The 1153433-nt window shown below is 37.4% G+C and overlaps 3 protein-coding genes across 8 annotated transcripts; all 3 read right to left on the bottom strand.

The window, feature by feature from the left end:
• Positions 1 to 75670: 75670 nt before the first annotated feature.
• TMEM247 (transmembrane protein 247) lies at positions 75671 to 82299 on the bottom strand. Of its 5 annotated transcripts, none has more exons than XM_051982927.1 (3): positions 82199 to 82299; positions 78776 to 79117; positions 75671 to 76043 (listed from the first exon to the last, which is right to left on the bottom strand). In XM_051982927.1, the coding sequence occupies exons 1-3, from the start codon at positions 82265 to 82267 to the stop codon at positions 75831 to 75833; spliced, it is 624 nt and encodes a 207-aa protein (XP_051838887.1). In that variant the 5' UTR covers positions 82268 to 82299; the 3' UTR covers positions 75671 to 75830. The 5 variants fall into 5 exon arrangements, with proteins under 5 accessions (XP_051838887.1, XP_051838886.1, XP_051838888.1 ...); XM_051982926.1 differs by having other exon boundaries at positions 82151 to 82282; XM_051982928.1 differs by lacking the exon at positions 82199 to 82299 and adding an exon at positions 79724 to 79831.
• Positions 82300 to 179552: 97253 nt separating this feature from the next.
• On the bottom strand, positions 179553 to 286598 carry EPAS1 (endothelial PAS domain protein 1). The gene is made up of 16 exons (XM_051975205.1): positions 285990 to 286598; positions 225649 to 225839; positions 213155 to 213306; positions 212168 to 212252; positions 208491 to 208609; positions 208174 to 208376; positions 197117 to 197223; positions 194703 to 194850; positions 193634 to 193842; positions 192100 to 192278; positions 191052 to 191162; positions 189178 to 189665; positions 187428 to 187554; positions 185518 to 185632; positions 184060 to 184236; positions 179553 to 182058 (listed from the first exon to the last, which is right to left on the bottom strand). The coding sequence occupies exons 1-16, from the start codon at positions 286013 to 286015 to the stop codon at positions 181907 to 181909; spliced, it is 2589 nt and encodes an 862-aa protein (XP_051831165.1). The 5' UTR covers positions 286016 to 286598; the 3' UTR covers positions 179553 to 181906.
• A 170376-nt stretch (positions 286599 to 456974) lies between these two features.
• Positions 456975 to 1121847, bottom strand: PRKCE (protein kinase C epsilon). Of its 2 annotated transcripts, XM_051975204.1 has the most exons (16): positions 1120778 to 1121847; positions 892743 to 892806; positions 723348 to 723507; positions 722448 to 722482; positions 720806 to 720891; positions 712715 to 712844; positions 687492 to 687634; positions 683007 to 683103; positions 678045 to 678244; positions 674873 to 675046; positions 578669 to 578823; positions 512134 to 512272; positions 507352 to 507540; positions 496229 to 496375; positions 487626 to 487655; positions 457424 to 457514 (listed from the first exon to the last, which is right to left on the bottom strand). In XM_051975204.1, exons 1-15 carry the CDS (start codon positions 1121123 to 1121125, stop codon positions 487641 to 487643), a joined length of 2082 nt encoding a protein of 693 aa, XP_051831164.1. In that variant the 5' UTR covers positions 1121126 to 1121847; the 3' UTR covers positions 457424 to 457514; positions 487626 to 487640. The 2 variants fall into 2 exon arrangements, with proteins under 2 accessions (XP_051831163.1, XP_051831164.1); XM_051975203.1 differs by lacking the exon at positions 487626 to 487655 and having other exon boundaries at positions 456975 to 457514; positions 1120778 to 1121839.
• Between the last annotated feature and the right edge of the window lie 31586 nt (positions 1121848 to 1153433).

Here is a 1153433-nt window from a genome sequence, read left to right as displayed (position 1 = left end):
GATCAAAATGGGTCCATGACCTAGGCATAAAGAACGAGATTATAAATAAATTAGAGGAACACAGGATAGTTTATCTCTCAGACTTGTGGAGGAGAAAAAAATTTGTGACCAAAGATGAACTAGAGACCATTACTGATCACAAAATAGAAAATTTTGATTACTTCAAATTAAAAAGCCTTTGTACAAACAAAACTAATGCAAACAAGATTAGAAGGGAAGCAACAAACTGGGAAAACATCTTCACAGTTAAAGGTTCTGATAAAGGCCTCATTTCCAAAATATATAGAGAACTGACTCAAATTTATAAGAAATCAAGCCATTCTCCAATTGATAAATGGTCAAAGGATATGAACAGGCAATTTTCAGAGGATGAAATTGAAACTATTACCACCCACATGAAAGAGTGTTCCAAATCATTATTGATCAGAGAAATGCAAATTAAGACAACTCTGAGATACCACTACACACCTGTCAGATTGGCTAAGATGACAGGAAAAAATAATGATGAATGTTGGAGGGGATGCGGGAAAACTGGGACACTGATGCATTGTTGGTGGAGTTGTGAACGAATCCAACCATTCTGGAGAGCAATCTGGAATTATGCCCAAAAAGTTATCAAATTGTGCATACCCTTCGACCCAGCAGTGTTTCTATTGGGCTTATATCCCAAAGAAATACTAAAGAAGGGAAAGGGACCTGTATGTGCCAAAATGTTTGTGGCAGCCCTGTTTGTAGTGGCTAGAAACTGGAAATTGAATGAATGCCCATCAATTGGAGAATGGCTGGGTAAATTGTGGTATATGAATGTTATGGAATATTATTGCTCTGTAAGAAATGACCAGCAGGATGAATACAGAGAGGCTTGGAGAGACTTGCATGAACTGATGCTAAGTGAAATGAGCAGAACCAGGAGATCATTATACACTTCGACAATGATATTGTATGAGGATGTATTCTGATGGAAGTGGATTTCTTTGACAAAGAGACCTGAGTTTCAATTGATAAATGACGACAGAAGCAACTACACCCAAAGAAAGAACACTGGGAAACGAATGTGAACTATCTACATTTTTGTTTTTCTTCCCGGGTTATTTATACCTTCTGAATCCAATTCTCCCTACGCAACAAGAGAACTGTTTGGTTCTGCAAACATATATTGTATCTAGGATATACTGCAACATATCCAATATATATAGGACTGCTTGCCATCTAGGGGAGGGGGCAGAGGGAGGGAGGGGAAAAATCGGAACAGAAATGAGTGCAAGGGATAATGTTGTAAAAAAAATTACCCTGGCATGGATTCTGTCAATATAAAGTAATTATTAAATAAAAATTTAAAATAAAAAATATATATATAAAAAAAAATTGAATGAGATTCCTTCAATGCTGTCAATGCTCCGGGATTAGATCTCTAATTGAAAAGAGATCACTTATTTTTGGAGTTTGAACTACTGGGAGTGGTTCCAGACTAATCTCCAAGTGAATGAGACCACTTAACTTGGGTGTTGTCTGGGAAAGGTATGTTTTTCCCAGGAGCTGGGAGTACCCCAGAAGTGGATCCAGGACCCTCAAAAGATCTCAGCTTACTTCATCATCAACTATCTCAGGGAAGACCTGAATTCAAATTCACTTACAAACTGTGTGACCCTAGGCAAGTCGTTTAAGTTCTGTCTACCTTAGTTGATTCAACTGTAAAACAGAAATAATAATAATTTCACCTCCCAGCGCTGTTGTGATGATCAAATGAGATAGTTATAAAGTGCTTAGTGCAGTGCCTGGCACATAGTAAGTACTTAATAAATGCTTTTCCCCCTCCCCTATCCCTTGAACGTTTTAAACTGATTTTAGGCATTCCAAACATGGTATGTTTAAAACAAAACTCATTATGTTCTTCTTTCTTGCTCTCCCTACATATATGGGCAGCTAGGTAGATAGAGCACTGGATCTGGAGTTGGGGAGATGGGAGTTCAAATCTAGCCTCAAAACAATACTATTTTTTTACCCTAGGCAAGTCAGGTAACTACTTTTTGCCTCAGTTTCCTCATCTGTAAAATGGGGATAATAATAGCACCTACCTTTCCTGGATCATTGTGGAGATTGAATGACATATTTGTAAAGTGCTTTTCAAGACTTGAAGCACTATATAAATGCTAGCTATTATCATTAAGAGTCAGTCAAGTGACATTTTGTTCTGCCAAATCAAATGCTTTTTTGTAATCAACAAACAATAAGCACAATGGTATCTTATATTCTCTACATCTTTCAGTCAATTGTGAGATGGTAAAGATGTGGTCCATTGTTGAATACTGTTTGAGAAAGCCTACTTGTTCCCTCTTAATGCCCTCATTGAGAATGAATGGCTCTCATCAAGATTTTGTATAAATGTGAGAGTAGGCACAAAGGTGGCTAGTTATTGACATTCTCAGTCACCTTTTTTCATATTAATAAGTGTCAAGATTTTGTTTCCACATTTTGGCTAGCCTCCCTTCCTTTGGATATCTTTCATGTCAGACACGAAGGCTTTCTGATTTATTTTGCCTTCAATGTGAATCTTCTGAGACCAATGAGAATGCTTTTTCTTGCCTTTGTTATGTGGCATTTCTACTGCCAGAGTAGCTTTAAGATTGTAATGTTAGGATTCACTCTCCTTATTGAAAAAAAGAGTTTGCTAAAGTGGATTTTTGTAAATCTTTTCCATTTTCTTTACCTTTTTGATCTTCCTTCTGTTTTCATCCTTCACTGCCCTCGAAATAATTTTGCTTAGTTGTGTATCTTTCATCTAAAAAGTTTTATCCTACACGGTTTCCTTCTCTTTTATGAAACAACATTGCTATAATTGTCCATCATTCCTCTTAAGATTTAATAGAACAAGTTTATATTCTAAGCTGGCATTGCTTTTGGTCCCCAGATCTGTCCATTTGGCAAATTAACTACATATTTGCTGAGTTAGTGTTTTCTGGGCCGTTTTGGTCTTTTTTGTTGTGACATTTAATTCATATTAGTTAAACTTCTAGATGTCAAAATGATAAACATTTATTTATTAAGCACTTACTATGTGCCAGACATTATTGTTAAGTGTCAGGAATGCAAATACAAGCAGTAAAACATAGTTTCTGCCCTCAGTGAACTTATATGAGGGAATATAATACTTAAAAGAGGGCAGAAAAGAGTGGGGGCCCAGAAGGATTGTGAAGGTACTTGGTCACAGAGCATGGTAGAAAGAGTCCTATAGAGATAAGTCAGCAGGGCAGCATGGAAATAGATGAAGATAAGGTTAACCTGGGCCTCTTGCTTAAAATGGAGGTTCTGGAAGAAAACAGCCAATCAGAAGGAGAGGCTGCAGAGAGTAGGATAATTCTTCCAATGTGAAAAATTGTCCAGAAGTGGAGTGAGCTTCCTGGGTGAAGAGGTTGCTTTGAGTACGTTAAAGAAAGTCCTGTGGGGATGAATCAGTCATGCAGCCTGGAAAGGGAAGACAGTGAAATTATTATAGTCAGTCCCAAGGTCATTTCTGTTGTCTGTTTCCATTTTTAAAACTTTCACCAATGTGTAAATAATTCAAAATTAGATCATTTTAATTGTATTCCGTATTTTTTCATTATTCTTTCCTATTGTGCAAATTTTGATCTTATCTCTGGTGAGCTATCTTACTGCACGCAGACAGTGATTCAAGAATAACTCCTACGTCAATAACAAGTCTCTTCCTTTCAGTGACAATGTAGTCGGTTTCTTTCTTTTTTTTTTTCCTTTTTCCTTTTTTTTTTTTTTTTTTTTTTTTTGTGGTGCTAATTAGTACAGTGTCTACCAATTTTTTTTGAAGAACATATTCATGATATAGAGATGTGAAGCTTCTGTAAGAATTGTGGATCATTGCTCCCTTTCATTTCTTTTTTTCCCAAACTATAACTCTATTTTCTCCTTACCTTTTCCTTTTGCCTTCTCTATTGTCGATACCATCTATCAGAGTGTATATTCATTTGCTTTGAAGGGCCTTTTAAAATTTTTTATTATTTTTCTACCCCTTCATCCTCAGCAACTAATGTTGGGATAAAAGCTGCAATTATTTTCAGGATGGTCTTTTTTCTTCTTCTTCCAAATGTTTATCACTAGCATCCTATGATACAGGGTAACCAAATGTCTCAGAGAAAAGTGTTTCTTGTTGCCTCTGAGCATATAATAAAGCCTATTCTTTTTCTTTGCCTTTCAAGGGAGTCCCTGAGGATCCATTTCACTATGTAGACTGAGTCTGTTAAATGACCAACTTTCTTTTCCAAGAACCAAACTAGCTAATTATAGAGAGAAACATCACCAGTAGGTGATGAATTTCTTTTGCGCATAGCACCCCACAAAATAAAGAAGAGCAAATTCTTAGTCCTCTGAAGCTGTTTCTGTAACAAAGAAAGATGGGAAAGGGGCCAGAAAGTGGTGCTAAGCAATCCCACAATTTTGAGATCATCAAAAATTTTTATTTTTTCTGTTGATACTATAAATATGAAATCCTGATCCAATGACTGATGAGCGAATATGTTGCTGGAAGAACTTCATCATATCAATTTCATTATTCTTGCTATAAATAAAAGCAGAAGAAAAAAGAAAGGTTCAGCTAAATAAGCACAAGTAAATAAAAAGCAATATAGTGAGGCAAAGGATGGGATAAGGATTATGACAATAGAAATAAAATGATAATGATATAGCACTTTAAGATTTACAAAGTACCAAGTTGTACAAGATAGGTGTTAGTATTTATAATTTACAGGAGAGAAAACTCAGCTGAGGGAAATTTAAATACTTGTGTCTGAAACTGAATTTGAACTCATGTCTTTCTATCTCTAAATCCAATATTATAGCCACTATGACATGTTACTTAAAGTAAGAGACAGATGCCATAGTCATTATAGAAGAAGGCCCTTTTTTCTTCTCCTTATACACTGTCACTGTTGGTGACCTCATCAACTTCCATGGTTTAAGTATCTCTATGCAGATGACTCAGAACATCAACCCCAGCCTTTCTCTTGAGCTTTAGTTCTTGTCACCAATTGTCTATGGAATAATTCAAAATGGATGTTGAAGAGACATCTCAAACCTAACCTGTTCAGAATGGAATTCATGATCTTTGTCCCCTAACCAGCCTTCTTCCAAACTTCTCTCTTTTTGCTGAAAAACCATAATTCTTCTGGTCTCCCAGATTTCATCTTTCTACTAAGCCAAACTATCTCCTCACATATTTGCATCTCTGATCTATTGAGACTTTTGGTCGGCCAGGGAGCTGCTAGAAAAGGTGATACACTGCATACCCAGACTCATATTTCTTGAAGTTCATTGTTGATTCTACAGAGGATGTATTTTTTTGGGGGGGGGACTCAGTTATCCTATTGACTATTGAAAATTAGAGCAAGCAGTAAAGAAACAAGTATTTATTAAGCCTCTCCCCTCACCCCAGGTGGCAGGGACTATGCTAAGTTCCTTTTACAAATATGATGTCATTTGAACACCACTACACTTTCATTTTACAGTTGACAAAATATGCATTAGTTGGAAAGTCCATATTATTGGTTCAGAAGAGTATCAGTTTAAAATTCTATCTTCCACATTAATCAGCCAAGGCTGGTAGGGCAAGTTACTCCACTTTTTTGAATTTTGGTTTTCTCATTTGTAAAACAGTAAGTAAAATATACCTAAATGAGTTGTTGTGAACTTCAAATAAGATAATATTGCAGTACACAAAATATTTTATACACTTCAAAAGGCCTGTAATTGTCAGGTACAACTACTATTAGCTGTGTGACCCTGAGCAAGTTCTTTTCATTTTTCTAAGCCTCAATTTTCTTATCTGTCAAATGAAGGTTTTAAAGTAGATTCTCCTTAAGTTTCTTTCAAGTGTAAATCTGTGAACTACAGTTATTTATTTATTGAACATTGTTTAGAATTGTTGCAATAAGCTGATTTTTGTCAAATAATTCGAATAGAAGAGTATGCATCACTTGTTAGAATTTCTGATTTGCTGGTAGTGTGTTTGTTGGTGATGCTCTCTAGCCTCTCAGAGGAAGCTGGTAAGAACAAGCTGTTAGCCTGGCACCCTAGAACAAAAACCCCGCCCTATCACAGTCTTCTCCACAGCAGCCTCATTAACACTTACTTAGAAGGTGTAAGTAAAACTGTTTGGGAGAATCAGCAGCTGGTGACTTTACCATTTTCCTCTAACTGATTTCCTTCTCCTTGAGGGGTCCCTTGGGAGATCTGAAGATATGCTGTTAAGTAAACCTGTTTGCTGTGAGGGGTGGGATATGGGGAAGAGAAATTAGGCCTGATCCAAGAAAAGTAGGAGAATCAATGTTTATCAAGACCCTCAAATAATATGGACAGATTTGACATAAAAAGAGAAGATTAAGAAAAATCAAGTTTGAGGGGAACTGAAACTGCTCTCACTACCCTTTCCTCACTTCCCTAAGGTCATCTGACCTCCGTGAAGCAGGTTGGGCAATGTTGTGCATGGCAAGCTTCTTAGATGGAGCTGTGGAAATCAAAAGCTGAGTATTCTCAGAGAATTACAATCCCCTTTAGAATCAACAGTCTCCCAAGCATTCTAAGCTATTCACTATGGTTTTAAGAAATTTGGGTCAGAGGGCTAAAACTCTCCTTATCCTCTACACTCCTGTACATACTTCTTACATTTTATTACTCCTCATTTTGGTTTTCTATTTTCTTCTGCCTCATCCTCTCTTTCTCCTCCCCACCCCCATTTTCATTTGAGTCAAATCTACCAAACTCCTTTGCTGTAATTTCTTTCGAGCAGTTGTCAGGTCCCCTTACTGTTTCTGGATTGAGAGCTGCTGAAGCTGCTGCTACTTCTGTTATCACCACTTAGTCCCATCAGTGGTGCTTTATCTACGTGGGCTTTGGGATAGATTCCTCCCTTGTGTCAGATCTCTCTGATCTCTTATGTTATTTTGATCTGGAAGGATATCTCACTCTGATCTTTTGCAAACTTTGCCACTTCAGAAGTCAATTTGAGGTGTTATTTTAAAGTTGTTTGGAGGGGAATATTGGGAAAGTTCAGTTGAGTGCTTCTTCACTGACATCTTTCCTCCACCCTAAGAAGTCTTCCCACCATACTTATCTTAATGCAAAAATTATATTTATTTATTTTTTACATTCTTACTTCTATTAAATGTCTAGGTCAGTTTCAGATGAAATGCTTCCAAAACCATGACTCTCCTATTTTATATTTGGAAAATTGCCTAAGCTTAACTTAGTCAATAAACAATTTTTAAGCACCTATTACTATTAGGCACAGTGTTAGAAGCTGGAAGCAAAGAAGGAAAAATATAAATTTTCTTTTAAATTTCCTCTGAGAGGTGTGCTACATTGAATATAATGCTATGCTTGCAGTCAAGAAGACTTGTGTGCAACATTGCTTGTAAAATTTATTAGTGCATGCAAAATGTTTGTGGCAGCCCTGTTTGTAGTGGCTAGAAGCTGGAAAATGAAAGGATGTCCATCAATTGGAGAATGGTTGAGTAAATTGTGGTATATGAAAGTTATGGAATATTATTGTTCTGTAAGGAACGACCAGCAGGATGAATACAGAGAGGACTGGCGAGACTTACATGAACTGATGCTGAGTGAAATGAGCAGAACCAGGAGATCATTATATACCTCAACAACGATACTGTTTGAGGATGTATTCTGATGGAAGTGGACCTCTTTGATAAAGAGAGCCTTAATTGATCAAAGATGGACAGAAGCAGCTACACCCAGAGAAAGAACACTGGAAATGAATATAAACTGCTTGCATTTATGTTTTTCTTCCCGGGTTATTTATACCTTCTGAATTCAATTCTCCCTGTGCAACAAGAAAACTGTTTGGTTCTGCACACATATATTGTATCTAGGATATACTGCAACCCATTCAACATGTAAAGGACTCTTGCCATCTGGGGGAAGGGGTGGAGGGAGGGAGGGGAAAAATCAGAACAGAAGTGAATGCAAGGGATAATGCTGTAAAAAATTACCCTGGCATGCGTTCTATCAATAAAAAATTATTAAAAAAAAAAAAAAGAAATTTATTAGTGCATGATACTACTCAAGTCACTTAATCTCTCTTTGCTATTTTATAGAAGATTTCTAGAGCATACATTAATTTAGTTTTAAAGGTATACATTAGTTTACCACATTTGATTGAGTCAAAACAGGTGGTTTCATCTGATCAAGCTATCAAAGCTAGTTACTTTAAGTGGGGTAGAGTGATTAATTGATTGCTTAGTTCAGCCAATCCCCACCCTTACATAGAGATGAGGAAACTGAGAGACAAAGATTTGACCAAGATCTCACATGTAAAAAGGAACAGAGATAAGATTCAAGCCTTGGATCTCCAACTACGTTCAGTAGTTTAAGAAATATTTATTAGGTATCTAGTATATGTCAGGTACTAAATGTTGAGAAAACAAAGAAAATGCAAAAACACTTCCTCCCTCAGTGAGTTCATAGTCTATTGGTAGACATAACAGGAAAACAACTATGTACAAACAAGCTATATTCATGATAAATTGCAAATAATCAACAATCTAATTAGACATTAGAATTAAATGGACTCAGGAAAGGCTTCCTGTAGAAAGTAGTGTTTTAGCTGGGACTTGAAGGAGGCCAGGAAAACCAGGAAACAGAGGCAAGTATTCGAGGAATAAATGAAATGCCCATATTCCGGAGATGGAATATCTTCTTGGAGGAACAGCAGGAAGGCCAGTGTCATGGATCACAGAATATGAGGTAGGAAGTAAATTATAAGACGAATGGAAATGTAGATTATGAAGGGCTTTGAATATCAAACACAGGATTTTATATTTGATCTTGGAAGTGATAGGAGAACCAATTCTGTTGATTGAGTTGAATTGGCGTTGGGAGGTAGAGGAGTTTGACATGATTGGATTTGCACTTAAGAAAGATCCCTTTGACAGCTGAATGGATGAGTGACTGGAGTGGGGAGAGACTAATAGCATGCAGGCAAACCAGTAGGCTATTGAAATAATACAGACATAAAGTGATCAGAGCTTGTACCAGGATGATGGCACTGTCAGAGAACAGAAACTGTACATGCCAGAGATGTTATACAGGTAAGTTAAAAACAGTCTAAATAGGGAGTGGGGGAGGTAATGAGACATAGTGAAAAGTCAAGGATGAAATCTATGTTGTGACCACTCTGTTGTTTGTGTCTCCCTTGTCTTCCACCACATAGCATATGTGTGACGGATAAGGGTAGTGATACTTACTACATATCATGCTGCAATTCAATCTATCCCCCTAGGTGACAACTTGCTCTGTTTCTCTGGATATATTGCTTCACAACTCTAACACAGACCTCTTTCTAAATGAGTTAACACACATTAACATGAAGGAGAAAACATAAGAAGGATGCTCTTGGTTATTCCTCATTTCTCTCTTCTATAGACTTTTAATGAGAAGTAGCATGTAATTTCTTCCCTCAAGGACTTGTAATAATTCATTCTAGAATTGTGTCAGGAATCCAGGCTACTTAGTCTATGGTTTAAAGCCTTCACTCTTTTCCAGTTTTTGAAATTGGAACATTTGCCCTTCTACTGTCCTATAACATTCTATATTCCTTCAAAGACCATTGACAGTGACTTAGCAGTCTTAGCTGTTACTTCTCTCAGTAGCCTGGGATGTAGTTCATTTTTGTATGTTTAACTTGAATTCATCAAGGGCAACTAAGTGCTTTCTTACTGTTTTCCTACAATGATCAATGTAGATATTTGTTTTGCCTGACTAAACACATTTGCATATTTTGTTTAAAAGGATTTTCTTTTTCTTTTTTATGGGGGGGAAATAGATTTTTGTTCATTGAAAAATAAAATTTAACTAAAAGATGAGTCTGAAGCTGGGACAAGATAGACTCTGAAATAGTTCTTTGTCCTGCATTTCAATTACTCAGTAACAATTTATTGGGCAGCTGCTTTGTGCCCAGCTGATTACAACTTAGCTATTGGGGAAGGGAAAGGAGGGAGGGGAGAGACTCTGTTGCTTAGCAGCAAAGAGACTCCTGTGCTTCCTGAGAGAATTGTGGAACTTGTGAATAGCTACCCATGTCCTATAGTTGAAGCTATACCTACAGGAGAGCCATCTCTGCCATTGGAAAAAAAAAAATCATGATGATATGACTAAAGCCTCCATTGCAGGGGATTTCCTCTTTCATTTACTCTGGACCTGGTCACTTCCCAGCTCCACTGGGGAGCTATATATATCCAATGTAGAGCATTGTGGAGAGAGTGCCTTTTGTCCCCTGGCTGGCTCTGCCCTTCCTTTGTGCTGTGGGCATGGGCTTCTTTCTTAGTACTGCCCTGGGTACTGGTCCAGGGGAGATAGATGTATCTAGTCTTTTGTAAATCCTGGAACAACAAGATCTCTGATGTGCATCTATGGGCCAGGAAGTTTTTGGGACTGGCTCCAGTGAATTGGGGCAGCAACTACTGATAAGAATTTTTTGTTAAGTAGACCTGTGGCTATGAGCGTAATTTTGAAGTTACATCTACATCTAATAATAGAGACAGTGGCATGAGACAATGACAACAAAAGTTTATTTTTTGTCACACACAATCCCCAATAGGTGAAATCATGAATTTTTGGAGTACTGATTACAAATATGGATTTAGATTTTCTCCATCATCTCTTATTTTTAGGGAAACAGTTTTAAACTTTTAAATAATTTTTTTAACTAAATGAAATAGTGTTTAACTCAACTAGAGTGACTTATTATTGTATTTAATCTGTGAAATATTTCTCTTTATCAACCAAAAGCTGTTCGCTAGTGTGCTTGGATTCTGATTGCCCTAGTGTTGCTTTTCCATTGTGGAGATTTGTGGATTGAGGTGTTCCCTGTACTTATCACTATTAGTATCTAGATTTTACAGGAATATATCCAAATGTGAGTCCAAGAAATGGATCCTAAATGGTCCGTTACATTTTACATTTGACATTATTGAATTTTGGGAGGCAATTTTCTGTATTGTAGTATTGCCCAAAGTTTTTGATCTCTTGAAAATATAATTTCCATGCAGCTTTTAAAAGTGCATCTAGCCATTCTTCAAAATATTCATCTTTCATTGCTTCTATTATTTGAAGACCCACAATACCTCCTCTTTAATTTTAGCCTCAACTATTTATGGAAAACCTTTTTTTTTTTAATAAAGAAAATCCACATTATTCCAAACCATTACATTAACAATTTTTTTCATTAAACCAAATTTATTTATACAACTGTGGTAAGATCAATCCATCCAATAGACTTGTGATAGAGAAAGTCATCTGCATCCAGGAAAAGGATTGTTGGGATTGAATGTGGATCATAACATAGTTGGTTTTTTTTTTTGTTGTTGTTGTTGTTTTTTGTTTTTTACCTTTTTTGTTGTTGTTTGCTTGCTTTTTTTCCTCATTATTCCCCTTTTTAATCTGATTTTTCTTGTGCAGCATGTTTATAGAAGAATTGTACCTGTTTAACATATATTGGATTACTTGCTCTTTATGGGAGGGGTACAGGAAAGGAGAGAGAAAAATTTGTAACACAAGGTTTTGCAAGGCTGAATGTTGAAACTTATCTTCGCATATATTTTGAAAATAAAAAGCTATTATTAAAAGTAAAGATCAATACATAATCAATAAACATTTTTCAAGGGCCTATTATATGCCAGATTTTTAAAAAAAGACTAAGCAGTGGTTGACATTACATTTTTCTTCTCTGGAATCAGTTCCTTCCTTTGAAGCTAGTGTTTTTTGATGTGTTGGGTTTTTTCTTTCTGTTTTTTCTGTGCCATTCACAACATAATATTAGTATTTCATACAACTAAGTTATAGTCTTGGTAAAAGAGAAATTTACTTTCACATTCTCAGAGTACTTTTCATATTTAATGTTTCTCAACCAAGGTTTTATGTTTTAAACATATTTTGGTGCCCTCTTATAAGAGACTTCATCCTTTCAATCTAGAAACTAAAAGTCCAGTTTGATTTTTAGATGTTAATATGGCAATAGTTGGTTCAAATCTGGTTTCAGACACTTACTAGCTATTTGATCATGGAGGAGTTAATTTCTGTCTGCTTCAATATTCTCATTTATAAAACAAGTATAATAAGAACACCTTTTTCTCAAACTTGTGAGGATCAAAGGAGATAATTTTTGTGAAGCACTTTGCAAACTCCATAGTTAAATAAATACTAGCTATTAAACATGTGACAGATACTATATTAAGTGCTAGAGAGTACTAACAGTACACAAAGCAAAAGTCAGTCATTTCTATCAAAGAAATTACATTCTATGAGGAAGGCAACAGATACATTAGAACATACAAGTTAAATATAGAATTGATGAAAAGTAACCTCAGAGGCTTGTTCAGCACTTTATTGCCTTTCTCTTTTATCAAAATAAGGCTTATAATTATAATTGAAATCATTTGTTCATCTTTATCCAAATTCCAAGTTTCTAATATTTTCTGACAGTCAATGGGTATTTTTTCCCATTTAAAAATATTTTTATTTAAAATCCTTGTTTCGTATTCCCTTTGTATTGAGAATTTGAACAAGCATAAATATTGTCCTAGCTTGACTTTCACATAAGCTGGGACCTCATGAAGCATAAAAGAAGGAACCTTCTAGTCACTTCTCACTATTCCCCTCTATCCTTGTCTCCCTTAGACTTTAATTGGAGGATCAGCTCTGCATGGCCATGAATTGTGACATCAACTTGATTTTTTCCTTCTTCCTTCCCCTTCAGGACTCCCTCTTTTCTTTTTTTCCTTTTTGAGTTCCTTTAGAGTACAGTAAAGTGAGGAAAAGAAAAAGAGACTTCTCTTCCCCACTCCCTTTTCTCATGCCTGTGCTGCTCAATCACTTTGTTACTACCACATATAGCAAAATTGATATGAAAGTTCACATTTCTCAGTAGTGGTGGGCGATAGAAAAATTCCATTTGCATTTTTAACTCAATATTAAGAATTCATATAAAATACCATGAAATTTACATATGACAAAAATGTGTGGACAGTGTTATCTGATCATTCCTTATTCCTAGAATAAAGCCACTTTTGTACATTAGGGAAAGCTGAGAGTATGTGCCAATCGATCTCTTACCGCTGGGGAGGAAAATGTGGAAGAAGATTGAGGGTGTTAGGGCTTAAACTTCAAGGTGGTACTACTTGCCACCCTCACCCCAGGAAGCTTTAAATCCTTGGGTAGTTGAAACAGATACAACAGTGAAAGCAGGTGTTTCAGCACATGGTCAGGGACAGAGACAAAAGAAAAATGCAGTAGGTGATTCTTCCAACACCTGCTACTGGGGGAAGTAATAAAAGAGAAAAGTCAAGAATGACAATTTTCTTCTCTTAACATGCAAAGAAGAAAAAACTGGAGAAGGGTCAAGTCTGCTGACATTTTTCTTGAAAATCAGAGCAAATTCTACTGGTGAGGAACACGCCTTTCTAGTTAGGAAGAGATTGTTTGGTCTGAGCCCAGAGTATATTTCACACAAAAATTCCCTGAGCAAATAGAAAAACCATGGATGAGTCTTTTTTCTTTACCTATTTTAAGGAAGACTTCAGTCCTAAGGAAAAATCCTAAATCTCTATTATTGTAACAGAACCCAGCACATTTCATATTTTTTCCCCATCCCCTTCCATTGGGTGAGCTTTATTCCCCATCATAATGTATATAGAAATCAAGCAGGCCAAGCATTTTGGGAAGACAGAATAGCTATGTCCTGTTTTTAAAATTGTATTTTTTGTTTTGATTCCCTCTCAATACCTAGATTCTTGACTTCCTTTGTATACCCAATGCTTTGCACAGTGCTTGGCACATAGGAATAGATTAATACATTCTTGTTGACTGAATCTCCCAGAGTGCCATCCCTTAAAAAAAAGATTTTTAAAATAGCAAGATTGGGGCATCTAGGTGGCTCAGTGGATAAATTATCAACCCTGAAGTCAGGAGGACCTGAGTTTAACTCTGATCTCAGACATTTAATACTTTCTAGCTGTGTGACTTTGGGCAAGTCACTGAATCCCAATTGCCCATCCAAAAAAAAAATTAGGAAGATTAAAAAAAGATTTAGCAAAATTAATACATTAAAAAATCTGACATTATAAAAAATATTTCACAGCTATAGACTAGATCATCTCTCCCTCTTCCTTTTTATTGTTATTGAATTTATTCAGTATTTTCTTTTTCTTTTTTTTTTGCTGAGGCAATTGGGGTTAAGTGACTTGCCTCAGGTCCACCTGACTTCAGGACTGGTGCTCTATACACTGCGCTACCTAGCTGCCTCAGTATTGTATTCTTCTATAGTTACATGGAAAAACAATTTTTAACATCCATTTTTAAAACTTTGACTTCCAAATTTTCTCTCTCCCTCCCTCCCTCCCTACCATACCTCCCCATGAGAAGACAAGCAATTCAATATGTGTTAAACATGTGAAGTCATGCATTTCTGTATTAAATCATGTTGTGAAAGAAAACAGAGACCAAAAAAAGCCCCTCAAGAAAATAAAGGAAGTTTAAAAAAAGTAAGCTTTAATCTGCGATATGACACCATCAATTCTTTCTCTAGGGATAGGTAGCATTTTTTCATAACTCCTTCAGAGTTGTATTGAATCATTGTTTTGCTGAGAATAGCTTAATCATTCATAGCTGGTCATCTTTTTTTTATTAAAGCTTTTTATTTTCAAAACATATGCACGGATAATTTTTCAACATTAATCCTTGCAAAACCTTGTGTTCCAATTTCTCCTCCCTTCCTCACCCCCTCCCCTAGATGGCAAGTAATCCAGTTTATATTAAACATGGCAAAATATATGTTAAATATAATATATGCATACATATTTATACAATTATCTTGTTGCACAAGAAAAATCAAATCAAACAGGAAAAAAATGAAAAAGAAAATAAAATGCAAGCAAAAAACAAAAAAAGGTGAAAATGCTATGCTGTTCCCACAATCCTCTCTCTGTGTGTAGATGACTTTCTTCATCACAAGGTCCTTAGAACTGGTCTGAATCATCTCATTGTTGAAGAGAGCCAGGTCTATCAGAATCGATCGTCACATAATCTTATTGTTGACAGGTATAATGATCTCCTGGTTCTGTTCATTTCATTTAGCATCAGTTCATGTAAGTCTCTCCATTCTGCTTATCATTTCTTTTTTTTTCTGATTATTTCTTTTTTTAATTATAACTTTTTATTGACAGAACATATACATGGGTAATTTTTTTTTACAACATTATCCCTTGCATTCACTTCTGTTCCAACTTTTCCCCTTCTTCCCCCCACCACCTCCCCCAGATGGCAAGCAGTCCTTTACATGTTAAATATGTCACAGTATATCTTAGATACAATATATGTTTGCAGAACCGAACAGTTCTCTTGTTGCACAGGAAGAATTGGATTCAGAGGGTATAAATAACCCGGGAAGAAAAACAAAAATGCAAGCAGTTTATATTGATTTCTCGGTGTTCCTTCTCTGGGTGTAGCTGCTTCTGTCCATCACTGATCAACTGGAACTGAGTTAGAGCTTCTCTTTGTCAAAGAAATCCACTTCCATCAGAATACATCCTCATACAGTATCGTTGTTGAAGTATATAAGAACACTCAGCTCATTTCACTCAGCATCAGTTCATGTAAGTCTCTCCAAGCCTCTCTGTATTCATCCTTCTGATCATTTCTTACAGAACAATAATATTCCATAACATTCATATACCACAATTTACTCAATCTTTCTCCAATTGATGGGCATCCATTCATTTTCCAGTTTCTAGCCACTACAAACAGGGCTGCCACAAACATTTTGGCACATACAGGTCCCTTCCCCTTCTTTAGTATCTCTTTGGGGTATAAGCCCAGTAGAAACACTGCTGGATCAAAGGGTATGCACAGTTTGATAACTTTTTGAGCATAGTTCCAAATTGCTCTCCAGAATGGCTGGATGTATTCACAACTCCACCAACAATGCACCAGTGTCCCAGTTTTCCTGAATCCCCTCCAACATTCATCATTATTTTTTCCTGTGTAGTGGTGTCTGACAGGTGTGTAGTGGTATCTCAGAGTTGTCTTAATTTGCATTTCTCTGATTAATAGTGATTTGGAATACCCTTTCATATGAGTAGAAATAGTTTCAATTTCGTCATCTGAAAATTGTCTGTTCATATCCTTTGACCATTTATCAATTGGAGAATGGTTTGATTTCTTATAAATTAGAGTCAGTTCTCTATATATTTTGGAAATGAGGCCTTCATCAGAACCTTTAACTGTGAAGATGTTTTCTCAGTTTGTTGCTTCCCTTCTAATCTTGTTTTCATTAGTTTTGTTTGTTCAAAGGCTTTTTAATTTGATATAATCAAAATTTTCTATTTTGTGATCAGTAATGGTCTCTAGTTCATCTTTGGTTACAAATTCCTTCCTCTTCCACAAGTCTGAGAGGTAAACTATCCTATGTTCCTCTAATTTATTTATGATCTCATTCTTTATACCTAAATCATGATGCTCATCAATTGGAGAATGGTTGAGTAAATTGTGTATATGAACATTATGGAATATTATTGTTCTGTAAGAAATGACCAGCAGGATGAATACAGAGAGGACTGGCGAGACTTACATGAACTGATGCTAAGTGAAATGAGCAGAACCAGGAGATCATTATATACCTCAACAATGATATTTTATGAGGATGTATTCTGATGGAAGTGGATCTCTTCGATAGAGAGCTAACTCAGTTTCAATTGATCAAGGATGGACAGAAGCAGCTACACCCAAAGAAAGAACACTGGGAAATGAATATAAACTGCTTGCATTTTTGTTTTTCTTCCTGGGTTATTTTTACCTTCTGAATCCAATTCTTCCTGTACAACAAGAGAACTGTTCGGTTCTGCACACATATATTGTATCTAGGATATACTGTAACCTATTTAACATGTAAAGGACTGCTTGCTATCTCGGGGAGGGGGTGGAGGGAGAGAGGGGAAAAATCAGAACAGAAGTGAGTACAAGGGATAATGCTGTAAAAAATTACTCCTGTCAATAAAAAATTATTTAAAAACAAACAAACAAAAAATACCTAAATCATGGACCCATTTTGATCTTATCTTGGTGTAAGGTGTTAAATGTGGGTCCATACCTAGTTTCTGTCATATTAATTTCCAGTTTTCTCAGCAGTTTTTGTCAAATAGTAAATTCTTATCCCCAAAAATGGGATCTTTGGGTTTGTTAAACGCAGATTGCTATGGTTATTGACTATTTTGTCCTGTTAACCTAATCTATTCCACTGATCAACTAATCTATTTCTTCTGCTTATCATTTCTTACAGAACAATAATATTCCCTAACATTCATATACCATAACTTATTCAGCCATTCTCCAACTTAATGGACTTGGATCATTGTTTTGCTGAGGATAGCTTAATCATTCATAGCTGGTCATCTTAAAGTACTGCTGTTACTTTGTTCATAGCGTATTTCATTTTACATAAGCTATGGAAGTTTCCCCAGGTTTTTCGGAGAACATTCTGCTCATCATTTCTTAAAGCGTAATAATATATCATCATAATCACATACCACAATTTGTTCAGCCAGTCTCCAAATGATGGGGATTCTTTAAATTTCCAGTTTGCTCCCAGAAAAGAGTTGCTATAAATATTTTTGTACAGAAATATCCTTTTGCTTTTAAAAAAAATCTCTTGGGATATAGACCTAATAGTGGCATTATAGATCAAGGGTATGCTTGTTTTTATAGCCCTTTGGGCATAGTTTAAAATTGCTCTATAGAATCAGTTCCTAATTCCACCAACAGTGCATTAATGTCTCATTTTCTTATATCCCCTCCAATATTTGTCATTTTCCTTTTTTTTTTTTTTTTTTTTTTGCCCTAATAGCCAATCTATTAAGTCTGAGGTAGTATCTCAGAATAGTTTAGATTTGCATTTTTCTAATAAATAGTGAATTGTTAGAGGACTTTTTAAACTTTTTCAATTTCTGATCTCTTCTTGACTGAAAAATTTTTATGGAACCTTAGGTACATAAGCATATAAAATAGATATACAAATAAAACATTTAGTGATAATAAATCATAATTTCATGACCCTCCACATTCAGTTATGTGACCTTACATGGCAATGCAAACCACAGTGTATTAAGTTTTGAATTAGATCATTTTTCATATGGCTGTAGATAGCTTTGATTACCTAAAAATTGTTCATATATTTTGGTCATTTATCAATTAGGCAATGAAAATTTGATTAAATTCTCTATATGTTGAGAAATGAGATTTTTATCAGAGAAACCTGTTTCAAAATTTTTTCACAGTTACTATAGCTAACTATATTTTTCTCCATCCTATCCCCCCATTATTCTATTCTCTCTCTCCTTTTACCTTGTCCCTCCTCAAAAGTGTTTTGCCTCTGACCATCCTTTTCCCTAATCTGCCCTCCCTTTTATCATCACCCCCCTACTTCTCATCCCCTTCTTTTCCTACTTTCCTGTAAGGAAGATAGATTTTCAAACCAAATTTAGAATGTATGGCATTCCCTTTCTGAGCCAATTCTGATGAGAGGAAGATTCATTCTCTCCCCTTCACCTCCCCCTTCTTTTCCATTCTGAAAACTTTTCTTGCCTTTTTTATGTGAAAAAGTTTATCTTATTCTACCTCACTCCCTTTTTCCTGGTACATTCCTCTCTCACCCCTTAATTTTATTTTTAAAAATATCATTCCTTCATATTCAACTCACATGTATGCCCTTTTTCTATATATATATATATGTATATATATATATATTCCTTCTAATTACCCTAATAATAGGAAAATTCTTATGAGTAATAAGTATTATGTTCCCACGTAGGAACGTAAACAACTTAACCTTATTAAGTCCCTTATAATTTCCCTCCCCTTTACCTTTTTATACTTCTCTTATATCTTTTTTTTTTTTTTTTTTTTTTGTGCTGAGGCAATTGGGGTTAAGTGACTTGCCCAGGGTCACAGTCTGAGGCCAGATTTGAATTTAGATCCTCCTGACTTCAGGGCTGGTGCTCTATCCACATAGTTGACTGCACTTTTCTTGTATCTTGCATTTGAAAGTCAAATTTTCTATTTTCAAAATTTCTATTTGCTTCTGGTCTTTTTTGTCAAGAATATCTGAAAGTTTTCTCTTTCACTGAATGACCATTTCCCCCCAAAAGATTGAACTCAGTTTTTCTGGGAAAGTATTCTTTGTTATAATCCTAATTCCTTTGCCCTCCAGAATATCATTACAAGCCCTTTGACCCTTTAATGTAGAAGCTACTAATCTTGTATTAATTGGAATGTGACTTCTCAGTACTTGAACTGATTTCTTTTTGGCTGCTTACAATATTTTTTCCTTGACCTGAGAGCTTTGAAATTTGGGTATAATATTCCTGTGAGTTTTTATTTGGGGATCTCTTTCAGGAAGAGATTGGTGGATTCTTTTAATTTCCAATTTATCTTCTTGTTCTAGAATATCAGGACAGTTTTCCTTGATAATTTCTCTTTTTTTTGATCATGGCTTTCAGGTAGTGAAATAATTTTCAAATGATTTCTCTGGGATCTCTTTCCAAGTTAATTGTTTCCCAATGAGATAGTTCACATTATCTTCTATTTTTTCATTCTTTTTTTCCTGAGGCAATTGGAGTTAAGTGACTTGCCCAGGGTCACATAGCTAGGAAGTGCTAAGTGTCTGAGTCTGGATTTGAACTCAGGTCTTCCTGACTTCAGGGCCAGCACTCTATCTACTGCGCCATCTAAATTGCCCCAATTTTTTCATTCTTTTAGTTTTGTTTTATTGTTTCTTCATTTCTCATAAAGTCATTGACTTCCATTTGCTCAATTCTAATTTTTAAGGAATTTTTTTTTTTCAGTGAGCTTTTGTACCAACTTTTCCTTTAGGCCAATTCTACTTTTAAAGAGTCTTTTTTAAGTGAATTTTTGTACCTTTTTTTTTCCATTTGCTTTTCAATGCATTCTTCTCTTCATTGGTTTTGCTTGTTTGTTTTGCTTCTTTTACCATTTGACTTAGTTTGTTTTTTAAGAAGTCATTTTCTAAAAAAAAAAAAAAAAAAGTTATTTTCTTCAGTATTTTTTTTTTTTTTTGTGTGTGTGTCTATCTCCTTTACCAAGCTCAAGCTATTGACCCATTTTTCATGATTTTTTTTTGCATTGCTCTCATTTCTCTTTCCAATTCTTTCTCAACCTCTGTTACTTGATTTTCAAAATAATTTTTGAGTTCTTCCATGGCCTAAGACCAATTCATATTTTTCTTGGAGGCTATCGATGTAGGAACTTTGATTGTAGAAACTTCTGAGTTGAGTGTTTTGATCTTTCTTGCCACCATAGTAACTTTCTATGATGAGACATTTTTCTTGCTGTTTGCTCATTTCATTAGCCTATTTCTTGCCTTTTGGCTCTTTGTTTAAGTGGTACTCTGCTTTCAGCATGGAAGACGTACTATCCCAAAGCTTCAAGGATTTTGTGCAATTGTTTTCAAAGGTATGTCTAGGGACCTGTAAGTTTTTGTTTCTTCCAAGTGCTAAGATCTATGAAGAAATGTGTTTGCTACTCTCCTGATCTGTGCTCTTCTCTGTGAGTGATCAAAAGCACTCTTTTTTGTCCTGGAACTGTGTCAAGGGACCCCACTCCAGCTTCAAGGGCTGAGGTGCTAGTACTCTTCCTTGCCCTGAGATCGCTACCCTGGGACTGCCATCTTGAGATAGTGATCCAGATCCAAATATGGGCAAGGCAGCAGAGTTCTGCCTCCTGTAATATCCTGATCAGTTGTTCCATCCTTTCATTATCTGTGGGCTGAGAGCCCCAAATGCAACTGCTACCCCTTTTGATTCAGTGGCTCCCAAGTCTGTTCCTGGTTGGATTCTTGTTGACCTGGATTGTGCTGGACTGTGCTCCATTCACTCAGATGAGACAGACTTTTCCTGCTGACCTTCTAACTTGTCTTTGGCTGGAAAATTATTTCACCCCATCTTTTTGCAGGTTCTGCTACTGCAGGAATTACTTATGGCATCATTCAAAGGTGTTTGGATGGCTGTCTTTTCTCTGCCATCTTGATGTCTTCTCATACCTCTTCTTTAAGACCAAGTTTGTTCAGAATTTGTTTAAGCTTGTTCACATTTTTCAATTTGTTTTGTTGTTTTTTGCTTATTTTTGTAGTTATTTGATACATAGTTTTTTCTGTTTCTCTCTACTTCACTTTGTATCAGTTCATCTCAGTCTTTCCATGGTTCTCTGTATTCATCATATTTATCATTTCTTATACTACACTTATAGTCTATTTCATTCAGTAACCACCATTTGTTCAACTGTTTTCCAATCAGTGAGCAACTACCTTGTTGCCAATTCTTTGCCACACGTGGCATATTTTAAGGCTCACTGAGAAGCATCTTCACTTATTTAAAACACTGCCTGAAATCCTGGAGTTAGAAATCAAGAATATTGGTTCTTAAAGACATCTCAACTGATTACCAAAAATCACAGATGCTGATACTGATCAACTGTGAGAAGTAGGTGAGAATAAGATTCTTGGAGAATGAGGTGTTTGAGAGATTTTGGGGGTTAATAAAGTACTTGGAGATGAGAAGAGGTCTAGGAAGGGAAACAAGGGGATGCCAGAGACAAATACTTCTGACTTCATAATTTTGTTGAGGATTATATTTATCCCTATACCCTCTCAATTATTCTACTCTCTTTCTTTCTATTCTTAATTAATGAACACACATTTATTAAATTCAGTAAGTTACATTTACAATAAGGAATATGTGGGACTTTACTTGGGCCTTGAGCAATGAAAAGAATTTGGATTTCTTAAAGAGTGAAGCAAAGATGACCAGAGGCAGTGGGGAGCCTGATAAAAAAAAAAGCAAATAAGTAAGATTCTATAGAAAGGAAGAGGAGAGAATCATAGGATTTAGAGCTGGAAGGGACATTAGAGACTTCCAACCTCTTGGTCGGATTGAACAAATGAGAAGACTGAAAAGGAGAAGAAGAAAGACAGAAGTACCTAAGGCAGAGTTTGAACCCAGGTCTCCCAGGATTCAAATACAATTGACTGTTTTTTATCCCAGGGCTTCCTCAAGAAATTATAGATGACCATTCCGGAGAACAATTCAGAACTGTGTCCAAAGTACTATCAAAATATGCATAGCCTTTGATCCAGCAAGATCACTGCTAGGTCTTATCCCAAAGAGATCATAAAAAAGGGGAAAGTACTCACGTGCAAAAGTATTGATAGCAGCTCTTTTTGTGGTGTCTAAGAATTGGGAATTGAGGAGATGCTTATCAATCGGGGAATGACTAAACAAATTGTCACATATAATTCAATTATTGTGCTATAAAAATAGCAATCAGAATGATTTCAGAAAAACCTGGAAAAACTTAATGAACTGATATAAAGTGAAGCGAGCAGGACCAGGAAAATATTTTACACAGTAATAATAATATAGTAAGATGAACAATTGTGATTAACTTAGTTATTCTCAGCAATGCAATGATCTAAAATAATACCAAAGGACTCATGATGAAAAATGCTATCTGCCTCCAGAAAAAGGATGGATACTATCTGAATACATATTGAAGCATTCTCTTTTCTTTCCCCCTACCTTCCTTCCTTCTTTTTCTCCCTTCTTTCTTCCTTCCCTTCCTCCCTCCCTTCCTCCTTTCCTCCCTGCCTTCCTTCTCTTTGCCCCCCTCCAATTTTCTTAGACAAAATGACTAACATGAAAGTGTTTTACATGATTACACCTGTTTAAACTATATCAAATTGCTTACCATCTCAGAGGGGTGAAGGAGGAGGGATAGAATTTGGAGTTCAAAATAAACAAACAAATAAAACAGTGAATGTTAAAAATTGTTTTTACATGTAATTGGGGAGAAAACAAAATATTATTTTAAAATATCAAAAAGAAGTAATGGAAGATTTGCTCAACAGAAATAACAAGAAAATGTTCCTTTAAGTAGGGAACACCCTCTGATAGGTTTAAGTTTTTGTTTCCTTAACTCAGATTCAGGGTTCATATAACCTAGGTCTGATCTGGGTCCGATCTCAAGAGGGTTATTATCTCTCTTTGGTTCATTGACCCCACCTGGAATTGTTCTAGGGAAATCTTATATTCTCAGAATATAGTTTATGTTTAGTGTTCCCCAAGCTATCTACTATTCAAAGTATCAAAGAAATATGATATATGGACCAGCCTTTATTTCATACACCCTTGCTTAGTGGATAGGAAGAAGGGAGAATACTCTTCTTCTCCTCTCCCTTTGCTGCATTTCAGAAGAATGTGTATGGAAAAAGGGAACGAGAAAGATATAAAGGAGGAGAGCATAGAAAAAGGATAAGTTGGTGTCAAAAGTCACTGTTATATATCAGGGAGGAGCAGCTTCTCTGAGGAAGTTCCACGCCCCAGGACTCCAGTCAACCAATCATTTTGGATACCTTGTGTCTTGTCAATAAAATGCCAGTGGAAATGTCCACATTTCAAGAAATGTTGCCCCTTCTATGCCTCCAAGGAGCCATGTCCCATAATCTCAAACTTCTATTTGGGGGGACTAATCAAATGGACTTGTAACTCTCCTGATCACTGACATCCCTTACACTTACATTTATCTATTACTACCGACAAAATGATCTCCCTGCAGTAAGAGCCTCAAAACCAATATATTGAGCTGCATTCATTGAACTTGAATTGAATCTAATAGAATTGAATAGAGACTTAAAATAAGAGTAAACAAGGAAAAAAGTTAATTTTCCAATGAATCCACTCTTCTTTAACTTCTTTAGTAAATAATACAGTATAGACTTCCTCTTGTTCTCTGGATCAAATGTATGGCTGTCAAACAACAAATATGTATTGTGACAAGTTTTGGCTTGTTTTGTGTGTGTGTGTGTGTGAGACAGATGCATCTGATTCCCTATCCTGATCAATCCTTTATTTACACTTTATCTAGGTAAGATCAATTATCTGAGCATTCAGGAAGATTTAATCTACCACCACAAAGATTAGTTCCAGCCCAATAGAAACCATAGAATAGTTTGGAAGCTGGGGCAGGAAATTGCTAGCCCTAGTCCTGATCCTGTCTTATTTGTATTTCCCATCATTTTCCAAGTGGAAAGAGCAATGTATTGAAAGATGGGAACCCTAAATCCTAGTCTTAATTTTGCCACTATTTGTGTGATCTTAGACAAGTCAACTCTTATGTTTAGGTCCTAAAATGAGAGGTGGGACGAGATGATTTCTTAAAGTCCCTTCCAGCTCTAACATCTAGCCTCAGTTATTTACTAACTGTGTGACTTTTGGCCTATTTATTTGACCTCAGTTTCCTTATCTGTAAATGGAGATCTGGAAATCTGTAAAATGGAGATAATAATAGCATCTATCTTCCAGGGTCGCTGTAAGGGAAAAATAAGATCATATTTGTAAAGTTCTTACAAACCTAAAAGAGCTTTATCTAGCTATTATTATTACCATTTTTAAAAATGAAGCACATCAACTATATACCAAATTATGAGCAAAACCAGTATGATATGGTGGAAAGGGCACTAATTCTGGACTCAGCATGTAGATTCAAATCCCATCTCTGATATTTGCTACCTATATAATCTTGGGCAAGTATTTTAATTTTCCTGAGCTTCAGTTTCCTTAAATGAGATGCTTCAATTAGAGGGACTCTGATATCTCTTCTAGTTCTGAACTGCCCTCCAGGAGTTTGCAATCTAGAGGTTTCCAATTGCTTGCTTCTCTCCTTTGCTACTGACTCTTGGCTTTCCCTGACTTCCTACTTCTCTCCCAGGCTGCTTGCAAGAACCACTGCTGATCTTTGGTATAAATACTGGTCTCTTCAGAGTCTGCTCACTTGTCTCACAGAATATCATGTGTTAGAGAAGAAACCTCAGATCATCTTCCCCAGCTCCCCCCATTTTATAGATGAGGAAACTGAGGCTATGTGATATAACCAGTTACAAATAGATTAAACGTTTAAAAATGAGATATTCCCTTCTTGCAGCTTCTAAACACAATCAGTCTTTAGCAAATACTTGTTGATTCAACTGAATTTGATGACTATGTTGGAGCCTATTTGAAGTGGAAGTATTAAAGAATGCTATGCTCCTGAGAGCATTTGTCCCTTCTGCATCTTGGAGCCTGGGAGAAAAGTAGGAAGTTAGGGAAGGCCAAGAGTCAGTAGAGGAGAAGGAGGAGGAGAAAGAGGAAGAGGAGGATGAGAAGAAGGAAGAGGAAAAGGAAGAAGCTGTATATGCCCTGAAAGTCACAAGAAGTTGGATGAAGTATATATAGATGCATAAATGATAAGACTTAGACAAGGACTTTGGAAATGATACAATCCAATCTTCTCATTTTCTAGAGGAGAAAAAAGTCTCCAAGGTCACACAGGTAGTGAAAAGTGTCTGTTGCCTCCAATGGAGCTACCTCGGCTGCCTCCAATTCTCTGCTTTGTGTGCATACAGATGATACCAGCTCTAGGAGCCTTCTTCTCTCTCATCATTTGACCACAGCCAGTGGAGGCTAAGCCAGGGCACTCAGCCCATGGGCTCCATCCTTGTAATTCCCTTCCACCCAGATAGTGTCTGAACAGAGACAAAATCAGCCAGAGAATAAAAGCAGACACTGGGCTATTTCTTCTGGCAGCAAGGTTAGCCAACTGAAAACATCCAGCTGTTTAAAGAATACGCCCTTCTGTTGTTGGGTGGTAAAGTATTTAGAGTAAGTGCAAGAAGAAATGGCCACAAGTATGACTGATTTGGTGGCACAGGAGATAGAGCTCTGGGCTTGCAGTCCGGAAGACCAGGGTTCAAATCTGGCCTCGGACTTACGAGCTGTGTGGTCCTGGGCACCCTATTTGCCTTAAGCCATCGGACAAGGAAATGGCAAACTGTTTCAGTCTCTTTGCCAAGAAAACCCCATGGGCAGTATTAGCAAGCTATGGTTCACAGGGTCACAAAGTCAGACATGACTAAATAACCTGGGCAGGGGGAGAGAGGAAAGGAAGGAGAAGAAGGACCTCCTTAGAACAGGGCAAGAGACTAGAAAGAGAAAAAGAAAGAAAGTCCAGTGATTTAGGTCCTTGATGCTCCTTCCCTGGGGACGAGATAACAGGGCATATTCCAAGAGGCCTCTGACCATTCTCTAAAAAAGGCCAAACTTACAGCCCTCTGTCTTGAGGCACTGATATATTTTTAAAGTATATTACAGGCAGGCGTGTGCTTGTGAATGTTTAGTTAACCTGCTCTCCAAAAAGGGACACCACACTTTTAAGTTTCATTTGCATTATTGTTGTTCATCCTTCATTCTTGAAGAGGATCAATGATTTCATGGGGGTGAGGTGAGGTCTTGACTTGCTTGGGAATTGAATTTAAATGAGGCAGAACTGTGCAAAGTCATCAGCTTCATTCTCTCTTCCAGAATCACCATAGGCCAGTGGAAGACAAAAGCCAAGATAGTCATCTTGGCCAGATTCAGTGGAATCTGCATTATTAATCTTTCTTTCTTTCTTTCTTTTTTCTTTTTCTTTTTTTTTTTTTTGCTGAGGCAATTAGGGTTAAGTGACTTGCCCAGGGTCACACAGCCAGAAAGTATTAAGTGTCTGAGATCAGATTTGAACTCAGGTCTTCCTGACTTCAGGGCTGGTGCTCTATCTGAAGGGAAGGGAAACTGTGTTCCCTTTAAAATTATCACTCTGAAACTGTGTTCCCTTTTGGAGTCTCAGACCCTCCTGGGGAAGGCATAATCTTCCAGATAAGTTATCTTTCTGGGATGCCAGACCCTTTGATTCAAAAAGCACGTCTTTGAAGTGTTGTTAATTCCAATTGGAGATCTGGGCCCAATACTGATAAGCATTTAGGCCTGGGAACTTTGGCTTTCTGAAACCTGAGCCTCAAGACTCTTTTTAAAGGGCAACTTCTGAACTCACTCTTTGCAGAAGCTTGCTCTGACCCTGCCCACTGAGAAGGCATTCTCTTCTCAGTGCTCGCCTCCATTTCCCTAATAGGACCTTGCCACTAAAAAAGTCAGCCTCTTAGCACAGCTGGCTTCCTATCCAACAATAAACTTTCACTTTTGCCAATTAATATTTCAAGTTTCATGAATTATTTCATGAAGAACCTGTGCTCACCATAAGGGGATTTTTAACAACTCTCTGCCACTAACCTAGTCACCAGTAACCTCATCACTATTATTATCCCTGAAGATAAAGTGAGGCAAGTGACTTGGCTAAGGTTAAACAACTAGTAAATGTTTAAGTTGAATGTGAATGCAGATCTTTCTGACTCCAGGTTCCTCTTCTGATAGGGAGTCTTTTCCAATTCCTCTTGATTCTAGTATCTTCCCCTTATTGTTTCCTCCTTCTCCTCAATTTATCCTGTAGTATGTTTGCACAAAGTTATTTGCATATTGTCTCTGACATTTGACTGTGAACTTCTCCAGAGCAGGGACTATCCTTCTTTGTGTCCCTAAATATAGTATGTGTTTAATAAATGTTTATTGATTGACTGGGTGACAACTCACTGCCTCAGCTAGCAGCTTTTATGGAAACTCCCTAGTCAATAGAATTTCTCAAGCAATGAGGCATTGTTACATGCCCATAGTCACGTGCTATTATGTGTCAGGAGCAGATTTTGAACCTAGGTCTTCCTTACTGTCACTTTATCCACTCAACTATATCGTTTTTCTTGAAAATAATAAGAGGAACAATTAAGACAAAGCCAGCTAAAGAGAGAAGGAACTAAGAATTACTATAGTAGTTTCTTCATTGCTGGAGCAATGCATAAGTTAAGTTTTTATGTATGTACTCTAAGTTTTGGTGCCCTGGCATCAAGCTCCAATCTCCACCCTGGTTTACTGCTAATGTTGTCAGGCAAGTTGCTTTATCTCTTAGTTTTCTGATCTGTATAATATTGATAAGAATTCCTGTCCTGAGGAGGTGTTATAAAAATAAGATGAGTTAATTGCTCTGAAAGGATTTTGAAAAGAGGAGGAGGAGGAAGAGAAGGAGGAGAATGAAAAAGAGAAGGAAGGAGAAGAAGATGAAGAGGAGAAGGAAGAAAAGGAGGAGGAAGAGAAAGAGAAAGAAGAAGGAAGGAAGCGAAGGAAGAAGGAAAAAGAAGGAGGAAGCAAGGAAGAAGGAAAAAAGAAGAAGAAAAGAAAAAGAAGAAGAAGAAGAAAAAGAAGGAAGAGGAAGAAGAAGAAGGAAGAAGAGGAAGAAGAGGAAGAAGAGGAAGAAGAGGAAGGAAGAGGAAGAAGAGGAAGGGAGAGGAAGAAGAAAGGAAGAGGAAGCAGAAGAAGAAGAAGAAAGAGGAAGAAGGAAGGAGGAAGAAGAAGGAAGAAGAGTAGTTATCTTTTTAAATGCAAAATAAGACCCATTATATTCTGGGCTAACTTTGGCAGAGACAGAGCTTATGGTCGGAGCAACTTGATAGAAATGATTTCAAATGACAGAAGTCAGCACCTAATTTTAACTTAGTGCAGTACAAAGCATAGCCTGTATTAAAAAATATATATATATATATTCCTTTGTGTGTGTGTGTGTGTGTTGCATTTAATTCTCTCAGTAAAATGTTGTACTTGGAAACTCCCACAGCCTGAGTCCTGAGACTTTTGAGACGGTCCCTAGGTGTGAAAGGGGGCCAGTGTACTGGAGGCGGAGAGAACAGGTTTGAATGTCATAAACGCACCATTCTGTCTTAGTAATTGTATCACAGTTGACAGATGCTGCAGCGGTCATGTGACCAGAACATGACCTCATAGCTCCCTAGCCTCCTCTCGTTCTCCCGCCGCCTGCCTCTCCCCTCCGCGGAGGGAAGAGTAGGCGTGGAAGGCATTTCCACTGTACAAGTTGGTAAGTTATTTAAAGGAGATGTGGGAATTTGGGAACTCACAGATGCTCCCTGAGAGGAGGGACGGGCAAAGACATCCATGAACTAACTGCTTAATTGCCTCTTTTTTTTGTGGAGGGGCGGGGGATCCAAGCAGAGTATGGGGGTCAGTAGAGATGTTTCCACCCCCCTCCACAGTGCACCCCTCATTCAACAAGTCTTCGCGGAGCCCCAACGGCAGAGCCCCTCCCTTACTCGGTATATAGTCTAACTACAAGCATCAGTTATAGAAAAAAAAACAGTTAAAAGTACAGGAGAGTAAGTAAGGAAGGGTTTAAGTGTGATTCAGACTGCAAGGGCCACCGAAGTTCAGTTCTGAGCCCCAGATTTTAGCAAGGACGCTGCTAATCTGGGGGGAGGAGAATTGACAAGGGGGAGGTGACCCAGATAGTGAAAGGCATGAAGATTTCCCATCATCCAATGGGCCAATCAGCGGGTATTTATTGAGGACCTACCACGTGCCCGGCGCTGTGAAATAGTCTCTGCCCTCAGAGAGCTTACATTTGGGGGAAGCCGGGAGGAGAGCCAAGGTGTGCATTTAGTTACACAACAGTTATAAGGTGATGTGCAAGGGGTGGGGAGGGTACCGGGAGATGTCTTGCAAGCTCTCTGGAAGAAAATTAGAGTAAAATTGGTAATTGATGGGGGACTTGATTGATTTCCATGTATAGTTTAGGAATCATGTAGGCAAAGAAAGTGACCAGAGATTAGAGATTCCACGAAGTAGAGATGAGAGAATGTCCGTGTCATGGAGAACAATCTACAGAGAAAGAAGATGGAGTATTGTGATTGAGAAACTGACCACAGAAAGGTCAGCCTAAGCTTAATTGGAGATTCTGGAGGGGAACAATGTGTAATAAGCCACATGAAGGCTAGCAGATGCGACAGAAAAAGTTTAGAAACTCAGAAATGCATAAAATATAAATATAGTATGTATAATATCAACATATTTTATCATTTTATACCAGAATAATTCAGACTTCTTTTCTGGTATCAAGGAAGGGCCAAAAAATTTCACCAAGATTTCTCAGACTGAGGGGATCCCATGAGATCTGTCGTGATTTATATCTGGCCACTGGACCCAGATAGATCTGGAGGAGAAAGTGAGACTGAGAAGCTTGCAAAGCTCTCCTTGGCTTAATTCCAGTTCACTTGCATGTTATGGCATCACCTCCCTGATGTCATGGTTCTCTTCAGGAGGAAGGACAAACAATTCAATTGCATATCATAGTCTAAATAATTAGTATACTTTGTTTGGTGTTTTCACTGGACATGGCTCCCTTAGGAGCTTTCTAGAAAGAAATGAATGAAAAAGCATTCAAGTTATGCGCCAAGCATTGTGTTAGCCACTAGAGTTACCAATGCAACAATGGGAGAGTCTCTACTGGAGGAGTTTACACACTTTTTAAAAAGTCTATTGATATATATTGTTTTTACATCACCTACATTTCCCAATGTATCTCTCATCCAAGAGTTTTTACTTATAATAAAGAATAAAGAGGCAGGTAGATGGCACAGTGGATAATACACTGGCCCTAAAGTCAGGAGGAGCTGAGTTCAAATATGATCTCAGACATTTAATACTTCCTAGCTGTATGACCCTGAGTAAGTCACTTAACCCCAATTGCCTCAGGAAAAAAAAGTTTAAAAATTTGTTTAAAAAATATAAAAAGAGAGAAAAAAACAATTAAACCAAACTAATCAATTTGTGAATCAAAGCTAACATTATACACAATGTTCCACATTCAAAGTTCCCCACCTCTGCAAAGAAGGGAGGAGTAAGTTGCATTTATATAGTTTTCCTTTGTTGTCAAGTTGTTTATTTTTGCAGCATTTAGTTTTTATTGTTTTATTTCCATTTCCATTACTATAGCTATTGTACATATTGTTTTCCTGATTCTGATTATTTTTGTCTTGGTTTATATATGTTCTCCCATATATCTCTGTATCATATTCATAATTTCTTAATACCATTTTTTTGGGTGATGAAGATGTTAAAGTGCCAGGATTGGAGTCAGAAAGATTTGAAGTCAAATTGGCCTCAGACACTTACAGCTTTGTGACTACTAGGAAGTCACTCAACTGCTATTTGCCTCAATTTCTTAAGATTTCCTAGAATGATAATAATAGCACCTACCTTTTGGGTTTCTTGTAACATGAAATAAAATAGTATTTGTGAAGTGTGTAGTATAGTCCAGCACATAGTAGGTGTTTGATAATAGTTTGTTTCCTTCTAGTCATCCTTTGGATATATACCTAGAAGTGTGATCTCTACATTAAAGGTTATGGTCATTTTAGTCACTTTCTTTACCTACATAATTCCTAAACTATGCATGGAAATCAAGAAAGTTATCAATGACCAAGTATGTATTAAATAACTGCTCTGTGCCAAGGACACTGCTATGTGCTGGGATTTTAAACATAAAAATGAAATAACATTTGCCCTCAAGGAGCTTACATTCTAACAGGGGAGACATCATATTCATATTCAATATATAAGAATATAAGTCTTGTATACAAGTCACATACAAAATGGACACAAGATAATCTTGGAAATGAAGAGAACCCCCCCTTCAATAAAACCAAGATAAAGCTATTTAACCCAAGATAGGGGCACCCTTCAAGCTTGACCAACCTAATGCAATACTCTGGTTATTGGGAGCTACTTCTGTATTTCTCCCCTATCATGGACTTGTAAAGTTGACTTTTCCAACTTAAGTATAAGCCTCTTCATTTATCTTTTAATAAATTTCATTTTATGAATTTCATCCCAATCATTCCATGGATAAATTTTCGAATCATGACTACTATCTAATTAATGTATTGCTATTACTCTGAGATGTATGTAATCTACCAAATTCTTGAAGAAAATCTAACTCAGGATCAAGGATAGATCTTTAGAGTACTCCACCAGATACTTCTCTCCAAACAGGCATCGAGTTTTAGGGTTATAAGATCACAGATTGAGAAATAGAAGAGATGTCAGAGATTTTTAGTCAAATCATTCTGTTTACAGGTGAGGATGTCAAATCTCAGAGAGGTTCAATGATTTGCGTAAGATCACATAACTATCAGGGGAAATTTGAATTCATTGCCTTCTGACTGTAAAGCCAGTATCTTTTTCACACAGGATATTGCTTCCCCCTCTCCCCCTCCCTCCTGTCTAGTCATTCAATGAGTGCTAAATTTACCTAACTGTACTATAATTTAACATAGATCTCTCCATAATGTCCATGCTAAGGAGAGCATGAGGGACTTTATCAATTGCTTTTCTAAAATCTTTATCTACAGCATTCCACTGAAAGGCCAGTCTGATAAAAGAGCTTAACAGAGGAGCTGAAACCTCATTCATGATCTGACCTATTCTGGACAAAACTGTTAAAGCTCTTAATGATGACCACTTTTTTTTTTTGCTTCATAAAATAAGTTAATATGTTCTAGATCTCCTTAGTGATCTTCTCACAACCAATCCTCAATCCATTCTTATTTATCTCCTTTTCTCTTAATGTGTTCCCTTTGGTTTGGGATGATTTAGGTGGTATTTTTCCTGAGGTTCTATTCAACTCTGACACTCAAGGATTTCCTAATGAGCTGTTGCCCCATTGACCACAGAATATTTTTTAAGGCAAGGGGGAATGATAGAGATGATGAGTAGGACTCTTTGTAGCTCTTTGTAGGCGATGACATGCTCTTGGATAACGGTCACTTCTTGAGAGCAGTTATGGGTAATCTGGGCATCTGCCCATTTGATTTTTTTTCTAGGAGGGAGGGAAAAATGAGGACCTAAAGTCTTGCACACATAATACCTAGCAGTCTGATATTCTGGAGGGCTATCTAGACAAGGTGGCCCAATATAGCTCTGGAAATTTTTTCTTCAGGCCTCCTTTTATCCCTTGGATTCATTCTGTTTTAAGAACTTTACTTCTCATTTTCCATCCTAGATTTACAAAAACTTTGGGTCCACTTTCTTTTGCACCAATGATAGTCGAGAGATGGCCATGCTAAGAATGGAGACAACTTAGCTCCCTATTGATGTGACTGCCTTCTTAGATGTAGAGACAGTTTTCTCAATGTCCCAGAAACAGGGATATCCTGCCTTTGTGATTTTGCTCACTTAGAGTCCTTTATATTCTCCTCCATGTTTTTCAATTCCTATTCATCCTTCAAGGTCTGTCTTAAACTTTTCCTAATTATCCAAGCTCATAGAGATTTCTCCTTCTGGTCGCCTACCCCATTGCTTCTTGTACCACCCATCGGTTCTCATGGTCTTTTTTGTATAAAATTATTTTATGGGCTACTTTTGTTTCTTCAGTCTGCAGGCTCTATAGGGCAAGAGCCATTTCTTACACTTGTACTTGGTAAATAATCCTGAGTTGGGTGAGACATCAGAGAATGTCCCATTCAAAATAGAACTCATGAATCCCCTTAATGGGGAAAAGAACCTACATATACAAAAATAAAGCTGTTCTTTTTATGGTGACAGAGTTGAATATTGAAGGGATGTCTATCAATTGGAGAATAGTTGAACAAATTGTGGATGTGAATGGAATAGAATACTATTGTGCAATAAGAAATGAGGTAGATTTAGAAAAACTTGGAAAAACTTGCATGATCTGATGTGAAGTGAGTAGAACGTGAAGAATACTGTACACAACAATAGAAACATTGTGCAATGATTAATTATGAATGACTTAGTGCTTAGCAATGCTCCAAGACAATTCTAAAAGATTTGTGATGAAAAATGCTATCCACGTAGAACTGAGGAATGCAGTCAAACCATACTATTTTCACTTTATTTTTTTCCATGTCTTTTTCCTTATATTCTGTTCTTTCACAACATGACTAACATGGAAATATGCTTTACATGATTGCAAATATATATAACCTACTTTGAATTGCTTGCTGCTCTTAGAAGGGAGGGAGAAAATTTGCAACTCAAAATTTTATTTTAAAAAAGAATGTTAAAATTGTCTTTATATGTAATTGGAAAAAATAAATTACTATTTAAAAGCGAGAGAAAAAAAGAATCCCCTTAATGGTATACTCAATAAGTCTTTTTGAAATCTGCTTGAAGTCATCCTACAATGAAAGAAAATCATTATTGGAGGACTAAGACAATTCATTTATCATTTAACCAATTAACATCTCTCCAACATCTATTAACCAATTAAGACCAATTATCTCTTGCAAAGGGGAATGCTTACTTCAAAAATGTTGTAAAGACTTTGGTCTTTGTAACAATGTCCTTGTAAACTGCGAGATGCACTTTTTCATTTACACACTCACCAAATCTTTGGAGATAGTATCCTCAAACTTAAAATTATTGCTTTAAAGCAGCCTTCTCTATTCCAAGGGTCTCAAGTCCTCAACCCCTTGGCTGCATGTGCCCCACACCAATTCCCAGATTAAAATAGAATTGGAAATTTTTTTTTAGCAAAATAAAAATGCTATAAAACATAGATAATATTTTAATATTAATATGAAGTGCAGGGATCTATATTACTATTTAGCAGTCTCTTACTCTGAGTTTAATACTGCTTCTCTACCCCACTTCCCAACTATGGTCTTGTGATTCTTTTTCTCCCTTTGCAAGAACTCACCAAGTTTACCTGTAGGGACGGCATATCCCTGTGTGGCCCAAGGACAGGCCTCAGCCTTGCTAAAATGACCTGGCTCCTTGTGGAGAGCCATTTCTCAGGATTGCTGCAGCTCCCAACAGATACTGCCACTGATGACAGTTGCTAGGTCCATAATGGATCTCCTAACCTTTCCAAACTTACAAGATCATAACCAGGTCAATTTTGTCTCGGAGTATTTTGTTACTTGTGATCAGAAATAATAAACACAGGACATGAGAGAGACAGAGATGCCTTGTATTTTTAGCCACAGGGTTGCCAACCAACTATCCCTACTCTCTAGGCCCATAGCAGTTCTTGCCTCTCTGGCTACTCAACAGTTCCTTAACTCAAATCTTTGTACACATACTCAGATGCTGTTCAGATTCCAATTAAAAGGCTTTTTTTTTTGTCATGATAAGATAATTATCGTAACAATTAGAAATGATTAGGAAATTAGAATAGGACAGGAAACAGGATATCTGTGGGAGTATTGAAGTGGGAAAAAGGTTCTCCATTATATTTGCTTAGAAACAGGCAAACATGGGTTGGCGTTTAGCAGGATATGTCATGCATTCTCGAAAAACTGGGCCCTTATTCGCTATTCCCCCCATTAAAATCTGGGGGCTTTTATCAATACCTTGGTATTTTTCTCTTGGAAAGCCTTCGTATAACCATAAACTGGGACTACTTAGTGATCCAGCAGAACCCAGTCAGCTCTGGGAAGGTTCCCATCCTGGGCTTCACTGGAGAACACAGCTCTGATAGAATCCTTTTAAAAATTTAACATCGCACAGAACAGCTGTTACCTACTATTTCCTGGGCCTCTTGGGGAGAGGGAGACATGCTTCTAGATTTTATAGGACCCTCCAGAGCTTGGCAGTCAGGTATGAGAGGGGGTTGATTCTTAGTAAAACTCTGATAGAAAGTCTTTGGATTCGAGACTAGATTAGACTTTAGACATGAGGCTTCATGATGCAATAGAAAGTGTGGATTTGGAGAGCTGAACTGGGATTCAAATGCTAGTTTTGCTATTGATTTCCTCTATAAGTAAATTCTTTCTCATAGGTGGATAGCAGTACTGATGATACCTAACATTTATGTAATACTTTATATATATGAATTTCATTTGTTCCTCATATCAATCCTGAGAGGTAGATGCTATTCCCTTCCTCACTTAACATGAAGACATGGGGGCAGAGAGAAGTCAGTCTGAGGAAGGATTGGAATTCAAGTCTTCCTCTCAAGAATTTAGGTCTGTTTTCTTAAATATTAGTGTAGCGGATGTGGTTTTCAGATTCAGACTAACTTCTGACCACTGTTTCATTAATGGAAAACAGTTTGATGCTTTCCCTACCAAGTACCAGTTCCACAATGAGCACATATATGACAAATAGTAAAGAAATCCATTTATTTAAGTTGGTAGCAAATAGAAATCAAAGAAAGTATACATAGGAGAATATATGGCAAACAATACATAGTAAAGAAACTCTCCCATTGGTAGCAAGGGAATTCATCTCAATAAGGAGAGGGTCTTGGATCTTACCCAAAGAGAAGTTCTCTGAAGGCTTTAGAATAGAGACATGATGCAGACTCCTAGCTTCTCTTACATTGGTTTTATCAGTCTTTTCTTTTAGCAGTCTAAAGTGAGATTGTCATCCATTTCCTTTCTAGAATCTGGAAAGTAGATTCTCTCCCTCTCTCTCTCTCTCCCCCTCTCTCTCCTTCTCTCCCTCCCTCTTTCTCCCCTCTCTCCCTCCCTTCCTTTCTCTCTCTTTCTCTCTCTCTCTCTCTCTCTCTCTCTCTCTCTCTCTCTCTCTCTCTCTGTAGATAAATACATAGATAGGTGTGTATATATGTATATATACTTATCTCTCTAGGCAACTAGAGGGTACACTGGATACCATGCTAAATCTGAAGTTAGAATCTCATTTTCATGAGTTCAAATCTGGCCTCAGACACTTACTAGTTGTGTAACTCTGATCAAATCACTTAACTCTGTTTGCCTCAAATTTGTTATTTGTAAAATGAGCCAGAGAAGGAAGTGGCAAACCATTCCAGTATCTTTGCTAAGAAAACCTCAAAAGGGTACATGAAGAGTTGGACATGACTGAAATGACTAAACAAGAATGAAAACTCTATCTAGGCCCCAGACTTATCCTTCCTTTCCCCCCCACTCCATTTTATAAATTTATTGAATCTCTGTCTCATTCCTTCAGGGTCTTACTGGGTGACTGCTTTGCTAATTTATAAGATAATTTAAGGCAAGGTGTTAATGGTTGATAATTAAAATCTTACTCTTCCCTTCAGGTGGATTTCTGCTTTAATAGGGAACAAAATTTTAAACATAGAACTTGGGATAGTGGCAGGCTGGTGGAAGAGTTGAGTGAGGCTCCTGGAGACTTTCACATAACAACTTATGGGTCTCAGCCTACTCTGCTTATGTTTAAGGTCTATCCTGCTTGTATTAAGTGTACCTGATTTGTTTAACTTCTCAGTAATCCATTGATTCTAAAAAAAGAAGTCATTAATTTAGAAAATATACATTAATTGGCTACTTAGCATAATAAGGTGCATCTTTACTAGTAGCCCTATGGAAAATTGCATGGTAGAGTCTGTGTACATGTGTTGGGGACTGGAAGGTCAAGAATGAAGACTGGAATCTCGGAGCCAGGAAGCCACAACAATTATTGTGGAACATCTTAAGATATTGCAGATTTGAGGAGAAAAGGCCTGTTCCAGGGTCTCCACTAACAGGACCTCTAGGTAAGATAATAATAACAAAACTAGCCAGCAGTTATATACTTACTAAGCACTTTACAATTATCTCATTTGAACCTATCAGCAATCTTGGAAGGTGTTATTATTACCCCCATTTTACAGATGAGGAAACTGAAAGTTTCTTTTCCAATCATGTATGTCCTCAGTAAAAGACCCTCAAGTATCTTTCCATTACTCTTTGAGTGGTTTGTAAATCTGATGCTTATGTGGTGGTTTTTCATGACTTACAGCAGATAATGTCAACTCATGAATAAAAATATGGGTTTTTATATTAGAAAAGAACTTGGAATTACTGCAAGCACTAAGTTATTCTTCCCCAGTTCAACCCACCTCCATCTTCTCATATGATTGATGATAAAAGCCATTTTCTAAAGAAGTAAGAGAGTGAAATTCTCCAGACTGCATGATAGATGGGCATAGGATACAACGCAGGCAAAACAAAAGCTCATATAAAAGAAATGGAGTACAAAATGTCATTAGCTGTGTGAAAGGAAAGAGTGAGAGACACCATAGACAGAATATATGCTCCATTGGGGAAATGAAGGATTTTTCAAAGGATGACTATATCTAGAGGAAAGTGCTTTACATACTGAGTTGATCCCTCTGTGAAGAATTCCAGGATATAAACCCACAATCACACAAGATGTATGTGGGATGGTCTGCATTGCTGGAGGGAGTGCTCATATTGAAATCAGACTTCTAGGAAGTGTATCTAAAGATCTTCATCACATATATGACTATATTTGAAAGATAAAGAGAATATAAAACCCTTTGGGTCTTTGGTTTTTTAGAAAGCATTTGCTTGAATAGGGCAAAATGTTGTCTTAAAGCCTTTTGAAATGGAGTCATAGAATATAAAGAATGGAAGAGACCAATTTCTTCATTTTACAGGCAAGAAAATTCATTCTCAAAGAGCATGGGTCATGGGATTTATGGCTAGATATAGAGATTGCGTCCATTTCTCCTCTTCTAGAGAATAGGCTAGAGAGCAGCCCAGCTACAAACTCTTCTCAGGAGAATGTTGGAAAGCTTATGCATATGCACAGCATGTTCTGCTAATCCTGTCCCCAGTAAGTTAGTGGCTACCACTGTAAGGCAAAAGACATGGGAATTTCATGTGCTTTCACCCACATTCTCCTAGAGAATTCCTGGATCTCAAGTTCTGGAATCCAGCCTCTAGAGAGTAAGAAGGGGAAATTCCTGTGCAACAAGTCTTTGGGTTACTAATTAGATGTTCTAAGTTCGAGAGTTCAGGGATTCAGCATTCCAGAGAGAGAATGGATAATTCTAAACTTAGAATTTAGCAACCCCAAATTTCAGAGTTCATAGATCCAGTCTTTGAGAGAGAGAGAGGGGACACCTGTACCATCCTCTTCATTAAAGAAAATTACATACACAGTCCTCACACCTGAAGGACAGGCAATATAGACTAAAGCTATGATATAGGGGAAACAAAAGCCATGAATTTTGCTCTTTACTCTTGAGGTCTGAAAGGAAAGGAGCTATCTCTTTAGTAATCCACATTTCATTTCCCTTTTAGGGAAATCCAAGATCTCACAGTCTCACAAGACTAGATTTTTATACAGGTATTTAAATTACAGGGTTTCCTCCTTTGAAATCCCAAATTTCCCCTTCTGAGTGTATCCAAACCATAGTACAATTATGTTTCTGAAGGATTACACTGGCTCAGAGTAAAAGTTTAGACTTAGTGGAGAGGGAAGAAGAGTTGTGTTTTTGTTCTACTGTGAGCCTATTATATATTTTCTACAATTTTTTGCCTGGTGGAATAAAAGTTATCTTGTGCTTGATATATACCTTGTTACCTTGAATGCTTGTATAGGACCTGCTTTCCCTTTCCCCCACAATTATGGAGACTAGACACAAGTTTTATTCTGACATCTCCAAAAAGAACTATGAGTTGGGGGGGAGGGAGGGAAATAAGCCAAAAAGAGATTATTTTTTCTATTGCCTATGAGACTGAATCTAGTCCCTACAAATCTAGAGCTTGCCCACAGGTTATATACTTACCTGCAAATGTCAGCTCTTTGAGTATAGGACTATTCTTTTTCCTTTGTCTTGGTAGTTTTATAACATAGCACAGTTCTTTGCATCTAGTAGATACTTGATAAATATTAATTAAATCAAATTGTTCTTTAATTGTTTCACTGATAAATTAAATGATAAACTCCTTGAGGTTAGAAAACACACCCTGAGGTTAGAAAACTGTATCCCCTATAGACACAAGGGCTCAGTATATTATTGATATTTAGGAAATTCTGGTTAATTTACAGATTGCTAGAGTTTTCAATATGGCAGATTTTGATGGAGGGACCGGCTCTCTGTGCTTCCAGCAGTATCCAACCCTACTTGTATTGGCTTGCTCAGCACTTTCCAGAAAAAAGCGTTTCCAGGCTGCAAGTTTTCAGCGTTTGCTTTCTGCCCCACGAACATTACAAAGGTTCCTTTGATGGAAAGTTTGAAGCAAAGTGGTTGAGTCATTTGGCATTAGCAAAGCAGGAGGATTGGGGAGGGGGGGACCATCCAGCTAGATTCTCTACTTTGTTGATTGAATAGGTTCATAGCTCAAATACCAGAGAAAAAGCATTTTAGTTGAATCCCCGCCTACCTCTGTGGGGAAGGGAATGCTGTAAAGTCAACTTAGAGAACATTAGTTTTGTGTTAACCATGTGATGAGGAGCTGAAAGGTAGATACGTGAGCAGCATACTAAGAAATGTCTTTGCTGGCCAATTCGGCATCTGTCTCCAGCCTACACCTTCTCTGTAAGGATTTGGCAATCCTCTGGAATATAGAACTGTGACCTGACAGCAGAGTTCCACAATTCCCCGGTCTCTGGAGTCTAATTATGAGGTGGAAACTGCGTAAGGAATGTAAATTGTTTTCCAATGAGGCCATCAAAAAGTTTGGGCATCAAACTGGAACTAGATAGAGTAGAAAGGCTTGAGCAGAGCCATACCAGACATCTTGAACTTGTCTCTGAAATTCTCCAGATCTTGCTTTTCTCATCTGAAAAATGGAAAGTCTAGACCTAGAAGAGACTTCAAGGATAACCTCATCCTTCCCTATCATTTTTACAAATGAAACCACTGAAGCGTAGAGAGATATGGTGACTTTTCTAAATCCACTTGGGTAGAAATAAAAACTGATATTTATATAACACTTTAAGGTTGTAAAGTGCTTTATATACAATTAGCTCTCTTGATCTTCATAACCACCCAGTGAGGTAGGTACCACACAGATTATGCTCCTTATTTTGCAGATGATAAAACCGAGGCTTCTTGTGTGCAAGCATCCATATTTCAAGTGTAAAAGGAAGAATTTAAACCCAGGATTTCCAGGCTCCAAGTCTGGCATTATAGCTACTACATAGCATTGTTGCAATTTAGACAATTTTTTCCCCCCACTGCATTAATAAGCCTCACCCTTCCCACTTCACAATACTGGGTTATGAGGATCAATAAAAGTACTTTGAGGAGAATAGAATTATTAGTAAGGAATTCTATTTAATAAAAGTTTCCTGAATTCCAAGGTAAGATTTCTGCAATATTCTGGATGGTGGACAATATCCTGCCTTCTCTGAGGATACTTGATGAATTCTGACTGATGAACTTGCAGCTGCTGCCTCTGTGGCTAATTGAATCCAAATAAATCCCAGACTTTGTAAATGATCACTGAGGCTTGGCCAAAATGATTTTGAAATGCTGGAGACATTGTTTTTCTGCTGTGCTTCATGGAAAAACACCACCATCTTTTAATTATGTTTAACCTTCCTGCAGGAACTGTGGCAACTTTTAAATAATAAATGAAAGTATATTATCAAGCTTCCCCCTTCTCTCCCCCTAAAAGCTAAACTCACTGGAGCCTGATCAAAAGGAATTAAGAGGAAAGACAGAGATAGCTCTGGGGTATTCCCAAACTCAGGGATGGGTTGTGCAAGCTCTGGGTGAAATCATTCTGCTGCTCTAAAGCACAGGGCTGGGTAAAGAGTTCAGCTGAAAAGGAACAAATGTAATTCCCCTAACACCTCAGCATGGAGGAGCTTACGTCAGTGTCTTACTTCCCTTGGCTTACACATACTGAGCCATTGTCCTTTACACAAGTCCTGTGGGTACAGCGTTGGCTACGGGATTCAGACGATGTAAATATTCAAATAATAATAGCCCCTTGCCTAGAGGAGGGCTGGATAGCTCAGTGGGCAGAGAGCCAGGACTGGAGTCAGAAAGACCTACAAATCTGTCCTGAGACACTAGCCACATAACTCTGGACCAGTCATTTAACCTGTTTGCTTCAGTTCTGTAAAATGGAGATGGCGATAGTGTCTTACCCCAAGATTGTTGTCAGGATTAAATGAGATAACATTTGTAAAGCATTTGGCATAGTACCTGGTACATAGTTAGTGCTATATAAATATTATCTATTATGGACAGCTAGATGTGCAGTGATTAAAGCACCAGGTCTGGAGTCAGGAAGATTCATACTTCTAGCTGTGATGATGGGCAAGTCACTTAACCCCATTTGCCTCAGTTTCCTTATCTGTAAAATGAGCTGGAAAATGAAATGAAACCATTCCACTATCTTTGCCAAGAAAACTTCCCAAAGGACTAATAGAAATGGACATGACTAAAACCTGAATAACAATTACTATCATTTTTTTCAATTAAATATGACAACATTTTTTAAACATTCATTTGGAAAATTTTGAGTTCCAAATTCTCTCTCTTCCACTCTCTCCTCCCGGAGAAGGCAAGCAATTTGATATAGATTATACATGTGCAGTCATGCAAAATATCTTTTTATAGCTATTATTATTAAAGGAAGTTATCGACTGTAGGGAAGATAAGACATGCAAATAAATAACAAATAACTCTGAAACAAGTTAAAAAAGATAAGCACTACAAGATACTATGGACAGAAAAGGGAGAAGGAAAGATCACTTGGGACTAGAGGGAAGGAATCATAGAGAGGATGCCATTTGGTTTGGGCCTTTAAGTAGAGGCTTAACTCTGGAATTCTGGAAACTGGTACAAATTTAGTTAAGTAGGATGGGGGTGGGGAGAAGGATTGTAGTCTAAGGCAGTATGTCAAATGTGCTGTTGGCACATAGTCCATAATACTCCCTAGTGAGCCCAAGCAGATTAAAATGTAAGTGGAAAAATTTAACAAAATAAATTAAAACCACAATAAAACAGATAAGATTGCATTTTAAAATTATGTATATTAAAAAGTTTAAAAAATAAAAAACATTTAAAATTATGCAAAATTAAAATTAAAAAAATTTAAAATTATGCATAGATTTGGGGTCTGCATTTCTACTTGAGTTTGATATCATTGGTATAAGATATGGTCATTCCTCTTTGTGGTTGAGTTAATTGAAGACCAAAGTGATGGGAGTTGAGAAAATTGAGGCTGGCATTCTCAAAGAACAAGAATGGCCCAAGCCATTGTTCTATGGGAGCAGAGAGAAAATGACCTAGAAGAGTCTAGAAGATTGCGAGGAGGTCAGAAATCACTGGAGTGCTCTTTAATGGAGCAGTTGCTGTTATGGTTCATCCTTCATTTTTAAAGATCAGTGACATCACTAGGGTGATGCTGACTTGCTTGTGAACTGGAGTGAAGTGAGGTAGAGCTGGGCAAAGCTGCGAGTCTCATTCTCTCTTCTTGAGTCATCTGAGCTCAGTGGCAAGCTCTGGGATGCAATGGATGACCGGGGATGCAATGGATGACCCAGGCAGGATGCAATGGATGACCCAGGCCTTTTTAAATCAAGTCTGTTCAGAAAAAAATTGGTGGGAAGTAGAGTATCTCAACCCATCCTCCGGGCCCAATGTCTCAGGGAGTATGAGAAAAAGATCAGTAACTTTGGAGAAGGTGCCAAAAGATGCGTGGTCTTCATGATGCAAACTCTTATTAATGTTGGCTTCCTCTCTGCCTTTTATTTTGGCAATCTGAAGTCAAATTGCCATCATCTGTTGTTTCTGTGTCTGTTTGTCTTTGTATAAATCTCTGTGTCTTGTCTGTCTGTGTCTCTCTGTCTCTCTTTGTGTGAATCTCTTTCTTTCTGCGTCTCTCTGTTTTTCTCTGTCTCGTCTATTTTTTCTTTCTCTGTCTCTCTATCTCTGTCTCTGTCTTGTCTCTATCTTTCTCTGTCTCTCTGTCTTTGTATAAATCCGTGTGTCTTGTTTGTGTCTGTCTCTCTTTGTGTGAATCTCTGTGTCTTTCTGTGTCTCTTTGTCTGCCTCTCTATCTCTGTCTTTCTGTCTCCCTGTTTCTGCTTGTGTATGTATCTGTTTGTCTCTATCTCTGATTCTCTGTTTCTCCCTGTGTCTCTGTATCTCTCTGTTTTTGTCTCTCTCAGTCTCTCTGTCTCTGTCTGTCTTTGTCTCCCTGTTTCTGTTTGTGTGTATGTGTGTCTGTCAGTCTCTATCTCCGTGTCTGTGCTCTCTTTATCTCTCTAAGTTTCTCTCTCTCTGTCTCTTTTTGTGACTCTCTGTCTCTGTCTGTCTGTCTGTCTGTCTGAATCTCTTTCTGCCTAGGTGTATGAGACCAGACAGGAACTCGTCTTCCCGACTCTGGCCCTATGCACTCTGTCACCTAATTGACTCTACAGATGAGGACATGGAAGCCCAGAAAAGTCTGATATCCCTTACAAGTTCTCACACACAGTAAATGTCAGAGTTAAGACTTACTCAGGTCTTCCGACCCAAGTTGAACAATTTTTCAACTGCACTACAATAGAACGATTCTCAAAAGACACAATGAAAAAGAGAAGGAAGGACAGGGGATGGTAATGACAGAGGACGTCTGGGCTAAGATCACTGGAGACTGTGGGAGTGAGCTCTGAGCTACTTTTCATGTTCCCCACAACTGACCTTGAATATCCCACAGCCCCCAGTGGGGCAGCTCGCATTTATGCATATGATAAATATATAATCGATAGATTATATGACAACTTGTTATGTATTTGTAAGGATGAGGCCCTTAAGACTTAACAAGGTTCAAAACAAGAGGGATGTTAAAACGTATAGAGGAAGCCCATTCCTATAGAAAAGAAGTATAGCATGTCTTAGAAAGGCCCCAAGATTGAATAACTTAATTGTACATGAAGAGACCAGCCAAATGATGATTACGCCTCAGGGCACAAGCTGCTTCAATATCTTTCTGGGATCGTTCTTTTCAATTAGACCCCCAGAGGAATCTTGGTCGTGTAAGTGATTGATCGTTTTAGAGTTGCCTCTCTCAGGGAAGCCGGTTCTGAAGCGGGAGGCTTTTCGAGTAGGAGAGGCCTTCACTCCTGCAGAAAGACCAAGGCCGTGAGAGTGGGAAGTATTCTGTCAAACCTAGGCTGAAGGTTGCTGAAGGAGCACATCAGTGTTCTAGCTTCACAGCCCCGGTGATATTCCTGCTGAAGAGAGGGCAGTAATTCCCAGCTTAGCCAGAGACTGAAGGGGGTCAGTCAGTCAACAAACCCCGCTGAGCCGGGCTCTGGGCTAAGCTGGGAAACACAATCTGCTTTCAAGGAATTCACATCCCAGTCTGTTGGGGGAGACAACAGCCGGACAGCCATGGACAAACAAGCTACACTGTTAGGATAGATGGGAAATGTAAAATAATCAGCAGAAGGAGGCCTTAGCTTTAAGGGAGATTGGGAAAGGCTTCCTGAGCCCAGGGATTCCAATGGAGCTGTGATGGATTCCAGTGATGCTGAATGCTTAACAGCAAAAAGGTGAAGTACTTTTATTGACTGAGGGGCTGGGGGATGGGAAGAGGGAGATGATATTCCCTCCACAAGAGTCTATTTCCCATAACTCACAGTGGCCAGTTATCATCTTCCCAGCCTAGTTACCACAAGTCATTGTTTGCTCATTTTCTCACCCATTGGATGGTGAGCACCTTAAGAGGCAGAACTGTTTTTGCCTTTATATTCCCTCCCTAAGGACAGTGCCTGGCACAAAGTACTCTTAATAAAGGATTATTTGACTAACTGACCTAGGGGCCAATCAGTTCTGTGTGTCATTCAAGCAATGATTCCCTGATCACTCCTGTTATATTAATATATGCTTCCCGTCCCCCACTCCAGAAAACCTTCCTTTACCTCAAACTACTGCCTGCGGGCCAGATGTAGCAGCTGAAGACGTTTATCCCCCTCACCCAGGGCTATGAAGTTTCTTTATTTAAAGGCCCACAAAACAAAGTTCTTGTTTTTACTATAGTCCAGCCCTCCAACAGTCTGAAGGACAGTGAACTGGCCCCCTCTTTAAAAAGTTTGAGGACCCCTACAACAATGAAAACAGTTAATCAAAAGCAGCTAACGGATCAAGTCCATTTGTTAACATATATAATAGTCAGTGCTTGAAGTCCTTTCTCTGTCTGCTAAAAGGAGGGGATGCATTTCAACACTTGTTTTCCAGGACAAAGATTTGCTTTGTTTAATCCAAGATAGGCTGACTTCCCTTGGTGTTTCCATGTAACTATTTTGGTCATGGGGCACATTGTTTTCTCTTCCCTTTGTATCAGTTGATACAAGTCTTCCCAGGCTTCTCTGAATTCCTTATATTTCTATTATGCAAAAATATTTAATTACATTCATATAATATAATTAATTCATGAACCCTATTTTGTTTCTGTTTGGGGAGGGGGTGCCCACACAAATGGGCTTGCTATGAATATTTTTGCACATATCTTGGGCCTATCTTTATGTCTTTGGCCTGAATGCCTTGTAATGGAATAGCTTGGATATCCCTGAATGTCCAGCCAAGAAATTTGGACTTTAGATTGTAGGCACTGAACCACTTCATTTTTTTTTGGTGGGGGAAAGAGGAGAAGGGCTCTTCAAAACTGTATTATTTCTTCTTTTCCTGAATTCTTTGAGTGGTTAGATTCTGTACAAATAATTCAGCACTTGAGTCTATATTCTGATCTAATGCTTTAAATGTTCCACGTATGAGTGTTCTTTCCCATTGGATTAGAAATTATTCCAGTGTGGGGAGCTTGCTTTCTCCTGCTCTTAATTTTTTTTTTTTTCAGCAACCAGAGCCAGACTGGACATACGGTAAATGTCTGGGGGATGGAATAGCATCAGAATCTTTTTAGAGCTAGGCAAGATCTTAGAGTTCAACTGTGTCACTTTACAGATGAGGAAATTGGGGGCCCGAGGAATTGTGACTTGTCTGAAGTCACATGGCCTGATCATGATAAAGCTGAGAATAGAACCTGGGTATTTAGACTTCCTGGCCAGTGGTTGTCATAGTAAAGGGAACTTGAACTTTCCACTCACATATAATGAAATTATTGGTCTAAATTGATCTGTTTGCTCCAGTTGGCTTTAAAGTGATATCCCCCAAATCTTGAAATCATGAATTGGGACTGTGGTAGAGGGTATCTGCCTGGTAGGGCAGAATTGAAGGGGAGCAGAGTGCAATGAGCATTGTGGCTATCCTTGAAAACTGTAAAAATAATGATGATGACTCACATTAGTGACATTATACTCTACAAATTACTTTCTTCATGGAAAACATTGACATGAAAACCTTAACACAGTGCTTGGAACTTGGCAGTAAATGCTTAGTAAATGCTGTCTTCATCATTTATTCATTCAAAGGAGATAGTACAAGTGATTATTTTCTCCATTTTATAGATGAAGACAAAGTTATTTGGGGTAGTCATATAACCATTACAAATTAAGAGTGAAATCATGTCCTCTAACTCTTAATTCAGTGATCTTACCAGTATCCCACTGCTGCCCACCCAACTGTGAGGAGAGATTTTTGTTGTTCAGTCATTTCGTGACTTTTTTTGAGGTTTTCTTTGCAGAGATACTGGACTAGTTTGCTGTTTCCTTCTCCAACTCATTTTACAGATAAGGAAACTGAGGCATACAGGGTTAAATGAATTGCTCAGGGTCACACAGGTGGGAAGTATCTAAAGCTAGATTAGAATTCATGAAGAAAACTTTCTGATTCTGAGACCAGAGCTCTATTCATTCTATTGTCTAACTGTCCAATATGAAATTGGCTGGGGAACAGTATATAGTAAAGTCAGATCTTTAAGATGGTTTATGCCCAAGGAGCTCAGTCCCACAGTAAGTACAGATGCAGATCCCTTGAAAAACTTACTACTCTTCCTGCCTAAGGTTTGCTAGGCAGCTAAGACTTGCTCCAGAGTAGCTGGGAACTTCCCATTGCTGGAAGTCTTCAAGTAGAGATTGAATGACCATTTGCCAGAAATGTTGTAGAGGGGATGCTTGTTCTGGTCCAGATTAGACTAGCTGGTCCCTGGGGTCCCTTCCAACAGTGCAATGTCTGTTACCCTATGTGTGGTGATTTAATAGAACAGGAGATCTTTGCTCAAAAATATTTCTCCTATCAATCTATCTCAGGACCTGTAATCTCACTATTAGCAATTCATTCCTTAGGGTAAATAGGCTGATTGCATAATTAACATATAAACAATCCTTGACAGATGAACTCTGTGTGTTCTAAAAGTCTTGGTGCAGTTTTAAGCTATTAAAGCTTAATATTAAGCTTTGTATCAAGTCCAAAAACATTTTAGTATGAATTAGTTTCTCAAATATTTTTCCCCTGGACAGTAGAGATGAGAGTAGCGTGAAGTAACTATGAATTATATTTAGGACTAGAGGTGGAATAAGAAAAGAACATAGAACTTTGAGTTGGCGCTATCCTCAGATGTCTGTCCATTGCCCCCATGGCACCGAAGGGTTTTGCCACTTATATCTAACCTTTTAACCTCTTTCTCCTTACCACCTACAAATCACACCCATGTTTGTGGTCTTTTCTGGACAGAAAGACCTTGAAGTAAACATTGCTTCCTTCTAATTACCCAGAAGAAAAGAGCCACCGGAATACTTAGGTGGTCACTGGGAGAAAACGGGCAGTTTTGCTCTGGCTTTGTGGGTAGTTCTAAGTCTTTATATTTAAACATTTTTGTATGTTGTGTGTATATGTGTATGGTGGTAAAAAAAAAATTACCTTCTGGTATGATTTGTCTAAAAGACCCTTAAGGCAAAAAAGTAGCCAAGAGCCAGTTGTGTTTCTTTCTGAACTCTGATCACCCTGGCCCTGGCTGTGGGTACCTTTTGATAACAGAAAGGCAGTTAGATGTAGAGTCAAGAGTAGGAAGATCAAGGTCTCCAAAAAGGATGAAGCAGAAAAGGGAGAGAAGATCTGTGTGTATAAATGCCTAAAGGGAAAGAATAGACACCAGAAGAAAAGTCTTGGTGTTTTAATCTAGCAATTTATAGCCTAGCTCCCTTCAAAGTCTTCTGGCTCAAATAGCCAATCTGGTGGTTGATAAATGAGAATCCCTGCTTTTTTTTTTTTTCTTTTTTCTTTTTATTTCCGTTGCCCCTGTTGCCCCTCCAGAGATTATTATAGGAAAATCTATAAATAAAATCATGGTATATCTTGTATTTAGGTTTCCTCAAATATGGGTAATAGGAGCTTTAGCTCCCACACAAGCACACAAGATATTAAATGCATATCAAGTATGGGGACAACATTTATTTGACTCCACAGAAAATATATCAGATACAAAATAGGAGCTCATGGAGAGATAGAAAAATGACAAAGAATACTCCAATAGCTTATTAGACTTCTCGTGGAAGGTAAACACATTTGGGAGCTTCAGAACAAGCAATCCCCTTCTCATCAGACTTATCCTGTACTGAATATCCTTCTTTACTCCTTTCCCCCTTTCTCAGAGATTTGCAATCCTCCAGATGCCCTTCTTTCTCTTACAAGTAATTCATTGAGGAAATTCCCCTCCAGAAGGCCTGTGCCCTAACTCTTGAATGTAGGGACTCTCAAATTTGAGATTAGCTATAATGCCTCGGGGACAAATTAAAGGAGTTTCCTGCCCCTTCCCTGCAAGTATTCATGCTAACCTCATGCCAGCACTCATGCCTACCCTCCATAGGGAGATGCCATATGGAGACCAGTAAATATTTTTAATTTTGTCAAATTGATTGGAAAACACATCCAATTTATAGTAAGCTTCCCTATTTTGTTTCCCCACCCCCATTTTTTAAATCATTGTATTTTTTCCTATGCAGAAAGTTTCAGGAGTTTCTCACTGTATCAGGATACAGTGCATATTCAGCCTGGCATTCGTGGCCCTTTAGAATCTGGACCCAGCTTACCCTTTTTATTCATTATTATTCTAAGTTGTAGAAATGCTTGTTTTATTTCATTAATTGAAAGTGAAATAGATAATTTTTTTAATGGGAGTGTACAGTTAAGTGTTTAACAACTGATACTCCAGAAAAAGTCTGCGTGTCATACTTTTACATTTACTCCACATTATTAATATTGTCTACATCATTTTCTTAAGTTTAGACCATCAGCACAATAATTCAAGCTCTGGTTTGTAATATTGGCTGATTTTTGAAGAATAAATACTCTTTATGAAAATTTAATAACTGACTTTCCTGACTGGTTCTAGCACAATTCTAGTTGACTTATTAAATCAAAATAAAATATGTAAAGTCACTGGCTAGGCAGAAAATGCTATTTAAATGCTGGCTATTAAATACCTAACTGCCACAAAATATGGCATTTTCTCACTAAAATATATATGCATTTTTCAAAAGTAATATTAAAAAGTTTCCTTCATTGAACTTCACTGTGATTAGCCTCAGATGACTTCTCATACTGCCTACTCCTAGTCTGACTATTTTTGTAATGGGCTTGGAACTCTTGAGTCGATGCACTGAGGTTGGGACAACTGAGTACTTAAGGCTAACTCTATGGACATGTATTCTATGGGCATGTGCTTGGGGAATGGCCCTTCCCACTATCCTGTGCTGGCTCAATGATTGGTGTATACAGCGGATTGTAGGAGGGACGAGGGGGTGGAATAAGATGAACCAGGGTCACTTTGACAGTAGATGAGGGAGAAGGAGGTCGTGGAGATTCTGCTTCCATCCAATTCAATCATGCCTTTTAAGACCAAGAATAAAGATCAAAGACTTTTGTTTATCCTGACTCTGGCTGATTCCAAGGCATCCAGGGTGCTAATGTGGTCGTCACATTTGGTGTCCACTGTGTGGACGAAGGATCCTAATTTCACTGAAGAAGTCTCCAGTGACCAGGAAATAGGGTGAGTATTTTAATAGACAAACAGGGAACTTACTTTGTTAAGGGCTAAACTAGTAACATTTTCTAATGGGGCAGATATTGGGAAAAGATTCTCTCCCAGCCCCGGTCCCATGCCCACCCCCATCTCAAAGGGGAGCTATAGAAAGCATGCTTAAGTTGATCAAGGGACAAGGCTTAATTATAACTTGGGTGCAGATCTCTAGACTCTTGGGTACATTAGAACGCACATCCCTTTGGTTCTTAGAGGAAGAGATAACTGGAAGCTGGTAGGAGAGCAACTATGTGAATACTACAATGATAAAGGTCCTTGTTCAATTTCCAAGGAAACATTCTATATATACAACATAATACAATTGGCCTTAAAGAATCCTGCAAGTTATAGAAAAAAGAAAAATTCTAATAATAGCCAAGTGGGGAAGTGTGAGGAAAATGAGGAAGACAATGAACAGACTAATGACTATATTGCCGGAGGGCATGGGGAGTTAAGTGAGGATGAAGGGCGTGATGAAGGGTGTGGTGATTCAACCCCACCTAAACCAGAACTGGTTCTTGACATGCTCCCATCAACTCCACCTTCCAGGATGGAGGAAAAAGGAGTAGTGGGAGGGACAGTGATATCACCAGCACCTCCCCCTCAGCAATCACACCTTCCTATGAGTAGATTGCAAAAGGAACTACTTAAAGCCACAGAAAAAGGGCAGGATTTAGCTGGATTTGAGAATAGAAATGTATCCTGTGATTCAACAGTTTAATTCTTCAGGTCAAGAAAGTAGAAGATACTCTTCTTTTGATGTAGAAATCCTCAAAACCCTGAAAAAAGCTTGCACTCTTTATGGGGCTACATCAGCTTATGTTAAGATGCTATTACAGAATTTGGCTTTTGAAGTCTTAACCCCTAGGGACTGGAAATCTACAACAAGGACATGCTTAAAACCTGGACAAAACTTGTTTGTGGGTTTCAGAGTATAGTGAGCTCTGTAGGATACAAGCCCAACAAAATAGTCATAGTGGAGTTAATCCTCCAATCACCTGTGTCCAACTAACAGGTGTAGGTTCTTCTGCAGAAATTTCAGTACAGATTAATTACCCCTTAACAGCATATGAGCAAATTGCTGCTGCTGCTATCAAAGCATGGGCTTTTCTCCCCAGTTAAAACGACAAGGGTGAAGCCTTCACAAAAATTGCACAAGAGCCAAATGAACCCTTTGCTGATTTTGTGGGACATTTACAGACAGCTGTCATATGAACTAATGGTGAAAATGCAGTAACAGAAATTATGATAAGGCAACTTGCTAAAGAAAATGCTAATGAGGTTTGTAGAAGAATTATACTAGGACTACACAAGGATGCTCCTTTGGAGATCATAAGACACTGTGCCACAGTGGGCACAAATGCCTTTTATAGCCAGGTTATGATGCAGACTTCCCAAGATCCCAGTATGGGGAAACAGGGTCCCTTTTTGGCAAGGAACTTCCAGAGAGACTCGTCAGTACTTTCAATGTGGTGAAGTAGGGCTTCTGAAAGCTCAATATTGGCATAGAGACAGAGTGAGAAAACAGGGTGGGAGAACAAGACCCAAAACCCCATGTCCAAAATGCAACAGAGGCTTTCATTGGGCATCATAATGTAGACTGATTCAGGGAAACGGGATGAGGGCCCAGTTCTAGGGCCCAGGCAAAAAACACTTGGGGAATGATGGCAGCCGATGGTGCACCCAGAGAGTGCCTAGAAGTCTAGTACCCAGACGTGACCAATCAGCCAGGAAGCCATCTGATAGGAGAAAGGGATTATACAATCAATCAGTCAGGAAGCAATCTGATGGGAGAAAGGGATTACAATTGGGGAGAATAGAGTTGTATGCAGCTGGGACAACTGAGATACCCCCTGGAGTGGCAAAATCTGTTCCTCTCCAGCCTATGGATCCCTTGCCTTCAGGCACAGTAGGCGTGACCATTTCACCTCCTGAGTGTACTTACAAAACAGTGTCCATCCATACACTGATATGGGAAACTAGGGAATGTGTAGATAATATCCCAGTCACTAATATAGGTAGACTTACCTGTGTGACTTACCATCCAGGAAAAGTAGTAGGAAAAGTTTTTACTGATACAGACTCCTAATAAGCCATTAAGTGAGCAGTACAATTATCTGGGATAAGAGTTGATAAGATATACACCTTTTATACTAATACACAAATTAATGTATGCTGTGAAACCATCCCAGAGTGGCAAATTTTATTAGCCATGGCTCCAAATTTCATACAAGGGTCTCCATTAAAGATAACCAGACTATTACATAATCGGCAATGTATTCTCGAAGAAAAGGTTTCTAAAGTTCCTCTTAAAGGACCTATCTTTACAAATACATCCAAACATAATATTTGTGTTGTATACTCTCATAACTTAGCTATAAAGAGAGTAGTCAGAACTTCTTTTCAGTCCACTCAGCAGAATGAATTGTATACAATCATTATAGCTCTTACTTCTTATCCAAGAGATATAAATATAATATAAATATAATATCTGGTTCAGCCTATTCAGTAGGTGTGGTACAAAGAATTGCCACAGCCCAAATACAATTTGTAGCCTCTAATATATACCAGCTCTTTAAAAGGCATTTTAAGAACAAGTGAGAAAGCATCCAGGTAAGATTTATATCTTGCATGTCCACTCTCATAGTGGACTTCCAGGTCCTATTTTTGATGGTAAATCAAAGGCAGATAGCCTTCTAACTATGTTGGCCAATACTTCTTTATTTCAGGAAGCCCAAAAATCTCATTTTAAATATCATCAGGCTGCCCGAGCTTTATGTTTACAATTTGGAATAATAAGAGACGAAGTTAGGAGCATAGTAAAAGCCTGTACGGCTTGCCTTCCTTTCCATGCTCCTACACTGCCTCTAGGGAAGAATCCTTGTGGTTTGAGACCCAATGAAATTAGGCAAATGGATGTGACCCATTATAAGTCCTTTGGTCATCTGTCTTTTATCCATGTTGTGATAGACATTTTTCCAGGATTCACTTTTGCAATACGAGCAGCAAAAGAGACAGCCCAAGTGGTCACTGAATTCCTTATACAAGCATTTGCAGTTATGGATGTGCCACAAGCATTAAAAACAGATAATGGACCTGCATATACTTCTAAACATTTTGCACACTTTTGTGCACAGTATCAGATTTTACACACCACTGGCATACCTTTTAATCCTCAAGGACAGGCAATAGTAGAGAGGAGAAACAGAGACATTAAGATGCTCCTCCAAAAACAAAAGAAAGGGGGAACCATAGGTAACCATAGAGAACTTCTAAATCTAACTCTTTATACTATTAACTTCTTGATTTTTGACAAAGATGCACTGGCTCTGGCAGATAGATTTTATAACTCACCAGAAGGGCAGTGTCCAGTGAGAGCAGCTCCACTATATTTAGATAATCGCCAGGTGATGTGGAAAGACCCAGAAAGTGGTGAATGGAAGGGACCAGATAGGTTAACTGCTTGGGGGAGAGGGTTTTCTTGTATCTCCACAGATGGAGAAGGAATCAGATGGATGTCAACAAGCTGTATTCGCCTTGTCCATCAGAGAGAGAAGGAGCAGACCCTTGAAACAAAGGAGAAGACCCAAGAAACATTGGTGGTTCCATCATTGACTGTGCCCACCACTAAAAGAGCACGGGAGTTAAGGCATTTGACTCATGGACTTCAAAAATTGTTGGACTTGAAAACCCTCAGGAATCATTGGATTCTCTGAGACATGATAAGATTGTTGTAGGACTTCAAAACCCTCAGGAATCATTGGATTCTCTGAGATATGATAAGATTATTTTAGGACTTCAAAACCCTCAGGAGTCATTGGATTTCGGAGAAATGATAAGAGTGTTGCAGGACTTCAAAATCTGTTGGAATCATTGGATTCTCTGAGGCATGATAAGATTGTTGTAGGACTTCAAAACCCTCAGGAATCATTGGAGTCTCTGAGACATGATAAGACTGTTGTAGGATTTGAAAACCCTCAGGAATCATTGGATTTTCTGAGAAATGATAAGACTGTTGCAGAACTTCAAAATCTGCTGGAATCATTGGATTCCCTGATATGTGAAGCAATGGACAATAGATTGGTTTTGGACTATTTCTTGGCTGCTGAAGAAGGCGTATGTGTGACTATTGTTTACATACTCTCCTTTTAGGACTTCTGGAAATCTTTTACAGCACCATGTTGATTTATATTGTTTGTTATACCGCTACTTTCATGTACAATTCATGTTTATTACAGCACATTGAGCCTGCACTGGTTGTGGGGAGAGCCATCACTAATAGCCTGTGCATTATTGCTATGTGCTTGTGTAATACCTCCCATGCTGATGGGTTTGTGCATACCTGTTTCTAATAAGACCCTTCAGTCCAGAAATCTGCCTAGCAACCCCCATTTCCCTTTGGTGCTTTTCATCTCTCTTCCTAAGATGTCAGGGAGGGCGTGACCACCTGGTTCTAAAACAAAAGAAAGCAGGAGATGTAATGGGCTTGGAACTCTTGAGTCGATGCACTGAGATCAGGACTGCCAAGCACTTAAGGCTAACTACCGATTGGACAATACTCTATGGGCATATGCTTGGAAAATGGCCCTTCTCACTATCCTATGCTGGCTCCATGATTGGTATATACAGATAATTGTAGGAGGGACTAGGGGATGGAGTAAGACAAGCCAGGATCACTTTGGTAGTAGATGAGGGAGAAGGAAGGTTGTGGAGATTCTGCTTCCATCTAATTCAATCCTACCTCTAAATACCAAGAATAAAGACTAAGGACTTTTGCTTATCCTGACTCTGGCTGATTCTACGGTATCCAGGGTATAACGTGGTCATCACATATCTTAGTTCCCTAACTACACTATTCCTTGAAGGCATAGACAACCCACAATAACAGGGCACTTGGGAGGCACTATGGTGCTCAGAGTGCAAAAGAAATTATCTTTGTGAATTCAAATCTAGCTTCAGATGCTTCCTAACTATGTGGCCCTGCCTGTACAAGTCACTTAACTCTGTCTGCCTCAGTTTCCTCATTTGTAAAATGGGCTGGAAAAGGAAAGGACAAACTATTTGAGTGTCTTTGCCACCCCAGTGTGGGTCATGAAGAGTTGGAAATGACTGAAAATAACCATAATAGTGCCTTATATATTATGAAGTCTCAGAGCCTATCTGTTGGTTTGCTGATTTATTGGTTGGTTGAGTAACTCCTCATGGTTGCCTCTTTGTTTTATTTAGTTGAAATAAAAAATAACTGAAATGACAGAAAAAGCATTAATTAAGTGCCTACTATATGCCAAGCACTGGGGACACAAATTTAGAAATTAAGACAGTTCCTGTCCTCAAGACTTTAAATTCTAAAAAGGGAGAGCCATGGCAGAGGAGAATGGCAGCCAGTGTATTTTAGTCTGGCAAGTTCCAGTGATGGTAAATGAGATCATAGGGGAGAAGACTGAAATAACCTTTCTAGGAAAAATGGCGGAATGGATTTAATCATGGCTTCAGAACTGAAGGGTCCATTTCTAAAGTGAGGCAGTAGTCTGTTGGCCCCCAGCTAACGGAGCTAGTTTTAGAGCAAATACCCAATTGGCTTTAATTTTATAGAAGTTCAGAATCCTTGAGCTCAAGTGAGCCACAAGTCTACTCTCAACTCCCCAGTAGCAGGAATTAAAAATATTTGCTACCATGTCTCATTCCTTACTTAGAAGTGGGCATATGCTATTGTGAATATCTATATTTATATTTATATTATTATTTGTGAAGTGATCTAAATTAGTAACAAAAATTAGAACTCACAACATTGACATTATATAATAGGGGATCATGAACCCTGAAATTCTAAATTGTTTTAAAGAATTGTTAGATAAAATTCATGGATACCCAGGTTGGGATTATGTTATGTTTTCTCCTATTGTTGGTACTATTAATGCCTGGTCTGGGACTGGTGAAGAATGATTTATGAATTAGGCTCAAATTAGTGACATTTGTGTTATTATTATCCAGAGTATGGAATCTACTTTTCTGTATGAGGTACAGTTGCCCAATATACCATCCCCCATTCCAATATATGCAGCATATAAGATGTTTGTGTATGTATATGTGTATATATGTGTGTATGAATATATGTGTATATATGCTATATATAGTATGTTTATGTGTTTGTATAGAGGCAGAGTCACAGAGACAGAAAGAGAGTGAATAGACACAGACATATACAAAGAAAGAGAAAGAGGAGGAGGAGGAGAGGCATGGAGAGAGAGAATGAGAGAGAATATGAGAGAGATAAGATAAGAGAGATAAGAGAGAGAGAAAGTGGGAGCTAGAAAGAGAGAGAGAAAAGAGAGAGAGAAAGAGAGAGAAAGAAAGAAAGAAAGAGAGAGAGAGAAAGAGAGAGAGAAAGAGAGAAAGAGAGAGAGAGAAAGAGAGAGAGAGAGAGAGAGAGAGAGAGAGAGAGAGAGAGAGAGAGAGAGAGAGAGAGAGAAACACTCCTCCTTCAGTCTTCTCCTAGGAAGACTGATTCTTGCCAGAAAGGGAAGAGGTAGAGAGCAGAGGCTGGCTACTCCACCTTCCTCAGAGAAATAGTATACTGAACATATCTATTCCCTTAAATGTTGTTACTCCAGGAGAATTAATTTTTAGGTTCAAGCCATTTTCATGATAGCTATTCCTTAATGGGAAAAGAAAGTTCCAAATTATAGATCCAAAGCTTGATTCCCTTCCCACCAAATACCACTTCCACATTGAATGCACATATGGCAAATAGCAGATAAACCCATTTATCCAAGTTGATAACAAAACAGGAATCAGAGGAAGTATACATAGGAGAATATATACTAGACATTACAGAGTGAAGGAACTCTCCCATTGGGAGTGAGTAAGTCAGCTCAGCTAAGAGAGAGTCCTAGATCTCCCTCAAGGGAAAGTTTTCTTTCTTGCCTAGTGAAGAAAGCTAGGAATAGACACATGATGAAAGTGCCAGCTCCTCTCCATATTGGCTTCTTCCCAGACTCTTCTTTTTCATATACCTAAAGAGCCTGGAAGGATGAGTTTTCCCTCTTGATCCTAGAAGCCAGAAAAAGCAGATTGTGAACTCCTATTAGAGGCAGTTGGTATTTTTTGTGTCTTTAGATTCCCAGTGCCTGCTAGAGTACCTGGTCTATAATAGGTGCTTAATAAATGTTTATTGATTGATTCATTGCTCTCTCTTCTCCCCATTATCACTAATGATACCCATCATTTAGGCATGGAGTACAAAGCAATCAGCCTCCACTTATGAGAATGGTTCCTTTGATTCAAAAGTTGCAGACATATAGATATACATATTTATACTATATACATATGCCTTTGTACATATACATAGTCTTATCTCTGTCTTTGTCTCTTAGTTATCTCAGAATGTGCTTTAGCATTGTCCTATTTGTAGGACATTTGGATTGTTTCCAGATTTCCCCCACCTCCAGTTTGTTTACTGTTACTCTTAATCCGATCATTTCTGGTTCCTATTTTCTCTTCCCTGATAATCTTTTCTCCTTTTTCCTCAAGTCTTTAGGAAAAGATTGAATGCATTTTATTTCCCTTTTCCTCTTTTTTTCTAAATTTCCTTTCTAATTTTTTTCTTTTTTATCTGTCTATCCTCCACTGGACATGTACAGCTGACGTGTTAGTCAATCTTGATGGAATTCTAGGGGCTGGCTTCTGGCCATTTATGACTTGTTTCCAAGAATCCCCCGATTGTTTGCTTAGCTGAAAGAGCTAATGTCACATCTGGTAGAAGAAGAAAAGGAAGGAGGAAGAAGAGTTTCTATCTAGCGGCTCCTCTTGGATGTGATCTTCCAGGTGACTGGATGTGATTTCAATAAGGGATGAAGAACAATACAGTAGCAATTGGGACCACAATTCCCCACCTGGAGCAAATACTCCATATTTAGGCTTATAACTGGACCCCTGACTGTGTTTGCCTCTCATGTGCTTTCATCATCTAGCATTGTCTTTATAAATGTTGATAGGATTGTAGAAATTGTAACAATGGCATCTTCCACTGGCAAGTTGATAGCAAGGACAAATCTCTCCTCTCTCTCCCTACAGAGCAGCAATGGCAGGAGAAAGAACTATATTTGGACAGTTCCAAGAGGGAAAGAGAAAAAAAATCACCAGAAAGAAAATTAAGATAAGCAAAATTGCCTAATATTGTCTTTATGAGGTTTAACTAAAAATCTTTTATTAGATCACAAGTGTAGTTATATGTAAATTACTAAATTCTGTTCAAAACATTCTGTAATACTCTTATTCTTTTATGCTTTGCATTCCTTTTTCTATGTGTGTGAGATAAATAATCTTCTATATACTGAATTTATGTTTGTACACTGGGTATTTTCCTTACTTTCCCCCTTGCTAGATAAAATCATAGTCTTCAAATCCCATTCAGATAATCAGCAACTTCCCCTGGGATTCTGAGGAAAAGGGGATAGTGTGGGAATATGCAAATGAATTTGCAGAATGGGGAGCCTTATTTACCTATTAAGAAATCAGACTCCTCCATATTTGAATCTGGGCAAACCACAATAACTAGGTAAAGGTCATGTATTGATGCTAGATTTATTATAATATAATATATAATATTGTATATATAATATCTATATAATTATCTAAATATATATTATCTATAATCTGCTAAATTTATATTCAGAAAAATAAAGTTCACTTTAGGTCCTCCTTTGCTATGCATCTTATTATGCTGTTATTCACTGCTTAAAAGAAATTCTTTTGTGTTCTGCATGATCTCTCTGAGTTACTTAAAACAATACTTTTTTGAAACTTTCAAGATTGGAGATGTTTATTTCTGATTGAACTGAGCTCTGCAAATGTGATATCCATACATATATGTAATATATACATGCTTGTGTATATATATATATATATGTATGCATAAATGTATATAGGTGTTCAATCTTTTTGTGATCTTGTGATTAAATATATCTTGATCTTCTAAAAGATGTTTGCCTTTCCCCCCTGTAATTGCCTAATATGCAACTGAAAAAAGATGTGTTTTCTTGTCTTCCCATTAAGTTTTGTATTATGTCAGTTAATTCAACACTGTTATATTTTTAGCTCTAGTTTTTTCTTCATTACTGCTACTAGCTATATGATTTTGGTCAAATTACTTTCCCTTCCTGGGTCTTAGTTGCTTTATTTGCAAAATGAGGGGATTGGAAAGGATAATATCCACATTGCATTCTGGTTCTAAATCCTTTGGTACTTTGTCTATTTGACCTATCACTGACAATGGTGTGGAGATGTCTAGTTATGTAATATTATATAATATTCCTGGCTTATTTTTTCTTGCACTCCTGCCAGCTTTTCTCTAATATATTGCTATGATGGAATTTGGGTCATAAAAACTCAACATTATTGAGTTTTTATTGGTCAATGAATCTTTTGCCATAATAAATAGTAAAGGACTACATAAATGTGAGCTATAATTGGTACACTAATATATAGTGACCTTGTTTCTCTCATTCCATGATTTCTGCTACAAAAATCTACCTTGTTTTTCTATCCATTCTTTAAAGGTCAAATCCAGTGTCATCTTAAATTGGCCAGCGATAGTAATTGATTCTTATTGATATCTTTTGTTTTACATTGCTTGGATTTACCCTTATATCTCCTCTCAGAAAACCATCCCTTATAATAAAAAAATTGTTATAATAAAGAATTTTAAACAAAGGAATAGAAAAAATCAGTAAAAATATTATACTTCTGATGGCATCATTTCCCTTTGGTTTTGTACATTTTGCCTCAAGCCTTTGTTTTTTTCAACATCTGAGGGACTGATTCAAAGTCATCCAAAATCTAAGATCTGAAAATATTATCTCCCTTCCCTCTTTTTGGCATCTTGTAAAATGCTTTGTCTTTAAAGAGGAAAAACCTTATAAGTAGGTATCTTGAGGTCTGCTTGTAGATGAGATTCTATGTAATCTTTCCCATTATTTATTTGTATATCATTATCTCATTGATGATCAATCCTCATTTTCCCTGAAATTCCTATAACTTGCAGAATACATCTCTGTAATTTACTTTTTGGATTCCTTTGTTTCTCTTGCTTTATTATGATATGTAATCTACAGTCCTGAGCATATGTGGAGTTGGTCCAGTTTTGCATGTAGCCCTTAAAAGATCATTCTTTCCAGAACTCATTTTATCCCAGTTTCCTCTGAGAAAATCACTAACTATAGTTTGTGTATGGGTTCTCAAAGCTATAGGAAACAAAGTCTTCTTAACCCATATAAGTATTCTAGGTAACAAATACATTTATTTAGTACTTTATAGTATAGTCTTTATTTCACTCCTAGAGAAATCTTTTAAAAGCACAAAGACTAATAGAAACTCATGAAAAAAATACAGAAAATATATAAATGGATTTATTATAGCCTATGCAATGGGAGATCTTGGCCTTTTTAAGCTAAGGTCTTCAACAAGTTGACTGAGGTTATATCCATTCAGTGATTAAAGCTAAGTCTGAGTCAATTAAGACTGAAATAATGACCAAAGGATCTTGTCTTGAGAAATTTTAGTGGCCAGTCAATGAGAATCAGTGATTTTAATTTAAAGTCATGGTTCTTAAGAAAGAAATCTAGCTCATAAAACTCAAGATATCTTGGGAGGGTTCAGAGATCCAAAAGAAGAAAAATAAAAGAAAAAGCTTTTAAGAGCATCTGTAGGTTAGGGTATGATATCCTATGTGGACAGAGGGAAGGAAAGAGGGAGGGAGGAAGGAAGGAAAGAAAGAAGGAAGGAAGGAAAGAAGGAAAGAAAGAAGGAAAGAAAGAAAAAAAGAAAAAAAGAAGGATGGGAGGGAGAGAGGAAGGAAGTTTTCCAACTGACCAGTTCCAGTTTGTAAGTCAGCTGTACTTATAGAGATTGTTGTTTGTCCTACATTCTTGAGTCAACTCCAATCATCAGTCAAATTGAGAACTATTGAAGACCCTAGCTTAAAAAGGCAAAAGCCTCCCATTTCATCCAGGGTGATCTCCAGTCATCTTGATCTGTATCTGGCCACTGGACACAGATGGCTCTAGAAGGGAAAGTGAGGCAGATGTCATTGCACAGCCCTCCCTCACTTAAATCTCATTTATGTTCATGCCATGGCATCACCTCCCTGATGTCATGGTCCTCTTCAAGAATGAAGGACAAACAACAATAGCCTATAAACTCAGTAAAATTGTCTTCTCTCCTTCTCTCTCTCTTTCTTTCTCTCTAATGAGTGCTACTCTTCTACAGGGTCTAAAATACGCTATATACGACCATATTGTAGGTTGGACTGAACTTATGATCTCTGATGGTGGCACTTTTCCAAAATTCTACTGTCTCTTTCTCCTGCTATGAGAATACTCCAAGAGTTTGGATTCCCTGAGAAATGAAACACATAGGGGCTTCTAAATGGGCAACCCCTTTCCCATTAGACTACATTACCTAATATCTCATGCTAATTGTAGACAACAAAGTCCAAATCTGTAATTCTCCCTTACCACTGTTCTGTCTAGCACTGGAAGTCAAGTGTTTGCTTTTCTCTTTCCTAGAGTTACGGTGCTCAAGAAATTCCCCTCTTCTGAAAAGGACAGATCTCCTTTTTTTTTTTAGAACTTGGGTGTTTGTTTTAGTATAACTTTAAGACTGACACTGCCCTTCTTCTGGATAGAAGGCTGATATTCCATGATCAGACTGACTAGAAAATCACGCTTCTCTAGCTAGAAATCCAGATTCTAGCTGGGCAACCCCCATTACTCACCCAAGAAATTCCCTTATCATCTAACAAGGAAGCTAGAGTGAAGGTCCCATTGAGGGCTTCCTCTTTCAGGCTAGTATATAAGCATATATTCTATCCTGAGCCACATATCTCTTCAAAGTACCACTGAAGGCCTGTCCAAGAATTCTGTATGCTAGAGTCATCCTGTTCATTTTGATACTGTCTTCTACCTTTTTATCCCTTGGTCTCTTAGCTTATTGCTGCTCTTTTCTTTTTAAATTCCAATCTTAGATCACCCTCATCACTTCTTAGTTGGGCTTTTGCAAAAGCCTAATTGGTCTTCCTGCCTATAGCTCTCCTCTCTCCAATCCATCCTCCTCATGACTGCCAAGTTGATATTCCTAAAATGTGAGTCTGACTCATTATTTTCTCGCTCAAGAAGCTTTAGTGATTCCATGTTGCCTTTAGGATTAAATACAAACTTTTCTTTTTGGCACTGGAAGTTCTTCACAATCTGGCTCCAATCTCTCTCTCCACAGCTATATTTTGCATTATTCCTTATGTACTCTGTTCAAACCAAACTGGATTACTTGATGTTTCCCAAATATGACATCCCATCTCTTGACTTTTTGATAAGCTGTTCCCCATTGATGGAAAGCTTCCCTCCTTACCTTCATCAGGTGGGATCCCTGGGCAGCTACACAGGGCAGTGGATAAAGCACTCAGTCAGGAGTAAGGAAGCCCTTAGTTCAAATCTGGCCTCGGACACTTACTGTGTGATCTTGGGGAAGTCACTAAACACACCTTTCTGCCTCAGTTACCTCAATTGTAAAATCGAGATCATAGTAGTGATGTAGCTGATGTAGATACTAGATGATGGTAGACACTAAATGTTAGGGTTTGATCATGTGAAGAATTCACAATGGCAAAAGCTTTTTAAAATTTTATTTAGGAGTAGAGCTTACAGACAAAATGAAGGGATAAAATAAGCAATAGGAAAAGTAAATATGAAATAGAGTTGGGAGAGCATAGAAAGAGTTTGTAATAATTAAGGATGAAAAAGGCAAGTTCCCATGTAGAAGTTCCCATGTGGGAGACAGGAAACATTCCATGATGTAGGGGTATACCCTTAACTGTCTGAATAAATCCTGAAAGGGACTTAGCAGACCAAAAGAATTATCTAGCTATAAGGAGGAGAAGTGGAGTCAGGAGAGGAGAGACACCCTAAGGAATGGCCCCAAGGTTAGGAGACATCATGTGACATGAGGGAGGGGTAAAGGGAAAGACCCCACAAGGCAGAGTGCCAGTTGTGGGCTGACCCAAAGAAGTGCACTGTCCATGGCATGGCCATAAGTTGTTTTACAGGGAAAATTTAGCTTCAGGAGCTGGATTTCTGACTAGATTACCTCTACAGAGGGTGGGACCATGGAACTAAACCGATCTCCATTATCAGAGCCTTTTTCCTGCCTTCTTCAGGGAATAATTTTAACAAAGTTTCTGTTTCTCTCTGCCAACTACATCCACCCTTCAGGACCTCATCAATAGCACCCTCCTCCCAAGGTTGTGAGGATCAGATGAAATAATTGTAAAGTGCTTGACACATAGTTGATTTTTAATAAATATGTTTCTTTCCTTGCCCTGTAGCTCCAGTCCTAACTTCTACATGAAATTCTCCTTGATCCCCTCATTGTTAATGCTTTTCTCTTTCCTCCAAAATTAATTTGGTTTTAACTTGCCTATTTGGAGCATTTTCTTATCCATGAATATTTTCCAGAATATGTGCTGTTTCTTTCTTTCTTTTCTTTTCTTTTTTGCCTTTATATTCCCAGTGACCAGAACAAATAACTGACATGTAGTAGGTACTTAATACGTGCATAAATTAAATTGAAATCCCTTAAATCCTAATCCAGTATTTCATTGTGGTGTGGTAATTGGCTTTTCAAGACTTCATATGGAAAACACAAGCCTTAGAAGGTTCCAATAAGGTGGAGAGGCTTCGAATATAGACTTGGTAATAGGTTATTTGTCTGTTTTCTGAGCACCAGCTTGGCTATTATTTCCAGGAGTGTTCAGTGCTAGGTTGCAGCACGATGAACTCCCCAGCCTGATCCACAACTTTTAAGGGCCCCCTGAAATGTTAAAGAGGGGCTTGGAAGCTGCACATTATTGAAGAGATAAATTACAGGAACTTGAAGGTTAGAAATTGTAATATCTGCCTCCAGGGATGCATATGTATTTGTAAAATTTCTTTTGTGTATTTTCCTAAATATTTGTGTATATGTTGGTGGGCGTCTTGTTTCCTTCCCTTAAGTCTTATTCCAATGAGTCCCTGTCCTGGGGAGCTGACTTTGCAGGGGGCTCTCAACGTTACACCGTTGGAGTACAAGCTTTGACTGGTCCAACCAAACTGGAGGGGCAAAAGACTGCATAGCTGGTGTCTGATGGATTGTTTCACTCTTTATTCAAAAACCTTCAATGACACTTCCATAATTTGATGGACTGATGATCTCACCAATACTACAACTCCCTCTTGTGGTGCAAACTATTTTGTATGGTTCTTGCTCTTATAAATCTTACATTGTGTGTGTGTGTGTGTGTGTGTGTGTGTGTGTATGCATATGTGTGCACACACATGCATACATACAACATATATATGTGCATATCTATATATCTCAGTCTTACATTAGGACATAAAAATCTCACAACCAAATGCAGAAAAAATGTGCATTCTTTTCAGATCATAATGCAACAAAATTACATTCCATAAAGGGCCATAAAAATATAGATTTAAATCAGACACTAACTTGATTCTAAAGAATGATCACTTTTTCCTGTCAAGGAACAAATTATAGAAATAATAATTTCATTAATGAGACAACATACCAAAATTTATGGGATGTGACAAAAGCAGGACTTAAGGGGAAAATCATCTTTATGAACAAATATCAGTAAAATAGAGAAGGAGCAGGTCAATGAATTGGACATGCAACTAGAAAAAAAAAACAGAAAAAGAACAAATTTAAAATCTCCAATTAAATACCAAATTGGAAATCCTGAAAATCAAAGGAAAAATTAATAAAATTGAAAGTTAAAAAGCCATTGAACTAATAAATAAAACTGGGAACTGATTTTATGAACAAAACCAATAATATAGATAAGCCATTGGTTAATTTGATTTAAAAAAGAAGTAAACCAAATTATCAGTTTCAAAAAATGAAAAGGATGAATGGAGAGGAAATTAAAGCAATTATTAGGAGCTATTTTACCCAATTCAAAGTCTGAAAGATGAGGCATGAGGTGACAGCCAAAATTACTGCATATTTTTTCCCATGTGACCATAGCTTCCAAGGAAGAGGTGACCAGAGCTTGATGAGGTGGATATTGAGGCCAGATCTTCAGTCTTCAAGTGATGACTGAACTTTCTTGCTGGATCTCTGTATCTTCCTGCTCTGAAAGATTGTGGACAGGAGCATCCTCCAACTGATCCAGGGGAAGATGTGGAGCCCTCTATAGCCATGCAAGCTTCAAGAAGTAGAACTTCACCTAGTCCCAAACTGCATGTTTCATCAGCATTAAGAAGCCCTGCATCCTTGTGGCCATTAACAGTAGTGTCTGCTGCAGATTTAAGGATACCTGGACTTCCAGGTTATGGGCTGCACTGATGGCCCAAACCAATGAGTCACTGAAAAGGTCACGGGGAATTGGGAGAGGGAGGTGCTGGAGAGTTGAAAGAGTCTACCATTAGGGACAGATGGGTGGTACAGCAAACAGAACACTGGCCAAAAAGGCAGGAAGACCCAAATTCAAATTTGAACTCAGATTCTTATTAGCTTAACCTCATTTACTCCTTCCTCCCTCACCCCCTCCACCCCATACCTCCCCCCAAAAAAGTCTAGCACCAGTGGGATGGTTCAGAATGGTGAATACAAACAGAATGCAGGCAGGAAACTGAGGACCAGGAGACAGACAGAAAAGAGAGAGTAGGATAGGAGGAAAGCATAAATTTTTGTGAGATAGCAGGGAGAGGGGTCCTGAGAGCAGTTCTGGAGTGAAGAATGTACACACTGGATTTGGAAAGGTATCCTTGAAAAGCAAAAATAATGTCTGTTTAAAAGACAGGAGGGCAGAGGCTGGATTAGATACATGAAAGAATATGAGAATTAAGTGGGAAGTGAGACAATAATGGAAAATATTTTAAAAATCACTGGGTTTGGAGTTAGAGGATCTAGGTGCAGATCTTAGTTGGCTTTGGGATCCCTTATTCATCTCTTAAAATTCTGTTGGGGATCCCTCTTTCATCTGTTCTGTCATTCTGTGATCTTGCCTCTATAATATTGGGAAGAGCACAGTTTGCTTCTCTGTTTTTATTGCTGCCAAAGCACTCTGAATGATGTTTAAGCTAAAGGAGATAATTTCAATTTTTTCTTACCAATAATGAAAATGAAGTAAATTCATTTTATATCAACATTTCTTCCTGTCACTTTCATGAATATTTGGTGGATATTTTCTTTTTCTTTTAAATTTTTAAAATTCATTTTGAATTTAAATACATAAAGCCAATTAAGAGAACATTTCCATGTACATAGCATAACATAAAAAGATTCAAAATAAAACCATGAATTTCATTTCGTGTGGTTTATTTTTTTAAAATAACTATGTAGTAAGTACTAAACATCATTTTCAAAGCTACCTTACTTTTCTATGCTTCTTTATAAATTTCCTTTTGTTCTCTGAACTTTTAATTTTTTTCTTTCTCTTTACCCTACCCTAGAGAAGACCACCAATAAAAACAAATATCTATCTATATATGTATAACCATACTATAAATATTCTTATTTATCAATTCTTTCTCTGGAGCTAGAAAGTATTTTCTTTCATAGGTTCTTTGTGGTTGATTTTTAGTATTTATAATACTCAAAATGACTTTGTCATTCAAAGTTGTTTTTAAAACAATGTTGTTTTTACTATGTATAATCTTTTGTTTTTGCTCACTTCACTCTTCATTATTTCACACAAAATTTTCCATATTTTTCTAAAGTCAACTAGCTCATCATATAGTACAGTAGTATTCCAGCACAATCATATACCACAACATATTCAGCATTCCCCCAATTAATGGGCATCCCCATAACTTCCAGTTCTTTGTCACCACAAAAAGAACTGCTATGAATATTTTAGAATGTTATTTTCCTTTCATTCTGATCATCTTGGGAAAAATCTAATAGTGTTATTGCTGGGTCAAAGGGTATATACAATTTTATAACTAATTCTTGGGGCATAATTCTAGATTGTTTTTAAAAATGGTGGGATATGTTCACAATTCTTTTAATAGTGAATTATTGTCCCAATTTTTTCACATCCCCTCCAACATTTGTCACTATCCCTTTCTATCACTTTAAGCACTCTGATAGATATAACAGATACCTCAAAGTTGTTTTAATTTGTATTTCTTTCATCAATAATGATTTAGAGTATTTTATATGACTATAAGTAAACTTGATTTTTTTTTATTGAAAAACTGCCTATTCAAATCCTTTGACCATTTACCAATTGGGGAATGACTTGTATTTGAAAAAAAATTTAATATATTTGAGATAAAAACCTTTAAGAAATTGTCTATAAAATTCTATTACCACACCAAAATTTTTTGCTTTCTTTTTGATCTAGGCTACATTGGTTTTATATGTACAAACTCTTTTTAATCAATGTAATTGAAATTATCCATTTTATTCCTCACAATGCTGATTATCTCTTGTATATTCATAAATAGTTCTCCTAAGCATATTTAATATAGAATATGTTCCATGTTCTACCAATTTTCTTGTGATATTTTCTTTTATATGTAGGTCATTTATCCATTTTGACTTTAACTTGGTAAATGGTATAAAATATTGGTTTATGCCCAATTTCTGCCAGACTGCTTTCTCTAGATAACTTTACTAATAATTTTTGCTAAATGAATTCTTATCACTCAAATTTAAATTTTTATATTTGTCAAATGTAAGGTTACTACAATTATTTGCTGCTGTGTATTATATGTCTACCTTGTTCCACCAGGCTACCTTTCTATTAGTGCCAGATAGTTTTGATAATTACTATCTTATAAAATAGTTTGATATAGAATTGCTAAATCTTATTCTTTTATATTTTTCATTAGTTCCTTTAATATTCTTGACTTCTTGTTCTTCTAAATGAATTTTGTTATTTTTTCTAACTCAATAATATTGAACAAATAGATTAAGCAAAATTGTAATATTTATTACATTGTGGCTCTACTTTCTGAGAGAGGAGCAATTAATATTTCTCCTATTATTTAAATCTGACTTTATTAATAAGAAGTGGTTTATGATTAGGCTTTTGTACTTTCTGGGCTTATTTCAGTAAGTATACTCTCAGGTATTTCATATTGCCTAAAGTTATTCTTCCCTAAAGTTATTCTATTTTTATGCCTAATATATGGCCATTTTCTGTAAAGATATTATGTACCTCTGAGAAAAAGATGTATTCCTCTCTATTATCACTCAGTTATCTTCATATATTTTTTACACCTAGCTTATCTCAAACTCTATTCATCTCTCTTATTATTATTATTTTTTTTTTGGTTAGATTTATCTAATTCTGAGAGGGGAAGGTTAAAGTCCACTATTATAGTACTACTATCTATTTCCACTTTTAATTCATGTAACTTTTCTTTTTAACAATTTAGATGCTATAGTATTTGGTGCATATAAGTTTAATGTTGATAGTTTCATTGTCTATGGTTCATTTTATCAGGATATAATTTCCTTGCTTATTTCTTTTAATTAAATCTATTTTAGCTTTAATTTTGTCTGAAACCCTGGGGTTTTTGTTTATTTTTTATATCAGCTGAAGTAGAATGAATTCTACTCTAGTCCTTTATTTTAATTCTTTGTGGTTTCATTTTAAAATGTGTTTCTTGTAAACATGTTGTTGGATTCTGATTTTTAAAATCCATTATATGGATGAATTCATCTCATTCAAATTCAAAGTTATAATTACTACAAATACACTATTTTTGTATTTCTCTCCCATCCTGTTTTTCTCTCACCCTTATCCTTTTCCCTCTTTTTATTCTTTTCCTCCTCACATGTTAAGCCATTACTTCCCTAATCCATACTTTTTTAAAGAACCCATCCCTTATCCTTTCCTTTTACCCTGCTACTACTTTTTTTTTTAAATTAAAGCTTTTTATTTACAAAATATATGTATGGGTAATTTTTCAATATTGACCCTTGCAAATCCTTCTGTTCCAAATTATCCCCTTCTTCTTCCCATCCCTCCCCTAGATGGCAGGTAGTCCAATACATGTTAAATATATTAAATCCAATATATGTATACATATTTATACAGTTATCTTGCTGTATAAGAAAAATCAAATCAAGAAGGAAAAGAAAATGGTAAAGAAAACAAAATGCAAGCAAACAATAGGAGGAATGAGCATGCTATGTTGTGTTCCACTCTCTGTTCCCACAGTTCTCTCTTTGGGTGTAGATGGCTCTCTTCATCATTGAACAATTGGAATTGGTTTGAATCATCTCATTGTTGAGAAGAGCCACGTCCATCAGAACTGATCATCATAAAGTCTTGTTGTTGCTGTGAATAATGAACTCCTGGTTCTGCTCATTTTACTCAGCATCAGTTCGTCTAAGTCTCTCCAGGTCTCTCTGAAATCATCCTGTTGGTCATTTCTTACAGAACAATAATATTGCATAACATTCATATACCACAACTTATACTTATACATATACCAGCCATTCCCCAGCTGATGGGCATCCACTGTTTCCAGTTCCTTGCCACTACAAAAAGGGCTGCCTCAAACATTTTTGCATATGTGGGTCCCTTTCCCTCCTTTAAGAAATCTTTGGGATATAGGCCCAGTAGAAACACTACCCTGCTACTACTTGATCTAATCCTAACCATAACTTCTATTTATAAATTTAGGTGAATTTTATGCCCTGCTAGAGGTAAATATTGTTCCTTTTAATCCAGTACCAATGAAAGTAAGATTCTAGCATTAGCCTTTTACCCCACTGGTTTCTTCTGTAAAGTTCTTCCTTTGATGCCTCATAATTATTTTATTTTACCTCTTATTATTCAATTTTTAAAGAATCATCCATCATACTCAACTCAACCTCAAGCCTTCTATGTATGCTCTTTCAAATTACCCAAGTAATGATAAATTCTTAAGAGTATAGTATATATATATGAGTATAAACAATTTGACTTTATTGTGTCCCCTTATAATTGGTCTTTAATGTTTACCTTATTTCTTTTGGTTCTTACATGTCAAATTTACCATTGAGTTCTGTTTTCTTTTGTCACAAATACCTGAAAATCTTTTAATTCATTAAGTGCTCCCCTTCCCATACCATTCTTGCCCCTTTGTATTTGAAATAAAATAGTTCAGTCATTTATGTAGAAGCTGTTAGATCTTGTGTTTTTCTGATTGTGGTGCTATAGTCTTTATTGTTTTTACTTGATGCTTGTATTTTCTCCTTGATCTGGATGCTTTGAAAGTTGGCCATGATGCTCCTGGGAGTTTTTATCTTGAGATCTCTTTCAGGTGATAAGATTTTAAAAATATTTTTATCTTACCCTCTCACTCTAGATTTTCCGGTTAATTTCCCCTAATAATAGCTTGTAATATTTAGGCTCTTTTTAAAAAATCCTAACTTTCAGGTAGTCCAACAATTCTTATGTTATCTCTCCTTCAACTGTTCTCTGTATATGTTTTTCTAAAGAGATACTTCATTTTCTCTTCTATTTTTTCTAGTCTCTTCATTTTCTTATTTATTGATGTCTTATATTAGTTTCACCTAGAGTAATTCTAGTTTTAAGGAACAATTTTCTTAAGTTTTTAAATCTCCTTTCTCAATTAGTGGACTTTTCATAATTTTCCTGATTTTCTTAGGTTGCTCTTATTTTTTTCTATAATTTTCCTCAATGTCTCATTTAATTTTTAAAGTCCTTTTAAAGCTCTCCCAAGAACTCTTTTCGATCTTGAGGCCACTGGACATTTTCCTCTTTACTAGGAATGGCTTTTTAAAATTCCATTATCTTCTGCTTAGTATGAATCCAGATCTCATATTCATAGTAGATATCTATGTTTGGGTGGTTCTTTGCTTACTTTTTTTTAGCAGCTTAATTATGGTCAGGTGGTATGGTCGGTTTTTTCAGGCTGGAGGGGATTCATTCATATTTCAGGTTTTTTTTTTTTTCCACTTTTGTTTTCTAAGTCGTTCCCAGCTTTGGGCACTCCTCTCACAACTAGAGCCCCCAGCCACAATTGCCACAAATGCTCTTGTTCTCTGGGGTCTCTCCTGAGGCGACAAACTTCAGTTCATCACTCAGTTCTAGAACTGGACTCCACTCTTCTGCAACTGACCATAGCTGGCAGAGTCCCTATCCCTCTGCTACTGAACTCAATATGTGCTCACTCACCCTTCTCCCACAACCGCAGCCTAAGACTAAGCCTGACACATCCTATGACAGCAGAGGGTTCTCCAACCTTCCTCTTCCCAGCTGTCTGACCCCCACAATGTCCACAAGGTAAAAGTTCCTGAAGTACAGGCTGTGACCTCCCACCCGGCCTCACCTACCTAATCCAATGTGTGTTGATTCAGCAGAGTTCACCCTGAGGTGTTTTGCACTTAAATCAGGCAAAACCTCTGCCGCTGGAAGTTAGATCTTTCCTGTGGTTCTTAGGACAAGAACTTTATCCTGATATGTGACATTCAAGTTCACTTTGAGGCAATATTTTGTCTTTATGAAACTTGGAAAGTTTGATATTTTTCCTGTCTAATTCTGCCATTTTACCAGAATACTCCATGAGTGATGATTTTTTTTTTTTTTTTTTAAAGTAAGCCCTCTAAATTGGCAGCTAACTGAAGTAATGGATGGATAGCTGGGCCTGACGTCAGGAAAACTCATCTTCCTGAATTCAAATGTGGCCTTAGAGACTGGCTATGTGACTAGACAAATCATTTAACCCTGTTTGTATTTATTTTTCAAACATAAAATGTGCTGGAGAAGTAGCATATGACCTCCAATATTTTAGTAGGAAAACTTCATATGGAGTTATAAAGAATCACATACACTGAAATAAAGCATTCTAAATTGCTCTAACTTTTTAAATGTCATTCACTTCTCTTCTGATTAGTTTTCTTCCACTTCATTACTTTTGTGATCAAAAACTTTTCTTTCTCACATAACTTATATTTCTTTGGAGAAATTTTCCATATATTGTTTTTTTCTACTCTGATAATTGCTTTATAATTCTGCATTCAGTATGAGCTTAAATCCACTCCTAATTTCTTTTATATATTTTCTTTTTGGAGTCATTCTGGAGTTTCTGTTGTTCTACAATCTCTGGGGGAATTAACAGCATTTTTTTCAACAGCCATCATTAGTTCATTTAGCTAATGTTTTCTTAATATGCTTTTGTTTTCTCTTTGGGATTCTATTTTTTGATTTATCTTTCCTGTGGTTTATCTTCTTATTCACTATGACTAAGTCAAGCTGCTTCTACTGGCATTTTTTTTTTTAAGCTCACCTGATTTTTCCTTCCACTTATGTAAGATATCATAGAATCATTAGATAGATTTAGAGTTGGAAGGGAACCTTAGACACTATTGAGTCCAATTCCATTTTTGAAATAGAAAAATGAGATCAAAGGAAATCAAGTGATTCGCCTAATGTCATCCTTCTAGGTAGATAAGGTAGCATGTTTGATCAGATCCATTGTAGCTATAAGAGTTATCCCTTCTCTATAGCCAAGTGCCCAGTCAAAAGCCTGAAAATTTGAGTTTGCTGTGGCAGGGGTGAAGAAAGGGCACTGAGAGTTCTAAACATTAGACTTCTCTGGCACTAATTTATGTGGTATTTAACCTTGTGGGGGTATTTAACATATGTAGTATGTTTAGGAGGGCATAGTCTGCCATCTTGTCTTATGGAATCAATGGTAATTTCTCTAAATATGATTCGCGATTCTTTTCTTTAACTGTGGGATTGAAAAAGTCTTTAGAAAATGACTTCCATCTTGCTGTTTCTTGCTGTTCACCAGATCCAAAATATCTAAATACTCCAAATAAATGAATGAAAAATAGAAAGTGACTTCCATCTTGCTCTTCACTTGATCCAAAGTATCTAAATACTCCAAATAAATTAATGAAAAATCTTCAAATCATACACTGATTCATGAAGAAAAAATAACTATACATTATGAGAAAAGAGCTATGAATAATACATTTACAATTTTTAAAAAGTTTTTAATTTTTAAAATGCCCAAAAGAAAGTAAAGATTTGCTTCTTAATCACTTGACTAATCCAGTGAGACAATTCTAATTTGATTTTCAAGATCTAGATAACAAGAATGAGTAAGGAATTCATTGCTATGGACAAATATAACATTTAATTTTTACCTAAATATACATATATTTATGTATCATTATATATATATATCTTATATCTTTATACATCAAAATATGTCAATATATTTATAAAGGGCCATAAGCACTTCACATATGTTAACTCATTTTATCTTCATGACGGACCCTGTGAAGTCAGTGCTATTATTATAGCATTCTACTGATGGAGAAACAGAGATGCAGATATAAACAAATTGCCTAAAAGCAACAACTCAAATGTCTGAAGAAAGAGTTGAACTCCTTCCTTATTTCAATTCCTTCTTTCTCTCTTCCACTTAGCCACCTCTGTAAGAACAACTAATGGACTTATGCTATTAGTTTGAAATAAGAATTTGAACCTGAAAAGTATTATTACATTTTGGCTACATGTAAAGAGTTCCTGGTCAAATTAAATATTAATTTTGCTACCATACATAATGTCTCACTTGTGTAAAAAGTTTCCTGGTGTATATATTATTATTCAATAAAATATAATACATAGTGTATAAAGACAAAATTTTCGAATCGTGTTTGAAAAAGAATTAGGAGTAATGTCATCAATGATACCAGTTTTTAAGAACTATAAAAAAGTAAGAACTATAAAAAAGTATGAGCCTACCCATCATATTAGTAACAGTTATCCATTCTACATCATGATTTTTTCCATTGCAGTTTCCATATATTGTGGGTCAGCATAAACAATTAAATGGGAATTTTTTGGGAGTTTTGGGAAAGCTGCAGCTGAAGCCCAGATGATAACATAGAACTTAAGACCAAATATGTAGTCCAGATTTTATAGTAAAATATTGCAAACAGCTTAAAAGGAAAAAGAAAAAATTCAGGCTTCTTTCTCTGGTATAAAGATAGGGCCAAAAATTTTTTACTTCGATTTTCCAGATAGTGGGGGTTACTATGCCCCTAGGCTTTGCAATGTGGAAGGGATAACTGTATGCTATTATTAGAATTGACCTTTTACCAATGCAAATCTACATCTGTAATTTAAATTCTTATAGAAAGTTGCTTAGAGTACAGAGAAGTTGACACTTGTACAGGAGCACACAATCCCTCTGTCACACCTGAGACTTGAACTCAAGTCTTCTCTATTATGCCATAGTACCAAAGTATTATTATTGAGGTTGTTTTTAATAATTAAGGAAATTGGGAGGAATTTAATCCATCAATCTATTCCTGTATATGTTGTGCTATCTGATCTTATATGTCTAAGATTTTTATACCATAAACATTACAATAAATTCTTTATTTGAACAAAATACAAACTAAGAAATTATTTGTATAGATCATTTTATGATAAGTATAAAAAGGAGGGATTTTGCTACATAAAGTTTGAAAACCATTGGCATAGATGCTAAGACCTCTTTGCCTTCTGACACAAAATCTTGAATCCTGATAATATCACCTGGGACAAGATGGCATCTGAGAACCTTGAGAGGTCTATATTTTACAATGGATTGTTCATCTATTCTGTTCTAGTCAGTCTGGCTACCATGCTTTATGTCATTGTTTTTATTCAGAGTCCTGGGTTAATAGGATCTTTGAAAGAAGCTTTTTGATAATAATGCATCTAGTTCCAAATAATAGTCAAAAGGAATCCTGCCTATTGTGATTCCATAAATCTTATAAAAAAGCTAGAAGGGCAGCTAGATGGCACAGTAAACAGAGTACCAGTTCTGCAATCTGGAGGACCTGAGTTCAAATGTGACTTCAGGCACTTAATACTTACTAGCTGTGTGATCTTGGGCACTTAACCCCAATTGCCTCCCCCCACAAAAAAAAAAACTGATTAGATTAGTGGTCAAGGAATGGGTCACAAATCATTTCTCATCTTTCCACTTGGAGCCGATTGATCTTAAGAGGCCTCCTTCCCTCCAAAACATCTGATATTGATCTTGAAAGACCCCCCCCTTCCCCTATAGGTGGTGTATGAAATTCCTTTATCAAGGAAGAAGAAAATGCATTTTGAGAAGAGCCTGAAAAAAAGCATAGGAGAGGGAGCACAGGAATAAAGTGTTAATCCTTTCTTCAGAACATGTTTGGGAGTGGTGGAATTGTCTGATGCTTGAGAATAAGAAAGAATACCAGGGGGGAGGAATCAGGATGGGAAAGGGGAGGACAACTTCGCCTACTTGAAAGTTAAGTTTCCATGGTGGACCCATCAGGTCGGCAGAGCAGGGGGGCACAGGACGTAAGACCACAAGGTTTTAATCAAACAGAGCAGAATGGCAGCAATGCAGAAGAGGTAATGCTTGGTGAAGAGGAAGAAGATCATCTCCTTGGTGACGTAGATGATGTGAATGAAGATGAAGCAATACAGGAACATAGCAAACTGATTCTGGGGGAGTAGGAGGTCCTGGAATCCTCCTGGGAACTGTAGGGAGAAAAAAGAGACTGAAACTTGACCTAGCCTCAAGTCACAGGGATAGCTGAAGGATCCTACCTGCTGTGCACCCGGGCAACCATTGACTATAGCTTCAACAATCATCTCCATTCTGCCTTCCCCTTGAATCTGGGAAGATGGGGCCATCTCCCTCCCCCCCAGTAATCTTTCCCAGGCTGGGCCAGCTATCTCTGTGTCACCCCTTTGGGCATCAATGTCGCTGATATTTGACAATTGGACTCTAATCTTAAGTAGAGACCAAAATCAATTGTATAAGAATACAATAGGAGAAAATTGGTTTGGAGTCAGTTCGGCACTAACTCAATATGAGCCACGAATGGATACTGAAAAAGCTAATATGATTGGAGCTCTTTGTACAATGCTCTGTCACCATATTCAACCTCATACTTAATCAACTTCCAGCAGAATTGTAAGACAAGAGTGAGCTTGGGTTGCTTTGTGGCCACATTGGGGAGATTTATTTATGATTTTTTTCCCCATAAAAAAAACCTATGAGAGTCCTATTGCCAGTTCCTAGTTCCTACAAGGCCAGGAATCTGTCACTGATATGATGGGAGAAAATAAAACCATACCCAAGTAGGGTCATTAATGGATCTATATCAAGGTAAAGGATGATCTTTAAAAAGTATGTCACAGTAGAGTACCAGCCCTGAAGTCAGGAGAACCTGAGTTCAAATCTGATCTCAAACACTTAAACTTCCTAGCTGTGTGACCCTGGACAAGTCACTTGACCCCAATTGCCTTAGCAAAAAAAAAATAGTATGTCCCAGGATTCTGAACATATTTTGCCTTATTCAACTATTGTATTAATAATTTGATTATACATAAATGGCATATTCTTCAAATATCAGGATATCATAAAGCTAGAATTATAGTTTAATAGCTAATAGAGTAGATAAAATCAGAATACAAAAATATTAATAGGCTATAGCAGTTGGCCAAAATTAATAATAAGTAAACTTCAATATTTTCAAAGATCCAAATATAATTTCTTTGGCATGGATTTTCCAACAACCAACAAAGATCTCACAATTGCTCCTACACTTTAGCAGATTGTCTTTGTGGGTTGCTGTGGTTGGAAAAAGGAACAATAATAATAACAATTGAATTGTTGACCAACTTGGTGCTGAATCTTTTTAGTAAGTAGGCTGATCCTCAGTGTGACTCTTGCTCAAACTATTTAAAAAATGGTAGGCCCTACTGCTATTTGTGAAACTCTAGCATTAGCTTTCTAGAACTCAGGGCCAACTCTATTCCAAGATGAGGGAGAGTAGCAAAATTATAATGGGTTAATACAGACTCAAATTCTATGTTAGTAGAACACAAATACTGGCAGGTATCACACCACCAGGATGAATGAGCCTTTGAATATGGACAGGGTGAAAGACTGTTCATTTTCTGAGGCAAGTCTAAACTAGTTTGGAGACGCTTATCAGCAAGTAGATTATTTTGTCACAGATTCTCAAAGTCCATTCACTAACTTGTAGAGTGGTTGTGATTTTTGTATAAGGAAGGAGTGCCCACATTGGTGAAATCATAGCTCCTTGAAATACAGAAGAACAGAAAATCTGATATTTTATGTCACTGATCAATTGTTCAAGAAAAGAAAGTGGGAGACCTGGCATGACAGCAATTCAAAAGACTACCAATTCAATATGAGCCAACAATATGATTGGCTATTGAAAAAGATAAGGATTCTATTGAAAAAGTTATAGTGTTACAGATTCAAGGGATAAATATAGGTCTCAAATATTGGTCTGAATGCTATTGAAGAATTGCTTACAACTTTGGACATCACATTTTATGAAATTGATTTAAAAATGCTTGAAATGCATCAATAAACTAGAATAGTTCTAAACAAAAATAATTATTGAAAGCATTCAGGTTTTTTAATTTGAAGAGGATTGTGAGGGGACATGATATTTAAAAGATAATCACATAGGAATTTAATCAATCAAACATTCTTTATCACCAAAGCTTGGAATTAGGACTAATGAAAGACAAATTTTCATTCAATAAAAGAAGGAACTTTGTAACAGAGCTGTCCAACTGTCCATTAGTGGGCAGCCCCCAGAAGTGAGTGATGAATTCTTCATGACTGGAAAAGTTCAAATAAAAACTGGATGGCCATTTGTCAGTAATGATTTACTGACATTTAATTTACTGCATTTAATCAAGAATGACTTCCAAGGCCCCACCAACCTTCAAGGCTCCATGATGTTAACAAAACTCCATGTGAACTAATGCGGGCCTAGTATTAATATGTCTGTTTTACAGATAGGGAAACCGAGGCCCAGCAAGGAGAGTGACTTGTTAAGTTCACATTAGAAAGAACTCTGATATTACCTTTCAAATGAATGTATGCTTCTCAAGGGGAGGGACCGTGTTTATGTCTTTCTTTGTATTGCCAGCATACAGTACAGTGCTAAAGGGCTAACACAAAAGTAGTAAAATAATTTACTTGGTGACTTATTGTCTCTAGAGTAGGAGGAGTGTGACTTTAGGAAAAGTGCCTTAATCACAATTTGCTCTTCAATGAATTCAATGACCTCAGATAAAAGGTCATTTCCAGTTCTTAATCTAGGGAACTTTTTCCTGATCCCGATTCCCTTTTTTTGTCCTGATACTGGCTCCCCTCGGCTGAGTGATGGACACCTGCAGATGCCCCCCCAGGTCCCTGGCGAGCCCCTTCGGGCACCTACCAGCCGGGGTGGTGCCTGCCGATGCAGCTGCTCCATCACCTCCTCATGTTGCCGCTGGCGCTCGTTCTCCTCGTGCAGGTACTTCAGTCTGGTCAGTTCAAACTCCATCCTCACCTTCTCCAGCTCCATCTCCGTGCTATGTTCCATCACCCCCTCCCGGAGCACAGCTGAAGGCTCGGGCTCATCGCCTGCGGGCCCTTTACCTGGAGCTGGCTTCGAGGAAAGAGGCTCAGCCACCTGCATCTTCATCTGCTTCACTTCCTCTTGGGGGCTGCCCTCCACACTGGCCCCACCGTCCTCCAGGAAGTCATAGGAGGAGTCTTGGGTCACATATGGAACCTCCTGCAAAAGTGGACACAGAGAGAGAGAGAGAGAGAGAGAGAGAGAGAGAGAGAGAGAGAGAGAGAGAGAGAGAGAGAGAGAGAGAGAGAGAGAGAGAGAGAGAGAGAGAGAGAGAGAGAAGAGAAAAAAGATAATAGAAGAAGAGGAAAAAAAGAAAAGATATGATGAGGAGCTGGGATTTGAAATACCTTAGGGGATCCTCCCTCCCTTGCCCCTGGTCTCTCTTCCTTGATTGCCCATCCATCTACCTGGAAGGAAAAATATCGAATCAACTCATTGACACTAAAAGTGTTGTCTCAGGGGGCCTTGTGAGTTTTAAAAAGTGGGCAGGCTAAGGAGCAAAATTCCCACTGGGGGAGTTTCAGACCTGAAACATGTTGGGGGAGGGGGGTGGAGAATGGGAGAGATGGGCAATGACATTGGAGCAAAGGAGTAAGGAGATCTGGATTCTATAGTCCCTCCCTGCTCTGTCACTGCGTGATCTTAGAGAAGTTACTCTTACTTCTCTGATTTCCTCATCTATAAAATGAGGGACTTGGACTAAACTCTTTCCAGCTCTAAAATTTTGTGATTCTATGACCTCTATCAACATGAGGTCAGCCCTACACTGTGTGCCATGGGGGGTACAGATGATGGAAGAGACATGGCCCCTCCATGGGGGGATCTTCTGTTGTGAGGAGGCAGGTTTTAGGCCCCTCCCCTCTTAGTTGGGAGGAGGCCAGCCTATGGTCCCCACCTGCTTTTGTGAGGGGACAGACACGGTCCCACCCACCTGTTGTGAGGAGGCTAGACAGAGGTCCCCACCCTGCTGTTGCAAGGAGCTGGACATGAGTCCCTCCCATCTTTTCAGCAGGAACTTCACTCCATTGATTGGAAAGAACACCCTGGATTTGGAGGCAAAGGATCCCTTTTCAAATCCTGGTCATTGTTACTATCTGCAGATATCTCTTTGAACCCCAGGTTTTGGTTTTATTTTAATCTTATTTAAATTAATTTAATAATTTAATTTTCTTATTAAATTATTAAAAATATTTGAAATGAAGGGGCTGTTCTAAATCAAGAGTTGTTTACCTTTTTTGTATCATGGATCCCTTTGGTAGTCTGGTGAGACTTTGGGCCCCTCCTCAGAATTACAAAGAAAAGCAATTATAATGAGTTATATATACAGACATAAATAATATGATATGCACATGTAGTTACAAATATCTACATATAGACATGTGCATACATACAACACAATATACATGCATATGTATGCATTATATATATGTACATATCTGTATGTATACACACACATATATACGTATGCAGTTATCCCTTCCACACAACAACTTTCCTTTACCACAGTTTCAATATATTGAGGTTTGGCATGTGAAATTAAATGGGAATTTTTTGGGAGTTTTATGGAAGCCACATTCAAGACACAAAGGCTAGCAGATGACGCAGAAAAAGTTCAGAAACATATACGTATAGTATTGTATAATATCAATATATTTTTTATTTTAATACCATAATAATTCAGACTTTTCTAGTATGAAAGGAAGGGCCAAAATTTTTATATGCATTTTCCAGATTGTTGGGATGTTGCACCCCTCCCCCTGTGATTTAGAACAAATAACTGTACACACATACACATATATACATAAAATCAAGTCTCTAGACTTGTTCACAGAGATTGTGCCCTTCTTTTCTAGATGAACTTTAGGTGTTTTTTCCCCTCCTAAGACAATTGGGGTTAAGTGACTTGCCCAGGGTCACACAGCTAGGAAGCATTAAGTATCTAAGTCAGGTCCTCCTGTCTTCAAGGCTGGTGCTCTCTCCACTGCCCCACCTAGCTGTCCTTTTAGGGTTTAGAATTCTGAATTCTATGGTTACTTGGTAGGAATAGTGAGCAGAAAGGGGTGAAAAGTAGGTAAAACACGGAGGGGGAAGAGGCACTCAGAAAAGTGGGCAGTAGGCATTGTGGAACAACTTTGCTGGTTTCATTGTGTTTTGTTTTGTTTTTGAGAACAGAATCCAGGAAACAGTGAAAGACACCAGGCTCCCAATAAGTCAGTCAACAAGCATTCATTTATTGAGTGCCTACAACGTGCCAGTTAAGCATTGGGGATACCAAAATAAGGCCAAAAAAACCCAGTCTCTGTTCTCAAATAGCTCACAGTCTAAAGGAGAGACAACACGAAAAGAGCTTTGTATAAAAAAGGAGATATATGTGTGTGTGTATATATATATATATATGTATATATATATGCATATATATATATATTTATATATAAGCAAGTTGGAGAGATAATCTCAGAGGAAAGGAACTTAGACTGAGGCCTGGAGAAAAGCTTCTTGTTGAAGAAAGCTAAGTTAGCTAAGACTTGAAGGAATCCATAGGAAATGATGAGATCACCAAGGGAAATTGTGCAGAGGTAGAGGAAAGCTCAGGGAGAGTCTCTGGGGCCCCTCATGGTTAATGAGTATGATCTGAATGTAAATCCGACAGAGACTGAGGGTAGGTAAGATAGGAAGGAGGAGAACTAAGACGGTGGTCATGGTCAGTGTCACAAAAACCTAGAGAGGTGCAAGTGTCAGCAAGGCTAGAAAGAGATCAATGAAGTATATTGTTTTTCCAATTTTTTTTTCATCTTATTCAACTCTTTGTGGCCCCATTTGGGACTTTCTTGATAAATACTGGAGTGCTTTGCTTTTTCTTTCTCCAGCTCATTTTACAAATGAGGAAACTGAGACATACAGGGTTAAGTGACTTGTCCAGGATCACACAGCTAGTAAGTATCTGAGGCTAGATTTGAAGTCAGCAAGATGATTTTTCCTGACTCCAGGCCTGACATTTAATCCAGTGCACCACCTAGTTGCCCAATGAGGGATTCAGTGAGATATAGAAGGAGCATCCTTGGGTCTCTAGGAGCTCAAATATATTTGGATAACTCCAATCCTCTGATTGCCCCTATTTAATGATTCCCCAATCAGACCGCTAAGAAGTCTGGCCTGGGAGAGGGTAGTCAAGGCCTAGAGTCTTACTCTTACCGTGGAAAGCCCTAACTCTGTCAGGATGGGATGGTCGATAGGACATACCGGATCAGTCAGAGAGCTCTCACTCTCATCATCCTTAACCTTCATAATTTCTCTGATCTCTGCTGTCATCTGAGCAACCAAATGGACTTGATTTAAGCAAAGGAGCACTTTCAGAGTCCTGGTTTGGTCTCATCAGGTTCCACCTTAGCCATCATCACAATCCCCTGCCCTCATAATATCCTGCATTCTACCAGTTGCTAGGGGCCAGGACTAGAGATTTCTTTACTCAGAAACAGAGAAGGTCATTGATGACTTGGGATAGTGTACGGTTCTCTAGAAAGGCTTCCTTGCTTCAAAGTCTCTGTCTTTCTCTCTGTCTCTCTCTCTTCAACTGACCTGCAAGGGAACTTAGAATTCTACTGTTAGAACTCCATTCCTTTGGGTTAATACTGCCATTCCCAAACATTACCTTACTTCTGTCTCTTTCCTAGTGCTTAAACCTAGGGTTGAGCATGCCGTTCCATCGGTATCTTCTAAAAGGAGCTCTTCTTTGCCCAACTGAAAAATTCTTCATCCAATCACCAACTTTTTCATTGCAGATATCTTCAGACCTAGCTAGCCTGATTCTTATGGTATCATCAGATCTGCACTTAAAACCTTTCTATCTTGTTTTATATGACCTAGCAGAACTTGTGCCTTGCTAATGTAAGGATCCACCCATGATCATCTCCAAAGGATGCTGAGGTAGGGATTAGAGGTGAACTTCAGAGGAGATCTCAACCTATAATCAATCTATCAAAAGGGCTTGTAGCCCTCATTCTCTCTTAAATGCCTTTTCATTGTAGAATAATGGAGAATTAAACATGTAGCATTTAGAGTTGAAAGAGACTTTTGGGTTGTTCAATCTAGTCATGTTTGATTCTTTACGATCTCATGGATCACAATATATCAATACAATTCATGGGGTTTTCTTGACGTGTATTTTTCCATTTCTCTCTCCAGTGGATTAGGACAAACAGAAGTTAAATGATTTGCCCAGTGTCATATGGCTGGTATCTGAGGATGAATTTGAACTCAGGTTTTCCTAGTTCCATGCCCTGAACTCTTCACTGAGTCACTTAGCTGCCTCTTGGAAGAGACCCTAGAGATTTTATCCCTTTAAAATTAACAAATATTTTATGAGGCATTTTCTCATTCACTGTGATTCAATAAAAAAAATTAACATATATGTACATATATTTACACATATATATGAGAGACAAAGACAGAGAGACACAGAAAGACAATAAGAGACAGAGAGACAGACAGAGAGACAGACAGAGACAGAGTTTATTTCTTCTGTAGAGAAGAATTGAGTAGCCTGACACACAGACATGTATTATCTTGTGTTGGCTAAGGGCACCCTCTTGTGGTCATGTCTAATTTCTTCAACGTCTGTGTTGGGAAGAGTAAAGGAAGATTGGGGATAGAAAGATATCTGATATGGGTGGAGATTGTGGCTACTCCCTAGCTTGGCTCCTTGTTGAAAAGGAATGGACATCAATGAGGTGGTCTCCTTTTCTTAATTGGAACACATAGAAAGCAGTTTCAACTTCTAAAATAAAGTCTGTTCTTCCAGTTTTCATGCCCCAGAAAAAGAATTGAGGTTAGGATTTATATCTGGACCTTTGGGCAACAAATGGGCAGATCTCGAGAAGAGAGCCGAATCTAGAGTCCGGGAATGTGGGTAACCAGAATCAAGTAGGAATAGCAGCTTCTCATTGGGGTCCAGATTATAGGACCTGAGGCTGAGATTTAATTAAAGCCTTAGGTGACAAGACACTGGAAGCTTGGGACCCAAGAGAAGGTCTTAATCTTGGAAAAGTATCAAGTTATCAGTGAGCCACAGCAAGGACTCAGGCATGGAGGAGTGTGGTGAGAATAAAAGAGGACACAGACCTAGGACTCCAGGTCCTAAGTTGATAGCATGCTGGACTTTCAGGAAGATCTGAGTTCAGATCTAACCTCATTGGCTGATGGATAGTTGTCCTTCGTGGTCAAAGACCACCAAAGTGACATCACTATGTTGGTACGGTGTGTCTGGCTGTGGTGGATCAAACCGATATGGGCTTAGAAGGTGCTACTGCAGGTCAGACACAAATAGTCTCTATGAACATTTGGAGTGGAGATGTCTCTAAATTTGTGCATCTCACATTTGAGCTACAGCAGTTCTGCTTTGCTCATAGACAATGCCTTCTTTGATGTGGGCACACTGTGGTGAGTGGTCCTATGCCAGTGTCTCCCGTGTCTCCTAATTGAGACCTTGAGAGTGTCCTTTGTATTTCTTTTTCTGACTAGTGAGTGCTTACCTTGTGTAAATTTTGTCTTTTAGGCAAATTTATGATTTGTATTCAAACAACAAGACCAGTCCATCAGAATTGTGTTCTGTAAGTAGAGTCTGAATGTGTGATGGTGTAGTCAGGTCAAGGTCAGCTCTGTGGCACAGAGCAGTCAAGAAGACTCATTTTTATGAGTTCAAATCTGGCTCAGATACCTACTGACTGTATGATATTGGGCAAGTTAGATTTATTTGCCTCAGTTTCCTTATTTGTAAAATGAGCTGGAGAAGGAAATGGCAAACCATTCCAGTATCTTTTTTTCATTTAATCTACTAAAAATTTAAGTTCTATATGTACATTCATTTTTTACATATTTTCACATGACTCATACTGAGAAAAATCAGAAAAGGGAAAAACCACGAGAAAAAAAATAAAGGCAAAAAAGGTGAAAATAGTAAGTTTCAATCTGCATTCAGTCTTTGTGGTTCTTTCCTGGATACAGATGGCATTTTCCATCCAAAGTTTATTGGTCATTAAATTGAGAGAAGCCAAGTCCATCATTTTTGATCATCACACAGTCTTGCTGTTATAGTGTATAATGTTTTCCTTGTTCTGTTTGCTTCACTCATCATCACTTCATGTAAATCTTTCTTGGCTTTTCTAAAATCAATCTGTGCATTATTTCTTATGGAACAATAATTTTCCATTACTTTCATAATCCATAACTTATTCAGCCATTTCCCCAATTGAAGATCATCTACTCTTTTTCCAATTCTTTGCCACCACAAAAAGAGCTACTACAAACATTTCTTCTCATGTAGGTCTTTTCCCCTCTTATGATTTCTTTGGGATACAGACCCAATCCACCCTAGTATCTTTGCCAAGGAAACCCAAAATGGGGTCACAAAGAGTCAGACACGACTGAAAAATGACTGAACAACAATGACAATTGTCAAGCCAAATTAGCACAAAGACTCAGAATCAATCCATACTAAGGCTACATCTCAGCCTCAGAGGCTGCATTAAATGCACAATCATCTGTGAACAAAAAGTTGTGCTCCTTCCATTTTAGTCTTGGTTTGTAGCCTTTTCAAGTTAAATAATTTATGGTTAACACAATAGCTATTCCTTTCATCCTCATTGAAGATCTCCAACAGCATCACTGAAAACAGGCTAAAAAGCATGGGAGCAAGCACAAAACTCTGCTTTCCTTCATTGGTGAGTGGGAAAGCGTGGGAACACTGTCCATTATCCAGAACCCATGCAGGTGTGCCTTTCATGAAGCTGGTGTACAATATTGGTGAAGTTTGTACAGCTAAATTTTAAATTTTGTCATGATCTTCCACAAACTCTTACAACTGATAGTATCAAAGTCCTTGCTCAGATCAACAAATGTGTTTGATCTGCTCCTGATATTTCTCCTGGAGTTGTCAGGTAGCTAACAATATATCAACTATTCCTTGACTCTTTCTGAAATGACACTGGGTCTTGGATAGAGGACTTGGATCAGCCAGTTAAGGATGACTTTAGCAAGAATCCTACCAGTAATGATTGGGGTGGGGGGAGGGAGAGAGGAAGGTAAGGAAGAAGAAAAAGAGGAAGAGAAGGCGAGGGAGAGAAGGAGGGAACAGGAGAGAGAGGAAGAAGAAGGGAAAGAGGGAGGGAGAAGGAGGGGGAGGGGAGAGAGAGTAAGGGAAGTGAGGGAGAGAGATAGGGGAAAGAAAGGGAGAGAGATAGGGGAAAGGAAGGAGAGAGAGAGAAGGAGAGAGAAAGATGGGGGAGAGAGAGATAGAGAAGAGGGAAAGAAAAAACATTTTAAAAAAAGAGAAGAGGGAAAGAATGGAAAGAGAAGGGAGAAAGAGATATGGGGGGAGAGAGGTGGGGACAGAGAGAAAGGGGAAAGTGGAGAGAGAAGGAAGGAGAGAGAGAGAGAGAGAGAGAGAGAGAGAGAGAGAGAGAGAGAGAAGTGAGGAAGAGAAAAAGAGGGAGAGGGAGGGAGAGAGAGATGGGGGGAAGAGAGATGGGAAGAGAGAGAAGGGAAAAAGTGGAGAGAGAAGGGAAGGGGAGAGAGAAAGAGAGGGATAAAGAGAGAGAGAGAGAGAGAGAGAGAAAGAGAGAGAGAGAGAGAGAAAGAGAGAGCCCTCCCTTACTCCCTGATTGTCATAGAATAACTAATTTCCTTTTCTTTGTAGAAATGGACAGTGAAAGCATCCTTGAAACTGGGGGAATAACCTTTTCTTGCCATATAACTTAGAAGATTTCAGTCAGTTTTTGTATGAGCAGAGGCCAAGTCTCTGTAGGAATAAAATCAGCACCAGTTATTTTGCCACAAGAGAGGAGCCCAAGGCATTCAGAGCTTCAGTTGTGAGTTTGGCTAATCTCAAACACTTACTGATTATATGATCCTTGGCAAGTCACTTAAATTCTGTTTACCTCAGTTTTTCCATTTGTCAAATGGGGATCATTATAAAATCTACCTCTTAGTTTTATTGGCTCATAGTAAGTGCTGTGAATGTTGTTCTGATTATTAATTGTGAGATGGAGAGTTTGGGAGCACAAGTAACTAAGAGTTGAGCCATGTCACTGGACCCTCATCAGAGTGGGATAAATAGCCACCCTGAATTAAGGCAGTGCCAGTGAGCGACTGAAGGGAAGCTCTCTAAAATCTCCCTTGGCTACTAGCAGGATTGGCCAGAGAATCTGAAGAGCTATAGGTGGAGGTTAAATGATACTAGTTTTGAATGCTAGCAAAACAAAGGGGCAGGACCAACCAACTGTCAAGCATTATTTTAAGATTTGCAAAGAGCTTTGCAAATGTTAACTTGCTTAATTCTTGCAGCAATCCTGTGAGATAGGTGCTATTATTATTTCACTTTACAGTTGAGAAAACCGAGGTAGCTAGAAGTTGTGTCATATATTTAATAAGTGTTTGAGACAGGATTTGAACTCAGGCTTTGCTGATTCCATGTACTTCACTCTATTTACTATGCATCTTAAGCTATGTACATACTCATTATATGTTCATATGTGTGTTTGCCCCTGGCATTTGGCAGGACTGTGAAGTAAACCAATTTTATTTTCTGTATTCCTGCCTCCCACTTTTTATTGACCCTCTATAGATGTGTACATAACTATCATCTTGCTGCCTGCCTTCCTTGAAAAATGGACCATTTATGAAAGATCGCTAGGTAATGAAGTGAAGAGATTTTTAAACTTGGGGTCAAGAAGATCTTAAAGTTTCTAGCTTGTGACATTCTCCACAAGTCACCTGATCTCTGCCAATCTCTCAGGTTTCACATTTGTAAAATGATGACAATAATAGATCACCTTCCCTGTGTTGTATTGAGTATCAACTGTGATATTGCACAAAATGGTAGAAATGCTAGCTATTATCATTGGGAACCTTCTCTCTGTCTCCTTCTCTGAATGAATTGAACTTAATTGGCTGCCCTATTGGAAAAGACCTGATGGAAGACAATGAAAGCTACCTCAAGCTGAGATTGGCTGCCTCTAGAGTTGGCTGGTTTTCCCTTTCCTGGATGAAGAGGAAGAAGAAGAGGGAGGAATAAAAAAGTAGTCACTGGATGACGAAGGAAAAAAGGAGCATCTATTAAGCACCAATTTGGCAGGCACTGTGATAAGCACTTTATACAAACATTATTTCACTTGATCCTCTCAATAACCCTGAGAAATAGGAGTACATGGTACAATTGAGACAGACAAAAACTAATAAGAGAAATAAAAATAAAAATAACCCTGAGGTTTTACTTTTCACCTTGCAAAATGACAAAAACAATAGTCATTGCTGGAGGATTGTGGGAGTTTAGGCAAATTAATACATTGTTGTGAAGTTGTGAAATGAAATGAAGTTCCTCATTTTGGAAAGCAATTTGGAATTATGCAAATAAAGTGACTGAAATGTCTATCTTTTGACCCAGAGACCTATTACTTGGCTTAAACCACAAATCAACAAGGAAAAAATCCCCACATACACCAAAATATTTATAACAGTACTTTTGTGTGTGTGTATGTTAAGCAAAGAATTAGAAACAAAGTATTGGGGAATGGTTAAAGTGTGATATGTGAACGGAATGGACTATTACTGTATTGTAACAAAATGATATATGTGATGAATATAGAGAGGCTTAGAAGGATCTTTATGGACTGACACAGAATGAAATAGAACAAAAAACCCCAACATATACAGTAATCATAGTAAGGTAAATGGAAAGAAGAACCATATATTCACAAAGTAAATTAAAAAACCCCAACAAGCCTAACTCAAATGAAGAGATAAAGGAGGACATCCCTAATGCACCCCTTTGTCTGCTCATATAAGAAAAAAACAGTTGCTTGTTAGAGAAGTCCACAGATGTTACACATCACACATATTTTCAGACTTTTTAATGTATGGATCAGTATGATGATTTTTTTCCTCTTGTTTTTCTTTTAAATCCTGTTTGTTATATAGAATGGCTCTCTCAGAGGTAGAGGAAGAAGGATACTAGGAAAAACTATGATGATTGTATGAGACACTAGGCAACAAAACTTATTTTGAAAGGGTTACTGAATTCATAAGTCTTTTGTCACTAGGCATTTTCTCAAGAGATACTAATAGTATAACTATCATGCATGTGTGTATGAATGTGTTGGGGGGAAATCTGTGAATTTTTTTAAAATGTTATTATACCAGAAGGAAGTTCTCATACCAGAAAGATTAGGAATCATTGATGTGGTTAGAGCCAAGAGTTCAGATCCTACTTTTGATGCTTGTTCAGATCAAATCTCTCCATTTATCTGAAATAGTTTGAGTCCCTGTAAAAGAAGTTGGATTAGATAATCTCAAAGGTCTTTTCTGGCTTTATACTTTGAGTTTTTTCTTCAGAAATGGGGAGAGGTTGATTTTTTTTTATTATTAAAGCTTTTTATTTACAAAACATATGCATGGATAATTTTTCAACATTGATCTTTGCAAAACCTTCTGTTCCAAATTTCCCCTCCTTCTCCCACCCCATCTCCTACCTGTCAGGTAGTCCAATACATATTAAATATGTTAAATATATGTTAAATCCAATATATGTATACATATTTATAGTTATCTTGCTGCATAAGAAAAATTGGATCAAGAAGAAAAAACCTAAGAAAACAAAATGCAAACAGAAAGAGTGAAAATGCCAACTTTATGCCAATAAATTTGATAAACTAAGTGAAATGGAGTAATAACTACAAAAGTATAGATTGCCCAGATTAACAGAAAAGGAAATAAATTACTTAGTCTCATTTTAGAAAAAGAAATAGAACAAGCTATTAATCAATTCCCTAAGAAAAAAAATGTCCAGGGCCAGATGGATTTACATGTGAATTCTACCAAGCATTTAAAGAACAATTAACTCCTATACTATATAAAGTATTTGAAAAAATAAGGAACAAAGGACTCCTACCAAATTCCTTTTATGACACAAACATGGTACTGATACCTAAACCAGGTAAGGCGAAAACAGAGAGATTGTAATGAACCATCCATAAGACCATTCTCTCTTCAGTCTCCTTGTGCTTTAGTTGCTTCTCTGATCAATCAGGAATTTGTGACTGCCCACAGTATATGCTCTATGCCATAGAGCCAATTTTTGGAGATGCCAGATTGAGCTCATTAATGTAATCTGTGGCAGGGGAAGTGATGTCTATTAGAGTTAGCCTTTTTTTCAGATGAGAAAATCTTCATATTGATGAAGTGATTAGCTCATAGGCAAATTTATGTCTTTTCCACTCAAACTTCACATCATCTTTGTAGCATCTCAAGTAGTTGAGGGGAGGAAGAGTGAAAACAGAACAGCAATTTTAACAATAATGATGATAATCACTAATATCCATGCAGAGCTTTAATGTAAAGCACTTTAGATGATCACATTTGATCCTTGTGAGGGAGGTATTAACCACTTAGCAAGCTTATCCAGAATAAGAATAACTGCACACAGAATCAAATAGCTTTACAATTCTAAACCAAAGAACAATGATCTTCTACATGGACCAACGCTCTAACATCAGTGTTGCTGATGGCCGTGAACTTGAAATGACTATATATAGTGAAAGCATTTTCCAATTCAACATTTTAGTTCAATTCAATACATTTCCCCCCTGATGTCTCATATGTTCAGAGAAGAAGTTTTTGTAGTTTCTCATTCCAAGATGTTTACAATATTAGTAGGAAAAGCAAAATAAAATTAGAATCATAGGTTTTAGCACAAGGAGTGACCTTAGAGATCATCTCTCCCAAACCCTCTCATTTTAACAATGGGGAAATGGGCCCAGAAAAATAGGTGTCAGAAATTGATTTTGACATGAAGTCTTTGCCCTGGAAAATACCAGTGATGATGATTATTCTTCTTTTTCTTCTTCCTCTTCTTTCTTCATTTTCTTCCTCCTCCTTGTTCTCTTCGTCTTCCTCTTCTTTCATCTCCTCCACCTCCTCTCATCTTCATTATCATCATCTTCTTTCTTCTCTTCCTCTTCCTCCACTTCTTTCCAAAAAAATTAAGTTGTTACATTTAAAGTTCTGAACTGCCTTATTTCCTCCTCACCCCACACTAGAGAAGGTAGTCATTTGACACAGATATGTCTATATATAGATATGTAAAACCAAATTAGATATACTTCTATTTATCTATTTTTTTCCTTTAGAGATGGAGAGAATCTTCTTTCATAGGTCCTTTGTAGCATTTTAATATTTATAATACTTAGTCATTTGCAGTTTTCTTCCAACAATATTGCTATGACTTTCTCTTGGTTCTGCTCATTTTATTTTTCATCATTTCATGCAAGTCTTTCCATAGTTTTCTAAAATCAACCTGCTCACCATTTCTTATTGCCTAATATGATGTTTTCCATCATAATCATTTACCACAACTTGTTCTGCCATTCCTCTATTGACAAGTATTCATGCAATTTGCAGTTCTCTGCTGCCACAAAGAAAGCTGTTATAGATATTTTAGTACATATAGATTCTTTTCGCTTTTTTGATTATTTTTCCTTTGTCATTTCCCCTTTCTATAATTTTAACTAATTTGATAAATGTGAGTTTTTTTCTGCTATACCATAGTGTCATGAAATAGTAAAATAACAATTTAGTATAATGAAAATACACCATTTCCCCATAATCGATTACAAATTGTTCATTTTTATGCTGATTATTTTTCATTCCAATTATTTTCTTTAGTTCTACCTTCCCTACTTGTCTTCATTCCTTTATTCCTCCAAACCATCAATGGGAACTTTTGCTAATTTTCAATATTGTACCAGACTTCGAAGTCATATGAAGCTGTCTGTGGGGCTTGGTAGACTCCTTATTTCCTAACCCAGCTATAATCTTCTCTTCCACAAGATGGCAGTTTTTGCTAAGAGAAAATCTTTTCAATTTTTTTCTAACATCTGGTTTACTTTCAGACTTACAGTCTCTATTATATATATATATATATATATATATATATATATATATATATGTATATATATATATATATATATATATATTTTCCTACCAATCTTTAAAAGATAAAGGAATACACAAAAACTGCATGTCAGACAAGTATTTACTATTTCTATAAGTGTGTATAAACTTTAGGCTATGACCTTTGAATCAAAACTTCAACTGATTCCACCATACAGAAGTTGGAAAGTGAACTCCTTTTGAAACTCCTCGTTTAAACAGAAGAAATTAGAGCAGATGCTGAGGAAATTGTGTCTTTTTTACTCAAACTTCACATCCTCTTTATAGCATCTCCTCAAGTAGCTGGGGGGGAGGAGAGAAAACACACACCAGCAGTAATAATAACAACAATGATAATAATAATCACTAACATTCCTGTAGAACTTTAATGTAAAGGCACTTTAGATGATCACATTTGATTTTTGGGAGGGAGATCATTTTATAGATTAAGGAAATTGACACTGAGGGATTAGTGCTTTGTCCTAAGTCCAAGTATCTGATACAGCATGGGAATTCAGCTCTTCCTGTAATTTCTTTCCTTCCTTCCTTCCTTCCTTCCTTCCTTCCTCCCTCCCTCCCTCCCTCTCTTCCTTCCTTCCTTCCTTTCTTCCTCCCTCCCTCCCTCCCTCCCTCTCTTCCTTCCTTCCTCCTTTTTTTCCCCCCTCCCTCCCTCTCTCTCTTCTTCCTTCCTCCTTTCTTTCCTCCTTTCTTTCCTTCCTTCCTTCCTTCCTTCCTTCCTTCCTTCCTTCCTTCCTTCCTTCCTTCCTTCCTTCCTTCCTTCCTTCCTTCCTTCCTTTCTTTCTTTCTTTCTTTCTTTCTTTCTTTCTTTCTTTCTTTCTTTCTTTCTTTCTTTCTTTCTTTCTTTCTTTCTTTCTTTCTTTCTTTCTTTCTTTCCTGAGGCATTTGGGTTAAGTGACTTGCCCAGGGTCATACAGCTAGGAAATGGTAAGTGTTTGAGACTAGATTTAAACTCAGGTCCTCCTTTCTTCAGAGCTGGTGCTCTTCCTGACTTTCAAGACTTCAGCCTCTCTCCACCTAAGATCCTTTCTATTTAACGTATTGTATTCCCTTGTAAGAAGCAAGGCAGAGAGGAGGTGGTATAGTGTTTAGAGTGTAGGTCTTGGAATCAGGAAAACCTGAATTTAAATCTGAACTCTGGAAATTTACAAAATATGTGACCCTGGGCAAGACACTTAACCATGTTTGCCTTAGTTTTCTCATCTGTAAAATGAGATGGAGAAGGAAATGGTAAACTACTCCAGTACCCCAAATATGGTCATGATGAATTGGACAAGACTGAAAGAACTGAGCTTCAACAAATCTTCTCATTGAAGATCATTAGCTCTTAAAGAATAGATTAAAATTAACTTTGGAAATTGTTCTCCATTTTCTTCTGTGTTTTTTCTCCCTAGCTGAACTTCAGGAAGCTTCCTAAAAGGTAGCAATCATCTTTGCAGGATTTATCCTTCAATACTTTTATGATATTATCAATTTAAAGATGGAAAAGAGCATGTAGAACACTCCTGTCCCTTTATTTTACAATTGAAGAAACTAAAGCCCATCTGAGCTTTATGATTTCATCTATATGATTTCCCCCCTCCACTGATGCACATCTCAATCTTCTATGCGTTAGTGGATAGTTTTCCATGGCTTAAATAAAACGAATTAACTTAATCAACCTACTCCAATAAAATAACCCTGTTAGGTTGATCTTCATATGACTGACATCATATTTGACAGTTGGTAGCTTCTGGTTTGGTGGCAGCTCCTAGAGTTTGGGTGATTTTTAAGAACCAAGAGTTGTCTTTACACAAAGAAGCAATGGAGAAGAGTTATCAGTGTCTTGTGTTTCTCATCACAGTTTTGATTTCAAGGAAAGAAAATGTACTTTGAATAAAACTTTGAAAAAGGAAAATATTTTAAAAAATAATAACTTTTTAGGGACTGCTAGTTGGTGTAGTGGATAGAGCACCAGAGCTGAAGTCAGGAGGATCCAAGATCAAATCTGGCCTCAGACACTTAATACTTCCTGGCTGTGTGACCCTGGGCAAGTCACTTAATCCCAATTGCTTCAGCAAAAATAAATAAATAATAGCTTTTAATTTTCAAAATACATGAAAAGATAGTTTTCAATATATACCTTTACAAAAACCTTGTGTTCAAAAATTTTTTCCCTCCTTCCTCTCCGCTCCCCCCCCCAAACAGCAAGTAATCCAGTATAGGTTAAACATATGCAATTGTTTTAAACATATTTCCACATTTATCATGTTGCACAAGAAAAATCAAATCAAAAAGGAAAAAAATGAGAAAGAAAAAGCAAACTAACAATAACAAAAAAAGTGAAAATACTATTTTGTGATCTACATTCAGTCCCCACATCCAGTCCTCTGTATGCAGATGACTCTCTCCATCACAAATCTATTAGAATTGACCTAAATCACATTATTGTTGAAAAAAGTCATGTCCATCAGAGTTGATCATCACACAGTTTTCTTGTTGCTGTGTATAATGTTTTCTTGGTTCTGCTCACTTCACTTAGCATGAATTCGTATGTCTCTAGGTCTTTCTGAAATCATCTGGCTGATAGTTCTGATAAGGAAAATCTTTTTGCAGAACACATATCATGATTTTTCCTTAGAAGATACATAATTGTCCTTTTTGGTCCTCTTTGTACCTGCCATGAGGCCTAAGAAAGACCTGTCAGTGAAGACTTGTAGACAAAAAAAAGAAACAAAGTGATGTATATATTCTTGGAGGGCCCCTAAGAATTTACTCAAGAGATTTCCAAGACTACTTCTAATAACAAAGATTTTTTTTAAAGGGGGAAAAAGAAGCCCCTTAGCAAAATGAGCCAACATAACATCTATGTCTCATAGTGCATGCAATATTTCATCCTCATAATCCTGCACCATTGCAAAAAAAGGAGAGTAAAGAACATTTTTTTAAACTCTTATCTGAGATGATAATTACCTCTTAAGTCCGTCTATTTTCTTTTGAGTCAGAAGTGTGTTTGTTAGGATAAGAAAAGCTGACTCAAGGATACTGTCCAGATCTTACACCCAAAGAGTCTTTAGAGATGTGGCTGAGACCTCTTTTTCTCCCAACCTAAATCTTCCCTTATCACTAAAGATGGGCTTTAAATCAGTGTCAATTGGTTCATAAAGAGGCTCTGTTTCAAAGGCTGAGCTACTGGGCTTTCTTGTATGAGCTGACAAAGGATTGAACCTCTCCCAAGTAAACATGATGACATAGAAACACAAATACAGCAACCTTTCCTGAAGTATCATCTTCTAGGAAATCAGAGGCATTTTCTTTCTGATATGTTTCTATTGCATAGCTGTAGGAATTAAAAAAAATGTTCCTCTTTTTCTTTACCTTTGAGGGTTTATCTTCAGAAAAGGACACTTTAAGTGAAAACAACCAAACCTTCTACTCTAAAGAGTATTGTGAAATCTCTCCCTGCCTAGAGTAAATTTATAAAAGAACTCAAAAAAAAAAATTAAAAACCAAATGAGAGACATTGAGGAAAAGCTAAAACTAAAAAAAATAAAATCCAAGAAAATAAAAAGTTTATGGAAAAAAGTTAATCAACTAGAAAAGGAAGTATAGAGTCTCAAAGATGAAAATAACTTTTTGAAAATTAGAATTGGGCAAGGGGAAGCCAGTGAAGCTATGAGAGATTAAGAAATAATAAAACAGATTATAAAGAGTGAGAAAATAGAACTAATTGTGAAAAAACAACATATATGGAGAACAGATCAAGAAGAGAAAATATAAAAATAATTGGAGTGCTAGAAAATTGTGACCAAAAAGAGAACTTTGATACATTATTGCAGGAAATAATCCAAGAAAATTGTTCTGGAGTGATAGAACATGAGGAGAAAGTAGAAATAGAAAAAAAAATCCATTGATTACCACCTGAAAGAGAGTTTGTGTGGAAAACACATAGGAATATTATTGCCAAATTTCAAAATCCCCAGATCAAGAAACAAAAAACCCCCAACCAATTCAAATACTCTGGAGTTACAATTAGAATTGTACAAGACTTATCAGCAACTACAACAAAAGACCGCAGGTCCTGGAATCATATCTATTACAATCAGAAGAACTAGGCTTGTGGCCAAAAATGTCATATCCAGAAAAATTATTTATAGTTTTGAATGAGAAAAAATGGACCTTCAATGAACTTGCAGATTTTCAGAATTCTATCAACTAAACTCAAACTTAACAGAAAATTTAACATATAAAAGCTAACATCAAAGATCAATTTTAAGATGGACAAAATGTTTAAACATGGACAAATTGATAATTTTTTTCATGGGAAATATATATTATATATTTAAGATTCACACTAATGATAGGACACCTCAAAAGAAAGATTGACAGAGTTAAGGTAAAGATAGTAATCATGTTATACAAATGCGGTACAAAGGAAGTATAGACATAAAGGCATTAAAGGGTATAGGAGGGCTTGTATTTCTGAAAACTTATTCACATTGGAAATGATTTCAATAGGCAACACTACATATATATACCATGAAGAGTTTAGCACCCTCCAAAATCTCTAAAGAAATAAGGGGAGGAGGGATGGGCAGATGGGAAAGCAAAAAGTAAGGGAAGAAGACAAGGGAGGAATATGTGGGTGGGGAGAGGTTAAGTAATAGCAAGGCAAGTTATGGAGCAGAATTTAATTAAAGAGGCAGAAGGGATAGGAAAGACATGTGGGTGTATATGGGATGTGTGTGAGAGTGTGTGCATGTGTATATATATCTACATATGTTTATACAAATATATCTTTTCCTAACTGTAGCTTGCTTGAGGGTGTTAGTGGAAGAAATAAAAGGGGGAAACAAGAATAAAGTAAATAAGGTGAGCAGCAGGGAACCAAAGAACAATTTACAAGGAAAAAAATGGACATTCATGAATATAATTTCTTCTAATATATGTATATATAGTAGAAGAAATTTTACATATATATATATATTAGTAAAATTTCTTGATCTGGTAAATTGTTTATGTTTTGAATCCTACCTCATGCTCTATTGGGCACATGACAATGTTCTCTTTTGTTTTGCTTTATTTTTTTTTTCTGTTTTCTTATTGTTATTTTTAAAATAAAATAAATTTTAAAAATTCTTTGTCACTAGGAAAAAAAAACTTTTTTTTAAAAGTTGAGGCTTGACCTAATTCCCTTAGTTGACTGGGAAGCAAATCTTTATTCAGTGCCTCTTCTCAAGGATCATGAGGGCTACTGTGATACCCCATTCCTTTCCACCAGAGTTTATGCTCTGCTACTTACTATGTATGTGACCTTGGGCAAATAGCTTGATTTCTTCAAACCTCAGTTTCCTAATCTAAAAAATGAATAGGTTGGACTAAATAATATCTAAAGGCCCTTCCAGCCCTAACATTCTGTCATAGCATGACAAATACAACAATTTTATTCCCCCTTCTCCTTTTGTGGATTTTCCCATCATTCTTAATGCATAAAGAAGGACATTAGATTTGGAGAATCAGGGGGCCTGAGTCCTGATCATTGACCAACATTGACTAGTTTGGCAGTGGACAAAAGCACAAAACACACTGGGTTAAAGTGACCAAGTCCCTGGTTACTACCTGTGGTCATATGGCTTAACTTCTTGGTTTTCAGTGTTCTCATCTTTAAAATATAGGGGTTGTCAAGCATAACTTCTGGGAGTCTATAGGAGTTGTCAAGCATAACTTCTGGGAGCCCTTCCAATAGTTTCCCTCTATTTTGGTTTTCTCATCCCTAAAATGAAGACAATGATTAATAATTGTCTCAATAATACCTTTATCATAAGTAGATAGAGCAACCTCACGATAAAGGCATTATTGAGGTTTTTTTTTTTGTTTTGTTTTTTTTTTTTAACAGTATTGCTTTCCAATAACTTTGGCATCCCAATGGGATCTATCCTTGTAATCAAACATAGTTAAACAACAACAACAACAACAACTCCTCACTGGCTGTATCTTATACCATATTCTGCACTTATAGCCCATTATCTTTCTCCTGAGAAGAGGGAAAGACCTGTTTCACACTTAGCCATTTAAAGTCAAAGTTGGTCAGCACATTTGTAAAGGTCAGAAATTCTGAGTTGATGCCCTGAGGTTGGACAACCGAACACTTACGGCTAATTACTGATTGGACAATACTCTATTAGCATATGCTTGGAAAATGGTCCTTCCCACTATTCAGTGCTGGTTCAATCTTTTGGTGTATACAGAGAATTGTGGGAAGGATTGGGGGTGGAGTAAGACAAGCCAGAGTCACTTTGGCGATAGACAAGGAGAAGGAAGGTCATGGAGATCCTATGTTCATTCCCTTCACTTCTCCCCCTGAAGACCAAGAATAAAGACCAAGGACTTGTGCTTATTCTGACTCCGGCTGATTATAAGGTATCCAGGGAGCTAACTCAGTCTTCACAAGCCCAACATGTGGACCAAAGACCCTAATTTCACTGAAGAAGTCTCCAGTGACCAAGAAATTGGATGAGTATTTTAACAGACAAACAGGGAACTTATTTTGTTAAGGGCTAAGCTAATAACCTTTTCTAGCTGAAGTGGGACAGATATTAGGAAAAGATTCTCCCCCATTCCCAGTCCCACCCTCACCTGGAAGGGGCGCTATAGAAAGCATACTTAAGTTGATCAAGGGACAAAGCTTAATTGTAACTTGGGAACAGATCACCAGACTCTTGGATACATTAGAACGCACGTTCCCTTGGTTCTTAGAGGAAGAAGAAATTACGCCAAATAATTGGAAACTAGTAGGACAGCAACTATGTGAATACTACAATGATAAAGGTCCTGGTTCAATTTCCAAGGAAACAATATAATACATTTGGCCTTAAAGAATCTTGCAAGTTATAGAAAAAAGAAAAGTTTTAAGAACAGCCAGATGAAAAAGTGTGAGGAAAAAGAGGAAGACAAAGAACAGATTAACGGCAATATCACCAGAGGGCATGAGGAGTGGGGTTCAAGGGTGTGGTAAAGAGCATGGTGATTCAACCCCGCCTAAACCGGAATTGGTTCTTGACACAGCCCCATCAACTCCACCTTCCAGGAGGGAGGAAAAAGGAGTAGTGGGAGGGACAATGATATCACCAGCACCTCCCCCCCAGCAATCACCCCCTCTTATGAGTACATTGCAAAAGGCACTACTTAAAGCCACAGAAGAAGGGCAGGATTTAGCTGATTTGGGAATAGAAATGTATCCTGTGATTCAATAGTTTAACTCTTCAGGTTAAGAAAGTAGAAGATACACTCCTTTTGATATCAAAATCCTCAAAGACCTGAAAAAGACTTGCACTCTTTATGGGGCTACATCAGCTTATGGTAAGATGTTATTACAAAATTTGGCTTATGAAGTCTTAACCCCTAGGGACTGGAAATCTATAGCAAGGGTATGCTTAGAACCTGGACAGAATTTGTTGTGGCTTTCTTGAATATAGTGAGTTCTGTAGGATACAAGCCCAAAATAGTGATAGTGGAGTTAATCATCCAATCACCTGTGTCCAACTAACAGGTGTAGGTTCTTATGCAGAAATTTCGGGATAGATTAATTACTCTTAGCAGCTTATGGGCAAATTGCTGCTGCTGCTATCAAAGCATGGGCTTTTCTCCCTAGTTAAAACGACAAGGGTGAAGCCTTCACAAAAATTGCACAAGGGCCAAATAAACCCTTTGCTGATTTTGTGGGACATTTACAGACAGCTGTCATATGAACTAATGGTGAAAATGCAGTAACAGAAATTATGGTAAGGCAACTTCCCTTTTTTTTTTTTAATAACTTTTTATTGATAGAACCCATGCCAGAGTAATTTTTTACAGCATTATCCCTTGCATCCACTTCTGTTCCGATTTTTCCCCTCCTTCCCTCCACCCCCTCCCTCAGATGGCAAGCAGTCCTTTACATGTTGAATAGATTACAGTATATCCTAGATACAATATATGTGTGCAGAACTGAACAGTTTTCTTATTGCACAGGGAGAATTGAATTCAGAAGGTATAAATAACCCGGGAAGAAAAACAAAAATGCAAGCAGTTTATATTCATTTCCCAGTGTTCTTTCTTTGGGTGTAGCTGCTTCTGTCCATCCTTGATCAATTGAAACTGAATTAGCTCTCTTTATTGAAGAGATCCACTTCCATCAGAATACATTCTCAAACACTATCATTGTTGAGGTATATAATGATCTCCTGGTTCTGCTCATTTCACTTAGCATCAGTTCATGTAAGTCTCGATAAGGCAACTTCCTAAAGAAAATGCTAATGAGTTTTGTAGAAGAATTATACTAGGACTACACAAGGATGCTCCTTTAGAGGATATCATAAGACACTGTGCCACAATGGGCACAAATACCTTTTATAGCCAGGCTATAATACAGACTTCCCAAGATCCCAACATGAGAAGACAGGGTCCCTTTTGGCAAGGGACTTCCAGAGACACTCATCAATGCTTTCAATGTGGTAAAGTAGGGCATCTGAAAGCTTAGTGTTGGCATAGAGATAGAGTGAGAAAACAGGGTGGGAGAACAAGACTCAAAACCCTATGTCAGGTTTCCATTGTGCCTCAGAATGTAGACTGATTCAGGGAAACAGGATGAGGGGCCCAGCTCCAGGGCCCAAAACAGAAAATACTTGGAGCATGATGGCAGTAAATGCTACACCCAAAGAATGCCTAAAAGTCCAGTACTCAGATATGACCAATCAGCCAGGAAGCCATCTGATGGGAGAAAGGGATTACCATTAGGGAGAATAGAGTTGTATGCAGCTGGGACAACTGAGATACCCCTTGGAGAGGTGAAATCTGTTCCTCTCTAGCCTATGGATTCCTTGCCTCCAGGCACAGTAGGCTTGACCCTTTCACCTCCTGAGAGCACTTACAAAACATACACTGATGTGGGAAACTGGGGAATGTGTAGATAATATCCCAGTCACTAATACAGGTAGACAATGTGTGACTTATCAACCAGGAGAAATAGTAGCATCAGGTTTACTCATACAGACTCCTAATAAGCAATCTGGTGATAGTTGCCCAGATTCTGACTCCAAGCAACAAAATCCAGGAATATACTGGACAGCAGCTGTGACAGCTGACCAACCTATGCTCACTATCTATACAAAGGGCATACCATTAGAAGGACTGGTAGACACAGGTACAGATCGTACAGTCATTAGAGGTGCCAACTACCCCAATCACTGGCCAAAGATTAAGGCAGACACCTACATGTCTGGTGTAGGAAGATCAGTAGCAGCTGAAGTTAGTGCTACCTCTTTGAGATGAACTTTTGAAAGTGAAACAGGTGTTTTTACTCCTTTTATAGTTGAAAAAATCCCCATCAATCTGTGGGGAAGAGACATTTTACAACAATTAGGATTACAAATGAGCACTTCAGTTTTTTTAGGCAGGGCTGCTGTTGAAGGCCTGTCAACACTTTCACCTGTTGAAATCCAGTGGAAAACTGATACACCAGTGTGGATAGAACAGTGGCCCTTAGGTAGCGATAAAATTCAGGGCTTATTAGATATACTACAGGAGCAACTTGACCAAGGACACTTACAACCTTCTCTAAGTCCTTGGAATTCCCCAGTATTTGTTGTAAGAAAGAAATCTGGAAAATAGAGGATGTTGACTGATTTAAGAAAGGTAAATGAACAGATGGAAACTATGAGAACTCTTCAGCCTGGACTTCCATCTCCTACTCAATTGCCTAGAGAATGGCCTCTTTGGGTTATAGACATTAAGGATTGTTTCTATTCTATCCCTCTAGATAAGGAGAATATGAAAATATTTGCCTTTTCAGTGCGCAGTGTTAACTTAGCTGAGCCTTATAAAAAATATGAATGGACAGTTTTGCCACAGGGAATGAAAAATACCCTACTATGTGTCAAATGTATGTTGGTCCTGCTCTTACTCCAGTAAGAAAAGCATTTCCAAAAGTAATGTTATTACATCACATGGATGATATATTTGAATGTGCTCTTGAGGAACAAATGTTAGAGGTATTTCTACAAAAGACTATAGAAACACTAAGGAACTACAAATTGCACATAATTTCAGAAAAAATTCAAAGACATGCTCCCTTTCAATATTTAGGATATGAAGTATACCCTAAGGTGCTTATAGTACAAAAACTGTCCTTAAGAACAGAGAAGCTAAACACCTTAAATGACTTTCAGAAATTGATAGGAGATATCCAATGGATGCGTCCAGTATTAGGCTTGACTACCTATCAATTGCAACCCTTATATGACATTTTAAGGGGAGACAGTCCTTTAAACTCACCACGGCAGTTTACAAAAGAAGCTCAAGAGGCTTTGAGAGAAGTTGAACTGGCTTTATCCAATATGGTTGAAAGAGTCACTCAAAAACCCTTGGAAATATCAGTTTTTGCTACATAAGAGGCACCCACAGCAGTCCTTCATCAAGGAGACAGTGTGATAGAGTGAGTGAACCTCCCAACACAACCAGAACAAAGCCTTACTCTTTACCCAGTGCTTGTGGCTAGAATTTTATTAAAGGCCATTAAGTGAGCAGTACAATTATCTGGGATAAGACCTGACAAGATATACCCCTTTTATACTAATGCACAAATTAATGTGTTCTGTGAAACCATCCCAGAGTGGCAAATTTTATTAGCCATGGCTCCAAATTTTACACACGGGTCTCCATTAAAGATAATCTGGCTATTATATAATTGGTGATGGATTCTTGAAGAAAAAGTTTCTAAAGTTCCTTCTAAAGTTCCAACTATCTTTACAGATGCATCAAAACATAATATTTGTGCTGTATGCTCTTGTGACTTAACTATAGAGTAGTCAGAACTCCTTTTCAGTCCACTCAGCAGAATAAATTGTATGCAATCATTCTATCTCTTATTATTCAGAAGCTATATCTGTATCTATAATATAATATCTGATTCAACCTATTCAATAGGTATGGTACAAAGAATTGCCACAGCCCAAATAAAATTTGTAGCCTCTAATATATATCAGCTCTTTAAGGAACTTCAAGAGCAAGTGAGAAAACACCCAGGTAAGATTTATATCTTGCATGTCCACTCTCATAGTGGACTTCCAGGTCCTATTTTTGATGGTAATTCAAAGGCAGATAGCCTTCTAACTATGTTGACCAATATTCCTTTATTTCAAGAAGCCCAGGAATCTCATTCTAAATACTATCAGGCTGCTCGAGCTTTACGTTTGCAATTTGGAATAACAAGAGAGCAAGCAAGGAGCATAGTAAAAGCCTGTACAGCTTGCCTTCTTTTCCATGCTCCTACACTGCCTCCAGGGAAGAACCCTCATGGTTTGAGACCCAATGAAATTTGGTAAATGGATGTAACCCATTATAAATCTTTTGGTTGCCTGTCTTTTAACCCATGTTGTGGTAGATACCTTTTCAGGATCTACTTTTGCAATACCAGCAGCAAGTGGTCATTGAATTCCTTATACAAGCATTTGCAATTATGGGTGTGCCATAAGCAATAAAAACAGATAATGGACCTGCATATACTTCTAAACATTTTGCACACTTTTGTGCATAATATAAGATTTTACACACCACTGGCATACTTTTTAATCCTCAAGGACAGGCAATAGTAGAGAGGCAAAACAGAGACATTAAGACACTCCTCCAAAAACAAAAGAAAGGGGGAGCCACAGGTAACCCTAGAGAACTTCTAAATCTAGCCTTTATATTATTAACTTCTTGATTTTTGACAAAGATGCACTAGCTCAGGCAAACAGGTTTTATAACTCACCAGAAGGCAGTGTCCAGTGTGAGCGGCTCCACTATCTTTAGATAATTGCCATATGATGTGGAGAGACCCAGAAAGTGGTGAATGGAAGGGATCAAATAGGTAAACTGCTTGGGGGAGAGGGTTTGCTTGTTTCTCTACAGATAGAGAAGGGATCAGATGGGTGTCAGCAAGCTGTATTTGCCTTGTCCATCGGAGAGAGACGGAATAGACCCTTGAAACAAAGGAAGAAACCCAAGAAACATCAGGTGGTTACGTTGCTGACTGCCCACCACTGAATGAGCCTGGCAGTTATGGCATTTGACTCATAGACATCAAAAATTGTTGGACTTGAAAACCCTCAGGAATCATTGAATTCTCTGAGACATGATAAGACTGTTGTAGGACTTGAAAATCCTCAGGAATCATTGGATTCTCTGGGACATGTTAAGACTATTGTAGGACTTGAAAATTCTCAGGAATCACTGGATTTTCTCAAATGATAAGACTGTTGTAGGACTTGAAAACCTTCAGGAATCATTGGATTCTCTGAGATATGATAAGACTATTATAGGACTTGAAAACCCTCAGGAATCATTGGATTTTCTGAGAAATGATAAGACTGTTGCAGGACTTCAAAATCTGCTGGAATCATTGGCTTCCCTAAGACATAAAAAGACTGTTGCAGGATTTCAAAAACTTGTGGGGATCATTGGATTCCCTGCCACGTGAAGCAATGGACAATAGATTGGTTTTGGAGTATCTCTTGGCTACTGAAGAAAGTGTATGTGTGACTGTTGTTTACATACCCATTTTCTAGGACTTCTGGAAATCTTTTACAACACCATGTTGATTTATATTGTTTGTTATACCACTACTTGCATGTACAATTCATGTTTGTTATACCACATTGAGCCTGCATTGGCTGTGGGGAAAGTTATCACTAATAGCCTGTGCATTATTGCTATGTGCTTGCGTAATATCTTCCATGCTGATGGGTTTGTGCATATCTGCTTCTAATAAGACCCTTCAGCCCAGAAACCCACTAGCAATCCCCACTTCCCTTTGGTGCTTTTTATCTCCCTTCTTGAGATGTCAGGGAGGGTGTGATCATCTCCTTTTTAGTGCTTTTACCTCCCTTCCTGAGAAGTCAGGGATGGCATGACTACCTGTGTTCTAAAACACAAGAAAGCGAGAGATGTAAAGGGCTGAAACTCTTGAGTTGACGCACTGAGGTTGGACAACAGAGCACTTAAAGCTAACTACCGATTGGATAATACACTCTTAGCATATGCTTGGGAAATGGCCCTTCCTACTATTCTGTGCTGGCTCAATAATTGGTGTATACAGAGAATTGTGGGAAGGATTAGGGGGGTGGAGTAAGACAAGCCAGAGTCACTTTGCCGGTAGAGGAAGAGAAGGAAGATCCTGCGTTCATCCTGTTCACTTTTACCCCTAAAGACCAAAAATAAAGACCAAGGACTTTTGCTTATCCTGACTCCGGCTGATTCTAAGGTATCCAGGGTGCTAACTTGGTCTTCCGCACACATTGATCCAAATTTTGATGTCTTTATTCCAGATAAAGATTAGACAATGTATAGTCATGTTCTACCTAATATTGTGTTCAACTACTATCATGTAATAAGATTAATGGCTTACATACATACAGTAATTTGAAGCTTTTGCAAAGCACTTTTATTTATATTATCTCAACTGATCCTCATACAACCCTGGTAAACAAGGGCTATCATCATTTCATTTTAAAGACAAGGAGACTGAGGTCTAGAGAAGTTATGTGACTTGTCTACAATCCTGCAGCTAGTGTCTAAAGCAAGATTCAACTATAGGTTTTCCCATAGTTTATCTACCATACTACTATGACAATGGAATATTCAGTAAAAAGGCCTTATAAATGGTAGTAGTAGTAGTAGCAGCAGCAGCAGTAGTAGTAATAGTAGTAGTAGTAGCAGCAGCAGCAGTAACAGTAGTAGTAGTAATAGTAATAGTAACAGCAGCAGCAGGAGTAGTAGCAGTAATAGTAGTAGCAGCAGCAGTAGCAACAGCAGTAGTAGCAGTAATAGCAGCAGCAGCAGCAGTAGCAGTAGTAATAGCAGTAATAGTAGTAGTAGCAGCAGTAGTAATAGTATTAATAGTAGTAGCAGTAATAGTAATAGTAGTAATAGCAGCAGCAGCAGCAGTAGTAGCAGTAATAGTAGTAGTAGTAGTAATAGTAATTGTAACAGCAGCAGGAATAGTAGTAGTAATAGCATCAGCAGCAATAGCAGAAATAGCAGTAGTAATAGTAGTAGTAGTAATAGCAGCAACAGTAGCAGGAATAGTAGCAGTAAAAGTATTAGTATTAGTATTAGTAGTAGTAGCAACAACAATAATAGTAGTAGCAGTAGCAGCAGTAGTAATAGTAGTAGAAGTAGTAGTAATAGTATTAGTATTATTATTAGTAGCAGTAATAGTAGTAGGAGTAGTAGTAATAATAGTAGTAGTAGTAGTAGTAGCAGTAATAGTATTAGTAGTAGTAGCAGCAGCAGAACAACAGTAGTAGTAGCAGTAATAGTAGTAGTCGTAGTAGCAGCAGTAATAGTAGTAGTAGTAGTAGTAATAATAGTAGGAGGAGTAGGAGTAGCAGTAATAGTAGCAGCAGTAATAGTAGTAGTAGTAACAGTAATATTATTACTATTAACAGCAGTAGTAGTAATAATATTATTATTATTAATAGTAATATTATTATTAGTAGTAGCAGTAATAGCATTATTATTAGTAGTAGTAGTAGTAGCAGTAATAGTATTATAGTACTAGTAAAAGTAGTAGCATCAATAGCAATAACAGTTACAGCAGTAGCAGCAGCAGCAGCAGCAGAGAAGAGGACAGTTAGTTTGATGATCTCAATGTTGTAAGTGCAGCAAATGGGAATTGGCCCAATGATGCCCTAGCACGGTTCCCAGATTTCATGGTTTGACTTAGTTAGAATGAGTTTAAAACATTATTGTCCAACACTATTGCTCTAACCTTCTCTGGGGCATGCTGACATGAGAACCTATGTGGAAAAATATAAAACTCTATCTCAACTGTTACCCACACACACTTAGAGGGTTCAATCCACTGTCTCAAGGATAAAGAAAAACTGAATACAAGCTCTTTAAAGGTAGAGACTGGCTTCCATTTCCGGCTTTTGATCCTCAGGTTCTGCCATGGTTTCCTGATACCTAGTCCAAGCTGGAAGAAAGCTTATTGAGTTGAGTAGACTATGGCCAGTCACTGGACTGAGAGGTAGGATGTATAAAAAACATCACAATGCACACCTGATTGTGTTTACTAAATGCCAGTAGAGACCGTGGGGGCTGTAGTTTCTAAGAAGAGAGCAGCAGAACTCACTATCAGGGGTGGGATTCTTAGGAAGGTGTTGATCTGGATCTTTAAGGATGGATAGATGATAAAAAGGAAAAAGGATATTTTAGATTGAGAGAATGGACTTAAAAATATGTATGTATATTTGCATGTATTCTGTATATATATGCATGTGAACATATATGTACATGTGCATGCATGTATATATCTATAAACACATACATATATGTATCAGGCTGTCTGGAGCACAGGGTTCATGTAAAATTAAAAGAAAGGTGAAAAAGGTGATTCAGTAATAGGTATGGAAGGTTAGGATCAAGTCTGGACTAATTGGGAAATCCTGGAAGGTTTATGAGTGAGAAAGCCATACATGCAAAGTGTGATAGGAAGATTAATCTGGCAGCATTATGAAGGATGCATTGGAAAAGGAAAGAGAAGAGACAGAATATCAATGAAGTGGCAACTAACTATGAAAAAAGTGAGGCACAAAGAGTGCTTGAAGTAAGTCTAGAAAGACCAGACTATTTCTTCATTCAGAAATTTAGGAGTAGGATTAGATCATCTCTAAAGTCCTTTCCAGTTCTAAAACTCTCTTCTTCAGTGTGCAGTGGTGGAAGTCTGATGACAATGACATAGCTGCTGGAGGCATTGTGGAAGGAGAAAGGACAACCTGCAGGACTTGGGGAACAGGAGAAAGCTGAAAGAGCCTAGAAGGATTTGAAGCTTTTAAGCCTCTATGATTGATCAAATTGTGCATACCCTTTGATCCAGCAGTGTTTCTATTGGGCTTATATCCCAAAGAAATACTAAAGAAGGGAAAGGGACCTGTATGTGCCAAAATATTTGTAGCAGCCCTATTTGTAGTGGCTAGAAACTGGAAAATGAATGGATGCCCATCAATTGGAGAATGGCTGGGTAAATTGTGGTATATGAATGTTATGGAATATTATTGTTCTGTAAGAAATGACCAGCAGGATGAATACAGAGAGGACTGGCGAGACTTACATGAACTGATGCTAAGTGAAATGAGCAGAACCAGGAGATCATTATACACTTCGACAATGATATTGTATGAGGACGTATTTTGATGGAAGTGGATTTCTTTGACAAAGAGACCTAACTGAGTTTCAATTGATAAATGACGGACAGAAGCAGCTACACCCAAAGAAAGAACACTGGGAAACGAATGTGAACTATCTGTATTTTTGTTTTTCTTCCCGGGTTATTTATACCTTCTGAATCCAATTCTCCCTATGCAACAAGAGAACTGTTCAGTTCTGCAAACATATATTGTATCTAGGATATATTGCAACATATCCAACATATATAGGACTGCTTACCATCTAGGCAAGGGGGTGGAGGGAGGGAGGGGAAAAATCGGAATAGAAACGAGTGCAAGGGATAATGTTGTAAAAAAAATTACCCTGGCATGGATTCAGTCAATATAAAGTAATTATTAAATAAAAATTTAAAAAAAGCCTCTATGATTGGAGAAAGCTATGAAGCCACTGACAAAAATAGGGAAGACTCAAAAGTTGAGGAATTTGATCTTAAATATGTTGAATTTCCAGGGAGCAATGAGATATTCACGTGGAGCTGACATGTAGCCTAAGGCACAGGAATATTAGACCATTCATCCAATTAAAAACTAGCACTTTTATAGTGTTTTAAGGTTCACAAAATATTTCATAAATATCTCATATTATCCTCTCAACAACCCTGGGAGGAATAATGACAAAGATGAGGAAATTGAGGCAGGCAGAGGTTTAGGATTACACAGCTTATAAGTATCTGAGGCCTTATTTGAATTTAATTCTTCCTGATTCTAGACCCAGTACTCTATTAACTGCATTACTTACTGGAGTCTGAGGGAGGATTTGAATTCATTTCTTTTTCACACCAAATCTATTGCCCTTTTCACTGTGTTAACCAGCTAATAATTTTCTGCTGCTCCTTCCAAGTGGCTGTTCAGAATACCATAATGATAGTCTTTATGAACATCCCTTCCTTTGAAACCATGGTTCATGGCTCACTACAGAATTTCTCCACTCAGCTTAGAAGTGTGGTCCTGGATTCTAGTTTCAGTGTAGTTCGTTGCAAGAACTGGACCTTGACCTGGCTCTGAGCTAACGGCAGTATTCCCTGGTTTCTATAACAGTTCTCTAGGGTGCCCTGCTTTGTACAGGAGTATAAGATTTAGTAGTGATAACTGACATTCACTTGAGGAAACTGATTTTCACAGAGGTTACTTGTAGATAGTTAAGTTCTAGAGACATAAAGTTAGCACTCATCTCACCTCATTGTGATACTACTCACTTTAAAAAATTGTGTAGCATGGACTTTAGTTAGAAAGATAAAGATAAAACATGAAGCAAAAAAAAAGAGGTGTACAAAAATACAAGGGTGAAAAAGAAAGAAATGTGCAAATATTTAGTTAGTGTCCACGGTGTACCTATTCCTGTGCTAGGTGGTGAGGATATCAAAAGATCACATATTTAGCAATATAAAACAGTTACATGAATGGTATGGATAGTAACTGGTATGAATTCAAAGAAAGAAGTCCCTTCAATACAATGAAACATTTTCTAATATATTTCTTTCCAAAAAATGTGTGTTTGTGTGTTTGTGTGCATGCACATGTGTATACATACTTGGGCAGGCAAATTTTGGGGTAGGGAAAGTAGTCTAAGACATGTAAATCTCCCTTGCTTCAGGCTGTCTCCACTGTGGACACTGAACCATGATCCTTCTTTCTACCCTTTTCTGGAAACTTTCTTTTTTATTTTAAAAGTATTTATTTTTCCGATTATATGCAAAGATAGTTTTCAACATTCACCTTTGCAAAACCTTGTGTTCCAAATTTTTCTAACTCTCCTCCTTCCCTCTAAGACAGCAAGTAATCTGATATAGGCTAAATATGTACAGCTCTTCTAAATATATTTCCATATTCATCATGCTGGTCAAGAAAAATCAGAAGGGAAAAAAAAAGTAGAAGAAAGAAAAAACAAACAAGCAAACAAACATCAGCAAAAAAGGTAAAAATACTATGGTTTGCTCCACATTCAGTCTCGATAGTTCTCTCTCTGGATGTGGATGGCACTTTCCATCCCAAGTCAATTAGAATATCCTTGAATCATATCATTGTTGTCTTGTTGTTACTATGTACAATGTTTTCTTGGTTTTGCTCATTTTATTCAGTAGCAGTGCATGTCTTTCCAGGCTTTTCTGAAATCAGCCTGATCATCATTTCTTACAGAACAATAATATTCCATTACATTTATATATCAACTTATTCAGCCACTCCCCAACTGAGGGGTATCCACTTACTTTCCAGTTCCTTGCCACTACAAAAAGAGCTATTCCAAATAGTTTTGCACATATGGGTCCTTTCCTCTCTATTATTATCTCTTTGGGACACAGATCTGGAAACTTTCACTTCCCAAGCTTGAACTCAATCTTCTTGCCTAAGACTACAGAGATGGAAAAGTGAAGAGGCTCACCCCAGCAACATTTTCCCTACTCCTCCTGAAAATCCCTGAGCTTTGGCAGCCTCATCTAGCCCCCCTATAGTAGAGGAGATAAGAACATCATTATTCCTTACATCAATGGTTCTGAAAGTGTAGTCCAGAGAATCCAGGGAAAGTGGGGGAGAGGGTGTCTCTGAAACCCTGTTAGAGAGTCTACAAATTCAAATTTTATTTTTATATGCAATATGGTAAATATCTATAAATATGATTTATGTAAAAAAAAATAAAGATACTGAGAATAAAAGTTTGAAAATCACTGCTTTAGATCAAATAATAGTGACAGAGAAGTGGCAAAAATGGAGTCTTCTACCTGAAGTGATGAGACCAGTTGCTTACATTCTACTTTTTTTTAAAAGAAAATTTTATGTTAAGCTTCAAGACAGCATTTACACTCATCTTTCACCCTCATCAAGAGGCTACTTAATTAATTCCACTTCACTTTTTGCCATTAGAGTGCTGTTGTTTGCATATCTGAGATTGTTGATATTTTCCCCAGAAACTTTAATTCCAGCTTTTGATTTGTCTAGCCTGGCATTTCACATAATATACTCTGCATATAAGTTAAATAAATAAAGGGACAATATGCTGTCTTGTATGCCTTTTGTAATCTTGTACCAATCAGTTGTTCTGTGTTCAGTTTTAACTGTTGCTTCTAGACCCTCAACAGAGAAACTTCCATTTCTTTGAGAACTTGACACTTTTTGTTGTGAATCCCCCAGTCAAAGGGTTTAGTGTAGTCAATGAAGCAGAAATAGATGTTTTTTGGGAATTTCCTTGCTTTATCTATAATCCTGTATTGATAATTTGGTCTCTAGTTCCTCTGCCTCTTTGAAAACCAGCCTACTCTTCTGATTATTTTTGGTTTGCATACTGCTGAAGCATAAATTGCAGAATCTTTTTTTTTTTTTTTTCCTTGAGACAATTGGGCTTAAGTTGCTCTGTCACACAGAGCTTGCAGAATCTTAAGCATAATCTTGCTGATGTGTGAAATGAGCATAATTGTTTAAAATTTTATATTCTTTGACTTTGCCCTTCTTTGGGATTGGAACACCAACTGATTTTTTCCAATCTGGGTGCCACTGTTGAGTTCTATCTTTGCTGGCAAAGTTAGTATTAGAACCTGGGACTCCTGAGTTTTGATCAAATACTCTTTGTATTAGCACAATGTCTCCCTGTAAGAAAAGGAACTGGGTATGTTTCTGGACCTATGATTTGGCTTCAAAAATTTCTAAATTCACTTAAGAACAAAAAAATATAAAAAGGAAATGCCAAACCTAAGCATATATATCTACATGTCTTTGAAGGGGTGCAAACATATCTCAAAATGCTTGTGATGCATTAACTAGAATTAACTTATACTGCTTCAGGGGAGTTATATGTTAAATTTTCAGTGTGAACATTTATACCTGGTGATCACTAAAAACAGAGCTTGATTTGTTGTATTGATTTCCTAGACTTAATAAAGTGAAGGGGGAAATGTAAATAATGAAGATTAAACTTCTAAAATATATTATGTATATATGTATATATATATATATATATATATATATATTTTTTTTTTTTCTTTCTGAAAAGCCAATTGTTAAACATTTACAAGTTCACCCTTGCTCCAGCTCCAAAAATATCTTCTCCCCTGGCCTCCTACAATGCATGAAATTTAATATACTGTCCCCTCCCTATTTCAACAGGTATCTTTCATTTGGATTAAGATATTGTGTTTACAGAAGGATAGGATTAAAATCTATGGGTAATACATTAGCATAATTTAATCAGGTTTATTAATCATACATAGTAGATTGGAGATAAGATAGCTAACTTTGGAGGCAGAAGCCTTAAGTGAAGAGGAAAAGTCTAGAAGGTATTATAGGGACTGGGGAGGGTATAGGTAAGGATTCTGCAGGAGGTAGCATGCAGGCATTAGGGTAAGTGAAGATAGGAACAGAAGAATAGTACCTCTTGGGGAGAACTTTAACAGTGGAAAAAATACTAGACAGACTGGGGCAAGGAGAACCAGGAGAAGAATTTATTTAATTACTACAACATTCTACGAGAAAATAAGTGTCAAAGACCTAAGAACTATAATCAATACAATGACTAATCTTGACTCCAAAAGGCTAATTGTGTGCCATGCTTCTTCGATCTTGGTAAAGAGACAATGGACCAGAAGTGTAGCCTGAGACAGGTATTTCTAGTTACAACTAATGCTTGAATTAGGAAGGAGCAGCTAAGTGATATAGTAGATAGAGTACTGTGCTTAAAAATCAGGAGAGACTCATCTTCCTGAGTTCAAATTCAGTTTTAAACACTTCCTAGATGCTTGACCCTGAATAAGTCTCTTAATCCTGTTTGCCTTGGCTTTCCTCATCTGTAAAGTCAACTGTAAAAGGAAATGGCAAACCACTCCACTTTCTTTGCTAAAAACCCCAAATGGGGACACAAAGAGTTGAACAATAAAGTAACTGATCAACAACAACAAAATGGGAAGAATTGTGGGGTTAGTGATAGATGTACTAACAAAAAATGGAAGAGCAAAAAAAGCATCAATGAATCATTTTTAAAAAGAAAAAAAAAAGAATAGAGAAGAATGAAGTCCAGAAGTGGATATAATCAGAGAAGTGTTAGAACTATCATGTTAAATTTGGATTAAATTGAAAAAGCAAAAATAAAAATCCTAAGATGTATATAATAGAAAAAAAATCCCAGCATGACATAAGTTAACAATTTCATATTCATTCTCCTTTTTATTATTCTTTGTAAATTGAAATATTAATGTTTATTCAGGATTATTAAATTCATAGTAAAAAAAAATAAAGTACTAGCTTAGGAATCAGTGATCTGAATTCATGTTCTGTCTGTATGATTTTGAGCAATTTAATTCATTTCTGTGACTCTCTCAATTCCCTCACAATGAAATGGAAACAGGAATAACAGCATTGATTTTACTTCACAGTCATATAGTGAGAATCAAATGAAAATGAAAGGGGAAATAACTTTGCTAATTGAGAAGTCTGACTGTATGAAGTGTGAAAGGCACATTTCCCCTGCTTTCACACATTTGTTAGTTCTTTCAATGGGGTTCTACAACATTGTCAAAATGTGTAAATCTTGCTCTCCTGTGCTTTGTTTAGTTGTACTTTCTTGTCCTCTATGACAAATGGGTGAAATCTGTTTTCCTATGCTTCAATCACTTTTAATTCACAGGAGAAGATTCCTGAAGCCCCCACTCTGATAGTGTAAATGATGCCTTTTATTCTGTTCTCAAGCTTGGGTCTTCTGCAGGTCTAGTGATCAAGAAGAACTGTCTCTGTATTTTTAAATATATTTGATCAAGGGATCCCACAATCTTAAAGTGTCCATGAAGTCTGAGTTTGCTTATATTTCCAGTGACTACCATCATTCTGGAGCCAAGAAAACAAACAGACTCACTCCTCACTCCTCATTAACCCAGATTTATTGAGCCTTTGAAAACCTAAGATCTAAATGGAAGATCAATAGTACAATGTAACAGTCAACTAATTGCAAGCACAAATATTTAATTTGAGGTGAGGCTTTATTTTCCATGTGTCCTAGTAGCATAGACCTTGAATCACACTCTCTGCCTTTAATGACAAATTAATTACATTAAATATAGTTATAAGTGCAATTATAAGCCATTCAAAGATGCCAAAGAAACTATTCAATTTCCAAATGTTCTTGGTAAACAGTGGATTTCCCCCCCTGTATTGGGAAATAGCAAGCAAAAGAATAGGTTGGGCAAGGGGATTCAGGTGTGTGGAGTGTAATTAGATTATAGAAATTAAATTATTAACTTTCCCTGTCAATTGTACATAATTGGGTTTGTTCAGACAATGGCACAATGAATACATGTTTTCTCTTTGATGGCCTGAGTGGATTAAAGAAAGAATATCAAAGTTTTAAGCATCTGGTGACTTCAAGAAAGAACCAGAATCTTGTCTGTGAAATGTTCTTCAGGGCTTTTAAAGAAATCAAAGGAGCCACTTAGAGAGTCCAAAGCATGGGAAAAATCCTAAAGTTTGGAGAAGCATTATCATGCTGATTTGTCTGGTGGTAATCCTTGTGAGGACACAACTGAAAGTCTTGTGAGCTTATCAATCATACATACATCTGTGCTACAGTGACAAGAGTATTGGAATTGGAGTTAGGAAATCTGATTTTGACTCCCACCTTGGTTACTTCCTGTCTGTGGTCTTAGTAAACTCCTTCCTGCAACTCAAAATAAGTAGGTTCTCCAAAATGGTCTCCAAATCCCTTCTTCCTCTAAATCTGCAACTTGTGTCTTGATTGCACACAAAGAATTTCTTCTGTCCTTACTGTAATGACCGCGTATTTAAAATCAGCCAGAGTCAGGAATTCAGGTTAAGGGGAAAAATCTGCAATATTTATTGAAGTGAAGAGGTGAATAAAGATTGCAATAGCAAATATAGGCAAGAAAGATTGCGATAGCAATATGGGCAGCTGCGACAGGAAGTCAGCTAACAGAGAGCGATCTGAACTGAGCCAACTGTCGCAATGGCAATCCCAAAAGTCTCTCCTTCCCCTTCCTTTTCCACTCCCCTGCCTCCACCCACCAAAATCGTCATTTCCTATACAACACATCAGGACTTGCACAAAGAGTGGGTGGGGGCCATTCTTTCTCCAAGCTTATATATTAATAGAGTATGGTCCAATTACTATTTAGCCTCATGTGCTTGGGACCTCAGTGCATCAACTCAAGCCTCGGCCCATTACACCTTACATCCTCTAATTTTGGCTCATTTCTTGTATATATAGAATACAGAATGAACCTATGATACAGAGCAAAGAATATAGAAGAATATAGACTGTGAGGAGCATTTTGCCTTCTGGTGAACTCCATTTTCCTCAGGAACCCATTCTGTTACTCTATATTTAAAGCATTCTGACTAACTTATCTGTTACCCTAGATTTAAAGCATTGTTACTCTAGACTTAGAGGCGTAAAGAAGCTTCAAGGACAGTTTAGGAATACTGGAGGAATATACTGTATCCAAGCCCTGTTCTTTATATCCTATGCCATATTTTCTTTCAAAATAGTCAAATTATTCATAAGATGAATTTAACTATTTCCTTTTCAGATCATTTGGGGCACTAATGTCCTTTTATCACAGGCCAAATTTTAATGCTAAATAAAAATATCAACTTTGAACTCCAGAATCACTTACATTTATTACCAAGTAGATTAATATGAGGCAATTGAAAGCATTTAAACAGCAATTGTAGTGCCTCATTTCTTACCTAGACTTAATCACTGAATTGTCTCAATTAAAATGAAAAGTCAAAAGACTTGAGTTTATAAAGGCCAAGGTCATCCATTTCATCCAGGGCCATCTCCAGCTGTCCTGATCCATAGCTTGCCATTGGATCAGATGGTTCTGGAGGGGAAAGTGAGGCAGATGACCTTCCACAGCTTTTCCTCCCTCCCTTAAATCTAATTTACTTGCATGTCATGTTATCACCTCCCTGATGTCATGGTCTTCTTCACGAATGTAGGACAAATAACAATATACAAGCATCAACATGTCTAAAATAGAATTCCTTGTCTTTCTTTCTAAATCGATTTTGCTTCCCAGCTTCCTTGTTTTTTAAGGAGAGCATTCCAGGACCTGGGGAGAGCCAGACAACATGCAAAGAGATGGAATCTCTTGTTCTTGGAACAGCCAGGAGGCCCCACTGGATCAAAGATTATGTGTTAGTGAGTAAGGAGAGTGGGAAGTAGCAGGCACCTAGGTTATGAAGTGCATTCAGTGCCAGAGGATATTGTATTTGATCCCAAAGGCTTCATCCTTCCATTACTCAGGGTTATAATCTCAGAGCTATTCTCCCAATCCTCACTCTCTCATCCCATATATCCAACTAGTTGCCAATTTTTATTGATTCTGAATGGCACCAAGTGAAGATTTCTTAAGAAGTCTATGAGCCAGAGTGGGTCAGACCTTAGACCTGAGTCCCCATTCCCAGGTCAGGAAGATTATGTCTTAGGCCCAAGTTGCAAGAAGTCACATGATCTCTAGGCGCAGAGTTCTGTAGGGCAGAAAGGTCAGATCCTAGGTTTAAGCTTCAGGAAGTGACGTGACCCACAGGAAGCAGAAAACATTGCTGACCATTGGAGAATAATGGTTACTTTTCAATCTATCCAATGAAAAGACTTGAGTCTTTTGCTATTTAACCAGACTTACTATTTCTGGCTCACTGGGCCAGGCACATGCTGGGAGATAGGAGCTGAGAGGTTGTATGTCTGCTCAGGTGTGTTGGACCTCTTCTTGCATGGACCAAATAAATGTTTTCTTTTTGTAGCTGAAGATGTCTCTGATTCAGTTTGGGTAAAGGGGCTTAGCACCCATCCCACACAGTTTATGGGGGCTCATCCGGGATTATTTGACCTGGTAAATGGGCAGGGTCTCGAGAATTAATAGGATGGTGCCCTGCCTGGCTTTAGGCAGCCTGAGAACTTCCAAGTCCTGTCCCTGCTTCCAAGGTCAAACGACCTGAAGAGGAAAGACTCAAGACAAAATGAAAGTCAGAGTAAATCTGCAGCAAATCCTAAGCAGGAGGGATTGGATGCCAATCAATCAGGCATCTTTCATGCACAGGTAAATGACCTGTGAGATCCTTGAGTCCACCCTTGAGTCGAGTTTTACAGATTCTGGAGGGGTGCTCTGGACAGCATAGGTCTTTTGGGGTGATAGTCTGGAGATGATTCCGCCAAATTGGATGTGGGAGACTGAAAAGTCTTGTCAAATATTTAAAATGGTAGGATTTAGCCAAAAAAGTCTTCTCCCACAGAAAGGATAGTCCCTTGGGAAGTTAGAAAGGCAAAAAATAAAATGAGTAAATATTGTTGCTATGTATGGAGGAGGAAGCTCCCAGGGCTAATTGAGTTTTTGGGGTAGGCATCTTTTTTCCCCCTTTTTTGCTGAGGCAATTGGGGTTAAGTGACTTGCCCAGGGTCACACAGCTAGGAAGTGTTGTGTCTGAGGTCAGATTTGAAGTCAGGTCCTCCTGACTTCAGGGGTGGTACTTTGTCCACTGCACTGTGATAGGCATCTTTATTTATGAAAGTTATTTACTCCAATTATGGGGGACACAACTGGTTGGAATGGCAGGTGACCCTGCTACCTGAAACCAAGAAGAAAACTCCAATCAAGAAGATGTTGAGATGTCTGTGGAAGGCTATTCTCATAGCACTGGGTGAGGCTCCTCTTCCCAATCTGTATTATAGATGATTAGAATGAAAGGCAAGGAAAGGAGGAAACTGACTGGGTGATTTCAAAGTTAATATTCCCATGAGAAAAGACTATATTTCTAGGAGAAAATAACAACTTGTGCCTTGGTAAAAGATATAACCAAAGACATCAGAAAATTAGCATGTATTCTGATTCAAACTTGGACTTTCCCTTTTAACACCTCATGGTGGTCTTGGTTTGGACGATCTTGTTGGAGACAGGCTTTATGGTTTCTCCTGATAACCTTCAGTGGAGTTATATATATTAACAATATAGTTCAGAAAACTCTGTACAAAATCAAGATAGAAGGTACAGTCATGGGATTAGTGCGATAGATGGTGCTCAAGAGACAAGGTTGGGAACCAGAGCCTGGGAGGATAGGTCAGACTCTGAAAATGAAATTGATCAGCGAGTTGAAGAAATGTATAAACTTTGATGTGAGAAGTTTTCAACTGATGAAAGAGAGGGGGGAATTGAATAAAGTGACTTTTGAAAGCCATCTCACAAGATGGAGACTGTGTTCTAAGAATTGAGTACCCCAGACCCAAGACTCTTTCTCCAGAGATCACATGGTTTGCAAGGAATGGGATCATATAGCCCTTTTCTTTGTGAGACTAAATTAGGGCCACCTTGGTATTAAAATTCCCCTATAAGGTAATTTAGTAATACTAAAGATGTAGATGGGTTAGAAGTTTTTTTCTCATTTATGATTGAGAATGTGTTCTCTCACAAGATTATAATAAAATTCCTTTCTGCTTTTACCTTTAGAAATCTCCTTGATTTATTTGATTTTATTTGAGCCAGTGGTCTTAAAATTTTTTTTTTATTAAAGCTTTTTATTTTCAAAACATATGTGTGGACAATTCTTCAACATTAGCCCTTGCAAGACCTTGTGTTTCAATTTCCCTCCTCTCCCAGATGGCAAGTAGTCTAATATATGTTAAACATGGTAGAAATATATGTTAAATCTAATATATGCATAGAGATTTATACAATTATACAATTACTGTGCTGCACAAGAACAATCAAATCAAACCGGTAAAAAAGAGAGAGAGAGAGAAACAAAATAAAGTTCAAGGAAACAACAACAAAAAGAACAAAAATGCTATGTTGTGAACCACATTCAGTTCCCACAGTCCTCTCTCTGTGTGTAGATGACTCTCTTTTATCACTGAACAATTGCAACTGGTTTGAATCATCTCATTGTTGAAGAGAACCATGTCCATCAGAATTGATTGTTGTATAATCTTGTTGCTGTGCATAATGATCTCCTGGTTCTGCTTATTTCACTCAGCATCAGTTCATGCAAGTCTCTCCAGGCCTTTCTGTATTAATTCTGCTGATCATTTCTTACAGAACAGCAATATTTGATAATATTCATATACCAAAACTTATTCAGCTATTCTCTAAGTGATGGGCATCTATTGTTTCCAATTTCTAGCCACTACAAAAAGGGCTGCTACAAACATTTTTGCACATGTGGGTCCCTTTCCCTCCTTTAAAATCTCTTTGGGATATAAGCCCATTAGAAACACTGCTGGGTCAAAGAGTATGCACAGTTGGATAACTTTTTGAGCATAGTTCCAAATTGCTCTCCAGAATGGTTGAATCCGGTCACAACTCCACCAACTATGTATCAGTGTTCCAGTTTTCCCACATCCCCTCCAACATTTATCATTATCTTTTCCTGTCATTTTAACCAATCTGACGGGTGTGTAGTGGTATCTCAAAGTTGTCTTAATTTGCATTTATCTGATCAATAGTGATTTGGAACACTCTTTCATATGACTAGCAATAGTTTCAATTTCTTTATCTCAAAATTATCTGTTCATATCCTTTGACTATCAATTGGAAAATGAGCTAATGGTCTTGTCCCACACAATTCTGCTTGCCCAACACCTCCTGTACCCATACTCTTTCCTCTCCTCAGATGGCCACAGTCCTATTTTGGACTCACCAACCTTCCTTGAATTGTTGCCATATTCTCCTAATTGGTTTTCTTCCTTAGATCTTTCTCCTCCCCATCTACCCAAATGATTTTCTTAAAGCATAGGTCTTGCCATATCACTTCCCTATTCAATATATTCCAGTGGCTATCCATTGCCTCTAGAATTTAATATAGACACCCCTGACATTTAAAGACTTTCACAACTTGATTACAACCTACCTTTCTAGCCTCATTAAACATCACTCCTTTTTCTATGGTTTAGCTGGCTTTCTTGATGTTCTTTACACTTATTTCAGATCTTTTGCACTGTCACCCATGTCTGTAACACACATCCCTAGAGCTTAGCAAAATGTTTGGTATATAGAAAAATATATGCTTGTTCATCCTCCAGTGATTCTCCTACTTTAGTTTGCCAGGGTATTGCACATAGGACTGGACACAATAGGCAATCCTTCTACTTAATATCACAGCATCTCCACACATTAGTGGTTAGTTCTTCATTTGTTGAAGACAAAAGTAATTGACATTTGTTGACTAGCCCTCTAGTGAGAAGCCTTCCCAATATTTGTTAGAATGATCCTTAGACAACAGCCTCATGGGAGAAGTATTTTCTGTTTGGTGGGATGATTCATATTTAGCCAGCATAGTTTTTGAGGACACAAGTACATCTTGGAGCTAGAAAGGCAGGAGATTCTAGAATTGTTTTTTAGTGGAGGAGGAAGACAATATTAAACAGATATTTGAGAATCTTTTATCACACATCACCTTTTTTATCTGATCATTAAGGCAGGTTCTATTAAAAACTGGTAGTTACAAACTTTATTATTTGATGCTAACAGCAATCTTGTAGGGTTGTTGTTACTGACCTTGGTGACCCTATTTTGTAAAGAAGGAAACTGGCTCTCAGTAATTTACTCATGAGTACACAACTGTCACAGAGCAAGATTTAAACCAAAATTAATCATTTCATGCTTTACAGCACACAGCTTCTCAATTTCTTAGCAATAGCTGATTGTTTATTCTATTGCATGTACTTGAAGCATAATATAACAATATCAAAAATCTGTTTAAATATTATGAAAAAATTTTGACTCACTTATCCCTAAATCAACCAATTCATTAATCTAAATCTGTGAAGTTTTACATTCTGTCTGCATATGTATTATAAACTTTTCCTTCTAGTCAAGAAATACTTTACTAGTTTTCTAAATAAACTTCCGGCCTGAAAATGCAAGCGACTCCACAGCTGTTTAAGGGGAAAGATCTGGCCTTGGGAGCTACAAAGCAAACAGTCAGCAGGCTGGCTTCCAGTCATTACAGGTCAGGCCACTGCATCTGATCTTTGGTCTATTTTTGCAGAGATCTCAAAGCCCAACATACCAGTTTCCCTTTCCTGTTAGTGCCTCTCACATTCCTCTGGTGTCAGGACAATAGCTGTGGCCAGCCCCCTGTATTCTGGAATCATAAAGTGATTAACCCATCAAAGGCAAGGTGGAGATGACTTAATTGTGTCTGGTGAACAGTTCTGAGTTGTGTTCCTCAGGGATCTTGGACTGATGCTGAATCTTGTTTGCTGAATCTCTGGAGAATACCTCCTCCTTGAGATGGTGAGCCTTCTGAGGGCAGGGACTGCTTTTTGTCTTTTTTTTTTAAAAGCATAATGAGCATCTAGTAAATACTTGCTGACTATTGACTCTCAAAAAAGAAAATGAAATGTGAGACACAAAATCTGAATTTCTGGATGTGAATGTTTGCTTTTCCAGTTTCCTTATTCTTCCCTTTTCTTTTCTCTTTCCTCCTTATTCCCATATGCTCAATTATCAACTGCCTACTGGACATCCACTTGCTTAGTTTATCTACTCAAGCCAAATATGACCTAAGACTGAACTCATCTCCGTTTAAGTCTTCTAAGTTCTTCTCACAACTTCCCTATTCATAATAAGAGCACCCTGTTCTACCAGTCACTGGGTTCACAACTTCAGCATCATCTTTGACCTTTTCCTCTTCCTAATCTTGATATCTAATCAATTGTAAAGTCTTGTGGATTCTACCTCCATAATAACTCTCATCATCTCTCTAGCCCATCTCCACCTTCTGCTCTTATTAGTTTTTTTGGTCTATTGTTAAAGCCTCCTAGATAGCTTCTTTGCTTTGTCTCTTTCCCCTTTCAGTTTCTTCTTCTGATAAATGTAAAAATAGTTCTTATAATGCAAAAGTTTGATCTCTCTGCTCCCTTGTTCAAAATTCTTCTTTGACTCCCTGTTACTTTCAGAACAAAACATAAATCCAAACTCTTTTATGTTATTCTCACTCCAGATTCCAGTCAAATTGGACTACAGGAACCCCTCAGGAATAAATATACTATTTCTTGCCTCTATATATTTGCATAAGGCTAAAACAGGGTAGCTAGGCGGCATAATGACTAAAGTAGTGGACTTAGAATCAGAAAGGCTCATCTTCATATGTTCAAATCCAGCCTCAGACACTCACTAGCTGTGTGATCCTGGTCCAGTCACTTCACTCTATTTGCCTCAGTTTCCTAATCTGTAAAACGAGCTGGAGATGGAAATGACAAACCACTCCAATTTCTTTGGCAAGAAAACCCAAATGGAATTGCAAAGAGTTCTGCCATAGCCCAATACATTCAGAAGGTAGGTCTTTGAATTCTGGCTTCTTCTGGACAGGATGGCATTGGGCGCTCTGGTTCTTAGTAAGGGAAGTGCCTAGGGGGTATGGCTCTGCTGTTATTTCTGCCTCAGTTGTGTTTCATCTTTTTTGCTTTTTGGTGAAGGAGATGGCACTGGTCGTGACTTTGTGGCCTTTGAAATATCTGGGCAGCAAGTAGATTCCATGTACAGCTTTGTGGCTAGTCAGCCAGCCCAGTAGCAATGACCTGTGGGACCCAATCTTATTGTGGTCTCTAAGAGGAAGACTCATCCAGTCACTGTGCCACATTTAGAATTGAATCAGTTTGGGGAGCGTGCTATGTAGAAACTGACTCAAGTTTGAGCCTATTCTTCCTAGGGACTGTATAGGGAAGAGTCTGGCCCTAAGTATTGGATTGAATGTTTCTTCTTGTTATACCTTTGCAATAAATATCCCTTTGTAAAGACAAATTGATATTAATTGGTTAAATTAGTTACTGTTGGCTAACAGAGTCACATAAGAATGGGAGCTCAAGCCAATAACTTCAGAGAAGAAAATATCCCAAATCTTCAGGGATTTTATCATAATAATTACAAATATTGTGATAAATAATTATAATTTCATAATCTTGAAAGAATAATGTAGACAGATTTGTTCTGGGAAAGTTAGGTAAGAGGTACACATATACATGTATTAGATTTAAAATATTGTTAAAAATTTAAAAATTAAATTAAAATATTTGTTAAAAATATTACACAGAGAGCAATAGAGAAATTCCAAGAGTTCAAGCATTCTACAATATGTCACCAAGGAAGAGTTTGAAAATTAATAGAAGTGAAACATGTCATCAAGAAATTATAATAGTTGGAAGAAAGATGGGCTGGTCACATGAGGAAGGCAAGGAGGCAATAGGTGAGTAGCCAAAGAGCTTTAATAAAAACTGGATGTCTTGAGTTGTCTGGAGAAATCCAGAAAGGCTTCTAACATATTTATAGACTCTATGGTCACCTAAAGGAAGGATATGAGCAAAAGTTACATCAGATGGGAAGGTATAAATGGTTTGAGAACTGTTTAGTCGGATGGAATTCTTGAATAAGTGAGATCACCAAACCATTTTTAACATTGGGTATTTGTTGTATTATATTACATTAAACTAGATTATGTTGTGTTGTATTATGTTAATATAATTACTGCTAATATTATTTCTTACTAATCTGTAAGGTTAGCTACCTCAGTTTTACCCAATAATTACATTAGCATTTATTTATTTAGTTTTAAATTAATTTTTTACATTAGTATTTAAAGAAAAGATGTGCTCAAATAATTATATTTAACATAAACAGTCTGATAGAAAGTGATTGCAATTTTGAAAAATAAAAAGGTGTGTTAATAGTGAAAAAATTAAGGGGACCATCTAGAAAGCCCCAAATTATCAAGAAAAAAAATGAGTCATACTATGAAGCCAACATTTTCTTCTTATTTTCATTGTGGTTTCCAGAATGATACTTCTACCCCTTGCATCTAGCTCAGCAACCTAGAATAGAGAACCCAGAACAGCTTACCTACTTTAGGCGTGATACTGTAGCATTATCCAGAATTACAAGAACTGGTTCCTGTCCTCAAGAAGCTTCCAGACTACTTGGAGAGATAAAATTTGCATATATAAATGTCTGCTGTCTTGAATTCAAAACTTTTAGCAAACATGATTGTGCAGAACACAGCAACTGCTGAGTGCTGTATACAGCAAAAGAGAATAGTAGCTGGGAAGGGCTTCAGGAGCTATTTGATAGAGTTCCTTTACTTTTAAGGTGACAGAATTGAGAGCAAGGAGGAAGTGATGTTTGATGTCTTCTAGTTAGCAAGTGAGAAAACTGAAATTCAAATTCCGTTCCTCTGACTCCAGATTTTATACTCTTTTCACAGTACTATGTTGTCTATTGGAGTGAAGAATTCACAGAAAAAAGAGATCAATAATCATGTAATAATAATTTGTATTTATGCAGGATTTTTAGGATTTAAAGTATTTTAAATACTAGAGTTTTTGTTTGAGCTTGACAACAACCTGGTGATATACATGTGACAGGAATTATTATCTTCATTGTCATATTAGGAAACTAATTATGTGAAAAGATAATAATAATAAAACTAGCATTTACATGTTATTGTTTAGTCATTTAAGTTATATCTGACTTTGTGACCGTATTTGAAAAGATACTTAGCAAAGATACTGGAAAGGTTGACCATTTCCTTCTTCAGCTCATTTTACAGATGGGGAAACTGAGGCAAACAAGATAAAATGATTTGCTCAGGGGCATAGCTAATAAGTGTCTGAGGACAAGATTTGAATTCAGGATTTTGAACTCATGTTTTCCTGACTCCAGGCTTGACACTCTATCTATTATGCCATCTTGCTGCTCCAGTATTTATGTAGAATCTATTATGTACTGAGCATGAACAAAGCACTTTATAAATATTGTTTCATTTGTTCTTCACATCAGTTCTAGGAGACAGGTGCTACTATTATCCCCATTTAGCAGAGGAGGCAAATAGGAGTTAAATAACTTGCCCATGGTCACTAACTGGGGCCAGAGGTGAACTCAGGTCTGCCCTTTCTCCAAGTCTGGCACTCTATCCACTCTACCAGCTAACTAAATTATTCACCTATGGTCATACATCTGGTGTGTAATAATGTCAGGATTCAAATGTAGATCTCAAGGCCAGACCATTTTTCATTGCAACATATTGTTTTTCATTGTTGAGTGGAACAGTAAGAGGAAAGACTACAAGGAGAAGATGGAGCACAATCTAGTCTAGAAGGACAGGTGGGACTGGGAAAGATGGATAAAAGAGGGGGGGGATGCAGGAGGGGAGACCAAAGTCAGCCAAAATGCTAAAAAAGACACACACACACACACACACACACACACACACACACACACGGACAATAAGGAAATCAGAATTTAAAGAGAAATAGGGTATTTGAATCTACAGATTTTGAAAATTTTATATCATTCTTCATTTGTTTCTATTGAATAATAGAGCATTTTCTAGTAATTGTTTTATTATTACTCATCTTGCCTAAGAGAGAAGGTAGATTTCTAATGAGCTCATCTTCCATGATTTAACACCTCACGAAGGTGTTATCTCTCTGACCTATCTGTGACCTATACTTTTGGGTTAATAGGTTTCCTGTAGCCACAGTGTGATAAGAAAGTTCTTGCACCTGCTGACATATTTAGACACATATTTTATCTCAACGGCCACCATTCTCTCCAAATAACCACCATTTGATCAAAATTGTTAAAGTCAGCTTCCTACACAAACCACAGCACAGAAAGTTCTCATGGGAAGAAAAAAAGCCCTTTTTTCATCTCTTCTTTTTTTTATATTCAAATTCATTTTAAGTACCCGGCTAATAAAGTGACAAATAAGAGCATGAGTGGGAGAGACAAATTGATACCATGGAACTATACCACTCTTTTAAGAGTTGGGCTAGGAAGGGGAAGGATGGGATACTTTTCTCATTCAGCAGACCTCATTGCCCTTCAGTGTTTTGTGGCTTTAAGCTATATTTCCCCAGCTGTATGCCTTCCCCAGAAGAATAAGTGATTTGCGCTCCAAATCTTTAGATGAGAAGTCTTTAGCTCTCAAATATTCTTCGGATATGGCCAACTGTTGAGTGTTTTCAGTCTTTTCAGGTCAGCATTCAATCAATGATAAGACATTGTTACACATATATTTTCATTCATTCATTAGTTTGTTCCTCAATTCATTCATTTATTCAACCACAAAAAGTATTCAATTATATTAAGTGTCTACTACATACTGGGCATTTTGCTAGAGGCTAAATTACTATCACTTGTCAAAGTGACCAACATCTTCCAGTCAATATAGTACTTGCAGCAATCTTTTTTCATGCTCTTCCAACATGTCACTTTTCTAAGTATTTTTTCTTTTAATCTCTTCAGCAATAGAACCAGCTCTACACAGTTAGGAAACTCTTCTTGCTGTTCAATCATCAAAAGGTGGTTCCATGAATCTATGTCCTTCACCACTGGCCATTTGAATCAGTATTCATCTTTACTTTATCCATTGTTACTTTGACCACTGGTTTCTTTCATAGTCTTTCCACATGAAATATATAATCAGAAAGCTTTTTATTCTCATGTCAAAAGGTACTGAGGAAGTGAATCAAGGGTTCACGCATACTTTCTGTTATCCCAAAGCGCTCCAATGCTATGACCTCAAGATTCTATTTTCATGGCAAATATTTCAGGACAAATGAAATAGAATATAGGTTTCCTGAAGTTTTCCATTAGTTTCCTCTATTTTTTTAAAGATAAAGTAGTCTTCTAAAATTATAATATTTCAGAGAAGCATTTCCTATCAAGAACTCATATGGTTCTTCCCCAGAGATTTCCTAAGAAAAATGTCAACAATATATGAATTCCCTGTTCCTGTACTTGTAAGCTTACAGTCTGTTCTTCATCTTCAATCACTGAGCAAGATGGTTCAGTATCTTTTATCATTATATTATTTTTATTATTTAAGTTTTTTATTTTCAAAACATATTCATGGATAATTTTTCAATATTAACTCTTGCATAGCCTTGTATTTCAGATTTTCCTCTCCTTCCCCCCGTTATCTCCCCTAGATGGCAAGCAATCCAGTGTATGTTATACATGTTAAAATATATGTTAAATCCAATATGTGTAAAAATATTCTCTTGTTGCACAAGAAAAATCAGATCAAAAAGAAAAAAAAATGAATAAGAAAACAATCCAAGTGAACAACATCAAAAAGAGTGAGAATGTTGTGATCCACATTCAGTTCCCACAGTCCTCTCTCTGGGTGCAGATGGCTCTCTTCATCACAAGATCATTGGAATTGGCATCAGTCATCTTATTATTGGAAAGAGCCCCATTTGTCAAAATTATTGTTGTATAATTTTGATGTTGCTGTATAGAATGATCTCCTGGTTCTACTCATTTCATTTAGCATCAATTCATATAAGTCTCTCCAGGCTTCTAATGAAATCATCCCGCTAATTGTTTCTTATAGAATAGCAACATTCTGTAACATTCATATGCCATAACTTATTCAGATATTCTCGAATTGATGATATTCATTCAGTTTCCAGTTTCTTGCCACTACAAAGAGGGCTGCCACAAACATTTTTGCACATATCATTTTATTCTAAGAATATCCCTGAAATTAACATTATTCAATAGGGATCCATTCTCATTGGTACAGTCCAACTTTTCAATGCTATTGAAATAGCCATGCTATTATTTTATTAAAATTGTAGTTTCAATAAGTAACATTCTAACAATATACCCGCAGCATAGCATACAACAATATAATAGTTAAAGTAAAACAGTTGGTCTAAAATCATAATAGAAGTCTTAGGGGGAAAAATATCAAAAGAAGAGAAAAAAAATCTTCCAGAATCCCTCTAATACTCTAAAGGTTTTAAAAAATTAGAAATCCTGGATGAGCCTCAAAATTTAAGAGTCAGGTATCCCCTCAAATATGGGACCTCAGCTTCAAGGCAACTAATGTCAGTATTCATTCAAAACTATTGTCTAGGCAGACAGAAAAATAATTTATTAAGTGCTTTTTAGGCACTATATCCAATGCTGGGGATACAAGTACAAATTATTAAGACAGTACCTGCTTTGGAAGAACTTTAATTCTAATGAATGATGATCACTCATCAAGGAAAGCTAGAAAGAAGGTATGGAAGGCATGCTTTTAATGGCATGGTGTGGAGATGACTGGAAAGTGGTAGGGAGCCATGGATCTAGGCAAGCAAATAAAGCAAAAATTCATCTATCAGAACATGTGTGTTCTTTTACTAGTTCAATAAAATGACACATTATTTTTTTTATTATTATTATTATATTTTTTATTTACAAGATATATGCATAGGTAATTTTTCAGCATTGACAATTGCAAAAGCTTTTGTTCCAATTTTTCCCCTCCTTCCTCCTGTCTTCTCCCCCAGATGGCAGGTTGACCAATACATGTTAAATATATTAAAGTATATGTTAAATACAAAATAAGTATACATATCTATACAGTTATTTTGTTGCACAAGAAGAATCAGACTTTGAAATATTGTACAATTAGCCTATGAAGGAAATAAAAAATGCAGGTGGACAAAAATAGAGGGATTAGGAATTCTATGTAGTGGTTCATAGTCATCTCCCAGAGTTCTTTTGCTGGGTATAGCTGGTTCAGTTCATTACTGCTCTATTGGAACTAATTTGGTTCATCTCATTGTTGAAGAGAGCCACATCCATCAGAATTGATCATCATATAGTATTGTTGTTGAAGTAAATAATGATCTCCTGGTCCTGTTCATTTCACTCAGCATCAGTTCATGTAAGTCTCTCCAGGGCTTTCTGAAATCATCCTGCTGGTTATTTCTTGCAGAACAATAATATTCCATGACATTTATATACCACAATTTATTCAGCCATTCTCCAATTGATGGGAATCCATTCAGTTTCCAGTTTTTGGCCACTACAAAGAGAAAATGGCACATTATTTCAAAACATTTAATTAAGTGTCATGGCAAATTAAGTGACAAGAAAAGATCACCCTAAGCATAATAGGGTATACTCCCCCATAAATTCCCATCTAACCAATGAGAGACCAGAGAGATCATGCAGTCAAGGAGCACATAAGCAAGACAGGTAATGCACATGGATAATAAACTCTTTCTCTAAAATGCTGTAGCTGAAAAACTTCTAGTTGGCAAAGGGTAGCTAATGATCTTTAAATGTATAGCTGCTCCTTGTACATATAGCCAGGAATATAAGAAGAGCCATAGAATGTATTAGGTAAGGACTGTCAATTTCATGTACCACTTTTCTCCTACTGCCAAACCAAAATCCCTGATTAAAGATACTATCTGATTTGGGATTAGAATATTCCTTTCCACTTCTGTTCAATCCCTGATCATCACTCTGGGTTCCCAAGGCCATTTCAGAAATAATATTGGAGAAAAGGAGTGTAGGAAGCATTGCCATCTGCCTAAGGATGGGTTAAAAAAAGACATTGTGGGGAGTGTGACATGGAGTCTTTCTGAGATGAACAAACAATTGCTGTATAGTGGTGAGGGATCACTTGAGGTTAGTTGACATGAATTTGTAGTATATCCAACCAGCATGATTTCATGATCTCAAATGTGAAAGTAGGAGTCGTTAGTTCAAGGTTGAATATTTTTAAGGAATGACCTGGAGAATAAAAAAGAGAAAAAGGTAAAGGATGGTCTACAATTGAACTGGCTAACTATAGACTTAAGACTATAAAGACATGAAACTAGAAAAAGAATGGTGAATTGAGAGAATATGAATATAGAAATGGACCAGAGGTCATGGTGAGGATAAAGAGCAAATTTAGGAGTAGTTAGACAGTGACAGAGGTGAAAAAGATTATATCAGAGGAGATATTTGGAGTTCATCATCTTGGAAATATAACATCATCACTGTATCAGAGATTATAACATCATCATCCATATATCAGATCATAACAATAAATATTTCCCAAGATTCTATCTTAGATCCCCTTCTCTTTTCTTGACACTATCTTAGTGTCTTCATCAGTTCATGGGTTTAATTTTAATATCTATGTAGATGACTTCCAGATTCATTTATTGTATAGTCCTAATCTCTCTTCTAAGCTTAGTCCTACATCACTAACTGCTTATAAAAATCTCTAAATGGGGAAAGGGACCCACATATGCAAAAATGTTTGTGGCAGCCCTTTTTGTAGTAGCAAGAAACTGTAAACTGAGTGGATGCCCATCATTTGGAGAATGGTTGGGTAAATTGTGGTATATGAATATTATGGAATATTATTGTTATGTAAGAAAGATCAGAATGATTCCAGAGAGGCCTGAGGAGATTGACATGAACTGATGCTAAGTGAAATGAGAAGAACCAGAAGATCATTGTACATGGTAACATCAATACTATATGAAGGTCCCCAAAGAAATACTAAAGAAGGGAAAGGAACCTATATGTGCCAAAATGTTTGTGGCAGCCCTGTTCATAGTGGCTAGAAACTGGAAATTGAATGGATGCCCATCAATTGGAGAATGGCTGGGTAAATTGTGGTATATGAATGTTATGGAATATTATTGTTCTGTAAGAAATGACCAGCAGGATGAATACAGAGAGGCTTGGAGAGACTTACATGAACTGATGCTAAGTGAAATGAGCAGAACCAGGAGATCATTATACACTTCGACAACGATATTATATGAGGATGTATTCTGATGGAAGTGGATTTCTTTGACAAAGAGACCTAACTGAGTTTCAATTGATAAATGACGGACAGAAGCAGCTACACCCAAAGAAAGAACACTGGGAAACGAATGTGAACTATTTGCATTTTTGTTTTTCTTCCCGGGTTATTTTTACCTTCTGAATCCAATTCTCCCTGTGCAACAAGAGAATTGTTTGGTTCTGCACACACATATTGTATCTAGGATATACTGCAACATATCTAACATATATAGGACTGCTTGCCATCTAGGGGAGGGGCTGGAGGGAGGGAGAGGAAAAAATCGGAACAGAAATGAGTGCAAGGGATAATGTTGTTAAAAAAAATTACCCTGGCATGGATTCTGTCAATATAAAGTTATTATAAAATAAAATAAAATATTAAAAAAAATACTATATGAGGGTCAATTCTGATGGATGTGATTCCATCAATGAGATGACTGAGGCCAATTTCAATGATCTTGTGATGAAGAGAGCCATCTAAACCCAGAGAAAGGACTTTGGGGACTGAGTGTGGATCATAACATAACATTCTCACTCTTTTGTTGTTGTTCATTTGCACTTTGTTTTCTTATTTATTTGGAACACAAGGCTATGCAAGGATCAATATTGAAAAATTATCCATGCATATATTTTGAAAATAAAAACTTTGATAATAATAAAAAAATCTCTAAATGAATGTCACATAAAGATCTCAAACTCAACATGTCTGAAACAGAATTCATTTTCCTTACCCCAAACCAACCCCTTTCCTTTACTTCCCTATTTCTCTTGAGGATACCACTTTTGAGGGGAGTTGTAAACTAGTGATGGAACTGAAGTAGTTAATTTTTGGAGACCAGAGTATTTGAAAAATCATCAATATGAATACTAAAGTCATCAGGGATGAGGGAAAAGGAGAAAGCAGAGAGGAAAACAGTAATAAGATACTCAAATCACTAAAGAATGAGGGATAAATTAATAGATTGAACCATAAACGTGAATGGGATGAACTCTCCCATAAAGCAGAATCGGATAGCAGATTGGATCAAAAGCCAGAATCCTACAATATGTTGTTTACAGGAAACACATTTAAAGGCTATTAGATAATAACAATGAGGATCTGGACAAAACAGTATCTTCCAACAGTATGCCCTTCAGAGGAAGAGTGACTGAGTAAAAGGGTGAGAAAGCAGCAATGGAGATATTGGCTTCTTCCCTATTCTCACAGATGGGCCTACATCAGAGGTTGTGGGGAACCTAGCTCTAAAATTTTATATTTAGCTTTAGGCAAATCAATTATTTTTCTATCAATTTTGGTTTTAACCAATAATTGTTTTATTTATTCAAATTAATCAGATTATTAAGAAACTAGGAGTATGAAAATTTCATTTTAATTTCTCAATTTAGAATCCTAAACCAAGAAAATATTGATTTATAGGGGCAGTTAGATAGCACAATGGATAGAGCACCAGCCCTGAAGTTAGTAAGACCTGAGTTCAAATCTGATATCAAACACTTAACACTTCCTAACTGTGTGACACTAGACAAGTCACTTAACCCTAATTGCCTCAGGAAAAAAAAAAGAAAGAAAGAAAATATATGTTCACTCTATAAGGATTTACTATGCACTGCTACTAGTTGACCTTTCATCATGTTTTTCTCTGCTTAAAAAATTCCACTGGCTTCCTATTGCATATAGAATAAAGTCCGAACTCATTTGCCTAACATTCAAGACCCTCTATGATATGGCCTCAGACTTCCATTCCAACTTTAATCTTTTTTAATCCCCTTGCATTGTGGCCAAATTAGATTACTTGCTTGTTCTCAAGCTACTCTTGTAGTTTGTGAACTTACTCTGTGAGCTTACTCATTCCATTTTCCAAGAATTTAGCACAGTGGCTAAACATATACCAGGTGATTAAGAAATGTTATTTATTAGTTGAACTGATTGATTGGACAGTCAGGTGGCATAGTGGATAGAACTTTGGGCCTGGAGTTCAAATCTGACCTTAGACACTTAGTAGCTATGTGATTTGGAGCAAATCACTCAGTCCTGTTTGTTTCAGTTTCCTTATCAGTAAAATGACTCAGTTTCCTCATTAGTAAAGTGATCTGGAAAAGGAAATGGCAAACCACTTTGCCAAGAAAACTCCAAATGGGATCATGAAGAGTGTGACATGACGATAATGATTGAACAATAGCAACGAAGTCATTAATTATATCATCAGGACAATTAAGGGGCCCAGAATGCCAGAGCTGAAGCCAAGAAGACTCATCTTCAAGAGTTCAAATCTGGCCTTAGATACTAGCTTTGTCACCTTGGATAAGTTGCCTCACCCTGTTTGCCTCAATTTCCTTATTTGTAAAATGAGCTGGAGAAGAAGATGGCACACCCCTCTAGTATCTTAGTCAAGAAAATCCTAAAAGGGGTTATGGAGAGTAGGACAGAACTGAAAATGACTGAACAACAAGAATAACAATGGTTGATTGGAGTGAAATCTTTCTCTATACCAGTCTCTACCTATTAAAATCCTTCTAGGATTTTAATACTTCCTCTTTCATGAAGCCTTCTCCTATTTCCTTACCTGAAAATGATTCCTCCCTCTTCTGAAGCCCCTTGGCATTTTGTATATACATCTCCTAAATGAGGCAGCTAGGTAGGGCAGGAGATTGGGCTTTGGGCCAGGAGTCAAGAAGACCTGGGAGCAAATCTAAATTTAGAGCTAGATGATAAATTAGTGAGTGTCTACTATGTGCCCATATCTATGATGGCTTCTAGAGAAGGTCCCATAAGGATACAGACAGCAGAGGAGGTCATAATAAAAATAGCTAATTTCAGTCTTGATAGTAATTCCTGGATTATTTTTTTACTTGATAAAAGAAATCTGGGTTCCCAGAGCTACACAACTCTGGTTTTTACAGGCTGATGGTAGAATGGGGCCAGTTAGGTCTCCAGGAGGAAGATCCCCCTACTGATATGTAATCTAGCTCATAGCCCTTTGGGTATGGGGTTATATCAAGGTTACTATACTCAAATTTGATGTCAGCCTAAGATATATAGAAAAAGGGGAATATGAGAGAGAATCATGTGCACTTGCTGGGGAGGCTGAGGAAAATGCAGACACAACAGTGCCTTCTGAGAACTTTCTCTTTTCACTTAGAAAAAAAAAAATTGAGGACATAGCAACAAGGTTACCTTCAAAGATAATGGTTCTGAGATACTACAGAAGATTTGTGGGTTTAAAAAAAGTTGGTCTGTATTCCACCCCTCTTTCTCAGACCAGAACTGTGTTTTATTATTTGAAGAAGATGTACGTTGAACCCATTCTAGTTAAACCACAAGAGCCTGTCCATGTGTTATGATCTGATGAAGATGAAGTTCAAAGTACTGATGGTGATCAGAAGGGATCTCTGTAGGGCAGTAGTGATGTTGAATTGGAAAAAATGTTGAAGGTGGAGTCATCAGACAAGTTCAAATCCTGGTGTGGGCCTCAGTTTACTCATCTAGAAAATGAGAGGTTTGAACTGGATGATCCTCCAGATGGCTAGGTTTCTTCAAGTTCTGAACTATCAGGAGTCTCTAGAATAGAATATTCATTTAAAGTCCTTAGGTCAGACTCATCATTCCATTACCCTTTGGCAAGAGAACAAAGAAATGCTTGGAGGAAAACATGGTTGTTGCTCCCTCCACCCCCCCAAATCAGATTGGGTCAATAGATAGAAATAGCTGGGCAAAGGGGAAAGATGAGGGGCTTTGGGCTCAGAGAATCTGAGTTAACGTGTGTTTCTAAGGCTAATTACCTTTGAGAACCTGTCCCAAACATTTAAATGTCGTGGGCCTTGCCTTCCTTATGAATGGGTTAGATTAGGTCTCTGAGGTCCTTTTCACCTCTGGAGCCAAGATTATTGTGAATTAAGTCGCAGGGGCCCTGAGCTCTGGTTCTGCAGAATCACAAGGACTTGGGTGATCTTTACTCTTTGGAAAGAGTCAGCTGCCCGGGCTTTCTCCCAGCCCTTACTCTCTCTGCCTTTCTATCTTCAACTCCTCTTCCCCGCCCCCCCCCTTTTTTTTTTACAAGATCCTTGGGCATAATAGGTAGCCAAGGTGAATTAGTGGCAAGGTCACTGATTCCATGGCTGAGTTTTGTAGAGTTAAAGGCTCTAGCTGAAGTAGCTATTGCCTGCCCACTCTTTTCAGCTTCCTTGGCTATCTTCATTCAAATCAGGGCTGCCAACTCTGGCTACCCTCCAAAACACAATCTTGGGTCTCCTCTTCTCCCTCTACATCAATGGTGTCATCAAATGATAAAACTCTGATAGAAAACTGTCCATAAGGATTACTATGAACTACAGATTGACTTAGAAAACCACATGTTAAGATGATCTGTGTTCTATTGCATTTTTATTTATTTTGTTAAGTATTTTCCAATTATATTTTAATCTACTTCAGGTAATACTTTGTCTCAAATCTTTGGTTCACACAATCTCACTAGGTAACCTCATCTACTTCCATGGATTCAATCATGGTTATACAGATAGATCTATTTAAACACCTTCAGTTTTTTCCCCAATCTTACTTCTTCAACAGCCTGTGGAGCACTGTGAGCAGAATGTCCCAATAGACATAAAAAATTCAACATTTCCAAAACTGAATTGACTATTTTTTCCCTCAATATCTCCTTCCAAAGCTCCCTAGGACTTTATGGAGGATTCCACCACATTCCCTGTCAATCTAAATTTGTAAACTACAACTTGACTTTTCACTCTCTCTCTTTCCCACTTCCAAACTATTGCCAAGACCTGTCAATTTTACCACTGTAATACACCCTGGTGTAGACTCACATCATCTCATTCATTGGCTATTACAGTAGTTTGCTGATTGATGTCTCTGTCTCAACTTTGTCTTTGTTCTAATCCATCTTTCACTCAGCTGCCAAAATGATCTTGTTAAAGCATGGGGCTGACCATGGCCTTCCTCTACTTAATAAACTGCAGTATTCTCTATTTCCCTCAGCACCAAGTGTAAAAAGATCTGTTTGGCTTTTAAAGCCCCTTATAACCTGAGTTTAGTTATTATGCTTTGTTCCTTTCCATATATTCTATGATTCAGGATTCAGTGACTGGGCTTTCTTGCTGTTCACTCTGTCTCCCATCTCTCTAGTTATTTTCCATCTTTGGAATGCTCTCCCTCCTCACTTGATCCTTCCTTCCCAAACCCACCCTAACTTCCCCAATTCTTAGTTAAAATCCTACATTCTTAGAAAGGTTTTTCCAGGGCCCCCTCAATGCTGGCACTTTTTCTCAGAGATTACCTCTAATTTACTGTTGATCCCACATTAGAATTTAAATTCCTTGAGGGCAAATTATACTTTTCTTGTATTCTTAGTGCTAAGCACGATGCTAGCATATAGTAAGCACCTAATAAATGCTTGTTGCCTTGACTTAAAATATAATACCGCACAGAGATTCTAATCTATTTTTCTGAGGCTGATTTTTTTCTTGACCCCCTTATGCACTTCTTACAAGAGAAAATCAAGAAAAGATTGATAGGTGGAGAAATAATGATTTCTTAAATTAAAAAAGAGGTTTAAATATATTGGGTTCTTTTTTTTTTTTTTAAAGGTATAGAAACCCAGACAGTTTTCAGTTGGACTTTAGGGATAAATATTTGATCTCATAGTTGTCAGATATATTTTAATGTTTCCTATGAAGATGCCATTAAGTGGTGACAAGATAAGGATAAGACTAAATAACTTTAATTAATATGTATTAATTTTAATTCTTTCTAAATTATATATTTTTTATTATAAACTTTAAAGTCCTTTCCAACTCTCAGCTTTTAAGGACTTTGCATCTGAATTTTTCAAAGATGACTTCTGAAATGGCAGTTGACTTAAAGGACAATAGAGAGACTAATCATTGATGTAGCTAGGTTCCACAGCAGCACATTGCTAGGCAGCTAGATGGTGCAGTGGCTAGAGTATTGGATCCAGACTCAGAAAGACCTGAATTTAAATCTGATCTCAGATACTCAGTAGTTATATGATTTTGGACAAGTCACTTAATGTCAGTTTGCCTCAGTTTTCTCAACTGTAAAATGGGGTTGATAAATTGTGAAGCTCAAATGAGATAACATTTGTAAAGACATTCAGACAGTACTTGTTCTATAACAACAAATGCTCATTCTCTTCTCTTCTTCCTCCCTATTGCCAATGATGACATTCAAAGTGATATAAAAATGTGTCATCAAGGGTATGTTAGACCAGACTTTACAGAATAAGGGATGATCACTTTAGAAGAACAAGAAATAGTAAAACTGAAAATAAAAGAACAACAACAAAAATAGGAGAGAAGAAAGAAGTCTATATAAAAAATACCTCACAGACACTGAAGAAATCACTAGAGGTCTTGAAATAATGGATTGTAATTAATTAATAGAAAATTACTTAGCAATATGTCATTACTTGATATTACTATGTAAAACCATAGTATCATGCATTTCTTCTAGTAGTTTCTCTGAACTTCCTTTTAGTAATAGATTTAATTATTGGTTTAAGGTCTCCATATTTTGGAAGTACTGTCTTTTTTTTACTATATTGGCACATCCCAGCAATGGATAAAGTGCTTGAGTTCAAATTTATTTTAGACCCTTATTTGCTTTATAACCCTGGGCAATTCACTTAAGCTGTTTGACTATAAAATGGGGATGATAATAGAATCTTACTTCCCCAGTGTTGTGAAGATCAAATGAGATGATAAGGATGGTAAAACACTTACCACAGTGCCTGGCACATAATAAGCACTATATAAATATTAGTTCTTGTTCTTTTCTATTTGTAAGACACCATAAGTCTTTTACTTCTAGTTATTCCAGCAATTTACCTTTCTTTTAATCTTTCTCTTAGATTTATCTAAAATTGAGAGAGAAAAATTGAAGTCTCCAGGCACTTTTATCTTACTATGTCTTCTTGTAGCTCAGATAATTTGTTCTTTATGAAGTTGATATTAAGTTATTTGAAACATATAAGTTTATTATTATATTAGTTTGTTGTCTTTTAGCATAATATAGTTTCCTTGTTTATCCCTTTTAAATTTTCTGAATATCTGTGTTTACTTTGTCAGTTAGCATGATTGCAACTCCTGTATTTGTGAATTCCCCTGAAGCATAGTAACACTTCAACATTTCAGTTATTTTGTATGTGTCTTTGTTTTCTAAATATATTTCTTATAAGCAACAGATTGTAAGGTTTTGTTTTCTTATTCAAGCTGTCACTCTTACATTTTGTTGGATTATTTAATGCATTCACATTTAAAGTTATGAAAGTTGGATTTATATTTTCTTCCTTTTGTCTCTAATATTGGATTAAAAAAAAACCCTCTTGTTTTATTGCAAATACAGTACTGTTTCTTCATTTGCTTTAGTTTAATCTTTTTAAAAGGTGGTCTTTTCCCCACTGGTTGTCTTTCAATCAAATCAGATGACCCCTCTAGTTTGTTATCCTTTTGCTTTTTGATTGTTAATTTCTTTTTATTTCCTGCTTATAATTGTTTAATTTTTTCCTTTGATATATTTTTCTCTCTTCTTTTTCAACTAGCCCTATTCATTAGTTTTTTAAAATTTTAATTTTTTGTGTCTCTTTCCAGAAAGAATTTTTTTCACTTTCTTCATTATTCATCTTATTTTTCTCTATTATAAATGCATCCTATGGTTCATGATCCCTATAATGATCTAATTCCTCTCTCTACTCTGTCTTCTTCATGGAATCAAAACCTGTGCAGAATCCGTTCTAGGTTCTCCTCTCTAGATAGTTTTTGCCACTTCCTTATAAAACTTATTTTAAAGATTCCCCTTTTCCATTGTGCCTCACTGGTAAAACCAATTTCTTCAAGTGACAGAGAGAATATTGGCCGATGGTTTCCTTTTTTATATCCCTAATTATAATGTCTGGACTAGCTTCCTGGAGAGCCTCAGGATCAGTCAGAGTCAGGATCAGTCAAAGTCCTTGGTCTTTAGGAGGAGAAATGAAGGAGGCAGGCAAGCTGCTACGTGGCTCATCAAAGATGGATCCTGGACTCTGGAGTCTGGAGTCTGAAGTCTTCCCTGCTGATCCTAGTGTAGTAGAGAGTTTCTGACTCTCTCCCTCAGCCCTCCAATCCTTCCCTATGATTACTTCACCACAACACATTCAGCAAGAGTCAATCCTGAGGAGAGCCATCACATTACCATATCATCTAAGTATATATTTATAACCTTTATCTCACATTGAATAGGTACTTAGCCTTAAGTACTCTGCTGTCTTAGATTCAAATACACCAGAGTGTTCCAGAGTTCCAGCCCTCTGAAATCATTCTAGCCCTCTACACCTAATTATGCAGCCCATCACTAATCTACACTCTTTCCCTGGTTACCTTCTTTCTCCATTTGCCTAAAATGTCCTCCCTTAGTTCACACCTTCCTACTTTCCAAATGCCAATTTTTTCTAGATTTCAACTCTTCCTCTCCCTGCAAGGGAGTGAAGTTGTGGGAAGAAGAGAATTCAGAATTTTTTTTTTGGGCGGGGAGAAGGATTAAATTAAAAATAAAAGATAACCATTGGACTCTTTAGCTTCTGGGCTGCTTCCACCTCTGAGATTCTACAATTTCTTCCTCCCTATTTTACTTCTGTCTCTCCAAGACTTTAAGATATCTCCAAATAGCTAGATATTTGGCATTATCTAAACAAAACATTTGGATTATTTTGTAAAATGGATTTTCAGACAGTCTAAATTGATTAGCTTTAAAACACTTTAAAACAGTTAAAAAAAATTACTACAAAATACACCTGGACCCTTAAGCTCTCCTAAAATGTTCAGATAGTATTATGGAATTCTGGCAACCACTGAAGCCAGATATTTGTGGAGAATTAGAAGAAATGTCACTTTGGGCATATTGAGAAAGGTAGGAGTGCCATGAACCTGTGTGGTGACAGGGGCACTTTTAGGCTGAAGGTAAATGCAAACCTATTCCTGTCAACTGTGATCTGACAGGACTGACATCCATCAGCAAGGATTGCAGCTCTTGGCTTCCAGAGTTCAGAAGGCCTTTCAAAGAATGGAAAAGAATACGTCATGGTGATTTTTCACAATGATTCATCCAGAGCAGTCAAGCCAGTTGGATGTGTTACAAATAATCTCTCCTAGGGCTTTGGTAGGTCTGTTTTGCCAAATCATAATCAATGGTTTGGTTGCAGCCTCTAGTTCTTTGAGATATAGGGCAATCGTAGGATCTCTACTTATCTCAAAGCAAAACATCGCTTAGGTTTGAGAGGGATATAGTGTGACCATCAGGTATGATACTAGCTCCTTTGTTTATTCATATTTATTCTTTCTCCTACTAACTGTAAATTCTTCCCAAAGGTCTATTCTCACTTCTCTTTTGTTCTTTCTCTACATTCTTAATTCTGATGATTTATGGTTTCACTGATTATCTCTAGATGAAGATCATCTTCTTGATTCAATCTCAATCAGTGATTCTTCCCTCTCCCTCACTTTTGATTTCCCACCATTTCCAACTTCTGTAAATATTAATTTTTTTTTGTGAGGCAAAATTGGGGTTGTGACTTGTCCAGGGGGGTCAGAGAGAGTAAATGTTAAGTGTTTGAGTCCAGATTTGAACTCAGGACTGATGTTCTATCTACTGTACCATCTAGCTGCTCCTAGCTAATATTTTTTGCATCTGTTCCCTCCTCTCTCCTTTCTTCAACCCATCCATTACCAAATTGTGGAAAGAATCTTCTTAATGTAGAAATGTGACAATCTTGTTCCCCTGATCAAAAAATAAATAGCTCCCTATTGTTTACCACATTAAATATAAAATTCTAATTTTCTACTCAGAACTTATCAAAGTTGAGTTCCCTCCCACCTTGCCAAACTTATTTCATCCTTTTGCCTTTCAAGAGCTTTACATTCTAGTCATACTAGACTGTTATTTGTTCTCTGGTTTTATTCTGTGTTCTTTCATTTCTCTGAATGGATTCAGACTATCAGTGGTGTGTTGGTAAATGTTTAACAGACAGTTCTTCTCCACCATCAAATAATATTTTCTTCATCATTTTCTTAAATTCAGACAATCAACAAAACAATACATCAAGTCCTTATTTGTTTGCCAAATTCCAAGCTATAATAGCTCACAATAAAAATTTGGTAATCAGCTTTCATGTGCTGGTTCAAGCTAGTCCCAGAACCCTCCCTTCTTAGAAAATACCTACTCAATCTTTACCTGGTAAAATCCTTTCTTTCCTTCAAGGCCCAAAACAGGTATCAACTCTTCTATGATTTACTCCTAACTAAAGGTGATTACTCCTCCCTAATTTCAACTATCTTTCTATTTATCCTGTCTTATTCATTAATCTCATTGCAATTTATTTTTTAAAACTTAAATATTTTTCATATAGGGAGACTTTCAGTATAAAATTGGCCGTTTTCTTTTTTTTAAATTTTTACTAATAGCTTTTTTTCAAAATACATGCAAAGATAGTTTTCAGCATTCACCCTAGCAAAATATTATGTTCCATTTTTTCTCCCTCCCTTCCCAAAACCCTCTTTTCTAAACAGCAAATAATTTAATATATGTTAAATATGTGCAATTCTTCTAAACATATTTCCACATTTATCATACTGCACAAGAAAAATCAGATCAAAAAGAGAAAAATAAGAAAGGAAAAAAACTAAGCAAACAACAGCAAAAAGATGAAAATACTGTTGTGACCCACACTCAGTCTCATAGTCCTTTTTGTGAATACAGATAGGTCTTTCCATCACAAGCCTATTGGAACTGGCCCGAATCACCTCACTGTTGAAAAGAACCTTGTCCATCATCACATAATCTTGTTATTGCTGTGGACAATGTTTTCTTATTCTACTCAATTCCCTTTGCTTCAATTCATGTAAGTCTCTCCAAGCCTTTCTGAAATCATCCTGCTAATTGTTTCTTATAGAACAATAATATTCCACTACATTCACATACCAAAACTTATTCGGTCATTCCCCAACTGATGAGCATTCACTCAATTTCTAGTTCCTTGCCACTCTCATTGTAACTTGCATATTATTTGGGTATACTGTTCACCCCTTCCTCCTCTACCATCTCTCAAAAATATAAGAACTTTGAGTTCAGGCACTGTAACTTTTATACATTGTAAGTCTTAAAAATTTGTTGAACTAAATTAAAATTTTGGCAAATGGTTTTCTTAATGGCCTAGGTCATATCTGAAAGATTATTTTTTTTAAAGAATGTTTTTATTTTATCTTTTTAATTACTTGTAAAAACAATTTTAACTTTTTTTTAAAATCAGAGTTAAGCAATTTTCCCTATCCACAGCTAGTAAGTATTTGAGGTCAAATTTGAACTGAACTCAGGTTCTCCTTGCTACAGGGCTGGTGCAACATTCTTTTTTTTTTTTTTTTTTTTTTTTTTTTTAATAATTTTTGAGTTTCACATTCCTTTCTTTCCCCCCTCCCTTCTTCTTGAGAAAGCAAGTACTTTGATATAGATTATACAAGTGCCTTCATGCAGAATATATTTCCATATTAACCATGTCACAAGAGACCACAGACCAAAAATGAAGGAAAAAACAAAAAAGAAAAATAAATTTTAAAAACCCCACATTTTTATACAGATTCCATCAGTTTTTTCTTTGTGAATCAATAGCATTTTTCATAATTCATCCTTCAGAATTCTCTAAAACACTGTGTTGCTGAGAATAGCTACCGTTTTACTCACAGCTGATCACCATACAATATTTCTGTTACTATGTTTGAAGTTTATTTTTAATAAATAAAATAAATTAAAATATATAATAAGTAAAAAAAAAAAAAAACTAGCTTAACCTGTACTCGTTGTGTAAAACAGTGTTCAACACATAGGAAGCATTCCATAAGTGTTTGAATACATTCCATTCCTGATCTTCTTTACGTCTAGAATTTAAACTAATAGGATCATAGAATATGAAGCAGGAAGGAACCTTCCCATCCATCTACTTGAACTTTCTCTTTTTCTTTTTAGTATTTAAAAATGATTGGTAACTTTTATTTTAGTGTCATTTTTCTGGATATTTTGAATATATATCTCCCTTTCCTCTCTTGCAATACTTTTATTTTAATTTTTTTGAGGAAACCATTTTATGTATTTTATTTTGTTTTTTGAGGAAACCAACACTCTGGGAATAGAAATTACTTGACCAAGTTCATACTGGTAGGAAATAAAGCTGGAAAGATTCTTGAAGGCAATAAAAAGTAGCTATTCAGAAGAACTTCCGGCAGCCTGTGTTTTTCCCAGTTCTCCTCAATCCTGCAGTCTTCCTGCTTTCCCTTTCCTCAGCTGTCATGGCCAGCATTCAGTTTTGTCCACGGGTTTAGGTGCCTCTCAAAAGGTGTATTCTCTTCTTAGGAGGATTGCCAGTCTGCTTCTCTTCTCATGAACCAAGTGAACACTTTTATTACTTATTTTTGTTCCTTCTTCCCTGTTTTGTTCTCTTTTACTAACCCTTGTCCTCCTCCCCCTTCCCAGTTCTCCCTTTGTTCTCTTCCTAGGCTTCTGAGTTAATCCAATAAGTACTTAATCTTTTCCATCAACACCAGATAGAACATTATTTGGCAATAACACAGATTGTTTTCTCTTGCCTTTCCCCAAACCACAGAAACATTTACAAGAGCAGCAACATTGGAATCATAGGATCAAAGAATCTTAAAGTCTCTCCCTATATGACCTTTGCTAAGTTCTTTAACTTCCTAGTTTTCTTATCTGTAAAATGAAATGGTTAGACTCAGCAATTCTCAAATTTTTTGGTCGCTAGACATCTTGAAACTTATAAAAATTATGGAAAATAATAAGAATTTTCTATATAGATGTTATCCATATTAGAAGAATTATCTCTAAGGAACTGTTGTTTATGTAGGTTTTATCCATATTAAAAATGAAAACATCTTGGTATTATTAAATGAAATGTTAATCCTGAAACATGGGAATTGGATAAAAGAATAGATATTAATACAGACTGGAAATATATATATTTTTCTTCTTTCTTTTTGTGTGAAGCAGTTAGGGGTAAGTGACTTGCCCAGGGTAACAAAGCTAATAAGTGTTAAATGTAGGAGGCCACATTTGAACTCAGATACTCCTGACTTCAGGGTTAGTGCTCTATCCATTGGCACTATTTTCTATGCAAGTTTAACTATCTCTTGTTCTCAAGTAATTTGGTGTGGTGGAAAGAGGAGAAAATAATTTCATAACCTTGAATGTGAATTGTTATTATTTTTGTAACTGTATTCTATAATTATCTGGCTGTTATAGAACGCAATAGCAACATTGTGAGGCTGACAGAGCAAGTAATAACATCGTTTTGCAGATGAAGAAACTGAGTATCAGAGAGATAAACTGACTGGTTGACAGCATATAGTTAGCTGGATAATGACGGTAAGATTTGAATCCCAAGTTCATTGCTTTTTCCATCACACAAAACTACTTGAGGGAAACTATTCAGCACAGCTAATAGAACATTAGTCCTGAAGTCAGGAACATCTGAGTTCAAATCTGATCTCAGGTACTTTCCAGGTATGTGTCCCTTAGAAAGTCATTTATCCTGCTTGCCTCTGTTTCCTCAACTGTAAAATGGGAATAATAACACCTGCTTTTTATAATTGTGAGGAGCAAATGAAATAATGATTGTAAAGTGCTTAGCATGCAGTAGACATTATGTAAATGCTTATTCCATATCTCCCTTCTTTCCTAAAAAACATGAGCCTTGAAGTCAGAAGATCTACATTAGAATCTTTATTTTACTATACTTATTACCTATATGACTGAAAAAAATTACTTTATTTCCTTGGGTTTCAGTTTCTTCTATTAAATGTAAGTTTTGTGTGTCCCATATGTATATCCAAAATACATATAGGACTGTCTAAAATGTGACTCACATGAGGCATGAATAGCTTAACTCTGAGGTCTAGCTCAACCTTCTCCAAAGGAAATTGTGGTTTGTTCTGTGAGGGGAGCAGAATATGTGCTTACTTCTTCCCTTAATTGTCTCTAAGAGGGGCATAGATTATATTTATCTACCCCCTCAAATATTGCTGGTTGAGCAGTACTGGTACTTCTCAGGTTGCTAAAGCCCTAGCTTATGAAGGAAAAAGCCCCATCCTTACACCCACCAACTTGACCACTTCCTATCAAGCACTAGTTACACAAAAGAATATCACAAACATAAATAGGATATAAATCCATTTATCCAAGTAAACAAACTCAGAGGAGTTGCCATATTAGTTTCTCCTGGTACAGGCTAGGATATGTCATGTACCAAATGGAGAATGCAATAAAAGTTGTAGAGAAGAGAGAGATTCATTGTGAAGTGGAGTTTCCAGGGACAGCTTTGTGAATATCTTGGGGTCTGATCTGGGCATTCCTATCTACATAGTAGAAGAAAGTAATATGGCCCCTTCTGGAGCTGGATCTTGGATCAAGTGCTGACTTTAGAAATGCACAGATCTGTGAATCCAGCCATTTTAGCACCTAGTTGCTGTTGGAAGAGCAGAGTATCATAGGATTCTAGAGACTAAATCTAAAATAAAGGTTTTTATAATTATATTTAGAAAATATATTGAAATATTGCTGAACTATTACCAGTGATTTAAAACATAAGGGATATATTGAAGCATTGGAGAAAGGCAAATGGTACCAATCTTTAAAAAGAATAAGCTAATGCATTTGACTTTGGTTTTTATTCTATTTTATTCTCTTATTCTGTTCTATTAGAGTAGTTACAGAATGTCACAAAAATCCTAGTGCTGAAAAGCACTAAGGACTAGTGCTTTTCACTAAGACTTTTGGGATGTCCTGTATTATGAAAGGTATATTTAGAGTATACTCAGAAAAGGAAGTGGTTAGCACAAAAATGAATCACATGGATTCATTAGGAATGTGGAATGCCAGACCAACAGTATTTAATTTTTTTTTTGTTGTTGTTGGCGGACTTACTAGACTGATAATTCAGGAGAACTGGGTGGATATGGTTTACATAGATTTTAGAGAGGCACTTGACAAAATCATGTTACTCTTTTGAAAAGGTTGTATGCTAGACAATCATACAATTAGATCGTTTCAGAATTACTTAAGAGCAATCAAAATGGCTCAATGTTTCCTTGGAAGCTGGTATCAGTGGAATGTTTCTGACATCTGAGCTCAATCTTAATAGATTTAACATTTTTGTAATCTTGGAAGGACTTGGAAAAAGGATAATTGTCATATTTATCAAAACAACCTGGAGAAAGGGATAGCAGATCCACTGGATATTAGAGGCATTATAAAAAAAATCTTAGTGAAATAAATACCTTTAGTATAACCCAGAGCTCTTTTCCTCAAAACATCCTTCTATGACAGTAAAAAAGGTTGAGGAAAATTTAGATTTTCGTTAATATAATCAAATTTGCCTTAGTAAAATAAAAATAAAATCTGTATTATTGGTAACTTTCTATCTCTTCTTAGACAAATTTTAAAATGAGAGATCTTACAGTTTAGAATATAGGATGAAATAAAAATTTAATTTAATAATCATAAGGGTAAAGTCTAATTGTAGAGCTGTGTAAGAGAATGGATAGAGAGCTAGACCAGAGTTGGGAAAATGTGAGTTCAGGTCCTACATGATCCATGCTGTCTATGTTTCCCTGGGAATGCTACTTAACTCTGTATATAGTAGGGAACTACTAATGTAGTTAGTACATTGTAGGGATGTAGGGAACTCCCTAAAATTAGAAGTTTTTAAAATTCCTTAAAAAACATTTTTTTTATTTTGTGATGTTCACTTTATTTTTTAAAAATTTTAATAATGGCTTTTTATTTTTCAAAATAGATACAAAGACAGTTTTTTAGCATTCACCTTTATGAAATCTTGTGTTCCAAATTTTTCTCCCTCTCTCCTTTCCCCTAGACAACAAGTAATCCAATATAGATTAAACATATGCAATTCTTCTAAACATATTTCCATATTCATCAAGCTGGATAAGAAAAAATCAGATCAAAAGGGAAAAAAGAGTAAGAAAAAAACAAACAACAACAAAGGTGAAAATACTATGCTGTGATCCATATTCAGTGAATAGGAGGGTTTTTTTTAAGCTATATTTATATTATCTGCATTATTAGGTTAGAGCTTCTTTCTTGGGAATTTCCTATATCAATGGAATCCAATCCATTAAAAAAAAAGGTTTCCCATTATGGGTTCAAAAGCAACTTCTCAAATTAAAAAAAAAAAAAGAGAGAATTGTAGCCAAGTAGCATTTAATTTACAAAAAAAAAGTCTTTGGGTTTTAATGGCCTGCAAGCTCATGAATCAGAAATATACCAAGAAACAAACAAAACATAACAACAAATGGGATGGGAGACTGTGTGAAGAAAGGGTAATGTCCAGAATGAGGGAAGTGAGAGTCCTGCTGTGAACTGCCCTGGACAGACTATAATTGGAAGATTGTGTGCCGATCCAGGTACCATCTTTTAGAATGCACATTGAAAAGTATCCAAAGAAGGAGGTTCAGAATCATCATCATCATCATCATCATCTTCCTTTTCTTCATCATCTTCATCATCATCATCATCACTCAGGGTAGCACTTTAAGGTCTCTCAGATGCTTTTTGTAATGACTCATTGGATGTTGAAGAATCTTGAATCTATGCTGTAAGAGAATCAGTTGGAAAATCTGGAAAATTTTAGACTGGAAATGAGAATACACAGACTGGGAGTAGGACCTTACTGCAGTGCTTAAGAATTTGAAGGGCTCTAACAAGAAAGAAGAACACTGGACACAAGAGAACAGAACTAAAACAAATGGGGAGAAGTTCTACAGAGTCAATCAGTTAGTCAATAAACATTCCTACTATGCACCTACTATGTGCTGGGGATCCAAAGAAAGGTGAGGACAGCCTCTGCTCTTTAGGAGCTCACAGTCTAATGTAGAGGACAGAACGCAGACAACTATGGACAAGCAAAATATATTTATTTGGAGATAGCTGAGAAATAATCAACAGAAGGAAGGCACTAGAATGAAAGGGGTGAGATCAGAAAAGACTTCATGTGGGTGATAGGACTTGGCCTGAAAAAGGCCAAGGGAGCCAGGAAGTAGAGATGATGAGAGAGAGTACTGGAGGCAGGAAGACCATCACTGAAAATGCTTGGAATCACAATGGAGTGACAGCAAAGGAGGCCAGTGGCATTGGATTGAAGAATACCTGGAGAAAAGAGGAGAGGATGTAGGAAAACCTTCTTCTTTTTGGCTCCACAGAAAGCCAATCTTAGGGTATAGCCTTAGGGGAAATTAGAACATTTACCTGGAACCCAAGAAGGGAATAAAAAATAAGCTTGAAAAAGTCATTTGGACTCAGATTTTTGAGGGCCTTGATGGCAGTTTAGGAAATTTGTATTTTATTTTTATTGTACCTGTTTAATCCTTTCTTCCTTGTCTCCTTTGCTAACTTTTGCCATCCATTTTATGCCCCTAAATATGACGAGCAGTTCCCAAGATTGTCCTGAGCCATCTACTCTTTTAACTTTATGTTCTTCACTTGGTGATCTCATTCACTACCTGAGCAGATGACTCCCTCATCTATATCTAAGTCTAGTCTCTATAGTAATATAACCAGAATCTTAAAACCTATTCACGTAAGAGTCTTTACTAGTAGAAATATTATTCAATTCTCCATATTTGTGTTAGGGGCTGGTTGTTTTGTTGAGAGTTTGAGATAAGAGAGATCTCGGTTTTCTGGCTTCCAGCTTAGAAAGAGAACATGCAGTTCCAAATTCTTTTGAGGAAAAGGTCCAAGAAGGGACATAAAGATTATGTGAAGAAGCTAATATGTAAATAAGCTGCTTTCTTGTTCTATTCTCAGCATACTTTGCTAATGACTTTAGAGAATTTTCCTTAAGTGAGTTCTGGAATCGAATTCTTAGCTGAGTTGGACCAAGTCACTCCTAGCGAGAAACCTAAATCACTCTGTGTATTGTCTTGTATATTCTCATCTACAAAACTTCTCTATTTTCTATTGACTGTTGTTTAGGTTAGATGGATTTATTTGCTATTTACTATGTATGGTTTTTGTGTAACAAGCATTTGATAGGAAAGAAGTTAAACCTTGGATATATAGATTGGGATACTCCTTCCCCATTAAATAATAGTGATCACAATCACACCTTGAATATAATAATTATTTCCCCTAGACTAAAAATATCACCAAGACTGATCAATATAATTCTATCCCAGTGTCTTTTCTTTGAGGAGAGCAGAGAAAGTAACTGCCTCTGTCATGGCTCCTATTTACAGCTTCCCTCCTGGGGGAAGGCTTCTTTCTCCCCTGGAGAAGGCTGGGAAGAGGAGATTCTAAAGATATCTATTGGTATTTCATAGAGAGGCACATCTAAACAAATCCATGTGGACACATATGTGTTGCATGGCACTCTACAGTGATGATGATGATGATGATGTCATTAGTGAGCTACTCAATGTGAATGAGCTTATTAGTTAATGACAGGATGATAGATGGAGTGATAAGAGACCTTAGCTGTCATCTAGCCCTTCCCATTCATTCTACAAGTGAGGAAATTGAGACTCAGAGGAATTAAGTGATTTCCCTAAAGGTGATACATATAGGGCAGAATCAGGGTTTGAACCCAGATCCAGCAACTCCCAACAATGAGCATTTTTTTTTTCACATGACTTCAATCTATCAACAAAGATCTATTAAGTGCTTGACTGAAGAGAAAAACCAAGATTATGGAAAGAAGGTAGAAGGATCATAAATCTGAAGATGAGGGGGACCTTAAGGCATATCTAGGCCAACAACTTTTTACAGATGGGGAAACTGAGGTTTAGAGAGATTAAGTGATTTGCCTAAAGTCACATAGACTGGCCTTGAGATAGAGTTCAAAATCAGATCTTCCTAATTCTAGGAACAACATTCCATCCATTAGATGGTATTGGAATTGAAGAAGGGAAGCCATGGAACAGAGTATACTTTCAGGTCTCTCTCTCTTATTGGCTGAGTGGGTGGAGTCTTGGAGAAGGAATAAATCTCTCATTTCCTGTGTGGATGTCTCTTCTCTCACATGAGAGATGTCTTCTCTACAGCATTATTTGACATATTCTTCTTAACTTGCTCCCACAAGCCACAGAAAGACATAACACAAGATTCCTCTAGGGCAAGTTCTTACCTGATTTAAACTCAGGTTTTTGCCAATTGAAAGTTTTCATTTGATTTACCCTCAGGTACTCCTGAGCTAATTATTGTACTCCTGCCTGTGGCATTGAGTTCATTCTTATAGTTAGGTCAGGATCCACAAGCCTGGCACTTTCACTGAAGCTTCAGAGGCCTGCTCCTCCATTTCCTTACTTTCCCACTTGGGGACTTCTCCAATCTCTCTCCTATGTGGAAAGACAGACATTCTAAAACTTTTCTTCTCTTTAAAAATTTTTAAAAATTTATTTCATTAAATATTGCCCAATTACATATAAGTTTTTATTTTTATTATTTTTATTTTTATTTTTTTCTTCTTCTTTTTTTTTCTTTTTTCCCTGAGGCAATTAGGGTTAAGTGACTTGCCCAAGGTCACACAGCTAGGAGGTGTTAAGTGTCTGAGGCCAGATTTGAACTCATGTCCTCCTGACTTCAGGGCTGGTGCTCTATCTCCTGCACCACCTAGCTGCCCCACATATAAGTTTTTAACATTTTTTTTTTTAAGATTTAGAGTTCCAAGTTCTCTCCCTTCCTCCTGCCCCTTTCCACCTATTGAGAAGGCAAGCAATATGATATTGATTATAGATGTGATGTCCTGCAAAACATATTTCCATAGTAGCTATGTTGTAAAAGAAAACATACATAAAAAGAAAGAAAAATAAAGTGAAAAAAATTCTGTACTCAGAATTCATTTTCCACCATGAATCATTTGGAATTGCATTATTACATTGATTAGAATAGCTAAGTCATTCAAGTTGACTATTCTTATAATATTGCTATTATTGTGTACAAGTTATCCTGGTTCTGCTTACTTCACTCAGCATGAATTATAATTCTTTCTAAGATTTTCTGAAAGCATCCTGCTAATCTTTTCTTACAGCACAATAGAATCCCATCACATATGACGTCCTCAATTGATGGGCATCTCCTCAATTTCCAATTTTTTACCACTAAAAAAGACCTGCTATAAATATTTTTGTACATATGAGTACTTTTCCTTTTATTTTCATTTCTTTGTGATATAGACCTAGTAGGGGTATTGCTAAATCAAAGATTAGGCACAGTTTTATAGCTCTTTGGTCAAAATTCCAAGTGATTTCCAGAATGGCATCCAAATTCTTAAGGAAAAAGTTAAATGAGTTACAGGAGGAAATGGACAATAAAACTATACTAGTAGGGAACAATATCTCAGAGCTAGATAAATCTAGCCAAAAAATAAATAAGAAAGAAGTTAAGGAAATGAATAAAATTTAGAAAAGTTAAACATGCTAGATCTTTGGAAAAAATCAAATGGGAATAAAAAGAATATGTGGCACCTAAAGAAAAATCAACAATGTGTTAGGGCATAAAACTTTATAACCAAATGCAAAAAAAATCAGAAAGATGGAATTCATTCTTTTTAGATTATAGTACAATAAAATTATGCAATAAAAATTATATCCAACAAAATGCCATAAATACATAGATTAAAAATTAAATGGCAACTAAAAATACAATGCTAAAGAATGAATGCATCAAATAACAAATCATGGAAACAATAATTTGACAAAATTGACACTGATGAGACAACAACCAAAATATATGGAATGCAGCAAAGCAGTACTTAAAACAAATTTATCATAATAAACTCTTACATTAATAAAATAGAGAAAGAGCAGAGCAATGAATCAGGCATGCAACTGAAAAAAAAATAAATAAAAAAGAACATTTTAAAAAATCTTCAATTAAAAACTGAATTGGAAACCCTAAAAATGAAAGGCAAAGTTAATAAAATTGAAAATTAAAAACTTGAAATTTTTAATTAATAAATGAAAATAGGAATTTGTTTTAGGGCAAATAGATAAACCATTGACTAATTTGATTTTCAAAAAGGAAAGAACAAAATTAAATTATCATTATCAAAAAAGAAAAAAAGTGAATTTATCATCAATTAAGAGGAAATTAATGCAATTATTATGGACTATTTTGCCCAATTATATGCCAATAAATCTGATAATCTAAGTGAAATGAATGAATATTTACAAAAAATTAATTGTTCAGTTTAGGAAAAAAAATTAAATGGAAGGCTTAAATTATTTTATATTAAAAAAGAAATAGAACAAGGAATCAATGAGCTTAAGATAAAAAATTCCTAGGATCAAAAGAATTCACAAATGAATTCTGCCAAACATTCAAAGAATAGCTAATTCTAATACTACATAAACTATTTGGGAAAATGAACAAAGAAGAAGTCCTACCAAATTCCTTTTATGACACAAATATGGTGCTGATACATAAACCAGGAAGTGCAAAAGCAGAGAAAGAAAACTATAGTGCAATTTCCCTAATGAATATTGATGCAAAAAATTAAATAAAATATATCAGGGAGATTATAACAATATACCACAAAGATCCTATAGTATGAACAGGTGAGATTTATACCAGGAATGCGGGGTTGGTACGGTTTCAGAAACTATCAACTTAATTGACCATATCAATAACAAAATCAACAAGCATAGGATTTTCTCAGTAGATGCAGAAAAAGTTTTTTTTTTAAACAAAGAAAATACTACATTCATTTCTGTTAAAAACACAAGAAAGCATAGTAATAAATGGAGTTTTCCTTAAAGTAATAAGTAGGATTGACCTAAAACCAACAGCAATCATTATCTATAATGAGGATAAGCATGAAACAATTGCAGGGTTTTTTTTTTTTTTGTATTTGTATTTTATTTTTATATAAGTACTGCTTTATACTGGCTATGTTTTCCCCCTGAATCCCCTCCCCCCTTTTCCTGTCCTAGAAAGTGATTCCTTATTACAAACAATTTTTAAAAATATGGGGTGCTATTTGGACTATAGATCATGGCCTCAGAAAAACTGAAATTTCAGATTGGCACAAAAGGTTATGGAAAATCTATTGTGGGTATGAACAGGCTGCAGCACATTACAAATGATGAGTCACATTTGAAGAGTCATTGAAGACATATAACCAAAAAAAAGATGTGGACTGGTCAGTTATCAAGAACGAGGAATAATAGGAGGACAAACTGAGTGCCACTCTAGGGTACACAAAACTCTAAAAAAAAAAAAAAAAAAAACTTGTCAACTGATTACAAATTTTAACTGAGTTGTTGGTAACCTGAATATGAAGTCCTCATTTTGCATTTATCAAGGGGACAAAATTCTATGAGAGAGTATATCCTTGGGTGATGGGGAGAAATCTCAGAAAAAGAAGAAAGAATAGAATTCTTTCTATTCTTAATCTCTCTTCACAGTATATATCTTTTTGCAAAAAAGGATGTGATTTATATGCATCATATCTATTTTGGCATCCATCCAAAACAAAAAGAAAATTGCAGCTTAAAAAGAAAGAAAGAAAGATGGTTCACAGGCCCTTAAGTGGGTTTCATTATGGACATCAAGACAATATAATAAGAACCATTAATATAGTAAGTCAATATAATAAGAACCATGGGATATGTGACTATCTCATATTGCAATGCTTATAGTAAACATTTGCAAAAAAGTTGTCATGAAAATAATGGCAACTTATGTACCAATGTCTCTGTCAGAGATTGAGGAGGTAAAGGAAATCTTTGGAAAACTTAGTGAGATCATCCAAATTAAGTTTGAAAAATATGTTGGAAAAGATAATTTAATAGCAAGAAAGGAAAGAGGTCATAGGGTTACAGGCAATACAAAATCCTCATGTAGAATGAAGATTTTGTTCAAGGAGAGAGTCAGGAGTTTGAAAATTGACAAAGATGACAAAAAATAGAAATAATCAGTTTAGAGCAGTGTGGGAAGCTAGGCATTGTTGGTAGAACTAAGAATCAGTACAGTTATTTTGGTAAGTAATTGATAGTATGCAGATAAAATGAGTAAAATGTTTATATCCTTTGATCCAGATATTTTGCTATATAATATTTGCTATAATACATATATAGATGTATATATAAATCATATGTCCTATATCATATATAAATATCATTTTAAGGTTTACAAAATGCTTTACATATGCTAACTCGTTTGAGCCTCACAACAAATAGGTGAAACAAATTCTATTATTATCTGAGTTTTACAGATGAGAAAATTGTTGAGAGAGATTAAGTGACTTCCCAAGATGACACAAACTAGAAAGTATCTGAAACAATATTTACATTTAGGTCTTCCCGACTGTGCTACTTAGCTCCTTACACTAAAGTGGTTGTTGATTAGAAGAAAGATCTTATTTAACAAAATATTTTAGAATAACACTTTTTTTTTGTGATAGCAAAGAAATAGAAACACATTAAGTACCATTGAATGGGGCATGACTAAATAAATTTTGGGACACAAATGGAATAGAAAATTACTTGTTGTTCAGTTCTTTTAGTTGTGTCCAAACTAATGAAGCCATTTGGAGTTTTCTTGACAAAGATACTGGATTGGTTTGTCATTTCCTTCTTCAGTTCATTTTACACATGAGAAAACTGAGGCAAATAGGGCTAAGTGATTTGTTCAGGATCACAGAGATAGTAAGTTCTGAAGCCAGATTTGAACTCAAGAAGATAAGTCTTTCTATCTGCAGGTCTGCCACTCTATCCACTGTGCCACCTCGCTGTCCATAGAATATTTCTTTGCTGTTAGAATTAATGACTATGATGAATACAGAGAACCATGGCAAGACTTATATGAACTGATATAGAATAAAATAAGCAGAGTCAATAAAATTATATGTGTATATATATATATATATAATTACTATAGCAATATAAATGAAGAGAACTATCACAAACCAATTGAAAGTAAATGTTGAAAAATTATTTAAAAAATATCTTCATGGAAGAAATGTGAGAAAACATGCCCCCCTCTTTTGCAGAGGTGGGAAGTCCATAGGCTTAAAACATTGTACACATTTTCAGACTTTTTCAATGTATTATTCAGTTTCTTTCTTTCTTTCTTTTTTCTTTCTTTCTTTCTTTCTTTCTTTCTCAAACAACTATGAACAAATTATATGAAAGATAAATTGGGGAAATCTGAAAAGCGAGGCATTAACATTAAGTTGAACAGGAAAAGCTCTTTATAGACATCTCATAGCTGAAACTTAAAGGAAGAAAGAGAGGAGGTAAATAACATAAGACATTGAAAGAAAGAATAAGAATTAGACCATATGACAAGCAATTGAGGCTTCTCAAAATGACCTTCTATTTAAAATATTAATCCTGAAACATAGGAATTGGATAAAAGAATAGATATTAGTACAGACTGGCACTATTTTTTTCTTCTTTCTTTTTTTTTTTGTGTGAAGCAATTAAGTAAGTATTAAGTGTCTGAGGTCAAATTTGAACTCAGATCCTCTTTACTTCAGGTGTGATGTCTATCCACTACACCATCCAGCTAGCACTAGTTTCTATGGAAGTTTAACCATCTCTTGCTGCCAGTTCAACTAATCTCTACCTCACTATAAACATATTGCTATGTCTATTATTCTTTCCAGCTATTTTATTCTGAGGAAATCACTTTAGGATTTAGAAAGATGAACTGACATACCCAAAGTCACAGAGATGGGAATCAAACTCAAGTTATGATTCCAGCACTTTTTGTGACATTTACCATAGAAAAATCAGAACTTCTCCCGACAACTTTTGAGAAGAGGTATGAGAGAATCTAGAGTGCTGTGGGAAACTGGGGGAGCAAAAAGGATGGGAAAGTAGGTGGAGGAAGTTGGAGAGAAGACCAGGATCTGTGCCACTCAGAGGGTTTTGCTGTGGGTGAAGGGGGCAAGGAATATCAAGATTAGAAAGGGATGCTAAAGAGCAATTTCCTGTGAAACCAGAAAAGGCTACATTTTTAAAATGAGTAATATTGAGGATTTCCTTCCTCTTCTCTCCCTTTTTTATTCTGGTTCAGAGAAATGAGATGGAATCTCTGTTCTGTGTTATTCTTTTCCATTTCAAGAGGACCAGGAGTTCAAATCATAATAACCTCAGATTTCAGGCAGGAAAGTATAGCCAGCCAGGCAGGGAAGCCCTGAGAAACTAGAATGCCAGGAGCTCAAGCTCAGCATGGGTTTTTGGAATTGAAACTGAGGCTGTGTATAGAAACTGAGCTGATTTATAGAATAATCACCTCCTCAAATATTAAGGTAGTACAAAAAGGAGGGATTATGCCTTCCACATGTTTAGGGAGTAAATTTATATATTTGTGGTTATAATTTTGAAGTAAATATTCTTTGTAAAAGTTAGCACAAGAGTTAGTGGCTAGATGGAACTGGAGTTCAGGAGATGTTCCTCCATACAGTGTAGAACAATGTTGGTAGGGATGGAGCCATTTTCAGAGCATCTAGGTACCTTTCAACTTCTTTAAGGGCCCCAGAGACCCTGGAGGAGTCAAATTTAACCTATCTGCTCTTGTCAGTGAAATCCAGGGTAAGCGACATGAGAGATTACAAATATGATGGATTCAGAAAAACCTGGAAAGACTTGTATGAACTGATGCAGATTGAAATGAGCAGAACCAAGAGAACAGCTTGCATGATGACCAAAAGAATGTAGGGGAAAACAACTTTAAAAGACTTCAGAATGCTGATAAATACAATGACCAATTGCAATTTTAGATGTCTGATAGTGAAAAACTCTACCTATTATTTGGCAGAGAGGTAGACAAGAGTTGTAGAATGAAACATGTATTTTCAGAAATGGACAATGTGTTGATTTGTTTTATTTGAACCATGCTCATCTGTTATAAGGGAGATCTATTTTGGGGGTGTGTGAAGTAATGGTAGTAAAGTCATTTCAGTCATGTCCAATTCTTCGTGATCCCATTTGGGGTTTTCTTAACAAAGATACTGAAATAGTTTGCCATTTCCTTCTCCAGCTCATTTTGCAGATGAGGAAACTGAGGCAAACAGTTAAGTGACTTGCCTGGGGTCACATAGCCAGTTAGTGTCGGAGATTCAGGTCTTCCTTGCTCAAAGTCTGGCACTCTATCCATTGTATATCTACCCTAATGGTAGTGATAGAGATAAAAACAAAAACAAAAACAAAACAGATGAGGGGCAGCTAGGTGGTGCAGGGAGAGAGCACCAGCCCTGAAGTCAGGAGGCCTGAGTTCAAATCTGGTCTTAGACACTTAACACTTCCTAATTGTGTCCCTGGGCAAGTCACTTAAACATAATTTCCTCAGCAAAACAAAACAAAACAAAACAAAAACACAACACATGAAAGAAAAGAGGATCAAAAAACTATTTTTAAATAGTTAGGAGGTGGTTCAGACTAGTTCTAATGACCTTGTTATGAAAAGAGCCATCTATATCCAGAGAGAAGAGTATAGGAACTGAGTGTGGTTCACAACATAGCATTTTCACCCTTTTTGTTGCTTGCTTTTATTTTATTTTCTTTTTTATTTTTTCCCTGTTTGATCTGATTTTTCTTGTGCATCAAGATAATTGTATAAATATGTATGCACATATTGGGAAATATCCAAATAAATAAGTAAAATAGGAAGGAAAAAAAGTTTAGAAGAGGACTCAGAGTAATTTTGTTGCCATTCTGTCAAATTTTTATACACTTACGAAAACAAGATGTTTAAACTAAATTCTTGATTTCATGTACAATCCTTGTTTTAGATTTGTTCCTTTTATTTTTTGTAAACTAAGTGTTCATATTTGTTGATAACTTTGTTTATAATTTAAAAAATAGGAAACAGCACTGAAGTGAGGGTGAGGAGAGTTAGGTTCTAGTCAAGTCTAGTCTTAGGTGCTGCTTAAGCTATATTCCATTAGATAAGTTATATATCTTCTGAGTCCCAATTTATCTGCCCAATAGGGGAGTTAGATTAGATAATCTCAAATATTCTAAGTTTGAAAATTCTTTTATTCTCATGCTAAACTATTCTGTATAGAAGTCCTGTGGTATAGTAGAAGTAGACTGATGTAATTAGATTGATAGGCTTGAACTAAGGAGGACCTGGGTTCAAATCTCACCTTGAACATTTACTAGTTGGATAAACCTGAGCAAGTCACTTAGCCTCTATTTACATGCATTAAATAAATCATAAACAATTGGAATATTCATTGGATAGAGGAAGTTTCTGAATTTTTACATATTTTTATCAGGTATTACTAAGTTGTAGGTAGTTCGCTTTCTCAGTGTCTCTGTTAATTATAATATATTATATTATTAGTATATAATTATATATTATTGTATATTAGTAATATAGTATATGTTATATGTAAGTAATATAATATACCTACTGAAGTGGTTTGCCATTTTCCTCTCCTGTTCATTTTACAGGTGAGAAAGCTGAAGTAAACAGGATTAAATGACTTGCCCGATTTACAGCTAGTAAGTGTCTGAGGTCAGATTTGAACTCTGAAAAGTCTGACTCCCACCTCTCTGCCTAGTAGAGCATATGGAAAGAAATAACAGGTTAGTCAGTCAATAAATATTTATTAAGTACAACTTAATAAATGTACTAATTGTTGAAAATATGGAAAGTTTGAACTCAATGAGCTTGCAATCTACTATATTCAATACTACAATATTCAAATTGCTATGTACAAACAAGCTATATATTGTACAGGAGAAACTTGCTAATTAGCAGAGGGAAAATAAGCCCTTTCAGTAAAAGGTGGAATTTTAAATGGATTCTTAAGGAATTCCAGGAAGGCAGAGGCAGAAATAAGGAGTGAGAGCATTCCAGATATGGAAGACAGTCACTGAAAATGCCCTAGATGCAAGATACTTTGAGTCCAATCAGTCAATAAGAATTTTCTAAATACTTACTGTGTGTACTAAACTAGTATGTACTAGTATGTACTAAAAGTGTATTTTTAAAAAATGATGTGAGTTATTGCCATCATGCCTGAAGGGCTATAAAACTGTGCATACCCTTTGATCCAGCAATACCACTACTAGGTCTATATCCCACAGACATAAAAAAAAGAGAAAAGGACCTATTTGTACAAAAGCACTTATAGCAGCTCTTTTTGTGATATGCAAGAATTGCAAATCAAAGGGATGCCTGAGTTTAGGGAATGGTTGAATGAGTTGTGGTATATGATTTAATGGAATACTATCCTGCTTTAAGAAATGATGAGCACACAGATTTCAGAAAATCCTGGAAAGACATGAACTGATATAAAGTGAAGTGTACAGGATAGGAGAACATTGTACACTATAGCAGCAATATTGTTCCATAAAAAGCTATGAATAACTCATTATTTTCAGCAATACAATGATCTAAGACAATCTAAAAGGACTGATGATGAAGCATGCTATCCATTTCCAGAGAAAGAAATTAAATTGTTTGAATGCAGACTGAAGCATTCTGTTCTTCACTTCTTTTATCATTTTCTTTGAGTCTTCTTATGCAAAATGATTAATATGGAAATATTTTACATGATTGCACATGTATAACTTATATCTTATTGCTTACTATCTCAAGGTAGAGAAGGGGAAGGGGAGGGACAGATAGAATGTGGAACTCATTATTAAATCAATGTTAAATCAAATGTTAAAAAATTAAAAAAAATTTTTTTAAACATATAATTGTGGAAGGGAGAAATAAAATATAATTAAAAAATTAGACATAGTTCCTTCCATCAAGGAGTCTACACTCTTTTGGAGATGAGTAAAACAAGCAAGACACAGTTTCTGAAGTCATGGTACTTAAAATCCAGTGTGTTTGGGCTGAGGATGGGGAATATGGAGGACAAACCAAGTATTCAAATAGTAGAAAACATAAAGTTGCTCTGGGTCTCAATACCTGTAGTGGTAAAACAAATATGTTACACTATGGCCTTCAAGACTCCTTACAGTTTAATAAATTTAGGAACCGATGATCTGCCTTTCACCTCAATGATGAGAAACAATTTTAATTTTTGGCATGAAGAGGATTTCTTAGTGGTATTCTCAGAGATGACTAACCTCCGAGAATCTGCTTCTGTGGTTAAATAAATCAATGTGATATATATGTATACTTAAATATGGTTGTATCTAAATATATGTAAAAATATAATATACAAATATATGGGATGTGTACACAAATCCATTTGTATGTTTAAATAGATACACATATTATACATATATGTCTATTTGTTTCCCTCTTTCTTCTCTGACCACTCCCCATTGTCTTAGTCTTTGTCTTGAGCCCTGAAACACCTAAACATATATACACAGACAGAAAGGAGAGAGAAAAAGACAGAGAGAAAGAGAGAGAGACAAAGACAGAGACAGAGACAGAGAAACACAGAGAGAGAAAGAGACAGAGACAGAGAGAGACCGAGACAGAGACTGAGACAGAGACCGAGACAGAGAGAGGACAGAGATAGAGACAGAGAGAGGACAGAGACAGAGACAGAGAGAGACAGAGACACAGAGAGACAGAGACAGAAAGAGACAGAGAGAGACAGATTTTCTATACCTCCTTTTCCTCCCCTGACCACTCCCTATTTGTCTTAGTCTTTGAGGTGAAAGTGTTGCTCTATGTCTTGAGCCACGAAACACCTAACATTATGTAGAGGCCTCTCCTCTTGATCAGTTTTAAGCTCATTAAGCAAGTTACTGAGCCAGTAAAGTCTCATCTAAACCTGTAGCTCTTGGGGAGATTACCTGTTGTGAAGCTGCCCTGTCAAGAGAGACTCAATTAGCTCAGAATGGATTTGGCTGAGACTCTATGACCCGAGGCTGCTGGCACACATTCAGCTAAGTGTGAGTGAGTGTGTGTGTGTGTGTGTGTGTGTGAGAGAGAGAGAGAGAGAGAGAGCCAGAGAGAAAGAGACAGAGAGAGAGAGAGAGAGAGAGACAGAGACAGAGACATACAGAGACAGAGAGACAGAGACATACAGAGACAGAGAGACAGAGACAGAGAGAGACAGAGAGAGACACAGAGAGAGACAGAGACAAAGAGAGAAAGAGAGAGAGAGACAGAGACAGACAGAGAGAGAGAGACAGAGACAGAGACATACAGAGACAGAGAGACAGAGAGACAGAGACAGAGAGAGACAGAGAGAGACACACAGAGAGAGACAGAGACAAAGAGAGAAAGAGAGAGAGACAGAGAGATGGAGTGACAGAGACAGAGACAGACAGAGATAGAGACAGAGACACAAACAGACAGAGTCTCTCTATATGGGAGAAAGTATATGAAAGTGTGAGAGTGTGTGTGTGTACACAAAGGTTAATAACACTACTCAATGGGGCCTGTGTGGGCTGAGGTTGGGCTAAATGTCTTGGGAACCATAATAAAGCCTCATCTCCGTGTGGGTGCAGATAGAATGGTGATCCTGCAGCTGCCCAGAAAGAAAACTGGAGAAAGATTTGTGACGTCGCCCCTGAGTCCCTAGAACACTTTTCACTTTTAAATTCTTTGACAAAGGTGGTGTCTTTCATCCCTTCTCTATCTCCTGGACTTGGAGTTCTCTGGATTTGGGGTAGTATTTCTCTTCTTGGGCCTTGGTTTCCACATCTGTAAAATTTGACCCTATAATTAATTGCACAAGAGTAGAGAGCTTATATAACCAGGATAAAGGCCCACAGATGGGGAAGAGAGCAAGGGAAACAGCCAAATTAGCCTCTGTAAGGAGGTGGTAGCTAGGTGACACTGTAGAATAAACCTTCAGCCTGGAATCAGGAAGACCTCAAACTCTTACAAGCCGTATCACTCCAGTCAAGTCATTTAGCCTTGGTGTGACTCAGCTTTCTTATTTGTAAAATGGGAGTAATACTAGAACCTACCTTTCAGGATTTAATGAGATAAGATTTATAAAATGCTTTGCAACAATTAAAGTACTATTTAAATGTTAGGTAGCAAACAGATAAGTCAGTGGTAACAGCTGATTGAAAATAAGGAGCACAGTTACTCAGAATTTACTATAAGAGAGACTATAATTGCAAGTGTGGGAGCCTTCTTTAGTTTGCTGATGAGCTTGTTCAGAGAGCTTGCTGTTGGCCTACATGTGCCTGCCTCCTTCTGCTGCTGGGACCTGGTAAATTTATCTATCTATTCTCCACTTCCTTCCTTGTCCCACCCCCATCGACACCTCAGCCTCCTGGCTACCTGGTGAACTGACATTACTTAATCTTTTGAAGTTTCTTGATCAATTCAAACCTTCTTTATCTGCTGGACCTTTCTCATGATCAATTATAATAATTCTTCTAATGATCAATTCAGACCTTCTTTATCTGCTGAACCTTTATAATGGTTTTGCCTCTGGATAAAAATAAGCTGACTTTTGCTGCATTCAGAGCCCATTTGCTATAGAGAAAGGCGTTAGAAGGGGAAACACAATAATTAGTGATGCTTTTCCCCCCCTCAGATTCTGCTCTAAAGAACAGAGGCCAGTCTTTGCCCAGTGGCCAGGGAAGGGAAAAGCTATCTTCTCTAGTCTGAAGGTTTAAGTTTATTGAATTCCACAAACAGCAGAGCTAACTAAATAGTGAGAAGGAAAGGGAAAAATAAATTTATGAGACCAATTGTCCTGAACTCAAAGAAAAACTGCAATCCTATATTAAATTCTCTTGCAATACAAAGAGTGGGTCTTAAAGCTGGATACAGGCAGGAAGAGCTGCCTAGATTAAGCAATGAGTCAATACTCACCTCTGCTCTCAATTTCTAGCCAGCCATGGACTCATAGACAATACTTTGGGCTATTGATCTGTCTTCTGGGGCCACCGCCATGCTGAGCACCTTTCCATCTGCCTTGCTGTTGTTAGTATAGTCCCCCTTCACCCAGACCTTTCTTCCTCTGCTTAGAAATAATGAAATTAATGTTACCATAGCCATTGAAAAGGGTATAGCAGGCTATTGCCTCTAGTCCTTGTGACTGCCTCGGCCAAAGTTCCCTTCCCTGACCCCCACTCCAGACGTGTTGTATCCCTCTAGTAGAAGGAACCCTTGGGGAAGAGGCTATCTTCCTTGTATACTATCAATCCAGATCCTCGCAGTGTTCCTAATAATAATAGTCACTAAATAAATAAAATAATAACAGTCCCTAAATAGTCACTATTTATTTAGATCACTAAATAAATGTTTGTTGATGGACTGATTAATTGAGTGGTAGAGAAGAGAGAGAGGAATAAAGGGAGAGTCCAAAACCCCAAGCAAATGTCCATAAGGATAGGTGGGAACCCCAAAAGAAGAAAGGACCTTAATAGACTCAAGAAACTTAAGGGATTATGCTCCATCTCATCTGCATCAAGTGATCTGGCAGGTTTCTTCTGCCCCGAAGTATCTCCTTCCTTAACATGCCATCCTGTCCAAAATTATCCCATTCTTTCTCAGTGGAGGAAAGACAGAATAAGTCAGTCAAAAACATTTATTAAACACCTACTATATGCCAACAAAGGGGAGAGAAAGAAGGAGGTTGGGAAAGAAGGAAGTGACTCAGAAATGGAGGAATAAAACTTCTGCTGAGTTCATATTTTGGCTTGACAGACAGATGTACAGTGAGCCAGGAAGCAGGGAGGGGCAGAAAGCTTTGACCACTGCCTAGAGTTTCAGGATCAGCCTATATACATTCAGCATTAATTAATTACCCCTTCTTCCTTGCTTCCCTCCCCCCTCTCAGCAGACAAAGCAGCAAGGATTCCAAAAAGTGGGCAGCTCTGACCTGGAACCCAGGATCTGGGTTCTAGTCTTTGGTCTACCACAAACTCTTTGTGTATTTAGGCCACTTATTTATTTTCTGAGTTTGAGGATCTATAGAATGAGACACTTATACTTGAAAATCTCCAAGGTCGCTTCTAGCTTTAAAATTCTATTCTACAATTCTAGATCTGGTATGTTTTCTCCAGTTTTACAAAGGACGATGGACATCCTCTCTGACTTATCCAGAATTTCTATGTCCCTTTCTACCCATGAGTCTCTCCCTACCTCCCAAGTCCCTTCCCCCTCCTCAATCCTTAAGTTAGAGAGTGGTTTTGGCCACTTAGCAAAACTAGTTCATGTCAAAATTTATGCTTCACTTCCCTACCCTGCCCCCAGTGACTAATCATATTAATGAGGCTTGAGAGGAAAACACCACTTTGTTTCAAAACCAACGTGCACTTGTCTGTTGGCAGTTGTTTTCATTTGTTCCATTTAATTTCTGGGCCAACGTACAATGCCCTTCAAAAGAGAGAGGCAGAATTTAGGTGACATTGGAAAGCAAGGCACCCATGAAGCGACCTCTTCCATGGGCCATTTGGGGAAAGGAAACTACTTCTTTCCATGCTTCCTCTTTAGAGAACGGGGGGATTAGCCTCAGTCACCAGTTGTCTGCTGGCTTCAAGCAAGTCATTTTATTCCCTCTTCTATAAAGTGAGAGGTGGTGGGAGGTGATAAAACTGATGTCCACAAAAACTGGAAACTGTCACGTTCATCCTTTGTTCTCGAGAGTACCAGGGACTTCATGAGGGTGATGTCTGACTTGCATGTGAATTGGATTTAAGTGAGACAAAGACCACAAAGTTGCCAGTCTCACTTTCTACTCCAGAATCATCCAAGTCCAACGGCGAGACCAAAGTCAAGATGACTGGCTACGACCCAGGATGCCGCCATCAATGAAAAACTAGTCCAGAGTAGATTGAGGGAATGTCAAGAACACTGGATTTGGACCACAGCTCATGTGTTTATAGATTTAGAGCTGGAAAGGACCCTGGAAGTCATCTGGCCAAGCCCTCTCTTTTTACAAATGAGGAAATTTAGACTCCCAAAAGTCAAGTAAGTGACACAACTAAGTGTCAGAGGCAAGATTTGAACCCAGGTCCATTGATTCTAAAACCAGTGGCTTTCCTATTCTAAATCAAAGAACCAGAGTTCAATTTCTGTCGTTGGCACTTATGTACGATATCCCTCTCTAGGACTCAATGGCACAATTACTGCAATAATGAGGCTGGTTAAAATGATCTCTAGTGTTTAATCCTATGATAAGAAAGAAAGTCCAGCTAAATTGTTCTTTCGTTTCTAGGCTGTTGCACCGTCCTAGAGTTCTCTTTAGAAGGGAGCTGGTCGGACAAATTGGTCACGAGAAGAAGTCCATTTTCAAACCAGAAACCTTCCTTTCCTAATATGTACAGCTCATCATGCTGTCAAGTGATCTTTTTCTATAGATCACACAGGAGTGGTTTTCTATGTTGATTTAGCCTCTCAGTGTTCAGTGTGTCTATGGTGAATACAGATTCGTTTTTTTTTTTAATTAAAACTTTTTATTTTCAAAACATTTTTTTATTTTCAGTATTGATCCTTGCAAAACCTTATGTTCCAAATTTCCTCCCCTTCCCTCTCACCCCCTCCCCAGATGGCAAATAATAATCCAATATATGTTAAATATGTTAAAATATATGTTAACACTCATACTCTTCATTTTGCAGTTGAGGAAATGAAGCTGAGAAGGATTAAGTGGATTTGCTAGGGTCACATAAACTAGTGTCTAAAATCAAGTTTTCTTAAATCCAAACCCAGCACTCTGTCCACTCCTAGCTGTGCCCTTGATGTTGCATCACGTGTTCATTATAACATATATATATATGCATACATGTTTATACAATCATCTTGTTGCATGAGAAAAATCAGATCAAAAATGAAAAAAAGTGAGAAAGAAAGCAAAATGCAAGTAAACAACAACAAAAAAGATTAAAGATGCTATGCTGTGATCCACACTCAGTCCCCCCCATCTTCTCTCTGGATGTAGATGGCTCTCTTTATCACAAGATCATTGGAACTGGCCTCAGTCCAGATTTGCTTTTTAAACACCTGAGCCCCCCTGCACTGGAAAGGCATTCAGAGTTCCCTAGCACTGGGAAGGATTCTGTCCCCAGAGAGAAATTCTTTGGCCATAGAGTGAATGTTTACTACATGACACTGACTGCCATAGAAACATTTCTGAAAAACTGTCAGGGCAGAATTTATGGGTTAACATGTACCTTACGCAACCAAGGAATACTGGAGAGAGAAAGGACTTTAGGAATGAACTAATCCAATCATCCTATTTAACAGTGGAGAAAATTGGAGCCCAGAGAAGTGTAGTGATTGATTAAGGACACACAAATGGTCAATGGCAGAACCAAGTTTTGAATTGAGATCTTTGAATTCCAAGCATAGTTCTCTTTCAGTATTCTTCAGGTTTTTAGAGAGAATATTTTGTGGCTACTGCTTTTGATTTTTGTTTTACTATGTCCCCTTAGTAAATGTCTTTATTTTGAGTGAATTAACTCTCTTGGCTGATTATGAATAGGATATGGACATTCATGAACTTTTAGGAGTATATACCAGACATGTATTCCTAAAGCCACAAGATACTAGGCATCTTTTCCCAGTGCAGGATGAATTCAGAATTCCTGACTTCAATTCTCCCATTCTCTCTCTTAGTGAAAGAAAGACAGAACCAGTCAAAAAATACTTATTAAGCACCTGTTATATGCCAGCAATGGGGAGAGGAAAAGGGAGGCTTGGAAAGGAGGAAATGACTTAGAAATGGAGGAATAAAAACTTCGGCTGAGTTCATTGATGTGGCCTGATAGGAAGGGAGCATTTAGTGATCTAGGCAGCAGGGAGGAGCAGTGGACTTTGACTACTCCCTGGAGTTCATGGATGAGCTTATACATCTTCAGTATTAATTGACCACCCCATTTATTCTTTCCTCCCCCATATAGACTTGCCCTACATATGGTAAGATGCAAAGGAGAAATTCCAGGTCCTCTCTGTGTTTCAGAGACCCGGAGGAATTTTTCCTTTTCATTCTCCAGTTGTATCACTCTGTGTATTATAGGTAACCAAAAAATGTTCCTCTAGCACAATGTCTGACAGGAACTTCTAGTCCACATTCTAACCAATATTGGGAAATCCATATTGGGAACTCAATTGGGACTTGGCTTTCCCTCTGAAGGGAGAAAATATTTTCCCTTTTCATTATTTTTGGATAAGGTTTTCAAAGGTATCAAGAGAGGTGTGTATGAAAATGTTGTATCTGTTAAATTTGTATAACAAATTTGGAGAAACAAAAATGGGGGAGAAAGAGAGGAAGAGAGAGAGAAAAGAAAAGAAAAAAGAAAAGAAGTATGTGTGTGTGTGTGTGTGTGTGTGTTTAAGAGAGTGTGAGAGTATATGTATATACACATAAGTTAATAAACTCACCACAAAGGGGACCTGTGCCAAAATGTAAACTGAGGTTGGACTGAATGTCTTGGGAACCTCTAGTCATCAGAACCTAAAGCTTCTAGTTTTTTCTACTAGAAAAACTGTCTGCTCTTCCCAATTATATTACTGTATGTTTCATTGATTCACTTCTAACTCAAAGACATCTTACATAAAACTTTGATTGGAATATTTTTGTTATTGTACAGCCATGTCTAACTCTTAGTGACCCCATCTGAGATTTTCTTGGCAAAAATATTGGAGTGATTTGCCATTTCCTTCTCTAGCTCATTTTAATAGATGAGAAATTGAAATAAACAGGGTAAAGAGACTTATCCAGAGTCACATAACTAGTAAGTCTTTGAGGCCAGATTTGAACTCAGGAAAACTTCTTCTTAACTTCAGGTCTAGCACTTTATTCATTGTGCCACCTAGATGTCTACTCTGTAGTGGTCAGTGACATGCAATAATCAAGTCCAATTTATGGTCAAATAATTTCTCCTTTAGGGCAGCAAGCCTTCCTAATACCGGGGAGCTTCAAATGTCTTCTAAAAAACATTCCGACAAGCTGAAGTTAAAACCAAATCTGCCCCCTTGTCTCTTATAGTCTTGAACTCTAGTTCAATATTTGGTGTCCCCAAAAAACCAAATCTCTTCCTAAGACATTCTAGCAAATCACTCTTTGGTAATTCACAGAAAAAGATCATTAGATGGCATGATGAACTCCAGGTCCAGAGAAAGGAAAGTGGTTTGAAAATGGGCAACCTGGGGGGTCAATATGTCACACTAATTTCTTTCTCAGAAAGGGCTCTGGGATGGTGCTAGAGATAATAAGAATTCAGGTCTTAGTTGAACTTTTCTTTTTTATAGCTTTCTATGTGCTGATAGTTCTGAGTTCCTCAAGCTCCCTAGGAGGTACATTAATTATTATTTGGCCAACTCCCATCATTACTTGTTGTCTTCCTCATTTGAGTTCAAGTTCCTAGAAATAGAAATGCTCTATTCGTGGTATTTGTAGCCACAGCTGCTAGCGCAATGCCTGGCAAATAGAAGGTGTAAATAAATTCTTGCTGACCTTTTTGTGGTGGCAAAGAACTGGAAACTGAGTGGATGCCCATCAGTTGGGGAGTGGCTGAATAAGTTATGGAATATGAATGCAATGGAATATTATTGTTCTTTAAGAAATGATGAGCAGGATGATTTCAGAAAAGCCTGGAGAGACTTACATGAACTGATGCTAAGTGAAAAGAGCAGAGCCAAGAGAATATTGTACACAGGAACAAGAAGATTATTTAATGATCAACTGTGATGGATGTGGCTCTTTTCAACAGTGAGATGATTCAAGAAAATTCCAAGACTTGTAATGGAAAGTGCCATCTGCATCCAGAGAGAGAACTATGGAGACTGAGTGTGGATCAAAGTATAGTATATTTATCTTTTTAAAAGTATTATTTGTGGGACAGGTAGGTGTACAGTAGATAGAGTACCAGCCCTGGAGTCAATTCAAATATGTCTCAGACACTTAACACGTCCTACCTGTGTGACCCTGAGCAAGTCACTTAACCCCATTTGCCTCAGCAAAAAAAAATATTATTTGTTTGCTTGTTTTTTTTTCTTTCTCATGTTTTTTCCCTCTTGATCAGATTTTTCTTGTGCAGCATGATGAATATGAAAATATGTTTAGAAGAATTGCACATATTTAACCTATATCAGATCATTTGCTGTCTTGGAGAAGAGTAGGAAGGAAGTGAGAGAGAAACATTTAGAATATGAGATTTTACAAAGATGAATATTGAAAACTATCTTTGCATATATTTGGAAAAATAGAATACTGTTTTTAAAAAGGCAGGGGAAAGAAACAAAAAAAATTCTGATTGATTATAATAAGAAGGATCTAAGAATGTTTATCCTGGAAAACAGAAGACTCAGGAGAGAAATGATTGCTGTCTTCAAGTATTTTTAGGGGCTGGTTTGTGTAAAAAAGATGAGAATTGTTTTGTTTGGCCCTAGAGTGTAGGACCAGGCAGACTCAGGAGAAGCTGCAAAGATGCCAACTTACTTCATATCAGACTCAATAACAGGAAAACTTTCTAACAACATATTAAAAACAGTAATCTGTCTAGCAGTGAGTTTAGTCAATCAAGGATCTAGCATTGTGGTGAAAAAGCTCAAGTCTAGAGCACTCCATAACCAAATCTCCAAGGGTTTCTCTTTCTCTTCTCCTTACCTCTCTCCTAGCATTGACCATGTCAATAAGTAAACGAACACCAACAGACAAAGAGAGGGTGTTTAAATGGTGGGAGTGTTGAAATCAAGTTCTGTAAGAATTGATTGAAGGAACTGAGGATATTTAAGATAGTCAAGGGTTATGATTGCTGGATGGAACTTTCTTAAAAGTTTTCTTAAAAAACTTTCTTAAAAAATTCTTAAAATTTCAAGCTTTCTAGCATTTGAATGGCCCATTCCCCTTCATGGGAGACTTTCAACTGGTTGACTACTTGCAAGGGTTATCTCAGAATGATACTTGCTTCTGTCATGTGTTGGACTAAATACCTCTGCGGTCCCATCCAACTTTGAGATTCTGTGATTGAAAGAGTCTCTGTATTGGCCATGTACTAATCATCTGTCTTTTTTTTGGATTTCTTGGTCTGCATCTATCTCTGTTGGTATCCACTGCCTTTCTGTTTTTATTTCTCTTAATTATTAATCTTAATCTATTAATACTCTTGCTGGTTGAATCTCTCTGGCACTCATTTTCATATCTTTCTTTAATTCTCTATCTTTTCTTCCTTTTCTCTTTTTCATTTATTTATTATTTTATTTTTGTTTTATTATTTCCCTTAATTTCTTGTCTCTGTCTGTCTGCCTATGTCTGCTTGTCATCCACATCACCAATGAAAAAAGAAACTAAAGATCAGAGGAGAATCAGTTTCTAAGTATTCCAACCTTTTCTCTATTGACCCTATATTAAGAAGACATGGGACTTATTTTCTGATCTAAGACACTGTCTGCAGAAGCTTAGAGTCAGAACAAAAGGGAGTTGTTGGTAGAAGTCTTTTTCCTGGAATTCCCTAAGTTCTAGTGGTCTTGTACTTGAGCAGGTGGTAGATTAAGTGAAGGGATTGGTGGAGAGGAGAACAGCAATACAATAGCTTGCAAGAAAGAGTCATGTGGGGAGTCATGAAGAGTGAACAGAGACAAAAGAGATCTTCATAGACATTCACAATCAGTATGTTCCCACCCAATTCCATTCTAAACTCTGCTATTTACAGCTTGATTTTCCTTTATTACCAGGGTTAAAAGATGATTAGACATGAAATCCAACCATATGACAGCGCTACTTTGCCCTATATGCTCAAGTAGGATTATTAAAGTGATGAGGATTATTTATAGAATTATTTTTATTATATATGTATATGATACAATATAATATAATTATTTATAGAAACATTCTTCACTTTACAAAAAAAATTCATCACCGCCTTCTCTGAATGAATACTATTGTATTTAGGAGGGTATATAGGTCAATAATCTTTGACAGAAGGATGTTTGGCATGAATGATAAAAAGGTATAGAGAGATCAAAGACTTCTACTGTTGAAATAGTAAGATTTTCTCCTTCCCTCTTTCCCCCACAACAAACAGCGAAGTAGAAGAAACAAGTAGCATTTTGGCAAAGGGGGGGGGGAGAGGGTGTGAACAGAAATCAAGATTTCATTTATAAAAATTCAACTCATGTCCAACTCTTCACTGATGCTTAAAATGAGGTTATTCTTCCTGGAAACCACTTGCACAACTCAGGTTATAACTTGTTGATTTTTTCATATTCTCTACCAAGAAGTTCCTATTTTTTTCAACCTTCTTCCTCTTTTTTCCTCCATTTACTTCCTCTTCCTTTCTTTTTCCCCGGCCCTTCCGATCTCACTTTGGGAAACCAGGCAGAGGCCCTAGACCCCAGCAGAGGGTTGGGGGCACAATGAGGTTTCTGTGCTGCTCCAGTTGGCTGTCAGCATGACGCTGTCCCCAAATGAACAGCTCCTTTCACGCTTCATTGGCCAGGGCTCCAATGAAAGCTACAGATTGTACAAGGATTTGGGCACAGTTTGGGATTCTTTGGGAGTTATATGCGCAGCCCTATTGCCTGATTCAATCTTAGGCTCCACAGAGATATGGTATCTGCCTACCCTGTCCGAAGGACAGACTGGTTTAGACAATAAGAGATACCAGTAGAGTATAGATGTACTGAGCTGCTTAATTTCATTCCTATCCTATACCTAAAATCTAGGTCTGAGCCTGTGTGCTTGCCAGCATTGAAGATGATAAATAAAGGAGGCAGAATTAAAGATTGAGGGGGGGAGTATATAGGAAAAGGATAATATAGGTGATAATGTTCATGTTTAGCTCAAAAATTGAGCCATTCACTCATGAAATATTTGAAGAATAACTCCAAACCTGTTAGAACATGCATGGTTGATAAATATATACTGGGATTGGGGGTGGGAGGACGAGTGAGCAGGTGGAAGCTTCATGGAGGAAATGAAATTCGAGCTGAGAGCATGACACCAGCAGTTGAGATAGAAGTTCTAATTCCAGATCTGCTAAATAACTGTTGAACTTTGTGCAAATTTGAGTTCATTAGACCTCTGTTCCTCATCAATAAGATGAGAAGTTTGAATGAGAGAACTTTCAAAATTTCTTCCACCTGAACATTCTAGGATTTTATTCAACCAAATTAAAGGAGATCAGGACTCTAGAAGCTGCTAAATTCTTCTCGCTCCATTCCCTCTCTCCTTTAGGAACTGGTCAATTTTCCATGACTGAAGTTGATGTCTTGGCACGTGGAAATGAAAAGGCATGGAGGATCATATAGGAATAGTCAGAAATGTTCCCTGTACAAGACTGAAGGTTGGATATTACAGTGTCAGAGAAGCTAAGGGGCGGAAGGATGAACACCTGTTAAAGTCCACTATTCTTTTGAAAAGAGGTATGGAGGTGATTAATAAATGTTCAATGAATTGAATTAGATTGAAAGATGAGTGGATTTTAACTCCGAGAATCTGAACTCAAATCTTCTTTCTGTTACTACTTTTATGACTTTGGGCAAGTCAGTTAAGCTTTTGGGGATTTAGTTCCTTCATCTGAAAAACATGAGGTTGGAATGTGAGGTTGGGGAAGTCTCTCCCAGGTCTAACTCCTATGATCCCAAGTTGGAGGGAATAAGGAACCAAAAAGGACCTTGGATTCAGACATTCAGATGCATCCTTCAAAATCTAGTTCAAGTCCCCTCAATACAACAAATTCAACAAATAAGTATTCAATTTAGCACTGTGTACTGAGGGAAGAACAAGGTTCAAAGATTTACCTCAACAACTGTAGCCCACAACGAACTCCCTGTTTTCTAGATTCATAGAAGTGCCAAACCTCAGAATTAAAAAGTGGTCACTCATAATATTTCCCCTTATTAAAAAAGAAATAAAATTTGTCTGACATGACCTGTTTTTGATGAAGCTGTGTTATCTCTTTATCATCACTGCTTCCTTTTCTAGTTGTTCACTAACCATTCCTTTCATAATTTAAGACTTTTGCCAGGAATCAAGTCAAGCTCATTTTATAGACTCTTCTCCCCCTCCATTCTTTTTATGTTTTTTTTTTTTGTGTGTGAAAATCAGAGTGTTCATCCTTCTTCAATTTTTTGAGACTTCTTCACTTCTTTGTGATATTTCAAATATCATTAACAATGGCTCACCAACCTCTTTCTCCAAAGACTTCATTGGCCTATACTGTAATTCATCTGTATCAAGGGCATCTATTTTATTATTTATCTTGAGTATAAACTCCCTGTTTGCCATGTTTTCCCTCTTTTCCAGTCCAAAGATTACTCTTTTTGGTAGAGAAAACACAAAATAACAGTTGAGCAACAAAGCTTTCTCCCCATCACCCATTATATTATCTCTGTGCCATCCATTCTGAGGGGAAGCTTCATTTCTTCTCTGATCTTCATCTTTTATCTAATTTAGCTTCAAAACAAAATAAAGATAAACAAACAAACCAAAGTGGAGGGGATGTCCCTTTTTGTTATTTCTGAGCTTCCCTTGTAGTCTCAACTCATTCTGAACTTAACTAGTCCTGACACTTCTGTCATAGGACCATACCTCCATGCAAAGCTCCATTCTTATTTCCCTGTCTTTGTACTAACTTGCTATTTCCCTTCTGCCTGGAATATATTCCCATTTCTGCCTATTAGTATCTTTTTTTTCAATTTCAAAACTCTGTTTATGTAACCTTCTCAGACTCAGAAAGCTTTATTTGCACTTATTTAATATATATGTATGTATGTGTTGACAGACATATTGTCTTTCCCAATAGATGTAAATACCTTGAGGCTAGGTAGTACCTCATTTTAGTCTTTACATACTCAGTGCCTGGTACAACACCTGGCCCATTAGGCCTTAATAAATGGTGGTTGATCTATTAGAATGTGCTTCCTTTTTATTTTTCCTTTTCAGGATCCTCTTCTTCATGTTAATGCATTCTTGTGGTATTGTAAACTGATACAACTATTCTGGAGAGCAATTTGGAACTATGTCCACAGGATATAAACTGTGAATACCCTTTAATCCAGAAATATCACTACATTTTTTTTTTTACTATTTTAAACTATTTTTAACAAAAGAAAAGGACCTATTTGTACAAAAATGTTATAGCAGCTCTTTTTGTAGTAGCAAAGAATTGGAAATTGAGGGGATGCCGATCAACTGGGGAATGGCTTCAAAAGTTGTGGTTTGTGATTGTGATGGAATGTTGCTATGCTATATGAAGTGATGAGTAGAATGATTTCAGAAAAATCTGTATTTACATGAACTGATGCAAAGTGAAGTAGCAGAACCAGGAGAACATTGTACATAATAACAGCAACATTGTATGATGATTAACTCTCTTCTCAGCAATACAGTGATCAAAGAACTCATGATGAAAAATACTCTTCACATCCAGAGACAGAAGTGACAGAATCTGAATGTAGATCGAAGTATACATTTTTCACTTGCTTTATTTTTTGTGTCTGTTTTCTGTCAAAGGTTTTCTATGTCTTCTTTCATAAGATGACTAATATGGAAAAATGTTTTGCATGATTGTGCATGTATAACTTACATCAAATTGTTAACTGCCTGAGGCAAGGAGGTAAGAGAGAAAATTTTGAAGTCAAATTAAAAAAAATGAATGTTAAAAATTATCTTTATATGTAATTGAGGAAAATAAAATATTTTTAAAAAATTCTCTCCCTCCTTTATGAGTCAAATGAAGTTTCAAATCCTGCATGAAGTCATTCTGGATTCTTCAGTTGTTGGCATTGTCTCCTTAAAATTTCCCAAGTACTTTTGTTCCTCTATTGCCCCACGACTTAGTGATATTTTATATATCTTTGTGTAAAATTGTACCAGTTTGTACCAGTGCTTTGGAGTGGAAGATGTCATGTTAAGTTTAGGCAACAGTCTCCGGGTAGTATATTAGTTTTTTTTTTTTTTTTTTTTTGAGGTCAGAGATTGTTCTTAGGTTACAGAATAGTGCTTTGAACAGAGAGGTTGTTGAAATTTATTGAATGGAAAGAAGTTTGAGGGATCAGATAAAGATGTTGACTTGTTTTGTTTTGCTTTTAAGCATTTTTAAAGTCAGTAGAGAAGTGGCTAGAGTTCTGAGAATAAGAGACGGGGGGCTGATCTAGGAAAAATTCCCAGAAAGGGATGAAATGGGATAACGGTAAAAGAGGTATTTTCCTTGTTGAGAAGGAGGATTTCTTAGACAGTAGAATAAAAAAGGAGAGATTGGAGAAGATATAAAGGAGATTTAATCTGTACTGAGGGAAAGAAGGAAGTTCATAAAGACATGATCTTGAGTTTCTTGATAAAGTCAAGAAGCAAGATCGTCAACTCTGAGAGAGAGAGCTAAGTGTGGCTTTGGGGTTTGAAGAAAGGAGAAAGTTTAGAATAAAAACTTGAAAATCAATAGTTAATCAGGAAAGAGGAAAAAGGATTGATAGGTAGCAGCAAGGAATCAGTTGAGACTAAGTAACATAAATGTTCTTATGACTCTGTTTAACTATTAGGGAATAGCAATAATGAAGGTAGGTGCTAGAAGTGGACCCAGGATGGAGAGTAAATAGAGACTGAAGGTAGGTGATTGAAAGGTGAAAGAAAGTACATAGCTGAACAGAGCAAGACAATGAAATGAATAATGGAAGGCTAGAAATATAGAAGTGAGAGAAAAACTGGAAATAATGATAAAGATAAAAATGAGTGTAGGAAAAATGTAGCAGAAGGAGAAATGGAAGGATAGGAACTTATTTTCAGAGAGGAGAAGTTTAGAGTTCAGGATTAGGAAGTGGGACATATTTTGAGAAATGATGAAGTCTAAGATATGAACATTCTTGTGGGTGGCTTAGGACCATTGTAGAGGTGGATTATGAATGTAGAGAGGACGAATGAAGTAAAACAATAGTGTTCCAAAGGATATCAGTGTGGACATTGAAGTGCCACACTATGATGGATGGAAAAGATTGTGATCCAGTAGCTGACTTCCTTGGAAAAAAAAAAAAGAGGGAGAGTGACCTGAAGGTCAGTAGGTGAAAGCTACTGATAAGTCTGCAGAAGTTGATGAGAATTGATGACAGAAGATCTGGGAGTGAAAATATGGAGCAAGGAACATATTGATGGTTTTTTTAGTCAAGTGTAAGAGAGTATGTGTTGCAGGGGGGAAGGCGAAAGAGGCACATGATCAGCATAGGAGGTAATCAGGGATGAAGAAGATTCTTTGAAGAAAATTTAGATGTGCCATAAAAAACCTGTGAAAGGATATTGTCTGGGAAGAAGAGGTGATTGTTAATGATAGAATAAGGGTTTTAGTGAGCTCATCAGCAGGCTAGAATATAAAAGCAAAACCTGGGAAAAAAGGGAGAGGGAGAGTACAGCATAAGGATGAGATCCCAGGGAGAGGCAGCAGGAAAAGGGGGTGCCTCTGGAACACAGGAATTAAGAGAGAAAAAAATGGGAATTGCTATATAGAAGTTCATAAAATCACAGATTTAGAACTAAAAGGGATCATGAATGACATCTTGTCCAACCTCATTTGATAGATGAGGGAACAGACAGAGATTGAGTGACTTGTCAAAATAAAAAAATAAAGCACTCTATCTTCTGTACTCCAAGACCTCAACTCAAATGTAGTCGATTAAAGAGATCCAGAGGAACTATAGAAGAAAAGGGAAAGTTGTGAGTAAAAGGTCGCTAATTCCAGGCAATTCCCAAATAGGGGTTTTTAAAAAGCTATGTCATTCTTCACATGCTTGAGAGAGTCCAATAGTAAGTCTAGGAGGGCTTAAAGGGTCCTGTGATGAAGATAGTTTCTGCTCCAAAGCAACATTTGGCCTTTTCACTCCATCAGTTCCAGTGAAGAACCAGGGCTATGGCCATGTTTTCAGAACCTCTCCTCTCTCCTTAGTTTCTATAGTTCCCACCTTTCTAGGCTTTTGATAATGACAAAGAGCAAAGTAGGAACCACTACCCTCCTTTCCCCGAACAGGTGACAAAGACAGCCAGGAGGACCACTTGACAAAGAAGCCATCTCAATGGCACTTCTTATTTCCCCATTGTCCAAATCACCCCTCAATCCCAGGTACTGGCACTAAAATTCCCACTGTGTTGCAAAAATTAGAAATTCATGTTTTAATGCATCTTTGATCCTTGAATTAGTGATCACATCAGAATTTGGGAATAACTATTTTTAATTTTTGAGAAGTCAGAACCTTTGATCAGATGAAGGAAGGAGTTTCCTTAGTTTCTGGTGAATCTTCCCTAAGGATTTGCCCAATGTTACTTTTGTTCCCTTTGGAAAGTAATTCAAAATCATAGGTGTATTTTTGTTTTGTCATTATTGTGAATTTTTTTATCTTTTATTTCATAATCACTATAAAATATGAGTTGCAAATTGATTGATTCAGGGTGAATTTTTGATTTAGCAGGAGGATTCTGTTATTTGTAAAATAATAAATGTTTCTGATTGACTGGCTAAATGAAGACTATAGATTGTGTTCTTTAAAAGTTGCAATAGAGGTTTCTCCATCTAAGGGAGAAGCTATTCTCATGGCATTTGCATTAAGATACTGTAATAGAATACATGCTCACATGCAAACATCAAGATTTTTTTTTTAAATTTCAATCCAACAGGTGCTCTTGAGAACATAAGTAGAAACAGGGGGTCTACCTTGTTTTATTGTTTCATCATAACATCTAGAAGGAAAGGAGATTCTGTCTTTTGTTATTTTATTAAATGAAGATCTTATTAAGGGTCCATGACTCTACAAATAAGTTTGAAGCAGAGCTATCCTACAAGTTGGGGTTGGAATTGTCCAGATCAAGCTGACCTGTACCTATTATTATACTGTTCTAAGTTTTAAATAACTCTGGGGTGACCCAATGGATATAATTCTAGGTTTGAAGTCAGGAAGACCTGAATTCAAATTCTGCCTAAAATACTTGCTAGTTATATGACACTGGCAAAGACACTTAATCTTCCTGGCCTTACCTTCTTTATTTGTAAAATGAGGATCCAGTGGACTTTAAAGTCACTTAATTGATCCAAAGAAAACTAAATCTATGCTCTTGAATTCTGGTCTAAAACCTGCAATTCATGGGGATGTATATAGATTAAATCATGTGACTAGGAATCACAGTATTTGTGGGAAGGGAAGGATGAATACACCCTTCTTCATAATGGTGAAGAAAGATTAGCCCAAAGGGCAAGAGATAGAGTGGTAGAGTGAAAGATGCTGGGTCTGGAATGGGAGAGTTTCGATTTGAATCCCAGTTCTGCTACTTTCTATTTGGGTGACATTGGACAAATTCATTCTCTTCTCTGGGTCTTGTAAGCTTCTCTCTTCTGTAAAATGAACAAGTGGAAATTAAATAATCCCTAAAGTCACTTCTTGCTCTAAATCCATTATCAACAATAAATAAATTGCAAGATTAAGGAAATGAGGAAAGAGCTTTGGGCCATTAAGTCAGAAATGGAATCTTTACTAACTTTATATTCCCTTTTCATTCTAACCAGATCAGTTTTTCATTGCCCCTCACTCATACCATATTTATTCTCATGTTTATGGCCTCTTTTCTCTTTCCCATTTATCCAAATCCTACTCATCCTTCTGGGCCCATCTCAAATTCCTTCTTCACAAAATCTTCCAAATCACTCCAACTCCACTTTTCTGAATTTTCATAACATTTAGAGTTTGTAACACAAACAGCAAGTCAATTCAATTCAACAAAGACTAAGTGGTTACCATATGCAAGGCACTGTTTTACATGGTGGGGGTTACAAAGATTTTTTTTATAAGTCCTAATTCTTAAAGATCATTTTATTATATAAAATTATAGGAAGTTAAACTAAAAGGATCTAGTCCAACTCCTTCCTTTCAGATGAAAAAACAGATTCAAAGAGATTATTCATTACATTATTTCACATGTAAATATTGTCTATTTGCTAGAATGGGGTAATAGAAGGCACTTAACAAAATGCTTGTGGAATTAACTTGAATTGATTGCCTGAATACATGAAATTTTGGGGGTAGGGAATCATTGTTTTAGATTACTGGAAGATTCAAATCCTCCACTAAAGTCTTTCTCTCATGCTTCATTCTTTGGTGAAGATGACCCAGTGTTTTTGAAGCCCATGCCCGCAGAGCACAAACTCTGACAGATTCTACAAGCTGGAGGTTATGATCTTCATGGTGGGAGAGAGACTTCCAAAAGATGTGATCATTGGAATATCATCTAAGTACTGAAGGCTTTACTTTCAGTCCAGTGAAGGCTACTGCCAACTCACTAGCTGGTGAATACTTTGTCTCTAAAGGGACAATCTTCTCCTTACCTCTCCCTGGTAACTCCCTAGCTTATTTCAAAGCCTCCTTTGGAGGCTTTTCCTGATCTGTTCAGTCATGATCACTCTCTCTCTTTTGAACTTACTTTGCACTGCTGCATGTATACTGGTACTTACTAACTCATGTACATATTATTGATCCTCAATAAAACATCTTAAGCTCTTTGAGGCCTGAAATTCACTCATTATCTTTGTGTATGCAGTTTCTAGGACAGCACCTTGTACACAGCTTGATAAATGTTTGTTGAATTAAATTTGTTGAATCTGAACTGTTCAGTCATTATTATTCTCTCCCTTTTGAATTTACTTCTTTACTGCTTCATGTATATATTGTATTTATTAATACACATCGTACACATTATTGACCCTCAGTAAAACATCTTAAGCTTCTTAAAGACTGAACTTCATTATCTTTGTGTATGTAATTTCTTGGACAGCATCTTGTACACAGCAGATGCTTAATAAATATTTGTTGAACTGAATTTGTTGAATCAATGCAAACCTTAATTTTCTAGAAATAATTTAATAAATACTTCATTTTACAATGATAGTTCCATAGTAAGCAAGAGCCACCCACAATGGTAGGATCAGTATACTTTAATAAGGTGTCAGTGGCAAAATACAGTTCCTTATAAAGTTAAAGTTCCCATACACTTATAATGTCATCAGTAAGAAGTCATCAATATAATAGTTTATGAAGTCACTATGCCAACAGGTCAGGTTAATATGAAGCTTAGAATCTTTTTCAGAGTGTTTTTTAGTAAAACTGCAAGGGTAAAAAAAATGCCCTTTAATGAGGAAGCAACAGAGATAGAAATAAAACAAGAGTTTATGTGTCAATAACCCTTCAAGTACTCACATACTATGCAGGTTTGTCAAAGCTGCTCTGCCCAAAGCGCTACTCATCCAACATGGATGCTAGAGAAATTAATTCATTTTGCACTTAGATTCCTCTTTAAAGTTATTGCGTGTGTTTTTTTTTTTAATCTTGGACGAGTCTTTCCAGGCTCACCAAATCATGGCCGTTCTGAATTTTTTTTTCATACTTGGGTTTGTTTTTAATAGTTTATTTCAATGCGCCCATCATAACATTCTAAATGCTCAGTGTATTCAAACCCAAAAAAAAAGTAAGCTCCCCATATACAGTGAATTAGAGTGTTCCTGGAACACTCAGTTACAGTGCTTCCCTTTCTGAGCAAGTCAGTGCAAGTTAGTGAAGAGAACATAGAGAATCTGCCTTGGAAGCTGCCAGGCAGGCTGGTCACCAGTGAGTGGGCAGTTCCAGGCAGGAAACCAGCAGGAATTTCAGCTTGCCTCTCCCTACCTGGGTACGGGGTTGCCCTTCGCCTTCCCTTTCAGCTGAGTCTGACCACAGATTGCCGAGGCTTTGGGGGCTATGGTGGACTCCAGCTCCTTCCTGGGTACTCACCTAGCCCCTCAGCTCTGTTGTGCCCATGCAAAGGTGTCACTCTGAGGGGCTGGCCCACTCTATACAGAAAACCTTATATCTGAATCTTGCTTCTGTGCTCTCTATATCAAATCTTGTTTCTGAATCTTGTTTCCTTTCTTTAATTCACATCAAAAGCTATTTTTAATGGCAGTCCTGAAAGCATCCTAATATCTCAAGTGGAATGCCAATAGAGTCACATCACTCCAGGAACTTGAAGGGCTATCAACATCAACAGCAACAACAAAACCCCAGAGATTAAGAAAAGTTGTATTATTTCCCCCCCACCCTCAGCTTTCTCCAGCCCTCTCCCCACCCCTTACCCCATGACATCAGGCCCAGCAATAATAACAATAATAATAATAATAATGCATACATAATACATACTTAGAATATAAGGGAAATATGTCTTTTAATGCATCAGTGTATTGATTCTGCTGACTTTTGACTGCCTATTAGGCCTGCAGCAGATATGACACAAAGAGCTAACAGTGGAGGAGAGACAATTAGCAAGCAATGTTAGTGCCAGCCTATGGGAAAGATATGTACAATCCTGCAATATCAGCAACACCGGGACAAACAAAATTAACAGCTTAAAAAAAAAAAAAAAAGCTCTTAAAGTGATCTCTGAGCAGGACTCCATTTCAGTTTTGAAGTTTTTAGATATAACAAAGTACCAATATATATGATAAACACTTAACCCAGATATCAATTTTCTTAAAAAAAATACAAACCTCAGGTATGCTTTTGTATAATAATAATAATAACAATAACAATAATAAAAACACCAACCCACCAAATGGAAAAAGCCCCCCAAAACAAAACACCACACGATTTAGGAAAACCTACAATGTGCCACTTTCACAGATAACCACAAACATTGCAGCTCACTCTTCACATTTCTGTTTCTGACAGACGGTATCATAATGAGAATAGTCAGCTTGGAAAAAAAAAAGACATTAATTACATTTACGATATGGTCATTAGTGCCAGGGAGGAGAGATCAGAGAACAGGGGACCGAGGGAATCATGAACCACAGTTTGGGAGCAGACTCGTTTTTGATTCATTTATCTTTGGCAACAACAATACAAAATAATTCTTTGCAATAAAATGGAGCCAAAGTGTTTTCTCTACAAAGGCACAAACACACACCACAGCTCGTTAGTATAGATATTGCAGAAAAATCCATGGTGACTATAAATTAGAAATAACAGGATTCAAGAAAGTAAGATCATATAAACTTTTTAAACATTTTCATTGAGAGAGGAAAAATACAGTAGCTGAAACATATTTCTCTTTTAAACATGGATAATAAAGTGAGTAAATTCAGAAAGGCCACTGTTTGGTGACGTAGACAAATTCGACATGTTAAGAACATCTCGTAGAAAGTGTTTTGGTGTTAGAAATATCATCTAGTTGCAAAAATAGAAACTGACGCTGTTGAAAGAGTGTTGGCCGAGGGAGGGGTTGCTACTGCCTGGCCCTGGTTCAAGTGGCCTGGTCCAGGGCTCTGAGCAGTTCACTCCCTTGCAGGAGCGTGGAGCTGCCAGGGACAGGGACATTAACCTCACAGTCATATCTGGTCAATTCAGGCAGCAAATAAGGTTCAAACGAAGGACCAAGAAGCCGGCTTGTCATGCCTGAAAAAAAAAAAAGAAATCAAACAACTTTGATTAAAAAATCTGGTTGATTGTATTAATTTTTGAGTGGTAAAAAATATGATTCAACAAGGATTGGGTGCCTGCTTTCAGAGTTGTAATTAGAGTGTAATTAGTGGGAGGGGATGGTATGTTTCCTCCCTTTATCCCCAGTCATCATGGTCTCCAACTTTGAAGGAGTCAGCCTGAACTGCAGCACAAGACCCTCATTTCTCACTCATCCCTGGGGGCTTGTGGTCCCCTTGTTTTCTGAGTCCTATTTCCTTCCCAAACTTCAATGCAGGTTCAGAACAGACTCTCCAGGGTGGAAACTTCCTCTTGATTTCCTCTCCCCATCCCCACCCCCCAGCTGAAAAGAGTTTGCTGGCTGCCCAGCCTTATCCCAGGGGGTTGTGTGAGATGTGCGAGGAGAAAACCCAGTCTCTTCTATCATAAGGAATTCAGAAATAAAGAGAAAACTAACATAGGAAACAGAAATAGATCTAAGATATGATGTGAATAAAGGTTAAAAAAATTATGTGGTCCAGACCAGGTCAAACAGGTTGGAAAAACTCCTGAGTGCTGCGGGAAACTGATTAAAATAGAAATTATAATATAATTGTAAGGAGTTAACAAAATAAATAAAAGTACCATAGCACATAGATAATTTTAATATGTTTTTCTAAGTCAATATGTGGCTCCCAGGAATCTTTATGTGTGGTGGAACAACCCTATGGTTTTTATTTTTTACTTTTTAATTTTTTTATGGGTCCTCTGTTTTTGGTTGAGTTTGACACTAAGTGCTAGGACTTCTAAAAAGGGAAAGCTCAGTTCTGTTGGTCTCTGTGCTCCAGGGAGGCTTCCAAGAGAAGGTAGGACTCTACCCATACACTTTGAGAGGTGCCAGGTTGGGAAGGAGGAGGTACACTGCAGAGCCCTTTGCTTTGCTTCTTCCCCTTGGTGTCTGTCAGGGAAAGGGAGAACAATGGTCTCTAGTCCTTCCCTGGACATCCTTAACATTAGTCATACTCCAGAGTTGCCTTTTTATTCTTTAGGACCCTGATAATCCAATCCTCTGGCTCCCCAGCCTGGGAACCATCCTCCCTGGTAAGAGAATCTGGTTGGATGTTCTGAGTGGGCAAAAATGCAATCTGACAAATTTCGAGTGCCTGCTCTCAGGCACAAAAAGACAAACATAGCTGGGGGAATATATTTGAACTAATGCCTATGACACAAACCCACAATGCATTTTTCTTTTTATCTTTTTGCTTGTGGATAGTGAGCTGGGCCCGAAATCAGGAAGTCTTGAATTCAAATCCAGTCTTATTACTGGACTTCTCTTAATGTAATCTCAGATGTCATTAACTTTTTGAGCAGTTACATCTCAAACTCCATTCACAAGAAGTCACAGAAGGTCCTTATTATGAAGTAGTGCTAACCATCTCTATGGCAAGAATTCAGAATATTTATTCATTTTTTTATTCATTTCAGAAATTTTTATTAAATTTTACCAGCATGCCCAGCTCATTTTTGGACACCGAAGGGAAGATTTGGTTTTTTTTTTTTTTTTTTTTTTTTTTGCAATGGCAACAAAATGAGTAGTGCTTTTCTAAGTTGTTATTTTCATATTCTTTTTTTTCATTTGTCCACAAATCAAATATTAGCTGATACTTAGGAAAAAACTGCAAGGCTTGCAATGTGCTTTATGAAGTCCATTAGCTCAATGGATCCTTCAAACAGCACAGTGAGCTTAACAATACCTACCATCTCCAAGTTACATGTTAGTGTGTTAGTGACTTGTCTATGACCATTCATAGGTCTCAAAGGTGGGGATTTAAATCTACATCTCTTATGATTTCAGACCTAGTGGCCTTTACAAATATTTCCCCACAAATATTTATTGAACCATGATGATTTATGAGGCACTGTGTTCTCTTCCTAGCCTCTGACCTCTTTGCTATGATTGAACCCCATAATGAGATGGAATGATGAAATGACACTCACCTGATAACTTGTGAACCAGTGGTGGTGGGTTGTAATCCTGATAGTGGGGAGTATAAAACTGGGGAGAATAGGCCGCTTTTGGATTTTCCCCAGGGTCCAAAGATGATGGTGGTTGTGGGGCTGGCAGATGGCTTAATGGCTGGCTCAAGCCCAGAGCTGGATTATGGATAAACTCATCTGAAAGAAAAATGCTTGAGAATGAGTATGTTATGGCTATCAACATGGGAGGAGGGAAAAGGGTTGTTAGCCCATTGTGATGACCTTTTCCTCTTAGACTGATCATTGGAACATTATGGTCTAGTAAGGGGAGGGGATTTCCTGGATACTCTCTGCACTTTAAAAACTTTTATTATTTATTTATATTTGCTGAGGCAATTGGAATTAAGTGACTTGCTTTGGGTCATACAGCTAGGAAAGTGTCTGAAGCCAGATTTGAACTCAGGTTCTCCTGACTTCAAGGCTGGCGCTCTATCCACTGCGCCACCCTCACTGCCCTTCTTTAGAAACTTCTAAAGGAATCTACTAGACTCAAAATAAAAGGGGTAGAAACCATAGTTCCTTCTAATGGTCGTTTAGCAGATAGCTCATCTCCCCAAACTTGATTGGGAGGAAGATTCTCAGAATCCCTTTGCAGGAATGAAATCATAGGTTCAGAGCTCAAAGGAGACAGAAATAAAATAACATCAACAATAACAGTTGGCACATTATAGCACTTTAAGGTTTGCAAAATACTTCACAAATATGATCTCATTTTATTCTTACAATAATGTGTATTATTATCCTATTTTATAGATGAAAGAACTTAGTCTAATAAATTAAGTGACTTGACCAGGGTCATATATCCTGTAGGTGTGTGAGACAGGTTTGAACTCCAGTTTTCCTGATCCCAAGCCCAGTGCTCTATCCATTATGTCAGTGTATTAGAGATTAAATGAAAGGTCCCAAGATCACTTGGAAAAAGCAGGATTTGAACCTGACATCTGTGGCTTTTAAATTATACCAGGGAGGATCCAGGAATGGCCATTTATGACTTAACCTATGGGTTAGGATTCCAAATTTCTCAGACAGATAACAATCATGAGGGGTAGGAGAGCAGAAGTTAATAGTGCAGCTCTTGGCTTAGTTGGGTTAAGGAGACCCTTTGAAAAGGAGGAGGGAGTCAAAATATTTCACGGGTTCTACCTTGTTTTCAAAAGGCATAAATGCTATGATTAAAGACAATGTATTACATCTTGTTTGATTTCTTAATATTACACAAGCCTTTCACATCTATGATCTTTTTTGAGCCCCATAGTGCCCTGGGCAGGTAAAAAAAAACCCTTACATTTGGCTGATGAGTAAAGTAACATCAAAAGAGGTGCCAGAGACAGGCATCTACAGTGACTGAGTCGTCTCCTGGTTTTATCTATTTCTCTTTCTACCAGAACATTGAGGATGACTTAAGGCTGGGCTACTTACCATTGAGGACACTCAGACTCAAGGATTTCTCTGGCATTAAGGAACAGTTTCCACCTTTGAGACTTTTCATCCTTTTCCACATTAGGTGAGGAGCATTACTGCCAGGCAAATTTCCCTTAGAATCAAAGAAAGCAGAAAACCCATATTTTAGCCAAGGAAAGAGAAGAAAGTCACCTCAGAAAAATTTGCCAGTGATAGGGGTTGAAATAACTCCATCAGACCATTCTAGCCATCACGGATCCACGCTAAGGATGCATCGACTCTGAGGGCAACCAAAGTCATGGATGAGTGGGGCAACATGTCTCTACTTCTCATGCACAGATAGCAGTGTACTAACATGTAAGATTTTTAGTTAAGAGCAGTGTGATTCATTGCACAGACCAACTTTCTTTTTTTTCCTCTTCTACCCAGCAGGTAATTGTCAGGCAATCCAGATCAAACTGGGAGAAGTCAAGTATTACTTCCTTCCTTCCTTTTCTCCTTTACCCTATGATGCTAATGTGATCACTGACCAAAAATTCAGCAGAGACTGACACCAGCTAAAAAGCTTCAGAACTTCCCTGGTCAGAGTATTTATTAATCAAAAATTTACTAAATATCTCACCCTGTGCTGGGCAAGAGAGGAGAAATCACAAAGCCAGCAAGGAGAAACTTTCTTTACGTTTCTAAGTTTTATTGATTCCTTTTTTGATTCACAGTCATTTATTAATGCATTGTTGATGCAGTTGTGAATTGATCCAACCATTCTGGAGAGCAATTTGGAACTATGCTCAAAGAGCTGTCAAAACGCATACCCTTTGATAGCAGTGCCATTACTGGGTCTGTATCCCAAAGAGATGATAAAAAAAGGAAAAGGACCCACATGTGCAAAAATATTTGTGGCAGCCCTTGGTGTAGTGGCAAGGAACTGGAAACTGAGTGGGTGCCCATCAAGTGGGAAATGGTTGGGTAAATTGTGGTATATGAATGTTATGGAGTGTTATTTTTCTATAAGAAATGACCAGCAGGATGATTTCAGAAAGGCCTGGAGAGATTTACACGAACTGATGCTCAGTGAAGTGAGTGGAACCAAGAGAACACTACACAGTAACATCAAAATTATGTGGTGATTAATATTTTTTTCAACAATGAGGTGATTCAAGACAATTTTAATAGATTTGAGATGGAAAATGCCCTTTGTGTACAGAGAAAGAACTATGGAGACTGAGTGTGGATCAAAACATAATATTTTCACCTTTCTAGGGTGTTATTTGTTTGCTTGGTTTTTTTTTTCCTTTCTTGTGTTTTGATCTTGATCAGATTTTTCTTGTGCACATGGAAATATGTTTACAAGAATTGTACATGTTTAACCTATATCAGGTTGCTTGCTGTCTTGGGAAGGGGGAAGGTAAGGGAAAGAAGGAGAAAAATTTGGAACACAACACTATCTAGATTTGTATTTGGAAAAATCAAATACTATTATATCACAGTCATTTCAGGATATATAACACAATGTTCCATTTACTCCTAATCCCTCTGCAATGTCTTCCCTTATAAGAGTGGGGAAAAAGAGTCAAGCCAAATTAATGGACACAGTGACCACATTTAACATCACATGCAACATTCTACAACCAAAGTCTCCCACCTCTGTAACAAAATGAAGTAAATACATTTTCTCATTCTCCTAGGAGTTACTTAAACACAGGCATAGCCACAGATATAGATACAGACACAGAGATAGATACAAATACAGATAGCTACAGATGCATACACAAATATAGATATAGATACAGATACAAATACATACATATATATATGTGTGTGTGTGTATTTACACACACATAGATATAGCATAGACATATTCACATGCACACGCACACACACACGCACACACACCCATTCTCCCATGACCAAACTTATGGCAAACTCACCCCACTCATGTCCTGAAAGTTTTGTTCTTCATACTCCAGCTGCCGCTTCATCTTCAGTTTGTTAGAGAGGGCTATCATTGCTGGATTCATCTTATCTGGGCCTCGTGGCCCCAGTCCTTTCACCAAACTGTCAGAGGCAAAAGGGATAGAACAGTTCAGTTAACATATCTGTCAAATGAGGGAAATGAACCAGGGTATCTCAAAGGCCCCTCTAGGTCTAAAATTTATGATTCTGTAATACTAAAAGCATGGAAATACTAAGCTTTTAAGTGGAAAAAATGGGCCTTTGACTATTTAAATAATTTTTCCCTCTCTTATCTGAGTCCCTCAGATTCCTTTTGGTAAGACATTAAAAACAAACACTATAAAAGAAATGAGTCTGCTTTACTCTCCATCTTTTCCTTTTACATTTCTAAGGTTCCTTTAAGTGCATACTAACAGTCAGCCCAAGAATAGTCAGTCACTAAGGTGGCAAGATCTGAGTTCAGCGGGAAGTCCCTCCCTCATGCTTCCTGGCAATGACATTCTTTTCCTCATTTTTCATTCTGCTTGAAATTCCACCCCAAAGAACTGAATTAAAAATGTCATTTTAAAGCTCAAATGCCTCTGAAAATAATGATGACAATGATGAGTTTTATATATATATATATATATGTGTGTGTGTGTGTGTATGTGTGTATGTACATATATATGTATGTCTTTAAGGTTTACAAATGCTACATAAGTGTATTTGTATAAATGATATCTCATTTGATTAATAAAGATGACATGCAAATCTTGAAAGTCATCAGTGATTCACCCTGTAGTAACAATTTGATCAACTTAGAGATTTCAGCAATGCAGTGAGAATAGTCCCATTGAGAAAATGAGTTATAATGGAGTGGTAGATGATTTTTAGAACCTGGACTTTGTAGAGATGTCACTGTAGTGGGAACCTTGAATTCCCACTTGCTTGGGGGAGCTCTGGATATGAGGCTATCACAGACACAGAAAGTGGAAATTGGGGTCACTAAAGACATGCTTTGTCTACTTTTCTGTAGCAACAAAAAGATTGTGTATTATTTCACAAATGTAAATTGTTATTAGTGTTCAGGCTGGCCCCAAGCAAAATGTTTATCTTTTGGGGACCCAGCTACTTCTTTCCATGAGTCTTTGTCCACTTTCTTTCAGGCATTCCTTCTGTATTTATCATATTAGATATGTAGGAGTCTCATGTTCTCCTCTTTCCTCCTGCTCCCCTACTCTCAGAAGAGATCAGTTACTGATGTTTTGGTATGAATAAGAATTACTTAAACTCCCTCTATCTCTATAAGGTTTGCATTTAAAGCACGATTTCAGGTTGTGGAAATAAAGGTTTAAAGGGACTTCAGACATAGAAATGCAGGGGCAGCTAGGTAGTACAGTGGATAGAGAACCAACCCTGAAGGCAGGAGGACCTGAGTTCAAATCTGGCCTTAGACACTTAACATGTCCTAGCTGTGTGACCCTGGGCAAGTCACTTAACCCCAATTGCCTCAGGGAAAAAAAAGAAAGAAAGAAAGAAAGAAAAGAAATGTAGAGAAGGGATTACAGAACAGAAGGGAAAGATACTTTTGAAGGACCAAATGATTTTCACAATGATCTTGAAATCTTTCCTACCAGGGTAGCCATTTATTCTATCTGTCGATAAAGCTACTCCTAATTGGTATTTTTAATTTTCTTTGCAATAACAATTTTCTTGAAATAGCAAAAATGAGGTGAACATTTTTACCTTTTCTTATACATTGAGATGTTGGGTGCTGGTAGAGGGGGCCCAGAGGGAGATCTCAAAGATTTGGCATATTGATCCGCTAGTGTCCACTTTATGGGTCCATACTCTAACGGTGGGTCAGGTGGCCACTGGGTATTAGACCTTCCTCCCATGGAAGAGAGTGGGGTACTGGCAGGCCCATAGCACGGGGGTAGGGTCATCTTGCTTCCTCCATCAAAGAATATGAATGACATTGGCTGGGGGTCCAGGTCTGACTTCTTGCTTTCCATCTGATGTTGATACTTGTCCAGCATGAAGGGGTTATGGGAGGATGTTGGGGCCAAGGGTTGGAAGATGCTGGTCATAGTACTGAAATTGGCCTGGGGACTGGGCTGAGCATTCTCCAGTGGGGGACGTTCCTCTTGGCAGATGGGGCTCAATTGGAAATCTTCCCCATCCATGGGGATGTAGGGAGCCAGTGTCTCCAAGTCCAGCTCATTGAAGTCCGTCTGTATTGAAATAAGAAGGGATAGCAAGAATCAAAGGAATCATGGTTAATTCTCATTGCCACCATCCTAAACTAGGTGCTCTTCATCATCTGTAATCTGCTTTTCTGATATTCCTGAAATGTAGTTTGATAGCAAACATTTTAGGTACCCCTTTCCAATCCAAACTTTTTAGTTCCCTCTTCTTCCATTAGAATTCAAGCTCCTTGACAAAGCCAGGGACTGTCTTTCTACTTGTATTTGTATTCCCACAATCTGGCATTGTGCTGGGTATACAGCAAGTGCTTAATAAATACCTATTAACTGACTGACAGGCACCTATTAACTGGACATAAATATGTTAGAGCTAGGGATAATGTAAAGGTGAAAAATAACATAACACATATTCTAATATGACATCAATGGAAGCCCATTGAAAAAATGATTAATTTCATAAGGACGTAAAACAGAGTAATTAGAGAAATTCAAGGAGGGAGGTATCTAGGTTGCTCAATGGATAGAATATTTGGTCTTGGAGTAAGGAATACTTCAGGAATACCTGAAATACTACTTCACAGACTTAACTAGCTGTACTGATACTAGGCAAGTCACTTAAACTCTTCTGGTCTCAGTTTCCTCAACTGTAAAATGAGAATAATCACAGCCTGTATTGCACATATTTATTTTGAAAACCAAGTAAGATAATATTTATAAAAAATTAAATAAATAAGTAAAAAAATCATAGTGGGTGTCACATAGTAGGTACTATATAAATAAATGTTTATTCCCATCTCCTTCCTTTCCTTAAGGAAGTTCTAAATCCACAATCCAATGTTTAGATAACTTTTGGCTTGAGGTGGGAATCAGGGAAGACCTCCTGGAAAAATTGGTACCTAAATTTGAAGAAAGAGAAGGGAGATATCAAGAGTAGGGATGTAGATGAGAATGCTTTCTAGGCTTTGGCAAATGTATGGAGACAGGATTGAGCAGAGCCAGAGTAGAGAACAAAGTGGAGCTGTGTAGAATATAGGAAGGACAGTAATATGAAATAACTAGAAAGGCAGGCTAAAGCCAAGTTATAAATGGATTTGAATATCAGGATAAGGAGTTTGTATTCTATTTCAGAGAGACCCTCCTCCCCCCGCTCCAGATGTTTAAGCAGAAAGCTCCGATGTTGACATGCCAGATCATGAACTACATTACTCTAGCTGTGGAAAAGAGAGACTAGAGACTGGAAGACTATTTAGGAGACAATTATAATAATTCCTAGGTAAGAGATGATCCTGATCCAAGATGCATGAAAGCAACTTTCATCCAATCATTCCTCTGCTTAAGAACCTTAGAGTATTAAGGATTCACAAGCCCCCAATGAAAGTGAAGGTAGGAATTTCTCTCTCTCTGGTCACTCACCTGGGTGTTACATTGATTCTTGGATTCAGTATCCATAGCAAAAAGCTTCTCTATCATTTCCATCTTTAGATTTTCATCCAGAGAACTGTAATAATCTCCTGGACTGCTTGGCTGTGGAAAGATAGGGTAAAAGAAGATTATTGGTTGTTTATATATGTTACCTTCTATAATATGACTAGTCTGGTTTATCTGTATTTATATGGTTTTCTCATTGTTTCATGTGCATGAGCTCTGTTTCTCTTACAAAATTGTAATGGGGCAAGTGGAGAAGGGAAAGGCCTTTGTCACTAACTTCTCTTTTTTCTCCCAGATGTCCTATCATAGAGTAGGTACATCATGATTATTCAGTCTAGACTAGTCGAATTAGGCAGGGATTTGAGTAGGGGTTGCCAATTAGTTCAGATGTCTATATTTTTCCTATCTGGATTTCCTATCTCCTAGCAAAGAGAGGACAAGGATTCCTGTCAGCTGGAATTACTCCTAGTACAAGGTCATGCTTAGTAATTGAGCTTATTAAAATTTTTTTATGATGAAGTATGAGCAATATGGGGGCCTCTGGATAAATTTTTTCTAAATGTAAGATTAATGATAATGATTTTGATAAAATCATTAGCTCTCTCAAAAAACAGGCCCTCCTTATAAGAGGACCTCCCTGATTTCCCCACTAACTAGAAAGTAATCTTTTGTACTTCAGACCTCTTAACTCACTTATTTTACTCATCATTCACTTAGTATATTATATTACATTACTTCTTTTATTAGATTAGAATATCTATAATATAATATGATAGGATAATAATATAATAACTCCATAAAGGTAGGGAAAGTCTTATTTAATCTTACTTCTCTCCTAAAACCTAATAATCTTCCCTGTAAAAAGTAATCAATTAGTCCATGTTGTACAGAACTAAATTGTTCAACAAGCAACCTGAGATTGTTAAAGGAAAGAAGAAGATAACGGAATAAGGAGAGACCTAAATCTTTCCTTCCCACTGTCCTTGGTTGACCTGCAGTCTACCCAATAATTTCTGTCTTGATTGCCTCCTACCGTGGAACAGCTACTGTTGCTGCTGGCACTGGGGGTAGTGCTGCCAGGAGGAGCCATCTGGGGTACAGTAAATGAGGCCTCACTCTGGGAACTGTGATTCTTCATGTCTCCAGGCCATGGCTGGCTTGGGGTCAGGAGGGCTTTGTTGTAAGTAGATGATTCTTCAAAGCTCTGGTTTCCTGTAGAGATAAGGGACAACAGTCAGGGTAGGTTTGCTCTAACTTAATTCATCTCACTCATGAATATATACAGGAGAGAGGGGGAAAAAAACCTCAAAGTACACAAGAAAGGAGGCAAAAAGCTTTTTGGACAGGTCTTGGGTTGGTCATGGGTTTTCCTATGATAATTTAAATTTGTAAATTTAAGTTGTGGGTGTAAGAGAGAGACAGTCACAGAGACACACAGAAAGATGGAGACAAAAAGAAAGAATGTAAGAAAGATTCTTCATTACTGGAGATCTCTCTCCTATACATAAGTGTCAGGAAACTATAGTTAGTGTCTCCCTCTTTAAAAGAACAAATAGAAATGATAATGTAATATAAATAATAACACAGTGACTAAAGCATTGTACTTGTTATCAGGAAGATCTGAATTCAAATCCCACTTCAGACTAACTAATAGTGTGACTCTGGACAAATCATTTAAATTCTCTGTACCTCAGTTTCCACATCTCTAAAAAGAAGGATGTAGATTCAATGATAAGGGTTCCTCTAGCTCTAAATTTGTGTTCTTAAGATAAAATGAAGGTATCAGAATAGCTAAGTTCTTTTAATCCTAAAATTCAAAGAGTATAGCTTATTGTAGGATGAACTATTTTTTAAACAGAGATGCTAGTGCTAAATACAAAGCCCTTAGAGATTCAAGATAAAAAGAAAGCTGCCATTCCCCCAACTCACATGCATTGAAATATTTAGAGTAGTATTCTTTATAACAGCAAAAAACAGGTGACAAGAGAGATGTCCATTGATTAGGGTATGGCTGAGCAAATGGTGGTATGTGAGTAAAGTACAATATAATTGGACCATAAGAAATGAAGATTATAGGAAGATTTATGTGAACTGATGCAAAATAAAAAAAGCACAACCAGAAAATAAACAACACACACAAAAAGCACAACAATGTAAACGGAAAAAATAACATCAGAAACCAAAATTGAACACTTTAGTTACAATGACAAAAAGAGCTATGGTAGTGTACCTCCTCTTTTTTCAGAACTATAGAACTATGGAAACAGAAGACAGAGCACTATCAAGCTTGACTGACATACCAGTTAACTTTGTGAAGCTGTTTCCTTATTTCCTCTCTTTTAAAAAAAATTCTTATTTTTAAACAAAAGATAGTTCTTTGTTTGGGGGGGGGGGAGAGAGAGTGAAAGACTACATTAGGAAATTAACATAATGTAAAAACAAAAAAATGTCAATTAAAAAAAAGAGAGAGAGAGAAAAGCATGTTTAAGTTGGCCAAGGCAAAATGAATGAAAGCTACCCTTGCTCAAGAGTCTTCTAGATTTCTTGTGCAGGTGGGAGGTACTGACCAAAGTCCAGAGAAATGATGGCATCTCCTGCTGTAGGCGCCAGTTGCGCCAGCTCTTCGGGCTCTTCCTTGAGCTTGGTAAATAGGAAGTTACTCTTCTCCGACACAGGGACTTTGGTGTCAAAGATACTGTTCATGGCCATCAGGTGGGGCTTGAACAGGGACTCAGTCTGGTCCATGGAGAACACCACATCATTCTTCTCGATTTCACTAATAAAATGAAAAAGAGACTTCAAGTCCCTTTTTACAGAGGCAGCATGGCGTGAGGGATATGAGGAAAATTTAGGTTTAAATCTTGCTTAGGACATTTGTTGTGTGGCCATCTGCAAGGCTCTTTGAGACTTAGGTGACTCCCTAAGACTTGTCTACTAAATTATACTGGGTTGGGATCTGTGGTGTTTGCAGGAATTCCCTATCCACAAACTCTGTCTTTTATATGTTTTCTTAACAAGAAATGTTCAAGTGTATCACTGCCCCAGAACCCCAGAGTCCCTGACTGCTCTGCCTCAGGATATTCTCAGCAGGCAGAAAACGGGAGAACAGAACCTGTTTATCTGGGTTTTTCAAAGAATGGTCTAATTCAACTCTATTACTAGCCATGGAGGTGATTCCAATCATAACATCATCCAAACACAAGCCGACTGAGAAGGCTGCTTTTTATCACTGTCCATACACAGGCTTAAACCTCTAGTTGTCTGACATCGGGTTTTCAGAAGTGGCTTTTAGGGACAGAATGTTTTCCTGGTACTGCCTCCTCAGTTACTAATGATACTAGTTAACAAATTTCCATCTTCCCTTTCCCAGAAAGTAGCTCTCATTCCTCTCCACCCTGTGTCAAAGACAATGTACATTGTAACAAAAATAAGGTGGGGATGGGAAAAGAAGGTAGGGAAATTAATAAGAGGCCGTTTTAATTCTCCATGAATGTTTGTAGGTCCTGATAAAGAGAGGTCTGCCCTTTTGTGGAACTTCATGTGTTTTAAGTATTCTAAGTTTCTCAAGACCTAAGAATGATATGGGTCCATCTTTAGGTTCCAAGCCCCTTTCAGAGGAGTTTTAGAAGAACTCACCTCAGGACATAGTTAACACAGATGATGCACTGGGGTTGAAGATTTCGGGTGTTGTAAATAACAGTCCCTTGAGTTTCCAGCCACACATACCCACCATGCTTGGCGAGCATCCGGTATTGGCCACTGATCACCTGACCTTTGGTACACACTGAAGAAAAATGAGAAGCAGACGTCAGAGGACTAGACGGAGTTTGCAACAGAGCCAGAAGAACTCATGGTCTGATAGGAAGAGCATAGAATGTTAGAAGTGGACTTGGTCCAACATCCTCATTTTACAATTCAATCAATACATAAAATGTATTTATCAAGTATTTTCAACGAATCAGGCACTGCGCTAAAAAAAAAAAAAAAGATAAAAATGGTCCTTATTCTCAAAGAACTTAGTGAGGAGACATCACTTCAATGATTAGGTACTTACAGTCTACATATAGAGTAGTTAGAAATTGTGGGATTAGAATATTGCTAAGTATTTCTATATCACAACCCTCCCTAGGTGGCAGATCAGGTAGATGACCTTTTGGATGCTTCATGGTGAGTGTGATTGAAAGGAAAGAGCCCTATTGTTTAACATGATTGGATTGGAATCTTGGATTTTCCCTTTATTTGTTGTGTGACTGAAGAAATTTCTGAGATTTGCCTAAGTGCACACACACATATACATATATGCATACACAGGTATACATGTAAACAATACTGTAGAACTATGATGCTGAGACAGTGATTTGGAAAGACAATACATGCACACAAATTAGGAGGCAGCCCAGATTAGATGGTCCTAAAAAAGGTTGGTCCAGTATCTTTGCCAAGAAAATCTTAGTTGTATTTTGCTTCCATTTTTCTTTTCCTTGCTCAGAATTTAATCACAACTTCATATTCTTTCTTTCCTTTTAAACTTTTCTTCCAAATTTCCACTATAAGCTTAGAATTTGCTTTGCACATACATCCTGATAGATTGCCAAAGCAGTGGAGAAGGACCATCATCCTTTCCCTTTCCTTCATCCCTTTTCTCAACTTACTTTTTCTTTGTTGAATTTTGATACTTCTGGGCTATTATTTCTGATACTCAATTTAAACTGAATTTCATCAATACTTATATGTACAGTGAGATCTCTGTCACTAGAGCCAGAATACATCACCAAGAGATAAATTTGCCACTGCTTTTGCAAAAAACAAAAACAAAAAAAACTTTAACACTTGCCCCATGGTCAAACCCAAGGATGGCTGGAGCATTTGCTCATTCATGGTCAGGGCAGATCATTCCCTTTCTATTCTAACTCTGGGAACCAGGATTTGACAGAATTTAGGCTGTAGACAATAATTTCAGCAAACTTCCACCAGTTCATTGTTAGCCCAGGCAGACTTTCCTTTGTGTGGAAGAGATACAGGATTAGTATTGTTAATGTTGATTAAACAGTACATTTGTGGAAGGTTTTAATTGTATTTCTAGTGATCAGACAGTCCTGCTCTGTCACTGCAATATAATTACATCAGTTTTCTAATCACTTGCTCATCATTGCAAGCATGATGAAGGGGCCTGCTACATCACAGACAGGCTTTTTATTGCCTTTAATCTTGATCCTGTTTTTTTTCCAAGAGCACATAATGTTCCCATACAACAAAGAGTAACCAAGCCTTCCCTTGAGAGTTAACATGGGATAAATTAAAAATCCATTTGGAAATGACAGCTTTCAATTATCTGTCTGTTTTAAATAGTGAGCTTCCCCAGTCATTAGAAAGGTACCCTATTTCTTCCTCTGTCTCTCTCACACAGTAATATGCAAACTAGAACAAACCTTCAGATTAGATTTTTTATTGAGTTACTGAACAAAGCAAAAATGGGAACAAAATCTGTCACAATTTACCAACAAATGGTCAAAAGATGTATAGGTGAGACCAAGGAGGGAAAACAAAAGCTTCAGTTTAAGTTGATAAATTGATTTTACTTCTAACCCATGCCCCATTTCTCCATCTTTTGGATAAGTAATTTGGGACATTTTTTTCATATGCCATTGATAGCTAGATTTTTTTTCCTCTGAAAATTGCCTTATTAATTGGACAATGACTAGTGGTCTTACATATTTGAAATAGTTTCTTATATATTTTTCTATCAGGCATTTATTAGAAATACTTGTTGCAAAGCTTTTTTAACCCAATTAAATCATTATTTTCTAATTTGAACTATATTGATTTTGCTTATATAAAAATGTTTCCTTTTTTTGCAATAAGAATTACCCATTTTAGCTTCTCCTGCAGAATCTACACTACTAATTAAACTCAGGTTTGCTAATCTGTCACCTGAAGGAGGGCCAACAGGACATGGTTCCCCTAGAGGGAAATCTACAAGTGCACCTTATTATCTAGGGCCCAACCCAGCCTCTATCCAGGAAGATTAGAGAAGAAACGGAGTCACTTACAATTCTGGTGACTCTTGGTCATACTCTCTGAATCCAAGGCATGGTAGAACTCATAGGCAGAGCGTCCAAGCAGCTCTTCAGGATGGTAGCCAATCAATTCGGTAATTCTTCATTAAAAATCAAATGCATATGGAAAAAGAAAATCAAAAAGATGAACAGATTTAGCAAAGATAAGAGCACATCCAGATAGCCATAGTTAGCTTTGGTTGGTTGTCCTGTATTAACTGTAAATCAAATACATATATTCTCTTCCCCATCCAGGCCTTTCCCCTACCCAAGTGCTAGGCAGGTAGGTCATCAAACTAACAACATTCTATCAAAAATAAATCAACTTACTATGTTCTGACATCACCCTATGGATATAGGAAACATATCTATTCAAGGAACTCTCTTGTAAATACTTAGAGGGACAAACACTTAGGACGGGATGCTGATTGGTAACAGAGACAAGACTGGCCTTATATGTAAGTGGAATAGACCTTTCAAGATGTGCTTTCTGTGTCATTGGCTAGATAATGTTGACTTCTAAACTTCTATACTTCTCCCTGAGTAAAGCCAGGAATTCTACTTTAGCGTTTCATCTCTTTTGCCTGAGGCTTTGATCCCATTTTCGGAACAAAGCCCCCAGGAGTCCATACCTTAAATGGTTATCAGTCACCAGAATCTCAGCCTGGATATGAATGGCATTTGAAAAGGGAAAAGAAGGAAAAAAATAGGAAAGTACTGAATATCTGAAGGATGAGCAGGCAAGAAAAGGACAGATCAAGAAAAGCTAAACTTTCCAGTTCTTTAATTACTATTGTAGATTTTTTTTTTTTTTTTTGGTACTGGAACTGTGTCTGCTTAGAGAAGCAGAGTTAGGATTCCATTTCTAATGCAGCAGAGCACAAGTGAGTGCCTCAGGCATGGAGAACTGAAGTCACTTGATCAGGAGTCCAAAGTCAGTAGGTGTCAGAGGTTGAATAGATAGATTCGATAAATTGCACCTTCTCTATGTTCTACATCTCCACAAATAGAGAAAAGAAGGAAGAATAACCTTTGACTTCCTTCCTTTCAGAAACTTTTGCTTTTTTCTCTAATTCATTCATTAGATTCAGGAGGAGATTATTGGTATAATAATTGGCTAGTGGGGAAGAATAGAAGCAGGAAGAATCCTCTTGGTTATCCACTGGTGTCTCCCTTTAACTCTCATAATCCCAACCCACTTACAAACCCACTTAGTTTGATGCCATCTTTTGCTGATAGAGGCAGCTAAGGGGCTCAGTGGACAGGTGGGGAGAGGCTGACTTGAATTCTACTTCAGATGCTTCTAGATATATGGTCTGATCAGGTCACTTAATTTCTTTGTTTTTTCATCTGTAAAATGGGGATAATATTTACATCTCCCTCTCAGGGTTGTTGTAAGGAGCAAATTAGTGACATATTTGGTCAAGTGTTTTGCAAATCTTAAACAAAGTTATATAAATGTTCTCCTTGAACTGCTACACTGCTATGACATATCTACTACAATTACTACCATACTAATAATCACGTTGAGGTTTTGATTTTCTACTAGAGAAGCAGATCTAGGCAAAGAAAGGGTAAAATTTCTTCTTGTGTGGTACTTGGGGCCCAAGCCAAGTTATACCACAGCAAAACTAAGTCAGAAAGGCTTTAGCATCAGCTGATTTGGCTGAGGCAAAGAGTTTCTCAAGCGAAATTCCGGTCCAGCCAACTTTAGTACAGGGACTCACTTTCCCTGAGCTGCCAGCTATGGACTGAGAAGGATTTGTTTCTTTCTCTTGGCCTTGAACAGAGAGGGGCCTGCACACATGCTCTCTGGCCTCCCACACCAATGTCATCAACTTAGTGTCTCTCATAGAGGGGGAATGGAAGGAGCATCTGGGGACAGGACAGTGCTGGTCCTCTGGTTGCCTGGAGCCCAATTTCTTTATAATACATCCAAAATTCTTTCAAGCTTTAAAAAAAATCCTTCTAGGGAAATAGGATAGTTGTAATTGAATTGGTGATTGGGAAAAGGGTTGGTGAGGTTTTTTTTTTTTTTTTTTTGAGGGGGGAGGTACACAAACAAGTACTTGCCAAACTCATTCATTTGCTAGGGTGAATAAAAATTCATCTCCTATTAAAATACAGCATTCTCTAGAAAACTTAAAAATGAGGATTTGGAGAACTGAGGAGTTCATTACACCTCCCTACCCCCAAGAAGAGTTGAAACATTCTCTTTCAAGGTTAGTATAGTCCAGAGAAAACTTTCAGAGTAAATATTTATAATAACCATGCTGATAATATAATATCCATTATCTAATTAATGAAAGATGTACAATGACATGTTTTGAAAATAGAAAAACAAGCTTATTCTTCAGAACTGCCAGATAGTTAACTAGTAGCTGCCACAATTTATCTTGTCAACTTAAATAAACATTTAATGTTTCTTCTTACATTTTTAAAAACAGACTACCATAAAAAAAAAAACAACACTGGGAAACACACTGAGCTTATACACAATCAGCTACCATTTGAGTTGTCAACGTTCACAAAGCCAGGAAACCCCAACTTCAAGCTATGGTTCTCTGCCTCTGTCTGCCAGCACGTAGTTCCCCTTAATGTCCATGACTCGGTGCCAATTTACAGGGACAAGGGATTGCAGGAGTCCAGAAAAGGCATTCCAAGCATTTCAGGATGCTTCTAAGAAGTGGGCTATGCCAGATCCTGGGAAAGGAGTTTGACTCTATTGAGTTTGAAAAAGCAGCTGAGGTCTACAAATAAGTTAGAAAACAACCATACAATTTCATTTCTCACCCTCTTTCTTTTTAAGAAATATAAATGTAAAAGATACAATTAACTTACCTACTTTGAAAATTCAATGGGGAATACCAAGATTTATTCAACAGATATCACAAATATTTAAAAGGTTATTTTCATTAAAGGGAATGGACGGAAAGGGAAAGTTGAAAAAGAAGACTAAACAGGGAAAGAAAAAAGGAAGATGGAAGTAAGAGAAACAAATAGGGAAGAAAGGGGAAAGAGATAGACACATAACAGTGAAATACAAGAGAGAGATAATGGAGAAAGAGAATGAAATAACACTTAGAAATAGAGAAGACACAGAAAGACATATTTCCATATTTTATATTTAATATATTCTACTTTATATCATCATTGTTTTTGAAATTATTGTTCACAACTTTTTGAATGATTCTTTATCCTTAAAAACAAAACAAAACAAAACAAAGTACACATTAAAGAGATTTTCCTGAATGGAAGAGCAATAGCACAACAGCCAGTGGTCCTCAAAGTGTAGTCCAAAGAATTATTGGGGTCTCTGAAACCCTTTAGAAGGTCTACAAATTCAAAATCATTTTTTTTATTTCTAATATAGTAAATAGCTATAAATATAACCCATGTGAACAAAAACTCTTTGAACAGATCCTCGATAGTTTTTTAACAACATGAAGACACTGAGAACAAAAGTTTGAGAACCACTGCTAAGGAAATGATTCTTAGGGCTATATTGACAATGATTAGAACATTCTCAAAGTCAAATGAGATTGAGCATAGAGTCTCAATTCTCCACTTCTGTTCTAATACTCAAGTCAGTTGTTCTTGGACATATGAGATGTGATAAGAAAACAGAATTCAGATTCCACTGCTTTGGAGTTAAAATAATTTCCATGAAAATGAATGGATGCCCATCAATTGGAAAATGGCTGGTTAAATTGTGGTATATGAATGTTATGGAATATTATTGTTCTGTAACAAATGACCAGCAGGATGAATATAGAGAGGACTGGCGAGACTTACATGAGCTGATGCTAAATGAAATGAGCAGAACCAGGAGATCATTATACACTTCAACAATGATATTGTATGAGGACATATTCTGATGGAAGTGGATTTCTTTGACAAAGAGACCTAACTGAGTTTCAATTGATAAATGACAGAAGCAGCTACACCAAAAGAAGAACAATGGGAAACGAATGTGAACTATCTGCATTTTTGTTTTTCTTCTTGGGTTATTTATACCTTCTGAATCCAATTCTCCCTGTGCAACAAGAGAACTGTTCGGTTCTGCAAACATATATTGTATCTAGGATATACTGCAACATATCTAACATATATAAAACTGCTTGCCATCTAAGGGAGGGGATGGAGGGAGGGAGGGGAAAAATTGGAACAGAAACGAGTGCAAGGGATAATGTTGTAAAAAAATTACCCTGGCATGGATTCTGTCAATATAAAGTAATTATTAAATAAAATTAAAAAAAATAATTTCCATGATGGATTTTATTGTTCATTCATGCCTGAAAACCCCATGAACCCAAAAGCGCAGGCCCTTCTATTCTCCACTCTCTCTCAAAGCCTGCCCATATTCACTGTGTCCATGACCCTTGATACTTTTCACTATTTTTAAATCATTTTTTTTCAGTTTTATTTTTATAGGGGGCTAGACTTGGAGTTACAAAGATTTGGATTCAAATCTTTCTTGATACTTATTTTGTTGTATATGTTTGATTATGGGTAAAATACTTAAATGCTCTGAAACTCAGGACTCCAGGGCCATTAGATTAGTTGCAGGCTTAAGATACTAAGTCAAGATTGACATTCACTGGTCTTACAATGCATACAAATGTGTAAAAGCAAAGACATAGACTTTGAGCCTACAGACATGGACTCATCATCTAGGTGGGCACAGTGGAAAGAAGGCTGACTTTGGAGTCCAAAGGTCCTGGATTCTAATCTGACCTTTGCTACTTACTAGCAAGCCTTCTAAACTTCTTAGATCCCTGTTCCCCATCTGTAAAATAAGGGGGGTGGATTTCATGGCTTCCTGAATTTAGTATCAGCATGAATCGAATTCTTAAATTCTTTTATCTTTTGTTAGATTCTGCTTCTTCCACTCAGTGGGCTATTTCCCATACAACTTATGATACTGGGGAGACATCACACTACCAAAAATTAGAGGAATATTTTCTGAATGACAGCAATCCTTAAGTCTTTGATCTTAGGAATTAGGAAACCAATCATCAAAGTTTGTTCTTCAATCTCTTTCCTCTCTACTACAAGGAATACTTTTCTGCATATAACCTCCTTTTCCACTAGATGACTCTTGTTCATAAATTTAAGCCCAAAACTGATTTTTAAGTTACACTCCTTGGACACAAATCCCACACACATTGTTTTTGCTTTGGGTAGTAATGTATTACCTTTCTTGTTCACAGTGGTTTTATGTTTCTTATTCTTGTTTTCCCAACTTGGCTGTAAGCTCTTTGAAGGCAAGTAGTGAGTCTTAGATTTCTTCCTTCATAGGATTATGTATCCATAGCTATAAGGGACTATCATACCCAATCCCATCAATGTTTTTTGGAGAAAGAAGCCCCGAGTGATTAAATGACTGTAACTATCTGTGACTTGATATGACCCCAGTCTTCCTGACTTTAAGTCCAAACTATATCACAAGACTTGCAATCTTAGGCATATATTACATTCTTAACAATGGCTGAATAATGAATTTAGTGGATAGTAACTTTGGAAAACATCTAAGAGCTGAGTACAGTCATCTAAGTCCTAACTTCTTAAACCATGGGTCATGGCCCCACATGGGATTTTTGTAGCTGAAGGTGGAGAATCATTAAATTATGATTTATTATCAGTTAATGTTTGATTTGTATATCTATTTATATACCTATATGCCCATGGTCAGGCAAAAAACTTCTTGAGTGAAAAGGAGTTGTGAGTGGAAAAAGTTTAAGAATCCCTGATAAGTAGAAAGATTTAGCCCATGTCATCTTCCATTTTCTTCTCACTGCAACACTGATCTATGATGAATATTTTTCACACTTTAGCTACCTCTTTGGCTTCTTCCTCCTCAGTCATGTGTCTGATTTTACACCATATCAATAAAAATAGGTCTGTTGTATTGGGAATAATTAATGATGAATTTAGTAGGGTTTGCTATAGAAGAAAGAATAAAGTGCAAACATAATCTTCCCAATTGTCTGCATTCCCTGATTTCCTGTGATTTAAAATACTTTTTTTCATAACTAATATTTACATAGCACTTTAAAACTTCAAAGCACTTTACAGATATCATCTCATTTTATCCTTTATTTGGAGGCAGCTGATGCCTTTTTGCTCCACCTTTCCCCCCTTCTTCAACCTGCTATATTTACAACCTCTTTGAACCTAAGAAAATGTCCCCAGGCTGCCACTAAGATCGTTTTATAGGCTCTAAATTGCTTAACATTTTCCTCCTAATATCCCTCATGGGAAAATACTCCCTTTTGTAGGAGCTCATATTCTCTCATGTGTGTCACATTTCATTCTATCTGGTGTAATTCCAGATTAATACTGAAAGTAGGAGGGGAGAGCCAAGCCCCTTCCTTATTAGCTAATACAGGTGAGCAATGATTTTTGGAGTGTTCCTCTCTGGCTGGATTTTGAGGAGTTGGGTGTTTAGTGCCTGAGAAGGAAAAAGCAAGACAGGAAAACAAATGGAGATGATCCAAAAAAAAAAAAAAAAAAAAAAAAAGAGAGAGAGAGAGAGAGAGAGAAATTCTAAACTTAGTTCAAGCAAATAAAAAAATACTTAGGGATTAAGGACTTAAAATAGCTATGGGCTATGGCTAAATTGGCTAAACTGCCCATGTGCCCTTAGTAACTAATCTGCTAATCACTTCAACACAACTTCTGCCCCACTGCACAATTAATGTCATTAAATACCTCTCTCTACTCACCACTTCAGCATTACTGAATTTAGAGTTTAGTTTCTATAATTGGGTCTCTTGAAACACTAAAGCTTGCTGGGAAAATAATGTAATACCCTTAGTAGAGTTTTTAAAGTAGTTCCACTTATTGTGAATTACAAAACTTTATGCTCTGTATGATGACAGCAAAAATTATTAGGATCTGATGAGTAATTATAATTAATGTGGTACAGAAACCTTTACAAGGCACTGGAAGAAAGTTTAGATAAGGCAAGATGAATTAAAATGAGACTAGGTCAGGTTTAGATCTTTGCTCTCATAAAGCTTGCCCTCTACTACTATGGCTAAGACATAAGTAGCTATGAGGCATTGTGCATCTGAGAGTTACAAAAGTCATATGGGAGGTCTAGATATCTGCTCTCTGCTCTTTCCTACACTGGCCACTCAGCGAACATGACTTGCCCCCAACACAATTGTGATAGTGATCGAATTGGTTTCCGGAGCTCAAATCCTTCCCTCTTTTTGCACCCATTCCTTCTTGCCCTGACATCTCTATTCTCCTACCAGAATGCTATTCTCTCTGAACACTATCATCTCTATTTGCTAGCTCCCGAGGGTAATTATTCTTTAATGAGGATCAAAGTCTGAGATTAAAGAAATGAAAAACTCATGGTAGACTTTCATTGGCAGGGAGGAGGGGAGGGCAAGTTCATAACAGTATTGTTAGATTGGGTAACAGTACCTTCCCAATCCCCCTCAAATTACACTGGGTACAGTGCCGCCAATTCTGTGAACATAGAAAGTAGGCTATAGCACTTAGCACTATACGGTGTGTACACACACACACACTCTCTCTCTCTCTCTCTCTCTCTCTCTCTCTCTCTCTCTCTCTCTCTCTCTCTCTCTCTCTCTTCTCTCTCTCTCTCTCTCTCTCTATTTCTGTCTCTGTCTCTTTCTGTCACTGTCTCTCCTCTCTCTCTCTCTCTCTCTCTCTCCCCCTGTTTTGGTCTCTCTGTTTTTCTCACTTTGTCTCTCCAAAAGACAAATAGATCAGATAGACAGACAGATACTACAGTATAGCAGTCCAGAGTTAAATATGGACTGCTGCCTATTTTGGAAGAAGCCTTGACCTAAAAATGGTGTGTTAGCCCTACTGAGGCTGGTGGCTGAACTTTAGCTTAGAAATTCTGAGCTGCAGCAGAGATTATAGGTATGTGACATATACCTCTCTTGAAGCTGGAGCTACCCTTTGAAAATACAACACTATAATGTTTGCATGTTTACAGATGTAGGAGCTAGAAACACAGCTGGTCCTATTTGTCAGAAAGTAGAGGGAGGACATTCAGTTGCTTCATTTGTTCTATTGATGTCTTTGTAGATTGGTGTCTGGAGCCGAGGAAAAGGGTTCTGGTAGGTTTCTACCAGAAAGATCAAAAGTGTTGAAGCTTTTGAAGAAAAGGGATAGGAAAATGACTATCTGGGAGAGAGGTTGTTCCAGCAATACCCAGGCCAGGCTGGGAAAAAGGGGAAAGAGAAATTAATCTGGACCAACAAATCCCATAAACTACTTCTCACAATCTAGGTCTCCTGACTGAATAGGGAGGGAAGAAGAAAGGAAGTTTCCCAGCTGGCAAAAGGCTTTTCCTAAGTGGTTTCCTTCTTGGTTAGAAAAGAGATTATTTTGGTTTGTGCCCTTCATTCAGCCTTCAGCCAGGGGCATCTTTGGAGGGTTTCTCCAGACATAGATTTAGAACTACAAGGAATCAGAGAAACCATCTGGTTCCAGTCCTTCCTTTTACAGAAGATTAAAAGAGAGACCTAGAGAGAACAATTCAAATAGCTTGATATGAGAGAGAAATAAATCAGCACTTTTGATAATGACAATCATTGCCATTGAGACTCCATGCTCTGAAGCTTGATGGTGGTGGAGATGTGATCCTGCTTCTCCAAGGCTACCCTGATGAGCGGGGTTTTAGAGCAAGAACCCAAGGAACAAACTGAATGGCTCTCATCCAAAGATCAGGCGAAGGTTGGCCACTATGAACAACTCATGAAACCTACTTCCTATGGCTCAGAGGCAGAGAGTTCATTTTACTGACTAATGAAACAAATCTTATGATTTCTTCAGAAGAAGTCGGGTGATGGGGCAACAGGAAACTAACAGGAATATTTCTTTATAGGAACCATATAATTAGACATTTCTGCAATAGCCAGAGGCTCTTGAGGAACTGATGCCTCTGGCTACGGTGGGAAGCTGGAAATTCTAGAATGCTAGCTCTGGAGGAAACCTTACAGATGACCATATGAGTGACGACATCACTCTCCTACTCAGCAAACTCTACTGGTTCCCATTTGTCTCTAGGATAAAACAAAAACTCTTACTTGACTTTCAAAGCTCTTCACCCATCTTCCCAGCTTCCCAAACTCTGAAGTGCAGCCAAACCGAACTTCCTCATGTATGGCCCTCCATCTACCATCTCAGTGCCTTTATCTCGATGGTTCCTCATGCCTGGAATGGCTTCCCTCCTCCCTTCTACTTCATGGCATTCTTTGTTTCCTTCAAATCAAGCATCATCTTCTACATGAAACATTTCTTGAGGTCCCTATTTCTTTCTGCCCTCTCTCCCAAAATTCTTTCCTGTTTATTTTGTATATTTACCTACACTCATCCTCCAATAAAATATAAGCTGTTATATTTTTGTCTTTGTATTGCCATGTCTGGTACGTAATGGATGCCTAATGAACTATTTGTTGATTGATAGGTGGGTGGACTGATCGGCTGATGATTACTATGTCTGATCCCCGTATTTTACATGTGGAGAAACTGAGGCCCAGAGAGTGCCAGTGATCTATCTCAGCTCCTTAGTGGCAGAGCCAGGGCCAGACTCCAGCTTTCCCTCTGCTCTTTCCACTATCTCATGCTGAGCAGAAATAGGGGATGGTTTTGTTTTCTTTTTTTGAGATGGGGATCATTTTTCGCTGGAAAATCCAATAAACTCCAGCTGTACCTGAATGTAATTTAGATGGGCCAGACTAAGCCTGGAATATAAGCTGACTTATCTCCATGGTCCTTCCAGCCCTCTAGATATGCTTCTTTTATTCTTCAACTTTCCACATCACCTCCCTATTATTCTCCAAGTCTCAGTTGGTCAACTCAGCATAGGAAGTGACAAAGAGGGAGGGAAGTAAAAGGAGTTATCTCAGGAATCTTTGCTGGAACATTAACCGCTTCCCTCCCCAAATCCACTCTGCATCAAACGCTCAGCCTGACTTGGGCCTCAGAGGGGAGGGGATTCTCCCTTTCAATCTTAGCCCTAACAAAGGTTAAATTCAAGAGAAGACTCAGGGTCAGAAAAAAGTCCCAAATGGGAACCTACTCGGGAGAGATTAGTGCAGGTTGAAGTCTCTGAACTAAAAGGCTTTTGGGCAAAAGGCCCAGAGGACCTGAGGAGGAGAACAAAGCCCAAGAGGAAAACCACCTGGGGAGGAAGAGAACAAGAGAACCATAGGGAGCTTTAGGTCACAGTTTCCAGGCTGGAACCCAAAGCCACCAGCTGGTGTTTCACTTGGAGGGGAGGGTGGGGCTCTCCAGTCACTGGCCTGGTTGAGGAGAGTGAGTGTACTGGAGAGGGTCCGAGGGGTGCTGAGAATATAAACCAAAAAATGGGTTGGACTTGATTGCAAATGGGAGAAAAGCTGAGACAGGTGCTATTAATGCATAGATGGAGACAATTAAAAACCAAACAAACAAGGAGTCTTTAGGAGGGGGCATTACACAGAAATGCAGGTGCATGTGCCCAGATACACAAAGATACAGGAATGTTGTAGAGGCTACTATTTATATAATGTTTTAAGGTTTGCAAGACACTTTACACATATGACCTCATATAATCCTGCAAACTACTCTGGGAGGTAGGTACTGTTATTATCTCAGTTTTTCATATGGAGAAAGTGAGGCTGAGAGGGATTAAATACTTATTCAAACTTGTAATTGCCTGAGAGAAGATTAGAACTCAGGTTTCCACAACCTGTTTTTGGCTTTTTTGGCACATAAAATTTACGTTTTAGGCATATAAAACGTAACATAATCTACCTGTGATATGCACCCTAACAAACACATAAATGCAAATTCCAATTTATGCATACATAGTCTTTAAAAAAAACCCCTATATCTCTGCACACATGCATATACACTATGCACATATAATATATACATGCATGTACACTTACAATAAATATAAAACTCACATATATACTGTATATATACATACAGACACATACATATACATATGTGTGGACAGACTCAGCCCTGTGTCCCCACTGCTCAGAGACAGAAGCCCCCAGTGCCCTCACCTGTCATCACAATAGGTGAACTTCATGTCCATGCTGTGACGGCTCAGGAAGGTCTTGCTGTCTAGGGGGATGTCCATGGTGGACGGATGCTGGATGGGCTCGCACATGATGATGAGGCAGGTGAGTAAAGGCTCCTTATACCCACAGAGGCTGTGGGGGGCACAGCTGTTGTAGACTTTCACCTGACCTGTGCAGTGCAGGACCTGGGGCGGAAAAGGGATTCAGAATGTTACCATTGCTGTAGAGAAAAAGCAGGCAAAAGCGTTCCCCAAGGGAAGCCATGTTTGGAGCACCAGCCGTATAAGTTCCTCTCCTACCTTCCAGGTGGCAGACTTTAGATTGACAGTTCTGCCTCGGTTGGTGACGGTGCATTTCATCCTCATGAAGAAGTCCCGCTCTGTGGACACATCTTTGCTTTTCTTCCCAAAACCAGACCCTTTGGGGAAAGGGAGAAAACAGACCAAAGAGTGGGGAGAGCATTACAAACTATACCGGGTAAAGGAACTAGGGTATTTAGCCTAGGGGAGAGAGGACTCGGGGAGAACAAAAATCATTGTTTTAAAGTTTGTGAAGGGCTTTCATGGTAAAGGAGTAGATTCATTTTTTCATGGCTTCAGAGGCAAAACTGGAAACAATGAAGTGAAAATTATAGAGAGGCAGATCTTTAGCTCAATGGAGAGAACTTCTTAAAGATCAGAGTTCTCTAAAAGAAAAATGCTTTGCTTTATAAGGGAGTGAGTTCTCCATCCCTGGAAGTAATCAAATGGAGGCTGGATGACTATTTGTCATAGAAACCATGGGGTGGGTAAATGGGTGGGAATTCCTATTCAGGTACAATTTGGATCAAACGATCTCTGGGATGGCTCCCTTCCAGCTCTGAGATTCTGTGAATTGGACTTTACCATCCTGGCTTGGACAATGGACACAGAAGCAATTTGCTGATACTCCATGAATCTTATATTTTAATCTCCTTAAGAGACCCCCAAACTAACTCCCTTTCCTTCTCCCCTGCAAAATTTAGACTATGGATCACACAATTACCAACTGGTCTACTCAGTTTCATAGTGATCACCTTGTTTACCCAGACTGAATGCAAGCTCTTGGAGAATGGGAAAAATACCAACTCTGGAGACGACAAGAATTTAAATGCTGCTTCTTCCCCCTTGCTGTCTTTGTGACTTCGGGAAAATCATTTAATTTCCCTGATTCTCTTTAATTGCCCTTATCTATAAAATGAGGGGGTAGAAGTGGATGACTTGGAGGTTCCTTCAAGCTCAAAATCTAGGTTGTCTCTTCCTTCTCTTGCATCATCACCCCAGGACCTAGAAAAGGAAGTGTGTTTAAATTTGACCCCAGAAGTTTAGTAACTACAAGATCTTGGCAAGCCATTTAGCCTCTTAGCTTCAGGTTTTTCAGCTTGCAAAATGGGGATCATAATAGCACCTACCTCGAAGGGCTGTTGTGAGGATCCAGTGAGATCACATTTGTGTTTTGCAAATCTTAAAAGTGTTCTATAAGTGCTAGCTGGGTAAGCTTTGAATCTTACTGATAATGATCTTTATTTTGTCCTTTGTTACTAAATTTAAAATTAATAATTTGATGCCTATTTAATGAATAATTATTGATTAATTAAAGTAATATGTATTAATGTCTGCTAGACTCCATGAGGACAAGGGTTATATCTTATCTAAACTCTCTTCTCTCCCCAGAATGATTCTCTCTAGTATATAGTGGCTCATTTTATAAATACTTGGTAAATGAATGAATGTTGAATGACTCTTAGGGTCACAGACCCAAGCTGGAAGGGACCTTACAGGCCACCTAGTATAACTTTTTCACACAGTTAAAGAAACAGACATCTGTGGAGATTAAGGGACATGCCCAGGATCACCAAGAAGCAAATGGCCATCCAAGTCCACTGACCCCAGGACCTCTGCTTTTCCCACTGCACTGTGCTGTGTCCTCGTTGTAAGAAAGATATCTGCTGAGAGAAATCCAGTGTGAGTGTGTGTGTAGTGAGAGCAAGGGGGACTTGCTGGAATTTAGATAGGTCAAATGATCTGGGCCCCAAAGGTCTGTTTCCTCACCTGTAAAATGGGATGGTCACTCTTACCCTGAGCCTATCAGAGGGGTTGTAAGGAAAGTACTCTGTAATTCTTAAAAGGGCTGAGGGAGATGGCAGATCTGATCTAAGATCCAGACCCCCTTTGTTAACAGCGTAATATACCAAACTTCACCTGGGTGTTTCTAACCATGTCTCAGGATGAGAAGATGCATTTACTTGATCTGCTCTGGAGGCAGGGAGTATCTGGGGAGCCATAGGAAGTGAGGGAAGGGGAGGAAAAGGGAGGGAAGAAGGAAAGGAAGGAAGGGGAAACATTTTTCTGATCTTGCTGGAGCGGGAATGCGTCCTGCCCAGTTCCTCCTTCAAGAGGCTGTCTGGAGAAGTTCCTCCTTTTAGGGTGAGTGAGATTATACGCTGACCTTGAAGGGCAGTTGCTGGGGTTCAATCCCAGCTTCCCATTAGAACTCGGGAAACGAGCATAAGTTGCAGAGACAAAGGCCAGATGGTACAGCCAGGAAGCCCTTTGCCCCATACTCCATCTTTCCTCCCTCCCTCCCTTCCCTCTTACTTTTACAAATTACCACAGCAATAAAACCTTCCAAGGGTTTCAGGGACAAGTTGTCCATTGGCTGATCTGCCACAGGTTAACCTAACATATTGATCCTAGCAAAGGCCATGCTTCTGGCCAGATCAAACCCAAGTACAGACAATAACTAGTGTTTTTACTTATTTGTTTTTTTTAAGGTGCATATACATCTCTCTATTTGGGAGGTGAATGGATTGCTATTGTTGTTTTTTAAAGAGATCACATTATAGGTGTATAATCCAGGTTATAATAATAATTACACCTCACATTTCTATGGTCTTGTATTTTTAAAGCTTCCTCCCCACAGACTGCAGAGATAAAGAATGCTGTTCTATTTTACAGATGTGGAAAATAAGGCACAAAGAGACTAACTGATTGCCCAGTCTTCTAGCCAAGAAGTATCAGAGAGGGGCTTCCAACCTAGCTCCCTTCAGTCTCTTGGTCCAAAATGCTTTTTTCACCATAGCAAAAGGCCTTGCTACATACAGGGCAGCCTATATTTGAAACCAAACAAGAAGCTCTGTAGGTAATGACTTAACCTCCAGAGCAGAGCCATATATCGCTTAAATTAAAAAAAAAAAATAAAAAGGAATTGATTGTGGGAATGAATCCTAGGCCCCACAGTAGGCTAGGACAGAGAGAATATTTTTCAGAGGAGACAACTCTCATTGACCCTCAATTTATGCATAAGGAAACCTTAATCTGTTTATATTTTCGGTTAGGTCTCCCCTATAATCAGAATGTCTATAATAGGAAAGGAAATCTTTTTATCCAACTTTCTGTCCATGGTACAGAGTGAGCTTATGCTTCTCTTGGCCAAACAGGTGTTCCATTTAAGCCTGTCCTTCCTGGGCAGAACACTATACTCTGGTCTTTTTCTTTCCTCCTCTCCCTTATCAAAATTTAGGCTTTCAATTTCCCATCTCCTAAATGGTCTAATCCTTTCCTCAATCACAAAGAGCTAATCTATGCCAAGGAATTAATAGGTTCTAATGAGTTAATGTGTGACTTGTCCTGGATAACGTAAAGATAATTAAAGGAGTTTTGCCAGAGAAAGTACTTTAACCCAAGGGAAATTCCACTGTAGAGATGGACTTTCTTGAGCTGAGGCAGGCTCACAGAGATATATTAGAGTGGGAGATCTAGCATCTTACAAATCTTATCGTAGGTCCTCTGGTTCACTTGATCTTTGCACTTGCCCAGCACTACTTCAGGGAAATTACTAGATTATAATTGCTAAGAGTCACTTTGTGCTCACAGACAGTAGACAACTGACTATAGAACCATAAACTTGCCCAGGATTTATTAAAAACAGGACGCCATGAATTAGAAAGTTACTTTACCATTCTTTAGACTCAGGTTCTCTCGGATCTCTTCATGGTCACAAGGGTGAGTAAAGTCAAAGATACTGTGTCCGGTGAGTTCCACCTGTGCCAAAAAACAAGATGAGTTGGGGAGTTTCAGTATCATTGTTCTTGCAGTAGGGATGAAGGAACTCAAGTAAAAAGTCAGTTTGCTGAAGTGGGAATGGGGACGGAATTGATTCTAGGCAGGGAGGTGTTGGTAAACATTTAACAACCAGCTCTCCCCAAATTCATGGCACACTTTTAAGATAAATCAGCATCGTTTTCATCACTTTCTAGACAAATCAACTAAACAACAAAGGATTGTAGATTGTGCAGGTAAATTTAACAGTCAGCAGGAGGAGCTTCAGCACAACCCTGATTTTAGATTTCCTGATACCCTTACTCCCTACAATCCAGAGTGTCCTGGACCACTGGACACTACCAGCTGACACTAAGATAGAGAAAATACTACAACTTTTAGAAAAGAAACTAGAGTGGGGACAGGCTATCTAGAATAGAAATTTCCTTCAGGACTGGAGGAAATCACTGCCATTCAGCTGCTAATCAGTCCTAGGCTAGCCTATGGTGGGTGATGTCCAGAAATAGGGGATTCCAGCCCAGGAGGCCTTTGTGATAAAAAGAAAGGCTCTGCTACAAGACTCAAAAGCTCAGAGAAGAGCAGAGGAGGAGGAAGAGGAAGAAGAGGGAGAAGAGAAGAAAGGGATTAGGAGGAGAAGAAGGATGAAGAGGAAGGTGAGGAGGAAAAAGGGAGCAGGAAGAGGGGGAGCAGGAGGAGGAAGGGGAAGAAGAGATGGAAGAAGAGGAAAAGAAGATGGAGGAGGAAATGGAGAGGAAGAGAAGAGTAGGAGAAAGAGAAGGAAGAAGAAGAGGAAGAGGAGAAGGAGAAGGAGAAGGAGAGGAGTAGAATGAAGCGAGGGAGAAGAAAAAGGACAAGGTGGAAGAAGAAGAGGAAGAAGAGCCAACCTGTGTGAGTCCCATGAACTTGTTGATGTTTTCTGACAAAAAGATCATGTCTCCATCTTGAGTCACCACTGCGATGAATCCTTCCAAAGCTTTCAGATACAAGTTGTCCATTTGCTGGTCTGCCTCAACTTCGGTTTCATTCTCAGTACACACTGGAAGGAGAGCAGGGTAATAATGACTTGCATGAAAATGGACTCAGTTGATAGAATTTTGTGTTTCTACAAATGTACAAATATCTCTAGATAGATATACCAGTGTGTACACACACACACACACACACACACACACACACACACACACACAAGAAGCAGCGTAGCGGGTTGGACAAAAGGCTGGTTCAATGTTCCTTCTCAGGCATAGAACATCCCCTTGAAAAGCAAATAATCACATGAATAAAAGAGTAATCTGGAAACTAAATCTTCTTTTAGAAATTATTCTACTCTCACCCTCTCATTTCTTTGAGACTTAATATTTCTGCCTCTTGTCACAGTTGGAAATGTGTTTTTTGGGTTCGATTCCTCATCTCAAATTCTGCAAATAATGGCCTTCTTGGGAGATCCCTCCCCAGTGCATGTAAGCTCATTAGTTAGAGAATCTCCCATAAGGAAAAAAGCTCCTTTACGAACGCAGGAGAGCACCTTCTCTGTATCTCATAGTCTTGGAGAGTGGCCTAGGAGCAAAAGTCTCAAACCCGTGGCCCCCAAATACTCCTAACAACAGCCTGAGCCAGATTAAAATGTAATTGAGAAATATTTAACAAACTAAAATTATAATAAAACATAGTTAACATGAATTTATGGCTTTCTAAGTCAATATGCACCTGGAGACATCTTTCTGTATGGCTCAGTGATTGCTGCTTCCAACAGTGACCCACAGTACGGAGATATGAAGATGCTGACTCCCAGTATAGATCCCCAGTGAGACTTGAATCCAGATCTTGACTACAAGGCTAGCTCTCTGTGTACTGGGTCACACTGCCTCTTGCCACCTTTCTTCTCTGCCCAATATAAATTTAACTCCAATTTGTGCTTTAAAAATATGAATATAGCAGCTTGAGCTCTTTCTTCTGTTGGTTCCGGCAGCAGACCCTGTCCCCTAGTCATTCAGTCCTGTCTGACTCTTTGTGACCTCATGGACCATACTGTCCCTGGGGTTTTCTTGGCATAGAGACTGGAATGATTTGCCATTCCCTTCTCCAGTGAGCAGAGGTTAATTGACTTGCACAGCTAGTAAGTGTCTAGGGTTGGATTTGAACCATGATTTCCTGGCTCCAGGGCCAGCACTCTATCCACTGAGCCATCTAGCTTCCTCTGTTCTCCAAAGGTTCATCAGTCACTGAATGAGGAACTCAAACCTTACGTTAGTTCTCGAGAAGCTCAGAGTCTGGTTGGAAAAACAGCACTCTCCTGTTTCAAACAATGAAAGATCATTTCAAGGCAGAAATGATGTCATATTGTATGGGCCAGACTAAATGCTCTAGGAATTCACAGGATCATAGATTTAGAATTGAGAGAAGATCTAGTACAATCTTCTTGCTTTACAGATGGGGAAACTGAGGCTCAGAATTACAATGGGTCTGCAGCAGAGCCAGGATAGTTGGGAAAAGTTTTCAGGAAAGGATACAGAAGAGGAGAAAGGTCCTGGAAAAGAGGAAGGGTTTGGACTGATGCTTAAAGATAAATGGACAATTTCTGAACCAGGGAGTGAGATGATCAGACCAGTATTTTAGGAAGATAAATTTTAGTGGTGACCTATCTGATTAGAGCAGTAAAGGGTGGTCCAAAAGTTAGAAAGGGGAATCTGAAAAACACTGACATGCCAATTATTTTGGACAGCTATCAATGTGTCCTGCTGATATTTGCAAAATTTAAAGATTGTGCACTTGTCTTAGACAAAAAATAATGCTTGGTCATCTAGACCGTTGGCCATAACCCAAGCCAAGCAAGGGAAGGCAGGGCTAATCCAGGCTAATCTGTGTTTCAAACCACAAACTCTAATTTGCTTTCCTCATCCCTCTCCACTTCCATCCAGGGTTGGCCACAAAAAGGCCTAGAGAAATTCAGGTATGCCTCATCTTAAGCAAATCCAATCTAGATTTACAAGGCAGTTAAATTGAGGAGTAATTTGTTACCTTATAAATGTCTTTTTCTCTTTTAAGTGAAGGTCACCCCTCCCCTCTGGAGTCTACTGTAGAATTTGATTTATAGGTAATTTATTCAGGAACACATTTCTTGTATAAGTCGAGCCCAGCATTGATTGGTCCAGGGTCATGTTTATTAATCATTTTGACTTCCTTTCCCCTTTCACATTTAGATTCAGAAATGCAGATTTCTATTCCCAATATGGAGGTTCTCTAGAACAGAATGCCTAAGGTGATGATGGGAAAGAACATTGACCTAGAATCAAGAAGTCTCATCCACATGAGTTCAAATCCAGCCTCAGACTCTTAATTGGGTGGTCCTGGGCAAGTTCCTTAACCATATTTGCCTAAGTACCTCATCTATAAAATAAGCTGGAGAAGGACATGGCAAACCAATCCAGTACCTTTGCCAAGAAAATCCCCAAATGGTGTTACAGGAATAGTGCACAACCGAACAACAACAAGGTGCTAGTGGGTCAGCTCCTTACCCATTGGGGTGGGATCGCTGGGTCAGGGATCTGCACAATTCCAAGTTGCTGTCTGTGACTGACAGACCCCAGATTCAGCAGGTCCTCAGTCTTCTCAGATGTTTAATTACATACAATAATGCCCTGCTAGCTTTTCCTCTGCCTCACCCTGACTAACAGGAGGGAGAGAATGGAGGGAATTTCTTTTCTGCTCTCCACCCTTTCCTGGCTGCTGGGAATAAGGGAGGTAGTGGGTCTCTGGGGGAAGAGGGCTCATTGCTGTGTCTGAATGGGATCCTGGTGAGAAGGGGAAGTGTCTCCCTCCTCCTTGAGCCTTATTCCAGAACAGGACCCTGCTCTCTGCTAGAGAATGGCCTGATGAACTGATAAATTAATCTGCTGATACACTAATGGGTACAACTCATAAACTAATGCAGAATATGGAGGGGCAAAGAGCACTGGAAGGAGAAGGCCTGAGTTTAAGTACCAGCTGGCAAATCCTTCTTTCTTGATAAGGCTGTTTCACAATGTAAAAAATGCTTCTGTCTTCCTTGCAGGCTTCTTATGAAGAAAGAATTTCATAAATGCTTATAAGCAATATAATATTAAATGTTATGACTACCGTTCTAGGAAATACAGCTTCATTTTTACAAGAGTTTTTCTGGAGACACAGAACCTTAAATCAAAACCGTGGTTGTGAAGCTGCCCATGAGGGATATATTTAAAGTGAGAAGTCTTATCTCTGATATCCCTACCCTTATACCTACCATATATATATACACACACATACCACATGCACACAGATAATACATATTATATACCACGTAAGCAGATTCCTAGTTCACCTATACACCTAAATTCTCCCATTAATTATTTTCATTTAATTGGAAATTCAAAGTCCCCGGGCTGAAGGAACTACCAGAGCTAGAGATAGTGTGTGTGTGTAAATGCACATTTTGGGATTCATTTGATTTGAACATAACAGCTCTTGTTTTGATTTTCTGTTTTTAAAAAGCTGCAGACTGGTTTCCAGACTTACTCAGAGTATTTGCTTCTAGAAAGAGATGATACTGAATCCTGGTACCTGATCCTAGCTGTAAGAAAGGGCCATCAGGGACTATGAATGGAAATGGGTGTGTGGGGGAAAGGGAGGTCACTGAAAGCCACTATGGCCTTTGTCCTGGGACCTAAGAGCAATGAGTTTGGATGGGTTTTCTTATATTTATGTCTTGGGAGCCAAGAGCTCCTGCTTCTCTCTTTTGCAGGTGACTCCCATGAGCTGAAAGGAGTTCTGACCTTTTCCCAGAATATTCTCAGGGCACTTTCCATGATTTTAGAATACAAACTAGAAGCTATAATCAGAGATGTTGGGTTCAAATCCCCATTCTTCTATTTGCTATTTGTGTGCTTATGGGAAGTAATTGTATTTCTCTATTTCAAAAGAACTATTTTCCTTTGTAATCCCATATATATATTTATAATTTTTATGCATTTAAAAACATTACTTTGAAGAATCTGTAGATTTTACCAAATAGTGGCTGAGCACTAATAGAAGCTCAGTAAATATTTGGTGACCAGTTAATTGATCTTTGGTTCCAACTCATTTTCCCTCCTGCCATCCATTTGGGTTTTAGCCCAAAGGAAGCTGGCTAATCACTGGCACAGGAACTGGGCTGTCTGAGGGGAAGACTCCCCATAAAATCTAAAATAATATTCTTTAATGCTAAAACTAGCCCAGGGAAGTAGGCTTTAATGATTCCCACTGCCAAATTTGATTTTGCCAAAAGATACTATCACACACACAGAAAGGTTAGGAACCTTGGGCTGGATAATTTATATCACATTGGAAATTCAAGACCCAACCCTCACCCCTTTCATCATCCTACACTGAGGAATGAAGGGTCACTAAGTAAGTGGCTGGGGTCCTCAAGGAAAAGTGAGGCAAGCCTTTCAGTAGTTACCACATGACTCAATACCTCGTCATACAAAGTCACATACTGGTCATTGTTTTTTGTGTCCATGTTTTATACTCTTATAAACTCTTAAAGGACACAGACTTAATAATGTAGAGTTGGTGAGCTCACAGTAGGTATTAAAATACTTTCATTCAATCAGCAAGTATTGACCAATCTCCATGGTCCTAGCAGGAGATTGTTGGGGGAGTTAAGCCTGGAATCAACATGAGCCCAAAAGGTGAAATCCACACAAGATCTTTAACAAAGGAATGGGATCTGGAAGATAGGATGAGTGGCTCTGAATTCCACCTTCTGGGCCATGGCTATAATTATCTATAGAACCTTGCACAGTCGACTTCTCTTTGAGTTTTAAGCTCTTCCTTTGGAAAATGGGGCAACAATCACCACCCAGAGCTGTTAAATGAATCAAGGATGTGTTCAATAATTTATAACCACGAAGCGCTATATTAATTGTCAGCTCTAATTACTGCTTGGCACAGTGGCTGAGCACTAATAGAAGCTCAGTAAATATTTGGTGACCAGTTAATTGATCTTTGGTTCCAACTCATTTTCCCTCCTGCCATCCATTTGGGTTTAAGCCCAAAGGAAGCTGGCTAATCATTGGCACAGGAGCTGGGCTGTCTGGGGGAAGGCTCCCCACAAGGTCTAAAACAATATTCTTTAATGCTAAAAATAACCAGGGGAAGTACGCTTTGATGACTCCCCACTGCCAGGATGTGCATTGGCCCTGAGATTGGGGGCATCTTTTCCAGAGTACTGGTTTGCTTCCTTCAGACAATGTAGCCCCATGAAGAGGGGACCCTCATGAGGGCCCAGGAGCCGGAGGGGCCAGGGGTTGGCCAACCACAGCCAGGATAAGGAAAAGTAATGGCTCCTGATTTGGACTTTCTAAGGCAGTGATATTAGCAAGCTTCTTCAGGAAGGTTGATTTTTACTGTAACTGAAAAATTTCCTTCAGAGAAATTTTCAAAACCAATTTTTGTCCAGTCTTGGAAAATTCTACTTCTACTCCCCCAAATCTTAACAGCTAAAACAAAAACAGCTTTTGTGATTTGCAGAAAACCTTAAAGACACACTTAGCTCTTCTTTACCTACTTGAGGATGGGGGTCAGGTGAGGATGAGAGGAAGATGGAGGGGATGGTATCCGTCAGGTGGCTTATCTTTTAAATGTTTTACATTTGCCTTGAACCAACCCTTTATACTGCCATCTGTATTAGCCACTAAGCAGTGTGTGCAGGTGAGGTGAACTGTGTAATATTACATAGAACTAAAGAAAATTAAGGACCTAAACTATGGATGGGGAAAATATACTACTATGCACTTCAAAGTCAAATATAATTAAAAAAAAAATCTGCTACTTTGTATTATCCATGTCTCTAAAGCTAGCACTTATTAATTGTGAGACCTAAGGCGAACCACTTTTGCATCAATGAGTTGCCTCAGTTTCCAATTTGGCAAAAACAGGAAAACTAATATTTGTACTATTTATTCTACAAGGCTGTTAAAGAGTTCTATATAAATGTGAGATATTAATATTGCTAAGAATAGAGGCCAGGAAAACTTGAGCTAAAGTCTCATTTCTGACACATAATGGCTCGAAGATTCTAGGCAAGGATCTAAACCTTGGTACTAGAAGAAACTCTGAAACTATAAGCTGTGGTGAAGGTGTGGATATGCATCCTAGAAGGGCTTTCCTCACATGAGAATTTATCAACAAAATCACAGATTTAGTATCATATCCATATATTATGAACAGCCATCTCAATTAGCATAGATAATTTTATATAACTATAATTTTATTTTTTAATTAGTTAATGATATGAAAGCCAGTATAATGAAATAGAAACAAATTGATTTATAATCAGAAGATATTGCTTGGTACCTAAGTGATCCTACTTGGACAATTGGACAATTCTCTAGGTCTCATTTTCTTCATCTGTAAAAATCATAGTATTAGACTAGTCAGCAGCTATGAATCTGAGTTCCATTGCCCTGAGTAAAACTGAGCCTTCTTTTCCTCCCTTCTAAAATGAAGGGGAGTAACTAAATGGTATCCAATGTCCCTTCCAGCTCAAAAGTTTGGAAACTTTGCTGCCTTAGGATATTTTTCAATTTTAAAATTTGATTTCTTTTACGCCATTTTAAGTGAATACTTCTGGGAGAATGGTACATGAACTAAACGGAATGACTTAGCAGCTTCTAATATCTGAGCAGCCATTTTTTGAGACAATTGGCTGTCGTAGCTTAACGGTTTTGACTTGAGGTCAGTAGAATGGAAAGGGAGGATAAATATCTTACACAATACTTCTCTCGTATCCCTCCTAGAAAGGGGAAGGAGAGTGATGGTATCAGAGACAAACTTTCCCTCCTTCATACTTTTGCCATGAGCATATAGTTAAACCTACTGGGGATAGGGGTACAGGGAGGGAGGAACATAGGTATAACAAAATCCTGAAAACATTTATCCCCCACTGTTCCCATCTTTCTTCTGGTGGGCTAGAAAGCTAAAATATGGATTTTTCATTAAGTCCAGTGGCAGCCATGTAACTTTCCAGGGGTCAACAATTCATCTGAGCATCCCTTTAATGCCTCTCTGGTTTTAAATGAGAAAAAAAAGGCAATTTAATGCCCTTGTTTAAGAGGTTGGGAAGACAATGACTTATTTTCTAATAAAACCAAAGTTTGTGTATTTGATTAAATTCCAGGAAAAAGTAATGCTACCCAGCAGGCAGCGCTGTTCCACTGAGACAGAATAACTCAGGGGTCACTGTTGAACCCTCCCACAAAAAAAAAAAAAACGAATCCAGTGACGGTTCTACTGGTGTTCCCTCCAGTTAAGAGGGTGTTCTGTTCCCTACTCCACATGGAAGCGAATATTATAAAGCTATTGTTTGAGTTGGCTTCCTGTGATACTAATCTCAGTCAGAGGGAAGGTCCCGACCCACAGCCTGGATTCCTAAATGTTACAGGTTTCCTCTCCAACATTCCCACCCAGAACTGCCTACTGAGAAAATCAAAGGGAAATGTGTCTGAGTGAAGATGAAGTCTTTCTAAAGCCAGCCTTGGTTTTTGTACACTTTTCAACTCTGAGTTGTACAACCAGTTATTTCCTATTATGAAATGAGCCTGAGTGGGAGAATTGCTCTGAGTGCTAGGAAAGAACTTGAACAATGCATTTCCAGTTTGCTTGCTTTTGGAAAAGCCCAGTGATGCTTGCTACAATTTGAGAGATGTTGCGGCAACAAGAGCCCTCAGAAAAACACGAAACTGTTAGTTCGATTTTTGTTTGTTTGTTTGTTTGCTTTTACATTCGGTTTCCTTTTCACAATGTTCTTCCAACAAATGTTGGGCTTAAAATAGGATTACGAGTAGTTTTAAAAGAACAGGTGTAAATTAATTTTTAAAAAGAATACATACACTCCAAAAGAAAATAGTTCTAAAGAAGAAAAATTTTGCTAACACATTTTTCCTATGAGATAACTTAAACTAAAGAAGCAAGGAAATGAATCCAAAGAGAAGCAAAAAATCAAACTTCAGAAAAAGAAGTCTCGGTTCCTGTCACTTTTTTGGCATTATCTATCTCTCTGACCCTCAATTTTATTATCTGTAAAATGGGAACAATTAAGGCTTCCTCATAAGGTGAACATCAGCCATACAGAATGACTTAGTAGCCACCAATATTTGAGCACTAATGGCTTCAGCCTCTTTTTGGGACAGGTAGCTGACAAAAGCTTAGCAGTTTTGACTTGAGGTTAGTAATATGAAAAAGAAGGGAGAGCATCTTATATAATATTTCTCAGTACTGGAAAAACCCTGCACAGAGGAATCCCTATATATGAAGTGCTTTAGATTTTCAAGCGCTATACTTTTTTTAAAAAGTGGTGAGTGATTAATATTACTGGTCTTTCAATGAGGTTCTGCTCTGGGGCATCTCTTGGGATTGGGAAGGCTGTGTTGGAGAAGTCCAGAGTTTGATAAGTAGCAGGTGATGTGTCTGTTAGTAAAGAACCAGCTCTTGGAGTTGAGAGAGGCTCCTCCCCCATGGGAGACCCCATCGAACCTCAGCAACTCTGGGAGCACTATCTATGACATGGCTGCAAGGAGGATGTATCAAGGAAATCACAGATCCTTGAAGCAAAAGCTCTGGATCCAGAAGATAGAAAATAGATAAGTGAATGAACAAACAAACCAATTGAGCAGGACTTGCTCTTCCCCTTCCTTTTCTTAGTGGCTGCTGTGACTTTATAAGGGCATCCCCAAGGCCATCACCAGCAGATCAGCAAGGGTAGAAACTTTTTATACTTTTCCTTTGTTTCAGCCTCCTAGCAGCTCCACAGAATAACAGGACAACCTGATTACCAAGAACGTTTCAAGGTCAGCCCTCTAGCCCAGTGGCCCAAGCTGTCCCGAAGGAGGAGTGGGGTGCTCAATTCAGCCCATTGCTATCCAACATTTGCTACATCTTGTAAACAGACACAAAAGTTCTAGAGTGATGTCATTCTGAGGAGGTCCCTCTGGTAGAATTTTCTCCCTGGGATGCAGGGTCTATATAACTTGTAGTAGGATAACATACCACAACATCAGTATAATAGAGACAATAAAGCAGAATTGATAGAGAGCTGGTCTGAGAACCACAAAGCCCTGACTAACACCCCAGGCTATGTGATGGTAACAAGAACAACAACATGACCTGGCTAAGTCACTTTATCACTAAGCCTGGCCCATTGTAGATCATTGATAAATGCCAGTATTGATTACTGACAACCTTTCAGAGCTCTAGAGAGGGGTAAAAAGGAGTGTATGACTATAAGTTGCTAAGAAAGTGTAGACTTGTCATAGAGGGAGTTCCTACACCAATGAGAATCCAGATCAATCTTTATCCCTTGATAATCCTACTTTGGATCACCCTAACTTCTTCCTTCCTTCATGGCAGCCCGGGGTTAGGGGGAAGACACAGGGAGGTGAGCAGGAGTGGAAGAAGGGATTGGGAACTCCCTCTCTACAAATCCAAAACATGATCCTGAAAAATCAGGCATGATGATGCACAAAAAGTTTCCAAATCCTGGAAAGCTATTTCTTTCAACAGCATGTTGCCAGTTAATGGAAAAGTAAAAAGAGCTATCTGAATGAATTGGCAGAAATTAAATTAGGGCATTGAGAGAAAAGCTTTTGAAAAAACATATTTCAGGATAGTATAACAGAAGGCATATTAGACTGGTGCCTGAATTTCTCCTGATAATTTTTAGTTTCTGTGGATTCATATAAATATCTTCAGCACTGGATGACAATGGGGTAGGAGGAGAAACACGAAAAATTAAAATTTAAAAACCGTGCTTCTCAAGCAATCCTTAACATTAAACCAAATCTTAAAGATAATAACTAATTATTAAAACTCACAAAGCATTTGAAGTCATCTCATTTGCTTTAATTTTATTTAACTTAATCCAACTTAATAAATTTGAGAATTTTCGGTAACATGATCATGCTTAATTCAAGCATTTTGTTTCATATTTTAGAGTTGGAAAAGGTGTTAGTGATCATTCAGCTACAACTCTCTGACTTTACAGATGAGGAAACTGAGCCCCAGAGAGGTTAAATAGTGTGCTTCGGGTTACCCAGGGAATATGCAAGTGGCAGAGCTGAACACCACTTTGCAGAGGTCACTGGCTGCTCTGTCTACCTGGCAGCCAGCCCTGCCTCTACTAAGGACTTATCAGCCCTCCTTTGGAACAGTAGCAGGAGAGATATGATAAGGATTTGTGCTTATAAGCTGCAACGTTTCCTTGATGTTCCCAGCATTAGTTTCTCAGCATGAACAGTCCTTTCATAATATTTGTCCATATCTAGCATGAACTTTTGCTTCAGACCATTGTTCCTAGCTTTCCTATATCCCAGGGTGGTGAATAATCACTTCTTTTGCATTGTTACTTTGAAGGTATTTATAGAATGTGGTCTTGCCCATGGCCCCTCCTCTAGGGTTTTCTCTTCCTCTAGAATGTACACATTTAGCTTATTTATGCCCCCTCCACCACTGCACAGTTCCTATTCCTCAGTCCCCGGATCAATTAGGTTGCCCTTCTCTGTATTTTTCTTTCAGGTTTTTTTTTTTTTTTCACCCTCTATATCCTTCCTGTTCTTGAGGGACAATAATAGCATATACCATTTTGGCATTTCTCTCTCTTTCTCTCTTTTTTAAATTAGATTCTCCTCTATTCAGGATTTCTTTCCTAGAATAGCACAATTCACAATGGAATGGGATTGACAACTGGACTCTGAGGGAGTATGTTTTCCCACTTAAATGGTGGGAAAATGGAAGACTGACAAAATCATTCCTCTCCACGTCAGTCCCCTGCCCCCAAATCTCTTTAGTGTTCATTCTTCAAGCCAAAATTTCAGGGAAGAAGGGACATTTAGTTGTAATTCTGATCAGAGGGGAGGAGAGGAGAGAAAGGAGAAAGGGAAGGAGGAGAGAAGAGAAGAGAGAAGGGGAAAAAAAGGAAGGGAAAGAAGAGGAGGAAGGGGGTGGGTGGGAGAGGAGAGTCCAACTTGTGGAAGGGAGGCACCAGAAGACAATCTTTAGTGATTTTTAAACTCAGCCTCTCCCATTTTACCTCTCTAATAGAGTTATCATGGTTCATGCAAGCTTCATGAGGGCAAGTTTCCTTCACAGTGGTCCAAGGAGTTCAGTGTCACAGAACAGGGAGACTTCTACATCTTGTTTTCAGCATATTATCTTCTGTAGCATGACTCAGAATTATTCTTGGATCTTGTGAGAAAGGCATAAGAAAGGATACACCTATTCCTACTTTATGGCCCTGGAACGGTTTCTTTTTGGAGAGATAAAATTTTCTCTCTCTCTCTCTCTCTCTCTCTCTCTCTCTCTCTCTCTCTCTCTCTCTCTCTCTCTTTTTTAGCTGAGGTGATTGGGGTTAAGTGACTTGCCCAAGGTCACACAGTGAGGGAGTGTTAAGTGTCTGAGACTAGATTTGAACTCAGGTCTTCCTGACTTCAGGGTGTGCTCTATCCATTGCCTCAAGGTAAAACTCTTAACTGTTGCTCTCTCTCCTCTCCCCAACCATCAGACCTAAGCAATTATTCTCTTACAGAGAGAGACATAGAGACAGAGACAGAGATAGAGAGACACACACAGAGAGAGACAGAGACAGAGATAGAGACAGAGAGTCTTCTAGACTTCAGGCCCAGTACTCTAGATAGCCATCTAGATGCCTACTTATTCAAACTGTTTGAAGGGGGAAGGAAAGAGAAAGAGAGAAGATAGACACAGAGATAGAGAGAGAAAGAGAACTAGAGAGACAGAAACACAGGGAGACATACACAGAGACACAGAGAGAGAGAAGGAGGGAAGGAGGGAAGGAAGGAAAAGAAGATGGAGAGGAAAGGAAGGAAGGAGACAGAGAGAGACAGAGAGAAACACAGAGACAGAGACACAGAGAGACAGACAGAAACAGAGACAGAAATTTCTATAATGGTTTAAGATTTACAAAGTCCTTTTCCCATGACAAATGTCTGAGGTAAGGTAGACATCAATACTCATTTTTCATATTAAAAAACTGAGGCTCAGATTAACTAAGGAAACTTCCCTCAATCATGTGACTAGAAAATACTGGAATCAAGATCCAAGCCCACTAAAGCTTGTGATTCTGTAGCACCGCGTGGTTGTGGCTCTGTAGCAATATCTAACACAAAGGAATGAGTCACTAATGATGAAATTTCAGACCAGAAAGGTAGGTATTCTCCACAAGGCAGACTTTTTAGGAATTTTTTAAAATCACACCACAGAGGGGACCTCTTCCGGGTGAGGCTGGGCTTTCTGAGGGAGGAGAGGAGTTTGTTAGCAATGCTCGCTGCAGGCGGGTGGTCTGTTGCCCGTGGCTGGCCCTTTCTCTTACCTGAGGACAGGAGCTTGTGTGTCCGGAGGAAGCTGATGGCCAGACGCATAATGGAAGCCTTGTCCAGCTGGGAGCTGACATTGTGAGGCAGGGGGAGCTCATGGGCAAGCTCGTAGAAAACTTCGGTTTCCTTGCTTCTTCTGCATCGGGCAGCATCTCTCGACTTTTCCTTTCTCCTCTCTGAACTACTCCTGCACAAAAAAGGATGAGAAAGAGGACTTAAAGTATTTCTGAAAACTCCCTTTTTATTGTGTCGAGTCCTTTTGCTAGTAAACATCCTACGGAAGAATTACAGGATAGCTGAATAGGTTATGGGCTCCAATCAATCAATAAACATTTATTAAGCAGCTACTATGTACCAGGCATTGTGCTGAGCACTGAGGCAAAACACAGTCCCTGCCCTCAAGGAGCTTTCAATCTAATGGAGAGACAACATACAGCTATATACCAAATATGCTAGATAACAGGAAACAATTAGCAGAGGTAACAGAGGGAATTAATAGAGGTAAAGGTGCAGGAATTAAGGTCTTAGGAAAGCTTCCTGTAAGAAGAGGGATTTTAGTTGGGACTTAAAGGAAGCCAGGGAGCTCAGTGGAAAGGATGAAGGAGAGCCTTCCAGGAATGGAGGACAGTTAGACAGATTGCCTGGTGCAGAGAAAAGGAGTTTTTCATGGCACAGCTGGGAGACCAGGGTACAGGACCAAAGAGTTGGAAGTAAGGGTAAGAAGACTGGAGGAGCATTCATGAAAGTATCACTATTATCACCCCATTTTACAGATGAAAAAAAAAAACAAAGCTGAGAGAATTAAATGATTTATCCAGGATCATACAAATAGAAAAGATATGTGAAGTTATTCAGTAAGGAGAAACCATTGAGTTCTCCAGACACTCCACTCTACTTTTGTAAAAAAATAGTTGATAAGAAGTTTTTTTTTTCCAATTTTTTCCATTGAGTTAAAATATGCCTGTTTTCAATTTAAGTCCCTAAATTAAAATAAAGTTAAATAAAATTAAATTAAGTTAAATTTAAATGCTCCTAATACTGCCCTCTGGATCCATTCAGAACAAATGCAATCCCTACTCCATATGAGTAGTTCAAATGCTTGACAAAGTAATGATGTCCTTTGTACATCTCTGCTTTAGGAGAAATGACCTCAGGTCCTTTACCTTATCCTCTAATGGCATAGTCCCCAGAACTCCCTGCTTCAGAACACCATGCTTCTATTAAAGGCAGCTTAGGACATTTGCCCATCACCTGCAAGATCAAGGCCAGATTCCTCAGCCTGACATATAGTTCTCCACAATCTGGCTTCAACTTCTCTTTCCAATTCTATCTCCCACTATGACCCTCCATGACCTTTCACTTCAGATGGAATGATCCATTCACTATCTATGAGATGAATCTTATATTTTATTTCAGATAGGACGATCCATTCACTATCTATGAGATGAATCTTATATTTTATTTCAGGTAGGACGATCCATTCACTATCTATGAGATGAATCTAATATTTTATTTCAGGTAGGACGATCCATTCACTATCTATGAGATGAATCTTATATCTTATTTCAGGTAGGACGATCCATTCACTATTTATTGGATGAATCTTATATTTTATTTCAGTTAGGACAATCAATTCACTATGAGATGAATCTTATGTTTTACTTCGGTAGTAGGATCCATTTAGTATCTACTGGATGAATCTTATATTTTCCCATCTCTGGGCTTTTATTCATTTTTTTTTTGGCTTTCTATCCTTTCAATTACACATCCAATTATAAGTCCTCTTCAAATCCCATCTGTTGCAGAAAGCCTTCCCTGACCATTCCCATGCCAGAGAGTTATCTCGCTCCTTTGAAATCCAGTTACACTCTATTACTTATTCCACTCATTCATTCTGCACTGACTGCACAATCACTGATCTTGCCTTTCCCAACCAGAAAATAAGCTAGCTAGGACCTGTCCTTTTTTCCCCTCTTGTACCCCTCAGATGCCTCACCCTGGACTGGACACAAAGTAGGTAGGAAATAGGTTAATAAAGAACTGGGAGCAGAACAGATGGAATACTGATGTGGAAGCAAAGTTGTGTGGGTATTGGGGAATGTCCTTTGGACATCAGCAAGACAGAGGAAAGAGACAAAAGCTTTTCTTTTTCAGAGGAAAATAACAGCTCAGAGAAAACGGACTTCCAGTACTGGAATTTAGAACAAATTTCAAATAATTGTTATTTCTATGATAAAAACTGAAAGCTCTATCAGAGCCAGAAGAGGAACAACTAGTCAGGCATCTTAGGAAATGCTACATACTTTGCAGTCCTAAGCACATAACTGGTAAGTTTTAAATAAGGCTCTGACCTAGCTTGATGCTTGGGTCCAAACTCCTTTATGCCAAGATTACCAAGACGTCTCTCCTCCCTCAAGCAATCAACTAATCAGTGGTCATGAAGTGCCTGCTTTGTGCTGGGCACAGAGGCAAAATATAAATCAATTCCTGTTTTCAAGGGGCTGACTTACATTCTTTTTTTTTCTTTTTAAAAAATTTTTTATTTTATAACTTTTTATTGACAGAACCCATGTCAGGGTAATTTTTTACAACATTATCCTTGCACTCCTTCTGTTCTGATTTTTCCCCTCCCTCCCTCTATCCCCTCCCCCAGATGGCAAGCAGTCCTATATATGTTAAATATGTTGCAGGATATCCTAGATACAATATGTATGCAGAACCGAACAGTTTTCTTGTTGCACAGGGAGAATTGGATTCAGAAGGTAAAAATAACCCAGGAAGAAAAACAAAAATACAAATAGTTTACATTTATTTCCCAGTGTTCTTTCTTTGGGTGTAGCTGCTTCTGTCCATCATTGATCAATTGAAACTGAGTTGGATCTTCTCTTTGTCAAAGAAATCCACTTCCCAGAATACATCCTCATACAGTATTGTTGTTGAGGTATATAATGATTTCCTGGTTCTGCTCATTTCACTTAGCATCAGTTCATATAAGGCTGACTTACATTCTATCAATAAGGGATGATGAAATTTCAAATATGAAAGTATGTTGAGAAAAAGAACATATTCCTAAATATTCAAACAATTAATATGAGGCATATTTTTTGAGAAATCCTTAGTGTTTGAGGGAGTAGAAAATTTCAGGCACCATGTCTTTCAGTTTCAGGGGGACCATGTCTTTCAGGAAATTCTTTAGGGGGAATTCTAGACTATCCATTATTAGTGCTGGAATATCTATCCAATAGGGACAGGTTTAGAAATGCTGTCAGAGAAGTTCTTACATTTCAAGGCTATCCCCATCTAGTCCAACATAGTCACACTGGCCCTTCTGGGTTCACCAGGGGAGCACCTGATGAGTCTTTTTGTTGTGGAAGCTATGACAGCTACGTGATTCAATCCAGGTCACCATCTAATGCCTTCACTTTTTGTCATGTGGTGGTAACCTTGGGTTTTTTGAAGTCTATGCCAGTAGATCCTAAGGGTTGGGTGCTAGTGAGCTTGAAAGGCCAGGGAGTATCTCTCACATCTGAAGACCAGTGAAGCTCAATTCAGAAAGGCTCACCTCCTGGAGGGTTCATAAATTCATACAACTGTGAATTTAGAGCAGGAAGGAATTTAGAAGTCAACTAATGCTACAGCCTCTTCATTTTACAGCAGAGAAAGCTAAGCCTAGATAATAATGACAATAATAATATAATATCAGCATTTGCTTTAAGATTTGCAAAGCATTTTGCCAATAGTACTTCACTTGATCTTTGCAACAATTCTCTAAGATTTTACATCTGAGAAAATGGAGAGAATACAAAATCTTTAAGTGATTGTCCAGGGTCACACAACTAGTAAGTGTCTGAAGCTGGATCTGAACTCAAAGTAATTCCATGTCCAGAGCTTTATTCATTTTGACATCTAGCTGCCTAGAGAAATTAAATGCCTTAGCAAATGGCAGAATGGGAATTTGAATTCAGAAGGGACTATTAGACAATTATTCTTTGGGACCAAAGCTCCTACCCAGAATGCCATGGAAGGGTGGCAAATTTTGATATTTCAAAAGATCTATGATTTCACCTGAACAAACAAATTCAAGACTTTTTTAGTTCCTTTGATGTCAAAATCTTAGAATGTTCTCCATTCTCCTGAGCAGGAGAAGGAAGAAATTTGTTTTCTTCTTAATAGCATGACAGACATTCTCAGTCAGATGCCTTTGCCAGTTTTGCTGTTTGGGAAGGCTGGCTTTCCTAATTTTCCCTGAGGGTTGGTTAGTTACAATCATACCAGAGAAACAATTTTCCAGCATCTAGCCAGTCCAAACCTTGGTGGATACCGCCAGACCTCAGCATAATTATGAAATGGGGGCGGTTTGCTGACGTGCTCTCAACCTCCCCTTTCTGCTCCCTGGCTTCTGTTCCTCTGTGTTGCCTCCTTTCACTCCCATTTTATGTGTCCAATTATTTTTGCCCTTTCTGCCTCTAAAAACTTACTCTCAGGAAAATTCTGAGATCATCATCATCATTTCTTATTACTGTTGTCCCTGTTAAAGGAATTTTGAGTTTTGGAGACCCCTGTGCATAGTGGGAAAATCACTGGCATTTCAAAAGATTTGGGTTCAAATACTCTATCTTCAACTTATAAGCTATGTAGCCCTAGAGAAGTCATTGAACTTGCTGACCCTCCGTTATCTCATCTATAAAATGAGAAGATTGGACTAGATAAACACAATATGAATCAGCACTATCTAACATGCCTGACATCTCCTTCCAGTACAGACACTCAGCCCCACCCCTCATCTTCCCAAAATCCTAAAAGATGCCATTTCCAAATCTTGGAACTATATACTACTCCTCCACCCCACTTTCTAATACTTGACACACTGCTTGGCACATAATAATTGCTTAGTAAATATTTTTCCTTCTTTCTCTCCCTCTTTCCTTCTCTCCTTTCCCTCCCTCATCCGTTCCATTTTTCTTTGCCTTTCCCTTTTTCTTCCTTCCTTTCTTCTTTCCTTCTTTTCTTCCTTCCTTCCTTCCTTCCTTCCTTCCTTCCTTCTTTTTTTCTTCCATTTATGAGTAAGATATTTGATAGGAAGGAAGGGTCCCCTCCAAAAAAATCACATTAGTAAACTGGCTACTTACTCTGCCTATAAATGAAGCTAGTGATGCTGATTAAAAAAAAAAGATCTGTAATTTCATTGTTACAGGGAGTTACAGATGAAGAAACTTCTCCTACCAATCCAGATCAGGATGTACTGTGTACCTGCTAGGTTCTGTAGACCTGTTAGACTCTGGAATTGCCTCCATATAGAGATAAAAGCCATTTAAGTAAGGTCATGAATCAGGTTCTTGAAGAAATATTGGATGTCAAAATATATTCCAATGGCAAGTCAAGTAAACGCGTATTTATTAAGCACCTATTTTATGATAGACATTGTGCTAAGCCTTAGGGAACTCCAATGTGGGGTTGTGATATTAAATATTTACAAAGAAAATCTTCCTCTGACTTCTCACTGCTTCTCAGGAAAGCAAACTAATTTAGAAAGTACCACATTTGTCACTATTCAACTAAAATAAATGGGGGCTGAGAAGTGAGAGGGAAAAAGGTCAATTATAAAGAAATACCACTACTTTTTCAGGGGTAACATAGTTAAGTGTAAATGGGAGAAAGGATTTTTCCAAATAACCAAACATCAAACAAATATGATCACCAACATCTCTTAGAAGAGACATGGATATACAGCAACTAGTCTTTTACCTCACCCCCTCCAAAGTGTTTGGGACTATCCCAAAAGCAAATAGTATATGACAAACTTGACCAGTTTTTTCCATGGTCTCTGCCCTGATGAAGACTTATAACCACACCGGAAAGATAAAACATAAATTTAGGAACTCCAGGGAGGAACCTCCCTTTATCAGGGTAGCCTGAGGCATAGGAATTGATTTTCCCAGAATCCTACAGCTAGTACATATCTGAGGCAGGATTTGAAACTGGGATGTAATGTTGCCATCAATACCAGGTAGAAAGTGTAAGAAGAGAAAAATGAATTAGAAAGCATAGGGTGGTCAGATAAGACAAGAACTATGTCCCATTTATATTAATTGATTCCAAGTAAAGTGAGCAGAAGCAAGAGAATAGCAGACATCTTAATAGCAATATTGTATAATGATCAATTGTGAATGATTTAGCTATTCTATTCAAGATAATGATCCAGGACACTTCCTTTTTTTTTTTCAATTTTATTTTATTTAATAATAACTTTATATTGACAGAATCCATGCCAGGGTAATTTTTTTTACAACATTATCCCTTGCACTCGCTTATGTTTCGATTTTTCCCCTCTCTCCCTCCACCCCCTCCCCAAGATGGCAAGCAGTCCCCAGGACACTTCCAAAAGACTTATGATGACAAATGCTATCCACTTCTAGAAAGAGAGAACTGATAAACTTTGAATGCAAATTGAAGCATCCTTTTAAAATTTCTTTCCTTTTTCTTGTTTTGGGTGAATGTGCATTTTCTTTTGCAAATGACTAATATGGAAATGTGTTATGCACTCTCTGCTTCACAGGGTTATTCCTAGGAAAGCACTTTGGAAAATTGTACAGAACCATAGAAATGTGACTGAGAAATTAGCATGGTTAATAAGAGCCAGTCTCTGAAACAGAAATACCTGGATTGAAGTCTTTTGACATGTACTAGCTATTGGACCCTGGGCAAGACATTTAAACTCTCCCAGTGCCTGCCCCAGGCAAAAGGCTATAAGGATATTCAATCAGTGAATAAGAGTTTACAAGCACTTACCCTGTGTCATGTAAAGATGCAAAGAAAGACAAGGAGCTTACCATCTAATAATGGAGGCAACATGCAAACCATTATTCACATACACAATATATAAAGTAGAAACGGGAAGTCATCTCAGGAGAAGGTGGCTGGGAAAGGCCTCTTGTAAAAGATGGAGATTCCTATGAAATCACAGGTCCTCTCCAATAATAATAATAGTAATAATAGAAATGCAAATTATGGTGATAAAGATGGTGGTAATGGTTACCCTTGTTCAAAGGGTAAGTCTTAGTTTAACAATGCCCACCGATCTTAATGACTTCTTCTTGCTGCCCATGCCCATGCAAAGAAGATATTTATAAAGTTTTTCCTTGACAAAAGAGAAATTCCAAGTCCAAAAAGCAGTCCAGGATGAACTTACTTAATGAGGCAAGCTCTGGAGAACCCACAAAAACCAATGTTGGAGAAGCCAGCAAGTCAACGAGTTACATTTGTCACAGTACCTTGCCACTCATTATCTGATTTCATTTTCTCTGAAAGGCTGGCAAATAGTCCCATCCCCACTTTAAAACTGAGATGCGGATAGATTAATGATTGAGGAAAAACTAACATATCAAAATAGCAGACCCTGGCTCCTAGGCCAGTGCTCCTCACTAAACATTTCCATAACCGACTAAAAACTTAACTTGGACATGATAAGAGAAAAAAGTTGGAAGTCAAAATTTAACCAGATGTTTTGCTTTAGAAGCCATGAACTCATTTTTATTACACTTTACAATGATGGGCTTTTAGAATTGGAATCAGGAGAAATCTAGGTTCTAATCCATCTCTGACATTTACTTGCTGTGGGGCTTGTTATTTAAACTTCTTAGACTTCCATTTCCTCATCTGAAAGATAGGGCCAATATATCTATACTACTTACTCGACATGGTAAGAATTAAATGAGATCTTCTAGATATGATAATTTACAAAGCATATTAGAATATTATTCTTTTCATCACAAACAAATAATTTGGTCTATTCCATCTCACGGAAAGTCCCTGGCTAATGTGAAATCTTGGGGGTGATTATGGTAATAAATTAACACCATTACAGATTAAGAATTATTAGCACTTTAAGTGTGAGGGTGACATCTTTTTTAAAAATCCAATTAGTCGACAACTTCTCATATTTTTTTACAAGATTTAAGATTTCTTCACAGGATTTTAGATTACTAAGATTGTTCAGAAGAATATTGTTGTTTAGTCATTTCAGTAGCCTCTAATTCTTCATGATCTCAGTTGGGATTTTTGTGGCAAGAACAATGAAGTGATTTACCATTTCTTACGATAGCTCATTTTACAGATGAAAAAATTGATGCAACAGGGTTTAGTGACTTGGCTGGGATCCCATAGTTATTAAGTATTTAAGGCTAGATTTGAACTCAGGAAGATGAGTCTTCTTGACATTAGGTCCAACACTCTTTTCAGTGTGCCATTTATAAATAAAGGAGTTCCAATCCTACTTAACTACTAATCAGCTATGTGACCTTGATCACTACTAAACCTCTCAGTGTCTCAATCTACTCATCTGTAAAAATGGAAAGAAAAACACATGGTTTCTATCTAAGGATTCACAGCCAGAAGAGCCTTGAAAATCATCCAGTCATCTTCCCATATTTTTAAAAATTAGAATTATTGGCTGAGAACTGTTAAATAACTTGCCCAAAGCTATGTAACTTGGATAAATGTCTTAGAGTAACATTGGCTTACAATAACTGTGTAGTCATAGATAAGTTTTTTAATACCCCTGAGCTTCTGTTTCTTCAGTGGGTCAGAAATCAGGAAGACCTGAATTCAAATCCTTATTAGTTGTGTTTCTATTTGAAACTCAACTTCTCTGTCTGCCTCAGTTATCTTCCCTCCTTTCTTCCCACTTTCCCTTCCTCCCCCTTTCCTCCCTCCCTCCTTTATTTCTCTTTCCCTCTTTCTCTTTCTTCTCTTCCTTCCTTCCTCATTCTTCCTTCCCTCCCTTCCTTCTGTCTTCCTTCTTCCCTTCCTTAATTTTTTCCTCTATAAAATGAGAATGCTATGACTTAAAAGCTATTCCTCTCTGTGTTGTTTTGAGTGCAACACATTTAAAATCTTTAATTCATATTTTAAAATATGAATTTAATAATTGGCTGATCTCAAATATCTTTGGATTTAGTAAACATATAAAAGTGTCTTTTGATCAAAATCCTCGATCAGATTTTAAAATTTCACTTTTCCCTCTTTTTGATATTTACTAGAATTCCTTTTTCATTTAAGTTTTTTATTTTCAAAACATACGCAAGGATGTTTTTCACCACTGACTCTTGCAAAACCTTGTGTTCCAATTTCCCTCCTTCCCCCCACCATCTCTCCTAGATGGCAAGTAATCCAATATATGTTAAACATGGATTTACTAGAATTCCTAAGATCCATTTGTCATACTTCTCATTTCTCCCCTCTTCAATTTCTTAACATTCACAAGAATTCTAGAAACTTATTTCCTATCCACCCTGTCCTCCCCACAAATAGTTGAGAGTCTATTTTTCCTCAACATATTCTTAATTACTTTTCTCTGTATTTATGAATCATGGCTGGAATTACGGCCACACACAATCTAACATTTTACTACTGACCATTCAGTGTCATTTCCCAACTGTTTCCTGCATTAGATTGAAATTTCCTGCACTTTGAAGGCAGGAGCTATGTCTTCTTCTCTTCCTAAGGCACCTAGTCCAGAACTAGGAGTTTGGTAAACAGCCAATGTATACACACTCAGCAATAGATTGCTCCACAGATTTCATGGCACTATTAACTGAATTGTCTTAAAAATGAAATAAATAACTGCTGGCATTTATGTAATGATTTAAGGTTTCTAAAATATTTTACTTCCACATTTGATCTTCCCAATAACCATAGTTAGAAGTAATCGTGATAGCTGGCAATTATAAAGCACTTTATGCTTTATAAATATTATTTCGTTTGATCTTCGCAACAATCCAGTGACTTGGATCACTCATTTAGGAAGTGTCTGAGGCCAGATTTGATCTTCTCACTCCAAGTCCAGATCGCTACCCGTTCCACTGCCTAGCTGCAAAATATAAGACAGCAGCATCACACAATGCAAATGTATCAAGCACCTATGATTGTGCAAAGCACTAAGCATTAGGTGCTGAGGATACAAAGGCAAGAAGAAAACATCCTCTACCCTCAGGGAGCTCGCAATCTTATACAGACAAAATCAAGTAACCAGGCAGTATATGATTAGGTGTCTCATAAATTGTGACTTCAGCCGTCAAGTTCTGGGAATTCAAAAGAAAGAGAGAGCCCTGTTCAACTGAAATGCTTATCATACTCTTGTCAACAAGCATTTAACAAGCACCTGCCATATGAGGACCCCTCTTTCTTAGGAAACATGGTACTAAAAATAGAGAACAAATAAATATGGATTACATTTCATACCTATACAATGTTTTAAGATTTGCAAAAAACTTTTTTTTGCCATTAATTCTGTGAACTAGCTAAAGCTGAGGCTCAGGTCAGTTGGCCAGGGTATATGATAAGTATTAGAGCCAAGATTGGAAACTGGATCTTTTGACTCCAAGAGCAATTTTCTTTCTTCTATACCACCCTTCCTCATTGTTTCCCTCCCCCTAAGGCAATCTCTGGCTTTGAAGAGCTGACATTTTATCTGGTTTTAGATAGGTTGGAGTAGGAGAGAGAATGCTGTGAGGCTCCATTGGTCAGGGATGATGCAAGTCACTTATCCTCTCTTTACATCAGTTTCTCAACTGTAAAATGGAAATAATAATAGCACTTATCTTGTTGTGAGGCTCAAGTGAAATAACATTTGTTTAAAAAATACTTAATATAATACCTGGCACACAATATTATTCAGGGAGGTTTAACTAATGCCAACTGTCACGTTCTGAGGGTTCAATTCACATGTTGCACTTATTTAAGAAAATAGAGAATTTTGCATTTGGAAGTGACTCACAGGCCACCGGGTTCCACCAGGCAGTATATGATTAGGAGACATGGTACTAAAAATAGAGAACAAATAAATAAATAAGCAAAAAAAATAAAGCTGTTGTTTGGGGGTCCTACACCTTCTGGGGCAGCCCATTAGAATTATAGTGTTTGTAACTTTCCCTTATCTAGACAACAACAAAAACAAAAAGGAATTCATTCATTTACTAGTTTTTCAAATACTTAAAAACAGTTGATTTTCATGTATCTCTCGACCATATCTTCTTTTCTCTAGGCTAACCATTCCAATTCTGTCAATTGGTCCTGAGATGGCATGAATTCAAGACCCTCAGGCCTTTCATCATTCTAATGATTTTCTACTGAATATTCTCCAGATTTAAGATCACAGGGTCATAGATTTTGAAGCAGAAAGAACCCCCAAAGCCATCTAATCAATTCCCATTTTTTTGTTTGTCTTACAAATGAGGAAAATGGAGTCCAGAATCACACAGATAAAGTGGGAAAACCAGAATCAAACCAAAGATCTGTAGTCCTCTAAGAAATTCTATTTCCTAGACAACATTTTTATATATTTGTCATTATTATTCAGTTGTTTTCAGTCATGATACTGGAATAGTTTTCCCACTTCCTTTTCTAGCTCATTTTAAAAATGAAGTAATTAAGACAAATAGAGGTAAATGACTTTCCAAGGTCATAAAGCTAGTAAATATCTGAGGGAAGATTTGAACTCATTAAGATGGATCTGCCAGGCTCTAAGCCCTGTTCTAACCATGACTACTTCACTTAAATGCTCCCTTTATGTACACATATTCTCATGGCTCTCCTTAAGATAGAAATTCAAATTCTGGAATTTTCTATTAATGAAGAAAAGAGAGCATCAAGTTACATTGAGAGGAAATGCTAAAAGGAAAAGACAAGTGATGAAAAATAACCTAAATTTTTCTCATGTTTTTGGAAAGAGGGAAGGGGCACATTGCCGAAACAACATCTCAACTGGGAAAAAATGTTTGCTTCCAATGCTTATCTTAAAAGCCTTTCTTTAATTTTAGGTCATTTCCCAAGGCCTGGCTCAGTCTCTGGGGAGATCTCTACTTGGTTAGTAACCAAATGACTTCCTCTTCTTGGCCAAGAATATTCTGGTTTCTGACTTCTAGGTAAATGCTGGAGCAAAACTCTAAAAAAGTATCTATCTGGACTGGAAAGGGAGCTTAATTAGGAAAAGATTTTAGCTTTGCCTAATAAGTGGCAGGGAATAGATGGAACATGGATTTCAGAAGGTTCAGAAAAAGATATATCTCTATGTGACTAATATCAAGCAGCCTAGAGATGGGAGAATTCCTAAAACTATCATAAGTGGAGAGTAAAACTATCATGTTGCCTATGACTTCTCCAATCCATCTCTAAAGCCTGGAGGAAAGGCTAGCAAGCTGTTTAAGTCAGGAAGATTTGGGCACAAATTTTGTGATAGGTAAGAGCTGTGATCATAATCTCAGATAACCCCCCCAAAACTACAAGTCATATAATTCATCAGCTCAATGAATTCTTCTTTGTGAAATAATTGGTACGAGGATCATTATCCTCATTTAGCAAGATAAGGAACTGATCTCTGAAAAGTTATAGCCAGTCAAGACATGTAAAAGCTAACATTTGAACTCAAGTCTCCTATCTCCAAATTTACCATAGCATGATTAAGGTAAAGGAAAGCTGCCAACAATCATAGTGCTTCTCAAAGAAAGGTATATGGGAACGAGGGAAAATGAACTGGCCCATGCGTGAGGAGATCATGAAAATATGATAATATTTATTCCCAAGGAAAATAATTTATCTGCCTCCTGCAAATATAAAATGGGGGGGGTAATAACAGTACTTATTGTGAGATCATGTTTGTAAAGCACTTAGCATGTTGCCTACTGCACACAGTAGGGCACTTAGCATGTTGCCTGGCACAGAGTAGGTCAGTCCTTTTAAAGTAGCTGTTATTTACTATTACTATTGCAATTAGGTAATTCAGAATTCTTTCCTATTCTACTTCCTTGCTAGCTTCCCCCACCTAGGCCATTTTCATTACATGAATCCTGGAAAGTGAATTGTACCTCAAATAACCTTCCAGCCTTCCCTCTTCCAAGACTTGACTATGGGACGTCTATCCTTCCCTGAAATTACCCCTGACAAGCTTCATGATACCAGAGAAGTGAATGTGGATCCCTATTTAGAGCCCAGAATAATGTCTGGACAGCATTCAACTTGGCTCTCCAGTGGTGATTTCTGTTTTAGGGAGATTAGAGATCCTTATCTGGTGGTATTCCATGCTCCTGAGCGTCCAGGGTGAGGAGAGTGGCAGGTTCAATTACAGAATAAGGCCCTAGATAACTCAGCCACTTATGTAATCTCCTAGAGCATGCAACCCTTACTGCCACCTTCTTGGACCAAGCTAGAGACACAAAACTCCAATCCATGACCTTCCATCTTACTTTGATATGAATCCACCTAGTGTGAGCTAGCTGGGCTGAGGAAAGGCTCTGCTTAAGTATGTGCCCCTGGCCAAGGAAATGTGTCCTTTCCCATTTTAAAGCAATTGCTATAAGGCTAATTTTTCTGGGCTGGTGGAAGAAAGGATAGTTAGATTCTGCTTGGAGTCCATAGCCAAAATCAATGAGGGGATCGCTGCCAGGAAGACTCTTTTCTCCCACACTCTGAGCTCTCTGTAGGTGTGCCTCTAAGGACTTTCCATGGTGATGGCTTCAGTAGCAAGGTCACTGCAGCATACAGAGGTAGGGACACGTTCGCTTGGGTTTGTGATCAATCCTCCACCAGCCTTCTGGACTCCCCTGCAGCTCTGGCTTCTTATCTTATATCACTCACTGGCTTCAAGTTAAATTAACTTCTTGCACCGGATGTCTTTGTTGAAAGAGAGACAATGAAAGCCAGGCTCTCAAATGGGCGTAGACCTCTAGAACCTGGGAAAATAAAGCCCTTTTGAAGGCTGTAAACTTTCTTTTTAATCCTTTTTTAATAAAGGAGAATGCCTTTCCAGTCCATTCCCAACTTTTCACTACTTCTCCCCCCTCTTAACCCCCTCCTTCCTTCCTAGCAACATGGAACAAATCAACTAGTCAGATATAGCTACATCAAAATCTTTGACACCAAACCTAACCCTAAAGTCATTGTCATTCAGAGAATGCTCTCCAGGAATAGGGAATAGGGAAAGGAGAAACATACAAGAAGGGAATTAAAATTTATTTGCAAAACCATATTCTGCACACGCATGAAGATTTCTCCATCAATATCCAGTATATTCCTACCAACACATTTTTGTTCATTCCATTCTCCCAATCTTGAATTCCTCCCCTGCCCAGCTTTTTTTATTTTTTTGACATTCATCTAAATTCTACCTATGACATTTACATGAATTCTATCTATATTTCAAGGCTCAGTCTAAGTCCCAACTCTTTCATTAAACCTCCTCTGATTATTCTAGGCCACAATGATCTTTTCCTACTTATAAGTGATACTTAATCATGAAGCCTTGTGAAAAGAAATCTTATACTGTCATTTATCTTTTTGTTATGTTAGTGTCCTTGATGATCTATTTACAGGCTCATAAATAAAGAGCTAAAAAGAATTTTAGGGGTCCAGAGGTGGCAAATTTCTAAACTCCCACCATAACTCTAACCAGATTAAAACATAATTGGTTTCCATTTAAGTTTGACATTACTAACCTAGTCCAAGCATAGTATTTTATAGATGAGGAATCTGAAGGTCAGGGACATTTGGTGACTTGCTCAGTAAGTGTTAATAGCAGGATTTGAACTAAGTTCTATAACTTCAAAGCTTTTGATTTTTTCCCCCATTGTATCATGATATCACCTCTTGTTTCTGTTTGTTCCTAAATTGTAAGATCCTTTAAGGGCAGAGATCACCCTGTCTCTTCTTGTATCTCCTACAGCAGACAGTACAAGGTTGAGCATATCTTCAACAATTAACAAATTAACAATTAACAAATTCTTTTCAAAATGTTCAAATAAAATAAAATTAGGAAATCAACTTAAATCCTCTGCTCTCTCTTAGAAGTATTAGTTGTTTCCAGTATCAGCAGTGCCCCTATGAAAAAACAATAATTCTCCCCTTCCCGATTTATCATTCTTTCAGAGTTAATGCTAAAGAAATGATTTTCTGAGGGTTTTCTCCATTTTTTCCTGCCATACTCAGTTTGATAAAACATCTGGTGAGAATGGAAAACATGCAGAAGTTAAGGGAGTTTTCTTTAAACTCTTTCCTAATCCTGGGCACTAGTTCAAATGCTCCAGCTGACTACTTCCCATCAGCTCCTGGTGATCAGTGATTATCAAAGCCAGGAGTCATTTTCTCCCTCTCTCTTCCCCCATATCTTGCTAAGTCAATAATCATGATTCCTCTTCCCTGCTCTTCTCTAACTCATCTACCCCCCTCCCCCACCAATTGAACAAAAAATGGCAAAGGGGGGCAATTACACTTTTTGCTAACAACAAAATAATCAATCTTCAGGTATATTTCAGAAGGGTCTTGATTTTCCTTCTGTAGACCTCATTATCCAATTAATCATGTGATGTCATAGTAAACTCTTTAAGGGCAGAGACTCTCTCATGGCCTTTTTTTGTTCCATCAGTGTCTTGAGAAGAAGATACTCAAAGAGTTGTTAACACATTCATTAATTCCTCTTCTATAAGTCTTACATATCTCTCCCTTGTTATTTATTAATTTTTTATTAATCACTTACAATAAGGCAGTACTCTCATACAATGAGAATTATATGAAATAAGAGATTCCAGCACAAATCAGCAAGCTTTCCTTGTCCTAACTTTAGGCACAGGAGAAGCAGATCAATCAATCAACCAATATATACCATGAAATTGAACAAGGCTTAATCCTGGCTCTGACACAGTGACCTGAACAACCAGAGCTCAGTTTCCTTACCTATAAAATGAAGGGATTGCCATCTATGTCCAGAGAGAGGCCTGTGGAAACAGGGTGGATTACAACTTAGCATTTTCACTCTTTTTGTTGTGGTTTGTTTGAATTTTATTTTCTTTCTCATTTTTTAAAAACTTTTATTACTTTTTGATTTTTCTTGTATAGCAAGATAATTATATAAATATGCATACCTACATTGGATTTCTGATGTATTTTTATCATGTTTAACATATATTGGATTACATGCCATCTAAGGGAGAGGGTGGGAGGAAGAGATGAAAAATTGGAACAGAAAGTTTTTCAAAGGTCAATGTTGAAAAAAAATCCTTGCATATGTTTTGAAAAAAAAAAAAACTTTAATTAAAAAAAATGAAGCAATTGGATTAAATGATCTTTAAGTGATACCATGAGTAAGATCTTTCCAGATTTTCTTCTTTACCAGATATTCCTTCTTAGGACATCATTTAGAAAAAATTCTTGCAATTTCCTTCACTCACAAATCTCCCTTTTCATCTTCACTCTTCTCATCCTCTGCTTATCATCAACTTGGTCCTATTGTCTTAAAAAATACATATATGTACTGTCTCTGTAATTCACTTATAAATTCCTCCAGGACAAGACCAGTGGATTATATCATACGTCTTTGGATGCCTTGGAGGGTCCATTAGAGACAGTGCTAGCACATAGGAAATACTTAGCAAAACCTTTGTTGATTAACTGGTTTCAGATACAATCTAATTGGTCCTTTTCCTTTTTCTTATGAACCAAATCTTTTTCCCTATCAGGAACACGTTTCCTCCCTCATCCCACTCTCCAAATCTGATGCATGTTCTATTCTCCAAGAGTCCTATTTCTCTTCTCTTTAACCTTTAAGCCAGACCAGCCTAGTTTTTCATTTAAATTCTCTACATTTCTTTTCTCCTTTCTACAAATTTGGAGTTCAAGTTGGAAGAGGAGAGACTATTTGCTTCTTGAAATTCTGTCTCTAACTGTGCAGAACAAGGGAATATCTATGGGACGAGGGCTAAGGGACAGAGTGCCAACTGCACATGATGCTAACTCATTCTGAATAGGGCTGTTTTAACGAATTCATTAGGATGCCATCCTGGAAGTGCAAATCCCTAACGTCATGTTGAAGATACCCTCTCAAACCCTGCCATATAAAAGAGTGAATGGGGAACAGGGAACATGGAGGGGGGAAAAACGAGCTCTTTCATGAATGGAGAAAATGAGGCGTTCATTTTCGTTTTCATCAAAGTAAGGGACAGTGGAAGGAACAAGAAGGATTGTCTGGGGGGGGAAGTCACCCCCCCTCCCTTTACTGAACATCTGATCTAAATTTAACCATTAGATCTGAAGGGTGAGGCTGCTTAGACTGAATCTTCCTCAAGAGACAGTCAAACCAGGCCCACCATACCCTACCTCAAATTATAATAATACTAGAAAAATATGGAGGGTGTCCAAAATAATCACTGTGTCGTGAGAAAACAGAGTTCTGCTTCCCCAGGGGCCAGAGCTGGGTATATTCAAGAAGCAGAGGGCAGAATCTCTCACTGGCAGAGCCAGCAGAGCCAGCAAACACACTGGTAGAAAATGATAGCAGAATTGTCAAAAGATACTTTTTTCAAAAATAACACCCCAGCAGCTGGTTCTCTCCCCTTACCCACACACTTTTTTTTTTTTTTTTAAAGGAAAGACACATTTGTTTAGTTTATTAATTACGGCTAAAGTTCTTTGGTTTGTGAACAGAGTTAACCACCAGATATGCCTAAGTAATGAATCTGGTTTTTGTTGTGGGTTTTTCCCCCCCTGAACTTCCAGTAGCTGCACTTGAGGCCCACTCATTAAAAGATTTTGAGAGCATAATAGAAAACCAACACAGAACCCCTTTGACCCTTTTAATTCTTTCTCATTTACTAAAAAAAGGGGAAATGACTTCAATGAAGTCTGAGAATCTCTGTGATTCTACCCTTCCCTCTTTATCCACCCCCACATCCTTCATTGCCTTAATGGGAATTTTTATATTGATTCGACATCAATCCAAAACAGAAAAACTTCCCCCCCAGAAAGTACTACCCCTAGATTTATGACTAATAATATTTACAAATTCATACACAGGCAGTAAGAGTTCCCTTCCAGTTGCTTAGCATATCCCTCAAGTGCCAAAATTCACTACAGTTTCCCAAATTACTCAATTTCCATCACCTCACCCCAACCACCCAGGAGAACCTTCATTCCACAAACATTTATATGGTGGAGTCCTACAATGGGGGAAATATACAGCTTATCACTGTGTGAGACCCATAGAAATGGGATTAGGGTCAAAGCCTCTGAGTCATTTGTGTGAGTCAGAAATCTGTTTGGTGACAATCTGGTGAAGCCTATGGGTCCCCTCTCAGACTTATGTTTTTAATCTCTCTATCCACCTATTGATCGACTGACCTACAAATCCATGATTTTTATTCGATCCCAGAAATAAATATTAATTACTTACTATATGGCAGGCATTGTACTCAGTGTTGGACATACAAAGAACATAATAAAACAATCTCTGCTCTCATGGGCTTTATATTCTATCATAGAAACAACATATATACAAATAAATATATGCAAAGCATATAGAAAGCAAATATAAGATAAAATTTAATACCATGGAAAAATGGTGAGACATCTGAATAAGCTGATGAGAAATACAGTTCTCAGGCTAAAGGCCAAATGACAGAAGTGATAGAGAATGCAACAAAATGAAGACCTCTGCAAAATTTTGCCTTCTCTACTTCTTAAACCTTACTTCTGAAGGGAAGGAAGTGGCACAAGGTGAGTTTGAGGCTATAGTGTTGCTAGAAGGTGTCTCTTCCTTGCCCAGCTATCTGTCCAGAGTTTGGGACTAGAAGTTGATGTTCTGAAGATCTGAGCTCCTCTGGGTGGTAGTTGGAAGACCAAATTTCAATAACCTCATTAAAAAACAAACAAACAAATAATAATCCCTGGCCCAGTCAGGAGAGATCTGAATTTTAATTTACTCTAATCTGAACTCAAGGCATCTTTTCTCCTCTGAAAAATGAGGTTAGACAGGCAAGGTCTTACCATTCTCTTCAAGAGGTACCACAAGGCAAAGAACATTGAAAGTCAAGTTGGAAAACCTGAGTTCAAATTCTAGCTCTGTCACTAAATACTTGGGTCACCTTAAGCGAGTCCTTAACTGCTCTAAGTTTCAGTTTCCTCATCTGCATTATGAGGGATTGGACTAGTAGGTCTCTGAAATCTCTTCTCTCACTAAACCCATCATCCCATAATTCCAGCTATAACCAAATTGAGAGTCTAATGAGATTAGTTCTCAATTTCATTTTCTTTATCTCAATCTCAATTTCATTAAGATGAGTTTTGTCTACCTGATCACTGCAAGCCATCTCTTCAGGGTCTTCATTAAACTCCTAATCCCATTTCAACTCTAACTTTTTAGAGTTAATCTTTGAGATTTTTTTGTTTTTATTTTAGAGGAAGGCAAGAGGGAAAATTGGCTTTAAGCCAACTCTTTCCTCAAAAGCATCTCTCCTAGTTGGAAGGGCTACAATTCTACCTCCATGTTTAACTAATTAGGTTTCTAAATGTCAATGAGGAAGAAGCCACTGACTACAGCATCATATTGTCAAGAATATTTTCTTTTTCAATATGGTTTCATTAGAGTAGAAAATCCTCCCTACTGATGTAAGCCTTAAACTAAGTCTTAAATAAGATTGTTGCCTGGAGCACAGAGAGTTTGAGTGACTTTGCAAGAATTACTCCGTCAGTATGTGGGACTTGAAGTTAGGTCTTGATTTTTGAGGTCACTTCTATGTCACAGGCTGCCATGCTGGTTAATGACAATAGTTTGTAAAATAGGAAGATATAATATGGCTGCTTCCTAGGTTGTGTGAGCAATGAGAAGGAAGAGCCACATGATGACATTTTAAGATCTCTGCCCTTTGGAACTAATGGTACCCAAGGTCGACATCTCACCTATAAGGTGGGAGCTACACACCCCCCTTCCCCAAAGTCCCATAATCCCAAGTGTCATTTGTAATTGCAATGCCTGCTCCAGATGTAAAGATTTGTTAGGACTCTTGACTCCATCCCTATACAGACTCACTGCCAAGTATGGTTTCTATTCTGTGTGCTCCATGCTCCTTCTTACTTCTATGCCATTTTTTCATGTGTCACCACAATCTTCTCTCTTCCTTCCTCCTTCTTCCCTTTCCCCCAATATCAAGTGTTATCCTTTGCTGTTTGGGAAAGAACTTTTAAATTGCTATTTAACTTTTTTTTTCAAAACTCATCTCCTTAGCTAGAGTGTATGTTCCTTAAGACAGGAATAAGGTTTCATGTTTTTAGCTTAATGTTAGAATAGTAAAATTAGCAGGTACCTTAGAGATTACCTACCAAGGGTTCCTAACTATAGTCTTTGACCATCCTCCCCCCAAATTCAGTAACTATTTCAATATACTTGATTTCCCTTGTAATTCCATGTGTGGGTATTTCTATATAAAATCTTCAAGTGCTAGATAAAAACATTAGTTCTTCTTACATATATATATATATATATATATATATATATATATACCATCTACATACTGCTTTGTGTAGATTTCTGACTATATTTTCATATATCAAATCTTTCTCTACATTGGGCAGACTAAACTCTTCCAGGGTGGGGCATGAACCTTATTCCCTCTTTGTAACTTCATCTAAAGCTCCTTTCGGTGACTTACAACAAATATTTTCTGATTAAGTGTTATCTCTTTTAAGTCTTTTTAGTAGATGAAGAGGGAAATTAATGAGTTAGTAGTTATGATTCATCATTTCCAGATCATTGAGAAGTGGACTTAGGAGTTGGAAAACTTGTTTGAATCAATTTGGTACTGACTAATTTCTTTGCAAGTAAGGAAAGAAGCATTTATTAAGTGCCTACTGTATGTCAAACACTGTACTAAGTGCTTTATAAATGTTTTATCATTGAGTCCTGGGAGGTAAGTACTATTATGATACCCATTTTATGGTTAAAGAAACAGGCAGACAGACACAGCACCACATAGCTACTAAGTGCTTGAGGCTGGATTTGCATCAATTATTTCTGATTCTTGGCCCAGAGACCTTTCTACTGCCTATGGTCTTCTGGAGTCCCAAACTAATATTCTATCAGTTGAGCCACCTTGCTGCTAGATTGTGGAGGGTCCTTGCTGCCTCTGGACTTCACTTCCCTTACATCTGTAAAACAGGAAGGTTGGTTTAAATTACATCTGAGGCCACAGGATGATGATAGGATCAGAGATTAAGAGCTTGAAGAGACATTAGCTATCATTTTAGTTCAACCCCTTAATTTTAAAGCACCATATTGTGCCAAACAGACCCAAACAGCTCTATAAAAAGTCTTTTGACATATCTAGCATTCTGAAATTGTCTTTCACTTCAACAATTGAATTTAAGCTGTCCCTGCTGAGGATGTCACAGAATCAATCCAATGGAACCAACAATCAAGAGGAAATCAGACCCTTTCACTGGATTTATCTAATAAGTCTTAAAAGTATTTCTTTGTTCTTGGGAAACTATCAATGAGCTTCTGCTGAGGAAGGTGAATAACTCATTTCTTAACTAAGAATTCTTATCACACATCTAAGAGATACCTCTTAAGTTGGATTTCTGGCAGGAAATGCCATGGAGGATGCTTTTTGAGTTCTGGCCAAGTCTCTTGGGCTCATTAATAGTAATAATACTGCTTAGTAATGCTTAGTAATAGGCCAACCAAAAGAGAAAGGAGCCTGAGCCAGTATTACCTCTTAAAGTTAGAAAATGGACTTAGGGACTTCAGAATAGACCATCCTGTCTTGGCCCAAGTTTTGGTTTTAAAAAATCTCTTTACTGGTTCTTTGACAGAAAGGGTTAATAAAATTCAGAAACTCCCCTTATCTAGTCAGGTTGGCAGGGATAAACCTCTGCACCAATGGTTCTATCAGTTTTTCTGCAAATTACTTTTATCAGAGATAATTTTGCTTTTTATTTCATTACCCAGACAGCAGACAAAGGAGAAAATAGACTGATTGTTTTTTTTCTTCCAAACAACACTTGTACTGTCCATTAACACTGACAGATGACAGGGGCTGAGGCTCTTCAGCCACATTTTTGAGAGATTTTTGTCACAGGCACACTCAAGGCTTAACCCCTGTGTCTCTTCAGGTGCGCAGAGGACATGGTGCTGCTTTCTGTCATGTCTCTCAAGCTAATGCAAGAGCTCATATTTGTCACCATCAATTTCATTAGCATGGGAGAAGAGACACTTGACTGTCTGGCTATCATCCCACGCCAAAAGAGAAAACAGTTGTGTAACATCTAAGTGGGAAAAGGCGGGAGAGAAAGAGAGGAAGACAAAGGGAGAGAGAAGGGGAAAGAGGGAGGGAGAGGGAGAAAGGGAAAAGAGAAAGAGAGGGACGGAGATACACACACACACACATATAGACAAAAATAGAGAAAGAGAAATAGACACAGACACACAAGGAGAGAGACATGTGTGTGTATGAAAGAGAGAAAGAGAGAGAGACACACAGAGACAGACAGAGACAAATAGAGACACAATACAGAGAGAAGTAGAGATAGAAAAAAGAGAGACAGAGCAACAGAAAGAGAGAGACACACAGAGAGAGACAGAGAGAGAGAGAGAGAGAGAGAGAGAGAGAGAGAGAGAGAGAGAGAGAGAGAGAGAGAGAGAGACAATATACTAGTATTCTTAACTCTTCTTGGTGGAAAGCAATAATTAACAAGTGAGTCATCTGCAGAGTAAGACTCTTGAAGGAGAGGGGGAAGGGAGACAGACTAAGTCACCAAAGTAAAGCCCCAGTGAAGGTTTGTAGTTGATTAAACTGTATGAGGTGATCTAATCCTAACTGTTTGCATAACTTTGTTGAGAAGCTACAGCTTTCCCTGGCCCTGTAGTTCTAAGAATGATAAACTGTAGTTCATTTCATCCATTCCCCCAAAGACATGGTGTTCTATATTTCCCAGTTCATTATTTTTCCTTGAGAAGGGCAGTCCTATAAAAATGCAAGACTTGGCCTCTTCACTGTAATTATCTCCCATTGCTCTAAAGGTTTGGCCACATGAATTTAACTTTTCCCAGGCATAATCTGTCAAACTTCACAATCCTGGGTATATCCTGTTAGTGTGACCCATCAGGCTGAATCCTGGGCTGGGTGAACATTGGCTGACCCACCAGGGCATTTCTTCTATTTTTATATTCCTTCTGCTTTGACAATGGGATGATTGTGTGGATACTACAGGAGGTGATTATCCCCATGGGCAAGAAGCCCACTTCACCACAAAGACCTGGTCTCAGCTCAGCAGAGCCTTCTGAGGTCACCCTTGCCTTTTTTCAATTCCAAAGAGAACCTCATGGGAACCTTAATGTCAGAGGGATACCTGCTCCTTATAACAGAGCTCATTTCAAGTATTACCTACTTCTTTCCTCCATTTCAAGACAAGTTACATCTAAATAAAAATATCACCTGCCTTGCTACATTCTGCACATAAAATCTTTTTCACATTTAATGAGCAGCAACTCTGTGCCCAGCTTTGTGCTGTGGAGGGAAACAAAGTCTTTGCTTTGGGAGAATTTACAGCCTAATAATAGGTACTCATATTGTTGGCTTCCATCAAGGGGAAAAAATACTCCTTTCTCCTCTTGGTCCTCAGATCCTCCATGGAGTTAGGAATGAGTGGTGTGGATGGAGTAGGTATTTCTCCAAAGGAAGATAATAACTGTAAAAGCTAGGACTGATTAATAAAGGGGCACCCTATTGAAAATGGAAAATGAGAGGAATTTCAATAAACAAAAGGGAGCAATTAAAATGTGACCAATCTCCTACATGTTACAACAAACACATGCTACTCTAATTATTCTGTGACATCAGAAAGTAGTCATTGGTTAAAAGTAAGGTGGTTTTCAGTCATTCAGTGAATGATTCATTACAATGCCTGTAGGCTGACACTAGAGGGATGAGGTGGTGGTGAATGAACAAATTGAGGTTTGTAATAGTTTACATAAGGTGGGCAGGACCAACACGTAGGAATTGCAGAATTTTTTTCATTTAATAGTATTTTATTTTTTTTTAATTACATGTAAAGATTATTTTCAACATTAATTTTTTTGTAATATTTTGAATTCCAAATTTTTTCTTCCCTTCCTCCCTTCCTTCTATACCTCCTCAAAACAAGCACTCTGACATAGGATATATATGCATAAACATTTAAAATATATTTTCACATTAGTCATGTTGTGAAAGAAAAATCAGAAAGAAATCAAGAAGAAAAGACCATGAGAAAGGAAAATATAGTGAAAATAGTATTCTTTGATTTGCAGTCTCCATAGTTCTCTCTCTGGATGTGGATGGCATTTTCCACCACAAGTCTATTGGAATTGTTTTGGATCATTTTAGATCCCAGATTAGCTGAGAAGAGCTAAGTCTATCGTAGTTGATCATCACACAATCTTCTTGTTACTGTGTACAATGTTTTCCTGGTTCTGCTCACTTCACTTAGCATCAGTTCATGTAATTCTGCCTGCTCATCATTTTATAGGACAATAGTATTCCATCACAATCATATATCACAACTTATTCAGTGATTCCCCAATTGATAGACACCCTCTCAATTTCTAATTTCTTGCCACTCTTTTTGTTGTGGCATTTTTGTACATGTGGTTTCTTTCCCCTCTTTTATGATGTCTTTAGGATATAGACCCAGTAAAGACACTAATGGATCAAAAGATATGCACAGTTTTATAGTCCTTTGGGCATAGTTCCAACTTGTTCTCCAGAATGGCTAGATTCATTCAAAACTCTACTCAATACATTAGCATTCCAGTTTCCCCAAATCCCCTTCAACATTTATCACTATCTTTTCCTGTCATCTGGGCCAATCTGATAAGGGTTGTTTGGCATTTTGTTTGATTGTTTGAAGAGCATTTTACTTTTCCAAATACATGCAAAGATAGTTTTCAACATTCACTTTTGCAAAACTTTGTGTTCCAAATTTTTCTCTCTCCTCATTCCTCCCCCTTCCCAATACAGCAGGCTTAAATTTGTGCAATTTAGGTTAAATATGTGCAATTCTTCCAAACTATTCCCAAATACATCACTCTATGCAAAAAAAATCAAATCAAAAAGGAAAAAAAAAAACATGAGAAAGTAAAAAACAACAACAAAAAGCTGAAAATACTATGCTTTGATCCTCCAGTCTCCATAGTTTTCAGAGTTGTTTTAATGTGTGTATCTCTAATCAATAGAATCAGAGAATATATAAGGGAAGGATTATTATTCTTAGAAGGATTTTCTGTATGGACTAAGAAACTCCATTGGAAAGAAAAATGTACTAGAAAGTAAGATCCATAAATTCTCACTTTAATGTAAGCGTGAACTAAAAACTTCTCTCTGGTTTCCCCCTTCTGTCAAAATGAGATAAGGCTTACCACTCTATGATTCACAGATTATCCTGTGGTAGGAGCTATGACCTATTGAACAAAGGGTACTCTAGAAATTCCACCATACTCCCTTTGTTCCTTCTAGCAGCCCAAACTATCCCTGAGCCTCTAGAATCAGTACTGTCTACATGTTTGAAGGAAAATGTCTCAAAACAGAAAGGCTTTGAAGGGAGCCCTTTTTGGGATAGGATCTATTAAAGTAAAAGCAATGTATCCTGACTTTCAATGCATATGACCTCCTTAGGAAAAGAGGCTACTTCATTTTTGTCTTTAAATTCCTAAAATTTAACACAATATCGGGCACATCATAGGCACTTAATAAATGTTTATTTACTGCTTAAATTTCTAAGATTTCTTCCCTCTATAATCATCTGTTAAGTTCAAAGATGAGCTATTTCTAATATCTATTTAGGAAGAATATTCCCTAGGTTTAAGAGTTATAAAAATTAGTTAATTCTACTCTAACTTCACTTATCAATTGACTACCATCTCAAAGATGGTATTCCTTCCACTGATAATAAAACCCATCCATATATCCACGGATACCTTTTCTTGCTATGAGATTCACTTCCATGTTTTCTAGCAGATTATTCATGCATAAGTCTACAAAAGGCTTTTCTGTAAGTGGCATTATTTATGTATTTGATATTTTGACATTTTACCAGAGCAACTCAAGGGTTATATAACAGATTCCTCTTACTCTTGTTATCTGACTAGCCCCATCTTTTTTTTTTTTTTATCATCAATTCCTAAATGATATCCCTTAGGTAACCTTTGCTCATCAATGGAAATATAAGGCAGCATGTTTATACACAATATAGGGTGTCTTTATCTTTACTCAGAGATGGAGTCAATGGTTAAAGTCAACAAGACTTCTTGGGTGAGCTGGTCAGTGAAGGTGAGGGGAAGGAGCACTCTTTTTGCTTGCATTAAAGCTAATGAATTCAATCCTGTTCTTCAATTGCATGACTCAAAGCTCTTAATATTTCCTTGTATAACATCTCTCTCACACACAAAAGAATGAAATCTAAAATTTTATCATCTTCACCCCCAGTTCCATTTTGGTTTATGACCAATTTGATATAGATCTTATTTATATATAGATATGGATTTGATATAGAGAAATAATAGAAATGTAGGATTGCCCCTCCAAAATTCTCTGGATCTAATTTTTTTCTGTCTGTGGAGGTTCAGCAAAAGTTTCATACTTAATACTCTGTCCAGAATAGTCTTCCCTTTCTCAGAATTCTGATGGTATTTTTGATCTGTAGCAATTATCTGACATAGCATTTACTGTTTTATATATTTTTATGTGTTTATCTTTTCTCTCTCCAACCCAACTGTTAACTCCCAGTAAGGAGGAGCCCTATCTCATGCTGAGCAAAGTTCTTTTCACAGAATAGGTGCTCAATTGGTATTTATTTGTTGTAAGTGTTTTTGAAGAAATGATGAGCAGAATGTGAGGGATTGTGTCTCTCTAGAATTTATACAGCAATTGAGTACCCTTTTAAAAAAAATAAAGTAGGGTACTGAAAAGAAGACCCAGAAATTTCAAGAATAGACATAAATGGTGTCATGGGTAAAGCACTGAGCCTGAATTCTGGAAGACCTGAGTTCAAATCCAGAATCAGACTCTTCCTAGCTGTACAAGCTGGGTAAATCACTTAAACTCTACTTGCCCCTGTTTCCTCAACTGTAAAATGGAGAAAATAACAGCACCTACCTCACAGAACTGTTAGGAGGATCAAATGAGAGATTTGTAAATTGTTTGGTACAGTGCCTGGCACACAGTAGGTACTCTATAATTATTTATCCCCTTTCCCCATACCTTGTAGTTCTCTACCAGCCTATGCCTCCACAGGGGTTTTGGTGCTGAGGCAAGCAGGTCAGAGGAAGAAGATGAGTGAATGGAGTTGTTAGAGTGGAGGGAACAGGGTCACCCCATGTTGATCTGTTTCTCCCAAACTCCACTTACTTTCCCCCAACCCCATCAAATGCATGAATTGAATAATCTGCTGAATGGTTTTCTTTCCTCTTCTCCAACTGTCTCCTTCCAAGTCAATTATCGTCAAGTGCCAGGATTCCTCATTTCTCTCAGTTATTAGTCAATTCCTTAGCCTTTGCTTTTCTGGATTGAAGTATCCTAATTTTAAGATTCCATCCTTATATGTGTTTCAACTACAGAAAAATGTTTAAAACAAATGAAATGCAAACTACTGCCTTCATAAAGTCATCTTTGACCCTTTCTGATTCCACTGATCTCTTTTCTGCATTCCTATTAAATGACACCATAGTAAAGGAGAAAGTAAACTGGCTTTAGACTAGAAGGCTTGATCCTTAATATCAAGCTTGTGCTAATTGTGTGAATTTGGCAGGTCACTCCATCTCTCTCTAAGTCTTCATCATCTCTAAGTCTCAGTTTTTTTCATTTATAAAAAGAAAAGATAATACGTATACCACCAAACCTCACAAGGTTATTGGGAAGAAAGCACTTTATAAACTCTAAAGCACCAATTAAACACATAAATGGAAGCTGCTATTATTACCAGCCTTGTGCTAACCGGCTAGACTACATGGTTAAGCATGATGAGATGATGGATCCACAGAAATAGAATTGTCTTCCTGAGGTTAGCTTTGTCTCTAGAGCCAGATGGCAATTCTTTGTGAACCAAAGCAATCTCTTTCATAGCAATGTGGATCTATCTCATGGATATGGCCTTTGAGACCATGTAGGGCAACCTCATCATCTAACTAACCAAGCAAAATGACTCGACCAATCAAGATCACATATTAATTAGTAATTAAGATTATATTAAATTAATTTGTAATAGGTGGCCCTTTATAATTGTTCATTAATAAATGAACAGAAGATAATGTGGACCTAGCTTCTTTGACTTTAAATTCATTGCTTATAAAGGATATATCAAATGAGATAACCTAGGTAAAGTGCTTTGCAACCTTAAAATACTTCACAATTATAATATTCATTTGGTGCAGTGATGTTCAACTCAAATCTTAACAAAATCACTAAACTACATAAGGTTCTTTGAAAGTTACATAGTGACTTAGAAAACCACATGTTAAGGTTATCTATGTGCTACTGTGTTTTCATTTATTTTGTTAAATGTTTCCTTTTGGTGTTTTAATCTGGTTCAGACAATCCTTGGGAGCTTTGGCCCACAGGCCCATGTTTGACATCTTTGACAATGCCTCAGAGGTCTTATGTTACCCTGTCTTGGAGGCTGTCTTGATATAAGGATGAAATTGGGATGGAAGGAGGGGTTGCTTTTCAATAGGCAAAGGAAGGAAAAACACATGGCTCAAATAAAAGTGCCAAAGAAAGTGGCTGAACTCTTTGTATGCTTCAATCAGAGTTCTAGGTCTCTTCTTTCCACAAAGCTGGGCTGGAGATTTCCATCTAGTTTATTTAATCTAAGATATTAGATTCTATTGGGTATTCATATACACTAAGGGTCTTGCACCATGGCTGTTGTTGAGTCATTTCTATCAAGTTTAACTCTTTGTGATCCCTTTGGGGTTTTCTTGGTAAAGATACATAGGTGGTTTGCTATTTCCTTCTTCAGCTCATTTGACAGATGAGGAAACTGAGGCAAATAGGGTTAAGTGAGTTGTACAGGGTCACACAACTAGGAAGTATCTGAGGTTGGATTTGAACTCAGGTTTTCCTGACTCCTGACAGTTCTCTATCTACTCTATCTACTGAGCCACCTAGCTGCTCATCTAATTCTCTCCCATAGCATTGTGACTTCCCTGACTGAGTGGATCCTGCCCCTCATCTCTTGTCCTATTCAGCTCTCTGTAATTTGTCAAAGTGGGAATAAATCCCAGCTCAGCCTCTTTGTCCCTTTGTGTCAGAGGACAAAGTCAGTCTCTTAATCACTGTGGGCTTCCTAAGCAAAATGATGACCTTGCGAAGCCCTTTCAACTGTTGTGTTCTAGGAGTCCAAGGTTCTCCTAATTGAAATACTAATACAGACAAATAACTTTGCCATTGACCTACCAAGAGGCAGTATGTGAGGTGAAAAACTGTAGGCAGCATTATGTAAGTGGAGAACAACAAGGTTGATAAATGAAACAGGTAACAGAAGAATTACACACACACACACAAACACACACACACACACACACACACACACACACAGAAAAAGAGAGAGAGAGAGAGAGAGAGAGTCATATTCTCCTTGTGCTTCAACTGCTTGGGAGAATTAAAGAGCTGCTCCTTCAGGGGAAGAGATAGTGAAGGCAGTTTCCCAATTTGCCTACCAATGCCTGATCCAATCTCTAGAATTAACTTTGGCACTAGATTATGTACTTCGAAGATGACTTCTAGGGCTTAATCAAGTTTCTTCTATTACTGTAGTTCCAAGGACTTTTTTTTTTTTTTTTTGCATTAGTCTGATATTTATGATTGGGTGACTGAACTAAAATTTATGATTAATATTGAGACTGGTTCTCATCTTCTTTAAAATATGATTATTAATAATAAAAGTATCACTTATTTTAAATTAAGTGGGATTGATTTATTGTACCCCATCCTTATACTTGGTATGATACTGACCTAGAAGAGGGGAGGCAGCTCCCTTTGTGTGGATAACTTCCTTTTCAGGGATAGCTGAACCACTGAAGGAACTGCCTCATTCTGAATGTTGTGACTTGTGTCTCATACCGTTTCATCCTTTACCTTTACCAGAGATCCCTTTCTCTATTATTTTGCTCTGGAGGCAGCTCTTTTAAAGATAAATGGAGCATGATAAGGGCAATTTCTTTTGCAGGAAGCAATCACTCAACTTAATCATTTGTACTATTCAGTCTTTAACTAGATTGCACAGTTATTTCCCTTTTAGAAAAGATGAAAAAATTGTCTCTAGCTGATTGATCACTCAATTGATGTTGATTAATCAATTGGGCCCGTAGATGGGGGTCTTTTTACTTTCCCTTTCCTACTGAATATTTATGTTTCACAAATAAAACCATCGCTTGATAATAATAATAATACTGAAAATTAGTGTAGAAACATTTCTATTTTCATCATCAAACTAATATTGTCCCCAGAAAGAAAAATGGCAGCTATAGGTCCATGAAAAATATCTAAGTTGTTGAGCAAAGAACCTCTATGCTTGATGACTTGGCAAGAACTGAGAGGGCGAATAGTGAAGTCATCATTTCAAACACTCCCTTATCAGCATTGTCACATACTTGAACAGATTAATAGAAAGAAGCTGGATTGCAACCAGGCAACTGAAGGGAGTGGTCCACAAGGGAAAGAAGGTGTGATCTCAAATCAGAGAGTCTGGATTTGAACTTCAGTTTACTTCTTTCACTTACTAGCTGGATGACCTTGAGCAAGCTATTCACTTTGGAGTTTGTAAATGGGGGAGGGGAGAGATGGAACAAAGGCTGTCTAAAGTATTCATCATTTTAAAATTTATGATCCTATGGGCTTTTTTGGATAGGGTCCAGTTAACCCCTCTGTTCAAAGAAGTCAGCCTCTTTCCACCTCAGAATTATGGAAGACATCCCCCAGTAACCATTCCCTGAGTAGGGTAGCTTTGCACTGCCAACTCTTTGGAAACATCCCAGTGGGAGTGCATCCTCAGAGGTCCTCTTCCTTCCCAAAGAAGCAATCAGATTATAAAACTATAGAATCTTAAAATGAAAATGGAACTTAGAGATCTCTAGTTCAAACCTCTCATTTTACAAACAAGGACACTGAGCTCAGAGATGAAATGACTTGATCTGAGTCACTCAGTACCAAATGGCAGGGCTGAGATTTGAATCCATGTCTTTTGGTTTCCAGTTCAGAGTTCCTTCTATTATGCCATACTGGCATTGCTTATGGTCTTAATTCTAACTTTTTGTCCCTTGTTCCCTTTAAAAAAATCCCACTTCATAAAAAATGCATCCCTAAAAAAATAAACATTGTTAAAACATCTTATGTGAAAACCAACCAAACATTATTCAACATACACTCATTTAGTCATTCAACAAACATTTATTAGGCATCTACAATAATACATGCAGAGCACTATGTCATGGAAGACTAAAACATTTTACATGAAACATTCCTGCTTTTATGGAGGAAAAGGTAAGACCCAAACATAAATAACTATAGTTAAATTCAACATTGTATGATAAGTGCATTGGAATATTGGAAAACAAAATGGCTATGTGAGATTCAAAGCTTGTGGTTATTATAAACTGAAGAGAAAGCAAGGAAGATATCTTGGAGGAAGTAGTACTTGAGTTGGGCTTTATAGGATCAATAAGAATTCAGTTGGGAGAAGGGGGTGGGGTGGGATTCAGAGGATATACCAGGCAATAAAGAGATATACCCCTCATAGTTAGGGAAACACATAGATAAAGACATAGAGGCAGGGAACGACAAGATATGTATGGGGACTAGAGACCAGTACAGTAAATAACTTCTCTTGTGATTAAACAGGGTAAGACCCATCAAACAGGAAATAGTGAATATCCAATTCCTAAATTGTTATTCCTGGGAAACCTATTCTAGATTCCTTTTTAGAAAACATGGGAAAGAAAGAGCAGCAGCAGCTAACTGTGTTCAATGAGTGGCCTGGCCTGGTTTAACCTCCTAGGGATTTCCTGTTTCCACTGGGAAAGTTAGTCTATCCTGGGATTAAATGCCAGATTTAAAACAAAATTACTTATAACTGCCATGGTAACATACCTGAAATAAATTGTATACCTGTCAACTGAAATTCTCCTTTTTGCTGTAAAGCAAAAGCTTGATATTGAGCTAGGTTGGAACGAGAAGCGAGGCATGCTGGGTCCAGCCTGCCGCCAGTGCCACCGGCTCCACACTAATCTCCTTTTCAGTCCTGAACACCGGCGTTTACTGGTTTTGGAATGCTTTTCCCCCTCTTGACATTTAACAAGCCAAAAGGCTCCAAATGGAGGCCTCTGCCTCTCCTGTAAGGACTTTTATATGAAGAGATCACTTTTCCACTTACGTAACCACCTTTAATAAATGGTTTAAAAACTTAAATTGCAGAAAGTCTTGGCATCTTGGGGTTGCCAATAAATGGCCATTTTTCATGTAAACCATCCCCTGCTTTCACCCATTGCTTGGTATTGTAGCTAGAACAAGCCAAGGTGGACATTGCTATATTCTTCTCCTTTGGTCTTCCAGATGGATAATAGGACTGACTTTCCCTCCTACTTTATTTCAAGCTCCCCCATCCCTCTTACTGTGGCTGGAGGGAATGTTAAAATGCAAATGAATAAGTCCTAGGTTTCAGCAATCCAGACACTGCAGAACAGCTGGAATTGACTAGCTGAGAAAGGCCAGAGTTTTGTTAGCAGGGTCATCTTGGTAGAGAAGGATCAATCCCAACAAGATCTTTTCCCCACCTGATAAGGGGAAGAATGTCTCCAGAAGGGCTCATTAGAGTTTTTATGGTTAAAACCTTAAATACTCACTCCAACTGTATCTTGGGTTTATTTAGAGATAACCATTGGTCAATCTTATTGCAGGTGATCCTTTTTCTTTCCCTCAATCTATAGTTCCTTTTAAGTACTTCTAATCTTCTCATCTTTCTTTATTATCATTGCCCCCCCAATGGGCAATTAAACAAAGATTTAAGTGACTGCCTCATTCAAGGATCTAAATCTACCCCATATCTGGCAATTTCTCTTTACCCGTCTGTACATTTTTGTACATACAAACACAAATCCACCCACACAGATCTACTAAAGCTTTAAAATAAATTTTGTATGTTCATTTTTGTCTACTCAACATCTATCATTTGCATCGTCTTTTTTAAGGTATTGTGAGAAATTGCCCTGCTTTGTATCCCCATCACGTAACAATGACTGACATGCAGTAAGTGCTTAATAAATGCTTGTTAATTGACATAAAAGAAGAAAAATACCCTTTCTCTAAGAAACTAATGGTCTCATTGGGGAGATAGTCCAATCTCTTCCATGTGAGATGAAGATGGGCATCATGGTATACTGGCAAGAGTGGGTACTCTTTAGCAAGTCAGTCTCAGGGTATAAAAAATGAATTAGGATCCCTTCTAGTTCAAAATTTATAATTCCATATCAGTTAGTCAACAAATATTAATTAAGTTCTAATCATGTGCCAGACATTGTGCTAAGTATGGGGGATGCAAAGAAAGTCAAAAGTATCATCCCTTCCCTCAGAGAGCTCACATCTCATCTTTAAAATGAGAAGCTTGGATTAGGTAACCTCTGAGGTCCCTTCATTATTAGTGTTACTATTTGATATAATGCCACTATGCCTGGCATTTAGCAGACACTTAATAAATACTTATCAACTGATTGACATTATAATAATTTATCAATTTCAACATTTGCAAAGATCAATATGGGTACTTGCTCCAATGAAGTAGATTACAACACTCCTTTTGATCCTTCAAGATTCAGAGGTCCTCAAACTATGGCCCGTGGGACAGATGCAGCTATCCCTCTCACCCAGGGCTATGAAGTTTCTTTATTTAATGGCAAAGTTTTTGTTTTTACTATAGTCTGGCCCTCCAACAGTCTGAGGGACAGTGAATTGGCCCCCTATTTAAAAAGTTTGAGGACCCCTGAAGTGAACTGAATATCATGTTAGGAGGCAGGATATTTAAACAAATGCTCAAGAGAGCAAACTATTATAAGGCAGAGAAAGTGGGATGCTATCTTGCCTTATTTAAGCTCCAAATTTAAGGATTCTTGATAAGGATGCTGATTAATTTGATTGAGAAGGAAGGATAAAGGACCTGTACCTTAATAAATTATTATTTATACATTGCCTTAAAGTTTATAACCAGATGTTGCTTTTGTTGCTGTTGTCATTGAATTATTTCAGTCATGTCCAACTCTCTGTGACCCCATTTCTTGGCAAAGATACTGGAGTGGTTTGCCATTTCCTTTTCTGGCTCATTTGACAGATGAGGAAACTGAGGCAAGCAGGGTTAAATGACTTTCTTTTGTAATACAATGTGTTTTATTTTATACATTTAAAAGCATGATTCTGACAGAAGAGGAAACTGGGTCTGAGGCCATGTTTGAATTCTAGTCTTCCTGATTTCAGGCCCAGTGCTCTATCACTGTTCCACCTCATAACTTTGTAAAATACTTTATGTAAAGATTATTAGGCCCATTTGATAGACAAGGAAACAGGTTCAAAAAGGTTAAATTATTCAATTCAGAAAAACAGTAACTATTTACAGATACTTGACTCAAAGAGTAGCATTCTTACCATTAAGACCATACTTTTAGTGCTTCACCGTGATGTTCCAGAGTTCATACAATTTTTCTCCTCTGCCTTAAACAGGGATGGGTTATCAGACAGACAATATGCAGGGGGATCCTGACCAAAGAGAAGTAATGACAGCACGATCGAAGGCCTTTCATAGAAGGCAGTTTCTTTGTCCCACTGTATAGTCCCTGAAGATCACAGAGAACAGAGCTAAAATGACATTCCTGCATAATAATATGTAATAACTATGCTTCTTCCACTTTCTTAAAGTCAATATTCTCATTTATCATTCCCAGATCCCAGTTGGAGATAGAAAGACATAGTTAGAAAGCTAGTCTTGGAATAAGAAAAACCTTATTCTTCCCATTATTGGCAATATGACCCTAGACAAATAACAAACTCTCAATGCCCCAGGCAACACTCTAAGACTTATTATTTATAGAACAGGTGCTGATATCCATATGGTAGACAGTTTTCTCCCTGCTGGAAGCTCCATTGATGGAATCATGAGTTCTCTAGGAAACCCTGCCCCCTACAACCAACCCCATCTGTATAAACTAAGGTACTCTCTAGTGGTCTCTGAATCTCCCATTTATATAATGAAATGTCAAAGGCATCTGATTTAGTGACTTATGGAAGACTGATATTTGAAGATATGTTTATGTTGAAAACAAAAAAGAGAAAGGTTAAATGTTCCACAGACATATCTCCTCTAAGACTTCTGGGATATCCTGTGTATACAAATGAAAAAAATTTTTTTCTTTTGCAAAGTTGTCTTCCCTTTTAGAATATCAGCTCTTTGAGGGTAGGTACTATTATTGTGTTTTTTGCCTTTCTTTGTAGGCCTAGCTCTTAGCATAAAACATACCACAAAACAAGTGTTCTTGCTGGCAATTCAAAGACAAATCATTTAGGTTGGGAGCTCTTAACTTTTCTGGAAAGGTCATAGAACCTTTGTCGAACTGATGAAGCCTATGGACTCTTTCTCAGTATCATGGTTTTAAATGTATAAAATAAATATATTGAATTATAAAATAAATCACTTTTGTTGTAATATAGTTAGCATTTTAAAAAATGTAATGGATACAAAGTTAAGCACCCTTCCCTGTTCTGAGAATTAGTATTCCTAAATGATGCTTCCACTGATGATTTATTTAATCCAAGTAAACTTCTGGAACATATAGTAAATACTGCTTCCCCAGCTCCTCTCCCCCTCCCCCACGCCCTCTCTGAAGGATCAAGCCAGGTGGCCACAGAATTTATACAGTAACCTTACTGTACTTCTGTTTGATGTCATTCAAGTTTATCATGTCATCAAAACTCCATAAACACAAACAGATATTTAGCTATTGTTTGCCAGTGAGCCAGAGGCTTCAAAAATTACCATCCTCCTTTTGGTTAGTGAAGGTTCACTTCACCTTCCCCATTAGCCAACAAACTACTATTAAAAAAGACATTTATCAGATTAACACTGAGTGCTGCAAAAATCATCTGTAGGCAGCATGCACTTTTCCACGTAGCAGTTGCCATAGCAACAACAGCTCTCCGTTCATTGTACCAAAGTATCAATTTCAGCAAAGCCTTGTTTCATAATGTTCAGGCCCAATTCAGTGTCCTCTCCCTTCCTTTCCCATCAGGGTGTCCCCGCCTCAAACTCCAACTGTGGCTGCTTATGCTTGGGAAGAGTTACAATCAGAGATAAAGACCATGCACAAATTGAGGGCTACTTGAGAAGCCATCTGCATTTCTACCCCATAGTGTAGACACAGAAAAAGAAAATCAACAGTGATAATTTCATCCATTTTGAACATAGCTCCTTCCTGACACCCACGTACACACACACAAAAAAAGCATCCAAAGTTGGTTAAGTCAAGAAATTTGAATAGCGGTCTGACCAGTCATTCTAGAAAAAGGAGTATGGGCTGAATCCATACTAACAGGGAATATAATTACAAAAATTATGCTATAAAATAATCTACATGGATAGCAGACAACTGGGGAAGATATTCCTTGCCAGATGACATTAAATTTTGTTACAAAATATTGCTTTGAGAAGCTGGGGGAGAGCTTTTAAATTCATGTGATAAAGCTGATTAGCTTTATCAAGGGTTTAAATTCAGAAGATCCAACTGATAATCTCAAAGCAGAGAACATAGGGAGCCCTAAAAAAATAATTTTCTTCTGAAGCACAAGCAATTATAGCCATTTTCAAATTAAGCATCTAGATGAAATCAAAGAAACCTAGTAATTCGATTTTAAAACAAATCCTTAAGAGCCTAGAAAAAGAATATGGACCAGGAGCAATGGAAAGGAGAGTTTTATTTAAGATCGTAATCTAATCCTACCTATCAGTACCAACCAAACTCTCCAAAATGGCCAGGAAGCTGCTAATAATTAGCCTTAGGAAAGTATGATTATAAAATGCAGCAACATGTTTTACTGACAGCATATTCCTCAGCTGCAGAGCCAATTTTTATCCTATTCCATTTTTAAGCAATTTGTCCACTACTCTATTTTTCCCTTTTAATTCCCTAACACATAAACATAACCTGTAAAAATCAGAGCAAGAAAAAAAGGTGACAATATGGGTGTGGGGGCGTTATAACTAGTTATAAAATTTTTTAAAAGGCATTGACAAAATAAAATAATAAAGCCAGTTTAGTAGAAAACCAAGACATAGGAACATTGAGGGAAAACGAGTTCTGCCAGCAATTATTTCATCATTTTCCTTGTCAGAGTCGTGTTCCCATACCAAGCACACATGCACAGGGAATGGAGATTAACTCACAAAATATTGGATCATGAAAGTAAAGTGGAAAAGGCATTCAATGTGGAGCCATGGGACTAGGGTTTAAATCCTGCTTCTGATATTGATTACTTATTTGATTTTGGCTAAGTAATTTTCTCTCTTTGATCCTGTATATCTTGTTGGCACATAATTGTTTACACATTGAGACCTTGAGCTTCTTGAGAGCAGCAGAGATGGTTTTTTTTTTTTTATGCCCATCACTTAGCTTAGTGCTTGACATGTAGTAGGCACTTAATAAGTGCATGTTAACTGACTGACCTGAGCGCTCTCATTTATAAAATGTGGAGATCTAACTATGACCTCTTTCCCAGCTTTGTTCACATATTCACAATGTTAGAACTTGAATACTTACCACAGATCAAACACAGGGAACCAGATTTAACGCACATGGGAAATATTTAATAAAATAAATAAAATATTATATAGATAATGTTAATATGTGGTTTTCTGAGTCAATCAATATTCAGCCTACAGAGATCCTTTACCTAAGGTTTTGTAACTTCCATTTCTCTTTGAGTTTGTCAGCACTGATTTAGTCCATTTTAGAGATGAAGAAACTGGGGCCCAGAATGCCAATTTGCTGTCTGCTCTACTACCTCTAGTTGGTGGAGGCACCAGGACTGGAATCCAAGTATTCTAAGGCTCCTCCTGGCTTTAAACTTCCGCCTCAAGAAATTCTTCTGATACAATGTATTCCTCCTGGCCTTCATTCTTCTTTATCATTTCAGAAATTATAACCACAAAAGTAACTATAAAACCTTTTTGTATGTTGTTATATCCTCTTTTCCTATCAGTTTTATAAATTCAGTTGTACCAAATTTGGGAACCCAAGAAGGGTTCTAGAAGAGATGATAAGAGATATTTGTTCCCTTTCAGGCTTTAGGTCCATGTTCCTGGGGTTTAGAAGAAATCCAGAATATGAGTCCTTTTTTTAAGGAGTCTCAAAATGTAATATTTCATCTCCCTACTGCCTTCCTCAGGCAGGAACTTTATAGAGTAAATAGTCCAACCCCTTTATTTCTGGCTGAGAAGACAAGGTCTGGGAGGGAATCTTTTAGGAACATTTAAGAAACTTTTCGGGTCAGTCTCTAGAATCTCTCTATATTTCTATACTCTAGAATCCAAGGGTACTTTTGGCTTGCTTAAACACACACACACACACACACACACACACACACACTCACAATCCCACACCCAGATCCACATCCTGCTTTCCCTTGCGCAGTGTAAGTGAGCAGCCCCAACATCCAGGGCACTCATTCAAAAAGCAAGGAAATATTATGCAAGACCACAGGAAGTTACAGGAGACAGGATTCTGGGCAGGCCTGGCAAAGAGTCTGTGTGAACTCTAGTTAACAAGCGGACTTTGCTCAGTGGGGCCAAAGCCAGCAGAAACCTTCCCAGCCCAGCAAAGGATAACAGTCCACATCATGTCTCTGGTCAATGGGCTACAGTCCAGAACTTTATGTACCTGATGTAAAATAGATAACCCCAAGTCCAAACTGGTGTGTGTGTGTGTGTGTGTGCGCGTGTGTGTGTATGTGTCTGTGCGCGCGTGCACGCATGTTGACTCAAGTTCAAAATTCTTCCCAGACTCTGACCTATCCCCCGACTCCACCCCTTCTATGACATTATTTCAATCACTAATTTTCAGGCAAAGATCTCGATAGGTGTACTAATAGGGATGTGTAGCAAAGCCAATGGAGATGGAGACTTGGCTCTGATCTCTCTAAAAATTACTTGGACACTTCTCAAGTACACTTATACTTGCCTCAGTTTCCCCACCAGTAAAATGAAAATGCTATCATATTCACTTATCTCACAGAGTTGTCATGAGGCCCAATTCTAGGCCCTCTTCCCAACCTCTCTGGTTAATAAGGTGACAAAAAAAAGGGTGAATCAGGATGTGCAAGTTTATCATCTTATACCTTTTCAATTTTAGGGGAAATGGGCAAACTGGTGGTTTGAATTATTATTATTATTATTTTTATGAATAACAACAATGATACCTTAAGTCTTATTTGATTTTTTTAATTAAAAATTGTTTGGATTTTTGAAATTTTGCTTGAAAAAATTTTTTTTTTTTTTACTAACAATGATACCCTAATAAGATGGTGATACATCGAGTATTTTTCAAAATACTTCCCTTTGCATTTAGTCACTTGATCTTTATGGTAACCTGGCAAAATGGACAGAGTAGATAATATCATCTCCATTTGACAGATGGAAAAAAAAATGTTTACAAAGAAAAAATACCTAACCTATCTGACGTCAGAGGATGGCTGAGTTACCAGTAGAACCCAGGTTTCAGGATTTCTAGTTTGAGGTTCTTTCCACGATAGCACAACTCCTCTCTTTATCAGCACAAGGGAGTCCGGTTGACAGAATTATACTATTTTGGCCTGAGCACAGTTGCATCTTAGTGCCCTTTTCAAGGACAATACTGATGTTCTACATGGAGGAAAGGTCAAAAACAAATTCTCTCATATAAATGATGAGCATGGTGGTGGCAGTGTCTAGACAAGTAACATGCTGATCTTAAAGCTTTTTACATTCCTTAAACTATAGGCCCTCTATGGTTCTACCTGGCAAAGAGTGGCAGAATTTTCTAAAAAAAAAATCACTATCTCTTAGTATCTTCAGATACCAAATTTCAGACCATCATTTTTACCTTTCTTATTTTCTTCCCTTTGAAGCTATTTCCAGCATTTCCATAGCATTAGGCTATAGTGCCCACTTAATACATCAATTTGGTACTAAATTTAGAATCATAGAATTTCTTGGTATTTAGAGCAAGAAAGGAATCAGCAAGATTACCTAATCCAATCTTTATTTTTCAGATGGGAAAACTGAGGTCAAGGAGATAACTGATGTGATTTGCCTAGTGTAATTTATCTCAAGTTGCTTGAGGCAGCATAGTTGAGTAGATCTGGGAACTGGGAGGCAACTGGATTCAAGTCCTACCTCAGATACTTACTAATAATGTGACCATGACAATCTCACTTACCTGTAGTTCCTTATCTAAAAAAATGGGTATAATAATAACACAGCTTGTTGAATTATTGTAAGGATCAAATATGTAAGTATTATTTATATATATACTTCTACATATGAGATATACATGTCTATTTGATATATATTTGTATGATATCCATGTATTTTTTTGTGATATTATATTTAATATGCATGTATGTATATTATGTTTATATATGTGTAGATAGATCCTTAATCTTAGAGTGCTTTATAAAGGTCAGTTATTATTATTATTATTCTCTCATGTCCTAAAATTAAGCATGTCTGGAAAAAGAAAATCCATTTCTTTAGTAGAAGTGGACACATGTTGTAGTGACTGAAACTAGAAAGAAAACTGTGGTCGTAGGGGCACCTTGCCTTTCTGTCCTTGTCTAGAACACTGGCAGCAAAATGTCAGAAGCAGATAGGACCATGATGATGTGTAGAAAGGTCCATTAAAGTCACATTTGCTCTATTACTGTGCAGGCAAAACAATTGTTAATTGTGATATGTACATACAGAATTCTCCTGGGACTCTGCTTTGTATTTCCAGACGCCACCAACACACAATAGCTCTTACGGTATAAACAGAACTAAATAAGACAAACAATAACATGAACATGAGGGAGAAAGTAAGTGTTGTAGAGCCCTTGTGGGGTGGAGGGAAGAGAGTGGGTCTGGAAGGCAGGAGACCCTTGTTCTCATTATGCCTCTGTCATTATGTGTTTTTGTTTTTGTGAGGCAATTGCGGTTAAGTGACTTGTATAGGGTCACACAACTAGGAAGTGTTATGTGTCTGAGGTTAGGTTTGAAGTAGTATCCTCCTGATTCCAGAGCTGGTACTCTACTAACTGTGTCTTTTTGCTGCCTCTTCTGTCATTATGTGATCTGGGCAACTTTCTCATCTTTGGGCATCTTTCTCATCTCAATCATTCTGTTTCTTCCTCTATCAAATAAGAATAACCAACCTCATGACTTTGTCATGAGGACTGTATAAAATAACAAATGAATGTATAAATATTTTTGTTTTGTATAAAACAAAAATAACAAAATAGCAAATTTCAGAAGTGAAAAACATCATGGCTTCATATAACCACAATCACACTGATCAAGGATACAAGCATTTACTAAACACCTGTTGTGTGCAAGCTCCAATACGGATTCTTCCAGCATATAGATCAAAATTTATCCACATTTTCTCAGCCTGATTCTTGTTTGTGCCTACCCAGAAATTCTCCAAAGGGAACAGACCCAAAGTACCAGAGATTTCCTTCAGGTCTTCCAACATTATGTAAGTCCTAGAGCAGTACTGATATATCTGTAGGAAATCATATAATAAGGGATTCTGATGTCTCATCATGGTGTGGGAGTAACTTAAAGCTTTGGCAGGCTTGATCCAACTGGAAAGGGTTGGAGTATGACCCTGGAGATTAATTCCATTCCTGTTATCTGAGGCCAACCTAGCTCAGGATAGAGAGGCTCATCACCAGAAGGCTGGACTACCAGGTGATAAATACTTTGACCATAGAACTCTAGGGAACAAGCTACTTAGTAAAGAGCAGAAAGGTTGTCAGCCAATCAGTAAACATTGCCAAAGGGCAACATGGGGAAAGGCAAGGAATGAATAAGGAAGCTGAAACTTTTCAAATGAAGACATATTTTCTAGGAATGAGGTAAAAGATATCACTGAGGAAGTGTATGATCAGAAAAGGAGATGGGCTAAGTATTGTAGGGAGTCTGAGGGATCCATTTGACTTTCAACATGTATGAAAGACACAGAAGACTTCTTCATAGCATTCTGGGTAAATCCTCTGGAGCCAAGGTATCAAATTCAAATATTTTAGATCTTGTGGGCCACATGTGAATTAGTAGACCACAGATTCATTTTATCTATATTTTATTATGTTTCTATTTATTTTGTTAAAATATTTCTCAATTATTTGTTAATACTGGTTTCAGCAGTGGCCACTTGGGGTCATGGACCACATGTTTGACATCTCCGCTCTGCAGAATCTCTGGAAGAACAGGGTCACAAATTGATGGATCATAATCTTTACCAAGGAAAGGAATGTGCACATCAATGAGATCATAGATCCACTGCAGTTTTTAAAACAAATATGTTTATTTATTTTATACCTATTTATAATGTCCCTCCTACTGCCTCCCTGCAATTGAACTTGACAAAACAAACTTCATCATTAAACATGAATAGCCCACCAAAACAAATTACTTCCACACTGACCATGAGAAAACCAAAAATGATCAATTGTTTCTCACGTGCACTTTCTCTCATGTGCTCTCTCTCTCTCTCTCTCTCTCTCTCTCTCTCTCTCTCTCTCTCTCTCTCTCCCTCCCTCCCTCCCTCCGTCCTTTCTCTCTCTCTCTCTCTCTCTCTCTCTCTCTCTCTCTCTGTCTCTGTCTCTCTTTCTCTCTTTCACACACACACACACACACACACACACACACACACACTCATACTCTTATATATACACTCCTTCTTTCTCTTCTCATACACTCCTTCTTTCTCTTCTTTCTCCTCTCCTCTCCCTCTCCCCCACCTCTCTTTTCCCCCTCTTTTTCCCCTCTCCCCAATTTTTATCTCTCTCCTGTCGCTCTGCGTTTTAAGCTCATTATCTGTCTGGAAGAAGGTACATTCTATTTTTAGTCTTTTGGACTCTTGCTTTATCACTGCATTACTCAAAGTTTTTAAAGCATTGTTTTCCTCTATAATATTTTGTCACTACATAGATTATTCAATATAGACAATATTTTGTCACTGTATAGATTATTCTCCTGCTTCTGCTTACTTCAGAGTGCTTACTTCAATCTGCCTCAATTCTTAGAAATCTTCCCAGTTTCCTTCAAAACTGTCCATTTCATTCTTTTTTATGACACAATAAGATTATGATCTCAACAATTATCAGTAATTTATTTATCTGTGGGCCAATAGGAGAATATTCCCTTAATTTTCAATTTTTTGGCCTCTATAAATATTTTTGCACACCTTCTCCACTATTGGGGAGAAACCTTTGTTCCTTGAGAAGCAACAAGATAAGAATCCTACACTTAGAAGCAGAAGATCTTGGTCCAAGTTCTGTGTCTGACACCTAACAAGTTCTATGATTCTGAACAAATCACTAACCCTCTCTGATCCTCAGATTTTTCATTTGTAAAATGAGAATAATATACTATTTACTACACAGTGTGTTTTTTTTTGGGGGGGGTATATTGAAAACACTAAGATAATGCATAGATATGAGTTATTCTTTTTCCAAAACCTATTTTCGCCTATTGTCCCAACTCCCAAGTTGTTCTTTCCTATGTGAAGGAGGCCTCTAATTCAGAAATCATAATATACCCTTGGCCCAGCGAAAGACCAAGCTCATGTTACCAGCTCCACCCATGTCCTTAGACTTTCCTTGATGACTCAGGTGCCCCAGGAGAGTGAATAGCTCAATTTTTTTTTTTAATCACTGTAGAATTACAATATACATAAACAATAAAAAACGGCAGACACAACATTTCTATCAAAGGAAGAGGCTGGCCATTCCCTGGAGGACAAGACTTCACAACAACAAATGGCTGCACTAGTTCCTGAACCATAAGAGAGGCAATCACTCTTTAGTCTGTAGACTGACTTGAGACTTAGCAGTAACTGGATTTGAATCCATCTCAAAAACTGAAAAGATAAGATTGCAAGAAGATTTTCAAGTTTTCCGGAGTTTTTAAAGGTTGAATCTGCTATAAAAATATTCTCTCATAGAGGTCTCAGTTAGGGAAGAGGTTTAGAGAGTGTATATGGTTAGGGTCAGAGGTAAATATGGGACAAGTTCAAAACTAAGTCTAGACAAGTCACACCTAAGCCTAGTACACGTTAAGTTCTCAACAAACATGAAGATCAATGCTTGTCAAAGATCTGCTAATACCAAAATGTGTAGTTAAGTCATTTCACATCTCTGGGTCTCAATTTTCCTGTCTATAAAATGTGGATAAGAATACTTACAATATATATTTCATAAAGTGACCATGAAGAAAGCATTTTGCAAATATAAAGGTTATAAATACCAGTTAATGTGGTTTGATCAATGCTGATGAATTGTGTGGAAGCAATAATGCAGACTTAAAGATCTAAGGTGTGGATGCTCAAATTTAATTCAAACAAATATTTTCTAGGTACCTTGTATGTACAAAGCACTGAGTTAAGCCATGGGAATATACAAAGATGAGAAATTACTTAGTCCCTACTCTCAAGTAGTTGATAACCTTATAAACTTGCTAAGGAGACTTGAGAGATGGATAAGTAAACATAACCAAAGATAAAATTGAATGAGGCAAAGGAGAGATCTAGAATTCTACTGTAGGAAATTTTGATTAGGGAGAGAACATTTTGATATGGAACACTTCAAAGGAAGATGGTGAGTATTAGGGAATGCTTCATTAAAGAGTTGGTAACTGAGCGCAACCTTAAAGAAAGAAAAGGTGTTTAATAGGCAGGGTTGAGATAAGAGTGAGTTGGAGGCAGGAGGGGAAAGCCTGTTTGAATATGTGGCAGTGAGAGATGACAGGTTAGAATCAGGGACCTCAATAGGGCCTGAATGTAGAAAAGCTAAAGATGAATCATCTGAAATAAAGCTAGGGAGGTAGGTTAGAACACATTTTGGAGGCCCTCCAATGCTAGGTCAATGAGTTTCTATTTCAAATTACAGGCAAATAAACCAATCAGATTTCTGAAATAGGCAGTGACATGGATGATTGGGAAACTTATTTTGGCACCTGTGTGAAAGAAGGACCGGAAAAAAGAGAGATTGGATGTGAAACTATTATGATAGTCTAAGATAAAGGTGATGAAGGCAATGTGAGCCCAAGAGGAAAGAATAGTAATGGAATATGTTGAATAAAAGTAAGCTTTAATTGAGCAACTGAATTCAACTCAATCAGAAGGCAAAGTTTCTTGTGAAAAATCTTTCCAGGGTTACTCTCCTCAGAAGTACCACTATACAGTCACAAATTTATTCTATAAGAGGTGAAGTATGTAAATGGTAAGCCTGGCTCCACTTCTTTGCATCAGCATTCAGGAGATTTTTCTTCAGTGAGGATCAGGTTTGAAAGCCAACACCACGCCTACACATGCATCTCAAGCCAGTGACTTCCAGGTATCTTCTGGGTGCAAACTATAATCTGCTAAAGCAGGAAAGTTATAGACTTCTCAGATCTTTTCTATCAGTCTGAAAGTTTGAGTCTTTCTTCTTTTGTCAGCCCTCATCAGGTATTTCAGGGCAAAGTCCAGAGCTGGGGCTACTGGACTTGCTCTGCAGCAATTCTGAAAGGATAACCCCATTGAGACAGCCAAGATATCTCCACACGCCTAGCATAGATGCTAGGTAAACAAAGTCAGAGGTTTGTTCCTGGCACTCCTGAAGTGTTGATGGATGGATGGATTCTCTTGTTGTCTTTGAGGCATACAGCAACACGCCTCAGAACACTCTGGCAAACTGTGTGCTATCTTAACCAGAGTTGGGCTTCATCTCCACCCTTAAAATGGTTTGGCATTCCTGTTAGGCCAGAGATTCCTGGTAGTTTTGCCAGATTTCTCTTCCCCATTTCACCTTGTCTCTGGCTGATAGTGAACATGTGTTTCTGAAGCCCCTACAGAGCAGACAGAGGGAGGCTGGGGAGCCTTGACATGTAACAGAAGTGGAACAAATCAAGAACCAGATGATCCAGGTTCAAATTTCAGATCAGACCCATATTAACTGTGTGACCTTCACTAGATCAGCTCTCCTCTCTGGGTCCTAGGTACCTCTTATTTCTTCTTTTTTTTTTTTAAGCTAAGGTCTTCCCCTATGTATCAGTCTCTCACTACATCAGAGGCCAACTCCAGTCATCCCGATCTATATCTTTATTATTTATTTTTTTTTTGCTGAGGCAATTGGGGTTAAGTGACTTGCCCAGGGTCAAACAGCCGGGAAATGTTAAGTGTCTAAGACCAAATTTGAACTCAGATCCTCCTGACTTCAGGGTTGGTGCTCTCTATCTCTCTGAGCCACCTAGCTGCACCTCCCTCCCTCTCCCTTTCCCTCCCCTGATCTATATTTTGCCACTGGAATTATATGACTCCAGAGAAGAGAGTAAGGCTGGTGACTATGTACATTCACTTACAAATTATGACCTTCTTGATGTCTTGGTCCTTTTCTATAACAAAGGACAAATAACAATAACCATCACTTCATCTGTATAATGAGGGAGTTCAACTACATGAACTGAGACCAATGGAGGAAATATCCTAGAATAAGAGATATCAAAAAACTAAAGTCTTAAAAGGCAAGATATTGAGAGGAGAGATGATGGAATTCACTTAAACCATGAATAATGACAGGTCACTCAAATCCACTTACTCCAGTAGCCTGTCACTAACATCATCATGGGCAGCTAGATAGTGCAATAGACAGAGTACCAGAACTGGGATCAGAAAAACCTGAATTCAAATCCAGCCTCAGACATTTAGTAGCTGTGTGCAACTGGGCAAGTCATTTATCCCTGTTTGCTTCAGTTTCCTTAAGTGTAAAATGAGCTAGAAAAGGCAATGGTAAACCATTTCAGTTATTTTTATCAAGAAAAACCCAATGGGATCATGAAAAGTAGGACACTACTGAAAAAAGAGTGAACAACAACATTTCATTTAGCCTTGGGTTGGACAGTATTTTCTCTAAGTAACAGAGAGCAGAGGGGCAGAGGATTTGGAGTTGGATAGCCTGGGTTTGAGCCCCAGAGCTCTGCCACTGATAACGCAACATAAACGTAGTAAATAGCGTCATTGCTTGTATAGAGTAGGTGTTGAACAAATGTTTGCTGTTGGGAATGAGTGAATTATCTTCCACAGTTTCTAGCACAAGGCCAAGCAAAGATAGCCAGATAGGTAGGTAGATAGATAAACAGGTAGATAGATATATACACAGATAGGTAGATATTAAGTTCTCAATAATAACTTGTTGAACTGGTTTCCACAAAAGTATAGTTAAGAAGAGAGATTTAGGGCAAAGAATTCAGCCAATGGGCTCCAGGCTTCCTGAACTGGACCCCGCCCTCTCAAGACTATGAGACAACCTATCACTAAGATAGAGCTCCTGTTATCACAAACTGTCCTTCATGTATTGAGCTTCATTCTAGGAAATTCTAGGAAAGTAAGAAAAAAACCCGAAAATATGATCCTTCCTTTTAAGGAGTTTCCCAATCAAGGGAAATAAGGAAAACACTTCTGTTGCTTAAAAGTTTACACTGTTCTACAGGAATTGCCTCATTTGATCCTCAGAATCTAATGATGGTAGCAAAATTATAGTCTCTATGCTGTAAGGATATATCAGGGTATATAAATATATGTTTATATGCTCTGAAGAACAAAGTAAAAATTATTTTAGTTTATACTAAAAGGAAGAGGGGGCTCATAAGTGATGAGGTAGAGTGGGGCAGGCCCTTCCCCCTCTCAGGACCTAGGTTTCCTTATCTTATTAGACTAGATAGTTTTTGAGCTCTCTTCCACTCTTGAGATTAAATAATTTTGCATTTCTCGGATTAGTTTGTTTGTGGGTTGTTATTTTTTGAGATGTGGAGGAGGGGAAGGTTGAGATCTGATCTTATCCACAAGAATGGAAGATGGTTCTCCTTATCTTAAGGCCAAACTGCCCTGAAGCTCCACATTTGCTTCTGGGTTAGTTTGCTGGCAGGCTGTTACTCATCTATGGGTATGGGGTGTTTTTTTTAAGTGAATCATTGACATGATTCTGCCTGGCCTTGCTGTAAAGACATTGTGGGGACATCAGCCATGGTGAGATGGCTGAGGGGGGGAGTAGAAGAAAGCCATTTTTAAACCTCCCTCTTTTTTACTGAGATGGCAAAAGAACCCCTCCAATGTGGCAGGGGAAAATCCAGGACCAAAGTTGCCCTTCTACCGCCAGAAGACACTCTGACTGGATTTAACAGGGTTGTTGTTGTTGTTTTAAATTCCATTCATGTGTCCAGAACTGTGCTAAGAGTTGTGAATGATACAAAAAAGGGGGTGGAGAGGAATTTTGTGGGCTTGAAGAGCTTACAAAACCAAGATCTACAGAGAGAACAACAGCAGAGATGATGAGGTGCTAAAGCTAAGAAAATTAAAGACATAAAATATATAGTAGACAGTAAATATTGTGGGGTGGGCAGCCATTGTGAGTTAAAAGGGAAGCCTTGAAGGTTAGATAATATTTAAATAGCGAAAGGGAGGAATAATTTTGAAGTGGACAGAGAGATTTAGAAGAATCTAGCCCAAACTTCTTATCTTACAGATGAAGGAACCAAAACTCAGAGAAATTAAATGACTTGCCCAAGACCATATACAATTGAGGTAGGATTTGTTCTCAGGTCTTCAGGTGACAAAGCTAGTGACTTCTATGTTATTTCATGTTTCCTCTGAGCTAGCCTATGAAGACTTACTTGTGACAAGAAAGACTTCCAACAAAACATAGAAAAGAACAGTCTTACCCCTAGTAATTGTGGCCACTGATTACTCAGGATTCTGGGTATGAGAGAGAGAAAGACATAGACAGAAGAGGGAGGCAGAGATAAAGAGACAAAGAGAGAGATAGAGAAAGGAGGAGAGAAGAGACAGAGACAGATAGAAGAAGAGACAGAGACAGAGGCAGACAAAAACAAAGAGAGACAGAGAGATGGAGATATACACATAGAGACAGAGAAAAAGTTAGACAGAGAGACAGAGAGACAGAAAGACAGAGATAGCGAGAGAAGGGGGGGGGGGAGGAGACAGACTCTAGTCTAACAGTCATATGGAGACATTTATAGAAACTCCATTGTGACCAGTGAAATGTGACCTTCATACTTTTCTTATCTTAATATCTAAGTAAATATTTGTTGTGCAAGCACACAAATAAATGTTCTAAAGGTGAAATGTGGTATGTCTAATAACAATAAAACTTCTCCTGGACTCAGATCCAGAAAATCCTCCTGGCTATTTGGCCAGTTTCTTCTTGGATATTAGGCACCTGGATATTGGAGTTATATATTCATTAACATACTAAGAGGGTCAGCAAATTCACAGGAGTAGAGATTAAGCAATAGGAGGTATTCTGATTTCTGGATGAACACTGGACCAGGAATCAGCTCTGCTCCTAATCAACTAGGTTCATTGGATAAGTCATAACAGGAGTGAGTTCTCTTTCAGTTCTAGACTTTATGGCAATTTACAGAAAATTATTGCAATCCCATTTTCAATAATGAACTGTGAATAATAAGCGACTAGGGACAGGTGACCATAAGATGAATTTGCTATAAACATCTAAAATCATCAGTAATGCTATTCCCTGCCAAAAGGAGGCTGACTGATTGATTCTCTCCTACACCTTTCCTCCTCTCTCCAAATTGATTTTGTGTAAAACAATGCTGTTTCAGTCTCATATTCACAAGAGCATTTATTTTCAACTGTTCCTTGCTACTTTTAGGTGATCATCTTTATTTATCAAGTAGGTGTTAAAATATCTATTTTCTAAGGACTAATCACAGAATATCAAACCTGAAAGAATGTCAAAAGAGTTATGTACACTAAACTCTCCCTCATTTGACAGAACAAAAAACTAACGTTAATATAATAATAATATCAATAATGTATTGCCCAAGGAAATTAATGACAGGATTATTATTTGAACCCAGGTGTTCTGACTAACAAGCCAGTTTCTTTCCGTGACATCATGTTAATTCTGGTCAATCCATCCCTTCCCCCCAACTTTAAAAGAAGGCTTATAGCCACGAGTCTTCCTTAAAGTAACTGAAGAATAAGACATAATTTTCTGAATATTGTTTTCTATCCCAACTTCAATGAAATGGATAAACCCCTAGTTTCCACAGCATTAGACAGAAGCCCCAGTTCTGCTTTTGATACCTATGCTAACAGTGTGATCCTGGGAAAATCACTTAACATGTCTTACCAACTCCAATTTCGTTGTCAGTAAAACCCAGATAATTGTACTTTCATCCTCTGTATCAGGGAATTGTGAGAACTTAGTGGGATAATGTATGGAAGGTGCTTCATAAACCTTTGGACCACAGACATAGAAATAGAAAAAGCTTTTGATCATCTGTTTAATAAGAAAAGCAAGGCTAGAAAGTTAATGTCAGTGCTTTAGTAAGGCTGGTTTTTAAGGATTAGAGGAACTGTGATTCTTTTCATATTGAATGACAACACTAGTTTATATCCATATGGTACTTGAAGTTTCAAAACCAGCTTTTCTGAAGCTTTGATGTTAATTTTCTTTTTTTTCTTTTTTCTTCTTTCTTTTGATTAAGATTTTTAATTTTCAAAACATTTCCATAATTTTCAATATTCACCTCTGCAAAACCTTGTGTTTCAATTTTTTTCCTTCCCTTCTCCCCATCTCCTCCCTTACATTACAAGTAATCCAATATGTTAAACATGTGCAATTCTTCTATTTATAGCTCAACAATTATCATGTTGCACAAGAAAAATCAGATCAAAAAGGGAAAAAATTGAGAAAGAAAATAAAATGCAAGCACACAACAATAAAAAAGGTGAAAATGCTATGTTGTGATCCCTCCTCATTTCCACAGTCCTCTCTCTGGTTGCAGATAGCTCTCTTTTTAAAGCTAATTTTCTAGCACCATCTTTCTTAATGTTCCAAAGTGCTTTGGCATCAGGAAATTGTATAAGTAGGAAGGAATCCTGTAAATATTTGCTGTAATTACTCATTAGTAATAAGAATCGTTAACAATGACTTTTGAGTCACTACCTTTGTGTCCTTGGTTCACTAACTTGTAGTAGCCTGTGGCATAAATTGGTGGGCAGGGGCCTGGCCGGGCCAAAGAGACATAGATGCAAGTCCCGAACTCATTTTTTCTCACAAGACTTTCTCCTCTCTGAAACTCAAGGTTTCCATCTTATAACTGGGACTTTACCCTCTTACCTTTCACAGAGACATGGCCAGAATGAATGAAGTCATCTATTCAGAGTACTTTGCTTTGGATGAAAAGTGCTGAATCAGTAAAAATAATAACAACAACAACAACAAAATAATTGCTAGGTTTGCAAAGTGTTTCACATCCATTGTCTTAATTAAATCTGAGGTGGGTACTATAAATACTATTGTCATTTTACAGGTGAAAAAACTAAGGCTGGTCACACAAATGGATAAGATTCAGGGATGGGTGTTAAATCCAAGTACTTCCTTACTCCAAACTCAGAATCCTTTCTATAACACCAAATTGCTACCACAAATAAAATATTAAAATTCAAGTATTTGGTTTGGTTTTGTTTTTTGATGGTCAAGAATTATATAAATAAGATGTTTTTTACTTATTCCTCTTTTAGTAAAAACATAGGTGGTGCTGTGGATAGACAGTATTAGATCTGAAGTTAGGAAGACATAAATTCAGATTCTGTCTCAGAAACTAACTAGCTATAAGACCCTAAACAAGTCACATGGTTTCTCCCTGCCTGTTTATTTATCTGTAAAATGAGGATAATGACACATTTTTCTACCTATCACTGTGAGGATCAAATGAGATTAATTTTTGTAAAGGTGCTTCACAAATCATAAAATGTTATGTAAATGCTTGTTATTGTTATTATTAATAATAATAGTAACTGATGATGGTTTAAAAACTATTTTCTGGGAAAATATTATATGTACTTATGTTAGAGTTGATCTATAATTCAAAATAGAGAGAGAAAGGAAAGCAAGCCAACTAGTTATGGCCAGAAAACAACAGTCTCAAAGGAATAATATTACCATCATAAGAAGCTTAAATCATTAGAGGAATTATACATTTTTTCAACTTTTTCCAGATTATGTCCTTGCAGGGAAAAAACTAAATTCCTCTCCTTCTGTCCCCCCAACTCTTAATCAAAGAAAACTGCTTACTTTTTATATTCCCAGGCACAGGGCAGGTCAAGATCAGGCCACCTCCGATAAAATATCAGACAAAAAAAATTTACTAAAGCAACTTTTCTCCTTGTCAGAAAAAACAGTTGGTGAGCTCCTACAGAAGAGACTTTTGGCATTTTGCTGCTTCATTTGACACACTCACGAGTGAAGCGTAATGAACACATCACCCCTTTCAAGCAAACAGTTGAATCAAATCAAATCATAGATTTTTTGGATTCCCAGTGCTCATCAAATGTGTTTGTGATATAGCATTTTTGTAGTCAGTTTGTAGTCAAGTTTGAATACTGATGCTTCTGCTTAATAGCAGCAGTGACTTTGGGGAATTCCTTGATTTCTGAATCTCAATTTCCTTATCAGTAAAATGGAAAGAAGGAGGTGATCACCAAGAATCAAAGTCTCCTCCATCTCAGTATCTGGCCTGGGCATGAGAAGGAGATGGAAAAGAAACTTTTTAAAAGGCCATTTCTATAATAGACAAGAATAAATTTCTAGTGCTGAAAAGCAGACAATTAGAAAGGATAGAAATGGATCCATGCCAAATACAAAGAATGGGGAGGTCTTTTTCTTGATTGACAATTACTGAGAAAAAAAATTCCATTCTACATTAAAAACAGGTCAATGTGCCTCAATTCTTCTTATGCAAAATGATTAAAAATAATTTCCAAATTAAGAAAAAACAAATACTTCCATGGATGCATAAAGTCTTTGATGATGAAGCCATAGAATAAATGCTTTACTGATGTTCAGGTGGCCCCCCAGAAATAGCCTAAGGCAGGCTCACAAACCAGTTTTTCTTGAGAAAAGTAGGGCAAAATCAGGCCAACAGGGAGTAGGTGACATTCTGGGCCTATTCCTTGTCTGCATTTCTATATCTATCAATTTCAGGATAATATGGAGTACTTCAACACTTTATATTCAGATCAGTTCCGGACCTTTTCAGACCAAGAAACCTGAAGACAGGAATTGAAATTCCATTTCTGCTATTTATTCTGTTTGACCTTAAACATGTCACTTACTAAACCTCAGTTTCCTTAACTGTAAAATGAGGCGCTTGGGCTAAACAACTTGAAGGCACTTTCCAGTTCTAAATATATGATCCAAAGGATCCTATGAGTTAGACACTAAATTATACCCAGCTTCAACTGGAAAATTGCAGATGCTTGCCAGCGGCATTTTTTGACATCATCCATTACTACTAATGGTAATACTAGTAGACACTCATACAAGTTTAGGAGAAATCACCCAAGTGGCTTTTATTATCATTATCATCATCATTATTAACAACAATAATGTGTCAATGTAATCATACATTTCATTTTTTAATGAAAAGTTAAGGCGCCCTTTGGGAGAACCTTTGCAAGGCTGAGGAAGATCAAATAGCATAGTGTGTGTGTGTGTGTGTGTGTGTGTGTGTGTGTGTGTGTGTGTGTGTGTTTGTGAATGTCTGTAGCTCCTTAGGGAGAAGATACTATAAAAATGTAAGGTATTATTATGAAGATGATTGTTCCTATTCTTTATTCTTTATCCATTTTTTTTCCTGTCTAGTGCTTGTGGTTTCAAAAGATCAAAAGATCTAAAAGAAGCATTTTTATGCCTTGATTTGGAGGCTGTTTTTTCCCCTTGAAGTCACAGAGGAAGTCCTTGCAACAGGTTATTCTGTAAATGGAGTTTGATGACTGAGTAGCATTAAGTCTTGCCACCAATTCTAGTTAAAACTTGGGGATAGAACCCAAAGAAAGAACATTGGGAAACGAATGTGAACTATTTGCATTTTTGATTTTCTTCCCGAGTTATTTTTACCTTCTGAATCCAATTCTCCCTGTGCAAGAGGAGAACTGTTTGGTTCTGCAAATATGTATTATATCTAGGATATACTGCAACATATTTAACATATATAGGACTGCTTGCCATCTTGGGGGGGGTGGAGGGAGGGAGGGGAAAAAACGAAACATAAGCGAGTGCTAGGGATAATGTTGTAAAAAATTACCCTGGCATGGATTCTGTCAATACAAAGTTATTATTAAATAAAATAAAATTAAAAAAAAAAACTTGGGGGTAGAAAGGGAAGAGCTTTGAACCTCCAGGGCAATTGGCAAAGGTTGGAAAATAAGCCTAAGAATGGGAAAATCTCTGAAGGAGAAGAAACTCCAGAGCTTCCCAGTGTATTTGTATTGTAGTGAGTCAGAAAAGTGAAGGAACATACTTTGAAGATTGAGAAATCAGATAGTACCCCAGTGCATGATAAGGCACAGGGAGAAAAAAAAAGATAAAGAAATGGTTTAATAAGACAAAATGTTGATGTTCAGAAGAAACAGGTCCCCATTAATATTCTTTAGATGTTCAAATCCAACTTTCCATTACTGCCTTTTATCCTTTGAAGCCTGAGAAAGTTAAAAAAAAAATGTGTTCAATCGTTTCAGTCATATCCGACTCTTCATGATCTCACTTGGATTTTCATGGCAGACATACTAGAGTGATTTGCCATTTCCTTCTCCAGCTCATTTTATAGCTGAGGAAATGGAAGCAAACGGGGCTAAGTGATTTACTCAAAGTCACACAGCTAGTTAAGTATCTGAAGTCTATTTTGAATTCAGGTTTTCCTGAGTTCCTAGATCCAGCACTCCACTGTACCACCTAGCTACCACCAAAGAATCAGTAGATATAAACAATAAATTAGTAGGTAAAGGTCCATTGAGGCTAAAAGAAAGTTATATATCTTCTGTATGAGACATGTATATCTTTTCACATCACCCTACACTAGGACTCACAACTGTGACCACCAAATATAAAACTAGAACAAGACTTTAAAGGCAGTTTATAAATTAAAAGGAAAACCACAAACATTTCCATCATTACAGATGTCCAAGAGAAATAGTCTAAGTAATTTTTCAATGGGGAAAAAATGATATCTTGACCCAGATTCTTCCAACATACCTCAAACATTCTCTGATCTCTGAGTGTCACTCAAGTTGAATGAACTGATAAAATGAAAATATTCAATCTGCCATGTTTTTTTATTATCGTTATAAGGCATAAAAATCATCCTACATATCTTCAACTTTTCAGGACCCTATTTGGGATTATTTTCTTAGTAAAATGATTTTCCATTTCCTTCTCCAGCTCATTTTATAGATGAGATAACTGAGGCAAACAAATTTAAGTGATTTGCCCAGGGTCATACAGCTAAGTGTCTGAAGGCAGATTTAAACTTAAAAAGATAAATCTTTTTAACTTTAGGCTAAGTAGTCTATGCAGTGTGCCACCCAGCTGCCCCTAACCATGGATCCCATAGACCCCATAGAAAGCATATCGAAAGTTAAATAATAGTGACAACTTTATAGTTTCTAAAGTCTACATACTCACATGGCAAATACCTATAAGTTTAAATAAAAACCAAACCATAACAGGCTTCTTTCCCTACAGGCTGGTCCATGATTTCTCTTTGCTAAAAACAAGAAGTCTTTCTCCCAGAACAGCCAGAGGTTTTTGATAGCTCTTGAAAATCCCCTGCGCTCAAATCTGCCCTTCCACCAGAGCCTTTTACTTTCAGAGGCCTGAGCCTCTGAGCAGGCCACCTGGGAACTCTAACACTTCCAGATGCATAAGGATAATTGGCAGGGAAGTCATACTATCTTCACACTAGGTATTTGACTTGCTCAGCCACTGCAGAGTCTCAGTTTTCATTCAGAGTTAATTAATTTCAGGCAAAAATCAAAATGATTTAATTTTAAGAATAAAAATTAAAATGATTTTAAAGCTGCAAAAATAGCATTTTAAATAGAAGAGAAGTTAGTGCACTTTAGAATGAATGTGACTGGATGCAGGTGGCAGACTTACCAACCTGTCTCTTGCATGGGAATGATAACTCCTCCACAATTTGCTCACAAGGACAAGTTCTTGTCCTGACTTCTGCTATGAATTAGCTTTGTGACTTTGGACAAATCACTTAAATTCTCAATCTTCTCTGTTAAATTAGGACATCTGAGGCATTCTTTAAGACCTTTTTTGTGAAACAGAACCCTCTGATTATCTGGTGAGTTATATCGACCCTTTCTCAGAATGTTTTTAAATGTATAAAATACGTCGAATTATAAAGGAAACAAATCATATTGAAATACCATTATCAAAATATTAAAAACTCATGGTCAAAATTCCAATCTAAGGACCTAGAAACATTTTTGATTATAGTGTACAGTATACAAAATAGTCCTCCATTTTTTCAATTCCACCAACATTTATTAAGGAGCTACTACTTTTTATGGGACCACTACTATCTTTCTGTATGACCTTGAGCAAGATATCTTGGCTCTGTGGGCCCAATATTTATATTTTGTGAGAGAGGTCATGTGTTCAAATCCCTTATCTAACATTTACCAACTCTGTGATTTTAGGATAAATCTTAAACTGTCTAGGCCTTATATCTCAAAGACCTCTTCTGAACTCTATAAAATTCATGACCCAGAATAATTCTAGGTTCTTTCCACATATTACAGAATTTTAGAAGCAGATGATTTAGGGAGATGTCACAGAAAAGGACTGAGTCCTGACAAGATGTAAACAAGATCCAACTGGTAAACTGGTAAAAAAAAAAAAAAAAAAGGGTGCTTTTGTTTATATCTCTCAGAATATTCATTAATGCCAAGAACCTAAAAAATAATTGAGTCTCCTTTATGGTCAACGTAGATTTTCTTCTATGTCTCAGACTGAAATATTACAAAACAGTACCTTTAGATTTACATTTATTTTACATTTTATTTGATTCTTATCACAACCTAAATGTTATCATCCCCTTTGTACAGTTGGGGAAACTGAGACACAGAAGGATATAAGTTGCCCAAGATTGCATAGCTAAAGAAAAGGTGAATCACCAGCCACTTTTTAGCTCTTCATCTAAACTGAGCTACAGTACAAACTTTCCTACCAACAGTAAAGCACTACAAAAAAAAAAATAATTAGTGAGTGAAACTACAACACCAGGGTCTTGGTTTTCTTTACAAGATAAAAGAATCATAGTTTTAGGGCTGGAAAGGCCTTGAAAAATGCCCTAGTTCAGTGCTTTTATTCTATAGATGAGGAAACTGAAGTCCTTAAGAAATTTGTCTTAAATATACACAGAAAGGAGTGAGCTTCGGTTATCTCCCCTTATATCCACATCTTGCATTTCAATGAAGAAAACAGAATATCCATTTTTAAAACTTTGATCGCTATAGTAAGAACCAATGAAGATTATGAAGACTAATTATAGTTTGGAATACATGCATTAACCAGGATTTCATTAATGTTTTGGTACCACCAATTTTGGCAAGTTTCTGTTTTAAATGATATTTTCAAATGGTTCATATTATTTTGGAGAAGGACCACAAATGACATTTGGAGAGGAGAAGCTTCTTCATCCTAAATTTAACACCGCATATGGTTAGCTGGAGTTTCTAACAGATTCCTTTATGGCCAGAACCAATGCAAAGCTCATTGGCATAGCACTCTCTCAAAATAAATATTACACTAGTGAACCTTGCTGCAAGGCTACAGATAAGACAATCTCTCTAGGCACAGAACCAGTTTTCAATGTACTCCTTCACAGTTTTTAATTACAACTCGGTCCCTCCCAATAAATAGCCTGAAGCTGGTCAACAACCATGTTAAATATGATATTAGAAAATTAATCTTGACAAATGCATCAAGTTCACTAGCAGATAAGGATCTCTCTCTCTCTCTCTCTCTCTCTCTCTGTGTGTGTGTGTGTGTGTGTCTCATATACATACGCTCCTTTTTCTTCTCAATCTATGGAAGCACAGAAAATTAAACAAGTTGTGAGAGCAGGCAGAGAGTAAGAAGTTCTGTTTTCCCATCTAGTTCAAGGTTCAGGGAATCCCAGCTGGCACCTCAAATGGCAGGCTGACCCCTAATGAAGTAGTTTTAGGCCCAACTACATAACTTGAGGGCTAGCTCCAAACTCTGTTTCTCTTTATTTGCTTGCTCGCATCCTGTAGAAGAGGGCAATCCATCTGGTATGTTGAAATCTTTAGCTCTCAAGTTCCTTGCAATAATTAATATGCATAATGGCAGGACGTAGCATATCACCCAGCGCAGGACACCGTAGGAGGAGATGACATCTCTCACACATTTGTCAAGATTACGATCAAACCACACCCCCCTTTGATTTCGACATTCTTTGATAGGCATCTGGGCTGTAAAACGAACAATAAGTTCTCATTGGCTGGTTCCCCAGCCAGTTCTGGGCACTGGGCACAGAATTTGTGTACAAGTTCTGTTGTTTAATCATTATTGTTACTGGCGTTATTACTACAATCGATGCTCTGCTCAGACCAAACATGTTAGACTTCTCCTAAGTTTATTCTTTACCCAAGCTGCTCTCAACATACTGTTAAGCGGCTCCAAAAGTAATTTGCACTTCCTCGCCTGGATGCTTCAGGGCGACCCAAAGGCCAAAACAAGGTTCACAACATTGCCTCCATCCACAAACCACCAACTCAGCTATGCTTAACCAAACTAACCACAGATAGCAGTTTGGTCTCGTAAATTCCGGTCATTAAAGAAAGGGAAGAAATCGAGCAGAAATCCCAGAAATATTGTTGGAGGGGAGGGAAGAGGGAATATAATCAAGACGCCTGTCGATTACCCGATTATCCAAGAATATGAATAGGAAATGTCATTTCACCCAGCGCCCCTAAGAGTACGCAACTTTGGGCTACCGGGTGAAAAAAAGTCAAGTTTAGCAGGGGCCGCTCTTCCGTTTACACAAACCCAATTCCAAGAGCTTCCCTTCCTCTAGCCGGGATTCGTGACCGATGCTAATCACCAAAAGCAGGTCAATAACCAGATCCTTTATTCCTCCCAGCTTCTCTCAATCCTCCACGCTGCCAAACATCTTCGGGCCATTTCAGAACTGCAGCAAAGTTCCGCTGGGTAGCTCCCCTAGGCAGCGTGGGTGATCTCAAGCCAAACCTCTCCACAACCTCGTCCTCACGCAGGGAACTCTCGCGGCCACTTTAACTTCACATCCACCTGGACCGAGCTTGGTCCAGTAAAAGAATACTCCTCCCTCCCACCTTCCCACCTATTCTCCCTTCCACTTTCGCCTTCTAGTTCTCTCACAGCGCGGAAGGGAAAGGAAAGCGTCAAAGTAATGGGGACAGTCTGTGGCTCGGACTCTGCTAGCTCTGAGTTCCTGTGTGGAGAAAGAAGGGTTGCTGTATAAAGAAGTCCAGATCAATAAATACCTTTTTGACTGTGGATAGTGTGGGAATTGGGGAATAGACAAAAAGTGCCCACTAATCCACTTGCTTGGGTCAGGACCTATCTGTTCTCAGCGCTCCGAAGATAGAGCACTCCGAAGGAAAAGCAGGAAAGCGACAGTTCTCCTTCGTTGCCTTTCACCTACTGAAGAGGGATAGAGAGTGGCGGGCCGAACTTGGCTGCCCTTCTCTGCCCTCTTCGGAAGCACCCCAGAACTGTATCCAGTTCCTCTATTCCTTCTCTGGGCGATCAGAGGACGAAAACATCTGGGATACAGGGTGGTCTCCACTTCCATTTAAATCGCCAACCCTTTAGAGGACGTTCGTTCCATCGCTCCACTCATAGATAGCCCTTTTCTGCCTCCGCATTTCAAGCGGCCAGGGTACTTTTGAGCCAGCTTAGGACACCGCGCAGGAATAGGGGACACTGAACAAGCGAAAGGAGTTGTTGCTGCTTCCGCTCTGGGAAAAGTGAGAGGTGAGGGAAGGTCTAAGAAGTCAGTCTATATCCAGCCCTCGGGACGCACTAGCTGAACAGGAAAATTTTGAGAAAATGCCCTTGTGCAGCACTGCGTTTCCTTATGGGACAGTCAGGGAAACTCGAGTTGGCCTGCTCCAGGGTCACACCTGGGGTTCCCTGAATGTCCCACCAACCTGACTCCGTCAGAACATTTCTGCTTCCTTTCCCAACTTCTTGATCCCAGCCAGAGGCAGCTTTTAGATCGGTAACCCTGGGATCTTTCGCACCCCTTCCATCATCGCCACAGTCAAGTTCTGCTGTCCCCTTCTGTGGTCATATCTTAGCCCTCTCCGGCCAGATCTTTTCGGCGCCTAGCTTACCTTTTCTTCTCCTTGTCAGCTGTCATTTTCACGCTTCTCGCGCAAGGCCACCAGGAGCCTTCAAACTTCGGCTGCGGTTGACTGCTGCCTTTAGAACTTACTGAAGCCTTGGGCCGATTTCAAAAAGTCCTGAGCGCTCTCAGGTCCAAAGCGCTCCGCAAAATCAGGTGGAAGTTTGCAGGTGATTGGGTAAATGCGGAAAGCAGAGGGTGGAGAGAGGTGACGGGGGGGAGGAACCGGGAGGAGTGGTTGTAGGAGGGAAGGGTGGAGGGGTGGGAATAGGGGAGAGGTTGTCAAATGCGTACAGGGAAAATTAAGAAAAAAGTTTTAAAAATGTTTTCAAAAAATAAAAATCAATGGTGGAGGGCGTACAAATTCAGATCAAAGTATGTGTGAAACAAGTCCTCGGAGCCGCGCTGTCGCGGCCGTGGCGATCGTGGCCTCTGAGCTGACCATACAGTCTCAGGACACTGCCGAGGATTGTACAGCCCGCTCAGGAGAGCAGGGGCGCGGGAGCGCGGCGAGCGCCTGGGCTCGGGGGCTGGCCGCTTCCCGAATGTCAGGAGCAGCAGGCAGCGGCCCCACTTTAAAACTTCGGCTGTCCCTGCGCGCCGGGAGGGAACGGGGTGGAGTGGGTGGGAGTCAGGGAGGGGGAGTCCAGTGACTGGGGGGTAACTTGGAGGAGTGGGCGTGGGGGCGGGGGAGCTGTCAGCCTAGTCCTCCTCAGCCCGACTCAGGACACCAGCTGGGGCAGCCCACTGCGTCTCCGCCAATGAGCGAGACGCAGCTCCAGCCTCTGCCCCTGACCCCGTCCCCGCCCCTTCTCTTCCTTCCCTCCCCTTTCGGGTCGGGCCAGCCGCCCTGTCCCGCCTCCTCCCACTGCATTTCCAGGAGTTGTTTATGAGGTGGGAGGGGTGGAAGGAGGTTTGGAGCCTCGCGGACCCAGTGAGGAAGAGGGGAAAGGGGGAGCCAGGAGGGAAAAGGGTTTGAGACACTGGCGGGGAGATAGAGGCAAGATAGGAGAGGCGGTGTCCTACCCGGGGAGAGATGGAGAGATCCCAGCGGCTTCAGTTTGCGTGCCCTCCCTCCTTCCCTGTTTGTCCTTGGGGGCTGGGAGGGAAGAGTCACATGCCGAGAAAGGTCCCTCTCTTAGCTCCTCCTCATTGTGCCCCTCCCGGTCTTTGCTCCCCATCCGAAGCCAGGAACTCTTGCTAACTCCCAAAAGGTCCTTTCCATATTCGCTCCTCGCATTCTGATTCTTTAACTAACTCAGACTAACTCTAGAGACTGCAGTCCCCAGACCTTGGTGCGATTGCTGTTTCCAATCTGGGAATGAAAGCGAAATGCTGCCAGGGCGGGGAAGCAAGGCAGCAGCCCTTGGAAGCTGTGTGGGAGCTGCTGGGTGAAATTGATATTGTAGAAGCAACGGCTAAGGAGGCTGTGGGATCCTGGGGCTGTTGGGGGAGCCTACAGTCAGATCTACTTGCTAAAATTGAATATAATCAAAGCTTGGACCTTTTCTCTCGTGCCCCCTCCTCGCTCTGTATTGCTTGCCTTTTATGCGAAGGTGACCTAACACCCCCCACCTCTCTATTCCACCCCCACCTTACTCTATTCGAGACCTGGACTGGTATTTTTCTTGACTATTCCCAGATATATAACAACAGAAAGGAAAACTTGAAAAGTGTCTTGTTTGGGTCGTAGTGGTGTGGGCTTAGATTCTAAATGGGCCTTTGCCCCATTATAGGGACGTTCTCCCCACAAGATCACTCAACCATGCTTTAGGGGAAATTTTTTTTTTTTAATATTCAAGCTTTTCTGTGGGTGAAAATAAGAGCCCAAGGAGGGAGGACAATTTTTTGGCCCGTTAAGGTTTGGAGTCGTTCATCTTCAGTTCCCACACACCTTCAATTTTCCAGGTGAATTCGATTCTGTAACACTTTGGACTGCAGGACATCTTCGCTTGAGAACGGGGAGGCTAGGCCAAAAAGCCTAGAAATTCAGGCCTTTAAACTCCTATTACAACCCCTCTCCCAATCTTGGTAACTGAGCACCTGTTCTCTGAGGGAATCCATTCTCTTCTTGCCTTCAAGTAAAGGAGAGCTGGGCTTTACCAGGTTCTTAAGGAAGAAAAGTATGTTAAAGGAAATCCAGCCTGAGGCTTTAGTGGAGTTTTAACCTTTGAAACCTTGGGAAGAGCCCAGGGGTCTGTACAAACAGGTGTGAAATGGCAGAGGGGACTAAGGGCCCAGAACTGGTCTGATCAGAGTTCTTCCTGGGCTATTATTGCCTTGTAACATCGGCATTTTTTGGAGTAAAGAGTGAGTAGGAATGCTTGATCTAGAGCAAATCACTTAAATGAAAGTTTCCTTATCTGTAACATGTACTGCCAATCTCAGAGATTGCTTGAAACTCTTTATGAAGGCTATATAAATGTGAGGGTTTTTTAGGAGCTGGAAGGGGAGGTTGTCTGGAGCTGTGATTTTTAGTCCTTGTGGAAAATCCCAACATTTGATTCATGCTCTAGGGTCCTATAGTCTTGAAGATGTCCCAGGTAGCTAGAAATTAATTGACTTGCCCTTGATCACACATTAATGTGTTAGAAACAAGATCTATTCCTTCCTTGTCTCCAAGGACAATTTGCTTCCATGAGCTAATATTCGCATAGAAATATATTTGTAGCCAGTTTTTAGCCAGAGTCAGCTGGGTGATCCAGTGGAAAGAGTGCCAGACCTGAAGTCAGGAAGACTCCTGCGTTCAAATCTAGATTCAGACACTTGCTACCTTCATGACTCTAGGCTAGTCATTTCACCCTGTTTGCCTTAGTTTCCTCATTTGGCAAAATGAGTGGAGAAGGAAATGGCAAACTGCTCCAGTATCTTTGTCAAGAAAATCCCAAATGGGTCACAAAGAGTTGGACACAACTAAGTAACAGTGATTATACATGTGTAAATTCTGGCCATAAAGTATGTGTGTGTATACATATATGTGTGTATGTGTGTATGTTTATGTATCTTTAAAAATGTTTCTCATACAAAATGAATTACATTTTACTGGGAAAGAATAACTTAGAATTTTTTAGGGCAGGATTTTGGGGGAGGGTGTTGGATGAGAGAAAAGTCCTGTGAAAGATTTGGGCAAATCTTGTCTTTCTTATTTTCCCAGGAGTCAGTCTGTGTATAGCACTATGTGTTCTGACTTGTAAAAATCACACATCATGTTCCAGATCTTAAGTTTTAGCCTGGGAAACCATTTCTCCATTTGGCTACTTTTTTTCCTATCATATTAGTAACTGTTTCCTCATTTTTATCAAAGTGATCATATGCAAGGCTAGCTAGGACCAGTCTCCTCCATTGGTTGATTCACTTATTATAATAGGTAGTATTTAAAACTGCTGATATTTTTCTCCTGAAGTCAGAAAGGAAGTAGTGGAGTGGGAGGAAGTGAAAAAAAATTTGCCCATTTCCCAACTCTCTGAATGCATTCATTTGGATGAAAGGAAGGAAGATCTTTCTGGAGCTAATGACAGTATAGGTGCCCTGGAATACCACTGGCAGAAGAAAATGGCTTACAAAGACACTATCTTTACTTTCCAACTGTAATGCTTTTGTCCTCTAGGGAAAACTGAAATCACTGAAAGTTTTGAATTCAGATTAGTTTGGTAGATTTGTAAATTTGGCCCTCTAGTTTATTTAAGGAATGAGGAGCTAGGAAATCCATAAATTCCTTAGGATTATAAGGATCTCTGCTCTCTGTTTTTCTGACTGACCACCTGTTTTAATTTGAGGGTCTGTATGTCTACTTGCTGCACAGCTTCCTGAAGGGCCTATGTAACATTCTCTCTGGTCTAATGTTATTTCTTTCTTGCCTTGTGCTAAGGTATGGAGTGGACTCGGTGGATTTTTAAAAATCCCTTTAATCTTTACTGGAATGGTCCATCTAGAGAGCAGTGAGTTGAGTAAATGAGGTTAGCATGTATCTCCCATTGAGGAGAAAGAGTGGGAGGGTCAGGCTTGGGAGTCAGGTAATTGAGATGTGACTGAGAGAAAACTAGAATGTTAGAGCTAGAAGGGACCTTGGATTTCATCTTACAGCTGAGGAAACTCAATCTTAGAGAGGCAACCTGAAAGTCAGGTCTTCAGACTGTTCCCACTACGCTACTGATTTAGACACATTGACATTTAAGCTATAGAGGGCAGTAGAGGACATTACCGAACTAAGTTCCATAGTGTATCCTGATTAATGAACTGGGGACAACTGTCCATCCTCATACAGAGTGTCCCTCTCCATTTTCCCACGTCAGTCACATGCCTGTGGGACTCTGGCAATGGGCACCAGCCCATACTCACAAAACCCTTGCCTAAGCTAAAAACAAGACAAGGTGAAGAGCCCCTTTCCTCTCTGAAAGGCTACCTAGAGAGTGTAGGGTTAGGAAGAGGAGGGCAGGGGAAGTTGACGAGGAAATCTGGTGGGAAGAAAGAAGAGCTAGAAGTACTTGAGAGGCTCTTTAGAGAATAGTGCCTAACTCTACTTGGAATATCACTGATGGATAAGGGTAGGTCTAGAGAAGCACCTTTTGCCACAAAACAAGGATATACAAAATGGTGTGAAAGGTAAGTTTCAATTACCCTGCAATTTAACAGAGGAAGCAAGCAGTTATACTTCTCCAGGGAGATTCCTTGATAAGCCTTTTTGGTGTGTATCACAGACCAGACCTTCACCTACTTGAGAAAGGAGTTGCTTTTGCATTGCAGAGCATAGTCAAGATCCATGGTCTGGAGAAAAGCTGCAAAGGAAACTGAGAAAAATGGGACAGAATTAGTCAAACAGCCAGTTAGTCATGGCAGGATGGGAAAGTGTTTTCATTGTTGCTGGGAAGGACTGAGGTAGGCATGGAGTGTTCAGATATAGCTTAAAAGTGAAGGAATGGTTATGATGGACTGACGGAAGAGAAGGACATTGATATTCATTTCTCTGAATGACCTTAAGCATCAGATGTCTTACCAATTTGCAGCTTGTTACTATTGTACAATTCAAACTAGATGTCCTGAAACATTTTAAACTCAACATGTCCAAACCATAATTCATCCTTTTCTTCCCAAATATATTTAATAGAGAATTTACTGAACTTGCAATTAAGAAGACCTGGTTCAAATCCCACTTCAGACATTTATTAAGTATGTGATCCTGGACAAAACACTTAACCTCTACCTCAGTTTTCGCATCTGTAAAATGAGCAGTTTTCTACCTTGACTTTTTTTTTTTTACTACTATCCATCTACTGAACAGTTGCTAATATGATTTTCTTTAAATGCAAATCTGACCATACTCATCCTCTTCCTCATCTAACTCCAATGCCTCCCTATTGCCGTTAGAATAAATTATAAGTACCTATGTTTGACTTTTGTGATTCTCCAACTACCAATGCCCTACCTCCAAACTACCTTGTTTTTACTCTCTATATGTTTATATTTATATAGCTTATGTTCCCCCTTCCAATAAAATGTAATCTCCTTGACTTAATAAATGCTTGCTGATTATTGATTGATTGGTTGATCAAACATTTCCCAGTAGTAGAGAGCTCACTACTTCATGAGGCAGTCCAAACCTTTGTTTGATAGTTTTAATTGATGAAAAGTGCTTCATTATAATTAGCTGAAATCGGCTCCCTTTTAATATCTGCTCATTAGTGTTTTTTTTTTCCCCTCTTCCTCTTTGATTAAAAAAAAAAAAGCCCTTTAAACATTTGAGTAGTTACTTTGAGTCCTTTTGTGTTTCTTCATCCTTGTTTTTCAAATGTAAATATCTGCTGCCCTAATAAAATTGGAAGAAGCCCTGGTAACTTTGGCAAAGTTGCTCTCCTGGAGCTGTGCTTCTCCTTCTCCCTCCAGCCCACGGGGCAGCAAAGGGGCCCTCTAGCTAGAGGGTCAGGAATAGACCTTTGCACAAAATGGAAAGGAGGAGCTCTCAAGATCTTTTGGGTTGTTCAGAACACATGGATGCCACAGGGATCAGACTTTGAAACTAAATTAATATCAAAATACTGTGAAAGCATGTCTTTGTTTAATTATTCTGTCTGCCCCAGAGTCCTTTTTTTTCTTTTTCATTTGTCTTTCAGAATACGTTTAGGGGTTTTTTTTTCTGGTTATAGATGTACATTGATTTTTTAAATATACATTTCTTTATGAATCATGTTGAGAGAAAAATGGAACAAAAGGGAAAACTACAAGAAAAAAAAACAAAACAAAAAGAAAAAAAAGTGAACATAGCATGTATTGATTTACATTCATTCACTATACTTCTCTCTCTGGATGCAAATGCTGTTTTCTGTCCAAAATTTATTGTAATTGTCTTGGATCACTGAAATGCTGAGAAGCAAATCTTTCATAGTTAATCATCACACATTCTTGCTGTTATTATATACACTGTATTCTTATTTCTATTTGTTTCACTCAGCATTAGTTTGTGTAAATCTTTCCAGGCCTTTCTGAAATCAGCTTGTTCATCATTTATTTTTAGAGAACAATAACATTTCCATTACTTTCATATACTATAACTAATCCATACACTCCCAAAGTTTTTGGGCATCTACTCATTTTCCAATTATTTGCCACTACAAAAAGAGTCACTAACATTTTTGCACCTAACACATGTACCCATTTTGACCTTATTTTGGTATGGGATGTGAAATCTAGGTCTATGTCAAGTTTCTGACATGTTACTTTCCAGTTTTCCCAAAAACTTTTGTGAAATAGAAAGTTTTTATCCCAGACATTGGAGTTTGGGGGGTTTATCAAATATAGATTACTATAGTCATTTTTGTAGGTATTTCTCCATTTCACTTAGATTATCAAATTTATTGACAAATAGTTGGGCAAAATAACTGCTAATTATTACTTTAATTTCCTCTTCATTGGTAGAAAATTGTCCCTTTTCACTTTTGAGACTTACAATTTGATTTTCTTCTTTCCTTTTTCTAATTAAATTAACTAAAGGTTTATCTGTTTTGTTGGATTTTTCATAAAATCAACTTTTGGTTTCATTTATTAATTTAACAATTTTCTTACCTTCAATTTTGTTATCTCCCCTTTTATTTTTAGAATTTCAAATTTGGTTTTTAATTGGGGGTTTTAATTTTTATTGTAGGTAATTTTTATTGCATCATGATCTGAAAAAAATGCATTAACTATTTCTGCCTTTCTGCATTTGATTTTGAGGTCTTTATACACCAATATATGTTCAAATTTTTATAGGTTCCATGAACTGCTGAGAAAAAGTATATTCCTTTCTGCCTCCATTCAATTTTTTCCAAAGATCTATCATAACTAAGTTTTCTAAAATTTTATTTTCCTCCTTAACTTCTTTCTAATTTATTTTGTGGTTCGATTTATCTAATTCTGAGAGAGCAAGGTTGAGACTTCCCACAAGTATAGTTTTGCTGTCTATTTCTTCTTGCATCTCTCCTAACTTCTACTTTAGGAATTTAGATGCTACACCATTTGGTCCATATATGTTTAGTATTGATATTACTTAATTATCTTTAGCAGGATAGTTTCCTTCCTTATTTTTATTTATTTATTTATTTATTTTTTGCTTTTGCTTGACTTGAGATCAGAATTGCCACTCCCGCTTTTCATTTATTTATTTATTTATTTACTTTACCTAAAGCATAATAGATTCTGCTCCAGCCTTTTACTTTTACTCTAAATGTATCCCTTTGCTTTAAATGTGTTTCTGGTAAACACTATCTTGTAGGATTCTGACTTTTAATCCAGTCTGCTATCTGCTTTAATTTATGGGAGAGTTCATCCAATTCACATTCACAGCTAAAATGATTAATTCTGTATTTCCTGCCATCTTAGTTACCCCAAATTGTGTTTTTCTCTTTCCTTTCCCCCTTTCCCTCCTCCCCAGTATTTTGCTTCTGACTACCACTTTCCTCAAACAGCACCCCCTTTTACAGTCCCTCCCCCTTCTTATACCTACCTCCTACTACTTTTGTTTTTCCCTTTCCTTTCCCCTCCCATTTCCCTATAAGGTAAGATAAGTTTCTCTGTGAAACCAAATATGTCTAATATTTTTGAGCCAAATCTGATGAGAGTAAGATTCACACAATGTGTATCCCACTCCTTTTCCCCTCAGTTATAATAGGTCTTTGTCTCTTCATGAGATATAATTTCCCTTATTTTACCTCCATTTTCTTCTTTTTCTAGTACAATCCCCTTTTTACCTCTAGTTACTTTTTTATATTATCACAGTAAAATAAAATTATACCTGTACTCTCTAAGTATACCCAGAACAGAGATATAATTATTAAGAATTCTTTCCTTTTTACCTTTTAACATTTCTCTTGAGTTCTGTATTTGGAGGTCAAATTTTTTTGTTCAGCTCTGGTCTTTTCATCAGAAGTAAATGAAATTCACCTGTATCATTGAATGTCCATTTTCCTTGAAAAATAATGTTCAATTTAGCTGCATAGTTTATTCTTGGCTGTATTCTAAGTTCCTTTGACTTTTAGAATATCAGATTCCAGGCCCTTCCATCCTTTAAGGAGGAAGCTACTAGATTCTGGGTAATCCCGAGTGTGGCTCCATGATATTTGAATTGTTTCTTTTTGGCTTCTTGTAGTATTTTTTCCTTGGTCTAATAGTTCTGAAATTTAGCTATGATATTCCTTGGAGTTTACATTTTGGGGTCTCTTTCAGGAGGTGATTGGGGAAATTCTTTAAATGGCTATTTTACCTTCTGATTCTAGGACATCAGGGCATTTTTCCTTGATGATTTCCTGAAAGATAATGTCTAGGCTTTTTTTTTTTTTTTTTTTTTTTTTTTAATCATGATTTTCAAGAAGTCCAATAGTCCTTAGATTGTCTCTTCTATAGATCTATTTTCCAGATCAGTTGTTTTTCCAAGTAGATATCTTACATTTTCTTCTATTTTTTCACTTTTTTTGAGTTTTGTTTGATTGATTCTTGATGTCTCATTGAATCATTCCTTTCCATTTGTTCAGTTCTAATTTTAGTAAATTATTTTCTTCAGTTACCTTTTTAAATTTTTTTTGTATTTAGCTAATTGAATTTTTAAGTGAGTTGTTTTGTTTTATGGATTCCCCCTCCCCCCCTCCACCACCATTTTACAAATTCTGTTTTTTAAGGAGTTGGTTTTGTTTTTCCATTTCACAAATTCTGTTTTTCAGGGAGTTGTTTTCTTTTTCCATTTTGTCAAATCTATTTTATAAGGAATTATACGCCTTTTCTATTTAATTAAATCTATTTTGTAAGGAGTTTTCTTCAGATAATTTCTGTGTTTCCTTTTCCAAACCCTCTTGCAAGTTCTTATTTCCTTTCCCCATTTTTCTTCTAATTTTCTTTTAAGATCCTTTTGGAATTCTTCCAAGAGAGCCTTGTAAGATGGGGACCAATTTATATCACTCTTTGGGGCTTCATCTGGAGACGATCTGCTTTTCGTGTCCTCAGGGGCTGAAATCTGTTCTTCTCTTTTTCCATAAAAACTGTCTCTGGTCAGAGTTTTTTGCTTTTTTGCCCATTAAAAAAAAAAAAAAAAGGTTGAGGTCTTCTTTTAGGGCAAAGGGGAGATTATCCACGCTTCCTCTACAGGTGACAGTGACTGTGCTGGATCAGTGCTGACTAACTTCTGCTGCTGGGTGGGCATGGCTAGGTCCTGGGAAATTCTGGGGTTTGCCTTTTGTATTTGCTTTGGATGTCTTATAGCTAATTTACTACTGGTTTGCAACCAGGACAGAGTAGCCAACACTGCTATAGATTACTCCTGGTAGCTCTGGGACTGTGCACTGCCTGTGCTTGGCTTGCCAGCTTGGCCTGGCTATCCTCCTTCTGTGCCCAATTGAAACAAACCTTTTCTGGAGATCTTCTAAATTATCTTCTGCTGAAAATTTGTTACACTCCAAATATTTTGGGTTCTGTCACTCCAAAATCAGTTTAGAGGCTGGATTTGCTGTTAATGTGAGGGACATGAGGAGAGCTAAGAAAAAGACATGTCTCCTCTTTGCCATCCTGGCTCCACCACCTTTTTCCTTTTTTTTTTTTTTTTTTTTTTAAATTTGAGCTCTTCCAGGGAGAAAGGAACACTGTCTCATGCTTCGTATGCCAGTGGCTACACAACCTTACTATTTACTTGCTGTTGCCTTGATGTTTTTCTGAACCCACAGGGGACCCTTGTGTCTGATGATTTGCTGAGGGGGTAGAGTATGAAATGACTGGCACTGCTGGTGGTACCATCTACCAGCTTACCTTATTCTGAGTTGGGGTCTTAGTACTGGTGTGTAGCATGTGCTGATGCCAGTCCTGTGTTTCTGCATTTTCCTGGGGCTACCCAGCAATGTATGGTGGGGTGGGGCTGATCACTGAGGTTACTTCTTTGCCTGGGGCTATGTTGAAGTATATGACAGTTCTCAGACCTAAAGTCTGCCTGTTTCCTTTGTTATGCTAAGGCATTTGGGGGATCCTGCTGCTGACCAGGCTCTGATGTCTGCCTGTTTTCTTGAGCAACAATAGGGTTGGCATTTATCTGCTTGCCTGGGGTTATGCTAAAAGCTTTTGGAGATCTGGTCCCGGAAGTTGCCTTTTTACCCCAGGCTATAATGAAGCATGTGACAATCTGACTGATGGTGGCACCAGTTGGTTTTCAGCGTTGAATCTTTCCCTTCTCCTGGTTATACTATGTGTGAGTAGCATTCTGATATTGGTGTTTATTCTACTGCACTGGGGTTCAGGATCTTCTTTTGATTTACCAAGGTGAGGCTTGCTGCAGGCTTCCTAGGACACTTCTGACACTAGACTCTGCTCCCCTTTTATCTGAGTGAGACAAAACTTTCTTACCCATCTTTCAAGTTTCTTGAGCTAAAAGATTGTTTCTCCTCATCTTTTTGCTGGTTCTGCTGTTTCAGGATTTGTTTGGGGGTGCTACTTCATAGTTTTTTGGATGTGAATATGGAAAAGTTATGACATATAACCATAACTTTTATGGTTATGGCATATATGTTTATTGTATCATCTTGACTCCGAGAAATTCCCTAAGTTGAAAATTCTAAAATGCACATAGGATCATAGATTCAAAGCTAAAGTTCACAAACACATGCAAATATGCATCATGGCATGCACATATATATACATGGCATTAGATACATACACACTTATAGATACCAAGCAAAGAAAGAACCTTTCTCATTCCTTAGTTTCTCATGGGGTATAATCTTCTAGTTCTTCTACCTGAAAAGGTGGGGCTGCAATGCTGAGAATGTGCTCATACATATTTAAGATTTTTAGGCTCTTGAAATTCCTTCTTGGTTTTGTCAGGTAACAGAATTTGTTGTTGGTTCAAATATTCTGTGGTTTCCAATGGGACCGCCAGAAATATAGTTCTATTATCTACCCTGAAATAAATTGTTAGATAAAATTATGATATAGTGAATTTGGAGTCAAGGAGACCTTATCTAAGAAATTTATTATTTATGTGACTTAACATCTTTGTGACTCACTTTCCTTATCTGTAAAATAAGGAGAATAGATTCCATAATCTTAAAGACTGTTTCTAGTTCTAAATCTGATCCCATAACTTTTACAAGACATAAGTATATAACAGGATGATTGACTAAATGTTGAGTTTTGTGACTTTAATTTTTAGCCTTGATTCTTCAATTCAATTTAACAAACATTAAGATCCTATTGTATGCAGAGCTAGACTGTGAAGGAAGTTCAAAATTTGGAGATGACAGAGACATATTATGAACATTAGGACTAATGACATAGTGATAGATTTAAAATAATAAGAATTGGTGGGGATGTTGTTGGGGAACTGTGGAAAGATGGAAAGAAGTCTAAACTCCTCTCCCATTCCCATTCCCAACTCCAACACTCAGAAATGTCATAAAATATAACAATGATGAGGAAAACCAAAGAGAAGCAGCCATAAATTCCTCCATCCAGTTCATGATATATAGATAGCAAGAACCCTGAGGAAGCTCAAAGCAAGCAGAAGTTAACATGGACCTAGACCAAAAGACAGTGCCAAATTAATGTCAGGGACCATGAAGCTCTCAGCTTAATATACAGAGAACTTACCATCTAGAAAACTTGCCAGAGCACAGCAGCAATAGTTTCTGGACAGTATGACACATAACATTCAGAAGCTCTGTTCCTAGCATCCAGGTAGCCCCAAGAGAGACAAAGCAAGAGGCAGACCAACCCTCTGGTAATATATCATATCCAAGCAGCACAGTGCTAGGTATCATTAACAGAAGCATAGCAGAATGCAAGGGCCAGGTGAACACTCAGGCCCCAGTGTCTAGCACTTGAACAGTGGCATTCAAGACACAACAAGGAACAGGACCAAACCCATCCTCAGACATATCAGTTCCCAGTTCCCAGGTGTCAAAACACTGTGGCAATTCACACACCCGAACTACAGTAAAAGAACAGGCTAAGGCAGCACTTGGGAAGCAACGTTTCTTGAGTCTTCCAAGACGTCTTTTGCCAATGCCATCAACCATATCTGGATGAAATCTATTAGTCTCACAGCCAGGGACAGAATCAAATCCTGTTCCAAATTATGCAAAAAAAAAAAAAAAAAAAAAAAAAAAAAAAAAAAAAAAGGAAGCAGAGGATAAATCCAAAACCTAAGCTGAGTCACTGAGAAACAGCTAAAACACACTGATTCCTGCAGAAGGCCCTATCTTAGTCATCTTATCTAATAGTAAACAAGGTCTGTCTAAACCATTCAAAAGTATTAAAAGCAGTTAAGTTTATTTAAGAAATAAAATCTCCATCCAAAAAGAGGCTAAAAATATGAATAAACAGAAGAAAATGTCAAACATAATGAAAAATATTCTGGAATATAAAGTCAGAAAAAAAAGAATAAATCAAATCTCAGAGAAAAGAAGGGTCGGGTTATAAGAACTATAAGAGTATCAGGAAGAAATGAAATAAGAAGTATAAAATTCAGTATTACAACAATATATATGCTAAGAAGGAAAGAATGAAAATGAGAGATGAGAATTAAGTTTAAAATAATGATAATTCTTACTCAAAAAGTGGACCAAACAGAAAACAAAAACTCTATATCAACAAAAAATATTAAATTAAATCAAAAGATGAAAAAAAGTGAAGAAACTTGAAATGTTATCAAATACAACTGATCTGGAAAACAAATCAAGAGATAATCTTAAAATTATCTGTTGAAAAATCATGACATCATCAACGTCACCACCAAAAAATGGGGGTGGGGTAGGGGACTGGATGCTGTATTTCAGAAAACATAAAGGAAAACTGTCTATATACTATTAGAATCAGAAGACATGGTAAAAATAAGAATAATCCATCCATCACCACTTGAAAAAAACTACAAAAGGAAAACTCTTAGGGATGTCATAGCCAAAATACAGTTTCCATGTCAAAGAAAAAAGAATACTGGAAACAGCCAAATAGAAAGAGTTCAAGTACCAAGAAGCAACAGTCAGAATTTAAAAAACACTTGACAGTTGCCACTGCCAAAGAGAGAAGAGGCAGGATTTTGGTATTCTGTAAAGTAAAAGATAAAGACATCATCCTATTTGCCAAAACTAAATATGAAACTACAGGGGGAAAATAGATCTTTAATGAAATTTATGACTTCCAAACTTTCTTATTGACAAGTCCAGTACTGAGCAGAATCTTTGAAATGAAAATATGGAAGTCAAGAGAAAAACAGAAAAGTTAATAGAGAGACTATATGATGAGGAATTGTTTACATTATAATTCTAATGGAGAGATGTCATCATAGAACTTACACACATTATTGGCAAAAACAATAAAAATAGAAGATTGTATCAAGAAATTCTGAAAAGACTTTTTGATAAATTACAACATCCATTTCTTTTGGAAAAAAAAGCTAAAAAACATAGAAAAATAGACTTTTCCTTATTGTGGAAAATAATATCTATCTCCAAATTTATGTAATGTGAAAGACTGGTAACTTTTCCAATAAATCATAAGTAAAAGCAAAGATAACCACTCTTACCACTATTAGAAATGATAGCTATAATAATAAGAAAAAAAAGAAAGTAAGGGAAGGAATCAATTACTCTTTTGCAAATTATGATGATCTAATTAACAAACTATGAAGAAGTAACTAAAAATTAATTGAATAATGGGTAGGCCATGCCAATATAATAAAAATGATAGTACTACCTAAAGTAAGTTCTATCCTAACACTTTTGCACATGTGGGTCCCTTTCTGTTAAGATCTCTCGGAGATAAACCCAGTAGAAACTCTGCTGGATCAAAAAATATGCTCATTTTGATAGCCCTTTGGGCAGAATTCCAAATTTCTCTCCCCATCTGGATTATCTTTAGAACCTATAGTGAATAAACAGCACTCACCATTTTGGGAACCCACCTAGCATAGAAGTTTGAATGGGAGTAGAGGAAGTGCCCCCAGAGGAGAGAACTATACCCAGATTTAAGTCTCACCTGAAACAATTGTTAGCATCAAAGGCAAGTCACTCCATAGTTCAGAATCTCAGTTTTTCATATGCAAAATAGAAATGACAACATTTGCAGTTCCTATCTTACAGGTTATTGTAAGAAAAACAATTTGGCAAACTTTACGGGCTATAGATATGTAAGCTATTGTTAGGAGGAGTAATAGTATGTATAAACAACAGATACATATCATACAAATTAAATTAGCCTATGACAAATAAAACAGATAAATTCCTCTTGTAATTCATTGTGACAGTGTGACTGTGACTCTGGATATTAAAAGACTATAACAATGAATAACAATCTCTGGCAAATTGTAGAAAGACTTTGAGATCAAGCCCTAGTTGACTATTTGTCTATTACCCAAGTACCAGCCAAGCCATGTTCAGAAAGACTTATCACCAGGAAGGTTACAGGTGATGAATTTTTTAGCTGTAGCAGCTTTCTAAGACAGTCTGTTTAGATATGATTATCTGAGTTGGTGGCAAGAAGAGCCTCTATACCAGGAAAATCACAGACGCTTCAAAAAGTAAAACTACTATTAAAGATTAGATAAGAAGAAAAATCACTTCTAGCTGGGAGAGTAGGGGAAAGCAGTGGGAGCCAGGGAAGATTCAAAGAAAAGAGTCAAACAATAAAATTGAAATTTAAAGGATGGACAGTATATCAATAGATGAGGATGGAGGGGGTTGTCAGAGAAGTAACACAGGGGCAAAGATATGGAGGAGGGAAAATATAGGACATTTTGAGGGTAAAGACAACTAATCTGAGATGCTACAGATATTTGATGAACAACCAATATATAGGGCATTAAGCATGAAAAAAAAAGAACCATTGAGTTAGCACAATTTAGACTCAATCAATATGTTGTCATATTTTCTGTACTTAGAGTAGGAAATCTGAATAATAGAGAATGATCAATGAGAGCTTGGTATTTGAATCATCCATTTAACATTCCCAAACCCATCAGATAGAAATTTGGTTGAGCGTATTTCTGGTCATTACTGGTTACCATAATAATTATGTATGGTTGGCATAGTAGAGTTAGTTGTCTCCATAAATAAATAGATTTATCAAGTGAAGTTTTTATTCTTTGTGTGGAATCAAAAAAAGGAATAAAACAAAACAATAGAATATCCACTGAATATATCTATGTGCCAGCAGTTTCTTTTAGCCTCAAGCCTTCCCTAATTAGTCTTCAGGCATCATCCAAATCCAAGAATTTTGGTATATATTTAAAGGTGTTTAGGTTCAGCTGGCCATTCCAGATAGTTGGCATCTATCTGCAGGTTTAAAGTCAACAAAATTTTTCCAGTGTAAAAATTAGTCAACCTTCCCAGCTTAGCCAATGGCACTCTAGACTTAGTAGTTGATTCCTCAGAAGCACTAGTCCATGATCTCAGAATACTATCTGTGTCTTGCCAGTTCCCTAGGGTAGCTCTTTTCCATTTGATGACTGTCACTGACAGGGACCCTTAAATGCTCCTTACCAAGTCTAATTCATCACTTCTGTAGCAAAAGGAATGAAGTCATAGGAAGAAAGCAGCAAGGAGAATCTGCCAACATTCTGTCCACATTTCTGACTTGAAGTTCAAGTTTCCACCAGCTCAGAACTATGTCACTTCTCTTTCAGTCTCTTTCCACTGGCACTTGAACTTGACAGATTTCTGACAAGGGAAAACAGAAAAACAACACCACCACCCCCAATAAACCAAGAAGAGCATCTGTAAAGTCTTTTGCAAACTTTAAAGCATTAATCAAATGCTAGTTACTGTTATTACATGTTATAGCTGAATTTCTAATTTTCACCAGTGAAGGGAATTTCTGAGCCAGGAGTTTCCTATACCAATGAAATCACAATTTAGAAATATGGGGCTGACACAGATGGGAAATATAGAAATATAAGACATACTATTTATTTCATCTCCAGGGATATGTTTGCTTAATAAGAGTCTTGAGTCATCAAATGAGATGGCTACTTCTACCTACCAACTATTAAGGATCAGACCCCTTGTAAAAAGACACACAGCTTCTTGGATGGGATCTTGCCTTTTAAGGTTCACAGATTTTTATGTAGATTATTTAATTTAATCCTCACAACAACATTGTTGTGAGGCACTCTAGGTATTATCGTCTTCAATTTAGAAGCTATGACTCAGAGAAGTTGCATAAAGAGGAAGCATCAAGGATCGGATTCACACCCAGATAATTTTTGATTATATTCTAAATGCTTGATCTCTATACCATGTTGTTTCTTGTAATAAGTCAAAGATTTTCTCAAAGTCTAACCTTGAAGTTATTAGGTATCCTTGGACATAAGAAAAACTTGGGTGATCTTTCAGGTCAAGAAAGAAAGTGTTTAGGTAGAGTCTCTAATATTCCTCTCTAGAATTATGGCACATTTTTTACTTGTATTGCTTTGCCTTCTTCCCTCTTTTCCCTATCTTTCACACCTATCTCTATTCTTTCCTACCAACCAATATATATTTCTTTATTTCTCCTGCTCTCATCCCAGCTCCTATTAAGTTTAAGATTTGTCTTTGCACAGGTTTCCATGTTTCTACAGATGAATTAATCCCTGTTGGTAAGGAAAATTGTTTCAGGGCATTTTTATTATGATCTCTGGAGGGAGCCAGCCATACTTATGGGTTTTTACTACTTGTATATACCAGATTGTCAAGTAGAGGAGAAATGAAGCTAAAGAATTCTGAAGATCATGGATCTTAAGATTCCCTAAGTGGTTTTAAATTAATCAAGATACATTGATACAGTACCAGGATTGAACTAGATAACCATGAAAGGCAAAACCAAAACCATCTTGTGCTTGGTGGGCACTTAATAAATTTTGTTGAATTTAATGACTAGGGGAAGCATAGAAAGAACATTGGAATCAGGAAGTTCAACTTCTAGACTTAGCTTCTCCAATAATTTATGTTATCCTGGATCCTTTGGTTGCGTTATTTGTCATATGGGCACAATTATCCTTCACAAGAGATAAAACACGTGAACATATCTCTATGAACTTAATATCCTCTATAAATGTAGAAGAATGATTATAAGCTTAAAATATTACATTTTTATTTATGGCAGTGCTTTTGGGGATGGTAAAGAATTAGAAATTGAAGGAATGCCTGTCAGCTAGGGAATGGCTGAACAAGTTATGGCATATGATTATGATGGAATACACATCTACAATGTAGAAATGATGAGCAGAATGGGAAAGAAAACCTGGGAAGACTTACAAGAACTGATGTAATGTGAAATGGAAAGAACCAGGAGAATACTGAACACAATAATAGTAATATTGCAGGATGAAAAATTTTAAAACTCTCATAAAGACAGCAGTCCAAGATAATTCTGAAGGACTCATGATGAAAAGTGCTATCCATCTTTGATGAGAGAAGTAATGAGCTCTGAATGCAGAGTGAAGCATTTTTTCATTTACTTTTTATTTCTTGCTTTTTATTGTGTGTTTTTTCAATGTGGCTAATGTGGGAGGAGGGGGAGAAAAAGAAAGAAAAGAAGGAGGGGGAAAAGAAGAAAGAGAAGAAAAAAGAAAGAAAAAAAAGGAGGAGGAAGAGAAGAAAGAAAAATTAGGTGGTGCAATAAATAGAGCATCTTTCTGTCTGGAGACAGAAAGATATAAAACCGGAGTCACAATTCTAGGCCACAAGATACACTGTGAGTGATGGAAAAAGACTTTTGTTCTGCATTTGTTTTCCCTGGTACATAAGAAGCCCTGAAATAGCTAGTTAACAGTATGATGGCAGGGGTATTCACTGAACAAGTGAGGATTCTTAATGTAACTAGAGATATCTGGGAACATCAGAAGGACTAGAAGCCCCCTTTGCTGGGCTTGCTTTCTTGAAGATCACATCATTAGTAGGTTTCTATGCCTAGTTATAAGAATTCCTTCCCTATCTTGAAGACCCCTTCTTCACGTCTGAGCATGCTTAAATCTATGCTATCCATCAAAGTGCAATACAATATCATCTTTCTCTATAAAGGCTTTAATGAACATCCCAACTCATATTACTCTCTTCCTTTTCTGAACTTCTTTCTTTCTTAAATAATATTTCATCCACTGAATTACATATTAAAACAATTTTTTTAAGTTTTGAATTTCAAATTCTATTCTTTCCTCCCTTCCCTGTCCTCTTCCTAAGATAGTAAGCAATCTGATATAGGTTAATATGTGCAATAATGTAAAACATTACCATATTAATTTTTTTAGACTTGGACAAAAACAACAAAAATGAAAAAATGAAACAGAATGCTTCAGTTTTTATTCAGACAACAGCAGTTCTGGAAGCAAATAGTATGTTTCATCACGACTTTGGGGTTGTCTTAGAACATTGTATAGCTAAGAATAGTCAAGATTCACAGCTGATCATCATAGACTATTGCTGTTACTGAGTACAATGTTTTCAAGCTTCTGCTTTCTTCATTTTGCATCAGTTCATGTAAATCTTTCCAAAATTTTCTGAAGTCATCCTGCTTATCATTTCTTATAGCACTATCCTATAGTTTCTTCAGCTGTTCTCCAATTGGTGAGCATTCCCTCAATTTCTATACACAGATTTCTACCACAAAGAGCTGCTATAAATGTTTTTGTACAAATAGGTTCTATTGCCCTCTTAAAAAAATTTCTTTGTGATATAGACCTAACAGTGGTATTGCTGGATCAAAGAGTATACATGGTTTTATAGTCCTTTGGGCATATCTAAACTTTCTGAACAGCATTTAGTCAGTCCCATGTCCTTTCAGCTTGATCATGTCTATTAGTGGACTGTTTCACTGGTATGGGGACTTTCTCCATGATAGCATAAGTCAGAGTACTCAGTAGAGTTTAGATAGAACACTAGAAACAGAGGCAGAAAGACCTATGTTAGAATCTCACTTAGTATATGAACCATGGCATATCATTTAACTTCTCTTAAAGCCTTCCCCAAGTTATGGAAGACTCATCTTCCTGAATTCAAATCTGGTATCAGATACTGACTAGGTTCGTAACCCTGAACAAATCACCTAACCCAATTATTCTCAATTTCCTAATATATAAAATGGGCTTGAGAAGGAAATGGCAAGTCACTCCAGTATCTTTTGGCAAGAAAACCCCAAATGGGGGTCATGAAGAGTTGGACACAATTGAACAACAAAATAATATTTACCTCAAAAAATTGTTGTGAGAATCAAGTACAATTACACACGCACGTAAATAGATCCATATATGTATACATTTACACATATATGTATATATAAACACACATGTATACATACATACATATAAATAGTATATATAAAGTGCTTTGTATACCTCATTCCATTACCATCATTACCTAGCTTTCACCGTTTTGATAGAGTTCTATTTGAAATAGTCTAGGACAAAGCACAAGGCAGATAAATTTCTATCTATGTGTACTTTTTCCTTTATGTTTTTTTTCTACCTCAAAATTTTGAAAGCCAGTTAATGGTATTTCATAACAGAAGTACATAGCAAGATGCATGACTTATTGAGACTTCATGAAAAGGGAGTTCTTTGATCTCAGACTCCTGGCCACCAGCCACCTTCCTGGTTTTTTTTTTTTTTTTCTGAGCACATCAAAGATGGTATACCTCCTGATGAATTTCCCCTAGTCAAGAGATTGTAGTACCAAAGGGTAAAAATATATTTTGCAAAAGAACATGGCAGAAGCAGACATGTGCCTGCCCATTTGATTTCTTATTTAGGAATTCTCATATTTGAGAGTTCTTAAAGTATGAGAATTAAACCACCTGTAGTAGGGATTCTTAACCCAGTGCCCATGGCCCCTAAGAGATCTGTGGATAGATTTCAGAGAGTGCATGAACTTGTATGAGAAAAATGTGCAATTTTATTTTCATTAACCTTTGGTTTTCCCTATTATTTTATGTTCATCAGATTGACAACAGAGTCTTGACACAAAAAAGTTTGAATCTCTGTCTTAGAATGAGATGAAGATTTCCTTTTAGCAAAAGAAGAGTGAGGGAAGGATGGATGGAGGGATGGAAGGAAGGAAGAGGAGGAAGGCAAAGAAAGAAGGAAGAAAGGTAGGAAGGAAGAAAGATGAAGGAGGGAAAAAGGAAGGGAAGAAAGAAGGGAAGGAGGGAGGGAGGGAGGGGAAAAAAAGAAAAGGTAGGTATTATTTGGACAAGTAAACTCTCTGATCGTGGGCCTCTCTGAACTTAGTGAAGTTGTTCATCCTTAATTCTCAAAGATGATCAATGATATCACAATGTTGTTATCTTGACTTTTAAGAGAATTGGATTTAAATGGAGTCTTTGAAAGACAAACATTCAGCCCATTATCAGGCCCATACCTAAAGCCTTTTCATCATGGTAGATTGCCAAAATTTGGGCTCTCCTGGAACCCACAGTTAGCTTCTATAAAGTAGTGATGCAAAAGGTAGCAACTATATCTTCCCCTTCTTTTGTATCCATCACAAAACCTAGTAGAGTTACAGTCCTTGACAAGGATACCTGTAAAAAATGAAACTTTGAATGAGAAGAAGGAAGAGAGAGAATTTCAATTCTGTCCCATCCCTTGCCCCCAGCAAAATAATGTTAGAAGAGTCACCTTATTTTTTCCTAATACCAAATAAATCCATTTCCTCTAAGAGAGAGCTCCCTTGATTCCCCTATTCTCAAGCAATGGCTACCAGGGTGGAATCCCTCCTGGAGAGGGTAAGGAGGGCCAGCACCCAGCTTTATTAATGTACTCTGACACTGCCCCTCTCCCCCCAGGTGACTATTTTAAATCCTCAGTTGCATTTTTAAAATTGTAGCGAAGGAGGCCCACCCAGCAGCCTGACAGGAAGGGCAGGTTTTTCCTTCCTCCTTTGCTAGGCTCTAAGAATCCAGATTACCTGCTGTCCTGGTGGCTGGGTTAGGCAAGGCAAGCAACGCTGATACTCATGGAAACTTTTACTGGTCTTCATGGATTCTTAACAGAAGTGGAATCCAGAATAGCCCTATAGAAACTTCACATGAGTATCTCTTCCATTATACTCTTTTCTGTTCCCTAAATAAATATATGGAAAATTTTGGTCCTACAGATCGCATGATCTGATCCCCAGGAAGCTTCTTTCTGCAAGTTCAACACTTGCAAATGAACTACTAGGTAAACTCAGTACTCAAAGGCACTTCTTGGATAAATGGAAAAGTCAGTGAAATTTGTATTTGGTGTGCCCCAATTCAGGGCATCTAAATAGAACAATGGAGAGTGCCAGGCCTGGAGTCAGGTAGACCTGAGTTCAAATAGTTCAAAAAGCCTCAAACACTTACTAGCTGGATGACTCTGGATTAGTCACTTCACCCTTTAATTTCATTTCACCTCAGTAATTTGGAGGATTACTCCAAATCGGTAAAATGATTTGGAAAAGTTAATAGCAAACTGCCGCATTTGCTAAGAAAACCCTAAAGTACAAGACTGAAACAGTTAGACATCAACAACAACCCCAATTCCTTTCTCCCAAATGTAGGGATATAGTCAGACTTTCCCTGTATTAGAGTCATGAAAATAATGAGGTTACCCATCAAAATTATAGGGTTTGGGGTGAGATCACCAAAGTATATTGGAGTTATGGATCAATTTCACAGATCAAAAGAATCTGTAAATTTAGACATCCCCCAAATCAAGAAGCAAAAATTTTATTATGCTGCTAAGAGCGGGCTAAATCCATAAGGGTTTTTAGCAAGGAAGAGGGTTTTAATGGACTAATCCAAATAGGGGAAAGCAAGTGAAGGGGATTGTGCCATTGACTGGCAGGCTAATCCTAAAAGGGATTTAGCATCCTAGAAACAGTTAACAGGGATCTACAGTATGAACAGATCTTTTATAGGGAAAATATAACCTTAGGAGTTTGACATAACATGGCTTTCTGATTTGATATAATAACTGTGGAATTATAATGGTTTTTATCAATGCAATGGATTCAGTTAAAGATTCTACCAGAAATCTCCTCTTGGGGTAGGGTTGTAATAAAGCACCCCCCCCTTTAAAGCCAAGATGATCCTCTCAGTGCTTCTCCTTGCTTGCCTCATGGACTAGGGGTGCTAGATGTGGCTGCCAAGCACTTTACAGGGTTGCTTTCCACCTTCGGTGTCCACATGATCCACCTAAATCTCACCAGTAGCTCCAAGAAGCTGTAGCATGCACAATAGCCATGCCCTGGTAAACCATTTTGACATATGGGCTAAATCAGGTTTGGGGAACCAAGGGATTTCAAATCCTGAAGTGAGTTAAGGGGTGCCCAAGCATCCCTTGAAAAAGACTGCCTTTGGTGGAATGGGCAGATGAGACAATTTGTTTCATTGGCAAGCAAGGCAGGTGAAGCACTTAAAGCTTGGTTAGGTATCAAAGATACCAGGGTCATCCACTGCATCTCAAGTATTCACCAATTGTCTTGACTTTGTCCTGCCACTGGACAGTGATGATTCTGAAAGAGAGACTGAGGCTAATGACTTTGTGTAACTACCTCCTTAAATCCAATTTACACACAAATCAAAAGACAAAAAAAAAAAAGAAAAGAAAAGAAAAAAAGGCTTCCAGATTGTATATAAATAGATTTATCAAGCGAAGTTTTTATTCTTTGCATGGAATCAAAAAAAGGAATAAAACACCACCTATCTAACTACCCAGGATTTTATCACAAGTACCAACTGCTTTCATAGACAGGAGATATACTCACCACACTCTAGTAATACACATCTTCTTTTACAAAGATTTTTGCTCAAAATAACCCTGTTAAGTTGGTAAATGCAAATATTATCACCATTCCCCCTCTATGTATGTAAAGGGAATATGGGGACAATCTGTTGGGACTGGATACATCTGATGAGCTCCCTAATCAAGTTAGTGAGATTATAGGTTTGCATCTGAGTGTTGTGTCCCCATGAAGCAGAAGCATACCCATTGGTGTCTTGTTGATAAGTCACAGAAAATGCAAGATGATTAGTTGCCTGAGACTCAGGAACTGAAACCATATTGAAGGAAGGAGCTCTTACCCTCTGGTGCATAAAAGGAGCTGCTCTGAAACTTCCTTTCTACTTTCAAAAGGCAGACTGGGGGGCAGCAAGGGAAACCTAAAATCTTTATTATCTGGGAAGGAGAACCTGTTTCTAAGTTTTGTTTTCCTTCTCCTCGTAGTTAGTGATGTGGCTACTACTCAAATGTTTATCTTCTGCCTGCAGAACTAGTATACTTTTCTCTTATCTCACATTGGAACAATTGCTACACCTGATAATTTAGTATTACTTCCTTGGCTCCTTTCCCATATTCAGTCTGTCCTCTCTCTAGTCCACCTTTTATACAATTACCCAGATTCCTCCAGTGTGTCTTGCCATATTACTCTCCAAACTTCCAATGGCCTCCTATTATGTAAAAGATAGAATGCAACTACAATAATTCCTGTGGCATTTAGGGTGAAGTTAAACATGATTAACTTGTCCAGAGTCACGTAGCTAGTGAGTGAAAAGGCCAGATTTGAACTCAGGAAGATGAGTCTTCTTGATCTCAGGTCCATTGAGCCACCTAGCTGCCCAAGAACACTCACATCACCAAAAATAAATCACTAAAATTTTTAATTTACAAAGTATTTTTCAATGTATATGCTATATTTATAATTATATACTCCTTGGCACTTATAACATTTCAAGGAAGCTTACCATCTTTGTGACTACCATTTGACTCTGAGACCACTGGTGATGGGAATTTTCATTCTTAATACCGGTATTCTTAGTGCATAACTCATAGACTGACACTAAGCAGACACTTACTAAGTGCTTTCAAACATTAAGATCTTTCACAATTCATCCTGAACTCTCCTACTTATATGCCCAAAATGTCTCTCATTCCTGGAATGTTTTCTATCCTCCTTTGTACTTGTTGAGATCTTTCTTTTGTTTTAAGATTATGCTTTGGTATGATCTCTTCCATACATATTTTTATGGTCTTCTCAGATAAAAGTAATAAAGCTCTTTGTGTGAGTTGTTTGTCATTTTTTTTTGTATTATCATGTGTCATATCTTATCTTGTGGTATAGTAATTTGTGTGTATTATACCAATTTGATGATAAGATCTTTGAGAGTGGAATTCTATCAATTTTTTTAAATCTTCATTTTTTCCAGCACTCGACACAGTGTTTTGCAAAAAGTAGGAACTTAATGTTTATTCACTTGAAAAACTCCATCAATCCAATTCAATTCAATTCAAATGTTCAATCATTATCAGACTTAGGCTCCATTATACCTCTGTGATGCAGGTAATACTCATATTATTACTCATCTTTTATGGTGGGTGAGCTGTTGACCAATATCTAGAACAATGCCTTGCTCATTATGGCCTCTTAATAGATGCGATATTAAACTGAAAGGTTAAACAGTATGCTCAGGGTATCACAAAATGACTCTTCTTTGTCTCCCCTTTTCTCCTCATCCTTCTCCTCCCCCCTCTATTTCAACAATATGTAATTTTACCCATATGGTATTCCTTCCATTAACAACAGATCATCCTGCTTTTGCATAGTAGATGTTCTTTGGGAATTGATTTGACCAAAAAGTCATTGACCAAGCTTAGCTAGATTAATTCTTGTATAATAACTCAATGATCCCTCACATGGACTTTTTGCAAAAGTTTTCTAGCTTTTTCCAATGAGATATTTCACATTTTTTCTATTTTTTTCATCTTTTTTTGGTTTTGTTTTGTTGTATCTTGATTTCCCCTAAAGTCATTAGCCTCCATTTGCTCAATTCTAATTTTTAAGGATTATTTTCCTCAGTGAGCTTTTGTACCTCCTTCCCCAGTTGGTCAATTTTGTTTAAGATATTCTCCTTCACCTCATTCATTAGCTTTTTGTATTTCCTTTTGTACCACTCTCAATTCTTTTCCTAATTTTCCTCTTTCTCTTTAATATGATTTTCAAAATCCCTTTTCAACTTTTCCATGGTCTGAGTCCAGTTCTTATTTTTCTTGGAGATTTTGGATATAAGAGCTTTGACTTTGTTATCTTTTTCTGAGTGTTTTGGTATTCCATGTCACCATAGTAACTTTTTATGATTAGAAAATTTTTTTTTGTTTTCTATTCATTTTCCTTGCCTGTAATTCAGCTTTTAACTCCTTGTTAAAATAGGGCTGTTTTCAGGGTGGAGGGTGCACTGTTCCAAGCTGTTTTCAGAGATCCTTGCAGGGGTCTGACTACAAGCCCTCTTTTCTAACATAAAACTGTTAGGAGTGACCCTATTCCTCTACAGTTAAAAGATCTAGTGTGCTAAAGCAACAGAGTCCTGCTTTGCTGGCACTGGGGCTGGGCTATGCTGGTGTGGCTTGCACTGGGATTGCATGCTGGACTCCCACCCTGGTTCCACAGACTTTTTCTGCTGACCTTTCAAGTCCTCTTTGGTGTCTGAGAGGTCTAGAAACCACCAGTTCTGCTACTGATTCAAAGGTCTCTAGACCCATTCCTGCTTTGCTGGCATGGGGCCAGAAGTGGGGCTGGGGCTGGAGCTGGGGATGCACCAGCATAGCCTGGTCAGATCTGCATATTGGATTCCCACCTTGGTATCATAGATCTTTCTTCTTTTTCTTTTTTTATTATAGCTTTTTATTTACAAGATATATGCATGGGTAATTTTTCAGCATTGACAATTGCAAAACCCTTTGTTCCAATTTTTCCTTTCCTTCTCCCCTATCTCCTCCCCCAGATGGCAGATTGACCAATACATGTTAAATATGTTAAAATATAAGTTAAATACAATATATGTACATCTCCAAGCAATTATTTTGCTGTGGTGTCATAGATCTTTTCTGCTGACCTTCTAAGTTGCTTTCAGCTGGAAAAATGTTCTCTGAATTTTTGGGTGTTCTGACACTCTAAAATTTGTTTAGAGTCATTATTTAAAGGAATTTAAAACAATTTGGAGGAGAGGTTGGACGAGTTTTTGCCTTTATTCCATCATATCCCAGTCAACAAAAAGCTTTCTAACTTTTTAGGGCAATGAGAGCCTGATCTCCAAAGATAATTAGCTTTTGGGAAGCCTCTATGTCAAAACGGGACATCTTAGTAGGACTTCTCTGGCTTTCTTGGTGAGAATTTTCTCTTATTGTTAAGTACATGTGTCCAGTATTGAGTGCCTTGCTCTAGGGAGCTTGGCTAGTATAATTCAGATGGGCAAGATTAGGCTAGACTGGACCATGGCTTTCATCATTGCCTACTCCCAACACTGGTGCACTTTGGGTGGGGGCTCTGGAGCAATAGAAACTGTATCTCTAAATTGATAGCTCCACATTCCACAATGATGATACAAAGGGAGATATACATATTCAGCACCAAACAATACATCTCCTGGCATCTACAGAAATCTTTCCCCCTACTCTCATTCCATTTGCCCTCATCATATGCTCTGTGCATCACCTTATATAAATAGATTCAATATAAGACATATCAGGTGCTTTCCCAATATTTAACTTCCCTAAATACCCTAGGAGAGGATGCTGATGAAATCAGGTATTGTTGACTTCAGATATTCTCAATAGCCCCAGTGTGGCAGGAATATTCTTACATGTCTAGTATACTGAGTTTCCTGCTCTTCTCTACTTCCATGTCTCACAGTGTCCCTATTCTCCCCACAATACTGGCAGTTATTATATCCACACTTGTAAATTATTTTCCTATTGAAAATCTGTCATAAGAGTCATTTCTTAGGGACAGAAAAAGTAAAGAGTGAACCACTGGAGGAGAATCTGGGGGAGTGAGTGAAGTTGTTACCAGCTTGGGAGTCTATAAGGAAAAAAGGCAAATTGATGACTTTATAATTCTCTTTCAGTGGCCTTTGTCCTTTCACTGTTTTGAAATAGCACTTAATTTAACAACTAGTATTCTGATAAAGGCCTCATTTCTAAAATATATAGAGAACTGATTCAAATTTATAAGAATACAAGTAACCCCCTAATTGATAAATGGTCAAATGATATAAACAGTTTTCAGATGAAGAAATTAAAGCTGTCTATAGTCCTATGAAACAAACACCCTTACCCACTATTGATTAGCGAAATGCAAATTAAAACAACTCTGAGGTACCACCTTACACCTATAGATTGACTAATATGACAGAAAAAGAAAATGATAAATGTTGTCGAGGATATGAAAAAACTGGGACACTAATGCATTGTTGATGGAGTTGTAGACTGACCCAATCATTCTGGAGAGCAATTTGGAACTGTGCCTTTTTGTACATAAAACTGTGCATACCCTTTGATCCAGAAAAACTATTACTACTAGGTCTTTATTCCAAAGAGATCATCAAAAAGGGAAAAGACTACATATGCAAAATATTTATAGCAACTCTTTTTGTGGGGGCAAAGGATTGCAAATTGATAGGATCCCATTAATTGGAATGGCTGAACAAGTTGTATTATATGCAGACGTATAATATACATATACATAGACATATATATGTATATGGAATATTATTATGTCATAAGAAATGATGAGCAGGCAGATTTCAGAAAAACCATGAACTGATGCTGAGTAAAGTGGGTAGAACCAGAAGAACAATGTACAGAATTATAGCAAGATTATATGACAGACTTAGCTCTTCTTAGCAACACAGAAATTCAAGACAGTTCCAACAGATTTGTGATAGAGAATGTCATCCACATCAAGAGAAAGAACTATAGAGTCTGAATGCAGATACTTTTTCACTTTTTAAAAATTTTGGTTTTTTTTTGTTTTTTCTTCCTTGTAGCTTTTCCCTTTTGTTCTGATTCTTCTTTCGCACCATGCTCATATGGAAATTGATGTAACATGATTGCATCTTTTATGAGAATTCCAATTCTAATTCAGTCACCTGATTCTAACACTCAAACCTATTCCTAATCCTCACTATTATTTTCAACTCAAATGTCAGACTAACCCTTAGTCCACCCCACAGTTTTCTCTGATACTTGGGTCTTGCCTGAGCTCATAATAGAACATTTGTCCCAGTAATCTTTCAGCTCTAATTTTTCTTCTTATTAAAGAGACTTTTGGTGAGCAAGGCTGCCTTGACCTTTAAGGCTCCCTCCTCTGCTGTCATCCACCCTGCCTTCCTGCCTGTCCCTCTTTTAGAAGACTACAAGCTCAAACTCAATCCCTAGGGCACAGTTACTTCTAAAATGAAATTTTATACATTTCCAAAATTCCTGAGATCCAATTTAGACAGAATTATAGAGAATAAAAGGAAGCCAAGGCAGGCCCTTTCTTCTTCACTCTCATCTGCTTTTTCTCCTCTTTTACCTCTACACACCCCAAATCATGTGAATCCATTTATTTTCTAGATGAATATTTCAGCAATATTTTTCCCCATGTTGTTTTTCTTTGGTTCCCAGGATTGCATAAGCTCATTTCTAAGAACAGGTTGATTCTTCATCAACTAACCTACAAATATTCATTAAATACCTACTATGTGCATAGCCTTGGTCTTGGAAGGATCACCCCAAAAGAAGACTGTTTCTGCTCTCAAGGAACTTACTGGCATTCGGTAGCCATGACTGAAATATGGCTTGCCTTGTTTTTCTTAAGCTTCTTTTTTTTTTCCTTTTTTGCTGAGGCAATTGGGGTTAAGTGACTTGCCCAGGGTCACACAGGTAGGAAGTGTTAAGTGTCTGAAACCAGATTTGAACTAAGGTCCTTCTGAGTTCAGGGCTGATGCTCTATCCACTGCACCACTTAACTACCCAGAAAAAAGAGAGACTTAAAGAGGTTCAATGAGTTGAGTATCTGAGACAAGATTCTAATTCAGGTCTTTTGAAATACAAATTCAGCATTCTAACAGTATACTTTGCCATCTAATTGTCATTTTTTTTTTTTGATAGTATAGTCAGCATGGGAAAAAAGTGAGTCAAAAGAGAGGAAAGAAAGAGATTCGTCTTGGCTGACAGTTTAGAAATCATCAGGCATGATTCAGCCTGGGTTTACCCTGACCTTAAAATTGACACAGTCCCATTTTCATGTGGTGTAGCTTGGGATCGTCATATTAGATTCTAAGGGAATAAAAAGGTATGTGGTAAAGGCAGTAACAGACTCAAAAAGATGATGTCTCCCAATCAAGACAGACAGAAATTCAGAAGAGAATAAATTCCAGGTGCCATGAATAACCTAAGTTTAGAGAGCCCACAGAGGGGAGTGGACATCTTGTAAAGGAAAGAACGCTGAGTTTGGAGACAGAGAATCTGCATTAGGGCCCCAGCTCTGCCACTTGCTACCTCTGGGCCAGCTTCTCTGGACCTCCATTTCCTCATCTGTAAAATGAGAGGATTGACTAGATGACATTGAAGGTCTCTTCCAAAGGATTTACATAAGGAAAGAGAAAAGGATAGGGCCATGGAAAAAGTGTGGCAGGAACAAAAAAGGGTCAGAAGGAAAGTAAGAGGGAGTGTGATTGAAAGGCTAGAGTAGAAAATAAGGAGAAGAGACCTAGGTCCTGAGTTCAAATCCAACTTCAGATACTTAGTAGCTCAGTGACCCTGAGCAAATGACTTAACTCTGTTTATCTCAGTTTCCTCCTCTGTAAAAAGAGCTGGAGTAGGAAATAGCAACTACACTAGATCTTTGCCAAGAAAACCCCAAATGTGGTCATGAAGAGTTGGACCTAACTGAAATGACTGCCTTGGAGAGTTGGACTCATTTTGTTTGTGAGAACCCTGGAATGTGAAGCAAGAGTTTGGATTTTATCAAAAGTTTTGACAGCAGGGAACCTTTGGCAGTTTTTGAAATTGGGAATGAAGAGGAAAAATGTTTCAGGAAGGTTACTTTGTTACATAGCATGGAGTGAATAGAAAGAAATCATTCAGGATCTATTCCAAGGGAGAAGCCACAAGGGCCTGGGCTATGGTGGAGGAGAGGGAATGGCTCCCTTCCCAATTATTGCAAGATGGATTTTGAAGGAAGAGTCAGCAGGATCCTGTGCTAGGTGACCCACTTTATTAACTTCATTTCCCTGCCTGCTTTCCATATACCTTTCTATACCGTCGTTGTTCTGTGAGTATTCGGGATGCTTTTTTGGGGGCACTGTGGGGGGGATGGGGAGGAAGTATATTCCAGCCTCTGACTTCCAGGAGTTGTGCAGCCTGCAGATGGGCACTGAGAGGAGGAACAGAGCCATAGAGAGAGAGGCAGGATCTGCAATCTGTAACGCCAATGACCCTGTGGTCAGGCATTTCCTGAGACCAAAGCCAAGGGCCCCTTTCCCAGCCAGTCCCTTACCCACAGGAAGTTCTGGACCCTGGAGACCACAGTTGTGATTACAGACATGAAAATAGCTCAGGACGGTGCTAAGAGGCGGCAGAGCATCCAAGCTCTTGTCCATTAGCCTGGGCCTGGCTGAGAGTCCTGCATCTACTTGCTTTTCAGCATATCAGCTGCTCCAGCCTGTCGCTGCAGTTTCACTTTCATTCACACTGGACCGTCTCATTCAGAATGGACCACAGTGCCTAAAACTAGGGACTAGGCTGCCATAGCACATCTGCCCAGGCACCTCGCTTTCCTGATTCTCAACGAGTTTACACAGGAACTTTTCTCTTTAAATCTCTTTACAGAATGAAGCTCTTTTCTTACCTTAGAGAACTGCAATAATCTAATTGCACACACACACACACACACACACACACACAAACACACACACTCACAGATTCATTAAGTACCTACTGTGTGTGTAAAACATTTTGCTAGATACAGAGAGACAAAGAAAGCTTAGACAAAATGCAGTCCCTTCTCTCGTGGCGTTCTCCTCGTCTCAATCTGTGGACATCTTAACTTTCTTTCAAAAATCTGCTTAGAATATCTATAGAAGAATTTAACATATATTGAATTACTTGCCATCTAGGAAAGAGGGTAAGAGGAAAAGGGAAAAATTTGGACTGCAAGATTTTGCAAGGGTGAATGTTGAAAATTATCTATGTATAGGTTTTGAAAATAAAAAAGCTTTAATAAAAAAAAAGAAAGCAAAAAAAAAATCTACTTAGATGCCACTTCTTCCATAAAACTTATCTTGATTCTCCTCCCTACACCAACCTGCATTTAGAAATTCTTTTTTCTTTTTCAAAATTAATCTTGCATAGTATTTTGTACCTCTCATGTACTTTAAAATTATATTCTGTGCTATAATTATTATATGCTTATTGTATAACAATTGCATTTTCTCTATTTTATATATGCTATCTGCTAGATTGTAAATTCCACAAGCAGAAGGAACTATGTCTTAATTATCTTACTACCTCACCCTAATGGCCAAATTTAGTGCTTGTACCTAGAAAATTCCAAATCCTATCTAATTTGGATTCCTAATCCAAAACTATCCCTGGTAGCCCAGACATTTCAATAATGTAAATGCTTTTTCTTCTTTCTTAAGTTAAGCATTGGCTTCTCTTCCTTTAGGGCAGCTAGGTGGTGCAATGGATAGAATGCCTGAGCTGGAGTCAGAAAGACCTGAATTCAATCCAACCTCAGACATATACTAGTTGTGTGACCCCAAGTAAGTCACTTTACCCTGTTTCCCCAGTTTCTTCATCTGTAAAATGAGCTGGAGAAGGAAATGCTGCAGAATTTTTGCCAAGAAAACCTCAAATAGGGTTCCCCCAAAATGGGGCCTGAACAACAGTGTACACATGTAAATATGTAAACATATATATATATACATACATATATATATACACACACATTGATATATTCACACAAATATAATATATTCAGCTCTGATCTCTCTCTTAATGCTTACCTCATTATGGCTAGATATCTGATGGATGCCAAGAAAAATCTCAGACTATGTCCAAAATGAACCATCATCTTTCAGCACAACTAATTCTTCCTCTAAACTTCCTTAAACTTTTTGGTCATTCAATCTGACATTCAAGTTTACATCCTTGCCTATTCCTCTTCCTTTACTCACTATAATGCCAAGTCTTATCAATTTTATCTTTATATTTCTTCCCTCTCCTCTTCTCCCTTTACATAATCATTACACTAGCTCAGACCCTCACCATACCTCTAGCTTAGTATTGTAGTAGTCCCCTAATTGGTTTCCCTGATTTTTCTCCACAATGTCAAAATCATTTTCCTAAAGCAGTTTTGAATCTGTCATCATTCTGATCAAAACTATACTTATTGCTTCTAGGATGAAATGCAAACCTCTCAACCTAGCATTTAAGGATTTCCATAATATTTAATAAGTGGGGAACAATAAGGTCACCTATCACTGCCAGGGCCAAGAGTCCAAGAAAGTGGGGATGATGGTCTGAGTAAAGGATAGGTGAAAGAGAACTAGGTAAAAGGAAGATTCTTTGCCTCAATTTTTACTTAGCTTTAATTATTGAATGGAAGCAGCCTCAGTCAAACTAAGACCTTTGAAGACCTTAGCTTAAAAAGACTGAAATCTCCTGTTTCATTCCATCTCCAGTCATCCTGATCTATATCTGGCCACTGGACCCAGATGGCTCTGGAGAGAAAAGTGAGGCAGGTGACCTTGCATAGCCTTCCCTCACTTCAATGCAATTCACTTGCAGGTCCTAGCATCACTTTCCTAATGTTATGGTCCTCTTCAAGAATGAAGGACAAAAACCAGAAGATAATATCACCTCAGACACCTACTCTACAGTGAGTAATTACTGATACTCTGGGAGTCTTTTCAAAGGGCTGATGGAAAATGCAGCTTTTCCAGCTGGGAGGAGTGACTGAAGGACACATGAAATGGGAAAGTCTGGGGACTTACCTTTCCAGTCTTATTACATACTTTTGATTAACCTTTCACAAACTCTGTTCCAGGCAAAGTGACCTCTTAGCTCTAAACCCCACATTCCATCAGCCACATGTTTCCAGAGGCATCCTCTACACCCAGAATGAATTCTTTCTCTTCCCCATGTTTCAGGATCCTCGTTTTCCTCTAGGCCCCAGCTTATGTTGTCAGTTCCTTTGTGAAGCCTGCCTTGATATTTATGTAACAGGAATTGTCATATGTGTGCTGTGCTTTTGACATCTTCCAATGCAGTAGGTAACACTCCCCCTTCCCTACCAAATAGAATATGAGCTTCTTGGGGACAGTTAATGTTTTATTTTTGTTTTTCTATTGCCAGTGCCTTGCCCAGTGATTTGACTACTAGATTTTCATATCCAGCTACAGTTCTACATTTCCTAATGGCTCCACATCGGGAAGGTTCCATAGATATAAGAGAAATAAGTGTTTATATAGTGCTTACTATGTGATGGACATCAGCCAAAGATTAATTCATTTGATTTTTACAACAATCTATTGCCCCTTACAACAATGTTATTATTGCCCCTATTTTATAGTTGGCTTGAACTCAGATTTCCTCTCTCCAGACCTAGTGCTCTATTCAGTGTACCACCTGACTGCTTCTCTACCTATGTGAATTTCCCATAGGTATCTCAGCAACACATTCTCCCCAGAACTCATAATCATTCCTGCTAAAACTTACCCTACTTCTTACCTTCCTTAATTCTGTTGTGGTTGATATAGTCTACTAAGATCTACAACCTAGAAGTCACCCTTGACCACAACTCTTGAGACATCCAACACATCTTTATAACAAACGTCGACCCCTTAGCATTGTCAGGACTCATCGTTGCTGCAACCAGAAAATCAGCCCAATTCGGCCTCCATCCATGACTACCCTCAGCCATAGAAGGCCCTACTCCCATCTCAGTATTACTCCACTCCAGCACAATAGTTGTTGCAGGTATCTTCCTCCTAATCCTTTTCTCTCATTCACTCCCTCCCACCATATCTAATCAGTTGCTATCACTCCATTTCCCCCAGACATTTATCTGTCTAATCACCTTTGCTTGTATCCTTATCACCTCTCTCTCTTTCTCTCTTTTTTAAAATAGTCTTCTCTTAGGTTTCCATCAAGTCTCTTTCTTTTCTAATCCATCCTCTGTCCAGGTGCCAAAAGTGGCACAAATGTGATATTCCAAAAATGGAGACCTGATTATGTCACTTCCCTCCTCAAGAAGTTTTAGTGATCTCTGTTGCCTTTAGGACAAAATGCTAACATGTCTGATCTTTGATACTCTTCACAATCCATCTTCACTACAGCCAGACCTTCTGTTCTCCATGCCAAGAGAGTTCTCTCTGATCACAACTATCTCTTGGAACTCTTGGCACTATTGAGGAGGCCTTTTCTCAATATTTAATGCCCACTTCCATCAAAGTATTTTGATTTTATAATATATATTTATATATTTGTGTACATATATTTGTGTACATATATATTTATTTTTGTATTTGTATATAGCATAGTATTGCATATCTGTTTTTACTTTGTGTTCTATCCCTGTATTTACTAGAACTCCATGAGGAAATCAACTATTTTTATAGTTCTCTAAATGCTTGGCATACAGTAGGTCCCTAATAAATACTTGTTGATTGATAGATGGCATGATTGAATTAAGCTAAATTTCATAATCTCTTCCAGTCTATTCCCCTTGATATTCAGCATGGTACAGGATGGAGTGGACTGAATTTTAAGCCAGAAGATCTGGATTCAAATCCTGGTTCTGCCACTTGCTAGCTGTGTAACCTTAGGGGGTCACTTTATTTCTCTAGACCTTAATTTCTTCATCTGTTAAATGCAAAGATTGGATTATATAATCTTTAAGGTCCATTCCTGCTCACCTTTAATTCCCCCAGCTTGATTAATAGAACCTTAATAAGCTGTTAATAGGTAATAAAGTATAACCTCCCTCAGAATAAACATTTAAATTGGAGACAATACACTAAAGGAGATGAGTAGTGTTATTGGTAGAATTGTAGGTACATGGGCAGTATAGAGGGCAGCTGGATGACACAGTGGATAGAGCACTTTGCCTGCAGTCAGGAAAACACAAATTTAAATCTGGCCATAGACACTCACTAACTGCATGACCCTGCAAGCCACTTCATCCTTTTACCTCAGTTTCTTCATCTGTAAAATGAACCAGAAAAAAAATAACAAATTACTCCAGTATCTTTGCCAAGAAAACCCCAAATGGGGCCATAAAGAGTGGGACATGACTGAAAATAATTGAATTAATAATAGGCAGCACAATAAGGGATTAGATTTGGAAGCTAGGGCTCCTTCAAATATTTGGGATAGGACATTTGACAAAGACTCAGGTATCATTTTCTAAATGATTATCATTCCTGATCCTTCTAACTCATAGTGTCTTCTCCCTCCCACATTATCCCCCTCAATTCCAGATACTTTACGTTACCCTTGTTCACACTTTGTAAGTACTTACAAATGATTGAAAGTGGGTGGTTGTCCTCATGAGGTGCTTTCCAAAGCCTTAAAAACCCCCTCCCCTCTGACTCACTTACCTGACTCACAAACATCTGAAACTGTAGAACTCTACCCTGGTCCTTTTGCTATTTGTTAAAATATAAATCCTCCTGGAAGAGATGATACATTCAGCTTTTTAGTATTTATCAGATGATTTCTGAAGGTTGGTTTCAGACTTCATCATCATCATTAACATCATCATCATCATCATCATCATCATCATCATCATCATCATCCCATCATCATATTAGGTCACATTTTGGAAAACCTTTAAAGTTTACAAAACATTTTTGCTCACAACCTGTGAGGTAGGTATTACAGCTATTCTTAGTCTCAGCTTGGACCATTATCTCTACCTTCTCCCCACTAAACCCTTGGACTTCCATCCTTGGCTCTGACAGCAGAACTTCTGCTTCATTTCCAGAAATCTTAATTCTATCTCTTTCCCCTTTCCTTACAATTTAAATCTCTTAAGGACAGGGACTGCCTGATTGATATATCTCCTAGTACTATGTAATGATAAGTATAAATTATTATATGATTATAAATACATAATAAGCATTAATAAAGTGTCTATCTCCCCCCTGCCCACACACAAAAATCTAACTATTTTATAGATGAAAGAACAAGTTCATCTATATTAGGTGATTTGCCATAGACATTTCATTATAGGGATCCAGAACATACATACAGAGCTACTCATTTTCATTAGCCACAGAAAAGCTATAAAAGATTTTATAAGATTTTGAGCAAACTTCCTGAGTGGGAGACAATATGGAAAGACAGTTAGACACCACTAGATTAGAGATGTGCCAAGAAAGTCACTCTTGATTACTAAGAAAGTGGAATTGGAGGATTTTTTAAACAGATTTTTAGTATGATCAAATTCACACAATATTTTAAATGAAGTAAAGTCAAATAGTCAAATCAACAAACTTACCAGTATTTCAATGGGAACTATGGGCTTGCTTTTGGCTAATGAGATGGTCAATGTCTGGTTCCATATTTGTCACTGCTAGTCATAACAAGTGATGCAAGTGTGCATCCATTAGATAATAATAGTTGCTAGCATTTATAAAGAGCTGGAATGTTATTTGATCTTCATAACAGTCCCATGGGTTACATGTCATTATTATACCCATTGTACAAAATTTGAGACATATTAAATAATTTTCCCAAGATCACATGGTTAGTAAATTTTTGAAGTAAGATTTGCACTCAAGTTTTCTTGACTTGAGTTTAAAGTTCTATGAGCCACTGAGAAAAAAAAAATCCCGATAATCCCCAAATGCACTTCAAACCTAAAAGCTCCTTCTTGATACACCTGAACATAGATTGAAATATGACAATAATGACCATCACATCTATTTTCTCAACTATTTAAAATTTGTATGAGTTATCTATATTACACTATGGAGGCTATCTATGATGGTGATATTAGAAAGAACAGTAGGCTTTTGTAAGTAATTCTCCTCAATAAATAGAAGAAGACATCATGATATAATTGCTACAATGCTACTCTTGGAGCCAGGAAGATCTGAGTTCAAATCTTGTTTCAAACATGAGTTGTATATCTCTGGGTAAGTCACTTATAACCTCTACCTCAATTTCCTTATCAATGAAATAATATACGCAAAATGTTTTGCAAAGCTTAAAGTACTATATAAATATTAGTTTCATTATCAGATTTTATCTTAACAAATGATTGAAAAATATAGAGGATAATTATAAAAAATCGATAACAAAAATGCCTTAAAGACACTCCTCTAACATATGCTATTCATTCATCAAAATAGAGTCAAATTTATAAAAAATAAGAGCCATTTCCCAATTAATAAATAATCAAAAGGTATGAAGTAGGGCTTTAAAATCATGTATATTCTTTGACTTAATAATAACTACAACTAGGCATTAATCCCAAAGAGATAAAAAGAGAAGGAAAAAGCCTTATATGTACAAAAATATTTTTAGCAGCTCTTTTTTCAGGTCAAAGAACTGGAAATTGATGGGATGCCCATCAATTGGGAAATGGTTGAATAAACTGTGGCAAGGGATTATGACAGAATATTATTGTTCTATAAGAAATGATGAGCAGGATGCTCTCAGGAAAACTTAAAAGTCCTCCATAAGTTCAAGCAAAGTGAAATGCACTATGTACAAAGTAATAGCAATGTTGTGAGATGATCACTTGTGAATGACTTTTCTATTTTCAGCAATCCAATGATCCAGAACTACTCTGAAGGACTTATGATGAAAAATGCTATCCATACCCAGAGAAAAAACTGATTGTGTCTAAATACAGCCGGAAGCATACTCTTAAAAAACTTTTTTCCCTTGGGAACTTTCTGTTGAGGAGGGAGATATATGTTTTCTTTTGCAACATAACTTTCATGGAAATATTTTGCATAATTTCACATATGCTTTCCCAATTAGGGGATGAGAAGGAAGAGAATCTGGAACTCAAAGTTTTAAAAACAAATGTAAAAAATCATTTTACATATAACTGGGGGAAATAAAAAATATTATAACCAAAAAATCTATGATATTCCTTGAAAGATAAGCAGCAGAAATAGCTCTGTTATATAATCATCTGGTCACATGAAACAGGGAAATATGCTCACCAAAGGTGTTCATTTCTGTCATGGAGGAAATCCAGACCAGGGTCCAAATTGGAGAGATTTCTTAGAGATGGTGAGGACCCTCAGATATTCCTATTTGTGCATAGTATTGTGCTGACTGCATCAAGTCTGCAAGGCTGCAGAGCCCCCTAAATTCAATCCATAATCACACATAAGCATGTGGCTTAACTATCTTCAAAGGAAAAATGAATCAAGTGTATGAAGAATGTCTTTTATCCAAACCATGATACACGGTTAGATGAGCAATCTTGAAAGCTTATCATCAGTATATGAATGTCTTAGACTAACATTGCAAATAGAAAATGAATTGAATCCCTACTAGAACATATAGAAGAAAGCAGGCTGGGCTGGTCTTTGGAAAAAATGACCCCTAGCTTCTCCCTGAATAACAAATAATAGCTAGTATTTATGCAGTACTTTAATATATCCAAGGCTTTACAAATATTACATCATTCTAACCTCATAACAATACTGGGAAATAGGTCCTTTATTATCCCATTTTATTGATGCGGGAACTGAGGAAATTGGTGTGAATTCTGTTGAAGAAGAGGGGGAAGAGGAAATAGAAGAGTACTACTTATATCTTTCATATAGCTCTGCAGCTTGTCAATCCAAAACTTATGCTTTGCTTATTTATAACCTAGACTACTGTTTAGAAGGTATCATGATGGCATGAAGGCAGCCTTGATAGTACAGCTAGCTACCTGGTTAGTTTGCCTACACTATCAAAAGTGTGATCATATTTAAGTTTTCCATATATCTCTGTAAAATTTTCCCCCTCATTTCTATGGAATTAAATGTTTTAAGAAAGACAAATAACAATCCCCTCCCCCAAGAATCTGAGACTGGACTTGAATTCAGCCCATCTCTTTATCCACTGTGCCACCTAGTTGCAAACTTAATTTCTAAGTACCAGAATTTTACTGGTATTATTATATTACTATAAGTCAGGAATCATGACACTCTCTGAAGAACTGAGATGATCATCCAAAGAAAAAAGGCATGAGGAAGCCCAAATGTAAAGGGAAAACAGAAATAGCTTGCAGACTGAGTTTGGATTTCTCTTTTGCCAGGGTGAGGTGGAACTTCTGGAGTTTACAAGAGTGGTGTGCTTGGAGTTTATTACTATCTTGAGCGAGTCACTTATACTTATTTGCCTCAGTTTCCTCATCTGTAAGATAAGTTGGAAAATGAAATGGCAAACCACTCTAATTGCCAAGAAAACTTCAAATGGAGTCATGAAGAGTTGGACACAACTGGAAAGGAGTCAGCTACAAAAATTTTCCCTGCCATGTATGTATGCCAATTGTTTATTAAGTCTATGGTAAGAAAAAACATTATAATCAGACCTCAAGCTTGTGAGTCTGCTTAGATGTGTAGGCACTATTTTCCCTGTTGAAATAAGGAGTGTTTGGTTCTCTTCTTTGAATCTCCAGTACACTGACATATAGTAGGTGCTTAATTAATGTTTGTGGGCAGCTAAGTGGCTCAATGAATAGAGAACTAAAATTGGAGTCAGGAAGACCTGAATTCAAATCCAGCCTCAGACACTTACTAGCTGTGCGAGCAAATCACTTAACATCTGTCTGCCTCAATTTTCTGATCTGAAAAATGGGGATAAAAATAGTAACTACCTCCCATGTTTGTTATGAGGAAATAGTATTTGTAAGGTGTTTTGCATGCCTTAAATAAATATTAGCCATGTTTATTGTTGTTGATTACTTCTGTGAAAAATAAACTCTAAGCCAGGTTCATACAAACAGAGATTCACTAAAATAAAGAAAATTCAAAAAAGGTGGTGAAATTCACTAGTAGATAGGAGTTTGAGCCCTGAAGTCTGATTGAATAGATCTACAAATACACTACATGCCTCTTGACAAAGAATTGTTGCTGTTGCCTAGAGAGGAGGTAGAGATGAAGGATAGAAGTTTGCTGACTCGATGAAAACCATAGACTGCTTGGCACTTACTCAGCATTTCTGCCTATCTGGGCACATGCAAACTGCCAGTGTGAGTGTGGGACTCCTCATGACACAGATTCTTTTTGCTGAACAGGATTAGATGAGCTGCTGTTGATACTCCCTCATCATTAAATAACCAAGCCTTTCCAATGCCCAGTATATGCTGCTCTAGAATATGCAACCACTTTCATTATTTATAAACTTCAGGACCAGAACCCTTACCATTTTTAAGGGACTAAAAAAAAAGTGTGATACACACATGCATACACACACATATATAAGTAGGTTTATGTCATCTGTAAATTTTATTAGATTATTATCTATGCCTGTGTCTGGACTTCTCATCTATTAGTTAGCAGCACAGAACCAATCACAGACCCCTGGGTATTCTGCCTCTTACTGTTTTGACACTGAATCAATAACTTCTTTTATTGCATTTTAATCTACAGAATCCTGTCTGTTCTTCCTATTAATCTTTTGAAATCTGCTTTCCCCAAATCCAGGGTGCATGTCACATTGGACCTGGATTTCCTCTTCACTCATAAATTCCAGGAATGTGTTCATTTTTTTTTTTTTTTGCCCAGAGTTCCCATCATTTCCACCCTAGACACTAGTTCCTCCTTACTACCGAGAATCCAAATCTAGAGAGTTCTCTCTTGTTGGTTTCTTCATCTTTTTAAGGATAAAATCATCACTAAGGCAATTCAAGAAATTATTTACTACTCTGCTTTTGGTAGAGAAATGGTGCTGGCAAGAGTTTGGATAATGAATGAATGAAGCCTCAATTAAATATTTATTATATGCAAAGTGCTATGATAAATGCCATGGATCCCAATAGGAAAGAAAGATAGTCCCTTTCCTCAAGGAGCTTATGTTCTAATGCAAGAAAAAACACATATGGAAGGTTTCAGTTACAAAACAGAGAGAAAGGTCCCATAGTTCTTAGGGTGTAGAGGTAAAGCAAATGACGATGCTTCTTCTTAACGCCATTTCCACTGATAACTGTCATGTTTCTGATGCCGAACTATTTGACATTGCCAGGATTTGGGGAACAACTTTCTTTTCTGAGTCTTTAGTAGATGCAATTGTGGCTCCTCCAGGAACAGTTGCCAGGCTATATCTCAGCAGGGGTTGCTTCCCAGGGTGATACCAGATGGGACACTAGGATAGAAGCATTGCTACCCCAAAGATTCTTGGTTTCTCAGGTTTTGAGGGGAGATGATGGTGGGTTGACCTGCCTGGCACATGCTTCTTTCTATTTTTTCACTCAGGGCGCCTTGTTGCTTAGCTGGGATAACTTGCCTGCCCTTTGAGTGGCAGTTGGTTAGCCCTTGGAGACTGGTTCCTTTTGCACAAGAGCTGCTTCTTTGGATGATGGATGGAAGAACTGATCTGGAAGCAAGAGCAGTGGTCTGGGAGTGCTTTTTTGCTTATCTGCCTGTTGGTGGCACTTGGTCAGCAGCTGTTGCTGGTAGTGATGAAAGTGGGTATCCTCTCCACAATGATTTCTCTCTTTGTTGATGACTGTGTGGTCGGGATGGAAGCATATCTGGTGGTTCAGGGAACGAGACTCCTGGATGTAGGCTCCTGGGCTACCTCCACCAGTATTTGAGGGGAGATGATGGTCAAGGAGGTGGTAGTGGTTACTTAACCTCCCTGGCTCAGCTAGCTTCCACCTCATCCTCAGGATGTCCTGCTATTTCAACTTGTTTGCCCTATGAATGGCGGTTGGTTGGCAATTATAAAGATGGCTGATTCCTTCTCTCTGAATGTTGGCTGCAAGAGCTGGACTCAAAGCAGTTCTCCCATCACTGATCTATCCTGAACCATGTTTTTGATCTTTTCCCCAAATTCATTTTTTTACTTATTTTGTCCAAGTGGTCTTTAGTCTACTGCAAGGACAAAAAAACTTCTGTTTCTTCTTCCATTCAACTTAACTCAGATACTTTGCACTGTGCTTCCTTTTCTTAATTCAGATTTTTAAAACATAATTGTCTCTCCTTATATTGTATCTTTCTTTTTCTTCCCCTTCTCTCCTCCTTACTTATAGAGAGCCAGAACTCTGGAGAAGTATACTTGAAAGAAGTATACTTGAAACAAGGTGTTAACTCAAAGGAATTGATGAGACAATGGTTATCTGGTTTACATATACTTAGTATTTAGCAGGGTGATTAATAATTCTCTAGTTCAGTATGATTGATTTAATTTTACAACAAATAATGGTTCCCTAGTGATATAATGATTGGCTAATACTCAGTAAGAGGTCAGAGTCAGACCTGAAGAGGACTCGAAGAGACTTAAAGACAGAGACCTGCGTGATGGTGGCTGGCCTGTCTTCCTTCACTTCTCCACTGAGACCAAGGCCCGCCTGAACATCCCCCAGAAAGCTAACCGGGCCCTAGGTGAAGGAGACAGACTGTGAAGGAAATAATAAAGACTTTGGACTCTATTCTTGACTATTCTCATGGTGATTGTTCTGCTGAAACCAAGGCTGGTCCTCAGACCTTCAGAAAGCTAACCAGAATACTTTACCTACCTCTTTTATCTATTTTTTGGCGAGGCAATTGGGGTTAAGTCATTTGCCCAGGGACACACAGCTAATAGATATTAAGTATCTGAGGTCAAATTTGAACTCAGGTCCTCCTGATTTCAGGGCTGGTATTCTTATCTATTGTGGCACCTAGCTGTCCCTACCTCTTTCATTAAAAAAATTTATGTTAAAAACTTTTATTTAGCCTAATCTGTTTCTTTTGAAACAAAGGTACACACATTTAGAGCCATGGTCCAATCATTTGTTATGTAGCAAAGCTCAGTGATACCTTCAAAGTAAAATTTTCTTCCTTGAATTAAGAGTTCAAATGCTTCTGATTTGCTACCTAAACCATTAGACTTTTGTAAACATACATCTGAAATCATAGATTTTGGAACAGGCTTCTTTTTTTATTTTTTTGTCTATCTTATGGGCTTCTCACATGCTATTTGTCCTTCTTTGTAGCTACTTTCTATACTAACTCGTGATATTTAGATATCTATCTATTTATCTATATGTGTGTGTGTGTATGTGTGTGTGTGCATGTGTATACATATATAAATGTGTGTATTTATATCTATATCTATCTATCCTCATAGTTTAAAGTCCTTTTGATAGACTTATAAGACATCTGGCAAAGACATCCTTATTAACCATTGTTAATTTTATTTTGTCCTTGGCCAGGAACCTATGATCTCTGAAATTCTGATCCAGAAATCCAAATCCCATTCTTAGACATCCCCTTCCCAAAAACCAAATGTTCATTTGCCAACTTTCTCATTTCTCTTCTATATCCAGGATATGTTTTTGTTGTTGTTGTTAATCCTTCATTTTCTAAGAAGACCAAGGATATCATGGAGTGATGTTTTGACTTACTAATGAGTTGGCTTTAAATGAGGCAGTTTTATAAAGTTATCAATTTCATTTTCTCTTCCAGACTTATCTGAAGTCTAGTGGCAGGAAAAAAGTCTGCTGGAGACAGTCTGAATATGTTCAAAAAAGCCATTTGTTTACTCTTTTGTGTATTTATATCTTAGAAATGGGCAACTATACAAATCAGGGTTTAAGTGGTTGTTTTGCTGATGATCTAGTCTTAAGAAAGTGATAGAGAAAATATTAATAATTCAGGATTAAGCTTGAGGGGTCTGTGAGTATTTTTCTGCTCCCTGAAGAGCCATTTGTTAAAAATTTGCCAGCATGCCACTATCTACATCCTTTAGTCAACAGCAAAGATCTGAAGGATAGATAGGATACATAGCCTGAAACCTCATGATCTCCACTTTCTTGTCTAAGGCTTAATAATTATTTGACAATGCCTTTTAGGACATTTCTGGTAGTGTTAATCACCAGAAGTGGATAATTATCATCTATTTTGATAAATCTCATATTTATGCCCCAGGAAGATAACAGACCTCTCCACTGTTGTTATCAGATAGACAAATAGATGCCTTAGTACTTTTACCTTCACTGAGTGACCTCCCACCTGGTAGTTTCCTGATAAGAAGATGCTTCCAAGTTGCACAAGAACTGGAGCTGGCATGAGCAGAAGCAGTAGTTATTGAGTGAATTTAGAGTCATTCTAGCCCAAACTTGCTTCTATAGGAATTGAGAAAATTGTGGGATTGCTCTAAGAGATTGTGATGGGGACTAAGCTACAGGATAAAGCTTTTAAGATTAAAGCCTGTATACAAAGTCTATGTGAGCCAAGAGCTATAGTCCTGAATCATAAATTGGGTAACCTAGGAGTTAGCAATTAGAGTCCTTTTGAGAAGATGAAAGACCAATAGCTCCTACTAATTTGTTCTGATGTGCATCCTCCACAGGCATCTAAGTAATCCTAAAGTCAGCAAGACCTGAATTCAAATTCAGTCTCAGATAATACTGGCTGTGTGACCCTGAAAAAACCACTTACCTTCTGTCTTTTTCTAATTGAAAATAGGGATACTAAAAGCATTACCTCTCAGAGTTTCAGCACAGTACCTGGCACTTTATAGGCACTCAATAAGTGTTTGTTTTCTTCCTCCAGGAAAGCCCTGCTCCCATACTCCCTAAACTCCTAGTTTAGTGCCATCTGATTTGATGATGTACCCTAAAGACCTCTTTTTCATTTTCCTTGCAGAGATATCCTTAAGATTTCCTGGCCTTTCTATCCACTCTTCAGGTGAAACTTCATATGTACACACACATATATGAATACACACACACACACATATATGTAAAATCTCCCTTAACTAGAGTGTGTCCTCTTTGAGAGTAGTTTTTTCAGTTTGTCTTTCCAGCACTTAAAATAGGGCTTGACACAGTTGGCGCTTATCAAATGTTTTTTCATTCATTGCCTATCTTTATTTAGGAAGATCCAATATGGCAGCTCTCTCTACCAACATAAGTCATAAGCTTTCCCATGCTGTAGGACATGGTTTTTTGAGTTGCTTAAAAAAAAAAAAAAAAAAGAAAGACCACTGCTCAGCTGTTAACCTGGTGATGAACAAATTCGACCTTACTTAGGCTGATTTTTGGATGATAGTCACATGGTTTGTTGCTAGGTCTATAAGTGAAGACTTTCCAGCTTGACCAGACCTGATAGAGCTTGTTCTCTCTGGGTATCTATCACCTTGGAAAACCCAGGGTCACTATCACAGTGGAAAGAGCAAACTCCAACAGGACTTACAACATAACAGAGTGGGGAAAAGTGTCTATTCTAGAGTCAGAGACAACTGGATTTGCCCTCTGGCTCTGTAATTTACAATTTATGTCACCATGAAGAAGTTAACATCATTTTTAAAGAATCTGTTTCCTTATTTTAAAAAAGATGAGTATGACTAGATAATCCAGAAGGTCCCTTCAGCTTTAACATTCTACTTTGCTAATTATTCAGTCATTTTCAGTCATGTGTGACTCTTCATGATCTCATTGGGGTTTTCTTGATAAAAATACTGGAGTTGGCCATTTCCTTCTCCAGATCATTTTATAGATGAGGAAAATGAGGCAACAGAGTTAAATGACTTGCTCAGGTTCCCTCAGCTAGTGAGTATCTGAGACTGGATTTGAACTCAGGAAGATGTGTATTCCTACAACACCTGGCTGCTCCTAATAATCTATATATTCAATATTCATTGATAACGACACTATATAAATGCCAGCTTTTATATTATTGTTATAATATATATATATGTACATATATATATGTTATTTTATTGCTAGTAATAGTAGTAACAGCAGTAACTGGCATTTATGTAACACTTTAAGGTTTTTGAAAGATACATTGTCTCATCTGATCCTTGCAATAACCATGGGAGGTAGATAGTATTACCACCCCCGTTTTACAGGTGAAGAAATTAAAATTTGGCTGGGAAAAGTTTGACTTGACTAAGGTGATACAGTTACAGACTAAGGTGATACAGTTACAAGCAGCTGAGGCTAGTTTTGAATTCGGGTCTTTTTGATTCCAAGTCTAGTATCCTATCCACTACCATTCAGGTGATGATTAGAGAGATGAAGTGACTTTCCTTGGCACACACACAAATGTGCCAGAGTCAGAATTTGAACCCAGATCTCCTGACTCCCAATCAAGTATTCTTTCTACCAAATGACACCAGATTCTTCTCTGAGTGTACATAAATATGCCAAACCAAGGGTTCCCATTGGGAACCATTAAAAGTAGAGTTTCCATCCCAGGTGAGTCATAGGAAAAGAAAAATCCCTTTCTTGTTTCAGCATTGGCATTTCTTCCACACCCCTCTCCTCTTTTGCCCCATGGAGGGACTTGGCACTTCTCAGAGTGAACGTGCCATTTGGAGGCTAAAGTCTTTCCTCTGAGGAGTCTGGCCCCAGCCTGGCTGCCCAGGGCCCCAAGGGCATCCAGGAAACACCTCCCCCTTTTTCATACATTTTACAATACGAGTTCCATCTACTGATAATCATAAAATTATTCACAATGGCTCAAAGGAAAAGGCAAAACACAATAGCGGAAGTTTGGGTGGAGTTTTCTAGGAAACAAGTTTTGCTATACTCCCACCACCGCTCCCACCTCCAACAACTCTTGCCTGAAGACAAAAAAAAAATGTAATCCATTTAGCTTCAGTTACCTTCTAGTAGTGAAAAGTCTGGTAAAGAGTTCCAGCAAAGGTCTTGCTGGATAATGAGGCTTTGATTCTGGATAATGAGGCTTTGAAGAGCATCTCCAATTCACAAGCATCTTCCCTGGTATTCTCTTTTGCTTTGTCTCCTCACTCCTTTTCCTTTTCATGCCTTTCCTCACCTTCTATCTCTCCATTCACATGGATTTCCCCCATCCTTTGAGGTCTAACTCTCATTCCAATCCATCTGTGATTGCTGGCCATCCTAGCCTAAGTGATGGCTGTTGGGATATCATGGCAGGGACAACTCTCTGGATAAGCAATTACAATATTTGAGAGTGAATCCCATTTGTTATTCACCTAATCATAACATTGCCAATGAGGAAACAGCTTCAGAAGAGGGAAGTGACTTGACCAAGACCACAATGACTTGTCAATTGTCAAAGGAGTATAATTCAGCTGCTCTAAAGTTTTTTGTTGTTGTTAAGTTATCTTGACCCCATTTGGGGTTTTCTTGGCAAAGATACTGTAGTGCTTTGCCATTTCCTTCTCCGCATCATTTTATAGGAAAGGAAACTGAAGCAATCAGGGTTAAGTGACTTGTCCAGGTTCTCACAGCTACTAAGGCCACATTTGAACTAGGAAGATGAGTCTTCTTGATTCTAGGCCTTGTTATTTACACTCTACTATACAGGCTTATTTATGCCTCAGTTTGCTCATTTGTAAAATGATGGTAGAACAAGAGGACCTCTGGAGCGGCTAGGTGGCGCAGTGTCTAGAACACCAGCCTTAAAGTCAGGAGGACCTGAGTTCAAATCTGGCCTCAGACACTTAACACTTTCTTAGCTGTGTGACCCTGGGCAAGTCACTTAACCCCAATTGCCTCAGCAAGAAAAAAAAGAGAACTAGAGGACCTCTGATATACCTTCTAGTTTTTATATTTTGCTCTTTAATTATTTTGGATTATTAATATTCTTCCTTTGCTTTTGAGGGTTATCTTTTATACTAACTCCATACCTCCCCTGTCTCCAGACTCCTTCCATAAATCCTTCTTTGTCTCAAATAAATAGAATTAATAAAAAGAAAAAATATCTGTCTGCAAATGTTCTGTGGGTCACAGAACAGAGAAGAGGGAGGAAGTTATAGAAAAACTGGGAAAATAGGAAAGGGACTGGTTATGAAAGCCTTTTAAAAGTCAAATGGAGGCTATGCCTTCAGTCCTCAACCAAACAGCTGTGGATATCTCAATGCTCTTTTCTGAACCTTTAGAGCATCTCATTGATACATACTTATTATATGTTGGGTTTGTGGAGTCCCCCTCCCCCAATGTTTCTTCTTTATCCCACCAGAATATTTTGGGAGAGGAGAACAAAAGATACAAATGTTGAGTGTCCAAAAGACTGTGAGGAGCCTAGCTTTATGTTAAATTTCAACTCAATCAATGAGATAGGATAAAATGAATCCAAGAATCTTTGTGCGGAATTCCATGAATTTCTAAGGGTTACATGTTACCTCCTAAGATGCCTTTCAGTTCTAAATCCCATGATCCTCTGATATTAAAAAAAAAAAAAATCAACATAGTTGGCAGCTAAAAATGTACCTAAGCATTTCACAGCCCTCTGCAAGTTAATTATTTCTAATAAGAAAGTACTGATTGATAATGCAGTAATTATCTCTTCTCTCAGCTGCATGTTTCAAAATAAGGAATGAAGAAGAGAAGAAGAAATATAGATAATAGAGAGGCAGAACTAGGAGGTATTGTAGAGACCCTGTAGCCTAGTCCAACCCCTTGACTTTATAGGTAAGGATACAAAAGAGTTGATGGGGTGTCAAGGAAGTGATTTTTGCTATTTAGTCATTTTTCAGTCATGTCCAACTCTTTGGGACCCCATTTGGGGTTTTCTTGCCAAAGATATAGGAGTAGTTTGCCATTTTTTCCTCCAGTTCATTTTATAGATGAAGAAAATTGTGACAAATAGAGTTAAGTGACTAGCTAAGAAGTAGCTGAGGCTAGATTTGAACTCAGGTATTCCTGATTCTAAGTCCTATACTCTATTCACTGGCCCACCTAGCTGCCCCTTCCAAAATAAATGAAGAATTTGGGTTATCCTTAAAAATGGCAGACCTGGGGGAAGCAGTTGGAAAGGCATTCCTATAGCTTTTCAGATCACCTCAATTGAGTCAATCCTGCTTTGCCTAAGAATTCAGAGATTAGATCTAGAAGAAACCTCAGAAATCATTATAACAATAGCTGACCCTTGGACCTCTCACTCTGTGGTTTACAAAACACAGATAATCTTATGATTGTCTCATTTGAACCTCTTTAAAAGCCTGTGAGTTAAATAGTAGTAGAAGACTTAGCAGGTGAGTTCTGGGCTTGGAGTTCAAAAAAACTGAGTCATTATCCTGCCTCTTATAGTATGGGACTCTGAAGAAGTTGCTCAGCCTGTTTCTTTATAAGTAAAAGCAGAATCATCACAGCAGGGCTCTTGTAAAGAGCAAATGTGATCATAGATGAGGATTACTTTGCCAAACAAATATTAGCCACTTTGCTAATTAGCCACTTTGACCAAGGGGCATCACTTCTCACCTGGACCACTGCAGTAGCCATTTTCATGAGTTGTTACCATGTCTAGAATGTTCTTTCTTTGACTTCCCTCAAGTCCTACCTAAAAGTTCACTTTCTGCAAGAAGATTTTTCCCAGTTTCCCTAATTCTATTGCTTTCCCTCTGAAATCATCTACAATTTTTTATGTATATGTGCATATATCTATATCTACAGGTACACATGCATTTTTATATGTGGGTATCTACATGCACATACATATATGCATACAATACATATATGCATATGTTTATGTATATAGGTATACATCTATATATATGTAAATATATATATACTCACACATATATTCTTTGTACAAAGCAATAATATTAGCTAATATTTATATGGTGCTTTAAGATTCAAAAGTGCTTTGCAAATACTATTTCATTTGATCCTTACAAAATTTTAGGAGGTAGGTGCTATTATGATGCTTATTTTACAGATGAGGAAACTGAGGCAGATAGAGCTTAAATGGCCTCCCTAGAGCCACATATCTAGGAAGGATCTGAAGCCAGGTTTAAATTCAATTTTTCTCAATTCCAGTCCCAGCCCTCTATCCACTTTGTCATCTAGCTACTGAGCTGTTTGCATATTGTCTTCCACCATTAGATTCTGAGCTTCTTGAGAACAGGAAATACTTTTCTTTGTAACCTCAGAGCTTAGCTCAGTGCCTGGCACATAGTAAGTATTTAATAAGTGATTAATAACTTAACTTGATTTGATCAAAGGCCAAAGGCTAGAATTTGAATTCAGATTTACTCATGCCAGTCCCTTTCAACACACACACACACACGCACACACACACACACACACACACACACACACACACTTTTCCCACTAGGATCCCACTGGATCACAGATACAGATGGAAAAGATCTTAGGATTCATTTAGTCTTAATCCCTCATTTTACAGATAAGGAAACTGAGTCACAAAGACTCAGTGAATTTACTCATTCAAGAAGTCAATTAGGATTCAAGCTCAGGTCTTCTGACTCCAATTCCAGCTGTCAGCCCATATCCCCACTAGATTTTTTGGCTTTACTTGGCACTCCATTCAGCAATTTCATTGTTGAGGGAATCAATTGTAAGCAGCTTAGTTAAGTCTCGGTTAAAAATTCCTGTATCTGCAGTCTCTAGAACAGAGCTTCTTAACTTTTTTTTTTTTGTGCCTTGGATCTCTTTGACAGTTTGGCAAAGTCTGTGGATCTCTTCTCAGAAAAATGTCTTTAAATGCATAAAATGAAATACATAGAATTACAGATGAGATTTAAAAACCAAGTCTCAAACTAAGAAAGGGATAAATGTAAGGCAGAATCAGGCTTTGGGTTTATGAGAGGGTCTTCTACAACTAAGAAGAAAACTAATAAGTTGATCACACAGCCAGCCTGATCTCACCCTTGTTCAAAATACTGACTTTTGAATCAAGAGAAAACTACCAAAGAGGAGCAGGAGGGCTAAGGAACAATAGAGCCATGCTACTATCTTCCCAGTCCTTGAGAATCTTTCAGCTATAGCCCAAGCTATCTTTTCTCTCATCACCAGGAATAAGCAGAGGGAGACAGGCCAGAAGCAGGAGAGTGATCTATAGCAAGCAATCATAGAGAGAAAGAAAATTTGGGGGAGTGAGTAAAATACTTCTCATATTCTTCCCGAAGATATTCTTCTGTCTTCCTCAAAAACCATTGCAGCCACCTTGGGCTTTGTCCTGGTGTCCCCAGATTCCTATTCTCTGTAGGAAGGAGTTGCCCTGTGGGCAGGGTACTGACCTGAGTCAAGATCAGTGCTTTCTATTCTTGGCTCCACCACTGACTCACTCTGATATTGAATGATTACATTGGGCTGCAGCCCAGTGTCTAATTCTATACTCTGTACAACTCCTCTAGTGTAGTTAGAATTCCATAAAAGGCAGAGTCTGAAAACAGCATGAAACTGATTCTCCTAGCCTCAGTTTCCCAGCCTGCAAAATGAGGTTCACACTATTAGCTAAATTTTATGTTTCTTGATGTTTGAATCATGTCAGCAGCCCAAAAGAACTAATTTTTAAATTAATAAATTTTATTAATATCTTTTGTTTTTATGTTGACTAGATTCACTCCATTCCTCTATCTCTTTCAGGGGAGTCATCCTTTATAGCAAAGAATTTTTTTTAAAGCTGCAGAAATGATTAACACATCAAAAAAAGTATTACAATTTTCCATGAAAGTCCTACATATGCCAAGGAGTCAGGAGGATGTGTCTTCTCATAACTCTTCTTTGGGGTCAAGAATATTTTTTATACTTCGGGACATTCAGTTTTCAATGGTCTTGTGATTGCAGTTGTTTTTCCAGTTACATTGTTGTAAGCTTTTAACAGAAACAATAGTTTTTAAAAGATCACTAATTCATTTAAAGGCAGCTAGGTGGTGCAGTGGGTAGAGTGCCAGACTGATCTCCCTGAATTTAAATCTGACCTCAAATACTTACTGGCTGTTAAGCCTGGGCAACATTAACTGTCTTCTTCAGTTTTGACACCTGTAAAATGACCTGGAGAAGTAAATGGACAACCACTCTAATATCTTTGCCAAGAAAACTCCAAGTAGTGTCATAAAGAGTCATATGTGACTGAAACAATTGAACCACAACAATTCATTTGCAGAATTATCAAATCATTCTGGGAGGAACATTATACAAATTGAGGCATTTGGCTTAGGAAAGGGGATTCAGTTAGAGAAGAGGATTATTGGACATTGGCAAATAGGGAGGAAGATTGTAAACTTTCCTGTGTGATGAATTACAGAGTTAAAAAAGGAAGAATTTTTAAACAGATAGTAGTGTTTCGATTACTAGTCTTCTGGGAGGCAGAGGAATAGAAAACTTGACTGATTCTTTAAGTCCCACATTGCAGCTTAATCTTGATGTGATCATTTCTCCTTAAAGGGAGGAAAAACCCTAAAAAATATTGTCAAAATCTAAACCAGGAAGAGATGGTGAGGGAAGGAGATTTGGCATATGAGCTATGTCACCATAATCAAGTCACTTGATATTTTGGTCCTCATTTTCTGTAAACTGAGGTGGAATGGTTGATCCCTAATATCCCTTCTATTTGTCACTGTGATTTTCAGGTCACAGTGGTGACAGTGGTGACAGTGTTGAGGAACACCAGGTATTTTTACCTGCTTCAGGAATGCATTTGCTTGCTGTTTATAAATAAATCATTTCACAAAGTGTTTTGCAGAGAGCCCTGAGTTCTTAAATGGGCTCTTATGGGGGAGAGCCAAGATTCACTCTTAATTTTATTTCAAGCTATTACAGATAAGAAGACTTGGACCCACATAGGGGAAGTTTTGGGTCTCCTCGATTTGTTATCCTTTTATAAAGTTTTTTTTCCTTCACTGTAATTATTCACATTAAGTCTGCCAAACAAGAAGTGAAGAACCTATTGAATAATCTCTCAAATCAAATCCAGGTCTACTATTTTATGCTTCTATGATCCTTTCCAGAGTTTTCTTTCTTAGAAGCAATGAACAGAAATAAGTCATATTTTGATTGGGGATCTTCAGCAGGTTTAACCCAGCTTTCCACCATACCCAAACAGAGAACAGAATAAAATTTATTTTATAAAATAAAATTTTTATTCAAAAAAAATTTATTTACAAACATATGCATGGGTAATTTTTCCAACATTGGTCCTTGCAAAACTTTTTGTTCCAAATTTTCCCCTCCTTCCCTCCACTCCCTCCCCTAGCTGTCAGGTAGTCCAATACATGTTAAATATGTTGAAATAAGTGTTAGATCCAATCTATGTATACATATTTATACAGTTTATCTTGTTGCACAAGAAAAATCAGATCAAGAGGGAAGAAAAAGAAAAACTGAGAAAGAAAACAAAATGCAAGCAAATAACAACAGAAGAGTGAGAATTTGAGTGAGAAACAGAAAGAGTGAGAATTTATTGTATTCTACACTCAGTTCCCACAGTCCTCTCTCTGGTATAAATGGCTCTCTTTGTCACTGAACAAGTTTGAATCATTTCAGTGTTAAAGAGAGCCATGTCCATCAGAATTGATCATTGTATAGTCTTGTTGTTGCCATGTATAATGATCTCCTGGTTCTGCTCATTTCACTCAGCATCCATTCATATAGGTCTCTCCAAACTCTCTGAAATCATTATGCTGGTTGTTTCTTACAGAACAATAGTGTTCCATAGCATTCATATACCATAATTTATTCAGCCATTCTCCAATTGATGGGTATCCACTCAGTTTCCAGTTTCTTGCCACAAACATTTTTGCACATGTGGGTCCCTTTCACTCCTTTAAGATCTTTTTGAGATATAAGCCCAGTAAAAATACTGCTGGGTCAAAGGATATGCACAGTTTGATAACTTTTTGAGCATAGTTCCAAATTGCTCTCCAGAATGATTGGATCTGTTCATAGTTCCACCAACAATGTATCAGTGTCCCAGTTTTCGACATCCTCTCCAACATTGGTCATTATCTTTTCTTGTCATCATAACCAAATTGATGGGTGTGTAGTAGTATCTCAGAGTTGTCTTAATTTGCATTTCTCTGATCAATAGTGATTTGGGACACCTTTTCATGTGGCTACAAATAGTTTCAATTTCTTCATCTGAAAATTGTCTGTTCATATCCTTTGACCATTTATCAATTGGAGAATGGCTTGAATTATACAAATTGGAGTCAATTTTCTCTATATTTTAAAAATAAGGCCTTTATCAGATCCTTTGGATGTAAAAATGATTTTTTACTTTATTGCTTCCTTTCTAATCTTGTCTGCATTAGTTCTGCTTGTACAATTTTTTAAACTTAATATATTCAAAATTATCTATTTTATGATCAATAATAATCTCTAGTTCTTCTTTGGTCACAAATTCCTTCCTCCTCCACAAATCTTAGAGGTAAACTATTCTATGTTCTTCTAATTTGTTTATAATATCATTCTTTATGTCTAGATCATGAACTGATTTAGACCTTATCTTGATATACAGTGTTAGATGTGGGTCTATGCCTACTTTCTGCCATACTAGTTTCCAATTTTCCCAGCAGTTTTTATCAAATAGTGAATTCTTATCCCAAAAGATGGGGCCTTTGGGTTTGTCAAATACTACGCTGGTGTAGTTATTGGCTATTTTGTTCTGTGAACCTAACCTGTTCCACTGATCAATTAGTCTATTTCTTAGCCAGTACCAAATGGTTTTGATGATCACTGCTTTTTATTAGTTTTAGATCTGGTACAGCTAGGCCACTTTCATTTGCTTTTTTCTTCATTAATTCCTTTGAAATTCTTGCCCTTTTTTTCCTTCCAGATGAATTTTGTTGTTATTTTTTTCTAGGTCAGTAAAATAATTTCTTGGAAGTTTGACTGGTATAGCACTAAATAAATAGATTAGTTTAGGGTATATTGTCATCTTTATTATATTCACTTCTATTCACAAGCACTTGATATTTTTCCAATTACTTAGATCTGGCTTTATTATGTGGAATGTGTTTTGTAGTTTTACTTATATAGTTCCTTAGGAGATAAATTCCTAAATATTTTATATTATCAACAGTTATTTTAAATGGATTTTCTTTTTTTATCTCTTGCTGTTGGATTTTGTTAGTGATGTATAAGAATGCTGATGATTTATGTGGATTTATTTTGTATCTTGCAACTTTGTTAAAGTTGTGGATTATTTTTAATAGCTTTTTAGTTGATTCTCTGGGGTTCTCTAAGTATACTATCATTTCATCTGCAAAGAGTGATAATTTGTTTTCCTCATTACCTACTCTAAATCCTTTAATCTCTTTTTCTTCTCTTATTGCCAAAGCTATCATTTCTAATACAATATTGAATAGTAATGGTGATATTGGGCAATCATGTTTCACCCGTGATCTTATTGGGAATGGTAAGTTTATCCCCATTACATATGATGCTTACTGTTGGTTTTAAATAGATGCTACTGATTATTGTAAGGGAAAGTCCATTTATTCCTATATTCTCTTGTGTCTTTATTAGGAATGGGTGTTGGATTTTATTAAATGCTTTTTCTGCATCTATTGAGATAATCATATGGTTTTTGTTAATTTAGTTATTGATATAGCCAATTATGCTAATAGTTTTCCTAATATTGAACCAGCCCTGCATTCCTGGCATAAATCTTGGTTATTCATGGTGTATTATCCTGGGGATGATTTTCTGTAATTTCTTTGCAAATATTTTATTTAATATTTTAGCATGAATATTCATTAGGGAGATTGGTCTATAATTTTCTTTCTCTGTTTTCATTCTACCTAGTTTAGGTATCAGTACCATGTCTATGTCATAAAAGGAATTTGGTAGAAGTCCTTCATTTCCTATTTTTTTCAAATAGTTTATATAGTATTGGAGTTAATTGTTCTTTTAATGTTTGGTAGAATTCACATGTAAATCCATCTGGTCCTGGGGATTTTTTCTTAGGGAGTTGTTTAATAGCTTATTCTATTTCTTTTTCTAAAATGGGATTATTTAAGTGATTTATTTCTTCTTCTGTTAATCTGGGCAATCTATATTTTTGTAGGTATTCCTCCATTTCAATTAGGTTGTCAAATTTATTGGCATAAAGTTGGGCAAAGTGACTCCTAATAATTTTTTTAGTTTCCTTTTCATTGGTGGATAGTTCTCCATTTTCATTTTTGAGAATAACAATTTGATTTTCCTCTTTCCTTTTTCTAATCAAATTAACTAAAGGTTTATCTATTTTGTTGGTTTTTTCATAAAACCAACTCTTAGTTTTATTGATTAGTTCAATAGTTTTTTAGTTTCAATTTTATTGATTTCTCCTTTTATTTTTAGAATTTCAAGTATAGTATTTGATTGTTTTTTTTTTAATTTGTTCTTTTTCTATCTTTTTTATTTGCGAGCCCAATTTATTGATCTTTTCTTTCTCTATTTTATGCAAGTAAACATCCAGAAATATAAAATTTCTCCTAATTACCACTTTGGCTGCATCTCACAAATTTTGATATGTTGTCTCATTATTGTTATTCTCTTGGATGAAATTATTGATTGTGTCTATCATTTGGTGTTTCACCCATTCATTCTTTAGGATGAGATTATTTAGTTTCCAATTTCTTTTTGGTCTATTTTCCTCTGGCCCTTTACTGAATGTAACTTTTACTGTATCATGATCTGAAAAAAAATGCATTTACTATTTCTGCCTTTCTGCATTTGATTTTGAGGTATTTATGTACTAATATAAGGTCACTTTTTGTATAAGTTCCATGAACTGCTGAAAAGAAAGTGTAGTCTCTCTTCTGTCTCCATTCAAGTTTCTCCAAAGATCTATCATATTTAGCTTTTCTAGTATTCTATTTACCTCTTTAGCTTCTTTCTTATTTATTTTGTGATTTGATTTATCTAATTCTGAGAGAGGAAAGTTGAGATATTCCACTATTATAGTTTTGCTGTCTATTTCTTCTTGCAACTCTCTTAATTTCTCCTTTAGGAATTTAGATGCTGCATCACTTGGGGCATATATATTTAATATTGATATTGCTTCATTATTTATGGTACCCTTTAGCAAGATATAGTTTCCTTCTTTATCTCTTTTAATTAGATCAATTTTTGCTTTTGCTTGGGATGGCTACCCTGCTTTTTTTTTTTTTTTTAACTTCACTTGACATAATAGATTCTTCTCCAGCCTTTTACCTTTACTTTGTATGTATCACTCTGCTTTAAATGTGTTTCTTTTAAACAACATATTGTAAGATTCTGGCTTTTAATCCAGTCTGCTATCTGCTTATGTTTTATGGGAGAGTTCACCCATTCCCATTTATAGTTAAAACTACTAATTCTGTATTTCCTGCCATCTTATTAACCCCAAATGATGTTATTCTCTTTCCTTTCCCCCTTTCCCTCCTTCCCAGTATTTTACTTACGAGCGCTACTTGACTCAAGTAGTCCTCCCCCTTTAGAGTCTCTTCCCTTTTCTCATACTTTCCCCTACTATTTCTCTTTTCTCTTCTATTTAGCCTAAACTTCCATTTTCCCCTTTCTCCTCCCACTTTTCTATAAGATGAGAGATGTTTCTTGGTGAAACCAAATATATCTAATATTCTTTCTTTGGGCCACATCTGATGAGAGTAAGATTCACACAATATTGTCACCCTTCTTCTTTCCCTTGATTATAATTTGTTTTCTTGACTCTTCCTGAGATGTAATTTTCCTCTTTTTACCTCAACTTTCCCGTTTTTTTTTTCTGTTACAAATCCCTTTCCATCTTTATTTTCTTTTGTACATTATAACAGTAAAATCAGATTATACATGTACTCATGTATACCAATTCTCTTGAGTTCTATATTTGGAGGTCAAATTTTTTGTTTAGCTCTGGTCTTTTCATCAAAAATAAATGGAATTCACCAGTTTCATTGAATGTCCATATTCTTCTCTGAAAGAAAATGCTCAGTTTAGAAGGGTAATTTATTCTTGGATGCATTCCAAGTTCTTTCACCTTTGGGAATATCACTTTCCAAAGCCCTTTGATCTTTAATGTGGAACCTGCTAGGCCCTGAGTAATAGTTATTGTGGCTCTTCAGTATTTGAATTGTTTCTTTCAGGCAACTTGTAATATTTTTTCCTGGGCCCAATAGTTATGAAATTTAGCCACAATATTCCTTGGGATTTTAATTTTGGGATCTCTTTCAGGATGTATTTGGTTAATTCTTTCAATGGTCATTTTACCTTTTGATTCTGTGATATCTGGGAAATTCTGTTTGATGATTTCCTGAATCTTTTTTTTCATCATGTATTTCAGGGAGTCCAATAGTCTTTAGATTGTCTCTCCTAGATCTATCTTACGGGTTGGTTGTTTTCCCAATTAGGTATTTTACATTTTTTCAATTTTTTCTTTTTCTTTTTCTTCTTCTTCTTCTTTTTTTTTTTTGGTTTTGCTTGACTGATTCTTGTTGTCTTCTTGAGTTATTCATTTCCATTTGTTCAGTTCTGAATTTTAGTGAATTATTTTCTTCATTTACTTTTTTTAAACTTCTTTTTGTATTTGTCTAATTGAATTTTTAAATGAATTGTCTTGTTCTATGGAATTTTTTTTTCATTCCACAAATTCTGTTTTTTAAGGAGTTCTTTTCTTTCTTTCTTTCTTTTTTTTTTTTTTTTTTTTTACAAATTCTGTTTTTCTGGGAGTTATTTTCTTTTCCCACTTTATCAAATTTATCTTTTAATGAGTTATATGCATTTTCCAAAACCTCTTGCAAAGTTTTCCTTTCCTTTCCCCATTTTTCTTTTAGCTCTCTTTTAAGATCCTTTTTAATTTCTTCTAGGAGAGCCTTGTGTGATGGGGATCAGATTATGTTACCTTTTGGGGCTTCATTTGGAGACATTGTGCCTTTAGTCTCCTCAAGGTTTGGAATCTGTTCTTCTCTTTTACCATAGAAGCTGTCTATCATTAGAGTCCTCTTTCCTTTTTTTACTCATTTTTAAAAAAAAGTTAAGGTCTGCTTTTTGGGCAGGGGAGATTTTTCAAGTTGCAGGCTATGCTGGGTCAGTGCTGATTCACTCCCGGTGCTGGGTCAGCATGGGCAGGTCTTATAAGATTCTGGTGTTTTGGGGTTCACTATTGATCTTTTGTGTTTGTGTTGGATGTTTTATAACTTCTTTGCTGAACTACTGGCTTACAACCAAGGCAGAATGGCCAGCACTGCTCTAGATTCCTGTAGATTCCTCCCCACAGATTCTCCACCATGTAGAGTTCACACTGCCCCAAGAGTCCACACCACTTGCAGAGTCTGCACTGCCCTGGGACTCTGCTCTGTCTATGCTGGCATTTGTGCTTAGCCTTGTGCTTGGCTGCCTTCCTCCACTTCCAATCGAAACAGACCTTTTAGGGTGATCTTTGAAATTATCTTCTGCTGATAATTTGTTGCACTCCCAATATTTGTGTGTTCTGTGGGTCCAGAGCTAATTCAGAGTCTGGATTTGCTAATTAGTCTGAAGGTTGTAGAGAAGGTCAGAGAGAAATGTGTATCTTCTCCGCCATCTTGGTTCCCCTTTCCTCCAAGTCCTGAATGCAATCTTTGTTATGCCTGAATCTACAGAGTCACTGATTTTGTTATAAGATAATCAACCAGTGACCCAATTTAATGTCATTTCTTAATAAACAATAACAAAATTTAAGTCCAAACTGAATATTGAGACATGTTCAGAGACTCCATTTTCCAACGTGTTCAAATCTCCCTTATTCTTTGTACAATATTTCCCAGGAGACTATATCTTAAATCCACAGTGTGATGAATTTAACCATCATAAACTATTGTTGAGAAGGCTGTATAGGCTTAAAAAGTGCTATAGCAGTCTTTCATGAGAATCTAGCATGAGTGGCAGAGATTCAGGCTACAGAGATATGGATTATGGAAATGATGGATCATTTAATGTACAAAAATATTTTAGATATTAAACAAAAACCTCTTGCTTCATTTGTATTAGGAATTCTAGTTGAATTTGTAACCAAGTTGTGTTTTTCCTTGAGGTTTTGCTTATAGTTGAGATTCAGCTGAGACAGCTTTGCTCCTGGATTCAGAACTAGGTTACTTCACCTTGCTTCTGAACTTGTTCTTTCTTTGGTACACAGTCTAATGTCTGTGATACTTGTCTTTCTGAAATACCATCTTAGGCACAGGTTCCCTTCTCAGTCTGCCCTGGATCTATGACCTAGAATTATGCAGTGAAAAAAAAAAGTTGCCAATTGGCAAGTATTCCTTTTATCTGCTCATGTTCAGGGCTCTATGTGATGGATCTGAGATCTCTTCTTATTCTGGTATTCAGCCCCTCCCTGAACTGGAATGCTCCGCATGGCCATCCCTACCTAGACCCCATTCCTAGTGTCTGCACAGCTTTTTGTCTCCTTGTGTAGACTGAGTCTGGAAAAATGACTATAACTTTTTCTCGGACTTGACAATCAGTCTTGCTTTCTTGATCTGTTTGTAGGAGTTGTAGAAAGAACTTGACTCTACTTTTTCCTACTGTTTTGACCTTTTGGCTCTGTTTCTTAATTTATAGTCTTTAAAATTTACCTGAGGTATTGAGAAGTAAGTAACTTTCCCAGGATCACATAGTTATTATGTGTCAGAAAGAGGACTTAACCCTAAGTCTTCCCAACAGTAAGATCAACCTTTTTTCAACTAGGCCATAGCAACTCTGAAACTAAGTACCAAATACTATACTAATCCAATGACTTGCACATCATTTTGTATGTAACAGTTTGGGGAATAAGTATTTTTCATCTATTTGATATTTCTTTTGTAGATTATTAACTTGATCAATAAATCTAATTAAGAAGATCCTATGCTCCTTTTTTTTTTTTTTTTAAAGTTATTCAGGGGTAGAATGAAATTTCAGATTGAATAGGCTTCTCTAGTATGGCAAAGAAAGTCCTAAAAATAATGATTCAGTTATACAACTGGAGATGAATGAAAAATTGTAATAGAATTGTTCTGTTTGTGTCCCTTTCCGAACATCTTTTTGTTTTCATGTGTGTTTGTAAATGTTTTATTGATTCTCTTTTTTTCTTTTTTTTGTGTGTGTTTCCATCAATACCCACTAACACAATTTCACCACTTCCCCCCTCCCCTAAAAAAATAAATATTTTCCCTTGTAACTAATAAGTATAGTTGAACAAAACAAATGGACATATTGGTCACATCAGAAAATGTCTCACCGGTATTTTTAGTCCATTCCCTACCTGCCAGGGGTGGGTAATATGTTTCATCATTAGTCTTCTAAAGTAATGATTAGTTACTAAATTGATTAGGGTTCTGAAATCTTTCCACATTGCTATCCCCTATATTATCATGGACATAGTGTAGATTGTTCTCATGGTTTTTCATTGTTCTTTCATTCTACATCAGTTCATCTAGTATATTTTCAATGGCAGTGGCCAACACCCTTGGCAATGATATAGCTCTCTGTTTTACGCCTCCACTCAATGTTGATAACCTAAGAATTCTTGAACAAAGTTATCTCTGTGGTTGTAGCTACCAAAGTTTCTTTTCTGATCTTAATATGCTTCTGATGCTTAACATATGCCTAAGAGGCATGCCTGTTAGAAGAGGGTAGCTATGTAAAGCTGAAAAAGAAATACAATGAGATCTTATATTTTCCATAAAGTTCAATTATTTGTTTGACTATGAAGATATTGCATGGTATAGAAAATCCTTTTTAAAAATGTTTCCTTTTCATATTATCATCATGTATAGTATATACAATATATGTGTTAGGATTTATAGAAACAGGAATGTAATCATTTGAATTATTATCTATTAAAGTCCTCTCCATCCCTTTGGGGGGCAGGATGGGGCAGGAGAGTAATGATATAAATAATTATTTTTCTAGTCATTTAGTATTTTCCCCTCTTTGGGGTATTTTGAAAATAAGTTCCCCAACTCAAAAAAAAAAACTGTTTCACTTTCAACAGCAAGATTATATGATGATCAACTACGATAGACTTTGTTCTTTTCAACAATGTGGTGATCCAAGACAATTTCAATAGACTTGGGATGGAAAATGCCACTTGATCTAGGGAAGAACTATGGAGACTGAATAAAGTTTCAAGCATAGTATTTTCACCTTTTTTTGGTTTCTGTTTTTTTTCTTATTTTTTCCCTCTTTTGTTCTGATTTTTCTTCACAATATGACAAATGTGGAGATATATTTTAAATGACTGTACATGTATAACCTATATTAGATTGCTTGCTGCCTTGGAGAGGGAGGAGAAAAGGTCAAGAGAGAAAATTTGGAATTCAAAATCTTACAAAAAAATGAATGTTGAAAATTATATTTATATGTCATTGGAAAAATAAAATACTATTGAGTCAAAAAACTTTCTTTTAAAAATGTAAATTAATTTTATTTTTAATTTATGGAATAGAACAAATATTTTGATAACATATAATAAAAAAGATGATTGCACATGAAGTTGCAAAATAGCAAAGTATAATTTGCTATTCCTTTTAAATATATAACAAAGTTATTATTTAACTTCCCCCACTTTTTTCTTCCCTTCCTTTCTCCTGCCCTAGAAATGCTGTTATTGTATACAATATTCTCTTGGTTCTGCTTATTTCCTTCTTCATTATTTCATGCAAGTCTATCCACAAAATTGTGTCACTTTTAAAACAGATTTCCTCTATATGTATTTGGTCTACCCCAGCTCTTCTTTTCAACTTCAATTTTCAAAAAATTCCTTTTTCCAAACTGAGGACTGAGTTCACTAAGAACTATGTACTAATGTCCAAATGTGACCCAGTAAATACTATTACTAAGCATGATAATGATGACGATAATAACAAAATTAACAATAATAGTTAGCATTTGTATAACATTTTAAAGTTTTCAAAACTATACATATATGAGTTCAAAGAAAAAGGAAAAGGGGCCTTAGGTATAAAAATGTTTATAGAAATTTTTTTGTAGTGACAAAGAACTGTAAATCAAGGGGATGGCTCATCAGTTGGGTAATAGATGAGTAAATTATGGTCTATGAAAGTAATAGTATATATGAGTTGTGCTAAAAGAAATGAATAGGGAATTCAAAGGACCTTGGGAAGGATTGTATGAACCAATGTACAGTGAAATGAGCAGAACTCCAGTACAATTTATACAATAAAACCTTATAAAGAATAACAACTTTGAAAGACTTAATTCTAATCATCATAATGACCATCACTATTACAGAGGATCCATGATAAAATATGATATTTACCTCCTGACAGAGAGATGATAAATTCAGAGTACAGATTAAGATGTATTTTTCAAACATATCCAGTATGTAAATCTGTTCTGCTTGAGTATGCATAGTTTTTACATTTTTTCAATGAAGGGAAAATAGATTTTTATTAACTGAAATTGTTTAAAAACAATGTCTAAAGTGATGATACCAATGTCATAGATGCTAAAATAAATAAAGAAATCACTAAAAATGTTAATCACCTACTGTTGTATTGTCTACTTGCTATTTTTTTAATTTAATATTTTATTTTCCCCAACTACATGTAAAAAAAGTTAAAATTCATTAAAAAAATTTTAGATTTCTAAATTATTTTCTCCCCTCTCTTCTTCCTGCCTTCCATTGAGAAAGCAAGTAATTTGATATAGGTTATTCTTGTGTTTTCATGCAAAACATATTTTTGTGTTTGTCATTTTGTGAAAGAAAATGGAGAAAAATACTCCCTCCAGAAAGAAAGTAAAGAAAAAAATTAATCTTTGATTGGCATTCAGACTCCATCAGTTCTTTCTCTAGAGATGGATAGCATTTTTCATTATAAGCCCTTCAGACTTGGATCATTGTATTGCCATAATATTGTTGATACTAAATAGAATGTTGTCCTGATTCTCTGTTCATTTCACTTTGCATAAATTCATGTAAGTCTTTCCAAGTTTTTCTAAAGTCATCCTGCTTGTTATTTCTTATAACAAAATAGTATTCTGTCACAATCATATACCATAACTTGTTAAGCCATTCCCCAATTTTGGGCATCCCTTCAATTTCCAATTCTTTTCCACCTTTAAAAGATCTGTACAAGTAATTTTTGTACATATAGGTCCTTTTTGTTTTTTGTCTCTTTGAAATACAGAGTTAGTAGAGGTATGCTTGATTTTATACCTATTGGGGCATAGTTACAAATTACAGAATACTTGAATCAGTATACAACTTCATCAACAAATCATTAGTGTCTCAGTTTTCCCATCCACTCCAACATTTGTCATTTTACTTTTCTGCTGTAGTAGCCAATCTGACAGGTGTAGGGTGGTAGCTCATGGTTATTTTAATTTGCATTCCTCTAATCAATAATGATTGAGAGCACTTTTTCATAGGACATAGTTAGCTTTATTTCATCTGAAAACTGTCTACTCATATTCTTTGATCATTTATGAATTGATGGGAATAACTCAGTTTTCTAAATATTTGAGAAATGGAGTCTTTATTAGAGAAATTTATGGAAATTTTTTCCTCCATTCTATAATCCCCATTAATGCAACTCCCCTTTCCTTTCACCATGTCCATTCCCCAAAAGTATTTTGCTTCTGACTTCCCTCAATCGGTCCTCCTTTCTATCAATGCTCCCCATTTTCTTTCCCCCTTCCCTTCCTACTTTCCTGTAGGAAAAGATATATTTCTATATCCAACTGAATAAATCTGTTATTCCCTCTTTGAGTCAATTACTTGCTATTTGTCCAGTTCCTTCAAACTCAAAATGCTCTTAAGATAATTTGATTTAAATGATTTTCAAGTTAAATTTTCCGAGATCAGAGTTTTAGTGCAGAATAGGATATCATAGATCATCTAGACCAATCATTATAATGGTGAAGAAAATGTGGCCCTGGGAATTTAAGTGATTTTCCCAAAGCTAGCCAGGTATAAAATGTCAAAGCTCACATTGGTACCCAGGTCTATACTTCCAAACCCAGCTCTCTTTCCATAGCACCTATCTTCTTCTCAACTATCTGCAGGGTACTTTTACCTCTGTTATTTTATTTTCTAATGAGGTGCCCACAACTTTCCACCATTTTCACCATTCTATTCCATAAACATTTAGTGAATTATTTATATTCTAAAGCAGAGTTTTACCTTCAGTTTCTGAGTCTTTCTCTGTGGCAAGATCAACTTTTTGTTGGCTGAGGTGATGCATGGGCTCTTTTGAACTTCTTGATTTGCTGATTATTTTATCATTTTTAATGATAGGAGGAAATAGTAATAAGAGTCTGTGTCTTATAATCTTATGATCTCATAATAAGATAAGATCTTATAACAAGATAAGATCAAAATGGGTTCATGATTTTGACATAAAGTGTTGATATTATGAACAAGCTAGAAGAACAAAGAATAGTTTATCTCTCAGATCTGTGGAGAAGAAAGAAATTTGTGGCCAAAGAACAACTTGAGTACATTATTGAATGCAAAATGGATAACTTTGATTATATTACATTAAAAAGTTTTTGCACAAACAAAAATAATGCAGACAAAATTATAAGGGAAGCAATAAATTGGGGAAAAATTTACATTCAAGGGCTTTGATAAAGTGCTCATTTCTAAAATATAGAGAGAATTGACTCAAATTTATAACAATTCAAGCCATTCTCCAATTGATAAATCAAAGGATATGAACAGGCAATTTTCAGATGAAGAAAGTAAAATCATTTCTAGTCATATGAAAAGGTGCTTTAAATGATTATTGATCAAAAATGCAAATTAAGACAACTCTGAGGTACTACTATATACCTCTCATTTTGAGTAAAATGACAGGAAAAATTGTGATGAATGTTGGAGGGAATGTGGGCAAACTGGGACACTAATACATTGTTGGTGAAGTTGTGAACTGATTCAACCATTCTGGAGAACAATTTGGAACTATGCCTGAAGGGCTATCAAACTGTGCATATCCTTTGATCCAGCAGTGTTTCTATTGCGCTTGTATCCCAAAGAGATCATAACAGAGAGAAAGGGTCCCACATGTGCAAAAATGTTTGTGGCAACCTTTTTTGTAGTGGTAGGAAATTGGAAACTGAGTGAATACCCATAAATTGGAGAATGACTGAACAAATTATAGAATATTAATATTATGGAAGATTATTATTATAAATGATAAGCAGGATGATGTCAGAGAGGCCTGGAGAGACTTACATGAAGTGATGCTAAGTGAAATGAGCAGAACCAGGAGATCATTATTTATGGCAACAGCAAGATTATATGATGATCAATTCTTATGGACGTGGCTCTTGTCAACAATGAGGTGATTTAGACCAGTTCTAATGGTCTTGTGTTGAAGAAAGCCATTTGTACCCAGAAAGAGTACAGTGGGAATTTAATGTGGACCACAACATAGTATTTTCACTTGTTGTTTGCTTGAATTTTGTTTTCTTTTACATTTTTTTTCTTTTTGATCTGATTTTTTTTTAATGCAGCATGATATTTGTAGAAATATGTATTGAGGAATTGCACATTTAACATATATTGGGGGGAAGGGAGGGAAAAATCAGAACATCAGTTTTGTAAGAGTTATTGCCAAAATTATCCATGTATATATTTTGAAAATAAAAAGCTATAATTAAAAAAAGTCTTCATCTTTTCCTTTATCCATTCCATATTTTTTTTGGCCTCATTAACCTTGAATAGGTCAGGTTTGAACTGTTCTGATTTCACATAAAGTCTTTTCGTCTCTACCCTTTCTTCTTATTTTGTCTTCATCTTGACTTTTTTAAATTATCTGATTATATACAAAGATAGCTGACTCAGAAATCACTCCCACATTGGTTACTAGTCATTTCCTGGGAAGAAAGAGTCAGTTTCATTTTTGTGGCATTATGTGTTGCTCACCATGACTAAGAACAAAGCATTTGTGATTTTTTTATTGTTTTCTTTTTCTGATTACACATGTATATTAATTTTTAAAAATACACATTTCTTTATGAATCCTATGGAGAGAAAAATTAGAACAAAAGGGAAAAACCACAAAAAAAAGTGAATATAGCATGTATTGATTTACATTTATTATCCATAGTTCTCTGGATATAGATAATTACTGAGAAGAGCCAAGTCTTTTATATTTGATCATCACACAATTTTGCTGTTACTACGTATACTGTATTCCTGGTTCTCCTTGTTTTACTCAGCATCAGTTCATGTAAATCTTTCCAGGTTTTTCTAAAATCAGCTTGTTCAACACTTTTTATAGAACAGCAATATTCCATTACTTTCATTCAGCCATTCCCCAATTGATGGGCATCTATCAATTCACATTCCAATTCTTTGCCACAACAAAAAGAGATGCTACAAACATTGTTTGCATATGTGGGTCCTTTCCCCTACTTTATGATTTCCTTGGGATACACTCTCTGTAGTAGTACTGCTAACTCAAAGGGTATGCACAGTTTTATAACGCTTTGGGTATAGTTCCAAATTGCTCTTCCAGAATGTCTGGAGTTGTGAGGGTTTATCAAATACTAGAGTACTGAGGTCATTGATTATTGTGTCATATGTATCTAATCTATTCTACTGATCCACCACTCTATTTCTTATCCAGTACCAAATAGTTTTAATGATTACTGCTTTATAATATAGTTTTAGGTCTGATACTGGTAGGCTACATCCTTTGTATTTTTTCCCACTAATTCTTTTGATATTCTTGATGTTTGTTCTTTCAAATGAATTTTGCCATTATTTTTTATAGCTCTATAAAATAATTTTTGGCAGTTCAAGTGGTATGGCATTGAACAAATAGATCAATTTAAATAGAATTGTCATTTTTAATTATAGCATTTGTGATTTGAAATCATGAAACTTCAGAGTAATCTACAAAGTTTTCCTCACTTCCTTTTTCATTCTCAAGTCAAGTTTTCTAACATTTTTGTAGTGCTCTCTTATATCCATTTTTATACTAAAGATCCTAATAATTATATATGTATATATTTTATAAGTCACAGACTTATGTTAAATAGTTGGAGGTAAGCTCACTAGGGAATTTTTTTTTCTTAAATTTGAAATTGTGTATTGATTTCTCATCTAGGTTGATATGCAGCCACAATTCATGATCTAACCTCATTTTTGATCAGCCCAGAAACTTTAGCCTTCTTTATTTACAGCTTGTGTTGGTCCATGTCTCCTTAAGCTTTGACCCCTTGATCTTGGAGATTCACTCTTTTGATGCTGAATTTAACAGATTGACTCTAGATTTACTGTAGTTCTGAACTTAAGGGATTCCTTAGATTCAGTCTCTCCAGTAGCAAAAATTCTATTTCTCATGCTCAACTAAAGAATTTTATTTAAACATTTTTTTTTGGTAAAATGAATGCTAACTTTGTAATTTATTGAATTTATTTAAGTGATCTGGATTACATAACTTTAAAAATATACAACTCTCTGCACTTATCTGATACTAAGAGGATCAAGTCTGAGATTAAGATTGTATCATAGACTTTTAAAAAAATAAACAAGCCCAGAGTTGCTTCTCTTTTTAAAAATGCTAGCTTTGTCCTATTTTCATAAAACTGAGCTTCTTTTCAACAATGAGATGATTCAAGGCAATTCCAACAGATTTGGGATGGAAAGTGCAATCTGCATCTAGAAAGAGAATCATGGAGATTGAATATGGATCAAAGTAGAGTATTTTCACTTTTTGTTGTTATTGTTTATTGTTTTTCTTTTCTTTCTCATGTTTTTTTTTCTTTTGATCTGATTTTCTTCTTACATAGCATGACAAATGTGGAAATATGTTTAGAAGAATTGCACATTTTTAACCTATATCAGATTGTTTGCTGTCTTGGGAAGAGGGAAAAGGAGGAGAAAAGAAGAAAAACTTGGAACACAAGGTTTCACAGAGATGAATGTTGAAAACTATCTTTGCATGTATTTGGAAAAATAAAATATTATTAAAAATAAATAAAACTAAGGCTGTCAAATGAAAGTAAGAACAAGAGTATGTTAGACAGTTATTGATACTCAATTATAGCTAAATTTTGGGAAAGCCAAGGATTCATGTTCTTATTGCTGTAATTCAATCCTATCTGACCCTTTATGACCCTACATGAGATTTTCTTGGCAAAGATAATGGTATGGTTTGCTATTTGCTTCTCCAGTGGATTACCCAGGATCACACAGTTAGTGCATATTTGAGACTGGATTTGAACTTAGGTCTTTCTGATTCCAGGCCAATGCTCCAAGAATTCATAGGTACTCTAAATAAAAATTAGTATTTTCAAAACATTTAGCACCCAGCATGTCTGGAATGAGAGCTAGATTTGAATTCCAAGGATATAAGTTCAAATTTCAGATTGATTACTTTTTATATGTGATACCTACTAATAGTAAAACTTTCTGGGCTTTTATTTCCTCTTCTGTAAAATTACATGATTGGAAGATATGTTCTCTGTGATTCATTCTAGGTTCTAAATCTGTGATTTTGTGGCCTCTCAAATATCTGTAACTGTGATACATTTCTTGGAAAGGAATAGATAGCAAGGAGAACAGAAGAATTAAAGGACCCTAGGGACTAGAAAAATTCAGACACCACAGCCACCCATGGCTAAGAATGTCTAGTCTCCAAAGGAAAGGGAATTATTCCTGGTCTAAGATCAAGAAATGGAATAAAAGGAATTGAGTTCAAATAATCCTAATAATAATAGCCTTTAGAGAATTCTATAAGGTTCTAAAGCACTTTACAAATATTATCTAATTGATCTTTCAACTGTTAATGGTAAGTGTTATTATTATTATTTTACAGATGTAGAAACTGAGGCAGACAAGGGTAAAATGACTTATCCAAACTAGTAAGTGCCTGAGGCAGGATTCAAGTGTATTTTCTTTCCTTTCTCTACAGTCAGTTCTATCCATTGTTCTATCTAGCTGTTTAATTCCTCCAATGAGTATATCAATTCTTTGATCAATGGACAAACTTCCTACCAAGAAAAATAATTAATTTTTATAGTTAATCATCACGAGTATCACATTAGCATCACTCTATCATCATCTATATCAAAGTAGAAGGAGGCACATAGGAAGAAGGAAATTATCATAGAGAACTTATATGGCAGGCATCCTTAGCTAGATTGGTCTTTGGACAGCAGGCACAGATCGTTGCTAGGACTAATCTTAAAGCTTTATAGACTTAGAGCTCTTGCTTTTCTAGTATAATTTTCAAGAACCCTTGGGTGCCTCTATATAACCATGCAGCCTCAGGGTAAAAAGTTTACCGAGGATTATGATGATAAAGTGAAATAATTTAATTAGATTGTAAATTCCTTGAAGGTAAGGGATGCTTGAAGATTTAAAAAAATGCCTTGCCTCTAAATGTCAGAATCACAAATTTTAAGCTGGCAGGGTCTCAGAGACCAAATATTGGTAAGACACTGGATATGGTGGAATGAGAGATTATGAGAAGCTGAAGACAACTCCTAGGTTGTGAGCCTAAGGGACTGAGAAGGTAGTGTTGGCCTGTAAGTAATAGGGGATATAAGAGGGGGAAGAGATTATTGGCAAGGATAACAAGTTCTGTTTGGGACTTGATGAATTTAAGATATCTCTTGGACATCTAGCTTGAGATGTCTGAAAAGAAGTTGGAGACATGGGATTGGAGGTCAGCAAAGAGGTCAGTCAGGTCAGTATAAGTACCTTTGAGAATCACTAGCCCAGAGATGCTAATTAATCCTGTGGGAGATGATGAGCTCACCAAGTAAAATCCTATAGAGGGAGAAGAGAGGAAGACCTAGGACAGAATGCTGTAGGACACCCATGATTATGGGTGATCTGGATGCGAATCCCAGAAAGAGCACTGAGAAAGACAGATAGATAAAAGAAAAACCAGGAGAGAGTAGAATCCCCAAAACCCAGAGAATAGAGTATTAAGAAGATGGTGATCAACAGTTTCAAAGGCTGAAGAGAGGTAGAGGGGTATGAGAACTGAGAAGAGATCATTGGAATTAGCAATTAAGAGATTATTGATATCTTTGGAAAGAACAATGGTTTTGGAATGATGAGATCAAATGCCAGATTGAAATGGGTGAAGAAAATAGTGAGAGGAGAGAAAGTATCAAGACATCCTTTTCCAGTTTAGCCACAAAGGGTAGAAGAGATATGAGATGATGGCAGTAATGAAAGAAATAGAAGAAGGGGATTTTGATGAAGAAGGAGACATGGACATGGTTGTAGACAAAAGGGAATGGACCAATAGGCAGGAAGAAATTGAAAATATGTAAGAGAGTGGGGATGACAAAAGAGACAATCTGTTGGACATGAGATGAAGCAGAATTACTTGAGCAGGTAGAGGGTTTAGCTTTGGTAAATAGAAAGTTCCCCTCATCATTCAAAATAAATGTTTTGGGGGCAGCTAAGTGGTGCAGTGGATAGAGCACTAGCCCTGAAGTCAAGAGGACCTGAGTTCAAATCTGATCTCTGACACTTAACACTTCCTAGCTGTGTAACCCTGGGCAAGTCACTTAACCCCAATTACTTCAGCAAAAAAAAAAACAAAAACAAAAACAAAAACAAAAACAAAAACAAAAAAAAAAACTTAAGTTCTATGGAGGAAATATTGGCAGAAAGTATTTGAGTGATATGAGATGAAGAAGGAAGTAGAGCTTATTTCCCCCCTATAAAATATGAGGACTGAGAAGGGGAGCTGTGGGAAACTGAGGAGGGATGAAAAGATTTGGAAAGCTGAGATGGAAAGTAGGATAGTGAGTTGATGAGGGAGGTAAATGGTAGAATTGCCTAGCAGTGACGAATACCTACTTGAGGTTATATAATATAAATTTGTCACAGACCCCATGAGAACATTGACATAATTTTTTCCACTCAGTAGGAGTAAAGGTAGTAGATAGTAGGATGAAGACTTGCCAGGATACAATCTACAAAATAGTAAGAGGCTAAGAAATTTACGAAAAGACAGTGCAGAGCTTAATTATTTCACTAAGGGGTCTATAAAATAGAACTGAGATGGAAGACACAATGTGGATGAAGATTAGGTTTCATAAGAAAAAGCAAAGGGAGAGATGAAAAGCCAAATTGATTATGGTCAGGTCAAGGGATTTCAGAATTCTTAAAAACAGAGGTAGTACATTTGTGAGTGATGGCAGAATAAAGAGTACAGCCATCTTTGGGTGTGGCTGAAGTGAAGTGGAGGAATAAATCATGAAAAACAAGCAAGTTGAGAAACTGAGTGGGCAGAATGTTTGTGGGAGAGTTAATATGTATGTTTAAGTCTTCCTGGTATGAAAACAGAGGTTGAGATAAAGAGATATATTGTGATCCATGTACCAACTTCATTAAGAACGGAAGGGAGGTAACCTGGAGCTATGTAGGCAACAGCTAATGGGATATTGATTAGGTGGTAGAGATGAATAGTATAGACTTCAAATGAGAGGTTAGTGAGTTATGGTTTCACAAAAATCTTTGAAAGATTTATCCAGACAGAACACTTAAGCCAATTATTAATCAATGCTTTAAAAAATCTTACTCCAACTTAAATTTCTAGGTATATCTGCTTAGCTCAGAATTATGAAAGATATATAAGCTGAGTGGAAGAGAGCATGTCTATCTTGCATGAAGCAAACTGGTAGCCAACTATCCTTTCCTCCTGCAGTGTTTTTCCAATGTTGCTCAACTTCCTGGCATCTTATCCCATAGATACCTTTCTCCTTATTTCCAACTCATAGAATCCTTAGTTTCCTCCAAATTTTAGCTAAATTTTACCATAAATAGTCTTATGGTAAAACTATTTCCACTCTATTGCTAATACTCTCCCCCCATTACTTTTGTACTTTGAACTTAATTTTCTAGATATGTGTATATATTGTTTTGTTTCTTGAGGGCAGGACAATATTGCTTTTTTCTTTTTATTCTTAGTGCATAGCACAGAATAGGATCTTAATAAATTCAGCAAGAATGAATGAATGAATGAATGATGAGAAGGCATTGAGTATGATGCCCATCTGGTGATGGGTTGACATATCAAATGGGACAAATCTCTTTCTGGATCATCCATCCCCACACAAAAAAGGCCCAACCAATCTCTTATTGGACAATATGGAATGGTTACTTAGAAGTAAGAGTTCCTTGCCACCACATATTAAACCTAAAATTGTCAACTAATGGATTTATTGCCTCCATCATTGCCAACTCCTTCAGACAACTAAGTCATGACTTGATCTGGAAAAGCTCTTTTCTCATGCATTGGAGAGATTTGTGATATCTATTTACAATAAAGTTTTCACATTGCTTAGCCATTGTAAACATGACAAATAATCCAGTAACAAAATCAGCATGACCTGAGTAGAGAAAATTTGGGAACTATTCAGCCTTCTAGTCACTCATTCTCAAAACCAAAGTGCCATTCCTCACTCAATTCTTCCTCTGACCCCATATACAATATGTTGCCAAATTCTTTCGATTTTTACCTCTGTAATAGCTCTAATACTTTTGTCTACTCTGGTGTGTAGGGCTATTAAAAAAAGCCCTTCCCAGCCCCAATCTCCCTCCACTTAGCTATCTAAATATCAAAATAATCTCACTGTCCAATAAATGTCAGTGACTCCTACTTTCAGGATCAAAAATAAGATGCTTTGTTTGGCTTTTTGAAGGCCTTCTCAAATTGATCCCTTTCTACCTTTCCAATTTTCTAAATACCTTACACCTCCTTTCCATTTACAAGACAATTCATCTTCTTACTCTGGACATGTTATCTGGCTATTCTTCATGCTCAAAATACTTTCCCTCACTATCTTTGCCACCTTACTTCCTTGGTTTCCTATAAGTCTCAGAAAAAAAATTCATTCTTCTCCAGGATCCCTCTTAATTTCCTGATCCCCTTTAATTCTAGTGTCTTCCCTCTGTTGATCATTTCTAATTTATCTTGAAAATAATTTAATTGTACATAGATTTTTGCATGTTGTTTCTCTTATTAGATGGTGACTGTCTTGAGAACAGCAGCTACATTGTGTCCCTTTTCCTATCCCCAGCCCTTAATAAAAAATAATACAGTGCCTGGCAAAGAGAATGATTATAATAAATGTTTATTGACTGACTTGGCCTGAAAAAAGAAGATAGAACTACATGATATTGAAGCCTCTTCCAGCAGCAAATCTGTGATCCTATGATTATAGTTTGAGAATTTCAAATGATTGGATAAAAGAGAATTTAAATTTGAAGAGATGAAAAGTAGTGATTTGTGTGGTTTCTTTTCTTATTTATAAAAATGGCAATTAATCGATTCATCTTTCATTGATAACACATTTATTTGTAAATATCTTTCATTTGTAAAGGTTATTTGTAAATATTTTTCTTCTCTTGCTCTTCCCAAGAGGATCACTCTTTGTAACAAAGAATAACAAAGAGAAAGAAAAACAAATGGACAAAACTATCATCTATACTGAGTCTGACTATATTTATAAAACACTGATCACCTTTGCAAATAGGGAAGGGAGATCCATTTTCTCTTCCTCTTTTTTCTTGGTTATTGTAATTCTATGTTATTCAGTTACATTATTGCTGTACTTTCCATTTGCATTATTGCAGTCATTGTGTATAAGGCAGTCATGATTTTATTTACTTCATTTTATATCCATTCATCATTCTCTATATTTATTATAGTCATCTTTTGTCATGGTGAGATAATATTCCATTATATTGAGATACTGCAACTTTTTTTTGACATTCCCAGATAATAGGTCTTTTCTATTTTGTTTCAAATCTTTGCCACCTGACAAAAATGCATCCACAAACATTTTACTTTATGTGTAATATTTCTTTCTGCCTTTGACTTCCTGAATGTGTATATCTAGCAGTGGAATGTCAGCGTCCAATTCCAAAATGTTTTTGAGATTGTTTTGATCAATTCACACACGCACCAATGGTATATTAGAAGTTGTTTCATTCATGTTACATGAAAGCTGATGAATTGTTAAGGCTTGAAATTGAACCATTTAAAAAACTGGATTAGTTCTAAGTTCAAACAATCAGTCAAAAAGCATTTAAGTGCACATTCTGTGTTAGGGCAGCTAAGTGGTTCAGTACCCAGAGTTAAGAATCTGGAGTCAGGAAGACTCCTCTTCATGAGTTCAAATCTGTCCTCAGGCACTTATTTGCTGTGTGTGTGACCCTGGGCAACTCATTTCATTCTTTTGCCTTAGTTTCCTTATATGTAAAATGAGCTGTGGAAGAAAATTGCAAACTAGTCTAGTATCTGCCAAAAAAAAAAAAAAAAAGACCCAAAAGAGGTCATAAAGGGTTGAACATAATTGCAAAATGGCTGAATAACAACTGAAATATTCCTTCTAGAAGCATTGTCTGGAGAAGGCAAATGGTGCTCTAGGTATAGTTCCTTCCAATCCAGAACTTCACATCTGTAGAACAATTCAGGAAGAAAAGTTGTCCCATTGTAGGTGTAGAATTGTATAATTAGTCCATATCTAAACTGGTTGGTTTACTCATTAAAAAAGGTCCAGAGAACCTTCTCCAGAAGAACAATCTATCAACATTTATCAAGCATTCATCTTGGGCAGGCATTGAGCTAAATTGGGGACACAAAGTAAGGTTTAGAAACAATTACCTGTCCTCAAGAAACTCATATTTCAAATGGCTAAGATACAAATAAATACACACATACAAGATTTATACTTAGAATAAATGGGAGATGAACATAGAGGGAAAGCTGCAGCATCTAAAAGTGTAATGGGTATAGATGTGAATATGTGACAGGAGATTGGGAAAGAGCTCTTGAAGAATGTGGAATTTGAGGTGAAATTTGAAGGAAACCAGGAAAAGGACATTTACCTGACCCTCTACTTCACAGGAGCCCCAATTCATTTTGTAAGTCAAGAAGAGAAGAATTATAACTCTTCTATCTAATGTATTCTCAACTTTTCCCACCATTCCCATAGCACACACCCTATCTGGTTTGATGGAACTATTGGCAAGGGTGATAAAAACTGTATTGGACCTTAGGGTGTAGAGAATACACCGACTCTCTCAGATGCTGAAGACAACAAATGGAAGATGGCCATTTAGATCTGATATGGGTTATATAGATATCAGGTTTTTTCTTTCCATTATGGATTATCTCTAAACTTCCCATAAATTCATTAATTTGGGACTTTGAGACATGTTGGACTGAAGGAGCTTTTTTTCTTCAAGAATAACCTCTTATTCTCTTAGGATCTTGTCCTATACAGCTAATGGAGCCAAGACATTCTCCAGTTGGTGATCCATTCCTTGAGAAGCTTTCATTATGTCTCCAATATTTAGCACAGTGCCTATTAGAGAGTAGGTATTTAATAAATATTTGTTGGTTAACAAGCAGTACTAAGATACTTATGAAATTCTAGAATGGTATAATCAGAATCATTGGCAGAAAATGTGTGTGAATCTGGGCATATTAGAGGCTGTTCTACAGAAAGACCTGTAAGTATATCACAGCTTCACAGACTTGCTTCACATTTCCTGTTTCAAATCAGATTCTTTAAAGTTAGTTGTTAAATTTCTGACAAAATTATATGATGATCAATTCTGATGGGCATAGCTCTTTCCACTAACAAGGTGATTCAGGCCAGTTCCAATAGACTTGTGATGGAGAGAGCCCTCTGCATCCAGAGAGAGGACTATGAGGATTGAAGGTGGATCCCAACATAGTATATTCATATTTTGTTGTTGCTGTTGTTGGCTTACTTGCTATTTTTCTGTCTTTTTGGTCTGATTTTTCTTCTGCAGCATGATAAATATGCAAATGTGTTTAGAAGAATTACACATAGTTGAACTATATTGGATCATTTGCTATCTAGGAGAAGGAGAAGGTGGTTAGGGAGGTAGAAAATATGGAACACAAGGTTTTACAAAGGTGAATGTTTTCAACATTTATCTCTTTTGAAAAATTAAAAAGCTATTATAAAAAATATATTAATTAGACATCCCCCCACCAGGAACTGGTTGTTAAAAATTTATCAGCATACCCTTACAGGTTCCCCATTAGTATATAAACTCCTTAAATGCAGAGATTGCTTCAGTTTTGTTTTTGCATCAGAAGTGCTGCCTAGCATAGTGCCTGGAACATAGTAAATACTTAATGAATGTTTATGGATGACATTTAGCATGGTCCCCAATATATAATAAATACTTAATAAATGTTTGTCAACTGACTGACAGGGCCTCTCACTGATTTATGAAAAGTAGTACGAAGTTTTCCAAATACCCTGAAGGGAGTCTTCATTTAAAGACCCCCAAATTACATTTGCCCCTACCTTGTTATGCCCAATCTGTTGCAACAAAACTCATTATGGGCACCAGTGTATCTATGGTATGTGGGGAAGCATCCTTTTGTAAATACAGCTGTCTTCCATGCCCCAGCCTTCAAAGTAATTTCTAAAAGAATCTACGCCTGATTTTTTTAAACAGCTTTTCGTACTTCTTTCCCTCCCCCTCTCCCCCCCCCCCCCCCCGCCCTTGCTCAATAACATCAGTTATTTGTGTACTGTCTTCTCCCTCCTTGTAGGCTTGAAGTTTCTATAGATAGAACAGAAGCTAGATCTCCTTTTTGTATTTTACTTCATCTTAAATTTGGAATACAGGGTTGACACTTGGCAGATGTCTAGTAAACAGAAAGAATGAATGAAATGAAGCAATCTTGCCTCTCCCTTTCAGCTATCTCTCCATTCTAAGCTGAGCATAGGATCTATGCTTTATGAATATTGAAATAGGTTATCTATAGCATATAGTTCCCATTTGATCATGATAATTCAAGGCTGATGCACAAGAAATAAATATTTAAACCATGTAAATGAAAATGTACAAGTCAAATCCTTAATTTAAATGCATTCAAAATGAGTTCACAGAAGAATCCTTTCTTTTGGGAGGGGGGACTGGTGAAAGGTAGATTAATTCTTGATATTTTATTTAGGACATATGGGCAGCTGCCAATCATACTCCAACTCTATTTTAATTAACACGTAACTCTGGCTTCCACTATTTCCACTCTCTAGTGGCTTTACTCCCTCTGTAAGTTTGGTTCTCTTAGTTGGGTAGTGGTGGGGTACTCAGTTAGTGCTGAACTTAGTTGCAATTTGAACTTAAATGATTCATCAATCTCCCCATCTCTACTAATAAGGGATTGTAGGTATCACCCATCATACCCATCTATTTAAATAAAATAAAAATTTAAAAATATCCATTTTTATTTAAATATTTTTATAAAGTGACCACCTTATAAATATATTAAGTTTATTAAAGCTATTGTATATCAAGATTTCATAACTTTAAAAATAAAAACCCTCTATGATTATCTGTTGCTTATAGCACTAAGTCTGAAGTAAAGATTGAATTATGTTATCTCAAAAGAGTAAATAAACTGAAGGCTATTTCTCTATTTAAAAAGTCAGTAACTTTTGGCTTTGTCCCAGCCTCATTCCTGTAATACTAAAGTTGATACATTCTATGATGATAAACTACTTAAATATTTTTGTAAAGTGAATGATCACCTAATAAGCTTATTGAGTTTATTTTGGTGATGTATATCTGGATTGCATAATATTAAAAATATAAAATCCTCTATATTCATAGACTCAGAGGACTAAGTCTGAGGTAAAGATTGAATTGTATTATCTCAAAAAAGTAAACGAACCCAAGGCTATTTCTCTGCTAAAAATGTCAATAGTTGTTGGCTTGACTCCATCAGCATTCCTGTAATACTAAAGTTAATACATTATTTGATGATCAACTATGATAGACTCAGCTCTTTTCAGAAGTAATACAATGATTCAAAACAATTTCAAAAGATTCACAAAGAGAAATGCTGGCCAAACTAAGTGAAAGAACTATGGAGTCTGAATGCAGATTATTTTCAGTTTGTGGTTATTTTTTTATTTTTTGTTGTTTTTCCTTTTTGTTCTGATTCCTTTTACAGCATGACTAATGTGGAAATATGAATAATATGATTGACATACATAAGCTATATTTGATTGCTTGCTGTCTTGGGGAGAGATAGAAAGAGAAAAAGGGAGAAAGATTTGGAACTCAAAATCTTATTTAAAAATGAATGTTTACATGTAATTGAAAAAAATACTATTAAGTACAAACAAAAAATAACAATAAAGCTGACAAATATATCACAAAAAAGAGGTTGATAGTTTCTAATACCTAGGCCATAGTTTGGTAATGGTAAACTAATGAATCCTAACTAGTGCCAAACAAATATGATATCATTCTTTAGGAACATGTAACACTCAGCACACTTAAGAAGGCAACATTGTACAGTGGAAAGAGTTAAATTTAAATTCTAAGAACCTGGGTTCAAACCACAAATTCACTATGTTTGATATCTTTTCTCTCCTTGATTTCCTCATCTCCAAAGTGATGGTATTGAGGACATGATCTATTTCTTCTAAGTCTAAATCTGTGACCTCTCTTAAAAATTTTAGTGCCTTATAAACAGAAAATAATCAGATAGCAAGAAAAGAAGACTTTTATACCTATCAAAAATTCTGATTCATTTCTAGTTATGACTAGGAAAGGAAGTTAATCTTAGTCTAAAACAATCTTCTCTTATTAGGGTCAAGAAAACTTGGGGTTGTGGGAGTGAAAGAAAGGCTTCTGGTGTCAAAGGACTATCTTCATAGAATGATTATAGTTCTTCAGTTGTTTTAGTCATGTCTAACTCTTCATGATCCAATTTGGGGTTTTCTTGAGAAAGATATTAAAGTGGCTTGCCATTTCCTTCTACATTTCATTTTATAGATGAGGAAATTGAGGCAAATCATGTGCCCAGAGTCACAGAGCTAATAAGTATCTGGGGTTGAATTTCAACTCACAACCACTCTATTTACTGCACCATCTAGCTCCCTGATAGCATTTATAGAATACTTGAAAGGTTGCAAAGCATTTTGCAAATTTTATCTTTTCTGACCTTCACAATAACTTTGGGAAATAGTGTTAAACTCTGCTTATTTCAATTTCCTCATCTGCAAAATGGGACAATAATAAGACCTACTTTCAGAACATTGGTCCAGGAATCAAAAGACTTGACGTCAAATAATAATAGCATTTTACATAGCTCATTTAAATTTGCAAAGTACTAGCTCACCTGAGCTTCATAACACCACAGGAAGTAAATGCTGTTATTATCTTCATTTTATAAATAAAGAAACCAAGGTAGACAATCTTTAAGTGACTTTCCACAGGTTTACTTGGTTAGTAAGTATGGAGGCAGGATTTGGTCTCAAACTTTCTTGACTCCCTTATTAGCACTCTGTCCATTGTGCTACCCCACTGTCTCTGATATGACTTACATGATCTGAGCCCCTGTTTCTTCATCTAGCAAATGAGCAGGTTGAATTTCATGGCCTTTAAGGTCCCTTTCTATAGTGAGCTATAGAAAGCTCCATATTTTTATGCAATCCCAATCAATAATGCCCACCCTAGCACCCCAAACAGTATACTTCTGTGAAGAAGAAAGTGTTTATACATTTCTTAGGCACTCAGAGGAGCCTCTAATGATGTTTCTTCCCATATTTGAAAGAGGTAGATGTCTTCACTTGCTAATTGTTGGTGCTTTCCAAAATTATAGGGTTGTTATTTTTTTTAAATCATTCTTTTTATCTTTTCCCCTGATCTCCTAAACTATCTGCATCTCTTATAAGTTCTAAACATTTATTAAGCACCTATTGTGTATCCAGCCTTGCAATAGATGTTGGAGGGAATAAGAAAGAAAAATCAAACCCATCATTTGTTCTCAGGAACCTCATAAATGAGTCAGGGAAATGAAACAAGACCATGCACACACTCAGCCAACAGAAAACTAAACATCAATGCTAAATTTTGAAGATTTCTTGGAAGAGGTGGAACTTGGGTAAGATTATCCAAGCAAAGAAGTCCATTCCAAGCATCCTTACTGAGGCCCTCCTCTGCTAATAGATAAAATTCAGGGTCCCCTGGCCCCTTGCTGCCCATTGTAGTCTTGGCTATGACTGTAAGCTTTACAACTGGAAGGTGCATCTGAGATTGTCTAATTCAGCCTTTGTGTTCTACAGATGAGGAAGTGCAGTTCCAGGAAGAGGAAAAATAATTTTGGAGCTGGGTTCCAATTCTGGTCTCTTCTAACCCCAATTCCAACATTCTACTATATAATAATTCCTCTATGGACAATAAGAGGAAGGGAGGGTTGGTTGGACTTGTTGGTACTTTCCAGAATGAATTGAAGAACTTTGACTTGAGATCGTTTGTAAGAGAGTAAAGAGAGTGAATATATGCACGTATGTTTGTTATTTCTCAACTCTGCCTTATTACTAATTATTATCAATCAACTGCCTGATAGATAGTCTTAAATGACTCATTTGGCTGTTTGGTCAGCAGGGTGTGGAAGATGATATAAAAAGTATGATAAAAAAAATCAGGACACTTTCTCACAAAACAAAGAGATTCAATTCAACAAACATCTATTAAGCAGATTCCATGGGCAAAGCCCTGGCAAGACCTCTTGGATTCCAGAATAAAGATAAATATAGTAGAGAAGCCACATGGGGCCATCCAGATGGCAAGGCAGATAGAGTGCTGAGTTTGGAGTTAGGAAGACTCATTTTTCCGAGCTTAAATCTGGCCTCAAATAGTTACTAACTGTGTGATGCTGGCCAAGTCATTTCACCCTGTTTGCTTTAGTTTTCTCATTGATAAAAGGAGCTAGAGAAGGAAATGACAAACCACTCCACTATCTTTGCCAAAGTTGTATGTGACTGAAAACAACTAAACCACAACAATTACAACTTAGGGAAAGGTGTATCAATATATGAAAGGTGTAGAACCTGATTCTGGAGTTGGAGGACCTGAGCTCTAAACCTGCCTTTGATACTATCTAGTATCAGATACTATTACTCAAGTTATTTAACTTCAGTTAATTTCCACAGTTTCTTCAACTATAAAATAAATTGAGTTGGGCTAGATAGCCTCTAAGGTTCCTTTCTAGTTCTAAATCTATGATTCTATGATGTCAACTTATAAATATTTCTTTTTACAAAGGCACCAATTTTTTAAAATCTTCCAATGCCTCTGGAATTTCATTGATATGAAACTATTCATTTAGTGATGTAAAACTCATCCACATCTGCTCATTCTGTGAGACTCTTGTCCATACTGGGATATACACATGTACAATTTTTTTTTAAGTACACATTACATTTAGTTTATAGCAACTCTTTTTGTGGTAGAAAAGAATTGGAAAATGAATGGATGCCCATAAATTGGAAAATGGCTGAATAAGTTATGGTATTTGAAGGAAATGGGTTATTATTGTTCTATAAAAATGAACAAGCTGATTTTTAGAAAGATCTAGAATGATTTACATGAACTGATGCTGAGTGAAAAAATCAGAACCACGAAAACATTTTTCACAGTAATAGAAAGATGATTCAATGGTTAACTATGAAAGACTTGGTTCTTCTCAGTGGCTCAGTAATCTGAGGCAATCCCAACAAACTTTGGATAGAAAATACCATCTGTATCCAGAAAGAAAACTATGGAGATTGATTGTAAATCAACTCATGTTATGTTAACTTCTTTTTTTCTGTTTTTTTTCTCTTGTGGTTTTTTCCTTTAGATCTGACTTTTTTCTTCCAACATGATTTATAAAGAAGTATGTATAAAAAAGTTAATACACATGTATAACCAGAAAAAATAATACTTTTTTAAAAAGTATACATCACATTTAACATGCTAGTACCAATACTGTCTTTTTACCCCTCTGTCTTCTTCTGAATCACTTTTCTCTGCATTTAAAAATGTTTTCTTAATATTCTTTCTTCCTCTTTTATGCTGTCTGTACTCTTCCCCTACCTATTTCCCCTCCATTGGAATAGGGAGCTGAGATCCAATTCACACACTGGACTTCTTTCTCATTTTCTCCTGACATCATAAGGTTACTAGTGGAACTCTTAGACCTTGCCATGCCTACCCCTGACAATGTGACCAGCACATCACTTCCCTTCATATAATTTTTTGATGACATATGCCATTCCTACTTTTTTTTGAAATTCATCACTGATTACATGTTGCAGCCCACTTACATCCAGCATACTCCTCTCTATTGTCTTCTCTATAATACTTATTTTTACTTCAGAGACCATTCTATTCCATTTCATGATACCTTACAGCATCATCACAGCAACATTGGTAGAATATTGTTTATGGGTCTTTTAAAGATTAAAAATATGGATCAGAACCTTACAATCATTAAAAGAACTTAGCAATTTTTATTTTTAAAGTCAGAAAATCCCTTTGTTCTTTCCAAGACACAACCTCTCCAAGGTTTTCCTTATATATTAAATGGGTATGATAATAATTGTTCTACTTCTTAGCAAAAGGAAAGCACTTTGTAAATTGCGATAGTCTACATGTGTGTGACTAATGGTGATTTATTAAAAGGGAAGTTGTATGTGATACAGTGAAGGCTCAAATTTCTAGTAAGTAGTTAACATGTAGAGCAAATACTATTCAAACCTTTTTCTGAGTTCATGAATGTCTTGTCCTGGTTCTGACTATCTCTAGTTATATAAAGGTTATAATTATCCTTCTTAAAATTTTTTTCTTGTGTACTTCACAGTTATTAACAAATTCAAGCATTCTATATTAAAAGAAGGACAGAAAAAGATGATTATATTTGAAACTGAGACTCTTACCATATACAATTTGGTTTTTTAAAGTATATATCAAGTTTAACATGGTAGTACCAGTACTGCCCATATTGTCTCTGCCAGTTTCTGAATCATCTTCTTTCTTCTCTGCACTGAAAAATGTTTTCTTGATACTCTTTCCTCCTCTCTTTTATTATTATTATTTTTTTTTTTTTGCTGAGGCAATTGGGGTTAAGTGCTCAGGGTCATACAACTGGTAAGTATGAAATGTCTGAGACCAGATTTGAACCCAGGTCCCCCTGACTTCAGGGCTGGTACTTTACTCACTGAATCATCTAGCTCCTTCTCCTCCTTATTTTACTGGTCTAATGTCTCCAATATATATTTTTCTTCCATTATATCAATGGTTATATGTTAATAAAAATATTTCTGAAAAAGTATATCTCATTCTCTATCTACCACTACCACTTCCCTATCAAGGATTCATCATTAAGTCATGACTAATTAATTCTTATTTTCAAAACTGTCATAATCATTACAATGTCATAATCATTGTATAAATTAGTTTTTGGTCTGCTAGCTTCACTCTGCATCAGTTCACAGAAGTCTTTGTTGACTTCTCTGACCTGCATTCCTCATTACTTCTTATTGTTGAGTCATTTTTCTGTCCTTTTCTCTTCTTTGTTACTCATTTAGGGTTTTCTTGGCAAAGATATAGGATTGATTAACCATTTTTTTCTCCAGATTGCCAAAGATCACATGGTTAGTAAGTTTCTACAGCCAGATTTGAACCTCACTGCTTATGGAACAATAATATTCCAATACATTGATATACTATAATTTGTTCTGTCATTCCCCAATTGATGGACACCCATATTGTTTCTGGAGTTTACTATGATTAAAAAGTGCTGATATAAATACCTTTTTGTATGTTCTCAATACTTTCTCTCTGTCTTTCATATTTTAAGGATATGCACTTAGCAGTGGTATTACTGAGCTAATCTATATAGTGTTTTGTTGATTTCTTAGATATAACTCAATTGCTTTACAAAATAGAATATTTCAGAATTCTACCAATTGTGAATTCTACCAAGATAATGTACCAATGTGACTATTTTCCCATTGTTTCTCCAACAGTTGTCATTTATCTTTTTGACATCTTTGTTAATCTTGTAGTTATGAAATTAAAAAGGTGCAAATTTCTTTTTTAATGCTTTTTGTTTTCAAAACATATGCATAGATAATTTTCAACATTTACCCTTGCAAAACCTTATGTTCCAGATTTTTTTCTCCCTCTCCTCTCCCAACCCCCTCCTCTAACATGGCAAGTAATCTAATATATGCTAAACATGTGCAATATTTCCACAATTATCACCAGATCAAAAAGGAAAAAAATGAGAAAGAAAACAAAGTGAAAGCAAGCAAAAACAAAAAAGTGAAAATACTATCTTATAATCCACATCCAGTCCTCACAGTGCTCTCTCTAGGTATAGATGACTCTCTTCCTCACAAGGCCATTGGAACTGGTCTGAATCACTTTGTTATTGAAAAGAGTCATGTCCACCAGAGTTGATCATCGCATAATCCTGTTATTGTGTAGAATATTCTCCTGGTTCTTCTCACTTCACTTAGCATTAGTCCATGCCTCTCCAGGCCTCTCTGAAATCATCCTGCTGATCATTTCTTATAGAACAATAATATTCTATGGTATTCATATATCATAACTTATTCAGCCATTTCCCAACTGATGAGTATCTACTCAGTTTTTCAGTTCCTTGCCACTACAAAAAGGGCTGCCACAAACATTTTTGCACTTGTGGATCCTTTTCCAAAATGATATATTTCAAACAAGAATTTGAAATCCATGAGAAAGAAACAAAGGAACAGAATTAGAAAGGATTATATTCTTTCTCTAATCCCCAACTCATAGGATTATTTCAAAAGGGACACACCTAACCATGGTTTTGGGTCCTTGTTGCCAATAGAAAGAACATTGATCTGACCTTGATGATTGTCTCTTTGATAATGTATGAATTCCTTGCCTTGTTCTGCTTACTGGTTGATTAATTGACACTGTCAGTTCACAAGCTCCTATACTTGGATGAAAGAGAAGGGAGGAGAGAGAGATAGAGACACAGATATAGAGACAAAGAGAGACAAGGACAGACAGAGACAGAGCTAGAGAAAGGCAGACAGGCAGAGACAGAAAGAAAAACAGAGAGAGTCACACAGAGAGACAGAGCAATAGAGACAGAGACAGAGCAACAGAGACAGAGATAGAAACAGAGAGGAGTCAGAGAAAGAGACAGAGACAGACAGACAGACAGACAGAGACAAAGACAAAAAAGAGCCAAAGAGAGATGTAGATAAAAAGGCAGAGAGACATACACAGAGACAGAACAAAAAGAGAGACAGAAACACAGAGACACACAGAAAGAAAGAGACAGAGAGACACACAGAGAAATAGAGACAGAATCAAAAAGAGAGAGAGAGAGAGAGAGAACAGAGAAAAGACAGATTGAAAGACAAAAAGACACACAGAGATATAGAGACAGGAAGAGAAAGTCAGAGAGACAGTGAGAAATAGAGAGAGAGATGGAGAGACAGAGGCAGAGACACGCAAAGACACAGAGACAATCGTAGAGAATCTGAGAAGCTAAATTACTTATTGACAAAGAGACTGAAGAGCTGAGGTTAGAGAGGAGGAGAGAGGAGAGAGGCTTTTGGAAAGCAGAGGCCAAAGAGAGGAGAAAAGTAACAAGAGTCAGTTCCTTGGATTGAGATTTGGATGTACAACTACCTTTGACAGTGGCCCAGGGAAAATACAGAGCACCCAACTTCAGACTCTTTCATTAAATATAAAAGTAGCTCTAAAGAGAAAAATAATCCCCACTATCTAGTCCCAAATATCAATTTACTAATGAGGTTTTCTATCTCTACAATGATTTGTGCTTTTCAAAGGAAATTTTTTTAAAAATTCAATTTTATTTTCAATTTTGAATTCTCTTGCTTCACCTCGCCTCCCCTGCCTATTGAGATGATAAGAAACACAAAGCTCATTGCAAATATGTAGCCAAGAACAAATTTCTACACTAGCTATGTTGAAAAAAGAAATGAAGAGAAAATGTGTTTCAATCTGCATTATGAGTCCATCAGTTCTCTACTTAGATAGAAATAATGTGTTTCTTGATGTCTTTTTTTATTTAAAACAAAATAAGAAAAAAAATAGAAAAGGAATACAAAGCAAAACAAAATAGAACTTTGTCATATGCCCAGCAGAACATCAGGGAGGATTCAAAAATGTATAACAACAAATTACCAGTTCAAGAAAGGATATATATTAGTAGAAGAACTTATATTCATGACTATCCATCTTTTCTTTACTCCTTTGTAAATTGTCCTTTTATTTCTCTGCTATGTGCCTTTTTTTTACTTTATTCTTCCTTCCCCTTTTCATCGCCCCATGGTCCCAAGTAGGCAGTAGTTAAGAAAGAATATATTTATGTATATTTATATAATACATACTTTTTAAAAATAATAACTTTTTATTGACAGAACCCATGCCAGGATAATTTTTTACAACATTATCCCTTGCACTCACTTCTGTTCCGATTTTTCCTCTCTCTCCCTCCATCCCCTCCCCTAGATGGCAAGCAGTCCTATATATGTTAAATATGTTGCAGTATATCCTAGATACAATATATGTGTGCAGAACCGAACAATTCTCTTGTTGCACAGGGAGAATTGGATTCAGAAGGTAAAAATAACCCGGGAAGAAAAACAAAAATGCAAATAGTTTACATTCATTTCCCAGTGTACTTTCTTTGGGTGTAGCTGCTTCTGTCCATTATTGATCAACTGAAACTGAGTTAGGTCTCTTTGTCAAACAAATCCACTTCCATCAGAATGCATCTTCATACAGTATCATTGTTGAAGTATATAATGATCTGGTTCTGCTCATTTCACTTAGCAATATAGATACATACTTATACACCCTTTTCTCCCTCCCACATGTACACATATATATATCTTTCCTATCCTTGCTGACTCTGCTTTAATTATGCTCCTAATTTGCCTTACTATTACTTAACTTGCCCCCATTCATGGATCCCTCCCTAATCTTCTTCCCTCACTCTTTGTTTCCCCATCTGTTCATCCCTCTCCCCTTATTTCTTTATAATTTTGGAGAGTGCTTTACTTATGGTCTATATATAGCGCTTCCTATTTAACCCATTTTGGATGTGAGTAGGTTTTCAGAACTATGAATTCTTCTAACCCTCTGATGCCTCTATGTCTATTCTTTCTCTATATCTCATTTATATAATATGACCACTATTTTTATCTTAACACTGCCCCAATATTTCTTTTGAGCTAACCCATTGTTAATGTCAATCTTAAACATATGGCATACAGTTCCCATGTTAAAAAAAAAAAAACATAAACAATTTGTCCACGTTGAGTTATTTGAAAATGACCTTTGATATTGGCTCTTATATGTTAAGTTTTCTATTATGTTTTGGTTTGGTTGAGACAAAATTCTGAAAATCTGCAAGTTCATTGAATGTACACTTATTTCCTCATTCAATACTATAGATAATTTCCTTGAATGTGATATTTTTGATTGTAGGTCTAGTTCTTTTGATTGTCAATAGATACAATTTCAGGACCTACAGTCTTTTATTGTGTCTGCTGAGTAAGCCCCATTGAATTCTAATTGTAGTTTCAATGTATTTGAATTTTTTTTCTTATTTCTTGCAAAAATTTTTCTTTGATCTGGGTGTTTCAAAATTTGGCAATAATATTCCTATGTGTTTCTCACAAAGGATCTTGTTGCAGTGGTGATCAGTGGATTTTTCCTATTTCTACTTTCCTCTGATGTTCTATCACTTCAGGACAATTTTCTTGGATTATTTATTGCATTATTATGTCATGGTCCTTTATCCTCTCAGATAATCCAATTATTCTTATATTTTCTCTTCTTGATCTGTTCTTCAAATCTGTTGTTTTTCTTAGTAGATGTTTTCACATTCTGTTCTGTTTTTCATTCTTTATAATGTTTTGTTATTTCTTGGTCTCTCATAACTTTATTGTCTTCCCCTTACCCAATTCTAATTTTCAAAGTTATTTTTATCTTTGAGACTTTATATCTCCTTTTCTAGTTGTTTAACATTTTTTCATAATCTTGTTTTTATTTTTTATTTTTAGTTTTTCCTCAGTATCTCTCATTTGACTTTCAAATTAATTGTTTTTGAAATTCTTCCATAAATACTCTCAGAGTAGGGAGCCATTTCATGTTACAATTTGGGATAGAAACTTTTTTTTTTTTACTAAAGTGTCCTCCTCTGAAGATAAACCCCAATCTTCTCTGTTCCCATAATGTTTTAATAGCGGAATTCTTTCTTCTTCCTTTTTTTAAAAAATAAGAAGTATTGGGGAGGGTGGGGTGCGGATGGAGGCAAGATAGTGGAGAAGGCACACGTGACTTTCTAAGCTCCTCTCATGCCCTCATGACCAACATTAAATTCAGCCTCAAAAATAGTGCTTGACTGGTAAAACCCATGAAGTTTAGAAGCACAACAACTCACTAGCCGAAGATAATCTGGAAGATCGCCAGGAAAGGTTTGTCCTGAGGGGCCAGGAACAGACCAGTGCAGGCAGGGAGAAATTAGCATCCGGAGCAGACCAGGGTTGGGGGTGAGCTTTGAGGCTAGAGACCACTCTCCCATAGGCTAACTGCTCTGCCTTAATTATAAAGCAGTAAACTAGCAGAGAAATTAAAGTCAAAGACAAAGGGTATTCTCTAAAAAATGCCAGAACCTAACAAGATCTGGCTATAACCAACCAAAACTGGAAGTGACTCAGCTCAGACCATAACACAGTCCTGCAGTCATATCCTGAAGTATGGGGCTTTTGGGGGGGGGACAGTTACAAATCTGCATGGCAGGGGGCACAGCCCAGAGCACCCTCTAATCTGCATAGTGAGGGGCTCAGCCTGTGGCAATAGAACTTTTGCAACCAATTGTGCTTCCTTGGGCAGGAATACTTCCAGTCCCTGCAGGACTATTCACTGGTCAGCTGCTAATACCTACATCCCCACTGTGGGCTTTGGCCTGGGGCAGGGACACTTTCACTGCCCAGCTTCTAGCCCCAGGGCAGTTCTTAACTCGCACAGCAGGGTTCTTTGCAGGGTACTTCCACAGCTCTGCATGGCAGGCCTGAGTTACTTCCAGGGAACTCTTTCCCAGATTACTCCAGTGCCTCCCTGCTTTTTGTAGCCAATTGGCAGGACAGCTACCCACCCATACACTTATCACTACTCTGCAGAGGAAACTGGTAACCTCCTGGCCATGAAGGCAGACCCTACAGGCTTTAACAAAATGAGTAAAAAAATCAAAAGGATGATTGATACCTTCTATACAGAAAGAGAGTAGATTTTTAACTCTCTGGAGACTAATAATAGACAGTCTCCAGAACTGATATAACACAAAAGGCTCTCCTAGAAGAAACTATTAAAAACTTTAAAAGAGAACTAGAAGAAAAATGGGGAAAGGAAAGAGAAGCTATGCAAGAGAGCAATAATTTCCTGAAATATGAATTGGAAAAGGTAAAAAACTACCAAGAAGTGCAGGGAAACAGAATTTATGTATTGGAAAAGGTTAAAAATTCCCAAGAAAGTAGGATTTGTGAATTGGAAAAAGAAAATAGCTCACTAAAAAAAATTAGTGAAATGGAAAAAAATTCCATAGAGCAAAACAACTCATTTAAAAATCAATTGGTTCTTCCCGAGTTATTTTTACCTTCTGAATTCAACTCTCCCTGTGCAGTGGGAGAACTGTTCAGTTCTGCAAATATGTATTGTATCTAGGATATACTGCTACATATTTAACATATATAGGACTGCTTGCCATCTTGGGGGGGGGAGGAGGGAGGGAGGGGAAAAAACGAAACATAAGTGATTACAAGGGATAATGCTGTGTAAAAATTATCCTGGCATGGATTCTGTCAATACAAAGTTATTATTAAATAAAAAAAAATCAATTGGACATATAGAAAAAGAAGTAAAAAAAAGCTAGTGAAGAAAATGACTCACTAAAAATCAAAACTGAATAAATAGAAATGACTGATTCATTGAGACATCAAGAATCAGTCAAGCAAAACCAAAAAAAATGAGAGATTAGGAATAAAATGTCAAATGTTTACTTGGAAAAACAACAGACCTGGAAAATAGATCTAGGAGAGATAACCTGAGGATCATTGGATTACCCAAAAATTATGATGAAAAAAGAGCCTAGATACTATTTTACAGGAAATCATCAAAGAGAACTGCCCAGAAGCAATAGAACCATAAGGTAAAATAGGCATTGAAAGAATTCATCGAACACCTTCTGAAAAAGACCCTAAAATAAAAACTCCAAGGAATATTGTGGCCAAATTTCAGAACTATCAGACAAAGAAAAAATATTACAAACAGCCAGGAAAAAACAATTCAAATACCTAGGTGACATAATAAGGGTCACTCAAGATCTGGCTGCCTCAACATTAAAGGATCAAAGGGCTTGAAATCTGATATTCCGAAAGGCAAAAGAACTTGGAATGCAGCCAAAAATAAACTATCCAGCTAAGCTGAGCATTTTTTTCCATGGAAAAAGATGGACATTTAATGAAACAGAGGAATTCCATTTGTTTCTAAGGAAAAAACCAGATGTAAACAAAAAATTTGACCTCCAACCACAGTACTCAAGAGAAGCAGAAAAAGGTAAAAGAAACTGTTGAGAACTGTATTTCTGTTGTGGATATACATAAAAACCACATATATAATTTGATTTTACTGATATAACAAAAAAAGGGAAGTAGAAATGAAAAGGGGATAATGTCAGAAAAAGGGAAAAGGGGAGATAAAAAGAGGGAAAATACATCCCACGATGAGGCAAAGGAAACCAATCATATCTGAAGGAACGTAGAGAGGGGGAGGAACACTGTGTGAATCTTACTCTCATCAGAGTTGGCTCAAAGAGAAAATAATTGACATTTATTTTACAGAGAATCTTCTCTCACCTCATTAAAAAGTGGGAGAGGAAAAGGGAAAAGGAAAAAGAGTAATAAGGAAAGGGTACAAGAAAGGGGAAGGGATTCAAAAGGAAGAGGGAGAGATACTAAAGAGGGAGAGCTGCGTGACACAAGTTGGGCCCATAACTTTAATACTAGGGAAGGGGGTAAAGAGAGGCAAGAAAAAGAAAAGCACCATCTGGAGATATTATGATGGCAGGAAATACAGAATTAGTAATTTTAACTGTAAATGTGAATGGGATGAACTCTCCCATAAAGAGAAGATGGATAGCAGACTGGATCAAAAGTCAGAACCCAACAATATGTTGTTTGCAGGAAATACATTTAAAACAGAGAGATACATATAAAGTAAAGGTAAAAGGCTGGAGCAGAATCTATTATGCTTCAGGTGAAGTCAAAAAAGCAGGGGTAGCCATCCTTATCTCAGATCAAGCAAAAGCAAAAATTGATCTAATTAAAAGAGATAGGGAAGGAAAGTATATCTTGCTAAAGAATACTATAGACAATGAAGCAACATCAATATTAAACATATATGCACCAAGTGGTATAGCATCTAACTTCCTAAAGGAGAAGTTAAGAGAGTTGCAAGAAGAAATAGACAACAAAACTCTAATAGTGGGATATCTCAATCTTGCACTCTCAGAATTAGATAAATCAAACCACAAAACAAATAAGAAAGAAATTAAAGATGTAAATAGAATATTAGAAAAATTAGGTATGATAGATCTTTGGAGAAAACTGAATGGTGACAGAATGGAGTATACTTTCTTCTCAGCGGTCCATGGAACCTACACAAAAATTGACCATATATTAGGACATAAAGACCTCAAAATTAAATGCAGAGAGGCAGAAAGAGTAAATGCTTTCTTTTCAGATCACAATGCAATAAAAACTACATTCAAAAAAAGTTAGGGATAAATAGACCAAAAAGTAATTGGAAAAGAAATAATCTCATTTTAAAGAGTGATTGAGTGAAACAGCAAATTATAGACACAATTAATAATTTCACTCAAGATAATGACAACAATGAGACATCATACCAAAATTTGTGGGATGCAGCCAAAGTGGTAATAAGGGGAAATTTTATATCCTTAGAGACTTACTTGAATAAAATAGAGAAAGTGAGGATCAATGAATTGGGCTTGCAACTTAAAAAACTCAAAAAAGACCAGATTAACATCCCCGCCCCAATCAATTACTAAACTTGAAATTCTAAAATTAAAAGGAGAAATTAATAATATTGAAAATAAAAAACTATTGAACTAATAAATAAAACTAAGATTTGGTTTTATGAAAAAAACAATAAAATTGATAAACCTTTGTTTGGTAAATCTGATTAGAAAAAGGAAAGAGGAAAATCAAATTAGTAGTCTTAAAAATGAAAAGGGAGAACTTTCTACCAAATTAAAGAGGAAGAGGAAATTAAAGAAATAATAAGGGGTTACTTTAACCAACTTTATGCCAATAAATTTGATAACCTAAGTGAAATGGATGATTACTTCTAAAAATATAAGCTTCTCAGATTAACAGAAGAGGAAGTAAATTGCTTAAATAGTCCCATTTCAGAAAAAGAAATAGAACAGGCTATTTGTCAACTCCCTAAAAAAAAATCCCCAGGACCAGGACTTACATGTGAATTCTACCAAACATTTAAAGAACAATTAGCCCCAATGCTATATAAACTTTTTGAAAAAATAGGGAATGAAGGAGTCTTACCAAATTCCTTTTATGACACAGACATGGTACTGATACCTAAACCAGGTAGGTTGAAAACAGAGAAAGAAAATTATAGACCAATCTCCTTAATGAATATTCATGCTAAAATCTTAAATAAGATATTAGCAAAGAGACTGCAGAAAATAATCACCAGGATAATATACCATGAACAATATATCATGATTAAGTAGGATTTATACCAGGAATGCAGAGTTGATTCAATATTAGGAAAACTATCAGTATAATTGGCCATATTAATAACCAAATTAACAAAAACCATATGATCATCTCAATAGATGCAGAAAAAGCATTTGATAAAATCCAACATCCATTCCTATTAAAAACACTTGAGAGTATAGGAATAAATGGACTTTTCCTTAAAATAATCAGTAGCATCTATTTAAAACCATCAGTAAGCATCATATGTAAAGAGGAGAAACTGACCATTCCCAATAAGATCAGGAGTGAAACAAGGTTGCCTACTATCACCGTTACTATTCAATATTGTATTAGAAATGCTAGCTTTGGCAATAAGAGTTGAGAAAGAGATGAAAGGAATTAGAGTAAGCAATGAGGAAACCAAATTATCACTCTTTACTGATGATATGATGGTATCCTTAGAGAACCCCAGAGATTCTACTAAAAAGCTATGAGAAATAACCCAGACCTTTAGCAAAGTTGCAGGATACAAAATAATCCCACATAAATCATCAGCATTCTTATGTATCACTAACAAAATCCAACAGAGTTACAAAGAGCAATTCCATTTAAAGTAACTACTGATAGTATAAAATATTTAGTAATCTATCTGCCAAGGGAAAATCAGAAACTTTATGAGCAAAACTACAAAACACTTCCAACACAAATTAAGTCTGATCTAATCAACTGGAAAAATATTAAACACTCTTGGATAGGGCAAGCAAATATAATAAAGATGACAATACTACCTAAACTAATCTATTTATTTAGCTCTATACCAATCAGACTCCCAAAAAACTATTTTAATGACCTAGAAAAAATAACAACAAAGTTCATATGGAAAAACAAAAAGTCAAGAATTTCAAGGGAATTAATGAAAAAAAATCAAATGAAGGTGGCCTACCTGTACCAGATCTAAAATTATATTATAAAGCAGCAGTTACTAAAACCATCTGGTATTGGCTAAGAAATAGACTAGTTGATCAATGGAATAGGTTAGGTTCAAAGGATAAAATAGCCAATAACTTTAATAATCTAGTGTTCAATAAAACGAAAGAACCCAGTTTTTGGGATAGGAACTCACTATTTGACAAAAATTGCTAGGAAAATTGGAAATTAGTATGGCAGAAACTAGGCATTGACCCAAGATAAGGTCAAAATGGGGTTCATAACCTAGGCATAAAGAATGAGATTATAAATAAATTGGAAGAGCATAGGATAGTTTACCTCTCAGACCTGTGGAAGAGGAAGGATTTTATGACCAAAGAAGAACTAGAGATCATTATTAATCACAAATTAGAAAATTTTGATTATATCAAATTGAAAAGTTTTTGTACTAATGCAGACAAGATTAGAAGGGAAGCAATAAACTGGGAAAACATTTTTATAGTCAAAGGTTCTGAAAAAGGCCTCATTTCCAAAATATATAGAGGATTGACTCTAATTTATAAGAAATCAAGCCATTCTCCAATTGATAAATGGTCAAAGGATATGAACAGACGATTTTCAGATGAAGAAATTGAAACTATTTCTAACCATATGAAAAGATGCTCCAAGTCATTATTGATTAGAGAAATGCAAATTAAGATAACTCTGAGATACCACACCTGTCATATTGGCTAGAATGACAGGGAAAGATAATGCGGAATGTTGGAGGGGATGTGGGAAAACAGGGACACTAATACATTGTTGATGGAATTGTGAATACATCCAGCCATTCTGGAGAGCAATTTGGAACTATGCTCAAAAAGTTATCAAACTGATACCCTTTGATCCAGCAGTGTTACTACTGGGCTTATATCTCAAAGAAATCTTAAAGAAGGGAAAGGGACCTGTATGTGCATGAATGTTTGTGGGAGGTCTCTTTGTAGTGGCCAGAAACTGGAAACTGAGTGGATGCCCATCAATTGGAGAATGGCTGAATAAATTGTGGTATATGAATATTATGGAATATTATTGTTCTGTAAGAAATGACCAGCAGGATGATTTTAGAAAAGAGACTTACATGAACTGATGCTGAGTGAAATGAGCAGGACCAAGAGATCATTATATACTTCAACAATAATACTATATGATGATCAATTCTGATGGACGTGGCCCTCTTCAACAATGAGATGAACCAAATCAGTTCCAATAGAACAGTAATGAATTGAAGCAGCTACACCCAGCGAAAGAACTCTGATTGATGACTATGAAGCATTACGTGGAATTCCCAATCCTTGTATTTTTGTCCGCCTGCATTTTTTATTTCCTTCACAGGCTGATAGCACACTATTTCAAAGTCTGATTTTTTTTGTTCAGCAAAATAACTGTTAGGACATGCATATGTATATTATATTTAATTTATACTTGAACATATTTAACATGCATTGGTCAACCTGCCATGGGTGGGGGGGAGGGGATGGGGAGAAGGAGGGAAAAAATTGGAACACAAAGTTTAGTAATTGTCAATACTGTAAAATTACCCATGCATAAAACTTGTAAATAAAAAGCTATAATAAAAAAATAAGTATTAAAGTAAGCAACTTTAATCCTGGCATGGGGGGGGGGTGATGATGCCTCAAGCTTCCCATCAGCTCTCCCCTCTGACCTGAAATCCCAAACCAAGAACTTCACTCTGCTGCAACTGCCCACAGCCAGCAGTGTCCCTGCCTCACTGCCACTGCACACTCTGGGTGTTGGTTTCTTCTCGCCCAGGGCTGAGCCTCAGCAGCACAGCTGGGCCTGGCATTCTTAACCAGTTGAGGTTCACTTTGTCTTCCCAGACTCAATCTCCAACTCCATAAACTGTCCAGGAGATGAAAGTTTCTCTGGTTCCCGCTGATACTCCAACCACATCTAGCTAGCCCAAGGGGTCCCTACTTGATATTTTTGTGGATCTAGCCTGGAGGTGTTTGCACTTCAGACAAGCTAATTCTCAGCTTGGGAGCTTCAAATCTTCTTGGATTGTATCAGGAGGACCCCGTTCTGCCCCATATCTTCTTGATTTTCACCAGTCTATGTTCTGCCTGAGGCATAAATTTTGTTCTCTTTGTGGAGAAATCTGGAAAGCATGAAATTTACCAAGCTACTCCTCCATTTCCTCAGAATCCTCCCCTCAGCATAAGCTTTAAGAAGTGGGGTTTGCTTTTATAAAAACATATCCTCCATCATTTCTTATAGCACAATAGTATTATCAGGAGAATATGAGTTCAAAGGAAGCCTCACTTAATACTTCCTAGCTGCACGACTTTGGGCAAGGCACTTAACCCCAATTGCTTTACATTTAAAAAAAGAAAGAAAAAGAATTATACTCAGTTTTTCTGGATAAATTATTGTTGATTATCAACCTAAATCTTTTGCCTTCTTGAACATCATTTTTCAAGCTCTCTTCTTCTTTATGATGGTAGCAGCTAAATCTTGATTATGGCTTTTGGTATTTGAATGTTTTTGTTTGTTTGCAGTATTTTTGTCTTTATTTGAGACTTCTGGGTTTGGGGCTATAATAATCCTGGGAGTGTTGATTTTGAGATTTCTCTTAAGAGGGGATTAGTGGTTTCTTTCAACTTCTATTTTGTTCTCTGGTTCTAAGATATCTGAACAATTTTATTTTATTATTTCTTATAAATATGATATCTAGGCTACTTTTTCATTCATAGGTTTCAGGTAAGCTCCTTGAGAACAAAGTTTGTTTTGTTTTTGTTTTTTCAATTTCTAGCCCCTCAAACAGGGCCTGGCATACTCTTTGTTGCTTAATTAATTCTTATGGAATTGAATTGAATACTTTTTTGTGATACAAGGGCATTCTCAAAATATCTTGTAATAACTTTAGAATCAATTGTATGACATGGGACATACTGGCACAGAACCATCCAGTATGGCTTGCCCTTATCAGAGAAAGTGCTGGGTTCTATAAGCAAAGCAGAATTGAATTAGCCCCCAAAAGTACAAAATTAAAGAAGCTGCTCCATTTGTTCATAAATAACTATTTGTGTCCAACTTGTGGCAGAGCATTCTGAGCTCATATTGGTCTGATCACCCACAACTGGACATACTATAACTAGATTCTAACATAGTGATGTCATTTTGGTCCTCTTTGAGAATGAAGGACAACAACCAATTAGATTAATGATTTTTAAATTATGTCTTCTTGTTCTATTTTCAAGATCAATTGTTTTTCCTATGAGACATTTCATATTTTCTTCTGTTTTGTCAATCTTTTGACTATGTTTTATTATGTTTAATGATTCATTAACTTCTATTTGATCAATTCTAATTTTAAGGGACTTTATTGCTTGGGTAAGGTTTTGGACCTTTTATGCCCAGCTATTAATTCCTTTTTCATTTTTTCTTCCATAATTCTCATTTATTTTCCATTTCCTTCTAATCTAGCATTCTTTTTTAGATTTTAAAATAATTTTTAGCTCGTCTCTTAATTCTTGCTTTAATTTTTCTAGAACTTTTTCTTAGTGTATGTGTGAGTATGTGTGTGTGGATGTTCAGCCTGAGCTTCTGTGCTCTCACATCTATCCCCATGCTCAAGATGGGGACCTGGAAGTTTTTAGTGCTCACAGAGTGATTGGCTCAGTACTCTTTTGGTTGAACTCTACAAGTTTCTGACCTATATTTGTGTCTTTTAGCTTGTTCCTATTTGGGAGTGTTGGTAGAATGCTGCTGGACTCAGCCACTATTAGTCCACTAGGAAGCTCGATTGGTTAATAGTGACTGAACTGTAGACTTCCCTTTCCTCTAAGAATTCTGATCTGGTTATTACACAATAGCTGTCCAAGCTGGGCTAGTGGTTAGAATTAAGCCTTTGCTTTGCTCCTGGGATTAAAGACACACAATCTGTTTTCTTCAAGAACTTCTTCTTTCATCAGTGTACAGCTATGGTCCACATTCATTATTACTCCTCTTTATTTGGATTCATGACTTGAAACTCAGTTGGAGGCAATTGAGCTCAAAATGGTATCCACTCTTGCACCGTGCACTAGTTCATGCATCCCTGGGATCTCGTTTAGTGCTGGTGTATTCTGCCATGGTGCCCAATATTGGCCCTCTTTCAGTCCCTGGGTGCTGGAATGTACTATGAACAATGGGCTAAGCAGACACTACATCCAGTGTCTACAGACCTCTGTATCTATCTTGCAAAGTTTCACTAGGAAAAAAAAATTTAACATGACCTTTTCTTGGCTTGCTCAATCAAAATTATGTCTAGTATGCATTCTAGATCTTTGTGGAGGTGATTTGGTGAGGACCCAGGTTGCACTGCTTCATCTTACTCTGCCATCTTGACTTCATCTTTCCTTTTAAAAATTTTTTTATTAAAGCTTTTTATTTTCAAAATATATGCATGGATAATTTTTAATGTTCACCCTTCTAAAACCTTGTGTTCCAAATATTTTCCCTCCCTTCTTTCCATCCCCTTCCCTAGATTGCAAGTAATCCAATATATGTTAAATATGTGCAATTCTTCTCTAAATGTTTCCCCAATTATCATGCTACACAAGAAAATTCATTTCAAAAAAGAAAAAAAATGAGAAAGAAAACACAATGCAAGCAAACAACAACAAAAAGAGTGAAAATACTATGTTGCGATCCACACTCAGTTCCCACAGTCCTCTCTCTGGATGTAGATTGTGTTTTTCATTACAAGACCATCAGAACTGGCATGAATCACCTAATTGTTGAAGAGATCCACGTCCATCAGAATTGATCATCATATAGTCTTGTTGTTGCCATGTACAATGATCTCCTGGTTCTGCTCATTTCACTTATTATCACTTCATGTTAAGTATCATTTCTTACATTCATATACCATAACTTATCAGCCATTCTCCAACTGATGGGCACCCATTCAGTTTCCAGTTTCTTGCCCCACTATAAAAAGGGCTGCTGCAAATATTTTTGCACATGGGGGTTCCTTTCCCTCCTTTATATCTTTTTGGGCCACAAGCCCAGTAGAAATGCTGCTGGATCAAAAGATATGCAATTTGATAGCCCTTTGGCATAGTTTCAAATTGCTCTCCAAAGTGGTTGAATCACTTCACAACTCCACCAAATTATTAGCTCAGTATTAGTTTAACTCCATCTTTTCGAAGGAAATAATAAGTGAATTTTACATAAGTGACCCTCATTAGATTCTTACGCACTTGGTTGATTTTCCTGTTCCCCATCACATACTCCATATTCTGGCTTAACTATAATACCAATTGTTCTGAGAACTCAATGATTACTTTCTGATCCCTGTATATTTGTAGAGATCATCCCTCCATGTCTGGAAAGCACATGCTCCACTTCCATTTAGGACTCAGCTCAATTACCATATAGTCTGTGTGCTGTTCCCCCTCTCCTCTCCCCTCCCCCCCCATTAAAGTTTTTCTTTCAATGATTTGTCTAGATTTCATCTGATTATATCGCACCCAACCTTGCATTTTACTACTTATGTTCTGTTCCCTTTTGCTTCTCTATTCCTGAAAATACAAATCCCCTTGAGAACAGAGACTTACATTTCTGTGTGTTTAGCACCAATGCCTGATGTAGTGCCTATACCTACCTACTCAGTACTCAATAGATATTTATTAGATTAAATTATTTTATTTTAACAATTTGATTATTATTTGATTAGTAATATTAAATAAATATTTATTTTAAAATATTAAATTGAATTTTAAAATTCCTAGGAAGATTTGCAAAATAAGTAACTTGGATGGTGGGGCAAAAAATTCCCAACGAGACTTGCACATCCCTAAAATAGGCTTGACACCAAAAGTCCTAACATGATTAAAGCTCTGGTTTTCACACACATTTCTTATTTGATTTTCACAATATTCCAGGCAGTATTATCTACATTTTACAGATCAATAAATCAAGATCCATTGAGATCAAGTGACTACTCACTTCACATAGTCTATAATCCAGCAACATAGAAACAGTCTCCTTTCTGTTTCTTGTCTTAGGACATGTCATTTCTTGATTCTGGGCCTTTTCAAAAGCTGACTCCCATGTTTGCAAAATATGTCCTTTTCATCTCTATCTCAGTCTTCCACTGGATTCCTTCAAGACTCAATCTAAATCTTAGTGTTTTCAAGAGGTTTTTTTAGATCTCTCACCTTCCCTCTTTGATTATCTCCTATTTATACTATAATATATTTTGTCTAAACATAATTATTTGCATTTTGTGTCCCCCAATCAAACTGTGGGCAAACTTGAGGGCATTCACCATGTTTGTGCCTTTCTTTATAATCCCATAGTTTAACACAGTATTTGGTGCATAGTAGGCCCTCAATAAATGATTGCTTAGTTATCCAAGGTCACATAATTGGTCATACCAATGGTGGACCCAGCTCTGAAAGTATCTTTAGTCTCAAGGGCATTATCCTATTAAAAACGATGTCAAATGAGGAAAGCATATGCATTTTGTAATTAGAATCCTCTTTGTCATTAAATGGAATAATGACTACAAAGTATTCCTTATACCAGTCTGCTCTGAATTTTGATTGTCTGGCCATATAGATGGTCTAGTCAAGGAAATTTCATAAGATAGAAAACCAAATATTTTGTTAGGTGCTACAGTTGGAGATGTTGGTGTAGTAGGCTTTCCCAGAATTTTAATTACATAGTTATAATTTGTTTTGGAAATCCTCATAAACATCTTCCCATGGGAATAACAAGTATATAAATTCTTGAAGTTGGCAAGACAAAGCAAAAACAAAATTGTTTGAAATGTATATATTGAAGAAAAGAGAGGTATTAAAAAAGTAAGATTACTTCTCAGGGTGAATGGAATGCAGATGACGGAGAGAAGATAAAGCTGTCTATGTTATCTTGCTTCAGTTTTCTCTGTCAAGGGGAATGAATGACCCTTGTATTAGAATGGAGTATCACTTTAGATAGTAATCATAAGTCATAGAGATGATACCATTCTCTAGGAGGAGTCTCTTTACTTTCTTGATTTTGATTCCTTATGAACTCAAAATTTATCCTTTATAGGAAATTTGCCCTATAAATAGTCCAAAGGACTATGTAGATCTCTAGAGGATAGTAGTAGCCCATTAGGTAGAGGTCTAAATTTCTTATGGAAATGACCCTAGTTTCTTAGAGCTGAAGCTAGGGTAAGACTGTAAATCATGTGGAGGAGAAGAAGAGAATAAGCATTTATTAAGTGCTTACTATGTGCAGTCACTGTGCTAAGGGCTTTGCTTATATTGATCCTCACAATCAATCTACCTTGAGAAATAGATGCCATTTTTAATTCCATTTTACAGTCAAGGCAACTGAAGCAGACATGTCAAGTGATTTGCCCAGAGTCACATAGCTAATCTAAGGACAGATTTGTACTTGAGTGTTTATGATTGCAAATCCAGTACTGAATCAACTTTGTCACCAGCTATCTAAATAAGCCTCTTCCAAGGTGAGTAAAATCATCAATTTCTCCTACCTTTGGAATGTACTGAATGGTCAAATACCATCTACGACCCCTACCACAGACTACCTCCACCTTGTATAAAACAACACGAAGATATGACACTCACAAGTAAAGTACTTACATGTGTTTGACCTCAGTAAGAATATAGCTTTTTAAAATTCTAACATAGGCCATTTCAGTTGTCCAGGGAATATATCACCTGCACCTGTATAGTTATTTTTATGGTATTATGTCCTAGATAGAGACAGGGCAAGACTTATTGAACAGAGGCAGCAAGGGCAGGGGATTTGAAAGCAGAATGGGCTATGAGCATGGTCTGGGTTGCATAAGTAGTTTTTATTTAATCATTAATCAAGATAACTCAGCCCTACAATGGGGTTTCCAAAGTCAAGTATATTGACTTTCTCAGGGAATGAGACCATGGTTTCTGGCCATGGGTGCTATTATAGGTGGGAAGAATCAGGACAGATGGTAACATGGCCTGAGTGTATGTTTGCAGAACTCTTCTAGTTTAACTTTGATTCCTCCCTTGCTGTGGGATGGTCCCTTACAAGGTAGGCCTGCATGATCTTGGCAAAACTTATATATAGTTTGAACTTTTATGGGAATATGGAAGGAATACTGACAAGTAGGAGGTATGTGCATAAGCCCTACAGGTATATTTCACCTATACATCTTTCTTTTAGAAGGGCCAGAGATCTCCCAAATGAAGATTTTTTCCTTTGTGGTTTGCATTAGTCATAGCAAGTTTGAATTGCAGGATAGAGTAGAGTATTTACAAAAGTAAATGTTTATAAAAATTCTAAAGGGATTCATTGATTAGGGATGGTCACCTAAAATCATAAGTGAATTATTTAACTCTCTATAATTCTAAGTTAATTTAACAATTGATTTTCAGGAGTTAATTAGCCATCACACCATAAGAGCAATGAGCCAGAGAGGTAAGAAATAATTAAAGGGGATCCAGTCCCTTTGTATCAAGGGAAGGGAGCCTCAGAGAAAAGGGTTATAGATAAATTGGATAGAGGAGAGGCTGAAGGCAGGGATACCAGCTAATGGCTAAAATCCACATTCCCCCCCAAAAAATGTAATAAGAGCTTGAACTAAGGCTGTGGTGGTGGATGTGGACAGTAGGGGACAGATGTGAGTGATGTTGTGGAGGTACAACTAACTGGACGGAACAACTGATTTAATGTAGGAAGGTGAGAACTTCCAGGTTCTAGACCTGAGTGATTTGTAAGTGGGACGAAGGGAAAATTCTTGGGGGAGAAATGATGAGCTCCATATGGAACATGATTAATTTGGAGTATTAGTAGAACATCCAGAGGAAGATGTTTCACAGGTAATTAGAAATAAAGGACTGGAGCTCTGGATTAGGTAACTATGTTTAGAAGTTATCTGCATAGAAGTGATAATAGTGCATGAGATCACACAGGGAGAAAGCCCAGAGAGACCCTAGAACAAGGCTCTTGGGACACAGTGTTTAAAGGGAGAGAGAAGGAAAATAAACCAATGTAGGAGACAGACAAGGAGCAGTTGGAGAGGTAAGATGAGAACCAAGAAATAGCAGTGTCACTGAAGTTAAGAGGTGGGGGAGGGAATGGCTCAATAGTATCAAATATTATAGGAAGGAAAGGGCAGATGAGGACTGACAAAAAGGCCACTGGTAATTAAGAATTCCTTGGTAACCTTTGAGATGGCAGATCCAGTAGACAGGTGGGAAAGGAGGCCAGATGGCAGGAGCAGGGGTGTGAGGTGGGGGTGGTGAAGAGTGGCTGGTGATGAGTGTGGTACTGTGTGTGTGCTACTCTTGCCATAGAATTAGCAGTGAAATCAAGCAAGCAAGTGTCTATAAATTATCTATAAGTGCCAGAAATTGAGGAGAGGAAACATTCCTTACCCTCAAGAAACTTATATTCAACTAGATAAGAGGTCCAGGGGGCATTGGGTGGCAAGTTTCATTTTTGCTTGTTTGTTCTGGAGTCAGGAACACTTGAACAAGTTTATAAGAGAGTTAATAAGAGGAGAAAGACTGGAGGTGAGAAACAGATAATGAAAAACAGAACCAAGACCTAGAAATGAGAAAGGAGTAAAGCAGAGAGAGTACCATTTAGCAAGCTGTTCTGACATCTTAGCTGTAAAATTTTGCAAACAAGTTGATATGCTAATGCCCTCAACCCCACTCTATCCCTCTGGATTGCTCCACTTTTTTTTTTTTTTTCAGGAGAAAATATAAATATTTATTTATTTATTTTATTTTATTTTTTTAAAAATTATTATTAGGTCTGTATCCCAGATTTTTTATTAAAGCTTTTTTTATTTAAAAAACATATGGGTGAGTAATTTTTCTTTTCTTTTTTTTTAAATCATTTTTTTAATTTAATAATAACTTTGTATTGACAGAATCCATGCCAGGATAATTTTTACACAGCATTATCCCTTGCAATCACTTATGTTTCGTTTTTTCCCCTCCCTCCCTCCTCCCCCCCCCAAGATGGCAAGCAGTCCTATATATGTTAAATATGTAGCAGTATATCCTAGATACAATACATATTTGCAGAACCGAACAGTTCTCCCACTGCACAGGGAGAGTTGAATTCAGAAGGTAAAAATAACTCGGGAAGAAAATCAAAAATCAAATAGTTCACATTCATTTCCCAGTATTCCTTCTTTGGGTGTAGCTGTTTCTGTCCATCATTTATCCAATGAAACTCAGTTAAGTCTCTTTGTCAGAGAAATCCACTTCCATCAGAATACATCCTCATACAATATCGTTGTCGAAGTGTATAATGATCTCCTGGTTCTGCTCATCTCACTTAGCATCAGTCCATGTAGGTCTCTCCAAGCCTCTCTGTATTCATCCTGCTGGTCATTCCTTACAGAGCAATAATATTCCATAACATTCATATACTACAATTTACCCAGCCATTCTCCAATTGATGGGCATCCATTCATTTTCCAGTTTCTAGCCACTACAAACAGGGCTGCTACAAACATTTTGGCACATACAGGTCCCTTTCCCTTTTTGGATTGCTCCACTTTTGAAGTTAGCAAGGAGATCAACCATTTGCTGGCTATGTCAGTTGCTGGGTGGTTTTGGCCTCCCTGTTTGTAGTGATAATAATAACTGGCATTCATAAAGCTTTTAAGTTTTGTAAGGCTTTAAACATACATTATCTGATTTGATCCTCATAACAACCCTGTAAAGTAGATGCTATTATTATCCTTATCTTACAGATGAGTGATTCCTTTACATTGGTTAAACTTCTGTAGGAAATAATAATGATCAGCATCTCTGTGTTTTCTTTTTATTCATTTTCTATTTTCTAGAATTAATAGCTTGTTTCAACAGCTCAGGTTGGAGCTGTTTTTTAGTTGTCCACAGCATTGTCTTCTTGTCTTTATTCTCCTCCCTCCCTGATTTTGGTGGTTTGGATCTCAATAAGTCAATAGTCCAATTATACATAGACAACCCCTGTTGTTACTAGTTTTCATATCAATCCTCTTTTCGAGATGTATTAGTCTTTCCCTCTTACTTCTAGAATGAAATATCACTTATTTTTGGCATGCAAAATTATTCTCTATCTGGGTCTGGCCATTTTCTCCAAACTTATTTTACATTAATGTCCCTCATACACTTTATGTTCCAACCAAATTGACTCTGTTCCCCATAGATTCCATTTCTTACCTCTGAGACTTTTCAATATGCCCCCATTCTCTGGAATGACAATATTTTCCTTCCTCCTTTTGCAATCCCAGATAACCTTCAGGGATTAATTTAGGTTCTGCTTCCTATACAATGCCTTTTCCAACCACAACCCCTATCCACATTTAATTTGGCATAATAGTATTCCATTATCACATATCACAAGTTGTTTAGCCATTCCTCTTTGTTGGACATTCCCTCAATTTCTAATTCTTTGCCATCACAAAAAGAACTACTATAAATATTTTTGTATATTTTTGTACACCTTTTTCTTTGATTTCTTTGGAATACAGACCAGTAATGGTATTGATGGATCAAAGGCTATGCCCAATTTTATAGTTATTTGGGCATAGTTCCAAATTCATCTCCAGAATGGTTGGATCACTTTGCAATTCCACCAATAGTTCATTACTGTTCTATTTTTTGACATCTCCAACATTTGTTATTTTCCTTTTTTGTATTAGCCAATCTGATAGGTGTGAAATATTATCTCATAATTCTTTTAATTTCCATTTTTTAATTAATAGAAATTTGGAGCATTTTTTTTTCATATGGATAGTTTGATTTCTTCTTCCGACAATGACCTGTTCATAGCTTTTGACCATTTATTAATTAGGGAATGATTTGTATTGTTATAAATTTGACACTCTAAATTTGAGTTCTCTATATATTTGAGAAATGAAACCTTTATCAGGCAAACTTGCTATAAAATTTCCCCCACTTTCCTGCTTTCCTTCTTTAATAAATGCTTGTTAACAGGACCCCCAAGGCCAAAATTTGCTCTCTCGCCTGAGCCAACAATGATTCTGGTGATCATGGTATGTTGTAATTTGGTGGCTTTTCTACTGTCCTCCAACAAAAACAGATATGAGCCACATGCTTTTCTAAGACTGTGGCAGGTATCCAGATCTAAGGAATAAAGGAGTGAGGTCATCTGTGAGTATTTTTAGCCATAGGCTCAAGTTGGTCAAAGACTTAGAGCTGATGTAATCTTTCTCTTGAGAAAACTCTGGGACAAGTAAGTCTCTATCAGGGTCCTATAACCACTGACTGCAAGAAGACTTTGGGCATGTAAGTCACTAAAGAGGTCCTATGAGGGATTGTAAGGATCCCTTATGGCATAAAAAATTTTCTTATTAATATAGTGTGAGTTTTCTCCTATTCTCTGAATCAAACTTTAAAAAATGGCCTATAAAATGGAGTTTTCATCATAGACTTGACCTTTTTCCTTCTAGAATAAGGGGGAAGTTGGTGAAGAAAAGGCAATGACGCATCTGAACTCTCCCCCAAATCTTTTTGAACATCTTTAAATAATGTCATAAAACCATTCCTGGAGCAATAGAACCCACACAAAAATAAGGTAAAATAATTTTTCATTTAAAGACAACTTAGATGGTCAGCAGGAAAGGGCAGTTGCCCAAGAATGAGACTGGAACACAATCCAGTGCAGGCTGTTCCAGTATAATTTTGGCCTCAGCAAACCAGGAACAGGCATTGGGAGTGAATCTGCAGCAGAAGCAGTTACTTCCAGAGCTCTCAGCCCACAAATGATAAAGGAAATGATCTGAAAGAAATTGTAGGGATCTCTTTGCTAGTACTAGGGGCAGGACTCTTGCTTTATTTATACTCAGATCTGAGACACAGTCTTGGGTGATAATCCCAAGATGAGGAAGAACACTAGCACACAGAACACGTGGTCACAATATAGCAGGGACTCTCCCCACAATTCTAGGACAGAAAAAAGTGTTTGTGACCACTCACAGACCAGAGCACAGATCAGGAAAGAAATAAGATCTCTTCTTAGATCATATCACCTTGAAAGAACTGAAAACTTGCAGGTCCCTAGAAGTATCTCTGAAAACAGCTTCACAAAACCCTGAAGCTTGAGACAGTGTGTCCTCCACCTTTGAAGTCACTTTAACAAAAAAATTAAAGTCAAGAAATAGATTGGAAAAAATGAGCAAATGACAGAAAAAAAATGACCATAGAAAGTTACTATGGTGACAAAGAAGATCAAAACACATACTCAGAAGAAGATAACAATATCAAAACTCCTACATCCGTAGCCTCCAAGAAAAATATGAATTGGTCTTAAGCCATGAAAGGTTAAAAAAAAAAGGATTTTTTAAATCAAGTGAAAGAGGTAAAGGAAAAATTAGGGACAGAAATTAGGGACAGAGAGTGGTGTGAGACACCAAAAATACTGAAAAAAAAAAAACTCACCACAAAAAGTAGAGTAGGCCAAATGATAAAAAAAGGTACCAAAAAACTAATAAGAAGAATAATCAATTAAAAAGCAGATTTTATGTAATGGAAAAAGAGGAAAAAATTCACGGAAGAAAAAAAACTCCTTAAAAAAGTAGAATTGGCCAAATGAAAAAGGAAGTAGATGAAAATAATTCCTTAAAAATTAGAATTGAACAAATGGAAGCTACTAAATTTATGAGAAACCAAGAAACTATAAAATAAAATCAAAAGAATGAAAAAAAAAGATAATGTAAAATATCTCATTGGAAAAATAACTGACCTAGAAAATAGAGCATGGACTGTTTGAAAGTCACAAACAACAAAAAAAAAGAGCTTAAATATTTTTTCAAGAAATTATCAAGGAAAACTGTCTTAATATTCTAAAACCAGAGGATAAATAGAAATTGAATAAATCCACTAATAGCCTTCTGAAAGAGATCCCAAAATAAAAACTCCCAGAATCATTATTGCCAAATTCCAAAGTTCCGACGTCAAGGGGAAAATATTGTAAGCAGACAGAAACAATTTGAACATTGGGGAGCCACAGTCAGGTTAGCACAAGATTTAACAGATTCTTTCTTATGGATCAGAGGGCTTAGAATATCATTTTCTGGGAGACAAAAAAGCTAGGATTATAACTAAGAATCACCTACCTAGCAAAATTGAGTATAATCCTTCAGGTGTAAAAAATGAATATTCAATGGAATAGAAGACTTTCAAGTATTCTTGATGCAAAGATTTGAGCTAAGTAGAAAATCTTACTTTTAAATACAAGACTTTAAAGAAACATAAAATAGTAAACAGGAAAGAGAAATCATAAGAGAATTAATAAGGTTAAACTGTTTTTATCTCTACATTGGAAGATGATACTTGTAACTCATAGAATAAGGGAAGACTGAGTACATGTTAGCCAGAATGCAGCTGTTACTGGCCTTTGGTCACAGTGTCATCAACTATCCATGCCCTTTGGTCTAAGCTGTGCTCTCTAAAAACTTACAATACAGCCTACTCCATGAGATCTCCCCGAGGACAAAAGTAATATCACAAAATTAGAAGCACAAATAAAGTTACTCAGAGAAGAAAATTCCCTAGAACTGCTCTACTATAACACAAAGGTTTTCTATCTTGCCTTCTTCCCCTTCATTTTAAAAGGTAGTTTAGAAATTTCAACCTAGTAAGTTGGGTTTTCTCTGCTTTTATAAGCTGGTTCCAAACAGCTTCAGAGAACTGAGACAAGTGTCTGGAGCCCTCACCACAATTGTTGACAACTGCTGCTTTCTACCCTACAACTCAACTGTCCTGTCTCCCTAATTATGGCAAGTCACCAGCCCTCTCTGAGACTCAGTTCCTCAGATTACTAAAATGAGAGGATTGTATTTGGTGAGCTCTAAAGTTCCTTTAGAACTTAGAACTCTGAAGTTCTATCAATCTGACAATACTAAACAAAACATGTGTGAAGAGTTTCAAAGTACTTTCTTTATGGTAACTTTATGTGGAAGGTATTATTACACTCACTTTAGAGATGAAGATCTTGAGACTCTCACCTTATGCTAGAAAATTTTCCCTGATCCTCCTTAGTGTCAGTGCCTTCTCTCTGAGATTTTTTTGTTGTTCAGTAATATATGATCCTTCATGACTTCATTTGGGGTTCTTAGGAAGAGATACTGGAGTGGTTCACCATTTCCGTCTCCGTCTCATTTTACAGATGAGGAACTGAGGCAAACAGAAAGGACTTATCCCCCACATCAGACTGTGACTGCCTTCTCTCTCTGTCTCTCTCTGTCTCGGTCTCGGTCTCTGTCTCTGTCTCTCTCTCTCTCTCTCTGTGTGTGTGTGTGTGTGTGTGTTTCTCTCTCTTTCTCTGTCTCTCTCTCTGTCTCTTTCTCTCTGTTTCTCTCTCTTTCTGTCTCTGTCTCTCTTTCTGTCTCTGCTCTATCTCTCTGTCTCTCTGTCTCTGTCTGTCTCTGTTTTTCTGTCTCTGTCTCTGTCTCTCAGTCTCTGGTATCCCTACCACTCAGCACACTGCATTGGCATCTAGTCAAGTGCTTAATATATGCTTACTGACTTGGCTTAAACAAGTTATGTAACTTGGCTAAGGTCATACAACTAGTAAACAGCTTACACTAGGATGCAAATCCAAGTTTTCCACTTGTCTGCCTCCCTGCTAAGTTGAAAGATTAAGCCAAGTTTTCGTCCTTTATTCCCTCTCAGTGTGGGCACTCTCTCCAGGAATTCTCCTTTACAAATCTAATTATCCCCCAAATAATCAATGAACAAAGGATGCTGATGTGAAATGCCTTTTGATTTCAATAGAGAATTAAGGAAATACAGTATAAATACAGTATTAATAAATTAATAATGATAAATAATAAAGTATAATTATTTTATAAAACTGAAATGTATCTGTGTCTTCAGGAACTATAAGGTAGTGATGTCAGACTCCACTAAATCTGTGGATCAGATCCACTAATCTGTGTTTAAAGAAAGGGGGAATGAAATAGCATATATTATTATATTCATATAACATATGCTATTATATATGTATAATATATACTATGATATTTGTATAAATATGTTTATATGGTTTATATTTAATTTATATTGTCTGTCTATCTGGACAATGTGCTAAGTGATTTGTACAAATATTATCTTATTTGATTCTCATATCAACTCTGAAAAGTCCAGCTATTATCACCATTTTATAGTTGAGAAAACTGAGGCAAAGTTTAAATGACTTACTCAGAGTCACATAGCTAATAAGTGTCTGAAGCCAAATTTGATCTCAGGGCTTCCTGAATCCATGCCCAGTGATCTATTTATACTATACCATCAGCTGTTTCATAAAGATCCATGAAGGACTTAACTCATTATTATTAACTTAGAAACTTAGAAAACTTTATTAGTTTTCTAATTATTAACTTAGAAAAACCTTTTATTAACATTATTGATGTTTTATTATGTTTTTATTTATTTTGTTAAATATTTCCCAATTATACTTTAATCTGGTTTAGCCACACTTAGGTGTGTTGCAAGACACATCTGCATTTGACTTCTCTGATATAGGGCCCACTTATGATTGTTTGCCATTCTATTAAACCAACCCTTACACCATGATGCAATTATGTATTGTCTATCCATTCCTTCATTATTGAAGAACTTTAGCCACTCTAGGTAGAAGATAGAATCTTTTTTTAGTAAATTGATTTTTTTATACATTGCTTTATGAATCATAATGAGAGAGAAAAATCAGAGCAAAAAGGAAAAAACCATGGGAGAGGAAAAAAAAAAACAGAAAAAAGAAGTTGTTGGAATCTTTACAAGGTACTGCAACAAGGTACTAAGTAGAACTAATTGATATAATGCTTGTGTTCACACCTTTACTCATTGGAGTTCACATGTTTGGGAGATTTCAGGGTTTAGTATGAGATATCTGAATTCACACCTCTCTTGAAGCTCTTAGGGCCAGAGAGCATGCTGGGAAGAAACCCATAATCTCTCTCTCTCTCTCTCTCTCTCTCTCTCTCTCTCTCTCTCTCTCTCTTTCTCTCTTTCTCTCTCTCTCTCGTATCTCACAATTCCTCTCTCTCATATATAAAAAACAGACAGAGGCTCTCGGACAGAATTCAGCTGAATTACACGGAGAGTGGAGCTGAATTTAGATTGAGAGGGGAGCGTCAAGTGAGTTTAGCCAGAAGCCCTCTCTGAGTGAGGAGTTTTACTTTGGAACATTGACTGGAGTCGGAGAGGAGCACTCTGGGAGATCGAGAGCCAGAAGCCCTCTCTCAGAGGCAAGACAGATTCAACTTGGAGCTGAATTGGAGGCTGAAGAAAGCAGAGGCAAAAGCAAAGGACAAAGCTGCAAGAGCTCTTAGAACCAAGCAGAGAGATAGGTCTCTAAACTAACAGGGATATATTGGAAGCAATAAAAGATCTGAACTTTTTATCACCTGGCTGTGTTTTGGGTGATTATTACTTTCAACTGCAACTAAGGCTGCCTCCAGGAAAACCTCCCAGAGAAACCTGCTCACTCCCAGAGAAACCTGCTCGCTCCCAGAGAGAACCATCATTTATATTATTTTAAAGAAGAAAATCACCACAAGAAGTGAATAGCATGTGTATTGATTTGCATTTAGTCTCAGTTCTTTTTCTGGCTGCAGATGAGATTTTCTATCCATAGTTTATTGGGATTGCCTTGGATCACTGAATCACTGAGAGGAACCTAGTCTTTCATAGTTGATCATTGCACATTCTTGCTGTTGTTATGTACAATGTATTCTTGGTTTTGTTTGTTTCACTCAGCATCAGTTCATGTAAATCTTTCCAGACCTTTCTAAAATCAGCTGTTTATCATTTTTTATAGAACATATTAATATTCTATTATCTCCATATACCACAACTTGTTCAGCCATTTCCCAGCTGTTGGGCATCTACTCAATTTCCAATTCTTTGTTACCACAAAAAGAGATGCTACACACATTTTTGCACAAATTGGTCCTTTTCCCTCCTTTATTATTTCCTTGGGATACAAACCCAGTAATGACACTGCTGGGTCAAAGAGTATACACAGTTTTATATCTCTTTGGACATAGTTTCAAATTGCTCTCCAGAATGGATCATTTCACAGCTCCACCAACAATGCATTAGTGTCCCAGTTTTCCCACATCACAGAAGGTAGAGTCTTTAAAGGCTGTCATGGTAGCTCTATGACCTACTACCCTGCCTTAAGCACAATAGGCATTACTAGATGAATACCTCATATCTAGACTAAATGATTTCAAAAGAGCGTCTTGCTCTTGTGATGAATTTGATCAAATTTGATCTTTTTTTAGTGGTTCAATCATCCTGAATTAGTCACTTAACCTGAGACTCAATTTTCTCAGCTATAAAACAAAGGGGCCTAGACTCCATGCTCCTTTGTTTTTAGCTAGATAAATGTCTATTGAATTGAATCACTGTGTCTCCTTCAAGCAGGTCCCACGATCTCTAATTGACCAATCACTTTCAGGAACCAGAATCACTGGAACTAAAAAATCATACATCCCTATCCACCCAATCTTACATCCTGTCCAGTTCAAATCTGTGTTCTTATGAGCTGACTTGGAAGGACATTACTGTTGGTGCTATATTTAGTTAAGGTTACTTTGGTCTTGGTGCCTTCCCAACTTCCTTAGAAATAAAGAAAATATTCTTCCCCAAAATGTATTCTCTGGAGGCTATCAAGGCTGCTAATTGTTAGGCAATTTATTCCCACAAGACACTGGGATGATTATAGAAACCAAGCAGAGAAATCTGTAATAATAAGGGACTATATTAATGATGAATTAAGATAACCAGGTCTCTTGAATAGAAAGGCAGGATGGTATAATGAACAGAATCTCAAATCTGGACTCAGGAAAGTCATGGGTTTGAGGACCAATTCCAACCCTTACTAGCTGTACAACTTGTAACAATTCATTTGTCCTTTTGGAATTTGTTTCCTCATTTTTGTAATGAAGATGACAATACTTACTCACAGGATTGTTCTAAGGAAAATGCTTTTTAAACCCTAAGGAGATGATGTATTAGGAGGAAAAGGAACAGGTCTAAGTGCTTTGGGGAAATTAGAGAATGTTTTCAATAAGAACAGATTCTCTTTAACACAAAGTCTCTACTTTATCCCAGGATTTTCTGTAGGAAGCTCTATAGCTAAGAATGGTCATTTATTCTTTTTGTTGTTGTTGTTTTTATTATTATTATAGCTTTTTATTTACAAGATATATGCATGGGTAATTTTTCAACATTGACAATTGCAAAACCTTTTGTTCCAATTTTTCCCCGCCTTCCTCCCTACCCCCTTCCCCAGATGGAAGGTTGACCAATACATATTAAATATGTTAAAGTATAAGTTAAATACAATATATGTATACCTATACATACAGTTATTTTGCTGCACAAGAAAAATCGAACTTTGAAATAGTGCACCATTAACCTGTGAAGGAAATTAAAAATGCAGGCAGACAAAAATAGAGAGATTGGGAATTCTATGTAGTGGTTCACACTTATTTCTCTGAATTCTTTCGCTGGGTATAGATGGGCATTTATTATTAACTAATATTCCTTCTTCTGCTCCTGTGTCCCCTTCCTCCCAATGGTGAATTTTCCCACAGAATTTCCATTTTGAGGAAGGACCAAACCTGGCAACCTTCATTCTTCTGAATTGCCATTATGGCCTGGGTATCTTTTTACTCATCCTTTCCCACCCCTTTCATCTCATTTTTATATGTCATCTTCCCCTGTCAGAATGTAAGCTCCTTGAAGGCAGTGGACTTTTTTTTTTAATACATCTTAAAATATTTTTATTTAAAGTTTCGAGTTCCAAATTCTATTTCTTCTGCCCCTTCTTACTCCCTTAGACAATAAGCAATCATATATAGCTTATACATGTGCAATTATTTTCATATCAGTCATTTTGCATAAAAATATAAATAAAAGAAAAAAACAAAGAAAGAACATAAAAAACAGTGTGCTTCAGTTTGTATTCAATCCATCAGTTATTTCTCTGGATGCAGATAGTATGCTTCCTCATTATTCCTTTACGATTTCTTGGATCATTGTATTTCTGAAGATAGCTAAGTCATTCACAATTCTTTATCAAACAATATTGCTATTACTGTGCACAACATTCTCACATAAGTCTAGGTTTTTCTGAAATCATCCTGCTTATCATTTCTTATGTAACAACCATATGCCATTACAATCATATACCACAATATGAACAGACAATTTTCAGATGATGAAATTAAGGGCAACTATAATTATGTGAAAAAATGCTCTAAATTACTATTGATTAGAGAAATACAAATTAAAATAACTCTGAGGTGCCACCTCACACCTCTCAGATTGACTAAGATAATAGGAAAAGATAATGATAAATGTTGGAGAGGATGTAGGAAAACTGGGACAACTAATGCATTGTTGGTGGAGTTGTGAACTAATCCAACCATTTGGGAGAGCACTATGCCCAAAGGGCTATAAAGCTGCATATCCTTTGACCCAGCAATGCCATTACTGGATCTATATTGCAAGTAAATCATAAAGGAGGAAAAAAGAACCCACATGTACAAAAATGCTTGTAGCAGCTCTTTTTGTGGTAACAAAGAATTGGAAAATGAATAGATGCCCATCAATTGGGAAATGGCTGAACAAGAAGTGATATATGAAGATAATTGAATATTAAAAAAAAGATGAACAAGCTGATTTTAGAGAGGCCTGGAAAGATTTACATGAACTGATGCTGAGTGAAACAAGCAGAACCAGGAATATATTGTACACAGTAACAGCAAGAATGTGTGATGATCAATATGAAAGACATGGTTCTTCTCAGCGGTTCAGTGATCCAAGCAAACCCAATAGACTTTGGATGGAAAATGCCATCTGCATTCTGAAAAAGAACTGAGGAGACTGAATGTAAATTAATACATGCTATGTTCACTTATTTTTTCCTATTTTTTATCTCTCCCATGGTTTTCTTCCCTTTTGCTCTAATTTTTCTCTTCCAACATGATTCATAAAGCAATGTATATTAGAAGTAAATAAATTTATTAGGAAAAAAATCATATACCACAGCTTATCTAGCCATTCCTCAATTGATGGATATCCTTTGATTTTCAATTTTTAGACAACACAAAAAGAGCTGTTATAAATATTTTTGTACAAATAGGTTCTTTTTCTTATTTTTTGGATGTTTTGGGGATATATACCTAGCAGCTGATTTAGATTAAAGGCTATGCAGAGTTCCAATTTGATCTTCAGAATGGTTGGATCAGTTCATAACTCCACCAACAGGTGAATAGTTGCAATATCCAAATGTAATTGTAATATTCAATTATAGGCAACCCTCAAGGGGCAACTAAGGCATAGAACATAGGAGTCCAAATCCAGCCTCCTAGGCAAGTTACTTAACCCTTTTTTTGCTTCAGTTTCCTCATCTGTAAAATGAGCTGGAGAAAGAAAAAGCAAACCAATCTAGTCTTTACCAAGAACATCCCAAATGAGGTCATGAAGAACAGGATACAACTGAACAACAATAATTATCTTGCTCAAAGGGAATAAAAACTGGGCAGTAAGTGGAAAGGCCTTAAGATTGATGACAGTTTTAAACTACAAATAACATTATTTTTCATAATGAGTAAGATTTTCTCAGGAAAAAAAAAACCTAGAAAGTCCTCCATGAGCAAAGTGAAATGTACTATATACACATTAATAGCAATGTTCTGGGAAGACTAGCTGTGAATGACTTTGCTATTCTTAGTACAATCATCCATGATGACGCTGAAGGACTTTGATGAAAAATCCTATCCGTACCCAGAGAAGAAACTGATTATATCTGTATACAGATTGAAGTATTCATTCTCTCTCTCTCTCTCTCTCTCTCTCTCTCTCTCTCTCTCTCTCTCTCTCTCTGTCTCTCTCTCTCTGTCTCTCTCTGTCTGTCTCTCTCTCTCTCTCTCTCTCTCTCTCTCTCTCTCACACACTCACACACACACACACACACACACACACACACACACACTTTGTCTTTAACTTAGTTTTTCTTGAGGGTTTTTAATTTCATTAGGGTAGGAGATCTATGTTTTCTTTCACAATTTGACTTATGGAAATATTTTGCATAACTTCATGAGTGGTTTCTTCATTGTGGCTAGGGTTAAGGGAGAGAACCTAGAACTCAAAAATCTTTAAAAATATATAAAAATTGTTTTGAATGTAACTGGGAAAATGATAAATATTTATTTAAATAAATAAAATTATTTTTCAATTACTTGCATGAACACTAAATTCACCAAGTGGATAATCTACAATGCATTTTGCAGGCTGTGAATACTTGCAACCTACCATTTGAATTTTGAATGCATTATTTTACACCTTTAGGAAATTATTTTGTGTCCATGTGTGGTTTTAGATAAAATTCAAATGAGTTTGTGTTTGGTATCTCTATAAAGTAAGTGATTTAGATTTGAGTGATCTCTAAGGTCCTCTCCATTGTTAGCATTTTGTGAATTGGTGAGTCCCTGAGCTCTTCAGCATTGATTGAAAAAAAAAAAGTTAGAAATTGGTCAATAAATGGCCAAGGTCTTCCTGCTGGGGCATATCATGCAATCATGAGTGTTCCTCCCACTGTTCTAAAAAGTGAAATCAGGAGAAAGTGATTACCAAAGGTAGTTGGAAGGGGATCTATATCTATGTATATCAAATCTATAGTATACATATATATTTGGAACAAGGCGGAACAATAACTAATTTCCCCAAAGTAGTGATACTGTGTGTGTATCTTAATGGATTGATGATAATAATGATGATGATAGTGATTTTTGCACCGGCTAACAAAGTTACTTCCTCCTCATTTACTGTTTCCTGCAATTACAATCAATGAGTTGGTAACTGTTAGGATATAGTCTGTTAGTTAACAAGAATTTTTAAAGCACCATCTGTGTACTAGGGACTGGATTAAGTGCTAGGAATACAAAGAAAGGCAAAACTCAGATTATTTATCCCCATCATATATTGCATCAAGGTCAGCAAGAAATTTAAAAAAAAACCTTCAGAGGTCTAGTTTCTGACACATAGTAGGTACTCAGTTACTCATAAATAGCTATTTGAATAAATGGATTATCAATACATGAAAATAACGAAGGGTTTCTACTGCTTTTAGCCTCGGGTTCTTTCTGTTCTATGGAAATTCATTTAAGACCTGCCTTCTGGATTATGACTCAGTCTCAGGATGCTTTTCCTGAGTGCTTGCCCTGTTGCTGGAGCTGGAGGAAGTGAGGATTAAAATCTGGTTTTGGAAGAACATAGAGAAAGAGATGATCTCAGAGCTTGAGTCACTGGGCCATAGATTGCACATATATTATTCCATTTTGATGTTGTTGTTTGGCATTTTCAGTCGTATCTGATTCTGTGATCTCTTTTGTGATTTTCTTGGCCAAGATACTGGAGTGATTTGCCATTTCTTTATCCAGCCCATTTTACAGATGAGAAAACTGAGGCAAGCAGGGTGAAGGGACTTGGCCAGTCTCTTGCAACTAATAAATGTCTGAGAACAGACTGAAACTCAGGAAGATGAGCTTTCCTGACTCCAGCCTGGCACTCATCCACTGTGCCATCTTAGCTATCTCACTAGAGCTAGTTATGTAGCCATAGGCAATTTAATAACATTTTCTGAGTCTTTATTCCTTTATCTATAAAACAGGGATGAGAATGCCAAAAGTATTACAGTGGAAAGAATCCTGACTTGCTGTATGATCTTGGGAAAGTCAAGTTACTTTTTGGAACCTCAATTTTCTTCTCATGAAGGTGGGAGGCACCATAGTGCTCAGACCACAGGGCAAGGTGTCCAGAAGACTCATTATCCTGAGTTCAGATCTGATCTCAGATACTTACTATCTGTGACCCTGGAAAAGTCAGGTCATTCTGCCTCAGTTTCCTGATCTGTACAATAAGCTGGAGACGGAAATGGCAAACCACTCCAGTATTTCTGCTAAGTAAACCCCAAATGAGAATCACAAAGAGTTTGACTCAGCTAAAAATGATTGAATAACAACAAAAACAATTTTTCTTTTTACTGCCCATTAGGTATATCTACTTTTATAATAATGATGATGAGAATAACTGGTACTTATACAACTATTTTAAAATTTACAAAACAACTTACGTAAACTGTATTATTTGAACTTTACAGAGCTATTGTGAGGGAAGGGACAAGTTAGGTTTTTACTTTGGTGTATACTGTCAGTCAGTCAATCAGCATTTATTAAGTACCTACTGCATGCCAAATAATGTGCTAAGCACTGATGATACAAAGAAAGGCAAAACTTGGCTTGGTTAGCCAAATAACAAAATACAAATCCCTCCTCTCAGAGAGCTCCCAGTCTAAAGGGGAGGGAGATAGCACAAAACAACTCTATACAAAAAGACATAGAAGAATAAATGGGTTTCTACTTTGATTTGTGCCAGGGGCCATTTGGGATGAGGGATCCATGAAGATACAGGCTGATAAGTTCTTGTTTGACCATGACATCAGGGAGGCAGCACAAGGACATGCAACTGAATTGGGCTTAAATGAGGGAGGGCTGTGCAAGGTCACCTGCCTCACTTTCCCCTCCAGAGCCATCTGGGTCCAGTGGCCAGATATAGATCAGGAGGACTGGAGATAGCCTTGGATGTAGTGGGAGATCTTGGCCTTTTTAATGTAAGATCTTTTTGATCTTCCACATCCTTTCAGTGATTAAGGCTAGATAAAAAATGAAGCAGAAAATGGTCCCTGTTACCTAGTCAAAAAGTAAAAATTCTGTCTAGGAGAGGAAGCCCCTTAGTGTTTCTGGCCAAAACAGAAACAAATGCTATTTACACTAATTTACTCTGATGCAGAAGGAGATCAGATTTGAGAGGCGGATGAGTAACACTTCCAGTCCCACACGGGAGTGATGATACATGGTTCCCAGAGCAGTAATGAGAGAGTGATAGTTCAGGTTTCACATCCTAGAGCTTTTCATCCTCCAATCAATTAAATAAGAGTATAAAATGGGGGAAGTTGGTCTTGTATGTCCTTCTTTGGCCTGCTTTTCTTGATCTTTTTAGGATCTTCCTAATCCTTCCCTTAACTCCTATTCCAAGACCTTGGGTCTCTCTTGTGAAGGAGAAAATAAGCTACTAAACTTCATCTTATTGATTTCTCTTCACTGGGGATTTAAGTGATTACTGTGTATGGGCTCTGTACATGATGCTGAGGGAGATCTAAGGTCTAGCTATGACATTTCCCTCTGCCTTCAAGCACCCTATAGTCTTATGGAGATGGGTTAAAATAAATACTGATATTGATAAAATACTTCAAAGTTCACAAAGTATATCACATACATGATCTCATTTGACCCATACAACAACCTAGTGAGTTGTTTAGTTATTTTCAAATGTGTCTAACTCTTTGTGACCCTATTTGGGGTTTTCTTGGCCAACATATTAGAGTGGTTTGCCATTTCATTTTTACAGATGAGTAAACTGAGGCAAATAGTGTTAAGTGACTTGCCTAGGGTCACACAGTCAGCAAGTGTCTGAGGCAGCATTTGAACTCAGATCTTCCAGACTCCAGGGCAGAAGCTCTATCTACTGCATCACTTTCAGGCTCAAGTGAAAGACTTCAAGCATAAAGAATTCTGCCTTTCTCAAGCTCATCGTAAGCTTCAAAGGCAGAATTTGAATCCAGCTTTTCCTAACTTATGACTGGTATTCTAGCCACCTCACTTTTAATGATAGCTCCCTTTTAGATCTGAGTACAAAATGCCGACTCCACAACAGCTTTGTGATGTAGGTAGGGCACAGTGGGCCTTTTGCAGATTTCACAGGTGAGGAAATTGGCTCTCAATAGCCTCAATGAAATGCCTTGGCTAAAGACCCACAATTGCTAAAGTGTGGACTCAGAGTCAAGTCTATTGACTTCAGGTTCAAAGTTCTCTCTTCTGTCAAAATATATCAATTTTCCTTTCTAGGAGATTTACATTTTTGAAGACAACAATGAGATTGTGCTTAAGCCAAAGGAATGAAATTCTAAGAACAGAATTTCAAGCATCAGTGGGGGAGATATTTTGAGTGAGAAGGACTTTCCCAATGCCTTCAACTGTTAATACAGATGCAATTCTACTCTCACATGTTTGCCTCTCTCCTCCTTTCAGATACCCATTTTGGCCTTTAGTTGGCAATATACACCGAGCCACCCTTCCATGACACCTCCCTTATCCATCACCCAAATGAGTCATGGAAAATCTGAGAAATCACTTAGTAAAGAAGCTGCCCTCGGGTAATGGACAGGTAAAAGACTTTTAATAAATGATTTCATCTTATGCTTAATTTAATAAGAACTATACCTCTAGTATATCTGCTAGTAAAGAAGATAGACAAGAGATAAGTGGCCATGATGCAAAATCTGACACTGTTCGGATGTGCTTTGTTTGGGATTAGCCCAGATACTTGAACACGTAAGCTCTTTCTTTGTGCCCCAGAGCCTCCCTCTCCCAGGGCACGCAGCCACTCAACTGGGAAAGTGACTTTCTATTCATGCACAGTTCACAATCTGTTAGAGCCAGCACCCAGCCTCTAAAAACACCACACAGCCTGGCTCCTTCCCAGGAACACAGGACCAGTGAGAAGAGGAACATTAACAAAGAAGGAAAAATGGTAGAATAGAAAAACAAAGATATTTTCCTCAATTGAATTGGGTTCTTTGGCCATAATTCAATCCACTCCGACAAATGTTTGCTAATGTACTATATACGAGGCATTGTACAGGGAACTGGGGCAACAAAGATGAGCAAGATTTTGGCCCTTGCCTTCAGGAAGCTTATATTCTAGTGAGGATGAGCAGAGTTCACAAAATATACCCCAAAAGAAGACAAAACAGAATGCTATAAAAAAGTATTCAGTATTTATGATGCGCACTATGTTCCAAGTCAGAGTCTTATGTATAGGGATGTCAAGATGAAAAATAACAGTCTCTTTCTTCAAGATACTTACAATCTAAGGTTTGTGATCTGACATGACCACAAATAAGGATACCCTTATGAAATATTGTGATAAGGCAAAAGGTGGAGTCAAAATCCCAGGAAAGCTTGAGGAGAGAGTAAACATTTTCAGCAGTGTGGGAAGGAAGAGGGAACATTATAAAACTTCATGGAAGAATAGCATTTGAGCTAAGTTTTAATGGAAGAAAAGAATTTTAATAGGCTGAGATGAAGAGGGAATATGTTCCTATGCTGAGGAACAGATTGTACCAATCCATGGAGGAGTTACTTTTTAACCCTCATAGTCAGAAAGTGCTATTGTTTCTTCTTCTACAATATTACTAAGATGTGCTTTCATCTCTCTCAAGAAGTGGCCCTACATCTTGCCAAGGGAAACCCTTCTATCTGCACAAAAGATCTCAATCCATTCCTTCTCCTTCAATAGATGCCCCCCTCTGTCATCCCCAATTTCCTATTTATCTTCAATCTCTGTCTACTAACTCCTTTCCTACTACCTAGAAACATCCCCGTCTCTCACCACTACCATTTTCCATCCTCAAAAACCTTCATTTGATCCTTCCATCCCTGCTAACTATCATCCTATATTTCTTCTGCACTCTACAATAAAACTCATTGCACATAGCTGTTTACTTTCCATTACATGGTGAGCTCCTTGAGAGCAGAGCCTGCATTTTGCCTTTCTTTTTATCTCCAAAGTTTAGTGTAGTTCCTGGCACATAGTGGATACTGAATACATGCTCATCGATTGACTTACTCCATTGTCCTTATCATTACCCAAGTTTCCTTATTTTATGCCTAAAAACTATAAACTTCCTTCATAACATCATCTAGATGTATTATAACCATCTCCAACTCATTGTGTCCAACAATCTTCAAATATCCCTATTTCTTTCAAGGGTACTACCTTTCTTCCAGTAATCCTGGCTTATAACCTAGAGATCATCTGTTAAGGCTCCTACTTCATTCAATCCCATCTAGATCTAATCAATTACCAAGTCTTACTGATTCTACCTTGGCGAGCTAAATGATTGTTTGATTAATGGTGGCCAATCAGTCCAATATGAGCTCAGAATGCTCTATCACAGCTATTAGCAAAGTAGAAAGAGCAATTAGTCTCGAATCAGGAAGACCCCAGCCTCAGATACTTACTAGCTCTGTAATCCTGGGCAAGTCACTTAACCCTTCATCTATCAAATAAGCTGGGGGGAGGCAGGGAAATAGCAAATTACTTCAGTATCTTTGCCAAGAAAACCCCAAATGGTATCACCAAAAGTTGTACATGATTGAAAATGACTAAACAACAATAATTACTGAATCTACATCTACAGTATCTCTCCTATTTACCCACGTCTTTTTGCTCACAATCTCTATTCTAGTTTAAACCCTCATAAACCTGGCTATTGTACTAACTTCCTAATTAGTCTCCCTGTTTTCATTCTCTTCCTTCTTCAATTTTTCTTCCACAGAGCTGCTAAATCTTATCATTCATTCATTTATTCAATAATCTATAAACCTATCTATTTATATCTATCTGTTTATCTATTTATCTATCTTCCTATCTATCTATTTATCTATCTTCCTATCTATCTATCTCTCTATCTCTGTCTGTCTGTCTATCTACCAGTAGAAGATTGGGTCTTCCCATTTCACCCAAACTGGAACAACACGGGCTATTCATGGGCTTGATCCCTGTGCTGATTGCCACGAGAGCTTTGATTTCTTCCAGACTGAAGGCAGTTCACCTTTATTAGGTACCTAGTGGCCCTTTGCTTCTGGGAGCTTAGCATACAAAGCCAGACTTTGTGTGGACACTAGTATATGTAGCCCAACACAGCTCAGAATTCCTGAGCTCAAGAGGTTCTCTAGCTTGAACTTCCCCGGTAGCTGAACTACCTTTCTAGGTCTAAATGTGTTTGCTTAAAATAAAGACCTGACTCTGTTGCTTTCCTAATAAAAATTGTTCAGTAATTTTTTATTGCCTCTAGAATAAAAGACAAAATGTCCAGTCTGGCATTTAAAGCTGTTGGTGAAAGGCAGCAAGGACTACAGACTGAGGATCCAAAAAAATAATGAACAGAAGTGTCAAACTTGTAAATAATATTACTGTTATTGTCATTCATCTTCTCATAGTAATTATGGTATACAAATGAGGTACACAGGAATAATAGACACAGAGGCATGAGAGAGGGAGGAAGGCTCATAGTTCTGAAAACTTACTCGCATCAAGAATGGGTTAAATAGCCACACCACATATATACCATGTCGTTGTTGTTTGTCCTTCATTCTGGAAGAGTACCATGACATCAGAGAGGTGATGCCATGACATGAAAGTGAATTGAATTTGAAGGCTCCTTCCTTCCTCCTTTCCTTCCCTCCCCCCTTCTTTCTTCCTCCCTTTCTGCCTTCCTTCCCTCCTTCATTTTCTTCTTTCCTTCTCTCCTTCCTTTTCTCCTTCTCTGCTTTCCTCTTTCTCTCCTTCCACCCTTTCTTTCTTTCCTCTCTCCCTCTCTACCCCACTCCTTCCTTCTTATAGATTTAATGGCAGTGGGGAAAGATGTGTAGATTAATAGGAAAAGGATAAAAAGGGGAAGATAGAGTGGGGCAGGAAGATAAGGGAGGAATCCATAGGTGGGAGGAGATCAAATAATAGCAAGGCAAGATAAGGAGCAGAATTAAAGTAGAAGAATTAGCAGGTATAGGAAATAAGAGATATACAGAAATATTACAACAAGGATCAGGAGTAGAATTGGAGGGAGAAAAAAGTAGAGCTAGTAATCATTAATCTCAGACAAACTCATATTTAAAGTTTATTAGTTATTATTAATTTGGCTTACTAGCTGTTCCCTTTATATGACATTTCAATCTCCCACTTTCAAGTCATTGCAAAGATAACCCTCCATCCCAATTATACTCTCCTTATTCATCTCTATTCATCTCCATCTCTTTGAACCCCTGGCTGCCATCATATTTCAACTCAAGCGGCCCCTTCTCTAAGAGGACTTTTCTGATTGTCTCAGCTCTTAATGCTCCCCTTTATCACTGTGTATATGTGTGAGTCTAATATATATGTATATATAACATATATAAAGTTATAGATCTTTGTATGACATATAATATACACACATGTTTAACATACCCACACATGTCTACATATACATATGTACACATTTGTATATGTGCACATACATGTATATACATGTATGCATATCTGTGGGAAAGCTAAATGTTGTAGTAGATAGAATGCCAGATCAGACTCATCTTCCTGAGCTCAAATTTGTCCTCAGACACTTACCAGCTGTGTGATCCCCAGCAAGTCACTTAAGCCTATTGACCTCAATTTTCTCACCTGTAAAATGAACAGAAAAAGGAAATTACAAATTATCCCAGTATCTCTGCCAAGAAAACCCTAACTGGGGCCAGAGAAAGTCATATACAACCTAAAAACAAAGGGGGAAAAAAATATATATATATACACACACACACACACACACACACACACTATATATATGTATATATATATATATATATATATATATTTATAGTGTGTGTGTGTGTGTGTGTGTGTGTGTGAGCCAAATATATACTTGCCAAAAAAATTATTTTATAGAAAACTCACACAGGACTAGCATTCACAAAGTGGTCAGAAAAGTAATATAATGACTCTTGAGGTATTTTGTAAGAACTTTAGAATCGATTGTATGACATGGAAGACCCTGGTACAGTACTGCCCAGTATGGTGTGTTCTCATCAGAGGAGGTGCTTGCTCTACAAGCAAAACAGAATTAAATTATCCCCAAAGGAACACGAGATGCATATAACTGGAGAATCCACCCCAAAAGTTCACAGGGACAATTTGTGTCTGACCTGTGGCAGAGCATTCCAAGTTCCTACTGGTCTGATCAGCCACAGTCGGACACTATAACTCGACTTTAACATGTCATTTTTGTTCTCTTCAAGAACAAAGGACAACAACCAACCTATACACATATGTGTGTATAAAATATCTCTCAGGGCAGCTAGGAGGTGCAGTGTATAGAGCACCAGCCCTGAAGTCAGGAGGATCTGAGTTCAAATCTAGTCTCAGACACTTAACCCCTCCTAACTGTGGGACCCTGGGCAAGTCACTTAATCCCCATTGCCTCAGCAAAAATAAATAAATAAATAAAATATCTCTCATATTTATAAACATATTATTTCCCCTAAATAGATAATAAACTCCTTGGTAGCAGGGACTGTCTCACTTTTATATATATTTGTTTCCCAACCATTAGCACCTTGTCAGACATATAGAAGGCATTCAATTCGTATTTGTTAATTGATTAAACATTAAAACTTTTCAAATATCCCTTCATTTAAGGTCTTCTACTAAGTTTTTCATGACCTCTCATTGAGCATGTTACCACAAGAATTCTTGTTAAGGTCTGGATTTGATTTCATCCAACCATCAGATTTTGCAATCTGAAAATGGAACACTGCCTTCAATGGACAAAACACAATTTCCTCCACTTTGGAAAATAGATTGCTTAAATCCCTGACTGTATCTCCAAGACACTTTTGATTTTAGCCAGATTCTAGAGGTTTGAAGAGAGGGTAGAGCGCAGATTCCTCTGCTTGTCATCAGGTAGCTCTGAGGTCATTCCCAGACTGACCTCAGAGCTAGCCAGAGGCTAGTGGGTGGGCAGACAGGCCCAGAGTGCAGCAGGGCTTGCTTGTGGCCCACCTCTGTGAGAACTCTGTTTCTGTTCATACTAGAAAAGCCACATACTTTTCAATGAGTGGGGAAAGGGAAACATTCCCCCCTGAAGATTATCTCCGGATAATCTTGGTGACCTCATTAGTCAAAAGTGTACATAAGGAGCCAAAAAAAGGAAAATCATTTAATAGACAGCTTTTCTCTTTGTTCTTGTCCCACATCCTAGCCCAGAAGACTCTCTCTATGAACTCTATTCCATGAATCCTGGGACAATTGGATTTGACAAAGATTAATAGTGTCCTATGGGCAAGGCATTGTGCTATACAAAGATAAAAAATCACATGATTCTTGCCCTCAGTGAACTTATATTCTCCTGGGGCGGAGGAGGACACATAAATGTTAACTCTAACCCTAGGATCATGTCTACAATTAAAACCAATATAGATTTTTCTGGTGCGAACTTTTCAGGGGATCAGAGATCTAGAACTGGAAGATTCCTTAAAAACCATTGGTCTAAGCCCCTCATTTGAGTAAACTGAGGCTAGTAAAGGGTGAATGATACCCATAGAGACAATGGAAATGAGAGGCAGAAGCAGGAATCCGATTCAAGTTTGGGGGCTTCCACAGCATTTCTTCATCTGTAAAATGGAAAGGATGGGCTGTATCAGAGGCATCGGTGGCTTGGTCCACTGTAATCAGCAACATCCTGGAATCTGCTTGAGCCAGATTGAGATATAATTGAGGAAAATATAAATAAAAATACTATAATGTTCAGATGTGATTCCAAAGTCAATATAAAGCTGATATGGATCCTTATGTAAGGTTTAGTGACTGCCTTTTTCTATATAAATGGAACTGGACCTCACAATGGAGGGAGGCAGCTTGCTGTGGTAGGGACTTGAAAGCCAGAGCCTGGAATTCCAGGTCCTGAATTAAATATTTTCTGGAACAAGTTATTTGATTTTTCTATCCCCTGTTTCTCATCAGTAAAACAAGAGGATTAGACTAGGTGACCTTAATAGAATCCTTCCAGCTCATGTGCTTAAGTCACAAAGGTCCCTACAACTCTGCTCTTCCATCTATGCTCCTTGATGAGTATGGCCATCTTTCTTGTAATCTCTGACTTTCCTGAGAAAAGACTATTCCCTCCTTTGGAAGCTGACATCGCCTTGGAAGATTTAGGTGGTTGAATGCTGGAACCTTCCCCCCGCCCAATTTCCTGCATCCCAGCTGTGCTAAGTGACTACAAATTGTACCAAGAAATCATGACTTCTAGCAGGTCCCCATTGCCTGACTCCACAATGGTTGACTATTGAATATTCTTTATCCTATTTTTCCTTTGCAATCTCTTTTTTTGTTTGTTTGTTTTTGTGATGGGATGCAACCTATTCATGACAAGACACTAGAACACAGATTTTTATCCTCAGATTCTGGAGAGATTTCAGGGGATCTATGAACTTGGACAGGAAAAGAAAATAATAAATATGTCTTTTTACTACACTCAAACTGAAATGAAACATGCTATTCAATTATAAACGTAGGCAACAAACATTGCTATATTCTGAGAAGGGCCATAGGTTTCATTAGATTGTAAGTAGGGACTAATACACAAAGAACATTAGGAACCCTTGTTCTAGAAAGAATGCTATTCAAGAAGCCTGGATTCAAGTACTGGTTTTGCACCTGATTCACTGTGTGAATTTAGGTAAATTGCAGAAGCAGTGAGGTGATGGATAGAGCTCTGGAACAACAAAGACTTGAGGTTAAACTTACTCCCTATGTGACCCTGAGTTTCCTCACCTGTAAAATGAGGAGGAGAAGGAAATGGCAAATTGTTCTAGTATCTTTCCCAAGAAAACCTCAAGATGGGGTCACAATAAGTCCTGCGTGACCGAAATAAGTGAATAATGGTATATAAAGTTCATCAAATATGTGTAATGTGTAATTTTCATAGGAAGCAGCTCTCATAGCTTCCCACAGAAGGCAAGTATGTTGTATTTCATTTTCAATGCAAAAGCAGTCCAAGAAAGCCATAGGATTCTAGTAAGAATTCCTCCTCAGAAGTCAGGTTCAAATTTGGGCAAATCACAATCACCTGTCTGGGACTCAGCTTCCCCATCTGTAAAATGGCCTAGATGATCTCTCTGTAAATCCTGCGAGACTATGATATAATGCCAAGTGAGAGAAAACCTATTAGGTAGATAAGGTTAAGGTTTATTTTGGTTTTAATCATTATCACTGTCATTTTGTTAGGTACTTACTATACAAATACAAAGAATGGAATAACTTCTCATTGTGTAGTGTTATATTCTCCCTAGAGTTTAGTCCCATTCATCACCTCATTTGACCTCCATAAGAGACAAGACGCACATTTGACAGATAAAATAACTGAGACCCAGAGAAATCAGAGGTCATCCAGAGAATTACTGGGAGCTAAACCAAAATCTCCGACTTCTAACTCTTGGACCCTTTCCACTAGAACACAGTGCCTCTCTTTTAATTTTTTTATTTATTTCATTAAATATTTCCCAATTACATGCAAATTTTTTGTTCATGACATATATTTTTAAAATTTTCTCCCAGTTACATTTTAAACCAACTAAAAACTCTAAAAAACAAAGTTTTGAGTTTTAAATTCTAGCTCTCTACTGTCTTCTAAGGTAATAAATAAATAATCAGATATGGATTATACATATGCAATGATATAAAACATTTTCATACACAGTGCCTCCCTAGCATCTTTCTACCCTCTTCTCTTCCCTACCTTTCTGTATTTATCTCTTTCTTCTATCTCATGGAGAATTCTATAAGGACATAGGAGCTAAGGGTAGCAGGAAGAAAGACATTGGAATTGGCTATTTGCCCCAAGCATCCCAGTCATTGCCAGGGCATTTAACTCCAACCAGCACCAGAAAGAAGGAGGCTCGTCAGGCATCCTTAATAAACTACTTCCATCACCTTATTTCCTCTTAACCACCTGTCTCCCTACATCTCATAGACTGAGGGAAATCACCCTTAGCCTAAGAGGGAAAAAGGGGAATAAATAGAGGTATGAGAACATTTATTTATACCTTGAAAATTATCAAATACTACAAATTAGGAGAAATTCTTTTGTTGCTCAAACAACACTTGTAGGAATGCATCCAACCTGATTCAAATGTAATTGGGACATATTTAATGAAATACATGAAAATACATATATATTGTACTTGTATAGATAAAACATAATATTGCATGTACTGTTTGCCAACAAATCAGTACATGGACCAGTTCCTTTCTCTTCTAATGTTAAGATGAAAAAAAATGAGCTGAATCCTCCCAGGTCCCCTTTCTCAAAGGACTGAGGCTGGAGGAAGTTTCTTTGTACCTTGGAGTATGCTAGTAAATATTTTAACAATTATCTCGTTTAATTTTTTTTTTCATCTTAACATTAGAAGAGAAGGGAACTGGACCATAGCAGAAAGGTTTTAGGAAGCATGTACTGATTTTGGGCACGGCAGAATATTGAAAACTGGTCCCCAGTGGCTAAAGCTAGGGAGAAAGGGATGAGTAGCAGCTAAGGTTGTGCAGTTGTTGGCAAACAGGACAGGATGCATGCTGTAGCTTCTAATTCTTTCCTGGCAGTTGTTTCTCATCAAGTTGAATTGAACTGCATTGAAAAAAGGAAGGGCTTTGTCTCCTCATGTACAGAGGATCTGAAGCAGCCCAGGCTCATCTCCATGATGTGTGATCTGATGCATTGGGGGTGGGGGAGGAGCCCAGGGACAGTTAGCTTTCTTGAAAAGATCTTGAAAAGATCTTATTCACAGTCAGTCAGTTAGTTGACAAGTAATTATTAAATACCATTTCCCAAGCCCTGTGCTAAGTGCTAGTGATAAAAGGGGGGGGGGGGGGAGGCAGGGACCTGTAAGGGGAAAGGCTTCCTTAGGTTCCCTTTGAGTGAAATTTCAAAAGTTCGGCTCCAGCCTGCCATCCTCGCTGGCATTTGGGTGCGAAGCTGCCTGGCTGAATAAGAGCCTTCTTTGACTGGGAATGGCTCATTGTGTGGGGCTCCAAAGCTTGCAGTGACCAGCCTCCCATCACCATCTCCCCTTTTGCTGGCAGAGACTCCAGCTGCTATGAGGGTAATGGGGGGATGGTACGTGGAACCTGTAATTTGGGGACCAGATCTCCAGGCAAGCTTTGGGCTTGTGACAGGGCAGCAGGGAAAGGCCCATGCCCCAGTCTGATGCAAGAGACCATTGTGTCAAATGGCTTTTTGGACTCTGGTCATGTGTCTCTTTTCCTCAGAATCTGAGAGGAAGCTCTCCACTGTTGGCCCGACTTCCCAGGCCTACCCCTCCTGGGAGTCCTCCTGGACTTGCTACCAGGCTGAATGGGCTCTCTGTCCCCTGGCCCTGGGCACATTCTTCCACTAATTGAGATGCTGGAACCACGTCAGGGGTGTTTTAAAGGCTTCAAAGCACATGCAGGAGTGCACGGCTATTCCAGGGCCCCCTTTTCTCTCTCCCTTTAACCAGCCCCCCTCCTTTGCTGAGCTTTATGGTAGCAGAAGCAGGACCAGGATGCCCAGAGAGAGTGCCCCTGGCCAGACAAAGCCCATGAACACAGCTCCCCAAAGGGGATCAAGCTTTTTAACCTATCTAGATGGTTGTAAAATCACAGACTCAACAGAGGTAAATGAAAACCCCCTCATTTTAATCTAGACCCTGTGAAGGGAAATGACTTGTTCCATAGAAATTTAATGGCAGTGCCCAGAGAAGTGCTCCTAACTCTGACTCTCTTGCCAGCTCATTCTCCTTCAGTTCATACTGCTGTCCCATAACATCAAACTACTTGATGGAGTGGAAAGAATATTACATTTGGAGTCAGAAGGCCCAGGCTAGAAATCCTAGTTTGGCAACTGACCATCCACTCTGGACAATGCAATTTAATCAGGCTTGATTCCTCAATTTTTAAATGAGTGTGTACTTGGACTCCTTCTTGCTTCGGAGGTCATGATCCTAGGATGCATGCTGGATTTCAGAAAGGAGTAAGATACAAAACCCACTCCGAGTACTGGATTTAATGGAGTTAATGCTACCAGAGTCCTGGGTTTCTCTAGAAAGTCAGCTGATGATAAAGAACAACTTCTCCCACCTTAAAAATGAGCAAACAAACAAAAAAACTAAACCAACAAAATCCAAACTGGCCACAGAATGAGAGGCAGCACAATACAGTGGTCCACACTTTGGCTGATTAGAGAGAGTACTTTTCTTGCAGCCAGGAGGGCCTTGGTTCAGATCTTACCTGTGATGGATTTTAGTCTCTGACAACTACCTAAGACATTTGCTAAGTATCTGATTGTTTCCATTTGCATTGGTGGAGGAAGGTTCCCTGCTAACTCTGCAGCCCAGTGCCAACTCTGTCAGACCCATGCTGAGGATACTAATCTGAGCCACCAACTTCTTGCCAGACCTTCTCTCCATTTTAGCTTCAGCATTTCATTCATCTCATGCCATAATCTCTTACCTCCTGACTGGTTTTCTGGGTTCCCCTGGCCATACTTTACCCTTAATAGTTATAATAAAATTAAAACAATTCTGAGATACATACTTCTCAGATTGGCTAAGATGAAAGGAAAAGATAATAATGAAAGGATGTGGGGAAACTGGGATACTGATGCATTGTTGGTAGAGTTGTGAAATGATCCAGCTATTCTGGAGAGAAATTTGGAGCTATATACAAAAGTCTACCCTTTGCACCCAGCAGTGCCATTATTGTGTCTGTGTCCCAAAGAGATCATAAAGTGGGGAAAAGACTCATATGTGCAAAAATGTTTGTAGTGTCCCTTTTTGTGGTAGCAAAGAATTGGAAAGTGAGTAGGTGCCCATCAATTAAGGAATGGTTGAATAAGTTATGGATATCAAAGTAATGGAATATTATTCTTCTACAAAAAAATGATGAATGAGCTGATTTTAGAAAGGCTTGGAAAGATTTACATGAACTGATGCTGAACAAAACAAGCAGAATTAAGAATACATTGTACATAGTAACAGCGAGATTGTGTGATGACCCACCATGAAAGACTTGGTTCTTCCCAGCAGTTTGGTGATCTCAAGTAATCCCAATAGGTTTTGGATAGAAAATACCACCTGCATCCAAGGAGAGAATCATGGAGAATGAATATAATAAACACATGCTATGCTCACTCTTTCCCCCTTTTTCTTCTGTTTTTTTTCTCATGGTTTTTCCCTTTTGTTCTGATTTTTTTCTCCCAACATGATTCATAAATAAATGCGTATTGAGAAAATTAATATATATGTATAACCAGAAAAAATATTAAAAAAAAATTTTTTAAAGAGTCATAACAGCACCATCTTTAATCAGCTCAATCCTTGGATCATCCATCTAAACAGCTACTTTCCTCAACGGATTTCTCTCAATACTCTACCTAGACTCAATCTGACGAGGTTAGTGGCAGTCAGAGAATTGTTAAAATCCCCTTATCTTCAGTGCAAAGGTTCTTCATGAAAAAAATTCATGAAATCCCAAATTATTAATTGGCAAAAATGAAAGTTTATTGTTGAATAGAAACCACTTTGCTAAGAGACTGACTTCTATAGTGGCAAAGTCCTATTAGGGAAATGGAGTCTGGCACTGAGAAGAGAATGCCTTCTCAGCGGACAGGGTCAGAGCAAGCTGCTTGGGCCTCTGCAAGGAATGAGTTTAAGGAAACCTGTTATATGGGTAACTCTTGGTGGGGGCTGGGATAGCCTGAGCTGATCAGACCAGGATTTCTCAATTGAATGAGATAGAATTTCAAAAAGATCAATGGGAGTTTAGTTGCCCTTGAATAGTGTTCCTTCTCTCATCATGGGAAGATGGGCCCTCTCTCTAGACTCCTTAGAGACTGGGAGATCCTGATCTTTCAGATCAAAAAGGGGATAATTTATTTAATTTTAAAGGAAACAGTTTCCCTCTTCCTTCATCCCCACCCCATACAAGCAGTTATCACTCAAATTCACTTGGGGAAAAGGGTGAAGATCTCAAACTTCATGTAGCTACTTCAAGCTGACAAGGGTCATAGAGACACTGGGGGGTTCAAACCAGGAGGGGAGGTGTGAGATCTGAAGACAGTAGCAGGGCATCTAAGGGGTGTTGTCCCAGTCTGTCCCATTCTACAGGCTGGAGGGCAGTTGAAAATTCACAGCTTGAAGCCTAGGAGAAACAGATCTCAGGAGTAGATTAATAGCAGGGTGTCATCCAGGATTGAGATGGTGACATTTGGCAATGGGGCCTTTTGTAAAAAATGCATCAGGTCCCAATTGTGAGCTGCCTTAAGAATGCTGATATCCCCCCCACTGTTTTGAACAAACCCACAAAGCTCTCTAGCTAAAAGTAATTAAGGAGGTAATTACTGGCAGGGGCATAGAATGCCAATGAAGGAAATTAGGAGAGAAAAAGTTTGGTAGAAGAGTGAGAGAAAGAAGGATACAGACAACTTCATCCTACTTCCTCCAGAGTGCTCACAGGAGTAATTTGAAAAAGCCAGGCTGTTTATCTCTCTGCCAGGAGCTTAGGCAGGTTTAGCAAATACCCTGAGGCTTTCAGGAGTGTTAGCAAAAACCAAAAACAGTTTGGAATCCCCTTTCTTTCCAGACAGTCCCGTGAGCATGCAAAATATGAAAAGCATATTTGGAGTCAGTAAAAGTGTTCACTCTCATTTCCTTCCCCATTCCAAAGCTCTGGTTAGGGCAGAGGTCCCAGGAGTAATGGTTTAGCCTCTAGGCTGCCAGTGATAGTCACCACAGAATAGCTGCCTTTGTATCCCCATTTTCAAGGAGCAAGGGACAGGGTCAAGAGTATGACACACCCAGAGAGTCAGATCAGGTAGAAGACCCTGATATCTATTAGGTCTCCCACCAAGCCAGTGATGTCTTTGGGCTTCTAAAATGCTCTGGACCCAGTGGGGAGTTAAAACCTGTAATGGCCATCCCAAAGTTGAGGCTTCTTCAATTAAAAGGGCTGTGACAGTCACTGCTCTAAGGCAGGATGGCCAGACCAGGGAAACCAAGTCCGGTTTTAAAATATACGGGGTCAACATATAAAGGACTGCTTGCCATCTAGGGGAGGGGGTGGAGGGAGGGAGGGGAAAACATTGGAACAGAAACGAGTGCAAAGGATAATGTTGTAAAAAAAAAAAATTACCCTGGCATGGATTCTGTCAATATAAAATAATTATTAAATAAAAATTAAAAAAAAAAATATACGGGGTAAGCATGCTTTCTGAGAGGGCTGGAAGCTATAGCTCCTTTAAGAGATGGACAAGGAGTCTGGGATGGACATGGTCCTGCTTGTCTGGACTGCCGGCAAACTTTTCAAGGTCTACTAAAAGTTGGTGGGTGAAAGATTCTTCTGGAGGTCTGAAAAGATAAGACTGAGTCCTCAGTATCCCCACTATATGGAACTCCAATTAGGGAGCAGGATAGGAGCATTTAAATGACAGGTTACCAAGCCAGCAAAGGCAGAAGAAAGGTCTTGAGACAGCTCTTGAGCCCTTCGACTATCCCACTCTTTGGGGAGAGGGGGAGAAGAGACCAGAGTTGCAGTGAGAGTGAAGGAGAAAGAAATGCAATGTTCTCACTAGCTGTAGATGTTGTGTTGGAATAGGAGGGAGGGGGAGCTCAACCAAGCCCCAAACTCCTGCTAGAGGGCAGGGTATTGGGGAGACAGCTAGAACTCTGTGGGCAATCTCTGTAGTTCCCAGGAATAGCAGCCAAAAGTAGAGACATGTCTCCAAATCTCGCTTTCATTCTGTGACCTCTCTCCTCAGCTAATGTCTGATTCCTTCATTAAAACCTCCAATAGCTGTAACAGCAGAATGGGAGAAACTTGAGGGTTCAAAGTTGGCTTCTCCAGGTTCCTCTGTTTATCTCCCCAGGACAGATCAAGGAAGCTGTTGGCCTTGGACTCCTGAAAAGGTTGGGTGGGGTCCCCAGAATAATGGCTAGGCTTCTCCTCAGTCTGGGAGAGTGCATTGAGATGCAAAGGAAGGCTCCTTTGTCTCTGGAGGGGCTGGATGGAGGTAGTCTGATTCCCTTCCAGCAAATCTAATCCCCAGCTTAAGCTTCCCAGTTTTAAGGTTTTTCAAGCTGAATTGGTATCTGCTTAAGGAAGTAGAAAGCAGAGGTGCTTTTGTGCCATTTTTGCCAGGGAAAAAACTCTTAGTTTTCCCCAATTTTATAGCTCCTCTCCGCCTCTAGAGATGGAGAGCTGAGAGAACGCAGGCATTTTCGTATCAGGCGTCGCTGAAAAATGCTGGTCGAGCCTGGGGCTCCAATGACTCAAACTTTCCAGGTGTTTGAGTGTCCATTGTAGAATAGGAAAAAAACAAAGTAGTTTTTGTTTTTGTTTTTTTTTTTTACCCTGTCCAGATTTTGTGGGATTTCTCAGTCAGGGAACCAAAATGACGAGGTTAGTGGCAGTCAGAGAGTTGTTAAAATCCCCTTATGATCAGTACAAAGATTCTTCATGAAAGAATCCATAAAATCTCGAATTATTAATTGGCAAAAATGAAAGTTTATTGTTGGATAGAAAACAGTTTGCCAAGAGACTTTTATAGTGGCAAAGTCCTATTAGGGAAATGGAGTCTGGCACTGAGAAGAGAATGCCTTCTCAGTGGGCAGGATCCTGCTTTGGACCCTCTGCAAGGAGTGAGTTTAAGGAAACCTGTTATATGGGTAGCTCTTGGTGGGGGCTGGGACAGCCTAAGCTGATCAGACAAGGATTTCTCAACTGAATGAGAATTTAGAATTTCAAAAAAATCAATGGGAGTTGATTTGCCCTTGAATAGTATTGCTTCTCTCATCCTGGGAAGATGGGCCCTCTCTCTAGACTCTTTGGAGCCTGGGAGATCCTGATCTATGATATCTAAAAGGGGACACAACTTAATTTTAAAGGGAACAGTTTCCCTCCCCCTTCAAATCTACAATAATTTGCATGCTCTTTCTTCCTATCCTCCATTCCTTTTTATCTCCTTATCTCGGTGGTATTTAATCACTGGGTTTCTCAAGAATAAATCCTTTTTTCTTATTCCTACCAGCCATTCCTTTATTCCCAACAACTTCAACCCTACCGTACCCCCAAGATCCTGCTTTATATTTTCCCACCCCTTTAATTGGACCCTCTGGAATGCCTGCTCCATAAACAACAAGCTTGGATTTGTCTAAAACAATTTTTCTCATTCCCTCCAATTTTTGGTTCATGGATGTCAGAATAATTCCATTTCCTCTCTCTACTTTCAGACTCTGTATCTACATTATGATTTAATAACTTCTTCTTTGAAATTCATGCTATGTAAAGTTATTATCCAATTCAGATTCTAGGGGCTATAATCTACCAGTATCAGTTCATCTTTCCTCCTTTTTTCAATGAATTCAATACCTAGCTCACAGATTTTTTCCCCAACTCAATTCTTGCCCTTAGAATATGGCACTTTAACCTTCCACTTCTTAATTCTACTCTGTTCCCTCAACTCCATTCTAACTACACAAAGAAATTGTTACACCTTTCCTTTTGCCATCACCCAACAATGGTCCACTCCTGTGCTCATGAACTCCAAAATTGCTTTATCTGATCATAATCTTTCATCATTCCATCTTTCCCTGTGCCTTTTTAAATTTTTAAAAATTTTAATAGTATTTTATTTCTCCAAATACATACATAGTTTTCAACATTCACCTTCAAAAAACTTTGTGTGTAATGAATATGAAAATATTCATCATGTTGTCAAAGAAAAATCAGATAAAAAATTTCTCTATGCCTTTTGACATCAATCCTGTTCTTCATCTTCACCATGTTCTCCATTTCCTCTATCTCTCAGTTCTTCCCCAGTCATTGCTCCTTCATAGGCTATACTCCAAAGTATATTTCATTAACTTCCTACCCAAAACCTCCTCTGTTCCAAACTTCCTTATTATAGTTGAAGACACCAAAGCTTGAGTATTTTCCTACAGTCCTCATTAACTTTCTCTCACGCCACATATGCAATCACTTGGTAAATCTTGCCATTTCTATCTTCACAACATCCCTGCCTATTTTTCCACTCACACAGCTACCCTTGTTTAGGTCTTTATCATTTCTCATTAGCCTGCATCAAATCTCTTGGCACTCTGATCCATTTTCTAAACATGGGCCAAAGTAATTTTCCTAAAGTATAGACCTACCATGTTACTTCCCACCCCACTCAATGTTTTCCAATGTTTCCTTGTTACCTCTTGGATCAAATATAAAGTCCTCTATTTGGCATGTAAAACCCTTCACAACTTGGCCCCATTCCCACCTTTCCAGTCTTCTTATATTTTCCTTTCAACACATTTTATGATTCAGTTACACTAGTCTCCTTGTAGTTCTTAAAAAATGGCACTTCCTATCCAATCTTTGTACCTACCTGTGTCTTGGCTCTAGTCTAGTCTGTGAGAATGTTTTCTCTTCTTAACTCAGTCTCTGCCTCCTTCAAAACTCAGTTCAAATCCCACTTTCTGCCTTTAGCCACTTGAGCATTTCCCACTGAGATGACCTTTCATCTATTCTATGTGAAATATTATGCATACCCAGTTATTTCCATGTGTATTCAGTTTTTCCATGATGTATACCCAGTTATTTCCCATGGAAGCACCTTGAAGACAAAAACTGTTTTTGTCTTTCTTTGAATCCCCAGCTTTTAGCAAAGTTCCTGATGGATAGAAATTATTTAATAACTACCTATTGTTTGATTGAGTTATTGACTAACAAATCCATATATATTTACAATTAATTATAAGTATACATAGAAATAATATTTGTATATATACATATATAGTATATATATACACAATTATGTGTGTATGTAAACTATATATAAATAACATTTATATCTGGAATTATCAATATCCTAAACTTCTTTCATTGGACAGATAATCAGATAACTGAAGGTTGACTATAAACATGAAACTTAAGGATAATCTCTGAACTAGATGAGTCAGGTGTGTGTGAGTATGTGTCTGTATGCATGTATGTATGTAGAAAAGAAAACCAGACTGAAAGCCAGGTGAAGGCCTGGAGGTTTTGTGTAGCTTCTTCATCAACCTCCCCCACTCCCACACCCTATTCTCCATAGCCAGTATTTATATAACTTTTAACAAATGCCTCATTTTATTCTCAATAATCTAGTAGATAGGTGCTTATTATTATCCCCATTTTAAGATGAAGAAACTGACCCAGAAAGAAATTTAATAAATTCCCTTGAGTCATAGAACTATTAAATGTCTAAAATCAAGTTTGAACTTAGGACTTTGTGACTTCAAAGCCATGGATCTCTCCATTGTATCACCTAGCTGCTCCTTACATCATCATCGGAGCAAAAGTTATTTTATCAGAATACCTAAATTGGGATGCAGGCACTAATGAATCCTTTCTACAAGTGTATGGGACACAAATAGAGTACCTTCTTTCTGAGGACAGCTAAGTGACAGAGTAGATGGACTGTTGGTCTTGGGGGCAGGAAGACTCATCTTCTCCAAGTTCAGATATGGCCTCAGACACTTACCGAATGTGTGACCTTGATCAAATCACTTAACCCTTTTTGCCTCAGTTGTCTCATCTGTAAAATGAGCTGGAGAAGGAAATGACAAAACACTCCAGTGCCTTTGTAAAGAAAAATCCAGACAAATAATGGGGAGTGAAGCCAAGATGGTGGGGAAGGCACACACGACTTCCTAAGCTCCTCTCCTGCCCTCACGACCAACATTAAATTCAGCCTCAAAAATAGCGCTTGACTGGTAAAACCCACAAAGTTTAGAAGCACAACAACTCACCAGCTGAAGATAATCTGGAAGATCTCTAGGAAAGGTTTGTCCCAAGGGGCCAACAGACCAGCGCAGGCAGGGAGAGACTAGTGTCTGGAGCAGACCAAGGGCGGGAGTGATCTCTGTGGCTACAGAAGTTATAGAGACGACTCTCCCATAGGCTAACTGCTCTGCCTTAATTATAAAGCAGTAACCAGCAGAGAAATAAAGCCAAAGACAGAGGGTACTCTCTAAAAAATGCCAGAACCTAACAAGATCTGGCTATAACCACCCAAAACTGGAAGTGACTCACCTCAGACCTTAACATAGTCCTGCAGTCACATCCTGCAGTTCAGGGCTTTTGCAGGGGCAGTTACAAATCTGCAGGGCAGCAGGGCACAGCCCAGGGCAGCCTATAATCTGCACAGTGTGGGGCTCAGCCTGGGGTAATAGAACTTTTGCAGCCAATTGTGCTTCCCTGGATAGGGACACTTCCAGTCCCTGCAGGGCTATTCACTGGTCAGCCCACCCCCACTGTGGGCTTTGGCCTGGGGTGGTGACACTTTCACTGCCCAGCTTCTAGCCCCAGGGCAGTCCTTAACTTGCACAGCAGGGTTCTTTGCAGGCCACTTCTACAGCTCCCGAAGTGCAGGCCTGAATTACTTCCAGGGAACTCTTTCCCAGAGCACTCCAGTGCCTCCCTGCTTTTTGTAGCCAGTTGGCAGGACAGCTATCCATCCATACACCTATCACTGCTCTGCAGAGGAAGCTGGTAACCTCCTGGCTCTGAAGGCAGACCCTACAGGCTTTAACAAAATGAGTAAAAAAAAATCAAAAGGACAATTGATAGCTTCTATGCAGAAAGAGAACAGGTTTTCAACAGGGAGGAGACTAACAACAAATAGTCTCCAGACAATTGTTGATCCCCAACACAAAAGGTTCTCCTAGAAGAGACTATTAAAAACCTTAAAAGAGAACTAGAAGAAAAATGGGAAAAGGAAAAAGAAACTATGGAAGAGAGCAACAACTTCCTGAAATGTGAATTGGAAAAGGTAAAAAACTCTCAAGAAGTGCAGAGAAACAGAATTTGTGAATTGTAAAAGTTTAAAAATTCCCAAGAAAGTAGGATTTGTGAATTGGAAAAAGAAAATAATTCACTAAAAAAAAAAAGAGTGAAATGGGAAAAAATTCCATAGAGCAAAACAACTCATTTAAAAACTCAATTGGACATATAGAAAAAGAAGTAAAAAAAAAAGCTAATGAAGAAAATAACTCACTAAAAATCAGAACTGAACAAATAGAAATGACTGATTCATTGAGACATCAAGAATCAGTCAAGCAAAACCAAAACAATGAAAGATTGGGAAAAAATGTCAAATATTTACTTGGAAAAACAACAGACCTGGAAAATAGATCTAGGAGAGATAACCTGAGGATCATTGAACTACCCGAAAATTATGATGAAGAAAAGAGCCTAGATACTATTTTACAGGAAATTATCAAAGAGAACTGCCCAGAAGTAATAGAACCAGAAGGTAAAATAAGTGTTGAAAGAATTCATCAAACACTTTCTAAAAAAGACCCTAAAATAAAAACTCCAAGGCATATTGTGGCCAAATTTCAGAACTATCAGACTAAAGAAAAAATATTACAAGCATGCAGGAAAAAACAATTCAAATACCTAGATGACACAATAAGGGTCACTCAAGATCTGGCTGCCTCAATATTAAAGGATCGAAGGGCCTGGAATCTGATATTCCGAAAGGCAAAAGAACTTGGAATGCAGCCAAGAATAAATTACCCAGCTAAGCTGAGCATTTTTTTCCATGGAAAAAGATGGACATTTAATGAAACAGAGGAATTCCATTTGTTTCTAAGGAAAAAACCAGATTTAAACAAAAAATTTGATCTCCAACCATAAGACTCAAGAGAAGAAAAAGGTAAAAGGAACTCTTGAGAACTGTATTTCTATTGTGGATATACATAAAAACCACATGTATAATTTGATTTTACTGATAAAACATAAAAAAGGGAAGTAGAAATGGAAAGGGGATAATGTCAGAAAAAGGGAAAAGGGGAAATAAAAAGAGGGAAACTACACTATGAACCATTACATACAATTCCCAATCTCTCTATTGTTGTCCGCCTACATTTTTGATTTCTTTCACAGTACACTATTTCAAAGTCTGATTCTTTTTGTACAGCAAAATAACTGTTAGGACATGTATACTTATATTGTATTTAATTTATACTTTAACATATTTAACATGTATTGGTCAACCTGCTATCAGAAGGAGGGGATAGGGGGGAAAGAGAGGAGAAATTGGAACAAAAAGTTTGGCAATTGTGAATGCTGTAAAATTACCCCTGCATATAACTTGTAAATAAAAAGCTATAATAAAATTAATTAATTAATTAATTTTAAAAAAAGAAAAATCCAAATGGGGTCATAAAGAGTTAGGTTCAATTGAAAAATAACTGAAAAAGACAAAACCTTCTTGCCCCCTAAAACCATTGTCCCATGGGAGTGTAATTGAAAGATGTATTTTAAAAAGTAATTGAATTTTTCTTTTTCTTTTTCCTTAGGGAGCATAAAATATTCTACTGATCTATTTATAAAAAATTTTTGAGAGTAGGAAATATACTTCATTTGCCTATTATGGCTAGTTTAAAGGTAGTCAGAGAAAGATAGAAAAGAGAGAGGAAAATGGGAGGAAATCAGAAAAACAACCATAATGAGGAACAGAGCAAGATGGACAACTATGAAGAGAAGCAGAAAGTTATGCACAATAGGAAAGGGAAACAGTAATACTCTGTCACAAAGACTGAGAAATGGAAGCTTTCCTGAGTTATTTTTACCTTCTGAATCCAATTCTCCCTGTGCAGCGGGAGAACTGTTCGGTTCTGCAAATATGTATTGTATCTAGGATATACTGCAACATATTTAACATATATAGGACTGCTTGCCATCTTGGGGGGGGGGAGGGAGGGGAAAAAACGAAACATAAGTGATTGCAAGGGATAATGCTGTGTAAAAATTATCCTGGCATGGATTCTGTCAATACAAAGTTATTATTAAATAAAATTAAATTAAAAAAAAATAAAAAAATAAAAAAAGAAATGGAAGCTTAATAATTTTGAGATAAGTTGAATAAATATTGAATTGGAATTATATCCTGCTGTGCATTAACTTTATAGGTTTCAGAGAATTATCACCCAATACATTCTTCCATTTAAATTTTATCTCTATTTAGCTGATTGGCGATTGTTCACAGTTCTTTAGCTGCCTTAATGTGTAGTATCTATTCATAGACCTATAGACTAACTTAGTGAATTCCTAGATGCTTCCAATCTTTCTCCTTTTCAAGCATATTTGTGTAGACTATGTTGAACTGAGATGCACTAACTCAAGTTTTGGTTGGTATATTGTAAAATGTTGTGTGTGACATTATAGAATATTGAAAGCAATGTTACTAAAAATTATATTTCATGTGTTTTACTTACCCAGAATACTTAACATAGAGATCATAGTGTTTATAAAATACATAGCACTGGGTAATTAAATCTGGGTATTAATTTCAAAACTGTCCAGACCTTGAACTTATAAAGAATTTAACAAAATGGTTATTCTTATTGAAGGAAAGCTACATGTCCATGTATAATCTTTTGGATTGGTGTTGCCAATTTAAACATTCAGTATGTGACATTTCTCATGACAAAGAATATTGAATTTAAGTGAAAACAAAGCTGAAAACCACTGGTTTCTTTTAGGACTGTGAGTTTTAGACTATGAATGAGATTCACCCTGAATATCAGGGCCAGTTTTCTATCTATGTACCATCTAGCTGATCCAATAGTTAACTATTTCATAGGAATCCTTTTTATAGATACCAATTCTTATTGGTTGGACTTATAAATTGTAGCAGAATAGCAGCTGACATTTTAAAATAACAATAACCAATTTTTATATAATGCTTGAAAATTTGCAAAGAACTTTGTTTTTATTTATTTATTTTTATTATAATAGTTTTTTATTTTCAAAACATATGCATAGATAATTTTCAACATTCACCTTTTCCCCTTTCATCTCCCCCCTAGAAAGCAAATAATCCAATATATATTAAACATGTTCAATTCCTCTATATATATTTCCACAAATATCATGTTGCACAAGAAAAATCAGATCAAAAAGGAAAAAAAAATTAGAAAGAAAACAAAATTCAAGCAAAAAACACCAAAAAGAGTGAAAATGCTATGTTGTGATCCACACAAAGTTCCTACACTTCTGTCTCTGGGTGCAGATGGCTCTCTCCATCACAAGACTATTGAAACTGGTGTGAATCACCTCATTGTTGTAAAGAGGAACGTCCATCAGAATTGATTATTGTGTAATGTTGTTGCTGTATACAATGATCTTTTGATTCTACTCACTTCACTTAACTTCAGTTCATATAATTTTCTCTAGACCTCTCTGAAATCATTCTGCTGATCACTTCTTACAGAAAATAATATTCCATAACATTTGTATAGCATAACTTATTCAGCCATTCCCCACCTGATGGACATCTATTCAGTTTCTAGTTTCTTGCCAAACAAAAAGGGCTGCCACAAATATTTTTGCACATGTGGATCCCATTCCCTCCTTTATGATTTCTTTGGGTTATAGACCAGTAGAAACTATATCACACTCAACTTTGTATACAGTGGATGCTTCATAAGTGCTTGTTGGGTTGGACTGGTAACTGATGGGATGCGGTGGGTGGGGTAGAAGAAGAAGGAACAGTCAGGTGTGATTTGAGGCTATGATGCTGGATCAAAGGATATACACAGTTTTATAGCCCTGTGGGCACAGTCTCAAATTGTTTTCCAGAATGGTTGAATCAGTTCACAACTCCACCAAAAATGTATTAGTATTCCAGTTTTCCCACATCTCCTCCAACATTTATTATTATCTTTTTCTGTCATTTTAGCCAATCTGAGAAGTATGAGGTGGTACTTCAGAGTTGCCTTAATGTGCACTTCTCTGATCAATAGTGATTTAGAGCACCTTTTCATATGACTAGAAAAGATTTCAATTTAGTAGCTTTATCAGCTAAATTTGAATCCTGGCCACTAAGACTAATACTAATCACTATACGATTCATATAGGTCTTTAAGTTAATTCAATTCAATAAGCATTTATTAAGTGCCCACTATGTGCTAAGCACCAAGGATACAAATAAAAAGACAGAATTTACAATCTAATGATTAACAAAAGCACTTCAGGTCAATTCAAAGAACATTTATTAAGCTGCTACTCTGTGCTACTCTGTGTCAACTGCCTTAGAAAAAGAGGCAAGAGACACTCTTAGGCTTTGAGGAACTTATGAATCTACTGGTTAACAAAGCACTTCCTCCCTCCTATTCCTAGTCTTTTTCCTGTTTATATTTACCAATTCTGATAGGTATAATCTAACCAGATTATGTTGTCATTGATGTTATTCAGTTATTTCAATCAGTATCTGACTTTTCATGATCCCATTTGGGGTTTTATACCAGGGTGGTTTACTCTTTTCTTCTCCAACCCATTTTACAGATGAGGAAACTGAGGCAAACAGGTTAAATGACTAGCCCAGGGTCACATAGCTAATAAGTGTCTGAGGCCAGATATGAATTCATGAAGAGGAGCCTTCTCTTCTCTAGGTCTGGTGCTCTACCCACTCTATCACCTAGTAAATACCTGTGATCTTCCAGGGAAGAGATAATGAAGATCTAAGCTAGCAGAGGAACTATATGAAAAAAGTGGTTGGCAAAGAGGAGAGGGACAATAGAGGTAGAATCAAGGGGATTTGGTACATGTAGGCCCTGGCACATTTTTTTTGGATTGGATCTATGCTTTCATTGGCATTGAGAACTACCAGTATTACCTTAGACAAGGCACTTTACCTAACATGTATTCTATATCTTGTTTCTCTCATTTGCAACAGGAGAGATTTGAATATATAAGCTTTAATATCCCTTTTAGTTCTAAACCCCAGATTGTAACGATCACTAAAACTTTCTTGTTAACTGAGGATTTCACCAGAAAATCCTTTTTGCTACAATTCTTGTTGAAAATAATTTGAAACATGTGTACACTTTATTGACTTCATGAGTGCAATATAATGAGCTTCAATGAATCAATTGAATTGATTTCTAAGGACTTTCCCATGTTTCAGAGTCACTAGACCAGTTTTTAGTTTTCTTTAGAAAAAATTGCTTTGTAGTTGGGTCATTGCCTGGATGTCAGTGAGGAATATTAACTGTATTTGGACATAGAAATCCACCCACAGCAAGGCTTCCTGGTATGTTGCCCAAACTGGATATAACCCTTGACCATTGACCAGCCTGCAGCTTTATTCCAAAGTTATGCTCTGTACTTTCTATTCTTACAGAGCTTTGGGGAGATATGAGAAGTGAAGTGCCTCATCCAGAGTCACACAACCAGCCTCAGAGGCTAGACTTGGGCTTTTCCCCATCTGATATCAGCTTTGTCTACTATATCACAGTGCAACTTTGTATACAGTGGATGCTTCATAAGTGCTTGTTGGGTTGGACTGGTAACTGATGGGATGCAGTGGGTGGGTAGGGTAGAAGAATAAGGAACAGTTAAATGTGATTTGAAGCTATGAGCCTGGCTACTCAGCAGAGTACCGCAAACACATATCAAGAAGTTAAGGGGAAGGCTTTGTGGAAGGAGGGATCAATTCCATTTTGGATGTGCTCATTTTAGATCCTGACAACTTAAAGTACTTATTTATTAAATACTTACTATGTGCTGGAACTGAACTAGGAAGGGCTGGCTCAGTGGATAGAAAGACAGGCTCCTTTATCTGCTCCTTCCATCTCAGAGAGTCCAGTGCATTGATATATGGCATTCATTGGTGGTTTTCATGTGACCAGCTCCTCCCATCTCCCACTCCCAAGCTCAATTGTTTCTCATACTCAACATTTCTGCCTTTTGCTCAACATCCGTTGACTCCAGCTGTCTCCCTCATCCCTTGTGCATACCTCCTTTATTTCACATTAGAAGTAGAGTCAGGAGACTTAGGTTGGGAGGTAGGTCTTTATGCATCTTAACAATGTCACCATAGGTAAGTCCTCAGTCCTCTCTGTGTCTCAGTGGTCATGTTGCACATAGTAGGGAGTGAGCCGGTCTCAGAGGGAGCTGCCTTCAAAGCCCTTTTCTGATCTTCTGGCTATGTAGCTGGGCTAATTGCATAACTTTTCAGTGACCTGGACAGCTCACTAATTCTCTAAATTTCAGGGCAGATACTGCTCTTTATTAGTAGGGAAAATTTCCTCATGGAGAGTTCCCCATGCCCATAAAATCATAGGTCCAGTCTCTTCTTACCTACTTTACCTGTATGGGGTTAATCATACACTGTCTACCTCAAAGGATTATTATAAGGAAAGTATCTATCAGCACTATCAATGTGGAGTATTTTCTGCTTTTATTATTAACAATATAATAATAAACCCACATTTATGCTTTTACTTATTATTCCCACCACCTCAATAAATCACCAAACATTTACTAGATGTTCATCATGAGTCAAGGACTTTTAAAGCCACTGGCAATGCAAAAATAGAAATGGATCAGTTTCTGACTTCAAGGGGATTACATTCTGTGTAATCTTCTGTGATACTTTCTCTAACTGCTCTATCTACCAATCTTCCTCCTCTGAAATCCTCTAGTATTCATTTGGCAATTAACACATATAGTGATGTATATTTTTTGAAAAATGTTGCTTTAAAATACCTCCAAAAATATAGCTTGCCCAAACTAACAGAGGAAGAAGTAAATATCCTAAACAGTCCCATCTCAGAAAAAGAAATAGAACGAAAAATGTTTGCTTTGCTTCTTCAACCAGATTTAAGAAGAGAGACAGGACCTTCTTTTCTCATATTTCATGATGATTTAGGAGCTCAGCATAGGCTGAACACATAGTAAGAATATTAATAAAGTATGAATAGAAGATAAATGAATGCAATTCAATTCAGAACCCATGTTGAGGTATGGAGCTCTACAACCACAGAGTAAGGAGCAGAGAACCTGGGTTTAAATCTTAGCTCAACTCTTATGATTTTGGAACAATTATCTTCTTTCTTTCTTAGCTAGAAAAAGAGATGGCTAAGTTAGATAATTAATTCTCTCTCCTAGGATCCCATTAAACACAAACTGGGTTTTAGGAGAAGCACAGTGTGATCTAATGGCTAGACACCTTGAAGTTAGGAGAAAGACTCCTATCTGTGATACATAATAGGTGTATAATTTTGAGAGTGCAACAACCTCTCAGCATTCCAAGCAGTTCTCTTAGATAAGTTATAAAGAAATTTATAATCTGCATTTTTAAGGAAAGAAGGAGCTTTGAGGAGGAGAAGAAGGAGGAGGGAGTTTTCCCATACCACTGGAATCATACATCCAGATTCACACCTCCCTTCTTCAGCAAAATGATGTGTTCTGAGAATACAAAATTGAAAGAATCTTTTTCCTGGAGGATATCATGATGGGGATGGAGAGGAGACACTCTGATAGAAAAACAAGTGCAAGGTAGAATATTAACTTCATATAAAAGACTTCATATAACTTAGAACTTCAAAGGAGAGATGAAGCACTGGAGATAGGAGATAGCGCTTCTCTCAGATATGGGACCCAGGGAGCCTTCATGGAGGAGATAATAGCCAAATTGGGTGTTGAACAAAGGGAGACACTTAAATAGGTGGATATGAGGGCTTGAGGTGGCGGGTGGAAAGAGGATCCAACCAAGGAAAGAGAGAGCAAAGCTGTGGAATTAGAAAAGACCAGTATGAAAGTAGGGGGCAGTGGGAAGGTCAAGAGGATGGGAAGAGTATACAGAGAAGGAGAATAGAATGGTTTTCAAGGTCACGCTAAAGGAGGTGAAAATGACTAGTGGGAGATCAGAGAAAGCATTGGTCTTGGGATCCCAGAAAGCTTTGGGTTCTAGTCTCATTTTTACCACTGACTTTCTATGTGACCTCTCTGAATCCTGGGCTAGATTGTTCTTTAAGGTCTTTTCTGACTGTTCTAATATATTGTCTGATTATATGTGTATATAAAAATATATACATGTATATTTATATATATATTATATCTATTTATAGTCCACGAATCTTGAATGAAAATTCAACACTTTCCATTAGTGTGAAGTCCAATTTGCTAAGTGGGAAGGAAGAATACTGGAGGAGGAGAGGAAAAGGAACTGACTTCAGTGTCAGACAATCAACCAGGAGTGGGGAGTCTGTTAATCCATTTATATGGGTATAGATCCTGGGCTCCTATTGTATGTGGATAGGTTGTTTTTAAAGCCCCTCTTAAAGATGCTGGACAGAAATAAAGAATTTCTGCCTATCAGTCAGTGAACCAGCACAACTAGAAAGTGGTCTCCTGCCCTCTAACCTCTTTGAATAAACAATGGGCTTCAGGAATGCTGTTTGGAAGGTTAGGTTCTAAGGAACAATCAGAATTGTCATAAACATTTTTTCCTAAGAGACTACAGAGTGAAGGGGGCTGGAAAGGGAAGGCGGCTGGGGCCTTAGGATATGACAATGGTCTTGAGGAAATAGCTGAGGCCATCTCCTCCCTCATCTCTGAAAAACACAGCCCCACCAGGATGCACTCTCAGCATCTGGCCCTTTCCTTAGTGATGTCACCCTGATGGACCCTCTCTATCTCCTCAAGGGCAGCTGGAAAGTGTGGGCCAATCTGACCCAAGTAAATCTTCAGGAATTTTCAGGAAGACTGACAAAGGCAGATGGGAAGAGAAGGTGAAGGAAAGAAACATTTATATAGCTCTTACTGTGTGTCAGGTGCTGTGCTAAGCACTTTACTAATGTCTCATTTGATCCTTGAAATCACCTTGTGAGAGAGTGCTATTTATTTCTACATTCTACAGTTGAGAAAACTGAGGTAAAACATAAGTTAAGTGACTTGCCCAGGCCATACGGTTAATACGTGTCTGAATACAAATATTCCTAATTGCAGGTACTATGCTACTAGTTAGTGTCATGAAAGTTAAGGGAGAAGAGAAGATCCAGGAATTAGCAGAGAAAGAGTCAAGATGATGTGGACTAAGAAGGAGTTTTTAGATTTAAGCAATGTCTTTAGTGATCAATAAGTCTTGGTAGTCTTTGAGATGCATAGAATAATGGAGCCAGAAGCCAGATGACAAGGGGTTGAGAAGTGAACGGGGGAGTGGGAGTGTAGAGGCAGGGACTTTAGCCAACTCTTTCTGGGAGTTTAATAATGAAAGGGAGGAATAAAAGATATATGATGGCTCAGGAAGATGGCAGGGATGAGTAAAGGCGAATTTTTGTTTTTCTTTTTGTTTTTAAGAAAAGACATTTTTATGCTTCTCTCCATTCATTATGCTCAAAATTTCTTATAGTATAAGAAGTATTCCATTATGTTCATTTGCCGTAATTTGTTTATCCATTTCCCAATTGATGGACATCTACTTTGTTTTAGTTCTTTGCTGCCATTAAAAAATGCTGCTATTTAAGTATTTTAATGTATATGAAGCCTCTTAGTCAATAATTTCCTTGAAAATATATGCCCAGCAGTGGAATCACTGAGTCAAAGGATATAAGTACCTTAGTCACATTATTTGCTAATTTCAAATTATTTTCCAGAAGGGTTGTGCTGATTCATAGCACCAACAATAATGTATTAGCATGCCAGCTTCTCTACAATCCCTCTAACATTAGCTACTGTATTCCTTTCTTTTGTCATCCTTGCCAATTTGTTCAGCCTGAGGTAAAAATAACTTCAAGAGTATTTTGCTCTTTCTTTTCTTTTTAGTGTTTTGGACTAATCTTTTATATGGTTCTTAACTGTTTGCCATTCTTATTTTGAGAACTGTTCATAAGGAATAGTGAAAGCTGGGAAGTGAGGAAGAGTTCAGGGAAACGCTGAAGTTGAGAGGAAGAGAGGTACTATTTGGTGGGTCAAATTTACAAAAGAGAACAGAGAGAACAAGGTCAAATACATAAGTAGAAGCAGTCCTCTCCATTAGGACTAGAGAAAAGGATAGGATCACTGAAGATCAATGGCAGTTTTGAGATACAGCAGAACAGATGAAATAGTTCAAGTTAGATGGTTTTTATTTCTTCAGAAAGTAGAGGATCAGATCATCTGCTGAGAGAACAGGGATATTGGGAACTTGAGGAGAGAAATTATTTGGAAGGGCTTTTATAAGAGTATTCTAGAGAAGCAATTAGGGAAGAATAAAAAAATTGCCATGAAATAGTTAGGGTCCAACTGAGATTCTTAGATTATGTGATTTTGTAGTGGAGCCAATTATCACAGATGGATGATTTCCTCCAGCATTGTTCACCAACTGGGGAGTAAGAATACAAAGGGAAAATAGTGTAGATGATCCAAGTTTGAGAGTTGTTAGAGTGTAGGTGGAGCAAAAGGGATAGTCCATTCAAGTCTAAAAGACAGTGCATAATTTAAGTAGGAAACTATGGTATCAAGTAATGGAGGAGAATGAAAACAGAAGAAGGGGGATGGCCTGGGAGAACTGGAGAGAACAAAAGGACTGAAAGTTGAAATAAGGATGCGATACTCTTCAGATATAGGAGGAATATGACAGAAGGAGAAATAGAATGATAGGAGATATAATTAAAGAGACTTTAAAGTTTTAAATTATTAAAGTGATGAGGACTAAAGTGTACCTGTAGTTATATATTCATGGAATATGGAAGTCATGGGAGTTGAAGAGATTTTTTGTGACTTAGAGGTCTGGGAATTCAAAACAATATCAATAGAAATATTAAAGTCACCAAGAAAATGGAAAGGTAGGACAACTAGACTGCATCAGCCCTGGAATCAGGAGGACCTGAGTTCTGGGCTCTGTCACTTACTAGCTTGTGGCCATGAGCAAGTCGCTTAACCCCAATTGCCTCAAAAAAGAAAGTAAGAGAAAAAGAGAGACAGAGACAGAGAGAAAAGGGGAGGAGAGAAGGAAGAGAGAATATGGAGGAAGGAGAATATGGAAAAGCCAAAAAGACATAGAAAGTAGCTGGATACTGAGTTCCTTGAGAAGGAAGGAAGAATGACCTGGAAGCTTGGTGGAAGAGAACAAATATCTAGAAAAAGTGATATAAATGAATGGAATGAATCTCAAGGGAGAATAGATAGCTGAATGATAGCATCAGAGGGAAGTTTGGAAGTGACAATGTGGATTAAGGAACATACCAACTCTTCTTCCCAGGTCAGTGTATTGGGGGAAGGATAAAAGGAGCAGTCAGAGATGGTGAGAGTGATGATCATGGATGAACATTTGCCCAAGGTCACACAGGTAGGAAATTACAGAGGCAGAATTCTAACCAAGTACCTTTGAATCCAAACCCAGTGCTCTTTCTACTATTTCTCACAAACAAGGAGCTGGTTCTTTGACATTCCTGAGTCTGGTTAACTAGCACAGGGGTCCATTGAAGAGTAGAAATATGTGCTTTTGGCCAAATTGATAAAGAAGCCCACAGGGCACTCCTAAACTACAAGGAAGGAACCCAGAAAGTCCAGTCCTTCTCCAGACTCTCAAAAGATTTAGTTTTGATTTTGGTCAATACTAGTCCTTTCTTCCCTACTATTCTACATATAGAGAGAACAATATTCTCTTCTTTCTTCTTCTTCTCTCATTGCTTACCCACTCAGGATTGAACATGGTTGACCATCTTTGGTTTTCTCCACCTTTAAAATGGAAGAGTTGAGTTTCTGAGACTCTTGAATTCCTTCTCACTCAAATATTCAATGAGTCTGTAAATCTTCTAGCCGCTTCATCCTTTCTCATAGCACAATACAACTCCATTATTTTTGTATACTATCATTTGTTCAGCCATTTCCCAGTTATGGGGTACTCTCAACTTTCAGTTCTTTGAAACAACAAAAGTAGCTGATCTAAAATGTTTTGTTCATAGAAGACCTTTCTCTTTTTCTTTAATTTCTTTGGGATATAGACTTGGTAGTAGTATTGCTCATTCTAAGCATATGCATGGGGCCTTTTGGGGCATAGTTCCAAATTGCTTTCCAGTTTGGCTGGGCCAATTCATAGCTCTACCAACATCAATGTCACTATTTTCCCACAACCTTTCCTGCTTTAGTTATTTTCTGCTTTTGTCAGTGTTTCCGATTTTCTGAGTGTCAGGTGAACCTCAAAATTGTTTAATTTTCATATTTTTCATTATTAGTTGTTTGGAGCATTTTTCCCATATACTTCTTCCTTATATTGATTTCTTCCTTAGAAGGAACCTTTGCCTTTTCAAATCCTTTGATCATTTGTGAGTTGGGAAAAGGCCTAAATTTTGTTTTTATGACTTCAGATTGTAGCTTAGTCACCCTCAAATGCTCAAAAAATACATTTTCTAGTATCATGAGGAAAATAATAATTAAAACTCATTTCTCTAGCACCTAAAAGTTTACAAAGTATTCAGTATCATCATTACTTCTAGTTTATAAATAGAAACAACTGAGACTCAGAGATTAAGTGCCTTATTTAAGGTCACATAGTTAGCAAGTGTTAAAATACCATGCTTTTTCATTATATTTTACATTTGTGTGCATGTAGAAGGGAGAGGACTCAGTGGGGATAACCTTTAACTCTCATTCCTGGAGAACCTCTTGTCTTCTCTGTCTGTTATTCTGGGAAATCCTTAGCGCTAGAAAGCTAATCCATCTCTCTTCATTGGTTATGGTAGACAGCATTTTACTTTGGGGGCAGAATAAGCAAACAGATAAGAATATTGCAATATTTTCTTTTTCACAGTTGAAAAAAAAAAAGACCAAGAACAACAGGAAGTTGAACAGGAAATTCCCATAGAAGATGAAAATATTTTCAAGCCCTGCTGGGAAAAAAAGGAACAAGGATAGAAAGCATCTTAGAATTCAGAAGTAGCAGAGACTCGTTCTTGCCACCCCCAACATTCCATATTCCATCCTTGGGTTTGGGTCTACTGAAAAATGTCTCTAATTCAGAGGTCTTAGGAGCATAGGTGCAAATACATTTAAGTATGAGCAACATGCATGATTATACAAGTGCATGCATGTACATTTGTATACATATACACAAACATGCATGCACATGCAAATAGAATTGTTATTCATGTATTTCAGTCATGTCCAACTTTTTCTCGGATCCATTTGGGGTTTTGCTGGCAAAGATACTGCAATGGTTTGCTATTTCCTTTTCCAGCTCATTTAACATATGAAGAAACTGAGGCAAATTGGATTAAGTAAGTTGCCCAGTTAGTCAGTATCTGAGTCCAGCTATGAACTCATGAAGATGAGTTGACTTGACTTTAGGTCTGGTACTCTATCAACTATACCTTCTAGCTACCCTTGCAAGCGGAGTTAATCCTTTGCAAAAGTGTGAAGATCACTCTTATCAATGTATACTCCTGAACAGGTCACTGTCCTCAGGAGACACAGAAACTTTCTACTTTTGTAACCTCCAGGCAACATGCTGAGTTTCACATCTATTCTATAACAAAACGTAAGTGTCTTATATATTCCATTTCCCCACAAATCTATGATGATCTTTTTATGGCAATAAAATCAGGAAACAGAGAGTCTGCATCAACTGGAGAGAGACTGAATAAATTGTGGTATTTTACTGTAATGGAATATTATTGCACTGTAAGAAATTACGAATGTGAAGAATTTAGATAAACTTAAAAAAATTCAACTGAACAAATAAAGACCACCAGCAGAAACCATAAAACAATTTGCATAATGATAAAAATATTATAAAGGAAGACAACAATGAAAGCCATATGAACTTTGATCAATGTGGAGACTAACCATGACTTCAGAAGGAAGGTAAAGCTTAATCCTTCCTTTCTGTCAGCAGAAAAGAGGGTAGACTATAGGTGTGAAATGATGTATGGAATGTTGTGTGTAACTATATTTTGTAATTATAGGTAGGTGTGTGTGTGTGTGTGTGTGTGTGTGTTATTGGGAGGTGACAGGAATATCTAAAAAGGTACTAATGAAACTTTAGAAAGGAAGAAGAAAGAAATAGACTATGTGGGCAAACACCTGCTTTGTTTAAGTGTAAGTCTAAGTGTAGAGATATAGCAGTTTTATGCCTTTAATGAATCTATACTACTTTAGGAGGGGAAGTTCCTTTGGGCCTCCCCCTTTCTAAGAAAAAAAATAAGGATGATGTTATCTTTGATTTCATTCAGTTGGGATGACCTTTTCCGAGTGTCTTCTCAAATTCCTTTCTCCGATTCTTCCCCAGCCCTAGCTTCCAAAAAGTCCTTGCAAATCAATATAGAGCAAAACCAGAGGTGTACTGGTAAATATTTAACAAGCTCTGAAAAAAAAAAAAGTGTGTTATACATAAATTTCCACCTGCGTTTTTGATTTCCTTCACAGGTTAATTGTACACTATTTCAAAGTCTGATTCTTTTTGTACAGCAATAACTGTTTGGATATGTATACATATATTGTATTTAACTTATATTTCAACATATATAACATGTATTGGTCAACCTGCCATCTGGGGGAAGGGGGTGGGGAAAAGAAGGGGGAAAATAGGAACAAAAAGTTTTGCAATTGTCAATACTGAAAAATTACCCATGCATATAACTTGTAAATAAAAAGCTATAATATAATAATTAAAAAAAAAAGAATTATAGCAAGAGGGGCAGCTAGGAGGTGCAGTGGATAGAGCTCCAGCCCTGAAGTCAGGAGGACCTGAGTTCAAATCCGACCTTAAACACTTCACACTTCCTAGCTGTGTGACCCTGGGCAAATTACTTAACCTCAATTGCCTCAGGGGGGAAAAAGAATAATAGCAAGAATGTGCTGTCATCTCCATTTTATAGATGGGAATATTGAAATCTAGCTATAGCCAATGATAGAAATGATTTCCCCTCCCTCCATCCAGTCGCTAATGCTCTCATTCTCAGAATTACATTTTATTTTCTTGTAATCTATATTGTAAAAACTAATATGCATCCATGTTTCTCCCTTGTAGAATATAAGCTTCTTGAGGTCAGAGCCTGACTCTCCAGTGTATAGCACCTAGCACTTGTTGAGCAATGCTTGTGATTGTGTGAATGGCTGGGTTTTAGTTGGCAGCTGGTTTGGGGTATCAATATGGATCTGGGATATTCAGACTGGGATCAACTGTTTGGGAATTTCCCATTTTTCTCTTTTAACCCAGAGAATTAAGAGTTCATCATTTTGCTATTTTCCCAGGATTGTTTCCCCCCTTGTAGCCTCATTGCTGTCACCAATACCTGCCTGCCCTGTGATATGTGGACAACTGCCAAATGTTTTCGTAACTCCTTTTGCTTCTCACTTTGTTGGAAGCCAGGAGGCAAACAGTTTCGCAGGGAGAGTTTGGGAATTAAATCCAAGTGACTACCTCGGGTTTAGAGGATTACTTTATGCCAGTGGGTTTTGACTATAGCAGAAGTAGTGAATTTATTTGATTAGCATTTGTGCAATTGAATCACAGGTCTGCTATTTACTGTTTGTGCAACCTGGGAAAAAAAATCAGTTCCTTAGTTTCCTTGTTCTATAAAACGAGATTAAACTTTTAAGCTTTCTGGTGCATTTGGTGCCATTGACATGGCATTTGGAGCCAGAAAACAATCTCAAATCTTGGCTCTGACACCTGTTTGACCTTGGGAGTAAGGGTCAGCTGATTTCTGTTCCAGAGCCAGTGTGTAGGCAAGATAAGGGTCAGTTCATTGCTGGGAAATCCTGTCTGTTCTTTGGGAAGTTAACTGGCCTAAATTGGGAATTAAATTTGCGTTTTGGCCTTAAAAGCTCAAAGCCCTAATTCAGCCCAGAATATGGACCGCTGAAATGGCCATTCAGGGAAAATAAGAAAGGCTTTGAGGGAAGTAATAGCTTTTAGGAGCCCTTGTCTTAACTCTCCTGACAGCACATGGTGAAGGCTCAAGCAGGTCTTGGTACAATCAAGGCCCGGCTACAGACACTGTCCCCCTTCTCCAGTGACCCATTCACCCACCCCTCCAACTGGCCCTTGTGACAAAGGCCTCTCAAGGTGAAGCAACAGACACCTTTCTGATTGGATTCCCTGCTGGGCAGCTGAGAAGCTACAAAGGCTTAGGACCCCCTGGAAACACTTCCTGTTTTCAAACTAGACTGAACCTGCAGTTCCTGATTAGAAAATTCTGTAATGACTTTGGTAATGGTGGTTGAAGGGGGTGGGTTTTGTTGAACTAGAGCCTGAGACTTGGTAAGTCCCTTCCCACCCTTCCCCCCTCCCCAATAATAAAGAAAATGAAGAAAAACCTTCAAATACCCCTCCCCAACCCACAGACCATTGTTCTCTGTGTGTATCTACAACCATAAACATAATTTTTTTTTTAAAGGAAAAGATTTAGGAATCAGGCAAGCAAGTAGGGTTTTTTTTCTTCCTAAAGAGGACATTTTATCATGTTTATCTGAATGTAGGCTAAATAGTTCAAATGAGATCTATTTGAAAGGAAAAGCAGAAATCCAATTCCCTCAAACCATGGAAATAAAAAAGAAAAAATAGAGCTTCCATTCAATAAGTGAATAGATTTTTTTCACCTGAGAGGAGAGAAGAAAGAAGGGGAACAAAAAAGAGGCTCTTGTTAATAGAGAGTGTGGGGTGCAGTAGATGAAAAGAAAACATCTTGGATGTTAGGAAGGCCTGATAATTTAATGACTATCTTTTTTCCTCCCTTGAGGGGATTGGGGGTAAGTGACTTGCCCAGGGTGATCCAGCTAGGAAGTGTTAAATGCCTGAGACCAGATTTGAACTCAGATTCTCCTGACTTCAGGGCTGTTGCTTTATCCACTACACCAACTAATTGCTTTAATGGCCATCTTGATGTGGCTGCTTCTCAGATTTACCTCCCCTGTCACAATTTCTCTGCTTACTTCTAATCTGGCATCTCCAATTCATAATCCATTGAGACTCTTTTCAGACATCTCAACCTGGATATTCAATAATCATCTTAAACTCAATATGTCCAAAAGGGAGCTCATCATCCTTCCCCCTAAATCTTCCTCCCCTCCTCTATCTTCCTAATTTTTGTAGAGGGCACATTATCCTTGCAATCTAGACTTGCAATCTAGAATTCTTCTCTACAGCATTTCTCATCCTGCCATATGCAAACGATGCTGATTTCTCATTGTAACACATCTGGAATATGTCCCATTCTCTCCTCTGATATTGCTACCCCTCTGACGCAGACCCTCATCATTGCTCCTGGATTATTACAATAGCTTTTTGGTGGGTCTGCTTGCTTTGGTGGGTCGTTCCCACCTCTACCCCATCCTCCATTCAGCCATTCAAAGCATTTTTCCAAAGTGAAGGTCCAACCATGTCCAGCCCCCTTCCCTGCTTTCCCCAAGTGGCTCCCTATCACCTCCAGTATTAAATCTTCTGTTTGATGTTTAAAGCCCTTCACCACTTAGCCCTCTCCTACCTTCCCCATCTTTTATATCTTACTCTTAGATCTAGTTTCACTGGTTTCCTGGCTGTTCCATGAATAAGACCTTCCAGGGCATTTTCTCTGTCTGTCCCCTTCTCTTTCTCTATCTCCTCAGATTCCCCTCTTGGCTGCCTTTAAACCCTAATTAAGATCCCTTCTTTTCCTTGAAACCTTCCCCATCCTTTCTTAATTTCAGTGCTTTCCCTCTGATAGTTCTTTCCTATCTATGCTGTATATAACTTGCCTTATATATAACTTACATATAACTTGTATATATGTTATATATTGTAATATAATGTGATATGATGTTGTAATTACAATATGTTGTAATAATGTATATAATTTACATATATATGTAGATAGATGATAGATCGATAGATGGATAGACAGATAGATGATAGATCAATAGATAGATAGATGGATAGATGGGTAGACAGATAGATAAATGATAAATCTATTTATCTATCTGGGTGGGTGGGATGTTGGTATGGGTGTTATTTACATATTATCTCCCACTAGCTCCTAGAGGGCAGGGATAGCCTTTCCCTTCATTTTGTATCCTTGGTACTTAGCATAATGCCTGACACATAATAGGTGTTTGATAAATATTCATCGATTGATTGTAATAGCTGACCAAAGGCAAATCCCATACTGGTTTAGTGTTCCTAACAATGATTTAAGATTAAAAGGTTCTGAAATTGCATTGATAGAAAGTTTCCTCTTTTCTATGAGGAAAATGACCAATGACAACAGTGTTCTAATGTCACCATTTGTTTGAATTCAGTCAGCTTGAAGGGAATGGTGGGACGTCAACTGCTTTGGCTCATTACTGAGAGCTTCATTCTGGTCACTCTATGGACCTTAATTTCCTCACTTACAAAACAGAAATGCCAATAGTTGTAGTAGATCTCCCCTCCAAGGATTTTTGTGATGCAGACTCTTTGGAAAGCTGCATACAAATAGTAACTATCATTATCATCTTTATTATGGTCTTTTAGTTGACTAAATCTCCTCCAGCTCATTGCCTCCCTCCCAAAGGCACATAGTTTTATTTATGGCAGACATTTTATACCCCAGAGTTACTGAGATATGAGGTAAGATATGACCAATCCAATGACTTATAAACAGAAACTTTTTTCATAATTCGTCCTTCACCTACCCCATTCTCTTCAAGCCCCCAGTGCCCTTAACTGAAGAATTTGGAATATAACTCCCTAGGGAGGCCTTCTGTCCTATTTTTATTTGTGTTTTTCTTCTGTTTTTGCCTCTTTTTTGTGTCCCCAGTGTTTAGCACAGTGCCTGGCACATAGTAGGTGCTTATTGAATATCAACAGACAGACTGACTCCCATGCGGGTTGCTCACCTGTGCTTTCCCACATATTTTCAACTCTCCATTTCTCACCTTCCCGGCCTCCTTGGATCAGAGAATACCGAAGATTCTTGTCCTGTCCTGTCCTATCCTGTCCTGAAGAAATGTCTTTTCAGCTACATTTCAAGTCTTTAGGCAAAGGTAGTGGGTTTTGGGATTGTTGTGTTTTGTTTTTTTGGAGGGGAGTGTTGCAGTAGTTGTTTGACCTTACACAAACTTCAATTACCTTAGTCTCATCTGTAAGGAAAGGAAGAGTTGCTGTAGGGGAATGGAATGATTGCTTTTTGCAAGTATTTGAAAGGCTGTCATAGAGAAGGGAGTGGCTGGTGGGGCAGTGGATAGAGTGCTAGGTATAACATCAGGAAGACTCATCTTGAATTCAAATGTGGTCTGTTACTTCTAGCTGTGTGATCCTGGCCAAGTCACTTAACCGTTTTTCAGTTTCCTCTTCTGTAAAATGATCTGGAAAAGGAAAAAGAAACACACTTGTATCTTTGTCAAGAAATCCTTAAATGGGGTCACAAGGACTTGAACATGACTGAACAAAAACAACATAGAAAAGGGGAGGTGGACCTGTTTTACTTAGTTCTCAAGACAGATCTAACAGCAATGCATGGAAGCTGCAGTTGGGTTTAGACTCAGTGTAAGGAAAACTTTGGAATAAGGAAAGACTTGAATGAAGACTTAGAACTTAGGGGTTCTTCCTCACTGGATGTTTAAAACTCGAATTCAAAGGGTCACTTAGCTATGTTGGGGAGAGCATTCTCATTGACCAAGGGGCTGAGCTGGATGGAGGTGTACTTCCAACTCAGAGCTTCTGTGATTCTGTGAAGACTTCTTCTACTGGTATCATGGGGTTGTTCTAAGTAACAATTTTAAAACTTTACATAAAAATGAACTCTCCCCTCTTTCTCCTCTTCTCTCCTCTTTCCTTCTTTTTCCCCTTTCCCCCCTACTTTCTACCTTTCTCTCCTCCCCTTTCTTGTCTCACTCTTGCTTTCCTTTTTTGCCCCCCTCAACTATCCCTCTTCTCCTCCCTTTCCTCTCCCTGCCTTCTCTTTCTCCTCTTTCTCCCTCTTTTCCCTTTGCCTTCCCTCCCCTTTCCTCTCCCTTCTCTCTTTCTCTTCACCTCTTCTCTTCTGTCTCCCTCCTCTCCCTTCTTCTTTTTACCCCTCCCTTTACTTTGCTTCCCTTTTTTTCTCCCACCATTCTTCTTTTCCCTCTTCTCTGCCCTCTTCCTCTCCTTTCTTCTTTTCCCTTTTCCTTTCCCTTCCCTCTCTTTTATTCCCTCTCTCCTTCTTGGCTCCTCTTCTCCTCCTTTATCTCCTCTTTCCCCTCCCCTCTCTCCCCTTCTTTTTATCTTCCCCTTACCTCTCCTTCCTTTTCTTCTCCCAACATCTTTCTCTTCCTTTTCTCTCCTCTCTCTCTCTCCTCCTCCTCTCCTCCCTTCTCCTTCTAACTCCTCTTTTTACTTTTCCTTTCTTTTATTTCCTCCTTCTTCTCTCCTCCTATTCTTTCCTCCCTCCTTTCCCACCCTTCTCTCCCCTTTTCTCTCCTTTCTCCTTCCTCTTCTCTCTTTCCTTTTCCTTTTAACCTTTTCCTTACCTCCCCTCCCTTTTCCTTTATACCCTCTCCTTCTCTCTTTTCCTCCCTCCCTTCCTCTTTTTTCCCCCATTCCCTTAATCATCACTTTATCTTCCTCTCCCCATATAGAACTGAACTATGTTTCATCATTATTCTATTTAATGAATAAAGCTTCAGCTTTCCTGTTCTTAAAAACACACACACACACACACACACACACACACACACACACACACACAATTAAACGTGTTAAATTTTGTTGATTCAAATAAAGGTTAAACCCCACAAAACCAAGACCTATTGAGAGGTTAAAAACAACAGATATTCACTGAAAAATTACCCAGATCACATGCATCCCTCAGATTTCCTTACATCCTCATAGGTCCAATGGGGCTTACATCTGGATTTATACTACGGTTCTCTTTGAACAAAACTGCTCCAAGTCACCTCAGCCTCTAGGGGCTGCTCGATTGATTTTTCTGTAGTCCTGTAATCAGAGATAGGGAACAAAGACTTCCCAATCCTGGTCGGAGCAAACTAAACACCATTAGGACCGCAGTCTGCTCTCAGCTGCTGTTATTCTTTTCATTGTTTGCCTTCAGGAAAAACCACCACCCAAATGGGCTACTTTACAACGAAAGGAAAGTCCCAAAGGAAGTGCTCCCTTACAAGGAATCTGTTTGATTGGGATTGTCCAAAAGGAAAATGGCTAAAGGGAAACTGAGGGCCAGGACTAGGACAGCATCAAGTCCTGAGGGGACAAATAGGATCTCTCCCCTCTAACCCCCACCCCTTGCCAGGCGACTTCCTGGGGAACTTGGGAGATGAGGGTGCCTGCTGAGTCCAAGCCAAGGCAAGGCAATCCTGAGTAGGGGGAAAGTGGGTCTGACCACGTCAGCTCTGCTCTCAATAAGGGGCTCTCAGAAGCCCAGGGATCCAGAAACAGATGGCAGACAGTGTGTAGGGACGAAGAAAAATGAGCCATTATGCTCCTACACAGGGGGCAGAGTGTTTACAGACTGGCTATTCAGTCTCTTGGCCACCCAATAAATATTTACTGAGTGCCCGCAGGGCTGGCCCATGGTTAAGCTAGGAAGTCTGGAGGCTTTGTTTGGAGTATGTGCTCATCTCCCCTTCCGTGCTCTGCTGCCTCTTATCTTAGGCTTCGATACCTTCCAGAGTGTCCTCAAAGAGCATCCACCCAGGCTTGGCTTCCGGGAGGAGTGGCTTCTACTCGAACCCTTCTATTCAAACAGCCCCCATCCAAGATGATTCTCCTAAGTTGTTGGGTCCTTGAGTTGTAGCTCTTGCCACCCTCTTAGCTTATGTATAAGACCTGGCACCACAAAGGCAAACCTCCAAATAGATCTTATTCTCCTGGGGCTGACATTCAGCTGGGGGCAACTATATGACTTCAGGTAATTAGGTGTCATTGGCTTTATCTAGATGGGAACCAGGTCACTACACTACTTCCTGTGGTCTCAAGGACATTGTTCTCCATTCCCCTACCAACTCCTTTATGTGTCATCTACCCTTATGAGATTTTGATTACAAGGACTATCTTCTTTCCTTTTATATGGGTTTCCAGCGCTTAGGACAGTGTTTGATAGATGTAAGTGCTTACGTGGTCAGCTTGCCTAACTATCTATCTGTCCATCCATCTATCTGTCTATCTATGTGTCTGTATGCATATCCATCCATCCATCTGTCCATCTATCCATCCATCTGTCTGTATGCATATCTATCCATCCATCTATCCATCTATCCATCCATCTGTCTGTATGCATGTCTATCCATCCATCCATCTATCTATCCATCTATTCATCTATCTACCTGTCTATATGCATGTCTATCCATCCATCTATCTATCTATTCATCTGTCTATATGCATTTCTATCCATCCATCCATCCATCCATATGCATGCATGTCTATCCATCCATCTATTCATTTGTCTGTATGCATGCATATCTATCCATCCATTTATCCATCTGTCTATCTATTCATCTATCTGTCTGTATGCATGTCTATCCATTCATCTATCTATTCATCTATCTGTCTATCTATCTATCTATCTATCTGTCTGTCTGATTATCCATTCATCTATCTATTTATCTATCGAACTATGGATCCAGCTCAAATTTATCAGATTCTATACTCTTCTTTGAAAATTGTGACAAGGCTCATTTTTCACTAGTCCTTCACCCTTTTGTTTGTTTGTTTTCTACAATTTCTATGATCCATCACAATGACTCAGCTATCATAGCCAATACTTCATTCATCATGCTGGCATGTAGTTCATCCAGGTAAACTCATCCAAGGTAGCCTGATGCTCTATTATCATATCTTTACTTTTACTGGATTTCAGTTCGCAGTTAGCCAGTTTTATTCTTTTCCATCCGGGATAAATATCATTTCCCCGAAAAAAAAAAAAAACAAAAACAGAAGCAAAACAAAGTTGTACACATTTGTCCTCTGTCCCTTCTCCATGAACATTCTTCCAGCCCTCCCCCTCAGGGCAAAAATCTTTCTTTAATTCTATTTTATTCCATTAAAATAATAAAAATGTTATTATTATTATTATTTTGCTATTCTCAGTACTTATCAGCATCAGCTTATTCTGAGCTACTCGGGCTGCCAATCTTACCAGTGAGATAATATATTTACAATGCTCTGAAAACCTTAAGGAACTGCCCCAATATGAAATTTTAAGACCAGTCCACTTTAAAATCCATTCTTTCTTCCCCTCCTTTAATTTCATTTTATGTATCTACACTAAAAATTTAAGTTAATCATTTATTTCCTATTACATCCACATTATTCTTTTTAAATAACTTCCCTTTCCCATCCTGATTAGAATGTTTTCTGTTTGTGTCTTCAAAATCTCATTCTTCAGTAATTCCCATCCCCTCCAGAGCTGATTTCCCTCTTCATACCTAACTTTTTCTGAAGCAGGTGAAATCTGCTCTTTTCAAATCAAAAGTATGTGGAAGACTAAGTCAGACTTTCTTCTCTATTATCATACATTAGAAGATAGAGTATTCACTTTTCCAAAAATTCTCAGCAACAACTAGTTCTTCTTTATTGTCCAGTCTTATCCAGAATAACCATTATCCTTCTGCACTTCAGGTGGAGCAGTCTACAATACTGGTCTGAAGTTCAAATTTGGCCTCAGATATAATGGAGATAATAATAGCACTTAAGTCCTGGGGTTGTTGTTAGAATTAAGCAAGATCATATTTGTAAAGCACTTCCCTAGTAAGTGCTTGTTGTTCAGTTATTTTCAATCATGTCCAACTTTTCATGATTCCATTGGGGGTTTTCTTGGCAAAGAAACAGGAAAGGTTTGCATTTCCTTCTTGAGCTCATTTTACAGATGAGCAGTCAACTCGCCCAGCATCACATGGTTAGTAAGTGTCTGAGGTCAGATTTGAATGCAGAGTTTCCTAACTCTAAGCCCTTACACACTGCACCACCTAGCTGCTCAAGCCATAGTAACTATTAGACCAAATTTGACTCTTTGCTTTAGGCCCTTTGGTTCATTTTGTCATTCGCCACTTACACATTTAAATATACTTCTGAGGCCGATTGTATTCAATCCTTTCTTGAATTTTCTTTCAGTCTGGGGGCATTGCCACTGCCATTTTTTCTTTCTATTTGCAATTATTTATGGCAAGTATCTTAGTAGGTGTAAATCAGCAGAGTAGCTTTTTTCTCCATTTCACTCAGTCAATTGATATTTGTCTTCTCAGAAACTGTACTAAGTTTTGGGAATCCAAAAAAGGAAAAAAAGATAATCCTGCTGCTCAATCTAACTTTTCATTTGAAAAACCTTTTATATAAGATTTATAGTTCTTCAGGCAAAGGTACCTTTTCCAGTCTTCAAATGTCCCTCATTCTTCTAGGTTAAGGGTGGTCCAGAATTCCAAATTCCTATGCTAAAGACTCCATAATAGGTGTTAGCCTCCTGAATCTGCTTTTCAGCCCCACTGACAATCTTGCATCAAAGAAGAAAATACCATGTGCCTCCAAGAGCTTCCATTTCTTGACCAGTACTTCATAATCCCTAGCGATGCTTTCTAGGTTCTTTCTGACAGTATCTTTTGTCCATGATTCATCAGAAATGGAGTTTGCTCAAAAGTTTTTACAAGTCATAGAATAGTAGAATTTCTAAGTTGAAAGGAAAAATAAATTCCACTACATCTGACAAGTGACTGGCCAATCTCTTCTTGGAGCTGTCTGGTCAGCCTCTGTCATGTCATGGACACCTATCTCAGGAAGACATCAGACTTCTTTATTATTAATATCAAGTCAGGGAATAGCTGGTGTAGTACCCCTTAGTAGAGATAATGAATAGCTTTGACAAGACGATATCTAAGGCTTAATCTATCTCTACAATTCATGAAAATTGTTTACATGTGTTTCAGAGAGTCCTTCAAAATATCTCTTCTAGTCAGGATCTAGACCATGTGATGTTTGGATTCCCCTATTAGTGGGAGAAAAATTAAATGATGAAAGGATTAAAAAAAATTACAATACTGCCATCCAGGGAATGAGTGCCAGATTTGGATGCAGGAGATAAATTGATTTGAATTTCAGCTCTGATACTTCAATTTAATTTAATTCAAACATTTATTAAGCACAAAGCATGGACCAGGCACTCTATGCTAGATGCTGAGATTACCAAGCCCCAAACAAAATAGTTTTATCTTTCTGGAGCTTTCATTCTATACTTATTAGGTGTGCAAATTGTGGACAAGTCATTTTCTCTCTCAGAATCTTAGCTTCCATATCTGTAAAGTGGGAATATCACTTGTCCTTCTTACCTGACAAGTCTGTGTTTTCTTGTTAAGCATAAATTATGATGTATGTGTAAGTCACTACTATTATTACTTGTAACAGTAATAACATATATAAAATTTAATATATTTTATAAATATTTAATAAAATATAACTCATAATATAAAGTAATAATATATTATGCATAATACATGATGAATTTTAATATGACAAATAGAATATATAAAATATGGCATAAATATTTAATAAAATATAATCTATAAAATTAATGTCATAAGTGTTTAATAAAATGTAATATATGTAAAATATATTACAAATGTTTAGCAAACTATTGCATATACATACTGTAAATTTTAATAGTATACTAGCTAATATTTATATAGTGCTTATATAATATTTATATGGTGCTTATATAATTTTAAATAGTGCTTATTATATGTCAGGCGCTGTGCTGTTTTACAATTATTATCTCACTGGATCCTCACAACCACCTTGGGAGTGTTATTATCTCTGAGGAAACCAAGGCAAACAATACTGAAATAACCCTTGGCCAGGGTTATATAGCTAGGAGATATCTGAGATCACAATTGAACTCATTTCTTCCTGTCTCCCAGACTTGGCACTCTATGCATTGTGCTACCTTTTGTCTAGTGTTTTATAGTAACCATCAAGGTATGATAGGAAAAATACTAAATTTGAACTCAGAAATGCTGAGCTATCCTGATCTGCTGTCTGCTTCCTGTATGACTATAGATAAATCATTCTCCTGTCTGAAGTTGTATTATTTCTTATAAAATGAAAAGATTGGAATGGATAGCGGAAAGATCACATTTAACTCTCAAAACTATAAACTCTCAGGGCATTCTGAATTATTGTAGGTAGAATTTGTAGTGATTAATACATAAGTATACAGTTTTATTTGCCTCATTGTTTGAATGAAAAGTTTTAGCACTCTTGACTTTTACCCATCAAGGCACACAATTCAATTAAAGAAGAAAAAACTGAATTTCAAAGAAGAGGGAACCAAGTTTTTAAGCACCATTTTGAAGCTGTTGTGAGAAAAAAAAAAATGTGAAGGGGAAAAGAGAGGATTACATATACCGAAACTTTTACATCGATGCTGTCACTTTGGGTTGGCAGAGGAGAAAATCTTGGCCAATTCCCACAATATTCAGGGAATGGGATGTTCTGGTTGTCTGTACCATCTGGTGAGTGCAAAGTTCACAAAGGATTTCCTTGTTCAGCCTTTTGGGAAAAGTTGTATTTAAGGGGGAAGGAAAAGCCCAGCATTATAACAGTCAAGGGAATAGGATCATTGCTTTAGAGAGTCTTTAGAAGTCATTAACAGAAGGAGAAAAAGCACAGACATTGGTTAGATCCAGGGCTGTGTTAGAACCAACTCCAAGAGCTGATTGTTAAATTTTCAGTGTGATTGTTTGCATTTCAGAAATTGTCAAATGTTACAAATCAGGACTTGATTCATTGTTTTCCTGATCATCTAAACTTAAGGAAGAGAGGGATAATATGAATAACTCTGATTATACTTAAAAGTATGTTAGGTATATATATATTTTTCTTTTGGGAGAGCTGATTGTTAAACATTTACCAGCATACCTTTGGTTAGATCCCACCATTGTCATTACTGCTCTCTATAGATATTTTCTGAATGGCTACTGGATGCCAGACATTGTACTATGTTCTGTGAAGGGCATAAGGGAGAATAAGAACTGGTCATTCATCTCAAGGAGTTCTTTCTGGACAACAGTGGTTTAGCTGGCAGCAGGATGGTAGACTTGAGCATATCACTTTGGCTTCCATAATGACAAAGGGCAGAATGTGAAAATGAAAGGGACAAAATCTTCTTGTGGCATCTTTGGTCTCATAGACCCTTATCAAAATAGAATGCAACATGACAGAGTGAATACCTTGCTCCACTTGGCATTAGAAGACCTGACTTCATTTTCCACTTTGATACTTACTAGCTTTGGACAAGCCCATTTAATGTTTTACCATGAATTTTCCCATTTGTAAATTGGGAATATTTGCATGAAAAGTGGTTCAGAAAGTTTAAGATATTATATCAATGTGAGTTCTTTCTTGGTACTTCTAGAGTAGGGGTCCTTAACTTAGAGTTTGCAGAGAGGTTTAAAAAAATTCTGATAACTGCATTTCAATATCATTGATTTTCTTTGTAATCCTATGGCTGATAGCAGAATAGATAGAATGTCAGGTCAGAAGTCAAGAAGTCTCATCTTCTTGGCTTCAAATCTGACCTTAGACATATGTTAGCTGTGTGATCTTGGGTAGATTACTTTATACTATTTGCCTCAGTTTTCTCATCTAAAAGATAAAAGAGAAGAAAATGAAAAACCACTCCAGTATTTTTGCAAAAAAAAAAAAAAAATCCAAATGCGGTCATGAAAAGTTGGTTACAACTAAAAAAATAATTGAGCCACAACAAAATTGTAATCCTATTCATTTTATTTTATGTTTTTAAATATGTTATTCTGAGGAATCCATAGGCTTTAACAAAGGGTCTATAACACATGCGAAAAAGGTTAAGAACCTGTGTTCCGGAGAATGCAACCTAAAACTGGGTTGTCTGCCCATCAGAATCACCAGTTAGTCTTGTTTAATCCTGACTCAGTTTTATCTCTTGTGATCAGCAATCACAGAAATAATAAGGAACATAGTAGGGGAACAGAGTCATATAAATTGGATTATTTTTCATAAAAACACTCAATGCAGAAAAGCCCATTCTGAAAGTGATAATCAAATGGTTTGTCCCACAAACAATTTCTTCTTCAAGTAGAGCTAGGAATATTTGGGGGGAGGGAATAAATATGTTCACTCAGATTTTAAGTGATAAGATTGAACATCAGTTGTATTTATTAGGTTCTGAAACATACACATTCACATCCTTTTGAATACAGTACATTTGGCACAGTCATGTTTACAATGAAAATAACACTAATGAATGGCAAGAAATTCAAATTACATCCACAAAGGAGAAAATCCTGTACAAATAAAGCATCACAATACAAAAAAAAGTCCCTAAAACTGAATACATTTTCTATATAGCTGGAACTATTTTGCACATAATTTAAAAAGAGGTAATTTCTGAGCCTTTTTGAGAGAAAAAGACAGAATGAGAGAGGGAAAGAGACACACATACACAGAAAGAGAGAGAGAGAGAGAGAGAAAGAGAGAGAGAGAGAGAGAGACTCAGTCACTAGAAAATATGAGAATAGGAAGAAATGTAACAGTGTGTCCATTTTAAGGAAATCTCTCTTTTAAGAATAAAATAAAATAACAAACACTAAAAGTAACAGACAAACTTACTCATGGAAACTCAATAAAGATTAATTTATTGACTCTTGGGGGTGAAAACTCTGCTATGGGATACTTCAATAGTTCCTAAGGCTTTGTATAAACCCAAGGCTTTTGAGGACTGAATTTCCTCCAAGGATGAGAGAGAGCCCATTGGAGGTTGGGAGATAGATTTTGTGGACACTTTCTCCCTAAAACCCCTAACGAATTTCCAATCATATGGGATGAAGGCCCCCTAGATGTTCTAGCAACAGTAGAACACTATGAATAAATGGAATCTTCCTAGCTGTGTAGTTTCCTGGGACAAGGCCATTCAGCACGGTAGCCAATTTTGGTCTAAATGTCCCAGTCTAATTATGGTGGAGAAAGAAAAATACAGAGAGCAGTAGTGACACATGAAAATTTATGGGCAGTATTATCATGTCTTCCTAAAAATGAGATGATGCAACCATTAAGATGTTTCTGTGCTTGTACTCAACTCCAGAAGATAGTCTTTCCCCAGGATATAAAGTCATTGAAGATAAATTAAATTAATCTAATGTTTGCTTGTTCCATTATTCACCGGTATGCCAACAAATACACATGGACTGATATAGCATAATATTTAATATTTGAAAGCATCATAAGAAGAGATAATAATTACACCTGAGTTTTTAAAAGAATAAATTCAAACTGAACATTATCAATAGTCTCAAAGGCTTTGACCAGCCAATGTGAAAAGGACACAAACTCTCTAGTGGACATCCAAGTGGACAATGTCTTTGAGCAACCAAGGATTTCATCTCTGCTGCCGCCATCACTCCCTGGAACATGCTTTTCTCTTTCCTATCACGGTCATGATTTAGCAGAGTTTTAGAGAACTTATACAGGGGCTCAAGCATAGCTTAATATATGTTTACATCTTTTTAAACAAAACAAATGAACTGAAAAAAAAAAAAACATCCCCATCTCTCCAACAGTAACTTGAACCAATACACATACAGAGTATTGCACCTGGACATTATTATAATTATTCTTTCATAGACTAAAGTTATATAATATGCCTGGACATGCAGCAGTTGATACCTTTATATTCAATGAATTAATTCCACAGGCCTTGCAGCAAACACTATGTACAAAAATCTCACCTGTACAAAAGGCAAAAAGCTTTATTGGGGCTACTTTGCCATTCACAAGTATATATATATATATATTTTATATATATATGTATATATTTATATATATATGTATATGTGTATGGAGGGGGACAGCTGGGGAATCCATGTACAATGCTTAACATGGATTCTGTTTGCTGTGCAATGGATTCAATAAAATAGATAATCAAATGACCTCTGCACTCAAAGTACACAAAATCACAGGGGATGAATACCTGGAAATCAAAGTACATAACACTGTTAGTGTATCTACAGGAGGTAACTTCACAATCATTTAGCGGCATTCGCATAAGTTACCATTTCATACCACCACATGCGTGCATCCCACCAAATGATCGCTGTTCACATATCTTGATCTTTTGCCATGTTTTGCTTTCTCTTGCCTCTTCCCAAAGCAGAGGTTTTAGATTCAGTTTTATACAATTAATTAAAAATACACACATATACACACACACACACACATACACACACAAAACACAACATAGTAGTACTATGATTTTATAAAAGTGTGCAAAAGTAACACACTGCAGTGAAAAATAAATATAAATAGTTGATGCAGGATCATTAGGACCCAAAACCAGGAACAGAATTTTGGAACTGAGCTTTTTCTAGATCACCTGTGTTTTTGGCTCTCTCTCCAATGGCACATGTATTTAGGCAGAATCTCACTAGCTGGGAGAAGTGCTGCATGTTCATCTGTCTATAAACACATGGAGATCCCTATGAAGAGTCCTCTCTACTAAAGCTATAATGTTTTGCATTGACTGGATAATTTGGTTCTCATTGTACTTTAGCCCTTTAATAGCCACCAACATGATAACAAATTTTCTCATTTTTAGATAGTTTGATTTTTTCAAATGTTCTACTAATTCCATATACAATTTAATTGTAAATCAAATTGACATAAAAAATTAATAGTAATTCCTTTCTTGAAATACAAGTTTATGAGAAGGGAGATTTTCCATCTCTCCACAGCCAAAAAAGTAGTTAATTTCTTCTTCTTCTTCTTCTTCTTCTTCTTTTTCTTCTTCTTCTTCTTTTTCCTTCTTCTACTTCTCCTCCTTCTTTTTTCTTCCTCTTCTTCTCTTTTTCCTCCTCCTTCTATTCTGCCTCCTTCTCTTTCTCCTCCTCCTCCTTCCTTTTTCCTATTCAGTAAAAAGCATGAAATTTGCATCCTTCACAAGTGACCCCTAGGAGTGAAACAGGCTTGCAAATGGTAAAAACATATGTCAGTGTGTTACATTTACATTTTCTGGGACAAAGTGATTTCATATTTCTTGGTGAGACAGAAATTAAGAATGTCTTTGGGTCACAAGGTGGAAAATGGACCAGGCTGGGCTACGTGAGCCTGGGGGAGATGGGAGCAAAAATACAATAAATAGAGTTGTAAGTGGGGGGTGTGGGCTCTTGGCAGATGTAGTTCATGAATTACTGAATCTCAGGAAATTTGACTTTCATGGAAACGCTTCCTGCAGTCTCCTGAATCATGTATCCTGGGGCAGCTTCTTAAGGGAGCAGCTCATCTCCAAAATATGAGAACCCCTTGAATTCCTCTTGATTGATCTGCTTAACAATTGCTTCATCAACTAGTGTGAGGACTGGTTCTTCGCGGGTAAAGTCTTGATCAAAATTATTGACATCTCTTTTGGTTTTCTGCAGGGGAAAAAAGAAAAGGAGAGAAGTTGAGTTTAGGCTGACCTTCCTATCCAGGAATCTCTACAAGGATTGATTATACTTGATCAAAAGCCTCTTGCTCAGGGCATGTTATTGCTAAATAAGGAATAATCAACCTTTGAGACTATGTCACTCAGGTAATTAATAATAACTACCATTTATATAATCGTTAAGATTTATAAATCCTTTTTACAAATACTATCTCATTTATTCTTCCACTCTGAGGAGTGGGTGCTATCTCCATTTTACAGTTGAGGAAACTAAGGCAAGATTAAGTGACTTGTCTAAGGTTACAGAGTAAGTATCTGAGGCCATTTTTGAATTTGGGACTTCTTGATTCCAGGTATACCACTTTTTTCACTGTCCCCCTGAGATGGCAATGGGGACAAGGGAAAGCAGCGGCAATGGAAAGGCAAGGTTGGTTTAAGAAATATCACAAGATTAAGTGACCTGTGCAAAGTTACAGAAAAAGTATCTGAAGCTATTTTTGAATTTGGGTCTTCTTGATTTCAGATTTACCACTCTATTCCTTATTACCCCACTGAGATGGCAATGGGAATAAGGGAAAGCAGCTGCAATGGAAAAGGAAGATAGGTTTGAGAAATATCTGGATTGTTTCTGGTTGAAAAGGTGGAGGAGGAAGGGAATGATGGAAAAGCAGGTAGGTGGGACTATTATACATTATATACTCTTTGGAATGTGGGAAGGAGGTGATACATAGTCAGATATATTAGGTCAAACATTCTAGCTTTTCAGTAATCTATCTCATTCCTTTGGAATGCTCTGCTCTCTTGCCTCCTATGGCTATGGTGCCTCTCTCTGCCTTCTATTGTACAGACATAAATTTATGCTCTTGGCTATTGACATAAGATCCCTTTCTTATGATGGCCTATCAAGGACTTTGATAGAGCCCAACAAGACATTCTCATCAAACAGTGGGGTATGGATGGGCCAGACCGTATCAAATCAGAGATACTACCTATTTGTTAGAAGGATGTAACATTGATAGGGGGATGAGGATCTAAGCCTGAAAAGAAAGCTCTAAAGATCATTGCCAACCAGGGAGGCAAGCAATTTCAGTAATTCTGAAATACTGGATAAAGACTCGTGACATCTGAGTTTTCCAAGTTTTGTCACTGAGAAAATGAGAACCTCATGACCCTTTGCCCCTTGTTTTTTCAACTATAAACTATGGGAATGAACTTCAGGAAATCAAAGATTATTACTTGAGTACCTACTGTGTGGTGAGGTACTGCACTAGGGATTAGGGACAGAAAGATATCTATAATATAGACTTTTGCCAAAGAATTTATATTCTAACAGAAGAAGAGCTCTATCAACACTTAACTATGAAACAAGGGAGAAAGTGGGGTGAGTAGAAAAGGAGAGGTCCCCAGGTTCCCTGGTTACATAGCATTAAATGCTAAAGGAGATACACAGAAGAATTCACAGGCATTCTCATTCTCAGGGTTAAGCCTGCTTAGGGAAATACAGTAGATGTGTGCGAAAAGAGATCTTAAAACATAAGGCAATATTGCCAACAAAAAAGTAACCAATGAGAGACAGCATTATATAATGGCTATTGAGCTGTCCTCAGACCTAGGAAGACCTGAATTCAAGATTGCCTCAGATACACCCTGTCTCTGTAACCCAAAGAAAATCACTTAACCTCTTAGCATAGACAGAGGTACTTTCTATCATTCTAATGGAGCAGGTGCTCACTTGTACTGGGTTGAGCCATTTTCCTCAGAGAGAGTTTAATCTGGAAAAAAAAGATACTGAGTAAATGGCATTTTTATAAAGTAGTACCCAAGACTTTTGGGACAGGAGAGGTCAACAAAGGCAGCACTGGGTGGGGAAGGATTTCTGGAGAAGGTACATGAGTATGCTGGTAAGAGTTAATCAATTCTTCAAAAATAAATAAACATGTGTATACACATACATGTATACACAGACATGTATATGTGTGTATATATTTAGTCCTCTATGTATACATATATACACACACATGCACACACAGGACAAACCTATTGGTTTTATCTATATTATTAATATTCTTCTCATCCCTTTCTTAAGTCGAGACAAGCAATAAAACAAAACAAAACTGAGTCTTCATTTGTAGCATTTGCTAATTTCCAAGGTGCAAATGCTCATATTTAAATTTTAATAATTGGCATTCTGAATTGATTTGAATTGGCTCCAGAACACCTCTATAAAAGAGAGACTTGATTAGGTTCTTCTAGGATGCAAGGATGTGTTAACTGGACAAAACACCATGAACACAGCTAGAAATGTTTAGGGTTTTTTCAGGAGACAATGAGGAACCTAATCAAGATGGAGCAAAAAGTGCAGAAAATGGGTTTGTGGGAGGTGAGAAAGATAGGTTGTAAGCTGCATTAAGGCTTACTGTCTCTTTGTTTAAACTCCCTGTTTTCTAGGGCCTAACATAGTACTCTGCACATAATAACACTTACCTTTTGAATGAATGAATGCATGTATACATGCATGAATGAATAGGATGAGGTCAGATTGTGGTGGTGGTGGAGGGGGAGAGGGAGGGGGGTTTGACTGCCAGGGCAAAGAATTACAATCTAGGCTAAATAGTATATTCCTAAGGTAACTACCAAAGAATTGAACACACAGTAGTTGTTCAAGGGTCAGTGATTTGGAATGGGTATGAATGGATCAGAATTCCAAGTAACTTTGGAATGCTAGAGAATAAATCAGAAAAAGTCCACGCTAAATTCAGCCAGAAGTTCAGGGCAAGATTTCATACCAACACAAGGTGGGACAGGGCTATGCAATGCTATGCAATCACTATGGAAAAAAAAATCTATGGGTTAGAGTGGTGAGCAAACTGGCCAGAAAGTTGTCCAAAAGAGACTTGTATAATTTTTTTTAAAACATAGGACTGATATGCAGACTTGAAGAAATAATGTGAAGTAGTATAAGTTATCTTCCCAACTTTTAAGGATTGATCAGTTGAGAGATTGATCAGACAAGAAAAAGATGGTAAACAAAATATATAAGAAAAGACTAAAAGAATTGATGTTATTTTACCTTTGAAAAGAGAAATCTCAGTAGGCAAAAAGTGTAAGGACTATTATATCAGATGGGGAGCAACTGTTTGACATAGTGGCCAGCCCTCTGGACCTCAAATAAAATCTGGATTTAATTCCTCTTTTCCCCTAAAACATTTACTACCAGGTGATTTCAGATAACCCAATCTACCTGGATAAGACTCAGTTTTTTCACTTGTATCAGAGGAATAGATATATTCACCCTACCTGCTTAATTGAGCTATTGTGAAGAATACATATTTTAAACCTTAATGCTGTGTGTGTGTGTGTGTTAAAAGTTATTTTTTACTAGTACTTCTCCACCTTTAAGGAAAAGAGGAAAATGACATGAACTATTATGTGACGACTTTCTGCTACATAGAATAAATAGCTTCATGATGGTAATGGGGCCAAGTGATAGAGAAAACTTGGGGGAATTCCTAAGTATCTTTACTTAACCGGTTTCTAAAATGGGTTAAATGGGAGTGCTGTATTTTCAAAGTATGGCTCCCTTTACTTTCATGGCCAAATGTTTGGGATTAATTTGGGGCTGGACTGGAAGGGTACTATAGTGGAGAGCTCTCTCTAATCATTTCTAATAATCTAATAGGAGAAAAGACATATAAGCAAATCACTATGACATAAGGGAGAGTGGGATAAGTAGAAAAGGAGAGGTCTCAGGTCAATGATCTCTCAAGTTTTCTGATGCCTTGCTCCATTGTATTTATAGGTACTACAAGAAATTCACAGAAGTATCACTCATGGACTCTATCCTCAGGTGGCAAAGCATATATTATGGAAATATAATACATGTAATAGAAAAAAAAGGAACTCAAAACATAAAGCAGTATTGCTAAAAGAAAGTATTTTCTATCTCCTCGGATTTTCCTAGACCATTTTAAGGTCTCCCCTTGGCACCTCTTCTCCACCTTCATCATAATTATCTTTAAACATGTTATATTCCTAATGGTAGGATGTATATTTTGATAGCAGAAAGTGTATCATTTTGAAAAAATCATTGTCTCTTCGCTGCTTAGCTCTGTAGTTTGCAAATAATAAATGATTAATAAACATTGGCCTACATGATAATAATTGTAATAATAGTTGGCATTTATATAGTTTTTTAAGGTTTGCAAAACACATAATAAATAATAGCTCATTTTATCCTTACAACAATCCTGGGAGGAAAGTGCTATTGTTATTCCCATTTTACAGATAAAGAAACTGAAGCAGGCAGCAATTAAGTGACTTGCCCAGGGTCACACAGTTAGAAAGAGTCTAAAGTCTGAATCTGAAGTTAACTTGCTGATTCCAAGCTCATTGCCCTTACCTTTGTGCCACAAATATGCTTAGGTGAATGAATGAGTAAATGGGCACTCAGAGAGTCTTGAATTGATTTGGGGGCAATGAGGAAGAAATTAAGAGAGGGATGCAGAAAAAGAAGTGGAAGATTGCCAAAAACAAACCCATTTAATTTGATTTTTTTCCAGAAACTGCCTTCTTTACAAAGGATCTTCAACTTCAATTCCCATGACCTTTCCATTCCTGACTGCCTACAAAACTGGCTATTAACAGGGGGTGAGTGGGAAGAACATTAGCAAAACCCTAAGTAATGTTCTGTTTGCACTCACTATTTAGCTAACAGGTTATGCCTTGATTATAGGCTATTAGGAAAGGAGAGCATGTTTTAATATCCAGAAGTACATTGGAATTTCACAACTCATTCATCTGAGGGTAGAGAGCCAAGTTCCATCAGCACTTAAAAATGGAAACACCTACAGTCAAATTACTATGCACGACAATAAACTTACACTTTGTCTTTGGAATTGAAGAATGCACAAAAGGCAATGTCATGAATTTGGGAATTGTTACAAGCACACTTTCCCACCCGCATCTGTGATGTTCACTAAGTTCAGAATAACTTCATATCTCCCTCCACCTGTTGAATCCTTAGCCAGTTAATAAAGCTCCCAGAAACACTGCTACTTATTTGAGGAAACTTTCTCTGAATCCCCTTCTTTCTGTCTTTTCTCAGTCCCAATCCCATCCTCTCTGTTTGCAGAAGATCTGGCATCAAATTCTAGCTCCAGCCCTTACCATTTAGATCTTCCATCTAGTGTGCAAACCAATGAAATTCTCAGTGCCTCTATTTCCTCATCTATAAAGCTAGGTTAACAATCCTTGCTTTATTCATTTCGTAGGGGTATGGTGAGAATCAAATGGTATAACACATAAATTACTCTGTATCCTACAGAATAGCATAAAAATGTTGGCTATTATAATTTTCATTTCCCTTATTACTTCTCAAATAGTATTGTTATGTTTTAGCTATGTATATTTGTATCTTATTCCCCCACTACACCATAAGATCTATCTAAACTTAGTATCTATCTGCCTCAGTACCTACTAGAGTACTTTGTATACAGTTGATATTAAATAAATATATAGTGAACTGAATTCAAAGGGAAGTAGCAGGACACAGTGAGAAGATGGTTCTGGGTCTGAAAATTGACTCTGTACCTTCTAACTTGTGTAATCTTGAGTCAGGCCCTGTGCAAATCACTGAACTTCTATCTGCTTTAGTTTCTTCAACTGTAAAATGAAGAATAACAATAGCACCCACTTCTCAAGATTGTTGTGAAAATCAAGTGCCATATTTGCAAAGTACTTAGCACAGTGCCTGGCACAGTAAGTACTTAAAAAATCCATCCATCCTTCCTTCCTTCCTCTCTCTCCCTTCCTTCCTTCTTTCCTTCCTCTCTCCTTTCCTCCCTCCCTCCCTTTTTCTCTCCCTTCCTCCCTCCCTCCCTTCTTCCTTCTTTCCTCCCTTCTTCCCTTCCTTCCTTCCTTCCTTCCTTCCTTCCTTCCTTCCTTCCTTCCTTCCTTCCTTCCTTCCTTCCTCCTTTCTTTTATCTGTTGCTCTTTACTTCCCTTTCTCTTTATGTAAACTGAGGAATATGGACTGTGATTCCATGATGAGGCATCATTAGAACTTCCAAGAAGCTAATAAAATAGATGGGGAGATCACTAAAGTATATGATAGCCAATAAAACAAGGCATTATGTAATATTATTGTATTATGACTATAGGCCTTTCTCCCACCTCCAACATTGTACCTAAATCTGACTTGTATAAACCTTGAGGGCAGTCTTCTAGGAGACATGATCACCTCCATATTCCATTTAAGCATTATAATAGAAATTTTAATGGAAGGCTGTGGTGATAAAATGAGATAATTTTATGTGATCAAAAAATCTTGGAAATGTTCTCCTGATCTGGGTCCCTGCCTCTGAATTATTGAAGATTCTTCTGGAAGGATACAACCTCAGTGGGTCTTGCCAAGCTGGAAAGGTTTAGAGCATCATCCCAGCCAAAGACTGTTCTCTGAGGACGAGCCCAGCTAACTGCTGGGAGTTTGTCACCAGCAGATCGACCACTAGGTGATGAATTATGTAACCAAAGTGACTCAGGATTTATGTCCTATGTTTTCTCATAGACTGATCACAACAAGCTGATGGACTTCCTTGCGTTCTTCTGGCATCACAAGGATAGCAGAAGAACACACAAACTATCTATCTGTTACTAATGTGTCTTATAATTGATATGTCTTACTTGTGTGTTACAATGTAAACCAAACAGATACTTGAATAATTTGTGTTTTTCTTTTGCCTGGTTATAGACTAGGGGCAAATTTAACCATGTCACTCTTTTGCTCAACAAGTACCAGGCTCCCTATTTCCTCAAGAGTCAATATTAAACTTCTCTGGCTTTCAAAGACCTCAAAATCTTGCCCCAGTTTATCGTTCCAGGGTTATTATAAATTGCTCCCTTTCCTGGAGTCTATGGTCTTGTCAAACTCACCCTCTTGCCACTCTTTAGACAGAATACTGATCACTGAGCTTTTATACTGACTCGGTCACATGCTTGGGATGCAATTCCCTTCACCTCCACCTCTTCATAGAATACCTTACTTCTTTCCAAATTCAGCTTGTATGCCACTTTCTACATTTCTAGATCCAATCAACTGTGGTTGCTTTCCCCACTCTGTCCCTGTTTTGTATATAATTAGAATACACTTATGTGAGGTATCCCAAAAGTCTTAGTGCAGTTTTGAGTTTTAAGAACATCGATAAATTTTAATCTGGTAAACTTAAAACTGCATTAAGATTTTTAGGATACCCTGCATTTGGATATCTACCCACAACAGATGGAACATAAGCTCTTTGAGAGCAGGAGCTGTTTCATTTAGGTCTTTGTAGCTTCAGCACCTATCACATAGTTTTGCACACAGAAATTACTTATAATTTGCTTATTCATTGATTGATAGTTTGATTTCCTCGAGTATATCCTGTAGTGTGCTAATAAGATTCGTTTTGATCAGCACAATGTCATTGGTAAATAAGAGAATATGAAGAAACACCGCTGGAAATTTCTTCTTGCATTTGGATTTCATGTCAGACATCCATCATTGCCTTAATGAACATTTCTGGCACATGGCTAATTCCCCATTTTATGCCTTGCTTAATACACCAAAAGATCACTGAGCAAAGATATTTCTGATTTCAGCTAACAAAGAAATCTTGCGTGACTTGAGTTCACTGGAGTGGGAACCATATTTTTGTTTTTCCTTGTAAGCTTAGCCATTAGTACAGTGCCTAGCACATAATAAGGGTTTAATTAATATTTGTTGCCTGGCTGATCCTAACATATACAATGAAGATATCTTCTTTAAGGCTATATTTTATTCTGCTAAGGCAAATATCTTTTTTTCTTTCAGTAATTAATAGATAATAAACACAGCTGGATCTCCTATTTTCTACCCCTCTCAGTAGCTGTAGGCTTCATTCTGTTGAGTTTAAAAAAACACAGGTTAAGTGTAGAATAAATCAAAGACTGTTCTACTGAGAAGCATAAATAAAATTATAGAAAAATTTAGATAAATTCTAAGTGAGTAAATAGAATGAAGGGCCATTAAGGATTTCTGGGGAGACATGTTCCTAATCTTGGAATTGAATCAGTGAGAATGACCACACTGTCTTGGAAAATCTTGTTAAATTTCCCAGTAAAAGACAGGAGACTAGGGCTAATAAGCAAGGATAAGGGGAGGATAATTCTAATGTTCCTTAGGGAGCAAAGATTATAAACAAACCATCATGATAGAGAACCCATTCATCAGACACTGTTGATCACTATGAGAAACGGAGCATGAAACAAAACTGCTGAGATTAGCCAGTCATGCACAGGATGCCCATGTTCTGAAAACTGTGCACTTTCCAGTTACCCAGAATCCTTTTATTTTCCTCTGTCCCTGCAGCCCTGAGTTTTTTCACTTCTTCCTCACTTCACTTTTCCACATTTCATCAAGGCTGCTGATTGACTTGCCATCCATTTAATTTTTTTTTAATTTAAAACTGCCCTAACTATATTTAAATCATAATCATCAGTTTTTAAAAGCAGTGGGCTTTCAGTTCATGTTTTCTATTAATTGTAGATCTGATGAGTTCAAATGCAAAGGGAAAATGCTTCAATTTCAGGGGTCCAGAGAAGGGGACAGGAGATTTATTGAATGCAGTCATTTCTGCTTGTCTTTGTAGTCTTTCTCATCTCCTATTGGTGTGGTAGCAGAATAACCTTGCCTTCTTGGTTTTAATTTTTGTTCTGATTCAAATTCATTTGCAAGTGAAGCCAGAGAAAATTGGGGAAATGTTTTGCCTTAAAAGAGAAAATTTTAGAACAGAGGGTTTGTGATTGAAATATAGTCTGAGTAGTACTGAATGAGAACTGATTCATTGGATGGAAGTTCAACCAGTAGCCTTGATGCCACTTAGAAGTGAAGAAACTCAAAGAAGCTGAACTAGCTCCCTCAGGCTAGTTGGTCTCTTTTCACATTGGTGAGAAAAGGATTGTGGTTGAGGAAAAGCACTGATTTTCATGCCCTTGCTAGCACAAAATTTGAGTGTTGTCTTTCAAAACTCAAATCAAATTCACCTTCTCCAAGAAGCTTTTCTTTACAACTCTAGCATTCCCCAAACTCTAATGGCAAATTTAATGACTTGATTCAGAACTTGGGTCTTTATGACGAATGCAAAAGTATTTTATTGCAAGCCAAGTATCTACTTAGCTTGGGGATAACAAATGCAAAAGCAAAGGTGGTTCTTAGCATCCAGAGGTTTATATTCTAAGATAATACACATAGAGAAGTAGTAAACAGGGGCAGCATTTTTCTTGCTGGTGTGGTGAAGTGGGCCATAGGGAAGTAGATTGAAATACTTTCCAAGGACATTGAAAACTGGGGATAAGGAAGAAATTGGAAAGGGCTGTTGCAGAGATGGTGCAGTGGGGTCATGCCATAGAGAGTGGGTTAACTGGGACAATCACCAATCATGAGTCAATAATTCTCAAATACATACTATGTTCCTTGAGAACAAGAACCAACCCTATCTTTCTTGCATCTTCTTAAAGTACTTAGCATAGCAACATGGTATTCATTTAATAAATTATCTGTCAAACTAAATCATTCACTTAATAATAAAACTGTGTTCTTTTTACTTGGAAACTCTAATCCTCACATCTGAATTTCATTCTCTTCTTAGTTCTTTACAAAATACTCTAAAAGAAAAAAGTTAAAGCTCAGTTAATGAGAAACCTATTCACCAGAACCCTCAAAGAGGGGGTTTTTCCACTTCAGTAGGTGACCCAAAACTCCCAGAGAAAAGAGGAGCAACAATATGGCTTCAGAATTGCAAGGGCAAAGAGAAATAGGATCCTGATGCAAACTTTTTCTTTTCTACTTTTCTACTTCTGTATCAATCAAGACAAGTATTTATTAAAGATTTCCTATGCACCAGGCATTGTGCTTTGCCCTAGGAACACAAATCAAGACCTACCCTCAAGGAGTCTCCATTACAATGGGGAAGACAACATATAATCATAACTATGAGAAACAGAGGGTTAACAGAAGATAAATTTAGAGGAGAAAGCCCTAACTCCTAAGAAAACTGGAAAAGGTCTCCTTAGATGGAAGCTTTGGAGTTATCTGGAAGGAAGACCTACACAAGTTTGGGCGAGAGAAAGAGAAATGGCCCCACTCATGGGCTCTTTTAGAAGGGCTTTCAACTGCAGGATAGCACTATCAGTTTGGAGAATTCTAAAGGGTCTGGAATTTACTTTCCTGGAAAGGGGAAGAAGGAAAGAAAAGGGTCTTTAAACTGTGAGTAGAGGTGATTTGGATATTACATTCCTTGAGCCTGAAATAAATGCTATCTTGTATTTGGAAAAAAAATAATTGATGGAGATAACCTCCAGGTAGTTATAGAGAGAAAATGCTAAAAAAAAAAAAAAAAAAAGTCAAATTGGTAATGGGAAATTATTCAAGAACTCAATGCCTAGGACAGATATCCCAAGTCTAGCATATCTTCAGATCAACCTTTTACCCCTTTTGTACCTCTTTATCCAGGGATATATAATAAGACATTGATCAGAATAAGACAGCATGTAGATGATGGGCTGTATGCTAACTCTGATCTTCGCTAGTTGAGGAACTATCTCAGTAAATTAGTCCATTAACAACCTTCCCTTCATTTTCTTACTCTACCCAATACTTATACTCTCTGCCTCACTAGAACCTTTATAAATTGTAAATGTTCTTTAAATGTGAACTATTAAAATGATGTTGGGCTTCAAAAAGACAATCAGAAAGGCAGGAAAATGAGTTTCAGAAAGTGTTAAAAGTATTTTCGTTTTTAACCATTAAAGCAGACTGAAAGGTTATTTTAGTTAATTCTGATTTGCCTTAAAAATTTACCTTAAAAAAATCAGAAAAAGTTCTGATTTACCTTAAAAAACCCTCCATTTTTTAGTATTTTGTTTTAACTGTAGTTGGACTTTGCTTTGCATTCTTTCCTTTGAAGAATACATGGAGATACATAAACAATTAATCCACTAATATCACTACAATATTAATCTCCCTAATGGACTTGTATCATGCCCATGTTCCCCCTCTGCTCAAAAACTTAGCATGGATCCCATTTTCTAATGAATCAATTCAAAATTCCTGCCTAACTCCTAAGATTCTCTATATTTTGGCTCCATTTTCCCTAGCCAATCTTTCCCACTATTTTCTTTGCCCGGAACAGTTGCTCTGATCAGGGATTTCTTTATTGCTATTAATATTTATCATGTTCTCTTTCTTCTATTTTTGTTCATGTTATTCCCGCCCTCAAAAATAATATCTCCCAGTCCCCTTGCATCTCTAAATTCTACCCATCAATCACAGTCAAGTTCAAGTCTTGCTTCCCTCTGTAAAGTATCCCCAGATTTTTGGGAAGTCCTATAAGACCTAGAATTTGATCCACTGATTCAGGTCTTTGTTGTGGTTGCTTATTCAGTCATATTTGACTCTTTATGTAAGGTTTTTTTTTTTTTTTTGGCAAAATAGTTTGTCATTTTTTTCTTTTATTTTTACATATACGATTTTTTGGTGACATCTTTTGATTTGTGTGTATATTGGATTTAAGTGAGGCGGAGTTACACAAAGTTTTCAGCCTCACTCTCTCTTCTAGAATCACCATTGTCCACTGGCAGGACAGAGTCAAAATAGCTGGTGATGATTTAAGATGCAGCGGATGATCTTGGTGTCTAACCAAGCTCTAAGCACTCTACAACACCTTGCTTCATCTGCCTTCTTGGCCATTGGAGTAAATTGTTCTCACCCACCCATTCCACCAAGGGAAGTATTTGCATGCTTAGGGTAGACCCCCTAATTCAATACAGAGTTTGGGACTCTTTGGTTACCCTCAGTCTGGTTTAGCTCATCTGCCAAAATGGTTTACTAGAGTGTGGCTGCTATGCATGCTACAGCTTCTTGGAGCCACAGGTGAGAGTTAAATGGTTCAGGTAGAAACAAATATATTTAGATATACATATCTTCCTATACATATAGGTAAAATATTTATATGTTGTTGAGTTATTTCGCACTGTTTGACTCTTTGTGACCCTGTTTGGGATTTTCTTGGTAAAGATATTGGAGTAGTTTGCCATTTCCTTCTCCAACTCATTTTACATTTGCGGAACTGGGGTAAACAGAGTTAAGTGACTTGCTCAGGGTCACACAGCTAGTAAGTGTTTGAGACCATTTAAATGCATAAAAACAAGCCTTCCTGATTCCAGACCTGGCACTCATTCACTGAACTACCTATCTGTCCTGATTTAAGTCTTAATTATTCTCTAATTATTCCGTAGATACACATCTTGTTTCCCATGAGTTGCTTAAGAACACAGACCAAGTCTTCTTATTTGTAAACTTCTACAGTAGAATTATAGTGTTAGACTTTAAAAATCCAGAGCTCTTTCTACAATATGCCTGAAAGATGATTATCTAGTCTACATGTTGGGAGAGAGCAAAAATTATTGTTGGTCAAAGTATATTACTGAAATGAAATGAGTCATAATTTTAGAGCTGAAGGACTTTATAGGGCATCATGCCCACCCCCTCTCATTTTAGAAATAAGGATAATGAGGTATAGAAAAAAGTTAGTGGTTTATCCAGAATCATACAGCTAATGAATGTCTGAGGCAGAATTTGACCTTAAGACAGGTGCTCTAGCCAATAGATCATAATAACATTAAGGGTTTGTTTCTGACAGATATATATATAACAAGGGCATATTATAGCTAAATGGGTCTAGAGCCAGGTCTTTGCCTCCTTACCTTACCTTTTGTTCTGGCTCAGACTACAGACTAAGTCAGAGAGAATTTTGGGAACACCTAGAACTACAGAACTTTATAAACTTAAAGCTCTCTCTGTTAGTTAGACCTATATCTTATTATGTGCTTTGTTCACTTGTGTTCCTTGTGAGTGATCCTCTCCTGTGTGATCCCTTGCTGGTGGTGTGTGCATTTATGGGAGAATGTGCCCCAGCTTCTTTTGTAAAGGGAGTGGGGGAGTATTGGAGATGCTATATTATCAAGTAATTGATTTGAATTAGAAAGCATCAGATTGTGGAGTCAAGATCTGAGTTCAAATTCTATTTTCTACCATTTATGTGACCTTGTCACTGACTGTCTCTAGCCTTCAGTTACCTTTTCTATAAGAAAAACTTCTTAAACTATGGCTCGTGACTTTATAACTGAATGTGGGAGTTGTGAAATTTTGATTTATTATCAGTAAATGTTTGAATTGTATACCTATTTTATATACATTTCATATATGTGACCTGGGGGCACGTAAAAATTTCTCGGGCAAAAAGGGAGCACTAGTGGGAAAGGATAAAAGGATGTAGTTGGACTAGTTGTTCTCTAAGGTTCATTACAGTTCTGAATCTATGGTTCTATGAATTGACTATCATCTGGTTGACTAGAGACAAGAGCGGGAGACATGATTGACAGCATGATATAACTGTCTAAAGTTAGTATGGATTCTTAATCTACCTCCCCCTCAAAAATGTTAAATAAGAGATTCTTCAAAGATTTGTGATTTTTATTGTTTCAGATACTTTCTCCATCAATGTCAACTATTCTCTCCACGTAGAACCATAATTAGAGATCTGAGCACTTGGGGCAAAGTTAGTTCAAATCAGTGGAGACTTGTGAGGTATAAATTTGAGTAGATGGGGATAATAGAACACCTTGAACATGCAACATTTCCCACTTACACATAAGATTCCCAGAATATCTATGACAGTTTCCAAGGCATTCTAGGGATCTATATCCACTCCAAACTATAGTTAATTTGGCATGCTAATGCATTTTTTTTCTCTAGATAGTCACAGGTGACAAATTATTCTAAGTTAAACTATTCCTAGAATTCTTAACTAAAGGATAAAAGTTATTATAAAGATATATTAGAGTACATAAAATTTTAAAGGTTGTGCATAACAAAAATCAACGAAGCTCAAAGTAGAAGAGAAATGAGAGTAGAAAATATATTTGAGTCAAATATCAATAAAATTTTGATATCCAAAACATATAAGGAATATCAAAAATACCCACAATAGAGAATAGTTTTCAAAGATAAATTGCAAAGTATAAATGACAACATCAAAATATGCTATAAATCACTAATTTAGAAATTAAAATTAAAACAACTTTGACAGCTCACCTCACATTGTGCAAATTCATAAAGATGGGAACAGACAATATTGCAGGGACTGTGGGAAGACAATTATACTGAAGTCCTTAGAGTTTAACTAAACTGTCCATGTTCTTTGACCAATGATTCTACTACTGGTCATATAATCCCTCCCCCCCCCCCCCAATATCTCTAACAGCTCTTTTGAGCAAGTGCTGAACTGAAAATAAAATATGCTCAATCAATTGGGGAAGAGCTAAAAACAAAACAAAACCCTATGGTATATGAATATAATGGGAAGGGGAAGAAAGAGAATAAGCCTTTATTAAGTATCTACTATGTGTCAGGCACTACACTAAGTGCTTTACAAATACTGTCTAATTTAGTAATGAAATATTATGATACAGTAAGAATTGATGAATATGAGGAATTCAGAGAAACATGGAAAGACTATCAACTGATGCAGTAAAATAAGCAGCACTAAGAAAAACTATATGCACAAAGATTACAATGACATAAAATAATAATATGAATATAAAAAATATTGACTAGTTGGAAAACAAATAAAAGTGACAAAGGACAGAGAGTAAACAACATACTTTCTTCTTTGAGGCAGAGAGGAAAGGGTCTTACCAGAACAGAATATTGTAGGTATTATCACATATGTTCATTGTATGGGATTTTTTGCTTAGTTGTTTTGCTTTAAGAAAGGATGCAATCAAGAGAAGGGAAATTACTGTGATACAGAGGCAAAAAAAAATCAATAAAACAATTGTTTTAATAAAATAAAATATTCTCCATATTCAATTGAAATACAGTCTGGGTTGATTTTGCCTCAGGTGCTCGACTATGTAGAGAGTGCGATCTACCTTGGTGGAGAAAGTACCCAAACCTATATATCTTTGAACTATGTCCATATTGACTGAGGAATAGTCAGGTCACATCATATTTATAACTCTGTTGTCAAATCATTTCTCCCACTTGCTGTAGTAATATGAGTAAACTATTGAAAAAAATACTAAGCTTTAGATGTTTACTCATTAAATTTCATATCTTGTCATGAGATCACTTTTAATCTTGATTCTGACATGTGGTAGCAGTGCTCCCAGCTTCATGTCATCTACAAAGTTTTTTAACATTCTTATTTGAATAGGAATATGTATTTGAACATATAGTTAGACTGAAAAAGGACAAGGAAAGAAATCGATTGCATACAACTATAAACCTTCCTCTCTATAGACATCAATCCATCAATCAATTTTGGTTGGTTGTTCAAAGAAATATTAATTCACCATATTCTGCTACTGATCTGAAGACATATTTTCCATTTTGTCCAGGTGGATCTCATGAGAGACTTTTTAAATTCCTTGCTAAAACCAGTGGGAACTATTATATATACCAATCTAGTAATACCAGGAAACAGTAAATTAAGTTAATTTGGCATAGGTTTATTCTGAGGGAATCTATGCTGGCTGGGAGGAATCAGCACTTCTTTAAAGTATCCACAAACCATCTGTTTAACAATAATAGAACAGAAGAAAATCTCTTCTAGAATTTTTCTAGGGATTTGAAAGCAGAGACCATTTTTTTTTTGAATCTAACCTTTGTCCCTTTCTAAAAAATGGGGAAATCTTTGGCCCTCTCCAGAGTCCTGACCTGCCAGGTTGTTGACAATAGTACTATGTTCACACCTTCAAATTCTTTTAACTTCCTGGGATGTAATTATCTTTCCCTGCAACTGGAAATTTGCTGCTTATTATTTCATCACTTACCTTAGGGCCTAATTTTCTCTTAAGCATGTTTCTTCTACCTTTCATTTTTAGAGCCACTCATGCCTTAGTAGCCTTTTAACATTTAATTGATAAATGGAAACAAAATAGGGGTTGTGTAACTCTTTCTCTTGTTTATATGCTATCACCTGATATTACTAAATCACTTTCCCTAAGCAAGAAACTCCAAAAGAACTTGACTGAAGTTTATCAAATAACCAGAATTCTGGGGAAAAACAAAAGAAACAAAAAACTATTAGCCAAATTTTCTGTCACTAGTTGTTTGCTAAGACTTATCTATTTTCCCCTAAAATGATTGGTTGCTTGTCTATTTAAAAAGGGAAGGGAGGGATTTAAAGTTCATTTTAAAGTGTTTTGGAAAAACAATAGCATTTGGTTACACAACCTGTTATTGACTAAATTCAACTCCTCAACCCTACCAATATCCCATAGTATGATGAAATACAGCTAGTGGCTCCTCCCACCCTTCCCGCCCTTTCAACAACTGGTTTGGGTAGTAGACACAACTCTAGAAGTCTCACAGAAAGGAATATTTTAGTTCATAGACATTATACATTTTTACAACATGTTAGTAATTTAAAAACTAGTAATATGAATTTTTAAACATACTTCCAAGGCAAAAATTGAAAAAGCAGCTTTAGGTAATGTCCAGCTTGGGAGGTCTGTTGAAGTTTTATAAGGAACATTCTCCTTTATGCTTCCACAAAAAACAGAGGGGCAGAGTGCAACCAAAAAATCTTCTCCTTGACAGAAATTGGAAAGGAAGAAAGGGAGGAAGGAAGAAAAGAAAGAAAGGATTAAAGAAAGGAGGGAGGGGTGGATGAAGAGATGAAAGAAGGGAAAGAGCTAGGGAAGAAGGAGGAAAAGGAAAGAGGGAGGTAGGAAAGAAAGGAGGAAGGCCAGAAGAAAGGGGGGAGGAAGAGAGAGAGAGAGATGGAGGAAAAGATGATAAGAAAAGAAGGAGGAAAGGAGGGAAGAAGAACAGAAGGAAGGAAGGAAAGAAAGAAAGGAGGGAGGAGTGGTGGAAGAGATTAAAAAGAGAAGAAAGAAAGGAAGAAGAAAAAAGGAGGGAGGGAAGGAGAGAGGAAAGAAGAAAAGGAAGAATGAAGGGTGGGAAGAACAGAAGAAAGGGAAGGAGGAAGGGATAAAAGAAGGAGGGAGGAAGAAAAGGAGGGAAGAAGGAAAGGAGGGAAGAATGGAGGAAGAGTTTAAAGAAGGGAAGGAGGGAGAGATGAAGGAAGGGAGGAATGAAAGAAGGGAAGAAGGAGAGAAGAAAGGAGGGAGAGGTAGAAGAAAAGAAATAAGGAGAGGGGGAGAAAAGAAAGGAAAGAAGGGATGGATAGAGGAAGAGATTAAAGAATGGAAGGAAGGAGGGAGGAAGAAAAGGAATAAAGGAAGAAAGAAAGAAGTGAGGAATGAGAAAAGGGAGGAAAGAAAAGATGAAATGAAGGAAGGAGGGAAAGAGAAAAGAAGGAAGGGAAGAAAAGGGGAGGGTATTTAAGGCAACAAAGCAAAGTTTCTTGGAAGTTTCCCTCACTTGAAAGCAGTTGAAAATCTCTCCAAAGCTAGTCTGGAGACTTACAGTACCTTTTCCTGATTAAGCTGCCTATAAGAAAGGCCATATACTCTCTTCCCTCTCAAAATTGAAGGGGAAGGCCAATTATGGCCAATCCTACCACGATCCTGACTCCAGAAGCTTGATTTCCAGAGCCCCCAGTACTGACATTAGCAGCACTACTACATGAAGTCTTTGATTCCAGTTGCTAGTGGCCTTCCTTACCCCAAAATATAATATTGTAATTATTTTGTATATTCTTATTATAGTATATACTATTTCTCTTTATAGGATGCCTTTTGTCTTTGTGTTGCCCACACAATACATAAAAATGAATGATGATGATGGTTTGTTAAATTTTTAAACAAACCAAGATCTCTTAATTCTGATGCTGCATCTTCCCCTAACTCTCACTGAACTCAATCCTCCTTGTTACACTCTTCTAAGCTCTCACCCCTTTGTAGATACATATCCCATCCTGACTGATAAATACAGGGACAAAAACAAAAGGTTAAATTCAGTCCAGAGTTATTTTGGTCTATGTGAGGTCAGGCAAAACCCATGTTGTCATACATTTTGGTTTTTGACTATTTTCAATTTAGTATTTTACATACACAGTCTCATATCTGACGACTATCCCAGTCCTCAGAACTGGAAGGGACCTTAGGTACCATCTAGTTTACACCTTTCTTTTTACAGATGAGGAAAAGAAAACATCAGACAGGCTGAGAAACTGAGGAAACAGATGGTTACAGCTTATGGTTATAGATGGTAAAAAGCAGAAGTGGGATTTGAATCTAGTTCTTCTGCCTCCAACTCCCTACTATTTACATTGTATCCCATGACTTCTTTACCAGTTTTTTTATATATCTTATCAAAGATAATATTTCACAATTGATATCCTTTACCAAAAATGTCTCTGTAATATACTTTTAATTTTCAGCTGCATTATTACCTATCAATTTCTTACATTTAGAAAATCTACAAAGCAATAAATTAAGTCCTGGTTTGTTATGCTTGCTCATCTCTGAGACGTAAATAATCACAGTAAATAGTTAACAATCAGCTCCGGGTCTGAACAAGCTGATTCTAGCACACTTCCCCAAATCTAAGAAATTGAGCAATTTCTTGAGCAATTAGTGCCCAGTGTAGGGCTCATCATAAAATAGGTGAATGCTTGATGAATTGAATTCACTATCTTTAAATAAAACCCAAGAAAAAAATTCTGAACCTATTTACTTTGGGAATAGCCTAGACCTACATCTATAAAGCAATGGGGAAAAGCAATTAATTGGGCAATTTGGCCCCTAAATGACAAGAGAACCCAAAAACTTAGGATGGAGGGAAGAAAGTGAGGGTCAGATTTGGTCCTATATATATAGTTAGTTAGTTAGATAGATATAGATATAGATTATACATTTGGATATTACACATTATATATATACATGTATATATATATGGATATACCCAGGTATATCCCCTTTGCTCCCAGAACATGAGGATTAGATGAGAAAGGGTCCTGAAAGGACTTTCAGAAGCATGATTGCCATCCCAGTGCCAAAACTAGTAACAGACAAATTGGAGTGCTCAGTTCATGTCTGCACACAAACCTTTTCTCTAGATAGCAGGGAAAGAGCAAGTGAAATGTGGGTAGGGAGAAGGAAAAGTGGTGGAGGAGGGGATGCTGAAAATGACTTGGCAGCCCCTTTAACATCAGCTAAATCCTGCCAGTCAGAGCCATCAGCCCTGGGGCAGCAGTACAGTGCTTCAGCTTGCTACAGGATCCATATGCGTCATATACCAGACCCCAACAGGGCACACTGCTGCTGTGAGATGGGCAGCAGCCCAGATCTGATAACACCTTTAGAAAGTGTGCGTCCTGGACTGGTAGTGGGAGGCAGGCCCAGAATAGCTCTGCTGGCATCGGAGCACTTTTTACTTTATAACTTGTTTTTAATCACAGGCCTTTCTGCCTTTCACTCCAGAGACTTTGCTAAGGTCAACAGTGGTAGAATATTTGTTTTGGGGTTGTTCCTGGTGCTTAGAGAAGAAGGTCTCCTATCTCATTCTGGCAAGGGCTGGTGCTCCTGCATTCACCCCTTCTTAATCCTTTTTTTTTTCCCCTTATTTGTGAAAATGCTTCAGATAAAGATCTTTTCCCTTGGCTCAATATTTGTTAGAACCCTGCCTGCCTTGAAATGGGAACTGCAAACACTTAGACACCCGCCCTGTGAGGCAAGATGAGGTAACCTATCCTTCCCTGCAATCAAACGATATACTGCGGTTTCCTGAGACACAATCATGATGCCCTGCATTCCAAGGGTCTGGAGACTGTCTTGGGTCAAAGAAGGGAAGAAAGAGACGCACTGTGTTTGTGTGTTTGTGTGTGTGTGTAAATGCAAAAAGCATCAAATACAAAATCAGAAAATCCTTGGTTCATATCCAGTTGTGTATTTACTACCTTTGTGACTTTGAGCAAGTTGATTCACTTTCCTGGTACTTGGTTTCCTTATCTGTAAATGAGTGGTTGGACTACATGACCAATGGGGTCATATTTTGGCTTTTTGTTTACAATACTAAAATCATTAAAGACTGAACAAGGAGAATATGTATCAGGGCTGGACCAAGTGCCCTCAGATCTTAGACTCCCAGAATGCTCATGAATAAGGAAACTGGGAAATCACTGAACATCCCTAGATGTCCAATTCTTCATCTGTAAAATAAAGGCTAGATTAGGCGTGTGTCTTAACCTGGGGTCCATGCCCTTTCTTTTTTCATTTAATAATTGTACTTTAACATCACGGTTTTCTTTGTAATTCTATGTATTTTATTTTATAACATTCTTTTGAGAAGGGGTCTCTGGGCTTCAAAGGGCCTGTGACAGAAAAAAGATAAGAACCACTTAGGATTTTGTAGCTCAAAGTCCTATGGTGCCATTAGGTGCTGGTCAAACTCCTACATTTTCCAGAAGTAGTGTGGTCAAGGGGAAAGAACAGTTAGGCTTGAGAGAGACAGGCTGGATTATGGTTCCAGCTCTGCCCCTGAATCCCTGCTCTGGGTTTGGGAGGCAGATCATCTCATTTGGCTGTAGGGTGTAAAACTCTCTGCAAATAGGAAATATAGACACTAAAGCCCAGAGACAGTAACAGAGCAAAAAAATAAGTAAAACTCACATCTTCTGTTCCCAAGTCCATCCTTCCTTCTGCTACGCTACACTATTATTCTTTATTTTTCTCCTCCCTGACCCATTTCAAATCAAATAAAGCCTGCAAATTTCTGAAGAGTAGCAAGGGAACTATCAATTTTTGAGAATACAGGAAGGTTTGTCTAATAACTGTTTCTGCCAAGAACAGTGGGCTTGGAAAATGGACTCATGAGAGCAAAGGTGACAGTAATAAGTAATGAAGGAAAGAGAGACATTAAGGGAAGAGAGGAATAGAGACAGAGGGATTTAAAAAATGAAGAAAGAAAAGAAAGGGAGGAAGGGAGGAAGAGAAGAAAAGAAGGAGGAAGGGAAGAAAGGAGAGAGGGAGGAAAGGAATGAGGGAAAGAGAAAAAGAGGGAGAGCAGAAAGAAGGAAGGAAGAAAGAGGAAGAGAGGGAGAGAGAGAGAGAGAGAGGGAGGAAGAGAAGAGAAAAATAAAGGGAGGAAGGAAAGAAAGAATATCAATAAAATCTAAAAAAATACATGGAAGAAACCAAAAAAGAAGTTTAGATGGGGACAATTTTAACAAGATAATTTTATTACTACCATATTACATTCCATATATACTTAAAAACCAAATTGTGTATAGAAGTTCATGGTTCATCTTCAATTTTCTTTTGTGTACTTTTCATACTAGGATATTTACATTTGTTAGTAATAGATTTGTATTTTTAAAAAAGATAAATTTAGAAATAATAATAAAGTAGACTTACTGGGAGAGGGAGTACAATTCTCTCCCTCCCTCTTCCCCAGGGTTTGACCGGATGCTTGATAATTAAGGGTTAGAAGAATGCTTAAGTTTGGGAGCATTAATATCGATGGCTTGGTCAAATCACAGTAGTTAAAATCACTTCTGAAATCTGGAGCTATTCTGAGTGTATTAATTTTTTTTTAAATCATTGCCACCTAGGAAACAAAAGACTTACAGATTTGTTTTCCAAACACGATGAAAGGGCTCAGACTCTTTACCTCTCTAAGAAAGGGGGAAGGAGAATGGAACCTATACTTCAGAAGATAGGGAGGGACAGGTAATGAACCAAGAGGTCCACGGTGACACAGAGAGGATTCTGTTGTTTAATGTCGCAAGTCTGAATCAGAATACCACCTAGGCTTGTTATGATATTCCATAGTTTTGAATGCTAAATTGGAACAGGGATTCTCACTACTTCTGCCAAACAGATCTCCATGCTGGTTATTTTATCTTGTTTATATCATTCCCTTGAAATTCACCATATCTCTAAGACAAGAATTTGCTCTTCTATGTGGGATAAAACAAAAAAAAAAATTGGTATTTTTATGTAAGCAAATAGCCATTATTGTGGCCATCTTTTAAAAATGCTAGCATAGTTACTAAAAGATAAAAGAACTCACATCAGAGTCAACCACAGACAATAGCTTCCAGATAGCTGATGCTGGAACACACTTGCCACCTTTTGGTAGAGAGCTGGTAGACTACGGTTGTGGATATTACTGTATCAGGGGGCTTTATTCAGCTACTGCTTTTAAAACTTAATATTGTGGGGGTAGATTCTATGAAGAGGTAATTGGGATTCTATGAAGGGGTAATTGGGAAGTGATTATGGGAAAAAAGCATTAATGAAAAATGACTTGCTTCGTGCTGCTGATTCAAATCTATACTGGAAAACACTTTAGAAATAAAAGCAATACAGTATGTTTAAAGCACTTCCACTTTTTGTATTTTATGTTATCAACAACAACAATAACAACAAACTATTTCACTAAGCATCATTTCCTTCACCAACTCATTTTACAAATGAGGAAACTGAGGCAACAAGATTAAGTGACTTGTCCAGGGTCACACGACTAGTAAGTGTCTAAAGATAAATTTGAACTCATGTGCCATCTAGCTTCCCAGGTGAGGAACAGAATATATATATCAAGGACTGCTAAGAATTAGTTTACCTGGATTCTGAATCAATCTAATCAAAAAAGACTAAATTGAAAAGAAAGGAGAAGAGAGAAAATTGTGTGGATACAAATGTGTATGCGTAACTGTGTATATGTGTAAATATACACACATATATACATGTACATATATAAGTATGTGTGTATGTCCACCAAGCTAGATAGGGAAGGGAATAAGCATTTTTATGGGTACCTATTATATTCTTTGCCATTGTCAAAGTGCTTTACAAATACTATCTAATTTCATCCTCACAACAAGCCTGCAAAGTAGGAGTTGTTATTGTCTCCATTTTACAGTTGAGGAAACTAAAGCAAACAGAAACTTAGTGATATAGCTAGTGTCCAAGGCCAAATTTGAATTCAGGTCTTCTTGACTGCAGGCCCAGTGTTTATAGACTGTATTTAGCTTAGAAAGCATACGCAAGAATGAAGAGGAGGAATAGAAGTTCAAAGCAGACACCATTCAGGAATCAGCAATAAAAACCATGGCCTCAGGTGTCAACACATAAAAGCATAAAGTATAGATAATAAGTGAGATGAATTAGAAAGCTTAATACAAGGATGTAGGCTGAAAACCAGTATGGTTCCCAAAGAGCAGACTTGATTCAAAAGAAACAAGTTAGGGAAAATGGGATGTCAGGAAGCAAAGGAGCACTACAATAAATTAAGGCAAAACATTCAGGTGAGGAAATACAGAAACCATGGTTGAGGATGGGGATGCGGAAAAGGAGCATGGCAGCGAGCATCTGGCTGAAGATCATTGAAGAGAAACAAAAGCAATATTGTAGGAAGAATGTACTACAGACAACTTTGACAGAGAGAAAATAGCTGAGCAGATCAGCCGATGGATCACACTGGGCACAGAAGCATAATATAATAGTGGTGGCAAATTGCCAATATCTGTATATTTACTAGCAGTCTTTATTAAAAGCAAAACAGGCAATGATTTTTTACTTGCCTTAAAATAATTTCATCTTTTTAAAATGGGGTTCTTCTCTTGGGGGAGAGGGGGTCTGTGAAATTTTAAAAATATATTTTGATAACTGTGTTCCAATGTAGCTAGTTTCTTTTATTTTTTGTTTGTATATTTAATTTTATGCATTGAAAAATGCATATGACTTACAAATGAGGTGACTTACAAATTCATCACACTGCCAAGGGGACTCATGACCCTCAAAAAGTGAAAAACTCTTGCTTTAAAGGTTAAACAATTAAGAGAAATTTCATTCTTGATCTGACTTTTTACCCATACGGAGAAAATATTTGGTGGGGGAAATTCCAGGAACTTTAGGGGAAAAGTAATTTATAGCATCTTAGATTTATAATAAAGGAGAAAAAAACAAGGTATAGTCTTTACATCTACCTGATTATATAAGGTCAAATATCACAGGCTTCAGAAAAAAGATAAGTGGGATTCCACATACTAAAATTCCGTAGGTGACATTGTTCTCTAAAGAGAACAAGAAGCTCTAAATAATGAGAAAAAAATTCCAATATGAAGGAAAAAAAGGGAACTTGTTTAAAAAGACTCATAAAACACACACACACATGTATATTTACACATATGTAAACACACATGTTGTGTTTACCTATACACAATCTGTATATATGTATGTGTGTATATCATTGCAAAATATACATAATAAATACATATATATACACACAATTGATCTCTATTCACAGATTCTGTATTTGTGAATTTGCCTCCTCTGAAATTTAATTGTAATCCTTAAATCAATAATCATGGTGATTTCATGGTCATTTGTGGAATGTGACAAAAAAAATTGAGTCTTCAACATTGCCTTCTTGTTTCTGCTTCCAACATTACAAGCAAGAGTGCTTTTTACATCTATTTAGTGCTATGTTTATTTTACTAATTTTTGTGCTTTTTGTTGTTGGTGTTTAAAATGGATCCCAAATATAATACTGAAATACTATCTATTGTTTTTAAATGTAGGATGACTGTGATATGTCTTATGGGGAAAAAATGTGTTAGATAAATTTATTCATGCTATGATAATAATGCTGTTAGTTTTGTGAGTTCAATCTTAATAATCAACAATATGGCATATCCACAAAAAGGAAGAAGTTCACTAATCTGTATGTGAAGCTAAAGTAGATGTTGTGACCACAGGCTTGTAGAAACTTAACATGTGTTTCTCCTAGGAGCAATAGCTCATTCTTCACTAATTCAGTGTTTATGGTATCTTTGTAGAACATAACTACTGTGAATGATGAGGTTTGATTATGTATCAAAACTATAAGATGACATCAGTAAGCTGCCCAGTGATCTTTGAAAGATCATGGAGAATGGGAGGCTCTACAGCAGTGGAACTCAAAGTGTAGTCCAAAGAATTGTTCGGGTCTCTGAAACCCTTTCAGAGGGTCTACAAATTCAAAATCATTTTTTATTTCTAATATAATAAATAGCTATAAATATAATCCATGTGAATAAAAACCCTTTGAATAGATCTTCAATAGTTTTTTTTTTTTAACAACATGAAGATACTGAGAACAAAAGTTTGAGAACCACTGCATAGTATTGGAGAAGGACAAATGTTTGATCTTCAAAAAAGAGAAGGGGAGAAAATCTGTAAATTATAGATTCTCATTATGAGGCAAAATTCTAGAAGGAACAATTAAAGGACTCATTGATGAACATTTGAAAAAGAAATGATGATCATGAAGAATCTATAAGTCTTCATTAAGAACGGAACATGCCAGACTAGTCATTTTTCTCTTTATTGCAAGGGTTATTAAACTATTAGATTTAAGAGAATTACTATAAATATAGTTTACCTAGACTTCAGCAAAGTGCTTGATTAAAAACTCTCATACTATTTTGGAAAATATGAAGAAATATAGACTAGATAAAGGCTCACGTAAGGGGTTTTAGTTGAATATTTGGGTCCAAAAGAGTAATCATTAATCTTCAATGTCAACATGGCAGGATATCTCTAGTGGAGTGCTCCAGAGAGCTATCCTTGGCCTGGTGTTGTTTAACATTTTTGTCAGTGACCTGGGTAAAGGCCTAGATGGCATGGTTATATAATTTTCAGATAACACAAAACTGGACAGGATATACAACACACCGAGTGAGATAGTGTCCATAAAGATAATGATAACTTAGAATGCTGGGCTAGACCTAAAAAGATGAAATTTAATAATGTAATGTCTTATACTCGAGTTAAAAAAAAATCAGCTTCATAGGTATAAGGTGGAGAAGGTCTGGCTAGATACAGCTAATATAAAAATAATCTGGTCCTTTCAGTGGCCTGCAAACTTCATGTTGACAATATGCTAAGGTCTTAAATGACCTTGAAAATCCTGCTGCATTCTACCTTTGATCACCTCTGGAGTATTGTTTCCTGTTATCAGTGATTCTGGGACGGAATAAGTTGGTGCACAAAGTTAGGTGATTAAGATGAAGAAAGAGCCCTATGAGAATCATCTGAAAGAATTGGGAATCTTTAGCTAGGAAAAGAGAACATTTAGAGAAAACTGTGATAGTTGTCTTTAAGCATTTAGAAAGTTGTTACTTTAAAAAAATGGATTTTATTTATTCTGCTTAAACTGGAGGGCAGAACAGGTAGTAGATACAAACTAAAGAGAAGCTGATTTAGAATCTACTTAGGGAAATACCGCTCAACAGAACAGAGCTATTCAAAGGTAGATTTAGCCATTATGAATGGTAGTGGACTTCCCTTCTGAGGAGATTTTTCTGCAAGAACTGAACTTGCTCTTGTCATGTACTTGCAGAACAGATCTTGTTCTGGTTTGAGTTGTAATAGGTGACCTTTAAAGTTCTTTCTGACTCTAAGGTTCTGTGATTCTACAGAAACATCCCATGGGACTTCTTCCCATCATCTCATTCAAGAGAAGCAGCAGTTCTTACTTTCCCAATTTATTCCCATTTTATTCATCTCCCACCCCTCTCTATGAACCTGGAATGTGGATGTAGTAGCTACACCTTAAGAAAACCATAGCAGAACTAGGGGAGATACAGAGAATGGAAACCAAGATAACCTAGGAGTTAAGAGTGTGAGAAGTCTTCTTGTATAAAGCTAGATTTAAAAAAAAATCAGGCTTCTAGTACAAAAAGATGAAAACATGACCGAAGGCTACAAAATCATAAGGGATTTGTGATGGATTTCCATGAGGATGGAAATGGGTTTGGTCAGCAAATGCTAAAAGTTGAAACATTAGAAAAAGTAACTATAGGACAACCATCCTTGTTTTCCTGAAAGAAAGCACAGGTTGGAAATGGGATGTCAGAGAGTTTAAATTCATGGATGGTAACGCATTACACGGAATGTCTGAGGCTTTGAGGTGATGTTGGGAAGGATGACAATGGCCTTCCCTGAATGGCCCCTCTGTGGCCCTACCAGAGAAAGAATCTTGGGGGTGGGGCAGAGATGAAAGGAGCCTTATACTAGGTTAATTCAATATTCTTATGTTCATATCATCACCCCCACCCCATGGGCAGACAAGCATGTTCAGGATATACAAAACAATTAGAAAGCAGGGCTTGCCATAATACAGGCATGGGTGAAAAGTGCTAATATTTGGGTTTTTCCAGTATCCTGTAGCCCATTAGTACTCCCAATAGAGGGGAAACTCTAATGAGTTCTCTTTTGGAACAATTCTTAGGAAAGGCTGGGAAGAGGAGGCTGGAACAGAATAGACATAAGAGTCCATGAATTAACTGGATTTCCATGATTCTTATATTCTACAGGTTTATGAAGGCAGCATGGTCTCTCTCTCTCTCTCTTTTTTTATTTTTAGAGGTCCAGCCCTTTGAATTTGGAAAGGAAGGTTCCTTTCATCATTCAAAATACAAACATAGCATATAGGAATTATATGTTGTACTATATTATTCTATTAATGTTTTATGTTTCTGTCTTGTCTCCCCAAATAGACTAAAGTTTTCTCAAAGTAGGGACCATGTTTCACATCTTTCTTAAATGTGTTCCAAGATCCCTAACACTGAGTTGACTCACAAGCACTCAATAAATACTCAAGAAAGGGAAACAAACTACATCTTCTATGTAGTTACTTCCATGTCTTTGCTCATACTTCTCTTATTCCATGTGGGACCACCCTCCTTTCTCTCAACTCTCTACTCCATTGATCCAAGCTCTCCCCATCCTTCATGGACCAACTCAAATCCCACATGATTTATATTAGTAGCTGATATAATTTTAGATAAATTCAGTTTCCCTCTCCCACCCTCCACTTCTTCTTCTGTAAACTCTGAAATTCCTTCCAGTTCTGCCATTTCATGATACTAAGAAACTTCCCCTCACCATTCCATCCTGTGCATAAAACTCTTTTCCCTGAATGGCTATGGCTTTTAGAGAATCTGCTATGCACCTAGTTTCTTAAACATCTCCTCCAATAGCTTGTCACTTCCCCAAAGTCAGAGATTGTGACTTTTCTTTTTTTTACTTCCTCTGCCACATCAAACATGGGATTGGACCCAGATAAAAATATGTAGGTGTATGTGTGTGAATACATATTTATTTAACAAATAGATAAAGACATATCTTGGCCAAAGAAGCACAGAGTCCAAGTGGATGTTCCACAAATAAATATCTTGTACTTTTGGGACTCGTGTTCCCCAAAGTTTATCAAACACTGGAAATTCTGAGATTAGCACAGGGTTAAGTCCCTTTGGGAGGGAATACCAAGGTAAAGACAGAATTAAAAATAAAAAATGATTCACTGATGACTATCCATTGACCTTGCAATGCTTTGATGCCAGTGTAGTGGGAATTCTCAGGGGAAGAAACAAACGCAGATGGTCCTCTTGTATAAATGTAAAAGCAAAACCATAAAGGCTGTTTAGCTTATAAATATTTGGAAACCTGCAGTTCTGGGAAACATCCTCAATACTTCTGTCCTTTCAGGGCTAGGGCAATCAAAGCCTCAGACATCTGCCCTAAGCAATAGCACCTCAGAGAATAAAAATAAAGATGAGCAAATGCACATGAAATCTAAAGTAGAGGGGGTTGCTGAAACAGGGAACCTGGATTTGTTAGCTCATGTTATAAAAGTTTCTTTTAGTGATGGTGGCAATATCTGGCACAAGTAAACTCAGTCTTTCAGTATTGTGGCATTGGGACCCCCTCAACTTTCTACCCGCTCAATCCTCTGGGGAATGCACTTTCCCTGGACCTCCTGCGATTTTGCTGATCATGTTATCATTGAGCCTAAATAATATAGTTCAGCATCCTGTTTCTCTCTTGCTACTGGCACTCCATATACATCACATTATCTTGCCTGTGTCCCTGGCCCCTAAAGCCCGCCTTTGTGGACTTGTCCAGTTCTGGCTTTTTGCATCAGAATGTGCCTTTACTCTGGTCATTGAGGATCTCCCCACTTGGCTGTGAGCATCAGCTTAGGGGTCCCATATGCTTCTTGTGCTTCCCTTTTAGATCCTACATTTTAATTTTTGAACCTCACTTCTGTCTCCTTATTGCACTTGCTCCTTGTAGCCCAGAATCTTCACTGATTTGTTCCTCCAAAGCAAATGCCCCCAAATGGTTATCTCAATATAATTCAAAAGGAATATAGAACAAAGGTGAGAGAGCATCAAGTTGTCTACTAGCTAGTCCTAGTCTAGCAATGATATAAAGCTGACCCTTTGTCTGGTTTCCTAGATTGCAGAAGGAAGTAGTGACTTAGTCTGTGGCTTAGTCATCTGCTGAAAACTAGCCCTACTATCAGTTCTTTCCCCAAAGTCCACTGACTATAATCAGAGCCCTAGCTCCTTTGGATTATGCTGGTTTGCCAAAATTTCATTGCTTTTTTTTACTTTATGGGACTTTGGCTTCTTTTTTGACAATTATATGAATTAATCATGTTACCAACTCTCAGGGATCAGAGACTTCAGCCCCAATAATCAGCAAAATACTAGAAGTTAGAGAACTTAATCCCAATGACCTTTCAGATATCACTGAGGCCATTCCCAGCTCTTCAAGTTTATGGTAGCCTTTTAAATTACTCAATCTCTTCCTTAGTTCTCCAGGCTCCATAATAGGGATGAAATAAAAATCAGTGGTTTCTAATAATTTTTCCAACTTTTAAAATCAAATAAGATAACTACAGATTTTAAAGCTAGCATTAATATTCTTATTATTTTTACTTTCTACCTCGATATTCTAAAGCATTGTGGAGGAGGATGGTTTTAGAGCAGAGCAGTATTGGATTCTACCTGTCTATTCATGGAGATTTGTCTCTCTATCTCTTTGATAGGCTACTTAAGTAAGGGTGTGAGTGGAAGGTCTTAAACTCTTTTCCCAAGATTTTATCTCAGCATAGACCACTTCATGCAAGAGCATGCACCTGAGCTCTTTGCTCAATGGTTATCGCCATGCTGCGCAGATGGCTGGATGGAAATCAATCATGATGTTGAAGGGACACCTCCAAGTTACCAAGCCTGAAGGTTGACCTACCTGGAAAGTTTTCCCATATTGGAAGCCTTACCTTAAAGAGGGGCTTTCACACTGAAGCAAACTTGAAAAAAGAGAACATTCATACAAAGAGAAATTTACTTTGCCTGCATTTTCTCCATTTCTCTTTTGCTATGACTAAGAAGAAATGAGAGGATGTTTTCTCCCCCAGAGCAGCTTCCCCTGATCCTGGTGCCATGATATTGGGAAAAATAATGTTATAGAAATTTGGAATCTAAGGGTTGTTGTTATTGTTGTTATTTGGCATTTCTGGGATATTTTAATAGAGTGCAGAACAGAGCAGTTAGTTTATGGGTAAAACAACTCAACTATGGTCTCCCCTCACTTGGAGAGCAAGAGGACCAACTCCTTGGGAAATTTTGAAGCTGAATTTGATCTTGTTTCTTGGTATTTATGAAAACTACTAACCTTCCCTTCCTCCCACCCCAAAATAGACTTATTTGGAACATCAACAAAATATACCTTTTATTATTACCATCTATATATAGGACAAACACACACACACACACACACACACACACACACACACACACATTCTGTGTCCAGTTTTCTGGATGCAGTCATGTAGATTCTCCTGCTAAGTATTCTGGTACTAGCATCTCGGATATGTAACAAACTTCTGTCCCAGGCATGTCAGAGCCAGTCCTCTGCTTCAATTCAAATTATCCCCTGACTATGGATGTGCGTGATCTCAGCATGGCAATAGTGCACTGTTTGTGGGAAACTAAGTGACTCCACATATGTCCTTAAGATGTATGTGTATTCATGACTGGAGGCAGGACATAGGGCTCTGAAACCACCAGCTTGAGCCACAGCCTTTTAAAAGGTGCATTGTCTGCCATGAGGGATTAATGCAAAGGAGACCAAATTGAAAGCAATGTTCAGCTGCACTAAGAGTCTCTGTGGTGGGTGGGTGATGATGTAGTTAGCAATCCCTTCTGATGATGACTCATCTGCATAGATATTACAGCCTTACAGAGAAATGTAAGGTAAGCTTCTTGAGGGGAGAGACTGTTTGTATCCCAACCTATTGCCCTGCCTTGCACAGAAGTTTCTTGAATTGTTGAATTGAACTGAATGGTATAAGGCCAGTCAGGGGTAAGATAAGATTACTATAACAAGGAAAGCAAAAATCTGAAGAAGTTAGAAGTTTAGGAGGGCCATTTGGAAAGGGAAGGGAAAAATGGAACTTCATCAAAGCAATACACTCCATTTGAGTCAAAAGATCTGGGCGCTCCAAGTGCCATTTCTATAACTTATTCAATTATTTAATTGGGTTGTGATCTCATCGACTGAAAGTGCCCTCCAATGATACAGATTGCAGCTCATCCATGCCTTCCTGTAAGTTTGCCGCAATGGATCCACCTAACACTTTTCACTACTCTGTGTACTCTAAGTTCTCTTATAGCTCTTGAGATTCAAAGATTAAATGAAAGGCCAAGTTTTGCCTGTGAATCAGAAAATATTTCCAGGAAAGTCGACTAGAACAGGGATGGAGTTTCTTTGGGAACTGATGGAAATTCCAGTTTGAGGGTTATCTAACATTCTGGAGAATGGAGAGAATACTAACACTTTCGTACCCACATAAGCATGCATAGCTTGAGACATAGCTCAAGTTTGCTATGGTATCCACCAGGCAGGTCCTGCCTAAAAATGTCTCTTTAAGGCTTTTTTTTTTTTTTACCTAGATAAAGGTAGAAAAGCTGGACTTTGAGTATAGAAGGAACCAGAGGGTTTTGATATTTGCTGTTTAACAATAAATTATCCCTTCCACATCTCAGCTTTCCCCATGGTAGTTCCGATATATCACATGTTGCAATAAGAAATTAAATAAGAATTTTTTAAGAGTTGCACCAAGCCTATGACCCAATGGTCCAAATTTTACAATAAGGTACTGTAAACACTTATAAAAGAAAAAAGAAAAAAATCAGACTTTTTCTCTGGTACAAAAGGAGAGCCAAAACTTTTTATGTGGATTTTCCAGATCACAGAACTCCATGTCTTTAAAAATCTGTGATATGGAAGGGATAACATAATTCCCTTTGCTTTCTAATCCAATTAACACAATAATTTACAAGCCTTGTATTCAATGAAATCAGAGTCTGAGGAATTTCAATCTTGAATGACCAAGATGGCTGATGGGTCACTAAAACAATCTTGACTAGGCAAAGATAGATGAATTTCATGGAGTAGAACAAGTAAATTGCTTTGGGACAATAGGAGAGGAGAGAGGAGAGAGTGAGGAAGAAGTGAAGAATGAATGATGAATGACAATAGATGTATGAAGCATTTATTGAATGCTTACTGTTTGCCAGAAACTATGGTTAGTACTGGAGATGTAGATACAGAAAGCATGTCAGTCCCTTGAAGGGAACTCAATGATACTGGATATAGCAGAAAGGGCAATGAATGTGGATTTGGAAGACTTGCTTTCAAATTCTGGTGGTGTTTCTCATCAGTGTGTATATGTGTGTGAGTAATTCCTGGGGATTCCTTCTACCTCTGAAATTCTGTGACTCTTTACCCTTGGTCACAACTTCTCACTTTCATCATTGGTAAAATCTGAGGTTTATATTAGCTAATTTCTAAGTTCCCAACCAGTTTGGAACCTTGTGGTCCAATGACTTGTGGGGTTTGGCAGGTGCTCTGTGTAATATTAATGAGGGCAGGATCAGGGAGGAGGTGGAAGGTTAGCCAGAATATTCTAAAAACCTGAGCTTATCCAAAGGTATCTAAGCATAGGCTAGAATTCTCTCCAAGGGAACCCAAACTTGATTGGATGTAAAAGATTAATATATCTTGGCTTTTGTTACATCACTTAGGCTATCTAACCAGGTATTGGTTTTTCAGGGAAGCAGCCTTTTTTCCTAAAGTTTTGTCCTGAGATCCTTAGACTTGTGGAACCACGGTCATCCTGGGGAAAACTTGAAGTTGGGCCTTTTCCATCATTTCAGTTGTCTCCTACTCAGCTCAGGCCAGCTTCTTCTGGATTCAGACTCTGCATCTCTCTCTCCTTTTTTCTTAACTCCAGCTTCCATTGAAACCTTTCTTTGAGAAAAAGCTCTAATAAATGAATTCAAGTGGAGAGGGTAATGATTGATAAGAAATTGACCACTATATCTCCTAGGAATCTGGGAATAATGCTTTCATTCAAGGAAAATGAGACTGAAGCATGTGAAGATGAGAGGAGATATGTATCACATAGAGTCTGCATCATGTCAGGGACAGGCTGGTGAGGGAGACATTTGGGATTACTGGAATCTTACCTCTGCTTCTTAAATCCCCCTATGTAGGCAACTAGCTAAGAAATGTGCTAGCTACCTGCAGGACCACTGGATTTTCTTCTGCGACCAGAATATAGGGCCAGGATAGTCATCTATCTGGAGGACTGTGACCCCTATTCTGATTAAAGCTTTCCCAGATGCTGTTTCTTAGTTTTATAAAATGTGACTTTAAAAAATTACTCAACAAATCTGCATGGTCTCACAATTTCATTTGGAGAGAAGAGGAGCAGGGTAAGATAAAGCTAGGCTAGGAGAACATGCATAAAAGAAATTTCCTGAACTTCCCCCATTCTCGGTATAACTGCTAAAATATCCATTTCCATACCAATATGGCCCTGCCAGGAAATGTGTCATCCAGCATCTTATAGAGTTTATTTGATTTTCTCAACCATATACACATGAGACCATCAGAAAGAAGACTTTGGGTAGCTTCAAGTTTTCTAGGAACTAACCCTGAATTGAGGGACAGAGATGTGAAACCATGCAACAGAGCTAAATATAATGTGTTTCTCTCCCTCCCTCCCTCCCTCTTTTCCTCCCTCTCTCCCTCTCTCTTCCCTCTCTCTTCCCTCTCTTCTTCTTTTCCCTCCCTCCCTCTTTCTCTTCCTTCCTTCCCTCCTTCTTTCCTTCTCTCTCTCTCTCTCCCTCTCTCTCTCTCTCTCTCTCTCTCTCTCTCTCTCTTATTACTGGAAGTTACTGGGATGAGGTTACCCACATAAAAATAGCCTGAAGAATTTAAATGTGCTTGAACACTTTAATAAGCCCTTTGAGACTCATAGCCTAGATCATTTTAAGGACCAAGAATTAAAGACAGAACCAATCAAACAGCTAATCTAGAAATATGTCCTAGAAATCTGTTTCTTATTTTCACTTTAATGTTAGTAATTTTTCAAGTTAATAAGTATTTATTAAGCACTGACTATATGTCAGGTACTATGCCAAGTGCTGGGGATGTAAAAGAAGGCATGAGAATGTGGAAGGGGAGACTGAGAAAAGATGCAAATAAGGAATTCTCTGCATCTCTTCTCTAAATTATTCTCCACACAAAGCACAAGAAGATTTAGGGGATCCCTATTTTCTTTAGGATGAAACCCAAGATTTTCTCTTAAAGTCTTTAATAAGCTGGGCCCAATCTACATTTCCAGATTGATTTCATGTTATTTTACGTCCCCTTCTTCATCCAAATTTCATGCCAACCAAACTGGCTCACTTGCTCTATAGGATATCCCCTCTCTCATCTTAGTGCATCTTGCAAAGATTGTCCCTATGTCTGGAATACTTTTCTTTTTCATTTCTGCTTTTTGGATTTGCTAATTGTCTTCAAGATTCAGTTCAAGTGCTAGACCACATGAAAGTCCTTTTCTGATCCCTGGGGTTCAATGCTCCCTACCATTGCCCCATATTTACTTTATATTTAGTTCACTGTATTATTTCCTCTTAACAAAATGGAAGCTCTTGAGACATACTTTTCATTTTTATTTGTACTAATGGATGATGAAAAGAAGAATGAATGGATGAATGAATTGAAAAAACATCTATTAAGTGATTGCTATTTGCTACATACTGTGCTGAGTATTGGGCATACAAATATAGAAAAAGTGAAAAAGTCCCTGCATTCAAGAAGTTTATGTTCTAATACTGGGAGACAGCCCAGAAGGGGAATAATTGTCAAAATGGGAGTTTGGTCCAAAGAATCATAGGGATTATTGATCCATGAGGCAATCAACTAACATGCCCTTTTCAGAAGCAATAGATGTTGTCATTTCCAGTACCCAGCACATAGCAAATGCTTAATAAATGTTTGTCGAATTAAATTGTGTCAAGATTTAAGGTCTGAGCAAGACAGTTCTGAAAGTTAGTTGGAATTCCTTGTCAGTGTCTTTTGTCATCTTCCTAGCTGGAACTCGCCTTGTCTAGATGCCAACTTGAGTCACAGTCAGGAAAGATCCTATGATCTTTTTGCTTGGGGCAATGTTGGCTCCGTCTAGCAAAGGAGCCATTCCCTACACCATAGATAGAGTATAGACACAAGGCTGTAGTTTGTTTGGCTATATCTTTTTCCTTTGTAGACTAGGGTTGGAAAAATTATTTCTCTGGAAATGGCTGCCCTATTGCTGCCCAAAAATCAATCTCCCCATCTCAAAAGACTTAACTCCTCAACTCCCTCATATTTATCCAGCTCTTGAAGGATTTGCTTAGACACCAAGCTACAAGAACAGTTTCATGTTCTGAGAGATTCTAACTGTATAGGAAAATCCTTAACAAATATTTCTGGGAAATCTAATATCAGTCTTACACAAAATCATGAAGTAGCATATTTTGTCTCTCCATTGTGTCTTTCCTTTTTCTGCCCACAAAATAACCTCCTCTCAAGCTCCTAAATTTTTTTTATCACATATCTTTTTATGAAAAACACAACCTCTGACTCTTTAGTCACCTTGAGGTACAAAAACTGATAACAGTTTAAAGTATGATCTTCTTGTAGAGGGATTTGTGTTTTAACAGAGATCAAAGCCTTAAGATAAAGGGATGAAGCTGTTAGTGGTAGGGAGAAGGGATGGAGGCTTTCTTAGTATTCTTAAAATCAAACACACCATTTGCCTATGATTCTAATCTGAAATGATACTGGGAATAACTAGATTGTTGAACAAATCTCTGGCTAAGGTTCTGGTATTTCTAATAGATCAATAACATATCTTCACTCAACACATTAGAGGCTAGATCTGGTGTAGATCTGAGGGAAGTCAGGAATAGGTCAGACAAGGACCTGTTTACTCTCCATCATCTTTTGCCTCCCTCTGCCCCCATCATTTCAGAAAATTTTACTTTTCTCTCTTAAACAAATTTATTTATTTTTCTTTGGGGGAGTGTCTTCTGCCACACAGCAAACTTGCCTCTTCTTCATCACTTTCCCCATATTGTTTTGCTCCTCTCCTCTTCTTTTTCCCAAGCATTCTCTGTTGCCAGGGCCTTCAACCCTTTAATAAATAGCCTTTGATTCTCTTCCTGGGGTTCTGTCTAAATAATTCACAGCCTTGCTGAATTAGCAGACAGCTGTTCCCCATGGCTCCAACACTAGTTGGGCCAGGATAGAGGTTCACTCCTAGCCTATTTTAAAATCTTTTCCCTTCATATTTTCTTTCTGAAATAGCCTCCCATTTCAAGCTCTAGTGTGTTAAGGGACAGGCCAATTCTCTGAGAGTCTCCACAGCTGTGGATCATAGCATCTGAAGGAGTTTCAGGGCAGCCTTTGCTGATACAGGTGTTGTGGATAAATGTGTTGCAGATGAGCTAAATTGGAGGCAGAAGGAAGAGGAGAGAGGCGAGAGGTCAGACAATGCAACTGCCTCTCAGTCTCCTTGTATCATCCTCTCACAAGAGGAGATCCATTCTGCAGGTCTGGGTTGGATCTCCAGCAGCCACTGTCAGGTGCCTCCTGTATATTCCAACATTAGTGCACTCACAATCACCCAATTTACCCTGAACTATTGCTCAATGCTCTTGCTTACTCTCTCTGGATGTTCTACTGGGTTATTCTGTCCAGAGCATCCCTTTTCCTTGACTTTGTTAGCTATTATTTTATCTAAATTCAAAACCTCCTTCTGCTAATTCAGGCCCCCTTCAGCATTTCTCCTTTCCTTTGGCCCATGGGTGGCAAGTTTTCTTGGAAATGTCTGTTCCAATATATTAGGTGCCACAGATGATTTTGTCTGACTTGAACCTTGCAAAGCAAGCAAAGGATCTTGGGGAGATCTTCATCTAAACCCTTCCAGATAGAGTTACCCTATCAACCCCCAGGATAAGATTGTTCAGGTAGAAGGAGAAGGTAGGTTGAATCTCATGGACATGGTGATGGCTTTTAATCAAACAAATCAATCTCAAATCGGGACTGTACTGGCTCAAGTTTTATTTGTATTAAGTCAGACATAGCATAGTGTAGTCTCAATGAGTTAACTCTGTAAATGCAGGGTAATTTCTTTGCAACAAAGAGTCTTAGAGAGTTGTTTGCGACATTGAGAGGTTGTTGCTTGCCAAAGGTTATATAGTAGTTATCAAGTTCTTCTGATTCCAAATCCATACTCTATCTATAACATTTTGCTGCCTCTCATTTCTCATGACTGAGGACTCAGGACTGAGGTCCTGCTCATATGCCTCACTGTGACCTGAAGATCTTGAAGACCAAACTAGCATAGCCATCAAAATGCTATTTCAAATCTGAAGTAGAGACACCCCAATATTTTGATTAGCTGAGCATTACTGTATATAGAGTATCCCAAAATTTGATACAGTATAAAGCATTGTATAAATGTGCTATTGTTATTAAAATTTGCCAAGATTTGGAATACTGGTATAATGTTTCATGCTAAAACTACACTGAACATAATCCCACATTTTCCAGGGCCTTGCCATTCCAGGGGCATGGAGATGGATTTCCATTACTTCAACAGAAGCATTTGTTAATTGAGAATTCAGAATGCCAGCTCACAGAAAGTTGGCAGTAATAGAGCTATGATATTTGGTGCCCAGAGCCATATCTTCAGCAGAACCTTGGACACCAAAATCCCAGGTCACCAAGTAAGGGAGAGCTCCTTCATTACAGACCCTTATCTTACCCCCAGTCAGTCACTCTTTACCCTACTCACTCAGCCACGAATTACTAGGCTGAAACAAATGCAATGATTGGCTTTAAAAAATCAATAAAATCATAATCTTTCCCCCCTTCCTTTTATTCTGAGGGAAGCCTGAATCTAAAATAAAAAAAATTTTTTTAGGATTCATTCTAAGGGTTGGAACTTGGAAGAGCCTCTCTTTCCAGTCCCAATCCTGCTCCCCTATCTATGCACAAGACATTGATACTCCTTGGTCTTCAGATACTTCTTTCCTCATGTTTGCTTTATGGATTTTCAAACTATGACAATCCTTTTGGGTTCATGGACCCTTCTAGCCTCCAGACTACCTGGATCCGAGGCTTATGTAGAAGATTTAGAATTCCTAGGGAAGATGCTCGAGCATAAGAGACAGAGAAAATTCAATGGGGAACAAAGGAATCTCTGAAATAGGAAAGGGAGGCTTGTAGCCTTCTGTGGGCAGCTACCCCTCATGTTTAGTTAATTTCTCTCACTTAACAAACCCCAGATGTTCAGGGTGGGGCTGCTTCTGTTCTTAGGTTTCTGCTGCAGCAAGGGAACATGGACTCCTTTGATGGGCTTCTTTCCTACACAGTTGCCCTGTCCAGTTCTCACTCTTAATGCACTGCAAAATATGGAGGGCTTTAGCCATTCTGCCTGCCAGGGGAGGTTTCTAAGTTTGAGCCATCTGAGGCAGTACTTACAATTCGAGGTTTGAAAGGGGGCTTGATCTTCTTTTGCTCTAGCAGCACCCAGTCAATTTCCTTGAAGAAGGGATGCTGTCGGATAGCTTCCTCACCGCTCTGCGTAGCCACACAGCCCAATCGCTTATTGGGATTTTTCGTCATGAACTGGAAGAGGAAGAGATGGTGAGATGACATTAATAAAAAAGATCCACTTTTGTAGGGGTCCAATTTTGTAGGTGAAAATGGGATAGAAGCAGAATGGTCTTCCATTGCCCCTTCACCTCTCTGCTCTTTTTACTCTGTCATCTTTAAACCTCCTCCTTCTCCTCTCTGAATAAAGCAATGTGGCACAGCGGGAAAAATGTTAGATTTGGAGTTTTGTAGGTTTAATTTCCATCCTAGACTGACTCTGTTGCCATGGCCAAGTTATTTAATATTTGTCAGTCTTGGTTTTTTCTTTTATGAAATGAAAACATTATTATACTTACCTCCCATGATCAAATGAAAAAACAAAAAAAGTTTGTCTGAGCACTTTGCAAACCTCAGAGTGTCTTATAAATGTCAATTATCAGAATCTTGGCACAAGATTTGCACAAAGTCCTGCTCATATGCCTCACTGTGACCTGAAGATCTTGAAGACCAAACTAGCACAGTGAAAGGTCTGTTAGTTTCTACCATGTTGAAAAGGTTTACCATGACTCCAGTAACAGGCTCAATCTACTAGAAAGAGGCTTATCTCTCTTAGGCTGGCAACCTGCTGATGAATGTTTTGATCATAGCAATACATCAAACAAGGAACTAATGTGGCCTTCAGTCCTTTGTGGTCCTTTCTTCAGTGATGGTGGCAGTGGCAGGAGACCCGGCAGAAGATGTTGAAAATCACATAGTTTAAGACTCAATAAGTTTTAATTTAATTATTGGAACTCTGAATGTAAGATCTTTGCTTGACCAATGAGTGGATACGTAGATAGAAGAATTAGCACTCTTGACTTTATTGCTATAGATAAAATATAAGGAAACAAGGAGGTTGTAGCAATTAGAATAGTCAGAAATATAACCAATGTAAATTAGCTTCCACAACAAGGAGACCAAAAGAGCCCAGAAAGTACCTTAATCAACAAACATAAGTCTTACTTGCCAAACATAAAGAGATGGCTGCCAAAGGCAACATGATATAAATTCATTTATAAAAATCTTACAATGCAGGATGATGGATTGATACGAGGCACATTGTCTTCTAAAGCAGAAAGAAATAGGGGAAAGTAAAGCCTGTTTGTAGAAATCATGGTAAGAGCTCCAACTAAGCAAAGTTACCACAAACAAATGCACCCTAAGAGCATTCTAGGCTGAAAGGGAAGAGACAGGCAGCAGAAAAGTGCAAACAGTTTGCAAAAACATTTTTTACAAATCATTTCTTCAATCAAGAGCAATGGAATCAATATACTTGGTCCCTAATATAAAGTTCCCAATGTGTTGATAGAAAAAGTATTAAAGACAAGGAACAATGACATGTTAGGCAGATTACATAAAATATATAAGACATTCCAAATGCTTTAGTGTGGTTTTGAGTTTTTAAAACAGGGCAGCTAGATAGTGCAGTGGATAGAGTTCTGGGAGTCAGGAAGAATCATCTTCCTGAGTTCAAATCCAGGCTCAGACATTTACTGACTGTGTGACCCTGGGCAAGTCACTTGCCTCTGTTTGCCTGAGTTTCCTCATCTGAAAAATTAGCTGGAGAAGGAAATGGCAAACCATTCCATTTTCTCTGCCAAGGAAACCCCCAAATGAGGTCAAGACATCACTAAAAATGACTGAACTGAGGGCCAAGCACAGTGCCTGATACCAAGTGATAATAAGCGATTACTGAATGATTGTTGGTCCTGGAATCAGGCAAGATTTGAGTTCAAAATCGATCTCGGACACTTACTAGCTATATGATCCTAAGAAACTCATAATCCCTCTTGGTTTCAATGTTTGTGTTTGTAAAATGAGGGTCCCTACATTATATGGCTATTGTGAGGATAAAATGTGCTAACATCATGAATTGCCTTTAAAACCTTAAAATACTCTAATGAACTTAACACACTGTTATTATAACTCTCAATTGCTAGTTCACCTTCATCTCAGGCCCCTTTTTACTGATCTCTAACCCCAGCCACATATTGATCTCCAGCCCTGGGAACTGACACTTGTGTACATACCAAGTGCTTAATGAATATTTATTCAAGAGAATTGAATTCTGGCCATAGATTGACTTCTACCATTGGCCAAAGCCATACCCCTTAATATTGTTTGGTCGTAGATTGATCCTTGGCTTTGGCCAGAAATTGATCCTGAGATCAGAGTACAGATTGTTCCTTAACCCTGGATTCAGACTAATCCTTGTGCCTAATGCCTAATAAATGTTTTGTAAGTTGAATTTAACTGAACCTTGGTCACAGACTGATCTCTAACACTGGCCAAAAACTGAACTCTAATAATATTGGTCATGGATTGACCCACTGGCTCTGACCATAATTTGATCTCTAAGTACAGATGGTTCCTTATTCCCCTGGATGCATCCCAACCCATGTGCATAGTAAGTGTTAAGACCTAATAATTCACAGGAAGGCCTATTAACAAAGTGAACCATTCTAACTAGGACTGAGGCTTCTGAGAGCTTGCTATCTAACAAACTGAATTCGATATTTAAATGCCTACTATATGCAGTGCAGGCTTGAAAGAAACAGGTGTAGACAAAGAATGGTCTTTGCCCAATGTACCTTAAAGTCTAATGTAAGATGTGATATACACTCCTATATACAAAAATGATACAGAAATGAAAGGCCATCAAAATGCTATTTCAAATCTGAAGTAGAGAAAATGACAGAGTCAGGTTTGAAAGCATGGGTAGCAATTCAACAAGTAGAGAAAGAGAAAAAGGGAGGACACTTTAGGCCAAATGAAGAGTTTGAACAAAGATATAAAAGTGTTAGTGTTCTGAGGATAGCAATCTACTTTATCTGAAACAGTGGTTCTCAATGTATAGTCCAGAGAATTCTAGATGTCTCTGAAACATTTTTAGAAGGCCTACAAATTCAAAATTAGTTTCTATTTCTAATACAGTAAATTTCCATAAACATACTCCACACAAACAAAAACTCATTGGACAGACCTGCAGTAATTTTTAACAATATAAAGATACAGAAAACAAAAGTTTGAGAAGCACTAGTCTAAAATATAAAAGGGTATTAGCATTAGATAATATTGGGGAGTTAGAGAGGTAAGGAAATGCCAGGCAAATATTTTGAACTTAATTCAGTAGGAAAGGAGATGCTGAAGATTCTTTGAGGAGAGAAATGACATGACCATATTTTCACAGAAGATTATTTGGTAGTAATTATCATCTTTCTGCCAGTGACCTTCAGACCTTCAGTTTCATGCCATATAATGCTTATTGGGTATTCCAAACTGCCTATTGAGAGACATCTCAAACCCAGCATGTCCAAATTGGAAATCATTAGCTCCCTTACCCAGCAATCAATGATCCATCCATCTCTCCTTCCTTCCATAAAAGCCACCACTATCCTTCTAGTGTCCCAGTTATATAAGCATCATTTCCAACTCCTCAGGCTTTCTCATCCCATAGATTTTTTCAGTTGTCAAATCTTGATATCTCTGCAATTACAACCTCTCTCCCACCTGAGTCCATTTTCCAAGCCTTACTTTAGACCCTCATCACTTGAACTACTATAAGTCTTCTAATTAGTCTTTCTGTCTCATATCTCTCCCATTCTACTCCATAATTCACATTGCTACCAAAGCAATTTAGTTCTATGTTGCTTTCCTCCACAGTCAAGCCCTTTACCACCTGGCCCTAAGCTATTTTCCAGCTTCTTTAGATATCACTCTCCCTTCTTCTACAAATTGGCTTTCTCTATTTCTTCCACATAGCATTCCATTTCCTTTGTATCAGTTGTCTCCATACCTTTAAGGCCCTCTCTCCTCAGCTCTGCTTCCTAGACTGCCCCTCTACTTTCAGGATATCACCCAAGTACCATCATCTCATAAAGAGTTCTTTACTTTGTTTCTGTCATTTTCCCCTTTGACAGACTTGTGAAGTCTGTATACTTCTCAGAATAATCGTTTCAGCTAGAAGTTAGTGAAAATAAAGATTTTTTTCCCAATCCAAATTCATCCCCTTGAAATCTATTTACAGATTTCCAAAGGATTAAGTTAAAAATCCCTGTGCTGTAGGAAGCTTTTCCTTATTCTCCCAACTGCTACGAACTTCCTTTCTTAACTAACTTGCTGTATTTCTTTTTTATCTTTATTTTATATGAATATATGATATAATATTCCTTAACAAACATACATGACACTTTAACATAACATGGCTAATGTAACAAAACAAAACATAATATGTAAAGTAACAATAGGACATAATGTAACATAAAATAACATAATATAATGCAACATAATTTCATTTTTTGTACTTGTATCCTTAGCACCCACCATAATACCTGGCACATAGATGTTTAATAAATAATTCCCCATTGAATTATATGAAAGAAAAATTAGAGTATGAGATAATGGAGAAATGTTACTTATTAGGGGATTGTAGCATAATTGGCATATGGAAATGCCAGCCTGCCCTTTGGTAGCTGCATTGCAAATAGAAAGAAGCAGAAAGGTGCAGAAAGAATATTGTAGGAATAGAATCAACAGGACTTAGAAAACCGATATAAGAAGTGCATTGGGAAAAGTTAAAGAGAATTCCAAGGCTATGAACATGGGTGAATAGGTAAGTAAATGATGGTGCAATAGACAGACTTAGTGAAGTCAGACAGATGATAATAAGTTTGGTTTTGGATGTGATGCATTTAAAGTATGCTTCTAGGACACTGACACAGTATTCTGTATGTATTTGCAAATGTGAATCTAAAATTCAAGAGAAAGGAGCTGGAGATAAAGATTGGGGAGTTATCTCCACTGAAAGGAGAGTTAATGTTCTGGAAATAAATGAGTTTATAAAGGAGAAAATATATAGAAAGAAAGGCTTATAAATCCAAAGCCTTGGAAAATGCCTGCTTTATGGGGTGGTGGAGGAAAGCAAGGAGCCAGTAAAGGGGGAAAAAAGGGGGAGAAAGGGGAAGGAAAGAAATTTATATTGTAATTATTATATATTCAAAAGGAATAGCAAGATCTACATAATAGATTTGTATCTTTTTATATTATGTTATGGAAATGCTTGTTCCAAAAATTAAAAAAATAAAAGAGGAATCAAAAAAGCTTAATCCCTTTGAAACCCTGGGAACAGAACTAACACACAATTAGTCAATAGTACCATATGCTTCAGAGAGATAGAAGGAAAAGCTTAGCAAGAAGCTGGGATACCTCCTTTCCTGAAAGAGAAAGGAAGCAGAATAGAATGGGTGAGGATGTGTAAAGGTTTTAGAATAAACTCAATCCCAGTAGATGACCTTGATCTTCCCATCAAAGTAGGATGTCAAGTCATCTACTATTTAAGTGTGAGATTTGGGGATTTAAGGAAAGAAGATAATGCTAGGAATAATGAAAATAATAACCAGGATATTTCAGAAGTCTCAGTGCTAATAAAGCTTATTAATCATTTAATCTATTAAAGCTTTTCTCTGTATAATGTTTTAAGGTTATCTCATTTGATCCTCACAGCAACTCTGACTGATAGTTGCTAGTATTATTTCCATTTTATAGATGAGGAATTTGAGATAGATAAAGGTTAAGTGGCAAAGTCATATAGCTAGTATGTATCTGAAGCAGAATTTGAATGTGGGTCTTCCTGGCTCCAAATCTAGTACTCTCTCCACTGTTCTATCTTATTGAATCACTTGGAGGAATGAAATGAACAGTCAAGAAGCATTCGATCAACAAATATTGATTAAGCGCCATGTCAAAGTTGGATCAAAGTATCAAAGCAAAATATTTTGCTAGGCCCTCAAGAATCCTACATTCTACTGGGGGAAAATAGTATCTAAAAAATGTAAACAAAGTAAATATAAGATTATTTCAGGGTGGGGAAAAAAGGGGTGAAAGATCAGGGAAAATCTTGGGGTTTCCTTGGGGTAACAAACAAACTGAGCTTTGGAGGATTTTAAGAAACAGAAGTAAAGAGAAAATACATTTTTAGGCTTGAGAGACAGTCTACACAAAAGTTTAGAGGTCAGAGATGAGGAAGGGACAACAATTTAAGCCAGTTTGGTAGGGTCCAAGAAAGGAAGTGATTATAATAAGTCTGGAAAGGTCAACCAGAAGTAGATTGTAAAGGGTTTGCCTCATTTTCTTCAGCTGTAAAATGAGTTTAAAAATAGCTGTGAAGATCAAATGAGACAATAATTGTAGAGCATTTAATGCAGAGCATGGCATATAGTAGGTGCTAAATAAATTCTTCCTTCCCTTCCTCTTTCCTTCTTTCTCTTCCTTTCTTCATTCCTTTCTTCCTTCCCTCTCTTCCTCCTTCCTTCCCTACAGATCTCAAAAATGACCTAATTTCTAAGATATTTTCCAACTTGAATTTCTGTGATCCCAAGATTTGTAAAGGTAAACAGGGAAAAGAGTATGTGAAACTAGACAAAGCCCAAATAGAACATTTCTCCTTCTGTCAAAGGGACAAAATAATACACACTCTGCTCATTTTAGAGAGTTTGCAGGAAGATACAATGAAAATAAGACAGTAGTTGTAAAGCATACAGCATTTTGACCTGTGGGAGGAATCAGTGTGGTAAAAATGGACATTTTGTCTAGTACTATAAGTGAGAACTTTTATGAAGAGCCACACTGCTATGAAGATGCAATTTTTATTTAGGCTCTCTCTCTCTCTCTCTCTCTCTCTCACACACACACACACACACACACACACACACACTCGTACACACTCTATCTCACTTTGTCTCTCTCTCTCTTCTTCCCCTCCATATCTCTCTGTCTCTCTCTTTGTCTGTCTCTTTTTCTATGTCTGTCTCTCCTCCTTGAACCATCACTTGCACCCTGGATGTGATGTATTAATAATCAAAGATAACAAAGTAGCTTGAGTTTATTGCATTTTGCCTCCTTCCTCTTCCCACCCCCCAAAATCTGATGCAGGAGCAGACAAATTTAGAGAGTGTACAACCACAGAGAACACAAACATTCTGTTTCTTTCCCACAAAAAGAACAATTTATCCCAGTCTATGTCCTTCTGACAGCAGTCCATGAACTATGCCTGAACTCTCAGCGCAATGTCTATCCTTAGGTTTTCTAATTCAGCTAGGAAAGGGAATAAAAAAGACATGGTGGGAAAGGAGAGATGAGAGAAAGAAAGTCAAGGAAAGAAAAGAAGAAAAAAAAGGAAATGAAAAGACAAATGGGGAGACAAAGAAAAAGAGAGAATGATGAATGAGAGAATGAGCAAATAAGCAGACACTTTGCCTACCACCTGATTGAGAGATACAGCTGGGTCTGTACCCCAAAGAGATCAAAATAAAGAGGAAAAGAATACATATTTATCCATATATTGACAGCAACTCTTTCTGTAGTGGCAAAGAACTGGAAATGAAGGGCAGGCCAATTAAATGGAGAACAGCTGAACAAGTTATCACATATAAATGTAATGGAATGCTATTGTGCCATAAGAAATGTTGAAAAGGATGGCTTTAGAATAGGATTTCTTAAACTTTTTCTACCCATGACCCTTTTCACCCAAGAAATTTTTATGTGAACCTGGTAATATAGGTATATAAAATAGGTATACAAATCAGACATTTACTGAAAACAAAACATAATTTTTCAACCTCCATATTCAATTACAGGACTCCACATGGGGTCATGAACCACAGTTAAGAAGCTGGGTTTTAGAGGACCAATAATGAAATGTGCTATCCGCCTTGCAAAAAAGAGGTGGATGGACTAGGGGTGTAGAAGGCAACATATATATTTGGACATTGCCAATATGGGCATATATTTTCCTTTATTAGGCATATTTTTCACAAAGGTTTTCTTTTTCTTTTTTTTCTTTCAGTAGGAGAAAGGAAGGGAAAAGGGAGGAAAAGCTCAAATGCTTGTTAATTTAAAATGATAAGTACAGGAGGATTCTGGGAAGATGGTAGAGTAGGTTGGTAAATTTCAAACTCTTCCAATTTCTCCCACAAATAGAACAAAGTTGTGCCTCAGGATGAACAAAGACTGATGAGAAACCAAGAAGACTTGGGGAAGAGCAGGGATCCTCTTGATACAACCCAATAAGATCTGAAGAAAGACCCCTTACTCTGTCTGAAGTGTGAACACCTCCAGGGTAGCTACACAGGAAGCTGTCCATCCAGGGGATGCCTTGGGTTAGCTAGGTGTGACTGATGCCTCAGTAGGAATCACAGAGACTTTGACCGCCTGGACTGTTTATTGAATTGAGGTTTGAGTCCAGAAAGATGGAGTGGGCCTTGGCTGATTGGGAAAGTCAACCTCAGCTGTGCTGCTGAGACCTGGCCCTGGCTGAGAAGGAACTAAAACCCAGTAAGTGCAGAGGTAGCAGAGCAGGGGCACTTCTGGCTTAGGCACTTGCCTAAGAGGGTGAAACTCTTGGTAAGGGGTTCTTGGTCAGAGTGGAGAGTTGAGGAGAAGTTTGGGGCACTATCCCCCCACTTCATGTTTGGAAGTACTTTCACTAATACCTCTTATTTTTTAAAAAATGAAGCAAGAAAGAAGAAATGAAACATATTATAGGAATTGGGAAGACCTCAGAGGAGAACACTTTAGTACAACAACAACAACAAAAACAGCTTCTACCCCAAAGAGTATTATGAAATGGCTCCCTGCCCAGAGATTTATAGAAGAGTTTGAATGGGACTGACTAGATGAAGCTTTCTCAGTTTATGACACTAGGCGTAAGTCACATGATCTGTATACTCAGAAGGGAAGATCAGATCTTGAGCCTCAGGTTTCAGGAAGTCACGTGATCTCTTTTCCCAGTCTTGAATCCTGAGTTGCGGGGAGTCACATGATCTCTAATGTCAGGTCCACAGGAAATGATTTGACCCACAGGTAGCAAACAACATTGGTGACCATTAGTCAAGGATGGTTACTTCCTTTCAGTCTATCCAGTGAGGGGGCTTGGGTCTTTTGTTATTTAAACCTGAGAAGGCCAAAGCTGGTCAGGTGCCAGGAGCACATGGCAGGAGTTGGGATAGCTCCCAGGTGAGTATCTGGGCCTCTCCCTGCAGGAATTAAATAAATGCTTTCTCTTTGTACCTGAAGATATCTCTAATTAGTTAATTTGGGAAAGGGTCTATCACTTGTTTCACACAAGTTCAAAAAAGAACTCAAAAACCAAATGAGACATTGAGGAAAAAACTAAAGAAAAAAATTAAAACTATCCAAGAAAAACAAAAAGATTATAAAAAAAGTTAACCAATTACAAAAAGAAGTACAAAAAGAAGCAAAAGAACTATGAAAATAGTTCTTTGAAAATTAGAATCAGGCAAGAGGAAGTCAGTGAAACTGTGAAGAGATCAAGAAATAACAAAACAGATTATAAAGAACGAGAAAATAGAACAAAATGTGAAACAACTAATAAGAAAAACAACAGATATGGAAAACAGATCAATGAGAAATTATAAGAATAATTGGACTGCCAGAAAGTTGTGACCAAAAAGAGAACCTTGATACAATAAAATGCAGGAAATAATCCTAGAAAATTGTCCTGGAATGATAGAACATGAAGGGAAGAGAAATAAAAAAAATCCACTGATCACCACCTAAAGGGGAGATCCTTTGTGGAAAACACACAGGAATATTATTGCCAAATTTTGTAATCCCCAGATCAAAGAGAAAATTTTGCAAGAAACAAGGAAAAAAGAATTAAAATACTGTGGAGTTACAATTAGAATTTTACAAGATTTATCAGCAGCTATAATAAAAGACCACAGGTCTTGGGATCATATTTACAGACAAGCAAAAGAACTAGACCTGTAGCCAAAAAAAAATGTCATATCCAGCAAAATTATTTATACTTTTCAATGAGGAAAAAATGGACATTCTCAATGAACTTGCAGATTTTCAGGATTTTTTATCAACTGAATCCAAACTTAACAGAAAAGTTATCATATAAGATTAAAGAGTAATTTTAAGGAACTCAACATGGACAAATTTTTCAAATGTAGACAATTTTTTTTTGTTTTCTTTTCTATATGGAAAGTGTACACTTTATGTTTAGGATTTACATCAACAATAGAGTAAGCTCAAAAGAAAGATCGGCAGAATAAAGATAAAAATAGTAATCATGTTTCACAAATGAGGTGCAGAGGAAGAACAGACACAGAGGCATTAGAGGAGGGAGGAGGACTCAGTTCTGAAAACCTACTCACATCAGGAATGGGTTCAATAGACAACATTACATATATACCATGAAGGGTATAGAACCTTCCAAAATCTATAAAGAAATAAGGGGAGAGAGATAGGTGGATGAAAAAGCAAAGGGTGAGGGGAAGAAGACAAGGGAGGGATCCTTGGGTGGAGGGAGGTTAAGTAATAGTAAATCAAGTTATGGAGAAGAATTTAATGAAAGAGTTATCAGGGATAGGAAATACATTTGTATATGTGGGATGTGCGTGGGTGTGAGTTTATTTATGTATGTATAAATCTACATAAAAATATATCTTAAGTGTAACTTGCTTGGGGACATGGGGGAGGTGAAAGCAAGATATGTGTGTATATATGTATGTATGTATATATCTATATATAAATATATCCTTTTTAAACTATAGCCTATTTGGGGGTGGGGTGGGGAATGAAAGGGGGAAAGAATAAATTTAATAAGGTGCTCAGCAGAGAACAAAAGAACAATTTACAAAGAAGTAAAGAAAAGATGGACTATGATTTCTTCTACTAATATATATATACTTTCTTAAATTGGCATTTGTTGTTATATATTTTGAATCCTCCCTGATATTCTGCTGGGCACATGATAATGTTCTCTTTTGTTTTGTTTCATTTTGCTTTGTATTGCTTTTTTGTTTTTCTTTTTGTTTATTCTGCTTCTTCAGTAAAATAAATTTGGAAAAAAGATAATTAAATTAAAAAAGAAACAGGTTTTGAGGCAGAGATAGAAGGGAGGCTAAGGGAATAATGAAAGCGTTTAAAGGAAAGATACTCACTGCTTTGAGAATACTGACAGCTTCTTTGCTGAGCCAGACTGGGTAGAGCACATCATCATGGAGGATGGATTCAAAGAGATCATCTTCATTGTCAGCTTCAAATGGTGGCTGCCCAGCCATCATCTCATACATCAGCACTCCTAGGGCCCACCAATCCACTGAGGGGCCATATTCCAATTCTTGAAGGATCTGTCCAGGACAGGAAAAAGCTAGTTACAGACAGGGCCAGGACCCTTGCAAGAGTCAATAAAGCTCAGGCAGACAACAAGGGGAAAGGACCAGAGAAGGAGAGTGAAGGGGTATCTCTGAGTGTTGATCTTTTTCAGACTGGGTTTTCTCCCTAATTAGGAGAGCTATGTGCCAATGATATGTGCTTGACCAATACAGGGGCCAAAAGAGTCCCTGAACTAGCCCCACCAGTAAAAAATGAAACATGCTTTTTCTACATGGTACATGAGGCATCTTTATCTATCTGAAACAGGTTAGGTGGGAAGGGTACAATGGGATATCCAGGCTCTCCTCACTCTAGAATTATAATGAATTGGGAACATTAAACATAGATCATAGAGTGAGAAAGGAAATAAGAGATGATTAACTACCATCCTCTTATTTAACAGATGGGGAAACTGAAGTGTAGAGAATTGAGTCATTATAGAAGAAAGAACTCTAGTTACAAAGTCTAGGTTAGAATCTGGCTAATTTTTTCACTTGTAACATTGGACAAGCAGCAATATTTGTGTTGGGTTTCCTCATCTATAAATGAGAGAATGCATAGATGACTTCTAACATCTCTTCCAGTTCCAAACTCAAAGGGAAGTACCTAATGTTACAGAGCTTAATAGAGAACAGAAATCAGTAAAGAAATCAGGCTTTGAACAGAATGGGATTTGCAGCCCCAAGTGCTCCATTCTCTTATCTTGCTATGTAACTTCATAATAACCTCACAGCCTTTCTGGGGCTGAGTTGCTACTTAATGTCCTCCAAAACAGGATGTCTTTCCAGGTCCTCGTCCTTGTGATTCTTGTGGAGACTGTCAAAGGAAGCCTTCCAGCATGAGGCACCATCTTTGGTGAGCTATGAGATTCAAGAGGAGGAACTTAGGAAAGAAAGAAACAGGATTGAGGGTTCTGGCTCCATTGAAGAATTTAGAATTAAAAAAAGAATTTAAAGAATTTTAGCCAGCTTGAAAGTCTTCACTGACTGATGAGCTTGTTGATTTCTGTGGCCTTTTTCTTTCTTTTTTTTTTAAATAACTTTTTATTGACAGAATATATGCATGAGTAATTTTTTACATTATCTCTTGCACTCACTTTTGTTCCAACTTTTCCCTTTCCTCCCTCCACCCCCTTCCCTAGATGGCAAGCAGTCCTATACATGTTAAATATGTCACAGTATATCCTAGATACAATATATGTGTGTAGAACCGAACAGTTCTCTTGTTGCACAGGGAAAATTGGATTCAGAAGGTAAAAATAACCTGGGAAGAAAAACAAAATGCAAGTAGTTCACATTCATTTCCTAGTGTGTTCCTTCTCTGGGAGTAGCTGATTCTGTCCATCATTGATCAATTGGAACTGAATTAGATCTTCTCTTTGTCGAAGAAATCCACTTCCATCAGAATACATCCTCATACAGTAATATTCTTGAAGTGTATAATGATCTCTTGGTTCTGCTCATTTCACTCAGCATCAGTTCATGTAAATCTTTCCAAGCCTCTCTGTATTTATCCTGCTGGTCATTTCTTACAGAACAATAATATTCCATATCATTCATTTGCCATAACTTATTCAGCCATTCTCCAATTGATGGGCATCCATTCATTTTCCATTTTCTAGCCACTACAAAAAGGGCTGCCACAAACATTTTGGCACATACAGGTCCCTTTCCCTTCTTTAGTATCTCTTTTGGGTATAAGCCCAGTAGTAACACTGCTGGATAAAAGGTATGCACAGTTTGATAACTTTTGAGGCATAATTCCAGATTGCTCTCCAGAATGGTTAGATGCATTCACAATTCCACCAACAATGCATCAATGTCCCAGTTTTCCAACATCCCCTCCAACATTCATCATTATTTTTTCCTGTCATCTTAGCCAATCTGACAGGTGTGTAGTGGTATCTCAGAATTGTCTTAATTTGCATTTCTCTGATCAATAGTGATTTGGAACACCCTTTCATATGAGTAGAAATAGTTTCAATTTCATCATCTGAAAATTGTCTGTTCGTATCCTTTGACTGTGGCCTTTTTCTTGATGTCAAAAATCATGGTTTTATACCATGCAGGACAGTTAACTTTATTCTATTCCATAACTTGGAGGCAACTAGATGATGCAATAGATAAGGCACTAGTTTTAATCTAACCTCAAACATTTCCTAGCTGTGTGACCCTGGGCAAGTTGCTTTTGTTTCTTTATCCATAAATTAAGCTGGAGAAGAAAATGGTGAACAACTCCAGTATCTCTACCAAGAAAACCCCAAATGGCATCATGAAAAGTCAAACATAACTGAAATAATTCAACAAAAATTCTACCCCCGACTTTGGCTATCTCACAGCATAGAGCGTAGAGCACTAGATTGCCTTATATAAGTTGTAAGGCTAATTTTTTTAGATTAAAGTCCTAGAATCCCCTAATCCTTTCAGTTATCAATTCTATAATACTACAAAATGGGTGCCCACAAAGGGAGAATCAGTGAGAATGTAGTTTAGCATAGCTTACTCCTTCTGTTGCAGAAATCACATAAAGTGCAGATCTTTTTGATGATGAGGTGAAAGCATCATTATCATGGGTCCTGAAGAGCACAGTGTTATTGTCCAGTTTTTCAAGTCCTTGACTTCCACACATGTCCTTTCTTCACTCAACAGTATCTCCACCAGAGGGAGGGCAGACGAAGGAGAAGTAAATAAAATACAAATCCATCCTAGCAACTGCCTTTTGGAGCTCTGCTTTAAGTTTGGGTGGAGTTTATGGGAAAGTTGAAGGTATCATTTTTATCGTTTCACTCTCTTGCACTATAATCATTCACTATAAACAGGAAAGTTCCCCCCAACAAGATTTTTGTGAAGATAAGCTAATTTTTCCTTGAAAATTACCATGAAGCCTTAAGATTAGAAAAGGAGAATTAAAAATAAAGTCCTTAACTTAGAAGACAGATGCTCCTTTAAACTTTTCTCAGGTTCACATTGAATCCTACTTCTTTAATGAAACCTATTGTGATTGCTCAATTTTTCTAGAGGAGCAAAAGCCAGGAGTTAAGTCACTGCTTTCAGTAATAGGGAAGAGGCTTTGCCTCCATCTTGCAATATGTTGGGAAGGTGACCTTTGGGTGAACTTCACACTATCTTCCAGGTAAATCAGATTGAATTCTTGGTATCACCCTGCTCACCCTTCCCAGAGGCTTTCTACTTCTTTTGGGGTGCCATCTTTTGTAAAATGCCTGCTAGGCTTAGTTCTAATAATCTCTACTTCCTAATTGCCTTCTTGAAGACTAAGGTGGTGACAGCCCACGTCATGGGAGGGCATCTCGATTTGTAGTCAACACCCAGTATGGATGGAAATTGTAACTGGGGAAAAAAACAGGGAGGAACTGAATCCAGAGATGGAAGTATCTGGTTGTGGTACTGTTGATTATTAATCAACAGCCTGAGATGGATGTGAAGGAGAAGGAGATAAGCCAAGAAAGATCTGCTGAAGGAAGTCTGCCAAAGCCCAGGACACACAGTGAGGAGAAAAAGATTGGGGCAGGGTCAACAAATACCTCAGAATGGCACCTCTCATCCTTTTATCCTTTGCTTCCAATGACCCCAAATCCTTCTACGTGTATGCTTATTTGTACATCTGTATAGTTGCTTGTGCTTTCCACATTAAACTAGGTAATTCCCTTTACATTTTCATAACAGCTATGTTAGGGCAGATACTATGACTCTCCCCATCCATCAGAGGAGGAACCTGTCAGAGAGGTTTAGTGATTGGATTGAGGTTATACAGTAAATTACTGGTGGAGCCGGGTCCAGAACAATGGGGCTTCCTGACTTCCCATGCCTGAGTTCTCTGAAGTACTTGCTGAAAGGGAATGAGTCAAGGATGGACTGATCCTTTCTACTCTTGAGAGAATTCACATATTGAGTGAGGTATCTAACAAGTATTTTGAAAATGAATGACCTAAGAGCACCATAGAGGAAGAAAGGGTTTACAAAGACCCACTGGTTTCTATTTTATAACCATTAAAACCTTCCAGTTGTTCTTTTAAGCATCTGTCATGGGCCATGTCAAAAATTATCTTTATTGCCCTACAGAAAATTCGATGTTTCTCTGATTCACCAGGCTGATTTGGAGAAGCTGTGAACAAATGCAAACTTCAGAATGAGTTTATTTGTTTTTACTTTTAAAAGCACAACAATAGATGAAATCATCAACCTTGTTACCATTTTCAATTTAAACATACAGAAAAAATTTCCTTCCTTTCTCTATCTTGTCCTATTGTTTTTGAAGGAAGAAAAAAAAAATAAACCAAATCCCTTGAGATGAAAAGAGTTCTGGATTTATTGTTGGTGACTTGCAAGTGATAAGATAGCAGTGAAAGCAACATTGAAGTGTGATGTATTTCTCTTAGTTCTGGACTACTATTAATTGATTACTTCCTTTTGATTGAATTCAGCAGGCTTCTCCTTCTCCACCTCCCATTCCCATATTGATCACAGTTCCTTGGAGAATAAAGGTCAGCAAAATGCATGGGGAAACCTGATCATAGACCTTTGTGGGCTGTCCATGGATAGAGAACTTACCTCTGGTGCAATGTAATCAGGAGTCCCACAGAAAGTGGTTGTGGTCACACCATTCAAAATCCCTTCTTTGCACATCCCAAAATCAGCCAGCTTACAGTGACCTTCTGCATCGAGAAGAATATTATCCAGTTTCAAATCCCTGCATAGACAAAAGAATTAACATATTAATACTTCTCTGGCATGAGATATGGGTTTTGTCCTGAACTGGCAAATCCAGTTGGATAAGAATTCATTATCCCATGGAAATCTGAAGCAGCGAGTTCTTTGAGGTAGGAAATATTTCCCAGATGATATCCTAAAGCTGCTGAAATGAAAATCTGTGTCTTGCAAAAAAAAAAAAAAAGGTTTTTTTTTTTTTTTTTTTTTTTTTTTTGCTATCTCTCCTGGCATGGGGAAGAATCTCTGATAACACAAGGGAATATACGAGAGTTTTTGCAAATTATTGAAAAGACAAACAAGGGAGATCCCATATCCTACCCTTAAGAAATTGAAGATTTACTTGTGATGAAGAGAGCTATCTACCCACAGAGAGAGGACTGTGGGAACTGAGTGTGGATCACAACATAGCATTTTCACTTTTTGTTGTTGTTTGCTTGCATTTTTTTCCTCATTTCCCCCTTTTTGATCTGATTTTTCTTGTGCAGCATGTATAAATATGTATACATATATTGCATTTAACAATATTTCTACCATGTTTAACATATATTGGATTACTTGCCATCCAAGTGGGGGGGAGAAGGGGGAAGAAATTGGAATACAAGGTTTTACAAGGATTAATGTTGAAAAATGATCCATGTATGTTTTGAAAATAAAAAGCTTTAATAAAAAAAAAGTTGAAGATCTAGTTGAAAGAAAGAAAATTGTTATAAGGTTTATAACACTTGACATCAAGTTCTGATGCTGCCAGTTTTCAACTGAGAAACCCAGAGAAAATTAAGGCAGGAAGGGTCATTATAAGAAAATTTTCCCTCACAAGAATTTTGAATTTCAATTTCTTTATCTTAATTAGGAGGATGATAATATTGGATTTACCTCCCTCACTGGTACGCAAATCTAATTAGATTATTTATGTTGTCCTTCATTATGAAGAGTACCAGTGACCTCACAGGGTGAAGTCTTGACTCATGGGTAAATTGGATTTAGGAGAGGTGAAGTTGCAAAAAGTCATCAGCCTCTCTTCCAGAGTCATCAAAATCCAGATTATTTATGTAAAAGTCATGTGAAGAATGTAAAAGGCTGCCACATAGAAAGGGACCTTCAGCATTATTACCAGTACAAGTAAATCACATCTATCAATATAAGACAATGTGGAATCAAGTATAGGACAGACTCCAAATACTTAGTAGTTCAGATGAAGGTGTGAATAACATGGAGAAGGATTTATGGAAACTGGATCTAGACAGAAGCTTCAAGTTTGGATAGAAAGGGAAGAAAGAAGGCATTTTCATAGAAGAAGTAAGAGGAGATTGGGCTGTCAGTAGTCACAGAAATATAACTATTAATGCCCCTGCTTTCTATAGCTAAAAAGAACATGGCACTCCTAGAAGAAAGTAAACAAGTTGACAATCCCAATAAGGAAAAAAGGAGTTAAAGACATTTGGAGGGAAATAGGAAATGGGAGCGGGATGGAGTAGAAGGCCCTGGAATACCATGTAAAGGAATTTGGCCTTGATCCTGAGGGCAAGGAGTGGCCACTGCTGGCACATGACCAGAAGAAAATTGTGTTTTAGGGATATCTGTCTGGCCAAAAGGAGAAGGATGGTGAACCAGGAGAGCTATTAAGAAGTTAGAGTTTAGGCAGAATGGCTTTGTTTGGATTCTGGGTTTAGATCCAGGAAAACTTGGGTTTGAATCTTACTTTGGATGCCTCAGGTACTGACAGGTCATGTGTGGGATCCTAAGCTGATCTGTTTTCTCATCTGTAAAATGAGAGGGTTGGACTTCCTGGCATTCAAAGGTCCCTTCTAGCTATAAATCCATGAAATTAAAATTACAGCAGTAATCAAATTATCTTAGTGTGTGCCTTGTCTGGAGATAAATCAAGTCCTGTTCATGCAGCATACTCATATAATAGGAATCACCCACACAGAGCCTGGGTCAGGAATTAGGAAAACCCGAGTTCAAATCTGGCCTCAGACACTTTCTAGTTGTGTGACCCTGTACAAGTCATTTAAATTTGCCCCAATTTCCTTATCTGTAAAATGAGCTGGAGAAGGAAATAGCAAAAACCATTCCAGTATCTCTGCCAAGAAAAACCCCAAATGGGGCCATGATGAGTTGGACAAGACTGAAACAGCTGAACAACAATTAGAGAGCCTGGGTCAGAGTTCAAATTTAACTTGCAACATTTACTATCTGTGTGGCCCTGGTTAAGTCTGCCTCAGTTTCCTCAACTGTAAAATGAGGTTAATAATAGCTCCTGTCTTATAGGATTATTACAAGGATCAAACGAGAAAATTTTAAAAAGCAGTTAGCACAATACCTGCACATAGTAGGTGCTATATAAATACTTGTACTTTACCCCTCTTCCCTAAAGAGTTTAGTGGTAGTGATTAGTGTGAAGCCTATGCTGTAGGCACCCCAAAGGATGCCTCCTCCAACGGAAACCAGAAATCTGCTTATTATTATTATTCTTTTCAAACAAAGAGTAAGAGGGTCTCTGGGACATTTTTGCTGAGGGGTCTGTGAACTCGAACTTTTGACATTGTTTAACATTATTCACTCGGTGCAGTGGTGGGGGCAGGAAATATTTTCAACTCTCTCCTCTCCAGCATGTGACCCAGTTTCCGACTTCCAGAGAGGGCAGGGACTAGCTCCAAAATGTGCTGACACAGCACATGAATGACTGCAGTTGGAGGAATAATAGCCATCACACAGGAGAAAATGTCTCTATTTGCTGGTCCCTCCAATTAACTGCCTTAGCAAAGTCTAGCCAAATCTCCTTGGCAGTGGCTCTCAAGAGGGAGACTTTGTATTCAATTCATTTTTCTGCAAGCATTTATTAATTGCCTCTAGTTTGTAGAATTTGGGCTACTTGCTAGGGGAAGACATACATTTAAGATAAGACAGACTCATTGTACTCAGGGAGCTTTTAAGGGGGTTGGGACCCAAGCCCAGGTAAACATAGACTAAGATGTTATGGGAAGCATTCATGAGAGCTGCAGAATATTTAGCTTCTTTCCAGCCCGAAGGCCATTTTCTGCAGGAGGCCATTCCTGGTCCTCCTAGATGCCCAGGTCTTCTCCTTTCAGATTACATACATCTTTTTTCTATGAGTATTTTCTATGTCCCAATAATCTGTTTAAGTGAGATCTCTTCCCTTAAAATGGGTCTGGAGGGCCGGAGTGGTTTCTATGTTGTTGCCTTTCCTGACCATAACATCTGAGACTATATCCAATTTGTCCTGTATATCTTTCCTTGGCACTTGGTTATGGAAATGTTATCTGTCCCATTAGACTGTGATCTTCTTGAGGGTGGGGACTTTTGTCTGAATCCCTAGCACTTAGCACAAAGACTGCCCCATAATAGGCACTTAATAAATGCTTATTGACTGCCTTTTTTCATGTCCCTTGTGTTTAGCACAAAGCCTGGCACACAATAGGTACTTAATAAATGCTTGTTGGCTGCTTTCTTCACATCTCTTGTGTTTAGCACAAAGCCTGGCACAAAATAGGTGCTTAATAAATGTTTGTTGGCTACCTTTCTTCATATCATTTGTGTTTAGCACAAAGCTTGGCACATAATAGGCGCTTAATAAATGCTTGCTGGCTGTCTTTCTTCATATCCCTTATGTTTAGAACAATGCTTGACATATAGTAGGCTCTTGAAGACTCACTAAAGTGCTATTGGAATGCTGGCTATCAGAGAAGACTTTCTAGAGTCAGCAGCATTTAAGCTTTGCTTTAAAGGTTGAGTAGTCATCCAACAAGGGTAGTTAGAAGGCATAGTAGATAGAGAACTGGGTCTGGAGTTAGGAAGACTCATCTTCCTGAATTCAAATTCATCCTTGGGCACTTAATAGCTGAGTGACCCTAGACAAGTACCTTAATCCTGTTTACCTCAGTTTACTCATCTGTAAAATGGATTAGAGAAGGAAATGGCAAAGTCCTTCAATATTTTTGTCAAGAAAGGTAAAAAGGGTTGGAAATGACTGAAATAACCAAATTACAACAATAACAATAACAATCAGGTGGAGAACAGGAGGAAGGTCATCCTCAACATGGAGACCAAAAGTATGGAAGATAGGAAATATCAGGTTAAAGTCTAGGTGTGGATATATGGGAGAGGGGGGGCAGAGAAGTTGAAATGTGGGGTAAAAAATTGTGAAAAGCCTTTGAAATTCAGGCAGGAGAGTTTTACACATGAGAAAAGTGAGGCAAGCAAAGTTAAATAACTTGCCCAGTTTTACACAGCTAATAAATGTCTGAGGGCAAACAAACTCGGGTCTTCCTGACTCCAGATCTGGCACTCTATATACTGTGCCACTCAGCTGCCCCTTGGGAGATGAGAACCACCAAAGATTTCTGCACATCAGAGATCCTGGATTAGAGGTGACAAAGAGCAAAGAAGAGGAGTACTGAATTAAAGGGTCAGGAAATCAGGTTGTTTTTGGTTCTGTTGTTAATAAGATGGATGACAAACTGGGTGACTGAATGGTGAGTGTTCAGAAGAAATGATGAAAACCTAACAAATACGTCAAAGAAATTTGATATTCCTATTTTGTTTTATAAATAGTTTTTACTGGTAATGAGTGAAATCAGAGATTCAGTTTCCACTTGGGGCAGCTCTCCATGTAAAGAAATAAATATGATTAGCAGGGCACTTTAGAGGCTCTCCAGTCTCCAAACACAGACACCTGAAATGTCACCACCATAGAGTCATTCCTTTTTCCTTTTCAGATACCGCTTTTAAAACGCAAACTTTATATTTAAAGAAAGGAGACATATTCAGTCCCCAAATCTTGGTGAAGATAAAAGGAAAGGGAAAAGAGAGTTTATATCACACAGTGCTAAGCACTGTGCTGCCTTTGGTTTTACAAATTTTATATCTTATTTGATCCTCATAACACTCTGTGGGATAGGTGCTATAATTATCCTCATTTCGTAGTTGAGGAAACTGAGGCAACTATTTATTAAGTGACTTGTCCTGGGTAACACAGAGAGTATGTGCCTGAGGCTGGACTTGAACTCAGATTTTTCCTGACAGCACTTCATCACTTCTTCCACTTAGCTCCCTCATGATAATAAACTTAGCAAATCCCTTTCCTCCATGACAGGAAAAACCCTGGGAACAAAGTCACTGAAAACATGAAGGAGAAAGGGAAAGGTATAGTTCCAGCTTGTCACAGCATGATACCTCAAACAGGGATATAAGAGCAAGTTTCAGAATGACTGGACTGCAATTTACCTCAAGAAGTACCTCGACCTCACATGAAGATTTGGTGTTTTTAGTTTTGTTTTTATTCTTCCTTCTTCATTTATAAAGCACCCTAATGTTTCCAAAATATGTTCACCTATTCCTCTGGATAGAAGTAGCCTCATGCCAGTAGCTATGGAGCTAGAAGAGGATGCATCTTTAAAACTTCTTTCAAATGACCAGCCTGCTACAGGTTCTCTCTTTCTGTCAGGGAATTTGTCAGCATCCAGGGGATTAAAGTCCTATTTATCAAAGCATGGGCTTCATGCTTCAAACTGGGTATTGGGGAAACCCTACTTTCTCCTTCTCCCTTGAGGTTTTATGACCCTGAGAAACGGGCTTGGGATTTTGATTTATTTCATTTGTTCTTTTCAGTTTAGTATTCAGACCTTGATGGAATCGCCCAAACTTGAGTCTTGATGACCTTGGAGACAGAATTCCAGGCTGAATGTGGCTGCAGCTGAGCAGGGAAGCCTTGAGAAAACAGTGCTGGGACTGGAGCCCAGGGGGCTTTGGATTTATAATTTAGTGAGACTATAGTTCTAGAATAAATGAATTAAACAGTGAATTTAATCCCCTTCTCTTCTCTGGAGATTAAGGCAATGCTGGGGTGCTGGAGAGGGATTATGCTCCCCATGTGTTAAAGGGAAAGCTTGTGAATTTGTTTTTCTAAACCTTTGAAGTACATATTTCTTTGTAAATGGAAATGAAGTGCAAAGAATCTCCTAAAATTGGGGAAAGGAGATTTAAGCTCCCTATGAGACTAAATATTTCCCAAACCCCTTAAGGAAACCTGGGGAAGTAAGATGACAGAGGAAAAGGATGAAGCCTAATGCACCTTTCAGGAGGAAAGCAATGCAGGCTTTCAGGAAATAGAGGCAAGGTGGTCATTATTCTGTATCTGTTATCTTATCCAACTTCATAAAGCAGGATTTACCACAGATATTCTTCCCATTGTGCAGATGAGTACATGATGTTAAAAGAATTCTCCAGAAAAGGAAGGGAAAGAGGGAAAAAAAAGAGACACAGAGAGAAAAGGAGACACACACACACACACACACACACACACACACACACACACAGGAAAAACAGAGATGCAGAGACTGAAACAGAGACAGAACCTGAGAGAGACACAGACATTGAGGCAGAATCACTCAGAGGCAGAGAGAGACAGAGTCTAGAGTTCTCCTAATGCTTACTCAACAGATTGAGCTGAGGTGAAAATGGTTCTGTTTCTCAGCCTGACAATTTTTTGGAACTTAATTTATCTGAGTACCATTGTGGCATTCACTCAAGAATATTTAACCTCAAAGACACCTTTTCAATCCTCAGGCACCCTGTTTAAACAAAATACAAGCATAGACACATATCCAATGTGAATTCCTTCAGTCATTTGGTAATAGTAGGAGAGGGTAAAGAATTGTTTCATGGCCCAAGTATCCGTATTATGAGAGGGGAAGGTTCTGGAGAGAGACTTTAGAAATACCACAGGAGGGTTCATATTTTGGAAGAAAAAGGAAGATTATAGTTTACCCTATGATAAAGACAAGCTATCTTCACAGCTATTACCAACCATCTTAGTCTCCTCAAGAAAATTCTAAAAACAACAAACAAACAAACAAAACCCAACCAATTAAAGGAAAGAGTCTTTCCCCAATATAGTCAAATTCTTGACTCTAAACATGATTTATCTATGTCTTTTTTTTTCTGATAAAGGTCTCATTTCTTTTTTTTATTTTTAATGAAAGCTTTTTATTTTCAAAATAGATGTATACATGGATAATTTTCAACATTTATATGGTAAATTTTAAAGCCCAAACTGGCTTTTCTGTAGCATACTATAGAGAAATAAAAATTTGATTCATTTCTAATCCATGATGCAACAGTCCAAGCTCTGAACTTACATGGCCCAGGGTCAATCTTGGTGGGAAAGTGCAAAGAGAAGACTGCCCCCCAAACCATCCCTTGTGGAATGGTTTGGCCTTTCATGTACTTTAAAATACAGCCAAACTAGCCTTGCTATTTCTTTAGTCGTCAACCATGTCTGGTATTTTCTCCCTCAACTACTCCTTTTAGAATACTGACTTTTCTTCAAAACTTAGGTGCCATATTCTATATCAGACCTTTCCTTGGTACCCCCACTTCCTTCCCAAATTTATCTCTTATTTATTTTTTTATGAATCTCCACCTGGCCCCTATCTATCTTTCCAACTTTATTATCATTTATTCTCTTTCTCTAACCCTGTGGTCTAACCAAACTGCCCTTCTTACACATAATACTCCTTGAATGTTCTCCTGTCTCATCTCCATGTCACAAACCTCTCATTTCCTTTAAAAATGAGCTTCAGCACTATCTTCTACATAATGTCTTTCCTGATTCTCTCCTCAACCCAGCTCCTCCATCCCCAAATAGTGCTACCCTTGTTAAAATTGTCTTGTTCTTATATGACATCTGTTTTACATTTTGATGTTTTCATGATCCCATTTAGGATTTTCTAGGCAAAAATAATGGAGTAGTTTGCCATTTCTTTCTCCAGCTTATTTTACAGATGAGGAAATGGAGGCAAACTGGGTTAAGTGACTTGTTCAGGAACCTGGTCCATTTAAGTTCAGAGCTTGGACTGCTGCATTATTACATAATTAGTAAATATCTGAGGTGGGATTTGAACTTATATAGTTTTCTCAACTACAGGCCCAGCACTCTATCCATTATGCCACCCAGTTGCCTTATATTTTACATATACTTCTAAAAAATTTTTGTAGTCCTGGAGCCTAAGAGAGAGCTTGTAATATAACAAGTACTTAATAAATAATTTTTGTTTGATTCATTGATTTGTCAATTACTGGGGAAGAGTATGAGCTTTGACATCAGAAGATCAAATTCAGATCCTGCCTCTTCAATTAACTATTTGACATTGGGCAAATCACTCTACATCACAAAGTCTCATTTTTTATCTGTAAAATGGAGGGGCTAGACTAAGTGATCTCTAAGGTTTCTACCAAGTTCTAAGTCTCTGAGCACAGGGACGTATCAGCTTCCTTCCAGTTGGAACTGATCTACACGTGAACATGTGGATTTTTCTTAATTTATATTTTTAAGACAAAACTTTCCTCATCTGAATAACATTTAGAATAGCCATGTCCTTAGACTGGCAGATGGTCTCAGTATATAGCTGAGGATAACATTCATAAATGAATCTAGGGATCACCAGAAGCAGGAGCTTTTTAAAAAAATGCTCTTAATTATTGCTTTTATTCTCCTCCTAAATTACTGTTTTCAACATGTAACTCCCTTCCTTTAGAATCTAAAGTGACTCCTTGGTGTTTATCAGATCAAATATAAACTCTTTACTCTGGCATTCAAGGCTCTTCTTCAATGGTTCCACCATGTCTTTCTACTCTTTTCTCTCACTATTGTTTGGCTACCTTGCCTTTCCTCTAGCACAACTCTCCATTGCCCCATTCCATGCCTTCTTACTTGATTTTTCTCATGTTTAGAATGCTCTTCTCCCTTGTCTCCACTTCTTACCTTCTCTGGTTCCCTTTAAGTGAAAGCAAAAACCTTGCAAAAACTTTCCTTTTCTGATGTCCTTTAATATTAGTATATGGATTATTAGTGCCCAGCTTGTAGTAGAGCACTCCTAGCTTGTGTTGGTCTGATCAGTTATAGTAGGACACACCATACTTTACTCCTGACCTAGTGATGTCATTTTGGTCACCTTTAAGAACAAAGAACAGCTAATGTCTCCCCCCTGAGATCTTCTATTCACCTTGTTGCTATCTAGAACCTACAGGACATACCAAGGACTGGGATTATTTATATCCCTAGGTGTTAGCACAGTACTTCTCACTGTATTACCTGGAGAGACCATTTCCTCCTCTCTCAGTCTCAGTTTCCTTTTCTGTAAAACAATGGGTTAGATAGATAACTTCTATGGTCCCTTTCCAGCTCCTTAGATTGTTATTTTTCAATTTAGTTCAGCTAAGGCTTCCACATTTATTTGGAAAAATTTTGGCAATACTAGTTGGATATTTTGTAATGACTCTGCAGTTCCCGGCATGGTTATCACAACCCATCCATCATCATTCCCTGGGCCTAACCATAGTGTTGATGGCCTCAGCTTTCTTGAGTTTGCTGTAGGAAAGCAAGCCAGCCGGCCAGCCAGTCCACAGTCAGAGAATGGCCCTCCTCTGCTAAAAGACCAAAAGTAACCTTTGATAGGGGTGGGGTGTGTGTGTATTAAGTTTGGAAAGCACTTAGGGAATGGATTGTAAAGTCTTAAACAAGACCCAGATTTCTCAGCTTGGAAGAATAGACCATCATTCTCCAAAACCCTCTGTCAATATGAGAAATTGTCTTAAGAGATGTCCCAGGCTTCCAGGGACACAAGGAGCCACGTGCTGGAACAGCAGTTGGCCCCAGCCCTGTCACCCCGGTCCAGATAATGAGTTGAGGAAGTATAAATGGAACTGAACCCAAGGTGAAGGGGATGTTGGGAAGCACGTCTTCCTGCAAAGGGGAGGTCATTGAAACTACTGCCAGGATAGCAGAGGCCTCCCATAAGGGCAGGGGGACTGAAAATGGATCGACCCCTGGGAGGACAGAAAACAGTTTTTATGATTATTGAAAAGAAATCTTCCATCTTTATTTGTTTAACTTGGCTAGTTCTTGTTTTCTGATTGTTTTTGGTCTTTCTATTGACAACAACACACATGAATACTCTGTGTGTGTGTGTGTGTGTGTGTGTGTATGTATGTGTGTGTGTGTGTATATACATTATATATATATAGTTGTATGAGTACATAGGATACAGGAATGTTACAGTATAAGGACTGGATGAGTAGGTGTGTGTGATTCTACAAAGAGGATCACTGATTTCAAAGCTGTGAGAGGCCCCACAGATCATCTAGGCTAATAAGTTTTTAACCTTGTTTTGTAACTTGGACCACTTCAATTACAGTCTGATGAAGTCTAGGGACCCTTTATAAGAACCAGGCCTTTAAATGCATTAAATAAAATACATAAAGGTTAGAAAGGAAAAAAAAATTCTATTCAAATGTAATTCATTCTCTTTCTCTCTTTGTCTGTCTGTCTGTCTGTCTCTCTTTCTCCAACCTACCTTGCATCATGATCACTCAGGTACTAGTCTCCTCTTTCCATTAGAATGTAATTTCCCTGAGGGTAAAGACCATATAGGTTTTCATCTTTTTCTGTTCCCAGTGCTTTAGTAGGCTGCTAATAAATATTTACGTATTTGTATGGATGTTCATGTTATGTGTGTAGGTGCTCATGTTTGCTTCTATATGTATGTGGGCAGATATTTAGGTACATTTAAAGCAAGCAGGCATTCATCCAACAAGTATATTTTAAGTTTCTTCTACTTCTACTTGAGTACTGTGTAACCAAACTGAGATAAAACACATCCCTTGCCCTCATGAAGCTCATAAATAATGAAACAACAAAGTAATACAAGGTAAGTGCATTGGGATGGGACTGGAGTTGGGATTTCACTGACATATGGTATTCCGAGGTGAGAAAATTCCCTTGAGTCTTAAAGACATGACTAAAAACTGAAGTGTCTTGTCTAATGGATTGAGAAGAGAAACTTCACCCTAGGTGTTGCTGACTTCAGGCTCTATCCACCAGGTTACACTGACTTTCAAGTGGGTTAGAGTTATGAAACAAAGTATGTAGTCTTAGGGGGAAAGGTCATTTCTAAGCCGAAGAAGTAAGGAAGACTTCATGGAAGAGGTGGTTGGTTGGTTGGTTGTTGACCTTAGTTCTCAAATAGGATCAAAGTAACATCACTGTGTTAGAGTTGAGTTAGTGTGTCTGACTGTGGCTAATCTGACCAATAATGAGCTCAGAAAGTTCTTCCACAGGATAGACACAAACAAGTCCCTGTGAACATTTGAGGAAGCTTCTCTAATTTTGTACTTCTTTGGGGCTAATTCAATTCTGCTATGCTCATAGAGCACAGCACCTTTTCTGATGGCTGCACACCATGCTGGTGATCCCTTTAGATTCTCTTCCCTTTCCCACAAATGATTCTTGTGATGTTCCTGACTTATTGTCAGGAAGACTCATCTTCCTGAGTTCAAATAAGAGCTGAGACTTGAGACCTGAGACACTAACTGTGTGACCCTGGGCACATGCCTCGGTTTCCTCATCTGTATAATAAGCTAGAGAAGGGAATGGCAAACTACTCTAGTATTTCTGCCAAGAAAAGCCTAAATAGGGTCAAGAAGAGTCACTCAAAACTGAAAAATGAGTGAACAATAATAAAATATTTGCGCACCTGTTGTTTCTCCCAATGGAATCTAGTGCTTTAAGGACAGAGACTACTTCATAGTAATAGTCTTTGTATATTCAGCACCTAGAATAGTATCAGTGGTAGCTTAATAAATGGTTGTTGATTGATGAGCCCATCTATAGTTATACACAGATACATACAGGGCAGGCAGAGGGTGAGGGATACTCAAACTCCATCTATTTTGGGTTACTTAGTTTTTTGCTTTTTTTTTTTCCTCTCTGCACTTTCTGTCTCCAGTTCAGAAAGAGAAATGAAACTAAATTGAGCTTTTTCAGAGGAAAAACAAAAACAAAAATTTCTCAAATGAGATCACATCATATCACTTGCTTTGTCTGGTGGTTGTCATCAGTATAACAAAAGCAGATATTAGGCCTTCTGACTTAGAACACAACTCATTGACCTTAAGTAGATCAGAAGTTAAAAGAAAGAATCCCTTAGAAAACAATTTAGTTTTGAAAATGAATAACTAAAATTGTTTACATTTATACAGCACTAAGATTTATCAAACATTTCCCCAAGTATTTGATAGTAGCCAAAAACTGGAAATAGAGTGAATGTCTATCCATTGATTTGGAAATGATGAGATAAGTCAAGTCATTGACTATCATAGAATATTATTCTCTTGTAAAAGCTGACCAATAGGAAGAATCCAGAGGTGCTAAGGAAGATGTGTTGATGCAGAGGAAATAAAAAGACTAAGATAATAAAGTATACCAAGATTATTACAATTCAAAATGGAGACAGTAACAGAGTTGAATTACTATGGTCCAATTTTGGATCTGGTGAAGAGAAAAGAAAATGTATCTATCTTTCTCTTTGTAAGGAGAAGTGTACTCTTATACATGATTGATGTATCAGTTAAATGTTTTTGTTTTTTTTTCCTCTCTTTTAAAAATTTTCTTTAGTTACAAAGTATATCTTAATGCATAAGGGAGGGGAAAAGGAGATGTGTAGAACAAGGCATGTAAAAAAAAACAAAATGTATTAAGTAAAAAATTTTAAAGCAGGTATATTCCAGACATGATTCTCGGGAGTAAAAAAAGAAATGATCTACAGGTTTTTTAAAAAATCATTTTCTATGCTCTTCAGCAACTAGTTGATAAGCTAGTTGTCTCTAATGAAAATACTAGTCATCCAGAATAGTCAATTATAGCAATCTAGTGTTTGACAAACCCAAAGCCCCTAACTTCTGGGAAAAGAATTCATTATTTGATAAAAACTGCTGGGATAATTGGAAATTAGTATGGCAGAAATTAGGCATGGACCCACACTTAACACCATATACCAAGATAAGATCAAAATGGGTCTATGACCTAGGCATAAAGAACGAGATTATAAATAAATTAGAGGAACATAGAATAGTTTATCTCTCAGACTTGTGGAGGAGAAAGAAATTTGTGACCAAAGATGAACTAGAGACCATTACTGATCACAGAATAGAAAATTTCGATTACATCAAATTAAAAAGCCTTTGTACAAATAAAACTAATGCAAACAAGATTAGAAGGGAAGCAACAAACTGGGAAAACATTTTCACAGTTAAAGGTTCTGATAAAGGCCTCATTTCCAAAATATATAGAGAACTGACTCAAATTTATAAGAAATCAAGCCATTCTCCAATTGATAAATGGTCAAAGGATATGAACAGACAATTTTCAGAGGATGAGATTGAAACTATTACCATTCATATGAAAGAGTGTTCCAAATCATTATTGATCAGAGAAATGCAAATTAAGACAACTCTGAGATATCACTACACACCTGTCAGATTGGCTAAGATGACAGGAAAAAATAATGATGAATGTTGGAGGGGATGCGGGAAAACTGGGACACTAATGCATTGTTGGTGGAGTTGTGAACGAATCCAACCATTCTGGAGAGCAATCTGGAATTATGCCCAAAAAATTATCAAAATGTGCATATCCTTTGATCCAGCAGTGTTTCTATTGGGCTTATATCCCAAAGAAATACTAAAGAAGGGAAAGGGACCTGTATGTGCCAAAATGTTTGTAGCAGCCCTGTTTGTAGTGGCTAGAAACTGGAAAATGAATGGATGCCCATCAATTGGAGAATGGCTGGGTAAATTGTGGTATATGAATGTTATGGAATATTATTGTTCTGTAAGAAATGACCAGCAGGATGAATACAGAGAGGCTTGGAGAGACCTACATGAACTGATGCTAAGTGAAATGAGCAGAACCAGGAGATCATTATACACTTCGACAACGATATTGTATGAGGACATATTTTGATGGAAGTGGATTTCTTTGACAAAGAGACCCGAGTTTCAATTGATAAATGATGGACAAAAGCAGCTACACCCAAAGAAAGAACACTGGGAAACGAATGTGAACTATCTGCATTTTTGTTTTTCTTCCCGGATTATTTATACCTTCTGAATCCAATTCTCCCTACGCAACAAGAGAACTGTTCGGTTCTGCAAACATATATTGTATCTAGGATATACTGCAACATATCCAACATATAAAGGACTGCTTGCCATCTAGGGGAGGGGGTGGAGGGAGGGAGGGGGAAAAAAAATCGGAACAGAAATGAGTGTCAATATAATGTAATTATTAAATAAAAAATTTAAAAAATAAAAAAAAAATAAAAAAAAAAAAAGAAAATACTAGTCATCAAGGTACTTAGAGCAATGTTAGGAGAAAAGTGGGTCCAAATTTCATCTCAGTTTTTCTGTCTGTAAAATGGAGGTAATAATGCTTGTACTATCTACCTCACAAAGTTGTTTGTGAAGAAAATGCTTAATAAATCTTAGTGCTATATAAATGTAAACAATTTTAGTTATTCAGCTCAGGAATCCTAAAGAATTCAATGTCTAAATGGGTGGTTCTGACTTTGAAATGCAGTGATTTTCATTTGCTAACTTAGTGGCAGCAACAATCCTAAGCCTGGATATAAGAGAAAGCTGGATTCAAATCCTGTCTCTAACATTTCCTAGCTGAGTGACCATGGGCAAGTCACTTAATTCCTGTGAACCTCAATTTCCTCATTCTAACCCAATGGATAGAGTGCCAGGCCTGAAGTCAAGAAGACTCAATCTTCATGAGTTCAAATTTGAGGTCAGACATTTACTAGCTGTGTAACCCTGGGCAAATCACTTAATCCTGTTTGCCTCAGTTTCCTCATCTATAAACTGAGCTGGAGAAGGAAATGGCAAATCACTCCAGTATGTCTGGCAAGAATACCATAAATGAGATCATGAAGAGTTGGACCTGTCTGAAAAACAACTAAACAACAAAAACTGGAATAGTGACACATGGTAGTATTTACCTTAAAAACATATCAAGTTCAAATGAAATAATATATACAAAATGCTTTGATAACTTTATGGCACTGTACAGAGTGTTCCAAAATTTATTAAAGCTTAAAACTGCACTAAGACTTTTGGGATATCCTGAATAAATGTCAGCTATCATTATTAAATGATGATAATCTCCCAAATTACTGATAACTGTTGAACATTATCTACTTGGCAAAGATGAATTATGAGACACACCCACTCCCATGCCTGTTTTTATTTGACTTGTTAAAATTTCACTGCTTATGGAAAATCACTGCGGGGCACATGTACAAATTACAAAACAATTAAAGTCATAAAGCCAAGTCAGAGCCATTCCCACAATCTCCCAACATCAATTAAAGGAATGTTGATGAAAAGAGCTGTGCCGGGGCCTGCAGGTGAGCAGAATACAGGAGTAAGTGCAGACAGGGATTGCCCCCCACTGTCACCACCATCATGGTCAAGGATATCACTAACAAAAACATTTTACAGCTTCCAGTAACGAGAGAGGATAGAAGAAAAGATCGGTCAACACCATGATGGTGGGTCAGTGCTCTTGCTGCTATTTTAATTAGCTAATTAATTAATCAGCAAGTATTTTTTGAGCATCTATTATTTCCTACTTGGCAGATAATGATATGAAAAAAAAAAAAAGAAGTTGGAAGTGATATAATAAATACTAGATAATCAGATGCAAGCAAAATAGGAGTTCATCAGAAAGTGAGATTAGTGTGGATTGGACTACCTTGGAAAGCTTTGGAGGAACAGCTAGGGCTTTAGCTGACCCACAAAAGAAGAGCAGGTTTTGGAAGAGGCTAGAAGATGGGGAGAATGAAGCCATTTTTGGAGAAGAGGAGGGACCTGACTCAAAGGGACCACCGTAATCTTGATCTGCCTGAAAAAGAATGACTGGACTAGAGCAGAGGACCAGTGAGAAGTAGTGGGATACTAGGTGAGAGACACAGGATGGGTTCCAAATATAGAAAGTCATGAATATCAAGGAGTTTGTGCTCCTAAAATTTTTGGTAAAGGCTAAGAAAAAAGCAAGAAGCTTTTAAAAAAAGTTTTTCTTTTAACCTTTTTCAAAAAAAAAAAAGTTTTCTTCCTTCCCCTCCCCACTGCCTGAAATAGTAAGCAATCAGATATAGGTCTTACACATACAATTTTGAAAAACATGGGAATAGAACTTCTGATTTTTTGCAGGAAAGGGTCAAGTCTCTCCACATGCCTGGAATCCAAGACACTTCCATTCTGGTAACTCACAAGAGTGATCTTGGGGAAATGATTGATTTCATTTTCTCTTTTTGTTGTTTATGCCAGAAGCTCTTTGAGTTGCCTCCAGATGAATGCCTTGGCATGAACAATTTAGATGAGGGAAGAACACTATTAACTCTTGTCTGTATTCAGTTTCCCTTAAGTTTAGGGGCCACACTCCATGTGGCAGCCCATAGTGGTCAGATAGTATTCACATCTCACCAGTTAGTCCTTTATGTCTCCTTCAAAAATGTGACTCCTCTAATACAAGATAGAAGGGATGTGGCTAAAAAGCAAGTTAGCTGTAAAAGATTAAGGATATATTAGTAGCTTCTCTGTCTACAGTCTGATAGGGCAGCCAAAAAATCCACTGATTTTAGACTACATTAAGAGAGACCTGGCTTCTAGAAATAAGTAGGTGAGAGTCCTGTTTACTCTGCCCTAGTAAGATGACGTTACTACAGACTAGTGTAGCATGTACTACACACTGTACTCTATTAAGTCCTGAGTGTTCTATTTTAGGAAGGATGTTGATAAGCTATAGATTCTGCAGCGGATGAAGAGTGAAGGTCCTTGGGTTCATTTCATATGAGAATCAGCTGAAGGAACTTGATATCTGTAGGCTGTCAAACAGAAGATGTATGGGGTATATAATAACTGTCTTTAAGTGTGTCAAGAGCTGTCATGTGAAAAGGGATGAGGTGTGGTCTGTTTGGCCCTCTAGGGCAGAATCAGGAGGAACAGGTAAAAAGGTATAAGAAGCAAAGTTTAGGTTTCATGACAGGGAAAACTCTCCTATTAATGAAAGCCATCCCAAATGGGAAGGATTTGCCTCAGAAGGCAGTGGGTGCCTGACACATGTGGGAGACTGTGTGAGTGATTGCTGAGGATCACCAATTGGGGTATGTTATAGTGGGGCTCTTCCCCACCCTCCTCCAGATATGGGGGGTATAGATGACCACACCTAGTCCAATTCTGCCCATTCCAACTCAGAGATTCTACAACTCCTATACTTTATTTAGCTCCTTTATGAGCATCAGAAGCAATTTTACCAAATCAGGGACTATTTGGTCCAAAAGAGCCCTCAGAAATCATCCAGTCCAAGATTTTTTTTTTAAAGATGAAGAAACAAAGACCCCAAGGTCAAGTGACTTACCCAGTGTCACACACTAGTCAAAACCCATGTCTTCAGTTTCCAAGTCCCATGTTCATTTCTCAAAATGAGAAATGTCCCATCTTCCCACCCCTGTCTGCCTTGACTTTAGCTACCATTCCAAAGTATGCACTTTTTTGGGCAAAATATTTGATTGATTCAAACTCCGTGACCTTGAAAAAAAGCCACAATCTATTTTGGTAATGTAAATCATAAATTCATCAAGAAAATACAGGGAGACAGAAACTGAAAAAGAGGAATGGATACGGCACAGTTGTGCACAGGCCTAAGACAACAAGTTTAGCCAAGGGTTGCCACCGTCCATTCCAGAAACCTGACCAGGCCTCGTTGGCTATCTCTGATGTTGCAGTATTCTTTAACTCATTTTTGGTTTCTAAACAATCTCTAATTCAGACTATTACAAACTGCATGGTAGTTAAAAGGATATGGATTTTTAAAAAATCTACTATTTTAGGCTCTAGTGTTACTATTGGTTTTTCCAAAGGAACAATTTGGAAACAGCACAGTGACCAAATGCCTGAAAGAAGGACTTATTACTTTTAGAATATATTTCAACAATCACTTAAGTGAGATCTGACCATGTAATGATCCCTATGTTGGCCCACAAGGAAACAACAAGGTGAGAAAGTTAGAGATCTACTGGAGAATGACTGAGCAAATTAAAACACACGAACATAAGGAAATAGCACTGCATCAAAAGACATAGTGAAATATGAAGAATTCAGGGTAGCATGGGAAGAGATACATCAACTAATGCAGGGTAAAGTAAGTGGAACCAAGAAAATAATACACACAATAATTTCAAAATAATTACTGGAAAAAACAACAAAATCCCCAAATGAATACCATGAAATGATAACGATCAAGCTTAGACCTTGATCAAAAAAAAAAAAATGAACCTTCTTTTTTATAGATGCAGAAGGAATTATGGGTGTAGAATAATGCATATGAAGTTGATGTTTTGTTAGTTTTATTTCATTACTTTTTTCCTCTTTTAAAACCTCTCATACAAGGATCTATCATTTGATATTATGTATCATATATCAATAAGATAAGAGAGAAGGAAGGGATATATTCAGAAGTAAAGGTAATAAAAAAATAAAGGGTGAGGCAGCTAGGTGGTACAGTGGATAGAGCACCAGGACTGGAATCAAAAAGAGTTCAGATACTTATTAGTTGTCTGATACTGAGCAAGTCACTTAATCTTGTTTACCTCAGTTTCTTTATCCGTAAAATGAGCTGAAGAAGGAAATGACAAATCACTCTAGTTATCTTTGCCAAGGAAACCCCAAAAGGGGTTATGAAGAGTCAGATATGACTGAAACAACAAAACTAAAAAATAATAAAAGGCAGAAAAAAGAAGATTTAAAAAGAAGATGGACAGCTTTTTAAGCAAGATAAGGAACCCAGTGTGCCGAAAGCTTAAATGATTCAACAAGAGAAACAGGTAGATTTAGAAACACAATTCGAAATGAAAGCCAGGCCTCCTGACTCACAATCTAGATTCTTTCCACTTAAAATCAAACTAGCAGGTCAAAAGATGAGGAGCTCTGAACCATTTGGGCTGAATGGTTCTATTCTCATTTGTTAAGATACCAAGGGCCACTGCATGGTAGCATCAACAGATTTGAAGGGGCTGGATGTGATTAGAATGAACCCCACACCTGGGACAGGCATAAAAAGATAGACTATGAAGGCCATTAGATAGTGCCAGCAAGAGATAGGACTTCCAGCTGTGGGCTTCCATCATTCCAACTTAGAACTTGGGCAATGTGGCTCTTTCCATGAAAGATAGAGTAACATATGGAAAAACACACCAAGATGCTGCTTAACTAGCCTTCCTTTAGATTGGACTCTCCTTTAAAAACTTGCTTCATTTAAAGCTTCCAGGGTTTGAAAGGCTCTAAAAATTTGCTTCCATGAGAGCAGGGCTAGTTTCACAATATGTGGATCAAAACAGGCTTAGGAAAAAATGGGAAATAAATGAGATTGCGATAATGTAGTCCCATTAACATACAGAAAGAGTGAGTGAGAGAGAAAGAGAGAGAGAGAGAGAGAGAGAGAGAGAGAGAGAGAGAGAGAGAGAGACAGACCCAGAGACAGAGAGAGACACACATAGAGAGAGAGAGAGAGAAAAAAAAGCCAAGCATTTATTGGACTTTTGCAGAACTTAGCAAAGGCAGAATTCCTTTTCTAATGATGTAATTGTAGTACAGATGCCTATCTAATTAGGATAGTTAAAACCAAAACACTTTCTAGGCAATTGTAAATTCTTTTTTTATTTTCTCCCCAATAATGCACACATAGAAGGTTATCTCTGAGGAATCTCAAACTCAATGTCCAAACCGAAACTCTCTGGGCTTTGGTGACATGATTGTTTTCCAGTTCTTCCATCTAGCTGTCTGATGGTTCTGCTCTATCTCTTTTGCTGGCTCTTCATTTACCTCATACCTCTTAACTTTGGCCATTCCCTGAGGTTCTATCCTAGGCCCTCTTCTGTTTTCCTTCTAAACGCTCTCATTTTAAAGTCATCAACTCCCCTGGATTTAATTGTCATCCCTATGTAGATAACCCACAGATCTATATCATCCAGCCTCACTTGTCCCTTTGGTTTCAGGCCACTTTTTCATACTCAACATGTGTAATGCTGAATTAATTATCTTTCCCTCTAAACCCTTCCTTCTTCTAAGCCTTCCTCTTTTTATCACAGGCACTGTCATTTTCCTAGTCTCCCAGGTTCATAATGTAAGCATTATCATCAATCCCTCCTTGCCCTTCCCTCAGATTACCCAATCATTTGCTCCATCTTCCTCTTTCTACTTTCATAACCTTGCATGTAATCCCTCTTCTCTACTCACACAGATAATACCTTCATTCAGGATCTCATCACTTCTCACCTAGATTAGTACCAACAACTTCCTAATTGATCTCCCTTCTCCTGGTCTTTCTCCATTCCAATACATCCTACACATTTGCCCTGAAGCGATTTTCCCTAGTCACAGTTCTGACCATATGACACTGATTCATTCAATCAACTCCAATGATTTCTTATCACCAGAGGACAAAATATAAACTCTGTTTAGCTTCTCAAGTCTTATACAGGCTGATCTCCGAGATCTTTCTTTGTAAATTTATCATTGGGTACTCTTAGTACTACAACAAATTAGAATATAATACTGACGACATTTTTGGCACTGGCTGCTTCCCACTCCTGAAATGAACTCCTTACTTATGTTTAACTTATAATTTCTCCTCCTTTAAGACACAGCTCAAGTGCCACATTATGCATGAAGATTTTCATGATCCATGATTTTTTCTTGGAGCAGCTAGGTGGTACCATAGATAGGGTAATGGGTTTGGAGTCAGGAAGACTCATCTTCCTGAGTTTAAATCAGGCCTAATACACTTAATAATGTGTGACCTGAGCAAGACATTTAACTCTATGTGCCTCAGTTTCCTCATCTGTAAAATAAGCTGGAGGAGGAAATGACAATATCTTTGCCGAGAAAACCCTAAATGAGAGCATAAAGAGTTGGACATGACTGAAAGAACAATAAAATATCTTGATCGCCCCAATAGTTAATACCCTCCCTCTAAAACTACTTTATATTTTATCATTTTAAATATATTTGTAGTTATTAACTTTATATTTATGCTGCATACACTTGTCTATTTACATGTCATCTCCCTTATTAGAACATAATCACCTTGTGACCAGAAACAATAGCTGGCACATAGTAGTTGCTTAATAAATGCTTATTGGTTGGTTTCTCACCATGCCAGCTTAACCTATGGTTAATGAATAGTACCATGTTTGTAACACGAATAAATATGATAGTACCATGGTTCTATATTGTTATAGGGAATATAGAGATGAGGAGGCTTGAGGAAGGGAGATCAGTTTTCTCTTGATATCTATTTCCTTTTCCCTCAATTCCATCTTTCTCCCTTACCTTTGATATCCAATGTTTTGTTATTTCTTTCCTTGTTTTTATGGGAAGAGTGCAACACCTGGAGTCAAGAAGTGACCTGAGCCCATATCCTGCCTTCTCCACTACTCACTGAGTATAATTTCAAAGGTAGTGGCCTTTGAGTACTCCACTTAGTAGTACTCTTTGAGCACTCAGTTTCCTCATTTATAAGGTTTAGGTTACTATTACCTATAATACATACTTCACCAGGGCTTTATGATATACAGATGAGACAACAAAGATAAAGAATTATATAAATGCTAACTATTATTTTATTATTGTTTTAATAGCAATTGATCACAGCAGTTATGACTGTAGCAATTTCCCAACTGGTTTCCTCTAGTCACCTTCTCCTAATTTCCATTAAACCTATGTCTGATTAATCTTGTTAAAATATCAATTTCATCATGTCACATTAGTATGTCACCTTTGTACTCATCTACAGAAACAAGTCCAATCTCCTTGTCCTAGGACTCTAAACATTCTGCAATCTGGACACTACTTGCCTATTTTTACAAAATTTTCTCTTTCCCTCTTCTCCAATTCAATAAAACTGACCTGCTCATCCTCCTCCAAATATGTCACATGCATTCAGTCAGTCAAGAGGCATTTATTTAGGGCCTAGATATATGCCAGGCACTGTGCTAGGTGCTAGAGATACAAAGTCCAAAGCGGGAGAGAGGGCAAGAGAGAGAGAGGGAGAGAGGAAGGAAGGGAAGAAGAAAGGAAAGAAAGGAAGGAAGGAAGGAAGGAAGGAAGGAAGGAAGGAAGGAAGGCAGGAATTGGAAAGAAAGGGAAGGGAAGGGAAAGGGAAAGGGAAGGGGAAAAGAGCAAGGGGAAGGCAAAGAAGAAGAGGAAGGGAAAGAAAAAGAAGAGGAAGGGGAAGGGAGGGAAGGGAAATAATTCTTACTCTTAAGGAACTTACATCCTATTCAAGGAGACCACATATACATATGTTGGTTTGTACTTCTATAAACTTCTTCTACCTTCTCCTGTATTACTTGGTTTAATTATATGATGTATATTAATCTAATTTTCCCAAGTAGAATGTAGCTCCTTGAGAATAGCAACTATGTATTTTATATCTCCTTCATAATCTCCCTCACCATCACGGTAAATTCTAGCTCTGTTATTTTGTTCCTATGTAATCCTGGGCAATTAAAGTAATCTTTTTGGTCCTTAGTTTCACATCCATAAAATAATATTTTGAACCAGCTTTCCTAAAGCTAACATTCTGTGATTGATTCTATGATCTATACACACAGTAGTAGACTGTTTGTGATGGCTCAATAAATACCTTCTTAGTTTATTAATTAATCTCCTTATTTTCATCATGAGATCACCCAAAATTCATTCAATGAGCCTTGGCCATGGTTTATTTCAATCTCTTCTTTACAATATAATTTCACTTGCTAATAAGTCTCATCCAAAAGACTCTGTCAAAGGAGTTAATTATTTAAAGCCATGGACAATTAGTCCAGAGGCCAAAGAGAACTGTTTTAAGAAACTTCTTTAATTTCATGGTGACTTGAGAAAAATCACTAACTGCTGAAATACAGAGAGCCCAATATGTTTTCTTTTTTAAAAAAAGTACTTAATTAAATTTTGGCTTTTAATTAATAAGTATTTTCATCAAAATTAGTTTTAATTAACTTAATTTTAAAAGTTTTATTTGATGCCCTCTGTCTTTCAGTTACATCCACCTCCAGATTGAATTCTTTCTTATGACAAAGAAAACAAATGAGCCAAAAACAACCAGCACAGAGAGAGACTGAATATATATATATATACTGAATATATGGATATATTGACTATATGAATATAAGACTGAACATGGGTGTATATATGTATGTATATGCTTAGATAGATATCCTAGTAGTTTTCCTTCTCTTGAAAGTGAGAAGAGATAGATTTTATTATATCTTTTTTGAGACTTCCATTGGTCTGCCAATAGTCTCCATGTCTTCTTTTAACTGAAGCTGATAGATCACTAGAGAAACAAACTCATAACAACATGGGTAGAACTGAGCATTGCCTTCTTTTATTATATCTGGTTATAGTGAAAGTAATAGAGAATACTGAAATGACAAAAATGTGGTCAAAGAAAAGAGGAAGAAGAAGAAACAAGTGAGGGAGGAAATATGGACCCTCTATAATTGAGAGTGGGTTGTGCCTGATGTTCTTCCTCCTACCCTACCTCTTTCCTGGAAACTTAAATTTTAAAATATTTCCAACTATGCTTTCTTCCCTAAGTGGGTAGGACAATTCCTCGCCCCTTAAGTCTGAATATTTCTAATGGTTACAATCACTTAGGCTATACTATTTTCCCACATGAAAGAAGTACAAGTATATACTAAAGAAACATGTCAGCATATTTTGACTAAAGATAGATCTGTCCATTCAATTCATTCATTCATGCATTCATTTATTCATTCATTCACTCTATAAGTATTTATTGTGCAATTACTTTGGTGGATACAGTCCCGTGTTATGTATGTGTTAAAACCAAAGTTGCTCCTGGAATAAGGAAGGATTTCTAATAACAGTCTGAAATGTTTTTGGAAGAGATCAGATACCAATTTAAATGGCTCATTATTTCTCATTTTACTAAGATTTATGTCTATACCAGCTGTTTTTCCTCTAACCTCAAAATACCGATGTAAGCCCATTATATATTAATGTTAAGAATCAGTGTGGGTGGCACAAAATTTAAAATTTAAAATGATTCCAGGAGTCCAGGATGTTAGTTATGTTTCAACAATGAATTGTTAAAGAGGCAGGATCAACTCATTTGAACTAGAGTATACCATTAAAGTTATAATCATATCCTAGGCATCTGAAATAAGGCTTGTAACCAAATGATTCTAGGATAGAGTCAGGGATAAAGAAATACTAATCAAGTAAGTAATTAAGCAGCATTAACTAAAATTCTAGACTTTTTCAACTTGTAAGAGCCTGTAGGCATCGTCAACTCCATTGACTGACAGAGATACCTAGCCAGAATGGTTTCTATATGCAAAGCATTGTGGGAAACTCAGAAAAAATGTGGACCTCAAGGAATTTACAAATAAGATGATAGGATCATATACTCTAGAACAAGAAAGGCCTATTGAGGTCCCTTAGTTCAATCTTTCTCCTTTAAGAAGGTTAAATGTCTTGTCCAAGGTCATAGAAGAAGTAAGCAGTCAAGAGAGGGAATTTGAATTTACATCCTTTGGCACCAGAGGCACCAGAGATACACCACTGTACCACACTAACCACCTAGGAGTGTTAGGAAATATACACATGAAAAGACAACTACCACAATAGAGTATGTTATGTTATGTTAAACACATTAATATTAGCAATCTAAAAAGATGCTTTCCATAGGCTATAAGTTATTTCCTTTGTCTCTTCCCACAGTACCTAGATCAGGACTGAACATAGTAGATGTGACTATTTCTGATATTAAAGACCTTATGAATAAGCTCTGCTTTTTTACTTCAAATTAGTTAAATAATCAATCAGCAAGCAGTTATATAATAATAGGCCAGGCACTGTCCTAGGTGCTGGGGAAGAAATACCAAGAATGAATATATGTGAAGGAACTTACAAGCACAATAGAGTTGTTTCAAGACTTTGACAATACTATGCATCTGGCAAAGCTTGTCTCTGTTCCTTGGTCTTCCCTTGCTTTTTGACATCCCTTCCCACCTGACCCCACCTGAAGCCTTCAATGCTTTCTGTTCTTTTCCTTAGATCCACTGTTATTGTTCAGTTGCATCTGGTTCTTTATGACACCATTTGGAATTTTCTTAAGAAAGATGCTAGAGTGGTTTGCCATTCTTTCTCCAGGTCATTTTACAGATGAGGAAACTGAGGCAAACATGGTTAAGTGATTTGCCCAGGGTCACATGGCTAGCAAAGTGTCTGAAAGTCAGATTTTAATTCATAAAGATGCATCTTCTTGACAACAGGCCCTTCCCTCTATCCACTCTGTCACCTAACTGTCCCATATATCCTAGTTACTCTCCATAATTTCACTTACACAGCAGTGAATTTAAGTCAAGGTATTCCCTGCCAACCCTGTCTCAATCTGGAGTGAAAGATTTTGGCTCCCTTGAATAGGGAGTCTTGAATAGACTGTCAGACATTAGCAAAAAGACAAATAAGTATGCTAGAGGCAAAGAGTCCTTTCTGGTACCTTGAAATCCCACCATACATACAACTGCTTTCATAATAGCACCTGCAGTAACACCTGGCCACCTCTGACCAGAAAATCATTCACATATGTATATAAAACAACCCACTGAAATAATGGAATGTTTTACTTTTCAACTGGTGGCTGTGATTGTGTTCAAGCTGGCCTGAGAATAAAATATAGAAGTTTTATCATGATTGCAGTTTTTCATTTTAATTTTTCTTCATAACAGAAGCAGCTACACCCAAAGAAAGAACACTGGGAAATGAATATAAACTGCTTGCATTTTTGTTTTTCTTCCCGGGTTATTTATACCTTCTGAATTCAATTCTCCCTGTACAACAAGAAAACTGTTCGGTTCTGCACACATATATTTTATCTAGGATATACTGTAACCTATTCAACATGTAAAGGACTGCTTGCCGTCTAGGGGAAGGGGTGGAGGGAGGGAAGGAGGGGAAAAATCGGAACAGAAGCGAATGCAAGGGATAATGTTGTAAAAAATTACCCTGGCATGGGTTCTATCAATAAAAAGTTATTTAAAAAATTAAAAAAAATAATTTTTCTTCATAGTTGAATAAAATCATACTACATGCCTTGGAAATAAGTCCAATATACTCCATTTCACTCTAGTCAATGTATTCTTGCAGTCAGGCATAAAGAGGTTTGATCACAGAGCTATCAATGAACCAAAATGCACTAAAATCATAGGCTCTTTTAGCTTAATTTTTTAGAACATCACTTTACAAATGGAGAAACCAAAGCCTAAATTTACATTTATCTCTATGGAATTATAACAGTTTAATACTCTAGCCTGACAATCTCCTTTGGGATCCTAGTTCCTTCATCCAGCAAGATAGCTATTCCTTCTAGTTTTGTGCTGTCTCCACAACTAATGACATAACATCTATGCCCTTGTCCAAGTGATTGATAAAACTGTTAAATAACACAATCAAATATATAAGCATGTAAGAAGCCCTCATATGCAAAGCACTAAGAAAAGAAAGAAAAAATAGTCTCTTCCTCCAAGAGATCCCTCATAATCCAATGGGCCCAGTCTACAGTCCTATGACACTTGAAGATCTAGAAATCTAGGACCTTCACTTAGACTTTCTCTGCATCAGTAACCTAGCCTCTGTCCCTGAGTCCTTGGCTGAGAGGTTAGGCTTTGCCTTATCTTGCCAGAATCAACACTACCATACCACTTCCCAATCTTCTCCCTTCTAGGCCAACATCCCTACTGTTCCTCCTCCCCCATTTCTACCTTCCTTCAACATGATTTCCCATATGTAAACTCCCTGAAAGCAAGCCTGTCTTTTTAACTTATATTTGGATCTCTTGTGCTTTACCACAGAGCCTGGGACCTGATGTGCATTCACTAAATGCTTTCTCCACCTATTCATCTGAACCATTAACAATATGGAAAGATAACAGGAGGTATCGGTACCAAATGAGAAGTAGAAGTTCATAGACTTTGAAGGAGGCTAATGTGGGCAGCCCACTCAAGAAATAGAAACCTCGTCATAGAGGAAAGCACATGAAGTCATTTTTCCCCCCTGAAATTGACTGATACTCCTGCCAATGGACAGATGCCAGGATTGTGAAAGAACACTATGCTCTACCTATCTCTACAAGAAGCAACCTGTTAAGGAATTAGAGGATTGGCCTGGCAGCCACAGGAGACACAGCTACTTACAGCTGCTGTGTTGTTTGCAGATTATGCTGCTCTAACACCACATTAAAAAAAGTCATCTTAACCAGGTTTCTCATTTCAGTTCAATGAAGACATGCACTATTTGCTTCTGACTCACTCCATTTTATTGTGGAAGCAAAACCCAGAGCCAATGGACTCTGATTTTTTTATGCCTTTTTTTCTTGTAAAACACGAATTAAGAAAGACTTTAGTCTCCTTATGCAATAGTGTCCACATTAAGTTCCCAGGGGATTTACTGATGAAATATTCCATAAAAATCCATTTTATATATATATATATTTGCAATATAAAGATGTGTGTGTGTGTGTGTGTGTGTGTGTGTATGTGTGTGTGTGTGAAGGAATTGTTTGACAAAAGGACCTATCAGAAAGACATCAAATGGTTCTCCACCAAAATGTGTTTATGAGAGTGCTGTGGATAGAGGACTGGCTTTGGGGTCTGATATCTATTAGCTATGTGATTCTAAGCCCATTACTTAACTCCTCAGTAACTTAACAGCTCACTAACACTGTAAGTTACAAAGGAGCTGCCCTGGGAGAGGGACTTTCTGTAATGAGTCCCCATATTGATGAAATCACAGATTCAGAAAAGAAAAAGAGGAAATAATTGCTTGAAAAGAGGAAAAAATCCATCTAAACAGTTTGTCTACAGAGTGATAATTTTTTTTACCTCAGTTTCCCTTTCACCAAATTGATCTTTTTTCCATATTGAAGAGATAATGTCAATATGAAAAACATTAATGGGAAAACATAGGAGGAGCTGCAATCTGCATCTCTGGATTCCAGAAAAATAAAAGACTTAATTTATGACATTTAAGCTCATCCCAGTACAAAGAACACATGCTCTGGAGTCTTTTTTAACATTTTTGTACAATTTTCCAGGGATGCCATTTTGTGCTGAAGCAATCAATAAACTATTAAGTAGCCAAGCACTGTGCTAAGGATCATAGGATTACAGATTTAAGGCTGGAAAGAGTGTTAGGGGATCATCTTATTGCAACATTCTCATTTCATAGATGAGAAAATTCAGCCTTAGAGAGGCTCATTGACCACCTTGGAAGTTAAATCGCTAGTGGGTGTCAGAAGAGGGATTTGAAGTCAGATCTTTCTAGTTCCATACTCAGCATATATTCTTGGGATGGCTCTATAAGAGGGTGAGGGCACAAGGAGACTTGGCGATAATGTGAGAAACTGGTATCCTAGGAGCACCTCCCCCAGAGGTGCCATCGCAGGATTGGAGTGGGGTGAGGGAGACCAAGATTCTCCTGCCTCTCAGTGGGAATAACTCCTTGAACTGTTTCAGAGTGCTTTTAGCATTTAAAAGCTGTTTTTACACACACCACACACACACACACACACACACACACACACACACACACACACATACCCATGGGCACACAAACATTCTCTTTGTTGATTCTAAGAACTGCCTAGGAAGATGGGCAAGTGCCATTTGTACCTCACTGGAGGCCCTGGCTTTAGACATGAAAGTGTGGGATTTCCTTATCTTTCTCTGCTGGGTTTCCTTCAACTACCCAGCAGACAAAGCACACACAGGGCTCAACAGCTTTCAGTCTTTGTGAGGCTTTTCCTTTCTAAGTATCTGCACATTTTTGTTAATGAACTTGGGTGAACTTTATTGAAGTTTACATGAATGTTCTACTAAAAAAAAGAAGTCTCAGAAATCACCACTCTGGACAATCCTAAGTTAGACTGGTCAAGGAGAGAGCAGCCCAGTGATTAGGAAACCCCAAATTGATTTGAGATGGAAATCAACTTCCCTTGGGTCTGTCCACCCTAAATAGAGTCAAACTTTATGTCCAAGTTTAATGTCCATGTGGATGTTGGAGTGCTATACCTGGAATCAGAAAACTGTGAGTTTAAATCCAAATTCAGACTCTTTCTAGTTATGTGACTCTGAGTAAGTCACATAACCTCTCTCTGCCTCAGTTTCCTCATCTGTCAAATGGGAACAGTAACATCATCTAACTCCCAAACAAGAAAATATCCATAAAGCACTTTGTAAACCTTAAAATACCATGTAAATGCTAGCATTATTCCAGCTATGGAGCAACTGAAGTCATGGCTGAGTGAAAGATGAGATTACTGAACAAAGAATGTTACAGCTTGGAAGGGACTTTAGAGGCTTTTTACAGTTAATGCAATGCAGCTGTTAATGAATGTTTATTGACTGACTATTGCCTGACAAGGATTAAGTGACTTGCCCCAAAGCAGAGCCAGGATTTGAACTAATGTCTTCTAAGTCCAAAGTGAGCACATTTGCCTGTATAACACCCTCCCTCCAGTCTTAGCATGCTAAGGGTCTTAGCATATCCTGATATGGAAGGAAGGAGAAGGAGGGGAATCCTGGCACTCAAAGGTCTTTTTGACAAACTGTTGCCTTTGAGGTTGCCTTTGAATGGCCCCACATGGCTTGTTATATGTTCTGTATTATTTTTTTCCGATTACTCATAGATCCAGGATTAAGCAGACAGTTCAATGAGTTAGCAGGTTAGGTAATATTAATGCTCACAGTTACATGGTGTTTTACGGTTAACAAAGCCTTTCCTAACAATCATCTCATAAGCCGGGGGACACGTGTCTGATAACGCCCACTTCACAGGCCTTGAATGACAGGAAGGATAGGGTATCACCAGGCTGTAGAGGCTCTTCAATGGAAAGTAAAGGAATTTTTATTTTATAAGTGGACAGTTGAGAGTTCCTGATTGGTTTTCAGCATAGGAGGATGAATTAGGCAGCCCCATTGTTGAGGGAGTTAAAATCCAAAGAGGTTAATAACTTAATCATAGTCACAAAATTCAGAGGTATCAAAATTTGGACACTTGAACCTGGGCTTTTTGATTGGAATTTCACTAATCTTTGCACTATTTTGGGAGACACAAAGTCATGTATTTATGTATTTGTAGAACTATTTCCTATTTATCTATTTTGCTCTTTTTTTTTCTGACCTTATGTCTTCCTTATCCTCTATCAGCTGCTGGGGCCTTTTCCCCAAATTACATTGAACTTATCTGAATGTATGCATATATATATATACACACACATACATATATATATATATATACACACATATACATACATATATATGTGTAATTACATATAATATATATATATACATTATATACATAGATGTATATATATATACATCTACATAGCTCTCTTCTATATATTTCTATGTATGTATATACACAATATATATACATGTATACATACTATATATACACAATATAGAGATATATATAAGTATACATACTTCTATATGATCTCTCTTCTATATATTTCTATATACATACACACAAACATGCTTATACATGTATCTACACATATAGACACAAGTAAAATAAATGTGTATATTATACTCACACAAATTATACATATACACACAGGGAAACATATATATGTATATACATATTCACATATGTCTATATACACATGGGGGAAAGTATGTGTATATATGTATAAATGCATGCTGAAAAATATTTGTGAATATGCATAAATGTTTATTTATATAGAGAGATATGGGTGTATATGTTGGTATATACCATGTATATATACACAAACATACATACATATATATATACACACACACACAAACTCATACATATACACACACACATATATATGTGAATTGAAAAATATATGTGAATATGCATAAATGTATATTTATATAGAGAGATATGGGTGTATATGTTGGTACACACCATGTATATATACACAAACATACATATATACACACACACACACACACACACACACACACAAACATACATATATACACACACATATATATGTATATGGTGTTTCCCTATAAAATATAAGTTTGTTTTTGTCTTTATAGGCCCAATACAGTGCTTGAAACATAGTAAATTCTTGGTAGATGTTTACCATTTGACGACTTGATTGGTTTATGTGGGTACTCGGACCATCTGAACACAGAGATATTTATATAAATCAGGTTGTTTATGTTTGTCCATCATCAGTCAGTAAAATATCTTGTTCTCCTAGATAATGCTAAGTTGCTTCCCATTTATCAGTTCAACTCAATAGACCTTTAAGTGCCAGTTCTTGTATTCAGAATACTCAATAAATAAGATACTCACTGAAAACCTTCAGTTATTTCGAGTTTCAGCCCAGTTTGCTTTTCTTGAGCAAGTAAACAAGCCGTCAATTACTGCCTATGACATCCCCAGCCACATGGTAAGTGCTGTATATATATATATATATATATATATATATATATATATTCCTTTGGAGCACTGGGGTAGTGTTTTTACTAGGGGTCCTCTAAGGGACACTGCAGTAGCTGCCCCACACCTTGGGAGAGCCCCACTGTACCCAATCATAAATACTGTTCAAACCATGGGTGTGAGAAGATGGAGCCAGCACAGCACAGGTAGTGCCTGGGGTCCAGCACATTTTGGGGGTAGCCCTGGAGGGGCTTTACTGCTCTGGTTCTGCCTCAGGGCACTGTTCCAGTTGATCATCAGGCTGATTTCATGGTTAAAAAGCTACAAGCTAATCTCACTATAAGAGTCGATACACATTCATATGGGAGAAGGACAATAGATGTGGTCAGGTGGAAATAAAAAGAGTTTGTTCTTACATTCTTAATCCTCTTAATTCTAGTAACACAATGTCAGGACTGGAGACAATCTCCCCATGAAAGATCCTGGTGAAAGGATGGGTGTGAAATTCAGATGTTCTACTTGGAGCATGTTGGAATGGCTGAATGGTTAAAATGTCAACACATTGTTAGAGACATGATGTATCTGGAGTTTAAGTTTAAAGTTTAAGTTCTGGAATGGAATTGTGCAGTTCAAGAGGACACTTTAGCTTCTCCAACAGTAAATCTTAGGGCTTTAAAATTATTTTCCTTCTCTTTCTGAATTTGTAATGGGACTGCCAAATATTCACATTTAGAAAACTCAAAGGCCACCAGTGATGGAAAACTGATATTAATAAGAAAAACAGGACTTTAGAATGTACCATTCATTATTGAATTAATTCACCCAGTGGTTTTGCTGATTGTATAATGATTTTGTAAAATGGACAGTACGCATTGAGGAGAACCCTCAGGTGGGTAGGTACAAAAGACTAAAGAACAAGGCCAGTGCTTTATAATAAGCTCTACATGTAAATGTTAAACTAGAGAAGACTTCAATCTATGTACAACATAAATATATCATATCTTCGAATTCTTGGGTCATAGGAAACCCAGAGGATCACAGAATCCCATCGTCAGGAGGGATACTCAGTTCATTTTTTATGTTTCTCTCTCATATGGCCTCTCACAGAGATAAGATCAGAGATCGAGATTTGGAAGGGATCTGAGACCATTTAATTTTATCCTTTTATTTTACAGATAAGGAAAGTAATGTCCCCCAAAGTCATAACAAGCCAGAGAGATATCACCAGCTTTAGGGGGTGACATTTCAAAGCAGGTTCTCTTCCTTAAGAGGGCTCAGCACACTATAGCAGCTCAATGTAGTCATAAATCATTTATGAAGTGCTTACTATGTGCCAGGTATTACGGTAAATGCTGGAAATATTCAAGCTAAACAGATTGGGTTGGAAGTAGAAAAAAGCCATGGGTGAGACTATAATGGAGACATTCAGATAATTCACAAAATGTTATTTGGTAAGTTTGATGTTGGCTATCAGGAAGTTAGGAGATCTGTATTCTTCTCTTGACTGATATTTGGTTATTTTAGGTTTCTTGCTTCATCAATTAAACACTGAAATTGGACTAGATGATCTTTAAACTTTCTTCTAGCTTTATAATTCTCTGGGATTCTATTTGTATCGCCAGATAAGTAAAAAAGACATCATGCCTAGTATTGCTAGGATAGATGACTAGGGGATAGAGCACCAGACATGGAGTCAGGAAGGGCTGAGTACAAATATGACTTCAGATACTTACTACTTGGGCAAGTCACTTAACTTTGTTTGCCTCAGTTTTCTCACCTGTAAAATGAACCTGAAAGGAAATGTCAAACCACTCTATTACCTTTGCCAAGAAAACCCCCAAAGGGGTTCCAGAGAGCTGTACGTTACTCAAATAAATGAACTAAAAAATATCATACAGGAAGCTAGCAGAAATTGAAATAAGAAAGTCTATAACCAAATGCTTGATTATGTGGTAAAGACTGTAAGGAGTATAGATCCAATGAGTCAAGCATGCTTCAGGAGCACTGAGCCAGATTAAAATGTAACCGGGAAATATTTAATAAAATAAATAAAGATACAATAGGACATAATGTTAACATGTGGTTTTCTATGTCAATATGCCAGCCTACAAGGATACTTATGTAGGGCGTAGTGGCTCCTGTTTCTATTTGAGTTTGACATCCCTAGTCTAGCTGACTCCCCAGTACTTTGAAGGTGACATCATAGAAGTGACCTACCATTGTTTATTTACAATCAGTGTTTGGTATCTTTACCAGAGCCAGAATTGTAGGGTCCCAACAGAGCCTTTTTTTCCCCTTTACATTCTCAAATACCCTCTAATAAATTACATTATTCATCTGCTTGGATTACTTACTCTATCTCCAAATAAGGGCAATAATTGTGCCTCCAAAAAGATAAGAGAAGAAAACCAAAAGGCAAAAGTCAAATTAAAAAAGGGTGGGGAGGTGTGAGGGAAATCACAGCAGTTCTCAAGTAAAAGAGTCTTTTTAGAATCTGAATGTAAAATAAGAGGGAATTTAAAAGATTGTTTTCTAGAGTTCTATAAATCAATGAGTCTGTCTCAAGGGCCTGCTGAAACGCTCAATCCAATGTTGGACACTATGGGGGAAATAATAGACAGAATTTACATAGTACTTAAAGGTTTACAAAGTCCTTTGCAAATATTTCATTTGATCCCAACAACAACCCTGCACGTTAGTTAACCAGATATTACAGATGAAGAAACTGAGGCAGACAGAGTTTTTTAAAAATGATTTGCCCAGGGTTTCAAAGCTAAGTGTTTAAGGCAGGATTTGAATTCAGGTTCCCCTGATTTGGGAGTCCAGTATTCTAATCACTGTCATCTGGTACTTATCTACTAACAATTTTCAGGTTGACAAACAAGCTTATTTCCTCTTAAGATTTGACTGACATCACACAAGTTGCTGAGTGAAGATTAGAATTTGTATCTTCCGAGTAAAAAATAATAGAATGTTTTTCAACTCAGTAAGAGTAACAGAATGCTTTACGACTGAAGTGCAAACTTCCATAGGGTTAAACTTATTCAAGAGTAAGTCTGGCTTGAAGCACAAACTTGAGCCAGGATGGGAAGATTTCAAATATGGGTCCTTTAAACAAGCCCTTTAAAAATTAAAAAAAAAAAAAAAAAGGGTTCATTGTCTGAGGACTCAGTCTCACTAAGTGGGGAGGTCATCCATGAAAAACTAGCATCTACCTCCTAGGATTGTGAAGACCCAGAGAGATAACTGTAAAGCACTTAGCAGAGTGCCTGGCACAAAGTAGGCACTTTATAAATGTTATCTATAATCATCATCATCATTATCATAATTATTATTCTAACCTAGAGTAGTTGTGAGGATTCAATGACATAATAACTATAAAGCATTTAGCAAAGTATAGGCACTTTATAAATGTTAGCTACAATCTTAATAATAACTATTATTCCCTCCCAGGGTTGTTGTGGAGTTCCAGTGAGATAATAATTATAAAGCACTTAGCACAGTGCTTGGCACATAGTATAGGTGCGATATAAAAATATTATTTTTGTTGTTAGCCACCAGATAATAAAGTTTCTGGCCATGCAATTTCTTAAAATATTATGATCTGTTTAGGTAGAAGAACTATTTTCATTCCATTTAAATAACATTTTCCAAATTTCAAGAGCAATCAATAGAAAGACAAAATGTTCATTATCATCTATGGATACCATTGATATAGTGACATATAGCCTATATCAGAACTTGGAATCAGAAAGACTTGAGTACAAACTCTGCCTCAGATGCATGCTAGTGTGTGACCTTGGGCAAATCCCTTAGCCCCTTTCTGCCTCAGTTTCTTCATCTGTAAAATGGGGCTAATAACTGCATCTATCTCATAGTGCTATCATGAGGCTCAAATGAAACAATGTGTGTAAAACTCTCTGAATTTCTTCAAGTCCTAATATCACTGCATGGACCTAGGCAGACTTTTTACTATTATTGTGCCACATCAGAACATCATTTACTTTAGCAACTGAGCCTAGTTTCAGAGCTTTGCAAATATTGATACTTTTTATAAATGCTAGCCATGGGTGACTAAGGATCTTGAAAGATAAGCCTATTATATCCCAAAGAAATACTAAAGAAGGGAAAGGGACCTGTATGTGCCAAAATGTTTGTAGCAGCCCTGTTTGTAGTGGCTAGAAACTGGAAAATGAATGGATGCCCATCAATTGGAGAATGGCTGGGTAAATTGTGGTATATGAATGTTATGGAATATTATTGTTCTGTAAGAAATGACCAGCAGGATGAATACAGAGAGGACTGGCGAGACTTACATGAACTGATGCTAAGTGAAATGAGCAGAACCAGGAGATCATTATACACTTCGACAACGATATTGTATGAGGACATATTTTGATGGAAGTGGATTTCTTTGACAAAGAGACCTGAGTTTCAATTGATAAATGACGGACAAAAGCAGCTACACCCAAAGAAAGAACACTGGGAAACGAATGTGAACTATCTGCATTTTTGTTTTTCTTCCTGGGTTATTTATACCTTCTGAATCCAATTCTCCCTATGCAATAAGAGAACTGTTCGGTTCTGCAAACATATATTGTATCTAGGATATACTGCAACATATCCAATATATAAAGGACTGCTTGCCATCTAGGGGAGGGGGTGGAGGGAAGGAGGGAAAAAAAATCGGAACAGAAACGAGTGTCAATATAAAGTAATTATTAAATAAAAATTAAAAAAAAAAAAAGAAAGATAAGCCTAGAGAGCTCCTATACTCTTCCCTCAAGAGTCTTATTACTATAGTGTCTTCACCTGTGTAGCTATCATCTTAGAACCTAGGGAAAGTCTACCTCAAAAGAGTAGGGGGGAGCAGAAGAAACTTAGAAAGAGAAGGGACAGATGATTCACCCAAGACCTAGATGAAACAGAAAATGGGAGCCTCTCTAAGGAAAGGATGCCTGAGAAGGGCAGCACCAGGGATTTGTGTTTTGAGCAGTAGAATAGCATGAACAAGGAAGGGTAGAGAGCAGGGAGGTTCTAGGACTGAGTTCCATTTGCCTTTAAGGCATATTCATAGTCTACAATAAACAGTTTATTTCAGTGCAGAAGTTCTTTATAATTTATAATATATACTATAATATATAAATTTAAAATTATAATATAACAATAACTGTTATTATTATTTTGCATCATAGGCCTTTTGGCAATTTGGAGAAAGCTTTGGATCTCTTCTCCAAACAGTGTTTTTAAATGCATAAATTAAAATACCCAGGATTTCAAAGGAAACTAATTATATTAAAATATTGGCATTAAAAATGTTTTTAAAAGTTCGTGGACACTACGTTAAGAACCCCTCCAAAATAATTAAACATACAGATAAGAACAAACTCCCATTTATATTTTGGTTAAATAACCTCATAGATATAGTTAGGTAGTATAGCACAGGAACCAGAAAATTTCTCTTCATGAATTCTAATTCAGCTTCAGAAACTTAAAATCACATAACCCTGTTTGATTCAGTTTACCCATCTGTACAATGAGCTGGAGAACGAAATGGAAAACTACTCTAGTGTCTCTACCAAGAAAACTCCAAATAAGATCATGGATTATTGTATATATGTGTATGTGTGTGTGTGTATCATCTATATATAGCATATTATATATTTCACATATACTTAAAGCGACACAATTTGTTCCTTATGGTATGAGGCATGTCAGCAATGAATGTAAATTATCCAAACTGAAAATCATGACATGTGGTCTGACTAATTCTCTTTGAAAAGTCTCACTAAATCTCTTTTTCTTGAAATTAGGATACTATAGATGGGGCCCTTCCTTTTTTTCCCCCCCAGAAGTCCCTTTTTAGTTAGAACTATAAGCACATTTTTTCTACTTTTAAAAAAAAGTTGATAAATACTTCCTATTAGGTAACATAGATTTGAAGGAATTGTTTGGTTTGGCTTTTTTTTCTTACGAAATGTTGAAAATTTTAAGGAAAATAAATGCTGACATTATGTTCAGGTGCTAAAGTAGATAATATCCACCTACAATCCATAACTAGTAAAGTCTGCCCAGTTCTATAAGTGAGAATTAGAATTTGGGGAAATTCGGATAGATTAAATTCAAGGGAAACAGAGTCCTAGCCAGAGCAATCTTTTAAAGTAAATGATACTTGCAGGATTTTTTTTAAAATGATGAGTATTCATTCTCCTGCCTTCCCAATTTTGAAATATTTGATGACATGATACAGATACAGTAAGAAGCGCCCTCCTGCATGGGTATTTCAAGTTATTCTTGCCAGTTAGAAAAGAGGAAAAAAAAAAAAAACATGAACTTTTTTTTTCCTTCTTCCACAAAAAAATAACAGAAGGAAAGCTGCTACTGTAATCAGCAGTGATTACAGGCATTTCCTGTATTTTTATACCAAACTGGTTGTTTTTTTTCCATTACATACCCAGTGAACTCTAGTTAGGTCAAGACACTGGAGGAAAATAGGACCAATTATGCCTCCTATCCCACCAATCTGCCCACTTAACTGCCTTTTTTTTTCTTTTCTTAAATCACTGACAACTAAGGAGGCTAGAGATAAAAGAATTTTTCTGGGTGATCCCTGGCTGTGGTTCTCCATAGCAGAGATCCCTCTGGAACACTCCCTATCCTTAGCACCTACTTTGACATAGCCCAAGATATGGATTTTTCTCTATTAATCCTGAGTTGAGATTCCACTCAAGGAAGTAAAGCCTCCCTACTGATTGTTGGCTCTGGGTACAGTCTCATGTTTGTTTTCTCATAGATTCACAGAATCTAGAAGCTTGGAAGGGATTCTGATGGGTCATTTGGTCCAGCCTCCTGCCTTCAGGCAGATGATTGCTTAAAATATACATGATCTTCTTGAAGACATCCAGAAATGTGCCTGTTCAAGCCCCTTAGGTCACTCATTCCAGTGTTTCATTCTTCAATTTGTCAAAAGATCCTTAGCTCTTAATAGTTATTAATAATAACAGCTAGCATTATATAGCCCCATATAGGGCATTGAATTTTGCAAAATTCATCACATGCTAATTTATTTGATGTCACAATAACCCCATAAAATAGATGTTATTGTTATCTGCATATTACAGATGAGGAAACTGAGGCTGAGAGATAAGTGATTTGACAGGGAGTGTCTAATGCGGGATTCGAACTTTATTCTTTTTGATCTCCTTGTTTTCCAGTCTATACACTATATACTGTTTCTCTTGCCAAGTCTTCCATAAATGGCAGCAAGCAACAAATCTACTTTCCCTTCAGTCTTTCATGATGGTGACCGATATAACCTCTATCCTTTTTTCCCATTTCTTGTTGCTTTTTACTTTTAATTCTTGTAAGCAGCTTGTTTGCTTTATTAGGATTTTTATACCTGCATGGAAGGCAGAGACAAATAGGTTCTTGGCACTATTTTTTTCTACCAATTGACAGTGCCGATTCTGCAGAAACCCTCCGAAAATGTGCAAAAATTTAATTCCAGCACTTATGAAAGACACTTAATAAGATGAAATCTTTTTCTGTAAATGGGAAGTCTCCGTTACTCCACCCTCTCCCACAGCTGCTAAGATATCCATTGTCCTCTTTGTGGATTTTTAAAAGAGGTTTCCTTTGCAGAACATTGCTCACACCCAAGTTAATCAAATTAACTTAATTGTTACACAGAGCTCCCTAAAATCCAGTAGGTTCTTGACAGGACTCTTAAGATTATATTCAAGTACTCACTAATATGAGTTAGTCAACAAACATTTATTAAGTGCTGCTTATGCGTCAGGGCTGTGCTAAGTGCTGGGGATACAAAGAAATGCTCTAACAACTGCTGACATTTTAATGGGAGAAAGAACCCAAAAAGAATGAGGAAATAGATCTTTTTGGAATAGTTGAAAGATATTCTGGAATGGGAAGGAGAAGCTGGGAGAGCCATGGTGAGATGGGATTTGGGATGAATCTTGAAGGAACCAAGGGCAGCTAAGGGATAAAGGTAAAGAAGAGAAATAAAGTATAAGAAGCTCAAGAAAAGAAAGGGAGGGGCAAGCTACAAAAGGAATCAAATGCCAAATAGAAGGCAGCTACATGGTGAGGTAGATAGGGTATCAGGCTTGGAGTCAGTAGTTCAGATTTCACCTTAGATACTTACTAGCCGCATGACCCTGGGCAAGTCATTTGTCCCTGCCTGCCTCAGTTTCCTTATCTGTAAAATGAGCTGGAGAAAAAAAACCACTCCCGTATCTTTGCCAGAAAACCCCAAACAGGGTCACAAAGAATTGGACACAACCGAAATACAAATGAACAACAAAGAGAGGAAAGGAGATGGAAGAGGGACACAAAACAAATTAGTTGTTAATATTATTATTGGGTTATAAATGTTGAGTTTTTGTTCTTTTAATCAAAATATAAATACTTAGAATTTTATTGTTTCAATTGGAGCCCAATTCTTTCTTGTTTTCTCTTTTTATTGCTGACTATTTAATAAAAATATCATAAAAATTATCCTCCCCTGGCCTCTTTTTCATTTCTTCCCCCATCATTTTGGATTCTGAGATTTAATCTTTTTAGAGTATTCTATTGTTTTATAGAAGAAAAAAACAATCTTAGAATTCTGGCATTGGAAGGAAGGAACCTTAAAAATTGAAGTGTGCCATTTGTAGGTTTATTTGTCTTAGATATCAGTCATATTTTTCTGCTCTTTTGGCAGGCACTCCAGGTATATAGTACTATGCAAGGAAGGTCTTTTTAAAAAATAAATAAACATCAACCTTCTTCAATATGATCCAAAAATCGATCATTAAAGAGTTACTGAATGCCCCAGCTCTGTACTAAGTATTAGGAAGAATATAGAGTATAAATGATAGTCTCAGTCTCTGTCTGCCTTATCTTCACATGCTTACAATTTCCTTGAGAAGATAAGCCAAAAATACATAGAAAGTTAAATAATAAAAAAGGAGATAAACAGCTAAGATATGAGGATGCATGCCATTTTACCTGTGGCTATGGAGATGGCATACATAGTATTCTAGGTAAATAATAATAGCTAGCATTTATATATCATTTTAAGAGTGGCAAAGTGTTCTACAAATATCTCTTCTTAATCTCACAAGAACCCTGGGATGCTGATTATTATCCTCATTTTACAGATGAGAAAACTTAGGCAGGGAAAAAGTTAAGTAATTTGTCCAGGGTCATATGGCTAAGTAAATGTCTAACACTTAAATTAAACTCTTTCTAACCACAGGTCCAGCCCTCTAACAATAAATACATCAGTATGTAAGCCCCCTAGCTCTGTGCTTCTGGGTGGGTCCTTTAAGGAGCTGTGTACTGTCTTCTCTTTTACTGTTTAGACTTCAGGTGTAAGGATGCACAGTAAGAAAAAATAGGTACAAGTTCTGTCTTGTTACCTACTACCTGTGTGACTTAGACCAAATAATTTAACTTCTCTGGGTCTCATTTTCTTCCATCTCTGAAAAGAACAGACAGATTGCCTTAGATGGCCTCTGAAGTCTCTTTCAGCTCTAACTTTGAGTATCCTCTTCAGGAATTACATTCAGAGACACATATAGAGGTTAATATTATCACTTTATAGTCACTCCTTCCTTCCTGATACTTATTCCCAAGTTTGGTCTTCCAAACTCTATGAGCTCTATGAGCTGTGGGGATGATGTGAAATGCACTTATAACCAGTTGTCTACTGGTAGCCACACCGTGTTTTGTGGACGGGTAGAAGGCTCTCACCATAACGAATGGATCTTCTGTAAGAGATTTAAAGGAAGTCATAGACAAAGGTCATTCAAAATGGATTGTCTTGAATAGGCTGTGTTCTATATCACTGATGGGAAAGTTTACATCTGTGAGACTAAAGATCCCACTGAAATCCTGGAATTGATTACCCAGTCTGAATTGTCTGAATGACTTCTGGTCAATTCCAAAAATCAATTCTGTAGTCAAATACTAAAAATTTCCTGTCCTTGGGAACTGTCGACAGTAAGTGACACAGAACTATAATACATTTTCATAAGAAAGAAGTTAGGGCTTGTCTTATTCAACTCACTAGCAAAGAATAAGGCGCTATACTTTCTTGGAACAGTCTATTCCAAGATGACTGCTTTCTTTGAAGGGCAAATGCATTTGAATACATGCACTGTAAGGCATTTGTTAACAAGTTAGTCTTGGAAAGAAAACTAGAGCTGGGGTGACCACAACCAGTTTCTGCAGCCAGCTGTGGAAAAGGCTCATGTGCCCAGAAACCACTAGAAAATCTGGGAACAGTTCAACAGAGGAATATTCCAAATCCATAGTAAAGCTACTTCCCCCACCCAGAAGAGGCCATGCCAACAAGACCTATTTTTGAGCAGTTATCAATAACCCAAGCATCTCTCCTTTTTATTGGAGCGTATTTTAACACTGCATCTTCAAAAGATAAAGCTTTGAGAGAACCTTGTACAGTTTTGATATTTGATTAGGTAACAACTGCCCTGCAGCAGGTCCTGGATGCCCCATTTCTTTCTTTATTATTAAGGCTGGATGTTTATTCCTGGGTAGAGATAGATAGATGATAAATAGAAAATAGATAGATAAATTGATAGAAAGATGCATGAGTGGAAGGAGAAATAAATGATAGAAATGAAGGAAAGGGGAAAAGAAGAAAAAAGAAAGAAGGAAAGAAGAAAGGAACAAAGATACATTGATATATGGGTGGATGGAGAGAGAGAGGGAAGAGTGGATAGAGAGATTATGGAAAGAAAAAAGGAAGAAAGAAGAGGAAAAGGAAAGAAGAGAGGAAGGGAGGGAGGGGAAAAAGGGAGAGAGGGAGAGAGATATGAAGGAAGGAAGGAAAGAAGGAAAGAAGGAAGGAAGGAAGGAGGGAAGGAAGAAAGGAGGAAAGGAAGGAAGGAGGGAAGGAAAGAAAGAGAGAAGGAAGGGAGGAGGGAGGGAAGGAAGGAAGGAAGGAAGGAAGGAAGGCGTATGTATGGATGAAAGGATAGATGGATGGAGAGATAGACAGTGTAAATGGGCTGGGGGAAGTGAGGTACAAAGCTGCTAGTGAGGAGATGGAGAAGTCTAGAAAGTAAATGGAACCTTAAATGAAGTTAACATGCGCAATCACAAATGATAAAAACTAGGCTAGGGACTCCTTCGTCCAAGGGAAAGAGTCAAATCAACAAAAAAATGAACATTTATTAAACACTTAATATGTTCCAGGCATTGTGTTGAGTGCTGGGGATAAAAAAATCAAAAACATTCTGGGATCTTCTGTAACTCACATTCCAATGAGGGAAACAACATATAAACAATTATATACATGAAAGATATAAATACATAAAATTATTAGAATCATGCAACATAGTAAAAACAGAAAGATTTCATTGGTCATCATCTGAAATAAACCCCAAATGGAAAATGTCCAAATATTTTATAACTCAAATTTAGAGCTAGGAATAAATATTGTAAAAAAAAACACAGAAAAAATAGTTCAAATATCAAAGATACACAATCAGGATCACACAAAACTAAACTGAAACTATTACAAAGAAAAAAATCTTGGAATATAACATGTTAGAAGGCAAAAAGTAAGCTCACATCCCAAAACAATTTGTCCTGCAAAAACAACAATTGTACAGGGATAAAGTATCTTTAACAGAAGAGAGCACTTTTGATCATTTCTGGTGAAATACCAGAGTTGGGTAGGATTTTACAGATACAAACATAGAAGATAAGAGAAAGCTAAAAGATAAATTCATTTGAGCAATAAATGGGAGGAGGATTAATGATGATTCAATGCTTACATTCTAACAGAGTACAAGTAAGACACAAGTATCTCATTAGAATTCTAGTGACTGCTAGGTTCAAAGAAGGAATAAAGAAAGAAATATAGGACTAGGGGTTGGCTTAGTTCCAAATTGTTTAAGAAAGAAAAGAAAAAGAATGGTAAAAGCATACATTAGGGAAGAAATGAAGAAGAGGGACTTACTATTTCTTATAACTGGGATACACAAAAAGAATATGCAAAAATTAAAAGGGAGCTGGGGAGAGAGGACAACTAATGAACCACGTATCTCAACAGCAGAAAGAAGAGTCCAATACTCAAGGATGAATATTTTGATGGAGAATTTCATTAAATAAATTAGGGAAACTGTTAGGTACTTGGAATAGGTGAGAGGAAAGGGCAATTTAAGAGGAAAGATATTCTGGGAAGGAATTAGTACAAACAAAATAAAATTTATTTTAGAGAGTGGATCATAAAGGGGAGATCAAAAGGAGAAAAAGTACACAGATCAAGATCTTTATTAGGTGAAGAAAAAAGGAAGCAAAGGATTGGGATTAGACCCTTTCAACTACAAAATACTAATTTATTTTCTTCACTGTAAAGATGAGGACAGAAGGAAAATGAGGTGGGGGGGGAGTGTAAATGGATATAACAAAGGAGGAAAACAAAACACAGCTATCAATTATGACCTTGATCATGAATGAGCTTAATTTATCCATAAAATAGAGGATAACCACATTAATTACAAAGAAGAATCCAATTATGGGACAGAAAAACACTTGAAAAAGAAACTCAAATAGAATGAGGGGTCTGGAAAATATGTGTTATACTTCAAGTGAATTTTTAAAAAGCAGGGATGGCAATCATGATATCATACAAAGCATAGTAAAAAGATGGCTAAAAAGATAAGCAAAGGAATTACATTAAACTTTAAGATACTATTAATAATCAAAAAATTAATACTTAATATATATGCAGAAAATGGCATAATGCCTAAGTATTTAAATGAAAAGTAAATCAAATTAGATGGGAAAATCGACAGCAAAACCATAATATTTGGAGATTTCCATTTGCTCCTTTCAAAACTAGACAAATATGACAAAATCAAATGTAAGAAAGGAGTTAAAGAACTAAATGGAATTTTAGAAAAGTTAGGTATTACTGATCCCTGCTGACTATTGAATGGAAACCAAGAAAGTATACATATTCACAATCATATGGCACTTTGACATGATCTAGAATCAAATAAACATAATAGCACAGCATTTTATGAACTTAAGGACCTCCTAGCTACTAATATAAGATTTCATTATTTGAACAAAAAAGATTGCTGAGAAATTTGAAAAGAAGTATGGAAGAAATTAGGATTAAGCTAACATGTTATATAATATGCTAAGAAACTTTCAATAGATGGATCACTTAGATATTAAAAAGATCATATCCTTAATATTTTAGAGGACCAATTAAGGAGATTCTTTTGACAATTATGGATAGAGGAAGAGTGCTTAACAAAACAAGGGAGAGGAAAATTTTGATTACATAAAATTGAAAATGTTTTTCCCCTAAAAGATGAATGAAATTAGCATTATAAGCACTACTAGATAGCTTTGAGAAATAAAAATCTATTCACAAAGATATACAAGAAATTGGCACAAATATTAAAAAACAAAAGTAATTTTTAAAAGAAGTAAAATGACATGAATAATAAATTCTTAAAAGAAATGTAAAATGTTAACAGTCAAATAAATTGTTGATTTACACTGATAAATAGGAAAAATACAAATACAAATAAATAACTATGAGCTTCTACCTTTTACTCAACAGACTGGCTAAGAGAATGAAAAAGGAAAATGATGATAGTTGAAAGAGAGATGGCACACTGACACATTATTCATGGTCTGACATTTCTGGAAAGTAATATGGAATTATACCTCCAAATCACTAAACTATGAATATACCTCCTGACATAAAGATACCAATTATTACTATTACTACACAGAAATTAAGGAAAAAAGGGAGGGAACCATACATACAAAATTATTTATAGTAATACTTTTTGTTATAACAGAACTAGAAACAAAATGAGTGTCTATCAACTGGGAAGTGGTTGAACCCATTATAACATGAAGGCAATGGAATATTATTTGCCACCAGGAAATGATAAAAAGGATGGCTTTTATCATGGTAAAACTTGTATGTATTAGTATAAAATTAAGTAAGGAGAACCAGGAATACATTTTTAATATTTCTTCTCTTTTTAAAAGTGTTTAAAAATAGATTTTGTTTTTATGTAATTTATGTTTTTCTCTTTTTTATTTCAGAGTCATCTTTTTTAAGAAACAAAAAGAGGGGGGAAATCAGAAAAACTGATTTAAAAATAGGAAAAAATCCATTATATATAATGCTCTAGTTCTCTGCATAGATTCAAGAGAAGCATTTTTTCATCTTTTTGGGGGGACCTAGCTTGGTCATTACAATCTTGCAATATCCAGCTTCAATTGTTTTGTGGGTATTCTCTAGATTTATGTTACTATAATTTCCTGGTTCTGTTTGTACATTTTTCACTAAACCATTTAAATCTTTCTGATATTTCTGGGTATTCATCATATTACTCACTTCTTAAAGCTCACTAGCATTCCATTGCATTTATATATCATGATCTATTTAGCTCTTCACCAATCAAGAGGGAATACCTTATTCATGAGAACAATCTATATATGATCTACAACACTGAAAAGCTCAACAGCTTGGAAAGGCTTAAGAATTCTGATCAAATGTAATGGCCAGTCATGACTACAGAAAGCTGATGATAAAGCATGTCCCTTATCTTGGTAGAAGGATGATGTACTGTAGGCACAGAACAAGACGTACATTTTCAGACGTGACTAAAAATAGCACAAATTTGTTTTGCTTTACTATACTTAGGAAGTTTGTTTTCTGTTCAGAGACAGAGAATGACAGAGATAGACAGAGAGACAGAGAAAGACACAGACACACAGAGAGAGACAGAGACAGATAGGCAAATAGAGAGTGTGGAAATCTCAATAGGCTCATAGGTAAGTTGAGGTCTATTTATCCAGTAGTTCCTTTTTCTCTTTTTTTCACAGTGTGAAACACCCTTGTAGAGCAAACACTTGTTTGGAACACTTTTAAAAAATCATCATATTTTTATAAATTTAGAGACAAAACTCATTATAAAAGTATAGATAGCAAATAAATAAGATTTTAAAGTAAATAAAGACTAGGAGGAAGTATAGAAATGGAATAAATTCACCTGGTCCCACAGCAGCAATTTAGGTCTAGGAAGGTCATTCTTTAAGTGGGTCAGTGAGCCAAACAAGTCCCCAACAGCTCATGATTATATTTAATTAGGAGTAGCAGTGTCTTTTCTTTGCAACTGACTGCTGGCAATGGTCCAAGTCTGCATTTCCCAGGGACCCTATTCTGTTTATGGTACTCAAAATTCCAAGTTTCCCTCTTCCTATGTGGCATTCATCTCTCCTGATCCCTCAGCTCCTCTTTCCAGCTGAGAAAATGACATTTTCCATCAGTCTTTTTGCCAATATGGGATGATATTTTATTGAAAGTAAATACTTTGGGAAGAGGACTTGTATAAGAAAAAGGAAGAGTAAATGATAGGGATATAATAGAAAAAGAAAAGAAAGTCTCAAATTTAAAAAAAAAATAAAAGAGAGAAAAGAAGTTCAGAAAGAAAAACAGACAAAAAGAACAGGGGAAACTATAATACTAAATTTGATATAAACCTTAAAAAACACAAGCTGTTCATAGCAGGTTCATAGGCTTTCTGTCAATAATTTTAAAAATGTATATTTGTAAAAAGAATCTCTGAGGAACTAGAGGAATCTGGAAGGCTTCATGGAGGAAGAGGCAGTTGAGCTGAGCCTTGAAGAAAGAAAAGGTTCCCAAAGATAATTCATAGGGACTGGCACATTATGAGATTCCCAAAGACATCACCTTTGCTGTTCTCTTTTCCTCCCTTCTCAAGGACTAAAATAAAATGTTTTGTTGTTAAGTTGATTTAATATGTTACTCTTTGTGACCCCTTTGGGGTTTCCATTAAACATAGTGAAGTAGCTTGCCATCTCCTTTTCCATTTCTTTTTACAAATAAGGACATTGAAACAAACAGTTATATAGCCAGTAAGTGTCTTGTCTAAGAACAGGATTTGAATTCAGGTCATTATGACTCCAAGGCTGGCTATCAACCATCCAGCTTCCCACTTTCTGGTCTTATACTTATTTATCGTTGTTGTACTCCTCCAGAATACTGTAAGTCTCTAGAAGGAGGGATTTTGTCTTTGTACTTCAGGTGCCAAGTACTGAAATCTTCATACAGTAGGCATCAAAAGAATATTTTTGAATCAATGAATAATATTGTTAAGTAATACTGATTTCTCCATAACCTCAGTGTAGGATGACTAGGGATGGTAGCTGTCATATTTCAAAGCCAGGTTTTTACCTCTTGATTTGAAAGAAAAAGAGATGATATCTGATAGGAGGTAACAGAGAAAACCTTACAGCCAGGAAGTCCACCTCAGTTCAGTTCCCACTTCAGATTATGTGATACTGAGCAGATTACTTCATCCCTTCATGACCTGCCTTAAGAGAGGGAGCTTCCTTAGCTTATATAATAGATCACAGATCTGGGGTCTTAAAAGAAAACCAGAGACCAAGATTCACACTCCAATAATCCTAGCACCATGAGATTTATACTTGGAAGGGAACTTAAGAGACCATTAGGTTCAACACTTTCATTTTATAGATGAGAGAAAAAACTGAAGCTAGCAAGAAAGTTAAAAAAAAAAAAATCTAGTTCCTCCCCGCCCCCATCATAGATGCCTCAAACATGGTAGAAGGAGGATTCTGGGATCTCCTCAAAGAGTTGGTTTTGGCAAAAACAAAAACAAAATGAACCAAAATAGGCCCAGTCCTCAAGAAGCCCACAGTCTAATAGTGAGACAACATGCAAACAACTTTGTGTAAATCCAATCTATTTGGGACAAATTAGAGGAAGTCTGTGTGCTTTGGTCAAATTCCCAAACAGTGCACGCCAGTTTTATCTACAATATGAAACTCGCAAAACTCACAAAAGAAAGGGGGAACAGGGAGGGTCTAATACAAATGACTAGAAATCTAAGGAGACTTTGAGCTGACTCTTTGCTAAAGATCTCAGATGCAGGCAAGATTATGACTTGAAATTGGCTTCCTTTTCTTCTTAGCTCTTAAGCAAAATTCCTGTCTACAAGCCATTCTAACTCCAAAGTGTGGGATAGGACCTCATTTCTGGAAGACAGATCAGAAAACAGATTTACCAGTAAAGGCAGATTAGCCTTGATCTGAACTACTTCTCCCTACAAAGTTATAGATAAAGTCAATGTCAAAGGAGACCAAGCTATCAAAACACACCCTTTGAGTTCCCCAGGGTGCCCTCTGATATAGGGAGGGGGGAAAATGACTGCATCTAGCTTGAAGCAGGTTCTAAGTATAGCACCCTATCTTGTTTCCATCTAAAAGATTAATTTATAATTCAGGCTCAAACAAATAAGAACCTCTGAAGCTTTACTGAAAACTTTGATGCACACATATAGAGATATTTCCAAATGTCACTCTTTCCATCTTGGGATGGATTTTATTTTTCTCCTAATTCAGTTTTTTTATGACTTGCAGATTTTTTATGACAGGTACTGAGGCTTAAAGCAGATTGTATGATATAAACTAGATACAATGCCCATCATAAATGCTGCTGCAAGCATTCCTAGCTATGGAACATGAGGGAGAGCAAGCTCTTCTGGAATGGGGCTTTGAAATCATTGGATTCACAGAAAAGGAATTATGTGAACCAGTCCCACTTTTGTAAGGGATGAAATGAAGACTATAAGGAAGCGACTTGCCAAGATTCAAATCTCGTTCTTTCGCCTCTTGCTACTGAACCGTACTGCCTCTGTTTGGCACAATTCTTCACATGTCCAGTCCTGTCTGTAGATTTGTCGTGTGCTCTGTATAGCTGAGATAGCCTGTGTTGTAATTTTATGGGGGTGAGGTCTTAGGGAAACTGATGGGAAATGTGATGGAAGTCCTTTATTTGGACAAAGGCAACTCAAATGCTCAGGCTGTTGTCAAAAGAGGGGAACTCCATTATTTCAACTGAAGACTAGGGTGGTAATGATTTCCAGGGAGGTGGGAGGAAATTGTGTGGGAAAAGCATTGGAATTAAGGGTTCAGAGACCTGAATTCAAATTTAAATCTTGAGTCCTATGAGCTAGGCAGACATGAGCAAGTGACTTAACCATCTTATGATTCACTTTTCCTCTTGATAAAGTGAAATTAAGAATACTTGGACTGCAGGATGTGAGGAAAAGACTTAGTTAACCTTCAAGTCCCATATAAATGAGATCAATTGTTATTATTGTTATTATTATTGTTATCATACCTGTGCCAGAAGTACCAGAATAATTTAGAACACATGTTATGGGGAATTGATTTAGTAGAAGCCACAGGGATTCAACAAAGTGAAGGAAGTCCAAGCTAACATGTTGAGTTTAGAGACTGTTATGCCTGAAGTAACTGATACTTTCTGAGATAAACGGCGTGGTTTGGGGAGTAGCTTTTCATTTTTGCTGTTTCAAAATTCATCAGTAGCAGCTCAAAGATATGCCTGAATAGCTAAATGTCCACACAGTCAAAATGAAAGGAAAAACTGAGTAATTCTCCCGAGAATTGTATCAATAGACCCCTCCTTTCACTTAGGGGAGTCTAGCCCTTCATAGCCAAGTTGCTAGTTGTAGCATCCAGGATCTCAGGCAATTATTGCTGTTCCCTCCTTCCTGGGAAAGGATCAATAGGGCTGGTGAACCCCAATAAGTTGCTGCTCTTTAAAGTAAAGGGCTAGGCTAGATGGTCTTGAAGGTCCCTTTAAATTGTCAATGCTATGATTTCAAGGGGATTCTTTGAGTGCCTTCTAGCTTTAACCTTTATACCTCCTTTCCCTAGGGAAAACTAGATCTGCATCCAGATGATTCAGGATACAAACCTCTCTCTTCTCTGCCCTGCTTCCCCATACCTCTATCCCTTGTAAACACATAATACTCTAATTTACCATGTCCTTCACTACAATCTAAAAAATTTTTTAAGCTACACCCAAGCTAATCTGGTATTCTAAACCATGGAAAACAGGGCCTCTTGGGACAAAGACCATAAAGGCCTTAGAATACCCAGGAGTGGCCTGTACCTCCAGAGGTCTGAATCACAACTTGCCCTCCTAGTTGGAGAATTCCCCAGCCTCTCCTGAGAATACTATGCTTGTAACTCAGGAATTGATGAGTGATTCGGGAAATTGATGAATAATATTTCATGATCATGGAAAACAAAGGTAGAAATGACTCTTTGCTCCCTAAGATGGTGAACCAACTCTGGGAAAGAAGGTTCATTTTAGACTATATCTCATAAAATATTACTCTGATGCAAAGAACCATGGGATTGCCCTACAAAACCTTTTCCGGAAATATGCTTCAACCTAATCAAGCAGTTAACCATTTTAGAAAACACTCCTATGGTCTCTATTTTAGGATCTGTCCAAACATGAATAGTATGGGTAGGCTGGGAGAGGGAGGAGTTGGGAGGGAAAGAAAGTGATTCATTCCCATTCCCTAATTCAGAAAGCTGTAATATGGGATAACCAGAGTCAAAATCAGAAATGAAATTTTAAAACAATTTTTGTGACAACAATGCAGCCATGCATTGCAAAATTCTTTAAATTTAAAAAATACTAAGGATGAAGCATAATTATTCATGACCTCATTGCACCACAGAGCTGGAAAGGAACTCAGACATTCCCAGAATTTTAAAAAACTAAAAGCCCAGACCTTTATTTCCCACATGAAGAAACTGAAGGTAAAGTGACTTGGCCAAAAGCTAATAGAGAGCCAAAATGAGACTTGAACAACTATGGGTTCTTAATCTAGGTCTCTACAAATTAGAATAAAAGATAGAAGTAAACTAAGATATGTGACTTATTCATAGGATCTTGAAAGCAAATTTCCACATTTGGTACACTAGGAATAGAAATACAAGGTAGCCATCTTTACTCATAGAGCAGTAATCAAGGAGTTTTCTCATTTCCATTAAACATTCTGTGAATCCCATTGCTGTATTCTCCTATTCTATATGATTCAATTACATTCAACACTCATTCTACAAGACCATTTTTACTTTTGAGAGTATGTCAAGTTTCCTTTATGTTTTCCTAAATGGCAAAAGTTACACTTACTTATGTTGAAAAGAATTGCACATATTTGCCCTATATCAGATTTCTTGCTATCTTGAGAAGAGGGGAGGTTAGGGAGGAAGAAAGAAAAATTAGGAACGCCAAGTTTTACAAATGAATATTGAAATCTATATATGTATTTGGAAAAATAAAATGCTATTAAAAGTTATACTTACTGAGAGCTTACGATATATGGGTCTATAATAGACTCAACAGAAATAGAACATAGTTCTTGTCTTCAGGGAGCTTTATGCTAGAAAGAGACAAACCAAAACTACTAATATAATTAGTGCATCTGGGAATATTATATTCAGCACATTTTCTCCTCTGGTAGAATGAGATCTAAAGAGAATAAAAGAACGGGGCTGCTAGGAATTGTGACCTATTCTGTGTGCTTTAAGGGGACCTGATATTGTATATGTATTTTGTGTAATACTATAGTGGGCCTCTGGCATGAGACAAAGGCTCAAATGATCCTCTAAATACAGGAGCTATTTGGAAATTAGTGGTATTGTTATATGTTAGGTTGTATGCTACATATATAGCCCATATAAGCTTGGAATGTTTTTTTTTTCCCGTTTTTACTCTCAGATGAGTGGAGCAAGGCTCTGTTTCCTTCTCGTGGTTAAGACCACATTAAAAGATCCTATGTGTGGAAGTAAAAGGAACCTTAGAGACCATCCAATTTCCTCTTCTGTAAGTGATGGACTTGCAAACCTTAAGATATTATATAAATGCCAGCTATTACTAATGAAATAAGAGATTTTCACAATACTGCATGAATTATTTGGGAAAATCTATAATTTTGAAATGGTTTAATTTTGTAACATGTCTGAATTGAGAATATGAATTGAAGTCTTGCTGACTCCAGATCCAGTACTCTATCCATCACACTAATTGGTGTCTAGGAGCTCCAACACCATTTTCGATATTATGCCTTTCCTGTCTTCTTTAAATGTCTAGTTCCTCCTTCCCTAAAACCCTTGTATTGAATGACCTTGTACTTATTTATTTTTTCTGTGCTGACTTAAATGTACACATTTCAATGGTACAATAATAGGCATTAGAAAATACTTTTTGCTTTCTTGTGTGACAATTTGCATAAGGTAAATGATAAAAAGATATCAAGAAAGCATATGACCAGAAGAGGAGGTGGATTGGTTATATGATAAGAATGATAAGATATTTACTCCTTTTTTTGGGGGGGGGGAGATTTAAGAAAAAGCATAGACAGGAATCATTCAAGGTGACAATGAATTGCCACCATATGCACCAGTTAAGAAAAAAATATATCTACTAGATCATGGATTTTCTGGAAGTTGGGTCAACAAAGGGGAACTCCATTACTTCAACTGAAGACTAGGGTAGTAGTGATATCCAGGGAGATGTGAGAAAAGTAGTGAACTTAAGAGTCCAGAGACCTGAATTCAAATGTAAGTTTTGAGTCCTGTGAGCTGGGCAGACAAGAATAAGTTGCTTAACCATTTTATGACTCATTTTCTCCATTGGTAAACTGAAATTAAGAATACCTGGACTACAGGGTGTGAGATAAAGACTAAGTTACCCTTCCAGTCCTATGTAAAAATGGGAGCAATTATTATTATTGTTATTGTTATCATACCTGCACCAGAAGTACCAGAATAATTTAGAATACATGTTCTGGGGAATTGATTTAGTAGAAGCCACAGGAATTCAACAATGATAGAAGTCCACACTAACATGTTGAGTTTAGAGATTGTGGTGCTTTCTAAGACTGACTGGGGGGAAAAAGAGATACTAGAGGCAGGGAGGCCCATAAGAAGACAATTATAATCATTCTGACAAAAGGCAGTGAGAGCTTGTTCTTGGATGTAGCTTAATGAGTAAGGGGATGGAGATAAAGAGGTATTGCAGAGATGTAATGAACAGGGCTTGGCAAGTGACTATTCATGGGGGTGAAGGAGAGGGAAAAGTCAAGAATAATTCTAAAGTTTCAAGCCTCTGTGACTGCAAGTTTCAGTTATTTGCTCCTATCTCAATTCAATTCAATTCCAATTAATTGATCATTTTTAATACCTTCTTGTACCCAGGCTGTACAAGGTGATGTGGGGACAGAGAAAGCGGGGACCCAGCCTCTGCCCATTTCCTCTTAGACATATGCACCGTTATTGACATATTCAACCAAATTTAATCAGGAATTTCCCTCGATACTCCTAACTTCCTGTTTGTTCTCAAGCTAAAATGTCACAGACAGTCCAAATCCCATTTGTGATCTACTCGGCACTAACAGCTTCCCTCAGAGGAATGGAAACTTGGCTCTCATCCTAGCCAGCTAGCTCCCTTTTCCTCTGTTCTCCTCTCCTTCCTCCTTGGCCATTTAATATGGCCCTCCCCCACTACTATCAGAAAGTAAAGGTCACCTGTCTGTTTACACAAATGCAATATTATACAAATCAGTATTGGACAAGAAAGGCCATGCACTGAACACATAGCAAACCCAAAGTGATGGGATGCCAACCTTGTCTGAAGGTACCGATCTTTCCCCAGTCAGCCTGGCACCTTTTGTGTAACCCAGGAGGGATAGGACCAGCTCTAACTAGGACCTTCTGAGGTCTACTCTCTTTCTAGATCTATGAGTTGATGATTTTTGCCTGCCTTAATTTCCTGATTTTCTAAAATTTGAGCACCAAAAGATATAGTCAAATCTAAGTGGAATAGCTGTCATCTACTAGCATGATTTCATGTTCCAGGGAAGCTTTCATCATCTCCCCCAGTCCTGCACCAAAATATCCTCTTCTTACCCACCCATGTTAATGACTGAATTACTCTCATCAGGAGAAAAAATTCCTTTTACAAGAAGACATTAAAGCACAGCTACTCCCAGGAGAAGAAACACATTGAGTGTAATTTGCACTAACTCAACTATATCTAACTAACCCCAGATCAGCCAAATGAGACCCTGTTTCATATTTCATCCTGCCATTTGCTGTGTATCCTCCAGATCTCCAGACTTCTAGAGATAATGCCCTGGGGGACTTAATTGATTCCATTTTAGAGGCTCAGTCAAGGGTCCTTGCTGTACTGACTGGTATGCCAATGAAAATAAACTCCCATAGTTCACCCTATCTAACTAGCCTCAGACCATTCTTCATATCCCATTCAGCCAGACATCTTGGCCATCTTCTTGTTTTTTGCTTCATCTCCTCTCTCTCTGGGCTCTGAGAATTCTAATCAAATCAACATTGCCATTCCTTTTGGGGAAGGAAATGTTCATCAACTTATGCCCTCATTTGTCATCTGCATGATTCCCCAGCCCAAATTAGCTTCCTTGGCTACTATTCCCCTATGTATGTATCATCCCCTATTGCAATGTAAGTTCTTAGGTCAGTGACTGTCCCTCTTTTATATTTGTATTGTAAGTATTTATCCTAGTGCCTGGCAAATAGGAAACATTTAATAAATGTTTTACATTCATTTATTCATTTATTCACTTAGGTGTCAGTGATTAATATTAATATATTTTCTGAAAATAGTTTATGTTAGACAAGAGAAAGCAGAAAAGAAGTTGGTACCTTAGTAAAGGCTTGGAAAGAGTAAAAAGCCCAGTAAGGAAACACTTCCCAATATTGTCAGAGGCCAATCCTCAGTAAGACCTGGTCTCTATGAACAGGTTCTGATAACATGCTTTTATTTACATTTCAGGCCTTGAAGTATGAGCTCCCTGCATTCAGTTTTGTTTTGCCTCTGAACTATCAAGTCATGCATAGATGCCCTTCAGTAAATGCATACTCAATTCAGGATCAGGACTGAATCATCCCCTCCTTCTAGACAGAAGTTTTGCCATGTCTATTTATTAATTTCTATATTTCAGATTTCTAATATTTTTTCTCATGCTTCAAATGATCAATGTCTATTATAAGACCAAAAATATAGATAGGTAAATGATAGAAAAAAAATTGATAGGTCATATAGATAGATGAGAATTAAATGATAGAAGACAACTATTTAGATGATAAAGAAAAAGAAAGAACATTTATTAAGCATTTATTATATGTTCTGTGTCCAATGCTGGGCTATGTGTTGGAAATAAGATACAAGCAAAATATAAAAGTCCTGAAGGAACTTACGTACTAGTGGGGAAAGACAATAAGTAATGGGGTAATAGAAAAGAAAGAAGGAGGATACCACCATTGGTAGCAGAAGAAAGCAAGAAGACCTCAGGGAGTTGTGTGAATTCCTGAATCACAGCAAGATAATGCAAAAATCTCACCAGAGTTGGAGAAACTGGGAATTTCCAAGATGAGTAGAGATGGTTAGAGGGTAGGGCTACGGCAAGAAGACCGTGGGAAATGGTATAAATGCCTGGACCCAGGAAGATAAGGCAAATAATTCACCTATTAGAGCTAGAGAAGTTGAGATGTGTGTAAAAAGAATGATGGAATTTTCCTGGATGGATAGATGGATGCTTGGAACTGGAATTGGAACTCCACACTTTCTTTTATCTATTATACAGAATCAAGTTGCAGTCTTTAAAGGCTATTTCAACTGCTGCTTGCTTAACATGTGAAGTAAATTGGTAGCTGATAGAAAGATAGCAGGAGTTCCAGGATCCTGCCCTTTGGCCATGACTGATTCTTGTTTAATATAAGCAAGATGCACAGCCACTTTATTCTCCTTTCTGAGGTCTTCTGGTCTTTACTCCAGTGGTATATGTGCTAAAGATCTTTTCATGGGGAGGACCAGGACTTGTAGAGATGGAGAGAAGCTTTCCAGGCTTCCTCCAGAGACCTTTGATATTATCTCGCTGTCTTCAAGCCATATTGTGGAGTATGCTTTTCTCCACTAAGGAACTTGGAGAGAAGGGCAGCTTTGGTGTGGTGGAATAACTCTGAATTGGGAGCCCAAAGAGCTATTTGTGAATCTTGATGCTAACACTTATTAGTTAAATGACTTTGGGCAAGTTGATGAATCTGTTTTGCCTAAGTCAGGATCCTGAAGGACTAACCATGTGGCCTTCCAGGATCTTCCTAGTCTCTTGGCTAAGGAGAATATATTTGGAAAAAACTCCCTAAATTAACCAGAGGAGCTGCTATCATCACTTTTGGAACACAAGCATTTGAGACGGTCCAAATGGCATATGGCAGAGAAAAAGCTGACATCTTTAGTTCCTTCGTCATCTCTAGAAATCTATTTTAGAAGGAAAACAAAAGAAAATCCATTAACCAAAAGATAAGAATTTGTAAGCAGCTCTAGAGCTTGATTGATTGATAAGGAAAAGTGCCGAGTAAAAACTAGAGCTTGGAGGGGCTTTTCTAGTCTGGTCTACTTCCTCTAGAAAAGGAAGAAGTCAACTCACTCAAAAGTGAAGCATCAGTTTAGTCAGTCACCCTGATAATTAGTGATAGTCAGGATTTGAATCCAGGGCTTTTGGCTTATCTTTCTCTGTACTGTCCTCAGGAGAAAACTCTGGAAGCAGTTATGGATCCTCAATTCTTTTAGCTAACATGCATCTCTTCCTTCTTTGGCCTTCTTCAGCATTTATTACTTTTCCCACACAGTAGTAGTTTTTCACCATTAATAGTAGAAAATCTCATATTGCCCTTCCACTTTAGGTGTCTTAACTTGTCTCCCAAAGCTGGTCTGATTCAGGTTGCCTTTTCTCCCAGAAAGGGTTGGGTTAGATTGGGCAATCAGTAAATTAGTTTGATTCAATTATACTCTCTATATTAATGACTCCCCACCCTAATTTAGAATAGAACTCTTTCATAAACTCTAGATCAACATCAGCAGCTATCACTTATATATCTGCAACTGGATATCCTATGGGCTTTAAAACTTAACATCCCCCAAACAGAACATCTTATTTTCTCTTCTAAATCTACCTTTTCTCTACACTTTCCCATGTCTGTCAAGACCATCATCCCCATCACTCAGGTTCATAACATCAACATTTTCCTTAACTCTTTGCTGTTGTAGGTCTCCTACTGATTGGTCAAGTCTTTTTAATTGTACTTCCACAACTTCTTTTAAATCTACCTCCTCTTCTCCATCCAGGTAGCCACCACCTTAAGTGATGATGGGCTTTCATCGCCTCTTGACTGAACAATAGCAACAATTAGTCACCACCTCTTGCAAATAGTGCATAAATATGCACTTTCCATGTGTCAGTATTGACAATAGAAAGAGGAGGAGGAGGAGGAGGAAGAAGAGAAAGTCTCTGCCCTTAGAGAGCTCATTTTCATATGGAGGAAGCCATTTAAATAATTATGGACATAAATATATATATATACATATACACATATACACAGAGTGATTGGAAAGTAATCTAAGGGCAGCTGGGGAGGCGGTAGGCTGCTAGGGAAGCCCAGAAGTGGAACTGAAGGACAAAACATTCTGGTTAGGGGGACAGTCAGCAGGAAGACACAAAAATGGAAGTGTGACTGTCAGTTTTGGGGAAAGGCAAGTAGGGTAGCATAGCCTGAACACTGAGTGCATGGAAGGCAGTAAAGAGAGAAAAGTCCATGCTATAAAGAGCTTTAAATGCCAAATAGAGCATTTTTATATTTGGTCTTGGAGGTAATTGGGAGCTCCTGGAACTCCATGAACAGTGGAGAGACATTGCCAGACTTATGCTTAAAAAACAAAAACAAAAACAAAAACAAAAACAAAAACTTCTTGGCAACTAAGTGCAAGATGCATTGGAAAGGGGAGAGACTTAAGGCAAAGAGACTAATCATTAGATTGCAAGTTCCTTATGAACAGACAATTTTCAGATGAAGAAATTGAAACCATTTCTAGTCATATGAAAGAATGTTCCAAATCACTATTGATCAGAGAAATGAAAATTAAGACAACTTTGAAATACCACTACATATCTCTCAGCCTCTCAGATTGGCTAAAATGACAGGAAAAGACAATGACAAATGTTGGAGGGGATGTGGGAAAACTGGGACACTGAGACATTGTTGGTGGAATTGTGAACAGAATCAATTGTGAACCAGCAACCATTCTGGAGAGCAATCTGGAATTATGCCCAAAGGACTTCAAACTGTGCATAATCTTTAATCCAACAGTGTTTCTACTGGGCTTATATCCTAAAGGTATCTTAAGGGAGAGAAAGAGACCCCCATGTGCAAAAATATTTGTGACATCCCTCTTTGTAGTGGCAAGAAACTGGAAACTGAGTGGATGCCCATCAGTAGGAGAATGGTTGGGTAAATTGTGGTATATGAATTTTTTTTCTTTTTTCTTTTTCTTTTTATTTTATAATAACTTTATATTGATAGAGTCCATGCCAGGGTAATTTTTTTACAACATTATCCCTTGCACTTGCTTTTGTTCCGATTTTTCCCCTCCCTCCCTCCATCCCCTCCCCTAGATGGCAAGCAGTCCTTTATATGTTGGATATGTTGCAGTATATCCTAGATACAATATATGTTTGCAGAACCGAACAGTTCTCTTGTTGCACAGGGAGAATTGGATTCAGAAGGTACAAATAACCCGGGAAGAAAAACAAAGATGCAGATAGTTCACATTCGTTTCCCATTGTTCTTTCTTTGAGTGTAGCTGCTTCTGTCCATCATTTATCAATTGAAACTCAGTTAGGTCTCTTTGTCAAAGAAATCCTCTTCCATCAGAATACATCCTCATACAATATCGTTGTCAAAGTGTATAATGATCTCAAGGTTCTGCTCATTTCACTCTGCATCAGTTCATGTAAGTCTCTCCAAGCCTCTGCTCATTTCACTCCGCATCAGTTCATGTAAGTCTCTCCAAGCCTCTCTGTATTGGATGAATACAGAGAGGCTTGGAGAGACTTACATGAACTGATGCGGAGTGAAATGAGCAGAACCTTTACACAGCAACAAGAAGATTATATGGTGATCAATTCTGATGGATGAGGCTCTCTTGAGCAATGAGATGATTCAGACCAGTTCCAATTGTTCAGTGATGAAGAGAGCCATCTATACCCAGAGAGAGGACTGTGGGAACTGAGTCTGGACTACAACATATCATTTTCACTCTTTTTGTTGTTGTTTGCTTACATTTTATTTTCTTTCTCATTTTTTCTTGTTTGATTTGATTTTTCTTGTGCAGTAAGATAACTGTATAAATGTGTATTCATATACTGGATTTAATGTATATTTCTACCATGTTTAATATACATAGGACTACTTGCCATCTAAGGGAGGGAATGGGGGAAGGGGGCAGGAAATTATAACACAAGGTTTTGCAAGGGTTAATGTTGAAAAATTATCCATGCATATGTTTTGAAAATAAAAAGCTTTAATTAAAAAAAAAAAGATTGTAAGCTCCTTGAGATCAGGGGTTATCCTTCTTTTTATTAATTGTATCCCCAGCACTTATAGAGTCGGTGTCATATAGTAGGTGCTTAATAAATGTTTATTGGATTAGAAAGCTATTGGTGCAGGCAAGAGACAATGAAAGCCTGAACTAGGATAATATCAACAGAAACCAGAGGACATATATGAGAAATATGGTGAAAGCAGAAATGGTAGGATTTGGCAATGGCTTGGATAGGTGGGATGGGTGATATTAAATAGTAATACACCTTGGTGAATAGGAAGATGGTGGTATCCTTTTCAATAATAGGGAAATTGGAAAGAGGGGAAGATTTGAAAAAGAATGAGTTCTGTTTGGGACATTTTGTGTTTGAAATACCTAAGATACATCCAATTCTAGATGTCCAAAAGGCAGTTGGTGGTATGAGACCGAAATCCAAGAGAAAGGCTATGAATGGATAAAAGATCTAGAAATCACATGCACAGAGATAATTTAACCCATGGGAGTCGAAAAGTTTGCAAAATGAGATAGCACAGAGGGAGAAGAGAAGGTAGTCCAGGACAGAACTTGGGGATGACCTCTAGTTAGTAGGGATGCTGTGAATGAAGACTCATCAAGGGAGACATGGAGGAGTGGTCAGGCAAACAGAGGAGAATCAGGAGAGAAGAGTGTCCATAAGAGGATGATACTTTCTTAGTGCACTAACATCAAATGATTTGGCAATGAAGACATCACAATAACTTGTTCTTTTCTCTGTCTCATCTGTCCTCCACTGAACTTCCATAATAATCTTTTCACAGCAGGACCATTGCATTCCCCTATACAAGAACGCTGGCTAACCCCAAAGGACCCAGAGTATGGTATGACAAAGCATGGTGTGGTTTGGCATGGTAAGGGATGGCATGAGGGCCTATGGGATGCCTTGGTACCATACAGGGGGGATTAGTGTGGTGGTACCACATGGTATTATTTTATATAGTACACAATATTGTATGATAAAGTACAATTCAAAATAGTTTAGCACAGCATACTGTAATTTTTAGATTATTTGTTATTTATCCTTTATTAATGTAACCAATATAAAAAGTGACAATCATTAATTGAACACTTACTTATTCTTTGGTAGATGTGCAAGACTCTTTTGGGGTCAGGCCCGTGTGTCTTGTTCCTTTAGTGACTCGCACTATAATCAGAACACAGCAAGCACTCGATATTTGTAAACTGCACTGAAGTTGAAAAATTGGAAGGCTTGGAAATTCAGGGGTTTGGTGGGCTCCCTATGTTGCATTTTTCATCTTGGGCTGACAATAACTGTAATATCTTATATCCATATAGTTTAACATTTTTCCAAGCATTTCACAAATGTTACATCATGTAAAGAGATCAGCAGGAGAGACAAGATCTTCATTGAACAAACAGAGGAGGAGAGATCACAGAATCCAAGAAGTTCAGAGTTGGAAGGACCCTCACGGGCTATTTAGGCCAACCCCCTATACTTCCCTGTGAGTGGTCACCCAGCCACCACCCCTCAACGCAGCATTGTTCTTCTCGATTTCTCTGGTCAGTGGGAGCTTCATCCTGACGTCAAGCCTGCAGCTGACACCTGCAGCTCATGGTTCTGTCCAAACAGAACAAGTCTGATTTTTCCTTACACATGACAGGCCTTCAAAAGCAGAGGAGTAGGAGTATCCCGGACAGGGACCCAACTTCCTCGCCTGATGCATCCAACTCAACCTTTTTCTAAACACAATACAAAACGGCAGTGGCTATTCTTGCTCTGACACTTAAGGCCTTAAGATAATGTAGCACTTGAGCTTTGCAAAGTGCTTTACATATTACCTCCTTTAATTCATTATTATTCCCCTTTTACAGATAAGGAAACCAGTGAGGTTAAGTAACTTGCCCAGAATCATACAGCTTGGTAATGCCTGAGGCACATTTGAACTCTGTTTCCAGGTCCAAGGTTCTACCCCCTACATTATCTCACTGCCTCACTAGGCTGAGGAGTCAAACGCTAGATAATCTGAGCACACGATGACAGAAGTAGGAGAACATCACAGGAATTCCAAGTTCACAGCCTTCTGGGTAGGCTGATCACCTGCTCCTGCTACAGCTACACTCAAAACCTTCTCATCTCTGTGGGCACAATGAGCATGTAAGTGGCCAGATGTCCGTGTCTATCCATGTCCTGGCAGTGTGAGAAGAAGACTGAATGGATAGGGGATCAGAAGAACAATTTGTAGGATTTGGGGCAGATGAGGATCTTCAAAGTCACTAAGTCTATTCCCTGTAGGTGAGGAAACTTCAGTACAGGGTGGAAAAGTAAACTGCTGAGATTCACAAAGCTGACAAATATCAAAGCCGGGATGGAGAATTAGGTCTTCTGACTCCAAGCTCCATGCTCTTTACATTCTTCCCTTTTGTTTCTACTATTTTTTTTTATCTTTGTGACTCTGAACAAGATGTTTTTTCTCTCCAGGTCTCAGTTTCCTTATCTGTACAGTGGAAGGTTTAGCTCTAACCCCTATGATCTGAAAGTACTGAATTTTATTTGTGTCCAATAAAGATACTTAGAGGTTTTTGTTACTATCAACAGGAAACTGAAAGAACCTGGAGAGACAGACAAAGACAGAGATAGAGAGACACACTGAAAAAAATTTGGCAACCAAGAGGACATAATGATGAATTCTGGTTTTGTCAAGATTTATACTTCTTTGTTGGCATTTTCATGTTATCTGCCTTCTTCCCCATTTACTGCTCCTTACTACATGAACCAATTCTCATGAGTCTGGTGATTCTCAGTCCTCTCTGTCCTGGAAAGCATCTCAGAATGATGGCTAATAGAAGTCTTTTTTTTGTGAATTTTGAATTGAAATTTGTATTTTGTTGCTCATATCACTAACCCAGAGAGGCAAGAGACAGAAAGAGAGAGAGAGAGAGAGAGAGAAAGAGAGAGAGAGAGAGAGAGAGAGAGAGAGACAAAGAGAGACAAAGAGATAGACAGAGAGAGAGACAGAGACAGATTCAGAGAGACAGAAAAGGAAAAACAGCCATCATTAATGGATGAATGAGTGAAAAGGGATCCTACATAATCCACAATCCAAAACCAGAATCCAACAAAATTAACGAGAAAAAGGGAGGCAAGAAAGCTGGACAGAAATGGGAGGGAAAGGAAGAAAGAAGAAAAAAAAAAAAAAAGGAAGCAGGAGAAGGCAGAAAGAGGAAGGGAGGAGGAAAGAGGATGAAGATGAGTTACCCTAACTGAAGCTGTGTTTACATGTGAACCAGCAATGCAAGCTGGAAACCCATTCAAGGAAAAAGGTGGAGTCACTTTGTTTATCACTTTGAATCTCCTTTCAACTGTAAGCAACTGGCCTGAGAAGTGACCTCTTCTTTTGGTTCTCAGAGATTGGCAATTTAACTGCTAATTACTTTGTATATAAATCCTAGTAGGCAGGGCTGGATAATTAAGCTTTAGTTTCAGCAGGGAAGCTAATCCTTCTGGCCCTACTAGACTGTCAAACACCCCTATCAGAGGAAGGGAGGAGAGACTTAGGTAATACAGCACAGTGGATGATTCCAAACTAATCCCTCTTTAGTTATGGAATCTTCAGAGAGACTCAGACAGGAATACACACTCACCCACTTAATCCCCCTTCCCTCTTTGGGGCTTAGTCTCTTCTATGGGTAGTTTGGCACCCAACGGGTTAGTAGGGAGGTTGTGGACCTGATTAATCAAAAAGGCATAGAATCCATCTGCTTGTAAACATACCCCAAAACTCAGATGTGTAAGAAGAATAAAAAAAAAATCAGAAGGAGTGGGAGGGATGAGGGAAATAACATGTATGGATATGTGTGTATATACGTAACTGTATGTGTATGTGTATGTATACAAACATGTCTGCTGGTAAAATTTCTCAACTGTACATGCTTTTAAGAATATAAGATATACTTGATAAAACTTTGCCTATACAAGTAAAGATAATGGAAACTACAAGGAAACATATGCTAAGTAACAAATTCATGGAAAAGATAAACGGTACAGGAGTTCAGAGGAAAGGGCCTGATCTACAGAGTATAGCTTCGTGGAAATGAAATTTGAGCTGGACCTTGAAGAATGAGCAGGTCTTGCTCAGGCTCAGGAGTGGGTCATATAGGATATTTTGGACAGGATGGGAAAACAGGATAAACAAAGACCCCCAAAGAGGATGGAGGGATCTTCAAGTGGGGTGATGAGGGACCAGCAAATAAACCAAGAGAATTCATTTAGAGGAACAATGGAATATAAAATATGGTAGGACTAAACTGTGACAAACTTTAAAGTTCAAACACAGGATTTGGGTCTTATTTAATAGATTATAAAGAATATTTTTGAGCATTGAAGGTGCATGCATTAAACCTTTCTCATATGACTCCATGGAACATGTCAGCATCTTAGCTTCCCATACTGGAAAATGGTCTGCCATCCTAGGATCATAGATTTAGAGTAGAAAGGGATCTCAGAAACCATCTAGTCCAACCACCTCATTTTATATAGATGGAGCAACTGATGCCCAAAGAAATTTTGTAATATTCCTAAGAACACAGGTCCTAAGCAGCAGAGATGGCATTCAAACTCAGATTCTTAGCTTTCAAATCCAATGCTTTTTCCATTATACTACCTCATCTTGTAGACAGCCTATCTGCTTACCTCTTGGTTGCTTTGAATAATGGAAACTGAGCTGAGTTTCATTGTATACTATGTGAGATGTTATATAATAGGTTTTGCAAAATTTAAATGTTCTGGAAAGTTAAACTATTATTATTGTGTGAATTAATATTATAAATATACCAACTATCATCATCATCATCATTTTTGTAATTAATAGAGGGACTAGACCTGTGGTTTCATTGGTATAGGGAACTCTCAGATGAGGAAACACCCTCCATCAATTCAGTTTGGCACCTTCTGTAAAGAACTACTTAAAGCCTTGAAGTGTTAAAGGAGTTGTCTGTTGTCACCAAACTGGTATGTGCCAGAGGCAGAACTCTATCTAGCTTCTTGGCCTGTTCTCTATCTACTATGCTGTCTTATCTCTTCAGTTAATATTAGTATGTGGAAAATATTGTACAAAAGGAAAACTATCTATTGATTCTACTTCTTTCTATTTGTTGCTTTTCTAAAGAAGCATCTTCTTCACCTAGGCCCGTGTCTTCACTATTTCTTCATGAGCTACACTTATTTATGATTGTTTAATTTTCCTTTTATTATTTTTCCATTGGTCAGGTATGTCTCCTACTCTTACTCCCAATACCATCACCCAAAATGTTTATCCATCCTTCAAAACCAAACTGTAAAGGTTTCCTCTATGAACTTTACATGATCACCCCCAATCCAAAATGCTTTGTCTTTTTGTTGATGTTCCATTGAACTCATTGTCTCATCATCTATCGAGCTCTTGCCATATACAGTTTTGTATTTTTAATTGTCTTTTCATGTCCGGGGTCCTTAGCTAGATTGTAGAATTCTCAATGACAGAAATTAAGCTACAAACACACACACACACACACACACACACACACACACACACACACACACACACACAATGTTTTGTGTCATGATCAGAAGTGATCCCATCCTGTCTTGTTTGCTAGTTGTTTTTCCACTTCCTGTGTTCCCCATAGTGCTTTGACCATACAAGGTGATCCAATCAATATTTGATTGATTGAGGCTTGGAATTTGACTCAAACCAGATGGGACCTACGTGGACTCAACCAAGGCTGCAGCTCCTCTCTTTGAGGGGGGTTATAGCCAATAACAATAAATCCCTTGACGTGAATTTAAGAAAAGGAGGAAAAAGTAGGAAAAAGAAACTAACTTAATGTAACAGTTGACAGTAGCTGAAAAAAAAATCCCTCGAGGATCTTTAATGTTCTTGTTTCTAATAATAAGTAGTCATTCCTCCCAGAATTCCTGACCTCATAGAGCAGCCTGCGTAAATGCGCTTTCTTCCTTACTGGAAAGGGAATGAGAATGTGTGTGTGTGTGTGTGTGTGTGTGTGTGTGTGTGTGTGTGTGTGTGTGTGTGTGTGTGTGTGTGTGTGTGTGTGTGTTGTTTTCTTGGAAGGGAGATTCAGGGGGGCAAGAAGCAAAGCTAAATGGTCTTCAAAGAGTCACTTCCTGTTGGGTGCCTTCTACTACCTCCTTCCCCCTACATCACAACCCAAGAACCCCTTGTGACTCCTCCTTTCCCGATTCTATCTGTTGGAGACAGCTAAGACAAACAAACTCAGGAAGTGGCAAAAGGTTGGAAAACAGAAGAAATCTATGGCACTGAAGGGAAAAGTGAAGAGATTGTGACTGGTCTGCAAGGGGAAGGTGAAGGTCACTCCAAGGTCATTCTGTGCCAAGCCCTTCAAAATGCCTTGCTTGTATTTTCATACAAAACTGGCACACACATTTGGCCAGGGCTCCAGGGACCATTATCGCAATGATAAACAGCCCAGGAAAAAAAAAAAAAAAGGTCCTTCTATGTAAGCAAATTGGAACAAACAACTAATTTAAAGCTGGTTGCTAAGAAACCAGAGGGATAGCAGCCAAAATCAGTCCAACTGTCTAGAATTTTCATTATGTTTTTATTTTTAAAAAGTAAAAGAAAAGAAAAAGAAGCTAACCTGTAGATGACGCCATGTTGGTGAAGGAACATGAGTGCTGAAGTAACCTCTGCAGCATAGAATCGGGACCGAGGTTCATCAAATTTTCGAGAACGTTGAATTTGAAACATCAGGTCTCCTCCATTTACATATTCCATGACGAAAAAGAGGCGATCCTGAAATTAATCAAGAAAGAACATTTAGTTAATTTCCCTTCAAATGATCAAAGAAGTCTGTTTTACCTGCCCACTGCTTCAGGCACACCTGCATGAGGAATCTGAAGGAACAAGCTTAGACCTTGAGGCTTGGAGTGTAAGGAAGAAAGGCTAACCCCCAAGAAAGCAACAAATGAGAAAAGAGCAAAGAAAAAGAAGAAAGGAAAGCTTGGGGACAATGAGCATAGCCTAGGAGCTGGGCACTACTTCAGAGGTGGCATCTTGGAAATAGTGCTAGAGGGAAAGTCAGGGGATAGGGGTTTTAGCCCTGAATCTGTCATTAACAACCTAAATGATTTTGGACTTAACAAATATGGGCTTCATTGCTGTCATCTATAAAATGTTGCAGAGAGCAGTTTCTGTCATATTTGCCTCTGTAGTATTTGTAAGGGGAGTAAATGAAATAATGTACGTGTATAAGCCTTGATAATTATAAATTTGTCACCTTTGAATATTGCTTAGACCATATCCCTAAAATGAAATCTCCTTGAAAAGAAAAAAAAAGTATGTATACACACATACACATACACACACACACACATTTAAACAAAGAATTACTCTCCACTACTACATAATTTTGGAATCAGAGACTAGCTGAATTCCCAAACTTTGAAGAGAGTTTTCACATCTGTGGAGTAAGCAAAATAACAGATTATCCCCCTTCCTTCTCCCTACTTCCCCTCTTTTCTTACTATACAACTAGCAACTGAAAAACTTATAAATGCTATTATTCCAAGGGATCTTTCATGTCCGCTTTCATTCTCCTACCTACTCTTGCTTTTTATAAAACAAAGTTCCTCAGATCTGCCTCCAAAGACTAATATTGCCTACATGTAGAAAGTGAAGGCCAAGGGACAGTGGTCTCTCTGGGGAGGACTCTCTCAGATCCCCACCCATCACATACTTCTAAGACCTCTGAGAAGCTCTTGGAATACAGGGAACAGGAGAAACAATTGATGGGCCTTCCAGTGAAATTAGGGCGTGCAAGTCCCTCTGAGCATGTGAGAGGAAGAAATATGCCTCATTTATAATATTACATCATGGGTAGGGACTCAAAGGACAAGCTACTCCAATGTATGTGGAGACCAGTTTTTTTTTAGGGAGATTCTTTGCTAGATTTTCATTCATGTCACACTACTATCTGACTCTTCTTGAGCCCTCTTCCCTATTAGATTGATCATATTCTATGGATCCAATTAATATCTCAACATAGATGACTTCCTGTTCTATCTATCCAGGATCCTTCCTATGACATCATCAATTACATTTAGATCTCAAACTGGTCATTCTGTAAGCATCTCAAACTCAACATGTCCCAAACATCCCAAACATGGGAATTATTATTTTTGTCCTTAAACCTCCCCCTTCTTCTCACCTTCCCTGTTATTTTTCTTATGGAGAGTACTACCATCCTCTGAGTCACCCATGCTTAGTTTGATCACTTTGGTGGGATCCTTGATGCATCACTGCCATTAATCCTACAAATTCATCTTTTGTATATGTCCCCTTCTTACTACTTTGGTACAAATCATCATTTCACACGCGAACTATTGCAATAACTTGATTAGTTTCTTGTCAGTCAAACATTTATTAATTATCTATTATGTGTCAAGCATTATACTGAGTACTGGGGACACAAATAAGAAAAAGACAATTTCTGACTCCAAAGAGCTTACAATTTAATGGGGGAAAACAATACACAAGGAAGTGGATGACAGCAGGGAGAGGTTGGGAAAGAAAGGATCTAGAGAGGATGATGGAGTCCATGCCAAGAAGTACAAATGGTAGAAAATGAAGAGCTGCTGTGCTGGAAACCCTATTTAAATAGGGGTCTTGAAAAATGTTATTGCTCCTCCTTCCAAGCCTCCAATCAGAGAGCAGAGGATATTGAGAGTATAAGACATGAAAATAAAAGCTGATAAAATCTCTAAAGGATGAGTTTTCTAATGATAAGGTTTTCAGGAAGCATGTTTATGTTTATTTCAGGAGTGTAGCTGGTGGAAGATCTCTCAAATCTCTTCCCACTCTAATCTATCTTCTTCTACTTATTTGCCAAAGTGATTTTCCTAAAACTAAGGACTGACCATATCACCCTCCCTCTTTCACTCAATAAACTAGTGTGACTCCCTATTACTTTCAGGAACAAATATAAAATCTTCTATTTAGCTATAATGTTCTTTAAAACCTGGCTCTTTCCTATCTTTCACCTTACTCTTTATTCCCTTCTCTCTCCCCCACCCCCCACCAGGGTTAAGTGACTTGCCCAGGGTCACACAGCTAGGAACTGTTAAAGTGTCTGAGGCCAGTTTTGAATTCAGGTCCTCCTGACTTTAGGTCTGGTGCTCTATTTATTGTGCCACCTAGCTGCCCCTCTATTGTTCTTTAAAGTCTGGCTGACCTTATTTTCTTGCTGTTCCTTATCCATAATTCCATTGAAAGATTTTATGACTTTTAATCAGCTATCCCCCATGCTTGGAGCATTCTCTCTTTCTCATCTCTGCCTTCAGGCCTCCTGAAAAACCCAGCTCAAATTCTGCCTTTAGAGGGAGGTCTTTCCTAGTATGCTAGTACCTTCATCCAATACCTTATCTAGATCTTATATATATATGTACTATCTAAATATGTAACAATATACTCTCGTGTGTGTGTATGTGTGTGTGTGTGTGTGTGTGTGTTTTATTTATGGGTTATCCCCCTCCCCATTAGATTGTAAGCTTCCTGAAGACAAAAGACCATATTTTTGCCTTTCTTAGAACACAGTAAATAAGAAATGCTCATTTCTGACTGATTGAATACCCAGCAAAGGATAAAATATGTCTATGGTATTAAGAATTTGCATTCAGGTTACATAAGCCAGATCTCAGGAGAATGTGTTAAGAAAAATGTTGAATTTTTCACATTTTAGTCAACAAACCCATTTTTGAGATTAGGCTAAGGGAATCATTCTATTCTTTGGATCAAAGATTTTAATCTTTTTTTGTATCACACATTAGCTCTTTTCTCAGTAAAAAGATTTTGCTTTTGTTATTCAAGATTCAAAATGGAAGGGAATTCTTAATTTCAGTTAGAGTTTACTGAAATAAAAAAGTGATTTTTTTCCCCTCAAACAAATTTATATATACTTTGAAATCTATTCATGAATCTTTTATGGAACTATCAGCTCCAGGTGAACAATTCCTGCTCCACACCCTAAAGGTAGAAGATGAAAGTATGGCCTGCTCTGCATCAAACATGTCAACAGCACAATTTCTATATTTTTCAGTTTGAAACTGACCACAACACACATGGCATGCACACATAGAGATGACAGTAGGGAGGGCTTCCTCCCTCTCTCTTTGTGCTTGCTCTCAGCATTTCATTTATTCTTCTTCTTCTTTTTTTTTTTTTTAGTCTTGGCATTCGTTAGTGACTATTTTTATCCTTGGTGGACATGACATGGGTGACATGAGATAAACTATAGTTGAATAGGGGACATTAGGGGAAGTTGTGAATTCTCACTCAAGCCTCCCAGTCTCAAAAAGCTTCCATTTGCAGGTCAGATTTGGTGTCTTGGGTGAGGAAGGGGAGGATTATTAGAGATGGAAGGTTTCTACCTCTTCCCCTTTTCATCATCAATCTTTTCTCTCCTTAACTTCTTTCCTCCTCTCTATGAGCATGTTTAGTTCTCTCTAACCTAATAAATGATCAAACATTAATTTAAACCCTTCTCTTGATTCTTTAACACCTTTTAATTGAATCTCAGGATTCCTATCTCATTTAATTGAAATAAAATATCTCTTTGAACTTCAGGTCACTCTGTTGTAAAAATAAGACAGTTGAACTACATAGCCTTTAAGGTGCCTTTTAGTTCTCCCGCATAACTCCTCTGATTCTATATCTGTCTTTCTTTACTCCAGAACTTTCTGAAAGAGTAGTTGGCATTCATTCTCTCCATCTCTTTGACACTGTTTCATTCATCTGACATTTTCTGTGTGATCTTGAATGGTCACTGAATCTCTTTGGTTGGGTCTCCATTTACCTTAGTTGTCAAATGAGAAACTTGGACTAAGATTCTCTCTAAGATTTCTTTCAGATCCAGAGCTATGGTCCCATAGCTCCCAACCCTATTGTGAACTGGCTTCACATGATCATCAGGGAAGATTCTGTGCTCTATGAGGAAAGCAGAATTTAATTAGCCCAGAGAAAATATGAGATGAGCAAAATAAAAAAGGCTACCCCAAATGTTATTTGTGTCTAAACTGTAGCAGAGTATTCCAAGCTCATATTAGCCACAGTCAGACACACTATAACTTGACTTTAATATAATGATGTCATTTTGGTCCTTTTCAAGAATGAAAGACAACAAGGCTTAAAGCTAGAAGAAACCTTAGAAGTAATAAAGGTCAGCCTCCGTTGTTTCTTCACAGATAAGTAAACTGAGACAGAGAGGGCAGAGAGACTTACATAAAGTCACCTAGATACTATGTCTCCCAACTCTATCACCTTCCCCAAAGATATAATGTACTGGTATCCATTTATTGAGAAGCTACATCTTTTACAATGCCAAAAGATTTCTAGCCTAATAAAACTTTGTCAAATGTCATTTTAAATGTAATCCATATTTGTATATATTAAGATTAAAATGAGTAGAGTATGTCACAATAATTTATCAGTATCTCAAAGCACTGTTACTTTAAAGATCTCAAATAACTTCCTTTTACATCTATCAAGTCAGATTTTTTCCCTAATAGTAGTACTTAACTGTGTTATTTTTATCTTTATATTCTCATTAACTAGCATGGTTCCCCAGCACATAGTAGGTAATTAATAAGAGCTTTCCAATGAATTGATTTGTACATGTATAGTACTTTATATTTTAGACAACACATTCATACACATTATCAAAATATTAATAATGGCATTATTATCTTTAAAAAGTCTCTTCTAAACTCTAGTGATATTTCAAAGCTCTCTTATAAAGCGTTCACATTTTGCCTTATATTACACTTGTGATCATATCTTATCTTTCCTATTAGACTATAAATATTTGTTGATTGGAATGAATGGAAGAGTCCCATTGGGGAAGAGATTGTTTCCTATTTTATCTTCCCCTCTTCCACAATATCTAGCATAATACTCTGCCCATAGCAAGTATTTTAAAAACATCTTCTCTTCTCTGGACCAATCTTCATTTTATAGATGAATAAATTGAGGCTCAAGAATTATTTGATCAAAATGATACATCTAGTAATCAAACTAATGTTAGAACCCAAAACTCTAAGAATGTGCTACATTTCCTTTACTTTGTCATATTCCCTATTATCTTAAGTTGCATATTCTCAGGGATCTAAAGAAAAGACAATATCTGCTATAGGAGAAGAGGGAAAAGGGAGCTTAGCTGAGTTGCTGTGGTTGGATAAGAAGGAGATTGAATTTGAGTTGGGTTTAAATCATTCCCTAGGGAAAAGATGGAAACTTTAATGGGGTGAATCTAATCTTTTTTGTGCTGCTGGGTGCATCTAACTCACAATTCACTAAAAGTTCTCTTGTGGTTCAAAAGAACAATTACCCATCCCAAAGTAAATATCCAAATAATTCATGGAAACCAATGCAAACTCAAATAGAAATGGAGGCCACTAAACCACATATAAAGATTCATTGCAAGATGCATATTGACTTAGTTTTAAAATGTCATATTATCTATGTTTTGTTGTATTTTCACTTATTTTGCTAAATATTTCCCAGGTACATTTTCATCTGGTGCAGGCCACACTGGGGTTTGTTGTGGCCAACATGCAGATGTGGACCACAAATTTCATACCTCTGATGTAGACCATGGGAAGATGAGGAACATTAGTTGATTCTCCTTGTATGAAACTGCCATCCTCCTCTGCTAGTGATGTTATTGCAATTTCACAGCAAAAATCTTCTAAATATCCTACTCTAAGAACAGACTAGATTTACTTCTGCCCAAGCAGAGAGCAGCAGATGGGACAGGATCTTAGGGAACTGTGTTTTAAAATGTATTTTTTTAAAAGGTCAGGAATGGAGCTCGGGTGCATTCCAGCCAATTTCCACTGCTGTAAATAGCTTTGTGGAAGCCTTACTGGAGGCTGTTCCAGGCCGTGATCCAAAGCAGCACGAGACTAAATCAAGTGTCTCTAATCTACAAAGTTTGCAAAAATATGAGTATATACTGGACTGGATTGTTTCCTTCTGCAAAATCTTATGATCAATGAACATTTAATGAATACCTATTATTAAGAGTCTTCTTCTGCCTGGTGTTAAGTGTATAACTTATAAGAAGTAGCTCCTTCCTTAATGGAGTTACAATCTAGTTGGGGAGGTAGGACATATATGTAGTCCTTTATCATCAAGGTGGCTGATGGGAAGTTGTTTCTTCCTGGAAATAAGGACTGAAAAATCATGGGAGATAAAAACCACTGTGGGACCCAAAAAGCTCTAGAACCTTTGTGCCCCATAGAGAAAACAGGGATTCAGGATTATTTGGCCAAAGATTAGCACCAGCCAGTCAATTACAAGGAAAGAGTGCCAAAATAAATATAACCATGAGAATTTGAAGCTTTGACTTGATTCACTGTCCCTTGTAAGAAATGACCCAACTATTCAGAATTTTCTGCTACCCTGTGACAAGGTGAATTTATCCCCTCTCCACTTCTTTCTCTACTCTGATTCAGCAATTCTAGGAAAATATGCATCATTTACACTTAAAACTTATTTGGCTGCTATCTGTACTTTTCTAATGGGATTTATCTGATAAATATGAGCGAATTTTCATTATATTCTAAGCAAGTACTTGTTATAAAGGAATAGACAATACTAAGGGGAAAGACAAAGGAAGGACAAAGAAGGCTTTAGACATAGTAGAAAAGTCTCTGTTAATCTTCTATTTGCTATGCAAAAACGTTTGTGGCACCTCATTTTGTAGTGGCAAGAAACTGGAAACTGAATGGATGTTCATCAGTTGGAGAATGGTTGGATAAATTATGGTATATGAATGTTTTGGAATATTATTGCTCTGTAAGAAAAAGCCAGCAGGATGATTTCAGAGAGGCCTGGAGAGACTTACATGAGCTGAAGCTAAGTGAAATGAGCAGAATCAGGAGATCACTGTACATGGCAACAACAAGATTATACAATGATCAATTCTGATGGAAGTGGCTCTCTTCAACAATGAGATGATTCAAACTAGTTTCAATTGTTTAGTGATGAAGACAGCCATCTACACCACAGAGAGGACTATGGGAATTGAGTGTGGTTCACAACATAGCATTTTCATTCTTTTTGTTGTTGTTTGCTTGCATTTTATTTTGCTTCTCTCTCCCTCTCTCTTTTTACTGGTTTGATTTGATTTTTTTTGTGCGGCATGATAATTGTATAAATATGTAGGCATATATTGGATTTAACATATATTTCTACCATGTTTAACATTGGACTACTTGCCATCTAAGGGAGGGCATGGGGGAAGAGGGGGAATTGGGACACAAGGTTTTTGCAAAGGCTAATGTTGAACAATTGTCCGTGTATACATTTTGAAAAATAAACAGCTTTAATAAAAAAATTAAAAATAAATTCTATGTGCATGGACTATTTTAATAGCCTTTTAACCAAGCTACTTGCCCCTAGTCTCTCAGTTCTCTTCCATCCATCCTTCACACCACTGCCAAAGTAATCTTGAGACATGAGTCTGATTATGCTGGGGCCATATTTAAAGAATGCTGATTAGCATCCCATAACCCAACTCTCTCCTGAGGCATTTAAGTCCTTTACAACATGACTTCAAACCAGATCTTCTAGACTTGTTTTGTACTATTCCCCTTCATAAATTCTCTGCTCTAGCCCAAGGAAAATACTAACTATCCCTTAATTATTCTCTCTTTTGTTTTCATGTATTTGCATAAATTGTTCTCTATGATTAGAACAGACCCATCTGTTTTAACACTTCTCTTTCCTTCAAGACCTAACTCAATTGTCACTTCCTGGATCCACGAGAAGTTTTCTTTGATCTTCATCAATTGCTTGTCACCCTAGCTTGAAAGAACTTCTCCCATAATATTTCATCCCTTTCAGTATAAGATTTTTCCTATGTATTGATTACATAGTAATTTGTACAATAATCCTTAATGTACCTGTTTCATCCTTCTATTGGACTGGAAGCTACTTGGAACCAGGGATTGAATTGTTCTTAACCTTGCTATCTCTAACATCCTGCATAAGTTATAACAAAAAAGAACACTGACTTTGGAATTGGAAGAATCAGGTTTAAATTGAAGCCTGGTTGTGTGCTGCTTATGTGATTTTGGTCTAATCACTTTGTTCCTCAGGTCTTTGTTTCTTAATTTATTAAGTGACAGAATTAGACTAAATACATTATGTGTTCCCTTCTAAATGTAAATTCAATGGCATGGTCAGCAGTTAATACAGTGTCTCTAATTGAATTGAATTTTCCATACTCCCTTCAGCATCTAGAACAGAGCCTTGCACATAGTAAGGGCTTAGGATCACTAACTTGATAAGTCTTCTTGGAAAACACCAAGTTTATTTTGCACATTAATTTTTTTTTAATGAACAATGAAAGCCAGAGATAGTAACTGCTGCTTCTAGGACATATTCTGGAACCCACACTATACGCTTGAATTGATTATCTTATTGGAGATGTTTTAGAGTATCCATATTGCTACTGGAATTAAATGTAAATGGTGCTTTCATCCCAGTCAGCTCTTTATTCTCTGGAATTTTCATGCCTTTTAGAAGACAATGTTGTAGTCAGAAATCTTACCTATGCTGTCAATCAAGGCTGAAAGTACTATGGCTAAGCCTAATGTGGATAGAAAAAAAAAAAAAGACTTCAAAACAGCCAGATCAGAATTTAGATCCAAATCAGGTAGGAGAAAGGAGGAATGTTCAGCAGGGCCCCAGATCGTTCAAAGCAAGAAGCTGACTGTTCCAAGGGAATAAGTAATAGGGAGTCCAGGAAAAAATCTTTCAGTCAAGGTAGGATTCCTCTCTCACTCTATTGTCATAGAGTAGAGACATGTACATCTGCTTGGGGAGTGGATGAGATTGGAATGGCACGACAGAAGAGTATTGGGAGGATTTGTTCAAAGTCAGTGGCTTCTGTATTCATAAATGAGATTAGAAAAATATGATTTTAGAAAATCAGAGGTACCTAGAACTTTACTCAACTGAATTAATTGGCTAAAGAGGAGCAGACCAACAGATTGGACTTACAGTCATTTCTCAAACCCATACATCTTAGTACTCAGTTATATACTGTCTTATCCTTTTTTTTTTTGTACAGGAGAATAGGGTGGGTATATTTTTTCTTCCCAATTAGATTTTAAGATCCTTAAGGACAGGTACAATGTTTTATGTAACTCTATGTTTTGCATTGTACCAAGCACATGACTAAATAATCCATCAGCTCAAGAACAACAAACATGCAAAATTTGTTCTTCATTTGGAAAAGGACTAATGACTTCACAAAGTGAGGGGCATTTAATAATCCAGTAGAGGTGCACAAAGTGGTCAGCATCACTGTTTCTTCCAGACTCATCTAAGTCTAGTGGGATAGGATAAAAGTCAAGATGATTGGAGATGACTTGAGATGCAATGGATGACCTTGTTGTCTTGGACGTCTGACCAAAATTAAGCACCCCAGAGTGCCTGCTTCAGTTGCCTTTGTGGCCATTGGGACAAATTGTTCTCATCCTCCCATTCTGCTGAAGGAAGTTTTCACATGCTTCAGGTAGACAATCCCCAGACATTTGATAAATATTTGCTAAATGATTAATCATTTCTCCATTCAAAAGCAAGCATTGCACAGAGGGAAGAATACAGGACTTGAAATTAGATGATCTGGGTTTGACTTCTGTCTAGTTACTTACTACTTGGATAAATCCCCTAAACCGCTCTGTGTCTCAATTCCTCATTGTTAAAATAAGTTGGATTCATAAATATGTGATTTAATCCATAAATCTATTAATATGATTATCCTGAGCTGAGTGTATCTAGGAAGAGCATAAACTAATCCTTGCCCACTAAGAGGTTGAGATCTATCTGGGAAACCAAGATGAAAATGCTAGAAAACAAAATCTATATGTAATATAGATTAAATGATGACCTTTTGATTGTCTTCTAGCTTGAAACTGATTATCCTAAGATTTCTGTCTTTAATCATTCTTTTTTTAAAAAAATTTATTACAACATTAGCTAATTTTTTTTTTTTACTTTAGTCTCTTTCTTAGGCTTTCTATTTCACCTAGGTCATTCTGACAAGTCAGAATGCAAAAATGTGATCGAATACTCAAAATGAGACCTTTTTACTCCCATTTTCTTTCTTTCACTAAATGGATTCTTTTTGACCTCTATATCCAATGAATCTAAGGAAGCATGCTTTGAGGCACATGAGAATCTTAAATCATTCTGGGAACTCCTTAATTACATAAACTTGAAATAAAAAGAAACCTGGCAAACATACCAACTATAAGCTAATCCCCTCTTGGCATTCTTAGAGAAAAAAAAACACATACACACACACAAGAGGAAAAAAAAAAAAACTTCCCGGTAAAGTAAGCAAATATATTTTCAGAGCTAATCAGAGATTGTAAGAGTCTTTTTTTCCACAGTCCTCCACCCCCTTTAATCTCCCTTAAATATCTAAAACTTTGGGGTCTTGTGATAGCAAGTAGAATAATGAAATCAGAAAGAGAGATCTTGTGTCATAGTTAATAATGATCTGTCCAGACCAAAAGGACACACCACGTGTTTACGATTCACATAGGCTCCATTTTCCCAGTTCACTAAACCCTTCCTGCCTTTGAAGGGAAGATGGGGCACGCCCTGTTCATTTTTCAAGGTGTGATCGATAGCCAGGAGCTTCCTATAAGCAGCACCAGATGTTCTTGCCAATTGGTTTTGTTTGGATACACAATTATTCACCAGCTCTTAGCTGTTTATATGTGCAAAGATTCATTTGTGAACCAAGTTCATTTAAGTGCTCAACAAAGGATTGGATGGGGAATGACTCCACTTTGATCTTCTGATTACAGCATGGAGATTATCTTCAATTTACTCTTTGGGAGTACTTCTATGCCCCTCCTGCTCTGCCATCCCTCACTCTCCCTGTAAAGATCTTCTTTTCCTTTTGCCATCTGGGAGAGTGAAAGAAGAAACTATTCAGTCACAAGATGGAGTCAGTGTGGGTCATTTAGTTGCCCCAGTCCCTCAACTGCCTCAGCATCCACAAAATTCATTTGACCAATTAAACAATTCTGTTGAATTGCTAAAGAAATACAGGTAGTGTGAAAACAATGGATATATTGCCAGCCTTGCAGTCAGGAAGATGTACATTCAATTCTACTTCTGACATATGCCTCAGTTGCCCCAGAAGATGCCTTGATGATAAGATAGCCACAGGCATTGGTAAGGAAACCTGGAGTTCTCTATACCAATCAAATCACAGATTTGGTCCAAAAAAGAGACAAATCTACATTGAGTGCTACCCTGAGCTGAATGCATCTAGGAAAAGCATAAACCAAATCCTCGAACACAAGATAGAGATCTAGGTGAGAAATTAAGATGAACAAGCTAGAAAACATAACATATAGCCTAAGGCAGTACAAGTTTAAGTGATAAACTATGTGACTGAAGCAACCTATAGGGAAGAGCAATTCAGAGGAGAGAACTAAGAAAGAATCAGAGTAATTTAGCAAGACCACACTCTTTCTGTCCTTAACAGACATGCTATCTCCCCCATTAGACCGAAAGCTTTTTGAGAGAAGGAATCATGTTTTTGTATTTCTTTGGATCCTCAATGTTTGGTATTTTTTTGTTTTTGTTGTTATTGTTTAGTCATGTCCAACTCTTTGTGACCCCATTTGGAATTTGCTTGGCAAAGACACTTATTTTCTTCTCCATCTCATTTTCCAGGTGAGGAAACTGAGTCAAACAAAGGTAAGTGACTTGTCCAGAGTCACACAGCTACTAAGTTATTTGAGGCCAGATTTGAACTCAGGAAGACTCATCTTCTGATTCCAGACCTAGCATTCTATCCACCAGGTTGCCTAACAAAAGGTAATTTAAGGTTATTTGGAAAGAGAACAGGATTAGGAGTCTAGAGGTCTAGGTTTTCATTTTGGTCCTGAGGCTAGTAATCAAGGTAAACTTTAACAAGTAAAGCAATCTCCCTGGAACTCAATTTCCTCAACTATAAAGTTGGATTAGATGATTTCCAAGTTCCTTACCTCCCAAATCTTAATCCTGTCATTGATTGCAAAACAACAGAATGGCACCTTGGGAATCATGGTCATTCTACATGGTCAATCCCATACCGAATAGTGCTTAACTGGCTTACTCAAACAGATTTCTGTCCAAGGCAAAGGTGTGTGTTTCCTTGTAGAAAGCTATTTACCTGTGCCAAAAGATAGCCAAAGGTGACTGTTGTCAGCCAGACAATGCTGACATCATAACTCACTGGGTGAGATATATATTTTATTCAAAGAAATCTGAATTCCATTTCTACTTAGTTTTACTTAAATGGATTAGTTCAAGTGAGTTGAGGGTAATGTTAGAGAGAAGGGACTAAAATTAAAGAAGACTGAGAAAATCTTCATCCATTAGAATCTTGATACAAAGGGATTTGAGAGTAGCTAGTTGGCATACTGGGTAGAATGCCAGGCTTAGAGTCAGGAAGACTCAGCTTCATGGGTTCAAATCTAGCCTCAGACAATTATTAGCTGTGTGACCCTGGGCTAGTCACTTAATCTTGTTTGTCTCAGTTTCCTTATTTTTAAAATAAGCCAGAGAAGGAAATAACAAACCAAGTCTAGTATCTTTGCCAAGACAACCCCAAAGACATGATTGAAAACAACTGAAAAACAAAAGCAAAGGTATTTTAACACTTGATCAAAAGAATTATTTGTTGCCAACAACTCAGTTAATTGATTCCCACATTTTGTAAAAAGAAAGTGAGACAAGTTTCCATTTCATTCAGCATCAGTCTTAACAAAAAATAAGTGTCACATTGTATACTCCAAAGCTAACAAAGTAACCCCCAATCTACTTTCCTGACCAAGAGGGAGATCTTGCAACATTTAAAATAAATGGACTGCTATTAAGAAGAACATCTTTGGATGTTAAGTAGGAAGAATTTTTTTAAATAGGGTCAAAAGTTTTACATTGGAAATGTTACCAATTAAAAAATACAGCTTTTTTTTTTTTTTTTTTTGGAGGCCTCCCTGATGTTGCCTTCATTTCTCTCACTTTGTTAACCAGACCAGATGTTTAGTTTTAAAAGAAATCTTCCTTTCAGTACTCCAAGTTCCCTCCAGTCATATACTAGTGGCACTACTTAGGGGATTTCAAGCAGCATTGAAAGGCATAGCTTCCAGAAATAAAGGTGATGGCCCTTTATACTTTGCCTCGATCAGATCCCATTTGAGGCACTGTGTTCTGGTCTATATGTCATATTTTAGGGGAGACATTGATAAATGGAGTTGTCTAGAGAAGAGCAATCAGAATGAAGGGTCTCAAAATTGTGCCCTTTGAATTTGCCAGGTGAAAATAACTAGGGATATTTACCCTCAAGAAGATTGAGAGGATGTATGATGATTTTTTGAAGGGCTATAACTACATGAAAGAGAGATTAGACTTGATCTTTTTCATCCCAGAAAGATGACCTAGAAATATTAGAGGGAAGTCAAGAAAGACAACAAATATTATTTAAGTACCTATTATGTGCCCCATACAGTTTTAAGTGCTGGGGATACAAAGCAAGGGAAAAACACTGTTCCTGCCCTCAAGAAGTTCACAGTTTAATAAAGAAGATAACATGATAATAAAATTGTAAAAATAAGATGTATTCTAGGGATACTTAGCAGAGAAAAAGGTCCTACAAAAAAAAGCAGATTTAGGCTTGATGTCCCAGAAAGCTTCCTAATTAATTGTGACTGCCCAAGAGTTGAATTGGATATCTGGGGAAGACAATGGGCTCCCCATCACTTAAGGTATTTGAGTAGATTCTGGATGAACAACTGTGGGAGATGGAGTTCTCCAGAGAGAATACTTATTCAAGTATGAATTAAACAAGGTAGTATCTAGGTTTTCAACTCTAAAATTCTAGGTGATCCCTCTAGACCTTGGACAGGGATAAGAAGTGTCCAAAATTCCACTCTGCTGTATTGTGTCCAATTTGATCCCTTAGGTATCTCCTTAAATATACTGAGGTTTCATACTTCACGGATTGGCCTGGAGCCAAGAAATTATTCGCCCTCCAGATCTTAGGAAATATTCTGAAGTCATTCAAGTTTGTTTTTTGTTTTGTTTTGTTTTTTTGTTTATTTTAGTGCAGCAGAAGTAAATTTTTTAAAAAATTAAATTGTGATTCCTTTTGGGGATTCTGTTTCATAAGTTTTCAAGCTTACTGGAAAGCTAGGGTTAAAGATGGGACTTCCAATAATATTAATAATTATAAAAGCAGTATTTCAGAATGCTTGAATTCTCATTCAAGATTCTGAAACAGTATCCTACAGACATCCTTCCCTGCTTACAGACATCCTTCCTTCCCCTAGTTGATAGTAAGTAAATATTTATTAAGCATTTATTATGTTCCAGGCATTACACTAAGCACTAGCACTATAGATACAACGAAAGGTGAAAGGCAAAAAAGAAAAAAGCTCTCAAAGAACTCAATCTAATGGAGGGAAGACAACACAAAAGAAGTTTTAAAAGGGGTGAGGATAGGGAGGAGGAAAGGGGTACCCTGTAGTTTGTGGGTGGGTCAGGCATGGGGGAATGATGAAGTTCTACAGCCAGGTAAAAAATGAGGAGGTGATTTGATTGCCTGAAACTCCTCTTTAATATAGAATATGAAAGGAGCTCTCTGATGTGCATTCTCTACCCTCTCAGTCAGAGAGAGAAAGAGAGAGAGAGAGAGAGAGAGAGAGAGAGAGAGAGAGAGAGAGAGAGAGAGAGAAGGAACTCAGAATTTCAGGAGATTGAGTTGATTTGCTCTTTCAGGGAGATGAGTTTCTGCATATGAGAAAAATGTCCAGTGAAGCAGTCAGAAGAGATGGTACTTAGTATATGATTTAGTTTTTAATTATAGAGCATCATGTACTGTTCTCTAATTGATTCAGAAGGAAGAGTGTCATCTAGACTGTGAACTCCTCACAAGGGCAGGGAATGTCTTCCTTTGCATTCCCCATAATTATAATAATAACAGCTAGCATTTTACATAGGGATTTAACGTTTAAAAAGCATTTTATAAACATTTCATTTTGCCCTCACCTGACATAGATATTATTAAAATCTCCATTTTACATATGAAAAAATTGAGGCAGATGGATCTATACTGACTTGCCTGGGGTCATAATAATTGTGTGTGGTGAGCTTTTTCTTCTCAAAACACAGCCAGGTGATAAAAGTTCAGATCTTTTATTATCTCCAGTATAGCCCGGTTAGCTTAGAGGCCTATCTCTCTGCTTGGTTCCAAGAGCTCTTGCCGCTTTGTCCTTTGCTTCTGCCTCTGCTTTCTTCAGTCTCCAGCCAGCTCCACTCTTCATGTCATTCCGGTGAAATCTGTCCGAGAGCCTCTGTCTGTTTCTTTTATCCAAGAGGGAGGAATTGTGGGATATGAGAGAGAGGGATTATGGGTTTTCTCCCATAGTGCTCTCTGGCCCAAAGAGCTTCAAGGGAGATGTGAACTCATAAAGGTACAAAGTTTACTTTGTGAAGCTGGCGTACTTGTGAACTCCAATGAGTAAAGGTGTAAACACAAGCCTTGTATTAATTAGTCCTACTTAGTACCTCGTTTCAGGTTCTGCCCAAAACATCTTCTTGTAAGATTAGATCAACTCTAATTAGTTAGCAGTTTGTAAGGATTCCAACAATTGTGTAAGGTAAAATTTGAACTCAGATCTTTCTGACTTTGAAAGCAGCTAGGTGGCAGTGAAAAGGGTGCTAGGCCTGGGTTCAAATTTGGCCCCAGAAAGTTACTAGTTGTGTGACTTTGAGCAAGTCACTTCACTCTATTTGCCTCAGTTTTCTTATCTGTAAAATGAGCTGGAGAAGGAAATGGCAAATGATTCCAGTATCTCCTCCAAGAAAACCTCAAATGGGATAATAATGAGACACTGATATGATTAAATGACTTTCTGACTCTACTAGTTATCTACTAGTTGCCACAAGTCTAGATTTATTAATTGATTCTACTTGGATTACAACTCACCAGAGTTCAGATATGTTATTACCAATTATATTATTACCCATATTCACCAGGTAGAGCTAACTCACTGCATCCTGGTAGTCTAGTTTGATTTTATATATATATATATATATATGAATATATATATATATATATATATATATATATATATATATATATATATATATATATATATGATTCTTCAAGTACTTGAAACACTGTCACATGGAAGAATTCAATTCATTCTGCTTGGACTCATGAAGGATGAAATTGGAACAGAGTTAGATTTGGGTTCAATGGAAAAAACAATTAGTGAAAAGGGATATTTTGGGAGGTAGTGTGTATTCTCTCACTGGAGGTCCTTAAATAAAGACTAGGTAAAGGACCCCAAGTGAGGAATGCTCTCAAGGAAATTCCTTTTTAGGAAAGGGTTGGACAAAGATAGTCTCCATGGTTCCTTCTAATTCTGAGATTCTGGGTGATTTTAGGCTCTAAAATAAGCAAATTGCATGCATGCATGCATGTGTGTGCACATGTATGCGTATGTGGGTGTATAGATGTGAATGTTCAAATGCATATAATAAATGAAACTGGATGGGGGTAAGGGAAGGAAGCCAAAACAAACTGATTTCATTTTTTTCAGTTCTCGGCTTTTTTTTTTTGAAGTAATGCTGAAACCATATCACTCTTCTTTCTCTCTAGAAATGGTACAAAATGGTCCCTGATTTTTGCAGTTGTGAAAATGAACAAAACATACATCTGCTTAAGTGAGAATTTCATTTATATTATGTGAAAAAAAACATGATCCACTGAGATGTACTCATGCAGGTTAGTCATGTCAATTTTGAGGGGGTTAAAGAGGAGGAAGGATAAAGAAAAAAGAAAGGAGGAGGAAAAAGGAAAAAAGATGAAGGGAAGAAGGACGAAAAACACTGAGTTCTTCTGATATGTACATTCATTCTAGAGCTGAGTCTGTCTATGAAATCCATAATTGAATCATCAAGAAAACACATGATGCTTAGAAAGAGAAATATGACTGAATGATACACCATTTAATTAGTGGGAGAGTGGAAAGGAGCTCTGCAGTTGTGAAAAACTGTCTCCTAAACTGGTTAGTTGTATGATTGTCACTCAGCTTCTTATGGCATCAATTTCTTCATCTGTAAAATGGAAATAATAGTAGTAGTTATCTACCTTAACTTCTTTTCAAACTCATTTTCCTCTAATGTAGAAAGAAACAGGTTGTTGTGAGGCTTAAAGTATATGGTTTATGTAAAGTGTTCACCAAGACATACAGTACTTTATAATTATCTGCTTTGTAGGGATTCTATTCTGTCTTCCATTATGAATGTTGTAATTACTGATCACAGTAATAACCAATACCTATCTATGGACTCTGGTCTTTTTAACTAGACTGTGATATCATAGCTTGTGTAAGAAATACATGGCTTTGACATCTGTTAAATGACCAACACCAAAGGTATTAAACTACAGAAATAGGGCCCTCTAAATCATACATAATGATCCCTGCAGGCTACATAGAAAACTATGTATTAACATGACTTGTATTCTAGTGAATTTTGTTAAATGTTACCCAATTACATTTTAAACTGATTCTCCAGACTCAAGTTATTGTAGGCCACAATGGATTGTATGGATAATACATGTGTCCTACCACTCCTAGCTCAATACAGGATTCCCCAAAGGTGCTTCTTGAATAAATTTAACAAGATAATCAAAGAATTAAAGTAAAAAGTACATGCACATGACCTGAATAATTCAGTGAGACCATCAAGGCAACAAAAACCAAAGAATTAGTCATTGTTAAAGTAAAAAGCAATTTAATTTAGGTAATATGGAAGATTTTTTTTTTCTTTTTGGGAGACAGAGATAGCTATAATATATTAGCTTTTAAATTTAGGAGAAGGAATACAAAATTACATTTAATAAATGTTACAGAAAATAACAAATCCAGGTCAGCACTATATTAGGCCCTCTTTAGAAGGGGAGAAACAGAGAGAGAGGAGAAAGAAATAGGGAATGTAACAGGTAGGAAGAGATAGAGGGAAAAAAAAAACAACAAACTAAACTAAATTTCTGCCAAAACCCCAAGAGGCAAAACAAAGCAAAGTCATTTATCAGTGAGCTATTTAAAAATATGCTCATATTTAAACTGAAAAAGAATAAATGTTGCCAGAATTTTTTTTTTATGTTTTAAACTCTTATTTAAGTTTTGAAAGCATAAGAATGTAGCAATTCTCTCTTTTTTCTCATTTCCACAGGAAAAACAAAATCAATTCCTTAACTCCTCCCCTAAAAATTGAAGCACAATATAGGATCTGGAATTGAAAAGCTCTTTAGAGGTTATCTAGCCTGATTCACTTATTTCACAAATGAAGAGATTAAGTCAGATTTATCCAAATTTATATACGTAATAAAACTAATCCAGTCTTCTTGCTACTATATGATAAATACTGCTTTAAAAACAATGGACTGGTTTTTCAATTGATAAATGATGAAAGGATATGAACAATTCTCAAAGAAACTAAAGCCAATTCTAGTCATATGAAAAAGTGTTCTAAATCACTATTGACTAGGAGAAATGCAAATCAAGACAACTCTAAGGTACCACTTCACTCCTCGAAGATTGGCTAAATGACAGAAAAAGATAATGATCAATGTTGGAGGGATGTGGGAGAACTGGGACACTAATATATTGTTGGTGGAGTTGTGAAATGATTCAACCATTCTGGAGAGCAATTTGGAATTATGTCCAAAGGGCTATCAAATTGTGCATACCCTTTGATCCAGCAGTGTCTCTGTTCCCCAAAGAGATCTTAAAGGAGGGAAAACAATCCACATGTGCAAAAAATGTTTGTAGCAGTCTTTTTTGCAGTGAGAAGAAACTGGAAACTGAATGGATGCCCATCAGTTTGGGAATGGCTGAATAAGTCATAGTATATGAATGTAATGGAATATTATTTTCTATAAGAAATGATCAGCAAGCTGATTTCAGAAAGCCCTGGAGAGATTTACATGGATTGATGTTAAGTGAAGTGAGTAGAACCAAGAGAACATTGTACACTGCAACAGCAATATTATGTGATAAACAACGTAATGGACTTAGCTCTTTTCAGGTGATTCAGGCCAATATGAACAATGAAGTTCCCTGTAGACTCTGGTAATTCAACCTCAGTTTACAGATGAGAAAGTCCAAACCTCACTGAAGATTACAAAGCTACCAAGTGTCAAAGTGGAATTGAACTCTAGACCCTCTGGCTCCAAATCCAGCTCTATTTATTAGCTCTGTGCCCTGGAGCAAGTATTCCTATTTCTCTAGGTCTCAGTTTTCTTCTCTGTCAAATAAAAGATTTAGACTTAGAAGCTGTAAGTCACAGGTTTCCGCTCTCTTCTTGTTATTCACTCATTTTTTAGTTGGGTCTGACTCTTCATGACCCCATTTGGGGTTTTCTTGACAAAGATACTGGAGTGGCTTGCCATTTCCTACTCCAGCTCATTTTACAGATGAGGAAACTGAGGCAAACAGAATTAAGTGACTTACCCAGAGTGATGCAGATAGTAAATATCTGAAGGTTTGAACTCAATATAAATTTTCTTGATTCTAAGTCCATCACTCTATTTACTGCACCATCTAGTTGCTCTTCTCCTCTCTAAAATGAGGTAAATAATTCTCATACAAACTACCTTATAGAGTTACTGTGAAGACCAAATGAGAAGAGATATATCAAATTTGTGTGATAATATAATGACAGTTACTTAGGAGGTCCTTGCTTTTCAGTCTTCTCTGCCATCCCCTCCTTTGCCTTTTGATTCCTAGGAAGAGACACCCAAAGGAGAACAAGCTACAAGAATGATGCTAAGAACAGGTGATTGACATTTTCATGAACATAATCCCTTTTCATGTTCTGACTCCTTTCATAAAGCTGATTTTTTTTTAAATGTGCTAATCTGGGTAAAATTAGTAACTCAGAAGTAATATATTACCCTGCACACAAAAATGTAGTCCTGTGGATTCTGAGCCTTTGGTCCCATTGACTTAAATCTTATGTTTTGGGGCTGGTTGTTTAGGGTAGTCAAGAAGGATTTCCATAGCATTTCACTGATGACAGATAAACTCTGAAAGGGGATTTTTAAAAAATTAAATTCTTTGATCTTCATATTTCCTTTCAATGTTGCTTTGAAAGTTGATCGGCTCTGACGAGATGACTTCAAGATATCTAAGATAATATCTCCATGCCCTCATCAGGAATCTGCTTAACTCATGGAGTGCCATTGTTAGGAAGAAGTTATTAAGTCCTGCTGATGTGGATATAAACATAGACAGTCATAGAAGTTTAAGTGTCAGTCAGCCGATTCAGGGAAGTATGGGAATGGAACAAAAGCAGCCACACTTAACCTGTTCCCCAGTCTTGTGGGGAAAACCTCTTTCTCTGCTGTTAATGATTGAATCTGGGATGGGGGCAGGTAGGTTGAGCAATGGATAGAGCACTGAGTTGATAGAGTTGAGTCAGGAAGACCTGAGTTCAAATCTGGGTTCAGATACTTCCTACCTACCTACAGGCAAGTCACTTCATTCTGCTTGCCTCAGTTTCCTCATCTGTAAAATGAGTTGGAAAAGGAAAGGGCAAACCATTTCACTATCATGCCAAAAACAAAAAACAAAAAAACCCAAGTAGGATCATGAAAACTTGCAAACAATTGAAAAAACAACTAAACATCTATTATGTATATACACACATAGATACAAAGAATAATTGCAAGAGAACTGTGTGGTAATTTAATTGGAATTTGAACATTATATGCTGAAGTCATCATTCCAATCAGCATTCACTGAGTCCTTCCTTACTGCATGCTCATTCTCATGTTCAGTGCTACAGAGTACACAAGAAATGGAAACTTTCCAGGTCTCCTTTCTTACTCCCAGTTTCCAAAAAAAAAAAATTTATAACCAAGATGAAGAGATCAGACCAGTGCAGATGAAAGGACACTGAATAATATAGTTAATTGTTTCATTGTGTAATGGATGGATGCTCTAAGAGTTATGGGAATTTACAAAAGAAGGAAATTAATATGGAATGGATTAGTCAAGGAAAGTCTCATGGAATACAGTATAGGTCTTGAAGGATGAGCAAAATTTGGATTAGTTTTGAGGAAGGAAAAGGAAAGGAAAACATGAATGAAGGGGGAGATAGGAATGAATACGAGGATTCATGGAGCAGAGAACAGAGATTGCTGTCAGGATCATGCCATATACTGAGCTCTTGTTCTCAAAGGCAGACAAGGCAACATAGTCAAATGTGTACAGGATAAATAGATGCACAAGCAGTGGAGTTTGAAAATCACCCATGGAAAGGAAGATGGTTGACTGAACATACCTTAGACATATATCAAGAACAACAATGGTTGGGGTTGGGGAAGAAGAAGGAATGCCCAGATCTCTTTATTTACTATATCTTAAAGCCACACTTGTGACAGGAACTCTGTAATCTCTGGGATCTGCTTTATTATCCATAACAGAAACATGGGGCCAAATTCCTATGGATTTAGTAAAGTAGCGGGCCTGGATGTGTGATTTTTATTAAGAACTCTTCTACCCAATGCATATTAGGATATCTCTGTAACTTAAAGAGTGGCCTAGAATACTGAGAGATTAAATGCTTTACTCATGTGTCCATACAACCAGGAAGGTCAGAGAAGACTTAAACACAAAGAGGCAATCAATTAATAGTCAATATGCATTTATTATTGTTGTTGTTCAGTTGTTTCAGTACAGTCCAATTCTTTTGGATCCCATTTGAGGTTTCCTTGGCAAAAATGCTGAAGTGGTTTGCCATTTCCCTCTTCAGTTTATTTTACATATGAGGAAAATGAGGCAAAAAGTTAAGAGACTTGCTCAGTGTCAAACTGATAATTCAAATTAGAACTCAGGTTTTATGTGACTTCAGGCCTAACAGTTTAGCCACTGTATTATCTGGTTGCCCAAATATGCCTACTTTATGCCAGGGACAAGCAATGGGGGTAAAAGGTAGGATACCAGGATATAAAATTGAAAACTATAAAGGCAAAGTTGCTATACAAGAATATTTAGTTTAGAGGCAAATAGCCCTCCACACTATAGTAACCCTTTGATTATAGTATCATATATGTGTGTCAAATAAACATTGAAATTAAACATCAAGCATTTATTAAGCACCTTCTCTGTATGTACCAGGCATTTAATTGGTGCTGGAGAGGAACTTTTTAAGAAGCTTATACTTTAACAGAATAGATAACAGACCTATAGATATAAATATATACAAAATAGATACAAGGTTACCTGGAGGAAGGGATGACAACTAGCATCTGGGAGGGGGGCAGATCAGGAAAGAATCCTAAATTGATAACTGATCTGAATCCTAAAGGAAATCATCACTTCCAAAAAATGAAAATTAAGAAGATGCTGTTGTATTTTCCTTTGTTCCAAAGAGGACCAATGAAAACATGGGTGATGTCTTGACTTGATCTTGAATTATATTTAAGTGAGACAGAGCTGTACTATATCATCAGCCTCACTCTCTCTCCCAGAGTCATCAAAATCCAGTGCCAAGGACAAAAATCAAGACCACTGGCAATGGCCCAGGATGCACTGGGTAACATTGGTATTTTTGATGTCTGACCAAGCTCTAAACACTCCATAGTACCTAATGACATTGGTCCTCTTTGAAAACAAAGGACAAACAACAATTTTCAATTACCTTATATGTATCTGGTATCAACATAACTGATTGAACACTGTTTCTCTCATTGGAGTATAAGCAGTTTGAGGAAAGGAACACATCTTGGCTTTCTTTGTAGCCCAGTGCCTGGTATATAATAAGTGCTTAATAATTGTTTGTTGATTGATCAACTGCTATAGCTAAAAGAACATCAGAGTTGGAATCAAAAAATCTGCCCATATATTTACAAAGTAACTCTGAGCAATGTGCAACACCTTTCAGACCTCCATTTTTCCCCATCTGCAAACTTGCATTATCACAATATTATAGTATTCTATTAAACTTAAAGCACTATGGAAATTTTAAACTATTTTTATTATACAGAACATATGAGATCAATGCTCTCATTAAAAAAAAAAGTCAATCACTTCCCCTGACTCCCTTAGGGTAGAATATCAATAGCAACAGGATTGTTGGATAAGGAATGAAGAGATACTACAATTCTGATTCTGCTCCTGATACTTAACTAGATGTGTGATCATGGGCAAACTCCTTAATAACACCAAGTCCTAATTTTCCCATCTGTAAAATGGGAAAGACAGTAGTAGAGGCTAAAATGAGTCAATGCATATAATGCCCCTGACAAACATTCATGTTGTATGTAAATGTCAGCCACTAATTCTCCCTTCCAGTATATATCTAGATAAGGAGACCCAATAATGACCATAATCCACACCCAGAAAATCTCTCATTAGCCAAAATACCAAAATACCAAAACAAAAGTGATGATTTTGGAGACTATCAATGTGATTTCAATTTTGTCCAACTTCTAAAAAACTGTTATTAGTAAGAGTTTCAGAGATGATGGCTTCAAGAGAATTTTATCATAAAGGAAGAAGAAATTCATCATCCATAGTTTAAAAGGAGTATTATTAAGAAAGAGAAATTCACAGGTTTGATTCTAACTCTCCCTCCAAAAGTATGTAACCCTTCTGTTTCAAACCTTTCAATCATTCACTACTGCCTGCAAAATAATATCCTGATTTTTTTTTTTTTTGGCTGAGGCAATTGGGGTTAAGTGACTTGCCCAGGGTCACACAGCTAGAAAGTATTAAATGTCTGAGGTCAGATTTGAACTTCAGGGCTGGTGTTCTATTCACTGTACCACCTAGCTAGTGAAGGGTGGGTGGCTGGATTGACTAGATGCGCTCAAGGTCCTTTTTAGTTCTAACATTGATGCCAAAGTATAAACTCCTTACTCTGGCATTTAAGAAATTCCACAATTTGACATTAATCTACCTTACCTTACCAACCTTTAATTTGGGAATTTGGGAAAAATTTGTTTTTTGGGAATATGGGAAATCAATTTGGGAAAAACTATTCTCTCCTTGTCTTTTCAACATCTATGTCTTTGCTAACACTGTTTTCCTATGTCTAAAAATCTCATTAGCCTACTTTGTGTCAATTCAAGCTATACAAAAGTTATAAAAGCCCAATTCAAGCTGGGTATCATCACCTGTATGATTTCTATCCAGCTAGAGACACCCCAAGACTCTCCCTCCACTGAATTCATAGTACTTCTTTTCTTGACAAGACCTGTAAACTATAAGAGTAAGATCCAGACCTGAAGTTTCAGTAATGTGGACAGCTATCAGTGAGGGAACCCTCTAACAATGCAAATGGACATCTGCTCTACAACATCTGGTCTATAATGGTTGACACATTACAAACATAGAATATGGAGTAATATGATTGAATGATTGATAAAATGGGCAAACTTGGGTCAACAAACACATAAATTACCTAACAGTTACATAACCCAAACAGTTACATTCTGTAGCACAAATATGAATTATATCCCACTGAGTCTTGTTTCATGAGTCATTCCTTTATCCAGACTGTAAGTTCCTAGAACACAGGACCCCTACATATAATTCTATATTTACCACCTCCACCCTGCCCCATTGTACCAAAACAATGCTAAGCACACCAATTTGTTGCTTACAATCAGTTTATCAGGAAAATTCTATTTTCTTTTCATAGAAAACCCAAATTAGAATGGAGATTCTTATTTTGTACTGCCTTTTACCCGAGGAATCCAAATATTGCTCTCACCCAGAAATGAGAACACAATAGCAAATGCCCTTTTTATTTTTTTACAACATAGTTCACAAATTATTTTACCCTTGTACTATGACTAATGCTTTAGTCAGTGAAATAATTGGTAATTCAGTTTAAAAAAAAAAGCTTAGAAATAAGGTTCTCAGCTGTGTTATGGTGCAAGGAAGCTTTCAGGCCTTGCAACACCACCCTCCATAGACAATGCCAGGAACTTCCAGACTAGCTGCCTGGAAAATAAATGGATTTCTATAATAATGTGATTTCTACTGTACCATGACAGGATTGCCAAGTGAGGAGGAGACTTGAACAATGATTAGACCTCTTTGAGCCATGTGGTTTACCAACCCCCAATTATAAAACTTGAGACTTTGCCTTGACTTTATTGGAAAATCTTCTTAAAAAAAAACAAAACCAAAAACTTACTTTTAACAACCATTTATATTGCAAATTATTTTACAAGAGTTTATTGAGCATGTCCTCTATGTAAGATACTGTGCTAGATGCCAGGACATGAATCTCAAAATTCCTAGTACTTAACTCTGCCTGAATAGATATTCTCTGACTCACAAGCCATCATATTTTTTCTTCTAGTTCCCAGCATTTCATTAGAAGAATTTAGGGCAATCCTTTACAGACAATCTCACACTACCACTCTTTGAAGAACTGCAAAGTTGCTCACTTGGAAGTGAAAATTCAAAATGCAGAGAGATGCTTAAGAAAACACATACAAGATGGAAGGATCAGTAACCATATCATAACAGGAGTCAGTTCCACGAGTGTCTGCATGTTCAAGATGCTGTGGTAAGTGTTTTTACAAGATGAACATCAAGGAGTCTGACGTCACTGGGTCTCAGACTACTGAAAACATAAGATATGTAAGGCAAAAATCGAACAGGACCTAGAGTCAAGAAGACAAGGTTAAAATTCTGTCTCTTATGCTTAACTAGTTATGTGACTAGAGACGTCACTTAAACTTTCAAAACCTCAATTTCCAATTATCCTTATTTAAAATGAGAATAATAATATAAGGTTGTTGTGAAAATCAAGGGAGTTATTGTATGCATCATTTACTTTGCAAACTTTAAGGTGCCACCTAAGGGCCTATTATTATTTTACTAGTGAAGAAAGTAAGTCTCTGAAAGATGGTCTTTCCTAACGTCACATATTTAGTAGCAGCCAGTATTCAAAATTGGTCTTATGACTCTAAGCCTAAATAATTTAGGTTTAGATTAAATTGTAGGAGGGACATTAGCTTATTTTAATAGACTGGCTTTTGAAGCACATTAAAAGTTCTAACACAAATAACAACAATAACTTACATTTGTTCCTGTGCTCAAGGGGCACATGTTCTCATAAGGATAGGAGATACAAGATGTACACAGAACAGGCTGATTTACTAGGTAAGGAAAATATTATATGGAACAGTAGAAAAGTAACAACATTTTATGGCAGTTAGTGGATAGAGGGCTGGACCTGGAGTCAGGAGGACTTGAATTTAAATCCAGTCGCAGACATTTACTGGCTATGTGATCCTGGATAAGTCTGTGCACCCTGTTTGCCTCAGTTTCCCACTCTAGTGTCTTTTCAAGAAAACCCCAAATAGGGTCACAAAGAGTCAGACATGACTGAAACAACCAAATGACAACAGCAGCATTTTAAGATTTTATTCAGGGTATTATTCATAACAACCCTGTTTGACAAGTCATAATTAATAATAATGATGTGGATGATGGTGATGTTAATGATGATGATGAAGATAGCTAGCATTTACATAGAGCCTCAAAGAGGGCAAAATTCTTCACAAATATTAACTCATTTGATCCCTACAATAACATCATGAGGTAAGTGCTGTTGTTATCTTCATTTTACAGTTGAGGAAACTGAGACAAACAGATTAAGCAACTTAATCAGGATCACACAACTTAGTAAATCTCTAAGGCAGGATTTGAACTCAGATCTTACAGATTCCAGATCTGGCACACTGTTTACTTTGTTATCTTGCTGCCTTCATGAACAAATCAATAATTCCCCACTTTACAATCAGCATTCTAACAAAGTGATCTTCAAAACGATTTTTATATTGATACCACCTTTGCAACATCTCTCCTTTCAAGGGCATTTCCAGTTGTCTTGATCTACATCTGGACCTAAATGGCTCTGGAAGGGAAAGTGAGGCAGATGACCTTGAACAGTCCTCTCTCCCTTAAATCCATTTCACCTGCATATCATGGCATCACTTCCCCGATGTCATGGTCCTCTTCAAGAACAAAGGACAAACAATAATAACCAGACCTTCATCACTTTGTGCTTGAACTATTTCAACAGCCTGCTTATTGGTTTCCCTGCCTCAAGTCTTTCCCCACTCCAGTCCATCTTCTGCTCAGCTATCAAATTCAGCTTTCTAAAGCATAATTACCAAGCTATTCAATAAACTCCAGTGGTTCCCTATTACCTTTAGGATCAAATATATATAATCCCCTTTTTAGCTCTCAAAGCCCCTTATTGCCTGTTTCGTGCTCTACCTTTTCAGTAGTCTGAGAATCAGTGACACCAGATTCCTTGATGTTCATCTCATTAAAAAATTATCTCCCAACAAGAAGAATTTTCACTGGCTGTCCTCTCTTCCCTCTACTTCTGCCCAGAATTCTCTCCCTCTGAGTCTTGGCTTTCCTGATCTTCTTCAGGTCCTAGATAAAATCGTATCTGCTGCAAGATTTTCTTGGTCCCCCTTAATGCTAATGACTTTCCTTTACTATTATCTCCATATATATATGCATGCATGTACAGACACACACAGATGTAGATGTCTTTATATGTATATATGTGTGTACCAATATACACATACATGTATGTAAATATACATATATAAAATCTTGAATGGACATATCTCTTTGCATATAGTATTCCCCATTAGATTATAAGCACCTCAATAGTTGAGATTATTTCTTTGCCTTTTGTTTTAGGCAAGGTGCCTAGCACAGTACCTGGCACAGATAATAAATATGAGCTTCATAAATGATTTTTGACCTGACTTACTTAGCTATACTTTGTTATCCATTAGTTCTAATTACTAGAAGTAGCAGACTAGAATAAGTCTGGATATATTGTTGATTTTTTTAAAATTTAGATTTCCCACAAATTCATAACATCAGCATTAGTGAGATTTTGTCTAGACTTCTCTGCTGGAGACTAAACTTAAAAGTCTCAGTAAGGTCCAGAGAATTACTTGAGGGTACCCTGAGCCAATCCTAAAGATGGTTACCACCAGAGAAATAACATCTCCATAATGTTCAGGCTTTCAGCAATGTTCCCACGTACTCACTAACATGGGTCAGCCAGTGACAACAGTTGCCTCTGGTCTGACAGTACAGTGAGAAACTTCTATTCTGCTCAGATCATCCAAATGGAAAATTTACTAAAGATACTGTTGTATCAGTTCACAGGCTATGCCCTAAGTGCCAGAAATAACTTATTTTCACAATTTATTTGAACAAAATGTTCTGTGTAATGTAAAATTATTAAATTGATGTAAGAGCAGGATTCCTAACTGGGGCAGATCATTCCCCTGAGACCGAAAATCGAAAAGCAGCAGGCAATGTTAACCAACTGAAGATCTGTCTCTTTCCATTTGTGATTAAAAAAGAAAGAAAGAAAGAAACTAACGAGATCTGTAGAAAGGACAATCGTGTCACTAAGATTCTATTCTGGGAGATTTGAGCTTCTCCAAAATTAGAAGAGTATGTTATATGATTAGGAAGAAAAATGCAAAGCAAGAAAAATCCTTCATTCAGAGGACCTAGGTTCAAATGAAAAACACTGATGACTCTTAAATACTGAAAAATACTCATTTTTCCCTTCTTAAGAGTCAACATATAGTGACTCAAACTGGTCTCAAATCATTACTACCTGGAGCAGCTAGACGGCACAGTGCATAGAGTATCAGCCCTGGAGTCAGGAGGACTTGAGTTCAAATGTGACCTCAGACATTTAATTTCCTAGCTGTGTGAACCTGGGTAAATCACTTAACCCCAATTGCCTTGAAAAAAAAAATCTTAAATCAAATCATTACTACCTGCGTTATTGATGGGAAGACATTTAACATCCCTGATCCTTAGTTTCTTCATGTGTGAAATGTGGCATTTAGGTCTGAGGATGATGATATGACTAGCATTTAAAATCTGCAATGTATTTTATATATGTTATCTCATTTGATTCTCATAACCCATAGTTCTTGTTCAATAATGTTTAACTCTTCTAATTCCATTTGGGATTTTCTTGGGAAATATATTGGAATGGTTTGACATTTCTTTCTCCAACTCCTTTTACAGATGAGAAACTAAGGCAAACAGAGTTAAGTGACTTGCCCAGGGTCACACAGCTAGTAAATGTCTTGGCCAGATTTGAATTCAAGATCAGTCTTCCTGACTTCAGGCACAGCACCCTATTGACTGAGCCATCTCGCTGCTCAACAACCATGGGAAATAGGTTCCAATATTATTCCCATTTCACAGATGAGAAAACTGAGGCTGGGGGAAAAAAATGTTATATTACCTGCCCAGTGTTGTACAACTAAGTGTCTGAGGCAGGATTTGAACTTAGGTTTTTCAACTCTAAAAGCAACAGTCTATCCACTATGCTATCTAATGCCTACGACATGACCTTCAATGTCCTTTCTGGTTGTAAATCTTTAAATCAATGATCTTATGAAATTCTGACCCCACCATTTATTATGGGACAAGTCATAAACTTTCTTAATCTCGGTTTCCTCATCAGTGACATGAGTGTATTGGATTCCATTTTCTCCAAAGTCTCTTCCAGCACTAAATTCTATGACCCTAACAAAAACCAAGTCATACCAGAGAGTTAAACATTCCTTTCTTCCTTCTAGATTTTCTGGCAGATTTCTCATTCTCCCTTTCCCACCTCCCAAGTGATGCTTAACTAATTTTCTGATTCTCTCTAGGGAAGTCCTGAACTTAAAAAGAAGAACAGTGTCTTTCAGCACAGAGTCATTTCAAATGCCTCTGAGATCCCAGTATCTCAGGGAGGCAAGGTATTTTTGCCAAATGGTTGGCTGAAGCGAACGCCATCCATGATGCACACAATGGGAGATGACTTCAAGATAGATGAGCAAACTGAAGTGGAACATTCTAAAGCCCATCCATCCCCAACCGGCATGAGGTGAGGGTGGCCCGGCTGTCCCAAAAGACAATGAGATCTGCTAAGGCATGAAAGAACTAGCCCCAGCTATATTCTAAACTTGTGTAAGCACTTTCCTGGAATCAGCAACATGACTCAAAGCACCTGTGATACTTTAAGACTTGGAAATAGAACTTAGATATTTTGGGAGATTTTTTTTATCATTGGAAAATACTCAAATTTTCCTTTCCTACTTACATGTTTACCCTCTGGTGGCATCAGATCTTGATAGTGTTAGATAAAACAGATGCTATCAGAATCAGACCCAGGGCATTAATTCTGCTCAAAATGGAGAAGCAGTTCCCTCGAATTCCATGACGCCAGAACTTCTCTGAACAGTTGTCTTGAATAGAAAATCCTGAGCAAACCAGGCACCAAAATAAACCCTTTTTTTTTTTTTTAAGTTTGACCATGAATCTGATGTTGGCAGAGAGGTTTACTTTGGAGGAGTCACAGGCACGGGGAGTCAGAGATCATAACAACAGATGCAGTTTTAAGTCTTTACTTAGGAAACAACCCATTTAAAGTGTCTGTTTGAAAAGTTTTACCAATAATAAAAAAGGAAATATCTGACCAAACCAGAACCTAATGCAATAGAGGTTTAGAGAGGATGATGATATAGCAAATAGCCTCAGGATATCTGATACACTCTTAGTATTTTTTCAGACGTCAGAGAAGAGACAACTAGTCTTAATCATCTATTCCCTGCTCTTTCTCAAGAAAATTATTTTCTTTTCTTTAGTAAAGTCACGTTTAGATCTTATTAATCTAGCTTATTATCTTCATTCTTCACTTTTTACCCTTCTTCTGGACAAAGAAGTTTAGAAAACTAGTTTTCAAACAATCTACAATGCAGTTCAGAAATGTAAAAGAATTTAAATAAAATGCTGAAAAAAATTAAATGAAAAGAGTTTAAATGAAAGGACATTTAACTATGAATTTTAAATGGTGAAAAATTTAAATTAAAAAGGAATTTCACTGAAAAGACAACTATATATTTTCTTTTAATTTATTTTTGCTGAGGCAATTGGGGTTAAGTGACTTGCCCAGGGTCACACAGCTAAGAAGTGTTAAGTGTCTAAATATCAGATTTGAAAACTCAGGTCCTCCAGACTTCAGGGCTGGTGGTCTATCCACTGCAACACCTAGCTGCCTCCAAACTCCACATTTTCACTGACATGTGTACTTTCAAAGAAAGAGTAATATCTATAGAAAGTGTAGTTACATTGTCTAACAAGAAAAAAAAGAAAACATGTTACAAATGGGAATATAAACTTAGATAAATTTAGATTACTTATATTGACTCAAAGTAGGCAGCTAGATGGTACTATAGATGGCAACAGACTTGGAGTTAGGAAGTTCTGAGTTTGAATCCTACCTCAGACACTGACTAAGTGTGTTATTCTTATGCCTTGTTCCTTTCTCCTCCCCTAAACTGAATGACTGGCTGAGGAGGAAGAAATGAGGTACTTTAGTAAGCATCTACTATGTGCCAGGAACTGTACTAAACTCTTAGCAAATATAAATGGAGATGATAATATCTACTTCACAGGATTTTTATGATAATCAAATGACATAATAAACATAAAGCACTTTGCAAATTTCAAAGAACTATAAAAATACTAGCTATTACAATTACAACAACAACCACTATTACTATCAAATGTTAGAATCCTAGATGATAAGACTACTACTTCCTACTACCATTACTATCAGTCTTAGAATCCCAGATGATATCTACTACTATCATTATTGTCAAAGTCTTAGAATCCTACATGATAAGACAACAATAGCTACTACTACTACTACTACTACTATTACTATCATTATTATCAGAATCCTAGAATCCTATATGTTGAAACTACTATTACTACTAGCAGTACTACTGTTATTATCTAAGTCTTAGAATCTTAGATGATGAAACTATTATTACCATTACTATTACTGATACTACTGTTTACTACAACCATTACTAGTCTTAGAGACTTAGAGAAAATAGATGATACTATTACTACTACTTACTATCAAAATCTTAGAATATTAGATGACTACTACTACTACTACTACTACTACTACTACTACCACTACCATCACCACCAGTAGTATTGTTACTATCAAAGTCTTAGAATGCTAGGTCATAAGAGAGATTCTTCCTTCTTTTTGTTCTTTAGAATCCTAGATCATGAGGCTGCTGCTGCTGCTTCTGCTACTACTACTACTACTGTTACTGCTGCTACTACTAGTCTTAGAATCCTAGATGATGAGATTATTTCTGCTTACTAACACTATTACTATCAGTCTTAGGAATCCCAGATGATACTACTACTACTACCACCACCAACACCAATAATATTGTTACTACCAAAGTCTTAGAATCCTAGATGATAAAGAGAAATTCCTCCTCCTCTTCCTTCCTTAGAATACTAGAATATTAGATGTTAAGAAAGACCTAATAAAGCCAAGTAATTTTTCTCTCTGCTTCTCTCATGCTATTTATTCTCCATTCCCCATTCCTGATGATTTTTTTTGTCACTACTTCAGCCAATGTCTCCTTATGTTTATCCTATGGGACCATAGATTTAGAATTGAAATAAACCTCAGAAGATTTATGTGGTTCAACCATCACATTTTATAGGTGAGAAAATTGAGGTCCTCCAGAGAAGCAGTGAATGACCAAGGCCACAGAGGTACTCCATGGAAGAGCTAGGAGTCAAACAAATGGCTTTTTACCCCTAATGGAGCTTTTCTCTGTGGCCTTTATGCAGCATCAACCCTGCCATTCCCTTGTCATTGATTTGAGATACAAAAAATTCTCATTAAATGTCTGTGACAGTAGTGACACCTGATTACTGATTACGCTTAAGCTCTTCAGACTTCTGTGTAGACCTTTTTCAATGCTGAGGCTGCCTTTTTATCTTTCTGAAAAAAATTTTTTTGAACTAAGAATCCCAATTTCCTTCCATGTTCCATGTCCAGGAGGACCCTGGTCAAGTTAATAATGTTTAAGGAAGGTTCTAACTATTGCTGATATTCCATTGATAATGTGTAAGCTTCCCTTACCCTCTCCATTGACAGACATGGATGGATTGAATGATTGTGGGCTAGGCTTTTTCTGAGCACCTGCACTCTATTCTTAAATTAGACCTTTGAAAAGGAGAGCAAAAGGGACAGCAAATACCGGAGTTAAAAGCCAAAATAGGCAAGGAGCTAAATACTGTGACTAGGGAATTCTGCACATCTGGAAGACCTCGCGAAGGAAACATGTGGCTTCAAGAAAGAAAGGGTCCCTATGGATATCAGAGATGATATGAATGGCACCTGAAGAAGCAAGGAGCTCATGAATAAGCAGTAGGATTCTTTTGTTCAGCTGTGTCAGCCATGTCCATGGCCCTATTTGGGGTTTTCTTGGTAAAAAGATTGCTTTGCCATCTCCTTTGCCAGCTCATTTTCAGATGAGAAAATTGAGGTAAACAGGGTAAAATGACTTGCCCAGGGTCACAGAGCTAGTAAGAGTCTGGGGCCAGATTTGAACTCAGGAAAATGAGTTTTCCCGATTTAAGGATTGTCATTCTATCCACTTCATCACATCACTACCCAATGGGATTCAAAAACAGAGAAAGAATTCTTGGAATGAGGATGCTAAAGCATCCTCTCTATAATCTCTCTATAATGGCAAATCTCTCTATAATGCCAAATTCTTGGACCCAGATCCTCTAGTTCCAGGATCAAAGAGAAGTACAGACAAAGAACAACCATTAAGAGCATCAGGATATGGAGACTCCTCCAGATCCCAGCCTCTACAATGGCACTATAGATCTTGGGGAAGGAGGTGGTCCACAGCACAGTGCTTTCCCTTCTGAGAAGGGTCATATGATGCTCAACTCTGTGATAGTGCTGTAAATCTACAAGACTACACAGCTCCTTGGGGGAGTGAGGCTCCCAGAAGGATGACTCCTAGATCCTCCAGCAACCCCAAACACATGCCCCTAATAGGGTTAGCCTCAACCAGGGTGGTCATATAAACAAGTCCCTGGGAATGGTTGACTCACTGGAAGGGAAGGAGTGGACTCTGTATGAGACCCAAGGGCTTTCCCTTTATGAGAGGGCCTCAATCCTAAGGGAGTCCCTGATAAAGATAAAATCCATTAGAAATAGAAGGAAAGTGATCCTGATAAGTCAAAAATAAGCTTTTTTTTCTCATTTAATTTTTTTAGGGTTGGGAGAGCAGAATGAAGAGTAGGGGTCTCAAATGGCTTAATTAAAGTCTGTTTTCTATTTAGTAGATTATTTAGCTAAGACCTCAGGTCTAAAATGTGAGTCTTTGCCTTATCTTGCTGGCATCCAGGCCTCTCTCTACACCTTTTCCTCACCTATGCTAACCCATATGTAGTCCAAATCTTTCAGCTTTCCTTTGTATTATCTTATTCTATAATATGAATTTCATGATGGCAAAGACTTAATTGCTTATAGCTGTATCCCCTATGTCTGACACCATACCAGGCATCCAGTCAGTATTTAATAAATGCTTTATCTTTCTAAGGAAAGAAATATATATATATATATATATATATATAACCCAGAAGACAATTTTAAAATCCATATGTAGTAAGATTAAAGATGTTGTGGGATTCTCAGACCTAAAATATACTGAAATAAATAACATTCATGGTCTAAAGAGAAGAATTAGAGGGTTTTTGTGTCTATTTCTAAAGGTTGTAAATTTGCCCTGCGGCCTTTCAGATCTTGGAGTCATAAAGCAATTAAACCCATATGGGGAGAGAAGGACTCATCATTAAAAATACTTCACCAGAAAAAAAAAAAATTAAAAGGCAGGAGTAATGGAGAAGGGATCCAGAAAACTATGCAAATTATGTTCCTTGAGCTGTTTAAAGATGACCACAGGTGACCCCAGTGTCCTGGGAGCATCCTTCACTTTTCTTTTCAAACTCAAAGGAAAAATAAACAAACAGGGGCCTGATTCACACAACCTCCAATGCCTTTTCCCAAAAACTGGTTCCATCGCCCATCAGGTGGGCTTTTCAGAGCCAAGTCCATGGAAACATGTCTTTGGATGTGACCAAAAGGCAAAGAAAAATTCAAAAATTATTTCAGCTGTTGAAAGGGGGTGGGGTGGGGGAGGAAGCCACCAAGAAAGAGAGTCATCACCATGTGTTTATTTGAAAAAGAAAAGCCCAACCCTCCAAGGAGGGTCCCTTCCATTTATCTGATCCTATAACCCAGAGTCTATGAGCCTATTCTCAATTCTCAGTTACTGGTTCAGGCTTAAGATCTTACAAGGACATTTGGCTATCTCACTTCCTCGTGAGAATCTCCTTCCTCTTTTTTATTTCTATACTTTGAACAATCTGTGATCCAATGTGCTATTGTATGACCTTTGTCTCCATTCTCCAGCAAATCCTTCAGTCCTTTACAAATAATCCATTCAAAATTCTGGGAGTCTTCCCCAAGTTCTTTTGATATGGTAAGGATATTTTCAATCATTCTTCAATAATATCCAACTGTTCATGATCCCATTTGGAATTTTTTGGCAAAAAGATTGGAGTGGTTTTACCATTTCCTTCTCTAGCTCATTTTACAGATAAGAAACTGAGGGCCTTGTCCAGGTCTCACAGTATTTGTGAGTATTTGAGTAAGTATTTGAGACTGGATTTGAACTCAAGATGGCTCTTCCTGACTTGAGGACCAGCACTCTATTCACTGCACCACTTAGTTGCCCAGATCATAACTGTTGTTCATTGAGTATTCCCCATTATCTCTACATGATTCATTCACCTTCTTTACCAGTGATTATTGCTTCTATAGTAGTTTTTAATTTGCTTTAAAATTGCCTCTGCTTTAAAATAATTCATTAGTAATTACCCACTCAAAGCCCCCATATGCCTTAACTTTGTTCCTTGGGAGACATTCCCACTTTTCATTTTTTGGCAAGAAAAAACACCTCTTTCTCAGAAAAGGAGAAAAAGGAGAAAAGTAGGGAGGATGATGTTCAAGGGGTTGTGAGAGGTACAGGAGAAAAGAATGTAGTTATAGTTTCTCATAATGTATAATATAAAGTCTTCAGCGCAGAAGATGTGGGAAGCTTGAAGAGAGGAAAATAAAAAAGAATTGGAACATTTACTGTGGAGAGTACAATAGAGAATCAATTACACAGAAGTCAGAAGATGTATTCCTTTTAAAAGGACAAGTTGTTCTTCACTTCCCTAAATTTCACCAATCCATTTGAACAAAAGGAGGAAAAAAAGTACTGCCTTTGGGGGCCTTCATTCCTTCCTTCATAAGTTTCAGAATCTGTCAGTGGGCCCCCACATAACCTTAGATATCATTTAATTTTAACAACACAAGATCATCATCTATGAGCAAAAAAAAAATGTAACTGAGTCATTCAGGGCATTCACTACAGAGATAAAAACTATGTTTTTCAACATTTTACTTTCTGAATCAATTTTCAGTGCAGCAAAAAGCACCAAAAAAGATATATACTCATGTTGGAGAGCAGGATTGAAATCTACATAAACTCTACAAAATTCTCATTTTCACTCCTAGTTAAAGAGATAGAGGAAAGCCCAAGCGCATACCACCTTGCACATAACCAGTAACTCTCTATGACTGCTAAATAAATGAAAAATACAGCAACAAAGAATGGTGAAGAAACAGGACACAATGCTCTAATAACCTGTCACCAAAAAAAAAAAATTATGTTAACCTGCCATGTCTTCATCTTGATTTGACTAAGTTATCTTTCTTCAATCACTGCTTCCTTTTCTAGATATTTAATAGTCACTCCTTCAATAATACCTTCTAGAATTTTGCCAGGCATTAAAATCAAGCTGAGTGGTTTATAGTGTTTAGAATCTATTCTTTCCTCTTTTGGGAAAATTTGGATATTTGTCCTTCTCTCAGTCTGCCATATCATCTTCCATTTTTTATTTTTCCCAGATCACTCACCGTGGCAGACAATTAAAAGCTCTCTTTCTATTTCCCTACTGATTTTGTCAATCAATTCCCTAATAGTCATTTCTGTTCTGTCCTTTCCAATCCAAAGATCATTTCACTGGCAGGGGAAAGAAAATCAAATATGATTTGGACAGCATTGCTTCTCTGTCTTACCTATTTTCATTGATGCTATAAATTCCCTCAGTGCAAGAACCACAGGTTGTCTCAACTTTGTATGATCCTCAACATCTAGAATAATGTTTTGTACACAGTGGGTGCTTAACAAATATTCATTACATTGAAACTTGTTGACTGGGAACAAATCTAAAAATTAGTTTTAAGTGGATGACTTCCAAATGGTGAGTATGTATGTGGCTCAAATTTTCAGCAGAGTTTTGGAAATGTTGAGGAATGGGAATATGGCAGACAGAAAGTCTGCCTCTTAGGTCAGCTTGAAAACATGAAAAGGCCAAACATCTCTGGGACCTCCTGACATGGCAACTCACTGAAGTCACCGGGATATAAAACCCACAGACAGCACCATAGCTGAAAGTTTGAAAATTGAGAAGCAGATAACTTTGTGTGCCTTTGAGCCACAAGAAGCTTTCTGTACAAAGCACACCTTCTTTTATGGAAGCATGGGATCCGTGAAGGACTGGGGAGAGAAAAGAAGCATCAGAATCCTGTGGCAGCGTATAAATTCTATGAAGCTTATTGGGAAAGGCTCTAATAGCTGGGCAAAGGAAAACTTTCCCAGCTAAAAGTGATGTAAAAAAATTAAATAAAACAACAAAGGAGGCACATGTGGTATTTCACTTACGTTAGAATGTTATTATAAGGTGACCAAACAAAGTGCTTTTAAACCTGAGGAAATTCATAGCCTTTGAAAAATGCCCTGGAACATCTGCTCAACTGAAAGCTCAGCTGAATCTGTACATCTAGGATGGAGAACACAACACATTTCAACAGGCGTTTTGTGGAGCTTGTTTGCAATCAAAGCATCAACTTCACCTTTCTGTGCAAAACACTCCCCCTCCCCACTCCATTCCCTACTCTTCTCCTCTCCCACCCTGATTGTGAGTTTTCAGGCTCAGACCTTTTGCCTTGTTTCAATGTAGTTTTGTTTGGCCGAATAAATATTTAACATCCTGGACAATGAGCCAGTTCCTTCCGAAACATTTCATTCCATCTCTACACAATGACTGTCTATCTGGATTGCTGCCAGTCCCACTCCAGGTTGCAGAAGACAAGGGCCGGATGGACGGGGGTGGCCATCTGAAGTCCTCCTGTCCTGACCTGCCCCATGCCATGTACAGCTGGGACATAGAACACAGGATATTTATATCACACCCACACACAAGTTTTGTAGATTGAAAGGGGCTTACCACATTCAAGGGGAACTGAGTTCACTGCAAGGGAGCCTGATGCATTTATCAGCTACAAAACCTGGACCTACTGAATTCCAACTGTGCCCAACACTCTGAAAAGCAGAAAATGAGATCTAGGGTTTCATTATCATAGACTAAGAGGCCCATAGAATTTTCTCAAGGTCACACAACTAAGTAATGGCAGACCTGGAACAAAAAGCCAAGTCTTCAGATCACATTTAGTATTCTTTCTGACAAGGAGCTGGATAATTCCTGTCTCTTCTTCCTATTTTTCAGGACAAAAGGGCAACATATAATATAATTAATTATATAACATAATTCCCAAGATGACTCCTAATGCATTGGGGAATGGAATAATCAAATACCTCTTTACCACTATTGAGGTCTTAATCAATAGTAACAACATAGGAGATTAAAAAAAATTTTCTGCAAATTCCTAAAACCCCTCTAGTAATCAACTTTATTCTTAAATCAAATAGTATTACTGGGGAAAGGAAAGAAGAAAAGCTTTAAAGGCAGTATATATAATTATTATAGCGAGGGTTCCCTGAAGAGCTTGTTGAGGTAGCAGTTGATGTTTAAATCACCAAGGGTGGCTGGTGAGATCCCAATGTGTTCATTTCCAGACACTAGGAACACTGACAAAACAGTGAAATTTAAAAAAAAAAAAAGCCAATGGAATGGTGAAGAGTTTCTAATGAAGAGGAGAGTAAATGACATGAAGATCTGTTCACAGCCTGAAAACAAATAGAATTCTTGTGAGCAAGTACTTAGAAGGCTATGGTAGCCTAGAAAAATGAGAAGGATCTCTGGCTTCCTTGGCATGGGGGCTCCTTCCAACAATGAAGATGGAAGAAGCTAATTGGCAGAAAATTATTTGAGGGGTATAGAGTTCAAGTCCTTGCTCAGAGAAATGTCAAAAGTGGGACCTGAAGCCATATGTTCCAATACTAAGCCCAAACCTGTGCAAAAGAGAGATTTGTGGGATACTGCTAATAGTGATAGGAGATATACTGACATTTCTAGAGAGGTCTGTTTGATCAACGTTTCTGGGAGATAAGGTAAGCTTTGGAGCTTTTATGGTTCCATTTCATGGATAAGGAACTTAAGATTTCTTGGCTAAAGATAAAAACAAAACCAAATGAGCCCAGAGATTTGGAGAGCAGAAACCAATAGTTAAGCATTCCAGACAGACACATTTCAAATCAATATAAGGAATAACTTCCTGTAAATTTGTGTTATGTAACAATGGGGTAAGCTGCCTCATAAGGTAGTAATCTGTCAGTCCTCAGAGGTGTTCAAGCAGAAGGGATTCCTTCAGTAAACTAGGGGATGGATTAGCTGACAGAAAATTCCTTTCAATTTTTAAGCTTCTATGAATGCTAAATGTATACATGACCAACATTTATACATTGTCTGAACCTAAAAATAACATTTTAGGTCATCTATCATTACACTCTAAGGACTGTACATATATGGACTACAAACTCTCATTAGAGACAAGGAACTCTGTATGGGTGTGTGGAGGCCAGGAAGAAGTGTTCTTTGTAGCTGTGATATGCAATGGGATTGTCAAGAACTAAGACAATATGGCTGGATTCTAATCCTCCCCCTGTTAACCATCTTATCTGACTAAGGCAAGATCATTTAATCCTCCTGATTTATGATTTCTTCATCTGAAAAATTGAAATATAATAGCTTTTTCTATGAAGGACAAGGAGGAAGGGAGGAGAGAAGGAAAGGAGGAAGGAAGGAAGAAAAAAGAATTTATTAAATACCTAATATGTGCCAGGCATTGTGCTAAGGATTTTATAAATATTATTTTATTTGATTCTTACAATAATCCTGGAAGGCAGGTGCCATTATTTTCCTTTATAGATGACAAAACTGAGGCAGACAGATTAAGTAAATTACCCACAGTCACACAGGTAATAAATATCTGAGGTTGGATTCCAGGTTCAGCCTCTTTCCTGCACATTATCTATTGGTCTATGAGGTTCCTTCCTATATACTCTGGGTAATGTGCAATTTCAGCTGTATGGGTACCGCCTCCATTGATGCAGACCAAAATATCTCCACAATAACCTCCAAAGCTTTTTTTTTTTTTTTTAAGGATGAAAAATGAGGTTGGGATAAAATATTGAGGTTAAATTCAGTAATAAGGTCCCTTCCAACTCTTTTTCCATTTCCCTCTGGGCAAGAATTTATTCCCTCTGGAATACAAAGAGCTGAAAGCAGATTTCTGGGATGAAAGTCATCTGGAGAATTGGAAATGCACCCCAACTCTGCAGAATTCCACTCTAAGTGCCATCTCTTCCTTCCCCAACTTTGCTTTTCTTTTTCCCAAAGTCAATAAAACCAAGTTCACCAACCAGTCAAACATAATTCTCCTGCCCAGTACAAGAGAACATAAGTAGCTTTGGGCAACAGAGAAAGTAGAGAACACAAGGATTACTTGTACCTTGTAGGGGTTACCTGGCATCAGAGCCCCTCTCTCTAGACTTGTCTCAGAGTGTACAGATGGCTTCCTGGAGATTTAAGTCAGAAGGGCACTCTTTCCGCATTTTTAGCCAGCTCTTCCTAATGTTACCTAGCTCCCTGACCAATGCCATGTTTGTGTATTTAAGCATCACCAAAATACCCCAAATCATATTCAAAGTTAATGAAAAATGATATCTGCAAAAATTTTAACTTAAAAAAACAGAAAACACTTCCCATGATATGGACTTTGCAAATATAATCATCAGACTTGATGCAAGATCCAATGCCTGTGATAGGCCTGAAAACAATATTCTACATAACATGGTGTTTTATTCACATACATAGCAATAATTCCGAAAGTTGTGATAAAATGCTGAATTCCATAACATGACTCTGTTCCTTCCACCAAACACTACACAATGGTGCAATGGAAAGAGTATTGCTTTTGGAGACATGTGAACCTGGCTTCACATTCTAGAAAATTATTTTACCTTCCTCATTTACAAAATGAAAGGCTTTGATTTAGAGGATATAGCCAAAATCTCTTCTAGCTCCAAACCAATAATCTTTTAATTCTTTCATGTAATTTCATTGCAACTTATGACCAGTTCTGGAATGACCATCAATAGAAGTGGCTAAATGGGGTAATAGAGAGAATACTGAATTCAGAATCAGAAAGATCTGAGTTCAAACACGACCTCAGATACTTAATAGCTATAATGACTAGGAAAGCCACTTTACTTCTCTCTGTTAATTCCCTCATCTGTAAAATGGAGATAATTTAAACACCTATATTCCAGGGTTGTATTAAGAATCAAATCAGATAATATGTGGAAAGTGTTTTGCAAACTTTAATGTACTATATAAATATTATTATTGTTATTTATAAAGTGATCTCTCACTTCAATGATCCCAGTAACATTCAAAGCTTTCAGAGCACTATGGGGCACTTTGTTATCTCACACTCTAGCTAGTAAGAAAGAATATATATAACATATGTAAATGGCTGAGTATGAGGGGATACTATGTATAGATGTTCAGAGTGTGTGTGTCTTGAGAGGATATAATTTTCTCTCTTTTCTTAGATGGGCTATTTTCCCCAGGTTTCATCTCTGCCCCATTACTCCCTAGTTTATATCAGAAGATCTGTTTTTGTGTTAGGAATGCACCTTGCAGAAATGTAAGTTTTCGGAGGGCAGGACTAGTCTTTTTCTTTTTCTTTTTGCATCTGCAAGATCTAGCACAGTTCCTTGCACAGAGTAGGTATTTAATAAAGACTGACTGAGTTAAATGGTACTGAATTGAATTAAACATGGATTAATCAGAGAAAGTTTCCTGAAGAAGAAGAATTTTAAGTCTAGGTTTGCAGAAGAGCGGAGACATGTAATGTCAAGAACTGCTAGAGTATCTGATTCCCAGTGAAGAATATTTCCTACTTGATTAATGAAACTCAACTTTTTTCCCCCTTCCCGCTTCTTTTCAGACCTAATAATTCACTAGTACTAGGACTCCATCTCTAAATTATAGTCGAGGAATTCTGCACACAAAGCAAAAAGGGATGACATCCTTCCCACGCTTTCTGATATGCTTGCAGAAATAAATTAAAATCTCCCTCTGAGGCAGCCTTGCTGCTGCTAATAAAACTTCCTGAAATCTACTGGCCCTTCTCCATCCCCAGGAAGCTGGAGTTCTTTATCAATTGCTTAGGACATGGTACTTTGTCCCTTGCTTCAGATTCCCAGAGAAGTAACAAAGAGTCCCAGGTTTACAATAGCAGTGATGGAGACAAGGAAAGAAATCCTCAAATCAGAGACTTCTTTCTTCAGATTCTTAAGCAAAATGGAAGGCACATTATCTTCTGTAAAAAGCATGAGCTGAGGAACATTTGGAGCAAAAGTGTTATACTTGAAGGGTTATATCTCAAGCTCTGCTGGTCTTAGTTTTGGGTTCTCTCCTTTCAATTACTGGTGACTATTATCAAGTTTCTATTTTTTATCTGAATAAATTTAGTGCCTTGAAGAGACAGAGATGGAGACAGGCAGGGTGAATATGAGAGAGAGAGAAAGAGAGAGAGAGAGAGGAAAGAGAGAGAGAGAGAGAGAGAGAGAGAGAGAGAGAGAGAGAGGAAAGAGAGAGAGAGAGAGAGAGAGAGAGAGAGAGAGAGAGAGAGAGAGAGAGAGAGAGAGAATGAGTTGAGATGGACAGAAAGAGGAAGGAGAAACAGACAGATAGAGATGGATAGAGGAGACAGAGGAAATAGAGAGATGGATAGACAGTTGTGTGATTTCTTTGCTATAGGGAAGTCCCAGATGAAGAAAGTCCCTCTACCATTGCAGGTCAGTGCCTTCTTTACAATCTATATGTTTAAAGAGTTACTTAGAGCATTGAGAAATTAGAGGTCTTGTTGAGGACTGGATAAAAGGAAAAACGGGGAGAAAAATCATAAGAAGAGCAACTGAAGGTCTTTAAAAAACATTGGCCCTTTTTAGACCCAACTCACTCCTTGTGTGACTGTTGGAAAACTATCTACCAAACACAATCCAAATTGGCTTTTTATTTTTTTACCCTGGGAGGAAGATTTTGCTTCAACAAGGGAAAGAGATTCTTTCCATATATGTCAGCTTGATCCATGCTTTCTTGCTCACTCATTCACTTAGTCATTCTGCTTGTTGAGTGCAGATAGAGCCTACCAAAAGAATGGCTATGAAATTTAAAAATGGAAGACCATTAAGACTCAGCTGAAGGGACTCTGCCAGGCTTGAGTTGAGCTATCTTTCTGGGTAGGGTAGCTTGGTGGCACAGTGAATACAGTCTTGGACTTGGAAGTTAGGGAAAACCTGAGTTTAAATTCAGCCTTGGACACTTATCAGCTTTATGACTTGGGATAAGTCACTTAATTTACCTCAGTTTCCTCATCTCTAAAACAGAAATATTATTAACACCTTCTTCCAAGGGTATATTTGATATACTTCCAAGAAAATATTTTAAAAGTGCTTTATAAACCTAAAGTCTAACTTGCTATTATTGTCCTGAATATGCCCTTTGTTGACCTGAGAACTCCAGCCAGGGCCAGGCAAGAGGAGAAAATAAAACATTGTCACACCTTTTTTTTTTTTCCTTTCCAACTCTTAAGGTCATACTTAATGCCTTATAAACCTATCCAGACTGCAAGTGGGAGGGGAACGTGTGTATATATGTGTGTGTGTATGTGTGTGTGTAAGGGAAATAAAAGAGCAGAAATAATATTTTCTTTCCACTGCAACCCACATGGTTTAAACCCATTAAACTTTGAGGTGATTACAGAAATTAGACACCTTTTAATGAGTAGGGCACTGAAGTATAGGTGCACCACCCAGCAGGCATGTCAGAACGGCCTGGCAAATAAAACAGCTTTCTCATGGCTCAGGGATTCCAAGGAATATTGTTTACTTAGATTTAATAAAGTGAATGATCACAAAGAGCTCATCAGAAGTTCAAGTGCCATAAAGTAAATATAATTGAAAGTACATGACTTTACAGACTGGGGATGTACATGATGAGGCCATGACATCAGCTGAAGTTGTCTTTGGATGACTCAGAAATAAAATGGTTAAACTTTTCTGAAATGATTTTCTTATCTACTAAATATGGACAATTTTAATTTTTTTTCTATTTTTTATTTTTTATTATTATTTTTTTTACTATAGCTTTATATTTACAAGATATATGCATGGGTAATTTTTCAGCATTGACAGTTGCAAATCCTTTTGTTCCAACTTTTTTCCTCCTTCCCCCCCTCACCCCTCGTCCCTTCCCCCATATGGCAAGTTGACCAATGCATGTTAAATATATTAAAGTATAAGTTAAATACAATATATGTATATATGTATGGACAATTTTTAAACTCTTGGTTCTTTCATTCTCAGCACTGAAACAAATGTATTTATGCATGCCTATTGTAAGAGCTCAGTATTGTGAGTGGGTACTGCCCAGGAAGAAAACAGAAATGTTGACTCTTACAGAAGCTTAGTCAGGGATCCATAATGCATCTACATGGAGCAAGATTAGAGCCCAAAATCAGAGATTGAGTCCAGGGTTAGACACTGCGACTTGACTCTCATCAATGTATGAGTGGATGCAAAAGGCAGGATTGGGAGAAATTTGTGGTTGATAAAAGGAAAGTCCAGTTCTAGCATTATACTATAGGTCCCCTAGACTTGATCTAGCACAGGCAGCAGGTGTGTGAACTTCCAGATGTTTCCCTTGATCTCTGGTCATTTCCTAGGAAAATTTCAGCTTGATTAACAGAGGAGAAACAAACCAACTTAGCTCCCTAAGGATTGGACTCTGGCTTGGACCCACCATTGATTGCAAAATGTGTGTGTAAAGGGCTTTAGACCAATCTGGTACATACCGTCCCCTTCTGTTGCTTCCCTATCTCTAGGAATTCTAAGTCAACAGAGGCTTAAAGGATCCATGTGCCTGGTACATAGTACCTTTCAATACTGAGTGGGGAGCTGGTGTTCTGGGGGATTTTTATGAGATATGAATATGCAATGCATCCACTGGAGAGGTAAGGGAAAAATAGAGTCTTCAAAGTCTTATACTCAATGACCTTTGTCATGGGAAAAGCACTTTCCTGGTGATACCTATCTTATTGAAGAGAAATCTCACTTTCCTGACATTATATTTTTCTTGGGCAATGCCGGATCCTCCCCCTTGTTTCCTTTAAGATATTTATTATCAAACCTGATATGACTGAAGTTCAGCTTTTTCTCTTGAGCTGTTTTGAAGTCCTTGGTTTTTTCCTATCTTCTGGTGCCTTCTCTTCAAATTATTTTCATCTACAGTACTTATTCATCATTTGGTTGGATTTCCCCCCATATTTAGTCATTATCTTGGGGTTTGAAGTTCCTTAGTTGTTGCTGTTTAAGCTGTTTCAGTTGTGTTCAACTCTTCATGACCCCATTTGGAGTTTTTATTAACAAAGATACTGGAGTAGTTTACCATTTTACAGATGAAGAAACTGAGGTAAACAGGATTAAGTGACTTATCTAGGTCACATAGCTGCTAAGTGTCTGAGGCTGGATTTAAACTCATGAAGGTGAGAGTTTTTCTGATTCGAAGCCCAATGTTCTTTCCACTGTACCATCTCGCCACCTTGTGAGGTTACTTGGTTGTTCTTATTCCCTATTTAGTTATTTGGGAACCTTAAAAAAAATTTACTTCTGAGGCTTAAGAGCTGGACTCTGTGACTCAATGGAATTTGCTCAGTCACTACTTCTGAGCCAGCTCATTCCACTTCTGGACAACTCTAATTTGGGAAAATTACATGCTTGTATATGAGGATCTAAGCAACTTCAACCCAATGCTCCTAATTCTTCTCTCTGAGGTCAAGCAAAACATATTTAGTCTCTCTTACATATGACTGTCCTTGAAAGCTTTAAGACAGTAATCAGACCTCCTCTATTTGGTATTCAGCTCTCCAGGCTACGTAACTTCAGTTTCTTCAAGTAAGGCTCATCTAGGTATGGTTTTGAGACTTATGAGCATCATAATCTCCTTTCAGTATTCCCTGAAATGGACTCTATTCAGTTGGCCAATATTCTTTCTCTGGATATATTCAGAACTGAAAACAACTCTCCAGATGTCATCTGGCCTGGGCAGAATACAACAGGGTTGTCACCTCCTTTGTTCTGGACAATACTAATTAGAGAGTTAGGTGGGATGTAGATAGAGCAGATAGAGTAGATAGAGCAGTTGTCCTGAAATCAGAAAGAACTGAATTAAAATCTGACCTCAGATACTTACTAGCTGTGGGATCCTGGGCAAGTCATTTAACCCTGTCTGCCTCAGTTTCCTCATCTGTAAAATGAGCTGGAGAAGGAAATGGCGAACTATTCCTGTATCTTTGTCAAGAAAACCCTTAAGTGGGGTCCCGAAAAGTCAGCTATGACTGAGAACAATTGAACAACAATAGAGCCTAAAACTTATTGGCTTTTTTGAGTATAATGCCAGACAGTTGACTCATGTTGAGATTGTAGTCAATTAATTTCAACTCCCACTCCCCTCTCTAAATTCTTGTCTTGGATTGTACTACTGTCAAGTCAAGACTCCTCCCATCTTAAGCTTATAGAGTTGAGGTTTGGAACCCAGGTATAGGGATTAAAATTTATCCCTTTTAAATTTCATCTTATTAGGCTTGAAACTATTGTTCTAGTCTGTTGAGATCTTGTCGTATCCTGATTCATCCAGTTTATCCATTCATTCCTTCTGACTGTCACCTGCAAACCTGTTAGGTATGCTACCCATGCCTTCGTTCAAGTTATGAATAAAAATGCTGAACAGAAATGCAGTTCACCCTTCTAGCAAGGTCCTAGGACATCCATATAAATGGATCAGGGGGATGGGTGATAGTGCCATCCATTCTTCACCAACCCTGCCACTAGGAAAAAAAAAGATCAAAGGTAGCAAAAGATTGCCCATTTTTTCTGTTGTGAGCTCCATGGAGGCAATGGGGAATTAATGGGAAAAGCACAAAGCCTGGGGGTCCAGGAGCTTGCATCTGAATCTTACCTTTAATGTACTTGTTAGCACTAGGATTCTTTGAACATCATTTCCTTCATCTATGACATGGGGATAATATAATTTTTACCACCTATCTCAAAGGGTTATTGTGAGAAAAAAATTTGGAAATCTTGAAAACTATATATAAATGGTTTATTATTAGTGAGAAGGGTCAATGAGTAAGTACACTAGGCTGACAAATTCTGCCTCACATACTTACTAGCTGCGTGACCCTAGGCAAGTCACTTGCTTCTGTTTTCTCAATAGGTATTGGGATATTAAAATCAGAGTTGTTTTGAGGATTAAAGGAATGATTATATATGTATAGTGTTTAAAAAACTTTAAAACATAATAGAAATGCTATTATAATTATTACTATTTCACTATTACTCTTATTATTTTTATATTGCTATCATTATTACCCTGCCTGAGATCATGATGTGAGCTGTTTCTCCCTGCTGAGTTCAATTTATATTGTCTGCTAACATAGTTGAGCAATCCCAGTTCTTGGGTAGCATGAAGTATGGAAATGAATGAAAAATTCTTCCACTTAGTTTTTGGCACTCTTTTGTATCCATTATCTCATTTGACCCTCAAAAAAAAAAAAAAAGGCACAGAAAGGTTAAGGTCAGAGAATGAATTAGGAGCAGAAAGATGTGCCTGGAAGTAAATTCTTGCAAAGGTCTTTCTGACTTTATGAGATACTAGAATATAAGGCATCTTGTTCTTCGCATATGCTTCAAGTCATACTCTTCTAAATGGCAGGCCCCCAAATGACTCCAACTAGATAGTAAAAATTGTGTCTTCTGCTTTTTTTTATTTTCCTCTCTTAGACTGTAAACTCCTTGAGAGCAGGGATCATCATTTTTTCCCCTTATTTATTTCCCCAATGTAGTATGTAGTAAGTGCTTTATAAATGTTTACTGAATTGCACTGAATTGGTTTCACATAATTTTGCTCGGCCTACAATCAGTAAATAAAGTTGCTAATTTAACTTCTTTTTTCTCCGTTTCTCTATAAAAAATGGTATTTGGTCTACCTTTTCTGTTGCTGGTGCTTTTCACTAATATGCCCTTTAGGGACTTCTTTCCTGACTTTCTCTTTTCCTCATCTGATTAAAAATGGAGAAATTAATAAGTATGTTGGGAACTATCCAAGGGCATGGGATGAACAGCCCACATTCCAAGCATTTAGAAATGAGGAAGAAAGGATAACTTTACAGGAAGAAGGTTCTTCAAGGTGGGGTTGAAAGAGGGAAGTATGATTATATAGGCAGTAATGTAAGACCCCAATCAATAGAGTTGAAAATATTTCTTCACTAACTAAATAAACCCATATTTAAGAGTTTGCTCTGGGCTAATCCCTGTGCTAGAAACTTGTCAGACCAAAATGAAAATTAAATTATCTCTTTGTCCTCAAGAGGCTATTGGGGGAAAATAAAAATATCTACGTCAAGATATACACAAAGAAAATATAAAATTATGTGTGGGGAAGGTTGGGGGCGTTAGTATTGGTCAGGGGATTGACAGAGAGAGAATCAGAAAAGGCCTTATGTAATAGGTGGCAATGAGCTGATTCTTGGAAGGAATCTACAGATTTGAAGGAGAAAAGGATAAGAGGATAAATTCCAGGGAAAGGGACAGCCAGAACAAACAGCCATGAAAACAAGTGTTAGAATGCTGTAGAGGAAGAAAAGCGAGCAAGCCAATTTGGAAGAATGTAGAGTATGTGAAGGACTCTAGTTGTCAATAAGGAAGGAAAGATATTCTGAAGCCAGATCAGAAAATGACAAATGGAGAAGTTTGCATTTTATACATAACTAGACAATCTAGTGAAATCCTTCTCATAATTGTATTTTTAAATAAATAAAAGAAAATATATCAGATTATAGATAAAACCAATATAATAAAATATGGTTATAAAAATGCTTTAAAAAACCCTAAAAAACCAAGCCAGCTAGAGGGTAGGGTCAGGAAGGAAGGGAAAAAAGGTGAAAAAAAAAAGGAAAAAAAGAAATTTACATGATAACATTATGATGTATTTTAAAGAAATAGAAAGTTGTACATGATAGCTCTATAGTTTAACACATCTTTTTATTATATATTTTATTTTATTTTATTTATTTATGCTATTTATATTTTTATATTATACTTTATAAATATGTTATAATACATTACAAATATGTTTATATATTATTATATTTTATGTAATATATATTTTTATTTTGGAAATGTTCGTTTTATTCCATAAACCAAAAATTAATTAAGATTTAAAAAAAGAAATATAATAGGAGAAAAACAATTAAAAGGGCCTAAAAACTAAAACCAAAACCAAAACCACAGACCTCAGGCTAAGAGCCTCTGGGCTAGAGGTAAGAGGATATCACTGGAATTTATTGAGCAGATAGTGACACGCCAAACCTATGCTTTAGGAACAACTATTTGTCAGATGAGTGCACAATGGATTAGAAAGGAGAGAGACTAGAGTCAGATATATCAATTAGGAGACCTTCTCAATAATCCAGGGAGGAAGGGAAGAAGACCTATACTGGATTACAGTTGTGTGAGTGGAGAGGAAAGATAACAAATTCTACTTTTTAGACATGATTTTAAGATGTCTCTGGGAAAGTTAGTGAAAAATGTTCAATAAGCAAATGAAGCCCTCTTTCTTTTAAAGGGGGAAAATATCCTGTCATCATGAATACCCCAATTCCATATTGTAGGGCCATATTTATGCCCTCACACTTAGAAATTAGAGGTCTTAAGCATTAGCTATTTCAGATATCCTACAACTTTTTCTACTTTTATCTGAAAACTCTTCTGCTTTCTTCTGAGGAAATTTTTTTTGCCCCTTCAATAATTGTTAGCAAAGACTTAGAGTTACAAGGTATTATAATTATTATCTAGTCCAAACCCTCACTTGACATATAAGGAAATTGAGTCTCAGAGAACAAATGGAATTTGTTTTTTAAGCTTTAGAAAGTTCAGAAAATAGAAGTCTTCTGACATAAAATCTAATGCTTTTTCTACATTTCCTATGCACAGGTTAATGCATGCAGTTATTATGAGGATCACAGGAGATATTTAAAACACTTTTCATATCATAAAGTGCTATTTTAAAAACCTTGTTAATCTTCTTACATCATTCTTCATGTGGAGCCATGTTCATATTTTGAGTTATTTCTCTAGGAGCATGGAACTATATGCCATACAAACCAAAGCCAACCATATTCTCCTTCTGAAGTCCAAGGCTCCAACTCAGATAAATCATATCCATCCAATCTTAGTTCCCATTATCATCTGCTTTGAGTAAGGGCTTCTCATCTTATTGTTCCCCTCCAACACTCTTCCTAGCTCCATTCCCTAACTCATGTAACATCCTTATCTGATTATTTTCAACAGGTATGCCTTTATCTCCTCAGTAAGTTAAGCTATAGAATCATGGATTTAAAGAACTTCAGGGTCACAAGTTCCTTAAAATCAAGGAATTCATATCTTCTTCTTAGTTTCTTCTTAGTTTCTCCCTAACACAAGGATGATCATATAGGAGGCAAGCACTTGAGAAACTGGACTGTGTTTGCATAATAGGTGGTCAAGGTTAGATACACACACTGTGACTGTGGTACAGGCCATTTCTTGGCTTAAAACAGCATTACACTATAGAGCAATTGAATTTCCCACTTAGGTCGCATTAGCAGAAGACAATAGCTAACCAAGCTAGCCAACACAAATGAACACAGCCAAATTCCCTCAGCCTAAGTCAACATTTGTTTTGGGATTGTGGGAAAGAGAACAAATTAGCTAAACTTAGAGAAAGTTTTTTTTTTTCTTTTTTAAAATCAAGATTCTATCAAAATCAAAATTTTAAAAATCATAATGACCTAGGCAAAGTGTGTGGACAAATGTCACTAAATTTATGGCCCTCCACATATGTACATAGCCTGGTACAATGAAAGGAGGGTGCAATCTGTAATCAGAGCAGTTTGGATTAGATCCTGGCTTTTACTTAAAGTCAATGTACTTATTACCTGTGTGATCTCAGACAAGTCATATCAGTTCTTTCAGTCTCAGCAGTTTCTTCTTTTACAGAATGAAGGGGCTAGACTATTTGACCTCCAAGGCCTGTTCCAGCTCTAAATATAGACTCCAACATGCTTTTTCTATATAGGGCATCAACAGAAGCAAACTTGACTGAGGAGGGGAGGCCAGAAATCTCTGAGTCAATTCCACTAGAACACACTTCTTGGTTCCTTGATGGGACCCCAAAGAAATGTCAGTAATTCTAAACTACAAAAATACAAGCTTCAGGTTCTTAATCTTATAATTTTCTAGCATGTCATTATATGTTCTAAGTCATTTCCTTCCCTTTCCTCCAAATCCCTCACTCTTTATATCAGAAACCACTATCTATTTATCATTCCTCATGTTATAAGGAACAATCCTAATAGGACTCAAACACAGGATCATACATTTTAGAACTAGAAGCAAATCTGAGAGGCCATCTACTCTAACACAATCATTATATAGACCTTCTATGAGGGCCATGAAAAGTCAATCATTTATCAAAGGTCAGCCAGTTGCAAAGTATCAGAGGGAAAATTTGAATTCAGATTATTCCAGAATCATTAATTATTCCAGTTACTTCACACTTTATACTGTACCATAACACAAATCTGTTTCATTAACTAACTGTCTTTGGAGGTTGAATATTTTTAATAAGAGTTTTAGTAACTAAGCATGGTTGGTTGCTATTTTCTTTTTGGCTGGGTGAAGTGTGTGTCTGTGTGTGTGTGTGTGTGTGTGTGTGTGTGTTGTGTTTTAAAGAAAATGGAAAAATTATAATACGGATGACTTTCACTCTGATTTGAAAGATTTTTTTTTGCCATATAAGCATGCCCATAAGAAGTCCAAACAAGCTCTGAGTTATATAACATATTTCACATTTTTAGGGGCTATAATTAGAGTGATAAGATTATGGCAAAGATCCTAGAAGAGATTAAGGACACAACACTGTGATGAAAGAAGGCCTGGGTCAATAAGAGTACAGACCTGAAACTGTTTTTATTGAATAAGAATTAGGCATGAGGGGCATTAGTAATCCTGTGGTTTACACAATGCTTTTGAGAAGTTATTATTCAAAGGATCTACACAAAATAATCCATTTTCAAAAATGTTACAAATTGGCTTGGGTACACTGTGCTCTTCTGAGTTTAGAATGAAGTTTTGAAATAAGAAGCATCTCTAAGATAAGAATAATCATTGCTTTTTTAAAAAGGCTTTAAAAAGAATGGGAGGCAGCTTTAGTACAATGGATAGATTAGTGGTAGAATTGAGTACTGGGCTCTACACTGCTATTCATTAGCTATGTAATTTCAGCTAAGTAATTTCCCATTCTGGACTCCAAATCCCTCAACAGATAAATGAGAATGGACTAAATCTTTGATGTCAAATTCTCTGCCTGCTGGCCATCAGCAAGAATCCTGAGTGCTGCCCAAGTCAGATGAAAACATAACTAGACATATCTGACAAGAACAAACAAAAATATGATTGAACATAGATAATGTTAATTTATGGTTTTCTAAGTCAAGATAGAGCCCACAGAGATCCTTATTATAAATGGACTTTCTTTGTATTTGATTTAGCTGTGCTGGATAATTTTGAAGATCTTACATCTCAAATGTTCTGCATTTCTTTAGACAACTGGGAGCCATATTGAATAGAAGTAATCTTGGAGAGGGGAAGATCTAGTTCAATTGGGCCTCTTACACATACTACTTTGTGATACTGGGAAAGTAACAACTTTTCAGTCTTCTAATTATTCTCTAAAAGTGTATATAAGTAGCAAACGGCTGACAACCTTCATTTGCAGAGAGAATGTCCTCACCAGAAATTCCCTACATAATGAAAAAGCAGTTTTGGAATAAGTTCCAATATAGCTTGGACACTCAATATAATTATGGTGAAGATAACCATAATGATTTAAATTAGCATGTATGTTGCTTTTTTAAGGTTTGCAAAAGATTTTCCATATATTATCTCATTTAATTTTCATAACCTATTATTATATCCTATTGTTGTAGAGATAAAGAAACTGAGAGAGAAAGTCCAGGTCACATAGCTAGTAAATGTTCAAGAGATGACTTGAACTCACTCTTCCTGACTCCCAGTTCAACACTATATATTGCATCTAGTTGAAATACCACTAAATTTCTAGCTAGCTTTATGTTCTAACATTAGATATAGATAAAACAGAAGTGCTCAGTTTTACCCAACACAAGAGGTTAAATAAACTGTGTCCAACACCTTATTTAAGTCCAAACTCTATCTAAAGTCATCCATTATTAATCCAGCAAAGGGAAAAGTAAATATACAAACATTTCTTTTTAATCAGGACTGATCCTTGGCTTTTCTTCTATCAGCGTGAGGTGATTAGAAGTGACAGAGAGGGGTAGGGGTACGGAACTCTAATGCAATAAACCCCTATTCATTGAAGGATTACACAGGTATGATAACAGAATAACAATAGAGCATAACAGAATGACTTCTTTTTTTTCAAATGGAATTGACAATCCAGCCCCAAAAGTTAGCAGGAAGTTAGCTAGAGAAGATGATTCAGGAGAAAAGAGGAAAGAGAAAGAAAAATATTCATGGTCATTTTAAAAAGGAACTTTTGTTTGAAATTTTCTAGAGAAACTTGAGGGGAATAATGGATAGAAATTAGAGATTGAGCATTCTATAAATCCTATAAGCTATTCTCATATTGACTAGACATTTCTTAGGGAATATCTAAGCCAAACTTTATATGAATTTAATATTTAGTTTCCTCCAACTTTTACACTTTCGTGAGCTTTTGTTGGGTTTTCTTAATTCCTTGGTGACCATTCTTGAAGAATACTCTAATCTTTCCTGACAAAGTCAAAGGAAAGTGTTTCTTCAAAGTCATATAATAGTGTGCATATACTAGAAAAAGAGTATTCCACTAACTAAATGAAGTGGTTGCCAAAAGAAAAGACCAACGCCAGAACTCAGAGAAATTAGGGACCATTGGTTCTGCCACCGTTGATAAGAAACCAGAAGAAAGATAATGATAAATATTGGAGGAGATGTGAGAAAACTGGGATATTAATGCATTGTTGGTAGAGTTGTGATGTGATCCAGCCATTCTGAAGAGCAAAGAGTTCAAAGGGCTATCAAATCCTTTGATCCAGAAGTGTCACTATTGGGTCTGTATCCCAAAGAGATCATAAAAGAGGGAAAAGGATCCACATGTGCAAAAATGTTTGTAGTAGTTCTTTTTGTTGTGGAAAAGAAGTATAATTTGAATGGATGCCCATCAATTGGGGAATGACTGAATAAGTTATGGTACATGAATGTAATGGAATATTATTGTTCTATAAAAAATGATGAGCAACTGATTTCAAAAAAGACTTACATGAAATGATGCTGAGTGAAGTAAGCAGAACCAGGAGAACAGTATAAACAGTAACAACAAGATTATGTGATAAACAACTATGATAGACTTAGTGCTTCTCAGCAATAAAGTGATCTAACACAATTACAATGGACTTGAGATGGAAAATGCCATTTGCATCCAGAGAGAGAACTATGGAAACTGAATGAGGACTGAAGCATACTATTTTCACCATTTTTTTTTTTGGTTTGATTTTTCTTTCTTGTGGTTTTTTTTTTCCCTTTTGGTCTGATTTTTCTTTCACAACATGACAAATATGGAAAGATTGTACACGAATAACCTATATCAGATTACTTGCTGTCTTGGGGAAGGAGATGGTAAGGGAGGGAAAGAAAGAAATTTCAAAACTCTAAATCTTATAAAAATGAATGTTGAAAACTATATTTACATGTAATTAGAAAAATAAAATCTATTGAATTTTTTTTTAAAAAAAGAAAGAAATCAGAAGGATCATAGAGCCAAAAGAGATCTCTTCTAATAGATCATTCCATCCCAGTCTTCTATTAGGAATGCTAATATTTACTATTACTAATCCATTGGTTATAGTATAGCAAATTTTTCTTTGTTTTGAGATTTGTTTTTAGGATTGTTGTAAACATCAAATTAGGCAACATATAAAAAGCACTTTGAAAATTTTGTGTTGCTATACAAAGGTCAGCTTTTACTGATATTTATTATTATAATTAATTATAATTATAAAACAAATTATAATTAATAATTACATTATCATCATTTTACATTAAGGTAGTTTGGTAGTTAGGTAGGGTAGTTAAGTTTAATTGGCTTGTGTTGATGTTACATACTGCCTGACCTTGATTCAGAACACACAAAATAGAATTAAGAAAAAAAAACTGTAAGTTATGTAATAGTAAATGTCAAGATGAATTACCTACAGTACTTAAGATCCAAACCTTCTGGAATAATGTATTTCAATAATCAAAGATATCAAATCTTTCTGTATATGAAAAAGGGAAGAACTGTGCTTAATGGAAAATAAGTCAGCAAGTCAGTAAAAAAAAAAAAAAAGCATTTTATTAAGCACTTACCATGTGCCAGGCACTGTAAGAGGCTCTAAGGATACAAAGAAAGGTCAACTTATTCCCTGTTTTCAAAGAACTCATATTCTCTCTTACTTGTTTTATTTTTTTTCTCTTTGTTGGGGAGGGGTATTTATTTGCCTTTGTTTATATTCTAAACTCGATGAACACCAAATAAGCTTTTTCACATACATTGTAGGATAGAATGAGGAACCTATACAAATGTAGAGCCTGGTTGTTAATTTTTTAAAGAATATATTAAAATTCTATATATAGCTTTCAAGACTGTCCTGCTTGTCTGTTCTAGATTTTCCAGCCTACCTTCTGTTTTCTTCCCATTATTTTTTGGAACTTTATGCTACCCCTTTCTTCATCTCTTTCCTTTCCTTACCCTCTGCCCTACTCCAGGAACTTAAATTCTTATGGGGAAAGCAAAATGTAAAGTACATGCAAGACATATAGAAATTGGATGGAAGGTAAGCTCAGAGGGGATGCCCACAGAAAATTCTGCAGGAAATGGAATTTGAGCTGTCTTCAGGATGTCAAAAAACCCAAGAGCTGGTGATGAAAAGGGAGAATATTCTTGGTATGGAGGACAATCAACACAAAGACAAAAAGAGGAGCTCTGGAGCCTCCCTTGTGAAGAACAGAACAGCTGGAGCACAAGGTATTTAGGGGAATAAAGTATAATTTAGGGGGCAGATTATGAAGAACTTTAAATGTCTATCTTTGATCCTAAAGGTAAGTGGGAATAACTGGAGCTTACTAAAATGTTTTGGGGTAGTTGAAGAGGGAGGAAGAGAGGGAGACACACACACATACACACACAGAGAAATAGAGACAGAAAGACAAAGACAGAGAGAATACGTGAGACAGAAATAGAGATAGAGAAAGTACATATGAGAGAGAGATAGAGACAGAGACAGAACATGAAAAAGAGAATGAGAATGTGTAAGAGAGAGATTGAGTGGGAGAGGAAGAAGAGAGAGAAAGAGAAAGAAAGAATGTGACAAAATACATGAAAAAAAGAGAGAAAGAATTTAAAGTTTTAAGAAAATTAAGAGGGTCTGAGTGAAATTTAACCAGAACCTGATTTTTCAAAACTCTAAACACTGACAGTATTGTTTTAGAGAAATTTTTTTCAGATAAAATAATTTAAAATTTTATCTAAATAATGTAAAATGATCTACAATTTAACAAGAGGAACATGGAAATAAATTTTGACGAAAATAGTTTCATTCTATGTTGTATTTTTTTGTGTGTGTATTTAAACACCATTATTTGCAACTCCATGATTAACTTATTAAATTACAAGCTTTGGACTTTGTACTTTCTCTGCCAAAAAAAGATGGGATCTGAACAAAGCACAACATTTTACAATGTAAGCTTTTTCTTTCTTTCTTTTTTTTTTTTAAAGGAGCCAAGAGGGGTATGTGACATGATCTGGGATAAAAGGAGGGATGCATATGAAGATCTTCTGCAGGGAAAAAAAACCTGACACAAGCTAGTATTTATGACATGGAAAGACAATTAACAAACTCATGAACCAGCAACTCTTAGAAAACTCTTAAGTGGAAATGAACATGTTATCAAGCACAAGCAACTGTTAGCTTAAGATCCTGGACTTGATTGTAGGTATTAGTAAATGAAAGCACCTGAGGTTGGATTCCTATTGTGAAATACAAGATAAATAGAATTAAAAGTTATTTATGAAATTAACACCCATTATCATTTACTCATAGACATTAATGGAGGTAATAAAGACAAAATATCAAAGTTAAAATAAATGATTGATTATTTTGAATAATAATAATAAAAAAATAAACAGGGAAAATTTTCCTAATTGCCCTTTCAACTAGGCGGTGCCATGGATAGTACAACTGGACCTGGAAGCAGGAAGACTTAAATTTAGCCGTAGGCACTTATTAACTCTGTGATCCTGGCCAAGTCACTTAACCTCTGTGTGCCTCAGTTTTCTCAACTATAAATAGGGATAATAATAGCATATAACTTGAAGGGTTGTTGTAAAGATGAACTGAGATAATATTTGTAAATCTCTTAGCACAGTGCCTGCCATATAATAGGCAGTCTGTTAATGTTTATTCTCTTCCTCTTTCCTGTTTTTCTGATTTTTATATCTATATAAGCAAGGAGACAGACAAATAGACATATATAGAATTTAGCTGTGGTCTCTCTTAAAGTCCCCATTGCATCTAAAATTGATTAGTCAACTGACTGGCATTCTGTATTAGCAGTAAACAAATATAGCAAAAGTTAGAAACAGATCTTCAAACTTCCCATCACCCACAACACTGAAATCAGAGGGTCTGGGTGCAAATTTTTACTCCATTACTTACTGTGTGATTTGGGATAAATCACTTCCCCTTTAGTTGCCTTGTCTGTAACAAGAGAAATCAGATCTGAGGGGGAAACATTGTCCAAATTATTTCTAAAGTCCCTTCCAGTCCTCATCCTTATGAACCAACGAATAAGTATGATACAAAGTAGAATGTAATACAAAGTCTAACAGAGCCAGATAATAATGCCATGAGAAATCTGAGAAGGAAGAGATCACTTTCACCTCTCTAGGGAGATTATGATCAAATGTAGAATACTATGAAGAGTCAGAGAGAATTGAAAAAGGAATAGATCCATGGTGTGGTATGAAACATTTTTTCTTCTTTCTAAGCTACATGAGAAGGGATGAAAAATAGCAGGTTGGGGCTTGCGCAGGATTGACTAAGTCATATCCTAGGCTAGGCTAGGCTGTCAAGATTTGAGTCTTCAACTATTTCTCAAAAAAAACAACAAAAAAAGCAAAAGAAAAATAACAAAACCTTTAAGAGGGATACTAACCAGAGCAGTCCACTGGGAAACAAAGATTGATTCTATCCAGAGATCTGAGTTTGATCTAAGGAGTAAAGATATTATGTTGATGTTGTTTTTAAGTGCCTTATGGACATAGGGCATCATGACATGAACTAGCAAGGCAGCCAGATGGCCAAGGGAGAAGAAAAGGGATCATAGGAGGAAGACAAAAATATGAGACATGCCCAGGTTAATTTTATTGGGTCCTCAGAATTTGTCTTAAAGATCAGGAGCTCTGATTTGCCAGCACAATTATACCAAGAGGTAATAGCTGGTCCAAAAGCTTTCAGAAATGCTACATTAGGCAGAAGTAAGTGAGATAAGTTAAGAGTAAGATGGGGAAACAGAGGAAGTCCCAAAAAGTATCACTTAAGCATTTTACAGTACTTTAATAATAGGTTGCCCCAATAAAAAGTTGAATCATTCATAAACATTAAAGTGTCTTCTTCCTTTCTTTTATTCCCTTCCTTTACCCCTTCATTCTTTCCCTTTCTTTCTCTCTTCCTCTCTCTCTTTCACTTGGGGAAATTTGAAAGTATTTAGACATTTTTACCACTCCTTTGCTTCAACCAGGTAGTAGAAGTCTGCCTTATCGCTATAAAGTCTAGTAAGAAGAGTGTTGTATAAGGGAAAGAACACAAGTTAAACCATCACCACTCTACTGACAACCATCATCCTTCAGATCCTGAACCCAAGAGAATAAATACACTTCCATTCCAGTGCCTTCAGCCACCATTCTGGAAAACAATTCCTATGGAGATGCAGCCTGGTAATTGCTCCTGTAGATGATTGAAGATCATAGAAAAGAAACTCTTGTCACTGAAGTCTTTGCATTGTCAAATGGTTCAAAATTAAAAACTGATATGATATTATCAGTGAAAAAGGACATAGAAGAACAATTACAATCTGGATGGCTGCTGTGTCCCAGGGACCATAGGGATCCTTCTATTTGATTTGCCCCTGAAACCATCCATATGTATTGTCTCCCCATCAGAATATGAGGTCCTTGTGAACAGGGATTCTACTTTCTATCTGTATTCCCAGCACTTTGCTTTGCACATAATAAGTGCTTAATAAATATTTGGTTAATTTATTCAACACTATACTTTGAACCAGAGTCCTATAACCTCATTTCTGCCACTAACGGTCTCTACAATCTTGGAGACACCTTTAAATCTCTCTGCCCTTTGAGTTCCTGTATACTGCATTTTGTACAATAAGGAAACTGGAATAGATGGTTTCTGTAGCATCTTCCCATTCTAGCAGCCTATGAATCTATAAGGTTTTCCAGAAGTTGAAGAGGATCTATAACCAGAATTACTCTTCCTCAGAGAGCTCCCATTATGTTTAGAAACATAAGAACAATAGCGAAAAACAACAAAAAGTGTGAAAGAGAAAAAAAAAAACACAAAAAAGTCCTCCCCAATTTGGGTTATTTTTTGTGGGTTTTTGTTGTTTTTGGTGGTTTGGTTTGGGGTTTTGATTCTCATTTCTTTAGCCCAACTGTGAAACCATTTCCAATAGCCTTCCAGAGAATGGAAACTTAGACAGTAGGTTTTCTTCCTCTACATTCATAAGGGTTTGCAACCTTATTGACATAAGCATTTCCTCCAATGACAGAGATCACAGTTCATCTATGCTTGTCCATTTCATCCCCAAAGAAATATATGATCAGAAAAGAAGTTAGGCTGGACACATGGTGAGAAAGAGAGATGATGGGCAGCCAGCTCAAGTGTGTCACTGAGAGATTCCTAATGTCAGAAGAAAGGGGAAAGGGAGGGGTCTTTACCTTGAATGTGCCATGGCCTTTCTGGTAGCCTGGTGAAACATGTGGACCCCTTCTCAGAATCAGATTTTAAAATAACTAAAAGAAATTCTAAATTTCAATTAGAAGTCAGTGAAAATGAAGATATTAACCTTGGAACCACCATTACAGGATACAAGGATTTTTGACAAAAGAAAGCTTTAAAAAAAAAAAAAAAAAAAAAAATGGAAACTTAAATTCCCAAGGAGGATGATGAGTATATTAAAATGAATGGAAGAAATACATTCTTAAGGACCTCAAAAATGGATAAAATAAGTTAGAGGTCCAGAAAATCAGGCAATGAATAACTCGAAAAGTTATGGAGAATATCCACCAGAGAAATATTTCTTCATTCTCCTGTCATCTGCCCATTGCCGATTGCATTATATTCACAGCACCAAGGAGAGTAGCCAGGACTGGAAGAATATCTGAGAGGTTGCTAGTAGCATCATCACATTTGTGGGCCAAAGGACTTTTAAGCATCTTCTGAAAACAGTTCACTTGAAGTTCATACATGGACTAGTAGTTAACAGTAGTTTGAACTTTTAGCCTGGGAGATATCCTGCCCATTTGTAAGCAAACATGTGGTGGGGACAAACAGTTTTTATACAACCCTTCATTGTACCCTGATAAGATCTAGGGAAACTTTTTTTTCATAGTTTAGATTTCTTTATTCAAATATCACTCACAGAAAATTCCCCATCTGGGTCTGCCAGCATTCTCTCCAATCTGGGAAACAGCCTTAGTTAACAATGTCCTTGGAAACTCGGCAGGAGAAAATGTGCAACAGCATCCATAAGGATGTATTTCCTTTGGGCGACTTCTTCCATCACGGATTGGGGTGGGCTTTGGGGGTATGCGGTAATCAGAGAGGTACAAGCCCCACGTGCTATCCTCCTGCATCTGTTGTGGCAGCAGTTAGTTGCAAAGACAGTCATATCTACCTCGGCTTTGTTTCCCCATAAGACCTTCCCTGAAATCATACTGAAACTGAGACAAGTTTCAGTGGGCTGAGTGGCCTAGGTGAGAACAATATTACAACAACGTCCTGCCTATACAAGGAGAATAGCTTGGGAGTTACATGGCGGTTGTTTCCTTCAAACACATCATAATTGGAGTGAATTTTTTTTTTAATTTCCCCTCCCCTCTTTTCTTTCTTCTCCTTCTCTTTTTAAGGCAGGTAAAACAATACAGAGCTATAGTGTTACAAACCTGGAAAAGCAAGCATTAGCCTGAGGGATATTTGAACTAGACCTGAGTATTTTGTGTAACAACTCAACACTGCGGCTAAATTGCATTACCTGGCAATTTCTTTGGGCCTGTCATGTGGTAATAATGCCTCCTCACTTTTCTCACAGGAGGATAATTACTGATGGGAAGAGGTGAAAAAGTCTCCCAAGCCTGCCATAGAATTCTGAACTCTTATCTTCAGCTTAGGCATATATGTTTCAAGTCCAGAAACTGGGCTGAAATTCTCATGAGAAGAGGCTTGGGGGCTCTCAGGATTCTTGTTTGTCCTTCGTTCTCCAAAAGGACCAAGATGTGATTGGATTTAAGTGAGGCACTGAGTCCAGAAGGGAAGAAGAAAAAGCCCCATACATCTTAAAGGTTAACAACTAGATGGTAGGTCTGGACTTTGGAGAGCAGATAGTTTGAGGAGCTGTGAGAGGTGGAAGGAGGCACCCTTTATTAGCAAAACATAAGAAAAGCTGAATTAGTGAACTCAGATTTTCCTGTCTTAGAGGTCAGTTCTCTAGTTAAAATGTTATCTTATCACCCACCAGATGTAAAATAGGAAACATAAAAGGGAGCCTACCAGTGATTGTTTACAGTGCTGTAATTTAGAGGTCCACCATAATCTGACCCTAATTTCAATATCCAGTCCTATCTCCCACTACTTCCCTACAGAAAACTGCTCCACACAAATTTGCCTGCTGTAACATCTTGAATTCAGCTGTATTTTTACTGCCTACAGAGCTCCTCTCTCCTTGCTTCAAGGTCTTTCTCAAGTAGGGCCTCTTCCAGGAAGACAATCATCAATCACCATCAGAACTCCTACAACACTAATCATCCCTATCTCTCCCTTGACACTTGGCATTCACTGCCTTCTATTGTGATTTATTTATCAATGTTTTGTCTCTTCATCTAGAATGTAAAACAGAAACCTTATCTTATGACTCCTGGTTCCCCAGAGCCTGCAGGAATATGATGGAATCAGCCTCTATCATTTTGTGTGTGTATTTTTCCCCCCGAGGAGAGCTGGTTGTTAAACATTTACCAGTATACCCCAGCTTGCATGTCAGCATTGCTCAATAAATTTTTGCTATAAATAATAAGTTTGCTCTTGGCTCATAGTGTGACTGTTCCTCTCTCACACTGGCTAGTTTCTTTTACTGAAGAATGCAAAAGAAGCAGATAAGTAGAAATGAGCAAAAATTGCCAGCCCTGTTACCTAAAAGTGAGGCTGTATTCAGGAGAGAGCTTTCTGTCTTGATATTCTACCATATCACTCATTTCATTTTTATTATATGTCAGTTTAGAAATGAATCTCCTAGCTGCTAGAGCTGAGAAGTAAAAGGGGGGAATGGAAAATAATAAAAATCAATCCGCAGCCATTTGAAAATTAGAGCTGGTCAGGGTTAGGTATGTGTGAGAGCTTAGTACTCTCTGGTGCCTCCAGCCTATAAAGATGTACAGCCAGAGTAGGACTTCTGCATTTCTTAGAACAATGAGAGTCATCAAAAACATCAGGAGAATGAGAGGTGGAAGGGGCCTTAAAGACCATTTGGTTTCCACCTTTTATTTTGTTGTTGTTCAGCTGTGGCCAATTCTTCATGAGCCCATGGATCACAGCGCACAAATACTGTCCATGGAGTTTCCTTGGCAGATAACAGAATGCTGTGCCATTTCCTTCTCCAGTAGATTAAGTCAAAGGTTAAGTGATTTGCCCAGTATCACAAAGCTAGTAAACGTTTGAAATTACATTTGAACTCAGGTCTTCCTGACTCCAGGCTCAGCACTCTAAGCCACCTAGCTATCTCAACTTTTTACAGATGAGGAAATTTTGGTCTATATTCTTGGACTGAAAAGAAGTTTCTGAGCTTTCATCCATCTTCTCACCAATAATAGTGATGTATCTAGTGAATCAAATTTATATAATAATATATGTTTTATCAGCATTGCTAGACCTAGTAAAGGAAAAGACTCTAGTCCTTCATCCAAAAAATACAGCCCTATCCTTCAATGAATGACTGAGGAGGTCTATGATCTCTCTAACATTGGAGACCCTTAAAAACCAGAAGAAATCCCCAAACATTTGGGATATTTCAATTATAAGCTAACCCAAAGGCAAAAGCATGGATGAGACAATCCCTCAAAAAACTTCAGTGGGATCACATTCTGGAGCACTGTTATGTCAGAAGAATTAAATTCCCAAGTAGCCAAAAGGTATCACAAAGCTGGATGATAGCAGCTAGGTATGTAGAGTGTTGGACCTAGGGTTAGGAAGACATGAGTTCAAATAATAATTAAATACTTATCACCTGCCTGTCTCAGTTTCCTCATCTGCAAAATAGGGAAAATATTAGCATCTCTCACCAAGGATTGCTAACACTTGTAATATACTTCACAAACCTTAAAGGACTATATAAATGCTAGTTACCTTCATCATCACCATTTTTTCAAGCATGTTACCCTGTAGAACGATACTAGAGAAGTGACACAAAGTATCCATAAGAGTAATAGCTAGTGCTTACATGGCACTTTAAAGTTTACAAAACACTTTACATGTTATCTCATTGATCCTCCAACAATCCTTTGAGGTAGGTGCCATTATCTCCTGTTTATTTACAAGTGAAGAAAATGAGTTTGGGAGTGTCACTTCTGAATCCCAGAGTCACAGAAGCAAAATGTATCCAAGGCCAGATGTGAATTCAAGTTTTTCTGACTTCAAATCTAGCATTCTTAACCACCTTGCCATCTGGCTGCCCATGAATACTTATAATCAGAAGCCAAACAAAAGGACGTGATCCAGTCATATTGTGTAAGTGAAAAATAAAAGAAAAACAGTATCTGTGCTATCTTGGTACCTAGAAAATCAGAAGAATATCAAAAAATGAAAAAGCAGTGTTCAGTAGACATGGCATTTGGTTTAGAACCTAGCACTGGTATGTAGTAGGTGCTTAATAAATGTCTTGATTTGTGTTGAATCGAAGGAACCAAATTTGATTCCTGACTTTGCTATTTATTGTGTGACTTTGGACAATTTGTTTTTATTTTCATGGAGGCAGTCACAGCATCTGGTCTCTAAAGTCCTTTCAAATTCCAGCATTCTACAATCCTGACTCTGCACTCCATCTGAGGGCAGACTCCAGTTCACTGAGTTGTCCCTCTCTGAATTTATGTAAAGATGAGAATAAGAGCTACCCAGGAAGAAAAGGTGGGGAAGTGTTACTCTAGCAGAGGGAGTGCCATTCCAATGGAATCAAAGTTCCTACAGAGTATCCAAGTCAAAAATTTCAGGTCAAACCCATTAGTCACGGCCCACCTCCACGGCAGCAAGATCTGCTGAGACCTGGCTCACGCTAATTGCTTTACTGTACAAACAGACTGTGCTGATCACTTTGAGGGACAGTCAGAACAGGTCTCAGAAATATTAAGTCACCTCACATGTAGGCTGAGCCTGTGACTCAGCATTGTTCCATAACTCCATAATTTCCTGGTAGATGTTGCCAAGGTTAACCCAACATGGAGCCCATCTTGATTTGGGGGGATTTCTGCAGGAAACCCCAAACAATTCTGATGTTCTTTGATTGAAGAGAGACAAGGAGTAAAGAGGCTTCAATTTCAATTCAGGCCAACCCAACCAACATTTAGCAAGCAAGACAATGGAAAATGATCACTGCCTTTAAGGAATTAACATTCTATTGGATTTCAAAGATATGTGGGAAAGAGAAAATTTTGATCAAGGAAAAATTTCCAGATAAACCCCATAAAAAGCTCCATAATCATTATGTTGTTCTCTTGTACAAGAACCTACAAGAGTTTTCTATGCTATCTTCTTAGGTCCAAACTCGCCTGCCCAGCTTACAAAGCTCTCCACAACTGCCTAGCCCATTCTTCATCCAATTTGATTTGAATTACTGTTATTAGTCTTTTTTATTCACACATCTGACTCCTGCTTGTAGAGTAACCTTTTCCTATTGTACCTATGTGCATATACCAGGACTTCTTAAACCTTTCCCACTCACAACCCCTTTTCACTTGAGAAATTTTTGTGCAACCCCAGGTATATAGGTATATATAAAACAGATATACAAATCAAACATTTGCTGATAATAAATCTTAATTTCACAACCCCCCACTGTTATGTGAACCTGGGATTGTGATCCACAATTTAAAAAGGTTTATATTACACTACTTATCCTTCAAAGGGAATTATGTCACTATTTGAAGTCTTCTCCAAACATTCTCACTTATATACTTCTTTCCCTAAATTTCTATAAAATTTACTGGCTATTTCATACATAATCAAATGTGCAATACTGCTTTCTCACTGTTCTACCTTTATTTATCTTGTTACCCTTTGTGGTTTCCCTCAACTAATTATAGACTATAAGATCCTAGATAGTCAGATAGATAGATGGAAGAAAGGAAAGAAAGAGGGAAGGAAGGAAAGAAGGAAGGGAGGGAGGGAGGGAGGGAGGGAGGAAAGAAGGAAGGAAGGAAGGGAGGGATGAAGGAAGGAAGGAAGGAAAGAAGAAAGGGAAGAAGAAAGGGAGGAAGAAAAAGGAAGGAAGGAAAGAAGGAAGGAAGGAAGAAAGAAAGAAAAAGAAAGGAAGGAAGGAAGGAAGGAAGATAGATGGATGAATGGATAGATGGATAAAGCACTTATTAAGCACCTAGTATAGGGGCTTGACACTGTGCTAGGAATATAAAATCAAGCAAACAAAGCAATTCTCACTCTCCAGGAATTCAAATTCTTAAAGAAAAAAACAAAACACAAAGGGGAGCTGGCAAGGGTCAAGGAGGGCTGCTGATAAGGATGTGTAGTAATCTGAAATGAGTTGAGCTGAAAGAGAATTCAATATGGCACTGGAAGGAATCTCAAAGATTATCTCATCTAACTGTTTTCAGAAGAAACATTCTTCTACAAAGTGTGCTCCTAAACCGTTTCAGTAGGCCCCCATACATCATAAATGCTGCTTCTTGTACACTCATCACAGACTAGGTCAAAATGCTTTCTCCTCTCTCTTGCTGGATAATAGTCTGTGCTTTGGAGCTATGATGGACAACCCACCTTTGTTGCCCTCATATCTCAATTCTATATCTCAAATGGAGATGGGTAACGAGACATTTCATTTGAAAAAAAAATGGATCAGACGAGAGAGAGGATTTTGACTATTTTAGGGCAAACTTGAATTAACTTACATTGATGGGAGCCTATCAGTTTCTGTCATTTTCTAGACTCTAAATTTACAAAATGAGTTAATGGCCAGTGTTTTATAGGCTAGTGACTCTAAGGTGAGCCAGTGAGGAAAGACTGACCTTAGCAAGCTGGAGGGGACTTTAGAGGTCATCTGATCCAACCTATTTTTGTTTACATTTTAGGAAACTGAGACCCAGAGAGGGTATGTTATGTATGAAAGTTCTCATAGCTAATACGTAATTCAGAATTTAGCTCTAGGTCTTCTTCTTTTCCACATCATATATTCTTTTTTGTAGAAATGATCATGCTCATTCCCATTTCTACATTTTTCAGTCATGTCATTCCTCTCAATTTAATTGTCCTTATCACTATATAAAAAGTACCCATCCTTAGGTCCAGAACTAGACTCAGTTCCCCCTTGAGCTCATTCTTAACTACTTCAAAAATGGTGATCTTTGTTGATCAGCTGAATTTCCTATGAACTTCCAAGCAGCTAAGAGTTGAAAGAGACTTGGAAGACTATGATCCAACCTATCCTTGTATATCTATCTACATACAAGATGTAATCCAATGAAAGGGAAGTTCTATTTTCAAGAAAGTCCATTCTGCTGTCTGAATTGTGGAAAAGCTTTTCCTTATTCCAAATTCAAATCTGCCACTCCAGAAATGCAAATTAAGACAACTCTAAGAAACCACTACACACCTGTTAGATTGGGTAGAATGACAGGGAAAGATAATGCAAAATGTTGGAGGGGGTGTGGGAAAAACAGGGATACTGATACATTGTTGGTGGAATTGTGAACACATCCAGCCATTCTGAAGAGCAATTTGGAACTATGCTCAAAAAGTTATCAAACTGTGCATACCCTTTGATCCAGCAGTGTTTCTACTGGGCTTATACCCCAAAGAGATACTAAAGAAGGGAAAGGGACCTGTATGTGCCAAAATGTTTGTGGCAGCCCTGTTTGTAGTGGCTAGAAGCTGGAAAATGAATGGATGCCCATCAATTGGAGAATGGTTGAGTAAATTGTGGTATATGAATATTATGGAATATTATTGTTCTGTAAGAAATGACCAGCAGGATGAATACAGAGAGGACTGGTGAGACTTATATGAACTGATGCTAAGTGAAATGAGCAGAACCAGGAGATCATTATATACCTCAACAACGATACTGTATGAGGATGTATTCTGATGGAAGTGGATCTCTTCGACAAAGAGAAGATCTAATTCAGTTTCAATTGATCAAGGATGGACAGAAGCAGCTACACCCAAAGAAAGAACACTGGGAAATGAATATAAAATGCTTGCATTTTTGTTTTTCTTCCCGGGTTATTTATACCTTCTGAATCCAATTCTCCCTGTGCAACAAGAGAACTGTTTGGTTCTGCACACAAATATTGTATCTAGAATATACTATAACCTATTTAACATGTAAAGGACTGCTTGACATCTGGGGGAGGGGGTGGAGGGAGGGAGGGGAAAAATCAGAACAGAAGTGAATGCAAGGGATAATGTAAAAAATTACCCTGGCATGAGTTCTATCAATAAAAAAATTATTTAAAAATAAATAAATAAAATTACCCTGGCATGGGTTCTGTCAATAAAAAGTTATTAAAAAAAAATCTGCCACTCCAACAACTCCTATTCATAGCTTCCAACTCTTCTAGAGCCAAGCCATGTGAACTGAATCTTTCTTTCCCAGGACAGCATTGAAGAACAAGATTATGGTTCTTGATAAGTCTTCTTTTCTCTAGACCAAAGCATCTCCCGTTCCTTCCATAGCCATCCTTCAATATTCCAATAATTCCCTCTCCAAGTCACCCATATAGTTCGCTATTATTTTGTGCCTATCAGTCTTAAAGCTCTTCAACCTCTAGAACCTATATAACATAGTAAGTGTTCTCTATAAAATTGTTGATTGCTTTGCATAAAAGTTTCTGTATTTCTCTTTGGGTATGTGTGACTACATTAATGTAATAGAATTTAATTGAAATAAAATCAACAAAAATTTATTTGTACCAATAAAATGCTGTAAATGACACAGCTCCTGACTTCCAGCAGTTTACATTCTATCAGAGAATGCAACACGCACACAAGTAAATAAATTCATAAAAATGTCAAAAAGAGAGAATCCTAATAACTAGAGGTTGAAAGGAGGAGAGGAAAGGGAGAGAGAATCAGAAAAAAAAATCTCATCTAGAAAGCAGTGTGCAAGGTGAACCTTGAGAGAAGTTAGAGATTCTCTTACTAGGAAGAAGTGAATTCCCAACAAGACCTTTTGGAGGTTAGTTATGGAATGTTGGGCTTTGCTTATGACATAAGAGAGATCTTTCTCCTTTAAAACTCTCTCCATGTGGCTACCCCATATCAGACCTAGTGAGAAAGATGAAGCAATGGTTGTCCTTCCCCACTTTGAAAGGGATAGTTTGGTATCGACGCTGTCACTGAAAATGGATATGCTTTATTCAGCAAGTAATGTTTCTTTTATCTTTCCTCCCCTCTAATCCTTAAAGAAAGATTGACCTTCACAAATGCAGCAAGTCAGTTTCTTTCAATTATATAACAAGGATAAATGACCTGGATCTACTTTTTCTGTACCTTTTCACACTGATTATAGACAAGAGTAGGTCTTTCTCCTCCAATTGGATGGCTCTCCTTCTATAAATGTAACAGTGACCTTTAGAAGCCGCTTTAATGGGAGCTACTTCATTTTCCATGTTTCTCTGTTTCCAGGACATGATTAATTCTTGGCAAAGGCCGCTTTTCTCACAGCTGAAAACACTGGGCAGGCCACAAATGTGAATTACTAGGTTGGGATATGAGAAACTGTTGATCTCCAGATAGAATTCTCCTTGAAAGAACTTTTGCTCACGAAAATAAAAATAATTATTAATTAGGAAATTATTCATAGATTCAATGTGCTTTAGCCTTTTCAGTCAGGCTCCCAAATTGGGGGTTATGAGTGACATTGCTTTACATAGATCCCAGGTTGTAGTCAGACCGTCTCCTAAAATCACACCCCACAGCCTCCTGGTCATTTTCCTATCCAGCCAATAAAAATTTCCAAGCTTTCCAGGACTATCTCTAGGCCAATTGGGATGAAACTCAGAAAGTATCATAGTTTACCTAAATGTAATAGCCAAGGATGAAATAGAAGGAAGATTGAATGGACAATCAAGGGGGTCTCATCAAACACTTCTGACCCCCTTTTTATGACAGATAATAGGAAAGTACCTCAAGTGTCTGAACCAGCCCTTCTAAATTCAACACTAGTAGTGGTGGAGAGTGAAAAGAACCATAGTTCAACTACTATTACTACTCACTGTGTGGTCTTAGGGAACTCCCTTCTCTGTCCCTATTTCTGTCAAAGAGGGATCATAATAGCTGCTGCAGGGCTATTGTAAGAGGGGTAAAATGGATAACAGAAATATATGCTACTGGTATTATTGGAAGGTTCAGAACCCAGTCAACTGACTGAATGGATTTCTGAATACTTAGTACTCAGTGCTTATAGTGAGGTCTCTCTATGAGTTCAGAAGAATTCTCATGAATTCTCGAGAATAGAGTGAGAATTCTTGAGAATTCTTGAGAATTCATGAGAATTCTTTTGATCTCATGGCAAGCTCTAACTGCAGCACTGATGTTGCATATGTAGAGCATACTTCTGTTTGCCTCAGTTTCCTCAGTTGTAAAATGGAGATAATAACAGTACTTACCTCCCAGAATTGTTGTATGAATCAAATGAGATACTTGTAAAGTGGTTGATAGATAGTAGGTTCTATATAAATGTTAGATATTATTGTTCATTAATTAACCTCTTATTTGCCTCAGTTTCCTTATATCATAAAGTACTTTTCATGAGGGATACATCCATTTCACACCCACACCAAGGATTTTTCTCATAATTACTCAAGGTCATGTTAGGAAGAATGACTCAAAGGAGGCCTTTGGAAGAGCCCACATCATCTCCAGGGGAATGTTTTGTAAGAGGATGCCCCACAGGGAAAGACATGGATGGACTTCATGCACAGCATTCATACAATTACAATTATTCAGTGAAAAGATACTCACTTACTCTGGGAAAAGCAGAAGCAGATGACACAGTGCAGAAAAAGGCAGCTTAAATCAAATGGGTTACCACATGCCAAAGACTTTACAAGCCTTGTAGCACTCTACAAATGCCAACTATTATTAGAAGATGACACAAGACAATATACCTGCTGTGTCACAGAGGAGTAAAGGCAAGAGATTACCCCTTCTGGGCCATACATACGATTTCCAGAGGGCCTGTGCATGTAGCCCCACCTCTGACGAGAGTAATTTCAGAATCCCCGAGGCTTTCTCGGTTTTTAATAAGGGAAGTCCCCATGAGGCTATGAAGTAAGTTAAAATACAACCCAAACTGTTTTAATGCTGGAAGTTCTTAGCATGCTCACACAGATGCTGTCATTTACCAGAAGGCTCCATGGCAATTGGAGTCTAAGACCTGGGTTCGAATCCTAGCTCTTTCTAAGTTACACTGGGCAGCCTATTTCATTTATGAGAATCTAAGTTTCCATATGTATAAAAGGAGGGGGTTAAACTACATGGACTTAGAATTGCACGTCTAAAATTCGACAATTCTAGACATGATCTTGGTGTAACATATACAAAAAGAATTAAAAGAATGGCATGGGTCAAATCTTAATCTATGTCAGTATTAGACAATTTAATTTCTTTTATTTCATCTTATTTTGTATATATTTCATGTTTCCATATCTATATGGTATCCCAAAAGTCATTTTAATCTATTAAAGACTTTTGGGACACCTTATATGCATATGCTTTCTCCCCTAATGGAATGTAAGCATTTTTTACAAACAAGGATTCTTTTTCTTTCTTTCTTTCTTTCTTTCTTTCTTTCTTTCTTCCTTCCTTTCTTTCTTTCTTTCTTCTTTCTTTCTTTTTCTTTCTTTCTTTCTTTCTTTCTTTCTTTCTTTTTCTTTCTTTCTTTCTTTTTCTCCCTTTCTTCCTTCTTCCTCTCTCTCTCTCTCTCTCTCTCTCTCTCTCCCTCTCTTCCTCCTCTCTTCTCTCTCTCTCTCTCTCTCTCTCTCTCTCTCTCTCTCTCTCTCTCTCTCTCTCTTTTTTCAGTTTTTGGATCCTTGGCCTTAGTACTGTGCCTCACTTACTGAAAGACTGATTGATTCATTCTAGGTGAGGTGGTAGCCTAGGTTCTCATATCCCAATAACCAAAGCCTTCATAGCAAGTCCAAGAGTAGTGATTATGTCTATGTCTGTGAATGTCACTAAATTACCCTGTGAGAAACACCCTGCAAGCTGTTCTAGATTTTTTCCCCCCTGTCAAATACCCAAGAATTTTCTATTTGGATCATTAACATATCATGTATAGAGAGTTTTTTTGTGGACAATTTCTCATCTTTATCTTGCATTTCAAGAGATTAGAGAGATACACTGTATTAGTCAGCTTTAATTCAGATGCAAAAAGAGGGATAATTAATTAGGAAAGGGCTTTTAAGTGGAATAGTGGTTAAAGTACTGGGCCTGAGTCAGGGAGAACTGAATTCAAACTTGACCTCACACTACTTGTTAGCTATGTAATCCTAGGCAAGTCACTTAATGTCTCTCTATTTGCCTCAGTTCTTTATCTGTAAAATGACAAAATGGTAAAAAAGGAAATGGCAAGCCATTACAATAGGTTTGCTAAGAAAACCCCATGGACAAAAATCCATAGGGTTATATAGAGTTAGACAAGACTAAATACCAACAAATAAAAACCATTTTTGTACCACCCCTCCATGTCATTAACTCCATTTACATAATGATCCGGAGAAGCAGCACCTTTTCTTAATAGTTTCCTTCTTTTTCCCCTGCCACCCCCCCCCCAGTCTCCCCATAGAAGACCTCATTGTGACACCCATAGGGTGATGTAATTATTTGTTTTGAGGGGTCACAATGAGGTGCAAAATGGCTGCCCATAAAGCCCTGTGTCACAAAACAAGCTTCTTTCAGTATTGTTTGAGCAATTAGTAACACATAAACAGATTAGACTCATATTCTGCCTCTTGGACTTGCTTTCGTCTCCTCTCTGTGGTTATGAAAGGTGGGGGTGGGGGGATCATTTTCTAGGGGATTAAGGAGAGCAGATCCACTGTATCCCATCAGGTCCTTTTCTATTGGTCACTTTGATAAGTACCTTTTATTGTCAGTTTCTATTATTTTCTGATACTAGAAATGCTCCCCTTTCCCCTACTCTCTGCTCATACCCCACCCATCTCCATGTCCTAGCTCAAACTACTCTTTCCCTCATTTTCATTGACCAGACTCACACTGATCTTTCTGGGTTTAGTTCTGTTTCTGACAAGAATTATTCATTATCTTCAGTATTAAAAAGTGATTGTTGAATTAAACTCAATTTATTATTTATATACTCTGGGTTCCATCTTCTTATTACTTCACGATGACTCTAAGCAAACCTAAGGACAGAAAACATATTATATGCTACTTCTGTATTCCCCCCATTGGGCCAGCTAGAGTTAGTGTAAAGTATTCATAATAAAAACCATTTAATTTAATTTAATTTGTAGTAATTTAAGATGAAGACTGAACCTGTCATTTTGCTAGTACAGGGAGCTCTAAGAGTGAAGAATCTCCCTCTACCAATGAAGGTCAGCACTTTCTCATCACTGAGCATTGTGTAGAACCCTTAGTAACTGACTGATTTGCCCAGTGGGACACAGCCAAAAGTATCAGGAGTAGGAACTGAACCCAAATTTTCCTAGCTTCAGGGCCAGCTCTCTATTCACTAAAACACACTGTCTTATATAGTTCTTTAAAGCTCTCTCTCGCTCTTTTCTCTTTTTTTTTTTCCTCTCTCTCGTATTCTACCATTTCCTTCTCCGGCTCATCTGACAAATGAAAAAACTCAGGCAAACAAGATGAGGTGACTTGTTCAGGGTCACACAGCTATAGGAAAGTGTCTGAGGCCATATCTGAACTTAGGAAGATGAGTCCTCCTGGTTTCCAGCCCAGTGCTCTATCCATCTAGCTGACATTATGGCTGGGCTTTTCTTAAAGTAGGTCTCATCAATAATCATTCAAGGCCTTGGTGAAAACCTTCTCCCTCCTTTGGAGGTGGTTCAGGGCCCTGTTAGCAGTGAAGAAGCTAAGCCTGGTGAAAACAAAGGCAGACCAGTGTATAATTAAAGAACTCACATAAAAGGAACTAAGAAATACTTGTCCCTGTGAAAACTTTATCTTGAAATTACAAAGCTGAATTGGAAAAGTAGAGGACATTTCTGTGGAATGAAAGCCCCAGAAAAAGAGTTACTTCTTTCTCTCAGACCAGCTCTGGACAGAAGTTTGGGCCATTTTCTCTACCCTCCCAGCTCAGAACAACCGCATGACCAGGCCCCCTCATTTCCTGACATTCCCCTGACACAGACCACACTGCCAAAGGCAATAGGAAAATCATGACTTTGAGGGCAAAATAATAATGTCTGGACATTTTTCCCTAAGCCCAATTTTTTGCTTTAGTTTAAAAAAACCGGGGGCTGAAGGAGGGAGTGGAATGGGCTAAATACTTAGAATTTAGAGCTGAAGAGGGTCCCATTGACAAACCTCTTCCATTTACAGAGGAAGAAACTGAGTCTTAATAGCCATTCAGATCCTGGGTCCTTTGATTCTAGATCCAGTGTTGTTTCCATTGTACCCCTTTTAGTGCCTATGATTTATCTTTAAAAGTCTTTTCACTCTGATGATTGGCTTGGCTTATCTTTTAAGTATCAAAGCTGACTTGACAAGCCTGTATTGTTCAGGACATCACTTTTCTCCTTCTAAGAGACAGACACTCATAGTTTGGGGCCTCTCCCAGGCTTTGAAAAACTCCCTTGGAGATGAGAGATAATGTCACTGTGATGAAACCAATTCCTCCACTACCCTTGGGCTCCTTGAAGGGAGCCTCGGTTCATTCCTCTCTTATTTTCCCAGTTTCGCATTTTTCCCTCCCTGATACCGTCTTCTCAGCTCAGAACTGAATATGACTTCCGCGAAGGGAAAGTTTTTAAAGGCATCAAAATATTGCTAAGACTAAGCAATAACGATAACAAATGGTATTTCTAGAACATGTTATGGTCCATATTTAAACCATAACACTTTAATCATTTAAACCATAACTTTTTAAGGCTTTCTCACACAACCACCCTATGAAGCAGACAATGGAAACATTATGATTCCCATTTTACTGATGAGGAAATTGAGGATCAGTCATGAAATTACTTGCCATGTAAATACCAGAGCTAGGATCCAATCCCAGATCTCCTGATCCCAAATTCCCAATTGGACTCATTTCAAATATCACTTCAGGAGATAAGACTTAAGATTGTTCCTGATCTTCTCCCAAGCTCCTCCATGGGCTCTAATCAAAATTATTTTTCATTTACATTGCAAATATTTTGTCTTTACTTTTCTATGTACATGTGAAGGTGCTGCAAAGTCTCAACTCCCTCCCAAACCACTCAATTAGAATATAAGTTCCTTAAGGGCAAATAAATACTAGTTTCCTTTTCTACATACTATTATCTAGCACAGTGATCGACACATATCAAGCATTGTATAAATACTTGTTGGATTAAACATAATTCCCCTCTCTCCTCCCTAATTTACTCCAATAACTTTTTTTTCATTGCCTTTAACATTTCTTCCCAGTTGTGTCCCATTTCTAAAGCTTTTCTGACCACCTCCCCCAATAACCCCATGTTGTCTTCTTGCATTGACCTTGCACTGAGTCATCCAGTCCAGTTTCCCCTCTGGCATCATTGCCAGTTGGGTTCTTTGTTCAGGCAACCTGGTTTCATCATGTCCCTTCCCTTATTTTTTTCTTCTATCTCTTAATTCTATCCCAGTGTTTTTCCTTCTGTTTCTCTTGCCAGCTTTTGGAGGCCATTGAGTCCAACCCATGACTTGGTACAAAGGAATATGTGGGTGCTTCGGCCTCATTATGTTAAGAATTCATAAATAAATAAAAGAGCTGAGGTATCTCCACCCATCCTGCTATGTAGGAGCACAGAATTTAAGAGTTGGAAGGGGCAGTTTATTCCTTCAAGCCTCTGGAAGGCCTCAATGAGTTTCCATTATCTCCAAAATTCCCTGACTGACCCAGCTCCTACAGATGCTGAAAATACTCAGTCCCATGGCAACACGCAGATTTCTGTCTACTTTTTAATATGGTTGAAAATGGTACAGGTCACTACTTGGCCAGTCAGGGGGCTGACAGCACCTTTAACAGCTGTGGATGGCACACAGATCGGACTCCCGAGGGATTTGTCATGTTCCAATCTTATGAGTTTACCAAGATTTCAGGACATAACACCCAGGAGCAAAGCTTACTGGCCCAGACCTCGCTTTAAACAGCGGGCTGGTGAAGAGTGGGTGTGGCCAAGAAGTCCTAATGATCCAAAAGAGTCTCAGAGAAACTTTGAGACGGTTTCAAGAAACCTGCATTCCAGAATCATGGTGTCTTAGATGTAGAGATAGAGAGAGAGATAGAGAATCACACAGACAGACAGAGAAGTTGTCGAGAGAGAGAGAGAGAGAGAGATTTAAATTCTTAGGTGGAGAAATACTTAGATATGTATATAGAAGAATTAATATTGAGAAAAATAGAAAACGAGAGAGACAAAATATAGAATTAGAAATAGAGAGATTTAGATACTTAGAAAACATAAATATAGGGAGAAACAATGATTTCGAAAACAATACAAATAGAGAGACCTAGAGAGATCAAAAGATAGTGATAGATTTAGATATTTAAATATAGAAAAATAAAGAATTAGAGATATAAATTGACATATTTAGATACACATAGATATATCAATAGAAATAGGAATTTAGATATTTAGATAATACAATTTTAGTTAACAAAAATTTAGAGATAAATAGAAATAGAGAGAAAAAAGAGAAATAGAGATTTATGTAGGGATAGAGTTAGAACTAGTATTAGAGAGATATATATTTAAGTAGATAAATATAATGTAATACACAGAAATGGAGATAGAAATTTAGATATTTAGAGATAGTTTTAGATGTCGATAAAAGCATAAATATAGATAGAAAGATATAGAGCTAGAAGTCAATTAATCGAGCCTCTTCATTTTAAAGATGAAGAAACTGGGCCCCATTTAAATGCTTTTCCCAGGCTCCCAAAGGGAATTTGCCCTTTGGTTTTCTAGTTTTAAGATCCTGCCCTAACAGCTCTAGCCAGCACTGACTTCCCAGCTGCACCACTCATTCTGGCAATTACTCACCACCTTCCTTGTATGCTCTCAGTTTCATTTTTGTGTTCTTGCCTCCCCAGTGGAAAGGCACTAGATTGAAGTCCCAGCTCTAAGACCTTTGGGGCAATGGACAAATTGTTTTACCTCTCTTAAAAAAATGAGGGGGTTGGACTAAAAAACTCTTATGGTTCTTTTGAGCCCCAAATTCTGATACCACAGAGTAAGTTCTTCCATGTCTTTTTTTTTCTTATGCCTTGAACATCTCCCTCTTCTGAGCTGTAAATAAGTCTGAGACTTACATTCAAAGTGCTGAAATTTAGAGGGAGCTAAGAGTATGTGTATTCCTTCAAGCATGTAGAAATAATTTACTTTAGCATATTGTAAGTAAAAATAATTCATTAAAAACAAATAAAAATAAAAAAAGAAACCACCCCACTCATGATAGTTCATCTCCCAGACCTGACCCTGAGGCCATCCCAGGACCCACTGATACTACTCCCAGGACCTATTTACTCTTCCTTTTTACCACTCCAGAAATTAGACATGGGAAGATTTTTATATACCTCTTACATGGTCTTGTTTTCCAAATTCTCAGCTCTCATTCTCCCTAAAGTCTTCCCCACCACAACTCAATTTGTAAAAAAAAGTTTATCTGGGGGGCAGTTAATTGGTGCAGTGGATAGAGCACCAGGCCTGAAGTCAGGAGGACCTGAGTTCAAATGTGCCTCAGACACTTAACACTCCTAGCTGTGTGACCCTGGGCAAGTCACTTAACCCCAATTATGTCAGCAAAAAAAAAAAAAAATAGAGATAAAAAGTTTATCTGAGGCTATTTTTTCTATTAGACTGAAGTATGTTCTGAAATGCCCAGAGTCAGGTAGGTCTTTGTAGCTGGGAAAGCAGTTCCACAGAGAGATCAAGAGAGGGTCCTTGCAGAACAAGAGATTTTAAGACAATGAAAACTCCGTCTTTGAGGAATAGCAAAGAGACTAGTATTATTAAATAGTAGAGAATTCTGCCTTTCTTAGTAGCCCCAATGGGCATTTAATAAATCCTCCTTGACTTGACAACTATTCTGACTGGATCCACCATAAACTTTCATCCATCCTTCACTAGACTCTCATAGCCACCAGTCAGTGATTTCTTTTCTTCCCTGATCTTAGTCCTTATGATCCCAGAACTTTTCTTCTCTTCTCACTTATTGCAGCTGTTCCAATCATCTACTCAGCACAGATCTCACTTTAGACTTCCTTTAAAAAAAAAAATTGTGGCCATTCAATATGTGCTCCTTCTGTCCCTTAACTATGTTTCCAATTATCTCCACATTAACCACCTTCCTTTCTCTCCCGGTTTGCTCAGGAGGACAATGCCAGTCACCCTGCCTGTGTCTTGCCACTGAACTCTTTTGATCTTGGAGGAAACAGTGGGGCTGATGACTTTGCACAGTTCGCCTCATTTAAATCCAATTCTTGTGCAAGTCAAGACATCCCACTCCTGATGTCATGAGTTCTCTTCTAGAATGGCTCAACAGTGACAAACTGGTTGCTCAAGTCTCAGAGGTTGATTTCCCTTCTCTTGGAAAGTGACCTTGCCTCTCTCCCTGTGCCCTTGACACCATATTCACTTCTTAATTCTTATTCTTCTGTTCTGATTTCCCAGGCATCAATAACCATCCCTACTCCCCACCAATCACTTTTATTTATTTTGCTTATTTTATATCTTGGACTTATTTATCTGTGAATATACTATATTCTTTTTCCCCCACCCCCTACAGTGAAATGTAAACTCCCTGAAGGCAGGTACTGTCTCACTTTTGTATTTGTATTCATCACTGCCTGGCATAATATCAGTGTTTAATAAATGACTGTTGACTTATTCCTTGGAAGTGGAACTACCAGTACCAAGACCTTCTGAATCTTCTTCTCTCTGTTTAAACACCAGATAATATTTGCTATATCTCTGAGATATCTCCAAAGGTCTCAAAAGCCTGTCCTGAATTTGACTAAATTTAAGTTACCTTGGAACACATTATATAATGCTCTATTTTCTTTTTTAAGCCTAATTTTATTGATTTTAAAATAATCTAAAGAAAAGTTTCAACGACTATTGTGAATGTATCTTTATATTTGCCTTTAATTAAGTCCCTTTTTTGTTTCTTAGTAAGAAAATAGTCTTCATATATAAGCTGACATGAAAAATGAAACCATTTAGATGAGGAGACAAAAAAGATCTGGGATAATGGAGAGAATGGGAGGGGATAGAGAGATATACAACATGATTATAGACTCTTCTACTATGCTGCCTTGATTTAAATGTCTTTCAAGGGTCCTTGAAGTAGTGAAGTGGTACAGTAGGTAGGAACAATGGGGCTGAGTCAGGAAGACAAGAGTTCAAATCCAGCCTCAGACATTTACTAGATTTGTGACTCTGGGCAAATCAATTAACCTATATTTGCCTTCATTTCCTCATCTATAAAATGTGGATAATAATGCATCTACTTATATTTGTAACTGTAAAGTACTTAACATAATACCTAGCATATAGTAGATGCTATATAAATTTTAGTCATTATTATTATTATTAAAAGTTTAGCTCAAGTTTCTCTTCCTCCAAAAAGCTTTTTCTGATTCCTTTAATTATTATTATCTCTCTCCCCATCACTTTTTATTTAGTTCATTATTTCACTCCAGGAATACTATTAAAGGACTCACAAACTATGTATTAAAAATGTATTTTATTCCCATAGAAAAAATCATTGCTTTTCACAAGTTAGGCAGCTGCATAGCCCAATGAACAGAATACTGGATCTGGATTTAGAAAGATCTGAATCCAAATAGTTCTTCCAATTCTTACTAGCTTTATGACACTGAAGTGTCACAAGGAACTTACCCTGTCACAGTTTTCTCTTCTGTAAAATGGGGATAACCGCAACCAGAAGTTCACAAGATTGTTTTGAGGATAAAGTGAAAAAAATATGTAAAGTTTTTTTTACAACTCTTAAAAAGATTTATAAATGTGAGGAGGAGGAGGTGGAGGAAGAGGAGGAAGAGTTCCAAGTGATTATTGACTAGGATAGTTAAATGACATAGTGGGTAAAGTCCTGGTTCTAGAATCAGGAAGACTCATCAAATCTAGGTTCAGACACTCATTAACTGGCAAATCATTTAACCCTGTTTACCTCAGTTTTCTCATCTGTCAAATGAGTTGGAGAAGAACATGGCACACCACTCCAGTATCTTTACCAAGAAATCCCCAAATAGGAATACAAAGAGTCAAACATGACTGAAGCAACAGAACAATATCTACTGACTACCCAATCCTTCATACTATGAAATATCTTCTGCTAGCCTGGCTGGGGAGACAAGGCTGACACATGTTTGCTAACTACAAATGATATAAAGATGGATAAAAGATGGAAAGTATTAGGGGAGTCCTTCTATTACCAGGTCTAACATGACCAAAGTTTTGTGGAACAGGTGGGATTGAAACAAGAAAGCAAAATTTCAACAGAAAGAAAAGAGAAGGGAAGTTTTTCTAGATGGGAGCAGGAATGGGAGGTAGTGAGAATATACATGATTTCTAATTCCCTTTGTTTTACTACCAAATCCTCTCTGAGGAATAGCAAAGATCCCTCAAGAGAAGGTCTCTTCACCTGGGGTTTGCAAATTTGTTTTTTACATTTTAATGAGTATATTTCGGTATCACTGGTTTCCTTTGTAACTCCATGCATTTTATTTTTTGTAAAAACATTTTTCTACAAAAGAATCCCACAGGCTTCATCCAAATGCCAAAGGGGACCACGACACAGACAAGATTATGAAGAAATGGCAGGCAGGATAAGGGCCCACACAGCCTGGGCTTCCCTCCAATCTTTCCCTGAAAAAAAGCCCAGCTTGCAGCTCTCTGTTGAATCAGAGAGGCCCACGAGCTACAGCCAGCTAATAAGCTTAGCTGCCTGGCAACAAGTACACAAGAGTACCCTATAAAACAGATTACATGCCCCTGATTCGTCCCAGATGACTATATGATCGACCTCATAACTGAAGTTAATTTGTACCTTCTGCCTCCTGCCAGGGCAGGTGAGGAGAATGAACCCTAAGAAAAAAATGCCTGAAGTAAGAAAAGATGGTTCCAGTTCTGCATTTTGCCATAGAAAAGTGGTCAAAATACAGGCTTCTATGTCAAACACCCCAGGAGATTCAGGTTATATTTTCCTAATAACTCTCAGAGTTCGAAAGAGTTCTCTAAGGCTAATTGTCAAGTGATAATGTGTGACAGAGATGTCAATGTGTGGTTGTAACTCTTCTTAAGAGTGGTTATAACTGATTAAAATGTAATTAAGAAATAGCTAACAAAATAAATAAAAATTAAAAAAAAAACTACGTAAATATCATTTTAAAATTGGTCAATATGGGGCCCACAGGGATCTTGTGGCTCTCTTTTCTGTTTGAGCTCAAAACCCCTGGGGTACAACATCTCTGATAAATGGCCATCCTGGAATCACCTGAACACTTGAGTGACTGCCACCCAAAGCAACCACAACAAAATAATTCTTAGGAAGTCTCTCCTTCCATTGTGCTGAAAGTCTGCCTCCTTGAAGTTAACAAGTGCTGTTCCTATTACTAGTTTCTGGGATCAAGTAAAAACATAGTCCAATTCATCTTAAATGTGGCAGATCTTCAAATTCTGGAATCATTATGTAAAGCAAGAGTTGGGTGCTTGTGGTAAAAATGCAACACTCTCTGGCCCTAAAGAAGCTACTTCCTTAAGCCAGTTCTCATGTGGCTTTCCATGTTAGCCATCTATCCTCTGAACTTGCCCCAATTTGGCAATATCCTCCCTAAAATATGGTATCTAGAAATAGACCCAGTCCTGCAGATGTGTTCTGATGAAGGCAGATGACCATAGGACTGTTGCTGTCCATTATGGGCACCAAGCCAACACAATGAAGACCAATGACAGTTAACTTTTTTGGTCTCTCCATCACATCCATACTAAGACCTTTAGGTTCTTCAGACTTAGCCCCATCACTCCTCAGACACTTCTTCCTCTGGCTCTGTGGATCCTTTCTCCCATTGGCCAGTTCTTCATGTTGCCTTTATTTTGAAGAAGGCCCTTGGACCAATCAATCTTCATTCTCCAGATTTTACCATCTTCTCCCCATAGATTGTACCTTCCCTCTTCCCTTTTTTCAGCCCTCTTTTATGTATCTCTTCCTCCGTTAAATTATAAGCTCTTGGAGACGGGGACATTTTTTGTTTTTATTTATATTTGTATTCCTGGTACTTGGCACAATGACACATAGTAAATACTTAATAAATACTTGTAGACTTAACCTCCCAAATTTTTCAGCATGAGCTGTAGTTTAGCCAGTCCTCCCAGTCTTGTACTTGTAAACTTGATTTTTTGAACTAAAATGTAGCATTTTACATTTATCTTTATTAAATTTCATCTAATTAGATAAATCTAATTCCATATTAGATGAATCTAATTCCATAGTTTTAGTCTGTGAGATTTTTTTTCAATCTTATCATCCAAAGAATTAGGTGTATAATATATGTGTATTTGCAATAGTATGTTATTCATGACTTCAAGTCATTAATAAAAATGTTAAAGAGAAGGGCCTCTATTGGAGAACTCCCCTGTCAAGTTAATATTAACCCATTAATGATCTTGCCACCCAAATCATGGAATCTCAGAATTGGAAAGGACCATTCCTCAATTATACATGAATAGGAATCCTCTCTAAGAGCTAACTTTGCTTGTGATGTCTTTAAGACAATCAAGCATCAATTTCATGGGTTTGTTTATCAGTGTATCACTGAATTTTAACCCTAGGAATGCTTTTAGAATATTTTAAAATATTCTATTTTATTACAAATACATATAATATATATATAAATATAAAATATTAAAATATTTTTAAAAGACCTTTTAAAAAGTAAATATTCAGAGAAGGTGTTACAATTTAAGTCATTATCCTTCATTCATGTCTGATAGTAAATTTACTTTTAAAATATTCCATTCCTACCCCCTATGCATGCCTAAGGGACACAGATGGAGAAGAAGAAAAGTTTTGAAGGGTAGGAAGACAATTTTGCAAAATGTGGCACAGCCAGGGCCAGAGGAAGAAATTGAGACAGACAGGTAAAGTGACTTGCCCAGAGTCATACGCGTAGTATCAGAGTATTTGAATATAGTTATCTTGATTCCAGATTCAGGATTCTATCTACTGCCTATCTAGTTGCCTCTATAGATTTCTGGATTTGGAATAAAAGAACCTATATTTGAATATCAGTTCCTATTCTAAAGGATGTGATTTCAAAAAATTGCAATGTATATGTGTATATATGTATGGATATATGTATCTATATGCAAGTTCTTAATGATTTATAAAATTATGGAATCTAGAGATAAAAAGGAATTGAGGATTTATCTAGCCCCAACTCCTTTTTTTTATTTTTAAACAAATAATGAAACTGAGGTTCCAGATTGGTTAAATGAATTCTCAAGATCATTCAGTAATTTTGCAGCAGACTTGGGATTAGAAGTAAGGTCTTCTGTTGCTAGGTCAGTGTTCTTTCTAATATAACATGCACATATATTTTATTAAGCTATTAATAATTATTAAATTATTTTTAAGTCTAACTTAAAAGTAACATCTGAAATGGGCCCATTTCTGGCAAAAACTTACAAAACTGAAACTTTAAAGGGAGTAGCCCAATTGCAAGAGGACACAGGGCCCTTGGGATAGTCAGCCTCATTCATGTAGGAAGATACTTGTTTTAGGCTCTAAAATTATACCTGACAGCATTGACACTTTTACAAAAATTCCACATTTCTTTGTTTATCAAGGCCAGTCTTATTAAAGCATTAAGGATATTGAGATATCGTATTTTAGAGCTAGAAGAGGGCTTAAATCTCTATGCTCATTTTCAAAGCTCTAGTACAATTTCCTATTGACAGACTAGGAACCTGAGATTAAGCAAGATGAAATCCCTTGCCTGGGACAAATCAATAGCAAGCAGCAGAGTCGAAACTCGGACCCAGAGTATATGACTCCACATTTGGTGTCCTTCCCATTACATCAAGCCAAGTTCAGAATGAAATCTCAGCTCAACACCCAAGAACAGAGGATCCTAAAAAGTTTCATTCTGAAATCCAATAAAAGGCTTAGGGTTCCAGTGAATAATAGCTGGGGAGGAAAATGGGCTTTGTTTGGTGCCTTTGCTGAAAGGGTTAGATAGCTTGGCTTCAAGTTTCAAGACTTAACTTTATTTTTATTTTCCATCTGCACTACTGAGCATCCACTGAACTGTGCACAAATAATGCCTTTCTGGATTGGAGATGGGGGGGAGACAGGGTGTTACTTCATACACTCCACAAAGCTATTGATGTCTCTCTTATTCCAACCACCTGTATGTAACCTACAATTTCTGGAGAAACTAAAAGAGCTCAGAATCCTTTGCTCCATATGTAAGAATACCTTAAGGCCCCCAAATAATTCTACAGTAAGAAGGAAATAAGGGATAATGCATAAGGAGAGAGAAGATGGCCTGGTAGGGAAGGAAAACATGAATTCATGTCCTACCACTTGAGACATGCTAGCCACGTGAACAGAGGCAAGTCAGTCACTTAACCTTTTAGCAGCCCCAGGAAATTTTCTTCAGATTATAAATGACACATGACCTGCTGATCTGCATTGATGGAGAGATTTTATACATTAGGAGTAGGGGGTGAACAGAATCTCCTCTTAGAGAGAAGCTTATTCAAAAATGAAGGGACATTAATAAATTCTTTCTTTTTAATGTACATCTGTCTTGTTCCCTTTTATGGTGGGTTTTTTTTTTGTTATTGTTTTTTGTTTTTTATTTGTGTGATTTGTATTTGTATTATTGTATTTTGTTTTTTATTTGTGTGAATTATTTTGTTTTGTTTTATTTATTTCATTCTTCCAGACTTACTAACTTCAGACTTCATGTTTTAGAACTAGGCTCTGAATACTTCTGGAGGGAATATCTGAATCTTGATTGGTCCCTATTTGCATTCTTGGGTCTTTCTGCTGATTTCTTCAAGGACAGAGTATTATGTTCTTCAAGTATCTCTGAGGCAGCTAAAGCTGAGTAGCTGCAAGCTTTGAGGGTATCAAAAGCAGAATGATCCAGGAAAAAGTCTGACTCCTCCTCACCTGACCTGAGCTTTACAAATTCCTGACTGGGATTTAGATCTGAACAGCACAACTGTTGGCTTGCCCTGATTGGAACTTCAGTAGAATGCTGCTAGATCCAATCACCTTTAGCTATCTGGAAGCCACTGAAGGTTAAGAGTGATTAAACTTTAGATTCTCCCTTGGTCAGAATTCCCTAATCTGCTTATTCCTTTATAAATTTCATATAGGACTACAGGCTAGATATACTTTGTTGCTAGGGTCATAGCTATATACATAGCTGCTGTCTGCTTTTGTTCCTGCTTCTTCCTTAGCACATCCTCAGGCTGTCCTTGCCCTGATCTGTCAATTTGCCCCTTAATTTCCCTCGGATATTTAACCCCGTTCTCAAGCATGAAAGATAGAGCTATCAATCTGGGGCCTATTCCTGCTCCCTGAACATTACTGGATCCTTTTGTATTGGATCCAGGACCTCTTTTTGCCTTCATATATAGTCCCAGGCCCCAGTTCTGTCCCTATATGTGATATCTTGCTGGCTAATGTTCATCCCCTGGGTTAGAAGATCTCTGTTGATTTTCTTAAGGGGACCTAGGCTAGAAAAATAAATTCATTGTGATTTTTCGTTGGATTCACAATCAAGACTTGATCTCATGCACAAAAAGGCAAACCACATGATGCTGCAACTTTGGAATGCTAAAACTTGAGTCATGACTCATGTCACCTTCACACTTTTGTCTGAGAAAGGCTATGGGATCCTAAGGAGAAGTGGGAGTAAGTACTGGTCATTGCAACAAGCAAACCCTATTTGTCAGGAATAGACAGCTAGTTGATACAGTGGATAAAGCACTGGACTTGGAATCAAGAAGACTCATCCTCATGAGTTCAAATGTGGTCTCAGATATTTGCTAGTTGTGTAACCCTGAGCAAGCCATTTAAGCTTTTAAGACTTAGCTCAAATACCACCTTCTGCAAGAAGAATTTTTGTGATTTTTTCAGTTATTCCCAGTAAGCTCTACTTTTGCCCCTACCCTGTAACTACCTTGCCCTGCAACTTCTTAGCATTTATTTCAAATCTATGTGGTAGTCTAAAAATTCAGTAAGATTTATTTACATTGTATTTTGCATTTACTTATCTGTATACAGTTTGTTTTCTTTCAGCTGAATGGTAGCTTTTTGAGGGGAAAGACTTTTTTTTTTTTTTTTACTTTTACTGAAGTTCCTGGTACATAGTCAGTGCTTAGGAGATGCTCGCTGAATTTATTGAACTGTGTTGAAAGAGAAACCTTCCAAAATCCAATGGAAGTGAATTCTCAGAATATTTTGATTCTTTAAGAAGATTTGTAATTGCATTGAGATTGTCACTCTCTCATGAGTTAAGTGCCCAGAGGAGAGAATTCTAGGACTACAAATTAGGAAGACTTGAAGACTGGAAGGAAGAGTTAAGTCTTGCCTCAGACACTCGTTGGCTTTGGATCTCAGTTTTCTCATCTTTAAAATGAGGATAATAATAGCAACTATCTCGTAGGACTGTTGTGAGGCTCAAATGATCATGACATGAAATGTTTTGTAAACTCTAAAGTACTATATAATTGCTAGCTACAGTTATCATCATCATTATTAACCCTCACAGCTCAAATCCACTTTATATTTTAGTTAATAGTCCTCATGGGTAGTGGTAGGTTAAAAAAAAAAGGCATCCCTTGATGGACAACCTTGGTTAGTCTGGTGGTCCCTGGAAGAAAAATACATGGGTTAATTCTAGTCCCATCTTTCTATAATGCCTTCCAGATTAGTAGAAACCAGAAGAATTACTGATTCCCTGGCACTGTACTTAAGAAAGCAGGGCCCTAGCCACACTTCTACAAAGCATCAAAATAGGGCTTTAATATGATTTTTGGACCTAAAATATGCATTTCTCATAACATAAAGATAAACATAAATTAAATGAAAATTTCCCCAAATCAAGTAATGGGTCCATCCATACAGCTGATTGGTTGTGTGTGTGTCTTTATATTTAGCATATTTGCTATTCTTCAAAGCTAACAGTCAAAATAAATACCAGAGTTCATTGAAACTACATTTTTCCCCTGTCATCAACTTTCTCCCTCTAGCACAGAAAGATTATTGAAATTTAACTTTGAAAACAACCTTCTTGCCGCTTTTCAAGGATTTTTCCATTTGATGTTATTCTCCCTCCTTCCCCCATAACAGTGAGGGAAGTTCTCCAAGTGAGAATCATAGGGGACTTATTTTCTTGCTGGGTCCTCAGAACTGTTAAATCTAACATGTATAGCCCTAACAAGGAATCAATCTCCCCCCGACACACACACACACACACACATATATACACACACAAACCAACCCTCAACAATTTAGGAACAAAATTCCATTGCAATTGCAATTATAAATAATAAAAAAAGCACACCTATATTTATTTATAGCAAGTTTTGTGCATCTATTTGATTAAGACTATATCCATGAGGTCCTAAGCCATAAGCTATCCTAATTACATCTGAGAATTGAATTTCCTATAACGATGAAAACAAACTTACTATGTCCATAATCTATTTCTCCCAGGAAGAAGATAAAGGAAAGGAAACCAAGAAACAAGCAACTAACTCTTCACTGAAGTCAAAATTTCTCTTCTCTACTCCCTATTTTTATCATTATTCCTACTTTCCCACAAAACTCTGAGCTCTGATGCACACATAAAGCACTCAAAAATTCTGAATATAAAATCACAAAGAAATGCAGTGCAGAGAAAAGAGCAGGTATCTGGAGGCTCTGCCATGTTTGGGAGCATTGGAGCAAGTCCTTTTTACCTCCCTAGGTTTCAGTTTGCTCATCTTAAACAAGGGGGAGAGAGGAAATGGACTAGATGACCTTTAAGTTTTCTTCTTATTCTAAATCTAAGATTACTGACAATTTTTAAAGTTTCATCCAGTTGTTAATCACAGTACTCTCCCAGCTATTCAGGGACTGCTGACGCTATTGGATAGAATCTGCTGCTTCTCTGACTCCCCTTCCTTTTCCTGCTCCTGCTCCTTTTATCTCCCCCCTAATTACATTCTGGGGGAAAAAGGGATCTGGGAAACTGCAAAAAAGGGGGGATTCCATTGCCAACTACAATTTGCTTCTTGGAAATCAAAATGGGGAAAGAACTTGAAATAAATGGTTAAAATTAGGTCGAGAGAAAGTTTTTGAGTTCCAGCTGCCTCCAATCCCTCAGGCTACTCAAAACCCAAAAAACTCAGCTCAGGGTCCATCTGGGATCCTGAGAGATCCCAGCTGTAAATATAGGTATAGATATAGATACAGATATAAGTAAATATACACCTATATAAACAACTGTGCATGTGTATTGTGTATATAAAGTTGTGTAAATATATGCATATGTGCATATATTCTCACACAGATATATATGCATATATACAAATATTAGCATATATAGTATATATCTTCAGAAATATATACATATGTACATACATATTACACAGCTGTCTATCACACACACACACACATATACACATTAGTGCATACGCATCTTCATATACTCATGTACATCTACATACATTGTTGTGTATATATACATATACACATGTGTTTACATAATCATTTATATAGAATATCTTCACGTGCACATATATAAACATATATGCAAATATACATACACACATGCGACTGCATGTATGATTATTTTACACACATACATATGTAGATAAACATACATATGTACACAACTATACATGTGTATATATAGTTTGAACATTTATGCATGTATATATATCCACATACAGATAGATATATAGATTTATATCCACATACATATAGATATATTTATATCTATATAACATAGATATATTGATTTATAGCCACATACATATAGATATATAGATTTAGATATATATATATATATATACATACATAAAGATATATAGAGAGATCCGCATAATATAAATAAATTTATATCCACATACATATAGATATATAGATATCTTCACAAAATACACATATACATACTACTGTGCATGTATGTATGCATGTATATAAACATATATACATGTGTTTATGTGTATAGAGCTTCATACATAGACACATTTATAGCTCTGCACATACACATATTATATATATCCATATGCAGGCTCACATATTAGTGAGAGAATGACATATAGAAGAGTCTTTTTTTAGCTATTTCTACATCACTCTTTCACACATACATACATGCATGCATTTGCTGGAGTTTGATTGGCACTGGGATCACTGCCATATTTATTAATTAGTTCTGGAAAATTGGTGATATTTCATTTGTTTTCTCCTCTTCCAGACCCTGAGAGAAAACTGGAGCTAATTGGTCTTCTTCACAAACAGATCCCCCTTTTTAATGGTCATTAGTCCCTTGCAGGGACTAAATATAATACCAGTTCTCCAGGCCAATGTCGATGGGCTTATATAATTGACCTCCAAGATTCTCGTGGAGCAGAATGGGATAGGCTCGACACCTGCTCCCTTTGAAGCTTAGCCAGGGAGCGGGGCTCACCGAACATAGTAACTTCTTCTCAGCCCTCAGACTTACGCAATGGGGAGGAGAATTCTCAAAGAAATGTTTTCCTAAGTGACATTTATTCCTACATTTCTAAATAAAATAATCCCCCTCAAATAATTAAATCTTCACTTAACATAATTATTACCTTGTGTGTGATAAACAAACAAGAGTGAAAGAAGTCTTAATAGGATTGAAAGCAAATGTTTGCTTTCCTTAATGAGATGACAGCATCCAAGTCAAAACCAAGTTCATGGTGGGAAAGGTACATACTTGGCAGAGGAAAATTAAGTCCAAGAGTAATGAGATGTAGCCAAGAGAATCAGGTCTTCTCCTCCCGCCCCCCCCCTTATTCTTGTTAGAATATCTCCCCATTCCATCTTCTTTGTACAAAGCTCCTTCATTCTTCAAGGCCTTACCTAAGGTCCACCTTCTCCATGAAGTCTTCCCTGACTGAACTCTTGCGCTCACCTCCCAAGACACTTTTGTCTTAGCTCCTTTAGTATTTTTAAAAGCTTTTTACATTAAATTTTATTTTTTCAATTAACAAAAATCTCTCCTCTCCCTCCAACCAGTCCCAACTTTCAAAAAAAAAGAAGAAAAGAAAAGAAAAGGAAAAAAAAATCTTGTAACACATATGCATAAAGCATATTCCCACATTGGTCATGTCCAAAATATATGTCTCATTCCATACCCTGTAAAATTACTGATTATTAAATATTTGAACTATACTACTGAACCCTTGGTTCTATATAGTCAACAAGTTCTAATTCTAATGGGAGTTAGTTAGATTCTAATAGAATCTTGAGTTGGCAGCTCAAGAACCATCTAGCCAATTTTGTGAGGAGCCAAGGCACAAATTCATCTTTCTAAAGTATCTCCAAGAAGGAATTATCCAGTTTCACCTTGAATCCCTCAGTGACTATTTTTCAATCTCACTAAATATCTGTCACACTTCTTCTCATGATCAGAATAACAAAACTCCCATTTTTGTGCGCCTTCCTCATAATCCTGTGAGGATCATTTACAAATGCATATTTAATTATCAATATTCCTATTTTACAAATCAGATTCAGAGAATTGACGTGACTTACTTATTATTGCAAAGGCAGAACATTTATGCAGAACCAGGTTTTGCTCCCAGGCCTTTTGATCTTAGGTCCAATGTTCTTTCCATCATCATATTAATGTTCTAACTTATAGAATAAAGCAAACTTTAAAAAATAAAAGATAAAAAAACCCTAAATCCCTTTATAAATTTGGGACAGTGCTTCAAATATTTGAAAATGAATGCCTTTTAAATGTCATTTTTGTAAATGTAAATGTCAGGGCAGCTAGGTAGTGCAGTGGTTAGAGTCTAAGGCCTGGAATCAGGAAGACTTGAGTTAAAATCCAGTCTCTGACAATTATTAGCTGTGTGATCCTGGGCTGGTCACTTAATCCTGCTTACCTCTGTTTATTCATCTGTAAAATGAGCCAGAGAAGGAAATGGAAACCCATTCCAATATATTTGCCAAGAAAACTCCATATGAGATCACAAAGAGTCATATATGATTGAAATGACAGAACAACAGGAATTCAATTTTTAAAAAAATTTACACATTATGTGGAAGGGACTATGCCGGGCCTCAGACATAAAAAAATGAACCAATACACAGTTCTTCCCCTCAAGAAGCTCACTATCTAGTGTATACTCCATATATGAAACAAATATGCTATAAAGCAGAAAGGGTAAAGGCCAACGGAAAATTCAAGCAAAACATTGCAATAAAATGTGATTATTATGAAAATAATTTTCAGTCAGGGAATCCTAAATTTAGGATTATCAGGTTATTAGGTAAGAGAGATTTAACTATGGAGGTGGTTCCTGTTCCTTTGCTTGGAGGAAAGGAAGAATTTAAACAAATGAAGATAAGATAAATTTTCCAAGTAGAAGAAGAAATACAAATCTGGAATGCTTCCAGGACCAACAAACCTCTTTAGCTTAAGCCCCTATCTAGATTTTCCCATGGAATATCAGAATTCAATTCATGTTTGTCCTTACCCAGGTAGCCCTTGGTACCATAAAAAAAAATGGCTCATAGTATTGGAAAATGAGCAGATGCCCACCAACTGGGGAATGGCTGAATAAGATGTGATATGAAAGTAATGGAATATCATTGTTCTACTAAAAAATGATGAACAGGATAATTTTAGAAAGACCTGGAAAAATTTACATGAATTGGTGCCGAGTAAAACAAGCAGAAGAAGAAAAACATTATATACAGCAACAACAAGACTATGTAATGATCAATTAAGATACTTGATTCTTCTCAGCAGTTCAATAATCCAAGATAATCTCAATAAACTTTGGATGGAAAATATCATTCACATTTAGAGAGAGAGCTAGTATTATATTATTCAATGTAAATCAACACATGTTCTGTTCATTTTTTCTCGGTTTTGTGTGTGTGTGTGTGTTTGTGTTTTTCCTTTTGTTCTGATTTTTCTCTCCCAACATGATTCATATGGAAATATATAAAAATGAAGATATATGTATAACAAAAAATAAAGTTGTTTTACATGTAATTGGGGGAAAATTAAAAAAAAAAGAAAAATATGGCTCATGTTTGACTCCTCTAAGAGAGAATATCAGAGTCTGGCTATTGTTTATGGTTATACAAGAATGAGAAAAGGACTCTAAGCTCCCCTTCAAAAGCCAGCCTAAACTAAACACCAAATATAGAATATAATTTATTTTACATGACTAAAACATTCAAAAGACTTTTACCTGAGTCCACAAATAGTGAAGACATTCTCTTTCTTCCTTCCCTCCTTTTCTTCCTCCCTCCCTTTCTCCGCCCTTTCTCTCTCTCTCTCTCTCTCTCTCTCTCTCTCTCTCTCTCTCTCTCTCTCTCTCTCTCTCTCCTCCTCCTCTCTCTCCCCTTTCTCCAGGATCTATACAACGCAACCAACTTAGAATACTACCCTAAAAACCCAACAAGAAAAGATCAACTGGCTGTCCATTATGGTGGACATGTCCATCTCTCCAAACTTAAAGCTCTAACCCAAGGATATTTAAAACTCTTCTCCCAAAAGGTAATTACTTATGGTTTCTAGTCCTCCACTGTCATCACCACAACTAGTAGACTTTCATAGTCCATATGACTCAATACCACTGATGGGAGAAGTCGGGGAAGCTCTTCATCCATCATCCACTACTTCTGATGCTCACAGGTCTTGGCTTGAACCCAGTCTTTGGCTTGGTCCAGAGAATTCTCTGCCACTGCCACTGGTCCAGTTCTTTGCTCATATTCTTACCTATCTCACCTTGACCCAGAAGCTTCTTACTGTCCCACTCCTGTCTCTGTTTACTGTCATTCCTGGCATCATGTGGTTCCCTGAAGGGACCCATGGATAACAAGGTGTCTTTCTGTATAAATGACTCTGAGATTAATTCTCATTTCTGTTGAACCTCTTGGATCTTTTTTTTAATCTAATCAACTCAAAATGAGTTAAAGGCATAAACTTAGTTGCTGGAACTAATGTGAATTAGTAACAGAACAAAGATTTCATAAGGACTTCATGAAGTCTAAAGAATCCACAGAATGTTCAGGAGGGCTTCCTGCTGGGACTTACCTATTCCATCTAATAATAATAATAGTTAAAATTTATGTGGAAATTACAATGTGTCAGACACTGTACCAATTATTTCTTTTTTGATTTTCACAATAACCCTCAGACAAAGGTACTATTATTCTCCCCATTTTACAGATAAAGAAGCTGAGGTAAACAAAGGCAAATAAATGACTTGCCCTAAGTGTCTGAAGCTGGATTTGGACTCAAATCTCCTTGACTCCAGACTCAGAACTTTATGTATTATGTCACTTAGATAACATTTATGTTGTTGTTGTTGTTTTTTTATCTCCTCAGTCCCTTAGAGGAATGGTGTCAAACTCAAAACCCTGAATGCAGTCTCCTAACTTAGAAAAATCACAAATTAACATTATCTATATTACATCATTGTGTTTTCTGTCATTTTGTTAAACATTTCCCAATTACATTTTAATCTGATTTAGACCTGGCACTGGGGAGTATTGTATGATACCTCTGTCCTAGGCTATATGTTCAATGGAAAAGAATTCTTTTAGTCTTCTTCCCTTAAAATCTCAGTGTTGGGCAAAAAGCAGGAACTCAGCAAACAGCATCATAAGAACTAAAGCTAAAAGGTACTAAGAAGCTTTCAAATCAACCCTTTCTGTTCACAAAGGAGGAAACTGATGTCTAGTTTGGATAAGTGATTTACCCAAAGTCAAACAGACAGTAAACAGCAGAGTTGAAATCGGAATCCACATCTTAAGTCTTTGGATTTCAAACCCAAAGCTTTTTCTCCTATATCACACTGTCTCCTGCGGCTCCAAATCTTCTGTTCTTTCTACTCCGTTGCTGACTGATTGATATAAGAAAATTCATATTTACCAAAAAAGAGATTAATTATACGGTGATAATTTGCTTTATAAAAGGATTCATCATGAGGTTCTTCTAATCTTCTTTAGACTTTTAAGCTAAGTATAAAGTATGCTGTATACGCAGTGAATTTCAAAAAATGATTCACTTCACAAGAATGTTATTGCTTGCAACTTTTCAAGACCGTGTGTATTATGTGAAGTCCATCTGCATACTCTGTGGTCTAGTGCTAGTATGAAATGGGTGGTGGAAAGCTGTTTTACCATAACATTGGAAAGGTGAGCAGTGGTTGTGAAAGGACAGTAAAAATTTACCACAGAAATCACAACAAGGTGGGTAAGGGTGATACACAGGGGAGCAGAAAAAAATCTCTTAATCTCCATGTTCCTTTTGCTTCTTTGCTTTCATAAATACAATTAGAGGCATCTGACACAATTCTATATTCAAAACAAATTTCCAAGTGCACACAGACACACCAGAGTTAGAAAGCTCTTGCTGCCATGATTGTAGTTATTTCCCCTACTCACCCCTATTTATCCATTCTTCTCACCAGAGACATAAGGGGGATGAGTCTCAATTAGTATGAACTATACCTCCCACTCTTTTGCAGACAAAGAAAATGAACATTAAGGATTTAGTCAAAGTCATACAACCCAATTTAGTACTTTCCCCACTATTTACCAAATTTCAAACTCACTCTTAAGTTGAATAGAAAAAAAAAGTTCTACGAGCTTGAAATTTTCATTTTCTACTACATCTTACATGACCAATCAGTCCATAATATCTTTGCTTCTTTACTGCCATCTTCTGGTACCTCCAGTATGTTATAGCATTGAATAATGCTTCAATTATAATGTATTAGTGTTATAGTTTATAAAACGTTTTCACTTCTATGACCATTCCTCATTAGGAATTTTTCTCTGAGGAAATGGGTCTGGTAGGTTTAATGACATTTTTGCCAGACTAGTGAAGAAACTGTATCCCAAGGAGGCTCATGAACTTCTCTGAGATCCCAAAGTAAGACAGCAGCAGGACTGGAACTGGATCCGAGGTCATTTGCATCCTAGCCCAGTGTCCCTTCCATTAGACCAGGAGTTTGGCCACACGGCATGGCCCAGTTCTACCACAAGGGAGTTTAGCTGTTGCCAGGATCTCTTCATTTTCATATAGCTAATTGGACCAACTCTGCTTTTAAAGAAAATTGTTTCCAAGGTTACACTGGTCTTTTCAAGGAAGTAACCCACCATTTTTATAAATTCTTTATAGAAAGAGTATACAGTGATACTTTAAATGCTTTTTCACCTGAAATTCACCATTCTGGTGTCCCACCCTCCCTAAGAAGATGGTCATAAAGCTTGCTGACCCTACCTTAGTCTGGAAGCAGCAGTAGAGTTGTGTTAGGTAGGGGTGTTTTCGTGCTAGAGCTAAAATCCTCTTTTCTGTCATTGTGCAATCTACATCATCATCTTGAAGAATGACATCTTTCTTTAAGACCTTCACAGCATATACCTCATCTTTGCCCTTGAGTTCAGCTAGCATGACCTGAAACCAAGCAAAATATTTCTATTAAAGCATTTCTACATCCAGATACCCAGATAAAAACCCATATCAGCCAGTGATATGTGACTATATTTCTTTATAAATAAACAATGTTTTATCATATAAGCAAAAATTAATCATACTGATTTAACTTATTTAATTCTCATTTATATAGCACCACAATTTTTACAAAAAACTTTCTTCACAACAATCATGAAAAATGATAATCCAAAGATTATTTTCTGCATTTGATGGAAAAGAAAACAAACACGCAAAAAGGTCCAAACAGCTAGTGAGTATCAGGATTTGAATCCAAGCCTCCAAATCGAGCCTTCCCCCCCTTTTATATAGCTGGTATACACCATACAACTTTTATATAGAAGGTAGAAGAGGTTCTTTTTATTCACATTTGAATCATGAAATTCCATGGCTATTATCCAACTGAATCTAAGAACTTAAAAACTAATTAGGGAATCCATGATGCTTGCCTAAAGACACTTTGATCACTTACATAAAACCCATTCTTTAAAATTGGTTTCAACTTGAACTGTGTTTTTTCCTCTAAAAATACAGGAGATAAGTTCCAATGATCTTGTTATAAAGAGAGCCATCTACACCCAGAGAGAGGACTGTGGGAACTGAATGTGGTTCACAACATAGCATTTTTACTCCTTTTGTTGTTGTTTGCTTGAATTTTATTTTCTTTCTCATTTTTTCCTGTTTGATTTGATTTTTCTTGTTCAGCAAGATACTTGTATAAACATGTATGCATATATTAGATTTAACATATATTTCTATCATGTTTAACATATATTGGATTATTTGCCATCTAGGGGAAGGGATGAGGGAAGGGGAGATAAAATTGAAACACAAGGTTTTGCAAGGGTTAATGTTGAAAAATTATCCATGTATATGTTTTGAGAATAAAAAGCTTTAATAAAAAAATTAAAAATATATAAAATATGGGAGATAACTTATATGGTTATCATACACATTCTGTCCTTACTATATGGAAACCGTGAATAGTTTAATTTTCTTTCCATAATGTTGATATCACATGCTTAAAATGAGGAAGTCCAATTTCTAGCAAAATTCTCACATGGCCTCAGAACTTTGGTCCAGGTCTTTTTTAACTTGTTTAAAGAATGAAAAAAAAAAAAAAAGAAGAATAAATAAAATAAGAGAATGTAGCAATTTTAGGAATTATCATTCTGGCCCTGCCCCTAAGATTTAAGGATCAGATAGAGGGAGGTAAAGGACCTGGAAAAATAATTCCAAATACCCTGGAGCAATTGTACACATTCATTCTCTTTGAGTTGGTCAATGGGAAAGACATGGAACAGGGCCATATGTCAAGAAGTCAGCTGACCTACATAGTAAAACTTTCAAGTGTTCAGGGCTTGCCATGACATGTTTCCTCTTGATCTTCCAAGGCTAGTCTGCTTGTCTCCAGAGCTTCAGTGTCTCTGCTCTTTAGATTTCTGAATGGTCAACTCCCATTAACTCCCTGTGCAATTCTTGTTTCAGAGAGATGCGTGATGACCTCAGATTAAGTCCAGGTGTTGAGTTATGGAGGAGGTCAAGGGTTGGAGTCCAAATTCTCTATTTCTCATCTTCCTGCACCCTTTCTGTCTTCCATCTAAAATAATAATTATCTATCTATTCATTTCTCTATGGAGATATAGACACACACACATATATGTGTGTCTTTATATTATAGTACCCTCCTGAAGATTGACACATTATCACCTACGTTATAATATGCATTATACAAATGAGACAATGAAGCTATATCACCTATTCTTGAGTTCACACATTTGGCCTAAGCTGAGGACATTGGTTTATTGCTCTGGATAGACCCATGGTCTCATCCCTGTGAGCAATCCTTCCCCTACTGCAAATCACAATCCTTCCACATGCTCACAGGATTCCTGTTCATGTCTTTCCATTAATCCTCCATAGATTATCTACCCAACATGTGGACACTATTCCTCTCCTTCCTTTAAGAGCTTTGGATTATTAGTATTCTTAGTATGCAGAGAGCAGTGTTGAAGGCATCTGGCAGACTCTATTTCCCTTATAAATTAGATTGTTTTTAATTTACTTTAAACCACAAGCCCACAAAAGAAAAGGATCTCACTTTGTAACATGGTTCACACACAGTAATCAACCCAACATAGAAAGAAGGGGGAAATAGGTGATACATATGCTCTGATGTAGACAAAATGAAGCTAACATTGATTTAGGCTTGTCAGGTAGATCCACTTTTAAGAGATAATCATAATTTATACAGTACATTTTAAAAAATTTTGTAATGAATTAAAAGCAAGACCTCAGACTAAACAAAAAAAGGAGGAATAGAAGATAAGAAAGGATGAAGAGATATTGGTGAAGGAAAAAAAAGGAGAAAAGACCAGAATATGTTTGTGTGTGTGTATATACATTAACATATATACACATACCCATATATATATGTGTGTGTGTATGTGTGTGTATATGTGTGTAAGAATACACACACATATTCTCTGTCTATGCACACATACACACATACATATACACATGTGTATATGTATATGTATGTGTTGTAAATAGGTATGTGTGTATATACATATATATATATATTCTCTTTATTTCTCTCTCTCTGCCTGTCTCTCCATACACATACATTCTTTAACTTCCCAAAATGTTTTTATATCATTTATCTCATTTGACCATTACTAAAACAGACAGACACAAAAACAAAAAAACCTTTAAGGGTTAAGAGAAGAAAAGAATTAATTCCTCATTTTGCAGATTAGTTTACATGATGTGACTAAGATTATCCAGCTGGCTATAATAGGAAGGAAACTTCACAAGACCTATTTGAACCCAGGTAACCCAACATTAGAGAATATAAATGAAGCAATAATGCCTTGAATACAGTGAGTCCCTAATAAATGCTTGTTGAACTAAATTGAACACCTAGTTAAGCAAACTCATAGGAATCACTGACACCACATACCTTCCCAAAGCTTCCTTTGCCTAACACCTTGATGAAGTTGAACTCTTCCAGGCCCATCCGCTTCGTCTGGCTCTGTCGGACCTCGCCATTCTCTCCGGGGCTGGCCAGTTGACCATCTGTTGATGATGCCGCCCGGTGTTCCTCCCCTCGGTTGTCAAATGACAAGGCCTTTCTAATGTTGTTTTCAAGTTCTTTGATTTCTGAAAACAAGGGTGAAAAATTATGGAATTAGGCAGAGAATTCCACTGGCCTCCTTTTCCTTCAAATGTTCAAATTTTTTCCTTTGCTCCCTCCCTCTTCCATTCTCCAGATCTCCTTTCTTACTCTTTCCTCAAACCTTGCCATAGACCCACAGTGTTCTACCTGTTGATTTGTTTAGACCCTACATTCACAATGCACAGGAGCATTAGACAGTATCACATTTCATAGAGAGCCTCGTGTGATACCCTCTATAAGAAGAGCCTTCAGGTGATGAGCCTCCAGGTAGACCTCAGAGCCTTGTGACAACCCCAAAGTAACAAGCTTAGCAGATCCTATTCTAGGATCTAAAAATAGTGACAAGAATATCCATGATTACTAAGAACAGCAAATTAAAGCTGATATTCCTATTCTTAAAGAGGTATCATCTCAATAACTTTGTTTTGCTCTATTCCTGAATTTACCCTAATTATTTATTTAACAATAAGGACTTCTCTGGAAGATGAGCAATGACTTATGATTAACAAACAATAGAATCCTCCCCAAGTATGTTTGGACATATGGAAGATTATCTCAGACACGGTAGGAATCCTTCCACACATTTAGAAGATTTTGCAAGAACAAATGGTCTTTCTCTCTCTGTTAGAATATATGACGTGTATTATATGTGTATGATAACACTAGTTAATCCTTTGACCTTTTCTATTTGAAGAAGCTTTATCATTAGCTACTTATTAACTAAAGGCACACACTAGACTGTGCAGAAATGGACATCTTCAGCATAATCTGATTTCAAAATATATCTATAAATAAATAGGATTACTGGATGGGGTAGATAGAATTATTAACCCTTTGAAATTAAGATAAGGCTTTACTTCTGCAAGATACCCCTCAGGTGAAAGGATCTGTGGCTTTTCATCCAAAGGTCTAAACGAGTAGATAAAAAATTGTTTGCTTGCTTTTCCCCTAGAATTTATCCTGTTGATTTGGAAATCATCAGGGTCTATTGAAGAAATTAGAATGTACCTACATGGATACATCAGAACACAGAAATTGGTTCTGTAAGTATAGGTCATAAAATGTAAGCACTAGAAGAGACTTAGAGATTATCTCATCCAATGCCCCCATTTTAAAGATGAGGAAACTGAAGCCCAAGGAAGGTGTGACTTTTGCAAAGTTACACAGCTCTAAGTGATTCAGCTGGGCTTCAAACCCAAGACTCTTCCACTAAACCATGATGCTTCTGGATACCCTTGGTATGTGGGGTTGAGGACAAAAGAATGCCTCTCATTAAAGTGATAGTCCTCCCTGAACCCATAGTTTCCTGTCTCCAAATGAATCTGAGTTAACCTCTTCTTACTGTCACACAAAAGCAAGTCTCCCAAAGAAAATCTCCCAGAGAACACATGGAACAAGCTCAGTGTTAAATGCTGAAGCCTGAATAGCTTTTGGAAGGTGATATTTCATTAATTTAGGATAAGGTGTGAGATTAAGAATGACTGGCATGTAAACTACTACTTTTATTATTCAGTTCTATTTTTCCTCTCTATCTTCACCTTAACCAGGTAGATAGGAATATTTTCATCTGACAGATGAGAAAAGTGAACCTCAGAACCAAAGTATCTTGTCCAGAGTCATATAGTAAATTAGCCCAATCCTCACAATCACATCTCATATTTCTTACCTACCCAAAATACTCCCTTATGATTATAAATGATTTTTAAAAATAAAAGCATAGATTGGTTCTAGGAACTCATTCGTGAATTCAACTCACAGAAAGCTGAGAGGGACCTTAGAAATTACCTGTCCCATAGAAGCAGCTACACCCAAAGAAAGAACACTGGGAAATGAATAGAAACTGTTTGCATTTTGTTTTTCTTCCCGGGTTATTTATACCTTCTGAATTCAATTCTCCCTGTGCAACAAGAAAACTGTTCGGTTCTGCACACATATATTGTAAGCAGGATATACTGTAACCTATTCAACATGTAAAGGATTGCTTGCCATCTGGGGGAGGAGGTGGAGGGAGGGAGGGGAAAAATCGGAACAGAAGCGAATGCAAGGGATAATGCTGTAAAAAATTACCTTGGTATGGGCTCTATCAATAAAAAGTTATTTAAAAAAAAAAAGAAATTACCTATCCCAGAAGTTCTTAATCTAAAGGTTTGTGAACTTCCTTTAAAAATTTTTTTTGATAATTATATTTCAAAATGGCAGATTTCCTTTATAATATTATGTACATTATTTTATGTATTTGGGGACATTATTCTAAGGAGTCTTTATGTTTTATTAGATTGCCAAAAGCATCCATAACATTAAAAAAAAACCCTAAGAACAGGTCCAACCTCTTTATTTATAGAGATGAAGTAATATGTTGATAGTCCCAGAGTTAGCAAGCAGCAGAGCAACTTTCTCATCCCAAGTCTTCTGACTAAATTGTGCCATCTCTTCAATATACCCTGAGGCTTCTCTTGAGGATATCTTATAAAAGTCATATGATAACATCCACATCACCCAGAGATCACTCATTCATGCCAAAGCCCCAGGTATAGTATTTATTAAATTAAAAATTATCTTCAGTCTTCCAAGGCCTTCATTTCCTGGTATTCCCCAGCACTGAAGGAAGAACTAATTCATTTCCTTTTGGTTAGCAAGTTAAAATTAGTTTCTCATTAGAAGCTAAGGTAAGGTAAGGTTATAAATAATATAAATATAAATAATCACATCCATAGGATCTATCCTGAGGCTAGGCTACACTCTCACTTTTGCTCAATATATGACTCTTAATTCCCTTCCCCTATATGGGCTCTAGTGTCCTGATCTGTATAATGGGAACAGTAATGAACCATTGGCCCTGCTTATCTCACAGACTAATGAGAAAAGAAATAAAGGACAGTGATTTGAAAAGGCAAAAAGTGAATGTTATTGTAATATTATTGAGAAAAAAAACTTCCCTTAAGCACTATGAGGGCAGGACCAGTATCTCATCTAAACTTCTAGAGTTTCCAGTATTCAACTGTGTTCTTGCTACACAGTAGTCTTGGTCTTTATTAGCTAAGGTCTTTGATGGATCTTAACTGCCCATTCAATGATTAAAGTTAAGTAAGAAAGAAATGAGGCAAAAATGGCCTTTTTACCTAGTCAGAAATAGATAGATAGAAAAAAAGATAAATAAAAATAAATGAACCTGGTAGTTTTGGAGGACAAAGTGAAGCAAGTGACCTTGCCCAGCCCTCACTCACTCAAATCCAATTCACTTGTATGTCACAGCATCACTTCCCTGATGTCATGGCTGTCTCCAAAAATGAAGGACAACCAACAACCTCTATGAGAAGGAGCTGTCCCACTGAGCAACACAGCTAGCTTCATCTTTTGGGATCTGGTTCTAGATTTCTTTTCTTAAAGAACAAGTCTTAAATCTAAATCTGGCTCTCATTGATTGGCCAAGCCTGCCTGATTTTTGTTTTGTCCACGATAGCCTCAGACTGAATGCCAATAGCAATTGTTTTGGTCAGAAACTCTGAGGGTCTTCCCCTCCTGATAGACATATTTTTTGAGTAGGTAAAAGAGTACACTTTCTGTCTCATTTCTTACCTAGCCTTAATCACTGACTTATCATCGCCATACTGAGACTTTAGCTTGAAAAGGCCAAAGTCTCCCATTGCACCCAGGGCCATCTCCAGTCATCCTGATCTATATCTGGCCACTGAACCCAGTTGGCTCTAAAGGGGAAAATGAGGCAGGTGGCTCTGCACAGACCTCCCTCACTTAAATCCAGTTCATTTGGATAACATGACATGACATGACATCACTTCCCTGATGACATAAAACAACAAGAACAGTAAGCATGTGATTGAATGAATTAGATGAATGAATAAATGTCACTTCTATGATATTTGAATATTTAACAATCCCAAGCCTACTGAAACCATAGCATCCTGATAAGTCAAGTCCTCGTGAATTTATAAACAACAAGAGTGGAATGGAAATGGAAAGAAATGTGGAATCAGAAGACTTGAATTCATGTTCTAGTTCAAAGAGGCAAACTTGAGGATCTCTTCCAGCTATAAAGCCTATGGTCCTCTGTGAATTCCAAACTGAATGTTGAAAACTGATCAAGATGGAAGCTAACCTCCCTATTGTAGCCTAACATGGTTCCCACAACCACATATGCTGAAGATACTCAGACTCGTGATTCTCCACCTCCCTCCATCCTTAGTCTATTCCAATTCTAATTCCAAGATAAAAAGTTACAATGAAAAAGAATGGGATGGTCTGGTGATGAGGAGGTACCCAGACATAGGAAATTTGGTGGAAAATGGATACAGATGGTGGGAGGAAAGGTTACAGATGGGCAAAGTGGTTGTACCCATAGCCCATTAGTCATAGGAGAAGAGAAAGAAGAGATATAAAGGAAAGGACCATAAACCTGGAGGATGTTTTGCTTCTCTATACTGCTACAGAAGAACTTTAGAAAAGGCACAATCACTCAGGAAGGGCTTCATAATTCAGTTCCTTGTACACAGGAAGTCTCAGAAATCACTGTTGAATGACTGAATGAGAAAGGGGAATATGGAGATCTTCCTCAGAAGCTTACTTTGTTTGAGGAAATAGGGTTTAGGTTTCCAAATCACAATCAATTAAATGTACCACTTACTGAGATCCTACTCTATATGCCAAGCACCTTTTTGAAAAAAGGATTAGAACAGCTAGCATCCCAAAAGTACAATGTGAAACTGAAGGGAGAACATCACAGCTTCTCACCTTGATCACAAGGGGAGGTGGGTGCTGACTTGGATCGATCTTCTTCAGATGGGGAGCTCCCAGGGACTGGCTGCTGAGACTCAGCACCTGCAATTAGCTGAGAACATAGACGCATAGACGCACAGACACAGAGACAAACACATGGTTAGCTGGGAGGTCTCTGGTCCCAAATCAACCAAGAGGCTTCTGAAAGACAGTATGCTTTCCAAATCATAATTTACTTTAAAGGCTGTGATCTCAAAAGGCTTTTGCTCTCCTTAAGGAGAGAGAGAGAGAGAGAGATACACACACAGAGAGACAGAAACACAACAGAGAGATATGGAGAAACAGAGGAAAGGAGAGGAGAGGAGAGAGGGATAGAAAAGAGAGAAAAGGAAGGAAAGGAAAAACAGAGGGAAGGAGAGGAAAGGAGAAGAGAAGAGAAAAAGAGAGAAGAGGAGAGGAAAGGAGAGGAGAGGTATTTCCAAGTATTTGTATGATTCTCTGATTATTTTGATCCCATCCATCCTTTGAAATCAATTTCAAATCAGTTTGCTCTGTGAAGTCTTCCCAGATTCCCTAGGTTAGAAGTGATTTCTATCCTCTCTCTGAATTCCTAGAACATGATCTATTTATTCATTTGGCCATAATTTTATACTACTTCATACTATTAATTTTTTATTAATTTACTTAAATTTTATCAAAATTATGTATTTAATTTAAATAAAATAATTTTATTTTGTTGATTATTTATACTGTAATAGCTAGCTTATATACAGAAATTTACAAAATAGTTCAAGACCAGGAATTCATTTAATCCTCATAATAGATTTGTGAGGTCGGTACTTAGGATAGGGAAAAGAATTAGATCCATGAAATTATTGATATAGAGAATTTTAGGATGAGCAAAGTCCTTCTGCCAAAGCAAGTTAGTACCTTCTCGGAAATTTATATTCTAAGAGGTTGCCTAGAGCGCTAAGAGTCTTAAATGACCTGCCCAGGATAACACAAGTATTGTCAGATATGTGTGTCAGTATACCTCAAAGAGATCAAGGAAAGAGGGAAAGGACCCATATGGACAAAAATATTTATAGCAGTTCATTTTGTGGTGACAAAGAACTGGACTAAGGAGAGACCCATCAATTGGGGAGTCAAAACTCAGGAACTGAGAAGCTACCTAGTGTTCCATACTACAGGAACACTTTTTCTTTTTACCCCTAATCTCTCATGCTAAGTTGAGTTATGCCAATCATTCTGAAAATAACACAAAACAAGAAGACTAAACTATTTTTTGGTGTTTGCATTCAATGAAATTCAAGTGGTAAAAATATCATAATCATAAGCCCTTATTTTTGGTGATGTCAATAGCTAAAATGATCCATGCTGGCTTCTTTCCAACAGGTATTACAATAACTCAGGATATTTGGCTGAACCTCAGATCCTGGAGGGATACTAGAGTTATGCAGATATCTGTGTTTTTAATGTCATTTTTATACTTATTTTAATCAATAATAAGATTATTTTGTTATATTATTTCTGGCACAAGAAAGGGGAAAAAAGGAAGTCTTTAGTGAAAGATTCTACTTTGTTCTTATTTCCATTCTAGACATTCATCTGACTATGGCCTTAAGAATATACTGCCAGGAGGGAGGGAGGGGAAAAATCGGAACAGAAATGAGTGCAAGGGATAATGTTGTAAAAAATTACCCTGGCATAGGTTCTATCAATAAAAAGTTATTAAAAAAAAAAAAACTGAACATGGAGAGTTCAGCTAGGCAGTCCAGTGCCGTCAGGTCAATTCAGGTTATAATTGGCTTTAACCTAACATTCCCACAAGCTACGGTCATCATTACTTGTAGCTATTCCAGTAGCTTTTCAAGATGTGAACTTATTTTGACTTTGAAATGTCCAAGAAAACCAAAGTGATTGCTTTCAATTCAAGTCTTAAGTCAATAATTATTATAGCTAAGGTTCAAATACAACAGCTACACCAAAGCAGTTGTGGAGGATGTTGAATTTCATATATGTACAATTGTTCTATGAATAAAAAGGGGAAAAAATGATGGATCAAAAGATTTACGTACCAAAAAAAAAAAAAAAAAAGAAAGAAAGAATATACTGCCAGGAGGGACAGCTAGATGGTGCACTAGCCCTCAGGAAGACCTGAGTTCAAAACTGACCTCAGACATTTAATACTTACTGGCTGTGTGACCCTAGGGAAATCACTTAACCCCAGTTGCCTCACTGGGCAATACACACACACACACATACATACATACATACACACACACACACACACACACACGAAGAATATATTGCCTAGAAAAAATTGTATATGTACAAAAATATTTATTTATCTAATTTATATAAATTTCAATTTATGTAAATAGCTAATTTGGTAATTTGTATAAATAAAAATTTCATTTATCTTTTTGTGATGGTGAGCAAATGGAAACTAAAGAGAGTTTATAACTCAGGTACTTGGTGAATAAATTAAAACAAAGGAATATAACAGAAGACCTCTGTGCTGTAAGAAATGATGAAAGGTATGGTTTCAAAGAAATATGGGAAATCTCATACAGACTGATGGAGAGTGAAGTGAGAAGAATCAACACAATAAGTGACATCATCATTGAAAAAAGTAAACAATTCTGAATAGTTAATTCTGATTCTTATAATAATAAATCATGATTCCAGAGATAAGACGATGAAACATATTAACCATTTCCAGACAGAGAGATGATAGAATCACAGTACAGAATGAAATACATAGTTTTAAATATGACCAGCATAGAAATTTGATTTTTTGGATTATTTATATTTCTGACAATAGGTTTTTTCTTGGTTTTCTTTTCATTTTGTTGGGGAGAGAAGAAGGGAAAGTGAGAGAAAGGGGGAAAATGCTTGATAACTGAAAAAAATTGATTCAAAATATATACTGGTTGACATAATAACTTCTGACTCCTGCTCCTTGGGACTTGAATCCAGCCCCATTCCTGTTGATGGATATTGAAATGAGAAGTTTGCAAAGAATAGATCATAGTTAAACATGTAGCAATTTCCCAGCAAGAGTGGCATTTTCCATTTAGCTTTTGCAACAATACTTTTTAAAAGAAAAAAAAATTGGAAAACATGTTTTAGGAAGGAAGGCAAAAGGTATCGATCCTTCCACAGCCAAAGGTCAAAACATTTTTAAGAGTCACTGTGGAAAGAGGTCAGGCAGCATCTACTGCCAGATGTTGTCTGGGAAATGAATGGTCCCTTTAAGTAAGCTCTAATAATTAAGAAGAGATTGGGGATTATCTTGCTTTTCTGGTCAAGTTCAGTCCCTTGGACATGCTTTCTTTCTTCTGGGCTATAAAAATGGTACTAGTGTAAATTATTCTGGAAAGTTAGATGGAAATCCTCTTAATTTTCTGCCCAGAGCCAGCATGATAAAGTATTTGAAAGGACTGGCTGAAGGAAATCACTTCCCTATACCAAGATTTATAGTTCAATTAACTTGCTTCCACTTTTCTCATAACCAGCTTTTCAAAGATTTCTGAAAACTTCTAGGCAGGAAGCCAAGGTTGGAGAAGACCTCGGACACAAAATTGCTGCTATAGCCTTGGGAGAACAACTTACATCAGTGGGCCCTGATTAGTGAAAAAAATATATACTATGAATCTGTCATATACATACACACATGTTATAACATATAATGTTGATGTGTGATGCATATGGCATATATGTACCTATACATGCATATTATGTGTGTATATAGATATACATGCATGTATATATGACTATATAATGTTCCAAAAATCTTGCTACAGTTTTAAGCTATTAAAGTTTAAATAAATATAAATGTACATAATCTATGTAATGCATACATATATCCATAATAGGTATATATGTATGTATGGATATACACATTCCTCTGAAGTATAACTAACAAAGGGATCTTTTCCTACTGCATTTAGAATTTCATACTCATGGATTGGTTTCTCTGGAAAAATACACAGATGTTTCATGTCATGGAATTTTGACCATGTCCATGGATAGCTGCATTCCGACACTATCCTGTTTCTATTTTCCTTCCCCTCTAGAAAAGTATGTTGTTCTGGGCTTTGGGGGTTTGTTTGTTTTGTTTTTGACATTTATCCTCATTATTGCAATGCCACTGGTGGATTCCATCCCCTAATGCTGATCTTATGCCAATCTGAGGGCATGGGTTTTAATGGTAGGTTTTCTTCCCTTTCTCCTGGAGGAAATTTCAAAGTCTGCTCTTTAAGCTTAGATTGTTTCTTGACAAACTTTGCTTCACACCAGTGAAAAATAAGACAACAAGACAAGCATATGGTGAAATATTCTTTCTTTCCTCCTTTTTTAAAAACCAGACTTATTTCAAATAAATGTTGTAAATCTCTGAGCCTAGAATAAGGGGGTTTCCTAAGTCCCATTTTCCTATTCACTACAAGGGAAAGGCATCAGCCTTGAAAAGGCTCAGAGCAGCACCAAATTTACCTTTTTCCTCCTCTGGCCACTGTTGGTGATTTTGTCTGGAGTGACTCCCAGGTCAGCCAGCACTTTGGCAATCCCCCTTGCATCAACCCCACAGTTGGGTGCGACATTTGTTTCACAGCGCCGATGTACATTCATCTTGCAGACTGAAAGGAGACATTAAGGATCAAATTCACATGCTTCCCAGAAAAAAAATAAAAGAAACACAACACAATAATAATTACAATAATCCCTCATGAGCTTCAGGAAGACGAGTGAGTATCATCTTCCACAGGAAAATTGATTTGTTTTTTATCCCTTCCATACTCATCTCTTCCATAAAGCTAACCCTGCCTTCTTCTTTTTGCTCCTCTCAAATATGGAATGCAAATTTTATTATACTTCATTACACCAGTGAGAAAACTGAGGCTCAGGGAAAAAGCCAGTGATCAGCATATAGGAAATAAGCTTTGTGACTTTTATTGACTTACTCTTAACTTCTATCATCATCGGTTTCTGTACCTATAAAATGAGGGGACTGGAATAATGTCTAACATTCCTCCTAATCATTCAATAAGCATTTAATTAAGTGCCTACTATGTGCCAGGAACTGTGCTAAGTACTGGGGATACAAAATACACTCCCCCTGCCCTCAAGGAACTTCCAATCTAAAGGATGTGATGGCAAATTGATTTAACCCAGGTCTCATTTATTTCATTGATATTTTTGTTTTTAAATCAATGAGATTTCCTAAAATACTTCACATTCCCCTTTCCCATACCACATTATATTCTGTATATAACAGACTATATTTTTCTTTTCTCTCTCTCTGTCTCTCTCTGTCTCTCTTTCTCTCCACACACACACACACACACACACACACACACACACACACACAATCTAATATATTCTTCGCTTATAGACAAGAAAATAGTTACTCAAAACCAACTAATCTCTTCTGAGAATATAGCCTCCACATTCATAGCCTCCCATCTCTCTAAGGAAAGAAATCTGACGGAATATTTCAACTTCTTGAAATATAAAATGTCAGAACTAGAAGACTCAATGAGTGAGCAGCAAATATAACATCTGACTTGGAATAAAGGGACCTGGTTTTGAATCTGTTCTCAGATACTTATTGGCTGTGTGACTTAAGATAAATTCCCTGATCTCTTTCAGATTCACTTTTCTCATTTACAAAAGAAGTTGCTAAGAGGATCAAATGGAATACTCATAAAGTGGTTTGTAAACCTTAAACCCCCAAGGAAAAGATATCATTATCATTATCACTGGTTACGTTCTTTCCTTGTTAAAATGACCCTAATCCTACTCATTTTACCCACCTCAAAGTTTTATTGTGAATGAAGTACTTTGTAAAGCTAAAATTTAGCTTTGAAAAGCTAAAATCACAATTTTACAGAAGAGGGAACATCTGATGTTCACAAAGATAAATGATCTCCCCCAAATCATAACCTTAGTCACAACTGAGACTCAACCCAAATCTCCTGACTCCCAGACTAGTATTCTTTCCTTTTGACCCAAACTCATCTACCTGCTAGCTCTTTCTTTGCATGCTCATTTTACACTATATTTTTTGTAAATGAAAATGGACTGTTTTATGTTTTTCTTAAACTGCATCTTATTTTAGACGGTCCTCAACATTTTGTATGAGCAAGCCCTCAAATTTCTTTTTCTTTGATTACTGATTCCCAGTAGAGCTGGCCAGCTGTGCAGAAATTTGTGTCCATATACTTACTGGATAAATGAGGAAATATCATACTGCCCCCTAAATGGTAGATGTTGGAATCTTTACAAACTGCTAACTCATCAGAGTTGATAGATTATTGATCTGTTCTTACAAGAAGATGTTTTGGGCCAGAACCTGAAACAAGGTACTAAGTAGAACTAATTAATACAATGCTTGTGCTTACACCTTTACTCATTGGAGTTCACAAGTATGGGAGATTCACAAAGTAAATTTTGTAACTTTGTGAATTCCACCTCCCTTGAAGCTCTTAGGGCCAGAGAGCACTATGGGAGAAACCCATAATCCCTCTCTCTCATATCCCACAATTCCTCTCTCTCATATATAAGGTTCAGACAGAGGCTCTCAGACAGAATTCAGCCAAATTACAAGCAGAGGAGAGTGTCAAGTCAGAAGAAGCCGCAAGTCAGAGTTGAGCTAGAGCCAGGAGAAAATTACTTCAGAAGGCAAGAGAGACAGATTTATCTTTGTGCTGGCTGGAGGCTGAAGAAAGCAGAGGCAGAGGCTGAAGGACAAACCTTTGGATTTGGAAGCATTGGGAGGGAGCTCTTAGAACCAAACAGAGAGATAGATCTCTAAGAATCTAGCTATCCGGGCCCAAGGAAAGAGACAAGACTTGGAAGGAGAAATAAACATTTGTATTTTTACCAGATAGCTACATTTAGGGTAATTATTGATCTGAACTGATACTAAGGCTGCCTCCAGAAAACCTTCCTCGAGAAACCTTCTCCCCCAGAGAGAACCATCATCTTATATTGTTATGCCACAGTTTTCTTTAACTGTCCTGACTCAGTTTCCTTGTACAAGTTTCCCTTGTCTCAGTCTCCCTAATTACTCCCCTAAGCTGTAAATCTCCCTCTGGTCCATGAAGGCTGAGGACCAATTAGTCTAAGGATATAAATTGTTAGCCCAAGTAAGATAAACAAGAGAGTAGACTTCCTGATTATCTTCTGTCCTTGAGAAATTTACAACATCCCTTAAAGTATTCCAAGATATTTCACTTTCATCTTTATCATAGCCTTTTCCAGCTGGGCTTTTCCCCGCTCTTTTTCCCTCTTCTTTGTCTCTAAAAGGTATATAAAGGTTAGAGATTCTCCATTCATTGCTGGAGAATGGCGGCTGGCTGTGGATGCTGGACGCTGGATTCTTTGAGATGATAGTCTCCTCCAGACCTGGGACCAACATGAATTCCTTGGTCCCAGTATATCTTTATCTCTGTCTGGCTGGACAATTTGAGACGAGAGTCCTGTCCAGTCAATCTTACTCTCCCATTAAATAAAATATTAAAAACTCTCTAATCTCTCTCCTGCCTCAGTTTCTCTGGCATTACATTTTGGAGGTTCCCCCGAGATAATAGAAACTGAGAACTGGATTAGAGATTGGAGACCTCTCCGTCTCCACCTAGGCCTGGGCTCAGGACCTGGGTCTGTTCCTTGGGAAAGATCAGCACTCTGGATAGAAAAGGAAGCAGTTCTTCCGTCTCAGTCTGGCCTACAGTGGACAACGGAATCGATTCGGCATTTGGGAGAGTAAGTCTGTCTGGGTACCTTTTGGGGTACCATCTGGTTCTGGTTCTGGTTCTGGTCTGGTCTGTTGCTAGCAACCTGTAGTCTCAGAATAAATACCGACGGGTTTAAAAATTCTGAGACGGGTATTTTCTGGGACGCTGGGAAATATCCTCTGGGTATATGTTATGTGTTATATGTTTGTTTAATGTTGTAACTGTGTAGTCTGTGTGATGTGTGTTCTATGTTCTGTGTGATTTGTCTGTTTTATTGGTTGGAAAAATTTTTAAGAACATCGTTGCAACTATGCTTACTAAAACGGAGCTCCATGTCTGTCTGTGTGTGTCTGTGTTAAAAGTTAGCAAACTTGTAAGAGATAAGGATTCAGCCTCTGTGTGCAGGCTTAGCGAATATCAAGAAGCTTGAAAAATCTTTCTCTCTCTCTCTCTCTGTCTCTGGCTGACTGCAGCAGCCTGTGAGACGGAGGGAGAAAAGTGAGAGAAAGGATTGAAAGGGATTTGGAATTTCGGAAAGTTAAAATACAGCCCCTAACCTGTTTTTGCTGATTTAAAAGCTTTGTTAAGTTTAAGAACAATGATTAAGAAATTTGGGAATTGGTTGTTTGAAAATTTGCTTGTGATTTTAAAACTTTTAACCTGTTGTACTAATTTGTGAGTAAGGAAAAGCCTACTGGAGTAAAGAGCAATAAAATTCAAGGTCAGCCTGGCCTGGGCAATAAAAAGCTCTGGAGATAAGAAGCTAATAGCTGTTAGAAGGAATGTGGTAAAAGAAACAAAAAAAAAAAAAAAAAAAAAAAACTTTAAAAAACAGCTGTATTAATTTGATTCAGTTTGTTACCTTCTGAAATATATTGAGTTATTTGTTAACATAAGTTATACTTTAAAACCAGCTCTGCTGGACATGTGTGGGTTTTTGGAGGTTTGGACTATTCACTATAGTATGAATCTTACAGGTTTTTGAAGGGAAAAGGAAAGAGGAATGCAGGTGATTTAGGAAAGACTGATTAGTAGGGGCAATTAGAGGTTTGCATGATTTAAGGAAGGTGAAAGACTTGGGAGTAGGTAAAGAGATGGGGGAGGGAGCCACCCACTCCCACTGCCTTCTGCTACTTTACCAAAGGAGCATCTGATAAGAAAGTTCTTTAAGGAGATTGTTTAAGTATGTAGTCAGGGGGAAAGAGAAAGTTGGAAATGGGTGAATTTGGGAAGAAACCTGATATTGGGAAACTGATGGGTTAAATCTTGAAAAGGATCCCCATTAGGAAATTTGAATGGGGAACCTGAGGGAAGTTTTTTTCTAGGGGGCAGGAGTGGGGGAAGGGTGGCCATGTGGAATCCTCTCCTCCCCTCACCCCTCTTAAGTATGTTCCTGCCGCTTTTTTTTCTTATCTGATTACAGCCAGTTCAGCAAACTGATTTTTAAGGACATACTTTTAGGTTAAATTGATTGAATATTTGTTTCTTGATACATAAATATTTTCTTGGTTGAGGAATATGGTCATAAATGTGATCCATACTTTGGTCCGAATATTTCTAAAAGTTTAATTGCTATGTTAAAAAAACCTTCTTGAATTCTTTTATGTGGAATTGGGTCTTTTGTATAAGTTTAAATTGATTGTATTTGGTCATCCTGAGGTTATTTAAAGGGCCTCTGAACATAATAGTTTTTTCTTTGTCCTTTTGAAAATGTTTCTGTTATGGACAATATGCAGTTTGGGATATTTTTCTATGTATTAGGTGTTTTAAAAGCAAAATGATTTGTATGTATAATGTTCACTCATGTAACATCTACCCAGATATGATCATTGTTCTAAGTTGTGAACTTATTGAGACGAAATTACTTTCTGTTATTACTATAAGGTTAGGGTAAATGTTTGTTTAGGAGTTATCAGAAATTCGATTAATGATATCTGTTATTGGAGGTAAAAGTTTTTTGGGCTTAGAGTTAATTAGTTAATGCTATTTGGGAGTTCTAAAGCTCCACCCTCTGACAGTTACTGGGACAATTGATTGATAAGCTGTTAAAACTCAACTGCTTATGTTATGTTATAGTTATGTTCTTGCATTTTTCCTTTTGTAACTGATCTCTCTGATCAGAGCAATGGTCAATAGAAACTGTTAATGCAATTCTATTATGTTATGACTTGTTATTTTCAGTCTGGTTATATGTAATCATTGTATCCTAAATGCTTGGGCAACTATTTCACCTGGTCATCTGTCTGTTACTGGATATTTGTGTTTTGTTCTTTAAGGTTTCTACATAATAAGAGGACAATTAACAGGGGTCTGTGAGACCTCACTGATGTTACAACTTGGGACTGCACCCGTTTGCGTGGCCTGTAAAGCAAACTCATCTCTTCACATAGGAAACTGCTGGCCAATTTATTTTGGCCTCCTCATATTTTGCAGCAGTCTGGTGAACTGTGTCTTTCTATCTGAGACTGATCTAATCTTTATTTGCTAGATCTGTGTTTTTGCTCTAGATTTTGGTCAAATTACAGATATTGGCTTGCTTCTGGAACCTGGATCAGCTTTGATCAGCTTTGATTGTCAGCATGACGCACCCACTCTGCAAGGAATGAGAGCCTCCTATCACTTCACAGCCTGAAACAGCAGTTTTTTTTGGATGAGAGCCATGGACTAGACCCTGAATCTACTGTACTTTGGACTGATATGAGGGACTTTGGGAATGGTTGATGACTGACTGTTAAACCTTGCCTGGATCATCTATTACTGTGTGTTTAAGATTTGGGATGGGATTTGTTACAATTGTGTGATTATTGCTGTTATGTTTGAGGGCTTTTTAGGAAATGCTACTGTATTAGTCTGTTATGTATAGGGATTTTGATTTGCTCTTGGAATTTATATGGGGAATGGTCATTTGATAATTCCTTTCCGTGAGAAGAAAAAAAAAAGGGGGGGAGGAAGAGATAGAACATTGGGGAAACTGGTATATTTTTTTTCAATACCAAAAAAGAATGGGAACCCCTAGCTCCTATTTTGTCTTAGGCATTTCTGTCTCACCCCCTATCTCACTAGTTCAGATTGAATTTGGATGCTTTAGTTTTAGAATCCCTTATTTTGTTAAAAGTGCCCTGGCAGACTCAGTTTGGGGGATTATTTTTTTTTAGAAAAGTTTTAGAAATCAGACACCTGTCCTGGGACTGGCAATCTCTCTGATCTATTTTTCCATTCCTGTAACCCCAGTTCATTAAGTATTTCAGCATTTCAAAGGACCTTGAAGTTTGGCATGAGGCACCTAAAAAGTTTGGAGTTTGCCTGCCTTGATGGTCTAACTGTGCATAATCTGCTCAGAAATCTATATTCTAATAGCAGCCCTGCCTGTTTCTCTGGGTGGGGACGGGTGGAGCTACTACAGCCTCATCCTTCTCCCCTGGAGAGATCTGCTCCTCTGAATGGGCTTGAGCCCTTGGTCCTGCTGATCTGTAAGCAGAGACAGTTAAGTGCACAAATGACCACAGATCTAACTGTCCATCTCAAACTGGATTCTCTGGCTGAGATGGTGCTCCAGAACTGTAGAGGACCTGACATGCTTACAACAAGGGAGCCTTTGTACAGCTGTTAACTCTGGGGTTATCAGGGAGAGACTTGCTCTTGCCATATGAGTCCTTACATTTTTCTAGTTTTGTTTTTGGCTCATTTGCTTTACATAAGGTGGGTCAAAGACCTCCTGGGTATCTAGAGGAAGATGCTAAGATTCAAAGGTTTGAATATTTAGGAAAGAGAGTGTGGAATGTTATGCCACAGTTTTCTTTAACTGTCCTGACTCAGTTTCCTTGTACAAGTTTCCCTTGTCTCAGTCTCCCTAATTACTCCCCTAAGCTGTAAATCTCCCTCTGGTCCATGAAGGCTGAGGACCAATTAGTCTAAGGATATAAATTGTTAGCCCAAGTAAGATAAACAAGAGAGTAGACTTCCTGATTATCTTCTGTCCTTGAGAAATTTACAACATCCCTTAAAGTATTCCAAGATATTTCACTTTCATCTTTATCATAGCCTTTTCCAGCTGGGCTTTTCCCCGCTCTTTTTCCCTCTTCTTTGTCTCTAAAAGGTATATAAAGGTTAGAGATTCTCCATTCATTGCTGGAGAATGGCGGCTGGCTGTGGATGCTGGACGCTGGATTCTTTGAGATGATAGTCTCCTCCAGACCTGGGACCAACATGAATTCCTTGGTCCCAGTATATCTTTATCTCTGTCTGGCTGGACAATTTGAGACGAGAGTCCTGTCCAGTCAATCTTACTCTCCCATTAAATAAAATATTAAAAACTCTCTAATCTCTCTCCTGCCTCAGTTTCTCTGGCATTACATATATTATATTTAAAAGAAGAAAATCACCACAGGTAGTCAGCACTATGAATATAAATGAATATGCTTGTCTTATCTGTGTTTAGAGAGGTCTGAGAAAGAGACCAGGTTGTGATATGTTACTGGCAGAAAGGTTACAGGACCTTCTCTAGCCAGCACAGCAATTGCTTTTCTGTATAGAGCAGAGGGACTGCTGGGTTAAGGTTAAAGTGATTTCCTTATCCCAGAGTCTCTCAATCCCTTTCCTGTTGGGGGAAATGGCAATATGGGAAGATATTCCTTAGCCAAGGGGTTACAAGAAATTCTGAAATGGATTTCTAAGTTGGTTGGGAGTAGAATGAAAAGATACTAGGGAAGACAGTAATAGTTCACATCCAAGAAGTCAAGAAAAGTTAAGGAAACATGTTTTTAAAGTTAAAGAAGGCTTCAGAAGAAATGAATGAATGAATAAAAAAGCATTTAGTAAGCACTTTACTTAGAAGAAAAGGAGTTAAGAGATGTGCTTAAGAAGAAGACAAAGGATGTACCTGTTCTTAAGCATAAGTCTTTGTATCTTCTGGTGCAGTCTTGGCTGAGAAAAAGGACTGGATTGATGAAACTGAAGAAAGCTCCATTGAATGAAAATACTGATTAAAGAGAGTTACCATCTCTTCTGCCAGGAGGAGGATTTCTAACCACAGCATCTCCATTGAATAGAGAAATGAGTTATATAAATGATGGATCTGAAATTAGCAACTCAACTAAGGATGCATCCAAGGAAATCGTGGTCAAACTATGGGTATATGGATTCTTGGGAGTCCTAGAGATATTTTCTGAAGATTCATGAAGTTAAAATGATTTTCATAATAATACTAAGACATTATTTGCCTATTATTTTCAACCACGTATATGTATGAAACTAGATTTTTCTTATATTTCAACCAAAACAATGAATCACAATAGAAGCAGATAGGAGATTCAATTGACAAACATAAAAGAGATTTTCTATAAAAAACATGCTAATCTTCTTTTCACCATTTTGTTTTAAAGAAATACACTTTTTTCATTAAAATATTTATATTATGTTTTGGATTTATTATTTTTAAAAATGAAAAAATAATCAATAATAACATACTAAGCATTTACTTTGTAGAAAACACTCATCTAAGTACTAGAATCAAATCAATCAAATTAAATCAAATACAAAGAATCAATCAGGGGCAGCTAGGTGGTGCAGTGGATAGAGCACCAACCCTGAAGTCAGGAGTACCTGAGTTCAAATATGGTCTCAGACACTTAACACTTCCTAGCTGAGTGACCTGGGCAAGTCACTTAATCTCAATTGCTTCAGCCAAAAAAAATCAATCAACTTTTATTAAGCACCTCATAGGGAAAACAATATTTATAAGTCAGACCATGCAAGATAAATCCAAAGTAGATGGAATATAATAACCTTGGAAGAGATAACACTAATACTGAGGAAAAGCAGAAAAAGCCACCTAAAGGAGAAACACTAACTGGTGAATTTTTAAATTGTAGATTTTTCAAACTAGGCCTAAATCTTAAAGGAAGCCAGGGAGTTTAAAAGTTGAAGATTTAGGAGGGAAAATATTCTAGGCACAATGAACAGCCAGAGCAAAAATTCAGAGGTAAGAGATGTAGTATCATGTGAGAGGAACAGTCAATAACTAATATGGGCTAGTGTAGCTAGATTGTAACTGTAAATTAAAAAAAAATAGAGCATAAGATAATAATAGTTCCTACCTCCCAGGATTGTGTTAAACACATGAAATAACATTTATAAAGTGCTTTGCACAGTGTCTGGCACATAGTGAGAGCTTTATAAATTTTGCTTCTGATTGTTGTTGTTGTTGTTGTTATTAGTGTAGTAGTAGTAGTAGTAGTAGTAGTAGTAGCAGCAGCAGCAGCAGCAGCAGCAGTAGTAGTAGTAGTAGTATTGCTACAAAGCATTCAACAGCAGAAGAGAACGTAAAATTGAACTGGTCCACCAGGAGGCCAAAATACAGAAAGGATCAAGTTTCAAGTAATACAATTGGATTTGAAATTGGTTGGATTGACAGGTGCAAAGAATTAATTTGACTTAATGGACTAATGTGTGTTTCCAAAGATCTCAAATGGAATGAAAGAGCCTGTCCTTGGTTCTATGCTGTTTAATAATTTTATCAGTGACTTGGATAAAGGTATCAATGACATGCTTCTAAAATTTGCAAATGACACAAAGCTAGGAAGTAAAATAACACACAGGAAAAGAGTTGAGAGTCACCTTCCAAAAAACAAAGAAACAACATGCTAGAGAATTGGGCTGAATCTAGTAGGTTGAAATGAATATATAGTTTAATACTTGAAGTCAGTCTCACCGAATGAAGGACATTAGTTTGTCTGGAGATTAAAAAAAATCTTTTGTGATTCAATTACATTGCAATTCATTATGAAATAGTCAAAATAGCTATTGTGATCTTGGCTTGGGTAAGAGTCATAGCTTCCAGGAATGAGGATTTCCAAATGTTCTGCCCTGAAAAGTTCTATATGCCGTATTTGAAGGACATTATTGAAGGCAACTAGAATGTTAAAGATTCTTGATTCAGTGCCCCATAATCAACTATGTCTTCCTGAACTACATCTTGCCACTTGTACCCAGATGGCTCAGGAGGAGAAAGTGAGGCATCCAGAGGGTAGGACACACAGAGAGATGATGATGAAAGTAGGGAGAGGGGAGGACAGAGAGGGATGAAAAGAGGGAAAGAGGGGTGGGAAAAGGGAGAGACAGACAGAGACAGAGAGAAATTGTGTGTGTGTGTGTGTGTGTGTGTGTGTGTGTGTGTGTGTGTGTGTGTGAGAGAGAGAGAGAGAGAGGCAGACAGACAGACAGACAGAGACAGACAGGGAGAGACAGAGACAGAGAGAGAGAGAGACAGAGAGAGAGAGACAGAGAGACAGAGACAGAGACAGCGACCGGGTGAACAGAGGACCCAATCCCGGATTAGGAATACCTGAGTTCCAATCCATCCCCAGACACTTCCTAGCTGTGTAATCCTGGGCAAATCACTTATCTTTGTCTTAGTTTCCTTAATTATAAAATGAGAATAGTAACAGTAGCTACTTCTCGAGGTTGTTATGAGGAGCAAATGAAATAATAATTGTAAACACTTAGCACAGTGCCTGATACATTGTAGGCATTATGTAAATATTTGTTTATTGTTATTATTATCATGACAAAAGCAGGCATTCCTTTTTGACTAAGAGTTGGATTACGGGGCCCCTTTAGTCTATTCGACTCTAAAATTTTGCGACTCTAGAAATTACTTTCCTTGTTTTACTCTCAAATTATCCATCTGGATGGACGGCTCAAATGCTGCTCACCAAGGGTTAATACAGGAGCTGAGCAGAAGCCAAACAAAATGGCATGCACCGGGCCACCTGCTCTCCATGAATGACTGGGTCACTGGCCTAAGGGAAGGAGATGTCATACCCAGTTTGGAGAGGAAAACCAAGATGCCAGTTGCCCTGGGGACACTTCAGGTCTGGTTTCTTAGAAAAAGAAAGCCACTACTGCCTCTCACATTCTCACTGGGGGTCATCTCAAGAAATTCAATTATTTTTTAATAAACTCCTTGTATATGCTCTAATACTTCAGCTGTGCTGTCTGCACATAGTATTGTCATCCCCCCTGGATAATTAGATGTGATTGCTGGCTAATGGAAGCAGACATTAGCTCTCTTAACTCCTTTCAGAAAGAGCTGCCTTTCTCCCCTTTACAATGCCCTACCTGTTAACAAACCCATCAATTCAGGTTTTTGTGGTCCAGACAAACTGGCTTTCTCTCTGTTCCTCACACAAAGTACTCCATCTCTCATGCTTAGAAGGCTCTTCTTTTTCACTTCTGAAAATTCTTCTTTTCCTTGGAGAGGCAGGTCAAGTGCCACAATTGGGAAGGCTTTCCCAAGCATTCCCAGTTATTAGTCCCTTCTCTGTCTCATATTTAACTATTTTCTATTTATTTTCGTTCATATACATTCACATACATATGAATAGAATATATTATGAAGATTTTTGATATATGAATATATTGCTGTTTATCCTTTTTTCTTGAAAAAAAAAAAAGCCATCATGTAGGTGATGTCTTGGATATACATATACATAGATATGTATTGCTGTCTCCCTGATAGAATATAAGCTTTCCTTTCTTTCACTTTTTTCTCTGTATTCCCAACACCTAGAAAAGGGACTGACACAAGCCTGGATTTACAAAATATTTGATTCTTTGATTGTGAATTAAAAAGAAAAGGAAGGGTAGGTACAGGCAAATATAGATCTCTAAGATTCAGAGGAGACAGCTTATACCAGTTTGCAATTTGTTAAATATTCAGTTTGAGCTTTAGAAATCTGCAGACACTACAAATCAGGGCTTGATTTTTTTTTCCCCTCATTGATTGTCTAGACTTAAGAAAGCAGTGGGGAAAATATTGACAATTAGATTAAACTTAATAGTGTATCTATTATATTTGGGGTAGAACAGGAGATGGGGGTGAGGAGGGAGAAGCTGGTTTACATGATGTCTCCTGGTGCTAGGTTTATTAAGTATGTGAGCACTATGTGAACTCTTTAGGTCCCATCAAGCTGAAAAGGGTTTAGCTGGAGCTCAGGAATAGACTGAATAACTATTATTTAGGAATTCAACTAGCTGAGTTCAGGGACCTTCATCACCAGAAACATAGCAGGTGACAGAGGAGAAACTATTGCAACTCATTAAGATGATGTTGTAAGACAGGCAAAGTTTGCAAAATGTTTAGATGGAGAGAACACCCATCACAATTCCTTTTGGTATTCTAGGGTAGCCATGTAACCATATAACTTAACCATTAGTGCCCTCTTGTGTTCATATGTTAAATCTACATGTCTGATATGTGGCCAGATGATCGCAACAAAATCTTTGATTTTTTAAATAAGTGTTTTTGACTTCCTAGGAGAAAAAGCAGCATTACTTAGATGGAGGGAAATTTGAATTTCCCTCTGCACACTTTAAGGAAAATAGGTCATGTGACACAAAGTTGTGAAAATGGCTCCTTCCAGGAAATTTCTCTGACCTCCCTGGTAGAACAACAATATCTCCCTCCTCAGATTTCTCATAGTACTTTGTCTCCATCTCTCATTAGCCCTAACCATATTTTTCTTCATATCATATTCATGTGTCAGCATACCATTCATCTTCTATTAGAATTTCCTCTTTTTAGTAGCTCCTGTTATCAACTACTTGGATACAGAAGTAGTTAATTTTCATTTTTTTTGGAGTATAACAGAAGCTTAATTAATGCGTTAATTGTTGAAATGAAAAAATCTACAGATTTTACAAGTATAAGAGCTCATTTTCCCTAGAGTTTGGTGAACTGGGGCAATCATGCTCGAGCCACACATTGGCTTCTGGCCACTAGACAGTTATACAGACAAGAAGCTGGTGGAAGAGAATTAATGACCCAGGCAATAAGTTTCTTACTTATGTTTACAGTAAGTTTACTTACTTTTTACTATGAACCAGGCACTGGGGGTACAAAGACTAAAGCAGTCTTTTCCTTAAAGAAGCTTAAATTCTAAAGGGAAAACAACTCCTATATATGCACATAATTACAACATAGATTCAATTTATGGGGAAGGAAATGCAATTAGTACCTGAAGGAAGGTACTAAGGCTTCATATAGGAGATGGTGTTTGATCTTTGAAAGAAGCTAGGAATTTTAAAAGACAAAGGTGAGGAGGGGATGAGAGGCAATGAAATTCCTAGTTTGGACAGTAGTAGGTAATGAGTTTGGTAGAAATACATAGTACACGAAGAGGAATAAGGAGCAATAAACTTGGAAAGATGGGCAGCAGCTATTTCAGGAATGTTTTAAATACAAATGGGGATAAATTTGTACATATCATAAAGGCAAGAGGGAGCCATTAGAATTTTCTGAGCAGAAGAATGACAAAGTTGCACAGTTGTGTTAATTTGTTAGCTAGATCTTTGGAAAATAAACTGGAGAGGGGAGAACCTGGCTTCAGGAAGACCCACTAAATGGTTATTTCAATAGTCCAAGAGATATAAGAGCCTCTTTCTCTTCTTTCAAAGCTTAGAGAAAAGAAAGGAGATAAGTTAGGAAAAAGGAGAAAGAGGGAAAGAAATGAGTGGGAGAGAAGAAGAAAGGGTGAGAGAAAAGAGATGAGAGAGGGTAAGAGAGAGGGATGGTGAATGATGAAAGAGGAAAGAAGGGAGAGGGGAGGAGAGGGGTGGAAGGGAAAGAGGGAGAGAGAAGAAAAAGAGAGAGAAAGAGAGAGAGAGAGAGAGAGAGAGAGAGAGAGAGAGAGAGAGAGAGAGAAGAGGAAGAGAACTTTTTTTCTGAATTTTCCTTTTTTATGTCAAGGATATAACAATTCTAGTCATCTAGATTTGCAACCCTAGAATTATCTTCAACTCTTCACTTCAAGTGACAACTTTCTCTCTCTGTCTTTGTACGTGTGTGTGTGTGTGTGTCTTTCTGTCTCTCTGTGTGTCCCTGTCTCTCTCTCCATCCTTCTTTCTCTCCTCCCCTCCCCCTCTCATCATCTCTTACTCTCTCCTATCCTCTCCTTTCTCTTCCATTCTTTCTTCTCTCTGCCTCACCTTTCTTTCCTTTCCCTCCTACTCTTTTCCTTTCTTTCTTCTCTTTTTCTCTCTTTACTTCTCTCCCTCTTTCTCCTTTTCCTAACTTCTCTCCTATCTTTTCTCCCCATTTCTCCTTTTTCCATTTTATTATATAAGGAAATACTGTTTCATGAGTTATTAAATTTATATTTTTTACATATTACATAATTTTAAATATTAAATATCATAAATATAAAATATATTAAATACATTTTCATAGCTAATATCAAAGCTAAGATTATTTTATCCTGGGGGAGTCAGAACTATTGTAGATTCTGTCAAAGCCAAGAGATCACTATTATCATAGATTATAAAATCAAAAGATGAGCACTGGAGGGGAAGTTATAGACCATCAGTTTAAACTCTGTCCCTTTACAGATTAATAAACTGAAACCCTGGGATGTCAAGTGTCTTGTCCACAGTCAATAGATCAGACCCTCTGAGTGGTCTGCCTACTATTATAAATCCAACATTCATTCTCTTGTGCCATGTTGTCTTGATATCAGTGAGAGAGATTTGAATAAAAGCCGGTGCCCTCTACTTGTCTTGTTCTGCTGAAAATTCCAACTATTCGACTCCCAAGGGCAGTAGGGTTTTACTTCCCTGGGCTGACACATGGGACATAGAGGGCTACCTAAAGAGTACATCAGATATACCTGGAAAAAAAATACAAAAATATGTGTTTTCATTCTAAGGAGGGGACAAAAGGGCCTTGGGAGATGTAGATCAGAATCTTTGAATGCAGAAAAATTCTAAATATAATACAGGGGATCAGGGAGACTTAGATCAGAATTTTTGAATGAAGAGAGGTAGGTGGGGTATGAAAGGAATATGTTTCCAATGCTTGGCTTTATCAATTGGGCTACCCTGCTTTCCACAGATTAGGTTAATTCTTTTCCTTAAGTGCACTCTCTCTTTGTTGCCTCAGTTTATTGACTTTGGTGAGTTCTTCTCAAAACCTCCATTTTGAAAGAGTCCAGACTAGTCATCTTTCATTCTTTGGTCTTCCTGGGGGTTCCCACTTCATCTCAGCTCCCCCCCTTTTTTTTTAATGTCGTATTACCCGCATTAGACTGTCATCTCCTCAAGGGCAGGAATTGCCTTATCTTTTTTGCTTATTATTCATATCCCCCCACACAATGCTAGACAATAAAAAGTACATAACAGATGCTTATTGACTAACTGATTCACCTGACTTCCTGAATGCCAGAAGACCCAAGGCCGCAAAGAAATCCTATTCCTATGGATTAATTGACTGTGGACCAACTGCAAAATCAATATTAGATCCTTACAGAATATATTTGTTTAATATCTTTCTTATGCTATGCTAAGTAAACTTCTTTTTGTCACTTGTTGAATGACTAGTTAGGTTCTTGTTTTATTCCATTATTGAACCTAAACTACCAGTGACCAACCTAAATTAGGCCCAGCCCACAAAATGAGGTGAAGAGGAATCAAGGTTGTAAATGAGGAAATTGGCAAAAAATAATGACTCATATGTATCTAAGTGATATGCTATATATCAGTGTTGACAGGGCTGTAGAAAATAAAAATCATCATCACTATGATATCCTTAATTTTCTGATGAAATGACGACTTATATTTATTTTGTTGTGTGAATACCAAGTAAAATTCAATTTAAAAAAACACAAATAGCCAGACACTTAGGTATGTAAGCTTGGGGGAAAACATCAGGGGTGGAAAATTTCAGCAAGGCCTAAAATGAGAGCCACAGCAGTCAAATTATAGTGAGTTAATATTTGAAAAAGTTTAGACTTGTACCTAGTCTTTCTGACTTCCTTTCCATTGGATCACATGCTTATTTCTCAGATCTGAATTCCCCAGGACTATAGAAGTTATGCTTCTGCTTACTCTCTCTCCTCTGGTCAGACCATATAGGAAATACTGTGTTCAGTTCTGGATGACACATTTCAAGAAGGTTACAAGCTGGAAAATAGCCAGAGATGGGCAACAAGGCTAGAAAAAGGTCTTAGGTATGAGGAGCTATTAAAAGAACTGCGGCTGATTAGGGTGGAGAAGACTTGGAAGGAACAGCATAGATATCTTCTGGGCAAGATACTTCATGGTTCTAGATATAGTTCAGAATAGTTTCTTTCCTTGTAAAACAAAGGATCTGGACACTAAGGTCTTCCTCCAATTCTAGATATAAGATCCATTTTCAAGAGGTGTCATGTAGAAAAGTGATGAAACTTCTTCTGTTTGGCACCAAAAGGAAGAGTTGGGAACAGCAGGAGAGAATTATAAGGAAGCTGATTTAGATATCTTTTTTTTTCTTTATCTTTTTCTTTCTCTTTCTTTCTTTCTTTCTTTCTTTCTTTCTTTCTTTCTTTCTTTCTTTCTTTCTTTCTTTCTTTCTTTCTTTCTTTCTGTCTCTCTCTCTCTCTCTCTGTCTCTGTGTGTTTTTGTGAGACAATTGAGGTTAAATAACTGCTGAGAATTACACAGCTAGTAAGTTGATATATTGAAGCTTTATAGACAGAATCTTATTGAGAATCAAATTAAAAGACTGGAAGCAATATCATGGGAAAGGTGGGGAACCTTTCAATTAAAAAAAAAACAAAAACCAAACTCAGAGTCACATCAAGATGATCATCTGGACAAAGACACTTCTCTTGGCATATCTTCTAAACCTGTTATATTTAGCCTTAGAGATATAAGGAACTGAAGCTAAAGCCAAAGTGGACAGACTATCCAGCCATTGTATTAGGTGGGGACAAACAAAACCAAGGTGACTGGAAACCCCTAAAATGGGAGTCATTGTCTGCTTTTTTAAAAAATTATATTTCTATCAGGCCTCTAATATCTTCATGGCAGCTGTGCATGATGTGTGATAGTGTGAATGTTAGTGGAAAAGAAATGAAAGGGACCAAGTGGGGACTGAAAATCCTATTCAGAATGAGAGCAAAAATAATGAGTTTGGAGTTGAGAGGACTAATTGTGTGTGTGTGTGTGTGTGTGTGTGTGTGTGTTGTGTGTAAGGAGCTGCAATATTACAAAGCCTTAACACGTCACATGAAAAGAAAACAGACAAATTAAGGATTGAAACTGATTCATTAGCCAGATAAAGGGCTACTCATGTTTATTAAATCATCCCAATTTAAAAAAAAAAACAAATCTATAGCAAGAAAATTATGCAGATGCTTCTGAGAATGGCTGAGGCATACTTCTAAGAAGTTAAATAACACTTGTGGTGCTCAAGGAGAACAAAGGATGAGTCAAGGGAGAGAGACATAGCTACTTTGGTGGACCCTTGATTTATGGAACTAAAGGAAAGAATGAGCAATCATTTCTCTGCACACACATACACACATCCTCTCTGTGCTTGAATGTGTTCCCTTCCCTAAAGAGAAATCTACAAGTGACCCTCCAGAAACACCGTCTTCCAGTACATACACATATATGGCCAGGTACTATGGTATTGTGGCAGAAATACAAAGAAAGCTATTGATAGACCTAGGTTCTAATTCCAGCTCCATTCCCAACTTGCTGTATAATAGTTGCAAGCTATTTTAGGAATCTTCCTCATCTGTTAGACAAAGCCAGGGTCTTGGGAAGTTCCTATATTCAGATTCAGTTCACAATTCATAAAACAATTAAGCTGGCTCAGATATATGTTATTACTAACGGTTCCTACCATCCTAGACCATCACCCTCATCTCTACCACTTCTATTTCTCAAGAGAGGCAAGAAACATCAAAAAAAAGTGAATAATCTCTTTGGCTTATAAGTTTAGTCATTTTCTCTCCTGTAACCTCAGTTTCTTATATAAAATGGGAGGGGAAAGTAAGGAAGAATCTGGATTATATAATTCTAAAAGTCCTTTCAAATTCTAAGTTTCTGAGATTCTTTGAAGTAACTTTTCAATGGGAAGAAAATGGTGAGTAAAGAAACATAAATGAGATTAAAGAATCAAATTCATCTCTCAGCTAAATGTAGCCCATTAAGGAGGTAGGAAAGGGCTGGGACCAATTGTGAACAATAACTCCCTTGAGAAGGCAAATTTCCTGGGAAGGTAAACAGGGGACCTGGGAACTAAAAGTGGGGAAAAACAGGAAGTCCCACTTTAATAGTGAGAAGGAAACTTCTCCGTTGTTTTGGGACTGAGATCTTCCTACAGACAAGGAAATCTTCCTTTCAGGGCAGAACTGAACAGAAAGAAAGATAGAGACAACCAGGATATGAGGGGTCTGGGGATCTTTTTGACCTTGGTCCTTTTTATGTGGGCCCCTGGGCCGGTGAGGAGTAAAACGTGCACACACATGAGCAGCACAGATTCTTTGGGGCAAGAGGAGGAAGAAGGAAGTTAGACAGCTGAAGCTCAATTTGGGACAGATATTGCAAGGAGACAAAAGGCTGATGTGATAGGAGCAATTTCTAAAAGGATTATGAATGCCACCCTGACTCGAATTGCAAGACAAAATTACTTACACTAGAGCTCTGTTATATGTGAAATTTGACAATTAGAGAATCATTTCTTTTCATTTTAAAGGTGCACACTGTCCCATTTAAATGCAAATAATCCTGAGTATATTCCAAATCAAACTTTTATCTGGTAACACATTAGTGCAGGAGTTCTTAATAATCATCATCACAATAATGTTGCCCAGCACTCTGGGGTTTACAAGTGCTGCTAGGTGGTGCAATGGATACAGCACCAGGCCTAGAATCAGCTAGATTCATCTTCCTGAGTTCAAATCCACTTACTGTGTAAAGATATGCAAGTCACTTAATTTGTTTGCCCCAGTTCCCTTATCTATAAAATAAGCTGGAAAAGGAAATGGCAAATCACACCAGTACCTTTGCCAAGAAAATCTCAAAGAGATCACAAAGAGTCAGACACAGATGAAACTACTGAAAAACAATTACAAACAGGTTTACAAAGCATTTTAGAAACATTATCTCATTTAATCCTCACAACAATCTGGGAGGGAGGGAGGGGCATTATTATTTCTATTTTGTAGGTGAGGAAACTGAGGTCCAATGATTCATTCAGGGTTAGATAACAGAGCCTCTGAGTAAGCATCTGAGGCCAAACTTGAATTCAGGTCTTTCTGACCTTAAGCCCATCACTCTAATCATCTACTTGGTTTTTTTGGTTTGTTTTTTGTTTTGGGTTTTTTTTTTTTTTGAGGCATTTGGGGTTAAGTGACTTGCCCAGGGTCACACAGCTAGGAAGTATTAAATATCTGAGTCCAAATTTGAACTCCTCCTAACTTCAGGGCTGGTGCTCTATCCACTAACTTCCCCTTTTAAAAAATTTCCATTTTTATGTATAAAAGAAAAACTAATAGTATAAACACTTTCGTATACTGGCTAATATTAACAGGTAGTCAGGATAGAGAAATCTCCCTCCCCTGTGAATGCAATAACAGTATTTTGTTCCTATTTAGAATGATGCTCTGTTCTCAATAGGACACATTACTTCTACCTACTTACTACCCAGATTATCTTGAATACAATGAATTAAACAACAATAATAATATAAATATAAATAAATAAACAATAATCTTTACAATTTAAAAATCTACAGCCCTGATTCAGAAATGGTTCACATTTTTCATAACTGCTGTTTTATAATTTAGGTCTGGTACCACTAGGCCACCTTTGTTTGCATTTTCCCCCCCATTAATTCCCTTGAAATTCTTGACCTTTTATTTAACTAGATGAATTTTTATTATTATTTTTTCTAGCTCTATAAAGTAATTTCTTGGCAGTTTGATTGGTATGGCACAAAATAAGTCTATTGATTTAGGTAGAATTGCCATTTTTATTATATTAGGTTCAGTCTATCCATGAGCATATTCTTTCAATTTTTAGACCTAACTACCTTTTTTGTTACAGATACCTCCAACACACACACACACACACACACACACACACACACACAACACACTTTTTACAGTCTGGTGAAACCTATGAACACATATTCAGAATAACATTTTTAAATTCATAAAACAAAATACATAGTATTAAAAAGGGAATCAATTATATTGAAATTAGAATATTTTTTAGGCACCATCCCAGAGGTGACTACTAGAAAAACACAAGAAATATTTTATATGATCAGAATATGATCTAAGGACTTTGCTGTTCACACTGGGTAAAGACAGTAGCTAATGATCAACCAAAGAGATTTGTGGAATTTTTTTTCCATGTATAAAAGAACCCAGAAAAGACCAGGCTTTTCCCTATTTCTAAGTACATCTCTGAGGAGCTGTGATTCTCTGTTCCTGGCAATGCTGAATGAGGGTGCTTTTGATGGTCAGGGGCTGGGCTCTGGGCACATTAATATTTCAGAAATGACAGTGTCTACATTTTAGTTTCTGGCACAAATCAACAACTCGCTTAAGATATTTATTTTAAAAAATCAGACATCACCTCATTGGTGCCCTATCCTAGCCAAAGCAATGCTATTTTCTGCCATTTATTCTGGGAAAGTTTCTTTTTCTTCCTGGTGACAAGTAGGAGCAAATAGCCCATGCAAGATTTATCTTCCCAGAGGCCCACTATCCTAAGCAATCTGGACTCCATGCTGTTTCTTATATATGACCTTAAATTTCCCATCTCTACTTCTGCACTGCCTATCCTTCCTATCTAGAATTCTGTGCTTCCTAATTTCTACTTCTTAGCTTCCTTCAAGTCTTAGTAAAATCCTATGTTCTACAAGAAACTTTTTCCTCTCAATGCAAATGACTTCCCTCTGAGATTACCGCCACTTGGCCTGGCATAGATCTTGCCTGTATATAACTGTCTGCATATTGGCTCTCCCAGGAAAATGTGAGCTCCTTAGGGAAGGGACTATTTTTGCCTTCCACTGTATCTCCAGTGCTTGCAACATTGTTCAGTTATTTCAGATCACTTCAACTTTTTGTCACCCTTTTTGGGGTTTATTTGATAAAAATGCTAGAGCAGTTGGCCATTTCCTTTTTCAGCTTATTTTACAAATGAGGAAACTGAGACAAACTGGATGAAATGACTAGCCCAGGGTCACACAGCTATTGTGTCTGAGGCCAGATTTGAACTGATGAAGATAAATATTTGTGATTCCAACCCTGATACTCTATCTACTGTGACACCCTAGCTGTCCCATTTGATACATAGTGGGCAGTTAACAAATACTTTTTGACTTTACTTGTCACTTCCCTGCTTAGAAACAGGAACAGGTTTTCTGTTTCCTACCCCATCAAATCTCAACTTCTTTCCCTGGATTTCATGGCTGTCTGCAATCTGCTCTTACTTCACCTATCAAACTTTGTCTTCAACTGCTCCTAACATGGGATGTTAAGGAAATGGACACATAACACACACACACACACACATATATATATGTATGTATGTATGTGTATGTGTGTGTATATATATATATATATAAAACAGAATATCACAATGCCAGAAGTTATAACGAATGTGAAGAATTCAGAAAAGCACAAGAAGAAATGTAAATTGATGTAGAGTTAAATAAGCAGATCCTAGAAAACAAGGTATACAACTGCAACAATGTAAGTAGAAAGAGGAATACAAAAGAATTAGAAAATTGTAATTATAATGAGCAAGGAGTACCCTGAAGAAGAGATGAGAAATATACTTCTCTGCTGTCTTTGAAGGAGTGAGGGACTGTATAGAACACTACATATATATAGTCAGACTTGGTTAATGTGTTTCAAACTGCTTTTTCTTTCTTTCTTTCTCTCTCTCTCTCTCCATCTTTTTTTTTTAAATTCTTTAATACAATGGCTAGAGTCCTAGATGGAGAAGAAGGGAGAAACATACTTAAAAAATAAAGTGATATGAAAACAAAAAATATTAACACATTGAAAAAAAAAAGATTTTAAAAGGATCTTAAAGGCCATCTACTCCAGACCTTAATTTACATCCTTAAAATGAGAGAAATAAGGATTAGTAAGATAACCTGTCTTGTGCAAAATCACATGGGTAATATTAGAAAAGTCAGAATTTGAACTCAGATCCTCAGGTTCCAAAATCATTACACCAAGCTGCCTCCCCAGAACCCTGTGCTTTAATCACACTAGTCTTATTTCTGATCCAGTGAGTTGCTCATTATCAATTTTGATTAAAATTGCTTCTTTGATTCTTCACTCCTCCTTCCTTCCAAATCTATTGACCCAAATCCTATCCATCTTAAGAAATCCAGCTCAGGTCCGATTCTCTCCAGGAAGTCCTCTTGAGTTTTCCAACCTATATTATTTTCTCACTTCTCTGAAAGTCTATGGCATCTTGAATTTGGGCCACACAATTTCCCATTTTATCCCATCTTAAATTTTTCTCTGATAATTTTAAGTATGTTTGTCTTGCCTTCCCAATTGATTATGGCATCTGACCCCTATGGCACTATGTGTAGTGCTTAGAACATGGTAGAAGTACTATACATACTTGAGTAGTTGATTATTTGACAAATGGTCTGCCAGGATTCTTGCCTCACTGAAGATCAAAATTTTTCTATAATATACATTTATTCCAACATGTTCTCCTTTCTTCCTTCTCCACATTGTATATAGAAGGTAAAAACCATTGGCCTAGATATAAACTATAGAAGGCCATCAGGAGATTCTTGTCATAAAAGCTCCTTGCTATTCTGCGGAAATTAACTTCCTGAAATTGAGATTTGGACAAAATTCTGAAGGTAAGTTTTTAGCTAAGAAGCAAGTATCTCTTACTTCAGGGTCAATTCCTTCTCAAGAGTTAGTGGGAAATAGGACCCAATAGAAAAATCAGATGGTAAAATGGGTCAGAATGGGTTAGAACGTACTAAATGATAGCATTAGAGATTCTAGTGATCTGATACTTTGATTCAATCAATATAGGTATTTTCTCTCTGTGTATCTCTCTATACTTTCTTGTCTTTGCTCCCTGTCTTTGTAATTATTGTCAATAACCACCCATAAATCTTCTACAGGAGACTACCAGACCCTGAGATGCAGGACTTCCCTCTAGATTTCTTAAACCTGTGTGGAGAGTAATGGAGGCCAGGCATTGTTCAATATTGACCATTTATTCTTAATATAGAATCTGTCCACCTTCTGTCTTGTCATGCATCATTCTGACAATATCCTTAAACTATTTCTCCTGTGCAGTTTTGCACTGGTAATAGGTCACAATGCACTCACTTCTATCTTGCACTTCATCACTACCTTTTGAATGACCTGCTGAATTATACTAGGACTGCACAAGGATGCTCCTTTAGAGGAGCTCATAAGACGCTGTGCCACAGTGGGCACAGGTGCCTTTTATAGCCAGGCTATGATGCAGACTTCCCAAAATCCAAACATGAGAAGACAGAGTCCCTCCTGACAAGGGACTCCCAGAGAGACTTGTAGATGCTTTCAGTGTGGAAAAGTAGGATATCTGAAAGCTCAATGTTGGTATAGAGATAGAATGGGAAAACAAGGTGGGAGAACAAGACCCCAAACCCCATGTCCAAAATGCAACAGAGGCTTCCATTGGGCCTCAGAATGCAGACAGATTCAGGGAAACGGGATGAGGGGCCCAGCCCCAGGGCCCAAGGCAAAAAACACTTGGGGCATGATGGCAGCCAATGGTGCACCCAGAGAGTGCCTAGAAGTCCAGTACCCAGACATGACCAATCAGCCAGAAAGCCACATGATGGGAGAAGGGGATTACACAATCAACCAGCCTGCGGTTCCCATTTCTTGTGACTCAAAGCCATACAGTATCAGCAGAAGAATAGTAATGTATGAAAAAAGTGGATATTGGTTTCAGAGAAAGCTTCTAATTGTTAAAAATTTTAAACCAGACCCCAAGGCAATCTGTTTTCTGTAGTATTCCTTAATGTTGAGCTTGGTTCAGGTCAGCAAAATATTAAGAATAAAAGATCCCATATTGTGCTTACTGTTTGTTGCCTATTTTCAAAAACATTTGATTTAATAAAGTAAAACATTGGCCTAAAAGCCCCCCTTGGATACTCAAAAGTATATTCTCATAAATAATTGTTGAATTGAATTAAATTAATTCAATGAGTAACCTATCTACATTTCCTCATGGGGTGATATAACTTCTTTTTTTTTAATTTATAAAATAAAACAAGCATTTCTATAACATGATATAGTTTAAGGGGGGAAAAGATGATTATATGTGAAACTGCAAGTCTGTTATGCAAAACTTGCTATTCCTTTCAAATCTACAACACAATTCTCATGTAAATTTCTTTTTTTCTTTCCCTCCCTCCTGCTCCTGAAATGATTATCATTAAATACAAATAGGAAAATATATATATGTTATATATGTCCAATTTATCCATATATGTAAAATCATTCTATATATGCTTCTACTTATCAGTTCTTTCTCTCGATAAAGTCCTCTATTCTTGAACATTTCCACTTGATGAAACTTTACATATCCCTCTAGGTACCATCATGGAATAAAGGAGGGAAACCTATCCCCTAATTTATGTCCATCAACATCCTCTTTTAAAAGTCAGCTTTAAACTTACCTCCTCTGAAGATCCTCAGGTGATAACTCCTCCTCTCTGAGCTTTCTACCGTTCTCTAACTCTAATACTTATGTGCTCAATTTATATTATTTAATTTTGTTAACTAATTAATTAATTTGACTGATACTGGGAAATGTGTGTATGCATGCATTTGTCCTGTCCACCCAGTTAAATCATAAATTCCCAATGACAATGATTATGCCTTAAATTTTTTTCATTATTTTACCCTTACATACTTAGGATAAGATTCTTTATACACTAGGATTCAATAAATTCTTGCTGATTGTTACAATGTCATGTAAATTCAATGAACAAAACAAGGTAATATATGTTTATTTAGTAGCCATTCTATGCAAAGCATATAGCTTCCTTGTCTCCTTGGCCAAATCTACAAATTAGCTTTTTTCATATCAATACAAAAAAGAGGAGGGATTTTGGTAAGGAGGAATAAGGTGGGAGGACAGAGCATCCCCAAAATGCCTTACCTTTACACTGTAAACCTTGTCGCAAGAGACCCCAGAGCAAGGATCCGCAATGGTCACAGAAAGTAGGGACTTTATAGTTGTGGATACTGAATTTGTGGGGCATGTTGACGCTGAACCGCTGGGAGCCCACCTACAAAGAAGGCAGAACACAGGACTTACTCAGGACACTTGCCCTCCCATAGATGCTTCTCATTCCAATGTATTTTTTTTCCTTTCTTTCTGCAAAATACAGGCATCACACATATAGGAAATCCTGGCTCAGATATGAAATGCTGATGGCAAATAAGTTGGAGTGGGGTCTTTGCTTGGGCCTTTGCTCAACCAGCTCCTCATTAACTGCAGGTTATTATTTTTTTTTTTGCCTTTTCTATTGATTTTTCTTAAAGAGCCAATTCAAGTTTCACCTCCTCCAAGAAGCCCTCTTTGACTGTTCCTTCCTCTAAACTATACCACTTATAATATGTAAACTCAAAATTGAATTATAGACTATTACTGTCATTACTTCACTCTTAGGTTTCTGCCCTTCTTCCCCTTCCAATCCCAAACACCTTAGAGTGAAATCTCCTTGAAGATAGAGCTACTATCTAACATTTCTTTTGTAAATCCCCCAGTACCTTGGATAGTACCCTGCACATAAGATGTTTTACTTGAAGAGACTAAGTGGAAGGCTGTGCGATATGAGTCAAAGGGCAATGGACTGGGATGTGGCAGGATAGGGGTCAAATCTTGGCTCTGTATGATCTTCAGAAAGACAATTCATTATATCACAAAGTCATAGATTTATAAGGAAGTGACTTTAGAGACCATTGAGTCCATCATTTTATAGGCTAAAGAAACTGAGGCAGGATTTGAACTCTTATCTTCCCAATTCCAAGTCTACTACTTTAAACACTATAGCACACTGCTTCTCATCTGTCAATCAGAGCCCACATAATTTCTGAGGACCAAAGAAAATAATGAATTAGGAAGAACTTGATACAGTTAAATGTCATTATCATATATATATGTGGGGGGGTGGTATGTGTGTGTAATATTATATAATGTTATGAATAATACATTTAAATATTTTATAGATATCTATATAGACTCACATTTATATGCTGTTTTATAATTTGACTAGAATGTTACACGAATTATCTCATTAGATTCTCATGACTCCGAAAGGCTACAGTTATTATTATTCCTATTTTACAAATGAAGAAGCTGAGCTGAGAGAGATTAAATGACTTGCCCACCACAGAGCTAGAAAGTATCTGAAATCGGATTTAAACTCATATGTCTACTCCATGTTTGACTCCATTTATACTATACCACATTGTCTTTCTAAGGAAATAAAAAGTCTAATTTTTAAAAGTTTTTATTAAAAAATGTTTTAGGTAATTTGAACTGAGATGTTCTTCTCTTGCTTCCCATTGGGTAATGTAGATACATGCTGACTTTAGCACCTCTACTGCACCCCAGAAAAGGACCTTAGGCAATCATAGAGACTGGGGTGCTGTCACCAGCCTTTCCAAAACTAGCTACCCTGTTGTCTGCTTGCAAAAGTGATAAAATGGAGAGAATAACTTCCCCAACAGTCTGTTGTCCTCTCAGTGTGGGCTGAGCAAGGAAGTCCCTCCCAGTTGTTCTGTGAATGTAAAACAGAGGAGAAGAGGGAGGGCTGCTTTGCTTGGGCTCTCTGATAAAATGTTGAAACTCCCAAAATAAGCATGGACTCCCACATGCACACAATGGTTCCATGTTGCTATCTATCCATACCAGAAACCAGTCAGATCTCTTAATAGTAAACCACAAGAACCAGACCATCGCTCTTATTGGAGCAGATGAGGTTATATTAAATATCATTTGACCTCAGTGAGACACTGGATAGCTAAAACCTTATCTGAATTTCTCAGCTCAATAAATTTATTCCACTCATGAGTAGATTGCTTGTTCCTTATTTGTATATATTTGAATCTAAACTCAGAGGCAGCATAGTAAATAGTAGAAAGAATACAGTTAGCAAAGATGTGGGTTCAAACCTTGCATCTAACATTTACTAGCTGAGTGTGAATAAGTCATTTAGAATCTTCCATTACTTTTCTCATCTGGAAAAAAAAGAGATAATATCTATAGAGGTTATAAAAAATGAGGATGACAACATCAAAACAAATGGGATAATGTGTATACAGTCTTCTGTAAACCTTAAAACACTAGGCAAACCTACCTTATCATGCATTTTTATTATATAGATAGTGGAGTAAATCATATATTTTTCTACATAGTTCTACTTATTGCTCATCATTTCCCTGAAAATTCCCCAGGACAGTGTCATATACCAGGTGAGTGGCCAAAGGGAAAAGAACACTTCTGTAGTTATGCAGGGGCGTCAATTCCAACATCATTTTTTAATCACATTTACTGCAAACCCTCTGTGGTCAGGCTTCCAAAGCACAGAGAAGCCATGTTTCCATTTCAATCATTATTACACATCTACTAATTGCTAAGCACAATTTGATCCTTGGGATACAAATGGAAAGATTAAAACAATTTCTCCTCATGAGAAGCTGACATTCTAATAGGGGAGACAACTATATTTATGAATATAAATAAATAAATATAGATAGATAGATAATGGCATAAATATAAAGTGAGGAGGGGAGAGAGAAAGGTTTCATAAAGAAAATGGTGCTTGAATTCTCTCTTAAAGAAGGAAAGGTTTGATTGTTTGAGGAGTACAGGATGGGAGTCAATGCCAGTAAGGCTGGAAAGATATTCTCTACAAATAGACAAAGAGGAAGAGAAACTCATGCAGAAGGACATGCAGAGAGAGATGGAGAGAAAGTGAGCAAGATCAAGAGAGGAAGGAAAGTGTTGAAATCACAAAGAAATGATAAGTTGCAGGGGGAAGAAAAGGGGAAGAGAGTAAAAGAAAGAGAGAAATCTTGAGTATTGTCTGGATTCTTCACTTGACAGTGTGGTGATAGTGTGACCTCCTTCTTGACATATAAAAAAATTACTCTCAAGAGGAGAAAGATAAGGGGAGCCAATTTGAGAAAATATTTTTACAAAAGTAGAGAAGCAAAAGAAGCTGATTATTGGGTCTCCATCATTATTAGAATGTAAGTTCCTTGGGACTAGGAACTATTTTCACATTGCATTAGTAATATCATTTTGGTCCTCTTCATGAACAAAGGACAATAACCAATTGCTCAACACCTAATAAGTGATTTTTCATTCATTCATTCATTGAGCTAGAAGAGAACTCAGAGATCAAATATTCCAAACATCTCAATTTATAAATGGGCAACCTGAATCTAAGAGAGAGAGGGCAAGAGAGAAATGGCTTATCCAAAGATATGTAGTTTTGAAAGAGTCAGGACTAGAAATCAGGATTTCTGGACTGCTAGTTCAATATTCTTTCACTTAATCGAGATGATGCTATTCTTGTTTATCAAAGAATCCCAAAGACTTTTATTTTTGAAGGCAGTAATAACTTATTGTCTATGGACACAAGCCAACTTCACAAATACAAACACAATATCTTTGACTTCACATAAGGCTAGGTTGTCTAAAGAATGTTTCTGCAGTTCAACTCTACTGGATACTGGTTAAGTTCTTGCCTCCAAGTGAAGCATTTCAGTGCCTTGTTATTTAGTTGTTTTAAGTCTTGTCTAACTCTTCATGACCCCAATTTGGAGTTTTCTGGGTCAGGTTACTAGAATGGTGTGCCATTTCCTTTTCTGGCTAATTTTACATGTGAGGAAACTGAGGCAAACAACGACTTATCCAAGGTCACACAATTTGTGTCTGAAGCCAGATTTGAACAAAAGAAGATGAATCTTCCTGACTTCAGGCCCATCACTCTATTTATTGAGGCATCTAGCAGCCCTACATTTTGGTGCTTTAGAAACTTAGAAATACATATAATTTCTACAATACCTTCTACTCATTCCTATTTTCTGCTTGTGAAAGTGACAACACAGAGAGCATGAGGACTAATGGTTACTGCCTAAGGCTAGTAGTCAGAAGACCCAAATGATAGCTTAAAATCCTGGCACCACTTCCCAAAGAAGGACCTTTGGAAAAGTCATTTCCCATTTTGGGGGCTATCTACCTACATAGGCAAACTAATGAAATTTCAAAATTTCACTATATAGAATACACAAAGGATAAAGCATTGGGCCTGAGTTTAAATCCAATCTGGCTATATAATTGGGGCAAGACACTTAATCACTGTCTGCCTCAATCTCCTCATCTCTAAAATGGGAATAATAATAGCACCCTACCATCTAGAGTTGTTGTGAGGACAAAATGATATAACATTTGTAAAGTGCTATATAAATGTTCACTAATATTGTTATTTCTCTCTTTTAATAAATTACAACTATTACACAACTTTTTCTAACTAAAAGGAGTAACTCTACTAAAATGCATTTGCTTGTTTGCAAAAGAAGTTTAGTATGAAAATTGTGCACATGATGCAACCAGATAATCTGGAAAGTATTCATTTCAGGGGGAACTCTTTCTTTTTAATTCTTTGTTTAGTCAGAATTTTATATTACTACTAATTTCCCACTTCTTACTGATACCATCCAGAGATGATATAGGGCACACTGGGATTATGGGGGGAAATGCTTTAAGAAGTAGTAAGATGCACCTTAGCCCAAGTCTTCCACAAAAAAGCAATGTCTCCCTCCCAGAAGAAGAGATTTTGCATCTGAACTGTCCAATCCTAATATGTACAATAATTATAATAATAATGGCAAGGCCATCAAAAGGTAATTCAGATCATCAGGTCCTTAGAATTACAAAATCAGAGGATCAGAGGTAGAAGACATCATTAGTCATTTCATCTAATCTAGCATCTGAACAGAGGGCCCTCTATAATCTCCCCAATAAATATCATTTTGATTACATTTGAAAACGCTTAGCAATATAGAACTCAGTATCTTCTAAAGGAAGTCCATTCTGCTTTGGAACTGCTTATTGAGTAAGGATTTTTCCTATTACCTACTTGACATTTGCCTCTCAACAACTTCATCTCAGTTTGACTCAATTCAACAAATACCACTTGCTCCTTTTAAGCTATCACTAAGTCCTGTCCTTGGAGCCAAGCACAAGTCTAATCTCGGACCACATCTGGAGTGTTGTGTTTGCTTCTGGGCGCCAGTGTTTAAAAAGGACAAGGATAAGCTGGAGAGAATCCAGGAGGGCAACCAGGATGCTCAAACTTCTTGAGTCATATGAGGATCAGCTAAAGTAAATGGGGCTGTTTTGACTGGAGCAGAAAAGAATTAGGGGGAATCTGGCAGCTGTGTTCAAGTACCTGAAGAGCTGTCAAGTGGAAGAGAGCATATGTGGTGTTCTTCTTTTCTATAATATATGATGGTTCTCTGGGAGCAGGTTTCTTGGGGAGGTTTTCTGAAGGCAGCTTTAGTTTCCGTTCAGAGTAAATGCAGTCAGGTGTTAAAAGTTCAAATCTTCTATTGTCTCCTTCAATATAGCCTGGTTAATTTTCTTAGAGGTCTCTCTCCCTCCTTGGTTCCAAGAGCTCTTGCAGCTTGTTTTTTTTAGCTCTTCCAGCTTCTTCCTCTAGCTCAACTCTGACTTGTGGCTTCTCAATCTCCAACTGACGCTCCCCTCTCAATCTTTTCAACTGAACTCTCCTGACTCTTGGTTTCAGTGGAGAAGCGAAGGAGGAGAGCCTGCCACCACAGTGGTGTGAGATGGGATGAATGAATCTGGCTCCGCCTCTGGGAGTGGGCTTCTGTCTCTGGCCCTGAGAGCTTCTTGCTTATATGCTATACACTGGGTATAAACCAATTATTATATCACTGGGAAACCATTATTTGTTGTAGGATTAAATCAGTTCTAAACTAGATTTAACCATTGTCTCCTCAATTCCACTTAGTACCTTGGGCCCATCTTCTGGCCCATGACATCTCCTTGTAAGATCAGATCAATGATACCAAACCATGCTAAATTAGATAATTATTGTCTCTATCAACTCTAATGACTTAACATTTTGATAGGATTCCAACAAGCATAGATTTATTCTGTTTGTCCTTGGAGGTTGAATTTATAGAGGCCAAATTAAGCTTGATGTCAGGAAAATATGCCCAACTAGGAAAGTTCCTGGCTTCCAGGAGAGCAGAGGGTACAGAACCACTTCTTGGCCATGTTAAAGTGGGCAGTTTTCCATATATTGTATCTAGGATATACTGCAACATATCCAACATATAAAGGACTGCTTGCCATCTAGGGGAGGGGGTGGAGGGAGGGAGGGAAAAAAAATTGGAACAGAAACGAGTGTCAATATAAAGTAATTATTAAATAAAAATTAAAAAAAAAATAAAGTGGGCAGTTTTCTCAAGTATGTGTTGGATCAGCCAGTTGTCGAGTACTCTTCCAGTTTTCAGATTCTCTGATTTGCTTCCTTCTTCCACAAGACAGTTTCTCAAATACTTGAAGACAGCTCTGCTATCTTTCTGAAAACCTTTTTTCTTCAAGCTGAACATTCTCAATTTCTTCAACCAAGTTGCGTATAATGCAAATATGGTTTCACATGGCTTCACCAAGTTGGCCAGCCTCTTTTGGATGAAGTCTTTTAGGGCAATGTCCTTTCTAAAATGTAGTATCAGAACTCAATATAATACTCCAGAGGTGGGATTATTGTTTCTATTGTCCTGAACACTATTTCTGTCAAAGCATCCTAATGCCAAAAAAAAATTAGTAATGGGAGGTTTTTGGCCACTGATGTTTCTGGTTCCAGGCCTGAGGCCTCCATCCAGTATGACATAATGCTATCTTAGTCTATGTCTGTGTCTATAGACCTAGCCACTTAGGGCAGTGGATAAAGCACTAGGTCTGGAGTCAGAAAGATCAAAATCTAAATCTGACCTTACACACTTGAGAGGCATGTAACCCTGGATAAATCCCTTAACTCCTGCCTCCATAAAACTGAAAGTTTTATCTTTACCACGGAAACCCATGGACATCTGATCTACAGGATCATGAAGAGTTGTACATAACTAAATGAATGAACAACAATAGTGTTTATATTATTAAACAATAGGTTGTATACTTATACACACATTTTATATACTCACCCATATATCTCTGTATATATGTATATATAAATATATACATATATATACACAATCATCCTGAATATAAATGCAGACCACCCACATGCACACATATACTCAATATTTTTTGCCACTAATTGTGTTTTTCTCCATTATTTCTGTCAGAGACTTCATCATTCTCTCAATTTCGCATCCCACAAAAAAAAAATCTCAGTTACCTTTGATCCTTCCCTCTCTTTCACTCCGACTCCTAGCCAATCAGCCACAAAATCATACTATTTTCTTTTGCCAAATAGCTGGGATTTGCCTACTCTTCTCCATTTTCACAGTCTCCAGATAAAGATGCTATCCCCTGGCTTCCCCCGAGTAGGATATCAGCTTTCAATGTATCTCTACTAGTTGACATGGATTATGTAAAACTATGCCAATTTTATCCATACCTGCCTATTTTTAAGACCACCAGCTAGAATTATGAGTTAGCCTTCAACTAAGAGAGCAGAATGGCAGCCCAGTACATGACTAGTTAAATCCCTGTATTTCTGCCAGGATCATCATTCTATTTGATGGTCTGCCATCCATCATCCCTGGAATTATAGGCAGCCCTGCTGCAATGCTAACTCAGCTTCCTGGGCTCAGAAGCAATCCATATTTCACCCATACACCAATCAGCTTCTCCCAATTTACTGGCAAGAGTAAGAAATCAAAATAAAATTTACAGCATATTGTCCCTATAGGCTTAAGTCCTGGAACTTAACTACCAATGGCACAGTGCCCACAGACACAGGGAATTCAGATGGAATCCAATCTCTCTGCAACCTTTGATATTTTCCAGAGGGTTACAAATTCTCCAAGTTTTTGTTCAACAAATGAAGGAGGAGAAAAGACCTTATACAAATAAGTTACACACACACACACACACACACACACACACACACACACACACATTTTGAGAAGGTTAGAGGGTATGAATGATGGCAAAAAAAAAAAAAACCAAGACTTTTTTTTATGTTATAATGTTTACCTCATCATGTGTTTCCTGTTTCTTTAAGCCAGCACACTTCGTTATTATAAGTTCATGGCATCTCTTGTGAACCACGCAAGTGCAAACTGTAAACAACAAAAGATGGGCAGACTGAGCTTCGGGGGGATGTGATGAGGGCTGAGGGAGCTTACAGGGGAGAAGGGAACCGGGTATGGTTTCAAATACAACATGAAATTGACAACCATAGAACTGTGACCCTTCTGTCTTGATTTAAAAGCTGCTCATCAGACTCTTTCCTCAAACCCATCACAGAGCTCTTTGAAAGGTGCTTTGTCATCCCTGAAATTAGGATTTACTAAATGCATTTGGAAAGGAATTAAACATTTATGCTTAAACAGCATCTGTGGTTTTCTATGGTTCTGGGAGCCCCAATCAATTTCCTTGTTTCATTCAAAGCATATGCGCAAGGTCAAGAAACCATTTCCTTTCAAAGTTCTCCCACTGGCATTGCTGTTCCTGTTATGGGCATTAGGTGGCCAAGTTGGTGGATGGAGCAGGGAAGCTCTCTAGCCATTAGAAGGGCTGCCCTGTGACCTTCTCTGATATCTTTGTTTTTCTATCAAGTAGGGTCTTGACCTTCCACATTATAAAACTTCCATTTAATTTGTATCTCCAGATGAAAATGTCCAGAGCTTTTTGAGTATTCCCACAGGACAATGTGTATAAAAGCCCCAGGTTAGAGGTGATGGACAAGAGAATTGCCCCACATGTACAAAAAGGCAATAGTAGGGACCTGCATCATACCCTAGAGAGTATGATATTTTCTAATTAAGTTGGATAACTTCCTATAATTTTAAGATGCAAGACAATTAGAGCTGGGCAGGAAGGCTATTTCATAGCTCTAGTATCAAAAAAAAAATCAAAATATGAATGCATGCGGCACCCATTTTCCAAATTATATATGGACAACCAAGCCTAGCACTTAGAGTAGCTTCAGAAATGATCTTTAAGCATTTCTAGGGATTCAAGTGACTGAGGCTATTTCCAAGTCAAACAGGGACAAAGGAAAAAGTAAGGGAGTGCCCAGTAAATAATAAACAAGGTGAACAGACAAGGGAACTGAGTGTGATCCCACAGGATGCATTAGTACAAGTGAGGAGATAGGATAGCAATCCTCCAACTCAGAATTAAAAGGGGAGGGGGTGTATCTGACTTTTCTCTAATTAGAACTTTGGTATTTTTTCTAAAAAAAAATTAGAAGGAAGTAGAACCTTACCAGATGACATAAAAATTTTTTCAAAAAGAATTCAAATCTCTGAATGAGACTGAAAAATCCTGAGTTGCCATAATAGCAAATAAAAGACTGGTAGTGGTTGGTGCCTTTGTCACTCCCCTAAAGAGTCAGAAGGTAGCCCCTGGATCCTGTGACTCAGGGGAGAGGGCAGGGGAGCTGAAGAGAGGAGAATGTATGGAGAGGAAGACTCAGGGTGGGATAAACTTGAAGCACCAGTGTCCAGGGACTTTTTTTAAGTAAAATACAAATGAGAAGGTATATAATATACATACCCTCCAAATCCATTAAAGAGAATATATTTATCTATCTTGAATGTGGTTCATTTTTTTAAAATGTGCTCACAGATTACAAACTCAGCAGTAGCTTAATTCATATTTCATCACTTACCTTGACACTGGTATCCCTGTTTTCCTATGACACCCCTGAAAGCAAGAACAGGTTCACTTTAGGAAATGAAGTTTCAATTTGAAAAAGAAAAAAAGAAAAGCAAAGGAATGAAGGTAGGAAGGAAGAGGGGAGAGAGAAAAAAAGAAAAGAAAAAAAAGAAGAGACAGAAAGCAAAAAAAGAAGAGAAAGAGAGAGAAAGAAGAAAGGAAGGAAGGAAGGAAGGAAGAAAGAGAGGAAGGAAGAAATAAAGAGAGGAAGAAAGAAAGGGAGGGAGAGAGGGAAAGAAGGAGGGAGGGAGAGAGGGAAAGGAAAGAAGAAAGGAAAGTAAAGGAAAGGAAAAAAGGGAAGATAAATAGGGAACAGGAAAGGGAAAAAAGAGAGAAACAGAGAAAGAAAGACTTTATTTTCACCTACCCACCAAAACACAGGTATTCCAGGAAATGTTTAGCTAGATCCTTTCAACATTAATCCCTTTTTACCTTTGAGAATGAAGGGATACTTATCTACTTAGATGATGGATGCTGGTATGGCCTAGACTGGGAGGTGAGTGCACTCTTGGGACTGTGCCTGTGGCATTTTATTTTCTGCCCAAGCAGTGACTTGACCAAGATCCCTCAGAGAGTTAGTGAAGAATCTGGGACTAGAATCCCACTTTTCTGATTCCCTGTCCAGTACTCCTCCTTCTTACCCTCCAGAGAGTCTAGTATAGGTTTGGATATTACCAAATGCATTGGAAGCATTTGTGAAAGCCTTAGAAAACTCTATTAAATTAGGGAAAAATAAAAGGGCAAGCTGTCAATGCTTTCCAAACTAAGAGTGTAGCTCCCCCCTTCCCCCTCCATCCTTTCAGGTCTCCAAACTGAAGAAAAGAAAAAAAATTAGAAGGAAGTAAAACCTTACCAGATGAAGTCCCTGCAGTGAGAACAATAGGTGGGCTGCCGAAGATAGGTGGCCATGAACTTGTGGCCATTAACTTGATGAACTCTGCGGCGGACAGCCCCCTGCCGTTTCCTTGGCCGCATACGCTCTCTGAACACTCGCTCCTCATTGTCTTTGGGTGCTGTGAAAGAATTTAAAAAAGGAGAGAAAAAGCAAAGACAAGGTGAATGAGTCTGAATACTCTTTTTCCATAAGAAACTACACCATTACTGGCTGATGGACACTAAGCTTGTAGGCAACATATTGTAAAGAATTCTATATTTGTGGTATGGAAACCAACCAAGTTCAACTTGCCCTCATGTTACACTCACCCATGAGTTCTTAGGGCAAAGACCCAACTCCTCATATGTTATAGATTAACCAACATCTTCACATGTCACTTCCAATCCCCTAAACTTAGAGGCTTGAATTTGTTACAGATCTGGTCTCTCTTCTATCTCAATGGACCCAAGTATTATTGCCACCTTAAAATAGTTTCAAAAGGAAATTCAGCAAACTCTCAGTATGCTTTAAAAGTCTGACTCAAGAAGGAAAGTAACACATTAAAAATGAATTGTCTCTATGGTCCCTAGAACTTACCATCTTAGACAACAACTTTCCCATTATGAGAGAGAAAAACCTTTCCCCAACTACTCAGGATGTCTGCCACTTTCCTCTCTATCCCTGCTATCCTACCTCCTCTTTCCATATGTCCTTCTGGAAAGTAGAAAACCCAAGACCTTTGTGGAAGATAGAGAGATTGTGCTCATCACCACCACTGGGATATCATTTGGAAGGCCATAATCACCCCCTGACAAATCCATGAACATCTCAGAGTAAGTACCAGAGGAAAAAGGAAGGATAAATAGGGAACGGGAAAGGAAAAAAGAGAGAGAGACAGAGAAAGAAAGAAAGACATTTCTAGGAAAGTGGCCCCAGACAGGCAATAAGTATCCTAAAGCAGCAACCTACCCAAAGTAGGTTGTTTTGCCTCCATTTGTGAATTCAGACTGCTGATTGTTTGTGAGGGCAGGTGAGAGTCAGGAGCCACATTACATAGGAGCAGTCTCCAGTCACTGAGTTGATGGGACAGAGACTGAAGACTCTCACCATTGCCCCACAGTTAGCCATCCACTAGTCTCCCAGGGTATCTGAAAAATCTTCCCGAGAGGCTTATTTCTTTGAATAAGAGTTAACTTTTCAAGTCTCTTCTTTTAAGACACAAACTTTAATGGAAAAGGGAATACATTCAATCCTTATAGAGAGTTTGTATTCATTTATCAATTCCTGTAAAAGAAAAGGGGAGAAGGGAAAGAAAAGAAATAGAAGAAAAGAGGAAGCGAGAGGTAGGAAAAGATTGGGAAAATGGCAAAGGTCCCAAAGATGAAGCAAAGAGCCTGTAAAACAGGAAAACATCTCCAACTTTGACAGTTTGGACCTGATATTGGACTGGAAACAACCAACTGACTAATACACCTGCTTAAAGTGGTCTTTATTCAACAGCCCTCTCAGGAGATAGAAATCTGCCTTTCTGTTTCCAAAGGAAAGGTCACTTCTATCACAGGGCGAGGCCTAGATTTCTCTGCTCTGGCCACTTAAGACTTATACTGCCTGATCAGCTGCTCTGACCATGGACTTAAGGAAAAAACAAAGGCAGACTGAATTCCCAGAGTGTTCACACAGCTATTTGGAACCTAGTTTATGACTCAGACAAAGGGAAGGACAGTCACCCCCTGCGTCAAGGAAAGTTATCACAAAGGCTTGTTTATTGGACTTGGTCTACTTTCTTAAAAACCTTCTTGGAAATCATGAACTTGGCTAGTCAGATAAATAACAGGGATGCAGCTGCAGTTTATTATAAAGGCATAAAATTAATGAAAGATATGCTTTGAAACAGCCAGCTAGGGAGTTTCATTATGGCTGACATTATAGATGCAGAAAGTAGAGGGTCTTTGAGTGGTGGCAAGAGCTGAGCATGTAGGCCTATGGTCTCTCCTTGTGGGGAGGTTGATTAAGACAGATGCATTGCTTGAGTTCAGGAATTCTGAGCTACAGTGAGTCTAATATTAATCAGGGGTCTGTATTAAATACAGAATTAATACAGCAAGACCTTAGGTGTGGAGTGATACCAGGTCAGCTAAAAAGATGAAAGAAAGAAAGAAAGAAAGAAAGAAAGAAAGAAAGAAAGAAAGAAAGAAAGAAAGAAAGAAAGAAAAGAAAGAAAGAAAGAAAGAAAGAAAGAAAGAAAGAAAGAAAGAAAGAAAGAAAGAAAGAAAGAGAAGGAAAGAAAGAGAGAAAGGAGAGAAAGAAAGAGAGAAAGAAGAGAAAGAGAGAAAAAGAAAAAGAGAAAGAAAGAAAGAAATGCTAAGGGGTAGTTGCTTCTACAGAGACATATGTACATGTTTAGATATGCACGTATTCCAGCCTACATGTGAATGATTTGCTGTACATCATTGTTCCATATAAGTGGCAGCTCTGGTTACCTGAGGCAGACCACATCCCTAAGTCAGAATTCCAGAGACATTTGCCATTTCATTCAATTATTCTGTAAATTGCAAAATCTTAGGTATTTTCAAGTCATTCAATAGTTCATAGTTTCTGTGCTCATAAATCCTTGAAACAGATTGAAGCATGTGATAACATCAGCAGAATTGCTCTGCAGTCAACCAGAAAGGATTCCACATTATATTTCTTATTATATTTTTTATCTTATCTTAATTTGTCTCCTTTCCTGAGCAGGCTGAGGCAACTGCACTCTGAACTAAGAAGCTAATGCTAACTCAGGGCTAGATAGCACACGGCAGCATAGATTTTGAGTTACAGAAGACCTTAAAGATCATTTATTCCAATGATTTCATCTTACAAATAGGGAAACTGAGGTACTGAGTGATCACATGCATAGACCACAAGAAAAATGAGTGACAGAGATATTCCTTTGTAATATCCTTCAGGGACCTATAGCAATGTGAAAAATAACAGGCAACATAAGCTTATTCCCTTCAGTGATTAAAGTGGCACCTTTCTGGCAGTTTCAGGGGTTCATCTTTTTATACTCTATCAACCAATATTCCCCAAAATGCCCCTTATAGCAGTGGAAAGTTGGGTTTTTATTACTAACATTTGTAGAGATACTTAAAGTACACAAAGTGATTTATGTAATTTATCTCTTTTGAGCTTCACAAGAACCTTGTGAGGTATTATTATTCCCCTTTTACAGGTAAAAAAACTGAGGATGACATGGTTAAGAGACTTGACTGTGGTCCTAAAGTAAATAAATGTCAGAGATGGCATTTGATTGAATATCTCTCTGACTCCAAAGTCTCTTTATTGAACGCTTTTAAAATTCCCATGATCATAAGATTGTAGATTGAGATCTGGAAGCCCCTTTGGGGGTGGGGGGTCATCACTCCCAATCCCCTCTATTTTTACAAATGAGGAAACTGAGCCACAAAGAGATTAAGTATCTGCTCTGATAGTGTTTATTTTAAAGCAATTTGGGCTTTTCTCCTACCTTTCTCCTTTCTGTCTCTGGAAAGCTTTCTTGAAGAAGACAAATGAATGAATGAACATTTATATTAAGTGCCTCTATGAGCAAAGAATCATAGGAAGCATCAGAGATACAAATTTTAAAAAGGAAGACAGTCTCTGATCTCAAATCACTAGCATTCTATTTGGGGGACAGGGAGAGAGAGAAAACATAGGAGGTTTCAGATGGGAAAAACAACAACAGCAGCAAAACAGTGGACCTTAGGATGGAATGGAAAAAGATGGTAAATCATCCTCAATAATTTTAGTTCCATCGATAAAAACCACATGTATTTCCAATGTTGAACCACTGGACAATGCCAAGGATTTGGACAGTTAGAACTTTCTTTTCCAGGTCTTTTTCATTAACTGGGGGATAAGACTGAAAAGATTGCTTTGTATTTTAAGGGAAGCAGAAGATTTTGATTAAAAGGAGTCCTTTGCAAATTTGTATGTTTTAAGTGACGTTTAGTTGTACATTTTTTAAAAAATTGTTTTTTTACTTTCTTTAGTTTGATTAAATAAAATAATGTCACAGTTTATGACTGTGTTCAATCAATGTTCACCTTTAAAATATATATATATATATATATTTTAGCTAGATGGTGCCATAGTTCAGAGTACTGGGCTTGGAGTCAGAAAGAGTCTTCTTCCCAAGTTCAAATCCAACCTCAGACACTTACTAGCTGTGTGACCCTGGTTTGCTTCAGTTTCCCCATATGTAAAATGAGCTAGAAAAGGAAATGGCAAACTAGACTAGTTTATGACAAGAAAACTCTAATGGGGTTATGAACAGTAGACATGAATAAAACAATTGAATAAATATCATCGAATGAAGTTGGAGAAAAATCATAAAATCATGTTGATTTCAATACTTCAAATTTCTATTACATAATCTCAACTTGGACACTAATCGCACCAAGGCAATTTTTTTAAACCTTTCTTCCTTCTTCAAGAGTCCCATAGCACCCCATACCCCAAATCTTTTAGCGGAGCCTTTTACTCATATTTCACTGGGCAAAAAAAAAAATTGAAGCTGTTATCTGAAAGTTTCTTGTTCTTAGTGACACTGGCCTCTTTGCTACTCTTTGTATAAGACACTTCATCTCCTGACCATCTATTTTCACCAACTGATTCCCATAACTGGAATTCTCTCCTTCCATCTTCTGCTTCTTCAGTGCTCTATATTCCTTCAAATACTGGTTAAAATCCTACTTTCCACAAGATCCTGTGCCCCCCTTTTATATTAGTGTTGTCATTCTGTTGATTATCTTCAATTTATCCTGAATATATCTTGTTTGCATATGTTTGTTTACATGTTGTTTCTTTCATTAATTAGACTGTAAGTTCCTTGAGATAAGCTTGGCTTTTACCTTTCTTTGTATCTCTTGTGCTTGGTACAGTACCTGGAACAACATCATAGGGACTCAATAAATTCTTGTTGCCTGACTCAGAGAATTCAAGTGACTCACAAGATCAATAAGAACCATTTCTGAGATTGGACTCCAGGTCTCTTTGTTGCTAACTTAATGCTCTTTCCATTGCACCATTCAGATCTGAGTTAATTCCACCTCAACACAATGGTACCCCAATGGACTTGACTTAAGGAAGCAGAAATCCAGAGCAGGTATATTATTCAGGAACATAGCAATGATTCCCAATTGACTATAATATGCAGAGAGTGAAAAAAGCACTGGGCTTAAAGTCTTTTTGACTTTATATTCTATTTTATAGATTTTATAAATTTTTTATTTTGTATAATTTTTAATATTTTAGCCGATTTTATCTTTTAGCTCCATCATTAGGAATAAGTCACTAAGGCTCTGTGAGTCTATGTTTCTTCACGTTAAAAGTGACAAAATTGGATTTGGGCTGATAATATTGATGACTTCTAAGATCCTTCCAGTTCTAAGTCTATGATCTTATAATATAAACGTCCTAATTTGATAACTGGAAAGTCTCCAAGCTAGGTGTTCCTCTTGTTCAATTGTTTCAGTCTTGTCCAACTCTTCTTGACCCTATTTGTGATTTTCTTGCCAGGATATTGGAATAGTTTGCTATTTCCTTCCTCAGCTCATTTTACAGATGAGGAAACTGAGGCAAACAGGGTTAAATGACTTGCCTAGGGTCACACAGCTAGTAGGTGTCTGAAGTTAGATTTGAATTTAAGTGTTCCTGACTGAGTATTCCATCATACTGTCTGTCTGCTCAAACTAGATATCAGGCTCTACATCTAAATATCTTCTACATCAACTCTCCAATTCAGTTTATCTATTCTCTATTCCCTACCTACACCATGAACTTTCCTGCCTCCTTTACTTTTCTCCAATCCAAATCCCCCTACTTTGTGGCAGGTACCTGTCCCTTCCCTCAGAACATGCTCAGTGGTCATTTGTTGAGCATGTTCTGGTGTCAGGTATGGGAGGAAGGGGGCATGTTTAAGACTAACCCTAAAAGTTTAGTTTGCCACCAACTAACAAATCCACTTTGACCATATACTTGAGTGGGAACTCAAATTAAACATTTCCTTCAGAACTGTGGAAATAGCTTAGTTTTCCATTTCAATGGATTTTAGAGACTTAGTCTCTGACATATTTCGTAGGTGAAAAATGCTAAGAGAGAGTGAGGAAGTAAGGAAAAGGAGTAGACAGACAAATATTTTGAAAATTAAAATCAAGGAGTGTTGTCTTTTATCCGCAAAAGAAAATAAGCTTGCAATATTTTCTAGCTAAATGAATATTGCATGACAATAAATTTTCAGCATTAAGTAAATATTTATAAAATGTCAAAGAACATGTTCTTCATGCTGAACTCACACAATACATTAAAGACATTTTCTACTCAAAACAGGAAAAGGGAAACAGCAATTAATTCCTCACAAAGAGATTATTCTATGCTATCTATATCTTCCCAGAGCTTCAAACAATGTCCATCAGGAGTGTCTGAACAGAGATCCTCCAAACTGTCTACATGTTGTATTTCCTTTGTAATCTAAGGGCAAAGGAGCCAATGCACTCTGAGATTTGTTTCTCAAATCTTAACATAATATTTTTTTCTTTCTCTGCTTTGCTTTCTGAATGATTTTTTCCCCATGAGCATTATGGTGTCCATCTACTATTTCAAAGATTTCAAACAAATATCATTAGGAAATGACAGCAAAACTGTCCTCATGAGTATTGACCCCATGGGAATAACAGCAATGAATCTATGTTATATTGTATGCAAATAAAATAGGCATGCCTAATTTCTACCTATGTCGGATACCTTTTGTAGGCAATAGGAGAGCAACAAAGTGAGCTGACCCCTTATTTCTCACACCACATTTCTTTCCTCAAATCTTTGTGGCTAGAAAGTTCTCCAAAATAACACAGTTTAGTGATAAAGTTTTCTGCAATATCCACTTTGGATTTAAGGATTGACAGCAGCCCATTTGGAAGGGAACCCAAGTGAGACATTTGTTCCATTATTACCAAAATAACTGACAGTTCTCTATTGCAATGATTTCAGAGACTTTAGTCTCATCTATTTCACAGGTGAAAAATAAAAAGATCAAATGAGAAAAGAAGAAAGTAGAGATGCTTTTGCACTAGCTATCCCCTTATACCTGGAATTTACTCACTCCTCCTCACTATCTCTTAGAAGTCATGATTTATTTCAAGACTTAAGATCAAATATTCCTTCAAAACTGAAGGTTCTTAATCTGAGGTTCATAGACCCCTGTTCATAATATAAAACATTATATCTTTATTTCCCATAATCTCTAACTGAAATATAGCACTTTCTCAACTATAAACTAAAAACTCTATACTGAGAAAGGATGAATAGTTTTTCCAGACTACAAGATAGTCCATGACCTCCCATTCCCATGCTCCAAAGTCAGGAAGTCTTGTCCCAAATGGAGTTTTCCCCCTCTTCAATCACATCCTCTACTGCCTTTCCCAAAAATTTATTGTGGGCAAAGTCTGATCCAGAAGAGTTTTTTCCCCCTCTTCAATCACATCCTCTACTGCCTTTCCCAAAAATTTATTGTGGGCAAAGTCTGATCCAGAAGAGGGGAATTTCTATTCAGATTTCAAGGATCACGTTTAGGGAAGGATGAGCTTTGGGAAAGCCACAAATAGAATGGACGATGATAAGTGTAATGAACACTGTTTGAGGAGGTGAGCTAAGTTAATGAAGAGAGAAAACTACTGCTGAGAGGAGGGGCATGAAGGTTTATGATCTAACCCCTTAAGTCTAGTCTGCTTCTTGGCAGACTAAGATAGCTGACTATATGACTTTCTGAAGGGAAACAGTTTTACTCTGGGAGATGTATTTTGGCTTCCATATCTTTTTTTGGTTAATAATTGCACATAGCACAAGCCAGCCCCTCTCTCTTGTTTGGTCCTCCTTGTTCAGAAAGCTCCTAAACCACATTTCTGATCCAGTGACATTAGAAGAATACACTTTCCTTTTCTAGGGAAGTCTAGTAAGAATACTGATATGCCCTTTATTTTCTCTGTTCTTGGTAGAGAGAGGATGAGACTTACCCTAAATTTAGGAGCCACATACACATAGGTGATATGGCAGAAATCCCATTTTTTCTTCCTTGGATCAACAATCTTAATGCCCTTTCTTCCCTACTGCAGTGAATTCTGAAGTAATTCGGAAACTGCATCTACATATGAAGAGATGAGAAGGCCAAAGGAAGAAAAGCCTTCAATATGGGAATGTGGGAGATGAGGAATGCAGTTGGATTAACTTTTTAGGCAGAGAAGTGCCTCTATAAACCACTGGAGGGCAGCCCTGCCTGCTGGTGATCAGGTTCCCAGGTGCTGAACAGTGCCTAACATAAAGACCCTGAATTGCTTGTTTCTGCTTCCTTAAGGCTCCTCTTAGAATACTACAATGTTTGCAGTTTTTAAACATGATTAAGTGCCAAGTGTATACAATATACCACATATATAAATATATATATAATGGAAAGATCATTCACTATGTAAGGGAGAAAAATCTATTTCTAACATTTCTGCAAACCGTAAGCTTTCCAAGCAAAACATTGGCTGAACCATGGGTCATGCAACACAGTTGTAGCTGAAACTGCAGGGAGAATTGCAGAGCGGGGAAGCACAAATGTGATCTCAGTTCAAAGGTCTTCAGAAAATAGTGTTTCAAGCCTTCAAACATGAAGGATGAGCTGGTTAGCTTAGTTAAATCCTTTTGGGGGTGACTCCATTCCTGAACCTCAGACTGATAACAAAAAGGAAAGGAAGCTAGAACGACGCCACTTGATGGGATATCAGCAGCCTTTCAGAACCCTGTACCTAAACAAGAATCTATCCTTGTTGGATGACCTATGACATACTCATTTAGTAGTTCTGTGTGTTTAAATGGATTAGATGTTAAGCTGGTTTCTCTGGGGTAGAATCTGAGAAGTATTTAAAAGATCTTAATATCCTTGCCTGATAGCAACAAAAATTTCCCTATATAAACTTTAGTCCTTTACTTTAAGGCTTTTATTTCTGGTAAATATAGTCATTAAAAAAAATTTTTTTTAAAGATTGTCATTGATACCCTCAGTGTGGATAAGGTGTAAATTTACTTTTGAAAGGAAGTCCTTATACTGATGAGGAGGGGTGAATAGGTGATACCGAGTGACTGAGGTGTCCAAGGAAAAGACCAAGGAATGGGCAGAAATAATCTAGCTTGGGCTGGGAAATTGAGGAGACATCATAGCCAAAAGCCATAGTTGATGCTGCTCAAAATTAAAGAGGTTAGCTCTTAAGATATAACACACAAAGGACTCTACAAATTAGGTATTTTCCTCCAAAAGAAAATAAAATCATGATAGTATACACATAGAAAAATTGGCAAACCCTCTGGAAAATTCAGCTTATCATAAAGATTTATCTCCAATTATTTATTGATTTTAGAAATATTTTGAAGGCTTTTCCTTTTTAATTTGGAATTTTTGTTATATTTCTTCTATCACCTACTTTATCCAAATTATCACTTTCTCCAAGCCATCTCTTATTTTAAAAATAAAAAAGAGAAAAAAAGATTAAGCAAAACTGATTCAATAAGAAAAACTAACTTTCAAAAATAAGCTCAATATTATATACAGAGTTGCACACTGTGCAACTCTATCTTTGCAAAGAGAAGGAGGTAGATTCTCATATCTCTTTTGGTGAGTCAAGCTTGAGCATCATAATTTCATAGCATTTAGTTTTGCTTATTTTGTTATTTTTTTTCCTTTCACATTGTTACAGTCCTTGAATCTATGTTTTCCTGGTTCTGCTCACTTTACTTTGTATCAGTTCATATCAGTCTACCCTAGCTTCCCTGTATTCATCTTCAAAGAAGGAATAAAGGAAACATAAAGAAGTGTTTAGGATTTGTGACAGTGTTCCTTAATCAAAGTTTATGAAATAATGGGGGAAGAGGGGAAGGGAGAGGAATAGCCATTGGTATGGTTTATGGAACATGGTTCTGTTGGGCTTTAAAAAAGCTAGCACACTAGCTCTACATTCACCTGAAAAAAGAGGAACTTTATCAGATGAGAGTCGTCCCTGACAGATAAGAAGAAACCTAGCTATTGAGAAAGGGAATAGAGAGAAATTGCTTTCTGAAGAAGTATTTCTTTCCTAGTCCATCATTAATAATGGTGTCCCATAGCACTCTACATAACTAGATTAAACTGTAATTGAGAAATAACAAACAAAATAAATAAAAAACACAATAAAGCATAGATAATGTTAATATGTTGTTTTCTAAGTTAACATACAGCTATATGGATGCATATGTGTTTTTTAATGGCCTCATGTCTATTTGAATATGGTATTGCTATATTATAGCAAGTCACCCAGGAGGAAATGCTATGCCTAGGAAAGAGTCAACTGAGTTAAGAACAACAATAGAAAGGCCTGCCCTGCAGAAATATTGCACCCAAGAGGACCAGGTTGATGACACTTTGAAAAGGAAAAAGACATCTTTGCTCTGTAGTGCTGACAGTATCTCATTGTCCAGGGTGGACATGTACATTCTCAGTTTATATACCTTTCTACTAATATATTTCATGTGTTTGCCCACTTTCCTCACTAATCCTAGAGGAAGAAAATAAATACTCATATAGCACTCACTATGTGCTAGGCATTGTGCCAAATACTTTTTACAAATATTAGCTCATTTGACTCTCAGAACAAACATGTGAGGTGGGTAATATTATTATCAACATTCTATCCATTATACCATCAACTGCCTTTTTAAGTATCTATGGGTAAGCATGCCCCAAATTTATACAAAGAATATTTCATTACTACTGTCCTTACTTTGACATTTCAGTAGGAATCCTAGCTTTGCATTAATTAGGTATTCTAAATCTCAGCTTCTTAAACTGTGGGTTGCAAGCCCATATGAGGTCTCGTAACTGAATGTTGGGGTTGCAAAATTATGATTTATTATGAGTAAAATTTTGATTTGTGGATCTATTTTATATATTTATATACCTGGAGTCATGTAAGAATTTCTTGGATGAAAAGGGACCACAAAACAGACAATTTTCAGAGGATGAGATTGAAACTATTACCACTCATATGAAAGAGTGTTCCAAATCATTATTGATCAGAGAAATGCAAATTAAGACAACTCTGAGATACCACTACACACCTGTCAGATTGGCTAAGATGACAGGAAAAAATAATGATGAATGTTGGAGGGGATGCGGGAAAACTGGGACACTAATGCATTGTTGGTGGAGTTGTGAACGAATCCAACCATTCTGGAGAGCAATCTGAAATTATGCCCCAAAAATTATCAAATTGTGCATACCCTTTGATCCAGCAGTGTTTCTATTGGGCTTATATCCCAAAGAAATACTAAAGAAGGGAAAGGGACCTGTATGTGCCAAAATGTTTGTAGCAGCCCTGTTTGTAGTGGCTAGAAACTGGAAAATGAATGGATGCCCATCAATTGGAGAATGGCTGGGTAAATTGTGGTATATGAATGTTATGGAATATTATTGTTCTGTAAGAAATGACCAGCAGGATGAATACAGAGAGGACTGGCGAGACTTACATGAGCTGATGCTAAGTGAAATGAGCAGAACCAGGAGATCATTATACACTTCGACAACGATATTGTATGAGGACATATTTTGATGGAAGTGGATTTCTTTGATAAAGAGACCTGAGTTTCAATTGATAAATGACGGACAAAAGCAGCTACACCCAAAGAAAGAACACTGGGAAACGACTGTAAACTATCTGCATTTTTGTTTTTCTTCCCGGATTATTTATACCTTCTGAATCCAATTCTCCCTTTGCAACAAGAGAACTGTTCGGTTCTGCAAACATATATTGTATCTAGAATATGCTGCAACATATCCAACATATAAAGGACTGCTTGCCATCTAGGGGAGGGGGTGGAGGGAGGGAGGGAAAAAAAATCGGAACAGAAACGAGTGTCAATTTAATGTAATTATTAAATAAAAAAATAAAAAATAATAATAATATACAATATGAGCATGGCTGATTGGGACCATTAGAGGGACTGGGAGTTTGAAGTTCTGGGAAAAGAGCTTAGATTTGCCATTAACTGGTTTAGTGACAATAGGCAGGTCACTGCAACACAAGTGGGTCTTGGGAGGTGAGATGAGAGAAGATTATGAAGCTTCTATGATTTTTCTGACATGCTATATTTTGAAAATATATTTCTCAAAACCTGTATAGGATGAAATTATTCAATAAAAAATGGTTCCAGCCAAAAAAAAAAAAAAGAAAAGGGACCACAAAAGGAAACAGTTTAAGAAGCCCTGCTTTAGCAGATTACTGAAGACAAATGAACTGGTAGGAGTTTATAAAATATAGTTTTAGGAGAACAGATAGATCCACAGAGCACCTTTACTTCAAGGGCAATTATCCCCCAGGAATCCCAATTAGAAAGTTCAAGTTGGGGTAGTCCAGAGTAAGAATTAATATTATTTTTTATCTTTTCTCCTTAATAATTGATATATACACAGGTTTTATACTCTTCAAAGAATTGTAGGTAACATCTAACATTATCTAAGTGCACATTGGAGACTATTATCTACAGGGGGTTAGATGGTACATGGATAGAGAGCTCAGTCTGGAGCCAAGAAGTTCTGAGTTCAAATTAGATCTTAAACATTTATTAATTGTGTGACCCTGGCAAATCATCTCAGTTTCCTCGATTGTAAAATGGGATGTAATAGCACAATTTAGGGATATCATAATGCAATAGGATCGTTGTGAGCGTCAGACAAAATATTTGTAAAGCAATTAACATATTACTTGGCACATAGTGGGTACTATACACATGCTTATTTCCTTGAGTGGGTGCTGACAGATTATTTCTGTGCTATAATAAATGATGACTATAAATAACATGAAAAATGCTTATTTTGGTTTCTTTCCCTTTGATTCTTATTTGAGCTCCACAATAATAATGCCAGTGTTAATCAAAAACAATACCACAAACCCAAGAGATGTTGTGTTGCTACTAGATTTATTATAAGAGAAATGACCATGCATGTGGAACTCTAATCCAGGGAAGAGTTCACAATCCAAATAGAAACTTGAATATTTATGAAATTGTGCAGTTAAGAACTATAGGTATTATATTTATAAAAATGCCAAGACTTGGAAAGATCAAGTAAATTGTCCAGAGTCACACAGCTAATGTGAAAGGAAGGATTTGAACTCAGGTTTTCCTAACTCTATTAAGTCCACTACTCTTTCCACTGCCCCATGATATGGAAATGACAAGAGAAAGTACCAGCTTAGTTCCCCTATGTCTGACAAGAGGAAATACCAATAGTGGATAAAATGAAAGTGCTGGCCTTGTTTTTGGAAAAGGAAGAGTTTGTTTTTTTTTTTTTTGGGGGGGGGGAGTTTTCTGGTTTGTGTTAGAAAACCAGACTCTCTGGCCAGGTCAAAGAATATTTAGCACCCTTCAGTATCCGCCCTCACCACCACCACCACCACAAATACACACTCACACCAGCACGCAAAGTCAGACTGCTTTAACCAAATTACAGAGAGAAGTTCAGGGTCCAGGAACCCAGCTAATTTGCCAAGCTGACTCAAGTAATTTGATATACTGGAAAAAATGGGGTAAGGAAACACATGGTATGTTGCTGGGGACAGGGCCAGGCACCAGCTCAGCAGCAAATGCTTGGAACAAGATCTGCCTGCTTGCTTTTAGAGCCAAAAAGAAGGCAGAAGTTTCAGATGAAACCGTCCCCTCCCCCTCAAACCTGCTCTAAGTCAGCTGCTTTTCAGTACCTTTCTCTCTGCCAGGCTCTTCTCAACCTTGGGAAAATATCAAAAAGCTTGTTCCCTTCTCCTCATCACCCTGCATCTGCCCCAGGCTCAGAAAGCTGCATTCTAGGAGTCTGATTTCTCCTATCACTAATATTTTCTTTTTTCACCATAGAACAAGGGCCTCGTGTTAGCCTCAGAATCTATTTCCAGAATGTGGCAGCAAAGGGACTTTAGGGACGACCATCTCTGCTTAAGTTCCTTTAAACCACCTGCAAGTGAATAACATAGCATATGGAACATTTGTTAAATTTCAGAAGAAAATCTGTGAAGATATTTGCTCATAAAGGCATTCTTTTTTGTTGTTCAGTCACATCTGATGTTTTGTGACCCCATTTTCATTTTTCTTGACAAAGATAGCAGAGTAGTTTGTCATTTCCTTCTCCAGCTCATTTTAGAGATGAGGAAACTGAAGCAAACATGGTTAAATGACTTACTCAGGATCATACAGCTAATAAGTGTGTGAGATCAGATTTGAACTCATGAAGATGAGTCTTCATGACTCCAGGCCTAGCACTCTATCTGTACTATCTAGCTGTCCCAAGCCATTCTTTACTTTATTCCAACACCGTCTTGGAACCTGGCAAGCAACACAGTCTGGATGGGATGTAGGGACAGGGAGCAGGGAATGAAGTGTTCTTTCTGGACAAGGGGAAAAATTACTTTCTACTCCTGGAGGAAAGGTTGGCAATGCTGAGATTGTTTGTTAAATGCCCTTCCTCTTGCCCTATATGTTCTCATGTTTCTTACAATCTCCATTATTTGTGCTCAGAACTCATTGTTGACATCATCATAATGCATCTACCATTCTCTAATTTATGTTCTAGTTATTTGTGCCTATATGTAAGTATCTACTAGAGCCTAAGTTCCTTGATGGCAGTAATAGTGCCTTACTTTTGTTTCTATTCTTTTGACTAGAATGTAATGTATGTGTATTGAGTCAGTCAGTGAATGGGTGAATACTGGGATCTTTTGAAGTGGCTGCATGAAGTGGACTATCATTTCTTAAGGAGAAATCTCACTGCCTATTAGTTGAGAGAAGGGAACAACTTGGATTGAGAAAGGGATAAGTAAGGTTTTGCCATCTAAGGGAGATTTGAAGAGATGGAAAAGCAGAATCATTGCTGCTTCATCCAAATAGGTAAAAGGTGAAATTGTTAAAAGTGTACCATTGCTTATATTCCAAAGAGATCTTAAAGGAGGGAAAGGGACCCACATGTGCAAAAATGTTTATGGCAGCCCTTTTTGTAGTGGCAAGAAACTGGAAAATGAATGGATGCCCATCAATTGGAAAATGGCTGAAGAAGTTATAGTATATAAATGGAATATTACTGTTCTATAAGAAACGACCAGCAGAGTGTTTTCAGAGAGGCTTGGAGAGACTTACATGAACTGATGCTGAGTGAAATGAGCAGAACCAGGAGATTGTTATACATGGAAACAACAAGATTATATAATGATCAATTCTGATGGAAGTGGCTCTTTCCAACAATGAGATGATTCAGACCAGTTCCAATTGTTTAGTGATGAAGAGAATCATCTACACTCAGAGAGAAGACTGTGGGAACTGAGTTTAGTTCACAAAGTAGCATTTTCACTCTTTTTGTTGTCTGCTTGCATTTTATTTTGCTTCTTATCTTTTTTCTAATTTGATTTGATTTTTCTTGTGCGTCAAAATAATTGTATAAATATGTATGTATATATTGGATTTCCACCATGTTTAACATATATTGGACTACTTGCCATCTAGGAGAAGGGGGGAAGGGAGGAAAATTGGAACACAAGGTTTTGCAAGGGCTAATGTTGAATAACTGTCCACACATATGTTTTGAAAAATAAAAAGCTTTAATAAAAAAAAAGTATACCATTGATAGAGAACTAAATAATACAGTGGACAGAGCACCAACTCTGAAGTCAGGAGGACCTGAGTACATATCCAACCTCACACACTTATTAGACTTTGAGTAAGTCACTTAACTCCAATTGCCTCCAGAAAACAAAAGTGCACCATTGGACAAACAGTCCAAACAAATGCATTGAGAAAAAAATCTACCTGCTTTTCAAATAATGAATGAAACACAAATGATGGGTATACCAACAGACCAAAAGATCTATTTTTTTAAATTTTTATTTAATAATTACTTTATATTGACAGAATCCATACTAGGATAATTTTTTTACAACATTATCCCTTGCACTCGTTTCTGTTCCGATTTTTCCCCTCCCTCCCTCCACCCCCTCCCCTAGATGGCAAGCAGTCCTATATATGTTGGATATGTTGCAGTATATCCTAGATACAATATATGTTTGCAGAACCAAACAGTTCTCTTATTGCACAGGGAGAATTGGATTCAGAAGGTATAAATAACCCGGGAAGAAAAACAAAAATGCAGATAGTTCACATTCGTTTCCCAGTGTTCTTTCTTTGGGTGTAGCTGCTTCTATCCATCATTTATCAATTGAAACTCAGTTAGGTCTCTTTGTCAAAGAAATCCACTTCCATCAAAATATGTCCTCATACAATATCATTGTCGAAGTGTATAATGATCTCCTGGTTCTGCTCATTTCACTTAGCATCAGTTCATGTAAGTCTCGCCAGTCCTCTCTGTATTCATCCTGTTGGTCCAAAAGATCTATTTATCCTAACAGTCCATGTTCTTAAGGATTTTACTTCCTGATGAGAGTATGCTACATTAAAAAGCTAATTGAATTGAATGTGTCCCCTATATCGCCTAGTGGAAGGATAGGTACACAGTAGACATTTATACATACTTGTTCATTGAGACAATCCATCTTTGCCTACTTTGTACAAGACACTGTGAATTATACCATTAAGTATTCACTGAACAAATGATGGAGCTAAGCCACATAGGTAAGTAAGTAAGATCCTTACTACAACTTTTTGACAGCATAAAAGCAAATCATCATGGATAAGTTTTCCTAATGGACAATATGATTAAAATGCCTTCTTGCAACAAAGAACCACCCCAGTTTGTCTGAACAATGCAGCAATTCCCACAGTGCCCATCAGAGGAAAATGCGACAGTATATTTAAGACCTCACAGTTTTCATGTACTAGATTCCTTTCATCTCCTTACCCCCCTCCCACCCAGCAACAGAGTTTTGTCATTTTCATAAATTAATAAAACCTACACCTTTCTTTGTTCTCCTAGAAATCTGTCACCAACAATCATTAATTAATATGTACCCTCTATGAATGTTTCCTATTTTCATGCTTACTTAGTTTTAAACTTCATGAACCAATTTAGTTTGCTAATTCATTGGCCTACTCAGCAAAATAAGAGGAAGAACCTGCCATGTTATTGCCACCATATTAAGGGTTCCATGCTGCATTCCATTGCCTAATTTTTAATTATTATAAAATAGAGGGTAGGTGGGGCTATGATATTGATAATGAATCCTTTTTTCCACAGGGGGATTTTTTTAAAGGAACTTTTCTAATTAGCATTGAAAGGATAGCTCTGGAAAAGGATAAAACATCCAGAGGGTAAAAAGAAGTACTAAATGACACAGATGATTGCAAAACAGGAAATCTTAACTTGGGGTCCACAGATAGATTTGGGAACATCTGTGAGCTTGAAAGGGGTTAAAATTGCATTTTTATTTTCACTAGTCTCTAATTGAAATGTAGCATTTTTTCAATTATAATTTTTTTTTAAAAAAAGAAAACTAATGAGAGAGAAGTTCATCAGATTTCTCAAGAAATTCACGACACAAAAAAACACAAGAATTTTTTCAGTAGAAGTCTGTGGTCTCCTTAAGGGGATCAAAACAATGCAATTTATTAACAAATACTAAATGTCACAGAACCAAATTCTTTATGCGGGGAAGGGGGAGGGAAGCCTGGACTGAGCCATCACAAAAAAAAAGTGTGAAAAATCAGAGAAGGTTTCCTGGAGGAAGTTGGCTTTGAGCTGCATCTTAAAGGAAATAATGGGCCAGGAGCTGCAGAAAGGAGGAGAAAGGGCATCTAGTACCCAAGATAAACCACATTAATTCCTGTCTTGAACAAGCTATGTTATGCCTCAGATTGCCATTGACTCCATCCAAGCCTCTACAAATTCCCATCTGTAAGAACAAGCAAATCAATTCAATTCAACAAACTCATAAGAACCAAACAAGCCAATTGTTGGAGATATAAACAATAAAAAAGTCATCTATGACAATGCTGGCTCCCAGAGAGCTTGCATTCTGTACTCTGGGGAGGAAATACAAAGTCAGATTCAAGAAAAAAGCTAATAATTGAAGGGGACCCAGAAAGTCCTCCTGGGGAAGGAGACCTCCCACAGCTCATCCCATCCTCTCCCTTCACAGTCTTTGTCCAAATCAGATATCTTTTTAGGTCTCTGCTCCTGATGAATTGGGGGCAGGGAGATAGTTTATTTCCCCATACAACACCATCAAACTGCAGAAACAGAGAGGGTCATGGACAATGAATATGGAGGCCCCCAAGTCAAGATTTGTTTGTAGGAAGAAGTAGTCTAAGAGCTTATCACCTGAAAGATGGACTCCCATGTCCCTTCCTATAGGGAAGATTCTGAATCCAGGATTCCAGCAGCATGTACCTGGGCATTCCAAAGCAGGGCAGCTCCAGCCTAAAGGAGCTGAAGGAAGCTCATTAGGAGACAAAGGAGAATAGGGAGAAAAGACTTATCTCCCTTTTCCCTTAATCCATTAGAAGCAGGGACCTAACTTCAGTAGGGAGCCCAAGCAGTGGATCAAGTGCCTTTTACATAAGACAAATAAAGGGGCCTCCCCTCATTGCTCAGGAACACATGACTCTCCCTTTTCCAAGATCACTATCTATCTATATCACCATTTGGCACTATCATATGTAGTCTCGTATTGTTATTTACCTATTGTGGTTTAGTCTTTATCTGTCTCTTTGTGACCCCATAGTCAGCACTCCAATATTGTCCATGGGGTTTTCTCGGCAAAGATACTGGAGTGGTTTGCCATTTCTTTTCTAGTTCACTTTACATATGGGGAAACTGAGGCAAACAGAGTTAAGTGACGTGCTCAGGGTCACACAGCTAGTAAGTGGCTAAAGTCAAATTTGAACTCTAGGCCCATGCTCAATCCACTGAGTCACCTAACTTCTTCCATTTACCCCTTATATATGCATTATTAGTCTTATTTCCTCAGTGACCTTTAGATGTTTAAAGGAAAGAATCTTGCCTTCTTCTTGCTTTCCTTAGGACAAGAGAGAGCTATTCAGTAAATATTCAAATAACTATTTATTGAATTAAATGAATAAAATTAATTAAAATTTGGAGTAACCCTATACAACAACTTAGTAAATTTTGAAAAAAAAAAACTCAAAACATAAAACTATTATATATGTGTGTATACATATTGTATGTACGTACATGAATAGATGTATGCGTGAATAATGTATCTATTTCTATGACAATTGTTAGGAAGCTAAATCACCAATAATTTAATTAAATTTATAGTAACATAAAAGTTCCTAATACTTATTCTATATAGAGAGCAGAAATGATATGTAGATAGAGTATACAGTCATTTATTTGACTCGATGTGATTTGAAGGCATTCTTAGAAGATCTTGCCATTGGGCAATTAGGTAGCCAAGTATATTGATCACTTGAAATAGAATCATGAAGATCTGAGCCTCAGTTTCCCCCAGTGTAAAATGGGGCTAATAACAGCACCTATCTCACAGGAGTTTTTGTGACTTAAATGAGTTAATATTTATTTTTAAAATAAGTATAAAATAATTATATAGCACAGTGACAGGCACATAGTAAATGATTAATAAATATTTATTCCTTTCCCATGTTCTTCTATTATTAAAAAAAAAGTGCTTTTTCTGTTTCCTAATATTTTACTATTAGATACTTTCTTCTTTGGATTTAACAACATTTGTCTTTTAAATGTAAATCTTTCTGGAAGAGGAATGTAATACGTGAAAGTCTCAGGCCCCTTGGTATGACTTGCCAAAAGCAAGAAATCTCTACCCATTATACCAAGCTGATTTTGTACCATCGTATTTAGAGGTGCTGAAAGAACAGGAAAAAGAACAGATAGAGAGGGCAAACGTCAAAGAAGATAAATCTTAAGGGTTTCACATTGATGAGCCCAATGGTACACACAAATACATTACGCCCAGCTAAACACAGAGGGAGACACAAATGTGTAAGTGAGATTGATTTGGCAAAACATCAATATTCACAAAGCACAAGAGATGAGAGCATTTCCATCACAGGGTACCGGAGTGAAAAGCATTTGAGTAAGGTTCCAAAGCAGGAGAAGATGAGAGAGAAGCTCTTGAGAAAGCTCCTTATCCCCTCTCATCGAGGGCTACTAAGCCTTTCTCACAATCCTATTTGATCTAAGAAAGGACCCCTGGCACGTACCCTGCCAAGTGAACAACCGACTTGGGCTACCCCTCCCCTGGCAGGGACCCCACAGAGTTAAATCATTTCTTCATGCAGTGAAATCAACTGAGCTTCTTGATACAAAAAAGGCTAGATTTTCTCTCTCCCTTTCAGTGCCAAGAGTGCCCATTTCCATTCACAGCAAAAAAAGCTTTGGGAGGGATCTACTGTGTTATACAGAAAAGCAACAGAGCTGGGGGCAAAGGGATTTAAATATAGCCTGCTTTTATTTATTAGCAGGAGGTAGAGGACTGAAATTCCATAACAGAGAGCAGGGGAGACAAAGGGCTAATGGGCAAGGTTTGTGAATATATTTCCCTCCCTGAAAAGTCATCCCCTTGTATTTCACCCACGTAGCTTACAGTATTGAGTTCACCAAGCATAGAAATGATCTCAGGTATTATGTTTACTAGGCAGGGAAAAGGGTGGTGGCAGGGCTGAGGATTATCAGATGAGGGAGAGACAGGGTCATCACCATCCACCTCAGCAGTATCAGAGACATTGATAATGAGGGGAAAAGCAAAAATTTCAGCAAGTCTTTTAATTCACTGATAATAATGTACCTATAAACAGCACTGGGCTATCAAGAAGCAGAGGAGGAGGCTCAGAGGTATGCAGCAAAAGAAAGGGAAAATAATCATGATTCTTCTCAAAAGGGGGTCCCACTGTGGGGAGGAGGGAGTCATGACTTATCTAGAGTAGCTGTGGCCTCTAGGTGAAGCAGTAGATAAAGTCCTAGGTCTAGAGTAAGGAAGGATCTGAGTTCAAATTCAGCCTCAGATTTTTAGTCTATTTGCTTCATTTTCCTTGTCTGTAAAATGAGGATAATAAATAATAGGATCTACATCTAAGATTTGTTGTGATGATCAATTATAATAATTATTAATTATAAATAATAATTATTTTGCAGTAATATATAAAAATTAATGTAATATATAATATATAAAAATATAAATACATATAAATATATAAATATTTTGATGTGTAATGTTATATAATTATTATATATTTTATATTATATAATATATGTAATTATGTTATATTATATATAATATATAAATAATATAAATATATATAGTAATGATTATAAACACTCAACACAGTGCCTGGCACATAGTAAGCATCATACAAATGTTAGCTATGTAGATGTATTTTAAATTATTATAAAAACAAACAAGGTAGCAATTGTAAAACACTTACCACAGTGCCTGTCATATAGTAACTTCTATATAAATATTAGCTATTCTTATTATCATAGTAAATGAGATAATTGTAAAGCACTTACCACAGTGCCTGCTACATAATAACCACAATATAAATGTCAGATGTTACTGTAATTATTATTATTAGCACCAAAACAAATAAGGTGTTTATTTTTTAAAACACTTAGTACAATGCCTGACACATAGTAGGTGCTATACAAATGCTTGTTTCCTTCTCTTCCCTCAAGCCCAACTTGATCTAAAATTATTCAACTCAGAAATCTGGGTTTTTCTCTAAAATGAAGGTGTCCAACTAAATGATCTCTAAGCAACAAAAATCCTATGAACAATGGCCATGTGGTATCAGAAGAGGTAAAAGAGCTCCATATTGAGACTTTCTTAATTGTAATAATAGCATTAGTGTCCCAGATACCTGAGCAGTGGACATGGGAACTGAACCCAGGATTCTCAGAATTAGTACTTAAGAAACTACAATTACACATAATGAATCCCATAATTATCCCATCTCGAAGCTTTTCCACTTTCATTGGTGAAGAATGATGAACAAACAATATCTGCTAAATCACATATATTTGAACAAATAAGGAAACCCAGCCAATGGATTAGTCTCACTTCACCCTCTAAGTACCCACAATAATCCTATTACATTATGTTTTTACTAGATTCATAGTACCACAGCATCATAGAACAAGTTCAAGGAAAAAGAATCCCCCAGAGGAATGGAGCCAAGCCAAGAATAAACCCCAGTGTTCTTGACCTCTTAATCTAGTTTCTTTTCACTCTGTCATTCTTCATCATGTAAATACACTATGACATCTTCATCAAACTTCTTTTGAATTAAAAAGTAAGAAACTGAAATTAAGCAAACTGTCAGGGTCAGGAACTGAAATTCAGAGAAAGAAAAAATACAACCTAAACTTTTTGTTACAGCTCCCTAAATCACTTGCATCTATAGATGTCACTTAAATACCCATTAGATAGATACCTTCCAATATCTATATCAAGGCTGAAAATGAATAAATTCATTAATTAGGATTGTTTTTATTTCCTTTATGAAAAGAAACCATTTATTTATTTTAAGTAAGACATTTTGTCTTCATTAAATCTATTTTTGCCAAGGAAATGAAAGCATTTCAATTTCACACGTTTTATATAGCAGAGACCCAAACTTAATCCAGACCAACAAGTATAACCAACTTTGGGATTCCACATATGCTCAGGGATGTTCCTTCACAACAGAATTTTAAACAAGACCTAGAGTAATGTGTTTATTCTTCTGCAAAATTACAGGTATCAGCTGTGATGTGTGTGTGTCTGTGTATGTGTGTGTCTGTGTGTGTGTGTGTACACAAAAATACAAATGGATACATACATACTCAGACACACACCAGGAAATATGACGGTAAAAAATGGCATAATTTCTGTCTTCAGGGGATAAGAAAGACACACAGACAGACATATACAATATGCTAAAACATAAAATATCAAGGAAAAGGGCTATGAAGGATAAAGTGCTATGCTTGAAGCTGAGAAGTCCAGAGTTCAAATACTTCCTCAGGTACTTATTATTAGCTTCTTCTCTCTACAAAGTTGAGTTGGGTTTTATGGATTTTCAAGGCCATCTATGACCCTACAGAATTAAAAAACCAGACAAAGAACTTTAAGAAAACTTGAGGAGGGAGGTATCCCTTTCAGCTAGAGGAATGTAAGATTAGAAGAAGTCAGTCAGTGAATATACATTATTATCAAGGAAGATTTTGTGGAGAAGATAGCATACAAGTCCGGCCTTGAAGAAAAAGACAAACATCCATAAAGTGTTGGATGTAATGCATTCCAGAAGGGCAGGAAGAGATACACTATCCAAACAAGGGAAAGGACAGAAAGCAACAGAAAATGGTTAATGGTTGAGTTTGGGTTAAACAAAGATTATAAACAACAACAGAGTGGAACAAGTTTGGAAAGATGATTTAGAGTCAAATTATGAACAGCCTCATATATCAATCTATGTGATATGGCTAGATCTGGTCACAATGAAGGTATTGCTGTGACTATGTGAAAAATGCCCTGGAAGGGGGAGAGATTAGGAACAGAAAGATCAGTTAGGAGGCTATTACAGTTAACTGGAAGATAGGTAAGACAGAACTAGAATAATGATGCTATGAATGAGAGCGATAAAACCAATAAAAATGGAAATGTAACTAATAGGATCTGGAAACTTATTAGATATGAGGAGTGAGGAAAAAGGAAGAATAACAAATGACTCAAAGATTTTTAGGCCTGGATAACTGTGGAATCATCAATAGAAAAAAAAAAAAAAGGCAATAATGCAGATGTATATGGCCATGGGAAAAGGGAATGATGAGTTAAGTTTGGATATGTAGAGTTTTGATGTCAGTAGGATACCATGGTTGGAGATATCCAAAAGGCAGTTAAAAATATTAAACTAGAACTCAGGAGAAGAGGGAGGCTAAATAACTGAATACTAGGGAGTTTGTGTACATGGGGATAATAATTAAGGCTGTGGACATCAACAGAATTCTTCATTTACAAGGAAAAGAAAAGACAGCAGAGGACAAACTCTTGGAGGAGGCATCCATTTAGGAAAAAGCAGGAGGAAAATTAAACAGCAGAAAAGACCATGAAGGAGCCAATTTAGAAAGAAAGGTAGAAAATCTGAAAAGAGTGTTATCATGGAAACCAAAAAAGGGAAGAGTGTTGGGAAGAGGGAAAAGGTCAAAAATGTCAAATTCTTTAAAAAGTCCAAACAGAGGACTGAGAAAAAACTAATGGATCTGGCCATTGTTGCCTTAGTAAAAGATCCCCAGTTGGCGTTTGCAAATGAAGTAACTACCTAATCTCTTCTTTTATCTAGTTAGATACCATGCAAATATCACTTCCATTTCCCTTCATTCATCCTCATCCAATGTTCTCCTATATTTTACCATCTCCCAAACATACATTCAGATACCTGGATATCCTGGATATATATGAGCATATCTTCTTTATATTCAATGCTATTCCATTTCCCCAGTTTCTTTTAAACAAGGTGCACCTTACTAAAGTCCGGAGGTAAGAATTTCATTCAATCAAGTCTCAGGTGACTATTATGTCAAGTTTGTCCTTCACCTGAAGTTTATAAAAATAAAATTGATAATTATATTTCAATAGAATTGATTCTCTTTGTAATTCTAGGTCCTTTATTAAGTTAAAAATTCTGAGATGACATCAACAGGCTTCACTAGAGTGCTAAAGTGTTCCATGACACATGCCTTAAGCACCAGCCTGCTCATCATCCATATGTTGTTATTCAGTTGTTTTTCAGTCATATTCAAATTTTCCTGACTCCATTTGGGGTTTTCTTGGCAAAGGTGTTTTGCCAAAAAGTGGTTTGTCATTTCCTGTTCCAATTTATTTAATATATGAGGCAAAAGGGTTAAGTGACTTGCCCAGGATCACACAGTTAATAAGTGACTGAGGCCAGTTTTGAACTTAGGAAAATAAGTTTTCTGACTCTGAGCCAGGCACCCACTCTGGCACCTTGCTGTCCTTTCATCATCCATACTTTCTGCATCTAGGTGTAGACATTTGGGGACACAGCCTTCTTTGCTGTCTTTCTCCTTACTCATAGTATCCTGTGAGACTTGATTGCATCAAGTGTCAGGGTCAGGAGACACTTTTCAGGTCACTGAAGGGAATGGGCTGTAAGGAAGTGAAGGCAGCTGATGTAGAAAACGATTTAGAAGTGTCACAAGGCTAGGGAGTAAAGTGAGCTTGAGGGGGTGGTAAGGTCATGTGATGGTTTGTTTAAATTTGGGTAGACCTGAGTTTATAGGGAGAAAGGGCCTAGGAGAGGGAGGAAAAGGACAAACATGAAAATAAAAAGATTGAATGAGATTCCAAGGAAAGGAACTTGAAATAGTAGAAAGAGCAGTAGAGTAAGAGAAGTTCGAACCTCAACTCATTGTGAGCTCTCTCAAAAACCACTTGGTCCCTTTAAGCCTCAGTTTCTTTATCTGCAAAATGAAGGGATTGAACTAGAAGACCTTCGAAATCCCTTTCAATTCTATGGGACAGAAGTAAGTCCAATAAGTCTGTGATGGAATGGATTTTTTCTAGAAATGTCAGGGTAAGGAAAGGAACCAAGGGAAAATCTATAGCAGACAACAGAAGCAGATGGCGTGCTACAGACATCAGACAGGTGGGCAGCCAGCCCTGGGAAGATCTCGCAGTGACCAATAGCTAGAGATCACATCAGGGAATGGGAGTAAACCAGAGGGAGGTTACAGCTAGGGAGTCTGGGCATAGAGGGAACATGTCTCGGGGTGAGGGGGAGGGATGTGAGATACAGAGCTTGGGCTGGCAGGCGTAATTCCAAGTTTTGGAATGATTCATAGGGAAGCAAGACCAGATCCCTGCCCCCAGAGGAATGAGGGTGACCAGCAGCTAAGGGGCTCAGGCAAGGACCCAGTCCCTGCCCAGCACCAGGGCCCAAAGCCAGAGCCTACTGGCAGGCAGCAAGGCTGAGTTTATGTGAAACTAATGAGTTCTTGGCTGCAAGTGCCTAACAATGAAGAATCAAAAGGCTTGAGATGCAAGGAGCCAAGCTGAACATTACTTACTGATGTCAATGCAGCCTCCTTGTTTGGAAGGCCTACCAACGTGTGCTATTTCCAGCACTTTCCCTAAATCTTCTGTTGGGTAGCCAAGGCTGGGCAGCTCTGCTACCCTCTGGCCCATGGGTTTGTTCCTTTATTCCAGAGACATAATTATACATACATTAATATGTACATAACACATATTAATGTCATGTAATACATAATAATTAATTATTAATGTATTAATTATAACACTCTATGTTCTATAGCACTTCATGGGCGCTACCTGGGACAGATGCAATGGCAAGAGCAATCTTGGAGGCAAAAGTCTTGGGTTCAAATTCTGGTGGTTATTAGCTGTATTACATTGGCCAAGCTATTTTTACTTCTCTGTCAATCTCCTTGTTTGAGAAATAATGATAATAATTCTTATACTACTATACAGGGTTGTACAAAGTGCTTTTATACAAAGTGTTTTGTAAACCTCAAAGTGATAATGTGAATTGATCGTTATTTTGTCTTTCTCTTAAAGTTAGTCCCTAGGGCAGCTAAGTGGTACAATAGAGCCCTGGGCCTGAAGTCAGAAAGATCTGAGTTCAAATTCAGACTCACACACTTACTGTATGACTTTGGGTAAGTCACTTAACCCTGTTTGCCTCAGTTTCCTCATCTGTAAAATGGGTTGGAAGAGAAAATGGCCAGCCACTCTAGTATCTCTGTCAAGAAAACTCCAAATGAGGGCATGAAGAATTATACTGAAATGTGGCTTCTCTCTGTTGACTACCTCTAACTTATCCTGTATATATCTAGTCCTTTGTATGCTGTCTGCCCCCATTAGACTGTGAGATCCTTGAGAGCAAGGACTGGCTTTTCTTTGTATCCCCGGGGATAATCTACTCAGTGCCTGGCACACAGTTGGGCTTAATGATGTTTATTGTTAAGAAGATACTCGTTTTTCAGATGAGGAAACTGCCTAAAAAATTAAAATCGTGTTTTTCTTGTGCAGTATGATAAATGTGGAAATAAGTATAGAAGAATTGCTCATGTTTAACATATAGTGGATTACTTGATGGTTAGGGAAGAGGTGAGGGGAAGGGAAGGAGAAAAATTTGGAACACAAAGTTTTGCAAGGGTAAATGTTGAAAACTATCTTTGCATAGATTTTTTAAATAAAAAGCTATTTTTAAAAAAAAAATTAAAGTCATGGGGCAACATGGATTTAGAGTCCTGGATGCAACCTCTGTTGCTTCTGTTTACTCAATTTGGTTCAAATTGCAATTACTCAAATAGTACATGAGGTGATGTAGATACAGACAAAAATGAAACAGTCCCTGACCTCAAGGAGCTTCCATTTTTTGGTGAGACCACATATGTCCAAGTACATGGAAACTATATACAAAGTAAACATACTGTATAAGGAACTGTTCTTACTACTAGTGTGATTTTGGCTAAGTCACTGAAGCTGACCCTCATGTTCTTCATCTATAAAATGAGGAATGTAAACTAGCTTATTTCTAAGGTCTTTTCCAGCTCTAAATCTATGGGCTGATGATTTTAAGTTTCTTTGTCCAAACTCAGAGAGTAAATCAGCGCTGTAATCATGACTAGCACCTGGTGTTCCTGACTTTGTGGAGTCTCCAAGCCTGCCTCTACAACTTTTGTCTTGCAGTAGTAGCTGCTTGAAAGAATATAAGACAAACAATCCAGGTGTGGATCTCACCATCTGCAGAGAGGAGGCAGGTGCCATTATTACTGAGTTTTTAGCTTTGATGTTTCCTGAGCGTGGCCATGACATTGACTGTCTCTGAAATTCTGCAGCCTCTCTCTGGCTTCCAAAGCCCTGCGTAAAACATCATATAAATGATTTAAGAGCTTCCCTGGAATCCTCAAATGGCAGAGTTGTATCTGACTGCCAGGAGACTGGGAGATTTGCAATTTCATGTACAATTATCTTTTTTATTGTACTATGCTATAGAAATGCTTTTTTTATCCCATAAATTTAAATATATATATACATATATATATTTAAAGTTGAGAAGGAAGGCAGATAGATATTAGTAGGGAAATCTTCTCTGTCCATCTCTTGCCAATATTAGGGACAGTTGGAAAGAGAGCCAGTTACATATGTCTTCAAGAGGCATTAAAGCCAACAGAAAGTATATAAAGTACTGGTATTTGTGACCAAGGATATTTGTAAATGGGTGAGAGAAAACAGAGGCCATAGATGTGATGAGTGCATCCTTTGGCAGGAGAACAAGGGGTAAGGTGACTACAGTCGGGCAGTGTGTGTCTGTGCATTTATTACTTGAGGAGGCCAGAGAGTCAGTTTAAGTTAGAAAAAAGCTGGCAATCTATAAACTGGTCATTGTGGTGTGTGGGACTGTGCACATGGGGGTATACCTTAGTCTGGGATTTTTGATTTTGTTGCTAGCACCACTCCTGGGGCCACTATGGAGTAAATAATGTCAAAAGTGGTAGGGTAGGATTCCATCTACTATAATTTAGCTAAATTTGGGGCAGAATTGGGTTCATCTCTAGGTTTCTATTTCTCAAAGATGGTGACTGAGTGCCTGAAGGGGTGCACTGGACAACTAAATAACCAATGTTTTGTCCTGCTTTGCAGTTTTCTTACCAGCCTTTCATAATTTATTTTCACATAGTTTCTTTTTCTTTTTTCTTTTTTTGGGGGATGGAGAGGAATCAGGATTATGTGACTTGCCCAGAGTCACACTGTCTAAGGCCACATATGAACTCAGGCCCTCCTAAGTCCAGAACCAGTATTTATTTCACTTCACCACTTAGCTTCCCCTCATTTCACAGATTTTCAGTGGAAAACAGGGTTAGGTTAGCAAGCTAGAAAAACCAACAGATTAATTAATAGTCTGTGTGTGTCTAAAACACACTTAGTCATAGCCTGTGCTTGCAGTTCCTGGCAATCTTATCAGAGGAGTTGGAGAGGCCACAAGGACAGAGCAATGGGCTGGAATGTAGAGGACTTGGTGTTCAGCTTGGCTCAGCCAGCTGACTTGTTCTGTGAATTCCAGCCACTTTGGTTTCCATCCAGCTAATTCCCTACTGCCTAGTGGCTCTAGGACTTCCAAGAGCCTCCAATTACATGTTGAGAATAACAGACCTTATTATCTTATTTTTAAAAAAATTATTCTAAATTTAATAAAACACCAAAAAAATCTAAATAGATATAGATGATAGATATAAAATATTCAGCATGTTACTTTCAAAGCTATCTTGATTGTTGTTTTCTCTTTGAACTTCCTTCTGGTCTATTTTATACATTCAATGAATTTTCTTTAACTTCTTTTCTTATTTTTTTAAACAACTCTATCTCTAGCTTCCCCTCACACAATCCTTGTTAAAAAAAAAAAAAAAAGGCATATAAGCATGGTCAACAAAATAAATCTATATTTTTGCAATGTCCAGTAATGTCTATCTCCTTCTGCACTAAATCTATCACCACTCTGTCAAAAGGAGGACAGTATATTTCATTATTAGTCTTTCATATTTATGCTTAGCCATTGAATTAATCAATCAGTTCTTGTCTTTCCAAGTATTTTCTTTTACAATGTTGTTGTTCCTATTTACTTGATTTTTCTATTCACTTCACTTCACTTCATGGAAGGTTTCTGTGCAAATGTTCTTTTTTCATTTCTTATGACACAAAAAAATGTTCTATTACATTTATGTGCCATAATTTTTCAGCTAATTCCCAATTGATGCATACCACACCAAATATTATTTTTGTTTTTTTGGTGCAAGGAAAAATTCTGCTGTGATTTTTTTTAAATATTGATTTTTCTTTTTTGTTTGATCTCTGTGGGGGCATGTAGTAGTATTCTGAGTCCAAAGGGATGAACAGTTTAAAGACTTTAAAGCAAAGTTCCAAATGGTTTTCCAGAATGATTGATTTCTAACACAAATATAAAGCATCTTTGTGCCTTTCTTCCTAGAGTCATTTCAACAATTATTGTTTTCCTTTTTATGATTATATTTGCCAATTTGATAAGTCCAGAATAGAACTTCAGAATTGTTTCAATTTGTATTTCCTTTTATTGTTATTATTTTTTAAAAATATTTAAATTTAAATATTTTAAAATTATGGCTGGATTTTTATTTTTAAGAACTACCTCTTCATATCTTCTGATCATTATCTTAGTCAATAAATATTTATTAAGTGCCTACTAAATGCCAGACACTACTAAGTGCTAGAGATACAAAGACAGACAAAAGAAAATCCCTCCCCTCAAAGAGCTTACAATCTAATGGGAGAGACAACACAAAAATCAAAAATAAACAAAGAAAGTTATATACAGGATAAATAGGAAATAACAAATGCAAAGCACTGCAGTTCCCATAAAGGTAGGATTTAGTGGGGACTTAAAGAAAGTCAGGAAGATCAGAAGTAGAATGGAATATGGAAACCATTCCAGGGTTGGAGGACAGCTAGAGAAAATGCCCAGAGCAGAGGAATGGAGTGCTTTGTTCATGGAAAATCCCAGAAGGTAGCGTCACTTAAATTGAAGAGTACATGTCAAAAATAAAGTGTAAGAAGATTGGAAAGAAGGCTAGGTTATAAAGAACTTTGAATGCCAAAGAAGAGCATTTCCTATTTGATCTTCCAGGATTTTATTGAATCGGGGGTGGGGGGAAGACAAAGGGGGAGGCTTTAGGGGTTGAACGGAGAATGGATTTAAATGCGGAGAGACCTGAGAAAGGCAGACACACCATCTGGCTATTACAAGAATCCAAGCAGGAAACAACAAGATTATATGATGATCAATTCTGATAGACATGGCTCTCTTCAACAATGAGATGATTCAAGCCAGTTCCAATGATCTTGGGATAAAGAGAGCCATCTATACCCAGAGAGAGGACTGTAGGACTGTAGGAACTGAGTGTGGGTCACAACATAGCAATTTTACTTCTTTTGTTGTTGTTTGCTTGAATTTTATTTTCTTTCTCATTTTTTTCCATTTTTGATCTGATTCTTCTTGGGCAGCAAGAAAATTGTATAAATACATATGCCTATATAAGATTTACATATTTTTTTACCATGTTTAACAAATATATATATTTGTTTAACAAATATATATATATATATATATATATATATAATATATATATATATATATATATATATATATATATATATATATATATTAAACAAATGGGGGAAAAAGAGAATCCAGGCAGGAGGTGATGAGTTGTACTATAGTGGTGACAGTGTCAGAGCAGAGAAGTGAGCATATTCAAGAGATGTTGTAAAGATAAAATTAATAGGCCTTGGCAAGAAGTTGTTTATAGGGGACAAGAGATAGAGGAGCCCAGAATTACTAGATTGCAAGACAGAGACTGGGAAGATAGGTAGATTTGAAAATCATCTGCAGAGAGACAATAAATTGATTAAATTGATTTGAGTTGATGAAATCGCCAAGGAAAGTAATAGAAAAAAGAAAGTCCACACAGAATAGGGTGAGAGGATTTGATCCCTTGGGGAGAATAATGAGACAGAGAAGGAGAAGTCAATTGGGTAGGAGGAAAACCAGGAGAGAGTAATATACCAAAAACCTTGAGAGAAGAGTGTATCAAGGAGGAAAGAGCAATCACTAATGACAAAGACTGCAGAGAGGTCAAGGACAATGAGGATCAAGAAAAGAACATTGTATTTGGCAAATAGCAAATTATTTGTAACTTTGGAGAAAGAAGTTTTGGTAGAATGGCAAGGTCAGAAGCCAGATTATAAAGAGTGAAGAGAAAGCAGGAGAAAAAGTAGAGGCACCTATTACAGATAATCTTTTTTTTAATTCTATTGGGTAATGTTTCTTGTTTTTGTATATTTAAAATAATTTCCTATGTATCTTGTATATCAGACATGTATCAAAGAATCTTGCTGTAAATTTTTTTCTCCCCAGTTATCTATTTCGCTTCTAATTTTAACTGCATTGAGTAAGAACTTCTCAATATTATAGAAACAAAATTATCCTTTTTATCTTCTAGAATCTTCTCTATTCCCCAATCCTTGTTCACTCATGAACACAATGATGATGATGATAGCTAACATTTATGTAGAAATTTAAGGTTTACAAAAGTTCTTAATATTGATAGATCATTTAATTTTCACAACAGCCCTATGAGGAGGATTATTATTCTTTCCATTTTACAGATTAAAAAAAAAATGAGGCTGAGTGTGGTAAAGTGATTTGCCCAGGATCATACAACTAGTTAATTTCTAAAGCATGATTTGAATTCTGTTTTCTGACTCCAAGTTCTACGCTCTATTCATTGTCCCACCTAGTGATCAATTCTTTAATTATGAATTAATTGTTTTTCCTTTCTTATCTAATTTCACTATGACATGATTTTTCATAGGTAAGTCATTTATTCATTTGAAGTGTATATGATAAGAGAAATTGGTCTAATCCAAATTTCTCCTAGACTGCTTTCCAGTTTTTGTTGAATGCTCTATCATTTTGTGGAATAGTGAAGTCTTTGCCCTAATAGTAGGGTCCTTGGATTTACTATATATACTACACTGCTATGTTCTATATTGTATGCCTGATTGGTTCCATTGATTGACTTTTCTAGTTTAAAACTCCCAGTAATTTTGGGAATTATTGCTTTGTAGAATAATTTGAGAGCTGGTATTTCCTCCCATTTTTTCCATTATTTCCCTGGAGAAACCTGATCTTATTTTTTCCAGATAAATGCTACTTTGCTGAAATTGTTAATTGTTTCATTTAATTTTGAATTGACTACCTTGAATTCTCAATGAAGACTTTAAAATCATCCACAGAAAGTATTATTATTGTTGTCTCCATTTCTATGTTCCCTCAATTTCTTTTTTCATGTCTTATCTCTTTTAATCATCTGTTTTTATTGTTGCCTTGCCCAAGATCATTGATGGTCATCCCTACTCTTTTTGATTTTATTTGAAATATACAGACTTTTGCTCTTGTTTTCTAAATATTGTCCAATTACACATTCATCACACATTCCTTCTACTCAGCTCTAATTCAGGACTGGCTTTAAGCAAAGGAAGCAAAAGTGGTTTGTTTTGAGTTGTAATTTGAAAGGCTTTTGGAAAATCTAACTTTTCTTAAAAGAAAGATCTTCCCCAACTGATTCTTCAGATTCTACTATTAGAGATCAATTTTTTTGGATTGAGCATTCTTCTCCTAATTTGGATATAAATACTCTCCTTGAAAGAGAAACAAATATCCCTAATATCTTCATCTAAATGAGTTTGCAAGAACTTCCTCATAAGGAAGAGATCAGGGTAATATGAAAGCTAAGTAGTGATAAATAATTATACCTGACATTTATGCAATCTCTTGATTTTAAAAAATTTTTATTTCCATTTCCAAATCCTCTTCCTCCAGTCCCTGCTCCATCCATTTTGAAGGCAAGAAACATGATACCCATCATACATCATATATCAATCATGAAAAACATGTTGCCTTTTAAACTTTCCAGAGTACTTTCTTCTTACTATCCATATGAAATAGACACCATGTGAAATTATTACATATGTGTGTGTGTGTGTGTAATTATTAGTGCCATTTTACAGGAGAGGAAACTGAGGTTCTGAAATGCTAAGTGGTTTGTCCATGGTCACAAAGTTAATGTGTCAAAGTCAGTATTTTAGCTCAAGTCTCTTAGTTCCAAATCTAAAGGTCTTCTCCTCTTCTATATGACCTTGTAAGAAAGGAATACAGAAAAGGGCATCTGGAAATGATGAGGATAAAAACAAATGTGATGGAGTTAGGATTCTGTCATAACTCCTAAAATTCAGAATTGAAAGGAATCTTAGCAGTCGACTAGTCTAATCCAGTCACTTTACAAGTGAAAGAACTGAGACACAGGGAAATATATTTTGCCCAAGTTCATACAAGCCCTAGGAGAAAGAGTTGGGAATTAAATTAAAGTAATCTGAATTCAAATAAAGTGCTTTTGTCACTATGCCATGCAAACATTTGACCTATCATCATCACATAACACTTTCCAGGGTGCAATTCACTTACTCTAAACAGAAAAGATGGATTTGTCTTTCAAATAATGTAGAATGGCAGTGCTACCTTTTCATCTTGACTCAAAGGGAATGGGGCAGAGCTCATGATTTAAGGATACCCAACTGTGGTAAGCACGGGGCTTTTCAGTTCATCTCTGGCACCCTGAGGTTGCCCAGGAAATGCTGAATAAACGCAGCAAAAAGAAATCTGGATGGAGCAAATAGGACATATGAAGAGGAAGGTGGAAAAGCATAGCTAACTGGAGAACTGAGACAAATCCAGGAGAAAAAACTACTGTGTGAATGAATCCCATTAAAAACCTTGACCCAATTATTAGATTAGTACAGCGTCCTAGAAAGTGAACAGAGCCAGTAGCTAAGAGACCAAAGGAGGGTTCAGGTTCATCTCTGGCCCTTTTTTACCTACAGGATCTTGGAGATATTATTTTACATCTTCAAAACAAAGAGATCATTCATTTCCCAGCTCTAGTTACTTTATAGGTGAGGGAATTCAGTTTTCTAATAGTTTTAAATTTCTATGAAATTAAATTTTAAGCACCAAGGTAAGGCAATGGATAGAGTATTATATTTGAGGTCAGAACAACCAAAGTTCAAATCCTGTCTCAGAAAACTAAGTGCTCTGAACCTGAGCAAGTAACATGTTTCCCTCAATTTTCTCATCTGTAAAAGAGGAATCATAATAAGATTGTTGCAAGGATTAAATGAGATAACATATATAATGTTTTATAACCTTAAGGCACTATATAAATGCTAGGTATTATTAGTAATACTAACAACTATAATAATACCACTGATGATTGGTGATGATGATGGTAGTGATGATCATGATTATGATAAATCCCCCCCCCATTGACTTTTGGAAGGAATCCATGTCACTAAACTCAATTTTTTTTCTTTACTTGGCTCATAGACACATTGCTGTCACCTTTGAGGGAAGCAATCTATGGAGAATTCAGAAAAACAGAAACTTGGTGGGTTAGAAGAAAAGGGCAAGGAGGAAAGGCTGTTTACTTGGATCCTGTTTGACTTGGAAGAAGCAATCTGGACGTGCTGACATACGGTGGGCTCTTTACACCCACCCTTGTCTCTATTGAGGCAAGATGGGAAGCAATTTAGTAAAGAAAAGGTCACAGTGAGAAGAAATTCTGGTCAAGATGAAATCAAGTATGAGCTCAGAGAATTCTGAGTCCTATCTGATTTAACTTGAATGGTAACTTCACTGGTATGGTCAAATAACAGACAAACTTCCACCTAAAAATATTTAAGGGCAAAAACTTAGCTCTAACATTAAATCCAGAATTCCTATCCCCTTCACATTACTGTAGCTTAACAAACTCATAGGCACATCCTAGGGAATTGTAGTTGCTGCAATGCTAATAAGCATCAGAAGCAAAATTTGAACCCAGGCCTTCCTAACTACAATCCTAGAAATTTGTCCTCTACATTCATGTTCGATTTAATAGCGTATTATTGAAAGCACTTTGGAGCTTTGCCCCACAAGTTATTAAAGTGTGCATGTCTTTTGACCCAGCAATACCATTACAAAGTGTATAACCCAAAAGAGCTCAAAGAAAAGGAAAATTACCCATATGTTCAAAAATATTTATGAGCAGCTTCTTCTGTGATGGCAATGAATTGGAAACCAAGGAGATGCCGATCGACTGGTAAAAGGCTACAAGTTATGATACATGAATGTGACCGAAAAAACTATTGTGCTGTAAGAAATGATGAAGGATAGCTTCAAAGATACATGTGTAATGATTCAAAATGAGTTGAGCAAAACCAGAAGTAATATATCATACCAACAACATGTAGTGCCATTTTAGACTTCAATAGCTGAAAACTCTAAGACTTCTAGGACATCGTACATTACAAAGACAAAGAACTTGAAAAGACTTTGGAGACTCATTTAATATTTAGTGTTTCCCCAATCACATGTAAAAATTTTTAACATTAATATTTTAAATTTTTTGAGTTTCAAATTCTCTCCCTCCCTCTTCTATCCTCATCATTGAGAAGACAAACAATTTGATATAGGTTATACATATGCAGTCATGCAAAACATATTTCCATGTCAGTCATGTTATAAAAGAAAACAAACAAAAAATAAGAAAAGGAAAGGAAAAATATGCTTTCATCTGCATTCCCATTTCATCAATTCTTTCTCTGAAGATGGATAGCATTTTTCATCACAAATTCTGATTCCAGGGGACTCATGATGAAACATATCACTCAATAATGAACCCAGTAAAAAAGAATTTTTCTTGGACATGGCCAACATAGGATTTTGTTTTGCCTGACTATACGTTTGTGAGTAGAGAATATATTATAAATAATAAAAATAATAATACACATTTACACAGCACTCAAGTTCAGACAGTGCTTTCATCATAGCCTTCCTCTCCCCACAAAAACAAAAAAGCAATACATGAGGTAGATGGCAGATATATTATCATCCCCATTTTATAGATGTAGACACAGACTCAGAAAAGATTACCCACAGTCACGTAGTCAAATTAGTGTTGGAGCTGGGATTTTACTTCAGGTTTCTCCTAATTCTATGTCAAGAATACTATCTCTTTATCTTACTGAAGACTGTAAAACTGTATGGCATATCTAAGGCAAAGTAATATAGAAGTAGAGAGCTAGAAATATGAGTTTTCCTAATTCTACTGATTTTAAACCATTTTCAGAGGACGCTTACTACTTTATCCAAAAATGAGTATTGAGCATCCTGTTTTGTTCTCCTCTCTATCAGACATAGGATTTCATTTCAGAAAATGATGGTGAGAGTTGACCATACAATTATGTTTTTTGCCCTCCATAAACACTATATTATATTTATCAAAACAATCGATGTTATTGATTGTAATTCAATGTTAATGACACTTGACCACATAAATCAACCTAATGTATTTTAGAAAGTGCTTGTTTTCTATCCCTAGGGTTTTTCCTTCTTGTGCAATTGGAGAATTCTCAATCCTGGGCCAAAGTGAAATTATCTATAAGGCTTTTTAAGAAGTCCTATCACATGCAACATTCCTTCTAGGAATGACACATCCAGTCAAGGGAGGCAGGGCAGTGTAAAGCCCCATTTTACAGGTAAAGAAAATGAGGCTAAGAGAAGTCGATTGGCTCACCCAAGCTCATTTAGGCAGTAAACAGTAAAGCCCTACAGTCTAGGTCTTTGGGTTCTCAGAACACTACTGCTACTCTATCATGCTCCTATAGCATAGATAATATTTGTCTCCATGGATCAGAAAATTAATCCCAGACCCAGACAGGACTAGACAGGTGTTATAATTTTGATGGTGGTGCTGTCCTTTCTCCTCTTTCTATATGTAAGGGGAAGAGAAGACTAATTGAATTAATAAATCAAGTCACCCTACCCCAACCAAAGTAAATGATAAATGTCATGGTTAGGATACCAGCATCTTTATCACTTTATGCTCAAGCAACATGAACTTTTATCCAGTCACAATCCTGCGCATCTCAATGGCTTAGATCAAGTCTCAATTCCTCCAATAAACCTGTGCTGACCACCGCGCCCCCCCCAGCCCATTGAGTTCTCTCCATTCCATGATCTACTATAGCTCTTATAATCTGAAATATCCATCTAGAAGATATTATATTCAGGCCTGTAATGCTCTCTGATGAATTCATCACTGTATTTCTTATTTCCCTTACAACTACAGGATTATACCTAATTTGGTAGGATTCCCATTATAATCAACAAAAAATAATGAATCCAGAAAGCAAATTAATATAGTATTATTCATGAAACTTAATAGAATGATAAAACTGTCATTCTGTGTATTCTTCTGTTCCCAAGGCTAAGTGCTGATCTTTTATTTCATATTTAATTTAGCTCTTCTTTATAATATTTAAAAGACTTAAGCTGAGAATAGATATCAACATAAGCAAAACATTGTCTTAGTCAAAATGAATAGACAGCTATAGGAATATATATGTGAATGAATTTTATAATAATAATATTAATAATATCTGAAATGCTTTGGAATTGTGTTTCCACCAAACGAAACTGGAAAAAACCTTCCTAGAGACAAGTACCCTTCTTTGCTCTTGCTTGAAATGATATATACTACAGTTTTCTGATTTGATGAGCCCCTGAATTTCTTTAAAACAGGGTCATATGATTTGAGTTACCCATTCAATACAAAAACCAATGAAATGTTTGGGTCTGGAGTATAAGCTATTGAGTAGTGTGCAAATACAACTGACTGGCTAGCCATGAATTACTAGGCAGAGAAAAGGGGGAAAAAACGAAGAGAAAAAGAGAGGGAGAAAGAGGAAGAGAAGAAAAAATGAGCAAGAGTTATACAGACAAACATCAGGGATTTGTCATGAGATGAGAAGTGCAGGGGAAAACTAAGGGAATTTTTTTTAAACAGAGAAGCCTATTTGTTCTCTGAAAGTAGACATTGGCTGTCCCATGCCAAGCCCAGCATGACCAAAAGCTTTTGTGCCAACTCTTGCCATAGGAGAGCATTCCTTGAAAGATGAAAATATACAATCAGCAGATCCCCAAAACACATAAATTTTGCATCTGGACTTCTCATATTGACACCACCAGATTTCTTTTCTCAAAGAAATCACATTCTACTGAAACAGACGATAAGAAGAAAATTTTAAAAATAAAGTGATTCAGAGACCACATAGTAAAATCAGCATAGTGAGTGGCAAGAGCCCTGAATCTGGAACCAGGAAGAGTTGCCTCAGACATTTACTTACCTATATGACTCTATTCAAATCACTTAGCCTTTCTCTGCCTCAGTTTCCTGTACTCTATGGCAAAAGAGTAAAAATTCCTTTAAAAAAATTAGTATCATTCTGTGAGATCAAGGATGATTTCTAGATACATAGACTGACCCAGGTGAAGCAGTTGGCTAGGAATAGTAAAGCAGCACCTTATGGACATCAGTGAATCAATAATCCTGCAACATCAGAAGCATGAATTTTCTCCCCTGTCATGTCCCTTAGCAAAATGCAGTCCATTATATGTGTGTTTCTCCACTGGTGGATTCCATGGGTATCCATTCTTCCCACTGACACAGAGTGTCTTTGTGGGAAAAGGTGTGCCAGGTTTATTTATACCCAAAAGTGTTGTGGAAGCTGTTCTTATTACTTTGCTTTGAACTGATCATATTTTCTGGACATCTGAACTCAATATTGGCACAATGGATAGACTGTTGGGTCTATTCTTTTTCTCAAAGAAATCACATTCTACTGAAACAGAAGAAGAAAATTTTAAAAATAGAGTGATTCAGAGTCAAGGAGTCAAGAAAACTCATTTTTGTAAACTCAAATCCAGCTTCAGACACTTAACAACGGAGTGATCTTGGACAAGTCACTTGATCATGTTTGTCTCAGTTCCTCATCTATAAAATAAACTGGAGAAGGACATGACAGACCATTCCAGTATCTTTGCCAAGAAAAGTCCAAAACAACTAAACAACAAAAAGTATCAATATAAATATACATGTGGGAGCCCTTAAGCTATAGTTTTAAAAAGTACCCTGAATTTGAGGTAACCATCTCCTGAATGATTTAACCCACAAGTGAGATTTGGTGTTGAAGGAAATAAAACCAGAAACACAGCAGTAAAATTTCAGAATGGGAAATTTGATTTAGATAAAAGCAAGAAATCCTAAACAGTCTTGTTTATTAAGAAACCATCAAGGATCCAAGTGACAGTGAGTGACACCAGGATAAGTTACTGGTTTGGTCCAGACAATGACATTGTGGTAATCCTTCAGTACCAAATCTGGTTCTTTGGTAACCATAAGAGAAATGTAGAGCTTAGATAATTTAGTTTGAAAGAAGAGAGTGCAAAATTTTACTCTTTGGTAACAATAGGAAAAATACAGAGTTTAGATAATTTAGATTGAAAGAGAGTGCAAGATTTTCCATCTCCTGCCTGTCAGACCTTTAAAAAAAATCACAGTGGTTCATGAGGAGCTAAATGGATTGTAGTAAGTTCTGTCTCCTTTCATTTTCTCTTCCCGCCTGGAAGGTGCAGAGAAGCTAATAAGCAGAGAATTCAATTCAATTTAACAAACATTATTTAGTGCCTACTATATGGCCAACACTGAGGTAAGCAATGAGGATAAAATAGCAGAAAAATGAAATCAACCGTACTTTCAAAGAAATCATATTCTATCAAAATATTAGATAGGAAAAATTTTAAAGTAGAATGATTTACAGATCAGCATAGTGAGGGTCAAGAGTCTTGGACCTGGAATCAGGAAGACCTGCCTCAGACATTTACTTAACGTATGACTCTACTCAAGTCACGTAACCTTTCTCTGCCTCAGTTTCCTCATTTGTAAGATGGAGATTATAATAGTTTCTACTTCATAAAACTGCTGGGAAAACCAAGTGAAATAACATAGATGACACACTTTGTAAATATTAAAGCAATACATAAATATGCTAACTATTTTCACTGTCATCATTATCATTATCTGTGAGCTTCTATAGGACTTAGCAACTTTATCACATAATGTAAAAAGGCAGCATGGTGAAGTATCTAACTGTGGATCAGGACTCATGGAGCAGAGCACAGCAAAGGTAGAGAAATGGAATAGGGTAGGGAGCCAGGCCAAGAGGAAGCCACCACCTATCAGAGGAAGGTAGCCTCTGGTAGTATACGATTTTAACTCATTCTTGGTAACTGCTACATTCATTTTTTCTGTGATGGTAAAAGCCTGAAAGTGCTTTCTCTAAGTATACTCCCTGAAGTTTAGCATCCTGGACAAAGTCCTGGTGAGTCTGCCTTAATTACTTCCTTGCTGAAGAGATGCTGGAAATTCACTTGAGAGCTCTCACCCCCAAAATGCCCCTTTGTCTTCTGGGAACCCCATCTATTTTGTTGTTGTTGTTCAGTCATTTTAGCCATGTCCAACCCTTTGTGACCTCATTTGGTGTTTCCTTGACGATGATATTTGAGTGACTAGCCATTTTTTTCTCCATCCCATCTATGTAGTGTTTCCCAAACCCCAAGAGTTGGATAAATGGAGCATTCCAAAAGTAATAAGGCTGAATCTTATAGATCTTAATTTTACCCATAATGCTTGGTGTGGTTTTCTAAACATAGTAGATTTAGGACAAAAAATTTATCATTGATCACAACTCTAACACAAAATATCCCTTTTCAATATCAAAGAGACAATGTGGTTTGGGGTTTGAACTCTGGATATTATGATTAATTCAATATGTGGGCTTGGTCAATCACCTTGCCTCTTAGGGGTTGTTTATTCACTCCAATAAGATTATCTTGGATGCCAGAACCTCTAAATTCTGTGATCCTCTAACCTCTAAGGCCCCTTCTAGTTGTTCCCCATAAACTGCTCGAGAATCGTGCTTGTTCAAAATAACTGTATAGATATGTATAATATATTGTATTTAACATATACTTTAACATATTTAACATGTATTGGATTACCTGCCATCTGGGGGAGGAAGTGGGGGGAAGGAAGGAAAAATTGGAACAAAAGGTTTTACAATTGTCAACGCTGAAAAATTACCCATACATAGATCTTGTAAATAAAAAGCTATAATTAAAAAAAGAGAGAATAGTGCTTGTTTTCATTTTTTATATTTATATTCCCAAACTCTGGCACAATGCCTGACTTATAAAAGGTGCTTAATAGGTGGCTCATTACTTGTTTGTTTGATTGACTGATCCAATTTCCCCTTAAAAGGGGGCACTGGAGTTTCCACAGTTAAATGTACCAAAATACTTCCAGGATTGCTCTCCATCAGTTCAATTCATAAACTATTTTGAATATAAATAAACCCAACCATAGATGGATGGATGGATAAATGCATGCCACAGGAATCTGCTAACGAGAAAGGCTGTGTGCAGACTGCAGAGGATCCCATTATTGCATTCACAAATATGAGATCATTATTTGCACAAAAGTGCTGCTAAGTATTTGAATACTGCATTTTCTATACTAAAAGCCTCTTGACCACAAGGGGGCAGAAGAATCAACATCTTAGTGCTGAGGTTCTCCAGACAACAGATAATAGACATTAGATCTGTCCCTGGAATGGACCTTTGCTGTACAACAAAGGCTTAGGAGCACTAAGACCCAGTGTCCCCCAGACACCCAGGAGAATCCTCCCTACCTCTGTTTTTGGATATCTTTCCAGGATCCCTGCTCTCTCAGCCTGAACACAGCATGCAGGGGCATTATTATGAATAAATCATATTTTTAAAATAAAATGTCAATATAATTTTTTTTTTTTAAAAACCACCCCTGAAGGAATAAGCGAAAAGCAGAGTGACAAATGACAGCCTGAGAGAACAGGAGGCTTGGGGAGCAGAAGATCCAGTCTGTTCCATAGCTGAGGAACAATCATAAGGGATGCTCGGGAGGAAGCCGTATGGCTCTCTTCTGGGAGATCGGATTTCAGCTTCTGGAGAGGATAACCCCAGCGCAGTTCCCAAGTAGCTCCCCCAACCCTTAACCCTCATCCGAAGCTCTGACATCTGGTAACGGAGCATCTGCTTAGTAGGACACAAAACAGACTCCTCCTTGTGAGGAAACCCCTCGTGGTCCTCCACCGAATGGGCAAGGGTCCCATTCCACACTATTTATGCACCCTGGCAGCAGAGAGTCAGACAAGAGACAGGAGCCAGAGGCCAAGAAAGGGGAGCAGTTCTTACAAATATTCAGCAGGCCATCACCATGCCTCTAGCGTGCTAGAAAAATGGTCGGTCAATGGCATTTCCATACAGCGATGTAGCAAGCCATTAGGAGACATCTGGTGACATCTTGCAAAAAGCATTAGATCTGAAATCAGGAAGACCTGAACACTAGCTAAGTAGATCCTGTCTCCTGACTTTCCTTAGCCTGTTTCCTCATCTGCAAAATGAAGATAAAGATAAAACTTACCTCCAAGGAAGATTGTATCAAATGAAAAAAAAAAAAAAAACCATCTACACCCATTACAAACCTTGAAACACCACAGAAATGTTGGACGTTATTATTCACAACAGGAGAAGAATAACCCCAAGTTAAGTCACTGCCCCAGTGATTCAAACTCCAAGGAGAGACAGACTAAATTAAATAAGGGCACCTTCTTTCCTATGTTTCCCTCTCCTCAAGGTAACGACAGAAAGGACTAATTGCTGTGGGGAGAGGGTCACATAGGAGGTCACCAAATATGCAGGTGGGCTCCATTTTAAAAGAACTAGACACAGACAAATGGGAACCTTACCAGATAGACGTTAGGGAGCAGCTAATTTATTTAGAGAAGCAGTTTGGTGTAATGGTCACAATGCTGGACTTAAGAGTCAAAAAGATTCAAGTCAAATGCATCTGCCGACATTTAATCAGTTGGCTTTTAAAAATTTCAGTTAATTTTCTTAAATAATATCAATTGTAGGTGGGTTTGTGACCTGATTTAGTGGAGGGATAGCCCCCAGAGGTCATTAATATGGTGATATAACCTAAAAGCAGAAGAAATGTTCCCACACCCAAAAGACTATCAAGGGAATTTGAATATAGTTTGATTTAATGCCAAGTAACTAGATGTCACTTAACCTGGAGTCAAGAAGACCTCAATTTTGGGGCAATGAGGCGACACAGTGGATAGAGCACCAGCCCTGAAGTCAGGAGAACCTGAGTTCAAATCTGGCTTTAAGATACTTAATACTTCCTAGCTGTGTGACCTTGGACAAGTCACTTAACCCCAATTGCCTCAGGGGAAAAAATTCAGTTTAAACAGAGTTTCAGATACTTACTAGCTATATGACCCTGAGTAAGTTATTTAACCCTATTTGCCTCAGTTTCCTCATCTGTAAAATGAGCTAGAGAAGGAAATGACAAACTACTCTACTATCTTTGTCAAGAAAACCCCAAATGGGGTCATGAAAAGTCAGACCCAGTTGAAAAATGAGTGAACAACAAGAAGAAAGGGGAAACTTAAGTGATTTAGGTTTACCTAGTCCAAATCTTGATACAACTAAAAAAAAAATAACTGAACAACAACAAAATGATTCAACACAGTGCAATCCTTGTTCTTAAATCAGAGAATCTGTTTTCAATCATAAATTCAACTGAGTCAACTTGGGCAAGTCACATAATTATTCTATATCTGTTTTCTCATCTGTGAAATAAGGATATTGAATGTGATGAGTTTTCCTCTAGTTCTAAATCCTAAAATGGCTAAAAACCCAATTCATCTATGATGTTTCCAAAACATATCCATAATGTACATCAGTGGGTATGTGTTTCTGAAACATCAATCTCTTAGATTCATCTAGCTAAAGTTGGAACCACCCTTTGAGGTCTTTTAGCCCCACCTTCTCATTCTTCAGATGAGGAAGCCACGGCACAGGGAAGGTGAAGGAAGGACTGGCAAGTCCCAAAAACAGAATTTGAAATCTGTCCTTCTGATAACAAATCCAGCTCACTTTTTCCAAGCACAAGTTATTTCTGCCAGTCCAAAGCAACCTGGCTTTTGTGCCTACATTGTGTAAAATAAAAAGTCTTGGCACATAATGAGAAGGATTCCTTTAAGTTGTGTCCCAGTTACAAGTTAGAGCCCTCTGGGAACTGCATTATCTCTTTAGTGAGCATTTCTTTAAGGAAGCATCCCTCGATGGATGATTTGGCACACTGAGTCACCACAGAGTACTCTTAATGAGGCCTAATAGTCTACACAACCTCCGCTGAAGCCTAATTCACCATCAGGGAGTATCGCTGGAATGGGGTCTTAGCTAATGATGCCCTAAATCTAGTAAGAAAAACAATAGACTTGGAGCCACAAGACCTTAGTTTGAATCCTGATGCTTACTAACTAGGTGACCTGGAGACAACAATTACCCCTCTGGGTTTCTGTGTCTTCATCTCTAAAATGGGATGAATAATCCTTGAGCTACAATTTCTCCAGGTGGTTATGAAGAAAGTTCTTTGAAGAAGACCTTAAAAGCTCATAGATGTGAGTGGTTATTTTATTATAATCAAAGTATTTTCTGCCTTTATGATTCATATTGGTATTTAATCACATATTGCATTGCTATTAAATTTTCTCTGTGTGTCATTCCTGTTCTCAAATTAAAATGTAAGGCCTTACAGAAAAGGGTTTTCACCTGAACAATAATTCCTTTTATACTGGAGAGTTTTCCAAGTGCTTCTCTGGTTTTTCTCTCATTTATCCAATAGCCCTCGGAGATAGGTAGGACAGGCGTTTTACATCAAAGATTCTGATCTAAGCCTGTTGACTCTATTGTCTGTGGCTCTCTACTCTGGAGAGAGACAGAAGGGAAGAGAGAAAGAAAGGGGAGAAAAAGGAGGAGAGAGGCAGAGACAGAGACTCTTCTGTCGCTGTCATACCTCACCTCGCTCCAACTACATGTCAAGTCTGGATACAAGTATAAATAAACCAGCCTCCTCACCTGAACACCTGTTCACAAACCACAAATCCTGGAGCCAGACAAAACTAAGCAAACAACAGATGCATTAAGTATGTTCAAGGAAGAATAAGTCAGGCGAGTAAAAGGGACGTTTGAGGGAACAGGATGCAGAGAAATATGACTGACATCACGACCACTGCTGGTTGGCAGGTTTCTCCTATGGCTTCCACTGTCTAAACATAAACATTTAATTGAAAAAGCTTGCTAAGAGAGATCTAACAATGGGCATACTGAAGGGCCTACTGAACTGCTTTCCCTTACTGCCGTTTACTGATTTGATGAGACAACATTGTGTGATATAAAAAGCTTACTACCCTGGGAGTTATACTACCTGGGTTTTATCATAGTTCCCCTACTAATGATCAGTATGGGTGCTTAAGCAAGAAACCTCTCTTGGTCTCAGTCTCATGATCATTAAAACAAAGGGATTGGACTTGGATGCTGTGTGATCCTGGATGAGTCACTTTACCCTGTCTGCCTCAGTTTCCTTATCTGTAAAATGATCTGGAGAAGAAAATGGCAACTCCCTACAGCATCTGCACTTCAAATAGGCTCATGAAGAGTTGTACACAATTGAAATGACTACAACAAAAGTCAAGGCTAAGGATAGAATCTATATCTACTAAATCCCGAATGTAGCAGAAGAAGCAAAAATGGTGGTCTAGAATAGGTAATGAAGCCCAGACAGGAATTGAAATCAAGCTATCATCAAGTCCAAGGTCCCTACTATGTCCCATGGGCTAGTTCTAAGAACCTCTGGTAATTCTAATTCTTGAAATGGAATTTCAACAAAATATATCTGCTATTTGATTATTCTGAGTCGTCTAAAACTACTGTTGGATTGATGCCCAAACAAAGCAATCCTTGGGTAAAACAAAAACAAATTTGAAATGTAACTGACTGCTAGATGCAAAAGAGCTCATCTCTGACAGCATAAGGCAAAAGTAGCATCCATCTTGTACAGTACCTTTCACTAACCCAAACTGAGCATCTTGCATATAAAAAAATGACCTCATCATCAATAAGGCATAGATGCTGAGGAGTCTCTCTACTATCTGACATCTGGTCTATCAAACTTCATGACCTGATCACCCTCTTTATATAACAGGGTGTATATTTCTAAGACGGCTGCCCAGGGTGGCATAGAGGATAGGGTGCTAGATCTGGAGTCAAAGTTCAAATCTGGCCTTAGACACTTACCAGCTCTAAGGCTGTGGGCAAGTCATTTTCACTATTTGGCTCAGTTTTCACATCTATAAAATGAGCTGGATAAGGAAATAATAAGACATTTCCATATCTTTGCAAAAAAAAAAAAAAAAACTCAAATGGGATCACCAAAAGTTGGACATGATTGAAATGACGGAACAGCAAAAGTCTGAGTTAGGGATACAATCTATGTTCATTTTTTCATTCACCACATACACATATACACACACATATACATATATACATACATTTATCTTGTGACTACTAAATACAAAGTATTATAGATGATTCAAAGATAGATCAGACATACTCTCAAAGAGCTTATAATCTAGTGAAATAAAGTACATCTAAAAAATACTAATAATACAAAGTAAAGATGGTGAATATATAAGAAATGTATCCACAAGACAAAAATAAGATTTGTGGGGAGCAGGAACATTTTTAATTCATTTTATTTGGTAGGTAATAGGAAACTGTGAAAATATTTTAAGTAGGGGAGTAATGTGATCAGAACTCTGCATTAGAAGAATTACTCTGTCTGAAGAATCTATTATGGATTGGATGAGGAGAAAAAGGAAGTAAGGAGACTGGTAAGAGTAGCAAGGAAAGCCTGAAATATAATACTGAAAAGAAGGGACTGGATGAAAGAGATATTGTAAAAGTAGGATTGACAAATCACAATAACGTTGAATGTGGTGGAAACAGGGAAAGGATGAGGAAGAGAATCAGTGATGATCATTCCAAGGTTTTGAGACTAGGTGAACAGGGAAAATGGTTATATTATTATCAGAGAAAAAAAATGGCAGAGATAGGAGCTTATCTGGGGAGGTGAGTAATAGATGATGAGTTGGGTTTGGGACAAACCAGATTGGAAATGTTAATTGGACATTGAAATGAAGATGTTCTGCAAGCAGATGGAAGTATGGAGCTAAGGGTCCTGCTTTTCTTTTCTCATAAAAGCAGAGGGTGATATAAAAGTGATATAGAGTATCCAGAGAAGAGCACAAAGAATGAATAGTGGTAGAAAGGGAGGGATGCTTTTTTTTTTGGCTTCTGCTTGTCTCTTGTTACCTCTACCTCTTGGTTGGGAGTTGATTTCTCTCTCTGTCTCTCTCTGTTTCTGTCTCTCTGCCTTTCTCTCTCTCTCTCTCTCTCTCTCTCTCTCTCTCTCCTCTCTCTCTCTCTCTCTCTCTCTCTCTCTCTTTCTCTTTCTCTCTTTCTCTCTGCCTTTGTTTGTCTCTCTGTCTCTCTGTCTCTCTCTCTCTCTCTCTCTCTCTCTCTCTCTCTTTCTCTGTCTCTCTCTCTCTCTTTCCTCACACATACCTGTTCCCAGCCCACTGTGATTCAGCAATTCTCTTTTACATTCCACCATTAGTTTCTTTCCCATTCTATCTCTTATTTATGTATTTTCCAGCAGGATAAAGCTGAGTTAATAAAGTCTAGGAAGAAGGCAAGACTGGACAGGTCCTGGGATGTACTTTATACATCAGTAGAGATGGATACCTATTCTGAATTGATAGTTTTTAGAGAGTTGCCCGGAGCAGAGAGAGTTAAGTGACATACCCAAACAGACATAGTCAGTGTGTGTTAGAAGTAGGACTACAACCCAAGTTGTAGTCACATTCATTATCTATTAAGTGTCTTACACAGTGCCCCCCCCAAAAAAATTTAGTGAATGGAGTTGGGGGTGATAGGAAGCAATTTTGGTTATTTGAATTTTCTAGTATATGGATTCTGGATAAAAAGAAATTTTACTCTGTAAATAGTCAACCATCTGCACAGGCAAAGCACATTCTACTCTTTTTCAAAATTTATTTTTTATTTATTTTGCAGATTTTTAAAAAAAAATTTAGTTTTGAATTTTCTCCCTCCCTCCTTCCCTTCCCACCCATTGAAAAGGCAAGAAATATGATATCAATTATACATGTGAAATCATGCAAAACACATTTCCATATTAGCCATGTTGCAAAAAAAGAAAAAAAGAAAAGGAAAGAAAATGAAAAAAACTTAGGTTTCAATCTGTACTTAGCACATTCTACACTAAAGGGATAACAGAAGAGCTTCAGTTCTTTTTTTGAACACTTCTTTAATTTGGGCCTCCGCTACCCAAAAAAAGACAGTCCCTTTGGGTGCAAGAAGGAATAACAGAACAGTTAGTTATACATATTTGTAAAAAGCCTAGGAAACAGAAGCTTTTCAGAGAGGGTGAGGCTATTCCATAAGGGCATCTGTAGTGAAGGGAAACAAATTCTTTGGTTCCCATTCCTCCCGGGTGCCTTAATGCCAGGATCCAGCCCAACTCCATCTTTCACTCTGCCATCACAATTAGCTGAGTATTTTTAGTGTGTTATGTAATGCTCATCTGCCCAATTTGGTTGGCTTGGTTCCTTTCTTCCCCCCTTCACATTTAGATGGTGGATTGACCTGAGTGGTGGAATGACAAGCAGATCATGATGAGCCCGTAAATAGACTGCCTAGGGTGGTGGTGGAGGAGTGGGGGGAGGGGAGGGTGAAGGAGAGCTCTTGAGATAAAACAAGGGATTTTATTTTGGCATGCTAGGGCTAAATCAGTCTGACCTAAAAGGGGAAAGCAGAGGGAGCACAAAATTCTAAATTGAATTGCAATGTATTTGGAAAAAAGGCTGCTCCACCCCCAAACCTCAGAGATAACACTTGAGGGCAGATGGAAGTGAAGAAGCAGAGCGCATTTTCCCAGAAGCCTGCCAAAATGGGGAACCCAAGATGATTTGACCCATGAGGAGCTCCCACTAGGATGTTTCCTTTAGTACCAACGCCCAGATGGTTCTAACAGAGACTTCATCAGCACTGTTAGGAGCTAGAGATTCCCCTTCTTGTTTTGAGGGGAAGGACCAGAAAAGCACTGCCATATACTCCTTCATTCATATTCACCCATTTTTAAAAGACCAACTCAAGCTGCACATTGCGCATGAAGCTTTTGCTAATCATCTCGGCTGGCACTTAGATCTGCCTCCTTCTAACCACTAACGCCCTTACTATTGATGCTACTCAACTAGTGTATGTCACAAACTGTATGTAACAGAAAGTTTGTCTCAGCGCATCGAGCTTGGTTCAGCAATGGACTACGATAGGTCTACTACACTATGATATGGAGGCACAAAAATAGGCAATGGGAAAACTCATGCATCTTTTGGACCATTTCTTCCATCAGGTACTTTCTAACTTGCTATGTTGTGGAAACAGGTCCACAAAGAGTTGTTTTCTGGCTCCTGGTCAAGGAGAAGGGCTTGGGAGTAGAAAGTTAGGAGAGTATTGGGGAATTCAGGCACACCCTTATGTCACTTGGTGCCTTGGACATGTTTTTGAGTCTGGCAAACTCTTTGGGATCCCATATGGAGCTTTCCTAGCAGAGATACTGAAGTGGTTTGCCATTTCCTTCTCCAGGCTAATTCATGGATGAGGAAACTGAGGCAAATGTGATTCTCAGGGTCATACAGCTAGTGTTTGAGGTCAGATTTGAACTTACAAAGATGAGTCTTCCCACTCTAGACCTGGCCCTCTATGCCCTGCGTCACCCAGCTTCTTCTACATTGCACATTATGGCACTTAATATTTATGTTTAGTTGAATTGAATTGAGGGGGGAATCCAGAGCAAGTTGGGTATTCTATGCCTTTTGGTGGAAGGCTTGGAGAATTTAATCTATGCACCAACAAGCATTTATAAATATATGCCTGCCAACCTTGTCGTATCTCAGAACTTCCTGGCTATTTATACTACAGAGGCTGTAAGATTCAAGTCTGAGGTTCCCTGGGAAAAGAGAAGAAATAAATGGAGTATTTTCTTGGGTACTCTGAAAAAATCATGGAGAATTTTCAAGCCCTATCAAACTTTATTTCCCACCCTTCCAATATAAATCCTCTGTTCTATTTATTATGCTCTCTTCTTAGCTCCCACCTATGCCATGTTAATTCCCACCTCTGGACCTTTGCCTATGCAGTGTCCCCACATGCCTACCAAATTAGAAAGTTTTCTCTTCTTTCCTCTTCCCACCTCAGTTTTACATGTGTATTCATTTTCTCTCTTAAGAACAAAACCTGGGTGTTAAATGTCTATATTCTCCATGGCACTTAGACACTCAGTAAACTCTTGCTAATTGAATGACCAAAACTATAGAAACAAGACAAAAATTGTAAGAAAGATCTTGGATGATTTGATGTTGTTTTCTTTGTTTATGGGAACACGGACACAAAAACAAAGAACAGCGGCTTGGTGGCACAGTGGGTAGAGGAATCAAGAAAACTTGAGCCCCAAATCCAGCTTCATACCCTGGCTTGGTTATTTAATCTCTGCCTCAGTTTCCTCATCTGTAAAATGGATATAATAACACTTAAATTCCAGGATAGTGGTGAGGATCAAAATAAGTTAATATTTATACAGCGCTTGGCTAACCTTACAGCAAAGTAGAAGTGCCAGCTATCATTACTGTTGTTATTGTTACTATTTGTCTTTGCTCCAAAGTTATGTCTAAAAAACTGGCCATCTTAAAGAAGCATACAAGCTAGAGCTGCAAAGAGACTTTTAAAACCATGTAGTCTAAACTCATCACTCAGCAGATAAGTAAATTAAGAGCCATGGAGATTGAGACTTGGATGAGATAAAACAGGGAAGACATTGAGCTATGATTATAACTCACGTTGTTCTACTCCAGACCCATTGAGTTTTCCCCTACGTCACTCTGCCCCTCAAGCTTACATTTGTAGTGATAAGGCTTTTGCCTTAATTCAGGGTATCAGACTCGGCCCCAAAGGACACACAATATATAGGAACCCTCAAATTTCTCCACCAAAAGATGATTTCTGCATTTTCTCATATTCTCTTTATTCCCCAGTTTCTGCTGCATGAACATTTCCCTAATCATTTGTTGTCTACTCCTTTAATCTATCATTTTCCCTTCCCCTCATTTCCCAAAGCAGTCACACTATAGTAATTGCACAAAAAGCCCCTTTCGCCTCCTTCTCTCTCTGCCTCCTCTTATATCTGTCGCAGCAATGAGTTGGCTTTCAAAGACCTGAGGATATCAAAATATCCTGAATCCTTAGAACTCCCCAAAAAATGATGCACAGAAGACTTCTCCACCAGTACAGCTAGAGTGAAAAACTGAACTCTCCAAAGAGAGTTAGGCAGCTTTCAGGTATTCCAGGGCTACCCAGAACCCAACAGAACACACACTTTAAAAAAAAATCTTAGGTCTCAACTCCAAGATAATCACCAAGCAACCAAAAACTGGCTGCTAAGCAACGCAAGCCAGGGGAAGTTTACCACTCATGTCTCTATTAAAGAGACCCAGGCAACAGATAGCAACAAAGCCCCCCAGGTACCCTCTCCCATTAATGAACTAGCCTCATTCATACAGGGTATATAAGCCTGAGGATAAAGACAAAAAAAAAATGCCTTCGATGACCAAAAGTTGAAGAAGGGGACAATAGAAGAACAGGTTTTCTATCCCTCTTCTCAAAATGAAAGGAGACAATGTATTGTCCAAGAAAAGGCATTGGATTTGCAGTGAGATGTCATGAGATCAAATTTTACCATGACTTTGGGCAAGGGACTTCCTCTTTCCTCAGGGTCTAACTCTTTTCCTCTGGAAATAAGGGGATTGGGCTAAATCAGGATCAAGGGGAGGGGAGGATTTTTTTTTTTGATAACTATTTCAATGCAATCCTTGACAATCCTATGTATTTTAATTTCCACACTTAAAAACATGATTTAACCTTCAACAGTCACCAAAAAGATATTTGTCTCTCCTCTCTGCCCTCTCTCTGTGTGTTCTGTCTTCTCTCTCTGTGCCTCTCCTTCTCTCTATCTCTGTCTCTGTCTTTCTCTTCCCTCCCTTTCTCTCTGTGTCTCTCTTCATCTCTCTCTTCTTCCCTCCTTTCCCTCTTTCATATACATATATGTATCCATTCTTTCTCTCTCTCTCTCTGTCTCTCTCCCTCCTTCTTTCTCTCTTCTCTTCTCTTCTTTTATCTCTCTCTCTCTCTCTCTCTCTCTCACACACACACACACACACACACACACACACACACACACCATTATGTGTTTAAAGCTAGAAAATAATTCAATGACCATCTTTGCATTTCCTTCCAACTCTATCTAGTTCCTTTTCTCTGTCCTTTTTCATATCATAGGATGACAAAGCTTTAACACTTCTAACTGGGAATGCCTTCAGAAGCCATCTAGTTCACCTCCATTTTATATTTTACATTGAGACCCAGAGAACTTTATTAGTAATTAGTGGGATAGGCAGGATTTGAACACGGGTCTTCTGAATCCTCTGTTCCAACTAGTTGTGACTGACAGAAAGGAAATCAAGTTAAGGACTTAGAAGACCAGCTTACAATTCTACTGTACTTCTCACCAAGCTTTGAATATATGGAATATCTTTGGCCCCTCACAACAGCTATTCTTATTCAATGCACCAGATCAAATCAGCTTCTATCTATCAAATGCTGACATGGACATCCTGGCTCAGAGTGGAAGAAGCTTGCTTAAGGTTACATCCCAAGTGAGATGCTAAGCCCAAAACCAATTTCAAATCCTCCGACTCCCCGCTTTTTCCGCTAGGCAACACTAAATTTAGCTCGAGGCTCTACAGGGGCATTTTGAAACCATTAAGTACAATCAAATCTTGATTACTCAGGGGCTGATTATGAATCAACAAGCATTTCTGGAGCCCCTATTATGTATGTGCTAGGCATGTGGGGGATGAAAAAAGAAGAGATAAGGTTGGGGAGACTAGGCTAATAGAGAGGACAATAAAAGACAGTGTATAATTAAGTACTAAACTGTGTGGGAAAAAAGATGATGAATCACAGCAATTCAAAGTGAAGAATTTAATATTCTATCTGAGGGTTATTTCCCCCTTCTCCTCCATGTTCCTGTTTGGTTGCCTGTCCTCTGGCCCCCTGAAGGATAGACAAGGAAGAAGAGACAGCACAAATATCAAAGCAATCATTTGATTCCTCCTGAAAAAATTCTGATAAGAGGTCTGATAGAAAAGAGAGAGAAACTTTTGGATTTTCTTTGAATTTTGATTATCTAGACTCTCTCTACCCCACACCAAAGCCACAGATGAACTATAGCTCATTAAAATAGATGATCTCTTAAGGTTCTTTCCAAACCTTTCACCATGTACGATTCTATGTCTCGATTCAATTTAATAAACCTCTATCAAACATGTCTTATGTACAAGGCCCTCAGCCAAAGCCTTCTGATGTTGCTACATGTGACATTCATTCATTGTACTAATATCCATAGCACATGACATGTAATAAGCACCAAATAGATAATGGTTGATTGACTGAATCTTTAAGGCTGGGAGAGCAAAGCACAAAATCAGGCAGGGACCAAGCTGGAAATAGTATGGATACAGGTTCATTATCAAACAAGCTTGAGAAATTTACCTCCAGGTAGACCCAGCAACTTGTAGAGACCCTCTATTAAGTTACACAAAGGTGCCATTTTGTTTCAGTAAGGGAAGAATCCATGTGGGCAGATTGCAGATCCTAGAAGCATAATCAAAAACTTGTCTCCTAAGGGCTTGATTATGAGCCAACAAGTATTTGTTAAGCACTTATAATGTATGGGGTATTATGAGAAGTTAGAAAGACAAGATTAACCCAGAGGACAATTAAAGACTGTGCATGATTTGTGTGTTAATTTATTCAAGGTACTATCCCTACAAACTGGGGATATGATGATGAAAAATAAAATAGACTCCTATTCTTAAAGAATTTATAATCTAGTCAGGGTAAAGGACCATGTATAAAAATATCTGGGCAACTAGGTGGTACAGTGAATAGAGTGTCAGGCCTGAAGTTAAGAGGATTCATCCTCCCGAGTTCAAATCCAGCCTCAGACACTATCCTGGGCAAGTCACTTTATGCTTTTTGCCTCAGATCCCTCATCTATAAAATGAGCTGGAGAAGAAAATGGCAAACTTTGCTTGTGTCTTTGCCAAGAAAGCCTCCAAATGGGGTCATGATGAGCTGGGTACAATTGAACAACAACCATAACAAGATAAAAATATCTATAATGTAATTTAGAAAATTATTAAGTGTGAAGAATAGGTAAACGTTGGACTGAGAGATTTGGGAACAGAGAGATCACTTTTTGTTAAATCAGAATTTCTTCCCAAAAGTTTATTTTGTGCAACTTCTTAATTTGACAAATGAACAAACTGAGGCAGGAGGCTATTTCAATAGCCTAGAAAAGAGGCAATAAGGACCTGAATTACAGTGGTATCACTGAGAACAGAAAGGAGAATAATATCAGAGATATCTCAAAGATAGAACAGACAATTCTTAGCAACTTCATAGATCTGGGGGTGAATGAAAACTCAAAGGTGACTAGTAGTACAATGATAGTATCATCTATAGAAATCAGAAATTAAAAGGAGGTAATAGGATTTAGAAAAAAGAGTTTACTTAATCCTATTGAGTTTACTCTGTTGACAATGCATTCAGAAGTTGAGCAGGTAGCTGGAAATATAGTACTGGAGTAGAGGCGAAGTGATAATTAAAGAGCATTAGAACATTAGAAAAGACAGGAGAAGAACTGAAGAGAGTTCAGAATACAGTGTAGAACAACACCCATATTGAATGGATAAGATGAAAAACAGGAACTCATGAAGGTGATTGAGAAGGAATATTCAGAGAAGTAGAAAGAGAGCAGGAATGAGCAAAAGAGGAAGAGGCTCAATAGATGTTTTATATTTACAACTTGGAATCTTCCCAGGGAGAGGAAGTTATAATAGGAGAGAGACCAGTATCCATCTAATAACATGATAAACAGAAATAGTCCCTTACACTTGACTTTTCTTTTTTTTTTCAAGTACTTCCCATCTGTTCTTTCATTTGATTCTATTAGTTTTTTAGTAAATTATTAAAGAAGGTGTTTGATATATATAACCCATATCAAATTGTTTCCCGTCTCAGAGAAAGAGATGGCAAGGAAGGAAGGGATAGAATTTGGAAGGCAAAACTTTCTTTTTAATGTTAAAAATTATTTTTACATGTAACTAGGAAAAATAGTTTTTTAATTTAAAAAAAATTTTTGAAAATAAAGAAGGTATCTGTGAGGCAGCCATAGGTGAGTACGTAAAGAACTGAAATTATGTTTCTGGTCCAAAATTAGTTTCTGAGACGGGTGCTATTGTTTCTCTATTATTCAATTAAACTCTTCTGGAAGATTCCATGTATTTAATGATTATCCTTGCTACCCTAATTTGTAAGACCTGGCTCATGCGCAGCTCTCCTCCTTCCCCTCTGGCCACTTTGCCTCAGTCACCTTCCTGGATTCTTCTTTATCATCCTGCACATTCAGTGTGGACCTCCCCAGCACAATGTTCTCAGCTTTCTTTTTGTTATCTCTCCTCTATTCCTTGGTCCACTTCCATGACTTTAATTATCACTTTGAAATGAATAATTCCCAAACAAATCTCTCTCTAATCCCCTGAGCCTTGGTCCCACATTTCTGTCTGCCTAACCTCTGAATGTCCTGCCAATGACTCAAACTCAACATGTTTGAACAAAACTAACCACCCTCCCTCCCAAATCTATCCTACCTCCCCTAAATGACCTGTTTCTATTGATGATACCAGCACTTACCTAGACACTTATTCTTCGATGCTTCATTTTCACTCCCTCCCATATGTAGCAGGTTGCCAAAGGCAGCTGTCTCTGGTAGGGTTCCTCTCTCTGATACTATCCTAGCTCTTGTCCTTCTTGCTTCCCATCTAGACTATTTTAAGAGCCTCCTAGCTCATTTCTATGCCCCTAATTCTCTGCATAGTCCTCTGCTGATTCAATTTCTCTGATTCTAGAATCTAGAATACATTTATGTACATTTTTACTATCCCACAAAGTTTTTATTGTCTAGAACATTTACCTTTGACCTTGCTCTTTTATAGTTTCCTTTTACAAGGCCAATAAATAAGAAAGAATTAGATAAAAAAATTTATGCCCACTCAATATGAGTCAACAGTGTGACAGAACAGACAAAATTGCTGCCATCTTTGAGAGGGTTGGAGGGATCAAAACTCATGTCACTGATGGACAAAACTCACAATAAGAAAACATCCTCAAAGACTGCATTTCAGCTTACATCCAACACACACACAGATAGATAGATAGATAGATAGATAGATAGATAGATAGATAAGATAGATAGATAGATAGTTGCAGTAATAGAAGCAAAATGTCCAGGAAAAGGAGGGGAGATAATTGGAGCACTCTGGCCTAGAGAGTCTCCTTCTGAAGTGACAGACTCAGGTTTGAATGACTCATTTTAAGAAGCCCATTGATCTAGACAATATCCCTACAAAGGCAAATAGGATGGTGAAGGGGACAGCATGCCATATGAGAACAGGCTAGAGGATCATGGGAAATTTAGCATGGAGAAAATAAAAGACTTGAGGGAGGAAGGGACATGATAGCTTCAAGAATTTGAAGAGAAATTAAATGTGTAGAAGAATGAAGAGAAATTAAATATGTAGAAAAGAAATTAAATGTGTTTTCTTGGAATAAGGAACAATGGATGGAAAGACCTATGTTGAGTTTTTTGGGGAGAGGTTGACAAACTGGGTTAAGTGACTTGCCCAGTATCACAGAGCTAATAACTCTCTGGATTTGAGCTTAGTTCCTCCTGACTCCAGGGCAGGTGCTCTATCCACTATACCACCTAGCTTTCTCCTATGTTTACTTCAGGAGAAAATTCCTCCTGAGGTAAGATATCCAAAAGCAAAAATGGCTGCCTCTGGAAGAATTAGAATACCAGTTCATTGGAGGTTTTCAGCTGGTGTCTAGATGACCATAGATGGGAAACTTGCTTAAATATGCCAACCTAAAAGACCTCAAAAAATCTGAGATAGCCTTCTTAGAGTCACAAATTTGCTTACTTTTTTTCCCACTATCTTTGTCAATTGATTTTAAATGTCTTTCACTGTGAGAGAGATAGTGTCATTATATTTATTACTCCACACATTTTTGTCTTTTCTGACTCAGAACTCTGTAATATCTTCCCCTAATGTCTTGCTAAATCAAACAATCCACATGACATCTTTATTCTGTCTCAATCCTCTTATTTCCTACAATTTTGAGAAAAAATAGTTAATGTCCCTTGCATTCTAACTAATGTATTTATATGAATTTTTTTTTATTAGAAGGCACTTTGAGAACAAGGATTAAGTATTAGAATAATTACTAACATTTATGTAACTGTTTAAGGTTTGCCAAATGCTTTACATATTTTGTATCATCTGAGCTTCTGACAACCCTATAAAGTTCATAAGATCATTAGGGCTGGAAGAAGGGCCTTCTAGTAGCAGCCCATTATACCTCACCCTCCACCCCCAATCCCCATAATGCATTTTACAGATGAGAGGTTCAGAGTGGTTATTAATCAGAGTCACACAGCTAAGAAGTGTCAAAGGCAAGGTCCTTTTGACTATAAGTCCAGCATTTCTCAGCTATCCCTCACTGCTTCCTATGCTTTCTTCTATCTCCTACAGTGGCTCTGTACAAAGCTAAGAAGAGAGCAGGTACTCAGTAGGTGCTGGTTGGTTGAGTGCATAAAAGATGGAGAAATTCTAAATTTTGATTCTTCTTCTTTATGCCATTTTCTTGTTTTTACTCTGGGATTGAAGCCACAATTTTTTTCCCTACTTGAATGTTTTTTCCTTCTTTTTTATTTGGACAGTTAAAGCCTATAACAATCTGATCTGGCCATTCATTGCCCAGATCCAGACCTACTTTTCTTGTTTTTTTTTTTTTAATTTATGAAATGCAACAAGAATTTTCATAATATAGTATAATTTAAAAGATGATTGCACATGAAACTGCAAATCTATTATGTATAACTTATTCCATTTAAATATATAATAAAGTTATCATGTAAATTTCTCCCCCCTCCCTTTTTTTTCCTTTTCTCTCCATGGAATCTTTAAGGAACAAAACATTCATTCAGGAGCTGAGGTACAGATCCCATCTAGACGCCTGGGTTGACGTATCTGGATCAATGCCATCCCTACCTACATACAGCAAACAGACTGCCAGGTTTTCTGGTTAAATTATCAGAGAACTGTTTCCAGACACAGATAACCAGGTGAGGGGTAGGAGGTGGGAAATGGGTCCATACAGTAAACAGCACAAATGTGAAATGTTCTGAGCACACAGAGAGATAACCAAATCCAGATGGAACTGGCCCCGTGCCGGGACTCTCTTGCCTATGTTTCCCAGCTCCCAGTCCACTAGAGACCAGTTGGCAATCCACTAGAGACTAGGCTGGGAAAAGATGGGGTCTCCTAAGCAGCCCCTAAGTCATAAGTAGAGTATACTAAACTCCTGCTGCTCCTAACAAAGTTACTCTAGCTTCCCCTTGACAAGGTGAAAACAGACCATGCTGTTCTTCCCAAGCTGGGGAAAATTAAACCATGATGCTTAACGAAGGAATTACTGAGGCAGCAAATCTGCTAACAGAAACTGCCATTTGCTCTAGATGGTGAAGGTCTTTGGAGAAAGATTCCAAAAGCCCTGGGGGAATGTGCAACAAAGAGAATGGCATCATCCTCCCAGAGAGTCCGAACAAAGGCGCAGGGCTGCTACCCTGCAGGAAGACTCAGTCAGGATCTGCCTTGTACTATGAAGGGCCAACACAAAGCCAGGTCTCTGATTCTGTGAGCTTGGCTTGAGCAAGTCTCTTAATTCCTTTTAACCTCAGATTTCTCAACTGTCAAAATGTGGCCAGTAACATCAGCCCTCCCTATCTCTCCTGGATATTACAATGATTTATATGAGGTAATAAACTGAGAAGACCTTGTGAGGCAAGACAGCATTGTTATATTTTACAGATAAGGAAAGTGAGACTGAGAGAATAAACTACTGGCTTAAGGTCACACAGCTTCTTTGAATGCCATTTATTATTCTTGATGTTTCCCTTCCAACGGACATGTGCTACCCACAATACAAGGGCCTGAATTCTTGCATGGGATGTCAAGTTGGACATCCCTGATGAGTTTTTTGGGTTTAGTTTTGTTTTGGATTGGATTGTCTTTCTCTTATCTTTCCCAGATAGGAAGGACTATGGTTACTCCCTGGTTGGTCCCACTGTTGATCATCATGGAAGATGTGACCTGGTCTGTTTCTCACCTGGACTAATTGGCCACCCCTTAGACAATCTGATATGTCCATCACCACCATCCCTCCTCCTCTTAGGGTCAGGCTTAGCACCGATATCCAAACTGGCTTTTACTCTGCTGAAGCTCAGAATTCAGAGATGCTCCACCCAAGTCACTAGTCAGGGTTTCAGACATGTATCACCATGCTTAGCCCTGACAAGCTTTGTTTAAGGTAACATCTTCCATTGAAAGCAATACTTTTCAGAAAATTTTCAGTCAAAGCCATTTCTACTCCAATGGGGAAAAAAATGCTCTAAATCACTAGTGATTAGAGAAATGCAAATTAAGACAACTTTGAGGAACCACTTCATATCTCTTAGAATAGCTAAGATGACAGGAAAAGATAATGATAAATGATGAAGGGAATGTGGGAAAACTGGGACACTAATATATTATTGTGGTTTATAAACTGATACATCCATTCTGGAGAGGAATTTGGAACTATGCCCAAAGGGCTATAAAATTGTGCATCCCCTTTGATCCAGTAGTGTCTTTTTTGATTTATATCCCAAATTGATCATAAAAAGGAAAAAACAATCCAAGCATGCAAAAAATGTTTGAAGTACCCCTTTTTGTAGTGGCAAGGAACTAGAAATTAAGTGAAAACCCATCAATTGGGAAATGGCTAAATAAGTTATGTTATATAAATGTAATGGAATATTATTCTTCTATAAGAAATGATGAGCAAGTGATTCCATAAAAGCCTGGAAAGACTTACATGAATTAATGTTAAGTGAGGTGAGTAGAACCAAGAGAACATTGTACACTGCAACAACAAAATTATGTGATGATCAACTGTGGTAGCCTTGGCTCTTTTCAACAATGAGATGATACAAGGCAATTTCAATAGACTTATGATGGAAAGAGCCATCTGCATCCAGAGAAAAAACTATGGAGACTGAATGTGGATCACAGCATAGTGTTTTCACCGTTTTTGTTTTGTTTGTTTGCTTGTTTTTTTCTTTCTCCTTTTTTCTGCTTTTGATCTGATTTTTCTTGCAAAGATAATGGTAGATAATATAGCTATACGATTATGTGGATAATATATTTAGAAGAATTGCACATATTTAATCTATTATTTGCTGTGTGGGGCAGGGAGGAAAGGGAGAAAAATTTGGAATACAAGATTTTGCAAAAATCAATGGTGAAAAACTATCTTTGCATGTATTTTGAAAAATAAAAAGCTCTTATTTTTAAAAAGGAAGGAAGAAGGGAGGAAGAGAAAGAGAGAAAAGGGGAGAGAGAGAGAGAGAGACAGAGAGACAGAGAGAAAGAGGAGAGAAAGAAAAAAAGAAAGGAAGGAAGGAAGGAAGGAAGGAAGGAAGGAAGGAAGGAAGGAAGGAAGGAAGGAAGGAAGGAAGGAAAGAAGGAAGGAAGGAAGGAAGAATTTCTCTGGTCTATCTTAACTTTGTAAGCAACCAGCCAGGAGTCACAAATATTCAGATAATCAATAAAAACCATTCCTGCAAACAAGCATTTTCTTAGGTGATTTTTTTCCAATGCCATAGTCTCCTAAGAGTTTTCCCCACCTCAAATTCCTTTTGTATTCTGAAAAAGTACAAATCAAACAGCCCAGATCCCATACAGAATGCTAACTGTATATGAGAGAGTGTGTGTTTTAAGAGAAGAGCTATGATTTCCTGGTTTAGATGGGCAGGATTCCAATGTTGTCCAAACTCAGGATCAAACACAGTGACCCAAAATCAGAATTTTTTTCCCCGTTTGGGGTAGGGGGGAGATGTTGGGAGAAACTATTTCCCATCTGGGGGATCTCAGATGTTGCCAATGGAACTAAGTGATCTATCTCCAATTAACTTGGGGCCCATCATACCCCTTGGAAAAGAGACAAAATGTTGTGGAAACACAAGCACCCAGCCAACACCTAGTTTACTAAAATAAATTGTTAAATTGATGCTGTCAACTTGACTATGTGTTTTCTTACTCTAGACCATTTGCTACCTCCCACCTCTCCTCCCCCTTGCAAACCTAAATCATCCTTTTGTCCTAGGACTTTGAAAAAAAACATTGTCCCTTTGCTTTCAATTAAACTTAAACGATTTCTGTTTAATGGCTTTGATTTGCATAGAAACTCTCATCATGACAAAATGCTGTGGACAGGACCCAGGCCTCATCAATGATGTAAACCTGGCTCAAGCAGCTGTGTTTCAGAACTCCGCAGACATTCTGGCTTCACTTATGTCAGTCTCATGCAGAGCATCATAACAGGACATTTCTCCATTAGTCAGGCTGAGCTTTTCACTGACCCTGGAACATGGCACCCACATCCCACCTCTGTAAGTTTGTTCATGTTATTCCTTCATCCAGATCCCATCCCCAGTCTTGCTGCCCATTCAAATTCTATTTGTCCTTATTTCGTCCAACTTTCCTCCATCAAGATTTTCCCAACCATTTCAGCTCAAAATGAGTCCAATCGAGCCTCATGGCCTGTATCACTCCTTCAACACTTAGTTGTATTGACATTTCATGTTTTGCTATTTAACTTTTCATTGGTATTAATATTCACCAGAAGCTTCTTCTGTGTGATTTTGTCAGGTCATTTTTCCTGATCATCTTCATAAATTCAATTCACACTTCTTAAATAGAATTCTGGTGCAAAAGTGGTGAACTTCAAATGGAGTGATTCCACTATTATTATTAGTAAGAATAAATGTTAAAATGTGGGCAGATCTGTTCCACTTAGGTTCTGTTTGCTTTCCTTCTGGCTTTACCTACAAATCCTTTTTCCAGAATCATCACTTTCCACATCAAACTTTCCATAGGCACACATTTTGGGGAGATGAAATTTCTCCTCTGTTTTCTCCCTCGGTAATGTTTTTACAAACTGTCCCTTGTAAGCCAATGTTGCCTTTGGCTGCTACAGCTTTTTGCTTGGCGCGCTTATGACTGCTGAAGCAATTTCCTGGCTCTTTTGGTCTCTTCATTGTGTCAACTATCTTGCATCAGTTAAACTTCTCTAGAAATGATAGCTACATGGTGGGTGTAAGCATGTAACAACATGCTACTAAAAATGCTTTGTGCATGAGTAGTAGAATAAGTTATTATAGAGGACACCTTTTTTTGAAAGGAGAGAGGTCCAGATCTCTAAATTCTTCAGTATGAAAACCCTCTCTGCTGTTATAGATTAACAATTAATCTATAGAGTCATCTGTAACTTAAGAGTTATTAAAAATTGCCCACAACAATGAGATGCAAAAACATCAGAGTCTCTTCAAGCTCTTCTTTTGACTTTTTTTCCTCAGCTGCCTTCTCACTTTGAAAGATCTCCCACTACAATCCCTGCAGTCCTCCCTCCCAATGTTATGAATAAGGACCCAGGCCAGCCATCCTTGACTCATACCTGTACTTCTAACTTTTCAGACTTAATTTCAGCTGGTTTCTAACTTCAAAATATCCCTTTGTTTCTGTACCCTTCTCTTCCCAATGATGAATTCTTCCTAAAACTGTAAGAAATTGTGACCACTTGTGACCAAGAGTATGCATTGATAAAGTCAGCCAAAAGTATAGGAGATTAACAAACCAACTAATTGGCCCACAAGGTATAATCAGAAGTCTTGATTTCATTGATAACTTCATCTTACTTAAAACATTTTAGGAAGAGCTCCGGATAGTCATCCTTCTCTTCTCTCCTGCTTTACTTCTGATACTCTAGATTTCAACACCATGCTCATTTGAGAGGCCTTCCTCTTCCTTTCATCACCACCCCCTTTTCAGTTTCCTTCTATATATGTCTTTCACATTAAACTATGAACTCCTTGAAGGCAGAGACTTCCTGTATTTGTGTTCCTGGAACTAATCACTATAACCAGTCCATAGTAAGTGCTTAATAAATGCTTATTAACTTGACTTGTGCATAGTTATATAGCTATTAGATGTCAGAGTGATACTTGAATCCAGATCACTGAATTTGAAATTATATTTTGAGGTTGGTGTGGGTCAAGTAGTTTTTTTTTTCCTGATTACCTGAGCTTACTTTGTTGATATGTGTCCTTGATCAAGAGGGGACTAGCTGACCAAGTGTGAACAATTCCCAGCAGATAGCTTTTCCTTATTAGAAAAAGGTAAAAAAAAAAAAAAAAAAAAAACCATGTTGCCAGTATGGCTCTCTACTCATTCCACTCTGCTGCTTCTCCATGAAAATCATGTAAGACCAAAAAAGGAGATGGAGTTGGTGATACCACAAGTATTAGAAATATCAGATAGCCAGCCCAAAAGGGAAATAGAAGTCACTCAGTGGAACTCTCAAAAAAAGGACAAAAACCACTAATATGTTGAATAAATTCTCTCTACATGCAAAATTTTTTAATAGTTCAAAATAGCCTAAGTAATAAATGATTAATAACATTATAAAGGGTCATCTCCATCAGGAATAAATGTCCTACATGTGAATAGTAAGAAATTTTAATGAAAAAAGGTAAGTTAATGAAGATAGGTGGAAAAATACATAAATTCCAAATCTGATTCTTCTGTAACACTAGCTGTGTGATCTTGACAAGGCCCATACGGCTCCCTGAGAACTAGTGATCTATAAAATGGTAAGAATATCACTCATCCCCTCTTAAATATTTGTAGACTGGAAAGCCACATATATATATTTGCTATTATCATTATTATAGTCATTGTTAATGTAATGATGCACAAAAGAGGGGCACTAGATCACCTAAGCCCCCTCAGATGAAAACCCTAAAATGTTCCAAGTTCCACTTTTTAAATATTTGCTTTTTAAATAGAATTTCTTATAATACATCTTTTGTTGTTACATCACTCAAATTTACTCCCTATCTTATTTCTCAATCCATCTGCCAGAAAGCCATCCTTTATAACAGAGATTTTTTTTTGAAAAAAAAAAAGAGAAAACAAACCAGCAAAAGTGATCAAAATATCAAAAATATCCTTCTTTATATGCAGTATTTCATGCCCATATTTCTCTCACCTCTACAAAAGAGTAAGGGGACATGTCTGATCTCCGCTTTTCCTTGAGTGTAAACTTGTCCTTTGTAATGTTGTAGCAATGAAATAGTCCTTCTAGCATATTTTCTTGCTAAGTGACAGGTTCTTCTTGACTAAAGGTAAAACAGCTTCCTAATATTTTTAGATTTGTGCTCATTTCATCCTGTCTCGTAACGTCCTGACTAGAACCCATTGTGGGAACAAAATGATGAAAGGGATATGACTCTTACACAATTTTCCCATTGTTGATGCAATATGAGCTTTGAGACTATTTAAGAAGAGAAAAGAATCTGCTTGGAGGGATCCACATTTTCTCACCTAGTCCCCTTGTTGATCAAGGCCATTTGTTGATAAAAATAAGCCAAGTGTATAGGTTCAAGCTGTAATCTGAAGCATTGATTTCATCGACAACTTCATCTCACTTAAACAACCATGGAATAAAGGACTGGGTGAAATTATCAAAAATAAATATTTTTAATTACTTTAAACCTTTTTGTCTCTAAGTGACAGATACTCTTCCCCTGGTTCCTTGTTTAAGTTGTATCCTTAAAGCAATTGGGCAAGCCAATAAGAAGATACAGATTCTTCCACATCAGAACAAGAAATGGGTTTAAATTTTCAGGATTGATTGGAACCTTAGTGAACATGAAATATTCATAGAATTTTCCAAATCAGTCAACAATTTATTTTTTTAATCATTCTTCATTCATAGCTCACCAAGACATTGATCTTAATGGATATCTGTTTGTGGGAGGACTACAGATGTTTTAGTTGGTAAATTTTGAACAGCTTATGCTGACAAAGCTAAATTTGGACTTTTATCTCTCTAAAAGCACAGCTTTCTCTTCAGTCTTCCAGAACATAGAAATAGCTGAAATTATTTTACAAGGAGGTTTTAAAGGAAGAACAGGAGTCACATTAAGTCTAGCAATTAGGTATGAAAATTCCAGCTAATAAAAGAATTTTCTAGAAATCTGATACTTAATTCAATAATTTAATTTGATATGAGTACTTGTTCACAATAATGCCTATGTATCTTAAAAACAGTTTTTTGGAGCTAACTTGTGAACTTTTGGTCTTCCATCATATTTCTCCTGAGGTACTCTAGTTTTAGCCAAAGTAGCTTCCTTGAGGTATATGACATTTCATTTTCCATCTTTGTGGATTTGCACAGCTGGAATGCTCTCCATTCTCACCTCCAACTCCTAGGACTCCTTGCTCTATTTGAACTTCAGCTCAGATGTCACTACCTACAAAAGATTTTTTCCTAGTTCTTCCCAATTATTAGTGTTCCTTCTTCCTCCCTGAAATCACCTTGTATTTACTTATCTGTGTTCATGTTGTTTTTATCCATTAGAAGAAAATCTCATGAAGAATAGGGACTATTTTCATTTTTGTCTTTGTATATTTTCTTCAACTGGCAAAATGCCTGGCACGTGGGCACTTATATACCTATAGAATTGAGTTGCTGAAAAAACTCACTATCTTGGTAACAAACTTTCTGGTGACAAGCTCCTTAAGTTTAGCCAGACTGGCTCCATGAGTGACATATGATTCCTCATGGATCACACTCCAAGGATGGCTTTGTAGGATCCTTCAGAATTTGTGGGAGAAGAGATTCTTTGCCTCCATTGCTACCCAGCCTTAATCACTGAATGGTCATTGCCTCAGTCACCCTGAGACCTGTTGAAGATCTTAGCTTAAAAAGCCCAAGGTCTCCCACTGCATCCAGGGCCATCTCCAGTTATCCTGATCTATCTCTGGCCACTGGACCCAGATGGCTCTGGAGGGGAAAGTGAGACAGGTGACCTTACACAGCTCTCTCTCCCTCAAATTCAGTTCATTTGCATGTCATGGCGTCTACTCCCCTGATGTCATGGTCCTCTTCCAGAATGAAGGACAACCAACCATGTCTGTGAGCTCCACTAAAACTCCAGACCACAAGGGGGCATCAGAGAAGAACTTTGGTTAAAGATTCAATTCATTGTGAAAATAGCAAATGAACTCTGCATAGGGCTCGCTAATTATGAATTTAAGACAAAGCTCATTGTTCATCATCTGTTTTAATCTGAAAGGGCGGCAGATGTTTAATTTGACACCTGAAAAACCTTATTGATTGTTTTTAAATTCCTAATTTGGTCAGAATCCATGAACTTTCCCTATAAATGGGAATATCTATGACCTAGTGTCATCAGTCTCTCAGACCACAGAATATCACTTCATTCACCTTGAGTTTCACTTCCATTATCTATAAATGAGTGGATTGGATTAAGCTGTCTATAGACAGACAGCAGTATAACTGTTTCCTCATCTATAACATGAATAGGCTAGACTAATGAATAGAGAGCCATATCTAGAGTCTGGCAACATGGGCTTTTTAAACTTTATCTAGTAGGGAAAAAAGGATCTGGTGGGAACTGTTCACGCTTTCTCAGCTAGGCCCTTTTATAATCAAGTACATGTATGGATAAAATCAGCCCAAGTGATCAGGAAAAAAATACAAAAAACTACTTGACCCATACCAGATTCACAATATAATTTCAAATTCAATAATCTGTATTCAAGAGCTACCTCTGACATTTAATACCTATGTAACTGTGCAAAAGTCAAGTCAATAATCATTTATTAAGTGCTTAACTATAGACTGGTTATAGTGCTAAGTGCTAGGAATACAATCACAGTGAGTCCTTGCTCCTAAGAAATTCACAGTTTAATTGGGGAACCAACTAATTGGCCCACAAGGTATAAGGAAAAGCCTTGATTTCATTGATAACTTCATCTTATTTAAAAAAGCATTTTAGAAAGAGCCCCAGATTTCCTTCTCTTCTCTCCTGCTCCACTTCTGACACTCCAGATTTCAACACTATGCCCACATGAGAGGGCTTCCTCTTTTTTCCATCACCCCCCCCCTTTTCAGCTTCCTTCTATGTATGTCTTCCCCAGTTAGATAATTCAGACAAGGGCATTGCTATTTCCAATCATCACTACTTCCCCCCTTTCTCCAATATAACAAGATGCTATGCATCCCCCAAAACCCATTTCTTTCTTCCTTCAGAGAACCTTCTCTCTTGGGATTCTAATACATATCATTTTCATAACACCCAATCTAGCTCTTGATTCTCTTTTTTTGACATGTTACCTAATTCTTTCTGTTCTAATCTTGCCTCCCAAAATAAACTTCTCAGACAGCTCATGGAGGGCAGGAATCCATTCTCCCTTGTCTTTTAGAGAAGTGCTTTTGTGGCAGTGAGGTGGCGCAGTGAATAGAGCACCAGCCCTGAAGTCAGGATGACCTCAGTTCAAATCTGGTCTCAGATACTTAACACTTACTAGCTGTGTGATCCTGGGCAAGTCACTTAACCCCAATTGCCTTAGCAAAAAAAAGAAAAAAATACCATTTTGTAGAAGTTTAGAAGGGACTTTCAATTCATCTGATCTCATATGATTCTCAGATAAGTAATGAAAATAATATCATCTTTATGTTACAGATCATCCATTCATTCAACAAGCATTTATTATGTACCTATTATGTATAAGTCACTGTGCTATATGTAGGATACAGAAAGATATGAAATAGATTGCTCCTTCAAGGAAGCTCATAGTTTACTTAGAGAATACCACATATGCACAGATAACGAAATACAAGACATATACACAAAGTATATGCAAAGTAAGTAGAGGGGCCAGGAACTGAGGACATCAGAAAATGCCTAATGTAGGAAGTAGTCCTTGAAGTGAGCCTAGAAGCTAAGAAGCCCAGGATGGGAAGGTGAAGATAAATCATCTAAGCAAAGGAGTTCTAGTGTAGAGGGACGGCAGAAGTAGGAAAGAGCAAGGATAACCTGTGGGGGAAAATTACATCACTCTGGGCCTCCATCATCATCTATGAAATGAGAAGAGTGGATTAGACTCTAACTGAAATAGTTTATGTTCTATGCTTTGAATAATGATCACATCTGCTGCTGAGGCCCTGACATATAGATTTCTCTATATGCCCCTCCCCATAGTTGTCACTAAAAGGCCATTCATCATACCTGTAGCTTTGGGCTACATAATTCCAAAGCTTGAGCTTCTAAGAAGTGGGGCAGTTGGTCAATGACTCACCTGTCACAGGCCCAACAACTCAGGGCATTCAGTTCAGTTTCAGGATATCTGAACCCTAGCTCCAATTTTTATGATTATCTTTGTCAAATCATAACATTCATATTGGACTTCAGTCTCCCCAAATACAGAGGCTGGGATTGCATGAAACATCATTCAAGACTTCAATTCTTAGCAAAATTCTAGAATGAATTATTAAAAAGATGATTAGAAAATAGATGAACAAACAGAAAGGGAAAGAAGCCAGATGATGTAGAAGAAGAAGCACAATGTGACAAAAACAACAAAAAACTTGGAGTCAGAAAACAAGAACTAGAATTCTGATTCCACACTTAGTAGTTGAATTAACTTGGCAGACCTCTCTATGCCTCAGTTTCTATATTTGCAAACTGAGGACATTAGACACACAAGGGAAAAAATTATTCTAGTGTTAGAAGATCTGTGTTCAAATCCCATCTCTGGTCCTTACACTATCCATGCAATTTTGAACCTTTCCAGGCTTCAGTTTCCCAACTTTCAAATGAGAATTTAGACCAGATGACTTTGGAGATCTCATATAATTACAGAACTATGACCAAGAAAGTAAGCAAATAGTTCAAATTTGTCAAATTCTTGCTCAACACAGTGACAAGCATTTGTGATACAAATACAAGCAAAAAAAAAAAAAAACAGTTCTTGCTTTCAAGGAACACATACTAATGGCTGAAGACAACAAAGAAAAGGAAAGTGAAAATGGGTAGGAGAAGATTCTCAAAGGAGACACAGCATAATGAAAAAGTCTGAAATATCATAAGCTAAACCATGAGGGGAAGGAAAGTTGGCCAATCTGGGCCCCTCCATAAAATAGAAGTCCTGATTGGATTGGACATAATAGCTGTCTTCATATCACTCAAGGAGTTATGTGACATTAAACTTATTCTGTATAGTTGCAAAGACCATAATGAGGACCGCAAGATGTTAGCTATGGGGAAACAGATTTTGGCTCTATATAAACAACTTGCTAACAGAACTGGTTCAGAAAGGAAATAGACTTCATATAGCACATAGTGATTTCTCCATGACTAATGGTATTTGAAAAGAAGCTGGATCATCCGAGATATCCATTCCTCTGTGTCAGGGATTTCTTAAAAGAATTTTCCCACACTGGGTGCAATGTTGGATTAGGTGTCCTTTAAGGTTCTTTCCAACTGAATTCCTTTTGAGTTGGGTATATATTCAAGTACAGGAAAGTCTAATAAGTAATGAATAAACTACAAGTGTAGATTACTTGGACAATTGGTTTCTGAGTACCTGTGTGTGTAAGAGAGGTAGGGAGAATTTGAGGAGGGAAAGTGAATTAAATGACTGTACATCACCTTGAAATACAGCAATCACTCAAAGAATTAAGAGTGTGGGCTATTCTAATAGAAAAATATTACATAGAGACAGTTATTAATTCCTTAGAAACAAAACAACTGAATAAAATTCAATGAAATGAAGTATCTTCTCTTAGATACAGAGAGAATGAGGACATCAAACTAATATAGGCAGCGTAATTATATTATCCACTGAAAGGGTATTTTTTCCCCTTTGTTTTGCTTTATTATTAGAAGAAAACCTATAGCCTATAGATGCGAAAACTGTTGTCAAAACATGCTCAAAGCTGGTTCAAAATCACTATATCCTCTTACTCTATCAGAACTGGATGTGAGCATTACCCGAAATGAAAGAATTGGGATCTAGAGTACCCATACTTAATGGGGACAGAGGTTGACCAAAACCTGCTTGAATAAATGTTGAAATCACTGGCTGCACATAGAGCAAAGAAGTCAATGTTTCTTCCAACTACTGCTTCCTTTTCATTCCCACTGCCACCAAAAATTGATAAATGAGTCTCATAGCCTCAATTATTGTGAATAGCCTTGGATCTGATCTTCTTGTTTCCAATCTTTCCCATCTCTACATCACCATTAATACCACAGCCAGAATCACCTTCTGAAATCACTAATTTTTAGCATCCTTTAAAACCACTTGCAGCCCTACTTCCTTGATGAGTCATTTTGGCAGGGTCCAACTTTTTGTGATCCCCTTTGGGGTTTTCTTGGCAAAGACATAGGAATGGCTTGCCTTTTGCTTTTCTAACTCATTTTTACAGCTGAGGAACTGAAGCAAATAGGGTTAAGTGACTTGGCTAGGATCACACAATTATTAAGTGTCCGAAATCAAATGAGAACTGAAGATGAAGGAGGCCATAACTGAACTCAAATATTCCTTATTACAAGCCCAGCGTTTTATCAACTGCTCTACCTAGCCACTCTACTTCCTTAGGTCTTCTGAAACCTGATTTCACTGTTAAGAAGTTTAACTTCTATCTTTCTGCAACTTACCTTCACAGAATCACAAAGCTAGAAAGGACTTCAATGGCCATAGGTCAGTGAGACTGAATAAGTTTTTCTATAAACTGTCTCCCAAATTATCATCCATTTAGAATACCTCCAGTAAAAGGGCACTTTCATTCCACTCAGTGTACCAAAATAAAGCAATAGAAGGGATCCCCTTGCCCCACCCAACCCCCAAAAGGCTGTTATCAATAGGACAAACAGGTCATTTAGGAACCACAGGCAGATGGGGAAGGCCAATCCCTCAACATGTCCCTTGATTTCCAAAAACCTGCATGCTTAGAGACTAAGAGGACTTCTCTGGTGACCTTATTGTTTTCTTAGTTGAGCTCAGATTTTTAAATTGCTCCTGAACAAAAATTACTCTTCCACATTCTATTATCTACCCCACTTGTAATAACTTTCCCCAAATTCTGTTTGCAACTTACATGGATAAATATGTGTTCTTGTTATTTGTGATTGTCATGTGTGTAATAAGCATTTGGTGGGAGGGAACTAAATTAGCCAAGAATGAGCTAACTGTTTCTCTCCTATAAAAGGTAAAGGGTAGGGGCAGCTATTTGGCACAGGTGATAGAGGACCAGCCCTGAAGCCAGGAGGACCTGAGTTCAAATCTAGTTTCAGACAAGTAATACTTCCTAGCGGTGTGACCCTGGGCAAGTCACTTAACCCCAATTGCCTCAGCAAAAACAAAAACAAAAAAAGATAAAAAGGGAAAAAACAGGAAAAAGGAGTTTTTTTTTTTTAAATTATGAGTTCCTAAAACAACAGCATGCTCTTAGAATATCTATTATGTGGTAAATAGATATAATTCTATCCCTCTTGAAGGCAGCAGAGCCAAGGACTGAAAATTCAACCATGGCACTCCCCCAGCTCAAACCAGTGGTAAAAATTGAAATTTTGGCAGATGTGGAGTATCTCCAGATCTCATCTCTAAATATACCCTTATAATACAAGTTGCCTCCAGTGCCTGTGGTTGAGATTTAGACTCTTAGATATATATATGAAACAATTGTTCAATTGGATAGCCTGTATCTTCTCATCTGAGCTTTCCAATAGCTCAGCAGGTTAGGGAAAGCACAATTATTATTATTGAGAGGGAAAGTGATATACCTACTGGGACACAAGAAGTCAGAACCCCAGTCTCCTTGATTCCCAATCACTTTCTTCTAGACCACATGGCTACAATTACTAGTTATTTCCCCAGGGAATGGTAATGTTTGGGCTGAAGGTTACTGTAACAGAGGCATTCATTCCTTACTCATAGGGGATATGTAGATGGATGAGCAGATGGTGATTATAGCCCAGAGTCAGAAGTTTCTAAATGCTTGTCCACATCTGGAGAAGGAAGGGACTGGACCAGATGTGCTTCAGCACTCAAGTCCTGGGTTTCTGTGACTTTTACCCTTCCAGATGCCCAAGCTCAGCTTGTTTAAAAAACAAATCCTTTCACATTTAGAGGCTCTTGTGTTGAACACTTGTTGTCTGTTTTTAAAAAATTTTCCTTTAACTTCATCTCTGGAAATCTTGAATCCAGTTTTGCTAAAAGCAAAGGCAGAAAAACACAGAATTTCAGAGTTGCAAGAGCCCTAAGTGCAGCCTAGACTTGAACAATTAACTCCATTCTGCAAAGGGTTTGGTCTCCATTACTCTACAAAGCTGATGGAGGTAAGAACATTCCTGCCCTGATTGGATATATGCAGTGAGGAAGAAATTGTGAATTTAGATTGCTGGGGGAAATGATGATACCCTTGGCAGTAGCAGCAAAAGTTTGCTTTAACAGTGGGAAAGATAACATAATGTCATGTGTGATGTCATGCCTGTTCATTCAGAATGACTCACTATTCCATTCAAAAGGCAGAAAGGAAGTAGAATTCTTACTGATCGCTACTATATAATGTACATCTCATGAGGATAGGTTTGGAAGTGGAAGAAGATAGGGTAGAGTGTGAGGTCCCATTGAAAACTTCACAGTTATTGCTGAGGGTGGTCAATAGCTTTTAGGTTATAACTGCCTTGAAGGGCTAATCCCAGACTCAAAAAGGGCAAGCTAAACTCTTGAAAAACAGAGGAAGGGTAAGAGTTAATATAGAATGGGGTCTGGAGGGGGGGTAGAGGGAAAAATGTTAGGTCCCACAGGTCCCACAAATGGCTATTGCCTGGTTTGGAGGTAGGATGTTAGCCCATCCTCCTGAGTTTAGCCTCGGACACCACTGTTCCTTGTATTACTGCCTCACTGGATAGAGTTCTATATTCCCATGAAATCAAGAAAACTTAGTTTAAATCCAGCCTCTTAAATACTTGCTAGCTGAATAACTTACTAATTAACTCCTATTTGCCTATAAGTAGGTATATAATAAAAGCACCGACTAGCCAAGATTGTTTTGAGAATCAAATGATAATATTTGTAAAGAGCTTACTGAAACAGTGTTATAAATTATTATTTATTATTACCATTATTGTAAAATGGATAACAATAAGAAATGAGTATGGAAAGTCAGGTTCTGTTCTGGATCTGTCACTATACAACTATCCAATCTCAAAACAAATCACTTAATGCTATTAATGGAAAATATACTATCCTGGGATTTTAGAACCCACCTGTATTAGATACTTATCTGTGGCTAAAGTAGGGGAATCTGAATTCCCATCAGGTAGCTCCTCTAACTCTTATTTTACTATGTGATCCTGAACAAGTCACTTATCTCAGTTTCCTTATCTAAAAAGCAGAAATGATAACATACTCCTACTCCACAGAATTGTTGGAAAGATTGAGATAATGTATGTAAATATGATATAAATATCAATCATACTTGAGTCCCAGCTCTGCTACTAACAAGTACAAAGCCATTTCAACAATCTGGGCCTCAGTTTCCTCATTTGTAAAACAAAGGGATTGAACAGATCCTGGTTCCTTCACTCCCTAAAATTCTGGGCTTCTTGGAAGCCTGTTTCTTTATCTCTAAAATGAAGGTAACAATACTCATTAAAGCCTCCTCTGGAGTGTATTAGGTGTGTTAATATACATAACCCTGAAAAATATAAAGTTCTATAAATAAAAGTCTTCATTTATTATTGCCTTAGCTAACAATGGCTAGACTAGAGAAGATAGAAGTCCTGTGGGAAGCCTTATTAATTCTTGTAAATTCAATTGATAAAATTCCTAAGGGATGTTCAGTATGTCCTTATCCCAGACTCTGCTGCCCAGAATTTTCCTATTTTCCTCCTACTTATTTGTCTTCCTATCATATGCCTCAAAAACAAAAACATTTGTTTACCATTTAACTCCTTTTGTTTCTTGTTTTAGAACATTCCTAAAAAACTGAAAGTCATAGGATTAAGATAGTCATAGGACTGAAAGCCAAAAAGGACCTTGGAAAAGATCTTAAGCAACCCCTTTATTTTGTTGATGACATGACTTAGAGGCCCAGGCAAAACCCACTTATCCAAGGTCACCCAGCCATCAAGGGCAGAGCCCCCACTCCATCCCAGATTCTCAAAAGCTAGTGCTCTTTCCACTTAATGATGTTGTCTCTCAGGACTCTGAGAGGTCATCAAAATGATGACCCTGCCTCTGGGCACAACTGATCACTCCAAAGGCATTTCCATTTTTTTCCCTTTAAAAACATTTTTATTGCTGTAACCTTCACTTTCAAATGCTTCTTCCCTTCAAAAGAGTTCATGTCCTTTGTCACAAAGAATTATGTTAAAAAAAAAAAAAAGAGGAAGGAAAAAAACTGCTCAATAAAGCTAATGAACATAAACGAGTTTGAAAGCACATACAGTTTTCTATACCTGTTGTCCCTTTCCTCTGCCAAAAAAAAAAAAAAAAAGACATTTTTTCAAAAGCAATTTTCCAGCAATATATTAAGAGTTTAAGAGAATCAAGATAATTCTGAGACAAGAAGAGATGAGGCTTTTTTTTTTTAAAACAGTCTCATCTGTTTTATTCAAGTTAGGAACACCTTATCCCAAGGAGTCTGTGTAACATCATGTGTATGGTTGGGGGAAGGAGAGGGGCGAAGAGACAGGGGAGAAGAGTTCCTGATCTCTTCCATGTGGGGAATTTGCCTTGGTCATACACAATGATGCACTCTGAGTATATCTCAGCTCCCTTGTTATATACACACATAATGCAATAACTCATTACAAGAAAAATCCTTAAAATATAACTTAGAGAAGACTGGTTTATACACTGAACTCTCCATGCATTCTTTTTACCTCTACACTATCCAGAAACTTTGTAATCTAGAGAGAGAGAAAAAAAAAAACTATTCCAAAATAATGAAGTTGATCTATAGGGGATGAAAAAGAAAACAAACGTCATGACTCATAGTGTTCAGAAATCCCCCTCTGAATTCAAGTGTCAACACTTAGCAACTCTTGGGTGAGGGTGGTATGTTCTAGCCAACTCAAGAGACCATACAAAGTCCCAATATACATAAACTAGTAACTGGAAATAAATAGAGATAAATGGAAGAGCCCTTAAACAACTTTAAAGCTCTCTTAGAATGTCTTTTCTTCTGTTTCTACTTTAGAGGCCATCAGTAGATACTTAAATGACTTTCTTCCTAAGTTCCCCCATTTCTGCTTTATCTCATTTATTCAAAGGAAATAATGGGCGGGAGTAGAAGAAAAAGCAGCAGCTTTGGAATCAGAAGGTTCGGGTTCAAACTCCAGACCAGCTACTTACTATCTTCCTGACCCTGAGAGACAAATCACTTCATTTATTTGATCTTTAGTTACCTCATGCAAAAGATGAGAAAGTGGGACTCAGTGATTCCTGAAGACACTGCCTAGCTCTAAATCCTATTACTTATGACTGCAGAAACGATTCCTAGCTATCATATACATATAATTGTTATTTTCATAAAATATAGCGAAACTAAATATGTGTGAGCTTGCACAGAAATTTGTCATATATAATCCATGTTACTCTACATTAAATATATTACATTAAATAAATAAAAATATATAGTTTATATTAAATATATCTATAAATCTATAAATTATGCAGATGTTTATGCACATATTTCCCACATTTAGGAAAATAAACAACTTCCAAACTTCCAACCATTCCTGAGACATAAATCTATGTTACTTTCCTTGATACTTAATATGTTAAACTGTTCACAATCTGGCTCCTATCTGTATTCTACCTTTATTTCATATTCCTCCCCTTCATACATGCTAAAGCAAATTAGCTGTTCTCTAAATCTTCCCCTCTTCTGAACTCCCTGATTATTTTCAAGGACACCTTCATTTTCTCAGGCATCCAGACTGCCAACTTTAACGTCATCTTCAACACCTCACTCACAATCATACATATATCCAATCTGCTGCAAAATCTTACTTCCATCTTCACAAAATTTCTCATAGACATCCCAATCTTTTCATTCACACAGCCAAAGTCCAAGTTCTGGCCTTCATCAGTTCCTGCCTCGATTACTGCAATATTCTTCCAATTGATTTCCCTGCCCCAAGCTTCTCTTCCAATACATCATTTACTAAGCTGCCCCAGTCTGACTATGTCCCTCCCCTGCTCATTAATCTCTGCTAACTCCCTTTTTCTTCCAAGAGTCAAACAATGTCTCATAGGCATTTAAAGTTCTTTATAAGCTTTCCTACTTTTCCAATGTTCTTTTTTTGATTAATTGTTGTTGGGGTTTTCTTGGCAAAGATACTGGAGTGCTTTGCCAGTTCTTTCTCCAGCTCATTTTACAGATGAGGAAACTGAGGCAGACAGGGTTAAATGACTTGCCCAGAGTAACACAACTAGTAAGCACCTGAGGCCATATCCCCTGACTTCAGGGCTAGTGCACCAAGTCGCTTGCTAGCCCATCCTTTCCAAGATCCTTATACTCTCCTCCATGTATTTTATAACATATCTATGATGGCTTACATGTAATTTCCTGAGCATGGCACCCTATTTCCTATATCTGTTATTCCCTAGGCCTAGAATACTTTACTCCTCACCTGGGTTTTAGTTTCCCTGGCTACTTTCAAGATGCATCCAAACCTACAGGAGGCTTAAGAATTCTAATTTTCACCAAATTCTAATGACTTCCCCTCTCAGACTGCTTTCTAGGTACTCCACATTTGTCTTGTAATTACATGGCAGTTTGGGTGTTATTTTCCCTATTCAATCATGATCTCTGGATGGCAGGAATGATTTTTCCCTTCCTGATATTCCCATAATTTGATGGCTGCTGGCAGATAGCTGAATACTCAATTAATGTCGGCTGACCAATTGACTTCTATCTTCCTATCTCTAGATTGGCCATCTCACATGGGTTCCCTCTTACCTCCATCTTCTGTAATTGTTCACTTCCTTCAAGAAGCAGTTTCTACATAAAATCTTTGCTGCTCTTGCCAACTAGGTTGAGTATCTTTTTTCCCTTCTAAATTTGCTTTGCATTGACATATCAGTGCTTAGCTTTGATTTCCATCCAGCAGAATATAAGACATAGATGGTTCCATTTTTTTTTTTTTGTTCCCTAGTGCCTGGACAGTGCCTCAAAAATGGGAGATGCTTAAATAAAAAGCTGAATCAAATTCAATTAAAGTCAATCTTTCTAGAACATCATCCAAATTGAGTCAGCTGCCAAAGGCAGCTCCGAGGTGACTTCACCTGTGGGATCTATCTTTCCCACCCAGGATACCTTTACAGGTTACAGGATACAACAAATAACCACAGTAAGAAGTCAAGTCACTCAATGTCATGATGGATGGAACCTTGAACCGACCCCAAAAAAGAAGACCTCAAATATAGTCTCTGATACCTACTAACTAGGGCAAATTACTTAGCCATTGAAGATGGAAATTGTACTGTTTTTTGAAGAAAAGCTAAAGATTCCAGAAGATAGACGTTAGAGGGGAACCCATGGTTAAAGACCTATTCAAAGACCTAGAAAAGGGGTGGGGAAGCTTTTTCTGTCAAGGGTCATTTGGATATCTGTAACATTATTAGAGGACCATACAAAATTATCAGTTTAGGGAACTCAAGCAGAGGGAAGTTACTGTACCTAATTTTCAACTCTTCATCGCAAATAGCAGCCTTAGCAAATGATTTTGCTATACATAGGTGTATAAGAACTTATTACAGCTGGGTGTTCCCCACCATGATCTAGAAATTGGAATAGCATCTGCCTCACAGGGATGTAGTAAGGATCAGATGAAATAATGTTTATTAAGTGCTTTGTAATCCTTAAAGCACTGCATAAAAACCATCTATTACTAATAAATAGGCATATGTGGACTCATTTATAAAACAGTTTGTAAAACACTTTATTTATTATTATTATTATTATTCAATGGAAAAAGTGCTGGATCTGAGGCCAGAGATCACAACTCTAGCAAGTGATCAAAGTAAATTATTTTATCTTTGTGAATCTTGGTTTTCTCTTCCAAGAAGAGCCAATTACTTAATTGAGCCAATAAAATGATTGGCATAGGTCAGAGATTGGACACTGTATCAGGACTTTTAGGCTCATGTACAGTGATAAATCTTAGTCCCTGGAGTGTCTGTGAACAGGACAAAAATGGAGTAGAAGATCCTTAAGTATCTTTCTATTTCCAAATTTTTGATCCCATGATCTCACTTAATTCTTACCACAACCCACTGAGACACCTACTACACGTATCATTATCACCATTTTCAAGATAAAAAAAATGAGGGTGAGGGCTAGGGGTTGAAGGAGGGAGTGTAAATAATTCTAGCTGCTTAGTGACAGTGATGGAGCTCAACTATCTTCATATTTTGACAGTAACTAGTAAATTCCTTCCATAGACACCTTCAGGAGAAGTGACACAAGACAGAGTATTATTCATTTTCAATTTCCTCTAAATGCCCTGTGGCCCTCACCCAGCATCTCTGCCTGTGACTTCTTGGGAACCCAGCTGGGTAAGGGCCATGGATGGAAATGCCACTTTGTCCTCTCCACCTTCCTCAGGAGCAGCAAGTGAGACTCCCGTCTCCATAGAAGAACACATTATCAGACCATTTCCTTGGCAACCTCAAGCAGGTGGATGTTAGGTCGAAATAAGATCCTGGGGAAATTAAGTTAGGGACTGGAGACATATTGGCTTAACCCTGAGGCACATAGCCCACATGAAAGTTGGCCGCCCTCTGTGGGGGCACAGGTGAGGTAGTCAGTTAGAATAGGAACTGAGAGAAAAAGGGAGAGGAAAATTAAGCCTTGTTCTAATGACCATCATCTAGAGGTCTATTAAAAATATTTTTTTTCAGGATTAAAGTCTCACAAGCTAGCAAGTGCATTTTGCTCATCCCAGTGGGTGGGTACTATTTTTAAAATGCAATTTTCCAACCTGGTTGTAGGGGGTGGGGGTGGATAAAGAGATTGGGTTGGTTAAGGTTCTTGTAAAACTATATTGTATGCTCAACTATGGCACACTAGAAACACTGTGGGCTCTATCATTTAAAGGAGCAGGACTAATACTCAGGTTAGAGTTGGATTTATGCCACACATCAAGCTTATTATACTTATGTATTTGGAATGGTATTACCAAATCTATCACAGGTGACATTCAACAATAAATATTAGTTCTACTGAGAAATTTAGGAAATTTAATATCCAAGATGTTAAGGGCAGCTAAGTGGTGAAGTGGATAGAGCTCTGGGTCTGGAGTATGGAAAATCTGAATTCAGATCTAGCCTCACACACTACCTGTATGACCCTGGACAAGTCACTTAACCCATCTGCCTCAGTTTCCTCATCTGTAAAATGATCTGGAGAAGGAAATGTCAAACCACCCCAGTCTCTTTGCCAAGAAAATCCCAAACAAGTCACACACAAAAAAATCAGACATGACTAAAACAACTAAACAAGGGCAAGAAGATGGTTTGGGTATAGCATTTGGAGACAACGGATCCACTCTCTTCTACTTGCCATCCATGTGATTGTGGGTAAGTAAATTCACCTGTCTTCCCATGTCAAACACTGAGCCTGAACAAGAGATGGTCCCTATGATCCCTTCCAACACACTGACAGAAGGGTTGGGTTTTCCCAGCTCTGGGAAGAAGGGACACAGTTCAGAAAGTTAAACAAATCCAGAAGTCCCGGAGGCAGTCTTGTTTAAAGAATCAGGTTTGGACACATATTCCTAAAAGCAGCCTCATCTAGTGAGTTACAGAAAGGCGCTTAGATAAAGAGCAGCAGCTGCTGACCCCTTCAAGGCCTGGAAGGTGGAGAGAACAGAATGAGGGAAATGGCCCCTAGCACAGCTTCCTGATCTCTGGGTCTTGAGCCACGGCATGGGATGCTCCTCCACACTCAGGGAAAGCGGCACTTTTTTCTTCCCAGAGGAACCCGCTGTCTCTCCCCAGCAGGACCTAATTAGCCTCATTGTGTCTCATTCCCATCTTCCTGGTGTTAAGAAACTCGTGGGTGTGAATTAGAGCTGGTGAGAAAATAGAAAAGTACTTTTTGCAGTTGTCGATGGGGACGGATGTCAGTCAAAGCATGAAGCTTAGTATTTAAGGGTTAGGGAGTAGGAGTTTTGCTGAAGTCAGACCCTCTAAAAATTAAGCATCATATGATGATTCCACCAGTCCAACGTGGTTCCTGAATTAATTTAAGATCAGAGAACCACAGATTTAGAGCTGAAAGGGTCCTTGGAGGTAATATAGTCAAAGCCTCAATCCCACAGATAGGAAACTAGAGACTAGAGATCATATTATCCTTGTAATAAGTTTAGCCAAACCCCAATTCACTGATGCTAAATTAAGACCTCTTTTCTCCTTGCCCACCGTTGGTTCTAATTCATTCCTTAATAGAATTTCACTATCAGCCTCACTGTAGAGAACGGTGTGGTTCAACAGAAAGAGCAATGGCCCTAACGCCAGATCTTGTTTGACATGGGCAAATCATCTCATTAATAAGGCACCTCGGTTTTCTCATCTATAAAATGGGAGGTGGGGAAGAGAAGTTAGACTAACACTCTTCTTTCGTGGTTCAGGCATTTCAGTCGCATCTAACTTTGTGATCCCATTTGGCCTTTTCTTGGCAAAGATACTGGAGTGGTTTGCCATTTCCTTCTCTAGTCCATTTTACAGATGAGGAAATTAAGGGAAACTTAAGTGATCTTGCCCAGGGTCATGCAGCTAGTGAGTATCTAAGGCTGGACTTGAACTCAGAAAGTTGAATCTTACTGATCGCAACCCAGGGCTCTATGCACTATGGAGCATCAACTAGCTGCAAAAATTATATAAGTAATGATATCCTTTCCTTTTAAAGCTGCCTAAAAATTTCTCTGCTTTCCATTCCTCTAGGATTTCACACAAACTAGCAAGCTCTTGGAGCTCCATCTCTTATTGGATTCCCGAGAATTTATGCACATGTTTAACATATATTGGATCACTTTGCAGTTTAGGGGAGGAGGTGGGGGGGAAGAAGGAAAAAAAATCTGGAACACAAGGTTTTGCAAGGGTGAATGCTGAAAATTATCCATGCATATATTTTGAAAATAAAAAGGTTTCAATTTAAAAAAAAACTTGAGAACTTACAGGTGCCATGTCTTAACAGCCATCTCTTTTTCTGTTCACTTTGAAATTTTAAGACAAAGACCCACTTTTGATCTCCACCCTTGTCCCCCAGTCTTGTCTTCTATTCAGCCTTGATTCATTCCTGGCTCTTTGTGCTACTTTATCATTTATTTTGTATCTAATAAGCCCCTGATGTCATTGAAAGGGTTAGGAAACTGAGGCATGGATAGGGAAAAGTATAGTGAATAATATGTAATAATGGAAACCAGCATGTTTTCTAATAGAAAAAGACCTTCAAGAAGCTTTAGCAGTCTCTGTCACTAATTGTGTGACAGAGAACAAGGACTCTCAACTCTCTAGTCTCAGTTTCCTAAACTGTAAAATGAGGATTAAAAAATCCTATCAACCTCCTTCTTTGGAGACTAAACAAGATAAAATCATTGAGTTTTAGTGCTTAAAAGAATCTATCTTGATTTTTCTTTATTTTATAGATGAGAAAACAAACCTGGAAAAAGAAATGGCTCATGCTGGATCACACAGATATTTGATATCAAACCCAAATCAAATCCAGGTCTTTTGGTTTTTCCATCCTGTGCTCTTTGATTATTAGATTGCATGAGTTTATGTTAGAATAAACTTATTAGAGCAAACAATCCAAACCAATAGAAAATACTCCTCTAGTGTGGAGGGACTCATCAGCCACCAAGACTGCAGTTTGGAAGAGATGTGCAACGTATATTGTATCCAGGATATACTGTAACCTATTCAACATGTACAGGACTGCTTGCCATCTGGGGGAGGGGGTGGAGGGAGGGAGGGGAAAAATCGGAACAGAAGTGAATGCAAGGGATAATATTGTAAAAAATTACCCTGGCATGAGTTCTATCAATAAAAAGTTATTAAAAAAAAAGAGAGAGATGTGCAAAAGGAGGAAGGAAAAAAAAAAAAGGACTAAATAGTGTTGCCATATAGACTTAACCAGATCAACCTTGGCTATTGATAGGAGAAAATGTTGTGCTCTCTAACGCTGATTTCATCTTCCTCTCCTGATTCCATCAAAGCATAAAAATGCTTTCAAAGTTTAAAGGTCTTCTTAAAAACCAGCCACTTATAGAGAAGAATCTTTTTACAATCTCAGTTCATGGACCACTTTGGTGAGACAAGAGCACCTTTAAACCTGATTTCCTTTACAACTCCAACAATTCCCATAAATAACAGAAAAATGTTAGAGGTACATTTTTTGAGATAGTCCTGAAAAAAAAATGTTAACAATTAATTTCTAGATACTAGATTCCAGACTTATTCCTAAAACAAAAATTCCAATATTTGAAATGTAAATCCAACAATCTATAGATTTCACTAGAGATGGCCCAGCAAATAACAGTCCTGAGCCTGGAGTAAGACAGTTTACTGAGCTGAGAAAGCTGAGAAGTTTACTAACTCTGTGTTAGTAAATAGTTAACCTGTCGGCCTCAGTTTCCTCATCTATAAAATATAAATAATAAGAGCACTTACCTTAAAGGGTTATGAAATAACATTTGTTAAGAGCTTGGCAAATTTTATAATAGCCTATAAATGCTAGCTATTCAATTATTTTCTTTCTCAGCAGCTAGTCTAATCACAAATCCAGACCTGCCATTTCAGCAGCCCTATATGACATCCATTGGATGGAGATACCTGACTGCCTTGTCACACAGGTTACTAACTTCCTACATATGTTTGAGGCATTTCAAGGTTTCCAAGAAATCTAGAACCCTGGACAAGATAAGGGAAGCATCCACCTGTCACTTACTGTACATCATCTATCACTATTCTTTGTAGAGGTTTAGCCATCATATAGGAATAAATAATAAATGTTTGATAAAGTGAATAGGAAGCTAAAGTCAGTGGAAGGTCTTTTAAGACCTCCAACCCATTGATGTTGAGATCATGATCATGCATTTATTCCGAGCCCAGCATACTCTGAGCTCTTGGTCTCACTAAGTCACAAGTCACACTAATCATTAAGAGTTACTAGACCATCATCTGAAGTCTCACTAGTTCTCTGCTCCTCTGTCAACTGATAAAATTGATTCAAAAGCAGGAGCTGAGCCAGCCTGCTGAGTGTACACCAGGGGACCCATTTGTAAGCAGGGCCATCATCATCACTGACTCAAGGTCAGGTCTGCCTCCAACTTCAGTGAGTCAGAGAGAGAGATGCAGAAAGGAACAAGGATTCCCGAAATCCAGGCTGGTCCTCTGGTTCTGATTAATAAACATCCAAGGGTTTTAGTAGAAACAAAGATCGTCTTGTCCATGCACTTAGAGCAATGCGCCTTGGTCCTAAACTGAAATCCAGAAGCAGAAGAAGTCTTCCACAGCAGCCCTACTCTGTACAGAGCATAGCACAGTGCTGCAAACAGGAAGGATGGTAGTTCAGGGCAATTCTACATCTAAAACCTTTGCTTCAGGGACATAACTACCTTAATTCTGAAGCTTTTGGAGATGGATAGGAAAAGTGTTAAAAAAAAAAATGAATGTACATATATAACCAGGAAAAAAAATTTAAGGAGCAGCAATGAGAAGCTTGCAGTTTAAAGGCAGAGACAGCATGCAAACAAATATGTAAGAATAAGAATATGGAGGAAAAAATAAGAAATAATTAGTTGAGAGAAAGGACTAGATTAAGAGGGGATAGTAAAGTCTTTCAGTAAAAGATGGGGTTTATGGAATACTGCACATACTGCCAAATTTAACTGACTAATTTGTTTTGCTGAATTGCATTTTTTTTCTCTTTTTAAAAAAAAATTTATTCATTTTTTTCAAAGGATACCTCTCTGGAAAAGAAAGAAAGAAAGGATGCTATTGGAAATAAAAGCAAAAGAAAAACAAAAGTTATCAGTAAAAGCTGTTGTTTAAGTAAATCTTCCTCCTCTGGAATCCCAAGGATGGCTGACCACTAACACTGAAGGACAAGGTGACAACTTTGGTACCAGTGGCACTCACTGGTGGAGAAAAAGGCACTGAATGGTTCATTTTCTGACACTCTGGTTCAAAGGTCTAGTTAGACAGAACTTGGTGTCATATCTATGCAGAGAAGATAAACTCAGACTTCTTAACCATTTGGGCTTAAGAGAAGAGACCACACTGCAGTAAAACATCATCCATCTTCATCTCTTCCCACTAGTACTGCCCTTGTTCCCACCCCAAGATCCTTCTTTGCATTTTCTGCTTGATAAGGTTTTCTCTAGCAAGGCTTGATAAGTTTTCTTTAAGTATTTTCTAAAGCTCAATTCAGATCCACCTGAGGCTAAAGCACTGCATGTAGAGCCAGGACCCAGGGTTTGAACTTCAGCCCTGTCTGTTGTCCACCTGTACAGCACTGGGCAAGGTAAGCATCATTTCTAGACCTGTGTTTTCAGTTTGTTTGGGTTTTACCCACCTTTAATATGAGGAGTTCAAGCTGGAAGATCCCTAAAGCAGCTTCTGCATCTAATTCCTAAACCAAATTTCAAAGATTAAGACTTATTTCCCTTAAGGATTATATGTTTAGAGCTAAAAAAAGAATTCTTGAGACTTTCAAATCCAACCCCTTTGAAAACCAAGCCCTTAAGTGACTGTGCCTTTCCCAAGGTTACACAGCAGTACACGCAGGAGAGGAGATTTGAATCCACATGCTCTGACTCCAAATCCATAGCTCTTCCTAACCTACTATACTGCCTCTTCTTCAAGGGGAATGAGGGATCCTTCATCTCTATAATCTTGATGGCTCTTAGCACAAAACTAGGCACACAACTGAATGCCAGTTGATTGGATACTTTTGAGTAGAAGAATTGGGGAAAAGAAAATATATGATGCTTTTTTTCCTTTTATTCAAAATAATATTTTATTTTTCCAAGTACACATAAAGAGAGTTTTTAACATTCATTTTTGTAAAACTTTGTATTCTAAATTTTCCCCACTACCCAAGAGCTAGCAATCTGATATAATTTAAATATATGCAATCCTTTTAAACACATCGCCATATTTGTCATGTTATATAAGAAAAGAAATATAAAAAGGAAGGGGGGAGTCATGAGAAAGAAAAAACAAATAAAAAGATGAAAATACTATGTTTTGATACATGATGCTTTAATCACCAAAGGAATAAGGTCAATTAGAATGAAGGACAACCTATAAGTACATCATATTTGTATGCAATAATTGTATTGTTAGAAAAATAATTGTATGCAATATAAAAAAATGCAATTCAGCAAACCAAATTAGTCAGTTTTATCTGGCAGTATGTGCAGTATTCCATAAACCCCATCCTTTTACACTTCTCACATACTGTGAGAGCCTAGATAAATCAAAACCTCAGTTTTCTTGTGGGTCAAATGGGCACGATAATATCTATCTTACCTAGAACACAGTTTTGGGAGGGAATCAAATGAGAGAATGGATATGAAAGTGTATGTAAATGTCTCTAAACAATGCTATGTAAGAAAGCAGTTGATGTGAAAAAGACCTGAGAGCTTCAGGGAACCCACTTATATAAATATTATTCAATAGTTTGATATGGCAGCCTCCCAAAAATCTACTATGATCTCTGACTGAATTAACAAAAGTTTAAGGTCCAGAATGAGTGAGGTTAGAGTTTCACTCTTCTCTGTCCCAATCAGGTCGCATCTGGAATATAGTATTCCATCTGGGATGCCAAATTTTGTGAAGGCCGTTGCCAGCCTGGATCCCATCCAAGATCAACCTTGCCATATGTAACATCTATGATCTATACAATGATCATTCATGATTCCAGAGAATAAAGGCTACATTCAGGACTTTCTCCCACAAGCTCCTGAAACCTGGTCATCCTAGAAGCTCTCCCTCAGCCCTGGAATTCACACTCTGGAAATGCTCTCTCCAGCCTTGAGACTTCTACAGTGGATTGAATGTCTCCTTCCCAAAACCTCCATTTAAATTGGGTTGAAGGCCAGCTAGGTCTTATTCCTCTACCCTGCCCCATATTGAGAACCTTTATTTCCCCATCCCTTTTTTTAGCTCCTTTTTAATGGAGTGTTTTTCCCCTTTAGAATGCTCAATGAGGCATTTCTGCTTGAATCTGTATTCCCAGAGTTTAGTATCATACCTGGGTACAGTAAATGCTTATTAAATGCTTATTGACTGTCTATTAAAGTGTATGACAGGTTTAAGGAACAGAATAGAGCATGAATATTTTTATAAATATCAAGGGAACTTCTTTTGCTTGACTATGTATATTTGTTAGGAGAAATGTGTGTATCTTTTCTCTTTTCCTCACTCCATCCCCAAATGGAGAGGAGAATGGGAGAGAGAGAAAACAGATTTGTGTGCATGTTTAAAAAATATGTGGGGTGTTACAGATGTGAAATGTTGCATGCACTTTCATATGAGGTCACTGCATTATTAGTTTTACTTAACTATTAATCTTTGTTAAAGAGAACTCTCCTGGGGCAGAACTAATAAGTTAAAGAATGTAATATAAAAACAAAACACAGTGAAGAAAACATAAAATATTTAACTTGAAGATGAGCAAACTTATCTAGTACATGATAATTGTCTTCAGATATTTGAAGGACCATCATGTAAAAGATGGAATAGACTCAAAACTGAATCAAGACTTAAGGAAGTGTGTACAGTGCCAAGAGTACTGGCTCTCAAGTCAGAGAAATTAGGTTTTAATTCTGTCTTGGGTATTGACTACATGCATGATCTTAAGCAGGAAGCTAAGTAGTACAGTAGATAGGATAGAGCATCAGGTCTGGAGTCAGGAAGACTCATCTTCATGAATTCTAAATGTGGCCTCCCAATTCTAATAGTCTTGTAATGGAGAGAGCTATCCACATCCAGAGAGAGGATTATGGGGACTGAATGTGGATCACAATTTAGTATTTTCACCTTTTTGTTGTTGTTGTTTACTTGCTTTTTTTCCTCTCTTTTTTGACTTTTCTTGTGCAGCATGATAAATGTGGAAATAAGTTTAGAATAATTGCTGCTTAACTTACATCGGAGTACTTGGTGTCTAGGAGAGGGGGCAGGAAGGCAGAGGGGGAGAAAAATCTGGAACAGGAGGTTTTACAAGGGTAAATGTTGAAAACTCTTTACTGTTATGAAATATGGCTTCAGACACTTATTAGCTAGGTGACCCTGGACAAGTCACTTAATTCTGTTTGTCTTCATTTTTTTTTTATCTGTAAAATGAACTGGAGAGGGAAATAGCAAACCAGTCCACTATCTTTGCCAAGAAAACCCCAAATGAGATCATGAAGTGTCAGCTATGACTAAAACTGACTGAACAACAACAAATAACCCTAAGCAGCTTTCCTTGTTCCAAAAGTTTCCTCATCAGTAAAATGATGGGATTGGAAGAGATGGCTTCTGATCCTGTGATTTTTCTTGGTCTACAGGGGCAGTGAGGTGGTAGAATGGATAGAGCCTGAGCTGGAATCAGGAAGACGAGTTCAAAAGTAGTACGGTTGGCTGAGGGAATCACTTAATCTGCCTTGGCTTCCTCAACTGTAAAATGGGGGGGTAAGGGATAGAGGGGACAGAAATAGCACCAACATCCCAGGATCAAATGAGGTAATATTTATAAAAGTGCTTAGTCCAGTGCCTAGTACATGGCAGGCACTTAATGAATGCCTACTCCCTCCCCTTCTGCTCAGAGGCCAGAACTAGAAAAAAAAAAAAAAAGATGAAAATTGCTGAGAGGAAGATTTCAAGTGAACATAAGGGGGAAAACTACCTAGCCAATTCCTGAAATGGAACAGGCTGCTTCAGGAATTAGTCCCCAGTTACCCAATAGATTTACGAGTTAAAGCAAGGGGGATGTTCATTTTGATCCCTTCCTGTCCTTCCCACTCTCTCTGACACAAACCTACATTTCAGCTCAGAAGACAGCTCATCCTTCTCCCAACATTCCGTGTTTTTACATGGTATGACTGAGACTCCAGCGCTGTTACTCCCATAGGACAAAGTGACTTAATTCTCTTCCCTCCCCCCCAAAGCATGAGACGATGCTCCCGCATTATCTTGGTCCCACCGGCCCCTTGCAGAAGGAGCTGCCAGGGACATGACAATGAACATGAAAAGAAATCCCTGTCTCTGTGCAGTTTTCCAGTAAAGTACACACTGACTCCAAGGCACTTAATGCTGCTTTACCAGATTCCAGGATGTTTCCAGTTGATTATCAAAGCCACAGTCTACTATAACCCATCAACAACCAATTTGGCCACATCCAAATGGATTCCAATTCCCTCCCCACCAGGCTCACAGCAATCAGCTCATCAATATACATAACACTGAGAAGCTTGATATTGATTGCAGAATCTAATGGACTCATTATTCAAGGTTCATTCTGACCTTTCAAACAATTGGAACTTCATCCCTCTCAGGCTCCCAAAACTACACGGGGGGAAAGAGGAGAGGATGGGGGAAAGCAGGCAGGGATGTGCCTGTGGCTGAGCTATAAATTGGGCAAGTGGATGACCTGGGTTATTTCCCCAGCCGGGAGGGAGATAGCCTGTAATAGACTGCCTGCCCCGCAGCTTTATTCTGAATTAACAAGGAGCTGTTGTTGCCATAGGAGACAGCAGAGAAAAATGATGTGTTCCCAGGTGTGATTAACATTCATCTGGGCAGTTAATCTGACAGCGCCGCGCCACAGTAGGACCATCCACGGTGAGTTGGTGTTGTCATGTTCCTTGAAAGAAAGTCACCAGAGGTTAAAAGCTATCCTAACTCAATAAGACTTCCTCATGCACACATCACGTATGCACATTCACCTGCGTGCAAGTGCATACATGCATGCATTCATGAACACATTCACACACATGTACTTCCCACACATACATGCACATAACATTCACACATGCACACATCACAGATGCACACTCACCTGCATGCAAGTGCACACACGCATGCATTCGTGAACACATTCATAACACATGCACTTCTCATACATGCATGCACACAACACTCACATGCACACATCACGGATGCATACTCACCTGCATGCAAGTGCACACACACATGCATTTATGAACACATTCACACACAAGCACTTTCCTCACATGCATGCAAATAACACTCAATGTGCATAGACACATGCACACACATGCATTCACGAACACATTCACACATACAAGCACTTGCCATACAGACATGCATACAACACTCACATGCACACATATGCACACACACGCATTCATGACCACATTCACACACATGCACTTCCCACACAGACATGCACACAACACTCACATGCACACATCACGGATGCACACTCACCTGTGTGCACACACGCATGTATTCATGAACACATTCACACACAAGCATTTCCCTCACATGAATGCATATAACACTCGTATGTGCACAGAAGCATGCACACATATGCATTCATGCACACATGCACATGCCCATACCTATACACATATGGCACTCAGGCATACACATGTATATAATGCATTATTGCACACATTCACAATACATGTATGCAACACTCAGACACACTGTGCACACATGCATGCATTCATGCACTTTCACACACATGCACACACCCACACATATATGTGTGCAACACTAAGACACACACAATACAGTGCAACACACATGCATTCATGCACACATTTACACACATGCACAACCAAACATAATGCAACACTCAGACACTGTGCACATGCATGCATTTATGCACTTTCACACACATGTACACACCCATACATATATGCATGCAACACTAAGACACACACAATGCAGTGCAACACACATGCATTCATGCACACATTTACACACATGCACAACCCAAACATAATGCAACACTCAGACACACTGTGCACACATGCAAGCATTCATGCACTTTCACACACATGTACACACCCATATATAAGGTGTGCAACACTAAGACATACACAAGGCAGTACAATACAATGCATTCGTGCACACATGTGAATACATACATGTGCTCTCTATATACGCATATAATACTCAGATCTATACACATATGCAAACACATGCATTCATGTATACATTATGCACATGCCCACACAATGCACCACTCAGACATATTGTGTATCCACACATGTGCATTCATGCATACATGCACACACCCATACACACATGCATTACACAGTTTGCACACACATGCATTTGTGCCCGCATTTACATGCACGCACACACCCATACATGCATGCATACAACACTCGGGCACATGCACACAATGCATTGGACACATATACATTCATGCACACATTTACATACATGCACACACCCATACATGCATGCAACACACAACACTCAGACACAAAGGCACACACACTCATACACATGCACAAACACCCCTCTTTCCGAAAATCTCACTCTCTCTTCTCCAGCACACATCATACATTGCACAGCCACACCTGCCTGAACATAAGCTGCTGACTACCCATTGTCAGAAACACATCCCGCATTTCTATCTGCCAAAAAGCAGTCTTCTCTGAAGGAGATAAGGGGAATTGAGTGATGTGGAAGGGAACAAGAGAGGGGCCGGAATAAATGCCCGGCCTCTCTAGGAGTTTGCTCCCCATTCTCCAGCATGGCTGTGTAATTTCTTTCAGGAAGAGCTGAGCTTAGGATTTTACCTCCCTGACGACTTGTGGAAAATTAGCCAGCAGATGGAAAAATCTGCACAGTGACTAAGGCTGGCTAGTCAGCTAGTGAGTGAGCATGAAGGTTGTGGGATTTAATGAAAGAGGAATCAAGATTTTTAGCTGGGAAGACCAAAAGGAACATCATAGACAGCTGGAGTGTGGAAGCAGAGAGCTTTCTGCCTCCTTCTAGCCAAATTCTACTGAACCTTCAGGGCCCGGCTCAAGTTTCACCCTGCTCCTCCAAGAAGCTTCTCTGATATCTCCTTTCTCTAAACAGAAATTGTACCTATGAATAGAACCACATAAATTCAATAATATACTAACTTAACAAATTAAATTACGACTGCAACAATGAGTGTGGGAAGCTAGGTGGCACAGTGGAGAGTGTTTGCTGGGCCTGGAATAAATCCAAATTTAGCTTCAGACATTCATTAGCTGTGAGATCTGAGCAAGTCACTTAATCCTGTATGCCTCAGTTTCCTTCTGCATACAATGAGGTGGAGAAGGAAATGGCAAACCACTCCAGCATCTTTGTCAAGAAAATCCTATTTTTTAGGGTCACAAAAACTCAGACACCATCAAAAACCAAGCGAACAATAAACAGTGATTGTTGTTGGAATCTTTACTAACTGCTAACTAATTAGAGTGATCTATTCTTACAAGAAGATGTTTTGGGCAGAACCTAAAACAAGGTACTAAGTAGAACTAATTAGTACAATGCTTGTGTTTGTACCTTTACTCATTGGAGTTCACAAGTATGCCAGCTTCACAAAGTAAACTTTGTAACTTTGGGAATTCACACCTCCCTTAAAGCTCTTAGGGCCAGAGAGCACTATGGGAGAAAACCCACAATTCCTCCCTCTTGTATAAAAGAAACAGACAGAGGCTCTCGGTCAGATTTCACCGGAATGACACGAAGACTGGAGCTGGCTGGAGGCTGAAGAAAGCAGAGGCAGAGGCTGAAGGACCAGACCTTTGGATTTGGCGACATTCGGAGAGAGCTCTTGGAACCAAGCAGAGAGATAGGCCTCTAAGCTAACCGGGCTATATTGGAAATAATAAAAGATCTGAACTTTTATCACCTGCTGCGTTTGGGAAGAAGATCACCAACAATTGTAACACAATGTAAGTAGAAATTGAACCAAATGCAAAACAGAAAGTATATATGTCATTAATAGAATTGGATACAGAACAATTTTATCAAGATAGGTAACTGACACTCTTCTCTGAAAAAGTGGAAAGTGGCAAAGATAGATAAAATCCATAATTATTGGCTCAAAGACTTCATAGTAAGGCATGAATTACTAAAAAAGCACTTGACAAATCTCATTTTCTAATGCAAGCCTGATTCTATCTTTAATAGAGGTGACATATAACTCTATCCAAGAGATAAAAACATCTGACCCTTCCAAAAACAGGTCAATTATGTATCTATTTCATTTGATCATAACAATAACCCTATAAAGTAGATGCTAACATTATACCAATTTTAAATATGAGAACACTTAAGTCCAGGAATTAAGTAGCTTGCATAGTCATACAGCTACTATACGTGTGAGGTAGATTTGAAACCTGACTCCAAACCTAAATCTCCATCTATGTTGTCTCCCTATTAGTGCTGTTTTTTAATGTTTGTATTTATATACATTTTCCAACCTTAGCTGGATTACAAATTTCACTTTATCTCTGTTTTCTCATCAGTAAAATGGGGAAATAATATCATCTGCTTCCCAGGATTGTTGTAAGGATCAAATGAGATATGTTGTCTAGCATATGGAAAACACTATATGTTAGCTATCATTACTACTAATAATATTGTTATTCATCACTAGAGGGAAGATGTTGCATCCCCACACCCTGCTCTGCAGTGGATATTTGGTTTAAAAAAAAAATTATCAATTGACCAACTGTCCACTAATGATAACTGGTCCATTTAATGTCAAATCTTGTGGGTTTGCACACTGCCAGATTTCATGAAACCAAGAGTCACCTATTAATTGGATCTAAAAACAGCACAGACTGTGAAGACTAAGGGGAAAAATAGTCTACAACAAAAGGAAACTGGTCAGCAAGAAAATACACATGTGGATGAGAGGGATATGTGTCTTTTGCTGCTCCCCTGCAGAACAGTATTTTTCCTGCCTCCTGCTGCTCTCCTCTCAAATTCAATGTGACAGAAGATGTGTTGAAGGGAGCTATCAATATGGAAAAGTGGAAGAATAATTTTAGTGTGTATACAACTTCTCTTTCATACCAATGATTAATGCCCTAAAAAAAAAAAAAAGTATTCAGGCTTCCCATAGTCAACATACCCAAACTTTGTTATCAAATCATCACAATCACAACCACTCATTTCTCCCTCTTAGATCACAAAATCTCAGAGTAGGAAGGGGCTTCATAGACCATTTGGTTGAACCCATCTATGACAAAAATGCTCTTTAACAACATAATCAACAAGGGGCCTTTACTTATAGAATTTCAGTGAAGTGTAACTAATTCCACGTTTGGACACTTCTGAACATTAGGAAGATTTTCCTTATCTGCTTAATCTCCATTTTCCACCCAAGATTCCTAGTCCTACCTTTGGACCATTCTTGGGGCCTAGTAGAACAAATCTAATCCCTCTTCCCAATAATAGCCTGTTACCATATGGCTTTATGTCTTCCAGGGTCTCATTGTTTTTTCCTCTTCTCAAGACCATCTGTCTAGCCATGAAACTTCTTATAAATTCTTGGAAATGTAATTCCATTCCTGACTCCTCTGTGAATCCTTTCCAGGCTGATCCAGCACAGTTATACCTCCTTTGTAAAGCCACAAATATCTTTCATTGCCTACATCAGTAGTGCCAAATTCAAATGGAGATAGGGGTGATCAAACCATATGTAAGGATCCCTGTGACCTGCATATTGTCTCAGAAAATGATAAATTAACATCAGCTATGTTTTATTATATTTTAATTTATTTTTAAAATTTAATTTATATTATGTTTTATTTTGTTCAGTCTTTCCCAATTACATTTAAATTCAAGAATATTATGGGCCATGATGATTTTTTTTCCATCTCTAATCTACAGAATTCATCTTTACACATTTAACAATGCTTGAATTAGTTCTCAAGAAATATTTGTTGAATTAAATTTGACACAATAGTGTGTTATTCTCAGATTGTGCCATTTACTTTAGACTTGTTCCTCACCAAATGGATAATAAGTACTTTCCCTCCCTGGCAAGGTATGGTACATAAAAGGGGCTCAGCAAATACCAATGGATTGAGTAATTTTTATTAATTAGCAGTGTGCTACATTTTTTTTTAGGTTGGAGAAAATAAGAACAGTTAATCACATCAAATTAAATGAATTTTGTTTCCTAAAACGACATACATGGGAAGCTAAATCTGGGAGTTATTCAGGAAATTCTCTAGAAAGTCACTCTTTGTACATTTTATACTCCTTGTACATCAAAGGGGGTTACCAACTATCATGGTGATCATGACATTCATACAAATCACAGATTCCTAGGATATAGAGCTGTTGTGGAACTTAAAAGACTTCCTGATTGTAGTTCATCTTATAGATGACTAGGGGACAATCTTAATGAGCTACTGATATAGTAGGAATGCTTGAATTTGAATTTTGGCTCCAACAATAAATCAGCTATATGACCATATAGGCAAGTCTTAGTTGCTTAGTTTCATCATCTGCAAAATGGGGATAAAATGTTCTTATTACCTCTCTTTACAAAGCTGTTAAAGGAGAAGTGCTTCACAAAGCCTAAATATTTTTGGCAGACCGGTGAAAGATTTTCATCAGCATGAAATCATTTCCCAACTAGAAGGTAGTGAATGCCCAGTACAGTTTTGAAGTCCAGACTCCTTAAGGCAATAGGAATTCTAAGCAGGGGATTCCCATGGTTCATTGATGGTTCTTAACTATTACTGACCTTTTCCCTTCTTCATTCTGGTTAAAAAAAAAAAAAAAAAAAAAGGTAGATTTAAAATGACCAAATGGATGAAAATTAAGTCACTGTTATCGCTCTTATTTAGGGTGCTGGCTGGAGGTCAGATTTTCACACCAGTACTTGGAAGAATTCCTTGTGGTCCAAGTTCAGTCCAAAAGAGGGAGTGTAACAGTTTAATAGTATTTTATTTAGTATTTAGAGTCTTAATCTTTCAAAAAATTTTTTCTTAAATTAGGAGTCTCTCTAAAATGTGAATTTCTTTAAATATTAAAACCCAAATAAATGGCATCTATCAGCTATAAATATCCTTTACTAAGAAGAATCTTATTAATTAAATAATTTTTACTATGAAAAATCATTTTTGGGAAATCTTAAAATTATATAACGATTGAGCTTCCTGTTGTTCTGATTTCTAAGATATAAGAATCTGATTTCATTCTTTGTTATTAAAGCTTTTTAACTTTCAAAAGATATGGATAATTTTTAAACCTTTATTTTTGCTGAGGCAATGCGAGTTAAGTGACTTGCTCATCACAGCTAGGAAGTGTTAAGTGTCTGAGGTCAAATTTGAACTTCAGGGCTGGTGCTTTATCCACTGTGCCATTGAGCTGCCCCACATAGGTAATTTTCAACATTAACTCTTGCAAAACCTTGTGTTCCAGTCTCCTCCCTTTTCCCCTACTCCCTCTCCTAGATAGCAATTTATCCAATATATGTTAAACATGACAAAAATGTTAATTCCAATATATGCACACATATTTATACAATTATCTTGCTGCACAAGAAAAATCAAATCAAAAAGGGAAAAAATGAGAAAGAAAATAAAATGCAAGGAAACAATAAAAAAGAGTGGATCCACACTCAGTTCTCTCAGCTTTCTCCTTCAGCTCTCTTCATCACAAGATCATTGGAACTGATCTGAATTAATCTCACTTTTGAAAAGAGCCACATTTGTCAGAATTGATCATCATATAATCTTGTTGTTGTCATGTACAATGATCTCCTGATTCTACTCATTTCACTCAGCATCAGTTCATGTAAGTCTCTCCAGGTCTCTCTGAACTCATCCTGTTGATCATTTCTTATAGAACAATAATATTCCATAATATTCATAGACCATGACTTATTCAGCCATTCTCCAATTGATGGGCATCCACCTGATTTCATTCTTAATAGTCACAATGGCTTAAAAAAAAAATGCCAGGACTCTTGATTTTTATGCAGCACTTTAGTCTCTCCTAAAAAGTCTGTTATCAAACATTAAAACTTACATATCTAAGAAATTCAATGATTCCAACCACCCTTTCTTGTGTTTTCTTTCAGATATACTGTCAGTTGTTTGCCTTGTAATCACAATTAGTAATTGTAGGATGGTTAGAGCAAATATGGGTGGGAAACTACCCAGGAGGGACTTCTACCTCCTAATCCATGACTAGTCACTAATCATACATAAGAATTACCTTCTGCGCCACATTGACTTAGCTTTAAAATGTAATGTTATCTATATTTTATTGCATTTTTATTTATTTTATTAAATATTTCCCAATTATATTTTAATCTAGTTCGGGGTGAGCCATACTTAAGATTTGATACCTCTGAACTAGACAATCCTTAAAAATTCAGGGCATAAAGTCTAGTAAACAAGAAAAAACAAGAATTTACCTTAGTCATATACTACATCACAGCTAAAAACACAGTGACTATTTCTAATTATCCAGACCTTTCATGCTCTGGAAAAGTGTAAAATAGAGCAAAGCCTCCCCATAGGATCCAACATGCACTGATTTCTTTCCTAAATTCCTTTTGGTCTTCCCCAAAACAGCTTCTGCCACCAACATGAAATATTTCAAATACAAACTGATTCTGAACCCTGTAAGAGGGGCCATGCGATGCTAAGACAGCATACTCCCATTTCCAAGCCTGGTCCCCAGGGTTGGAATGCACTCACTCCTCACCTCCACCTTGTAAAATCACTAGCTTTCTCATTACAGCAGCAGGCCTAAGCCAAAAGTGATCTCCCCAATTATTAGCACTTTCCCCCCTGAAATGTTTTTATATATGCTTTATATTCACTTATTTGTGAACATCCTGGACCCCAAAGCTATTGGCAGATAAATGGCTAGGGAGAAGCTGCAGGACCCTTAGAATAAAGAATATTAGAACATAGAATATTAGAACTAAAACTTCTTTGTAGTTAGTCACCATTATCAATGATAATAAATCATATAGATAGTAAAAAAAAATGTTTATTGAATTGAACAGAATTGAACTGAACTGAATCAAACCAAATGCTCTGAAAGACTTTTGGAAATGGAATTCTCATCCATTAAAGCTTGGAGAGAAGGAAGAGTGGAAATTACAGACAGCTGAATGTAATTTCCCAGCTTTATCTTTGCCTAACACACTAAAAGCCTGTAAACACCAGGGGGAAAAATGCTTCACATCCAGAGATAAAATTCCTTAACTGCGTGAATAGAAGAATCAGGGTATCCAAGAATGCTATTTCCCGGTACTCAAAGACTAAAAAATCCCAAACTCAGCCTTTGGGGAACTTGCCATCATTGGGGCTCAGCCAATCAAATCCCAGGGTCTAAACAGTCCGGGAAGGACCGAGGACTTCTGTTCCCAGAGGATGAAGAATTTTGCACTCTTTCTATGCAGATCTTCAAACATGGCAGATGTTCACTAGGGCAATGAGAACATTTCAGTGGTGGCTACTTTTTTTTTTTTAATGACATATCTCTATGTATTAAGTTTCTAATCAAAAAAGGATACTTCCTATCTGTACCTCAAGGTCAGCTCTCAGCATTCTCCTGTAGCTCATTTCTTTGTCCCTCTTCTCCCACCTTCTAATATCACTTCCCCTAGAATATGTTATTGCCCTTCTCCTCCCAAACACTGCACTATCTTACCTAATCCCATTCTTCGGTGGTTTCCCATCACCTATAAATTAATATTCAACCTCTACAAGCTATCATGCCAGATATTCAAATGTAATTAATCTTTCCAGCTTCATCTCTCACTCATTTTCCTCATGTACTCTTAGCTTCCATTCAATCGGGACTGACTGCCATCCTCCAGAAACATCCTACACTTGACTATCTCCAAGCCTTTGCTCACTTCACTTCCTACACCTGGAGTACTCTTTATCAACTCATCCCTTATCTGTGGATGTTGAAATTTTATCCATCATTTAGACCCAACATAAGATGACACCTTCTCCATGAAGTTCAGCCAGATCGCCTCAGTAAAACTTTGTTCTGAATAATTCCTTGCATAGTGTCTTATATAAGGTAATTACTTAATAAAATTTTTTGAATAAATGAATGGCTTCTCTTGATAAAATCTCATCCAAAAAATTCTCTCTCTCTTCCATTGGATCAAGATTTCCCTTAGTGCCCCAATTTTAGCTCTTCTCGTGTTTAGAAGAGGAAACTACATCAAAGAACTGGAAACCAAGTGGGTGCCTGTTTATAGGGGAATGGTTGAACAAGTCATGGCATATGAATGTCATGGAATATTACCACACCATAAGAAATGAGAAAAGGATTATAATATAATCCTCTTTTTCTGTTCTTTGAATGTGGTAATGTTTATGTTTATAAATGCTTGTCAAAAATATTTATTTTTTAAATAAAATTGTGGGAAATGAAAGGGGCTACTAATTAATTTTTTAAAATCTTTAATGAGGAAAGGATTTTGGGAAAATGCAAGAGGTAGTACTTTAAGGATGGCTGCTCCCTACAAAAAGGATAGTTCTGTTCCCCTTTGACTTTTATCATATTTTGCCAGGCAGAGAAGGAAAGATTGTGAAAGGCAATTCTAGTTTGCCCACAGATTATTGATATTTTGAATAGAGAAAAGAGAACAGACACTCCCAGCCCATTCCCCCACCCCAAAGAGGCTAGACTCCTCCAGTTACATAACACACAATCCAAATGTCAAAATGACAATACCAACCACATTAATTTATATAATCTTTGACACTGACAAAGCTGCCCCATCTATCACCTTATTTGAACCTCAAAGCAGTACTATAAATTAGTCAAGGAAGGTATTATCTCCATTTTCCAGAGGAGAGAATTCCAACTTAGAAAGGTTAAGCATTTGTAAAAGGTCACACAGCTAAAAAGTAGTACAGCCAAAATTAGAATCTAGGTTTCCTGACTCTATTAACATTGTGTTCTTTTCATCATACCATGAAACATGAACTATTTACTCACTAATTCATTCAACAACTGCACTTGATTTCAATTATTTCATTCAAAAAAAAAAAAAAAAAAAAAAAAAAAAACAACGGGACACAAAGAGAAGCCATTTTGGTCACATTATCTTTACCCACATACATAATGGGTAGCCTGATCAAAGTCCAGATTTGTGAGTATTCCCAACAAAGAGTCACAAGCAGCTAAATAGTCTTCATTTTCCTACTAAGTACACTTGTTAGATGGATAAAATTCTATCTTGTAAATATCAGACCAAATCTTTCTAAAGACAAAATATATTCACTTATTCACAGAATCAATCTAATTCAAAATGGCAAATGTTTCTTGCTTCAGGGACTGCATATGAAACTGAAAACAACATAAAATGCCAGAATCATAGATATCACACATATAAAAACAAAGATTCAAATATACATAGTTGGAATAAGGAAAAGAATAGCAGATGAATATCAAGATTCAGAAAAGTCCTTTAAATTCTTTTGGGCTTCAGAATTCTCCTCTGTCAAATAGGATAATAACTGATTCTTTTGTATAAAAGAGTTAGTAAGTTGTATATGTATATATAACTATATGAGTGTGCAAGTTGTATAATAAGATAGTCACTGATATGTCTTTTTCTTCTTTCCTTTTTAAAAATTATTTTTCATAAAACCCTATTTTCCTTCCCTTCAATCTTCTCCCCTCCTATTGAAAAAGAAAATCAGAACTTGAATAATAGATACACACACATTCATGGAAAACCCCATCCTTGGCCATATGAAAAATTAAAAAAAAAGGCTTCGTTCTACAGCCTGAGCCCATCCTCTCCATCAGGAGGTAGGTAGCATTCTTCATCTCAAGTTATCTGGAACCATGGAATCATGGTGGGTCAATGTGGTGACTGAGGGACCTCTGAAGTTCCAGGATTCTAAGACCTCTTGAACTGCACACCTTACCAGTCTCAGAAATGTGAACTGTGATTCCTGTTCCTCGATGAGGGCAGGTGTTGCTTTGGTACACTATACATATGTCGGTGGTGTGCCACTCAGAAAACAGCAATTTTGTACTCACTGCTTTGAGACAACGTACTCACCCAAACTACCTGGTGCTTTATAGGAGGAAACTACTTACAATGTGATATTTACAGTAGTCGGCTGATTTCCTGATTCAGTCGCACAAACTATGCTTCAAATTGTCATTTCTAAAAAAGAGGGGCACAATGGAAAGGCTGAAGGAAAAAATAGGGCAGATTCTCATTAACATAGCTGCTTCAGTCTTCAGTCTTGAAGTTGGTCATTGGGAAACTCCCTCAATTGTCCTTTCCCATGATGCTTCCTAGAGAGAAGGAAAAGGAACTAATGCCCTCTCCCTGTCCTGAGGTTCTCAGATTCTAACGTTTCTTATTGCCTTGCATTTGTATGGAATGTTCCTATTTTCCCTGATCCTCAATTTTGTCATCTCTAAAATGGAGTTAGAAAATAAGGTCTTTTCCGGTTTTGATAGTTTATTAATATCTTAAGTTGGCATAACACTTTGCAAATTTCAAGGTAATATGGAGTGTTGAGAGCAGAAGTATGCTATTAAATGCTTAATAATTGACCATTTGGGAATGGGAGGGTGGGCAGAGGAGGAATGCATGTACTACATGTTTTTTAAATTTAATCTGAATTATTAACATTTTCTCCATCACTTTTTTAAGTCTAGACAATCAACTAAATAATAAATCAATCCTTGATTTGTATGTAGCATTTGACATTTTCTAAGGTGTAAATGATCACACTGAAAATTTAACAGTCAGTTCTGGGAGCCAGCTCTTGACAACCAGCTGAATATTCCTGGCTGAGAGGCAGCAGAGCACAATGTAGGGGTATACAGGAAAAGGCATTAGATTTGGACGCAGAAGTCTGGTTTTTTTCAAAGCATATTTCCTCCGTGAAAGTTTTCTTGGAAGTAAGCCTCCCCACCCCATCCCCAATACATACATTCTCTCTATAAAGATTTCCCCCTTTTGAGATGATTATTATTCCTTTGCGTGTAGATTGGTACCTTCATTCATTTGTTCATGTTACATCTACTCTATGAGAAGATCATCCTTTGAGAACCAAGATTGTTTCATTTTTGTCTGAATGTTCCCATTGCCTTTGCTTCATCCCTTAATGTTACCTGGGGCAATACTGCTTCAACAGGTCATCAATCACTATAACCTCTAAAAGAATTAATGATAAATATAATCCAGAGAGCAATGTAAGGGAACATGGAAATCTGAGGAGGCTGCAGCATGTTCATTATTTTTTTAAAAGAACTAGAAAGGAGAAGTAGGAAAAAGGATATCATTAAAGAAATATGTAATCCCCCCCCAAAAAAAATGGATTGGTTACATGATAAGAGCAAGGATTGGGAAGCTAATGGATTACACTCAATGTCTAATGCTATTAAGACCCTTAGTACATTGGGTGTATGACTCCCCTGTGTGAGGACATAGCCAAGGGTCACATTGGTTGAGTAAGATGGCTTTCTAACTGCATTGTTGGAGGAAATGGCCATGTCGATGAGATCCCAAATCCATTTTTGTCTTCTATAAAGCCTTATATATAGCAGATAATTGATCAAAAAAGCACCCAAAATACCTACGGTAATCCTTCTCTCCTTTCTTTCTTTTGTTCATCCTACCCTTCTTTCTTTCCTTCTGTCTTCCGATTGACATTCTTCAAAATGATCTATGGCTAGACACATCGTTGATGGAGTACTACAGTGCTAAGCATGTCACAGAACCAGGCCTTTGTTACTAAAAATGGTCAATTCAGAGCAATGCGAAGTTTTCCCCATAGGAAGACTTCTCAAACTGTATAGTGAATATCAGTGGGACAACAGGAACCAAGAAAGAAAATTTTACTTTATTCATGATACATCTCCAGGAACTAATGTGTTTCATAAATCAAAAAGTTGTTATTTTGACTTCTGCCCTCCCTGGTGGTTAGGTCCTAGGGGAACACTCATTGCTAATGGCTTAAAAGAGCAAATATGCCTCCCTCAGGTCCCATTTTATGTCTGAGTAGGATCTTAGAGAATGGGAATTGGGAGCACTTATGTCATCTTGGGCCACTTAAAAGGAACCTTAAGGGAGTCGCCCTATTCCTTTAGGAAGCTATTAAATAATCCAATAAGTCTCACAAATTCTTAATAGCTTTCACAACATCCAATCTTTTTTTTCTTTTCTTAAATTTATCCTATTCATCTTTACTAAACTTTTATTAGACTATGATTGTCTCTCCACCTAAGATGAGGAAACCTTTTAAGAATGCTGTGACCTAGCACATATCCTATTTATTTGTTGACCAGAAAAACTAATCTGCTCCTTAATTTTCTCTCTCATCAACTTATTTTTGTTAATCATTTTATATTAAATAAGTTCCAATTGGCCTAGGCCTTTTTTGGTACAGAGATGTCTCATTGTCTCAGCTTGAACTAGAAGGCAAAAACTTGATTGGTCAAGCAAACAGCAAATATCTGCTAAACATCCGTAGAGCTCTCTGCCTTAAGCCAGGTGCTGCTCCGGGAGACAAAGAGGAACAATGCAGGGTCCCTGACCTCAAGAAACTTGTAAACTAGTTAGGAAAATAGAATAAACACATTAAAGATGCCCAGAGAGACCTCAAGCATGGTGAGAAGTTGGTGAGAGACAGACTTAGACTTAATATTATTAATCAATCAACAATTAGTTATTAATCATTGTATTATATGCCAAACACTGTGTTATAAGCTGGGGATACAAAGAAAGTCCAACACATTATTCCTGTTATGATGTTCACATTCTAATGAGGGATAATATACAAATAACTATAAATACACCATATATGCCATGCAAATGCAAGATAATCTAAGGGAAGAAGGAGTGGGGAATTGCTTCTCCAGATGGTGGGATTTGAACAGAGCTTTAAAAGAAGCCAGAGAAACAAAAAGCTAGGAGTTTCCAGCATGGGGAACAGCCAGGATGAAGGTGTGAAATCAGGTGCACAAATGCCTGGATAAAGTGGAATGGTCTTCCTGCAGAAGTCGGGGCTGTCCCATCAGAAGAGGTACTGGAGTAAAACCATGAGGTCCACTCATCAGCGCTTCTGCAGAGCATAATCAAGGTCGCCTCTTGGTTCTCTGATTCTAAATTGAGTGAGGAAGGGAGGTCTTTTCCTAATAATAAAGGTACAATAAAAGTGGACTTTTGGCTTTAGAAAATTTGCTACTTGTTTTCCAATTTTAGAAAGGAAAAAATATACCTAATTCATGTTTTTAAGAAAGAAAAAAGATAAGATGGTCTTTTAGAATCTAACCTTTTAAAAGTGCTTTGGCTTAAAACATGGCATGAAAATAATAAGCAAAACACAGCAATGTGTGATACCACTGATAAGTTAGCAGATAAGCTAGAAGGCGCTGGAAAGGTTCAGAAAAAGAATGGGTCACTTCTGACTGGGGCAGCCGGGAAAGGCTTAGTAAGAAAAAAGTAATTTTAACATAGGGAAGGGCTTAATAAATGTCTGTTGAATTGAATTTAGGGAGGAAGTGGAACTTGAGACAAATCCTGAAAGTTGAGTAGGATTCATATAAGCACAGAGAGAGGCAGAAGTAGAATGTGTCAGTGGGGTCAAAGAACCTCAACCATTATGTCCCGGAAGGGACCCTGATAGAGAGAACCTGGAATCAGAGTCCGAGAGCCCAGAATTGCAGTTCATGTTCATAGCCAGTATTGAGGGGAGTACTTTTTGGAGAAAAAAAGCTTACCATTGCCACCAGCCCTAACCATGGACCAACTCCCACTGGCAGGCAGTAAAGCTCAAGAGCCTTAAGAAAGGCAGGGCTTCCCTAGACCACCCTGATACCAGCTCTGTATTCCAAGGCTGCTACATAAGGAAATGATTGATCCTTGTGGAAATGTGACCTGTCAATCACCTCTGCAGGTGATAGAACTAACTGTCTTCTCAAGAGTCCAACTACTAAAGTTTCCACCAGCAAAGTCCCTTGTCACTGTCAAACAGTTCACCGTCCGACAGGGCTCCATCAATGAAAATGGCATTAAAGAAGATGTATTACTCTCTGCTTTCCGAGCCTCCCCTAAGGACACTGGATCTTTCATCTGACTAGCAGATGGCACATCCAATCTGTCTCCCCCAATTAGAATGGGAGCTTCAGGAGATCAGGGACGGTTGCTTTTCTCTTTGGATCCCCATCCATTAGCATAATTCTATGCCACTTTATGTTTTTTCATTTCTGTATTTATAGGGATGGAGTTCCCATCACACTGGTTCCACTGAAGTTGCCATTTTCATGCCTGTGTGTTTATGTCTGTCTTAATTTACCATCCGGATCAGAAGCCCTGATCAATCAAAGAATGTCTGAATTAGAAAGTATTTAAGTGACTCTTTCATCCAACTCATATTGCCAAATGACCCCCCCACTACAACAATCATGAAATCTTTGCTTGAATTCAAGGAACCCTCTCCAGAGGGTTCATTTTTTGAATCGCTCTCATTCTTAAGGAAGTATTTGTTCTCTTTCTTTTTTTTTAATGTTTTCTTCTCTTTCTTATGGTTTCTCCACAGCGTCCAGCTCAGGGCTCTGCCCAAACCCATTGGATAGCGTTGACTTGATTAGTTACAGCCAAGACCTGACTAATCAGAGACTGACTCTCCCCCGAGGATTCTTTCAGTTCTCTGGCAGGGCATACCCTCTGATACTTTTCTGCCCTCATTAGGGTTCATTGGACTGTGTTCAAGCTTTAAAAAAAATGAAGAATGAATACAAAATGATCTACATAGATACAAATGGCTAACCTGACAGGGGCCTAACAGAGTGGACATTGTTAGGAAAGCAAAAGTAGGCAGTCACACCCACTTCTGAGTCTGCTCCCATGCTGTGTTTATGAGGAGCTGGGCTTGGCAGGCAGTTGGAAAAAAGAACAGAAATTCCATCTGCATTTTCACTGTGATGACCCCATGCAAATCCCGTGAACTTGACAACTGAAAGCTTGGAGAAGCTGCCTCTGGGAAGTCATCCATCAATGAAAGCTCTGGCACATGCATGACTGAGTCGAAGAATTTTAGCTCACTCTGCTTTTAAGAGCAAAACGGTCCCGCTTGCAAACTGTGAGAACAATCCATTCTAACCCCAGTGTGTGGTGGGAAATCTGTTTCATGTAAACTGCCCATTTGGCCCTAAGTGGATGTCACTTTGTAAGGGGGTGGATTGTCCTTATGTAAATCTGCATGGGAATCTCCTCTATTTGAATTTGGTTATAGAGCCCTATTCTAAACAGTAGTTGAACTTAAACTGCATATATACAGAAGCACAGACCAGGCCAACGAAATCATCAGCCTAATTTCTTCTAATCTAAATTAGTTACAACCCTCCCTAAGATTCTGTGGGGGGAAGGACCTGGGAAGTCCAACCCAAACCTGAACAGATAGATGCACGAGGTCTGTAAAGAGAAACTTTACTACACTAAAATTAAACTAAAAGCACTAATTAATTTTAATTTATTGTAATTACCTTTCCAATTAATTCACAGCTCCTGAGTGGTTCCTGAAAGTCCCTTTCTCCCTCCACAGCAAGTTCTCCAGTATATTCCTAGACTTATTCCTTTATGATTCCTGGATATTTGGTTCTCTGAAGGAATAGCCTTTCTTTGTTTCAAACTATTTGTCTTCCTCAGCATTTCTCTTATCTCTGAATACAAACACTGCTATCAATCACTGCTTGCTCCAAAGACAGTTACCAAGATCCTGACCAAGTCAATGATTGAAAAACCCAATCCTGCTCCCTTCTCCAAGGTCAAATCTCTCTCAGGACTCTCACTTTCGAAGCCTAACAATATTTGACTAGTACTGGGCTGCACAATTATAAACTAGCTTGCTTTTATTACATGCGTGTTTATACACACATACATATACATATATGTATATAGGACCATTCTCCTTTCACGTAAACTTTCATGTAAACATTTGGCTCAATGATATCTATCACAACATATGTCCCACGTGGGTAATTTGCTTGGAGGTCCAGACAAAAGATCTCTTTTATCCACAAGACAAACTAAATGTCTCCAGAAATCTCTTTCACAAAATAGTTGATTCTTCTGAAGACTCAGATATACACTTCTTCTTGATCTCTTGAAATCTGATTATAAACTTAATTATGAACTACCATATTCTTCTCTATTAGTTTCCTGTATGTTAATCTTGTCTCCAGGCCAACTGTAAGCTTCCTGTGAATAATATAACAAGAGACTCCAAAAATTATAAAGCTTTAAGACCACCTAGTCCAACCATTTCCTTTTTTTATATTTGAAATCACAGAGTTGAAAATAATTTGCCTAAGTTTAAGTAGTGATTGGTAGGCACAACTAGAATCAAGAGCACCTAACTCTTGGAACATTTTATGAAATTATCTGAACAACCTTCTACTCTCAGCCTCATCTAGGACTTTTTCTAATCCCTGTTGTTGTTCAATCATTTTCCAGTCATGTCTGATTCTCTGTGACTTCATATGGGCAAATGTCTTAACAAAATTGCTAGAAAGATTTGCCATTTGCCTTCTCCATTTTTATTCTTATTTCTTTTAAAGCTTTTTATTTTCAAAATATATGCATAGATACTTTCCAACATTCATCCTTGCAAAACCTTGTGGTCCAAATTTTTTTCTCCCTCTCTTCTCCCCAACTCCTCCCTCAGATGGCTGGTAATCCGAACATATGCAATTATATATATTTTTTGTTCATGCTGAACAAGAAAAATCAGATCAAGGTGGGGGGGGGGAATGAGAAAGAAAACAAAAAGCAAGCAAGCAGGAACAAAAATAAAAATAAAAATATTGTGTTGTGATCCACACTCAGTCCCCATAATCCTCTCTCTGGTACAAATGGCTCTCTCCATCACCAATCCAGTGGAAATGGCCTAAATCCCCTCATTGTTCAAAAAAAAAAAAAAAAGCCATGTTCATCAGAATTGATCATCATATAATCTTCTTGTTGCTGTATACAATGTTCTCTTGGTTCTACTCACTTCACTTAGCATCAGTTCATGTAAGTCTCTCCAGACCTTTCTGAAATCATCCTTCTGGTCATTTCTTACAGAGCAATAATATTCCATAACATTCAGATACCATAATTCAGCCATTGTCCAATTGATGGCCATCCACTCAGTTTCTAATTCCTTACTACTACAAAAAAGGGCTGCAACAAATACTTTTTTTCACATGTGGGTCCTTTTCCCTTTTTTATGATCTCTTTGGGATACAGACCCAATAGAAACATTGCTGGGTCAAAGGGCATGTACAGTTTGATAGTCCTTCGGGCAGAATTCCTTATTGGTCTTCAGCATGGTTGGATCAATCCACAACTCCACCAACAATGTACTAGTGTCTTGTTTTCCCACATCCCCGTTAATATTCATCATTATCTTTTCCAGTCTTAGCCAATCTATCCTTCTCCATTCTATAGATAAAGAAACTAAGGAAGATGAGTCTTCCTGGTTTGACTATATACTGTGCTGCCTCTTTGCTGTTTTTCTAATCCCTTTAATCTTTATCTGAGCCTATTTAGGATATGTTTATCCTACTGTGTAGTGAACCTACTGCAGAGAGAACATTTGGGTTGAAACCCCACTGCTAATGAATTTTATCTGAATGAATTTTAACAAGTTACTTAAACTCACCTGGACCTCAGTTTCCTAATCCATAAAATGAGGGGTTTGGACTGAAAAGCCTTTCAGCTTTGTCTTTAAAATCCTATAATCCCTGAAGTACAAGCTATGAGAGAGAAACATAAGAAATAAATGGGACAAGGATCTTCTTAGCCGTGATGTTTTGTGATCCTCTGAGATTCCTGGGACTCAAGGAATTCTAATATGGCTTTATCACGTTCTTGTAGATACAAAACATGGCCAGCTTAATTGTGACAGGGAGATTTCATAGCAAAGTAGCAGCCCCAATCACCATTCTTTTGGTCCCCTGCCAAGGGATAGCTTAGTGGCTCTCATTTTCCATAGATATGAAATCAGCAAAGGCAAACACCAATCAGTTCTGCAAAGAATGGTACATTCTAAACTCATCCTTCTGGCTTTCTAATTACTGTCCATTTTCTATCATTTGCACTTCTTGAGTTTGCTTAACATGAATATTTGGTACTGTTGCTACATGTTCAAAAGGAGGAAGAAAAGTGTTTTAAAGACTGATGATTCACTCTCAGGGAAGCCTAAGTATCATTTTAAATGGGATGATTTCATTTCAGAACTTAAACTAATTCTCTCCAGATGCATGTTTGTCTCTAACACATTGACATTTTCCTTGAAACAGAGTGTTGTACACGATAGTACTGAACTTGGAGTTGCTAAGGCCTGGATTTGAATCCTACCTCCGAGACTTGCTAGCTTTGTGACCCTGGTCAAGTAATTTAATCTCAGTTTCCTCATCTGTACTGTGACAAAGCTGAACTTGGTGACCAACTCTGAACTTAGAATCCTCATTTTCAAATTCTTTCACTTCTGTCTACAAATAGGCCCAAGATGTTCCTATATTTAAGTTTTTGCTTGACCTTATTATCCCTTTGAGCTACCATCATGGGCTTTACTTCCTTTCACCACCAACCTAATGAATTTATGGAGCTAAATGAAATAAGTCTAATCTTTTTTCTATGTGAAAACATTTCAAGAACTTGAAAACAACTACCATTTCCTTTCTTCCAGGTAAAACATATAACCTCTACCTCAATCCTGTTCCTTCAATCAATCCTCCTTCTCAATCAATCCTCAATTACTCACCATTCTTCACCTATATGTCCCACATTAAACTCATTATATCTTGAACTGAACTCATGTCCCATTCCACAAAAAACAAGCAAAAACCCTCTTCCTATCTTTGCTATTTCTATTAATGATATCACCATTTTCTCTGTTACCAAGGTCTAAAACTAAAGAAGTCATCTCTGGCGATTTTCTCTTTTTTTCCCTACTCAAATCAATCACCAAGTCCCAGAAAATCTGCTGCCGTCATATAGTTTATAGCAATCATTGTCTTCCTAATTCTACTATCACGAAGGTTCTTTCCTGAACTATTGTGACTTCTCACAACTAATCTTTGTTCCCCCGGCTGCTGCTGCTGCTTTTTTTCTTCAGACTATAATGAAATCCAGGTTGCTCAGCTTAGCATTCAAGGTCCTTGACATCTGTGTTGTCTAACATTCCCTTTCATAAATCCACTGTTTCAGCAAAAGCCTATATTGCTTACAATTCCCTATGGATTCCCAACTCAGAGCCTCTACTCATATCATTCTCTACTGTTGGAATATCATCCCCCAAACAGCACCATTGAAATGTATCTATTCTACACGATATGGACCAAGTTCCAACCCTAGTCATCCCTAGCAGGAAGCGATATCATCTCCTGAACATCCTTTAGACCAGTGGTCCTCAAAGTGTATTCCAAAGAATTGTTGGGGTCTCTGAAACCCTTTCAGAGGGTCTACAAATTCAAAATTATTTTTTATTTCTAATATAGTAAATAGCTATAAATATAACTCATGTGAACAAAAACTCTTTGAATAGATCCTCGATAGTTTTTTTTAACAACATGAAGATACTGAGAACAAAGGTTTGAGAACCACTGCTTTAAATACTTATCACATTTTACTTTGCATTATACTTTTCATTTTTTTAAAAAGTCATAAAGGATCAGAAAAGAAGGTGAGCTGATCCTTTCACAAAAGCAAGGGATAACAGATGACTGGGCCAATTGCTAAATTAGTAATAGATTAGAAGACATAAAAGAATCTTTCCAGTACACCTTTATTTACCACCTAACTGTTCAAATTCATCATATCTATGAGAATCTCACCACTCTGAAAGATCAAATCAGCATTGTTACTCTACCCTCTGTCCCTGGGACCCATCCCAAACCTCCATTTAAGAAGTGTCCCCACAGAAATCATCTCTTCATTTCACATTTGGTTATACTACTTTGGACTTTTTCATCATCCCTCCTTCTCTCAAGTACTTCAGTCAATTCCCCTTTTCTGCTTCATTTTTTATGTTGTCTTGCCTTGTTAGACTGTAAGCTCCTGGAAGGCAGGAACTGTCTTTTTATTTCATTTTCTAATTCCCAGAGTTTAGCACAGGGTCTGATACATAATACATGTCTACTGTCTAAAGCAGGCGTCCTCAAACTACAGGCTATGGGCCAGATGCAGCAGATGAGGACATTTATCCCCCTCACCCAGGGCTATGAAATTTCTTTATTTAAAGGCCCACAAAATAAAGTTTTTGTTTTTACTATAGTCCGGCCCTCCAACAGTCTGAGGGACAGTGAACTGGCTCCCTATTTAAAAAGTTTGAGGACCCCTGGTCTAAAGTGACTGGTGTGAATCTCCAGAGTATTTAAGAAAAGACATGGAAAAGAACTATGCAGAAGAAGAAAATTTTGACCTGTGAAGGAAAAAAAAGTGTCTACACTGATGAAGTTTCAAAACAGACAAGTCTACCATGTATAAAGTCATGCTTTTCTACATTCTCCCAGAATATTTACTATAGAGCCTTTTCAATAGAGGCACTTTTGTAAAGTCAAAAGAGAGCACTTGGAATCGTGAATGACTGGATTTGAATTTTGTTTGACTCATATCCTTACTAACTATGTGATTATAAGCAGTCATTTAAGCTACTGGCACCCTTCAAGGCTCAACTCAAGTCCCATTTTCTGAAGGAAGCTTTTCCAGGTCTTCCTCCCTCTAACTTATCCTGTCTATATCTTGTATGGTATGACTGTTTACATGTCTACCATATTAGCAGTCCCAGTAGCTTCTTAAGAACAGGACCTTTCTGTTTCCTCCCATCCCCATCCCCTTTCTTTATATCCTTGCTGTTTAGCACAGAGCCTGGCACATAGCAGATACTTAATAAATGCTTGCTGACTTGAGTCTTGGAGCCTCAGCTTCCTTACCTGCAAAATCAGGGGTAATGATATTCACATTATCTGCCTGCCAGGGTTGTTCCAAGAAATGTTTTACATGGAAGCATATAACACTAAGGCCTGAAACTGTATAATATAGAGAAATAATATTATGGCAGTATCCTAACCTTAAGTCCTTGGTCTCACTGGAATTGAAATCTAATCAGTGTTCCTTGAATAAAAGTCTTAATCAATTCCAGAGAGGTCTTGCTTCCCTGAAACTGAGAGACTTGGTCTTTGTCTTTATGGACTAAGAGTGGAAATTACTTTGTTTAATTTGATTAAGAGAAACATCAATTTGTTGTTTAGAACTGGATTGAAAGGGAAGTCACTAAAGAGGAAGTGATTGGTTTTAGGAAAATATTTCTCCAAGGGAGTGTCATCTGAAGCCCTGCTTGGTAAATCAAAATAATACAATAATGATGATGATGATAAATGCTTATAAATATTGTTTCGTTTGATCCTCACCATAATCCTGGAATATAGATGCTATATAGATCTCTATTTTACAGATGATGAAATTGAAGCAGGCCCTGGGTGAATTCCTCAGAGTTACAGAGATAATAATAAATGTCCAAAGACATCTTTGAACTCAGGTCTTCCTGATACTAAGTCCAGTATTCTATCCACTGAGCCACTTAGCTACCTTAAAAAAAAAAAAGCTAACTTTAAACTGTCACTTTGAGGTAGAATTTCATCTTTTGTTTCACAATTACTGTGATATGTAAACTTGGAAGCTGCTTGGAAGAGAGAGGATATTCTGATTAATCTAGGGAATAGAGAACTTCTCTCCAAGCAATAATACCTACATGTTAATAAATTGTCTCTTAGAGGCCTTGGCTAAAATGAAGAAAGTAATTTTTCTTCCACATTTGCTAATCTTAAAACACTAAACAAATGTGAGCCAATTATAGTTGATCCTCCATAAATTTGTGGATCAACATTTAATTTGTGATAACTGAAGTAATTTGAAAAGCTGTATTCCTATAAGCTAAATAAGTTCCTGTTTCTGAAATCACATTTTAAGGGACCAAAGTGGAAGCCAATTTTGATTAGGAACAGCAAAAAGTACAAGCAGCTTGCCTGTCCTCAACAGAGGAGAAAAAAGTAAAGAGGGGAGAATGCATTTAAATATTTTTAAAACATAAGTGTTTTTAAAATTCATGTCATCAGATTTCTAAATGTGAATTTTCTCAGACCTGGAGTTTCAAAATTCCCTATAGCAGCAGTCACTGGATAAGGGAAGAGGATGTTCCAAAAGAAATCAGACAGTAAGGAGCTCCATTTCATTAGAGAAATGCTAGGATTTCATAGACGCACCAAAGCCCCAGATGTGTGCTAAAAGAGCTCCCCTGTTCATTAAAACCTACAGAGAGATAAAGAAACTTCAGAAAAAGGAATTAATGGGATGGACCAAGCCAAAAAGAGCTTAAAAAAAGGTCAGTGGTGAACTTCAGGGCAAAGCATGCAATTTTAATCTGAACACACTAAAAGCAGGGACAGGAGGGCAGAGAAGAAGAGGGGAGACCAAGAAATGTTGCCAATGGCAGAGGAAGCTGGTCCAAAGCCTGTAATTTCAACTTTAATATATTAATGCAATCAATAAAGCTTCAGGAATTCAGAAATAGACCAATAATTAAATCTCACATTTCTGTTGCATCTTAGATAATTAAGCTTTTGGCATTTATTATCTCATTGGATCCCTACAACAACCCTATGAAGTAGGTTGATATCATTACCATATGACATTAAAAAAAAGTAGGACTTGAAAGAAAGGAAATGACTTGCCTCTGTTGTCCCTCAGTCATTTTCAATTCATGCCTGACTCTTTGTGACCCCATCTGGGGGTTTCTTGGCAGAGATACTGGAGTGGTTTACCATTTCCTTCTCTAACTCATTTTACAGATGAGGAAACTGAGGCAAGCAGGGTTAAGTGGCTTGTGCAGAATCACTTATTTAGTTTCTGAGGCCAGATTTGAACTCGGGAAGGTGACTCTTACTAACTTTCAGCCTGGCACCCTATCCATTGTACGACCCACTTGCTCAGCTGGTTCATGGCAAAGCCAGAATGCAATTCCTGGTCTTTTTTCATTCCAAGACCAATGCTCTCAAGTCTATATTTACTCACACATAAAGAAATTATCAGTGGAACCAAGCAGATTTCCATAAGTATTTCACATTGGTCCTTGTTCCAACTCTACCCTCTCCAATTAGCTTTGGTAATTATGGAACCTCAGATCTGTTTCTAGTGATTGCTGAGCAGAACTATGTTTCAACAGTTTGGGATTCTGACCCACATAATTAGACCTCAAGTCCACTTGTTGCCAATATACCAGACTGCCTCCAAGCTCTCATTCCCCAAAACAAATCTTAATGCTAAAATCTCTAGAGAAGAACTTTTATATTGTTAAAGTGATGAAAGAAAAGGCTCAATAGCCCAAGCAGGTTGTAGATAGGACCCACAAAGTCAGTCTCTGGTCTCAATCCAGCAGCTAACTTGCTCTATAACTTTGGATAAAGTCCTCTATCTCTCTGGGTCTCAAGTACTCTTATCTTTGAGATGAAGATAAAAACATTTGCCTTATGTTTTCGGAAGTGAAGATGTGAGAATCAATTCGGATAACAGGCATGAAAGGCCATTAAGAAGGGGAGAAAAATATGAGGAAAAGGCTTTATTGTTATTAACATCAACAAAATTATTTTGAATCCTGCTATGTGATAGACTTCTATGAAGCACTGGCTTATTAGCACCTAAAAATAATGAGAAGAGGGATTGTGTTTTTCCTTGTTCATTTTACTTTAAGACAAACACCTTAACATCTAAACTATGAGTGAGATTACATGTATGTACATAAACGTGTACTTATTACGCATATGTACATATGCACAGAATACATGAGTATATAGTTAGGTCTCTAAATACACACATATTACTATGTGTACATTTACACACATTACATATACTTTTGTGTGTATGTACCCATGAATTATTTCTAACACAGCTGAAGATGATATCCTAGCATTTTGAGACTTTCAAATGTCTGAAAGTTTATTCCTTTCATGAGATTACAGCCAGTCCTGGGCTTTGGTGCATCATTATTTTTCTTATTTTTACTTCCTTGTGTTTTCCTGTCCAAAAGCTGCTTGATAGAGCTACAACAATACTTGCTATTAAGATTCTCCCAGGATTACCTGGCTCATTCACCAACCACTGGTTTTTACTTTCTTGTAAGATATCCACAAAAAGATTGGCCCTCTCTTTTTGCTTAGTTTTCATTTCACAAATGTTCATAAACATTTCTCTGGGAAGTTCTCTGGGAAGCTAAACTAAACCTGTTGGAATAAGGGATGGCTGCCTTTATACGGACTCTGTATATCTCTGCACAGTCTTTTTGACTAAGGATAGGTAGAACTTTTCCATCTCTAGGTCAAGTCAATCCTAAGACCAAACCAGTATAGATGAAGGGAGATAGTCTGCTAGATTACCAGCTCCCACATAACATCCTGCTCAGGCATGGACTGCAAATGTATGGAAACATTAAGGGAGCAATACTCTATAACCATGCAAAGCAAATGGTAGCAGCTGCAGAAAATAAGTCACTAGGTTGGCACTGAGACAAGAAAATAAGGGGAAAATAAAGGCTGAAGGATGGAATGGGCAGAAAGTGAAGAAGGAGGTGAGGTCATAGATTTAGACTTAGGGCCACAGAAATTTTATCAGTGCTCCTGATTTACCAGTGAAGAAAGAGTCTCAGGCATTTGAAACAATTTATTCAAGGTCACAGAGCTGGGACAAGAACCAAAAGCCTCTGACTCCAACCTCATTTTTTTGTTGCTCAATCGTGTGTCCAACTCTTCATGACCCCATTTGGAGTTTTTTTGGCAAAGATGGTGGAATGATTGGCCATTTCCTTCTCCAGCTCACTTTATAGATGAGGAAACTGAGGTTTAAGTGACTTACGCAAGGACACATAGCTAGTAAGTGTCTGAAGCTGGATTTGAATTCAGATCTTCCTGATTCCATGCCCAGGTTCTATCCACTGAATCACCTAGCTGTCCCATAGTTAATGAAAATACACACAGTGATGTTCAAATAGAAGTCCACAAGGCTCTTCATTTCATCACACATTTTGCCACGTGTAGCTCTACATTCCTTTAGAATCTTGAGACAAAGCTTTCTCAAGGGTTCCATAATGCTTTGCACCAGAGAAATCTCTATGTGAAGATGATTTCAGGTTAAGAGACATATAGGATTAGGGATTTCTCAGGGATTCTCAAAAAGCACAGCAAAAGGACCCAGCTTTTGAGGGTCAGGGAAATGGAAAAAAAAAAAAAAAAAAAGCCAGTTCCTTTCATTGCCTTCCTTCTGCTTCCTCTACCTATCCCAGTGTCTTTTGTTTCTCTATCCATCCCACAAGTCCCCCCTGCTCCATTAATCACAGATAGATCATAAGACTCTGAAGCCAAGAAGGAACCTTAGAGTTCTGAATCCAATCCTCTCACTTTACAAATGAGGAAATGGAGGCCCCAGGAGGGGATGTGAGATGTCAAAATGATTCTCCCTTTATGAAAACATGAAGATTGAAAATTCACAGAAAAATCAAAGGTTAGACTGAGAAGCTGGGCAATGTGGGTAAATGTTTAGCAATCAGTTCTAGGACAGGGGGAAGTATCCAAGATACATTTTTAAATTTAATTTCCTTTATCAACTTTTCTCTACCATTTTCTTAAATCTAGATAATAAACAAAACAAGAAATCAAATCCTGATTTGTATTGTATCCTGATTTCCCTATTTCCAGGGTATAAATGCTCAACATTGAACATTTCACAACTGATTCTGAACTGGTATAAGGCTGGTTTTAAAAAAACACTCCAAAAGAAGAGTCTGTGTTAAATTAGGGTAAAATAACCAGGGCCAGAAACAATGAGCTCAATGCTGTAATATTATGTTTTAGGCCTGAGTGAGTTTAAACAGGTGTGGTAGGAGGGCCCTGACAGAGAGAGTGTGGTGGAAATAGAAACTATGGAGGGGGTAGCTACTTGTTTGCCTGACCCTTACACACACACACACACACACACACACACACACACACACACACACACACACAGACTTCTCTACACTAGTGTTGAATAAGCATTAGTTTAAATTTCTGTCTTGTACAGGATGGCTTAGCCATGAGCTTTGGAACTTTTCCTGGGTTATTTTGGATGGAGAGTTTCTGAGAGCACTGGATGACCCAGGCCACAGAGCAATTCGGTATTCAAGTGGGAATCAAGATTTCTGAGCAATTGTGTAGGCTCACTTTACATTGACACACCATAACAACAATAAATTCCCATACTCAACCTATAAGGATAAGCAAAGAGAGGAGGAGATTGAAGTGGAGGAAACCATGATTGCCAACATCTCCACTGCTACCAGACAAACCACAGCGGGAAGAATCTTAGCATGTCCTGGATTCCGTCTTCTCAATGCCAGCAAGTCTTACACAAAGCAATGGCAAGGAAATAAATAGGCATCCACTTCCCTATTCTTTGCACATTTGTAAACCCTCTATTGATTTCTTTTTCTTTCTTTTTTTTTTTTTTTTTTAAATCTATAAAATAGCTCTGTTGGGTCTTGGACTGCTAGACTGGAAGCTCTACAGGGTCAGGAGAGTATTTTACCTAAATCCTAAATCCTGACACTTGGCTCAGTGTTCTGCACACAACATGTGCTTAATTAATGTTTTGTATGGCACTACACTGAAAAATGACTGAAGTAGACCCAGGTTTTGCTAGGAGTCAGCAAGGTTCTAAGGGGAAAGAAAACCCTTTGGGACCATTAATGCTAAATCAAATTCCCATCTCAGTTCTATTAATGAAACATACTTAAGGTTAACAGTAAAGCAGTGGTACAGAAGCAATTTAAAATAAAAAGAGAATAGTTTATTTGGAAAATGATGCTTAACTTTCCTTGACTCTGGAAGGAAGGGAGGAAGGGAGGAAGGGAAAAGAAGGAAAGAAGGAAGGAAGGAAAGAAGAAAAGAAAGGAAGGGGGAAGAAAAAAGAAAGGAAAGAAAGAAAAAAGAAAGGGAGGGAAGAAAATGGAAAATGCACAAATAAGTTTGGATTCTTTTCTTTCCTTCCTTCTTCATTTATTTATTTAGATGTTTTGTTGTTGTTGTTGTTGTTGTTGTTGTTGTTGTTGTTGTTGTTGTCATTATTTATTTATTTATTTTGGTCAAAGCTATATAAAGCTAATGCAATAACCAAATATTCAGCAATTCTTTTTAGTGGACATGTATTGAGCTTAAGATTGCCAGGCAAAGTATTGGGCACAAAGGACATAAAGAAAAACACAAAATACTCCCCTGTCCTTAAGAAATTTAAAGGATTTTCTTTTTGGAAGTGGGGTTGGGAGGGAAGAATGTGAGGATGCACTATAGACATAGATGAGGCAAAACAAAATAAATTGGGAAGAGGAAAAAAGATCATTATAATCTGGGATTGGAAGAAAAGGGGAAGGAGGAGTCTTCATGGAGGAAATGATTGATATTTTATTTAAAGGATCCATAAGCCTATTAGATTTCTTCAGAGAATATTTCCAAAAGAACTTTATAAATCAAGCATGTGTCAAAACTGCATTTCTCTTTATTAAATGAAATTATCTGAAAGAAGGTCGCCTTTTCTCTACATGGGGTTATCCTGCAAGCAATTTTTTTTTCCCTGAGGTAATTAGGGTTAAGTGACTTGCTGCTAGGAAGTGTTTACATTTAGATGAGGTCAAATTTGAACTCAGGTCCTCCTGAATTCAGGGCTGGTGCTCCATCCACTGCACCAAATATCTGCCCCGTGATTTGTTTTTTAAAAATAAATTTTATAGGTATTTTCATATCACCTAAATTTCCCCCACTATCTCTCCTAGAGAGACATTTTATATGAAAAAAAAATTTAAAGAAAAATGAACAAGAAGAAATTCAACAAAATCGATTATGTCCGGAAAGCTACTCAATGTACCACATCCATAGACCTTCCACCTCTGTAAAGAATTGGAGTGAGGAGGTGTCTTCTCATATCTCTTTTTTTGGAACCATGTTTGAGGGTGATTTTTTGTTTGTTTGTTTTTGGCAATTTCTGCAAATGCCTCTTGGCAGAAGCCAGAGCTTGTCGTGAAATATCAGCAGGCCCAGAACTGGCATTTAAAAAAGAAACAACAACAAGAAAAGAAAAAGAAAAAGTTTTATATAAAGAAAAAAAAATCAACTTCAGATTTTGAGACATTTTCCCAATTGCTTTCCTCTCCTTTCTCTACCGTGTGATCACATCCCCCTAGCTTCAGAGAAACATAAAAATTTCTGGAATAATTCATGCAATAGATACTTTCTCTGTCCTCCAAGATGAAGGCAAGACAGAGATTCTCTTGGAAAATTCTTTAGACAACTAAGTTAATTGTAACAGAACAGGTTCCTAAATACCATTTCTCCTGACTGATGAGGAGAGCTAAAGGATGCTCATTCTAAGCCCAGTTTTGACTGGAAAGCCTGTGGAGCAAAGACGGTGAACATGAGACAGCTTGGTATATAGCTGCTCTTACAGGAGCAGCTTCAGCAATTTTCTGGCCCCTAAAAAAGCCCACCTAATTATGATGATAATTGTTAGAATAATTAGCATCTATATAGCTCTCTAAGATTTCAAAGAACTTTTTGTGGTATCTCATTTAATTCTCTTTTTTTAAAAATAATTTTTTATTGATAGAACCCATGCCAGGGTAATTTTTTACAGCATTCACTTCTGTTCCGATTGTTCCCCTCCCTCCCTCCACCCCCTCCCCCAGATGGCAAGCAGTCCTTTACATGTTGAATAGGTTACAGTATATCCTAGATACAATATATGTGTGCAGAACTGAACAGTTTTCTTGTTGCACAGGGAGAATTGGATTCAGAAGGTATAAATAACCTGGGAAGAAAAACAAAAATGCAAGCAGTTTATATTCATTTCCCAGTGTTCTTTCTTTGGGTGTAGCTGCTTCTGTCCATCCTTGATCAATTGAAACTGGATTACCTCTCTTTATCGAAGAGATCCACTTCCATCAGAATACATCCTCAAACAGTATCGTTGTTGAGGTATATAATGATCTCCTGGTTCTGCTCATTTCACTTAGCATCAGTTCATGTAAGTCTCACCAGTCCTCTCTGTATTCCTCCTGCTGGTCATTTCTTACGGAACAATAATATTCCATAATGTTCATATACCACAATTTACTTAACCATTCTCCAATAGATGGGCATCCATTCATTTTCCAGTTTCTAGCCACTACAAACAGGGCTGCCACAAACATTTTGGCACATACAGGTCCCTTTCCCTTCTTTATGATCTCTTTGGGGTATAAGCCCAGTAGAAACACTGCTGGATCAAAGGTTATTCACAGTTTGATAACTTTTTGAGCATAGTTCCAAATCCAGAATGGCTGGATGTGTTCACAATTCCACCAACAATGTATTAGTGTCCCTGTTTTCCCACATCCCCTCCAACATTCCACATTATCTTTCCCTGTCACTCTAGCCAATCTGACAGGTGTGTAGTGGTATCTCAGAGTTGTCTTAATTTGCATTTCTTTGATTAATAATGATTTGGAGCATCTTTTCATATGTCTATAAATAGTTTCAACTTCTTCGTCTGAGAATTGTCTGTTCATATCCTTTGACCATTTATCAATTGGAGAATGGGTTGATTTCTTATAAATTAGAGTCAATTATTTATATGTTTTGGAAATGAGGCCTTTATCAGAACCTTTGATTGTAAAAATGTTTTCCCAGTTTATCGTTTCCCTTCTAATCTTGTCTGCATTTGTTTTGTTTGTACAAAAACTTTTCAATTTGATATAATCAAAATTTTCTATTTTGTGGTCACTAGTGATCTCTAGTTCTTCTTTGGTTATCTCATTTAATTCTCAAAACAATCAGCAAAATAGATATCATTATTATTATCCCCATGGAGAAACTGAAGAAGATAAGAATCAAATAACTGGCCTACAACCACAGCTAATAAGTGTCTGAAGCCACATTTGAACTTTGGTCTTCCTCCTTACAGCCCTGACACTTTATTCACTATACCACCTAGTTGCCTATGTCTTGAACATACTTTGAGAGGGAGGAGAGATACTTTGAGAGGGAGGAGAGTTTGAAGCAATCAGGGTTAAGTGGCGTGCCTAAGATAACACAGCTAGTATTAAGTACCTCCTGACTCCAGAGCCAAAGCATTAGCTTCTTTGCCATCTAATTGGTTCTGAACATATTTATTTTTATGTCCTTATATTTGTACATATCATCTTTTTCTATAGAAGGAAGTTTTTTGAATTTCTGAATTTTTTTGCCTCTGAATTCCATCATCTAGCATCCTGCCTATCACATTGTTTCACTTCTTAAATGTTTGTTGATTGATTGATTGACTTTCAACAACATCAATCTTCTGGAGAACAATCACAAATTTAAAAGCAAAAAGGAACTCTGAACAGTCAAAGTAACCATCATGAAGATCATGAAGTACTAAATTTAAATTACCCTTTACTCAAGAGCAGAGTCCTTTGGACCCTCTGAATCTTTTTGACTTTTACTTAGCTTGGTTACCACAACTTCTCAAATCATAAAATCACTACAGTATAGCAGCAGGAAGGAGATTCGTCTACCAATGGGAGAGAGATTCTCTCAGATGACTGTTTACAAGAGAGGAAATTTTTTTTAAAAAGTTGCATGGTATCTCATACATATTGGGATTTGATTACTATGTGAATTTGCTGAGCTAATTTCTTTCTCTTTAAAAAAAAAAAACAACTTCTTTTTTATAAGGGACAGCTTTCTGGATAGGGAAGAATGAACATATTGAGAAATAAAAGTTAGCAATAAAAATTTTCAAAAGCAGCTGTAGTAAAAAGAGCATAACCAGGAAAACATTGTACACAGTATCAGCAATATTGTGTGATGATCAACTATGAATGACTCAGCTCTCCTCAGCAACATAATGATCCAAAACAAAGGAATCACTGAAGGAACGGCTATCCATGTCCAAAAAAGAACTGATAGATTCTGAATGCAGATCGAAGGATGCTTTTTTGACTTACTTTATTCTTTTTTCTAGGTTTTGTGGTTTATCTATTTATTCTTTCACAACTGTGACTAATATGAAAATGTCTTATATATAACCTATATCAAATTGCCTATAATTTTAGAAAGAGGGAAGGAAGGTAGAAAAATTTGAAACTCAAAATCTTGTAAAAATGAAAGTCTTGACACATAATTGGGAAAAAATGAAATACTATTAAAAAACAATTATTGGATTTTTTAAAAGCACAGCATGGGGGATCATTCAGTTTAAGAGTGGCTAGTCAGTACTCTGGAGGACAAGGCTGTATTATCATATATTATCACTCATTGATATTCATTATAATCATCCTGTACCACTCTAAGCATATGTTAGATCCACACAAAGTCAGCCCTAACAAATAATAATAATTTTAAAAGTCAATTTTTAAAAGGTTAAAACATTTTGTATATTCTATTGAAGAAGGAAGGCAAGAATCTAATACATTTGAGAAAGACTAGATTGTAAACAAAGTGAAATTTTCTTTTTTTTTCCACACTTTTTAAGGAAAACATCATTTTGTGGATAATTCATTTATGGATAACATTCATTTCTCAATCATATAAGAAAAAGGTCATCTCTGTATTAATAAAAACATGTGACTCCACAGCAATGTGAGCTTCACCCCGTGTTCCCTCTATATGTGACAAAATTAAAGCAAATCTTGTTCTATATATGGATTCCTTCCATTCTCTGCTTCTGCTACTTCTGACAGATGCTGTATATAGATAGAAAGGAGGAAGATGGGATTATGTCAAAAGGATTAGTGACAACCCCTACAGATCTTTAGAGAAGTAGACCTTTTAAAGTACCCTTATCCAGCAGAACTGCTGACTTATGGGGAGGATAGAAATTGAAATCTCCTGTATCTATGTGACAACTATACATCTAAAGTATTTTCATTATCATTTCAATTTTTTACTTCCTGAAACACATATATAACCTCTACAGTATAGTAAAGATGAGGATGACTTTAGCAGTTTTATAGATGGACTAAGACTTAGAAAAATAACGTTTCCCCCTAACCCTCAACCCTGTTTTCTTCATATTCCTGCCAATTCTTGGAAAGTCATTTTATGCCTGAAATTATAAAATATGATACAGATTTAATGTCATCAAAAAGCGATGAATAATTGGAATCAAAATAACCACCAATTCTCAAGAGTTCCTTTGGGCAGCAAGTCCTTCTTCAGCCCTCTTGACAAATGACATTCAGCCACTGTGACAGAGAACACAGAACATCAGGAGCAAAAAGCTCATTATTTACGATTATTAGGTAAAGGCCCTGATCTAAAAGCTATCTTGCCTGAAACTTTCTTAGTTTTGTCTTCTTGCATATTAATAATCATTCATATTCTCTCTTCATCTTAATCCAGTCACTTATTTACTCATCAAACACCTAATAAAGGACTTTTATATGGAAAGCATTGTCCTAGATACACTCAATGGCATAGTTTATAGATCCTCTTCATCCAGATAGCCCTCTTCTGGATGTGTTACAGTTGGACAATATTCCTCCTAAAATGGGACATCTAGACTTGTAGACATTTATAGAGGTGGCGTGACCAAGACATGATAGAGAAGAACTAGGATGTAATTGATGATCCCTACCTCTTGGATATTTGCCATCTTGCTAGGGAGATAAGATCTACACATAGGAAGAAATCACTAATAATACAGACACTGCATTTAAAGAAGACAGGATGAAAACGGGAGGACAGAAAAAAAAAATCTATCATGCTTCAGATAATTAAAAGTCAGAGCTGCAAGCATAATTTTCAATGTGGCAATAATATAAGATGATAAAGTCAAGAAAGAAAAAGAGAAAAATGTTATGGTGTTTAAACCCAGTACTGACAAGGTAGGGTGGGAGGGAATACCATTAAATATCTGCACCAAATGATATAACCTCTAAGTTGTTAACAGAAAGGCTGAGCACATTATAAGAGGACAATGACAGAAATGAATAATAGTAGGACTTTTTAATATTATTCTTTTAAAGTTGCATAAATTTAACATGAAGATAAAACAAGAAGGAAATATTTTTAACAAATTCTTTGAAAATTAGATTTGACTGGTCTATAGCAACTTTTGAAAGGAAATGTTAAAGAATATGCATATATTCAGCATCTTTTAGTACCTTTCCAAAAACTTATTGTGTGCTAGGGCATAGAAAAATTATAAATGTAAAACACAAAAAATGATAAACATTCTTTATAGACCACAATAATAGTCACTAATAAAAGAAACATGAGCAAAAGATACAGACCTAAATAAAGAGTAAGTAATGATAACATGAATGTTTTCAAAGAATAAATCATAAAAATAATAAACATGCTGAAGAGAATAATGACAAGGAGACAAAAGTCCGAAATTTATATTACTTAACTATAAGTAGTTTTCAGAGGAAAATTTATATCTCTGAAAACTATAAAAAACAAGGATCAAGGAACTGAACATTCAAATAAAAAAGACTAGAATAGTGAAAAATTAACCCTAAGATAATTACAAAAGACAAACTCTGGTAAATTAGAAAAGAAACAGAGAAAATTTGGGAAGAAAAAAAATTGATAACCAAAATATCTATTTAAGGGGAAAAAACTGGCAAAAATCAACAAACCATTTGCCAGTCTAATCAAGAAAATGAGAAAGGAAGATCATATTACCAAAATAAAAAAAATGAATAAGTTATAAAGGAAATAAAAAAGGTCATTAGAAACTACCATGCACAATAATATGACAAGAATGTGGAAAATTCAAAGCAGTGAGCAAAAAGCCATGAAAAGATAAAATAACCCAAATTAACAAAACAAGAAATATAAACTCCATGGATGTGTGTGTGTGTGTGTGTGTGTGTGTGTGTGTGTGTGTGTGTGTATGAGAGAGAGAGAGAGAGAGAGAGAGAGAGAGAGAGAGAGAGAGAGAGAGAGAGAGATGGAGTGAATTCTAAATTAAGTGCCCAAAAGAAAAATCCCAGCTCTAGATAAATTGACAAGCGAATTTTATTAAATATTTGAGGAGCAATTATATCTATTACAATGTTTGTCCTCAAATATAAAGATAACCCCATACCAAACTTCTTTTATGGGACCAAAATATGATTCTGAAATCCAAATCAGGAAGATTAATTTTAAAAACTACAACGAAAAAAGGACTATACCAATTACACTAAAGAATATGATGCAAACATTTTCAAGTAAATATTTGCAAAGTATATCCAAAAAATAATTTATTATAGCCAGGTTGGATTTAAGCCTAGGATATAAGGATGGTTTAACATTCAGAAAACAATTAGCCTAATTAAAAATACAGATAGTAAAAATAGCAAAAACCTTGATATCATTTCAATAGAAGTATAAACATCTTTAGACAAATTACAGCATCCATTTATATTTTTTAAAATCTGTAAAAAGCACAGTAGTGGTAGGGTCCTTTAAATATGATCAAAATTACAAATCTAAATTAAGATCTAGTACTAATTACAAAGGAGAAGTACTACGAGTTTTCCCCATGCAAAAAAAAGAAAAGCAGCCTTCTGTCTCCCTATTATCATATTAAATACTAGAAAGGCTACATAGAGCACTAAAAAAAGAGAATATTTAATTATTCAATCAATTATTAAATGCCAAATTCTAAGCACTGTGTTAAGCATCACGAATACAGATACAAATCCAATTTTTAAAAGATAATATAAAGATACAAATCTGATACAAACTATAACACAGTTCCTTCCTTCAAGGAGTTCATATTCTAATGGAGGAGATAATAGCTGCACAAATAAGTTTACCAATAAAATATACCAAAGAAGTATAAGGAAGTTTGGGGAATTCATAGTTTAGGAGGATTAAGAACTACATGCAAAAGATGGTCTTTGAGCTAAGTCTTGAAGGAGAACAAGTTTTACAAAAGGTATGGATAAGGATAGGGGGCATTCTGCTAGAAGAGCCAATATAAAAGCATGGAGATAGAAGATAGAGCTGTATTTGTATGGACTCAGCAGACTAATTTTGAAGCCAGGTTCTCATCAGGGCCAGGATGACTGAATCCTAGAGTTTGTGCAAGAAATCTTACATAAGACTAGAAAATTAGGACATGGTCTGTTTATGGAGATATATAAGTATAATTGACTAGAGGCAATGGGGAATCCAAAGTTTATGGAAGAGTAGGTTGACATGATAGAACCTACATGTCAGAGGTGGAATGGAGTGGAGTGAACAGAGGCTTAAGGTGGGGAGACTAAGGAGGAGGTTATTGTAATAGACCAGGCAAGAAATGATAAAAGGCCTGAATTAAGGTGGTAATTGTATGAATAAAGAAGGGATAGATGTGAAAGATGTTGTAGAGATTAAAAAGGACAAGATTTGATAACTGATTGAATATATAGATTGAATGAACATAAAGGGGATATATGCCTTGGATCCACCTAGAAGACCACTTGTGGTTTCTGAATATAATATTCCATCTCTTATCTTTTATCCTTTATATAATTTTTAAAAGAAGAACTAGAAACCATCAGGAAAAATAATCCAAACACTATTTATTCATAAAGGAAATACAAATTATTATATTATTTTTTATTTTTTGCTGAGGCAATTGGGGTTAAGTTACTTGCCCAGGGTCACAAAGCTAGGAAGTGTTAAGTGTCTAAGACCACATTTGAACTCAGATCCTCCTGACTTCAAGGCTGGTGCTCTATCCACTGTGCTACCAATCATCCCTAAGAAATACAAATTAAAACAGCATTTAAGTTTGGATTCAAGCGCTATAAATTTGCAAAAAGAACCAAAAATGTTAGTGGTTAATGTTGGAGGGACTATGGGAAGTCAGGCTCCAGCTAAGTTGCTTAATTTGTTTGCCTCGGTTTCTTTATTTGAACAATGAGGATTATAATAGCCACCTACCCCCCAGGATTCTCTGAGGATCAAACAAGATGATATTAATAAAAATACTTTGCACAATGCCTGGAATATCATAACTGTTTGTAAATATATATATATATATATATATATATAATTATCATGCACTTTGCTATTTGGCTTAACAAAGAACTGAAAGAAAAATAAATGCCCATCATTTGCGGAATGGCTAAAACTTGTGGTACATAAATATAATGGAATATTATTGAGTGATAAGAAATGAAAAATATGAAGAATTCAAAGGATCATGGGAAGATTTGTATGAATCAATGCAGAATTAAATAAGCAAAATCAAATGACAATACTCACAATGACTCTCACAATGTAAATGGAAAAAACATAACACTACAAGGACTCTGAACTCTTAAAAAACAAACTAACTAATAATGGCACTGGAAAACGAATAATGAAACATTTTTCCCACCTCATGCAGAGAGGTGGGAATTATCAAGGCAGAATGTAGGCACTGCAGTCACAGTCACCATAGAAAGATGTTTTGTTTAATCATTTCTCTGTGTTACATGAAAGTATTCAACCTAGAAGTGGGAGAAGGAGAGATTGATATTTCTAGAGATCATTGTGATATAAAAACAAAACGTTTCAATAAAAACTTATTTTTAAAAAATACAAGGTAGGCCTGGTGGTATGTGCTTATAACTCATTCTACTAGGAAAATTGAGGCTGATGGATTGCTTGAGCTCCAGAGATCTGTGTTGCAATTGGACTAAAACCAATTAGGAATCCAGACTAACTGTGGGTCCAAGAAAGTGCAGCTACCATTTGCCTCAGCAAAGGTTAGAGACAGAGCACAACAAAAATCATAGTGGAATCAGACCTAGAAATGGTCCCTGCACTTTGGAATGAAACAAGACAATCAGTTCAAACAAACAAGCTTATAGTTCTCAATTGGAGGGCAGAGACTGATGAATTCTTAGAAACTTAGCAGCATTACTACCTGCTGAATGTATCAGATGCAAAGAAAGCTAAACTTGCTTTTCTATTTCTTTTTGTTATTGCTATTCTGTCAGTCCTTTAGGCCCAGAAGTACCTAATAGTTCCTTTGAACCCTGTTATCAGTATCCCAGAATAAGAAACCCCTTTTCTTATCTGTTACCAGATGACTTATTCCTTCTAAAAGGAACAGTAAGACAAAGAACAGGTGCATGTTTTTTGGTTCTCCCAGGATTTTAGATCACTGAAAACAGATGGAATATGAGGAAAGTATCTGGCTGTTTAAAACATGCACTGAACACAGATGCAAACATAGGCTTGTAAGATTTAGGGCCAGAAAGACTTTCTCCAATCCCCATTTTAGAGACTGTCTTCTGTCAGGAGCAGGATTTAACCCTTAAATAACCTCTTCTTACAAATCCAGTTCTCTTTCAACACACCTTTCTGTAGAAACTTACCCTGGTTCCCCTTAATAATAGTGTCTTCTTTCTGAGATTATCTACTTGGTTATCTACTCTAGATCCCTGACTGACCTTTTGTCATGTGAATTTGTCTTTTTGAATCTGTGCTTGAGAAAGAAAAACAGAGGGGGGGGGGGGGGGAGAGGGAGATAAAGATAGAGATGGATATGGAGGGAGAAAGAGCCAGAGACAGATAGAGAGAGATGGGGAAAGGAGGGGGAGAAGGGAGAGAGAAAGGAGAAAAGGAGAGGGAGAGGGAGAGAAGCAAATAGCTTGTGCATTATAGGTCAGTGAGTTTGATTTCAATTCCTGGCCAAATTGTAGAATGCATTATTAAGTGAATATTTGAGGGGGGAAAAAAGCAATGATTGTAAAAACCCGACTTCATCGACCACAAGTCATATCGCACTAACCTCATTTCCTTTTTTTATGAGTTAATAGATTGGTAGGTAGATCAAGAAAATGTTTTGAGTATTGTTTGCCAAGATTTTAACAAAACATTTGAAAAAAAGTCTCATGCTACTCGTAGTCATGAAGGAAATATATGAACAAGATCAAAGTAGAATTAGATTACTTTAAAAACTTATTAAATAGCTGAATCCAAAGAGTAATCATTAGTAGTTCAACATCAAGCTGATGGGAAGTCTCCCAATGGAGTATTTAAGTGATAGGGTGCTTCATCTTGTGCTGTTGTGGCGTGTCCATTAAGGGTGCACTCTTCTGGACTTCTCCATTCTGTTCCAGAAAACCTCCTCACTCTGGAAGTTCACTTTTCTGGACAAGTTTAGTCCAGGAACTCAGACTTCAGCAAGTGTCCTCTGTCCCTGGGACCCTTGCCTCTCATCAGAATGGCTCTTCTAAGAATGTCCTTTTAAGGAAGGTGCCTAGGCAGGCTATTGCTTCATTACTCCCCGGGTTTCACTACTGAACTCCACCATAATTCAGTGCTTTCTTCCCTCTCCCTTTTCAGCTTCCTTTGAGCACTGTCTTTTGAAAGTAAGCTCCTTTCTAGAAAGTGAGTGAATGCCCATCAGTTGGAGAATGGCTGAATAAGTTATGGTATATGAATATTATGGAATATTATTGTTCTATAAGAAATGATCAGCAGGATAATTTTAAAAAGACCTGGAGAGACTTACATGAACTGATGCTAAATGAAGTGAGTAGAATCAGGAGAACACTGTACACAGCAAAGCAAGATTATACAAGGATCAATTCTGATGGACGTAGCTCTTTTCAACAGAAGGTGATTCAGGCCAGTTAGAATGGTCTTGTGATGAAGAGAGCCATCGGCACCCACAGAGAGGATATGGGAACAAAATGTGGATCACAACATAGTATTTTCACCTTTTTTGTTGTTGTTTTCTTTCTCATTTTTTTCCCTTTTTGATCTAATTTTTCTTGTGCAGCAAGATAATTGTAGAAATATGTATAAAAGAATTGCACAGTTTAACACATATTGGATTAGTTGCCATCTAGGGGAGGGGCTTGGGGTAAGAGAAGGAGAAAATATTTGGAACACAAGGTTTTGCAAGTGTGAATGTTGAAAACTATCTGTGCCTGTGTTTTGAAAATAAAAAGCTTTAGAAAAAAAAATTTAATTAAATAATAAAATTTTTAAAAAGAAAGCAAACTCCTTGAGGACTAGATCTGTTTTTCTTTTCACTCATATTTGTATTCCCAGAAAAAAGTAAAAGGTAGAATGAACTTGAAGATACATTGACATATTGGGGCAGCAGATGCTGGTCAAAATGTGAGAAAAGGCTTGTGGGTGAGGATTACACCACACATGACACATTTGTAGATCATTTGGCTTGCTGGGAGCTGAAGCTGTGGTGCTGGGTTTAGAATAATACTCTGAGTGCAGACTCAAAGGTCATGGGGCAAATGGGGATTTATGGAAACTCTGCATTGTGATATCTGGATATGTGACTTGATAGATTTCATCCCACCAAACACTACTGAACATCTTGGGCACCTGAATCCAATATAATTGGAGAAGTGTTGACAGGCTTTTTGAGAGTTGATGTGGATTCAGTGACCATCATGGATGCTCAACAGCAGCATACTTCAATCTTTTAAGTGAAGGAAGGATGAGCTTCTTGTACCACTACCATTCCCTCATTCTATCTGACTTAGTACACTGAGTGTTGCCACACTATGAGCATGAACAGAATCCTTTTACCACATCCCTGAAAATAGTCCACTTGCATACTTTTACTAACTTTTGGAATTTACTTAATCCTAGTTTGGCCCATTCAATTTTTTAAAAGTTCTAAGGAAATGAGGAAATTTCCACTTACAAAATCTGGTTCTGTCTTGAGGGGTAATGCAAAATATATCTAAACTTTCTTTTTCTAATTCTTCCTTTATTTGAAAATAGCTCTCATTCTCCAGGATGTCATCAGATAGTTTATTCCTACTAATTCTTCTGCCTCTCAAGTTAAGCATCTCTGTTTCATTCGACAGATCCTCATATGACATGGTTTCAATTCCCCTCATCAAGAAAGACTCTTCCTCATAACTAATGTCCCTCTATTTCTCAATCTTACATGATGTCCAGACCTGATAAAATACTCCAGTTGTCTTAGCCAAGATAGAGTGTAATGTTCAGATGACAGAGGGAGCAGGAGATGGAAAAAGGAGATGATAGAAAGGGAAGTTAATTCTATTGGTGCAACCTACAATTTCTCAATAGCACATTTTATCTACTCCAATCTTTTAAGATTTTTGTTTTGGGATTCTGAATCTGGTCATCCAAGAAGTTTACTTTTTCTCCTCATCTTGATGTAATCAGCACATGTGATAAGCATATTTTCCATAGCATCCTGCTTTATTTTCTGAGTGACTTCAGATAAGTCACTTAACTTCCCACTTTTCCTCTCAGTTTTCTCATCTATAAAATGAGAGAGAGGTAGACTAAATGGCCAAGTTGCAGGTCTAGAATCTTATGATTCTATGAGCTATAAAAAATGGCAGAGTCATGGTATATCATGTGCTTTCAGGTAGGTATCTATTTATTAAACACTGGATAAAGTTATTAAAACCAAACAAAACAGACCTAGACATTGGCATCTAGCCTATAAATCACTTCACCTGTGGGTCTCAAGTTTCTCCATATGCAAAATGAAGGGACTGGTTTAGAAAGCCTCCAAGGTTTTATTTCCAGCCTTTGGATTCTCTGTCTCCTGAAGCTTGTCCTCTGTGGATGAATCATCACCAATCAATCAGTTTCAAATATTCAAATCATAGAGAGCTTGGTTCTCTCTGAAACCATATTTCTAATATCAGCTCCACATTCTGTTATCTTTAGTCAAAGATATTTGCCTTACCAATTTTTAAGCCTATATAAACCCTTCAGCTATTAACCTGAATTCCTTTTAATCACATTTAGAAATGCATTAAATAATCTACTCTCAACTAGCCAGCAGCTAGGAGAAAAGAAAGGTGAGGGGGGAGGGGGAAGAAGAGAGGAAAAAGAAGAAGAATTAAAAGAATAAAGAGAGGGGGAAGGGAAGGAGGACGGGATGGAGGAAGGAATGGAGGAAAGAAGGAAGGAAGGAAGGAAGGAAGGAAGGAAGGAAGGAAGGAAGGAAGGAAGGAAGGAAGGAAGGAAGGAAGGAAGGAAGGAAGGGAGGGAGGGAGGGAGGGAAGGAGGGAGGGAGGGAAGGAGGGAGGGAGGGAAGGAGGGAGAAAGGGAGGGAGAAAGGGAGGGAGAGAGGGAGGGAAAAAAGGAGGGAGGGAGAGAGGGAGGAAGGGAGGGAGGAAGACTGACCAATGTTCACTTTATCCAAGTTTCTACTATGGCTGTTACTGCTGATAAAGCCGACTTTAATTTCCATCAAGAGGAACCATATTAAGTCAATGAATTAGTTATTTATAGCTTTTCCTCAGAGTCCTGGATTATCTACCTACAAGCTTTATCTTGTTTTCAATCTCTAACAAATGAAGACTTTTATCCCTCTAAATGGAATCAAATCTCACCAAGGTACAATCAAGAGGTCCTGAATCTGTGAGCAATCGGTTCATCATATCTAGACATTAGGGGATTCAACGCTCTCCTGCTGATACTGAAGAGCACATTCATGGAAAGCCAATGCCAGGTGGAGGGTGCCCCTTGGTACCTCACACCAAGAAGTAGAAATGTGAAAACCCAGTCTCTTCTACCTGTTACCACTAGGGGGAGATGAGTTAGTTCTCACAAAGAACTACTATAGCTAGAGTCAAAAAAAACCCCAACTGCCCAAGAATGAGAAATAAACCAGTTGCCAATTAGGCTTGTATTTTCCCTGGCTCCAGTGAAGCACTGTGGTTTACTTTAATGGGGGTTTTCCTTTGCTATTTATACCTTTCGATACATTCAACCAGAAAAAGCAGGGTGCAGGGATGAAAGGAATCTAGTAGTGGTCCTCACAGATTATCCATTAATTCAATGGAATTAATTCATGGTCTGTAACAAGCCCATTTCCTTATCTTCTTTGAGGAATAACAGAAGTGGAAGAGAACTTAGAAATAACCTAAATGGCTTCATTTTACAAGTGAAGAAACAAACTCTCCCTCAAACCCCCAAAATGACTTGACCAAAGTCTCAGAGCTATTTGATTATAATTAGAAGCCATAACTCCCCACTTCCTGGCCCTTCTTCTGCTCCTCTTCCCCTGTTGGAGGCAAGAGCTATAATTTCATCTGTACAGACAGCTCCCATTGAAGGGCAGCTGATGGATGACTGACCTAGTGAATCTGGCCTTACACATTTCCTAGCTTTGTGATTCCAGGCAAGTCATTTAAAGTCTGTTTACCCTAGTTTCCTCATTGTTAAAATAGGGATAATAATAGCACCTACCTCTCATGGTTGTTCGGAGGATCGATAATATTTGTAATATTTCAGTCATTTCAGACTCTTTGAAACTTCATAAAAGTTTTGGTTCTTTTTTTGGTAAAGATACTGGAACAATTTGCCATTTCCTTTTCTGATGAGGAATTTTACAGATTTTACATTTTATAGATGAGGAAAATGAGGCAAACAGAATTAGAGGTAACTTGCTATGGTTAATGTAACTGGTAAGTAGTTGAGATTGGATTTGAACTCAGGTATTACTGACATGAGGTCTGGTTCTCTATGCATTGTACCACCTGGCTTCTCAATCCTGTGTTTTCTTTTTTTTTGTCCACTGATATCACACTGTTTGACTCTTTATATTTTTTAAAACAATCTAAGCCTTTCTGGTTGACCGAGGAGGATTTTGAGGCAACAGAAATGCTCATTGGAATCAACTTGCTTGCAAATTGCATTTTACACTAAAGCAGAGTCTAATCCAGTGTGCTTCCAAGTACAACGATCAATTCAGAGGTCTGTTTCATTCCTACCCTACCAAAAGGCCTGGTAACATAAATCCACACATGCTACATGAAGAGCTAAAAAGCATGACTTCATTATCCTAGATTACTTACAGGCCGATGAGGAAAACTCAGAAAAGGGCAAAGGAATGACTAGATTGGGGACATTATCTAATTAGGCCAGACTTTCACACAGCTGAGGGAGTTAACTCAGGTCTTGACCTTCTTTCTTCTCATCATGTCTCCATTTCACATAAGCCTTTTATTAAAATGTGTGAGTGTGTGTGTGTGTGTGTGTGTGTGTGTGTGTAAAAATCCAAACCTGTCCACATGTTCCAGGGTCAAATCAGAGATTCAGCAATGTCTTCCTCCATTACTAGATAGTGACAAACCCCGACAAACGCCCATCAAGGGAGTAAAGCTAATCAGAAACAATGGTGCAAACATATTTCTTATTACGGATTTGAATGAATGGAGCTTGCTCTCTTTCCTTGCTCGTGTCCCCTAAAAGCTGCAGCATGGATCATGGTGCCTCGGGCTCTGAATGTACAATCATGCACAGGAAGAAGTGATTATTCCTTCATATTAGCATCATGCATTAAGCTTCTCAAAGCTGTTCCCATCTGCGATCTTACTTTGTCATTCTAGAATCTTTGGGAGATTGGCGAGGAAGGTAATATTATCCTCATTTTTCAGATGAAGGAGGTACCGACATGGAGAGATGTGCCTCAGCCAAGGTCACTCGGGTAAACAAGGAGGAGAGAGCGGGCATGAAAGAGGCATTTATTAAGCACTTTCTGTGTACAAAGCACTGAGCTAAATGCCAGGGATGCATGGTCCTGAGGCTGTAATAGCTTCCTCTACAATGTCATTTGCACTGATAAAATCATTACAGTTTCTGATGCTGAGCCACTTGACAGTGCCAAGGACTTGGATGACAAGAACTTTCTTTTCTGGGTCTTGAATAGCTAGGACTGTTGTACAGGCAGACCAGGTGCCAGGCTACATCTCTTAGGGATTGCTTCTCAGGAAGAAGGCTATGGACATTGCAGGAAGCATTACTACTCTCAAGGCTCTTGGATCCAGTGTCTCACATTGTCTTGATCAAGATTAGGGGGAGATGATAGTAAAGATGGTGTGGCTTGTACTGTCTCCTGTCTCTCACTCAGAGTACCTTGCCCTTTCAGTTAGGATGGCTTGCTTGTTCTCTGGTAGTGATGACTGGTCCCCTCTCCATTAGGAACAACTTCCCCAGATGATGGATGTAAGGGCTGAGCTCTAAGTGGAAGAATGGATTGGGGACTGTTGTCATCCCCAGGATCCTGTACTTATCTGCCTCTTGCTGGCAGCTGGTCAGCAGTTGATGGATGAGGAAAGTGGGCACCTTCTCCCTAGTGAATTCCCCTTTCAATGATATTTGTGGGAGGCTGGGATAGATAGCCTGGGAAAAGATCTCCTGGTCTGGGCAGACACTGCTATTTCCAAGGCTCCAATCTAATCCAGTGTGCTTCCAAGTATAACGATCCATGCAGAGGTCTGTTTCATTCCTATCCTAACACTGAGTAACATAAATCCACGCATGATACATGAGGGGAGTAAATCTCTCCTATCTACTTTAAATAAGACATCAATAAAAGATCACAGATTATTTCTCTAGACCAGAGGTGGGGAACTTTTTTTTTCTGCCAAGGGCTATTTGGATATTTATAATATCATTCGGGAGCCATGCAAAATTATCAACTTATAGAACTCAAGAGATGTGACGTTGTACCTAAATTTTAGTTCATCATCAGCTGTGGCTGATTACACAAATGATTTCGCAGACCTGCCAGCCAATCATTCCCCAGTCTGCTCTAGTCCATAGATCACTCATAAAAGGTCTCATTTCAGACAGCCAAAAAGCACTTGAAGGTCAGATGTGCAATATCCTCAACAAATAGGAAACAGGTCTCCAAATATGTCCTATAGCCTATGTATTTTATTCCATAGAAGAAGCTTGAATTACCATCAGGATACCACCCACAAAATTATGTGTAAAATAAGCATCAGTTTAGAAACAGGTAACACAATAACAATCCATAGAAGTGATGACTGAGGAAGTAATAAAAATTATAACATGGCAGGCTGGGGCCTGCCGGAGCTATTTATAAGAAGGCTGAGATGGCCATTGTACCTCAATAGTCTCTGAGGGCATCATCATTTTACAAAGAAATGATTTTCATAAAGATGACTTGAGCTAAATTATGTACAATGTTATCAAGTTAAGACTGTATATAATGCATTTAGAAAGATTTCCTTTAAAATGAAAAGTTTCAATATTTAATCCTACCTTCAATAAATTTGAGTTGTATGACCGGGGTCTCATTTGTAAAACTGGAAGAAGGAATTGTTATACTTGTACTAGCTACATCACAGGATTGTTGTAAAGAAAACATTTAGTAAAACTTAATATACTATATAAATGTAAGTTATCACTAATTACTTCCCCATGAGCCTGCCCTGATTGCCAATCCTTCAAGGTGGCAATGATCTTCACTTCTCAAATCTCACATAACATTTTATTTCAAAACTCTGATCCAGTAATATCATGCACTGCCATTTATCTGTGCTGATGTCTCATCCTATTACATGATTTTAACCTCAGTAGTCCTCCTTCCCCACTTAGAATTTAAAAAAAAAAAAAAAAAAAACAGGAAGAAGAATATCTAAATATCTTCTGAAAAATCCTGGTTCTCTCAAGATTAATTGGCTATGTTTCTGCTGAATAATACCTCACATATGTGTTTATCATTTTTATAGCATGTTCACATACAGACGTAGCCAAAACTGTCCTGCTTGTCTGTGGTTCCTTTTGATCTCTCTCTCTCTCTCAGTTTCTTTTTCTCTCTGTTTCTCTCTCCCCTCCTCTACCCTGCTTTTTTCCTGCCTTTTCCTCAGCCTTTTTTTGAGTGAGGGCAGGGAATCTTACTCACGCTTCCTTTTCTCCCTGAGCCTCAGCCCTATTGAAAAGAAAAAAATAGAAAAAACAAACAAACAAAAAACTCTTGTAACAAACATGCATAGTCAAGTATAAGTTGTATGTAAAAATATATTTCTTATCTATATCATGAATCCATCCACCATCTCTTTGTCAAAAGGTGGGTAACTTCATCACTGGTTTTCTAGAATTGTAGACAATCATTACATTCATCAGATTTCTTAAATCTCTCAAAGATTTTATTATGAATAATATTATTATTATTATAGCATATAAATTGTTCTTCTGGTTCTGCTCACCTCATTCTAATCCATTTTCCCAGGTTCCCTTCATCATTTGTAACTACATTTGTATACCATTCCATTCATATACCATAATTTGTTCACCCATCCACAATGGATGGGGACCTCCTTTAGTTTTCAGTTCTTTGCCACTACCAAAAAAAAAAACTGCTATAAAAAATTTTATGTGTATGGATCCTCTTTTTCCTCAAAAGTATTGTTAATTAATTAAAATATTACAACCACACCCTACCAGAGAATTACAACCCTAGGCAGCAAGAGCCTTTTCCCCATAAAACTGTGCTCTATACCATCATTTCATGAAACCAATCAACAAAATAGTCCAGGTTAGTCTGCATAACATTTCATTTGAGACTCACCACAACCTTATAAAGTATGTAGCAGTTTTATACTACATTTTTTTTAAAGAATTTATGAATTTTCTAATTTATGAAAGAAAAAACTAGAAACCGGAAAAGTCCAAAATAGTATCTTCTTTCCTCTTCTCCACTTATATAAATCCAATTTGACCTTTAAATTGCAGTTCTAGTCTCACCTTCAGCAGAAAGTTCACTGCAGCAGCCTTAGTGATCTTTCCCTGCTTTGATTGCTACTTCCTCAACAGGTCTCAGTGTATATTGCTTTGTCTTGTTATTTACCTTTTTATATTGCTATTCCCTGTTCCTCATTTAGAAAGGAGACCCTTAGAGGCCCTTGGAGATCTGAGTATCTTTAAACTTTCTGTATTCCCAGAACTTGGCAAAGCACTGTGTATACAGTAGGTATTTAGGAAATGTCAGTTAACCTTCAGGATGATAATAATTCTTATGCCCTGGGATGTATCTAGGGGCTTTCTAACATAGATTAAACGGGCCCAAGACAAGGCAGTCACTTATGACCAGCCCCAAATAGCACTGATTATGATGTCTGATAACCAAAAGCTCAGATCTTCCCTGTCACCAGCTCTTGAACACATCCAGCATTCCCATTCATAGGGTAAACCATGGGCACCCTTCCCATTCTGCTTCTCAGCAGTCCCTTCCCCTAACATACACATCCATCTCAATCCACCCCCATCCAGCTGCCTCCTTCTGCTGCATCAGGTCCTTGGGCAGGCGGTGGAGAGAGGCAACAGGCTCCTGGCAGACAAGTAAGTATTTTAACCCAGAGAAAAACGAAAAAGAAAAAAAAAAAAAAATACAGTTAACAACCGCATGTTTCAAAACAGCTCACAGCAGAGGCGACCAATTGGGGAGAAAAATGTGTTAGGATTTCGAGCCTGTAGGCGACCCCCACCAAACTCTAAATCCAAGAATTCAAAGCACATGTACACACATACACATTCACGTGTGTGTGTGTGTGTGTGTGTGTGTGTGTGTGTGTGTGTGTGTATCCCCCTTTGGGTGTGCATCCTTTCCAAATCAGAATGAAGGCTCGTTCTCAGCAACAGTGGGGTTCTTTCAATCTGCAGTGCCTGGCAGTAAACGAATCAGCTGACAGATTTCTGCCTTCCATCAGGATCCAGAGGGCTGGGCAGGGCCCCCTTCTATTGTTCCTCAGGCTTATTGGGAAACAGGCTTTCAAGCATCCCTGCCTTTTTTGAACATGGCACACACCAACTTACTGAATGGCTCTGGTCAGAAGGAATAATATTTTTTGATTTCTGTAGAATCCAACAGTTTATAAAGTGCTTTCCCATTGAGATAAGTAGCATAGGAAATGTAAACTCCTTGAAGGCAGGAATGATTTTTGCTTGCATTTTTATATTTCTTGTCTGTATCTGGAACACAGGCACTTAATAAATGCTTGCTGATTGATTGGTTTCCATTTTCTAGACAAGGACATTGAGGCACAAACACATGGTCATAGTTAAAATCACGTGGATTTAACCCCAAGTTTGCAGTGCTCTTTCTATTATGAAACCAAGATATCTTGGGCTTAATCAGCTGGGATCATGCCTTAAACCTAAAACATTCTGGCTTTCACTGATTGGCCAACAATAGGTTTCAGGCCAAAGCTCACCTGGTCATTGTTTGGGCCCTGATAGGCTAAGAGTGAATGCAAATAGCAATTGTTTCTGTTTTGGCTACAAACTCTGAGGGTCTTCCCCTTTCAGATTTTTTTTTTTTAACAAGGTAGAAGAGGCCATTCTCTATTTCAGTTCTGACCAGCCTCAATCTCTGATTATGTCCTGCTCAGTCCAACTGAAACCTGTTAAGGACCTTAGTTTTAAAAGGCCAAGGTCTCCCACGGCATCCAGGGCCATCTCCAGTCCTCCTGATCTATATCTCATCACTGGAGCCAGATGACTCCAGAGGAGAAAGTAAGGCTGATGACCTTGCCCAGTCTCCCTCACTGAAATCCAGTTCACTTGCATTTCATAGCATCATCTCCCTGATGTCATGGTTCTCTCCCAAGAATAAAGGACAAACAGCAAGCACAGATTATCTCCACGGAGCAGAACATGACAAATGGGAGAGGATTTTCCATTCCTGGTTAAAAGTATTTTAAAAGCCTTTAATCCATGTCTCCAAACATCATCTCTAGTAAACAACTGTTGAGTGCCGTGGTGTATAAGGAATCGGGTTAAATTACTGTTCACTAAATTAATCTATTAATCTATCTAATTAATCCCCATCTAATGATGATGGATTTCTATTCCAGCTTAATTCCTATCAAAGATTCTTTGGGGACATAAGAGAAAAAGCATTCCTGTCCTTTAGATACTTTAGTCTTGATGGGGATAAAAGATTAACGTGCATGAAGCAATTAAGATGAAAAACTTAAGCCAGGATACAAGCAGGTGTAAGTACTGGAAGGGTTCAGGTCAGAGCTGGTACTTAGGCTGGGCTTTAAAGATGGGCAAGATTTGGGTAATGTGAGTGGAGAAAGAAGTAGGGGAGGAAAAGAAAAAGAGCAGAAGGATCAGAAAGCTTGGAGAAGGGAATAAACTGCAAGACATGATATGGCTAAAAAGGGAGGAAAGGAGGGAGCCTGCAATATTATCCTTATTAGCTTCCAGCAGAACAAGGAGAAGGTTAATATCTAGATATCTGCAGCTGCCCAGGCGAGACCTTCAAATGCCATGGGATCAACTGCATTGGAACTAGTGCTTGGCACAGGTGCCATCCAAGGAACCATGCCCTTGGTGAGGGAGCTGATTAAGGAGAGTTCCAGTGTAATATTTTTTTTTAAGATGAAGGTTAAATACACACCATAACCCATGAATTATAATGCATAAGTACAAAGCAGGTAATTACAAAGCTTTTTTATCCAGGTCTATTACACCTCATAAACTCAGCTCACTCTCTTCAATACAAGACAGTGCATAACAAATTAAGGACATAAAATTTGTCCTGCACAGAACCTACAGAATAATCTCTGGTGGGGCTGCGGGGAATGTTGGCCCGGCATGTCAAAATCAGATTCGTTATTCTTCTAAAGCCCAACTCTTCAACCATAAAAATCAAATGAATGCTGGGAAGAGAGCAAGAAAAGAATCAATGGCAAAGGGCAAGCAGGTCTGAGCTGTTTGCTTCTTCAGCCAGGAACACCCAGAAAACAGATCCTGCCAGAGAGGAAGACAATGATGATGATGGAGGGAGGAAGGGAGGAAGAGTTCCTTACTCAAATTCTGTTTTCCCAAAGGGCAAGTTTCTAGTTGTTGTCCCCATCCCCCCACCCTTCTGTTCCTATCTCTGCAAAGCAAAAAAGTATAGGATCCTAGGCAGTGAGGGCTGTGTTGCTGACTCGCTCCCAGTGAGACACTTCTCCAGACAATCAGTTAAGGACTAGCCAAGAAGAGGTCATTGATCTCTGCTTGAAAAGCTTGGCTGGCTCAGATGGGGAGGGTCTAGCACTTACCAGATGTTCCATCAACTGGCTGGACTCAGGCCAGGGGAGCTCTGCAGATCTACAAAGGGACGTCTGTTCCCCAAAGCAAGCATCATGCAAAATCAAAAGTACTCTTAACTGACTCTGAAAGCGCCCCTCCTTTGGGGGGACGGGCAACATTGCCAGTCTGGGCATCAATGAACAGAGCCCTGCCCCTGGCTAGGACCAAGCCCAGCAGGAACAGCAGCATCATAGGGCTGGAAATAGGAAGGCCGGGAGAGGATCTAATCCAGCCCCTTTGTTTTATAGGGAAGTAAACGGAAACACAAGGAAGAGTCAGGATCACATAGGAAGAAGGTAGGACAGTTGGGATTTAGAACATGAGTCTTCTGATTTCAAAACCGGTCCACTCTCCAGTATAATACAATATCTATAGGCAAAGGCCCACTGTTCTCAGCCTGCCATAAGGGAGGGATCTGTTGCCTCAGACTGGTTTCTACAGCAACAAGGAAAATGCTAACATGGTTAGAAAGAAACCCAGCAAAGCTAACGTGAGCTAAGCCAGAAGTGAAAGTCAGAGTCTGGGAATCAAAGCCCTTCCACCAGTGAATGCACCAGCCTGGCCAGGGAAAAAACTGAGAAACCCTGGGACCAAACTCTCCCCCACAATGGCTGATTTCCTTCCCTCTCCTTTATGTTGTTATGGCTCAGTCATTTTCAGTTTTCATTTGGGGGTTTTCTTGGCAGAGACACAGGATTGGTTGGCCATTTCCTTCTCTAGCTCATTTTACAGAGGAGGAATTGAGGCATAAAGGGTTGGGTGACCTGCCCAAGGTGACATAGCAAGGGCATCTGAGGCCAGATTCTCACAGGAACTGAGTCTTCCTGACTCCAGGGCTAGCACATCATGCACTTTGATGTCACCTAGCTGCCCTCCTCCTCCTCCTCCTTTCTATAATAATCCCTATCCACAATCCAAAGATATATTGAATATTCCAGAAGTTTAAAAAATGTACCCTGGGGCAGCTAGATGGTGCAGTGGATAGAGCACCAGCCCTGAAGTCAGGAGGACCTGAGTTCAAATTTGATCTCAGACACTTAGTTTCCTCACTGTGTGATCATGGGCAAGTCACTTAACCCCAATTGCCTCAGCCCCCCCTCCAAAAAAAAAGCATCCTTACCCGGGTGCTCAGAACATAGGTCCTTATTAAATGTTTGCTAAGTTAATAAGAGTTTTTTAAAAGATGAGCAAATCATGAATATTGGACATGAATGACTAGAGAGACATGCAGAGACATAGAAGCAGAGAGAGAAACACAGAGATGGAGAGAAAGAGACAGAGAGGAAGAGAGAAACAGAAAGAGACAAAAATAGAGGGAGAAAGAGAAGGGGGAAAGGAGAGAGTTTGTGACACTAACGGGGAAAAAGATGTAATAAATGGTTTGGCTAGATAAAATTATGCAGATGCTACTTGACAGAAGTATAAACTCAGACCGGTTCAGATTAACTGAGGAATTAGATTCGACAGGTAGTGTGAAAAAGATAAAAAAAAAAAAATTTCAAAAGCACTTTCAAAAAATAAAATGTGTGTGTTTTCCCCTTGTTGAATTTGATTTTATGACAGGGAAACTGCACCAAAACTAAAGTTCAAAAGTACTGAAAATATACCTACCACTATAGCGTTATCTCCAACTTCAAAGCTCTGAATTAAAAGTTGTGTAAACATGTACAGTTTATATTTGATTGCTTACCATCTCAAGGAGGGATAAAGGGAAGGAAGAGAGAAAAGAGGGGATAGAATTTGGAACTCATAACTTAAAAAAAAATATGTATGACCTTGGGCAAGTCACTTAACCTTAATTGAATCATCAAAAATAAAAATAAATGTAACTGGGGGGAAATTTTTTAAAATGTGTGTGTGTTTTCTACTCCATTTTCTAGCTCATGATGTGAACTAAAATATACACAAATGGATTTGGAATCAAAGAAATTGAGTTTATACATGTGTTAAAAAAAGTTTCTAGCAGTCCTTTTTATACTGGCAAGGAACTGGAAACTGAGTAGATCAGTTGGAGAATGGCTGACTAAGTTATGGGATATGAATGTCATGGAATATTACTGTTCTATAAGAAATGACCAGTAGGATAATTTCAGAAAAATCTGGAGAGACTTACAAGAGTTAATGCAAGTGAAGTAGAATTAAGAGAACATTTGTACACAGTATCATTTATGTGATGTTTAAGTACTTGTGTGGTGATCAACTGTGATAGACTTAGCTCTTTTCAACAATGAGGTGCTTCAGGACAGTTCCAATGGACTTGTGATGGAGAGAACCATCTTCACCCAGAGAGAGGACTATAGGGGCTGAGTGTGCATCACAATATAGTATTTTCACCTTTTCTGTTGTTTTCTTGCTGGTTTTATTCTTTCTCACTTTTTTCCTTTTTGATCTGATTTTTCTTATGCAGCATGATAAATGTGGATAGAAGAACTTCACATGTTTAATTTATATTGGATGACTTGCTATCTAGGGAAGGGGAGAGGTAAGGAGGGAGAAAAAATTGGAATGCAAGATTTTACAAGGATGAATGTTAAAAACTATCTTTGAATGTATTTTGAAAAATAAAAAGGTATTATTAAAAAAAAGAAATTTAGCTTAGGTCCTGATGCTGCTATGTAGGGACTGAACATGCTGTGTAAATAATTTAATTTCATCTGTGTAATGGAAGAGTTGGATTAGACATTCAATGTCTTTTTCCATTCTAAATTCTAAGATTTGGGAAAGGGCTAACACATAATATTCAAGCAGCTTGAATGGGGCCTAAGGTTCTGTGTTTGGCCCTAAGCCCAAGTGTTTGGACGTGGAATTGTTAATTGATGAAGATCAATGACCCAAAGAAATCCCACATGTTCCAAGGTCATCATGGACTTAGAAGGCCAGCTTCTGCAGAGCTTCAAGGTAGAGACAGACAATCTGGTGTGTCCCAGAAAGAGGAACCTGGAGCGGAGGCCATTAGGGTGAAAACCTGGTTATTTTTACAGCAAGAGCAGATGACTACTGCAAGAGGCAGACCCAAAATCAGAGAACCAGGACTTTTGCCCCAGCTCTGACATTAGATATGAAATCCTGGGGAAAATCAGTTATTTAAGCAATCTTACATAAGTGAGCCTAAGTTATCCCATCTATAAAATGGGAATCAAAATACTTTTCCTGCCTAGATTGTGGTTGTTCTGAGAAAACTTTCCCTGTCTAGATTGTGATTGTTGTAAGTGTTAAAAACCTAGATAAATGAAATTGTTAAAATTATGTTTAACTGCATGGTAAAGTTAGAGTTGATGATAACTGTTATATAGAATAAATAATATATATCTGTTGGGAAAAGCAAATGAGATGATTTGAAAGGCGCTTTAAAAGCTTATAAAGTGCTGTATAAATGCCAGTTATTATTCTACAAGGCAAATTCACCCCCAAATTACTCCCCCCATCTTTCTCTGTCTTTTTCTCTTTCTATTTCTCTGAGTCTGTCTTTCTCTTCTCCTCCCCCAAATACACACGCATGTCTTCCCCAGCCCCTACAATTTTTCCTTGGATGAAGACAGCTGTTAAAACATGACTATGTCAGGAATAGTGCATTGAGTCTTTGCTGATATTCCCCCTATTTACCAGACTACTTCACATCCCAAAAGACAGAGAACAAGGCCTTGGAAAGTTTAGCTGGTGTATGTGGGACAGGTGAGCTTTCACTACAGATAGAGAAGAAATAATGTGGAAAGTATATCTGACCTAGGGTTTCAGACCTGATTACTGCATAAAGTAAACTGGCTTTTAAGGGCTAAAAGCCAGAGCATTTTTGGTAATGTCAAGGAAACAATATAACTACCCATATCTGGAGAATGGCTACAAAAATTGTGCTTACATCAATATTATACAACAATCAATTCTGATGAACATAACTCTTTCCAACAATGAGATGACTGATGCCAGTTCCAATGATCTTGTGATGAAGAGAACCATCTGCACCCAGAGAGAGAACTGTGGGAACTGAATATGGATCACAACATAGCATTTTCACTCTTTCTGTTGTTGTTCTCTTGCATTTTGTTTTCTTACTCATTTACTTTTTTTTTGATCTGATTTCTCTTGTGCAGCAAGAGAATTATATAAATATGCTTATACATGTTGAATTTAACATATATTTTAACATGTTTAACATATATTGGATTGCTTGCCATCTAGGGGAGGGTGTGGGGAGGAGGAGAAAATCTGAAACACAAGGCTATGCAAGGATCAATATTGGAAAATTATCTGTGCATATGTTTTGAAAATAAAAAGTTTTATACTAAAAATTGTGCTTTCCCTTTTGCGGTATCTCTTGATTATACCCCCTTCTCTGTTCTGACATTACCATCATTCTACTGCAAGCCCTCAACATCTCACAGCTGGACTATTGCAAAAGGCTGCTGTGGATCTGTCTTTCAGGTCTTCTTTCACTTTACTCTCTGACATGTACTCTTCAATCCAGTGCCATTGACCTACTAACTGTTCTATCAACAAGACACTCCTATCTTTTGACTTTGGGCATTTTCTCTGGCAGTGTCCTCCATGTCTGACACACTCTCTTCCACTTAGACTACTGATCAGCCTGGCTTCCTTTAAGTCCTTTAAAATTCCTGCTTCTACAAGAAGTCTTCCCAAATCCTTTTAAGTTCAACACCTTACCTCTATCAATGATTTCCTTTTTATGTGTATTATAGCTTGCTTTTTATATTTGTTCATATATTGTCTCCCCTATTAGATAGTAAGCTACTTGAGTGGAAGGACTATCTTTTACTTCTCTTTGTATCCCCAGTGATTTGAATAGTATCTGCCACTTAGTAAGGCCTTAATAAATGTTTATTGATTAATTTATTGGAACATAAAAGAAACAAATGTTTCTTTGTGGTAAGAAACAAGGAACATGAAGATAAGACCAGGAAACTTTATATGAAATGATATAGAAGGAAGTAAATAGAAAAAGAAAAACAGTATCTATAAAAATTATGCCAATATAAGTGGGAAAAAATACACCAGAACTGAATGTAATGCAATTATACTGATGCAGCTTGGCCCCAAGAAGAGATCCAAAAAGGTATTTCCTTCCTCCTTTGCTCCACTGGAGCAGTGGAGGGAATTATGGAGATCAAATACTTCACATACTATCAGGCAGGTGAATATATTTGGTTTTGCTAAACTTCTTTTCTCCTTCTATATTCTTTATCATAAGGGATGGTTCTCTGAGTGGGAAAGGGATGCATAGCCAAAAATGAAGGTTTTTTTTTTAATTAAAACAAGAGCTAGAAATACTTTTTTTTTTAACTTTAACTTTGTTAATCTGCTGTGATAGGAGAATTTCAGCCATAAGACAAATAGCCTGATCATCTTAAGAATAAACTCAACAGAAAATAAGTCTGATTCACTTAAGCCTAGAGTACAAAATGATTATTTTGGTTGTGGAAATATGTTTAGAAGAATTGCACATGTTTAATCTATATTGGATTACTTGATGTCTAGGGAACGGGATGGGGAGAAGGGAAGGAGAAAAAATTGGAATACAAGGTTTTGCAAGGGTAAATGTTGAAAATTATCTTTGCATGTATTTTGAAATAAAAAGCTATTATCAAAGAAAAAAATGACTATAGTTTCCTTTTTTTGTCTTTAATCAACAGAAGGGGACATCAATTAATAATTTATTTGTGGCAAGAGACACGATAAAAGCAAAGTGTTGTATAATATGGAGAAAGTATAGTTAAATGTACTGATGACCCTTCTTCTTATTAAGACTATTCCACTTGAATTCTTGATCATATTTGGGTTATTTCCTTTGGGAGTTTGGGACATTGATCTCTTTTCATTATCAGTCCACATTATCTTATTTTCAGTCACACCCATTTTCTCCATCCCTATAACCATCTTCACATTGTTTCTATCCTTAACTTTTTTCCCTTAACCCTAAAATATACTCAAACAACTGTCTTACATTGCTCCTTCTTTTCATTATGAAACTCCTGGAAAGAGTAGCTTTCATTAGCTACTTCCATTTTCTCATCAACCAATTATCCCTCAACCTCTTTCCATATGGCTTCTGAGACCATCCTTCTCTTCAGCATCATCATTGACCTCATAACAGTTATTCCCAATGGAGTGTTAGATTTCCGTCTCTTTGTGGAACTTGATTGATATTCCATTATAATGGAATAAGATCCTTGAGAATGGACACTTTTAGATCTTTGTCTTTGTAGCCCTCATATTTGGTGAAGCACCAAATTCATGGGAGACATTTAATGACTGTTTATTGCATTAAACTGAATGGACCACTCCCTTCTTCAGGACACTTTCACTTCAGTAGTCTTCTGACACTGCTCTCTCCAGCTTCATCTCCTATTTGTCCAGTCATGAGCTCTTTCACTAATTAAACAACATTCTCCTGCCCTGAGTATAGATATCCTCTGAGGCTCCATCTTATGATTTGTTTCATCTTTATATTTATATTCTCTCTGTTGGCAATGTCATCTGTTCTCATGACTTCAAATCATTATCTCCATTTGAATAACTCTCAAGTTTCTGTATGAGTCTTACTCTCTCTTTGAGCCCCAAACTTATAATTCCTTCATCATTCCAAAGCTGGAAAAGACCTTAGCTCCATTCGATATTTTACAAAGAAAAGAACTGAGATGAAGAGGAGTAACATGCATAAGAAAATTAATCATCTTGTTTAAAAAAGGACCTCCACTTTGGCAATCATTAAGTCCCATATTCCTAAATCCAGGGATGTATTTCTTGGTTCTAGGCATCTCCTGAAGATGGCACAAGGTGAAGCTTTTTCCCTTTTCAATAATCATGTATTGAAGAATTTTGCAGCTGCTATGACTTTCTCCAGATGGGCATTTTCAATTCTTGAAGAAGGGGGACTCCTTTATAAGCAGGTGTTCCATGAAAACCCCAATCCAGAAAACATAAGAACATGAAATCATTATCATAAAGCTGAGAAACAGATAGGACATTAGAACATATCTAATTTAATTCTCTCATTTTAAAGAAGGGAAAGCTGTACTTGCTTAAAATAGAGAAAGAGAAGGTCAGTGAATTGGGCTTACAACTAAAAAAGCTAGAAAAAGAACAAATTTAAAATCCCCATTAAATACCAAATTTGAGATTCTGAAAACAAAAGAGGAGATTAATAAAAATGAAAATAAGAAAACTATTGAATGAATAAAACTAAGAGTAGGTTTTATGGGAAAAAAACAACAAAATAGATAAACCTTTAGTTAATTTGATTAGAAAAAGGAAAGAAGAAAATCAAATTGTTAGTCTCAAAAACGAAAATGGAGAACTTCCCACCAATGAAGAGGAAATCAGAGTAATAATTAGGAATTATTTTGCCCAACTTTATGTCAATAAATTTGATGATCTAAGTGAAGTGGAGAAATATCTACAAAAATATAGATTGCCCAGATTAAGAGAAGAGGAAATAAATTATTTAAATAGTCCCATTTTAGAAAAGGAAATAGAACAAGCTATTAATCAGCTCCCTAAGAATAAACCTCCAGGGCCAGATGCATTTACATGTGGATTCTACCAAACATTTAAAAAACAATTAATTCCAATATTATGCAAACTATTGGGAAAAATAGGGAAAGAAGAATCCTATCAAATTCTTTTTATGACACAGAAATGGTTCTGATACTTAAGCCAGGTAGGATGAAAACAGAGAAAGAAAATTATAAACCAATTTCCCTAATGAATACTGATGCAAAAAATCTTAAATAAAATATCAGCAAAGAGGTTACAGAAAATCATCCCCAGGATAATACACCATGATCAAGTAGGATTTATACCAGGAATGTAGGGCTGGTTCAATATTAGGAAAACTATTAACATAATGGACTATATCATTAACCAAACTAACAAAAATCATATCATTATCTCAAAAGATGCAGAAAAGGCATTTGATAAAATCCAACACCCATTCCTATTAAAAACACTAGAGAGTATAAAATGGATTTTTCCTTAAAATGATCAATAGCATCTATTTGAAGCCATCAGCAAGCATCATATGTAATGGGGACAAACTAGAATTATTCCTAATGAAATCAGGGGTGAAAGAAGGTTGCCCACTATCACCATTGCTATTCAATAATGTATTAGAAATATTAACTTTGGCAATAAAAAAAGAAAAAAAGATTAAATGAATTAGAGTAGGTAATGAGGAAACCAAATTATTACTCTTTGTAGATGATATGATGATATACTTAGAGAGTCCTAGAGAATCAACTCAGAGTTTCAGGATACAAAATAAATCTACATAAGTCATCAGCATTTTTATATATTACCAACAAAATCCAGCAGCAAGAGGTACTAAGAGAAATTCCATTTAAAGTAACTGACAATAATCTAAAGTATTTGGGAGTTTATCTGCCACGGCAAAGTCAGGAAATATATGGACACAACCTACAAAAACACTTTCCACACAAATAAAGTCAAATCTAATCATTTGGAAAAATATCAAGCGCTCATGGGTGGCCTGAGTTAATATAATAAAAATGACAATACTACCTAAATTAATACTCTACTTATTTAGTACCATACCAAACAAACTCCCAAGAAATTATTTTACAGATCTAGAAAAAATAAAAACAAAGTTCATCTGGAAGAACAAAAGGTCAAGAATTTCAAGGGAATTAATGGGAAAAAATGCCAATGAAGGTGGCCTCGCTGTGCCAGACCTAAAACTGTATTATAAAGCAGGAATCATAGAAACCATTTGGTTCTTATTAGAAATAAGAAACTATTTCTTAGTAGTAGATCAATAGAATAGATTAGGTTCACAGGACAAAACAAACAGTAACTATAGTAATCTAGTGTTTGACAAACCCAAAGACCTCAGTTTTTGGGATAAGAACTCACTATTTGACAAAAACTGCTGGAAAAATTGGAAACTAATATGATAGAAAATAGGCATTGACCCATACCTAAAACCATATACCAAAGTAAGGTCAAAATGGATTCATGATTTAGACATAAAGAGTGATAACTAATGCAATAGTAATAAAGTATTTGGAAGTTTATCTGCCAAGGCAAAGTCAGGAAACTGACTAATGCAAACAAAATTAAAGGGAAGCAACAAATTGGGATAACATTTTTACATTAAAGGATTCTGCCTCATTTCTAAAATATATAGAGAATTGACTCAAATTTATAAAAATTCAAGCCATTCTCCAGTCGAATCAAAGGATCTGACCACACAATTTTCAGATGAAGAAACTGAAACCATTTCCAATCATATGAAAAGGTGCTCCAAATCACCATTGATCAGAGAAATGCAAATTAAGACAACTTTGAGATATCACTACACATCTCTCAGATTGGCTAAAATGACAAGAAAAGATAATAACAAATGTTGAAGGGGATGTGAGAAAACTGGAATTCTAGTACATTGTTGGTAGAATCGTGAATGAATCCAACCATTCTCCAGAATTTCAGGCCTGTTCCAATGATCTTGTGATGATGAGAACCATCTTCAACCAGAGAGAGGACTGTGGGAACTGAGAGTGGATTACAACATAGCATTTCACTCTTTTTGTTTTAGTTTGTTTGAATTTTATTTTTTCTCATTTTTTTAATCTGATTTTTCTTGTGCAGCAAGATAATTGTATAAATATATATGCCTATTTTGGATTTAACATATATTTTTACCATATTTAACATATTGGATTACATGTCACCTAGGGCAGAGGGTGGAAGTAAAGAAATTGAAACATAAGATTTTTGAAAGGTCAATGTTGAAACAATTACCTTTGCATAGTATTGAAAATAAAAAAAAAAACTTAAATTAAAAAAAGAATGTTTAAAAAAATTTTTAAAGAAAATTTTTTTTAAAAAGGGAAAGTTGAAATTTAAAAGATTAGTTGGCCAAGGTCAAACAGGCCACAAGTAGCAAGGTCAGAATTTAAAGTCAATTTCAAATATTTTAACAACTTTAATCATCACCTCATCAAAAACAAACAAAACAAAACAAAGAACAACAACAAGAACCAATCCACACTTTTCTGCAAGGCTTATTTAAATATCAAGAATCCATTTTGAATTTAAGTAGTAATTGCCTCAGTGCATTTAAAATTCAATTTATAATAAATTAGATGCACACCCCACACCCATACACACACACACACACACACACATTCCTTATGAGCACACCTGTTATACAGTAAGTGAGACAATAGTGCCACATTAGATAAAGGCACTTCATTTCTGTGATAATTTGTAGAGTAAGTGCCTTAGATTTGTTCATAAACCAATAACCAATCTGTTAATCCATCTTTGTAAAGATTAAGAAAAGAAAACCAATACAAGAATATCAAAATTAAGAAAACACCATCTCAAGCTTGGGGATATTTTGCATGTCAATTTCAATTCTATTGATTTTTAAGTAGTCTCTGCATTTTTTGCCTTTAGAGAGCCTTCAGGGTATCTAAAATACCAAAACAAACTGCTAGAGAATCTTTATAAATGAATTGTAATTTATTTCTCTCTGAGGTGATCTTCCATCTATTCTCTATATATCTTGTAGGTACCTATCACTTGATCTGAGTTTTGAAAAAAGCCAAGCACCCTAAGAATCAGAAATGAGGAAAGAGAACATTGGTGACAGCCAATTCTGAAATGTGGAGACAAGTGTTGACACATCTTATTTGAGGAACAGTAAATGGGCCAGTATACCTGTAGCATAGAGTGTGGCAGAAGAGAATAAAGAAAGATGGAGAAGATATGAAGGGGTCAGGTTATGAAAAGCTAGTTTTAAATATCAAACAGAGAAGTTTACATTTGATCCAGAAGGTAATAAGAAATCCCTGGAGTTTCTCTGTAGAGAGATGGCATGGTCAGACTTGAGCTTTAAGGAAATCATTTTGTCATTGTGTGAAGAATTGGGACAGGGAGATTTTTGAGGGAAAAATATAAATTAGAATGCTATAGTAACAGACCAGGCAAAATGTAATAAATGCCTGAACTAGTTTGGTTGAGATTAAGTCATATGTAAGAGATGGGCTTTTAATTTTTTTAATTTATTATTTTATTTTCCCCTAATTACATGTAAAAACAATTTTAACATTCTTTTTTCTTCAAACTTTGAGTTCCAAATTCTTTCCCTCACTCTTCCCCACAATGAGAAGGCAAGCCTATGTTATATATATATATATATATATACACACACACACACACATATATACATATATATGTATATATATATATGTAATCATGCAAAACATATTTCCATGTAAGTTCTACTGTGAAACAAACTGTAGACAAAAAAAAAAAAAAAGAAAGAAAAAAGTATCTTCGATGAACAATCAGACTCCACCAGTTCTTTCTCTATAGATGGATAGCAACTTTCATCATAAGTCTTTCATAACCGGTAGGAGATATTTTAACAGAAATGACAATATTTGTCAACAGACTGGAGATGAAGAATGAATGCATAGTGCATCAAAGGGAAATTGAAGAGCCTGGGTCACTAGAAGGATGGATGGTGGTGCACTTAACAGTAATAAGGAAGTTTGGGAAGGGAAGGGCTTGGAGGGAAAACTAATGAATTACATTTTGAATTCAAGATGCTTGTGGGACATCCAGTTTGAGATGTCTAAAAAAGCAATTGATCAGTACTGTATCCTCCCTGATTCATCAACCTCCTCACCACAGCAGCTATTTTAAACCTTTTCTTCTTTCTCCCACAATTGGAACCTTCCTTATACTTCATCCAAAAGAAAAAAAAAAAAAAAAAAGGAAGATCATTCACTAAAGCTCCCTCTGATTTCCTCATCATCATCTTATATCCCTCTGACATTACCTCTTATGAGGTGGCCATTCTGCATCCTAAGGCTAACCTCTTTTCGTGTATCCTCAATCCCTTCTTGTCATGTATTCTTCAAAAAATTATTCCCACAATCACTGCTACTCTTTCTCTAATCTCCTTGGCTACTTGTTTACTCCCTATAAATATGTCTAAGTGTCCTTCAACTTAAAAAAAAAATCCTGCCATGCCTGTCAGCTTTCATTCTAAAATTCTCTTTTCAGCTAAACTCTGAAAAATCCATAGGTCATATATACTCAATGCCTTCATTTCTTCTCCTTTCATTTTTTCTTAACCTTCTTCAATATAACTTCCAACCTCATTATTCAACTAAATTTAAAAGCTAACTAATCAATAGGCTCTTAATTGCCAGATGTAATGCCTTTTTCCTCAGTGCATAACTTCTGAACCTCTGCATTTGATACAATTATCTTCTCATGAATATTATCATCTTCACTCTGGATTTTGTGATACTGCTTCTGCATGGTTCTCTTACTCCCTGAATGATCATTCTTTCTCATTCTCCTTTACTGGGTTTTTACCTACTAACTATAGGAGTCTCCTAAAGTTGTGCCCTAGGTATTCTTATACTTTCTTTCCACACTCCCTCACTTGATGACTTCATCAGTTCTCATGGGTTCAATTATCATCTCTATTCAGGGCATTCACAGATCTATTACTATAGGCCTAATGTCCCACCTGAGCTCAGAGTGGGATATTACCACCCTGTCCTTGGTGCTACCAACTGGAATTACCAACTGCCTGTTTGACATTATGAAGTAGATATCTCATAAGCATCTCAAAATCATATCCAAAACATGTCCAAAACAAAAGTCATGATCATTCCCTCTCCACCCAAATCTTTTTCTTTTCTGAACTTCCGTGTTACTATTAAGTAACATTCTTTCAGTCATTTAAATTTAAAACCTCAATATTATTCTCAATTCCTCAGCCTTATTTATCATAACACCATGAGTCTAATCTGCTGCAAAATTTTATAATTTTTCCATAGCATATCTCACTTATGTAGCCACTCCTAGTTCAAGTTCTCGTCCTTTTCACTTATACTATTAACTTAGACAATTGCCCTCTTTTATTTCTGAAGATCTATGAATTCTTTCAATTGTTATTTCATTATTTTGTGTCCAGAAATCTTCTTGTATTTTTTTTTTTTGTATATAGCGTTCAAGTTCTTCATCTTGACATGTTCTTCTAGGAGATCTGTTATACTCAGATTGTCTCTGCTCAGCCTGTCTATGAGATCAATATGTTAGGCTTAGAGAATGAGTATATATATTTTCTTTTAATAATAGTTTATGGGCTTGGGCTTGCTGTTTTTATTTTTTGCTTTTCTTCTTCTAGATTCTTTCATATTTGTGTATCTGCATTCCCTCTCTATTGTTCCTTCTCTCTCTCTCTCTTTCACTCTCTTTCTTTCTCTCTCTCTCCCTCTTTCTTTCTCTCTTTCTCTCTCTCTGTCTCTTTTAATGAGACTTGCTACTGAAGATTCTACCTTTTCTATTCTGTCTTTGCTATGCAAGCCATAAGTTCTACACTTATAATACCCATTTCTTGTTTGAACCACTCATGAACAGTATACTATAATTACATGTTTTCCTTATCTTCCACAAGGTCTTCTGGCTCATTGTATTGGATCGCTTTTCTTTGTTTTGTAATATTTATTCAAAGATGCCTGAACTCATTTATAAGAACTGAAGGCTATATTTTCTATTGCTGTTAATGTTTCCCCTGTTTATCTACTTATGTTCAAGGTCTTTGGGTTTTTTTTCTTCCTAAGATATTTGACTATTTCAGAGTTGTTAGTTTTTCCCCTTATTTTCTCCTATTGCTCACTTTCTGATTCTCTCTCTCCTGTCTCTAATTGTTTCCTTGAGGGCTAGATTTCAACCTGTCTCAACCTCTTTCCATATTAAGCAATTCATGTTTCATACTAGGTTTCTGCTCTAGACATTATTTGAGGGGACAGAAAAGGCATTGCTGAATGCTAAGTTCTCTCCCTCAGGCTTAGTGGAGTGCCACACAGTAGTCCTACATACAATATCCAGGTCACTTCCTGGGTTCCTCAGTTCTCTGACCAAGCACCTGCAGTTCAGAATATTACAACGCTGGTGTTAGCAAGGTTAATTTCCATTGTTTGGGGCTCTGAGATTCTGGGAAGAAGGATGTGAGGGTGTAATGCTGAGCTCTATTTCAAGCCTAGATGCATATCATGCCCCTATCTCTCTGTTCTGCTCTCCTGTAGAGATCTTTTGCAGCAAAGAATTCTATAGATGTCATTTTTTTGTCTGTCACAGACTTAGAAAATTTTTGCCGCTAGAATGCTACCATGGCACTGACTGTTTATTATGGATGCAACAAATTTCCACAGTTTAAAGCCAAAATCTCCACAGCCTTGGAAAGAGATGGGGGGGAGGAGGGAGCAGAAAGACCAAAATGTGGTGTTGGGCTCTATCAGGTTCTTCAATAGCTCAGTACAATAGCTTAGTACTGCTGGTAGTGTTGGATATGGGGGAGAGGTGGTGAGGGAGCTCAGGATAAGTATCAATTTAAGAGTGGTTTGTATGTGTGTTTTAATCTTCTTTTGGATTCTGGGTGTTCTAAGACCTCAGAGACAGGTGAAATTGCTTTATCTTCATGATTTCTGCTTGGGTGAGAGTTGAGAGGTCATGGGGAGTCAGAAAAAAAATGTCTAATCTTCTATCTTGTCAGTCACTCAGACAACAATAGTGTTCTAATTGGGCTCCCAGACTCAAGTCTCTCTCCACTTCAATTTAATCCTCCAAACAGCTGCCAAACAGATTTTCCTAAAGTATGGGTCTGAATGTGTCACAGCTCTATATAATAAACTCCAGTCCTCTGTAATCAAATTTAAAGTCCTTTCATGAGGGGCAGTAAAGCTCTTCAGAACCTGCTTGCTATCTTTCTAATCATCTTACATCATACTGTCTTCCACCCATTCTACAACCCAGCTATATTGACCATCCCAGCTATATTGACCTATTCCACAAATATGATTCTCCAACTCTTATCTCTGCACTTTAACACTGTCTGTTTCCCATTTCTAGAATGTTTTCTCTTCAAACCACCGATTTTTAGAATCCTTGACTCCCTTGAAGACTCATCTCAAGGATTGCTTCTCTAGGAGGCTTTTCCTGGCTTTCTCAGCTGCTAAAACAATCCCCTCTAAAATCCCCTTCCATCTAGCCTGTACTTATCTTCTATGTTATGATTATGAATCATGTTATGATTTTCCTTTATAACTTCAGAGCTTAGCACAATGCCTGTCACATAGTAAGTACTTAATAAATGCAAATAGGTTGATTGATAAAAACAGCACTAGTTGGGGCTTAGCTACTTAACACAAAGACTCCTTTTAAAATGAAAAGAACAACCCTATAGTTAATAATTTCTAATTTTAATTTTTCTCTCATATCTTTTTTTTAAAGCAAGTTTGTGAAGTCTAGCAAATGGTTCCTATCCTAATTATACAAATGTGTCCTCATTGGATGCCCCAATTTATTAGGGTCTCTTATTTCCTGCTTCTCCTCTAGATGTACTCTTCTTCTAAAGGTGCCCCTGTCTCTCTGTGTGTCTGTCTGTCACTCTGTCTTTCTCTGTTTCTCTGTCTCCTTGTCTTTCTCTCTCTCTCTCTCTCTCTCTCTCTCTCTCTCTCTCTCTCTCTCTCCAGTCTTTTCTTGTACCCTACTTCAACACTCCGGTATATTTCTACCTTAAAAAACTTCACTGCCAACTTAACTGACTAGATTGGTATTATCCAAAAAAGTTATCTAAATTCTGTCTTATCAACCTTCCTTAAATTGTTCATGACTAAATAAAATAATGGTAAACGGTAAATACATTGTGGACTATCTACATGCCCAACTCAAAAACCATCTTCTCCCTGTGGCAGCCCCCAAACACTCCAACTCACACTTATTTCTCTGCCCTCTACAGCTCAACATTTCTATTTCACAACACACAGTTTTGCCCTTGAAGATACAAGCTACGTCTCTCTTGCTGTTGTTTTGCAGGCTCTCATCTCATCTCCACGACTTTTTTGACTGAAGACAAGGACCCCATGGTATACAATGTATCTTGATTCTACTATAGCCATAACTTTTGTAGAATTTCTACTTCTCATAACTTGTATCTCTATCTCCTTTGTACTACGACAATATATACTGTTCTTACATAAGGAGGCACATTACAATGTAGCTGATAAGTGTGTGAGAGATTGTAAAAGAGGTGGAGGAGGGAGGGATGGTCTAACAGGACGTGGGATATGTTTCTCTTATTAATTCTTCCACATTACTGAAAATAGAACCAATACAGCAAGCCTTGAATAAATACTTTGCACAGTGCCTAGGGCAGCCAGGTGGCGCCATAGTGCATAGAGTCCTTGGATCTATAGTCAGGAAAACTTACCCTGAATTCAAATTGATCTCAAGTACTTCCTAGCTGTGTGACCCTGGGCAAGTCACCTAACTGTTTGCCTCGATTTCCTCAACAGTAAAATGAAATAGAGAAGGAAATGGCAAGCTGCTCCTGTATCTTTGCCAAGAAAATCCCCAAAGGGGTCACAGAGAATCAAAAATAACTGAACAACAACAAAAGGAACAGTATCTGAGGATGGTACAGACAGAGTCTCAACAAATTTGTATTGATTAATTAAACTGTAAGAATCATGGAATAACACTATGTCTGGTGAATTAAGGTCAAGGGTAAGCTAACGGGTGATAAAGACATTCATGTAGGGTGGGTGAAAAAGGTCTGTGTTATATTTCCAAACAAGAATTTCATTAAAAGTTTCATCACAAAGAAGAGAGTGAAAGAGACAATAAGCATTTATTAAGCACTTACTAAGTGTGATTAACTGTGCTAAGTACTTTACAAATATTATCTCATTTGATTTTCAGACTAGAGGAAGGCCCCCAACATGTCTGTTGGGATTTCCCTTTAGAACAAAGCTTCTTAAACTGCATAACTGAATGTGGGAGTCACGAAAAATATGGCAATAGTAAAAAGTTACTGAATGTTCTATGTCCTACAGCATCAAAGATTATGCCAAGATTTAATTCATTATATAAAAATTAACAAGTATACCCATTTTGTTAGCATGCAAATTTACTGTCTTCTTTAACTGGTAAAAGGATATGACAAAATTTTCTTTATGATTTATTATCAGTTAAATTTTGATTTGTAGAGCTCTGTTACATTACCTATATGCTAAGAGTCATGTAAAAATTTCTCAGGTAAAAAGGGGTCATGAGTGGAAAAAAGTTTTAAAAGCCCTGCTTTCTAGAATGAACAAAAGATATGGTGAAGAATTGGACAAGTGTGAGAAGGCAAAGAAGGGTTCCATTACACATCACTGGATAAATTTCCTTAGGATAGCTTTTCCTGTTAATGTGGATTGCAACTTATCTATTCTCATCAATCCTGTGCAACTTCTCTCCAAATCTCCCTGCAAATCTTTTGCAAGGGGATCCATGAGATCCCAATTCCATCAAACTATCAAAATAACATGGCATAATATGATAATGATACAAAATAAGATATTTTAGAGTGACATCAGATATATTTTAAATACACAAACACACCCTAGAGGTTTATAAAATAAAGAAGGAAGATTAAAGGCAGAGTGTTAATGATTCTCACTTAAATACAGTGAATGTACTTGATTCTGAAAATGTGAATGTTTCAACAAAACTGGGTTAATAAGAAGAATCAATATGACTGTCAGCATGGCCAGCTTCAACTAGATAAAAGAATCAAATAATTGGACCTGAAAGACAGCCCTCTAAATCAGGTTAGATGAATGGAAATACCTTTTTCTTTGAAAAGGGGCCACGTGGACACCAACAGCAGCAAAAGATTAAATTATAGGCCACTCCACTCAGTCTAAGCTAAGATACAGACAGGGGATTCAGACAGCTGTCTTCTATACAAAATGGAGCTGAATACAGCCCAAAGAAACCGTTCAGATGCAATAGGATACAGAGGACTTATCAACTTATCCAGTTTAAAATGTGCCCTGCAACATATTCATTCCTTTGTCAAATTATTTCATTAGTAACCAGACTAATTGTTACAAAATGTATATGGTGAAAGAAGGTGAGATTATGTGTGTAGATATGTATATAGATATAGATGTGTATATATGTATGCATCTACATATATATGAACATATATGTATTTATATCATGCATGTATATGTACAGGGCATATAATTATTAGATTGTTAAGTTTTATATGTCTATAAAACTTCCTCATGTATAATATAATATATAAATAATTTCTAAAATGATTAATTTTATATATATATATGAGACTTTATATATATTTCTAATATAATATTCTATTACATAGGTATCTTTTTGCATAAAAATATATGAGAGTTTTTATTTTTAGACATGATTTGCACTTGGTGGCCTAAAATAGAGGCTGGTAAAAGAACAAGAACCTAGACTAGAACCCAAATATCCTGAACCCGCAGTTCAATTTTCTTTCCCCTGTGCCATGTTTCCCAATAGCTTGTTACACTTGGGGTTTCTATGATTAAAAGCTGGCAATGCTTTTTTCCATTTTCCTAAAATAAACTGTTTTTAAACTATACCTAAGTTCTCCTTACTTATGGAGGGCTCCTCAAATATTTTGCCTGAACACCCAAGGAAAGCAGGCCTTGGTAATGATCATAAATCGCTTTGCTTTCCAAAAACTAAGGATTCATTTCTCTTATTCACCGGCTAATGGTTGGCAGTCAGTGCTGTTAAGCATGGATGATTCATTTAAAAGGAACTACTCTGTATCCAGAGGCCATTTGGAAGGAAATGAGCAGTTCTTGACTGATTTCTCATAGTATATTTGTAGCCATGCGTCTCACAGACAATAGAAATGCCTTGACAGAGGCTTGAGGCACTCTGTTCACAACATGCTATTGTTTTAGAGCTGCCTGGTTTCACGTCTCACACATCTGGTCACCCCTGGGAACTTCATCCCATCAGAAGAAAGAACAGAGGTAAAGCTTGCTGACCAAAGGCTCCTCATCCTAATCATGGACATGAGAAGCCGTCAACAAATACAGCATTGCTTTAGCAATCGCTAAGGAAAAAGCCAATATCCAGCTGCTTAATCCAGATGCTATCTTCCTGGTTCCTTGGAGCAGGGAGTGACCTGCTCCTCATCTTCTTTCATCTGAACTCTCATAGCATTTTGCAGCAACTTCTCCTCATAACCAATCACGACATCTGAAAATCAGCATCTGTCCAGCAATTTATAATCTGGGGCTAAATGAGGAACAGCTAGATGGCTCAGGGCATAGAGCACCAGCCCTGAAGTCAAGAAGACCTGAGTTCAAATCTGATCTTAGATACTTAACCCTTCTTAGCTGTGTGCCCCTGGGCAAGTTACTTAACTCCAACTGCCTCAGCCAAAAAAAAAAAAAAAAAACTGGGGCTAATGAGAGATTAATTGACTTGCCCAGGATTAGAGAACTAGTTTTATTAGAGACAGGTCTTTGGGCCCTCATCATCTTAAAACCAAGGTCATATCTTTAGCTATCCACTATATTTTCTTCCTCTCACAATATGGAGTACTATTTTCTTTTTATATTTGAGTAAAGTAAAAAGAAGGAAGGAAGGGAGGAAGAGAGGAAGGGAAGAAGGGAGGAAAGGAGGGAAGGGGAAGAGGGAGACAGAAACAGAGGGAGAAAACAAGCATTTATTAAGCACCTACTTTGTGCCTATGTGCTTTACAAATAATTCATTTGATCCTCATAATAATGCTGAAATGTGCAAGTAATTAGTAGGACCTACTATGTGTCAGGCACAGTGCTAGGCACGGGATGTAAAGACAAAATAAATTGTCTCTGCTTTTGACAAGCTTACATTTGAACAGGAGAAGCAACATGAGCACAAAAGAATTGTTTAGACAAGGTCATATAGTGAGCAGGTTATGGAGTCAGCATTCCAACCAGCCAGTCTAGTGCTTCTCTTACTGTTCCCATTATCCCCATTAGACTGCACTGTTTTTTATTAGCTGGGAGTCAATAGTTTAAAATCACATCAAATCTGATGGGAAGAAAAGCTGCATGAGAGCTAAAGCTTCATCAGAACTCTAGAGCAAATGGGATGTTATCAGATGGCCATGTCACTCATTGAGGCACAATAACAATATAGAGAACACCTCCTCTATTTCAAGTCCTGACTGCAGAATTCTTCTTATAGCTGGAGACTCAATACATTTAAAGAATTCAACAGTGTAGAAGGAGAAGGGAACACAGTAAGAAGAAATGGCAACTCACTGGAGTTGAATCTGGAGACCACTCCCCTCTTGCTTGAGAGCCAAAGCAACTTCCATTTCTAAGGAGAAGGAAAGGCTTCTTTCAAAGCACAATACCTAAAGAATTCAAACCCATTGGGAATCTTTTTTTTTTCCTTTTTCTATTTGCAATTGGAGTTAAGTGACTTGCCCAGAGTCACACAGCTAGGAAGTGCTAAGGGTCTGAGGCCAAATTTGAACTCAGGTCCTACTGATTTCAGGGCTGGTGCTCTATCCACTGTGCCACCTAGTTGCCCCTTGGGAGCCTTTTTTTTCCTTGACCAAACAGAAGAGAAAAGCAGATTTGAAAACAACCCTACATTAGTGAATGAAAATCTTTCCAATGATTATCTGATAATTAGTGAAGAATTTCTAGAAGCCCCTTTGGGGTATTTTTGCTTCCTAACCCAAAATTTAGAGCTAGCAATGAGCAAAACTTTAACTTCTTCCTTAGCTATAAAAATAATCTGGGTTCCTGGAGATGTGATCATTACAAAATTCCTAATTACTACAGCATAAGCCAATGGAAACAGCAAGAAACTGTAAGCTAAGAGACCTCCATCCTGATTCACAGGAAAATATCCCCAGAAAACAATACCATCATGATATTATAAAACAAAAACTGTTTTTGTAAAAACAATGTCACAGGAGATCAAAGGCAAATTAATGTCCATAGCAAGAAGGAATAATTAACTGTCACTAATAGACTGTATGATCTTAGACAAGCTACTTAATTCTTAGTTTCTTAAGTTGATCTTCAGTTCCACACTGTCAACTGCCTTTTGGATATTTCTATATAAATTTCTTCTATAGTTCAAGTCTCTTATTCTATCATTTTTAGTCTATTTTTTAAAAATCTCTGTTGCATAAAGGAAGAGAATAACTGGTTCACCTTCTCTTGTGCTTATTGTGTCTTAATGAATGAGTAGGTGTCAAAGATATTATGAATTTAGAATTGATAGATCTTAGCAATTGCTCTAGAGAGTCAAGGATGAATAGGGAGGGATATAGAAGAGTCTGTTAATTACAGAGTAGCTAAGCTAGTTGATTGAGAGGATGGTGATATCATTATCAAAAAAAAAGTTTGTCAGAGGGGCACTTATGAGAAACCAAGATAGAAAAAGGTAGAAAAATCGGGAGATTATCACTTCTATTTGGGATATGCCACTGGAAATCTACATGACAGTTGACAGTATGGAGCAAGAACTCAATTCATTGTATAAAATAACAATACAATAGATATCTTTCAAAGCATGTCTAGGACTGGATTGGGGCTAGATATACAAATTTGTGCATCATCTATTTAGATGTGGAAACCTAAAAGAACTAATAAGATCACTAAGGGAAGAGCATATAACAAAACAAGATGACCAAGAACTAAGAACAGAGCCTTAGGAAACACCTAAACTTAAGAAGGTCATCTAAATGATACAGTAAATGCAGCCCAGCACTTGGAATCAGGACTCTTTCTTATTATTGTTCTATAAGAAATGATGAGCAGACTTATTTCAGAAAAGCCTGTAAAAACTTACATGAACTGATGATAAGTGAAGGGAACATTGTATATAGCAACAACAAATTATGAGATGATCAGCTGTGATAGACTTAGCTCTTTTCAACAATAAGATAATTCAAGGCAATTCTAATAGACTTGTGATGGAAAGAGTCGTCCGCATCCAGAGAGAGAACTATGAAGACTGAATGTGAATCAAAGCACAGTATTTTCACCAATTTCTGTTATGGTGGTTACTTGTTTGCTTCTTGTTTTTTCTTTTTCATGATTTTTTCTACTTTCACCTTTTGATCTGATTTTTCTTGCACATCATGATAAATATGTAAATATGTTTTAGAAGAATTGCACATGTTTAACTCATTTTGGATTGCTTGCTATCTAGGGAAGGAGGTAGAGGGAAGGAGTGAGGGAGAAAAATTTGGGACACAAGGTTGTACAAAGGTGAATGTTAAAAACTATCTTAGCATATATTTGGCAAAATAAGAAAGCTATTTTTCAAAAGAAACCAGTCCCCTTCCTGAGTTCAAATCTGGCTTCAGACACTTACTGATTTTTAGTTACCTAGGCAAGTCACTTAATACTGTTTACTTCAAATTTCCTTCTCTGTAAAATGAGCTGAAGAAGGAAATGTTAAGTCATTTTAATATCTTCGTCAAGATATTAATGGGTTCATAAAGAGTTGGGACATGGCTGAGAAATAACTGAACAACAATACTTAATGAGGCAGGAAAAGGATGGTGTAGTAATTTTTAAAAAGTATTGATATTTCTCTGCATTAGAAAGAATACATTAATTTGGTACAGAAGGATGATCATAGTATTTGGAGTCTAATGATGGGTTCAAATCCTGACTCTGCTAATTATTTTGTGTGCAGCCTGGAACAAGTCATTTCTCATTCATGCATCCCAGTTCCTTCATCTCTATAGGGAGGTAAGAAGAGGAAATTTGACTGGACATTCAGATGATCTTTAAGGTCTCTTCCAGTTCTAAATCTTAAAATTTATATCATTGGGTATCATTGCTTTTTGTTGTTGTTATTCCCTATGAACATACTCTAATGAAAAAGTTACCATTATATATATATATATGTGTTATATATACATATATATGTTATATATATGTGTGTGTATATATATATATATATACACACACACATATATGCCACCATTAACTAAATGCTAGTTAATGTTCATAGAAGAAATGAGCACATTTATAAAGATAGTGTCTCTGTCTACCCTTTTGTTACCAAAGTTAATTAAAACACTAAGCTTATAATAAGTTGTGTATGAATTAGAGGCTCTTAGAAAATGACAATGTTTGCAATTGACAAATTTTCTATTTTACATGAGGGAATATTATTCACTAAATTCACAAAATATTTTCATGGTATTTCTGTTTTAAAATGTCTTATTAAAAAGGTATCATTTAAATCTAAGACAATTCCAAAAGACTCATGATGGAAAATGTTATCCATATCCAAAGAAAAAAACATGGAAATGGTATGCAGATACTATTTTCACTTTTCTTTTTGTTCTTTCTTTCTTCTGGTTTTTCCCTTTTATTCTTATTCTTCTTTCACAACATTACTAATATGGAAATATGTTTAATATTATTATACACGTGTAACTTATATCAGATTGCTTGCCATCTTGGGGAACAGGGAGGGAAAAGCTATGAGAAAAAAATGGAAATCAAAATCTCATAAAAGTAAATCTTGAAAATTATCTTTACATGTAATTAGAAAAAATAAAATACTATTAATTAGGGGGTTATCATTTAGACAAAGTACCATTCATGTATTTCCTGATCTTTTTTGCTATTATAGCCTTGAGACACACTTTGAAAGATATCTATTATATTGTTGTTTTGTACAACAGAATCATATGCTTGATCAAGAACTTAATGAGCCATTTAAAAAAAAACCTTTTACTTCCTCTATTTGTGATGCCTTCCCTGATACACTGCTCCCAAAGATGGATGTAATTTCTTCTTCATCTGATTTCATGGAAAATAATAATAATGATGACGATAATAACAGCTACAATTTAGATAGCACTTTTTATGTGTCAGGCATTGTGCTAAGCACTTTACAATGATCTTACTGGAGGGAAGTACCTTTATGACCCCCATTTTCTAGATTAAACAGAGATTAAATGAATTGGTCAAGATCACAGATAGTAATGTCTGACATTTTTAAATTCACGTTTTCTTGATGCTCTATCCACTGCACCACCCAGCTGCCTGATACTCTTCTTAGACACTTATCATTATACTAATTTGTACTAGTTTATGTACTGTCTCAGCATCTGATCCCAGATTATAAGGTACTTGAGGGCAAAGACCCAATATTTGAAGCTTCCCCAACCCCTGTGAGAGCAATAAATGTTTCTGAAGACTACTAAATGAAAATCTTACTAATTCCATGAAACATTTTATGATTCTCTGCCTATAGTCAAGACCTTTCCAGTCTATGAAAGAAAGCTCCCTGCACCATAGATGCCATTCTGCTTCTTCATACTCTGTTTCATATTATGTCATCAGTACAGACAGTTTATCCCCCCAGATAGGCAGACTACAATATTTCCTTTATCTTTGTTAGGTAATAGCAAGAATGGAGGTTTACACATAGTAGAAGCTCATAAACATTTAATGAAAAATGGTCAATGAATTAACTGCAAATTTTACTTTTTTAATTATCCAAGATATAATATTCTATTAATGCAATTATCATGCATGATATATGAATATCCTTGAGTGGAAACATCCTTCACTTAACAAAGATTGAACCATGTTCATAACTTAATTGATAAGTATGAGAGAGTTGTCTGAGGCTCATATAATTTAAAGGACTTGCTTATGGTCACAGGGAATCAGAGGTCACAGCTGGTAAGGGGCAGAGGCAATATTTAAATCCAAGGTTTCTGACTCTGGGTCCAGCAGTCAGGCTACTATACTAAGGTGCCTTTCACAATTGTCTTAGATGACTAAAAATAACCTTCCCTTCAGCACTAGAGGGCTGAAAACATGCAGACTCTCTGTAACAAATTAGGAAAAAAAATATTTCAAGCACAGTAGAAAAGAGAGAAAGGCATTATGTACATACCTTCACTTGAAAAGCTTCTGCCAAACAAATGCAAATTTATATATATCCTGTTGTTTTGGAGATATACAGGTTTTTTTTTTTTCCTATTGATGGCCATTTGTTAAGCTAGGAGGATTGATTCAAGTGAATTAAGTGATGACAGAACAAAAGAGCTAAGAAGAGAGCCCAATTCAGCTCATATCTTCATTCCTCCTCCTTTGTGCAGTCAATGAAGTCTTTCATTGCATGATAATTCTTATTTTCGCATATTCTTGAATTATGAATATATGTAAATGTGGAAGGGATCCCTAAGGTCAACTAGTCCACGCCCCTTATTTCACAAAAATGAGGAAATTGATGCCCATACAGGTTAAGTGACTTGCCTGTAGTTATACAGGTGGGATTCATCTACATATCAGGGCATGGGATTTGAATTCCAGTGCTCTGCCTCCTCTATCAATGCTCTTTCAACTATAGCACAATGACTCCTTACATATGTACATATTCTGAGCAATAATCCAAAATTTTGTTCAAAAACAGGTAAAAGGAAAAGATACAAAAGCTCAACTATTTTGACTGTTTTTAAACCTCGATACTTCACTGATCAGCAATTACACCCACTCCCCTACCTCCAACACTTACTAGCTCCCAGCTTGTCCTGCTGTTCTTCTACAAACAAAACCTACAATAGGTATCCAGAGCCTAGAAATTCCTGGGTCACGTGGAGTAGATATGGAAAAACAAATAGAAAGCATTGAAATTAGGAGCTAAAGTTAAAAAAAAAACAAACTAGAAGTTTTCTCTCTCTTTTCTATTATTGAGATCTTGGTCCAGATTGGGATTTTAGAAATCCCAAGAAAGGGGGAGTAGAGGCTCAAAGTTTTCTTTTCTGAAAAGCAACACCTGTTACCTCTTTGCTGATTCTAGCATCTGTCAGCACATCCAGAGCAAACTGTATTTTCATAAGATGGAAGAGATAAAAATTCACAAAGAACTGAGCCAAATGGAAATTGTCTTGGCCATTAATGTGGCAATGAGGAGTAGGAACAGGAATGAAATCAATTGTTGGTAATTTATTTATTTATTCATCTGTCTTTCTTTTCCCTCTGGTAATGAGCAAATGTGTTTTCCTTATTGGTCAGGTAGAATCTTGCCATCCATTGCTTTATACAAAATTTAAAACTCTGCCCTCCTATTTGATTTTCCAAGTTCTCAGAGTAAATATACAACTGAATATATACAAGCATAATTTCTCGGCATAGAAAATTTATATTTAATTATCTACTTCACTGCAGTTTACACAGGGAAAGAGTGATTAATTTTGCATGTTGAGTGTCTCACTAAAGTCTAAACTCATACATCCTATAAGAATCTTTAGTTTGCTTAAAATTGAGGAGGGAAGCAGGGAGGCAGGTGTAAGATCATGATTAAATACATTCCATTTTCTGGGATAGAATATATCACACTTTTTATAATTGAAAATATAGGGGGTGAGTTGGCAAAGCCAACTGCAGTAAAGAGTAAAAAACGTGAATAATTGATTTGGGTGAAAATGTTGAAGTTTAAGTTAAAAGCTTGATTAATTCTCACAATGATTCTTCACCTGCACTCCTCCCCCCTTCAACCCCTGCAGTCACTGAATTATTTTGAATTAATACAGCACATGTTGAAAATTAGATGATTAATTAGCCAAAAGAAAACCAGTAAATATCATTGTGAGTAGCATTATTTGTCTGGGTTCCTTTGGGAAACTTTGGAGACAGTGGTCCCTCCATTCCCCTTGTATTTATCATGTAGGATAGTAGGATTTCAAAGCTTGTGAGGAACCTTAGAAATCATCTAGCACCACTCCTCTATCCCTCTTTATTTAACAAAGGCGCAGCAAAGTATTCTCATGTGCACGAGTGGTTCAATTTCATTTCTGACATTTACTAGCTAGATAACACTGGGTCAGTCATTTATTTATTACTCTAAGACTCAATTTTGTTTTGTTTTTGTCTGTAAATATAGGAATCAATTAACTCAGAGTTACTGTGAAGTTCAAATGAGATAATAAATGTAAAGTACTCAAAAAAAACGTTAAGGTGATTAGATGTAAATAGTTTAAAGATGGCAGCAATATTTTTTTCTAATAGATGAATAAACTGACATTCAGAGATGCAAAAGAGTTTAGCCATAGTTACGCAACGATTCAGTAACTGATGGAGGTCTAAAGCCTAAGTGATGTTAGGCCCAAGCCAGAGCCCTTTCCAGTAATCTCAGGTGGTTCCAGAATACTTCTGCTCTCATTTCCCTCTGAACCCCTTGTTCCTGGCTTACATAATTCAAAACTATGTCTCTGCTGCAATCTTATGCTGGAACTTTTCCCAGCATCTGGGGGCTCCTTCCTGGGGAATATCCAAGCATTCCTTTGGCCTTATCAACCTGGAAAAGCCTTTTGTAAGATCCACCCTCTCCCATTGGTGATTTCTGGGGCCTCCATTTTGTGAGTTCCAAGATGGCTTTCATTTTCCTGTCAACCAGATTCCTGCCTTCCAGACTCCAAAAAACATTCTGGACATCATCATTTCTCCTGAACACCATTTTTTCCCCCTGAAGCATTTGGGATTAAATGACTTGCTCAGGGTCACACAGCCAGGAAGTATTAAGTGTCTGAGACCAGATTTGAACTCAGGTCCTCCTGACTTCAGGACCGGTGCTCTATCCACTGCTCCATCAAACACCTATTTTCAAATCCCTTTTGTGTGTCTTTTTCTATTAATTAGAATGTAAGTTGCTTGAGGGGATAGACTGTTTTTTCTTAAGCTTGGTACAGAGCAAGAACTTAATAAATGCTTCTTTCTTTCCTTATTCCTTTTATTCTCTCTCCCTCACCTCCTCTCTCTTTCTCTCTCTCTCTATCTTAATGTTCCTCTTCTCTCTTCTATCTCTTTCTCTCTTCCTGTCTCTGTCTCTCTGTCTCCCTTCCCTGAGAGAGAGAGAGGTAGAGATTATATGGGTGTGGTAGTCTGTGTTTCTGGACCTAATTATCATAGTCTGGCCATAGACACTTCATCAAAATTGATTTTAAAGTAGGATGTGGAATCCTCTGTGTCTTTTCCATTTCAAGACCAACCCATTTCTTTAACCACTAAAACTAACTCGTTGACAGGGAGCTTTTTCTTTGTGATAACTCATCCTATGCTTCAGGCAGAAGAGAAAGCAAATTCAGTCCAAATAATCCTAATCCCTACACAGGGCTATAGGCAAACTTATTGTCCCAAAGAACCTTTGGATCATACACTAAGCTAAAACAAAGGTGTCTAGCTTTGTTTCACAGTTCCCTTGATTTTATTTTCATTCCCAACATAAACTTTCAGATGTTAAAAAGCAAATAAATTATCCAAGAGACCCAGAAAATTGGGAGCAGAAAAGAGGAAGAATAAAGTAGTTCAGTACCAAGAAATCTCCATTCTCCTTTATCCACAAATAACTGGGAGACTTCTCCACAAACTAACACTGAATTCTTAGGTCACAAAGTCAGTTTGCTCCCATAAGGAATGCTTCTACAAAAAATGAGACATAGATATGCAAATATAGCTTTAGATATTAGTAACTTAGTCTTTGCACTTTTGGATACTCAGATACTCCAAACACCAAAAAACACGAATGTGAACGCTGAAAAATGAGCATTTTATACAAGCCTACCTTACAAATCAACACTGAAGTAATTCCTATTTCTATCAGTTTCTCTTGGTAAAATAGATTAGTAAATCAAAATAATCCTTGTTCTCTGAGAGAGTTAACAGGTAGACAGATGGCTTTTACCTCCTGGCATCCATTTGAGTCCATCTAATTTTTTTCCTTAAACCTCAGCTCAGTGACATTAAATATTGTTATGCCAAGTCACAGCAAGATCGAGGGCAAAAATCTACAATTTTGGAATATACCAACTCAGAAGCAGAGGAGATAAAATGGCAAAATCTCTTACCTTCCCCTGATGACCCAGAGAGATCGATGATCACATACACTTTTCCTTCTGGTTCCAAATCAATCTGCAAATTAAAAAAGGAAGAAGACTTTATTAATGAGTTTATGAGGGTGGCCAATGGCCTACTTTCTATATGTGTTTTGACATCATCAAGTGTTTGAGCTCAGGGCATTGAAACAATAGACATTTATCTAGTCTTTCATTGTATGAAAAACACTCTGCATGGAATACTTTTGAGTCTCAGCAACACTGCAAGGTAGTCATTTCATATAGCATTATTCTATATAATAGATAAAGAAATTAAGGTGCTAAGAGGTTAGTAAATGCCTTGCCCCTCGTCCATAGCTAATAAGTACAGTAGGCTACATTTGAACCCAGATCCTTCTTGCTCTAAGTCCAAGACTCTTTCTACTACATTATGCTGATTCTCCTAAGGCCCTATTTTAATTCAACAAAGATTTGGTGTATGTACAAGTCTGCATTGAGACCTTTAGGATATACAAGAAAGGAATAAGGCACATATCAAAAAAAAAAAAAAATGGTACTCCTATTGAGGAGACATGACATACACATATGATAATCATAAGAGAATATTTAAGGACCAAATTGTTGCTTGACAACCATTATAGGAAAATAACAGATATGTCAGTGCTTTTTGAAGAGGATATCAGAAATTTTATGGAGATTTTAGGGTTAGAAGAACAGACAGAAATTGTCTAGGCTGAGGGAAAAGGAAATGTAATTCCAGGAGAAGAAAAAAACATACACAGAGGTGGGTATTAGCATGGCATGAATGGGGAACAGCTGGAACACACTCAAATGGAGAAATCTTCTGCTGCTTTAAAGAGAACCTTTCTTTTGTTTATCATATTGGACTCAGCTTCTGCTAAGACTATTCTATTAAAGAAGACAAGGACCAGACCTTGAGGCTGAAGATGTATCATGAATACTTCTAGAACACCTTCTCTATATCCTGGAATCAGAATATATGTATATCTCTATATCCTGGAATCAGAATATATCTCTACCTCTATATCCTGGAATCAGAATATATCTCTATCTCTATATCCTGGAATTGGAATATACATATATACATATATACATATATACATATATATATATATATATATATATATATATATATATATATATATCCTGGAATCAGAATATATGTATATCTCTATATCCTGGAATCAGAGGATTTCTGAGTTGGAAGGAATCCCAGCAACTATATAGTCTACCCATATCTAAAAAGTCTGGGTTCTCTAACATACTCAACAAATCATCATCCAGCTTTTTTGCTCAGAGACTTCAGAGAAAAGACTCAGAGAAAAGAAACAGGCTAATTCCCCCAGACAGTTCATCCCACTCTTGAATTGCTCTAATCGTTAAGAAGTTTTTGCTGACAGCAAGTCCAAATTTGCCTTGATGTCCTACTCATTCTTCATTACACCAACCCACACTGATCCCTTCCTCTCCCTTTTCTGAATTCCTATAGCAACTAGGCTGTACCAGGTACCCAAAGTTGTTGGATTGCATTCTGTCTTGCTCTATTCTCTAAAGATTTCATATACATTAGCTTTGACTCTACAACTAGGAAATTAAGTTCCTGAAGGCAGAGATCAAGTAGTATCTTTTTTCAATTCAATTCAATTCAACAAATTTTTATTAAGCCCCTCCTATTATATCTACAAGGTATGATTATGTGAGACACCGGGGGATACAAAGATAGAAATGAAACTGCCTGCCTCAAGGAGTGAATGTTCTACTGTGGGTATGCAACATTTATATAATAAGTATTTATATACAAAGTAATCTTAAGAAGAAGAGAAAGCTAATAAACTTGATAGATCAGGAAACTCCTCAGGTAGGAAATGAAAGCAAGGTTGCACTTCGAAGGAATTTAGAAATTTTATGTGATAGGAATATGAATTGGACCACATTTCAAACAGGGAGAACCAAGTGTGCAAAAGCACAGAAATATGAGATGATATGCCCAGTATGGGATATAGCTATAAGGCCAATTTGAATGAAAGGGGCTAGATTTTAAAGGGCATTATATGCCAGGGAAAGGATTTTATAAATAGAGGCTAATTGGAACCACTGAAAATTTTTGAGTACTGGGCTAACAAAGACTTGGGTTTTAGGGGCATCCATATGATTGCTGTGGATTTGAGGGAGAAGGGCCTAGATGCATCTTCTTTTATATCCCCCTCAAGGTTCTTATTCCCTCAGGAAAGAGAGTTGGGATGATGTTTTATGATTTTTTAGAACCCTAGTCTCTAAATAATCCTGATTATAGCAACAACTAAATTTAGAGACAAACCTACTAAGGCTAGCTCTTTCACATCCTATATGACATTCCCACCATCTCTTTACCATATGGCCTATCCTCTGGTCATCATTTTCACCTCAAGAACCCTTCATCCCAACCTTGGACTCCTCCCCTGAACCTCCCTCCGACCCTGCCTTGGTGAGTTTTTAAAACTATCTTACCTGGAGCCTGTTGGCTATCTCCATGCTGTCTATGTGGTCATTTGGACTTTTCCTCTGCATCCTCCTCCTCCCTCCATTAATCATCTTATCTCACTTGTCACAAAAGTGTCTCACCACCTTCATGGCATGCCAGTGCAAACATCCCCCACCTCTCACTTCCTTTTCCAGATTCCCTTTATGTACTGTCTTCCTTCTTTACAATGTAAGCTGCTTGAGACAGGAACTGTCTTGCTCTCTTATATTTGTAAGCCCAGGGCTCAAGTCAGTATCTGGAACACAGTAATAATTTGACAAATGCTTTATCTAGCTAGCTATAGAACTTGTAGTATAGGTAACTCCCAATTATTCATGGGAAAGAGAAAATACAAGACTGTGGGTGGTATAAATCAAAGGAAAAGCTTCTCTTTAACCAAAAATCTAAATCTCTAACATTATCCCAGCAAGAAAACTTTCTTCAAAACCCATCAAAATATTTTCTGGTTGAAATGAGCTGAGAAGATCCCAATAAAGGAAAAGCAGATCTTTATATATTAAAGCTTTTAAAGAAACCAGTTTGGGGATTTTTAACCTATTAATAAAGGTGCTTACTGTCACTTTATCTCTTACTTAATCTCATGTCCTCTACTACCCTTTTTCTTGATATTTCCCAAAGAATAATCGTATATTCCAGCGACTCCTCCCCAACTTTGAAAATTCATTACCTCTCTTGATATCAGAGTCTCCTAATTTTTTTTTTACCTGTGCCACACATGTGAATTTGAAAGACCACTTGAAAGGGAAGAAAAAAAGATAGTTTTACTACTGACCTGAAGAAATCGTGAATAAGGGAACAAGGAAATCCAAAATATTGGTTGCCCTACTTAGCAAATATTCATTTACTCAACATTTATTAAGCTCCCATTGAATGCAGACTACCAAGTAGGTGATATACAAGTTCAGATAGAAAAAGGTCAAAACCTTTAAGAAGTTGATTTTATAGTAAGTACTTTGGAGGAGTTTTTTTGTGAGCCAGGGAAACCTAGCTTGAGGAACTGTCCCTTAACTAAGAGAGCCCTTAGGTCTGGCCTAAGCACTAAATTAGGGCAGTGCTGACTGCCTTCTCATCACCTATGGAGCACTCACTATATATAACATGGTCAGCATGTTTAAAAGCCCCCAAATACAGCAGCACCAGCCCCAGACTGATCGTTACATTTTTCAAAGGGTAGAAATGACATTTAACCTTGTATTGGCATCTATTTTTATATTAAGTGGACCACCCTATCAGATCATGAGCATTTTGAGGGCAAGGTCTTGTGTACAATCTCACCATTCTATCATGCCTTCTAGAGAACAGTCATGTGGATGTTTGTGGAACTGAACTGAATTGAAATGAGTTGGCCTGGCCATTTATAAGTAAAATTGGTCCTGAATTTGGAATGAGGGTGAAACAACATAATTGTCCCTTTTATAGATGCTTTCTTCAAGCCCAATTAATCAGTGACATAACAAGAGTGAAATTTATTTTTCTCCAAACTACTGGATTTTATTTAAATCCAGACTCAGACAATTACTAGCAAGGTGACCCGAGGCAAGTCAACTTAATTCTGTTTGCCTCAGTTTCCTCATCTGTAAAATAAGCTGAAGAAGGAACTGGCAAATTACTCCATTATCTTTGTGATCCCATTTGGGGTTTTTCTTGCCAAAGAATGAGACACAACTGAAACAATTAAACACTAACACATACCTACAAATACAATTACACATGCATGTGCACACACACATTTTTCCCTTTGAATTTATCAATTGGAAAAGCATCATATAGCTTCTTACCCTATGCCACGATCAAAGAGTACTGATTTCATAAAAGTGAAAAATCCATCTCTCCATTTACTGCTCTTCTCCTCTTTAATAGGTCATAAAAACATTTTAAGTAACAAGAGACATTTCCCAGTCACCTCAGTAATTTGTTATACAGTATCCCATATTTGGTTGTTTTATGTCTATACATCATATTTCTCTACCAAAACTAGGAGTTTCTTGAAGAGAAAAATAGAGAGACTGATACCTTCTTTACTCAAATTCTTCACAACTTAACATGGGATTGGGCACACCATTAATTTTTAAAGACTTTTTAAAGACCAGAATCAACATACCAAAAAATATTTCAAAGAAAATCATTCCTAATTGTTAACAAGTATTTATAATAGCTACTATTTTAAGATTTGAAGAGGAACTTACATTCTCTTAATAATCTTTTAAGGTAGTATGGCATTTAAAAAGTTCAAGAAACATAATGTCTGGATAATTTAAACATTTATGAATAATGTCAAGATTTTAAATAAAAGGTAGGCTGTGGCATTCTCAAATGCCAAAAACAATTGTGGTAGTGAGCTCCTAATTTATATGTCCTTGGAAGAAGGATGTTCCTGAGAGTTGCAATCAACTGTGATTGGTTATCAATTAATGAGAGGTAGATTTTTGAAAAGGGAGTTCATTCCAATGGGAGGTTGAGAGTAACATGTCACTTGAACAGAAAGAATATCCCTATACCCATACCAGCCCAAACCTTGGGCAATCTAAACCAAAAGTTTATATCCCTCACCCAAGCCTTATATAGTTGAGTGGAGTAAAAATGTTAATTCTATCTTCCATCACCCAAATCCATGAGATACTGGACAAGGAAATAGAACAGGGAAAAAAGCTGATCCCCCTCCCCCTCAATTAGCTAATAATGAGGGAGAAATAATTACTTTTCTCAGTAGATACTAATTATCTGCATTTTACAGATGAAGAAATTAAGGCTTGCCCAGGATCACATAGTTGGGAAATGTCTGAATCAGTATCTGAATTCAGATCTTCCTTACTGATTTAACAAAATGGCAACTTTATTCTTTTTTTCCTTTTTAATATCACAGAATAGTATTACCTTTTAAACTCTGCCAGCATGGAGATTTACACAGATATTGTCTTTTGGAAGAAATCCAAGGCATCATAATAATAATTGGGATAAATAAAAACTCTTCCACTTAGCATGTCAGCTCTTCACAGCCTGACTCCAGCCTACCTTTCTAGGTTTACTCCATATTCTTCTCTTTCATACACTCAGTGTTTCAACCAGCCTAGTCTATTGGCTGTAACCCAAACTCAGCATTCCATCTTCTGACTCCCACCTTTACAGATAATCTCCTATATCTCTAGAATGTTCCTCCTCACCTCTACCTCTTGAAATCCCTGGCTTCCTCAAAAGCTCATTTCATGTTGATGGGGTAAATAGAGCCTATCTATCAAAAGGCTTGGTAAAAAATCCAGAGTTGGGCCCCAGTGAGGAACACTGACAGGATTACCTGGTACCTAAGTGGGCCTTTGTGGAACTTCTGGCACTGACAAGATTATCTTGTCCAAAGTGGGCCTTAGTTGAATTCCTTGTATTAACAGGATTATCATGTAATAGAGCTATCTTGAACTGATATCCATTGTTACAGTACACAATCAGAAAACCAAGATATAGACCTCTGAGGTTATTTTGAGCATATCTAGTTTAGAGTCCTTTCCCCTTGTAGAGAACTTTGTCTGCCTTATGGAATCATAATAAAACTATTGCTCCCTTTGACTCAAAAATGAATTCTTTCTGGATGACTCCCCACCTTCATAATTTCTTAAACTCCATCAATGTTCCATCTTGCATAGGAAGTCCTTCCCGATTCCCTTTACTATTAATGCTCTTCCCTCTTATTATTTTGAACTTATTTATCCTAGTACAGTATCTCCCAGTAGAATGCAAATGAGGCTTATATTTATCTCTGAATTTTCAGCACCGAGCCCATTAGTTCATATAGAGTAGTTTATTCAATAAATGTTTGTCAGATGAAGAACGAAGGAAGGACAAATAACTGAATGAATGATCAGACATTCACCAAGAATTCATTACAAGCAGGATACAGACCAACAATAATAAGTTGAAGTTAGTCAGAGACAGGTTTCTTCCTTACATTCATGGAGGCAGTACAGCCCAACAGGAAGAATGGCCTTGAGGTTAAAAAAAAAAATTGTTGCTCAAGGCCTGGTTCCACCACTCTCTATCTGGCTATAAAACATAGGGCATTTAGTTTTTCTGACACTTAGGATACATCTTTAGAAGAAGGCTTATATTTGCATAACCTATCTCAACACTTGGTAGAATCTTCTAGCTTCTAGAAATAGGTTCATCGGGACTGAAGAGAAGGCACTAAGTAGAAACTATTTAAATTTCTTAAAGTGAAACAGGAACATAATTCTTAGAGCAGTTCAATAGTAAGTGAATAAGGAGAGTTGGGGGATGGGAGGAGTGTAGCTATTTATAGAAGTGTTCCTATGTAGAAAAATATCCAGCTATTTTACCAATCGGTAATATTGGTGAAACTGAGAAATACTTGTTCCAGTGGTTTCACTACTTTGTGTAATCTCTCAAGTCATGAGTAGCTTACCACATATGTCTTTTTTTTGGAGCTCCATGTCAAATATGGTAATGCAGAAATGGATATGTAATGACTTTTGATGTTTTTTTGAGTTTGGCCAGTTCCCACTTATCTACAAAGAAGCAGCTTTTAGCTTATGGACCAAAATGTGTGTGAATAAAACATGTATAGAATAGTGAGGAGTGTTGAAGCTGGAAAACATAGCTAAAATACTGCGTAGTCTGTCTCTCATCATATAGGTGGGGAAACTGAGGCTATGGCAGATGCCACTAGGAGGACAATCTTTGCCTTGGATGATGTTGTGAAAGCACCAACATCTCCTTTCCTGTCCTCAAGAAGCCAAATGCTTCACTCTGGCTGGCCCTCCATTGTCCACTATGGTCCCTTCTGAGAGCTGCCTTCCCTATACTGTACTCCCATGAGAAAATCATTCTATAATGTCATCAAAGGTGGCAGCCCATTTCATAGTGGCAAGAAACTGGAAACTTAGTGGATACCCATCATTTTGGAGAATTGCTGAATAAATTATGGTACATGAATGTTATGGAATATTAATGTTCTATAAGAAATGATCAGCAAGATGATTTCAGAGAGGCCTGGAGAGACTTATATGAACTGATGCTAAGTGGAAATGATCAGAACCAGGAGATCATTGTATACGGCAACATCAGTATTATAGGACAATCAATTCTGATGAACATGATTCTTCTCAATAATGAGACGATTTAGGCCAGTTCCAATAATCCTATGATGATGAGAGCCATCTATACCCAGAGAGAGAACTTTGGGAACTGAATATGGATCACAACACAGCATTTTCATTTCTTTTGTTTGCTTGAACTTTACTTTCTTTCTCATTTTTTTTCTTTTTGATCTGATTCTTCTTGTGTAGCAAGATAATTGTATAAATACATATGCTTATATTGGATTACATATATTTTTGCCATGTTTAATATATATTGGATTACTTGCCATCAAGGACAGGGGGTGGGAGGGAAGGGAGAAAAATTGAAACACAAGGTTTTGCAAGTGTCATTGGTGAAAAATTATCCTTGCATATGATTTGAAAATAAAAAACTTTAGTTAAAAAAAGAAAATAAAAGAAAAGGTCCCATGTCTTTTATTTATTTATTTTTGTTGAGGCAACTGGGATTAAATAACTTGCCCAGGATTACACAGATAGTAAATGCAAAGTGTCTGAGATCACATTTGAACTCGGGTCCTCCCACCTTCAGGGCTGGTGTTCTATCTATTGCACCATCTAATTGCCCTAAAAGTGCCATTTCTACAAAGTTACTGATCTATATTGATCTAAAAATCTATAAAATGAAAGGGCTGGAAGACATGGCTTCTGTTAGGGAGAAACCAATGAATAAGGAACCTCAAGAACACCAGTCCTCTCTCCAGCCACCCAGTAAAGGATGTTTGCATTTTAAAGAGAACTTAACAGCTGAATCTATATCTGCTGAGATTTTAGGTAAGGTTACCCAGCATAGTAAAGCCTTCCTGTAGGAAAAGATTTGAGGCTAGGTCATTATCCCTTTCATCTCATCTGATATACACAGGGCTAACACTGACTCTATTCAGCTTATAATTATTCACAAATTCCTTTCATGAAACTAAAATTTGTATAGTAAATATATAATTTGTAGCAAAGCTGGTGAAAGGGACAGTAATAGTATATTTGGGAATCATTTAGATATGGTTAGTATGTGAGAATTAAGTAACTGCTCAAAAAAAAAAGTTTAAAAATATGTGTAGATAGGACTGCTTGCCATCTAGGGGAGGGGGTGGAGGAGGGAGGGGAAAAATCGAAACAGAAGTGAGTGCAAGGGATAATGTAAAAAATTACCCTGGCATGGGTTCTGTCAATAAAAAGTTATTATTAAATAAAATACAATTATATATATATGTACATATATATAATTGTTGTATATAATGTTGTAAAAAATTACCCTGGCATGGGTTCTGTCAATAAAAAGTTATTATTAAATAAAATACAATTTTATATATATATATATATATATGTATATATGTAGGAGACAGCTAGGTGGCGCAGTGGATAGAACACCTTCCCTGAAGTCAGGAGTACTTGAGTTCAAATCTAATCTCAGACACAACACTTCCTAGCTTTGTGATCATGGGCAAGTCATTCAATCCAATTGCATCAGCAAAAAATAAATAAATAAATAATATATATCTATATATACAGAGGGAGAGAAAGACAATTTCCACAATGTGAACTGAAACACAGAGTTTCCATCTAAGGAAATGTAACTAAGTGAGACAGCATTAGACCATGAACAGATAAGTGTGGAAACTATATGGTGTAAATAAGAACATGATTTATTTATTAGAAACAAATTCTCTTAGAAATACTGAAATATCTATTGTCTAAGTTCAAATAGAATCATAGATTTAGGGTTAGAAAGGGCTTTAGAAGTCATCTTGTTCAACTCCGTACTTTACAGATTAGAAAACTGAGGCACAGAAAAGTTAATTGATAATTTAAGGTCACATGGGTAGAAAGAGACAACAAGATTAAGCCCAGTTTATCCTACTGCAAACCTGTTACTCCTTTTAACCCATCCCACAGTCTCACATCCCCACATCAGGCCATGATTTCTGGATAAGGTATCTGTGGGTTTCTGAGATGGAATTTCACAGAGAAAATTTGAGATAGCTATTGTGTCTGAAGCTACATCTGAACTCAGGTTTTCCTTACAAGTCCATTGCACCACTTAGCTATCCCATACAAGATGATGTCAAATATGTAGTTTTCTGGGTGGTTCAATGTCCTGAATTCCAACCCTGAGCAAATCCCCTTAGCACCTCACTTAAACAAATTCAGCTCCACCGACTGATATTCTGTCATGCTAACTCCAGCCTGTGTCTCATAAATGTGAGTCACCAATGTAAAAGATACAGATGAATTAACCCAAAGTTCACACTCTTAGTTTTTGGAAAGCACCTAATAGGCCATCACTTCATTGATGGGTCAATAATGTCCTCTTCATGAAAGAAGGTCAATATATATGTGTTACCACATGGTTACTTTATCAATTGCAAGAAAATCTTCAGCTGTGATTCATTTGAAAGGAACCAAAGAACCCTTCCAAATAAATCATGGATATTTGCAACAAAAAAAGTCCTCTGGACTGTTAATGCAGGTGGAAGGAAAGAAGAATGGCCAAGGAGTTGAAAACATAATTATCCAGGTTCCATTCTGTTAGGACTGGTGATCCCTGGGACTAATTTTAATTCAATTTATTAAATACCTAGGTCCCCAATCAATCAAAAAGCATTAATTAAGCATCCACTATGTGCCAAATATTTGAAGACAAAAAAAGAAACATTCTCTGCTCTTGAGTTTTTATTCTATAGGGAGAAACAATGTAGACACACACAAAATACAGTGTGATCTAAAAGTCTTAATACTATTTTTAAATATTAAAGCCTAAAACTGATGAAGACTTTTTTTTTTTTTTGGATTCAAGATAAAAATTGGAGGGAAGGAGAAATGGCACCAGCAGCTATTCTGTTATAGATCTTTGGTGGATAGGAACATAAAGTCATATCCTTTGCCATCAAGAATCTCATTAACTAGGGATCTGGTTAACAAATAGCCAAAACCAGGGCAGGTTAACCTGGAATTTTCCGAAAGGTGCAAAAATTTTGAACGTGCTGATAAACTAATAAGTATCTGAGACCAGATCTGAATCCAGATCCCCCTGACTGTGCCACCCAGCTTTCCTGGAAGTAGAATTTTTGAAAGGTCTTGAAGGATGAGTACACTTTGACAAAGTAAAGGGAAAAGATAAAGAATTTAGACTAGGAGTCCAAGTATATTTATATGGAGAAGATAAATCTGAATTTGTCCTTCCTTATACTAAAGGCAAAGAATTTCCTAAACCCCCAAAGCCCATTATTCCTAGATTTGTCCTGATTTCTCTCACACATAGAATTTACAAAACCTCTCTTGATTTCTTTCTCTCTCCATTTCTGACCTCACTGAGTATGGTATAAGCTTGGGACCTGCTAGCTTTTTTAGGATTTTCACACACTGCTTATTTCTAACTTTTTGCACTGTTTTTTTTTTTTTTTCTCCCTGAGGTGAAATCTGTGGAGTGAGAAAAAAAAAAAAAAAAAGCATGGGAAAATGTGCAGCTTAGTGGGTGACCGAGTACATTTCCTGCTGCCTGAAGAGTCAGCCAGCCTTTGTGGTTGGTCCTTCTGAGACACTCTTGGGCATCCCTTTTGAACCACCACACATGAGAATGCTGTGAACTGTTAAGATGTTGTCACTGGTAAAATGAAAGAGGAAGTCCCTCATTCCTGTCATGGGACCAATGGGGTGGGAAATTATTGGGGTTAGTGTAATAGTGGATGAGATTTAATGACTAAAATGAACTCTTAAGGTGGAAACACAGTATGGGACAGTGGGAAAAAACCATGGGAATTCTAATCAGAAGACCTGAGTTTAAATCCAATCTGTACCACTTAACATCAGTTTCCTCATTGGTAAAATAGGTTCCTGCCAGCTCTAAGAGAACTCCACTCTATGGATTATAATATCACCAAATCGCTCAATGAAATACCTTCCAGTTAGAGGTAAAAGGTGGGCTCAGAATACAAAATGGAAGTTAGATGATGCTACTACTCAGACAATGTTAAGGAAGATTTCTTTTCTAGATTTCGCTCAGGAAAATAGAAAAATTAAAATTCCCCTATCTCCATTCATATTCCTCTATCCCCACCTCTAATAGAATCATACCTTCTTTCCCTTCAACAAGAAGTCTTCCCCAATCCCCCTTAATTCTAGTGCCTTCCTATTACTTCCTATTTGTTCTGTAGATAGCTTTGTCATACATTGTTATTTGCATTAGACTGTGAACTCCTTGAAAACAGAGATAGTTTTGCCTTTATGTCCCCAGAGCTATTAGCATAGTGCTAACATAATAGGCAATTATAGGCACATAATAGGTCATTGATAAATGTTTACTAGTTGATTGATTGATACCAGTTACTTTGCTCAAAGTCTTCTAAGCCTAATACAGTCAGTCTACTTTGACACCTCCTAAATTTAGATTTTCAAGAAGAAAGAAGGTAGCATCAGGGACAACTCACAGTCTTATCTTCCTTTTCCCTTTAGGAGAGAATGAAATAAATTCCAATTAGGGTTATTGTCCTCTACAATGATCCATGGTGGTTGGGCCAGAATCCATTCTTGACTCTTGGCTCTGGACATAACTCTTCTGAACTATTTCCTCCATTCAAATTTGTGGCTAATAAGTAAAGTCTTAAAGATTTGCCTTTTCTCTCTCCATTCCTCAGGCAAAGAAACTCCACCTTTTGAGGTCTTTTCACTTTCTGTGAGGACTTGGCAAATACCTAGTTAAAAGGGGTATGCTGATCACTTAATCTTTCCCTTTCTTTTCTCTAATAAAGACCTTTTCTGGATGTCTATTTATCTTTTTAAAATTGCAGCAGAATTAATGAAGCTAAATCCCCTAATAAAATGGTTAACTGATTACAGGATGTAAAGTTATTACTAATCTAACTCCCTAAGACCACCTTAGCCACAGCTGTCTCTGGCAAAGTCCCTCTTATTAAGAGTATATAGAGCCAACTAAACCTTCTGATGAAAAAACTAATCCTGTGACTTCCTCTGCAATAGACTGTACTCTCCCTGAAGGCAAGAATTACTCTGGTTTTGATTTTGTATCTATATCTTCAGAGTGTTCAGCACATAAATCATTTAACAAATTTTTTTTGCATAGATTAGTGAATGGCTTGAGGTCTTTGCAAAGGTTCTCCTTGACTGAAAATTCATCACTTCTAATAGAGCAAAAAGCAATTCTTTGATGTAATTTAGTACATTAGATCCTTTCAAGAAAGTAATAGAAAGTAAGGAGAAGAGGGAAATCATTGGACCAATGAGTCAAAAGACCTGGGATTTAATTCCAGGTCTGCCACCAAGTAACCATATAATCCTGGACAAGTCACTTAAATTCTTTAGGATACAGCTTCCCCATCTTGAAAATAAACATAATGGAACAGATGAAATTACTTTCAACAAATAATTATTGAATATTTATTTATATTATATATATATATGGTAATAAGTTTGAGGACTTGAAATCAGAAAGACCCCAGATTCAAATCATACCTGATACTTTTTACAGGATTTATGACAATGGATGAACATCACAAATTCCCAGGGCTGATTTCCCATAAAACAAGGGTAATAATACTTGTAACATGTAAGGCTCAAATGCCAAATGTTGTTATTATTTATTACTGTAAGGGATTGGACCAGGTACAGCAGAGGTAAGGGAAATATAAAGATGACCAAGATGTAGTCCTTTAAAGAATAACGAATCACCAAAAAAATTAAAAGTAAATGTAACAAAACTTAAAAGATCAAGCATGACTCAAATAAGGAACTATGAAAACATATCCCCAACTCAGCCCTTCCTGGAGATGGGAAAACCACAGTTTTTATACATTGTTAGTTTTTGGATTTTTAAAAATATTATTTGTTTTATAAGATGGCTGTCTGGATCAATGGGGAAGTGGGAAGGGATAGTGGGGATAACTATGATGATGGGGAAAAAAAACAGAAGAAAAACAAACTTATTTTTTTAAAAAAGATACAAGTCCCTGACTCAAGGGGATTATCATTTGGGGGACAGTGGTGGTAAAGAGCAGGGGTTCTAAGGCAACATGTGTAGAAAAATAATGTCAGAATATAATGAATGTCAAAAGGGAGATGTGTATCTAGAGATTCTGACATTTTATCTGGGTTTCGAAAACTTGGTAAGATTTCAACAATGAAAATTGGGAGAAGATGGAGGTTGGGGGTGGGGTGGGGTGGAATACTAAGGGGAAGACAGTATACCAGACAAAGAGTAGCAGATTACAAAAGTAAAGTCTGGAGCAGTTATTAGTAACAATGGTCAAGTAATGTATTTGATGGAAGATGGAAAGTGAGATATATAATTTGAAATAAAAATTGGAGATGGTCTGCAACTCAAGATTCATTTAAAATGTATTCATTTTTTTTTTTTAACTGAGGTATTTGGGGTTAAGTGACTTGCCCAGGATCACACAGCTAAGGAAGTGTTAAGTGTCTGAGACCAGATTTGAACTTGGGTCCTCCTGACTTCAGGGCTGGTGCTCTATCCACTGTGCCACCTAGCTACCCCAAAATGTATTCTTTAGCTGATGGAGAGCTATGGAAGGTTAGTATTGTTCCTCTGGGGATGAGTTGGGTTGAGTCAATTACGTGCATTAGGAATTCAAGTCAGTTCAGGTAGGTAGGTCACTGTTCAGTATACTGGACTTGGAATCAGGAAGACCTGTATTCAAATCCAGCTTCAGATGCTTATATAGCTATGTGATCCTCAGCAAAGCATGTGAGCTCTATTTGCCTCAATTTCCTCATCCATAAAATAAAGATAATACTAGTACCTAGTCCTCAGGGTTGTTGCAAAGATCAAATCAGAATAAGAACTCTATAAATATTTTTATTGTTAATTATTTCAGTTCCACGGGCATTTCCTAAGTATCCACCATTTATAAGGAATTGAGCTAGGAAAATTAATTTGACAATAATGTAGAGGATAAATTGAGGCTGGAGAAACTAGGACCAGGACAACCACTCAGTAGTTTATAGCATCAGTTCAGGTAGGAAGTAATGAAGCCCAAAGAGTGAGCACACAAAGTGGGAGGATCCGTGAAATCACAGTTGGCTCTGAGAATGCATGTTTCCATGTTAGTCTGCTAAGAGCAGATTTTGTTAGTTGGGAGAGAAATGAGATCCATCCCTAACCTGGGGGCTGCCACCCAGAGAGGTCAAGCCAGGAAGAGTACAAAGGGAAAAGAAAAGGGAAGGAGGAGATCACTGAAGACATCCCTCATAATTTGGCTAAAGGCTAGCCTCTGGATGAGTGTAAGTTTAGGGGCTCGGATGCCCCTGATCAGAATGCAATACCATGTTGTACTGACTGGCACTCACAAATTCTAGACACAAGACCTAGAATCCAGCACAACCCATCCCTATCCCTTCTGTGGGCTTGAAGTCTATGTCTGGAGGGCCAAGAGCTCCTTCAGCAGCAGATTGGGGTCTAGGGAATTATTTGCAAACGAATAAATCAGGTGTGAAGAACCTGAACCCATATGGTACAGCCCCATTTCTTCCACCTTGGGAACATGCAGATGGCGTGCTGGGAATGGGGCTTGGCTCAGTGAGGATGCAATTAACAATTCATTCTACTTCTTTCTGCCAATTTTATTTCTCCTGTTTTTGTTTGTCCTATCCTGAAGTATTTATACATACCCCGATGCATAAATCAGGTCAAATGTGATACACTTCAATGTTTCTCCATCTGTCAAGCTCAATTAAGGCAATTCTAAGAAAATATTTTTCAATTTAAAGGGAGCTGAAATTATCAATCTCTTTGGGGCCTAAAAGAACACAAGACCCAGGTCACCACTTAGAAAGCCTGGCCACACGAGGAATGGTGACCAATAACTGCCAGACCAGTGTGCCAGTCAAACCTTTCTTCTGGCTCCACAAAAATCAGGGACCCTGGAGAACCCCATGGAAGTAACCAGCTCAACTTCTGCTCTTCTGCAGGGTTAGTGGACACCCTAACCATTGCATCTGGATTTTTCCAGACACAGTGTTTGTGCAAAGCAAAATAAAACTATGTTAAACTTCTGCCAACCAGAACATTTGGTTAGCTGAATTCCCAGCCCCCTGCACTGATTGACAGAATAACAGAATTTCAGAGTTGGAAGGAACCTCAGGTCATCCTGTATAACTATAACCACTATTCAAACAGGAATTCTCTCTATGACATCTAGTCTCCACTTAAAATCTTCAGTGACAAGCAACTTTGAAAAATCTCTGTTATATACTTCCTTCTTGTTCAGCTTTCAGGGAAGGAAGGGAGAGAAAGAGGAAGGAAAGGAAGGGAGGTTTGGAAGAAGGAAGGAAGGGATAGAAGAAGGAATGGAAGAATGAAGGGAGGGAAAGAGGAGGGATGAAGGGAGGAAAGAAATAGAGATGGAGGAAGGGAGGGAAGGAGAGAAGTAGGACACAGTGAAAAACAGAGAGAGAGAGAAAGGGTGGGGGGAAGAACTATACAAAGCATCAAAAACAAAAAAACTGAGATGAGTAAACTGAGATAATTGAAAATTTACTGGATTTGAAGTGAGAAGACCTGGTTTCAAATTCCAGTTCTCTCCTCCTTAGACAAATTGCTTCAGGTTTGTTATTTTCATTTGTAAAATGAACTTTGGAGGCTAGATTATTGATCACAGCTCTAAACTCTAAAGTTCTATGGACTCAATTTCAGTCAATCAAATAATTTTGGGGAGAAAGACAAATTCTAAAGAAAGGGCTGAGATGAAACATTAAGTCAAATATTAACTTGAAAGGTACATTCTAAGCTCAGCAAATATTCAGATTATTCCCTTCTCATTGTGTAGAAAATGAGAATGTATGTTCAGGAAAATCACACTGAGGCCTGCTCCAGTCTAGGTTCAATTGAAGAAACTATTATTAATCACTCGTGTGAAATAATTAATTTATCTTGTGAAAGACACAACACAAGGTACTGGTATTATAAAAAGAAGACTTTAGACACAGTCTCTGCCCTCAAAGAATATATATGTATATATATTTGTGGAATTTGTGGAAAGCAAGACAAAAACAAATGAAATTTCTAATAATCAGAATTTGATTAATCAAGATGTTTAAATGATTTTCCCCCCTGCCCATAATAAAATTATCATTATATTTGTATCCACTTTTAAAAAGTACTTATCTTGGGACAGCCTGGAGAGCTAGGTAATAACAGGTATTATCCCATCTTATAGATGAAGAAACTGAAGCTGAGGGCCAACTGATTTATAAATGGCTATAAAATTAGTAAGGATCTGAGGTAAGAATCAAACACAGAATAACAAATGGTCCATGTGATATGAAGAAGGAATCATTTCTATCATACAAGATACCAGAGGAGATGGCACTTAAACTAGGGCATTTGAAAGGAAAAGCTTTATAAAAACAACATACATAATAATCACAGAATTGTAAAGAATCCAAAGTCAATATTGCAAAATTACAAATTACAATCATGGCTTCAAAGAAGAATGGGATGGGGGAAGGGGAGGAGATTGGAACACAGATTTTGCAAGGGTTAATATTGAAGAAATATCCATGCATATGTTTTGAAAAATAAAAAAAAATTAAATTAAATTAAATTAAAAGAAGAGATATGAGATGACACCCTTCCCTGGCCCAATCCCTACTTCTCTGCTGAGGTAGGAGGGTCCATAGGTATGGAATAGCTACAGGTTTTCTTGATTCATTGATTACTTTTGCTGATCATTTTCCTCTTTATCATTTTCTTTTTTTCCTTCAAAATTTTTTTTTGCATATACAGATATATCTGAGTAGGTATCTGGGAAGAGGAGGAAGAGATACTGGGAGAAATATCAATAAAATTTATTAAAAAGAAGGGAAGGATTTCAAAAGGTAGAAAGCGATAGAAGGATGAGACTAGGGAATAGTGAGTAATTCAAACTGACTAGGGAATAATATCAATTTAGTTCACAAAATTGTGCAAAAGGTAAGTATAGTGGTATTCTTGAGTCAGGCAAGCTGAGGATTGAATACAACCTGAGACTTGCACTGTCTTTATAATCCTGGGTAAGCTACTTAGCCCCTTTCAGTCTCAGTTTCCTCATCTGCAAAATGGAGATATTAATAACACTTAAATCCTAGGATTGACATGAAGATCAAATGAGATAAGAGAAGATTCTGGGATGAAAGTGACCTCCAATGACATATGTAATGACCAATATGGAAATATATTTAAAATTATTGTACATGTGTGATCTATATCAGATTGTTTTCTGTCTTGAGTAAGGGGAAGGGAAGAGAGGAAGAGAAAAATTTGGAATTCAAAATCTTACCAAAAATGATTGTTGAAAATTATCTTTACATGTAATTGAAAATGTAAACCATTTTTAAGTGGGAAAAAAAGGAAAATATTATGTAACAACTTTAAATTAGGATATAAATATGAACTATTCTTATTATTGGTCTCTTCCTTCCTTTTGTGGATGAAAAAGTGGGGTATAAGTATAAGAAGAGAGTTGCTACTACTTTATAAGTAGAAACATGTGGACTGGAGACAGAAGACATGGCTTGGGGGAGACAGCATGCTGGACTGTGGGGCACAGCTAGCTGAGACAAACATGGAGGTAAAAGGTATATGGATGTGGTGATTCTGAGCCACATGAGAACTTACCTTAAGAGAAACAGAGCTGAAGTGAGAGAAAGGGAGGGAGGAAGGAAGGGGGTTAAGAAGAGAGACAGAATGAGAGAGGAAGGGAAGGAGGCAGAGAACAGAGACAGAGAAAGACAGAAAGACAGATACAGACCCAGAGATAGAGGAGGAAGAAGAGCAGAAGGAGAGAATAAGACCCAAAGAGATAGAGAAACCAGTACAGCAGAGAGCCATGTGTCCTGGGAGAAAGGAACCTAAACTTTATTCTTCACAGGCATTGAGTCATGATTATTATATATGGAGAAAACCTGTTTGAGGACAGGTTTGAACTCAGGTCATCCTAACTCCAGAGCCGATGCTCTATCCACTGTGCCATCTAGCTGCCCTTTACCTAGATCTTATGTAGGAAATTCTACTAGCAGAAATGTGGCAGACAGATTATAAAGAGCCCTGAATCCCGTTGTATGGTATTCTAATGGGTAGGGAATAAGAATACAATGAAAATTTTGAGTAGGGGAATAGTATGAGCAGACCATGCAATAGGACAATAATGTGAAAAATGGATAGGACAAGGAAGAGAATGAAGCTATGGAGGTGGTAGTGATGACTTTAACTAAGATAATGGCACTGGGAGGGGACAGATGGAACCAGCAAAGATTTGATCTTCACTTTCCAAAACCAGCAAGGGAATCTGGTTTTGCCAAATTTTAGAAAGATTTAGAGGAATGCAAGATAAATAGCTTAGAAATCATGAAAGAATGTCCTGGGAGTCCACTGCAGTCCCAAACCTATCCTCTTGGAGTAGTAATCCAAGCTCTGGAAGTATCTATCTTTGCCCTCTAAATATGTCTTGTACATTAGCAATTCTAAGTCTTTGCTCAAATGCTTCCCAGGCCCACTAGTGACTCTAAAAGTGTGGAGCTAAGAAAAAAACTACCAACAGTATTGGTATAGGAATGAACCTTGTACGCACTCCATGACTTCTTCTACCAGCCAAGCTGTTGGATGAGGGAGAGAACCTGGATGTTAAACCTAATTACCTGGTCTGTCCTCATTAGCTCTATGTTCCTGGAGAGACCGAACACTGTAGGGATTAAGCGACAACCAGGAACACAACACAATTCAGGCAGCATTTCACTGCTTAAAGAATTTACCCAGAAAAATGCAGGGGAAATTATACCCCATGGAACCACTATAACCTCAAGAAAAATCTCTGAACATGTCAGGAGTGTGCATAAAAATGACATCTGATTTGGTGAACTCAAACACTACAACCTTAAAAGTTCTCTTCCAACAAGGTTGCTCAGGTGAATGTCAAAATCATAGCCAATTCCTATACATGTTTAGCATATATTGGATTACTTGCTACCTATGGGGAGGGGAGTGGAGGGAAGGGAGGGGAAAGAATTTGGAACACAAAGTTTTGCAAGGATAAATGTTGAAAATTATTTTTGCATGTATTTTGAAAATAAAAAGCTATTATTTAAAAAAATCATAGCCAATTTCTTGAAAGAAACAAGAAACTTCCTTCTGATCATTAAATAAGAAGTGATGAATAAAATTTGGAGATACAAATTGGTCAAGAATAATTGCCTCCATTATGGAAGATACTGACAGCACAGTGCAAAAATAAGAGGGATGTGGTAAGGTGTTCCAGATGATTCAACCAAGCAGGACAATGTTGTGTAGCCTCCTAAATAAGATCTGATGCCACTCAAAAGATGGGGCCAACTTATCAACCCAAGCAAACCCAAAGGGTTCAAGGACACACATACACAAACACATGTATTATATACTGAAATATATATATATATATATATATATATATATACATACACACACACATATATATATATATATTTACACACACACATACTATTATCAAACTGGGTATACATATATATATATATTATATATATATATATTATATATATATATATATACATGCACAATTTGCATAGGCAGAGTGCATGAAGAATGAGTGAGTCCAGAACTGAATTAAAGGAGAAATGTAAGCAGGATTGGCTTTGAAGAAAATTAATACTTTTAACGATCCTGAGCTTTTCCTTGAAAGAAAGCAACAGCATTCTTTTGGTAATGCCATGTGACTGTGAGTTACAGAATATCATAGCCCAGAAGGACTGAAATTAAGAGTACTACACACAGTAATGGTGATAAAATTATAGCATATTTCCAACCAAGAATTGTCCAAGAGAAGTGATATAAGTGGGGTTCAATCCAAGAAAGGTTAGATGGGGAAAGAAGGTGAGCTAGTCCCATGGTAAATGTGGAGTGACTCATGGATTATTTGCCTGCTCCATGGTCTAAAATCACTGTCAAGAAAACTAAAGGTCTCCAGGATGACAGGGAAAGCTCCTGCATAGGATTTATAGGAGAGAAAGACAGATTGGATGGTCATGGCCACATTCAATGGGGAACCCACACTGATAAGACTACAAATCCATCTACTTATCAACTGCCTTGTAAATATGCTGAGAAGACAAACACTCGTGGCAAGGGGGACTTGGGCCAAATCACATCCTGGGGTTGAAATCAGAGGGAAAACATTCATCTGTGAACCAGGGTCTTGCTAAACTGACTGCCCTGTGTCCAGTCCCTGCAACGACTCTCCCCAGCTTCTCCTCCAGCCCTCCAAGAAAGTGAGAGCTCAGCACATGTGGCCATCAGTAAAGAGCTCTGAGCTGCGAATTCCTGATCCAATCCCCATCCATCCCCAGGAGTCTACACAAATGTTTCTTCCTCGGATTGACTCATTTTTCAGGCTCTGGAAACTATGTGCTCTCTATAAGTTCAAATTAATGTTCTCTCTTCTGGAGATAAAAGGAACAATTAGCCAAGTCTGTATGTAGGCACAAACATAACAAACATAGTGCATGTGTACTAATATACATACAATACAGAAAAGAAAAATACAGACCTCCTTAAAATGCTGAAGATTATAGCAGCCAATAAAACCTGACTTTCTTAGTCCCCCAAGATTGACACTTTTTATTGTGAGTTAAAAAAAAAAAAAGCAATGTAGCCCAAAGAAAAGATTTTAAGAATCAGAAGGTCTGAGTTCAAATTCTGTCTTTATTACTACCTGTGTGACCCCGGGCAATCACAATCTCTGCAATTTCTAGGCAAAGAGGAAGGAGAATAGAGAGAAATAGAAAAATGGCAGGGCAAAACCCAGAGCAAGAAGGAATCAAGGTAGGCTGGATGAAGAATCTATAAAAGGGGATAGTGTCAAATAATACTGGAAAGGTAGGTTCAAGTCAGACAGTGAAAGGCCTTCAATAGTAAGTTATTTTATTATGAAGACAAAGAGGTCTTTGAGGAGAAAAGTAACAGTCATGCTGCGTCTTACAAAGATTATTTGGACAGCTATAAGGAAAATGGAGTGAAAAGGGCTAAGATTAGAGGCCAAACCTGGGAGGTAGATGCTATTAATTCTCCCCAAAACTTTGGGAAATAGGTGCTATTATTATTCCCATTTTACAGATGAGGCAAACTGAGGTTAAATAATTGGCCAAAGTCACAGCTAGTAAGAGTCTGACATATTTAACTCATATTTTCCTGATTGTCACCCCAACCACTGGGCCACCTACATGCCCCAAGATATTCATTTAATTAAAAAGTGTCCAAAAAAGAGGAGCCAAGATGATAATGGGCTTCAAGATCATGACTCATGAGGAGATGAAGAAATTGGAGAACCTAAGTAAAGAAATACGCACAGGAGACATAATAGTTATCTTCAAAGACTTGAAGGTCTGGCATGTGGAAGGATAAAGAGTCAGACTTTTTCTGCTAGGCCTGGAGAAGAGAGAACCTACAACAATGGGTAAAAGGTTCAGATTTAGGCCTGATGTGGGAAAAATCTTCCTAACAATGAAAGCTATCCCAAAGTACAATGGGATGCCTTGGAAAGCAATAGGTTCTTCCTAAGTAGCAGTTTTCAAGCAAGATCTGAGTGGCTACTTGTCAAGGATGTAGGAAAAGAGATTCTCAGTCAAATATGCCTTGGATGAGGTGGCTTTGGAGATCCAAGTCCTCCTGCTCCCAAGACTCTGTGGGTCTGTGGAAACTACAGATCATGAGTCATGATCTTGAAGCCCATTATCATCTTGGCTCCTCTTTTTTGGACACTTTTTAATTAAATGAATATCTTGGGGCATGTAGGTGGCCCAGTGGTTGGGGTGACAATCAGGAAAATATGAGTTAAATATGTCAGACTCTTACTAGCTGTGACTTTGGCCAATTATTTAACCTCAGTTTGCCTCATCTGTAAAATGGGAATAATAATAGCACCTATTTCCCAAAGTTTTGGGGAGAATTAATAGCATCTATTAATGTGGGTCATGTGGATGGGTAGCAATGAGATAATAAATCAGTGGAGTGGCAATGAGAAAGGAAGAGATCAAATGGGAGTTACCCATGAGCCTTGGTAACAGGTTAGATGTAGAGGTCAAGGAGGAAGGAATCAATCATAATTCCAAGATGTAAAACATGGGGAGAAGGAGTGATGGTTAGAGAACTATGAAGTCAGGGAAAAGAAAGATAATAGGTAATAATTGAATACCAGAAATTAGAGCTTCACAATTTTTCTGGGAAATTCAACCAGCATTCCATTCTTTGGGCTAATCCACCTAAAACATCTTTTATTATTCTGTTGATCTCATCTCAGTCCTCTGAAAAAAGTCACGAGTTTGTCCCGGGCCCAGCTGCTATGTTCCCCCGACCAGCGATCATTTCCAACTCTTATGACATTATCCCTGTTCAAACATTTTCTTTTTCTTTCTTTAAGAAGAAAGCAATCTAGCTCTATACATTATAAAAACTGGAGGGCTGCAAAGAGCAATGGAGTAGGACCTCATCTTGATGCAATTATTTCTGTGTGTTCTTTCCTTGCACTCTCACCATTGTTCTTGGAAGGGGAGGGGGAGAAAGAGAGAGAGAGAGAGAGAGAGAGAGAGAGAGAGAGAGAGAGAGAGAGAGAGAGAGAGAGAGAGAGAGAGAGAGCGCAGGAGGAAGAAGGTGAGAGAGAAAGAGAGGGAAAAGGAGAGGAAGAGAGAAAGATATACAGAAAAACAGAGAAACAAGGAGACAGAGAAATAGAGACATGGGCAGAGTTCGGTGGATCTGGAGCTTGAGAGGAGCATGAATTATGGCCCATACTACATTCCACACATGTAGCTCATGATCTTCCCTTCAAAGCTAGAGTTCCATGGTTTTCAAGTCTCCTGAGTAGATGTGTTTCACAAACTCCATTGCCATTAAGAGACTTTCTCTTTTGCAAGTGACTTGGCTGGGGCTCGACTTACTACTGCAAATCGTGCTTCCCTTCCAAAACCCAGGGCATTGTCCTGAGTAAACGAATCCTGTCCCACCTCCAACGCACAGACGTCCAAGAGTCGGCTCTCACTGGATGACTGAGTAGATACAGATTGTAGAGGAAGGAATTTGTCGCTTTTTTTGGTCTCCCTTTGTCAAATCCAGCCATCCTCTCGGACCCTGGCTGTGTCTTCTATATATTAATTCATATCCCCGGGGAAGGAGATCACCTAGACAAAGGAGCCAGATCCTACAGACCTGCAATGAGTTCTGTTCTGATGGCACCAGTGAAGGTACCAAATTACGCACCTCCAAGTACGCAAGGACCCCAGAGGCCGAGGCACCCAGCTCCCTCGGCTGCGGCCCTACGCAGCAGAGGGCCATCACTAAGCATCTAGCCATCCAAGCCGCCAAAGCGAACGGCTCCGGCGGCCTTGTCACACCCCCACACGCTCAGGAATCTCGAAGGCTACTGGATACACTCTGTGGTGAAGAGAAGAATGTTTATACAGGTTTTTGTCATTATCCATGTTTTCAAACATGCGTGGTGACTGCGAGGGCCAAGCAAGAGAGAAAACACTGTTCAGGAGATGGAAAACAGGCTTACACCTCCCCCACTGAAAACCTGCCATTGTTTCCCTTGCCAAAGCTACATGAGGGCTTGGACCTCCGCCCCAAACGGCTGATTTCACGTACTTCAAGGTCTCTCTGAGATCACTGCGCCCCAAAGAAAGATGAAATTGGTGGAAAAGCGTAAACGTAAGAGAAGGCTGAAGATCAGCGCTCCTATAGTGCAACCCTCTCATTTCTCAGCAACATCTTCTAGGATCTTCCTAAGCATACATCTGCCATGATAATGAAGGCTCTGGGTTTGTTTATTCCTTCCTGGTACAATTTCCTGTGGGTTACTGATCTTATAAATGTTAACTTATGGCTCAGATAAAAGTAAACCTTGCCAAAAGGCAGAGGTATAAGGCAGCAAGACTCTCCCTCCAAATACAAGAGATCCAAAATGAAAGAAATGGAAAACTCCAAGCCAAATCCCTATTATTTACACTATTGATTGTAAGAAGGCAGAATGAACACTTAGGATTGTTTTTGGCTTATATCTAAGATTTCATCGAAGTAGTGAACTCCCAGGAGTAGAAATTCCCTCCACCAGTGAAGAAGGGCAACTCATCGGTAACTCATGGACTTGGACAAAAAATTAAGCAATTTGGCAATGGTTACGGGACTAGGGGTTCAAAAGACCTGGTCTTTTTCTGACTCCCGTCTCTTTTCTATAAAAATCAAAATGTGGCCTATGAATAGGAGATAAGAAATAAACCTGAATCCCCAATGTGACAAATCAAGATATTTGTTCTGTCAATCAATTATTAACAGAAATTCATAGTGCCATGGGATCCTAACAGCTTTAACTTTCTTCTGGAGCAGGGGGCTTTTTTTGTGTTCTGGACCTGTGTGGAAATCTGGGGAAAATGATGAATCCCTTCTCCAAACAATGGTTTAAATCCATAAAATTAAATATTTAGAATTACAGAGAAAAACAATTACATTGACATATATTTATTAATATATTTCTATATACGTATATGTGTCTGTGTGTATACACACAAATGCATGCACGCTTTTTTTTAAAGTTCATATGCTCTAGGCTAAGAACTCCTATTCTGGGGGGAGTCTGCTCAGCTTTCCAACCCCAGGAATGAGGACTAACAAATATCTTAGTATCACAGCCAAGATACCCCAAGAGTACTAAACTGCTTCCTTACTGCAATGCAGAGGGTGGTAGGAAAATTACCATTCAGGCTGGCTAAGCTCCTGATTCTGCATTTATATATTCCAAGTCCGTCTGGGACTTGGAGAATAGTAAAGTAGAACCTATAAAGCTGAATCCCTAAATCACAGACTTTCTGGGAATAGGTATAACACAACGCTATATAATCCATTGTTGGAAAGGGAGGAGGGTGAGTGGGTAAAGGGAGAAGGATATGAATTCTTTATCACTCCTCCCAGACTAAAATGAAATACTGCTCTTCCCATTTCACAAAGAGAGAAAGGGAAGCTCTGAAAGGTTCTGCCTTCTCTCCCTATCTAAATCAGACATGTTTTCCTGCTGTCATATTTCTCAATCTTTGCTGGACTGAGTTCATTCCAAAGGTCTGGAGGGTTTTCACAAAAGCTACCACTGTGCCAACATAGAAGCCATCCTATTGTTCATAATGACAATCATTCACATTTCTATAGCTCTTTCAGGTTCCATAGCAATTGCCTCATAACTCCACGAAGCCATTAGAATTTTCATTATTCCCGTTTCTGCAGCTCAGAAAAACAAAACCACTTACCCTTTGCAATTCTTAGATGACAAAAGCCAGCACTTGAACCCAGCTCTGCTGACAAGCCCAGCAGTCATAATTCCACTAATAAAGTGCTTCATGGTTTCTATGAGTTAGAACTAGTCCCAAGTCATTACAATCAACTCAGCAGCTCTGAGTTCAGCTGCATCCCACTCCTTAAAGGATGGGTCACAGAAAGCTGGAGCACCGAGGCATTTGTGTCTGACTAAAGCTGTGAATCTAATTTGCAGTCAATCACTGAGGGGCAATGATCTGTCTAGGCTTGGGGACTGAGCCAGATGCAAGAAATGGAGAGGACATAGGTCCAGCCTGTCCCAGATAAACTAAACACTTCACTGGGGAACCCAGACTAACACAAAAGGATTAGAAAATGATTTTTTAAAGTGTAGTTTTGATTTTTAGCAATTCAGCAGGAACCATGTGGGGTGGATAGACTATTCAAAAATGGATTCATGGAGGAATTGTACATTGTCACTACCTAAGATTAGGAAGAGAAGGATGGATGGAGAATATCTTCTGAATCATGGATTACTTCAGGAATATTTACCCAGCTGAACATACTCACCTCATTTCTAGATTTAAGATCAAAGCTTTCTCAAAATGCTTTTTGGAGTGTTGTATGTGGAGTCAGTAGCCTTGGGTCTGAATCTTAGATATTTACTGCCAGAATGACCCCAGTCAGGTCATTCATCAATGGATCAGAAAGCAATCAACAACCTGCATTTTTTAAGGAGCATTTAGAACAGCCAGGATACTGTTGGTTCTAATAATTATTAGTATAATAATAGCCAGCATTTATTAATTACTTCCAAGGTGCCAGACGCTGTACTAAGCTCTTCTACAAATATAACTGTATTTTCATCCTTACCACAAACCTGGAAGGGAGATGTTACGATCATCCCCACTACAATAGGCAGAATGTAAGGGACTGGCCAAGAGTCACATAGCTAGTATATATCTGAGAAATCAATATTCCTGACTCCAAGTTCCATCCACTGAGTCCTGGTGATACAAAGAAAGGAAAATTATAAAACTAAAACTAAAAACGGCGCTCAAGGAACTTATATACTAATGGGAGGGGTGGTGACATGTATATAAATAGATATATTCAAGGTACAAATTAGATTAAAGGAAAATAACTTTAAAAGGGAAGGCTGAAGTAAAAGAAGGGGAAGGAGAGGACAGGAAAGTTCCTGTAGAAGGTGGGATTTAAGCTCAGGGAAGTAATTGAAACAGAAGAGACAAAGATAAAATATTCAAGGCATGGGGGACAGGTAGTACCAAGATACTAAGATTTACATGATCCCTCAAACTTTTTAAATAGGAGGTCAGTTCACTGTCCCTCAGACTGTTGGAGGGTCGGACTATAGTAAAAACAAAAGCTTTGATTTGTGGGCCTTTAAATAAAGACACTTCATAGCCCTGGGTGAGGAGGATAAACGTCTTCAGCTGCTGCATCTGGCCACAGGCCGTAGTTTGAGGCCTGGATAATGTGGGAGATATAGGAAATAGGCTTGTTTCATGGGATTCTAAGGTGCACTTTCAAATAAGGACAGCTAGGTGACAGGATAGAGCACCAGGCCTGGAGTGAGGAAGGCTTCTCTTTATATGCGTTTAAATCTGATTTCAGATACTTGCTGTGTGATTTAGGCAAGTAACCAATTGCCTCGGTTCCTTCATCTATAAAATAAGCTGGAGAAGCAAATGGCAAACCACTTCAGTATCTCTGCTGAGAAAACCCCAAATGGGGTCACAAAGAACCAGACATGATTGAAACAATGAACAAACTTTAAAACTGGAAATGGAAGAAGAGGTCAAGTTGGAGGGGAATGCTTCAATGCAACAGGATTGTCTATTTGATTCTGAAAGTAACCGGGAACCACTTAAATTTACAGAGCAAAGGAAAGGACAGTTAGATCTATTCTGATTGTCATAGTTTAGTCATTCTCAGTCATGTCCGACTCTTCATGACCCTTTTTAGGGGAAATTTTCTTGGCAAAGATTTTGGAATAGCTTACTATTTCTTTCTCCAACTCATCTTTCAGATGTGGAAACTGATTTGCCCAACATGTTCAACATACAGTGGATTACTTGATCTCTAGGGAAGGGAGAGAGAGGAAAGGGAGGGAGAAAAATTTGGAACGCAAGGTTTTGCAAGGATGAATGATGAAAACTATCTTTGCATGTATTTTGAAAATAAATAGCTATTATTAATGACTTGCCCAGAGTCACACAACTAGTAAGTATCTGAGATCAGATCTGAAGTCAGGTTTTCCTGATTTTAGGCCCAGCACTCTATCTTCTGCTTCACCTGGCTACCCAAGCTACTTTCCTCTACTCCTTAGGACAATCCCTTTGGCAGCTGTGTAGACAATAGGTTGGAGTGGGGAGAGATGAAGCAAGGAGAGAAATTAGAAGGCTATTTCAAAAGGGCAGGGGAGAGGTAATGGGCACCTTAAACAGAGCGATGTCTCTGTACAAGGACAAAAACTGGGATGTTGCAAAGGTAGAAATGACAATATTTGGCAAGTGATTGGATATATGGGGTGGGAGTGAAGAATGAAAGAAGAAACCAAAGTTATGAAATTTAGTGACTAAGAGGATGGAGAAGAACAGAGGAGTGAAGAAAGGGTTTGAGGGGAAAAATAATGAGTTCTGTTGTAGACATATTGAGTTTGAGATACCCACAGGATATCCAATACAAAATGTCCATCCATTAGGCAATTGGTAATGGGAGATCAGAGCACAGAAGAGATGATGGGGCTGGGTACATCACTATTATTGAAACAATAATTGAATCCACAGGAGCTAACAAGATTTACCGAGGAGGTGGTATATAAGAAAAGAGGGACCAGAGCAGAGCCTTAGGAGGCACTCATAATTAGATGGCAAGACTAAGAAAAAGATTCAGCAAAGTAAACTGAAAAGTGAACAAATAAACAGAAGTATCTACAGAATGATTTTGCTTATGTATATATATTTGTATCTAATAATAACCATCTCTAGATGAAGGGGGAAGGCAAGAAAAAAAGAAATTTATATACTTTAGTATATATTTAAAAGGAATAGTAAACTGTACATAATAGATTTGTAGTTTCATGTGCAATCATCTTTTTTTTAAAATTCAACTATGTTGTAGAATTGCTTGCTTTATTTCATAAATTAAAAATCAAATCAAATCAAATCAAACTAAGGAGTGATCACAGGGGTAGGAAAAACAAAACAGCAGTGTCAACTATCATCGTTTCTACCTTCTCAATATCTCCATTTTTGTTTCTTACTCTTCATTCCCATAGCCATCATCCCAGTTACAGCTCCATTCACTTCTTCCCTTCACCATTGAAATACCCTTTCTAATTGTTCCCCCATCTCATTTCTCCCCACTCCAATTCTATTCCCTACACAACTACCACTATGATACTGTTTCCTAGAGGTGGAAATTCACATTTCACAGAGCTATTGTGAGGAGGTACTTAGAAAACCCTAAAAAATGATATAACTAAGGATTAACTATTATTTTCATTTATATAATTATGTGATCTTCATCCATCCACTACCAAAGAGATCCTCCCAAAAAGTTTAGAGAATATATGATTTCATCTCAGAGCACACAAGTCTCAGAGCATGAAGTAGTTTATCCAGGATCACATAGTTGGTCAAGTGTCAGAGAATGGATCTGAACCTTAATTTCCCTACCTCCAGGTCCAGTATTCTAGCCTATGTACAACTCTGTATTCATAAGGGAAAAGCGATTTCAGTTCTGTGTATCCAGACAGCCACCTGGTAATTTTCCGATGAGGAGGGAATTTGATTTATGTGGGCTAACGGTTGTTTATCAAAGTCTCATAGGGATGGGAATTGGGCAGGAGCATTTCATTCTGAGCATTTGCTCTGAGGTGGCCTTGGTTTGTACTGGGCACTAAAGAGAGACAGAAAAGGAGTAATTGTAGTCCAACAAAAGCCTTCCCTTTCTTTGGCCTTCTCTCTTATCACAAATGCAGCCTGGGGAGCCCAAGGGAAAAACTATCAGCTCAAAGCCAGGCTGTTGCTAAAGAGCTGCAAAAAGCTCAGCTCTTCAGGGACCTAAAGATAAAATGGTGGGGTTGGATAAAGCCAAGGAAGAGAAGACCTATAGTGGAAAACCAGTCACTAAAAACACCCAGTCATTGGAGATCTTTTCTCTATTCTACCCAAAGTTTGCAACCACTTTTTTCCTTCTCTCTTCTTGTTCTTCCTTTCAGGATAATTGACCATTTTCCATTACTGAGTATAAAACACATAGGAAAGGCTCAAAAAATATTTGTTGAGCGAATGAATTCAATTACTTTGTTCTCCCTATCATCTCCAAACCTGTATGTTCACACAGCTAAGGTCAGAGTTCATTTGCAGGACTTGGTTTCCAGCACGTTTCCTATGCACTCCTGCCAATAAAGCATTCCAGGCCTCTGGTGCTCTTTAAATCAACTCAAAAAATTGAATTCTTTTTTAATTTTTCAAAGAAAACAATATGGGGAAAAAATGTTAGATGTGGCTCATTGATTTCATCTCATATCCTTTAGAACCTAACTGCCCCATGAAGACCCCAGAGAACTGTTTCTAACCTAAATCATACTGTGATTTAGAAATTTCTTTATCCTAGACTGCCCTAAAGTCAGAAGCCAGCAGTTCTCAAAGGCTCAGGAACAAAGACCTGGAGCTCAGGACAGGCAGAGAACCATGGGTAAGAGACACAAAAATGCAAGAATGAAGCAGAGCAAAATGCTTGTTCTATTCCATAAATTAAATCCCCTAACTTAAACAATAATTAATTATTTTTTTAAAAAATTGTCAAGTTTGGTTTTTTGAAGGAATAAGCTTATGAGATATTAGGATCTTTGGAAGTAAAAGGTTTGTGAGTAGGGAAAATTAATCTCTTAGCCATCCTACTGGTTGGCAAACACAAATGTGGAGTTCTTAGAGAGGGCAAATGTTGTTTACAATGGTAGTCAACTTAATGATGTCATTGATGATAACTGATATTTATATAACATATTAAGTTTCTGTGATTTCTCTCTGTTGTACTCCATAATCCTCCCAGCCTAGGTACAAGAGGTATTATTATTCCCATTTTATAGATAAAGAAACTGGCTCAAAAGGGTAAGATAACTTGTCCATGTGTAGGTTAACACTCAATACAAAATAGTTCATTACTGCTCTTCAAGTAGTAGAGATGGTAGCTCATCCAAGATTTTCTCCCATTTCCAGATACACATTTTGACCATGAATTTGATCTCCCTTCCTGACTCTCATTAGGAAGAATTTCTTAAATCCCCATTGGAAAAAAAAAGGAAATCTGACATTAATGTCAGAAATTAGACAAGGATCCTGGATGAGAAGAGTTCTGGCAAAGTACAGCAGTTAGAATAACATAAGCCGGTCTGTTGTTGTTGGCGCAGTTGCCTGGAGAAGAAGGAGCAATCTCATTCCGTGGTCACCAAAACAATACAAAGCAGCCACACAACAAGCGTTCAGAAGATGTTTCTATTGTCTAGACTTTGAATCCCCTGAGAAAAGGGCTCTGTTTTATACAGCATTTTTATTTTGGTAAAAATAATACGTCTGCCATTCCTCAGCCTCCCTATGGCCACAATCAGCCTACTCTGGGTCTCTTCAGGCCCAGGGACTGAAGCAAACATAATGAAGGTTCTCAGCAGTAAAAAGGAAAGTCCACCTTTACTGCCACCTCACTAGAAATTTATTGCTTGCCTGTAGGCCCATCCAAATCCTTGCCAGTCTTCATGGCCTTCCTGATCTGGTCCAAGCTTTTCCACATAATTGTCACCAATAATAATGCCTGACCAAGCACACAACTTATATCTATAATATAGGCTTTAACACTTCATTTAACTATTTAAAAATATTTTATTTTATGTTTATGTTATTTTAAATTTTTATCATATCAAGAGGCATCATTGTCTAATGGATAGAGGAACAACCACAGAATCAGGAAATGTATTTTCAAATTTTCAAATGTATCTGGTAGTAAAACTGGGCAATTAATTTCATTTTTCTTCTCATTTTCCTCATCTATATGCCCTCAGGTCTTTTCCAGTTCTAAATGTATGTCCCTATATGGCCTGCTGGACAAAGAGCCACCTTTAGAGTGAGACTTTTAAATCCTATTTCTGATACAAATTACCTATATAGTTACTAAAAAGTCAGTGAGACTCCCAGTGAACCAAGAAAGACTATAGAACTACAAATTACAGTTGAATGTACAATTTTCATTTGGTAGAGATTGTTTCCACACCAGAAATTCCCCCTGAATCCTGTCATACAGAACCCTCAAAATCATGTCAACTGACTATATTCAATTTAATGTTTCATTGAAGGCTCTCCTGGATTGTTCATTAATTATTTTACAGGATTGTGTCTCTTTTGTTCAATCTGAATGCACCATGTTCCAGAAAGACAAGCCTTCTATTTCTCTTGTATCCCAAGCCTATGACACCAATAACCAAAGGGACAGAATGTGAAAGAACTGAAAATCCTATCCACTTCATCAGAGAACAAAGTGTCTTTTGTCTAGCAAATATATCTCTCATCAAAAGAAATTTACTGAGTTCAACCAGTTTTGAGCCCAGCTTTTAACCTTATAACACACTCTCCTATGGATGATGTGGACCGGTGATACATCAACCCTACTCTTGAAAATCAGCCCCATTCCTTTGCCCTTTTGATCCTGGGGCAGAGGGCAATGCTCTTCTTTGAAACACAACCCATCCTGAGTCCATGCTTTCAAAGAGCAGCTGTGTTTCTGAATATGGTTAGATAAGTGTCTCAGGAAGGTGTAATGGTTTCCTGGCTGGAGATTAGCACACTGGATGAGATAATGCAAAATTCCCTGAAGTTCTGCAGCCTGGAACTGGATGCCAAAGGCATATTAACTCTTCCAAACAAGGTTATACTCCTCAGCCAGGACCAGAAAAACTAAAGGGTTTTACCAATGACCTGCACAATATGCAAAAATGTCCCATCTTAAGCTAAGAAAAACTACCAGCCCAAGACCTCCATCTAGAGATCTGAGAGTCACCCATTCTTCAGCCCAAGAGGTTTATGGTTATACAGTTTTAGAGCTAGAAGAGAACTTAAGCATCATCTATCTAATTCATCTCCCACATCTGATGCATGAGAAAACTGAATTCCATATGGTTTACGGTCAATCAGTCAACAAGCATATCTGAAGCACTTACCATATATTATTTGCCAGGCACTATATTAAGTGCTAGGGATATAAAATCACTGTCTTGACCCTTACAGAGATCATCTCTGAACAAGTAGCTGGGGGCAGAAGGGGCACTAAGCTCCAGATTCCCATTTCTGTTCTCTTTTCTCAAATTCCTCACCATCATCTCAACATGAACCTTCTTCTTTGGCTTGAACCAGTCTTCCTTCCAGAAAATCAGCCAGAACTAAACACATTTATCACAATACCATCAGGACTACACACACACACACACACACACACACACACACACACACACGTCCCAAGAGAAAGAAAATAGTATTAGCAAAGTAATTAAACCCAGTCTAATCCCAATAAACAACCATCATTGCCCCTGCTCCCTTTTTCTTTACACCCCAAGGAGCTACTCCATTCCGGCTCAATTTTGCTTAGAAGTCCTCAACCCCACATGATCTACTCCTTTGCTCAAGACATTCTCCCTAAGTGATATATCCTTCCTTCCTTCTTTCCCCATTCTCTTCTAAACACTAATCTATCACCTTCAGATTTAATTCAAAATCTAATTTCTTCCTGAAGCCTTCTCTCACTTTGCCAACCACTGAGATCATCGTACACTGAAGTCCCTTTGGTACACATGTATTCAGTTGGAGTGATGTTATTTTGCACTGCTTGATATGTGACTAAATCACTTTTCTTATAAAAATCTCATCTCCCCAATTAAGCATATTTTTGCATTCCATAATATATTTCACTTGCAATCCTGCACAGAGTCTACTAGTCAAGTTCTGGAGATAGAAAGAAAAGCAAAAACAGCTTCTCCATTCTCATCCCAGTACAATGAGAGAGAATATACACAACTATGAACAAGCCAAATAGATATAGGACAACTTGGGGTAACCTTAAAAGGAAAACTCTAGCATTCTAGGGGGACCAACATTATTGGGAAAGGATTCTTACAGGAAGAGGGAGAATATTCCAAGCTTGGGACAAACAGTAAAAATGTAGAGAATCAAGAGGCAGAGTATTGTCTGGGAGGAATGGAAAGGAGACCAGTGTCACTGGAATGAAAAGTAAATTAGAAGGAAGAAAAGTGTAAAAAAGATCTGCTAGGTGATGCTATAGTGCGTGAAGCATACAGGCCTCGAGTCAGGAAGACTCATCTTCCTGAGTCAAATCTGACCTCAGACATTTACTAGGTGTGTGACTCTGGGCAAGTCACTTAACCCTTTTGCCTCAGTTTCTTCATCTAAAAAGTGAGCTGGAAAAGGAAATACCAAACCATACCAGTATCTTTGCCAGGAAAATCCTGAAGAAAAGTTAGATATGACCGAATGACAAGAAAGTGTACAAGAAAGCTGAAAAGGCAGAATGGATCCAGGTTATAAAGAGTTTTGAAAGCCAAACACAGTACTTAGACATGAGAGGTGTTGTAGAATTAAAAGGACTTGGTAATTAATTGGATATTGGGTGAGAGAGACATAACCACCAATTTTTCAAAATGAGAATCTAACTAAAATTGCCTTAGCTCTAGTTAATAAACTCTGAAGTAGAAACATTTTTAGGGAGAAAAGTAACTCTCTGGATGCATAGACTTGTTGAAAATAGTCTATAGCTGGAGTTGGAGACCTGGAGTTTAAGAAGGATTAAGCCTGGATATTTATTTCAAATTCCCATAATAGTCTCCATTTAATTACCAGTAGTCATTTGGCATTATGTTCCAACCTCTCTTTGTCATTATAATGGACTGGTGGTTCACCCACCCACTTGGTTCCCTTTTTTGTTTTTGCCAAATCCATTATTATCATTTCCTCCTGCTTCACATTCACCAACTCAGGTCAGTTTTCCCCCTCATCAGGATCCCTTATCTAAGAGCTCCAAGAACCCCCATGATTTCACTGCATTCTTACATTATAAAAGATATATAAACATACAAGTTACAGATATAATCCCTTCAGGATGAGAGAACACTTTATCATTCTCTTATGAGATTGAAGTTACCAAAGACAAGTCAGCTTTAAACTACAATTAAGTGTGCTTCACAGTCACAGAAATGCACTTCTGTGTGAAAGGTCCCTTGATCCTTTCAATGAAAGGGACCAGCAAACTCTCTGCATTCCCAGTATTCCCTGTACAAACTGCATATAATTCATTTCAACTGACAGATTCATGAAGCTGGACTCCATAGGGAGTGGGAGGAGAGATGAAACGGAATATGAAATCTGTCTCCAAGACTAATGGAGATGATTTTTCCGATCTGACTTCCACAGTTCAAAAAAGCTGCTATCTCCCTCCCTTCCCTCTCCAGCTACCTCACTCTGGCATGGAGAACTGTCCAAATCCCGAGCTGAGTAATCAATAAACAAATGTTTGCTTACCACCCAATATTAATCAATCAACAAGAATTTATTAAGCATTTTATTATGGTTAACCAGACACTACGGGAAGCATTGAGGATACAAAGTAAAATCAAAAAACAGTCCCTGCTGGGGCAGTGGCTAGAGCACCAGCCCTGAAGTCAGGAGGACCTGAGTTCAAATATGACCTCAGACATTTAACACTTCCTAGTGACCCTGGGCAAGTTAGTTAACCCCAATTGCCTCAGCAAAAAAAAAAAAAAATTCCACACACACACACACACACACACACACACACACACACACACACACAGAGTACCTGCCCTCAAAGAACTTAGGATACAACTTATAAAGAACTATATACATAAAAGATACAAATGAAGTAATAGGAAGGGGAAGGCACTAGTAGCTGAGGGAATGGATGTAAGCCTCTTGGTGAAGGCATTATCTGAATCTTTAAAAAAAAAAAAAATCTAGGGATTCTGAGAGACATTATAGAAGTAGAGAGGGAGAGATTTGTTCTGGGTGCTGTATGTAAGAAAGAGAAGACATGGTCCCTGATCTAAAAGAGCTTATGGACTAGTTAGAAAAACATAACTAATATAAAAAAGTTACAATAATAAGTAATAACTAATGAGTGGTTAGATTACATGGCTCTGAGTATAAATTGAGATCAAAGAACCAGCAGTAAGAAATCCAAAAGACCTTCCAGTCCAATCTTCACTCAAACCTGAAATCCTTTAACAATCTCTCCAATAAGGAGCTATCCCGTTTATTTGTTAAAGATCTTTAGTAAGTAGGATCAAGAACTCTCATTCCACCCTTTGATAGAGTAAATGTTGGAATAGTTTCCCTCTGTCAAACCCAAATCTGCCTCTGCAACTTAAAGAGATCTTTCTATTAGAGGAATTCCCTGCAAAGATTGATGAGTATGATCTGAAGTAAGTCCAGAAGACCTAGACAGAGGGAGAAGAGATTGAGTCTTTTAAGGATATGTAAGACTTGGATATCAATTGAGAAAGGGAAGCAACATAAGATTGATGCTGGAGTGAGCTTAGTTCATGCCCAAGAGAGTAAGGATAGCTGATGGAAGAACTCCTACAAATAGGCTGTTGTCAGATTGTGGATAGCCTTGAAAGCCAGGTAGAGGTTTATGGAGAACAGGGATCCAATGGAAGTTGTATAGCAGAGGGGTATCATTATGGAAGTCATGTTTTAGAAAAAGTGACATGCAAGATGTCCTAAGGAAGTGGGAGTGGGAGGGGACACCAAAATCAAACAGGATAAGGTAGTTTGGGGCAAACTATGAGAGGGACCCCAAAATAATAACCTTTGTCTATAGAACTACATCTTTTTTTTTTCTGAGACAATTGGGATTAAGTGACTTGCCCAGGGTCACACAGGTAGGAAGTGTTAAATGTCTGAGACCAGATTTGAATTCAGATGCTCCTGACTTCAGCACTAGTGCTTTATCCACTTTGCCACCTAGCTGTTCCAGAACCACATCTTTTTCAGTTGGAAACAACCACATGCGTTGTGGTAGACAGCTTTAAAGAACAAAGTCAAAAGAAGTAAGGAATATCACCAAGTCAGTAGCAGGAACCATCTCCATGACATTTGCCTGATAGTGTGATGGATAGAGAGCCCCGAGTCTAGTTCTAATGTCATAGTCTAATTCAGCTCTTTATGGTAAAACTGACCTTGGTGGTAAAGTGTTAAGAGAAGGGATTGCCTAGAGTGGGCTGGCTTTGGGATCTCCTTCAGCAGGGAGCACAAACAGGAAGCTGAGGGATGAGTAATAATGGTTTCATCAACTCTCCAGAAACACCTGGTTAGCTTCTCCTGCTGCAGCAAAAGCCTGAGAGCGTTGGGATTTGGGAGGAGGGCTGGAAAGGTTATTATTCATCATAATGTACCAATAAAAGATGATGGGAATAAAATAACACCCCCCCATTACTTCATAATTGTTTTTCTCTAAGTACCCATCTGGCAATACCCATTAGTTCACTCAGTCATCTGAGTACTGAGATCCCAAGATTGTTCTTGGCATAGTGCTAGGTGCTACAAAAGAAACAAAGAAGTATATGGAAGGGTCCTTGCCTGAAAGGAGATCACAATCTACTTAGATAACTAGAAATGAAAACACACCTAATACTCACTTGGTTAGTTAGCACAAGGATAGAGCACCAGGTTTAAAGTCAGGAAGACTCTAATTCAAATCCAGCTTCAGACAGGATTTGATTTAATGATTTAACCTGGGCAAGTCACTTAAATTCTGTCTGCCTCAGTTTCCTTACCTGCAAAATAGGGATAATAATTATATCTATCTCCTAGGATTGTTAAGAGGATCAAATGGCATAACTGTAAAAGGCTTAGCATAGTACTTGGAATATAATGGGTGTTTTATAAATGTTAGCTTTTATTATTGTTATCAAAATACCAATGACTCTATACACCAAAGTGAACAAAAGTAAAGTGGAGGAATAGATAATTCTCAGAAGGGGGTCACAGAGGAATGAGGACTTGAACTGTGCCCAAAAGAAAAGAGAAATATCAAAAGGCCAAGGATCATGCATCCCAGTTGTGAGGAGATATGTTGAGCAAAGGTATCGACCCTCAAACCCTCAGGGAATTCAGGATAGTCATATTATCCTGTCTAGAGTTGGAGTAGTGAGGGACAAGGTTGGAAAGATATACTAAAGACCATTCTATGGTGAATTTTGAGCCCTAGGCTAAAGAGGTTGGACTTTTTTTCATAAGTGGTAAGGAACCATGGAATATTTACACAGAACAGAAGCATGATGAAGAGTATTGTTTGAGTCTTTTACTTTCTACAATGCATTTTCTTCCTCCTAAGTATATGCAAAGATCTCCAGTTTGGGTACAAGGCAACCCAGGTTGATATCTCTATCCATAGTCCCTCTTCTCAGTTCTTTGGGAAATATTTGCTTCTTGATGAAAAACAAACAACCCAACTTTATTTCACTTCAATCCAACAATCCCTGATTATATGCTTAGCAGGTGACAGTTAATAAACTAACATTTATTAAAGCCTATTGCCAAGTGCTGTGCTAAGCACTGGAGGGGAAAGGAGGAACAATATGTACATCATAATATACTAAGTAAAGGAGATATAAAGACAGATGGGCCAAAGACCTTGTTCTCAAGAATGTGTGATCCCCACTGCTAATTTAAAAAGAATTTGAGGGGGAAAAAAAGGGGGGGGGAAACTAAAGCCAGTGTCTTGCTCCCAATCATCACTTCTTGCCTACTTTGAAACACAAAACAAGTCCCCTTCATATTTTCATGGCCTTCTTTTCCCCTTTAGATACAATGATAAATGTTCTCGAAATCCAATCTGTCTCTGAAGAATTGTAAAAGGTTTCAGAAATCATTTGGATGTTTAGGGTTCCAGCAGTCTCAGATGAAGCCTCTCAGAATGGCTCCCGTGGCAAAATGCCCTCAAGAGTCTGAACACAACCTGTGAACTCACTTTCACAACCCCCTACACACACATATGCTCACAGACTCCCAAGCCAGATTTCCCGTGCCCCGACACCCACATGCACACTCTGTACACTACCTAGATCCCCACGCTTACTCAGCCCCTTATGTTGGTAGCTTAATCATATATCCTCCTTCTTACTCTTCTCTATTCATATTCTCACCTTTTACTGAGGTTCCCCCCCCAAAAAAAAGGGTCACAAAGAATAGGACATGAGTGAAGCGACTAAACAAAAATAACAACAAATGAAGGAAGAAGGGTCTTTTAACCTATAGGAGAAAAACTTAGGGGAATCCTGATAGCAATTTTCAAATATATGACGAGCCACCAGATGAAAGAGAGATTAGATATTCTATATTGTTCCAGATAGTACAAGTAAGTAAATTCAATGAAAGGATTCCAGATCAATATGAGGAAGAGCTTCCTAACAATTGGAGCTGTCCAGGAATAGAATAAGGTGCCTTTTAAAGTAGCAAACTCCTAATCACAGGAGGTATTCCTGTGGAAACCTCTTAGATTCTACAGTTGCATGACTAACCACTTTCTTTCCCCAACCTGAAGCTAGGAATTGGGTCTTCCCTTCTCTATCTCCCTTCATTTTCCCCCTCTACCTTCACTCTCTCCTCCCTATCCCCACCTTCAGTGTCCATAACAAAATTCTGTAAATGGCAGGAATTCAATAAACTCACCTTAACTCACCCAGGCACAATCCATGAGTTGGTGATGTATATACTTCTTTTTCCTAAACTGATTTTTCCTCTCTATTTTTCCTTATGATGAATGGTACATTATTTTAACACTGTATTTAGATGCCTAGAGAAGTTATTTAAATTGAATAGGCTTATGTATATATGATTGTATTCATTTTCAATAAAAGGGATCAAGCCCTCTACTTCTGTTCCTTTAGCTTTAAAGGACAAAAATGTTACAGAAAGGAGCCAGAAACAGTCAAGAATGCTCCTTCAGAGTAGGGTACAGAGATGGGCCCACTCCCTAAGTGACTGGTTTTATGACTCAAGAAAACATCCTTTGGGATTATGGCTTACTGTTCTCTAAAGGAGTTTTGTCACCAGATGGGTCATCTTTACTTATCACTCCCTGTCTATTGATCGATTACCCTTTTCCACCCTCTAGCAGGGGTCCTCAAACTACAGCCTGCGGCTAGATGCGGCAGCTGAGGATGTTTATCCCCCTCACCCGGGGCTATGAAGTTTCTTTATTTAAAGGCCCACAAAATAAAGTTTTTGTTTTTACTATAGTCCGGCCCTCCAATAGTGTGAGTCTAATGTTGCCAAAATGATTTTCCTAAAGTATATATCCTATCATGTCATAGCTCTCTGTTCATTTAATTCCAGTGGCTCCCTATTACCTCCAGGATCAAACACAAAATGTTCTGTGTGACCATTAAAGCCATTCACAACAGGGCCCCTTCCTATGTTTTCTGCCTTAGACTGCCAACAGTGAACTGGCCCCCTATTTAAAAAGTTTGAGGACCCCTGTGTCTAGGGTAATGCACAATAGATAAAGAAAGGGCTATTAATTGGATCCACCAAGTCCATTTTTTTTCTCTGAATCATCTTAAGAAGATTATAAATTATATTGTGGTATTGTAGTTGTTGTCTTTCTCAAATACAAAAATCCAAAAATGAATTCTCCCTGCCCTACTGCCCTCAAGAAGCTTATTACTGGACCATTCCAGCTATTCCAACTTTCAGTGTTATCTCCCCCTGCCTCTCTGGGCTGAAATAGCACTTATCTCATGAATCATTCATTAAATAAATATTTTAAGAATTTACACTGTGAATTAACTGTCTGTGCATGCAACTTGTCCCTCAAACCCTACTATAAGCCCCCCACAACAGCAAGAATCATATCTCATAATTGCTTTTTAATTCCCATAATTTATAGTATAGACCAGCCCTTGAGACTCAACAGTCACTCATTTAATGGAATTTTACTTTTAGAGAATTTTTTAAAATCCTGTTTGGATTGTTATCCCCTCCTTGTTCTCCTGAGAAAGCAACCTCTCCATCTCCTTCTCTTCTTAACCTTTCTTTGTCATGGAGTTTGACACACTTTGGCAGTCTGCTGAAGCCTATGGATCCCTTCTCAGAATAATGTTTGTTTTTTTTAAAATACTTTAAACATAGATAAGATTTCAAAAGGAACCAATTATATTAATTACATTTTTAAAACTAGTTCAAGAACCCCAGTTTAAAAATACTTACTCTATATTATCTCTCTTGGTGATCTCATTGGCTTCCATGGATTCATCCCTCTGCAGATAATATCTAGATATATATATCCCATAATCTCTTTCCTGACCTCTACTCCTACATTACCAACTGCCTTTTGTACACTTCAAATTGGATGTTCTGTAGATATCTTAAATTTAATATATCTAAAAGAGAAACCAATGTTTTTCCTCCTGCCTATCAATCCTTCCCTCTTTCAAACTTTCCTATAATTGTAGAAGGTAACAACATTCTTAAACTCAAAATTTCAGAGTTATCTCCATTATATCAAATCTTTATGAAATCTTGTCATTTCTACCTTCAGGATAACTCCTGCCCAATAACCTTTTCTCTACTCACATAGAAAACATACTACAAGCTCTTATCATTTCTCATCTTGACTATTCCAACTGATCTCCCTACCTCAACTCTCTCCCTATTCCAAGACATCCTCTATAATGTTGCCAAAATGATTTTCCTAAAGTATATATCCTATCATGTCATAGCTCTCTGTTCATCAAATTCCAGTGGCTCCCTTATTACCTCCAGGATCAAATGCAAAATGTTCTGTTTGACCATTAAAGCCATTCACAACAGGGCCCCTCCTATGTTTTCTGCCTTCTTACCTATGAGTCCCCTCCACACACACTCTCTGTGAGCCTGAGACATTAACCTATTTGCTGTTCCTCTAAGAGGATCCTCTTTTAACTCGGCATTTGTACTGGCCCTCCTCCAAGCATAAACATACTTCTAATGTCTAATTCCTGACTTGCAGGACATGATTCAAGACTCAGGTCAAATTCCCCCCAACACAGGAGGCCTTTCCTAGTGCCCTGCACTATTAGGCCCTTTCTTCTGAGATTGCCTTACATTGACACTTCATATATCTAATATATTCATAGCTATTCACAAACTCTCTCCCCTATTATAAGCAAACTCTTTGAGAGAGAAGACATGTTTTTGTCCATCTCTGGTACTCCCAACACTTAGCACTGTGCAAGACCTTAATAAATGCTTATTTGGTGATTGACTGACTAGCCAGGCTTCCTGCTGTAATAATGCCCTTTAATCTCCAGTTTCATGTTCAGACATCGACATTGAATTGCCCGTTTCTAATGTGATCTAGATTCGATCAAATCTCCAGGCTCATTAGCTATTATTGGAAGGAAGAATGACAAACTCTTTCTGACAAGAAAGTTTAAATTGCTTTCTGAGTGGGGAAACTAAGTTTCTTCTCCATGAAGTCAGTCTCAGTTAGAAGTCCATTAAACTTAAAAGCCCAGATTACATAATGTTTCTGGGACTCAATACAGTATTTTCCTCAGTATTTAGTCTCTTGTTCCTTTTTCCTCAAATGATGGTCATCAACCTTAATCAGAATTAACACAGAAAAGAAAAATTGACCACCTCTGGATATTTTTTCCTGATTAATCTCACCCTATTCCCTCTTCTGTCTATTCTATGTTCCTAACATCTTCGTTTTTGTATTATATTCTCCATGGGATCCAATTGAATGGAAAAACCAGAGAACTGGCCAATAAGAGAACTATACACATACAAATGTGTGTGCACATATGTATCATGCATGTAACATACTATGGCTAGATAATGAACCGAGTTCAGAATTGAATGGGAGAAAGAATGTAGGTTGGATTGTCTTTTAAAAATTATGTGATGCTTTTACTAACCCCAAATTGCATTGACTGAAACAAAGGACTATTTTAAAAATATCAACATTTTTAATAATGTAAGTAATGTAACATCATGATTCTGAAAAATCAGAGTTGTAGGTCACCCAAAGAGCAGTGGAGAGGCAAATGTGGAGGATATAAGTAGATAGTCACATATTACCAACAAAGAATTGTTCAAGGGAAGAAATGTAAAAGATACCTTCAGATAAAGAAATCTATCTAGAAAAGGAAGTATGCTGGTGAATTTGTAGGGGGGATTTACAGTGAACAGCCCAGGTTACTAATATCCAAGAAATGTCAAGAGATATAGACATATATTGGGTATTCTACTAGTAGCCCTCATTTTATATTTTTGTCTCTAAATTACATTATAAAGAGTTCATGGACAGAGATTTTACCTTCTAACTTCCCTATATTCCCCAATGCTATCTATTGGAGGGTTTTCATTTGACAAAACAAGAGGTATAAATTTTGTTTCTACCTAAGAAAGCTGCCAACTAAGCAACAAAAACTAACTTTATCTCTTTTTAAAATTTTTTCTTTCTTATTGTTTTTTTGCCTTCTTTCTTACATGAGATGGTTTTCAGGAAAGAATAAGAGAGAAGAGTGATTTGGGAAATATGTGATGTAAAAACAAAATATTAATTAAAATCTACTTTAAAAATAACTAAAGAGTGGTAGGTAAGTGGCTCAGTAGATAGAGCACCAGCCTTGAAGTCAGGAGGATCTGAGTTCAAATCTGACCTCAGACACTTAATATTTTCTAGCTGTGTGACCCTGAGCAAGTCACTTAAGCCCAAATTGTCTCAGCAAAAAATAAAATAAAATAAAAATAAAAATAACTAAAGACCTTGGTTAATAAGCAGGTGCCAGTAACAGAAAAGTAATGTTCTAATTATATGTAGTCATGAAATAGCTAATGATACTGAGATAAGGCTGACAACTAAATTCTTCCCATTTTACAGATGACTATAGATCATGGAGAGGCTAATGGTGTGGTCAAAAGTCAAATTAGCTAGAGCTGTACAACAAATGGAACCCCCCTAAGTTCCAGCTCTATCAAATAAACAATCTTTTCATGATAGTATTTAGAGAAAGCCATGGACTATTTTCTGTATTATTACTAAAAATCTGACACATACTTTATTTAAAACAGTTAAATGTACAAAATATGCAACACATTAGGGAAAGGGAGGGGAAACCACACTCTATTACTATAACAACTCAGAAATAATTTACTAAATACTTTTCCCATCAGCCTAAATAAACAGATAGAAGTATGGTTTTTGCTGAGAGGTGCCTAAAATACACATACACACACAGAGAGAAAGAGAAAGTCAGAGACAGAAAGAGAAAGGGGGTGAGAGAGACTTAGCGACAGAGAGAGACAGAAAGAGAGAGAGAGAGAGAGAGAGAGAGAGAGAGAGAGAGAAAGAGAGAGAGAGGAGAGCAGAGAAAGACAGACAGACAGAGACAAAGACAGACAGACAGAGCAGAGAAAGACAGAGAGAGACAGACAGAGAGACAGAGAGAGAGAGAGAGAAATCTGCAGCAATATCAACAATAAATGCAAAATGAAAATAATTTTTTAAAATCTAATTTACAGTTGGTAGTCTGGAAATAGATAAAGGAACTCCTGATAAAACCAGGCAATGTGGTACAGCAGAAAGGGCTCTGGCCAGGTAAGGTGACTCAAGCTCATAAGCAATTCCTGCTCCCGGAGGCTGGTAAATTGCTTGAGCTTAAGCACTCTAAGGGCAGATCAATGTTTCTTCAAATAAGTGGTGATCATTGACGAGTTGGAGGTGGAAGAATCAGAGAGGGGCAGATCTGGCTGCTTAAGGAAGGGAAAATCTATATGGTCCAAAGACACTGAAGTGGGTTGCTGTTTCCTTCTCCAGTTCATTTTACAGATGAGGAAACAAGGTTAAGTGACTTGCCCAGGGTCCCACAGCTAGTAAGTATCTGAGACTGGAACTCAATTTTCCTGACTCCAGGCCCAGCATTCTCTCCACTGCAACATCTGGCAATAATTGTGCTTAATAGATGCTTGTTCTGTTCTCCCCACCCCCAACTTAGTGCAAGGCCTGGCACAATAAGGCATCTGATACATATTTATTGACTGACTGAACCACTGCCCTTGTCCACCGCACTGAATTGCCTTTAGGGCACCCTAACATACAGCTAACAGGACTTCCTGCAGCACCACCCGGCAGAATTTATCAGCAATGTCTCATAGCCCCTACGGGAAATCACTACTGTGACCAGAACCTGAAATTCTGCAATCACCAGAGAGGGGAAAAACATTGCACTCACCATAGAAACCGGTCCCTAACATCAACTCCCCACACCCAAACATGAAGAACATTAGCCATTATTAACAGTCACACCATGTTGTAAACTTGAAACCATCAGGTAAGAGTAAAAGCTGCTTCCCAGAAGCATGGCAATGTGCCCAACGGGCCCCCCTGGCCCATCAGCATCCTGATTTCTCCTGCCACCATCCTCTCCCGCCAAGAGCTTGCCCAGGTCTAAGGACAGGACACTCTCTTGCAAATCTTCGACAATCTCATTACATGCCTTTGCTTTGAATGGATTGCTCTCTGGCTGACACTGTGGGAGGTCAGGGGCTATGATTTTTGAGACTCATGGACTCACAGAACCCCACTGAGCTATATCCCTGAGCAATGGGCAAGAACTTTCTTCCCCAGTTCTGCCTTTTCTTGTATATCCCATTGGCAAACTAGTGCAATCGATGATACCTGTCTGTGGTCCCCAAACTTGCCTTTATAGACCTAGTCTTTTTCAGCTTGGGAGTCTGGACCAAAGAACTCTCCTGTGTTCTAGTCACAAGCATCCTCCTGAGCTTCTACCATCCAGCATCCTGATTCCATCCTCTTGTGCCCCTGAGAAGAGCCTGGCTTTCCTTTTCGCGCTGGCTTCTTTTCCCCTGGTCCTGATCTCTCTTTCAGACCCCAGACTAGGGAGTGCCCCCCTCCCATTCTTGATTGCTCTCTTTGATTGACAGTTTGGTTTAATTTGGACATACCTGGACTTGAAATATAACCTAAATCTTGATAAATCAGCTTAATGGGATGAGAAATAACTTTATTTTAATTTTTAAAAAGAGCATATGAGTTTAAGGAAGGAATTCTTAACCTGGAATCTGAAAAGCTATATTAGCAATGTGTGTGTATGTGTGTATATACACATGTATATAATAGGTATATGTACATAAATATGAGTGTAGACCATATTTGCATACATGTATGTGTAATATATACACATAGATAATATAAGCACATATAAAATATACATATAACACATATAATAAATACACACATATAATATACATAAATGTATTTTGTTATAATTAGTTTCTTTTATACACATATATAACACACAGAAATGTATTTTGTTATAATTAGTTTCTTATAATTGAATGCATTTTATTTTGCACATTTAAAAACACCCTTCTGAAAAGAGGTCCATAGGCTTTACCAGACTGTCACCAAAGAGGTCCGTGAACCCCAAAAAAGTGAAGAACCTCTTCTTTCAGGGATATCTATTTGCACTTTCCCCTTTTCTCCTTCCTTGTCAGCCCTTCTACCATATTCTTACTTACTCTGCTTAAAGCTGAGTCCTGCTCTCAGTCTTTTGGGGCCCACTATTTACCCTCTATGCCCCATCTCAACAATTGGCTTCTTTGTGATGTTCATTAAGAAGGGGCCAAGAGAGAAGTGGGGCCTTTGGACACATAGTCCTGGAAACCTCATTAGGCTGGAACTTCTACCCAAGCTATCACAGAGCCAGGTCCCAAGTTTATCATACTGTGCTTCAAAGAATTCTTTCCAGGACCACAAAAGAAAATATATTATCAGTTCTATATAGTTCTAGACCTTCATAAAACAAATTACTCAGTTTAAAATATCCATTGTTTTCTCTAATGTCATTGGTATTTTCCTCTTAATATTCTGATTTTTCCAATTAATACACACACATGTTAAAGAAACCAAATAATTCCTTTCAGTAAAGGACATAACCATTAAGAAAATTCTTTTGACACTTTTACCTTCCCAGAAGAATCAAGATAATGTTTCATTTCCCATGAAATGTGCTACTTTGGAGCTTCTTAGGATTTCTTCATCATGTCCCCAGAATCATATCACTGGGAACTCTCATCAACCTTGGTGCTCACAGCTCATCACTGCCCTCTGAGTCTCTGATTGAAGGATGGAGCCATGAACTCCAAAACTCCCAGTGAAGAAGGAGGCTCAGAGAGTTCCCATTTCTCACCAACTACACTGCTCATGGACTGCACTGGACTTCTCCATCATGCCCTTCAAATCTTCTCCTTCCTTTCCTCCCCACCATTTCACCTTTCATTTGTTTACTGTCTTCCCCCATTAGATGGTAAGCTCCTGGAAGACAAGGAGGAACCAGCTTTCTTTTTATAATACATAGCAGTCATTTAATAAATGTTTACTGACTGACTCCATTTTTAGGAAGAGGAACATCTTCACAGAAAGGATGGCACAAGCTCCGCTGTGGCAACTCCATGGCACTGTGGCACTTCTTGTCACAGAATGTCACTGCTGAAGCCCATTAACTATGAGCTCTAAATGCACGCTGCACCCTCCTGCAAATACTCATAATACCAGAATGTTCCTGATGATGTTGGGTCAGGACACAAATCATGAAAAACTCTCTGAGCAACTATAAAGGCAGGAGATTCCAAAGGCTGTGAGGATATTGATAGTGAGGGGAATATACTGCATTTGTTTGTCAATAGTACCTACAAGAAAAGTTGTAAAACAAAGGCAGAAAAATCAGTTGTCCATTGCTGGGGTACTTGTATGTGATGGGTTATTACTATAATGAAAGAAATTATGACTAGGAAGAATACAGAAACTCACGGGAAGGTAAATTTTTACTAATTCAGTGAACAATATCTCCATTATCTGACCCCTTCCCTCTTTTCACAGTCATCATCTCAGTTCAGATGTTCATCACCTCTGAGCTACATTGTCTAACAGCTTCCCAATTGGTCTCCCCATGTCAAGTCTCATCCCACTTCAGTCTACCTACACAGCAGCCAAAAGTCATTTTCCTTTTATTTTCTTATATAAAGATCTGGCCACGTTGCTTCCCTAATCAATAAATCTTCACAATCTTATGATACAATACAATGATACAAGACCAAATCTGATTTCTGCTCTCCCTTTCCCCTCCCCCAAAGAAAAGATGTGAAAATGCAATCAGGAAAGCAAATTCAGGGCTCACTCTGTCTTGGTTTTACTCATTCTAGTGTTCAATCTACTGGCCAAAGCTATCAAGACTTCAAAGTTGAACTCCTGAGATAGTCTTCCACCCTCATCATCCCTATGGGCTAGTAAATTCCCACTGTTTCTTACTCTCTCTAATTATATATAATCATCAGAATAAACCCTAAAAACCAGCTTCTAATCTCTTTTTTCCCATCTTCTTAAACCCTTCTTCCATGTCCCATTTCAACACTATTGATCCTTTTCCTTGTATCCTTTGGAATTTCCATTCCTTAATGAACAAACTTCCCTCTATTCTAAAACTCTTGCTTATCTTCCTTTCAAGCCATACTTGTACTCATGGAGACCTGACTTCTCTCAGATGACTGTGCATCTTTGCCATCCTCTCATCACTATCTTTACATCATCCCCCTGGTGAAAGGAGAATCAGAATACTCCTTTCTCAGCCAAACTTATAGAGGAAAAAAAACTTTCTACACTAATTACCTCCATTTCTTCTCTTCTCCCTCACTCCTCAGCCCTTTCTAATATGTCTTCAGGGATTAGAAGGGATTAGAAACTGTCACATACAAGGATCAAGGAATTGGGAGTGTTTGTTAGAAAACAGAACACTTTGGGGTAAGATGATAACTGTCTTCAAGTATTTCAAGGTTAATGTTAATTATTTTAAAGATGTCACTTGAAAAATAAACAAATTAAAAAATATAAAGAAACAGTAAGCTTCCCATGATATGAGTGAGGTCTTCAAGCAGAAAATAAAGAACATCATTTTGGAGAACTATATAGGGGATCTCTATTCAGGAAAGAGTTAGACCACATGACTTTAGAGATTCCCTCTACCCAGGATTTTTTGAAGTGAAATAGCTGGCTGGAAAAGCAAACTAGAGTGCAGGCTGATCCAGCAATCAAATGCAGTCAAATGGAGATAAACAAATTAGGAAGGTTAAATATTGGAGGTCTTAGTAAGGGAATAAAAATGATTTGATAGATATAGAAAATAAGGATAAGCAGAAGGAAGGGAAACCATAGTCAGGAAACATACCAAGTTCAAGTTAAAGACAAGCCTCTCTGGGAGTTGTCTGTCTTCTGTTGTCGTTGTTATATTTTAATATATAGTCTTTATAACTAGGTTATAAAATGAGATGACAAAAATGGAAGTGTAGGTCTGTGCTAATGGGAGTCAAAGGACCTAAGAAATCATAACATCAATGAGTCCAAAGGATGAACAATGTGGTAAATTCACTAAAATTAATAGTGGAGTAAAGGATGCAGTAGCAGAATGTTATCCATGTACTAAAATCTCTTAGGAAGGTAGAAGCAGATCTGATCTGAGCCAAAAGACTATGGAAACAGAGAGATCTGAGACATATGATTCAAATAACTGATACACGAGAAATGAAAAGGGGGAAAAGTAATGGCATTGCCAATAGTTAATAAAAAGAGATAGTTCTGCCATTGAATCCAGGATAGTGAAAAGAAAGAAAAGACTGCATTGGAATGTTCTCTCTCCTTTTCTCCTTTCCCTCCCAGCTCCTCTCTTTACCTCCCTTCCTCCCCATGACAATTCTCTGTAATTTTATCAAGAGCAGAAATTGGATTTTATACTTCTTTGCATCCTTCATATGCTTTGCCCATGGCAGGAGCTCAAAAAATATTTACTGACTGGCAGCAGGTACATGAAATGGAAATGAAAAGAAACAAAACAAAGGGGAGAATAAAAAATGAATGAATGGCTTTATAATAACCTGCCAGCTTGAAAACTATTCCCTCCAAGAATCTGTTCTGATTTTTTTATATTTGGGGCCATTCTATGAATATATCTGTGTGTAGCTCTGGGAAACTGATGCTGATCTCTTCAGAAGGTAAAAAGGGGAATCTGTAGGAAGAAATATAAAACTTCAGAAAGACCTGAGATGAAAAATTCAGGGACAGAAATTGGCCAGTCTTCAAAGATAGCAGAGAGTCTTAAATGTTACCTACTAAATAGGGCTTTCTCCCTGGGTGCCAGCATTTGGGAGGGGGTGTTCTGGTTTTGTTGCTTTTGTTTTTGTGGGGGGACACTATCTCCCTGGGGAATGCATTTATGTTTGCCCATATGATGACCACAATACCTGTCCCTCACTGTCCATTCCTCCAGACTCACAGGGAGCAACTATCCGATTGGGATTCCCTAGAGGACAGGCATCCTCCCTTTCTTCAGTGAGATGTATGGGTAGGACCATGGATTTTACTGCCTCATCTGCTGTAACCCCAGACAGTCCTCTGCATCCTGCATCATTAGCACCCAAATACTCATCCTTCCCCCAATTTGGCTTAAAGCCAGAACAATCACTGTCAATGCAATCCAAGTAGGAAAATCAAGGTTTTGTTCTGAAAGAGTGTGAAAGGAGAGATAAGTGACAATAGAACCCATAAAGGCCCAGGAAAAGGTATCAAGTGATCAGAGATGAATATAATATTCTTCCTCTGCAGTAAAGAGATTTAGTCATTCTTCAAGTTCCTCCTGGGTTTTCTAAAAATCAGAAATACCCCTTTCCCTTCCTTTGCCTTTCAAACTTCCAGAAAAAATGTCTGGTTCTATTTGAGCTAAAGCAGGAGAAACAGAAGAGCATTTTCCTTTATCCCAGCTGATTAACTCACCCCTAAAAGACAATAAGCAACATCCAGCCTGCAGCTTAATGCCTTCCTGGCTCTCCTAGCAATACATTTGCCATTTTCAAAGGCAAAGTCTCTCATTAAGGAATTCATTATTCATGGGAGTCACAGGCCTCAAGTGCTTCACTCTGGCCAAGGAGTAGGCTTGGACTGTGCTCAGGGTTTTTGAAAAACATCCTTAGGAGAAATCACTTTTTAAAAAAGTCAATAGCTGAGAAGGCAAGCAGAGAGTTTAAAAGGGCCATAATTCATAAATCGATGATGCCATACTCCCAAGGAAGACTTTCACATTGACTCAACAATCCCATTTGCAGTGAGCTAACACAGCTGTAGCCTCCACTGGGTCCTCAGTTCAGGCCTCTGCATAATTAGGTTTTGTTATAGTGAGAAATCAAAAAACTTCCCTCTCTGGATGGAGACACACAGAATGTGTCTCAGGCACAGACAGAAATACGATCACTGGGTTTGTCTGGAATCAATTGGGTTTATCTGGAATGATGGTCCAATTGATGCATCTACATTCAGGACTAATCACCCATTAATGTGAGGGAGACCCTAGAAAATTCTGAACAAGAAAGTTTTCACTGAGTCAAGCTCTCTGCTGTAAAATGTGAAATTTATGAAATATATGTGTGGGGAAATTCAAGTGAATTTCTCTTTACTCATAAATACTAATGTACATAATCAACATTTTAGTTAAAAGAAAGACAATTTACTTTGATAATATTTCTATAAATAAGACCCTATAGGTATGGAATAACAACATTTGAATGAGATGGTTCCCGACCTCATAAGGTTCTATTCTGTGACTTCTGACCTAAGTGGGAGCAGATTTTTTAAAAATTCAAAAGATTGGATTCTATCAGTGATGCTGTTTGAGAATCATTGAAAGGATTGAGGGCTAGGAAGTCTGAAGAAATACAAACCTCAGAGATCTCTGCTCAAGGTTCATCCTTCTCCTCCCATTTCTTCTTGCTTTATGCTCTATCCTTATACTACATAGAGAGTCCCGTAGGGGAAGAAAGATGAAGAAGGGAGCCTAGCAACTTTGAAAGGGTAGATTCTAAAAGGTGTAGATTTCAGGATTGTGATTTTTAATATTTAAGTGAATTTCACAAGGATGTTATTGAACTTCTGCTTTGGTGTAGAACACCTTCCCTGATGATGTAAAAATAAAAAGAAAAGCTAGACATAGTGTCTGCCCTCAGTGAGCTTGCAATCTGGATAACATAATAGGATCTTTGGGCCAGTCATATAACCTGCTATGCAATAAAGGAATTAAATTAGATGACCTCAAGGGTCCTTTCTGTACTGCTGTTATCACAGTGCTTTGCATATGGTAGATACCAAAAAAAAATAATTTTAGAAATGAATGTAGTCCAGTTTTATTATTTCACAGATGAGGACAGAGAAATGATTTGATAGGGGTCCCAGTACAGAACATTTCATCTTCTATCTTTGCATAAAATCTCCACCTCAATTGGTTGGTCACTATCCTAGAATGCTCTCTCTCCTTTTCACTTCCATATCTTAGAATCTCTAAGCATTCAAGGCTCTGCATTAGAGTAATGCTCCATTTTTATGCAAAGGGAAATGCCCCAGCAAAACTATATGAAAAGTAAAAGAGCTGGAAAGGCCACATTGAGATGTAAAGGAAAAAGCTTTCAGAGGAAAAATAGACATTTCCCAATTTTCAAAGGGTGGAAGTCATGAATACTTTAATTGCATATGAAGAGGTAGGTAGAATGCAGAATGTATCTCTAAAGCATAAAGTGCTTTCACACTTTAGTTTCTAGTCACTCATCTAAATAATATTTTCAAAGGAGGATGGGAGATGAAAATTGCTTATCACTCTAAGGCTTAGGGAAAAGACTTTTGAGCAAGGGAGAGTTTCCTCTACCTCAATCTAGAGCAATGAATGAAGGTAGAAAAAAAAGACTCTCCTGGAAGAAGTGACTACAAGACCAATGAACTGGTCTCTCCAACAGATCCTGGGCAACCTTCCTTGCTCAGTCCAGCAATAGTGGACCCTGATTAGAAGCCAGCACGGGCCTGGACCAGTAGTAGATTAGCTTCTTGTGCCAACCAACATAAACCCACGAACAGCAAAGTTACTGTGCTTTGCAGAGTTAGCCCTATTAAGAGACAGCCCATTGGAATGGAGCTAACGAACTTTGTGATTTTACAGAGAGAAAAAGATATTGAGACTGTAGTACCATAGCTAAAAGTTATTGACCACACGTCTCCCACATATCTGTGCTCTTTATCCTGTCTTGTACTTTTAGCAACTCCATGTGTCAGAGATGTTTGGGTGAAATGTTTTTTAACTACTGTCCTTGTTATGTCATTTTAGTAAATGTCTTTACTAAGGAAATGGGTCTACTCAGTTAAGATATAACACACTGGTAGGGATTCATGAATTAGTATTTAAGAAGACAGCTTCCCAAAGGATTGCCTCTATCACCCTGGAAATATTAGCAGACACCATTCCCAGGACCAAATTTTTCAGTAGCAATGGGGAAGGGGTGGGGATATGGAGGAGATGGGTAGGAAGAATTATATTTGCTTTTTCTATATTTGCTATTTACTTAATCCATGTACATACTGCTCCTACCTCTCAAAGTTAAATGCCCTCTTAGAAGGCAAGGATTCTTTTTATCTTTATATCTTAGCACCTAGCCCAACACCAGGAACATAATCGATACTTTAAATAAAAAAAAAAAAAAAAACCTTGTCTCTGAAGTCACTTCTAGCTCTAAATCCTATAGTTATATAGTTTTAAAAGTGGATAATATGCTCCAATGAACAGTGAACTTGGGTCCAGTTCCAGCGGCTCAGTTTGAATGATCTTCTCTCTCCCCAAAATGGAAAATCTCCCAAAAAGTGCAGAGGACTAAGATCAACAAGTAACCCCAATAGGAATTTGCATTTGTCCCTTAGGGAAGAAAACGAGAGGGGAGAATTTAAGCAAATTGAGTTCTTGCCTATCTAATCTTCCATGGCCTTGCTTCAAGGGGTCCTAGGTCCTAAGTAGGTCTGTAGACATAGACAGGAGAGAGTCTAAATTTTACTTTTCAAGCAACTCCTTGAGGCAAGCAGAGAAGAACACAGATAGGATTATCTTCTTTTGTTTTTAAATAGACTTTTTGTTTCTTGCTCGGACAAGCTCGAAAATTTTTATATCCAAAAAGTTATGATGTCAATTCTCAGATTATTTTTTCCCCAATAAAAGAACCTACTGGTACCATAATCCCCTGATAAACCACTATTCACCTTATGGCAGTCTAGGGTTTATTAGGAATCTACCTACTGCCTTATGGCTTTACTTATGGCATCTGTATGGCATCCTCTGTCTGGTTAATTATGAGTTCCAACAGGGAACTTAGAGCCCAAGTCTTTCCCCTTGTTAATTGCTAAAACTTCCCTTTTTTGGAAATAACCAGATGTTAGCAGTGGAATAAAGTCTTTGCCTCTTGATTCGGTGATGGTCTAAACCTACAAATTCTTTTGTGACATCTTGCAACACCGGCTCCAAATCCCCATACTTTGGAGGTGCAACCCATACTCCCCAATATTTTGAAGAGTCTTGAAACACCAATATGTTTTTGGGGGGAGTGGGGGGTTCAGCGCTCTTGTACCCCCTCAGCCTCATCTCTTGTCTTTTTCTCTTTGTTTTTAATTGTTTCCTTTTATCCTTGTGTGCCTCAGTTTCTCTATAAGACATAAGGCTGTTTCCAAAAATCACTGATATTTGCTATATGATAGTGAGGCAACTATCTTGAAATATTACCCACTCCCAAGAAGATGAGTACCACAATAAATCCATTTTCCAAATCCTCAGACTTACAAGTGTCTCCTGAAGAATAAAACTGGACACCCCCTATCCCGACTCCCCAAAAATATGTTTAGTGGCTCAACAAAATTGCAAACACAGCGGCTGGCATGTGTATAAATATTAGTGGCCTCTGTTACTTTGCATCTCCTGATATGATGACTATTTCCTGCTGTACTATTTCCTCTCATTGTACTTCAGTGGAACAAAAATGTTCGAACGAACTAAGTTACTCGGGACCTGAGTTATTTTAATAGATACATCATTACAAGCCTGAAATACCCTGTGCTTCCCTCAGATCACAGCAGCAAAAGGGTCATGTGTCCAAGATGACCGATGAGAGACACGAATCAGAGAGATTGGGAGGCAATGCTGGTATTTTTTGTTATACTCATTTAACATATGTTTTCCACGTTTTCTTCATATTTTCAGTGACATTAACTATTCCTTCTGCTTCTCAAGACAACTTGTAGCTTATTATAAAAGAGTTGCATGGGCAGACACTCTGCAGAAGGAATAGTTTCCTTTGGGTCTTGAGTATTTTGAACTCAGATGTCAATTTTATGTAAAGTAGACAGGACATCATAAGGAATCTTCAAGAAAGACACACGGACAAATGGGATCATGCATTTTGTGGGAGACACAATCCACCAGCCCATAATCATCTGTCATGGCACCAAAGAGAGCTTGAGAAGCTCCTGGGAGAGGTCTCATTCCATGTTGCTCCCAGGCTTTCCTCTCTCTTTATCAAAGAAAAATTTGCTCTTGTTGTGTCTTCCATGGAGTCCCAGGTGTTTGATCAAAGCTCTTGTTGCCTTTGTTGCATAAACATGAACACACAGCCAAGCTGGTGTGAGATTTGTAAAAGCAAAAGGACAGAGTGTGTTGCAAGATACAAAGATGCACACAAATGAGTTTTTTAAGTACCTAAGAAAATGCAATTTCATGAATAGTAATGAATTGTCCCAGTCTGAAAATTTTAGAATGTGGTTGTTTTTAAGGGCTTGAAATTGAAAGACTTCTGTAGTTCAATAACTCAGTGGAATTTTAAAATAGGCAGATGAATGAAACTGGAACCCAAGTCTCCCTGATCTTTTCCAAATTCAGTTATCTTTACTTAATTTAGAACCCAGATGAAAAGCCCGGCACAGGAAGCAAAAAGGGTTTCTGGAGAACAAAAAGGTAATGAAAATGGAGAGGGATCAAACAATTCTGCACACAATTTGGGCACTGAAAGGCCCGTGGGGTGAATTTTCACTTACGTTTACAATCAAGGCCAGTTTAATGCATAATCTGAACAAATAGTCATCAAAGAAATCCCTTTTTTATGCTTCTTTATCTATGCGATAAAGATGCCTAAAATTTTTACCACTATAACTTTATTATTCCTTTGGTATAGGAGCTAAATTTTAGAATTTATAATTAGAAGAAACCTTGGAGATCAATTACACAGGCACATTTAATAGGTGCCTGTTGGTTAACTGCTTTTCATATTATAAAAAAAACAAAAAACAAAAAACAAAAAAACTGAGATTAAATGCCTTAGCTAAATCATCCAGCGAATGGCAGGAACTATATCTTCTTTGGACTCCAAATCCAGGAGTCTTTCTAATAGGCCATTGCTTCATTTAGGATCATGAGGGAGAGACAGACAGAGAAATAGAAATAGAATGACAGAGACAGAGACACAAAGACTATGGGGTTTGCCTGGTGTTACCTAAAAACTAACTACCCTAAAATGCAATCCCATGAACTCTAACTATAAATGCAACCCATTTGTCCTTTTAAAATGTCCCAAACCGACCGACATTTTAGTATGAGTGAGTTTCTCTGTCTAGTTGGTTTACACCCTGACTGGAGCATCTAGGATTATATATATATCGCACCTAGGATTTTATAGATAGATAGATAGATAGATAGATAGATAGATAGATCCTGGGGTCCAGAGACAGGAAAGGAGGGTACTTGAAAGGGAAGTTGGGGAGAACTACCTACTAGTATGTTGGGTTGCCTCAGAAAGCTGGGTTCCTGCCATATTTTTCACTTTGGAAAATATAGCCTTGCTCAAATAGGGCTGCTCTCTTTCATCCTTCCCTCTTCAAGTTTAAGAAGAATCAATTAAATTAGCAGAGAACCAAGGACACAATATGGGAGGAACCACAGGCAAAGTCAACCCTCCAATTGGTTCCAACTGTTTGATGGTCACTACTGAAGTTAAAATAGATAAGGGGGGAAGGGGAGGAGAGAAAAGAAATAGGAAGTGATAGAAGAGATCAATGTCTAACTTTATCCATTACAATGATTCTCTTTTGTACTGATTTCCATTTTGGGCTTTGTTTATTGAGAATCTTCAGTGGCAAAATGAATTCTGGTCTGTAGATTCCATAAATAAGTTCTTTTGTCATATTAAGGCCTCAGGCCAAAAGAATCAACCCTGGAGAGGGAAGGAGGTGGTTATTAACCTGTCAAACATGGGCAATTGTTAAATTACCTTTTTGCTTCTGAGTGACAGACAGGAGCAAAGGATAGAGATGAAGGGGCCAGAACCAACATTTTTCAACTCAAAGATCAGGAGTCCCTGGAGTTCCTATAACCTACATGACCCTCTCCCTTTCTCCTCCTCTAGCATATTTCGGTTCTGACCAGAAACTCTGAGGAAGAATATCCCCCCAAATTGATTTTGTTTTGTTTTGTTTTTAACTAAACTAAAGAGGCCATTCTTTGCCTCATTTCTTACCTAACCTTAATCATAAAAGGGCTTGATCTCAGTCAAACTAAGATCTATTAAAGACCTTAGCTTAAAAAGGCCAAGATCTCCCATTGCATCCAAAGTCATCTCCAGTCTTCCTGATCTATATCTGGCTACTGGACCCAGATGGCTCTGGAGGGGAAGGTGAAGCTGGTGACTTTGCACAGCCCCCCTTCACTGCAATCCAATTCACTCACATGTTATGGCATCATTTTCCTATGTCAAGGTCCTCTTCAAGAATGAAGGACAAAAAAATAAAAAAAATCAAGCACAAACATGTGGTCTAAAGCTGAACTTACAAAGATAAAGATAACAGCCTTTATAATTTTGATAATAGCCACTCCTAAAAGGCTGAGATGGATATAATTAAATAGCAAATTTCAGCACCAGATGTGAACCTTCAACCCATTTCTTTTGCCAGAAGCAAGAGCTCAGCGCCCAGCACAATTTTCTATTTTACTTATAACCTTTCAATTAAATTAAATTGGGCTACCATTTATTAATCATTTACTGTTTATGAAAGGCATAGTTTTAAACCCTGGGAATATGGTTATCAGGAAAGCTAGTCTATAGTGAGTGGTACCAGAGCTGAGCCCAAAAAGGAGATCAAGATAATGAGAGCCACAAGTGAGGAGAATGCATTTCAGACGATAGGGGACAATCTGCAAAGGATTAGAGACAAAAGGAGGAATTGAGTGTGAGGAATAGCAAAGGAAAGTTGGTTGATGAGAGCTGGAATAAATCTTCCAGGCTGTAAATTCATACCACTTTGTTTTTCAGGCAATGGGACTGGCCCTCCAGGTGAAGGTACTAGTCTAGGAGCATATAGGCAAGAGGAAATGGCAGGGCCAGGATTCAAACCCAATTTCTCTATCTCCAAATCTAACATATTTTCCACTGTACCACATTACGGCCATGTTTAGATAGTTTTAAATTCAGGATCAGGAATAACACTTCCTGAAATCATAAAAAAAAGTCATTTAAAAAATATCTCATGTTTGAATATTCCTTTAAAGTTTACAAAGCTCTTTTCTCACAATAACTCTATAAGGTAGGCATTAGTTAAAATAGCAACTAACATTTAAATGGTGATTTAAGGCTTCCAAAGTATTTTCAGTAAATTATCATTCAATCTAGATTATCAATCCTGTGAAGTCTAAAGCTATAACTATCCCCATTTTACAGGTACAAAAACTGAGGGTGGGGTAATTTAAAATGATACTTGTCCAGGATCATGCAGGGATTCAAAAACAAATCTTTTTGACCATAGGCCCAGCATATTATCTGTTATGTATCCTCATTGCTTCCCTGGTATACAAATGATGAAACTAAACCTGAGGCAGGTGAAAAAATATGTTCAAGATCACACAGATAATAAGTATCAGATTCAGCAAAGATATTAGAGACCGTTGTCTTTTTCTTCTCTAGTTCATTTTACAGATGAGGAAACTGAGCTCCTCCTCCCCAAACTCCAGTGACTAAATCTAGCCTTCAAGAGCTTTCAAAATCCTTTATAACCCAGCCCCCTCCTGCTTTTGTCATCTGTTTACACCTTCCTCCCCAATACACACTCTAAATACACAGGCCTCCAGCCCATGGATCTTCCCCAAGCATTTTCTCCAGCTGTGCCCCAAGTCTGGAATGCTGCCCCACTGGACGGTGACTCCTAACCTCATCTTCAAGTCCCAACTAAAATCCCACCTTCTTCAGTAAGCCTTCCCCACTCCTTCTCATTCCAAGTCCTCTGTTAATTACTTCCCTTTTATGCTCTATATACTTTGTTTTGAACATATCTGTTTGCTGGTTGTCTCCCCTTTGGGGCAGATATTACCTTTTATCTCTTTTTGTATCCTCCTTTGCCCTTCTCTCTCTCTCTCTCTCTCTCTCTCTCTCTCTCTCTCTCTCTCTCTCTCTCTCTCTCTCTTTAAAATAACTTTTTATTGACAGAACCCATGCCAGGATAATTTTTTACAACATTGCCCTTCATTCTCAAAAGGGACCATGAAATCAGGGAGGGGATGCTGTGACATGAAAGTGAATTAAAGTGAGGAAGGGCTGGGCAAGGTCACCTGCCTCACTTTCCCCTCCAGAGCCATCTGAGTCCAGTAGCCAAACTTAGATCAGGAAGATGACCCTGGATGCATCTGGAACGTAACAAGTACTATAAATATTGATTGAATGAGAGTCTATTTTGTATAGTTGGTATAAATACATAGAAACATCCCTTTCAGTTAGAGTGCGCGTTCTTTGAGGACAGAAAATGTTCTATACATACCCTGTCTGTGAATTGACAGACTTGACCAAAATGAGCAAGAAATGGGAGGTTGAATTTAGCTGGAGCACCTTAAAGAGTTAACAGTCTCATAAACCCCCTTTATAATGATGAACTGAGGAGGGGGAGCAAGAAACGCCTCTGGATCAAAATGCAACAAAAGCCAAAAAACAAAAAAAAAAAACAAAAAACAAAAGCTAATCACAAGAAGAACAAAAAAAGTCATGCGGTGGACAGTGGGGAATGGTATTTACAGACGTGTTCCAAAACTTCTCCCCTGGGTAACTACTGCAAGAGAAATGGGAGCAATGAGCAGGCCCATGGGGGACACACTAGAGTATGACTTTCTAGTTAACATTTAATCCTCAAGGCCCGGAGGTCTAGAAAAACAAGATTACAGAAAGCCCCAAAGAGGGAAAGATTGATCTCTGGCACCGGAAGCTTTCTCCTCTTTTTACTACCATGTCACATTATAACATTTTCCTGCCCCTGGAAAAGGAACCCCTTCTGTAAGGCGAGCTCCTGGAGACTGGTTGGATACATGCAACCTTTAGAAGAAAAACAAGAGTTTAGAATGGCAAATTGCACAGGAGATTAGCCAGAAAAATGGAGAAAGGGGAGAAGCAGAGTGCTTAATGAAATGCCTCAAAGGAGACTGAGAGGGAAAAAGCTGGGAACAAAGGCGTTTTGAGATGGCTGTATTTTAAAAGGCCACAGAAAGCATTCCAGCACTTACAGATTCAATTGAAAATAAACAAACAGCCCAATCCCACAGAAAGATAAAGACCCACAAACTGGTCTGCGACCCCAAATCCTCAGGACCAACCCCAAGCTATTTATGTTGGTAACTCAGTTAGGATGAGAAAGCCAGGGAAAGTAAATTGATTAGACTGTGGCCGGAGAGCAAAAGCACCGAGGGGAGAAAAACATGACCAGAGAATAAAGAGCAAGGACCCAGGCGGGATCGGAGGGGAGGCTCCCCATGGTTAGATCCCGGTGTGGATTTCTTTCTCGATTCAGAAAAAAGGGAAATGGTCTAGACTGGTCACTCGAAATCCTCCTCTAACGCATCTGGTCTCAGAGGTGTGTACGCGGGGGCGATGGGGCTGGCCATCCTCTCCAGGCCAATATAGAAAAAGACAGCTCAGCTCAGGTTGGGGGGTTGGTTTGGCTACAGGCTGGGAGGAAAGAGAGACAGGAGAAAGAAAACCTGAATATGAAGTAAAAACGGAGTGGTATAAAGAATACCAGATTTCAGTACCTCTGTGGCTTTGAACTGTAAAACGGGGGTCGGGAAGGCAGATGAGAAAGATGGAGTTGAATGACTGACTATTCCATATTTTCACTTAACTGAGGAATAAATTAAAAAATGAAGAACATCAGTTCTCAGGAAAGAAAACTTCTGACACTACCTGTCTGAGAATATCGGAGCTCATTTTCCTAATTGGTAGGATTAAATTAGATGGTAACTTCTAAAGCTCCCAATTGGATCTAAGGAAAAATAAGCACCTCCTCTGTCTGTCTCTCCAAATCTGTCTTTCTCTGTCTTTGTCTCTGTCTCTGTATGTTTATGTTTCTCTCTGTCTCTCTATCTTTGTCTCTCTCTGTCTTTCTCTGTTTCTTTGTCTCTGTCTCAGTGTCTCTCTCTGTGTCTCTGTCTCTATCTCTCTTTCTGTCTCTTTCTCTCTCTGTCACTGTCTCTCTGTCTGTCTCTGTGTCTCTGCATCTGTCTTTTTCTTTCACTCTGTATCTGTCTCTCTCTGTTTCTCTATCTCTGTCTCTATGTCTCTCAGTCTCTTTCTCTGTCTCTGTGTCTCTCTGTCTCTCTTTGTCTCTCTCTGCCTCTCTCTGTTTTTCTATCTCTGTCTCTATGTCTCTCTATCTCTGCTTCTCTCTCTCTGTCTCTCTTTGTCTCTCTCTGCCTCTCTCTGTTTCTCTATCTCTGTCTCTGTGTCTCTCTGTCTCTGCTTCTCTCTCTGTCTCTGCTTCTCTCTCTGTGTCTCTCTCTGCCTCTCTGTGTCTCTCTGTCTCTCTATCTTTGTCTCTCTCTCTCTCTCTCTCTCTCTCTCTCTCTCTCTCTCTCTCTGTCTCTCTCTCTCTGTCATTCCCCCCCTCAAAAAAAAAAAAAAAAAACCCTGTTAAATAAACTCTTCCTCCTTCTGGTAATAATAACAATAATAACAATTGCTGACATTTATATAGCATTTCACAAATACTGTATCATTTTTTAGATTTTGATTTTGGTGTTTGGTGAAAATGATACAGTATTTTCATTTCACAACAATCCTATGAGATAGGTGCTATCATCCTCACTTTAAAAATGAGGGAACTAATACAGACAGAAATTAAGTGTTTTGCCCAGAAACACAAAGCTAGTAAATGTCAGAGGCCAAATTGGAAATCAGGGTTCCTAACTCCAGACCCAACTCTATTCAATGCAGGACTCAGTTTCAACATGTAAAAATGGTCCATGTTCATAATGGTCCAAATGCCATAAACCATTGGAGAGAAAGAAATTGGAGATTGTTGAAGGAGGTTGAGAAGAACTCAAAGTTCTAAGTAGGAGGCACTTTGCACAGTGGATAAAGCTCTTAAATAAATTAAAATCCTGACCCATATACTATCTTCATGATCCTGGTCAAGTCACTTAACCTCTCTGTCTCAGTTTCCCCAAATATAAACTGGGCAATAATAATAACACCTATCTAACCTAGTTGTTATTAGGATCAAATAAGAAAAGAGGTCTTTTAAAGCCTATAAAAATGCTGGTTCTTATTAGTTCCTGAGACAGCTGGTTCCATAGTGGATAGAGCACTGGGCCTGGAGGTAAGAAGACTCATTTCTACTTACTAGCTCTGTAATTTTGGGCAAGTCATTGGATCTCTGCCTCAGTTTCCTCAACTATAAAAATGGGAATGATAATAGTGCTCATCTAACAGGATTATTATAAGGATCAAATGAGATAATATTTGGAAAAAGCTAGCACAGTGGCTCATAGTGTTAAATAAATGCTTATTCTCTTCTTTTTCCCCTTCCCCATTTAAATAAAACAGAAAAAGAGTAAAGTAAAATAAGATGAGAGGTTTAAACTCCTAGGCCATAGAGACACTCTGGAACATTGGTTACTTAGCTGATAGGTCATTCATCTTTATCTGAGTCATATAATATAATACCTTCAAGAATAAATGCCTCCATACAACCGTATTGATCTGAAACAGCACGAGACAGCAGAAACATTTCAGAATTAAGAGTCAGATGCCCTGGTTCTGAGAACTGATTCTGTTATTTACTAGCAATGCAGCTTTGGGAAAACTCTGAAACCTATGAGTTTCTTTGAAGGAGACAGACTAAATGATTTCTAACCTCATGGAAGGCCAGGTAGCACAGTGGGTAGAATGCAGGACTGGAGTCAGAAAGAGTCATCCCTGAGTTCAAATCTAGACTAAGACAAGGACAATGATGAGTAATTTCATACCCACAGGAGTAAAAAGAACTTCCATCATTCATTTACATAGTTCTTTGGGCCTAGCTTTATAAGTACTTCTTACGGTGAAATAATTTTTTAAAGAAGTATTCCCTCAAAGATCTCAGTTGAACCTCCCAACAATCCAATTAATAGATGTTGTTATTCTTTTTTTAGATTATTCTTCCTTAGAGATAAGAAAACGGGGTTAAGTGACTTGCCTGTGGTCACACAGGTAGTAAGTCCCAGAGGCACCAAATCTGACCACTAGGACACACTGCCTCTGGGGCAGAAGAATGGGCCAAATGCTCTCTTAGCCCCTTCTAACTTCATGGTTTGGAAGGAGGAGAGGTAAAAGGGAAAGGAATAATTAGAAAGAAAATAATTTTTAAAAGAGTAAACAAGAATCAAGAATGCTTGAAGGTGACAGCAAAGTCCAGTGGCTAGAAAGTCAGGCTCAAAGAACCTGGGAAAAGTTAGGTTCAAGTCTTATCTCTGAGGCCCATGCTCTAGATAATTCTTTAAAGAAAGCATTGCTTAATGAGATGATTCAAACTAGTTCCAACGATCTTGTGATGAAGAGAGCCATCTATACCCAGAGAAAGGACTGTGGGAACTGAGTGGATCACAACACAGCATTTTCACTCTTTTTGTTGCTATTTGCTTGCATTTTATTTTTTTCTCATTTTTTTTTCTTTTTGATTTGATTTTTCTTATGCAGCAAAATAGTTGTATGAATATATATGCATATATTGGATTTAACTTTTTTTTACCATGTTTAACATATATTGAATTATTATCTAGGGTAGGGAGTGGGGGAAAAAGGGGGAAAATTGGAAGTCAAGGTTTTGCAAGGGTCAATGTTGAAAAATTATCCTTGTATATGTTTTGAAAATAAAAAGCTTCAATTTAAAAAAAAAAGAAATGAGATATCTAGGGAAAAAAATAAAGGTGTTGCTAAAAACAAACAAACAAAAAACTATAAGTCTGCAACCTATATCTATTTGAAAAATAATTTAGCAACACAGGGATAAAGGCACAGGCAGTATATTCAGGGCAGAAACACAGCGGGATTTAGGATCAAAAGATTTGTGTCTAATTTCTGGCTCTGTCTGTGCAACATTGGTGAAGTCACTTAACCTTTGTGGGTTTGTCTCCTTACCAATAAAATGAGGGGTGTTAGACTAGGGAACCTCTAAATTCCCTTCCAGTTCATGGGAAAGAGGAGTGACCAATCTATTTACAGATAAAATTCAGAGATGTACATCTTAGCAATCACATTGATTTCCCATTTCCTCTTGACAGACACCAATGGGAGGGAAATCCCAAGAAGGTCCTCCAAGAATATCAGAGCCTTCTGCTAGCTTCCCTCTGGTCTTTCCTCACACTCTGGTGTGTGAGATTTAACTACTCTCTTTAGTAATTCAGGCACTCACAAAAAAGGAACTGGCAAAGAGAAAGTTCTCTGTGTGTTTTTATTTAAAAAAAAAAAAAAGCACAACAAAAAACTGAGGAATGTTTCTTAAAAGAGGGTGGGGAGGAGGAGGAGTTCAAAACCACAAAGAGCAGGAAGTGTCATAGGCTTCCCCTCACAGTGATATTAGGGAAGCCAATCAACATCTACTGGTTCTAGCTGAGGCTTTCTGAAAAATGATACACACAGAAAAGACAGCAGTGGGACACTTTTCCCAATGGCAATCATTCTACAAAAATTCAATAATGATTTGAAAAAAAAATCTTTCTTATATATACTGGATTTCTCATATGGACTGATAAGACTGGAAAATGGAGATGCTGCAAAAATAAAAGATAACAGTGAAATTTATTTTTTAAAAAGTTATTTAAAAAAAATTAAGAGTCAACTATATATCAGGCACTGTGATAGGTTTTTTGGGGCCAAAAAAATACCCAACAAAAACAACAGGGATGGTCCTTGCTTTCAATACCAAAAAAGTAGCTGCCCCAATTTGTTTTGAGAAGAGGACCAACAACAGTTTGAGGGGTTGTTTGAGGGGTTTTGCCTTTTTTTTTTTTTTTTTTTACAGCAAAGCAGATGGAGGAAGGGGGAGGGGAGCAAGAGGGAAGCAGAAGAACTTCTTTTTGAAATCCCATGGATTTGCCTTGCATTACTGTAAAGCCAAGAATTGAGTTTTTTCCTTAATACTTTTCACCATGTACGCACTTGATTAAAGCCCCATAATGTCTTTCTGCTTTCTATCAGAATTCTAAATTCTTCTGTCCTAGTTTTTTAGGCTTTGCATAATCTGTTTCAACTTTACATGTATCCAATCTTACTTCCTTCTACCTCTCACACATTCTACCTACTCTAGTCATGGCTATTCTTTCACTGTTTATCAGATACTGCATGTGTGCATCCTAGCTTCTATTCTTTGTCTTCTGAAATATTCTTCCATTTGCTTTCTGACTATTCAAACAGATTCTGCCTTCTCCAAGCAGTATTTTGTGAATGCTCCAGTTCATGCTAACCTCCCAAGATCATTTATTACCTGTGCCACAAAATGTCCTTAAATTGTCCTGTATTGTTCAATATTACTTTCAAATGTTAGTGAATAATTCGATTCAATTCAATAAGACCCTTATGTGCTAGATGATGGGAATAAGGAAACAAAATAAGACCAGTGCCTGACCTCAAAAAACTTACTTTCATCATTATCATCCTCACCAAGTACTTATTAAGTGGTTATTATGTGCTATATATTGGGGATAAAAATCCAATGAATGAAACAATTTCTACTCTTAAAAAATTAAATTCTAAAGGGGAGACACCAAGGGCGTATTTCAGTAAATGCAGAGTAAATACAAGAAGGGAGAGCATGAGCAGTTGTAGGAGTCATGAAAAACACCATGCAGAAGGTAACACTTGAGCTGTCTCTTGAAGAAAGAAAAGAGTTCTGAAGTATGAGAAAGGAAGTACAACTGCATAAAAAAAAGAACCTGAGATAGTATATGAGTGTACAAGAAGGAGTCCCTTGCGAAAGATGTTGGGAAATTAATCATACTAAAGTTTGACAGGTGACAACATGTGGTAGAATTGAAGGGTCAAGGACAATGCTACAAACCTGTGAATCTGGTACCTTCCATAGAAAAAGGGATGTTTGGAAAAGCATCAGTTTTACCGGATAATGAACTTCAGATGCTGATTTTGAGATGTCTCTGGGAAGAATAGTTGGAACTCTTCAGTGGGCAACTAGTTATACAGAAAGCTCATGGAAAAAATGGGCCTGGATAATGTCTATAGATCTGGATCATCTGATATGCACAGAAATGGTAATTAAGCTCAAAAGAGCTGATGAGGTTTGTGAGGAAGGTAGGGAGGAAGAGAGAGCAGGAGAGAAAGGCAAGGAAGAAGAGAGAGAAGAAAGTGAGAAAAGGGGGAGAGAGAGGAGAAAGGGAGAAGAGGAAGAAAGACAGAGAGACAGAGACAGAGACAGAGACAGAGACACACAGACAGAGAGGCAGAGACAAAGGGAAAGGGAGAGAGACGGGGAGAGGGAGAAGGAGAGGGACAGGAAGGAGAGAGAAGAAAGTGAGGAAAGAGGGAGAGAGAGGAGAAAAGGAGAAGAGGAAGAAGAGAGACAGAGAGAGAGAGAAAGATAGAGACAGACAGACAGAGAGGCAGAGACAAAGGGAAAGGGAGAGAGAGAGGGAGAGGGAAAGAAAGGAGAGAGAGAGAGAGACACAGAGAGACAGAGGGGCAGAGACAAAGGGAAAGGGAAAGAGAGAGAGAGAGGGAGAGGGAGAGAAAGGAGAGAGAGAGAGAGAGAGAGAGAGAGAGAGAGAGAGAGAGAGAGAGAGAGAAAGAGAGAGAAAGGAGAGAGAGAGAGAGAGAGAGAGAGAGAGAGAGAGAGAGAGAGAGAGAGAGAGGAGAGAGAGAGAAAGAGAGAGAGAGGAGAGAGAGAGAGAAGGAGAGAGAGAGAGAGAGAGAGAGAGAGAGAGAGAGAGAGAGAGAGAGAGAGAAGGGGAGAGGGAGAAGGAGAGGGACAGGAAGGAGAGAGAAGAAAAGATTCTATTGGTCTTGTCTCTTTTCAGCGACTATAAAGTGATCTCTTTTGAAAGTAACAACCATTAATTTCTTCAAATAGCTTAGCATTGGATTAGGCACACAGGTACTCAATAAAGTCTTTTTGTTTGACTAGCTGATCTTTCTTTGTAATATATCCCAAAGAGCATTTCTAAGACCTGCAATAATAACTCTTAAAACATGAGGATTCTAGACAACACCTCTAAGGTCTGATTCTGGATACAATAAGACTGGAGGAAGAAGAGGAGGTGGGAAGGGGCTGATGAAAACTGACATAGTCCACTGGATCAAGCCTAGAATCAGGAGTCAGCGTACTTGAATGTGAATCCCTGCTCTGTGGATGACCTCCTGTACAACACACTATTTAAGTGGGTCTCAGTTTTCTCGTGCAGAATTAGGGAGTTAGACCAGATGGAACACTTAAGTATTTTTCCAGCTCTAGATCTGATGAGCCCTTACTGCATAATCCTATAATGTAAATAAGGTATTAGCCCAGAGGGTAGAGCTCTCAAGGCCAGGATCTGAACTCCAGCTAGGTGGCAATATTGTTTTCTCACAGCTGAAAATTTGGAAATAAAAACCTTTCACAGTTGAGAAAGGAACATCATTCTGAAAATATGGGGCTCCAATAGGACACTGCTGATGTACCCAGCAGGAGATAAAATAAACCTAAATTTGGGACTGAGCTCAGTCCTTAAGCAGCAAACGCTAATAGTCAAAGACAAGTCTCAGCATTCTGTAAGCAAAGAAGCCCAGACAACAAATAAGATCTGATCAGTCAGCTATATGATCCCCAACAAGACCTATAACCATTCTGAATCCCAAGTGTATTAGGGAGATGATGATGGCTTTCTTACCCATCTGCAGAAGTCGTGTCTGCTTGGGTCATACTTCTGCATGGGGCTTAATATGTATACTTATTCTCTTCCCTTTCTCCATTTGCCAAGCCAGGCCATGAATGAGATCAATAAACTATGAATCTCTCTTCTTTGGAGGACAAACCATGCGTTTTACAATAATTCAATGTATCTGTGCTCTTGGGGAATGTTCATTCATTCAATCAATGAATCAACAACTTATTAAGCACCTACTATGTGCTAGGCACTATGCTGGATGGTTGGGTTTACAGGGACAAAAAACCCAACGATCCCAAAAGAAAGATCTTCAAAAGAAAGATTTTACGTTCTATCAAGAGAGACAATGGTACAGGTAGACATACATACAATACACATACACAAAACTAAGCTCAATTTGAAAGGAAAAGTCCAAGTGACTGGGGGGAGGGGAGGAGGGAGGAGAAGCCGCAAGAAAAGTGTCATGTGACCTTAAGGTAGCATTCTAGCTGAATTCTGAAGGAAAATAGAGCTTCTACAAGGCAAAGGTAAATAAAGAATATTCTGGGATCAGGGAACCAGAGGGACAGAAACAGTGGAGGGAGGATTGTGTGAGAAACAGCAGGAAAGCCAGTTTGATTCCACAGTCCCATAGAGACTATGACAGGTAATAACAAATAGTAGGTGCAGGAAAGTAGATTAGAAAAAGCTTGTGAAGGGCTTTAAATGCCAGACAAGAGTCTATATTTGGTCCAAAAAAAGTAGAAGAAAGCTACTAGAGTTTTACTGAGCAATCAAATCACTACGTAGTCAGAATAAGCACCTACTATAGGCAACTCACCAGGATTGATAAACTGGAACTTTGTAGTGTTCAGGTTGGTTTTCTAGAGGTCTTGGGACCAGCCTTTGTTTCAGTAGAGTAATCACTATGCTAAACTAGATAACCATTGTCTTATCAATTCCATTTAGCACCTTATAAGAACCATAACAGAACTTGATTCGTTTCCATTTAATATCTTCTTTCCTTTTGACATATCTTGCTCAAAATCCTTCAAGGGGTCCCCTTCACCCACAAAATAAAATCTAAAATCTTCAGGCTGACAATTAAATTGCTAAAGTGATATTCCTAAAGAGAAGGTCTGATCATGTAACCCACCCCTCCTCCACCATACAATAAATACATTGGCTTCTTATCACCTTCAAAATCAAATGTAACATTTTCTGCTAGGCATTCGAAGCCCTTCATAACCTGCCACCCCACCCCCATTTCCAGTCTTCTTACACCCTCTTCACTCTTCAGTCATCCTGATCTATTTCCAGCCACTGGACCCAGGTGGCTCTGGGTTGGTGACTTTTGCACAGCTCAATCCAATTCACATGCATGTCATCATATGATGTCTTCCCTGATGTCATGGTCCTCTTCAAGAACAAAGGACAGACAACAACAACAACAACAACAGCCTCTTTGCTGCTCCTTGAAACAACATACTCCATCTTTTGACTGTGGGCATTCTTGCTTGCAACCCCAAACCTAGAATGCTCTCCCTCTACATTTCTAATTCCTGCCTTTTCTGGCTTTCTGTAAGTCCCAAATAAAGTCTGTCTTCCTTCCTTCCTTCCTTCCTTCCTTCCTTCCTTCCTTCCTTCCTTCCTTCCTTCCTTTCTCTCTCTCTCCTCTCTCTCTCTCTCTCTTTCTCTCTCTCTCTCTCTTTCTCTCTCTCTCTCTCTCCCTTCCTTCCTTCCTTTCGCAATTCTTTTTTTTAAATTATAACTTTTTATTTACAGGTTATATGCATGGGTAATTTTACAGCATTGACAATTGCCAAACTTTTTGTTCCAATTTTTCCCCTCCTTCCCCCATCCCCTCCCCACAATGGCAGGTTGACCAATCCATGTTAAGTATGTTAAAATATAAATTAAATACAATATTAGTATACATGTCCTAACAGTTATTTTGCTGTACAAAAAGAATTGGAGTTTGAAATAATGTACTATTAGCCTGTGAAGGAAATCAAAAATTAAAGCCCTACTTTCTACAAGGACCTTTTCACAATCTTCCTTACAATCTCCTCCATGTTTATGTCTAATCTATCCTGCATATATCTTGTTCATACATAATCATTAGCATGTTGTCTCTCTCCATTAGACCGTGAAAGTTTTTTATCTTTGTATCCTCAGACTTAACACAGGGACTGGTACCTAGTTATAGGTGCTTACTGAGTGAATGACCTTACCTAATAGTTTTATTTTTATTTCCCAAATCAGACTCTCTATTTAAGCAAAGCCATTCTCCTCACCATTTCCAATGTTCAAAATGACTCCCCAGCTCTGTGCTTTCCTCATGCTGTCCCAATTCTTCCACATTCCCCCTCCTTCCACTTATTCAAAACCTACCCATCATTCAGAGTTCAAAGGCAGAGATTGGGTCGTTGTCCTAGAATACCCAACGTAGCAATCAACCCAATACTGAGCACATATTAGTCAAAAAATCATATTTCTGTAAACACTGATTATGGAATGGAATGGACAGGAATCCAGGTATTCAGTTTTTCGCCTCACAAGAATAATATTTGGGGCAATAGATCAGTGAGTCCATTAAGGCTTCAGGGGCCAACTTCTTGGGAGAAGGGAAGCATTTTCACAGCAGATATCAGCTGTTTTCTAACATGCCCTGAGGTCAGTACAGAAATGAAGTTATTGAAGAGGCTTGCAGGCATGCCCATACTAGAACACTCTCTGCACTGAATATTTATATTAATGTCATTTTTCATTAACATTAATATTTCAAGTATGTTGTAGATATATCTATGTATACCGTTATCTTTCTTGATAGAATGTAAGGACCGTGAAGGTCTTTCTTTGGGGACTTTTCTTTTTTATTCTTTGTATTCCCAATAATCTAGCATGATACCTGGCACACAGTAGGTGTTGAATATTATCTGTGCTTAATACTATTAGACATTGTTTACATTAGGAAAAATTTATTGGAAATTGTTTAACATAGGACATGGGGTGGGGAGAGGTGGGATGGAAGCTTGCTTCAGAAATTTTCAGACTGAGTTTGGATATGTGAGTAAAATGCTGGTTTTTCTGAAATCTTGCTGAAAAAAAAAATAGGCATGCTTTGATTTCATCCAGCTTCTTGTCTCTAAGGATTTCGGACTGGAGTTTGGCTTCTCTAAACAGACTCAGTGTAATTTTACTGGGGGTGGGGTATAACATCATTAATTCATCGTGTGTGGTTTTGATTATATCACCCGAATTAACAGCTCTCACAGGCAAGCCTTGATTAAAAATAAATAAGAAAAAAACAGTTTTCAAGAAGACCACCTACCTAACCACTAAAAAAATACTCAATTTGGTGCTGATGTCCTTAAGATGAAATCCCCCGGGGGTAAAAGTCCATGTGTATGTTCTCATATGAGAGTTAAAGCGGAAGCTCACTGAAGCTTAGTTAGGCTCCTGGAAAACCTTGGAAAAAAGTTGCCTTCACTCTCTACTGAGCCCTATCCTAGGCAATATGGAAGGAGCAATAAGAGAAAGAAATCAGGAACTCTTGTCCATAAGAAAGGTCCCCAATATTAAAGACACTAAAGTAATGCACAATATTATAGTTATAAATGCCAGGAAAGTTCTTAGAGGAGGGAGAAAAATCTCTGGAGATAGGAGCATAGAGGGAGGGCTGTGAGAAAGGCTTTGAACAGGACATGAATGATAAGCAAAATTCAGAGAGATGTAACTGTTATTTGAGAGCTGTTCTTTATTCCCCAAACTCTTGTCTCCTGAACATAAGCAGGTATACCAAACTCTAGCAAGCAAAAGGTTGCTCACCCTTCAGAGGTCATTACTCTGAAGGTCAGGCCATCAGGTTCCTGGAATGCCTTAGTACACAAGAGGGCAAACGGATGACCCTTCAGGGAATCTCAATTCAATTCAACAAATATTTATTGTCCTGAATGTTCTCAAAGCCCTGGGGAGAATGGAAAATGCCATATAAGTGCTAATTAGTGCTAAATAGTATCCCTCTGCCGACTCAAAACTTATTTCTTGAGTTCTTATCACTGTGGTATCTTTGCTCCAGATTGGACCCCAAAGGCTCTTAATTATTTCCCAGAGAAACTACCCTTCCTGTCAATTGGCAAAAGAACTTTTCCTGCCTTTCTGTTTTTGAGGAGCCCCATGCAGAACTGTGTCTTGTCTAACACACACTTAAACATTTCTACCCATCCTTGAAGATCCAGCACAAATGTCACCCCTTTCCTCTACTCATGAAGTTTGCCCTGATTCTCCCCCAATAGAAGGGATCTTCTCTCTTTAGATCTTTTCAGAATGGGACCCAAACTCTCTCATACACCTGTGGAGTATTCCTGGAAAACCTTTCATTTTCCAAGCAGCTAAACTCTCCTTGGACTTCTCTATCATATGTCCCCTTCCCCATTAGATTGTTATTTGATGCCAGACACTCTTTTCTGCATTTCTACCTTCAACATCCCAGTGTCTAATACATAGAAATGTTTTTGACTGACTGACAATATATATTATAGCCGCTTTCCAATAACATTTCCTTGAGATTAAAAATCACATCTTATTGTTTGCTGTCTTAGGGAGGAGGGAGGGAAGGAGAAAAACCTGAAACACAAGTCATAAAAATGAATGTTGAAAACTATCTTTACATGTATTTGGAAAATAAAACACTATTTACAATTTTAAATTTAAAAAAAAAGAAAAGAAAATTAGTTTGCTAGACCACAGGGAGTCTTAATAAATGTTAATTGAAATTAATTATATTGGGTTTGTATCTTATTGCCATTCATATGGCACAATGGATAGAACATTGCCACGTTCAAATCCAACCCCAGGTTCTTACCAGATTTTAACTAATGAGCATGTCTTTGGGTAAGTAACTTAATTTGTCTGCCTCCATTTCCTGTAAAATGGGGAGAATGACCTCTTGTGAAAAATCTAATGAAATGATATTTTAAAAGTGCTTAACACAGTATTTGGCACATATAGGCATGCTATAAATGCTACTCTCATTATTATTGTTGTTGCTGTTAGCCTGTTGTCCACATAGACAGATGTGGGAGCAGCAGCAACTATTTATTTATGACAATTATCCTTAGGTTTGCTCTGCTCTTAGTACGTTAACATACTTAATTCTTAACAATTATTACAATTGTTAATTTGTATTAACTTAACAAAATACTTTAGACTTATATGAGGCTTTTAACTTTTCAATCAATCATGAAAAAGATTATTGTCTGTACCATACAAGTGACACTTCATCACTTACTCCTTATGTGATAAGATAGATATGTATGTCTGGATATATGTATGTAGATGCATATATATGTATGTGTACATTTTATGTATGTGTATGTATACATACACACACGTGTGTGTGTAATGTGACTGCCTAGTTTTTCCTTTGGATGTTAAAATTCCTGGAAGAGGAAGAATTTCCATCTTAACGATGCCCTCCATAGAATTCAGTACAATATCTTGCAAAAAATGGCACAGTCTCAAGTTGATAGCTTTTAAGCTTATACATATATATATATATACACACACACACACACACATATGTAAGTGTGTATGTGTGTGTGTGTATGTGTGTAATGTAATTTTTGGATGTTAAGATTCCTGGAAGAGGAAGAATTTCCATCTTTCCAGCTTATTGCCCTCTCAGCATTCAGTGCAACGTCTTGCAAAAAATTGCATCGTCCCAAATAATTATTGATTGCTTTTAAGCTTTTTGAAGGTCTTTCTTCTCTATCTTTTCGTTAGGGATATGCTAACACCATTGTGAGGTAAGGGACAAAGATTATTACCCCCTTTTTAAAGATAGTGAAACTGAGTCCCAGAGAAGTCTAGAGTCATCTCCTGGAAGTCATATAGTTGGCAGCTGAGAAAGAACTAAAGGCTAAATTTAATTGATTTTTCCCTAGAGGGCTCCCTCCAATAGCACGATTTCAGCTTTCTTTCACTATTTAGTGCTGTCTCCCTAGATAGATCATTCGGTTATTCTCAAGTCTTTGGTTAAAAAGGGTCTTCTCTGCATCCACTTGAGCTGAGAGCTCTTTGCCAGACTCCATAAGGTTATGAAACTCGCAGGGTTGTTTTCTCATGAACTCTGAGGCGGCACATTCGGCTTATTCTCATCTACCGCCAACTTGCTTTCTTCCTCAGGTCCTCAAAAGGGACCGTGTCTCCTACTATTGAATCCCCGCTGACAATAGACTGCCGGCTATAGGGACTACACTTGGCCAGAGAAGACCTTATTGATGTCTAGGTCCTACCGGCCAGCTGCTAATGTGCTCACTCAGTGACCAGCCAAACTCCGCGGGTGCCTCGTTGGCACAATGACCCGTCAGCCAACTAGCTCAGTTCAACTGGAGTTTGGACAAGAGCCCAGAGCCTGCCCGGGTCCCTGCTTGGAGGCTCCAGCCATGGCCTGCTAAGAGCTAAGGGAAGAGGAAATGAAGAAGAAAAATGGATTAAGCCATAAGGTGCTAAGAGAGCACCAAGATCCCAGCTATATGTGTCCTAGCATCATTCTTCTTTTTCTATACAATGTCAATGCCAGCAGTGATGGAAGGAAAACACAGGAAATGTCTTTGGAGTTTCTTTCATTTTCAGCCTCCTCAGTGATGCTTTCTACTGAATTTCGTGCTTATGTGCCCACCAGATTCTACTTCAGCTCAGCCAGATGGCTGGCTTGCTTTAAGGATTTTTTTTTCCTCTTAGGGGAAACATTGCCAGAGGGAAAGATTCCTGTTCAAGGAATCAAAGCATTCATATTCTAGTTCTAGCAAAGGAATATTTCTTTCTCTGGACCTCACTTAACCCATTTTTAAAATAGGAAAGGTATAATCCCTGATGACTTGATTTACCAGAGATGGCTGGCACAAAAAAATAAAAAAATAAAAACATGTGAAAATGCTTTGAGTCAGTTGGGTTAAAGCCATTTAGCCAAAGGCAGGAAAGGTTATTTTTTTTTTCTTTTAACTAATGAGCATGTGAATATCAAGCAGGAGATAGAGTTACATCATCAAATAGAGTGTACATACCCACACACATGCACACACATACTGCTCATGATTGAACCCAACAGTGGAAGCCAGAAAACCAGATGGGCAATGGAGAACAAAAAATAGCAAATAACTGCAAAAGCCATCAATTCACTTTCTTTTTAAAATTTTATTTTAGTTTTAATTTATGGAATAAAATGAGCATTTTCTTAGAATAGTATACTAAAAAAGATGATTACACGTGAAACTGCAAATCTATTATGTACAACATGCTATTCTTTTTAAATCTAAAATAAAGTTATCATGTAAATTTATTTTTTAATTTTTTCTTCCCTTACCCTTCCTTTGCCCTAGAGACAGCTACCATTACATACAAATACACATATGTAAAATTATTATATACATAATTCATTTTCTACTCTCTGCAATATTATCACCATTATAATTTTGTTATCCAGGAATAAGTTTATTGCTTGTAAAAAAAAAAAAAGGCAGCCTCCTTCTTTGTTCATATATTTAAAATATATTTCCTTACTATATGCAGGACAATGCATTCTGGTATAGTGGAAAGAGAGCACATCATATCCTTTCAGGCCCCCCAAGCAATTATATAAAAACATGTTTCACATGAGTTGTTTATCTGCATTGGTAGAGAGAGAGCTTCCACACTAAGAACTGTGATCCAGCAATGGCAAGATTATATGATGATCAATTCTATTGGACATGGCTCTTCTCAACAATGAGACAATTCAGGCCAGTTCCAGTAATTTTGTGATGATAAAAAACCATCTACATCCAGAGAGAGGACTGTGGGAACCAAGTGTGAATTACAACATAGCATTTTAACTTCTTTTGTTGTTGTTTGCTTGAATTTTATTTTCTTTCTCATTTTTTTTTATTTTTGATCTGATTCTTTGCTCTGCAGCAAGATAATTGTGTAAATACATATGCCTATATTGGATTTACATATATTTTTACCATGTTTAACATATATTGGATTATTTGCCATCTAGAAGAGGGGGTGGGAGGAAGAGGGGAAATTGGACTACAAGGTTTTGCAAGGGTCAATGGTGAAAAATTATCCTTGCATATGTTTTGAAAACAAAAAGCATCAATAATTTTTAAAAATCATAAAAAAAAGACTGAAACCAATAAGAAAAATAAAAATAAATATAAATATTTTAAAAAGAGGTCTCCCGAACCTAATAGAATATATTGCAGTAGCAATGGGATAAGGTACTTTTGTTTGGCTCTATCCTAGGGGGAAAACAAATTGATATTTTGCACTTTTGTACCCTTACACTTTAACTATACACTAGAAGTAGGAAGCTTTACACATTAAAATTTAACTAAAAAGTCTTAGGCTCAAGATTTTGTGTATGGGATTTTTGTGTTTTACGGGCATTTTGTGTATGTATGCTGAATTAAAAGTGCAAATGTCTCAGCATCACAGTTCAGATTGTGAATTAGTACTTCACTTTTTGGGTTATTTTACAAGCATTTATTATCTCTTTTTTCTACCGCTCCCCACATTTATCAAGTTAACAAACAAACAAAAAGACAACCCTCATAATGAATATGTATAGTGAAGCAAAATAAATTGTCCTATTGGCCTTGTCCAAAAAAAAAAAAAAAAAAAAAAACTATGATCATCCATAGAATCACCGAGCTGGATTCCCCAACAAAAAATAATGTATGGGGCAGTGTAGTAGGTAACACCTATGTTATTGTTGTTCAGTTTTCTCAGGACTATCCAACTCTTTGTGATTCCTTTTAGGGTTTTCTTGGCAAAGATATTGGAATGGTTCACCATTTCCATTCTCCAGCTGATTTTATATATAAGGAAACTAAAGCAAACAGGGTTAAGTGATTGTCCAGGATCACAAAACTAATAAATATCTGAACTCAGGTCTTTCTGACCACAGGTCTAGCCGTCTTTTCCAGTGTGTCATCCAGCCAAAGACAAAAACAAAACTACAAAAGGCAGATTTTCTGCCCCAAGGAGATTATAATCTAGTTGAGGATTGAGAATGATGACCAGTGTTCACAAATAGCAATAAAATGCATTAAAATATATCAGACATCAAATATAGACTGACGAAGGATTAAAAGTTCACTTCTAGCTAGAGAGATCATGGAAGACTTCATGAAGGAGGTCACAGACTTTGAAGGAAGAAAGTTTAAAAAAATCAGATTTAAAATGGAGGGAGGGGGTAGTAATCTAATTTGGCTGGAACACAGAATGCATAAAGTAAAATATGAGATGATTAAAAGGAAGAAAGGAAGGAAGAAAGGGAAGGAAGGAAAGAAGGAAGAAAGGAAGGAAGGAAGGAAGGAAGGAAGGAAGGAAGGAAGGAAGAAGGAAGGAAGGAAGGAAGGAAGGAAGGAAGGAAGGAAGGAAGGAAGGAAGGAAGGAAAGGAGGGAGGGAGGGAGGGAGGAATATTTATTGGATGCTACTATGTGCCAGGTACTCTGCTATGAGCTACACAAAAATTATCTCATAAAATCCTTACAACACTGACAGGTGGGTACCATTATTACTCCCATTTTACAATTGAAGAAACTGAAGCAGACAAAGTTAAGTAACTTGGCCCAGATCACTTAGTTAGCAAGTATCTGAGGCTGAATTTGGCCACAAGACTTCTTGATCCCAGGTCCAGTGCTCTACATTCTGGGCCTAAATTGGAGCCAAATTGCAGAAACAAGGAGCATTTTTTTTATTTTGTTTTTGGTCTTGTCTTTGTATCCCTGGTTTAATGAGCATAATAGTGAATGCCTTATATGTAGAGGATGCTTCATAAATATTGATTCTATTTTATTGAATCGAGTCAGTACCTTTTGGATTCAGGGAAGGTAGCCGAATTGGTCAGAAAATTCCACGTTCTCCCTGTGCACTTTCAAATAACAGAGACATACAAAATATCCGCCAGAGAAATGTCAGTAGAGCAAGGGTGAATTCTAATGAAGAGCTCACCCGGGTGGATGGGCATGGGAGTGTTTCTTTGCAACATGCCCTAATATACCTTGTAAAATCCCAGTTGTCTTCGCTAAATTATAGCTGACTAAAGTTGTCTGTCCAAGCCCCTGGTTCCCATAGGAACATGAGAGCGGGGTCAGAGCCCAACACAGGCAAGCTTACTCACTGAATGTGGAAGAGGGTGAAGCTCCGGGCAGCCAGCCCTAGGGAGGCCCTCCTGGCTGCAGCTGGATTCGGCTAGTGACAGCGCACCCCGCTCCACTCACCAGGAGGCCGACATGAAGGGCTGCGGCTTACGTGTGCCAAAACATATCCCTTCGGATTTGCGGATTAAGAACACCCACCACGAGGATTTGCTGGAGCCACCAGAATGAGAGCAGTATTCCCTCTCAGTGTGCTGCATATTCATGTCTCAGGCTTGATTCTGAAAGTACAATACACCCGAGAGAGGAATAGCACTGACTGCAGAGACGCAGCATGGGGGATGTTAAGTCAGGAAAAGAAAATACGGGAAAAGTAGAGAAGGTGTGGATTGAAAGGGCCACGGGAAGTGGGAGAAGAAAAGGGGGGAGGGGGAAGATTCAGAGAAAGAAAGAAGACCCGGACACAGAATCGCTAATTGTTCAAAGGGTGCCGGTCTACATCCTGGTCTCCCAAGCCGTGCTCACACCTCTGTTGCACAAGGATTTCTTTATCAAATCCTTCCCCCGCGACAGGCTGGCAAACAGAAATGATAACATGGCACATTTGAGCCCTTATGTCTTATAAAAGAATGAACTGAGAAATGTATCAACCTTACAGGGGAAGAAAAAAATAAAGGAAAGTCACTTATCCAACACCAAGAGAGCAAAAGACAGACTCATCTTGTAGCCCTGCTAGGAGAACGGCGACAGAGAGCTAGAGGCCGGACCATTCCTCCTTGCCTATATATTCTTTTAGCATCCTTCCCAGAATTCTCTCTTCTAATACAGTCCTCACAAATCCAACTTAGAACAAACCTTTATTTTTTTCCCCCAGATGAACAGTAAACTGAGTTTTTGCGGGGGGGGGGGGGGGGGGGGTAGATAGAGATGGGAAAGTAGGTGGAGCTGGTGTAATGAGCCATCTCCCCCAGCCCTGCAGGGGATTTCTATTTCTGACTTGAGTTGCCAGTCGGTGGCAGCTGTGGTGTGACAGCAGCAGCAGACAGCTCCAGCTCCGGAGCTCAGAGTATAGAGGACAGACAGCTTGGCGGGAGCGAAAGGGTCTGCTGGATAGTGGGGTGAGCCTTGTACGGATGGGAGCTGCTGCCAGTGTCCAGAGAGGAGCCAACAGATAGGAACTCGGTCACGGAGCTGCCTTCCAGTCCCTATGCAGGCAAACACACAAGACTAGTGGCCTTGCTTTTGGAGGCCTGGAGAAAAAGAGACTAATAAATGTACTAGGAAACTTGTCTGTTCTTTTCCTCTTCATGTCTGAAGCACCTTGGTTCCCAGGGCCAAAGTCTTGGTGTTTTCTGATTTACAACCACAATTATTCTACAAGTCAACCATTGGAAAGGACCCTCAATGTCATGTAATCCAGCCCCAGTGTTTTATAGATGAAGAAATCAAGATGCAGAGAGGTAAAGAGTGGTTAACACTAACCACAGACATTGCCAAAAGGAAGATTTCAGTTACACATAAGGAAAAAATTTCTTAAAAACCTTGTCCAAAAAATGGACTGCATGGAGATAATGCATTCTACCACTGAATGACCACTTGTTACAGATGAAGTACATAAGATTCACGAATTAAATAGGAGACTGAATGACTTCTACTATTCCTTTCACCTATTCAATGACTTGCCCAACATCCTATGGGGAAGCAGTGAAACTGGCTTGGCAGGTAGAAAGCCCCCTGGACCAGAAGAGCAGGCACCTAGACTTTCACTTCACAATTCATCCTAAATCCTGTGTGAAACCCAACATGACCAATGCTACTCACACCAATTACTCCATTCCTTATGATCCTACTCTTCTATTCAGTTACTCCTGACATCTTACTATGAGTAACATGTTATGTTAATATTATGTAACATGCTACATATCTTATAATATGAGTAACATTTTCTGTTTTACAAAACAGAGTACCCACGATCTTTCATGTACTGGACAATGTGCTAGACTCAGAGAATCTTGTATAAGAATCTTGCCTCATTTAAATGTTCTCATTCCTACTTTCCTTTGTAAATTGTAGATTCCATAAAATTAGAATCAACATTACTTCCTAGATCCTTGGGATTGTTTCATTCACAGTATTGGTATCCTAAGTGACCAATATAGCATCTGGTACAGACGCATAATAAATGTTTATTGGATTGGATTAGATTAGGAGGCCCTTAACAAATACTTGCTGATAAATTGACATACAGTATTTTGTGAATTTTAAAATGCTATAAAAATGGCAACCATTATTATTTTTAACAGAATAGTTAACACATTCATGAATGTTAGTTTTATATCTTCAATCAAGGGTAAGCTTCTTCCATATGGAGACAATTTATTTTCTTCTTCTGTATCTCATCTGCACAACCAGCACATTGCTGGGCACATTAAAGATACTCAATAAAATTACTTAGTAATATATTAATCGAAATGATCTCTTTGACATTTGGATTAACAATCATCCAAGATGCCTGAAGTCCCTTGGTTCCATCATACTTTGAGGGCAACATGCTGACATTCTTTTTCATCTTTTTCAGAATTCTTTTTGTGTCTTTTCCTCCTTTTCCTCTTATAACCTATTCTTATAGCAGTAATGCTAGAAGCAATACTAGAACATTGAACCAAGAATTAGGGGGGCTGGTCTCTACCCATAACTGACTTCCCAGGATTTCTAAAAGCCTCAGATGACGCAATGAGAACCAATTTCTTTTCCAAACATTTCTTCCCATTTCCTCCCTATCTTTGGAAAACATAAAGGTCTTCAGTAGCATAAAAAGCCATTATTTAGTCCTCCTACCTATGACATTCATGATGCAACAACAATGACAAGAAATACTTATTAAGCACCTATAATGTGCCAGGCGTTGTGCTAAAAACCTTACAAACATACTTTCTTTTGAGCCTCACACCAACTCTGAAAGTTAGATGCTAGAATTACCTACATTTTACAGTTGAGGAAACTGAGACAGAGGATAATAGAGACTTAGCCAGGTTCACACGGCTAATAAGTATCTGAGACTGGATTTGAACTCAGTTCTTCCTAAATTCAGGCCCAGTGCTCTGTCCACTGTGCCACCTAGAAAGAATGTTGGATCTGGGCTCAGACAGACTTGGATTTTTTGAATTATGTCTCTTCTATTTTGTTTGATCTTGACTGGGTCACTTATTTAGTTATGATGATAATAATAATCCCCAAGATCTATATAGCTCTTTCAAGATTGCAAAATGTTTCACAATCATTCTTTCATTTCCTCTTTGGACCTTGGTTTCCTCATTTATAAATATGAGGGTGGGGCTAGGTGATCTCTGAGGACCATTTCTGATTTAAATTCATGACTCTATGACATTAGCCTTGGAGAAAGAAAACAATTTTAGACACAACTGTAAATATGATCCTATTGGCCTCTGAAGGGCCACAGGGATGTCTATCAGGGTTGCCAGTGAGAAAGTGGAGTTCTATTGGGAAAAGGTCTCTTCTGCCATCATATCATCACCCATACCAACTATTGAGACATTAGAGATCACTTTCTTGTCCTTCCTAAGATACAGGTCTTATGATCTAAGTTCATTATCACAGATATTTTAATAGAGATATTATTTTAATGGATAAAACCACCCCTCTGTCTGTCAGAAACTGAAAAAAATCCTGGGACAAAACAAAAAAGGAGGAAAGGGGAGATCGTCATGGTTTACCAAAAGAAAGAATGGGTAACTCTTTGGAAAAGGTAGAGGAGCACTATCCAGTTTTGAAATTGCAGAGGAGAGGAAAACAAAGCGGGAACATATAGATTCCCTACCTCCCTCCCCCAGGCCTTCCAAAGGCCAAAAAGAGCTGAGTGAACCCTAACCTCTCATTAGATGAGTGATAGACTTTCACTTGCTGAATGACTGCTAACAGCCAGAAAAAGGATCTGTTCATCGAAGGCTCCTTTGATTCCTGTATAAATAAATCTGAGTGTATTTTCTTTCTTTCTTTCCCTAGCTGCCCCCCTCACTACCACCACCACTTCCATCTTTCTGAGATGCTTTTTTCTGAGTTTTCCCTTCTGCCTCCAGCTCATCACCATCCCCGCCAACATTTGGGGAAAAAAGAATCCTAGCTTGGAAGAGGGAAGCTGGACTGGACTTCACTGTTTTCCTTCCCAACTCCCTACCCCTTTATCACACTCTACTACCAGAGGCCTCAAAAACTATAAATATCCTCTACCACCATCCAGGAATCAGTCAGGGACAGGAGGTCACCTGTACCATTCCAAAGACCCATCACAAAACTGCCAAGACCACAACTCTTTCTTCAATTCTGTCCTTAATGTAATCAGACTGATTAGCTCTAACAATGAACAAAGTTAAACATTTTCCACTCACACAAATCAGGTCAATAATCCCTTAATTGCTTCCTATGAAAAGTGCAAAGATTCTTACTTTGTTTTATTTTGTTTGTTTTGTTTTTTATGGTGGTTTGAGATTTTCTTTGTGTTTGTGTGGTAATAAGCAACCTACATTTTGTGGAGGTTGAAATAAATTGGGTGCAGATGGAGACAGCACTCATGATAACTTGCAAGTAAAAAGAAGGTAGTACACAAGACACAGGGAATTAGATTCCTAAACATATGTAAAAATGAAGTGTTTATATAGGAGTGACCTATGCATGGGTTCAAATTATTCTAATGAGAAAAACTTTTAGTTATTTTTACTCACTGTGGAGAGAGGTCAAGAATATTATTAGTTAAGTAATGTAGGAGTATACTGAACCACTCTACATATTCATTAATTCAATAAGTAAGTTTTTTGATTGGTTAAAAATAAGATTAGAAGAGTGAACCAATGACCTCAAGAGTCCAGGTAGGTAAACCCTCAAAATAGTTGCTGGTGCTCTGAGATAAAAGATTCCATTCCCTGCTGGGATAAAAGCTGGATAATATGGAATGAGATTCTTGGCCACACAAAGATCCACGTGCTTGAGAACTGCAGTTAAAGATTAGCTTAGAAAAAGTATAGGTGCCACTTAGTATAAAATTTAAGAGACTCATAATTATTCATATAGATAATATAGATAATTAATTCCTTTACTCTATATTATTTTTGAATTTGTATATTCTTTTTTTCCTTGGAAATAAGTGATAGAAAATATTCAAAGTATAGAGCAGGTATTGAGGGAATCAGGAAGGAAGGAAGTAGTCTTTAGAAATAAGCAGATAGTTTAGGAGGAAATGTAAATGTTTTGGCCAAGGCTACACAGGTTGTTTCTGAGAAAAGTCTTGAACTCAGGTCTTCAGAACTCAAAGTTGAATATTCTATCCATTCCCCCACTTAGATTCCTAAGTGAGATGATAAATTCTGACATAAAATTCTAGACCTTAGAGATTGTTTTAAAAATACAGATGTTTAATCTACACATTGCCTAATATCCATATATTTTAGTACCTTCCATTTTTTCATCCAGATAGATATTTATCATGATCATAACTAACAGCTCCAACCTAGAATAGGGATCCTTGCTGAGCAACTCAGACTGGAGTGTTAATACATACATAACCTACTCCTGCTGAAGAACAGTCAGCAGGACTTCAGTAGCAATCAAGACTAACAAAGAAGATGGAATTTTTTTTAATGACTTGTGAACGGCACACATGGGGAGAGTTGCTCCCCAGAACCCTGTTTGAATCATGGCCTTTAGGACTGAGGTGGGTGAGAATTGAAAAGATCTTCAATAGTACTGCACAGAGATGATTGGCATTAGCAATTAAGATTTGCCAGTTCCCATACAGAATAAACTTGGTTAGAACTCTGGTTATTAAAAATGAGCTAATCTGATTAAAGAATTTTTGTGAGACTGATTGCCAAGATCTCTAATAAATCAGAACAAATTACTTGAATCTTACCCCACAAACCAGCTGCCAAAAATCGCCCAGTTCCTGGTGGGCACCAAAGTCTGATTTTGATATAATATCTGTGCCATCAATGGCAATAATCAGCCAACTTTTATGGGCCTTGTGCTATGGTGGATACAGAAAGGTAAGGAATAAAGTATCATGCTTACCTTCCAAGAAATGCAGTCTAGTTGAGGAGAGAAAAGCAATAAATCTTAAAGAGATGTGAACAAGAAGAATGAATAAAAATGAATCTCTGAGGCCTGCTGGGAGTTCTCAGGAGAGAGAGAGGATCTTGTAGAATAAAACAATTGGAAAAGGATTCAGAGAGGAAGTAGTTCAGGCATAAAATTTGATTCCACAAGCATTAAGCCCCTACTATGTACCAGGAGCTGCACTAGGAACTGAGAATACAGAGACAATTTTTTTTTTTTTTTAACATTCCTGCCTTCAAAGATAAATATTCTGTTTACTGTCTGATGTTCTCCTCATACCCTGTAAACTTTATGAAGTTCCCTCAACCAAGGTGATGGCCCAATCAATCATCAATATATTACAACCTGAATCTTTATTCCATTTACCACAGCAACTGTTTCAAACCCTTTCTTCTTTCCTCAAGCCTCTTCCTCCATTCTCTCCCTCTCTACCATCTCTGCTGTGAACTTCTATTTGTTTCACCTCCAAAACTCAGGCCATCTGCAGAGTTATCCTTTTTCCTTCTCATCTCACACATCCCATTCTCTTCATCATGACTGGTCTCTGAGGTGGTCCTTCTGCATTGCAGAAGCCAATCCCTCTGAATGGACCCTTCAGCTCATCTCATCCTATCTTCTGCAGCAGAATGACTCCATTCTAATCTAATCTTCCATCTCTTCCTGTCTCCTGGTTACTTCCCTGAGCCTGCAAACATGTCCAAGCCTTTCTCATTCTTAAAAGAATCTTTGCTAAATCTGACCATGCTTATCAACTGTCCCCTTCCCTTTCCAGGGATTGACCTTGACAAAAGGATTTGAAAAAGGGACACTTTTCTATTTTCTGACTGTCTTCTAAACCCTCTACTGATCTGGCTTGTTACTACATCATTCAGTTGAAACTGCTCTCTCCAAAGTTGCCAGCAATCTCTTCATTGACAAATCCTATGTTCTGTTCTTAATCTTGTTGACTTATTTGTGGCTTTTGACATAGCTGACCAACCTCTCATCCTGTATACTCTCTCACTCTCTTCCTACCGCTTGACTGCTTTTTCTCAGTCTCATTTGCTGACTCTTCACCCATTACAATCACTAACCATGGGTCTTCCCCAAATTTTTGGATTGGACCCTCTTTTCGTTCTAAACTATCTGACCTAGTGAGACAATTGGTTTAATTGATTTAATTATCATCCTTATGCAGATGATTTCCAGATATATTTAATCAGCCTTAATCTCTCTCCACAGCTCCAGTATCTTATCACCAACTTCCGGTTGGACATTTCAAACTGAGTGTCCCAGAGGCAACTCAAAATCAACATGTTCAAGAAGGAATGAATGAATGATTGCATTTTTTGATAGCATTTTATTTTTTCCAAATATATGCAAAAATAGTTTTCAACATTCACCTCTGCAAAATCTTGTGTTGCAAATTTTTCTCCCTCCCTTCTCCCTCCATTCCTCCAAGACAGCAAGCAATCCAAGACTAAACATGCACATGAATGACTGATTTTAGAAAAACATTATAGACTTGTGCAAAAAACTGAAGAGTAAAATGAGCAGAACCAAGAGAACATTGTATACAGTAAGGATAATATTGTTTTAAGAACAACTTTGAGCAACTAAGTCATTTTGACTATGAATACTTAAATTAAGCGCATAGAACTTATAAAGGAAGATGCTGTCTGCATCCAGAAAAAGAACTGATAAATAGAAGTATGTATAGAATGATCTTACATATGTGTGTGTCTCTGTGTGTGTGTATCTGCATGTTTGTATAAATATATTTATGTCTAATAGTAGGCGAGGGAGAAGGGAAGGGAAAAAAGACATTTACATGATAATTTTATTATATATTTAAAATGAATAACAAGTTGTTCAATAGCATTGCAAACTTTTTTTATTCTACTATATTATGGAAATGCTTGTTTTGTGTCATAAATTAAAAATAAAATAAGTAAAATTTTTAAAAGAAAGAATGAATTATTTTTTATCCAAAATATCTTCTCTTTTATGGACTTCCTCAATAATATCAAAAGTATCACCATCCTTCCTCTCACTCTGCTTTGCATCCTGTCACCCTCAACTTCTCTCCCCACATATCCAATATATTGCCATATCTTCCCATGTCTTTTCCTACAGCCTCTTTCCCCTGTTTATCCTTCTCTCTCCACATACAGCCACGCTAGTTTAGGTCTTCATTACCTCTTGCCTGGATTATTACCATAGTTTCCTAACTGATCTTCCTTCCCCACTCCCCCTTCTCCCCCCCTCCCCCTGCCAAATCTATTTTTTTATGCTGCTAATAAAGTGATTTTCCTAAAGTATACATCTGACCATGGCATACCTCTACTCATTAAACTCTCTATTACCTTCCAGGATCAAATTTAATTTAAAGTTCTTTCTTTGGCATTTAAATCCCTCTACAACTTGGTCCCTTCCAAATCTTCTTACATTCTACTCTTTCCTTCCATGTTTTCTATAATTTAGCCATTTTGGCCTACTCACATTCCTCAAATACAACAACTCATCTCCCATTTTTTTGTGGCTCTGTACATCCTGTTCCTCGTGGCTGGAATACATTCTCTGCCAATTGCTGACTCTTAGCATGTTTAGCTTCCTGTAAGACTCAGCTAGAACACCACCTCCTCCAGGAGGCCTTTCCTGACCATCCCAGCTGCTACTACCATTCTTTCCATCTGTATTGTATTTACCTTTTATGTCCTCATTTAAATGTGTTATTTCTCCAAAGAAAGAACATAAACTCCTTGAAAGCAAGGAACTGTTCTTATTTTTTCCTTCTACTCCCCAGCTAAACTTAGTGAACAAAGGGTTTGATACATAAGTATAACTCCATAATAGAGTGTTCCAGTAAAGAAAGAGGCCCTATGAATGAAGTATGATATTACCCAGAGCTGTTTCTTTCTTCACCCACCATTTGGGTATCATGCTTCTATTGGGTCATCAGGAGCTTATCAGGCATTTCTGTTACTATAGACAATCAAAGCCAAGCTCAGCTGGTATGTCTACATACATGTGTGTATGGAGGGCGTAGGGAATGGAGAGAGAAGCTGAGAACTCGTTTCCCAAAGACTCTGGATGATGTAGCAGATTTCAGCTTTTTTCTTCACTTAAATTTTCTTCACTTCACCTATTTTTCTCTTTTCTATTCATTATGTTAGTACCTAGCCAGCATATACACAAAGGGCTCAGATGAAAAGAAGAAAGGAGAATGAATCATGCAGCTATTTTATTTACATAAATGCCATACAACTCTAGGACCAGTGAATGACTTGATAAGTCTTCACTTTTCATTTGGAAGCTTCTCATCTAGCTATCTATAATCATTCCAGGGAATGGATGGAGATTCCACTCTTAAGAATATTTAGGGAGAGTCCAGTTAAAATCAGCCTAAGATTTAGTCAATAAAACACTTCCAAAGTGTTTTACACCTTTTCTTTTTTTTCTTGAAGTTTTTTGTTTTCAAAACATATACAAGGATAATTTTTCACCGTTGAACTTTGCAAAACCTTGTGTTCCAATTTCTCCCTCTTCCTTCCACCCTCTCTTCTAGATGACAAGTAATCCAATATAAGTGAAACATGGTAAAATATATGAAAATCTAATATAGGCATACATATTTATATAATTATCTTGCTGTACAAGAAAAATCAGATCAAAAAGGGAAAAAATGAGAAAGAAAATAGAATTCAAGCAAACAGCAACAAAAGAAGTGAAAATAATGTGTTGTGATCCACACTCAGTTCCCATATACTTCTCTGTGGATGTAGATGGCTTTCATCATCATAAGATTATTGGAACTGGCCTGATTCATCTCATTGTTGAGAAAAGCCACATCCACCAGAAATGATCATCGCATAATCTTGCTGCTGCCATGTACAATGACCTCCTGGTTCTGCTCATTTCACTGAGCATCAGTTCTCTCCAGGCCTCTCTCTCTGTATTCATCCTGCTGATCATTTCTTATAGAACAATAATATTCCATAACATTCATATACCATAATTTATTTAGCCATTCCCCAACTGATGAGCAGCCACTCATTTTCCAATTTCTTGCCACTATAAAAAGGGTCACCACAAACATCAGATACACTTTTTCATTAGTGATATCCTACTCTTGTTGTATTTCTACTTCAAAAACTTCTTTGAGCTGGTTTTCTTTTCTGCACAATGGAAACAAAAAATGCTAGAACTGTAGGGAGAGGTTCTGATTCTCTTGCCTAGCTTTCCTCTTCTGTGAAATAAGGAGGTTGGATTAATTATTTCTAAGAATATATATTTTTAGAGTTGGATGAGACTTTTCAGCATGATCAAACCCAACCCCTTCATTTTATAGAAGAAGAAATTAATATGAAGGGAAGAGAAGTTATTATTGTTGTTGTTTGTCCTTCCATGGCATCAGAGAGGTGATACCATGACTTGCACGTGACTTGGATTTGAGGAAGGGAGGGCTATGAAGTCACCAGTTTCATTTTCTCCTCCAGAACCATCTGGATCCCAAAGATAGTAAGAGTAAAGCCATGGATTGAATCATGGTCCCAAATACAATGGACTAATCTTTCCACTTGGTCATGCTAGTGTTGCTTCAGGATCCATTGAATCGGACCATCTCTGTCTCTCTACTCTAACCTTTGCTCCTGTCTGTCGCTCAGAAGTAAAGAGGTAATTTAACAATTGCCCAAGTTAGGCAGGATAATAACCACCTCTTTCCCTCTCCCAGGTAGATTCTTTTGGCCTAAGACCTTGAGATGACAAGGGAACTTAGTTATTTATGGAGCCTATAGACCAGAGTTCATCCTACCACTGAAGATCCTCAATAAACATATCCCAAGTTGGAAACTGGATAGTAACAAAAGGGACTAATTGTCCTGGATAGGGTTAGGCACTGGTCTCTCCTCTTATCTTCTATTTCTTTTTCCCCCAAATCTATTTAGCTTGGGAAGTGATGATTATACAGTTGGAACTAAGTGGGGTTGGCTTTGCTGTAGTTTCTACCATATTGTGCCTCTCAGTCCTCTCTGCTAACCATGTTCACACAATTTAATTGATTTTTCCTAAACTTTTACTGAAGATGAAAGAGAACTGGGGTGGGGGATCTTTGTCTGGGCCAGGCTGTATTTTCTAAAGTGAAAAATATGGCAGGAGCACAGCTCTCTGAGGCAGCCCAGCACATTAGTGGGTGGGTCTCTTGATTTGGGGATTGGGGTGTGGAAGTCAAGAGTCAAAAATTCTATTTCTAGTTCTTTCGAAATTCCGGCCAAGGCATTTAATTTAACTCTTCTTCCTAAATAGGCTGTTTTTCCCCCAAATTGGGGATAAGGGAATGTTGAAGCAGAAAACAAGAACAGAACTAGTGGAGATAGGGAGGTAGAGCATAGACAAGCATAGGAAAGAGGCTTGGTATTAAGGCTTTGAATAAAGTCATAGAAGGTTTTGCCCCGCAACTATTTGGTAGAAAAGGATAGGATTTTGGGAAGAATCCAGTTTGAATAATAAAGCTTCCACCCCAAGAAGTTCCCAGTAAGAACCTTTTGATTCCCAACCAGTTAAAGACTGAAAACCCAATTGAGGGTCCACTAAGATACTACCAAAATTTTCCTCTCACCAGACATGTTGTTCTTGTTTTTAAGAAAGCTTATTCCCTAGACTTATTCATCACATGGATCTTTAAAAACAACAACAAAAACAATAATAATAATAATAAAACATTTGTGGATTTAAATGAATATTAATTAAATACATATGGTTAAATTTCTTTGAGAATTACACATGGGTTTTCAAATGAAGACAGAATGCTCATCAAAGCATTCTCAAAATCTGTTGAAACTCAGATATGTGAAAACCAGCTGCTGGCAGAGGGGGTGGGGGATGTGGCACTGAAATGGCCCCATTCCTTCCATAGTATCCACACGGAGGGCCATAGTTGTTCAAATTGAAATAGTCCCTGTACCGCTTCTGTTCCTTTCTCCACAGAGGGCATAATCCATAGAAAGGCTGAGTGCTATGTCAGAGATTTGTTTCTCTTTAATACATCTGAGTCAAATCATTTTGCAAAGCATAATAGCAAGATCAGGGAAGGATAAAGGAAAGAATCACAATATTTTTAAAATATGCATTTACCAATGTGAGTTTTGAAAATACTATCTAATTTATCTCAAACCTAACAGATGGCAATTCCTTTCAACTCCAAAGATAACTGTAATCCTTTAGCTTTACGCTCTGGTGTTAAAGGTATGGTTTGGATTTGCTACAGCATGGGCTTTCAAAATGAAGGAGTGAATTACTGTCAGTTTTCACAATAGCAAAATATGGATGAAAAGGGATCTATCCATGGCTGTGCTTACTCCTCTCCCTATAAGGCCCAGATCTGAATCTCGTGGAATCATAGTTATGTCTGTATTGCTAGTCTCATAGAATCATGGGAATTAGACTAGAAAGAATCTAAAAAAAAATTCTTCAGTCCAAGAATTCTTAACCAGGAGTTTGTGAAGTTATTATTACTTTTGATAATTTGATAACTATATTTCAAAATTGGTGTAATTTTATTTATGTATTTAAAAATGAGAGAAGCCCATAGGCTTCAATAGAATATATCCATGAACACATTTAAAAAAAGCTAAGAACCTCTGCTTTGGTCTAATCTATATTACAGATAAGGAAACTGAGGGATAGCTCAACAACAACAACAACAACAACAATAACAACAACAAAATGAGGAACAAGGCAATAAATAGATAATAAATTCTAGGCTACCTCCCAATTTTAAATCCTATGAATCTATTGGACTTAAGTGTTATCACCACACAATGAGAAATATGGAAATCACAACCACACAACTGTATCTCGTATATATAATAATAATATGATTAAAGAAAACTCAGGTCAGTGATAAATTACAGGGGAAATTAATTGGTCAATTTATTTGGTTGATAATTTTCAAAACTCATCATTACTTAGGATTTGTTAATTATTTCTAATAAGTAATACAATAATGATAATTGATTGATAATAATTATAATATGGCATAGTAATTTTGTATTTTTTTTAAACTCCAGATTTTATCCCCATAGGAGTCTCTCAGTGTAGAAACCACTTCCTCCCATGAATCCACAATTTATAGTCCAAGAGTTGCCTAGGGCAGTAGAGATTATGTAATTTCCCATCCTAATTTTTATATATTCAAGACCAGTAATCAATATCCTAAAATGTAAAGGCATCTCTTGAACTTCCAAAAATGTGTTAGAATTTCATATCTTATATTTCATAGGGAGATTAGCCCTAGTTAATATGTATAGTATGCAAAATTTCTCTATAAATATAATATACATTATGTATATTATGACACACAAATATATTTTGCCTGAAGAACATGAACATCTAGTTTTAAAAAAAATAGACAGATTAAGGGCTAAGTATTCTTAAAACAATAGTATTAATTCTTCTACTAAAGGGTTCAAAACCCAAGGACCTCTAATGTATTTCAGATAAGCTTAAAAACTGATTTACATGTAATTTTAGAAACATTTATTATATAAATTGAAGGACATCAGTAATTGAGTCTTATCTTGCTTAAATGGAAATGTTTCTTCCCTGCTGTGGCCATTAGCTACTGTTTAATAACAGCTCACATGGATATGGAACTTTAAGGTTTACAAAGCCATTTCCAACTGAAAGCCCTGAGCAGAGTGTATTATTTTCCTCAGTTTTATCAAAGAAAGAGAATCAAGCTTGAATAGGCAAGTGACTTGCTCATGATGGAACAGCTAGTGTCCCAACTAGGACTGCAGCCCAGATTCAAAGTCTATGGTTCATTCTTTCCAGTACACCTCCCTCCTCCTGGCTTAATTTTTAAACTCTTAGCATTCATAAATACACTTATACAGAGACCAACTAATTAAACAGTGCTCAGTGACTTTTAGTAAATTGGTGCCTCTTGACATTTCTATTTTCAATCTAAAACTATTTAACCATTAGCTGCCAGCTTCATTAAGGTTTCAGGAAATCTAAAGGGCATTAAAAAAAAAAAAAAAGCCAATACCTAACTATTAGCTTTGGGAAGAAGAGAACAAACATAAACAATTTTCCGAAGCAAACAATATCATTTGGATTGACTATAACCCAACAGCAGCCACCAGCTAAATAAACCATTAAGTTAAGAAAGAAATGTCAACACAGATGCTGTTTTAATTTGCTGAGGAATGGTGGAAATTAGACTGTAAACTCCTCAATGAAAGGATTTCTGTCTTCTTTAATCTCTATAAAGACCTATGGGGCATAGTGCCTAGTACCCTGAAGATCATATAATAGGTGCTCAGTAAATCTTCCTTGGCAGTATCAAAGATTGGGAGCTACTGTGAGAAATGTAAAACAGAAAAACAGGATACTTAACCAGATTTGATATTAAAAATGTAAGTCAGTTTTATAGTAGCTACCTAAATAGGGTACTTTCAAGAGTTCCTGAGAAAGGTTTCCCTTATCATGTTCCTTTCTCCCTTTGCCCTCTCCCAACTTCCAAAGCTATCCCACAGGTATAAGATGAATAATCTATTTATATATAAATAATATATATTATCTATAATATAAATAAATAAATAAAATAAACTATATAAATAGTATAGTCTGCCTCATATACTTAATAGCTGTGTGATCTTAGGAAAGTCACTTAACATCTCAAGCCTAAGAAACTGAAGAAGAAATGAAGAAAATTAAATAGGTATTATTAGGTAGGGATTAAAATTAGGGAGAACCAGAATGTGAAAGGTTTTGAATATCAAATAAAGGAATTTTGACTTGGTACAACAGGAAATGGCTAACGGGCATTTCTAAGGAATTTTTGTAGCTTTCCATTTCTTTGTTCTTAATAAATTACTGAATCTGTTCTTACCAAATACTGCTAAACTTTTAAGTGCATTTAAACACCAACTCTGCTAACTGTTTTCTATTCTATGCCCTTACCACTCCAATAACTGATAAAGTGCATCCCGCTAAACACCGCTCTAAAAGAGGAGATGCTAAGTCCAAGTGATGACTCCAATTCCTAATTTTTTTGAGGATTAAGGATTCTAAAGAATTTTCCCATATGAGAGTTTGCCCCAAGTACAATTAAACGGTACCCAAAATCACTCAATTCTAGGCCAAAAAGTATTCCCTGAGTAAGGAATTAATTACTCCAGCTAATTCTTGATTACCTATTCCTTTACAGAAGGGAGTTGGAACTGGGAGTAGATGATTCCTCTAAAATCACTTTTTATTCAGGCACAATTAATTAGATTGTGAGATTCTCAAGGGCAGGGATTCTCTTGCCTTTCTTTCTATGCCCAGTATTTAGCCCAATGTCTGGAACATAGTCAGTTCTTGTTAAAGGCTTAATGACTGAGTGAAGGTAGCAGTAATATTTTTCTAATCACTAAAATTACTTGTTATTAAAATTGAAATACCATTCTTTCATTTAGTCAGTTCCAATGTCCCCTTTATCCATGAAGCAGTCTATGATTCCCTCTACCTAGAAGCAATCTGTGCTTTCTAAATTCTCTCATTGCCCATCATCTGTGTCTCTCTTATATTCTCATTATATTCTGTTTTGCAAAATGGTAGGTAAGTTTTATAGCATCCAGGTGACACACTGCAATGAATGCTGGACTCAAGAAGACCACATTTCAAATTCTGCCTCAGACACTTACTAGCTGTATGCATCAAGACAGGTAATTTCGCTTACATTCTAAGCCTCAGAAACTGAGCAAAAAACTTTCATCTATAAAATGGAGATGATGATAACATCCCCCTTACAGAGTTATTGTAAGGATAAAATGAGATAAAATATGTAAAGTACTTTGCAAATCTTAACGTGACAAGCAAATTGCTAGTTTTATTATTACTTGTTCTTATCTTTCAGTCATTTAATCATGTCCGATTCTTTATGATCTCAATGTCCATGCTGTCCATGAGTTTTTTTTGGCAAAAATATCAGAGTGATTTGCCATTATCATCCTCCTCTTCCTTCTCATCTTTTCTTCTTCCTCTTTAATTTGTGTCCATGCCTCATTCCACTAAAAGACTGTGTGCTCCTCAAGGATTGCCATATTAAATTCCCAGGTACCAATCACACAGTTTTGCATACAATATGGGCAAAGTAAATGTTTGATGAAAATTTTTAGAAATAACTAATGTGGGAATTTGTATTCCATATATATATATATATATATATATATAGAGAGAGAGAGAGAGAGAGAGAGAGAGAGAGAGAGAGAGAGAGAGAGAGAGAGAGAGGCATATATGTTATACGGTTTTATTTTTCTTTTTTCCATGGAGTAGTAGAAGTAGGATAAGAGTTGGGGAAAGTGGGGACAAATGGAGAAAAAAAAATGAATGTTAAATTTTTTAAAAATAAAATTCAATAAAAAAATAAAATAAATGTTTGTTGAGTTGTACTGGCAAAAGGTGAATTAATTCCAAAGAAACAGAAAGTCATGGGTGGCCCTGGTAGGACTCCCGGAGATCCAAAGATCCTTTCAGGAGGTTTGTGAGGTCGAAATTATTTTTTATAATAATATTAAGACATTATTTGCCTATTAAAAACTCCTTTTTCCAACTACATATCTGTGTGAGGCCAATTTTTCTTCTTATACTTCAACTAAAACAACATATCTCAACAGACTAAATGAAGAAGCAGATAAGAGAATCCAGCTGTCTTATTTTTAAGCCAGATACTAAAGAGATTTATTAAAAAAAAAAATTTAAAGCAATTCCACTCTGTTCACTATTTTTTTTTGGTGGGGGGGTGGAGAAATAGTTGCTTTAAAAAAAAGTATAGCTTTTTATTTTCAAAATGTTTGCAAATATAGTATTCAACATTCATCTTTGCAAAATCTTGTGTTCTAAACTTTTCTCCTTCCCTTCTCCTCCCCCCCTCCCCTAGATAAAAATAGTTGCTTTTTATTGAAAAGATGTTATTTCAGTTAACAGGTAATAGGTTTATTATTGTTACTTTAATGAATAAACATTTTAAATTTTATCACTTTTAATGTTTAAAATGCTATCAGTAGATATAAACCACACAAACACAAGCACTCTGAGGAGTCCTCAGTGACTAAGAATGAACTCTCACAACCAGCTTATAAACATCATGGGTATTATTATCTCCCATGTACAGATGAAGAAACAGAGGCTCACAGATATTAATGGTCACACAAGTGGTAAATGTTAGAGTCAGTTTTTGAATCCAAGTCTACTGTTCTACATAAGGTAAGAAAAGGAAGGGGTCATTGAAGAATGGTACAGAACAAGATCTGTTCCTGCAGCATGGGAAAGAGTTACATGAGAAGAGAGGAGAAATGGCATTTCAGGTGAAGGTCACAGAAAACCAAAGTGAATATAAGCATGAGTGTGGATTCAGGAAACAAATACTAAAATAAGTGACTTGCTTGGAATGGAGAACATATGTTCAGGAGTAAGGAACAACAAAACTAGTTGGGTAGAATGGAGATAGATTATGGGGGACCTTTGCATGTTGCCTCCTCCATTAGATTGTAAACTCCTTGAGGGCAGGATCTATCTTTTGCCTCTTTTTATCTCCAGCACCTAGGACAGTGCCAGGCACATAGGAGACTCTTAATACATGATAATTGAATTGACAGTCCTTGGTTTAGAAAAAGCATACATGTAGCTCCCCAACTTTGCTTCAAATATAAAAGTGAAATTGATTTAACACCTGTCTTAAAGCATTAGCAAACTAAAGGTTTGCTCTTTGGGAGAAGTCCTTTATGGCTCAGACATCCCAATTAATTTCCTAGTTTCTGCCACCAAATTCTCCAGTTCTCCATTCCTATCCCACTCTCTCATGAAAGAGGATTCAACTAACATCTCTGAATATCTAAGGTGGTTTCCATGGCTTTAGCTAAGTTGAATTAAAAGAAAAGAGAGCAGATATCAAAGCAAAAAGAACGAAAGAAAAATAATGAGGATATAATTGAGGGAGGGGAGATAGGAAACATGCAGGAGACATCTGAAGGACCATTATTAAAAATGCCCCAATACTCTCTCCTTAGCCTATTTTTATCCATCCTTCAAGGCCCAGTGAGGAAGCAACACTCTCTCAAACACTATCCCAATCAAATGCCAATTGTCATTTCCTTCCCTTCTGATGACAGCGTGATCAATATCATTTTCAGCTTTCAGAACCAATCCAGTCCATACTCATCCCTCTTTCTGCCTTCCTATAGCACTTATCATTGGAGCAGTAAATGGCAAACCACCCCAGTATCTTTGCCAAGAAGACTCTATGGACAGTTTTGGTATGCTACGGAGTCAAACCCAGTGGAATGATTGAACAACAATGATAGCACTTACAGGTAGTGTTTCACTTGTTCCCTGTTTAAGCTGACATATAATTACAGGTTGGCTGCCTGAGAGTTCTCGAGTGGCAATTTTGTCTCCCAAACCGGATTGTGGGGGCTTCTAGGATGACAACATTACCTTCTTTCTCCCACTCCTGTACCTATCACACCTCCAAACAGAGCTGGGCTCCCAAGGGTTAGAGAAAAAAAAAAAAAAAAAAGCTCTAGAGTTAGACTTGAGAGCAAAAGCCCTGAGTAAGTAAGTCCCAATTCTGTGTCCTGCTACCTGTCTGATCCAGGCAAGTCCCTGAACCTCCCTTCACCTCAACTTCCTCATTTCAAAAAGTAAAGGGAAAATTCCTATCTCACAGAGTTGTTCTAAGAAAAATGCTTCGTAACCACAAATTACAATGCAAATGTGATTTACGATAGCAATAATATTAGTGATACAGTACCATTTCTACCCAAATCTCAATTTTAAAATGTCTGCAATAATAATTATTATTAGTAATAATACTTCCCTCTTTAGGCAGTAGGAGCCTGGTACACCGCTGATAGACAAATTAGCAGGGGCCAAACATCTTTATTAATAATCTGCCCTCATTTTAGCCTCTGTATCTCCTACCACAGAGGATAGAGGCAAGGGTAATTAAGTTTAGTGGAAGCTGCCTTAGAGAGAAAGCCAGAGTGTATGTCTTGGGGAGGGGAAGGGAAGAATGGGATAATGAAGTCAAAGAGAAGCTGAGCAGGAACACTAAGATAAGGCAGGAGAGCCAGCCTCCCGCACAAGTTGGAGGGCAACCATAGCTATCTTCACTGGCTGCAGATTTACTCCCCTTCCCTAGAATTTGGAAGCTTGGATTTTACAACTTATTACCAGGAATAGATCAGATAGCTTGATTTATTAGTTTTAAGCACTCCTTTTCTCCTTCTTTCTGCCAACCCATATTTTTGCACTGGTTGTCTATTATCTTGCCTCTCAGAAAAAATACAAACTCTCTAGCTAGGTGCAGCAAGGTGGTTCAGTAAAGAGACCTCTGGGCCTAGAGTCAGGAACATGAGTTCAAATCATACCTCAAACACTTCTTAAGCTGGGTGACCCTGGGCAAGTCATTTAATCTTGCTTTGCCTTAGTTTCCCCATCTGTAAAAGGAGAACAATAATAGCATCTGCCTCCTTGGGCTGTTGAGAGGATGGAATGAGATCATAATTATAAAGCACTTAGCATAGTGCCTCGCACTATAAAAGTCAGTAATTATAGTTACTATTATGGGCAATTAAAGCATTTCACAGTATGGCTAGAGTCTACCTTTCTGGAGGTATTTTACATTATTCCCTTTCACATAGACAGTGTTTTGGTCAAAATGGTCCACTTGGTCACTGTCTCCAAACTCAGCAAGCCCTCTCCAATTTCCTGGAAAACACACACATTTTCTCTCTCTCTCTCTCTCTCTCTCTCTCTCTCTCTCTCTCTCTCTCTCTCTCTCTTTCTCTCTCTCTCTCTCTCTTCTACCTCTTAGAATCCTTATCTTTCTTCAATTACTTCAAAACAGGTGTGTACTAAAGCACCCCCTAGGAGAAGCCCTTCCTGATTCCCCTAGATATGAGTGTTCCTTCTATCTAAGCAAATGATCATTTTCTTATCTTTGTACAGTCTTATATTGACTCCCTTGTTCCCCCCAAAAAGAGAATTTTCTAGAGGGTAGAGGCGGTTTTTTTTTTTTTTTTTGTATTCCAAGTATTTTGCACATAGTTAAGGGCCTATTGGATTAAATAGAATCACTTGCTGAATTATAACATAACATGACATAATATAATAAATGCAATGAAATCTCTTAGTCCACTAAGCCTAAGCAGAGTGGGCTTCAGTGCAATGTGTCCACCTCTAAAGCTCATAAATAAACAAAAGAATAGATAAAATGAATCAATGAATAGTTAAGCAAATGAATAAGTGAATAAATGAATGAATGAATAATAAATACATAACAGAATATTGCTTTTCACTTAGCCCAGAAAAGTGATTATCATTTACACTTTCAAAGCACAGATAATCTCCTAGATAATTATGCATTGGCAGGGAAAGAAAGAAGGGCATGGAGACAAGGGCAAAAGAGAGAATTTCAGAACAAAGCACAGGTTACTCACTTAAAGTTATGATCCTTCCTAGGGCAGTGGAGGCATATGGGTACTAGCAACCTAACTTGTTTCTACCAGGAAACAATATGGCTATTATGAAATCATTCAAACTTTAAGGATTGAGATAACATGCTCCAAAAGAGAACTCATCACCTTTTTGTTAAAATCCTTTCTTCTGCCAAGTTTCCTTATTACATTAAAGAGTATCACCCAACCCCATTCTCTTATGATACTCTCTTTTTTTCCCCTTTTTTAATTATATAGCTTTTAATTTACAAGATATATGCATGGATAATTTTTCAGCATTGACAATTGCAAAACCTTCGTTCCACTTTTCCCCTCCTTTCCCCCACACTCTTCCCCAGATGGCAGGTAGACCAATACATGTTAAACATGTTAAATACAATATATGTATACATATATGATACTCTCTTAGAATATATTCAACTTCTCTGGCACATATCAAAATGCTATCACATGTCTTTCTTCCTCCATAAACTTTCTCTTATAATTTCTATTCTCTCTATTCAGAGAGTGACTCTCCTACCTCAGCAGGGCTTCTGTAATAGCCTTCTAACTGGTCTTCAAGACTGAAGACAAAGACTCAAGACTTCTTGACCCTCAAAAAGCTGCCAAAGTGCTTTCCCTAAAGTACACAAGTCTGACTATGTCACTCCCATACTCAATAAACTCCAGTGGCTCCCTATTACCTCTAAAATCAAATAGATCAGAAAACTTTTTGTTTGGCTTATAAAACCCTTCATAACCTGCCTTCCCGATTTCTTTGTTCTTTACTACACTCAAAATGTTCTTTAATCCTGAAACAAGAGTCTTATTTGTGTTCTTTGTACATGACTCTCTGAACTTAGTGACTTATCACTGGCTGATGTCCCTGAAGGAATATTCTTTCTCCTCAACTCTGCCTCCTGGTCTCCTTTAAGACACAATTCAAATTCTGTCTTTTCTAAAAGCCTTTCCTGATTCCCCCCACATGAGTGTCTCCTCCTTTAAGATCAGATTGTGAGCTCCTTGAGGGACTGTTGCCTTTTTTTATATGCCCAGCCCTTAGAACAGTTCCTAGCAAAATAGTACTCATTTAATACATGTTTATGAAATGAATTACCTTCCATTTTTCATATATATATATATATATACATATATGTTGTATATATAGTTATCTGCATGTTATCACATATACTTTTAGAATACAATTTCCTCAGGACAGGGACTAAATTTTTTGCCCTTTTTTATGCTCAATAGTGTATGGCTCATAATAAGTTAATAAATGATTATTGACTGCCTTGTTGACCAAAAAAAAAAAATGCTTCTCTTTCTTTTGGTGGAAATCTTTCATGCTAGCATTTAAAAAGAAAAAAAATCCCCAAATTGTAATGAATGGAATCTGAGACACTATTCTCCCAGGAATATCTAAGTGATGAATTATCAGAGAACCTAGGGAAGCGGGCAGAGCTAAGAACCTGAACCAGGACCACTGTTCTGCAAATGAACTGGGCACAAAAGATGTGTCATAGACAGGAAATAGGAACTTAATGGGTGGTCCAAAAAAGTCTGCTTCTGGCTCACAGAAAGAGCTGATTTGAAGATAACGGGAAACAGGAAAAAAAGATTCCCACTTTGGCAGCCACTTGGTCACAGGGGTCTACTCCAAGATTGTGTTGGTTTAGAACAGCAGGAAAAATCTCACTTCAACAAAGCCCTCAAACTTGCATATAGGTCAAACCAAGTCATCAAATATTAAGAACTTACTATATGCCAGGTAACATACCAAACCCAGGAAATACTTGTTGAGTCATTTCAGTCCTGTCCAACTCTTTATGACCCCATTTGGAGTTTTCTTGGCAAAGATACTGGGAATGGGTTGCCACTTCCTTCTCCAGCTCATTTTACAGAGAAGGAAACTGAGGCAAACAGGGTTATGTGATTTGCCTAGAGTCACACAGCTAGTAGGCAACTGAAAATGAATTTAAACTCAGGTTTTCTTGATAGAGTTCACTCTATCCATTGGGCCACCTAGATCCCCCTAGGAAGTACAAATGCAAGCAGAAAAGAACTATAATTCCTGTCCTCAAGGAATTTACATTCTGATGGTGGAAAACAATTCATTAAAAGAGGAATAGTGATCCAAGGGTCAAGAACAGAATCCAGAGAGGAATGAAAGAGTGAACTTGGGTAACCTGGTGAATTTCCTTAAAATGAAGGCTCCAGGAAGAACTGATCAATCAAAGGAAAGGGACAAAATCTTCATACAAATCTAAGTATTCAGAAAGAAAAGGGCTCAGGAGTAAAGCTAGAATTTCTCTGCTGATTGCCAATTTTGCATCTCCAATTGTCCTTCAGACATCTCCAATTGGATGTCTAATAGACATCTTAAACTCAATATATCTCAAACAGAATTCATCTTTCCCCTTAAATCTTCCACGCTTTGTATCTTCCTTATAACTATATAAGGCAACATCTCCCAAATATGCCCCTCCTCTCCTCTGACATTGCCAGAGTGCAGTGCCCCTCCTCACTCCATGATTGCTACAATAACCTACTGGTGGGTCTGCCCCAACTTTCAAGTTTCTCCCCACTCCCAACCATTCTCCATTCAACCACCACTCTCAGACAAAGATAGAGGAAAGGAGATTATTATAAGACATCCTGAAGTCAAAAGGAGAAAACATTGGAATCACAGAGTAAAGTACTTCTGAATCAAGCAGGAATCAGAGCAAGATTTAAGGGACCTAAGGGTGGAAGAACAGCTAAAGTACAGCATGATATAGGGGATGAGAAGCCAAATGGAGTCCTGAGCTTACAAAATCAAGTAGGAAGGAAAAAGATGCTTGTTTGTCCTTTCTTCTCAAAGAGGTCCATGACATCAGGGTGATACCATGACATGTAAGTGAATTGAATTTAAGTGAGGGAGGGCTGTACAATTTGTTCTCTAGAGCCATCGGTCTAGAGTTCTAGTACCGGCAAGAAAGTTGACTAATGGGGGCCAGACTTTTGTAGAATAAAAGTTGTAGTTGTAGTTGTAGAACAACGAAGGCAGTTCTATTCTAACCCTGTAGCCTCTTCCCTTCCCTAGTATCCCTTTGAGGCTACTGTGACCATAATTTGTAATTTCTTAGCAAAATTACCCTTTTAAAATTTTAGGCTGTCTGTGGGTTTGTCAAGGGAAGGAGTAGGTGTTTCACTAGAAGTATCTCTTCTCACCTTGATCTTTTTGCTCTTTGAACTGCTTGGTCTGCTTGTGGCCATCCCTACTAGCCACTTTTGTGAAGTCTCGGTTGCTCTAAATCAGGGGTTCTTACTCTGTAGTCACCCAACAGGTCCTTAGATAAATTTCAGGTGGTTGATTAAGTTAAATATTAAAAAACACACACACACACACATCTTTATTTTCACTAATTTAGCATCTCTTTCAATTACTAAGCCTTTCAAAATAAATACTCTTAAAACTCCCAAAGTGATCCTTGGTAGAAAAAAAAAAATTTTAAGAAACCCTGTTCTAAACAATTCTCATTTTAGTTTATTCTACCTAGTTATTTCATGTTGTCCAAAGTTGGGATCCTCTTTTCCCAAAGGCTGTCCTCATTACATCAGCTCCTTCTATCAGGCAAAAGTACTCAGTCAGAATGTGGTAAGAAGCAGTGTAGCCCTGATATTTGGGTGTGGGAGTGATAGAAAGTTAAACCCACTCTAGAAATGGGAGAAAAAGGAATAACTGGACACTGAGAACCATAGTCAAGGCATCCTAGTGTGGTAACAAGAACACGGAATTTGAAGGTTTGAATCCCAACACAATTCCTTCAAAACATCTAAGGATCTCTTTACTCCAAAAGCCCTATTTCCAAGGCACCACCTGAAATATTTAAGCTTCTTAAATTTTCTTTTCTTAGTTAAGCTTTCCCTGACCACCACAGCCCAGAGGGATCTATCCCCATATAATGGGAGAAGGGGATGTATTAGAATCAGAGGACCACATTTACACCATAGCTCTGCTCAAGGCCTGTGTGACCCTTCATCTCTCTTGGTCTCAGGTTCATGATCTATTAAATAAAAAGATTGAATTAGGAGGCCCTGAAGGCTCCTTCCAACTCCACTTCTTGGATCCCATTTGTGACTGCTTGGGAAGTGCCTTTGCTGCTAATCTGACACATCACTCAGTGACTTCTAGCATAGCTTTTTAGGTAGATGGACCTTTCCAGCAAGAATTTGAGCTCCCTAAAGTTAAGAATCAATTACACTTTATATCCTCTAAAACACCTAGAGCAGTTTTGGGTACATAAGAAGTACTCAATAAACATTTATTGATTGGTTGATGTGATATGATATTCTAGATGAAGAGATTTTGTCCAAAATAGAATCAAGGACATTTCCCCCCTAATAATGCTAAATTTGTGGACACTTTTTTCAAATTTTTGGCTATATATAATGCATATATATATAATACATATAATCTCAAAGGTCCTGATGAATATTTTGAAAATATACTAGCCATGTGATTTTCTCTGACATGTATTTATTATGTGCTCAGGCAAGACAAGGCCTTATATTGGCAGTGAAGATACCAAGACAGAAGTCCCTTTCTCTACAGGGATTTATAATCCACATAAGTGGATAAATGAATATAAGGCACTCCAAGGAGAGAAAGAGCACTAATCCCAAGGAAGGTCAGAAAAGGCATTCTCTAGGACACAGTTTCTTAAACTTTTTTGATTTGTGATGCCTTTTTGCCTGAGAAATTTTTACATGACTCTGGATATATAGGTATATAAAATAGGTACACAAATCAAACATTTCCTGAAAATCATATTTTTGTGACACCCTCCCCATTCACCTATGAGACTCCATAGGGAGGTTACAATCCACAGGTTAAGAAGCTTCACTCTAGGATTACCTCCTACAGATTCTAAAATGTAGAGGAGAGAAGAGGATGCATTCTGGGCATAAAGGCAATGGAATGTAGAATTCAAGAAAGAGAATCTGCCCAAATTTGGCCAGATTATAGAAATAAATCTATACAGGTTGACTTAAAGACTCTAAAAACCAAATAGAAGCACAGTGTCTATCTAAAGGAAACAAGTTGCTAAGGAAGATTCTTGAAGGGGGAGAGCCATGGTCAGATTAATGCTTTAGGAAGATTATTTTGGCAGCTGGAGGATGGATTGAAAAGAGGAGCGATTGGGATCAAGGGGAACAATTATAAAGCTAAGGCAATAAGCAGTAATGAGGGGCTAGAAAGCTAAGGCAATAAGCAGTAATGAAGGGGTGGATTAGGATGGTGGCTGGATGAAAGGAGAGAAGGGAACAGACTGAAATCCCTAGATTTTGATCTGATGATGAGATGGGAGGGTATGGAAGTGAAGAGTCCAGGATGAGCCTGTATGACCCCACAGGATGATGATGTCCTCATCAGAAATAGGAAAGTTTGAAGAAGGAGCATGTTTACAATGAGGAGAAGCATTAATGTATGGAGTCAGACTAAGAAAGACTGATTCCATAGGAAATGGGGCTTTGAAGCACAAAAGCTTAGCATCATGCTTAAGGCACTGTGGTCCAACGGTACCAGCCCAGTTCCTTCACTTACCATGATCTTGGTAAGTGTTCTTTTTTTTTTTTAATTTAGAGGAGCAAAAATGGACATTTCCAAGGAAAGACACAATAGTCTATCGTTAAAGGGTCAGTGCCACGTTTGCCATTAGTGGCCCACCAGGCATTTCTCAGCCTGCTGCATTCTTTCCGAGCAACTCTCAGATGTGAAAGGAAATTCCTGTTCTCTCAGTGTCTAAACAGCACAGGAAATGGAAGGGCACTAGTCCGAGCTCAAGCTGGTCTGTTCATAAATTGCATGCTGACATTTAATAGATAAGGGTCATCGGGCTTTATCTCTGAAATACTTGTCAGCTCCATGTCAAGCGGATTTCAGCTGAATATTCATTCTCCGATGTGTGAGCCATTTTTTTTTTTTAAGGAATGGATTATGTTATATTCATATATTCCTTCATATTATACCTGTGTGTTACTGGTCCATATTCTGTCCTGATCTGTAATTGCCCTGTTTTGTATAAACATTTCATCTTTCCAAATAAACTATAAGGGCTGGGGAGAGGGGGAGAGGCAATTGGAGTTAAGTGACTTACCCAGGATCACAAGCTAGTAATTGTCTGAGGACAAATTTGAATTCAGGTACTCCTGACTTCAGGGCCAGTGCTTTATCCATTGTGCTCCAAATGGAAGCTGCTTAAGTATAAGAGCCATTTTTTTTTCTTATAACCAGCATTGGTCTCAGCATATAACAGATTTTCAGTAAATATTTTTTTAGCTGAACTGAACCGTATTGAATACGTCATTTGTTGTTTCCTACTTTCTCCACCCCACTCATCTTTCTTATACCACAGCTTCTTTTTTCTTTTTATTAAAGCTTTTTATTTTCAAAATATATGCATGGATAATTTTCAACATTCACCCCTATAAAAACCTGTGTTCTAATTTTTTCTCCTCCCTTTCCCCCACCTCCTCATCCAGTTGGCAAATGATTCAATATATGTTAAACATGTGCCACAGTTTCTTAAATTGTGGTTCATGACACTGAATGTGGGGATTGCAAAATTATGATTAATTATTGATAAATGTATGATTTGTATGCCTATTTTTATACCCCTATATGCCTGGGATCACCTAAACATTTGTCAGGTGAAAAGTGATCACAAGTGGAAAAAGTTTAAGAAGCCCTGACCTATATCTCCTTGAATCCTTCTCTCTTTTGCCTCTTGTACCTCTTTTAGGGAATCTTTTAATGTTCTTTTTTTTTTTTTTTTTTTTTTTTTTTTAGGAAGAGAGGAGAGCTCTTAAGTTCTAGAAAATAATGTGTTTCTTATCTAGGAGCCTGCAGGATTCCAGATAATATCTTTATCTTTTTCCAATTCATCCTCCCTCATTGCATTCAGAATAGGAGTTAGCATCATCCTGTTCTGTCTGGAGAACTTCACATCCACTCTTCTCCTATGTCAATCTCTCTAGTGTTTAGACAAAGCTGTATGGTATGTAAGTTATTAATAATCACATACCTATGGCTCAAGGTTAATTAGTAGAACTGCCTTCTGCTGAGATCTGACCCTTCTACAGTCATTCCTGAGGTTTCTATGATTCAGCATTCAGGCTCACTTGTATCTGTCAGCAGCAATTTTCCTCATATTCCTAGGGTAGCGAAATTTCATAATTATCTGTTGTGGTTCAAAGCTCTTCACTGATCTTTCCCCCAGAGAAAACCTTCCTCTGAATATTGTTGGTTTCTCCTTGCCATCCACCTGATCCATCTTTCAGAGCTTATCTCCTTCAGGAAGACTTTGCCAAGAACCAAGAGTCAGTGTTCTTTCCTTCATGGCATTTAAAGATTTGACCGCTCCCCTACTATCCTGTACTATTATTAAATGTTCAGACTTTCCCACCCATAATGTTCCTTCACTCTTTCCTTCTATTATCTCTCCCTATCCTTATATACTTTCCCCCCAACACCTTCCACAGGATCATGCACACTATAGGCATTCTGGGTCCAGATCTGCCAACCATTGAATGGAGGAAAATGAGAGTGGCAATGCTAAAAGTTCTCCCACTAAAGGGAGTTCGGAGACAATTGGAGGGAAAGTCCCAGTGAACCTGATCAGGCTTAGACCTATAGAATAAATAGGGAAGAACAATGACTTTAAATTCTAGGGACTTGAGTCAAGCCATGTCACTCTCCATAGCAACTTTCCCCACAAATAAAAAAACTCTGGTGGCTCCATATTACCTACAGAATCAAATAGAAAATCCTATTTGGCTTTTAAAGCCTTATATTGGCTGCCTTTTTCCTATCTTCTCAGACTTACACCTGTTTCTCCTTTCAGAAACTCTATAATCCAATGACACTGGCTTCCTTGCTGTTTGTCAAACTCAGTACATATCCCCATTGTAGGCATTTTATCTGGCTGTCCTCCATGCCTAGAATGCTCCCTCTCCTCATCTCTAGCTCCTGGATTCCCTGATTTCATTCAGTCCCAGCTAAAATCCCACCTTCAAGAAGACTTCCCAATATCCTTCCTAATGCTATGCCTTCCCTCTGAGATTACTTCCAATTTATGCCATCTATATCTTACTTGTTCATAGATTTTTTGCATGTTGTCACACACTCCCACCCCCAAACCACCTCCATACAACTGTGAGCTCCTTAAGAGTGGGGACTAGCTTCTTTGTTTTTTGGTTTGCCTTTTTTTTACATCCTCAACACATCATACAATAATAGCATATAGAGGACAGATAGTTAATGCTTCTAGACTGGACTTGAATCTTTGCTCTATTACCACTTGTGTGACTTTGAATAAGTCATTTAATCTGTGTGGTTCACAACATCTTCATCTAAAAATGACAGAGGTAGTCCAAAAGACTGAATGCTAAGATCTCTTTCAACCTTGAATCTATGATCCTTTAGCCTAAGGGAGGCAAAATGAGATGACTTTGCCTAGTTTGGAACTCTGTTACTTATTTGCTCCAATATCAAACCACATGCTTGAAGCCTGCACTGTCATCTCTCACTGGTCTTGGGTAAGAGCTTGTGATGCTAGATTTGTTTCTACTTCAGAAAAGAGCCTCGCACTTCTGGCTTTTTCACCACCAAGACTTATCTTCCTCATTGCTGGTCTTGGTTTACCATTCCTCTCTCTCTTTGGGTAGGAAATTCTCAGCTGACACCCATCTCTTTCTCTCTTTCCCTAGCTCCTCAGATTGGAAAGGCTTCCTCCAACACCATGGAAACCACTCAGCTATAGCTCATGGAGAAGACATAGAATGGATGATGGACTGACTGAATGAACACAAAATCAGTTTTACATGAAGACGGAAGGTCACAAGGAAATTAAATCAATTCTATCAAGTATGGATTGAGTACCAATCGTGTGTTTAAGGGACAATATAGAGACAGGAAAAGGCAGCAGGAAACAGATAAGATACAGGAAACAGTCCATTGTACATCTGTGTATATATATCAAGAATGGTCATTTTAAGATGAGGGCACTTAGGAGCAACTAGATGGCACACTGGATAAAGCACCAGCCCTGAAGTCAGGAAGACCTGAGTTCAAATCTGATCTCAGACACTTAACACTTTCTAGCTGTGTGACCCTTGGCAAATCACTTAACCTCAACTGCTTCAAGGAAAAAAAAAAAGACTAGGACACCCATCTTAGTTGTGGCTAAGTTGTAGGTAAAAGAGGTACTACACATGTTTGTATGTGAGGTGTGGAGGATATCTCTGTTGTCAACCTCTGTTTTTACTGAAAAAAAAAAAAGTCAACATAATGTCAAAAGACATTTTGTTACTGACTCATATGTCTTCTTTTTCATCTCTATAAAATCTTTAAAAGATTGAATTGTGAGTACATTATGGGCATTCTCAGTAAAAATATGCTAAAGGAAGAAACAGGTTTTCATGGATAAATTTCTACCATCACACATCTGACTCAGATGTCAAGAAACACAGGTCCCTCCATGTTTATTGAAAACTGATTTTTAAAAAGCATTATTTTAAAGAATTTAAAGAAAGAATAATACAGCCTTAAAAGTTCACCTTGGACAAAAGTATCTCCTCCAAGTAACATCAAAATTCTACCAGATTCCATTACAGATCAACCCTGTTAAAGGATTCTGAAATCAGATAAAGTATTAAACCCAGAAACTGGATCAATCAGTATGACATTCAGGATAGAATACATTGAGGTATTTAAGATCCTTTGTGATATGATTTCAATCTTACCCTTCCAAATTTATTTCTTATTCCACCCTTCCATATTTTCTATACATTAGCCTACTAACTATTCCCTGGTGTGTGTCTTCCTGGTTCTTTATCTGATTTCAAGAATCATCTCAGTGCACTTTTGCCTGTGGAAGCCTTCCCTGGTTTCTTCCAGATACTAGTTTTCCCTCCCATAAAACAATAAATTAAATGAGTATATGTTATAAGCCTCCCCTAGTAGAATGAAAGCCCTGGGATCACTTTTTTTCTCATGTCCTCAGCCCTTAAATACCGTGGAGTACTTGCACATAGGTCCATCAACATTGGGGAAGATATCCAGTGCATGACCCAAACAAAAGAAAAGGATTTCCTGTTGATGATGAGGTTCTCCAAGGTCCCTATTCATAAATGACATCAAACTAATTGATCAAGTCTTTAAAAGGCAACAAGAGCTTCTTAATGAAATTCACAACAATGTACAAAGAGACATCTACACTGTGCAAATAAAGTGGATTTTTAAAAAAGGTAATATTGCTCATAACCTATTGAATGAGGCTATCCATATGATTTTTGGGCAAGTGCTAGATATTAAGCTAGACCTGGACTTTAGCAAGAGGAGGCAATTGGGCTAGATTCCATTGAGTAACTAACTATACAGAGTTTTCAGTGATTACGTTGTTTAATAAAGCAAACTTTCAACTCTTCCATAAAGAATATTCCCCTGTTGAAACTCTGTTATATCCTTGAACATCATAGTTTGAAGAAGACTCAAAATGACAAATAGCCCAAGTCATGGAAATACACATAGTAGGAATAAGATATCTGTGACAAGATGATGACACAATGGAGAGAACTGTGAACCTAGAGGCAGGAAAGTCTTAAGATCCAGATACACTTTTTGACTGTATGTTCCTGAGCAAATCACATAATTTCTGCCTGGGTCAGTTTGCTCATATGTAGCAGTAACAGCACCTACCTCCCAGCATTGTGGCGAAGATTAAGCAGGAAGATATTTATAAAGCACTTTTCAAACCTTTAAAGTGCTATATAAATACCGGCTATTATGATGACATGCTGACAAGGATGAGTTGCATTTGAGGAGTCATGACAGACATGGTTGAGGACATAAATGACAGAAAGGGAGATGAGCCAGTTATATAGTGAGAAAAGAGGCATTTGATTAAAGAGATACAAAAAGAACAAGAGAAGCCTCCAATGCTTGGATCCATTTACTATGGAGGGTCCAGGGATGAGAACAGTGTGCAATCTCCTGACTACATTGTTTGGACAGGCACCTATAACAATGAATTCACAGTCTCTTTAAACTAGCAACTGTCACACTCACTTCCCACACTCCCTCCACACATATAATCCAGATCGCTACTATGTAGTTGGCCAAATGTTAGCACCCAAGAGTGCAGTCGCAATGTCAAACTCGGGTATTTCTTATTCCTTCAGTAACACTAGTTTTTACACTGGCACAAATTATTCCTTAGTCATAAATGATCCCAGATGGAGCCAGCTTATTATTGTTCTTATTGTTTGTTCTTCATTCTGGAAGAGGACCATGACATCAAAGAGGAGATGCCATGATATGCAAGTGAATTGGATTTAAGTGAGGGAGTGATGGGCAAGGTCACCTGGCTCACTTTTCCCCCCAGAGCCAACTGGGTCCAGTGGCCAAATATGGATCAGGGAGACCTTGGCCTTTTTAAGCTAAGGACTCATTTTGACTGAGGCCAAACTATTTAGTGATTAAGGCTATATAGAAAAAAATGATGAAAGAGTTATTGTCAGCTTATACTGCTCCTGAGACAATTGTTCAATTTCTTACTGCATATATATATATATAACCTATATCAAATTGCTTGCCTTCTCAATGTGGGGGAGAGAGAATTTGGAACTCAAAAATTTTTAAAATAAATGTTAAAAATTGTTTTTCTATGTAATGGGAGAAAAATAAAATACAAAACCCAATACTTTTTAAAAATCTTCTATCTTAGTGTTCATACCTTGGAAATCAACAAACTACAAATCATAGGCTTGGTTTATTAATTTGTTGATTGTCTAAACCAGTATTATCAAATGCAAATAAAAAGATTTCCAGGAAATCTTTATATATGAAAAGATTCATTCCAGTCCCATATAGATTTAGAAAACCACATAATAACATTATCTATATTTTATTGTATTTTTATTTATTATGTTAAATATTTCCCAATTATATTTTAAGTTAGTTCCTGAGACCTTCAGGGGAGTATTGTAAGCCACAAGAAGATGAACACTTCTGGTCTGTATTTAAGAAAGTGATGGAGAAAATAGTAAATAGTTCAGATAAAATGTAAAAGCATATTGTGAATTCTCAGAAACTTGTTAATAATTTATCAGCACATCCCCTACCCCTCGAACATCTGGCTGAGCTACATTAGATACAGTGCCAGGTTATAATCAGGTCTAGCATTTAGTCTAGTGTTCACACAATGAGTGTTTAATAAATGCTGGATGATGATGATGATGATGATGATAACTGACTTCCCTGATTAGACTTGGCTAATTTCTTGTTCTATTTGTACGTGGCTCCTGAATATTGGGTATATTCTGGGCACTATATATAATCTTCAATGACTGAGATTGCTTTGCAGAGGGCCATCCCTGTATGCCAGCATCCCACTTCACTCCACACCCCCAGATTGCAACTGGCAAGCCTCTTAGCATCACACAGTTGGGCCATCTGGCATTACAGCTGATACTGCCTGACGCAGGAGAGCTTTCCATTGCAAAACACGTCAGACAGAACCACGGGTACACTGTGGCATTTAAATTGTCATTGGGGACCTTTGGTTTGGATGAGGGAACTAAATTAGAAGCATGTAACATGTTAGAACCAACAGCACCCACGTAAGAAATGGAGGAGGTAGATATAACATATCGATATTTATCATGTTTCTGGCTAGGACTCAGAAGACACGCAGTGGATTAGATGAATGAGCTCACATAGATTCAGCATCGGAGAGAAAATTTTCATTCTTTTTTTTTTTTTCCTGCAGTGAAATGACATAAGTTATTTACAAAGGAATAAGGAGGAAAGATATGAAGGACAAAATGTAACTCTCAAATTCTATAAATGAATGGAGTGGTTTTAGCTAAGAGTTGTAAGGAATCAGACTGCCTTTTTTCCTTCTTTATAGTAACTGCTCCTAGTGATATTTCCTTATTATTAATAGAAAATATTATACATCAAGGATCAAGGATCCATGATTTCATTGAAGTGAGAACTTCTCAAATCATGACCATAATGAATAGTCTCAAATTCAAATAACTGTCTGAGGTCCAGACAGGCTAAGTCAATTACCCACTGTCACATAGCTAGTAAATGTTAGCAACAAAATCTGATAGCTGTTAGTCAGTCATCCTGATGAACAGTCTAAATACCTGACATTTTTATAAGACTTTAAGTACATCTTAAGTACATCTTCCCTTCTGAACTTCACAAGAACCTATTGACCCCTAAGCTATTCACACATTTATTAAGTGATTGAGCCTAATCTTGAACACAGGCCTTCTTGCTCCACACCCTGCATTCTTTCCACGACAGATTAAGTCCTTCCAGATTCAAGTTACTTAACTGACAAAAAGCTTCTTCTAACTGGAAAAGAGCTGGGAAACCAGAAGAAAAAAGGCCTCTTAAAAAAATGGAGGTAGCTAGGTAGCACAATAGATAGAAAATCAGCCCTGACATCTGAAGGACCTGAGTTCAAATCTGATCTCAGACACTTAATAGTTCCTAGTTGTATGGCCCTAAGCAAGTCACTTAACCCCATTGCCTCAGGAAAAAAAAATAAGAACTCATCATTTTTACTCACAGGGGAGCCCTTCTGAGGGTCTCCCTCCAAGCTTATTTAATTTTATCAAATGCACAATTGCCCAAGATTGGCTGTCTGACTTAGCAAATCACCAGTGATCAAGAACAGTAAATGGAAATAAAAGGGGGAAAGGGAATATTGCTAGTCGGCATGAAGACAAACATGAAAGGTTAACTACTAGAGAGAATATAGAAAAATTGTCAAAAGGAGACATTTACAAAATGAAAAGCGAACAACCTAGGGTTATTTTAGTATTGGGGCAATTGGCCTCCACACCTCTGAGAGCTTCAAAACATTATACTGCTCAGGTACAGCTACTAAAGGTCTTAATAAAGACTCTGAGTCTTCCAAAAAAAGTTAGATTATATTTTTTTTCTTTTCTTTGAGAGAGCTATTAGAAAGAAAGCTGTCCTTGGAGCCAGGAAGTCAATGGTTCAAAACAGGCCTCTAACAAAACTGACTGGGTAACCTATGTGATCCCTAAGCGATCAGGTCAATGCTCTACAGCTATAACTTTCAGAGAAAGGAGCAACCTGCATTGGAAGAAAGCACTTTCTAATTCAGAAGTTCCCCATGTCAGTAAAATCATAAATGTAGTCTTTATCTAAGCAGGCAGCTTAACAATGTTGGGCATTGTTATCAAGAAATAATAAAATGTTTTTCCACTCCTATTTTACTTGTTTATTTATATATACAAATAAATACTTAAATTTATTTATTTTATTAGTGCTCCTATTTTCTGGAAAATTCCCTTATAACAAATCATTTTCCCTCAGTGAAAAATAAAAGAATGACAATAATAATAAAAGCTCATATTCACATACGGCATTAAGATTTCAAATAAAATGTTCCTATATAGTGAATGTGTGTGTCTCTGTATATAGATATAAACTTTTACACACCTTATACCTACACCCTTTTATTAAAACCATTTCTGCCCTTGAAATACCCTCGTGACCAGGGGAGGGACTGGTAGGAATAGGCAGAGATGGGGAAAACACATTCCTCTCTAAATGTGCTCACCATCAGGAAAGACTCCATAAATCCAAAAGGCTGCCCCTTCCAAATCCTGTGTGCCAAGAATCCCATAAACACCCAGCTCCTTGTCTGCAGTTCAAAGGTAGCACACTTTTAGTACTGATTATAAATGGCTTATATAACACATTAAAATCGAACAAGGACTACTGAAGGCCGGTCCCTCCATGGCAATGGGTAGTTTGCTGGCATCCCAACCCACACAGAGATAAGAATGGATCTACCTGGGACAAGGTGACCTGATTGCCTGCATACTGAGGAAAGATAATATTCATGGGGATGTAGGAGACTGGGGGAGTGAAGGGCAAAACAAATTGCTATGTTCTGACCCTCAAAGAACCTGAGAATCAGAGCAATCTAGGTTTTCACAGCTAGAAGGGCCTTGGAGATCCAATTCTCCAATTTACAGATGAAGAAACTGAAACACTGAGAGGGAAAGTGATTTGCCAGTCACACAACAAAATAGTCACACGGCCAGTAACAGAATTCCATTTTCCTGCCTCTCAGGCCAGAACAGTCTCAACCAAGTTAATTCAACAGGTATTTATTAGTCTAGGAACTTAGCCGAGGAAAAAAGTCTAACACACATGAAGCAATTAGAGAACAAAACCAGACAGGACCCAATGAAGTGCCAAAAGTGGGTAATCCAGGGATGAGATAAAAAGTAGAGGCAAGACATTTGCATAAAGGCATTCTGGGAAACGGATAGGCCAGTGAAGCCCCTAGAGAAGAGCACCTGAGAACAAAAGTGTTCCTCCTTATTATTATGGCCCCATAGGGGCCCATTTTCTTGACCCCAAAGGTAGGAATCTGTCATGGGTTCTACTATACCTTTTGGCCAGGTTTCTGGCATTTTCTGTATTTTTTTTAATGATCCTCTAAGTAAAATGGGAACTATCTTTGCAGCATCACTTTCCTACTCTAATTTCCAAATAACAAACTGGAAAAAATTCCAGAAATAGAAGGAGATTTTGATTACAGCTCTTTTTGTGGTGACACAGAATCAGAAACAAAAAGGCCCCATCAATTGAGAAATGGACAAACAAATCAAAGTGTATGAATGTAAAGAACTGACAAAAAAGGGACAGTTTCAGAGAAACTTTGAAGACATATAAAGTAAGCAGAAACAGAAGGACAAGTTACAAAAAGACAATAATATAAAGATGCATAATTTTGATTGCAGAACACCAATTAAGGACCATGCTAGCTACTTCCTGACAGAAAGGTGATAGACTGAGATATAATTTTTGGACATGGTCAATGCAGAACATTATTTTGCTTACATATTTATTCTAGGGTTTTCATTTTCTTTCTCCCTCCCTCCCCACAGGTAAGAATAGGTGGGAGAGAGAAAAGATAGGTTTTTGTTTTAAAAATATTTTTTTTAATGGAAAGAAGGGAAAGTGTTTGGAGCTTAAAGATTCAATGCATGACTAAATGGTAGGTAGGTCCCCCATTCTGAGCTGTGGCCTCCAGCGGCAAACAGAAAACAACCACCAGCCACGAACCACCAACCAAGTGTAAAGTGTGGGGTCTAGGAGAGTTATTTATTTAAGAGATCTTATACCACCACCTACCAGGGTGTCTGCAATTTCCATGTTATTCATAGAATTATAGATGCTTAGTTTGGAAGAGACCCTTGAAATCATCTAGTTCAATCCTCTCTATTACCACAAGAGAAAATAAGACGAGAGAGATGAACCCATTTGCCCCAAAGTTAGAGGCAGAGCTGAGATTAGAACGCAGGTGTCTCTAGACACCCTTCAGGATCCTTTCCATTACATCATATATTCAGCTTGTAAGCTCTAGAAGGAAAGGCCCATTTTATGGTTTAGGACTTTATATCCTTGCAGTCTAGCACAATGCCAAGAACTGAGTAGGTATTTCATAAATGCCTATAGAATAACTTCAATCTCACCTTGAAATTTCCCACAGGGCCTAGGGCCTTAATACCCTCCCAATATCTCCCTACTTTGGTCTTCTCCCATTGATGAGTTCCTTCCAGCCTTTCTTCCTTCCTCTCTAACTATGCTCCTGATTTTTTGGACTTCAACCCCATGGAGTACCTTCTTCCTACATTCCCCAATTTTTTTCAGCTTCCTTTTATAGATTATTTCTCCCCAGTAGAATATAAACTTCTTAAAGGCAGAGGCTGACTTTCTTTTTGTTCATCACAAGAACTTGCACAATGCCTAGCAAATAGTAAATATTGAAAGCATATTTGTCCTTGTTGTCCTTGTGAAAGTAAGGATTTACTTAGACATGGGAAAATGAACATGACTTACAGCACATCACTGTTCCCAGCCCCTGAAGGCCCAACTCCTGTATCACTGACAAGTGTAGAAAAATCTAGGTAACAGTTTGTTTATTTTTTTTTATCCCTATCTCACTCATATGGCTAAATAAGACTATAAAAAAAATTTATATATGATACATAATTGTTTGTATTTGTGTTGATAAATGCCATATACTGTTATGGCTATCACTTATTAACAAGGGTGTTTTTCCTTATCCTCTATGGCATATTAAAATTCATATAATAACTAGCTTTATTAGAACAGTGTTCTGCTGCACCCAATTCAAATCTCAATTATCTGCATTAGTAGAGAATAATCCCAAATAATACATGAACAAAATCTCATTTCCACTTGGTTTCTGAATACATTGTAATTTGTTACAGAAGGTTTCCTTCTAATGATATTTTTCTCAGTCTGGTGTTTTGCATCACTGAGTACACATCCATAATGGCCTAGAGAGGAAGCCCTAGGAAGAATTCCTATTTCTATCAAGGACAAAGCCATTGTTCTAGCCACCCCATTTCATAGCCCTGAAGTTATTCATCCTCAGCACCTCACTCTCACTCACCCCACATATCCAAGAATTACCAGATCTTGTCATTTGAACCTCCGCATGTCTCACATCCCTTCTCTTTATTCATGTGAGATGACAAAGAATTCATCACCTCTTGTCTGCACCATGGCAGTATTTTACTAATTTAATTAATTTTCCTAATTCATTATTTCTCCCTACCTCAAGTCTTTCTCTACATTAATCTACCCCCTACACAGCTGCAAAAGTTATATATGCTAAAGCCTAGATCTGACCCTGCTATTCCTCTGTCCAATCAATTTCTGAAGCTCCCTATTACTTCTAGGATCAAATACAGTCTCCTCTTTGGGGCATTTAAAGCCTTTCATGACCAAACTCTAACTTATCTTTCTTGCCTTATTAAACACTTCACCCCTTTATAAGCTCCATAATCCAGTCAAATTGGCCTTCTTGCCAACTGCTAGATTCTATCACCCATCTCTGTACCTTAGCACAGTCTGTCCTCCATGCATGGAAACACTCTCTCCTTCCCCTTCATCAAATCTCAAGTTTCCTTCAAAACTCATCTCAAGTTCCACTTTCCACCTGCTAAGGCCTCCTTTCCAAAATGGTGATGATGGTGGTGATGATGTAGTAGTTCAGTCATCTGAGTCTTCATCACCCCATTTGGCAAGGAATGATTTCCCACTTCTGTCTCCAGCTCATTTTACAGTTGAGAAAACTGAGGCAAACAGGGTTAAATGACTTGTGTAGAGTTCCATAGACAGTATCTGAGAGTATAGACTCATGAAGAGTCTTCCTGATTCTGGCCCAACACACTATCCACTGCAACCATTTAGCTGCCCAAAATTTACTTTGTATTTATTTTATGTATATTTTGTCTGCTTATATGTATATATTTTTCTCCCCCTGTAGAATATAAGCTTCTTGAGGACACAGAATATTTCATTTCTGAATATAGTTACAATACTTAACAAGCTGCCTGGCACACAATGAGTATTTAATAAATGCTTGATTATCTAATTTGCTGTGGACAATCCAAATTAAATTATGAAGGCCTGTTTTCCTCCAAAGAATTACCACCACTATCCATTTCACCTATTCATTTACCTACCAGAAACTTATCCCAAATATTCCAGCCACCCTGACCCTCTGGTCTCAAAACTTTCTAGCAATGAAGTCTAAACTTTATAATCAAGAACTTAACATAGGATCACAGGTTTGCAGATAGAAGGGACTTTAGTAACTACCTAGCTTAATCCTAGAGATGAGAAACATCTCTTGTAATAAAAGCCAGAACCAGAATCTGTTACACCTGGGGCAACCTTCACAAAATATGTCCCTGGAGTAAGCAAAAGAAAATGAACCCTCAAGTCTACCTTTAAAGACAAATTCAGCTGGGAGTAAGCATGTAACTTTCTATTTTAATTAATTATTCTTGCTAACTACCTCCTCGGCTGATTGTTGTTACATTATTTCTACATTCTAAAAATGCTAAGAATATTCCCCTTAATTTCATGCCTTGGGACAAAGTTCCAATAACCACACCCTAGTTATAGCTTTGCTTTGTATTGTTTCCTTTTGTACTTTTGTCTAGAACAATAAATTTTCAAACCATAAAGTTCTGTATGAAGTAGTCATTATTGTTATTGTTGTCTTGTTGTTATTACTATAATTTATTTCTTAACTTTGTAATCTGTTAATAGATTCTTGATTTTATGCCATGGACTTTTCAAAAGAAGGGTACACTTTAGAAATCCCTCTCAGAATGTTTTGAAGTGCATAGCCTATGAATACACCAACTGCTCAATAAATACTTCTGAAATGGATTTAGTTGATGGCCAAGCACCTCTGCTGGTCTAGAGATAAAGTTAATGCAATGGGAACATTCAAGGTCTAAGACCAGAAAGAAAATTGTCTGGATCCAAAAGAAATCAAGATGTAAGCAAGTAAGAAACTGAATATTTGTAATGTATATTGTATATATGTATATGTATATATTCATGTAAGCAAGTAAGGAACACAGAGAGGAAATGAATATTTGACTCAAAAGAACTAGCTTTGATGAGGCTTCTTCATTGTTGTTCAGTCATGTCCAACTCCCTTTGACCCCATTTGGGTTTGTTTGTTTTTGTTTGTGTTTTTTTTGGCAAAGATATGGGAGTAGTTTGTCATTTTCTTCTTTTTTTTATTAAAGCCTTTTATATACAAAACGTATGCATGGGTAATTTTTCAACATAGACCCTTGCAATCCCCTCCCCTAGATGGCAGGTAGTCCCATACATGTTAAAAATGTTAAAATAAATGTTAAATCTAATATATATATATATACATATATATATATATTACAAATATATATATGTTATATATATCTAATATCTAATCTAATATATATATATACATATATATATATACATATTTATACAGTTATCTTGCTGCACAAGAAAAATCAGATCAAGAAGGAAAAAAAAACCTGAGAAAGAAAACAAAATGCAAGCAAACAACAACAAAAAGAATGAGAATGCTAAGTTGTGTTCCACTCTCTGTTCCCATGGTTTTTTCTCTGGGTATAGATGGCTCTCTTCATCACTGCACAAGCGGAACTGGTTTGAATCATCTCATTGTTGAAGAGAGCCGTGTCCATCATATAGTCGTGTTGTTGCCGTGTATAATGATCTCTTGGTCCTGCTCATTTCACTCAGCATCAGTTCGTGTAAGTCTCTCCAGGCCTTTCTGTATTCATCCTGCTGGTCATTTCTTACAAAACAATAATATTCCATAACATTCATATATCACAATTCTCCAATTGATGGGCATCCATTCATTTTCCAGTTTCTGGCCACTTCAAACAGGGCTGCCACAAACATTTTAGCACATACAGGTCCCTTTCCCTTCTTTAAATCTCTTTGGGATATAAACCCAGAAATAACACTGCTGGATCATAGGGTATGCACAGTTTTATAGTCCTTAGGGCATAATTCCAGATTGCTCTCCAGAATGACTGGATCATTTCACAATTCCACCCACAATGCACCAGTGTCCTAGTTTTTCCACATCCCCTCCAACATTTATCATTATCTTTCCCTGTCATTCTAGCCAATCTGACAAGTGTGTTGTGGTATCTCAGCGTTGTCTTAATTTGCATTTCTCTGATCAATAGAAATTTGGAGCACCTTTGCCATTTTCTTCTTCAACTCATTTTACACATGTGGAAACTGAGGCAAAGAAGGGTAAGTGGTTTGCCTAGGGTCACGTTTGGATTTTAACTCGGGTCTTCCTGACTTTGGATCCAGGACTCTCTACATTGTGTGCAACAACCAACTACCCAGACTTCTGCCTCTCATTGTTATCACAGGCAGCAGTGAAGAGAATCTTCACTGGGAAGTCAGCAAGAGCACAGTTTTAATCTTACCTAAGATAGGTAGTAAGTTGTACAGTGGGACTTTGGCCAATTACTAGATCTCTTTGAGCCTCAGTTTCTTTATCATTAAAATGGGGATAACAATAGCACCTACCTTACATGATAGTTTCAAGGACCATGTGAGCTAATGTATATAAAGCATTTTTTACAAACCCTAAAGAGCTATGTAAATGCCAATTGTCATTATTATTTTCCTCACTGTCTTAATATTGAATAGTGTATGAAAAGGTCTGGTATACTTAACCAAATACTTGAAAATAGCAAATCTGGAACTTCATCTTTGGGCTCAAAAGCTTGGTTTGTACCAATTCACTTTTTTCTTTATTCCATTAACTGCAGAAAAACTAAATTGACCATAATTACAAGGGAGATTTTAAAAAAGCTTTCTTTTCCTTTAAATGCCAAAACAACCTCTATTTGGGGGCAGCTATCAGTGCAAACCACAAATTCAAAAAAGCAAAACCACCTTCTCCCTTGGCTTCAATGGAAAAGCCTTCCCTCAATTACAGCCGGCTGGGAGGTCAGACTCCTGCCAGGCTGGGTGAGTAATGTGTGTTAGGAAGAGAGGAAAGAAAACTACCCAGAACACAGATGGGAGAGGTAAACAGCAGAGCAGATTGGGGGAAGGGGACCCAGAGGACAGTGGGTGCAATCTTTGAAAGGCTTTTCTGAAACTGCAGTATCGAACTATGGGACCAAGGAAGTGAGATAAAGGGCATTATTATGCCTTACCCTCCACCCACAACCCCAGTTTAACCTTCCTTCCTCCTCCTGCCATAAACTTAGGAGATGCAAGACCCTCTCCCCCACAGACATAATCACCCAGAGCCATAAAGTAGGTCTCGAGGAAAAGGAGTCATTATTATAGGAGAAAAAGAAAAATTAGAAATCCCTCAAATGCAAATATTGGTTCCTACCTTGTTCTTGTACTTAAGGCACAGAGATTAGTTCCCTTTGCCAATCCCATCTCTGCCCTGATCTCCCCCATCCCCCTCCATCTCCACCTCCCATCCAGTAAACTGAAAAATCCAAATACAATTTTTGGCCCTCCCTTCATACCAGAGAAATCTGAATGATTGTGGTATTAAAAGATCAACTATGTTGATATTATATGATACTCTACATTTGTCTTATACATTTCTGAGTTTCTAAACTTTTTCTATGTCATTTGCTGGCCTTTGCATGTCATCTGCGGCTTCTGCAAAAACTCCCAAAATATTCCCATTTAATTTTTTATGCCGACTCCCAATATATTGAAACTGCAATGGGGGTAAGTCAGAAAGTGGCAATGTGGGAGGGAATAACTTCAGTAGGCACATGTTTTCTCCCCCTTTAAATTTCAAGCTTCCTGATAGCAAGGATTATAAAATCTTTGAGAACAACTGTGTCATTTTTTTAGTTTTGCATCCCTGTTATTTAACTCAGTGTGTTGCGATCAAGAATCAGGTAACAAGAATTTGTCATGATCATTTCCTCCAAACTTTCTTCCCTTCTTCCCTATTACTATTAAGGATACCAGACTCCCATCTATCCAGGTTCACAACTCCACTAGTCTCAGTTCCACAAGTGTTTTTCTTATTTTCTTTTTATCCTTTCCCTTTAGAGGTCCTTTTCTGCCTAGTCACATAGCCTGGTGCAGGCTCTTAACATCCCCCTCTTAACAACATGGTATTAAGCTTCCAACTGGTCTTCCGGCCATTAGTCTCTCCTAATTCTAATACATCCTCTATTCAGCTGGGAAAGGGATTTTCCTAAAATGCAAGGCTACCTCTTATTAAATATTCTCTGGAGGCTCCCTATTTCATCTAGGATCAAATCTACAATTTCTTGAGACTTTTTTGATGTGGCCCTTTTCTACCTTTCCAGGTTTCTTACCTTTCTCACCTCCATTCACTCTATAATCAATGGAGCCAACTTTGGCTGTTCTTCCTCATGACCTTGCATTGACTGACCCCATGTCAACTGGACTGTTCTCTCTTTTCATCTTTTTCTCCTGCCTCCTTTGGCCTCTTTTAAGACTTAGATCAGGTCTCACTTTCTGCAAGAAGCCTTTTCAGATCCCCTTCCTTTCTTTTCTTCACCCTCCACCCTCCAGTGTGACTCATCTAGTATATACATAGTTATTTGGAAGTTGTCTCCCCCTTTAAAATCTACTCCCAGAAGAGTCTGTGTTTTTGTCTTTTTGACAAATAGTAAGCACTTAATACTTGTTGGCTCACTCACTGACTGACATTTATTAAGTATCTGCTAGCCATACAAGGACAAAAATAAGAGAGTAATTGTCTCCAGGAGCTAGGCCTTCATATCTTACTTAGGTCTCTAGCAGCTGAGGAAAGAATACCATCTTGGGTGGGCAAAGCCAGTCTACTAAGAGTTAACTTAGCCATTTTTCTTATTATCAATACACAAATTCTTGGCACAAAATTTTAGTTTCATTTTTTCCCAATTAAAAAGTTTAGGAATTTCTTGTGGAATGTAGTTTTTCCTTTACTTTTTAAATAAAAAAAAAGAAGGATTCCATCACTGCCTCTGAATTTCCTTGATTAATTGTCCTCTTCTCTTTCTTCCTTCTCCTTTTCCTGTCCCCCTGCTCCCAGATGACACAGAACAAGATGTATTTTTGTTTGGGGGGTGGGGAGGTTAAGAATGTGAAGAGTCAAACACGTTCCCTCTTTTCCTGGACACTTTAACTGCTCTAGGGTTTTTCATTGTTGTTGTTTCCTTGTATAATACAGACACAAAAAATTGGTTGGACTAGATGGGATCTAAGTCTCCTTTCCAAATCTACCATTCTTTGAGACTATATTAATTTCACCACCACCCCATAACTGCTCATTAAGCCAAAGAAACCCATACTATAAGAAACAGGTATAGGACAATCTCTGTCCCCCCACCCACATCAGCCAACTTCCCTTCAAATATCTGGGACTCAGTGCTCAAGGTTATATGAAGTTCCTGGAGGGGAGGAGGTGTTTTATTTATGCCTTTGTTTAACAAGTCTGACACAGAGCCTGGCAGAGTAGGGACCAAATGACAGTGGAATTTGATTGAATTTTTGGGAGAGCCTTTCAGTAAACTAACTTTGCCTTTCTCCCCCAACAAAGCGCAGTTTCTCTTTTTATCTAAGGGCAATAAAAAAAAGTGCTTAAAGATCCTCTGGACTGATCGTTTGTAGACGTCAGAAAAGGCTGTTAGTCTGGCCTTCAGGCTGACATTAGTTACCAGAGGGTAACTAACATTCTGAGTAGCTTTTGGAAAAGAAGTGGGAAGGGAGAAGGGGGGGCGGGGAATCCCCAAGCCTAAAGCACGGATATGAAAAATAAATAAACAAACATACCCAGATGTGGCCAGGCTGGGTGGGACCTGAAATCTGCCCTGTAGCCTGCACAGTAAGGCGGGATGAGCTAACTTCCTAGGCTGACTTCGACTAGTTCCGTTTTTTCCGGTGAAAACGTCAAAAGAATAAAAGATTCCACTCAACCTCTGGGATTCCCAGGTCATCTTCTATGATGGACAGGAAGCAACACGGGAAGACAGAACCTCAAAGGTTTCCTTTAAGTTCCTAGAGTTAAACCTTAAATGTGGCCTAGTAGAGGTAACTCAGGCATTCTCTTAGATCTTGAAACTCATACCTCAACCTAGACATAGCAGTTAGAAATATCAATGGGGTCAGTTCCCCCAAAGCAAAAAACACAGGAGCTAGATTCTCAAGAATCAACAGTTAAATTTCCAATGCAAGTATTTACACTTTGGAAATTAACAAATGCTACAAATCAGGATTTGATTTATTGTTTTGTTGATTGTCTAGACTTGAAAATAGAATGGAGAAAATGTTCAATGATGCACATTAAGCCTGAAAGTGTGCTGGCTTATATTTATTTATTTGTTTAGCCATTCATCCATCCATCCATCCATTCATTGATTTATTTTGTTCCCTGTTCTGTCCACCCACCCCCAGCTAATTATAAATCTATCTCTTCTCCATACCTTTATTTTAAGTCTTGAGCAAATTGCATGGCTGTTCTTACTCATCCCATCCCCCATTACCTTTCTATGAAAAGTATTTTCAAGGGCAAGTCACAATAGTGATCATTTATTTAATATTTACTATGTATAATCAGTCAATAGATATTTATTTAATATCTATTCTGTGCCAGGCACTGTGCTTAAATGCTGAAGGTATAAAGAAAGGTAAAAATGAATCTGAGCTCTCATGAAGTCCACAATTAATGGATGTGATAGCCACTTACAAAGGAGTTCTATACAGGAAAAATGGAAGATAATCCATTGAAAAAAGGCCTTATCATACAATCCATTGAAAAAAAGACCTTATCATACCCATTTTATAGATAAGGAAATTGAGACTGAACAAAGTAACTTGGCTAGAGTCATATAGCTAATGTGTGGCTGCGGCAAGAATTGAACTCAGTTATTCCTGACTTCAAATGCAGTGCTTTATACTCTATGCCATGTTTCCTTCTATTCCAATAAAAGGTTCTTAAGAGTAAAGATCACAGATTTTTCTTGTACAGCATGATAAATGTGGAAATATGTTTAGAAGAACTGCACATTTTTAACCTATCTTGAGTTATATGCTATCTGGGGGAAGGGAGAGAAAGGAGAGAGGGAGAAAAATATGGAACACAAGGTTGTGCAAAGGTGAATGCTGAAAATCTTTGCAAATATTTTGAAAAATAAAAAGCTATTATTAAAAAAGATCATATATTATTTATCTTTATATTTTTTCCTAGTACAATCAAGTATATTCTATTCAAACAACCCAAAATTTATTACATACGTGCTATATCGGAAACTCTGTTATAAACAATGGGTTTTGTGCAAAACATCCACTTAATAAATACTTGTTGAATGAATGAATGAATGGCACTTATTGTCCTTCATGATATGATATGCTCCTAGATGACATTGGTCATTTCGTTTTCTAATAACAATCTTAATCTGGTCTCTTTTCTCTTCTTTGACTATATCACAGTCACTTCTGCCTCTATGCTTTTGTTCACACTGGTCGCTCTATTTACAGGATCCTTCTTCCTCTTCTTCACCAAGCCAAACCCGGCTCAAGTTTCCACTTTCTAGAAAAACCCTTGACTGACCATCCCAATCTAAACGGCCTTAGATATTTGCTAGTTACCTTTCCATTTGTCTATTTGCCACCCCTGTAAGTTATGTGTTTCTTTGACTTCTACCTCCAAGGTAACATTGTATTTAGTGCCTTGTACATATATACGTAAGCTATAGCATGGTACAGAGAGCATTCTTGTCCAGGTATAGGTTGGACTCCATTACTTTGGAGGTATATTCAGTTCTGAGGTTCTATCCTCCTGCTCAATAAATGAATGTGCTGACTCAGTTGGCTGAGACCTTGGGGCAAGGTATGATTAGTAGCCTGCCATTAAAATCTGCCATTAATAATTCTGGCAAGAAAGAACCTGATTGTGATAAAAGCCAAAGAAGGGGGATGAATATTGGAGACTCAACAGTGAGGATCAGTAATCTTGATTACACTGAAGCCCCCAGCAGAGGTCAGAATTGCCCAGGAGAGCCAATGGCCAAAGAAGAGAGGAGGAATAGAGAGAGAAAGCAGAAAGATTTGGAGAAGAAAAGAAAAAAAGAACAGAAGGCGTCAAAGGAAGGGAAAAGAAAAGAAGAAAAGAGCTGAGAGAGCACAAGTAGGAGGTGTTGAGAGGGAGACCTCAACAAAGGACTGAGTCATATAGATTTGTTTATATAGAAAGGGAAAAGTTGACCATGTCAATTCAGGGTCAGGTTATCACCAGTAGAAATCATACAAGGATTATCTTTAAGAAACAACTCAGATTTTGCAAGAAAATCTGGGACAAGTCGTTTAATTCATTGGTCTCAGTTTCCTCATCTGTAAAAAGAGAGTGTTGGACTAGATGGCCACTGAGCTACTTTCCAGGTCTCTTCCTATGAATCTTTGATTCAATAATAGAGTAAAAAATAGGTAACACATCTCTGTAATTTGCAAAACTTTGGTGCCTATTGAATACTTGGCGCAACATGATGCACTGGTGAGAATTTCACATCAGAATCTCACTATTTTCCATAAACTAACAGATGAAAAAAAAATCCCACTGGACCCAGAACCTCATCAGAGACAGAATTATTACTCATAACCACCCAGATACAACCTTGAGCTCCTTTCCCGCCACCCTCGCCAAACAAAAACAAAAACAAAAACTTTTCAACAGTATTTATAATAGAGGTTGATATACATCAAACTCATAATCTCCAAACTACATATCATGAAAAGCTTTCAAAATGTAGAGACCTAGCAGAAGAAAAATTAAACCAGGTGGAAATGGGAAAATATACATGCCATTCCTTTCATCTTCCCTGCTATTGTAGTTGCCCTTTCAGGGAGTCTATAGAAGATGAGTTTGCAGCCCAAGATAATTCAGTTATAAAAAGCAAGTGATTTATTCACCTGTATGATGTATTCCATGTAAAAGCAATTTGTCCTCCAACTAATTGTACCTGAATGACATCAAAAAAAGATGTGGAGGAGAGAACAATAATAACTATTAACAGGCTGTGGTGATCTGCTCTTGCTGATTCCCCTGGACCATGTGTGATAATTTGCTCTGTGCCCCATAATGACAAAGCGCTTTAAGCTCTGCCAAAGACTTGACATATGTTATCACATTTGATCCTTCCAATATGCCTATCAAGTGGGTAATAGAGCATTATCTCTATTGTACAATGAGAAAGCTGAGGACAACAGAGATTAAGTGGCTTATCAATAGTCACAAGCTAGTTAGTATTGGAAGCAAGATTCTAACTCACATCTCCCTAGTTTCAAATCCAGCCTTTTCCCACTCTACACTAGCAATGAATCACGTCCCTATACAGCTTCAGACTCTCTTGGTGAGGTTGGCAGGAGGCAGAGCAGTAATTCTCTGCAGAAGCAAACTCAGCCTGCCAGCTGTACAGAAATGACCCAAAGGGGAAGGAATGGGCAGGGGATGGAGAATGGTTGCCTTAAACAAAAAGACTTTTAAAGAGAGATTGGGGGATGGGGGAAGGGTGATGTCATCTTTACCTCCTCACACAAACTCCATAATTCTTTGTGTAGCTTATAGAGAGGAAAATCATTAAAAATACATTTTAAGACAAAGAATGACAATTTTTTAGTTGTGGTCAATGTTCTGGCTTTTTTCCCATCTAATACTATCCTGAACCATATTAGCAAATGGACATCCCCTTCACCTATAGTTCAGAAGATCAAAGTCCACATTATTTGAGTGATGATTCTCAGTCTAGGCATGGTGCCCAGAACATCTAGACCCAAGCCAGATGCTAATGCCCATATGCTAAGATGAGCTGTCACTGTCTTCCTTCTGATGGATAGGTATTGGCCAGGGGCCAAGTGAAAAGTAGAAATGGAGACTAGTGAGCCTCATGAGCCCTATGTGTGCTCCACGGGGGATCTCAGAGTCTTCTCTGCCTTCTGGGCTGAGGCACATTCTGCACAGAGGTGAGCTATATAATATAATCCATCCATCTAACTATCTCAAGTCTATGAAGCAGCACTCCTAAAGGCTTCAAGGAAACCTTAAAGGTGGCTAACTTTTGAATGTGTATAAGAAAGAAGCAAACCAAGAAACATGTCCCTGGGCCTCAGTCGCCTATCTATAAAATGTACCTCATAGATAAGACTCAAAACTGAAACAATGCTTACTTTTTCTATTTTGTTTTTTTCTAATTTTGCATTTAGTTTTAAATAAATATTTAAGAAAATAAAATAAAACTTTTTTTTAAAAAAATGAGACAATGTATTAAAATCCTTTGCAAATCTTAAAAAAAATATATTTTAAAATGTGAACTCTTATTCTCTGAAGTTCTGACACAAATTCAGTCAGTGATTTTAATTTAATAATCAGGAGATATAGATAAGTCAGATTTTAAAAATATTTTCCAGTTGACAAAGAAGCCCTAGTCTAGGACATCCATACACACTGGAGTGCTCTTCTCTTAGAGCTAACCAGAGACATTCAAGTTGAAGACTGTCAGGATCAGTCCTATAGTACAAGCACAAAAAAGCATAGATTTAGAGCTGAAAGTGACCTTCAAGGCCATCCAGTCCCACTCTTCATTTTAGAGATGAGTAAACTGAGATCCAGAGAGTCTTTGTCACAAACACACAGGTAATAAAAAAGAGAGCCTGAATTTAAACTCAAACTCTGATTCCAAAGCCAGACCTCCATCATTCTCCGCCCCATGCCACTTTCTTTGTCAGGATTCCTTATATTTGCATAACACTTCTCAATTTTCAAAGTACTTTCACATGCATTATTTCATTTGTTCCTCCTAAGGGGTAAACAGAGAAGGTATTATTATGACCCTTATATTACAGATGGAACCTGCCTACTGCTGATCTACAGCAGCAACAGAAAACTCTCCCCAACTCCCACTCATGCCTGAAATTCCATCATCAGAATTTAATGCCTTTAGATGAAAACACTTGTTTTTAGCTTATTAAAATGCAAATGTTCCTGAGATTTCAGAGTCCACTCTGATGTTCCCTTCCTAGCAACGTGGCCAAGGGAAAGTAACTTTATCACTGAGCATCAGTTTCTCCTTTAAGGACAATACTTGTAATAGTTGCCTCAAAGGTTATTTTGAAGGCTTTTGGCCAACTAGGATATACAGTATAAATCTGGTGTGATAATCAGAATTTTAGCTCTTCTAAGTCAGGCATCCCTAAGCGCAGACAATATGAGGGCAGATCAAAGGATGGGAGGGTCCTAACAGTCCATGAAGTCTTAGTTTCTCAGCCTGAGTTCCTCATTTGTTAAATGAAGGTGATACCATCTTCCTCACAGGAATGTTGGAAGGACTGAATAAAAGAATGCTTTGAAAAGTACAAAGTGGGATGCAATACACCCTGTTAAAATTGGAAGCATACCAAGCATTATTTCTATCTTCATCACGCCAGTACCGGGTGGTTATAAACAGTTGGATACTCTGGATTTACCTGAAAGATAAGTCAGAAAATGCAGCCAGCCAGACATCCCTTTAAGCAGGTTGAGATGAGGGCCACGACTAATATATGCTCGCTCACTTACTCACCCACCTACAGAATAAGATTTTATTTTGAAGATTCATGTGTAGGAAGAACATTTGGCCTTTGAATTGGCAGGACTGGCATTACACCCTCCTGAAAGGGAACCTACCACTCCAGGCAAATGGAGATACAGATCTGCCCTTCTGGGTAGGGAGCTGTCTGACAGAAAAGTGGAGAGATGTGGGGGCAGGCATATTTCTGCTAATGGTTTTCCCTCACTTGGCTATGCTATATTCATCAAAGGTGGCAATTACCTTCTACCACAGCCTTCTCCCTCCTCTGAGTCTCCCTGAATTTTAAAACCAATTAGTTGTTCAAGGTCTATTCAGCTCAGTTCTGTATCATCTATGAAGCTTTTCCTGACCATCCAGCAGGACTATTCTACCTAGAGTTTATCTCTCTATCTCTCAACATATGGCCCTTCTCATCAACTAGAACTCTAGTACACCACTGACATAGCTTCCTAATTAGTCTCTTAACCTCAATTGTCTTCCTACCCTAATCCATCCCTCCACACAGATGCCAAAATGATTTTCCCAAAATCCGGTCTGAGTAGGTCATTACTGTACTCAATTAATCAAGTAAGTAAGAATTTTATTAAATATCTAATATGTGCTAAGTCCTGTGCTAAGGGCTGGGAATACAAATGCCATTCCAGTTGTTCCCTATTGTTTCCAGAATACCCTGTTCTCTTTGCCTTTTAAAATTCTTCACAACTTGGCACCAAACTATTTTTCCAACCTAATTATACGTTACTCTTCTTACCATATTTGATTAGTCAGTAAAAAAAAATGAAGCTTTGTACTGTTCCCTCTCCCATCTCCATGTTTTTGTACTGGCCTTGTTCCCATTCTTGCACTATATACTCTTCTCACTTCCAACTTTAGGAATCCCTTGTTTGCATCAAAATTCTGCTCTGTGGTACTTTCTACCAGAATCCATTCCCTCTCCTCACCTCTCTCCCAAATAAATATCACTTGTTTTGTACATGAAACTCTCCCTATGGAATATAAGCTCCTTGAGGAGCTTTTGTCTCTGTATCTCCATTGCCTACCCCAGTGCCCAGAACACAGTAAATACATAATAAATCCCTACTTGTTGGTTTATGGATTTGGCCGAATGCCAAAAAATTTATAGGGAGCTGACAGGACTTACATTCTTTCAGTAATATAGAAACAACTGATTTCTGATTAATAAGACTAATTGAAGATATGTTAACTCTTACCAAGTCTTAGTTTTATCTGGTTCTTATACTCTCTCAAAGGTCTTTCTAGGGTTGACCTCCAAATATTCTGATATTTCTTTTCTATCTACCTTAACTAAATTTTTAGTTAAAAGTTAGAGATCACTCTTTGTGCAATCTGACCTCAGTAAGCATTTTGTGAAGTTCATCCTGGAAAATGACTAGCTACAGATCTGCCATTCATTCAATATAGCCATCTGAATATGTGGCACAGTGCATAAAAAGCTGGCCTGGAAGCAGACTCATCTTCCTAAATTCAAATCTGGTCAGAACTGTGTGACCTTGGGCAAGCCACTTAGCCCTGTTGTAGCCCTAGTTTCCTCATCTATAAAATGAGTTGGAAAATGAAAAAGTAAACTAGTATCTTTATGAAGAAAACCCCAAATTGTGTCACAAAGAATAGGATAAGACTGAAAATGACTGCACAATAAACAATATATCCTGAAAAACATGCACTTATCATATCCTGCTTTATATTTTAATGTGTGTGTTTTTTTTTTTTTTTTAGTGTATTTATTTGACTGTGAACACCTTAAGAATAAAATGCATTATACTTCAAGGCCTCTCCCAGAGCACTGGGCTGGATATACATTAAATCTTTATTTACTGAATAGCACTATGGAATCTGGGAGTTGATTTCCTTAGACCCAATACTTGAAGGCTTCCATCAAACACACTATAGAATCTATCTTGCACAGTCACCTGAGAAAATAAACACACTATTGTAAATCAATACCATCCTAAAATGGGGAAAGGTTGTGAAGGTTTCCATGTTGGCTCAGCAGAAAATCAACAAGTATCTATTAAGCTCCTTATCACTTCATATGCCAAACAGTAATCTAGCTATTAATTTGCTAACAGAAGCTAAATAATTTCTGACCTCAGGGAATTATAATCTAATAGATTGTATACATATACATACATATATATATAGAGAGAGAGAGAGAGAGAGAGAGAGAGAGAGAGACAGAGAGACAGAGAGAGAGACAGAGAGACAGAGAGAGAGACAGAGAGACAGAGAGAGAGAGAGAGACAGAGAGAGAGAGAGGAGGTGGGGCAAGCAAAGCTATTAGCATCTGAACATGGTGCTTCAGCTGAGTGTTGAAGGAAATAAGGGACTCCAAAGAAGCATTGTTGAGGGGGTGGATGTCTAGCTGCTTTTCTTTTCTGCATCTCTTTTCTTTTAGGCCCTCCTATCTTCTCTCTCCTCCCAAATCCCTCAAACCTTTCTTTCTCAAGTATCCTGTGACTTTAGGATATTCCAGATCCCTCCAGTCAGATAGGAAATCCACTTGATAAACAGGCACACTGCGATGTGAGAGATTTAGCGTGTTCTTCCTCTCAGGGAATTTAGCCCAAAGAATTATGAAGCTCTAAAAGAGGATTTTTAAACCTTAATAATAGAGCTATTTGGGGTCAAGGAGGGTTTGCTAGTGATGGCCTACAAGCCACACAACAAATATCTATTTGTTAGCTGTCCCCTGTCTAGTGAGATCAATTTTTAAAAGCCTTTTCAGTGTCCCTGTAACATCATGTTCCGATGGCGCGGACACATCTGCTCAAATCACATGCTGACGTTTCAGCCTGACCCTGGCCTTCCTCAGCCACAGCTATTACCTAGACAGAGAGCAGAGGCCCCATCAAAGATGCTGATATTTTTGGGAGGGAGCCAGCAAGAAAGAAACCCCTTTTTTTCTAGGCTTATCAGACTTATATAAAGAGGTCAGATCTCCTCTATTTAACACTCGCCATCCTCTTGATACCTCTTATCAAGAAGCAAAAGAATATTAATACAGATGAATTATATATTTCATGGGATAAATATTTAATTTAAGTGCCACTTTTGGGGGGAGTAGGGAAGTAGGGAGGACATTAATTGAAGCACATTTATAACAACCCAGAACAAATTTTACAACTCCTGCCATGTTTTAATAGCTGACTTCCTCCAATCTTGTGAGCTACCTAGAGTATGCATATATACACACATAACTATCCATCAAAAAGTACTTTATTACCTGCTGAAATAAAAAACACAGTTCCTGACACATAGTAGGTACTTAATATTTATTCAATTAAACTGAATTGAGAACAGCTTCTCTTTAGAAGGCATTTTTCTATCATGTTTTCATACAAAAGATCTCATTTGATCTTAGGTTCAAAGATTTCAAACTAAAGGAAACCTACAGGTCATCTACTCTAACCACCTTATTTTGCAAATGAAGCAAGGTCCATGAGGATGACTCGGTTTTCACAAGAACATAAAGATAGGACAGACCAGAGCTAAGATTCAGAAGTAGGTCCCATCATCCCATGAGGGAGACAATTCAAATTAGTTTATCATTCCCATTTGCAGACAAGGAAACTGAGGATCCATTTAAAGAGATTTCAGCATCAAATAATAGAGAAAGATAAAATAACCTAGGAACAAGAGTAGGTACTTAGTAAATACTGCTGATATCGTTAGTTGAAACAATTAAGAGATGGCTCTTCTCGGCTATGTGAGTGATTCAAGACAATTCCTGATGACTTTGGATAGAAAATGCCATTCATTTACATACAGAGAGAGAATTATGGAAACTTAATGTGGACTAACACATAGTATTTTCACTTTTTTTTTTGCTTGTTGTTTGCTTGCTTTGTCTTTCTTAGTATTTTTCTTCCCTTTTAGTTTGTTTTTTCTTGCACATGACAAATACAAAAATATGTTTAAAAGGATTGCACATATTAACCTATATCAAATTGATTGTTGTCTTGGGGAGGGAGAAGAGGAAGGAGGGGGGAAGAAAAATTTGGTATAAAAAGTCTTACAAAAATGAATGTTGAAAATTATCTTTGTATGTATTTGGACAAATAAAATACTGTTGAGAAAAAAAGAAAGAAAGAAGTTAAATATTTTTTTCTCTTTTTAAAAAAATAACAACAGCTTTTTATTTTCCAAAATACATGTAAATGTAATTTTCAGCATTTATCCTTGAAAATTTTTGTGTTCTAAATTTTTCTCCCTTCCTTCCCACTTCCCCTCTCCCCTAGACAGCAAATAATCCAATAGAGGTTGAACATGTGCAATTCTTCTAAATATATTTCTACATTTATCACGTAGATAAGAAAGATCAATCTTGCACAAGAAAAATCAGAATAAGAGGGGGAAAAGATGAGAAAGAAAAAAAAAAAAAACAAGCAAGCAAACAACAACAGCAATAAAGGTGAAAACACTATGTTGTGATCTACATTCAGTCCCCGTACTTCTCTCTTTGGGTGCATCTCCATCACAAGTCTATTGAAATTGTCCTGAATCACTTCATTTTTGGAAAGTGCCAAGTCCATCACAGTTGATCATCACATAATCTTGTTGTTGCTGTATACAATGTTTTCTTTGTTCCACTCTCTTCCCTTGGCATCGGTTCATGTAAGTTTCTCCAGGTCTCTCTGAAATCATCCTGCTGCTAATTTCTTATAGAATAATAATATTCCATAACATTCATATACCATAATTTATTCAGCCATTCTCCAATTGATGGGCATCCACTCAGTTCCCAGTTTCCTGCCACTACAAAAAAGGCTGCCACAAATATTTTTGCACATGTGGGTTCTTTTCCCTTCTTTAATATCTCTTTGGGATATAAGCCCAGTAGAAACACTGCTGGATCAAAGGGTATGCACAGTTTGATAGATCTTTGGGCATTAGAGAACAGTTGAATACTAAATGGGATTTGTGAACAGTAGGCATCTGAAGAATAGAGGAAAGCTTCTGGGGGACATGTTAAGTAGAATATTAATAGATAGAAAGTAGGAAGAAAGATATTCCAGGCAGGGAGTCAAGGATGTATGTCTATCTTTGTATTCATGGCAGGTATTTTTCAAATAAACACTACTTCTTGTTTCTAACCTGCAGAAAAGTTGTGCAATAAAAAGAATGGTTTGTTTTTATGACGATTCCCTACAGTCTCATGTCCTTAAATACAGAAACATGAGCATTATGCAATAAAGGTCTTATTATTGATTAGTTAATATGGAAATTTCCAACATGCCAAAAGGATCTGCAGATTGATGTATAGCACTGTTTGTGTTGACACTAGTGTATAACAAACATCAAGATTCCTAAACATCTAACAAGATCTATTAGCAGAACCACTCCAAGCTGCCAAGGTGAAAATTTGATTCCACTAGGATATCCAAAAGTAGCCCTTGGAGTAATTGCAAAGTTAGTGTTGTTTGTCTTTAATGCTTCTAGTTTTTTGTTTTTGTTTTTTTCTTTTTCTGGATGCTCTATAGTCCCATTTATCTATCAACACTCCTTAGTAACAGAATTCCCCAGAGAGGATACGAGATTCACAATAAATCCTAAATGATTGATGAGACAAGGTGTGACCCTTTTAGGACCAATTTGCATTTTAATAAGGATCAAAGTCTTAATACAAAGAAATGATACTCTGATGGTCAAGTTGCTCTGGCAAACCAGTTGAAGGAGCCGATTTAAGGGCAGCTGATTAAGGCTGCCCTCTCCTTGAGCAGGTAGGGAGACTCAATAGGTAAGAGCCCCAGATCTGGAATCAGGAAGTTGAGTCTTCCTGAATTCAAATCTGCCTTTCTATACTGTCTAGTTGTGTGACCCTGTGCAAGTCACTTAACCCTGTTTGCCTTAGTTTCCTTATTTGTAAAATAAACTAGAGCAGGAAATGGAAAAGCACTCTAGTATCTTAAACAAAAAAAATTTTTAATGAGATCATGAAGAACAGGACACAAATGAATAACAATAACAACAAAAGCCCTCTCCTTAATTCTAATGTCTGCTATAACATCTTCTGCAACTCTTTCAGCTTCTCCAAAGGCACAGGTTTTATCTAATTTCTGTACTTGTAATGATAACCACTGAAATATCAGTGTCAATATCACTAACAACAGAAGCTGTAAGAAATGAGCTTGTTTTTTGAGAAAATCTTTGGGACCGAGGCAGTACTGCCAACACCATTATGGTCTCTAGCCAAAGGACACATTCCATATGCATGTCACACTATGTCTTTCCAGTCCCACCCACACCTGGGTTGAAAACATTAGCAGGGACATCAGCTATGATAACAAAGGCCAGCGCTCTATAATGGTCTACTGGCAGAATAACGGATGGGTTCCGCAGGACTTTGTCCCAGGATACCAGCATAATTGTGTTATGTTTTCTCCCTGCATTAATCTAAAGATACTATAGTATCCCTCAACATTTTCATCTTCTGTGGGACTACTGGCCTAGGCTCCTAATATTACACAGTATGACTCTACTCACACATCTGGACTTGCCAACCTAATCCTGCTACCATATTGCCACTGTACCATGCCCAACTTTTAACCCTCCAAAACCCATGGAGGTAAAGATTAGATTTATAGGAGAACAGTCCACCCATTCTCTGAGCATAACTATTCCCATTGTTGGATCATCTTTTTCATCTCTAATTGTCCTATAGATATTGTGTCCCAAAGGACTGAGTTCTTAATTATGATTCTATCCATCAGATATAAAATTTGCCTACTTGTCATCCTCCATTTATGCAACTTATGCAACCAGGATTCTTTCCTCTGAATTGAGAGACACTAGCGTTTTGTGATGGAAAGCTTGTTAGTTTACACAGCAGAACTATTTCCTTCTACCAATAATGTCCATTGAGATGCTGATTAATACCCATGGAGTTGGTTTTCTTTGTGGTAACTTACAAAGAACTAGGATAGATCTGATTGGCTTTTTTATATGAAAGTGAAGTTTATTTTATTTTTTTAGGACTTTTTTTATTAAAGCTTTTTATTTTCAAAGCATATGCATGGATAATTTTTCAATACAGACCTTTGAAAAACCTTGTGTTCCAAATTCCCCCTTCCCCTTCACCCCTCCTCTAGATGGCAAGTAATCCAATATATATATTAAACATGTGCAATTCTTCTGTATATATTTCTACAATAATCATATTGCACAAGAAAAATCAGATCAAAAAGGAAAAAAATGAGAAAAAAAGCAAGCAAACAACAACAAAAAGAGTGAAAATGCCACGTTGTGATCCACATTCCATTCCCACAGTCCTCTCTCTGGGTGTAGATGGCTCTCTTCATCACAAGACTATTGGAAATGGCTTGAATCATCTCATTATTGAAAAGAATCACATTTATGACAATTGATCATTGTATAACCTTCTTGTGGCCGTGTACAGTGATCTAGTTCTGCTCAGTGAAGCTTATATTTTAAAATGAAAACAATTCTACTTAGAGTTTTTAAAAACTGACTCGTGGGACAGACACACACACACATTGTTAATTAATGAAGATTCCCTCCTTCTGGAGACAAGAAGGAAAATAATGCATGCAAAGGTTCAAAAGAGTTGAGGAAAAAATTTTGACCTCCTGCAACCCCAAGACTTCCATCTGCCTCCATAGAAGAGGTCCTGGATTAAACCAATATCTATGAGTAGTCATATACATGCTGATATTTTTCCCAACGGGGTATAAGGAAATGTCTACTTGGATGCATTTTCCATTTTCTTTTCTTTTTAACCTAAGGTCAACAGGAGACTCAGAGGCACAACTTTGTTTCAATGCCACAGCTTTTATAAGAATCATACTCTGGGATACTCCTACCCCTGTCACTCCCTACCAAAAAAAGAAATATAGAATAGGCCACAGAATCAGAATGAACTATATATAACGACAGTCATTACAACAGGCTTCATGTCCCATTCTCTGAGAAGCTGAATGAGACACATGACCCATTTCAAAGCAGTGAAGGACCTTATATGCCTCAAGACTTAGAAGGAAGGATGACACAGGGAAAATGCTTAGGAGACCTAAAGTAAAAAGACTTAAGTGCCTCTATCACTAACTAGCTTGTACAAACTATTTCCTCATCTGCAAAGTAAGCATAATAATATTTATACTGCCTACCTCAGTCTTGTTTTTAGGAAAACATTTTATAAATGTTAAACAACTATATAAATAGTATTTATCATTGTTATTGTTATTATCATTCCCTATCTCAAGGCAAATAAATTCCAAAAAACTAGTCAAATCTATGACTCTCTCTGTCTCTGTCTCTGCCTCTCTTTCTCTCTCTCTCTATCTCTCTGTCTCTCTCTCTTATTCTCTCTCTGTCTGTCTCTCTCTCTCTCTCACATACACACACACACACACACACACACACACACACACACACACACTTTAGTATGAGGAAAACAGAAATCCTTCCCCATTCTCCCTCTCCTACCCTTCCCTAACCATGTAAAAGATGTCTAATCTATTCTTCAGTTTCCACCCTGGAAGAATTGGGATGAATCAGTGTCATGAGATCTGATTAACAAACTTCTTATATCTCTCTGAAAACAATCTGCTTGGAAAACTTGCAAAAGAAATACCCTTGAGCAAGATCGGAAGCCCTTGCATAGCATAATATTCCAGATTCACTTTTAAGGATGTCTGGATTCCAAAGTCTGCACACATTTCTAGCTTGTTTTATAAAGATTTGGGAAACCCAAGCTAGAAGCTAATGGCCTCTGTTGTCCTGAGATACTCCAGAAGGCTTAAGCAGTGCCAATAGGGTAGCTGGCAAAGACAGAAAAGACATGACCTTGGGAGAAGAAAGATAACAAAGGGATAGGAGAAAATATAAACTACATATAATGGAGAGAACATAGAGAGAAGTCTCCCAACAGTCACCATATAGGTCATTTCACAGCTGCATATATATCACAGATTATCTACACCTGAAAATACCTACCAGTCTATCAGTTCTGATTTACAGGAGGGCAATATTATCTGAACTTTGCATCTTCATCATAGAGCAGTTGCTTAAATACACATTTGTGGGTTTTTTCCTTACTATTCTTTGTCTATGAAGATGACACTACCGACCTGCTGTCTCTCCAGCAATGGGGATAGGTCACACAGTACCATCCATAATCTCTTGTCTATTTTTTCTTGTGATAATTAGGGCCAATGTGAGCATCAAGGGCCAGAAGTCCTGGCTTCCAGTTTCTGCTCTAGCACTAAAAGGTTGTTTAAACTTGGAAGTCACTTTTCTTCAGTATTTAGTTTTATCTTTTTTAAAAGAAAGAGTTTGAATTAATTGCTCTCTAAGCCCTACAAAGAACTATAATTCCAAAGTCAATTTCTGTTTTCTAAAATGCATATATTGGCAAGAAATCTTACCAGTTTATGAAACAGAACAAAGTGATTTGACCCTTAAAAGACCCAAACCCACAAATAGGGCCTCATTGGTTCTACACTCTCATCATCTGAAACTTGAGCATCTTCTGATAGAAAGAAACAGAATGGTCTTTTCCCATGGCATAGCCTATAGTTAACTTGTTTTCATCATCAGTTATTATTACTCAATTATATTTATTAAGTATATGGCTTCATTTCCCTATAATTCCTCACAGCATCTCACCATGTAGGTACTAGAGAAATGAAAGATGTCACAGTAATTGTTCCAGTAGCATGAATTCTAATTAATGCACCACAGATGGAAATCATGGGATTTCACAAATCATAAACAGGATATGGTCCCTAATGGTCACAGGGAAAATGACTTAATTTTCTATTTTATTTTATTTTATTTTTTTGTGCTAAGGCAGTTGGGGTTAAGTGACTAGCTCAGGGTCACACAGCTAGGAAGTGTTAAGTGTCTGAGGTCAGATTTGAACTTGGGTCCTCCTGACTTCAGGGCTGGTGCTCTATCCATTCCACCAACTAGCTGCCCCACTTTTCTAAATTTTTAGAGAAAAATAATATAATATAGGAGGAAGAACACTAAATCAGGAGTTGTTTTATCTGATAAATTTGGATGGGAGAAAGGGATTGGAGAGAAAGCATATTATTGGACTCAACATTCTCCAAGATACTTCCCAACTCAAAGTTTGTATTGATCCACAATTTTTGCCCTGTCTCTGCCACTAATTAATATGTGACCAAGACATGTCCCTGTATCTCTCTCGATCTCATTTCCCCTCTATAAAATTAATTGGAACCCTTTCAGTTTCTCTGTTTTAAACAAATCTCATTCAGCAGAATCAAATGTGCCCATACACGGCTTTTAAAAACAGATTTAAATAAAATTTAATGTGGTTTTTAAATACAAAAAGTACTTTAACAAATGTTTGCCAAGCACTTGCTATATACAAAATATTATGCTAAGGGGGTAGGGCTACAAAGTTGTCTTCAAATAACTTATAGCCTAGTATATATAGATATGTATAGAAATAAGCATGATACAAAATAGAATGTTGTTAGGCCAAAGGAAAGGCCCACCTAATCTCTGGAACACTCACTTTTTCTCACCAGCATGGGAATTCTGTCATCCTTCACTCTCAACATGTGACCAACCCATCTTCTCTTTCTGTCACACAATTCTAATGACATCCTTAACTCCTGTTCTTCTTTGGAGTTATTGATTAATAATATGGTACAACCTGCTGACCCCCATTATGTGATTCTCCTTTGCCCTTCATGTATAGTTCATCTCTAGTTCTTTGGAAACAGTGGGGTAACAGTTATCAATGCTATACATCAGTAAAAATATTATTATTAAAAGATGAGCTTTTGTTATCCTGGAAGTTCTGAATTTTCCCAAAGTGAATACTTTTGGTAAACATACATGTCTTTGTTTTGTCTCATGTAATGTTTACAGAGTTGAACAAGTTACATCTTCAAAGGAATTTTGAACAATCTTGATATGAGAATGGAAAATATCTTGTGTAAAAGCGGAATTTATCAACTTTTTAAAAGTCAACAAACAATACACACAATTTAGATGCAAGGTTTAGAGAATGCTACATGGAGAAGGTAAAACCTAACTTGGGCCTTTAAGAGTAATTCACCAGATAAATTCAGAGAAGGTATGTGTTTAATCAGGGACTGAACTTCAACTCTCTTTCCAGGGCGCTCAAAGAGAGGATAGGGCATTAAAATTAATTTCTAAAATTCTGAGACAAAACTATCCATTATCAAAAAAGGCTAAGAACATCTGACTTAAAGAAAGGAAGTCCTCCCCTAAAGATCTTTTGTAAAGGATTTATTGAAGGATATGACCAAAATCTTCAGAGAATGAGGTGACCTGGAGGCCATGTGATTTAAAAGGGTGGAAATCAGAGATCCAATGACATGGAATTATCCTAGTGGATGCATCCTCTTTGTAGTTAGAGAATAAATTCATCTATTTGGAAAAGATCTTAGAGATCATCCAGTGTACAGCAAGAGTCCCTTCCACACTATCTCCTAACAACAAAGGTCATATGCAATCTTCTTTTTGCTCAGCTCAAGCCCCTCCTTCTAGTTGAAGTCTTTCCAGCTTCATTCAGCTTCGAGCACTTTCCCCAAATACCTTGTAAATACACTTTGTATATCTCTATATGGATACACATTTCTCTATGTATCCATATATGGGCACATTTTCTCTTAGGATTGGAAATTAGATCCTTGAATGAACACCTAGAATAGTACTTGATTCATGGTAGGCTTCTTGGTGACTGACTAAATAACAAACTGATCTTTGAATTCTCTAAAGGGCCATGTAGCAGGGAGAGTACTAAACTTGGGAGTTGGGAAACAGGAGTTTTCATTCCAACAACAACCCTTACTAGGTGATCAGGAACAAATCCCTACATCTCAGTTTCCTCATCTAGGAAAAAAAAAGGGGAGGATGGAGGAAGGCAGGAAAAGGAACTTGCACTATTTACCTCTCAGTGCTTGAACAAACTTAAAGAATTTAAAAAAAAAAAAACAGGAGATTTATACATATAAATCAAAGTAGCTATTAATTATTGCCACCACATTTCAGAAAATTTTGAAAAGACTTACATGAATGATTGCTAAGTGAAGTGAGCAGGATCAGGAGAAGATTGTACTCAGTAACAGCAATATTGAGTAATGACCAACTATGAGAGACTTGCTATTCTTAGCATTACAATAATCCAAGACAATTTCAATAGATTTGTGATAGAAAATGCTATCCACATCCAAAGAAAGACTATGGAGGCTGAATGCTGAATACAGCATACTATTAAAAAAATAAAATTATTACCACCACTTAAAATGTCTGTCTTCATTCCTTTGAGGCAGCTAGTGGCGGAGCTTTACAGTCAGAAAAATCTAAATTCAAATGCAGCTTCAGACATTTACTGACTGGGAGATCCTAGGCAATTCACTTAATTTCTGCTTCAGTTTCCACAAATGTAAAATGACAATAATAACAGCACTTACCTCACTACCACAACTAGGGTCTTATGAGGACCAAATGAAATTTCTTTTTTAAAAAGGCACTTATTTAGTATGTTTGCATGTAATAGGTGCTATACAAATCTAAATTTGAAGCTCCTTGAGGGTTAGGTCCCACTTAGATGGCATCATAATTTCTATGAACGTAGCACAGGGTCAGCCACGTTAGATACATATTCCCACCATTTATGTATAAACATTTTTTTCCTCTCCAAGAAAAGCTGGATCATTTCCCCTATGAAGATTAATTGAACTCATTCACACGAATAACATTCACTCACCTTGGGCAAAAGTGGGGGAGGGACTATACTAGACATTCCTGACTTTCATCCAGGCATATATCTTCACCCAGGCAATTTTGCTGGCTATGCAACAGACTCACTAATGAGCCCGGCACAGCTGAACCCTGCCATGCTCACCACCAATCATCAAGGTGAGCCCACCCCTGATAGGGCACTGGATAAAATGGAAATGGGAAGAGGTGGGTGGGGGAGGGCATAGAGAGCAACATCTGCAATCGGACTGCCCCACCCCCATCCAAAAGGGAGCCAAGGAAAATGACAAGCATTCTGGTTTTTAAAGCAGCCTAAAGAGACATCTTGAAGGTTAAAACTATTTAGCAGAGACCCCAACATGCAGCGCAGACAGATCCTAAGGACAGACTAATAATTGTTGATTCATAGTGGTTTCAGCTCCTTAGAGATAAGGGATGGGGGGCAGTTTCTCCTGAAAGCATTCTGAGTGCAAGGTATTCATTACAGCACAGGGAGAAGGAGGAAGGGAAATATACTGGAAGGTTAAACTCCCGCCCAGGAAAATGTACTGTGCAGTATGAAATCCAAAGAAGGCAGAAGTGATGTGTGACTCATGGCTCTCCACGTGGCAGAGAGATTAGGAAGAAGGACAGCGTCTCCTCAACGCTCAGCCCCGAGGAGCACGCACTTCACCCCAAGTACAAAGGAGTAACTATAACAATTCCAGGTCCCAGCAGTCTCTGGGAACTGCACTGGGCACCCTTGCACCAGAGCACGCCTTGGAGTCAGCAATTCATTTCTGTCTCTTCCTTCGGTTACATGTTCTGTTCTGCACAGCATGTAACATTTCTTAAAGGAGAACTTCGGGAGAACTCTTTTTTAAAGGATTAAGGGATCATAGATGGTCAGCTGGAGGGGACCCTAAAGTCATCATTTTTCAGAAAAGGAAATGCTAGCCCTAAGGGATTTGTCCAGGGTCATATGGGTATTTAGTTGCAGATTTAGATTTGAATTCAGGTCCGAGCTCCTGCTCTTCTCCTGGAGAAGGTGTAGTTGTTTCATGTTTACAAATCTTGTCTGCCCATAAGGCAGTGGTAGAAAAAAACTGGAGCAAATGTCCCTGATGAGCATCTGATATCCAAGATATGTATAAAAAAACTGATATAAATAATTATTTTCCAATAGATAAATTGATAAAGGATAAGGATAAACTGGAGAAGTCAGTGACACAGTGAATGGTGCTGAAGTGAGGAAGACATGAGTTCAAATGCAGTCGCAGACACTAGCTATGTGATCTTGGGTAAGTCACCGAATCCTATTTGTCTTAGTTTCCTCAACAATAAAGTGAGCTGGAGGAGAAAATGGCAAACCACTCCAGCATCTTCACCAAGAAAACTCCAAAGGGAGACAGATTTGACTGTAAACAACTAAATCACAACAACAAAAGGCAAAGTGTTTTTTGACAGGAGAAGGAAAGAGATGGAATATGATGAGATGAAATAAAAAAAAAAGAGAGAGAGAAGAGGAAGAAAACAGCCAAATTTTATTTAATTTTTTGACAGCCAATTTTTAAAAGGAGAAATATAAACTATTAACCACTATATAAGAAAATGGTCCAAATCACAAATAATAAGTGAAATGCAAATTAAAACAACTCTAAGGTTTTACTTCATCAGACTGGCAGAGAGATACGAAATGAAAGTTGTCAGTGTTGGAGTAGTTATAGAAAGACAAACAAATTAACAAACTATTCTTACTACCCTGAAAAACAATTTGGAATTTTTTCAGAAAAGTCATTGAATATATTTTGATGCTACTTCTAGCCCAAGGTGACCAAAAATAACAGGAAAGATCCTTTATCTTTAAAATATTTACAATAGTCCTTTTTGTGGTAACAAAGAAGTGGGGCCAAAGTGGGGCCCATTAATTGGGGAATAACTGATCAAATTGTGGAATATGAATGGAATGGAATATTATTACATGTAAAAAAAATGACTGACATGAAGAATCCTGGAACCTTGGAAAGACTATGAACTGATGCAAAGTGAAATGAGCAGAACCAGGGCAACAACTGATACAATGATTATAATAACATAAAGGAAAACAACATTGTAAAACCTTAGTCATTATTGTTATTTAGTCATGTCAGACTCTGTGATCCTATTTGAGGTTTTCTTGGCAAAGATACTATAATGGTTCATCATTTCTTTCTCCAGTTCATTTTATACATGATGAAAGATTAAATAACATGCTTTAGATCACACTAGTAAGTATCTGAGACCAGATGAATCTTCCTGACTGCACACCTGGCACTCTATCCACTGCATCACCTAACTGCCAAAATTCTGATCAATCAAATAACAGTTTTTTACTTCAGATTAGTAATAATAAATCTATCAGTCAAAAAAGCACTTATTAAGCACTTACTGAATACATAAATAGAGTTAGGTACTGGGGGCCCAAAGATTAAAAACTGAAACAATCTCTCCCACCTCTTTAACTCCAGGTATATAGAATTAATTAACATTCTATAAATCTGACATGCAAGTTTTATTCTATGTAATCAATATTGTTGACTTGGAATACAATATGGCTTCTTAAAATATCAATTTCATTTATTCATTAAAGAATAATTTATTAATCTGGATGGAAAATGCCATCTGCATCCAGAGAACTATGGAGATCGAATGTAGATTGAAGCATACTATTTTCGCCTTTTTTCTTTTGTTTTTTTCTTTCTCATAGTTTTCCCTATTGTTCTGATTTTTATTTCCTAACATGCCTCATATGGAAATATGTTAAAAATGAATGTACACATATAACCTATATCAGATTGCTTGCTAGTGTCAGGAAGGGGGAGGTAATGGAGGAAGGGAGAAAAAAAATTTGGGACACAAAATCTCACAAAAATTAAAGTTGAAAACGATCTTTAAATGTAATTGGAAAATATATTAAAATGATTTTAAGATGAATGATTTATTAAATGCCTATTGCATATAAAGCATTATCCTAGGTTACAATTCTAATTAAGAAGGAGCTTTTGCTTCAAGGAACCTAAATTCTGAGTTGTTATGAAATCAGCCATGGACCACCTTTGTTATGTGCACAAAGAAGGCTGAAAACCAAACTGCCAACTATAATGTCCGCAATAAATAAAGGGGAGCCATAGCTCCATGACCACCACAGGTTCTGACAATCAGTCAAGTTCCAAGAAAATAAAAGAACTCAGTCACATTCTGCCAGCCCTCCTATTTCTTAGGCAACTAGTTGATGCCATGGATGGAGTACTGGGTCTAGAGTCAGTGAGACCTTAGTTCAAATATAGTCCCAAATATTTATCAGCTGTGTGACATTAGGCAAATCATTAAACCACTGTTTGCCTCTACATTATGGGGATAATAAAAACACCAACATCACAGTGATGTTGTGAGGATCAAATGAAATAACTAATTTATAGAAGCACTTAGCACAGTGCCTGGCAAAAAATAGGTACCTAATTAATGCTTATTCTGTTCCTTTCCTATTACTTTTCTTTCTTCCATGTACTAAAGGGAGATACATCAAACCACTCTTCCTTTCAGTTCTGCCCTTCAATGTCAAGAGTTAAGTTCTACATGGGGGCGAAAGTTTTAAGCTTCCAGGATGTGCTTTTAAAAAAATTAAGTCTATAATATTCTATCTTCTCCTCCATGTTTATCTAAAATCTATTTATCCCTCAATTCTTAAATAAAATTTCACTGTCTCCATGAAACTTTCCCAAAATACTCCAACCCACACTGATGTCTCCTTCCTCTGAACTCCTGTAATACTTTTACTTTGTACCAGAAGATTTAAGTGTGGTTACATGTTGCCTTGTGACATCTCTTGTAGATTTGTACTGTGTGACTATTCAGTGCAGAATACCATTCCCTTTGTTATACAGGGTTTGCTTTACTTTCCCAAATAAAACTTTAGCTCCCTAAAGATAGGGTTGATTTCCTCCAGCTCACAATACAATGTTTCTTACATAGCAGAAACTAGAAATGTGTTGAATGAATGAGAGAGAGAAATAGCTATTATTCCCATCTGCTCAAAGGCCAGCTATTTGCACCTCATTGGGACACATGTCTAGTGTTATATTATTAAGCTTCTTACCACCAAGATACACATTTTACCAAGAACTGAGCAACACCCCACAGGGACCAAAACTGATCTGATATACCCCCAAGAATCAACCAGCAAAAGACCACCCTCACATTCTAAAGACTTAGTGATAGACCAAAATAATACCCCTCCCTTTCAATATGATTCAATCCACAGTAGTAGGCTGCCAAATAGGCTTCTGGTCACCTCATCCCTTAAGTGGTCATAAACATGTAAAGTTCAACAACAACCTCTCAGCTTCAGGCCCTCAAGCTATTACTCTTCCTTCCTCCCTTCCTCCTTTCTTCCTTCCCTTTGTCTCCCTTCCTCTCTCTGTGTGTGTCTCTTTATCTCTCCGTCTCTGTTTCAGTCTCTCTCCTTCTTTTCCCCTGGCAGGCAGCCCATGGCTCCATCAGGCAATGGAATGTTGTTGCTGTGTGAATTCCAAGTTCATTTGCTTTGTACTGTCCATGTTGGGAAGGGACTGTGGGAAGAAACCTCAGAAACTGGCAATTTCCCCTGGATATCAAGCATTGGTTTGATCTTGACAGAATAAAGACAAAAGAGAGATGTCCCCCTTCTTTAGCCGCAATCCCATATACATCCACATTATTTAGCGTACATAGTACATCAGTGCGTAAAATGCTTTCTTACAATTTCTTACATATGTGTTTACATATTGTGCTAAAAATGCAAATATGCTTTTAACTGACTTTATTCAATTCTGGATAGCCTTTCATGGTTTTTTTTTTTAACTTTTGTGGACTGTGTTTAAACAATTCAATTGTACATATATCCCCTGATTGAGCTATAGTACAATTGCTACTTATCAGAATTTACACAACAGTCCCATGAAACAAATACAGTATAGCTTTGGAATAAAAATTCAAGAGAATCTGTTACTACTAGGTGAACGCTATCTAGGTTTTTTGAAGGCTGGCATATAAAGGATGGAACTATGGGTCAACTTAAATTCATTTACTGAGTTGCAACCCCAAACAAAGCAATAGATTTTTCAAAAAAAAGAAAAAAAGAAAAAAGAAAGGAAAGAAGGAAAAGAAGGAAGGAAAGGTGGGAGGAAGGAAGGAAGAAAAAAAGGAAGAAAGGAAGAGAAAAAGGGATGAAAGAAAGGGGGAGAAGGTAAGGAGGGATATAAGCATATATTTATTAAATATATAATGTAATACATATACAAATATATTGAAAGTTACTTTTCCAGGGCAGCTAGATGGTGCAGTGGCTGTCCCTGAAGTCAGAAGGACTTGAGTTCAAATGCAGTCTCAGACTCTTAATACTTCCTAGCTGTGTGATCCTGGGCAAGTCACTTAATCCCAATTGCCTCAGCAAAAAAAAAAAGAAAAGAAAAGAAAAGAAAATTACTTTTCCTATAGTAAAGATAGACTCAGTTGAATCATCCACATTTTCTCAATTGATCTGCCTTTCAACCAGAAGTAAAAGTCTTCCATACAGCTATTTGGAATGAGGGCACAATGTGTGGCTAAAGAAAAAAATAAATTTAATTAATCCATGCAGGATGATGCACAGATATTTCCCTATATTCTCCTCCAGACATATTGTGTTTCAATCAAATTAGTCTATTTTCTCTTTTCTGAACTCAGCTTCTCCATCTCCTGTATCCACGTCTTTGCATAAGTAGTCTCACAATCCTCAATTCCCCTTCAAGAAATAACCTACTACTAGGAACTTATTACTGGCTGCTTACTACTGGGAATCTCTCTTTATCTGCATAGATTATAGAGTTCTCTATCAAAAAAAAAATCATTTTATACTTATCTATTTTAGTGTGGTTTATACTCGTCATATGGACAGCAAAGTGGTATGGTAAATAGAGTGTCTGGCCTGGAGTCAGGAAGTCCTAAATCCAAATGAGCAACCTTGGGCAAGGCACTTGTCCCTGTGTGCCTCAGGTTCTTCATCTGTAAAAATGAACTAGAAAAGGAAATGGCAAACCATTCCAATAATTTTGCCAAGAAAACCTCAAAAAAAGGGTCAGAAAGAGTTGGACATGATTAAAAATGACTAAACAATTGTTTAGTCATGTCTGACTATGACCTCATTTGGGAATTTCTTGGCAAAGTTACTGGAGTGGTTTGCTATTTCCTTCTCCAGCTCATTTTACAGATGAGGAAACTGAGGCAAATGGGGCCTAGTGACTTGGCCAGAGTCACAAACTAGTAAGTATCTAAGGCCAGATTTGAACTTAGGAGGATGAGTCTTCCTGTGTCCAGCTTCATCATTCTATCCTTGGTGCCACCCAGAAGCATTTATAGTAAATGATGATGTTTTGAATGCTGTGGATAAGTCTTTTCCTGTGGCAATGTCCACGTTGATAATGAGATTGATACACACATTGCCAGAACTAGCTCAATGGTTGGGAGGCTCCAAAGGGAAGAAAGTATGGGACAGGAGAGGTATTAGACAGCTTACCAAAATGAAGGACTTCAGAGCCATTGTGCTGACCACACTGCTGTATGCCTGTGAAACCTGGACAATATACCAGTGCCATGCCAGGAAACTGAATTGTTTCCATTCGAATTGTCTTAGGAAGATTCTGAAAATCACCTGGCAGGATAAGATATCAGACACAGAGGTCCTTTCTTGAACTAAATTGCCAACCATTCCAACTCTCCTGCAGGGAGCACAACTCCTTGGGCTGGCAATATTGTTCAAATGCCAAATGTACGCTTGCCAAAAAAAATATTTTATGGAGAACTCACACAAGGCAAGTGCTCACAAGGCAGTCAGAAAAAGTGATACGTTTTGGTATTTCTCAAAGGATATTCTCAAGTTCTCATACAAGGATACTCTCAAGGTCTCTCAAGAACTTTAGAACTGACTGTATGACATGGGAAATACTGGCACAAGACCACCCAGTATGGCATGCCCTCCTCAGATTAAGTCTAGACTTTACAAGCAAAGCAGAATTGAATTAGCCCAAAGGAAATGCAAAATGCACAAAATTAGAGAAGTCACCCCAAAAGTTTATAGAGACTATTTGTGTCCAATTTATTGGCAAAGCATTCTGTGTTCATATTGATCTGATTACACAGTCAGACGTACTATAACTCAACTTTAATATAGTGATATCATTTTAGTCCTCTTAGAGAAGAAAGAACAACCACCAAACAATAAAAAAGTGTGTGCTGTATGCCCAAAGTGAATACTTGACTCTTGAAGACCAAAATAACTTATTACTTGGTCTTTTTATCCCTATAATTGCTAAGAGATGCTCATTTGGACTGGATTAGATTGAATTAGATGAGACTGGATCCAATGTAGACTTTAAGATCAACTGAGCTTTCCCAAGGTAAATTCCTTCACCTAATGGAGAAGGAGCAAGGTATATATAATAACTAGTTGGTTGGTTGGTTGGTTGGTTATTGTCCTTTGTTCAGGAACAGATGCAAATGACTATGTAGGAGTCAATGTACAATGTGTCTGACTGTGGCTGATCAGACCAATAAGCGTGTATCACAGGTGAGGCAAAAATACTTCACACAAACATTTTGAGTAGAGATGCCTGTAAATTTAAACATCTCACATTTGAACTTCTTCAATTCTACTTTTCTCATAAAAGACAGCACAATCTCTGATGAGTGGGTGCCATGCTAGGTGGTCCTGTGCCAGTGTCTCCCATGTCATGTGATTGATTCCAAAGTTCTCCAGACACCTTAAGAGTGTCCTTAGATTGCTTCTTCTGGGTGAGTACACATAATGGGCCCGTAGGGATTTAACTCATGTCCTTGGCTTTAATATATATACAGTTTGACAAATTCAGGTTAATACATGTTTATACCTAAAGAAAGGATACTGGAGTGGGAAACCTACAGGTATATTGCATATATTGTGTAACTATTTATATTGAAATTGGTCAGCTACACACATCCAGGGGACCGCACAAAAGCAGTAGAGTTTGGTGAGGATAGTCCTTAGTTACAGAATAACACATAAATAGATAGGGATCAAGGAATCTGCATTCTAGTCCTGGTCCCACCCTTAACTTCCTATGTGAACTCACTTAGCTCAATATTTCACTTTACTGACCTGCAAAATGATATCTCATAGGTACTTAGACTAAAAAGATGGAAAACAACCCCCTCCTCACTTTACAGGTGACTGAGAGTCAAGTGGTAATAAATGACCGGTCCAAAGCAACTCAGCAGTAAATGACAAAGATGTCATTCAAGTTTAGGTTCTTTCTCTATAATTCAGCTCTATTTCTACAGGACCATTGTCTCTTTCATTTTTCATAGATCAAGCAAAGCAGTAATTTTTCAGTATGGCCATGTCACTGCCCCCATTCAAGAAACTCCAATTACTACTCCCTATTTCCTCCAAAATCAAACAAAAAGTTCTCTTTGGAGTTTCACTTTCTAATATTTTACTCTCTACTCTCTTGATGGTCCAGAATCATTGACTTTTTTGCTGATCTTCATACAGGACAGTCTCTCTTCTAAACTGTTTCTTTATTATTTATCTTGTTGCTTCCCAAGCCTAGAATGTGCAGCCTTCTTGTCTCAGTCTCCTGGTTTCTATGACTTCCTTCAAGACTCAGCTCAAATCCTAGTCCTGTCTCTTCCCTACAGCCCGCACCCAGTGCTTTCCTGCTGAAATTACTCCCCATTTATACTTAATGATATCTTGTAAATAGATAGATACCCATTTATCTTCATGCTGTCTCTCCCATCAGAATGTAAGCTCCGTGAAAGCAGGGACTTTTTCAGTCTTTCTCTCTATCCCCACTTATATGTCCAGCACATAGTAACAAATGCTTCTTAATTGATTTGATTGACTTGGCAATAGATATGAAATCAAATTCACACAATTAAATTGCTATAAAAATATAAGGCTTTAATAAGGCACATTAAATGGATAGAATCTTGGGTCTGGATCAGAAAGAACTGACATCACTTTTGGCTTCAAATCCATATTAACCCCTCTCTGCCTCAGTTTTCTCATCTGTTAAATGGGGATCATAATAGCAATTCCCTCACAGAGTTGTTATGAAAATCGAATGAGATAACAGGTAAAGTGATTTGCAAACAAAGTACTATACAAATGTTAGCTTTCTTTATTAATATTAACAGGAGTAGTAAAAATAACTATTGTTGTCATCTAATTGAAAATTCAGATAATTTAGCAAGATGGATCAGATTCCATCCCCTTCTACACAGAAGAAGAATTAGAGACCACTTAGAAGGCATCCTACCAGATAGGAGCTGGGACCAATAGACCACTTCCAGCCTCTACATTCTCCAAATTGATGAGATTTATGCAAACTAGAGACAAGTTAATGGATGTCTAGAGGAAGGAGAGAAGAAAGTGACAGGTGCCAGCATATAAGTAGTTAAGAAGCTTTCCCTCTCAGTCAGCAAGGCAGATCCCAGGCACCAAAAGGGAAGATCAAACTTTTCTCCATACAGCAGCAATTACATCATCCTGGTCTGGACCCAGTCTATTCTGGGCAGTTAACACAATGTGAGCATCATTCATTTACTCAAAGATCCTAAAAATGCTTTCCCCAGCAGGGTCCATTACCATAGCCAAGTCTAAAGTCCCACAATCACATTCCTCCTCAGCCCTTCCCATTTGCACCCTAGACCTCATCCCTTAAAAATGGAGTGAACACTCCCAGCACAAGTTACAAATCATGATAGGTGGGTAGTGGGTGTGAGTATGGGTGTGGGTGTGTGTAGTGAGACAGAGACAGAGAAAAGGAGACAAAAAGAATAAGGCAGAGAGATAGAAAGAAAAAAAAAACAGAGAAAAAGAAATAGAAAGAAAAAGAGAGACAGACATAGAGACAGAGATAGTAAAAAAAGAGAGAGAGGAAAGGGAAAGAGAGGGAAAAGATGAAAGAAAAGTGAAATGTAGTGAGTCAGAAACTATATAAAAGAAGAGTATATAAAAATACTTAAGGAAACAGGAGAAATATGCTAGAGAAGAAAGGAGAAAAGTCTGAGAGGAGAGGATTGTGCAAGAGAGAATGTGTAAGAGAAAAGTGTAATAAACTGTGAGCATGTGTGAAAAAAGAGAGAGAGAGGTGCAAGAATAAGAAAATGAATATGAGAGTGAGAAAAAGTTGCCTAGAGTAGGAAAGGAGGATACATCACTTTTGCACTTATTTACAAGGCAGTTTGGAGGTTATAAACAGAACCAGTCATAACCTTTCAATCATTCTTCCTGTCTAACAACATTCAACCATCACCTGCTGTCCTATAAGAACACCTTGAGATTTAGGACTGAAAACAAGAGGGAAGTAGTTTTTGAGCATGCAATATTTCTCCTGTATTCTTCACCTCTGTATTTATTTTGTCCTTCCTTTTTTCTCTTCTTGGTCCTTCTGGAGAGATCTCAGTACCCAATGACCATCATCCTTGGTTAAAAAAAAAAAAAAAATGAATCAATTAGCAAGTGAATATTCCTCAATAGCATGAGGTCATGAAAAGACTACAGGGTCCTCCTGAATTGAAACAACTGGTTCCAGTCTATTGCAAATATATGACCTTGTGCAAAACATCATCTCTCTGGTCCTTAGAATCTCTATAATATGAGAAGTTCTTAGACTATAGACTATAGAGACAAGTAGGTAAAATAGTAGATAGAGTTCTAAAATCTACAATCAAAAAGCCTTGAGTTCAAATTCTCCTGCATATTATCTATTCTCTGAGTTCTCCTAAGTCTGCTTCCTCCTCGATTTCCTCCTATTTGTCTACTCCTCCTTTAATTGCATGGTCTTGGACATTCAGATTAAGTACCTATTTAAACATCTTGAAGGAACCCTCATTGTTTTAGTGATCCCATTTCTAGTGTCATCCTCAACTCCTCACTAACCCACATAATCAATTCCTTACAAAACCTTGTCATTTCTACTTTCACAATATTTCTCCTATTTGTCCCCATCTCCACATCACTCTCTAATTCAGTCCATCATCACTTCTTGCCTGGAATAGTGTCACTCTGGAGATTTCAAGCTAATCCATTCTCCACACAGCTAAATCATACATCTGACCATGTCATCCCTTAGCCAGTAAATTCCAATCTTTTGTTCAATTGTTTTTCAGTCATGTCTGACTCTTTGTGACCCTACTTGGGATTTTCTTGGCAAAGATACTGGATGGTTCACCATTTCCTTCTCTACCTCATTTTACAGATGAGAAAACTGAAGTTAACAGGTGAGTTGGCCAGGGTCACATAGCTAGTAAGTATCTGAGGTTGGATTTGAACTCACAAAAAAGGCTGGGCACTGCAGCCACTGTGTCACCTAGTTACTTGCCCTTCCAGTAGATTCAGGAGATCTCATTACCTCTAGAATCAAATGCAAAATCCTCTGTTTAACATTTAAAATTTTGCATAATTTGGTCCCTTTGTACTTTTCCATTTCCGTCTTTTATACATTTTAATGGTCTAGCTAAACTGGTCTACACAGACTCTATCTCCCATCTCCCAGTGCCTTTATAGTGGCTGACAATCCTGATGCTTGGATTGCTCTCTTTCCTTCTCTCTGCCTATCGATCTCCTGTTTTCCTTTAAGATGGAATTCCAATATTACTTTCTGTACAACACTGTTCTTGGTCCCTTTTAATTAACTTTCATCAATACTGTCTATATCTTCCACATCCCAAATTATTTGTATGTTGTTTCTCCTGAATTAGGAAAAGAGTGTCTTTGAAAGTAGAAACTGTTTTTGCTTTTATTAGTATTCTTTCTTAGGACAGTTACCCATGGTAAACATAATAAATGCATGTTGACCGACAGACTGCCTCATTGCTCCACCTGAAATGAAATACACACCATTCCACTATCTATTTCCCCACTTTAAATGATTAATGAATCTTTTCTTCCCCCTTTCACAGTAAGTACGGGTTCAAACCAAATACAAAATGACAAGGCCAAGTATGGACACATCTAGTTACAGAATATCCAACTTTCAACTTTTATCTCCAGAGCTCCAGTTGAAAGTCTCATTCGCTTTCTATTCAGTCTATGTAAAGCAATCTTTGATCTAAGTTGCTCAATAGAAGAAAACTAGCTCTATTTCATGGGTGCCAAGGACAATCTCACTTGACAGAAATTCTCCCTATTATTTTCCATTTTCTTTTCTCTTCTCAAACTACATAGTTCTGCATATAACAAATGGATGTAGTTTCCTACAAGACACAAATTTCCTACAAGACACAAGTGCAACCCACCATGCCCAGATATACCATATACGCTGAAGAGTCCTGTTGCTTGAATTCATTATTTAGAGCTATTGTCAAAATCCAAATATCCTTGAATTGGAATAAGAGATTTTCAGTCCTTTACACTTTAGTATAAATTAATATTTCTTGAGCAAGCTGAAAATAAAACATTCATAAATAGAATTTAAGCAGGTTAGCCACTAAGTCTCCTAGGGAAGAGAAGGATAAGGTTGGACTGAAGTTATGAGGGTTTCTGAGACCCAGGAAGATACTAAGTATATGGGTACTATAAGCCTAACATTTGTTTGTTTTTTCCACAACTTGGCTAAATGGGGAAATATGTTTTGCATGACTTCATATATATAATGGGTATTGTATTTTTGCTTTTTCAATGGGTGGGGAAGGTGAGAAAAAAGGAAAGAATTTGGAACTGACAATAAAAATAAAAACATGTCAGACTAAAATCTGAAAGGAAGAAGGAAGTTCAATTCTCTGCTGAGGAATTAAAATGGGATGGATGAGGCACCCCCAAAAAAACCCCACAAAAAATAAACACACACACAACCTGATTTAACAATTCATCTTTGGATAGCCCTAATCTCATAGTACCTTCTTTCCAGTTCTCAGAAAAGCAAAAGAGAATATAGGAAGGAAGGAAAAACCAGTCCCAAGCTGCTCCTAAATAGAAGATAAATAGTTAAAAGGATGGTCACAAAAAAGAGAGAGAGAGGGTGGGAAGCTCCTATAAATATGAGGAGAGAAGGGTAACCAAGGGACAGGAAAAGGACAAGGGGAGAGAAAATGATACCTCCTTGACTGAGGAAAGGCTTGACATTTTCAAGGCTGAGGCAAAAAGGGTAAACACAGCCCCATGTCCCTTCTGTTCCCATAGCAACTTCCCTTCCTCCTCCTTCTTTTGATCATGGACAGAGGAGGAAGGCAAGTCAAACTGACACCAAATATCTTAACCAGGGACAGTTGGGAGTCATTTGTTTCCCAGGCATGACATAAAGAGCATGGACAATGATCTTCAAGGGGAAAGGGGAGAGGTTCCTCCTGGAAACCACAAGGCTTTTAGAAAGATCAGAGGAAAAGTCTAAATTGACCACAGAAAAGGAACAGTCACAACCAAGCCCATCTTGCAAGACTATCAACTCCTTGAGGATGGACTATTTAATTAATCAGTGAGTATTGACTGAGCACCTACTTTCTATATATCTCCAGCCCTGTGTCTTTCCTGGTGAAGAGTCAAGAGCATTGGCTGTGAAGTCAGAGGACCCATATTTCAATTCTACATAAGTGATTCTGGGGTAGTCATTTGCACCTCTATGAACCTCAAGTTTCTTCATCCTCATGTAGGAGATGGTTATTTTTAGAGGATGCAGACTATACATTACAATACTAGGAGCCTGGGGTTCATAGAAGATATGCATAATAAAGGCAAGAATATGGACCAGGAAGATGGAGAGGAAACCATCTTTTAGGTCACTAAGTTTTCTTCTTGCTCTGACTCATTTGCACAACAAATGGAGAGACTACTGGACTAAGCTGAGGTACCTTGCAGTTCCTGCTGTATTTTCAGAGTCTCCAAAATGAATGTCAAGGGGCATAAGATTCCCATCAAGAGTTAAAAAGTAGTTACACAAAAATATCTAAATTTGTCAAATGATTGTCTGGGATCATGAACTTCATTCAGCATCAAATAGAAGCAGATAAGAGAATAGACTTAATCTTAATTTGGGAGCACTCTGGTTGGTTGTTGGCTTCCCTTCAATTAAGGGCTAAAAAAGCTATAATTCTAATATTGCCAGGGAGAGGCTTTCTCATCATTGCACTAGAGCCCTGCTGATTGTCCTAAATAATTAACTATATCCTATGAGATGATGATGTTCAGTGATGATGACACCTGCAGAGATGATGGCAACAGAGTAGAGAAGAGATAGGACACCCAGCAAGGAGTAACAGAAAGTGGTACAATAACACCACAGGAAGATGTCAGAAGTTCAGCAGCATCAAAAGTTGTAAGTTACCCCATCACACATAGCCCCTGGGCACGAGGGTTCCTAGTGAATTCCATACATGTGTGGTTAAAAAAAAAAAAGAAAAGAAGGAAGGAAGGAAGAAAGGAAGAAAGGAAGGAAAGAAGGAAGGAAGAAAAGAAGAAAGGAAGGAAGGAAAGAAAGAAGGAAGGAAGAAGGAAGGAAGAAGGAAGAAGGAAGAAAAGAAAGAAGGAAAGAAGGAAGGAAGGAAGAAAAGAAAGAAGGAAAGAAGGAAGGAAGGAAGGAAGGAAGGAGGAAAAAAGAAGGAAGAAAAGAAAGACCTTTTACATCCCCTCACTTGTCCAATTGTTTGATTAAATGTTATTTAGAATTAATGTATCCCCAATTGACTGATGAAAAAAAAAACCTACAAAGCTAGGGTTTTGGATGGGTACTGACCCACAGAGTTTTTCAAACCTAGAGTAACTTTTCTAGGAGTCCATATATTAGATGATGGGATGTGGGTATTGCAAGTAAAATAATAATAATAACAAAATTTAAATAGTGCCTTAAGGTTTATACAGTACTTTACAGACTTAATTTGATTTTATCCACACCACAACCCTGGGAGGTAGAGGCTATTACTATCATGTCCATTTTACAAATGCAGACAGAGATAAAGTGACTTTGAAGGTCATTTCCTGAGAGAGGATTGAACTCGGTTGTTAGTGAATCTAGCCATACAGCACTCTCCATCTCACCACCTAACCTCTTACAATAGCATCCTAATGTTGTTCTCTAAGAAACGATCAGCAAAATGATTTCAGAGAGACTTATGCGAACTGATGCTAAGTGAAATGAGCAGAATCAGGATCATTGTACACGGCAACAGCAAAATTATACTATGATCAATTCTGATGGATGTGGCTCTTCAACAATGAGATGATTGAGGCCAGTCTCATTGATCTTGTGAGGAGAGCCATCTACACCCAAAAAGAGAACTGTGGGAACTGACTGTGGAACACAACATACTCTCACTTTTTTTGTTGTTGTTTGCTTGGATTTTGTTTTCTTATTCATTTTCTTTCCTTTTTGATCTGATTTTTCTTGTGCAGCAAGATAATTGTATAAATATGTTCATACATATTTTAACATGTATAACATATATTGGATTACTTGCCATCTAAGAGAGAGGGTAAGAGGAAGGAGCGGAAAATTTGGAACACAAGGCTATGCAAGAGTTAATGTTGAAAAATTATTCATGCATATGTTTTGAAAATAAAAAGCTTTAATAAAAAATTAGCATCCTACTTAGGTGATCTCTAAGGTTTATTCTAGTTGTATCCAATGTATCCTTCTCACAAGAGATGCCATGGAAGGATATACAGAAAAAATAAGAACATGAACTATCTTGAAGGTACTTAAATTTATTTGATGAGTCAAAATAGCACCCCCCCCCAAAAAAAAAAGTAACAGCCGCAAATCACAGGTAACAAAATATAATTAAATATGAAATTGTACAATAGACTCTTGTATTATAGAGTGCTTTGTTCTTCTGGGTTTCACATTGTGTCTAGCTCAGGATTTTGAATAGAGCAGGTTTAATAAATATTTACTGAAGGAAAAAACACGCCAAACTATTGGTGTAGTCCTTAAGTCTCCTTTCTCTCGATGTTCCAGCAAGCTTCAGTTTCCACTTTTTCTCTTCTGGGGTGACTGCTCCTTTATATTATTTCCCCACAGGACCCAGTGGCAAGCCCATAAAACTCAAAAATCCCTGAAGCAGCTCAGCTTTCTGGCCTGGACAAAGAGACTGCAAACTGTTTACTCAAATAACAAAAAAGATTTTGGGATACAATTGTGCCAAAAACCAATGGCCAGGCCTGAATTAAGGGAATTGGCTTGGATGCCTTCTCATTCTCTTCCAGCTCAAACATCCCAGGATTCTGTGATTTGGGCTCAGGGAAGAATGGCTGAACAACTAAGAGAGGAGACAGAGATTTCTGGGACAACCAACCCTATTAACTTCACAGCCCTCAAGAGTCAGGAAGTGCTTCCAGGATGGCTAACCTCACTTCCTCCTGCTGCCTCTTCCTCAGTGCAAATAAAGGACAGCAGTTCTCAACCTCTGTAAAAATTCCCTTCACAAAGAAAGCAGTGGAGGGAAGCAGGAAAAGGGGATGAACCTGGAATCTGGAGACCCAGCTCTGTCTGCCGCCTGCTGATTGTGGGTCCAAAGCCCAGGCTCTCTCCCTCTCAGATTCTGCAGTCCCTCGCCTGGAAAATGTGAATAATAATACTTGCAATGTCTACCTCACAGTGTTTTTGTAAGGAGAGTAAATAACCCACGTCACAGGTCTGAAATGAGGGGGAGGGGTTACTCAGGTCCCTTCCACAATGAATATCCTAGGGTACTATGAATTGAACACTGAGGTTGGTGGCAAGCATAATATAAATGATTATTATTAAAATTAAGAAATATAGATTATTACAGGTAGTGATTTTACACCACAGATCTATCACAGAAAGAATTTATGTAAATATAATTTCTGCAAGCATTTCATAAATATGCAGCTACAACTGAAGAATGCTTTATTATTTGAATTCAGATCTAACCTCAAATATTTATAGCTTTGAGACACTGGGCAGGTCATTTGGTCTCAGTTTCCCTCAGTTTCCTCAATTTTTAAATGGGAATAATAATAGTACAATTCTCAGCATTGTTATGAGACTCAAATAAGATAACAATTTGTAAAGTACTTTGCAAACCTTAAAATTTTAGTTATCATCATCATTATCATCATCATCATCATCATCATCATCATCATCATCATCATTATTCACCTTCAGGCTTGTGACCCTTTCCTGCAGCAGGTCCTATCTTGCTTTGTTAAGAACAAAAACACCTTGTATGTTTCTAGAGATCTTAACCCAAAATACATTATTAAGTAAGAATCCTCATCTTCTTTGGGATTCCCCTGTGACAAAGACATAATACATTCTTTTTCCAAGCACAGAAACATGAGACCGAGAGAGATAAAATAATCCACTGGTCACAGAACGCAGCAGTGGCCAGGACTAGCATTTAAGACCTCAGATTCCCCAAAATGTGTTTCTTTGTGCTGGACCTTATTATTTGCATTCTATTACTCAACAAGCACATAGTTTTGTCTACACTGATAATTTTCCTTAGGAAACCCTCTCTTCCTAATTAGATAAACTAAAAGACGGATGGACAAACAAATTAGATTGATGCACAAATACATAGATGAATGGAAGGATGAATGGATAGATGATGGAATGCTAAGCATTAAAGGTACAAAAACAGGGAAAGAAGATAGACATCTTCAGTTCAATCTGGTTAAATTATCACATATTCAGGATCAGTGGAGGATTTATCAAACTTTACATTCTATTTGAATGCTGGGTTTTCTCTGATCCCCAGCAATTATCTTTCCTTGCCATGTAACTTATAGACAAGGCAACTAAGTGGATTGAGTGTTGGACCCAGAGTCAGGAAGACATCATCCAAATTCAAATCTGACCTCAGATACTTCCTAGTTGTATGACCCTAGTCAAGTCACTTAAGCCTTTTTGCCTCAGTTTCCTCATCTATATAATGAGCTAGAGATAAAAATGGCAAGCTATTCTATTATCTCTGCCAAGAAAATCCCAAATGGGGTCACAAAGTTAAAAAAACAATTAACTAATAACAAAAACAAAGACAATAAAATGGTTCACTTTGGGGAGTTGTGGGTTATAAATTTGGGTATGCAGACTGGAGATGGATTGAGAAGAATTTGAATATTAGCTGAGTGTCTATGACACACAGCTTGTCAACTTAGTACTCACAAAATACTGGCCACGTAGAGTATCCAGAAAAATGAACTACTATGCATATCTTCTCAAAGGTTGATGGTTTTCCAAGATACACATACTATTTATATCCTACAGAAACTTAAAACATGCTGGTTATCAACCCTAGACATACATTCCGAGATGGCATTGCATGCTACTCGGAAAATATTTATTCCATTCATACCAAGGCTAGCTTCCTCAGGGATGGTTAGAACTATCATGAATCCATGTTCTCTTTGTCCTGAAGTAGAACAAATTTGTTTCTAGCTGTCTTTATAGGATCTATTTGCTATATTTCTTAAACCCAGACATAAACCATGGGAGCCTCAGGTAATGGTAAATATGAATCTTAGATCAGAGGCTATCTATTCTAGTCCAGACATTTAGAGATGAGGAAATTGATAATCAAGGACATTAAGAAATTTGCTGGAGAATATTAGAGGTAGGAAGCTTCACAAGCAGGATTTGAACACAGATCTTGTGACTATAGAACCAGTATTCTTCCCACTATGCAATGCTAAAGATGCCATTTGAGTTTATTTCAAGTTCAATATGTTCTTAACATATTTTAGGTTTTGTTTTTGTTTTTTGGTTTTTGGTTTTGGTTCAGGGAAGTATTCAATAAACATTTGTTTGATTTGAGAACTATTGTCTTTTTAAGGTGACTACTGAAAACCAATTAACTTGTGCCTATCCTCAACAAGATTTGGTCACTATTAATATTAGCTGTGATTTGTTGTTATTTGGTTGTTTCAGTCATATATGACTCTTTGTGGCTCCATTTTGGAGTTTTCTTGGCAAAGATATCATAGTGATTTGCCATTTCCTTATCCCACTTAATTTACAGATGAGGAATCTGACAAAGACAAAGGTAAGTGACTTGCCCAGGTCACACAGCCTTAGTATCTGGGGCTAGATTTGAACTCAGGAAGATGTCTTTTTGATTTCAGGATGGTGTTCTTTCCATAGACAACCCAGCTTACTGACAACTCATGAAGAACAAAACATCAATAATTTTCTTATCAATTAGGTTTTTGGGACAGATGCCAGTTATAAAATATTAACATTTTTCATGGTGCTGACTTTATTATGAGGTTGCGAATTTCCGTTTATTTTTTGAAGACTTAACAACATTAAAAAAAAATAACCCTGCACTTTCCATGTTAAGTCAAAATGGATTTGCCAGTTAACATTTAGGGATTAGGTTCTAAATTCTAGAGTTCTTTTTATTGAATCCCTACTTGTCTAGTCCTCTGCTAGGAACTCTGAGAAATACTCAAGAAGAGAAGGTCTTATAGTGTACTTGAGAAAATATCAGAGAGAGAGAGAGAGAGAGAGAGAGAATGAGAGAGAGAGAGAGAGAGAGAGAGAGAGAGAGAGAGAGAGAGAGAGAGAGAGAGAGAGAGAGAGAGAGAACAATACAAGCTAATCCACAATGAAGTGCCAAAGGAATGTAGCACAGAGTGTAAGTGCCTTAGGAGATCTTCAGAGAAGGTAAAGATTGTCAGATGTCACAATCAGGAAAGGATAAAACAAAGCTGGGGAGGAAGAATAATAGTAACAGAAACTCACAGTTTCTTCTAAAAGCCTCTTTCTTTTTCTTTGTTCATATGAAAACTTATTGATTATTATTGTTCATAATGAAAAACAATAATTTTAAAAAGATATCTAACATGTTGGAAGATAGGGTTGATATTCAAAAAGACTGTGACAAACTCGAATAAGCTGAATTCAATGAATAAATTGAGCTCAATTTAAAATTCAATAGAAATAAATGTAGTCTGACACAGGTTTATAAAATTGACTTCACAAGTGCAAGACAGTAAAGCATGATTTAAAGCAGATTCTCAGAAAACAATTTAAGGGTTTTGAGGGACTAACTTTTGATAGATTTATGCAGCTGGACAGTACAGGGATAGAGTACAGGATCTGGAGTTGAAAAGGCCTGAGTTCAAATCCAGCCCCAGGTATTTTCTAGCTTTGTGACCCTGAGAAGTCACTCAGCCTTATCTTAGCTTCTTCAACCAAAAATGGGCCCTACATTCCCAGGGCTGTTACCAGGATCAAGAATGAAATTATTTACTAAAAGTGCTTAGCACTAGTGCTACTCTGCAGTAGTCACTATCTAAATCTTAGCTATTATTATCAATATTACATTATTAATATTGCTTGGTGTGAATTAATAATGTGAAATAGCAACTAAGGAAAATAATGTAATTTGGGGCCACATTCAGTAAAGTTTCTAGGAATAAGAAATTGAGCATCCTTTTTGTCCTGACCTGGTCAGACTTTATCTAAGTTTTAGGAAGAACACTGATAAGATGGAGTATGTCTAGAGGAGGGTCAGTTGAGGAGTAACATATATGAGGAATAACAGTTAAAGGAACCAGGGATACTTATCAGATTGACTAATATGGCAAAAAAAAAAAAAAGTGATAAAAGCTGGAGAGGATGTGGGAAAACTGGGACACTAATGCGCTGTTAGTGCCTTATGAACTGATCTCCTCATTCTGAAAAACAATTTGGGACTGTGCTCAAAGGGCAACCAAACTGTGAATAGTCTTTGATCCAACAATACCAGGTCTATTATCAGAGAGATAATTTAAAAAGTGAAAGGGCCTACATGTGTAAAAATACTTATAGCAGCCCTTTTATGGGGGCAAAATATTGGAAATTGAGGGGATGTCCATTCGATTAGGGAATGTTTGAACAAGTTATGGCATATAAATGTAATTGAACACTATTGTGCAATAAGGCAAAGTTCAGAAAAACCCGAAAACAGACTAATACAAACTGATGCAAAGTGAAATGAGCAGAACAAGCAAAATATTATACACAGTAAAAGTAGCCTTGTGTGATGATCAGTTATGAATGACAGCTCTTCTAAATAACACAATGATCCAAGACAAGTACAAAGGACTCAGAAAGGAAAATGCTATCCATAACCAGATAAATGGACACTGAATGTAAACTGAAACATATTTGTTTCACTCACTTTATTCTTTTTCATATTTTTCCCCTTTTGATCTGTTTCTTCTTTTACAACTGTGACTAATATGAAAATATGTTTTACATGATAGCACAAGTATAACCTATATCAAACTGCCTATCATCTTTGCAAGGGGAAAGGAAGGGAGGAAGGGAAAACTACTGGAACTCAAAATCTTGCAAAAATGAATGTTAAAAAGTTTTTTGACATGTCACTGGGGGGAAAATACTGTTTAGTGGCAAATCAATATTCCTAATGCAATTCCTACATAAAATTCCTCCTGCTCAAAAATCTTCCTGTAAAGGTAAATATAAATTTTTCTATTTGGTAATTAAAACCTTTCACAATCCCATACACCATCCCATCTTAACTGGATGAGGCTTCTTCACATACTTTCAGTGCTATCTACATTGGTCAACTGATAGTCATTTTTGTTTGCCTAAGCTGTTTCCCAGGCTCAGAATATTATCATTCTTACACCTCTACCTCTTGGGACCTCTGTCTCCTTTTCATGGCTCAGCTCAAGTGCCAGATTCTTCAAAAAGCCTTTCCTCCCAACTCAAGGAACAAAACAAACAAAACAAAAAACCTTTGTGTTTATGTTGTATTTCTGTTGTAAGGAGTCAAACTTAGATATCTGTGAATGTGTGGTATTCCTATAGGAGACTAAAAGCAAATTGAGAAAAACCTTTGTGTTTATGTTGTATTTCTGTTGTAAGGAGTCAAACTTAGATATCTGTGAATGTGTGGTATTCCTATAGGAGACTAAAAGCAAATCTCATTCTGCTTTTATATCCCCTGCACTAGAACCTGGCCATTTGTGTAATAGGCCTTTAAAAAATGCTCCCTGAATAACTGATTGCCCTATCCAGATAAAAGAGAATGCCTCCAAACACCAGGAAATCTCAGTCTACAAGGGTGATGAGCTGAAGGGACCCAATATTACTTTGAAGAAGTAAGTGGAACTGATGGAAAACTAGTCTGCTTCTCTCCTTTCCCAATATTTTTCAGTTGTTAGAGTTACTTAGGATGGAGTTCTTAGCCAAGGGTAGAGAAAAGTAGCCAAAAAGGCCTACGAAAACCTCCAGCCCTGGTTATCCAGAACTGCCTCAGACCTGTACCCTGGTTCTTGAATTCTTGCTTAGTACCTATTGGGCAAAAGTCTGATCACTGGAACTAGATCCCAGACTGAGCTGATGACTTCTGCCACTTTATTCCTTGTGCACAATAAAAGGAAAACAGGATGTTACCCAAAGGCCAGAATGTGGCACAGGGAAGATGTATTGGAAGGGAATGGATATTTTTGTCAACATCCAGCCTCTATCAGTCTGAGGCAGACAGTAGATCCCTAAGGTCCTTTCCAATTCTACAATCCCAAGATGGTATTATGTTGGAGGGAAGGAAAAAAAAAAAAAAAAAAAACTCCTGTTGTTTAAGACCGCATTTACATAGTTATCTGATAAATTCTCAATTACTGGTGAGTCCATGTCTACCTGGTAACATGATGAGATTTGGGGCCTCCTCCCTGTTCTGACAGTGCAGACTTAGAGAGAAACCAACAGCTGGTGTGTCTCCTGCTGTGTTCAATAGTCACGTCAGATGCCGATTCTCAGTTCTTCTGTGTGGGAAGGAGGCAGGAGCTGTTTCCATTTTATTTCAGATTCATCACGAACCATGTCCTGCAGACTGAGGAGGAGGCCAGGGAAAAACTTTCCTTCCCCCACTGAGGGAGTCCCCAAAAGTAAGAACTACAGTCTCTACTTTTTTTTCTTTAGAAACATGGACTGGGGGGAGGGAAACATTTTCAAAGTTTTATTTTTTTCATTATCATTTCTGTTTATTTCCTCTGGAGGAAGGGAAACAAGAGTCTGAGGCCATCCTGAGCAGCCTTTCCCTACGCCATCACACCTTTCCTGTCTTCTCCCCTGCCACATGTAGGAGAGATGTATCTCACTGATATTGTCCTTGTCAGCCTTAGGATACTTCAATGCCAGAATCCACCCAGAGATACTATCTCACTTCACTGTTTTTTCCCTAGAGAGATTCCTATTCTAGAATTTTTCTCCTTTAACCCAGGAGGTTTCTTAATCCCTAAGGATAATATATCTTAAATGCCATGCCACCAAAAATTAAAAGGCAAGCTACTGGGGAGTAAGCTCAGGAAGCCCTCTTTATCAGCAGGAGTCACACATACATTTTTGTTCAGCTCTTTGTGATCCCCTTTGGGTTTCTTGGTAATGATTCTGGAATGGCTTGCCATCCTTTTCCAGCTCATTTTACTGATGAGGAAACTGAGACAGTTAAGTGACCTGCCCAGGGTCACACAGTTAGCAAGTGCCTAAAGCTGGATTTGAACTGATTTTTTCTTCATTCCAGTCCTGAAGCTCTATCCACAGTAACACCTAACTGCTATACTTCACATACTCAGTCTGGGTCCCATTTCAGCAACCCAGTGCACTGAGTAGAACCAGGGGAACATGAGACAAATAGCTAGACGGGACCTTAGAGAACACCTGGTTCAATTTCTTCATTTTGGAGATGAAGAAACTGAGGACTCAGTCTACATGGCATTAGAAAGGGCAAGCTGTGAGTCTCAAACCAGGGTTTTTTCCACTAACTGGGACCTATATAGCTCTCAGACCAAAGGCTGTCCGAAAGAACTGCCCCAGGCACCCTTTGGGCATGTAGCTTCAATCTCCTGTTTGCTTCAGGTACACAGTCCCAAGTCCCCAGCCATCCCGTCAGACAAATGCATTATCTTTGCTCTTAAGACAAGATAGGAGACTTAATCAGGTCAGTAGCATTTGATCTGAAAATAAGCACCTTCTTGATACACTCTGGATTATAGGAATTATGGCTAGCAAAGCTACCTTATACCACTAGCATGTCGAGGGATATTCAGGGAAATTCAGTTGAGATGAATAAATTATAGAGCCAAATGCTATCAAATCCACAAATGAAAGGTATCCTAGGCCATCACTCCAGAAGCCAGAGCTCTGAGGTTGATCCAACAGTAGAAAACAGACATTTCCTAAGATTTTTAATACCTACCTTCTTGCAGTGGGCATGTAACATGTACTCAGGGATGGTGACTGGGTATGGCAATAAGGGGGATGGCTAGGGTTACAGCCAGCCTTCTATTATACCCTCCAGCTTCCAGACACAGGGATGTTTTTGCCAAGTTATTGCTCTCGGCGGAACAATTCTGCTCTCAGCCTTAATCCAAAAGGATATATTTGGGAAAGGCTGAGCCAAATTCTTCAGCCTCTGGAGTTGAATTGAAGCAGGTAAAAAGAAAAGGGGGCAACTAGGAAGTACAGTGGATAGAGCACCAGCGTCAAAAGTACCTGAGTTCAAATCCAGTCTCAGATATTTACTAGCTGTGTGACCCTAGGCAGATCACTTAATTAACCCTGTTGCCTCAGTTCCTTCAACTGTAAAATAATCTACAGCAGGAAATGGCAAACTATTCCAGTATCTTTGCCAAGAAATCCCCAAATGGAGTCACAAGAGTCAGACACAACTGAAATAAATGAACAATAGCAAAAATAACATACACAAAAAAAGTTACTTTCCATGGAAAAGTCTACCACATGTAGCCTTCATCCAAGAAGAACCCAACTCTTGTGACTTTCCCCAGCAGCATTATATAGTTTGGGAACAGGAGAAGAGATGATAAATGATGGTACCTACCCAGGACTGGGGTTTGGCAGAGTAGGCCACGGGGTCAAGGAAACCAGAGATAGAGGGAAGTATATGGCTGAAGTGGTCAACTCTAGCATCAAGACTTCGAGAATGAAGTCAGTATTTTGTTTTCTTGTTTTTTTATTAAAGCTTTTTATTTTCAGAATATATGCATGGGTAACTTTTCAACATTGACCTTTACAAAATCTTGTGTTCCAAATTTTCCCCTCCTTCTCCCCAGTCCTTGCCCTAGATGGAAGCCATGCTTAAATATCATGGATCCTTAGAAAGATTCATAGCATATCTTACCAGACACCAAAGCTACCTAAGCTATAAAAAATTGGTTCTGACCAAGTCTGAACAGCAGTAACAGAGCCTCATATTCATACAGAGCCCTGTGGCTTTCAAAGGACTTTTACACTCATGTTGTCATGTTGTCCTCATGAAAGGTTGGGTAGAAAAGGTATTATTCTCCCCCTTTGCTGGGTCATAAGATCATAGAAAAAGGGCTGAGAGGGACCCTTCTCAGTATAATATTTTGAAATGTATACAATAAAGTTCAATCCTTCATATTCATCATTTCTTATAGTACTATAATATTTCATTATATATTTTTGATGAAATTTGTTTTGATAGCTAAAAAGTAGTAATTTATTTTTCCAAATACATGCAAAGATAGTTTTCAACATTCACCTTTGCAAAATCTTATATCCCAAATTTTTCCCCTCTCTCCTTCCCCTTTTTTCCTCCCCAAGAGAATAAGCAAACCAAAATAGGTTAAACACATGCAGTTCTTCTAAAGAGATTTCTATATTCATTATGCTATGCAAAAATATCAGATCAAAAGGGAAGAAAATACAAGTAAAAAAAAAGCCAAGCAAATCAACACAGAAAGGTAAAAATTACTATGTTTTGATCCACATTCAGTTTCCATAGTTCTCTGCCTAGATCCAGATGATACTTTCCATCACAAGTCTATTAGAATCACCTCACTGTTGAAAAAAGCCAAGTACATCACAGTTGATCATCACAAAATCTTGTTATTACTGTGTACAATGATTTCTTGGTTCTGCTCATTTCATTTAGCATCATGTAAGTCTCTCCAGACTTCTCTGATATCATTCTGCTGGTTGTTTCTTATAGAAAATAATATTCCGTAACATTCATATACTATAATATATTCAACCATTCCTCACCTGAGGGGCATCCAATCAATTTCCAGTTTCTGCTACTATAAAAAGGACTGCTACAAACATTTTTGTATACCCGTGTCCTTTTCTCTCTTTTATGATCTCTTTGAGATAAAAACCCAGTAGAGACACTGCGGTATCACAGGGTATGAACAGCTTGAAAGCCCTTTGGGCATAATTCCAAATTGTTCTCCAAAATGCTTGGATCATTTCACAATACCACCAATAAGGCATTAGTGTTCCACCTCCCCTCCAACATTCATCATTATTTCCAAGAGTTTCTTCTAACTCAGACTTTTACAAGCATCTAAAGTCATGGACACTGGTTATTTTGGTAGTGACAGAATCTTACTGGGTTCCATCTCTTCTGACACAGACATGCCCAAGAAAATGAGGAAGGTTTCAGAAGATGCAATTATGAACATAGTTATCACTAATGCCATGACACTGAGTCACCAATGCCTGCTTTATTGGCATAGTTTGTGCCTAAAACCTCAAGCAGTTTAAAGCACAACCTGGTATATCAGCCTTTTCCCCAGGAATTTCCCCCATGGAAAATTATCCAGAGAAACAGACTCCTCAGAGCTGTATTTCTCTTACTGGGATCTCTTACTCTCCCTTCTTCCAATATAATCAGAATAGAAGAAAGGAATGTATTTAGTAAGCACTTACTATGTGGCAGAACCTGTCCTAAGTACTTTAAAAATAATATATCTCGTTTAATCCTCACAACCCTGGGAGGCATTTTTTAGTAGTACATTTAGATCCATTTTACAGATGAGAAAACAGGCAAATAGAAGTTAAAAGTCAACTCTACAAAATAAAGAACAGTTTAGGCCAAAAATTTGGAGATTTCTTTGGTTTTTATATGCTGTCTACAAATAGCCTTAGAGTAGGATAAAAGTTAGCACCCCTATTAGGACTACTAACAGCCTTCATTTGCTCACAACTCAACTTTCCAGCCCCTGACTTACAATTTTTGGTGGAAGCCACTGATAGTTATCCTAGCAAATGGAGATAAATTATAAAATCCTCATATAACCCCTGAATTTCATTTTATTCAGCAGTTTCATTTTCAGCTTTCACTTTAAACCAGTCTAAAAAAATTTGCTAACAAAGAGTACAATAGTTTACAACTCATCTCAGAGTCCCTCCCGACTTGCTCTGGAGAACAAGAACCTGGCCAAAAAGCAGAGATACAGGAGTGGGGGAGGAAAGGAAGTTGATAATCTACACCCTAGAAAAACATCCCCTAAATAATCAAGCTGTGATTTCCTTATACTACATTGAAGAGACATATGTTGATTTTGCCTATATTTAATCTCCAATATAATCATGTGAAATTAAAGGATGATAAAACATCCTACTGGGGTAATTTTCCACAGGCATGTGTACAAAGTTACATACTTGTCTTCAGATAATATCACAAGTAGTTCCTTGGCCTTTTTAACAGATAAATCACAAAGATAATAATAATGTTGTCCACAGCAACAACTACCAATTCAGAGAAATACAGTTAGGTAGAATTCTTCGAGGCTATACTACTGCAGAGAAGCTGGGGGGTGCAGTATATAGAGTATTTAAGAAAACTCATTTTCCTAAGTTCAAATCCAGCCTTATAAACTAAGTATGTTAACCCTCAGCAAGTTACTTAACCCTGAGAACCGAATATTTACTATTAAGGGATCTATGATCAAACATAGATATTTATTCTAGAGTGAAGAAGAAAAATCCTTTTGACCTCATCCCATGTGACTCTGGTCCATAAGCTCCAAAGTGGGTCCACTCAACTGATAGATCTGGTAGATCACCTGAATTTTAATGCAAATAATACAATAGATTTACACCCTTTATCTCTGGCACTTAACTTAATCTCTCTCTTCACTCAGACCTTTTCTTCTGAGTGGGAAGATTTCCAATATGCATGGAAATCCTTTTATTCTTCTCTGATTGACTTTTTAATCATACTTCCTGTATTGGTTGTTCTAAATCTCTTCTCCTCTCTTCAACATCCTATCACCCTATGTCTCAGCCAGGAATCTTGCCTCCTACTTTATTCAGAAAGTACAGACCATCCACTTTTTCTTCCTTCTTTCCTTCCATTTTTTCTTTCTTGGTTGGTAAATTTGTAAATATTAGGGAAAGAGCCAATGGATAAGAGATTGAAGAAAAATGTTAAATAATAACTTGAAGGAATGGTAGAGTCATTTTTCTCCCTTTCACAGGTAAGATGATAGAAAAAAGTTGTCTAGATTTGTTGCCTCTAATCTTTACCTTTCACTTTATTTTAAATTCCTTGCTATCTAACTTTTGACTCAACTACTACTCTTAAAGGCCAAACCTGCTGTCTTTTCCTTATTCTTCATCCTATTTAAATTCTGTAACTCTTGATAACTTTTGATCCTAACTCCCTATTGGATTCTGTGTCCTCCCTTTGCCTTCTGTGATACTTATTTCATTGGTTCTTTTTACCTCTCTGGTCACCCATCTTCTACCCCCTAAATTTGAGTTTCCTTCTAGGCTATGATTTGGGATCTTCCTCCCCTTCCCCCCCATCTCTATGGTCTATCCCTTGGTGAATTTTGTCAGATCCTACGGATTTAATAATCAACAATGTGAAAATGACAACTAGATCTATATATCAGCCCTAATTATCTTCTGAACTCAAGTCTCAAATCATTCATTGTTTATTAAATATCCACACCTGAATGTCTCACTGAGATCTCAAGATTTCAATTTTGAACTCATTCTTTTCCCCTGAATCTGCTCCTCTTCCAAACTTCCCTCTTTCTACCAGCATCCTGCCAGCTAACCAAATTTGCAATTTGAAATGTCTTTTACTCTTCTTTCCTCCTCACCCATCCATTATCAGCTTCCATCTTGTTGCTTATCTATAGATCATCATAACATTTCCTGTATACTTTGATGCCTTTTCTCCATTCAAACAGCTATTGTTCTAGTTCAGGACCTCATCACCTTTATCTGGGACAACTTCAATAGTCTTCTAAATGGTCTTCTTGCTTCAAATCTTCCCTCTTCAATCCATCTTCCACCAAACTGCCAAATTAGAATTCTTAAGGCCCAAGTCTAATAGCTAAGCCACTTCACTGCTATTAAAAAAACAACAACAACAACAACAACAACAAAAAAAAAAAAAAAAAAAAAAAAAAACCTGCTTTAAATGGCATCTGGGGAAAAACCATTAACCCCTCGACCTTGAATTTAAAACCATCTAACATCTGGCTCCAACCTACCTTTCTAGTCTAAATCATATTTTTCCCTCATGTGCTCCATGTTCCATTTAACCAAACTGGACTGGTGGCTGTTTTCTGAACCAGATATCTCCTCTTCTGCCTCTGTCACCAGGCTCTGGCTGATATCCATGCATAGAATGTACTATCCCTCTTCCCTCCTCCACCTTTCAGAATCCTCATCTCTCTTCAGTGCCCAACTTAGCAGCCATTTCCTTTGGGAAGCCTTTCCTTGGCCTTCAGATTTAGGTAATCCCTCCTGCTTCCAGATACTCAAATGTACTAAACTGTGCACATTCTGGACTCCCCAACCCCAGTAGAATATAAATTCCTGTGATAGCAGAGACTCCTTTATTGTTATTTTCTCTGTATCCTCAGTTCCTAGCACTGGATCTGCCCAGTAAGGAAGGCAAAGCAAGGCAATAATCATTTACTAAAGCCAGAGGAAATAAGGCTAAGCACACAAGGGAGATGAGGTTAAAAATAAGGATTATTTCCTTGTAGGGAGAAACCATATAACATGGGAAAGACATAGGCTACTGGGAAATCATTTTGATGGAAGTTTTCAAAAAATCAAAGATTCCCTGTCTGGCTGTGTCCTTGCCTAGAGGGCTAGGAAATAGACTAATAGATATTTCAAGCATTCTATATTAAGTTTTCTCCTGGAATCAATCAGAACTCATCTTCCCAAACTTCCAGTAGCTTTTTCCCCCCTTAATCCTTTATAAGTCAGGGCTCTGAAGTGTAGATGGGTTTCTCCTCTCAGAGGTCAGCTTTGAGGAGGAAGAAGCCAACACCACTTCCTCTGTCACAAGATAACTCAAAGTTACAATCTATCGAATCACAATCCCGTCTGAAAAATTCTAGTATAAAAACCTGTCTACATTGTAATCCTTGGCCACCTTTGAGGACTTTACCAGACTTGGACACATGGCTCAGATTGACTGCATGTTTAAAGATTATGATCTAAGATGCAAAAGATTGAATTTTTTAAAGTGAAATCTTATCCTTGTTATTTCCTGCTTACATTTCTAATCTCTACTCCCCCCCTTCCTCTTCCTCCTCCCTCCTCATCTCTTCCTCCTCTATCCTCTTCCTTTCTCTCTACCCTTTTGTAATTTTGCTTCTGTCCTCACGGCTGTTTCCAACAGCTGCTGAATTTCACATATCTGGGAAGTTCATTAACATGCTGTTTACTCCATGTTCCAGACCACTAAATAGATGCTGAGCAAAACCAAGCTTCTACTTTCTCACAACTCACCATCTCCCCCAACAAACTAAATGCATTCCCTTTAAATTCAGTCTTTTCCTTAAGTTACTCTTCTGAACTCAAAAAAGCTTTGAGTCTGTGTTATAGCACCCACATCAAAACCAAGCCACATTAATCTTGCTAAATGGAGAACCTAAATATGGTACTATCCATAATTTGGTTGGGAAAAACACCTGCCTAACTCATCTGACTAGCAATTTGGAAAAATTAATGTTAATCTACAAAGGAGATGACATTTTTTTTTTTGAAAACCACCACCAAAGAGACACACACATACACACACCCCTCCAGGACTGTGTTTTAACCATGCCCCACAGGCCTGGCCACAAAATGAATGTCTGAGCACTGATGTGTGGCCAGATTCGACATTTGCATGTTGCACTGAACAGGGCACTTGTGAAAATAAAGTTAAGCTAGCCAGAAGAGATTGATATTTGCTGTTATCTCAGCTGTCTGCAGCTTGCAAATAAATCTCACCTGCCTAACAAGAGATGAACTGAACTAGGAAATGAAGTTAGGAATTGGTTTTTCTCTGTCCAATTAGTGACATACTAAAATGATCTTCTTCTTCTTTTGAAAATGGCATGCTATAAGGTTATATGATGATCAATTCTCATAGTTGTGGCTCTTTTCAATAATGAAAATATTCAGGCCAGTACCAATAGTCTTATGATGATGAGAGCCATCTACAGCCAGAGAGAGATCTGTGGGAACTGAGTGTGATTCACCACATAGCATTTTCACTTGCTTTATTGTTGTTTGCTTGAATTTTATTTTCTTTCTCATTTTTTCCTTTTTTTTTTTTGCTTAGGCAGTTGGGGTTAAATGACTTGCCTAGGGTCACACAAGTAGGACACGTTAAGTGTCTGAGATCAGATTTGAACTCAGGTCCTCCTGACTTCAGGGCTGATCCTCTACCCACTTTGCCACATAGCTGCCCCATTTTCTTCCTTTTTGATCTGATTTTTCTTGTGCAACAAGATAATTGTATAAATATGTATGCCTATATATTTACATATATTTTTATCATGTTTAATATATATTGGATTACTTGCCATTTAGGGGAGTGAGTGGGAGGAAGAAGGTGGGAAATTGGAACACAAGGTTTTGCAAGGGTCAGTGGTAAAAAATTATTCTTGCATATGTTTTTTTTTTAATTTAAATTTTATTTTATTTAATAATAACTTTGTATTGACAGAATCCATTCCAGGGTAATTTTTTACAACATTATCCCTTGCACTCCCTCCCTCCACCCCACCCCCCAAGATGGCAAGCAGTCCTATATATGTTAAGTATGTTTGCATATGTTTTAAAAATAAAAAGCTCCAATAAAAAATAACTAAATGAATGTGTTTTGTTCTTTTTTTTTTTTTTAAAGAAAATGGCATGCTATATAAGCTCTGACATTTGAATATGGCAGCATAAAAATATAATTAAAAGATCTTCAATTTTTGGGGAAGACTCAGTCACAGATAACCTCAGTCTGCTTTCAGTACTATTTCAGTGGGGTGTCGTCTTCTACACTTACATTTGACAAATAAGAAAGGTTAAGTCAAGAGAAATGATTTTCCTAAAGTTTCCTAAAAAGTAAACAGCATAGCTAAAATTTTAACTCTAACTCTCAATCTAGTGCTTTTCCCCACTGCATCGTGGAGACTTGGCCATTCAATAGACTCTCAGTATTTCAGTCATCTCTGCTTCAAAGATGAACTGAGCAGGAGGCATTCCTTGGGCAAGAAAGAGGAACTGAGTGGGTAACCCCAAAAGGAAGTGCAGATACATTTTGACTCTCTGGGAACTAGAAACTAGTTTGCTTTAAGCATTTAAGAGAGGGATGGCCCTCTACTTTAGCCTCATAGAAGGTAGGAGTTAAAGGAGACCTTAGAGATCAAGTTTAAAACCTTCTTTTGGAAGAAGGAATCTTTTGGAATCTTTGGAGATTTGTAGACCCAGAGAGATCTGCTCAAGATTACATGACTGGTAGGTGGGAAGGCTGACATCCAGATCTCCTAATTCCCAAGGAAGTAATGTTCACCACTGCCTCTCCCAGGCTGTCCTTTGTGGGCTTGGTATTTTATTTCATAATTCTGAGTCTCAGTCTCAGAATTATATAAACTGCCTAGACCTAAAATTAAAATTTGACTTGACTAGCTCAATTTCTTTGTTGCTATTGTTCAGTCATACAGTCATCTCCAACTATGTGTGACCCCATGTACCATGCTGTTTTTTTGGCAATAATACTGCAGTGGTTTGCCATTGCCTTCTCCAGCTCATTTTACAGATGAGGAAACCAAAAATAAACAGGGTTAAATGGCTTGCCCAGGATCACTCAGCTAGTGAGTGTCTGAGGCCACATTTGAACTCAGGTCTCCCTGACTCAGGTCCAGAACTCTAGCCACTAAGCCTCCTAATTCAGTTTGTACCATACAGACAACTGGGATTCCAAGCCAAGCTCCAAATAGAATATGCTATTTGATAGCATTCCTTTGTCCTTATTGCATTCTGCTTTCATTATACTCATTGTTTCTTATTCACTAGTATGTCATATCCCTTCTGCCAGATCTTAAGATCAAGGACCTCAGGTCTTGCACCTAGTAGGTAACTAATTTTTGTTGAGCTGAATTGAAAAGTCAGGGAATATGCTTCTGACAACTAAGGCTTTTTTACCAAGTCAAGCTGATTCCCTCTAACAAGCTGTTGGACACCAAATGGAAAGACTTGAAGGAAGGGAAAAGAACCAAGGGTTAAATATCCCCCCAAAACTGAGTCTGACCATCTAAACTAAGGCTAGAAATTATTTAAGCTATCACTAGTATGTTCATCTCTTGCTCTGGTATTCCAAGATTTTTTTTCCCGGTTTTTAGTAAAGATTCTTTTAGAAAACCAGAATCTTGAATGAACAAAGAGGAAAGGGGACAATGTTACACTTCAGCTGGGTTGGAGAAGCTTTGGAGACCAAAGATTAAAGTGGGATAGTGGAGAGGAAAAATCTACCTAGAATCAGGAGTGAGTCAGTGAAGTAGATGACCAATCAGGAGGAATAGCGTCAAAGCCTTCTAAGGTAGGTCATCCTTCCCCACAAAGATCATACCCTCCCAAACTGTTGGGACAAAAAAATTAGAATGATATAGGGTAGAACGTCTAATCCTTGGGAACCTGTTTCATTTGAAAGTATGTTGCTACTTGCAAAATCAATATCTGTATCCAAATTGAAGATAAACTTTGTATCCAAAATTCCCCAAACATCATATAATTGGTATCAAATACTTATCTGCACAAATCTGTGTTGACCAACTGGCCTGGGAGCAGATAATAAAAACAAAACTCAATGAAAGATACCATGTTCAAAGACATTGTTGTAGGTGATGATGACAGCTACCCTTGATATGTCATTGGACCTCAGTTTCCTCATCTGTAAAAGGAAGGCACTGGATTGGATGATCAATCAAATTCCTTCCACTTCTGAATTGATAAATCAGGGTTAGGCAAAGCGCCTATCATTGGAGGAAGATGTCCTTCCGTTGTTAAGCTTTATCAATGCAGAACAATCATGCATTCGGTTTTATCATCATGCCTGGTGAGCCACAACCCCAGTGGGAAGACTGAAAAGCTGTTTCTCAAGTCTCTGATTGCTCACATTACCTCTGAAACTCCCAGTCTTGCATTTTGCTCATTTTAGAAGAGCTTAAATGATTAAAACCACATGAAAAGCATGCACATAGAGCTATCTCTCTCTACCCTGCACCCCTGTAGATTTCTGTCTACAAAGCTTGTTGGGGGGGAGGGAGGGGAGGAGAAAGACAGGGAGTGGAATATGGCTGCGAGGGAAAAAGAATAAGCTTAAAAATTGGAGAGGGGAGTGGGATGGGGATGGGGGAGATACACATGTAAACACATAACCAAAAATTTAAAAAGAAATCAGATTGAAAAATGATCCTAAGAGAGACATTCTCTCTGCTTGCTAACAAAAATTCCTACAAAGACAGGGAAAAACAAGTTGTCTTTGGGGGGCTTTGGCAAAGGTCAATCATTCCAACTCCTCCAAACATGATGAACTGCAGCTGATATTTAAATGGGTCTCTAGAATTTTTTTTTTTTTGGTAATTTAAAAAGTAATTATTTTACCTACTGATGTGTATAATAAATTCTTGACAGTCTGACAATACAATCCATTTCTCTTCCGTATTCCCCAGTGCCCTCCCACCCCCAACTATTGTCCTCCCCACCAGTCTTCACATCCCACAAGTACATACACTATTATGGTTATTATAGGGTTTCTTCAGGGAGCTTGAGAAAGGGCGTTTATTTTGTTACATGTAGGTACTTTTAGCTAGCTCATGTATACATTCACACACACACACACACACACACACACACACACACAATTTCTCTCTTTCTCTCTTTACAAGGAAGGTAAAGACTGTATAATGCAGTCAACCTCTCTGCCTCCTACCTGGGACCATGTTCTTTCCTGTGGGTGGTGATGGTTTCATTAAAGCATCATGTGGGAACAAAGAAAATAAAAAGATGAGTATTATCAAGATACCCAGTGAAGCAGGGAAGAGACCAAATCTTTTGGGAAAAGAAGGAAAAGAATTTTTAAAGTATAAAAAATAAAAAAGAAGAAAAGAAAAAGGAGGATTTTTATTCTCCAGGTCTCACACTGAGTTACCTTCTTAAAGAAGGATCCAACGATCCAGTTCTGAGGAAAAACAACTTCCTGAGAGAAGACAGGAAGAAAAAAAAAAAAAAAGAAAAAAAGAAAGAAAGATCTGTCTTTCTTTATCTTCAAGTTCCATGAGAATTCCAGTGGCATCTTAAATTTATTTCACAAGTGAAACCAGCTCATCATTGTCAAAGCTTGGTAAGATGGGGGCAATAATTATCTGTCTAAAACATTTCTTTCGCTTTGTTACTTCTCTGCTAAAGAACCTCCATTGGCTCCCTGTCACTAACAGGACAAAGTACAAAGTATTCACAGCTTACTCCCCCTCTACCTATATGGAAGAATATATGTTTACAAAGACTTTGCTCATTCTATTTCTTATACTCTTCTCTCCACATCCCAAAGCCCACCTGAAGTCCCACTTTCAATCTTATAAACTGAATCACGTAACTTTGCATTTGATCCCACACTGACTAATGTAGTTCACTGTTTTATGTGTTAAGTCTTGTCTCTTGAACTACGATGGCTATTGGATGTAACCTCCTGAAATTGGACTTTACTATCCTGGAAGCTCCTTCTACCTGGGTCTACCTCTCACATGCAACTTAATTTCAGTTCCTATGGAGCCTCTCCCTAAGTCTGGTTCTGTCCTTTCCAAATCTATATTTTAAAGAGGCCCAGGCTTCCAGGTCTTGTTGTTTGTCCTCAAGAATCAAGAGAACTATGACATCAGAGAGGTCTCATCATGACATGCAAATGAATTGGATTTAAATGTGCAAGGTCACCTGCCTCACTTTCCCTTCCAAGGTCATCTAGGTCCAGAGGCCAGATTTAGGGCTGGACAGCTGGAAATGGCCCTGGATGCAATGGGAGCCCTTGGTCTTTCTAAGTTAAGGTCTACAACAGGTCTTAGTTTGACTGAGGCTGCACTCATTGAGTGATTAAGAATAGGTGGAAGAATTGATGAAAGAATTATTGTCAGTTTATACTGCTCGAGACAATTATTCAATTATCTTACTGCACATATATAACCTATATATAATTACTTGACTTTTCAATGAGGGAAGAAGGAGGAGGGAAAAGAGGAAGAGAATTTGAAATTCAAAAATTTTTTAAATGAATGTATATAATGTAATGAGGAAAAAAGTAAAGTTTTAATCTCTCTACACACTGCAATCCTGACTCCTGACTCATTACCATCATACTCAAGTGAGGTACCTTCTTTTCACCTTCCCCTAATTTTCAGCTCTTTTTTAAAATATTATCTTGCCCCATTAGAATATAAGCTCCTTGAAGGTAGAGATTGCTTTTCTTTCAGCTTGTAGCTATATCCCTAGCACACAGCATAGTGCCTAGAACATAGGAAGTACTTAATAAATGCTTATTAATCGACAGACTATGTTGTCTTTCATATTCTCCCATAGTGTCTAGCTCAATGCTGGGTACATTTTAGAAATGCAAAAATAAAAAATGGTTACTTTATAACATGGCACCTCTTATACCAAACTAGATAAACTGAGTGAGCTTGCTTTTCTTCCTGTACTTCCCACTTACCAAATCACACACTTATCCCATCATCTCTTTCACATTCATGTGCCATCCAGAGGAAGGTGTGGATAAAGAAAAGAGCATATATTGTATGTCTTGATGGACAGAGAAGGAGAGGAATCTAGTCTTCACTGCTGAATCCAAGTGACAGGAGATTTTTCTTTTGGGCTAAACATTTCCTTTGGTTTTAATGCAAGGGAAACATTGATGAAATCCTTTGATTCTAGAAACAGATATAATCAATCAACAAGAATTTATTAAGGGCCTACTATGTGCTAGGCACCAATGTAGTGCTATGGATACAAATAAAATAAATAAAATTATCTCCATTCAAATATGTTTATATTCTAACAGGAGAGACAACAAGGAAATAGATATCTCTGTCACAGTTTAGAGAGAGAGAAATAATGTCCCTGTTGTCTCCCCCAAATATGCACACACATAGAAAATAAATACACACATATAAAGTAAATCCAATAACAATAAATACAAATAAAAGCAAAGTATCATAGTTAAATGCAAGTTATCTTGAAATGGAGAGAACACTAGCAATCGAGAGATTCAGGAAAAGCTTCATGTAGAAAGAAAGTGGTACTATAACTGAGTCTTACAGAAAGAGAAGGATTCCATGGGATGGAGGTGAGGACATGAAGCCAGCAACTGCAAAGTCATAGAGACAAGGAACGGAATGCTGTGCGTGTGGTACAAATCAAAGGCCAGATTGGAGTATGGGAAAAGAGTAATTTACAATGCAACTGGAAAAAAAGCTTTAAATGCTACTCCGAGGAGTTTGTATTTGATTCTGAAGGCAACAGAGAGCCACTGAAGTTTATTGAGTAAAGGAGTAGCATGGTCAATGCTGTACTTAAGGAAAATTTATTTCATAGCAATTTGGAAGGTTAAACTAAAGCAATTAGTGATTATAAGCAGGAAAATTAATTAGGAACCTATTGCAATAGTGTAGTCAAGAAGGAATGAGGGACTGAAATAAAGTGCTATCTATGTGAATAAGTGATTTGGTACTAAAATTCAGCAGAAAGATTGTGGCTGAAAATATAGATCTGGAAGCCACCAGCATGGAAATTATCATTAAAAATATGGAAGCTGACAAGGGGACCTATGAGTAGAGCAAACATGAGCAAATATATAGATGAACATATAGACAAACATAGCTAATATGAGATCTGGATAATGAACCGTCAAAGGAGATTAGGAGGAATTATTAGACAGGAATGAGGAAAATCAGAAAAGAGCAGTGTCACAAAATCCTAGAGAGAGATCAACCAGAAAGAAAAGGTTATCAATCAACAATGTCACTGAGTGTTTATAGGGTCTAGGGAAGATTTTTTTTTAAGAACACAGAAGACTTGGCATATTAGAAGGCAGCAGGGAAGGAATAAATATATAGAGAGAGGTTAAACTTTAGAAAAGGGGGATGATTGAGATTATAATCTGCTGAAAAAGAGTGAGGATTAAGCACAGTTCTAGAAGGTTTAGCCTTGGCAAGGAGGAAGGACACCTTCATAGTAAGAGACAAGAAAAAGGAGAAGAACAAGGATGAGGTTTTGAGGTGATTAAAAAGGGAAAAGTGGGAGTTCAACACCAAGAACAATCTTAGGGGATGATTTCTTCCAGATGTCCAGATGAGTGTGAATTTAATCAATTGATACTCAAAAAAACACAGGGAGTATAAGATCAACTTGTCTGACTATTTCCCTTTAGGTAGGACTATACTTGGTACAATCCATATATAAATATATAAATATGTAAAATGTCCACATACACACACAAAGAAAATGCAAAGACTTTACACAGCTTTTCTGAAATGTATCATGCAACGTAGCCTAAAGCCCTTTATGTTTATATTTGTTCTATGTCAGAGTCCCCCCTTACATCAAACCTAATTATTTCCAGACAAAATAGAAAGATCCATGGACAGGCTTTTGAAGAATTTTTTTTAACACCTGTCTGTCCAGCTCAATGTTAGTAGACTCTCAAGAACCTCAGCAAAATGGAAGTACATGTGTGTAATCAAACCTGCCAGTATCTCTTCCTCCTCAAATGTGTCCATCTCAATCCTTTCTCTAACCACTTCTTGCCCCTCTCTGTATCCCAGTTTGTATCATACTCACCTATCTGTACATGATTTCATTCCTAGTGAAATATAAACACCTTGAAGGCAAGAAACAGTCTTTTAATCTCTGTATCTGCAGCTCTTCAGACAGAGCAAATGCTTGATAAATATTTGTTGAATTTGTTGAGTTAAATCCAAGTAAACATACTCTATAAACAAAACTAAAGGGCTCCAAATACCCCCCAATGACAACACTATGTCCTAATAGAATAATAATAATCAATAATAAATAACCAGAACAAGCACAGCCTCGTGCTATCCTCAGATGGAACTATAGCATCATGTGCTGCTCTTGGTGTATAAAGATCATATGGAAGGTCTCACATTTGTACAGCACTTTTATAGTCATTATTTTACTAGGTCATAGAAACTAGAAATTTCAGAGGGAGAAGGGAACATTGAGTAGATGATGTTACTGACTCGCCACTCCAGCACTGGGAACTGACTACAGTGAGCCTTCCAAACACACTACTTCTCGACCTCCCTGGTGACCAATGACTGGCACACATGTTGGAAATCCAAAGTACAGCCAGAATTTTCTTTTGTGCAGAATGAACTGTGACCTTGGCCTCATTGGCACTAAACACTAGACAACTGAGCTAACAGCCTGGACACTAACCCAGAATAAAGGGATTCCTGCCTAAAGCCAAGGGAGGAGCTAGGCTGATAAAGGCAGTTTCTATACGTGCAAAGAGAAATATAAGACAATTCTCTAAATGATTTGGGCCCAAGTACAATATAGTCTGATGGAAATCATATGGATATTTAAGGAAAATGCATATTTGGTTAGGACATTGAAGGAAAAGATAGGATGGTGGAGGAGATCTGGTTAGGGTGAAATTTAAGAGGAAGAAGAAAATGAATTATACAGATAATCCCTCACTTTCTTTTCTGAAACAAAGAAAATAAAATTAAATGATTGTGGGAAATGCAAAAAAATACAGCAAAAGGTGAAATCAAATATGTATTTGTGTTTATCTGCTTGTGTCTCTGTATGCCTACATGTGTGTATTTATTTGCAGCCCTAAATCATACTTGTGAGTCACAGAAACAATCCATTCTCTCTCTGGATATGTCAAATTGTAAAAAACACATTTACTTTTTCCTTCAAGGATATTTTTTTCCATTTAAAATTTTAATTACCAGGTAACAAGGGGAAGGGAAAATATTAATACCTGACAATAAACATAGACGACAGACTTTTTGGAAGGTATGAATTGAGGATCTTATCACAGGCATTCTCCTCTATACATTCTCTGCTATTTCCTTTCCTATACCAATAGGTACTTGGGTCTATCTTTTTGGAAAAGGCAAAGTACCTGTATATTTTCCTCCACTTCTCCCCCAAAAGTAGGGGAGGAAAGGAGAAGAAAAATATCAGATTGGTCTCCTCATCTGATCCCATTTTAGAAGAAAAAAAGAGATCACATAAAACACTGGTCACTCAGGTCTGAGTTTAAATAAACTCGGCAAATCTCCTCACTCTTCCTCCCTATTGTTAATTAGACTTTCTGCTCAGATATGTTAATAAAGTAACACTTTAACTAGCCAACATTGTTAAGGAATGAATTGTCCCAACTAGGGTGATTGCCAGATAGCCAAAGCTTATCCTTTTGAACATTATTTTTTTTTTAATTGCATAGTAACCTTTGGGGAAAAAAAATAAGGACCTCAAGAACTCTTTTTATGTGATTCACTAACCATCACAGTGATTTGTACACAGCATAATCATACAATAGCTAAAGATGGAAAGGACTATAACTTATTTCACAGATGAGGAAATTAACTGACTTTTCCTGGGGTTCACAAGGAGTAGGTAATATAGCCTAGATTCAAACGCCGGTTCTCCAATGTTTTTTCTACTATACCATGTTGCTTCTTATAAGCCTTTATAAATACTTGTTAAATGAAAGAATAAATAGAACTTAATGTTTTTTAATTTCTGGATTCTATGTTTTATGTTTTTGCTCTTGCTTAGGTTACCTTAGAGCTTAAAGCTTTTAGAATATTTAGCTTAAAGACTCATCTCATGAACAGAAGGAATTTTTTGGTGCTCTCTCCTTAAATTATCATGGATAAAGCAAGGCATGTAACCCTAATTGTCTCAGAAAAAAAGTTTAAAACATTATCATGGATATATTTATCTCTACACATATTGCATGCTCACAGTAGAATGTAAGCTTCTTAAGAAAAGGAGTAATGTTTTGTTCTGTAACTTTGTTGTTTGTAACCCCAGTGCGCTATGCAATGATTTGTAGAAAATAAGGCACTTGACAAAACGTTTGCTGGACTGGGTTAAAACAAGCAAATAAATAAAATTGTATTGTACATTTTTCAGCCTTTTTAGTGTTCTGAACATACTTTAGCCTTCTCTTGATGACTCAGGATCAATTATGTAAATGAACAAGAATTATTGTAATATAATAATGCTGTACTTTGAGGTTATCTACTATCTAGTATAGGGGGCTTTTTTTAGCCTTATATCCATTGGTGTTAGTTTCTGAACTGAATTTATAGTTCTTCTGACTATTCTTTTTCTTGCTATGTGTACTCATATAATTTGTTGCCTTATTTTTTACATAATTGATTAAATGGTTCTGATTCTCTCATGAAAAAAAGAATGTAAGCTATTTTTCTCCCTCTTCAAAGACCCTTTTCATTTAGATGTGAAAGTCAGAGAATGCAAGAACTGAGAGGAATTTAGAGACAATGTACTCCAACCTTCTCTTTTTAAAAAAGGAAAAATCAGAGGACAACAGAGGTTCACCAAAGTTAACACTTATAGCTCAGTACTTTTCCTTCTACATTTATGTTTACAGGTTTATAGCAATGTTCTATATGGCAAGAGTTGCCAAAAGTCCAGCCTCCAGTTATGGAAGGCATTATTATAATACTTTATCATCTTGATTTGAAAGTAGAACCTATTTTACTCAAATGGGGTACTTCTAAAAGCATGAACGCAATCCAGATTTCTATAAATTAAAATCTGTTTCATTTTATGTACTACGAGAGAATTCTGCTTGAAAGGATGCTATGATGAATTCTTTCACAGCGAGAAGAATAAACCTACATTGGAAAAAATGTTGACTGAAGTTAGGTGACCAGCATTCAAATACTGATTCTATCACTCACTACTGCATGAATTTGGAAAAGTAACTCTCTTGGCCTCAGTTGGCATATCTACAAATGGGGGTGGGCCAACAAATGGTTAGACTATATGTTCTCTAAGTTGCAATCTAGCTATGTTTTGTTGATATATTTTTTCTTATGTTAATTTTTTTTTAAAGGTAAACATACTAATATTCAACCCATGTATTTATTTAGCTTAGCCAAGTACCTTTAAAATAGTCTGGCTTGGACACTATAGTACCAAAGGCAAGGAACAAACTGTATTTATCTTGGTTTATATGGTACCAGAATAGCACCTCAGATTTTTGTAAAAATTCTCTTTTGGCTTATCTCCTGCAACCTCTTTTATTTCGTAGAGGCTCTAGGGGAAGGAATTCCATTCTACAATTTCTAAAACAAAGGTCTTACCTGCCATTTTCCCAAAATTCCCAAAATTTAGTCAGCTATTATTGATTTTTGTCAGTGAGTCCCAGAACCCAAAGCCCAAAAGGTAGAGTCATACCACTCATGGGACTTAGGCAAACAACAGAACCTACATTTCTTGGATGTCTTATTTCATCTCTGTATTCCCTGTACCTAGTATGGTACCTTGCATATGGCAATAATGAGATGTATATTGAATTCATGCAACTGGAACAACCAGCCATTCCTTCTTATCTAGCTTAGATAAAGTCAGATGCAATACATCATGATATATGCATTAGAGAATAATAAGATAAAGTGAACTGTGGGGTCTAGGGATATAGGTTGTTACCAACTTGCAAAGAAATGATCAGGGAAAAGTTAGCATTTTTATAGAGTACTGTAGACCTATAATCTTATTTGAGTTGGAATTTACCATATAAGAAGGGGTGGGAATCATTATACTGTCTCTATTGCTCTCTAAATGTTTTTTTTTTTTTTTGTGCAATTTCCTTCCATCCCCCACAAAATCATAAGATTAAAATCAAAGATTATCACCCTTCTTCCTTTCTTATATCTTTCATGATATCCAAAAATAAAACTGGCCCTTAGTAGGAAGAAAACAGAGTAGACCACAGGTATTCATTTTAAACATTATTCTCAATATTTAGGATTACAACTCTTACATAGGTTTTAATCTCTTGCAGAAAACTACAAAATCATACATAATCATTTGGCTTTTTAGGCACTGATTATGACCAAGTGTTGGAGGATGCCACATTTCTTATTCATAATGTAATCTCCTATTAATTTTTCTGTATTTTGCTAACGCCAAGAAAACATGTACCTTTAAAAACATGGAGTGATTATTGAATCTTTGTCTTAATTATTTTAAGTTTTTTAGCTTCAAAAAAACTTGACATTTAATGGTAAGATTATACCCTTTAGATGAAGAGCACTTAAGTACCAGTTCTAAAATTCTAAAATTTCTGTGGCTCTCACTTCACACCAACAGCTCTTACCTTTTAGTTTATGCCCTTTCACAAACTGAGGGATTATGAAGGTTTACCCTGTAGCTCCAGAAGCCTTATCCCTCAGGGAAAGACAGAAATACATTGAAGGTCTGGGATCTTTTTGCTTGTTTAGTTGATTGGGTTCCATTTTTATCTACCCTGTTCAATAACTGAAAATGTTTCCTCTGGTGACCAGTACTATGTAGCATCCCTTAGCAATTTCCTCAGCTATAATTATACTGTTTTACTCAGTAATAGACTACATAGAATTATCTTAGCCAAATTAATGTTTTTGTTAGTGCTAGATTTTGAGCCCCCACATCCTCTAATCCAACAGCATATCCCAAAGAGGGCTGTCCCCAATCCAGCTCAGGCCACAACCCAACAGCAGGTAGTGAGCATAATAGTAGCTTTCCCCCCATCCTTTTTAATAGTAGTACCAACTCTGAGCAATACCAGCTAGCTCTCAACTTATTTGGAGTCCTATTTCCAAGCAGTATACTCTAGATTGAAAGGACAAAAAAACGCAACAAAATCACTTTGCATTGTCCCTTTTAATGCCAAACATGGTGACTCTAGTAAGTTGTATCCTTTCATCAAGGATGATGGAGATTAAAAAGTAGAATATATAACAAGGAAGGGGTGACAGCACAGCTTCACTACAATACTGGTTTCTACTGGATAGTATAAGAACCAAGGGAAAGGCTTCCAGTGGGTTAAGTCATCTGCAGAGGCATTTCTCAAAAGATTCAGACAAGAACTGCACAGGATGAAAGAACATTGGGGAGGGTCTCAATCTACATTAGAGAAGAACTGTGTTCACACATGATTGCACAGAAATGGAAGTGTTAAAGGACTAGACAATACTCTTATGATTAATACTCTCATCTTTCTTAGAAGGCAGAATAAGGCTATATCTTGAATTAGGATAAGAATCATATGGAGATAACAGGAATATTAGATATGGGGAAGAATTCATTTTCAAATCCCAGCCTGCACTTTATCCTCCCTGCATAAATTTGGATTTAGTTTGCTCATCTATAAGATAAGAGGCTTGGAAAACAAATTATGGCATGTGAACACAATGTTGGACCGTTTGTTGTTTGTGTCTTACTCTTCCCAACATCATTTGGGATTTTCTTGACAAAGATACTGGAGTGACTTCCATTTCCTTCTCCAGCTCACTTACAAATGGGGAACCTGGGGCAAAAATAATTACCTACCCTAATGACAAAATGGACAATTTCAGAAGGAACTGGAAAGACTTCTATGAATTTTGATGCAGAGTAAAGTGAATAAAGGTAGGAGAACAATTTATATAATGACAATAATATTTTAGAGAAAAACAACCTTGAAAAACTTTAGAATTCTAATTGGCACAGTGAAAAAGCAAACAATTAAAGATGAAACACACAACTCACCTTAAACGGCATAGGAAGGTGATGGACTTAAGCAGAAAAAGACTTATATTTTCAGATATGTCTTTATGAAGCAACTTTCCTGTTCCATTTAAGTACTCACTTGCAAATCATTAAAGCCTTGGCCTGGGGCAAATAGGTGGCACAGGGAATAGAATGCCAGATCTGGAATTATGAAGACTCATCTTCCTGAGTTCAAATCTGCCTTCAGACACTTAATAACTGTGAGACCCTGGGAAGGTCACTTCAACCTATTTGCTTCAATTTCCTCATCTGTAAAATGAGCTAGAGAGGGAGATGGCCAAACACTCCCAATATCTTGGCCAAGAAAATCCCAAAACAGGTCACAAAGAAAAGTAACAAGTAACTCATCCACAATAAATTTCTAAGCCTAGGGGATCTACTGAGGATGGAGATAAGATAAAAGAGATAGGAGAAGCCCCAGCTTGTTAGAGCCACTGCCCTCAGAAAGGCACCTCAAATGAAAAAGCCCAGAAGTGAAAATGGAAGTAAAAGGGAAAATAGAATCCAATTTTTAAAAATTATGATTTACTATGAGTGATCAGAGAAGTGCAAATTAAGACAACTCTGAGGTACCATTACACACCTCTTAGATGGACTAAGATAACAGGAAAAGACAAGGACGAATTTTGGAGAGAATGTGGGAAAACTGAGAAAACTGGGATGCTGATACATTGTTGATGGAGTTGTGAACTGATTCAACCATTCTGGAGAGCAATTTGGAACTATGTCCAAAGGGCTATCAAATTATGCATACGCTTTGATATGGCAATATCTCTATTAGGTCTGTATCCCAAAGAGATCATAAAGGAACCACATGTGGAAACAATGTCTGTGGCAGCCCTTTTTGTAGTGGCAAGGAACTGGAAACTGAATGGATGCCCATCAGTTGGGAAATAGTTGAATAAGTTAAGATATACGAATGTTATGGAATATTATTGTTCTGTTAGAAATGATCAGCAGGATGAATACAGAGAGGCCTGGAGAGACTTACACATGAATTGATGCAAAGTGACATGGGCAGAACCAGAAGATCATTATACACAGCAACAAGAAGACTATATGATGATCAATTCTGATGGATGTGGCTCTCTTCAACAATGAGATTAAGGCCAGTTCTAATGATTTTGTAATGAAGAGAGCCATCTACACCCAAAGATAAGACTTGGAGACTGAGTGTGAATCACCACATAGCATTTTCACTCTTTTTGTTATTGTTTACTTGCATTTTTTTTCTCATGTTTTCCTTTTTAATCTGATTTTTCTTGTGCAGCAAGATAATGTATAAATATATATGTCTATATTGGATTTAACATATATTTTTAACATATATTGGTTTACTTGCCATCTGGGGAAGAGATGGGGGGAAAGGAAGAAAAAATTTGGAATACAAAGTTTTGCAAGGGTCAATGTTGAAAAATTATTCATGCATATGTTTTGAAAATAATAAATAATAATAAGTAATAAAAAAAGAATAAAAATAAATGTTTTGAGCAACAAAAAAAAAACATAAAAAAATATAAAATTCTGATTTACCCACAACCTTCCAATTAACCTCCATTATTTTGTATATATTCCCCATTAATGCTCCTCCCCAGCAAAAATAGATTCTTCCTCATTCCAGAATTTCATCCTCTCTTCTCCCACCTCGATGGCTTTGTACACATCACCCCCCACGCTTGGAACAAACTTCCTCCTCAACCATCCATCTCCACCTACAGACATCTTCCCTTTCCCTCAAGATGCCTTTCTTTCCTGTTCCTCTCAGCTACATGGAGTCTCTCCTTTCTTTGAACAATTTCTCCTGGGTAGAAAATATTTTCAAGTACTCTCAAGGATCTTTCTGAGTCCCATCCTGCCCATCTATGTGAATTGTAAAGTCCTGAAGGGCAAAATCAGTATTGTTTTTCATCTCAATATCTAGCACCTTGCAGTGAGCACTGTATAAATCCAACCACTTGCATGTCATGACATCATCTCCCTGGTGTCATGGTCCTCTTCAAGAATGAAGGACAAACAACAATATATAGTGGCGGAGCAATTAGGTGGCGTAGTGAATAGAGCACCAGCCCTGAAGTTAGAAAGACCTGAGTTCAAATTTGACCTCGGACACTTAACACTTCCTAGCTGTGTGACCCTGAGCAAGTCACTTAACCCCAATTGCCTCAGCAAAAAAAGAAAAAAAGGAAAAAAAAACATATATTGGCAATTGTTCAGCAGACCTATGATCTCAAATTCAAGCAGACCCTCCACTGGTACAGAGATCAGTCCCCCCACATCTTTTTTTTTTTCTGGTGAATTCTTGTCCATTGATGTCCCATAAATTTCCCATAGAGAGTCCATCCAATATCTTTCCCTAAGTCTTTTACCTTTTGTACCTCATGATGGGGCCTTCTCAAATGACACACAACTTAGATGACATCTCTTATACATCCTAAAAAAAAAAGACTTTATAAAAGTGTCACTGTAACTGTCTTACTAATTGTAAGTAGCTACCAGATGTTTGCTAAATTGAATTTCCAAGCATCTATTTGCTATGTAAGGCAAAGTCCACCCATGCACACATGATGTGATATGATCAGAAAACTGACAGACAGAAGAAAATGCCCTGTCACATATCCCCTTACCTATAGCTTTACAGAACATTCAGAGAAAAGTATGCTGTCTCTAGGACAAGAGAACAATTTCTAGCCCTCAGGATCTGTGCTTTTGCAAAGCTCCTCTGTAGCCAGCCTAGTAGAGCACAAGCGGTAGCTAGAGTTTAAATGTTCCATTCCTATAATTTTATATATTCTCTATGTTTTTTGGATTCTTGGGATATGGAAAGGAAGAGAAACGAATATTTTTTCCAGTTTCCATTCTCTTATATAACTGCAAGTAACCTTAGTAGGGATGCAAAGTTTTGGAATAAGTACATCTCATCTCCTCTTCCCTCCAGGCTTCCTTTTACTGCTTATTCCCTGCAGAAAACTCTTAGACTTTTATTTACAAAGGTTATAGGTAACAGAGAACAGACTACTTTCCTAAGGAGATCTATATTAGCAAATCAAAAAGTTCAAAAGTTTTAAGCTAAAGGTGGGGAAGAGATAGTCTTTCCGGGGCCTTCTACATGTGTTCACTCCACTAGGGAGAAGGAGGAAGGAAAAATGGAACCTGTGAGGAAACAGGTATTATGTGAACTTAGATTTCACCCCTATACCTCAACTGGCCTGGAATCCCCAGAGCAGTCCCATAAATACCCTAATTTATTTGTACTGGAATTTCATTTTTTAATTCCTAGGTCTCTCAGTACTTTAGATATGTTTCTTTAAGCTGATGGGTAGGAATGGATAACTAGCATATAAAAGGCAGAGCAGAGATTATCCCTGACAGAGAATGGCCTTTATGAATTAGGTGAAAAAAACTCAGCAGACCTTAAATCCCTTACCTTAACCAAATCCCATCCATGTCAGCCTCCAGAAATAGCTCTGTAATGATTTTGAATAAATTGTTATTTACTTAACCCATTCATAGGTTCTTCTCCCTCACCCCACAGTACAAAGTAAGCTCCCTGAAGGCAGGTCCTATTTCGACTTGATTTTTGTATTCGAAGAACCCAGAAGGAAGCCTAGCATTCAGAAGGTAAATTAACTTCCTTTAATTTAAAAATCATTCACGACCCATCTAAGAAGCCTTCCTCAATGGAAGCCACATCTACGGATCTTTCCCTTCCTAACAGCTACAGAACTCTCTCCCTCACACCTTCACAGCAAAAGTCACACACGGTCTCCTCAGACTGCTCCCAAATAGGGGTGTAGGGACTGTGGCCTCCTCTGCTGCTTTAAGCTGGAACCAAGCCTTCTACAGTTTAGCAGATCCCTCCTCTTCCCCACCCCCCACCTACAGTTTTGATTAAATACTCGCTGAATTGAATTGAAAGCCACTTAGGTCCCAGGAGTCTCAGGAAGAAACAGGACTTTTAAAAAATCAGCATTATTGAAGTGCCTTTATTTAAGAATTCCTTACAGGTGGGCTCAATGTTAAACAAACTGGAACCAAATCCAAAATGAAGAAACAGCTAAATGAGAGGGGCGGGGCAAAACATGACTTTCACTTTATAGACAATTCACCACAGAGCTCATTTAAATAGCAAGTTCCCCTCTGGAGTGTTTAAAACAGGATTTAATAGATACCCAATGCCTCCACTTCCTAGCAGCTCACGATCTTTTTAACCACTCTGACATTCTGGCTTCCTCCCTAGCGACTTTCCTCAAACTGCTCTCTGAGAGGTCACCACTGGCCCTCCAGATTGCTGAACCCCATGGCCTTTTCTCAGTCCTTATCCTCCCTGACTTCCATGTAGCTTCTGACAGAGTTGAGCACCCCTCCTCCCTCCTTGCTTTAGAGAAAGAGTGTTCCAGATTCTCCTCCCACCTCTCCAAGTAATTACTCCTTCTGTCGATCTTCTCTCTTGGCTCCCCATTCTCTTCTCCCTCATGTGGGTGTTCCATTAAGGGTCTCTCTCCTTAAGCCTCTTCTCTTCTCCTAGCTCTCCCTTGGCAACCCCATGCCAAGGTTTCAACTACCATTTCTCTGCTGATGACTCCCACCCACATCAGTTCATCAGGTTCCATCCTCTCCCAAGCTACCATTCCCTCAAAAACAACCTGTCCAGCATGGCTCTCTACAAAAATGAGATGATCCAAACCAGTTCCAATTGTTCAGTAATGAAGAGAATCAGCTACACCCAGAGAGAAAACTAAGGGAAATGAGTGTGAACCACAACATAGCATTTCCACTCCTTCTGTTATTGTCTGCTTGCATTTTTGTTTTCCTTCTCAGGTTTTTTTTAACCTTCTTTCTAGATCTGATTTTACTTGTGCAGCAAGATAACTGTATAAATATGTATACATATATTGGATTTAACATGTATTTTAACATATTTAACACGTATTGATCTACCTGCCATCTAGGGGAAGGAAGGAGGGGAACGAGGGAAAAAGTTGGAACAGAAGGTTTTGCAAGGGTCAGTGTGAAAAAATTACCCATGCATATGTTTTGGAAATAAAAACTATAAGAAAAAAAGAAAAGAAAAGAAAAATAAAGTTCTTAAAAACAAACAAACAAAAAAACAACCTGTCCAGGACTGAGAATGTTATCTCCTCTTCCACCCCATCCTCACCCCTAAACTTCTTCCTTCTGATTCCATTATTTTTCTTTGAATTTTTTTTTCTTGATGATTGTTTTTGTGGTTGAATTTTGAGGGTGTTCTTTTTTTTGGTGGGGGGTGCCATCATTTTCTCATTTCATAAGCTTCCTCAGGGTGGCCAATGCTCTACTTCATTTAATGTGGATGATCAGATCATACTGTATTGACCAATGTGACACCTCTGGAAGCAGTCCCCCAGCTACTCTGGCATAATAGAGCACTAGGCCTGGGTCAGCAAGATCTAAGTTCAAATATGAGCCCGGATATTTACTATGTGACTCTGGGCAAGGCATTTAACCTCGGTCTACCTCAGTTTCTTCAGCTACAAAATGGGGATAACAATAGCACCTATCTCCCATGACTGTAGTGAGGATTTAATGAAATAATATTTGTAAAGCACTTGGCACAGTACCTGCCACTGGTGCATAGTAGGCTCTTAATAAATGCTGCTTTCCTTCCTTCTGTCTTATTGCCCCCTTATATATAATATATATGTTGTCATATATATATATAATAGAGATAATCTTACAAATCTTCCTATCTCCATTTCCCCCCATGATAATGGCAAAATGGATAGAATACTAGAGTTGAGCTCAATCCTGCTTTGGTTTCTGTATCCCCATCCTGTAACACAGTGTTTTGCCCACATACATGTATTGAATTTCCAGTTCCATCTCATATTACACACCCCTCCACAGCCTCTGCTTCAGTCAAACTCTTCTATTTTTCTCTCTTCTTTGCCCTCTCATATCTCTAAGCCTTTGCCTAGAATGATGTTCCACCCCTCCCCCTCCCTCTTAAATTTCTATTCATCCTTTAAAGACTATCTCGAATGTCACCTTTTTTAGAAATAATTCCCTTATCTCCACAATCAGTAATAAATTAACCCTAGAGACCTCAGTAAATGATCAATACATTTAATAAGTGATGATGGTGTGCCACGGCATTGTGCTAAGGGCTTAGGGAACCACAGAAGGCAAAATCATGATCGAACATGTATGGATGTATGTAAAAGACTTACCCAACGGAAAGGGGAAGGTGGTCTCAGAGGGAAAACAAATCCTAGGGATGGAAAGGAGAGCTGAGGAAAATCTCCTGCAGAAAGTGGAATCTGTACAGAATCTTGAAGGAAGTCAGAAAGCTAGGAGACCATACATGTAGGCATTCTGCTTTTGCAAAGCTCAAATGAAGGTATCATATAATAATACATTATACTTATTTAATTGCTTTTTCCCCTACTATGTTCTAAGCTTTTTGAAAGCAAAAATCCTTGACAACATAATATCTGCCCCATTATTAGATGCTTAATGAATGTTTGCTTGGGATTTTAGAGTGGACTTGTGATTTCACTATTAAATAGAATTTTCTATCCAATCAAGATAAGTTGACAAGCATTTAGTAAACTTAATTATTTTTTAATTAAGAACAAAAAGAAAGAGAATCCCTGCTCCCAAGGAGCTTACATTCTAATAGAGGAAGATAACATATTTTTTAAAAAGCTGAAAGGGAATGGGGCAAGGGAAAAGATATGAGCCTAGGATGCAGTGGATAAAAAAAGAGTTGGGAATCAGGGGCTGAAGTTGAAGCGAAATGAATTATTAAAGATTGCTGTACTGAAAGAACGGACCATTCAGAAAATGGGCAGAGAAGCAAGGTGAAAAGACCATAGAGGATGAGGACTATTCCAAGGCAGAAGGCTGCTGGGATATGGCAGAAAAAGAAATATGAAGAGTCAAGAATGGAGGCCGGAGAGAAATGAAGCTATGGACATGACTGGCCTGAGACAGGGACAGAGGGATCTGTCAAGGGTGAGAAGGCTGCTGATGTGGTTCCCCCCCAAAAAAAAAAAAAAAAATTCAGAGACTAGAAGAAGGCTTTGAAACTTTTAGTCTTAAGACCACTGCCTTGGGTACCAAGAAGTTCTCATTCAGAATATACCCAAGAAAGGGCTTCAATGCAGGCCTGACTGGTTTTCTATCTTTTGCACCAGACGCTTATCGAGGCTGCTTTCACCACCACTGTTATTGCTACTTCTGGTTATCAGCATCATATTTATATTCATATGATTCTGAACCAAAGAAGCCAAGCTCTTCTTGTACTGTACACATACTTAAGAAAGGGACAGACAGACAGAAAGGAAAGGGAAATAGAGAAAGCAAAGACAGAAAAAAGAGGAAAGGGTTAAAGAGGAGAAAAAAGAGAAAGAAGAAAAGGAGAGAGAAAGAAGACAGAAAGAAGAAAAGGAGAAAGACAGAAAGAAAAGGAGAAAGAGGAAAGAGAAATAGAGAGAGAAAAAGGAAAGAGAAATAAGAAAAAGAGAGAAGAGTGGGGTAGAGAAAGAGGAGAAAGAAGACAAAGAAAGAGAAGAGTGGGATAGAAACGAGAGAGGAAAGAAAAAGGAAAGAAAGAGAAGAATAGAGAAAAAGGAGAAGGATAGAGAAAGAGGAGAAAGAGCAAAGAAAAAGAAAAGAGATGAAGACAGGAACAGAATGAGAGGATAGAGAGACAGAAAGAGGAGAAAAAGACAGAAAAGAAAGACAATACAGGAACCAGTTCTGTGGTTTGATTAGCATAGAGACTCTCAGATGAGGAAATTTCCTCTACCAATACAAACTGACACCTTTGCCTTGGGCACTCAAAGATTAAGGGACTTACAAGTCATACTACTTACTAACATGTTCTAGATCTTCCTGATTTCAAAGTTAGCTCTCTCTCTCCACTAGGCAACGTCACTTCTCAAAGAAAGTATCTTTTCTTTTTTTAAATTAACAAAGTAGAATACAATTTTTAAAGTCCTATCAAATCCATTTGCATCCAGCTTCCCAGAAGTATGTCTAGGGTTAAGACATAGTTATAAATGTAGGACTGAACATAGACACCTACAGAGAAAGTTTCTGTTCTTAGGGAGTCACAGAATGCCAAAGAAATTCAGAATCAGAAGGGATGTTAAGAGTCATCTCATCTAGTATGTTCCTCCTGGCTTTGTGTCAGCTGCACCTCTGATAGGCAAGATACCTGTAAAACAGGCCATGACCATGGGCCTGGAGCACTCCACAAGATGTGTGTCTTTCCAATATGACATCAAAAATGACTATTCTTTGGGTCTAATCATTCAACCAGTCAACAAGAATTCATTCTAATGTTTACTATGTGTTTCAGGCACTGTGATAAGTGCTAGAAAAGTCACAAATCCAACCAGTTCCTCTATTGTTTAAACTATAAGTCTCCTTTTCCACAAGAAAAGCCATATAGATTGTGTGAAAGTCTCATGGAGGTAAAGTATGTACAGCATTCTCCTGATGGACATAAGTCTTGCATCTGTGACAAAGAGGGAGGTGAAGTCAGTCTGACCTGTCCTGGACTCAAGGAAGCCATGCAGCTTTTTAATGAAGATTGTTTCTTTTTCTAGGTGTTCTCTAAGCACACTTCAAATAACACTTTGAGATTTTCTAGGCATCAAAGTCAAACTCTCTGGTCAAGGCAGAAATCTTTATCGAGAGTTGTTTTACATGTTTCTGTTTCAAAGACACACATGCATCTTATCATCCAACTAAAATTTAAACTCCTCAAGGGTTTTCTTGTGCCCTCCTCAACAACTAGCACAGAGCTGAACATGCATTAATTTTTTTTTTAATTGAAGCTTTTTATTTACAAAACATATGTATGGATAATTTTTCAACATTGACACTTGCAAAACCTTGTGTTCCAAATTTTCCCCTTCTTCCCCCCATCCCCTCCCCTAGATGGCAAGTAATCCAATATATGTTAAACATGTTAAATCCAATATATGTATACATATTTATATAGTTATCTTGCTGCACAAGAAAAATCAGATCAAAAAGGAAAAAAATTAGAAAGAAAACAAAATGCAAGCAAACAACAACAAAAAGAGTGAAAATGTTATGTTGTGATCCACATTCAGTTCCCACAGTCCTTTCTCTGGGTGTAGATGGTTCTCTTCATCACAAAATCATTGGAACTGGTCTGAATCATCTCATTGTTGGAAAAAGCCACGTCCATCAGAATTGATCATTGTATAGTCTTGCTCTCCGGGTTCTGCTCATTTCACTTATATGCATTAATATTAATAAAGTTTTGTTCAACAAATGAATGAAGGCATCTGCCTGCCATGAGGCAGTTCTTTCCCTTGTTTCCTATCTGGGCTAGAGCCCATGGCCCCATCTAGTACCCTCCCAGCCATCTCTGTTTCCAAGAAAAACAGGATTTCTCACTCCAAAGATTAGGCCTAAGACCTGCCTCTTTGATGACTCTAAAGAAAGATGTTCTCACCTTTCTTAGTGTCACTTCATGAAGATTTAACAAAGGAAAAAAAAGGGGGAGAAATGTGTTACTGTCTTCAGAGGTGCTAATTAGTATCTATTCCAGCTCAGCTGGTCTATCCTGGCACTGAAACACCTCTCAGGCCGGCTTAGTCCTTGAGAAAACCAGAGAGGGAGAAAAAGCACCATTCTACCATGAGATTATAAGTGTGTGTGTATTTATGCATGTATGTATGTATAAACGTGCATCATATATTTATATACATACATCTATATCTATTTGATCTATCTTCCTCACTGAAGCTTCCATCCAAAAACACTTGCCTAGATAATACATCTTCACCAGAAAAGGAAATCACTGTTAGACTAAACAATGAAGAGTATTCTCCAAGGATTATATGAATTGCCTTTAGCTAAGGAATATAGTAAGGCAGAGGTGTTAAACACATAGCCCATGTAGTCCCCAATACTTCTGAGCGTGGCCAGAATCAGATTAAAATGTAACTGGGAAATATGTAACAAAATAAGTAAAAACACGATAGGACATAGATAATGTTAGTAAGTGGTTTTTAAAGTTACTGTTCAATTATAGGGATCCTTATTGTGGTTTAGTGACTCCATTTTCTACTTCAGTTTGACATCCTTGCACTAAGGGAAAAGTCCAGAAATAATCCTCAGAAAAGACAAGAGAAGGTATTAAGTGTTCTTGGCTTTATTGGACTAGGAACCAACAAATGTGGGAAGAACACCACCGGCTTTCCCATTACCTGACCTGAGTTTGTGCCCTGGCTCCATCATTTATTAGTGAACTGGACAAAATGATCCCTAAAATCCCTTCCAGGACTATCAACCAACGACTTCATATTGTATACTATAAGCACCAGAAGTTCATCCTAGAGAATGCCTGAGATACTTATAGGAAGTCAAATATATCCAAAGCAATTGTCTCTCCAGACTTCCTCTTCCTCCATCAACTGTGGGAGTTTCCATGTAGCAATCCAGGGACATATGGAAAAGTCCTCTTATGCCAGGGGCTTTCCTACCCCCCTTTCGCCCCCCACGATATCATACCAGCAGAGTGGGTGACAGCAGAACAGGGGGCTGCAAGACCTCTCCCAAAGCCTTAATAATTTCCCCAGGGTCAGTCTGACAGCTGGACTGCACCTCTCTCTGCACCAATATTCCATCCCCTCAAACACCAAAATATCCAGTAATTAGGATATTTCATGGGTCTAATGGCTAATGTCGCTTTCTCCATTACCAAACCTTCAGCACTCTCTGTAATTGTCTTCTTTTTTTTATCTGAATTGGTCAATAATTTCTATATATAGCTATGAGATTTGGGGGTGTTTTTTTTTCATTTGTTCATTTATTCATTCATTCATTTCTGGATCTGTGATTTCCTTGGTATAAGGGACTCCCCAATGAGGGCAATTCCTCCACCAATACAAGTCAGCTCCACTTTCTCCCTAACATAGTTTTAAAGCACTGAACTGTTAAGCAATTTGCCCCCCAGTTCACAGAGACAGAATTTGTCTGTCAGGACTTGAACTCAAGACTTCTTAGCTTTGATTTTAGCTCTCCCTCCAGAACTATGCCATGCTAACTATTCTGCAAACTTTAATATCGTTATAATTAAGCAAATTACAAAGAAACAAAGTGCTTTTGAGATATAGATTAGCCACCTTTATTGGAACAATAACAAAAAATGATAGCCAATAGACAAGAAGGTAAGTTGTGTTCTGAACCACAAAACCAAAAAAAAAAAAAACCTCAGGGATGAAAAGAAATCTCCAGATTCAACTGCCTTGTCTTAAGGCAACTAATGGTTTAACATAGAGAATTCCAGGCTTGGAGTCAGGTAGACCTGAGGTCAAAGTTGCCCTCTGACAATTACTAGCCATGTGAACTGCTATTTGCCTCAGCTTCCTCATCTGTAAAATGGAGATAATAATAATAACATCTGTAAAATGTACTTCCCTTCCATGTGAAGATAAATTGAGATAATATTTGTAAAAATACTTTGCAAAACTTAAGGCACTATATAAATGTTAGCTATTTTTACTACTAGTAGTAGCAAACAACTAAACTTTAAAATCAGAGATCTGCCTTCCACTAGTCTTCTCCTCACCAAGGATGTCTCCTTGACAACTGGGGAGAGATTAGAAGAGGAAAAAAATGGGGCTTAAAGAGAGAGAAATATAATATAAATCATTTCATTATATGCCTAAAGTTACATTCCTGTTTCTATGACTGCAGAATTTTAAAATACATTGTATTTGTTTAGATCTGATAGTACATTAAGGCCAGTTTCTATTGTCCAAGACCAAGAAAAATACTCTCATAATTCAAAAATAATAGTGGCAGGAATGCTGGATTGTGGGAATAGGGGTGGTTAATTCTTTCAAGCTACTTAGGAACCATATAACAACTATAGTTGTAACTTAGTTATTATATATCAAGGGGGGAGAGAACAAGGTATCAGTCTAGTTAAACTTTTGCTTAAATTCTTTTTCCTCCTTAGAGTTTCCATATAAAAAATTTTCAAAGTTCCTCACCTAATTTACCATAAAAATCCTAGTTTAGTTTTCTGAGTAAACTAACCAATCAACCCACAAGTATTTATTGAACCCCTACTATCATTAAGGATCCAGAGAAAGAAACAATTCCTCCTCTCAAGGAAGAATTCATTCTGCTCCTCCTTGCCTATTATGCTCATTCATTCAGTCTCTTTGAGGCACTTAGCTCAATCTGAGGGGGCTACAAAGAGAGTGTTTGACCTCAAATAGCTTATGATGACCAGGCTCATAATCAGAATCTACAAGTCAAAAGGGATCAAGGAGACCATCTTATACAACTCCTCTACAACACTCAAAAGTCTCCTCTACAACACCCCAATAAGTAGATTGTCTCTCTTTGAAGATCTCCAATGAAGAAGAACCCGGTACTTCCCCAGTGGCCCATTTTAGCCCAAGTCTGCTCTAATTGTGATTTTTGAGGGGCTTATGAAAATTACTAAAAATTAAGATGCTGGGCAATCCAATTCAATTCAATTTAAAATATTTATTAAGAAATTGATATGTGCCAGACACTATACTAAGCACTGTATTATAGTAAAAGGTTAGATTTTGAAGGATATGAATTGAACACACATTTATTAGCACCTAAATTCCAAAATCTGGGCTAAGGACTAGGGGGTACAAATACAAAGTAAGATAATCAGTGCTGCGCCAAGCCAGACAACTGGACACCTGGCTTGGAAGAAGTTAAACTCAGAACTCCATAGGATTGGGTATTCTCATCATCATCCTTTGGCAGGCTGGCCACAGATGTACCTTCCTCTCCACCTTACTCCCCAGTCAAATCAATACTACCATTGTCTCTACAAAGAGAATATCAATGGACTGCCCAATTTTTCCATTCATCAATCAGTCCAGTGACTTCCTTCTCAGGCCACCATTCCCATAAAAGTGTTCTCTCGCCAAGAAAATGTAAACTACTTAAAGTTCCCTCCTTAAGGCAGGGACTATCAGATTTTGTACTTGTGTGTCCAGTAATTAGAGTGTTTGGCACATAATAACGGCTTAAAAACTGCTTTTTATTCATTCATTGATTTATCCCATGCTCTCAAGTATCATACATTTTACTGGAAGGATATAACATGTTCATAAATAAGTACAGAGATACAGATAGAAATACACACACATACACACATATATATATACACACACACATATATATGTACTCACATGATTTAAACAAATATATTTAAATATTAATTTTATAGTAAGCTAATTAATTGAATTAATTTAATATTTAAATAAAATATAGTGTTTGTTTACATTTAATTAAATTTTAATTATATTTAATGTTTAAATAAAAATATAGAACATAAAGACAAACTGAGAAGATAGCTTTGGGAGCTTCAGGAAAGGAATTTTGTAGAAGGTGGGATGGAGATCGAAATTCATATCTCTTGGAGTAATGAGTACCTGAGCGCCATAAGTTTATTTTCCATATAAGACAACCCTTTTCTTAGTTCTGAAATTACTTCTCTTAGTCTGTACTGTGTCCTGGTTCTTTGTCCCCGAGTGAGCATCAGCCTCAGCCATATCTGCTTTCAGGAGCCAAGTTCTCAATATCTTAGAGACTGGTAAGCTAGAGTATCACTGTATCGTTATTTGCAGAAAACTTCTGGTCACTTGGAATGGTTTGTGCCATAAATTTGAAGGCCCACCAGGTGCAGTAGCTTTCCTGAGTGATTTCTTCTCATGACTAACAACTGCATTCCTCAATTGGTAATTATAGTTGCAAATCCCTACAATTTGCAAAAAAAAAAAAAAAATTGTAATGCTGGGGAAACTGAAATTCTGTCTCTAATTCCAAGATTAATAGGATACGTGTCTCTCATATTGTAAATAATAAAATAAAACTGTAAGTCTTTAAAAGGTAATTTTTAAGTCCATTTCCCACCCCTGTTTATTTGCATTTAAAAATGCACTCATAGAATATTTGGCATTATATCATCGAAAATGCAAAAACATGTATTATATATTCATACTGAGAGTTCATTGCTAAACATGTGTGTTGCGCAAGGAACACATCTGTTCAACTCATATATGCATGAGCACACAATGCATTCTTGAAAACAGTTTGCAAAAGTTACCCAACAAAATTTTCACTGTTCCTCCTGCCAGGCTCATAAGGCTTACTGGTAGAAGAAGTAGAAATCCTCTAGCCTAATGGTTTTCAAATTTTTGTCCTTCGTGTCTTTACGCTATTAAAAATTATCAAGGGCCTGTCCAAAGAGTTTTTGTTTATGTGGGTTATATTTAGATTTTTACCAAATTAGAAATAAAAACTAATTTTGAATTTGTAGACTCTCTGAAAGGGTTTCAGAGATCTTTAGGATTCACTGGGTCACACTTTGAGAACCACTCCTTTGGCCCAACCCACTCATATTACAGATGAGGAAACTGAGACCTAGAGACTTAACCAGAGTTGCATATTAAGTAAATGAGTCAGAATATGAAGACACTATTAACACTAAAAATTATATTATCTTCCTCTCAATTTACTGCTCCCAAGTCACTAAATTTAGAAAACACAAGTTTTTGTATGTTTTACCCATGAAAAGACGAAGTTCAGAAAATTTGGGCTTGTTGGATAAAATCAACTCAGGAAGAATGTATGGCACAGTGTTCTGTAGAACTAAGCCTTTCTCTTGTGCCAGTAGAAGGCCAGAGAAAGTATCTTTTGTCAACAAATTTAATTCGTCATTTACTGAGTGCCTGCTAAGAGGGACCAAAAAGCTGAATTTTAAAAAAGATAGCTCCCTTCAAGGAGCTTACAGCATAATAAAGGAGAAGTAAATACATATATAAATAAATAGAATATGATGTAGAGAATGAAAATACATGAGAAGTGCAAAATTTGAAGGGAGGTCGCAGGAGAGAGAAATACTTTTGTTATTTTCACCAGGGAGAAAGACACTAAAGCACCCCCCTGTCAATTGAGGAAATGGACTTCCTGTCCATTTACTCCCCATGGGATTTCACCTGCATGTCCGTTAGGAAGATTTCAAACAGCTGTCCTGAAACAACCATTGCTATGAAATATAGCAAATAAGACAAAGGATGGGAAAGTGTTTTGCTCACTTAAAGCAATTTAACAATATGAAGCAGTATTCTTATCAATCAGTTTCTAACTAGTCTAACACATAATGAGTCCCTTGATCCTGGGCTATGTATAGGAAGGAAATGAATGTTCAATAACAAGGAAAATGCCTTGTTTGCCGTTTCCAGAGCAACAGACTAGAAGAAGAGAACTGAGCAGGAGTTTTTACGACTCTTGTCCAACCACTGGAGCCACTCTTACCTCAACTTCCATAGAATGACCACCCAGGAGTCAAGAAGGAAAGAGATAGGTGGCTCTGTCCTAATGCTAAGATCACTGCTCTTGGGATCACTGACTAAAAGAACTCTCAACTGAAGTCTAAATGCTAATGACATAGGTCTCTGACTTTGAGCTAAAAGGGACCCTCAACTGAAATAGAGAGGTGAGATGGGTGCTTAGGCCAAACTCACACAAGATGTATAGGGCCAAGGTAGCATTTGAACACAAATTTCTTAGGTACTTTCCACTTTGTTTCATTTCCTAGTTCCATCACTTTACTCATGGTCAGTTTATATTATGTTTGCAATTCGTGAAGATGAGGAAGGGCTTACATTCATAATATCTAAGCATCCCAATTTTGAAAATAATGTGGATTCATTAAGATAACAATATGTGACTTTCTTGAAGATGACGTTATCTGTCCCTCACTTGCTGCTTGCCTTCTTATAGTTGAGCTAACCAAACAGTTTCCCATACCTACTAGAGTTTTCTTCTTTCCTCTTTATATGTATATATATTTTGAAGCCAGCTTGAACTCAAGAGCTGGTTGTTAAATTTTCAATGAAAACATTGGTACGTCACAAATTAGCAAATCAGAACTTGAATTAATGTTTTGTTGCTTGTTTAGACTTAAAAAGTGGCAACTAGATGGCAAAGGGGATAGAGTGCCCAGCCAAGAGTCATGAAGACTCATCTTCCAGAGTTCAAATCTGGCTTCAGACACTAGCTGTGTGACCCTGGGCAAGTCACTTAATCCAGTTTGCTTCAGTTTCCTCTAAAATGAACTGGAGAAGGAAATGGCAAACTATCTCAGTATCTTTGTCAAAACAACCTAAATAGGGTCAAGAAGAATCAGACATGACTGAAAAATGACTGAATGACAACATACTGAAGAAAGTGATGGATAAAATATTAACAATGTGGGTTAAACTTATAAGTATATCAGGTATACATGTCCTTTTAAGAAAACCAGTTGTAAAATATTTAACAGCATACTGCTTTTATATACATCTATATGTAACATAGTTTAACATATAGACATACATACAATCCTCATTGATGCCTCTCAGAGCCTAGTATTAAGAAAAGCTTTTGAAGCAGCTAAATGATGCAACGGATAGGACACCAGCTCCTAAGGTGAGGACTTTAGTTCAAATCTAGCCTTAGACACTTACTAGCTGTATGACTCTGGGCAAGTCATTTAACTCTGATTGCCTTAAAAAAAAAAAAAAAAAAGACAAGATTGTTAGTATCATTTTTAAAACTATTTGAAATGTTTCATTGTAATTGTTTTGTTTTAAAACTCCCTTTATGAAAAAAAAAATTTTAAATAAATAAAAATAAAAATAAAAATCCCTTTACTGCATGAGACTTTAATTCCTGTTCTGCTTCTTCTGTGTGGAAAGAATTTCCTGGGAGCAGACTGAGTGGAAGGCCTGAAGAAACCCTGAGTATTATAGCCTCAAAGAAGCTCAAAGTCATAAAGCATATAAATCAACCCCCCCCCCCAAAAAAAAAAAAAACAACTAGAGAGAAGACTGGGAGCAGGAAGAAAGTAGGAGCTGGAGGAGTGAAACAGAGGAGAAGAAAGCACACATATCCACCAAAAGACCTGACAATTCTTCTTACCTCTGGAAATGATGCCCTCAACTCAGCCCTTTTGAGACGTGCTTAACTCCTCTGAGGGTGTCCACTCTAATATCCTATGGTATGGACCAAGAGCTATCCAAACACAGTTGAAGGCCAGTACCAGCCCATAGTGTTGTTAAAGCCCAATGCCAATCTATCTCTCCATAACCCCAGCCTAGAAAGGAAAGAGCAACTCTGGTGAAAGGGAGTACATGATGGAAATCATCTCGGGAGCTCCTGGCTCATCTCCTGAAAAGAACCACTGAGAATTCTGAGTAGTAGCCGGATTTGCAGAAGAAGCCTCTGGTCTCTAGAATAACCCTACCTCTCCTTGCTTTCCCTTCACCTCTCCCTAAAAGATGAGGCTGAAAAAATGCCATCTAAATGGAGCTGGCATGGAAAGTGGCATGAAAGAGTGAAGGGGGAGGTAATAACCTGAGAATGTACCTCTGAATTACCCCAAACCACAGAGCCTTTAAAAACTTGTCCTACTGGTTTCAAATTAGCCAATATCCAGAAGAATTTGTTCAATGCAGCCATAATGATTCATTGAGATTCATTCCAATCCTAAAAGGGAAAATGAAGGTGAATTTGTTTTCCAAGAAAAAGTAGTAATAGATCTCTCTGATGTGCTATGGTATAAGATGGATGAAAAGCAAAGACACCTCACATTGGAATCATTTCTCACCCCTCTGGAGGACTCAGATGATTGACTGAGATTAGGATGTGGGTCAGACAAGTAGGGAAAAGAGTTAATCTACCAGACCAACTGGCCAAGAGAATGAAAAAAATGAAGGAAGATATTTTCCCTCTTGCCTAATTTTTAAAATCTTGCTAAAGAGCAAATTTTACTTTAGATACTTTTATGAGTTGAGGGGTAGATGTGAGAAGAGGAAAGTTGTATATGACTTATAGTACACTTTCCTCATGAGAATCTGCCTGTGGAACATTACCAAGTATTCTTCCAGTTCATGTAATCTGCTCCTCCTTCATTAGCCCTGGGTCACTGCCTGCCTGAACAGGAAACACACCCATATTGAACACAAGTCACCTATACTGACACCAATTCTGTCCATTAGCCTCAGTCTGGTCTTTCCTTCCCCAGGGGAGGCAGTGGAGAGGATCTAGACTCAGTCAAATTGAAGCAGATCGTGTCTATCAGAGACAAATGAACATAGAGATGTAGAACTTGAAGCAATTACAGGGATAATTCAAGCACAAATTTGTTCCACTAATGAAATAATAACAGAACCTCACACTTAGAGAACATTTTGCAAAGTTTGTAAAAATGCTTTATAAGCCTTATCTCATTTCATCATTACAACACACCTGTGAGGTACATATTATTATTATTATTATTATCTTCAATTTACAGATAAGGACTTTAAGGCTCTGAGAATTTAAATACCGTAGCCATAGGTCACACAACTAGAAAGTGAAAGACTAATCATTTCTGGATATCTATCTTCATCTAGTTTTCCCTATTTACTATTTACTATATCGATATACTATTTACAAAACCAGGACCAGTTATTATAAACTCAGTGACAATGACTATTTCTTGTATTCCTCATGATGCTTTTCTAATGAGGGTAGGCACATTGTAGGTAGCTGCCTGGATGAGTGATTGCTTGAGTGATATATATCTTTTTTTTTAAGTTTTTTATTTTCAAAACATATATGTGTTTGTTGTCCAACATTGACTCTTGCATAGCCTTGTGTTTGAGATTTTCCCCTCCTTCCCCCCATCCCTTGCCCTAGATGGCAAGTAAGATTGATATATATATCTTAACTTTGCAATGTACTCTTCATTCTCTAGACTCTCCAATTCTTGGTCCTGGGCATTTTCTCTGGCTGTTTTCCCTTCCTAGAATGCTTTTCCCTCTTCATTTCCACCTTTTAGTTTCTTTTAAGTCCCAACGAAAATCCCATCTTTTATATAGGAAGTCTTTCCTAACTCCTCTTAATTCTAATGTCTTTTCTCTCATTTATTTTTAATTTATCCTGAATATATTTTGTTTATAGTTGGTTGTTTTGTGATTGTGAGGTAGGGATTTGTCTATTGCTTCTTTTTTATATCCACAGTTCTTACACTATGCTAGACACATAGTAGGCTCTTAATAAGTGACTATTGACTGACTGAAATGTGCCTTACATCTCACAATGCCAAAATTTGATGTTGGCAGCAGATGTACTACTAGCTACATTTTTGTCTGGGAAAAAAAAAACAAACCTGTTTCTCAACCACATCACATCATAATCTTCTTTCAACCTCCTCCTCCTTTTATAGGGGACTTTCCACAAAGAAACTGGTCAGTTTCTGTTGTCCCCGCTCCCAATCTTTGCTTTGAGTTATATTTGATAGCTCCCCAATAATCTGTGAGCTGAATTCTTACTGGGGTGGAAAAGCCATCAGCGGACATGGCTCTTTTCTTTTTCTTTTTTTTAAATAACTTTTTATTGATAGAACTCATGCCAGGGTAATTTTTTACAACATTATCCCTTGCATTCACTTCTGCTCCGATTTTTCCCCTCCCTCCCTCCACCCCCTCCCCCAGATGGCAAGCAATCCTTTACATGTTGAATAGGTTACAATATATCCTGGATACAATATATGTGTGCAGAACCAAACAGTTTTCTTGTTGCACAGGAAGAATTGGATTCAGAAGGTATAAATAATCCGGGAAGAAAAACACAAAAGCAAGCAGTTTATATTCATCTCCCAATGTTCTTTCTTTGGGTGTAGCTGCTTCTGCCCATCTTTGATCAATTGAAACTGAATTAGCTCTCTTTATCGAAGAGAACCACTTCTATCAAAATACATCCTCAAACAGTATCATTGTTGAGGTATATAATGATCTCCTGGTTCTGCTCATTTCACTTAGTTCATGTAGGACATGGCTCTTTTCAACAATGGGATGATCCAGGCCAGTTCCAATGATCATGTGACGGAGAGAGCCATCTAGACCCAGAGAGAGGTCTGTGGGGACTGAGTGTGGATCACAACATAGCATTTTCACCAATTATTATTATTCTTATTTGCTTGCATTTTGTTTTCTTTCTCATTTTTTTCCTTTTTGATCTGATTGTTCTTGTGCAGCAGAATAACTGTATAAATATATTGGATTTAACATATTTTAACTGGATTTACATATATTGGATCATATGCCATATAGGGGAGGGGGAAAGGGAATGGAGGAAAAATTGGAACACAAGGTTTTACAAGGGTTAATGTTGAAAAATTATCCATGCATAAGTTTTGAAAATTAAAAAAAAAAAAACTTTAATTAAAAAAAAAAGCTGTCAGCATTTGGCTTAGAAATAGGTATGCCTAGTTGTTCCCCAAACGATAAATGGTCAAAAAGATAGAAACAGGCAGTTTTCAGAGAAAAAAAATCCCAGCTATCAATAGCCATAAGAAAAAAATTCTCCAATTAGAGAAATGCAAATTAAGACAATCTGAGACTCCACCTTGCAACCATTAGACTGGTGAAGTTGACAAAAAAATGGAAAATAACAAATACTGACAGAGCTGTGGGAAAACAGGAACATTAGTGCACTGTTAGTAGAGCTGTGAATCTATCTAGTCATTCTGGAAAGCAATTTGGAACCACATGCAAAATGTTATTAACCCATGTTTACCCTTTCACACAGAGATACCACTACTAAATCTATACCCCCAAAGAGATCAGAGAAAGAGAAAAATGATAAAATGTATGAAAATAATTATAACAACTCTTTTTTGTAGCAGCAAAGAACAAGAAACTAAGGGAATATCCATCAATTAGGGAATGGCTGAACAAGTTATATTACATGAATGTAATAGAATACTACAGTGCTATAAAAAATGATGATGGGAATGGTTTCAGAGAAACCTATAACTGATGTAGAGTAGAGTGAGCAGAACCAGGAAAGCAATTTGCAGAATAATACCACCACTGTCAAGATAAACAACTTTGAAAGACTTAAGAACTGTGATTGGTGCAGTGACTAACCATAATTCCAGAGAACTGATTATGGGCATGCTACCCATTGTCAATAGAAAGGTAATGGATTCAGGGTGCAGATTGTGATACCTTATTTTTACATGGTCACTGTAAAAATTTATTTTTCTTGATTAAGTACATTCGTGACCAGCATTTTGTTTTTCTTTATTTTTTGTTTGAGAAAAAGAGAATAGATAGAAGGTAATAAAGGTGGATTTTTGCTAAATAAAAAATTAAATTAATTTTTAAAAGAGATTTTTCTTTCCAGCTCTAAATCTATGATCCTAAGATCCTAAAAATAGGAGGATTCTTCAAAAACATATCCTGTTTCAGGTCATTATTAGCTCTGTAACTGTGGACAAGTCAGTTTTCTCATCTGTCAAGTGAAAAGGTTGGATTCAATTTTTCTAAGGCCACTTCCAAGCCTATCATCTATATCAACTGGTATAGCCATAAGTCTTGCCTACTACATAAATCTGAAGACATGGTCTTGAACCTCAAAATGAAAGTATAGTTTCGTTAATGAAAATAGCCATCAAAGTCTGAGAAGGGAGTTTTTAAGGGTTCCACTTGCTCAAAAAGAGCTCTGCCCTCCCATCCAAGAGAGTATTGGTATTTCAGATTTTGCAAATAAGGATTCATTCCTTTGGATTAAGATTTAGCTTTCTTTAGCTTTTCCTTAAAAATACAATTCCCTGAGAGAAGAAACATATTCAGTCCCTAAGAATTCAATGTAATAGTAATGATCACTGTTTAATCAGATTCTTTAGAATCGTAGTCAAGTGAAAAATGAGAATATCAGATCTTTATGAAGAAAAGGGATGATGACGTTGATAGGGAATACAAAGTGCACTGAAATTTCATATATATTTTTAAGAGGTTCTCAGTGGTAATCATACTCACATCTCTATATCCGCCTTATCACAAAGTTTTCTTCACTTTAAGCTTTTTATAATAAACAAGAATAAATGAAATGGCAATCTCAATCAGTGTGAGGTTGGGGAGAAAGAATGAGAAAGCCAATCTTTTGTTTTTGTTTTTTGGAATGATTAGCATAAAACCTCCCAAATCCCAAATACTTTCAAAAAGAAGATAATGCAGCAATTCTGTTTTACCTGGGGTTACATTGGTTAAGTCTGGTTAAGGTATCATGGCAAAGAAACGTGTAAACCTTGGGCCTCATCTCATATAATCCTCTGAGAACTAGTTTTTGGAACTAGAGCATTTTATTACAAATGTACTTATAAATATGTCAGCAGCTACACTCAGAGCATAGATGGACTTGGGAAAGATCAGTCAGCAAGTTCTCCTCTTTGAATCCTGTTGCCCTTGCCAAGGTCAAATCCAAACATTTTGTTTGAACTAAAGTATTCTCCCATCAAAAAGATATCTTTTCCCCACTTAAGAGAACTTATCAGTAAAAAACAATGAACTTGCAAGCCCCTTTTGCCAATTTCAGTCTTAGCATTTCCAATAGCAAGGGAAGGAAAAAGGGAAAGTGAAGTCAATATTTTCCTATATAAAAGTCTAGAATCAAGGTATTTTTCTCCATCACCAGAGGATCTTTCCTTCCTGTTTCAAAGGTTCCTTCTTCCTCCTAGGAAATCTATAAGGCAACCCTTAAGTGATGGACAGGCAGGGGTCTGACTTATTCTACACATAGAAGCACCAATTTTATCAGTTTATGTCTTAACAATACTCATCTGCCTGAATTCACAGGTTCCTCCCCCTTCCTCAACCTATAGAGCCAAAAACACAGAATCAAATTAATTTTAATTATTCTTTTTCTATGGTAATAATCATGACACTGATGCAAGCTGCAAGAATAAGGAGGAAAGAAAAAAGAGAAGCTAGAAGGACCATCAGGCTAAGCATTGGGAGACCTAGCTTATAGCTATGGGATTACTGCTAACTATGTGACTGTGCATAGTCCTGCTTCTCAGGCAGTTTCTTCATCTCTCTTGTTGGTTTTCAGATTGTTCAATAAAGAAAAAAAATTATCATGGATATTTTGACCAAGTAGCATATGCTTGCCAAGTGGCAAAAATGGAAACTCTTGTTAGTGGTTATAAACAAATATTTTAGTGGTTTATTTTTTAATCTAATCCAATCCACAAGCATTGAATAAATACCTATTATGTTAATGTAATGTCAGCTAACAACTCACATTCACACAATTTTCTCAACTCATAGGAGCCACTACCCTAGTACAGGCCTTTACCAATTCTTGCCTGGACTATTTCAAGAGCTTCTGAACTGGTGTCCTGTCTCCTCTCATGATTTTTCACACAGCTGCCAAATTGACATCCCTAAAACTAAGAACTGATTGTATCACTCCTCTGCTCAAGATACTATGGTGGCTCCCTATTGTTTCTAGGATAAAATACAAATTTCTCTAACTGACATTAAAAGTCCATCATAGTCTGGTTTCAGACTTTCTTTTTAAGCTATATTTCACCTCTCTCCGCACAAAATGCGCCTACACAATGTATTCCTTGCACAAATTCTCTATTGCATCTATGTCTTTACACAGGCTACCCCTATTTATCATACTTAGAATATTCTCCCTCTTTTATCTCAGCTTCTAGTTATCCCCAGTGCTTTTCAGGTCTCAGCTAAACTCCCACGTTTTACAAGAGACCTTTCCTGATTTTCCTGGTTATTACTATTCTGCCTCAGGAAATTAATTTGCAAATATTTTGTTTTTATTTATGGATGTGCATAAAATATTTACTTAAGTACATATTGTCATCCCATAGTCCTCTGTTATCCCCTCTATTAAAAAGATAAGGTAGGCATTTTTGTCTCTCCAGTGTGTAGCATAGTGCCTGACACAGAGAAAGCATTTAATAAAGACTTGTTGTACTTAATTGCATGGAAAGTGCTTTCAAGATAGAACATACTGGGAAGATGATGGAATAGGTCAGAAATTTCCAGGCTCTCCCAATTGCCTCCACAAACAAACAGAAAATTGCCATGAAATGAACAAAAAGAAAAAATAAAGGGGTAAAGCAGTTGTCCTCCTAAGACAACTTGAAAGGATCTCAGGAAAGACTCCAGGAGATGAGAGTTTATCGAGACAGATTTAAATATGTGATACAAAGCATAATTTTAATAAACTAATGAATTAGTGTAGTGATCTCTTGGATCCCACAATCCAACCATCCAACTATGCCTATAGAAAAGCAAATTTTTTTAAGGACATTATTTTTATAAAACATTCTATAAATTGATTCCATAAAAGGTCCTAAAAACCAATGCTGTTGATGACAAATAGGCACATGTAGGAAACTGAGTACTAGAATAAGAACCAGGTGATCCGAGTTCTGATATGTCTATATCTGGAAAAGACCTTAAAAAGACCAAAGTCTCTAACTGAATCCCAAAAATCATCTCCAATCATCCTGATTTATATCTGGTCACTAGTCCCAGATGTCTCTGGTGCAGAAAATGAGTTTGGTGATGTTACACAGCTCTCCCTCACTTAAAATCTAATTCACTTGCATGTCATGGCATCAGTTTTCTGTTGCCATGACATGCAAGGAGTTACATTTTAAGTTTCCTGATATCATGGTTACCTTTAAGGACAATGGCACACTGGATAGAGCATTAGTCCAGGAGTCAAGAGGATATGAGTTCAAATCCAGGCTCAGACACTTCCTTACTAGCTGTGTGACCCTGAGCATGTCACTTAACCCCAGTTGCCTTACAAAAAAAAGAACAAAGAACAAACCACAACAAAAGCTGTTTAACTCTCTAAAGTTTCAGTTCTTCATCTGTTAAGTATGGATAATATTGATTGTTCTATCTACATATCAAGGTATTATCATCAAATGAAAGGGGGAGGGGGGACTTTTAAGTATAACGTATTATATAAATGTATCACCATCATTCACTTAGACATGGACTAGCAGGCACAAATGATCATTCAATGCTGTGGAATTCCTAGATCAATCAATCAATACATTTTTAGTAGTACCTATTACATTAGAGATGCAAATATAATCAAAGAAATAAGACATGGTACAATGGAAAGAGCTCTGGACCCAGGTTTGGATCTGTATTCTACTACTTCCTATTTATGTGGTGGTAGGCAAATGGTTAAATCTATCTAAATTGGTTTTCTCATTTATCAAATGAGGAAATAATAACAATCCCTGAGAGGCAGCCAGCACAGCAAATAGAGAACTCGCCTTGGAGTCTGGAAAATCTGAGTTCAAAACCTGTGATATATGTATTAACTCTGGGATTCTGGAAAAGTTCCTTAACCTCTCATGTCCCAGGCAGTAGCACTCTAAATCTCTCAATTGCCAATCTACATTATCAAAGGGACTTCCCAGTTTGCTTGCCCCCACAAAAAATAATACTAACTACTTGCACAATCAACCTTCCAAGGTTGTTGAGGAAAGTACATAAACTGTTATATAAATGTGAGTTATATTATTTCTTCAGAGCCAAAAGTTTACTTCCCTGCAAAACCTTTTGTCTAACACACACACACACACACACACACACACACACACACACACACCCCATTACCACAGAATGCCAAATCAGAATTACTAATCCATTTAAAATCTTTAAAGGGCGCATGTAGCACCCACATACCTCAAATTCTACCTCACCCCCACATGCACACATAAACACACAAACAAGGAGAAAATAGGTTCTCCTATCTCTGCCTCTGTTTATAGGTGGGTGGGCCTGTTCACAGCAAACAGCTTCTGAGCTGTGAGGTCCAATTGTATGAAACATTCACATTAGCCCCAAATCACATTTCAGCTGGTTCTTGATTTTAATCTCTTTTATGTTGTTCTCTGTTTCATGTGTGCATGTTATGTTCCTGGAGGTCAGGTACTATGTCGTCTCCCATTTCTTCCCCAGTGTCCAGAACTGGGACATAAAAGGCACCCCAGGAGTACTGCCTACATTGAATTAGATTGGGTCCAGCTAACAAAGTCCCCTGCATTCTCTGTAAAATAATATAATGACTAAGTTATGATTTCTGAACACTACATAATCTCCCAGAATCCAAAGGATCTTAGTCTGAGTCTTCTGAAAGTACCTAATTTCTTTCTCTAAGAGAAATAAAAACCTTAGAAGGATCTAGAATCTGGCTCTTTGGATGGTGAATAAAGAGATTTATTTTGTGGAGGAACCTTGGAGAAAAACTGCTGAGCCTGGCTCTGCTCCACAAGGTGACAGCCACATGACACCATTTTCCTGCTTGTTTCAGAATCACTGTCTTATCTGCCTTCCTCCCCCTTACCCCTTAAAATAGTTTGCCTTATGGTGTTCTGTGCATAGTCAATTCAATAAACAATGATAAACTGGGAAGGTGGAGGGAGAAGGGAATAAAAAAGTGGAGGGAAAGAGATGTTGAACTTCTACCTGGGGTGTGGAAGGAAGAATATCTTGGTAAAGGAGTTTTATAACGCTCACTTGCGATTTTAATCTTAATCAATCAACAATTATTTCTTAAGCTCCTACTGTGTTCCAGACAACCTACTGTGTACTCTGAATGCAAAGACAAAAACAAAACAGTCCCTTCTCTCAAAGAATGTACATATGAGGTGGAAGACAACAGGAACACATACACACATATACAAAATACAAAGTAATTGGTGGTGGAGGTAAACAAAGCTGGCGGTAAGGAAATCTAGATGATGGTAGAAACTAAGACTGATGAGAAATCCAAGTAGAGTTTGATTTCAGAGCTTCAGCTAGAAATACTGGAAATCAGACTTCCAAACTTAGTCTTCCATCCATTAATCAATCAACTCTATGGTCTCAGTTTCTCTGTCTGTAAACTGGAAATAAAAATACTTTCTCAAACATGTCTTCTCCCAAATGCTAATCAATCATTGCTTAAATGCATAAAATAATTGACCTTTTCATAAAATTTTCAATTCTACTATCTCATTGCATACCTACAGCCATTTGTTGATAGAAAGACAGAACAAGCTTTTTAGGGTAAAGTACACCAGATTTGTAAATATGAAGACCTCTATTTGAACCTGAACGTTCTTACTTGGTACCTGAATCACCCTAACCAAAGCATTTCATCAGAATCCGTTTCCTCCTCTGTAAAATGGGGATGAAATCATGTGAGTGAAGTCCTTCCAGAAGCATTAGATTATAAATCATTGTTATTATTATCCTCACTTTAGAAATAAAGACACTGAATTTTCATCTTCTGTTTTTTTCTCCCACTTTGGTCTTATTTTTCTTGTATAACATGACAAATATGGAAATGTTTTAAAAGATTGCATATGATTAATATCAGATTGCTTGCTATCTTGGGGAGGGGGGAAGGTAAGAAAAGGAAGGAGGAAAATTTGGAATATAAGGTTTTGCAAAGGTGAATGTTGTAAACTATCTTTACATGTAGTTGGAAAATAAAATACTATCGACAAAATAAATAAATAAAGGCACTGAGACTTAGAAAAAGTTAAATAATTTGTTTGAGGTCACATAACTGTTGGTTAAAGGTAAAGCTGGGTTGGTGATAAATAAGTGAACAATGTCTGTCCCTAATAAATATAAATTGCCCATACATACCTTATTTTTAAAAAGCAGCAGAGAACTTTGCCTATGCAAGAAGGAGAAAAATTCTGACTTCTAAGACCCAGTCCTTATATTTTTCAGTGTTTCTTTCCTCCCCTCAACACCCACTTACATTTTATATGCACAAAATTAAACTGGCTCTTAGTCAATAAAGTTCACTTCCAGACCAAATAGGAAATAAACATTTTGGAAGTTTTGGATATCTGATTCTGCCTAATCAAGAGAATATATGATATTCAATTCAAAAAACATTTATTAAAAACCTACTTGGCAGCTAGGTGGTACAATGGATACAATGCTGGCCCTGAAATCTGGAGAACCTAAATTCAAATTTCACCTCAGATACTTACTTAGCTAGATGATATTGGGCAAGTCACTTAACCCTATCTGCCTCATTTCCTTGTCTGCAAAATGAGCTGGAGAAAAGAATTGAAAATAAATCCAATATCTTTGCCAAGCAAACTCCAAATGGGTTCATGGAGGGTCAAGCACAATTGAAATGACTCAACAATAAATACCTACTATGTGCCAGTCACTTTGCTAAATCCTGGGGACACAAAAACAGGCAAAAGATTATCTCTGAACTCAAAAAGCTTACAATCTAATGGGGGAGACAACATGCAAAAAAAATAATATGTGTATGTATACACATGCACACATACATATGTAAATATATGTATACACAAACCTCTGTTCATTTCATTTTCCTCATCTGTAAAATGGGGATCAAATGAAATAATAATTTGTGAAGACTGAGATCATTGTAAATCTCTTAGCAAGTGCCTGTCATATAGTAAGTACTATATAAAGGGTAGTCATTAAAGCAAAGTATGGAGATGGATAGAATGTTTGTCTTGAAGAAAAAAAATCCCTGGGTTCAAATATTGCTTCTAACATTTTCTTGTTATAGGACCTTGAGTAAACCATTTAATCTCAGTGTGCCTCAGGCAACTCCCTAGGATTTATCTATGAAGTCACAGGCTATATCAGTTGGTAGAGAAGGTTCTCACACACATTGTTTCCTACTATGATATTATTAGCAAAGATAATAATAGCACTTATATAACACTTTCAGGTTTGCAAAGTGGCTCACATATTGGTGGGGAATAAACAGATTGTGTCTTTAAGAAGCTTACAACATTTTGGTTGCAAAAAGAGTCAATAAGTTTAAACAAATAAGAAAAAATTTTGTTCCAAATAATGATAGGTGCTATAAAAACCCTTTCTCCGAACATGGCCAGGACCCTAGGCATGTATCTTAACAGTTCCCAGTTCTCCCAAGCAATAATTGTCTAAGATTTAGTAGTCAAGAGTTCTCCATCCCTTTGAAGAAATCACAGATCTGAAAAACAACAACAAAAAAGTCTTATCTTTCCTACAAGGCGGTAAGCTCCTCCAGGGCAGGAATCAGTCATATCTTTTTTATTTCCATATCTTCTTTGCAGCTTAAGAAATATGTTTTGTCATGTATAATCCATATCAAATTGTGGCCTTCAGGGGGAGAAGGATGGGAGAGGAGAAAATTTAGAACTCACTTTTTAAAAAAATGATTGTTAAAAAAAATTTGACATGAAATTTCAAAATATTTAACAAAATAAAATTAATTTTTGTAATTCAATTTTATTTTTGTTACATTTTAAGTTCAATACACATATTTTTTAATGGGAGATATTCTAATGGGAGTTTATAGAAGGGAGAACCACAGTTCAGCCTGAGAAAGCTTCACAGAGAAGGAAAGATTAGCGTTAGGTTTAAAAGTAAAGTTTATAAAAGAAGAAAGCAGAATGGCATCCTAGGTACTGGGAATAGTCTAAGCAAAATCCCTGAGGTAGGAAAGTTTAAGTACAAGACAACTTTGGGAATATTGAGGAAAGCAACCAGCTGGGGGCAAGTAGGATGATAAGGCTCTAAAGCAGAGGTAGGGAACCATTTTTTCTGCCAACTGCCATTTGGATATTTATAACATTGTTCAGGGGCCATACAAAATTATCAACTTAGAGAACTTGTACCTAGCTTTTAGCTCATCACTTTTAGCTCATCATTATCTGCAGTTGCCTTGGCAGGGCCAGACTAAATAATTTCAAGGGCCTTATGCTGGACAGTCCCCACTTCTGCTCTAAAGGTTGGCAAGAATTAGATTCTGGAGGGCTCAGGATGCCAGGTTAAGAAGTTTGGGTTTTATCCTCAGAGTGACAAGCAATATATCAGGTCTTTGAGGCAGGTGATGCGATGAAAATGGTGTTTAGTGTTATTATCCCTATATGAACTTCCACTCTAATCAAAAAGCATCAAGAAGCTCAGTATGTGTTGGAGGAAAACAAATGAAAAGCCACAAGAATGAGCAAAAAATGTCATCTCTATATAGTAAGTCTTCAATTACCTAAAACTTAAATGACATACACCTTTTTTAAAATGAAAAAATTTCTAAACCAACTCAATAAATATCAGGGAGTAAACAATGGTCTGAGATGGGAGTGAAGGTGGGATACCTTCAGTGAAAGCAGCTACTACATGTTCTTCTGAGGAAAGCTCAGGGAGAATTTAATGTATATGTAGAGTAGGTCATCACTTAGATGGGGTGATTTCAGGGGCTCTGCCATCTAACATACTATTCTAAATGGAACATTTTCATGTATTTTCAAAATTGATGCTGCCTTTCGGGGGTACAAAAGGAAATGGTCTGGTTGTAGAGGTAAGGGATATTGGGGGCTTTCCTCTTGTCTCTGCTCCTTGCTAAGTGTGTTTCCCTATCTATAAAATGATGGGCTTGAACTAGTTGACCTGTAAGGTCTCTGAACTCTAAATCTCTGATTAGCATAATCTATGAGCTTTGCATTATAAATCTGCAGATTTAATGTATACACCCTTCTCTATCCAGTTATAGGAATTCCTGCTAGGTACATAGTCATTATACCTCCCCCAAGCATAGAGGCTATAAAATTAGTTAATAAATATTAAATATTCACATGTCTACTATGTGCCAGGTCTTATCAGTCACAGTGGGATACACTACACATCAACTCTAAAATAGTGATTTCATTTTGGTCCTCTTTGAGAATGAAATACAACCACCCAACCCATGTGCCAGGCATGGGATACAAACAAGAGAAAAAACAGTTCCTGCTGTCGAGGAGGAAGTAAAAGTTTGGGGACAGGATCTGTGCAAACATGGCCAAATAATTTTGTCTACTTGGCATATAATAGGAGTAATGAATCATTTTAAAAAACTGAATTTAATAATACAGCATTCAGCTGTATATATATGAATATATATATATATATTCATAATGCATGCATGCATACATACCTGCATAGTTAAGTAAGAACACCAACTATTAACATAGTACAAGATAGTCTTCCTAAATTAAATGATTTTTCTAAAGATGTACAATTAGTCAGTGCCAAATTCAAACCTCCTGACTCATTCCTGAAGGAAAAAAATCCCTGTACTAGGAATCAAGAGATGTGAGATCTAGGCTTACCTCTAATACTATGTTGTTTCTCGAGACATATAGATCATTGCAATAGAAGTCTTGGAAAGGCAGCAAGTGAAGAGTGTACTGAGCTTAACACCAGGAAACCTGGCTTTTAATTTTACCTAAAACATGGACTAGTTGCATAACTATGGGCCAAGTCAAGTAACTGAAAAATCTCAGTTTCTTCATCTACAAAATAAAAATGATTTCACACTACCTGCATCTTACTGATTTGTTGTGAGGAAAATATTATAAAAATAATATAAGATTTTTATAGAGCTATGGAAAAACTTACATGAACTGATGTTGAATGAAATGAGCAGAACCAGGAGATTATTATACACTTCAACAATACTGTATGAGGATGTATTCTGATAGAAGTGGATTTCTTCGACAAAGAGAAGATCTAATTCAGTTCCAATTGATCAATGATGGACAGAAGCAGCTACACTCAGAGAAGGAACACTGGAAAATGAGTGTGAACTGTGTGCATTTTTGTTTTTCTTTCCAGGTTATCTTTACCTTCTGAATCCAATTCTTCCTGTGCAGCAAGAGAACTGTTCAGTTCTGCACATATATATTGTATCTAGACTATACTATAACATATTTAACATATATAAGACTGCCTGCTATCTAGGGAAGGGGGTGGAGGGAGGGAAGGGAAAAGTCAGAACAGAAATGAGTGCAAGGGATAATGTTGTTAAAAAAAAAAAATTTACCCAGGCATGGGTTCTGTCAATAAAAAGTTATAAAAAAGAAAAAAAAAGATTTTTATAGAGCTAGAGCAAATCTTAGGAATTATCTAAACTAAGAATTCTTAATCAATTTGTGGCATGGACCCTTTTGTGAGTAAAATCCATGGAAAGCCCCTTTCTCAGAATGTTTTTAAAATAAATAAAATAAAATATATAGGATTGCAAAGAAAATCAATTATATAAAATATAGTTATCACAATATATTTTTAAAAATCAAGCTTCTGGACCATACATCCCTGACCTATGCCATCCCTATTACTTTAAGAGATGAGAAAACTGAAGCCTAGGGAAGTAAGCTACTTTCCCAAAGTCACAAAAGTACGTAACAAGATCAGGATTCTTGTATTGCAGATCCAGTCAGTGACCTCAGATAAGTCATAATCTTTCTCTGGATTTCCATTTCCTTATTTGCAAAATTAGAGAAGTATGCTAGATTCCTCTAGATGCTTTCTAAGATCCTTTGAAGCAATAGCATTTTATGATTCTATTGCAATGAACAAAATGGTCTCATGATTCCATCTCTGATGGGGATAATGAGGGAGAATTTACCTACATTCATTCTTGATTCACTCAACACACATTTATTTATTAAGTACCTACTATGTGATTAATCTGAGGGAAGTGCAAGGGAAGATATAAAGATAAATGAGGCATTTCCTCTAATCTCAAGAGAATAGAAAAGGTAGAGACTGTAAATAATAGTGACTAAAGAGCCAGCTTAAAGCCAGAAGACCTGGGTTCAAGGTTTGCCTTTTAAGATATACTGACTGTATGATCCTAGCAAATCTCAACTCCTCAGAGCTCCAGGCAAACTCTGGATGGCTATCAGCTGCAGAGAAGATGCCTAACTCCATAGATAAGAGCTTCTTCAGCCTAGACTTCCATTCACTATTGTAGTCTTCGGTCCAGTTGCCAATCTCTCTGCCTTCAGGCAGTTATGATCTGTGATAACTAAAGTCAGCTTTGTGACATACCCAAATAATTCATTGCCCTCAATACATTATATCAAGAACCTTTGATTTTATTAGTAGAGGAACACCATCTAAAAAGCAAACCCATCTGGTTGGTTGGTTATTGTTATCCTTCATTTTTGAAGAGGACCAAATGAATTACTATGCTGCAGTGTATCTGACTGTGACTAATCAGACCAATGCAACCTCAGAATGCTCTGCCATAGGTCAGACACAAATAATCCCTAAGAACATTTGGGATGGATTCTCTAACTTTACACATCTCATTTTTCTTCTGAACGAATTCAATTCTCCTTTGCTCAAAGAGCACAGCACCTTCTCTGATAAGAGTACACCACATTGGGCAGCACTATACCAGTGTCTCCCATGTCATGCAATCAATTCTAAAGTTTTTTTTTTTTTTTAAGAGAGATCTTGAGAGTGTCCTTCTATCACTTTTTCTGACTACCTAGTGAGTGCTTACCCTGTGTGAGTTCTTCATGACTAGCCTGGGTCACACAACTAGGGAATGTCAGAAATAGAAATTTATCCCAAACCTCCCTGTCTCCCAGCCCAGCATTCTAATCCCTCCATCATGCAGCTAGCTTCTCCTCTCCTATAATAACCCTTTACAAATCCACCATCCAAGAATGCTTGAAGCTGATTTGGTTTACAGCCTATAATACCTCTTGGGCTAATGGAGTACTGTGAGTCTCCTCCCTATTTATTGTGTAAAGTAAGATGATCTTTTATTAGCTCCGAAACAACTTCTCCCAGAACTGGGATCTGGTGATGTCCTGCACATCTCCAAACCTTCCTGCGTTTCTAAACATCATTTGATCCCTGATCCTAAGAGTAGAATTTTCATTTGTATAAGTTGGTGAGCTGTAACCTAAGTGTATTATTATTGTTCTCTCGGCACGGCACAGACTTTTTGCGGGGCTACTTCATCTGGTTACTACCAGAAACTTGAACACCAAACAGGTACCACCTGATGATTAGCATTATAATTATATAACAAGCCTATTGTGTGTGTGTGTGTGTACATATACCCCTAAGAATTCTGCAGAAAAACATATAAGATGTTCCCACAAGCAATATTTTATTTATATAAAATAATCGAAGCCTGATCCAGAAGTTGTATATAGGTAAAACCCTAGAAAATTTTGTCTGCCCAAAGTTAGATGAACTTATTGAGATTAGACGCTGAAATATCAAGTGCTTCCCCCCCAAAAAAAACCCCAACCTTTTTTAGTTTTTGCTGCTGTCAAAACAGTTATAGCTAAATAATATGACGAGCTGTTAGATTATTTGTAATTATTGCCTTATTACAGTTGCAATGAAATGATAAACTGCAAAGACAGGGACTACATAATTTTTTTTTCTTGCACCTGATAGCATCTAACATGGGTGCTCTTTCACATAAAAGGTGCTCAATTCAGAAGTGAAATTGGAAGGTTCAGGGAGAATTCCTAATATGAAGAGTCTCTGCACAAATCAGTCTATAACTTGACAGATAAATCCTAGAGAAGTGTGTGAAATGCATGGACCACACAGTCACAAAGATCCAACCAATCAAACAGGCAATCAACTAACCTTTATGTGTCAGTTACCTGGGCTACAAATACAAAAGTGAGAAGGCTTCTGCCTTCATGGGGCTTACATCTAATATAGGTGGGATACAAACAAATTCACAGCTAAGTTGATTCCAGATTTTTGTGAACTTAAAGAGGGCAAAAACAGGAGTTTAGGGGCTTATTCTACTCTGCATCTGATGCTTTCAGTCTAGTTTCAATTTTATAGAATAAGATATCTCCGCTCCAGCTACCCTCTAGTCCCCACCTTTCCAGTCCCTTTTGTGTGCTGTCTCCCCCATTAGATTATAAATTCTTTGAGGGAGGGGACTGTTTTTCTTCTTATTAACTGTTTCCCTAGGACTTAACTCAATGCTTGGCACATAGTAGGCGCTTAATAAATGTTTAATGTATTGAGCTCAAATATCTTCAGGATCAGGTAAAGTCCTAAGGAGAAAACCTTTGAGCTGAGTCTAGAAAGCAGCTACAGAGAAGTTTTAAGAGGTGGAAGTGACCCAGGAGTACATTGCGGCCATAAGAAAGAAGCATTAAAGTCCAGAGCTGTACCAAGCTCTTCCTGACGCCAAATCCAAAATTCTGTCCACTAAACCAGAAGCCTCTGTTCTGGATACACCTGTTAACAAATGCTGGGAGGATGTGAGACAGTGGAAGGAATACATGTCAATCTTTAACATGATGTCTTGGGATTAGCACATATCTTTTGACTCCAACATTCTCATTGTCAAATTGTATTTAGAAATATACAACCTCCTGGGAGAACTAATATTCTATATTATAGGTATAACATAGGAACAACTTTTTTCGTAAGATAGCCTATGAATAAACATTATGGTAAATGGCAAAGATGCCATGGGAATTCAGGAAAGGTAGGGAAGCTAAAGAAATCTGACCTAATTGAGAGTGGAAGGGGATTATATCTCAAACATGCTTCACCCATTTAGATTCATCCAGGCTCCTAGATTCTACCAAGTATTCTCTTTACTATCAGGTATGACCTGGTTCTCACAACTGTCCTGCCACACATATATACCATCACCACCACTCATAGGATCTCAAGCTTTTCACCTCTTGTTTTGGGACTGAATATCAACTAATCTCCAGTGATCCAAGAGATCCAAGAGAATTCCATCTATATCCAGATGCCATCTGTATCCAGAGTGAGAACTGTGGAGACCGAATGTGGGTGAAGCTTTTGTAATTTCACCTTTTATTTTGTTTGTTTGCTTTTTCTTTCTCATGGTTTTTCCCTTTTGTCCTGATTTTTCTTTCACAATATGATTAATAGAGAAATATGTTTAAAATGATTGTATATGTATAAACTATATTAGATTGCTTACTGTTTTGGGGAGGGGAGAGGCAAAGGAGGGAAAATCTGGAACTCAAAATCTTACAAAAATGAATATTTAAAACTAACTTTACATGTAATTGGAAAAATAAAATACTTTTGAGGGAAAAAAATCAACATTATAATTAATACTGTAAAGAGCATAACAATTTCTTTCATATAGAATCCCATTGATTTTGATTTGGAGGCTCTGTTAACCAATCTAAATAACATAAGGGACTGCTAGATTATTTATAATTATTATCTTATTGCGGTTACAATGAAATGACAAACTCCAAAAGGGCAGAGACTGCATCATTTTTTTCTTAAAATCCATAACATCTAGCATGGTCCTGGGCACACAACAGGTGCTTGACTCAGAAGTGAAATTGAAAGGATCATGGGAGAACTCCCGATATAAAGTCTTTCCACAAATCGGTCTATGACTTGACAGATAAGTCCTAGAGAGTTGCCTGAAGCACAAAGGGGCTACATGATCTGCCACCACTCACCATAATATCTTAACTATCCACATCATCTCCAATCCTCTAATGTCCTGATCCCACTCTGACCCTACCTACCAAGTTCTCTGGCCCCTGTTCTATTGTAAAATAAACAAACAAACAAACAAAACTATCCTTTATTTTAGACCTAAATCTTGCCCCACAGGAAAATAACTATACATATGATTTATATTTAGTTTTTTATATACCTATTACTTCCCCATAATAGAATTTAACTCTTTAGGATAGAAGCTAACTTGGCTTTGACTTTGTAACTCATATCTAACACAGTACTTAGCAAACACGAGGCACTTTTATTAATTCTTATTCATTGACATAAAGTAATTCCCTAATAAAGACTTACTGATGTTAACCAGGGAAGGAGAAGACACAACTCTAAAAAGAAGTGAATGAATCTAGAGCCTCTTATTTCTAAAGGAAGGACACTTTTCACTTGGTTTCCCCCCATTTTGTCAGGTGTGACTGAAACACCCAAAAGACAAGAAGGGTTTTATGAAGCACCAAGGAAACACTTCTCCAATTGCTCCTTAAAATTCATTTCTATTCAATTATGTAGTGTGCAGTACAGGTGCCCAGCCTTGGACAAGAAATAAGAAGACAGAGCCAAGTTCTGAAGGAAAGAAAATGAGTAGGTGTCTAAAGGTATGGTACAGATCATGAGCACTATAGAACAATTGAATAGTTGATAGCAATATTGAATAGTTCAAAAAAGTTTTACAGAGGAAAAGAAATCTCAATCCCAAAGCATTATAACCAAGAGACATAGTAAGGAAAAAGGCATGGAGGTATGCATATATCTGAGGCAGAAAGACCTGAGTTCAAATTTAACCTCAGATACTTAATAGCTATGTGAATATCAAATGAAATATTTGTAAAGCACTTAACATAATGCCGGGTTTATAGTAGGTACTTAATAGAGACTTGTTTTCTTCCTGTTTTAGGACTTCTAATATATCTCCCAGCTCTAACTTACTGTGATTCTGAGTGTGGTAGAAAGTAAAAGCCCCACGAAAGCTTGTATGGAATGTTAGAATTCACTGGGAAAGACTTCAGAAAGATAGTGTGAGGTCAGATAATGTGGAGAGAAGAAAAGAGGAAACAAAAATTAGGTTGAGGATACTGGATTTCAATCAAAGAGAACAAGTTTTTAATGATAAAAGGTACCAATGTGTGATTACTATAGATACATGAGCTTTCTGGTTTACCTAACTGTGATATTAGTGGTATTGTTCTAATTAGGCTTTCCACAAATGTAAATACTAGTGGGTATATTTGTAGACTGTAGAAAGGAATGAGTGGAGCCTAATTAGTCTAATGCTCTGAAAAGAAAGCATCTAGTTCTAATAGAAAAAAAAATTTAGACTTAAAGGAGACCTATGTTCAAATGTCACTTCTGATATAATATTGACTGAATGATCATAATTCATCCTTTCAGTCCCACCAAGGAAACTTTTTTTAAAGACTATAAATTGTGATTATCAATCTGTATTGGTAGAGGGGGTTCCCACTGGTAGTTCTGAGCACTAATTAAATGAAGTGTTTGAACAAAAATAAAAAATTAAACCCACAACAAACACAAGGTTACCTTAGTGGAAAGGAGGGTGTTCTATTCTCCTTGCTCACTAAAGACTTGAGATAAAGTAAATGTTAAGCAGTAATGGCCAAAATGTCCCCTCCCAAATCCCATTCTGACACTAAGGAGCTATATGATTGTGATTATTTAATCTCTCTTATCTGCAAAATGAAAGAACTGGATTAGATGCCCTTTAAGCTCTAAAATAGGACTAAGCCTGAGTCAGAGAGAACTGAGTGCAAATGCAACCTCAACCACTTATTAGTAATGTGACCTGAACAAATCACCAAATCACCTACACCACAAAGTCGTTGTGAGTATAAAATGAGATAATATTTATAAAAACACTTGCTATAGTGCCTGGCACACAGCATTTTATAAATGCTTGTAATCTTCCATTCCCTCTATACCGATTATCCTTTAGGCCCAAAAAAAAATGGACTTTTCAGTCATTCCTGATGATCAAAGCAAGTGGCCTGGATCCCTGGATATTTTCTAATGTCCTATCCCTTTGGGACTATTAGTCAGCTATCTTAGGAGACATTACTCAGTAGGGTTACAATTAACCTCATTGCTTCATGTAATTGCCACCTTTATCTGTGCCCCCCATTTTTACAAAGGAGAACCATTTGGAAGTAGCACCCTTTTTAAAAAGACCACAATCAAGGAAGGTAGATTATTAGGACACTAAAAAGAACAATGAGCTAGGAACCAAGGGACCTGGGTTCTCATTTTAGCTTGGTCATTGATTCATCTGATGATTACAGAAAATCACAACTTCTCTATCCTTCTGTTAAATGGGATATAACACTTGCATTACATAGCTCCTGCATTACATAGAGTCAGTCAATTAGCATTTATTAAACATTTACTATGTTCTAGGAACTATGCTAAGTGTTGGGAATGCAAAAATGGAGGGGGGGGGATTGTTCCTACCTTCAAGAATCTCACATTCTAATTAGGAAGTCAACATGAAAATAACTAGGGACATAAAAGATATCCACAGAATAAATAAGGCAGATTTACAGAGAAGAAATACTAGTAGTTGGGGAGAGGAGGAGCGGTTTGGGCAAAAGGTGGGAGTTGAGTTTATAACTTAAAAGAAACCAGAAAAGCTAATGAACAGAGATGAGGAAGGGCAATAGCTGGTGGCAAAGGCATGGAACTAAGAGATGGTGTTATCTGTGAGGATCAAAAAGTAGGCCATTGTAGCTGGATTGTAGAGTCTTCAGGGAGAAGTTCAGTGTAAGAAGACTAGAAAAGTAGGAAGGGGCCAAGTTAAAAGAGCCTTAAATGTGAAAAAGAAGACTTTATAATTGCCTCCAGTGTTCATTAGGAAAATCACTTTGGCAGCTGTAAGGAGGATGGATTGGAGTAGAAAGCCATTTGACAAGGAGACCAACGAGAAGCCTACTACAGTAGTATAGGAGAGAGGTGATGAAGGCCAGTAATAGGGTGATTGTGTGAGAAAAGAGAAAATGATGTGGGAGAGATTATATGAAGATTCAACTGATAAGATTTGGTGACATACTGGCTAGATGGGATGAGGGTGAGAGAAGAATTTAAGATGATCCTGAGATTGGGAGACTGGGTAGCTAAGAAGATGGTGGTATATTCAATTGTAACAAGAAAGTTAAAAAGAGAGAAGGATTTGGGGGATATGAAGAGTTATTTTCCAACAAGAGTCATAGAACTGTTTTGAAAAGTACAATGGACTATATGAACCCATGCCACTATTATTAAGAGAAAAGGCATTTGTCTATAGACAATGAACTGAGAAGTCTCTGGCAGAGGGCTTCTTTCCCCTTCAACAGAAGAAATTCTGGGCCTTCCAGGGATCAAAGCTAAGGAAGCAATGCCATGAATCCTTCAACATCCCCTGCAGATCCTTAACACCATCCCCTGTCTCTTCTCATGTCTCCATCATGGACAGTTCCCAGCCAAGCCCATTGCTGAAAACAGTCAGCAGAATAATATTGCAGATTTCCTCCTGCCACAGCCATGTTTGTCTGTGAGCAGTGAATGCTCTCCCTATTGTCCTGTCCATTTCATCTGCAAACATAGTAGCACTCCCTTATGAAAGAATCCCTTCTATTCTATGTTATCACAAAACACATCACCTAAAAACCACTCAGAGTCATAGATTTGGTATATTCGGAGCCTCATCCTGGAATAAAGAATCCTTTCAGTCATCCACTTGATACATAGAAAAATAAATGGAGTTTATTTCTATTATGTCAAGACTAAAAGCTAAATGTGAGCTTGAGAGGAATATAGAGAAGATAAAGAGAAACCTTATAGAAGAGAACAGCCTGACTTTTCCAGATCTGTATCACTTTCTATGTTCCTAAGGTTTTTTCTGGTGAATCTTGCTGGAGCTCCCTTGTCATCACAGTAACCATGGTTTCAGTCAGTCTACATTACACTCATGATCATAGAGAGAAAAGGCTCACACATTTTCCCCAAGTCCCAATCTGATACATATGAATAAAAATACACAGATATGGAACTAACCCTAGCTGACATTCAACTTTTGACCCCTAGGAGGTTGGATCTTAAAACAGAAAAATCTTTGTATCTAAAAATCAAAATATTACCAACCTTCCAAATTCAAGTTTGGGAAACAGAGATCTATCCCTTTGCTGCTAAGAATATATGAATGATAACTCTGGGAAATATAAATAAATCTTCATGCCTGCTTTTCTCTGCAAACAAGTCGAATGGTCTGAAAATACAGAAAAGCATTCCTAATTTAACACTTCTCTACCAGAAGCTTAACTGTGCGCACTTCTCCCTCCTTTTTCTGAATGCCAAGGTTGAATATATTTCAACTGATTCTACATTGACAAGCTCTGTTACCAATATTCTAATATTTTGACAATTTCACCAATCAACTAGACCTCACTCTTAGAAACAGTATCATATTGCACAGTACCTTAAAAGATAAAATAGGGCAACAAAGTAACTTTAACTAGAGATGCACAGAAACTCTATAACCCACAAGTGCAACCTTTTCAATTTTCCCCCAAGAGGCAATCCAAGAGACTCTGGGTAAACTAGCATCTCTGAGATTCGTTTAAAGCAGCTTCAGCTAACGTTTCAGGGATTCTGGAGAAGAGGTGGGTGTCACAAAATAGATCGCATTTCTATCCCCAGATAACAGAAAATTAGCAAACCACGGAGCAACAGAAGAAAAAAACAAACACAAAAACGCGCAGCTTTCCACTGAAAAAGCTGTACCTCCTCACTCTGCGTTTATTTGAACTCAGACAAATGAAAGCATCAAGCCGGGTACCCCCTAAAGCCGTAAGAAGGCTAGCGGAGCCACGTGCATTTTTCAGGGGCTGCCAGGAGTGAGAAGCAGCCCTCTAAGTGGCCAGAGGACCAGTACTGAGTGACCAGCCTTGGTTTTCCTTACTCTAGGGCTTCAGTTTCATGAGCTGTTTTGAGTTCCCAGACGTGATCTCGGAATCAACCCAACCTGAACCAGTGGGGAGGTGGGGACCGAGGGGTAGTGGGAGGAAGAGGGAAACAGGAATAAGGAAACCTTAAGGAGTTCACTGTCTCCTATTCCCCAGGTTCAGTTTCCTCGTCCCAGGCCTCTCACTCTGCTCTCTATTAAAAATAGGGATGGGGTATCCAATGCAATTGAGACCCTCCCGTGTGACTCTAAGTTCCTTCAGGTAGTGAGTACCACCTCCACCACTCCCAATTAAAAGACCCCTGTCGCTCCAAGGCCACACTTTTCCCAGAAAACCCCGCCCGTCCGCTGCCCCGACTCCCGCTCCGAGCGGACCCTTCCCGCCCCTCTCCGACCCCGGCTCCGGATATTCTCACCCAGTCCTCGAAGTGGCGGCTCCCGTTCTGCAGCAGCTCCTCAAACTGGATGGTGCAATTGGCGACAAAGTCGTCGTACCCTATGGGGGCATCGTGGAAGACGGCCAGTTCAATCTTGCGCCCGTTGCACACGTCGGTGACAAACTCATCATGCCAGGCCGGGCTGTTAGTCTTTTGCTTGGTGGCCGTCTGTCCGATGCGCGAGTCATCGACATTGAGGGCGATGTAAGGGTCCAGCAGAAATGTCTGAGGCCGGGGTCCCACCGCATGGCGCAGTGACCAGGCTGTGGGTTTCAGGCTCACGGCCTCGCAGATCTTGATCTTCAGGAGGCCATTGAAAACTACCATGGTCGAAGGCGGGCCGGTGAGGGTGAGGGGTAGGGATAGGGAGCAAAAGAGCCGGGGTCACTCAGCCCAGGAGTTCAGCAATAAATAAACAAGAGTTCTCTGAGCTGGGAGGAAAGATTGGCCGGCCGGGGTCTTCTTGGGGCGGGAGGGACGGGGACGCCTGGGTCCCCCCTCTCCCGCCCACCTCTCTCAGGCTTACACTCACGCACACACACACGCCTACACCCTATCTACACCTTGTAGTGCTTTGCCCTGGCTCTGGCGATTCCCAGCGAGTGCATGTATTTCCTCGCTGGGTTTCTAACGGAAAACAGGGAGGGGGGGTAGGGATGGGGATGCGGAGAGAGCTGAGGGACGTCCGTCTTTGGATCAAACCTCTCCTCTCTGGCCCCAACACCTCTGGAAAAATGACAATAAATATATACACTATATAAGCTCACTCTCACCACACTAATGCTCCTAGTGTCTAGGACTGTTTGGGGAGGGAAGGAGGGAGGGTTCGGGAGAAGAGTGGGCGCTGCGCCCGACTCTTACCTACCTTTCAAAAACATAATCTCCGGGAAATTATTACTTTGATTGGGGGTGGTTGGTTGTTAGGGAAATCGGGCAGGGATGGGGAAAGGGAGGAGGGATGCAATATAAAATGTAACCAGGATCCTCTTCGCAAATCCAGCTTCTGCGCCTCTAAGAGAGCAGGGGTGTGTGTGTGTGTGTGTGTGTGTGTGTGTGTGTGTGTGTGTAGATGAAAGGAGGGGTGTTATATATATAAAGAGAGATGCATGTCTATAGGAAATGATCCTCTTAAGAAGAAAAAAAATTTAAGCCCCAAACCACACATGCACACCTCCCCTGCAAACACACACACACACACACACACACACACACCTCCCACTGCTTCCTCCCAACCCCTCGTTGCCTTCTTCTTGTTGCTCTTCTTCACCCTCAGTCTGTACTTGAGAAACGCCAAAAGCCCAGAACCTTACATCCGCACAGGATTCGGGGGTCTGTTTTGCTGCTGCTGTTGCTGCTGTTGCCGCTGCTTGCTGATGCTGCTGCAGCTGCAGCTCCAGCCACCGCCGCCGCCGCCGCCGCCGCCGCCGCCGCCGCCGCCGCTGGGGCTCCACCTCACACAGGCCAGGCAGGCACTAACCCAGTACTCACCAGGAGCTTGCTTGCTGGGGCTGGGGCTCCCGAAGCTTTCGGCTTTAAGCCCCACCTCCCTCCGTTCTAGCTCGGCCTCTGACACTCGCTCCCCCTAGCTCTCTCGGTCTGTCTCTAGATCTCTCTCCCTCCCTCTCTCTCTTCCAGTGAGTGTGTGTGTCTAATGCAGGAAATGCGCAAAAGACGTCAGTGTGTGTGTGTGTGTGTCTGTGTGTGTGTATGCGCGCGCCTGTGTGTGTGTGTGTGTGTGTGTGTGTGTGTGTGTGTAAATAGAAAGTTTTGCCGGTTGGGGGAGCAATACGAGAAAAGTGTGCAGAAGATAGGGAGGGAATAGGGAGAGTGGAAAAATCTTCCCTCCGTTTATGCAGGCGGGGGAAGTGGGCGGGCGGACAGAAGATCGAGTCCCGCTTGCCCCGGGGCTGGCGGGACGAGAGGAGGGGCGCTTCGGGGTTGGAGGGGGCCACTGACTTTAGATTAGATTTCGACCAGATAGCGGACCCGCTTTTCTCTCAAAGTCCCAGTTTCCTCAAATACCCGACGTCGGGGAGGAGCGATCCCGCTTTGGAGATTTCGGGGGACCGTATCTCCTTTGCTTTCCACTTCATTCCAGGTTCGGGGAGATAATAACTCGGCACGTCTGGGCAAAGGAATAGGGGTGAAGAGTGTTATTCTCTCCCTAGGGGCTGCACGAGGGTGAAGGGAATGAAGGCTCCGGAAAGGGTGGGGAGGGGAGGGGATCGGTAGTAGTTTCTTTGTTTTGTTCTGCTACAAATTATAATTATTATTATTATTATTTTTGCAACATTCCGTGCTTAGGGATCACTGGTATTTTTCGCTTTGAGAGCACTTGATGGAATCCATAATTTGGAGGTGTTTCGTCAAGAGTCTTTTGTACCTATGTGTGTGTATTTTGAAGAAAAGTGTCTATTAATATCTATTTTTTACTGTCCCTTGCCCCAGACCTTTTGTTGATCAAGCCAAGCTGACAGCCCCTGTCCTTGCTACGGAGAAACTGGGCGCGTATAGAAGAGAGAGTATGTGTGAGTGTGTGCGTGTGTGTACGCGCGCGCGCTTGTGTGTATGCTAATTTCCTCCGTAACCTTTAAACTCTCTCTCTTTCTCTGGAAAGCTGCAGCGGTGGCTAAGTCACGTGAGGTCCGGATCCCTGGGCTGCTGGGGAAGAATGTCCTCTGCTCTCAGTGCGCCGGGGAAATGAAGCGCAGCCGGGCCAGGATCCTGGCTGGCTGTCCCGCGCCGGCGGAGGCGGGCGGGGAGCTGGAGAGGAGGGCCAAGGGACGCCGAGGGGTGGGCCTCGGCGCACGGGCTCCGCAATAGGATTGGCTTTGGAAAGAAACTGTGTCAGCAAAGAGGGGAGGAGGACGGAGGGAGGGATACATGAAATCGGAAATTTTTCAAAAGAAAAAAAAAAGTCTCTCCTCTCCAATCTACCCGCCAAAAAGAATAAAATAAAACCTTATCCTTGCTAAGGACGTTGGACTCGAAGTTCAACCTCGGAGATTGGCACAACATCCTTGACAGGTGCTTTATCCAATTCCTCCAAGGACAGAAAACAGTCCATTTCATTTTGTTTGTGTGCGCGCGCATCTAGTCAGGAGAAAATTCTTTATAGAATCAAATTGTCTTCAGCAGTCTTCATTCTGCCTCCTGAAGTGCAATAACCACAACAAAAATAACACACACACACACACACACAAATAAATGTGTAGTTTAAACATTTGCAAAAGGTTTTCCAACTCAAATCATTTATCCACGAAATCATCCCAAGAGAAAGGGTAGGCACTATTTAATTCCAGCAAAATTAGTTCCTATTCCACAATTCTAGACCTGACCTGCGGAGGTAAAATAGGCTGAAGAATTATGAATTTCTGCCTACAATTCAGTTGACATAATTACAATTGATACAATATATATTATAAAAATACTTTTTCTTACTATAGTCTCATGAGGCAGATGGTAACTGATATTTGTGTATGTTGCCCTTTAAAGTTTGCAAAGAGCATAATAGCCTTAGTTTAAAAACTAAGCCAGTTTTTAAATAAAAATAAGTGACAGCCAGAACTAGAACGCTTTTGATTCCAGGTACAGGGTTCTGTTTCCTACACTATACTTTTTCAGCCACTTCCTTTGAATATCACCTACACACACACAAACACTGTTTATCTCCGTGGTGGTGTATTTCCATTTTTATCCTGGGCAATACAATTCTTGATAGGTCAAACATCATTATGAAATTACTGGAATGTCATCCCTGTAGCTCAGAAGACAGACGAGAGTGACAGGGTAATTAGCCATGATACTTGGTAACAATGGGGATTCCTCAAGTGCAAAAGACTGGGAATTAAGAAGTGATTCCCAAATAACACAGATCTAAGTCAGCTTCTTTTGGACTTGTTATCTTAATAAGCAAAGGGAAAGGTGTTGAATTACTGTGGCCACCCCCGAATTTCTTTTCTGTCAGTGCATTAATTGTTGTTCAATTAACTTTTCTGGACTTCATTAGAGGTTTTCTTAACAGAGATACTGGAATGGTTTTCCATTTCCTTCTACAACTCATTTTACAGAGAGAACTGAAGTAAACAACGTTAAATTATTTGCTCAGGATCACACAGCTAGTGTTGGAGGCCAGATTTAAAGGTAGGTTTTCCTAATTCTAGGTAAGGTGCTCTATCCACAACACCAGAGTTTCTTAAACTTTTTCCACTAGTGATCTTTTTGTCCAAGACATTTTTACATGATCGTGGATTTATAAGATAAATATACAAATCAAATATTTCCTGATAATAAATCATCATTTCATGACAGATACCCCATGAATAAAATAAGTATACAAATCAAACATTTAATGATAATAAGTTAATTTCTCAGCCCTATAGGATCAAGATTCAGTTTAAGAAATTTTACACTATTTCACCTAGCTGCCCAAATGCAGTAGTAAAGGCCAATAAACAGATCAACTAAAATAGGATAGCCTAAATTCAATCCAATCTCAGACACTTACTAGCTATGTGACCTGGATAAGTCACTGAACCCTATTTGCCTCAGTTCTTCACCTGTAAAAATGGCAAGTATCTTTGCCAAGAAAACCTCAAACAGGATCACAAAAAGCAGACATGACCACAAAATGTATAATTTAAAAATATAATCTCTAATGTGTTGGGAAGAGAAGAAGTATATAACACCTACAGTGATCCAAGCATGAAATTATGTGTCTTTGAAGCAGATGATGTTCCCATTTTACAGATAAAGAAACTCAGGCAAACAGAATTTAAGTGATTTATCAAGGGATAAAGCTAGTAAATAATTGAGTCTCCAATTGAGGTCCAACATTATCATGGACCACCAGTTGCTTTTGGGTTGGGTTGTGAAGTTTCAGTGTGATGTCATCCATACTCAAAACTGGAACTGTAACCAAATCAAGTAAATGGAAGGGTCATCTCAGAGATGTTCTTAAATCTGCTAATTTCCAAAGTTTCAGGAATCAAACAGCATCAACTAGCATCCTGGGTAGGGATATAGAAAGATTATTTATGTTCAAAGATTTTAATTTATTTTGAACTCTTGGATTCCACAAATTCCATAACCATAATTTGACCTTCTTCTTTAATTGCTACAGTATAGCAATATTATTTTGGAAAGCAATGCTTAATGACTGATACAGCTGTCTTTAATACATGTTTAATTCAGATAGAGAAACATTGATGATCTGGTTTGGGTTTCTGGTCTTCACCTATATATGATTGCATCAGTGTAGGGAAACTCCTTCCTTGATGCAGATCAGCAACTTTTCTGTATTTTATGATCTCTATAGAGGTGCCTGGGGCACTGAGAGTTTCAATGATATCTATTGCTTAAGATGGTTCATGTCAGAATCAGGAATGAAATCCAATTGTTCCTGACTCAAGACATGTCTAGCTGCCTCAGTGTGGAGGTAACAGTAGCATTTGTCTCACAGGACTGTTATAAGAATAAAAAAATTGTATGGGTGTAAATTTAGAGCTCCAGGTCCTCTAAATTCAACCCCTTCATTTTACAAGTAAAGAAACTGATCCAGAGAGGTTATAATTTGCCTAAGGACACATAGGTAGTAAGTAGCAGTCATTTTTTAAAAATTAAAGCTTTTTATTTACAAAACATATACATGGGTAATTTTTCCAACATTGACCCTTTTGTTGCAAATTTTCTCTTTCTTTCTCCCACCTCTCCCCCATCTGGCAAGTAGTCCAATACATGTTAAATATGTTGAAATATATGTTAGGTCCAATATATGTATGCATATTTATAGTTATATGGTTGCACAAGAAAAATCAGATCAAGAAGGAAGAAAAAGAAAAAACGAGGAAAAAAATGCAAGCAAATAACAATAGAGAGAGTGAGAATGCTAAGTTGTGTTCCACCCTCTGTTCCCATGGTTCTCTCTCTGGGTGTAGATGGCTCTCTTCATCACTGCACAAGTGGAACTGGTTTGAATCATCTCAATGTTTAAGAGCGCCACGTCCATCAGGATTGATCATCATATAGTCTTGTTGCCATGTATAATGATCTTCTGGTTCTGCTCATTTCACTTTGCATCAGTTCATGTAGATCTCTCCAAGCCACAGAGTCATATTTTAAACTCATATCTTAAACTCTGGAACCAGTATACCTTTAAGTGTATCATATTTCAGTTAAGGCGGTATAAAAAAAGTTCTTTGCAAACTTTAAAGCCTCGATATGTCACATTATTAAATGCAACATTGATATTTACACCATCCTACTGAACCTTTCTCCAGACTTGGTAGATAAAGCATTCACATCTCATTGTAGATTGGAGATAACAACTTGAGCTTTTGAAATGATCCTTTATGAACTTAATGAAGGGGGGGGAAATCTTCACATTTGCCTTGGGAGGAAATTTTTTCAGTTGATGGCTCTTCTTTAAATTAATGATAAAAAAAATTTAACAATATGAAGGAGGGGCTTAAAATCAGAAATGCCCAATCAAAATAATGTTTCACTCATTAATTCTAAATGCTCTGAGCAACTGAAGATAATAAATTGTAGTAATCATCTTAAGAACTTAAAATCTATGGTCACTTTAAACTCTAAAATTCTATTTATAAAACTCAGCATTTATTCATAAAGCATTTTAATGTTTGCAAAGCACTTTATAAGTATTATCTCATTTTATCCTCACAACAAACTAGGAGGGTAATACTATTATTTATCTATATTTAATACATACGGAAACTGAGTCAGGGAGAAGTTAAATAACTTGCAAAGGGTTATATAAGTATCTATCTGATTTGAACTCAAGTCTTTCTGATTCAGATCTTTCCAGTGAGCTATCCAATTTACCTGACTATGAGTTTTATATATGCAATACTGAATACATTCAATTGGCACAAAACTATGTTACCTGAGTCCTGACTATAGCTTGGTTACTTGATTTTGCTTTTAGTTTTTGAGAGGCAATTGGGTTTAAATGACTTGCCCAGGATTACACAACTAGCAAATGTCTGAGATCAGATTTGATACAGCTAGTGTTCTGTCCAAGCCATCTAGCTGCCCCAGTTTGGTTACTTGAGGGAGGGAAGGAATGAGGGAAGGAAGGAAATGTTCTAAGAACTGTTTTCTCCTATATGGAAAACCCTCAATACTGGAACACAGAGATACAGAAGGAATTCAGGTCTGATCTTTGGTATGATGCATGACCAAAGACATCTTTTTTTTTTCCAGCCTTTATTTCAGCTTTTGGACAGCTCTGATTAGGAAATGTCTCTTTATTTGAATCCTGAGTTCATTTCTTTGAAACTTAAGACTGGAACAAGTCTAGGCCCGCTTCCAAATGATGGTCCTTCAGTTACTGGCAAACTTCTGACATTTCCCCTGTGATCAAATGTAAAAACACTTTTAATTTTAGTTTTGTATTTAAAGTTTTTCAAACTTTACCTTTCCTACTCTACCTTTCCAGTCTCATTATCTTCATTGCCTATTTCTATAGTTTAATTATAACGACCTTGTCTCACATAAACTTTCTGTCTTCCATCTTGGAGCTTTACATTAATTGTCCTCCATTCTCTAAATACTTTCTGTCCTTATCTTTTTCTTGAAATTCTTCATTTCAATTCTTCAGAACCTAGCTAAGATGTTACCTTCTACCTGAGGCCTTTTCTGAACCTACCAACTGTTAGTCCCTCTCCCTTCAAGGTTGCCTAATCTTATCTACAGATATACATGTGTGTACATGCATGTATCCATATAATATTATATATTCATCCAACTCTGTGACCCCTTGAGCTTGGTCCATGGAATTTTCTTGAAAAAGATACTGGAATGATTTTCCATTTTCTTCTCCAGTGTGATTCCATTTTACACATTAGGAACTGAGACAAATTGGGATTAAGTGATTTGCCTGGGTTCATATTGCTAGTGTCTAAGATAAGATTTGAACTTGGATTTTCCTCACTCCAGGCCTAGTGCTCTATCCTCTGCACCACCAAGCTACTTCTAAAGTTCAAACAAATATAACACACATATACATATATGATCATCTGTGCATACACATGGATATAGACATACCTATATGCATGTTCTTTCCCCCATTAGAATGTAAACTTGTCAAGGACAGGGAGTATTTCCCTTTTGGTCTTGTGTTCCCAGTGAATGTATAGGTTCTGACACATAGTAGGGTCTTAATAAATGCTCTCTTGACTGATTCATGTCCCTAATTGTTCAACTGATGCTCTTATGACATAAACATGATGTGTTTCACCATCTTAGATCATTGAATATAGATTTAGAACTGGAAAGTACTTTAGAGGTTACTTAATCAACCCCTCTCATTTTAAATATAAGGAAACTGAGGCCCAGAGATTTGGATCTTGCCCAAGGTTGCACAGGTAGTAAGTGGAAGAATCAAACCCCAGCCCTATGATTTCAAATGCAAGCATTATTTATTCTGATGGTCTTTCCTATTGCGCTCCTCTAGAATTAGTTGAATTAGTCGAATTAGTCATCACCCTTCCTAAAATGCAGTGGCCCAAACCAAATGTGATACTCCAGATGTGAATTGACCAGAGGAAATTGGATTTAGACTATATGCTTCTTCATGAATGTTGGCTTTTTTTTGTTGAGGCAATTCGGGTTAAGTGATTTGCCCAGGGTCACACAGCCAGGAAGTGTTAACTGTCTGAGGTTAAATTTGAACTCAGGTCCTCCTGACTTTAGGACTGGTGCTCTATCCACTACACCAACTAGCTGCCCCAAATACTGCCTTTCTTAATGTAGCAGAACATCTATCAAACTGTGCATACCCTTTGATCCAGCAGTGTTTCTACTGGGCTTATACCCCAAAGAGATACTAAAGAAGGGAAAGGGACCTGTATGTGCCAAAATGTTTGTGGCGGCCCTGTTTGTAGTGGCTAGAAACTGGAAAATGAATGGATGCCCCACTAACTGAAGAATGGTGGAGTAAACTGTGGTATATGAACTTTATGGAATATTATTGTTCTGTAAGAAATGACCAACAGGATGAACACAGAGAGGACTGGTGAGACTTACATGAACTGATGCTAAGTGAAATGAGCAGAATCAAGAGATCATTATATACCTCAACAATGATACTATATGAGGATATATTCTGTTAGAAGTAGATCTCTTCAATAAAGAGATCTAATTCAGTTTCAATTGATCAAGGATGGACAGAAGCAGCTACACCCAAAGAAAGAACACTGGGAAATGAATATAAATTGCTTGCATATTTGTTTTTCTTCCTGGGTTATTTATAACTTCTGAATCCAATTCTCCCTGTGCAACAAGAGAACTGTTCAGTTCTGCACACATATATTGTATCTAGGAGATACTGTAACCTATTTAACATGTAAAGGACTGCTTGCCATCTCGGGGAGAGGGTGGAGGGAGGGAGAGGAAAAATTGGAATAGAAGTGAGTACAAGGGATAATGTTGTAAAAAATTATCCTGGCATGAGTTCTATCAATAAAAAGTTACTAAATAAATAAATAAATAAAATAAAAAAGTTATTTAAAAATTTTTAAAAAAGAAGAAAAAAATGTAGCAGAACATCACATTAGCCTTTTCAGGTACCTCTCACCCTGCATTGGATCTGTAATCTCTGTGACCCCCAGATCTTTTTCAGATAAACTAGTGTCTAGCCACATCTCTCACATCCTGTGTTTTTAAGTTGATTTTTTTAACCCAAAGACTTTTAATTTATCCCTACTAAATATTATCTTATTAGATTCAGCCTCATGTTTAACTATTTTTTTAAAAAAGTCTTTGAATCCTGAATCTGCTGTTCCAAATAATAAATATCACTTCGGATGTCTGCAAATTTTCTCACCATGTTATTCTATGCTTTATTAGAGTTATAGCAGGCAAGATGGTACAATGGCTATGGAATCAAATGATCTTAGTTCAAATCCCATTCTTAATGCTTATTACTTTTGTGATTTTGGGCAACCCATTTAAGTTCTTGGGTTTCAACTTTCTCAACTATGAAATGAGGGAGGGAAGACTGTACTAAATGGTCTCTGAGGTTCCTTCTAGATCTATGATCCCATGACCTTAAACAATAAAGAGACAAGCACAAATCTCTGAGGCACTCCACTATAGATCACAAAACAGTAATGGGTTTTGAAATGGTCAGTTGTCTGTCTTATATTCTATGTGTGCTCAGGGTAAGAAATTTGATCACCTGGGTAGTGGAACATAGCAGCCCAGCAACCAAAAAGAAAACTCTTCCAGAACTCAGCTGGCCCCATGCCAGATCCACACTCATCTGGCTCTTTGCCCTATTCAGCTCCAGGAAGGTCTCCCCACCCCCAGGTTTTAGTTTCACACCTGTCACTCTCTTACCTGTTTTTATTGTAGACAGTTCTACTGAATGTATTAGAACAGACTCTGAGCTGCATCTCTAAACCATAACCTAGGTAGAAGCTAGAGTAGGGGGTGGGAAGAGACATTGGTGAATGGAGCATGCTCAGTTGTCTTCTCAATTCAACAAACATTTATGATGCTATGTAGGAGAGAAAAAAAAAAAAACCCACTAAAAAGTGCTAAGCACTGGAGATACAAAAAAAACCAAAAGTCAATCCTACCCTCAACGAGCTAAAATGGAATAGGGAGACAACATGAAAATGAATCTATACAAAGCAAGTTATATACAAGATAAATGAGCAACAATTAAAAACAGGAAAGCACTGGAATAAAGAGGGTGTGGGGAAGACTTCCAGTAGAACCTGGGATTTTAGTTGGGATTTGAAGCCAGAGTCAATAGTCAGAGCACAAGAAGGAAAACATTCCAGGCAAGGGGGACAGCAGACAAAATGAACAGATATTTTACTCCCTCCACTCTCAAGTCACAGACAAATTCATTCTACAAAAAAAAAAAAAAAAAAAAAAAAAAAAAAAAGGCCTAGTCTACTTTGTTTCGCATTCAGATCTGGATCTCTGAAACAAGTGATCAATCATTTGATCCTCAAATATTAGTGTAATGCCTATTGCATGTTCCAAGGATTTGTGGAAGATGCTGTGTTAAGAGTCAAACTTGCTCCTTATTCCCAAGGAGATTATAATATAGTTGAGAAGATCACTTGTATATTTACTACACATGTGACTTTGGAAAGCCCATCCAACCTCTCTTAGCTTCAGTTTCCTCTTCTGTAAAATGAAGCAGAGCCTGAAATCTCTTCCAACTCCAGTTTTCTGTGGTCCAACAATATGGACCACCATTTGGCCAACTAAATGCACTAAGAGGTACAAGGCTCCAAATGAGAGAATCAGAAAAGATGAGCCTTGCAATCCTTTCTAGCCCTAAATTCTATGATCCTATAACTCCAGATGATATGGGTGTTCCTGCCCCTTATCTAAGACAGCAGCTGTGTAAACTAGGTTTTCCTTTCTACCCACCCCACCCCCAACTCCCTTGCCCATCTTTCTCTCTGAGCCTTCAGTTCCTTTGAGCACTTTTAGAGCCAAATTGCCTTTGCTGGTCTTGACCAGCACTAAAAATATACAATTAGAACCAAAGACAGATGAATTGATTTATTGGAGAGTAAGGGAGCCAATACTGGGACCAAACTCTTTTATTTCTTTCTTTTTAATATTACTTTATTTTTCAAAATACATGTGAAAATGGTTTTCAACATTCACCTTTGTAAAACCTTGAGCTTCAAATTTTTCTCCCTCTTCTCCCTTCCCCATCCTCAAGATAGCAACCAATCTGATGTAAGTTAAGTAAATGCAATTATTCTAAACATATTTCCATATGTGTCATGCTGTGCAAAAAAAAAAAATCATATCAAAAGGGAAAAAGACGAATAGAAAAAAAAAAAAACAAGCAAACAAACAACTAAAACTACAACAACAAAAAGATGAAAATTCTATGTTTTGATCCACATTGTTTCCATAGTTCTGTCTCTGGGTGTGGATGACACTTTTCATCACAAATCTATTGGAATTGCCTTAAATCATCACATTGTTGAAAAAAGCCAAGCAGGACCCAACTCTTTATGCAGTCTATCCCAATTATACAACAACCTAAAAGTATTTCTTCAATTATACTCAATCCATAGAGTAAATTACACAATCACAAGATGCCCAATTCATGGCTACTTGAGGGCTACCAGAAGTTTATTGTTAGGAAGAGTCTTAGCAGCATTCATATAGAATTGTAGAAATGATTATATTGGGAGATAGGATGTATTTGGAATCCCATCATTGCCACACATTTTCTGTAGAGCTTATTCCTGGCCATGAATTGGGACTCTAAACTCTATGGGATGATATTGCCCTCTGGTGGAGTGAGCATGCAAAGATTACTCTGGCTCCCACAGCTATAATTGCCAAGTCCCTCCCTTAGCTCCCAGGATGCTTCTCCATCTCATCAATCCTTCTCAGAGTAAGTGTGAAGGACACTTTCCCCTAACTCCTTGTTTGTCTGTCTCCAATTCCCCGGGTGTCCCCTGTGTCTTCACTTTCCAGTCTGAGCCCATTTCCTGGTCTTTGGAAAAGAAGCCATTTATCCGCTTTGGTTTCCTTCTGCAATGCACCCTCCCACTCCAAAGTAAAAGGAAAGAAGCCTAGAAAAGTAGCCATTTTAGAAAGCCATTCAGAAATCCAAGATTCAGAGAGAAGGTTAAGGGATAGGGGACTAGATGCTAAGAACACAAAAAGTATTCTTGCCAGGAGAGGTCCTCAGCAACATCACAAAGTAGTCAACATTTATCTTGGCTACCCTCTGATCTTCAGTTTTCAGGATGATTTTATCCCTTTGTAATACTTTCCCCCACCACCGCCATATTAAGATGCCCAGTGCCTTCACCCTGGCTTCTAGTTGCCAGCTCACCTTCACTAAATACCCCCACCCTTTGCCTTCTTTTACTGCTAATGATATAAAATTATTTCCTCTTCCATAATCCTAGTCTCTCCCTTAAATTTTCATACTTGTGCCTCTTCCATCTCCCTTCCACCACCCCCACTTAGTTACCACTTAGGAAATCTAATTTACAAATATTGTCACACAAAAGTGTGCTGTTACTTGTTACTACTTCTTTCTCTAAATACTCAGAAATTAGACTCTCTTATGACCCTGAGATCAAAAGAACAGAAGGTAGACATGTGGAAGGGAAGCAGCATGGAACTGAGACCAGGAGAAACTAGCAATGAGAGTGAAATAGATTTCATAGCTCTTTTTTCCCCTCCTTTCCAGGTAACTTTGACTCTAAGTGCTCCCTCAGTATCTATATTTTATTTAAATGTTTTTAGGGAAAAAAGAGGGGCATCTAGATGGTCCCCAGGAGATCACTGGGCTTGGAATCAAGAAGATTCATTTTCCTGAATTCAAATCATATTTACTAGCTGCATGACCCTGGGCAAATCATTTAACCCTGTCTGCCTCAGTTTCTTCATCTGTATAATGAGCTGGCAAAGAAAGTGGCAAGCTACTCCAGAATCTCTGCAAAGAAAATCCCCAATAGGGTCACTAAAAATTGTTTGTAATTCAACAACAAAAGGAATAATGCTCCCTATGGTCCTGTTATGTGGGTTGGAGTATCTTTTCCCATATCCCTATCTCCCACATAGTTCTTTTTCTTTAAAAGATATTAAAACTCTCCTTGAGAATTGATTGACTCAGTTGCAAACTATTTTTTCGTATAGAAGTTATGACTAAAACTACACTAAGCTAAATGAATGTGGACTCTTCATTGAATAACCTTCTGCAATATCCTTTCCTTACTATGGATAAGAGAAACTGTTCTGGTTAATTTTTACGTCTTGTACAAACATTTATTTTTGTTCTAGTATTGACTATGAGGTACTAAATTGGTTTGATTAGCCCTTACCTGTAATAAACATTTATTTCTATTATTTTATACTGAAATAAATGGCACGGCCATTAATAGTGATTTTTGTTTAAGCCTACAAGTTTATAGTTTGATATTGAAAGAGGAGAACCTAAAGTGTGAAATATTGTCTCAATTATAGCAGAGTAGTAGTTGAACTAACTAGAGAGAGTTTTGTTTATATTTTTATAGAGTTTTTGTTCTCAAACTGTGTCAGGGAAGAACTATACATAATCTAAGATCACACACCCAGACCTCACAGGACTCTAAGTAATTATATTTGTTCTAGCCTTCTTGGTCAAATAATTATTTCTGGTAAGGAAAGCAAACAAAATAGTAGTTGAGAGCTTTTATCTTTTCTCCATCACTCATTATCACTGTTCAACTCATCTGAATTGTAGTTTAGTCATTGATTTGACCTGCTTTTTGATCCCAACATAGTTTAAAGCCCTTTTTGTTGCCTTTAGCACTTATTATAAGGTTACAGATTCCATAGCTTCAAGTGAAAATGGTCAAACCACCACAATATTGGAAAAGGATAAATATTGTGTTAACTTTGTAAAAAAGAGAAATCGGCAGACTTTGGGTCAAGTGAGCTTGGCTTTGATTTCTGGGATAATTCTAGAGTCTATATTATTAAAAGAATAGTGTTCCCCAAATATCCCTAACTATATTACTGGTGATTTCTTTCCATGTGGAACTTACTAAGTGGGTAGAATCAAGAGCTGAATCAAAAGACCCTCCAACCAACAAGAAGTTGACAAAAAAAAAAAAACACTAAACAAGTGACTTAATCATGAGTATTTGCTTAGATATATAGTGAGTTTAAGTAAAGCAATTTGAGATCAGACCATTCTTACCACATAATATAGAAAGGTATCCATAAGGAGCTGGGGCTAGCCAGGTCTTCAGAAAAAACAAACAAACAAACAGATCCTCCCAAGATTGCCTTCCTATCTACCCTTGCCTTCTTATTTCCTGCTCTGAGGCCATCCCATAATCCATCTGGGATGTTAAATGTTCATGTAACTTAGATAAGATGAGAGTCACTATCATCCCTGACACTGCCTCCTCATGTCCTTCATGTTTTTCCAAAAGACCTGCCTCAGTACTCTATGGAATCCCTGGCATTATGATCTGAATTACTGATATAGCCTAAGGCCTTTTGGAGCCTTGACATCTGACCTGTTCCTAGCACATCCAGAGTTTTCCATCTTTCCTGTAGTCAAACTTTATTTTGTATGTTTTCTCTCATAATTAGAGTGTGACCTCCCTGAGAGCAGGTATTGTAGCTTTTTCTTTTGGGATCTCCAGCATTAACACAATTGTGGTACATAGTAAACACTTAAACAATGGTTTTATATTCATTCATTCATCAATGCAGATTATTCAGGGAACTGGTGGAAACTATGCAACTCATAACTGTGGGCTGCAAAAATGTAGTATCTACTGGATGGGTAGAAAGACAGAATTAGTAGCTGGAATTATGCACTAGAAGCTCTTTTTATAAACTAACATATGGCATCCTTAAGAATTCAAGAAATAAAATATATTGGAACTGGAATATTGTTTCTCACAAGCATCCCAGATATAACATTGATCCACACAAATTTGAGAACAACATTTTAATAGATGCCATCATACTATATTGAATCATATCATCACCATTTTCACACTAAATAGAAGAAAAATCTTTCATAACAGAGACCTAGCAGAAGAAATGGAAGGCTAAAGTCACATGGGAACAAGACAATCCTTCGGATATCATTAATTCCCTCTTTTTCTGCTTGCTTTTCTTAGTGTGATTTCCACCTCTACTCATTGGTTGTTAGAGATTATGGGAATAATATGTGTATAACCAAAGATAAGACTTTGATAGTGAAAGGAAAGAGGACTGGAAAATTAAAAGCTTAACTCAATTTCATTGCATTCAGACATTATTCATCATCATCATTATTATTCATCTACATGGAAAGATGATATGAAGAATGAAGGAAATCTAGATACCATTTTTTCTCTCAAAGATCTTTCAGTTTAATTGGAGGGATGAAATAAAAAAATGCAAATACTTTATATCAAAATATGATTAACTGTCCAGGAGAAATCAGAGTAATATGAGAAATTCAAGGAGAAAGGGAAAGTGGGGGAGAGAATCTCTTCTGGCTAAAGGGATAAGTAAAGACTAGTGCCTGAGTTAAGACTTGAAAGAAAGTAAGGAGATAATAATCAAAGAAATTAGTCAAAATAGTCAAAGAGGAATCAGTTCATAGTATGAGAGATTGGATGTGCAAAGATAGAAGGCAATGAGAGAGAGCACAGTGAGTTTAGGAATCAATCCAGTCAGACCAAAAACTATGACATTTCTAGAAAGGCAAATTGGAGCCAGATTGTGAAAGGCTTTGGGTGTCAAATTAAAGAATTTATATTTTATTTGGTTGTCAATTAGGAAGTCACTAAAGGATTCTGAGCAAGTGGAATGATGTGCATTAATATTATTTGTCATAAATGATATACATGAATTACAATAAAAAATTATAAGAAGGGAAGATAATCAGATTGGAGGGAAAAAGGAGAAACACTAAACTGGAAGACTAAATCCAGTCTAAGAGCTAATCTGGAAGTCTAGATCCATGAACCCTTGGAGCTAGAAGAATCTTAGAAATAATCTAGCCCAATACTCTTCTAGATAAGAAAACAGGAATTGAGAAAATAAGTGATTTGCAGAAATCTACAGAGTCAGTCTGGAGAAGGAAATGATAAACTCCTGTAGCTTTGCTATGAAGAGTCAGACATGAATAAACAATAACAGAGTCAGTCAGTGACAGAATAAAGACTTGAATATCCCCTTCCCCCAGCCCCTTCACCACCCCACCTCCCTCTCCTAAAAGCCAATCCTGAAAACTCAGTCTATGATGTCATTCTACCAGGCTCTTCTCCTTTGCTTGCTATAATGCAAGTTGTCTGAAGTGTGTTTTAGATTAGAGATGTCAAACACAAGTACAAGCAATAGAAATCAGATTAAACTGTAATTGGGAAGTATTTAAAAATATTTAACAATAGAACATAGATATTGTTAATATGTGGTTTTCTAAGTCAATATACCATCTGCAGGGATCCTTGCATATGACTTAGTGGCCCCCATTTCTGTTTGAGTTTGATATGACTGCTCTAGATTGATGCAAATTTTGTTTAGGATTTTATAGAAAGAAGATAAAAACAAATAGAAATAAGAGCAACTAAATGATACATAAGGATCCTTGAAGTTTCTAATGAACCAAGAACAAAATCCATGGCCCTCAGTGGAATAATATATACCCAAGTCCTGCGAAAGACCCTTGTCATGGACTTGGGACCTCTTCTTTCTATTTTGGGAATAAACTGAAAATGTAAATTCTTGCTTGAGTTTTATGACTCCTCTCTTTTGGGGAAAACATAGTGAGTAATTCTGAGTTCTCTCAGAATGATACCATACACCTTTATATAGTGTTATACAAAACTATATAGTTTATATAGTGTTTTTCAAAGAATTTTTATAAACACCATCTTATTTGACACTCTTACCCAGTCATAAGGGTAAGCAAGCATTGCTATCCCATCTTTATATGTGGGAAAACTTGGGTTCAGAGACATGAGTCAAAGTCATAGAGTAAATTAAAGATAAAATTTGAACCAGTTCTCTAATCAATAGATTAACAAGAATTTATTAATCACCTTCCAGTTTCTGTGGTATGTTCCAAGGAGATAAAGACAAATATGCAACAGAGATAAGACATATGTATACAACACACACACACACAGAATAAATACAGGCTAGTTTGAAGAGGGAAAGAAATAGTGGCAGGATGGGGGATTCTTTACATCTTTTTAAACTGTGGGATATGGGTCCCAGTAACTGAATATGAGGACTGAGAAAAATTTGGCTACAGTGGTTTCTGAATACAATGCTCAAAAATTAATTCAAAAGCAAACACATAATGAATCTGAGGTGTTCGGGGTAGCACTTGCCTATATTGCATTGTGAGACTTCACTGTCGCCTTGGTTCTCAACATACAACATGAACATTTTGTGCTATACATGCATGAATGCTTCCACAAACATCTTGGTTCAGGTTTGAGATTAGATCCTGGAAAAATTTCTTGAGCAAAAAAAAAGGAATTGTGAGTGGAAAAAGTTTCAGAAGCCCTGTGTTACACTACAAAATGTTGTCTCCTCAAGCTCTTTCATTACTATGGGCACTGTTCAGATGCCCACATCAGTCAGAATAGCCCTGCCCATCCCCGGTGCCAGTCAATCCTGTTTTCCCTTCATCCTAGCCAGTGCATGCTGCTGAGGCGAAGGATTCCTGATTCCAGGGAATCTGGAAAATCTCTTGAGAGCCATATCAGGGCTGCACCTTAGCATTCACATTTCATTTATCTGCTCTAATTTGCAGACTTGGCAGTGGAAATTTTGATTGGGAAGTCTCTTATTTGAAGATGAAATAATGAGATTTTTGGAACTTAAGATGGAAGGACTAGAATGAATAATTGAGTAGGTAGAAGAATTATATCATATCTCTTCTTTCATTGATGTGAACTGATTTTATAGTGGCTAGCACAGACAATATGTTTATTCATTTATTTTTAAAAATTGAGTAATTATCATGCAACAGGTACTATTCTGGGTATTATGGAAGGAGCCCAAAACTAATAAGTGCCTTCCCCTAACTTCTCAAGGCCTATAAACTACTAGGGGCCTCACAGATGTAATTTTCTGTTTGTTTCTCCCTATAGTGTCTCTACCACCCCACCAACCAAGGAACTTCCACCCCCAACAACACATAAATTAAGGGTTTTTGTTACAATCTTATCTAATGAGGACTTTTCCTTACATTTCCTCTTGATTCTATTTTTGGCCTCTTTGGCAGCTGCTTGTCAGATTTATCATAGTTGGAGTTCCAGAGTAACAAAACTGGATGGAAGTAAGTAACATCATTCTCTTCTTAGTTGTTGTTTTTACCTTTTTAATTTTTTTGTCAGTGTTCTAAACACTTTGTTTTATTTTTTTTTCCTTATTAGAAGAAGCTGGCTAACTTCCTTCCTTCCTTTTTTCATTCTTGAAAGTACAAAAAGAACTGTCCATACTCTATGACCCAATAATCCTTACTCTTGGGCAGATACTCTAAGAAAGTCAAAGGATAGAAACAATTTTTTTTTATTTTTTTCTTTAAATAAAGCTTTTTATTTTCAAAACATATGTATGAATAATTTTCAACATTCACCCTTTTTTAAAAATAACTTTTTATTGATAGAACCCATTCCAGGGTCAACATTCACCCTTACAAAACCTTGTATTCTATTTTTTTTCCTTCCCTTCTCCCCACCCCCTCCCTTGGATGGCAAATGATCCAATATATGTTAAACACAGTGCAATTCTTCTATACATATTTCCACAAATATCAATCAGATCAATAGGAAAAACATGAGAAAGAAAACAAAATGCAAGCAAACAACAACAAAAAGATAGAAATATTTAATATACACCAAAATGTTCATAAATCACTCTTCTCAGGAGTAAAGTACTAGAAGTGAAGTGGTTGCCTATCACCTGAGGAATGGCTAAGAAAAATTTAGTATTTATATAGCACATTATATAAGAAATAATGAATGTAAGAAAATCAGAGAAATATGAAAAGAGATATATGAGTTGATGAGAGAAATAAACAGAACCAGGAAATTGATATACCCAATGAGTACAACAATGTAAATGATCAAATTACAATAAACCAGTTGAATTCTGAATATAGGAAGAAAAACCATCAAAGATTCCAGAGAAGAGAGAATGAAACAATTTTTATTAATTCTTCTTTGTTCACAAGGGAGGCAGAAGAGGTTGAGTGGACAATAGCAAAGAGTACTTTCTCATGAAAAGAAAAAGTGACCAATGGTTGATTTGATATAGGTAAATGCAGATTAGAAATTTTATCTGTAGGTATAGATAGAATAACTCTTCTCCTAGAACTTCAAAAATTGTCAAGGAAGTCACTCAAAGGTAGAATCTCAATTCAGGACAGAGGTCTGGGCAGAGTCAATTCCAAAAGAGGACAAATTGAACAATCAAAACCTCAGATCTTGCATTTAAGGATTCTTCCCATCCCTTAACATAGTGCCTGGTACAAAGAAAACATTAAATAAATACCTGTTTCTTCACTTTCTTTCTTTCTTCCTTCCTTCCTTCCTTTCCTTCCTTCCTTCCTTTCTTCTTTTCTTCTTTCCTTTCTTCCTTCCTTCTTTCCTTCCCTCTTTTCCTCCCTCCCTTCCTTCTCTCACTTCCTCCCTTTTCTTCCTTCCTTCCTTCTCTCACTTCCTCCCTTTCCTTCTTTCCTTCCTTCCTTCCTCCCCTCTTTCTATAAATACAGAGATACAGAGGCTAAAACTTTTTACTTACTTATTTTAAAAAAGATTTGAAATAATTATTCATTCCTTCTTCATTCTTCAAGCAACCACCTATTCTGTACAGTAGATAGTAGACTGCTCTTAAAATCAAGAAGTTTCAAGTTCAAGTTCAAGTTCCATCTGTTACACATCTCCCCCTGTGTTAGATGTTGGAACTTCAGTAGAAAAGACCAAAAAAAAAAAAAAAAAAAAAAAATCACTATTTCAATGTGAATCTGATCTCATTGATAAGAGTACTCTCTTTACCAATATAGTTCCATATCTATCTATCCCTTCTCATTCTGAGTGTTGTATCATATTTTCCAATAAATTCCAGTAAATAAAATTCAATATACTGGAGATCAACTCTGTACTGGAACTGTCTACTCTTATTCTTTACTCTTGAGACTGCACTGGTAGAAAATGTTATCCACCTCCAGAAAAAGAGATGACAAGTTGAAATTTGCATAGTACAATCTTAAATATATGTGTATAAGTGTATATGTGTGTGTTTATAGATATCTAGCCTTGGGAGGAAGGGAGTAAAAAAATAAAATAAAAAGTACACAGGAAAAAGGAAAAGAAAACCTACAAGGAAGCAAAGAAAAGTTGGGTAGCTTTAAAAATAATAAGAGTATTTATTATATAGGTTTTATTGAAATGGAAATGTATTGCTTTTTATTGAATCCTCTTTGAAGCTGTACATGGAAATGTTCTTATTTTCTTTTCTCATTTTGAATTTAAGTTTAAAATGAATTAAAAATTTACCAAAAAATCTCAAAAAATCCAACACTGACTCTTCTGCTTTTCTGATCATACATTTCATTGAGAATGTCTTCTATCCTGCTGTGTAAATAGTGCTATTTATACTCACCATACATCTCTCCATTCTCCTAAGGACATCTACAATTGTGATCTTACAAAGATTAAAGAATCAAAATGTATTCAGTTCATTAGTACTACAAAGTTTTTAGAGAGATGATGTTCATCTGAAGTTGTCTGGAAAGACCCGTATGAGTTCCTAATCACCAGATAACACTGACAAGGCAATAGTGATATAGTCTAGGATTGGCTGACTGACAACCATGGCCTTTTTCCTTATTTCTCACACCATCCTTAGGAAATATGTTAACTTTCCATGACATTGATTTCCTTTCTTTCTCACACCCCTTTGCAAATTAACCTTGCCCCTCACTTTATTTTAACAAGATTATATCTATGTAAAAATGTTATATATTTCTGGGTCTTAATAATCCACAACAAGCAATTTGCCTATCACCACATTAGAAATGACTAGAAATCTCTAAAGCTGTGCCATCAGATAAGAATGTTTATTTTTTATAAATGAGGATATAAAGTGAAGACAATAAAGGGTTATTTAACAAAAAATAGAAGGAAACAAAAATAAGCTAGCTAATTCCCCTTTTTTTAGCTCTTAAATAATTTCCAACTGCCTGGGCCAGTTGGAAAAGGAGTTTTTCTTCATCCTTTTCTTATGATAAAAGGATGGTGAAGCTAAATGAGTTGCAGTCTGACCTTATTCAAAGATTTCCTATAGCCATGTGTTAAATCAGGCAGGGAAGTTCTATAGAATCCAATGAATGCTAGAGGGAAAAAGAAGATTCATTCATTAATAAAGATACCATTAAAATAGTTAGAAAACTTGCTGCCATAAGAGAGGTAGTTCCTAATAAACTCACAAGAAGGGGGATTACCCTTAGATTCTTTTATAGCAGAAAAATAAAGATGAGGGGTCATGTTAATTTTGTCAATGCAAGTAATTTGACAAGGAACAAAAGGATCCCTTAAGGACCTAGATGATCCTATCAGTGCTTCTCCTTGCATTGGAGAGGCTCTTTCCAATTAATGTCACTCTCAATGACTGGCCTGGGGTCTTATTCACCCTGTCACAGTTGGCTGTATCAGGAATCTTCGTGAGCTCAGGCAGGTAGGTGATAGCAGTTAGCAGTAGCTAGAGTGCTGGACCCAGTCAAATCCAGCCTCAGATATGTACTGTGTAACCCAAAGCCTGTAATCTCTGTCTCACTTAAGATCCTCATTTGTAAAATGGAAATAATAATAACACCTTCCTTGCAGGATTGTGAGGATGTGAGATAACATGTAAAATGCTTTGCAAATTTTAAAGTGCTATACAAATTCTAACTATTATTATTTCCCCAAGGTAGTTAAGTCTCTGTAATCTGGCCAAACTACAACCTCCAGGTTCTGTTTTCTTTTTCTGTAACAAAGGAAACCAATTAACCTATTCTGGATTACTTGCTGTCTAGGAGAGCAGGCAGGGGAGAGAAGAATGGCAGAGGGGAGAAAGGAGGAAGAATAATTTAGAACACAAAGTGTTTTAAGGGCAAACGAAAACTTTCTTTGCATGTGTTTTGAAAAATAAAAAAAACTATTATGATTTAAAAAAAATAAAAAACAAACAAAAAACAAAGGAAGCCAATGTAAAATGAGGAATAGATTAAATGAGCCCTAGGAACCCTTGCAAATCTGTGAATCTAAAATTCTAACCCTATTATAAGGTTGAGGAGTGAAGTGGGAGAGAGGGAGTGATTGGTTATAGAAAAAAAAAAATTACCCAATTGCTGCCTTCCTGGGAAGCTAAATAATTAAATACAAACAAATGACACAATTCAATAAAATGCAAGGCAATATACATCACCAACCAATTGTCTGTTTAAAGTGATTTTATGTGAATTTGGAACCTAGAAGGTGTAGTGAAAAAACGCTAGAATTAGGAGTTAAGAAAACCTAAATTTGAAATCTGACTGAAACACTAGCTGCATGGCCTTGAGTCAATTATTTAATCTTTTAGTCTTCCTAATCTGTAAAATCTGGAATAAAAGCATCTATCTCCTAGAGCAGTGGTTCTCAAAGGGTAGTCCAAAGAATTGTTGGGGTCTCTGAAACTCTTTCAGAGGGTCTACAAATTCAAAATTATATATAACCCATGTGAACAAAAACTCTTTGAACAGATCCTCCATAGTGGTTTTAACAACATGAAGATACGGAGAACAAAAGTTTGAGAACCACTGTCCTAGAATTATAGTGAGGATCAAATGACATTAACATATGAAGAGTACTTTACAAACCTTAGACATCTATATAAATATTAGTTGGCTATTGAATCTGAAGTTTGATTACCAATCCAGGTTGTATGAAGAATGAGGGAAAAATGGTAAACCACCCCATTGTTTTTGCTAAGAAAAAGAAAAGCCCAAATGGGAAAAGTTCCACTACATTTTTAAATTCATTTTGTTAAATATTTTCAAATTACAAATTAGAATTGGAAATTGTAATTCAAAATACAATTCAATCTGATTTGGGTAACAAGTAGGCCTAATAAACCCCTCATTCCTCTTTCCCTCCCCCTCATGGCATTCCTGTATAATCTGCTAATTAACAGCATAGATATGGGGATATAATGCAAAAGGTTGAGGAGGGGTGATCAGCCTAGCAGGCTGCTCAATCCCATAAAATGTTGCATTTTTAACTTCCCTGAGAGTGGAGCAATGATCTTTTGCTTCTCATAAACCATAGATTTGAATCTTTTCCACATTGCCCATAGTAGGCGTCAGTGTGTCCATCAAGCTAACTTAAATACAGATGTCTTTTATCTTTTTTTCCTCTTTAGTTCTCTTCAATCAATTTTCAAACTACATCTAGGTTGCTAAGTCTTTTCCAAGGCAAACAATTTGAATTACAAACAGTTGCTTTGCTTGGTACAAGTCAAACCTCAATGACATAAAATTCAAATAATCTTTTACTGATGGCCTTTAATAAAAGTATATATATTTTTAAACTAGCTGTAATTTATTCCAAATGTTCCTCAGCCCTCCCCTTACCTTGTGAACAAATGAACAAATGAAATTTTCCATTAGGCTCCTCATGACAGAAGCAGAAATTCCAAAAGTTTTCCGTCAGACATTTCCTAACAGGAGGGAACATCAATCTTCAGCATAACCTGCTTTACCAGACACTGTGCAATGGTGGACAGTGGACAGAAGGCCAGAGATGGAATTAAAGGATCTGAGTTTGAATCAAAGTTTTTCTCCTCATTTTAAAATTATACTTAGAGTGAGGTTTTTGGATTTATAAAATGAGGATCACTTCCACTTGCAATCCTATAGTCCTAAATAGGCAGAAGAGATGATTATTTGTCATATGTATAACCAGTTACCTATTGGAAGGTGCAAAACTGGCTATCTCAAGGGTTATCTCAAATTCAATATATCCAAAATAGAACTCCTTATTTGAAAACTCCTATTAAATATGTGACACTGGATAAGTTATTTAACTTCTCTCAGTCTCAGTTTTGTCATCTTTTAAAATGGGGATAATAATAGCATCTACATCTCAAAGTTGTTTTGAGATTAAATGATATTTCTAAAGTTACTGGAACATAGTAGGAAACATAGCAAATTAGATTCTCTGTAAACCTTAAAATATTATAAAGATGCTCTTGTTATTGTTAATCCCAAAACTATCCGTTTTCAAATTTTCTTTTTCTATCAAAGCATCCTTCCTGTCTTGCAAGTTTGTAACTTCGGTGCATTCCTTGATTCCTCACAAGTTGTCATCCTACATATCCCATCTGTCACTAAATCTTCCATTTCCACCTCCACAACATCTCTTTCATCTGACTTCTCTTTACTCCAAAGGTTCTCAGCCTGGGATCCATGAATCCCTTGGGCACCACAGATAAACTTCAAAATTCATAAACTTGAATGAAGAAAAAAGTTTACACCCTTACTTCAACATTTAATTTCCTTTTTTAAGGAAACTAAATAGTGTTTTATTTGTGGGTTTTTTTGTGTATTTTAAAACATTATTTTTAAAAAGGGTCTATAGGTTTCACTCAGCTGCCAAAAGGAACAATGCCACAAAACCCTTTTAAAAATTCCTGTTCTGGGGGCACCTGGGTGGTGAAGTGTTTAGAGCTCTGGCTCTGGAATCAGGAAGACCTGAATTTAAACCTAGCATCAGATATTTACAAGCTATGTGACTGTGGGCAAGAAAATTAATCCTGATTGCTTCAATAAATAAATAAATAAGAATCCCTCTTCTACTCCTATAGGTACTTAGAACTTTGAACTCACCTTTTATCTCCAATTATTGCAAAGGCCTCCTATTTGGTTTTTCTGTCTCATCTCATTCTACTTGAATCCATTTCTGCCTTGGGAGTGATTCTCCTTAAAGCAGATGTTACTTTATCACTTCTATTTTGTATAAGTTCCAGTGGTTCTTTATTGTTTGTAGGAGCAAATATAAATTCCTTTCTTTAGTTTTTAAAGTCTTTCTCAGACAGAATGCCTTCAAATTATTTTTTGGATGTTATCGTCCTTGTTTCCTCCTATACTCTGGGATCCAGCCAACTGACCTTTTATTTGTTCCTTACACAGGACACTTTATCTTCTTTCTTTATGTCTTTGCACTGGTTGTGTCACATGCTTTGGATGCCCTCTTTTTGCTCACTTGCGCTTAAGGAAATCCCTCCTTTCCTTCAAGCACTATCTTCTCAAAGCCTTTCTTGGCCACCTGACTACCATGTTTCCCCGATAATAAGACCTATCCCAAAAATAAGCCCTCCTCTTACTGTGTAAGATTCCTCTAAAATAAGCCCTCCCCCGAAAATAAGCCCTATTGAGATTGCTACTGTGGTGAAGGTGATCCCCTGCGCTACATGCTACATTATAGTACCCTCTGTATGCACCGTCCCCCCGGTGAAATGCCCGCCGCGCTCCGAGCTGCATCCAATCAGAGCTGCAGCAGTGAGCGCGTCATCCTGTTCTTCCCCAGTGATTTGCTTGCTGGCGCCATTGAGAGCAGTGCCACGGAGGAGAGCTGAGGCAGGACAACATAAAAACCCAGTATGTAAGCGGGAGTGAGGGGGCATGATGGAGGATAAAAGGGGCATGATGAAGGATAAAAGAAGAACTCAGGGGGCATCATGGAGGATAGAAGGAGCACTCAGGGAGCATGATGGGATTAAAACATTATTGAATAAAGGTACTTTTTTTTGTTCACATTTACCTGTTTATTAAAATTGCTGTCAATGTTCATTAAAATAAGCCCTCCCCTGAAAATAAGCCCTCTGGCGTTTTTCTGTCCAAAAAAATAATAATACAGTATCTTATTATCGGGGAAACACAGGTACTATTGCCTTCTTTCAGACTACTTTATATATAACTACTTTGTAATTATTTAGATATATCTCTTTGGTTTTTTTCTGTACATATAGATGTATATACTTATTGTCTTCCATATTAGAATATGATAAATTCTCTGACAGTAGAGATGCTTTCAAAAGTCTTTGTATTTGTATTCCCAGTACTTAGCATGGTTCCTGAAAGTAGGCAATTAATAATGATTGCTTGTTGTTACTTGATTGTTTGATGTGATTTAGGGCTTCTGAAAACATTCTGCCTCAAAAACTTTACTTGTGAATCACTGAAATTCTACCATGGACAATGTATTACCTTATATAAATAAAAATCAGCCAAGATTAGAAGGAGAGCAGAAAAATGTTGAAAAAAAAATTGTAGATAGTCTTTCAGACAGGGTATGATTGTAAAAAAATATTGCTTAATATAAGAAATGATGAGTTGGTTGATTTAGAAAAACTATGGAAAAACTTGGATTTATGAAGGAACATGCTATCCACCTCTGAAGAAAGAAATGACAAAAGTATGGTTTTACATATACATATATGTGCATATATGTATATGTTTATATGTGTACAGATATCTATGTATACTTACACATATTCACATTTAATAATAACCTTCTCTATGGCAAGTGCAGGGGAGGTAGAAAAAAAGTAAAGTAAAAAGTGAACACCAGAAACCAAAAATAAACCTAGAAGGAAGCAAAAGAAAAGCTAAGTAGCTTTGAAAACAATGAGTAGTATTACATAGGTTTTCTTGAAATAGAAATGTGTTGTTTTATGTTGAATTAATTGCTTTATATTTATATTACATATCAGTTTATTTTGTACTTATATTTTTTATGTTCAGCACATGCAAATGTTCTTTAATGTTTTCCTTTTGTATTTAAATTCAATAAAAATGTATACCCTCTTCCTTCAAAAAAAAAATGATGTATCACTTTTGGGCAGCTAGGTGGCGCAGTGGATATTGGAGTCAAGAAGACTTGTAATAAAATCTGGCTTCTGTCCCTGAACAAGTCACTTAACCCTGTTTGCCTCAGTTTCCTCTTCTGTAAAATGAGCAGGAGATGGCAAACCACTCCAGCATCCTTGCCAAGAAAAACCCACATGGGGTCATGAAGAATCAAACATGTTTGAACAGCAAAGAGGAAGCAATGATGTCTCTTTTTAGGTAATTTTTTCAAATGCCAGCCTCACATCACCACCACAATCACCCTCCCGCTCCAAAAAAAGGAATGATACTAGTTTGAGGAATTTGGATACAATGGAAGCAGAGTAAGAGGATCACTGTTCTGAACAGGGGTTCAGATCCCAACTTCTCATAGACCTTCGGCAAATCATTTATTTGGGCCTCAGTTTCCCTATTTGTAAGATGAAGGAATTGGACTCAGTAATTTTTGTACCTAGAAGAGTGAAGGAGAAAAGGGAAAGGCAAAAGTGCCAGACAAGGGCTAAGAGAACAGGATAGAATTGTCATCAACAACTGATGATCAGCTCTGCTCTCCACAGTAATGACACCAAAGACTGGGCTCTATCACAGTGAGAGAATAATAGTATTCATACACATTTCTACACATGTTGAATGGACCTGGAAAAATGCCTTAGATAACACTCTCCATATATATATATATATATTCCCCAGATTCTGAAACACAGAATTAACATAGAATCAAATGGAGAAGATACAATATGGGGTAAACAGTTATTCATTATTATTATTATTATCCTAATTTTATAGATGAGAAAAATGAGGATTAAATGATTTGCCCAGTGTTATAGGGTTAATAAGTATCTGAGGCTGGATTTAAACTTTTTTCTTCTTTTTTTTCTTTTTTCTTTTCCTTTTTAAATATTTATATAGCACCTACTATTTGTCAAGCCCTGTGCTAAGTATTTTATAATTATCATTTGATTCTCATAATAGCTCTTGGAAGTAAGTGCTATTATTATTCCCTTCTTTTCTCCTTCTGCTTTCCTTCCTTCCTCCCTCCCTCCCTTCCTTTCTTCCTTCTTTCTCTTCCTTCCTTCCCTCCATTCCTTCCTTCTTTCCCTCCCTTCTTTCCTTCCTTCCTTCTTTCCTTCCTTCCTCCCTCCCTCCCTCTCTTCCTTTCCTTCCTCCCTCCCTCCTTCCCTTCCTTCCTTTCTTCCTTCCTTCTTTCCTTCCTTCCTTCCTTCCTTCCTTCCTTCCTTCCTTCCTTCCTTCCTTCCTTCCTTCCTTCCTTCCTTCCTTCCTTCCTTTCTTCCTTCCTTCCTTCCTTCCTTCTTTCCTTCCTTCTTCCTTTCCTTTCTTTTTAGTGAGTGAGGGGAAGCGGAAGGAAAAAAAGAGAATGTTTAATTATTGGAAAAAATGAAATTTAATTAAAAATTTTTGTTATATCTTTAATTTTGTTTCTCATAAGACATAGTCTATGATATCACCAGAATGTGAAAATGTAATTCCAATATTGAAAATTTTCTGCTCAGAAGATTTATTTGTTGAGTGGTTATTTTATTTTAAAAAGTTATTAGTCAAAGCTCTCAAAGTCATAGAGGCCTCCAATACTCCTTTATCTGAAAGCAGGACCGAATAAATGTGGAGGCAAAGAACAGATGGCCCTATTCATGGCCCACGTGAAAGCCCAAGGCCTCTCCCAATCCAGAGCCTCACAGCATGTCTCTCTCACCCACATGCAGCCAGGCAGGAAAGAGAAAGCACTCAGCCAGAATGGTTAGTTTCTTTAGAGAACATTCTCAGTTCCAGCTCCACGACTGAAAGGCTCTTCTTCTTCATATGGTAAGCAGACTGGAAACAACACCTGTTCTGGAATCCACATGGGGATCGCATCAATAAACATACTGTGCATGTTCCTGAGGACTGTGACTTATTGGCAGTCTCCCATCACAGATATTATGTTGCTCATGTCACAAAATTTTTTAAAGCCCTGCATCTACCCAAAGTCGTTTGTGGACACTGATCCCTAGAGAAATGTCATGAGGTAACTACAAGCAATTTTCTACCCAGTCCTCCTCAAAGGCAGCAAGGTACAGTAGAATGAGTAGCAGATTTAGAGTCAGCAAATCTACGTTTAAATTCCAGTTTTGCTAACTGTGTGACCGGAGATGTAATTTCCCTTCCTGGACCTTTAGTCTTTATCATCTTTTAAATGAGAGAGTCAGACTAGTTGTCTGTTCTTTGTCTACGGTCCTGTGTTCCTTTACGGCATAAAAACCACTCCTTTAGGTTTATAGCACAGCTCAGCTTTGAGGCAATGCACTGTGGTGCATTAGTGGGTTCCACAGAGATCTGGATGCTGAGCCTGGATTGTCTGAGCTAGAAAGCAGTTGCCACTTCAGGGCTGGTAAGAATGAATATCAGACTTTTGATTTTTCCTTGATCCTTTATAAGGTTGTCATATAAATCACTTATTGTATCTTATAATTCAAACTAAAGTATTGATAGGTTTGTCTGTCAAGCCAATATAGTCCCATGTTTAAAAATGACCTCTAGCTTTAGTTGCAAACTTCACCCTTAATTGCAGCCCAGCTCTATCCACTTATTTAAGAAGTCCTTTGTTCCCAAGGGAAATTGGGAAGGACAAAATGGAAATAAAACTCAATGTAGTAAAGAGTGCCATCTTTGTATGAGAAGGATGGCCATCTCATGAACATATTCACATGGTTCTTGATGTGCTTTATTCAGGTAATGATCAAAACATTAGAACTTGGGGAGAAACAATCATCTGGAGAATATTCAAGAACTAAGGCCAGGGAAAGTTGGAATCTTATTATTCCAGCTCCATCTTTTTGAAGTAATCAGTAGATATGTGGCAGAGACAGGGTATGTAGAAGGAATAAGCAACCTTTTCAGATTTAAGACATTTGGGTTGTTTATTTAAGGAGAAATGCCAGCTCCAAATGTCAAATGACTTGATATTTAAATAGACGTGACTGAAGGTCCAAAGTCGTTCATTAATTCTGAGATTATATCTCACTCAGAAATAAAATAATAATACGATAGTATTTGCCCACTTCAGGTGTTTTTCCTGTTTCCGTTCAGGCCAAGTGATTGGTAGGAATGGATAGGAAAGGCAAGGTCTCTGAACAAAGGGTCTCTTCTGACAACACCTCCATTCCTCTTCTTTCTGGCAGGCAGAATCCAGCATTTCTGGTCTCTTATGACATTGATCAGACTTGGCCAGCAGGATGCACATCCTGGTAAAGGTTATACTCACTGTATTCAGAACAAGTTCATTAACTCTCAGGAGCGGCATAATTAGGAGGCAAGCCAGAGCATCTGCTTCTTATAGAAAATATCTAGCCCTGTTGGAGGGGAAATTCGTCAAGAGGGAAAAGTTACATTTATCAGAGTGAACCCTTGTCCAAAACTTTCTATTTCCCAGCTATTCCTATGGTATTTTCCTGGCAGCTTCTCTTAAGTAATAGGCATCTTTTGTTTTTTTCCTGATAGCTGTCAATTAAAATATGAGAATGGAGAATGAGAAAAATGCTAAGATAACTTAAAGGACAAATAATGTAAGAGATCATAAGAGATAAGAGCTCTCCATAGATATTCTAAAAGGGAATGACAACACTTCATCTCTGCCTCCGAACTCTGCTTCTGTCTTTGTATTTATTTCTATCTTTGTCTCTGTTTTTCTCCATATTTTTTCTATTTTTCTCTGTTTCTATCTCACTGTTTTGCTTTGTCTCTCCATCTCTTGTTTTAATCTGAGACTCTACCTGGACCTAAATTTGACTGGACACACATACACACGCACGCACACACACACACACACACACACATACACATATCTGGAGAACCTGGAAAATGCTCAAAAACTAAGGCCAGGGAAAGTTGGGAGGATTTAATTCCAATTTCATCTCTCTTGAAGTAGTCAATAAATAAATGATAGGAATAGATTGAATAAACAACTTCTCATATTTAATACATATGGGTTTTATATGTGAGTTTTATACACACACAGAGTATAAATACATAAATGTATACATGAATATATATATATGCATAGATATACACATACATACACATGTATGTATGTCTGGTTATATTAAACATACATACACATGGGCAGAAGAGTCACTATACACACATATTTGCTCACATTCCTACTGCCAGGAACACTCATTCTTTCTGTAGTTTATTTCCCCTAGACCTTTCTCTACAATGGCAGATAGCAGTTTCCCCACAGAGAGGTCAGATGCTAAAACTTTATATTCTCAATTTTCTAGAGATAACATCATAGGTGACTATTCCTACTATTATTCCAGTTCAATCCATAAACATTTATTAAGCATCTATTATGTGCTAGGTACTAAGCTTTACTCTGTGTATTTTTCATTAACAGATAATGATTAATCTTAAAACTTTTATTAAAAATGAAAAACAAGCAAATAATAGTCATATAACATTACATAACATCTTCTTCCCCATCTCCCAATTTGGATCTAATTTTCTACTAATATACATAGTTTCCATGGGAAGAATGGTCAAATGGACACACTAAAAAGTAATGACATATGTATAGATTCCCATATGACTAGGGAAATTGACAGCTATGGACCTGCAGCCTTGGAAATTTTCCTTCTATCTTAGAAATAGTCCCTAAAAGTTCCTTGTCTAACATAGCATAACAAATGTTTCCTCTCTTATGGTGAGCTGATCCATGTTGCCCTTGACCAACATCACCTGAAGGATTGATATGCTGGTGCTTCTCTCTGATGCGCTTCCTAAGCTCTTAGCTCAATGTCACTTCTAGCTGCAGGCTTAGCTGATGTCTTTGGTTGAAGTAGTGTGCTCTTTTAGGAAAAAGGAATGAATCCTTATCCTAAATTTAACAAATTCCTGTGACTTCTTGCTCTGTTTTGGGGCACCTCCAAACTTCAAAGGAGTCACAGGGCACAAAAGCAGGAATCATGCCATGCCAAGGGACCTCTCCTTGGCATAGCTGCCTGCGAGGACCCCCTGCCCGCTGAGAAGGCATCCTCTTCTCAGTGTTAACTCCTCTTTGTCTTTTTCTCTGCCAGGATTTCTCTGCTAGACTTTTACTTCTCTGTCAGGACCTTGCTACTGAGGAAGTTAGCCTCCTAGCAAAAGCTGACTTCTCAATGCCAATAAACTTCTTTTTGCCAGTCTAACTTTTAGGGTTCGTGAATTTTTTCATGTTGGATCCTGCACCGACCAGAA

The sequence above is a fragment of the Antechinus flavipes genome, chromosome 2 (genome assembly GCF_016432865.1).
Source record: "Antechinus flavipes isolate AdamAnt ecotype Samford, QLD, Australia chromosome 2, AdamAnt_v2, whole genome shotgun sequence".
NCBI lineage: Eukaryota > Metazoa > Chordata > Mammalia > Dasyuromorphia > Dasyuridae > Antechinus > Antechinus flavipes.
Note: the sequence above shows the minus strand (reverse complement) of the source record. Positions and strands in the feature narration are given on the sequence as shown.

Excerpts from the sequence above, each read along its gene's own strand:
- TMEM247 (XM_051982926.1), bottom strand. The coding sequence starts at position 82,267 with ATGACAGCAGAGATCAGAGAAATTATGAAGGTTAAGGATGATGAGAGT. Across the intron at positions 79,118-82,150 it reads CAGAGTTAGGGCTTTCCACG|GAGGTTCCATATGTGACCCA; the intron begins GTAAGAGTAAGA and ends CCACTTTTGCAG. Across the intron at positions 76,044-78,775 it reads GGCAGGCACCACCCCGGCTG|TTCCCAGGAGGATTCCAGGA; the intron begins GTAGGTGCCCGA and ends TTCTCCCTACAG.
- EPAS1 (XM_051975205.1), bottom strand. The coding sequence starts at position 286,015 with ATGACAGCTGACAAGGAGAAGAAAAG. Across the intron at positions 212,253-213,154 it reads AGTTCATGGGACTCACACAG|GTGGAACTCACCGGACACAG; the intron begins GTTGGCTCTTCT and ends TTTTTGGCACAG. Across the intron at positions 189,666-191,051 it reads AGAATCAATGTAACACCCAG|ACGGACTTCAATGAGCTGGA; the intron begins GTGAGTGACCAG and ends ATTTCAATACAG.
- PRKCE (XM_051975203.1), bottom strand. The coding sequence starts at position 1,121,125 with ATGGTAGTTTTCAATGGCCTCCTGAAGATCAAGATCTGCGAGGCCGTG. Across the intron at positions 722,483-723,347 it reads CACTGCAGGGACTTCATCTG|GGGTGTCATAGGAAAACAGG; the intron begins GTAAGGTTTTAC and ends TCTTGCTTTCAG. Across the intron at positions 687,635-712,714 it reads ACAAGGTTTACAGTGTAAAG|TCTGCAAGATGAATGTACAT; the intron begins GTAAGGCATTTT and ends GTCTCCTTTCAG.